The sequence below is a fragment of the Dendrobates tinctorius genome, unplaced genomic scaffold, assembly GCF_039654945.1.
Source record: "Dendrobates tinctorius isolate UK_male_01 unplaced genomic scaffold, ASM3965494v1 ptg000075l, whole genome shotgun sequence".
NCBI lineage: Eukaryota > Metazoa > Chordata > Amphibia > Anura > Dendrobatidae > Dendrobates > Dendrobates tinctorius.
The window spans coordinates 47,492,501-48,617,500 of record NW_027361743.1 but is presented as its reverse complement, the minus strand read 5'-3'; the positions used below and the strand labels follow the sequence as shown (position 1 = coordinate 48,617,500).

At 44.9% G+C, this 1,125,000-nt stretch overlaps 1 protein-coding gene and 1 long non-coding RNA gene across 2 annotated transcripts; one reads left to right on the top strand and one right to left on the bottom strand.

The window, feature by feature from the left end:
* Positions 1-90,461: 90,461 nt before the first annotated feature.
* Positions 90,462-94,657, bottom strand: LOC141096551 (uncharacterized). The gene is made up of 3 exons (XR_012233711.1): positions 94,492-94,657; positions 94,030-94,402; positions 90,462-93,735 (listed from the first exon to the last, which is right to left on the bottom strand). It is a non-coding gene; the product is annotated as an uncharacterized lncRNA (long non-coding RNA).
* Positions 94,658-520,052: 425,395 nt separating this feature from the next.
* Positions 520,053-1,040,222, top strand: TRPC4 (transient receptor potential cation channel subfamily C member 4). Its single transcript, XM_073583258.1, has 11 exons — positions 520,053-520,642; positions 721,904-722,308; positions 821,501-822,019; positions 865,478-865,808; positions 945,810-945,949; positions 953,870-954,192; positions 1,004,353-1,004,548; positions 1,006,403-1,006,597; positions 1,011,640-1,011,681; positions 1,028,408-1,028,497; positions 1,031,037-1,040,222. Exons 2-11 carry the CDS (start codon positions 721,928-721,930, stop codon positions 1,031,721-1,031,723), a joined length of 2,904 nt encoding a protein of 967 aa, XP_073439359.1. The 5' UTR covers positions 520,053-520,642; positions 721,904-721,927; the 3' UTR covers positions 1,031,724-1,040,222.
* The last annotated feature ends 84,778 nt before the right edge of the window (positions 1,040,223-1,125,000 follow it).

Here is a 1,125,000-nt window from a genome sequence, read left to right as displayed (position 1 = left end):
GCGCAGACCCCCGGCAGGCCCATACAGACCCCCAGCAGGCCCGTACAGACCCCCGACAGCCCGCACAGACCCCCGGCAGGCCCATACAGACCCCCGGCAGGCCCGCCAGACCACCGGCAGGCCCGCACAGACCCACAGCAGGCCCACACAGACCGCGCATCATGATGACATCATTTCAGCTGCCAATTACAGCCACGCCATTAGTTAACATGGCTAACACAACTGGCTCATTGCATTATGGGAACTTCTGATTCCGGTATTCGATATTGTAAAAATATTGGTACTCTGTATTGTAATTCCGATATAGCGAATATCGGCCGATACCTGATATTTGCAGTATCGGAATGCTCAACACTACCGGACACACAGCATGGGAGCAGCTGGCGTTACTGAACCCCACTAACACAGGAGCTAGTGTTTTTCTCTGTGCAGACAGCACTTCTGAGCAGCAACTGGCAGTGTTGAGCCCAGGGTCAATCAGGGTGAAGGCTGAGGCATAATTGGAGCAAGTTTAATATCTGATGTAGTGTGAATGTGGAGGGAGCAGAAGACATTGCCGGACACACAGCAGGGGAGCAGCTGGCATTACTGAACCCCAATAACACAGGAGCTAGTGTTTTTCTCTGTGTAGATGGCACTTCTGAGCAGCAACTGGCGGTGTTGGAGCCCAGGGTCAATCAGGGTGTAGGCTGAGGCCTAATTGGAGCAAGTTTAATATCTGATGTGGGGTGAATGTGGAAGGAGCAGGAGACATTGCCGGACACACAGCAGGGGAGCAGCTGGCGTTACTGAACCCCAATAACACAGGAGCTAGAGTTTTTCTCTGTGCAGACGGCACTTCTGAGCAGCAACTGGCAGTGTTGGAGCCCAGGGTCAATCAGGGTGTAGGCTGAGGCCTAATTGGAGCAAGTTTAATATCTGATGTAGTGTGAATGTGGAAGGAGCAGGAGACATTGCCGGACACACAGCAGGGGAGCAGCTGGCGTTACTGAACCCCACTAACACAGGAGCTAGAGTTTTTCTCTGTGCAGATGGCACTTCTGAGCAGCAACTGGCGGTGTTGGAGCCCAGGGTCAATCAGGGTGTAGGCTGAGGCCTAATTGGAGCAAGTTTAATATCTGATGTAGTGTGAATGTGGAGGGAGCAGAAGACATTGCCGGACACACAGCAGGGGAGCAGCTGGCGTTACTGAACCCCAATAACACAGGAGCTAGTGTTTTTCTCTGTGTAGATGGCACTTCTGAGCAGCAACTGGCGGTGTTGGAGCCCAGGGTCAATCAGGGTGTAGGCTGAGGCCTAATTGGAGCAAGTTTAATATCTGATGTAGTGTGAATGTGGAGGGAGCAGGAGACATTTCCGGACACACAGCAGGGGAGCAGCTGGCGTTACTGAGCCCCAATAACGCAGGAGCTAGTGTTTTTCTCTGTGCAGACAGCACTTCTGAGCAGCAACTGGCGGTGTTGGAGCCCAGGGTCAATCAGTTCAGGTGGTAGAAGCATAAACACAACAGGAGACCTGGATACTGTTGCCAACCAATTATTTAATCTGGAAGAGGACTGGCAAATTCCGGCGAGATCCAGGCCTTGTTCATTTTCAGAAAAGTAAGCCGGTCAACGTTATTGGAGGATAGTCGCAACGACGGTCTGTTAGTACACCACCTGCGGCACTAAAGACACGTTCCGATAATACACTAGCAGCAGGGCAAGCCAGCACCTCCAATGCATACTGGCTAAGCTCTGGCTATGTATCCAGCTTAGAGACCCAAAACTTGAAGGGGGAAGAGCCGTCTGGGAGTACACTGAGAGGGCAAGACATGTAGTCTGTCACCATCTGACGGAAACGTTGCCTCCTGCTGACTAGAGCCATCTGTGATGGTGTAGACATTTGTGGCGGGGACACAAAACTTTGCCACATTTGGGCCATACTGATCTTGCCTTGTCCTGAGGCGCTGCTTCTGCTCCCTCTTTGTGCAGAGCTTCCTCCACTGCCTCGATGCACAGAGCTGCTTTGTAAAGCACTAGCAGCACTGCTCTCGGGTGGAATGGAGAACATGATGGAATGCAGCAGTGTGTCTTGGTACTCCCGCATTTTACGCTCCTGGTTCAACGGTGTTATGAGGCATTGTAAGTTGTCCCGATAGCGAGGATCTAGGAGGGTGTACACCCAATAATCAGCCGTGTTGAGAATGAGGGTGATGCGGCGGTTGCTTCTCAGGCACTGCAGCATGAAATCAACCATGTGCTGCAGACTCCCAACTGGCCAAGAAACGCGGTCCCCTGCTTGAGGCGTCATCTCTGCCTGCTCTGCATCACCCCACCCTCGCTCTACCTACTGACTACTAGAGCATTGTGTACCTCCCTCCTCTGGAGAGATGTCTTCCTCCTCCATTGACTCCTCCTCATCCTACTCACAAAGTGTCCCCTGCCTAGGCCTTTGTGAGGAACCACGTTGTGCAGACTTTCCAGAAGCAGATGGCATTTGTGAATCCTCATCCTCCACCTCTTCCAAAACCTCCTCCCTTAGTGCTTGCAGTGTTTTTTGAAGCAGGCAGATAAGGGGGACAGTCATGCTGACTAGTGCATCATCTGCACTCGCCATCCACGTGGAATCATTGAAGGCACGCAAAACGTGGCAGATGTCCTTCATAGAGGCCCACTCAGTGGTGGTGAAGTGTGAACGGCGCACAGTGCGACTTGTTTGCACCTGATGCAGCTGGTACTCCATTACTGCTGCCTGCTGCTCACACAACCTCTTCAACATATGTAACGTTGAATTCCACCTGATGGGTAGGTCACATATGATGCGATGTTCCGGAAGGCGGAATCGGCGCTGCAGAGCTGCAATGCGCAATCTTGCCATGCTGGAATGCCGCAAGTGAGCGCACTCTATGCGGACCTTGTGCAGCAGTGCATCAAGATCCGGATAGTCCCTCAAAAAACTCTGCATGACCAAGTTCAGCACATGTGCCAGACATGGGATGTGAGTGAGGTTGCCTAGGCCCAGAGCTACCACCAGATTTCGGCCATTGTCACACTCTACCAAGCCTGGCTGGAGATTCACTAGCACAAACCACACGTTGCTCTCCTGCTTGATGGCATTCCAAAGCTCCTGCGCTGTGTGGCTTCGATTCCCCAAAGAAATTAATTTCAGTACGGCCTGTTGACGTTTGGCCACGGCTGTGCTCATTTCGGTCGTAACAGGTAAGCGTTCACGGGTCCATGTGGAGGTAGACCGTGACGGCTCCTGCAGCGCTAATTCAGAGGAACTGGGGTATGAGGAGGAGTCAATGTGTACAGACTGGATTACTGCAATCATTGGAGTTGGCAGAACACGTACAGCACCACTCTCAAGATCTGTTCCCGGCTCCACAACATTTACCCAATGGGTAGTGAGGGAAAGGTATCATCCCCGTCCATGGTTACTGGTCCACGCATCGGTGGTCAGGTGGTCCTTGCTACTGACAGCGTTTAGTAGCGCATGTTTAATTTATCCCTCCACATGCTTTTGCAGGGCAGGGGCGGCTTGCCTGCTGAAATAAAAGAGGCTGGGCACGTTGTATTGTGGGACTGCCAATGCCCTGAAGTTACGGAAGATGTAATTCTCCACCTGCCTGAATGACAGCATTTCAAGGGACAGTAGTTTTGCAATGCCAGCATTCAGAGCCTGTGCTCAGGGATGGTTTGCCAAGTATGGCCGCCTATTCTTCCATGCCTGTGCTACCGATGGCTGTAGAGTGGCCTGGGAGTGTGAAGATGACAGGGAACGTGGTGCTGTGGGTGAATTACACTGTTTCTCTGTACAACAGTGCCAGAGGTTCTTCCATGGCGATCCTGTGAGGAAGATGAACCAGCTGTGTGTGAGCTGGAGGAAGAGGCTACAACACGAGCTGAAGAGGTGGCAGGTGGTGCTGTAGGTTGGCCTACGTCTTCAATGTGTCTATGTAACTCCACCACGTGCTTGGTCCGCACATGTTTCCACTTATTTGTGGTATTGAGGTTGATGACACTTTTCCCTCTTTTGTCTTTCTGATTACACAGCTTGCATTTGACAAAGCAAATGTCATCTGCAACTGTGTCAAAAAAGGACCACGCACTGCAAGTCCTGGGAGCGCTCATTTTGCGTTTTGGAAGAGGAATGCTCCTAATGGGTGACGAAGTGGAGGCTACAGGCAACCAAGTCTGCCCCCTCCCTCTAACTCCTTGTTTGGCCGTTTGGGGAATCTCTTCCTCAGAGCTGCTCCCACCACCTTCCTGTTCCTCACGCCATGATGGGTCAAGGACCTCATCATCCACACTACCCTCTTCAAACACCTGCTTCTCCTGGGTAGTCTCGCCAGCACAGTACGCACCAGAAAATGGCACCTGAGTCTCATCATCAGTTGCATACTGAGGTGTGCTGACCATAGGCACTGGCCCACCCGCCTCTTCATATTCAGAGAGACAAAGCAGTTGCGCATCACTGCATACTCCCTCTTCCTCACATTCTAGAATGCTGCTTGGCTGGCCCCCTCTTTCCAAGCCAAGATATTCAGAGAACAGAAGTAGAGATGGCTCCTGTCCAGGGCTCTCTGACTGCCTGAGCAATTTGGCAGGTGGTGAAGAGACAGATGGTTGCTCTTCGGTGCTCTGGACCTGAGAGGATGTGGAAGTAATTGAAGTCAATGCATTAGCTGCCATCCTGTCAGAGACACCGCACTGAACTTGCTCACTGAGCCAGTGCGCGTGTCCTGAGTAAAGCGAACAGTGCTCAAAGCTACCTGTGGAGCGGGCAGCAACCGAATAGATGTGTACTTCAGACCCGCAAGACCTGAAGCACGTGACTGCTAGAGGCGTGGCTTAAACGCCACAGAGCTAGGAGCTGCAAGACAATTCCTAGCAGAGTAACTGCGAGACAAAGTTACCAAGGGGCATAGACAGTGAGAATAGTCAGGACATAGCCAGTGAGTCACACACAGAGATAGCTGCAAGCTTGCATTTGTGGCATGTAAAGTTTGGCTTTTCCACTGGTAAGTCTGTGAACATGTAGCAAGAAATGCAGCTCACCAAATGGCTCCTGGCCTCTTCCATCTTGAGATTTCCTAAAGACGATGAAAGATGAGCCAAAATTTTTTCCGATTTCCTCTTTTCAGCTGCAACAGCCAAAACCCAGTGATCGTTGAGCTCGCGGAGACTCTTCACTTATCCCAGAAGGCACTGGGAATATGCAAATGATCTCCTCAAGACTCTTCCCCTGGTTTTCCGATTTCCTCTTTTCAGCTGCAACGGCCAAAACCCAGTGATCGTTGAGCTCGCGGAGACTCTTCACTTATCCCAGAAGGCACTGGGAATATGCAAATGATCTCCTCAAGACTCTTCCCCTGGTTTTCCGATTTCCTCTTTTCAGCTGCAATGGCCAAAACCCAGTGATCGTTGAGCTCGCGGAGACTCTTCACTTATCCCAGAAGGCACTGGGAATATGCAAATGATCTCCTCAAGACTCTTCCCCTGGTTTTCCGATTTCCTCTTTTCAGCTGCAACGGCCAAAACCCAGTGATCGTTGAGCTCGCGGAGACTCTTCACTTATCCCAGAAGGCACTGGGAATATGCAAATGATCTCCTCAAGACTCTTCCCCTGGTTTTCCGATTTCCTCTTTTCAGCTGCAACGGCCAAAACCCAGTGATCGTTGAGCTCGCGGAGACTCTTCACTTATCCCAGAAGGCACTGGAAATATGAAAATGATCTCCTCAAGACTCTTCCCCTGGTTTTCCGATTTCCTCTTTTCAGCTGCAACGGCCAAAACCCAGTGATCGTTGAGCTCGCGGAGACTCTTCACTTATCCCAGAAGGCACTGGGAATATGCAAATGATCTCCTCAAGACTCTTCCCCTGGTTTTCCGATTTCCTCTTTTCAGCTGCAACGGCCAAAACCCAGTGATCGTTGAGCTCGCGGAGACTCTTCACTTATCCCAGAAGGCACTGGGAATATGCAAATGATCTCCTCAAGACTCTTCCCCTGGTTTTCCGATTACCTCTTTTCAGCTGCAACGGCCAAAACCCAGTGATCGTTGAGCTCGCGGAGACTCTTCACTTATCCCAGAAGGCACTGGGAATATGCAAATGATCTCCTCAAGACTCTTCCCCTGGTTTTCCGATTTCCTCTTTTCAGCTGCAATGGCCAAAACCCAGTGATCGTTGAGCTCGCGGAGACTCTTCACTTATCCCAGAAGGCACTGGGAATATGCAAATGATCTCCTCAAGACTCTTCCCCTGGTTTTCCGATTTCCTCTTTTCAGCTGCAACGGCCAAAACCCAGTGATCGTTGAGCTCGCGGAGACTCTTCACTTATCCCAGAAGGCACTGGGAATATGCAAATGATCTCCTCAAGACTCTTCCCCTGTCCCTAAAGTTCCTAGTCTCACTTTATGCCATTGCTGTGTGGGAAATTCCCATGCAGCAATGGCATAAAGTGAGACTAGGGACTTTTTTTTTTTTTAAGTGGCGGAGGAATACAGTGCGGAAGGATACCTACCTTCCGTCATTGGATTCCTGCAGCCCGTAGAGAACGGCAGCAACAGCTGATGCTGCAGTTCTCTACCCAAGATCGTCGTGGGACACACTCGTGGACTGCTTCGGATCGTGGGTGAGTATTTTTGTGGTTTGTTATGTTAATATTTATTCCGTAAAAGACAATGGCTTCGGGGAACAATGTGACAAGTATTGGTAAGTATGTTACTCTATGTTATATGTACTGTATGTCTATGTATGTATTGTATGAATGTATTGTATGTAGTATGTATGTAGTATATATGTGGTATGTATGTAGCATGTAGTATGTATGTAGTATGTATGTAGCATGCATGTAGCATGCAGTATGTATGTAGCATGCATGTAGTATATATGTAGTATGTATGTAGCATGTAGTATGTATGTAGCATGCATGTAGTATATATGTAGTATGTATGTAGCATGTAGTATGTATGTAGCATGCATGTAGTATGTATGTAGTATGTATGTAGTATATATGTAGTATGTATGTAGCATGTAGTATGTATGTAGCATGCATGTAGTATATATGTAGTATGTATGTAGCATGTAGTATGTATGTAGCATGCATGTAGTATATATGTAGTATGTATGTAGCATGTAGTATGTATGTAGCATGCATGTAGTATGTATGTAGTATGTATGTAGTATATATGTAGTATGTATGTAGCATGTAGTATGTATGTAGCATGCATGTAGTATATATGTAGTATGTATGTAGCATGTAGTATGTATGTAGCATGCATGTAGTATGTATGTAGTATGTATGTAGTATATATGTAGTATGTATGTAGCATGTAGTATGTATGTAGCATGCATGTAGTATATATGTAGTATGTATGTAGCATGTAGTATGTATGTAGTATGTATGTAGTATATATGTAGTATGTATGTAGCATGTAGTATGTATGTAGCATGCATGTAGTATATATGTAGTATGTATGTAGCATGTAGTATGTATGTAGCATGCATGTAGTATATATGTAGTATGTATGTAGCATGTAGTATGTATGTAGCATGCATGTAGTATGTATGTAGTATGTATGTAGTATATATGTAGTATGTATGTAGCATGTAGTATGTATGTAGCATGCATGTAGTATATATGTAGTATGTATGTAGTATGTATGTAGCATATATGTGTTATGTATGTAGTATGTATGCAGTATATATGTGGTATGTATGTAGTATGTATGTAGTATGTATGTAGTATGTAGCATGTAGTATGTATGTAGCATGCATGTAGTATGTATGTAGTATTTTTTTTTTTTTTTTTTTTAACATTTAACACATTAGCCGGATGATGGGACTGCTACTGTCCCATCATTGGCTAATGTGTCAATCACTGTCATGGTAGCAGGCATCGCCAGATGGGACTTGTAGTCCCATCGGACAATGCTTGCACAGACCCCCGGACATCAGCACAGCCCCCCGGCAGGCCGGCACAGCCCCCCAGCAGGCCGGTACAGACCCCCACAGGGTGCACAGACCACCGGCAGGCCGGCACAGCCCCCCGGCAGGCCGGTACAGACCCCCACAGGATGCACAGACCACCGGCAGGCCGGCACAGCCCCCCGGCAGGCCGGTACAGACCCCGGGCAGTCCACACATCCCCCCGGCAGGCCGGCACAGCCCCCCGGCAGGCCGGCAGAGACCCCCGGAAGGCCCGAAATGACAGCGCATCATGATGCGCACACACCGCGCATCATGATGACGTCAGGCTGTCAATCAACTTTGAACTTCCGATTCCGATGCCGACTTCCGATATTGAAAAAATATCGGAAGTCGGTATCGGAATTCCGATACAGCAAGTATCGGCCGATACCCGATACTTGCGGTATCGGAATGCTCAACACTACTGTTGACGTCATTCTCATTTACAGCCGGCACCTCACAGTTAGGCAAAGGAGAGCCGGCAGTCAATTTGCATGACGTCGACAGAGATGCCCCATTCCAGAGCAAAATGGAAGAGAATAAGCTGCTCAGTCAACGTGATGTCTGTTACGGATCTGCAACACAGGACTAGGGTAGAAGGGGGAAAACTGACCCTGTACTATGACTAGGCTGATACCCTATGTTGGAGTGGGCGACCCATTTCTTGCGAATAGACCCACCGACGATCCTAGGTTAATCTCAAGCAAAGACCTATAGATGGAGGAAGGGGGTCCCTGAAAGATCTAAGGACTGGGTACAAAAACGGGTCGCCTCCTAATAGATAGAACAGAGAAGACTGCAGAAACCAATGGAATAAAGAAACAAAGACTAGCAGAACCAGAGGTCCCAGCACTGCGCTAATTACACACACAGAAGGCAAAGCAAGGCTCCAAGCCAGAACTCAAGCGGATTAACACTGTTGTCCAGCAAGGACTGGGAGGCAGATGCTGGGTAATAAAGAGTGATACCATCACCTGACCCAAGACAAACCCAGCACTAGAGGAAAAAGACCAGCAGCCAGAGCACCACAATAATATGGCTGAAAGTTACAAACTAAACAGATTATAACAATGTCAGAGGAAGCAGGAGAATTGCCAGCAGGAGCCATCTTGGACTGCTCTGAGCCAGAAGAGATTGTTGCATGGCAGAACAGGCACGTAGTTAAAATCTAACAGTCGGTAAATTCTTCGCCACAGAGGGATGAAAAAAGTCCTGTATAACCCCTTTTATAAGTGATCCATATGGACATGATTGGTTCTTTGTGCTGCGCTGTCTGCTCACTGATACTGTGGTCTACATGGAAACTACCAATGTGCCCTAGGACATTTGCTAGACTCCATCATGAGCCTTCTGTGACAGGTCTGTCGCAGACACAAACAGCACACAATATGAAAACACAGCCATCTGCATGAGCACTTACACTTACATATTGATGAAGAAATTTTCAGGAATTATGCTCAGAAACTAGAAAAAGCTGAATCGCAGCTGATATGGGATCAGTTATTGGAAAATTTTCCTAAATATAAGATAGCTTCAGGTTTCCATTAAAGGGTATCTGCCAGCAGGTTTTTGCTATTTAATCTGAGAGCAGCATAATGCAGGAGCAGAGAGCCTGATTCCAGCAATGTGTCATTTATTAGGCTCTATGTTAACATTTCAATACAATCAGTGTTTTATTAGCAGGAGATTATCACTAGAGGACTAGGTCTCTTGTGCAGAACAGTCAGACTAATCTGTGTAACCCCGCCCCCACCATTGATTGGCAGATTGCTGTGTACAATGTATGCAGGAAGCTGCCAATCAGTGCTGTGGGTGGGGTTATACACAGCTCAGAATTCTGACCACTGCTACATGTTCAGCAAGGAAAACAGGGATCCTATCAAAACTGCAACAAGCAGTCTAGTAAGTGATAAATCAAAGGAATCAGGGTCTCTGCCTCTATATCATGTTGCTTTTAGATTACATAACAAAAACCTGATGATAGATTTCCTTTAAGAATGCTTGCTCAAAAATCTTCTCGAAAATCTTTTAGCCTTAGCTTACTTGAGAGAAATAATGAGTATGAAGAGCATAGAACGTCCAGAAGACTCTTCCATCTCTCCTGAAATAAAGCATTTCTTTAAAATTCCATAATAAGGTTTTTAAAGTAGGTTTAGCCTTTTCTTATCTCAAGACAAGATTAATGCAGTAGAAGTTTCCTTTCCTCTGTTTTCAATATCTTACTTTCTCTTACTTTTTTTGGCAGGATTAAAGAAACTAAATAAATTGCCTGCTGTCACTGGGCTCAGCTAACATTAAACACGCTGCTAAAGTTGTATTCTTCTGCCTAACCACTCTGCTCTGGAGGCTGTTTGTATATATAATACTTAGAGTTAGAGTTGAGCGAAACGGGTCGAAAAAATTCAAAAGTCGCCGACTTTTGGCAAAGTCGGGTTTCATGAAACGAAACCCGACCCTAGGATGAGTTCGGCCACGAGGTCGGCGACTTACGCGCCAAAGTCGCGTTTCAAAAGTTTGTTTTGTGCTCTTTTTCAGCCAATCAGGATCCACGAACACTGTGGGCAACGTGATGACATAGACACGGGTCACCACCATCTTTCAGAAGGGCATGCAAGTGATTGGCTTGTTTGGTGGGCGTCACAGGGGGTATAAAAGGGCGTGCACGCCGACCGCCATCTTACTTCTGCCGATCTTAGTATAGGGAGAGGTTGCTGCTGATTCTGTAGGGAGAGTATTAGGCAGGGAAGAAGACAAAAAAACTGCTTCTGCTGCTAGCGATTTGGCCTGCACAACACACAAGTCACTGTGTGTGCAGTGCAAGGGGAGGCTATATTGTGGTGTATCAGTGGTGTTGGTTGTTGGGCTGCCTTTTAAGGCTTCCTGACACGCTGGCATTGCTGTTTACCCACTGCTCCGCAAACTGCTTTTTTAAAAGCAATCCAATCTCCATTATCCTCTTGTCACTTTGGTCACAGGCAGCTGTGCCATCGAGCGTGTCACATGGCGCTCAGATATCAGTGGGCCTCACACCATCCACAAGTGTCCAGTGTCCAAAAGTGTACGCAGAGATTCAAAATCTCCATTATCCTCTCGTCACTTTGGTCACAGGCAGCTGTGCCATCGAGCGTGTCACATAGCGCTCAGATATCAGTGGGCCTCACACCATCTTCAAGTGTCCAGTGTCCAAAAGTGTACGCAGAGATTCAAAATCTCCATTATCCTCTCGTCACTTTGGTCACAGGCAGCTGTGCCATCGAGCGTGTCACATAGCGCTCAGATATCAGTGGGCCTCACACCATCCACAAGTGTCCAGTGTCCAAAAGTGTATGCAGAGATTCAAAATCTCCATTATCCTCTTGTTACTTTGGTCACAGGCAGCTGTGCCATCGAGCGTGTCACATAGCGCTCAGATATCAGTGGGCCTCACACCATCCACAAGTGTCCAGTGTCCAAAAGTGTACGCAGAGATTCAAAATCTCCATTATCCTCTCGTCACTTTGGTCACAGGCAGCTGTGCCATCGAGCGTGTCACATAGCGCTCAGATATCAGTGGGCCTCACACCATCCACAAGTGTCCAGTGTCCAAAAGTGTACGCAGAGATTCAAAATCTCCATTATCCTCTCGTCACTTTGGTCACAGGCAGCTGTGCCATCGAGCGTGTCACATAGCGCTCAGATATCAGTGGGCCTCACACCATCCACAAGTGTCCAGTGTCCAAAAGTGTACGCAGAGATTCAAAATCTCCATTATCCTCTCGTCACTTTGGTCACAGGCAGCTGTGCCATCGAGCGTGTCACATAGTGCTCAGATATCAGTGGGCCTCACACCATCCACAAGTGTCCAGTGTCCAAAAGTGTACGCAGAGATTCAAAATCTCCATTATCCTCTCGTCACTTTGGTCACAGGCAGCTGTGCCATCGAGCGTGTCACATAGCGCTCAGATATCAGTGGGCCTCACACAATCCACAAGTGTCCAGTGTCCAAAAGTGTACGCAGAGATTCAAAATCTCCATTATCCTCTCGTCACTTTGGTCACAGGCAGCTGTGCCATCGAGCGTGTCACATAGCGCTCAGATATCAGTGGGCCTCACACCATCCACAAGTGTCCAGTGTCCAAAAGTGTACGCAGAGATTCAAAATCTCCATTATCCTCTCGTCACTTTGGTCACAGGCAGCTGTGCCATCGAGCGTGTCACATAGCGCTCAGATATCAGTGGGCCTCACACCATCCACAAGTGTCCAGTGTCCACAAGTGTACGCAGAGATTCAAAATCTCCATTATCCTCTCGTCATTTTGGTCACAGGCAGCTGTGCCATCGAGCGTGTCACATAGCGCTCAGATATCAGTGGGCCTCACACAATCCACAAGTGTCCAGTGTCCAAAAGTGTACGCAGAGATTCAAAATCTCCATTATCCTCTCGTCACTTTGGTCACAGGCAGCTGTGCCATCGAGCGTGTCACATAGCGCTCAGATATCAGTGGGCCTCACACCATCCACAAGTGTCCAGTGTCCAAAAGTGTACGCAGAGATTCAAAATCTCCATTATCCTCTTGTCACTTTGGTCACAGGCAGCTGTGCCATCGAGCGTGTCACATGGCGCTCAGATATCAGTGGGCCTCACACCATCCACAAGTGTCCAGTGTCCAAAAGTGTACGCAGAGATTCAAAATCTCCATTATCCTCTCGTCACTTTGGTCACAGGCAGCTGTGCCATCGAGCGTGTCACATAGCGCTCAGATATCAGTGGGCCTCACACCATCCACAAGTGTCCAGTGTCCAAAAGTGTACGCAGAGATTCAAAATCTCCATTATCCTCTCGTCACTTTGGTCACAGGCAGCTGTGCCATCGAGCGTGTCACATAGCGCTCAGATATCAGTGGGCCTCACACCATCCACAAGTGTCCAGTGTCCAAAAGTGTACGCAGAGATTCAAAATCTCCATTATCCTCTCGTCACTTTGGTCACAGGCAGCTGTGCCATCGAGCGTGTCACATAGCGCTCAGATATCAGTGGGCCTCACACCATCCACAAGTGTCCAGTGTCCAAAAGTGTATGCAGAGATTCAAAATCTCCATTATCCTCTCGTCACTTTGGTCACAGGCAGCTGTGCCATCGAGCGTGTCACATAGCGCTCAGATATCAGTGGGCCTCACACCATCCACAAGTGTCCACTGTCCACAAGTGTACGCAGAGATTCAAAATCTCCATTATCCTCTCGTCACTTTGGTCACAGGCAGCTGTGCCATCGAGCGTGTCACATAGCGCTCAGATATCAGTGGGCCTCACACAATCCACAAGTGTCCAGTGTCCAAAAGTGTACGCAGAGATTCAAAATCTCCATTATCCTCTCGTCACTTTGGTCACAGGCAGCTGTGCCATCGAGCGTGTCACATAGCGCTCAGATATCAGTGGGCCTCACACCATCCACAAGTGTCCAGTGTCCAAAAGTGTACGCAGAGATTCAAAATCTCCATTATCCTCTCGTCACTTTGGTCACAGGCAGCTGTGCCATCGAGCGTGTCACATAGCGCTCAGATATCAGTGGGCCTCACACCATCCACAAGTGTCCAGTGTCCAAAAGTGTACGCAGAGATTCAAAATCTCCATTATCCTCTTGTCACTTTGGTCACAGGCAGCTGTGCCATCGAGCGTGTCACATAGCGCTCAGATATCAGTGGGCCTCACACCATCCACAAGTGTCCAGTGTCCAAAAGTGTACGCAGAGATTCAAAATCTCCATTATCCTCTCGTCACTTTGGTCACAGGCAGCTGTGCCATCGAGCGTGTCACATAGCGCTCAGATATCAGTGGGCCTCACACCATCCACAAGTGTCCAGTGTCCAAAAGTGTACGCAGAGATTCAATATCTCCATTATCCTCTCGTCACTTTGGTCACAGGCAGCTGTGCCATCGAGCGTGTCACATAGCGCTCAGATATCAGTGGGCCTCACACCATCCACAAGTGTCCAGTGTCCAAAAGTGTACGCAGAGATTCAAAATCTCCATTATCCTCTTGTCACTTTGGTCACAGGCAGCTGTGCCATCGAGCGTGTCACATGGCGCTCAGATATCAGTGGGCCTCACACCATCCACAAGTGTCCAGTGTCCAAAAGTGTACGCAGAGATTCAAAATCTCCATTATCCTCTCGTCACTTTGGTCACAGGCAGCTGTGCCATCGAGCGTGTCACATAGCGCTCAGATATCAGTGGGCCTCACACCATCCACAAGTGTCCAGTGTCCAAAAGTGTACGCAGAGATTCAAAATCTCCATTATCCTCTCGTCACTTTGGTCACAGGCAGCTGTGCCATCGAGCGTGTCACATAGCGCTCAGATATCAGTGGGCCTCACACCATCCACAAGTGTCCAGTGTCCAAAAGTGTACGCAGAGATTCAAAATCTCCATTATCCTCTCGTCACTTTGGTCACAGGCAGCTGTGCCATCGAGCGTGTCACATAGCGCTCAGATATCAGTGGGCCTCACACCATCCACAAGTGTCCAGTGTCCAAAAGTGTACGCAGAGATTCAAAATCTCCATTATCCTCTCGTCACTTTGGTCACAGGCAGCTGTGCCATCGAGCGTGTCACATAGCGCTCAGATATCAGTGGGCCTCACACCATCCACAAGTGTCCAGTGTCCAAAAGTGTATGCAGAGATTCAAAATCTCCATTATCCTCTCGTCACTTTGGTCACAGGCAGCTGTGCCATCGAGCGTGTCACATAGCGCTCAGATATCAGTGGGCCTCACACCATCCACAAGTGTCCAGTGTCCAAAAGTGTACGCAGAGATTCAAAATCTCCATTATCCTCTCGTCACTTTGGTCACAGGCAGCTGTGCCATCGAGCGTGTCACATAGCGCTCAGATATCAGTGGGCCTCACACCATCCACAAGTGTCCAGTGTCCAAAAGTGTATGCAGAGATTCAAAATCTCCATTATCCTCTCGTCACTTTGGTCACAGGCAGCTGTGCCATCGAGCGTGTCACATAGCGCTCAGATATCAGTGGGCCTCACACCATCCACAAGTGTCCACTGTCCACAAGTGTACGCAGAGATTCAAAATCTCCATTATCCTCTCGTCACTTTGGTCACAGGCAGCTGTGCCATCGAGCGTGTCACATAGCGCTCAGATATCAGTGGGCCTCACACAATCCACAAGTGTCCAGTGTCCAAAAGTGTACGCAGAGATTCAAAATCTCCATTATCCTCTCGTCACTTTGGTCACAGGCAGCTGTGCCATCGAGCGTGTCACATAGCGCTCAGATATCAGTGGGCCTCACACCATCCACAAGTGTCCAGTGTCCAAAAGTGTACGCAGAGATTCAAAATCTCCATTATCCTCTCGTCACTTTGGTCACAGGCAGCTGTGCCATCGAGCGTGTCACATAGCGCTCAGATATCAGTGGGCCTCACACCATCCACAAGTGTCCAGTGTCCAAAAGTGTACGCAGAGATTCAAAATCTCCATTATCCTCTTGTCACTTTGGTCACAGGCAGCTGTGCCATCGAGCGTGTCACATAGCGCTCAGATATCAGTGGGCCTCACACCATCCACAAGTGTCCAGTGTCCAAAAGTGTACGCAGAGATTCAAAATCTCCATTATCCTCTCGTCACTTTGGTCACAGGCAGCTGTGCCATCGAGCGTGTCACATAGCGCTCAGATATCAGTGGGCCTCACACCATCCACAAGTGTCCAGTGTCCAAAAGTGTACGCAGAGATTCAATATCTCCATTATTCTCTCGTCACTTTGGTCACAGGCAGCTGTGCCATCGAGCGTGTCACATAGCGCTCAGATATCAGTGGGCCTCACACCATCCACAAGTGTCCAGTGTCCAAAAGTGTACGCAGAGATTCAAAATCTCCATTATCCTCTTGTCACTTTGGTCACAGGCAGCTGTGCCATCGAGCGTGTCACATGGCGCTCAGATATCAGTGGGCCTCACACCATCCAAAAGTGTCCAGTGTCCAAAAGTGTACGCAGAGATTCAAAATCTCCATTATCCTCTCGTCACTTTGGTCACAGGCAGCTGTGCCATCGAGCGTGTCACATAGCGCTCAGATATCAGTGGGCCTCACACCATCCACAAGTGTCCAGTGTCCAAAAGTGTACGCAGAGATTCAAAATCTCCATTATCCTCTCGTCACTTTGGTCACAGGCAGCTGTGCCATCGAGCGTGTCACATAGCGCTCAGATATCAGTGGGCCTCACACCATCCACAAGTGTCCAGTGTCCAAAAGTGTACGCAGAGATTCAAAATCTCCATTATCCTCTCGTCACTTTGGTCACAGGCAGCTGTGCCATCGAGCGTGTCACATAGCGCTCAGATATCAGTGGGCCTCACACCATCCACAAGTGTCCAGTGTCCAAAAGTGTACGCAGAGATTCAAAATCTCCATTATCCTCTCGTCACTTTGGTCACAGGCAGCTGTGCCATCGAGCGTGTCACATAGCGCTCAGATATCAGTGGGCCTCACACCATCCACAAGTGTCCAGTGTCCAAAAGTGTATGCAGAGATTCAAAATCTCCATTATCCTCTCGTCACTTTGGTCACAGGCAGCTGTGCCATCGAGCGTGTCACATAGCGCTCAGATATCAGTGGGCCTCACACCATCCACAAGTGTCCACTGTCCACAAGTGTACGCAGAGATTCAAAATCTCCATTATCCTCTCGTCACTTTGGTCACAGGCAGCTGTGCCATCGAGCGTGTCACATAGCGCTCAGATATCAGTGGGCCTCACACAATCCACAAGTGTCCAGTGTCCATAAGTGTACGCAGAGATTCAAAATCTCCATTATCCTCTCGTCACTTTGGTCACAGGCAGCTGTGCCATCGAGCGTGTCACATAGCGCTCAGATATCAGTGGGCCTCACACCATCCACAAGTGTCCAGTGTCCAAAAGTGTACGCAGAGATTCAAAATCTCCATTATCCTCTCGTCACTTTGGTCACAGGCAGCTGTGCCATCGAGCGTGTCACATAGCGCTCAGATATCAGTGGGCCTCACACCATCCACAAGTGTCCAGTGTCCAAAAGTGTACGCAGAGATTCAAAATCTCCATTATCCTCTCGTCACTTTGGTCACAGGCAGCTGTGCCATCGAGCGTGTCACATAGCGCTCAGATATCAGTGGGCCTCACACCATCCACAAGTGTCCAGTGTCCAAAAGTGTACGCAGAGATTCAAAATCTCCATTATCCTCTCGTCACTTTGGTCACAGGCAGCTGTGCCATCGAGCGTGTCACATAGCGCTCAGATATCAGTGGGCCTCACACCATCCACAAGTGTCCAGTGTCCAAAAGTGTACGCAGAGATTCAAAATCTCCATTATCCTCTTGTCACTTTGGTCACAGGCAGCTGTGCCATCGAGCGTGTCACATAGCGCTCAGATATCAGTGGGCCTCACACCATCCACAAGTGTCCAGTGTCCAAAAGTGTACGCAGAGATTCAAAATCTCCATTATCCTCTCGTCACTTTGGTCACAGGCAGCTGTGCCATCGAGCGTGTCACATAGCGCTCAGATATCAGTGGGCCTCACACCATCCACAAGTGTCCAGTGTCCAAAAGTGTACGCAGAGATTCAAAATATCCATTATCCTCTCGTCACTTTGGTCACAGGCAGCTGTGCCATCGAGCGTGTCACATAGCGCTCAGATATCAGTGGGCCTCACACCATCCACAAGTGTCCAGTGTCCAAAAGTGTACGCAGAGATTCAAAATCTCCATTATCCTCTTGTCACTTTGGTCACAGGCAGCTGTGCCATCGAGCGTGTCACATAGCGCTCAGATATCAGTGGGCCTCACACCATCCACAAGTGTCCAGTGTCCAAAAGTGTACGCAGAGATTCAAAATCTCCATTATCCTCTCGTCACTTTGGTCACAGGCAGCTGTGCCATCGAGCGTGTCACATAGCGCTCAGATATCAGTGGGCCTCACACCATCCACAAGTGTCCAGTGTCCAAAAGTGTACGCAGAGATTCAAAATCTCCATTATCCTCTCGTCACTTTGGTCACAGGCAGCTGTGCCATCGAGCGTGTCACATAGCGCTCAGATATCAGTGGGCCTCACACCATCCACAAGTGTCCAGTGTCCAAAAGTGTACGCAGAGATTCAAAATCTCCATTATCCTCTCGTCACTTTGGTCACAGGCAGCTGTGCCATCGAGCGTGTCACATAGCGCTCAGATATCAGTGGGCCTCACACCATCCACAAGTGTCCAGTGTCCAAAAGTGTACGCAGAGATTCAAAATCTCCATTATCCTCTCGTCACTTTGGTCACAGGCAGCTGTGCCATCGAGCGTGTCACATAGCGCTCAGATATCAGTGGGCCTCACACCATCCACAAGTGTCCAGTGTCCAAAAGTGTACGCAGAGATTCAAAATCTCCATTATCCTCTCGTCACTTTGGTCACAGGCAGCTGTGCCATCGAGCGTGTCACATAGCGCTCAGATATCAGTGGGCCTCACACCATCCACAAGTGTCCAGTGTCCAAAAGTGTACGCAGAGATTCAAAATCTCCATTATCCTCTAGTCACTTTGGTCACAGGCAGCTGTGCCATCGAGCGTGACACATAGCGCTCAGATATCAGTGGGCCTCACACCATCCACAAGTGTCCAGTGTCCAAAAGTGTACGCAGAGATTCAAAATCTCCATTATCCTCTCGTCACTTTGGTCACAGGCAGCTGTGCCATCGAGCGTGTCACATAGCGCTCAGATATCAGTGGGCCTCACACTATCCACAAGTGTCCAGTGTCCAAAAGTGTACGCAGAGATTCAAAATCTCCATTATCCTCTCGTCACTTTGGTCACAGGCAGCTGTGCCATCGAGCGTGTCACATAGCGCTCAGATATCAGTGGGCCTCACACAATCCACAAGTGTCCAGTGTCCAAAAGTGTACGCAGAGATTCAAAATCTCCATTATCCTCTCGTCACTTTGGTCACAGGCAGCTGTGCCATCGAGCGTGTCACATAGCGCTCAGATATCAGTGGGCCTCACACAATCCACAAGTGTCCACTGTCCACAAGTGTGTGCAGAAATTCTAAAACTCCCCTGTCCTATAGACACCTTGTACCTTGTTTTACATTACTATATAGTTTGTTGGATTTTGTCTACATTTCTACCAAAAATGATTAAGGCTGGTGGAAGAGGCCGTGGAATTGGGCGGGGGTTGGCAGCTGGTAATGATGGTGTTGGTGGTGGATCTGATGGTAGTGGCAAGAGCAAAATAGGACCGAATGCAGGAGGTGCTGACCCTGCGTCATCGTCTGGCTACATAAGGCCTCGAACGCTTAGTTTTCTAGGAGTTGGCAAACCGCTTTTAAAGGCAGAGCATCAGGAAAAAGTTTTGTCTTACATTGCTGACTCAGCCTCCAGCTCTATCGCCTCCTCTTCTTCAGTTGTAAAAAGTAAAAGCACTGAGTCGTCATTGGAGGCTCATGTTCATGAACCACACCTTTTCTTGTGTCCTTCACCCCAACCAAGATTGAAGGATGACGCAGGCCATACTACTGATTACTCCATGGAGCTGTTTTCACATACCATGCCTGGATTATCAAGTGAAATGGTGAATTACCCAGGCCAAGATGAATCTGACATGGAGTGCACTGATGCACAGCCGCTGATGGATGATTCTGCTGGTACATTCACTCAGAGCACTACATTGTCCTCGCAGTGTACAGAGCCAGATTCTGACCCTGATGAGACTCAGGTTCCCCTTCCCGCACACTATACCACCATACACGGTGACACAGAGGAAGGTGCACATGACATAGAAGAGGAGGTGATGGATGACCCAGTTGTTGACCCAGATTGGCATCCATTGGGGGAAGAGGGTGCTGCTTCCAATAGCTCAGATGAGGAGCATCCACAGCAGACATCGACTTCGCAACAGCTGTTATCTGGCAGGCCCGGAGCACTCCAAAGACAGGTTCCAAACATCAAAAGAGTTGCTGGACAGCTTGTCCAGAGGGTCAAAAGATCACAGCGTGCTAGGCCGCAAAATGTCTGCCAAAGTAGGAAGAGTGCAGTGTGGCACTTTTTTGAACAAAATCCTCATGATCAGGCCAAGGTTATCTGTAAGAAGTGCGCAAAGACCTTTAGCCGAGGGAAAAATCTGAAAAATTTGAATACCAGTTGCATGCTTAGACATTTAACCAGCATGCACTTGCAAGCATGGACACAACACCAAACCTCAAGTGCCACATGTGCAACTGATCACAACGAAGGTAGTCAGCAACGCTACATTGTTTCCCCCACTGTAAGCCCACCGGTTAGCACAGCAGCAAATGTTGAGGTGTCGTTGCAAGGCCACAGCAGTCAGGGAATCCCACTGTTATATCAACGAAAGACTGATTCTAGGCCATCAGAAAGAACACCAACTCCATCACCATCATCAACCCTCTCTCAGTCCGCCCTGTCCACCGCTACTTCCACCATATGCAGCTCTCAAGTCCAGCTCACCCTCCCAGACACTATGAGTAGGTCAAGAAAGTACTCAGTCTCTCATCCGCGTACACTGGGTTTGAACGCCCACATTGCCAAACTAATCTCGTTTGAGATGATGCCCTTTCGGTTGGTGGAAAGCACAGCTTTCCGCGAACTCATGGCCTATGCAGTACCACGCTATGACCTACCCAGTCGCCACTTCTTCTCTCGCAAAGCCATCCCAGCCCTCCACCATCATGTGAAAGACCGCATTGTCCATGCACTCAAGCAGTCAGTGAGCGGAAAGGTGCACCTCACAACTGATGCATGGTCCAGTCGGCATGGCCAGGGCCGTTACGTGTCCATCACTGCGCACTGGGTTAATGTGGTGGATGCAGGGTCCACAGGGGACATCGGTGGTGTGACAGTGCTGCCTAGCCCACGGTATAGGAAACAGTTGGCTGTAGGCGTTCGACCCTCCTCCTCCTCCTCCTCCTCCAGAAGCGAAAGCTCGTCCACAGAGCGCAGTCGTACGAGCACTCCATCTGCAGCTGCCACTGTTGCACACGATGTGTCCCCCTATCGAGCAGCTAGTGGAAAGCGTCAGCAGGCTGTGTTGCAGATGATGTGTTTGGGCGACAGACACACCGCCGAGGTGCTGGCCGAGTACTTGAAGCGACAAACTGAGTCATGGCTGGGCAGTGTACATCTTGAGGCAGGCAAGGTAGTTAGTGATAACGGCCGTAATTTTGTGGCAGCCATAGCCCTTTCAAAACTCAGCCACATACCTTGCTTGGCTCACACCTTGAACCTGGTGGTGCAGTGCTTCCTCAAAAATTATCCGGAGTTAACAGCCCTGCTCCAGAAGGTGCGAAGACTGTGCGCGCGCATCCGTCGGTCGCCTGTACACTCCGTTCGTATGCAGAAGCTGCAGCGATTGCTCCACCTTCCCAACCACCGCCTCATTATCGACATTGCAACAAGGTGGAACTCCACCCTGCACATGGTGGAGCGGCTGTGCGAGCAGAGGCAGGCCATAATGCATTTGTGGGAGGATACACGGCCAGGCACTTTGAGAGCAGACATGGAGTTGACAGGCGTGCAGTGGTCGAAGCTGAAAGACCTTTGTAAAGTCCTTCAGTGTTTTGAGGAATGCACACGGCTGGTAAGCGCAGACGACGCCATCCTAAGCATGAGCATCCCACTTATGCGTCTGCTCATGCAAACTTTGACGCACCTTAAGGAGCAGGCGTCTGCAGCCAATGTTGATGAGGAGGAAGAGGAGGAGGGAATCCTTGATGACATTCAGCCATTGTCTGCTCAGGGACCTCTCCTGGACGAGGTGGAGGAAGAAGAGGAGGAGGAGGAGGAGGATGATGGGGATGATTACTTAGGGGAGGAGGATGCATCTCGTGGGGCAAGTGAAAATGTTGGCGTGGCAAGGTCTGGTACAGGGTTTGTGCGTGACTGGAGGGATGTGGATTTGCCAGAAAGTGCTCCTCCACCCAGCACTCACAGTGCATCATTGACACCGGGAACATTGGCCCACATGTCAGATTATGCCTTGCGGATCCTAAAAAGGGACCCCCGCATTGCCAAAATGATGAACGATGACGACTACTGGTTGGCCAGCATCCTGGATCCACGCTATAAAGGCAAATTACAAAACATCATGCCACAGGAGAACCTTGACCTAATATTGGCTAATAAACAAGCAACTCTGGTAAATCGGTTGCTTGAGGCATTCCCAGCACACAGCAGCGGTGATGGTTCTCACACGAGCCGTACGGGCCGGGGGCAGCTTGGCAGAGGTGTTCGTGGTGCACACAGCAGAAGTGGCATTGGAGACAGGGGTTTCATGACAATGTTGTGGACTGATTTTTCAAATACCGCTCACACAACTGGTAATACTGCATCGATGGAAAGTGACAGGAGACAGCAGTTGTCAACTATGGTTACAAACTACTTTTCCTCCCATATCGATGTTCTCCCACACAGGTCATTCCCCTTTGACTATTGGGCCACTAAACTGGACACCTGGCCTGAATTGGCCCAATATGCCTTACAGGAGCTCGCTTGCCCAACTGCAAGTGTGCTATCGGAAAGAGTCTTCAGTGCAGCTGGATCAATCCTGACAGAAAAAAGGACCCGTCTGTCAACCCAAAATGTGGATGATCTAACCTTCATTAAAATGAACCACGCATGGGTTTCCAAGGATTTTGTCCCACCTTCCCCTGATGACACATAGGGTGACAGAAAAATGGCTTGCTTTGGTCCACCTCTTCCTGGTACTTCACCTATTTCGCCTTTTGCATCAGCTGAATGTCCAACATCAACATATGCCACTTTCTAAAACTCCATAACTGTGCTGCCCCCCCCCCATGGCCGGGGTCACCACCTACCGCACGACACCGTGCGAGTGCCGTTGCCCTGGACAGGTGGGTAGGCCGACTCTTGGGCGCGGGCACTGGCACAGGGTCCCTCATAGTGCAATCAAGTGTCTCTGACGGTGGGGGTGCACACCCGCCATCAGACACACCGCTGTACTATGAGGGGCCCAGTGCCAGTACCGACGCCCACGAGTGGGCCCCCCTTGCTTGGCCAGGGCCCCAGCATTTGCAATCTTTACCTCTCCCTGCTCCTCCGCTGTGTAATCTGGGCCGTCAAATCCATACTGTGCCTGACACCGTCTGAGCCTGCCTCCTGAGACATAAATTTTGAATGTGTACGCTATCCATACATGTTATCCAGGGATACGGTACCCTTTCTAACCTTTGTGCAATGACGTGCAATCCATACTGGGCCTAACACCGTCTGAGCCTGCCTCATGCTGTATAGACATATATTTTGAATGTGTACGCTATCCAAACATGTTATCCGGGGATACGGTACCCCTTCTAACCTTTGTGCAATGACGTGCAATCCATACTGGGCCTAACACCGTCTGAGCCTGCCTCATGCTGTATAGACATATATTTTGAATGTGTACGCTATCCATACATGTTATCCGGGGATACGGTACCCTTTCTAACCTTTGTGCAATGACGTGCAATCCATACTGGGCCTAACACCATCTGAGCCTGCCTCATGCTGTATAGACATATATTTTGAATGTGTACGCTATCCATACATGTTATCCGGGGATACGGTACCCCTTCTAACCTTTGTGCAATGACGTGCAATCCATACTGGGCCTAACACCGTCTGAGCCTGCCTCATGCTGTATAGACATATATTTTGAATGTGTACGCTATCCATACATGTTATCCGGGGATACGGTACCCTTTCTAACCTTTGTGCAATGACGTGCAATCCATACTGGGCCTAACACCATCAGAGCCTGCCTCATGCTGTATAGACATATATTTTGAATGTGTACGCTATCCATACATGTTATCCGGGGATACGGTACCCTTTCTAACCTTTGTGCAATGACGTGCAATCCATACTGGGCCTAACACCGTCTGAGCCTGCCTCATGCTGTATAGACATATATTTTGAATGTGTACGCTATCCATACATGTTATCCGGGGATACGGTACCCTTTCTAACCTTTGTGCAATGACGTGCAATCCATACTGGGCCTAACACCATCTGAGCCTGCCTCATGCTGTATAGACATATATTTTGAATGTGTACGCTATCCATACATGTTATCCGGGGATACAGTACCCCTTCTAACCTTTGTGCAATGACGTGCAATCCATACTGGGCCTAACACCGTCTGAGCCTGCCTCATGCTGTATAGACATATATTTTGAATGTGTACGCTATCCATACATGTTATCCGGGGATACGGTACCCCTTCTAACCTTTGTGCAATGACGTGCAATCCATACTGGGCCTAACACCGTCTGAGCCTGCCTCATGCTGTATAGACATATATTTTGAATGTGTACGCTATCCATACATGTTATCCGGGGATACGGTACCCTTTCTAACCTTTGTGCAATGACGTGCAATCCATACTGGGCCTAACACCATCTGAGCCTGCCTCATGCTGTATAGACATATATTTTGAATGTGTACGCTATCCATACATGTTATCCGGGGATACGGTACCCTTTCTAACCTTTGTGCAATGACGTGCAATCCATACTGGGCCTAACACCGTCTGAGCCTGCCTCATGCTGTATAGACATATATTTTGAATGTGTACGCTATCCATACATGTTATCCGGGGATACGGTACCCTTTCTAACCTTTGTGCAATGACGTGCAATCCATACTGGGCCTAACACCATCTGAGCCTGCCTCATGCTGTATAGACATATATTTTGAATGTGTACGCTATCCATACATGTTATCCGGGGATACGGTACCCCTTCTAACCTTTGTGCAATGACGTGCAATCCATACTGGGCCTAACACCGTCTGAGCCTGCCTCATGCTGTATAGACATATATTTTGAATGTGTACGCTATCCATACATGTTATCCGGGGATACGGTACCCTTTCTAACCTTTGTGCAATGACGTGCAATCCATACTGGGCCTAACACCATCTGAGCCTGCCTCATGCTGTATAGACATATATTTTGAATGTGTATGCTATCCATACATGTTATCCGGGGATACGGTACCCCTTCTAACCTTTGTGCAATGACGTGCAATCCATACTGGGCCTAACACCGTCTGAGCCTGCCTCATGCTGTATAGACATATATTTTGAATGTGTACGCTATCCATACATGTTATCCGGGGATACGGTACCCTTTCTAACCTTTGTGCAATGACGTGCAATCCATACTGGGCCTAACACCGTCTGAGCCTGCCTCATGCTGTATAGACATATATGTTGAATGTGTACGCTATCCATACATGTTATCCGGGGATACGGTACCCCTTCTAACCTTTGTGCAATGACGTGCAATCCATACTGGGCCTAACACCGTCTGAGCCTGCCTCATGCTGTATAGACATATATTTTGAATGTGTACGCTATCCATACATGTTATCCGGGGATACGGTACCCTTTCTAACCTTTGTGCAATGACGTGCAATCCATACTGGGCCTAACACCGTCTGAGCCTGCCTCATGCTGTATAGACATATATTTTGAATGTGTACGCTATCCATACATGTTATCCGGGGATACGGTACCCTTTCTAACCTTTGTGCAATGACGTGCAATCCATACTGGGCCTAACACCGTCTGAGCCTGCCTCATGCTGTATAGACATATATTTTGAATGTGTACGCTATCCATACATGTTTTCCGGGGATACGGTACCCCTTCTAACCTTTGTGCAATGACGTGCAATCCATACTGGGCCTAACACCGTCTGAGCCTGCCTCATGCTGTATAGACATATATTTTGAATGTGTACGCTATCCATACATGTTATCCAGGGATACGGTACCCTTTCTAACCTTTGTGCAATGACGTGCAATCCATACTGAGCCTAACACCGTCTGAGCCTGCCTCATGCTGTATAGACATATATTTTGAATGTGTACGCTATCCATACATGTTATCCGGGGATACGGTACCCTTTCTAACCTTTGTGCAATGACGTGCAATCCATACTGGGCCTAACACCGTCTGAGCCTGCCTCATGCTGTATAGACATATATTTTGAATGTGTACGCTATCCATACATGTTATCCGGGGATACGGTACCCCTTCTAACCTTTGTGCAATGACGTGCAATCCATACTGGGCCTAACACCGTCTGAGCCTGCCTCATGCTGTATAGACATATATTTTGAATGTGTACGCTATCCATACATGTTATCCGGGGATATGGTACCCTTTCTAACCTTTGTGCAATGACGTGCAATCCATACTGGGCCTAACACCGTTTGAGCCTGCCTCATGCTGTATAGACATATATTTTGAATGTGTACGCTATCCATACATGTTATCCGGGGATACGGTACCCTTTCTAACCTTTGTGCAATGACGTGCAATCCATACTGGGCCTAACACCATCTGAGCCTGCCTCATGCTGTATAGACATATATTTTGAATGTGTACGCTATCCATACATGTTATCCGGGGATACGGTACCCTTTTTAACCTTTGTGCAATGACGTGCAATCCATACTGGGCCTAACACCGTCTGAGCCTGCCTCATGCTGTATAGACATATATTTTGAATGTGTACGCTATCCATACATGTTATCCAGGGATACAGTACCCTTTCTAACCTTTGTGCAATCACGTGCAATCCATACTGGACGTGAGAACGGCTGGCGAGCTGTTAAGCAAGCTACAGCACCTGTCCAGACAAGTACAGGGATTCCCTAGCGAGGAGACTTATTTGATTGTTTTCAATGTTGGGACAGCAATTTTTGGGGAGCACTATACTCTGGAGAATGATAGATGGGGCCCACCATACACTGGAACATTCCAAAGGTGGACATCAGACACTGGAGCAGCATTTACAGGGCCCATTATACACTAGAGCAGTAGAAATGGGGCCCATTATGTTTGGAGCATTATTTGGGCCCATAAGACAGTGGAGCTTCATCCATGGGGACCAACATATACTGTAGCATTATGTGGAGCTCATCATATACTGTTTCAAACATTATATGGGACCAATGATTTTGTATGGAGAAATAGATGGGCCTCGTCATGAGATGTAAAAAGTGAGGTATTTTTCATTGTACTATACCGCTATTTCTCTGCCGTATCGGAGCATGATGAGTTGTGGTATGTGTTAAAGGGGAGCTCTTTCGCCCAGGGCACATGAAAACCTGCAGCCAGCCCTCCCCCCCCACAAATTTAGCCAAATAACCCCCATTTTTCAGTGCGTAACTTGTATTATGAAGTTAATTAAGGTTGACAAGCTTAAGTAAGAAGAATTGATGCTTTTGGCATTCAAATGGGCACTGTAGGTGTGTTTCCTGTCCTCCTCTCACTGCCGACTTTTATTCCCCATTGACTTACATTGGGTTTCGTGTTTCGGGACGACCCCGACTTTTCCCTATAATCGGACGATCTTGCTCGACCCGACTTTTGGAAAAGTCGGGTTTCACGAAACGAAACGCGACCCTAAAAAACCTAAAGTCGCTCAACTCTACTTAGAGTTCTTTTTCTTGCTTTAGACGCTGTACAAATAAAACTGCGATAACGGGAGCCAAAAAAAAGGAAATGTCTTTGCATTTCGAAATGGAAAAGGGCTGAGGATTAAACCCAACTATTTCAGAATTATAATAGATAAAGCATATGATGACATTTACAAAGTAGAAATTATTATTTGCCACCTATATACTATATACAGTATTTATATATATATATATATACGCTTTATTTACTTCTATACTTCTATACATTTTACGTGATAAAATAACCATTAATGGCCAGAGCAAGTTGAGCAGTTTTTATTCCCCAAGTTTTTTGCTGTCAACGTAGGCTATGAAAATACATTAGGGTAAATCTGCCCTTCCCCCCACTGCTGTCCTCCTCCAATGGTTTTCGATGGATCAGAAGAGATGACATCACGATCATCAGCCACTTAAAGGGGTTTTCAGGAACTTGTTTTGAACTTACAGGCAGGTAGTTGCCATCTGCCTGCTTGTCTTGCCTGGTACCGATCTCCCCGGGCACAGATCAGTCACAGACCGCTCCTGCCAGCGATTCAGCAGCCTCTGTTGATGTTACATCGGCAGAGTAGCGGCTTCTCTTCTGGTCTGCTCCACTGACGGAGCATGACTGCGGTTGTCATTCTGATTGACAGCTGAATCCCCTCTGCCTAATTGCAGGTAGCTTGCTGGCAATCAGCCTGATGTTAGCAGTAACAACCAGGAAGAAGAAGAGCTGCTCTGTTGTCTGAGCAGTTGAATCGCCAGCAGGAGCGGTTGGTGACGGCTTTGATACAGCACTGGGTACAACAGGCAGGTAGTTTGTAGCTACAATACCTGCCTGTTACTTTATAGGCCCGCAGAAGAAAAAAGTCCTGGACAACTTCTTCAACCGTGAGACCAATTAGTAGTCTCAGCAGTCAGATAAATCAGTTAACAGTCTGGTAATGCTAATCATGTCACCATTGCGATCAGCGTGGCAGAGAGTTTAAAGCACCAGGAGCATCAGAATCCATGGGTAAGTATGGCTTTTTTTTTCTTTTACTAGCACAGATGGCTCAACAGAGAAAAACCCTTCATATTTAGATTATTCATTTTTTCTTTATTTCTTCCTTTTTTCACATTTTTTAATGTTTATGCTAATTGGCTCCCTAAGGTTATAAAATACCTTTAAGGCTGTGTTCACACACAGCGTTTTTTTTCGCGGATTTGCCAAAAAATCCGCTTTAAAAATGCTTAAAAGAAGCTTCCCATTCATTTTAATGCATTTTGCTCTTTTTGTGCATATTGCTGTGTTTTTTTACCGCGAAAAAAACGCTTTGCGGTAAAACACACAGCATGCTCATTAATTTCGTGGATTTTTGCGCATTTCTGGCTATTTCTATGTGGTGTCTGGGGCTGCGTGGAAAAAAAACGCATAAAAACCGGGCTTTTTTGCGCAAAAACTGCACAAAAAACTGCAGAAAACGTGCAGAAAAAAATGCGCGGTCTCTGGGAAGGAGTCCGGTTTTTATGCAGAAATTTTCTGCATACGTGTGCACATAGCCTAAAAGAGATTTCAATATTCCATTCATTTTTTCCCTTTACCATTGTTCTTGTCACTGGGGCTTCCATGTCAGTTGTTCAATTTATAGTACAGTACAGAAGGATGATGTTTTCAAAGAGTCATCAACACTTAGGCTATGTGCACACACGATTTTTGCGCGTTTTTCCGCAATTTTTTCCGCGCGTCCCCAGACACATAGAAAATAGCTAGAAATGAGGAATTTTCCGTGAAATTAATGAGCCTGCTGCGTTTTTTTTTACCGCAAAGCGTTTTTTTTGCGGAAAAAAACGCATCAATATGCACAAAAAGTGCAAAATGCATTAAAATGAACAGGAAGCTTCTTTTAAGTGTTTTTTAAGCGGATTTTTTGGTAAATCTGCGGGAAAACTGCGAAAAAAAAAACGCTGTGTGTGAACACAGCCTTACTGAAGAAAATATGTAGGAAAATATATACATGGTGCAAATGTTTGCAATTGCAGCATGCTTATTTTATTGCAGAGAAAAAGAGATTATACAGCAGATAACACAACACAATGCATGTGATGAAATCTGTGACATGTTAGAAAATCTATAGCAATAGCTACATGTAACAGTCCAATTTCCCTCTGAATTTATTGTTGATTTTCCATGGGTTTGAGTCAAAGTCTGCTATGTCTAGCCTAGTCTAATCCACTATCAGCATAGCCCAGCATTGCTGAAAGTGCATAAAACTGAGTCCCTCAAAATGCTATATTCCTTTCCTAACAGTGGTGAAAGAATTGCTTGTTCTTAGAAGTGTAGACAGAAACTAATCATTGAAAAAGTCAGAAAATGCTTAGTTGAGCAGGCAGCATTGAGAGCAGAGACTAGTAGTAACCAGCCCTGCCCCTGAAGGGACAAGGCCTGCTACCAAAGCAGACCATACTGGGCTGGTCTTTGCACTCTGTGCTAGCCACATTCTCACCTTTTCAATTTGCAGTGACAATGCACTTTCTTTTCGTTTCATTAATTCTCATTAGAGACGGTGAGAGAGCGCACTGTCACTGCGCATTGAAAAGGGATAGGTGTAGGTGACTCATACTGAGCATGCCATGGATCTGACAACCGACACGTGCTCAGTACAATAGAGACTTTTCCAGCCTCTGAAAAAGTAACCACAGCCCTTTACTCCTGATGACATCCTGTTGGAGAATCCCAGCATGCACTGGGTATTCTCAAATGAAATGTCATCAAAACTGAAATGTGAAAAAGAAATAAAGCCAATTATATACAGGAGAGAGGGAGTTTTTAATTAAAGTAAATTAGAAAAATGATTAGATTATCACATTAAATAGACATTTGAGATTAAAATCAACTTTAGTTTCAGATTAACCCTTTGACAGCTCATTCAATTTGAATGTGGTCTTGTAATAGGGTGTAACCATTGTAACAAGTTAGATAATGAAATGTCTACTGGGAATGGTATTATGGAAAAATGAAAGCCTGTAGGAACCACAGCAACTCCTCTACAAAGTGGAAACCACATAAAGTTACAGAGCACGGTCAACAAGTGCTGAGGCATATAGTGAGTAAAAATTGCCAATGCTCTACTGCCTCTATAACTACAAATCTCCTCTGGCATTAACATCAGCACGAAAAACTGTGTTGGGAACGTTATGGAATGAATTTCCATGACCGAGCAGATGCATGCAGGCCTTACATCACTAAGCACAATGCCCAGGATAAGGTAGAGTGGTGTAAAGCAGCCATCACTAGACGCTGAAACAACGGAAGGAAACGTGTCCTGTGGAGTGACAAATGACACTTCTCCATCTGGCAGTCTAATGGACGAGTCTGGATTTGGCAAATACCAGAAGAACCTGCCTGACCAAATTTACCGTAACTGTAAGGGATAATTCTATGAGGCCGTTTTTTTTAGCCCCCCAATTTTCAGTGAATAGAAATGTCAAAGGGAAAATGCTAGAATGATCCAGCTGTAAATTGTTTATATTCTAATATTGTCATGTTTGTCTCGCAATCTATTGCCCCCTGACTGAAATATTGCTGTTTTAATTCATAAGCAAATGCAGCTTATGTGCTCTGATTGTGATGTATCACTTCTCAGGCATCTGCCTACCTTGCTATTATCGCCTCTGAGCCCCACTCTCTACTGGCTAGTGAGCTATAAATCGAGAAGAAGATGGGACTGGGTGGGTAGTACAGTCAGGGAGGCAGAGGCTTGGGAATTTCTTTGACACGCCCAGAGCACTTAGGCCTCATTTTCATAGAATCCTAGAATGGTTGAGTTGGAAGGGACCTCCAACGTCATCGTGTCCAACCCACTGCTCAATTCAGGATTCACTAGACCATCTCAGACAGATATCTGTTCAACCTCTGAGGACTTCCATTGAAGGAGAACTCACCCCTCTCATGGCAGCCTGTTCCACTCATTGATCACCCATGTGCAAATGGGAATAATGATGATCCCTCTGCGCTGTGACAGCCCTTCAGATATTTGTAGACCACTATTAAGTCTCCTCTTAGCCTTCTTTTTTGTAAATTAAACATTCCCATATCCTTTAACGATTCCTCATGGGACATACTTTGCAGTCCGCTCACCATTTTCTTATTGATAATGCAACAATTTTTCAGTCAGGGAGCAATAGCTTACATAAATAATTCTGTGGGTGACATTATCTTTCATAGAGCCATATGACCATATCATCAGTTTGAGGTGTTGGACCGTTCAGACAGATTTACTATACTGCTTCATCATACATTCAGCAGACATTTTGGACATTTACAGTTTTCAGCCTACCAAGACATTTCGGACATTGCTCCCAAAACTTTGTGGGAACAGTTTTGAAGACTCTTTTCTTTTCCAGCATTAATGTGACTCAGTTCACAAAGAAAGGTCTATAAAGAAATGGTTGTGGGAGTTTGGCGTGGAAGAAATCGACTGGACAGCAGAGAGCAGAATGGGATGGTAGGAAAAAAAAGTTGTCGGATCACTCAGGCATTTCTGGCTATCAGCCCTTAGACATAGAATGTCATTCTATGACTAAGGACTGATAGCCAGAAACGCCTGTGTGATCCGTCAACTTTTTTTTCCTCTCATTGTGATCCAACGATCAGATGGAATTTTTTGGATCGCTGCTGGCAAATTCAAGGCTACCAAGCACATTGACCCGGTGAGGCATTCCGTTTTTCCCTCCATTTTTTCTGTTGTTCAGAATGGGATGGTATAACTGGTAGGTGTCCAAATACGTTTGTACATATAGTGTACTCTGATATTGACTTGGCTTGGTCGCCCAGTTATGTCTTGGATCCTCCAGGAGCTTCTGCAGGGTATGGACCGCCTTCCCGATATTAACTCTTTCCTATCTTCTATTCACCGTCCTCCATGTTATTTCCTTAGCAATGCATCTGCCATCAATTGGTCACTTCTGAAGCTTCCATCACTGAATGATCTGAACAGGAAAGTTGGACTCTCTGTGAAGAGGTTTAAGCATTAAATTCAGTAAAATCCTTAACGTTTTGTTCCCAGGTATTTAATACCATGTTGTTTCAGTATTATAATAAAATATCTTGGATACCACCGTACTGATCAAAGTGTTTTGCTCATCGGCAGTGAAAATACAATTAGAAACCATTTCTACCTTGTGCCGAATTCATACATGTTTCACGGTATTTAATTACTACTTTATAGCCTTATATGTCCACAATGCTGTAAATATGAAGGAATGGATTGTTTATACTCGCCACCACGCTGCATATGAATGAAATAATAATGAATTCACAGAATTCATAGTTTTGATCACTGAGCTATGCCTTGAGACATCATTTTCTTCATGGTTAATTAGAGAATGGCATATAACTCATGTTATGCCGCTGAAAGCGCCGATCTAGCCCACTTTATATGCAGCTGAATATTATAAAACATAATTGTACATAAAATGTTGCCCAGTTAAAAGTAAACAATCCACTGTCTAATGGGCAATAATGATAATGTGCTTCCATTCCGTGAACCTTTTGAGCCTTTTTCTGCGTGAATATATATGTGGAAGAGCTATTATGTCTTTCCGGTAGAATGTATAACTTGCTCAGACTTCATTTGTGTCACTTTAGTTAAGTTCTATTCGATTAGAGTGGAAGTAAATAAAAAAAAGGCTTGCTTGCTTTCTTGTCACATTTTATAATTAGTGGTTAATTAAAGCACACTGAAAATCAAAGCCTTACTGTATTAAAGGGAATCTGTCACCCCCGGGATATACTGTATATAACCTATTAATATGGGCATACAGGTGATAGAAATGGTCAACTAGTTCTGCCTGTATGCCTCATATTTGCATGGTGCCAGGAAGAAATCTCTGCCTCCTGTCTTCATTAACATACCACCTCCCTCCCCTGCACATCATACTGCCCTGTGATGTGCAGTTATGGTGCCAGAATCCAGCGCCTGCACCCTGCACTCCCTTCACAATCCATACCTTTTCCTCTCTTCTATGGGCAGTGTATTCAGGCTTCTTCTGCACAAGCGCCGGCGAGTCACTGCGACTTCTGCTTCAGTGACTTCCGGCATGCGCAACGAAAAGGTGCACTCCCCACTTCCTCCCTGCACAGTCGTTGCTAGGAATCATATACACATGATTATACATAGATTCAAAAGGTTCTTAGTGATGACTATGCAGTAAGGAAGTGGGGAGAGCACCTTATCGACGAACACGCTGAAGGTCACTGAAGTGGAAGAAGTCTGAATACAATGCCCATAGAAGGGAGGAAAAGGTATGGATTGTGGAGGGAGTACAGGGTGCAGGCATGGGATTCCGGAGCCACAACTGCATGTCACAGGTCAGTATGATGAGCAGGGGAGGGGGGTGGTATGTTAATGAAGACAGGAGGCAGAGATTTCTTCCAGGTGTAGAGTCGTGGGCCGGGCTGGGGGGTGGTCCCTCTGTATACCACACAGAGACAAACCAGAGACAAGATGGAGGCAGGTTCTGGGTGCAACAGATCCAAGTTTATTCGTGCTCTCGCCGTCCGACTGACGGTCCTCACAATGCGACACAGTACCTTCCTCACGGCCCTCCATGTTCAGGGCCGCTTCACACACCGTCCTTTTCACCTGAGACGTATATGTACGTCCTGTACCTTTTTCACTCTTTGACGCTCCTGTCAGCTCTGTCACTGTGGCTGCCGTAGGCCTGTACACCAACAGTAGTTTCACTGGTCAGACGTCGTGCTAAATGCGGTGTCCTACACCCGGTGTCTCGTCTATACTGCGGTTCTTCCTGTCAGGACCACCCCCCTGACTTTCTCTCTCCTCAGTCCCTTGGTACGGTTTTCCTCACAGTGCACAAACTGTCGTAGTCCTCCTGTCACTGGAGCTCCCCCTGGGGACTGGAACTTTCTGGAACCCTGCTGTCAAATTTATATCATTCCCGGTTCCCTGTATCTCCGCCCCCCATGACCAACGGTTTCCTAAGCCCTAAGCTGATGTCAAGTCCTTTGCTCACACTCCTCCCTGCCCTCTAATGGTCAACCCAAGGTACTACACGTCCACTACACTTTCTCAGCTGTTTCCCCACTGTAGTAACTGACACCTGTCTAAACGGTGCAAACCTTCCTTTCTCTATTCTTACAAGTCCGTCCGTCTGTCAGGTCACCTTCCCTACACAGGCACCATGCAAATATGAGGCATACAGGCAGAACTAGTTGAACATTTCACCTGTATGCCCATATTAATAGGTTATATACAGTACGTCCCGGGGGTGACAGATTCCCTTTAATACAGTAAGGCTTTGATTTGCAATGTGCTTTAATTAACCACTAATTACAAAAAAGGGACAAGAAAGCAAGCAAGCCTTTCTTTCTTTATTTCCACTCTAATCAAATAGAACTTAACTAAAGTGACACAAATGAAGTCTGATCAAGTTATACATTCTACCGGAAAGACATAATAGCTCTTCCACATATGGAATGTTAATGGAGACAGGAGGCTGAGATTTCTTCCAGGCACCGCACAAAATATGAAGCATAGAGGTAGGACTTTTTTTTAAAACATTCCTAACACCTGTATGCCCATATTAAAAGGTTTGATATGACCCAGGGGAAAGACAGATTCTCTTTAAGCAGTATAGATGACTCTTGTTCACACTGGGCGGTTTTTCTTGCTATACAGTTATGGCTAAAAGTGTTGGTATCCTTGAATTATCAAAAAAAATGAAGTATTTCTCCCAGAAAATTACTTAAATGACATATTTTGTTATATACATGTTTATCCTTATCCATGTTAATGCTTTTAAGGCTGCGGTTATCCTGGTTGCTTGTGCACCTTTTTCTACCACACTTTATCCTTCCACTCAACTTTCCATTAATGTGCTTGGATACAGCACTCTGTGAACAGCCAGCTTCTTTAGCAATGACCTTTTGTGGCTTACCCTCCTTGTGGAGTGTGTCAGTGACTGCCTTCTGGACATCAGTCAAGTCAGCAGTCTTCCCCATGATCGTGGAGCCTACTGAAACACACTAAGGGACCTTTTTAAATGCTTAGGAAGCCTCTGCAGGTGTTTTTGCGATTTTTTTCTAATTTACTGAGATAATGACTTTTGGGTTTTCATCGACTGTAAGCCATAGTCATCAACAGTAACAGAAATAAATACTTGAAATAGATCACTCTGTTTATAATGACTCTATATGAAATATGAGTTTCACATTTTGTATTGAAGAATTGAAATAAATTAACTTTTCGATGATAATTCTAGTTCTAGAGAAGCACCTGTATCTATCTATCTATCTATGAATAAATACATTATAATATACACACACAGTTGATAAATACACATACACATACATACATAGATACTCAGTGAAAACCATATATCCTTCCTTCGGGTCACATAAGTAGCAAAGAATGAACCCTTTATAGGCTCAATCTTTTTCTTTTTGAGACTGAAATAATAAATGTGTTTTGGATTACAATTTGCAGCACTTTTTCAATTATGAAGGCTAAATTCTCAGAGGCGACCATTTGATCGCTAGACTTCACATCAACTTAACAAAGGATTGCTTTTTTGACCCGACTAGCTGTCCTAAAGCTATTTATTGTGAAAGTGATTTGTTCTCTTTGTGTATTTTTTTTACTAATGCATCTTTACGTCAAATGTTTTTGTGTTCAGTATTAAATAAAAAAAATAAGAAAAAGCTTGATAAAGGTAGATCGTGATTCCCCCTAAGTCATTTTTAATTGCAGCAGGAACAAAAACAAATGTAAACTCAAAGACGGAAAATTTATTTTCTAATATCTTTGTTTTAAGTGCGTAGCTGCAGGGTAAATGACGCTTTCTCTGAACTTCAAAGTAATGTGTTGCAGGTGGGTAAAAATGGCGTCAGACCGCTTATCACAGCAATATAGAACAGTTTCAAAGCAAATGATTTTAAGAAAAATGACTTGAATATATACACTAGATGGATATAAGAATATGAGTTCAAAGATTTAGGATGGTTAATTGCTTAAAGAGGCATTTTACTGTCTGCTTACACTTGAGCACACAAATGTAAATGGTGATGTATAATGGCACCTGTAGGCACAGTAGGAGTGTACCTATAGGTGGACCTAGATACACAAGTGAATGCACATCTGAGCATTGTGTATTCACTTGTAAATTATATCAATTTGTATTTTAAGTAGGCACTTACATGACTAGTGAGAGAACGAGAGGACGCCTGCTGTGTTTACTAGCTGATACATCTCTAATGATGTTCTAAAAGTGCATCAAAATGTTCTGCTCATAGGCATCCTATTAAAAGGGAAAGCCTCAGACATCAGAAATGTAGTCCAATGGTCAAGATTAGGTATAGAAACTAGGACGGAAGCTACAGAAGTTTACATTTTAATTTGTGTCAAGGAAGGGGAAGACTTTCTAATCACACTGTACAGTACACAACTTATTTATAAAAATGTTCTTCCACTTTACTCTCCAGACTTTTTGTGGTGGACTACATTACATCAGAAGAAGTCCATGATTAGTCTTCAGGTGTATTTATTTTATTTTATGTTAAGTCGGTAGAAGTAGGAACAAAATTGTATGCTGGATAACGATGCAGCGCTCCTGAGTGTGGAAAAAGGGTGCTGTGCTCCTGAGTGTAGCAGGCAGTAACCTTTCTTCTGAAAATGAGATAATGAAAAACTAAAAATTATACACGGAATTTGCAAATGGGGAAACTTCTAAAAATACATGATGCAGATACAAGTAACTTGGGCACCAAACACTGTTTATCAAGTACCAAAGTCAGGGCTAGAGATGAGTGAACATGTTCAGAAAACGTTCCCCAATCTCAAATTCAGCACGAATGTAGCACATTTGGATTCGTGTTCGCTTTCAAAAGCATTTTCACTCAAAGTCGGAAAAAGTCGTTCAGAGTTCGGTAAATCATTGCGTTTCCACTAATGCTCTTGTACTACTTTGGCTATGATAGTGGTGCTGTATGATCAGCAGAGGGGTTGAGGGGATGTGTTTGATGAAGGGAGGGGGCGTGCGCATTTTTTCCCCCTTAACTTTGTGTGTTGATTACAGCAACTGATCAGGGCACAGAAACCATCCACAACATCGTGACACAAAGTCTTCTGTGATTGGTTGCCGAAGTCACATGTCCCTGGCCATACAAAAAGCGGACATCTTCTTTTGCTGGCACCATTTGCTCAGTGTCACAATGCAGAGAGGTCGCTCCTGCGCTAGAACTGCTGCTGAAAGTGAACTTGTCCTATGTGAAATCGATCTTCCAGAATCGAAGTTAGGCATAGCAGTGTTGTTCAGGCATACTATCTAAGAAAATAAATAGTGATTGTTCATTTAGTGACTGGTGACTGACAGCTGTGGGCCTAAGGTTGTGAAACAGCAGAGTAAAAGAGGGGAAGGCTATTTACGACATGAATGGGAAAAAGTGAGGTCATGGTGGAAGGGAACTTGGCTTTTTGTTCGATGTGTACATGGGTTAGGTGTTAATGTGAATGAAATCGCAACTGAACTAACACCATCTCGTCCTATGCAAAGACCACTGACAACATCTGTTACTGGCAGGCCTAATTGACTCCGTTTCTTTGGCAGCCGCACAGTGGTACGCCTTGTAGATGAGGCTCAGAAAGAGCATATACTCACCTGGATGGCAGTCACTACATCAAATGGCCTCTCCTTCTTCTTCCTCCACCTTAACATCACATACAGTACAATCCTTCGAGGTGGCACCCCAATGACCCTTGTTTCCCCCGCGTCAAAAATTTCCAAATGCCCAACTGACTTAGGGGAACCATAGATGGGCCATTCTTAAGAGCTGTTCACACATTCTATTCCATTGGCATCAGAGATCTGCTCCAAAGAATCACAGAATCCAGAGGAGGAAAGCCTCTGCACGGATTTCCCAAATTTTCTCATGCTTGGATGGATGAAGTAGGGTCTGAACTGAATCAATACCCTCTTTACCAGATGTTAACCACCAAGGGTGGAGGTGATCCTGATGAGACTCAGATACCAGTATAGTCGTGTTAGGGCAGGAAGAGGAGGAGTGTGACTCTAGGGGTGATGAGTGTGAGAACAGAGAGGATGACAATGAGGCTGTAGATCCCACTTGGTGTGAACACAGAGTAATGCATCTGAGTTGCTCAGCAGAGGAAGTGGTGGTGGAGGAGGAGGAGGAAGATGAAGAGGTTAAGTTGTGGCTTCCCAAACAAAAACTGATAGAACCATGAAAAACTCTGACTGTGACCAGCACCGGTCACGAGTGTACTGTTCGCAGGGGCAGCAAGGGTTGCCTAGCTTAGGCGTTTTTTGAGACAGCAAAGGAGGACCAACACGTTATCTGTCAAATTTGCAAAGAAAAAACGCAGTAGAGGCAAAAATTGCAATAATTTGACAATTACATGCATGAAGTGGCACATGTGCGATCAACATACCTTAGTGTGGGAATCTCACTGTGCTAAAATGCGGACTAGCGGGCCTCACCAACTACCGGCTGTCCTATCAGCCACAACTGCTGCTTCTTCCTGATCTGTCACCATTCCAAGTCTTCACATAAAGGTCTCTGGCCGCAGAAACTACAATTGTTTACCCAGTACAGTTGGGGTGATTCAGAGCCGGTCACCTGTTACAGAAGTTGACATGACTGCTGCTTTGTCACCTAGCACAACACAATTTTCTCAATCCACCATAACATCTCCACCTGCACCTCATTCACAATCCAGCAGATTGTCCTGTTCTCCATACTCCATCCTCTATCAGCACAGCAGCCAGCTCTCGGTCTTGCAGTTGTGGTCACGTAGAAAAAGGTTTCTGCCTAGTGGATACAGATGGTTTCTGAAAGTTGATGGCTAGGCAGTCCCCCAGAACTAGTTGCCCAGTCGTCATTACTTCTCAAAGTTAGCTGTGCCTGTCCTACACCAGCATGTCACTGATAATATCACCCATTCGCTGAAAAAATTTATGTCTGCCAGGTTGCATTTCACCACTCACGCCTGGACAAGCAAATATGGGCAGGGGTGTTACATCTGACTGACTGAGCACTGGGTGACTCTGATTGTTGTGGCTGCATGCAATCAAGGGGCTGCTCCACAAGTCTTTGAATAGCCAATGCTTGCGGGACAAGCCTCTATATTTAACAGATCCTCAAAAGCTTCTGCCTCCTCCATCTCCTCCAGAGCCTCCACCTGTGCTCTCAACCTCTCTCTTAATCAGAAATGCATTCCAACAGGGCAGATAGAATCTCCCCCACCTCCATACTATGCAGCCATGACTCACCACAATCAGGCAGTATTAAAATTAATATGCCTTGGAGATCACAGTCGCACAGCTCAAGAGTTGTGGACAGGTATCCAGGCCGTGTTAGAACAATGGCTGTCTCCACTAAACCTAGTGCCAGAGAAGGCCGTGAGCAATAATGGTGCAAACCAGGTGGTGGCCCTATACCGTGGCAACTTCACACATGTGACTTGCATGGCTCAAGTTCTCAAATTGGTGGTACAGCGATTTCTTCACCACTATCCCAGCCTGGATGCACTGCTGCAGAAACCATGATTGCTGTGTGCTCACTTTGGACGATCGCACCCAGCAAGTCATCGACTTGCATCACTACAGAGGTCTTTAGACCTAACAGTTAACTGTTTGATTAGCGATGTTCTGACACAGTGGAATTGCACTCTGTATATGTTGCAGGGTCTGTGGCAGCAGCAACGAGCCCTGGAGCAGTATATCCTTTTGCATAGCCTGGACCAACGCAGTCCAGATGTGCTGCAAATTACCTTTGCGAAGTGGGCACAGGTGAAGTACCTCTGCACTCTTATGCACAGTTTTGAAATGACTACTAAGATGGTTAGCTGTTGTGAACTCATTTTCTGCTCCACCAGTTGAGAGTTCTGCTTCCGTTCTCCCTCTGGTGGTGACAGGAGGTAGTGAGGTTGGTTTAATTGGTAGTGATCTGCCATCTGATGATGAGGATAACGATTGGATCTCTGGAGTATCAGACTGGATATAAGACAGCCGACGCCCTATCCTGGTGCTGGTGATTCAGTCTGCTTCTCAGGTCTTGGACTTCAGCTCTGTTCCAGTCTTCTCAAGCTAAGTTTTTTTGCTAATGTTCACACTTGCTTTTGTTGGTCTATTCAGTTTTTTGTGTGGTCAGCCAGCCCCGGTGGGGGCTGTGCTGAATTTCCACTCTTATTTATCTGTATTTGCCAATTTGCCTTTTTGTCCCTTATTAGATTGGCCTCTTTTTGCTCTGTCTCCGAATATTTCAGAGTGCTGATATAGAGGGAGAAGTCTAGTGACTTCAGGGTTAATTTTGCTATCAGAAGGGTTGGACATTATTTTTGTAGGGTCTTTGGCAGATTGCAGACAGTGTCTTTCCTTTCCTGTCCTTTCTAGTTAGTTTGGCCCCATCGTTTGCTCAGCCTATTTTCCTGCCTGTGTTTGTGTTTTCATCTTGTTTCACCGTCAATACATGTGTGGGGGCTATCTTTCCTTTGGGGTCTGCTCTGGGGCAGTTAGTTTTCCCCTTTTCTTGCTTTAGGCTTATGTAGTCCTCCGGTTGTGATGAGGCGTCTAGATTCATCGTAGGTACGCTCCACGACTGCTGCTAGTTGTGTGGTTAGGATCAGGGATCTGCAATCTGCATAGTTACCCACCTCTCTGGTTTTCTGAGACTTAGCTTGTGTTGTTTTTTCTCCTCGGTGACCCATTCATAACAGTTGGCACTGACAATGCCATCAGCATCACTATTCTGGTAATCTATATGCTGGAGCACACTTTGAATAGTCTGCGTGTGGAGGTGATGGTCCCAGAGGAAGAGTTTGAAACAGAGGAGGATGCAGAAGGGATAACAATATCTCAAATTTCTGGACTATTGTCGCACAGGTGGGTCTAATTGGAGGGTTGCTTACAGCCATCAAGTGGGGCTCATGGTACCAGTCAAACTGTTAGTGATGCAGGAGCTGAGGAACAAATTGAGGAGGGTGAGGTGATGGACGCACAACAGTCAGGAGATGGAGAGGATAATGATATGCTCTCTGTTGTCCATGTTTGGTGGGAGGGAATGGTGGAAGCAACCTTGAATGTTACCACACCATGAACACAGCATGGACTTGGACCTCATGGAAGTGCCTGACACATGAGTGCTGAGTGCCTTCTTGCTGCACTATCGTCAACATGATGCCTGCATTCTTAGGGTTAGAAATAGTGCTGATTACTGGGTTGCCACGGTACATGAGTAAACTTAGCCAGATGCTTTCCCCGTGGAAAGGGATGCACACATGATAGAGTATTTAAATACGCTTGTAGACAATCTTAAGAGTGATTTTCCCCAAAACAGCAGTGAGGCACACGGTGCGCATCCCAGCTGTAGATGTGCAACCCTGGGAACGTCAAGGTGCCATTGCCAAAACTTTAGCAGCAGCAGTGTAAGTGCATAAGCTATGCCTGTGAGTCATTTTAGCACACTTTTTAGACTACCCTGTGCACCAACAGAACAGAGTACAAGTATGACACATTATGAATGACTTGAGAGGATGGTACAGGAGTATCTGGAGTTCAATATCAATGCCATCAGGGAGGGTTTGGACCCTTTTACATTTTGGTCTTCAAAAATTGAAGCGTGGTCTGAGCTCGCCTGTCATGTCTTGAAGGTTGTTATGTCCGGCAGTCAGCATTCTCTCAGAACATGTCTTCAGTGCTGTTAGTGGTGTCCTGAAAGATACGCACATCCAGGTGCACCCTCAAAGTGTAGACCGCCTAAATTTCATTAAAATGAACAAGTCATGGATATCTGGTGACTTTTGCACCCCAGTCGCAGATTGTTCAGACTAGGCGATGGTATTGTTTTTAGTGTCATGTAATGATCTCGTGTTATTGCTGTCTGTGCCAACTTTATGGTGTGTTCTGTGCATGCTGTTGCTACAGCTGCTGATGTTACAAACATTTTTTTGACATATGAAGACTCCAATTTGGGTCTCCATCTGGTGGGGTAGCCTGTAGTAGAATGTGTGTCAGAGGTCTATTATACTGTTTCTACTCTGTGGAAATTGATGCCACTTTAGTGGTGTGGGGAAATTATTTTTTGAAATGTGGAGACTCCAAGTTGGGTCTCCATCTGGTAGGTTGCCCATGTAACTAGGGCCTCCAGACAGGCAGGCCTGCACTTACTTTCAGTCAACTACCTGTGTTACTTTCCTTACATTTTTCTACCAATATTACTGTGTGAAACTGATGTTTGTGCAATCTGAGCAGGGCTGGAATAAAAAAATAAAAAAATTGGATGTGTTGCATGAGGTGTGAGGTCTCCCAGCTTAGAATGCTTACACCGCTCCCTTAATCACCAGGTCCTCATTGAAACTTCAATTCCAAGTTGTAAATGCTGGGCCAGACCCTGTTACCTCATGCTGACTGCTTCTGTGCCATTATAACAAGTTCTACTTCTATACCAGGAAAGATCTTTGAACAAATTATTTAACAACATATATGTCAGTACCTGGATAAGAATGAAGTGATTAAACAGAGTTAGCATGGGTTTGTAACTAATAAGTCATGTGAGACTAACTTAATTTCCTTCTATGATGGAATCACTGATTGTGTGGATCAAGGAAATGCTGTAGATATAGTATATCTTGACTTCAGCAAAGCATTTGACAAAGTATCTCATACAATCCTTATTGAAAAAATGACTTAGTATGGAATGGACAAGGCAACTGTTAGGTGGATTCATAACTGGCTTAGTGATCGGACCCAAAGAGTGGTCGTAAATGGCTGCACATCCAGTTGGAAGAATGTCTCAAGTGGGGTACCACAGGGCTCTGTCCTGGGCCCTGTATTGTTCAACATCTTTATCAACGATTTAGATGAAGGAATTGAGGGTAAACTGATTAAATTTGCTGATGACACAAAGCTAGGAGGGATAGCTAATACTAGAGAAGAGAGAGAGAGGATTCAAAAAGATATAAATAAACTGGAGAAGTGGGCAGCAACTAACAGGATGGTTTTTAACAAGGAAAAATGCAAAGTACTACATCTGGGCAATAAAAATGAAAAGAGCATATACAGAATGGGAGGAATAGGCCTAAGCAACAGCACATGTGAAAAAGACTTGGGTATACTAATAGATCACAGACTGAATATGAGTCAACAGTGTGATACAGCAGCAAAAAAGGCAAATGCAATTCTAGGATGTATTAACAGAAGCATACAGTCGAGATCACGTGAAGTCATTATTTCCCTCTACTCCTCTTTGGTCAGACCTCATCTGGAATACTGTGTCCAGTTTTGGGCACCACATTTTAAAAAAGACATCAACAAACTGGAGCAAGTTCAGAAAAGGGCGACCAGAATGGTGACCGGTCTGCAAACCCTGTCTTATGAGGAAAGGTTGCAGGATTTGGGATTGTTTAGTTTGCAAAAGTGAAGACTGAGAGGAGACTTAATAGCTGTCTACAAATATCTAAAGGGCTGTCACATTGTAGAAGGATCAACTTTATTCTCATTTGCACAAGGAAAGACTAGAAGCAATGGGATGAAACTGAATGGGAGGAGACACAGATTAGATATTAGAAAAAACTTTTTGACAGTTAGAGTGATCAATGAGTGGAACAAGCTGCCACGAGAAGTGGTGAGTTCTCCTTCAATGGAAGTCTTCAAACAGAGGCTGGACAGACATCTGACTGGGATGATTTAGCGAATCCTGCTTTGAGCAGGGGGTTGGACCAGATGGCCAAGGAGGTCCCTTCCAACTCTACAATTCTATGATTCTATGAGTCATTTGATTTATTAACTACCTGTGTTACTAGTCTTACATTTTTCATATTTTTCATTAGTTGTCTATGAAACTGATGTTTGTGCCATCTGAGTTTGGTTGAAATAATAAAAAAAATTGAGGTGTTGCATGAAGCATGAGGTCTCCCAGCTAAGAAGGCTTACACCGCTCCCTTAACCAGCAGATGCTCATTGAAACTTCAATTCCAAGCTGTAAATGCTGGGCCAGGCTCTGATACCTCATGCAAGGCCCATGGCTGACTGCTGCTGTGCCATTTGCAAATTTTTTACTGTGGGTCAATTAATGCCACTTTTCAAGGTGTTTGCCCTTAATTATAGCTGTTTGGGAAGGTTTTTGTCACCCCTTAAGGTGTTGTCTATGCGTTTGGTTTTGCCTCCCATTGAATCTAATGGGGTTCGGGTACGTTCAGTGAAACCGAACCGAACCTTGAAAGGTTCGCTCACCTCTAGTCAGGGGGGCTACTCTGCAACTTTAGCGCAACAAAGGTCGCATGGCCAAATATTGCTCTATGCCAATGCTGCATTAAAACATAAAATTGACCATAGTGGCTCTTAGGGTAGCACCACTGCAAATAGCATACTGCCAAAAGTCAGATCCACTTGGATTTTTTGCGATTTTTTTTTGTGGTCCATTTTCTACTGTTATCCTTGTAAAATTAAAAAAATTAAAAATTTGGGGCTAAAAAAACATTTTTGTGGGAAAATTAGATTTTTTTTTATTTTCCCAGCACAACCGTTTAAGTTGCTGTAAAGCACCTGGAGATTCAAGGTGCACAACACTCATCTATAGATCTATAGAGATATACTGTATGCCAAAAGTGTTTATTGCGTGCACATTACATCTAGATACAGGTTTTTATGTCTTTATTACAGTATTGAAGAGCATAGATTACTTATCCAGTTGTATAGGCATACAGTTTCAGTCTTTAATCGGTTTACAACAAATACTAATACAAATGGGGCAAGGGTCCCCTGTCTCTCTTTCACTGAGTTATTCATTATTTATAATGCACATATAGAGGCATTTATAATTTAGGCATTGTAGTTTATCAAGGTAACATTCTCGCTTTGTTACTTCCATTCTCCTGCACTGTATCCACTGCTTGATAAAGGAGATCACTGCAACCAAGCATTGTCATTGAACTTGAACTTGGCCATGGCATTGTGACACTTCGCAGGATCAGCAAATGGGAAATTATTCTGCTTCAGTAGAGTCACAAATTCATTCCATACTTAGGAAAGATTTATAACTTGAGCAGATTCACAAGTTTGACATTTGTTAAAGTTAGCTGTGACTATGAAGGTCAAATGCAAAGAATCAAATATGCAGATAAATTCCTTGAAGTGGTTTAATGAAGTACTCCCATCAAAATGTGTATCCTCTTAATATATTGCAGTCATCATATTACATAGCACTGTCTACAGTCCTGCTCATCGTCATTGGCACCCATGAAGTTTAAGTACATAATGTGAAATATTTCTTGAACAAAAGTAAAAAATAGAAAACCCTATAGCTTGCTGTGACACTGGTATTGGCACGCTTTACATCAAGCTAGTATGTAAACACCTTTTGACTCATCTGTGGTAAATCGCAAGTGAGAATCACCGGCGATTAATTGTCGGTGCCCATGTGGCATGAATTAGCGAATGAATGATGACTTCAGTGTTTCAAAAAGCCGAATGGTAGGCCATGTTCCTTTGTCACAATTGTGAAGAGAAAGGAGCTGTCTGAGGACATCATAAATGCAATTATTCACAAACACAAGACTTCCAAAGGTTATAAGGCCATCTCCAAAAACCTTCGTATCCCAGTTTCAACAGTGCACAATGTTAAGAAGTTTGACAAGCATGGACTCGTCCAGAACCTCCCTGGACATGGGGGAAAGAGGAAAATTAACAAGAGATGTCTTCGAAGGTTAGTGCATGTCACGTACCCACTTCTCAGCAAGTGACCTGGGGTTGCGCCCGCAAGGGTAATCTATCTCCTCTCACTCAGTCAATCATTCAACATTTGTCCTATGCTGCACTGGGAGCCTAAATCACACCCCGACACAGACCACACCCCCTTCATACATGCTGCCACCACTCACCAGACACACAGGCGATGAGTCCCAGAAGTACCATTACTACTGTCTGCCAATCACCAGGATCATACAGTCTAAGGCTATGGATTCTTTTAGAGTATACAAGGTTCAAACTTATTAAAGTTTTAAGCTTTAATAGAAAAGGTACAGTGCTTTCAATGAAAGGATATACAAAATATGGAAATAAAAAGTGACATACAAATATGCAAAACAGTTATAAAAACAAAATGGAGAAACTTACAGAAATATCTTAACCTTGCAGTCTGGTATTCTGCTCCCTGAAGGGGGATGAATATGAAATCTATCACATCAGCTTGGCTGTCCCTCAGACTGTGAACAACTTTATTTGTGTATGTGCCTAATTTATAGGTTTAGTCTGCCTATCAGATTTCAGATTTCTAGAACAGACTCTCATGTTAATATTCTAATTCCTGGTTTGTGACTGGACCATGGCTACTTTACCAATGAATACATTATTTTTCTAAAGGTTCTTGTCTTAGCTTTTCTTTCCCATAGTAAATAGAAATTGTCAGGATGCAAATAGGTCCCATTTGGCATCTACCTTCAATGTATCGGAGGTGTGAAATTTCCCAATTCTGTGTGTTCACAGGAAAGCACCCTGGGGTCTGAGACAGGAAACTGCCTTTTCTCAGGGCAACATATGTTATCACGTTTGTGAGACCTGCAGTCTAAGGATAGATGCTAGTTAACTGCTGGCCATACATTGTCTACAAATACATATTTCCACTACAGTGTGAATGGTGGAAAAAACACGTCAAACATCCAAAGACTGAAGGTCAACCTGGAACAGTCTGGGGTCATGGTTTCAACAAGTACCATACATCACACACTAAACCAAGCAGAGCTTTATGGACGAAGGCCAAGAAAGAAACCATTGCTGACGAAAAGACATAAAAAGGAACAACTGATTTTTGCCAAAGAGTGCGTTGACAAACCACAATCCTTCTGGGAAAATGTTCTCTGGACAGATTTAATAAAGCATAGAGCTGTTAGGTAATGCAAAGAAACATCTTTTACACACGGCGCAATGAAGCTTATAAAGTAAAATAACACCATACCATCAGTTAAGCATTGTGGAGGATCCATAATGCTTGACTGTATCACCGGAATAATGAAATAGGAGAATTATCAAGAGATTTTAGATTGAAATGTCCTACCCAGTGTAAGAAAAGTTGGTTTGATTCAAAGATAATGGGTACTCCAGCAAGACAATGTCCCAAAGTACACATCCAAAAGTACATGGGAATCATTGAAAAGCAAAAAAATGAACTGTTTTAAAATGGCCAGTAGTGATGGGTGAGTAGCATTGTTGCTCGGGTCTCCCCGAGCATGCTCGGGTGTCCTCCGAGTATTTTGTAGTGCTCGGAGATCTAGTTTTTGTCATCTCAGCTGCATGATTTGCGGCTGCTAGACAAGCTGAATACATGTGGGAATTTCGTAACAAACAGGCATTCCTCACATGTATTCCGCCTGTCTCGCAGTTACAAATCCTACAGCTAAGATGATGAAAAATAAGTCTCCGAGCAGTACAAAATACTCAGAGGACACCCGAGCATGCTCGGGGAAATCCGAGCAATGAGTATACTCGCTCATCACTAATGGCCAGCAATGAGTCCTGACCTCAATCTCATTGAAAATCTTTGGGGTGAGATGAAATCTGCCATTGGAAAAAAGAACCCTGCAAATATTCAAGATCTTGAACAAACTGCAAAGGAAGAGTGGGAGAAAATACCAGCTGAGAAGTGCAGGAAGTTTATACATTGCTACAAGGAATGTTTGGAGGCTGTCATGAATGCTAAACAAAGTACTAATTAGGGGTGCCTATATTCCTGTACATGCTGTTTATTCTTCTTCTTTATTGAATATGTAAGTTGAAAATCAATGTTTTATTGTTATATTACTCTGGACCACTAACTAAAAAATCCTGAGGATATAACTATGGTACATTTCCAATTATTTCTGAAGATATTGCACAGTGTATGAAAAAATGAAGAAGTGCCAATAATGGTGAGCAGTACTATACTTACAATTGCTCATGTTGCCTTTCAACCAAGTTATTTCTTCTCTTTTCTATTAGGTTTATGACATCACATAATTAAAAACTGACAAGCCGAAACCTTCTAAGCTCTATGTAGAAGTACACAGTGCTATATAACTATATAATACGATGATTGATTATTTATTAACTAATTCCTCCCATCCATTTTTAAACCAAGACAAATCTGTCTCAAAAGAGGGAAACACCTGAACACATAAACCTTTTGGTGTAAGTCTCTTAGTAATATATTTTTCCAAAAAGCCCTTGCTCCACCATGTCCTTGTCCTCCTGTGCAACAACTGAATTTGTTCCTAATTCTCTCTATAGATACAATTGAAAACCAAACTAAGGTCAACCTTGAAGACTTAATTGATTAGCCTGAGCCATGATGAATCCCTGGCCCTAAAATCCATTTGTCTGGAGTCAACAGCCATGAAGTAGATCTAAATATGCCATGGAGCCAGCACGATTCCTGACGCATGTTTTGAGTTAGCTTTATCAAAGAGGTGGTGCCTATTAGTGCACATGCTGTTTATTCTGTTTTTTCATTGACATTTCAATATGCAAGTTGAAAAACAATGCTTTATTGTTATATTACTCTCAACCACTAATTAAAAATTTCTGAGGTTATAACAATAGTACATTTTCATTTATTTCTGAAGATATATCACAGTCTATGACAAAATGAAGGGGTGCCAATGATGGTGAGCACTACTATACTTACAATTGCTCATGGTGCCTTTCTACCCAGTTATTTCTTCTCTTTTCTATTAGATTTATGACATCACATAATTAAAAACTCACTAGTTGAAACCTTCTAAGCTCTTTGTAGAAGTACACAGTGCTATAATAATAATAATAATAATAATAATCTTTATTTATATAGCGCCAACATATCCCGCAGCGTTTTACAGTTTAACAGTTTCAAAACACAAGTCATAAGGAGCAACGTTAACAATACAATAATTAAAGCAAAATAAGACAAAATAAGACGACCCTGCTCATGAGAGCTTGCAATCTACAATGAGGTGAGGGAGAAAAAAAGTACATGTGTGCATTTACAATGAAGGTCCAGCCATCTTAAGGGAGTGAAGGATGGATGGAGATAGTGAATGGGCTACACACGCACACTTGCACATAGAATGACTTTGATTAGTGAGCGTGATAGGCCACTCTGAACAAATGTGTTTTGAGGGAGCGCCTAAAACTATGCAAATTGTGGTTAGTCCTAATTTCCTTTTGGTAGAGCATTCCAGAGGATAGGAGCAGCACGGGAGAAGTCTTGGAGTCGGGAGTGGGAGGTGCTATATATGATGATTGCAGCTGCCCTTCCAGAAAATCAGCCTAACATGACTTAAACACTTGTGGAAGGTCGGCTCACGTGTGGATAACCCCCTTCTGACCTTGAACGTAATAGTACATCAAAGGTCAGATCCCCCCGCTTTGATGAGGGCTCCTGCAGTGAGCCTGCATCAAAGCTGGGACATGTCAGCTGTTTTGAAAAAATATTCCCCAATAAATTCATTTTTTGAAAAAAAAAACAAAAAAACCAATAAAGGTACACATAATTTGGCATCGCCGCGTCCGCAACGACCCGCCCTATAAAACTGTCCCATTAGTTAACCCCTTTAACGAACCCCTCAAAAAATAAAAATAAAAAACGAAGCAAAAAATAATGATTTATTATCATACCACCAAACAAAAAGTGCAATAACGCGCGATCAAAAAGACACATATACATATACATGGTACAGCTGAAAACGTCAGCTTGTCCTGCAAAAAACGAGCCTCCATATAGCGTCATCTGCAAAAAAATAAAAAAGTTATAGCTCGCAGAATAAAGCAATGCAAAAATAATTATTTTTTATATAAAATAGTTTTCATTGCATAAAACCGACAAAACATAAAAAAACGACCTAAATGAGGTATCGCTGTAACCGAACTGACCCGAAGAATAAAACCGCTTTATCAATTTTACCGCACGCGGAACGGTGTAAACGCACCCCCCCCAAAAGAAATTCATGAAACGCTGGTTTTTGTTCATTCTGCGTCCCAAAAATCGGAATAAAAAGCGATCAAAAAATGTCACGTGCCCGAAAATGGTACCAATAAAAACGTCAACTCGTCCCGCAAAAAATAAGACCTCACTTGACTCGGTGGGTCAAAATACGGAAAAATTATAGCTCTCAGTATGTGGTGAAGCAAAAACTATTTTTACAATAAAAAGCGTCTTTTAGCGTGTGACAGCTGCCAAACATAAAAACCGCCATAAATAGTAAATCAAACCCCCCCCGTTATCACCCCCTTAGTTAGGGAAAAATAATAAAGTAAAAAATGTATTTATTTCCATTTTCCCATTAGGGCTAGGGTTAGGTTTAGGGTTAGGGCTAAGGTTAGGGCTAGGGTTAGGGTTAGGGCTAGGGTTAGGGCTAGAGTTAGGGCTGCGATTAGGGTTAGGGGTGTGTTGGGGTTAGGGTTGGAGTTAGAATTGGGGGTTTTCCACTGTTTGGGCACATCAGGTGCTCTCCAAATGCAGCATGGCGTCTGATCTCAATTCCAGCCAATTCTACGTTGAAAAAGTCAAATGGTGCACCTTCCCTTCCAAGCTCTGCCATGCGCCCAAACAGTGTTTGACCCCCACATATAGGGTATCAGCATACTCAGGACAAATTGCAAAACAACTTTTGGGGTCCAATTTCTCCTGTTACCCTTAGGAAAATAAAAAATTGGGGGCAAAAATATCATTTTTGTTGAAAAAAATGATTTTTTTATTTTCACACCCAGGCGTTATAAACTTCTGTGAAGCACTTGGGGGTTCAAAGTGCTCACCACACATCTAGATAAGTTCCGTGGGGGGTCTAGTTTCTAAAATGGGGTCACTTGTGGGGAGTTTCAATAGTTTAGGTACATCAGGGGCTCTCCAAACGCACATGACACCCGCAGACCAATCCATCAAAGTCTGCATTCCAAAACATCACTATTTCCCTTCCGAGCCCTGACGTGTGCCCATACAGTAGTTTTCTCCCACATATGAGGTATCAGCATACTCAGAACAAATTGGACAACAACTTTTGGGGTCCAATTTCTCCTGTTACCCTTGGGAAAATAAAAAAATTGGAGACTAATTGATCATGTTTGTGGAAAAAATACGATTTTTTTATTTTCATGCCAGGGCATTATAAACTTCTGTGAAGCCATTGGGGGTTCAAAGTGCTCACCACTCATCTAGATAAGTTCCTTAGGGGGTCTAGTTTCCAAAATGGGGTCATTTGTGGGGGGTTTCCACTGTTTAGGTACATTAGGGGCTCTCCAAAGGCAACATGACACCTGCAGACCATTCCATCAAAGTCTGCATTCCAAAACGTCACTACTTCCCTTCCGTGCCCCGACGTGTGCCCATACAGTAGTTTTCTCCCACATATTGGGTGTCAGCGTACTCAGGACGAATTGGATAACAACTTTTGTGGTCCAATTTCTCCTGTTACCCTTGGGAAAATAAAAAAAATGGGGACTAAAAGATGATGTTTGTTGAAAAAATACGATATTTTTATTTTCACGCCCGGGCATTATAAACTTCTGTGAAGCACTGAGGGGTTCAAAGTGCTCACCACACATCTAGATAAGTTCCTTAGGGGGTCTAGTTTCCAAAATGGGGTCACTTGTGGGGGGTTTCCACTGTTTAGGTACATCAGGGGCTCTCCAAAAGCAACATGACACCCGCAGACCATTCCATCAAAGTCTGTATTCCAAAACGTCACTACTTCCCTTCCGTGCCCCGACGTGTGCCCATACAGTAGTTTTCTCCCACATATGGGGTATCAGCGTACTCAGGACAAATTGTACAACAACTTTTGTGGTCCAATTTCTCCTTGTATCGTTGGGAAAATAAAAAAATTGGTGACTAAAAGATCATGTTTGTGGAAAAAATACGATTTTTTTATTTTCACGCCCGGGTGTTATAAACTTCTGCGAAGCACTGGGGGGTTCAAAGTGCTCACCACACATCTAGATAAGTTCCTTGGGGGTATAGTTTCCAAAATGGTGTCATTTGTGGGGGGTTTCTACTGTTTTGGTACATCAGGGGCTTTCCAAATGCGACATGGTGTCCGATCTCAATTCCAGCCAAAAACGTCAAATGGCGCTGCTTCCCTTCCGAGCTCTGCTATGCGCACAAATAGTGGTTTACCCCCACATGTGGGGTATCAGCGCACTCAGGACAAATTGAAAAATATCTTTTAGGGTCCTGTTACCCTTGGAAAAATAAGAATTGAGGGTGAAAAGATCTTTTTTTGGAAAAAATATGATTTTTTAATTGTACGGCTGTATGTTATAAACGTCTGTGAAGGTACATCAGGGGCTCTCCAAATGCGACATGGCGTCCGATCTGAATTCCAGCCAATTTTGCATTGAAAAAGTCAAACGGCGCTCCTTCCCTTCTGAGATCTGCAATGCGCTGAAACAGTGGTTCCCCCTCACATATCAGGTATCAGCTTACTCAGGACAAATTGCACAATAACTTTTGCAGTCCAATTTCTCCTGTTACCCTTGGTAAAATAAAAAAAATTGAACCTGAAGTATTTTTTTTGTGAAAAAAAGTTAAAGGTTTATTTTTTTTAAATATTCAAAAAATTCCTGTGACGCACCTAAAGGGTTAATAAACTTCTTGAATGTGGTTTTGAGCACCTTAAGGGGTGCAATTTTTAGAATGGTGTCACTTTTGGGTATTTTCTATCATATAGACCCCTCAAAGTGGCTTCAAATGTGATGTGGTCCGTAAATATAAAATGGCGTTGCAAAAATGAGAAATCGCTGGTCAATTTTTAACCCTTATAACTTCCTAACAAAAAAAAATTTGGGTTCCAAAATTGTGTTGATGTAAAGTAAACATGTGGGAAATGTTACTTATTAAGTTTTTTGTGTGCCGTATCTCTGTGATTTAAGGGCATAAAAATTCAAATTTAGAAAATTGCAAAATTTTCGCCAAATTTCCATTTTTTTCACAAATAAACGCAAGTTATATGATTGAAATTTTACCACTAACATGAAGTACAATATGTCACAAGAAAACATTGTCAGAATCACCGGGATCCATGGAAGCATTTCAGAGTTATAACCTCATAAAGGGACAGTGGTCAGAATTGTAAAAATTGGCCCGGTCATGAATGTGCAAGCCACCCTTGGGGCTTAAGGGGTTAAATCACACCCCTTTCGCCCCATACACATATTAGGTATCACCGCATTCAGAATCACCCGGTCTATCAATAAAAAAAAGAATTAACTCAATCGCTAAACAGCGTAGCGGGAAAAAAAATCAAAATGCCAGAATTACATTTTTTTGATCGCCGCGACATTACATTAAAATGCAATAACGGTCGATCAAAAGATCGTATCTGCACCTAAATGATATCCTTTAAAACTTTAGCTCGGCACGCAAAAAATAAGCCCTCACCCAACCCCAGATGATGGAAAAAAAATTTTCGTCACTTAGATAAAAAAGAACCTAGACATGTTTGGTGTCTATGAACTCATAATTACCTGGAGAATCATAATGGCTGTTCAGTTTTAGCATATAGGGAACCTAGCAAAAAAGCTAAACAAAAAACTTGTGTGAGATTGCCCTTTTTTTTGCAATTTCAACACACTTGGAATTTTTTTCATGTTTTTGAGTACAAGACATGATAAAACCAATGGTGTCTTTCAAAAGTACAACTCGTCTTGCAAAAAATGAGCCCTCACATGGCCATATTGACGGAAAAATATAAAAGTTATGGCTCTGGGAAGAAGGGGAGCGAAAAACGAAAACGCAAAACCGAAAAAAACTCTAGTCATTAAGGGGTAAAGTCTCTGGGTGGTTTATCACTTCATAAACCAAAGCCTCAAACTGGTAACAGAAAACAGCCTGTCCTGCTCAAATGAAAATAAAAAGTTCATATACAGTCCTGCCCAGTGCTTCTGGGACAACACGTATGGCAGCTCTCACAGGAGCTATCAGTGTGGGGACTTCCTTCCTCCACACAACACAGACAGACAAAAAAAACTAACTGGACATGTAACTCCCTCCAACCACACCCTGGAGGTGGCGATATGGTGGGTAGGTAACCCGTCCATCTCTGTCCTACCCCCCCGTAAAAGCCATGCCCATAGAGCGACTGGATTGCTCTCAGCACAAGCTTTCACATCACGCAGGAAGGTAACCTTTGTGACACATATCTCCCCTCATGTACGGCACCAGTGACCCTGTCTCCCACTTTTCACTTGCAGATTGCCACTATATCTGTAGATAAATATTGTTTTTTTTTCCCTCCAGACAGCTTATTTAAAAATCAGGGACATACAATATTTTTTTATATACACAATGCAAAATCATAATAAATCATTATGATTATAAGTGATACATGTCTACAACCCATAATTCTGTTATGAAGACATCAGCTGCAAAAACTGTAAAATGGTGACAATTACAGTCAAAATTATCTGTATAAGTGTCTTCTGCATAAAAAAAAATCACGGATAATTATTACGGACTGGGCAAAAAAGTGCCTTATTTTTATGGACTTTACAGAAATGTCTGAACAGACGGCAATTCCGGTGACAGGTTGCCTTTAAAGCAGACGTCTCACTTTAGATGATTGTGCAGAATAAGCTGTAATATGTGCGCACATGATGGATAATACTTGTTCTGGTCAATATGTGAATGGTATCTTGCAATTTTAACCAAATTTGTACCTCCTGAAGACTGTAGATGTAATTTGGATTTGTCGTTAAGTTGATGGGAGGAGACTAGTTATTATGATGTCTCCCATACACTGCATACACACATGAGGGATTACAGCTTTCCTGTGTCCATTCAGGACATGTCCAAATACAAACAACAGTAGCTCTGTCACAGGTTTACTGCAACAGAGGAGCCAAAAGACTGAAGCATCTGGTTTCTCCTACTCCTGCACTAATTAGAAGCACTTCACCTTCATATTAAATGGTGTAAGTTTCTTTTAGCAGTTCAGGGGTTATTCTGCTCAGTTTAGAGCTCTTGGAGGCTTTCCTGCTTTGATGCTCTCAGCTGTGCACTGTTTGCCACTCCCATCTCCTATATAATCAGGGCCATGGCTAGCAATCATTGTCAGAGTTAGCTTATGCTGCATGGCTGGAGGTTGTTGTTGGTTGTTATTGGAGAAGGCATTTGGTGGATTTATCTGTGACTGTTGATAGGTTTTAAGTGTATGATAAATCCCTTTCTTCTCCTACTTTGGTTTAACCCCATACTCCACTCCCCAGTGTTTACCTCTGTTTGTGTGTGGATTTTTGTATGATTGGTATATTCCTTTACCCCTGTTCATACTACTATTTTAGTCTGGTTGGTGTATTACGGTACACTACTACTCACCTCTTCCCAGGGTGGGGGAAGGGTACAGACTTAGGTTGGATTCAGCAGCTAAGGCAAGGTACGTAGCCACGGCATCCTCACCTTCGAAAACAATCAGGAGAACAGGGCGAGCTAGGCTGTCCCTAGCATTAAGGACAGGGAAGGAGTGCCTGGTTCTGGGACACCCAACAGAGTTGTGACAAGCTGTATGGATGACATTGCACGGCTTTACTGAGCAGTGTAACTGTGAGTCTAACTTTTGAATGAAGAAGCAACAGCTTGTCTGTGTTTCCCTCACTGATCCTTTTCCTAAACTTGTTTTTTTTTTCAATTGTACCAAACGGTATTATGTAAGCATGACACAACAGCTCTTCAACTAGATTGAGCTTCTGGCTTCCACAGCATTGTTTCTATATGCTGTTTCTAAAACCTACATTTTAATCTGTACGTAGCATCAGAAAGCAAAATCCGACTGAAGGAGAAACAGGTGGAAGCCATGCTTATCTTTATTACTTCTGACTGCCTGATTACTCTGCCAAGATAAGAGAAAAGACATGTGGAATTGATTGACTATGTGGGAAACCAAGTTTACCGCAATTGCTTTTCTTTACTTTAATGCAGGAAGCAGAGAACTGACCACTGCTCTTAGTGCTTAATAACTACCTCACACTCTTTTCTGTCAAAATAAGTGGTACCGGTAATTGAAATGGATCTTGTCAAGTGTTTTTATAAAATCCAAGCTTATTTTCTTAATGCTGAGGCCAATTACTTTCTTATCTGTAACTTACAGTAAAAAGATGTCTATGAGTGTTATTTGGTAATGTAGAAAAGGAACGGGTAATAGCTTTTAAAATTGGTGTGTGTGGGTGACTTCATCATTTTCATCACAAACACTTTTTAAGTTTACTTACGACCCAAGATTTTTCTTTAATTGCATCTTCATTATTGTATCGTACCAACAATAAAGAAAATGTGTTAATACTTGAAGGCTCCATGAAGGAGAGCAAAGAGGGTCTGAAACTGGCCTTAATGGACTAGTTTATGGCTGGAGAAGTCAATAAATGTGGCTGAGGTCAAGGAATAGGTATTGCATTAGGAAACAAGGTGCTAATTCAAGGGTGTGAACCAGGTGGTGTAGATGAGGTTATCACTACCAACTAGTGGTGGAGGGTGTGGAGATTAAATAGTGTGAGCCATGCCCAGGGCTCAGTGAAGGAAGCTAAGCAGACAAGTTAGGAGTTAAATATCAATCTCCCTGTTTGGACAGTATCACTAATCACAAAACACCAACCAAAACTGCTGCACTGTCACCAAAAAGCACCCGCAAGAAGCGGCACCATCCGGTGACAAAAGAAGAAGAAATGAATACAGTGTTAGTGATGGACCAGTATTTTTCCTTCATAATACTTGCATTATTTATATGTGGAACCAGGGGCAAATTAGAGGGTGCAGATGTAGTATTGAAACCAAGGTCTTGGTACTTGAGAGGTCCTCCTGCTAGATAAGAAGACCACTATTGTTAATACCAGTAATATAAATGGAACATGATGTTTAAGGAGTTGTTTTGGTCTTCAGGAACTTAAAATTACTCCTGCTCAGTGTAGCTTAAAAGTACAGTGGCAATGGGTTATCAACTTTCAAAACAACACCAAAAATTTTGAGTTTATTAAAACTTTATTGCAGGAATTTTCATGAATTTAAGAACACCAGATTAGGGACATTAGGAACAGATGTTAAAAAATAATTCTGTCAAATGTGGTGAAATCTGTGGATTTGGATGAAGCCTCAGACACAGATGTGAACAGAGCACTAATGTGAATTAGAAGATTATCCAGGAGAATTGATGGCTTCATTCCGGTAGATGAGGATGGCATTAGTAATTGATTTCTTAAAGAGTTGTCCACTATTATGATGTTGATGACCTATCCTTAAATGGGTGGTCTGAAGCTAAATTTTCTTATCATCTTAAATGCTGTCAATTTAATGTCATAATCTAATCTTTTTTTAATATTCTATTGACGCGCCCCGGGGGCCGTGGGGTACTCGGTACCGGGCCCGTCGACTTCAATGGGGGATGTCACAGTGGCTGCGACCCGGTCCGTGGCCCCAGGCGGTCAAATGGAAAATGTTGTTGTTTGGATGTAGTAAAATGGGGCTAAAGTCTATATATGAATACGTGACGCCACCTGTGGTATTCAGGTCAGAGGTGACAAGCGCTGCTGTGTTGTTCCCCTGAGACTGTTGGTGTGATGCAGCTGAGGTGGAAATCGCTCTCCACAGGTAGAGCAGTAGTCCCAGGGCCATTGAGATTAGATGACAGATGATAGGGTAGCGTGGAGGGGTGGATGTAGCAGAGTCGGGTTGATGACGCAGAAAGAATGGTAGAGGACACAATTGCATGCAGTTCAATCGGCTTTACTCACAGTTCTGTTCTGCAGTACAGATGCCCGCCTCAGTGCTGTGTCCTCCAGATCAGGGGTCCAGTAAACTCCAAGGTAGATGAGTACACCCCTCCAACACTCCCTGTCAGTATATACCTTACTAGGCCATCTCCTTAATGCTGCTTTAACTCAGCGTGGGACTCAAGAAATCTCACTCCTTCCTTCAGGGAGCTTCCCTTCAAAGCCAATCTATCTAGCAGCCCCTCCTGACAGGAGCTGCTCCAAGCGCATCCTTCCACCTGCTCTCCCGTGAGGGAACTCCTCACTTCACTTCAAATCTCCCACTCTCTCTAACCTCTGCCCACTCGCTATCACTCATTGGCTGCTCTAAATAACTCCACTTTCTAAGCTCCTCCCTTTCTACCTACCTTCCCCACTAACCCCCCAACACCCTTTCCTAGCAAGTCTGGGATGAGGCCATCCTCCTGAAAGGTACACTCAGATGCCCCGTCTAACTAGTGTGTGTTGGGTGCAGTGTTAGGAGTGTGGTAAAGTGCTCCCATCTTGCCTGGTCGTGAGATACCACAGCTCTGAATAAGGTGCAGTACCTCTATGGCTACTGGACTCACAAGGGCGCCACATTCCCCCGTTAAACCCAGCACATCTGCGGGCTGAAAATAAAGCACAAGATGTTACAAAAGAACATACAAAACATTTTTAAAACATTACTATCGGTAGATAACAATATAGACTAAAACTTCTTCTCCATGGAGAGGTACCTTTTCTTTTAACGTTACCTAGAATAACTTTTTATAACTTTATTTATGCTACCTATAACATAAAGTGCTAACTTGTGACAACTGCTAACTATGGTTCACCACCTTCTCTGGACATCCTATCTGCAAAACAAGACTTTTATTTATTAACCCCTTCACGACCTTTGACGCCACGTAGGCGTCATGAAAAGTCGTGCCAGAACGACCCATGACGCCTATGTGGCGTCATGACTTTAAAGCCCCCCTGCGGGTCGGGTGACCTAGGTCACTGAAAGGTCACCCGACCCGCAGATACAGGGGGCTTTGTTCTTCGCCACAGGGGGCGTGGCTTCGCCCCCACGTGGCTACGATCGCTCTGATTGGCTGTTAAAAGTGAAACAGCCAATCAGAGCGATAGTAATATTTCATCAATGAAAATTGATGAAATATTACAATCCAGCCATGGCCGATGCTGCTGTAGCATCGGACATGGCTGGAGACACCGATTCCACCCCCCCCACCGGCGATCGCCCCCTCCACAACTGAATGACAGCGGCGATCTGCCGCCGCTGTCATGATCTGCCCCCCTCCCATTCCCTCTGCTCCCCGCCAGCTTCCGATAACCCCCTCACCCCATCTCACCTCCCCCGGCACCTTCTAAGTCCCCCTGCCGCTCCCGGTGTCCGGCGGGTCCGGTTCATGGGCGCCACCATCTTAGAAAATGGCGGGCGCATGCGCAGTGCGCCCGCCCGAATCTGCCGGCTGCAGATTCCATTCTTTCATTTTGATCACTCTCACAGTGATCAAAATGAAAGAAAAAGTAAATAAACCCCCCGATTATCACCCCCATAGGTAGGCACAACTAATAAAATAAAGAAAATATTTTTATTTTTATTTTTCCATTAGGGTTAGGGTTGAAAAGAGGGTTAGGGTTAGGGTTGAAAAGAGGGTTAGGGTTAGGGTTGAAAAGAGGGTTAGGGTTAGGGTTGAAAAGAGGGTTAGGGTTAGGGTTGAAAAGAGGGTTAGGGTTAGGGTTGGAAAGGGTTAGGGTTGGAAAGAGGGTTAGGGTTATGGTTGGAAAGAGGGGGTTTAGGGTTAGGGTTGGAAAGAGGGTTAGGGTTGGAAAGAGGGTTAGGGTTGGAAAGAGGGTTAGGGTTGGAAAGAGGGTTAGGCTTAGGATTGGAAAGAGGGTTAGGGTTGGAAAGAGGGTTAGGGTTAGGGTTGGAATTAGGGTTAGCGTTGGAATTAGGGTTAGGCTTGTGGTTAGGGATGTGTTAGGGTTAGGGCTGTGGTTAGGGGTGTGTTGGGGTTAGGGTTGGAGTTAGAATTGAGGGGTTTCCACTGTTTAGGCACATCAGGGGGTCGCCAAACGCGACATGGTGCAACCATTGATTCCAGCCAATTTTGCGTTCAAAAAGTCAAACGGTGCTCCCTCCCTTCCAAGCCCTGACGTGTGCCCAAACAGTGGTTTACCCCAACATATGAGGTATCAGCGTACTCAGGAAAAATTGCACAACATCTTTTGGGGACTAATTTCTCGTGTTACCCTTGGGAAAATAAAAAATTGGGGGCTAAAAAATTATTTTTGTGGAAAAAAATGATTTTTTCATTTTCACGTCTCTGCATTATAAACTTCTGTGAAGCACTTGGGGGTTCAAAGTGCTCACAACACATCTTACATACGTTCCTTGGAAGGTCTAGTTTCCAAAATGGGGTCACTTGTGGGGGGTTTCCACTGTTTAGGCACATCAGGGGCTCTGCAAACATAATGACGACCGCAGACTATTCCATCAAAGTCTGCATTTCAAAACGTCACTACTTCCCTTCCGAGCCCCGACGTGTGCCCAAACAATGGTCCCTCCCCACATATGGGGTATCAGCATACTCAGGGCAAACTGGACAACAACTTTTGGGGTCCAATTTCTCCTGTTACCCTTGTGAAAATAAAAAATTGCGAGCTAAAAATTCATTTTTTGAGGAAAAAAATGATTTTTTATTTTCATGGCTCTGCGTTACAATCTTCTGTGAAGCTCTTCGGGGTTCAAGGTGCTCACCACACATCTAGATAAGTTCCTTGGGGGGTCTAGTTTCCAAAATGGGGTCACTTGTGGGGGGTTTCCACAGTTTAGGTACATCAAGGGCTCTGCAAATGTAACATGATGCCCGCAGACCATTCCATCAAAGTCTGCATACCAAAACGTCACTACTTCCCTTCCGAGCCCTGACGTGTGCCCATACAGTGGTCATCCCCCACATATGGGGTATCAGCGTACTCAGGACAAACTGGACAACAACTTTTGGGGTCCAATTTCTCCTGTTACCCTTGTGAAAAAAAAATTGCGTGCTAAAATTCATTTTTTTTGAGGGAAAAAAAATGATTTTTTATTTTCACGGCTCTGCATTATAAACTTCTGTGAAGCACTTGGGGGTTCAAGGTGCTCACCACACATCTAGATAAGTTCCTTGGGGGGTCTAGTTTCCAAAATGGGGTCACTTGTGCGGGGTTTCTACTGTTTAGGCACACAGGGGCTCAGCAAATGTAACATGACGCCCGCAGACCATTCCATCAAAGTCAGCATTTCAAAATGTCACTACTTCCCTGCTGAGCCCCAACGTGTGCCCAAACAGTGGTTCCCCCCCACATATGGGGTACCAGCGTACTCAGGACAAACTGGACAACAACTTTTGGGGTCCAATTTATCCTAGTACCCTTGTGAAAATAAAAAATTGCCAACTAAAAAAATTTTTTTTAGGAAAAAAAAAGATTTTTTATTTTCACTGCTCTGCATTATAAACTTCTGTGAATCACCTGGGGGTTCAAAGTGCTCACTATGCATCTAGATAAGTTCCTTAGGGGGTCTAGTTTCCAAAATGGGGTCATTTGTGGGGGAGCTCCAAAGTTTAGGCACACAGGGGCTCTCCAAACACGACATGGTGTTCGCTAACGATTGGAGCTAATTTTCATTTCAAAAAGTCAAATGGCGCTCATTCCCTTCTGCGCCCTGCCGTGCACCCAAACAGTGCCCCCCCCCACATATGGGGTACCAGCGTACTCAGGACAATCTGGACAACAACTTTTTTGGTTCAATTTCTCCTGTTACCCTTGTGAAAATAAAAAATAGCGTGCTAAAAAATCATTTTTGAGGAAAAAAAAGATTTTTTATTTTCACTGCTCTATGTTATAAACTTTTGTGAAGCACTTGGGGGTTCAAAGTGCTCACTACACATCTAGATAAGTTCCTTAAGGGGTCTAGGTTCCAAAATTGTTTCACTTGTGGGGGAGCTCCAATGTTTAGGTACACAGGGGCTCTCCAAACGCGACATGGTGTCCGATAACGATTGGAGCTAATTTTCCATACAAAAAGTCAAATGGCTCTCCTTCCCTTCCAAGCCCTGCCCTACACCCAAACAGTGGTTTATGACCACATATGAGGTATTGGTGTGCTCAGGAGAAATTGCCCAACAAATTTTAGGATCCATTTTATCCTGTTGCCCATGTGAAAATGAAAAAACTGAGGGTAAAAGATAATTTTTGTGGAAAAAAGTACTTTTTTTTTTTACGGATCAATTTGAGAAGTACCTGGGGGTTCAAAGTGATCACTATGCATCTAGATAAGTTCCTTGGGGGGTCTAGTTTCCAAAATGGGGTCACTTGTGGGGGAGCTCCAGTGTTTAGGCACACAGCGACTCTCCAAACGCGACATGGCAAGCGCTAAATATTCCAGCATATTTTCCATTCAAAAAGTCAAATGGTGCTCCTTCCCTTCTGAGCCCTGCCGTGCGCCCAAACAGTGGTTTTTGACCACATATGAGGTATCGGTGTACTCAGGGGAAATTGCCCAACAAATTTTAGGATCCATTTTATCCTGTTGCCCATGTGAAAAATGAAAAAATTGATGCTGAAAGAAAATTTTTGTTGGAAAAATTAAAATGTCCTTTTTTTCCTTCCATGTTGCTTTAGTTCCTGTGAAACACCTAAAGGGTTAATAATCTTCTTGAATGTAGTTTTGAGTAGCTTGAGGGGTGCAGTTTTTAGAATGGTGTCACTTTTGGGTATTTTCTACCATATAGACCCCTCAAAGTAACTTCAAATGTGAGGTGGTCCCTAAAAAAAATGGTTTTGTAAATTTTGTTGTAAAAATGAGAAATCGCTGGTCAACTTTTAACCCTTATAACTTCCTAACAAAAAATATTTTGCTTCCAAAATTGTGCTGATGTAAAGTAGACATGTGGGAAATGTTATTTAGTAACTATTTTGTGTCACATAACTCTCTAGTTTAACAGAATAAAAATTCAAAATTTGAAAATTGCGAAATTTTCACAATTTTCGCCAAATTTCTGATTTTTTCACAAATAAACGCAAAAATTATCGATCTAAATTTACCACTAACATGAAGCCCAATATGTCACGAAAAAACAATCTCAGAATCGCTAGGATGCGTTGAAGCGTTCCAGAGTTATTACCTCATAAAGGGACACTGGTCAGAATTGCAAAAAATGGCCAGGTCATTAAGATCAAAATAGGCTGGGTCATGAAGGGGTTAAACATCACTACTCTAGTAATATATTTTACGAAAAGTTCTTCCCATTCTATCAATATTAAGATGCTGTCAATGTTTCATTACTATCAATATTAACCCCTTCATGACCAAGCCTATTTTGACCTTAATGACCAGGCCATTTTTTGCAATTCTGACCACTGTCCATTTAAGAGGTAATAACTCTGGAAGGCTTCAACGCATCCTAGCAATTCCAAGATTGTTTTTTCGTGACATATTGGACTTCATGTTAGTGGTAAATTTAAGTCTATAATTTTTGCATTTATTTGTGAAAAAATCGTAAATTTGGCAAAAATTTTGAACATTTTGCAATTTTCAAATTTTGAATTTTTATTCTGTTAAGCCAGAGAGTTATATGACACAAAATAGATACTAAATAATATTTGCCACATGTCTACTTTATATCAGCACAATTTTGGAAACAAAATTTCTTTTTGTTAGGAAGTTATAAGGGTTAAAAGTTGACCAGCAATTTCTCATTTTTACAACAAAATTTATAAAACCATTTTTTAGGGACCACCTCACATTTGAAGTCACTTTGAGGGGTCTATATGGCAGAAAATACCCAAAAGTGACACCATTCTAAATACTGCACCCCTCAAGCTACTCAAAACTACATACAAGAAGATTATTAACCCTTCAGGTGCTTCACAGGAACTAAAGCAACGTGGAAAAAAAAATGTACATTTTAATTTTTTCAACAAAAATTTTCTTTTAGCATCAATTTTTTCATTTTCACATGGGCAACAGGATAAAATGGATCCTAAAATTTGTTGGGCAATTTATCCTGAGTACACCGATACCTCATATGTGGTCATAAACCACTGTTTGGGCGCACGGCAGGGCCCGGAAGGGTAGGAGCGCCATTTGATTCTTTGAATGGAAAATTAGCTCCAATTGTTAGTGGTTACCATGTCGCATTTGGAGAGCCCCTGTGTGCCTAAACATTGGAGCTCCCCCACAAGTGACCCCTTTTTGGTAACTAGACCCCCCAAGGAACTTATCTAGATGCATAGTGAGCACCTTAAACCCCCCAGGTGCTTCACAAATTGATCCGTAAAAAAGAAAACATACTTTTTTTTCACAAAAATGTTGTTTTAGCCTCAATTTTTTCATTTTTACATGGGCAACAGGATAAAATGGATCCTAAAATTTGTTGGGCAATTTATCCTGAGGACACCGATACCTCATATGTTGTCATAAACCACTGTTTGGGCGCACGGCAGGGCCCGGAAGGGTTGGAGCGCCATTTGACTTTTTGAATAGAAAATTAGCTCCAATTGTTAGCGGTTGCCATGTCACATTTGGAGAGCCCCTGTGTGCCTAAACATTGGAGCTCCCCCACAAATGACCCCATTTTGGAAACTAGACCCCCCCAAGGAACTTATCTAGATGCATAGTGAGCACCTTGAACCCCCAGGTGCTTCACAAATTGATCCGTAAAAAAGAAAAAGTACTTTTTTTACAAAAATTTTGTTTTAGCCTCAATTTTTTCATTATCACATGGGCAACAGGGTAAAATGGATCCAAAAATTTGTTGGGCAATTTATCCTGAGTACACTGATACCTTATATGTGGTCATAAACCACTGTTTGGGCACATGGCAGGGCTCGGAAGGGAAGGAGCACCATTTGACTTTTTGAATGGACAATATGCTGGAATATTTAGTGGTTGCCATGGCACATTTGGAAAGCCCCTGTGTGCCTAACCATTGGAGCTCCACCACAAGTGACCCCATTTTGGAAACTAGACCCCCCAAGGAGGTTATCTAGATACATAGTGAGCGCCTTGAACCCCCAGGTGCTTCACAAATTGATCCATAAAAAAGAAAAAAGTACTTTTTTTTCACAGAAATTTCGTTTTAGCCTCAATTTTTTCATTTTAACATGAGCAACAGGATAAATTGGATCCTAAAATTTGTTGGGCAATTTCTCCTGAGTACACTGATACCTCATATGTGGTCATAAACCACTGTTTGGGCACATGGCAGGGCTCGGAAGGGAAGGAGCACCATTTGACTTTTTGAATGGACAATATGCTGGAATATTTAGTGGTTGCCATGGCACATTTGGAAAGCCCCTGTGTGCCTAACCATTGGAGCTCCACCACAAGTGACCCCATTTTGGAAACTAGACCCCCCAAGGAGGTTATCTAGATACATAGTGAGCGCCTTGAACCCCCAGGTGCTTCACAAATTGATCCATAAAAAAGAAAAAAGTACTTTTTTTTCACAGAAATTTCGTTTTAGCCTCAATTTTTTCATTTTAACATGAGCAACAGGATAAATTGGATCCTAAAATTTGTTGGGCAATTTCTCCTGAGTACACTGATACCTCATATGTGGTCATAAACCACTGTTTGGGCGCACGACAGGGCTCAGAAAGGAAGGAGCACCGTTTGACTTTTTGAATAGAAAATTAGCTCCAGTCATTATCCAATCATTAGCGGACACCATATCGCTTATGGAAAGTATGTAGTGTACGTCAGGTTGGTGTGTGTGGTGTAGTATACACCACGCACACACCCCAAACTGACGTACTCTATGCCACACACACCAACCTGACACACTACGCCACACATACCAACTTGACACACTACATCAGGTTGATCTGCGTGTTGTAGTGTATGTCAGGTTGGTGTGAGTGATATAGTATACACCAAACACACACCAACCTGGCATACACTACGCCACACACACCAACCTGACGTACACTACACCACACACACCAACCTGACACACTACGTCATGTTGATGTGCGTGGTGTAGTGTATGTCAGGTTGGTGTGCATGGTGTGGTGTAATGTACATCAGGTTGGTGTGTGTGGTATAGTATACACCAAACACACACCAACCTGGTGTACACTACGCCACACACACCATCCTGACGTACACTACGCCACACACACCAACCTAACACACTACGTCAGGTTGATGTGTGTGGTGTAGTGTATGTCAGGTTGGTGTGCATGGTGTGGTGTACGTCAGGTTGGTGTGTGTGGTATAGTATACACCAAACACACACCAACCTGGCGTACACTATGCCACACACACCAACCTAACGTACACTACGTCAAACACACCAACCTGACACACTACATCAGGTTGAACGTCTCCCTCTTAGCGCCTTTGAGTGAAGTACTCACAGTACTGAGTTACACTGGAGTTCCTCCTGTCAGATGTTCCTTTGAACTCTACTTGTATGGCAGACAGTTGTAGCCTACTTCGGGGACTCCTTCTACCTAGTCCCGGCTCACTATCATTGCTGTTGTGCCCCCAAGTCTTGTGTGGGAATAAAGTGGTCACTACTTCTATTCCTCTGGTGTCTGCTGCAGGACCATTAGTATCCATACAACCTCGGGGACCGGGGACTGGGCCCCGGCCTTGCGCTTAGAACTTGGGAAAGGTTCTCCTCTAACCCTGGTCCTTATTATCTTATTCTCCTCACATTCCGTACTAATCCTTTCCTTCTTATGGAGAATCAGGCTTTCTAAAATGTCTCTTTCCTATGCCAGCAGACCCAGGTCACTGAGGTCTGCTGCAGCACTTCCATCAATCCATCCCTCTCCAGGGGATCTCTCAAACTCTCTTCCTCTGTCAGACTCACTGACTGACTCCTAACTCTTCCCGCTCTTTTAGTGCAAACTCCGCTCCACCCACTTCCCAGCACGTTTCGTGTTCCAAGCAGGAAGCCACCATGGGGTGCTATGCTACACTCCAAGCAGGGAGCCGCCGAAGGTGCTTTGCTACACTACTTTGTGGTGTGGGGTGCAGGTGTTGGAGTGTGGTCAGGTGTTTCCACCTTACCTGGATAGTGGGGTACCACACCTCAGGAGGAGGTGCAGTACCTCTGTGGCGACTGAACCCTCAGGGGCGCCACAGTCGTGTGATGAATTCTGAAACATTCATTCAAACACAGTTCAGGTTTGTCGGGACACGTTTCGCATTGGAAACGAGTTTCCCTTCTTGTCCCCCCTTTTATAGCACACACGGCACCTTTTTTTTCTCTCCTCACTGGGAAAATGTTGCCCTGGTACCATACGGGAAACTTGAGTTCCAGGGGTGCTGGGCCGCGCTCCATCCTCGTCTCCAAAAATCATGGCCTTTATCACCGCCTCCTGGAACTCAAGGAAGGAGTGGTTCTGGCCTGCACATAGTGATAGCACACATGCGTTAAATAGTGCCATTTGTACGATGTGCACAGCCAGTTTTTAGTACCACACTTTCGCCTTCTGCATGGCACAATAGGGCTGGAGGACTTGATCAGAAAGATCAACTCCCCCCACGTGATGGTTGTACGCCAGGACACAGTCCGGTTTGTGGACTGGTTGCCGTGGTGCCGGGACCATGGATTGTGGTCAAGATAAAGACTTCTCTTTTGTCTTTGAACTTGACCACAAGCATGTTGCCGCTACATTGGGCTCGGCTCTCACCCTTTGGGAGAACCTGCTCAATTAGCGACAAAGGGAGACCCCTGTGCATGGTACCGCAAGTGTGAAATAGTGTGATGCTTGCATAAAAGTTATCAACGTACAGATGGTAACCTTTATCAAGCATTGGGTGGACCAAATCCCACACTATTTTCCCACTCACCCCCAGAGCAGGTGGACATTCTGGGGACTGGATCTTGGTGTCCTTTTCCTGGTAAACGCTAAAGCTGTGAGTGTACCCTGAGGTACTCTCACACAGCTTGTAGAGTTTTATCCCATACCTCACCCTTTTGCTGGGCAGGTACTGACGGAACTGAAGCCTCCCTTTGAAGTGGGTGAGGGATTCATCAACACAAATTTCCCTTTCGGGAATGTACACTTCAGCAAACTTGTTGCTAAAGTGCTCGACGACTGGCCGAATTTTGAACAGTCTATAAAAATTCGAGTCATCACGGGGAAGGCTTTCAGTGTTCTCCCTGAAATGAAGAAATTTATGAATTGCCTCAAAACGTCTGCGACTCATAACCATGCCAAATACTGGAGTTTGATATAAAATATCAGTACTCCAGTATTGGCGAATTTCTGGTTTCTTCACAATCCCCATGTGAAGGACTAGTCCCCAATATTTAATCATTTCTACAGAGTCCACGGGACTCCAAGTAGAGAATGAAGAAATTGGGTGTTCAGCCAAAAATTGTTGGGTATCCAAGTTTGTTTGCTCCACCATGAGACCGATGATTGAAGTTGGCAGTCTCAAACTGGATTCCTGATTGGGGAACGAAATCAGGAATCCGTGGAGCAAAATTTTCAGGGACGGGGGTCCAGGAGGGAGAACTAGTGCTAGGTTGGGCGTGACTAGCACTAGGCTGGGGGAAACTCACATTTGGCTGTGGGACTTCCTCCAAGGTACCCGACTCTTCCTCCAAGGCCTCCCACTCTTCCTCCCTGGGCTCCGGACGATTTCTTGTCCTGCGACATCTCGGTGGTGGTGAGTCTGTGTTGCTGGAAGAGGAAGAGTGGGAGGAATAGAGAAAGGTGGGGTCCTCTCTCTCACTATCAGTTTCGGAGGCAATGATTTCATATGCCTCCTCAACTGAGTAGACCCTTTGGGACTGGGATGACTGGGATGAGTGGGACATTGTGCGGGTGGTGTTTTTACGTGTGTAGAAAAGCTTTATTATAGTGTGGGTGTGCATGTGTATGTGCGAGTGTTTGGTGAAACTTTACTTCAGGAGGGGGCTGTCAGGAGGGAGCTGTCAGGCGTGTGGGGGGCAGGAGGGAGCTGTCAGGCGCGAGGGGGCAGAATGGAGCTGAGGAGATGGAGGTGGATATGCAGCAGCAGGGGTTGATCAGGGGGTGATCACCAGGGGCAGGAAGGGCTGTCAGACACGAGGGGGCAGAAAGGGGCTGAAGAGATGGAGGTGGATATGTAGCAGCAGGGGTTGACCAGGGGGTGATCGAGGGGGGCAGGGGGTGATCAAGGGGGGGCAGAAAGGGCTGTCAGAAGTGAAGGGGCAGAAAGGGGCTGAAGAGATGGAGGTGGATATGCAGCAGCAGGGGTTGATCAGGGGGTGATCACCAGGGGCAGAAAGGGCTGTCAGATGTGAGGGGGCATAAAGGGGCTGAAGAGATGGCGGTGGATATGTAGCAGCAGGGGTTGATCATGGGGTGATCACGGGGGGCAGGGTGTGATCAGGGGGGCAGGGGGTGATCACAGGGGGCAGGGGGTGATCAGGAGGGGCAGAAAGGGCTGTCAGAAGCGAGGGGGCAGAAAGGGGCTGAGGAGATGGAGGTGGATATGAAGCAGCAGAGGTTGATCAGGGGGGCAGGGGTTGATCAGGGGGTGATCATGGGCAGCAGGGGGTGATCACAGGGGGCAGGAGGTGATCAGGGGCGGCAGGGGGTGATCAGGGGGGCAGAAGGAGGCTGTCAGGTGCAGGGGAGCAGGAGGGGACTGAGGAGATAGATCTGGATTTGCAGCAGTGGGGGGGTGACAGGAGGGCAGGGGGTGATCAAGGGTGATCACTGGGACTGAGGGATGATCACCGGGGCAGAAAGGGGCTGACAGGCGTGGGGGGGCAGAAGGGGGCTGAGGAGATGGAGGTTGATATGCAGCAGCAGCAGGGGTTGATCAGGGAGGCAGGAGTTAATCAAGGAGGCAGGGTTTAATCAGGGGGGCAGGGGTTAATCAGGGAGGCAGGGGTTAATCAGGGGGTGAGGGGTGATCACGGAGGGCAGGAGGGGGCAGTCAGGCAAAGGAGAAAGGGGCTGAGGAGCTGGCAGCAGCAGGTGAGATTATCAGGGGTGCAGGGGTTGATCAGGGGTGCAGGGGTTAATCAGGAGTGCAGGGGGTGGTGATCAGAGGTTGGGGGGATGGAAACAGGCAGTGGGGGAGAGCTGGTGTATACTTAGATAGGCGTCAGCGGCGGCGGCAGTCAGCGGCGGCGGTGATCACGGGGCAGAGCAGAGATCAGTCACCTCCTTCTTCAGCTTCCACAGACGGGATGAAGCTGAGGAAGGAGGCAGCCATCATTATACGCCGCCCCTCCAGATCTGATTGGAGGGCTAGCGTCCAATCAGATCTGAAGGGGGTGACTAAAAGGTCACCAGGAGTGATCGTATCCCCGGGGAGGGCGAAGCCACCCCCCCTGGTGTGAAGTCTAGGTCCCCCTGCAATGGCGGGTCAGGTGACCTTTGATTGAACCCGGTCACCCGACCTGCAGGAGCGCGATCTTCTCATGACGCCACATAGGCGTCACTGGTCGGATTGGCACCGACTTTCATGACGCCTATGTAGCATCATTGGTCGTGAAGGGGTTAAAATACTGTCAACATTTCATTAAACAGTCGACCATTCTTGGCAAACAGTGGACACTCTGTCCCAACCGGGGTATCTTAAAGTGTCTCTTTTGCTGGTGGAGGACCCACCCTAAACCTCCAACGGTGGTCTTGGGTGGGCTGCAGGATGTAATTGATGCTGTCCTTTCTTTTAGACCCAGTTTTCGGCCACACCCACAGGTTTTTGTTCAGGTCTGAGGTAGTCCTTTTATCTAAGGTTCTAGTAAGACCAAGAGAGAGTACCTGAAGAGGTGCAAACTATTTACAAAAAGTTTGAGACCACTTCCAGTTCGAGATCTCTCAGTTTCTGGTTTCAACTGAACTGATGCCCAACTGGGGCAGAACTGTAAACATGAAAAATCAACGTTCTTATACCCTCCTGGGTAACTGTTCAATACTTTAAGAGAACTTTTCAATTGTAATCACCCCCTTGGGTAATGGAAGCCTTATAACCATTCTGCTTCTAGGATAAGTTATCTGGATGGCCACTTATAGGCGGCCTGACAAGTTGAGCCCCTCCTGGTGGGGCTGGTTTGTTGCTTGCTGTGTTGGGAGCAATAGCAGCCTGGGGTGTAGCTGCTCCAGATGCAGGGGCTAGAGTTGTTATTTTCCCTCCAGGATAGATTGTTGTAACCGGCCTGGGGTTCTTTGCTGCCACTGCTGCCACCTTATTGGCTGCCTCCTGCTGTTTATATGCAGTGGCCAGTTCTGGTGGAATTCTCCTAACATTGAGGGCGTACCAGCCTCGTGGCCCCAGATGCCAGGGGAAGGAAACCAGGTCGCCTGGTGTCAGATTGCGGCCTGGATGTCCCTTTATTAGGTGGGCCTCCACATCATGGCGATTAACGAAGAGGTCTGGGGAGACCCTGGAATCGGAGACAAACCCATAGCCCTGGTTATTGTCAAACTCCAGGACCTTATCCCAGCCCACTCGTTCCGGGTCTTTGATAGTAACACCCCGGGTCCACCTCTTAATCTGGAGGTCTTATTCCTCCAGGGCCAGATGCAGTCTCCTCCTCTCTTCTCGCTCTTTATCATACTGGTGTAGCTGTTTGGTACAAAAATCAACTGCCTCCTGCACAGGCTCGTCACTGACTGCTGGTGGTATGGGGTCTGGTTTTGCTGTTTTCTCCCCTGGTGACACTTTCCGGTCCCAGGTCAGATCTAACACCACCTGGCCAGACTTCGGGGTGATGGGGACCTAACCGGGCCAAGTAGGGCCTCCCAGGACACAAGGGCACCAGCGATACCTGGTGTTGCTGCACCGCTGGTCTCCTCCTCAGGCTCCGGTGTCAGGGACGCTTAAGCGGCAGTCGGTTCCAAGATGGAGGGTGCAAGCAGGCCACTTCCTGGAACTGGCGCAGAGCCTTCCCGGGTGGCAGTGGTGACCTCCGGTGTCATTGCAGTCACTGGTTCCGGATCTGGTGGTGGCGGAGTGCTGTAATCGCTTACCGGTGTCGGTGGTATGCTGGGGCCAGACCCCTCCTGGGCTTGGCGTTTCATTAGCTCCAACTGAGCTTGGCGGTCCTGCAGATCTTGGTGTAGGCGGCTGATTTCCTGCTCCAGTTGGGCCACATTCAACTCCTCCTCTCGGCCGGAGCCGAGCACCGCAGGGCTGGGCGAAGGATGACATGCTTCCCCACGCTCCTCTGGTTGCTCTTTCTCCATCATGGCTGCCTGGTGTTCTGATTCTTCCTTCAAGGCTTTTCCCGCCGCTGAGCTTCTCTCCTCCCCTTGGGGGGTGGCATCGCTTCCCTTTTCCACCATACCAGGCTAGGGCCTGCACTCCTCTGGGTTTTGGCCATGACGCAGTCACATAATAATACAGGCAGGAGGACTTAACGGTGTTTCGTGCTCTTGCTTGAGTGTCACCTGTAATGACACGCCCCTCTTCACCGCTCTGGTGGCCATCTTTAGAGTCCAAATCACAGTTTAATAAATCCGTTCTTTTGCACATTTTAGGCATTTTTATTTCTCAAATCCATCAAAATCTTCGGCACACAGGACCCTGTTATGAATGAGTCACCGCAGGAGGAGAAAACAAAAATACAAGCTAAGTCCAGAAAACCAGAGAGGTTGGTAGCTATTGGATTGCAGACCCCTGATCCTATACACCACAACTAACAGTAGCCGTGGGGGGTTCCTACGGTGCCCTAGACCCCTCGTCACAGCCGGAGAACTACATAAGCCTAAAGAAGGAAAGGGGAAATCTAAACTGCCCCAGAGCAGACCCCAAAGCAATAGACAGCCCCCAACATGTATTGTCGGTGAAAAACAGATGAAAACACAAACACAGACAGAAAGACAGGCTGAGCTAACTAGATAAGACAGGACAGAAAAGATGCTGGCTGCAATCCGCAAAAAACCCTACCCAAAATGTCCCAACCATCTGATAGGGAAAAAGGCCCTGAAGTCGCTAGACTTCAAAATCACTATATCAGCACTCAGGTATATTCTGAAAACAGAGCAAAGAGATCAATTGATCAGAGACAAAAATGGAATTCAGCCAGTCCCAACCAGGACTGGCTGAACACAAACACTACGGAAACCAGACAAAATCTCATGGAACAATAGCAGGGAAAAAACTTAGCTTTTAGTAGACAGGAACCAAGCTGGATGCAAGAGCTCAGAGCAGAAAGGATCACCAGCAGCCCTGCAGGGCGTCGGCTGCCTTATATCCACTCAGAAATTCCAGATGTCCAATCACACTCCGCCTGTTCAGATGACAGGTTCTTCCCATCCCAATCAATTTCACTACCTCTCTTCACCAGCAGAGGTAGTTCATCAGACATGGTAGAGCAGTAGTCCCAGGGCCATTGACAGTTGACAGATGGTGGAGTAGCTTGGAGGGGTGGATGTAGCAGAGTCGGGTTGATGACGCAGAAAGAATGGTAGAGGACACAATTGCATGCAGTTCAATCGGCTTTACTCACAGTTCTGTTCTGCAGCACAGATGCCCGCCTCAGTGCTGTGTCCTCCAAGTCAGGGGTCCAGTAAACTCCCAGGTAGATGAGTACACCTCTCCAACACTCCCTGTCAGTATATACCTTACTAGGTCATCTCCTTAATGCTGCTTTAACTCCTTCCTACCTATCAGCATCTCACAGTCAGTGTCCCAGGCTAGCTGCCGCGGATCTTGTCAGAATTCGTAACTCAGGTGATTTCTTGATCCTTTGTGGCAGCCTTTCTGGAGACGGTAACTGTGGAAGTTCACTGTGGCCCATACAGTAACCACAGCTGTCAGCTTGCTAGTTAAATTCGATGTCCACTTCACTAGGCTAGGGTCTGAGACCCTTCTGCAACCTAATTTCTTCCCCCACCTGACAACTATTAGCGTGGGACTCTAGAAATCTCACTCCATCCTTCAGGGAGCTTCCCTTCAAAGCCAATCTATCTAGCAGCCCCTCCTGACAGGAGCTGCTCCAAGCGCATCCTTCCACCTGTAATCCCCTGAGGGAACTCCTCACTTTGTGAAGGGTTAAAACTAAACTCAAAGCTGAAGGTTTAATTTCTCCATTCTCTGAAGGTTTCGTTTCTCCATTTTTGTTGCTTTAAGATACATTTTTGTAATTGGGATAAAAGTTCAGCCTGTCATGAAACCAGACTGTTCCTCATCAGGTGCAAGATAAGGGACCCGGGGGTGTATTACTCTGAAGAATATGCCATTATACTACTTTCTATGGTATGTAAATATGGACATATATGCAGTTTCCGCTTTTCTTGCAATATTATTGGCTTATAAAGTGAAATGATGCTATTGGTAGTTGGGAACTTTGCATAATTAAGCAAAATATTATAAAAGACGTGACTAAAATAAAGGGGTTTAGCGATCTCCTTGGATCTTCCCATACAGAGACACGTCTTCGTTTGGTCATTTGAGTTGCTAGCAACACTCTGTGGAATAATTTGGAAATCACTGGATTAACCGTGAAGGGTTAATTTAATCCTCTCCCTATCAAATTCACTTCAAATCTCCCACTCTCTCTAAGCTTCGCCCACTCGCTATCACTCATTGGCTGCTCTAAATCACTCTACTTTCTAAGCTCCTCCCTTTCTACCTACCTTCCCACTAACCCCCCAACACCCTTTCCTAGCCAGTCTGAGATGAGGCCATCCCCCCAAAGGGTACACCCAGATGCCCCGTCTAACTAGTGTGTGTTGGGTGCAGTGTTAGGAGTGTGGTAAAGTGCTACCATCTTACCTGGTCGTGAGATACCACACCTCTGAATAAGGTGCAGTACCTCTGTGGCTACTGGACCCGCAGGGGCGCCACACTATCCCTCTCTAACTACAAGATCTAATTGCTTGATTTTTTTCTATTACTTTCTCTTTGATGACGCTTTATTTGAGAATCCCAATGCATCAATGAAGAGTCTAAAGGGGGCATTGGTAGTGGTCACTGCAGCAGCCAATGCCCTATCCTTGAAATGAAGCCTCAAGAGTGACCTCAGTTGCAAGTGCTAGTCCCTGCTCTTCTAAGCATGCGTCGGTTGTCAATTTTGACAGATGTTCAATAGATTCCTGCCATTGTGCACTATTCCTCTCAGTGCACAGTGGACAATGCGCTCTTGCCAGCTCTGATCAGAAATGTCATCAACTGTGGGGACGGTGCGGGTCTCTGCTCTCTCCTGCTATACTTACATTGTGTAATGACAGTGTTCTTCATTGCTGGTTCATTACTTCTGATCAGAGCCAGTGAAAGAGCGCATTGCCATTGTGCACTGAGAAGAACAGTGACCGGAATCTACTGAACATTGGTCAGAAATGACAACTGACACATGCTTAGTAGGTTAAAGGTCACTGATAATGCTTTGTTTGAGTATCCCAGTATGCACTGGAATGCTCAAGCAAAGCATCATAAAACAGGAAGTATTAGAAAAAAAATAAAACAATTAGAAAGTGTAGTTAGGGAAGGATATGGAATTTTAAATCAAAGTATATTATGAAAAAGATCAGATTATGACATTAAATAGAAAGATTTATAATTTGGGCAACCCTTTTAAAGGGAATCAGTCACCAGGTTTTTGCTGTCCCATCCGAGAGCAGCTTGATGTAGGAAAAAGAGACCCTGAATCCAGCAGTTCTGACATAATCAAAGTTCATAGATACAGTGTGAAGCAGAGCTGAGAAAGCTAACCCCTCCCACATCACAGCTCTCCATGTACATAGTCTATTCACAGTGATCTGCTTCTCACAGGAGGGGGCAGAGTCGGATGACTTTACATGCCTGTTATGAGCTCATTTTCTGCTCCACCAGCTGGGAGTTCTCCTTCCGTTCTCCCTCTGGTAGTGACAGGAGGTAGTGAGGTTAGTTTAATTGGTAATGGTCTGCCACCTGACGAGGAAGATAGTGATTGGATCTCCGGAGTATCAGACTGGATATAAGACAGCCAATGCCCTATCCTGTTGCTGGTGATTCAGTCTGTTTCTCAGGTCTTGGACTTCAGCTCTACTCCATTCATCTCAAGTTAAGTTTGTTTTTTGCTAATGTCCACACTTGCTCTTGTTGGTCAACTCACTTTTTGTGTGGTCAGCCAGCCCAGCTGGGCTGTGATGAATTCCCACTCTTATTTATCTGTATTTGCCAATTTGCCTTATTGTCCTTTATTAGATTAGCCTCTTTTTGCTCTGTCTCAGAATATTCCAGAGTGCTGATGTAGTGGGAGAAGTCTAGTGACTTCAGGGTTAATTTTGTTATCAGAAGCATTGTACATTATTTTTGGTAGGGTTTTTTGGCAGATTGCAGATAGTATCTTTCCTTTCCTGTCCTTTCAAGTTAGTTTGGCCCCATCGTTTGCTCAGCCTATTTTTCTGCCTTTGTTTGTGTTTTCATCTTGCTTCACCGTCAATACATGTGGGGGGCTGTCTTTCCTTTGGGGTCTGCTCTGGGGAGTTAGTTTTCCTCTTTTCTTACTTTATACTTATTTAGCTCTCCGGTTGTGACGAGTTGTCCAGGACCACCGTAGGCACGCTCCACGACTGCTTCTAGTTGTGTGTTAAGATCAGGGCTCTGCAGTCTGCATAGTTACCAACCTCTCTGGTTTTCTGAGACTTAGCGTGTTTTGCTTTTTTCCTCCTCGGTGACCCATTCATAACACATGCCCCAGCTTGTCACAGCAATGATAATGTCCTAATGATAAAACCTTAATTGTAAGTAAACAACAGCTCACAGCCTAGCAAAGGACACAGCATTGATTTCAGTGTTTTAACCCTTAACTCATGCTGTCCTCTCATTTACATAACAGAAACCTGCTGACAGATTCCTTTTAATGCCTCCATACACATTAGTCTAATGTTGGCCAAACACGCCTATATCAACAGGATCGGCCGAGAGGCTAATGTAATTGGGGGTAACAAACATTATTGTCAGGTGGAACTGTTAATCTGGTAAGGCCTCTGTCACACTTCAGTTTTTTGATGTCAGTCAAAATCCGCCACTTTTCGAAGAAAACGGATCCGCCCATTTTTGGGCGGATCCGTTTTTTCCCCCATTGATTTGCATTAGTGGCTGATTTTGACTGATGGTTGTCCTTTGGGTCCGTTTTTGACGGATCCGTGAGAATTTTAGCGGCTCCCGGGCAGACCAGACAGACACCGCAACGTTTTTTTTGTTTGACGGTCCGCTATTTTTAACTGCGCATGCCCGAAAGGTGAAAACCAGGAGCAGTTTTAACCATGTAATGCCATTCCGGGAGCCGCTAAAATGCTACCTCACGTCACCGGATCTCGCTCGCGATTATCGGCGACGACCTCGCGTGGAAGACCGCGAGATGTGACTGCGGTGTCGGGAAGGCAGCGAGATGAGATCGCGGTGACTGGATGGCCGCGAGATGAGATAGCGGCGACTGGATGGCCAAGAGATTAGATCACGGCGACTGGAAGGCCGCGGTCACTTTAAATCACGCCGCTTTCCATCTTCCATGGATCCATACTCCAACGTGGTCCGCTGCCATCCGTCTGTCACTTAACGGAGACAGATCAGTTACTGTTACCCTTTGACGGATTTCAGCTGACCACCGATGACGGAGGTATGAAACAGGCCTTATTCACCACTAGACTTTTCAGATGATGGCTTTCTCATACATAACATTGCGTGCTCCCATGTATAGAGAAGCATTGTTCTATTGACAGTAATCTTAACATGTATGGCCGACATTAGGATTGGTCATCAGTAGAGTTGAGCGAAACGGGTCGAAAAAATTCAAAAGTCGCCGACTTTTGGCAAAGTCGGGTTTCATGAAACGAAACCCGACCCTAGGATGAGGTCGGCCACGAGGTCGGCGACTTACGCGCCAAAGTCGCGTTTCAAAAGTTTGTTTTGCGCTCTTTTTCAGCCAATCAGGATCCACGGACACTGTGGGCAACGTGATGACATAGGCACGGGTCACCACCATCTTTCAGAAGGGCATGCAAGTGATTGGCTTGCTTTGGTGGGCGTCACAGGGGGTATAAAAGGGCGTGCACGCCGACCGCCATCTTACTTCTGCCAATCTTAGCATAGGGAGAGGTTGCTGCTGATTCTGTAGGGAGAGCGTTAGGCAGGGAAGAAGACAAAAAAACTGCTTCTGCTGCTAGCGATTTGGCCTGCACAACACACAAGTCACTGTGTGTGCAGTGCAAGGGGAGGCTATATTGTGGTGTATCAGTGGTGTTGGTTGTTGGGCTGCCTTTTAAGGCTTTCTGACACGCTGGCATTGCTGTTTACCCACTGCTCCGCAAACTGCTTTTTTAAAAGCAATCCAATCTCCCTTATCCTCTCGTCACTTTGGTCACAGGCAACTGTGCCATCGAGCGTGTCACATAGCGCTCAGATATCAGTGGGCCGCACACAATCCACAAGTGTCCAGTGTCCACAAGTGTACGCAGAGATTCAAAATCTCCATTATCCTCTCGTCACTTTGGTCACAGGCAGCTGTGCCATCGAGCGTGTCACATAGCGCTCAGATATCAGTGGGCCGCACACAATCCACAAGTGTCCAGTGTCCAAAAGTGTACGCAGAGATTCAAAATCTCCATTATCCTCTCGTCACTTTGGTCACAGGCAGCTGTGCCATCGAGCGTGTCACATAGCGCTCAGATATCAGTGGGTCGCACACAATCCACAAGTGTCCACTGTCCACAAGTGTACGCAGAGATTCAAAATCTCCATTATCCTCTCGTCACTTTGGTCACAGGCAGCTGTGCCATCGAGCGTGTCACATAGCGCTCAGATATCAGTGGGCCGCACACAATCCACAAGTGTCCAGTGTCCAAAAGTGCACGCAGAGATTCAAAATCTCCATTATCCTCTCGTCACTTTGGTCACAGGCAGCTGTGCCATCGAGCGTGTCACATAGCGCTCAGATATCAGTGGGCCGCACACAATCCACAAGTGTCCAGTGTCCACAAGTGTACACAGAGATTCAAAATCTCCATTATCCTCTCATCACTTTGGTCACAGGCAGCTGTGCCATCGAGCGTGTCACATAGCGCTCAGATATCAGTGGGCCGCACACAATCCACAAGTGTCCAGTGTCCAAAAGTGTACGCAGAGATTCAAAATCTCCATTATCCTCTCGACACTTTGGTCACAGGCAGCTGTGCCATCGAGCGTGTCACATAGCACTCAGATATCAGTGGGCCACACACAATCCACAAGTGTCCAGTGTCCAAAAGTGTACGCAGAGATTCAAAATCTCCATTATCCTCTCGTCACTTTGGTCACAAGCAGCTGTGCCATCGAGCGTGTCACATAGCGCTCAGATATCAGTGGGCCTCACACAATCCACAAGTGTCCAGTGTCCAAAAGTGTACGCAGAGATTCAAAATCTCCATTATCCTCTCGTCACTTTGGTCACAGGCAGCTGTGGCATCGAGCGTGTCACATAGCGCTCAGATATCAGTGGGCCGCACACAATCCACAAGTGTCCACTGTCCACAAGTGTACGCAGAGATTCAAAATCTCCATTATCCTCTCGTCACTTTGGTCACAGGCAGCTGTGGCATCGAGCGTGTCACATAGCGCTCAGATATCAGTGGGCCGCACACAATCCACAAGTGTCCAGTGTCCACAAGTGTACGCAGAGATTCAAAATCTCCATTATCCTCTCGTCACTTTGGTCACAGGCAGCTGTGCCATCGAGCGTGTCACATAGCGCTCAGATATCAGTGGGCCGCACACAATCCACAAGTGTCCAGTGTCCAGTGTCCAAAAGTGTACGCAGAGATTCAAAATCTCCATTATCCTCTCGTCACTTTGGTCACAGGAAGCTGTGCCATCGAGCGTGTCACATAGCGCTCAGATATCAGTGGGCCGCACCCAATCCACAAGTGTCCACTGTCCACAAGTGTACGCAGAGATTCAAAATCTCCATTATCCTCTCGTCACTTTGGTCACAGGCAGCTGTGCCATCGAGCGTGTCACATAGCGCTCAGATATCAGTGGGCCGCACACAATCCACAAGTGTCCACTGTCCACAAGTGTGTGCAGAAATTCTAAAACTCCCCTGTCCTATAGACACCTTGTACCTTGTTTTACATTACTATATAGTTTGTTGGATTTTGTCTACATTTCTACCAAAAATGAGGAAGGCTGGTGGAAGAGGCCGTGGAATTGGGCGGGGGTTGGCAGCTGGTAATGATGGTGTTGGTGGTGGATCTGATGGTAGTGGCAAGAGCAAAATAGGACCGAATGCAGGAGGTGCTGACCCTGCGTCATCGTCTGGCTACATAAGGACTCGAACGCTTAGTTTTCTAGGAGTTGGCAAACCGCTTTTAAAGGCAGAGCATCAGGAAAAAGTTTTGTCTTACATTGCTGACTCAGCCTCCAGCTCTATCGCCTCCTCTTCTTCAGTTGTAAAAAGTAAAAGCACTGAGTCGTCATTGGAGGCTCATGTTCATGAACCACACCTTTCCTTGTGTCCTTCACCCCAACCAAGATTGAAGGATGACGCAGGCCATCCTACTGATTACTCCATGGAGCTGTTTTCACATACCATGCCTGGATTATCAAGTCAAATGGTGAATTACCCAGGCCAAGATGAATCTGACATGGAGTGCACTGATGCACAGCCGCTGATGGATGATTCTGCTGGTACATTCACTCAGAGCACTACATTGTCCTCGCAGTGTACAGAGCCAGATTTTGACCCTGATGAGACTCAGGTGCCCCTTCCCGCACACTATACCACCATACACGGTGACACAGAGAAAGGTGCACATGACATAGAAGAGGAGGTGATGGATGACCCAGTTGTTGACCCAGATTGGCATCCATTGGGGGAAGAGGGTGCTGCTTCCAATAGCTCAGATGAGGAGCATCCACAGCAGACATCGACATCGCAACAGCTGTTATCTGGCAGGCCCGGAGCACTCCAAAGACAGGTTCCAAACATCAAAAGAGTTGCTGGACAGCTTGTCCAGAGGGTCAAAAGATCACAGCGTGCTAGGCCGCAAAATGTCTGCCAAAGTAGGAAGAGTGCAGTGTGGCACTTTTTTGAACAAAATCCTCATGATCAGGCCAAGGTTATCTGTAAGAAGTGCGCAAAGACCTTTAGCCGAGGGAAAAATCTGAAAAATTTGAATACCAGTTGCATGCTTAGACATTTAACCAGCATGCACTTGCAAGCGTGGACACAACACCAAACCTCAAGTGCCACATGTGCAACTGATCACAACGAAGGTAGTCAGCAACGCTACATTGTTTCCCCCACTGTAAGCCCACCGGTTAGCACAGCAGCAAATGTTGAGGTGTCGTTGCAAGGCCACAGCAGTCAGGGAATCCCACTGTTATATCAACGAAAGACTAATTCTAGGCCATCAGAAAGAACACCAACTCCATCACCATCATCAACCCTCTCTCAGTCCGCCCTGTCCACCGCTACTTCCACCATATGCAGCTCTCAAGTCCAGCTCACCCTCCCAGACACTATGAGTAGGTCAAGAAAGTACTCAGTCTCTCATCCGCGTACACTGGGTTTGAACGCCCACATTGCCAAACTAATCTCGTTTGAGATGATGCCCTTTCGGTTGGTGGAAAGCACAGCTTTCCGCGAACTCATGGCCTATGCAGTACCACGCTATGACCTACCCAGTCGCCACTTCTTCTCTCGCAAAGCCATCCCAGCCCTCCACCATCATGTGAAAGACCGCATTGTCCATGCACTCAAGCAGTCAGTGAGCGGAAAGGTGCACCTCACAACTGATGCATGGTCCAGTCGGCATGGCCAGGGCCGTTACGTGTCCATCACTGTGCACTGGGTTAATGTGGTGGATGCAGGGTCCACAGGGGACAGCGGTGGTGGGACAGTGCTGCCTAGCCCACGGTATAGGAAACAGTTGGCTGTAGGCGTTCGACCCTCCTCCTCCTCCTCCTCCTCCAGAAGCGACAGCTCGTCCACAGAGCGCAGTCGTACGAGCACTCCATCTGCAGCTGCTACTGTTGCACACGATGTGTCCCCCTATCGAGCAGCTAGTGGAAAGCGTCAGCAGGCTGTGTTGCAGATGATGTGTTTGGGCGACAGACACACCGCCGAGGTGCTGGCCGAGTACTTGAAGCGACAAACTGAGTCATGGCTGGGCAGTGTACATCTTGAGGCAGGCAAGGTAGTTAGTGATAACGGCCGTAATTTTGTGGCAGCCATAGCCCTTTCAAAACTCAGCCACATACCTTGCTTGGCTCACACCTTGAACCTGGTGGTGCAGTGCTTCCTCAAAAATTATCCGGAGTTAACAGCCCTGCTCCAGAAGGTGCGAAGACTGTGCGCGCACATCCGCCGGTCGCCTGTACACTCCGTTCGTATGCAGAAGCTGCAGCGATTGCTCCACCTTCCCAACCACCGCCTCATTATTGACATTGCAACAAGGTGGAACTCCACCCTGCACATGGTGGAGCGGCTGTGCGAGCAGAGGCAGGCCATAATGCATTTGTGGGAGGATACACGGCCAGGCACTTTGAGAGCAGACATGGAGTTGACAGGCGTGCAGTGGTCGAAGCTGAAAGACCTTTGTAAAGTCCTTCAGTGTTTTGAGGAATGCACACGGCTGGTAAGCGCAGACGACGCCATCCTAAGCATGAGCATCCCACTTATGCGTCTGCTCATGCAAACTTTGACGCACCTTAAGGAGCAGGCGTCTGCAGCCAATGTTGATGAGGAGGAAGAGGAGGAGGGAATCCTTGATGACATTCAGCCATTGTCTGCTCAGGAACCTCTCCTGGACGAGGTGGAGGAAGAAGAGGAGGAGGAGGAGGAGGATGATGGGGATGATTACTTAGGGGAGGAGGATGCATCTCATGGGGCAAGTGAAAATGTTGGCGTGGCAAGGTCTGGTACAGGGTTTGTGCGTGACTGGAGGGATGTGGATTTGCCAGAAAGTGCTCCTCCAACCAGCACTCGCAGTGCATCATTGACACCGGGAACATTGGCCCACATGTCAGATTATGCCTTGCGGATCCTAAAAAGGGACCCCCGCATTGCCAAAATGATGAACGATGACGACTACTGGTTGGCCAGCATCCTGGATCCACGCTATAAAGGCAAATTACAAAACATCATGCCACAGGAGAACCTTGACCTAATATTGGCTAATAAACAAGCAACTCTGGTAAATCGGTTGCTTGAGGCATTCCCAGCACACAGCAGCGGTGATGGTTCTCACACGAGCCGTACGGGCCGGGGGCAGCTTGGCAGAGGTGTTCGTGGTGCACACAGCAGAAGTGGCGTTGGAGACAGGGGTTTCATGACAATGTTGTGGACTGATTTTTCAAATACCGCTCACACAACTGGTAATACTGCATCGATGGAAAGTGACAGGAGACATCAGTTGTCAACTATGGTTACAAACTACTTTTCCTCCCATATCGATGTTCTCCCGCACAGGTCATTCCCCTTTGACTATTGGGCCGCTAAACTGGACACCTGGCCTGAATTGGCCCAATATGCCTTACAGGAGCTCGCTTACCCAGCTGCAAGTGTGCTATCGGAAAGAGTCTTCAGTGCAGCTGGATCAATCCTGACAGAAAAAAGGACCCGTCTGTCAACCCAAAATGTGGATGATCTAACCTTCATTAAAATGAACCACGCATGGGTTTCCAAGGATTTTGTCCCACCTTCCCCTGATGACACATAGGGTGACAGAAAAATGGCTTGCTTTGGTCCACCTCTTCCTGGTACTTCACCTATTTCGCCTTTTGCATCAGTTGAATGTCCAACATCAACATATGCCACTTTCTAAAACTCCCTAACTGTGCTGCCTCCCCCCCATGGCCGGGGTCACCACCTAGCGCACGACACCGTGCGAGTGCCGTTGCCCTGGACAGGTGGGTAGGCCGACTCTTGGGCGCGGGCACTGGCACAGGGTCCCTCATAGTGCAATCAAGTGTCTCTGACGGTGGTGGTGCACACCCGCCGTCAGACACACCGCTGTACTATGAGGGGCCCAGTGCCAGTACCGACGCCCACGAGTGGGCCCCCCTTGCTTGGCCAGGGCCCCAGCATTTGCAATCTTTACCTCTCCCTGCTCCTCCGCTGTGTAATCTGGGCCGTCAAATCCATACTGTGCCTGACACCGTCTGAGCCTGCCTCCTGAGACATATATTTTGAATGTGTACGCTATCCATACATGTTATCCGGGGATACGGTACCCTTTCTAACCTTTGTGCAATGACGTGCAATCCATACTGGGCCTAACACCGTCTGAGCCTGCCTCATGCTGTATAGACATATATTTTGAATGTGTACGCTATCCATACATGTTATCCGGGGATACGGTACCCCTTCTAACCTTTGTGCAATGACGTGCAATCCATACTGGGCCTAACACCGTCTGAGCCTGCCTCATGCTGTATAGACATATATTTTGAATGTGTACGCTATCCATACATGTTATCCGGGGATACGGTACCCCTTCTAACCTTTGTGCAATGACGTGCAATCCATACTGGGCCTAACACCGTCTGAGCCTGCCTCATGCTGTATAGACATATTTTGAATGTGTACGCTATCCATACATGTTATCCGGGGATACGGTACCCCTTCTAACCTTTGTGCAATGACGTGCAATCCATACTGGGCCTAACACCGTCTGAGCCTGCCTCATGCTGTATAGACATATATTTTGAATGTGTACGCTATCCATACATGTTATCCGGGGATACGGTACCCCTTCTAACCTTTGTGCAATGACGTGCAATCCATACTGGGCCTAACACCGACTGAGCCTGCCTCATGCTGTATAGACATATATTTTGAATGTGTACGCTATCCATACATGTTATCCGGGGATACGGTACCCCTTCTAACCTTTGTGCAATGATGTGCAATCCATACTGGGCCTAACACCGTCTGAGCCTGCCTCATGCTGTATAGACATATATTTTGAATGTGTACGCTATCCATACATGTTATCCAGGGATACGGTACCCTTTCTAACCTTTGTGCAATCACGTGCAATCCATACTGGGCGTGAGAACGGCTGGCGAGCTGTTAAGCAAGCTACAGCACCTGTCCAGACAAGTACAGGGATTCCCTAGTGAGGAGACTTATTTGATTGTTTTCTATGTTGGGACAGCAATTTTTGGGGAGCACTATACTCTGGAGAATGATAGATGGGGCCCACCATACACTGGAACATTCCAAAGGTGGACATCAGACACTGGAGCAGCATTTACAGGGCCCATTATACACTAGAGCAGTAGAAATGGGGCCCATTATGTTTGGAGCATTATTTGGGCCCATGAGACAGTGGAGCTTCATCCATGGGGACCAACATATACTGTAGCATTATGTGGAGCTCATCATATACTGTTTCAAACATTATATGGGACCAATGATTTTGTATGGAGAAATAGATGGGCCTCGTCATGAGATGTAAAAAGTGAGGTATTTTTCATTGTACTATACCGCTATTTCTCTGCCGTATCGGAGCATGATGAGTTGTGGTATGTGTTAAAGGGGCGCTCTTTCGCCCAGGGCACATGAAAACCTGCAGCCAGCCCCCCCCCCACAAATTTAGTCAAATAACCCCCATTTTTCAGTGCGTAACTTGTATTATGAAGTTAATTAAGGTTGACAAGCTTAAGTAAGAAGAATTGATGCTTTTGGCATTCAAATGGGCACTGTAGGTGTGTTTCCTGTCCTCCTCTCACTGCCGACTTTTATTCCCCATTGACTTACATTGGGTTTCGTGTTTCGGGACGACCCCGACTTTTCCCTATAATCGGACGATCTTGCTCGACCCGACTTTTGGAAAAGTCGGGTTTCACGAAACGAAACGCGACCCTAAAAAAGCAAAAGTCGCTCAACTCTAATCATCAGTATCTGATCACGGGGAGTTTGACAACCAGCACCCCCACCATTTAGCATAGCATAAATTGACTGAAAGAAGGACTAAAAATCAATTAATCCTCCCCAGCTATGTCCACCTTGGCAGAGCTGACCAAGAGTGTAATCAAGACCCCGAAAAATTTAATTTTTTTTTTTTATTTTATTGTTTGCAACTTCAGATTGCGGAAAAATGTTGTGACTTTTCAAAATATTTTATGCCAAAATTCTGTCTTAAAAACTATGATGAATTGAGGGCAGTAGTAAGGGGGCTGTATTACTCGTCAAAAAGAAATCTGACAGGTACCACGCCCCTATCAAAGTGTATCAAACACGCCCCTTTTATACAATTTGATATCAAATTGTTATAAAAGGGCTGTGTTTGATACACTTTTATACAATTTGATATCAAATTGTATATAAAAAGGTATTATAGGACAAAATATTTATATGTTGAATTATTTTCTCTTTTATTCTACTTTTAATAAAGTAGAATAAAAGTAGAATAAAAGGATCATGATTGAATCACTTTTATATCATTCGCTATTGTTTGATATAAAAGGATGTGTTTGATACGCTTTTATATGACCAATAAAGGACCCTTTTATATCCTTTTTAAACTTTAATTAGTATCGGTTCATTGGGCATATTATGTATATGGCCAATATTTTAATAAAGGAATCAAATGTTTGCCTTTTATAGACATTTTATACTTTAATTAGTATCGATTCAATGGGTGTATTATTTATATGGTGAATATTTTAATAAAGGAAACATTTTATTCGAATTGTAAATAAAAATGAGAGACGCCATTTTTATGAAAAATATAATAGTGTTTATTGAACAACAATCAAATACATTTTATAAAGCAATACATTTGACATTTACACTGTCATTTTAGAAGTACATTCAATTACATTTTATTTATCACACTGCACTGCAGTTAATCAAATCAAAATATATATAATACAGGACAGTATAAAGTGTTACAAAAAGCGTTACATTCGTATATAACAATTTGTATATTTAATATTATAAATATATACATCACATTTCTTATATAATAATTTAATGCATTACAATTGAACAGAACCAATGTTACATAGTGAGCCACATGGACTGTAGTAATGGAACAGTACTTTTTTTAGGCATCAGTGGCCCTTGTGTGATACCTAATGGTGAGAAGTGTAAAGGACGGATCGCCCGACTGGGGGTGGATAGGGCTCGAGGATTATACACGCCATCAGTTTCATTCATGGGCATTTTTAATTTATCTAAATGGACTCTAGTTGCGGAATTGCCCACAACTGTGGATGGCATATTTAACTCGGCCATAGCGTGCATAAATGTATTCCAGCCCCTTGGTAAATTCCTGCCAGTTAGGGCATGGCTCTGAGTTGTGTTACGCACCAAATCCAGCATATTAGAGCCGGGTATTACAGTTCCTTTGAAAATAAACTCACTTTTATCATTCCACGATGTAATATTTGTGTTTTGCAACATCTTGTTTAGTAGAAGTTCTGCATTCTTTTTATATCGTTGATTTACATGACTTACAATTTCATTGACAGCGGGGCTTTTATCAACGGGTGAATTTGACAATTGTTGGTGATCAGATTCTGGAGTGTTAATGATCTTTAAAGTTGATAGCTCCTTAGCATCTTGTTTAGCATGAACCAAGTATCTTTGCAGTACATCACTATATTTTTTAATTTTCACGTCATCCGGCATGTCACGACGCTGTAAAATCTCACTAATTTCACCATCAAGACGTTGGATAACGCTTTGGCGAATGTCTGTGATAGGGGGCCGAAGTTTGATTAGCTCCTGCTTGGGAACAAGATACATTTTCTCGGTATGTTCCATTATTTGCCGGCAAGCAGGCTTGTTATTATTGGGATTGCAAAGCCTAAAAGAGGACCTATAAAGCCACCAGTCTGCTTCAGTAGCTGCTTCTTTTTCTTTACGCTGTGAGATTTATTACTCATGGATTTTATAGCTTTTCGCCACTTTTTTAGTATATTTTTTTGTCGCTCTTTCAGAGGGATTCGACCTTTTAAGATGTTTAATGCAATCTCCCCTATAGCTGTAATTAAATCATGACTCGCATTGCACAAAATAGATTTTCTGATAGAAGGTGGGGCTTTCACCAGTGTTTTTAAGAGCTTCCAGTTACGCCGTATTCTCTCCGACATCTTTACAACACTATGGTCGCAGTGTAGAATGTCTGATTTTGTTTAAAATTCACTTTTTAGAAGTATTTTTCTTTTGAACATACACAGCTGGTAACGCTGGAGGAAACAGGCCCGTCCTCAAGCGAAGATCCTCAGGGGTATCCGCTCTTAAGTCTAGCAACAAATACCCATAAGGCACCCGCGTGGCATCCTCAAAAGCTTCTAAGAAATAGCGTGTTTTTCCTGGATACATTTGTCGCGCTAGTGTTACAATTTGCAATTTATCCCGAGGGTTATTAAAAAGGACCATGTACTTTGTGTTTAAATTTATCGTGCGGCTTTTCTTTCCTTGACAAAATATGTTTTGTACCAGGTAGAAAATGCTGAGATTTCTGTGGTGGACATACTTGGTAAATGCTTTTTCTATTTCGCAGTTATCACTAGCACTCTCCATGAGATCGTCAACAATAGTCAAATTTACCTTTTCAGGAGGGAATAATTCATCATCTACGAATGTATGCGGCAGACCCTCCACAAATCTGATGAAGGGAAAAGAAAGAGAGATTTCATCATATAGTTTCTGCCAGCAGGAATAAAACCAAACAATATTATCAGGCTTATGAGAAAAATGAGTGTCAATATTATGTAACAATTGTTTTACAAAGTAACTTTTTCCAGAATTAGACGGGCCTGCTAGAATACACGAGAATGGATGCTGCAAACGTGGGTCCATCATGAGTCACAATTAATATCCAAATGGCACGGTGGTAAAATCGTCTAATAGGCTGCGCTTTGTGTAAACACACTTTTGGGTTTTTCGAAGAAGTCTTGTTTCAACGGACCAGAACTTTTTATTTTTCACAATGCCGGGCTGCTCTACGACAATACGTTTTTGCGTTTCAGAATCAGAATTACGCGGGTAGTCCAGAACAAGATCTTTTAGACTGCTGAAATTAATAGATTGAGCATTACCAACATTTAATGTTATTCCCTTCACTTTTAAGACAGTTTTACCGGTGTTGAGTTTGTATCCGTAGGTCTTTGGGCCTGCAGATACAAACTCAGTGATGTAAGTGTCATTAGGTATCTCACTGGTCAATTCCCCCAGGTAATCACCTAAAGGAGGACTCCACTCACCTTCTCTCTGCACAAAGATAACAGAATCAGTATCGTGATAAAGGCACCTTTCCTGCAGCCTGTCCAGCAGAGAGTAAAGCTCTAGTCTAGCATACGCTGTTGTAAAACAGGCTATAAAAATGTTTGTGTTCTTGTTGATGGTGTGGTGCCCTTCTGTATATTTCCAATCTATTGTTGCGGTTTCATCATCAATAAAATGCAACATCGAAACATCGTAATACGGTAAAAAAACATGTTGAAACAGTTCATCAGGATCGCTAATAATGCTGGTGCATGGTAAATTAGATTTCTGGGCAAACTTTCCCCATAAAGAATTTAAGAAAAGTTTGGAGATCTGTCTCTTAGCAGGGTTCTCTCCTATATTTTCAGAGCGTAATTGAACCCCTTCTTTTTCAAGAAAGGAATCAATGTACTGTTGTTTCTTACTGTCATCAGTGCACCAGCTAGGATAGCCTGAGGCCTCCTGCTTATCCCTAAGATGTAATTTAATGTACCGAGAAAACAGGCGGTCACTGGTTTTAGGAAAATCCCAAATTTCATAGATGTGGGCTATCCTATAGCCTTTCTCTATGGCCATCTCAAGCTCTATAGTGCACCATGTACCTGTCAGAGCCCGCTCTTCATCACTATGTGTACATTCCTCTGTCTGCGAATTTACAGAGCATGTGTAGCATAGAGGAAACAATAATTTTTTGTTGAGTTTTACCGGTAGAACAGGAAAAAATAAATCCCTCGGAGGGTAGACCTTGACTTTGGCAATTCCAAAGTATTTTTTAATGAACCCAAAATCCTCATAGATAATGTGTGGATGACCAATGGGATATGTTTTAGTTTTGTTTACAAAAGGATACAGGCTGGTGAAATCATAGTAATGTAGCGTCTCCCCAGGCTTCAGTTGGTGATAAAGTTTAATGGCATTAGTACGCCCCCCATAAAGAGCATCGCGGGGGTCTAAAGGGACTGGGAATTCCATTTGGAGAAGAAATGATTGAAGATTAGAATCTTTTTGAATCATTTCATTCCATTCATGTTCCCACAGGACTCTCACTGTGTAGCCACACCACTGCAGAAAACGTTTTTTCGCTAAAAAGGCATAATATAATTGACCATAGGAGGTGTTTGTGACCTTATTTGAATCGTATTCATTATAGCAGATTGGACACCCATGATAAAAACACCCCTGAAATTCGAATGCGATATGTCTCTCATTAACATAGGCATAACCGTCTAAAAAATATTTCCCAACTCGTTTTTCACCACCTCTTAAAGCATGTTGGATTGCTATGTTCTCTGTGTGGGATACATACATGAGCCACTGTATAGCGGGTGATGAAAACCGTTTTTGTGTCTTGTGATAATTATCACCCGGTAAAATGGCAATGGTCTTTTTTGGAAGAAATTTAAACCTGTACATTGACATACATACAGATGCAAGGGTTACGAGTTGAAAAGGATCAACACATCTGGACACTTCAATTTTTTTCTTTTCTTGCTTACAGTATATTTTAACATTTTTCTGCGTCATTTCCATGACACGCTCCCTGTAAAGTTCACATGAGTGTCTCAGAATCTCAACATCTTGTTTACAGTAAGACTTTAGTTCAGAATTAAAGTCAAAAGTTGTATTTTCCTGCGTCTCATACCACTCCATGAATTCCCCTTTCTCACTAGGTGACATGTACTCTACCCCATAATATTTTACAGCTGGTAGGGGGCCCACATAGTTTTGATTTTCTTCGGTGTTAAAAAAGTGGGGGAAATGTCCTTTTGAGCCTGAGAACCCCATAGCCTGTGGCATCTTACTAAGTTTCATCGGTATGAAATTTAGGGAGTCAATAAACCTCAGTTCCAAATCAGGCAGTGTTACACACAAGAGACGGCCACCTCGGGATATTAATTTCACACAGAGTTTTTCAGAAATCAGTTCCTTAACAATAAAGTATGCATCGTATCTTCCAGCATTGTGGGCTATAAACGTATATCCAGAAAATTTACCGGATGTAAAGAATTGCACAAAATCATGAGTTGCTGATTTACCTTCAAACTCCCAGGAGGGGCTACCATACAGCGTCGTAGCATAAATATAATTTGGGATGTGAGTACCTGTCTCCTGCATACATTCAAAGTCATAAAATATATATTGATCTGTCGCCTCCTTTGGTACATACCGGCGCATGTAACAAAGGTGCTCATCAAATTTATTTAAACGTCTGTGACAGACAGGACAGCGCAACCCTTTACATTTATGTTCAGAATCACTTTCTCTGGGGACAAAATGATGACATTTATCACAAAATATTTTAAGTCTGCAGAATGTTGAATTATCTGCAGATAAATGAGTGTGGAGGTCTAAGCACTCACTGGACCGACAAAACACACGACAAATTGGACAGCGAGGTGGCTGATCCGTGTCGGTTCTCTCCACACAACTCTCTCTTTGACAAGCCTTGCAAAAATATTGACACGAATGATTAAATTTGTGATGAAACAACGAATTGCATCTTTCACAAAAGTAATCCGCGCCGATAAAACCCTTCATATTTTTGATACCGTAGTAGTGATTATCATGATGCAATATGAAAATAGTTCTAGCACTAGGGGTATTACCTGTTTGAAAATATCGCCAGTCGCCCTGACTGTAGTATAATACTTTAATGTTGACACCCAGATGTTTCTCAAAAGCTTCAATATCACTAAAACTTATAAGCTGGTCCTCAGGGATGGCCAGGGCCGCGTGTATGGATTTAGCACAATTCAGTAAAACTGTATCACCAACATCGGTGTTGGTGATCAGGGCGCACACGCTAGCGGCAAAGCACAAATTTGTGCTGTAATTATTATAGTCGTAAAGCCATCGTTTCTTTTGCTTAATGATTTGACTACTCGCTATAGATTTCAGACGTCTTTTTATGCCGCCGCGTCTGTTTTTAATAATTGTTATGACTAATTTCAGGGAGCTGTTTGCTAAGCATTCAGCATTGCTTTGCAATGTGCGAGCTACGGCATTTAAGAATGCTTCAGAACTAAAATCCTCCCTTGTCTGTTTTGTAGTGAAAATGGGATCTAACGTGTCACCGCCTTCAAGCCTTAACTGAACAAAGTCTCCAGGGTCAATGTCTCTGATAACTCTGTCCAGTAAAGACTGAATGGCTCCATGCACAATGTTTAGGGCCTCTACGAATGATTGAATGCGGTCTAAATTTACAAATCTGAAATGATCAATATACATGCGAGCATTGAAATTGCGGACATCTCTTTGATGGTGATAAAAATGTTGTAAAAATACTGAATGATCTACGTCCTGTACATTATCATCAACATAACCATCAGATGCATCATCATGTCCATTTTCATCTATGTCCCGTACATTTTCATCAACATGACCGTCAGCTGCAACATCATGTACATTTTCAGCCTGTGTTTCAAGAGGCTCAAAGCTTTGAGCGATTGGAGACACATCGGGGCTAACACCCCTAGGGGGATCATGGCTGTGAAACGAGGGACTCTGTGCATGTATCAACAGCTGAGGGTTTTGTGTAGTTATCGGTCTGTGAGTTGGCTCTCGCAGGCTTCTAGCTGCTAGTGATCGTCTTGCGCTAATCAACAACCTTTGAGCGCGTTTAATTGTTCTCGATCTATAACCCCTTTGTGGAGATATTTTAGACAGTTTCTGCAGACCATAACCAACCAAGCCTAGTCACATTGAATTATGTTTATTTGATTTCACAAAGACTGATGGACCATCTGCACAGTCTCTTTGGAATGCATATAGCTCATCAACAATGTCAGGTGTTGGGGCTGCAGTTTGTAACCTTTCATAAGTGTCACAGAAATATTTAAGATGAGTAATAACGTTTTTGTAATTTAGGTACTGAGGCGCCATATCATGAAACACCTTATACTGTTCTTCAGGCCACCCAGGGGTAATTGGGGTATTATGTACTTTTTGTTTTTTACTTGCCCCCTGGGTCTGGGTTGATACTGTTCGTCTCTTTAAAGGATGTACAATTGCAAATTCATTAGACGTTCCTGCAAAAGTAATATCTGCAGGGTGTATAGTATGACACACACGTATATTGTCCAGATTAGAGGTCTTCTTACCCTCAGCAAGCTGATCAATTTCTCTGTTGATGGCTTCACGTTCAGCTTGTGCCACACCGTCCACGGAAATGATTGAATGTGTATTATTGGGTGCAGCTGAGGCGGCGTTATATTTTCGGGTCGAAGACTTCGGTACCGCCTTCCTAGGTTGCTTGCGTTTCAGAGGAATTTCTTCATCCGACAGAACAATGATTGGTGAAAGCGGAGTTGATCTCACTGCCGGATTAACTCTTTGTGGGGGGATCTGCGTTGGCCCGTAAGTACGCTCCTGCAGTACTTGAGGCTGCAGCAACGGCTGTGCATCTTTTTTTAGCATATTCTTTGTATCTAAAAGAAAAAGTTACATGTGTCAGATGTCCATGAAGCTTGAGTAACAATGGAAATGTTACATGTACCAGATAGTGAAGAAACACATATAAGTGTTTGTATAAAGATAGTATTTTAGGTTGTACCCCTTATGAGCAGGGGCCTCACTAATTTTGCTTTAATTATTGTTTTGATAACTGTTACTTATGCCTGGATGTCTAGGAAAAGCTGAATTATAAATCTCTGCAGAATATGTAAGCTCTAAATAAATAAAGATTATTATCATTATTACAGAAAAACGAAATATATACTTACAAGATTGTTCTGGGTATTGGTCTTCTGCACGCTCTGGGTTAATAGTCGTCTCACTATTCACCGTCAGTGGGATGTATGTATTTTCATTTGAATATAGCCTTTTTCTTGCCGCTCGTTTATCTGCCGTAAATAAAATAAAACTATTAGACATGCCTGAAATGATTTTCTTCACGATACTGATTATCTATTGTTTTCAAGCTCACAGTACCTTTTCGAAACAGCAGCGCCATATTTTTTGGTTTCCCGCTAGGCCTGATAGAAACCCTGGGTGCCCTAATCTTGAGCGATGTGTTTCGTGGTTTCCGCGGCTTTTTAGGATTGTTAGAAACCATGGGCCCATCAACATTATAGCATTCTTTCAAGTGTTGGTCACCTGTATAAGAAATTAGGGGAAATTTCATCCCTACATACATACGGACTCTTTTTTTTCAAAGAGATGTTACTTTTTCCATATGTTCTTACCTTTTTGATATGTTTGTTGCCTCCGCAGCGGATTCACCAGATTTAAAGGCTCTTCAGTAACATGGACGTTTTCTTGCTTATCGTCCGCTTGCAGCATCTCAGCATCTGTATGAGAAATTGTATTTAGTTTCACGTCTACATATGATTAAAGCAGTTATTATACAAATATACAGCTTACCAGTGATAGCATAATGTGAAGTTGCAGTACTTGATTCTCCGCCAGCATTAAAAGGTGCTAAAGGGTATGCATCTATGGAATCCAAAGTCTGAAGTAACTGAGGAAAGGCGCTGTTTAGTGACTCTTCTGAAAAAGAGCAAAATATTATATAATTAATATACAAAACAAAACTTTAATCAGATTGTCTAACACTCCGTTCATTATATTCAATATAAGACCTACCTAGTTGGTCGCATTGTGTGCTCGTAAGAAAAGGCTCGGCTTGTTCAAAATCGTAGGCTTCCATCTTAACTAAAATGATTTAAATTGAGAATACTATTATACTTTTAAAATTATTAACTATAACTATGCGGTGGGAAGTACTATAAAATAAATTATAATCTAAGTCTATGCCGAAGAAATACATTTTATATACTATATGATAATTGATACAAAAGGCAAATAAAATTATAGGTGAACATCAATTAAATAATTATACATCAAATAAATATTGTATTAAATATCTAAATTTCTTCTAAATGAGTAAATCTATTCTAAGGAAAATACAATTATATCCTATATAATAAATATTACTATACAGCAATTGACCACAATATTAATTAAATAATGTGTTAATACTTACTATTTTAAAGAGTAGAAGTTGCTGTCCAGTATAACAGGAATGGTGTCTCAGCCGCTGAATGTGTGTAAGGGCACCACCTAATGGCCTGTTTTAAAGCCAGACAGCAGGATCGCTCCACCTAGATTCACAGCCCAGTTACGCCTCACCAAAAGGTCTCAAGCAATCAGCAGAAAGTCTACACCTCCAGTTAACACCCACAAGAGCCTCCCAGTTACAGCCCATCATGCTGGCCCAAACAATCATGGTATACTCATATTATAATGATATCAAGCATGATATATTTGTATTACATTCCACATTTAATTTCATTTTATACATTTTGATTTTCTGATAAAGACGGCATTGGTTCATGAGACGATGTCTTCTAGACACAATGAAAAAATATTAGAGAACCAGTATTTTACTCCTAATGCCTCCGGCTCCTATGGCGGAATTGATAAATTATATAGAGAAACTAGAGATTACGGAATTAAAAAATCAATTGTGCGTGATTGGTTAAATAACCAGGATAGCTATTTGTTGCACAAACCTGTGAGAAAAAGATTTCTGACAAATAAGATCATGGTCTCAAACATGGATGCATTGTGGCAAGGAGATTTAGTGAGTTTAATTGACTATTCGAAGGAAAATGATAATGTTAAATATATCCTTACCGTGATTGATTGCCTATCAAAATTTGCGTGGTGCGTAGCCTTATCAAACAAGACTGGGGCCGCTGTAGCCTGTTCATTCGAGCTGATATTTCAAAATGATAAGCGCATACCGAAGAAATTACAGACGGATCGGGGCAAAGAATTTATTAATTCGTCGATGAAGCGCCTTTGTAAAACGTATGATATTCTACATTATCTTACGAATAATGCAGTTAAGGCCTCTATTGTGGAGCGGTTTAATCGTACATTAAAAACTCGAATGTGGCGGTATTTTACAAAAAATAACACTAATAGGTATATTGATATTTTACCAGATTTGGTTGATAGCTACAATCGAACCTATCATTCTACCATTCGATGTAGACCAATTGATGTTACAAGCAAAAATTCACTACAAATATGGAAAAATATTTATGACTCGAGCATGAAAAATAAACGTATTAATCCTTCTTTTAAAATTGGCGACAATGTACGTTTGGTCCAATATAAACGTACATTTATGAAAGCATATGAACAATCATATACCGATGAAATATTTATCATAACCGAAATTAACACAAAATTCCAATTCCCCCTCTACAAAATCGTGGATTTGTACGGAGAACCTGTGATTGGGTCATTTTATAAGGAGGAACTACAAAAAGTCACATCGGATGAGAATCGCATCTACAAAATAGAAAAAGTGTTAAGAAAAAAGCGCGTCAGAGGGTCCACCCTGTATCTCGTTAAATGGAAGGGATATCCAGAAAAATTTAATACTTGGATTAAAGAAAACCAGCTGACGGACCTCTAATCATGGATTCTGGATCATTTTATATTACCCTAGCGTGTAATGCGTCAAGTAAGCTATTCCCAGACAACACGATTTCGAATTTTACCACTAAACTGGCAAAGCCTGTACATCTTGTAGGCCCGTATGAAGTAGCCCTCACAGAATTTCAGTATCCCCACACCTGGTTTACTTTCGAAAATAGCGAAGGCACATTTTTTCTTGGAAAACGAGGGGATGTTCTAAGAGAATATTTCGTAAAAGCAGGCTATTATTTAAATATTTCGGACCTTATAAGGGCTATTAATGAACGGATTGACAGCTTGAAAATGGAACCTTTTAAACTTCGCTATGACGAAGTGAAGAGAAGTGTTACTCTATCGGATTCCCCCACGATACATTTTGCTCCAGGCCCAAAATTGTCTCATATTTTAGGACTACCACCTTATATTGAGGCCTATGATAATAGTGTGATTAGCCCCAAGAAGAGCTACGCAGATATCATGAACGGATTTTATACCTTATTTGTTTACTCAGACATTATTAACCATCAACTAGTCGGAGATTCTTACGTCCAGCTTCTGAGAACTGCGCAGGTGACTGGTAAAAGTGGGGAGATCATCACACTTCAATACACAAGACCTGATTATGTACCTCTATGCAAACAGCACTTTGATTCTGTAAGCATCTCTATCTTGACTGATCAGGGTACGCCTGTTAAATTCAAGTACGGAAAAACTATTTTGCGATTACATTTCAGACCGCGTCGTGATTGACACGTCAAAATGGTGTCGCAACGTGTTTACGGAGATCCAGCCATTTATGCCCGCTACTATATTGCTCAGACAGGTCACGGATTAGAGGGATTTCGGGGTGATGAGTACATGTATGGGGCTGGACTTGCAGGAATATTTAGAGGCTTATTTAGAAAAGCGGTTCCTCTATTGAGAAAAGGACTCGAATTAGTAAAACCCCATGTAAAGACAGCTGTTTCAAATATTGCTAAGGACGCCATTGCCTCTTTCTCAGCAGCCGCTATGAATAGGCTAAACACACCTCCTCAGGAAGGCTCCGGTATTGTTTATGTTGCTAAAAAACAGAAAAAAAGAAAAAGGCGTGTTCGCTATTCGCCACCACCAATGCTCATGAATAAAATCACACCCGCAAGACGCAAACGCCAGAAAAGAGTAAGACGCAGTGTTGAAGACATCTTTTAGGAAAAATATATAAAATAAATATATTATATATAACATGGCCTTCATACATGATGCTTCGGTGGAGTGCATGAAATCAGAACTGGATATTTTTCAAATACCTCCTACGCAGGTTTCTGTCGAGAAATCGATATTCATTGAAGTTCAGCCTATTGCGGCTCTGGCGGACAATGCACCACTTGAATTTTTCATATCGGGAAGTGGTGAATATTATTATGATTTAAATAATACCCTACTTTACATAAGTTGCCGGGTCGTAAAACAAGATAATTCTGCCATCGCGGATGGAGCCCGTGTAGCTCTCATTAACTATCCATTAGCGACTCTTTTTAATCAAGTTGATGTCACCCTGGGTGATCGCCTCATCTCACAATCAGACAATCTATACAGCTATAGGGCCTACATTGAAACTCTGCTAAATTACAGCGCACAGACTTTAGCCTCGCAATTCACATCAGGATTATTCTATAAAGATACCGCTGGACATCATGATGTACGAATCCTGGATGGCGCCAATGTGGGCTTCAACAAGCGGGCTCATGCAGTAGCTCACTCCAAGCCCGTCGATTTGCTCGGTCCAATTTTTAGCGACATTTTTAATCAGCCGAAGCTTATATTGAATGGACTTGACCTTAAAATCAAGCTGACACGAAATAAAGATGCATTCTGTTTGGTTTCTGCTGACCCAGACCCGCTCAAAGTACAGATTCTGAACGCATGTCTCTATGTAAAAAGAGTCCAGGTGGCTCCCGCTGTGAGGATTGGTCACTCTCAGGCCTTACTATCTGCTACAGCAAAATATGCTATTGATAGGGCCTGTATGAAAGTGTACAGCATACCTGGGGGCACCCGAATTTCTAATATAGAAAATCTATTTTTAGGAGCTATTCCGCGAGTAATTATATTGGGCTTTGTAGATAATGAGGCCTTTAGCGGGACGTATAATAAAAATCCACTGTACTTTCATCATTATAATGTAAACCATGCGGCTTTATATTTGGATGGTCAGCAGATACCCTCCCAGCCATTCCAACCTAATTTCAATATTGAATTAGCTGTAAGAGAGTATATGGCTCTTGCCCATATTTCTGGAAAGCAGAAGGCCGATTGTGCACTGGCAATTGACCGAGAAGAATTTATGGACGGCTATACATTTTTTGCATTTGATTTATCAGCCGACCAAGAACCTGGAGGTCACTTCTCTCTCATAAAAACTGGGAACCTGCGTTCTGAAGTCCGATTTGCGCTAGCCACCCCTCATACGATAAATATGGTGGTATACGGTGTGAATTCATCTATTCTAGAAATTAATAACCGCCGTGAAGTATTGTATGATTTCTACTGATGATGGATTCCCTGCAGCTCGCTACGTTATTGAAAGCCGATCACTATACAGAGGCCATATTTCATGGGGTGTATCCGTGTGACTTGCTACCGTCAAATAGAGTAACTCAGAGGCCTGCGGCGTACATCGTAAATACAGACCGGTCCAATCAGAGCGGCAAACATTGGATATTAATTTTACTTTGCAATGAAAAGAATGCAATATTCTTTGACAGTTATGGCCTCTCACCAGACAGCATACTTTTTCCGGATGAATTTATAATCTTCCTAAAGAGAAATAGCGAATTATTCTGCTATCAAGACAGGCAAATTCAAAATAATTATAGCACGGTGTGCGGCCATTATTGCGTGTATATCCTAAAGAAACTTGCAAGGGGCCTTTCATTCCATGAGATTTTGCAACATTTTACTGATGACTTAAATCATAATGATAATTTAGTATATAAATCTGTAAAGCAAGATTTACTTGAATCAAACTATTCCCCCTGCAATCATTCTTTTATATTTAAGCAGCGTTGCTTATCACTGTGCAATATGTAGGATTCCTTTATTATTAAAATGAAGTTAACACGGGAAAGTGTCTAGGTTGCAGTGACATCTGTTTATCAGTTGCTTTTGTTGAGATAGTTGTGTAAATAGTGGCCTTTCTGGTCTGTTCAATTAAAATATCGTGACCCTATTGTAAGCCCACACCATAACAACTTATCATCTTGTCATGGTTACATCTGTATGTCATTTCAACTTTGACCTTTCTGGACTGTTCAGTTAAAATATCGTAACCCTATTATAAGTCCATACCTTAACAACTTATCATATTGTCATCTTTACATCTGTATCTCTTTTCATCTTTGACCTTTATGGTCTGTTCAATTAAAATACCTAGTCCCTATTGTATTGCAATGGTACGTCCTGTCTGTATTCGATTTTCTGCATTCCTTAAGTCCTATGGGAAAGATCCCAGGATGTTGTTACATCTGCCCTAGCTCCCCTTCTGCATCACTGAAATGCAAGCAGCACAGAAAATACACACAGCGCTTATATTGCCCTGTATTATATATTTATATATATATATATAAATATATATATGTATATATTGATTTGATTAAGTGCAGAGCTGTGTGATAAATAAAATATAATTGAATGTGCTTCTAAAATAACAGTATAAATGCCAAATGTAATGCTTTATAAAAATGTATTTGATTGTTGTTCAATAAACACTATTATCTTTTTTATAAAAATAGCATCTCTCATTTTTATTTACAATTCGAATCAAATGTTTCCTTTATTAAAATAATGGTCAAATAAATAAAATACCCAATGGCTGTAAAAGTTTCCTTTATTGGTCATATAAAAGCGTATCAAACACATCCTTTTATATCAAACAATAGCGAATGATATAAAAGTGATTCAATCATGATCCTTTTATTCTACTTTTATTCTACTTTATTAAAAGTAGAATAAAAGAGAAAATAATTCAACATATAAATATTTTGTCCTATAATACCTTTTTATATACAATTTGATATCAAATTGTATAAAAGTGTATCAAACACAGCCCTTTTATAACAATTTGATATCAAATTGTATAAAAGGGGCGTGTTTGATACACTTTGATAGGGGCGTGGTACCTGTCAGATTTCTTTTTGACGAGTAATACAGCCCCCTTACTACTGAGGGCTTTTAGTCTGAAACATATCTGTCTGGGTGGCACAGTCTGTTGCTTTGTTGCGCTGAGGTCCTCATTTCAAATCCCACCACTGAATGGTCTCCCTGTGTCTGCACGGTTTTTTACTCACACTACAAAGCCATGGTAATAAGAATACTAAGCCCAAATGGGTTCAGTGATGAAAAGGTCTGAAAGTGCTATGGAAATTAATAGTACTATATAAGTGAATAAAATAAATACAATTCAACATATCCCTTTAAATGTAGTAATATTACACCCAATCTAAGTTCTGAATTATAGAATTTTTATTTTATATTAATGTCCCAAAATAAAAGTTATTAACATTACTGTAATAAGCAGAAACTTTTCAGCTGTAAAAAGGATATAAAGTTTATTGAACTATACAACTTTTCTGCAACTTTGGCCAAGTTAATCTCTGTAAATCGGATTAGCAGTAAATTAGATCCACATGTAAGTTAGTAATATTACCTGGGGAGAGACATGTAAAAATTCTGGATGCTGTATTATAGATGTGAGCAGCTGCTTCTGCCTTTTTCTGAAACGTGTATAAAAATCATCAATAAAAAAATAGCTCATGAATATCCCTGAACCCAGACTTTATATAGCGAACGTTACTGCAATGCACAGATATTTTGTGAATTGGGCAGGATGTATCATTTCTCTAGGGCTGCCAATAAAACCACTTTTGCTCACTTCAGAATGTTTCTTCCATCTGTGCACTCTAATTTATAGCCATCCTCAAGGCGAATAAGCTGTCATACTCCATTACCTCTTCAAGTTTAGTATTGGGAACAGTTTCATAAAAAAAAATCTGACTAATTTTCCCCATTCAGAAAGCCATACTGGACTGGAAATCTCTAGTATAAATATATACAAAGGTAAAAAAAAAAGTGTTAATGACAAAAAAAAAGTTTCATACCAATAGAAAGGTTCTTTGGAGCAAAATTATAAGAAGAAACGCAAATGGATGTAGCAAGATGGCAAAGTAGCAAGATAAATATTTCACTAAGGTCAGTTTCACACCTCAGTGTCTCCGGTACGTGTAGTGACAGTTTTCTCACGTACCGGAGACACTGACACACGTAGACACATTCTTATGAATGTGTCTATGCAGATATCAGCGTGTTTTCACGGACCGTGTGTCCGTGTGCAAAACACGCTGACATATCCGTTTTTGTGCAACAGCACGGATCACACGGACCCATACAAGTCAATGGGTCCGTGTAAACACGTACCGCACACGGATGCTGTCCGTGTGCTGTCCGTGTGCGTTTTTAAAAGTCAAAGGGTTAACATTGAAACTAATTTTTCAAATACACGAACACACGGACAGCGCATGGATGGTACAAACGGACATATGGATAGCACCCGGATGTCACACGGATGGCCTCCGTATGCACACGGACACACGGACACGGATAGCTCCGGTACCAGTTTTTCCGGTACCGGAATTATCTGGACGTGTGAAACTGCCCTAATGTTGAGTGAGAAAAGTGCTCATTCATGCTAGCAACAAAGATTGCAATGAAAAAAAAGAATATTGCTTCATAGAATAAGTGGAAATAAAGAAACAACGAAGTTGACTTTGTAACCAACAAATATGTTAAAGGGAACCTATCAGCAAGATTGTGCACAGTAACCTACACACAGTGTCAGGTTGGCGCCGTTATACTGATTAGGGCAGAGTCACACTGGTGTATTTCTCCTGCGATAATCGCATCGCACTGAACGGACTGGCCAGCACCTCTCCTGACCTGAGCATGACAGCATGATGGATTACTATGCAGCTGTCAAGCTCAGGTCAGGAGAGCCGACAGCCAGTTCGAGTTTTACAATGCAATTCTCAGATGAAAAATACGGCAGTGTGACTCTGCCCTAACAATGATATCTGGGTTGATGAAATCCGTCTTGTGGTTGTTGATGAATCTTTATTTTCAGTTATTGAGATTCTCGTGCTCTGGGGGGGCCTGTGGGGGGTCTTTATGTGGTGCTCTGATTACATATACATCTGTATACTTCAATGACCTGCCCCCTATTTTACATACTGCATATACTATGGTGTGTTCAGAAAAATAAATTTGCATTGAGCAAAATGGTGCCAGAGGCGGTGCCTTAGCGGTAGCATGTGAAGTATTATGCTTATAATATTGCTGGGTAAAAAAAAAAAATTACCTTCATCAAAATGGCTCCGGTGGGGTCAGATTCTACAGTGACACCTATCACGTCATGATAGATGGAAACGTCTCCTCCGGCGCCGTTTTTCAGCGGTCACATTTTTTTTTCTCTCTAGGAAAATGACACCAATGGCGCTTGCACAATAGCATCTATTGAAACACGATAGATACTACTGCGCAGTCACAGCCGGAACCGTTACTGAGTGCTGATAAACTAGTATCAGAGTATGTAAGAACATCCCCTATTAAGGAATATGATAAAACAAGTTGTCATTTTTTCATACAGTACGTAGCATAGTTTGTGTCCATCAAGTTCAGCCAAGGGCTGGGAAAGGATATGAATGAAGGGAAGGAGTTGAACTGACTGTTCCTGCTGTAACCCATTTCCTGCCAGAGCATCATCGAGCAGGACATTGTACAGTTATAAGAAAAAATGCTGCAGAATAATTATCTTAAGGGGAATGCATATATTTACTGAATCAGATATCTCTGGAAACATTTTCAGCGAGCATGCAATAATGGTTTGCCCGAATGCAAAACAATCACAGTAAGGGCTCGTTCACACGAACATATAAAACAGCCAAGTGCTATCCGATCTTTTATCGAATAGCAATTGGAACAGTGTTATTCTATGGGGCAGCTGAGATCTGTGATTATTTTCTCATGACTATTTATCATGAAAAAAAAAATTCCAGCATGCCGCAAGTGCATGTGAGAATCGTATCACACCAACCAAATAAATCTAAAAAAATCCCAAACTTAGACCAAAATTACAAAGGACACACCTCAAGCTATAATACACACCCAAAGAAACGGAAGTGTGAAACCAAAATATAATTAAAATGAAATGTTTATTAAAAAAAAAAATAGAATGGATAAAATAACAATTGCATAAAGGGACTGAAACTGAACAGAATGAGCTCCAAGAGGTCTACATAAGAAAAATATGAAATCACATATAGTTAGGTAATAAATACAGGGCAAAGTAGCCACATTACATAGGGATTTCAAAAGAAGATAAAGTGCCAAAAATGAAATAAATAGGACCTAGTGGGTCATATAAAAATGTAGGATACTGCCAAATTACAGTAAAAATAGCAGTAAAACATCATAGGTGCATGGCAATAAACAGAATATAAAGTGCAATAGTGCAAGGGTTAATTACAATAACAATCAGCGGATTATAAGGTGCAAACATACAAAGATGGATTGGAAGTATAGGCTTTGTGATGCAAAGTGGGTGGTATGAACACTGTCCAACCGACCTGTTCACATATGTGCATGTCACATGTGTTTTTAATCCATTATTTCCTTGCTTATGCATGGTTTGGGAGATCCCCACCACTCTCTTGTGTGGCATGCACATAAAAAGCTATCTTACACCACGTTCCCACATCAGGAAGCGCCTGTCTGAATCCTGCTCATTTAGACATTGTTCACATGTTCAGGTTTTAAATACATCAGATATAGACTGCTCCGTTAAGGGTTACCGTGACGAGGTGGAGTGGCTTGGTATGCATTTTTTGCAAAAAACGTATCGACTAAATACCTTGTATTTGTTATCGTCTTTCCACTAGCACTAGCTGACTACTGTTATATTTTTTACTACAGAGTATTTTTGTCAGAGACACCACACTACACTCGCTCACAGAGCCAGTGCGCGTGTCCTGAGTACAGAAACAGTGCTAAAAGATACCTGTGGAGCAGGGCAGCAGAGGTGACAATGCGTGCTTCAAACTATTGGTGTCAGGGTCCAGTCAGCGCCGGAAAGTAAAGATGCACAGGACCTGCGGACACAGAAGTTAGCAAGCTGGCACAGGACCTATGGCCATGTGACTGCAAGGGGTGGGGCTTAGCGTCCTGCTTTCAGATATGACAGGACACCATACAACAACTCAGAGTCAGGCAAAACGGAGGTCACAACAGTACGGGCAAACGAGGCACAGGAGGGACAAACAGACGAGTGGTCAGACAAAGCCAAAGGTCATACACAAGAGGGTGACGTGGTACAAAGGTGACGAGCAGAGAGAAGTCGGGTCACAAACAGAGAGTCATACACGAGAGGTAGCGCAGTACAAGAGGGGCAGGCAGAACTCGTAACAGGGACAGAACCAGATCAAAACCAAACAAGCAAGCTAGATCTCAGGCACAAGGCACACGTACGCACAAGGTCAACTAACTCAGCCAAGGGCAGGAGTATAACTGACACCGGACCTAGGTCCATTGAGCATAATATAGCCGCCCTCTGCCAGAGAGAGGCGGAACAATTAACCCCCAGTCTGATCAGGACGGGCCACAGCGAAACCCCGTCCTGTTTCATGACAGTCCCGATATTCCCAATTAATTACAGGATTATGCAATTGTAAACAGGGGAACCCTAACACCAGTCCCGCAGGCAGGTTGTCCATCACAAAACATGAAATGTGTTCCTGGTGTAAGGAACTCACTTTAAGGAGAAACTCTTCAGTGCAAAACATAACATTATTCTTAACCAGTGGTGTTTTGTCAATGGCAACAATGTGAATAGGAGTCTCCAACCTAACTGTCCCTAACTTACACCTGGCCACTAAGTCTGAGTCAATAAAGTTCAATGATGAACCGCAATCCACGAAGGCAGAAGTGGATGTAGAGATACTCCCACAACAAAGTTCCACTTGCAACAACATTTTAGAGAAGGCAGAAAACGGTACCTGACAGCCTGGGTGACCTCCATGACAATCACCCGGGCTCAGTCGCTTGTTGGTCAGTGGACCGGAGGGGCAATCCTTTTTCCAACGTCCAGAATCGCTACAGTGAAAACAGCATTTTCCCATGCGCCGTTGTCTCCTTTCATTTTCTTTGAGGTCGATGGTTCCCATCTCCGTGACTTCCAATGTATGACTGGCTCCCCTTCCTTGGGAGAATAACGGTCTCTCAATTTGCATCACTCCCCTCGCCCGTAGCCTGCGATCCATTCGGACGGCCTGTGTCATAGCCTCCTCCAGGGAATCAGGCGGAGGGTGCAGAACCAAGGCATCTTTCAGATGTTCAGACAGGCCTCTACGGAACAAACCCCAGAGGGCGGCGTCATTCCAGCAGACCTCAGCAGCCCAGCGTCTGAACTCTGAGCAAAACCACTCGGCTGAGTGCTTCCCCTGGCACACACTCATCGCCATGTCCTCAGTCATGCACATTCGATCAGGCTCATCATAAATATGCCCCAGGGCTTCAAAAAATGCATCCACATTCATACGCTCAGGGGCTGTGGTCGAAAGGGAGAAAGCCCAAGCTTGGGGGTCTCCCCTTAACAGAGACATATTGACCCCCACTCTCTGACCTTCATCCCCCGAAGAGTGAGGTCTCAATGAAAAAAAAGCTTACAGCACTCCTTGAAAACTCTGAATTTCCTTTTATCTCCAGAAAAGGTATCTGGTAACTTAACCGGAGACTCAGGGGAAACTAATGTAACATCCTGAGCCCCCAATGAGAATACCCCCTGCACAGTGTCAGTGATCAGCTGCTGAGACTGAGCCAGGACTCGTTCTCCAAGGAGTTTCTGAGACAGCTGAGTCAGCTGCTTTACCTGCTCAGAAAGAGCGTGCATAGGATCCATCACACACACAGGAGAATGGGAGCAGAGAAAAAAAAATGATATGGGTCAGTTATAATGTCAGAAACACCGCACTACACTCGCTCACAGAGCCAGTGTGCATGTCCTGAGTACAGAAACAGTGCTAAAAGATACCTGTGGAGCAGGGCAGCAGAGGTGACAATGCGTGCTTCAAACTATTCGTGTCAGGGTCCGGTCAGCGCCGGAAAGTAAAGAGGCACAGGACCTGCGGACACAGAAGTTAGCAAGCTGGCACAGGACCTATGGTCATGTGCTGCAAGGGGGCGGGGCTTAGCGTCCTGCTTTCAGATATGACAGGACACAATACAACAACTCAGAGTCAGGCAAAACGGAGGTCACAACAGTACGGGCAAACGAGGCACAGGAGGGACAAACAGACGGGTGGTCAGACAAAGCCAAAGGTCATACACAAGAGGGTGACGTGGTACAAAGGTGACGAGCAGAGAGAAGTCAGGTCACAAGCAGAGAGTCATACATGAGAGGTAGCGCAGTACAAGAGGGGCAGGCAGAACTCGTAACAGGGACAGAACCGGATCAAAACCAAACAAGCAAGCTAGATCTCAGGCACAAGGCACACGTACGCACAAGGTCAACTAACTCAGCCGAGGGCAGGAGTATAACTGACACCGGACCTAGTTCCATTGAGCATAATATAGCCGCCCTCTGCCAGAGAGAGGCGGAACAATTAACCCCCAGTCTGATCAGGACGGGCCAAAGCGAAACCCCGTCCTGGATCATGACAATTTTTGCACGTTTGTCATTCTTGCTTTCTCTTTGTGTTTTGTGATGCAAATAGTAGTGCAAGTGCCCAGTGTGCTGTCAACTGACTATAAGACCATAAATTTAAGCATCCATCAAAGCTGACCGTCACTGAGAGACATAATTACCGTGTAGACCAGGCAAGGAGAGGGCCCCGACGTGTGTTTCTCTTGTCGCTTCTTTCAGGTGTGTGTGTGTGTGAAATATTGGACTGCACTCGGATGCCATCCAAGTGCAGTCTGATCACTGCAGACACTGCAATACAGAAAATGGAGAAATTACTTTCTCCGTTTCCTCAGCTTCTGTGCTGCAATTCTCTCATGCAAGAGAATCGGAGCACAGTGCACTGACACTTGGCTCAGTTTCTGACCCTCATTCTCTCACACAAGAGAACATACACTCGTGTGACCACAGCCTTAGGTCTGGGGTACAATAGAATTTTTTTACTGATTGATATTGACTATTTAGCTACAGCTGGAATTCAAAGCAATACATTGAGTTTTGTGCAATTTGGTGAACTGCATCTGCCACTTACTAGTTAAAATTAGTGATGAGCGAGAGTGCTCGCCACTAACTCAAGCATCAGTGTGCTCGAGATGCTCACTACTTGGTGAGTATTTTTGAATGCTCTAGTGTAAGCTCGACTCCCCACCCCGTAGACAGCCAATAAACATGCGGGATTGCCTGCCAGTGACTGCAATGCTGTAGCCATCTTGGTTGTAGCATTACTGTGATTGGCTGGCCGCATAACATCATTGGTTCTATACAGTTGTGCTCAAAAGTTTACATACCCAGGCAGAATTTTTGCTTTCTTGGCCTTTTTTCAGAGACTATGAATGATAACACCATAACTTTTCTCCACTCATGGTTAGTGGTTGGGTAAAGCCATTTATTGTCAAACTACTGTATTTTCTCTTTTTAAATCATAATCATAATATATATATTTAGCTCTGGTTGGGATAGCACGCGTGCGGGCTCACGCGTGCAACAGATATTAAGTGCAACGGGATCAAGTGTTTTGCAGTTAGACAATGCATTGAAGCTGATGTTCCTCTCTTCTCTTCTTCACACAGGTATTTCATTCCATCATCCATGTATGCTGTCTGACAAGTGTGAACTGCATCATATATTGCCAGATATTTTTATGGTATTTCATTCCATCACTCCTGTGGTGGGTCTTTATTTTTTTTTTTAACTATTTGGTTTCTGCTTTGAAGTGTAGAAAGGTTTTTTTTCCCTTTCTCTGCTTGATGGCCTTGTCCAGCGTTAGTTATTTACCCTGCATAGTAATGCCTGCTCTGGCCTTGTGCTAATTGGTTAATTACTGATTGTGGCCTTTTGGTGGCTGAAGCTAGCAGACATTTCATTTCATATACACTCACTGGCCACTTTATTAGGTACACCATGCTAGTAAGGGGTTGGACCCCCTTTTGCCTTCAGAACTGCCTCAATTCTTTGTGGCAGAGATTCAACAAGGTGCTGGAAGCATTCCTCAGAGATTTTGGACCATATTGACATGATGGCATCACACAGTTGGCGCAGATTTGTCGGCTGCACATCCCTGATGCGAATCTCCCGTTCCACCACATCCCAAAGATGCTCTATTGGATTGAGATCTGGTGACTGAGGGGGCCATTTGAGTACAGTGAACTCATTGTCATGTTCAAGAAACCAATCTGAGATGATTCGAGCTTTATGACATGGCGCATTATCCTGCTGAAAGTAGCCATCAGATGTTGGGTACATTGTGGTCATAAAGGGATGGACATGGTCAGCAACAATACTCAGGTAGGCTGTGGCGTTGCAACGATGCTCAATTGGTACCAAGGGGCCCAAAGAGTGCCAAGAAAAAATTCCCCACACCATGACACCACCACCACCAGCCTGAACCGTTGATACAAGGCAGGATGGATCCATGCTTTCATGTTGTTTACGCCAAATTCTGACCCTACCATCCGAATGTCGCAGCAGAAATCGAGACTCATCAGACCAGGCAACGTTTTTCCAATCTTCTACTGTCCAATTTCGATGAGCTTGTGCAAATTGTAGCCTCAGTTTCCTGTTCTTAGCTGAGAGGAGTGGTACCCAGTGTGGTCTTCTGCTGCTGTAGCCCATCTGCCTCAAAGTTCGACGCACTGTGCGTTCAGAGATGCTCTTCTGCCTACCTTGGTTGTAATGGGTGGCAATTTGAGTCACTGTTGCCTTTCTATCAGCTCGAACCAGTCTGCCCATTCTCCTCTGACCTCTGGCATCAACAAGGCATTTCCGGCCACAGAACTGCCGCTCACTGGATTTTTTTTCTTTTTCGGACCATTCTCTGTAAACCCTAGAGATGGTTGTGCGTGAAAATCCCAGTAGATCAGCAGTTTCTGAAATACTCAGACCAGCCCTTCTGGCACCAACAATCATGCCACGTTCAAAGGCACTCAAATCACCTTTCTTCCCCATACTGATGCTCGGTTTGAACTGCAGGAGATTGTCTTGACCATGTCTACATGCCTAAATGCACTGAGTTGCCGCCATGTGATTGGCTGATTAGAAATTAAGTCTTAACACACAGTTGGACAGGTGTACCTAATAAAGTGGCCAGTGAGTGTATATTTAGCTCTGGTTGGGATAGCACGCGTGCGGGCTCACGCGTGCAACAGATATTAAGTGCAACGGGATCAAGTGTTTTGCAGTTAGACAATGCATTGAACAGGGCAGGAGACAGGTAAGGTGCATAAGTTTTTCATGCACGCATGCTTCTTGGTCAGTCGTACTACATTTGCATTGATCATATCAACCTGCTGCTTTTTTGTCTTCACCTCTGCTTTCTAACAACTCGCCTGCCCTTTTACACATTCTGTGCACTCTCTGCATATCCACCCCTCCCTTTTCCCCTCTCCCATGTATAACTCTAAGGCTCTATTGACATTTCTTACCCACACCAAACCATCCAAAACCACCATGCAGCACTCAAAACGTTCATACAAATCATCCCACCACCTGCTTTTTCTGTTTTTTCTCCTTTTAATAGTTGCAGGTGACATCTCCCCCAACCCTGGGCCTCCCTCCACCAGCATACGTTACTCTCCTCCAGCTGCATATAGAAACCCTGCTAATCTTATTAACATTCAGTGCATGCCTTCTCCTCTCACTTTCCAATGTGCTCTCTGGAATGCACTGTCTGTTTGTAACAAACTGACTTACATTCACGATCTTTTTCTCTCTAATTCCCTTAACCTTCTGGCTATTACAGAAACCTGGATCCAGCATTCAGACACCACCGCTGCTGCCGCTCTCTCGTTTGGTGGGCTAAAATTTTCACATACCCCCAGACCTGAGAACAGACAGGGTGGAGGTGTTGGTTTGCTCCTTTCATCACAATGTGCTTTCCAGGTCATCCCCCCGGTTCCCTCACTTACATTTCCTTCCTTTGAAGTCCACGCCGTCAGACTCTTTAAGCCCTTCTCCTTACGAGTGGCGGTCGTTTATCGCCCTCCAGGCTCCTCCCGCCAGTTTTTAGACCACTTCACCACCTGGCTTACTCACTTTCTATCCTGTGACATCCCCACCCTCATCATGGGAGACTTTAACATCCCCATCAATGATCCGCTCTCCCAGTCTGCCTCTCATCTTCTTTCTCTAACTTCTTCATTCGGCCTCTCACAGTTTACTAATTCTCCTACACATGAGGACGGGAATACTCTGGACCTGGTTTTCTCCCGTCCCGGCTCGCTGCACGACTTTACTAATTCACCCCTCCCGCTCTCGGACCACAACCTTCTTTCCTTCTCTGTCAAGAATTGTCTCCTCACCCGGAACACCCCCACTTACCACACTTATCGGAATACACGTACCATTAATACCCAACAGCTTAGGGACAATCTCCACACATCTTTAGCCCCCATCTCCACCCTCTCCTGTCCAGACATAGCATTGTCACACTTCAATAATACACTGAAGAATGCCCTAGATGAAGCAGCACCTTCTATACGCAGAAAGACCCGACACAGACAACGGCAGCCCTGGCACACAACGCAAACACGCTTTCTTCAGCGCTGCTCGAGGTGTGCAGAGCGGCAGTGGAGAAAATCTCTCTTAGCAGAAGACTTCATCCACTATAAGTTCATGCTCAAAACCTATAACTCTGCCCTTCATCTGGCCAAACAATCCTACTTCACCACCCTCATCACCTCACTATCCAACAACCCAAGACGACTTTTTGAAACCTTAAACTCCCTCCTGAAACCTAAAGTACAGGCCCCCATCACCAACCTCAGCGGTGAGGATCTGGCCACTTATTTCCTAGAAAAAATCAACCACATCCATCAGGATATCTCAGCCCTATCTCCTCAGTGCCTGGATCCCCTTCCCTGCCGCACCTCAAGCTCACTAGACATCTTTGAGCCTGTTTCAGAAGAAGAAGTTTCCAAGCTCCTCGCTTCTGCTCGGCCTACAACCTGCAACAGTGACCCTATTCCTTCACAGCTCCTGCAGTCTCTCTCACCAGTGGTCACCACTCACCTGACTAAAATATTTAACCTCTCTCTTTCTTCAGGTATATTTCCCTCCTCATTTAAACATGCCATCATAACCCCTTTACTTAAAAAGCCATCCCTGGACCAGAACTGCACTGCTAACTACAGACCTGTCTCTAACCTTCCCTTCATCTCTAAACTCCTGGAACGCCTGGTCCACTCCCGTCTAATCCGCTATCTCTCGGATAACTCTCTTCTCGACCCCTTACAATCTGGTTTCCGCTCTTTACACTCTACTGAAACTGCCCTCACTAAAGTCTCTAATGATTTAATAACAGCTAAATCGAAAGGTCATTGCTCCCTGCTGATTCTCCTGGATCTCTCTGCCGCATTTGACACTGTGGATCACCAGCTCCTCCTCACTATGCTCCGCTCTATAGGCCTCAAGGACACAGCCCTCTCCTGGTTCTCCTCCTACCTCTCTGACCGCTCCTTCACTGTATCTTTTTCCGGCTCCTCTTCCTCTTCTCGTCCCCTTACTATCGGGGTCCCGCAGGGCTCAGTCCTAGGCCCCCTCCTCTTCTCTTTATACACTGCCCCTATTGGACAAACAATCAGCAGATTTGGGTTCCAGTATCATCTCTATGCTGATGACACCCAATTATACACTTCTTCCCCTGACATCACCCCTACCCTAATTCAAAATACCAAGGATTGTCTGTCTGCTGTCTCTAGCATCATGTCCTCCCTCTATCTGAAACTAAATCTCTCTAAAACTGAACTTCTTGTGTTTCTCCCCTCTACTAACCTCACTCTACCTAACATCGAAATAACCCTGGAGGGTTCAACCATAACTCCCAAGCAGCATGCCCGCTGTCTTGGGGTCATATTCGACACTGAACTTTCCTTTACTCCGTACATCCGATCACTCAGTCGCTCTTGTCACCTGCATCTTAAAAACATCTCCAGAATCCGACTTTTTCTCACCTTTGAAACTGCTAAGACTCTTACTGTCGCTCTTATTCATTCTCGCCTGGACTACTGCAACTCTCTTCTGATCAGTCTCCCTCTTACCAAACTTTCTCCTCTCCAATCCATCTTGAATGCGGCAGCCAGGGTCATATTTCTGTCCAGCCGCTTCACCGATGCCTCCATCTTGTGCCAGTCATTACACTGGCTACCTATTCGCTACAGGGTCCAGTATAAACTCATCTCTCTCACCCACAAAGCTCTCCACTGTTCTGCACCGCCTTATATCTCCTCTCTCATCTCTGTCTATCGCCCTACACGTGCCCTCCATTCTACAAATGACCTAAGACTAACATCCCCCGTAATCCGAACCTCGCACCTCCGCCTCCAAGACTTCTCTCGTGCTGCTCCAGCTCTCTGGAATGCACTTCCCCAGGCGATCAGACTGATACCTAGCCCTGACCTATTCATGCGCGCTTTGAAAACCCATCTCTTCAAACAAGCCTACCACATCAACTACCCAGCAAGCTAACTTTGCCCTGTTCCCTCCTTCCAAATATTATTCTGAATCTGCACCCTACTATTCATCTGTCTCCACACCCTTCATGCACATGATAACTGCACTTGATACTTGTCTATTGCACTTAAACACACGGGCTGATGACCGGATCATGCAGCTTTATATGAAAATCCCTATTATAATTGCCAGACCTGAATTAACAAGCATTTTTCACCTACTGTGTCCCCCCATTTCCTTGTAGATTGTAAGCTTGCGAGCAGGGACCTCACTCCTAATGTCACTGTTTGAATTGTCTTAACTTGTATTGAATTTATTGTCTGTACATGTCCCCGCTTAATTGTAAAGTGCTGCGGAATATGTTGGCGCTATATAAATAAAAATTATTATTATTATTATTATTATTATTATAATGACAACCCTAAACATCCAAATGACCCTGATCAAAAGTTTACATACCCCATTTCATAATACCATGTATTGCCCCCTCTAACATCAATGACAGCTTGAATTCTTTTGTAGTAGTTGTGGATGAGGTTCTTTATTTTCTCAGGTGGTAAAGCTGCCTACTCTTCTTTTCAAAAAGCCTCCAGTTCCAGTAAATTCTTGGGCTGTCTAGCATGAACTGCGTGTTTGAGATCTCTCCAGAGTGGCTCAATGATATTGAGGTCAGGAAACTGAAATGGCCACTCCAGAACCTTCACTTTGTTCTGCTGTAACCTATGACAGGTCGACTTGGCCTTGTGTTTTGGATCGTTGTCATGTTGGAACATTCTATTACATCCCATGTGCAAATTCCGGGCTGATGATTGCAAATTTGCCTCCAGTATTTGCTCATAACGTGCTGTATTCATCTTTCCTTCAACTTTGACCAAGTTCCCTGTGCCTTTGCAGCTCACAAATCCCCAAAACATCAGCGATCCACCTCCATACTTTACAGTAGGAATGGTGTTCCTTTCATCATAGACCTTGTTGACCTATCTCCAAATGTAACGTTTAAGGTTGTGGCAAAAAAGTTCAATTTTGGTCTCATCACTCCAAACTACCTTGTTACAGAAGTTTTGAGGCTTGTCTCTGTGCTGTTTTGTGTATTGTAGGCGAGATACTTTGTGGCATTTATGCAGTAATGGCATTCTTCTGGTGACTCGACCATGCATCTCATTATTCTTCAAGTGCCTCCTTATTGTGCATCTTGAAACAACCACACTGCTAGTTTTCAGAGTCCTGTATTTTATCTGATGTTGTTTGTGGGTTTTTCTTTGCATCCCTACCAAATTTCCTTGCAGTTGTGGACAAAATTTTTGTTGGTCTACTTTACCGTGGTTTTGTTTTTACAGAGCCCCTGATTTTCCATTTGTTAATCACAGTTTGAACGTGGCTGACTGGCATTATAAATTCCTTGGATATCTTTTTGTATCCCTTTCCTGTTTTATATACAGTTCAACAACCCCTCCTGGTATCCTCTGTACCCCATAGATCTTTCAGAAACCTAATTTATTTTTGCCATATAGCTTTATATGATGTAACCTGTTTATTACAACTCAAGATGTCTTATACTTAGAGCATTATTGATCTGTTTGTCCTTTTTATTTTTATTATTATTTCTTACCTATTGTTTCCTAATTGTATAATTTTTTTGTTAACTTTATACAGACATACCTTGAAAAAATCCCGTGTGTGGCCGCAACATTGGAAAAAATGTTTCTATTGTTTTCGTTTGTGACTTATTAATAAATTTACTGCATGACCCTCCAAGTTGGATGTCGTTTTTAGTGTCATGCATTGATCTTGCATTATTCCAGTCTGTAACATCTTTGTGGTGTCATATGTGCCTGCTGTGGCTACTGCTGCTGATGTTACAAACAATTTTTTGCAATGCAGAGACTCAAAGTTGGGTCTCCATCTGGTGGGTTGCCTGTGGTGGAAGGTGTGTCAGAGGCCTATTATACTGTTTCTACTCTGTGGAAATGGATGCCATTTTAGTGGTGTGTGACAATAATTTTTTGAAATTTGGAGAATCCAAGTTGGGTCTCCTTGTGTTTTGCCTGTAGAAGTAGGGCTCCCAGACAGGCAGGCCTGCACATACTTTCGCTCAACTACTTGTGTTACTATCCTTACATTTTTCTACCATTAGTACTCTATGAAACTTATGTTTGTGATATGTGAGTGTGGCTGGGAAAAAAATAAACTGTTGCATGTGGTATCAGGGCTATTATAGCAGGTTCTACTGTGGGTCAATTGATCAGTCACCTAACTGTGTTACTTTCTTTACATTTTTCTACCAAAATGACTGTATGAAACTGATGTTTGTGTCATCTGAGTGTAACTGGAAAAAAGAAAAACAAAATTGTAGGTGTTGCATGAGGTATCAGGGTTACCAGCTAAGAAGGCTTACACCACTCCATTAACCACCAGGTCCTCATTGAAACTTCAATTCAAAGCTGTAAATGCTAGGCCAGATCCTGAAACCACCTGAATGGCCCATGGCTGACTGCTGCTCTGCTATTTGCAAATTTCTACTGTGGGTCAATTGATGCCACTTTTCTTGGTGTCTGCCTTTATTTTTAGCTGTTTGGGAAGCTTGTTGTCACCCCTTAAGGTGTCATATATATGTTTGGGTTGGCCTCCCATTGAATCTAATGGGTTTTGGGTACAATCGACGAACATGTTCAGCAAATGTCTAAACATTTGGCAAATCGAACCAAACCGAACCTTGAAAAGTTCGCTCATCTCTATTACTAATCAGAATTCCACAATGTCTGTCCGCTATTTAATCTTTCTACTCTGCTAGATTTCTAAACCTTAACATGGATAAAACAAAATTCATCAACTTTCCACCATCTCACTCAATTCCGCTAACTTACTTATCAATCAAAGTCACTTTCTTTCCATTCCCACCAGACCCGCAAGCTTGATTCTGATCTCTTCTTCAAACCTGAGATCCAAGCACTTTTCACTTTCTACTGGCTCCAACTCCAAAATAACTCCTGAATCTGCACATACCTCAACCTTGAATTTGCAAATCGCTAGTGTGTAATGACTGGAGGTATGAATAAGATCCATTGGTCACAAACTGAGACTGAAGGAACTGTCACACTTAGCGATGCACCAGCGATCCCGACCAGCGATATGACGCAGTCTGGATCGCTGGAGGATCGCTATGTGGTCGCTAGTGAGCTGCCACACAGGCAGATCTCACCAGCAACATCGCTGGGGACGGGGATCGCTACTTACCTGTCACACTAGGCGATCCTGCGTCCTCCCGCCCACGTCCACGCGTCGCTCGTCTCCACAACAGGAAGCAGCAGGAAGCAGACGAGAAGCGGCCCAGGACATTCTCGCGCGATCAGCGTTAGCCAGCAGGGGAGCGGTCGGAGGTAAGTGTCAGACATAGCGATATCGCTAGCAATATCACTATAACGTCACAAAAACCAGTGACGTTATAGCGATATTGCTAGCGATATCGCTTAGTGTGACAGGCCCTTGAGGCAGAAATCCCAAAAGAGTATTTACTCAAACAGCAGATAAAGTAGAACTTAGTATATGGAAGAAACAAATTGAATACCCTTATCCAGTACACTCACTCAGCCGGATCTGAAATCACTATGCCAATCCAAGGTCCCCTGAAGACTGTGTTACACAGGGATTTGAAATAAATTCACCTATCAGAAAGGTAAATTCAGGTACTCAGAGGACAGGTGTAAATCGAATGTAGTAATATCAAGGGACCCGCTGGAATGGCACACTGAGTATAACCTATACAAATCTGCAATAACAATACATATAAATATAATACAAAGCTCCTTAAGCACTTCAACTAGGGATACCCGGGTATCTATGACTATGGTACCTTTAACCTGAGATGAGTCTCCTCTCAGGCATATAGATTGCATAGGTTGCAGCCAGTTCCAAATCTTTGGCGCCAATTAGTTGCAGCAACACAAGGTTCCTCGTCTTGTCGGCCGGTGCCGAGCCCAAATGCCGGGGACTTATAGTTCTGTACCCTCAAGATGCCGTCTCTCTTCCTGTAGCCCTCACAAATTCTCCTAGAAGCAATATGCCTGTTTCTGTATAAAATGTCTGTCCAATATTGCTTCTCAGCTCACCACAACAGGGACTCCACAGAGCTCCACAGTTACACAGCTCCCAGGAACACTCAGTCTTTGCTCCACAGCTAGGTCTCAGGCTCCCAAGATGAAGGTTTGCAGTACATAGTCTCTTACAGCATTCAGTCTCTTTGCCTCTCACCAGCTGCTCCACACACACAGTGTCTCTCAGGGCAGTCTTTCTTCTCTTCTGGAAGCTTCCTTTACAGCCCTAGACAGCCAACACTGGGCCTCACCCCCCAGCATACACAGACTTCTGGGCACTCGCAGCACCTGCTCTTAATTCCAGCAGGCAAACACCACAGGGTCCTAGTGCTCTCCTGGTGTAATCACAGTTCACCCTTTTACAAGTGCATGCCCTCATAATCTTCTGCCTTGACTACTGCACCGTCCTGTTCTTTGACCTCCCTTCTAACACTTTAGCACCCCTCCAATCTATCGTAAGCTCAGCTGGGCGACTAATCCACCTGTCTCCCCACTATTCCCCAGCTTCCCCCCTCTGTAAATCCCTGCATTTACTCCTCATTGACCAAAGATTCCAGTTCAAAACCCTAACTTTTGATGCAAAGTCATCCACAACCTGTCTCCTTCCAAAATCTGTGACCTAGTCTCCTGGCACTTACCTGCATGTAACCACCACCAATCCTCTCAAGATCCTCTCTACTCCCTTCTAATCTCCTCTCCCCACAATCACATACAAGATTTGTCCCATGCATCTCCTCTGGAGCTCTCTACCCAACACATCAGACTTTTGCCTACTGTAGAAACCTTCAAAAGGAACCTGAAGACCTACCTCTTCTGACAAACATACAAACTACAGTAACTCTAACTCCACCAAACCACTGCACAAACAGATCTACCCTCACCTACTGTATTCTCACCCATCCATTGTAGATTGTGAGCCCTTTCAGGCAGGTTCTTGTCTCCTCCTGTACCAGTAGGTGACTCATTTTTGTTCATGATTATTGTACTTATTGTTTGCTATGTATACTCCCTTTCAAATGTAAAGTGCCATGAAATAAATGGCGCTATATTAATTATAATTTTACGATTTGTAAAATGCCACTTTTCCTGTTGTCTGCCATAATTTTAGCTGTTTTGTTAGCTTTTGGGCCCCCCTGAAGTTGCTGTCAATGTGTTTGGTTTTACCTCCAATTGAAGTTAATGGGGTTCTGATACGTTCAGCGAACATTGGAATGTTCGCCGTGCCTAACCAAACATAACCTGGAAAGGTTCACTCATCTCTATTATTGGCACAATAGCTAAGGAAAAGAATGAAAGTTGAATCACTTGATCTTTATCATGAGGCCCCCTTCTATGTGTCACTACGACAAAAAATTAACATTGTTTTATTCATCCTTGTTGACCTTACACATGCCAGAATAGCAGGATATCAATTACTTTGTACAATTAATTCTCTGCTTTTAATTACAAAAATAAATCTAAAACCTCAATGTCAATGACTTTCTTTGGTGAAAAATCTCTTTGCCCTTTATTTCAGCTCTTCAATGGTCCTTTATATCTTTGGGCATTAAGCTTTATCGATATGCTAATCACATTCAAATCTATCTCTACTGGCCAACCTGACTCCTGACTTGACTTTTCATGAATAAAGACGTTACATACTCTGCTATTTTCTGTCTTATTTCAATGTGTATTGTTTCTTCTTCGTTCAATCTTTTCAGTAATTCTCAGAAAATGGCATCCCTTCTCATAAGGCTGTGAATATTTTAATTATTTCCCTAATTTCCTACCTAGATCTTTTCAGGCTACAGGCTATTGGCCATTTTCGTGGATGATTTTCTCATCTCCATTCATTGTAAAGTATTTTTGACAGAATCCTGAAGCTATTTGTCCACATTAGTAATCACATTATACTGTTGCATTGGGAAGTGTTAAAGTTCTCATATGAATGCTTTACTTAGTTAGACACAGTATTTTAGTTCTAAAAGAGATAGGTCCAAGTAGTGGGCTCAAATAAAATCTGATTGAATTGAATAGTTGTGATAATGCTAAATTACAACCAATATTATCACTATTACTGCTGTCAAAAATGTTAAGCCAATACACAGGGCTGATAATAGCATAGCTAGGAGTGTGGACATATACAGGAATAGTAGATGTACAGTATAGTAAGTCCAAGACTTGCAGCAATGAGTGGTTAATGGCAGAGTTATATGCTGCTGTATGCTATCAGCAGGCTATTAATCAATAGCAGAGATGTATGCAATCAGAAAACAAATGGTTAACGACAGGCAGTAGTGATGACCAAGCAAACTGGATATTAGCTTGCAGAAAATATTACACACTACTGCAGCAACATGATTATATGAACATCACCCGTATTAATAGAGAAGAGTTTTCTATGCTTACAGCATATGAATGGTTAACACAGACCTCAGCAAGGAGTTAAAGGAAATCTGTCATCCCTTTTTTGAAATATCATATATAGTGTTGAGCTTTCCGATTTCGCAAGTATCGGGTATCGGCCGATATTAGCTGTATCGGAATTCCGATACTGACTTCCGATACTTTTTTCATATCGGATACCGGAATCGGAAGTTCCCATAATGCTATCAGCCCGCTCGCTTTGATTCAGCCAATGGAATTCCTCAGAAGTGTGGGCACATCCTGTTAGGCATGTAGGCATGTTAACTATTGGCATGGCTGTGATTGGCTGCTGAAATGATGTCATGATGCACTATAAAAGCCACTGCCGCCGCCATTTCTGGTCACTCTGCTGTGAATTCAGTTAGGGACAGACTGCTGTTGAAGACTGTGAGGGACAGTTAGAAATAGCGATTCTCAAAACAATATTGTGCTTTACCCAGGCTACATAAACCAGCACTGTAGCTTGCTTTTCCCTAGCAGCAGTGCTCACAGCTGTCTGCAAGGGCTGTGTGAGTGCAGCTCACGCTGTGGAGTGGGTCCTGCAGCCACGTCTGGTTGTAGGCCGCCCAGCGTGCCTCACTGCTGCCTCATACATATTTTTCTTTTTGAGCTGTTTATTTTAAAAAAATTCTATCTAGTATGCTTCCATCCGTATCCATATACGTTGGTTGCAAACACTAGTAGTAGACAGCGGAGCCTTTCTGCAGCCTTTCAGTGCTAGTGCCCACTTAGCTGCACTGTTTACGGCTGTCTGAGAGGTCTCTGACTGTGTGTGAGTGCAGCTCACGCTGAGTAGTGTGTCCTGCAGCTACGTCTGGTTGTAGGCCGCTCAGCGTGTCACTGCCTCACACATTTTTCTTTTATTGCAGCTCATTTTTTCTCCTATTAGTGTGCATCCATCCGTATCCATATATGGTGGTTGCAAACACTCTAGGAGTACACAGCGGAGCCTTTCTGCAGCCTGTCAGTGCTAGTGCCCACTTAGCTGCACTGTTCACGGCTGTCTGAGAGGTCTCTGACTGTGTGTGAGTGCAGCTCACGCTGAGTAGTGTGTCCTGCAGCTACGTCTGGTTGTAGGCTGCTCAGCGTGCGTCACTGCCTCACACATATATTCTTTAATTGCAGCTCATTTTTTCTTCTCCTATTAGTGTGCATCCATCCATATCCATCTTCGTTGGTTGGTTGCAAACGCTATATACAAGTAGATAGAGGAGCCTTTTTTCTGGCTTGTGCCCTTCAGCTGCAGCCAGATTAGTATTAGCCAATTTTTTTGGAGCCTCATCTTTTGCATTGTAGGTTACCTGCCTGCATTGTAATAGCTCCAGAAAGTTGGTGATACTCTGACTTTCAAATCTTTGGTCACATCCTTTTAGTTTTTTTTTCCCAAAAAAAAAAACAAAGTTCACCAAACACTACATTTGAAAGTGGTGTAGACCACATTATCTCCTATTAAAGTGTAGTCGACACACACACTTCATAAAATTAGTGTTTCTTATACCTGTAACCAGCTGTTCAGGAATAAGCACACTAAGGCCCCCCTTTGTACTTTTCTGCCTATCTTTCTCAGTCTAGCAAGATGAAGAAGGCAGGGAGTAAGGCACGTGGCCATGGGCGTGGAGTTTCAGCAGGGAGAGGACATGGGGATTCTGCAGGGAGAGGACGTGGGGATTCTGCAGGGAGAGGACGTGGGGATCCTGTGCCTGCTGTTGGCACCAGTGAGTCAGCATCCCCCAGTTTTAGCAGGCAACAGTCCTTTATGCGCAGCTTTGTAGGACCTCACCGTAGCCCACTGCTGTGGGAGGAACAAATTGAACCCGTTGTCGGATGGATGGCAGCTAACGCATCGACTTCAATTGCTTCCACATCCTCTCAGGGCCAGAGCACCGAAGAGCAACCATCTGTCTCTTCACCACCTGCCAAAGTGCCCAGGCAGTCAGAAACCCCTGGACAGGAGCCATCACAGTCTCTACTTCTGTTCTCGGAATCTGTTGGTTTGGAAAGAGGGGGCCAGCCAAGCAGCCTTCCAGAATGTGAAGAAGAGGGAGTATGCAGTGATGCGCAACTTCTTTGTCCCTCTGAATCTGAAGAGGCGGGTGGGCCAGTGCCTATGGTCAGCACACCTCAGTACGCATCAGATGATGACGAGACTCAGTTACCACTTTCTGGTGCGTACGGTGCTGGCGAGACAACTCAGGAGAAGCAGGTGTTTGAAGAGGGGAGTGTAGATGATGAGGTCCTTGACCCATCATGGCGTTTGGAACAGGAAGGTGGTGGGAGCAGCTCTGAGGAAGAGATTACCCGAACGGCCAAAACCGGAGGGAGAGGGAGGGGGCAGACTTGGTTGCCTGTAGCCTCCACTTCGGCACCCGTTAGGAGCATTCCACTTTCAAAAGGCAAAAAGGGCGCTCCCAAGACTTGCAGTGCGTGGTCCTTTTTTGACACAGTTGCAGATGACATTTGCTTTGTCGAATGCAAGCTGTGTCATCAGAGAGTCAAATGAGGGAAAATGTCAGCAACCTCAATACCACTAATATGTGGAAACATGTGCAGACCAAGCACGAGCTGGAGTTACACAGACACACTGAAGACGTAGGCCAACGTATAGCACCACCTACCACCTCTTCAGCTCGTGTTGGGGCCTCTTCCACCAGCTCACACACAGCTGGTTCAGCTTCCTCACAGGATCGCCAAGGAAGAACCTCTGGCACTGTTGTCTGGAGACCCTGTGACATTCCACCCACAGCACCACGTTCCAAGTCATCCTCACACTCCCAGGCCACTCGGCAGCCATCGGTAGCACAGGCATGGGAGAAAAGGCGGCCATACTCGGCAAACCATCCCCGAGCACAGGCTCTGAATGCTGGCATTGCCAAACTACTGCCCCTTGAAATTCTGTCATTCAGGCTGGTGGAGACTGACACCTTCCGGGACTTCATGGCATTGGCAGTCCCACAATACACTGTGCCCAGCTGCTTTTATTTCAGCAGGTGAGCCGTCCCTGCCCTGCAGAAACATGTGGAGGCAAACATATAACATGCGCTACTAAACACCGTCAGTAGCAAGGTCCACCTGACCACCGATGCGTGGACCAGTAACCATGGACAGGGACGATACCTTTCCGTCACTGCACATTGGGTCAACGTTGTGGAGCCGGGTACAGATCTGGAGAGTGGCGCTCTACGTGTTCTGCCAACTCCACGGATTGCAGGAATCCAGTCTGTACACATTGACTCCTCCTCCTACTCCAGTTCCTCTGGAAAAGCGCAGCAGGAGCCTGTTACGACCAATATGAGCACAGCCGTGGCCAAACGTCAACAGGCCGTACTGAAATTAATTTCATTGGGGAATCAAAGCCACACAGCGCAGGAGCTCTGGAATGCCATCAAGCAGGAGAGTGACGTGTGGTTTCTGACAGCGAATCTCCAGCCGGGCTTGGTAGTGTGTGACAATGGCCGAAATCTGTTGGCAGCTCTTGGCCTTGGCAACCTCACTCACATCCCATGTCTGGCACATGTGCTCAACTTGGTTGTGCAGAGCTTTCTGAGGGACTATCCGGATCTTGATGCACTGCTGCACAAGGTCCGCATAGAGTGCGCTCACTTGCGGCGTTCCAGCACGGCAAGATAGCGCCTTGCTGCTCTGCAGCGCCAATTACGACTTCCGGAACATTGCATCATATGTGACCTACCCACCAGGTGGAATTCAACGTTACATATGTTGGAGTGGTTGTGTGAGCAGCAGGCAGCAGTCATGGAGTACCAGCTGCATCAGGTGCAAACAAGTCGCAATGTGCGCCGGTCACACTTCAGCACCACTGAGAGGGCCTCTATGAAGGACATCTGCTTCGTTTTGCGTGCCTTCGATGATTCCACGCGGATGGCGAGTGCAGATGATGCACTAGTCAGCATGACTGTCCCCCTTATCTGCATGCTTCAAAAAACACTGCAAGAACTAAGGCATGAGGTTTTGGAAGAGGTGGTGGATGAGGAGTCCCAAATGCCATCTGCTTCTGGACAGTCTGCGCTACGTGCTTCGTCACAAAGGCCTAGGCAGGGGACACTTTGTGAGGAGGATGAGGAGGAGTCGATGGAGGAGGAAGACATCTCTCCAAAGGAGGGAGGTACACAAAGCTCTAGTCAGTATGTACAGCGAGGGTGGGGTGATGCAGAGCAGGCAGAGATCACGCCTCAAGCAGGGGACAGCGGTTCTTTGGCAGTTGGGAGTCTGCAGCACATGGTTGACTTCATGCTGCAGTGCCTGAGAAACGACCGCCGCATCGCCCACATTCTCTACACGGCTGATTATTGGGTGTACACCCTCCTAGATCCTCACTACCGGGACAACTTGCAAACCCTCATACCAACGTTGAACCGTGAGCGTAAACTGCGGGAGTACCAAGACACACTGGTGCAGCCCATCATGTTTTCCATTCCACCCGACAGCAGTGGAGCTAGTGCTTTACATAGCACCTCTGTGAGTCGACCCAGTGGAGGAAACTCGGCACAAAGAGGGAGCAGAGGCAGTGCCTCAGCACAAGGCAAGACCACTATGGCCCAAATGTGGCAAAGTTTTGTGTGTCCGCCACAACTGTCTACACCATCACTGACGGCTCCAGTCAGCAGGAGGCAACGTTTCCGTCAGATGGTGATAGACTACATGTCTTGCCCTGTGAGTGTACTCCCAGATGGCTCTTCCCCCTTCAAGTTTTGGGTCTCTAAGCTGGATACATGGCCAGAGCTTAGCCAGTATGCATTGGAGGTGCTGGCTTGCCCTGCTGCCAGTGTATTATTGGAACGCGTCTTTAGTGCCGCAGGTGGTGTACTAACAGACCGTCGCACACGACTTTCTTCTGATAACATCGACCGTCTTACTTTTCTGAAAATGAACAAGGCCTGGATCTCTCCAGAATTTGCCAGTCCTCTTCCCGGCTAAATAATTGGTTGGCAACTGTATCTGGGTCTCCTGTTGTGTTCATGTTTCTACCACCTGAACTATAATCCCTGGGCTTCAACACAGCCAGTTGTTGCTCAGATGTGTCGTCTGCACAGAGAAAAAAACTAGCTCCTGTGTTAGTGGGGTTCAGTAATGCCAGCTGCTCCCCTGCTGTGTGGGCGGCAGTCTCCTGCTCCATCCACATTCAAACTACAACTGATTTTTAACCCTGCTCCACTGTCTGTAGTATTTCTCCTGGCCTCCAACCCCGCCAGTGACAGCTCTTAAGTGGCGTCTGCATAATCGACACTTGTTCCAGTGTTACTTGACCTCAGTCACGTCAGTTGATCCCCTGATGCATGTCCGGCAAGGTCTCCTTGTTAGGGTCGGCGGAACGCACCAGATATAAATAATAGGAGGTGCGTTCGCCGCCCGGGGGCCACCGTGCGGTAGGTGACAAGACCGCTGCTGAGTAATGGCGGATGCACCGAAAGGTGAGGTACTGCGCTCGGGTTAACGTCACCCGAACGCTAAGTACGGCTCTGTTCACACACAGAGTCGCTAAAACAACAGAGTTGTATGAGGACGCTGGCCCTGTTTACTTCACAGGATACCCAGTGAATGACGCTGCAACCGCAGACGCCAAGAACGCTGCAACCGCAGCGCGGCAATAACTATCGCTGCTGAGCGACGGCGCCGGAACGACCGAGCACCGTCGGACGCTAGTGTGTCGTGCAGGAGGCACAGTGGCGTGTAGCTGGCCACAACCTGGAGCTGACTACCCAACAATCTGTCACCATTCGTAATAACCGAGGGAAGGGGTTTCAAATGAGTCAGTCACCAGTCCATGCATCCATCACCATACACACACAGCATAATATGCTACACTAGCGCATGGCCAAGCCGCCATGCGGGCTTTTTATAGCCATGCGCTTCCGGGACCTTCCAGTACTATAGGAAGGACCAATCAGATCCGACATAGGACCTGCACATGTGACCCCTGCTCTCCACTGAGAGGACAAGTTGTGGGCATGCCTAGTAGCACGGCATGAGGACTTAGCCTCGGGAGCAGTTCCCTGCAAAGCAGGTTGCGTCACCATTGCTGCACCAGAGGTGGCAGCAACATCCAGGCTCACAGAACGAGTCAGAGGGAGATGCCTGGCCAGCCGAGATTGCTGAGCAGGAGTCCGAGCGGTCGGAGAGGAATGGGAGACCGCAGGATTTCTGCCTCTGGATTCCCGCTGTGCAGTGCCAGGAATCCGATGCCTAACATTACCCCCCCTCCTAGGGCCGCCTCACCGTGCTCAAATGCCGCAATCAGGAGCAGTGCGTGAATGTTTTCCACCGGCTCCCAGGTCCGAGCCTCGGGACCATGACCCTTCCAGTCCACCAAATAAAATTTTTTGCCACGGACAAACTTGCGCCCCACGATGGCATTAATCTCAAACTCGTCAGACGATAAGTCTGATGACCCGGCAGATGGCTCGGAAAACCGGGCCATGTGAACTGGTTTGAGGAGGGACACATGGAACACGTCCGAGATGGCCAAATGTGGGGGAAGAGCCAGACGGTAGACCACCGAGCTAAGTCGCTCAAGGACCTTGAATGGGCCAATGTATCGTGGCGCGAAATTGGGCGACTCAACCCGCAGTTTAATGTTTCGGGTAGAGAGCCATACCATGTCGCCAGGGTAGAAGCTTGGAGCAGGACGCCGGTGTGCGTCAGCGGAGATCCTCATTCTCTCCTTGGAAGCTCGGATAGCATCCTGGGTGCGATCCCAAATGTCACGTGCCTCCACCGCCCAGTCTGCCACCCTGGAGTCGGTGGAAGACACGGGCATGGGCACAGGAACGCGCGGATGCTGACCGTAATTTAGGAGGAATGGGGTTTGACCGGTAGAGTCGGCCACAGCATTGTTCAACGCAAACTCTGCCCACGGCAGCAAGGATGCCCAGTAGTCCTGCCTGGCTGAGACAAAATGTCGAAGATATGTTATCAAGGTCTGGTTGGCTCTCTCTACCAACCCATTCGTCTCGGGATGATAGGCCGAGGAGAGATTCAGCTCAATGCTGAGTAGAGAACAGAGCTCTCTCCAAAACCGGGACGCAAACTGAGGACCTCGGTCACTGACAATCTTGTCCGGCATGCCGTGCAGGCGGAAAACGTGCTTGATGAACAAGACTGCCAGGCCCCGCGCTGATGGTAACCGGGAGAGAGGTACCAGGTGCACCATCTTAGAGAAATGGTCGGTGACAACCCAAATGACCGTGCTGCCGCTGGACTTGGGTAGCCCCACCACAAAGTCCATACCGACCATCTCCCAGGGCCTGTCTGCTATCGGCAGAGGGAAAAGAAGCCCAGCGGGCCGCTGCCGAGAGGACCTATTCCGGGCGCAAGAGACGCATGCCTCAATATAGTCCTTGATGTCACGGGCCATATGTGGCCACCAGTACGTCCTCGCCAAAAGGTCGGAGGTCCGTTTTGTCCCAAAATGTCCACCCACTTTGGACGAGTGAGCCCAAGAGAGGACCTCCGGTCGCAAATGGGCAGGGACAAATTTCTTGCCCGGAGGCACAGACTCAAGGGCAACCGGAGCCACAGTCCTCAGGCTTTCGGATGGGACGATCAGCCGAGGCTCCTCCTCCTCTTCCTCCGATGACACCACGGAGCGGGAGAGAGCATCGGCCCGGACGTTCTTCTCCCCGGAGAGAAAGTGGAGGGTGAAATGGAACCGGGAAAAGAACAAGGACCATCTAGCCTGGCGAGAGTTTAGCCGCTGGGCTGTTTGTAAATACACCAAGTTTTTGTGGTCGGTGAACACCTGGAAAGGGTGACGAGCCCCCTCCAGGAGGTGTCTCCACTCCGAGAAGGCCAACTTCATCGCTAGCAACTCCCTGTCCCCGATGGCATAATTCCTCTCCGCCGGTGTGAAGGTCTTGGAGAAAAAGAAGCATGGATGCTTCCGACCTTGCGTGTCCTTCTGGAACAGGACTGCTCCAGCACCGACGGAAGAGGCATCCACTTCCAGAATGAAGGGCTTGTCTACATCGGGGCGATGTAGAATGGGAGCGCTAGCGAAATGGGACTTAATGGTGGAGAAGGCCTTGGAGACCGGTTCCGACCACAACTTGGGATTTGCACCCTTCTTGGTGAGGGCTACCAAGGGTGCTACCAAAGTCGAGAAGTGGGGGATGAATTGGCGATAATAATTTATGAACCCCATAAAGCGCTGCACCGCTTTGAGAGAATGAGGTTCCTGCCTATCCATCACTGCCTGTAGCTTGGCAGGATCCATGGCCAATCCCTGGGCCGAGATAATACAGCCCAGGAAAGGCAAGGACTCCTGCTCAAACACACACTTCTCCAACTTGGCATAGAGGGAGTTCGCCCGCAGGCGATCGAAAACTTTGCAAACTTCTCTCCGGTGGGAGTCAATATCTGGAGAGTAGATGAGGATATCATCCAGATAGACTACAACCGAGGTGGTAAGCATATCCCGGAAGATATCATTCACAAAGTCCTGGAAGACGGCCGTGGCATTACAGAGCCCGAAGGGCATCACCAGGTATTCATAGTGCCCGTCCCTGGTGTTAAATGCCATCTTCCATTCATCCCCATCACGGATGCGAATCAGGTTGTAAGCCCCCCGCAGATCAAGTTTGGAAAATACCCTCTCTCCTCCCACAGTTGGGCAAAGCATACTGCGCAAGCGCAAACGGTCTTTTCAATGCAAAGCCGCTGACATACTATGTACGTGAACGCAAGACTTACTATGACGAAACACACAGAGCAAGACAAGGGGGGGCGTAAGCCACGCCCATTGGACCGGACCATGGCAATTTCCATAAATCTGAAGAGTGATAACAAAGGTATTTATGCATCAAAGGTGCAGGGACAGGGGGAAAAATACGACTACAATACTTAGGTAACACACAATTGAATTATATCATTATATGATATCTCAAAAAAGGTGTGACAGATTCCCTTTAAATGCAGATAGATAATAAATTAGCAGGAGTTTACTGAAGACATGATTACCCAACAGAAAAATGAGTGATGAATCAAATCTTCAGAAGTACTGTACATGTGGTAACTGAATGCAAGGCTACAGACTACTCAGACATCGCATAGCTGTCTGAGTCAGCCTTAAGTGGCTTAGGTAATAATGTCAAAGGAGCTCACAAGGTTACTTGTAAAACCCAGTGTGAACTACAACAAGGAGAGGCAGCGATGGGAGATGGAAGCAGGGGCCAGGTGAGTGACGACTAGAGTTGAGCGATACCAGCCGATACTTGAAAATATCGGATCGGAATGGATCGGCCGATCTTTAAAAAAAGTATCGGTATCGCCGATTCCGATACCGGGAACCAATGCAAGTCAATGGGGCCAAAATATCGGAATTAAAAAAAACCCTTTCTTTCCTTGTAGGTTAATTCTACATGAAGAAAAACAACTAAGAATAATGTAGAATGTATTGTGGGAGGTGGAGGAGACATTAAAGCCATAGAGGTTTAGCCCAATCAAATGGAATAGCAGGAATTAAACTTTTTTTTTAAAGATGTTAGGAGTTACAAAGATATTGACTATGTTAGCCTCATTTATATTTTGCCAGACATGTATGTCTTCTTCTTCTACTTCCTTTTTTTACATTCTTCTTCTTCTTCTTCTACTTCCTTTTTTTACATTCTTCTTCTTCTTCTTCTACTTCCTTTTTTTACATTCTTCTTCTTCTTCTTCTACTTCCTTTTTTTACATTCTTCTTCTTATTCCTTTTTTTACATTCTTCTTCTTCTTCTTCTACTTCTTTTTTTACATTCTTCTTCTTCTTCTTCTTCCTTTTTTTACATTCTTCTTCTTCTTCTTCTTCTTCTTCTTCTTCTTCTTCTTCTTCCTTTTCTTACATTCTTCATATTCTTCTTATTCAACAATTATTATTCTACATATTCAGCTTCTTCATCTTCTTCCTATTCTTCTTCATCATATTCTTGTTTGTGTCAGGCATTCCTGTAGTTGTTATCTAGAAAAGTTAGAAGTTTACACCTTCCGTTCTGCCTGTCACAAAAGATTTACAACAGGATTTGTCCGCGTTCAGTTTGGCCTGCAGCAGCAGGCCTTTTCCAGGGGCACCACGAGGAGGAACGGACTCACCCCCATACACTGCTTAGTCTTCTTCTGCTTATAAATAAGATAATATCATTTGCTCAGAGTATTAGTCTTATGCTTAATGTTCTTCTGCTTTGTTTTTTTTATGCTTCTTTGTCTTCTCTCTCTTGTTGTTCTGCATCTTGGTGGTTGTCTTCCTGTTCTTTGTCCTCTTGAACCAGCTGACGGTACTGGCACCCGGAGGGGCAGCAGAAGGAACAAGAGCCAATGGCACTACCGAGGACCAGCTGACGGTGCTGGAACCCGGTTACTAAGCAGGAGGTACCTGTGCTACAAAGCACTACCAAGGACCAGCAGACGTTGCCGGAACTCGGATACCGAGATGGAGGCACCTAGGCCAAAGGCTCTGACGAGAACCAGCTGACGGTGCTGGAACCCGGAGGGGTAGCATAAGCTGCAAGAGCAAATGGAAATAGCGAGGACCAGCTGACAGTGCTGGCACCCGGAGGGGCAGCAGAAGGAATAAGAGCCAATGGCACAACCGAGGACCAGCTGACGGTGCTGGAACCCGGTTACTAAGCAGGAGGTACCTGTGCTACAAAGCACTACCAAGGACCAGCAGACGTTGCCGGAACTCGGATACCGAGATGAAGGCACCTAGGCCAAAGGCTCTGACGAGAACCAGCTGACGGTGCTGGAACCCGGAGGGGTAGCATAAGCTGCAAGAGCAAATGGAAATAGCGAGGACCAGCTGACAGTGCTGGCACCCGGAGGGGCAGCAGAAGGAATAAGAGCCAATGGCACAACCGAGGACCAGCTGACGGTGCTGGAACCCGGTTACTAAGCAGGAGGTACCTGTGCTACAAAGCACTACCAAGGACCAGCAGACGTTGCCGGAACTCGGATACCGAGATGGAGGCACCTAGGCCAAAGGCTCTGACGAGAACCAGCTGACGGTGCTGGAACCCGGAGGGGTAACATAAGCTGCAAGAGCAAATGGAAATAGCGAGGACCAGCTGACAGTGCTGGCACCCGGAGGGGCAGCAGAAGGAATAAGAGCCAATGGCACAACCGAGGACCAGCTGACGGTGCTGGAACCCGGTTACTAAGCAGGAGGTACCTGTGCTACAAAGCACTACCAAGGACCAGCAGACGTTGCCGGAACTCGGATACCGAGATGGAGGCACCTAGGCCAAAGGCTCTGATGAGAACCAGCTGACGGTGCTGGAACCCGGAGGGGTATCAGAAGTTACCCCTGAAAAGCAAAGTTGGCATGCCGCAAGCTGGCCGCAGTTACCGAATCACACAGTCCTACAGGGGGTGCTTGTCCTACTGGCACTATGGAACAAACCTTTCTTACCAGAACCCGCAGTCCACATAGGAAGCACCTAAACTGCTGGCACCCTAGCCTCGGCTAACCCAACCGCAACACGACATGGCAACTTGGGGTGGCAAACTGACATTGACACTTCCCGGAAACAGCAGGCAGGGCTGGAACCAAGCTGGGCAGGAGGGAGTACCCGTGCCAAAGTCAGTTATGAGCAGCAACTGGCGATGTTGGAGCCCAGGACAAGCACTTAGCAGGCTGAGGCCTGATGTGCTGTCAATTGGGAGGCAGCAGGACAGATTGCCATCAAAACAGCAGGGGAACAGCTGACGTTACTGAACCCCACAAACACAGGAGCTAGTGTTTTACTCTGTGAAGACGGCACTTCCGAGCAACAACTGGCTGTGTTGAAGCCCAGGGACAAGCACGGAGCAGGCTTAGGCTGCATTGAAGAAATTTTAAGATCGGTTGTAGACTACTAATTTGAACCAAGCTCCACTTAGGCCTGTGGCTTCACTGATTTTCGTATTTCCCCTGTCCTCCAACCCCGCCAGTTGCAGCTCCGAAGTGGCGTCTGCACAATCCACACTTGTTCCTGTGTTACAGGTGTTCAGTCCGGTCAGTTAATCCCCTGATGTGTGTCCGGCAATGTCGCCTGCTCTGTCCACATTCCCATAATGGGAATGTGGACAGAGCAGGCGACATTGCCGGACACACATCAGGGGATTAACTGACCGGACTGAACACCTGTAACACAGGAACAAGTGTGGATTGTGCAGACGCCACTTCGGAGCTGTAACTGGCAGGGTTGGAGGACAGGGGAAATACGAGAGACAGTGGAGCCACAGGCCTAATTGGAGCACGGTTAAAAATCAGTAGTGGTACGACTGTGTAGGCAGCAGGAGACTTTGCCATCCACACAGCAGGGGATCAGCTGACATTACTGAACCCCACTGAGACACGGGAGCAAGTATCTCTTTCCGTGTGGACGGCACTTCCGAACTACAACTGGCTGTGTTGAAGCCCAGGAAATAGGAGGGTGTAGGCAGAGGCCTACTGTATTTTGAATGAGGTGACAGCAGGAGAGACTGCCATCCACACAGCAGGGGATCAGCTGACGTTACTGAACCCCACTGAGACACGGGAGCAAGTATCTCTTTCCGTGTGGACGGCACTTCCGAACTACAACTGGCTGTGTTGAAGCCCAGGAAATAGGAGGGTGTAGGCAGAGGCCTACTGTATTTTGAATGAGGTGACAGCAGGAGAGACTGCCATCCACACAGCAGGGGATCAGCTGACATTACTGAACCCCACTGAGACACGGGAGCAAGTATCTCTTTCCGTGTGGACGGCACTTCCGAACTACAACTGGCTGTGTTGAAGCCCAGGAAATAGGAGGGTGTAGGCAGAGGCCTACTGTATTTTGAATGAGTTTACAGCAGGAGAGACTGCCATCCACACAGCAGGGGATCAGCTGACGTTACTGAACCCCACTGAGACACGGGAGCAAGTATCTCTTTCCGTGTGGACGGCACTTCCGAACTACAACTGGCTGTGTTGAAGCCCAGGAAATAGGAGGGTGTAGGCAGAGGCCTACTGTATTTTGAATGAGGTGACAGCAGGAGAGACTGCCATCCACACAGCAGGGGATCAGCTGACGTTACTGAACCCCACTGAGACACGGGAGCAAGTATCTCTTTCCGTGTGGACGGCACTTCCGAACTACAACTGGCTGTGTTGAAGCCCAGGAAATAGGAGGGTGTAGGCAGAGGCCTACTGTATTTTGAATGAGGTGACAGCAGGAGAGACTGCCATCCACACAGCAGGGGATCAGCTGACGTTACTGAACCCCACTGAGACACGGGAGCAAGTATCTCTTTCCGTGTGGACGGCACTTCCGAACTACAACTGGCTGTGTTGAAGCCCAGGAAATAGGAGGGTGTAGGCAGAGGCCTACTGTATTTTGAATGAGTTTACAGCAGGAGAGACTGCCATCCACACAGCAGGGGATCAGCTGACGTTACTGAACCACACTGAGACACGGGAGCAAGTATCTCTTTCCGTGTGGACGGCACTTCCGAACTACAACTGGCTGTGTTGAAGCCCAGGAAATAGGAGGGTGTAGGCAGAGGCCTACTGTATTTTGAATGAGTTTACAGCAGGAGAGACTGCCATCCACACAGCAGGGGATCAGCTGACGTTACTGAACCCCACTGAGACACGGGAGCAAGTATCTCTTTCCGTGTGGACGGCACTTCCGAACTACAACTGGCTGTGTTGAAGCCCAGGAAATAGGAGGGTGTAGGCAGAGGCCTACTGTATTTTGAATGAGTTTACAGCAGGAGAGACTGCCATCCACACAGCAGGGGATCAGCTGACGTTACTGAACCCCACTGAGACACGGGAGCAAGTATCTCTTTCCGTGTGGACGGCACTTCCGAACTACAACTGGCTGTGTTGAAGCCCAGGAAATAGGACGGTGTAGGCAGAGGCCTACTGTATTTTGAATGAGTTTACAGCAGGAGAGACTGCCATCCACACAGCAGGGGATCAGCTGACGTTACTGAACCCCACTGAGACACGGGAGCAAGTATCTCTTTCCGTGTGGACGGCACTTCCGAACTACAACTGGCTGTGTTGAAGCCCAGGAAATAGGAGGGTGTAGGCAGAGGCCTACTGTCTTTGTAATGCGGAGACAGCAGGAGAGACTGCCATCTCCACAGCAGGGGATCAGCTGGCAATGATGAACCCCACTAACACTTGAACGAATGTGTTTGGCTCTGTGGAGACGACACTTCTGAACACCAACTGACGCTGTTGGAGCCCAGGATTAGGCGAGGAGCAGGCTGTGGCCTACTGGATTTTGGCACGTGAAGGCAGCAGGAGACTTGCCATCTCCACAGCAGGGGAACAGCTGGCAGTGCTGAACCCCACTAACACTCTAACAAAGGTGTTTGGCTCTGTGGAGACGACACTTCTGAACACCAACTGACGCTGTTGGAGCCCAGGATTAGGCGAGGAGCAGGCTGGGGCCTACTGGATTTTGGCAGGTGAAGGCAGCAGGAGACTTGCCATCTCCACAGCAGGGGAACAGCTGGCAGTGCTGAACCCCACTAACACTCTAACGAAGGTGTTTGGCTCTGTGGAGACGACACTTCTGAACACCAACTGACGCTGTTGGAGCCCAGGATTAGGCGAGGAGCAGGCTGGGGCCTACTGGATTTTGGCAGGTGAAGGCAGCAGGAGACTTGCCATCTCCACAGCAGGGGAACAGCTGGCAGTGCTGAACCCCACTAACACTCTAACGAAGGTGTTTGGCTCTGTGGAGACGACACTTCTGAACACCAACTGACGCTGTTGGAGCCCAGGATTAGGCGAGGAGCAGGCTGGGGCCTACTGGATTTTGGCAGGTGAAGGCAGCAGGAGACTTGCCATCTCCACAGCAGGGGAACAGCTGGCAGTGCTGAACCCCACTAACACTCTAACGAAGGTGTTTGGCTCTGTGGAGACGACACTTCTGAACACCAACTGACGCTGTTGGAGCCCAGGATTAGGCGAGGAGCAGGCTGGGGCCTACTGGATTTTGGCAGGTGAAGGCAGCAGGAGACTTGCCATCTCCACAGCAGGGGAACAGCTGGCAGTGCTGAACCCCACTAACACTCTAACGAAGGTGTTTGGCTCTGTGGAGACGACACTTCTGAACACCAACTGACGCTGTTGGAGCCCAGGATTAGGCGAGGAGCAGGCTGGGGCCTACTGGATTTTGGCAGGTGAAGGCAGCAGGAGACTTGCCATCTCCACAGCAGGGGAACAGCTGGCAGTGCTGAACCCCACTAACACTCTAACGAAGGTGTTTGGCTCTGTGGAGACGACACTTCTGAACACCAACTGACGCTGTTGGAGCCCAGGATTAGGCGAGGAGCAGGCTGGGGCCTACTGGATTTTGGCAGGTGAAGGCAGCAGGAGACTTGCCATCTCCACAGCAGGGGAACAGCTGGCAGTGCTGAACCCCACTAACACTCTAACGAAGGTGTTTGGCTCTGTGGAGACGACACTTCTGAACACCAACTGACGCTGTTGGAGCCCAGGATTAGGCGAGGAGCAGGCTGGGGCCTACTGGATTTTGGCAGGTGAAGGCAGCAGGAGACTTGCCATCTCCACAGCAGGGGAACAGCTGGCAGTGCTGAACCCCACTAACACTCTAACGAAGGTGTTTGGCTCTGTGGAGACGACACTTCTGAACACCAACTGACGCTGTTGGAGCCCAGGATTAGGCGAGGAGCAGGCTGGGGCCTACTGGATTTTGGCAGGTGAAGGCAGCAGGAGACTTGCCATCTCCACAGCAGGGGAACAGCTGGCAGTGCTGAACCCCACTAACACTCTAACGAAGGTGTTTGGCTCTGTGGAGACGACACTTCTGAACACCAACTGACGCTGTTGGAGCCCAGGATTAGGCGAGGAGCAGGCTGGGGCCTACTGGATTTTGGCAGGTGAAGGCAGCAGGAGACTTGCCATCTCCACAGCAGGGGAACAGCTGGCAGTGCTGAACCCCACTAACACTTTAACGAAGGTGTTTGGCTCTGTGGAGATGACACTTCTGAACACCAACTGACGCTGTTGGAGCCCAGGATTAGGCGAGGAGCAGGCTGGGGCCTACTGGATTTTGGCAGGTGAAGGCAGCAGGAGACTTGCCATCTCCACAGCAGGGGAACAGCTGGCAGTGCTGAACCCCACTAACACTCTAACGAAGGTGTTTGGCTCTGTGGAGACGACACTTCTGAACACCAACTGAAGCTGTTGGAGCCCAGGATTACGCATGCCGCATGCAGAGGCCAATGGGCAGCGGTTTTTATGGAGGTTGTGGACTACTACTGATTCTAACCATGCTCTACTTAGGCCTCTGGCTCCACTGTCTCTACTATTTACCCTGGCCTCCAACCCCGCCAGCTACATCTCTGAAGTGGCGTCAGCACAATCTACACTTGTTCCTGTGTTACTGGTGCTCAGTCCCGTCAGTTGATCCCCTGATGTTTGTCCGGCAAGTTCGCCAGCTCTGTCCTCATTCCCACTACTGGTTATGGGAATGTGGACAGAGCAGGAGACCTTGCCGGACACACATCAGGGGATAAACTGATGGGACTGAGCCACAGGAACACAGGAACAAGTGTAGATTGTGCTGACGCCACTTCAGAGATGTAGATGGCGGGGTTGGAGGTCAGGGGAAATAGTAGAGACAGTGGAGCCAGAGACCTAAGTTGGGCACGGTTAAAAATCAGTAGTGGTTTGAATGTTGATGGAGCTGGTGACTTTGCCGTCCACACAGCAGGGGATCAGCTGGCATTACTGAACCCCACTAACACAGGAGCTAGTGTGTTTCTCTGTGCAGACGACACATCTGAGCGACAACTGGCTGTGTTGAAGCAAAGGGATTATAGTTCAGGTGGTAGAAAAATGAACACACCAGCAGACCTGGATACAGTTGCCAACCACTAATTTAGTCTGTAAGAGGAATGGCAAAGTCTTTGGAGATCCAGGCCTTGTTCATTTTCAGAAAAGTCAGCCGGTCAACATTATCGGAAGATAGTCGCGTGCGACGGTCTGTTAGTACACCACCTGCGGCACTAAAGACACGTTCCGATAATACACTGGCAGCAGGGCAAGCCAGCACCTCCAATGCATACTGGCTAAGCTCTGGCCATGTATCCAGCTTAGAGACCCAAAACTTGAAGGGGGAAGAGCCATCTGGGAGTACAGCGACAGGGCAAGACATGTAGTCTGACACCATCTGACGGAAGCGTTGCCTCCTGCTCACTCGAGGCGTCGCTGATGGTGTAGACAATTGTGGTGGACACACAAAACTTTGCCACATTTGGGCCATAGTGGTCTTGCCTTGTGCTGCGGCGCTGCCTCTGCTCCCTCTTTGTGCAGAGTTTCCTCCACTGCCTCGACGCACAGAGCTGCTTTGTAAAGCACTAGCAACAATGCTGTCGGGTGGAATGGAAAACATTATGGACTGCACCAGTGACTCTTCGTACTCCCGCATTTTACGCTCCCGGTTCAACGTTGGTATGAGCCTTTGTACGCTGTCCCGGTAGCGAGGATCTAGGAGGGTGTACACCCAATAATCAGCCGAGACGAGAATGTGGGCGATGCGGCGGTCGTTTCTCAGGCACTGCAGCATGAAATCAACCATGTGCTGCAGACTCCCAACTGCCAAAGAACCGCTGTCCCCTGTTTGAGGCGTGACCTCGGCCTGCTCTGCATCACCCCACCCTCGCTGTACATACTGAGTAGAGGTTTGTGTACCTCCCTCCTCTGGAGAGATGTCTTCCTCCTCCATCGACTCCTCCTCATCCTCCTCACAAAGTGTCCCCTGCCTAGGCCTTTGTGAGGAAACACGTAGCGCAGACTGTCCAGAAGCAGATGGCATTTGGGACTCCTCATCCTCCACCTCTTCTGAAACCTCATCCCTTAGTGCTTGCAGTGTTTGTTGAAGCAGGCAGATAAGGGGGACAGTCATGCTGACTAGTGCATCATCTGCACTCGCCATCCGCGTGGATTCATCGAAGGCACGCAAAACGAGGCAGATGTCCTTCATAGAGGCCCACTCAATGGTGCTGAAGTGTGAACGGCGCACAGTGCGACTTGTTTGCGCCTGATGCAGCTGGTACTCCATGACTGCTGCCTGCTGCTCACACAACCGCTCCAACATATGTAACGTTGAATTCCACCGGGTGGGTAGGTCACATATGATGCGATGTTCCGGAAGGCCAAATCGTCGCTGCAGAGCAGCGAGGCGCGATCTTGCCATGCTGGAACGTCGCAAGTGAGCGCACTCTATGCGGACCTTGTGCAACAGTGCAGCAAGATCCGGATAGTCCCTCAGAAAGCTCTGCACGACCAAGATAAGAACATGTGCCAGACATGGGATGTGTGTGAGGTTGCCTAGGCCAAGAGCTGCCACCAGATTTCGGCCATTGTCACACACTACCAAGCCCGGCTGGAGATTCGCTGGCCCAAACCACACATCGCTCTCCAGCTTGATAGCATTCCAGAGCTCCTGCGCTGTGTGGCTTCGATTCCCCAAAGAAATTAATTTGAGTACAGCCTGTTGACGTTTGGCCACGGCTGTGCTCATATCGGTCGTAACAGGCTCCTGCTCTGCTGTTTCTGAGGAACTTGAGTAGGAGGAGGAGTCTATGTGTACAGACTGGAGTCCTGCAATCCGTGGCGTTGGAAGAACACGTACAGCTCCACTCTCCAGATCCGTACCCGGCTCCACAACATTGACCCAGTGGGCAGTGAGGGAAAGGTATCGTCCCTGTCCATGGTTACTGGTCCACGCATCGGTGGTCAGGTGGACCTTGCTACTAACGGCGTTTAGTAGCGCATGTTTTATTTTGCCCTCAACATGTTTCTGCAGGGCAGGGACGGCTCGCCTGCTGAAATAAAAGCGGCTGGGCACGTTGTATTGGGGGACTGCCAATGCCATTAAGTCCCGGAAGGTGTCAGTGTCCACCAGTCTGAATGACAGCATTTCAACTGCCAGAAGTTTGGCAATGCCAGCATTCAGAGACTGTGCTCGGGGATGGTTTGCCGAGTAAGGGCGCCTTTCATCCCATGCCTGTGCTACCGATGGCTGTGATGGATGGGAACGTGCTGCTATGGGTGTAATCTGACAGGGTCTCCGGACAACAGTGGCAGAGGTTCTTCCTTGGCGATCCTGTGAGGAAGCCGAACCAGCAGTGTGTGAGCTGGAGGAAGAGGGCCCAACACGAACTGAAGAGGTGGTAGGTGGTGCTGTACGTTGGCCTACGTCTTCAGGGTGTCTCTGCAACTCCAACTCGTGCTTGGTGCGCACATGTTTCCACATATTTGTGGTATTGAGGTTGCTGACATTTCTCCCTCTTTTGACTCTCTGATGACACAGCTTGCATTTGACAAAGCAAATGTCATCTGCAACTGTGTCAAAAAAGGACCACGCACTGCAACTCTTGTGAGCGCCCGGTTTGCCTTTGGAAGGAGGAATGCTCCTAACGGGTGCCGAAGTGGAGGGTACAGGCAACCAAGTCTTCCCCCTCCCTCTGCCTCCTGTTTTGGCCGGTAGGGGAATCTCTTCCTCCGAGCTGCTCCCACCACCTTCCTGTTGCTCACGCCATGATGGGTCAAGGACCTCATCATCTTCCCTCCCCTCTTCAAACAGCTGCTTCTCCGGGGTTGTCTCGCCAGCACCGTATGCACCAGAAAGTGGCAACTGAGTCTCGTCATCATCTGATGCATACTGAGGTGTGCTGACCATAGGCACTGGCCCACTCGCCTCTTCAGATTCAGAGGGACAAAGAAGTTGCGCATCACTGCATACTCCCTCTTCTTCACATTCAGGAATGCTGCTTGGCTGGCCCCCTCTTTCCAAGCCAACAGATTCCGAGAACAGAAGTAGAGACTGTGATGGCTCCTGTCCATGTCTCTCTGACTGCCTGGGCACTTTGGCAGGTGGTGAAGAGACAGATGGTTGCTCTTCGGTGCTCTGACCCTGAGAGGATGCGGAAGTAATTGAAGTCGATGCGTTAGCTGCCATCCATCCGACAACGGCTTCAATTTGTTCCTCCCGCAGCAGTGGGGTACGTTGAGGTCCTACAAAGCTGCGCATAAAGGACTGTTGCCTGCTAAAACTGGGGGATGCTGATCCACTGGTGCCCGCAGCAGGCCCAGAATCCCCACGTCCTCTACCTGTAGAATCCCCACGTCCTCTCCCTGCAGAATCCCCACGTCCTCTCCCTGCTGAAACTCCACGCCCACGCCCACGCGCCTTACTCCCTGCCTTCTTCATCTTGCAAGACTGCTTAACATAGGCAAAAAAGTACAAAGGGGGGCCTTAGTGTGCTTATTCCTGAACAGCTGGTTACAGGTACAAGAAACACTAATTTTATGAAGTGTGTGTGTGTGTGTGGACTAGACTTTAATAGGAGCTGATGTGGCCTACACAAGTTCAAAATGTAGTGTTTGGTGAACTTTTTTTGTGGTTTCTTTGTTGGAAACAAACTCAAAGTATGTGAACAAAGAATTGAAACTGATAGTATCACCAACTTTTTGGAGCTATTACAATGCAGGCAGGTAACCTACAATGCAAAAGATGAGGCTCCAAAAAAATTGGGTAATACTAATCTGGCTGCGCCGGCAGGGCACAAGCCAGAAAAAAAGGCTCCTCTATCTACTCCTATATAGTGTTTGCAACCAACCAATGTTGATGGATACGGATGGATGCACACTAATAGGAGAAGAAAAAATGAGCTGCACTCAAAGACAAATATGTGTGAGGCAGTGACGCACGTTGAGCGTCCTACAACCAGACGTAGCTGCAGGACACTCTACTCAGCGTGAGCTGCACTCACACACAGTCAGAGGCCTCTCAGACAGCCGTCAACAGTGCAGCTAAGTGGGCACTGGCACTGACAGGCTGCAGAAAGGCTCCGCTGTGTACTCCTTTATAGTGTTTGCAACCACCGTAGATGGAGACGGATGGATGCACACTAATAGAAGAAAAAATGAGCTGCACTCAAATAAAAATATGTGTGAGGCACTGACGCACGCTGAGCGTCCTACAGCCAGACGTAGCTGCAGGACACACTACTCAGCGTGAGCTGCACTCACACACAGTCAGAGACCTCTCAGACAGCCGTGAACAGTGCAGCAAAGTGGACACTAGCACTGAAAGGCTGCAGAAAGGCTCCGCTGTCTACTACTAGTGTTTGCAACCAACGTATATGGATACGGATGGAAGCACACTAGATTGAAATTATGTAAAAAATGCAGCTCAAAAAATAAAAGATGTATGAGGCAGCAGTGATCACACTGGGTGGCCTACAGCCTGACGTGGCTGCAGGACCCACTCCACAGCGTGAGCTGCACTCACACAGCCCTTGCAGACAGCTGTGAACACTGCTGCTAGGGCAAAGAAGGCTACAGTGGTGGTTTATGTAGCCTGGGTAAAGCACTAGATGTTTGGTGGAATCGCTATTTCTAACTGTCCCTCACAGTCTTCTACAGCAGCCTGTCCCTAACTGAATTCACAGCAGAGTGACCAGAAATGGCGGCTGCGGTGGCTTTTATAGTGCATCATGACATCATTTCGGCAGCCAATCACAGCCATGCCAATAGTTAACATGCCTACATGCCTAACAGGATGTGCCCACACTTCGGAGGATTCCCATTGGCTTAATCAAAGCAAGCAGGCTCATAGCATGATGGGAACTTCCTATTCCGATTCCGATTCCGGAATCCGATATGACAAAAGTATCGGAATTAAGTATCGGAATTCCGATACCGCTAATATCGGCCGATACCCGATACTTGCGGTATCGGAATGCTCAACACTAGTGACGACTGAATTTACATGATCATGTGAAGAACTGAATCTGATGACATATACTATAAAAGTCCTATAGATGGGCTTCTACCACTGGCACCTGCATGTGTGTCCAGAATGAGGGCCGTGGAATGGCAAGGAATAAAGCAATGGTTGCACTGGCGTGATTTTGTCCATGTTATGGTTGCTCTAATATTTAATTAGCATGCTGAGACATCTATTTTTTTTATAGCATATCCTGTCAATATTTCATAAAAGTCCCAGGTGGTATAACCCAATTAACTCTGGAGAATTTTTGACTTTGACAAAAGAGGACAACATGAGATTTAGTTACTGATGATGTGTTAAAATAATGGGCTAATGAGTGATTATAATTGAGATTACAAACATTCTCCTCCTCCGAAAGACTATTTCTGTTTTGCTGATCATTTCATAAACTGTAACTGTCTGATAATTGTGAGCTTTGCAATAGATAAAACATTATCATTGCTTTCAAATTAACTTTTCATATGGCGCCTGAGTTTCAGTGTCTGCATTTGCTGAAAACAACTTTTTACTTGTATAATATTTCGAAAGGAAAATGAGAAAAGCACCAGACTGTCTGACTCGGTGTACAGCATGTAAAGGGCATGTATTATATCAGAGTTACCAGTAAGATGGGGAATAAGAGTAGACCCCAAAGACTAATATTATTTACCCTACAGAACTGTGGCAATAAGCAGAACAATCAAATACATTTTGCTGCAATGTACATAACAATTTGCTCTGTGTATTTCTGTTTTCACGTTGTGCGTCTATGCTCATTTGACTGCAGCTTCCGGCGAGACTGCTGTCACATTGGATTACGATGTTTTAAGCTTTAGCTATTCTAGCAGCGCCGTTGTCGGTGGCTGTCAGTCATTTGTCTTGGCTGATAAAAGAATTGTGGCCATTAGAAGTGATGAATTGTATTTTCCTCCATATTTTTCCCATGAAATACAGCAAACCTGTCATTCTGAAGTCGTATATATTTCCAAATAATAACCAACAAAAGTAAAGAGCAAGCACCCACTATGGTGTACTTATACCCTCAGGGAGGATTTGCTCTTTCATAGAATGTTAAATGTTTTTGACATTTTGCTGTAAAGTAAAAATAATGCAGGGGAAGGCTGCGCAAAATTGGTTTGTTTCATGTAATGGTCAACGTGTGACTGGACACAGCGCCTCCAGCAGGGCGAATTTATGATACACGTGACCTTGGATACAGCGCCTCCAGCGGGGCGAATTTAAATAATACCGGGACGTGCAGCCGGATACACCGCCTCCAGCTGGCGAATTTAAAAAGTACACGTAAAACTGGATACCCCGCCTCCAGCTGGCGAATTTAAATAATAAGGGGAAACACAGGAACAATTACAGTGGTGGGCCCTGTAATAGGAAATAGGGACGTGGAGACCTCCTAAGCTCCCCTGAGGAAGCGTCCCTGCACTCCTTACGTTCCCTATACAGGCTCCGCACCTGTCGCCGCACGCGAACCTTATGTCCTGACTCACCCTGAACCTAGTCCCTCGCTAGGGCATTGGCCGGTGCAGAAGCTAATCCCACCACTGCACTAGATCACACATAAGGAAAGTCACAAACAGGGGAAATAGAAAACTTAGCTCTCTCTGTGCAAATGCTCCAGCACAGAGTCCAGCAACCGACTGCAGCCTTCCTCCTTAATAGCTGCCACCAAGTTCAGTAAGCGCTGCAAAGAACTCCCTTCGGTGACTCCTTCCACATCAGGACTCAGATTGAGCTGAGCAATCTCTCCAGCTCCTTCAACCACCAAGGTTGGTTGCAAATGAACAACTATCACCAACCATGATTGAATACCCTGAGACTCATTTATAGAGCCTCACACCTGATTTATAATTACAAATTAAACCTACCACTAAGGTGCGATACCACTCCCCACCACCAGGCAACTTAGAATGAAAGACACCACGTGTGATAATTCCAATGGCCACCGGGGGCAATCACGTCACACATTGCACTTGACAAAGTAAAAAAAATTCACTTTGTCCAATTTAAAACTGTCAGATCATGACATTTCTGTTCACATCAGTTACATTTGGGTACCAGCGATGTAGCTTAGCCAGAACTCCATGCCCTATGGAGTGGGCATAGAGTGATAAAGCATGTCTGTTGTACATGTATAGTGGCCATTACTAAAGCCCCCTTCACACTGTATTCTTGCCCACATTCAGTGGTTTTATCAAGGCTTGCATCTGAAGCACCCGCAAAAGGGGATTCGGGCCTATATGCCAACGGGTCATTGACTATAATGGTGCAGATAGAGTCAATGCCTACTGGAGACATACACTCAAATGTAGTAGAGTGTCCACCTCTAGTAGGCATATAAGCCAGAAAACGATGCATGACAGAGCACACGTTGACTTTGTCTGCATCAATTATAGTCAATGGCCCGGTCAGCGCAAACGCCCGAATCTTATTTTGCAAGGGGTTCGGACGCAAGCCCAAAACGGAACCACTGAAAGGTGTTAATGTCAGTTTGCAATATGAAATCTGGTGACATATTGCATACATTTACAAACTCTCTGAAGAGGATATTTGCATATTTAAATTCCCAGAGGAGCATTGCATGGCCTATAAGTTTCCTTTCACTAACTTGGCACTCTACACAAGGAGAAACATTACCTCTTAACACTCTCTGTCAGAATCCTCTCACCCAGCCAAATCAGACCTCCTGCTTTACACTGATGAGTGGCAAACACCCCGAAACATGTGTCTGCAAATAGAGTGTCTGATTTGGCTATGTATACGAAGTCATGTGGCAGTGCTTGACAAAGCATTGATGTTGACTTTTAGGATTGCTGCATCTAATAGGTGGCGTTATAATTTAAATATGCAAATAGTCTCTTCAGAGAGATAGAGGAATTAAACTGTAAAAAGAGACTCAAAGGAAACATATATTAAAATACAACATATAAAATATCTTGTGGAGTGTGTGAGACTGAAAGTTCTACAATTCTTGCTCAAACTTTGTTACAATAGGCTGCTTGCCTAATACCAAGCATTTGCCAACATTTATTATCAAGATGCATCTTTGAGTAACTATAGGGGAAATGTGGATACAAAAATTGGCACTCATAAGATGCTTCAAGAAATGTATGATACATGAAAGATATATATCTTTGTACCGTGTTAGCCAGTAGATAGAAGAATATTTAGAACTAGTTGAAGAGCCCGGCGTTGCCTGGGCATAGTAATCAACTGTGGTTAGTTATAACAAATTATAATGATTATATTGCACATAAAAACCGTGCATCTAATCCTATCCTGTGTGATACTGTCTGCTGAGCCGTGTATCTAATCCCATTCTGTGTGATACTGACTGCTGAGCCGTGTATCTAATCCTATCCTGTGTGATACTGTGTGCTGAGCTGCCTATCTAATCCTATCTTGTGTGATACTGTCTGCTGAGCGTGTATCTAATCCTATCCTGTGTGATACTGTCTGCTGAGCCATGTATCTATTCCTAGCCTGTATGATACTGACTGCTGAGCTGTGTATCTAATCCTATCCTGTGTGATACTGTCTGCTGAGCCGTGTATCTAATACTATTCTGTGTGATATTGACTGCTGATCCGTGTATCTAATCCCATTCTGTGTGATACTGACTGCTGAGCCGTGTATCTAATCCTATTATGTGTGATACTGTCTGCTTAGCTGTGTATCTAATCCTATCCTGTGTGATACTGACTGCTGAGCCATGTATCTAATCCTATCCTGTGTGATACTGTGTGCTGAGCTGCGTATCTAATCCTATCTTGTGTGATACTGTCTGCTGAGCTGTGTATCTAATCCTATCCTGTGTGATACTGTCTGCTGAGCCATGTATCTATTCCTAGCCTGTGAGATACTGACTGCTGAGCTGTGTATCTAATCCTATTCTGTGTGATACTGTCTGCTGAGCCGTGCATCTAATACTATTCTGTGTGATACTGTGTGCTGAGCCATGTATCTAATCCTATCCTGTGTGATACTGTTTGCTGAGCCGTGTATCTATTCCTAACCTGTGTGATACTGATTGCTGAGCTGTGTATCTAATCCTATCCTGTGTGATACTGACTGCTGAGCTGTGTATCTAATCCTATTCTGTGTGATACTGTCTGCTGAGCCGTGCATCTAATACTATTCTGTGTGATACTGTGTGCTGAACCGTGTATCTAATCCTATCCTGTGTGATACTGTTTGCTGAGCCATGTATCTATTCCTAACCTGTGTGATACTGTCTGCTGAGCCGTGTATCTAATACTATTCTGTGTGATACTGTGTGCTGAGCTGCGTATCTAATCCTATTCTGTGTGATACTGACTGCTGAGCCATGTATCTAATCCTATCTTGTGTGATACTGTTTGCTGAGCCATGTATCTAATCCTATCCTGTGTGATACTGACTGCTGAACTGTGTATCTAATCTGATCCTGTGTGATACTGACTGTTGAGCTGTGTATCTAATCCTATCCTGTGTGATACTGCCTGCTGAGCCATGTGTCTAATCCTATCCTGTGTGATACTGACTGCTGAGCTGTGTATCTAATCCTATTCTGTGTGATACTGTCTGCTGAGCCGTGCATCTAATACTATTCTGTGTGATACTGTGTGCTGAGCCATGTATCTAATCCTATCCTGTGTGATACTGTTTGCTGAGCCATGTATCTATTCCTAACCTGTGTGATACTGACTGCTGAGCTGTGTATCTAATCCTATCCTGTGTGATACTGACTGCTGAGCTGTGTATCTAATCCTATTCTGTGTGATACTGTCTGCTGAGCCGTGCATCTAATACTATTCTGTGTGATACTGTGTGCTGAGCCGTGTATCTAATCCTATCCTGTGTGATACTGTTTGCTGAGCCGTGTATCTATTCCTAACCTGTGTGATACTGTCTGCTGAGCCGTGTATCTAATACTATTCTGTGTGATACTGTGTGCTGAGCTGCGTATCTAATCCTATTCTGTGTGATACTGACTGCTGAGACATGTATCTAATACTATCTTGTGTGATACTGTTTGCTGAACCATGTATCTAATCCTATCCTGTGTGATACTGACTGTTGATCTGTGTATCTAATCCTATCCTGTGTGATACTGCCTGCTGAGCCATGTGTCTAATCCTATCCTGTGTGATACTGTCTGCTGAGCTGTGTATCTAATCCTATCCTGTGTGATACTGGCTGCTGAGCCATGTATCTAATCCTATCCTGTGTGATACTGGGCTCCCCCTGCAGTCTGTGTCAGAGGGTGGTCTGTGTTGGCACGGTAATAAATTGTGTTATTTCCAGCTTTACAGAAGGACGATAACACCATAGAAATGATAAGAATAATAGGCCTCAGTTACCACATCTGTCTACAAAGAAAACTGTTGCTGATAGCAACCAATCACAGCTCATTTTTCATCTTTTAAACAGCTCTGGGACAGCGTGACGAGTTTTGAGTGGCGACTTTTGTGTTTCGACTTTTATGTGGCGAGGTTGGTGTATGTGTGGTGAAATGTGTGCTGAGGGCGGTATATGTGTTGAAGCACGTGGTAGTGTGTGGCGGATTTTGTGTGTGTGTTCATATCCCCGTGTTTGGTGAGTATCCCATGTCAGGGCCCCACCTTAGCAACTGTACGGTATATACTCTTTGGCGCCATTGCTCTCATTCTTTCAGTCCCCCTTGTTCACATCTGGCAGCTGTCAATTTGCCTCCAACACTATTCCTTTCACTTTTTCCCCATTATGTAGATAGGGGCAAAATTGTTTGGTGAATTGGAATGTGCGGGGTTAAAATTTCGCCTCATAACATAGCCTATGACGCTCTCGGGGTCCAGACGTGTGACTGTGCCAAATTTTGTGGCTGTAGCTGTGACGGTGCGGATGCCAATCCCGGTCACACACACACACCCACATTGAGCTTTATATATTAGATTGAGAGTCCTCAGTGGTTGATACCCTTTAATGGCTAACTGAAAAGATGGTAACACATTGCAAGCTTTCGAGACTACGCAGGTCTCTTCATCAGGCATTGACTAATACAAAATCTGAAGAATAACATATTTATACACAAGAATTATTAATGTGTCACATGGATTTATGTCTTTTTACATCAGTTAAGGAATTTGCCCCTTAGACCTTCTGGGGTCATCACACAACACAGAACCAGATGCAATCAGAGGGCAATAAAACCTTCACACTGCTTATCTATGAACTGCTCCAATATTTATGCTTTTCTCTCTCCCACAATGACTATTCCACTTCACATCACTTGTCTTAGCTATTGGGTTATTTCTGTGCTGTCTTGTGTATAAATATGTGACTCTTCAGATGTTGTATTAGTCAATGCCTGATGAAGAGACCTGAGTAGTCTTGAAAGTTTGCAATTTGTTACCATCTTTTCAGTTAGCCATTAAGGTATCAACCACTGAGGACTCTCAATTCTAAATATTCTTCAAGAAATGTAGATATTTTATGCACTGGCTATCCTATATTATTCTAATATTGTTGTAATGCTTCTGTCATACTGCTTCAGTGCCACCATTCATTTTACCTTATAATGTAATGATAAGTTTTTAGGGGTTAACAAAATTCACAAGAGTAAAAAAATTCTTTGTTTTTATTTTCAGATAACAATAATTTTTTTTTTTTGCCTTCCATGGAGCTGGGTGAAGGCTTGTTTTTTGTCTGCTGGGTTGTATTCTTAATTGATACCATTTTGTGGTACACACAACATTTTGATAGCTTTTTATTATTTTTTTTAGATTTCAATCATTTTATATTCTGATAGAACTTTTCTGGACACAAGGATACCACATTTTGTTTATTACTGAAGAGGGAAAAGAGGGAACTTAAACCTGCAATGGTTTAATCGCACTATATACTGCAGTTCTATAGCATTGCAGTATGTAATGTAATTGCAGTTCTGTTATGAAGGCTGAGCTTTGCTGCAGATCTCAGGGGACAGCTAAGAGAACTTTCAGCAGGTTTTCAGCTGCCATGGTGACCCATCAGTTGTCTGTGATTGCGCCATTTAAATACCGCTGTTAGTGATTGACAGCAGCATCTTAATAGTTAACAGCAGCTCACTCTGGCTGTTGCTGTTACAGGAAGATGCCAGCTATGTAACAGAACTGATATCAGCTGTGTATTAAGCATACCCAGCTCCTGAGCCCGCTCCATACTCCTCACTGTGATCTGTGATGAAAATGTACATCACAGGTCATTAAGGAGATAAAGGCAATGTGTTATCAGTAGAGTTGAGTGAAACGGGTCGGTCAAATTAAAAAATAGCCGACTTTAGCTAAAGTCGGGTTTTGCCGATCGAAACCCGACCATAGCGTGAGGTCAGCCATGAGGTCGCTGAGCAGAGCGCCAAAGTCGTGTTACAAATAATGCTTCCAGCGCCTTTTCTCAGCCAATGATGGAGAACGCACACTGTGGGCAATGCGATGACATGCGCAGCGGCCACCACCATCTTAGAGAAGGGCTTTGAAGTGATTGGCTGGCTTTGTGTGACGTCACAGTGGGTATAAAAGGCCATGACCGCCGACCGCCATCTTACTTCTGCCGATCTTAGAATAGGGAGAGGTGCTGCAGCTGCTGATTCTGAATAGGGAGAGCGTTAGGCAGGGAAGAAGAAAAAAAAATTGCTTCTGCAGATAGCGCTTTTCACTGTAAGGCTACCTGCTAGCTGCATTGCTGTGTGCACACTGCTGTTCAAACTGCTTTTTTCAAAGCACTCCAACTTTTATTATTTTGTTCTGGTGAGTTACTGAGCGTTCATTTTTTCACACACTGTATAGCGGTGTACGCTCCTTACACACTACCGTGTACCGACTGGTATCACGGACAAATAGAAGCTATCTGTGTGTTACTCTGGAAAAATAAACCGAGGAGATTTTCCATTTTTCCAGACCTACATCTTAGAGAGCTGTCCGCTTTTCAAACAGTTTCGTATATCTGCTGTTTGATAACGGTCAAAACTAGACAGAGACAGCGTGTGTCAGTCTGTATAAAAATAAACGGAGATTGACAATTTTCCATACACACCGTACAGCGATGTACGCTCCTCACACACTACTGTGTACCGGCTGATATCATGGACAAATAGAAGCTATCTATGTGTGACTCTGGAAAAACAAGCCGAGGAGATTTTCCATTTTTCCAGACCTACATCTTAGAGAGCTGTCCGCTTTTCAAACAGTTTCGTATATCTGCTGTTTGATAACGGTCAAAACTAGACAGAGACAGCGTGTGTCAGTCCGTATAAAAATAGACGGAGATTGACAATTTTCCATACACACAGTATAGCGGTGTATGCTCCTCACACACTACCGTGTACTGGCTGGTATCATGGACAAATAGAAGCTATCTGTGCGTGACTCTGGATAAACAAGCCAAGGAGATTTTCCATTTTTCCAGACCTACACCTTAGAGAGCTGTCCGCTTTTCAAACAGTTTCGTATATCTGCTGCTTGTTAACGGCCAAAACTAGACAGAGTGTGTCACTCCGTATAAAAATAGACAGAGATTGACAATTTTCCATACAGACACCGTATAGAGCTGTCCGATTCTCAAACAGTATTGTATATCTGCCGTTCGCCTTACAGTCACATCTATACAGAGTCAGCGTGTGTGTGTGACACTCCGTAAATACATAAACGGAGATTGTTAGTTACACAAAAAACGCATGTAGCTGTACACTTCTGATACAGTTCCGTATTATCTGCTTGTTGGATTACGGTCAAATACATACTGTGAGAGCGTCTGTGGCTAACAAAATATATACGTAGATTTAATTTTTTTAATACACCTTACACAGGTGGACGCTCCTCATACAGTACCATCTCTCTGCTGGTATTTTTCCCAAACATGAGGAAGTATGGTGGAAGAGGCCACGGACGTGGGCAGGGGGCGCAGCTGGTACTGATGGTGGTGGTGCATCGGCTGGTTCTGGCAAAAGCACAATAGCAGCTAAGGCAGGAGGTGTTGAACCTGCGTCATTGTCTGGCCCAAGAAGGCCTGTAAGGTTGCCTTTTCTTGGAAAAGGAAAAACGCTTTTAAAGCCGGAGCATCAGGAACAGGTTTTGGCATACATTGCCGAAACAGCCACCAGCTCTATTGCCTTCTCTTCTGAACGTTTAAAACTTGCAAGCACGGAGATGTCAGTGCAGGGTTCTAGTCAGGAAAAACACCTTTCCTTGTGTCCTTCACCCCCACCAAAATTTAAGGATGCGGCAGCCCACACTTCAGATTACTCTATGGAGCTGTTTTCACATACCATGCCTGGGTTATCCAGAAAAATCCTGAATTCCCCAGTCCAAGATGAATCTTACATGGACTGCACTGATGCACAGCCACTGCTAGATGATTCTGCTGGTACATTGACCCTGAGCACTACATTGCCCTCGCAGTCTATTGTGCCAGAATCTGACCCTGATGAAACTCAGGTGACCCTTCCCACATACTATACCACCTTACACGGTGACACAGAGGAAGGTAAAGAGGAAGGTGCAGATGACTTTGAAAAGGAGGTGATGGATGACCCAGGTCTTGACCCGGATTGGCATCCATTGGGGGAGGAGGGTGGCACTGACAATAGTTCAGATAATGAGAAGGATCCGCAGCAGGCATTGACATCACAGCAGCAGTTATCTGGCAGGCCCGTAACTGTCCAAAAATGTGGAACAAAATCTAAAAGAGTTGCAGGACAGCTTGGCCAGACGGACAACTTAACACAGCGTGCAAGGCCAGAAAATATATACCATAGTAGGAAGAGTGCAGTGTGGCACTTCTTTGTCCAAAATCCAACTGATGAGGCAAAGGTTACCTGTAAGAAGTGCGGAAGGACGTTTAGCCGAGGTAAACAACTCAGAAATTTGAATACCAGTTGCATGCTTAGACCTTTAATCAACATGCACTTGCAAGCGTGGACAGACTACAAAAGCTCAGGTAGCACATGTGCACCTGCTCCGACTGAAGTTAGCCAGCAACGCTCCATCGCTTCCCCCACTGTAAGACCACCGGCACCATTAAGCACACCACTAGCACTAAACGTGGAGGTGTCGTCGCAAGGCCAAAGCACTCAGGGACTCACAATGGTTTTGCAACACAACACTGAATCTAGGCCATCACCACCAATACCATCACCAACCCCCTCTCACTCCGTCCGGTCCACTGCTACTTCCCCCATATGCAGCTCTCCAGTCCAGCTCACTCTACCAGACACTCTGAGTAGGACAAGAAAGTACTCATCCTCTCATCCGCGTACACTGTGTTTGAACGCCTACATTGCCAAACTAATCTCATTAGAGATGATGCCCTACCATTTGGTTGAAAGCAAAGCTTTCCATGAGCTCATGGCCTACGCTGTCACATGCTATGACCTACCCAGTCAGCACTTATTTTCTTGAAAAGCCATCCCTGTCCTACACTGGCATGAGAAAGACCACATTGTCGATGCACTAAAACAGTCAGTGAGTGGAAAGGTGCACCTCACAACAGATGCATGGACCAGTAGGCATGGCCAGGGCTGTTACGTGTCCATCACTGCGCATTGGGTAATGTGGTGGATGCAGGCTCCACAGGGGACAGGGGTGGTGGAACAGTTCTGCCTAGCCCACGGTATAGGAAACAGTTGGCTGTAGGCATTCGATCCTCCTCCTCCTCAAGAAGAGAAAGCTCGTCGACAGAGTGCAGTCGCGTGAGCACTCCATCCACATCTGTCAGTGTTGCACACGAGGTGTCCCACCATCGAACAGCTAGTGGAAAGCGGCAGCAGGCTGTTTTAAAAATGATGTCTTTGGGCGACAGCAGACACACCATGGAGGTTCTGGCCGACTACTTGCAGCGACAAACTGAGTCATGGCTGGGCAGTCTACATCTTGAGGCAGGCAAGGTAGTCAGTGATAACGGCCGTAATTTTGTGGCAGCCATAGCCTGTGCAAAACTCAGAAACATACCTTGCCTGGCTCACACTTTGAACCTGGCGGTGCAGTGCTTCCTTAATAATTATCCGGAGTTAGCATACCTGCTACATAAGGTGCAAAGACTGTGCTCACACAGCCGTTGCTCAAGCGTCCACTCCACTCGTATGCAGAAGCTGCAGCAATTGCTCCACCTCCCCAAGCACCGACTAATCATAGATGTTGCAACAAGGTGGAACTCCACCCTGCACATGGTTGAGAGGCTGTGCGAACAGAGGCAGGCTTTAATGCATTTGTGGGATGAGACACGGGCATGTAGTTTGAGGGAAGACATGGAATTGTCGGGTGTGCAGTGGTCAAAGCTGAAAGACCTCCGTAAAGTCCTTCAGTGTTTTGAGGAATGCACATGGCTGGTAAGCGCAGACAATGCCATCATAAGCATGAGCATCCCACTTTTATGTCTGCTCATGCAAAGTTTGATGCACATTAAGGAGCAGGCATCTGCAGCGGAGAAGGAGGAGGGAAGCCTTTATGACAGTCAGCCATTGTCTGGTCAGGAAACTGTCCTGGATGAGGTGGAGGAAGAAGAGGAGGAGAAGGAGGATGAGGGGGATGATTATTTTGGGCAGGAGGATGCTTCTCAGGGGGCAAGAGAAAATGTTGGCGTTCCAAGGTCAAGTACAATGTTCGTGCGTGACGGTAGGGATGTGGATTTGCCAGAAAGTGCTCCTCCACCCAGCAGTGGCAGTGCAGCATTGACACCTGGCATCAAGCCACCGTTCTGCCACGCAATCCAGATGAAGCAGAGTTTGACTCTTCATGGGACAAATAGATTATTGACAGACAGATTAGGAGTATGTTGTTTTATTATTTTTTATTTCATAGCAATATAGTGAAGGAAATAATTATTTGATCCCTTGCTGATTTTGTAAGTTTGCCCACTGACAAAGACATGAACAGTCTATAATTTTAAGGGTAGTTTAAGTTTAACATTGAGATATAGAATATCAAAATAGAATCCAGAAAATCATATTTTATAAATTATATACATTTATTTGCATTTTGCAGTGAGAAATAATTATTTGATCCCCTACCAACCATTAAGAGTTCTGGCTCCTACAGAATGGTTAGATGCTCCCAATCAACTCGTTACCTGCATTAAAGACAGCTGTCTTTCATAGTCACTATTATAAAAGACTCCTGTCCACAGACTCAATCAATCAGTCAGACTCTAACCTCTACAACATGGACAAGGCCAAAGAGCTTTATCATAGACCTGCATTAAGCTGGAATGGGCTACAAAACCATAAGTAAGATACTGGGAGAGAAAGAGACAACTGTTGGTGCAATAGCAAGAAAATGGAAGAAATACAAAATGACTGTCAATCGACAATGATCTGGGGCACCATGCAAAATTTCACATTGTTGGGTGTCCTTGATCATGAGGAAGGTGAGAGATCAGCCTAAAACTACATGGGGGGAACTTGTTAATGATCTTAAGGCAGCTGAGACCACAGTCATCAAGAAAGCCATTGGTAACACATTAAGCCATAAAGGTTTAAAATCCTGCAGTGCCCGCAAGGTCCCACTGCTCAAGAAGTCACATGCACAGGCCGTCTGAAGTTTGGCAATAAACACCTGGATGATTCTGTTAGTGATTGGGAGAAGGTGCTGTGGTCAGATTAGACAAAAATTGAGCTCTTTAGCATTAACTCAACTCGCTGTGTTTGGAGAAAGAGAAATGCTGCCTATGACCCAAAGAACACCGTCCCCACAGTCAAGGATGTAGGTGGAAACATGTTTTTGGGGGTGTTTCTCTGCTAAGAGCACAGGACTGCTTAACTGCATAAATGGGGGAATGAACGGAGCCATGTAACGTAAATTTCTGAGAGACAACCTCCTTCCCTCCACCAGGACATTAAAAATGAGCTGTGGCTGGGTCTTCCAGCAAGACAATGACCTAAAACATACAGCAAAGGCAACAAAGGAGTGGCTCAAAAAGAAGCACATTAAAGCCATGGAGTGGCCTAGCTAATCTCCAGACCTTAATCCCATAGAAAACTTATGGAGGGAGTTGAAGCTCCGAGTTGCCAACCAACAGCCTCAAAATCTTAATGATGAGATGATCTGCAAAGAGGAGTGGACCAAAATTCCTCCTGACATGTGCGCAAAACTCATCATCAACTACAAAAAATGTCTGACTGCTGTGCTTGCCAATAAGGGTTTTTGCCACCAAGTACTAAGTCTTGTTTGCCTTATTTCTCACTGCAAAATGCAAATAAATTTATATAATTTATACAATGTTATTTTCTGGATTTTATTTTTGATATTCTATCTCTCAATGTTAAAATTGACGTACCTTTAAATTATAGACTGTTCAGGTCTTTGTCAGTGGGCAAAACTTACAAAATCAGCAAGGGATCAAATAATTATTTCCTTTATTGTAAATGGGTTAAAGAGGCCGGGAGTGTTTTTTTCAAATATAGGATTTTTTCTGTGTATTTATTTCAATTTAAGGATATTGGCCCCCTCCCAGAGTAAGAAAATCAGCACTCAGCTGCACCAGAAAGGGTGCATCCATGAAATGCACCAATTTTGCACTTAGCCTCTGCTCTTCCCACTTTCTATGGTGTGGTGGCAAGTGGGGTAATGGGTTTGGGGTTGATGGTAGCTGTTTTATAGCCGTTGACATCAAGCCCAGGGTTTAGTATTGAAGAGCTGCCTATAAGACGCCCCATTACTAACTACAGTCATATGTTAAAGTTTGGGCACCCCTATTAATGTTATACTTTTTTCTTTATAACAATTATGGTTTTTGCAACAGCTATTTCAGTTTCATATATCTAATAACTGATGGACCCAGTTATATTTCTGGATTCAAATGAGGTTTATTGTACTAACAGAAAATGTGCAATCTGCATTTAAACAAAATTTGACCTTTGAAGGTTAAGTAATATAAGGGGGACTCCATGTAATTTTTTGAGGGGGGATTCCCTGTAATAACCAGTAAAGGCTAACCAAACAGCTGTGAGCTGATATTAATAGCCTGGGAACCTTTATGTCGGTAAGGCTGTTATTATTATTATTATTATTATTAATAATTATTATAGCGCCATTTATTCCATGGTGCTTTACATGTGAGGAGGGGTATACATAATACATAATATATAGCAGGGGTGTATATACCAATATCAAGATGTATTCTTTGTAGCAAATTGGTACGGACTGGTTTGTTAAAACTTAACTTTTAATCATCCTTTAAAAAACATATAATGTCAAAAAAATGTGCCAAACAAAGTGCTCGTGCATAGGTGCATATAAAATGACAGACTGTTCAATGCCGCCTGAAAATAACCCATACAAGGACAATACAGCAGTTAATATATTATATTGTGCCTTATTTTCAGCACCCACACCTCAGATTTTCATATAACTTGCGTAGTAGGCTTAACGTCCCTGAACATAAATTCCAGAGAGACAGCCTATATCTCCACATATATTAACTGCTGTATTTTCCTTGTATGGGTTATTTTCAGGTGGCATTGAACAGTCTGTCATTTTATATGCACCTATGCTCGAGCACTTTGTTTTGCACATTTTTTGACATTATATGTTTTTTAAAGGATGATTAAAAGTTAAGTTTTAACAAAGCAGTCCGTACCAATTTGCTACAAAGTATACATAATACATACAACTACAGTAATCTTAAACAATACAAGTCACGACTGGTACATGACGAGAGAGGACCCTGCCCGCGAGGGCTCACAATCTACAAGGGATGGGTGAGGATACAGTAGGGGAAGGTAGAGCTGGTTGTGCAGCGGCTTGGTGGATCGGTGGTTACTGCAAGTTGTAGGCTTGTCGGAAGAGGAAGGTCTTCAAGTTCTTTTTGTAGGTTTCCATGGTAGGCGAGAGTCTGATTTGTTGTGGTAGAGAGTTACAGAGTAGAGGGGATGCGCGGGAGAAATCTTGTATGCGATTGTGGGAAGAGGAGATAAGAGGGGAGTACAGAAGGAGATCTTGTTTCCTTTTCTGTTTTCTGTTTATTTTTTGACTGATGTGCTTTACAAAAAGTTGCTGGCATATGTAACAGAAATGGACTTATTTCTTATGTAAAGGAGGACTTTACACTAGCCTGACAGCAGATGGCGATAGTGTGAAGTTAAATGTTTGCTGTATTGTGGAGAGGGAAGCTCTCTTGTTATTATTAGTTTTTACTTTCGCTTTTGACTGTGTTATACCAGCAGCAGCATGGCTGTGTGCTTCTGAATTCTTATCTCATGCTTACCCATAAGAAGTAAATGCTGTTTACTCAAGATAACTTGTTCAGTGAAGTTCTCTTGTGTACAGGTGAATTCTCAAAAGATACATTCTGCTACAGGTTATGGGCACAGACACCCAGGACACAGACACCCAGAAGATAACCTCAGACACGGAGAAGCAGATAAGCTCTGTTAACAAAAGGAGATAAAACCAAGTGAATGGAGACTGAAAAAAAAATTCCAGATACAGAGGGACAAAGGAATTTATGTTCCAGGAACTGGATGGCCGCACACTGGAGATAATTACAGAGAATCGCCACACACAGGATATACAGGAACTCTCTAAAGAAGAAAGAAGAATATCTTCATAAAACAAGTAAGATTATATAAAAATGATGTGCAGCACTGAGCTGAAACTCACAGTAGCTAAGCTGAACAGTGAAAATGATCAGTTATGGAAATTCAAAGTAGAGATGTTGTTATCTAAGGACGATTTATGGGAAGTGATCATTACAGATAGACCTGATGAAGATAATCAGACATGGGATAGAAAGAATAGAAAAGCTAGAGCCACCATTAGCTTATTAGTGGATAATGCTTAATTAATACACATAAGAAATGAAGAAACAGTGAAAGGAATGTGGGACGCCTTAATAAAATTACATGAAAGACCCAGTTTAAATCACAAGTTATTTCTATTAAGAAAGCTTTACAGTATGACATTGAGTGCAAATGACGACATGCAGAAGCACATATTCTCAATGATGGAAGTAATATTACAGCTAAAGTCTATTGGTAAAGACATTAAAGAAAGTCACGTAGCAGCAATATTATTGTGCAGTTTACCAGATGCATATACAGCCTGGATAAATGCCCTAGAGACAAGACCAGAAAAAGACATCACATTAGATTTTGTGAAAACCAGACTAATAGATGAATATCAGAGAAGAAAAGAACAGACACATGATTCTTCTACTGAAAAAGACAGTGGATACCCTCTTAAAGCTACAGAATTTAAAAAACCCTACAATAAAGAGACAAGAGAATGTTTCAGATGTAAGAAAAAAGAAAGACTGTACCATATGGAAAGCAAAACAACAAAAATTACAACATAAAGAGCATACACAGAAAGTGAAAAACACAATTTCCGATTCATGTGAGAATTATTGGAATGGCACATTTAAAGTAACAGACAAGAAATCACTTGGTTGGTTTATTGATTCAGGAGCAACGAGTCGTATGACAAGTGACAAGAATTTCATCACTGATCTTGATTTAGATAAGAAAGAAGCCATTTATCTTGCAGATGGAAGCAAAATAACCGCAGAAGGTATAGGACAAGGTATGCTAAACTATTCAAACAAGTTCAGACAAGATTCAAAGATACTTGTACAGAATGTGTTGTATGTTCCAAAATTGGAAGGCGGATTGTTATCTGTTATACCCATAATCCTAAATTATTACAGCAATGGTCACATGATACAGCGAATATATGTATTTTGCACCATATGGGGAATTTAAACATTTCCATTTTTGCTGGTCATTCTGATCCCCCTTTTGTTGGAGACCCCTTTTTATGTCTTCTTTATGTAATTCTTTATTATTTTAAAATTGTTTATCAATAAAATTTGAACTTTTTTATAACTTACCTCTGTTTTCACTTCTTCAATCTTCGTGATATATCTCATGATGATTTTTGTTTGGATTGTTATCTGTGAAGCTTTTAACAGCCAATGGACTCACTGTAAAATTCAAAGACAATGAGTGTGCAATTCTAGCAGGAAACAGCGTGATAACTAATGTCAAGGCAGATGAACAATTACATCATCTTGACACACCAAAGGAACAGATGAAAGTATGTACACATGATCACAAGAACTGTATTCTGTATTCACATGTGGCATAGACGTCTAAGACACAGACACCCTGACAGTATAAGCGAACTACAAAGAAATGAATTGACAAAAGATCTAAATATATCAGATTGCTCAATTACCATAAGATGTGAATGTTGTATAAAATCTATAGCCACAATAATATCTATTTCAAAAGAAAGTGAGATGAAAAACAAAAACCACTTGATTTGGTGCATACTGACGTATGTGGACCCATGCAAGTGACTACATCAGGAGGAAATAGATACATGGTGACTTTCATAGATGACTACTCAAGATACACGGTCACATACTTAATTAAGAACACAAGTGAAGTTTTGATAAACTTGTAGACTATGTAACAAGGTCGAGTAACACATTTCAAAGGAAGCCAATTGTCATCAGAAGTGATAATGGAGGTGAATTTACAGGTCACAAAATAGAAAACTACTTAAGACAAAATGGTATAGAACACCAAAAAACTGTTCCGTACACACCTGAACAAAATGGAGTAGCAGAAAGGAAAAACAGATCTCTGACAGAAATGATGAGATGTATGCTGACAGATTCCAAACTACCAGAGAAATATTGGGGTGAGGCAGCAATGACAGCTACATATCTACAGAACAGACTTTTTTCCAGAAAACTGAAGAAAACTCCATATGAACTGTGGCAAGGTATGAAACCAAGTGTCAATCATTTAAAAGTTTTTGGATGTAAAGTTCTTATATTCATTCCAACAGAAAAATGTTCCAAACTTCAAAACAGATGCATGGAGGAAATATTTACTGGATATAGTGAAAATTGCAAGGGATACAGAATCCTAGATACCAAAACAGTGTCACGGTGAGTAACAGTGTGACATTCATTGAGGAGCTAAATGAAGACACTATGATTTCACTTGACACAAAAAATGAGAAAAACAGCAGTGACATAACTGAAGAGGTATCTGCTGAGAAAGTAGTTGAAATTGATGAAGAACAGAATACTGAAAATGAAGAAATACAACTACAAACAGACACAGAACCAAGACGTTCAATGAGAGAGAACAAAGGTAAACCACCAAAACATCTCTCATACAAGACAAGCACAAGTAAAATTTATGAACCCACCTCTTGGGAAGACATATCTAAACTCCCTAAAGAAGAAGCTAATAAACGGATAGAAGCAACATAAACAGAAATGAAATCCATGCATGACTCAAATACATGGACACTGACAGATTTACCAAACGGAAGAAAAGCCATAGGATGTAAATGGATTTTTAAAGTAAAATACCAAACAGATGGCACACCTGAAAGATACCAAGCAAGACTCTTAGCAAGACTCTATGATGAGACATTTGCTCCAGTTGTCAAACATACTACAATAAGAACTTTACTTACAGTTGCAGCAATGAAACAGATGGAACTAATACATCTGGATGTAAAGACAGCATTTTTGAATGGAGATTTAACAGAAGATATTTACATGGAACAACCTCCAGGATTCAAAGATGAAAGAAACCCAAACCAAGTTTGCAAACTACAAAAAAGCATATATGGTTTAAAGCAAGCAGCTAAAGCGTGGAATGACAAAATCACAGGAGAGCTTACAAATGAAAATTTTCAAAGAAGCAAAGCTGATCCATGCTTGTACACAAAAAGGCTGATGAATAGATGGATTTATATACTCATATATGTAGACGACATTTTGATTTGCTCTGAACAAAAGGCATAAAGAAAACATTCTAAAAATCCTGAAGCAACATTTCGAAATCAAAGACTTGGGAAATGTGAAGTATAATTTCTTGAAGGATTATCCTACTGAAGAAATGACAGCAGACAACTTCACAAAGGCGTTGAATGCTGATAAACACCAGAATCTAATAAAAAAAGATGGGTTTGACTGAATAAGTCCTTACTGTTGAGAAAGGATGTTGGCATGTGCAACAGAAATGGACTTATTGTTTATGTAAAGGAGGACTTTACACTAGCCTGACAGCAGATGGCAATAGTGTGAAGTTAAATGTTTGCTGTATTGTGGGGAGGGAAGCTCTCTTGTTATTGTTAGTTTTTACTTTCGCTTTTGACTTATACCAGCAGCAGTGTGCTACTGAATTCTTATCTCATGTTTACCCATAAGAAGTAAATGCTGTTTACTCAAGATAACTTGCTCAGTGAAGTTCTCCTGTGTACCGGTGAATTCTCAAAAGATACACTCTGCTACAAAAGTTCTGTCTTGGTGTTCTCTGACCACAAGATGCTTTCCCAGAAGGATTTTGGCTTACTCACATTCATTTTGGCAAACTTCAATATAGCATTTTTATGTTTCTATGTCAGCAGTGGGGTCCTCCTTGGTCTCCTGCCATAGCATTTCATTTAATTCAAATGTTGACGGATAGCTCTCACTAATACTGATGCACCTTGAGACTGCATTACAGCTTGAATTTTTCTTGTCCTTGATTGGGGCTGCTTATTCACCATCCACACTTTCATATGTTGCAATCTTACATCAATTTTCCTTTGTCGTCCACATTCTGGGAGATTATCTACAGTGCCATGGGTTGTAAACTTAATTATGTTGCTCACCATGGACAATGGAACATCAAGATCTCTGGAGACAGACTTGTAACTTTGTGATTGTTAATAGTTTTCAACAATTCTGGTTCTCAAATCCTCAGACAGTTCTCTTCTATTCTTTTTATCTGATTTCAGGTGTGGTTTTCATATTTTCAACACCTGTTACTTGCAACAAGTGAGTTTGAACGAGCATCACATGCTTGAAAAAAAGTTGTTTTTTCTGGTCCATTTTTGGGGTTTGTTTGAAATTGTGTCCAATTTGCCTTGTATTCTCTGTTTTTTTGTGTAATTACAATACAAAGGAAATGTGTGTAATTGCAATAATTTTCTGGGAGAAATACTTCATTTTAATGGTGCCAACACTTTCAGCCATGACTGTATATGATACATTTAGCTTTCAAAGGGTTGTCTCTTCTTCGATTTTCAGGAGCACACCATTCCCCTGCCATCTAGCTTCCTGGTTCCTTGTAGTCTGGAAATGGAAGGAAGATGTATTCTTGCTTGATTTATAGTTTGTATGAATCAAATAGTGCTTTTTACAATGCTAAAATCAGAAGCAGCTTTATCTTAGCAGTATTTGGAGAATGCAGAGGCATTAAATCTGACTAGATCTACTAGCTTCAGATTACTACTTACAAGCTTTTTTTAAAAGAGCTTGAAAATGCTTCTCTTTTTGGCCAGGAGACCATTTACTGCTGTTAAACTGCTGATGTGGCTGGTAAAAGACTTAATGAACTGTTAACAAGAAAATTAAAAATTCCTCTGTTCTTGAGAATGGGGAATTTTTTAAAAACAAAAATATATATACTGTAAATATATTATATACTAGCTTGGCCCGTGCGAAATTTTCGCTCATTGGTCATCGGGGGCGCAGGCAACTTCAGAAAAAGCAAGCTGGTCAAATGTAAATGTATTTCATGAGATGATGAACACAGACAGGTATTTATATATGTAGATTGGTAGTACAATAAATTGGTTTGATAAGTAGAGGCCAAAAAATGTCTTCCGGTTGAGGTGCCACCTGCAGGTCATTGTGTCTTTCTGCAGTTTATGAAATTGAATATTTAAACTGTATTTAATGATAAAATCATGAATGTGTGGTTTGTTTGGCTCTTTTCTTGCTAAAAGGAGCAAACTTACCTTTCACCCTTTGTGTGTGTAGGGCGAAGAAATCACCGAAAAAGCAGTGCATGTATACAAATGTGTTTGCAGTGAAGTGTGCAATCCTCCAATGTGCCTGAAATAGGCTGGGCAAGCACTTGAGCAAGCTTTAAAGACCCCAAGGCAAATGTTTGGATTTTTTTGTGATGTCTGTAAGCAGCTTTGTGGTAGTGTGCTTTGGGGTACTGTGGTGCCACCTGCAGATCATTTTCCCTTAGGTTTATGAAAATTAATGTTTTAACTGTATTTGGTGATCAAATCATGGATGTGTGGTTTGTTTGGCTATTTTCTTGCTGAAGGAGGCAAGTTTACCTTTCAAATGGTGTATCATTTGTGTGTGTGTGTGCAGTATGAATAGAAATACAAAGTAATCACCGAAAAACAGTGTTTACAAATAATAGAATAGATAACTGTGCATCTTGGAGTTCTAAAAAAGACTAATTATTTACCAATCCTTGTCCCAAGGGGATAAGATATTGGGCACCTGTTTGGTGAAAAGATTCCTCATATTCATTGCCTCCACTAATGATCACTGTCAGATGTATAAATCAGAGAAGGTGCAGAGGTTACGCTCGCCCTCCCAGGACCTCACACTGGCGAATGCTTAAAAAACAAATTAGAATGACACAGAGCCATACATTACAATGCGTCTATATACCTCATGGACAAATGCTACTTTGAACTTCTGGAATATTGTTTTTTTGCCGGCCAATTAATGTACATTGTGCTGCAATTACATTATTTGCAGGCCAGTCGGGTTTCTGTTGCGCTTCAACCTTTTCACCTATGCTCTGCTCATTCATAGATTTTGCCTGCATACAGATGAGTACCTCATGGATTTAATTTTACTAGTTGTAATTACAATGGTGATAAGACCAATTTTTACTGTAATAGTCTGGTCCTAATTTTTCCTTCTTCTAGGAGAAAAACATGTTTTGTCTACATTATAATACTTAAGTATTAAAACAAAAACACTAAAACCCAAATGAGACCCGGTTCTATGACAGTGACACTTATTGAGAACCATTGATTACTTGTAATGATTTATTCATTCAGTTCCTTGCATTGGTGCTCACACTCTCAGTGATAAGCTACACGTTACCATGTAATTAATGGTATCTTCCGACTGATCGATAAAGTGTAGTTAGCGTTAGTCATAGAGCGGGATTATACACTGCACTACACAGAAATCTGTCAATCACATCCAATTTGTATAATAATGGAACAAACCTGTAAAAGGAAATAAATCAATTTTAATAAATCACTGAACCTTCCCTGTATGAAGTCCACAGTACAAGAAATTGTTCTATATGTTGCCTATGAGTAAGTATGCACTAAAGAGAATGTATTATATATCAGGAAAAATGTATTATTTAAATATTAAACTTTTTTTTAGTTTTGGCTGACACTTTTTTCCTCCTATGTAGAGATCACTTTTCTGTAGTTTTCGCATTATGACACAGCAGAATTACAGAAAGCTGAGAGCTGATAGCATAGAATCACATAATTCAGAATAAGGGCTTATGCAGATGACTGTTTTAATTGAACTAGGACTAGAGTTCTAGTCCTCTTCCTCTCTGAAGAGACAATTTGCATATTTCCCTGAGAAGCATTGCAGCTTTAAGTCTCCTCATATAGGCATGCTTAGCATGTCATTCTCCGCAAGGAGAAATGATACCTCTTGGATACCGATCAGACGCCTCTCACACAGCCAAACCAGATCTCACACTTTGCGCTGACGAGGGTCAGTATCCCCGAAACACAGTGTCTGCAAAACGAGATTCTGGTTTGGTTATTATCCTAAGTCATGTGGCAAGGGTCGTTAAAGGGTCGACATTGACTTTTAGGATTGCTACTACCAATAGGTGGCACTGGAGTTCTAGTCCTCTTCCTCTCTGAAGAGACAATTTGCAATTGAACTAGTGTGATCTGTGGTTTTGACAAATAGCGCTCGTACTCATGTTATTCTATGAAGCTGTTCCAAAGAAAAAATATCGCATGATGCACAATTTGTTCCCCGATAATCGAATCGCAGTCAACTATTCAAGCCTATGAGTCCATGAAAAATAAATCGGACCCTACTCGGATGACCTCAGAGTGCGGTCCAATTTTCATAGATTGACATAATGGAGAAGGTAGAGAAACATTTTTTTTTCTCCACCGAGAAAATCTTATCCCAATCTGATCACGCTCTAATCAAACTCTGATCAGACTCTAATTAGCATAATGGAACCAATTTTCTCCAAAGGAGAGAAAATGGTTTTTGTCACCATAGCTTAAATGACAGCTAAAGCTTATTGCCTCGCTGACCACTGACTTCTGCACATAGAAGTCATTTTCTGACCAAGGTTTCAAATGTCAAGGAGGCTACTGTAAAGTAAAGCTCTGTTCTGCAGAGAATCATATACAGAAAATAGAATGAAAACGATTACAATCAGAGAATCTAAATAGATGTTTCAGTGTATTGTTTCAATAAAAAAAAAATAATTAGCTGATAAGGGTCTTTTGGATCCCTGCTGATAAGTACGTAAAAATGTTCCAGTTAGTGTGACTCGGCAGGTATCGGCTGAACTGATTGAACTGAAAATAATCAATGTCAGCATCACAAGTTCTAGCTCTAGCAGCACAAGCTCAGACACTCATGGCTATTCCTTCCAACCTGGGCTAAAATCACACAACCTGGAATTGTACTCTGACCTTTATCAACTGAGTGACTCCCACTAATATTTCAAAACGGCAAAATTCATATTCCAACACCATTAGGGATGAACCACTTCCCATGAGGATTAGATTTGGTTTGGAACCTGGAGAGACCATCTCATTGTTACCAAAGCGTAAAGTAAAAGCAGAACATTACACCTCCTCTAAAACTCTTAAACATTTTTGGTGGCTTATGGAGACCACAATTGAAACTAGCTACAGTCTTTTCATATCTACCATACCCACAGAAGGCTGATCCTTGGTGATAACACGTAAAAAAACAGAGACTCATTCTCAACATCCCATCTTTTTGATGCAGCTGTGGTCAGTCTCGAGCTCCAGTGCCACTTCACATACAGGATATCTGGCAGTAGACTCTCTCCAGACCTGCTCACCATGATTTCAAGTGAGAACATGTATTCTCCTACCTGGACGTGGTGGCAAAATTTAAGCAGTGCCTTTGTACAAATGGGGCTCCCTTTTGTTTTTTAAATGCACACTTAGATAGTATTCGAGGAGACTACCTCTCCCTTCGGTAGAACCTCTATTCAGGGGCTCTGATATATTTCTAGGCATGTTTGCTGCCCTTGCACACCACAGCCAAAATGCATGGCAGAAGTAGCTTTATTGGGTACAGTCCATCCATATCGCCAGTCCAATGTGCCCTTGTAAACACCTTCATCATACTGATCAACATGAGCCCAAGAGTCGTATCCTAAGGAAAGGCCATTAATGATTAAACCACAAATTTCACAATATAAATTGAATACAATACAAAAAAACATGTATTTGAAATCATAAGGATCCTTTTTTTATTTTGAAAATTTATGCGAGAATGTCAGTATAATAGTTAATGAAAGTTTAACCCCTTCATGACCAAGCCTATTTTGACCTTAATGACCAGGCCATTTTTTGCAATTCTGACCATTGTCCCTTTATGAGGTAATAACTCAGGAACGCTTCAACGGATCCTAGCGATTCTGAGATTGTTTTTTCGTGACATATTTGGCTTCATGTTAGTGGTAAATTTAGGTTGATGATTTTTCCGTTTATTTGTCAAAAAATCAGAAATTTGGTGAAAATTTAGAAAATTTTGCAATTTTCAAATTTTGAATTTTTATTCTGTTAAACCAGAGAGTTATGTGACACAAAATAGTTAATAAATAACATTTCCCATATGTCTACTTTACATCAGCACAATTTTGGAAACAAAATATTTTTTTGTTAGGAAGTTATAAGGGTTAAAAGTTGACCAGCGATTTCTCATTTTTACAATAAAATTTACAAAACCATTTTTTTAGGGACCACCTCACATTTGAAGTCACTTTGAGGGGTCTATATGGCAGAAAATACCCAAAAGTTACACCATTCTAAAAACTGCACCCCTCAAGCTACTCAAAACTACATTCAAGAAGATTATTAACCCTTCAGGTGTTTCACAGGAACTAAAGCAATGTGGAAAGAAAAAATGGACATTTTAATTTTTCCAACAAAAATTTTCTTTTAGCATCAATTTTTTCATTTTCACATGGGAAACAGGATAAAATGGATGCTAAAATTTGTTGGGCAATTTCTCCGGAGTACAACGATACCTCATATGTGGTCATAAACCACTGTTTGGGCGCACGGCACGGCTCAGAAGGGAAGGAGCGCCATTTGACTTTTTGAATGGAAAATATGCTGGAATATTTAGCGGTTGCCATGTCGTGTTTGGAGAGCCCCTGTGTGCATAAACATTGGAGCTCCTCCACAAGTGACACCATTTTGGAAACTAGACCCCCCAAGGAACTTATCTAGATGCATAGTGATCACTTTGAACCCCCAGGTACTTCACAAATTGATCTGTAAAAAAAAAAAAAATACTTTTTTTTCACAAAAATTTTCTTTTAGCCTCAGTTTTTTCATTTTCACATGGGCAACAGGATAAAATGGATCCTAAAATTTGTTGAGCAATTTCTCCTGAGTACACCGATACCTCATATGTGGTCATAAACCACTGTTTGGGTGCACGGCATGGCCCGGAAGGCAAGGAGCACCATTTGACTTTTTGAATGGAAAATTAGCTCCAATCGTTATCGGACACCATGTCGCATTTGGAGAGCCCCTGTGCACCTAAACATTGGAGCTCCCCCACAAGTGACCCCATTTTGGAAACTAGACCCCCTAAGGAACTTATCTAGACGTGTAGGGAGCACTTTGAACCCCCAAGTGCTTCACAAAAGTTTATAACACAGAGCAGTGAAAATAAAAAATAATTTTTTTTCCTCAAAAATGATTTTTAGCACACTATTTTTAATTTTCACAAGGCTAACAGGAGAAATTGGACCACAAATCTTGTTGTCCAGTTTGTCCTGAGTACGCTGGTACCCCATATGTGGGGGGGAACCACTGTTTGGGCACACGGCAGGGCTCAGAAGGGAAGGAGCGCCATTTGACTTTTTGAAATGCAAATTACTTCCAATCGTTAGCGGACACCATGTTGTGTTTGGAGAGCCCCTGTGTGCCTAAACATTGGAGCTCCCCCACAAATGACCCCATTTTGGAAACTAGACCCCCTAAGGAACTTATCTAGATGTGTAGTGAGCACCTTGAACCCTCAAGTGCTTCACAAAAGTTTATGACGCAGAGCCGTGAAAATAAAAAAAAAATTTTTTCCCTCAAAAAATTATTTTTTAGTGCGCAATTTTTTATTTTCACAAGGGTACCAGGATAAATTAGACCCCAAAATTTGTTGTCCAGTTTGTCCTGAGTACGCTGGTACCCCACATGTGGGGGGGAACCACTGTTTGGGCACACGTCAGGGCGCGGAAGGGAAGTAGTGACATTTTGAAATGCTGACTTTGATGGAATGGTCTGCGGGTGTCATGTTACATTTGCAGAGCCCCTGATGTACCTAAACTGTGGAACCCCCCACAAGTGACCCCATTTTGGAGACTAGACCCCCCAAGGAACTTATCTAGATGTGTGGTGAGCACCTTGAACCCCCAAGCGCTTCACAGAAGTTTATAACGCAGAGCCGTGAAAATAAAAAATATTTTTTTACACAAAAAAAAATGATTTTTAGCCAGCAATTTTTTTTTCACAGGGGTAGCAGGATAAATTGGCCCCAAAAGTTGTTGTCCAGTTTGTCCTGAGTACGCTGATACCTCATATGTGGGTGGGGACCACTGTTTGGGTACACGTCGGGGCTCGGAAGGGAAGTAGTGACATTATGAAATGCTGACTTTGATGGAATGGTCTGCGGGCATCATGTTACATTTGCAGAACCCCTGATGTACCTAAACTGTGGAACCCCCCACAAGTGACCCCATTTTGGAAACTAGACACCCCAAGGAACTTATCTAGATGTGTGGTGAGCACCTTGAACCCCCAAGTGCTTCACAGAAATTTATAACGCAGAGCAGTGAAAATAAAAATATTTTTTTTCCTCAAAAAAATGATTTTTAGCTAGCAATTTTTTTTTTCACAAGGGTAGCAGGATAAATTGGACCCCAAAAGTTGTTGTCCAGTTTGTCCTGAGTACGCTGATACACCATATGTGGGGGATGACCACTGTTTGGGTACACGTGGGGGTTCGGAAGGGAAGTAGTGACATTATGAAATGCTGACTTTGATGGAATGGTCTGCGGGCATCATGTTACATTTGCAGAACCCCTGATGTACCTAAACTGTGGAACCCCCCACAAGTGACCCCATTTTGGAAACTAGACCCCCTAAGGAACTTATCTAGATGTGTGGTAAGCACCTTGAACGCCCAAGTGCTTCACAGAAGTTTATAACGCAGAGACGTGAAAATAAAAAGTATTTTTTTTTCCTCAAAAAAAATGATTTTTAGCCAGCAATTTTTTTTTCACAAGGGTAGCAGGATAAATTGGACCCCAAAAGTTGTTGTACAGTTTGTCCTGAGTACGCTGGTGCCCCATATATGGGGGGGAACTATTGTTTGGGCACACGTAAGGGCTCGGAATGGAAGTAGTGGCGTTTTGAAATGCAGACTTTGATGGAATGGTCTGCGGTCGTCATTACGTTTGCAGAGCCCCTGATGTGCCTAAACAATAGAAACCCCCCACAAGTGACCCCATTTTGGAAACTAGACCTCCCAAGTAACTTATCTAGATGCCTGGTGAGCACTTTGGACCCCCAAGTGCTTCACAGAAGTTTATAACGCAGAGACGTGAAAATTAAAAAAAAAATGTTTTCCACAAAAATATTTTTTTAGCCCCCAATTTTTTATTTTCCCAAGGGTACCAGGAGAAATTAGACCCCCAAAGTTGTTGTGCAATTTTTCCTGAGTACGCTGATACCCCATATGTTGGGGTAAACCACTGTTTGGGCACACGTCGGGGCTTGGAAGGGAGGAAGCACCGTTTAACTTTTTGAACGCAAAATTGGCTGGAATCAATGGTTGCACCATGTCGCATTTGGTGACCCCCCTGATGTGCCTAAACAGTGGAAACCCCTCAATTCTAACTCCAGCCCTAACCCCAACACACCCCTAACCACAGCCCTAACCCCAACACATCCCTAACCCTAATTCCAACCCTAACCATAACCCTAACCCCAACAGACCCCGAACCCTAATCCCAACCCTAACCATAACCCTAACCACAAGCCTAACCCTAATTCCAACCCTAACCCTAATTCCAACCCTAACCCTAATTCCAACCCTAACCCTCTTTCCAACCCTAACCCTTTCCAACCCTAACCCTCTTTCCAACCCTAACCCTCTTTCCAACCTTAACCCTCTTTCCAATCCTAACCCTAACCCTCTTTCCAACCCTAACCCTCTTTCCAACCCTAACCCTAACCCCCTTTTCAACCCTAACCCTCTTTTCAACCCTAACCCTAACCCTCTTTTTAACCCTAACCCTAACCCTCTTTTCAACCCTAACCCTAACCCTAACCCTCTTTTCAACCCTAACCCTAACCCTAATGGAAAAAAAAAATAAAAATATTATCTTTATTTTATTAGTTCTGCCTACCTATGGGGGTGATAATCGGGGGGTTTATTTACTTTTTCTTTCATTTTGATCACTGTGAGAGTGATCAAAATGAAAGAATGGAATCTGCAGCCGGCAGATTCGGGCGGGCGCACTGCGCATGCGCCCGCCATTTTCAAAGATGGCGGCGCCCATCATCCGGACCCGAGGGACACCGGGAGGGACGGGGGGACACCGGAGGTACCGGGGGGGGTGAGGGGGGGATCGGAGGCTGGCGGGGAGCAGAGGGAATGGGAGGGGGGCAGATGATGACAGCGGCGGCAGATCGCTGCTGTCATTCAGTTGCGGGGGGGCGATCGCCGGTGGGGGGGTGGAATCGGTGTCTCCAGCCATGTCCGATGCTACAGCAGCGTCGGACATGGCTGGATGGTAATATTTCATCAATTTTCATTGATGAAATATTACTATCGCTCTGATTGGCTGTTTCACTTTTAACAGCCAATCAGAGCGATCGTAGCCACGTGGGGGCGAAGCCACGCCCCCCTGTGGTGAATTACAAAGCCCCCTGTATCTGCGGGTCGGGTGACCTTTCAGTGACCCCGGTCACCCGACCCGCAGGGGGGCTTTGAAGTCATGACGCCACATAGGCGTCACTGGTCAGATTTGAACCAGGTTTCATGACGCCTATGTGGCGTCATTGGTCGTGAAGGGGTTAATTCAAGCGTAACTTGATTGACAGCTTTTCAATATCCCTCCTCCCTTCTGAGATCTAACTCTGCTCAGTACCAACTGCAGTTGTCAATCAGGCTAGATAAGTAGAGACTGAATACACTTGGTCTCATTAACTTTCTCTCATTCTATAGCTAAGCTAATCTTAATAATATTACCTACAATGCTCAACAATGAAATTGTTTGAAGCAAAATGTTTTATCAGACAATATTTTTATACACTGATTTCATACACTCACCATTGAAATTGCAAAATGAAGAAGGAAATATGGTGGAAATATGGAATTTACAGGCTCAATAAACAGGGTAATGATATGCATTTATTGACAAAAATGGAAACAACATTTTTAAAACATCTTACCGTATATACTCATGTATAAGCTGAGATTTTTAGCACATTTTTTGTGCTGAAAACGCCCCTTTTGGCTTATACATGAGTTATTGACGGCAGGGAGGGAGGGATGGGGGAGAAGAAGACATCATATTCACCCTCCTGGCGTCATCGCTGTATATCAGTCCCTCCCTGCATCTCACTCCGGGCGCCGGCATCTCTCTGCCTGTCTTCCTTCCAGTGCTAAGCGTTCACGTGATGCCGCTCATTAAAGTGATGAATATGCATGCGTCTCCACTTCCATAGGTGTGGAGCGCATATTCATTACTTTAATGAGCGGTACGATGTGACCGATCAGCACTGGAAGGAAGCCAGAAAGAGAGATGCCGGCGCCTGTCCCGGACTGAGATACAGCAGCACCAGGAGGATGCGTAGGACTGGGGGAGGGTAAGCCATGCAATATTCACCTGTCCCCATTTCACCAGCGGCCTGTGTCTTCCAGGTCCTCTGGCTGTGACGTTCAGGTCAGAGGGCGCAATGACGTATTTAGTGCGTGCTGTTATGAATGGGTCACCGAGGAGGATAGCAGGCCAGGCTAAGCCACAGAAAACCAGAGAGGTTGGTAACTAAACAGATGCAGACCCCTGATCCTGTCCACACAACTAGCAGTAGCCGTGGAGCGTACCTACGATAATCCTAGATGCCTTGGCACAGCCGAAGAGCTAGCTAAGCCTAAAACAAGAAAGGAGAAATCTAAACTGCCCCGGAGCAGACCCCAAAGGAATAGATAGCCCCCAAACATATATTGTCGGTGAGACAAGATGAAAACACAAACGCAGGCAGAAAAATAGACTGAGCAAACGATGGGGCCCACACTGACAAGAAAGGACAGGAAAGGAAAGACACTGTCTGCAATCACGCAAAAAACCCTGCAAAAAGTGCCCAACACGTCTGATAGAAAAAATACTGAAGTCACTAGACTTCGCCCACTATATCAGCACTCTGGTATATTCTGAAAACAGAGCAAAGAGTTGCCAACCTCTCTGATTTTCTGTGGCTTAGCTTGGTCTTGCTTTCCTCCTTGGTGACCCAATCATAACAGATAGGAGTCCGCAGGGGTATCATGGGAAAACCACAACATTTAGCAAAGTCCAAATCCATCAGATTCAAAGCTGCTCCTGAATCAACAAAAGCCTTAGTGGAAAATGTAGACAAGAAGCAGATCAGGGTAATCTCCAAATGGAACTTAGGCTGTACACTGCCCACCGCCAATGTGTGAGCAAAACACTTTTCTTGCAGACAGCAATAGTATGAGAGGCGTCCCCGCAGAAAAAACACAACTTATTATGCCTTCTAAACTCCTGACGTTGGGCCCTAGAGAAAACCCTATCACATTGAATGGGTTCAGAAGTTCAACGCCTCTCGTGTAGTTTTACGTTCACGTAAACGCAGATCAATTTGAATGGCCAATGACATAGAGTCGTCAAGACCAGAGGGAACAGGAAATCCCACCATAACATCTTTTACGGTTTCTGCCAAACCCTTCCAAAAGAGAGCTGCTAGGGCATCGTCATTCCATTTACTAAGGGCCGCCCACTTTTGGAATTTTTGACAACATAACTCTGCAGAATCCTGACCCTGGTTCAATGCCAATAAAGTTTTCTCAACTTGATCAATAGCATTAGGTTCATCATACAACAACCACAAGGCTTGAAACAATGCGTCAGCATTAGCCAGAATAGGATCTCCGGGTGTCAAAGAAAAGGCCCAATCATGGGGATCGCCGAGTAGCAGGGAGATGACAATTTTAACCTGCTGCACAGAGCTCCCCGATGAGTTAGGTTTCAAAGCAAAAAATAATTTACAATTATTCAAAAATTTAGACTGATCCCCAGAAAACGCATCAGGATTAGGGGTTTTTGGTTCAACAGCAGATGATTGAGCGAGATAGGCAGAAATTCCCTGCACTTCAGCAGCGAGCTGCTCAACACGATCAGACAATTTCTTAGTCTCCATTTAGACAAAAATATCCTCCTACAGCCTCAGAAAAAAAGAGGAAAAAATATATAAAAAAAAATTCTGACACTTTTTTTTTTAAATTCTTTCCTTCTTTAGAGTACCCTAGAGTCTACAGTTAGGCTGGTGATTCTGTTATGAATGGGTCACTGAGGAGGATAGCAGGCCAGGCTAAGCCACAGAAAACCAGAGAGGTTGGTAACTAAGTGGATGCAGACCCCTGATCCTGTCCACACAACTAGCAGTAGCCGTGGAGCGTACCTATGATGATCCTAGATGCCTCGGCACAGCCGGAGAGCTAACTAAGCATAAAGCAAGAAAGGGGAAATCTAAACTGTCCCGGAGCAGACCCCAAAGGAATAGATAGCCCCCAAACATATATTGTCAGTGAGACAAGATGAAAACACAAACGCAGGCAGAAAAATAGACTGAGAAAATGATGGGGCCCACACTGACTAGACAGGACAGGAAAGGAAAGACACTGTCTGCAATCACGCAAAAAACCCTGCAAAAAGTCCAACACGTCTGATGCACAAAAACACTGAAGTCGCATGACTTCATCCTCCACTATATCAGCACTCTGGTATATTCTGAAAGCAAAGCAAAAAGAGACCAATATAAAAGGGGACAAAACAAACTGGCACATGCAGTAACATATGGGTGGTGATTCAGCACAGCCCCAGCCGGAGCTAGCTGATCCACACAAAGTAGAGATAAACAAAACCAGATCAAATGCAAACAGAATAGCAAATGAACCACTTAGCTGAACATGCAGGGAAAGAGCAGGAGACATCAGACCTCAGGAGGCACAGGAAAAAAATCACCAGCAGGGAAAGAGGGAGTCAGCTGTCTTAAATCCCAATCAGAAATCCAATCGATTTCCTCATTATCAGGTGGCAAGCCTCTGTCAATCAGATCAGCTCCACTACCTCCAGTAACCACCAGAGGGAGCCCAGAAAGAGAACTCTCAATCTGACCAGCTCCACTATCTTCATTAATCACCAGAGGGAAGCCAGAGAAAGAATTCATAACAGTGTGCCCGAACAGTCACTGCAGAGACCCAGAAGACACAGTGGTGTGTGGTGGTGGAACGGGGACTGGTGAATATCCCAAGTGCCAGGGGATTGCCCCCAGCGGCAAGAGGTGAGTATATCATTAATTGCAGCAACAGCATATGGAGCATATTTTTCTATGGAGCATCTAATGGGGCCATCATTAACCTTTATGCAGCATTATATGGGGAATATTTTAATATGGAGCATCTTATGGGGGCCATCATTAACCTTTATGCAGCATTATAATGGGGCATATTTTAATATGGAGAATCTTATGGTGGTCATCATTAACTTTTGTGCTGCATTACATGGGACATATTTTAATATGGAGCATCTTATGGGGCCATCATCAACCTTTATGGAGCATTACATGGGGCATATTTTTCTATGGAACATCTTATGGGACCATTATTAACCTTTGTGCAGCATTATGTGGGGCATATTTTTGCATGGAGCATCTTATGGGGCCCATCATGAACTTTATGGAGCATTATATAGGGCATATTTTGTGCGGAGCATCTTATGGGGAAATCATGAACTGTATGGAGCATTATATGGGGCTCCTGATTCAATATGGATATTCAAAAACATTTAACCTACTGATGTCTCAACTAATTATTCTTCTATTGGTATCTATTTTTATTTTTGAAATTTACCAGTGGCTGCTGCATTTCCTACCCTAAGCTTATACTCAAGTCAATAAGTTTTCCCAGTTTTTTGTGGCAAAATTAGGGGCCTCGGCTTATACTTGGGCCGGCTTATACTCGAGTATATGCGGTAATTTATACAGAATTAGGTATTAGTGCAATGTGCAGAAATTCCCACACTTACATGCCTTGCATGCTACCAGTGACGTTATCAATGTTTGTCTGCGGAATGTACTGCCATGCTGAATGCACTTGGACACACAAATCATCAAGATCTGCTGGCAGCTCCCTTTTCAATTGTCAACCAATGATTTTCCAGATGTGGTAGATGTGAAGCACTTCAGGATGTGATAATGTGATTAGGCCTCGCTGGCTTCTCTCAATAGCACAAGCAACCTATTGCCTGATGTTGTCATGTTAAAGAATGGCTCCTGAGATACTTTGAAGAAATCGCCATACAACTGGCTCCACGACTGATCTATTTTGTATTGCAATTGAAATTGGACATCTCATACCAAGACTAAGATGACAAACAGTGTCTACGCAAACCATAAAAATGCATTTGCACAATATTAGAATAGGAGCCAGATGTACTGTACAGCTACAGGTGTTCCATTGACCTCATGGCACTGCTCTTAGAAACTATCATGGTGCAGAACAACACAGTAATGGGGGCTGGAATGGAGATTTGTCCATCTCAACAATGAGTCTCACTTTTGTCTAGGATGCAATGATAGCAATGATGGCCGTAGATTTGTCTTTAGACCATATGGAAATGCCATGATGTGACCTTCACTAGGGAATGCCCCACCAGTCGGTCCTAATCCCAGGATTATGGTGTAAGGTGATAATGTACAGTAGCAAGATCTCTCTAGTCTTTATTGCAGGTATACTAACAACTCATTGATTTGATGGCGGAGGTAAAACCATTTTGTGAAGTATCACTTGATTGATATTTCAACAGGACAAGACAATACCAAGCTCATGCTACTGAGAGGAGCCTGCTACTAAGTCATGCAGCTTCTCTATAATTTTCTCCCCTCGAGCACATCTGAGACGACATTGGTCGACAATTGGAAAGGGAGCTGCCAGCAGTGGATATTGATAATTTTCAGACCTCAGTGAATTCAGTGTGACATGAAATTCCTCAAACAACCATTAATAACCTCAATGATAGCCACCAATGTGTGTAAGTGCAGGGATTCCTGCTTACATTATTCATACTCGATACTGAATAAATCAAGATATTTTGAAATTTTTGTTTCCACTTTTATTAATTTGCATATAGTTAACATGTCTATATATCTTTTGATTTTCATATGTACCCACTACGGACCCACTGTGCCATGGGCTGGGCTTACCCTGCAGGCATGTAGCTAAGTGACTACCGCATATTCACTAGAGCCTCTGATGGTAATGATGAGCTGGGTTGCTGGTAGCCACCAGGTACAACTCCAGGGCAGTCCCCGTGTCTGCAATAGCTGATAGGAGTGTAAGAGGCACAGGTACGTGGTACAGGAGGGTGAGTCAGAGGCATACTCAGATGGTCCTAAGTCAGGGGAGCCTACACGAGATCACTAGTCAAAGACAGAATCAGGAATGGAGAGGTCAAACAGAGATGGTAAACCAGCAAGGTAGATGATTGGGAGACAAAATAGAGATAATCATAAATTGGGTACTATCAGTCTAATTGACTAGGAACAAACGTTCAGGCAAGGAATGGTGAGAGGAGCTGCTTAATATGTATCTTGCTAGCATCAGATAGGCCAGGGAACCTAATCTCTGCAGGACACAGAAGGGTTAAGTTACTGCAGAAAATTAATCGCCTCCCTAAAGCCAAATGGAAACAGCATACAGATCCAGCAGAGATGTGGAGTGCTTCAAGAAACAAATTCAGTGAGATGGTCTGACAGGAGGAGAAGCAGCGCAGGGACCACGGTGAGTAGGGTGGCGCTGAGGCATTACCGCCGTGACACCGTAATGTAATGTATATCTAGTTTCAAAGTAAACACACCAGTTCCATTAGTTCTGAGATATACTTTTAATGTAGTTTTTATTGTGAAATCTGATACAAGATGCTCTTTAAGACAGTGTGGCGACTGTAGATTGCTCTGTGCTTTATATTTCATTCCAATAGGGAACAAAAAACAGACAAGAGGAGCTTCAATTTCAGTATGCATAATTAATGCATAGATAACCTCAAAGTGTGATTAGAAAAAGCATCCTCTCCTCTACTAAACTAGTTTAGTGTTCATTTAGAATGATACATACCTTAAAGTGGAAATCATTTCTTGAATTTGCATTGCCTAATTCATATAATATTCAGGACCAGAAATCTATAATCTGGCAAATAAGAAGTCAGAAAAAAATAACTACAAGCAGCCTGGAATAGTCAACATCTAATAAAACTCCATGAAATGCTTCAGATTTGTCTGGTAAAGCTAAGAGAACAATCTGAAATGTAAGCAATTAGTTGTAATGGAAACTGCTGAATATATAGTTTTTGAACTGTGCAAACTTGCTGGAGATATTGAACAGCAATTATTCCCAGACATTAATTCACTGTGAGCCGCTACTGCCAATATATACCTATCAATTTCAGACTTGGCTTGTTCTATTTTACTGTTGTAAATTGTAGGCGCTTAATTTATGTTAATTTACATTTCTGAAGTGACTTAGTGCTTAGCATCAGTCACTTTATATTGCCAGACAGTAGTTTCTCTGCACTAGAGCTGCTAGGAATGAGAGTATCACTGTTATTATTGCTTATATATGTGCAAAAACACAGTTGCTTTGACCAAAAGTGTCCTATATTCACCCAAAGCTTAAGAATGTACCCATACAAAACTATGCAGGGCTGTTGGCAATGGATTATTCAGGATACTCTCCAAGCACGTGACAACTAGTGTTGAGCATTCCGATACCGCAAGTATCGGGTATCGGCCGATATTAGCGGTATCGGAATTCCGATACTGACTTCCGATACTTTCGTCATATCGGATACCGGAATCGGAAGTTCCCATCATGCTATGAGCCTGCTTGCTTTGATTAAGCCAATGGGAATCCTCCGAAGTGTGGGCACATCCTGTTAGGCATGTAGGCATGTTAACTATTGGCATGGCTGTGATTGGCTGCCGAAATGATGTCATGATGCACTATAAAAGCCACCGCAGCCGCCATTTCTGGTTCACTCTGCTGTGAATTCAGTTAGGGACAGGCTGCTGTAGAAGACTGTGAGGGACAGTTAGAAATAGCGATTCCACCAAACTTCTAGTGCTTTACCCAGGCTACATAAACCACCACTGTAGCCTTCTTTGCCCTAGCAGCAGTGTTCACAGCTGTCTGCAAGGGCTGTGTGAGTGCAGCTCACGCTGTGGAGTGGGTCCTGCAGCCACGTCAGGCTGTAGGCCACCCAGTGTGATCACTGCTGCCTCATACATCTTTTAATTTTTGAGCTGCATTTTTTACATAATTTCAATCTAGTGTGCTTCCATCCGTATCCATATACATTGGTTGCAAACACTAGTAGTAGACAGCGGAGCCTTTCTGCAGCCTTTCAGTGCTAGTGTCCACTTTGCTGCACTGTTCATGGCTGTCTGAGAGGTCTCTGACAGTGTGTGAGTGCAGCTCACGCTGAGTAGTGTGTCCTGCAGCTACGTCTGGTTGTAGGACGCTCAGCGTGCGTCAGTGCCTCACACATATTTGTATTTGAGTGCAGCTCATTTTTTCTTCTATTAGTGTGCATCCATCCGTCTCCATCTACGGTGGTTGCAAACACTATATAGGAGTACACAGCGGAGCCTTTCTGCAGCCTGTCAGTGCCAGTGCCCACTTAGCTGCACTGTTCACGGCTGTGTGAGAGGTCTCTGACTGTGTGTGAGTGCAGATCACGCTGAGTAGAGTGTCCTGCAGCTACGTCTGGTTGTAGGACGCTCAACGTGCGTCACTGCCTCACACATATTTGTCTTTGAGTGCTGCTCATTTTTTCTTCTCCTATTAGTGTGCATCCATCCGTATCCATCAACATTGGGTGGTTGCAAACACTATATAGGCGTAGATAGAGGAGCCTTTTTTTCTGGCTTGTGCCCTGCCGGCGCAGCCAGATTAGTATTACCCAATTTTTTTGGAGCCTCATCTTTTGCATTGTAGGTTACCTGCCTGCATTGTAATAGCTCCAAAAAGTTGGTGATACTATCGGTTTCAATTCTTTGTTCACATACTTTGAGTTTGTTTGCAACAAAGAAACCACAAAAAAAGTTCACCAAACACTACATTTGGAACTTGTGTAGGCCACATCAGCTCCTATTAAAGTGTAGTCCACACACACACACTTCATAAAATTAGTGTTTCTTGTACCTGTAACCAGCTGTTCAGGAATAAGCACACTAAGGCCCCCCCTTTGTACTTTTCTGCCTATCTTAAGCAGTCTGGCAAGATGAAGAAGGCAGGGAGTAAGGCGCGTGGGCGTGGGCGTGGAGTTTCAGCAGGGAGAGGACATGGGGATTCTGCAGGGAGAGGACGTGGGGATTCTGCAGGTAGAGGACGTGGGGATTCTGGGCCTGCTGCGGGCACCAGTGGATCAGCATCCCCCAGTTTTAGCAGGCAACAGTCCTTTATGCGCAGCTTTGTAGGACCTCAACGTACCCCACTGCTGCGGGAGGAACAAATTGAAGCCGTTGTCGGATGGATGGCAGCTAACGCATCGACTTCAATTACTTCCGCATCCTCTCAGGACCAGAGCACCGAAGAGCAACCATCTGTCTCCTCACCACCTGCCAAAGTGCCCAGGCAGTCAGAGAGACATGGACAGGAGCCATCACAGTCTCTACTTCTGTTCTCGGAATCTGTTGGCTTGGAAAGAGGGGGCCAGCCAAGCAGCATTCCTGAATGTGAAGAAGAGGGAGTATGCAGTGATGCGCAACTTCTTTGTCCCTCTGAATCTGAAGAGGCGAGTGGGCCAGTGCCTATGGTCAGCACACCTCAGTACGCATCAGATGATGACGAGACTCAGTTACCACTTTCTGTTGCGTACGGTGCTGGCGAGACAACCCCGGAGAAGCAGCTGTTTGAAGAGTGGAGGGAAGATGATGAGGTCCTTGACCCATCATGGCATGAGGAACAGGAAGGTGGTGGGAGCAGCTCGGAGGAAGAGATTCCCCTACCGGCCAAAACAGGAGGCAGAGGGAGGGGGAAGACTTGGTTGCCTGTACCCTCCACTTCGGCACCCGTTAGGAGCATTCCTCATTCCAAAGGCAAAACGGGCGCTCCCAAGACTTGCAGTGCGTGGTCCTTTTTTGACACAGTTGCAGATGACATTTGCTTTGTCAAATGCAAGCTGTGTCATCAGAAAGTCAAAAGAGGGAGAAATGTCAGCAAGCTCAATACCACAAATATGTGGAAACATGTGCGCACCAAGCACGAGATGGAGTTGCAGAGACACCCTGAAGACGTAGGCCAACGTACAGCACCACCTACCACCTCTTCAGTTCGTGTTGGGGCCTCTTCCTCCAGCTCAGACACTGCTGGTTCGGCTTCCTCACAGGATCGCCAAGGAAGAACCTCTGCCACTGTTGTCCGGAGACCCTGTCAGATTCCACCCATAGCAGCACGTTCCCATCCATCACAGCCATCGGTAGCACAGGCATGGGATAAAAGGCGCCCTTACTCGGCAAACCATCCCCGAGCACAGTCTCTGAATGCTGGCATTGCCAAACTTCTGGCAGTTGAAATGCTGTCATTCAGGCTGGTGGACACTGACACCTTCCGGGACTTAATGGCATTGGCAGTCCCCCAATACAACGTGCCCAGCCGCTTTTATTTCAGCAGGCGAGCCATCCCTGCCCTGCAGAAACATGTTGAGGGCAAAATAAAACATGCGCTACTAAACGCCGTTAGTAGCAAGGTCCACCTGACCACCGATGCGTGGACCAGTAACCATGGACAGGGACGAAACCTTTCCCTCACTGCCCACTGGGTCAATGTTGTGGAGCCGGGTACAGATCTGGAGAGTGGCGCTGTACGTGTTCTTCCAACGCCACGGATTGCAGGACTCCAGTCTGTACACATAGACTCCTCCTCCTACTCAAGTTCCTCATAAACAGCAGAGCAGGAGCCTGTTACGACCGATATGAGCACAGCCGTGGCCAAACGTCAACAGGCTGTACTCAAATTAATTTATTTGGGGAATCGAAGCCACACAGCGCAGGAGCTCTAGAATGCTATCAAGCAGGAGAGCGATGTGTGGTTTGGGCCAGCGAATCTCCAGCCGGGCTTGGTAGTGTGTGACAATGGCCGAAATCTGGTGGCAGCTCTTGGCCTAGGCAACCTCACACACATCCCATGTCTGGCACATGTGCTTAACTTGGTTGTGCAGAGCTTTCTAAGGGACTATCCGGATCTTGATGCACTGTTGCACAAGGTCCGCATAGAGTGCGCTCACTTGCGGCGTTCCAGCACGGCAAGATCGCGCCTCGCTGCTCTGCAGCGACGATTTGGCCTTCCGGAACATCGCATCTTATGTGACCTACCCACCCGGTGGAATTCAACGTTACATATGTTGGAGCGGTTGTGTGAGCAGCAGGCAGCAGTCATGGAGTACCAGCTGCATCAGGCGCAAACAAGTCGCACTGTGCGCCGTTCACACTTCAGCACCATTGAGTGGGCCTCTATGAAGGACATCTGCCTCGTTTTGCGTGCCTTCGATGAATCCACGCGGATGGCGAGTGCAGATGATGCACTAGTCAGCATGACTGTCCCCCTTATCTGCCTGCTTCAACAAACACTGCAAGCACTAAGGGATGAGGTTTCGGAAGAGGTGGAGGATGAGGAGTCCCAAATGCCATCTGCTTCTGGACAGTCTGCGCTACGTGTTTCCTCACAAAGGCCTAGGCAGGGGACACTTTGTGAGGAGGATGAGGAGGAGTCGATGGAGGAGGAAGACATCTCTCCAGAGGAGGGAGGTACACAAACCTCTACTCAGTATGTACAGCGAGGGTGGGGTGATGCAGAGCAGGCCGAGGTCACGCCTCAAACAGGGGACAGCGGTTCTTTGGCAGTTGGGAGTCTGCAGCACATGGTTGATTTCATGCTGCAGTGCCTGAGAAACGACCGCCGCATCGCCCACATTCTCGTCTCGGCTGATTATTGAGTGTACACCCTCCTAGATCCTCGCTACCGGGACAGCGTACAAAGGCTCATACCAACGTTGAACCGGGAGCGTAAACTGCGGGAGTACGAAGAGTCACTGGTGCAGTCCATAATGTTTTCCATTCCACCCGACAGCATTGTTGCTAGTTCTTTACAAAGCAGCTCTGTGCGTCGAGGCAGTGGAGGAAACTCTGCACAAAGAGGGAGCAGAGGCAGCGCCGCCGCACAAGGCAAGACCACTATGGCCCAAATGTGGCAAAGTTTTGTGTGTCCACCACAATTGTCTACACCATCAGCGACGCCTCGAGTCAGCAGGAGGCAACGCTTCCGTCAGATGGTGTCAGACTACATGTCTTGCCCTGTCGCTGTACTCCCAGATGGCTCTTCCCCCTTCAAGTTTTGGGTCTCTAAGCTGGATACATGGCCAGAGCTTAGCCAGTATGCATTGCAGGTGCTGGCTTGCCCTGCTGCCAGTGTATTATCGGAACGCGTCTTTAGTGCCGCAGGTGGTGTACTAACAGACCGTCGCACGCGACTATCTTCCGATAATGTTGACCGGCTGACTTTTCTGAAAATGAACAAGGCCTGGATCTCCAAAGACTTTGCCATTCCTCTTACTGCCATTCCTCTTACAGACTAAATTAGTGGTTGGCAACTGTATCCAGGTCTGCTGGTGTGTTCATTTTTCTACCACCTGAACTATAATCCCTGTGCTTCAACACAGCCAGTTGTCGCTCAGATGTGTCGTCTGCACAGAGAAACACACTAGCTCCTGTGTTAGTGGGGTTCAGTAACGCCAGCTGATCCCCTGCTGTGTGGACGGCAAAGTCACCAGCTCCATCAACATTCAAACCACTACTGATTTTTAACCGTGCCCAACTTAGGTCTCTGGCTCCACTGTCTCTACTATTTCCCCTGGCCTCCAACCCCACCATCTACATCTCTGAAATGGCGTCAGCACAATCTACACTTGCTCCTGTGTTCCTGTGGCTCAGTCCCATTTGTTTATCCCCTGATGTGTGTTCGGCAAGGTCTCCTGCTCTGTCCACATTCCCATAACCAGTAGTGGGAATGAGGACAGAGCTGGCGAACTTGCCGGACAAACATCAGGGGATCAACTGACGGGACTGAGCACCAGTAACACAGGAACAAGTGTAGATTGTGCTGACGCCACTTCAGAGATGTAGCTGGCGGGGTTGGAGGCCAGGGTAAATAGTAGAGACAGTGGAGCCAGAGGCCTAAGTGGAGCATGGTTAGAATCAGTAGTAGTCAACAACCTCCATAAAAACCGCTGCCCATTGGCCTCTGCATGCGGCATGCGTAATCCTGGGCTCCAACAGCGTCAGTTGGTGTTCAGAAGTGTCGTCTCCACAGAGCCAAACACATTCGTTCAAGTGTTAGTGGGTTTCAGCACTGCCAGCTGTTCCCCTGCTGTGGAGATGGCAAGTCTCCTGCTGCCTTCACCTGCCAAAAGCAACAGGCCCCAGCCTGCTCCTCGCCTAATCCTGGGCTCCAACAGCGTCAGTTGGTGTGCAGAAGTGTCGTCTCCACAGAGCCAAACACATTCGTTCAAGTGTTAGTGGGGTTCAGCACTGCCTGCTGTTCCCCTGCTGTGGAGATGGCAAGTCTCCTGCTGCCTACACCTGCCAAAATCCAGTAGGCCCCAGCCTGCTCCTCGCCTTATTCCTAATAACTAGTTATGGGAATGTGGACAGAGCAGGCGACATTGCCGGACACACATCAGGGGATTAACTGACCGGACTGAACACCTGGAACACAGGAACAAGTGTGGATTGTGCAGACGCCACTTCGGAGCTGTAACTGGCGGGGTTGGAGGACAGGGGAAATACGAAAATCAGTGAAGCCACAGGCCTAAGTGGAGCACGGTTAAAATTAGTAGAAGTCTACAACCGATCTTAAAATTTCTTCAATGCAGCCTCAGCCTGCTCCGTGCTTGTCCCTGGGCTTCAACACAGCCAGTTGTTGCTCGGAAGTGCCGTCTTCACAGAGGAAAACACTAGCTCCTGTGTTTGTGGGGTTCAGTAACGTCAGCTGTTCCCCTGCTGTTTTGATGGCAATCTGTCCTGCTGCCTCCCAATTGACAGCACATCAGGCCTCACCCTGCTAAGTGCTTGTCCCTGGGCTCCAACATCGTCAGTTGCTGCTCATAACTGACTTTGGCACGGGTACTCCCTCCTGCCCAGCTTGGTTCCAGCCCTGCCTGCTGTTTCCGGGAAGTGTCAATGTCAGTTTGCCACCCCAAGTTGCCATGTCGTGTTGCGGTTGGGTTAGCCGAGGCTAGGGTGCCAGCAGTTTAGGTGCTTCCTATGTGGACTGCGGGTTCTGGTAAGAAAGGCTTGTTCCGTAGTGCCAGTAGGACAAGCACCCCCTGTAGGACTGTGTGATTCGGTAACTGCGGCCAGCTTGCGGCATGCCAACTTTGCTTTTCAGGGGTAACTTCAGCTGCCCCTCCGGGTTCCAGCACCGTCAGCTGGTTCTCGGCAGAGCCTTTGGCCTAGGTGCCTCCATCTCGGTATCCGAGTTCCGGCAACGTCTGCTGGTCCTTGGTAGTGCTTTGTAGCACAGGTACCTCCTGCTTAGTAACCGGGTTCCAGCACCGTCAGCTGGTCCTCGGTAGTGCCATTGGCTCTTGTTCCTTCTGCTGCCCCTCCGGGTGCCAGTACCGTCAGCTGGTTCTAGAGGACAAAGAACAGGAAGACAACCACCAAGATGCAGAACAACAAGAGAGAGAAGACAAAGAAGCATAAAAAAACAAAGCAGAAGAACATTAAGCATAAGACTAATACTCTAAGCAAATGATATTATCTTATTTATAAGCAGAAGAAGACTAAGCAGTGTATGGGGTGAGTCCGTTCCTCCTCGTGGTGCCCCTGGAAAAGGCCTGCTGCTGCAGGCCAAACTGAACGCGGACAAATCCTGTTGTAAATCTTTTGTGACAGGCAGAACGGAAGGTGTAAACTTCTAACTTTTCAAGATAACAACTACAGGAATGCCTGACACAAATAAGAATATGATGAAGAAGAATAGGAAGAAGATGAAGAAGTTGAATATGTAGAATAATAATTGTTGAATAAGAAGAATATGCAGAATGTAAGAAAAGGAAGAAGAAGAAGAATGTAAAAAAAGGAAGTAGAAGAATTTAAAAAAAGGAAGAAGAAGAATGTAAAAAAAGGAATAAGAAGAAGAATGTAAAAAAAGGAAGTAGAAGAATGTAAAAAAAGGAAGAAGAAGAAGAAGAATGAAAAAAAGGAATAATAAGAAGAAGAAGGTAAAAAAGGAAGAAGAATAAGAAAGAAGAAGAAAGAAGAAAGAAGAAGAAGACATACATGTCTGGCAAAATATAAATGAGGCTAACATAGTCAATATCTTTTTAACTCCTAACGTCTTTAAAAAAAAAGTTTAATTCCTGCTATTCCATTTGATTGGGCTAAACCTCTATGGCTTTAATGTCTCCTCACCTCCCACAATACATTCTACATTATTCTTAGTTGTTTTTCTTCATGTAGAATTAACCTACAAGGAAAGAAAGGGTTTTTTTTAATTCCGATATTTTGGCCCCATTGACTTGCATTGGTTGCCGGTATCGGAATCGGCGATACCGATACTTATTTTTAAGATCGGCCGATCCATTCCGATCCGATATTTTCAAGTATCGGCTGGTATCGCTCAACTCTAGTGACAACAGAGCTTCATTATTCAGGAACAAACAGGAAAAATATATGACAAGCTTAATAGATCATAAATAAGTCATGTGTGTCTCTCTGTGCAGCATCTACAGCAGGCTGCTTCTCTCATACACAGACACAGGAAAAACAGGAAATACAGTCACATGCTCTCCCTGTGTGAGCCTCTAGGAGTTCTTTTTCATCTAACTTTATGAACAGCATACAAATCTAGCAACTGAACACTCATAGACAGGAATGGAGTTGTTGCACCAAACAAATTCCAACAAGGACACCATTGCTGTAATATTTTAACCCCTTCCAGACCATAGCTGCTCATTAGATTGTTTGAGAGACAAATTCAAACTCCCACTTGACTGTAAAAGACATTCAGAAAGATTTAGCAGACTCTGGATTTGTGGCACAATGTTCTACTGTTCACAGACACCTGCACAAATATTGCCTTCATGGAAAAGTCATAAGAAGAAAATCTCTCCTCTGTCCTCACCATAAAGCTAAGCATCAAAAGTATGCAAAAGAACATCTAAACAAGACTATTGCATTTAGAAAGCAAGTCCTGTGGACCAATGAAGTTAAAATAGAGCTATTTGACCAAAATGATCAAAGGTATTTGTGGAGAATAAAAAGCACGCAGAATTTCAGGGAAAGAAAATCATGCCAACCATTAAGCATGGGGGTGGATCAAACATGTTTTGGGGTTGTGTTGCAGCTAATGGCATGGTAGCTAGAAGGAATATAGAGCGCACAAAGGGTCTTATCTAAAATAAAAGGAATGTTAGATAATTCAAAGTCACTCACCTATTGTGGTTCTGTGAGACACAACCACTGTACTTAGCATTGGATTATCATCAGACAGGTGAGGAATATGGTGTTTTTCTATTTTTAATTTATACCGTAATAAATCGGAAGAAGAGGGTCGTGGAGTATTTATCTCAAACAAAGGATTTTTTTATTGCTGTGTATTTATTTCTAAACTTTCTATGGCGTTAGAAATGGGGGCATCTTATAGACACCTCTCCATTTCTAACCCCTAGGCTTGATGTCAGCTGACATTACAAAGCGGACATCAACCCTGACCCTATTACCCCACTTGCCATCGCCACAGTGCAAGTGGAAAGAGAGAGGCTAAGTACCAGAATTGGCGCATCTTATGGATATGCCATTTCTGGGGCGGCTGAGGGCTAATGTTTTTATTTTGGGAGGTGGCAATGTAAATGTCCCCTTTCCAGGCTATTAATATCAGCCTGCAGCTGTCTGTTTAGTCTTTGCTAGTTTTTGATTATAGGGGGACCCCACGTCAATTTTTTTGGAAGGTATCTCCTATAATAACCAGTAAAGGTAACAAACAGCTCTGAGCTTACATTAATAGCCTGGGAACACTTCCTAGAATATTAACATCAGCCCCCAGCAGTCGGCTTTCCTTCTGCTGGTTCAAAAAATTACACGGGAGCCCACGCCATTTTTAAAAAAACATATTTATTTTATACACGATTTACAAATTGGGGCTGAATACAACTCCCATCAGCGATGAGAGCTGCCTTTAGCACTCAGCACATGGGAATAACTAACTGTACTGCTTTTTCCAGGCATGGGGATGTGTCACAAGGATGCCACATGGATTGGACACAAGGACAGAAAACATTTACGTGGGTGTTATATTGATGTCACATACGTACATACTGATGGCACATGGTCAGGGACCACGGATCTAACCACAACTGTTATTTTATAGAAAAGGAATCATCAGGATGTACCACTGTATTGCAGTATATAGTAAAAATCACAATCTCCTATGAAGCCCTGCTACATTCTGGTCTTTGCAGAAGGGCTGTAATGGCAAGAACAGGCCTTCTGCAAACCCCAACTTACCATAGCAACCCATCAGTATATAAGTGGAGCGATGGACGGTTGGAACAATGCAGAAGTTAGCAGCAGCAATTAAGAGATTAACAGCAGCCAGTGGCGCCCAGCTCCAACTGCTGCTGCTAGGCCTCATTCACATGTCCAATTTTGGAGCACTAGTGCTATCCATGATTTTCACGGATAGCACTTATACCTATATTATTCTATTCAATTTTTTCCTAGGACTAAGTAGTCAACAGAAAATATTGGAGGCATATCTAATTTTGATCCTAGAATCGAATCAAAATCGGCAATGCAAGTCAATTGGTCCGTGGAAAAATCAAACCACATTTGGATGTCATCCATCTGCTGTCCAACTTTCCTGGATTCTCAGAATGAAGAAGGTGGAGAGGTTGTTTTTCTTAAGTTCTCCACGTATTAAAAAATTAGATGACAATTTCTGTTTCTGGACTTAAGTCAAAGAACAGGTCGCGACGAATGATGTAAATGTACATCATGTAGGGAAGGATTTAAGACCAATTTTAGGCAACTGGAACCATTGAACATAATAGAATATCATGTCCTGGTGTGACCTACAAAGTTAATATATCCACCCACCTTTCGTGTCTACCTCTTTCCTCATAGACTGTAAGCTTGTGAGCAGGGCCCTCATTCCTCTTGGTATCTGTTATAATCTATGTGATTATTGTTATGCTGTAATGTCTATTGTCTGCACAAATCCCCTCTGAAATGTAAAGTGCTGCGGAATATGTCGGCGCTATAGAAATAAAATTTATTATTATTGTATTATAATATGATCGACATTGCTAATGTATATTTTATTTGCTTTTTAAATTTAATTTTAACAAAAGAATAGTAGGAAGTACATCATAGAGAATGTTAGAAAGTATAATGAAAATATTGAATTATTCACAGATTACATTATGTGTATATTAGAATATTTTTGTTGTATTCAACTATAATATATTAAGTTATCTTCAAACATGAAACTTATTGAAGTTGCATAGATCAGCTTCTTTCATCTTTCCTTTCTAGCATTGTTATTTTCACACTGCAAGAGTGACATATATGTAAATGAAGAGATGACTAACGTGTCATATTCTGTCTTGAATGTATTGAGAATACCTGTGACGTGTTGCTATAATTAGAGTGTCACTATTCTGCTCCCATGCAGTGTGTGAAGTGCAGAACAATACAACGTTCTGGAATCTGGAACAGATCAAGGATAGAACAACGCAGAAACTTCCCAAACAAAACACAGCAGAATACTCACTACATTCACATTTTGCTTGGTTGACATAATTTATTGTATGCTATGCTAACTCATGAAACTATTTCTCCAATGCATCTGATCGTTTTAGATAAATGAGGCAGTAAAATGCATGCATAAAATGTATTAAGTATTGCTGTAATTATCACTATGGATGAGCAAACGTGCTCGGTGATAATGGCATATCACTCGAGTATCTGGGTGCTTGAATATGCTCAGTATTTGACGAGAATTGGCTGATGATCAGATTTGAAGCTCAAATTCCTGCCCAGCATGTTTGGTGCTTGGTACACAGCCAATAAACATGTGGCGATTGCCTGCCAGTCACTGTAATGCCATAGCCATCTTGGTAGTGGCATTACTGTGATTGGCTTGCCTCAGGGCTACTATTAGGGCATTACTGCCCCGACTGGCGTATGGGGCCCGATCAGCAGAGGGGGCCTGCATCGGGCCCTGTCACCTCTGCCCATCAGGCCCCATTGCCCCGTCCCCAGCGGCAGGATTCTGCCTATCAAGTAACTGAACTGTCTATTGCCGGCGAGTGCGCGCTTTCAGGTTGGGGTGAAGATCACTCACCATTGGAGAACGGCAAGGTAAGAGGAAAGGTTGCCCCTGCAGGATGTAGACGGTGCAGGATGGAGACGAGGCAGGATGCAGACAGGGCAGGATTGGGGGCAGGATGGAGATGAGGCAGGATTGGAGACACTGGGGGCAGAATGGAGACGAGGCATGATTGGAGAAACAGGGGCATGATTGGAGATACAGGGGGCATGATTGGAGACACGAGGGCAGGATGGAGACAGGGCAGGATTGGAGACACTGGGGTAGGATTGGAGACATAGGGGGCATGATTGGAGACACAGGGGGCAAGATGAAAGACACAGGTGGCAAGATGAAAGACACAGGGGGCAGGATTGCAGACACAGGGGGCAGAATTGGAGACACGGGCATGATTGGATACCCAGGGGGCAGGATTAGAGACATGGTGCGAGATGGAGACAGATGGGGCAGGATGGAGACAGATGGGGCAGGATCATGGGGCAGGATTGGAAACATGGGGGCAGGATTGGAAACACAGGGGGCAGGATGGAGACATGATGTGGGATGGAGACAGATGGGGCAGGATCATGCAGCAAGATGGAGACAGATGGTGCAGGATCATGAGGCAGGATTGGAGACATGGTGGCAGGATGAAAGACATGGGAGCCGGATTGGAGACACACGGGGCAGGGGTGGAGATAGAAGGGGCAGGATTGGAGACAGATGAGGCAGGATTGGAGACAGATGGGGCAGGGTTGGAGACAGATGGAGCAGAGTTGGAGACAGATGGGGCAGGGTTGGAGACAGATGAGGCAGGATCATGGGGCAGGATGGATACAATGGAGACAAATGGGGCAGGATGGGGAAATCATATGGGGCAGAATGGATACTCATGAGGGTGGGATGGGAGAACATATGGCTGAAGCCAGGAATGAGACACACAGGGGTCAGGATGGGGGATATTATTACCATAGGGGCTAATTAAGGGATATTATTACTGCAGTGATGTATTCATTTTGCTTTTTGAGTGTACTGTTTTAAATGGGAGGGCGGTCCTGTTACTGTGCACAGTGATACTATGTAGGCTTTTTTTCTTCATGTGGTGTAATGCAGAAGTTGGGAAAAAATAAACAAAGTGTTCTGCAAGCGGAGCTCTAGATAACTGTGTTATTTCCTGCAGAGATGAGCCCTGGCTGGAAGAAGTGATGGCGGTTTGTGCTGGATGAAAGATGTAAAGCGAAGATGAAGGACTTCACCTACAGATGTCACTGTTGAATCAATGTGTTTCCAATACACTGACACTATACACTGTATACTATATAGAAAGGTCATGTGTATAATGTCACCAGTGATCACTGTATTACCTATACATTATATATACAGAGCTCCTGTGTATAATGTCATTGATCACTGTATTACCTGTACACAGACACTGCATACTAAATACAGATCTCCTGTGTATAATAGCACTTATGGTGATAGTTAGTGTTGAGAATTCCGATACTGCAAATATCGGGTATCGGCCGATATTCGTGGTATCCGAGTTCCGATACTGAGTTCCGATATTTTTACAATATCGAATACCGAAATTGGAAGTTCCCATAATGCAATGAGCCTGTCAGGCATGCTGAAATGATGTCATCACGATGCGTTATAATGGAGTGTGGGCGGTGCGTGGGCGGAGACTGTGTGTGACAGTGGGGGGTCTGAGCGGGCCTGCTGGGGTCTGTGCGGGCCTGCCGGGGGTCTGTACGGGCCTGTCGGGGGTCTGTGCGGGCCTGCCGGGGGTCTGTGCGGGCCTGACGGGGGTCTGTGCGGGCTGCCGGGGTCTGTGTGGGCCTGCCGGGGGTCTGTGCGGGCCTGCCGGGGGTCTGTGCGGGCTTGCCGGGGGTCTGTGCGGGCTGCCAGGGGTCTGTGCGGGCTTGCCGGGGGTCTGTGCGGGCCTGCCGGGGGTCTGTGCGGGCTGCCAGGGGTCTGTGCTGGCCTGCCGGGGGTCTGTACGGGCCTGCCGGGGGTCTGTGCGGGCTGCTGGGGGTCTGTCGGGGGTTGTGTGTGTGTGCAGGCATCGGCCGATGTGTTTTTTTTTTTTACATTCAACACATTAGCTGGATGATGGGACTACTACTGTCCCATCATTGGCTAATGTGTCAATCACTGTCATTGTAGCAGGCATAGCCCGATGGGACTTGTAGTCCCATCGGAAGATGCCTGCACACAGACACAAAGACCCCCGAGAGGCCCACACAGACCCCCGACAGCCCGCACAAACCCCCGGCAGCCCGCACAGACCCCCGAGAGGCCTGTACAGACCCCGCCCGCACACACAGACACGCACTGCCCACACTCTGTGCCCCTCCCAAACTGGATGTGCAAGGAAAGAAAGGGTTTATTTTCATTCCGATATTTGTGTCCCATTGACTTGCATTGGTTTCCGATATCGGAATCGGCGATACCCGATATTTTTGGGGTATCGGTCCGATCCAATCCGATCCGATATTTCCTGATATCGGAAGGTGTCGCTCAACACTAGTGATAGCATTGTGTTTTTTTATTACTGATCAGTATTGTAGTAATCAGTCACTATGTGGTGGTAATATGTGGTCTGGACATGGTGTTGCGGTATTTGTCCCTTGCATGTGCTATTATTTGGTCACTTTGTGGTGGTCTGGTCATGGTGCGATGGTATTTGCTCCTTCTATGTGATATCATTCGGTCACTGTGGTGGTAATATGTGGTCTGGTCATTGTGTGGCAGTATTTGTTCCTTGTATGTGATATTATTCGGTCACTGTGGTGGTAATATGTGGTCTGAACATGGTGTGGCGCAGTGGCGATATTTGTTCCTTGTATGTGATATTATTGGTAATTTTAAAAATTTAAAATAAATAAAAATATACCTAAATTGTATTGCATATTTTAACAAATATTTAATAGGTTATAGTAGAGTAGAGCTCGGCCAAAAGTGTCTACCTTGTTGTGGTGGCGGCTTAAAAAATCTTTTGGCCAAAAGAAAAGCTGCTGGCTATATGTGTGCTCTGGTGATGGGAACTGTTAATGTGTGATTGGTGATAAGTGGAGATTTTCCAAGGGAGAGCGGTGGGACTGTGGACAGTTTGAGGGGTGGAGGCGGGGCTGGGGTGGAGCCTGGGCGGAGTCTCAAGGGGGCCCCGAAAATGTTGTCAGTATGGGGCCCCAAAATTCCTATTGGCAACCCTGGCTGACCTCATTACCTCATCAGAGGTTATAAAAGAACATGCATCACCATGTTAGGCTCACTGACGTTATTGCACAGCTCAGGGACAGACAGTTGTGATTGGAGGGACAGAGCAGTTATCCAGGCCTGTGTGAACACAGGTTAACCAATTAGAGTCCTCTAATGTTGATATTGTTGATTTTGCTGGACCATCATACTAACAGTCCTTCAAAGGGCTAATCTTATGCTTTGCTGTTTGTATCAGATTCTGTATTTTGCCTGGGCACATTTGCAGGAGCAGAGAGTGACAGAATATAGCCTATAGGCAGGATTTAGGGCTTTGCAGTCTGTTGTTAAATTTGCAGCTGTTGCATGTGACCATTTTTTTTTGGGGGGGGTTAAAAATTTACTATATTGTTACTCATACAGTGTAACATGTTTAGTATTACATTACGATGGCATTACTCTCCAAAAAAAAGTTAAAAAATATTTATCAATTGAATTAGTAATCCATACAATGTAAGCGCTTAGTTTTATATTATGGTGGTATTAACCTCCCAAAAAAACATTCAAAAATATCTTTCCGGGTTGAATTAGCCTTCCATAGAGTTTAACATGATCAGTGTTACTTAACAGTGGTATATAAAACTATAAAAAAGTTCATTTTTTTTTCTGGATTCAATTCGTCAGTTATACAGTGTAACATTGCTAGTGTTACATTATGATGTCATATAAAACTCAAAAAAGTTAACTTTTTTTTCTGTATTCAATAAGTTATCCATACAGTGTAATGTGGTTAGTAGAGATGAGCGACTTTGCCTTTTTTTGGGTCGAGCCGGGTTTCATGAAACACGACTTTCGCAAATGTCGGGTCGAACGAAATTGGCCGACTTTAGGGAAAAGTTGGAGGCCGACTGAAACATTAAACCCAATGCAAGTCAATGGGGAAGCAAAGTTGGCAGGGAGTTGAAGACAGTAAACGCACCTACAGTGCCCATTTCAATGCCAAAAACATCAATTCTTAAAACTGAAGCTTGTCAACCTTAATTTACTTCCTAATAATAGTTACGCATTGAAAACTGGGGGTTATATGGCTAAAGTTGTGGGGGGGGTTGGGCTGGCTCCAGGTTTTCATGTGCCCTGGGCCAAAGAGTGTCAGTGCACCCCTTTAACACATACCACAACTCATGATGCTCCGATACGCCACAGAATTATAGGTATAGTACAATGACACATACTTCACTGCTTACATGACATGACTGATCTATTTTAAATTGTACAATAGCTCAAAAGCAAGACAATATTTTACTCCACACAGTGTTATGGCCACCACATTGTGCGCCATACAGAATAATGAGCCCCATATATTTCTCCATACCAAATAATTAGTCACATATAATGTTCCATACAGTATCTGATGAGCTCCACATAATGCTCAATGTAAAATGGGCCCCATTTGTAATGCTCTAGTGTATAATGTGCCCCTTAGATGCTGCTCCAGTGTCTGATCTGCCCCATTTACATTGCTCCAGTACATGATGGGCCTCATGGATTTATGGATGATGCTCCAGTGTATGATGGAATCCAATAATGCTCCATATATAATGGGCCCTATTTATAATGCGCAGTGTATAATGTGCCCCTTAGATGCTGCTCCAGTGTCTGGTCTGCCCCATTTACAATGCTCCAGTACATGATGGGCCTCATGGATGATGCTCCAGTGTATCATGGGCCCTAATAATGCTCCATATATAATGGGCCCCATTTGTAATGCTCCAGTGTATAATGTGCCCCTTAGATGCTGCTCCAGTGTCTGATCTGCCCCATTTACATTGCTCCAGTATTTGATGGGCCCTATTTTTTAATTAACCCAGGCATGGTATGTGAAAAGAGCTCCATGGAGTAATCTGAGGTGTGTGCTTCCGCATCCTTCACTTTTGGTGTGGGTGAAGGACACAAGGAAAGGGGTCACTCCTCAACAGAAGCCTTCAGTTACGACTCAGTGCTTGCATTTTTTACAACTTCAGAAGAGGAGGCGATAGAGCTGGCGGCTGTTTCAGCAATGTAAGCCACAAACAGTTCCTGATACTACGACTTTAAAAGCAGTCTACCTACTCACAGAAAAGGGAGCCTTACAGGCTTTCCAGAGCTACACCATGACACTGGCTTAACACCTCCTGCCTTAGCTGCTATTGTGTTTTTGGCACTACCAGCAGATGCACCACCACCACCATCAGTACCAGGTGGCCCTCCACGCCCACATCCGTGTCCTCTTCCACAATACTTCCTCATGTTTTTGAAAATGAACCCAAAATACCAGCAGATATATGGTACTGTATCAGAAGCGTACAGCTCTATACAGTCTATGGATAACAGTAAATATCCATATATATCTCATGAGGCATACACAGACCCTCACAGGCTCAGTATGGATTACCCAATAAAATAACAAGTTGAAAAAGGGTACAGTATCAACAGATACAAGGTATATATAGTATAGTGTAAACATTCTGATTCTCCGTATACATTTCAGGAGGCAGACACAAATGCTCTCAGGCCCAGTATGGATTACACAAGAATATGAAAAGCTGTAAATGGGTTATGTAACACAAGCGTACAGCTGTATACAGTGTTGGGGTAATCTTAAAGTTCCAAATATATTACCGGAGTAACAGACAGATGTTTACAGGCTCATTATGGATTACACCAGAATCTAAATAGCTAAAAAGGTTACTGTATCAGAAGCGTTCTGCTGTATACAGTGTTGGCCAAATTGAAAATGTCGGTATATATTTCCGTAGTCACCCTCAGACGCTCACTCAGTTTGGTTTTGACCATAATAAAAAATGTTGCAAAAAAGGTCTTGGATAACAAGATAGCAAGTATATATTTTTTAGGGTGCAATTGAAATCTCCGTATAAATAGTCCCGTAGTCACTCTCAGACGCTTACACAGTATGGATTTGACCATAATGCTAAATGTCGAACAAAGGTACTGTATAGCAAGATACAAGCTGTATCGAGTATAGTGTAAAAATTTGTTTCTCCGTTTCACTGTATATATACACTCACTGGCCACTTTATTAGGTACACCTGTCCAACTGTGTGTTAAGACTTAATTTCTAATCAGCCAATCACATGGCGGCAACTCAGTGCATTTAGGCATGTAGACATGGTCAAGACAATCTCCTGCAGTTCAAACCGAGCATCAGTATGGGGAAGAAAGGTGATTTGAGTGCCTTTGAACGTGGCATGATTGTTGGTGCCAGAAGGGCTGGTCTGAGTATTTCAGAAACTGCTGATCTACTGGGATTTTCACGCACAACCATCTCTAGGGTTTACAGAGAATGGTCCGAAAAAGAAAAAAAATCCAGTGAGCGGCAGTTCTGTGGCCGGAAATGCCTTGTTGATGCCAGAGGTCAGAGGAGAATGGGCATACTGGTTCGAGCTGATAGAAAGGCAACAGTGACTCAAATTGCCACCCGTTACAACCAAGGTAGGCAGAAGAGCATCTCTGAACGCACAGTGCGTCGAACTTTGAGGCAGATGGGCTACAGCAGCAGAAGACCACACTGGGTACCACTCCTCTCAGCTAAGAACAGGAAACTGAGGCTACAATTTGCACAAGCTCATCGAAATTGGACAGTAGAAGATTGGAAAAACGTTGCCTGGTCTGATGAGTCTCGATTTCTGCTGCGACATTCGGATGGTAGGGTCAGAATTTGGCGTAAACAACATGAAAGCATGGATCCATCCAGCCTTGTATCAACGGTTCAGGCTGGTGGTGGTGGTGTCATGGTGTGGGGAATTTTTTCTTGGCACTCTTTGGGCCCCTTGGTACCAATTGAGCATCGTTGCAACGCCACAGCCTACCTGAGTATTGTTGCTGACCATGTCCATCCCTTTATGACCACAATGTACCCAACATCTGATGGCTACTTTCAGCAGGATAATGCGCCATGTCATAAAGCTCGAATCATCTCAGATTGGTTTCTTGAACATGACAATGAGTTCACTGTACTCAAATGGCCTCCTCAGTCACCAGATCTCAATCCAATAGAGCATCTTTGGGATGTGGTGGAACGGGAGATTCGCATCAGGGATGTGCAGCCGACAAATCTGCGCCAACTGTGTGATGCCATCATGTCAATATGGTCCAAAATCTCTGAGGAATGCTTCCAGCACCTTTTTGAATCTCTGCCACGAAGAATTGAGGCAGTTCTGAAGGCAAAAGGGGGTCCAACCCGTTACTAGCATGGTGTACCTAATAAAGTGGCCAGTGAGTGTATATAGAAGGCGTAACCCACACATGCTTACTCACTATGGATGATATAGGGAAGTTGGACTGACAGACAAACCAGCCTGTAGTGAGAAGCAGAGGTGTAGCGCAGTGTAGGTGTGAAACCACTAAGATAAAGAGAAAGGGTGCAGTGTTTTAGCTTGCCCATTGGAGGGCAGTGGAGAGTGTTGGAGTGGGACTGAATAACTGTCATTGGTCAGAGAAACTGTTAGGTGATGGTGGGCGGAGTTACCAAAACTGGAAGTATAAAAGGCTGAGGGAAGGTTCTGGAAGAGTCAGTCAGTGAAGGGAGCACAGTAAAGAGGAAGTTCTGCTGAGGAAATAGAGACAGTGGAAAGGCTCCAGAGAAGACTGACAATTGAGCTGGTCACGGGGGGTGGCCCAGAGGACGGTAGCCGCAGAAGAAGACGGCCTGGGGCTATCATACGGACGGTGTGCTCAGACTGGTGCAGCGCTGTGGTGGTTGGGCCTAGGCCAGCCACAGTGGAAGAGCCACAGAGGACGCCATGATTATAATTACAAAGGAAGTGAAGGTACCGGGGCCTGTGTACAGAGAAATGTGAAACAGCTGTGGTGAATTGCTGTTGTCGACGGAAGGATGGGCTCTAAAAACGGCCCTGTTAAATACAAACTCTGTCTCAGTCTCGTGTTTGTCTGCGGCAAGAAGAGGGTCCCCCCCCAGAGTTGGTTATCCTACAGATGATACCTTAATACAAATTTTTGAAACAAGGTACTGTATCAGCACATACCTGGTGTGTCCAGTCTAGGGTTAAATTTCCATCTATACTTCCGGAGTCAGACTCAGACATTCACAGGCTCACTATGTATTACACCAGAATTAAAAAAGTAGAAAAAAGGAAAGGTATTCATAGCGTACACCAGTATACAGTGTTGTGATACTTTTAAGTCTTCGTATATATTTCAATCTCAGTAAGCCAGTCAAGAATCTCTGCTACTGGAAACTACATGGATACAAGTATAGACGCAAAGTCGAGTGTTAGCAGAAATTTTGGAATTACTCATCGCTGGAAAACTTCCCGGTAGATGTTGCAGAGGAGATGCAGACCCTCAATTACTGTGTCTGTGGAGAAAGCGAAAAAGGTTCTTTGTGAAGAAAGGAGTGCTTTATCGCAGTAGGGTGGATCACATCACCGTTACTCATCTCCATCAAATTGTGATCACAGGGAGAGATGTACCCATGGTCCTCACTGCCTATCATGATGTGTCTGGTCATTTTGGAGTGCAAAAGACAGAAGCCACAGGCCGTAGGCATTAGAGGAGACATTGAAAAATGGTGGCAAGAATGTCACACGTCTGTGACTATCACAACTGTGAATGGTGATCATAAACCACCACTGCATCCGCTTGTAAGTTGACGCCCATTTCAATTGGTAGCCATTGATCATCTGAAGGTAGAGGCCAGCAGGACAGGCCATAGCTACATCTTAACCATCATTGATCAATACACCAAATATCTAGTGGCCGTCCCTGTGAAGGATTTAACCGCCCAGACTACACAGCGGTGGAGCAGGGAGAGATAAGTACTGCAACTTGCAAGTGCTGTGGCCATGACCAAGCAGGGGGGGCACAATCGTGGTCGACGGTACTGGCACAGAGCCCCTCATAGTACGCTGGTGTGTCTGATGGCGAGTGGGCCCTCCCACCGTCTGAGACACTGTATTGTACTATGAGGGGCCCTGTGCCATTGCTGTCAGCCATCAGTGGTCCGATCCACCTGTTCAGAGCAACGGCACTTGCCAGGGTGTGCCAGGTCTTGACCCCAGCTGTTGGGGGAGGGATGGGCAGCCCAGTTTGGGAGGTTTAAAAATGGGCATATGTAGATGTGTTGGCTGGACATTCAGCTGCTGCAAAGGGTGTAATTGGGCAAGTCCGAGGAAGAGGAGGAAAAAACCAAGGCACTTATCTGGTAACCTACAGTATGTGTCATCAGGGGAAGGTGGGACAAAATCCTTTGAAACCCATGCATGGTTCATTTTAATGAAGGTTAGATCATCAACATTTTGGGTCGACAGACGGGTCCTTTTTTCTGTCAGGATTGATCCAGCAGTAGAGTTGAGCGATACCGTCCGATACTTCAAAATATCGGATCGGAATGGATCGGCCGATCTTTAAAAAAAGTATCGTTATCGCCGATGCCGATACCGGAAGTCCCATTCAAGTCTATGAGACTTCTGGTATCGGAATTGGAAAAACCCTTTCCTGCCCTTGTACAGCCTCTCGGGGGTCTGTACGGGCCTTCCGGGGGTCTCTGCCGGCCTGCCGGGGGGCTGTGCTGGCCTGCCGGTGGGCTGTGCGGACTGCCCGGGGTCTGTACCGGCCTGCCGGGGGGCTGTGCCGGCCTGCCGGTGGTCTGTGCACCCTGTGGGGGTCTGTACCGGCCTGCCGGGGGGCTGTGCCGGCCTGCCGGGGGGCTGTGCACCCTGTGGGGGTCTGTACCGGCCTGCTGGAGGGCTGTGCCGGCCTGCCGGGGGGCTGTGCTGATGTCCGGGGGTCTGTGCAGGCATCGTCCGATGGGACTACAAGTCCCATCGGGCGATGCCTGCTACCATGACAGTGATTGACACATTAGCCAATGATGGGACAGTAGTAGTCCCATCATCCGGCTAATGTGTTAAATGTTAAAAAAAAAAAAAAATACTACATACATACTACATGCATGCTACATACATACTACATGCTACATACATACCACATATATACTACATGCATGCTACATGCTACATACATACTACATGCATGCTACATACATACTACATGCTACATGCATACTACATACATACTACGTGCATGCTACATACATACTACATGCTACATATATACTACATATATACTACATGCATGCTACATACTACATACATACTACATATATACTACATGCATGCTACATGCTACATACATGCTACATATATACTACATGCATGCTACATACATACTACATGCTACATACATACTACATACATATTACATGTATGCTACATACATACTACATGCTACATACATACTACATACATACTACATGCTACATACATACTACATGCATGCTACATACATACTACATATATACTACATGCATGCTACATACATACTACATGCTACATACATACCACATATATACTACATGCATGCTACATGCTACATACATACCACATATATACTACATGCATGCTACATGCTACATACATACTACATATATACAACATGCATGCTACATACATACTACATGCTACATACATACTACATACATACTACATGCATGCTACATACTACATACATACTACATATATACTACATGCATGCTACATACATACTACATGCTACATACATACTGCATACATACTGCATGCTACATACTACATACATACTACATATATACTACATGCATGCTACATACATACTACATGCTACATACATACTACATATATACTACATGCATGCTACATACATACTACATGCTACATACATACCACATATATACTACATACATACTACATGCATGCTACATACATACTACATGCTACATACATACCACATATATACTACATATATACTACATGCATGCTACATGCATACTACATACATACTACATGCATGCTACATACATACTACATGCTACATACATACTACATACATACTACATATATACTACATACATACTACATGCATGCTACATATATACTACATGCTACATACATACTACATACATGCTACATACATACTACATACATACTACATGCATGCTACATACAATACATTCATACAATACATACATAGACATACAGTACATATAACATAGAGTAACATACTTACCAATACTTGTCACATTGTTCCCCGAAGCCATTGTCTTTTACGGAATAAATATTAACATAACAAACCACAAAAATACTCACCCATGATCCGAAGCAGTCCACGAGTGTGTCCCACGACGATCTTGGGTAGAGAACTGCAGCATCAGCTGATGCTGCCGCTCTCTACGGGCTGCAGGAATCCAATGACGGAAGGTAGGTATCCTTCCGCACTGTATTCCTCCGCCACTTAAAAAAAAAAAAAATCCCTAGTCTCACTTTTGACATTGCTGTGTGAGAAAGTTCCCACACAGCTTTTGCCATAAAGTGAGACTAGGGACTTTTTTTTTTTAAGTGGCGGAGGAATACAGTGCGGAAGGATACCTACCTTCCGTCATTGGATTCCTGCAGCCCGTAGAGCGCGGCAGCATCAGCTGATGCTGCAGTTCTCTACCCAAGATCGTCGTGGGATACACTCGTGGACTGCTTCGGATCATGGGTGAGTATTTTTGTGGTTTGTTATGTTAATATTTATTCCGTAAAAGACAATGGCTTCGGGGAACAATGTGACAAGTATTGGTAAGTATGTTACTCTATGGTATATGTACTGTATGTCTATGTATGTATTGTATGAATGTATTGTATGTAGCATGCATGTAGTATGTATGTAGTATGTATGTAGCATGTAGTATATATGTAGCATGCATGTAGTATGTATGTAGTATATATGTAGTATGTATGTAGCATGTAGTATGTATGTAGCATGCATGTCGTATATATATGTATGTAGCATGTATGTAGTATATATGTGGTATGCATGTAGTATATATGTAGTATGTATGTATCATGTAGTATGTATGTAGCATGCATGTAGTATATATGTAGTATATATGTGGTATGTATGTAGCATGTAGTATGTATGTAGCATGCATGTAGTATATATGTAGTATGTATGTAGTATGTATGTAGTATATATGTGGTATGTAAGTAGCATGCATGTAGTATATATGTAGTATATATGTGGTATGTATGTAGCATGTAGTATGTATGTAGCATGCATGTAGTATATATGTAGTATGTATGTAGCATGTAGTATGTATGTAGCATGCATGTAGTATATATGTAGTATGTATGTAGTATATATGTGGTATGTATGTAGCATGTAGCATGCATGTAGTATATATGTAGTATGTATGTAGTATATATGTGGTATGTATGTAGCATGTAGTATGTATGTAGCATGCATGTAGTATATATGTAATATGTATGTAGCATGTAGTATGTATGTAGCATGCATGTAGTATATATGTAGTATGTATGTAGTATGTATGTAGCATGCATGTAGTATGTATGTAGCATGTATGTAGCATGTAGTATGTATGTAGCATGCATGTAGTATATATGTAGTATGTATGTAGCATGTAGCATGCATGTAGTATATATGTGGTATGTATGTAGCATGTAGCATGCATGTAGTATATATGTGGTATGTATGTAGCATGTAGTATATATGTAGCATGCGTGTAGTATATATGTAGTATGTATGTAGCATGTAGCATGCATGTAGTATATATGTGGTATGTATGCAGCATGTAGCATGCATTTAGTATATATGTGGTATGTATGTAGCATGTAGTATGTATGTAGCATGCATGTAGTATGTATGTAGTATTTTTTTTTTTTTAACATTTAACACATTAGCCGGATGATGGGACTACTACTGTCCCATCATTGGCTAATGTGTCAATCACTGTCATGGTAGCAGGCATCGCCAGATGGGACTTGTAGTCCCATCGGACGATGCCTGCACAGACCCCCGGACATCAGCACAGCCCCCCGGCAGGCCGGTACAGACCCCCACAGGGTGCACATACCACCGGCAGGCCGGCACAGCCCACCGGCAGGCCGGTACAGACCCCGGGCAGTCCACACAGCCCCCCGGCAGGCCGGCACAGTCCCCCAGCAGGCCGGCAGAGACCCCCGGAAGGCCCGAAATGACGGCGCATCATGATGCGCACACACCGCGCATCATGATGACGTCATTTCGGCTGTCAATCAACTTTGAACTTCCGATTCCGATGCCCGATATTGAAAAAATATCGGATGTCGGTATCGGAATTCCGATACAGCAAGTATCGGCCGATACCCGATACTTGCGGTATCGGAATGCTCAACACTATCCAGCAGCAATGAAGACTCTTTCAGATAACAAACTAGCAGCAGGGCAAGCGAGCTCCTGTAAGGCATATTGTGCCAATTCAGGCCAGGCATCCAGTTTAGAGGTACAATAGTCAAAGGGGAATGACCTGTGAGGGAGAACATCGACATGGGAGGAAAAGAAGTTTGTAACCATAGTTGACAACTGCTGCCTCCTGTCACTTTTAATCGATGCAGTATTAGCAGTCGTGTGAGCGGTACTTGAGTAATCATTCCACAACATGGTCATTAAACCCCTGTCTCCAACACCACTTCTGCTGTGTGCACCACGAACACCTCTTCCATTGTGCCCACTATGGCTCATGGGAGAACCAGCACCGCTGCTGTGTGCTGGGAAAGCCTCAAACAAACGGTTTACCAGAGTTGCTTGTTTGTTTGCCAATATTATCTCTAGGTTCTCCTGTGGCATGATGTGTAATTTGCCTTTGTAGCATGGATCGAGGATGCTGGCCAGCCAGTAGTCATTATCCCTCATCATTTTGGCAATGCGGGGGTCCCTTTTTAGGATCCGCAAAGCATAATTGCACATGTGGGCCAATGTTCCAGGTGTCAATGATGCACTGCCCGTGGTGGGTGGAAGAGCAGTTTCTGGCAAATCCACATCCCTACAGTCACGCACAAACACTGTCCCTGACCTTGGAACGCCAACATTTTCTCTTGCCCCCTGAGAAACATCCTCCTGCCAAAAATAATCATCCCCCTCATCCTCCTCCTATTCCTCTTCTTCCTCCACCTCGTGCAGGACAGTTCCCTGACCGGACAATGGCTGACTGTCATCAAGGCTTCCCTCCTCTGCTGCAGATGCCTGATCCTTAATGTGCATCATACTTTGCATGAGTAGACGCATAAGTGGAAAGCTCATGCTTATGATGGCGTCGTCTGCGCTTACCAGCCATGGGCATTCCTCAAAACACTGAAGGACTTTACAGAGGTCTTTCAGCTTTGACCACTGCACACCCAACAATTCCATGTCTTCCCTCAAACTGCCTGCACGTGTATCCTCCCACAAATGCATTACAGCCTGCCTCTGTTCGCACAGCCTCTCAGTCATGTGCAGGGTGGAGTTCCACCTTGTTGCAACGTCTATGATTAGGCGGTGCTTGGGGAGGTGGAGCAATCGCTGCAGCTTCTGCATACGACTAGAGTGTACAGCCGAGTGACGGATGTGCGAGCACAGTCTTCGCACCTTATGGAGCAGGGATGTTAATTCCGGATAATTATTAAGGAAGCACTGCACCACCAGGTTCAAAGTGTGAGCCAGGCAAGGTATGTGTGTGAGTTTTGCACGGGCTAAGGCTGCCACAAAATTACGGCCATTATCACTGACTACCTTGCCTGCCTCAAGATGTAGACAGCCCAGCCATGACTCTGTTTGTCGCTGCAAGTAGTCGGCCAGTACCTCCGCGGTGTGTCTGTTGTCGCCCAAAGACATCATCTTTAACACAGCCTGCTGACGCTTACCACTAGCTGTTCGATAGTGGGACACCTCGTGTGCAACACTGCCTGAGGTTTTGTAGTCCGTCCATGCTTGCAAGTGCATGTTGATTAAATGTCTAAGCATGCAACTGGTATTCAAATTTCTGAGTTGTTTACCTCGGCTAAGGGTCCTTCTGCACTTCTTATAGGTAACCTTTGCCTCATCAGTAGGATTTTGGACAAAGAAGTGCCACACTGCACTCTTCCTACTATGGTAAACATTTTCTGGCCTTGCACGCTGTGCTAAGTTGACCATCTGGTCAAGCTGTCCTGCAACTCTTTTAGATTTTGTTGCACCTTTAAGGACAGCTACAGGCTGGGAGCGCAGGTGGTCTTCTCTTCCATCCTACCAGTGGATGGCCATGGAACAAGGAGGTGGAATAAGATTCTGCAGGTGAACAACTGGCTACGTCGATGGTGCGTCAGCAACGATTTGGATTTCTGGATCAAGGAGTGAACTACTTATACGATGGACTACTTGCTAGAGATGGGGTGCACCTTACGAAGACTGGAAAGCATGTATTTGGAAGTCGCCTTGCTACACTTGTAAGGAGAGCTTTAAACTAGAACAACATGGGAAGGGAAGCAAAAGACCAGAAAAAGCCATACACCTGACAAATGCTATTGAGAACTCTGCTATTAGAAGTGGAAAGGAAGAACAAAGACGAAAGAATCTAATTAATAAAAATATTGGAGAAAGAGAAACCAATCACAAACTAAAATGTTTCTATACTAATGCACAAAGCATGGGCAACAAACAAGGAGAATTGGAACTACTAACACAGGAACAGAAATATGATGTAATTGGAATCACTGAAACTTGGTGGGACAATACACATGATTGGAATACAAGACTAGAAGGATACAACTTATTTGCAAGAAACAGACTTGATAAACGAGGAGGGGGTGTCGCATTGTATGTTAGAAACGCGTATATCTGCACAGAGATTGAAGCTTCAAAAACTGGGAGTTCTGTGGAAACTGTTTGGGTAAGAATACAAGGACAGAACAATGGAAAGGACACCATTGTAGGCATTTACTACAGGCCGCCTGTGCAAGCTGAAAATATAGATGAACTCTTTATGCATCAGATGGCCAAGTTCTCCAAAAAATATGACATAGTTGTCATGGGAGATTTCAACTATCCAGACATTTGTTGGGAATCTCTCTCAGGCAAAACTAACAGGTCAAGGAAATTCTTATCCTCTCTTGCTGACAACTTTATCTTCCAAAAGGTAAGGGAGAAAACAAGGGGAACTGCTACCTTGGATCTAATCCTTATAAACAGGGAGGAAATGGTTGAGGAGGTAAAAGTGGCTGGGACCCTAGGAGGTAGCGACCATGCTATTTTAGAATTTTGGATTACTAGAGGTGGAAGACCTGTGAAGACTCAGACGTCAAGGTTAGATTTCAGAAAGGCAGATTTTAAGGGATTCAGAAAGAGAATTGGAGGGATCCAATGGCTGGATATCCTTAAAGACAAAAATGTCCAGGAAGGATGGGAAATCTTGAAAAATGAAATTCTCAAAGCACAGTTGTTAACAATTCCGAAAAGAGGGAAGAATAGGAAGCATTTAAGGAAACCAGGATGGATGAACACAGAACTTAAGCACATGCTAAAAAGGAAGAAAAAAATGTTTATAAAATGGAAAGAGGGAGGCATATCTAAAGAAGAATATAATGCTGTCTGCAGAACCTGCAGGGCACAAATCAGATTATCTAAAGCTGAAAATGAACTGAGGCTTGCAAGAGATGTCAAAAGCAATAATAAAGGATTTTGGGGATATGTCAAAAGTAAAAGAAAAGTCAAAGATGCTATAGGATTTTTACAGGATGAAAATGATGAAATGGTAAGACAGGATGTTGAGAAGGCTGAACTTTTAAATTCCTATTTTGCATCTGTTTTCTCTCAGAAAGGAAATGCAACATCAACTGTTATTCACTGTCCTATTAAGGGAATAGAAGAATCCAGGATATCTATAAACAGAAAGATAGTGAGGAAACACTTAGCTAACCTAAATGAATTCAAGTCTCCAGGTCCAGATGAATTACACCCCAGAGTACTGAAGGAGATAGCAGAAGAAATTTTTGAACCCCTCTCCATAATCTTTGAAAATTCTTGGAGAACAGGAGAAGTGCCAGAAGACTGGAGAAGAGCAAATGTTGTTCCTATCTTCAAAAAGGGGAAGAAGGTGGACCCAGGCAACTATAGGCCGGTGAGTCTGACTTCTATACCAGGAAAGATCTTTGAACAAATTATTAAACAACATATATGTCAATACCTGGATAAGAATGAAGTGATTAAACAGAGTCAGCATGGGTTTCTAACTAATAAGTCATGTCAGACTAACTTAATTTCCTTCTATGACGGTATCACTGATTGGGTGGATCAAGGAAATGCTGTAGATATAGTATATCTTGACTTCAGCAAAGCATTTGACAAAGTCTCTCATACAATCCTTATTGAAAAAAATGACTAAGTATGGAATGGACAAGGCAACTGTTAGGTGGATTCATAACTGGCTTAGTGATCGGACCCAAAGAGTGGTCGTAAATGGCTGCACATCCAGTTGGAAGAATGTCTCAAGTGGGGTACCACAGGGCTCTGTCCTGGGCCCTGTATTGTTCAACATCTTTATCAACGATTTAGATGAAGGAATTGAGGGTAAACTGATTAAATTTGCTGATGACACAAAGCTAGGAGGGATAGCTAATACTAGAGAAGAGAGAGAGAGGATTCAAAAAGATTTAAATAAACTGGAGAAGTGGGCAGCAACTAACAGAATGGTTTTTAACAGGGAGAAATGCAAAGTACTACATCTGGGCAATAAAAATGAAAAAAGCATATATAGAATGGGAGGAATAGGGCTAAGTGACAGCACATGTGAAAAAGACTTGGGTATACTAATAGATCACAGACTGAATATGAGTCAACAGTGTGATGCAGCAGCAAAAAAGGCAAATGCAATTCTAGGATGTATTAACAGAAGCATACAGTCTAGATCACGTGAAGTCATTATTTCCCTCTACTCCTCTTTGGTCAGACCTCATCTGGAATATTGTGTCCAGTTTTGGGCACCACATTTTAAAAAAGACATCAACAAACTGGAGCAAGTTCAGAAAAGAGCGACCAGAATGGTGACCGGTCTGCAAACCCTGTCTTATGAGGAAAGGTTGCAGGATTTGGGAATGTTTAGTTTGCAAAAGAGAAGACTGAGAGGAGACTTAATAGCTGTCTACAAATATCTAAAGGGCTGTCACATTGTAGAAGGATCAACTTTATTCTCATTTGCACAAGGAAAGACTAGAAGCAATGGGATGAAACTGAATGGGAAGAGACACAGATTAGATATTAGAAAAAACTTTTTGACAGTTAGAGTGATCAATGAGTGGAACAGGCTGCCACGAGAAGTGGTGAGTTCTCCTTCAATGGAAGTCTTCAAACAGAGGCTGGACAGACATCTGACTGGGATGATTTAGCGAATCCTGCTTTGAGCAGGGGGTTGGACCAGATGGCCCAGGAGGTCCCTTCCAACTCTACGATTCTATGATTCTAGGCCTGCTAGATAACTGCTGCTGCGATGTCAATGCCTGCTGCGGATCCTTCTCCTTATCTGAACTACTGCCAGCGCCACCCTCCTCCCCCAATGGATGCCAATCCGGGTCCAGAACTGGGTCATCCATCACCTCCTCTTCAAAGTCATCTGCACCTTCCTCTTTACCTTCCTCTGTGTCACCGTGTAAGGTGGTATAGTATGCGGGAAGGGGCACCTGGGTTTCATCAGGGTCAGATTCTGGCTCAATAGACTGCGAGGGCAATGTAGTGCTGTGGGTCAATGTACCAGCAGAATCATCTAGCAGTGGCTGTGCATCAGTGCACTCCATGTAAGATTCATCTTGGACTGGGGAATTCAGGATTTGACTGGATAACCCAGGCATGGTATGTGAAAAGAGCTCCATAGAGTAATCTGAATTGTGGGCTGCGGCATCCTTAACTTTTGGTGGGGATAAAGGACACAAGGAAAGGGGTTTTTATTACCAGAACCCTGCACTGACGACTCCGTGCTTGCAGGTTTCGACTGTTCAGAAGAGGAGGCAATAGAGCTGGTGGCTGTTTCGGCAATGTACGCCAAAACCTGTTCCTGATGCTCCGGCTTTAAAAGCGGTTTTCCTACTCAAAGAAAATGCAACCTTACAAGCCTTCTTGGGCCAGAGGATGACGCAGGCTCAACACCTCCTGCCTTAGCTGCTATTGTGCTTTTGCCAGAACCAGCCGATGCACCACCACCATCAGTACCAGCTGCGCCCCCCTGCCCACGTCCGCGGCCTCTTCCACCATACTTCCTCATGTTTGGGAAAATGACCAAAAATACCAGCAGAGAGATGGTGCTGTATGAGGAGCGTCCAGCTGTGTAAGGTGTATTAAACAAATTAAATCAACGTATATATTATGTTAGTCACAGACGCTCTCACAGAATGTATTGGACCGTAATCCAACAAGCAGATATACGGTACTGTATCAGAAGTGTACAGCTGTATACAATTTTTGTGCAACTAACAATCTCCGTATATGTATTTATGGAGTGTCACACACACACGCTGACTAGGTATAAAAGTGACTGTAATGCGAACGGCAGATATACAATACTGTTGGAGAATCGGACAGCTCTATACAATGTGTGTAAGGAAATTTGTCAAGCCCCGTGTATTTGCATACGGACTGACACACGCTGTCTCTGTCTAGTTTTGACCATTTTCAAACAGCAGATATACGAAACTGTTTGAAAAACGGACACGACTCTAAGGATCTGGAAAAACGGAAAAACTCCTCGGCTTTTTTTTTTCCAGAGTCACACACAGGTAGCTTCTGTTTGTCCGTGCTAGAAGGCAGTACACGGTAGTGTGTGAGAAGCGTACACTGCCAGACGGTGTCTGTATGGAAAATTGTCAAGCTCCATGTATTTGTATACGGACTGACACACGCTGTCTCTGTCTAGTTTTGACTATAATCAAACAGCAGATATACGAAACTGTTTGAAAAACGGACACAACTCTAAGGTGTAGGTCTGGAAAAACAGACCAACTCCTCGGCTTTTTCTTCCAGAGTCACACCCAGATAGCTTCTATTTGTCCACGATACCAGCCGGTACACAGTAGTGTGGGAGGAGCATACACCACTAGACGGTGTCTGTATGGAAAATTGTCAAGCTCTGTGTATTTGTATACGGACTGACACACGCTGTCTCTGTCTAGTTTTGACTGTAATCAAACAGCAGATAATAATAATTTTTATATAGCGCTAACATATTCCGCAGCGCTTTACAGTTTGCACACATTTTCATCACTGTCCCCGATGGGGCTCACAATCTAAATTCCCTATCAGTATGTCTTTGGAGTGTGGGAGGAAACCAGAGTGCACGAAGGAAACCCACGCAAACACAGGGAGAACATACAAACTCCTTGCAGATGTTGTACTTAGTGGGATTCAAACCCAGGACTCCAGCACTGCAAGGCTGCAGCGCTAACCACTGAGCCAACGTGCAGATATACAAAACAGTTCGAAAAACGGACACAACTCTAAGGTGTAGGTTTGGAAATACGGACAAACTCCTCGGCTTTTTCTTCCAGAGTCACACCCAGATAGCTTCTATTTGTCCGTGATACCAGCCGGTACATGGTTGTGTGTGAGGAGTGTACACCGCTAGATGGTGTGTGAAAAAATGAACGCTCAGTAACTCACCAGGACAAAATAATAAAATTTGGAGTGCTTTGAAAAAAGCAGCTTGAACAGCAGTGTGCACAGAGCAATGCAGCTAGCAGGTAGCCTTAAAAGGCAGCCTAATGACCAGCAGTGCTGCTGCACACAACAAAAATCCTCCCCTTTCACTGCACACTAACTGTACAGTGAAAAGCGCTATCAGCAGAAGCAGTTTATTTTCTTCTTCCCTGCCTAACACTCTCCCTGTTCAGAATCAGCAGCAGCACCTCTCCCTATTTTAAGATCGGCAGAAGTAAGATGGCGGTCGGCGTTCACAGCCTTTTATACCCACTGTGACGCCACACAAAGCCAGCCAATCACTTCAATGCCCTTCTCTAAGATGGTGCTGGCCGCTGCGCATGTCATCGCGTTGCCCACAGTGTGCGTCCTCCATCATTGGGTGAGAAAAGGCTCTGAAAGCATCATTTGAAACGCGACTTTGGTGCGCTGATCGGCGACATCATGGCTGACCTCACACTAGGGTCGGGTTTAGATCGGCGAAACCCAACTTTGGCGAAAGTCGGCGATTTTTGAATCTGACCGACCTGTTTCGCTCAACTCTAGTCAGGACCACCATCAGGGCATTACTGCCCTTACTAACATATGGGGCGCGTGGGCAGAGGGGGCCCGCATCGGGCCCGGTCTCCTCTGCTCACCGGGCCCTACCGGCGCTAAACCAGGCCCTCGGCACTGCGGCAGTTGATCATTATTGACATGCGGGCCCGCGCCCGCATGTAAACAGTTAACAGCCTCCAGCCAATAGGAGGCTTGCGGCTGACGTCCGCCACAGCACGCACCTCGCCGGCGTTTGACGTCATTGTCAGTCCCCGACGAGTGCACGCTTCTGCATGGAGGGAGTCAGGGATGCCGCTGGACCGCGGCCAGGTAAGAAGAGCTTGTGGTATTTTTTTTCTTTTTATTTATTGAGAGCGGCAATCTGGGGGGCCCGGGGCAGATGGCAGAATGCTGGACATGATGGGGGCAGAATGCTGAACACTGTGGGGGCAGATTGCTGGACACTGTGGGGCAGAATGCTGGACATAGTGGGGCAGAATGCTGGACACTGTGGGGCAGAATGCTGGACATAGTGGGGCAGAATGCTGGACATAGTGGGGCAGAATGCTGGACAGTGTGGGGCAGATTGCTGGACACTGTGGGGCAGAATGCTGGACACTGTGGGGCAGATTGCTGGACACTGTGGGGCAGAATGCTGGACATAGTGGGGCAGAATGCTGGACACTGCGGGGCAGAATGCTGGACACAGTGGGGCAGAATGCTGGACATAGTGGGGCAGAAAGCTGGACATAGTGGGGGCAGAATGCTGGACACTGTGGGCAGATTGCTTGACATAGTGGGTCAGAATGCTGGACACTGAGGGGGCAGAATGCTGGACACTGTGGGGCAGATTGCTGGACACTGTGGGGCAGATTGCTGGACACTGTGGGGCAGATTGCTGGACATAGTGGGGCAGAATGCTGGACACTGTGGGGCAGATTGCTGGACATAGTGGGGCAGAATGCTGGACACAGTGGGGCAGAATGCTGGACACAGTGGGGCAGAATGCTGGACATAGTGGGGCAGAATGCTGGACACAGTGGGGCCAGAATGTGACAGTGATACAGGACTGGGCAGAATGGACATGGGGGCAGAATGTGACAGTGAGACACAGGAAGGGGCAGAATGAGATACGGGGCATGATTGGAGACACGGGGCAGAATGGAGATACAGGGCATGATTGGAGACACGGGGCAGGATCAAAGACATGGGGGCATGACTGGAGACACTGGGGGCATGACTGGAGACACTGGGGGCAGGATTGGAGACAGATGGGGCAGGGTTGGAGACAGATCAGGCAGGATGGACACGATGGAGACAGATGGGGCAGGATGGGGAGATCATATGGAGCAGAATGGATTCTCATGAGGGTGGGATGGGAGAACGTATGGCTGAAGCCAGGAATGAGACACACGGGGATCAGGATGGGGGATATTATTACCACAGGGTCTAATTAAGGGATATTATTACTGCAGTGATGTATTTATTTTATTTTTTGAGTATACTGTTTTAAATGGGGGGGCGATCCTGTGACTGTGTAGAGCGACACTATGTCGCCTTTTTTTCTTCATGTGATGTAATGAAGAAGTTGGCAAAAATAAGTAATATGTTCTTCAAGAGGAGCACTAGATAATAGTGTTATTTCCTGCAGAGATGAGCCCTGGCTGGAAGAAGTGATGGAGATCTGTGCTGGATGAAAGATGAAAAGCAAAGATGAAGGACTTCACCTAGAGACATCACTGGTGAGTTAGTGTGTTACCTATAAACTGACACTATACACTGTATAGAGGCCATGTGTATAATGTCTTTGATCGCTGTATTACCTGTACACAGACACTGCATACTAAGTACAGATCTCCTGTGTATAATGGCACTTATGGTGATAGTAATGTGTTTTTTTATTACTGATCAGTATTGTAGTACTCAGTCACTATGTGGTGGTAATATGTGGTCTGGACATGGTGTTGCGGTATTTGTTCCTTGTATATGATATTATTCGGTCACTATGGTAGTAATATGTGGTCTGGTCATGGTGTGGCAGTATTTGTTCCTTGTATGTGGTATTATAGGTCACTATGTGGCGGTAATATGTGGTCTGGACATGGTGTGGTGGTATTTGTTCCTTGTATGTGATATTTGGTCACTAACGTAGTAATATGTGGTCTGGTCATGGTGTGTCGGTATTTGTTCCTTTTATGTGGTATTATAGGTCACTATGTGGTGGTAATATGTGGTCTGGACATGGTGTGGTGGTATTTGTTCCTTGTATGTGGTATTATATGTCACTATGTGGTGGTAATATGTGGTCTGGACATGGTGTGGCGGTATTTGTTCCTTGTATGTGATATTCGGTCACTAACATAGTAATATATGGTCTGGCCATGGTGTGGCGGCATTTGTTCCTTGTATGTGGTATTATAGGTCACTATGTGGTGGTAATATGTGGTCTGGCCATGGTGTGGCGGTATTTGTTCCTTGTATGTGGTATTATAGGTCACTATGATTTAGCGAATCCTGCTTTGAGCAGGGGGTTGGACCAGATGGCCCAGGAGGTCCCTTCCAACTCTACGATTCTATGATTCTATGATTCTATGATTCTATGTGGTGGTAATATGTGGTCTGGACATGGTGTGGCAGTATTTGTTCCTTGTATGTGATATTATTGGTCATTTTAAAAATTGAAAAATAAAAATATACCTAAATTGTATCACATATTTTAACAAATATTTAATAGGTTACAGTAGATTAGAGCTCGGCCAAAAGAGTCTACCGTGTTATGATGGCGGCTTAAAAAATCCTTTGGCCAAAACAAAAGCTGCCGGCTATATGTGTGATCTGGAGATGGGAACTGTTAATGTGTGATTGGTGAGAAGTGGAGCTTTTCCAAGAGAGAGCGGTGGGACTGTGGACAGTTTAAGGGGTGTAGCCTGGGCGAAGTCTCAAGGGGGCCCCAAAAATTTTACCTGTATGGGGGCCCCGAAATTCCTAGTGGCAGCCCTGACTCTAGTGGTTAGTGTTACTTAACAGTGGTATATATGTTAGGCATCGAGTTTTCCCCACTGCACAGGGGGAATCTCAAGCCATGTCCTCTGCGGTCTCCCATTCTTCTGCGGGCGCAGAGATTCCTGATCAGCAGAGACGTCAGTCCCAGTGTCTTTCCCAGGCTAATGCTAGGCATCTGGTGGCTCCTCCAGGCTCAGCTACTGTACCATGCATGAGTTAGCGGCGAGCAGACACTCCTGGGACCAAGTCCTGCTTTTCTCCTACTGAGCATGCCCATGGGATGACCTCTCATTGGAGGTCAGAGGTCATGTGCTCAGGTCCTGTTGCTGCTCCGATTGGACCACCAGGAAGGTCCCGGAAGGCTGCAACTATAAAAGGTTTGCATGGCCGCCCGGCCATGCGCTAATGTAGAAAAAGATTATGGACCATGTGGAGTGAGTGTTGTAGGCATGCATGTATGAATGTCTCTGGTGAATGACTCATTATGAAACCCCTACCCTTGGTACACATGTGTTGTGTAGTATAGCCTGTTAAGTGCCCAGGCTGAGGTGCAGGTAGGAAGCAGAGTCAGAGACTGGCATCAGCGCCCAACGGTGGCTTTGTCTGTATGCCACGTTGCACGTGGTCGGAACTCCACGATAGCCAGCATCCATTACTGGCGTCAGCAGGTGCGATGCCACATGCTTAGTAGGTCTAGAGGGACTCCGACCCCGTATCCTTGGGGATGAGTTCTGTGACTGTTTACTGAGCACTCCCTTGCCGAGCTCTGTGACCTTAAACAGGCTCCGGCATTTAAGTTCCGTGGTAGTGCGGCTCTGTGAGGTAACAGAGTCCGCTCCTGTACACACCGGGTGACATTAACCCACGTGTAGTCTTCCTTTATACCGCCATATAGCATCTGCCATTACCGAGCAGCAGTTTGCCATCTCTGCACGGTTGACCCCGGGCTGCGAACGCACCTTATTATCATCTTTTACTATTTGGTGCGTTCCGCCAGCCCTAAAAATATAAAACTGACAAAAAATGTTCACATTTTTTTTTCTGGATTCAATTCATCATGTATAGAGTTTAATGTGGTTAGTGATACGCTACAATGGTATATTAAACTGCAGAAAAAAAGATTCAACATTTTTTTCTGAATTCAATTAGTCATCCTTACAGTGTAACATGGTTAGTGTTACATTACGTTGGTATTACGATATGAAAAAATGTTGAAAAATCTTTCTGGATTGAATTAGTAATTAGTAATCCATATAGTGTAACGTGCTTAGTGTTACATTATGGTGATATATAGACCTCCAAAAAAATTCAGTTTCTTTTTTTCTGGATTCAAATAGTCATCCATAGAATTTAATGTTGTTAGTGTTACATAACACTGGTATTAACCTCCAAATAAAGTTAAAAAAATTATTTCCGAATTGAATTAGTAATCCATACCATGCTTAGTGATATTAACCTCCAAAAAAAGTTCAAAAAATCTTTCTGGATTGAGTTAGTCTTCCATAGGGCTTATCATGGTTAGTGTTACATTGCGATGATATATTGTATAAAATTGCAATTTTACAGATGGTCAAGTAATACCTAGCAAAAAAATCCAGCATACTCCAAAATTCCTCTGCGATCTCTAACTATTGGGTTTCAAAACTGGATACCTGGCATAAGCTGTCCCTCTAAACCTTGGAGGTGTTGTGCTGCCTTGCCACTAGAGCCTTGTCTTAGTGGATTTTTCTTTCGACCGGGGGGGTCATAACGGACATGCACTTTCGGATGTAAACAGAAAATGCTGAGAGGTCGCTCTGATAAAAATGAACAAAGCCTGGATTAGCACTGACTTTTTCACACCACCAGATGACAGCAGCACATAAAGTGCTTTTAATCTTCAATATTTGAATGAGACCCGCAAGTTGTTGCTTTCAAGGGTGTATAGATTACTATATTACATTCCTTATAATTTTCTAATGGCTTTGCACTTTGTGCAAAACCTTTATGAGTGTAGGAGTACATGAGCTACACTTTCAAAATATTTTAATGAGGCCTGCAAGTTGCTGCCTTCAAGGGTCTATGGATAACTGGATAACAAAAACAAAAAGACACATCACTCCATAATAATAGTGTGGGGTGCACAGAAAAGGATATCAGTCCAGATCAAATGCAGAAAAAAAAAGTTTTCCACAGGTTCCTGAATTTCAGGTACCCTTCCTCCCATGTTTTAGGAGACTGAACAATCTAAGGGACAGAATTGTCTGAGCAGACATAGGTTCCACATTGAGGATTCCTAAACAGAGATTTCTTCAGACACAAAAGAGAGCCACTTTCCCTTGCCTACAATGTGCTCAGTGTGCCAATGTTCAGAAGGGGCACACCATCTCACATCCTCAAACAGGTGTAGATATCCATATTAAGTGGTTCTACACCTGTGATTCAAAATTTGTAGTCTATGCTATCAAATGCCCATGTGGTAAAATTTATGTAGGAGAAACAACCCAGAGTATTAAGGATAGGATTTCTCATCATAAATCAGACATACGGTGTGGACGTCACCATTTACCCATTCCATACCATTTTCATGCTGCGCGAACATACTATAGCTCAATTAAGGTTCCTGGTTCTCGAACAAGTCCATATGAGTAGGAGAGGAGGTAATCAGGTAAAATTTCTGAAACTCAGGGAGGCCTTTTGGATCCATTCACTACAAAGTATGGAACCCAAGGGGTTAAATAGAGAATATGACATTGCTAGCTTGTTTTAATTCTATGTACATGTATCTTCTTTTTACTAAGATATTTTTCTATTATCTTCTACAGCAACAACAATCGAGGTAGAGAATATTCTTGGAGGAGTATGGATATTTTTTTATTCTTTATTTTATTTTTTTATTTAATATTTTTATTTATTTTTTGTTTTTCTTATTTTTATTTTTACTAATTTTTATTTTTTATTTTTTAGATTTTCCCTATTTTTCCTGTTTCTATTTATTATTTTTTCTTACTTTTTCTTATTTTTCCTATTTTTCTTATTTTTCATACATTTTGTCGTTTCTTACAGTATAATTATTAGTGTTGAGCATTCCGATACCGCAAGTATCGGGTATCGGCCGATACTTGCTGTATCGGAATTCCGATACCGACTTCCGATATTTTTTCAATATCGGAATTCGGCATCGGAATCGGAAGTTCAGTTGATTGACGGCCTGACGTCATCATGATGCGCGGTGTGTGCGCATCATGATGCGCCGTCATTTCGGGCCTTCCGGGGGTCTCTGCCGGCCTGCCGGGGGGCTGTGCCGGCCTGCCGGGGGGCTGTGTGGACTGCCCGGGGTCTCTGCCGGCCTGCCGGGGGGCTGTGCCGGCCTGCCGGTGGTCTGTGCACCCTGTGGGGGTCTGTACCGGCCTGCCGGGGGGCTGTGCCGGCCTGCCGGGGGGCTGTGCTGATGTCCGGGGGTCTGTGCAAGCATCGTCCGATGGGACTACAAGTCCCATCGGGCGATGCCTGCTACCATGACAGTGATTGACACATTAGCCAATGATGGGACAGTAGTAGTCCCATCATCCGGCTAATGTGTTAAATGTTAAAAAAAAAAAAAAAAAAAAATACTACATACATACTACATGCATGCTACATACATATTACATGCTACATACATACTACATATATACTACATACATACTACATACATGCTACATACATACTACATGCATGCTACATACATACTACATGCTACATACATACTACATGCATGCTACATACATACTACATATATACTACATACATACTACATACATGCTACATACATACTGCATGCTACATACATACTACATACATACTACATACATACTACATGCATGCTACATACATACTACATATATACTACATGCATGCTACATACATACTACATGCTACATACATACTACATATATACTACATACATACTACATACATGCTACATACATACTACATATATACTACATACATACTACATACATGCTACATACATACTGCATGCTACATACATACTACATGCTACATACATACCACATATATACTACATACATACAATACATTCATACAATACATACATAGACATACAGTACATATAACATAGAGTAACATACTTACCAATACTTGTCACATTGTTCCCCGAAGCCATTGTCTTTCCGGAATAAATATTAACATAACAAACCACAAAAATACTCACCCACGATCCGAAGCAGTCCACGAGTGTGTCCCACGACGATCTTGGGTAGAGAACTGCAGCATCAGATGATGCTGCCGTTCTCTACGGGCTGCAGGAATCCAATGACGGAAGGTAGGTATCCTTCCGCACTGTATTCCTCCGCCACTTAAAAAAAAAAAAAAGTCCCTAGTCTCACTTTATGCCATTGCTGTGTGGGAAATTCCCACACAGCAATGGCATAAAGTGAGACTAGGGACTTTTTTTTTTTTAAGTGGCGGAGGAATACAGTGCGGAAGGATACCTACCTTCCGTCATTGGATTCCTGCAGCCCGTAGAGAACGGCAGCATCATCTGATGCTGCAGTTCTCTACCCAAGATCGTCGTGGGACACACTCGTGGACTGCTTCGGATCGTGGGTGAGTATTTTTGTGGTTTGTTATGTTAATATTTATTCCGGAAAGACAATGGCTTCGGGGAACAATGTGACAAGTATTGGTAAGTATGTTACTCTATGTTATATGTACTGTATGTCTATGTATGTATTGTATGAATGTATTGTATGTATGTAGTATATATGTAGTATGTATGTAGCATGTAGTATGTATGTAGCATGCATGTAGTATATATGTAGTATGTATGTAGCATGTAGTATGTATGTAGCATGCATGTAGTATGTATGTAGCATGCATGTAGTATGTATATGGTATGTATGTAGCATGTAGTATGTATGTAGCATGCATGTAGTATATATGTGTTATGTATGTGGTATGTATGTAGCATGCATGTAGTATGTATGTAGTATGTATGTAGTATATATGTAGTATGTATGTAGCATGTAGTATGTATGTAGCATGCATGTAGCATGCAGTATGTATGTAGCATGCATGTAGTATATATGTAGTATGTATGTAGCATGTAGTATGTAGCATGCATGTAGTATATATGTAGTATGTAGCATGTAGTATGTATGTAGCATGCATGTAGTATATATGTGTTATGTATGTAGCATGTAGCATGCATGTAGCATGCATGTAGTATGTATGTAGTATATATGTGGTATGTATGTAGCATGCAGTATGTATGTAGCATGCATGTAGTATATATGTAGTATGTATGTTGCATGTAGTATGAATGTAGCATGTATGTAGTATGAATGTAGCATGTATGTAGTATGCATGTTGTATGTATGTAGCATGTAATTTTTTTTTTTTTTTTTTTTTTTTTACATTTAACACATTAGCCGGATGATGGGACTACTACTGTCCCATCATTGGCTAATGTGTCAATCACTGTCATGGTAGCAGGCATCGCCCGATGGGACTTGTAGTCCCATCGGACGATGCCTGCACAGACCCCGGAGCCTGCACAGACCACCGGCAGGCCGGCACAGCCCCCCGGCAGGCCGGCACAGCCCCCCGGAGCCTGCACAGACCACCGGCAGGCCGGCACAGCCCCCCGGAGCCTGCACAGACCACCGGCAGGCCGGCACAGACCACCGGAGCCTGCACAGACCCCCTGGCAGGCCGGCACAGCCCCCCGAAAGGCCCGTACAGACCCCAGAGAGGCTGTACAAGGGCAGGAAAGGGTTTTTCTTATTCCGATACCGGAAGTCCCATAGACTTGAATGGGACTTCCGGTATCGGAATCGGCGATACCGATACTTTTTTTAAAGATCGGCCGATACCATCCGATACGATACTTTGAAGTATCGGACGGTATCGCTCAACTCTAATAATTATACGTTAATAATGTTTTATTATTCATTGCAGTGCATTGCCATTGAACTACGTGCCGCCAATGATTACATGCACAATATGGGTCCTCTCAACACCGCCGCTGTGCGTTCCACGTTGCGACTCACTGATCACTTCCGGTCGCGGCCATACTATATGACGTACTTCCGGTTGCGTTCCACCCTCTGTTTCTGGCGGGCGTCCATCTTGCCATTCGCCTTTCCTGCTTGTTCTGCATATGTGCGCTTTAGCGCGCACATCTATCGGGTATTTAAACCTGATCTGGCACACTTAAACTCAGCGCCTTTATCCACAGCTTACCTGCATATTTCTGTCAGCACATGATTTTCACCCAGCACGGGAACTATGGCTATTTATGGTAAGCCTGGTGTTTCTCCAGTCACTATGGGCTCCTATTACATTATACAGTTCTCACCGGCTCTATCTCTTGTCTTTTTAGCAGTGCTGCCTTATGATCATTCACTAGCCTACACATTTGAGAGATTCACAGGGTCTTTCCAAGTGTTTGCATTGGTAAGATTTATGCCATTTCATTTGCCATTTGGCGATATACTTTTCGGTTGTCAATTTTTATTTTCCTTTTTTATTTTTTATTTTTTGAGACAATATATTATCCATCTTTGGTATGGTACTAATAAATTATTCCTACAATAAGCCCTTTCCATACCCCTCCTACAACTTTCCATTAGAGATATCTCTGGCATTGTTTTTGAGAGGGATTCACTTTCAGTTCAAGCTATTACTATAGTATACATGCAATCCCTTATGGAATCCTCATACTGAGATAACCAATGTTGACTATTTATGTGATATATTTTCAATATTATTTGTGAAAGAAGTTTTTTTCTGGGATAATTCTGTATGTAAACATTTTTGGTACATTTATATTGGGATGTATATCCCTTAACTGTATACATGAATCGCTCTTGTGGTACTTGTCACTAGACTTAGACTCGCTTTATCTTTGCTTTATTTTGGCTATATTGTTTCAATTGATATGTGACTAGTAGTGTTGAGCATTCCGATACTGCAAATATTGGGTATCGGCCGATATTCGCGGTATCGGAATTCCAATACTGAGTTCCGATACTTTTAGCATATCGAATACCGGAATCGGAAGTTCCCATAATGCTATGAGCCAGTTTGATTTGATTCAGCCAATGAGGAATCCTAAGAAGTGTGGGCACATCCTGTTAGGCATGTAGGCATGTTAACTAATAGCATGGCTGTGAATAGCTGCTGAAATGATATCATGATGCACTATAAAAGCCACCGCCGCCATTTTGGGTTCACTCTGCTGTGAATTCAGTTAGGGACAGGACGCTGCTCTTCTGACTCTGAGGGACAGTTAGAGATAGCGATTTGCTATATTGTGCTTTACCCAGGCTACTTTAGCAACCCCTGTGTGAAGCTTTCTTTTGCCTTGCAGCGCTGTTCACAGCTGTCTGCAAGGTCTGTGTGTGTGAGTACAGCTCACGGTGTAGTGTGTTCTGCAGCCACCTCTGGTTGTAGGCCGCTCAGCGTGCGTCAGTCTCATACATATTTTTTTTTTTTATTGCTGCTCATTTTTACTGATTTCTCCTTTTAGTGTGCATCCATCCGTATCCATCTACATTGGTTGCAATCTCTATATAGGAGTAGATAGCGGAGCCTTTCTGCAGCCTTTCAGTGCTAGCGCACAGTTCTCTGCACTGTTCACAGCTGTCTGTGAGGTCTCTGTGTGTGAGTGCAGCTCACGCTGTAGTGTGTTCTGCAGCCACCTCTGGTTGTAGTCCGCTCAGCGTGCGTCACTGCCTCATACATTGTCCTTTTTTGCTGTAGTGCTGCTTATTTTTCCTGAATTTCTCCTATTAGTGTGCTTTCATCCGTATCCAGCTAGATTGGTTGCAAACACTATATAGGAGTAGATAGAGGAGCCTTTTTTCTGGCTTGTGCCCTGCAGCCCCAGCCAGATTAGTATTAGCCTATTTTTTGGAGCCTCATCTATTGCATTGTAGGTTACCTTCCTGCATTGTAATAGCTCCAAAAAGTTTGTGATACTATCGCTTTTACATCTTTGGTCACATACTTTTTGTTTTTTTTAAAAAAAACGTAAATAAAGTTCACCAAACACTCCACTTTACAGTTGTGTAGGCCACATTAGCTCATATTAAAGTGTGGTCCACACACTTTATAAAATTAGTGTTTCTTATAACTGTTAGCAGCTGTTCAGGAATAAGCACACTAAGCCCTCAGTACTTTTCTGCCTATCTTTATCAGTCTACCAAGATGAAGAAGGCAGGGAGTAAGGCACGTGGTCGATTCTGTGCCTGCTGCGGGCACCAGTGACTCAGCATCCCCCAGTTTTAACAGGGAACAGTCCTTTATGCGCAGCTTTGTAGGAGCTCGCCGTACCCCACTGCTGCTGGAGGAACAAATTGAAGCCGTTGTCGGATGGATGGCAGCTAACGCATCGTCTTCAATTACTTCCACATCCTCTCAGGTCCAGAGCACTGAAGAGCAACCATCTGTCTCTTCACCACCTGCCAAATTGCTCAGGCAGTCAGAGAGCCCTCTACTTTTGTTCTCTGAATCTCTTGGCTTGGAAAGAGGGGGCCAGCCAAGCAGCATTCTAGAATGTGAAGAAGAGGGAGTATGCAGTGATGTGCAACAGCTTTGTGTCTCTGAATCTGAAGAGGCGGGTGGGCCAGTGCCTATGGTCAGCACACCTCAGTATGCATCTGATGATGAGACTCAGGTGCCTCTTTCTGGTGCGTACTGTGCTGGCGAGACTACCCAGGAGAAGCAGGTGTTTGAAGAGGGTAGTGTAGATGATGAGGTCCTTGACCCATCATGGCGTGAGGAACAGGAAGGTGGAGGGAGCAGCTCTGAGAAAGAGATTCCCCGAACGGCCAAGACTGGAGGTAGAGGGAGGGGGCAGACTTGGTTGCCTGTAGCCTCCACTTCGGCACCCATTAGGAGCTTTCATCTTCCAAAACCCAAAATGGGCGCTCCCAGAACTTGCAGTGTGTGGTCCTTTTTTGACACAGTTGCAGATGACACTTGCTTTGTCAAATGCAAGCTGTGTAATCAGAAAGTCAAAAGAGGGAAAAGTGTCAGCAACCTCAATACCACAAATATGTGGAAACGTGTGGACCAAGCACGTGGTGGAGTTACAAAGACATACTGAAAACGTAGGCCAACCTAAAGCACTACCTACCACCTCTTCAGCTCGTGTTGTAGCCTCTTCCTCCAGCTTACACACAGCTGGTTCGGCTTCCTCACAGGATCGCCATGGAAGAACCTCTGGCACTGTTGTCCAGAGACCCAGTGTAATTCCACCCACAGCACCACGTTCCTTGTCATCCTCACACTCCCAGGCCACTCTACAGCCATCGGTAGCACAGGCATGGGAGAAAAGGCGGCCATACTCGGCAAACCATCCTCGAGCACAGGCTCTGAATTCTGGCATTGCAAAACTATTGGCCCTTGAAATGCTCTCATTCAGTCTGGTGGAGACTGACACCTTCCGTAACTTCATGGCATTGGCAGTCCCACAATACAATGTGCCCAGACACTTTTATTTCAGCAGGCAAGCCGTCCCTGCCCTGCAAAAGAATGTGGAGGGAAAAATTAATCATGCGCTACTAAACGCCGTCAGTAGCAAGGTCCACCTGACCATCGATGCGTGGACCAGTAACCATGGACAGGGACGATACCTTTCCCTCACTGCCCATTGAGTAAGTGTTGTGGAGCCGGGTACAGATCTTGAGAGTGGCGCTGTACGTGTTCTGCCAGCTCCAAGGATTGCAGGAATCCAGTCTGTACACATTGACTCCTCCTCATACTCCAGTTCCTCAGAATCAGCGCTGCAGGAGCTGTCACGGTTTACCTCCACATGGACCCATGAACGCTTACCTGTTACGACCGATATGAGCACAGCCATGGCCAAACGACAAGAGGCTGTACTGAAATAAATTTCTTTGAGCAATCAAAGCCACACAGCGCAGGAGCTCTGGAATGCCATCAAGCAGGAGAGCGACGAGTGGTTTGTGCCAGCGAATCTGCTCTGGGCCTAGGCAACCTCACTCACATCCCATGTCTGGAACATGTGCTCAACTTGGCCATGCAGAGTTTATTGAGGGACTATCCAGATCTTGATGCACTGCTGAACAAGGTCCGCACAGAGTGCGCTCACTTGCGGCGTTCCAGCTTGGCAAGATCGCGTATTGCAGCTCTGCAGTGCCGATGCCGCCTTCTGGAACATCGCATCATATGTGACCTACCCACCAGGTGGAATTCAACGTTACATATGTTGGAGCGGTTGTATGAGCAGCAGGCAGCAGTAATGGAGTACCAGCTGCATCAGGCGCAAACAAGTCGCACTGCGCGCTGTTCACACTTCACCACCACTGAGTGGGCCTCTATGAAGGACATCTGCCACGTTTTGCGTGCATTCGATGATTCCACACGGATGGTGAGTGCAGATGGTGCACTAGTCAGCATGACTGTCCCCCTTATCTGCCTGCTTCAAAAAACACTGCAAGCACTAAGAGAGGAGGTTTTGGAAGAGGTGGAGGATGAGGAGTCACAAATGCCATCTGCTTCTGGACAGTCTGCGCAACGTGGTTCCTCACAAAGGACTAGGCAGGGGACACTTTGTGAGGAGGATGAGGAGGAGTCAATGGAGGAGGAAGACATCTCTCCAGAGGAGGGAGGTACTCAATGCTCTAGTAGTCAGTATGTAGAGCGAGGGTGGGGTGATGCAGAGCAGGCAGAGATGATGCCTCAAGCAGGGGACAGCGTTTCTTGGCCAGTTGGGAGTCTGCAGCACATGGTTGATTTCATGCTGCAGTGCCTGAGAATGACCTCCGCATCGCCCACATTCTCCACACGGCTGATTATTGGGTGTACACCCTCCTAGATCCTTACCGGGACAACTTACAAAGCCTCATAACACCGTTGAAACGGGAGCGTAAAATGCGGGAGTACCAAGACACACTGGTGCATTCCATCATGTTCTCCATTCCACCCGAGAGCAGTGCTGCTAGTGCTTTACAAAGCAGCTCTGTGCGTCGAGGCAGTGGAGGAAGCTCTGCAAAAAGAGGGACCAGAGGCAGTCATCTCAAGTTAAGTTTGTTTTTTGCTAATATTCACACTTGCTCTTGTTGGTCAACTCAGTTTTTGTGTGGTCAGCCAGCCCGGCTGGGCTGTGCTGAATTTCCACTCTTATTTATCTGTATTTGCCAATTTGCCTTTTTGTCCTTTATTAGATTGGCCTCTTTTTGCTCTGTCTCAGAATATTCCAGAGTGCTGATATAGTGGGAGAAGTCTAGTGACTTCAGGGTTAATTTTGTTATCAGAAGCGTTGGACATTATTTTTGGTAGTGTTTTTTGGCAGATTGCAGACAGTATCTTTCCTTTCCTGTCCTTTCAAGTTAGTTTGGCCCCATCGTTTGCTCAGCCTATTTTTCTGCCTTTGTTTGTGTTTTCATCTTGCTTCACTGTCAATATATGTGGGGGGCTGTCTTTCCTTTGGGATCTGCTCTGGGGAGTTAGTTTTCCTCTTTTCTTACTTTAGGCTTATTTAGCTCTCCGGTTGTGACGAGGCGTCCAGGACCACCGTAGGCACGCTCCACGACTGCTTCTAGTTGTGTGTTAAGATCAGGGCTCTGCAGTCTGCATAGTTACCAACCTCTCTGGTTTTCTGAGACTTAGCGTGTTTTGCTTTTTTCCTCCTCGGTAACCCATCATAACAGAATCACCAGCCATGCCGCAGATTCTAGGGTACTCAAAAGCAGGAAGGAATTGTTTAAGAAAAAAAAAGAAAAAGAAAAGGGAAAGAAAAAAAGTGTCAGAATTTTTTTTTAATTTTTTTTTTTATATTTTTTCCTATTTTTCTCTGGGGCCGTAGGATTTTTTTTTCTCCTAATGGAGATTAAGCAATTGTCTGATCGTGTGGAGCAACTTGCTGCTGAAGTGCAGGGAATTTCTAACTACCTCATTCAGTCACATGTTGCTGAACCCAAGATCCCTAATCCTGATGTGTTTTCTGGGGATCGGTCTAAATTTCTGAATTTTAAGAATAACTAGCTGAAGAGCCTGGCGCTGCCCGTGCATAGTAACTAACTGTGGTTAGTTATAACAAATTATAATTATCCTCCATCCCATAGTCCCGTGCCCATATACCCATCATACATATCCATCATCCCATAGGCTCGTGCCCATATACCCATCATACATATCCTCCATCCCATAGTCCCATGCCCATTTACCCATCATACATATTCTCCATCCTATAGTCCCATGCCCATATACCCATCATACATATTCTCCATCCCATAGTCGAGTGCCCTTATACCCATCACACATCCTTCATCTCATAGTCCCATGCCCATATACCCATCATACATATTCGCCATCCCATAGTCGAGTGCCCATATACCCATCACACATCCTTCATCTCATAGTCCCATGCCCATATACCCATCATACATATCCTCCATCCCATAGTCCCGTGCCCATATACCCGTCATACATATCCTCAATCCCATAGTCCAATGCCCATATACCCATCACACATCCTCCATCCCATAGTCCCGTGCCCATATACATATCCGCCATCCAATAGTCCCGTGCCCATATACCCATCAACATATCCTCCATCCCATAGTCAAGTGCCCATATACCCATCATACATATCCTCCATCCCATAGTCGAGTGCCCATATACCCATCACACATCCTTCATCTCATAGTCCAATGCCCATATGCCCATCATACATATTCGCCATCCCATAGTCCAGTGCCCATATACCCATCATACATATCCTCCATCTCATAGTCCCGTGCCCATATACCCGTCATACATATCCTCCATCCCATAGTCCAGTGCCCATATACCCATCATACATATCCTCCATCCCATAGTCGAGTGCCCATATACCCATCACACATCCTTCATCTCATAGTCCAATGCCCATATACCCATCATACATATTCGCCATCCCATAGTCCAGTGCCCATATACCCATCATACATATCCTCCATCTCATAGTCCCGTGCCCATATACCCGTCATACATATCCTCCATCCCATAGTCCAGTGCCCATATACCCATCATACATATCCGCCATCTCATAGTCCCGTGCCCATATACCCGTCATACATATCCTCCATCCCATAGTCCAGTGCCCATATACCCATCACACATCCTCCATCCCATAGTCCCATGCCCATATACTCATCATACATATTCTCCATCCCATAGTCCCATGTCCATATACCCATCATACATATTCTCCATCCCATAGTCCCTGTTAGGGTCGGCGGAACGCACCAAATATAAATAATAGTAGGTGCGTTCGCCGCCCGGGGTCCACCGTGCGGTAGGTGACAAGACCGCTGCTGAACAATGGCAGATGCACCTAGTAGGTGCGGTACTGCGCTCGGGTTAACGTCACCCGAACGCTAAGGGCGGCTCCGTACAAGCACAGAGTCGCTTGGCGACAACTAAAGCAAAGGCGCGGGCCCTGTTAGCGTCACAGAGGCCTGCGTGTGGCGTCGCAGCCGCGAACACCAATAGCTGCTGTTACTACAGCGCAGCGGCAGAGAAAGCCGCAAGCGTCGGCGCCGAGGATCGGGTGCCGACGGACGCTAGTGTAGGCGTGGAGCAAGTGGCATGTAGCTTGCCACAACCCTGGAGCTGACTATAATACTCGGTCACCACTCGTAATATCAGAGGGTAGGGGTTTCATAATGAGTCAGACACCAGTCCATGTATCCATCACCATACACACAGAGAATAATATGCTACACTAGCGCATGGCCGAGCCGCCATGCGGGGCTTTTATAGCCATGCGCTTCCGGGACCTTCCAATACTTTGGGAAGGACCAATCAGATCCAACACAGGACCTGCACATGTGACCCCTGCTCCCCACTGAGAGGGCACGTTGCGGGCATGCCCAGTAGCACGGCACGAGGACTTAGCCTCTGGAGCTGTTCCCTGCAAAGCAGGTTGCACTACCATTGCTGCACCGGAGGTGGCAGCAACATCCAGGCTCACAGAACGAGTCTGAGGAGAATGCTTGGCTTGCTGTGATTGCTGAGCAGGAGTCCGAGCGGTCGGAGGAGAATGGGAGGCCGCAGGATGTCTGGCTCTGGATTCCTGCTGTGCAGTGCCAGGAATCCGACGCCTAACACTGCCCCCCCCCTCTGAGCCTCACTGCGCTCAAAGGCCGCGATCAGGAGCGGTGCATGAATGTTTTCCACCGGCTCCCAGGTCCGAGCCTCGGGACCATGACCCTTCCAGTCCACCAAATAAAATTTTTTGCCACTGACAAACCTGCGCCCCACAGTGGCGTTAACCTCAAACTCGTCAGATGATAAGTCTGATGACCCGGCAGATGACTGAGAAAACCGGATCATGTGAACTGGTTTGAGGAGGGACACATGGAACACGTCCGAAATGGCCAAATGTGGAGGAAGAGCCAGGCGGCAGACCACCGAGCTAAGTCGCTCGAGGACCTTGAATGGTCTAATGTATCGCGGTGCGAACTTGGGAGACTCGACCCGCAGTTTAATATTTCGAGTAGAGAGCCATACCATGTCGCCAGGGGAGAAGCTTGGCGCGGGCCGCCGATGCGTGTCGGCGGACGCCCTCATCCTTTCTTTAGATGCCCGGATAGCATCCTGAGTGCGATCCCAAATGTCCCGGGCCTCCACTGCCCAGTCTGCCACCCTGGAGTCAGTGGAGGACACTGGCATTGGGACAGGGACGCGTGGATGTTGACCATAGTTTAGGAGAAAGGGCGTCTGACCAGTGGAATCAGCCACCGCATTGTTTACGGCAAATTCAGCCCAAGGTAGCAAGGATGCCCAGTCATCCTGCCTGGCAGAGACAAAATGCCGTAAATAGGTGACAAAGGTCTGATTGGCTCTCTCGACCAAGCCATTCGTCTCGGGATGATAGGCGGAGGATAGATTTAGCTCGATGCTAAGTAAACTGCAGAGCTTCCTCCAAAACCGAGACGCAAACTGAGGACCTTGGTCACTCACAATTTTGTCTGGCATGCCATGTAAACGGAATACGTGCTTAATGAACAAGGTGGCCAGACCTCGAGCGGAAGGCAGGCGTGCGAGTGGCACCAGATGCACCATTTTGGAAAAATGGTCGGTGACCACCCAGATGACCGTACTGCCACCTGACTTGGGCAGGCCAACTATGAAATCCATGCCAACCATCTCCCATGGTCTATCCGCCACTGCCAGGGGAAACAACAACCCCACCGGCCTCTGTCTAGAGGGTCTGTTCCGAGCACACGAGACGCATGCTTGCACGTATTCCTTGACATCTCGAGCCATATGTGGCCACCAATATGACCTTGCCAGGAGTTCGGTGGTCCGTTTATTGCCAAAATGGCCACCCACCCTGGAGGCATGTGCCCAGGCGAGGACCTCCGGCCGTAGCTGAGGAGGCACCAAAGTCTTGCCCGGTGGTACTGACTCGAGAGCGACTGGAGGCACAGTCGTAAAACTCTCCGGCGGGAGAATTAACCGAGGCTCAGCTTCTCCTTCTTCCGCTGAGACCACCGAGCGTGAGAGAGCATCCGCACGGACGTTCTTCTCTCCAGAGAGGTAGTGCAGGGTGAAGCGGAATCGGGAAAAGAAGAGCGACCACCTGGCCTGACTTGAATTCAGGCGTTGGGCCGTCTGTAGGTAGACCAGGTTTTTATGGTCTGTATATACCTGAAAGGGGAACCGGGCTCCTTCCAGGAGATGTCTCCACTCGGAAAAAGCCAACTTCATGGCTAGCAGCTCCCTGTCGCCGATGGAGTAATTTTTCTCCGCTGGTGAGAAGGTCTTGGAATAGAAGAAGCAGGGATACTTTCGACCTTGAGCATCCTTTTGATAAAGGACTGCTCCTGCACCGATGGAAGAAGCGTCTACCTCAAGGATAAACGGCTTATCCACATCGGGACGATGTAATATGGGAGCGCCAGCAAAATGCGATTTTATAGCCGAGAAGGCTTTGGAGACGTGTTCCGACCAAGCATTGGGGTTAGCTCCTTTCTTGGTGAGAGCAACCAAAGGAGCCACCAGTGTGGAAAAGTGTGGTATGAACTGGCGGTAGTAATTCACGAACCCCAAAAAGCGCTGCACTGCTTTGAGGGAATGGGGTTCTTGCCAGTCCATTACCGCTTGTAGTTTGGCAAGATCCATGGCCAGCCCCTGGGCCGAGATGATATAGCCCAAGAACGGCAAGGACTCCTGCTCAAACTGGCACTTCTCCAGCTTGGCAAATAGCGAGTTCGCTCGCAGACGGTCGAAGACCCTGCAGACGTCTCTCTGGTGGGTGGTCAAATCTGGCGAAAAGATGAGTATGTCATCCAGATAGACCACCACCGAGGTAGAGAGCATGTCGCGGAAGACGTCGTTGACAAAATCTTGGAAGACAGCTGGCGCATTACAAAGGCCAAAGAGCATAACCAGGTATTCGTAATGGCCATCCCTGGTATTAAAAGCTGTCTTCCATTTGTCTCCTTCGCGAATGCGGATCAGGTTGTATGCCCCCCGCAGATCTAATTTAGTAAAGATCCGGGCCCCCCACAACCTGTCAAATAACTCCGCGATCAACGGTAGGGGGTATTTGTTTTTAACCGTGATAGCATTGAGACCTCTTTAGTCAATGCAGGGACGTAACTCTCCATTCTTCTTCTGTACGAAGAAGAACCCTGCACCAGCCGGTGACACAGATTTCCTGATAAAACCCCTAGCCAGGTTCTCCCGGATATATTGAGACATAGCCTCCGTCTCAGGGAGTGATAACGGATAAACACAGCCTCGGGGAGGCTCTGTACCTGGCAGGAGATCGATCGGGCAATCATAGGAACGGTGTGGCGGGAGCGTCTCTGCAGACTTCTTAGAGAAGACGTCTGCATACTGGTGGTAGGACCTGGGGAGCGCGGAGAGATCCGCAGGCACTTCAGTGGAAGCCACCTGAACACTGCCCCTTAGACACCTTCCCTCACAGTCCTTGCCCCAGCCCAGTATCCTCCCCGAAACCCAGTCAACGTGAGGGGAGTGACACCGAAGCCAGGGAACTCCGAGGAGCACTTGATCGATGCCATTGGGCATGATAAGCAGGGACAGAGTCTCCTGATGTGAGGGTGAAATAGAGAGTCCGAGTGGGACTGTCTGATGGGTCACCTGAGACGATAACGGTGCCCCATTTACCACCCTAATGGACAGAGGTTGCGAGAGTAACACCAGAGGGATAGCGTGACTATGGGCAAAAGTCGAGGACATAAAGTTCCCCTCGGCCCCGGAATCCAGGGTGACCTCTGCCTCCCAGGTGGAGGACCCACTATGTAAAGTACCCCGGAACACCGGTTTGGGTGAAAAGGGTCCCATTTTGGATTGACAACCACCTACGACCACTGGACGTGGTCGTCTTTTCGGTCGCTGAGGACATGTACCAGCCGAATGGCCAAACTGTCGGCACTGATAACAGCGCACAGAGCTTCGCATCGGACGCGGCTTAGTGCCGGTGCGAGACACCTCCATAGGCTCAGAGGAAGAGAGCTCTTGTGCGGGGTCCTCCAGCGGCCCGGTAAAGGTGGGGGCCAAATTAACCCTACGTCTGGATTGCGCTCGTTCCAACCCGCGCTCCGTGTAGGGGAGATCGATGCGGGTGGAAACGGCGATCAATTCCTCCAGACTTGTGGGAAACTCCCTAGTGGCTAGAGCATCCTTGACGTGCTCAGCCAGGCCTCTCCAAAACACCGGGACTAAGACTTTGTCCGGCCACTCTAATTCAGAAGCCAGTGTCCGATACCGGACAGCATAATGGCTAACCGAGAGTGAGCCTTGTGTTAGGGATAACAGTTGGAGAGCCGTATCGTGTGTGACCCGTGGTCCCAAGAAGACTTGCTTCAGAGCCGTGAGGAACTGAGCAGGTCCCTGAACCATGGGATCATCACGTTCCCACAATGGCGTGACCCACTGTAATGCCCGGCCAGACAACAAGGAGACAATAAACCCCACCTTAGCCCGCTCTGTAGGAAACCGTGCAGCCAGCAACTCCAGCTAAATGGAGCACTGGCTAACGAATCCCCTACAGGTGGCGCTGTCACCCGAAAACTTATCGGGGAGTGGGAGGCGAGAAATTGTCGGCGAGGGCAAAAGTGTGGGCGAACGTGAGACAGCCTCGGCGACTGTCTGAGCAGCAGCTAGCGCAGCATTCGCAGCTGAGTTGGTACTCTCAATAGCCGCCAACCTGCTCTCCAGCTGCTGAATGTAGCGCTGGAGCTGCTACACGTCTGCCATTGCCAGCCAGACCCTGGCGCTAGTGTAATGTTAGGGTCGGCGGAACGCACCAAACATAAATAATAGTAGGTGCGTTCGCCGCCCGGGGTCCACCATGCGGTAGGTGACAAGACCGCTGCTGAACAATGGCAGATGTACCTAGTAGGTGCGGTACTGCGCTCGGGTTAACATCACCCGAACGCTAAGGGCGGCTCCGTACAAACACAGAGTCGCTTGGCGAACACTAAAGCAAAGGTGCAGGCCCTGTTAGCGTCACAGAGGTCTGCGTGTGGTGTCGCAGCCGCGAACACCAATAGCTGCTGTTACTACAGCGCAGCGGCACAGAAAGCCGCAAGCGTCGGTGCCGAGGATCGGGCACCGACAGACGCTAGTGTAGGCGTGGAGCAAGTGGCGTGTAGCTTGCCACAACCCTGGAGCTGACTATACACACTCGGTCACCACTCGTAATATCAGAGGGTAGGGGTTTCATAATGAGTCAGACACCAGTCCATGCATCCATCACCATACACACACAGAATAATATGCTACACTAGCGCATGGCCGAGCCGCCATGCGGGGCTTTTATAGCCATGCGCTTCCAGGACCTTCCAATACTTTGGGAAGGACCAATCAGATCCAACACAGGACCTGCACATGTGACCCCTGCTCTCCACTGAGAGGGCACGTTGCGGGCATGCCCAGTAGCATGGCACGAGGACTTAGCCTCTGGAGCGGTTCCCTGCAAAGCAGGTTGCGCTACCATTGCTGCACCGGAGGTGGCAGCAACATTCAGGCTCACAGAACGAGTCTGAGGAGAATGCCTAGCTCGCCGTGATTGCTGAGCAGGAGTCCGAGCGGTCGGAGGAGAATGCGAGACCGCAGGATGTCAGGCTCTGGATTCCTGCTGTGCAGTGCCAGGAATCCGACGCCTAACAGTCCCATGCCCATATACCCATCATACATATTCTCCATCCCATAGTCCTGTGCCCATATACAGTACATATCCGCCATCCCATAGTCCCGTGCCCATATACCCGTCATACATATCCTCCATCCCATAGTCCCGTGCCCATATACATATCCTCCATCCCATAGTCCCGTGCCCATATACCCATCATACATATTCGCCATCCCATAGAGTGTCCATATATCCTTCATCTCATAGTCCCATGCCCATATACCCATCATACATATCCTCCATCCCATAGTCCCGTGCCCATATACCCGTCATACATATCCTCAATCCCATAGTCCAATGCCCATATACCCATCACACATCCTCCATCCCATTGTCCCGTGCCCATATACATATCCACCATCCCATAGTCCCGTGCCCATATACCCGTCAAACATATCCTCCATCCCATAGTCAAGTACCCATCATACATATCCCCCATCACACATCCTCCATCCCATAGTCCCATACCCATCATACATATTCTCCATCCCATAGTCCCATGCCCATATACACATCCTCCATCTCATAGTCCCATGCCCATATACATATCCGCCATCCCATAGTCCCGTGCCCATGTACCCGTCATACATATCCTCCATCCCATAGTCAAGTGCCCATATACCCATCACACATCCTCCATCCCATAGTCCTGTGCCCATATGCATATCCACTATCCCATAGTCCCGTGCCCATATACCCGTCATACATATCCTCCATCCCATAGTCCAGTACCCATATACCCATCACGCATCCTCCATCCCATAGTCAACCATTATGACATCATAATGAGCGGCGGCAGGGCTTGCAACCTATGATGACATCAGCGTCGCCATGGCAACCATTGTGACATCACAATGAGGGGCGGGGCTTGATGCGCACACACTTTTTCCCCCAGTATGTAGATAGGGGCAAAATTGTTTGGTGAATTGGAACGCGCGGGGTTAAAATTTCGCCTCACAACATAGCTTAGGACACTCTCGGGGTCCAGACGTGTGACTGTGCCAAATTTTGTGGCTGTAGCTGCGACGGTGCGGATGCCAATCCCAGACATACATACATACATACATACACACTTTGAGCTTTATATATTAGATTAACATTATGCATAGATACTTTGGTTGGAGAATATGGTAATTGTAGGGTGGACCTGTTGTTGCGAATAAGCATAGCTAACTTAGATTACTATCCATGGCGTCCATGAAATTTGGTTGCGTTCTGTGTGAATAGTAGACTAAGTTGGCAGAGCAGAAAGTGGATCTGCAGGGTTTTATGATAAAAATAACTGCAGTGCCTTCGATAGAGTATAGTAGTACAGTGATGCCACTTTCCCAAGGAACAAGAGATCACTATCGTCCGTATACGCTATAATTGGTTCGAGTGATTTCAATTGAGTTCATTTTAAAAAAATGTGGCCGTCACGATGACCCGAGGTGAAAAGGTTTTAGTCAATATTCTAATTCCGAGTAAAAAAAGACACACTGATAAAAATCAAAAGCTGGTTTCCAAGGCAACAGGAACCATGTGCGATTTCTTATAACACCGCCACCTACACTCAGGTTACCATAGTAACTGCTTGATTATGATTAGCTTCAAGCCCAGATTGAAATATTGTCCAGCAGAATAAACTACAGGAAATCTGGAACGTGTCCTGTAACAGTCGCTGATTATCTCAGCCTAGAAACGAGGCAAGATGTTTTGCCTTATGTAACATACTGAGCTGTGTAAAACAGTCTGCTCTACTGTTCCCTCCCGTCACTGCTCGCCACGTAATGCCGTCATGCATTTCGAGAAATGAGCCATAAGACAGCCGAGCAGTGACTGCTTTAGCATTGAGCAGTGATCATTATCATCAATGCGGTATAATTTCCTCTTCCAGTAAAGTCGATGTAATCTTCAGAAATCTCCTCAAATTACAGAAGGAAAAAAATGCAGATTTCAGTTTTCTCTTAAACGACAATATTTCTCATGCTATGTTGTTTTTAGTTGCCAAATTTACATCTTTCAATTTGCTTTAAAGGGGTAATGAAGAAAACTGCTGTAAAAACTTTAAAGGAGTTATCCAGGGTTCAAAATATATGTACGCATTCTTCACGTTACCCCTGTCTATAGCTTGTAGGTGGGACTGCAACTCATTTCTGGTATATTTTTGAGTACGTCAAATTTTTGGTGAAATCCTTGCAACTTTAGGTGCTATCTTCCGATTTTTGTCATCAAAAGTCATGAAGTGAACTTTTTGCCAAATTCATGAATCACATGTGCCATTTTGATGAATGTGGCAGCATAAACTAATGCCATGAGACAAAAAAAGGAAACTGATTTGAAAAATTGCAAATGATGAAACGGGCCTGTGACGTTGCAATGTTTCTCTGGTGTTACCAATTTTCTAAAAATTGGGTATAGGGGGAGGGGATATTCCAAATCGTGGCACTGCAAATTCATGATAACTATAACAAACACTATTAAATTAATATGCAATCATGCAAGTATTGTTCAAAGATTCAACAAATTTAATAATACTGTTTTGCTGTTTTAATGTATAAAGGTACAGTTATGCTAAAAAGTTTGCATATCTCAGCAGAATTTATGATTTCTTAGCCTTTTTCAGAGAATGATAACACCAAAACTTTTTCTCCACTCACTGTTAAGGGCCCGTTACACACAGCGATCTCGCTGGCGAGATCGCTGATTTTGTGACACATCAGCGATCTCTCCAGCGAGATCGCTGTGTGTGACATCCAGCAGCGATTGGCCCCCCCCGTGGGGTATCGCTGATCGTGCTGGATCGTCCTGGCCTGTTTTTTCATCGCTGGTCTCCCGCTGGCCAGCGCGCATCGCTGCGTGTGGCAGCGGGAGCCAGCGATGAGCGACGCTGCACCAACAGACTGGAGTAGCAGATAGCAGAGCTACGCCGGTCTGTGCGCCGCTCTGCCTCCACCTCTCACCCTGCCTGCAGTGCACGCTGGTATCTAAGGTAAACATCAGGTTTCTAAGGGCCCTGCGGCCCTTAGAAACCCGATGTTTATGTTGGTAACCAGCGTGCTCGCTGATCCTGATCGCTGGAGGGGCTGTCTATGTGACAGCTCACCAGCGATCAGCTAACAATGTCCCAGCGATCCCATCCACATCAGGTCGTTGGTGGGATCACTGGGACATTGTTATGTGTAACGGTACCCTTAGTGGTTGGGTGAAGCTATTTATTGTCAATCTACTGTGTTTTACCCAAAGCATCCAAATGACCCTGATCAAAAGTTTACATACCCTGGTGATTTTGGCCTGATAACATGCACAGAAGTTGAAACAGATGGGTGTGAATGGCTACTAAAGGTAAAATCCTCACCTGTGACCTGTTTGCTTGTAATCCGTGTGTGTGCATAAAAGCTGAGTGAGTTTCTGGGATCCCAGCAGACTCTTGCATCTTTCATCCAGCCACTGACATTTGTGGATTGTGAGTCATGGGGAAAGCAAAAGAATTGTCAATGGATCTACTTGAAAAGGTAGCTGAACTGTATAAAACAGGAAAGGGATACAAAAAGATATCCAAGGAATTGATATTGACAGTCAGCAGCGTTCAAAATGTGATTAACAAATGGAAAATCAGGGTCTCTGTAAAAGCAAAACCAGTCAGGTAGACCAACAAAAATATTGTCCACAACTGCCAGAAAAAAGTTGAAGGAAAGATAAATGCAGCACATTATCAGCAAATATTGGAGGCAAATTTGCACTCATCAGCTGCTCGGAAGCTGCGCATGGGGCATACTTGGATGTTCAAACATGACAACGATCCAAAACACAAGGCTAAGTCGAGCTGTCATTGACTACAGCAGAACAAAATGAAGGTTCTGGAGTGGCCATCTCAGTCTCTTGACCTCAATATCATTGAGCCACTCCACCACTGGAGGCTTTTTAACAAGAAGAGTGGGAAGTTTTACCATCTGAGAAAATAAAGAACCTCATTCACAAAAGAGTTCAAGCTGTAATTGATGTTAGAGGGGGCAGTATTTAGAAATGGGGTATGTAAACTTTTGATAAGGGTCATTTGGATGTTTTGGGTTGTCATTATGATTTAAAAAAGAGAAAACACAGTAGTTTGACAATAAATGCCTTCACCCAACCACTAACCATGAGTGGAGAAAAAGTTTTGGTGTTATCATTCATATTTTCTGAAAAAAGGCAAAAAAAGCAAAAATTCTGCTGGGTTATGTAAACTTTTGAGCACAACTGTATATTGTAGATTCTGACTATCTGTATTTTATGCTTTGTATTGAATTAGTTTGCTTTTACAGAGTTTTCCTTTTTTTTAAAGTCTTGCATGTACACAGTCACGCTACCTGCATAAACAGACATATACAGTATAAAGTATGCACATGCTAATACATTACACACACATTAACACATTATGCTCACATGTACAGTGGGGAAAATAAGCATTTGATACATTATAGATTTTGAAAATGTGCCCAGCTACAAAGAATGGAGAGGTCTGTAATTTTTATTGTAGCTACACTTCAACTGTGAGAGACAAAAAGTAAAAATAAAAAAACAGAAAATCACATTGTATGATTTTTACATAATTATCATTTTATTTCATGAATTGAGTATTTGATACAATACAAAAACAGAACTTAATATTTGGTACAGAAACCTTTTGTTTGCAATTACTGAGGACAAAGGTTTTCTGCAGTTCTTGACCATTTTTGCACACGTTGCAGCAGGGATTTTGGCCCACTCCTCCATACAGATCTTCTCCAGATCGTTCAGGTTTCAGGGCTATCACTGGTACTGGGCTTAGGTCTGGAGACTGGCTAGGACCTTCAAATGTTTATTATGGAGCCACTCCTTTGTTGCCCTGGCTGTGTGTTTAGGGTAATTGTCATGCTGGAAGACCCAGCCACTACCCATCTTCAATACTCTTACTGTGGGAAGGAGGTTGTTGGCCAAAATCGAGCGATATATGGCCCCATCTATCTTTCCTTATATATGGTCCAGTTGTCCTGTCCCCTTTGCAGAAAAGGATCTCCAAATTATGATGTTTCTCCTGCCATGCTTCATGGTTGGGACAATGTTCATGGGGTTGAACTAATCCTCCTTCTTCCTCCAAACATGTCGAGTGGAGTTGATACCAATAAGTTCTATTTTAGTCTCATCTGACCACATGATCTTCTCCGTACCTCCTTTGGACCATCCAGATGGTCTTGGCGAACTTCAAACGGGCCTGGGCATGTGCTGTCATGAGCAGGAGAACCTTGCATGCTCTGCAGGATTTTAATCCATGATGGTGTAGTGTCTTACTAACGATAATGTTTGAGATTTTAGTCCCAGCTCTCTTCAGGTTATTGACTAGGCCCTCCTGTGTAGTTCGGGGATGACTACTGACCTTTCTAAGAATCATCTTTACCCTACAAGGCAAGATCTTGCTCCTAACCAAGGAAGATTGACAGTGATCTTCTGTTTCTTACATTTTCTAATTGTGCCAACAGTTGCCTTCTCACCAAGTTTTTGCCTATTGTCCTGTAGCACATCCCAGCATTGTGCACAATGTCTCCCCTCTTCGCCAGGGATGTGCTGAGTGCTGTACACTCCGTATAGACCAGCTCGCTGGATAAGACCAGTGTCATTCATTATTGGTGATTGATTGAACCTGACGAAGAGGGGAGACACCCCTTGAAACGCATTGGATTTGTGCCCTATCGCGCACCCGTCCCCGCTTCCTTGTGATGTCACAGTAGCTCTGCCCCACGCCACAACCCTCAGTGCCGCTACCGGCCGAAGTGCGCAAGGTGTTGGCATCCTCCATGCGCTGACTGTTTGCCAGCGTCTCCACCGCTCACCAGCAGCACCCAGCTTGCTCATCCAAGCACCAGGATGCACAAGTAAGCGCACCACGAGCAGAGCATCCTGCCTCTGGAGAGATCTATTCTAAACACCATTATCATCTATCTAGTGCTTAATACCGTTGTCTCCACTAATTGGGCCATCATCACCCATCACCCAAAACCCACACATGCTGCCTCTGCTTATACCGCAGTAAGTGTATATTATTTGTGGTCCAGCATGTATACTACAATTCGCGTATTATACCCATTAATCATTGTGTCATCCCCAGTAGAATTTTGCAAGTTGCTTGATGCAGACACAGAACTCTCAGGGGATCACAATGTGAACCCTTTCACCTGTACTACACTGAGATGTAGCAGTGAAACATAGCGAGCTTTGCCCGTGCGACCTGTGTCATAGCCAAAATCGCCATGCAGTTCCAGCCTCAAAGTGACTCTTTGGGCCACGTTCACACAACGTAAGACAGTTTAATTTTTTTTATTTAGTTTTTTTTTTTCATTAGACCTGAGACAAGAGGGTTTCCCAAAGACAGTAAAAGTCCAATAGAAGGATGTCACTATCTCTATTTTATCTTAAAGGAGTTTTACTTTCTCTTTTCTGGGACCTGAATTAATCAAAGTTTTTTCAACTGGAATTTAAATACAGAAAGTAATAAGTTCAGATACATACTGGCGCTTGTCCACTTAAGATAGGAATATTGATGAATCTCAGATGCAGCTGGTGAAAACGACAGATACTGTGCCAACTCCTGTAAAAAATGCTAGGCTATAAGAATTTGTAATAACGAATCACTGCGCTATACTGAGAGAATAGGAAAAATAGTTGCTGAATACTTACTCAGTAATTGAGTTGGTGTAGAGCTTATTCAGGAAACAAATGTGGGTTTCTTCTGCTTGTAGATAATGCTGATGAAATAACAGTGATAAAAATCATATAAGAAAATAATGGTGAAGTATGGTTGTATGATAACGATGTGTTAGCTTGGAAATTGCAGTACTTACTCGCATTCAAATCAATTCTCACCTCTGCTAAACAGGCCTACTTTACATCCCTTGTATCTTCCTTATCCCACAACCCCAAACAGTTGTTCAATACTTTTAACTCCCTCCTCCGCCCACCACTGCCCCCTCCAACTTCCCTAATCACTGCTGAGGACTTCGCCATGCACTTCAAAAACAAGATAGACCAAACACGGCAAGTCTTTAATATTCAACCACCACAACCCCTTTGTATACCAGACCAATGCCCAAACCCTATATCCTCCTTATCCAACATCACTGAAGGGGAGCTTGTGTTAGAGCTGGCGGAATGCACCAAATTATAAAATAATAGTAGGTGCGTTCGCAGCCCGGGGTCCACCGTGCAGAGGTGGTAGACTGCTGCTAGGTAATGGCGGAAGTATAAAGCGGTGTGGAAAGGTCACACATGGGTTGCGTCACCCAGTGTGAACAGGAGCGAACTCTGTTAACTCACAGAGCCGCACTACCTCTGAACATAAATGCTGGGGCCTGATTAGCTCACAGAGCCCGGCCAATGAGCACACAGAAAGCAGCCACAGGACTCTACCCAAAAGGACACGGGGTTAGAGTCCCTCTAGGCCCACTGAGCGCACGGCGTCGCTGCCACGAATGCCGCTAAAGACGCTGGCTATGGAGTGTGGAGCACTTGCACTGAGACGTTCCGAGTCACTGATGATGCCTAATGCCTGACTCAGACTCTGACCTACCTACGCCTAAGCCTGGCCGCTAGCAGGCTAGGCTGCACAACACATGCGTACCAAGGGTAGGGGTTTCATAATGAGTCAGTCACCAGAGACATTCATACGTGCATTCATCACTCATTCCTTATAGTCTGCAAAGACAGTCTATCCTAGCGCATGGCCGCTCGGCCATGCGAACCTTTTATAGCCGCGAGCATCCAGGACCTTCCTGGCTTCTCGGATGGGCCAATCTGAACAGGAGCAGGACCTGAACACATGACGTTCGATCTCCAATGGGAGATCACTCCACGGGCATGCTCAGTGGACCGACAGGAGGACTTAGTCCCTGGAGAGACTCGCTGCTGACCAGCATGCGTTTCTATAGTTGGCCCAGAGATGGCAGCAGCAACCAATCCCACGGAGCTAGTCTGGGCAGAGCGCCAGGACTGAAGAGTCTGCTGAGCAACCTCCTCTGTGGCTGGAGAGGAATGGGAGACCGCCGAAGCAAGGCTCGGGATTCCCGCTGTGCAGCGACAAGAACCCGATGCCTAACAGCTTGCTCATCTTCTCTCCAAATCACACCTCACCACTTGTACAATTGACCCCATCCCATCCCACCTCCTCCCCAACCTCGCCACCACTCTTATCCCATCTCTAACCCACCTCTTCAACCTATCACTAACTTCCGGTACCTTCCCTTCTGCTTTCAAACATGCTACAATCAGACCTATCCTCAAAAAGCCAACCCTCAACCCAACCGCTATGTCCAGCTATCGCCCAATATCACTGCTCCCATTCGCTTCCAAAGTCCTGGAGCAGCACGTCCACGCTGAACTCTCCTCCCATCTCTCATCTAACCTGCTCTTTGACAATCTACAATCTGGTTTCCGCCCTCATCACTCCACTGAGACAGCCCTGACCAAAATTACTAACGACCTACTTACAGCCAATGCAAACGGACAATACTCTATACTCCTCCTTCTAGACCTGTCCTCTGCCTTCGACACAGTTGACCACTGCCTCCCACTACAGATCCTCTCTTCCTTTGGCATCAAAGACCTTGCCCTATCCTGGATCAACTCATACCTCTCCAACTGCACATTCAGCGATCTGAACTGATCATCGTTCCCCCATTTCACAGATCCTCCTTACCTGACCTATCTATAACAATTGATGACATCACGCTTTCCCCCGTACCGGAGGTCCGCTGCCTCGGAGTAACCCTTGACTCTGCCCTGTTCTTCAAACCACACATCCAAGCTCTGTCCACCTCAAGCTCAAAAATATTTCCAGAATCTGTCCCTTCCTCAACCCTCAATCTACTAAAATGTTTGTGCATGCCCTCATCATCTCCCGTCTTGACTATTGCAACGTCCTTTTCTGTGGCCTCCCTGCTAACACCCTCGCACCTCTCCAGTCCATCCTTAACTCTGCTGCCCGACTAATTCATCTCTCTCCTCGCTACTCCTCCGCTTTTCCCCTCTGCAAATCTCTTCACTGGCTTCCATTAACTCAGCGTATCCAATTCAAATTACTAATACTGACCTACAAGGCCATCTATAACCTGTCTCCTCCATATATCTCTGAATTAATCTCCCGATATCTTCCCTCACGTATTCTCCGATCCTCCCAAGACCTCCTTCTCTCCACACTTATTCGCTCCTCACCCAACCGCCTCCGAGACTTCTCCCGAATAGCCCCCATCCTCTGGAATTCTTTGCCCCAACACGTCCGGCTATCAACCACACTCGGGTCCTTCAGGTGGAACCTGAATACCCATCTCTTCAGGAAAGCCTACAGCCTGCAATGATCCCCGCTACCCCCTCACAACTACTGGAGCTACCACCTCACCATCACTGGACCTGCTGCAACCCCCCAACCTAATGTCTCCTTCCCCACCATCCTGTAGAATGTAAGCCCGAAAGAGCAGGGTCCTCTCTCCCCTCTATATCAGTCTGATTGTTAGTTTGTTTACTGTAAGTGATATCTGTAATTTGTATGTAACCCCTTCTCATGTACAGCACCATGGAATCAATGGCGCTATAAAAATAAATATTAATAATAATAATAATAATAATAGTTAATCTTAATATCTGGAAAAAAAAAACTGTGAAAAATGCAGGGTACAGGTGATACCAAAGGATCAGGAATCAGAGCGCTTATTGTCGGTGCGCTTTTTGTGGAGAAGTTATGCTTTAGGGTTTGACTTTTGTAACTTGCTTCTCACGGTATCACAGACTAATTCACTTGCACTCCGCTGCAATGCAGCAATCTACCTTTCTCATGGCCCAGGTCATCATATAGTCCCAGCCTAATGGGAAACTGCACTTATTTCGCATTAATTCCTCAATGGTTTCAAGGTCAGAAGGAAAAAAATTGCAACTCTGATGGTGAACGGAAAATCAAAGCTGCAAAGTATCTAGAAAGCTTTACAGCAGTAATGTATAAACTGTTCAGTGATTGCACCTGCTTATAACGATCACCTTTCTAGAACACTATGACTGAAGATAAGCTGATCTGTACGTGAAAAAACAAATGTAATATAGGTGTACAACTATTAAAGCTAAGTGTTGGCTTTCCCTCTGACTTTGTGACTTGAGCAGTGGGGAGGGAACACATCATGAAGAAGATTCACTCAACAGGAATCTACTTTTTGACCTGTGGCATCCATTCTCTACATCATCTACATATTGCTCATTCGCTGCTGGCAAATGTTCCACAGCAGGGTCACATTTTTATCTCCACATTGTCAACTCATTAATTCTGCCGTTTCCTCTGGTGAACACTGAACAGCAATCTTCAAGTCTGACCACAGATGCTCAATTCGATTAAGGTCTGGGCTTTGACTAAACCACTCCAAAACATTTACACGTTTCCCCTTAAGTCACTTGAGTGTTGCTTTAGCATTATGCTTTGGGTCATTGTCTTGTTGGAAGGTGAACCTCTGCCCCAGTCTTAAATCACAGACAGAGTTAAACACATTTTCCTCAAAAATGTCCCTGTATTTCGCACCATCCGTCTTCTCATTGACATTTTCCCTGTCCTTGCTGCCGAAAAACAATGGTGTTCTTGGGATGATAAGCTATGTTGGTTTTGTGTCAGAGATAGCATTTGCCTTGGTGGCCAAAAAGTTAAATTTTGATCTCATTTAACCACAGCACCTTCCTCCATTCATCTGTTTTGGCACATGGGAGAGCTCGGAAGGGAAGGAGCACCATTTTGGAATGCAGACTTTGATGGAATGTTCAGAGGGTGTCATGTTGCATTTGCAAAGCCCCTGATGTGCCTAAATAGTAGAAACCCCCCACAAGTGACCCCATTTTGGAAACTAGACCCCCCACGGAGATTATCTAGATGTGTGGTGAGCACTTTGAACCCCCAAGTGCTTCACAAAGGTTTATAAATGCAGAGTCGTGAAAATAAAAAATCGTTTTTTTTTTCCTCAAAAGTGATTTTTTTAGCCCGCTATTTTTTATTTTCCCAAGGGTAACAGGAGAAATTGGACCACAAAAGTAGTTGTGCAATTTGTCCTGAGTACGCCGATACCCCAAATGTGGGGGGAACCACTGTTTGGGCACATGGAAGAGCTTGAAAGGGAAGGAGCACCATTTTGGAATGCAGACTTTGATGGAATGTTCTGGGGGGCATCATGTTGTGTTTGCAGAGCCCCTGATGTGCCTAAACAGTAGAAACCCCCCACAAATGACCCCATTTTAGAAACTAGACCCCCCAAGGAGCTTATCTAGATGTGTGGTGAGCACTTTGAACCCCCAAGTGCTTCACAGAAGGTTATAACGCAGAGCCGTGAAAATAAAAAAAATAAAAAAATTTTTCCTCAAAAATGATTTTAGCCCACTATATTTTATTTTCACAAGGGTAACAGTAGAAATTTGACCGCAAAATTTGTTGTGCAATTTGTCCTGTGTGCGCTGATACCCTACATGTGGGGGGAGCCACTGCTGGGGCACATGTGAGAGCTAGGAAGGTAAGGAGAGCCGTTTTGGAATGCAGACTTTGATGGAATGTTCTGCGGGCGTCATGTTGCGTTTGCAGAGCCCCTGATGTGCCTAAACAGTAAAAATCCCCAACAAGTGACTCCATTTTGGAAACTAGACCCCCAAGGAGCTTATCTAGATGTATGGTGAGCACTTTGAACCCCCAAGTGCTTCACAGAAGTTTATAACACAGAGCCGTGAAAATAAAAAATCTTTATTTTTTTCCCACAAAAGTGATTTTTTAGCCCCAATTTTTTTTATTTTCCCAAGGGTAACAGGAGAAATTAGACCCCCAAAGTTGGTGTACAATTTGTCCTGAGTACACTGATGCCCCATATATTGGAGTAAACCACTGTTTGGGCACACATCTGCGCTTGGAAGGGAGGGAGCACCATTTGACTTTTTGAATGCAAATTTGGCTGCAATCAATGGTAGCGTCATGTCATATTTGGACATCCCCTGATGTGCCTAAATAGTGGAAACCCCTCAATTCTAGCTCCAAACCTAGTCCCAACACACCCCTAACCCTAATACCAACCCTAACCCTAATCCTAATCTCTAGTCCTAACCCTAATCCCAACCCTAACCCTAATCCTATCCCTAATTCCAACCCTCACCCTAATTCTAACCCTAACCCTAATTCTAACCCTAATGGAAAAATGATAATAAATATATTTTCTTTATTTTGTTTTATTTCCCTAACTAAGGGGATGATAAAGGGGTGGTGGTTATTTACTATTTTTTATTTTGATCACTGTGATAGGGTTTATCACAGTGATCAAAATGTACATTGAATTAATGAATGGAATCTGCCATGCCGGCGCATGCACCTGCCATTTTCGTCCTGGACCAAGATGGTGGCACCCACTGGAGGAGGCAGGAGGGCCCAAGGACCACCAGGAGGTACTGGGGGGGATCGGGGACCATATTTCTCTCTCCTCTGATGTGTGATCACATCAGAGGAGAGAGAAAGTGAAAGCAAAATCGCTTTTTTTTTGCGGTCACCGTTATACGGTTAATAACGGCGATCGCAAAAGCGGGGTCGGTAAAACTCACACGAATCATGTTCTCTCGGGTCTCGGCTACCTCCAGCAGCCGAGACCCTGGAGAAAACCTGACTTTGTTGGGCGTTATACACTTTTTCCACAGCGCCGTTAATTAGTGCTGTGGTTTAAGTACCCTTAACTACTGCCGTTAAAAGGCGTATCAGTGGTCATTAACCCCTTACCTACAATGGACGTAATATTCAGTCCATGTGACCCTGGACCTAATTACCATGGACGGAATATTACGTCCCAGCGATCAGCGGCGCCCATGTGGTGAGCGCCGCTGATCGCGGCCGGGTGTCAGCTAATTATCACAGCTGACACTCGGCACAATGTGACCGCCCCCGACACGTTAACCCCTTGTACACCGTGATCAAATGCGATCTCGGTGTACCGGGGGTTAAAGGGAAGCATCGGCAGGGAGGGGGCTCCCTCCGTGCTTCCCTGAGCCCCCCACGGCAGCGCAATGAGCAGCGCTGCTGCGGGGGGCTCCTTTCCTGCAGGCCCCCGAATCCAAGATGGCGACGGGGGCCTTCGGGGGCCTGTAGGGAGCTGACTTCCTCACTGCCTGCAAAGCGCAGGCATGAGGAAGTCTGCAGAACTGCCTGTGACAGATTGCTGATCTGTCACAGTGATCTGTGATGTGACAGATCAGCGATCTGTCACAGGACAGTGATGTCCCACCTGGGACAAGGTAATAAAGTAAAAAAAAAAAAAGTGTTAAAAATAAATTTAAAAAAATCGCTAAATAAATTAGTAAAAAAAAAAAAATATTCCCAAATAAATCCATTTTTTCAAAAAAAAAAAAAAAAAAAACAATAAAAGTACACATATTTGGTATCGCCGCGTCCATAGCAACCCGCCCTATAAAACTGTCCCATTAGTTAACCCCTTTAGCGAAACCCTTAAAAAATAAAATTAAAAAACGAAGCAAAAAATAATGATTTATTATCATACCACCAAAGAAAAAGTGCAATAACGCGCAATCAAAAAGACGCATATAAATATCCATGGTACCGCTGAAAACGTCATCTTGTCCCGCAAAAAACAAGCTGCCATACAGCATTATCCGCAAAAAAATAAAAAGTTATAGCTCACAGAATAAAGCGATACAAAAATAATTATTTTTTATATAAAATTGTTTTCATTGCAAAAAACCGACAAAACATAAAAAAACGACCTAAATGAGGTATCGCTGTAACCGTACTGACCCGAAGAATAAAACGCTTTATCAATTTTAACGCACGCGGAACGGTGTAAACGACCCCCCAAAAGAAATTCATGAAACGCTGGTTTTAGTTCATTCTGCATCCCAAAAATTGGAATAAAAAGTGATCAAAAAATGTCACGTGCCCGAAAATGGTACCAATAAAAACGTCAACTCGTCCCGCAAAAAATAAGACCTCACATGACTCGGTGGGACAAAATACGGAAAAATTATAGCTCTCAATATGTGGTGATGCAAAAACTATTTTTACAATAAAAAGCGTCTTTTAGCGTGTGACATCTGCCAGACATAAAAACCGCCATAAATAGTAAATCAAACCCCCTGTTATCACCCCCTTAGTTAGGGAAAAATAATAAAACTAAAAGAAAATGTATTTATTTCCATTTTCTCATTAGGGTTAGGGCTAGGGTTAGGGTTAGAGTTAGGGCTAGGGTTAGAGCTAGGGTTAGGGCTAGGGTTAGGGCTCAGATTAGGGTTAGGGGTGTGTTGGGGTTAGGGTTGGAGTTATAATTGTGGGGTTTCCACTGTTTGGGCACATCAGGTGCTCTCCAAATGCAACATGGCGTCTGATCTCAATTCCAGCCAATTCTGCGTTGAAAAAGTCAAATGGTGGTCCTTCCCTTCCAAGCTCTGCCATGCGCCCAAACAGTGTTTTACCCCCACATATGGGGTATCAGCCTACTCAGGACAAATTATGAAACAACTTTTGGGGTCGAATTTCTCCTGTTACCCTTAGGAAAATAAAAAATTGGGGGCAAAAATATCATTTTTGTGGAAAAAAATGATTTTTTTATTTTCACGCCCAGGCGTTATAAACTTCTGTGAAGCACTTGGGGGTTCAAAGTGCTCACCACACATCTAGATAAGTTCCGTGGGGGGTCTAGTTTCCAAATGGGGTCACTTGTGGGGAGTTTCAATAGTTTAGGTACATCAGGGGCTCTCCAAACGCACATGACACCCGCAGACCAATCCATCAAAGTCTGCATTCCAAAACGTCACTACTTCCCTTCCGAGCCCCGACGTGTGCCCATACAGTAGTTTTCTCCCACATATGAGGTATCAGCGTACTCAGGACAAATTGGACAACAACTTTTGGGGTCCAATTTCTCCTGTTACCCTTGGGAAAATAAAAAAATGGGGACTAAAAGATGATGTTTGTTGAAAAAATACGATATTTTTATTTTCACGCCCAGTCGTTATAAACTTCTGTGAAGCACTGGGGGGTTCAAAGTGCTCACCACACATCTAGATAAGTTCATTAGTGGGTCTAGTTTCCAAAATGGGGTCACTTGTGGGGGGTTTCCACTGTTTAGGTACATCAGGGGCTCTCCAAAAGCAACATGACACCCGCAGACCATGCCATCAAAGTCTGCATTCCAAAACGTCACTACTTCCCTTCCGAGCCCTGACGTGTGCCCATACAGTAGTTTTCTCCCACATTTGAGGTATCAGCGTACTCAGGACAAATTGGACAACAATTTTTGGGGTCCAATTTCTCCTGTTACCCTTGGGAAAATAAAAAAATTGGAGACTAATTGATCATGTTTGTGGAAAAAATACGATTTTTTTATTTTCATGCCTGGGCATTATAAACTTCTGTGAAGCCCTTGGGGGTTCAAAGTGCTCACCACACATCTAGATAAGTTCCTCAGGGGGTCTAGTTTCCAAAATGGGGTCATTTGTGGGAGGTTTCCACTGTTTAGGTACATTAGGGGCTCTCCAAAGGCAACATGACAGCCGCAGACCATTCCATCAAAGTCTGCATTCCAAAACGTCACTACTTCCCTTCCGAGCCCCAACGTGTCCCCATACAGTAGTTTTCTCCCACATATGGGGTGTCAGCGTACTCAGGACAAATTGGACAACAACTTTTGTGGTCCAATTTCTCCTGTTACCCTTGGGAAAATAAAAAAATGGGGACTAAAAGATGATGTTTGTGGAAAAAATACGATTTTTTTATTTTCACGCCCGGGCGTTATAAACTTCTGTGAAGCACTGGGAGGGTTCAAAATGCTCACCACACATCTAGATAAGTTCCTTGGGGGGTCTAGTTTCCAAAATGGTGTCATTTTTGGGGGGTTTCTACTGTTTTGGTACATCAGGGGCTTTCCAAACGCGACATGGTGTCCGATCTCAATTCCAGCCAAAAACGTCAAATGGTGCTGCTTCCCTTCCGAGCTCAGCCATGCGCCCAAATAGTGGTTTACCCCCACATGTGGGGTATCAGCGCACTCAGGATAAATTGCACAATATCTTTTAGGGTCCTGTTACTCTTGGAAAAATAAGAATTGAGGGTGAAAAGATCATTTTTGTGGAAAAAATATGATTTTTTAATTAAACGGCTGTATGTTATAAACTTCTGTGAAGCCCTTGGGGGTTCAAAGTGCTCACCACACATCTAGATAAGTTCCTTGGGGGGTCTAGATTCCAAAATGGTGTCATTTGTGGGGGGTTTCCACTGTTTTGGTACATCAGGGGTTTTCCAATCGCGACATGGTGTCCGATCTCAATTCTAGCCAAAAATGTCAAATGGCGCTGCTTCCCTTCCGAGCTCTGCTATGCGCCCAAATAGTCATTTACACCCACATATGGGGTATCAGCGTACTCAGGACAAATTGCACAATAACTTTTAGGGTCCTGTTACCCTTGGAAAAATAAATATTGGGGGTGAAAAGATCATTTTTGTGGAAAAAATATGATTTTTTAATTGTACTGCTGTACGTTATAAACTTCTGTGAAGCCCTTATGGGTTCAAAGTTCTCACCACATATCTAGATAAGTTCCTTGGGGGGTTTAGTTTCCAAAATGGGGTCACTTGGGGGGGTTTCCACTGTTTAGGCACATCGGGGCTCTCCAAACGTGACATGGCGTCCGATCTGATTTCCAGCCAATTTTGCATTGAAAAAGTCAAACGGCGCTCCTTCCCTACTGAGGTCTGCCATGCGCCGAAACAGTAGGTCCCCCCCACAAATCAGGTATCAGCGTACTCAGGACAAATTGCACATTAACTTTTGCAGTCCAACTTCTCCTGTTACCCTTGGTAAAATAAAAAAAATTGAACCTGAAGTATTTTTAGTGTGAAAAAAAGTTAAATGTTCATTTTTTTTTTAAATATTCAAAAAATTCCTGTGACGCACCTAAAGGGTTAATAAACTTCTTGAATGTGGTTTTAAGCACCATAAGGGGTGCAGTTTTTAGAATGGTGTCACTTTTGGGTATTTTCTATCATATAGACCCCTCAAAGTGGCTTCAAATGTGATGTGGTCCCTAAAAATAAAATGGTGTTGCAAAAATGAGAAATCGCTGGTCAATTTTTAACCCTTATAACTTCCTAACAAAAAAAAATTTTGGTTCCAAAATTGTGCTGATGTAAAGTAAACATGTGGGAAATGTTATTTATTACATTTTTTGTGTGCCGTATTGCTGTGATTTAAGGGCATAAAAATTCAAAGTTGGAAAATTGCGAAATTTTCAAAATTTTCGCCAAATTTCCATTTTTTTCACAAATAAACGCAAGTTATTTGAATGAAGTTTTACCACTAACATGAAGTACATTATGTCACGAGAAAACAATGTCAGAATCACCGGGATCCATGGAAGCGTTTCAGAGTTATGACCTCATAAAGGGACAGTGGTCAGAATTGTAAAAATTGGCCCGGGAGTTAACGTGCAAACCACCCTGGGTAGTGAAGGGGTTAAATGGTGAAAAAATTTTTTCAAAGTTTGTTAAAAAAAAACATTGCAACGTTTTCAGATACCCATAGTGATGTCAGGTTGGGTAATGCCTTATTTTTCACGTGCCGAGCTGATATTTTTAATGGTACCATTTTGGTGCAGATACGATTTTTTGATCGTTCGTTATTGCATTTTAATGCAATGTTGCAGCTACCATAAAAACATAATTCTGACATTTTTACTTTTTTCTCATTACGCTGTTTAGCAAACGGGTTAATTATTTTTTTAAATTGACAGATCGGGCGATTCTGGATGCGGTGATACCAAATCTGTGTATGTTTGATTTTTCTTTTTATTGTTTTATTTTGAAAAGGTGGGGTGATTGGAACTTTCATATTTTTTTTAATATTTTTAAAAACTTTTTTCTACTTTTGGCATGTCTCAATAGTCTCCATGAGAGACTAGAAGTTGCCATAATCCGATCGGCTCTGCTACATACAGGCAATGATCAGATCACCTGTATGTAGCAGAATTGCGCACTCGCTATGAGCGCCTACCACCGAGCGGCGCTCAAAGTAATCCAGCAGTGACAACATTAGAGATTTGCTGGAGACCTCTGGTTGTCATGCTAAGCCATCTGTGACCCGCGATCACATGACGGGGCCACCGATGGCCGGGTTTTCCATTGTGCTTACCGGAAGCGCGAGTTAAATGCCGCTGTCAGAGACGAGGCACAGAGGATTTAGTAAGTGAAATAATGATAGTATTAAATTTATTTAGTCTTGAGAAAAGTCAAATACGGGGTGATGTGATTAACCTGTAAAAGTACATAAATGACCCATACAAAAAATATGGTCAGAAGCTACTTCAAGTAATACTTCCTCAACAGACAAGAGGACTCTCTCTACAACTGGAGAAAAAAAGGTTTGCTTACCATGCCAAGTATTAATAAGTGGGACAGCCTACCCCAGGAATTGGTCTTAGTGGGAACCATCGGTGGTTTAAAAAAATGTTTAGATGCTTTTTTAGAAGAAACTAACATAAATACTTATGTGAATATATGAAATTTTTATTCAGTCAATCGACACTCTGGAGAGAAAAGCTTGTTCTTTGGGCAGACTAGGTCATGCATTATGGATATGTGTGTTTTTTTCAACCCTCCTCTGTATTTTAAGAAATCTCATCCATGAACTGCAGAGATATATTCAATGCGAAAAATGGCATAGGCCGGGGTCACACTGGCGAGGAATACGGCAGAGTGAGAGGCGCTAAAAGCACGCATTAGACACGGACCAATGATTCTCTATGGGGTCACTCACAATTTTAGGGTATGTGCACACGTTGCGGATTTGTGTGCGGATTTTTCCGCTCGGAATCTGCAGAATCCGCAGGTCAAAATACCTGCATTTGTACTGCGGATTTCCTGCGGATTTGCCCTGCGTTTTTACACCTGCGGATTCCTATAATGGAATGGGTGTAAAAACGCTATGGAATCCGCACAAAGGATTGACATGCTGCGGAAAATAAACCACTGCATGTGCACAGCGGTTTTTGTTTTCCATAGGATAACATGGTACTGTACATCCCTTGGAAAACTGCTGCGGATCCGCAGGGCCAAATCGGCTGCAGATCCGCAGAGGAATCCACAACGTGTGCACAGACCCTTACACTGCAATATTATCAGAAAATGAGCGTTCCTAGCAGCGCTCGTTACCTATAATCTTGCAGTATAAATGGACTCTAAACTGTAAAAGCAGCCTAAGTTCTTATTTCCTTTTATCAGTCATTTCTGGTTTTAGTGTCCTTAAAGAATTGTTTCCCATTACTGATAAGAAACTCTTGGTAAGAGATATAAAATGTCAAATTCACAGACAGACTTGTGCCCTCATTAATTTTCAGCAGATGCCTCTCCTGAATTTGCAAATGTTCATCGAAAACCAGTTTTCTGCCGCTCGCTTTGGATGTTCAAATTCAACAGAAAGTGAATAACTCCCACAACAGCAAAAAATATCAACTTTCTGTGGAAAAAAAAAATCAACCCTTAATGCTTGGTTCATTATTTTATTCTATCAAATGGAAAGATTGTGTGATTTCATTGTTCTGAAATGCAACAGATAATGAGTTTGTGTGAGGATAGCACACAGCCTTGAGTGTAATGAACAATACTCTACAGATGGAAGAACTGTACAGAGCTTTATTCCAAGATACTACAAGTTGCCATATTTTGCTTTTTTATTCTATAGCTAGATAAAGTAGATAAAGTATGTGAGGTCCTATAGCAAAACAAAAACAAAGAAAACAGTGCTGCTTTGAAGAAACGCTCCGCTCTCATTATATTTGAGCACTATGTTAGGGTTATTTGTTGGGAATTTTGCATGACAAACTGTATAAAGCACCTCACTGTACAGCTATTCAGTCAGGTGAATGGGGATTCATAGATACCTCGAGTGATCCATAGAACGGGCCTAGGAAACATGGAATCAGGGAATCTGCAGAGCCCCATCTTAGGGTATGTGCACATGCTGCGGATTCTTCCGCTCGGATTTGCTGCGGTTTCAAATCCGCAGCATGTCAATTCTTTGTGCGGAATCCGCAGTGGTTTCACACCTTCTCCATTGAAGAGGTGTGAAACCGCAGGCTAATCCACAGGTAAACCGCAGGTCTTTTGACCCACAGATTTACCTGCGGATTTTGCCAAATCCACGCGGAAAAATCTGCAGACCAATCCGCAGCTTGTGCACATACCCTTAGTATGTGCACACGTTGCAGATTTTGATGCGTTTCCGCTGTGTTTTTAGACGCGCAGAATTGCATCAAATCCGCAGTGCAGTGTGCACACAATGTTAATCAATGGGAAATCCAAAAACGCTGTGCACACGCTGCGGAAAAAAAAACGCGCGGATTTGCAGCGTTTTATTTTCCGCAGCATGTCAATTTTTTGTGCGATCTGCAGCATTTCTGCACCCATTGACTTGCATTGAGTCGGGCACTTCCGCAGCACAACCACAGGTCTAAAAAAGATCTGCGGTCTTGCTGCGGCTGAAGCGCTGCAGATTGGGAGGAGGGAAGTGTGTGGGCGGTGACTGTGTGCATGTATAGTGTGTGGGTGGTGACTGTGTGCGTGTATGGTGTGTGGGCGGTGACTGTGTGCGTGTATGGTGTGTGCGGGCAATGTGTGTGTGCGTGTATGGGGGGTCTGCTGGGGCTGTGTGGGGGTCTGCAGGGCTGTTGCAGGGTCTGCTTGAGCTGTGTGGGGGGTCTGCGTGGCTGTCTAGGGGTTTGTGGGGCTGTGCAGGGGTCTGCGAGCTGTCTGGAGTCTGTGGGGTTGTGCAGAGGTCTGCCGGGGCTGTGCGGGGGTCTGCAGGGCTGTGCAGGTGTCTGCTGGGGCTGTGCAGGGGTTCTGCGGGGCTGTCCAGTGGTCTGCGGACTGTCCAGAGGTCTGCGGGGCTGTGCAGGGGGTCTGTGGGGCTGTCCGGGGGTCTGTGGGGCTGTGTGGGGGGTCTGTAGGGCTGTTCGGGGGTCTGCAGGACTGTGCGGGAGACTGCCGGGGCTGTGCGGTGGTCTGCCGGGGCTGTGTGGGGGCATTCCGGGGCTGTGCGGGGGTCTGTGGGGCTGTGCTGGGGTCTGCCGGGGCTGGGCGGGGGGCTGTTCAGATGTCTTCCGGGGCTGATTGGGGGTCTGCCGGGGCTGTACGGGGGTATTTCGGGGCTGTGCAAGCAGTCTGCGGGGCTGTGCGGTGGTCTGCTGGGGCTGTGCGAGGGTCTGCGGGGCTGTGCAGGGGTCTGTCGGGGCTGTGCAGGGGTCTGCAGGACTGTGCAGGGGTCTTCTGGGGCTGTGTGTGGGTCTGCCGGGGCTGTGCGGAGGTCTGGGGGCTCTGCGGGGTCTTCCAGGGCTGTGCGAGGGTCTGCGGGGCTTGAGAAAGGTCCACATCTTGGACCGAAACGTCGCACATGAGCCAATAAATCACACTTATTTTTGCTATTGGAGTGCTGCCTTCATTTTTTGGACTATCTATCTATCTATCTGTGTGTGTAATGGAGTGTGGGTTGGACAAATGTAAAAGAGGAGGTTGGACCAGAAATGATATCACAATTCTTTCTTTTTTTTGTTAAATAACATATCTTTATTTAGCTTTCAAAAATGCATACAATACCGCATGAAAAAAACGCAAGAAAATCTGCATCAAAAACACACGGATTTTTACCTGCGTTTTCTGCCAAGAGGTGCAGATTCTGTGCAGAAAATTCTGCAGGCAAATCTGCAACGTGTGCACATACCTGTGACACTTCAGGGATTGACAGCATCCGAGAGTGGACCCTCTGGGTTGCGGAACTGAAGCCCCCGGGGCGAGCGTGCCAGGTGGAACCGACCCCTTTACAGGGACCATTATGGGCAGGCCCGCGGGGGTCAGATACTGCGACAGCTGGAAACAAGAGGGGTGGCTCAAAGGACCGGAGTGGCTACAGGCAGGACCGTGATACCAGACAGGACCCAAGGTACAGGAGCAAGGAGTACCGGACGGGGACTGGTGTAGAGGAACCAGACAGCAGGTACCAAAAGGTGGTGACAGGACTAGGGCACAGGACTCCGTGCACTAAGCGCGGAGGGAGGCACGGAGCGGTTAGCACCAGGATCAAATATAACGACAGACAGACTGGAGGGTGGAACCAAGACGGAGACCAGAGGAGACACATACTGGGAAAACAGAGGCAAGGCAGAATGGATGACGGGCAGGAAGGCAAGTAATAGAATACAGTGGCAGAGAAAACGAAAGCAGGGACAGGAGAATCACGAGACTGAGGAAAAGACTATAGACAAGCTATAGGCAGCCAGATTAGCACAGGGTATAGAACACGATAACAGGCATCCTCCCTTTATGGGAAACACCTGAAATCTCCCCTGCCAGCAGGTGATTGGATGGCCGTGATCCCAGATCCCGCCTACCGCAGAGTTAAGAAATCTGCAGGGTGCGCGCCCGCGGCCTAAGGTACATGCGCGGGACCGCAGCTGACCGGGAGGAAGGAGGAGGTGGGAGCGCGCGTGAGCACGGAACAGTGAGGTAGGATGCGGCCAGGTAAGGGGATGCAGCGGCGGGACCCGATGCTGGTGGGACGGCAGCGGGCACGGCCACCGACGTCACAGTACCCCCCTCCTTACATCTCTCCCTTCTGAGATTGACTAAAAACTTTTTCAGAATATAAGGGGAATTTACATTCTCCAGAGGCTCCCAGGACCTCTCCTCGGGACCAAATCCCTTTCAATCGATAAGGAAGAAGGTTGTTCCCCTGACTTTTTTCATGGCCAGAATATCTCTTACTTCAAAGACGTTATCAACCCCAATTGGCTGAGGGGAAGGAATGGGAGCAGGGCGAAATCGATTGAGGATAACAGGTTTAAGGAGCGAGAAATGGAAGGCGTTAGGGACCGGAAGTGAAGCCGGCAACCTCAATTTGTATGCAACATTGTTGATGCATCCAAGTGCTTCATAAGGCCCTATGTATCGGGGGCTCGACTTGTACGACTTTCAGGTGGATATGCTTGGTTGAAAGCCAGACTTTACCACCAGGATGGTATGGTGGAAGGTCCCTCCGTCTTTTGTCTGCATGTTTTTTTTTATCCAGGCACTGGAGTTCACGAGAGCCTCCCTGGTCTCCTTCCAGACCTGCAAAAGCTCCAAGGCAAGAGCATCTGCCGCAGGAGTCCCCGAAGACGTGGAAATGGGCAGCGGGACGCCAGGGTTCTGGCCTGAGACCACAAAAAACAGTGATTTGGAGGTGGACTCATTAGGATGATTATTATGGGCAAATTCTGCCAAAGGAAGAAGTGAGACCCAATTGTCTTGATGGGCGTTGGAAAAGTGATGTCACCGTGATGGGCTTGGTCACTGAGGAGAAGTGAGGAACAAATATTTTTTAGTTTGGGTTTGATAGGCCCTCTAGTTCCATCTAAAGGAAAATAGAAAAGAAAAAAATAAATAATTTTTCCCCATGATAGGATTTATTTATACCATCAATCACATTGGTTGCTGTGTTGAATATCCTGAGTTTTTTTGAATATACATTCTGATTAGAAAGATAGTTACTGTTACAGAACTGACCATTCAGTTTGGTACTATGAATTATGGCATCATCGATTTTTATGGAATATTTTTTCATCTTTGATATTTTCCCTACTGTTTATATTGGTTACCTGATTGTTGTAATCCATGAAATTGCATTACCCTTTTGATATATTTAAAGGTATATATATATCTTGCTAATTGTCTGCGTTTCCACCATTTTTAGGATACATTGTTCACATGCTGCAGTTTTTTAGGTGCAGTTTCCATGTAATTAGTGCATTTTTTATTTTTTTTTTATTTTTAGTATTTGTATTGATTTTTGTATTACATGTGATTCTGAGCATGTACACTGCTGCAAGGTACTGGCGCTCTATTATCATTTTATTTTTCCAGGTTGATAGCATAATTTTATGGAGCACTGATGTCATTATTGGGTGCTGGGCTATGTGAGGAGAAAGAGTTAATTACTACCCTCCCCCCCTCCTTGCCTGGCTTACAGAGCAGCAGCTTTGTTACATGTGGGGAACCTCCTGGTCTCTGGCTTTTGAACTGCTAGTGTCTTGTTCACAATCTCTCAGGAATACAATGCTATCTACTGCGCAGGCATCATGACTCATTCTGGACTCAGGTTATCTTCATCACACAGCTGACGCCGCACTCACGTGTCGGCATGCGCTGTAGTGATTACAATTGCAATTGTACTATAAAGGGGACTTGATATCATTCCTGGCTACTTCCCCTGACGAAGCTGCAGGCTAGAAGCGATACGTGTTGGGTTCTGTGGGCAGTGTGAGTATGCTTAGGTAATTTTCATGTGATCCAGCAATTGCCTTCCCTCATCTATGGACTTGCATGGTAATCATTTGGATTGTTTACATACAGTTGTGGCCAAAAGTATTGACACCCCTGCAATTTTGTCAGATAATACTCAGTTTTTCATGAATGTTATTGCAAACACAAATTCTTTGTTATTATTATTAAAAAAAACACAAAAAGAATTGTCTTAAAGTCAAAGTGGATAAAATTCCACACCAAACATAAAAAAGAGGGTGGACAAAAGTATGGCACTGTTCGAAAAATCATGTGATGCTTCTCTAATTTGTGCAATTAACATCACCTGTAACTTACCTGTGGCACCTAACAGGTGTTGGCAATAACTAAATCACACTTGCAGCCAGTTGACATGGATTAAAGTTGACTCAACCTCTGTCCTGTGTCCTTGTGTGTACCACATTGAGCATGGAAAAAAGAAAGAAGACCAAAGAACTGTCTGAGGACTTGAGAAACCAAATTGTGAGGAAACATGAGCAATCTCAAGGCTACAAGTCCATCTCCAAAGACCTGAATGTTCCTGTGTCTACCGTGCGCAGTGTCATCAAGAAGTTAACGCCCATGGCACTGTGGCTAACCTCCCTAGATGTGGACGGAAAAGAAAAATTGACAAGAGATTTCAACGCAAGATTGTGCGGATGTTGGATAAAGAACCTCGACTAACATCAAAACAAGTTCAAGCTGCCCTGCAGTCCGAGGGTACAACAGTGTCAACCCATACTATCCGTCGGCATCTGAATGAAAAGGGACTGTATGGTAGGAGACCCAGGAAGACCCCACTTCTTACCCTGAGACATAAAAAAGCCAGGCTGGAGTTTGCCAAAACTTACCTGAAAAAGCCTAAAATGTTTTGGAAGAATGTTCTCTGCTCAGATGAGACAATAGTAGAGCTTTTTGGGCAAAGGCATCAACATAGAGTTTACAGGAGAAAAAAAAGAGGCATTCAAAGAAAAAAACACAGTCCCTACAGTCAAACATGGCGGAGGTTCCCTCATGTTTTGGGGTTGCTTTGCTGCCTCTGGCATTGGACTGCTTGACCATGTGCATGGCATTATGAAGTCAGAAGACTACCAACAAATTTTGCAGCATAATGTAGGGCCCAGTGTGAGAAAGCTGGGTCTCCCTCAGAGGTCATGGGTCTTCCAGCAGGACAATGACCCAAAACACACTTCAAAAAGCACTAGAAAATGGTTTGAGAGAAAGCACTGGAGACTTCTAAGGTGGCCAGCAATGAGTCCAGACCTGAATCCCATAGAACACCTGTGGAGAGATCTAAAAATGGCAATTTGGAGAAGGCACCCTTCTAATATCAGGGACCTGGAGCAGTTTGCCAAAGAAGAATGGTCTAAAATTCCAGCAGAGCATTGTAAGAAACTCATTGATGGTTACCGGAAGCGGTTGGTCGCAGTTATTTTGGCTAAAGGTTGTGCAACCAAGTATTAGGCTGAGGGTGCCAATACTTTTGTCTGGCCCATTTTTGGAGTTTTGTGTGAAATGATCAATGTTTTGCTTCATTCTCTTTTGTGTTTTATCATTTAAGACAAATTAAATGAAGATAATAAAACCAAAGAATTTGTGATTGCAATCATTTTCAGGAAGAAACTGAGTATTATCTGACAAAATTGCAGGGGTGTCAATACTTTTGGCCACAACTGTACCTACAAGTGACTATTAGACTGATCGGACTTTACTGCTGCAAATTGTCCATATGTTTATACTAAACAATTTATGCATATTATATGGTGATAGAGGGCATTGTTGTGAATGCATTTTTTTGAAACACTTATTTATATAAACATTTCTTCCTTTGTATACTGCATGTGTTCTCCACCTGCCCACTTTTGTTTCATTTGTGGTTTTTAATTGTTTTTATTGTACACTTGGATCTCTCTGGCTATTGTATGTCAATAAAAGCCTTTTTTCACATGGACATTCTGCAGTTGCGTGCATGTTATCCTGTGTCTCTTTTCTCCCTTTTTATCATTTGATCTACTTGGCACAGTGTTGCACCCAGTTATCATATTCATGTCATATTTTCTGTGGTGCCCACCTATATACACATATATATTGAACAAACTGTCTGCAATAATTGGCAAATCCTAGAAAGCGCTGGATGGCTTTTACTCTTTTTACTCCGACTGGATGAGACCATTTGAGCACGGCAGAGAGCTTCTCGGGACCCATCTTCAGCCCGGAATCCGTGATTATGTATCCCAAGAAGGGCAACAAGGTTTGCTCAAACAGGCATTTCTCTAATTTAGCATAGAGATGATTGTCCTGAAGGCATTGCAGGACCAGGCGAACACTTCTCCGATGAGAGGATAGATTGGGTGAAAAGATGAGGATGTCATCTGAGTACAGCAAATCCCGAAAAACCTCATTAACGAATTCCTTGAACACTGCCGGGGCATAGCAGAGTCCAAACGGCATTACCAAATATTCATAGCCATCCCGAGTATTGAAAACAGTCTTCCACTTGTCCCCAGCGCGGATTCGGATTAAATTATAGGCTCCCTGTAGATCCAATTTGGTAAATACCCGGGCTCCCCTCAGCCGGTCAAAGAGTTCTGGGATTAGCAGAAGAGGATACCGATTTTTAACGGTGATATTGTTCAGACCTCGATAGTCAATACATGGCCGGAGGGATCCGTCTTTCTTCCGGACAAAGAAAAAACCTGCGCCTGCAGGGGAAGATGATTTCTGAATGAAACCCTTGGCCAAGTTCTCCCGAATGTACTCTGTCATAGCCCAGGTCTCTGCTGGAGACAGTGGATATGTTCTCCCCCTGGGAGGGGTGGCTCCCGGAATCAAATCGATTGGGCAGTCATAGAACCGATGCGGCCGCAGGGAATCTGCCTCCTTCTTACTGAAGACATCGGCGTACAAGTGATAAGATGCGGGAAGTCCCAGGAGGTCGGCTGGCCCCTGTAGCGGACGGGGACGGACAACCGACAGCAGACAGCGTTCATGGCAAGAATGGCCCCAGCGCAGAATCTCCCCTGAGCGCCAGTCAAGAACTGGCTCGTGCAACCTGAGCCAGGGTAATCCAAGGAGAACGGCATGGAACAAAGTAGGCAGAACATCAAAAGCTATTTTCTCCAAGTGAAAAGCTCCAACTTATAGCTCCACTTCAGCAGTAACCATGGTGATGAGCTCAGATAGCGGTCTGCCATCCACAAAAGTGATCACACGCGGGTTTTCCAGGGTAACCACCGGAACTTGTCAACTTCTTCTAGCCGAATGAAATTACCAGCCGCACCCGAGTCCACATATGCCTCCACAGATCTACGCTCCCAACCTAGAATAATTAAAGCCGAAATGGTAAGGGGCAAAGAGGAATTAAGGTCACCTAGGAAGGCCTCTCTTACCTGGCCTAGGTGGAGGCATCTCCCGGTCTCTCAGGACAGGTCCGCAGAAAATGTGTTAGCGTGGGTGGTCAGGAGCCGGAATCTCCAGGAGTGGACCCTCTGGACCGTGGCACCGAGGGGCTCCGGGCGAGCTGCCAGGTGTAGCCGACTCCTATACAGGAACCGTTAGGAGCAGGCCCAGGGGTTCGAGTACCATTGTAGCCGGTACCGATAGGGGCGGCTCAGGATGGACTGGAGTAGGACAGTGGGACTGAAGTGTAGATGACAGAACAGGGCTGGCACACAGGAGACAGGAATGGAGTAAGACTATAGACTGGAACGTGGTGGAACTGAAGTGTAGATGACAGGACAGAGTTGGAACACAGGAGACAGGAATAAAGGATGATGGAAGGACTGGAGCAGGATGGAACTGGAACACCGGAGGCAGGACCGGAGTAGGACAGCAGGACTGGAACAGGATGGAACAGGAACACCGGAGGCAGGACTGGAGTAGGATGGCAGGACTGGAACTGGATGGAACAGGAACACCGGAGGCAGGACAGGAGTAGGATGGCAGGACTGGAACAGGATGGAACAGGAACACCGGAGGCAGGACTGGAGTAGGACGGCAGGACTGGAACAGGATGGAACAGGAACACCGGAGGCAGGACTGGAGTAGGATGGCAGGACTGGAACAGGATGGAACAGGAACACCGGAGGCAGGACTGGAGTAGGACTACAGGACTGGAACAGGATGGAACAGGAGCACCGGAGGCAGGACTGGAGTAGGACGACAGGACTGGAACAAGATGGATCTGGAACACCGGAGGCAGGAGACGGAGGAAACAGGAACACTGGAGCAGGACTGAGAATAACTGTTAGGTAACACGGAAGACAGGCTGCGAAGCTGCTGTAGGAAACACTTAGGATGACACCGAGAGACTGTAGAGAGCACAGGAGGAAGCAGAGCCCAGTGTGCAAGGTAACACAATGATCAGGCGCCTCCCTCAGGGGGAAGCGGCCTGATTATAGGCCTGTTTGGTCTGCCATTGGTCCGAAGGTGCTTCCGAGTCAGGGTATAGCCGGAGCACAAGAAGCAGCAGGGAGGCGTGGCCACAGCCTATGGCGCATGCGCATTGCATGCAGGGATGGCGTCGGCCGCGAGCCCGTCAGAGGTGACCACCGTGGCCGTCAGGTGGAGAGAGGCTGCGGCGTGGGAGCGGAGGCCGGCTGCGGCGTGGGAGCGGAGGCCGGGTGAGTATGATGGAGTGGTGTAACAGTACCCCCTTCCCTAAGCCGCCCTCCCCGGAGATTAGCAAGAAATCTCTTGAGGATACGGGGAGCATTGATATTCTCCTGAGGCTCCCAGGATCTCTCCTCAGGACCAAAGCCCTTCCAATCAACAAGAAAGAATGTCCTACCTCTAACCCTCTTCATAGCAAGAATGTCCTGCACTTCAAAGACATCATCGGTACCCACCGGCTGAGGACCAGGATCAGGCAAGGAATGGAAGCTATTCAGCACCACAGGTTTCAGGAGGGAGACGTGGAAGGTGTTCAGGACCCGGAGCGAAGCCGGCAACCTCAATTTGTAGGCGACTTCGTTGATACGTCCAAGAATTTCAAACGTACCGATGTAGCGTGGCCCCAACTTGTAGGAGGGCAATTTCAACCGGATGAATTTGGAGGAGAGCCAGACTTTGTCCCCAACACGATACGGTGGAGGATCCAATGTCCTTTTGTCGGCATAATTTTTCATCTGATCAGCGGACCTCTTGAATGACGTATTGGTCTTGGCCCAAATCTTGGAGAATTCAGAGGACAAGGCGCTGGCCGCGGGTACCTCGGAGGCAGGGGTTATCGGGAGAGGAACACCAGGATGTCTGCCAAAAACAATGAAGAACAGACTTGGTCGAGGACTCGCCAGCATGGTTGTTATAAGCAAACTCTGCCCAGGGGAGTAAGTCCACCCAATCGTTCTGGTGGCATTGGAGAAATGACGTAGGTACCCCGTCATGTCTGGTTGGTACGCTCTACCTGTCCATTGGACTGTGGATGGTAGGCCGAGGAGAAGTCGAGGAAAACGTTCATGAGCTTGCAAAGTGAACGCCACAACTTGCAGGTAAACTGAATCCCTCGGTCAGACACGAATGCGCTGAGGTAGTCCATGGAGTCTGAAGATTTGGTGAAAGAAAACTTTGGCCAGCTCCGGCGCCGAGGGAAGGCTGGGCAGAGGGACGAAGTGGGCCCTTGGAAAAACAATCCACCACCACCACCAAAATGACTGTGCAGCCCGAAGAGCGGGGTAGGTCGGTGATGAAATGCATGGCGATGTTTTCCCAAGGAACCGTAGGAATGGGCAATGGAAGCAACAAGCCAGATGGAGGTCTTCGTAGCACTTTGTTTTTAGCACAGGATGGACAAGAAGCCACAAAGTCGAGTACATCTTGGCGAAGCGTGGGCCACCAGTAGTGACCCATGATAAGATCAAGAGTCTTCTTAGTTCCGGTATGGCCGGCCAGTTTGGAGGAGTGCCCCCATAGGAGGACATTTCGCTTGAGGTTCTCAGGCACAAGTGTCTTGCCTGGAGGAGGAGTAAGCCAGTTCACTGGAGCCACTGTGATGATCCTACTGGGATCAATGATATGCGAAGGTTCCTCTGTTGTTTCATATGGCTGGAAGACCCTGGACAGGGCGTCGGTTTTGGTATTCTTGTTGCCAGGATGGAAACGGAGCTCGAAGTCAAATCAGGCGAAAAATAAGGACCATCTGGCCTGACGAGGGTGGAGTCTCTGGGCAGACTGGAGATAGGCCAGATTCTTGTGGTCTGAGAAGATGACAAAGGGATGAACAGCTCCTTCCAGGAGGTGACGCCATTCCTCCAAGGCCAACTTGATGGCCAGGAGTTCCTGGTCGCCGATCGAGTAGTTACTCGGATGGAGAGAAGGCCTTTGAGAAGAAGCCACAAGGATGCAGGCGACCGGAGGCGGTTCTCTGAGACAATACTGCCCCGGCACCTGTCGAGGAAGCGTCCACCTCGAGTACAAAAGTTCGATTGCTCTCAGGGCGATGCAGGACCGGAGCCGTGGAGAAAGCCTGTTTTAGGGTCAGAAAGGCCTCTTCCGCCTCAGGAGTCCAATCTTTGGGGGTAGTCCCCTTACGGGTGAGAGCAGAAATAGGTCTTGCGATCGCGGAGAAGTGGGAGACAAATTGCCGGTAATAATTGGCGAATCCGAGAAATCGCTGTATCGCCTTTACTCCGACGGGGCGAGGCCATTTGAGAATGGCAGACAACTTCTCGGGGTCCATCCTTAGACCAGCATCGGAGATAATGTATCTCAGAAACGGCAGAGAGGTCTGTTTGAAGAGACATTTCTCGAACTTTGCATACAGGCAGTTCTCCCGAAGACGCTGTAGCACCAGGCGGACACTCTTTCTGTGGGACGAGAGGTCCGGCGAGAAGATGACGATGTCATCTAAGTACACGACCACACAGGAGTACAAGAGATCCTGGAAGATCTAATTGACGAACTCTTGAAACACTGCAGGAGCATTGCAAAGACCAAAGGGCATGACCAGGTACTCGTAATAGCCGTCTCAAGTGTTGAAAGCGGTCTTCCACTCGTCACCTGCATGGATACGGACCAGATTATAGGCTCCTCTGAGGTTCAGCTTGTAGAAGACCCGAGCCCCTCTGAGACGATCAAACAGCTCCGGAATGAGTGGAAGAGGGTACCTGTTCTTGATGGTAATTTCATTCAAGCCCCTATAGTCAATGCACGGCCGTAAAGTTCCATCCTTCTTTTTAACGAAGAAGAACACGACTCCCGCGGGCGAAGAGGATTTCCGTATAAAGCCTTTGGCGAGGTTCTCTCGGATGTACTCGGACATGGCGGTGGTCTCTGCGGGAGACAAGGGGTAGATTCTGCCCCTTGGAGGGGTTGAACCGGGATCAAGTTCAATTGGGCAGTCAAATGGCCGGTGTGGAGGAAGGACCTCCGCTTCCTTCTTATCAAAAACATCAGCGTAAGAGCTGTAGGCTGGAGGAAGACCCAGAAGGTCTGGAGGTGACCGAGGAGCGGCCGCCAGGCGGACAGGAGTCAGACAGCGAGCTTGGCATGAGTGCCCCCAGCAGAGTATCTCCCCCGAAGACCAGTCGAGAACAGGCTGATGGGTCCTTAACCATGGAAGACCGAGTAGAATGGCGTGAGAGAGCTTAGGCAAAACGTAGAAGGATATCTTCTCTCGGTGTAAGGCTCCGACTTGCAACTCCACTTCTTCAGTGACCAAGGTGACGGTCACCTGTAGCGGTTTGCCATCCTCTGCGGCAATCTGGATAGGGTTAGAGTAACCACGGGAATTTGGTATTTGTCCACCTCTTCAGGTCGAATGAAGTTACCTGCCGAGCCCGAATCCACGTAGGCCGCCTCGGAATCACGTCTCTCCCCTGAAACAAAAAGCACAGAAATCGTAAGAGGTTGAGAGGGAACATCATCACCTAGAGAGGCCTCTCTTACCTGACCTAGGTGGAGAAGTTTCCCTGTCTCTTAGGACAGGTGCGGACATAGTGTGACGAATCAGCGCAATAGAGGCGCAGACCTTGTGCCCGCCTCTCTCTATGACGCAACTCGGCCAACTTTATTGGTGATCTATCTGCATGGATTCGACCGAGGAGGGAGAAAAGGACCCGGCCGAACGGGGACTGGCAGAACGGGTGAAAAAGGGAACTGGCCTGGTGGACCTCCTGTCTCTCCCTGACTCGCGAGCGCGCTCCTGGAAGCATAGGTCAGTGCAGGTAGCCAGCAAGATAAGGTCCTCTAAGGTGAACGGGGTATCTCGACCTGCCAGTTCATCTTTTATTCTGCCTGAAAGACCGCGCCAGAATGCCCCTACCAAAGCCGAATTATTCCAGCTGAGCTCAGAGGAGACCGTGCAAAAGCGAATAGCCTACTGTCCGACTGTGAGAGAATACTGATGTAAGTTAAAGAGTGACTCAGTGAGAGAGGCAAACCGGCCCGGCTCATCGAAGACCCTGCGAAAAGTATCCAAGAAAACCGGGAGACTCAAGACTACAGGGCCGTCACGTTCCCAGAGGGGATTCAACCAACACAGGGCCTCCCCCTCCAGATAGGACATGATGAAGGCCACCTTGGCCCGATCAGAGGGATATTGCTGCGGCAACCATTCAAAGTGGAGGCTACACTGATTTAAGAACCCCCGACAGAGCTTGGGATCCCCGGTGAAGCGAGGCGGTTTGGCAAGCTGGGGCGTCGGGAGAGCTGTAGACGCGGAGGGAGTTGTCGGGGCAGCGGTAGCAGCCTGGAGGGCCGACAAGCGACTGTCAAAGGAGGCCATGTAAGACAAAATGTGGGCTTGAGTATCTTGTTGCTGACCCAGCTCCTGTTGGAGACTGGCCAGTTGAGTGGCATTTCCAGGATCGGCCACCTGCAGGGCCGACAAACGGGTGTCCATAGACTTCATGATCGACATAATGCGTCCCTGATTCTCCTGCAGGAAAAGCAACTCTTTCTGAGTAGCAGCAGTAGTACCGGCGGCATCCATGGCCTGATCGTACTGTTAGCGTGGGTGGTCAGGAGCCGGAATCTCCAGGAGTGGACCCTCTGGACCGTGGCACCGAGGGGCCCCGGGCGAGCTGCCAGGTGGAACCGACCCCTATACAGGGACGGTTAGGAGCAGGCCCAGGGGTTCGAGTACCACGGTAGCCGTGGTACCGAGAGGGGCGGCTCAGGGTGGACTGGAGTTGGACAGTGGGACTGAAGTGTAGATGACAGAACAGGGCTGGCACACAGGAGATAGGAATGGAGTAAGACTATAGACTGGAACGTGGAGGAACTGGTGTAGATGACAGGACAGAGCTGGAACACAGGAGACAGGAATAAAGGAGGATGGAAGGACTGGAGCAGGATGGAACTGGAACACTGGAGGCAGGACCAGAGTAGGACGGTAGGACTGGAACAGGATGGAACAGGAACACCGGAGGCAGGACTGGAGTAGGATGGCAGGACGGGAACAGGATGGAACAGGAACAACGGAGGCAGGACTGGAGTAGGACGATAGGACTGGAACAGGATGGAACAGGAGCACCGGAGGCAGGACTTGAGTAGGATGGCAGGACTGGAACAGGATGGAACAGCAACACCGGAGTCAGGACTGGAGTAGGACGGCAGGACTGGAGCAGGATGGATCAGGAACACCAGAGGCAGGAGACGGAGGAAACAGGAACACTGGAGCAGGACTGAGAATAACTGTTAGGGAACACTGTTGTGTTGAGGAGTGGAGACATTGGTTGGAGGGAGCTAGACATCAAGTTGTGGTCCTCACCGATCACAAGAATTTGATTTATCTGGAGTCGGCAAAACGCTTGAATCCTAGACAAGCTGGATGGGCTTTGTTTTTCACGCGTTTTAATTTTGTGGTCTCTTTTCTTCCGGGCACTAAGAATGTTAAGGCAGACGCCCTTTCTAGGAGTTTCTTTGCTGATTCTCTTAATGTGACCGAGCCTACTACCATCCTAGGTGAGGGGGTAGTTCTTTCTGCCATTTCGCCGGATTTGAGACGCGCCCTGGAGGAATTTCAGGAGGATAAACCTGAGCGTTGCCCTATGGGAAAATTGTATGTTCCTGACCAGTGGAGAAAGAGAGTGATGTCTGAAGTTCATTGCTCCACATTGGCTGGTCATCCAGGTATTTTTGGTACCAGAGATTTGGTGAGTCAGTCTTTTTGGTGGCCTGCCTTATCTCGTGATGTCAGGAATTTTGTACAGTCCTGTGGGACTTGTTCTCGGTCTAAACCCTGTTCTCGTTCTAGTGGGTTGCTGATGCCCCTGCCGGTGCCCAAGAGGCCATGGACCCATATCTCAATGGATTTTAATTCTGATCTTACTGTCTCTCAGAGAATGACTGTTATCTGGGTGATTTGTGATAGATTTTCAAAGATGGTGAGTTGGTGCCCTTGTTTTTACAACAGGTGGTTCGGTTACATGGGATTCCTGAGAACATTGTGTCGGACAGAGGAGTCCTGTTTGTTTCCAGATTCTGGAAAGCCTTTTGCTCCAATCTGGGAATTCAGTTATCCTTCTCCTCCGCGTTTCATCCCCAGACCAATGGACAGACTGAGAGAACAAACCAGACCTTGGAGTCTTATTTAAGATGTTTTATATCTGCTGATCAGGATGATTGGGTCTCATTTTTGCTCTTGGCCGAATTCGCGCTGAACAATAGAGCTAGTTCTGCCACTCTGATGTCACCCTTTATCTGTAATTTTGGGTTTCATCCTCGATTCTCTTCAGGGCAAGGGGAATCTTCGTCCTGCCCAGGTGTGGACACTGTGGTTGAGAGAATGCAGCAGATAAGGGACCAAGTGGTGGATAAGTTGTCACTCTCTCAGGAAAAGGCCCAGCGATTTTCCAACCGGCATAGGACCATTGTTCCCCGGTTTAAAGTGGGTGATATGATTTGGTTGTCGTCTAAGAATATTCCTATGAAGGTTGCATCTCCAAAATTTAAGCCAAGATTTATTGGACCTTATAAGATTTTGAAGATTCTTAATCCTGTTTCTTTTCGATAGGCTCTTCCAGGTACGTTCAAGATCCATAACGTATTTCACAAATCACTGTTGAAGAGGTTTGTTGAGCCAGTAGTTCCTATGGCAGCACCTCCTGACCCTGTATTGGTTAAAGGCAATGTGGAATATGAGGTAGAGAAAATATTGGATTCTCGTTTGGTTAGACGGAGACTCCAGTATTTGGTCAAATGGAAGGGTTATGGCCAGGAGGATAATTCTTGGGTCTCTGCCTCTGATATTCATGCCAATAGATTGGTTCATGCTTTTCACCGGGCCCATCCTGATCAGCCTGGTGGCGTGGATGAGGGTTCGGTGACCCCTCCTCAAGGGGAGGGTACTGTTGTGAACTCATTTTCTGGTCTACCAGTTGTGAGTTTTCCTTCTGGGCTCCCTCTGGTGGTGACAGGAGGTAGTGAGGTTGATTTAATTGGTGGAGATCTGCCACCTGATGATGAGGATAATGACTGGATCTCTGGAATCTCAGACTGGATTTAAGACAGCCGACGCCCTATTCTGGTGCTGGTGATTCCGTCTGGCTTTTCAGGTCTTGGTTTTCAGCTCTGTTCCTGTCATCTCATGCTAAGTTTTTCTGCTAATGTTCACACTTGATTTTGTTGGTCTTTTCAGTTTCTTGAGTGGTCAGCTAGCCCCGGCAGGGGCTGTGCTGAATTTCCACTCTTATTTATCTGTATTTGCCAATTTGCTTTTTGTCCCTTATCAGATTGGACTCTTTTTTGCTCTGTCTCAGAATATTTCAGAGTGCTGATATAGTGGGAGAAGTCTAGTGACTTCAGGGTTAATTTTGTTATCAGAAGTGTTGGACATTATTTTTGTAGGGTATTTTTGGGCAGATTGCAGATAGTGTCTTTCCTTTCCTGTCCTTTCTAGTTAGTTTGGGCCCCATTGTTTGCTCAGCCTATTTTCCTGGTTGTGCTTATGTTTTCATCTTATTTCACCATCAATACATGTGTGGGGGCTGTCTATTCCTTTGGGGTCTGCTCTGGGGCAGTTAGTTTTCCCCTTTTCTTGCTTTAGGCTTATTTAGTCCTCCGGCTGTGATGAGGCATCTAGATTCATCGTAGGAACGCTCCACGGCTGCTGCTAGTTGTGTGGTTAGGATCAGGGGTCTGCAATCTGCATAGTTACCAACCTCTCTGGTTTTCTGTGACTTAGCTTGTTTAGTTTTCCTCCTCGGCGACCCATTCATAACAGAACATGGAAGACAGACTGCGAAGCTGCTGCAGGAAACACTGGGGACAGCACTGAGAGACTGTAGAGAGCACAGGAGGAAGCAGAGCCCAGTGTGCAATGTAACACAACGATCAGGCGCCTCCCTCAGGGGGAAGCGGCCTGATATAGCCCCATCTGGTCTGCCATTGGTCCGAAGGTGCTTCCGAGTCAGGGTACAGCCGGAGCACAAGAAGCAGCAGGGAGGCGCGGCCGCAGCCTATGGCGCGCGCATTGCATGCAGGGATGGCGTCGGCCGCGAGCCCGTCAGAGGTGACCGCCGTGGCCATCGGGTGGAGAGAAGCTGCAGCATGGGAGCGGAGGCCGGCTGCGGCGTGGGAGCGGAGGCCGGGTGAGTATGACGGAGCGATGTAACAAAATGGTTGGCTCCGCCGCAATACAGTCAGAGGCCTTGCGTCATTCTCTCCCTGCGACGTTGCTCAGACAATCTTATTCGATCTATCTGCATGGGCTCGGGAGTGGTACTAGCAGAGGGAGCGGAGGAATGTGGGATGGGAGCTTGATACAGCCTAAAGGGTCTTTTTTCGCTACCTGATTTGCAACAACATTCCAGAAACCGGAGATCTATACGGGTGGCCAGGGATATGAGGTCCCCCAGGGTGGTGGGGGTGTCCCGACCGGCAAACTCGTCCTTAATTTTTCCTGAGAGACCTCTCCAGAAGGCTCCAACCAGGGCCTCATTATTCCACCCAAGCTCCGAAGACAGTGTCCGGAAGCAGATGGCGCACTGTCCTACGGTAAGGGAACCCTGACGGAGGTTTAAAAGAGCCTCAGTAGTGGAAGCAACCATCCGGGCACGTCAAATACCTTGCGGAACATATCCAGAAAATTCTGGATACTGGAAACCACAGGATCATCCCTCTCTCACAAAGGATTCACCAAGGCCAAAGCCACCCCCTCAAGGTGGGACACTATAAACACCACTTTTGCTCGATCTGAGGGGTATTGCTGGGGGAGAAGCTAAAAGTGCAGTCTGCACTGGTTCAAGAAACCCCGGCATAGCTTGGGATCCCCGCTATACCTGGGGGTTTCCCAGGCGAGGTGGCGGGTGAGATGCTGGGTCCCGGCATTGGATTGAGATGGCCGCAGAGGACTGCAGGGAAAGCAGTCAATCATTGACCGACGCCATGTAACTCAAGATGTGGGACTGGGCATCGCGCTGCTGCACGAGCTCCTGCTTGAGACCTGCTAACAGAGGAGCATTCCCTGGGTCGGTGGTTTGAAGGGCGGAAAGCCGGGTGTCCATGGACTTCATGAAGGACATTATCCGGGTCTGGTTTTCCCGTAAGAAAAGCAATTCCTTTTGCGTAGCGGCAGCGGCACCAGAGGTGTCCATGGCCTGGTTTTACTAATGACGCTTCAGGGATTGACAGAGTCCGAGAGTGGACCCCCTGGGTCACGGAACTGAAGCCCCCGGGGCGAGCACGCCAGGTGGAACCGACCCCTATACAGGGACCATTAGGGGCAGGCCCGCGGGGGTCAGACACCGCGACAGCTGGAACCAAGAGAGGCAGCTCAAAGGACCGGAGTGGCTACAGGCAGGACCGGGATACCAGACAGGACCCAAGGTACAGGAGCAAGGAGTACCAGACGGGGACTGGTGTAGATGAACCAGACAGCAGGTACCAAAAGGTGGTGACAGGACTAGGGCACAGGACTCGGTGCACTAAGCGTGGAGGGTGGCACGGAGCGGTTAGCACCAGGATCAAATATAACGACAGACAGCAGGCAGGAGAACAGGACAGGGAACGGGACAGGCATTGGAGGGTGGAACTGAGACGGAGACCAGAGGAGACACAGACAGGGAAAACAGAGGCAAGGCAGAATGGATGACAGGCAGGAAGGCAGGTAATAGAACACAGTGGCAGAAAAAACGAGGGCGGGGACAGGAGAATCACGAGACTGAGGAAAAGACTATAGACAAGCTATAGGCAGCCAGATTAGCGCAGGGTATAGCACACGATAACCAGGCATCATCCCTTTATGGGAGACGCCTGATATATCCCCTGCCAGCAGGTGATTGGCTGGCCGTGATCCCAGAAGCCACCCACCGCAGGGTTAAGAAATCTGCAGGGCACGCCCGCGGCCTAAGGTGCATGCGCGGGAATGCAGCTGACCGGGAGGAAGGAGGAGGTGGGAGCGCGCGTGAGCAGGGAACAGTGAGGCAGGATGCGGCCGGGTAAGAGGACGCAGAGGCGGGACCCGGTGCTGGTGGGACGGCGGCGGGCACGGCCGTCGACGTCACAATACCCTTACACTAAGTGGAGATGCACACGCTTATCCTCAACTGCATTTATTGTCTATAGGACTGCCAGAAAAAAGCTAAATACGGAACTCAATTTTCTCCAGCTGTACCACAGGGAAAGAATGGAGCAGAAGTTGAGCATGTGAACTTCCCTCGAAGATTGGGCTCGAAAGAGTCCTTCCTCTGGATCCCTGGGAATCTCAGCAGTTCGACCCCCAGTAGGATACAGACAGGACCCATGATAAAAGCTGGATGCAGCAGCATTACAAAATACTGATGAAGAACCACTCACATTCCTATCATACATGGGTGGGTAGTGGGAGGGCATAGGAAAAGGTATGTATAAAGTGAGAGTCACACTGATAAGTGTAGTACATCATGCCGACTTACATCCTATTGTTGAAGCACAAGTGTGCTTCTCTAACCATATGGAAAGACGCCTCCATTCCATCCACCAACACTGAGCCTGCCTGCAACCTGCAATGATGAAAAAATACTAGATGTTTTTAGTTTTCAAAAATATCCCTTTAAACTTATTACTATCCAAAACCACTTGAGATGCTTTCATGCTTCTGTAACAAGGTTGCACGGGATGGTAGTCACGGGCGATTCTACTTAAAGCAACAGTCCACAAGCACCCTGGCCCCTTGCACAGGAAGCAAGAACTAGCTAGATGCAACCTCAGGCGATTTACCTCTTCTCCACAGTCATCGCAGCAAGGGCAATCAGGATCCAGGACCACAGTTAAAATCCAACAAGAAAAACTATTTATTTTGGAATAAACGAGGTAGGAAAAAGGTAGAAAAAGAAGTTGCAGTACATCCAATAAAACTTCCTGCTCTTTCATATTACTCTTCACCACAATAACTACTGCAGCAATGGCGGGAACAACAGTGACAGTCCACAGTGACAATACCCAGTCCAATTTTTGGGCACTTGTGGTCCTCGGTGGGGCACCATGCAACCCTATGCCCACTTCACTGCTTGTGAGTCCTGGGACAGCAGTCTCTGTCTCCTACAGGGGTCCGATTAGCTCCCAGTCATTGCTGAATGACTTTCCCTGGGCAAGCATGCCCAGGCACTGACTGGAAGCCGGAACTTCCTGTTCCCTTTTTGCTGCTGATCCAGCCCACCAGCTTAACCCTTAACTAACCCTGCACTATAGTCATTACACAGTACAATGGCAGAACATATGAACAGAGCATACACAGCACATACTGTACATTACAATAATGCAGCATAATAAGCACAATACATGAACACAATAAGATACTAAGACATTAATAAACAGGTACACCATCCGGGTACTGCTTAAGGTGCACGGGATCAGCACCTAGGAGAGAGAGGAAGCAATGACGTTCTCCGCCACCTCCTTACACTCCTATAGACTAATACTAATTTTGGATAGCTGGGGAGCACATAAGGTTTATGAGTCCCCTTGATTTATTTGGATGCTATAAGAAATATTTATCTAGGTTTTTAGAACATCTAGGTTCAATTTGATACCTTAATGGCTAGTGCAGACAACCATAATAATTGGACGAATGTTTTTGACGGATAGCTCTTGTCCCCATGTTATTCTATCAAGCCGTGTACATGTCCGATTGTTTCCTCGGACAGAGTTTGATTTGATATTAAAATCATACTTGGTCATGCAAGTCAATGAAAACATCGGTCTATGCTCGGACTGACACAATGGATCACATTGTGATCATGCTCTGATCAAACTCTAATCAGAGTTTGATCAGAGTGTTATTTGCATAATCGGCCCAATTCTCTTCGATGAAAGAATTTGCACTCACGTGACCCCTAGAAAGATAAATCAATTATTTAATTGGCGGACACTGTCAGGAGAGGCCCCCTGTGCAAGAACAATGTATGGGCCCTTTGCAGTCCGTTAGCTCTTCATAATGCACACTTCCACCTGCTTTGGAGGTGATAGTGGCCCCTTACCTCTTGGTCCCCTGTGCACAGGTTGCACCAATGATGTGTCCGCCCCTGAATTAATTATCATGGAGGAGTGCTGCATCTAGATGTACATTAGTATTGTGACCAGATAATGATAAGTTGCTTTTTTCTGTGCTGTTTACTGGATTTTATGTATTTTTCAGTGAATTGTTTTTTTTTTACACACCCTGATACTGTAAACTTACATTTAACAATAGACCTGCTCTGCTGACAAGGGGAACGGTAGGAGCTAATTACCAATTTATTCTTACAAATCCCAGAGGAATAGCTGAAGAACAACTCAACACAGAATTTTAGGATAATTTGCTCCAGAATTGTTATTTTTTAAGAAAAAAAAGTCATGTCAGCTGATTCCGAAGGAAACTAATTTCATATTGTTTACTTGTGTTAGGAAATGAATGTATTATACCGCTTTGCGAGTTATCTTTTTTTATGCAATATACGGAATTCAAATTCTTTAGTAATATTTCCTTGCAGTAGGTTGAACATTCTTGACCTTATTTGCTCTCCTTTCTTACCTTATTAAACCTTAGATGCAAAACAAATAACAGCAGCCTTTTATTTTTATTTCATTGTGTTTTACACGATTCCAGTTAATGGGTCTCTGTGTGTGACATGGATAATGCATTAAAGAAAATAACTGTGTTAATCTTGTGATGTGACCCTGAAGTGACATTGCAAGCAAAAAAAATATCATTTTTCCTCAGTCCATACAAGAAAAATTACATTCCATTGTACGACATTTTGATATTTGACGCACCGGTTGGTTGAGGACTCAAATTGAAGTCTTCTAAGGAATCAATACTTTATCATGCATATTAGCAGCAAGAAGTCTTCAGAATTTGACTCTCTGTGAGAGGTTTATTTCACATGACATACAGTGAACTAAATTACTTGTGGGCATATTTGGCTTTTTTGTTTTTATCTCCCATTAAAAAGAAAACTGAGCCAACACTTGGCTGGCACTCCCTACCGCATGTAACGTCTAGTTCTCTAGTATACAGTTGTAATCCAAATTAGTCAACCCCCATAGCAAATGTAATACCTCCACAGTTTAAATATCTCTATACAAGTAAAATAGCCAGTGTTTATTCCAAATTCAGCACAAAATACCAGTTTAATGACTACTTAAGCCTCAAAATTATTCAGCCCCTTTTTGATAATTGTCTTTATTATATTGGAAAATAGATATTTGGATGTTATGACCTGCTGAAAACTCATGTATAGTTAAACACCAACCTCTGGCATTGTTTTTGAGAAATCTTTGGCCATTTTGCATAAGCAATAGCTTCCAGTTAACTTATATTGCTGGAAAGTGGTCCAAAAAGTAAAGAGAATAGATCAGTGTTTTGCACAAACAAGCAATAGAATACAAAAAGGTAGCAAAGGCCTTGGATGTTTCTTGACTCACAGTATAGTTTATGTTCAAAGATTAAGGAGCACACTAACTACACTACCTGAAAGTGACAGAAAGCAAAAGCTATGACCAGTTGCTACCAGATTCATGAGAAAATAGGAGGTAAAAAAAAAACCCTCTAGTGACTGGAAAAGACCTTCAGGAATATTTGGTGGCAATAGGCAATGAGGTTTCAGTTTGCACAGTAAGATGCATACTAAATACTGGATGTCTCTATGCAAGAACTGTAAGATATGCCTATAGTGTCCTGAAAGCAAAAGAAAAGTCAGCTAAAATATGCTTAAACCCATATAAATAAATTACACAAGTTTTGAGATTATGTTTTGTGAAGTGTTTAAGCAAAATTGGAGATTTTGTGGCCTATGGATCAGCACTACATCTGAAGAATGGAGTATGAAGAATAGGGAGAAAAGAACACCCTTCCTAAATTGAAGCATGGCAGTAGCTTAGTGATGACTACAGTGAAGCATGACAATAGCTTAATGATAATTACAGTGAAGTACGGCGCGGCTCAGTGATGTCTGCAGTGAGGTACAGCAATAACTTAGGGATGACAACAATGAAGCATGACGTGGCTTAGTGCCTACAGCGAAGTATGGAAGTGGCTCGATGATACTATGAGGCTGTTTTGCATTCCGTTTCACTGGAAATCTCCAGTATGCAGAGGGCAAAGTGGATTTAATCAAGTATCAGACAATCCTAAGAGTAAATGTCATGGATTCTGGGAGGAAGTTAAAGCTTGGGTGTCATTTGATCTTCCAACAGGACAATGATATCAATGTCCATGAAGTCTTGTTTTCAGAAGAAGTTTTCGAAGATTTTAGAGTGGTTGTCACAGCTGCCTGACTTGAACCCTATATAAAATATATTGGTGGAATTTAAAGAAGAGAGCAACAGCATGCAAAACTAATAATATTAGTGAATATGAGCCCATTGCCACTGAGGAAAAGGCTACGATTCCTTAGGAACGCTGCCGAAAGCTAGAGTCTGACAATGCATTATGCAGGTCATAACAGCCAATGGGTGCTCTACTAAGAACATGATGCAAAACAGAACAGAACAGGTATGCAGAATTGGGGTTTATGAAATAAAAAACACTTCTATTTTTAACCCTCACATATGGACTTTGCAGAAAACTCAAGTGAAATGAACAAGAAAAATCTTTATTGCAGCCAAAAATGTACACAATATTATATATAAAAAATTATTGAACATTCATTCTGCAACTTTATTGGAAATTAATTTTTCCACCTTTTCCTTTTCTCTTCAATCCTGCTATTGATACCTTTTCTCTGATAAAAAGCCTGCAGATCTTCTCTGTAAAGTATCCTGCAGTAGTCCTGCATTATGTTCTCATTCCTTCTGCATTGGTATTGTCGTTTCATCGCCTTCATATTTTTATGAAATCTTTCCCCTTGCTCTTCACTAACAGCATCAAGGTTTTCAGGAAAGTAGTCCAAATGGCCATGTAAAAAATGAGAGGGATCTAACATGAGCATAGCTATAGTAATGCAAAGCTATAGTCGCACCTGTGCAGTGACCCTTCACCTGACACTACCCTGTTTTATTATCCCTGTTTGCTGAGATAACTATGTTATTTTATCCTTATACAGTAATACTTGTGACTACCATTACTGTACTGTCACTGTCAGAACCAGCCTTCTTCCTCAAGACCATGGCACCATATTAGCGCAAATGTTCGTGGGAGTATGAAGTATACTGTGTATTCTATGTACATATAGATGCAGCAGCTGCCAACTTAAAGCCTACAGTGCAAAATGGCAATAGTGCATTTATACTATTTTAATAGGATGCCGACCATTAAAAATGGTACCAAATAATACAGAGGAATGCCACCCAAATAATACTGAGGAATGCCACCCAAATAATACAGAGGAATGCCACCCACATAATACCGAGAAATGCCACCCAAATAGGGCAGCGGAATGCCATCCAAACAATACCGAGGAATGCCACCTACAGTGGGGGAAATAAGTATTTGAGCCCCAGTTGATTTTGTAAGTTTGAACAGTCTATAGTTTTAAGGGTAGATTCATTTTAACATTGAGAGATAGAATATAAAAAATAAACTCCAGAAAATCACATTGTATAAATTATATAAATGTATTTGCATTTTGCAGTGAGAATTAAGTATTTGATCCCTCTGGCAAAAAAGACTTAATACTTGGTGGCAAAACCCTTGTTGGCAGGCACAGCAGTCAGATGGTTTTTGTAGTTGATGATGAGGTTTGTGCACATGTCAGGTGGAATTTTGGTCCACTCCTCTTTGCAGATCATCTCTAAATCATTAAGATTTTGTGGCTATCAGCTATCCCTTGTCAACTCGAAGCTTCAACTCCCTAGTCTGGAGACTGGCTAGGCCGCTCCATGACCTTAATGTGCTTCTTTTTGAGCCACTCCTTTGTTGCCCTGGCTGTATATTTTGGGTCATTGTCTTGCTGGAAGACCCAGCCACGATCCATTTTTAATGTCCTGGTGGAGGGAAGGAGGTTTTACACTGTTTGATAGTGGGGACAGTGTTTTTTTGGGTCATAGGCAGCATTTCTCTTCCTCCAAGCACAGCGAGTTGAGTTAATACCAAAGAGCTCAATTTTCTTCTCATCTGACCACAGCACCTTCTCCCAAACACTCACAGGATCATCCAGGTGTTCATTGGAAAACTTCAGACGGGCCTGCACATGTGCCTTCTTCAGCAGGAGGACCTTGCAGGCACTGCAGGATTTTAAAACTTTATGGCGTAATGTGATACCAATAGTTTTCTTGGTGACTGTGGTCCCAGCTGCCTTGAGATCATTAACAAGTTCCCCCTGTGTAGCTTTAGGCTCTCACCTTCCTCATGATCAAGGTTACCCCACGAGGTGAGATTTTGCATGGTGCCCCAGACTGATGTCGATTGACAGTCGTTTTGTATTTCTTCTGTAACAGGGTAAGATATGATGCCTCTCATGCCTCCCTTCCCTATGAGTGTCTTCCAGTACTTAATGTTTACAGATGCGTTTTATGATTATTGCTTGCGGTACTGCTACATGTATAATTATCTATTACCATTCATCCCTTATGGTATTGCCACTTGAATGTGTTACCATTGTATAGATAACTGTATATATATATTGCCTCATGTTCCTGTATGATAATACCACTTGTATATTATGTGTCATCTGTGTATGTACAGTCAGGGGAAGTTAGTGCATCCTTCTGGGGACATTAGAGGAGGGCACTTTTAGTATATAGTTCCCCCATAGACTGGGTAGTTGTAATAATGTCGAGGGCCACTAGCTGGGGCATTCTAGTGGGGCTTGATAGGAGGTTCACAGAGGGTTAATCATAGGAGGGGCTTCCGAGTAGTAAGAGGGAAGCTTGTAGAAAGTTAAGTCAGATGGGGTCAGGGCACTCAAGAGTCCACATGAGCTATAGGCCCAGACAGCTTGACAGTCATGCAACGTTACGTTGTTATTGCCCACATTACCCACGGCCACTGCAGATCTTAGCAGTGGGTCAGAACAGGAAAAGGAAGATGTGGCGTCTTACTGCCTGGGCCAATGCTTGTAGGGCAGAGGTCGGCTGTACTAAGGAGATAAAGGGAGTTGGAGCTTCAATGAGATCGATACAGACGGGCCGGATGCTTCACTGGGGGTCACTGAACGTAGTGATTGAAGAATTCATGTCTGGGGTGAAACAGGCTGAAGGAAATGTCATTATAGTGAGGTCAGACCTGGAAGGAACTGGGAAGCAATCTAGTATGGTCCGGTCCGGGTGTGTACTGCACAGAAGTGACAGCAAGCAAGGAAAAGATCAGGAAGCAAGCAAATGTTATGATGTACCAACTGTGGATATAATGTCTGAAGTAAAGCAAGTGTTAAAGTTGTCTCAGACTGTGTCTCTATCGATGGGGGTCACCTAGAAGAGGGACCATTATGGCCTGGGAAGTGCCCGGGTGAAGATGGATCTGGAGACGCAGGTATACCGAGAAGCATAGTATTATTTCATGTAGGGGAAGGGCTGGGCGCAGCTGCCACCAGAGTACAGGTCACAACTATGGTCCTTGCCCTCCCTTTCACTTCCATTTTCTTACTATTGCACCTACACTTGTCTCCTTCTCAATCAGCATCTTACTTATGGTTTTGTAGCCCATTCCAGCTTTATGCAGGTCTATGATCCTGTCCCTGACATCCTTATAAGGCTCTTTGGTCTTTCCCATGTTGTAGAGGATAGAGTATGACTGATTAATTGAGTCTGTTGTCAGGAGTCTTTTATAAACGTGACTATGTAAGACAGCTGTCTTTAATGCAGGTAACGAGTTGATTAGGAGCGTAAAACTAGTCGGTAGGAGCCAGAACTCTTAGGTTAGTTTCACACTAGCAAATGGCTGAGGTGCGGAGGGCTGCAGGCTTCCTCCGTGAAGCTCTACCCCGGCCGCTCCTCCTCCGGCTAGCTCCGCCTCTGTCGGCATGCGACCTGCGTACTGTATCTTTAGCATTAGGTGCGCAGGCCATGCCAATGAATGCAGATGCCTCTGCATGCGTCTTTTTCACGGTGCGGCGACCTGCACCAAATGCAGCATGTTGCATTTTGGTGCACTCGCCACACCATGAAAAAGACGCATGCGGAGGCATCTGCCTTCATTGGCACGACCTGCATACCTAATGCTAAAGATAGGGTACGCAGGCGGCATACCGACAGAGGCAGAGCTGACCGTAGGAGGTGCGGCCGAGGGTGGAGCTTCACGGAGGAAGCCCGCAGCCCTCTGCACCTCGGCCATACGCTAGTGGGAAACTAGCCTTAATGGTTGGTAAGAGGATTAAATTCTTATTTCCCACTGCAAAATGCAAATAAATTTCCATAATTTATACAATGTGATTTTCTGGATTTTATTTTTGATATTCTAGCTATCAAAGTTAAAATTAACCTACCCTTAAAATTATAGACTATTCATGTCTTTGTCAGTGAGCAAACTTATAAAATCAGCAGGGGATCAAATACTTATTTATCCCACTGTAAATAATAAATGCCACCCAAATTAAACAGAGTAATGGCACGCACATAATACCGAGGAATGCCACACAATAATACCAAGGAATGCCACCCAAATAATACAGAGGAATTCCACCCAAATAATACTGAGGAATGCCACTCAAATAATACAGAGGAATGTCACCCAAATAATACCAAGGAATGCCACCAAATAATACTGAGGAATTCCACCCAAATAATACCAAGGAATGCCACCAAATAATACTGAGGAATGCCACCCAAATAATACTGAGGAATGCCACTAAATAATACTGTGGAATGCCACTCATATAATACTGAGGAATGCCACCCAAATAATTCAGAGGAATGCCACCCAAATAATACAGAAGACTGCCACCAAATTATACTGAGGAATGCCACTCGTATAATACTGAGGAATGCCACCCAAATATTATTGAGGAATGTCACCCAAATAATACTGAGGAATGCCACCCAAATAATACCGAGGAATGCCACCAAATAATACCGAGGAATGACACCAAATAATACTGAGGAATGCCACCCAAATAATACTGAGGAATGCCACCCAAATAATACTGAGGAATGCCACCAAATAATACTGAGGAATGCCACCCAAATAATTCAGAGGAATGCCACCCAAATAATACAGAAGAATGCCACCAAATTATACTGAGGAATGCCACTCGTATAATACTGAGGAATGCCACCCAAATATTATTGAGGAATGTCACCCAAATAATACAGATGAATGCCACCAAATAATACTGAGGAATTCCACCCAAATAATACCGAGGAATGCCACCAAATAATACTGAGGAATGCCACCCAAATAATACTGAGGAATGCCACCAAATAATACTGAGGAATGCCACTCATATAATACTGAGGAATGCCACCAAATTATACTGATGAATGCCACTCGTATAATACTGAGGAATGCCACCCAAATATTATTGAGGAATGTCACCCAAATAATACTGAGGAATGCCACCCAAATAATACCAAGGAATGCCACCAAATAATACCAAGGAATGCCACCAAATAATACTGAGGAATTCCACCCAAATAATACAGAGGAATGCCACCAAATGATACTGAGGAATTCCACCCAAATAATACCGAGGAATGCCACCAAATAATACTGAGGAATGCCACCCAAATAATACTGAGGAATGCCACCCAAATAATACTGAGGAATGCCACTCATATAATACTGAGGAATGCCACCCAAATAATTCAGAGGAATGCCACCCAAATAATACCAAGGAATGCCACCAAATAATACTGAGGAATGCCACTCATATAATACTGAGGAATGCCACCCAAATAATTCAGAGGAATGCCACCCAAATAATACCCGAGGAATGCCACACAATAATACTGAGGAATGCCACCAAATAATACCAAGGAATGCCACTCTTATGATACCGAGGAATGCCACCAAATAATACTGAGGAATACCACTCATATAATATAGAGGAATGCCACCCAAATAATTCAGAGGAATGCCACCCAAATAACACCGAGGAATGCCACTGTCATGTGGACCCATTCTGTGTGACACGACCCGCAGGCCGGTAACTAAAACAACAAGACACGGCACATGTAACTGTCCTGTGTGACACGACCTGCAGGCCGGTAACTAAAACAACAAGACAAGGGGAAGGGAAACAGTTACAACAGTGGGCCCTGCGATAGGGAACTGGGAGGTGGAGACCTCCTGCACTCCCCTGAGTCAGTATCTCTCACAATCTTAACGTTCCCTAGGTCGGTTCCGCATCGGGCGCTGATCAGGATACCTGTCACCCTAGCACACCCTACACCTCTCCCTTGCTAGGGAGCTGGGTGGTGCAGGCACTGGCCCCACCGCTGTACTAATACACACCAGGGAAAAATACAAAACAGGGAAACACCACTTAGCTTTGCTCTGTTGCTATTGCTCCCAGCAACAGAGTCCACCACCAGAATGCAGCTTTCCCCTGAAGCTCGACACCTGAGTTCAGCTTCCACGAGAAGCTATACACCAGAGCTCCCCTGAGCTGCCAGGAACTCTTCTCTGTAGTTCCTTTCTCCACCAGACTTGGTTGGAATAGAGCAATATCACCAACACCTGCTCATAGACCATGTGACCCTATATAAGAAAAGGGAATGGTCAAATGATCAGGGGCTAAAAGCTGCTATAACCCCACTGACCACCGGGGGCAAAAAAGGCAAAGCAAAGAAAACATCAAGTGCAATGACCCTAACGGCCACAGGGGGCAAAACTAGAACTGAAACCACCACAGTGCAATGACCCTAATGGCCACCGGGGCGAAACTATCATTAAGCACACAGCTTAAGGAAAAAAAAAAGGATCACTAGTGCTGTTTATCTGTCATGGTCCAGCATGGATCATGACAGCCACAAAATAATACCAAGGAATGCCACTCATATAATGCCGAGGAATGTCACCCAAATAATACCGAGGAATGCCACACAATAATACCAAGGAATGCCACCCAAATAAAACAGAGGAATGCCACCCAAATAATACTGAGGAATGCCACTCAAATAATACAGAGGAATGTCACCCAAATAATACCAAGGAATGCCACCCAAATAATACTGAGGAATGCCACCCAAATAATACTGAGGAATGCCACCCAAATAATACCGAGGAATGCCACCAAATAATACTGAGGAATGCCACCCAAATAATACCGAGGAATGCCACCAAATAATACTGAGGAATGCCACTCATATAATACTGAGGAATGCCACCGAATAATACTGCGGAATGCCACCCAAATAATGCCCAGAAATGCCACCGAATAATACTGAGGAATGCCACCCAAATAATACTGAGGAATGCCACCCAAATAATACCGAGGAATGCCACCCAAATAATACAGAAGAATGCCACCAAATTATACTGAGGAATGCCACTCGTATAATACTCAGGAATGCCACCCATATAATACTGAGGAATGCCACCCAAATATTATTGAGGAATGTCACCCAAATAATACTGAGGAATGCCACCCAAATAATACCTAGGAATGCCACCAAATAATACTGAGGAATGACTCCCAAATAATACCGATGAATGCCACCAAACAATACTGAGGAATGCCACCCACATAATATTGAGGAATACCACTCAAAATAATACAGAGGCATGCCACCCAAAAGATACCTAGGAATGCCACCTAAATAATAACGAGGATTGGCACTCATATAATACAGAGGAATGCCATGTAATTAATGTAGCCTAGCAACAGTCAAATTGGCAACAGCATAGGAAATCCAGAATAACCGATATGGCCCCCTTGCTTCTATATATTCAGAAAGACATGATGGAAAATGTGTTTAAGGTAGTATGAGGATATAAGTTCCACCTCTTATTTGACATAATGGCTGAAAACACAAGATTATTACATTTCCTCGATTCTCATTCCAGTTATTAATAATAGAGGAAAACAAATGTAAGAGGCAGCTAATACAGAGGGGGCAGAAAAAAATGTTTAAAATGAGTTTCTTATCTTAATGGGTTTTGTGGTTGGTAATAACCATGTGGAGCAATGAAATGACTTAGCTGGGTATTTCTAAGTAACGAAGGCGCTAGTATAAACACAATGTATTTACTAATTAATGCTTCTCCATAAGACATATCCAGGGTCAGATGGAAATGATTTCCTCTTCATTTAAATGGGCAATCACAGTTGGTATCACCTAGTGAATGCGTGTAATAAAACTTCCCCACCTCCTCTTCTTCTTTTGCTGCTGTAGATGCAATAACAATATTGCTGGAATTAACTGATATAAAGTTAATTAATTTTATGAAATGTGGAGCTTGGAGTCATTGATAAGCAGGGTTTCTTCGCATGATCTGTCACTCGCAGGCTGGAAATGAGTGGTGGGGCTCGCAATAATAAGCATCAGTAGTTATTAAAGGGCTCTAATAGCATTAAATGGTATATCTCAGCTTGATCTCATGCACATATTAATGCCATGTGCTCCTATATTCCATGTGAGTATGGAGGATGACGAAAGTGAACACAGATGGCACTTCTGATCACTAGATGCACATGTGGGATCCTGTCCTGTAATATAGTGGATCTGAAACTTAAAACTCAGATATAATGAAGAAATAGAATTTTATTTGACAGCTGAAATCTTTATTCTCATTTGCACATTAAAACACGCAAAGCAATGGAATGAAACTGAAATTAACTTTTTGACAGTGAGGGTGATCAATGAGTGGAACAGGCTGCCAAGAGAGGTGGCGAGTTCCCCTTCAATGGAAGTCTTCAAACAGAGGCTGGACAGACATCTGTCTGGGATGATTTAATGAATCCTGCATTGAGCAGGGGGTTGAACACGATGACCCTGGAGGTCCCTTTCAACTCTAAATGCCCCGTTACACATAACGATGTCCCAGCGACCCCACCAACGATCTGACATGGATGGGATCGCTGGGACATGTTAGGGTGATCGCTGGTGAGCTGTCACATAGACAGCCCCTCCAGCGATCAGGGCCAGCGAACAAGCTGGTATCCAACATAAACATCGGGTTTCTAAGAGCTGCGGGGCTCTTAGAAGCGCTATGATTACCCTTGATACCAGCGTGCACTGCAGGGCGGGAGGTGGAGGCAGAGCGGCACACAGACAGACTGGAGTAGCAGATGTCTCTGCGCTGCTCTGCCTCCACCTCCCGCCCTGCAGTGCACAGTGGTATCTAGGGTAAACATCAGGTTTCTAAGAGCCCCGCAGCTCTTAGAAACCCGATGTTTACGTTGGATACCAGCGGGAGACCAGCGATGAAAAACGGCCCAGGACGATCCAGCACGATCAGCGATACCCGGCAGGGGGGCCGGTCGCTGCTGGATGTCACACACAGCGATCTCGCTGTGAGATCGCTGATGTGTCACAAAAACAGCGATCTCGCCAGCGAGATCGCTGTGTGTAACGGGGTCTTAACATTCAAGGATTCTATGATGTTTCGGTCTAAATAATAGACTCTCATAATTTCACGGATTGACCAGGATAAGTCCGTTTAACTTAATAGTAATAGCGTACACCGAAGTGTAGCGTCAAAAGGCGATGTACACTAAAATGTCTTCTCATTCTGGATTGCTGTTGTCCAATAAAATTCTATTTCTTCATCATATCTGAGTGTTGAGTTTCATATCCACTATATAGTATGGAGGTGCCTATGTAAAAGCTACATCATGTGCCATAAGTACAATGGTATTTTCTCCTAGAAGCAATGCCAACATGCAAGTCTGTGTATATATATTGTGACAATGTCATTGGCAATGCATGTGAGGAGAGCTATACATCACAAAGATTGCTGTCCTGATGTGAAAACCCAGGGGTTAATTGGCTGTGACAGGGTTGGACTTTTTATTAAGTAGCTTTTGTAAGAGAAGGGCGGGGCGGGATGGCTTCTCACAATATCTCCACCCAGGGGGGGGCATAATATGGCAAAAAAATGGAGATTAAGTGTCTCATTCAGTGTCTGTAACAGGAGCTGTAGCGACCTCCTGTGTGTTTGTTAACCCTTTCACCACTTTGGGTTTTTCCATTTTTGAGTTTCCGTTTTTTGCTCCCCTTCTTCCAGGGTCATAACGTTTTAATTTTTCTGTCAATATGGCCATGTGAGGGGTTAATTTTTTGTAAGACAAGTTGTCCCTTTGACCAACACCATTGGTTTTACTATATAGTGTACTAGAAAGTGGAAAAAAAAAATCAAAGTGTGGTAAAATTGCAAAGAAAGTGCAATTCCACTATTTCTTTATTATTTTTTCTTTACCATGTTTAGCGATCGGATTAATTATTTTGATATATTAATAGACTGGCCGATTATGAACTCAGTGATACCAAATATGAGTATTTTTTTTTATTCTTGATTTAATTTGAATGGTCCGAATGGGGGTGATTAAAATATTTATATTTTTTAAAACTTTTTTTTAATAAAGAAAACAAGAACCACCAACCTATATTTCTCTTTTCTTTTTCTTTTATTTTTATTGTTATTTTTAATATACGTTCATATATATATATATATATCAATTTCTTTATGTTTAAAATAAATTTAAATTGTATTTGTTAAAGAATGAGTTTTCTTTTCCATTTCTGCATCTTAACTCCATTCTTTTCTAATATAGTATTGTAGGATTTTGTTTTTTTGTTGCATAATTTATAGGCATCAATTTGTGGTATAAATCTGGAAATCGGTATATATAATTTTTTTATAATAACGAGATGCAGTTTAAAAAAACGGTTATAAGGATAAACAAATATCTTTTTTTATTTCTTGCAATTTCTGTTTAATAAAACAAGTGTCTTTGAATAGGAAAATAAGCTCACTAAACAGAAGAATAGCATTGCCAGCCATCAAGAAATTCTAGGTCGGTCCGTAAAAATGCAGCACTTATTTTGCCCTGTCTGTTAAAATTTTATTAAGGTGTTTGTGATTTTTTTGAAACTGAAGAAACTTATACAGATATAATTTTGTTGGGGTATGTTTGGTGCAACAACTCCATTCCTGTCTATGAGTGTAAGTTGCTAGATTTGTATGCTGTTCATAAAGTTAGAACAAAAAAAAACTCCCGGAGGCTCACACAGGGAGAGCATGTGACTGTATTTCCTGTTTTTCCTGTGTCTGTGTATGAGAGAAGCAGCCTGCTGTAGATGCTGCACAGATAAAGACACGCATGATTTATTCCTGATCTTTTAAGCTTATCATGTATTGTTCTTGTTTGTTCCTGAATAAAGAAGCTCTGTTGTCACATGTTCGGAGAATATCCTGAATAATCCGCTGCCAGCAAATTTACAGTTTACAGTGAATGCAACTGATGTCTTCCTATCAGGATTATAGACTGTAGAAATGTATCACTAATAATCATAATGATTTCATATAGTTTTCCAATGTGCCTGTAAAAAATATTCTTTCCATTGTTTTTTTGATAAGCTGTCTAGAAAAAATAAAAAATTCAAGTTGGTGACCCTGCAGGAGACCCAATGCATGGAAACTTGTAGGGGCATAAGTTGGAATACCATAGTAATGGAAAACTTCAGCACTGGGGACTTCATATTAAAACATGCCTTTATTACAATTAGTAAAAAAAAAAATCACAATTTCTACCACCAAAACTAAAAAATATAATGCTTTTTAGCTGTGCTGATGGAAGTTGTCATTTGTTTTACTATATCTAATAATGACATGTTTTTATAAACGTTGGCTCACACGTGTATACATCGGACGAGTGCAATATAAGAAATCATCACATTGCATTTTGACCAATGTTATTTAATAAGTCAGTGCTCATCTGCAAGCTTTTCCTGAGCTCTAATCCGACTGAGGAAAAAATCACAGCAAGCTGCGAGTGGATCACATTCACTAATACAAGTCAATGGATGCAAGAAAAAAAATCAGACAGCGGCGAGACCCGGCGGCTCTGAACAACGGTGATGTCAGTAAATATACCGCTCATCAGCGTCGCCTAGTAATGCTATCTATGAGAGTTAATAAGTGCATGTAGGGAGCGTAAGCAGATGCTACAAGGGTCCTGATTTGGAAGAATATTTTGGGTGGTTAAAATAGGGATAGTTAGATAAATGTGTTGAGCGATAGGCCAGTCTAAAGAAATGCATTTTTAGGGCACGCTTTAAACTGTGGATTTTTAGGATTGATTAATTTGTCCTGGGTAGTGCATTCCAAAGAATTGGCGCAGCATGCAAGAAGTTTTGGAGATGGGAGTGAGAGGTTTGGATTATTGACAGATGGGTAGGTCGACAGTCTAACGTGAATGGGGGCGCCGGATAGTGACAACTGATGTTTATTGTGCAGGTCTGATTTCATACTGCTAATCACATTGTTCTCCCTGAGATAAGCCTAAGTGTTAGCGTGCAGATTTCTCAGAGAACCCAGAGGCACTCAGCTGAGCTAGCGCTCCTGTGAATGTTAATGGTAGCCGAGGTAGCTGTCAGCTAAGGCCTCTTTCACACTTCAGTTTTTTACAATCAGTCACAATCCGCCAGGTTTTGAAAAAAAACGGATCCGCAATTTTCTTTTGAAGATCCGTTTTTTTCCCCATTGACTTACATCATAGACGGATTGTGACGGATTGTCGTCCGTTGCATCCGTTTTTTTTGCGGATGCACCAAAAGTTGCTGTCCGTCACCATCCTCAAAGATTTCAAAATGGAGCTTGCAACGTTTTTTCTGTGGCGGATCCTCCAGACACTGATTTAACCCGAAATTCTTTCTGGTTGCCGGACTGAAAAAAAAATTTTTTCTCTCTCTCTCTCTCTCTCTCTCTCTCCTGCGATTCCTTTAAAATTCTTCATTTGTCGGATCCGTCAAAAAAACCGACGGGTGGCATCCGTTGTCATTAGTACTAAAACGGATCCGCCATCCGTCCTTTTGGCGGATTTTGACTGATGCAAAAAACTGAAGTGTGAAAGAGGCCTTAAGCATCAGTAAAAAGTAAAAGAAGTAAACGTAAAAAAGTAAAAAAAATGTTTTTCAAAATATTTTAAAAAAATAAATAAAAGTTGAAATCACCGCCCTTTCATTCACCATATTCAAAATAAAACAAAAAAAACACAAGTATACACACTTTTGGTATCGTCGCGTTCAGAATCGCCTGATCTATCAATATAAAAAAGAATTAACCAGATCGCTAAACGGCGATCAAAAAAAGTCAAAACTCCAGAATTACGTTTTTTTGGTCGCCACAGCATTGCATTTAAATGCAATAACGGGCGATCAAAAGGTCGGATCTGCACCAAAATGACATCAATAAAAACATCAGCTCGGCATGCAAAAAATAAGCCCTCACCCAATCCCAGATCACGAAAAATGGAGACACTACATGCCTTGGAAAATGGTGCATTTTTTAACAAAATTTGAATTTTTTTTCACTATTTAAATAAAAAAGAACCTAGACATGTTTGGTGTTTATGAACTTGTTATGACATGGAGAATCATAATGGCTGCTCAGTTTTAGCATTTAGTGAACATGGTAAAAAAAAAATGTGGGATTGCACTTTTTTTTACAATTTCACAGTATTTGGATTTTTTTTCACATTTTAAAGTACATGATATGTTATAACCAATGGTATATTTCAAAAGTACAACTCATCCCGCAAAAAAACAAGCCCTCACATGACGATATTGACCAAAAAATAAAAAAGTTATTGCTCTGGGAAGAAGAAATGCAAAACCATAATTACCTCTGGTAAAAGGGTCTAAAGGGTTAAACTGCTTGAGTGTTTTGTGATCTTGGTATTTTCTGCAGGTGTACAACTGCCAATCTCAGCTCCCTTCCTGCTATAGTTATAGGTAAGGCAAACCAAAGCAAACCATGAAGCAAAAATATGCCAGAGGGCGCCAAGGGGTTATTGTAAGAATCAATTACCTGGTATGGTAATAAACCCTTTAAACCCTTCCAACATAGGATGTGCTGGTTAGGGATGAGCGAGTATACTCGTTAGGATTCGGTACTAGGCAAGTAATGCAGTACTCGCGGTACTCGAATTCTAGCGAGTAAATTTCACTACTCGCCGCTAGTGTTGAGCATTCCGATACCGCAAGTATCGGGTATCGGCCGATATTAGCGGTATCGAATTCCGATACTTAGTTCCGATACTTTTGTCATATCGGATTCCGGAATCGGAATCGGAATAGGAAGTTCCCATCATGCTATGAGCCTGCTTGCTTTGATTAAGCCAATGGGAATCCTCCGAAGTGTGGGCACATCCTGTTAGGCATGTAGGCATGTTAACTATTGGCATGGCTGTGATTGGCTGCCGAAATGATGTCATGATGCACTATAAAAGCCACCGCAGCCGCCATTTCTGGTCACTCTGCTGTGAATTCAGTTAGGGACAGGCTGCTGTAGAAGACTGTGAGGGACAGTTAGAAATAGCGATTCCACCAAACATCTAGTGCTTTACCCAGGCTACATAAACCACCACTGTAGCCTTCTTTGCCCTAGCAGCAGTGTTCACAGCTGTCTGCAAGGGCTGTGTGAGTGCAGCTCACGCTGTGGAGTGGGTCCTGCAGCCACGTCAGGCTGTAGGCCACCCAGTGTGATCACTGCTGCCTCATACATCTTTTATTTTTTGAGCTGCAGTTTTTACATAATTTCAATCTAGTGTGCTTCCATCCGTATCCATATACGTTGGTTGCAAACACTAGTAGTAGACAGCGGAGCCTTTCTGCAGCCTTTCAGTGCTAGTGTCCACTTTTCTGCACTGTTCACGGCTGTCTGAGAGGTCTCTGACTGTGTGTGAGTGCAGCTCACGCTGAGTAGTGTGTCCTGCAGCTACATCTGGCTGTAGGACGCTCAGCGTGCGTCAGTGCCTCACACATATTTTTATTTGAGTGCAGCTCATTTTTTCTTCTATTAGTGTGCATCCATCCGTCTCCATCTACGGTGGTTGCAAACACTATAAAGGAGTACACAGCGGAGCCTTTCTGCAGCCTGTCAGTGCCAGTGCCCACTTAGCTGCACTGTTGACGGCTGTCTGAGAGGCCTCTGACTGTGTGTGAGTGCAGCTCACGCTGAGTAGAGTGTCCTGCAGCTACGTCTGGTTGTAGGACGCTCAACGTGCGTCACTGCCTCACACATATTTGTCTTTGAGTGCAGATCATTTTTTCTTCTCCTATTAGTGTGCATCCATCCGTATCCATCAACATTGGTTGGTTGCAAACACTATATAGGAGTAGATAGAGGAGCCTTTTTTTCTGGCTTGTGCCCTGCCGGCGCAGCCAGATTAGTATTACCCAATTTTTTTGGAGCCTCATCTTTTGCATTGTAGGTTACCTGCCTGCATTGTAATAGCTCCAAAAAGTTGGTGATACTATCAGTTTCAATTCTTTGTTCACATACTTTGAGTTTGTTTCCAACAAAGAAACCACAAAAAAAGTTCACCAAACACTACATTTTGAACTTGTGTAGGCCACATCAGCTCCTATTAAAGTCTAGTCCACACACACACACACTTCATAAAATTAGTGTTTCTTGTACCTGTAACCAGCTGTTCAGGAATAAGCACACTAAGGCCCCCCTTTGTACTTTTTTGCCTATCTTAAGCAGTCTTGCAAGATGAAGAAGGCAGGGAGTAAGGCGCGTGGGCGTGGGCGTGGAGTTTCAGCAGGGAGAGGACGTGGGGATTCTGCAGGGAGAGGACGTGGGGATTCTACAGGTAGAGGACGTGGGGATTCTGGGCCTGCTGCGGGCACCAGTGGATCAGCATCCCCCAGTTTTAGCAGGCAACAGTCCTTTATGCGCAGCTTTGTAGGACCTCAACGTACCCCACTGCTGCGGGAGGAACAAATTGAAGCCGTTGTTGGATGGATGGCAGCTAACGCATCGACTTCAATTACTTCCGCATCCTCTCAGGGTCAGAGCACCGAAGAGCAACCATCTGTCTCTTCACCACCTGCCAAAGTGCCCAGGCAGTCAGAGAGACATGGACAGGAGCCATCACAGTCTCTACTTCTGTTCTCGGAATCTGTTGGCTTGGAAAGAGGGGGCCAGCCAAGCAGCATTCCTGAATGTGAAGAAGAGGGAGTATGCAGTGATGCGCAACTTCTTTGTCCCTCTGAATCTGAAGAGGCGAGTGGGCCAGTGCCTATGGTCAGCACACCTCAGTACGCATCAGATGATGACGAGACTCAGTTGCCACTTTCTGGTGCGTACGGTGCTGGCGAGACAACCCCGGAGAAGCAGCTGTTTGAAGAGGGGAGGGAAGATGATGAGGTCCTTGACCCATCATGGCGTAAGCAACAGTAAGGTGGTGGGAGCAGCTCGGAGGAAGAGATTCCCCTACCGGCCAAAACAGGAGGCAGAGGGAGGGGGAAGACTTGGTTGCCTGTACCCTCCACTTCGGCACCCGTTAGGAGCATTCCTCCTTCCAAAGGCAAACCGGGCGCTCACAAGAGTTGCAGTGCGTGGTCCTTTTTTGACACAGTTGCAGATGACATTTGCTTTGTCAAATGCAAGCTGTGTCATCAGAGAGTCAAAAGAGGGAGAAATGTCAGCAACCTCAATACCACAAATATGTGGAAACATGTGCGCACCAAGCACGAGTTGTAGTTGCAGAGACACCCTGAAGACGTAGGCCAACGTACAGCACCACCTACCACCTCTTCAGTTCGTGTTGGGCCCTCTTCCTCCAGCTCACACACTGCTGGTTCGGCTTCCTCACAGGATCGCCAAGGAAGAACCTCTGCCACTGTTGTCCGGAGACCCTGTCAGATTACACCCATAGCAGCACGTTCCCATCCATCACAGCCATCGGTAGCACAGGCATGGGATAAAAGGCGCCCTTACTCGGCAAACCATCTCCGAGCACAGTCTCTGAATGCTGGCATTGCCAAACTTCTGGCAGTTGAAATGCTGTCATTCAGGCTGGTGGACACTGACACCTTCCGGGACTTAATGGCATTGGCAGTCCCCCAATACAACGTGCCCAGCCGCTTTTATTTCAGCAGGCGAGCCGTCCCTGCCCTGCAGAAACATGTTGAGGGCAAAATAAAACATGCGCTACTAAACGCCGTTAGTAGCAAGGTCCACCTGACCACCGATGCGTGGACCAGTAACCATGGACAGGGACGATACCTTTCCCTCACTGCCCACTGGGTCAATGTTGTGGAGCCGGGTACGGATCTGGAGAGTGGCGCTGTACGTGTTCTTCCAACGCCACGGATTGCAGGACTCCAGTCTGTACACATAGACTCCTCCTCCTACTCAAGTTCCTCAGAAACAGCAGAGCAGGAGCCTGTTACGACCGATATGAGCACAGCCGTGGCCAAACGTCAACAGGCTGTACTCAAATTAATTTCTTTGGGGAATCGAAGCCACACAGCGCAGGAGCTCTGGAATGCTATCAAGCTGGAGAGCGATGTGTGGTTTGGGCCAGCGAATCTCCAGCCGGGCTTGGTAGTGTGTGACAATGGCCGAAATCTGGTGGCAGCTCTTGGCCTAGGCAACCTCACACACATCCCATGTCTGGCACATGTTCTTAACTTGGTCGTGCAGAGCTTTCTGAGGGACTATCCGGATCTTGCTGCACTGTTGCACAAGGTCCGCATAGAGTGCGCTCACTTGCGACGTTCCAGCACGGCAAGATCGCGCCTCGCTGCTCTGCAGCGACGATTTGGCCTTCCGGAACATCGCATCATATGTGACCTACCCACCCGGTGGAATTCAACGTTACATATGTTGGAGCGGTTGTGTGAGCAGCAGGCAGCAGTCATGGAGTACCAGCTGCATCAGGCGCAAACAAGTCGCACTGTGCGCCGTTCACACTTCAGCACCATTGAGTGGGCCTCTATGAAGGACATCTGCCTCGTTTTGCGTGCCTTCGATGAATCCACGCGGATGGCGAGTGCAGATGATGCACTAGTCAGCATGACTGTCCCCCTTATCTGCCTGCTTCAACAAACACTGCAAGCACTAAGGGATGAGGTTTCAGAAGAGGTGGAGGATGAGGAGTCCCAAATGCCATCTGCTTCTGGACAGTCTGCGCTACGTGTTTCCTCACAAAGGCCTAGGCAGGGGACACTTTGTGAGGAGGATGAGGAGGAGTCGATGGAGGAGGAAGACATCTCTCCAGAGGAGGGAGGTACACAAACCTCTACTCAGTATGTACAGCGAGGGTGGGGTGATGCAGAGCAGGCCGAGGTCACGCCTCAAACAGGGGACAGCGGTTCTTTGGCAGTTGGGAGTCTGCAGCACATGGTTGATTTCATGCTGCAGTGCCTGAGAAACGACCGCCGCATCGCCCACATTCTCGTCTCGGCTGATTATTGGGTGTACACCCTCCTAGATCCTCGCTACCGGGACAGCGTACAAAGGCTCATACCAACGTTGAACCGGGAGCGTAAAATGCGGGAGTACGAAGAGTCACTGGTGCAGTCCATAATGTTTTCCATTCCACCCGACAGCATTGTTGCTAGTGCTTTACAAAGCAGCTCTGTGCGTCGAGGCAGTGGAGGAAAGTCTGCACAAAGAGGGAGCAGAGGCAGCGCCGCAGCACAAGGCAAGACCACTATGGCCCAAATGTGGCAAAGTTTTGTGTGTCCACCACAATTGTCTACACCATCAGCAACGCCTCGAGTCAGCAGGAGGCAACGCTTCCGTCAGATGGTGTCAGACTACATGTCTTGCCCTGTCGCTGTACTCCCAGATGGCTCTTCCCCCTTCAAGTTTTGGGTCTCTAAGCTGGATACATGGCCAGAGCTTAGCCAGTATGCATTGGAGGTGCTGGCTTGCCCTGCTGCCAGTGTATTATCGGAACGTGTCTTTAGTGCCGCAGGTGGTGTACTAACAGACCGTCGCACGCGACTATCTTCCGATAATGTTGACCGGCTGACTTTTCTGAAAATGAACAAGGCCTGGATCTCCAAAGACTTTGACATTCCTCTTACAGACTAAATTAGTGGTTGGCAACTGTATCCAGGTCTGCTGGTGTGTTCATTTTTCTACCACCTGAACTATAATCCCTTTGCTTCAACACAGCCAGTTGTCGCTCAGATGTGTCGTCTGCACAGAGAAACACACTAGCTCCTGTGTTAGTGGGGTTCAGTAATGCCAGCTGATCCCCTGCTGTGTGGACGGCAAAGTCACCAGCTCCATCAACATTCAAACCACTACTGATTTTTAACCGTGCCCAACTTAGGTCTCTGGCTCCACTGTCTCTACTATTTCCCCTGACCTCCAACCCCGCCATCTACATCTCTGAAGTGGCGTCAGCACAATCTACACTTGTTCCTGTGTTCCTGTGGCTCAGTCCCATCAGTTTATCCCCTGATGTGTGTCCGGCAAGGTCTCCTGCTCTGTCCACATTCCCATAACCAGTAGTGGGAATGAGGACAGAGCTGGCGAACTTGCCGGACAAACATCAGGGGATCAACTGACGGGACTGAGCACCAGTAACACAGGAACAAGTGTAGATTGTGCTGACGCCACTTCAGAGATGTAGCTGGCGGGGTTGGAGGCCAGGGTAAATAGTAGAGACAGTGGAGCCAGAGGCCTAAGTGGAGCATGGTTAGAATCAGTAGTAGTCCACAACCTCCATAAAAACCGCTGCCCATTGGCCTCTGCATGCGGCATGCGTAATCCTGGGCTCCAACAGCTTCAGTTGGTGTTCAGAAGTGTCGTCTCCACAGAGCCAAACACATTCGTTAGAGTGTTAGTGGGGTTCAGCACTGCCAGCTGTTCCCCTGCTGTGGAGATGGCAAGTCTCCTGCTGCCTTCACCTGCCAAAATCCAGTAGGCCACAGCCTGCTCCTCGCCTAATCCTGGGCTCCAACAGCGTCAGTTGGTGTTCAGAAGTGTCGTCTCCACAGAGCCAAACACATTCGTTAGAGTGTTAGTGGGGTTCAGTACTGCCAGCTGTTCCCCTGCTGTGGAGATGGCAAGTCTCCTGCTGCCTTCACCTGCCAAAATCCAGTAGGCCCCAGCCTGCTCCTCGCCTAATCCTGGGCTCCAACAGCGTCAGTTGGTGTTCAGAAGTGTCGTCTCCACAGAGCCAAACACCTTCGTTAGAGTGTTAGTGGGGTTCAGCACTGCCAGCTGTTCCCCTGCTGTGGAGATGGCAAGTCTCCTGCTGCCTTCACCTGCCAAAATCCAGTAGGCCCCAGCCTGCTCCTCGCCTAATCCTGGGCTCCAACAGCATCAGTTGGTGTTCAGAAGTGTCGTCTCCACAGAGCCAAACACCTTCGTTAGAGTGTTAGTGGGGTTCAGCACTGCCAGCTGTTCCCCTGCTGTGGAGATGGCAAGTCTCCTGCTGCCTTCACCTGCCAAAATCCAGTAGGCCCCAGCCTGCTCCTCGCCTAATCCTGGGCTCCAACAGCGTCAGTTGGTGTTCAGAAGTGTCGTCTCCACAGAGCCAAACACCTTCGTTAGAGTGTTAGTGGGGTTCAGCACTGCCAGCTGTTCCCCTGCTGTGGAGATGGCAAGTCTCCTGCTGCCTTCACCTGCCAAAATCCAGTAGGCCCCAGCCTGCTCCTCGCCTAATCCTGGGCTCCAACAGCGTCAGTTGGTGTTCAGAAGTGTTGTCTCCACAGAGCCAAACACCTTCGTTAGAGTGTTAGTGGGGTTCAGCACTGCCAGCTGTTCCCCTGCTGTGGAGATGGCAAGTCTCCTGCTGCCTTCACCTGCCAAAATCCAGTAGGCCCCAGCCTGCTCCTCGCCTAATCCTGGGCTCCAACAGCGTCAGTTGGTGTTCAGAAGTGTCGTCTCCACAGAGCCAAACACCTTCGTTAGAGTGTTAGTGGGGTTCAGCACTGCCAGCTGTTCCCCTGCTGTGGAGATGGCAAGTCTCCTGCTGCCTTCACCTGCCAAAATCCAGTAGGCCCCAGCCTGCTCCTCGCCTAATCCTGGGCTCCAACAGCGTCAGTTGGTGTTCAGAAGTGTCATCTCCACAGAGCCAAACACCTTCGTTAGAGTGTTAGTGGGGTTCAGCACTGCCAGCTGTTCCCCTGCTGTGGAGATGGCAAGTCTCCTGCTGCCTTCATCTGCCAAAATCCAGTAGGCCCCAGCCTGCTCCTCGCCTAATCCTGGGCTCCAACAGCGTCAGTTGGTGTTCAGAAGTGTCGTCTCCACAGAGCCAAACACCTTCGTTAGAGTGTTAGTGGGGTTCAGCACTGCCAGCTGTTCCCCTGCTGTGGAGATGGCAAGTCTCCTGCTGCCTTCACCTGCCAAAATCCAGTAGGCCACAGCCTGCTCCTCGCCTAATCCTGGGCTCCAACAGCGTCAGTTGGTGTTCAGAAGTGTCGTCTCCACAGAGCCAAACACCTTCGTTAGAGTGTTAGTGGGGTTCAGCACTGCCAGCTGTTCCCCTGCTGTGGAGATGGCAAGTCTCCTGCTGCCTTCACCTGCCAAAATCCAGTAGGCCACAGCCTGCTCCTTGCCTAATCCTGGGCTCCAACAGCGTCAGTTGGTGTTCAGAAGTGTCGTCTCCACAGAGCCAAACACATTCATTCAAGTGTTAGTGGGGTTCATCATTGCCAGCTGATCCCCTGCTGTGGAGATGGCAGTCTCTCCTGCTGTCTCCGCATTACAAAGACAGTAGGCCTCTGCCTACACCCTCCTATTTCCTGGGCTTCAACACAGCCAGTTGTAGTTCGGAAGTGCCGTCCACACGGAAAGAGATACTTGCTCCCGTGTCTCAGTGGGGTTCAGTAATGTCAGCTGATCCCCTGCTGTGTGGATGGCAGTCTCTTCTGCTGTCACCTCATTCAAAATACAGTAGGCCTCTGCCTATACCCTCCTATTTCCTGGGCTTCAACACAGCCAGTTGTAGTTCGGAAGTGCCGTCCACACGGAAAGAGATACTTGCTCCCGTGTCTCAGTGGGGTTCAGTAACGTCAGCTGATCCCCTGCTGTGTGGATGGCAGTCTCTCCTGCTGTCACCTCATTCAAAATACAGTAGGCCTCTGCCTACACCCTCCTATTTCCTGGGCTTCAACACAGCCAGTTGTAGTTCGGAAGTGCCGTCCACACGGAAAGAGATACTTGCTCCCGTGTCTCAGTGGGGTTCAGTAACGTCAGCTGATCCCCTGCTGTGTGGATGGCAGTCTCTCCTGCTGTCACCTCATTCAAAATACAGTAGGCCTCTGCCTACACCCTCCTATTTCCTGGGCTTCAACACAGCCAGTTGTAGTTCGGAAGTGCCGTCCACACGGAAAGAGATACTTGCTCCCGTGTCTCAGTGGGGTTCAGTAACGTCAGCTGATCCCCTGCTGTGTGGATGGCAGTCTCTCCTGCTGTAAACTCATTCAAAATACAGTAGGCCTCTGCCTACACCCTCCTATTTCCTGGGCTTCAACACAGCCAGTTGTAGTTCGGAAGTGCCGTCCACACGGAAAGAGATACTTGCTCCCGTGTCTCAGTGGGGTTCAGTAATGTCAGCTGATCCCCTGCTGTGTGGATGGCAGTCTCTCCTGCTGTCACCTCATTCAAAATACAGTAGGCCTCTGCCTACACCCTCCTATTTCCTGGGCTTCAACACAGCCAGTTGTAGTTCGGAAGTGCCGTCCACACGGAAAGAGATACTTGCTCCCGTGTCTCAGTGGGGTTCAGTAATGTCAGCTGATCCCCTGCTGTGTGGATGGCAGTCTCTCCTGCTGTCACCTCATTCAAAATACAGTAGGCCTCTGCCTACACCCTCCTATTTCCTGGGCTTCAACACAGCCAGTTGTAGTTCGGAAGTGCCGTCCACACGGAAAGAGATACTTGCTCCCGTGTCTCAGTGGGGTTCAGTAATGTCAGCTGATCCCCTGCTGTGTGGATGGCAGTCTCTCCTGCTGTCACCTCATTCAAAATACAGTAGGCCTCTGCCTACACCCTCCTATTTCCTGGGCTTCAACACAGCCAGTTGTAGTTCGGAAGTGCCGTCCACACGGAAAGAGATACTTGCTCCCGTGTCTCAGTGGGGTTCAGTAATGTCAGCTGATCCCCTGCTGTGTGGATGGCAAAGTCTCCTGCTGCCTACACAGTCGTACCACTACTGATTTTTAACCGTGCTCCAATTAGGCCTGTGGCTCCACTGTCTCTCGTATTTCCCCTGTCCTCCAACCCTGCCAGTTACAGCTCCGAAGTGGCGTCTGCACAATCCACACTTGTTCCTGTGTTACAGGTGTTCAGTCCGGTCAGTTAATCCCCTGATGTGTGTCCGGCAATGTCGCCTGCTCTGTCCACATTCCCATTATGGGAATGTGGACAGAGCAGGCGACATTGCCGGACACACATCAGGGGATTAACTGACCGGACTGAACACCTGGAACACAGGAACAAGTGTGGATTGTGCAGACGCCACTTCGGAGCTGTAACTGGCGGGGTTGGAGGACAGGGGAAATATGAAAATCAGTGAAGCCACAGGCCTAAGTGGAGCTTGGTTCAAATTAGTAGTCTACAACCGATCTTAAAATTTCTTCAATGCAGCCTCAGCCTGCTCCGTGCTTGTCCCTGGGCTTCAACACAGCCAGTTGTTGCTCGGAAGTGCCGTCTTCACAGAGTAAAACACTAGCTCCTGTGTTTGTGGGGTTCAGTAACGTCAGCTGTTCCCCTGCTGTTTTGATGGCAATCTGTCCTGCTGCCTCCCAATTGACAGCACATCAGGCCTCAGCCTGCTAAGTGCTTGTCCTGGGCTCCAACATCGCCAGTTGCTGCTCATAACTGACTTTGGCACGGGTACTCCCTCCTGCCCAGCTTGGTTCCAGCCCTGCCTGCTGTTTCCGGGAAGTGTCAATGTCAGTTTGCCACCCCAAGTTGCCATGTCGTGTTGCGGTTGGGTTAGCCGAGGCTAGGGTGCCAGCAGTTTAGGTGCTTCCTATGTGGACTGCGGGTTCTGGTAAGAAAGGTTTGTTCCATAGTGCCAGTAGGACAAGCACCCCCTGTAGGACTGTGTGATTCGGTAACTGCGGCCAGCTTGCGGCATGCCAACTTTGCTTTTCAGGGGTAACTTCTGATACCCCTCCGGGTTCCAGCACCGTCAGCTGGTTCTCATCAGAGCCTTTGGCCTAGGTGCCTCCATCTCGGTATCCGAGTTCCGGCAACGTCTGCTGGTCCTTGGTAGTGCTTTGTAGCACAGGTACCTCCTGCTTAGTAACCGGGTTCCAGCACCGTCAGCTGGTCCTCGGTTGTGCCATTGGCTCTTATTCCTTCTGCTGCCCCTCCGGGTGCCAGCACTGTCAGCTGGTCCTCACTATTTCCATTTGCTCTTGCAGCTTATGCTACCCCTCCGGGTTCCAGCACCGTCAGCTGGTTCTCGTCAGAGCCTTTGGCCTAGGTGCCTCCATCTCGGTATCCGAGTTCCGGCAACGTCTGCTGGTCCTTGGTAGTGCTTTGTAGCACAGGTACCTCCTGCTTAGTAACCGGGTTCCAGCACCGTCAGCTGGTCCTCGGTAGTGCCATTGGCTCTTGTTCCTTCTGCTGCCCCTCCGGGTGCCAGTACCGTCAGCTGGTTCAAGAGGACAAAGAACAGGAAGACAACCACCAAGATGCAGAACAACAAGAGAGAGAAGACAAAGAAGCATAAAAAAAACAAAGCAGAAGAACATTAAGCATAAGACTAATACTCTGAGCAAATGATATTATCTTATTTATAAGCAGAAGAAGACTAAGCAGTGTATGGGGGTGAGTCCGTTCCTCCTCGTGGTGCCCCTGGAAAAGGCCTGCTGCTGCAGGCCAAACTGAACGCGGACAAATCCTGTTGTAAATCTTTTGTGACAGGCAGAACGGAAGGTGTAAACTTCTAACTTTTCTAGATAACAACTACAGGAATGCCTGACACAAACAAGAATATGATGAAGAAGAATAGGAAGAAGATGAAGAAGCTGAATATGTAGAATAATAATTGTTGAATAAGAAGAATATGAAGAATGTAAGAAAAGGAAGAAGAAGAAGAAGAAGAAGAAGAATGTAAAAAAAGGAAGTAGAAGAAGAAGAAGAATGTAAAAAAAGGAATAAGAAGAAGAATGTAAAAAAAGGAAGTAGAAGAAGAAGAAGAAGAATGTAAAAAAAGGAAGAAGAAGAAGAAGAAGAATGTAAAAAAAGGAAGCAGAAGAAGAAGAAGAAGAATGTAAAAAAAGGAAGTAGAAGAAGAAGAAGAAGAAGAATGTAAAAAAAGGAAGTAGAAGAAGAAGAAGAAGAATGTAAAAAAAGGAAGTAGAAGAAGAAGAAGAAGAAAGAAGAAAGAAGAAGAAGACATACATGTCTGGCAAAATATAAATGAGGCTAACATAGTCAATATCTTTGTAACTCCTAACATCTTTAAAAAAAAAGTTTAATTCCTGCTATTCCATTTGATTGGGCTAAACCTCTATGGCTTTAATGTCTCCTCCACCTCCCACAATACATTCTACATTATTCTTAGTTGTTTTTCTTCATGTAGAATTAACCTACAAGGAAAGAAAGGGTTTTTTTTAATTCCGATATTTTGGCCCCATTGACTTGCATTGGTTCCCGGTATCGGAATCGGCGATACCGATACTTTTTTTTAAGATCGGCCGATCCATTCCGATCCGATATTTTCAAGTATCGGCTGGTATCGCTCAACTCTACTCGCCGCGCAATATTCGGATCTCCCACCGGCATGTGTTAGCCAATCACAGTAAAGCCACAGCCTTCTTTGTTGTGGCATTACTGTGATTAGCTGGCCGCGCAGCGTCACTGTATCGCTGGAGCCACTGGAGGGCGGTCGCATCAGCTGATGTGGCCATTCTCCACGGGAGATCGACGTGGGACCCTCATTATTAATGGGATTATGGTGGAAAGGTGAATACAGATTGCTTTATTATTTTATGCTTATTACAGGTGATCGATAGCTTTGGGGAATTAGGTGTGTATGGTGAGTACCTACTCTATGTTATGTGTTGCATTTTGTGTTTGTACTGTATGTTGTATGCTCCGTATGTCTTTTTTTTTTACATTCATCACATTAGCCGGATGATGGGAATACTACTTTCCCCATCATCCGCTAATGCTGTCAGTATAGCAGGCATAGCCGGATGGGACAAGTAGTCCCATCGGATGATGCCCACACAGCCCACACAGGCCCTGCACAGCCCGCACACAGCCCCACAGACTCCCACACACATTCTTCACGCACACACAGTCTCCGCCCACACAAATTCTCTGCCCATTACTCGCATTTCCTATAGACCTACATTGGACTCGTTACGAGTACCCGAGTATTAGGAGCTACTCGTATCGAGTACAGCGAGTCCGAGTATTTCACCACTCGCTCATTCCTAGTGCTTTGGTCATTTGCTCATTCCTTTGTCACTTTAGTCGCCCATCGGCACACCCGTGACAAGATCTTAGGTCGAAGATGAGTAGCCATGACAGACAGGGGTCTGCTGAAGAACCCTGTACCTGTCATGACAGAACTACTGTGAAAACCAGCCCGTGGCTGGTTTTCTTAAAAGATAGTGATTTTTGCTATATACAGTAATGCTGTGGTATTGCTAAAATAGCACAAGCAATCAGATGATCATAGGTTCAAGTCCCAAAAGAGACTAACAAATACAGTGAAAAAATAGTTTTAAAAAGTATAAAAAAAAACTAAAAAAAAAAAAGTTCAAATCACCCTCGTTTAAAAACTGAGAAATAAATAAAAACTTATTTGGTACCATTGCGTTTGTAAAATTATTATCTATCAAAATGTAAAATAAATTAATTAGATTGGTTAAATAACCTAACAAGAAAAAAAATCAAAACACTCAAACAGCACAAACATTTTTAATAAGAGGTGATCAAAACATCTACCCTAAAGTGATATCAGTAAAAACATCCACTTGGGGTGTAAAAAACAAGCCCTCACCCAAGTGCATATTCCAAAAAATTTAAAACGTTATGCCTCTCGGAAAATGGCGACACAAGTGAATTTTTTTTTATTTATTTTTTTTTTTTTACACATTTCTGAAGTTTTTTTCACCACTTATTAAAATAAAACCAGAAGATTGGTTGGTGAGTAGGAAAAAATATCAAACATTAAAATTTGGGCAAAAGGTTTTCGCCAATTCTTACTCGTTTGCTAAGTGGTCCCAGAAAACACATAAAGACGCATAGAAAAGTTATGGCTTTTAGTATAAGGGAAGGAAAAGAAGAAAACACAAAAATAGAAAATCACCTGGTCAGGAAGGGGTTAATGGTGCATATTAATGTCTCTGAGATGCAGAGACCGGTACACTGTAATATCACCAATACAATGTTTAAAATAAGTTCTTAAACACAATGTAAGATAACAGACAGAGAAGATCAGTATACCTGAATTATTATTTCTAACTCGACATTTTTCATGACATCAATATTACTCATAAGAGATGGTAACTGCCACCATTCACCATCTTTACCAGAATTCATAAGTATATACTGTAGCTTCTTTATCATGCTGTAACTATTCTTGCATAGTTTTAATTTAGTTATGTAGATTTTTCAGAATAATGGGATTAGTAAGACTTAAGCCCCCGTTACACACTGCGATATCGCTAGCAATATCGCTGTAAAGTCACCGATTTTGTGACGTAGCAGCGATATTGCTAGCGATATCGCTGCATGTGATACTTACCTCCGACCGGCTCCCCCGCTGGTTATCGCTGATCGCGCGAGAAGCTGCTGGATCATTCCTTGTCGGTCACTTCCTGCGGCGCTTCCTGTGGTGCCGACGAGCGACGCGTGGAGCCGGGCGGGAGGACACAGGATCACCGCGTCTGACAGATAAGTAGCGATCCCCGTCCCCAGCGATGTCGCTGGTGAGATCTGCCTGAGTGGCAGCTCACTAGCGACCACCTAGCGATTCACCAGCGATCCTGACTGCGTCATATCGCTGGTCGGGATCGCTGGTGAGTCGCTAGGTGTAACGTTACCCTAAAACCTAGGACACAATGCTCTATGGGATACAACTGCTTACATGAATTTATATGCACAAATACTTTTACTTAGGCCGGTGTCACACTTGCGAGTGCAATGTGAGAAACTCGTGTCAGTCTCTCGCCTCAATACCCAACACTGCCGCCGGCACTCGGGACTGGAGTGTGCGGCTGGATATCTTTCTATGCAGCTGATCACTCCAGTCTGAACCGCCAGCGGCAGTGACGGGTATTGAGGCGAGAGACTCGCACAGGTTTCTCGCATTGCATTCGCAAGTGTGACCCCCGACCTTAGACAAACATTCTCTTAACTTCTACTTAGAAGAAATGGAATCAATAGATCATCAGTCTACATTTATTCCAGTCTTCTTACTTCCTCTGGGCAATTTTGCTCTCATATTGATAGATCCTTTTATCTACAAATGATCACAAATCATGTTTTTTTTAATACCAAACATTCAGCTTCAAATCGAATCTCCCACATCTTTTACCTGCCTTGTCCAAGAAAGTAATGTAATCACTCTTTTATGTTATTGTATCAATTCAAGGAGCAACTTGCAACTTGATGGTAGACATTATTGACGAGTGAATCTGACAAAACTCAAACACAGCGGTTTGATCAAATTTTCCCATAAAATGTATTGTTTTCATTAATGCTCCTTACCATGCTCTCGGGTCTGCTTGACCCCAGAGCATAATAAACTTAGATTAAATTAAAAAAAAAACCTTACTGCTCACTTGTCCCACTTTTGCAGCACCACGCTCGATATTCTGCACATCTCCCTCCAGCCTCTCTGTTACTCCCGCACCACAAGCGACAGACTTCTCACTTCACTCTGTGCCAAAACTTCTGACACCGAAGAGGCATCTGACATCATGATGCGAGTTGTGACGCCATGACATCACAATGAGCATCTCTCAAGGCCTAGACAGTGTCTAAGGTGACTTAAGTCATGATCATGACACCAAAGGTCTAAATGACACTAGAAGCCCGGAGCACAGAATGAAGGTAAAATAAGATGGTGTTGTGCATGGTGCAGTAGTGAAAAAGAAGTCCAGAATGAGCTGCAGAAAGAACCCGGATGTAGAGCTGTGAAGCCTGATGAAGTGAGCGGCAAGGTGAGCATTATGTTTTTTTCACTCGTTTCCAAGCCTTTTCCAGTCAGCAAAATGATGGCCGCCATTTTGCTGGGTTCACAGAAAGAGACTCAAAATAATCCTAATTTAATGTAATATTTGCTTTAAAAGTATCTGCTCATGCCTAGTAGCAATCTATTTGTTATCAGGGTAACAGCACTCTGTGCCCTAAGGGGATACCCACCACTGTGAGATTCCTTGGATATTTTCAAGCAAACAACTTCTGTGTCTTCATGCTGGTGCCTCCCAAATGCCCTGATGATTTCTCCTAATGGAGAAAGAAATGTATTGGGAGGGAACCTCTTAGGATAATAGCTCCAGTTGGGTACTGCTCTTGTTAGTGCATGAGCAACTGCAGAGGGAACAACAGAGTGAGTGATTCTTCTACCTGTAGTGAAACCTCCACCAGGGGGAGCTGGTGAGGGAAGAGAGGTTATACACTAAGAGCAGCAACCCTGAGCAACAGCACAGGTGCCACAGGTAACAAGAGAGAATAGTCAGACGAACCGAGTCAGAAACTAACAGGAGCAGACGTACCAGAAGGAGCAGCAATACACGTAGTCAAAATACCAAAGCCAAGAGTCAGAAAGCCAGAACATGAGCACAGGGTCCAAAACGTGAGACGAAATACGTGGTTTGGGTGTACAAGCCAGGGAGTCAGATGCCAGAGAGGGAACGTAACAGCAGAGACGAATACCAAGAGACAGGGTCAGAAATCAGTCCGGGTCATACACGTGAATATCAGTCAAAGGCAGGAGGATCACCAGGGTACAAGGGTCAGCGGCTCTAAACTGCAAGCTTGAGCTATCACTAACACTGGTAGCAGGCTGTGAGGGATTTAAATAGCCCAGCTAGCTCCAGAACGAGGCTGAGGAGATTAACCCCCGCATGACCAGTCCGGAGTGAAGACAGCAGAAGATAAACTCCGGACTGGACCATGACAGTACCCCCCTCTCAATGGGGGGCCCGGACCAACCGATCCGCATGGACCGAACGCGCCGGCACCCATGACCGATCCTCAGGACCGTATCCTTTCCAATGGACCAAGTACTGAAGTGAACGACGGAGCATACGAGAATCCACCACCTGTTCCACCTCGTACTCGGTCTGCCCATCTACCATAACAGGCGGCGGGTGTGAGGGAGACTCGTCGGAGGAAGGCACCGAGGGCTTCAGAAGCGCTTTGTGGAACACATTAGGAATCCGTAATGACGGAGGCAACCACAGGCGAAAGACCACAGGATTAATCACCTCTAAAATCTCATACGGACCAATAAACTTGGGACCCAACTTAGCAGAGGGAATTCTCAGCCTTATGTTTTTGGTGGATAACTATACCTTATCCCCCACCTGATAAGCCGGCCCCACCGAGCATCGTTTATCTGCAAAAAACTTATATTTGCCCTGAGCCTCCCCAATGTTTCTCTGAACTTCCCTCCAAACCTCCTCCAACCGCAAAAAGGCTGAATCAGCCCCTGGACACTCCGAATCTAGTCTGGAGAATTCACCAAAATGAGGGTGCAACCCGTAGTTGCAGAAGAAAGGAGAAGTACCAGTAGACTGATTGACACGATTATTGAAGGCGAATTCCGCCATAGATATCATAGAGCACCAATCATCCTGTCTGGATGTGACAAGACACCGCAGGATCTGCTCTAAAGACTGATTGGTCCTTTCAGTCTGACCATTGGTCTCAGGATGGTAGGCCGATGAAAAGGTCAGACTGATGCCCAGCCTATTACAAAAAGCTCTCCAGAATTTTGACACGAATTGCACCCCTCTATCAGACACCACACTGACAGGCACACCATGCAACCGAATCACATGCTCAATGAACAGCCCAGATAGAGTCTCAGCATTAGGAAGGCCCGTTAAGGGTACAAAATGTGCTTGTTTGCTGAACCTATCCACAACTACCCAGATCACGGTTTTGCCATTAGAGGGTGGGAGATCGGTGATAAAATCCATGGACAGGTGAGTCCACGGTCTATCCGGAATTGGCAGTGGCACCAATTCCCCGGCCGGCCGGTTATGGGAGGCTTTAGCACGGGCACAAGTTTCACAGGAGGACACAAAACCAGTGACGTCAGAAGTCAACGAGGGCCACCAGAACAGCCTAGTGATGGCTTTACGAGTGGCCAAGATTCCTGGATGCCCACTCAGAGCTGAGTCGTGGAACTCCCGAAGCACTCTTAACCGATACTGGACAGGCACAAAGAGCTTATTTTCAGGTATGGATGGGGGAGCAAGAGATTGGGCCTCACGAATCTCCTGCTCCAATCTCTGGGACACCACAGCCACCACCACCCCGCGCTGAAGAATGGAGGAAGGAGGCTCCGGAGGCGATACCGGATCTAGGCTGCGAGACAAGGCATCCGCCTTCACATTCTTGTAACCTGGTCTGAAAGTGATGGAAAACTGAAATCGGGAAAAAAAAAGTGACCACCTTGCCTGTCTCGGAGTCAGACACTTGGCGGATTCGATGTAAGACAGATTCTTGTGATCTGTAATGACAGTGATACGATGGACAGCCCCCTCCAAAAAATGCCTCCATTCTTCAAAAGCCAATTTAATGGCCAACAACTCTCGGTTACCCACATCATAATTCCTTTCAGCAGAGGAAAATTTTTTAGAAAAGAAGGCACAGGGTCTTAAGTTAGTTAATGTGGTGGGCCCCTGGGACAACACAGCCCCCACTCCTACCTCAGAGGCATCCACTTCTATGATGAATGGTTTAAACAAGTCAGGTTGCACCAGTACCGGAGCAGTCATGAAACGTTCTTTTAACAAAGAAAACGCCGCCACAGCTGGAGCTGACCAGTTTTTAAGATCCGCTCCCTTTTGGGTGAGATCAGTGAGGGGTTTGACCACTTGAGAGAACCCCTTGATGAATTTTCTATAATAATTGGCGAAACCCAGAAATCGCTGAAGACCCTTGAGATCTCTGGGTTGCACCCAATCCACAATGGCCTGTACCTTCCTAGGGTCCATACGAAACCCCTCAGCGGACAGGATGACCCCTAGAAAGGACACTTCTTGAGTAAAAAATGAACACTTCTCCAATTTGGCAGAGAGTGAGTTCACCCTGAGCCTCTGGAGAACCGCATGAAGATGACCCATATGACTTTGTCTATCAGAAGAATATATAAGTATATCGTCAAGATAAACAACTACAAAACGTCCAATAAAATCAGAAAAAACATGGTTAATGAAATTCTGGAATACCGCTGATGCGGTAGTCAAACCGAAGGGCATAACCAAATTTTCAAACAGACCCTCAGAGGTGAGAAACGCAGTTTTCCATTCATCCCCCTCCCGCATACGGATTAGATTGTATGCTCCCCTGAGGTCCAACTTAGAGAACCACCTGGCCCCCGACAATTGATTGTACAAATCAGGTATCAGTGGGAGAGGGTAGGCGTTTCTTATGGTTATTTTTTTCAGTTCTCGAAAATCGAGGCATGGGCGTAAACCACCATCCTTCTTTTTTATAAAAAAGAACCCCGCTGCCACGGGAGAGACAGATGGCCGTATATGCCCTTTACGGAGGCTTTCAGAGATATACTCCTTCATAGCAGCCCGCTCAAGGCCGGAGAGATTGTACAGCCGGGCTTTGGGCAATTAGCACCGGGAACAAGATCCACGGCACAATCGAATGGGCGGTGTGGTGGTAGAACCTCAGCCTCCTTTTTGGAGAACACATCCTTAAAACCCTTTAGGTACTCCGGAATACCCTCCAGGTTGACGGATGACATAGACACAGTAGCAAGACAATTTTCAGAACACCCAGGTCCCCATTTAACAATATCCCGGGACCCCCAGTCAATAACTGGGTTATGCCGTTGCAACCAGGGAAACCCTAACACCAGGCCAGCAGGGAGGTTATCCAAAACAAAGCATGACATGCACTCCTGGTGTAGGGCCCCCACCCTGAGGGTAAATTCTTTAGAACTGAAATGGAGACCATCCTTAGTGAGTGGTGTAGAATCAATAGCCACAATTTTTAAGGGAGTCCCCAACCTAACTGTCCCTAATCTACAGCGAGCCACCAGCTTAGAGTCAATCAGGTTCAGGGATGACCCACAGTCTACAAAAGCCGAAGTATGGAAAAAGCCGTTCTCAACACCAATTTCCACCTTTAGCAGTACTCTTGAAAAGGAAGAAAAAGGTACTAGAGAGTCTGGGTGACCTCCACGATTATCACCCAGACTCAGCCGCTTGTTAGTCGGAGGACAGGAGGGGCAGTCTTTTTTCCAATGTCCGGGATCTCCGCAGTAAAAACACAATTTTCCATCACGTCGCCGTCTCCTCTCTTTCTCCTGGGGGTTGGTGGCTCCCACCTCCATAGGTTCAGTTGGAAGCAAAACATCAGGGTTAGCAGGGAAAAACGGAACCCCTCGCTGAGTAACACCTCTCTCCCGCAGTCTCCGATCCATACGGATAGCCTGACTCATAGCCTCCTCCAATGAACTGGGAGGTGGATGGAGAGCCAGAGCGTCCTTCAAGCAATCCGACAGTCCCTTCCTGAACAGACATCTCAGTGCAGAGTCGTCCCAGGACACCTCAGTGGACCATCGACGGAATTCGGAGCTGTACCATTCGGCTGAGTGCTTCCCTTGCCCCAGACCCAAAATAGTGTCCTCTGCCACCCTAACACGGTCCAGTTCATCATAGATAAGTCCTAGGGCCTCAAAGAACCTATCTACCGACATCCGTTCAGGGGCAGTAGGGGGCAACGAAAAAGCCCAGGATTGGGGACCCTCCCTAAGTAAGGAGATAACAATCCCCACCCGCTGAGTCTCATCCCCAGACGATCGGGGTCAAAGAGAAAACCATAATTTACAACTCTCCTTGAATATATGAAATGTATCTTTTTCGCCAGAAAATGTGTCAGGAAGTTTAACTGAGGGTTCAGGAGAGTGCAAAATAACATCTACAGAGTCACCTGGTGGACAAACAATATGAGAGGTGTTTCCCTGCATGGTCTTAATAGTCTCAGTCAGTTCTTTCTGTAAGAGGGTCTGAGACATGACAAGGGACTGATGATTCACAGAAAAGTCCTGCGCCATCTGCGTCAAACTGGACACTTGATCTGCCAAGTTATGCAGCAGATCCATGGCCAAAGAGAAAAAAAAATGCAAAATCCCGTTTAAATGTGAGGTTAGTGATAATGTAGTGAAACCTCCACCAGGGGGAGCTGGTGAGGGAAGAGAGGTTATACACTAAGAGCAGCAACCCTGAGCAACAGCACAGGTGCCACAGGTAACAAGAGAGAATAGTCAGACGAACCGAGTCAGAAACTAACAGGAGCAGACGTACCAGAAGGAGCAGCAATACACGTAGTCAAAATACCAAAGCCGAGAGTCAGAAAGCCAGAACATGAGCACGGGGTCCAAAATGTGAGACGAAATACGTGGTCGGGGTACAAGCCAGGGAGTCAGATGCCAGAGAGGGAACGTAACAGCAGAGACGAATACCAAGAGACGGGGTCAGAAATCAGTCCTGGTCATACACGTGAATATCAGTCAAAGGCAGGAGGATCACCAGGGTACAAGGGTCAGCGGCTCTAAACTGCAAGCTTGAGCTATCACTAACACTGGTAGCAGGCTGTGAGGGATTTAAATAGCCCAGCTAGCTCCAGAACGAGGCTGAGGAGATTAACCCCCCGCATGACCAGTCCGGAGTGAAGACAGCAGAAGATAAACTCCGGACTGGACCATGACACTACCCTTATGTACATAACCCGGAGAACAGTCTGCACTTCAATTGCATAAGATCCACGATGTTTCTTCCATTTTCATTCACTTTATTGCACTGTGACACTTTACTAATTGTAAGACAGCGCTTACTGCATGTGTTGTGGGTCACTCGCTTGGCAAAGGGATTTAGTCACACAGGAATAATTTTCTCAATTAAGCATTCCATGCAGATTATTATTGACTCATAAACCACTGTTTATACAACACATACTTCACATATAGTTCATAGTACACCACTTCCTTCATTTGACAGACTCTACACCCTCCAGTCCTCCTCTGACTAGTTCCCGAGGTGTCCGTGCGCTGTATCAATGTCTCTACTCACATAGCATTCCCAACATAAAATCACATTCTCTAATCACGTTTTATCCTACTTTGTCCAGTTACCGTGGGTGACCGCACAATTCATAGAAACCCCTTTTCTCTGAAGTTACCTTACAGGAACTCCTGCTCCACACGCTGACTCCTCGCCAGTCCTGGTTCCCAATGAAGCTACCTAACTGCGATGACCGTCCCAAACAATGCCTTGCTCACCAGGCCACCCAACAGTTCCAGATCCTCAGAAGGACGGTAGCTTCCCAACACAGTAGCCATCACAGACTCTGCAGGTCCATGGCCTCACCCTGTGCTCTTCAGGAATTCGATCCTACTTCCAGGACCTTCCAACACAAAGGCCATTCAGGATCTTACACTCTCAGACCTTGTGACCTAACCATGGTCACATTATGTAGCTGTAACCACCCCAATAGGTGGGAGGTGTGTGTGGTTAGTCAGTCCCGCCCAGCTCTCCGACTGCTAGGCATCGGTTTTCTTCCTCTGCACAGGAGGAAACCCGAGCATTGCCTTCTGCGGTCTCCCATTCAGTCCCGACCACAGAGGAGGCTGCTTAGCAGAGATGTCGATCCTGGCGTCTTGCTCAGGCTAGTGCTGTCGGTTTGGTTACTTCTGCCACCCAAGGTTCTGATATAGTAACCTGCAGTAGCCAGTAGCTCTTGGGACTAAGTCCCTCTTTCGGCCTACTGAACATGCCCGTGAGACAACCTCTCATTGGAGTCCACATGCTCAGGTCCTGTTTCTGCTCCGATTGGACCACTGGAAAGGTCCCGGAAGTCTGCAGCTATAAAAGGTTTGCATGGCTGCCCAAACATGTGCTAGTATAAAATGAGATTTGTGTATGTGTGGATGAGTGTTTGAGACCTGGTGAATGACTCATTATGATTCCCTCCCTAGCATTGTTGTATGTGTAGGGTGATTAAGTTAGCTAGCGCCAGACTGTGCCATCCAGCACTAGGCATGATAGTACTGCGTCTACTGTAGCATCCGTCAGAGCGGCGCCGTGCGCAAACAGTTTGCTTTTCCTGGCCCATGCTTAGGGCGGTTAGTGGCGTCCACCTGAGCGGCACTGTACGCACATAGTGTGGTAATCCTTAGTTACTTTTTGTCTGACACCGCAGTTGCGGCGCCGACGCTAGTGGGTCTAGAGGGACTCTAACCTCTTGTCCTTGGGGCAGGGTCTTGTGACCAAAAACTCTAGCGTTTTCTCTGCGGTACGGTGGCCCTGTGACGTAACAGGGTTTGCCTCATACATACGGGGTGATGTTAATCCACATATCTGTCTGGGTCCTGACAGCGCCGGTGTACAGCCTCCGCTAAGCAGGGACTCACCCGCACCGTAGGGACCCCTGAGGACAAGAACAGGTGGAAAATAAAGATGCACAGGACCTGAATGTAGAAGTTTAGCAAGCCGGCACAGGACCTACGGTCATGTGAACGGTCATGTGACTGCAAGGGGGCGGGGCTTAGCGTCCTGCTTTCAAAGAAGGTAGAAAACTCAAAGTTGGGCAAAGCGGGGGTCATGCACAGTACAGGCAAGCGAGGTACAGGAGGGATAAACAGACGGGAGGTCAGACAAAGCCAAAGGTCATACACAAAATATCAGTAAGGTACCAGGGATGAGACAGAACGGATAGTCAGGGCCAAGCAGAGATCAAAACCAAACAGACATAGAGGTACCAAGCAGAATCCAAAGCAATATCCAGAGAACAGACCGAGTCATACACAGAGAATCATGCAACCAGAACACAGCACTAACACACTCAGGGGTCACCACACAATGCCAAGGGTGAAAGTATAACTGATGGGGGATGGGAGCTTCCTGAGGCTATAAGAAGCCTCCCCAGAACCAAGGAGAGGCCACCATAATAGGTCCCAGGTGTGCAGGTGTGAGTCTGCACTGAGGTCAGAACATTAACCCAAGCAGTGCCAGTCACCCAGCACTGGTATCATGACAGTACCCCCCTCTCAACGGGGGGCCTCTGGACCCCCAGGCTTGCCCAGGTATCTAGCATGGAAAGACCGAACCAGACAATCCGCATGCATCAACCGGGCCGGCAACCAGGACCTGTCCTCCGGCCCATACCCCTTCCAATGAACTAGGTACTGTACTGACCACCGTACCAACCTAGAATCTACGATGTGATCAATCTCATATTCCACATGTCCCTCAACCGAAACCAGAGGAGCAGCGGACTCGGATTCTCCCCGGACTGCTTCAAACGGTTTCAGTAGAGATCTATGGAAGACGTTAGGGATCTTGAAAGAGGCTGGAAGGCACAGCCTGTACGCTACTGGGTTGATTTTTTCCACAATCTTGTATGGGCCAATGAATTTGGGGCCCAACTTGGCTGACGGAATCTTTAACTTAATGTTTCGCGTGGAGAGCCAAACTTTCTCTCCAACCTGAAACATGGGACCAGGTGTTCGTTTCCTGTCCGCGAAAAACTTATACCTGCCTTGAGACCAAGATATACGCCGCTGGACTTCTGCCCATGTATCTTTTAACTGCTGCACAGAGTCCTCAGCTCCGGGGCACCCCATATCCAGACGAGAAAACTCCCCAAAATGAGGACTGAACCCATAGTTGATCAAGAAAGGGGACATACCAGTGGATTGACTCACCCGACTATTGAAGGCAAATTCAGCCAACGGCAGTATATCACACCAGTCATTCTGTCTAGCAGAAGTCAGACACCTGAGGATCTGTTCCAGAGACTGATTAGTGCGTTCCGTCTGACCATTACTCTCGGGATGGTATGCAGACGAAAAGGACAGAGATATCCCTAATTTTTTGCAGAAAGCACGCCAAAACTTAGCCACAAACTGCACACTGCGATCAGACACCACATTTAGGGGTACCCCATGCAAGCGGACCACATGCTGCACAAACAATCTGGAAAAGGTCTCAGCTGAAGGTAATGCGGACAGGGGTATAAAATGAGCCTGCTTTGAAAATCTGTCCACCACTACCCATACCACCATATTACCCCTGGAAGAGGGAAGATTGGTAATAAAATCCATGGACAGGTGGATCCATGGTCTTTTGGGAACTGCAAAGGGCATCAGCTCCCCCGACGGCCGGCTATGAGAGCTTTTAGAACGAGCGCAAACCCCACAACCAGAAATGAATTTCTTTATATCAGAACCAAGGGTAGGCCACCAGAAGATACTAGCCACCGCCAGTCGCGTGGCTGATATACCAGGGTGAGCACACAGCTTTGATTCGTGGAACTCTTGCAAGAGTTTAAGGTGAAGTAGCTTAGGGACAAACAACTTGCCCCCTGGCTTGGCCGCAGGAGCCAGCGACTGGGCCCCCTCAATTTCCCATTCCAATTCAGACGAGATCCCTGCTACCACCACCCCAGGGTGCAGAATGGAGGACGGTGGCTCAGGGGCAAACACAGGATGAAAACTACGAGATAAGGCGTCAGCCTTGACTTTCTTTGACCCTGGACGGAATGTAATAGTAAACTGGAAACGAGAAAAAAAGCGACCAACGGGCCTGTCTGGGCGTTAGTCTTTTAGCAGATTCAATGTATGACAAATTTTTGTGATCAGTGATCACAGTAACCGGGTGACTGGCCCCCTCCAAAAAGTGCCTCCACTCCTCAAACGCCAACTTGACCGCAAGAAGCTCTCTATTGCATACATCATAATTTATGCAGCAGAGAACTTCACAGAAAAGAAAGCACATGGCCTGAGGTTGGTAAGAGTGGCAGGCCCTTGGGACAACACTGCCCCCACTCCCACCTCGGAGGCATCCACCTCCACCACAAATGGTTTGGACGGGTCTGGCTTTACAAGTCGCAAAGGCCTCTTTTCTGAGCGAGGACCAATTTCTCACATCCGCACCTTTGCATGTTATATCCGTGAGAGGTTTGACTACCTGCAAACACCCCCAGATAAATTTGCGGTAATAAGAAGTGCTGAAGACCCTTAAGATCTTGGGGATGCACCCAATCCGCAATGGCCTGCACCTTCTTGGGGTTCATGCAAAAACCCTCACAGGATACAATTAATCCCAAAAGAGACAATTCTTGAACACAAAATTCACATTTCTCCAATTTGGCATACAGATGATTTTCTCTCAGTCTTTGGAGAACAGTTCGTACATGTACCAGATGAGAATGCCTGTCGGAGGAGTATATCAAAATATCATCTAAGTAAATAACGATAAAGCGACCAATGAGATCCGAGAATACCACGTTGATGAAATTCTGAAATATGGCGGGGGCATTGGTAAGACCAAACGGCATGACTAAATTTTCAAACAGTCCCTCGGATGTGAGGAACGCAGTTTTCCATTCATCCCCATCCCGGACCCTTATCAAATTATATGCCCCCCCAAAGACGCAGTTTAGAAAAACACTTTGCCCCTGATAGTTGGTTACACAAATCGGGAATCAATGGAAGTGGGTACGTATTCAGCACAGTAATCTGATTAAGCTCCCGAAAATCGAGACAGGGACGTAACCCGCCATCTTTTTTTTTTACAAAAAAGAAACCTGCCACCACAGGTGAGACTGAAGGACATATGTGTCCCTTGCGCAGACTTTCAGCAATGTACTCCTTCATAGCCAAGCGCTCAGGGCCGGATAAATTAAACAGACGGGCTTTAGGTAATTTAGCCCCCGGGACCAGCTCGATAGCGCAGTCAAAGGGTCTATGTGGCGGTAATGTCTCAGCCTCGCTTTCAGAGAATACATCTTTGAAGTCCTTCAGGCATTCCGGAATACATTCCAGCTTGACAGATGATACAGACACAGATTTAACAGGTTCAACCAGCAGTTCGGATTTATCACACAACTTAAAATCATTAAACCCCCATTGAACAATCTCCCCCGTTTTCCAGTTAATAACTGGGTTATGGCGTTGTAACCAGGGCACGCCCAACACCAACCCTGCAGGTAGATTGTCCAGAACAAAACAACTAAGGTTTTCCACATGAGTAGTGCCCACTCTGAGTGAAAACAAGTCAGACATAAAGAGAATTCCCTCCTTAGTGAGGGGAGAGGAGTCAATGGCCACCACCTTGATCGGAACCTTGAGCCTAACTGTCCCTATCTTGCAGCGTGTGACCAATTGAGAGTCAATTAGATCGATCGATGATCCGCAGTCTACAAAGGCTGTAGAGGGAAAAGAACTACCATCCACCAACAGTTCCACATGCAGTAACACTTTAGAAAACGAGGAAAAGGGTACCGGAGGGTCTGAGTAGTCTCCCCGCTGACTACCCAGACCTAGTCGTTTCCCACCGACCGGGTCGAAGACGGGCAATTAGGACACTCCATTTTCCAATGTCCCGTTTTACCGCAGTAAAAGCATAACTGCTTGTCCTTCCGGCGTTTCCTCTCCGTATCCTTCAGGGAGAGGGCGCCTACGTCCATGAGCTCAGGGGCAGTCTCTTTTCCACTGGGTAACAATGGAGTCTCCACCTGCATCACCCCTCTGGCCCGCAGCCAGCGGTCCTTCCGGACGGCCTGGGTCATGGCGTACTCGAGAGAGTTAGATGGGGGATGTAACGCCAAGGCATCCTGCAGCCGCTCGGACAAGCCTCTGCGAAAGAGTCCTCAGAGTGCGGCGTTGTCCCACGAAATCTCTGCGGCCCAGAGGCGGAATTCAGTACAAAACCACTCAGCTGAGTGTTTCCCCTGACAGACACTCATCACCATGTCCTCTGCCAATCGCACTCGGTCAGGCTCATCATAAATGTGCCTGAGGGCCTCAAAGAATGCATTCACAGACACTCTCTCAGGGGCAGTAGGAGGAAGGGAGAAAGCCCAAGCTTGTGGGGACCCTCTTAATAAAGACATAATGACCCCTGCCTTCTGGTTTTCATCCCCAGAGGAATGTGGTCTCAAACTAAAAAAAAGTTTGCACCCCTCCATGAAGACCCTGAACTCCTTTTGTTCCCAGAAAAAAAGTCAGGCAGTTTAACAGGTGGTTCCGGGGACACCAGAACAACATCCCTCGCCCCAGCCCCAAGAGACCCAGCAGATGAAGCCCCTCGCACTGTCTCAGAAATCTGCTGCTGAGAAGGAGCCAGAGCTTGCTGCTCCAGAGATAAACCCTGAATCATCTGACTCAGATTTTTTATCTGGTCAGCCAGAGACTGTATGGGATCCATAACTCTCTGCACAAAAAAACCCCAAAAGCTTAACGGTCAGTTATAATGTCAGGATCCTGCCAGCGCCGGCATGCAGCCTCCGCTGAGCAGGGACTCACCCGCACTGTAGGGGGGCCCAGGGTCAGGTACAGCCAGAAAGTACAGATACACAGGACCTGTGGACGCTGAAGTTTAGCAAGCAGTGAAGGACCTACGGTCATGTGACTGCAAGGGGGCGGGGCTTAGCATCCTGCTTTCAGAGATGGCAGAACACTATACAGAAATACTCAGAGTCAGGCAAAACGGAGGTCATACACAGAGATAGCAGTAAAGTACCAGGGATGAGACAGGACGGATAGTCGGGGCCAAGCAGGGGTCAAAACCAAATAGACATAGATGGTACCAAGCAGAATCCAACAAGCAATATCCAGAGAACTGACCGAGTCGTACACTGAGTATCAAGCAACCAGAACACAGCACAAACACACTCAGGGGTCACCACACAATGCCAAGGGTGAAAGTATAACTGACAGGGATGAGAGTTTCCTGGGGCAATAAGAAGCTTTCCCAGAACCAATGAGAGGCCACCATAATAAGTCCCAGGTGTGCAGGTAAGAGTCTGCACTGAGATCAATCTATTAACCCCAGAAGTGCCAGTCCACCAGCACTAGTATCATGACAGAATGAATCTGCAGCTGGCGGGCGCACTGCGCATGCGCCCGCCATTTTCCAAGATGGCGGCGCTCATGGTCCGGGACCGCATGACACCGGGAGCCACAGCGGCAGTCGGTAAGTACCGGGGGGTGGGAGGGGTGGTAATCAGAAGATGGGGGGAGCGGAGGGATGGCTGGGGGAGCAGATAATGACAGCGGCGGCACATTGCCGCTGTCATTCAGTGGCGGGGGGCAAATAGCCCCCGTTAACTGGTGGGGGGGTCGGATCATTGTCACCAGCCATGTCCGATGCTACTGCAGCATTAACCATGGCTGGATTGTAATATTTCATCAACTTTCATTGATGAAATATTACTATCGCTCTGATTGGCTGTTTCACTTTTAATAGCCAATCAGAGCGATTGTAGCCACGTGGGGATGAAGCCACGCCCCCTGTGGTGAAGAACAAAGCCCCCTGTATTTGCAGTTCAGGTGACCTTTTAGTGACCCCGGTCACCTGACCCGCAGGAGGGCTTTAAAGTCGTGACGCCACATAGGCGTCACTGGTCGGATTGGCACAGGTTTTCATGATGCCTATGTGGCGTCATTGGTCGCAAAGGGGTTAAGCCTCAGGTGGACATTGCAAAGTAACAAACTAATAAACAACTAAAACAAGAGGATTGATAGAAGAAATTGCAAGAATTTACAATATTTAAAGGGAACCTGTCTTGCGAAAAAGCTTTATTAACCCTTTTCAGATTAATCCCATATCTGCAGGATATAAGTGTTTTATTTTTCAACTGACAGGTTCCCTGCAAGCAAATAGGGAAGACAAAAAAACTAAAATTTGTTTGTTTTACCGTATATTATAGACATAGGGAAGTACTGTATATATAAACATGCGTTAGACAATCAAAAGGCAGTATTCCTGTATACTTGGGGTATAACGTGCATTAGTGTAAAAGGTGTAGATTTAATGTTGATCAGTCAGGTTCTGATTAATAATATAGAAGGGGGGTTACATAGAAGGAAAATCGATTAAAGAATGTGATATTACTGTCTAAAAAGATGTGTTTTAGGCATTGTGTATGTTGGGAATTAATCTGATTATCCAGGGAATTACATTTCCGGGAACTGGTGCACCACAAAAAAAGCCTGAGAGATTGATGATTTGGATTTTTGAGGTCTTAAGGCCCCGTCACACATAGCGACATACCAGCGATCCCGACAACGATATCAACGTGTCAGGATCGCTGGTGAATCGCTATGTGATCGCTGGTGAGCTGTCAAACAGACAGCTTCACCAGCGATCAGCACAGCGACGCCGCGCATGCGGCATCACTGTGTTCAGCGCTGATTCATGTCAAAAATAGAATTAAAATAAAAAATATTGTTATTCTCACCTTCCGACGTCCGGCTCAGCATTCCCGCCTCTCTCCACATTCCGGTCCCAGTAATCTTTTGCGAGAATTACCGCGATGACATCCGTTCTCGCAGGGTCGGGAAGTCTCGCGGTCATTCTTGCAAAGGATTACTGGGACCGAAGCGTGGAGAGAGGCGGGAATGCTGCGCGGGACGTCGGAAGGTGAGAATAGTAATATTTTTTATTTTTTTTTTAATTATTTTATCACTGATCACTGGTCTCCCGCCTGTCACACACAGCGATGCGTGCTGGCCAGCGGGAGATCAGCGACGAAAGAAATGTCCAGAGATTTCCCAGAGCGATCAGCGATACCGGCAGGGGGGCCGGTCGCTGATCGCTGTCACACACAGCGATCTCGCTGGTGAGATCACTGTTGTGTCACAAAACTTGTGACTCAGCAGTGATCTCGCTAGCGAGATCGCTATGTGTGACAGGGCCTTTAGATTGTTGGCATGCCACACTATTTTCTAGTAAAATTGAATAAGAGCTAAGCTGCAGTTCTCGTTAAAAAGTTTTAGGCCGCGTTTACACTACGTTCCTGCGGTGACTCTGTCACAGTCTATCACTCTTTTATGCCTGCCTAAACAATATAGATACTGCTGGAATGAAAATCAGGCAGGGTATAAAGGGACTTTGCCTGCCTCATTATAGTAAACTAGATTATGGCCCGATGCTATCACATCGGGAGGATGCGATAGCATCACACCTCTTGCCGTGTTAACCCTCAACACACACACTCCTCAACACACACTCCTCTCACCTTTCACCATCTCCACTCACTCTTTCACTCCACATACGACCCCTTCTCTCACTCCGTCTCTCATACTCACGCCGTCATCACCGCTGCTCCACGATCCCCGACATCTTCTTCCGCCGGCGCCATCCTGGATCCAGACGTTGTCCACGCCGGCGACATGTTCTTGCGGCGATGCCATCTTGAGTATCGTGAAATCCCGCGATAGTCAAGATGGCGTCGCCGGAAGAACATGTCGCCGGCGTGGACGACGTCGGGATCCAAAATGGCGTCGACGAAATCTCGCGAGTTTTCGCCGACGCCATTTTGGATCCCGACGTCGTCCTCGCCGGCGACATGTTCTTGCGGCGACGCCATCTTGACTATCGCGGGATTTCGCCGATCCAAAATGGCGTCACCGCAAGAACATGTCGCCGGTGTGGACGACGTTGGGATCCAAAATGGCGTCGACGAAATCTCGCGAGTTTTCGCCGACGCCATTTTGGATCCTGACGTCGTCCTCGCCGGCGACATGTTCTTGCGGCGACGCCATCTTTACTATCGCGGGATTTCGCCGATCCAAAATGGCGTCACCGCAAGAACATGTCGCCGGCGTGGAGGACGTCTGGATCCAGGATGGCGCCGGCGGAAGATGATGTCGGGGATCGTGGATCAGCGGCGATGACGGCGTGAGTATGAGAGACGGAGTGAGAGAAAGGGTCGTATGTGGAGTGAAAGAGTGAGTGGACGTGAGTGGAGATGGTGAAAGGTGAGTGGAGTGTGTGTGTTGAGGGTTAACATGGAAAGAGGTGTGCGGTGACGTCACCGGTTACAACTGGACGGAAGTTGTTACAACCGGAAGTTGCTTAGGGCATTTATTATTATAGATGCCCTTGATGGTGGGTTCCTGTCCGAGCACAGAGGAGCCACAACTGAGTGGCAGAAACATAGTGTGAACTTTGAGATAGACAAATTAAAAGGAAGATGAGCAGACTGGGTTGTCAGTTGGATGATGAGCGCAGGCATATTTTACAACACAGGAAATGAGGGTTCCAGTCAGTAATTAAGAAATTAGCTTGCTGAGTTAAGTAAGGGGGTGGACTTGACAACATCCACTCTAAGAGAGAAGAGGGTAAAAAGTTTTGGGTGAAAGTGAGATTGTAAAGGAGGAAAAAAAACTGGAAAATGCAATGTGGGAAATACTTTAATTATGCCTATACCTTTGTCTTAAATGATGCCCTTATGTTCATCAGAAACATTTTTCATGGCATACATACTTCTGACTCAAATGATTATTCAAAAGTTTTTTATTCATTTTTATTATTTATATCAATTATATATATATTTAAACAAATTTTAATACATTTTTTATCTATTTCTTTATAAAGAAGGTTTTTATTATAATTTGTTACATCAAATGCTATATAGTGGTTTAGTTCCTTTTTTCTTCAATGATATTCATCAGCTACTTTACTGTAGTTCAGGAGGAAGCTCATCAGAAGGGTAACGTGTCAGTCAATTTCTTTTTAGGAAGCAAGTTCTGTTCCCATCGCTTTCGGTATTTTTTCTCTTTTTTTTCATTTTTTCTTCTTCCATTTTTTATAGTACCTTAGTTATATAAGAAAATAAATATTATTGTCATGCAATATTACCTATTGTATAATTTGTGTCAAATACTTTGAGAATACTATATGAACTTTGACACTGTCTGTATGTCAGGTGATCACATTGGCGCCAAAATTTGAAATTCTCTGTTACTTAAAGCCTCAATGTACCCTGTAACCAGCATGTATGTGGCATTTCCTGATGAAGTCATTGTACTTCAAAACACGTTGAATAAACCACACTTTAGTAGGGGAATACTTCTGGATCTTCAGTTATTCGGCAGCACAGATCAAATCCACGCTTTCCCATTCATCTATATAGTTCTGTCACCCAGTGACTGGTGGATCTGCTGCAGCAGATAATCCCACATACTTTAATAACAGTTCTGTCTGGTGAGTACAATCTAATTGTATTAAACCCTGAAAATCTCGGATAAGAATTATCCCTGTGCCTTGTCTGTTCACAGGTGTATGGTTTTGAAAGAAGAGTAGATCACTGTGATATATGGGAAAATGGTATCATTTTTATTTCTGATGGAATTCCCCATCAAGATAAAGTTTGGCCAAAAAATACTTGCTTCATACTTGCTTCAAAAAATACTTGCTTCAAATACTTACTCAGCCCCCTCCCTTGGCATGCATTCCCCAAGGCTATAAAAAGCAATGCAAAGTTTTTCTTTCATTAAAACTCAAGGAACAAGCCCTTTGAAGCTTGGAGGACCACGAATTAGCACCAGTGTGTGAACTCGTGTGCAGCTGCAGCCAATCTGGATTCTTTTGTCTGACTTAAGCACATTGAAACATCATGGCACATGTCACAGCAAGGCTCTGAGGTATTTAATCTGTAAGATGACCTATATTAACATAATACAATATCTCTGAGCCTAGCTGAGCATATTATCGGAATCAAGATTCCTTCCCCCACACACCCGTGCCCAGCAGCCACCTGTATCACTCTGCGTTATTGCTTTACAAACCATAGCTACCAGGAATTACATACGGTAGGCATATTTATTCTCTATGCACAGATAAAATCCAGCCAAATCTATTGTCACCGCTGCCATTCCATTCAGAGCTTTGGGCGGAAAGTTATGAGCCTCCACGGTTCTGGACAGAAAATCATACACTCAGAGATGGAAGGAGAGAGGCTGCACAAGTCCAGGGGTGGGCACAAAGTGTGGGCGGGGACAGCCTAGGAGATAAGAGACAGCTTCTCATTTTGAGCTTAGTTTTGCTACTGGCAGGAGGATTCGTTACCAGACACAGCCAGGAAAACCACGTAACCAAGATTTGGACCTGTGATCCATCAGCACCTCCCTGGGGTCACATGCTACATATTATGGTAATTGCAACCTATCTATACCCTATCCTTGTGCCACACTCCTGACTGTATACCTGTATATTGTTCTTGTAAATATTTACCCTGTATATTTCTAGTGCACCTTTTCGGTGATTAAATAAAAAATTAATCTTGGCCTGCTCTTTTATCTTGATACATGAATCCCCATGTCCACATGCTCCATTGGTTATTATATGCTACCCGGGTTGGTTTCTGACCTGATATAAGCCTATTGTTGGACGGGGCTTATGTCAAATGAGGAACTGGTGGCAGCATACGGTACTGTGTTAGTGAAGAGCCCTGACAGTGATGGCTGGGAGGTTTATATATATACCCAGCCTGGACTGGTGATGTATATCCCCCCTCACTGGGAGCACCTCAATAACTCGTACTTTAAGGGAAGCCTTTCTGGTGACTATTTGCTCTCAGTGCAGTTCCCTGACTGACCTGGGGCAAGTGGTGGCTCCAGAGAGCTGATCCCTGTTGGGTCCTTCCCTCCCCTCCCCCGAGGTGAGCAAAGTCGACACCCCCTTCCTCTGTGTGATCCGTCACAATCACCATAAGTCAGAGCAGCAGTGGAAGTACTGTCACACAGCTCACAATAAATGCAGCAAATGTGTTCATATCAGTATCTGACCAAAAGACATGTTACTTAAATCTTTATAATTCTATTATTGTTTATTTGCTTTTTGCTAATTTTTTTTGCTTGTTGTTTGATGTCTTAGTCTAGAAAAAATGAAAAGCAAAAAACTAATATAAAAATATACAAATTAATACATTAGTCTTCAATTAATTCAGAATCTACACATCAGGCAAAGCCAGATTAAAACTTATGAACATAAAATAAATATAAAATGATACATTTTGATATAAATATAGCTTTCATATATTGTTATATTTTTAATTTGTTTCATTTCCATATAGTAAAAATATAAGGACTAGTGATGAGTGAATTATCTCATGTGATGCACTAATTCTGGGGTGGCTGCAAGATTGTATTTTTAGACTGAGACAGATCCACTATCCATAGAACTTCCCAGCCTGATAATATCTGCCCCAGCTGTCTGCTTTACTTTTGCTGGTTATCAAAAATGGGGGACCCTGCAACATCTTTGATGAGAACTCAGGAATGTGGTCTCACTGGTCGTCAGACATTCTGAGTCTCGCGCTGCCTTCTGTGTGACCAGGCGGGAGTGGTGATGTCAGTAATGGTGGACGTGGTGGTAACGCCTTGGGTCGCGGCTGGAGTCCTGGGTTCGAATTCCACCAAGGACAACATCTACAAGAAGTTTGTATGTTCTCCCCGTGTTTGCGTGGGTTTCCTCCGGGTACTCCGGTTTCCTCCCACATCCCAAAGACATAATGTTAGGGAATGTAGATTGTGGGACAGTGATGATAATGTGGGCAAACTGTAAAGCGCTGCGGAATATGTTAGCACTATATAAAAATAAAGATTATTATTATTAGCTGCTGATCTAATAAATTGGTGAATGAGGGACTGTCTCTTGTGTTTATTTATTTAATTCTCTGTTTTTATGTCTTTCGGCACACAAGCAGGTCACTGGCAGGTCAGCTCATCAGACACTGTGTGCTGAGGGAGGAGAAAGAAAGAGGAGGGGGATGGAGGAAGGCGCAGCTAGAGTTGTCACAGCACAGGCATACTACACAGGAGGAGGCGGCGCCCAGACACAGGACAGAGGCATGATGGACGGATGGCAGATGGCTGATACAGGGGGACACACCATACCTATGGAATGCATTGCAGGTATGAGGAGCTATTTATAAAAGTCGATATTTATGCGTTACTGGGGGTCAGAAACAGAAGAGCCACCTTCACAGAGTGCAGCCTTAGTGCTGCTGAAGGTGGCTCTTTTACTTAAAAACGCCCTGGGGAGGTTGACAGGTTCCCTTTAAGATAAAAACTTTGTTGTGAATGCTTCTTTAACATTAACAGAACTTTTGCTAAGTAAAGTAATAGTAAGTTGGATTTTGCACGTGATTGATTCTTTGTAGGAAGTTATTTTTAAGTCACTACAGTATATACTTCACCAATTAATTGCAGATTTACATTTAATATTTTTGATCTAAAGTTTTATTGGTAATTGGAAGCCTATTTTATATTCAGTCATTTTATGTTTTCGTTTGAACTAGTCAACAGTTTTGAAACTAATGATGTTTTCTGGAAAGGTGGAGTATTACTTTATGCACATAAACTGTGTCTGACATTTGCATTCCTAAAGGGATGCTCAATTTTTGGGTCTTAATTAAAAGACACAGCAAATTGCTTCTATGACCAATGTACAATATAATTGGCAAAGAAAAATTGGAAAGAAAAAAAACAAAACATTGAGCTCTGTCAATTCTGAATTTTTACATATCCGGTGATGTTCAGTCACATAATATCTGAATGCTTACACTGCTCGCCATTGCAACATAGACAGCACGGTCCTCGCTCCTCTTGGTTTCTGATCATTTATGTGTGACGCCGTAATGTCTGTATTGTCCCTCCGTACAAGTCCCTCTGAATTGTAAAGTGCTGCGGACACAGACTTGGGGGTGTGGTTAGGGACGTGGTCTAAAAACTTGCCGTGCCGCAAACTTTTTCTCTCTTTCCTTCACAGAAATGTTGGGAGTTATGTGTATGTACCATGTAAAGAGGATGCCCTGTTGAAGCCTTTTAGGATGCGTTCCTACGATGAGCTTTTGTTCAGTTTTTGACCCTGCAGAATTTTGGCACCATTTCTGTATCTTTTATTTAGATTACGCTGCTTGCATTTTTAAATTGTGTTTCGTGTGGAATTTTTTAACATGCGTTTTTAATCTTGTTTATAATGCTGCAATTTTTGTCTCTTGTTGGTGTGTCATGCTATTAATAAAGCTGCTTGTTTTTGATACTTCCTGGTATTTGGCTTTGACAAAACGTTATTGATATATTTAGGTGCAGATTGAGCTGTTTTCGCTGCTGAAACGTATTAAAAACACATGTGCTTTATCTTCCTGCAGAATTTCCACATCTAACACAAGTCTATGGGAAAAATCCACACAGAAGAATCAGTGTACCCACAGGAATAATTAACATGTTGAAGATTAGTAAAAAGCACCGCAGTCATTAATCATTTACTTTTCCATTGACATAGTTGTACAAGGTCTGTATTTTTGCAGAACATATTGTCATTTTGAATGACATGATTAGTTTTAATATTCAATATATAAAAAAAGTCCAAGTACCATGAATTAGTGAAAAAAGACAATTTCCTCCACGTTTTTTGAATTTTGCTTTTACAGCGTACATTTTGTGGTAAAAATTACTGTGAATGATTTTCCAGGTCAGTACGATTATAGTAAATTCAAAGATGTATAGATTTATTTTCATTTTTTATTTTCGAAGTAGTCTGTTATACTGGTTTTGGTAGCAGGTGTGGTGTGATGCTTAAAGGAGTTGTCCACTACTAGGACAACTCCTTGTCAATCCTTATGTTTTGCCTTTGTAAAAAAATAACAGCTATACTCGCCTCCAGAGTCGATGCTGGCTCTTTCCTGCGGCCAATCAGCACTTCAGTCTCTCCTCCTTAGGACAAATCACATACATCTGGAGGAAGTGACAGAGCAGCAGCTCTTGCATAGTCTGGATGTATGTGGATTTCTCTGTAGGTGGGAAGATTGAAGCCAGTGTCAATTGGCCGCAGGCATTGCTTGACATAACAATGTCACGCCATCCCCGAGAGAGCTAGTGCTGACACTGCTGGAATGGGGATTGAGAAGGGGTGATTCAAGTAGTGGACAACCACTTGAAGAAGTGAAAAAATACAACTGAATTAAAAGGGATAGCCACCATACAGTGCATGAAGCACTTCCAAATTGCTTTAATTCTTGTGAAGCACTTAAAGGGTTATTAATCTTTTTGAATGTGGTTTTGAACACCTTGAGGGGTGCAGTTTTTAGAATGGTGTCACTTTTGGGTATTTTCTGCCATATAGGCCCCCACAGTGACTTCAAATGTGAGGTGGTCCCTAAAAAAATGGTTTTGTAAATTTTGTTAGAAAAATGAGAAATCACTGCTCAAGTTTTAACCCTTATAACTTCTTAACAAAAAATTATCATAAATTACAATATGTCACAAAAAATGTTCTTAGTATCAGCAGGATCCGTTGAAGCGTTCCAGAGTTATAACCACATAAAGTGACAGTGGTAAGATTTCAAAATTAAGGCCTGGTCATTAAACTACAAAGTGGCTTGGTCCTTAAGGGGTTAATTATATTTGTTAATTTATTGTTGTTTCAATATAAGTGTGTTATTAGCAAGTCCTAGTCTAACCCCATCCCCAGCATTGATTAGCAGCTAACTGAAATTATACAGGGGTTGTAGCACCTGCAGCGTCCAGGGAGATGTCCTCAGATGGGGTCCTTTAAACGATAGTCCGTCTTCTGGTGGCAGCGGTTGGTCTCCGGTACCTTCCACTGAGCCCCTAGTTCATAAACACATGTGATCTGAGCAAACAAGGCCACGGAGCTCCCAGTGTCAAACGGAAACGGGAGCGAAGTCATTAGCAGGGAAGGCCGCAAGATTCTGTCTGGTACCCGGCCTTCTCTCCTCTGCTTGTGTGCGGTACTCTCAGTCACTTAGCGCACAATACCTCTCTCTTCAGTGGTCCCGCTAAAGACAGTGGGGACCAACCAGCACAGCCTGTCGCGGCACCGGTACCCAGGGAACGGAGCACGCTGCTCATGCGTTTGCGCGCTGCTGCTAATTCACGCCAAACTGCCAGCTGCTGCGCGCGCTTTTTCTTTTATCTTGCCCCCCTACACAGGTCATGATGTTGGCCGGCTCTTCATTCTTTCCCCCAGGCAACAAGGGACACAGCCTCAACAGTTCCGGACACGGCTTGGTACAGGTACCTGCAGCCCGGTCTTCCTCCATCACAACTACTGCACCCAGTAGACTAATTGATAAATCACTGGAATCAGGGTCTCTTTTCCTACATTATGCTGCTCTAAGATGAGGTAACAAAACCCTGGTGGCAGAATCCTTTAAGAAAGTAAATGTGAGGTCTTGTCTTTCTTATGAGGATATCTATGTGCAAGACTATTGGGCAACTATTAGTGTGCAGAATTAATATGCCACGATACCAAATTAAAAATGTAAATTTTCTCATTAGTCTACAGCCGCCCAGACACTGTTTAGAGAGGTGACTGTTATTTTCATGGTAAATCTCCCATTAAAGAAGGGTTCACAAGTTCTCAAGAAAGTTTAGGTCAGGTGAGGAAGGGTCAGGGTTAGTATTGTTTCTTCTACAGTATGAGGCATTTACTGACAGTCAAGTAGTGGAGACTTTGATGCTGTGATGGAACATTGTCCTGCATCAAAATCATAGATTTTTTGAAAGATGTAGACTTTTTCTTGTACCTCTGCTTGAAGAAAGTGTCTTCTAAAACTTTCAGTAGATTGGATATTGAATTTGAGTCCATTTTCCTTTTCCAAACATTTTATTGGGGTTTTAACAATATAAAGGAAGGGAAAGGAGAAAGGGGGGAGGGAGGAAACAGGGAAAAGGACCAGGTGGCCCCAAATGGCAAAATAGACAAAAGATATCAAGTCATATAAAACACTTGTAACTAGAGTTGAGCGAAACGGGTCGAAAAATTTCAAAAGTCGCTGACTTTTGGCAAAGTCGGGTTTCATGAAACGAAACCCGACCCTAGGATGAGGTCGGCCACGAGGTCGGCGACTTACGCGCCAAAGTCGCGTTTCAAAAGTTTGTTTTGCGCTCTTTTTCAGCCAATCAGGATCCACGGACACTGTGGGCATCGTGATGACATAGGCAGGGGTCACCACCATCTTTCAGAAGGGCATGCAAGTGATTGGCTTGCTTTGGTGGGCGTCACAGGGGTTATAAAAGGGCGTGCACGCCGACCGCCATCTTACTTCTGCCGATCTTAGCATAGGGAGAGGTTGCTGCTGCTGATTCTGTAGGGAGAGCGTTAGGCGGGGAAGAAGAAAAAAAAACTGCTTCTGCTGCTAGCGATTTTGCCTGTACAACACACCAGTCACTGTGTGTGCAGTGCAAGGGGAAGCTATATTGTGGTGGATCAGCGGTGTTGGTTGTTAGGCTGCCTTCTAAGGCTTCCTGACAGCTGCATTGCTGTTTACCCACTGCTCTGCAAACTGCTTTTTTAAAAGCAATCCCAATTTTTTTTTTTGTCCTGCTGAGGTACTGAGCGTGCATTTTTTCACACCATACAGCGGTGTACGCTCCTCACACAGTACCGTGTAACGGCTGTTATCACAGCCACAGTGAAGCTATCTGTGTGTCACTCTGTGAGAATAAGTCGAGGACATGTTCCGTTCTTACAGACCTGCACCTACTAGTTTTGTCTAGCTTTCAAACAGTTAAATATATTTGCTGTTTGATCACATTCAAAATTGTAGAGAGACAGCGTGTGTCAGTCCGTATACTTAAAAAACACGGAGCTTGACAATTTTACGTACACCGGACAACCGTGTACGTGCACGCTCCTCTCAGTACCGTGTAACGGCTGTTATCACGGCCACAGTGAAGCTATCTGTGTGTCACTCTGTGAGAATAAGTCGAGGACATGTTCCGTTCTTACAGACCTGCACCTACTAGTTTTGTCTAGCTTTCAAACAGTTAAATATATTTGCTGTTTGATCACATTCAAAACTATAGAGAGAGAGCGTGTGTCAGTCCGTATACTTAAAAAACACGGAGCTTGACAATTTTACGTACACCGGACAGCCGTGTACGTGCACGCTCCTCTCAGTACCGTGTAACGGCTGTTATCACGGCCACAGTGAAGCTATCTGTGTGTCACTGTCGAAGGATAAGTGGAGGACTTGTTCCGTTCTTACAGACCTACACTCTAGGGAGATTCCTATTCTGCCCAATTCTACATACACCTTGTAGTTTGTGATACACTAGCCAATTTCTGCCTGTGACATAGCGCTCTGATATTCAGTGGGCCTCACACAATCCAAAAGTGTCCAGTGTCCACTAGTGTGTGCAGAAATTCAAAATCTCCCTTATCCTCTAGTCACTTTTTTCACACCTGTGCCATCGAGCCTGTGACATAGCGCTGTGATATTCAGTGGGCCTCACACAATCCATAAGTGTCCAGTGTCCACAAGTGTGTGCAGAAATTCAAAATCTCTGTGATCCTGTAGTCACTTTTTTCACACCTGTGCCATCGAGCCTGTGACATAGCGCTCTGATATTCAGTGGGCCTCACACAATCCAAAAGTATCCAGTGTTCACAAGTGTGTGCAGAAATTCAAAATCTCTGTGATCCTGCAGTCACTTTTTTCACACCTGTGCCATCGAGCCTGTGACATAGCGCTGTGATATTCAGTGGGCCTCACACAATCCATAAGTGTCCAGTGTCCACAAGTGTGTGCAGAAATTCAAAATCTCTGTGATCCTGTAGTCACTTTTTTCACACCTGTGCCATCGAGCCTGTGACATAGCGCTGTGATATTCAGTGGACCTCACACAATCCAAAAGTGTCCAGTGTCCACTAGTGTGTGCAGAAATTCAAAATCTCCCTTATCCTGTAGTCACTTTTTTCACACCTGTGCCATCGAGCCTGTGACATAGCGCTCTGATATTCAGTGGGCCTCACACAATCCATAAGTGTCCAGTGTAGAGTTGAGCGAAACGGGTCGAAAAAATTCAAAAGGTTTTTTGAAAGATGTAGACTTTTTCTTGTACCTCTGCTTGAAGAAAGTGTCTTCTAAAACTTTCAGTAGATTGGATATTGAATTTGAGTCCATTTTCCTTTTCCAAACATTTTATTGGGGTTTTAACAATATAAAGGAAGGGAAAGGAGAAAGGGGGAGGGAGGAAACAGGGAAAAGGACCAGGTGGCCCCAAATGGCAAAATAGACAAAAGATATCAAGTCATATAAAACACTTGTAACTAGAGTTGAGCGAAACGGGTCGAAAAATTTCAAAAGTCGCTGACTTTTGGCAAAGTCAGGTTTCATGAAACGAAACCCGACCCTAGGATGAGGTCGGCCACGAGGTCGGCGGCTTACGCGCCAAAGTCGCGTTTCAAAAGTTTGTTTTGCGCTCTTTTTCAGCCAATCAGGATCCACGGACACTGTGGGCAACGTGATGACATAGGCATGGGTCACCACCATCTTTCAGAAGGGCATGCAAGTGATTGGCTTGCTTTGGGGGGCGTCACAGGGGGTATAAAAGGGCGTGCACGCCGACCTCCATGTTACTCATGCTGATCTCAGAATAGGGAGAGCTGCTGCTGATGATGATTTTGTAGGGAGAGCGTTAGGCAGGGAAGAAGACACCAAAAACTGCTTCTGCTGCTAGCGATTTTGCCTGTACAACACACCAGTCACTGTGCAGTGCAAGGGGAGGCTATATAGTGGTGTTGGTTGTTGGGCTGCCTTCTAAGGCTTCCTGACATTCCTGCATTGCTGTTTACCCACTGCTCCGCAAACTGCTTTTTTAAAAGCAATCAAAATTTTTCTTTTTGTCCTGCTGAGAAGAAAAAAAAACTGCTTCTGCTGCTAGCGATTTGGCCTGTACAACACACCAGTCACTGTGTGTGCACTGCAAGGGGAGGCTATATAGTGGTGTATCAGTGGTGCTGGTTGTTGGGCTGCCTTCTAAGGCTTCCTGACATTCCTGCATTGCTGTTTACCCACTGCTCCGCAAACTGCTTTTTTAAAAGCAATCCCAATTTTTTTTTTTTGTCCTGCTGAGAAGAAAAAAAAACTGCTTCTGCTGCTAGCGATTTGGCCTGCACAACACACCAGTCACTGTGCAGTGCAAGGGGAGGCTATATTGTGGTGTATCAGTGGTGTTGGTTGTAGGGCTGCCTTTTAAGGCTTCCTGACAGGCTGGCATTGCTGTTTACCCACTGCTCTGCAAACTGCTTTTTTAAAAGCAATCCAATGTCCCTTATCCTCTAGTCACTTTTGTCACAGATGTGCCATCGAGCCTGTGACATAGCGCTCAGATATCATTGGGCCTCACACAATCCAAAAGTGTCCAGTGTCCACAAGTGTCTGCAGAAATTCAAAATCTCCCTTATCCTCTAGTCACTTTGGTCACAGCTGTGCCATCGAGCCTGTCACATAGCGCTCAGATATCAGTGGGACTCACACAATCCAAAAGTGTCCAGTGTCCACAAGTGTCTGCAGAAATTCAAAATATCCCTTATACTCTAGTCACTTTGGTCACAGCTGTGCCATCGAGCCTGTCACATAGCGCTCAGATATTCATTGGGCCTCACACAATCCAAAAGTGTCCAGTGTCCACAAGTGTCTGCAGAAATTCAAAATCTCCCTTATCCTCTAGTCACTTTGGTCACAGCTGTGCCATCGAGCCTGTCACATAGCGCTCAGATATTCATTGGGCCTCACACAATCCAAAAGTGTCCAGTGTCCACAAGTGTCTGCAGAAATTCAAAATCTCCCTTATCCTCTCGTCACTTAGGTCACAGCTGTGCCATCGAGCCTGTCACATAGAGCTCAGATATTCATTGGGCCTCACACAATCCAAAAGTGTCCAGTTTCCACAAGTGTGTGCAGAAATTCAAAATCTCCTTTATCCTCTAGTCACTTTGGTCACAGCTGTGCCATCGAGCCTGTCACATAGCGCTCAGATATTCATTGGGCCTCACACAATCCAAAAGTGTCCAGTGTCCACAAGTGTCTGCAGAAATTCAAAATCTCCCTTATCCTCTAGTCACTTTGGCCACAGCTGTGCCATCGAGCCTGTCACATAGCGCTCAGATATCAGTGGGCCTCACACAATCCAAAAGTGTCCAGTGTCCACAAGTGTCTGCAGAAATTCAAAATCTCCCTTATCCTCTAGTCACTTTGGTCACAGCTGTGCCATCGAGCCTGTCACATAGAGCTCAGATATCAGTGGGACTCACACAATCCAAAAGTGTCCAGTGTTCACAAATGTCTGCAGAAATTCAAAATCTCCCTTATCCTCTCGTCACTTTGGTCACAGCTGTGCCATCGAGCCTGTCACATAGCGCTCAGATATTCATTGGGCCTCACACAATCCAAAAGTGTCCAGTGTCCACAAGTGTGTGCAGAAATTCAAAATCTCCTTTATCCTCTAGTCACTTTGGTCACAGCTGTGCCATCGAGCCTGTCACATAGCGCTCAGATATTCATTGGGCCTCACACAATCCAAAACTGTCCAGTGTCCACAAGTGTCTGCAGAAATTCAAAATCTCCCTTATCCTCTAGTCACTTTGGTCACAGCTGTGCCATCGAGCCTGTCACATAGCGCTCAGATATCAGTGGGCCTCACACAATCCAAAAGTGTCCAGTGTCCACAAGTGTCTGCAGAAATTCAAAATCTCCCTTATCCTCTAGTCACTTTGGTCACAGCTGTGCCATCGAGCCTGTCACATAGTGCTCAGATATTCATTGGGCCTCACACAATCCAAAAGTGTCCAGTGTCCACAAGTGTGTGCAGAAATTCAAAACCTCCTTTATCCTCTAGTCACTTTGGTCACAGCTGTGCCATCGAGCCTGTCACATAGCGCTCAGATATTCATTGGGCCTCACACAATCCAAAAGTGTCTAGTGTCCACAAGTGTCTGCAGAAATTCAAAATCTCCCTTATCCTCTAGTCACTTTGGTCACAGCTGTGCCATCGAGCCTGTCACATAGCGCTCAGATATCAGTGGGCCTCACACAATCCAAAAGTGTCCAGTGTCCACAAGTGTCTGCAGAAATTCAAAATCTCCCTTATCCTCTCGTCACTTTGGTCACAGCTGTGCCATCGAGCCTGTCACATAGCGTTCAGATATTCATTGGGCCTCACACAATCCAAAAGTGTCCAGTGTCCACAAGTGTCTGCAGAAATTCAAAATCTCCCTTATCCTCTAGTCACTTTGGTCACAGCTGTGCCATCGAGCCTGTCACATAGAGCTCAGATATCAGTGGGACTCACACAATCCAAAAGTGTCCAGTGTCCACAAGTGTCTGCAGAAATTCAAAATCTCCCTTATCCTCTCGTCACTTTGGTCACAGCTGTGCCATCGAGCCTGTCACATAGCGCTCAGATATTCATTGGGCCTCACACAATCCAAAAGTGTCCAGTGTCCACAAGTGTGTGCAGAAATTCAAAATCTCCTTTATCCTCTAGTCACTTTGGTCACAGCTGTGCCATCGAGCCTGTCACATAGCGCTCAGATATTCATTGGGCCTCACACAATCCAAAAGTGTCCAGTGTCCACAAGTGTCTGCAGAAATTCAAAATCTCCCTTATCCTCTCGTCACTTTGGTCACAGCTGTGCCATCGAGCCTGTCACATAGCGCTCAGATATTCATTGGGCTTCACACAATCCAAAAGTGTCCAGTTTCCACAAGTGTGTGCAGAAATTCAAAATCTCCTTCATCCTCTAGTCACTTTGGTCACAGCTGTGCCATCGAGCCTGTCACATAGCGCTCAAATATTCATTGGACCTCACACAATCCAAAAGTGTCCAGTGTCCACAAGTGTCTGCAGAAATTCAAAATCTCCTTTATCCTCTAGTCACTTTGGTCACAGCTGTGCCATCAAGCCTGTCACATAGCGCTCAGATATTCATTGGGCCTCACACAATCCAAAAGTGTCCAGTGTCCACAAGTGTCTGCAGAAATTCAAAATCTCCCTTATCCTCTAGTCACTTTGGTCACAGCTGTGCCATCGAGCCTGTCACATAGCGCTCAGATATCAGTGGTCCTCACACAATCCAAAAGTGTCCATTGTGTCCACAAGTGTCTGCAGAAATTCAAAATCTCCCTTATCCTCTCGACACTTTGGTCACATCTGTGCCATCGAGCCTGTCACATAGCACTCAGATATCAGTGGGCCTCACACAATCCAAAAGTGTCCAGTGTCCACAAGTGTCTGCAGAAATTCAAAATCTCCCTTATCCTCTAGTCACTTTGGTCACAGCTGTGCCATCGAGCCTGTCACATAGCGCTCAGATATTCATTGGGCCTCACACAATCCAAAAGTGTCCAGTGTCCACAAGTGTGTGCAGAAATTCAAAATCTCCTTTATCCTCTAGTCACTTTGGTCACAGCTGTGCCATCGAGCCTGTAACATAGCGCTCAGATATTCATTGGGCCTCACACAATCCAAAAGTGTCCAGTGTCCACAAGTGTCTGCAGAAATTCAAAATCTCCCTTATCCTCTAGTCACTTTGGTCACAGCTGTGCCATCGAGCCTGTCACATAGCGCTCAGATATCAGTGGGCCTCACACAATCCAAAAGTGTCCAGTGTCCACAAGTGTCTGCAGAAATTCAAAATCTCCCTTATCCTCTCGTCACTTTGGTCACATCTGTGCCATCGAGCCTGTCACATAGCGCTCAGATATCAGTGGGCCTCACACAATCCAAAAGTGTCCAGTGTCCACAAGTGTCTGCAGAAATTCAAAATCTCCCTTATCCTCTAGTCACTTTGGTCACAGCTGTGTCATCGAGCCAGTCACATAGCGCTCAGATATTCATTGGGCCTCACACAATCCAAAAGTGTCCAGTGTCCACAAGTGTGTGCAGAAATTCAAAATCTCCTTTATCCTCTAGTCACTTTGGTCACAGCTGTGCCATCGAGCCTGTCACATAGCGCTCAGATATTCATTAGGCCTCACACAATCCAAAAGTGTCCAGTGTCCACAAGTGTCTGCAGAAATTCAAAATCTCCCTTATCCTCTAGTCACTTTGGTCACAGCTGTGCCATCGAGCCTGTCACATAGAGCTCAGATATCAGTGGGACTCACACAATCCAAAAGTGTCCAGTTTCCACAAGTGTCTGCAGAAATTCAAAATCTCTCTTATCCTCTCGTCACTTTGGTCACAGCTGTGCCATCGAGCCTGTCACATAGCGCTCAGATATTCATTGGGCCTCACACAATCCAAAAGTGTCCAGTGTCCACAAGTGTGTGCAGAAATTCAAAATCTCCTTTATCCTCTAGTCACTTTGGTCACAGCTGTGCCATCGAGCCTGTCACATAGCGCTCAGATATTCATTGGGCCTCACACAATCCAAAAGTGTCCAGTGTCCACAGTGTCTGCAGAAATTCAAAATCTCCCTTATCCTCTAGTCACTTTGGTCACAGCTGTGCCATCGAGCCTGTCACATAGCGCTCAGATATCAGTGGGCCTCACACAATCCAAAAGTGTCCAGTGTCCACAAGTGAGTGCAGAAATTCAAAATCTCCCTTATCCTCTAGTCACTTTGGTCACAGCTGTGCCATCGAGCCTGTCACATAACGCTCAGATATCAGTGGGCCTCACACAATCCAAAAGTGTCCAGTGTCCACAAGTGTCTGCAGAAATTCAAAATCTCCCTTATCCTCTCGTCACTTTGGTCACATCTGTGCCATCGAGCCTGTCACATAGCGCTCAGATATCAGTGGGCCTCACACAATCCAAAAGTGTCCAGTGTCCACAAGTGTCTGCAGAAATTCAAAATCTCCCTTATCCTCTAGTCACTTTGGTCACAGCTGTGCCATCGAGCCTGTCACATAGCGCTCAGATATTCATTGGGCCTCACACAATCCAAAAGTGTCCAGTGTCCACAAGTGTGTGCAGAAATTCAAAATCTCCTTTATCCTCTAGTCACTTTGGTCACAGCTGTGCCATCGAGCCTGTCACATAGCGCTCAGATATTCATTGGGCCTCACACAATCCAAAAGTGTCCAGTGTCCACAAGTGTCTGCAGAAATTCAAAATCTCCCTTATCCTCTAGTCACTTTGGTCACAGCTGTGCCATCGAGCCTGTCACATAGAGCTCAGATATCAGTGGGACTCACACAATCCAAAAGTGTCCAGTGTCCACAAGTGTCTGCAGAAATTCAAAATCTCCCTTATCCTCTAGTCACTTTGGTCACAGCTGTGCCATCGAGCCTGTCACATAGCGCTCAGATATTCATTGGGCCTCACACAATCCAAAAGTGTCCAGTGTCCACAAGTGTGTGCAGAAATTCAAAATCTCCTTTATCCTCTAGTCACTTTGGTCACAGCTGTGCCATCGAGCCTGTCACATAGCGCTCAGATATTCATTGGGCCTCACACAATCCAAAAGTGTCCAGTGTCCACAAGTGTCTGCAGAAATTCAAAATCTCCCTTATCCTCTAGTCACTTTGGTCACAGCTGTGCCATCGAGCCTGTCACATAGCGCTCAGATATCAGTGGGCCTCACACAATCCAAAAGTGTCCAGTGTCCACAAGTGTCTGCAGAAATTCAAAATCTCCCTTATCCTCTAGTCACTTTGGTCACAGCTGTGCCATCGAGCCTGTCACATAGCGCTCAGATATCAGTGGGCCTCACACAATCCAAAAGTGTCCAGTGTCCACAAGTGTCTGCAGAAATTCAAAATCTCCCTTATCCTCTCGTCACTTTGGTCACGTCTGTGCCATCGAGCCTGTCACATAGCGCTCAGATATCAGTGGGCCTCACACAATCCAAAAGTGTCCAGTGTCCACAAGTGTCTGCAGAAATTCAAAATCTCCCTTATCCTCTAGTCACTTTGGTCACAGCTGTGTCATCGAGCCTGTCACATAGCGCTCAGATATTCATTGGGCCTCACACAATCCAAAAGTGTCCAGTGTCCACAAGTGTGTGCAGAAATTCAAAATCTCCTTTATCCTCTAGTCACTTTGGTCACAGCTGTGCCATCGAGCCTGTCACATAGCGCTCAGATATTCATTAGGCCTCACACAATCCAAAAGTGTCCAGTGTCCACAAGTGTCTGCAGAAATTCAAAATCTCCCTTATCCTCTAGTCACTTTGGTCACAGCTGTGCCATCGAGCCTGTCACATAGAGCTCAGATATCAGTGGGACTCACACAATCCAAAAGTGTCCAGTTTCCACAAGTGTCTGCAGAAATTCAAAATCTCTCTTATCCTCTCGTCACTTTGGTCACAGCTGTGCCATCGAGCCTGTCACATAGCGCTCAGATATTCATTGGGCCTCACACAATCCAAAAGTGTCCAGTGTCCACAAGTGTGTGCAGAAATTCAAAATCTCCTTTATCCTCTAGTCACTTTGGTCACAGCTGTGCCATCGAGCCTGTCACATAGCGCTCAGATATTCATTGGGCCTCACACAATCCAAAAGTGTCCAGTGTCCACAAGTGTCTGCAGAAATTCAAAATCTCCCTTATCCTCTAGTCACTTTGGTCACAGCTGTGCCATCGAGCCTGTCACATAGCGCTCAGATATCAGTGGGCCTCACACAATCCAAAAGTGTCCAGTGTCCACAAGTGAGTGCAGAAATTCAAAATCTCCCTTATCCTCTAGTCACTTTGGTCACAGCTGTGCCATCGAGCCTGTCACATAACGCTCAGATATCAGTGGGCCTCACACAATCCAAAAGTGTCCAGTGTCCACAAGTGTCTGCAGAAATTCAAAATCTCCCTTATCCTCTCGTCACTTTGGTCACATCTGTGCCATCGAGCCTGTCACATAGCGCTCAGATATCAGTGGGCCTCACACAATCCAAAAGTGTCCAGTGTCCACAAGTGTCTGCAGAAATTCAAAATCTCCCTTATCCTCTAGTCACTTTGGTCACAGCTGTGCCATCGAGCCTGTCACATAGCGCTCAGATATTCATTGGGCCTCACACAATCCAAAAGTGTCCAGTGTCCACAAGTGTGTGCAGAAATTCAAAATCTCCTTTATCCTCTAGTCACTTTGGTCACAGCTGTGCCATCGAGCCTGTGACATAGTGCTCAGATATTCATTGGGCCTCACACAATCCAGAAGTGTCCAGTGTCCACAAGTGTCTGCAGAAATTCAAAATCTCCCTTATACTCTAGTCACTTTGGTCACAGCTGTGCCATCGAGCCTGTCACATAGCGCTCAGATATCAGTGGGCCTCACACAATCCAAAAGTGTCCAGTGTCCACAAGTGCTTACAGAAATTCAAAATCTCCCTTATACTCTCGTCACTTTGGTCACAGCTGTGCCATCGAGCCTGTCACATAGCGCTCAGATATTCATTGGGCCTCACACAATCCAAAAGTGTCCAGTGTCCACAAGTGTGTGCAGAAATTCAAAATCTCCTTTATCCTCTAGTCACTTTGGTCACAGCTGTGCCATCGAGCCTGTCACATAGCGATCAGATATTCATTGGGCCTCACACAATCCAAAAGTGTCCAGTGTCCACAAGTGTCTGCAGAAATTCAAAATCTCCCTTATCCTCTCGTCTCTTTGGTCACAGCTGTGCCATCGAGCCTGTCACATAGCGCTCAGATATTCATTGGGCCTCACACAATCCAAAAGTGTCCAGTTTCCACAAGTGTGTGCAGAAATTCAAAATCTCCTTTATCCTCTAGTCACTTTGGTCACAGCTGTGCCATCGAGCCTGTCATATAGCGCTCAGATATTCATTGGACCTCACACAATCCAAAAGTGTCCAGTGTCCACAAGTGTGTGCAGAAATTCAAAATCTCCTTTATCCTCTAGTCACTTTGGTCACAGCTGTGCCATCGAGCCTGTCACATAGCGCTCAGATATTCATTGGGCCTCACACAATCCAAAAGTGTCCAGTGTCCACAAGTGTCTGCAGAAATTCAAAATCTCCCTTATCCTCTAGTCACTTTGGTCACAGCTGTGCCATCGAGCCTGTCACATAGCGCTCAGATATCAGTGGTCCTCACACAATCCAAAAGTGTCCAGTGTCCACAAGTGTCTGCAGAAATTCAAAATCTCCCTTATCCTCTCGTCACTTTGGTCACATCTGTGCCATCGAGCCTGTCACATAGCGCTCAGATATCAGTGGGCCTCACACAATCCAAAAGTGTCCAGTGTCCACAAGTGTCTGCAGAAATTCAAAATCTCCCTTATCCTCTAGTCACTTTGGTCACAGCTGTGCCATCGAGCCTGTCACATAGCGCTCAGATATTCATTGTGCCTCACACAATCCAAAAGTGTCCAGTGTCCACAAGTGTGTGCAGAAATTCAAAATCTCCTTTATCCTCTAGTCACTTTGGTCACAGCTGTGCCATCGAGCCTGTCACATAGCGCTCAGATATTCATTGGGCCTCACACAATCCAAAAGTGTCCAGTGTCCACAAGTGTGTGCAGAAATTCAAAATCTCCTTTATCCTCTAGTCACTTTGGTCACAGCTGTGCCATCGAGCCTGTCACATAGCGCTCAGATATTCATTGGGCCTCACACAATCCAAAAGTGTCCAGTGTCCACAGGTGTCTGCAGAAATTCAAAATCTCCCTTATCCTCTAGTCACTTTGGTCACAGCTGTGCCATCGAGCCTGTCACATATCGCTCAGATATCAGTGGGCCTCACACAATCCAAAAGTGTCCAGTGTCCACAAGTGTCTGCAGAAATTCAAAATCTCCCTTATCCTCTAGTCACTTTGGTCACAGCTGTGCCATCGAGCCTGTCACATAGCGCTCAGATATTCATTGGGCCTCACACAATCCAAAAGTGTCCAGTGTCCACAGGTGTCTGCAGAAATTCAAAATCTCCCTTATCCTCTAGTCACTTTGGTCACAGCTGTGCCATCGAGCCTGTCACATATCGCTCAGATATCAGTGGGCCTCACACAATCCAAAAGTGTCCAGTGTCCACAAGTGTCTGCAGAAATTCAAAATCTCCCTTATCCTCTAGTCACTTTGGTCACAGCTGTGCCATCGAGCCTGTCACATAGCGCTCAGATATCAGTGGTCCTCACACAATCCAAAAGTGTCCAGTGTCCACAAGTGTCTGCAGAAATTCAAAATCTCCCTTATCCTCTCGTCACTTTGGTCACATCTGTGCCATCGAGCCTGTCACATAGCGCTCAGATATCAGTGGGCCTCACACAATCCAAAAGTGTCCAGTGTCCACAAGTGTCTGCAGAAATTCAAAATCTCCCTTATCCTCTAGTCACTTTGGTCACAGCTGTGCCATCGAGCCTGTCACATAGCGCTCAGATATTCATTGTGCCTCACACAATCCAAAAGTGTCCAGTGTCCACAAGTGTGTGCAGAAATTCAAAATCTCCTTTATCCTCTAGTCACTTTGGTCACAGCTGTGCCATCGAGCCTGTCACATAGCGCTCAGATATTCATTGGGCCTCACACAATCCAAAAGTGTCCAGTGTCCACAAGTGTGTGCAGAAATTCAAAATCTCCTTTATCCTCTAGTCACTTTGGTCACAGCTGTGCCATCGAGCCTGTCACATAGCGCTCAGATATTCATTGGGCCTCACACAATCCAAAAGTGTCCAGTGTCCACAGGTGTCTGCAGAAATTCAAAATCTCCCTTATCCTCTAGTCACTTTGGTCACAGCTGTGCCATCGAGCCTGTCACATATCGCTCAGATATCAGTGGGCCTCACACAATCCAAAAGTGTCCAGTGTCCACAAGTGTCTGCAGAAATTCAATATCTCCCTTATCCTTTAGTCACTTTGGTCACAGCTGTGCCATCGAGCCTGTCACATAGCACTCAGATATCAGTGGGACTCACACAATCCAAAAGTGTCCAGTGTCCACAAGTGTCTGCAGAAATTCAAAATCTCCCTTATCCTCTAGTCACTTTGGTCACAGCTGTGCCATCGAGCCTGTCACATAGCGCTCAGATATTCATTGGGCCTCACACAATCCAAAAGTATCCAGTGTCCACAAGTGTGTGCAGAAATTCAAAATCTCCTTTATCCTCTAGTCACTTTGGTCACAGCTGTGCCATCGAGCCTGTCACATAGCGCTCAGATATTCATTGGGCCTCACACAATCCAGAAGTGTCCAGTGTCCACAAGTGTCTGCAGAAATTCAAAATCTCCCTTATCCTCTAGTCACTTTGGTCACAGCTGTGCCATCGAGCCTGTCACATAGCGCTCAGATATCAGTGGGCCTCACACAATCCAAAAGTGTCCAGTGTCCACATGTGCCTACAGAAATTCAAAATCTCCCTTATCCTCTCGTCACTTTGGTCACAGCTGTGCCATCGAGCCTGTCACATAGCGCTCAGATATTCATTGGGTCTCACACAATCCAAAAGTGTCCAGTGTCCACAAGTGTGTGCAGAAATTCAAAATCTCCTTTATCCTGTAGTCACTTTGGTCACAGCTGTGCCATCGAGCCTGTCACATAGCGCTCAGATATTCATTGGGCCTCACACAATCCAAAAGTGTCCAGTGTCCACAAGTGTCTGCAGAAATTCAAAATCTCCCTTATCCTCTCGTCTCTTTGGTCACAGCTGTGCCATCGAGCCTGTCACCTAGCGCTCAGATATTCATTGGGCCTCACACAATCCAAAAGTGTCCAGTTTCCACAAGTGTGTGCAGAAATTCAAAATCTCCTTTATCCTCTAGTCACTTTGGTCACAGCTGTGCCATCGAGCCTGTCACATAGCGCTCAGATATTCATTGGACCTCACACAATCCAAAAGTGTCGAGTGTCCACAAGTGTGTGCAGAAATTCAAAATCTCCTTTATCCTCTAGTCACTTTGGTCACAGCTGTGCCATCGAGCCTGTCACATAGCGCTCAGATATTCATTGGGCCTCACACAATCCAAAAGTGACCAGTGTCCACAAGTGTCTGCAGAAATTCAAAATCTCCCTTATCCTCTAGTCACTTTGGTCACAGCTGTGCCATCGAGCCTGTCACATAGCGCTCAGATATCAGTGGTCCTCACACAATCCAAAAGTGTCCAGTGTCCACAAGTGTCTGCAGAAATTTAACATCTCCCTTATCCTCTCGTCACTTTGGTCACATCTGTGCCATCGAGCCTGTCACATAGCGCTCAGATATCAGTGGGCATCACACAATCCAAAAGTGTCCAGTGTCCACAAGTGTCTGCAGAAATTCAAAATCTCCCTTATCCTCTAGTCACTTTGGTCACAGCTGTGCCATCGAGCCTGTCACATAGCGCTCAGATATTCATTGGGCCTCACACAATCCAAAAGTGTCCAGTGTCCACAAGTGTGTGCAGAAATTCAAAATCTCCTTTATCCTCTAGTCACTTTGGTCACAGCTGTGCCATCGAGCCTGTCACATAGCGCTCAGATATTCATTGGGCCTCACACAATCCAAAAGTGTCCAGTGTCCACAAGTGTCTGCAGAAATTCAAAATCTCCTTTATCCTCTAGTCACTTTGGTCACAGCTGTGCCATCGAGCCTGTCACATAGCGCTCAGATATTCATTGGGCCTCACACAATCCAAAAGTGTCCAGTGTCCACAGGTGTCTGCAGAAATTCAAAATCTCCCTTATCCTCTAGTCACTTTGGTCACAGCTGTGCCATCGAGCCTGTCACATAGCGCTCAGATATCAGTGGGCCTCACACAATCCAAAAGTGTCCAGTGTCCACAAGTGTATGCAGAAATTCAAAATCTCCCGTATCCTCTAGTCACTTTGGTCACAGCTGTGCCATCGAGCCTGTCACATAGCGCTCAGATATCAGTGGGACTCACACAATCCAAAAGTGTCCAGTGTCCACAAGTGTCTGCAGAAATTCAAAATCTCCCTTATCCTCTAGTCACTTTGGTCACAGCTGTGCCATCGAGCCTGTCACATAGCGCTCAGATATTCATTGGGCCTCACACAATCCAAAAGTGTCCAGTGTCCACAAGTGTGTGCAGAAATTCAAAATCTCCTTTATACTCTAGTCACTTTGGTCACAGCTGTGCCATCGAGCCTGTCACATAGCGCTCAGATATTCATTGGGCCTCACACAATCCAAAAGTGTCCAGTGTCCACAGGTGTCTGCAGAAATTCAAAATCTCCCTTATCCTCTAGTCACTTTGGTCACAGCTGTGCCATCGAGCCTGTCACATAGCGCTCAGATATCAGTGGGCCTCACACAATCCAAAAGTGTCCAGTGTCCACAAGTGTCTGCAGAAATTCAAAATCTCCCTTATCCTCTCGTCATTTTGGTCACAGCTGTGCCATCGAGCCTGTCACATAGCGCTCAGATATTCATTGGGCCTCACACAATCCAAAAGTGTCCAGTGTCCACAAGTGTGTGCAGAAATTCAAAATCTCCTTTATCCTCTAGTCACTTTGGTCACAGCTGTGCCATCGAGCCTGTCACATAGCGCTCAGATATTCATTGGGCCTCACACAATCCAAAAGTGTCCACTGTCCACAAGTGTCTGCAGAAATTCAAAATCTCCCTTATCCTCTGGTCACTTTGGTCACAGCTGTGCCATCGAGACTGTCACATAGCGCTCAGATATTCATTGGGCCTCACACAATCCAAAAGTGTCCAGTGTCCACAAGTGTGTGCAGAAATTCAAAATCTCCTTTATCCTCTAGTCACTTTGGTCACAGCTGTGCCATCGAGCCTGTCACATAGCGCTCAGATATTCATTGGGCCTCACACAATCCAAAAGTGTCCAGTGTCCACAAGTGTGTGCAGAAATTCAAAATCTCCTTTATCCTCTAGTCACTTTGGTCACAGCTGTGCCATCGAGCCTGTCACATAGCGCTCAGATATTCATTGGGCCTCACACAATCCAAAAGTGTCCAGTGTCCACAAGTGTCTGCAGAAATTCAAAATCTCCATTATCCTCTAGTCACTTTGGTCACAGCTGTGCCATCGAGCCTGTCGCATAGCGCTCAGATATCAGTGGGCCTCACACAATCCCAAAGTGTCCATTGTCCACAAGTGTCTGCAGAAATTCAAAATCTCCCTTATCCTCTCGTCACTTTGGTCACAGCTGGGCCATCGAGCCTGTCACATAGCGCTCAGATATTCATTGGGCCTCACACAATCCAAAAGTGTCCAGTGTCCACAAGTGTCTGCAGAAATTCAAAATCTCCTTTATCCTCTAGTCACTTTGGTCACAGCTGTGCCATCAAGCCTGTCTCATAGCGCTCAGATATTCATTTGGCCTCACACAATCCAAAAGTGTCCAGTGTCCACAAGTGTCTGCAGAAATTCAAAATCTCCCTTATCCTCTCGTTACTTTGGTCACAGCTGTGCCATCGAGCCTGTCACATAGCGCTCAGATATTCATTGGGCCTCACACAATCCAAAAGTGTCCAGTGTCCACAAGTGTGTGCAGAAATTCAAAATCTCCTTTATCCTCTAGTCACTTTGGTCACAGCTGTGCCATCGAGCCTGTCACATAGCGCTCAGATATTCATTGGGCCTCACACAATCCAGAAGTGTCCAGTGTCCACAAGTGTGTGCAGAAATTCAATATCTCCTTTATCCTCTCGTCACTTTGGTCACAGCTGTGCCATGGAGCCTGTCACATAGCACTCAGATATTCATTGGGCCTCACACAATCCAAAAGTGTCCACAAGTGTCTGCAGAAATTCAAAATCTCCCTTATCCTCTAGTCACTTTGGTCACAGCTGTGCCATCGAGCCTGTCACATAGCGCTCAGATATCAGTGGGCCTCACACAATCCAAAAGTGTCCAGTGTCCACAGGTGTCTGCAGAAATTCAAAATCTCCCTTATCCTCTAGTCACTTTGGTCACAGCTGTGCCATCGAGCCTGTCACATAGCGCTCAGATATCAGTGGGCCTCACACAATCCAAAAGTGTCCAGTGTCCACAAGTGTCTGCAGAAATTCAAAATCTCCCTTATCCTTTCGTCATTTTGGTCACAGCTGTGCCATCGAGCCTGTCACATAGCGCTCAGATATTCATTGGGCCTCACACAATCCAAAAGTGTCCAGTGTCCACAATTGTGTGCAGAAATTCAAAATCTCCTTTATCCTCTAGTCACTTTGGTCACAGCTGTGCCATCGAGCCTGTCACATAGCGCTCAGATATTCATTGGGCCTCACACAATCCAAAAGTGTCCAGTGTCCACAAGTGTCTGCAGAAATTCAAAATCTCCCTTATCCTCTCGACACTTTGGTCACAGCTGTGCCATCGAGACTGTCACATAGCGCTCAGATATTCATTGAGCCTCACACAATCCAAAAGTGTCCAGTGTCCACAAGTGTGTGCAGAAATTCAAAATCTCCTTTATCCTCTAGTCACTTTGGTCACAGCTGTGCCATCGAGCCTGTCACATAGCGCTCAGATATTCATTGGGCCTCACACAATCCAAAAGTGTCCAGTGTCCACAAGTGTCTGCAGAAATTCAAAATCTCCATTATCCTCTAGTCACTTTGGTCACAGCTGTGCCATCGAGCCTGTCGCATAGCGCTCAGATATCATTGGGCCTCACACAATCCCAAAGTGTCCATTGTCCACAAGTGTCTGCAGAAATTCAAAATCTCCCTTATCCTCTCGTCACTTTGGTCACAGCTGGGCCATCGAGTCTGTCACATAGCGCTCAGATATTCATTGGGCCTCACACAATCCAAAAGTGTCCAGTGTCCACAAGTGTCTGCAGAAATTCAAAATCTCCCTTATCCTCTAGTCACTTTGGTCACAGCTGTGCCATTGAGCCTGTCACATAGCGCTCAGATATTCATTGGGCCTCACACAATCCAAAAGTGTCCAGTGTCCACAAGTGTCTGCAGAAATTCAAAATCTCCCTTATCCTCTCGTCACTTTGGTCACAGCTGTGCCATCGAGCCTGTCACATAGCGCTCAGATATTCATTGGGCCTCACACAATCCAAAAGTGTCCAGTGTCCACAAGTGTGTGCAGAAATTCAAAATCTCCTTTATCCTCTAGTCACTTTGGTCACAGCTGTGCCATCGAGCCTGTCACATAGCGCTCAGATATTCATTGGGCCTCACACAATCCAGAAGTGTCCAGTGTCCACAAGTGTGTGCAGAAATTCAAAATCTCCTTTATCCTCTCGTCACTTTGGTCACAGCTGTGCCATGGAGCCTCTCACATAGCACTCAGATATTCATTGGGCCTCACACAATCCAAAAGTGTCCAGTGTCCACAAGTGTCTGCAGAAATTCAAAATCTCCCTTATCCTCTAGTCACTTCGGTCACAGCTGTGCCATCGAGCCTGTCACATAGCGCTCAGATATCAGTGGGCCTCACACAATCCAAAAGTGTCCAGTGTCCACAAGTGTCTGCAGAAATTCAAAATCTCCCTTATCCTCTAGTCACTTTGGTCACAGCTGTGCCATCGAGCCTGTCACATAGCACTCAGATATTCATTGGGCCTCACACAATCCAAAAGTGTCCAGTGTCCACAAGTGTGTGCAGAAATTCAAAATCTCCTTTATCCTCTAGTCACTTTGGTCACAGCTGTGCCATCGAGCCTGTCACATAGCGCTCAGATATTCATTGGGCCTCACACAATCCAAAAGTGTCCAGTGTCCACAAGTATCTGCAGAAATTTAAAATCTCCCTTATCCTCTAGTCACTTTGGTCACAGCTGTGCCATCGAGCCTGTCACATAGCGCTCAGATATCAGTGGGCCTCACACAATCCAAAAGTGTCCAGTGTCCACAAGTGTCTGCAGAAATTCAAAATCTCCCTTATCCTCTCGTCACTTTGGTCACAGTTGTGCCATCGAGCCTGTCACATAGCGCTCAGATATTCATTGGGCCTCACACAATCCAAAAGTGTCCAGTGTCCACAAGTGTGTGCAGAAATTCAATATCTCCTTTATCCTCTAGTCACTTTGGTCACAGCTGTGCCATCGAGCCTGTCACATAGCGCTCAGATATTCATTGGGCCTCACACAATCCAAAAGTGTCCAGTGTCCACAAGTGTGTGGAGAAATTAAAAATCTCCCCTGTCCTATAGACACCTTGTACCTTGTTTTACATTACTATATAGTTTGTTGGATTTTGTCTACATTTCTACCAAAAATGAGGAAGGCTGGTGGAAGAGGCCGTGGAATTGGGCGGGGGTTGGCAGCTGGTAATGATGGTGTTGGTGGTGGATCTGATGGTAGTGGCAAGAGCAAAATAGGACCAAATGCAGGAGGTGTTGAGCCTGCGTCATCGTCTGGCTACATAAGGCCTCGAACGCTTAGTTTTCTAGGAATTGGCAAACCGCTTTTAAAGCCAGAGCATCAGGAAAAAGTTTTGTCTTACATTGCTGACTCAGCCTCCAGCTCTATCGCCTCCTCTTCTTCAGTTGTAAAAAGTAAAAGCACTGAGTCATCATTGGAGGCTCATGTTCATGAACCACACCTTTCCTTGTGTCCTTCACCCCAACCAAGATTGAAGGATGACGCAGGCCATAGTACTGATTACTCCATGGAGCTGTTTTCACATACCATGCCTGGATTATCAAGTGAAATGGTGAATTACCTAGGCCAAGATGAATCTGACATGGAGTGCACTGATGCACAGCCGCTGATGGATGATTCTGCTGGTACATTCACTCAGAGCACTACATTGTCCTTGCAGTGTACAGAGCCAGATTCTGACCCTGATGAGACTCAGGTGCCCCTTCCCGCACACTATACCACCATACACGGTGACACAGAGGAAGGTGCACATGACATAGAAGAGGAGGTGATGGATGACCCAGTTGTTGACCCAGATTGGCATCCATTGGGGGAAGAGGGTGCTGCTTCCAATAGCTCAGATGAGGAGCATCCACAGCAGACATCGACATTGCAACAGCTGTTATCTGGCAGGCCTGGATCACTCCAAAGACAGGTTCCAAACATCAAAATAGTTGCTGGACAGCTTGTCCAGAGGGTCAAAAGATCACAGCGTGCTAGGCTGCAAAATGTCTGCCAAAGTAGGAAGAGTGCAGTGTGGCACTTTTTTGAACAAAATCCTCATGATCAGGCCAAGGTTATCTGTAAGAAGTGCGCAAAGACCTTTAGCCGAGGGAAAAATCTGAAAAATTTGAATACCAGTTGCATGCTTAGACATTTAACAAGCATGCACTTGCAAGCGTGGACACAACACCAAACCTCAGGTGCCACATGTGCAACTGATCACAACGAAAGTAGTCAGCAATGCTACATTGTTTCCCCCACTGTAAGCCCACCGGTTAGCACAGCAGCAAATGTTGAGGTGTCGTTGCAAGGCCACAGCAGTCAGGGAATCCCACTGTTATATCAACAAAAGACTGATTCTAGGCCATCAGAAAGAACAACAACTCCATCACCATCATCAACCCTCTCTCAGTCCACCCTGTCCACCGCTACTTCCACCATATGCAGCTCTCAAGTCCAGCTCACCCTCCCAGACACTATGAGTAGGTCAAGAAAGTACTCAGTCTCTCATCCGTGTACACTGGGTTTGAACGCCCACACTGCCAAACTAATCTCGTTTGAGATGATGCCCTTTCGGTTGGTGGAAAGCACAGCTTTCCGCAAACTCATGGCCTATGTAGTACCACGCTATGACCTACCCAGTCGCCACTTCTTCTCTCGCAAAGCCATCCCAGCCCTCCACCATCATGTGAAAGACCGCATTGTCCATGCACTCAAGCAGTCAGTGAGCGGAAAGGTGCACCTCACAACTGATGCATGGTCCAGTCGGCATGGCCAGGGCCGTTACGTGTCCATCACTGCGCACTGGGTTAATGTGGTGGATGCAGGGTCCACAGGGGACAGCGGTGGTGGGACAGTGCTGCCTAGCCCACGGTATAGGAAACAGTTGGCTGTAGGCGTTCGACCCTCCTCCTCCTCCTCCTCCTCCAGAAGCGAAAGCTCATCCACAGAGCGCAGTCGTACGAGCACTCCATCTGCAGCTGCCACTGTTGCACACGATGTGTCCCCCTATCGAGCAGCTAGTGGAAAGCGTCAGCAGGCTGTGTTGCAGATGATGTGTTTGGGTAACAGACACACCGCCGAGGTGCTGGCCGAGTACTTGAAGCGACAAACTGAGTCATGGCTGGTCAGTGTACATCTTGAGGCAGGCAAGGTAGTTAGTGATAACGGCCGTAATTTTGTGGCAGCCATAGCCCTTTCAAAACTCAGCCACATACCTTGCTTGGCTCACACCTTGAACCTGGTGGTGCAGTGCTTCTTCAAAAATTATCCGGAGTTAACAGCCCTGCTCCAGAAGGTGCGAAGACTGTGCGCGCACATCCGCCGGTTGCCTGTACACTCCGTTCGTATGCAGAAGCTGCAGCGATTGCTCCACATTCCCAACCACAGCCTCATTATCGACATTGCAACAAGGTGGAACTCCACCCTGCACATGGTGGAGCGGCTGTGCGAGCAGAGGCAGGCCATAATGCATTTGTGGGAGGATACACGGCCAGGCACTTTGAGAGCAGACATGGAGTTGACAGGTGTGCAGTGGTCGAAGCTGAAAGACCTCTGTAAAGTCCTTCAGTGTTTTGAGGAATGCACACGGCTGGTAAGCGCAGACGACGCCAACCTAAGCATGAGCATCCCACTTATATGTCTGCTCATGCAAACTTTGACGCACCTTAAGGAGCAGGCGTCTGCAGCCAATGTTGATGAGGAGGAAGAGGAGGAGGGAATCCTTGATGACATTCAGCCATTGTCTGCTCAGGGACCTCTCCTGGACGAGGTGGAGGAAGAAGAGGAGGAGGAGGATGATGATGGGGATGATTACTTAGGGGAGGAGGATGCATCTCGTGGGGCAAGTGAAAATGTTGGCGTGGCAAGGTCTGGTACAGGGTTTGTGCGTGACTGGAGGGATGTGGATTTGCCAGAAAGTGCTCCTCCAACCAGCACTCGCAGTGCATCATTGACACCGGGAACATTGGCCCACATGTCAGATTATGCCTTGCAGATCCTAAAAAGGGACCCCCGCATTGCCAAAATGATGAACGATGACGACTACTGGTTGGCCAGCATCCTGGATCCACGCTATAAAGGCAAATTACAAAACATCATGCCACAGGAGAACCTTGACCTAATATTGGCTAATAAACAAGCAACTCTGGTAAATCGGTTGCTTGAGGCATTCCCAGCACACAGCAGCGGTGATGGTTCTCACACGAGCCGTACGGGCCGGGGGCAGCTTGGCAGAGGTGTTCGTGGTGCACACAGCAGAAGTGGCGTTGGAGACAGGGGTTTCATGACAATGTTGTGGACTGATTTTTCAAATACCGCTCACACAACTGGTAATACTGCATCGATGGAAAGTGACAGGAGACAGCAGTTGTCAACTATGGTTACAAACTACTTTTCCTCCCATATCGATGTTCTCCCACACAGGTCATTCCCCTTTGACTATTGGGCCGCTAAACTGGACACCTGGCCTGAATTGGCCCAATATGCCTTACAGGAGCTCGCTTGCCCAGCTGCAAGTGTGCTATCGGAAAGAGTCTTCAGTGCAGCTGGATCAATCCTGACAGAAAAAAGGACCCGTCTGTCAACCCAAAATGTGGATGATCTAACCTTCATTAAAATGAACCATGCATGGGTTTCCAAGAATTTTGTCCCACCTTCCCCTGATGACACATAGGGTGACAGAAAAATGGCTTGCTTTGGTCCACCTCTTCCTGGGACTTGACCTATTTCGCCTTTTGCATCAGCTGAATGTCCAACATCAACATATGCCACTTTCTAAAACTCCCTAACTGTGCTGCCTCCCCCCCCATGGCCGGGGTCACCACCTAGCGCACGACACCGTGCGATTGCCGTTGCCCTGGACAGGTGGGTAGGCCGACTCTTGGGCGCGGGCACTGGCACAGGGTCCCTCATAGTGCAATCAAGTGTCTCTGACGGTGGTGGTGCACACCCGCCGTCAAACACACCGCTGTACTATGAGGGGCCCAGTGCCAGTACCGACGCCCACGAGAGGGCCCCCCTTGCTTGGGCAGGGCCCCAGCATTTGCAATCTTTACCTCTCCCTGCTCCTCCGCTGTGTAATCTGGGCCGTCAAATCCATACTGTGCCTGACACCGTCTGAGCTTGCCTCTTGATGTATAGACATATATTTTGAATGTGTACGCTATCCATACATGTTATCCGGGGATACGGTACCCTTTCTAACCTTTGTGCAATCACGTGCAATCCATACTGGGCCTAACACCGTCTGAGCCTGCCTCCTGCTGTATAGACATATATTTTGAATGTGTATGCTATCCATACATGTTATCCGGGGATACGGTACCCTTTCTAACCTTTGTGCAATCACGTGCAATCCATACTGGGCCTAACACCGTCTGAGCCTGCCTCCTGATGTATAGACATATATTTTGAATGTGTACGCTACCCATACATGTTATCTGGGGATACGGTACCCTTTCTAACCTTTGTGCAATCACGTGCAATCCATACTGGGCCTAACACCGTCTGAGCCTGCCTCCTGCTGTATAGACATATATTTTGAATGTGTACGCTATCCATACATGTTATCCAGGGATACGGTACCCTTTCTAACCTTTGTGCAATCACGTGCAATCCATACTGGGCCTAACACCGTCTGAGCCTGCCTCCTGATGTATAGACATATATTTTGAATGTGTACGCTATGCATACATGTTATCCGGGGATACGGTACCCTTTCTAACCTTTGTGCAATCACGTGCAATCCATACTGGGCCTAACACCGTCTGAGCCTGCCTCCTGCTGTTTAGACATATATTTTGAATGTGTACGCTATCCATACATGTTATCCGGGGAAACGGTACCCTTTCTAACCTTTGTGCAATCACGTGCAATCCATACTGGGCCTAACACCGTCTGAGCCTGCCTCCTGCTGTATAGACATATATTTTGAATGTGTACGCTATCCATACATGTTATCCGGGGATACGGTACCCTTTCTAACCTTTGTGCAATCACGTGCAATCCATACTGGGCCTAACACCGTCTGAGCCTGCCTCCTGCTGTATAGACATATATTTTGAATGTGTACGCTATCCATACATGTTATCCGGGGATACGGTACCCTTTCTAACCTTTGTGCAATCACGTGCAATCCATACTGGGCCTAACACCGTCTGAGCCTGCCTCCTGCTGTATAGACATATATTTTGAATGTGTACGCTATCCATTCATGTTATCCGGGGATACGGTACCCTTTCTAACCTTTGTGCAATCACGTGCAATGCATACTGGGCCTAACACCATCTGAGCCTGCCTCCTGCTGTTTAGACATATATTTTGAATGTGTACGCTATCCATACATGTTATCCGGGGATACGGTACCCTTTCTAACCTTTGTGCAATCACGTGCAATCCATACTGGGCCTAACACCGTCTGAGCCTGCCTCCTGATGTATAGACATATATTTTGAATGTGTACGCTATCCATACATGTTACCCGGGGATACGGTACCCTTTCTAACCTTTGTGCAATCACGTGCAATCCATACTGGGCCTAACACCGTCTGAGCCTGCCTCCTGCTGTATAGACATATATTTTGAATGTGTACACTATCCATACATGTTATCCGGGGATACGGTACCCTTTCTAACCTTTGTGCAATCACGTGCAATCCATACTGGGCCTAACACCGTCTGAGCCTGCCTCCTGATGTATAGACATATATTTTGAATGTGTACGCTATCCATACATGTTATCCGGGGATACGGTACCCTTTCTAACCTTTGTGCAATCACGTGCAATCCATACTGGGCCTAACACCGTCTGAGCCTGCCTCCTGCTGTATAGACATATATTTTGAATGTGTACGCTATCCATACATGTTATCCGGGGATACGGTACCCTTTCTAACCTTTGTGCAATCACGTGCAATCCATACTGGGCCTAACACCGTCTGAGCCTGCCTACTGATGTATAGACATATATTTTGAATGTGTACGCTATCCATACATGTTATCCGGGGATACGGTACCCTTTCTAACCTTTGTGCAATCACGTGCAATCCATACTGGGCCTAACACCGTCTGAGCCTGCCTCCTGATGTATAGACATATATTTTGAATGTGTACGCTATCCATACATGTTATCTGGGGATATGGTACCCTTTCTCACCTTTGTGCAATCACGTGTAATCCATACTGGGCGTAAGAACGGCTGGCGAGCTGTTAAGCAAGCTACAGCACCTGTGGTTTGCACACGTAAGTTTTTAATTTTTTCAGGAATGACGGTTAGGCCTAATTCCGGAACTGCGGTTGACCTGCACTTACTGGGAAATCATCGTTCGCGGGTAATAATTGTAATCACAGATCCCCATCACTAACGTTGTTCAGCGGGTTATCTGCACCTGTAAGCGACAAACGCTGGCCTTTTCAGTGTAGCGCACATGCAGCCACGGACATGTAAGGGCATGACACATCAGTTATTGGCCAATCTCATGTGCCAGAGATTCACGTGTCCCTCTAGTAAGCCGGACTCGGACCGCGGGGCATGACGGAGTCTCGTTCGTTAACGGAATTAAGCTTGCAATGTGTGCATCTGTTCTGTAGCTGGCATGGTTGAGGTTGCCCGTGTTGAGTCAAATTACGCAGTAGGCTCCACTCCTGGTGGTGCCCTTCTGGACATGCCTTTAAGGTTCAGCTTTGCAACCATACTGCCCACGTAAAACAAACACTTTGCCTTCATGAACGCTGTTTGGAGGGTCATGACTCGTGGGAATAACGCCGCCCAATCAGTTAACCTGCTAGAGAGATCCTTCGTTGCTCCCAAGCATGACATCACACTCCCTAGGAGGAAGGTAATGCCACTGTGGCGACCGTACTCCTGGGGGTGACACAAGTGCACTGATGCCCAGCCACTGCTCGATGAATCTGCTGGTACATTGACCCAGACCACTACATTCCCCTCGCACGCTACCCGGCCTGAATCTGACCCTGATGAAACTCAGGTTACCCTTCCCATATACAGTTCCATCTTACACGGTGACAAAGAGGAAGTTGCAGATGAAAGTGCAGGTTCGGCCCACCCGCGATCAGACACACCACCGTACTATCAGGGGCCCTGTGCCAGTGCCGTCGCCAACGAGTGGGCCCCCCCTGCTTGCTCAGGATCACAGCACTTGCAAGGTTGAAATACTGTGCAGTGAGATGGAAGATGGGGACGACGAGGAGTCCAGACTAGTACAGGGATTCCCTAGTGAGGAGACTTATTTGATTGTTTTCAATGTTGGGACAGCAATTTTTGGGGAGCACTATACTCTGGAGAATGATAGATGGGGCCCACCATACACTGGAACATTCCACAGGTGGACATCAGACACTGGAGCAGCATTTACAGGGCCCATTATACACTAGAGCATTAGAAATGGGGCCCATTATGTTTGGAGCATTATTTGGGCCCATAAGACAGTGGAGCTTCATCCATGGGGACCAACATATACTGTAGCATTATGTGGAGCTCATCATATACTGTTTCAAACATTATATGGGACCAATGATTCTGTATGGAGAAATAGATGGGCCTCGTCATGAGATGTAAAAAGTGAAGTATTTTTCATTGTACTATACCGCTATTTCTCTGCCGTATCGGAGCATGATGAGTTGTGGTATGTGTTAAAGGGGCGCTCTTTCGCCCAGGGCACATGAAAACCTGGAGCCAGCCCTACCCCCCCACAACTTTAGCCAAATAATCCCCATTTTTCAGTGCGTAACTTGTATTATGAAGTTAATTAAGGTTGACAAGCTTAAGTAAGAAGAATTGATGCTTTTGGCATTCAAATGGGCACTGTAGGTGTGTTTCCTGTCCTCCTCTCACTGCCGACTTTTATTCCCCATTGACGTACATTGGGTTTCGTGTTTCGGGACGACCCCGACTTTTCCCTATAATCGGCCGATCTTGCTCGACCCGACTTTGGGAAAAGTCGGGTTTCACGAAACGTAACTCGACCCTAAAAAAACAAAAGTCGCTCAACTCTACTTGTAACATATAACAATGTGAACAGTAACTACAATGAATACCCATTTCATCCGAATTACAATAAAAGGCAAAGTGAATGGAGTGCTCCCTAGGGAAACAACTCCGTCCATCGTGACCACTTTTTGGTGAATTTAGTGAGGTTGTTATTGATCGTAGCGATCTTATGTTCAAAGGATCTATGGAGGGTTAACATATCCTTGATATCCTGAAATTTGGGTGAATTGGGCCATTTCCAGTGAAAAGCAATTTAGTTTTTTGTAACTAGCAGTATGTGAATAATTAGGGGGATTGTTGGATGATCTATATTGTCTGAATTGAGAGAAAGGAGAGCTAGTTGGGGAGTGATGGAGATGGGTTTGATGAGCAACGAATTAATAAGGTTTGATATATCTTTCCATAGGGGCTTAAGAAGGGGGCAATACCAAAAGATATGAGATATGGTACCATAGTGACCACAACCCCTCCAGCAATCCGGGGAGAATTCGGGATTGGTCTTGGAAAGCCTAGCAGGAGTATAGTACCATCTCGACAAAATTTTGTGATGAGTCTCCTGCAAGGACATTGAGATGGAGGAGGCGTAAGAAATTTCACAGGCATGTTCCCACTCAGCAGGGTTTTGTTGTGCGTTTTTACAAATTCTAAACTTTTAATCAGCCAATTATAGAGATAATAAGAAGACCAAAATATACTATGATTAAGATTATTAAAAAGATTGGCCACCGGTTCAGAGATTCTGGGTTTTGCCTGTAAAAAGCAATCAATTAGGTCTTTTAAAATTATATAGTGAGAAAAGACACACGAACACTGGATATAGATGATATATCTACACAAATTATCTAAATAATAGTCATAAAAATAATTGTTATATTGTCTATATATACTACCACCAGTGTTCAATGGAAGTAAGTGGTGAACCCACTAGTTACAAAAACCAAACCCAAAAATAACGAAGAGGACCCGTGGACAAGAAAAGACCAAGCAAGATATAATCTTCAATAGATACCTTTATTAGTATTAAATCAGTGGTGGTATAAAATACCATAAAATTTATAAATAACACTAAGCACAAGTGGGACAACTTTACACAATAGTAAGGGATTATGTTACTTAGACCAATTATATGGTATTTGCATATGCATTCATACAAGAATATATATTTTAATATTCCTAAAAAAATAAAAAATAAAAAATAAATAAAGAATTCCTTTTTATAAAAATTATATAATACTGTGAAGGAATTTTTATATAAAAATTATAATAATACAGTGAAAATTTATAACAAATAATAGTCTCATGAACAGTGTAATTGTGCAACGTGAATCAGCTTCTAATTTATAAAACACTGCTTACTAAAGTGCAGTGTGCCTGTGCAAAAAAGTTGCAATACATTGCTTTGCAAAACTAAACCATGGCACTATATGTGAAGTGCCGTGCATCAATATAGAAATTAGATGAAACCACTGCTTATTAAAGTGCAGTGTGCAAAAAGGCTTCAATACATTACTGTGCAAACAAAACGCTAGGAATAAAATGAATGCTTAAATAAAGAATGCCAAAATTGAATAATATACCTTTAACCCCTTCCTGCCATCCGACGTACTATCCCGTCCATGGGACCTGGGCCCCTATGCCCATGGACGGGATAGTACGTCTCAGCGATCAGCGGCGCCCACGTGGTGAGCGCCGCTGATCGCGGCTGGGTGTCAGCTGATTATCACAGCTGACACCCGGCACAATGTGTCAGGGGCAGTCACGGACCGCCCCGGACATGTTAACCCCTTGCACACCGCGATCAAACACGATCGCGGTGTACCGGGAGTTAAAGGGAAGCATCGGCAGGGAGGGGGCTCCCTCCGTGCTTCACTGAGCCCCCCATGGCAGCGCAATGTGCAGCGCTGCTGCGGGGGGCTCCTTTCCTGCAGGCCCCCGAATCCAAGATGGTGACGGGGGCCTTCGGGGGCCTGCAGGAAGCTGGCTTCCTCAGTGCCTGCAAAGCGCAGGCATGAGGAAGTCTTCGGCACTGCCTGTGACAGATCGCTGATCTGTCACAGTGATCTGTGATGTGACAGATCAGCGATCTGTCACCGGACAGTGATGTCCCACCTGGGACTATGTAATAAAGTAAAAAAAAAATAAAAAAAATGTGTAAAAATAATTTTAAAAAAATCGCTAAATAAATTAGTAAAAAAAAAAAAAAAATATTCCCCAATAAATTCATTTTTTGAAAATAAAAAAAAAAAAACAATAAAAGTACACATATTGGGTATCGCCATGTCCATAACGACCCGCCCTATAAAACTGTCCCATTAGTTAACCCCTTTAGCGAACCCCTTAAAAAATAAAAATAAAAAACGAAGCAAAAAATAATGATTTATTATCATACCGCCAAACAAAAAGTGCAATAACGCGCGATCAAAAAGAAGTATATAAATATCCATGGTACCGCTGAAAACGTCATCTTGTCCTGCAAAAAACGAGCCGCCACACAGCATCATCAGTGAAGAAATAAAAAAGTTATAGCTCGCAGAATAAAGCGATGCAAAAATAATTATTTTTTATATAAAATAGTTTTCATTGCATAAAACCGACAAATCATAAAAAAAACGACCTAAATGAGGTATCGCTGTAACCGTACTGACCCGAAGAATAAAACAGATTTATCAATTTTACCGCACGCAGAACGGTGTAAACGCACTCCCCCAAAAGAAATTCATGGAACGCTGGTTTTTGTTCATTCTGCGTCCCAAAAATCGGAATAAAAAGCGATCAAAAAAGTCACGTGCCCGAAAATGGTACCGATAAAAACGTCAACTCGTCCCGCAAAAAATAAGACCTCACATGACTCGGTGGGTCAAAATACCTAAAAATTATATCTCTCAATATGTGGTGATGCAAAAACTATTTTTACAATAAAAAGCGTCTTTTAGCGTGCGACAGCTGCCAAACATAAAAACCGCCATAAATAGTAAATCAAACCCCCCCGTTATCACCCCCTTAGTTAGGGAAAAATAATAAAATAAAAAAAATGTATTTATTTCCATTTTTCCATTAGGGTTAGGGCTAGGGTTAGGGCTAGGGTTAGGGTTAGGGCTAGGGTGAGGGTTAGGGCTAGGGTTAGGGCTAGGGTTAGGACTAGGGTTAGGGCTTGGGTTTGGGTTAGGGCTGAGATTAGGGTTAGGGGTGTGTTGGGGTTCGGGTTGGAGTTAGAATTGGGGGTTTCCACTGTTTGGGCACATCAGGGGCTCTCCAAATGCAACATTGTGTCTGATCTCAATTCCAGCCAATTCTGAGTTGAAAAAGTCATATGGTGCTCCTTCCCTTCCAAGCTCTGCCATGCGCCCAAACAGTGTTTTACCCCCAACATGTACAGTATCAGCCTACTCAGGACAAATTGCAAAACAATTTTTGGGGTCCAATTTCTCCTATTACCCTTAGGAAAATAAAAAATTGGGGGCAAAAATATCATTTTTGTGGAAAAAAATGATTTTTTTATTTTTACGTCCGTGCGTTATAAACTTCTGTGAAGCACTTGGGGGTTCAAAGTGCTCACCACACATCTAGATAAGTTCCGTGGGGGGGTCTAGTGTCCAAAATGGGGTCACTTGTGGGGAGTTTCAATAGTTTAGGTACATCAGGGGCTCTCCAAACGCACATGACACCCGCAGACCATTCCATCAAAATCTGCATTCCAAAACGTCACTGCTTTCCTTCCGAGCCCCGACGTGTGTCCATACAGTAGTTTTCTCCCACATATGGGGTGTCAGCATACTCATGACAAATTGGACAACAACTTTTGGGGTTCAAATTCTCCTGTTACCCTTGGGAAAATAAAAAAATTGGGGACTAATTGATCATGTTTGTGGAAAAAATACGATTTTTTTTATTTTCATGCCCTGGCATTATAAACTTCTGTGAAGCCCTTGGGGGTTCAAAGTGCTCACCTCACATCTAGATAAGTTCCTTAGGGGGTCTAGTTTTCAAAATGGGGTCAATTGTGGGGGGTTTCCACTGTTTAGGTACATTAGGGGCTCTCCAAAGGCAACATGACACCCGCAGACCATTCCATCAATGTCTGCATTCCAAAACGTCACTACTTCCCTTCCGAGCCCCGACGTGTGCCCATACAGTAGTTTTCTCCCACATATGGGGTGTCAGCATACTCATGACAAATTGGACAACAACTTTTGGGGTCCAATTTCTCCTGTTACCCTTGGGAAAATAAAAAAAATGGTGACTAAAAGATCATGTTTGAGGAAAAAATACGAATTTTTTATTTTCACGCCCGGGCGTCATAAACTTCTGTGAAGCACTGGGGGGTTCAAAGTGCTCACCACACATCTAGGTAAGTTCCTTGGGGGGTCTAGTTTACAAAATGGTGTCATTTGTGGGGGGTTTCCACTCTTTAGGTACATCAGGGGTTTTCCAATCGCGACATGGTGTCCGATCTCAATTCCAGCCAAAAACGTCAAATGGCGCTGCTTCCCTTCCGAGCTCTGCCATGCGCCCAAATAGTGGTTTACCCCCACATGTGGGGTATCAGCGTACTCAGGACAAATTGCACAATAACTTTTAGGGTGCTGTTACCCTTGGAAAAATAAGAATTGAGGGTGAAAAGATCATTTTTGTGGAAAAAATATGATTTTTTAATTGTACGGCTTTATGTTATAAACTTCTGTGAAGCCCTTGGGGGTTCAAAGTTCTCACCACACATCTAGATAAGTTCCTTAGGGGGTCTAGTTTCCAAAATGGTGTCATTTGTGGGGGGTTTCCACTGTTTAGGTACATCAGGGGTTTTCCAATCGCGACATGGTGTCCGATCTCAATTCCAGCCAAAAACGTCAAATGGCGCTGCTTCCCTTCCGAGCTCTGCCATGCGCCCAAATAGTGGTTTACCCCCACATGTGGGGTATCAGCGTACTCAGGACAAATTGCACAATAACTTTTAGGGTGCTGTTACCCTTGGAAAAATAAGTATTGAGGGTGAAAAGATCATTTTTGTGGAAAAAATATGATTTTTTAATTGTATACCTTTATGTTATAAACATCTGTGAAGCCCATGGGGGTTCAAATTTCTCACCACACATCTAGATAAGTTCCTTAGGGGGTCTAGTTTACAAAATGGTGTCATTTGTGGGGGGTTTCCACTGTTTTGGTACATCAGGGGTTTTCCAATCGCGACATGGTGTCCGATCTCAATTCCAGCCAAAAACGTCAAATGGCGCTGCTTCCCTTCCGAGCTCTGCCATGCGCCCAAATAGTGGTTTACCCCCACATGTGGGGTATCAGCGTACTCAGGACAAATTGCACAATAACTTTTAGGGTCCTGTTACCCTTGGGAAAATAAAAATTGAGGGTGAAAAGATCATTTTTGTGGAAAAAATATGATTTTTTAATTGTACGGCTTTATGTTATAAACTTCTGTGAAGCCCTTGGGGGTTCAAAGTTCTCACCACACATCTAGATAAGTTCCTTAGGGGGTCTAGTTTCCAAAATGGTGTCATTTGTGGGGGGTTTCCACTGTTTAGGTACATCAGGGGTTTTCCAATCGCGACATGGTGTCCGATCTCAATTCCAGCCAAAAACGTCAAATGGCGCTGCTTCCCTTCCGAGCTCTGCCATGCGCCCAAATAGTGGTTTACCCCCACATGTGGGGTATCAGCGTACTCAGGACAAATTGCACAATAACTTTTAGGGTGCTGTTACCCTTGGAAAAATAAGTATTGAGGGTGAAAAGATCATTTTTGTGGAAAAAATATGATTTTTTAATTGTATGCCTTTATGTTATAAACATCTGTGAAGCCCATGGGGGTTCAAATTTCTCACCACACATCTAGATAAGTTCCTTAGGGGGTCTAGTTTACAAAATGGTGTCATTTGTGGGGGGTTTCGACTGTTTTGGTACATCAGGGGTTTTCCAATCGCGACATGGTGTCCGATCTCAATTCCAGCCAAAAACGTCAAATGGCGCTGCTTCCCTTCCGAGCTCTGCCATGTGCCCAAATAGTGGTTTACCCCCACATGTGGGGTATCAGCGTACTCAGGACAAATTGCACAATAACTTTTAGGGTCCTGTTACCCTTGGGAAAATAAAAATTGGGGTGAAAAGATCATTTTTGTGGAAAAAATATGATTTTTTAATTGTACTGCTGTACGTTATAAACTTCTGTAAAGCCCTTGTGGGTTCAAAGTTCTCACCACATATCTAGATAAGTTCCTTGGGGGGTATAGTTTCCAAAATGGGGTCACTTGTAGGGGGTTTCCACTGATTAGGTACATCAGGGACTCTCCAAACGTGACATGGCGTCCAATCTGAATTCCAGCCAATTGTGCATTGAAAAAGTCAAACGGCGCTCCTTCCATTCTGAGCTCTGCCATGCACCGAAACAGTCGTTCCCCCCCACATATCAGGTATCAGCGTACTCAGGACAAATTGCACAATAACTTTTGCAGTCCAATTTCTCCTGTTACCCTTGGTAAAATAAAAAAAATTGAACCTGAATTATTTTTTTTATGAAAAAAAGTTAGATGTTCATTTTTTTTAAATATTCAAAAAAATTCCTGTGACACACCTAAAGGGTTAATAAACTTCTTGAATGTGGTTTTGAGCACCTTAAGGGGTGCAGTTTTTAGAATGGTGTCACTTTTGGGTATTTTCTATCATATAGACCCCTCAAAGTGGCTTCAAATGTGATGTGGTCCTTGTTGTAAAAATGAGAAATCGCTGGTCAACTTTTAACCCTTATAACTTCCTAACAAAAAAAAATTTTGGTTCCAAAATTGTGCTGATGTAAAGTAGACATGTGGGAAATGTTAGTTATCAAGTTTTTTATGTGCCGTATCTCTGTGATTTAAGGGCATAAAAATTCAAATTTGGAAAATTGCGAAATTTTCAACATTTTCTCCAAATTTCCGTTTTTCTCACAAATAAACGCAAGTTATTTGAATGAAATTTTACCACTATCATGAAGTACAATATGTCACGAGAAAACAAAGTCAGAATCACCGGGATCCATGGAAGCGTTCCAGAGTTATGACCTCATAAAGGTACAGTGGTCAGAATTGTAAAAATTGGCCCGGTCATGAACGTGCAAACCACCCTTGGGGGTGAAGGGGTTAAGGTCCAGCACTTCCCACAAATATGCTCCCCGACGCACGTTTCGGAGTTAATCCTTCATCAGGGGGTGGCTACATTACAAGTACGGAGGTTTTTATTCAAAATAATGGCGCCGATATCAGCGATTCCGGTGTGGTTGCGGCGCATGCGCAGTCAGGAGGACCAGAAGCCCGAGCGCCGGACCACGTGACCAGAACGCACAGGCATACGGCCCGACGTAACCAAGGCCACGAGGACGCAGCAGCCCGGACCCCAGGACACAGAGTGCGCACGCGCACCACCAGAATCATGATATAACAGCAAAGCGGCATTAAATATACTAATATAAAGGCAGTATAATATGTACTTTTAAGAGGGCTAATAAAGACCATGTAATATTTACTCATTTGAACAGGGACAAAGGATTATAAATAAATAATTATAAAAATATTAAATTAAAACATAAAAATTAAATAATAAATAAATAATGAATAAAAAATAAAAAATAAAAATATGAAATATAAATAAATAATAATGAATAATAACTAAAGAATAATATAAATAAATAGTAATTAAATAATATAAGGAATAAATATAATAATAAAGTGTATATCAATACAAGATAATCATAAATGTATAATACAATATATCAATTGCTAAAATATCCAAAATTTCATAACAATATTAGATAATGATAATAATTCATTACATAGTAATAAATAAATAACATCATAATTCATAACCATCATAGCAATTAAAAATTATACAACATACATTAAATCACTCAGATACACACCCATTATATAATATTGATAATAAAAAATTCATATGTAGTAAACAATAAAATATCTAGATGTATATATTGAAAAAATCATCAATCTGTGATAATAATAATAAATTAGAAAAATAATAATGGCAAAAATTATATATATAAAATCAATTATAATATATATATATATATACAAATTATATAAATCAATATATATATATATATATAAATCATTATATCAATAACATATGCATATATGAAAATATATATACATAATAATAAGTAACAATAATAATACATAAATGTGATGAATAATAAATAATAAAGAAATAAAAAAATGTCTCAGTTCAGATTTGTTTTTTATTTATTTCATTGTGCATTCAGTGCATATATGGGTGTGACCGCCCTCTTTCTGAGCTGGGAAAGCCATCCAGTCTGGCCTACACTGTTACTAGTGGTTCAGCCGCTCGATCCTTGTTCACATTCACGCCACTTGGCAAGTGAAAAGGTTTTAAATACTAGAGTAGGGACTGTCCCACAAGGGTTGCCGTGACGTGGCGGGATGGCTTGTACATTATTTTGATCAAAATTATGTTTACTAAATACCCTTATTATTATTACCTTTATGCATTATTTGCAGTATACATTTTTTACTTTTTAGTTCAGGATATTTGTGTTTTTTGCTTTTTGTTTTCTCTGGTTAATGGTCATGTGTTGATATGCACTTACATTATGCATACACATTAACTTACTTTTCTCAGTTCAGATTTGTTTTTTATTTATTTCATTGTGCATTCAGTGCATATATGGGTGTGACCGCCCTCTTTCTGAGCTGGGAAAGCCATCCAGTCTGGCCTACACTGTTACTAGTGGTTCAGCCGCTCGATCCTTGTTCACATTCACGCCACTTGGCAAGTGAAAAGGTTTTAAATACTAGAGTAGGGACTGTCCCACAAGGGTTGCCGTGACGTGGCGGGATGGCTTGTACATTATTTTGATCAAAATTATGTTTACTAAATACCCTTATTATTATTACCTTTATGCATTATTTGCAGTATACATTTTTTACTTTTTAGTTCAGGATATTTGTGTTTTTTGCTTTTTGTTTTCTCTGGTTAATGGTCATGTGTTGATATGCACTTACATTTTGCATACACATTAACTTACTTTTCTCAGTTCAGATTTGTTTTTTATTTATTTCATTATGCATTCAGTGCATATATGGGTGTGACCGCCCTCTTTCTGAGCTGGGAAAGCCATCCAGTCTGGCCTACACTGTTACTAGTGGTTCAGCCGCTCGATCCTTGTTCACATTCACGCCACTTGGCAAGTGAAAAGGTTTTAAATACTAGAGTAGGGACTGTCCCACAAGGTTTGCCGTGACGTGGCGGGATGGCTTGTACATTATTTTGATCAAAATTATGTTTACTAAATACCCTTATTATTATTACCTTTATGCATTATTTGCAGTATACATTTTTTACTTTTTAGTTCAGGATATTTGTGTTTTTTGCTTTTTGTTTTCTCTGGTTAATGGTCATGTGTTGATATGCACTTACATTATGCATACACATTAACTTACTTTTCTCAGTTCAGATTTGTTTTTTATTTATTTCATTATGCATTCAGTGCATATATGGGTGTGACCGCCCTCTTTCTGAGCTGGGAAAGCCATCCAGTCTGGCCTACACTGTTACTAGTGGTTCAGCCGCTCGATCCTTGTTCACATTCACGCCACTTGGCAAGTGAAAAGGTTTTAAATACTAGAGTAGGGACTGTCCCACAAGGGTTGCCGTGACGTGGCGGGATGGCTTGTACATTATTTTGATCAAAATTATGTTTACTAAATACCCTTATTATTATTACCTTTATGCATTATTTGCAGTATACATTTTTTACTTTTTAGTTCAGGATATTTGTGTTTTTTGCTTTTTGTTTTCTCTGGTTAATGGTCATGTGTTGATATGCACTTACATTATGCATACACATTAACTTACTTTTCTCAGTTCAGATTTGTTTTTTATTTAAGATAATCATAAATGTATAATACAATATATCAATTGCTAAAATATCCAAAATTTCATAACAATATTAGATAATGATAATAATTCATTACATAGTAATAAATAAATAACATCATAATTCATAACCATCATAGCAATTAAAAATTATATAACATACATTAAATCACTCAGATACACACCCATTATATAATATTGATAATAAAAAATTCATATGTAGTAAACAATAAAATATCTAGATGTATATATTGAAAAAATCATCAATCTGTGATAATAATAATAAATTAGAAAAATAATAATGGCAAAAATTATATATATAAAATCAATTATAATATATATACACTCACTGGCCACTTTATTAGGTACACCATGCTAGTAAGGGGTTGGACCCCCTTTTGCCTTCAGAACTGCCTCAATTCTTCATGGCAGAGATTCAACAAGGTGCTGGAAGCATTCCTCAGAGATTTTGGACCATATTGACATGATGGCATCACACAGTTGGCGCAGATTTGTCGGCTGCACATCCCTGATGCGAATCTCCCGTTCCACCACATCCCAAAGATGCTCTATTGGATTGAGATCTGGTGACTGAGGAGGCCATTTGAGTACAGTAAACTCATTGTCATGTTCAAGAAACCAATCTGAGATGATTCGAGCTTTATGACATGGCGCATTATCCTGCTGAAAGTAGCCATCAGATGTTGGGTACATTGTGGTCATAAAGGGATGGACATGGTCAGCAACAATACTCAGGTAGGCTGTGGCGTTGCAACGATGCTCAATTGGTACCAAGGGGCCCAAAGAGTGCCAAGAAAAAATTCCCCACACCATGACACCACCACCACCAGCCTGAACCGTTGATACAAGGCAGGATGGATCCATGCTTTCATGTTGTTTACGCCAAATTCTGACCCTACCATCCGAATGTCGCAGCAGAAATCGAGACTCATCAGACCAGGCAACGTTTTTCCAATCTTCTACTGTCCAATTTCGATGAGCTTGTGCAAATTGTAGCCTCAGTTTCCTGTTCTTAGCTGAGAGGAGTGGTACCCAGTGTGGTCTTCTGCTGCTGTAGCCCATCTGCCTCAAAGTTCGACGCACTGTGCGTTCAGAGATGCTCTTCTGCCTACCTTGGTTGTAACGGGTGGCAATTTGAGTCACTGTTGCCTTTCTATCAGCTCGAACCAGTATGCCCATTCTCCTCTGACCTCTGGCATCAACAAGGCATTTCCGGCCACAGAACTGCCGCTCACTGGATTTTTTTTCTTTTTCGGACCATTCTCTGTAAACCCTAGAGATGGTTGTGCGTGAAAATCCCAGTAGATCAGCAGTTTCTGAAATACTCAGACCAGCCCTTCTGGCACCAACAATCATGCCACGTTCAAAGGCACTCAAATCACCTTTCTTCCCCATACTGATGCTCGGTTTGAACTGCAGGAGATTGTCTTGACCATGTCTACATGCCTAAATGCACTGAGTTGCCGCCATGTGATTGGCTGATTAGAAATTAAGTCTTAACACACAGTTGGACAGGTGTACCTAATAAAGTGGCCAGTGAGTGTATATATATATACAAATTATATAAATCAATATATATATATATATATATAAATCATTATATCAATAACATATGCATATATGAAAATATATATACATAATAATAAGTAACAATAATAATACATAAATGTGATGAATAATAAATAATAAAGAAATAAAAAAATGTCCAAAACTATATATAAATAACAAATAAGAAGAAAAAAAGAAAAAAGAAGAAAAAGAAGTCCCTTGTCATCCTCCATCTTCATGTGATTCCAAAATTATGTGAATACATATAGCCGCATGCCAATAAAATTCTAAAAATAATAAAAAATATATAATTAATAAAATAGCAGCAATAAAAATATAAAAATGGTTAAAAATAACTAATTGGTTTACAAAAAAGGAATAAAACTCAAATTTTCATTTAAACCTTTTGGGGATACTGTATCAAGAGTCCAGATCCATTTAGTCTCTTTCCTAGCCAGGAGATTATTTATTTTACCACCTCTCTCATTCTGTGGTACCATATCTATTCCCACTACCTTTAATAAAGAAGCATCACAATTGTGATGAATTTTAAAATGTTTTGGGATCATTTTTAATAGAGAGATATCATTTATTTCTTTTGCCAATTTTTAAGATTAAGGAGAATTTGTTCAGATGAGGAAAACTGTAGAAACAAACCAATTAGTCAGATATATTACTCAATATCACGGTCAAACTGAAATGATAAGAAAATGCCTGAATAAATCATGGGGAATTTTGAAAACTGATCCTATTTTGTCTAAATACATAGGAGATAAACCTAGTATAACATATAGAAGGTCAAGAAATTTGAGAGATTACCTTGTGAAAAGCCATTATGTCTCTAACCCATCTCCTATTACGTTTTTATCAAACGCAAAAATAGGTTTGGGTTCGAAACCATGTGGACAATGTGTGGCATGTCCAAACATCAACAGGGCATCAAATTTCTCAAATTCAAAAAATACAAAGAGCTATGATATTAAATACTCAATAACTTGCAAATCAAAAGCAGTAATCTATTATGCAATATGTCCTTGCTCTTTGATTTATGTCGGTATGACGATCCGACAATTAAAAGTTCGTGTTCGTGAACATGTACTAGGGATAATAGCTGCAAAAGAAATAAATGATATATCTCTATTAAAAACTATCCCAAAGCATTTTAAAATTCATCACAATTGTGATGCTTCTTTATTAAAGGTAGTGGGAATAGATATGGTACCACAGAATGAGAGAGGTGGTAAAATAAATAATCTCCTGGCTAGGAAAGAGACTAAATGGATCTGGACTCTTGATACAGTATCCCCAAAAGGTTTAAATGAAAATTTGAGTTTTATTCCTTTTTTGTAAACCAATTAGTTATTTTTAACCATTTTTACATTTTTATTGCTGCTATTTTATTAATTATATATTTTTTATTATTTTTAGAATTTTATTGGCATGCGGCTATATGTATTCACATAATTTTGGAATCACATGAAGATGGAAGATAACAAGGGACTTCTTTTTCTTCTTTTTTCTTTTTTTCTTCTTATTTGTTATTTATATATAGTTTTGGATATTTTTTTATTTATTTCTTTGTTTATTATTTATTATTCATCACATTTATGTATTATTATTGTTATTTATTATTATGTATATATATTGTTTCATATATGTATATGTTATTGATATAATGATTAATATATATATATATATCGATTTATATAATTTGTATATATATATATATTATAATTGATTTTATATATATAATTTTTGCCATTATTATTTTTCTAATTTATTATTATTATCACAGATTGATGATTTTTTCAATATATACATATATATATTTTATTGTTTACTACATATGAATTTTTTATTATTATCAATATTATATAATGGGTGTGTATCCGAGTGATTTAACGTATGTTATATAATTTTTAATTGCTATGATGGTTATGAATTATGATGTTATTTATTACTATGTAATGAATTATTATCATTATCTATTATTGTTATGAAATTTTGGATATTTTAGCAATTGATATATTGTATTATACATTTATGATTATCTTGTATTGATATACACTTTATTTATTATTATATTTATTCCTTATATTATTTAATTACTATTTATTTATATTATTCTTTAGTTATTATTCATTATTTATTTATATTTTTTATTTTTTATTTTTTATTCATTATTTATTATTTATATATTTATTATTTAATTGTTATTTTTTAATTTAATATTTTTATAATTATTTATTTATAATCCTTTGTCCCTGTTCAAATGAGTAAATATTACATGGTCTTTATTAGCCCTCTTAAAAGTACATATTATACTGCCTTTATATTAGTATATTTAATGCCGCTTTTCTGTTATATCATGATTCTGGTGGTGCGCGTGTGCACTCTGTGTCCTGGGGTCCGGGCTGCTGCGTCCTCGTGGCCTTGGTTACGTCGGGCTGTATGCCTGTGCGTTCCGGTCACGTGTTCCGGCGCTCGGGCTTCTGGTCCTCCTGACTGCGCATGCGCCGCAACCACACCGGAATCGCTGATATCGGCGCCATTATTTTGAATAAAAACCTCCGTACTTGTAATGTAGCCCCCCCTGATGAAGGATTAACTCCGAAACGTGCGTCGGGGAGCATATTTGTGGGACATGCTGGACCTTAAAGGTATATTATTCAATTTTGGCATTCTTTATTTAAGCATTCATTTTATTCCTAGCGGTTTGTTTGCACAGTAATGTATTGAAGCCTTTTTGCACACAGCACTTTAGTAAGCAGTGGTTTCATCTAATTTCTATATTGATGCACGGCACTTCACATATAGTGCCATGGTTTAGTTTTGCACAGCAATGTATTGCAACTCTTTTTTGCACAGGCACACTGCACTTTAGTAAGCAGTGTTTTATAAATTAGAAGCTGATTCACGTTGCACAATTACACTGTTCATGAGACTATTATTTGTTATAAATTTTCACTGTATTATTATAATTTTTATATAAAAATTCCTTCACAGTATTATATAATTTTTATAAAAAGGAATTCTTTATTTTTTATTTTTTTAGGAATATTAAAATATATATTCTTGTATGAATGCATATGCAAATACCATATAATTGGTCTAAGTAACATAATCCCTTACTATTGTGTAAAGTTGTCCCACTTGTGCTTAGTGTTTTTTATAAATTTTATGGTATTTTATACCACCACTGATTTAATACTATTAAAGGTATCTATTGAAGATTATATCTTGCTTGGTCTTTTCTTGTCCACGGGTCCTCTTCGGTATTTTTGGGTTTGGTTTTTAAAATTGTATAGTGGCAGAATGATGAAAATGGAATTTTGAACTTTTCTCTAATTTGTCTAAAGGGGATACGAGTTGAATCAGAATAAAGATCCTTGAGTTTGGTGATACCTAAATCTGCCCACAAAGGATTAATATACTGGTGAAAAAGTGAGCAGATAGTATGAAGAGACAAATTTTTAATAAAGTCAAATCCTTTCTATCCTCTTTTGGGTCTAGATAAAATCTTCCAGTGGCATGAAAAATGGGATGCGAGTGGGGGGATCTTTCTTGAGAAGATGACAGTTTAAGATTAAATGAAAGGGTGGGACGTTCTTATTAAAAAGTATTCCAGATCATACCAGGCTGGAGGATTGGATTGTGGCCACCAAGCAAGACTTTGATCAGAAAAGTGTAATAGTAAGCTGAAATGTTAGGTAGCCTGACTCCGCCAAAACGCTTAGGTTTGGATAAAATATTTGATGACGATGTCCTCGCTTTTTTATCTCCCCATATAAAGTTATGCGCTCTGGTTTGTAAGCTTGTCAGATATGGTGTGGATATTGGTAGGGGAAGGGAGCGAAAAACATATTGGATTTTGGGTAAAATGTATGATTTAAAGGTGGAGATCCTACCCCACCACGAGAGTTCCCTATCGCTGTATGATGCCATGTCTTTGGAAATGGATTGAATGAGAGAGGACATATTTAGGGGTATTATTGAGTTGACATTGTTAGAAAATGTTAAACCTAGGTAAGTAATATGATTATATGTCCAACTCCATGGGGAAATATGCTGGATTTCCTCTATTTGAGCATTAGTTAGGTTTAAAGGCAATATTTTAGATTTAGATTCGTTTACCTTGAAGTATTAGAGCTTTGAACATTCTAAGAGTAAAAGTTGAAGTTTAGTAATTGAAGTGAGTAGATTCGAGACTGTCATTACAATATCATCAGCAAATAGGCTGATTCAGAAGTCTCTAAGCCCGGCTTTAATACCTTGGATGTCCGGGTCTACTCTTATCATTTGGGCCAAAGGCTCCATTGCCAGAACAAAGAGGAGAGGCGAAAGGGGGCAACCCTGCCTCGTGCCATTGGTTATTTTGAAAGAAGAGCATAAATGATTATTAATGTAGACTTTTTCTGTAGGATTAGAGTATAGAGCCGAGATGCTTGAGAGAATTTTTGAAGTAAAACCGAATTTCTGTAGTGTAGCGATCAAGTAGTTCCAATTTAGGCGGTCAAAGGCCTTTTCAGCGTCGAGGGATATTATAGTGGCCCTAGTCCTGTTGGAATTTATTAATTTAATTAGATTTATTAATCTTCTCGTGCCGTCAACTGACTGCCTATTAAGAATAAAACCTATTTGATCGTTTGCTATATGCTTTGGAAGAAACTGACTTAATCTGTTTGCTAATATTTTAGAAAATATTTTAACATCAGTATTTATCAGGGAGATGGGACGGAAATTTTTCATTTGGGTATGGTCTGAGTTAGATTTGGGTATGAGAATTATTGTGGCTTCAAGCATTTCATTTGGGAAATTACCTGATTCAGAGGCAGAATTAAAGATTTTTGTGAGGTGGGGAGCTAAAAGTGGACCAAAAGTTTTATAGTAGTCATTGGTAAAGCCGTCTGGACCAGAGGCTTTGAAATTTTTTAACTGTTTTATGGTGTCTAAGATTTCTTTTTCAGAGAATGGTGAAGAAAGGAAGTCTATATATGTATCATCTAATTTGGGAAGGTTTACTGATGATAAAAAAGATTGGACATCCAATTGACTTGGCTGGAGCTGAGGGGAATTTTGATTAATACTATATAGATCATGGAAGAATTTGGCAAATGAATTAGCTATTTCTTGGGGATGAGATAAGAGTATTCCTTTGGGGGAAGAGATGGCATCGAATCTATTCCTACATCTGAGCTTTTTAAGCCTATTTGTCATATACCGGGAGGGATGATTAAGGATGGAAAATTGCTTGAATTTAGAAGTTTTAAGCACCGAATCATAAAATGAGAAGATCAGAGATCTGAGATGTTGTCTGAGTTTGGAGAGTTCCGCTTTTAGAATGGGGCAAGGAGAGGAATTGGCCGCAAAAGAAAACTCCTTGTCTTTAATGAGTGTTTGTAAATTCTTTTATTTCTGTTAGCTTTTTTTATTCTAGAGGAAATTTGTATAAGCAGTCCTCTCAGAACTGCCTTATGGGCATTCCAACAAGAATAGGGATTAGTGAGACCCGAGTCATTTTCTTTAAAATAATTAGATATGGCTGTGGATATTTCAGAATTTACATTTGGAACATGAAGAAGAGAGGAATTACACTTCCAGAGGAATTGTCTATTGGTGGCCGGTCCATCCAAGAACTCAGCAACGACAGGGGCATGATCTGAGATCGATTTAGGGAAAATATTAACTGACTGAAATTTGGGGAGTGAGAAGATATCAGTTACATTCAGATCTATCCTGGAAGCCGAATTATGGGAATCAGAGAAATGGCTAAACTCTATAGTAGTAGAGTTCAGGCATCGAAAGGTGTCAAAAAGTTTGTTCCCGTATAGCCAAGTATTGAGAGATTCCGTCTTATGCCTATTTGGGGTGGAGGAATCTAAAGAACCATTGGGAACCATGTTAAAATCCCCGGAAAATAACAATGAAAATTTCCTTACTGAGTTAATTTTTTTGACCAATTTGTTTAAAAATTTGATTTGCCCCTTTAGGGGAACATAAGTATTGACAATAGTATAATCAGAATTGTTTAACTTATAAATTAGAATATGGTAATGGCCTTTCTCATCTTTAACTTCTTCTAGGAACTCAAATGAAAGGGAATTTCTGATTAGAGTTAACACACCCGCCTTTTTCTTGGGGCCAGAGGATTCAAAAAAATGTGGATAATTTTTATCTATAAAGGTAGGGTGAGAACTGGATTTGAATTTTGTCTCTTGGAGACATACAATGTCAAGGTGGGCTCTATTGATTTCATGGTGAATGGAAAAACGTTTCCTAGGGCTATTAAGACCTCTGACATTATACGTGGCCAATTTGATTTTCATTGCGAGAGAAAGTGGTCCCGATGGGATATGACTAGAACAAAGCAGTTACTGATGAAAGTAGGAGTGTTAAACAAAAATAAAAGTGAACCAACACTTAAAGAACAATAAAATAAGCTAAAAAAAAGTGGTTCTCCTTCTTCTGCTGGGGGAAAAGTTTGTACAGCGCAAGGCTAAGGAAACCCTCATTAGTATCAATAACAAATATATAAAAGAAAACAAATGTACAAGAAAAGCACAATATCAATTACATAATATCAGACAATCCAAAGACACAAATTACAATAGGCTCAAGTGACATGTCCTGGACCTGCGGAAGAAACTTTAGGAACAGAGGAAATGACACCCTGAGATTTCAAAAAGAGGAGCCCTTCCTCAGGGGAATGGAAAATTGCATTTTTCCCCTTGAAATTAAAAATGAGGCATAGAGGAAAGCCCCATTTGTAAGGAAGGCCTCTCTCCCTCAAAACGGAGGTAAGTGAACGAAAGAGTTTCCGACCCTCAATAGTCGCTTTAGATAGAACGGAAAACAACTTTAAATGTTGATATGGATCCGGGAATCCTCCCTTAATTCTTACTAAATTCTGAATTTTGTCTTTAATGTGGTAGAAATGAATTTTCAGTATGACGTCTCTGGGTAGGTCCTTAGGGATGGAAGGAGGTTTGGGGAGGCGATGGATACCATCAATGATAAGATCCGTATCCGATAGATTTGGAATCATTCTCCTAAAAATCCCTTTAACATAGTCAGAGAACTTAATGGGCGATATATCCTCCAATATTCCCCTAATCTTGATATTATTACGACGGGAACGGTCCTCCAGATCGGCCAATTTAAGCTTTAACTGATGCACCTCAGATTTAGAATCAGACCGGTGTTTTAGAGATAGCTCATTCAATTTCTCTAATTCACCCAACCGAAGCTCATGGTTATCCAACCTTGAAGTAAAATGCTCCAGAGTCTCTTGGAAAATCTTTGCCTGGTTTTCCATGTCCAGACGCAACCTGGGGCTAAGTTTTTCAACTAGAGTATTCATACATGCCTCAAGGGAAGTTGCATCAGGAAAGGCTCCCAAAGACAAAGAAGGCATAGATATTTCCTTAGGCTTCGGCTTAGGCTTTTTTGGAGTAGGGCTGGGTGAAGAAGAACTAGAATCCTCCTCTGAGGAATTGGCAGCGGAGGACTGCGCACCCTTCCTCTTGCTGGAGGAGGAGAAATCCATGGTCTCAGAATGAACATTTGAAGAGAGATGTGCCACAACTGACTCTGCTGAGCAAGTCTTATATGTGGATGAGGAAGGAAGAGAGGGTCCTGAGAGAGAATGGCGAGGGCGTCCGCTCAATAGGAGAACGCGAATAAATCAATCGAGTCCCTAGAAGGAGCACGATTAGACTTGGTGTCTTTATTTTGCCTTTGAAATCTAGAAGCACCTGTAGATTTAGCCGTAGGCAATTTTGAATTAAATTGACTCATTTTGCCAAGCTATATTACTAAGATCTGAAGAAAGGTAAAATAGGAATTTGTGGGTATGTTAGACAAGGTTCCTCAAAGATGTGCCCAAATGATTACCTATTGGCTAGGCAATGGCAGCCCCACTCCCAAAAAGAGGGCCAAGGGAACAAGTATTAGCTAGAGCGGACCTTGGCAATGAAATGTCAACAGCTACATAAGTAAACTACATAGACTTGTTATATACTGTATATAATCCGTATTAATAATTTTGATTAATTTAGGTTATTTTTGTTATTTATTAAATAATGTTATTTATTTTATTATGTTTATATATGTTTCAGTTTTATTTTTTATTTTTAATCGTCTCAATTTAAAACTAAAGGCAGAACCTGTCCCCTCAAATTTGTAAATCTTAAAAAATTCCAACTGCCATTTAAAACAGTAAATAAGAGAAATAACTCTCTAGATGTAACCATCCAGAGCAATACACTCCCCCTTCCCTGCTCAATGACAAAATGTGTCAGAAAAATGATATTAAGCAGTAAATAGAGAAGCTGCATTTGCTAAACCAACCAACAAAATGGCCGCCCCCAGCGGCAGCGACACAAAACCCACCAACAAGATGGCCGCGACCATAAGTGGCGACACAAGCAGGGAAATCGAAAAATAAATTGCCGGAGAGATTGGGGGTCAGTGTAAGCAGCGTGCTATAACAGGGACCGTATCAATGGCGTGGCCGATAATGATGCAGTCATGCAAAGTCCAAAACACTCAGCTAGCAAGCAGCAGCAACCAGAATGAAGATGAGCGCTGAAGCCTGGTGAAAGTCAGTGGGAGGAGAGAAGATGGACGTGCCCGCAGCCGGATCCTTACCGCTTGTGTGCCTGATGAGGATACAGACAGAAGACAGAGGGGAGCAAAAACCACCCGGATGGGTAGGGGCCGCCTCAGAGAAGACTCACGATGAAGTCAAGCAGAATTCTTGTGTCTGATTCATTCAATGGCCGCGGTGACGTCATATGGAGGAGGAAGAAAGTCGGAGCGCTGCATGATCTTCTCAGCTGGTGTGCTCGGTGTAAACAAGGGCGAAAACTCCCAGTTAGGTAAGGGCACTCCAAAGGAAGGTCCGAAGATGAGTCTTGTATTAATTTAGTACACCGCCCGATTAACAGTGACGTCAGCAGGAGGGAGGGGGGAGAGCGCCGGGAGCAGAATCTTCACCCCCGGTGTGCCTGGGGTAAAAAAGGCCAAAAAGGGGCGAAATACTGCCAAATGGGAAGGGGGACAGATGAGGAAGGTCCAAAGAGGTGTTTCAGATTAATTTAGTACACCCTCTGATTTGCGATGACGTCATCCATAAAAAGAAAATGGCGCCCGCAGCTTTTCCTATCATAATCTTCACCCCCGGCGTGCCAAGGGTTAACACAGTCAAAAAGGGGCGAAAAATCCCCCGGTTGGGCAGGGGCACACCTAAGGAAGGTCCCAGGCGGTGTCTTATAACAAATTGACACCACACGAAATTAGTGGTGACGTCACTGAAAAAAATAAATGGCAGGGCCCCAGCGTTTGTAATGGTCCATGACAGGAGCAGCACAAAAAATATGTCAGGAGCAATCTTACTCAAAATTAGGAAAAAAAACCCCAAAAGGCCAGGGGCAGTCCCAAAAAATACCTCAGTAGGCAATATTTAATAAAAATTAAAGGAAATCCTATAACAGAGCAGTACAGCTCACAGGTGTAACCATAGCAACCCCTCAGGTGCCATAGGAAGCAGGCAAGCCAGAAAAAAGTCACTAAAAGCAAAAATTATATTAAAAATGTAAAAAATTCACCCAAATGTGTTCAATAAAAATAAACAAAGTGTTTAAAAAGAAAAAACAGTAGTCTTGGAGTCTTTATTACCTCAGATTAACAGTCTCTCATAGGGTCCAGCAGTTAACTGACGCCATTTTGACAGGCCGCAATCTTCAAACCAGGATAAAATATTGCAGGACTATCCGATTCAGTAGAGAAACGTCTCAAAACATGTAGAATGAATTTATGAACAAAAATAAAATTGAATGGAAGCAAAATTTTCATAAAAAAAGTTGCGTTGAATGTAGCATAAGAGGGTTACCTCAGGAACTCGCACAAAGTGTGACCTACATCGCCTGTGCCTAGGCCACGCCCCCCCAAATTTGAGTCCATTTTCAACCTGAAAATGTCCACCTAGTTCATCTTTAATAATACCAGCCAATAGCAGCACCCTACCTCAACTTCGCTGGCATCAGAGTGGAAGTGGAGGTTTGTGCCCAACATTGATCCAGCTACGAGTCTATCCATATGATCCGTCAAGAGTCACTCTCACCTCATCAGTCCATAATACCTTTGAAAAATCTGTCTTCAGATATTTCTTGGTCCAGTCTTGATTTTTTTGTGTCTTGCCCAGTGATGGTCGGGTTTCAGCCTTCCTTACGTCACCATATCTCTGAGCACTGAACACTTTGCACTTCTATGTCTTGCTCAGTGGTGGTCGGGTCTCAGTCTCCTTATGTCACCATGTCTCTGAGCACTGAACACCTTGTACTTCTGTGTCTTGCTCAGCGGTGGTCAGGTTTCAGCCTCCTTACCTCGGCCATGACTCTGAGCACTGAGAACCTTGTACTTCTGTGTCTTGCTCAGTGGTGGTTGGGGTTCAGTCTTCCTTATCCCAGCCATGTCTCTGAGCACTGAACACCTTATACTGTGTCTTGCTCAGTGGTGGTCAGTTTCAGGATTCCTTACCTCGGCCATGTCTCTGAGCACTGAATACCTTGTACTTCTGTGTCTTGCTCAGTGGTGGTCGGTTTCAACCTCCCTTACCACAGCCATCTCTCTGAGCACTGAACACCTTGTACTTCTGGGCCCTCCAGGGAGATTGCAGTTCTGAAATATGAAAGCTCTGGAGGATAATGGCTTCCTTGTTGCTTTACGTTTGATTCTCCTCAAATCTTTGGTAGTTAATGTGCATCTGTTTTTTCTCAACATGTTTTCTGGCAACACTGTTGACTACCTAAGCGTTTGATGGTTGTGTGATCACTCCCCGATATCTTAGAAGTTTCAAGAGTGCTGCCTCCCTCTGTAAGACTTGTACCAATTTTTGACTTTTAGGCCCATTTTGTCTTATAATAACAAGCTGCCTAATAATTCTGCACACCTTGATAAAGTGCATTTTATCCTTAAGCCTCACCCTCCTCATTACACAAATGCACATGACATGATCTGCTTCACCCAATAAGTAATCAAGGTTATACAGCTTGGAGTTAGAATCTCAGGCAGAAAAATGATGAGATGGTCAAAATGCTCACTTGACTAATAATTGCGCACACTGTGTAGAGTGTTTTCCCAGTGGCACGTAAAGGGCAAGTTTACTTTCTCAATTACATATGAAGAAAGCCCTTTTGCTTGCATTTTATTTATTGTAATTCATATCATTGACAGTTTCAGAGATTTAAAATGGAAATGTCACGTGCCATAATTATTTAATTGTTTTATGGTGTCTAAATGCTGCTATCCTAAATCTGGCTTTTATTTTCTTGTTCCTGCACCTGCGTTCCTGAGTTATGGCCCGCTTTCTTTCTATGTAAGTCTAGTCTTGTTAGCAAAGGGAGCATAATCTTCAACTGCTCTCTATGGGCATTGTGAGGTAGCGCTGTCATCTAAGTAGGGGATTCTTGCTAGGCAGTGAACAAAACCAGATCCGGCACGGATTTTCCAACAAACCATAACAGTCCTTGCGGCTTATTCACCATCATAAACCATAGAAGCAACATAACTTCATAACATCTGCATAGCGACCATTATAGTGCTTACTCTGGTTATCAGTGTCCAGTACGCAGGCTCTCTTAGCCTCACAATTATCTCGCCCACGTCAGGGCTCCTCATGCGGCTTCAGGATCCCGCACACGTTTATCCCCTCCAGGGAACTCTCAGGTACACATCGCCATTGCTCACAGCTTCCACACGGGCTGTCAGGCAGGAAGCTCCATCTCTGCAGGACCTTCCACACTTGACCAACCAGGTCCCAGCATTCAACACATGTGACCTACCCTGGCCACATTATATGGTCTATAGCCACGCCCACCGGGTCACGTGACTATGACCTCATCACAGGTCCTTCACACACTCACATAGCCTTTTAATACAGGCATTTTGAGACACACCCCTGGGTGGGTTTGTAGGTAACCAGAACTCGCCCATCTCTCTAGTTAACTGAAGACTTCTCCCTTACACTTTGAAACAACACCTCAGCATGATATTGCTGATCACACATACACAAGTCTCCATCTCAAAGTCACCCACTTTGAGATACATAACTATCCTTCAGGATTCTGCCACTCATCCGTTCTGTTGGGACATCCACACAGCGCCCCCTAGCGGACACAGTGGTTACTACACCACAGCATCTTCATGAGAATTAATATTAGGACCTTCTGCTAACAGGGTCAGATTTACATACAAGCAATACGGGGTCTTATCTCTCAAACAGAGATGCATAATAGCAAAAAAAAACAAGATTCAGCACATTTAGACCAGATTAAACAATTCCAATGAACAGAAAGTGAGACGTGACTGATAAGTCCTTTTTAACCACTTCACGACATCCACCGTACATGTACACGGCCGCGAGAGGAGCATTTCCACAAACTGGTATACATGTACAGTGCAATGCACTTGCAAAGCCATTAGTGGGTGTTACCCTGTAAAAGCACCCACAGTTATTGCTAGCACCAATTGTGGACATTTCACCCCCCGATGCCACTGTCAATAGTGACAGCAAAATTGAACAGCTTGCAGAGGGATTGGGATCACGTTGTGCCGATGGTCTCCATGATGACCTCAGGCTGAAAGATGGCTGTGGGGTCATCCAGGTACAGTGGCCTGTAAGGTCCTGCTGATTCCGCCTTACTCAGTGCGAATGACTGATCTTATATCCTGCAATCCTAAAGCAATACAGAGTATTAGATCAGCAATTAGGGCAGGGAAAGTTGATATCCCATCCTGAGACAATTAAAAAAAGCTAAAAAAATATATATATTTTTTTAACACAGTAGAAAAAAAATTACAAAATAAAGAAAAAAAAATATTGTACCAATAAATGTAAAAACAAAAATAAATATAAATAAATATAAATAAATAAATAAATATAAATAAATAAATATAAATATAAATAAATGTAAAAACAAAAATAAACAAATAAAATACACATATTTGGTATCATCGTGTCAAAAATGACCTCATGTTTAAAACTGTCACACTAAAAACTGTCACACCGGGGAACTAAAAGTGGAATAAAACGCAATAAAAAAATAAAATGTAAATAGGAATGGTATCACTGAAAACGTCATCTAATCCTTCAAAAAACAGGAAACCATAAAGCCAAGTGGAGAAATTAAAAAACTATTTGATTGATGAGCCTTTCCAACGAGTGGCTCTGGATATCATTGAGCTACCTGCAATACCTAGCAGTCCTAGTATATGCTCTATTATTCCAGTGGTTTACTATGCTATGCACTATGCAGAAGCAGTGGAGTTATCTTCCATGCGAGCCAATATAGTGGCCGCTGCGCTACAGACTGTATTTTCTCATGTTGGATTCCAAAGGAGGATGTTGACTGATCAGGGAATCCAATCCATGTCTAATTTGATGCAGCAAGTCCCTATTATCCTCAGACCAATGGGCTATGTGAACATTTTAATGCAGCTCTAAAACAAATGCTCAAGATGCTGGTAGAGACTGAAATGAAAGACTCTGAATGTTACCTACCTCTTCTCTTGTTTGCATACTGTGATGTTCCTCAGGGATCAACAGGATTCTTCCCCTGTTGAACTCATTTATGGGAGAAAAGTCAGGGGACCTCATGATTTATTTAAAGGCTATTGGGAGGGTGACCCTAAACTCCAGGAGTCTTCGTGGTTGAGTATGTACTGCGACTCTGGGATAGAATGCAGAAATGGAGCTACCTGGCTCATGAGAATGTGACCCAGGCCAACATGAACCAGAAGGTTTGGGTGCTGGTTCCTATGTTGCAGAACAAATTATAGGCTGCATAGGAGGAACCGTAGACTGAGTCTAATTGTTTTAATGATGGTAACTATGTTGTGACACTGGATGAACTTATAAAATGTCGAAAACTCTGGCATGTCAATATGTTTACACGTGGGAACCGCAGCACTTTGACCAATGGTAACTAGCTTATCAGAGCCGCCGGTGTCTCTCGCGCTAGGAAACATCCTGGAGAAGTCCATGTTCAGAGACTGTGCATGGACACAAGGTGTTTGGTACAGACCCCGAACTTTACTGTTAGGCCGGGGTCACACTAGAGAGGAATACGGACGAGTGAGAGGCGTTAAAAGCACGCATTAGACAAGGACAAATGATTCTCTATGGGGTACATCACACCAGCCGTATATTTCTCATCCGTATTTTATGGTCCGTGCCAATCGCAGCATGCTGCGATTGTCAGCGTACTATGGCCGTAGTACGCCAATGCAAGTCTATGGGTGCGCAAAAAATACGGGTTACACACGGACCACACATGTGACCTGCGAGGAATACGCTGGTCTTTTGGCTGCCAGGAAATGGCCCAATCCATCATCAGGAAGCTGATACATGCAAATCACCTCAAATAGCGCTCCAGACATCCAGGAAGTCAGCCTCCACGGAGTAGAGCATCGTCATGGCGACATTTTATCTGAATGTGGAAATGCTAATTGTCCTGGTGCAGGAGCCTCCCGAACTATGGGACCAACGTGATGCCCATTATGCCAACCGGGCAAGAAAGGAGGCATCATGGAGGCGCATATGTAGGCTTTGGTGATCGGCCACGTGATGAGCAGCAGAAACTGAGTAAGTACAAGCCAAAAAATTAGTAAAATTACCGCACAACAAAAATGAATATAGAATCAGCACCCCCCTTCCTGTGCTTGTACTTTTTTCCTCATGAGGCCGTTAGATTTTGATATGACACGTGGTTTGACACTGCCATCATTTGGGCCTGGCCACAAGCTCCTCATCCTCCTAGCCAAACAAGTTATTAAGTGTAGTTACTTGATACATCAACTAATGTGACCCTGTGTATCTGGCCTGTATGCCCCAATTAGATATGCCACCATGGGTAGAAAGCACACCCCAGAAGGCCCCATGCCTAGACTACTGGTAGCAAATGTGACCTATCAAATATGTGAATTTGACAATATTTCCTGTCACATTGCAGTGGAAGATGTGATGAGCCGCTGGCGAAGCATCCGGGACCAATACCGCCGGGAACGTCAGCAGCGGTCCAGGAGTGGGGATGCGGGCTACGTCAAGAGAAAGTACATATACTATGACCGCCTCTCCTTCCTCGCCCCAATTCTGGATCTCAGACCGTAAGTAGATACCTCACACCACATTACACAGATACTTTGCAGGGCCAAAAATATTTAGTTATTTTTGGCTCTGTTCTATTTCATAACAGAAATCAGTCCAACCTTACGGACAGAGGAACTGGCTCCGAAACCGACCCCATCATCGATCCTGTGTCTGCAGGGGAAGAGGTGGCTGGCCCATCTTCTCCACCTACTAGGAGCATGGCTGAAGATTCTAGTCAGGAAGTTCAATTGCCTGCGCCCCAAAGCCCACCACCAGGACCATCTGGTGCTGCTGCAGCATCAGCTAGAACAGAGGAGCAGGGCAACATCAGCAGCAGCCCAACTGGCCACATCCGGGGCTCCCCACAGCCTGCTGCCACATCCCGGCGAGCAGAGGCGTATCCGGGGGGGCAGCCGGGGCAGTTGCCCTGGGCGCAGGCAGCAGGGGGGGCGCAGTCGGGCCGCCCCGCCGCCTAATGCAGCGGTCCGCAATGTCTCCCCCTGGCGGCTGCGTTCTGCCTCCCCCCCGTCCGGTGTGTCCGCTGTTCTCTGTGACGGCTGCGCAGAGAAGGAGGCCGCGCCGGCTCCCAGGCAGCAATTGTACTGGCGTCTATACAGATGCCAGTACAATTGAAGCTCTGACCGCCGGGTCAGAGCGACGTCAGCAGCGTGGTCATGTCATGTGATCACGCTGCTGACGTCACTCCCCGGCGCCCAGAGCAAATGCTGGTGGTAAGTGTGCTCCTCTGTGGAGCTGAAGAACCACCGAAGATGGGAGATGGGGGGTGTTAATGAGTGGAGATGGGGGTTAATGTGTAGTGGGATTAATGAGTGGGGGGGTTAATGAGTGGAGATGGGGGTTAATGAGGGGATGGGGGTTAATGAGTGGGGGGTTAATGTGGGGGTCAATGAGTGGAGATGGGGTTAATGTGTGGGGATTAATGTGAGGATGGGGTTAATGAGTGGAGATGGGGGTTAATGTGTGGGGGTTAATGAGTGGAGATGGGGTTAATGTGGGGATGGGGGTTAATGAGTGGGGGGTTAATGAGTGGGGAAGGGGGTTAATGTGTGGGGGTTAATGAGTGGAGATGGGGGTTAATGTGTGGGGGTTAATGTGGGGATGGGGGTTAATGAGTGGAGATGGGGGTTAATGTGTGGGGGTTAATGAGTGGAGATGGGGTTAATGAGTGGAGATGGGGGTTAATGTGTGGGGGTTAATGAGTGGAGATGGGGTTAATGTGGGGATGGGGGTTAATGTGTGGGGATGCGTGTTAATGAGTGGGGGGTTAATGTGTGGGGGTTAATGAGTGGAGATGGGGGTTAATGTGGGGATGGGGGTTAATGAGTGGAGATGGGGTTAATGAGTGTGGAGGTTAATGAGTAGAGATGGGGGTTGTGTGGGGGTTAATGAGTGGAGATGGGGGTTAATGTGTGGGGCTTAATATGGGGATGGGGGTTAATGAGTGAAGATGTGGTTAATGAGTGGAGATGGGGGTTAATGTGTAGGGGTTAATGAGTGGAGATAGGGGTTAATGTGTGGGGGTTAATGAGTGGAGATGGGGTTAATGTGGGGATGGGGGTTAATGTGTGGGGATGGGTGTTAATGAGTGGGGGGTTAATGAGTGGGGATGAGAGTTAATGTGTGGGGGTTAATGAGTGGAGATGGGGGTTAATGTGGGGATGGGGTTAATGAGTGGAGATGGGGTTAATGAGTGTGGGGGTTAATGAGTGGAGATGGGGTTTGTGTGGGGGTTAATGAGTGTGGGGGGTTAATGAGTGGAGATGGGGGTTAATGAGTGGAGATGGGGGTTAATAAGTGGAGATGGGGGTTAATGAGTGTGGGGGGTTAATGAGTGGAAATGGGGTTAATGAGTGGGGATGGGGATTAATGTGTGGGGGGATTTGGAGTGTGGGTACATAATGTGTGGGGAGATTTGGAGTGGGGGTACATAATGTGTGGGGTGATTTGAGAGTAGGGACGAGGGGTTATTGAGTGGGCATGGGGGATACTTAATGTGTGTGGGGATTTGGAGTGGGGATGGGGGGTACTTAATGTGTGTGGGGGATTGGGGATGGGGGATTTGGAGTGGGGATGGTATTTAATGTGTGTGGGGTGATTTGAGGACACAAAATGAAGAGTATGTTTGAGGGCATGTCTGAGGAAACAATATGGGGGATGGGTGCAGACAGTAAGGGGTGCGAATGGGTGAATGTATGGGGAGTCAGGGGTATGTGTGAGCAGACAGTATAGAGAGTGAGGGGGTAAATATATGAGGAGACAGTATGGTGAACAGAGGGATGATAGAGGAGACAGTATGAGGAGGGAGGGGAATAGTGTGTGCGACAGTATATTGCAGATATTTTTATTAAGGAGCATTATAATGACACTTCTATCTTTAAGGGCGTCGTGTGGAGATTTGCTGCAGAAGACCGGAGAAGATGGAAGTCTGCAGAGACGAGATGTGGATGAGAAAACTCATCATGGGGTCAGGACAAGAAGAAGAAAAGGAGAACGACTTCAGAGATGACGTCATCTATAAGGTACCTGGATGTAAATATTATTTGTGATACTGACTAATTTTCATGTTTTTATTTGTTAGGAACATTAAAGGGGTTGTCCAGGTTTGCGCTGAGTCTGCAGTCATTCTATGTGACTGCAGACTTCTGAATTCTCACAGTGCTCACTGAACGCTGTTAGGATTCTCTCGTGCCGGTAATTTACATACATGCGGTCACATGCTGACTAGACATGTGTGGCCTCACTCAATGAAAATGAACAGAGCGAGGCCGGGCACATCTAGTCGGAATGTGGCCAGAAATATACAAATCACATACTTGTGCTGACATGACTGTACATCAGCAAGGGAGAATCCTAAAAGTGTGCAGAAGCATTCATTGTGAGAATTCAGAAGCTGCAATGTCAGGATTCAGCTCTGCAGGTTCCAGTAGTCATCACATGGACACTTCACTCATATGCGATTTTCATAGTTATGGTCTTGTGACAACGAGCTCCTCATCCTGCTTTCAGTTTTTTACTGAACATTGAGAGCATTAGGGAGAGCGGCTCGTGGGTACATGACTAAGTGTGCAAGTCGCATATGTACTTGGGGGGGCGCCGAACCAAATTCTTGCCCCGGGTGCCAGAAAGTCTAGATACGCCTTTGCCGGCGAGGAAGAAGCCGAAGGCGGCAAATACCTGCTACTGATACCCGCACTAATGTGGACACTGGGGTCCTAAATTATTTATCCAGAGTAAACAGTGATGATGGGGAGGAGGCATACTCACGCAGCCTGGCCCTTTATCTCTGTGCCCTTTCCCGTGAGGTCAGGCTCCGTATTCGAAGATGTTTTCAGATCCAGCTTGATGCGTGCACATACCCCAATACCCCCTACAAATTATTTGAGTATATTGAGAGGTGGCAGCTTTCCCCAAGAAATCTCATGCACCTTAGGCACTCCCCACAAATGCATGCTCAAGCAGGATCTGAGGATCCTTAAATACGTGGGCCTACACCTCACCCCCTTCCTCCCACTACCCAACCTTCATTACAGCAGCCACAAATGTCTGCCTCTAGCCAACCACACCAATATGGCCACTTGTTCCCACCCAGTGTTGGAGGCTGGTCCCAACCTGGTTGGGGACGATATGGCTATCTTGGTGGGTATGAGACACGTGCCTACCACAGCCAACAAGATGCCCCTCCTCATTATTACTCTGGCCAGCACCACCAAAAATCACAGGAGGCAGGACACTACCCACATCATGGGCAACAGTATGGCCCCACACAGGGCGATGTTGGGCAGAGTAGCCAGCAGCAACCATAGGCTGCTCTTCCGCCTTCTCCTTCCCCAACATATGAGAATTTATAATTCTGTGTCCACAATCAGTCTGATGCCAGGAGATGTCCAGTGCGGTTTCACTGGTGATACAAATACCAATCCACAGGATAAAACAGGTGGTCTCCATCACCAAAATTTGTGAAAAAAGTGAAAACTCTCATTTTTTCAGAATGTTTTCCAATCATATTAATAATCCACCATGACAGGCAAGGCTACCTTACACCTTTCAGACAGATATTACATGTCTGTACAAAAGAGAATATTTAACCATGCTATACTGGTCAAGTGAAAGGATGAAAATACACTACTCACTTGTTAAGACATAGAGAGAGCGTGATGTTCTTAAGGCTGGTTGCCTTGATTTGTGACTATAGATAGCTGGCCAAAAAGTGACTACTTCACTAAGGCCAGCACGCATTTCCTAGCCATTAGCAAGTGAGTAGCGTATTTTCATCCTTTGACTTTACAGTATAGCGCGGTGAAATATTCTCTTTTGTACAGACATGTAATATCTGTCTGAAAGGCGTAAGGTAGCCTTGCCTGTCATGGTGAATATTAATATGATTGGAAAAAATTCAGAAGAAATGTGAGTGTTATCTTTTATCAATAATTTTGGTGCTGGAGACCACCTCTTTTTTCCTTTTGATTGAAAATTTCTAATGTAGCAATGTTGTTATTGCATAATGTTATTCTGTGTTCTGTTTGAAAATGTTACTTTTCAAAAAAGTTTTCTTTTGCCAAAAGGCCAATTTGGCCCATTGCCACAGTTTTCATATGGCAATAATATGTTTGCCTTTAAAAAAACGAACAAAAAAAGGCAAAAGTAAAAATTTGTCTACTACAGTTTACGTATCTGTGTGATTTATCAAAAGCAGTGTCAGCATACTAACATACGCTTAGCAATGCAATGAAACAGTAATAGAATCAGAAGGGGTATAAATATATATATTTAGACACACAAAAATTATAACATAGACACAGCATGCTCTTGCCAAGAAGTTTCCCCCTCAGGTGAGATAAAGTAATTAGTGAAAATATCACGCACTTTGAGCCCAGAGAGCGGTCTACGTTGAGGGTTGATATGTGGTCTCACCTTACGCACATTGTCCGGCTTACGCACGACACCAGCCGAGGAGGAACAATCATGTATCCTGATGAAGTTATGAAGAACCACACAGGCTTTTACAACTTCATTAACATTTTTTTCACTCAGCTGAATGGCACACTGGAGTACCCACCATTTGGCACAAAGAATGCCAAAGGAACACTCCACCAGTCGCCTAGCACGTGATAGGCGCAAGTTAAAAATTCTGCGCCTGTGGTCAAGGTTGCTCCGGGGATATGGCCTCATGACATTGCGCGTTAACTGAAATGCCTCATCTGCCACAAGGACATAAGGGACTGATTCTTCAGTGGAGCCTGGTAGCTGGCGTGGTGGTGGTAGATCCAACTGGTTGGTGCATAGCCGCCGAGCCATTATGGAAGTATTGAAGACTCTAGAGTCTCCCGTCCTTCCATAGGCCCCAATGTCAACAATTATAAACTTGTATTGAGGGTCTGCCAGAGCCAACAATACAACAGAAAAGTTTTGTTTATAATTGAAGAATTGGGAGCCAGAGTTCGGCGGCTTACGCACCCGGATATGTTTGCCATCAAGGGCCCCAATACAATTAGGAAACTGGCATTCCTCCTCAAAGTCCCTTGATATCCTCAACCAGTCTTCCATCCTGGGCTCGGGCATGACGACTTGATGGAGTCTTGTCCAGATTTCTATACATGTTGACCTGACTATGCCAGAAATGGTCGATCTTCCAATGAGAAACTCATGGTGGAGGGCGGCATAAGACAGGCCAGTGGACAGGAAGCTGAAGAACAACAGAAATGGATAATTTTAGAATGCAGAAAGTCCAAAAAAATCAGTTACATGCCGACCAAACTTGGTAGGAATTGAGATAGACTAACACAAACATATTTGGTTGCACAATGACTAAGTGATATTCAGTACATATTAGACCTAACATTCTGGTCTGTAAGTTTAAACATATGAGGACTAAGATGAGGGCATTAAACTTAGTCCAATAAGCCAAAAATACATACTTTGGCCCACACATTATGAACATAGAGAATGTGGTTTTGTAGTACATACCGTATTGTGAGTAGAAGTCGCTCCTCTGCAGATATAGCTTTGCGCATCCTTGTGTCCTAAAAGGTTATCCCAGGGCGCACTGTCTCCAAGAGTCGATCAAATGTGGCAATGCTCATGCGACAGTATTGGAAAAATTTAACAGGATGCTCCCGCAGAGAAGAATAGAGGTGGTGGAAATGACCTCTTGTGAGTCGTTGCCTCAAAAGTGGATGAACCCACATGCGTCTCCTCCTCCGCGGATCCACTATCACTGGGTATGGGTGACCAAAGCGGCGTGACAAAAGCCAGTTGAAGAGAACCTGTTCAGTTGTGTTTAAAGTCAGACCCTCTGCCATGTTGCACATACAACACCAACACACCTAGTGAAGGCAAGGTCACAAATGGACAGAATGGAGGCAGCCACCTGTTCCTGAGGCAATAAATAGGGTGCAGGCTAATTATTTAAATAGTTAGCAGGCCTCAAAACCGTTAAATGTCCATTTTGCAAGGCTGCGAGAAAATCTCAGCATACGGATTGCATACGGATGCCATACGGATGCAGACATGCGCAAAATACGAAACCACACCTTGCTTACCGTTGACATACGGAGCACTATTTAGGGGTCATTCATCCGTATTACGCATGTAAACTACGGACCGTATTTTGCGTCGGTTAGTGTGACCCCGGCCTTAGGGTTCAACCATCACTAGTCCTATCTGACCATTATGGACTGAAGTATGGGACATTGGCAAATATCCATGGAAAATGAGGCACAAGAGAGGTCTGCCTTTATAACACCATTTGTTGTGTTTGAGTTTCTGGTGATGACCTTTGGTATGAAAAATGCACCTGTCACCTGCCAGCGGTTGGTTAATCAGCTACAGGAGGGATTTGAAGGTTTTTCAGTTGCTTATCTGGATGATATAGCCATTTTCAGTAATTACTGGGAGGAACACCTTGTGCATATGTCTCAGGTGATGCACAGACTTAACACAGCAGATCTGACTGTTAAGCTAGGGAAGTGTCAGATAGCCATGTTGGAAGTAAAGTACTTTAGATACCATGTGGGGGGAGGGGTGCTAAAGCCTGAACAAGGGAAGATAGAAGCCATCATAGCCTAGCCTACCCCACAAACCAAGAGGCAGGTAATGTCTTTCCTAGGTACACCCAGCTATTATAGGACATTGGTGCTAAACTACAGTGCTCTGGCTAAGCCATTAACTGATCTGGCAAAGAAGAAGCTTCCCCAAACTATTTACTGGACTTCTCAATTTGCTGATTCCTTTGGTGCCCTAAAATCAGCATTGGCTAGTTCACCCGTTCTTGAGGCTCCAGATTTCACTCACAAATTTGTGGTGCAGACTGATGCCAGTACTTATGGGCTAGGTGCGGTTCTCAACCAGGTGAACCAGCAAGGTGAAGAGCACCCAATTATCTACCTAAAAAGGAAACTCCTTCCCAGAGAGGTTACTTATGCCACAATTGAAAAGGAGTATTTAGCAATTGTGTGGGCTCTGCAGAAACTACAGCCATACCTCTATGTTTGCAACTTCACAGTAATCACAGATCATTCATAACCCACTAACTTGGCTGAACAAAGTAGTAGGGGATAATGGTAAATTGCTCAGATGGTGCCTGATTTTGCAGCAATATGATTTTACAATTCAAAATAAGAAAGTAATTGACCATGGCAAATGCCTATGATTTATCTCAACAAAGCTGGCCAGAACTGGAGATGTACTAAGGAGCTGACAAGTGAGTCAAACTCCCATGCACGTTCAAAAGGGGGAGGTGTGAAGGAAGTATATAATTGTAAGGTAGATTATAATGACTGAAGAATAACTGGTAAGACTGCTGTTACATATGATCTCTGCCCAAAGGAGATAACATCTGCCCATTCTTATTGCAAGAACTCAGCCACAGGAGTTTTCTGGGAGAATGATAGAAGTGTCAAGCATGACACCTTCAAATAGATAGCAGTTTGCTGTAACTAGGAAAGAATATTTCCTATTGTCTGTATGGAGAAAGGGAGGGAGACCCAGAATATTTGAAATGTCACTATTTAACACGCCGTCCACTCACAAACAGCATCTTTTAAAGAGTCCAATCCATGTCATCCTGAAAATAAAAGCCTAAGGTCAGGACTATAAAAAGCTTGGTGACTCAAAGAGAAGTTGAGGGCGGCCTGGAAGGCTGATGCGATCCATAATTCACTTCTCCTTCCTTCAAGGAAAACAGAAAATAATTGTAGATGGAAACGTTTAGGTATTTTGGTTATTTCTCCCTTTTTATTTTATAACTGTTTGTGTGTAGTTTTATTTTTACCTTTTATATATATTTATTGTAAGCACTGTCAATTTTTTATTCAAGCTCAAAATCTTTAATAAGTTTGACACCTTGCATGCTCTAGAAGAAACCATAGCCTTCCAGAGAGTGTGTGACCTTTTGATTGTCTGACAGTAACATACTTTGGGGACTTATCACCCCATGTGTTTGATGAGTGGTGGCAGCATGTTAAGAAATTGCTGTGTGCTGAATGTGTCAGGGTGAGATTTATGTTTCCTTTATAGCCTAAAACAGAGTCTGAGAGCTGGGATGAGTAAGAGGAGATAGAGTGGACCTGCCAGGGTTAACTTATGTCACGTGCTGGGAAATGTGTACTTGACAACGGGTACTTAGAAACTCTAGCTGTGTTGTCAAAGGATTTTTTGTGCATGATTCATGGATGCTTTATAATCTGATGGGGTAGCAGCATCCCACTGTACATTAATGGAGCATGGAAGAGGTGGTGTCTGAAAAAGGTGTGTGGGTACATGTGAAACATTTTTGGTGACATGTTCCACACACCACAGTCACTATTCTGTACGACATCTTCAGTAACCCTTAAATTTGACAAATATGGTATTGCCATGCGGCTCTGGCCCTTCTTTTTGCATGACTCCCTCCCTAAAGCAGCAAAACCTCTTACTTCAGGTTGCATATCCACACTGACAAGAGAGATGGTCAGAGACTTATTCTGGTGCCTGCTGTTGTGAGATTCTGATTTCCACTAACTTGAATATCCACAGCAAGTCTTCAGGGATTACATTTCAAAAGCATTCTACATTAACAAAAGTATCTACTGTCCAGATTATAACATTCTCTAATTTCATTATTTGCAAAAGTGATGTGCAATATCAAGAGAAATAATTCAGTGGGTATTAAACATTAATAGCTCCAAATGTGAACAAAGCTGTTTTGTCTGCATCCTAATAAAGATCAGTCTATGTGTTCATTTATAAAAACTTTCTGCTTTGTACTAAGGTGATTATAGAGCTGTTAACATCTATTAACAACTTTTTCTCCCTATAGACAAAAAGGATTATTTCATGTAATACTAGTTCAGAGGGCTGCAGAAGAAAAATAAAGTACTTGAAGTACCCAATTCTCATCATTCCTGGTCATCAAGATCAGAGCCTTAGTGACAGTGTGAGTGTATGTGCATTGCAATTAGAATGGTCATTAATTATGCCAAGATAGTTACACATCATTCCATACGCAACCTATTATTTACTAAATTTAATGTGACATGTATGTTAGTGCATCCTCAATTTTTCACGTGTCAATTCTCATCCTTATTTATGGCACAATATGGTAGATTTATCAAAAGTGGTGCAAATGAAAAGTAGAGCAGGTTCCGAAACAAATTTGAGACTAATTTTTCCAAGGTCCATTAGAAAATGTATGTGTTAAAGAGGCGGTACATACCATTAGCCATTAAAAGGTATCAACCACTGAGGACTCTCAATTCTAAATATTTTTGGGTTAAAGAGGCGTTCTCAAGTTTGAAAGTTATCTCCTATTCAAAGGATAGGGAATAACTTTTCCAATCATGAAGGTCTGACCATCATGGCCTCCCTAGATTGTAGGAAGCGGGATGCGTAGAGCAGGGACGGACACAGACTGTAGTGGGCCCCTGTGCAAGAAATTTTTTTGCCCCCCCACCCTTCATAGGGCAACAAAGTTATGTAAACATATAGAATGTAATATTTATTTAGAATGCAACTATCAAATCTAAATAGCCAAGTTGTTTAATTTTTTAATATGATCATAAAAACGGGCGACTTGTGGCACCGATCCGGCAAGCCCCATTCATTCTCTATCGGCCTTGCGGCTGGCCACGGCAAGTGCAGTTGTGCTAGATCCATGTTACATGGTGCCACGCTGCGTTTTTTAGAGCAGGAAAATCTACACCATGTCAATTTTTGCTGCGGATTTTCTCACCGTAAATGTACTGTATATCTAATATTGAGGCTATGCAGGGCTGGATATAATATATATATATATACAGTGCCCAGCACAGCCTTCAGGTAATATATACAGCCCACCACAGCCTCCAGGTGATATAAACAGCCCAGCACAGCCTCCAGTTAATATATACAGCCCAGCACAGACTCCAGTTAATATATACAGTACAGCAACAGCCCTCAGGTAATATATACAGCACCCAGCACAGACTCCAAGTAATATGTAATACAGCCCAGCACAGCCTCCAGTTAATATATACAGTTAAGCATAGCTTTAAGGTAATACAGTCCAGCATAGCCTTTAGGTAATATATACAGCCCACCACAGCCTCCAGGTGATATATACAGCCCAGCATAGCCTCCACTCCAGGTAATATATACATTTCAGCATAGCTTTAAGGTAATAGATACAGTCCAGCATAGCCTTCAGGTAATATATACAGCCCAAAACAGCCTCCAGGTAATATATACAGCCCAGCATAGCCTCTAAATAATATATATATATAGCCCAAGACAGCATCCAGGTAATATATATAGGCACCACCGTTTGCCTTTGTTTCATAATGCTCTCCACCAAATGCGGTCTACTTTTGGCATAGTGATTCTCACCCTATGTGGCCCTCCAGTTTATGCTGCTTCTCCCCCTATGTGGGCCGCCCGATTCATGTTTCTTCTCCCCCCATGAGCTGCCCCATTCATGAGCAGCCAAGCATCTCCCCCAGGGGCCCCCCATTTATGAGCAGCCATGCTTCTCCCCAGGGGCCCCCCATTCATGAGCAGCCAAGGCCATGCTTCTCTCTAGGCCAGGCCCCCCATTCATGAGCAGCCAAGCATCTCCCCCAGGGGCCCCCCCATTCATGAGCAGCCATGCTTCTCCCCAGGGGTCCCCCATTCATGAGCAGCAAAGGCCATGCTTCTCCCCAGGGGTCCCCCATTCATGAGCAGCCAGGCCATGCTTCTCCCCAGGCCAGGGGCCCCTACATTCATGAGCAGCCAAGCATCTCCCCCAGGGCCCCCCATTCATGAGCAGCCATGTTTCTCCCCAGGGGCCCCCCATTCATGAGCAGCCAAGGCCATGCTTCTCCCCAGGCCAGGGCCCCCCATTCATGAGCAGCTATGCCATGCTTCTCCCCAGGCCAGGGGCCCCCCCATTCAATAGCAGCCAGGCCATCATGTTTCAGTTCTCTCCCAGGACGGAGCCCCCCAAAATCATGCCTGCCATGCTTCAGTTCTCCCCCACCCCAAGAGCCCCCCAAAATCATGCCTGCCTCCTTGGTCCCAGTCCCTCAGTCCTGCTCAGATCTGGTACTCTTACCTGGAGCATGCAGGGCAGGGCAGAGTCCAGACCAAGAGGCTCCACACTGTCCACTCCACTCTCCAGTGTCCAGTCCAGTCACAGTGTCCACACATTCCTCCTGTGCTGCTGCTGCTATGGGCAGGGGAACACACAGTAGTGACTAATCTCACACAGACTCAGAGACAGACATGTGACGTCACACACTGACCTGCGGCTGAACTGCAGCCACCATCTGGCTGGCGCCACAGGGAAGGCAGTGTGAGTGACAGTCTGTCTCCTCCTCTCCTCCCCCACAGCGGCAGGGCAGCACTGACGCTGCTCAGATCATCTCACCTCAGCCCTCAGGGCTGGCTCCTCTGCACTTAGCCTCAGGAGAAGTCAGACCCCCTCCCCTCCTGCAGGGCTGCTCTCCTCTCCTCCTTGCTGGCTCTGCAGGGCTTGCACTCCACATGGCTAATTTGCATTGAATAATTAGCCATGTGGTGTGGAGAGGCAGGGGGCCCCCTCTCCCCCAGGGGCCTCAGTGCAATGAACGGGCTGCACGGGTGGTAGGTCCGCCCCTGGCGTGGAGGTCGGTCATGCCTCTCCATTCATTCTAATAGTAACGCCGAAGATCAGCTGGGCTGCTAGAGTTTGCTAGTGGCTCCTTAGTTTTACACATATGTCAATTCCAATCCTTATTTATGACACATTGGGGGAGATTTATCCCACTTGTGCAAAGGAAGTTTTAAGTTTTAAGAGGGTGTTCTCTGGTTCAAAAGTTATCTCTTATTCAAAGAGACTAACAGAGTAAATGAAAAACACCTGTTACCCAAAGCCGACAGATGCAAAGATAACAGAACTAAACCACCCAAAGAAAATATGTATCAATTGTGGCTCAGCAGAAAGAAACACCGACCTCAGAACACAGAATCAAGGCTTTGAATCCGAAAGCATGACAAATAAACTCCTCGTAGTTCTCCATACAGTATAATGTTCTCTCCATAGTTCTCCATATAGTATAATGAGCTCACAGTCCTCCATATAGTAAAATGCACTTCCCATAGTCTTCCATACAGTATAATGCACCTCATAGTCATCCATATAGTATAATGAACTCCCCAAAGTCCTCCATACAGTGTAATTCATTCCATAGTCCTCCAAATAGTATTATGCACCACACATTCCTATATAAATTGTAATGCACTCTCCAAATTCCTCCTTACAGTATTATGGCCACTACCATGTACTCACTGACTAAAAAAAATAACACACTACTCGCCTGTCCTCCTCGTTCCCCCCGATTCTCCAGTCACTGCATTGCAATCTAAGTGCCGATTATCGAATGGCAATGAGCATCGTGTAGTGACATCATCTTGCCCGATGTCAGATGCAGATGGAGAATGATGGTAGATGGAGCATTAGCTGATGGCCCCTCTGTCATCATTACTTTCAACTTATCGATACCCGAAACAGTTGTACTTGAGATGACAGGCAGGGGTGCCTCAAGCGCCAGCACCAGGCACCCTATCTCACAGGTCCCATAGTGGCTGCATTGCCTGCTGTGATTGGCAGTACACAACCGGGTCTGTACCCCTACTAATTCTGAAATTGGCTCCATGTGCAGGTCCTTGTTATTGTTTACATTGTGGGTGGGTGTAGGATCTGCGTTTTTATTGCATGTACAATTATGGTCTACTACTGTATATATACAATTATGGTCTGCAAAATGGATGAGAATTGTGCATGCTGTGATTTTTTCTCTATGCAGGTTTATGTAGAAAAATGTCCATATGCACTAACATATTGAACAAAGTTGGTCCATGTCCTGTCTGTATGTGGCACTCCGTACACATGAAGAGCATGTGGACCCAACACATGCTTGGCTGAACAAGCCCTAACTCCACAGTGATAGGTTAGGTGCACTCTCAAGGACTACTCCAGTGAAATCCAATAGTAATCAGATGTGTAAGTGTAATGAGTGCAAAGACACACTCACGGATCGCTGTCTTTTGCTGCTTTTTTTTGCGGTCCAGTGACCAGCATCCCATGACACCATTTATAAACTGCAAAATTGCACAGTGTCTTTTGAGCGGAGGTCTGTTTTTTACATTTTCTGAATGCAAGTCTATAACGCAGTATGAACCCGGCCTAAGGGGTTAAAATGAATTATTTTATGGTTAGTTTAATCTATTCTACTGTATGATTATATGTTTCATGGTTAATTTTTATTTGTGAACAATTATTTTTTTATTGAAATAAAGTGTTTCATAAATCATAAGTAATAGCAGGACATAAGCAAATTACAACCTAAAATCACCCTCCAATAGCAGCAGAATGTACAAAATACTTACACAAAAAAGGTAAGGCAGCAATATATATATACTGTAATAAGAAATATAAATCCTTGTCCATAAAATATATAACAGGAAAACAAATGATGTGCATAGTATATTGATAACAAGGTTAATCAGGAGAGCATAACTCAAAAGGCAGCGCTAAACAATCAAAATGACCGGGATCAGTTATAATTAGTGTTGAGCGATACCGTTCGATACCCAAAAATATCGTATCGGATGGTATCGCCCGATACGAAAAAAATATCAGGTATCGCCGATTCCGATACCGGAAGTCCCATTCAAGTCAATGGGACTTCCGGTATCGGAATTAAAAAAAGGGCCTTTATTTCCTTGTTGGCTAATTCTACATATTTGAAAACAAATAAGAATCATGTAGAATGTATTGTGGGAGGTGGAGGAGACATTAAAAGCATAGTGGTTTATTCAAATCACATGGCATAGCATTAATTCCAATTTTTTTTTTCAAGACGTTCGGAGTTAAAAAGATATTGACTATGTTAACCTTTTTTATATTTAGTCAGATATGTATGTTTCACAACTTCCATGCTCTTCACCTTCTTTTGTACTTCTCCCACACTTTCTCCTTCATGATCCACAGCAGTAGCATTTTTTTCATCAACTTTTTCTTCACCTTATTCATCTTCTTCTTCTTCATCTTCTTCCCATTAATTTTTTTTTTCCATTCTTCATATTCTTCTTATTCAGCTATTATTAATTTTCATATGCTATTTCTTCATCTTCTTCCTATTCTTCTTTTTCTTCATTTTCTTATGGTGACAGGCATTCCTGTAGTACTTATCTATAAAAGTTATAAGATTACACCTTACGTTCTGCCTGTCACAAAAGATTTACAACAGGATTTGTCCGCGTTCAGTTTGGCCTGCAGCAGCAGGCATTTTCCAGGGGCACCACGAGGAGGAACGGACTCACCCCCATTTACTGCTTAGTCTTCTTCTGCTTATAATTTTGATTTCTTCTATGCTGATTTTTTTGTCTTATGCTTAATGTTCTTCTGCTTTCTGTTCTTCTGCTTTTGCTTCTTCTGCTTCTTGTTCTTCTGTCTTTTGTTCTGTATCTTGGTGGTTGTCTTCATGTTCTTTGTCCTCTTGGTCTTATTATTTAGGGTCATATTTCTGGTCTTCTGTGGTGTTGTCTTAAGGGTCGTCATCATCAGGGTCATCGTCATGGAGATCAATAAGGATTACCAAAGACAATTTCAAAAAGCTTGATCTTGGAAATGTGGCAGAAGGTACAAGAAGGCTGAGAAACTGGCGAGAACCAGCAGACAGTGCTGGCACCCGGATGGGTAGCAGAAGGAACAAGAGCCAATGGCACTACCGAGGACCAACTGACGGTGCTGGACCACGGTTACTAAGCAGAAGGTACCTGTGCTAAAAAGCACTACCAAGGACCAGCTGACGGTGCTGGACCTCGGATACCGAGATGGAGGCACCTAGGCCAAAGGCTGTGGCGAGAACCAGCAGACAGTGCTGGCACCCGGATGGGTAGCAGAAGGAACAAGAGCCAATGGCACTACCGAGGACCAACTGACGGTGCTGGACCACGGTTACTAGGCAGGAGGTACCTGTGCTAGAAAGCACTACCAAGGACCAGCTGACGGTGCTGGACCTCGGATACCGAGATGGAGGCACCTAGGCCAAAGGCTCTGGCGAGAACCAGCAGACAGTGCTGGAACCCGGGTGGGTAGCAGAAGGTACCCATTGAAAGCAATGTAGCCAGGCCGCAAGCCGGCCGCAGTTACCGAAACCCACAGTCCTACAGGGGGTCCATGTCCCATTGGCACTACGGATCCAGCCTTCAGTGCCAGTTCCCGCAGCCCACATAGGAGTCACCTAAACTGCAGGCACCGTAGAGTCGGCTAACCCGGCCGCAAGACGACAGGACAACGGATTGGTGGCATAGTGACCTTGACACTACCCAGAAACAGCAGGCGTGCTGGAACCAGGCTGGGCAACAGGGAGTCCCCGTGCCAAAGACACTGCCGAGAACCAGCTGACGGTGCTGGAACCCAGATGGGTAGCAAAAGCTACAAGAGCCAATGGCACTACCGAGGAACAGCTGACGGTGCTGGACCACGGTTACTAGGCAGGAGGTACCTGTGCTAGAAAGCACTACCAAGGACCAGCTGACGGTGCTGGACCTTGGATACCGAGATGGAGGCACCTAGGCCAAAGGCTCTGGCGAGAACAAGCAGACAGTGCTAGAACCCGGGTGCGTAGCAGAAGGTACCCATTCAAAGCAAAGTAGCCAGGCCGCAAGCCGGCCGCAGTTACCGAAACCCACAGTCCTACAGGGGGTCCAAGTCCCATTGGCACTACGGATCCAGCCTTCAGTGCCAGTTCCCGCAGCCCACATAGGAGTCACCTAAACTGCAGGCACCGTAGAGTCGGCTAACCCGGCCGCAAGGCGACAGGACAACGGATTGGTGGCATAGTGACCTTGACACTACCCGGAAACAGCAGGCGTGCTGGAACCAGGCTGGGCAACAGGGAGTCCCCGTGCCAAAGACACTGCCGAGAACCAGCTGACGGTGCTGGAACTCGGGTGGGTAGCAGAAGGTACCCATTGAAAGCAAAGTAGCCAGGCCGCAAGCAGGCCGCAGTTACCGAAACCCACAGTCCTACAGGGGGTCCATGTCCCATTGGCACTACGGATCCAGCCTTCAGTGCCAGTTCCCGCAGCCCACATAGGAGTCACCTAAACTGCAGGCACCGTAGAGTCGGCTAACCCGGCCGCAAGACGACAGGACAACGGATTGGTGGCATAGTGACCTTGACACTACCCGGAAACAGCAGGCGTGCTGGAACCAGGCTGGGCAACAGGGAGTCCCCGTGCCAAAGACACTGAAGAGAACCAGCTGACGGTGCTGGAAACCAGATGGGTAGCAAAAGCTACAAGAGCCAATGGCACTACCGAGGAACAGCTGACGGTGCTGGACCACGGTTACTAGGCAGGAGGTACCTGTGCTAGAAAGCACTACCAAGGACCAGCTGACGGTGCTGGACCTCGGATACCGAGATGGAGGCACCTAGGCCAAAGGCTCTGGCGAGAACCAGCAGACAGTGCTGGAACCCGGGTGGGTAGCAGAAGGTACCCATTCAAAGCAAAGTAGCCAGGCCGCAAGCCGGCCGCAGTTACCGAAACCCACAGTCCTACAGGGGGTCCATGTCCCATTGGCACTACGGATCCAGCCTTCAGTGCCAGTTCCCGCAGCCCACATAGGAGTCACCTAAACTGCAGGCACCGTAGAGTCGGCTAACCCGGCCGCAAGACGACAGGACAACGGATTGGTGACATAGTGACCTTGACACTACCCGGAAACAGCAGGCGTGCTGGAACCAGGCTGGGTAACAGGGAGTCCCCGTGCCAAAGACACTGCCGAGCACCAACTGGCGTTGTTGGAGCCCAGGGACAATCATGGTGTAGGCCGAGGCCTACTTGGTGGTAGTTTTAGATTGTTTGTAGGCTACAACAGACTGTCAACGTGCTCCAATTAGGCATCTGTCTCCACTCTGTTTCCAGGATTTCACGTGACTTCCAACACCGCCAGTTTATGCGTACAGTAGCCGTCTGCCCAATCCACACATGTTCCTGTGTTACTGGTGTTCTGTAATGTCAGCAGATCCCCTGATGTTTGTCTGCCAATGTCTCCTGCTCTGTCCACATTCCCACCACTTGCAGTGGGAAGGTGGACAGCGCAGGAGACAGTGGCGGACACACATTGGGGGATCAGCTCACGTTACAGAACACCAGGAACACAGGAACAAGTGTGGAATGCGTGGACAGCAACTGTGAGCAGGAACTGGCGGTGTTGGAGGTCAGGGGAAATACTAGAGACAGAGTGGAGACAGAGGCCAAATCAGAGAATGTTTAAATCTGAAGTAGCTAAAATTTGGAGGCAGCAGCAGTTTGCCCGCCACACAGCAGGGGATCAGCTGACGTTACCGAACCCCACTTTAACATGAACGAGTGTGTTTTTCTGTGTGGACAGCACTTCCGAGCACCAACTGGCGGTGTCGGAGCCCAGGGAAAATCAGGTAGTAGGCCGAGGCCTACTTGGAGCCAGGTGTAAATCTGAGGTTGTTTGACTGTGGAGGGAGCAGAACACTTTGCCATACACACAGCAGGGGATCAGCTGACGTTACCGAACCCCACTTTCACATGAACGAGTGTGTTTTTCTGTGTGGACAGCACTTCTGAGCACCAACTGGCGGTGTCGGAGCCCAGGGAAAATCAGGTAGTAGGCCGAGGCCTACTTGGTGGCAGTTTGCGATTGTTTCTAGACTACTACTAACTGTCAACGTACTCCAATTAGGCCTCTGTCTTCACTCTGTTTCGAGTATTTCCTCTGGCTTCCAACCACGCCAGTTGCTGCTCTGAAATGCCGTCTGCACAACCCACACTTGTTCCTGTGTTACTGGGGTTCTGTAACAGCAGCTTCTCCCTAGAGGTGAGTCAGGCAATGTCTCCTGCTCTGTCCACATTTCCGCTACAAGTAGTGGGAATGTAGACAAAGCAGGAGACATTGCCGTGCTCAACTCTGGAGATGAGCAGATGTTACAGGACACAGGTACCACAGGAACAAGTGTGGATTGTGCAGACGGCACTTGAGAGCAGAAACAGGCGGTGTTGTAGGCCGGAGGAAATACTCAAAACAGAGTGGAGACAGAGGGCAAATCAGAGAACATATTAAATCAGAGGTAGTCAGAAGTTGTAGGCAGCAGGAGAGTTTGCCGTACACACAGCAGGGGATCAGCTGACGTTACCGAACCCCACTTACACATGAGCGAGTGTTTTGTCTGTGCGGACAGCACTTCTGAGCAACAACGGGCGTTGCTGTAGCCCAGGAAATAAAGTTCAGGTCATAGAAACATGAACACAACAGGAGACCTGGATCCTGTTGCCAGCCAATTATTTATTCTGGAAGAGGACTGGCAAATTCAGGTGAGATCCAGGCCTTGTTCATTTTCACAAAAGTAAGCCGGTCAACATTATCGGCGGATAGTCGCGTGCGACGGTCTGTTACCACACCACCTGCAGCACTAAAGACACGTTCCGATAATACACTGGCAGCAGGGCAAGCCAGCACCTCCAATGCATACTGGCTAAGCTCTGGCCATGTATCCAGCTTAGAGACCCAATACTTGTACGGGGAAGAGCCGTCTGGGAGAACACTAACAGGGCACGACAAGTAGTCTGTCTCCATCTGACGGAAACGTTGCCTCCTGCTGACTGGAGCCGTCTGTGATGGTGTAGCCGTTTGTGGCGGTCCCACAAAACTTTTCCACATTTGGGCCATACTGGCCTTGCCTTGTCCTGCGGCACTGCCTCTGCTACCTCTTTGTGCAGAGCTTCCTCCACTGCCTCTACCCACATGGCTGGTTTGAAAAGCACTACCAGCAACACTTGTGGGGGGAATGGAGAACATGATGGCCTGCACAAGTGTTTCTTGGTACTCCCGCATTTTTCGCTCCCGGTTCAACTGTGGTATGAGGCTTTGTAAGTTGTCCCGGTAGCGAGGATCTAGGAGGGTGTACACCCAATAATCAGCCGTGTGGAGAATGTTGGCGATGCGGCGGTCATTTAACAAGCACTGCAGCATGAAATCAACCATGTGCTGCAGACTGCCAACTGGACCGGAAACGCTGTCCCCAGCTTGAGGCAGCATCTCTGCCTGCTCAGCATCACCCCACCCTCGCTGTACACACTGACTACTAGAGCCTTGTGTACCTTCCTCCTCTGGAGAGATGTGTTCCTCCTCCTCCATTGACGCCTCGTCATCCTCCTCACTAAGTGTCCCCTGCCTGGGCCTTTGTGTGGAAGCACGTTGCGCAGACTTGCCAGAAGCAGATGGCATTTCTGACTGCTCATCCTCGACCTCTTCAAAAACCTCCTCACTTAGTGCTTGTAAGGTTTTTTGAAGCAGACAGATGAGGGGGACAGTCATGCTGATTAGTGCATCATCTGCACTGGCCATCCGCGTGGAGTCATCGAAGGCACGCAAAACTTGGCAGATGTCCCTCATTGTGGCCCACTCAGTGGTGGTGAAGTGTGTCCGGCACACAGTGCGACTTGTTTGCGCCTGATGCAGCTGGTACTCCATTACTGCTGCCTGCTGCTCACACAACCGCTCCAACATATGTAACGTTGAATTCCACCTGGTGGGGAGGTCACATATGATGCGATGTTCTGGCAGGCGGAATCGGCATTGCAGAGATGCAATGCGCGATCTTGCCATGCTGGAACGCCGCAAGTGAGCACACTCTAGGCAAACCTTGTGCAGCAGTGCATCAAGATCCGGAGAGTCCCTCAGAAAGCTCTGCACGACCAAATTGAGCACGTGTGCCAGACATGGTATGTGAGTGAGGTTGCCTAGGCCCAGAGCTGCCACTAGATTTCGGCCATTGTCACTCACTACCAAACCTGGCTGGAGATTCGCTGGCACAAACCACACATCACTCTCCTGCTTGATGGCATTCCAGAGCTCCTGTGCTGTGTGGCTCCGATTCCCCAAAGAAATTAATTTAAGGACGGCCTGTTGACGTTTGGCCACACCTGTGCTCATATCTGGCCTAACAGGCTCACGCAGTGCTGATTCCGAGGAACTAGAGTAGGAGGAGGACTCAATATGTACAGACTGCATTCCTGCAATCCTTGGAGTTGGCAGAATACGTACAGAGCCACTCTCCAGATCTGTACCCGGCTCCACAACATTGACCCAATGGGCAGTGAGGGAAAGGTATTGTCCCTGTCCATGGCTACTGGTCCACGCATCGGTGGTCAGGTGGACCTTGCTACTGACGGCATTTAGTAGCGCATTTTTAATTTTTCCCTCCACATGCTTTTGTAGGGCAGGGACAGCTTGCCTGCTGAAATAAAAGCGGCTGGGCACATTGTATTGTGGAACTGCCAATGACATAAAGTTCCGGAAGGTGTCAGTCTCCACCAGCCTGAATGACAGCATCTCAAGGGCCAGTAGTTTGGCAATGCCGGCATTCAGAGCCAGTGCTCGGGGATGGTTTGCTGAGTATGGCCACTTTTTCTCCCATGCCTGTGCTACCGATTGCTGGTGAGTGGCCTGGGAGTGTGCTGATGACTGCGAACGTGGTTCAGTGGGTGGAATTTCACTGGGTCTCTGGACAACAGTGGCAGTGGTTCTTCCATGGCGTTCCAGTGAGGAAGCCGAACCAGCTGTGTGTGAGCTGGAGGAAGAGGCCCCAACATGAGCTGAAGAGGTGGTAGGTGCTGCTGAAGGTTGGCCTACATCTTCAGTGTGTCTGTGTAACTCCACCTCGTGCTTGGTACGCACATGTTTCCACATATTTCTGGTATTGAGGTTGGTCACATTTTTCCCTCGTTTCACTTTCTGATGACACAGCTTGCATTTGACAAAGCAAATGTCATCTGCAACTGTGTCAAAAAAAGACCACGTACTGCAAGTCCTGGGAGCGCCCGTTTTGTGTTTTGGAAGAGGATTGCTCCTCACGGGTGCCAAAGTGGAGGCTACAGGCAACCAAGTCTGCCCCCGCCCTCTCCCTCCTCTTTTGGCCGTTCGGGGAATCTCTTCCTCAGAGCTGCTCCCACCACCTTCCTGTGGCTGACCCCATGATGGGTCAAGGACCTCATCATCTCCACTCCCCTCTTCAAGCACCGGCTGGTCCTGGGTTGTCTCGCCAGCACCGTACGCACCAGAAATTGGCAACTGAGTCTCATCATCATCTGATGCATACTGAGGTGTGCTGACCATAGGCACTGGCCCACCCGCCTCTTCAGATTCAGAGGGACAAAGCAGTTGCGCATCACTGCATACTCCCTCTTCTTCACGCTCTAGAATGCTGCTTGGCTGGCCACCTCTTTCCAAGCCAACAGATTCTGAGAACAGAAGTAAAGATTGAGATGGCTCCTGTCCAGGGCTCTCAGACTGCCTGGGCAATTTGGCAGGTGGTGAAGAGACAGATGGTTGCTCTTCAGTGCTCTGGCCTTGGGAGGATGCGGAAGTCATTGAAGTGGATGCGTTAGCTGCCATCCATCCGACAACGGCTTCAATTTGTTCGTCACGCAGCAGTGGGGTATGGCGAGGTCCTACAAAGCTGCGCATGAAGGACTGTTGCCTGGTAAAAGTGGGGGATGCCGGGTCACTGGTGGCCGCAGCAGATACCGAATCCCCACGTCCTCTCCCTGCTGAATCCCCCCGCCCTCTCCCTGCTGAAACTCCACGGCCACGACCACGTGCCTTACTCCCTGCCTTCTTCATCTTGGTAGACTGATAAAGATAGGCAGAAAAGTAAAAAATGGGTGGCTTAGTGTTCTTATTCCTGAACACCTGCTAACCAGTATAAGAAACACTAATTTGGCTAAGAGTGTGTGTACTACACTTTAATATGATCTAATGTGGCCTAGACAACTGTAAAGTGGAGTGTTTGGTGAACTTTATTTCCTTTTTTTTGGGTGGGGGGAAAGGAAAGGATGTGACCAAAGTTTGAAAGCTATAGTATCACAAACTTTTTGGAGCGATTACAATGCAGGAAGCTAACCTACAATGCAATTGATGAGGCTCCAAAAAATAGGGTGATACTAGCCTGGCTGGCCCTGAAGGGCACAAGCCAGCAAAAAGGCTCCTCTATCTAATCCTATATAGTGTTTGCAACCAACCAATGACAATGGATGCGGTTGGAAGCACACTAATATAGGAGCAAAAATCTGGCTAAATTAGCTGCAAAAAAAGGACTATGTATGAGGCAGTGACGCACGCTGAGCGGACTACAGCTAGCGGTGGCTGTAGAACACACTGCAATGTGAGCTGCACTCACACACAGAGAGACCTATCAGACAGCCAAAAACAGTGCAGAGAAATGGGCAATAGCACTGAAAGGCTGCTGAAAGGCTCCGCTGTCCACTCCTTTAGTGTTTGCAACCAACGTATATGGATACGTATGGAAGCACACTATACAGGAGAAAAAAAAAGCAGCAATAAAAGAAAAATGTGTATGAGGCAGAGACACACGCTGGCCGGCCTACAAGCAGACGTGCCTGCAGGACACACTACACAGCGTGGGTCTGCACTCACACAGCCCTTGCAGAGAGCTGTGAAAACAGCGCTGCTAGGGAAAAGCAAGCTACAGTGGTGGTTTATGTAGCCTGGGTTAAGCACTATATGTTTTGTGGAAACGCTATTTCTAACTGTCCCTCACAGTCTTCAACAGCAGCCTGTCCCTAACTGAATTCACAGCAGAGTGACCAGAAATGGCGGCTGCAGCGCTTTTTATAGTGCATCATGACATCATTTCAGCAGCCAATCACAGCCATGCCAGTAGTTAACATGCCTACATGCCTAACAGGATATGCCCACACTTCTGAGGATCCCCATTGGCTGAATCAAATCGAGCGGGCTCCTAGCATTATGGGAACTTCCGATTCCGGTATTCGATATGAAAAAAGTATCGGAACTAAGTATCGGAATTCCGATACAGCTAATATCGGCCGATACCCGATACTTGCGGTATCGGAATGCTCAACACTAGTTATAATGCGAATTATAGAATGCCATTGAAGACAATATCACATACAATGCACGACACACTCACCCTGCAACAATGATAATGTTATGGTTTTTTGCTATATTTTTCATATATAATAAATAAATATTTTTTATTCTATATACAGTATCGCTTCCTTATTTTTTTTGCAGGTATTATGTACCTAAGCAATTTGTTATACATACTCATTTGCTGCATGAAGCTAAAACATCTTGAATAACAGGATTAGCAGAACACTAGATAGTTTTTAATTGTTTTTTTTTTAAATTTTATTAATTTATTAAGATTTTTAACTGAAGTTTAAATGTGATGGCTGCGCATAGAATCATAGAATCATAGAATCGTAGAGTTGGAAGGGACCTCCTGGGCCATCTGGTCCAACCCCCTGCTCAAAGCAGGATTCGCTAAATCATCCAAGTTAGATGGCTGTCCAGCCTCTGTTTGAAGACTTCCATTGAAGGAGAACTCACCACTTCTCGTGGCAGCCTGTTCCACTCATTGATCACTCTAACTGTCAAAAAGTTTTTTCTAATATCTAATCTGTGTCTCCTCCCATTCAGCTTCATCCCATTGCTTCTAGTCTTTCCTTGTGCAAATGAGAATAAAGTTGATCCTTCTACAATGTGACAGCCCTTTAGATATTTGTAGACAGCTATTAAGTCTCCTCTCAGTCTTCTCTTTTGCAAACTAAACATTCCCAAATCCTGCAACCTTTCCTCATAAGACAGGGTTTGCAGACCGGTCACCATTCTGGTCGCTCTTTTCTGAACTTGCTCCAGTTTGTTGATGTCTTTTTTAAAATGTGGTGCCCAAAATTGGACACAATATTCCAGATGAGGCCTGACCAAAGAGGAGTAGAGGGAAATAATTACTTCACGTGATCTAGACTGTATGCTTCTGTTAATACATCCTAGAATTGCATTTGCCTTTTTTGCTGCTGCATCACACTGTTGACTCATATTCAGTCTGTGATCTATTAGTATACCCAAGTCTTTTTCACATGTGCTGTCACTTAGCCCTATTCCTCCCATTCTATATATTCTTTTTTCATTTTTATTGCCCAGATGTAGTACTTTGCATTTCTCCCTGTTAAAAACCATTCCGTTAGTTGCTGCCCACTTCTCTAGTTTATTTAAATCTTTTTGAATCCTCTCTCTCTCTTCTCTAGTATTAGCTATCCCTCCTAGCTTTGTGTCATCAGCAAATTTAATCAGTTTACCCTCAATTCCTTCATCTGAATCGTTGATAAAGATGTTGAACAATACAGGGCCCAGGACAGAGCCCTGTGGTACCCCACTTGAGACATTCTTCCAACTGGATGTGCAGCCATTTACGACCACTCTTTGGGTCCGATCACTAAGCCAGTTATGAATCCACCTAACAGTTGCCTTGTCCATTCCATACTTAGTCATTTTTTCAATAAGGATTGTATGAGAGACTTTGTCAAATGCTTTGCTGAAGTCAAGATATACTATATCTACAGCATTTCCTTGATCCACCCAATCAGTAATACCGTCATAGAAGGAAATTAAATTAGTCTGACATGACTTATTAGTTACAAACCCATGCTGACTCTGTTTAATCACTTCATTCTTATCCAGGTATTGACATACATGTTGTTTAATAATTTGTTCAAAGATCTTTCCTGGTATAGAAGTCAGACTCACCGGCCTATAGTTGCCTGGGTCCACCTTCTTCCCCTTTTTGAAGATAGGAACAACATTTGCTCTTCTCCAGTCTTCTGGCACTTCTCCTGTTCTCCAAGAATTTTCAAAGATTATGGAGAGGGGTTCAAAAATTTCTTCTGCTATCTCCTTCAGTACTCTGGGGTGTAATTCATCTGGACCTGGAGACTTGAATTCATTTAGGTTAGCTAAGTGTTTCCTCACTATCTTTCTGTTTATAGATATCCTGGATTCTTCTATTCCCTTAATAGGACAGTGAATAACAGTTGATGTTACATTTCCTTTCTGAGAGAAAACAGATGCAAAATAGGAATTTAAAAGTTCAGCCTTCTCAACATCCTGTCTTACCATTTCATCATTTCCATCCTGTAAAAATCCTATAGCATCTTTGACTTTTCTTTTACTTTTGACATATCCCCAAAATCCTTTATTATTGCTTTTGACATCTCTTTCAAGCCTCAATTCATTTTCAGCTTTAGGTAATCTGATTTGTGCCCTGCAGGTTCTGCAGACAGCATTATATTCTTCTTTAGATATGCCTCCCTCTTTCCATTTTATAAACATTTTTTTCTTCCTTTTTAGCATGTGCTTAAGTTCTGTGTTCATCCATCCTGGTTTCCTTAAATGCTTCCTATTCTTCCCTCTTTTCAGAATTGTTAACAACTGTGCTTTGAGAATTTCATTTTTCAAGATTTCCCATCCTTCCTGGACATTTTTGTCTATAAGGATATCCAGCCATTGGATCCCTCCAATTCTCTTTCTGAATCCCTTAAAATCTGCCTTTCTGAAATCTAACCTTGACGTCTGAGTCTTCACAGGTCTTCCGCCTCTAGTTATCCAAAATTCTAAAATAGCATGGTCGCTACCTCCTAGGGTCCCAGCCACTTTTACCTCCTCAACCATTTCCTCCCTGTTTATAAGGATTAGATCCAAGGTAGCAGTTCCCCTTGTTTTCTCCCCTACCTTTTGGAAGATAAAGTTGTCAGCAAGAGAGGATAAGAATTTCCTTGACCTGTTAGTTTTGCCTGAGAGAGATTCCCAACAAATGTCTGGATAGTTGAAATCTCCCATGACAACTATGTCATATTTTTTGGAGAACTTGGCCATTTGATGCATAAAGAGTTCATCCATATCTTCAGCTTGCACAGGCGGCCTGTAGTAAATGCCTACAATGGTGTCCTTTCCATTGTTCTGTCCTTGTATTCTTACCCAAACAGTTTCCACAGAACTCCCAGTCTCTAAAGCTTCAATCTCTGTGCAGATATACGCATTTCTAACATACAATGCGACACCTCCTCCTCGTTTATCAAGTCTGTTTCTTGCAAATAAGTTGTATCCTTCTAGTCTTGTATTCCAATCATGTGTATCGTCCCACCAAGTTTCAGTGATTCCAATGACATCATATTTCATTTCCTGTGTTAGTAGTTCCAATTCTCCTTGTTTGTTGCCCATGCTTTGTGCATTAGTATAGAAACATTTTAGTTTGTGATTGGTTTCTCTTTCTCCAATAATTGTATTAATTAGATTCTTTCGTCTTTGTTCTTCCTTTCCACTTCTAATAGCAGAGTTCTCAGTAGCATTTGTCAGGTGTATGGCTTTATCTGGTCTTTTGCTTCTTTTCCCATGTTCTAGTTTAAAGCTCTCCTTACAAGTGTAGCAAGGCGACTTCCAAATACATGCTTTCCAGTCTTCGTAAGGTGCACCCCATCTCTAGCAAGTAGTCCATCGTATAAGTAGTTCACTCCATGATCCAGAAATCCAAATCGTTGCTGACGGCACCATCGACGTAGCCAGTTGTTCACCTGCAGAATCTTATTCCACCTCCTTGTTCCATGGCCATCCACTGGGAGGATGGAAGAGAAGACCACCTGCGCTCCCAGTTCTTTCACTTTCTTGCCTAAGTCTTCAAAGTCTCTGCAGATGGTTTCCAGGTCGTTTCTTGCGGTGTCATTTGTCCCCACATGTAGTAGCAGGAATGGGTAGTCATCTGTAGGTCTGAAGAGTCCTGATATCCTGTCAGACACATCTTTAATTTTTGCACCTGGAAGACAGCACATTTCTCTTGAAGTTATATCCGGTCTGCAGATAGCGGCCTCTGTTCCTCTCAACAGGGAATCCCCCATGACCACCACTCTCCGTTTCTTCTTCACAACATTTTTCTTTCTCCATCCAGGAGGACTCTGAAGGCGTACAAGGTTGCTGTTTGTTGGCAAAGTCTTATCCTGATGTATTTCTTCATCGTTTTCCTGCGTGAGAGCCTGGTACTGGTTTCTGAGCAGTATGGGTGCTGACTGCCTCCCGATCCTCCTGCTTCTCTGGGTCACATGTCTCCATTCCTCTGTTTCTTCAGGTGCACTTCGAATTTCTTCTCTTTCTGTAACATGAAGAGATAATTCTGCTCTGTCCAAGAACTCTTCACCTTCCTTAATGATCTTCAATGTAGCTACCATGTACTGGAAATGTACACCATGGAAATGTATTGTAGAATTACACAGCGGCCATTCAACTGTATGGCCATCCATGTACTGTAGTTTAAGTATCAGCCAAGTTATCGTCTTTTTTTTTTTTACCCCTACTATGACAAATAGAGGAGCGTTTTACAAGCTGACGTTCCCCTTCTATAACAACCTCAGAGTCTCATACGATGAGAATCTCCTTAAATATGCCATATCTGCCGTTACGCTCGTCACATCAGGTAATTTGTCAACTGCACAATGATTCATTTGAGCACGGCTAATATAATTATAGCAACAAAATGAATATACTTTATGCATCTCTGAAGAGTTTATAATTGTGATATTATGCAGTTCTTGTTATCATCAATAATATGCCTAATAAACACGAAGATAAACATGAACCAGGCGCTGAGCATTCAGTAAATGAATATAAGAAGATACACAACCAGCTGGGGACCAGAAGATGGATGTCACATAGAGATTTATGATTTTTATGGAATTAATTGTAATAACAGAAGAGAGTAATTGAAAATTTCAGATGACAGAGATTTTGTTAGAATGAGCTTCTGATGCAGGAAGAGAAAAATGGTGGACCTTAAAGATAAGTTCTTTTGATCCATGAGGAGCAAGCATTTTATTTTTTTTTTTCGCTTTTTCATCAAAGCATTCTAAGAGCTTCATCCTATTGAATTTTCTGTTGCCAAACTATACTATGGCTTGCCTTTTGCAGAACAAAATATAAATATCAGCAATTTGGCTATTGTCTTTAGCTTATTTTTTATGCCTCTCACTGTGCAGCAGAAATATAATGTTACCCTTTATTCAATGAGTCGGGACAATTACAAAGATACCAAATTTATTTATTTTTTTGCTTTACCAGTCCTCATCTTTCCCTCAATTAATGAAGGTTTTTTTTTCAGGACAAATATTTACTTATTTTCATACCGTGCATATTTCGGTTTAAATAAGGACTCAAACTGCTACAAATCTGCTTTGGGTCAAATTTGCAGATTTGATTTGGAAGGTTTTTTTTTAAAAAAGGCCGCTACTATTTCACACCGCTAAAGACTGAATCAGCCAGAGACCAGATCACGACAGCAGGAGCGGCCATACGGGCTTCCCCATAATACATTGCAGCCATTACATTACTTTTAGAATATCGAATACCGGAATCGGAAGTTCCCATAACGCAATGAGCCAGTTTGATTTTATTCAGCCAATGAGGAATCCTAAGAAGTGTGGGCACATCCTGTTATGCATGTTAGGCATGTTAACTAATGGCATGGCTGTGATTGGCTGCTGAAATGATGTCATGATGCACTATAAAAGCCGCCGCCGCCATTTTGGGTTCACTCTGCTGTGAATTTACTTAGGGATAGGACGCTGCTGTTTTGAATCTGAAGGACAGTTTGAGCTAGCGATTTGCTTTATTGTGCTTTGCCCAGGCTACTTTAGCAACCGCTGTGTGAGAAGCTTTCTTTTGCCTTGCAGCGCTGTTCACGGCTATCTGTGAGGTCTCTGTGTGTGAGTGCAGCTCACGCTGTATTGTGTTCTGCAGCCACCTCCGGTTGTAGTCCGCTCAGCGTGCGTCACTGCCTCATACATTGTCCTTTTTTGCATTAGTGCTGCTCATTTTTCCAGATTTCTCCTATTAGTGTGGTTCCATCCGTATCCAGCTGGAATATTTGCAAACACTATATAGGAGTAGATAGAGGAGCCTTTCTGCTGGCTTGTGCCCTGCAGCCCCAGCCAGATTAGTATTAGCCTATTTTTTTGGAGCCTCATCTATTGCATTGTAGGTTACCTTCCTGCATTGTAATAGCTACAAAAAGTTTGTGATACTATCGGTTTTACATCTTTGGGCACATCCAGTGTCTTTTTGTGAGAAAAAATGTTAATAAAGTTCACCAAACACTCCACTTTACAGTTGTGTAGGCCACATTAGCTCATATTAAAGTCTTGTCCACACTTTATAAAATTAGTGTTTCTTATACCTGTTAGCAGCTGTTCAGTAATAAGCCCTTAGTACTTAGTACCCCCGAAGCATAATAAAGAATATTCAATTCTCAACTACTTAGGTGTCACAATACAATGCCTAGGCCTCACCTGATTACAAATACTACTGTACAAAACCCATATTATTTTAATCACAGTGCTAAAGAAAAATAATTAGGCCATGTTCACACGTTCAGTATTTGGTCAGTATTTTACATCAGTATTTCTAAGCCAAAACTGGTTGTGGGTGTAAAATGCAGAAGTGGTGATGTGTTTCTATTATACTTTCCTCTAATTGTTCCATTCCTGATTTTGGCTTACAGATACTGATGTAAAAAACTGACCAAATACTCAATGTGGGAGTGTGGCCTTATGTACCCAAATTACGTCCATCAGAAGAAATCAAATATCACAATGCAGTGCCACACAAACACAACAAAGCAGCAAAACATACATCCACAACAACGCCAAACCATACAACTACAACACAATATACCTTCTTAGGGCATGTGCACATGATCAGTGTTTGTTCAGGCTTTGATGCAGGTGAATTTACGCATGAATTCCGCACCTGCACTGACTTGCATTTTTTAATACATTTTTGAATGCGGCAAAAATGAATATGTTTTTGAAGCATGCAATTTTGTAAAATATAGATAAATATGAGATAGATAGATTTGGGTTAGATAGATGACATTGGCTCCCCCCCCTATTTTTGATAACCAGCCCAGGTAAAGCAGACAGCTGTGGGTTGTTATTTCCAGACTGGGAAGGTCCATGGATATTGGCCCCTTCCCAGCCTAAAAATACAAACTTGTAGCGGCACCAATTCAGGCACTTTGCCAGGCTCTTCCCGATTGCCCTGGTGTAGTGGCAATCGGGGTAATAGTTTATGAGGTTGATGTCAGCTTTGCAATGTCAGCTGGCATCAAGCCCAGGGGTTAGAACAGGTGAGGCATGTATCACCTACCCCCCCCCAATTACTAACCCAGTAATAAAAAAAACACAGGAAAAATAGTTTATGTAAAAGAAAACACTCTCTCACACCTCGTTCACCAATTTGTTATAAAGTAAAAAAATCATGAAGAACTATGTCCATGCTTTGCACTCATCAGTAAGTTAGAAAGAGAAATCTAAGCACTCTTTTGACAATAGGAATTGTCATGCTAAAAATTATTTATGTGTGATTAAAAATTTGGACATCGACTTGGAATATACGTGATACTGGACATTATATTTTTTACAGCATTGAAAAAGTTAACCAGTCAGAAAGTGACGTTAATACAAGAAGAATTCTTTTGGATTCTAACCTCAAATAATCCGCAACCTAATGGTCTTCACTTAAAAGTGTGACAGTGTGTATCATTATTGATTTATTTTTCCTACAATGCATTCCAGTTATGGAGGTTGTATCAATATGTAACTGTGAGGTGTCAGTGGAGATGAATCGTGTGTTGTGCAGTGAGAAGGTTATTCAAAGTCTCACAGCAAGAATATTTTTTATGCTTAACCACAACTCAAAAGTACAAACACATAAGAGAATCCTAGCTTTCATATCCCGGAAGTCCAATAAATAAATTATTTTCAAGGGATCAATAAAAGTTATATACAAGGGATGAGGGAGTGCTGGATATCTTGAAGCCCAAATATCAAAGTGAGACCATAAGTTTATATGTTTAACAGAACATAGTATATACTATACAGTAGGTTCACCCATTACTTCACCAATATGAGGGAGATTTCCAAATGCAATAGTGGTAACTTGTACACGGAAAACAGCATTCAGCTCTGAAAAAAAGAGATTTATGCATTTTTTAAAAAAAAAATAAGCTAAATGCATCAGAATTCTGGATCAATTTGCACTAAAAAACACAACATTTGTTATTATGTGTTTTATTCATTAAGATTGGTGTATTATGCAACCAGTCATAAGGAAGGGAGAACTACATTTAGAAGCCCCAAAAATCATGGGAGCCAATGAAAGCACAAAAATGGAAATTTGGTGTATATTTAAGGGGTTAAGAGACACACGCCTTTCTAAAAAATTTATAAACGGCTGAGGGTTTATAGGGTCGTATGCGATAGTAATTATTAAAATGCTATCAGTACATACTGACCTGATCCCAGGTTGTATGGCTGCTGCTGATCCACAGGTGATTTCATCAGAGAAGTAGGTAACAATTGGAAAGTTTGTGTACTGTATCCGCTTCCAGGTGATGAAGAAACATCAAATGCCGGAGATAATGTATAAAAAGTTTTTTTTTATTTTTCTACGCTTTTCGAAGTGTATCCCATTCCTTCTTCAGGAGACAAAAACCATATCTTTTTTTTGAGAAATGTTTTTTTGTTTCCTGAAGAAGTGTGATACACTTCGAAACGCATAGAAAAAATTTTAATTTTTTTTTTACATTTTATCTGGCATTTGATGTTTCTTCATCACTTGGCAACGCAAATAAAAACGTTCAATTTTTTACGTATTTCTAAAAAATTTGGTGCATCTTTCAAAAATAGTGCGTCACCTCCATAAATGTACCCCTGGCATGATAGGCATACATTTCTCTCTGTGGCAACACTTTTCAAAAAGCTGGAGAAGTTATCTAGACCAGTGTAAGACCACAAAAGACACAAAGTTATTGCACAATTTGCAAAAGTTTTGCAACATTGTAAACCCTCTGACCTTCTAAAGATCCACCAAAATTATCAAACAGCATGAGCCAGAGTTAGATAAATTTTATGCATTTTGTCTACTGTGAGCTTGCACTGCGTAAAAATGAAATGAAGAGTTAGGACAAATTCAGGGGATGATTGCATACGTAGTAACATAGTTATTAAGGCTGAAGGAAGACTTTAAGTCTATCTAGTTCAACCCGTATCCTATCCTAACTTGCCCTAACATGTCGATCCAGAGGAAGGCAAAAAAAACCCATGTGGCAAACAGTAAGCTTCACATTGGGGAAAAAAATTCCTTCCCGACTCCACATACGGCAATCAGACTAGCTCCCTGGATCAACGCAATACTAAGGAAACTAGTGTATATACCCTGGAATATTATACTAATAATGACAGAAATGAGTGAATTGAAATATTCAGAAAGTTTGTCAAACTTGGGTTAATTTATTTTATAAAAAAAGCTAACTTAGAGGCACAATGCCCTCGATTCATCAAGACTGAAGTTGTTCACGGAAGTCTTGATGAGGGTCCGTGGTGGAGTCAGCGGTAGAAGCATATTAATGAATTAGACATGACACTGTGCTCCTTGGCACAAATCTGGTTCGAGTTTCGAACTGAAGTAAGATTTGTGGCTTAAAGGGGTATTCCCATCCCCAAGATCATATTCCAATATGTAGTAGGTGTAATCATAATAATAAAACCTAAAATTAAAACAAAATGAGCAAATACAGGTTCAGGTTTTTGGTCCCCTGGTTTGTTCGGTACCCATGTCAATGTGCAGTCATAACAATTATTATTTCCCCACTACATATTGGGATTGGATCTTGGAGATGGGAATATCCTTCAAAGGTTAGACCACAGCTCATCATAAATTAGACGAGCGGCCTTCATTATGCCTCATCCTACCTCATCTCCACCCATATTTGTGGAGTTGACCAAAAATGCCATGAAAACGCTAAAAGTCACACATTTTTCATGGAGCAAAACTTTGATGAATTGGGACCAATGTGCTTACAATGTACAATAAATCTGGCACTGCAGCCTTGCAACGCTGGGGTCCTGGGTTCAAATCCCACCAAGGACAACATCTGCAAGGAGTTTGTATGTTCTCCCCATGTTTGCGTGGGTTTCTTCCAGGTTCTCCGGTTTCCACCCACATTCCAAAGACATACAGATAGGGAATCTAGATTTTGAGCCTCATTGGGGACAGCGATGATGATGATGATGTCTGTAAAGCGCTGTAGAGTTAATGGCGCTATATAAAGGAGTAAAATAAATAAATCTTAGTCAAGTCTACAATACCCAACAACTCCCTTTACGACTAAGTCTGCACTGCAGCTGGAGATGTGCAAGCCTGGCAATATAAGTTGCATTCAATTTTCACCCCATCAGTAGTGAGTAGAGAGATTCCTTATGGCACTCACAACATTGTCACCACATTTTCCTCTGATAATAAAAACTTTTGACCCCTTTCAGCCCATATATTGTTTTTTTAAGAAATGTAATAAAGTATATATAAATTGTACACACTTTATGGTAATGCATGGAGCATAGTTTTGTACCTGACACTTTGTGCCTACTGGCCTTATCTATGACCTTAATCTGTCATACTTCATGGTTGACAGATCTAGCAGTTTACTTAACATTTTTACTGTTTGCTACTATTCATGTTTGAAAATTGCTCATTGAGAATTGTTGTGTCATATCAGGCATGCCAATTGCCAATGCTAATTGATAGCAATACAGCACAAAGATTGAATATTTGGAAGAATATTGTTATATATAGCATATTCAATGAATAGTATAGAAAAAGCTGTTTATGCAGTTTTATGAGTAAATATCTTAGACCTGGTTCACACACCTGCATTATAACCACTTATTAGCGATTTTAAGTCATATGAAATTTTCCTAAATTGTCTTTCAGGTGACTGAAAAACTGGACTGTCTTCTCTCCAAACTGTCTGATCATTACTTTGAACAGAAGCGTTAAACCTATACCCTGTACAGTGTGTACAGAAAGAATTCAGACCTCTTTAAATTTTTCACTCTTTTTTCATTGCAGCCATTTTGTAAATTCAGAAAAGTTCATTTTTTCTAATTAATGTACACTCTGCACCCCATCTTGACAAAAAACAGAAATGTAGAAATATTTTGCAAATTTATTAAAAATGAAAAACTGAAATATCACATGGTCATAAGTATTCCGACTCTTTGCTCAAACACTCATATTTATGTCACATGCTGTCCAATTCCTTGTGATCCTCCGTGAGATGGTTCTACTCCTTCATTGGAGTCCAGCTGTGTTTAATTAAACTGTTAGGGCTTGATTTGTAAAGGCACACACCTGTCTATATAAGACCTCACAGCTCACAGTGCATGTCAGACCAAATGAGAATCATGACATCAAAAGAACTGGCTAAGGAACTCCGAGACAAAATTGCGGCAAGGCACACATCTGGTCAAGCTTAATAAAGAATTTCTGCAGTACTTAAGGTTCCTAAGAGCACAGTGGCCTTCATAGTCCTTACATGGAAGAAGTTTGGGACCACCAGAAGTCTTCCTAGACCTGGCTGTCCAGCTAAACTGAGCAATCGTTGGAGAAGAGCCTTGGTAAGAGAGGTAAAGAAGAACCCCAAAATCACTGTGGATGAGCTCCACAGATGCAGTAGGGAGATGGGAGAAAGTTCCACAAAGTCAACTATCACTGCAGCCGTCCACCAGTTGGGCCTTTATGGCAGAGTGGCATGACGGAAGCCTCCCCTTAGTGCAAGACATATGAAAGCCACTATATAGAAGTAGAAAAGCTACTGACCAAAAACAAGCAGGGATCACCAAAACAGTATAGTAAATTTTATTAGACAACCATAGATAACACCAACATAAAAACAATTAAAAGTCATAACACATGACAAATTGTACACTAGGCTCCTAATAATGCCAAAAAGACATCCCCATATACCTAATAAAATGGCTAGGCAGTTAAATGTAATATGAAAGTGGTACAAATAACCTAAAGAGAGCAGTGTGTAATTTGATGTAAAAATTGTAGTAATTGAGTCAAAAAAACAACAATGTCAACATCCCCTATCACTAACAATTATGACAGTAGTACAGAACAATCACAATTCAATGTAACATAAAAACCACTAATGAAGATAAGAGGACAAGCTGAAATAAAGCTAAGGTAAATAAGACCCATGTATTACATCATCTAACGATAGAAGCACAAAATGCTCTGCAAGAGATAAATAAAAAATACTGCTCGCAATGTCCTGATAACATTCTTACATATGGGGGAGCTTGTGGAGTGCCCTGCCCGACGCGTGTCGCCACCGCGAGGTGGCTTCGTCAGGGGCCCCTGACCCCTTCATCAGGACAAGGCGGGCAGTATTTTTTATTTATCTCTTGCAGAGCATTTTGTGCTTCTATCGTTACATGATGTAATACATGGGTCTTATTTACCTTGGCTTTATTTCAGCTTGTCCTCTTATCTTCATTAGTGGTTTTTATATTACATTGAATTGTGATTGTTCTGTACTACTGTAGGGTTGGTGGGGGGGGCCGAGCTGGGGGGTGGTCCCTCTTCTTACCGCGCAGATATAAACAGAGACACGATGAGGCAGATTCTGGGTGCAACAGGTCCAAGTTTATTGTTCACCGTCCGACTGACGGCCCTCGCAGCACACCGCGATATCTCTCTCTCTCCCACAGCCCTCCGTGTCCAGGGCCGCTTCAACACCGTACGTTACACTAGGGACGTATTTATACGTACCGTCCCTTCTCACACTGTGACAATCCTGACAGCTCAGTCACTGTGGCCGCCTTAGGCCCGTACACCATCAGCACTTTACTGGCCAGTTTCGTCGTTACACGTACGGTGTCCTTCACCCAGAGCCTCGTCCCTTCTGCGGTCCTTTCCTGTCAGGACCACCCCCCTGACGTTCTCTCTCCTCAGTCCCCCTGGTCTGGATTCACCTCACAGCGCACAGACCGTCGCAGTCCTCCTGTCACTGCGGCTCCCCCTGGGGACTGTAACTTTCTGGAACCCTCCCTCAGTATTTATAACTCCCCCGGTTCCTTGAAACTGTCACTCTAACTGTCACCACGCCCCCCATGACCAACGGTTTCTAAAGCCCTAAGCTGCTGTAAAGTCCTTTGCTCACACTCCACCCTGCCATCTAATGGTCATCCCAAGGTACTGCACGTCCACTACACTTTCCTAGTTGTTTCCCCACTGTAATCACTGACTCCTACCTACACTGTGCAAACCTATCTTTCTTCACTCTGACTAGTCCGTCCGTCCGTCAGGTCACCTTCCCTACACTCCTCCTTCCTTTGTCCATTGTCGTCCTCGACAATCGTCATCCCTGCCTTCGTCGTTCTGAATCTACACCTACATTCTGTTGTCGGACCAGAAGTTGAGCCAAACCCACTATCTGCGGGGGCCGAACCATACTGGGAGCACTATGCTCTGAGCAGCCTACTGCTACTCACCAGCGCGCACGCCACATGACAACGTCTTTAAAATTGGGCAAGGTACACCCGTATTCTCTCTACGGCGTGTATCTTTCCCCTACTCTCCCCTACTGTTACCTTTCACTATCCGGTACGCCATGATCGAGGCCACTCACCTACCAGATCATTGCCGGCGCCCGCCTTTCCTTCTTCAGGGGTGTCCGTGGTGTTGGGGACCTGACCTAGGACGGCTGTCTTTCTCACGTCTTCCAACTCATTTTCCTTCTTTCAATTACATGTCATGGTCGGCGTCCCGGTCTCCCAGACCTCCTCAACTCTTAGATCCCTACCGGATCTCACACTTTCCTTTGGTCCCGCAGACCTTCCCTTACCCGGACCTGTTGCATTTTACTTTGCATATTATACATCATACAACTTTATAATAGCACAAGTACCCCATTTTTTTATAATTTTTTTTTTTTCCGTTTTCTTTTGCTCATTTTAAAACCAACATATAACAACATAACATTGCATGTCTTTTTTCTCCCCCCTTCCTTGGACATGGACACTCCCTCTCTTCTAAGTATCCCCGCTCTGTCAGTCTAACAAGTAAACACAAACTATCCTGTAAGAGGAACATAGAAAAACAGACATAAAAATCACAGATAAACATTTCTTTTTTTTTTTTTTAAAAGCTGACCGCGAACTGTCCTTTTGACCTGCACAACGGTGCAACGAACTCCTGACAGTTCAATCCTCCTTTCGGTGGTCAGTAGTATGGGACCCCACAACCGTGGAGCTCCCAGGATGCAAGATTTTCCCTTTCTGCAAGATAGTATAAACGAGCCGTCCCGGGGGTCGTGCAGCCGCCATGCCAGCCTCTCCCCTCTCATGGAGCAGGTTCCAGACTTCCTGCCCCCTGGCCCTCTTCTTCTCTATAACTCCTGCGACCCAAACAGAGGGTCCGGCATGAGCCTTGGAGTCCGGTGGGCGGGACTTAACCAAGGAAGGACGTGGATCAGAGGCGGCCGATGATTTTTGCGGCTCAACAGCCGCTGGGGCCAGGTGGCAAATGGGGACAACCGGGTCCTTGGAGGCTGGAATCACAGGGCCCACTAAGTCGGCCGCAGTCGACTCCAGCAGCGGCATAACCGCGGCCTCAGGACAGGCCGCATCCACTACTTCCAATGGAGCCGGAGTAACGGCCGGTTCCAACGACGCAGCTGCTATCAGCAGGGGGAACGCAGCAGCGTCTTCTTTGGATGACTTCCGCACTGGCGGCTCCAGGCGGGGTACCTCAGGGACTTGAGCAGGGGCCTCGCACAACTCTGCATACACCACTGGACCCGATGTACCCAGGCCTTCCGGTGCGCAGGGGGCAGCGTGCTGCGGCGGAATGATGAGGGCCGCTGGCGGAGGCACTGGTGGTGCCGGGGGTACTCTCACCTTCCCCGGCGCTGCGGCCTCCATCACATCAATACGCGGCTTCACCCACAGCCTCCGTCCCTCGCTCCACTGTCCCGCGGGTCTTTCCCCCAAACTCGGGGGCTCCGCTGAGAAGTCCTCTGCTGGTATTGGTGGCGGCCGTTCTCGCTGACTCTGCTCAGGCTCCGCTCCCCAGCTCAGCATCCCGCTGCTCTCCTGCGGCTCTGAGGGCGACTTCTGGCACAGCTCCATCCCCTGCCGCCACTGCCACTCTAGGCGGCCGATGCCCCGACACCTGCAGAGTCTCATACCGTCCGTTGGGCAGCACTCGAATGGCATCAGACAGCCGCAGCCAAGTTTTTCTTCTGTGCCACTCCCTCTGTGAGGTGCGGTGTCGGCAGGCCTCTCCACCCTCCTCACAGGGTCCAATATATGGAAGCGTCGATCTCCAGGCACATACTGCTTCCTTTTGGGGTACGTTGGAGGGGGTCCCAGTCCATTCAACATGACTGCAAACACCCGGACCTCTCCTCTGCGCTGAAGCAACACCGCCATACTGCACAGTACCTTATACTGCCCCGGATCCTCTGCTGGCCACACAGATCCGCCACAGCGCTTCCCATTTGTATTCCACAGGTAGGTCATTTGTAATCCACAGGTAATTGTAATCCAAACAGAGTAGTCCAAGTCCTTTTCCAGTCTTTGAGGCAGGCCTGCCGCAGAAGATGATGTATTAGCGGCGGCGATCCTGCCGACTACGCCAAATGTAGGGTTGGTGGGGGGGGCCGAGCTGGGGGGTGGTCCCTCTTCTTACCGCGCAGATATAAACAGAGACACGATGAGGCAGATTCTGGGTGCAACAGGTCCAAGTTTATTGTTCACCGTCCGACTGACGGCCCTCGCAGCACACCGCGATATCTCTCTCTCTCCCACAGCCCTCCGTGTCCAGGGCCGCTTCAACACCGTACGTTACACTAGGGATGTATTTATACGTACCGTCCCTTCTCACACTGTGACAATCCTGACAGCTCAGTCACTGTGGCCGCCTTAGGCCCGTACACCATCAGCACTTTACTGGCCAGTTTCGTCGTTACACGTACGGTGTCCTTCACCCAGAGCCTCGTCCCTTCTGCGGTCCTTTCCTGTCAGGACCACCCCCCTGACGTTCTCTCTCCTCAGTCCCCCTGGTCTGGATTCACCTCACAGCGCACAGACCGTCGCAGTCCTCCTGTCACTGTGGCTCCCCCTGGGGACTGTAACTTTCTGGAACCCTCCCTCAGTATTTATAACTCCCCCGGTTCCTTGAAACTGTCACTCTAACTGTCACCACGCCCCCCATGACCAACGGTTTCTAAAGCCCTAAGCTGCTGTAAAGTCCTTTGCTCACACTCCACCCTGCCATCTAATGGTCATCCCAAGGTACTGCACGTCCACTACACTTTCCTAGTTGTTTCCCCACTGTAATCACTGACTCCTACCTACACTGTGCAAACCTATCTTTCTTCACTCTGACTAGTCCGTCCGTCCGTCAGGTCACCTTCCCTACACTACTGTCATAATTGTTAGTGATAGGGGATGTTGACATTGTTGTTTTTTTGACTCAATTACTACAATTTTTACATCAAATTACACACTGCTCTCTTTAGGTTATTTGTACCACTTTCATATTACATTTAACTGCCTAGCCATTTTCTTAGGTATATGGGGGATGTCTTTTTAGCTTTATTAGGAGCCTAGTGTACAATTTGTCATGTGTTATGACTTTTAATTGTTTTTATGTTGGTGTTATCTATGGTTGTCTAATAAAATTTACTATACTGTTTTGGTGATCCCTGCTTGTTTTTGGTCAGTAGCTTTTCTACTTCTATATAGTATCTGTCTTTTGCTGACTGCAGGAGGATGCCAACATTTCAATTGGTGGTGCCCTCCTTTGTTTCACTACTGTAGACATATGAAAGCCTGCATAGAGTTTGCTAAAAAAACACATGAAGGATTCCCAGACTAAGAGAAATAACATTCTCTGGTCTGATGAGACAAAGATAGAACTTTTTGGTGATAATTCTAAGCGGTATGTGTGGAAAAAAACAGGCACTGCTCATTACTTGCCCATTATAATCCCAACAGTGAAACATGGTGGTGGCAGCATCAAGCTATGGAGGTGTTTTTCAGCTGCAGGGACAGGACGACTGGTTGCAATTGAAGGAGACAAGAATGTGGCCAAGTACAGAGATATTGAGATATCCTGGATGAAAACCTCTTCCAGAGAGCTCTGGGCCTCATACTTGGCTGAAGGTTCACCTTCCAACAAGACAATGACACTAAGCACACAGCTAAAATAACAAAGTGTCAGGGTCCTGTCAGCGCTGGCGTGCAGCCTCCACTGAGCAGGGATTCACCTGCACTGTAGGGGGCCCGGGGTCAGGTACGGCTGGAAAGTACTGACAAACCGGACCTGGGGACGCTGAAGTTTAGCAAGCAGTGAAGGACCTACGGTCATGTGACTGCAAGGGGGCTGGGCTTAGCGTCCTGCTTCCAGAGAGTAGCAGGACACTATACAGAAATACTCAGAGTCAGGCAAAATGGAGGTCATACACAGAGATAGCAGTAAAGTACCAGGGATGAGACAGAACGGATAGTCGGGGCCAAGCAAGGGTCAAAACCAAACAGACATAGAAGTTACCAAGCAGAATACAACAAGCAATATCCAGAGAACAGACCGAGTCGTACACAAAGTATCAAGCAACCAGAACACAGCACAAACACACTTGGGGGGTCAAAACAACTCTGCCAAGGGCGAAAGTATAACTGACGGGGATGGGAGCTTCCTGAGGCTATAGGAAGCTTTCACAGAACCAATGAGAGGCCACCATAATAAGTCCCAGGTGTGCAGGTAAGAGTCTGCACTGAGATCAAAACATTAAGCCTAGAAGTGCAGGTCCACCAGCACTAGTATCATGACACAAAGAAGTGGCTTCAGAACAACTCTGTGACCATTCTTGACTGGCCCAGCTAGAGCCCTGACCTAACCCAATTGAGCATCTCTGGAGAGACCTAAAAATGGCTGTCCACCAACATTCACCATCGAGCCTGACGGAACTGGAGAGGATCTGCAAGGAAGGATGGCAGAGGATCCCCAAATACAGGTGTGACAAACTTGTTGCATCATTCCCAAGATGACTCATTGCTGTACTAACTCAAAAGGGTGCTTCTACTCAATACTGAACAAAGGGTCTGAATACTTATGACCATGTGATATTTCAGTTTTTCTTTTTTAATAAATTTGAAAACATTTTTACATTTCTGTTTTTTTTCAGTGAAGATGGGATGCAGAGTGTACATTAATGAGAAAAGATGAACTTTTTTGAATTTACGAAATGGCTGCAATGAAACAAAGAGTGAAAAATTTAAAGGGGTCTGAATACTTTCCGCACCTACTGTAGATGAGGTCCAGGCACTCTGGGATTTTTGTATTGCACCACGGCCCAGCATCTCCTCTATCTATCCCTGCATGTTTGCTTTCACCTCTGCTAATATCCAGCATGTAGATTGCCTCACAGGGGAATGAGTACCAGTGTCTACATCGTGACTTGTTAAATGAATCTTCCCAGTCTTCCCAGTGAAGACTTTTATAAATTTCCCCTTGGGACCACTCCAGGGACTTCATGCCATCAGTCCCAGCCATCAAATCTGGCAACAGGTAACCTTACACCTCCTCAGACATACTGCAGACAGGCAAGATACATGTCTTCCTGTTATGATGAGCTTTCAGCATAATGACATGACAAATTTTTGGCCGTTTTGTAAGTTCATTGAGAGTCACAACATAGTTAACGTAATTAAATACTTAGATACAGTGTATGGTCCCTCCCATGCATCCCGTGACTTGCCCTGCAACATAGGAACCAACACCCATACCTTCTGTCCCTCCTCAAAGGCCCTCAGTTTGGTATTACGGTCATACCAGATTTTCTGCTAGTTTTGAAAAACCTACTAGAAACAAAATACGCAAAAACCCTGCTAGAACTAAATAAGTGAAAAGCAAAATTGCATTTAAATAACAGGGTTCTTAGTATTACTTTTTTTGATCAAAAATCGCATGGAAGCCATCTCACCGTCGCCAAGGTGACCCTGATCGAGGTGGTCCTACACTGTCTAATATTAAAACCTTACTATGTGTCAAAGTCGACCTCAGCGTGTGAATTAGAGTAGACAAAAGGATCAGGTCCTGACATAAGGACACCAGCCCGGGGAGACTTTTAAATGTGATTTACAGCTCAAGAGGATGAGGCCACACCCCAACTTGCACAAAATGCAAAAATACAAGGAAAAAAACACACAAAAGTTGAGCTTAGTTAAAGTTGATATGCATGCAGCATATAAACGCATGTTCACTTTGGCCATAAAACATTGAAGAAACCTACAAGAAAGAAAATAAGCAAAAACCCTGCTATAACTAAATAAGTAAAAAGCAAAATTGCATTTAAATAACACAGGGTTCTTAGTAATATGTTTTTTTATCAAAAATCGTATGGAAGCCATCTCACCGTCGCCAAGGTGACCCTGATTGAGACGTTCCTACACTGTCTAATATTAAAACCTTACCATGTGTCAAAGTCGACCTCAGCATGTGAATAAGGGCAAACAAAAGGACTAGGTCCTGACCTAGGACCGTCTCGATCAGAGTCACCTTGGCGATGGTGAGATGGCTTTCATGCGATTTTTGATTAAAAAATGTATTAGTAAGAACCCTGTGTTATTGACTCTTTTTCTGATCTTTACCTTGTTCTAGGATTATTCCCTTGTCTCATTATTTGCATTTGCTTTTTTATTTCTTTTTTTTTTTTTGCAGGTATCAATCATTGGCCTGTCTTTTTACAACAGCTCCATCTCATCCTCCAGCTTGTCTCATCCTGCTCGCTACTCAACTGATGTGATGACCAACGATAATGTTCCTGCCTTCACTACAAGTACTTTACGGCTTCTTCAACCCACAAATAAAACATAAGCCAAATAGTGATATCAACCATTCATAATGGAAACATAATAATCAAGAGATCTATTCTCCAGGGATCTGGATAAAACGTAGTTACTTTTTTATCTGGAAAGACCCATTACCAGTAGAACTATTTGTCTTATTCTAGAAACTGTTTGAAGCTATTGTTGATTAATTTTGTTTAAGTCTAGTTTTATAGAATTGTCAGAAGTAATACTTCAAACTCCTGACAAGAGAATAGAACAAGCTTTTGATGTTGACAATTGGTTTCATCATCACTGGAATTAATCTTTAGGGAGGAATTTTTTTTTTAGCAGTGAAACATTTATCTTCTGGGAAAATCTTACTACAGTACAAATTACCTTTAATGGAACAGTTATACTAAAATACTGTCCGAGTCATAAATCAAACTGTTTATATTTTACTTATATCCCACTTGGCAGTCAATCTGACATCCGATTGGAAAATAATGCAGAGAAATGCAACAAAAGACCGACTGTTAAAAATCAATGTAGTCAGCTAGACTAAGAAAACCAGCCTCAGGAGAAAGAAGATGCTTAATAAAAGCAGGTTCTGCTGTGTATTTGCTGTGTTTTTTTATGCATTTTTGCAGATACATTTGTCTCTTGTGCATGCTGATAAAGTTTAGTGCTTAGAAAAAAAACAGTATACAACTTCCTGAGGTGTTTGCACAAAAAACGCAGAAAAACCTTGATACCAGCATTTTTTGCTGCATTTTTGCACATGCTCATTGCTTTATATGGGTGAAAAAACACTGCCAAAATATTGCAAATACGCTGAAAGAAGTGACATGTGGCAGTTTTCGAAAACGCAGCAAATTTCCAATTCAGTCAGGAAAAAAAACAATGTGTGTGCATGAGATTTCTGAAATCTTATAGCTTTTGCTGGTACTGTAAAACGTAGCTTAACATTTGCATAAAAAAGACAGCAAAGAAACAAAGCAAAAATTCAACATGTGAACATAACCGAAAGCCACCTTCACACGTCTGTGTTTCTGGTATGTGTGGCCTTTTTTACATGTATCGGAGACACGTACACACGCACACCTCTTTTAATCTTTGGGGTTGCACACTTGTCTGTGTTTTCACATGAACCGTGTGTACGTGTGACCCACATGTAGACATGTTAATTTATTTCCCGCAGCACAGATGACAATACGTACTGCACATGCATGACATTCGTGTGCCGTTCATGTGACACGTACTGGAATAGAATGCAGAATATAAATTACAGATTTTTATGAGTTAAAGATGTGCAAACATAGATAGATAGAAACATAGATAGAAACATAGATAGATAGATAGATAGATAGATAGATAGATAGAAACATAGATAGGTAGATAGATAGATAGATAGATAGATAGATACTGCATATATGTTCTCCATCCTGGCATATATGTCCCTCTTTCTTTATATGTATCCCATCCTGGCTGCATCCAGGTAGGTACATACCCCAGCATGGTATGTATGTCCTTTATCCTTGGCCCCATCCTGATATATTTCACCAATCCCGGTATATGTACCTTAGTCCTGGGCACCATCCGAGTATTTATAAACCCCATCCTGGTATATATGTGTCTTATTCTGGGCTTCATCCTGGTATTCGTCCATTATCCTGGACCGGATCCTGGTATATACAGCTCTGGAAAAAATTAAGAGACCACTGCACACTTTTATAAGAATTAGCTTCTCTACATGTCTGACAGCCATTCCATTCCAGTGTCAGTTGAATTCCAACCAGAGGACACCTCATTCTACTTAATGTGCTTCTGATTAGGTGATCACCTGAACCAAATCTTATTTAACAAAGGAAAGTATAAAAAACCCTGCTGTGGTGTTCACAATCCTCTTGCAATAGGACAAGCTGGATGGCAAAACAAGTGCTAGTAATATCCCAAAAGTAATAGGAATGAAAAAATAACTTTTAACCATGTCGAAGGAGTTGAAAAGAAATGTCTTGAGTGAGGAAAAGAAGGCTAAAATTCTGGCTTTGCTAGTAGAGGGATACAGTGAGGGTCATGTTGCCTCCATCCTTAAAATTTCTAAGACGGCACTCCATTACAACAAGATCAAGCAGCAGACATTGGGGACAAGAAGGCTACAGACAGGCAGAGGGCGAAAACGACTCTCCACTGACCGAGATGACCATCATCTTATTTGAATGTCACTCAGCAATCGCAGGATGACATCAAGTGACCTACAAAAGGAATGGCAAATGGCAGCTGGGGTGAAGTGCATGCAAGTGGATCACCCCCAGGGCTGTGGGTGAGTAGGTTGGCGCAGGAAGGAGGCAATGTCACAGCTGAGTGCAGTTCCAATTCTTTTACTCATGTTTCTGGCACAGACAGGTGCCCGCTTCAGTGCCGCAGCCTCCAGGTCAAGGACTCAGCCAACTCCCAGGCAAATGGAATACTCCCTTCCAGCACTCCCTTTCGTGTGCCTTTTCTGAACGTCTCCTTTCTAGCGCTAATCTGAAGTACTTGTAGTTCTGAATTAAACTCAAGTTCCTCCTTCTTGATGTTACTTATAACTCCACTCGAATGACAGGCAGCTGTAGCCTGTTTCGGGGACTCCATACAATCATGTCCCAGCTCACACATGTTGCTGCTGTGTCTTCAAGTCGTAGGTGGGAATAAAGTGGTCACAACTTCTATTCCTCCGGTTTCTGCTGCAGGATCATTAGTATCACACACAGCCTCGGATACCGGCACTCGGCTTTGGTGCATTAAACTTAAGAAAGGGCTCTGCACTAGCCCTAGTCCCCAGTCTCTGTCCTCCTCACATTCAATTCTCATCTATCTTCCTTCTTAACAACTGATCCTGCCTTCTTTCTCTTTCCTTGCCAGCAGCTCCAGCTCACAGGAGGCTGCTGCAACACGTCCTTTCCCTCCTTCCCCCAGAGGGGAATTGTCTTCCTCCCCCTCTATGGGGATTCTGACTGCAGAGAGCACCTCTCTCCACCTCCCTCTGTGGGGAACTGACCTAACTTCCTGTCAGTTTTTCCCTCTAGTGTAGTCTAAGCTCCACCCACCACCCAGCACCCTTCATGAACCAAAGCAGCTGTCATAAAGGGTGCTCTGCTGTTCTAAGGTGTCTGTGCAGGATGTAGGTGCATTAGTCTGGTCAGGTGTTACCATCTTACCTGGGGAGTGGGATACTACACCTCAGGAGGAGGTGCAGTACGTCTGTGGTGACTGAATCCTCAGGGTCGCCACAAGAACAGTTTGTAACAGGCTCCTAGAGGCAAGTCTCAAGTCATGTAAAGCAAGAAAAAAGCCTTTCATCAATGAGAAGCAAAGGAGAGCCAGGCTGAAGTTTGCCAAAGACCACATGGATTGGATCATAGAGGACTGGAGTAAGGTAATCTTCTCTAATGAGTCTAATTTTCTGCTTTGCCCAATACCTGGTTGTCTAATGGTTAGATGGAGACCTGGAGTGGCGTACAAGCCACAGTGTCTTGCACCCACTGTGAAATATGGTGGAGGATTGGTGATGATCTGGGGTTGCTTCAGCAAGGCTGGAATTGGGCAGGTTATTCTTTGCAAAGGACGTATGAATCAAGCCGCATACAAGGTTACCCTGGAGAAACAGTTGATTCCTTCTGCTCACACAATGTTCCCCAACTCTGAGGACTGTTTTTTCCAGCAGGACAATCAATGTGTGGATGAAGGACCACCACATCAAATCCCTGTCATGGCCAGCCCAATCTCCAGACCTAAATCCCATTGAAAACCCCTGGAATGTAATCAAGAGGAAGAAGGATAGTCACAAGCCATCAAGCAAAGTAAAACTGTTTAAATTTTTGTATCCAGGAGTGGCATAAGGTCGCCCAAAGCAGTGTGAAAGACTGGTGGAAAGCATGCCAAGATGCATGAAAGCTGTGATTAAAAATCATGGTTATTCCACAAAATATTGATTTCTGAACTCTTCCTGAGTTAAAACATTAATATTGTTGTTTCTAAATGATTCTGAACTTGTTTTCTTAGCATTATTTGAGGTCTGTAAGCACTTCATTTTTTTGTTATTCTGACCATTTCTCATTTTCTGAAAATAAATACAAAATTTAGTGCTTGGAAAATTGAAGACATGTTGTCAGTAGTTTATAGAATGGGAGAGACATTCCAAATCTTGCAGCATGGCCCATCAGACTCTAGTTACGCCACTGGTGATGTGCATTGACAAGTATGACACAGGATTGTAATGCCTTTAAATGTTCCTGTCTAAGGTTATCTCATACATGATTTCCTGTTAAATATTTAAAATGCTCCCAATTACATTAATATAAGGATCCACCATGAGGCTCATCACTGTAAATTCTTCTCAATAGCGTAATATTAATGGATTGTCTCTGATTAATGAGGTCACAATTTACTGCAATATAAATGGCAGACAGCTTTTATTCAGTGGCGGATTATAATGACGTCAATCTGGGTTGTAGCCCAGGGCCCAGTGGTGTGGGGGGGCCCACCAGCCCAAGGAAAATTACCCCATTTTAATCTGCCACCATAGCGCCACGGCCCCCCCATGTACCGACCCCTTCCTCCCCCTCCCAGACCCACCGGCCGCCGCAGCACCAGCCCCTCACTGATAAATCCCTTCTCTGTGCACACAGGATCTGTGATGAGGTCACAGGAGGGGAGGAGACAGGGGTTACATGATCAGGGGGCTTCAGTGGAGGCCCCTGATCATGTGACACCTGCCTCCTCCTCTCCTGTGACCTCATCACAGGTCCTATACACACAGCCCTCAATGTATTGTATGTGGGACTGCTGTGCTGGTTGTCATGGTGCTGGATGAGGGAATTATGTGTGGGGTCAGGAGGGGTTTACAGGGTGGATGTAGCTGCGTGTGTGTGCGAGGTGTACAGAGCAGAGCCGTGTGTCTGCGAGGTGTACGGAGCAGAGCCACGAATGTGCGAGGTGTACGGAGTGGAGCTGCACGTGTGTGAGGTGTACGGAGCAGAGCCACGAATGTGCAAGGTGTACGGAGCGGAGCTGCGCATGTGCGAGGTGTATGAAGCAGAGCCGCGAATGTGCGAAGTGTACGGAGCGGAGCTGCGCGCGTGCGAGGTGTACAGAGCAGAGCTGCGCACGTGCGAGGTGTACGGAGCAGAGCCACATGAGTGCGAGGTGTACAGAGCAGAGCCACGTGTGTATGGAGTGGAGCCACGTGTGTGTACCAGGTGTATGGAGCGAAGCTGCATGTGTGTTCGAGGTGTATGGAGTGAAGTCGCATGTGTGTACTGTTATGATTGAGTCACCGTAGGAGGCAAAAATAGAAATGCTAGCTAAGTCCAGAAAACCAGAGAAGTTGGCAGCTATCGGATTGCAGACCCCTGAACCTATCAACACAACTAGCAGTAGCCGTGGGGGGCTCCTACGATGCCCTAGGCCCCTCGATCACAGCCGGAGGACTACATAGCCTAAAGACAGAAAGGGAAATCTAAACTGCCCCAGAGCAGGCCCCAAAGCAAAAGGCAGCCCCCCACATATAATGACGGTGAAGCAAGAAGAAAGAACAAAACACAGACAGAAAGATAGACTGAGCAAAGATGGGGCCCAAGCTAGCTTAGATAGGAAAGGACAGGAAGGCTGCTGTCTGCAATCCGTAAAAAACCCTATGAAAATAAGAGCCAACAAACTGACAGTAAAAAAGGCCCTGAAGATGCTAGGCTTCAAAAAAGGCTATGTCAGTACTCAGGAATATTCTGAAGACAGAGCAACAGGCAAAAGGAGATTCAGCTCACCCCAGCAGGGAATGGCAGAATCCAGAAAAGCAAGGAAAACAAAACACTAATGCAAAAAGGCAAAGCAGAAGTCTTAGCTTTAGATGAGCAGGAATCAGACTGGTTTCCAAGAAGTCCACAGAGAAATCACCCGCAGGCCAGAAGGGCGTCGGCAGCCTTATATCCAGTCATTAACTCCACTCAGCCAGTCATCATCATCAGCCCCAGGTGTTTGACAATCAGGCTCACTACCTTTCTTCACCAGAAGAGGGAGTTCCCCGGGCCTCAGTAGTGAAGGGGAAAATGAACTCACAACAGTACCTCCCCCTTGAGGAGGGGTCACCGAACCCTCAACCACGCCACCAGGGCGATCAGGGTGAGCCCGATGAAAGGCACGCACCAATCTTTTGGCATGAATATCAGAGGCAGAGACCCAGGAATTATCCTCCTGACCATAACCCTTCCACTTAACCAAATACTGGAGTCTCCGTCTAGCCAGACGGGAATCCAGTACTTTCTCTACCTCATATTCCATGTTACCTTCAACCAATACAGGGTCTGGAGGTGCAACCCCCGGAACAACAGGTTCAACAAACCTCTTCAACAAAGATTTATGGAACACATTATGGATTTTAAATGTGACAGGAAGAGCCAAACGAAAAGAGACCGGATTAATAATCTCCAAAATCTTGTAAGGTCCAATAAATCTAGGCTTAAACTTAGGAGAAGCAACCTTCATAGCAATATTTTTTGATGATAACCACACCATATCACCAACCTTAAACTGGGGACCAATGGTCCTATGTCGGTTGGAAAACCGCTGGGCCTTTTCCTGGGAGAGAGATAACTTATCCACCACTTGGTCCCAGATCTGGTGCATTCTCTCCACCACAGTGTCAACACCTGGGCAGGCAGAGGACTCCACCTGCCCTGAAGAAAATCGAGGATGAAATCCAAAGTTGCAAAAAAAAGGTGACATCAAAGTGGCAGAACTAGCTCTATTATTTAAAGCAAATTCGGCCAAGGGCAAAAATGAAACCCAATCATCCCGATCAGCAGAAATAAAACATCTCAAATATGACTCCAAGGTCTGGTTTGTTCTCTCTGTCTGCCCATTCGTCTGAGGGTGAAAAGCAGAGGAGAAGGACAACTGAATTCCCAGCTTGGAACAGAAAGTTCTCCAAAATCTAGACACAAACTGGACTCCTCTGTCAGATACAATGTTCTCAGGAATCCCATGCAAGCGAACCACCTGTTGTAAAAACAGGGGCACCAATTCAGAGGAAGACGGCAACTTAGGGAGTGGTACAAGATGAACCATCTTAGAGAACCTATCACAAATCACCCAAATAACAGTCATCCTTTCAGAGACAGGCATATCAGAGATGAAATCCATTGAAATATGGGTCCATGGCCTCTTGGGGACAGGTAAAGGCATCAACAACCCACTAGAGTGAGAACACGATTTAGACCGGGAGCACGTCCCACAGGACTGCACAAAATTCCTGACATCACGAGACAAGGAGGGCCACCAAAAAGACCGACTCACCAGATCTCTAGTACCAAAAATACCTGGATGACCAGCCAAAGCAGAGCAATGAACTTCAGACATCACTCTCTTCTTCCACTGGTCAGGAACATACAACTTTCCACTGGGACAACGCTCAGGTTTGTCCTCCTGGAACTCTTCCAGAGCACGTCTCAAATCAGGCGAGATGGCAGAAAGAACTACCCCTTCGCCTAAGATGGTAGCAGGCTTGGTCACCACAGGAGAATCAGCAAAGAAGCTCCTAGAGAGGGCGTCAGCCTTGACATTCTTAGTTCCAGGAAGAAAAGAAACCACAAAATGAAAACGTGTAAAAAACAAGGCCCACCTAGCCTGTCTAGGGTTCAAGCGCTTAGCCGACTCTAGGTAAATCAAATTCTTGTGGTCAGTGAGGACCACGACTTGATGCTTAGCTCCCTCCAACCAATGTCTCCACTCCTCAAATGCCCATTTCATGGCTAACAGTTCCTGATTCCCCACATCATAGTTACGTTCAGATGGAGAGAACTTTCGGGAAAAGAAAGCACAGGGATTCATTTTAGATGTTACAGGATCCTTTTGGGACAAAACAGCTCCTGCACCAATCTCAGAAGCATCCACCTCTACCTGGATGGAAGTGAGACATCAAGTTGCCGCAAAACCGGGGCGGAGGTGAATCTTCGCTTCAGCTCCTGAAAGGAAGAAACAGCCTCCGGAGACCAATTTAACACATCAGCACCCTTCTTAGTCAAATCAGTCAATGGCTTGGCAATACTAGAAAATTTTGCTATAAATTTCCGATAAAAATTAGCAAAACCCAAAAACTTCTGGAGGGCCTTCAAAGAAGTGGGCTGAACCCAATCGTAAATGGCCTGTACCTTGGCCGGGTCCATTTCAATAGTTGACGGGGACAAAATAAATCCCAAAAAAGAAATCCTCTGTACTCCAAAAAGGCATTTAGATCCTTTGACATACAGGGAATTCTCCCTCAAGATCCGGAACACAGTCCGAATATGTTCCACATGAGAATCCCAATCCTTGGAGAAGATCAAAATATCATCCAGATAGATAATCAAAAATTTATCGACAAAATCTCGGAAAATATCGTTCATGAAGCACTGGAAGACAGAAGGGGCATTAGTGAGCCCAAAAGGCATCACCAGGTACTCAAAATGTCCCTCCGGAGTATTAAACGCCGTCTTCCATTCATCCCCATGCTTAATGCGAATAAGATTATACGCCCCCCTGAGGTCAAGCTTGGTAAACCAGCAAGCACCTTTAACTCTGGAGAATAGATCAGAAATCAGGGGTAACGGATACTGATATTTAACAGAAATTTTGTTGAGAGCACGATAATCAATACAAGGTCTTAATGATCCATCCTTTTTGGCTACAAAAAAAACCCCGCACCTAAGGGTGACGAGGATGGGCTAATATGACCCTTCTCCAACGCCTCCTTAATATAGGATCGCATAGCCTCATGCTCGGGTACAGATAAATTGAAGAGCCGACCCTTGGGAAATTTACACCCCGGGCTCAGTTCAATTGCACAGTCATAACTCCTATGAGGAGGCAGAGACGCAGACCCATTCTCACTAAATACATCATAAAAGTCCGCCAAATAATCAGGAACATCATGCGACTGAGGAGAGGTGGAAAACACCGGAGCCTCACTAAAGGCACACCGACAACCCCAACTCACCACAGACACAGATTTCCAATCCAAAACTGGATTATGAATTTGTAACCAGGGAAACCCCAGAACAATAGTATCATGCAGATTATGTAACACCAAAAACCTGCAATTTTCTTGATGGTCTGGGGCGACCCGCATTACCACCTGGGTCCAAAACTGAGGTTTATTTTTAGCCAAAGGAGTAGCATCAATCCCCCTCAAAGGGATAGGCGTCTGCAGAGGTGTCATCGTAAATCCACAACGTTTAGCAAAATCCAAGTCATTAGGTTTAGAGCTGCTCCCGAATCCACAAAAGCCTTGGCGGAAAATGTGGACAGGGAGCAGATCAGAGTAATAGCCAGAAGAAACTTAGGTTGAACACCACCAACAGAAAACGTGTGTGCAAGGCGTTTCTCGCGTCTAGGACAGACAGAAACAACATGCGAGGCATCTCCACAGAAAAAACACAACTTATTACGCCTTCTGAACTCCTGACGCTGCTCTCTGGAAAAAACTCTATCACATTGCATAGGTTCAGACATCTGTTCAACAGGTGGCAACACCTCTCGTGCAGCTCTGCATTCACGCAAACGCCGATCAACCTGAATGGCTAAAGACATAGAATCGTCAAGACCAGAGGGAACAGGAAATCCCACCATAGTATCTTTAACGGCTTCTGACAACCCCTTCCGAAAGAGAGCAGCCAAGGCATTATCATTCCAGGTAGTAAGGACCGCCCACTTTCGGAATTTTTGACAGTTCAATTCTGCAGACTCACGACCCTGGTTCAATGCCAGCAGGGTCTTTTCAGCCTGATCAATGGCATTAGGTTCGTCATACAACAACCCCAAGGCCTGAAAAAATGCGTTCACATTAGTCAGAATAGGATCATCTGGTTTCAAAGAAAACGCCCAATCCTGGGGATCGCCACGCAGCAAAGAGATGACAATTTTAACCTGCTGCGTGGAGCTCCCTGACGAGTTAGGCTTCAAGGCAAAAAATAATTTACAATTATTTTTGAAATTCAAAAATTTAGACCGATCCCCAAAAAATACATCAGGTGTAGGAATCTTTGGTTCAGCAGCATGTGAATGAGCAAGGTAGGCGGAAATTCCCCGCACTTCCGCAGCGAGCTGCTCCACACGATCAGACAATTGCTTTATCTCCATTGAGAGAAAAAAAATTCCCCCTACGGCCTCAGAGATATAGAGGAAAAAATATACACACTTTTTTTTTTTTTTTTATACAATTCTTTCCTGCAATTGAGTACCCTAGGATCTGCGGTATGGCGGGTGATTCTGTTATGATTGAGTCACCGTAGGAGGCAAAAATAGAAATGCTAGCTAAGTCCAGAAAACCAGAGAAGTTGGCAGCTATCGGATTGCAGACCCCTGAACCTATCAACACAACTAGCAGTAGCCGTGGGGGGCTCCTACGATGCCCTAGGCCCCTCGATCACAGCCGGAGGACTACATAGCCTAAAGACAGAAAGGGAAATCTAAACTGCCCCAGAGCAGACCCCAAAGCAAAAGGCAGCCCCCCACATATAATGACGGTGAAGCAAGAAGAAAGAACAAAACACAGACAGAAAGATAGACTGAGCAAAGATGGGGCCCAAGCTAGCTTAGATAGGAAAGGACAGGAAGGCTGCTGTCTGCAATCCGTAAAAAACCCTATGAAAATAAGAGCCAACAAACTGACAGTAAAAAAGGCCCTGAAGACGCTAGGCTATGTCAGTACTCTGGAATATTCTGAAGACAGAGCAACAGGCAAAAGGAGATTCAGCTCACCCCAGCAGGGAATGGCAGAATCCAGAAAAGCAAGGAAAACAAAACACTAATGCAAAAAGGCAAAGCAGAAATCTTAGCTTTAGATGAGCAGGAATCAGACTGGTTTCCAAGAAGTCCACAGAGAAATCACCCGCAGGCCAGAAGGGCGTCGGCAGCCTTATATCCAGTCATTAACTCCACTCAGCCAGTCATCATCATCAGCCCCAGGTGTTTGACAATCAGGCTCACTACCTTTCTTCACCAGAAGAGGGAGTTCCCCGGGCCTCAGTAGTGAAGGGGAAAATGAACTCACAACAGTGTACGGAGCTAAGCCGCATGTGTGCACGAGGTGTATGGAGCGAAGCTGCGTGTGTGTTCGAGGTGTATGGAGTGAAGCCGCATGTGTGTACGGAGCTAAGCCGTGTGTGTACGAGGTGTATGGTGTGAAGCCGCGTGTGTGTACGGAGAGAAGCCACGTGTGTGTACGAGGTGTATGGAGCAGAGCCGCATGTGTACGAGGTGTACGGAACGGAGCCCTGTGTGTACAGAGCTGAGCCGTCTGTTTACGGAGCGGAACCGCGTGTGTACGAGGTGTACGGAGCGGAGCTGCGCATGTGCGAGGTGTAGGGAGCGGAGTCCCATGCGTGCGAGGTGTACGGAGTGGAGCCATGCGTGTACGAAGCAAAGCTGCGTGTGTGTACGGAGTGAAGCTGCATGTGTGTACGAGGTGTATGGCACAAAGCTGCGTGTGTGTACAGAGCGGAGCCGCATGTGTACGAGATGTATGGAGCAAAGCCGCATGTGTAAAAGGTTTATGGAGCAGAGCCATGTGTGTTCAAAGTGTACAGAGCGTGGCCGCGTGTCTATAAGGTGTACGGAGCAGAGCCGCATGTATACGAGGCTTACGGAGTGGAGCCATGTGTGTACTGAGTGGAGCCATGTGTGTGAGGTGTACGGAGTGAAGTCATGTGTACGAGGCATACAAAGCGAAACCGTGTGTGTATGAGGTGTGCGGAGCCATGTGTGTACAAGGTGCATGATGGGGAGCATTCATACCTCCAAACCGTCCCAGATTTTGAGAGTCTGCCCCACTGCCTCGACCGGGAGCTTACTTTTCCCGCGGACACAGGAGTATACGGCGGAGTCCCGAGGAGCACTTGAAAACTCGCAAGTGACATTCCATCGGAAGTGACGTACTGGAAGCTGACCAGAGGTGATTGTGACAGAACCATGGAGGCACTTCAGGGAATGCTTCAGATCATCACCATGTCCTATGTCCTCCTCTGACAGCGCTGACAGCGGGATCGCCTTGGACTCGGGGATGTCGGCCATGTGAGTGGATCATGATATGTCCTGTACCAGGAGGCTCAGGTGGGCACTACAATGTGAGCCGGGCTGGAATAGTATCTTTACAGAATCTTTCTTTCCCCTCTTTCCTTGTCTTTCTTTCTTTCTTTCTCTCTCCCTCTCTGTTCTTTATTTCCCCTTTCTTTCTTTTTTTCTCTCTTTGTTCTTTCTTTCACCTCTTTCTTTATCTTTCTTCCTTTCTCTCTTTGTTCCTTCTTTCCCCTCTTTCTTTCTCTCTCCCTCTCTGTTCTTTCTTTCTTTCCCCTTTCTTTCTTTCTTTCTTTCTTTCTTTCCCCTTTCTTTCCTTCTTTCTTTCTTTCCCCTTTCTTTTTTTTTTCTCTCTCTGTTCTTTCTTTCCCCTCTTTCTTTCTTTCTCTCTGTTCTTTCTCTCCCTCTCTCTTTTCTTTTGTTTCTTTCCCCTCTTTCTTTTTTCTTTCTGTTCTTTTTTTCTGTCCCCTCTTTCTTTCTCTCTGTTCTTTCTTCCTTTCTCTCTGTTTATCTCTTTCTTTCTTCTTTCTTTCTTTCTTTCTTTCTTTCTCTCTTTTTTATTTTTTCTTTCTCTCTCTGTTTTTTCTTTGTTTTCCTCATTACCAGTCAGTGTGTCCACAGTACCAGCCACTATGACCTCAGTACCAGTCAGTGTGATCAGCAGTGCTAAATGGGTGTGGTTGGGGCATGGACATGGGTGTGACTAGTTGTGAAATGGGTGTGGTAACCAATCATCATAGTGGAAATCATTTGTTTCCATCAACTTTGTTATATGTGGGCAGTGGGCACCTCTAGTAAGGTGCCTCACACATAAGTTACTATGAGGTGTACTTTATTCCTGCCACATTTCTTTCTTGGCCTACTGAGAGAAATGTTTTGACCAGTTGAAAGTTACACAACCTGAGGATTGTGCATGTGTGCGCTGCCCGCATATATATATATATATATATATATATATATATATTTACTTACTCCAACCCCTATATAAACCCTGCCCCTCCGACCGCCATACACTTTCCCATGCTCCTGTTCCAATCCTGGGATCTTTTTTGGTCCCCCCTTGGTCCTCCACATGCTGAACATCTGGGACATGACTAACATTGCACAATGTGCACTTGTTCATCGCCAGATCATTGCCACACATGTCCAGTGTGTGAGGAGACGGCGACTTGTCTGTGGCGTTAACCCCTCTGCTGCCATGTTGGGCACAGCCTGTGACGAGGAGCATCTCTTCCTGTGTATCCGGCCACAGGCTGCACATCGGAGGCTGCTTTTTCTATCTGGGGAAGTTCATGAAGCAGAAGCCTCTATTTGACTCATGTGAAGTAACGTGTCTGACAGGTCATGGGTCCAGGTCAGCAGGTGATTGCAGACTATTAGCTGGTTTCGATGTTAGGTACAGGTGAGTCAGGACTAGATGCTAGGTGGAAGCCTTTCAGTATTTGTAAGGCCTCGTGCCCACGCTGAGTATTTGGTGAGTTTGTATCTCAGTATTTATAAGGCCTCGTGCACACGCTAAGTATTTGGTGAGTTTTTCACTCAGTATTTGTAAGGCCTCATGGACACGCTGAGCATTTGGTGTTTTTTACCTCAGTATTTGTGAGGCCTCGTGCACACGTTGCGTATTTGGAGAGTTTTTTTACCTCAGTATTTAACCCCTTCCCGCCCCTTGATGCACCGTATGCATTATAAAAACTAGTGACTACCCGACCCCGTCACATGACCGGGGGGCCCACAGAGTCTGAACAGCCCGGGGCCCTGGCTACCCTTAATACACCCCTGCTTTTATTAACCTGTTTTCATACAGAAGTGTAAAAATCCTCTTGCTTAGTTTTTACCAAATCACATGGCAAGATCTTTACCCGAGTTTGGTACATGCTACACATCTCATTCTGCAGCTTACTGTGGACCCCAGGGGTCATTATCTGGTTTTGACAATGCATTTTGACACCACAGATTTACACTGAGACACACAATGCAGACAGGCGTGAGATGTGTCATATTAATAATAGTCATCGGCCAATTGCCTGCCCATATTGTACAGTTTTCTGTTGTTTTCTATTTACCTAATATACATAATATCTTCTGCTCCTAGTCATTGGAAGCAGAAAAGGGCCTTCCCAAAACTGTTCACACAAAGCTGGAAGTTACAAAAGTCCAAACTGTCTTGTTTGCAAAGGTATTGACATTTCTCTTCACTGCAACTAAGAGGCAGAGGCTGATCACTCAAAAGCATCCCTATGTAATGTGCCTCCTCCACCAAACCCTAACAATTGTGGTCGCAGAGATCGTGACCTGGCCCATGTGGATGTGGGGCCAGTGTGGGTGATGGGCCCATGTGGATGAGAGGCCTGCCAACACCAGCACAAGCTTCAAATGGATGTGCATCATCAGATGCACATTCAGGTAAAATGGATTGTGGTGCAGAGACCTTCTGATCCATACTGATATGGAATCTAGATTGTGAGCCCCAATGGGGACAGTGCCAATAATGTCTGTAAAGCACTGTGGAATTAATGGCGCTATATAAATGAGTAAAATAAATAAATAAAATATATACCAGGATTGGGCCAGTGTTAGGGATATATAGACCAGGATGGGGGACATTTACACTACAATGTGCCCAGGATGGCGTACATATATACCGGGAAGGAGTCCAAGATGGAGGACATTACGACAATATGGGGGAGGGTGAGAAACTCGTATGTCCTTATAGGATTTATAATGCTGCCAGGGTCCATAGATCTGACCAACATGTGGGGGGTGGGACAGATCCAAATATTGCACTGGAGCCCAGAAGACTCCATTGACTCTAGTTACACCACTGGCCACCGATATCTATCATCTACTTACCCCATATCTATCTATCTATCGATCTATCTATCTATTATCTATCCAAATCTATCTATCTATCTATCTATCTATCTATCTATCTATCCATATCTATCTATCTATTATCTATCTATTAATCTTTGCAAATCTTTAACATATTCAAATCTGTAATTTGTATTCTGCATTCTATTCTGGTATGTGGCACACAGACGGCACATGGATGGCACTCACATACACACGGACATCCAACAGAAAACCACACAGTAAAAATGGACCATCTCACGAGTACAGTATTATAAGCGAATATGTGAAGAAGGCCTTAGGAAAATGTCTGTATGAGCAGAGTTATTATGCAACGAAATGAAAAACTATTTTTTTTATCTCAATTGTTTATTTTCATCTGCTGAAGTGAGAATAATAACCAAACAACTCAAAATGTACAAAAATTTATTTATGACATGTCAAAAAAAATATGAGTGAAAATACCATAAGCTCCATCCATGGAGTCTGTCAGTTTCTTAATCTGTTGATAAACTTTTTGGGCAGCACCAACCACAGCCTCCCAGATACTGATCAATGAGGTGACTGTAATGTAAATTCACTGTAAGTGCCCTCAAGTTCTCAATAGGGTTTATGTCAGGTGAGGAAGGGGCCGTGCCATTATTCTTTCATCTTTAAAACCCTCCGTCAGGCGCAATAGATCTGACAGGCACACAGTAATTAGTTTCACTTCTCTCTCCTTGCCCACTTATCAGAAAACCCCACCCCTCCTAGTTATCTCCTGACTCTACAGGCTCTGTGAAACCTGATATCACAGTGACTCAGCAGACCTTCTAGTGAGCAGATATCAACACTTTGGCTTCTCAGGCACATTGCGCCTGATTTCAACACAAATTGAAAGGTTAGTATTTTCTTTTTTTATTCATCACGATTGTGTATTTAGCTTGTTTTATGAAGGATTAATGCTAAGTTAGTGTACATAAGTACTGTTTTCTTAGACAAAAGGAGGGTGGCTTCTAAGGCACATTGCGCCCTAACACATACTCTTTCTCTCTTGCTTCAGATTTTCTGCTGCAATGGCCAGAAAACAGTATGATTCATCTAAACCCCTTCATTTAGAAGAAATGAAGATTTTTTTGTTAGAAGATGATGAGGAAGAACCAGCAGTAACTGAGGATTTAGAGGAATCTAGTGACATTTCATCTGAAGATGAGGTAGCAGAATGTAACACTGATTCTGGAACAGAGCAGGATGGTGATGACACTGATACAGAGGAAACAGACACAGATCTAGCTTATTATTTGGGCAAAGATAAAAATACAAAGGACGTCCCAAGGACGTTCCAGAACAAACACCGACTCTACCACCTTCTAAAAGACGCAGTTGTACTACCTGCTCATTTGTATCTGGTTTCAGAAGGCTTTCTAAATATGACTGCAAAATATGTAAAGAATCAATCTGCCTTTCCCATGCAACTTTCGTCTGCCAGCCTTGCTTTTCTAAGTGTACCTGTGCTGCTTCTGCTGCAATTGAAACCACTGAAGATGAGTAGAAAATAATTAAGTAACATCTAAGTGCAATATCCTTTAAGTTTTTTTCCATAATTTTATATTTAAGCAATAGTTAAGTAAAGATAACTGGAGCCTATTTGGCGGTACTACCGAAAAGTGGTACTTTTAGTTTTAATAAGTTTATGGTTAATAAATGTTTTTTTTTGCATCTGGTTTGGTGTAATCTCTTTTAATACATTCCTATGAAGGTCACTGACTACTTCTATAGTCCTGAAATTGAAATATGTAGCTACTATAGGTGGTTTTCTGACCTGTGCTTGTCAGGCACATTGCGCATGAACTGAGGAGAATCTATATTGCGCCTGACGGAGGGTTAAGGTCTTTACTGGCAGCCGAGCAGTGGAGACTTCCATGCTGCAATGAAGCAATGCTATGCATAAAAATCATGGTTTTCTTGAAAGATGCAGACTTTTTCCAGAGCCATTGATTAAAGGAAGTGTCTTCTAAAAACTGACAGCACGGCTGAGAGTGGATTTTGGGTACATCTCCTACCTGAAAATGTTTAAATAGCTCAAATTTAATAATGGCAGACAATTGCAGGACTTCTCCTCCACCTTAGTGGCAACTGAGTCAAAATGGAGGTCTGTGCCTCTTACTGATCCAGCCATGGGCCCATCCATCTGATCCCTTAAGAGTTGCTCTTATGTTATCTGTAAATAAAACCTTTCAAAAATGTGTCTTCAAACATTTCCTGGCCCAGTCTAGATGTTGCCACGTCTGTGTCTTATCAAAACCCATGGGGAATAAGTGCAAGGCACAAACATATCTAAAATAAAATAACTTTTATTTTAACGTACTTTAAAAGAGTATTAAAAACATATATGATACAAGGAACTCATAGCTGATGAGAGAATAATGGACAACAAAATACAGTTTTCCAAAATACATACACAACATGTAATAAAAAAAGGAAAAAGGTAAATAGTTATATAATATACTGTGTACAAACCAAGTATGACAGACAGAAACCAATGTGAAAAGGCATCACAAAAAACATGTTCATGCATAAAGATAATGATCCAAGTCAGATATCCTGAAGTACCTGAAAAAATGTAAACCCATAAGGTAGATAAGGCACAGTGGCAAAATAAAAAAATCTCACCAATCCATGAACACCACACCTGACGTGTGTTTCACACCAAGCATCGCCAAGGGGTGAGGTTTCACTGGATATCCAGATTATTTATAATTAGAGTCATCAGTGAAACATATTATTGCACATGTGTCAGAGAAAGTAGCCTCAATTAGGGAGTGGAAGTGATGTCAGACACATCTAAAAGTCGTACCACCCATCAACCAATAGAAACTACCAAAGGAGCAAAATTGCCGATAGAAAATACACCACAAGCACATCTGGTCAGGTCATATGAGGGAGACATGGCCAATGGTAACATAAGAGATGATGGTGTCTTGTTCAATGGTGGTCGGGTTTCAGTCTTCCTTACCTTGGCCATTTCTCTGAGATTTGAACACTTTGTACTTCTGTGTCTTGTTTAGGGCTGGTCAGTTTTCAGCCTTAAGGCCCCGTCTCACATAGTGAGATTGCTAGCGAGATCGCTCATGCGTCACCGATTTTGTGATGCAACAGCGATCTCGCCAGCGATCTTGCTACATGTCGCCATTCTTGTAACCATGGACGTCGAATCTCTATACACTTGTATTGGTCATATGGATGGAATTGAAGCAGTATCTTACTTCCTGAACCAACAGATAACAGGTGATCGGAGGCACCAGTCATTTTTGTTGGATTTACTGCATTTTGTTCATTCAAATAGTTATTTAGTCTTTGACCGTACATTTTACAAACAGGTGTCTGGTACTGCCATGGGGGCGTGCTGTGCGCCTTCTTACGCCATCCTCTTTTTGGGTTGGCGGGAGGAGACGCGGGTGCGCCCCATGGCTTCCTTTCATACCAACGTACTCATTTAGTTTCGATACATAGATGACGTCTTGGTGTTCTGGACCGGTACAATTGATGACTGTTGCTGCTTCGTAGATCAACTTAACAACAGTACGCTCAATATATCTTTAACAGCCTCCTTTTCAAAAGAAGTCATTGACTTTCTGGACTTAAAGATCATGAAGATTGGCACCACAATTCAAACCAAGTTATTTCGGAAAGCTACTGCAACAAACAGTCTACTTCACTTTTCCAGCTTCCACCCTCAACACCTGCGTAACAATATACCCAAGGGACAATTCTTGCGGGTAAGATGCAATTGTAGTACTGATGCGGACTTCCGTGAAGGGGCAAGGGAGCTAACCAGATGATTTGTGGAAAGAGGTTATCCACGCAAGGTTATCTCCAATGCTTATCAGAAATCATTGACCAATGACAGGTCTTTCATTGTTGCAGCCCAAAATTTGCAACACATCACGCAACATTAACTTGATTACACCTTACAATAATCAGTGGCGTGACATTTATAAGGTTCTGGATAAGCATTGGGGTATTCTTCTGAATGAACCAAAATTGAAACCTTTTCTTTCCGACAGACCTAAAATGATAGCCAAAAAAGCCAAGAATTTGAAGGACCATCTCAACACCAGTCATTTTAAAAGACCTGTGTCAAAGATTGGCACTGGTCATCGGTTGTCTGGTTCCTTCCCTTGCGGGGGATGTTCCATCTGTCCCTTCATGATCGCTTCTGACATCATCACCTTTTCGGTCTTTCCAGGTACGATCAAATTGAAACACTATTCCAACTGCAAATCGAGAAATGTGGTCTATATCAATAAGGATCAAACCGATCGGGAGAAGGGTAAGTCCATTACCTCTGTGCAAGCCATTTTTTAGACCAACATCGTGGTAAATACCAAGGTATACGGGTTTTGGTGGTCGACCAAGTACAGAGTAACATTCGTGGTGGCGACTCCACAAAGGAACTTCTCCGTAGAGAGTCACGTTGGATATACAATTTGAAGAGCATGGCTCCGCAGGGGTTGAATGAGGAACTCCTGTTTACAGGTTTCTATGGCTAATTCTGTACCTTTTTCTTTCCCTATTCTTAGGGGATCAATTGGATTTCGATCTATGCTCAGGATTTGCATCATAGACTCTACAACATGGATCATTCATCTCCTCTTGTGTGTTTACATGGATTTTGGGACTTGGGACTCTATTATTATTTTGATCGATTGGCCAGTCATCATTGTCTTTTTTGTCTGACTTTAATTTTTAAATGTGGATTGGGTTTTGGGCATTTGTAGCCTTGGGATATTGGTCCGGACTATTCAAAGCACCATGTTTTAGGGTTTATGAGAAGTAAAGATATGTCGTCATCATATTATATATCTCTGCTTTTCCTGTTCTAAAACAATACTTAAATTTTTGTCACTAAGTCAATCAATCATGAATAATCATCTTTGAGTTTTTAACCTCTACCCAGTTTCCATTTCCACTTTTATTGGCACTTTCAAGTCGCCACTTTGATTGATTGGCTAGCTATTACTGCTGTCTTGGTTTGACTACAATCTCTAATGTTGACCGAGTTTCGTGTATTTACAGCCTTAGGGCACAGTACCTGACTATTCATAGTACCATGCTTTTAGGGTCTCTGACAACCAAAGACAAGTTGCCATTGAATTACACCTCTGTTTGCTCTCTTTGTTTCAAAAAAACAACAATCACATTTTTTTTCAACAAGATAGGATTTTTTGCACAATTTTCTTGCATAAAAACTGTTCTACATTATTGCGTGCAAGTGACACATTCTTTTTGCTGACTATTCTGGCTGTTAATTCAGCTGTTGTATTTCTACTTAGACTCCATATTGGTTGAAGTACCCCTTGTTCGGCCCCCAAAAATACACGTTTTGCCTAGTCAGTGCTAATGCTCTATCTGGGGTTTTACTATGTGCTGTTTATATGCGCGTTTTGTTGACTTATCTTCATCTATTTCTGCATGTATTCATTGCACATCACTGTGTCTTTGAGCACATCCAATATTTATCGTATATACTCGAGTATAAGCCGACCCGAGTATAAGCCGACCCCCTTAATTTTGCCACAAAAAACTGGGAAAACTTATTGACTCACGTATAAGCCTAGGGTGGAAAATGCAGCATCTACTGGTAAATTTAAAAAATAAAAATACATACCAATAAAAGTAAAATTAATTGAGACATCAGTAGGCTAAATGTTTTTGAATACCCATATTGAATCAGGAGCCCCATATAATGCTCCATACAGTTCATGATGGGCCCCATAAGATGCTCCATACAAAATACACCCCATATAATGCTGCACAAAGGTTTATAATGGCCCCATAAGATGCTCCATAGAATAATATGCCCCATATGCTGCTCCATAAAGGTTATGGCCCCATAAGATGCTCCATAGATTATGCCCCCATATGCTGCCCCTATAAGATGCTCCATAGATTTTTCCCCCATATGCTGCCCCCATAAGATGCTCCATAGATTATGCCCCCATAAGATGCTCCATAGATTATGGCCCCATTTGCTGCCGCTGCTGCATTTAAAAATAAAAAAATGACATACTCACCTCTCCATCGCTGGGTGTCAGATGCCAGTGTCACTACTGGCACCTGAGATATTCACCTGTTCCCCGGTCCATCGCTGCTTGCTGCTGTCTGGCACGTCATGTGTCAGTGACATTCAGACTGCAGGGAGCACGGCGCACACTAACGACTTCACTGTGCCCTCTGCTGTCTGAACGTCACTGACAGATGACGTGCCAGACAGCAGTGAGCAGCGATGAACCGGGGGACAGGTGAATATCGCTATACTTACCCGTCCTGGCATGGTCTCTGCAGCCACCAGCTTCTCCATGATCTCCCTTCCTGCCTTAAGCGGTCACGTGATACCGCTCATTAAACTCATGAATATGCGCATATTCATGAGTTTAATGAGCGGTACCATGTGATCACTGAAGGAAGGAAGGGAGATCATGGAGAAGCTGGGGGCTGCAGAGACCGTGCCAGGATGGGTAAGTATGACCTGACACCCCCGCCCCCTCCTCCTCCTCCGACCCCCTGGTGTGTATGACTCGAATATAAGCAGAGAGGGGGACTTTCAGCCCATAAAAATGGGCTGAAAATCTCGGCTTATATTCGAGTATATACGGTAGCTCAGACGCCAGTGATTTCTGTGCGATGTGCTCTTTTTAACACATCATTGTGCTTTGAACATTTATGCTTAATGATAATTTTGGTCCCAAAATTATTTTGGAGGCCCTTTTTTCTTGATGTGTCAATATCATGTCAAGTATTTCTATGATATGGCAATCATTTTTTCACACTTGTGCTCATATTTCAGCATATACACTCACTGGCCACTTTATTAGGTACACCATGCTAGTAACGGGTTGGACCCCCTTTTGCCTTCAGAACTGCCTCAATTCTTCGTGGCAGAGATTCAACAAGGTGCTGGAAGCATTCCTCAGAGATTTTGGACCATATTGACATGATGGCATCACACAGTTGGCGCAGATTTGTCGGCTGCACATCCCTGATGCGAATCTCCCGTTCCACCACATCCCAAAGATGCTCTATTGGATTGAGATCTGGTGACTGAGGAGGCCATTTGAGTACAGTGAACTCATTGTCATGTTCAAGAAACCAATCTGAGATGATTCGAGCTTTATGACATGGCGCATTATCCTGCTGAAAGTAGCCATCAGATGTTGGGTACATTGTGGTCATAAAGGGATGGACATGGTCAGCAACAATACTCAGGTAGGCTGTGGCGTTGCAACGATGCTCAATTGGTACCAAGGGGCCCAAAGAGTGCCAAGAAAAAATTCCCCACACCATGACACCACCACCAACAGCCTGAACCGTTGTTACAAGGCAGGATGGATCCATGCTTTCATGTTGTTTATGCCAAATTCTGACCCTACCATCCGAATGTCGCAGCAGAAATCGAGACTCATCAGACCAGGCAACGTTTTTCCAATCTTCTACTGTCCAATTTCGATGAGCTTGTGCAAATTGTAGCCTCAGTTTCCTGTTCTTAGCTGAGAGGAGTGGTACCCGGTGTGGTCTTCTGCTGCTGTAGCCCATCTGCCTCAAAGTTCGACGCACTGTGCGTTCAGAGATGCTCTTCTGCCTACCTTGGTTGTAACGGGTGGCAATTTGAGTCACTGTTGCCTTTCTATCAGCTCGAACCAGTCTGCCCATTCTCCTCTGACCTCTGGCATCAACAAGGCATTTCCGGCCACAGAACTGCCGCTCACTGGATTTTTTTTCTTTTTCGGACCATTCTCTGTAAACCCTAGAGATGGTTGTGCGTGAAAATCCCAGTAGATCAGCAGTTTCTGAAATACTCAGACCAGCCCTTCTGGCACCAACAATCATGCCACGTTCAAAGGCACTCAAATCACCTTTCTTCCCCATACTGATGCTCGGTTTGAACTGCAGGAGATTGTCTTGACCATGTCTACATGCCTAAATGCACTGAGTTGCCGCCATGTGATTGGCAGATTAGAAATTAAGTCTTAACACACAGTTGGACAGGTGTACCTAATAAAGTGGCCAGTGAGTGTACATACATATTTAATGTCCATCTACTATTGCTGATCGAACCAGGGTTTTATGGTTTGCTTTTTGGCACATGCGCTGTCTGATTGCCTGAGTCCCCTCTTTTGTAATTAAGACCATGTCCACATTGTGACAGTATATGAAGTTGACGAATATGAATGCTTAGCTCAGACATGTGTGATGGTCCTGAGATGCATTCCTTTTCATTTATTATTCAATATTTATTTAAGCAACCTTACATTGGTTTCATAATTATGTTTAATATCATGCTTGGAAGCCTTGTCTCTATTATCTGTCTATTATTGGTTTAAAGCATGTTTAATATTTATTTGGCATCTTAAACATTCATTCTGTTTGATTAAATGGTGAAATCTAGCATTTATATATATATATATATATACATATACACTCAATGTCTAATTATCACCAGTGCATAGCACTCTTTATTTCACGTAGCGCATGCGTGGTTTGATCGTTCAGTATCTCCCTGTAATAGCGATAAAAACCCTCACTGTGGCAGGGCTGCAATATGCTGTCTGCGCACGCGCTTAATCATTGAACCGGCGCATGCGCTGTTTGATTGTCCTCTCTCTGCATTAGGGATTCAGTCTTTTCCTCGACAGGGTTTAAGTATGCCGTCTGCGCATGTAGCGCATGCGTGGCCTGACTGTCCAGCATCACCGTATAATGGGGACAAAATCTTTATTGTGACAGGGCTGGAATAAGCCGTCCTCACATGCGCCTTACTGTGGAGCCGGCGCATGCGCTGTCTAATTGTTCTCTCCCAGTAATGGGGATCCAGTCTTTATTGTGACAGGGCCTAGGCATGCCTTCTGCGCATGCGCCCAACTATGGATTCGGCACATGCGCTGTTTAACTGTTTTGCTTAACTTTATTCATACTCTTTCTGACGCCAACAAGATGGCTGCACAAAATCCCGGACACCTCATTTCAGTAAGGTTCTTTTTGATTATTCTGCACATCAGCTACCTATATAAATACATCTGGCACACCCAGGGGTTCAGCACTTTATTCTCCCTTGAGAAAGCCACTTGGGTAGTTGCGACACGCGTGGGGCTTTGCTCCCCCGACCAACTCATCCCACAGCTGCACCAGGCACTTTATTTTTTCATGCACTTTCATGCTCTGAGGAGTCTTTTGATCCACTTGGCTCTCAGGATTGCATTTGTCGGTAATATGCAGTGATTGCTGCATCCACTTTTTTACCTTAGTTATATGTAGACATTTGACTTGTCTTATCATATGGGCTTAAACATTTTATCTGCATGGTGCTATGAATAGCCTTAACTGTAGTGTGCTAGGTCTTTGATCTTGTATATGAAAATGTATTATAAACTTAGTACTCTCTAGGCCTCTCACAGCTTTCAACCTCTGAGACACATAAGGACGGTAACACCCTTGATCTGGTCTTCTGCCGGCTCTGTTCAATCTCCCACCTAAAACAACTCACCGCTTCCACTCTCTGACCACAACATTCTCTCCTTCATGCTCACAAATCCTCGCCCACCCCAGCTCATCCCTACCTACCATACAGTCAGAAATCTACAAGCTATTAACTCTCAGACACTTTCAGATTCCCTACACTCATCTCTGTCCCCAATCTCCTCTCTTTCCTGTCCTCATCTGGCTGTTCATCACTACAATGACACTCTTAGAAGCACCCTTGACCAAGTAGCTCCCCTCACCCTCAGAACCTCCAAACACAGAGTAAAACAGCCCTGGCTCACATCGCAAACTCAACTTCTCCAGCGATGCTCCAGGAGTGCTGAACGCCTATGGAGAAAAACCCACACACCAGAAGACTTCATACACTTCAAATTTATGTTAAGAACCTATAACGCTGCCCTTCACCTTGCCAAACAGACCTACTTCACCACCCTGATCTCCTCACTAGCCAACAACCCCAAGAAACTTTTTGACACTTTTCACTCCCTCCTCAGGCCAAAAGCACAAGCCCCTATCACAGACATTTGTGCTGATGACCTGGCCTCCCACTTTACAGAAAAAATAGATAATATCCGTCAAGAAATCTGCTCCCAACCACCAAGTGCTGTGACTCCCATCCCTTCCTGCATCTCCCCTGGCTCACTCTCCACATTTGATCCCATCACAGAAGAAGAAGTCTCCAGACTCCTCTCTTCTTCTCGTCCGACTACATGCACTACCGACCCCATTCCCTCACATCTCCTCCAGTCTCTCTCTCCAGTCGTCACAACCCACCTAACTACAATCTTTAATCTCTCCCTCTCCTCGGGCATTTTCCCATCCTCCTTCAAACACGCCATCGTTACTCCATTACTAAAGAAACCTGCTCTCGACCCATCCTGCACAAACAACTACAGACCAGTCTCCAATCTCCCCTTCATCTCTAAACTTTTGGAACGCCTAGTTTACTCCCGCCTTACCCGTTACCTCTCCATTCACTCCCTTCTAGACCCTTCACAGTCCGGCTTCCGCCCCCTACATTCGACTGAAACTGCACTCATCAAAGTGACCAATGACCTTCTGACAGCAAAATGTAACGGTGACCACTCTCTGCTCATTCTTCTTGACCTATCTGCAGCTTTCGATACTGTTGACCACCATCTCCTACTCTCTAGGCTCCAGTCACTTGGCATTAAGGACACTGCACTCTCCTGGTTCTCTTCCTATCTCTCTGACCGCTCCTTCAGTGTTTTGTTCTCTGGCTCCACGTCATCTCCTCTTCCTCTTGCTGTCAGGGTACCTCAGGGCCCAGTCCTTGGCCCCCTTCTTTTCTCTCTCTACACAGCCCCAATTGGACAGACCATCAGCAGATTTGGCTTTCAGTACCATCTTTATGCTGATGACACACAACTATACACGTCTTCCCCCGACCTTACCCCCGCTATACTACAGAACGCCAGTGACTGTCTGTCCGCAGTCTCCAATATCATGTCCGCGCTCTATCTGAAACTCAACCTCTCCAAAACTGAACTTCTTCTGCTCCCGCCGTCTACTAACCTCCCTAAATCTGACATTTCCCTCTCCGTGGGTGGTACCACAATAACACCCCGGCAGCAGGCGCGCTGTCTGGGTGTTATGTTTGACACCAATCTCTCCTTCACATCCCATATACAATCCCTTGCCCGCTCTTGCCGCTTACACCTAAAGAACATCTCTAGAATCCGCCCTTTTCTCACTATGGAAACAACAAAAACCCTCACTGTTGCATTGATCCACTCTCGCCTGGATTACTGCAATGCTCTATTAATTGGCCTCCCCGTCACTCGACTATCCCCTCTCCAGTCCATACTTAATGCAGCGGCCAGGATCGTCCATCTGGGTAATCGGTACTCGGACGCGTCCGCTCTTCGCCAGTCCTTACATTGGCTGCCCATTCATTATAGGATCCAATTCAAAGTACTTGTTCTCACCCACAAAGCTCTCCACAGTGCGGCACCCCCTTACATCTCTTCTCTCATTTCTGTCTATCGGGTTAGCCGATCGCTGCGCTCTGCAAACGACTTTCGACTAACCTCTGCACTAATCCGTACCTCCCACTCCCAACTCCAAGACTTCTCCCGTGCTGCTCCTATCCTCTGGAATGCTCTACCCCAAGAAATCAGGACTATCCACAATTTGCATAGTTTTAGGCGCTCCCTCAAAACACACCTGTTCAGAGCGGCCTATCACATTCACTAATCAAAGTCATTCTCTGTGTAAGTGTGCGTGTGTAGCCCATTCACTATCTCCATCCATCCTTCACTCCCGCAAGATGGCTGGACCTTCATTGTAAATACACCATTGTAAATACACACCTGTACTCTGTATCTCCCTCACCTCATTGTAGATTGTAAGCTCTCACGAGCAGGGTCGTCTTATTTCGTCTTATTTTGCTTTAATTATTGTATTGTTAGCGTTGTTACTTATGACTTGTGTTTTGAAACTGTTAAACTGTAAAGCGCTGCGGAATATGTTGGCGCTATATAAATAAAGATTATTATTATTATTATTAGTATTCTAACTGCATGTGCCATGATCAGCTATACCTTTAGTGTGCAGGGTCCTTCATTATTCATATAAAATTGCATTATAAAGTGTTTGCTTTTGCACATTGAATGTGTGGAGCACATTCTGCCCCAAAATAATTGTTTCCTCTGTGGGATTTTGGATGTGGGAGGGTCATTGAATCATTATTATATGACATGACCAGTTTTCTGCATTTGTTGCATGTTTTTAATTGTTTTTATGGGTGTAGTGTAGTTCCATGTCTGTGCCTTTTGTGTTAATAAAATATATTTTTGTTTATTACATAATCCATATTTGTGGTGTTCCCAGTTCATGGGCAAGTCGCTTTTTCCACTTCATACTATTGTTTGATTGACATGCCTTTGGACAACCCCCCTCTCTTCAATACAGCATAGTGGTGCCCTCCTTTCCATTATTTTGATCTCACTACATGTGACACATAGCGGCGATCGCCCCCCCGCTGGATATCGCTGATCTTGCTCGAATGTCCTGGGTCATTTTTTCACCATCGGTGTCCCGCTGGCCAGCATGCATCTCTGTGTTTGATGCCGACGAGCGACCTCATTGGTGAAGCAGAACTCAGGGACGCAGGCTGGAATCGTTCAGAATAGCAGCTGTGTGACAACGCACCAGCGATCCTTACCAGGTTGCATAGTTGTCGGGATCACTGGTGCATCGTTGAAGAGACCTGCCTGTTTGGCAGCTTACTAGCGACCATGTAGCGACGCACCAGCGATCCTTACCAGGTCGTATCGTTGTCGGGATCGCTGGTGCGTCGCTATGTGAAACGGGACCCTCTTACTTAGGCCATGTCTCTGAGCTCTGAACACCTTGTATGTACTTTTTGGCTCATTGCATTATGGGAACTTCCGATTCCGGTATTCGATATTGTAAAAGTATCGGTACTCGGTATCGGAATTCCGATACAGCGAATATAGGCCGATACCCGATATTTGCAGTATCGGAATGCTCAACACTACTGCTGAGTCATAAGTTTTGTGATGCAACAGCGATCTCACCAGCGAGATCGCTGTGTGTGACACTCACCAGCAACCGGACCCCCTGCCGTTTATCGCTGATCGTCCTGAAATGGCCAGGACATTTTTTTGATCGCTGGTCTCCCGCTGGCCAGCACGCATCGCTGCGTGTGACAGGCGGGAGACCAGCGATCAGCTGGTAACTAAGGTAAACGCAGGGTTTCTAAGCATGGCGCTGTGCTTAGAAACCCTCTGTGTACCTTAGTTACCAGCGCGCTGATGCAGGCAGCTGGTAACCAAGGTACACATCGGGTTTCTAAGTGACGCGCGCTGCTTAGAAACCCGATGTGTACCTTAGTTACCAGTTCCCTGCATCAGCGCGCTGGTAACTAATGTACACAGCGACATACCCGCTCGGCATCGCTGGTGCTTATCGCTGGTGAAGCTGTCTGTTTGACAGCTCACCAGCGATCATGTAGCGACACACCAGCGATCCTGTCAAGTTGATATCGTTGTCGGGATCGCTGGTGAGTCGCTATGTGTGACGGGGCCCTTAGACCTGACTGTCACACACAGCGATCTCGCTGGTGAGATCGCTGTTGCGTCACAAAACTTATAACTCAGCAGCGATCTCGCTAGCGAGATCGCTATATGTGACGGGGGCTTAATCCAGGATTTCTTGTTGTTATCAGAGTGAGCCTGTTAGCACTTTCTGTTGACAGGCAAAAGCACTTGTTTGTTATGATCCCCCGGTGGCACTTAAAACCCGCTTAGACAAGATGGTAGGAGCAGGGCATCACAACACCTCCAATGCATAGAGGGACAGCTCATGTCAAGTGTCCAGCTTTGAGACCCAATAGCTGAAGGTTGCAGAGGATTTACGGATAACACTGGCTTTATCAGCCAGGTATTACTTCTTTAAAAATGTTTCCCTCCTTGTCAAAAATACCCGGTCATTAGGGCATGGACGCTGGAAGAGTGTCATATAAATGGTCCAGGCCTTTGACAGTGTACCCCTGTCACTGCTGTACCTGTTGTGGGTCTACCTTGCCACTCTTCCTTGGTTGGGCAAGGAAGCTTGCCCCCTGCAGCTAGCGTTGTCTGATAGGAATTTATTCAACATATTTTCCTTCTGGCCTTCTGGTATAGCACCATTTGAGAAGATCTCTCCGCCTCAGGAAGAAGAAATGAAAAGTTCTACTTGTAGTGTAGATCTAGCAAGGTGAACAACCAGAACTTTTTTTGACTAAGATCAATGTAACATGAGGGTCACGGGAAAGGCAGCAGTACTTAAAGTCTGCCATATATGCCAAGCTCTCTACAGCCAACACTTCCCTGTCTCCACCACAATGACTACTCTCCATCTCCTCTAACTATTCCTCCTCATTCCCTTCCTCATCCCATTCACTTAGGAAAGGCAGGATGAAGCTTGTGTGGGTATTAGCCTCTTTTGCGTCAGCCAGCTCTTATTCCTCTTCCTCAGACTACACCTCCTCATTGTTACCCAATTTACAATGAGCAGATGAGATGAGGCTGGGCTGTGTAGTATCTCCCTGTCTTATGTGTTCCTCCATCTCCATCTTGTCCGCTTGCAAAAATAGCTTACCTAAGTGTTTTGGACAGTTAAATCAGAATGGTCATGACAATGAATAGTCGGAAAACTTGTATTTCAAAAAACCCTTTTCTGTAGCAAGTCATTCCCAAAAACAATTCCCCCATGGCAAGCCATACTCCAAAACACTATGTAAAACGTTTTGATGGTTATGCCTTGCCTTTGTTTGCAAATAATGTTTTCCTAAGAAATAGAAATTATTTTATAAGGTATAAGCAATCATGTACACTTTCCAACGTCCTCACACCAGCCACATTGGCAAGTTCTATAGTATACAGTCACAAGTCAATAGTTCTGCTGGAAAGCATTTTGCTTTCACAAAGTCAAAAATGTCATTCCACAGAGCTGCACAAGAAGGTCATAAATATGCAAATAGGCTCAAGATTAGAGCTTTTTACAAATAGGAAAATTTTATAAAATGTCAACAAAATGATGAATGGATGTATAATTTTGTTTGTAATTATGATCTACCATCCCTTTGACTGCTCTGATCAGCTTATCTACAAGTATGTGTACATTTTTTTAGAATATGTCAAAGTGTTCAGAATGAAAAATAGAAGCCTAGAAAATAATTTCCAAGCAAAATGTTATAACCTTCACCTTTAAAGGGTCTGCAATTTTATACATGATAGCCTTAGAACAAAATTGCCATTCATGCAAGCAATTGACTTTCCCCCCACTTCAGAGAATATGGTCTATAATATGTTATGTGATTTTCAGAATCTACTGGTAAAATAAATGGATTCTTTTCAGGCAATAAATAACAATTTAAGATATTTATATATCATGTTTTTTAGTTTTCTTTAGAACTTTAAAATGATGCTGTCATAAAAAATATGATTTGTCTATCAGTCTATCTAAAAAAGGAAAAAGCACACAGCACTTCAATATTTACCAAAAAAACTGTAGATTTTATTCTGCATGGCGATGTTTCGGTTCATCTGAACCTCTTTCAAGCAAGGAAGTGAATACATAAGGAGATATATATATACATGTCTTTAATCATAATTCAATTTACACACAATTTGATCAATATTGTCGAGCATATTATTAATATATTGGACTCCCACTGCTTGGTGCGGGCTCCGGGGTTGAGCCCGCTCCTTTCCAGCCACATGACATCTGATATATACAGCTGACATGTGCCCACAACAGCCACGGATGGAATCACGATCCAAGCGTGCCAGAAATCTCACCCATTGGTGATCCCGTTACGTGTTCGCGGGTCATCGGTGTGTTGGTGTAGTGTCGGTGGTGGGGTGCCGAGCTGGGGGGGTGGTCCTACTTTTATACCGCGCAGAGATGACAACAGAGACACGATGGAGGCAGATTCTGGGTGCAACAGGTCCAAGTTTATTTCTTCACTTGCCGTCCGACTGACGGCACACCTCGCGGCCCTCCGTTTCCAGAGCCGCTTCTCACACCGTACACTGGAGACGTGTCTGCACACACCGTCCCCTCCTTTACTGTCGACGCTCCTGACAGTTCCGTCACTGTGGCCGCCTTAGGCCCATTAACCAACAGCGCTTCTACTGCTCAGTCGTCGTGTCACATACGGTGTCTTACACCCAGTACCTCGTCTCAACTGCGGTCCTTTCCTGTCAGGACCACCCCCCTGACGTCCTCTCTCCTCAGTCCCCCTGGTCTGGATTCTCCTCAGAGTGCACAGACTGGCGTAGTCCTCCTGTCACCTGAGCTCCCCCTGGGGACTGGAACCTTCTGGAACCCTCCCTCAGTATTTATAACTCCCCCGGTTCCTTGAAACTGTCACTCTAACTGTCACCACGCCCCCCATGACCAACGGTTTCTAAAGCCCTAAGCTGCTGTAAAGTCCTTTGCTCACACTCCACCCTGCCATCTAATGGTCATCCCAAGGTACTGCACGTCCACTACACTTTCCTAGTTGTTTCCCCACTGTAATCACTGACTCCTACCTACACTGTGCAAACCTATCTTTCTTCACTCTGACTAGTCCGTCCGTCAGGTCACCTTCCCTACATTGGCATCACAACCAGAGGTCTCCAGTAGACCTCTATGGTTGCCATAGCCAGATTGCTATGAGTGCCACCCTGTGGTCGGCGCTCATAGCAAGTGAGCATTTCTGCTACATACAGATCTGATCATCACCGATCGGACAAGTGCAGCATCTAGTCTCCCATGGAGTCTATTGAAGCATGCAAAAAGTAAAAACAAATGTTTTTGCTGAATGGAAAGAGAACAGTATGGGGAACACCCCTGGAAGCATCTCTGACTCAGATAGCTGCTTTTACTCCACATTAAGGAGTGACAAAAAACATTCCAAACTGACGAGAAATTGCATTTTACAGGAAAAAATGTTAAGTCAGTTCACAATATAGCCTAATAGTATAGGAAGACTGGGTTGGTAGAGATGGCAGAGAATCACACTGGTTGTCCTAAAGTCTATACGATTCAGATCATTATTCCAGTATAGTGACTTGTCCATTAAAAATACTGGATCCCTCCCCCCTATGGTTTTTACTCTTGTCCTTCCTTTTTTCCTTGTTCCCCTCTCTGTAAATTGAACTATAACCCAAATATATTTTATTTTATACTGCTATTCTTTTTCGGCCACTGTGATTGTTGTCTTCTTTTGCAGCTAGTTCTACCTACGTAAATAAGCGCCACTATCTATGTTTGTTATGTACCAACAAAATGTACTCCAGACCACAGAATATTCTATGGGTGAGCGATATAATACCAATGAGGGTATCTGCACACATTGAGCAAAATTTCTGCACCATCTCTGCATGTCTCGGCAGGAAAAATGCAGCTCCAAAAATGAGGGCTTTGGTTGCATTTTTGCCGCATTTTTTAAAGCATTTTGAATGATGAAACACGTAGGGTATAAACGCACAGAGAACTGACATGCTGCAGATTATTTTCTGCCCCAAGCCTAAAATACTTAACGTGTGCATGACACTTTAGGTTTGTCATTCACTTTGCTGGCATCAGGTTTTGTTACAGATCCACTACAAAAAAAGTTGCAAAAACGCACCAGATCTGCAACATGTTCACACAGCTTTACATTTTGAATGTGTTTTTTGAGGCTTATATAGCAACAAATCTACCCAAGAATATTTAAAAGTCTATGGATGAGCAATATAATACCCATACATTTTTAAACAGGTGTTTAAGGATTATGTACAAACGAAATGTACTCCAGACCATGGAATAGTCTATAAGTGAGCAATATAATACCGTTAAATTTTTGAACAACTTTTTGAGACTTATATAGCAACAAAATCTACCCAAGAATATGGAAAACTCTATAAATCAGCAATATATTATGCTGATCAATTTTTAACAAGTTTTTTGAAGATTATAGGGCAACTAAATGTATTCAAGAAGATGTAATACCCTATGGATGAGCAATATAATAACGATAAATTTTGAACAAGCTTTTTTGAGGGTTATATACCAAGGAAATGTATCCCAAACCATGGAATAGTCTATGGGAGATCAATATAATATTGATAAAATGTTGAAATAGTTTTTGGAGGGTTATATACCAACAAAATGTCCCCAAGAAAATGTAATACTGTATGGCTGAGAAATGTAACTCTGCAAAATGTTGAAATGTGTTTTTTGAGTCTTTATTATCACAACCATGTACCCAAGAACACGGAATAATGTATGGGTAGAGTTGAGCGATACCGTCCGATACTTCAAAGTATCGGATCGGAATGGCTCGGCCGATCTTAAAAAAAAGTATCGGTATCGCCGATTCCGATACCGGAAGTCCCATTCAAGTCTATGGGACTTCCGGTATCGGAATAAGAAAAATCCTGTTTTTCCCTTGTACAGCCTCTCTGGGGTCTGTACGGGCCTTTCGGGGGGCTGTGCCGGCCTGCCAGGGGGTCTGTGCAGGCTCCGGTGGTCTGTGCCGGCCTGCCGGGGGGCTGTGCCGGCCTGCCAGGGGGGCTGTGCAGGCTCCGGTGGGCTGTGCCGGCCTGCCGGGGGGCTGTGCCGGCCTGCCGGGGGGCTGTGCACCCTGTGGGGGTCTGTACCGGCCTGCCGGGGGGCTGTGCCGGCCTGCCGGTGGTCTGTGCACCCTGTGGGGGTCTGTACCGGCCTGCCGGGGGGCTGTGCCGGCCTGCCGGGGGGCTGTGCTGATGTCCGGGGGTCTGTGCAAGCATCGTCCGATGGGACTACAAGTCCCATCTGGCGATGCCTGCTACCATGACAGTGATTGACACATTAGCCAATGATGGGACAGTAGTAGTCCCATCATCCGGCTAATGTGTTAAATGTTTAAAAAAAAAAAAAAAAAATACTACATACATACTACATGCATGCTACATACATACTACATGCTACATACATACTACATACATACTACATACATACTACATACATACCACATATATACTACATACATAACACATATATACTACATACATACTACATACATACTACATATATACTACATGCATGCTACATACATACTACATGCTACATACATACTACATACATACTACATGCTACATACCTACTACATATATACTACATGCATGCTACATGCTACATACATACTACATATATACTACATACATACTACATACATACTACATGCATGCTACATACATACTACATGCTACATACATACTACATATATACTACATGCATGCTACATACATACTACATGCTACATACATACTACATATATACTACATACATACTACATACATACTACATGCTACATACATACTACATATATACTACATGCATGCTACATACATACTACATGCTACATACATACTACATATATACTACATACATACTACATACATACTACATGCATGCTACATACATACTACATGCTACATACATACTACATATATACTACATGCATGCTACATACATACTACATGCTACATACATACTACATATACACTACATGCATGCTACATACATACTACATGCTACATACATACTACATATATACTACAAACATACTACATACATACTACATGCTACATACATACTACATATATACTACATGCATGCTACATACATACTACATCCTACATACATACTACATGCTACATACATACTACATATATACTACATGCATGCTACATACATACTGCATGCTACATGCATGCTGCATACATACTACATACATACTACATGCTACATACATACCACATATATACTACATACATACTACATACAATACATTCATACAATACATACATAGACATACAGTACATATAACATAGAGTAACATACTTACCAATACTTGTCACATTGTTCCCCGAAGCCATTGTCTTTTACGGAATAAATATTAACATAACAAACCACAAAAATACTCACCCACGATCCGAAGCAGTCCACGAGTGTGTCCCACGATGATCTTGGGTAGAGAACTGCAGCATCAGCTGTTGCTGCCGTTCTCTACGTGCTGCAGGAATCCAATGACGGAAGGTAGGTATCCTTCCGCACTGTATTCCTCCGCCACTTAAAAAAAAAAAGTCCCTAGTCTCACTTTATGCCATTGCTGCGTGGGAATTTTTGAAAAAAGGTCGCAATGTTACAACCGATAATTATTTTACTTCAGTAAAATTAGCTAAACAGCTAAAAAGCAAAGGAACAACCATCGTGGGAACACTGAACAAGATAAGGCGAGAAGTGCCTAAAGAAATTAAATCCATGAAAGAGGAATTGTACAACACTAAAGTGTTTAGAAATGAAGACAATTTTACACTTACAGTATATCAAGGAAAGCCCAACAAAAATGTTGTCATTTTGAGTTCCGTCCATCCAGATGTTGTTGTTGCGTCTGATTCCGCTAAAAAAACTCCAGAAACGGTAAAGTTTTACAATGAAACAAAATATGGAGTAGATGTAGTGGATCAGATGGCACGAAAATATACCACACGAACATGCACAAGGAGATGGCCTGTTCATGCATTTGAAAATGCCTTAGACTTTGCGGGTATAAATGCATGGATAATATTCAAGGAGATTACCCACCAAAAAATGTCACGCAAGGCATTTTTGCAAACGCTTGTGAGAGAGTTGAGTGGTCCTTATGTCACAGATAGGGAAAAGGGTTCCACGTCCCAAGTTTCTACATGCTCAGAAGTGATGGTTCAAACAAAATTTTGCCAGATCAAAGAAAAGTGCAAGAAAAATAGATCTGTCGGCAATTGTAAGACTTGTGGTAAGTCTTTGTGTGGGCAATGTACTGCCATAAATCAAAGGCAATGCCTAAAATGCGAAACACCAAATGTTTAGAAGGTGAATTCTGCGCCATATTTTCATTTTTATGCTCCTCCACCTACATTTTCTCTGCTTTTTGTTCTTCAGTTGTTGTTTATATGTGTGCACTTGAATAAAAAAAAATGTTTGAAAAACGTCTATTATAATTATTGTTATTTTCTGTAGAAAAATAAGAAAAGCAGAAAAAAAACAATCAAAAGCATTACTGTTGGATCTCACAATAATAATACATTACAAAAAATATAATTATTAATAAATAACCACAAATGAAACTCTAAAAATAAACGAAAACAAGCAAGGAGTCAAAATGACTCCTTTCAGTAGTTCTAGGCGGGGTCACGAGTCCAGTAGTCCTAGTGTTAACCCTAATCCCTACTCTAACCCTAATTCTAACCCTAACCCTAATTCTAACCCTAACCCTAATTCTAGCCCTAATTCTAACTCTAACCCTAATTCTAACCCTAACCCTAATGGAAAAACAAAAATAAATATATTTTATTTATTTTATTATTTGTGCCTACCTATGGTGGTGATAAAGCAGAGGGTTATTTACTTTTTTATTTTGATGACTGTGATAGGGTCTATCACAGTGATCAAAATGTACCTGCGATGAATGAATGAATCTACCGCATGCTGGCGGGCAGATTCGGCGGGCACACTGCGCATGCGCCCACCATTTTGGAAGATGGCGGCAATCATCACCGATGGTGGTGGGACACCGGGAGGGACAGCGGGCCTCGGAAGGTACTGGGGGGATCGGAAGGCGAGGGGAGCGGAGAGAAGGGGAAGTGGAGCAGATTCTGACAACGGCGGCAGATCACCGCCGTCAGTTGGTGGCGGGGCAGATCGCCCTCATCAGTTGGTGGGGAGGTCAGATTACTGTCTTCAGCCATGGCCGATGCTATTGCAGCATCGGCCATGGCTGGATTGTAATATTTCACCAAGTTTCATTGGTGAAATATTACTATCGCTCTGATCGGCTGTTTCACTTTCAACAGTCAATCAGAGCGATCGTAGCCACGGGGGGGCTTAGCCACCACCCCTGGGGTGAAGCACAAGTGTTCCGGTATCTGCGGGTTGGGTGACCTTTCAGTGACCCCGGTCACCCGACCCACAGGAAGGCGATTTATACCATGATGCCTATGTAGGCGTCATGGGTCGGAAAGGGGTTAAATATGCTTTTAGAATTTTTATCAGTCACAGTTTTTTACACTTTTTTTTTAAATTTTAGCAATTTTTATAGTTTACCATTGGATAATTTAATGAAATAATGTAATCAGTTCTAATCAGTATGTGATCAGATGAATGAGAACTTCTGATATCTTAAAAGACAAAATAATGAGATTATGTAGGTTCATTCATGATCAGACATGTTCAGGCATACTTAGATATTGCATCTTTTGTAAGTAGAGAGCCAGTAGTGAAATGGCAGTGAGTCTGATAGCACAAGTGTTTGTTCCTTTGTTGATCTAAAGTGTTTTGTTCGTGTCTCATATTTTACTAGTCCTATTAGTTGTTACAAATTTTTCAATAATGCCCAAAAAAATGTTTAAATCATCCAGACTATTTCTTTTATGTGTGTGGTGAACTGACAATCGAGAGTCAGAGATAAAATTGTATGCCACTTATAAAAAGAAATGTTATGTGTTTTACTTTGGGTGTAAACTAGGTGATCTCGAAAGGAACTTGGCGCCATAAATATCCTGTTTATCTTGTGTTAGGCTAATTACTGGTTGAAAAAAATGATTCACGTCATAACAGACTGCTATTTCTGCTTAATGAACAATGAAGGAATCACATCTAAAACAAAATATACAGTTAAATACCCCAAAGTCCTGTCCAGATTTTGTGACCGTAAGTGGCAGCTCTGACTGACCCCACTCACACCGAAGAAGAAATACACAGCAAAGTAAGACGTGATCCTACTTTTGAAGCAAGTCAATATGCTATCAGATTGTTTCCATTAGGCAGGGTTTTTCTGTGATATTTCAAGTTTTATGGAAATATTACAAAAATAACACTTATGTAGTCAACATTAAATGAAATACAGCTTACCTAGAATTTTTTTTGTTATGATTTACTTCCAGCAAGTCTTTCTTCATAGTGCAGCAATAGTCATCTGGCATACTTGGGATCCAACATTTTCTGGGAAGACCAAGTGGGAGTGCCAGAAATGAAGTTTTACAGGGAATCTGTCACCTATTTTTTCACATATAAGCTGCCGGCACCACCATCAGGGGCTTATCTACAGCATTCTGTAATGCTGTAGATAAGCCTCCGATGTAACCTGTAAAGATAAGAAAAACAAGTTAGATTATACTCACTGGGGGCCGGTCTGGTGCAATACGGGTCCGATGGGTGTCGTGGTCCGGGTCCGGCACCTCCAATCTTCTAGCTATGACGTCCTCTTCCTTGCTTGTGTCACGGCTTTTGCGCAGGCATAATTCTCTGCACTATTGAGGGCAGAGTAAAGTACTGCAGTGCGCAGGCGTCGAACCTCTCTGTCCTTTCCCGACACCTGCTCACTGTAGTACTCTGCTCTGCCCATAACAGGGCAGAGAGTTATGCCTGAGCAGGAGCCGTGACTGAAGCAAGTAAGAGGACGTCATCCTCACCGAAACGTCCAACATGTGTAGTGATTTTCTGTACTTTTTCCGTGGGTAAGCGAAAGACCATTCAATTGGTGTCTATTTCAATGCCAAGGAAAGGCAATACATTACATGGTCCAACTTGTTTTCCTGGTGATAGCGGTATGCCGAAATGCCGTGATATAAATTTAAATTTTTCGAGAAGGAAAAAGCAGAGTTTAGCGTTTTGGGGCCGATAGACAAAAAATCGATGAGGTAGTGAATCAGAGAATTGCTGCCTGTTTCATAACGGACTATTCAGTCCAGGAAAGTACTGAATAGCAAGGAAAAGTGACACGAAATGGAACATCCCATCGGCAAGCACATATCAAAATAATAGTGCTGGTCCACCTTGTAACCTAATAGGTGGAAGCATTTGAGGTGCATGGGTAATAGGCCCGGCTGTGCAAACTAATTCTACCGCCTTGTCAAAGGACATGTATGTCACGGAAGCTTCCTCTGTGGGGATAGCGTCATTAATCGATTCGCCTTTTGGGTGTGACAGATGATAGATCAGACGATATTTTCAGGTTTCCTTTTTAGGAATAATGCCTAATGGCGAGATTCTGATATTTTAAAAAGGCAACGATTTAAAGGGGCCCACCATTCTTCCTAGTTCAACATCCTTTTTGAGTTTTTGGTGCAAGATTTCTGGGAATTCATGGGTGGATTTTAGGTTATCAGCCAGTGTTGGTGTTCTACTGAACTTGAAAGGGATAACAAAGCCGTGTTTAAAACCGGAGTGTAATTGCCGTGCCGCTTCTCTATTAGGGTAAAGGTTTAGCCAGGGGCCCATCGCCGTTACGCTCACTGGGGTTATGCGCTGTAGGCACTTTCTTTACCTGATGAGTACACCTTGCTGCTGGGTATCTCCTCCCACACGGCAAGCAGTCGTGTCTATATGTGCATGACACGTGGAAACGGCAGTTTCCCTCGTACGACCACTGAGTTTTGATCTGCAGCTGCAGGTAATTAGTGGTCATAGATGAAAAAGGGGGGGGATTTGCTTCTGGGATATGGAATGATTCACAAATTTGCATGTCATCATTGCACAGATAGCATCAGTCGTAACCCCATACCTGTCGCTTTTACTCCTATAAGCTGGATAGAAATATATCAAGCACATTAATAATTTTCATATGCAGCACCATGGAATTAATGGTGCTATATAAAAAAATAATAATAATCTCATTTTCCTGTCCTCTGAGCTCTTCCCCAGGGACCCATATTCCACAGTCCGCTGAGTCCACTTCAGGGACTCATATTCCGACAGCTGACTAAACCTCAGAGACCCATATTCCACCATTCACTGAGTCCATATCGGTGACCCATATTCCATCATCCGCTGAGTCCACCTCAGGGACCCATATTCCACCATCCTCTGAGTCCACCTCAGAGAACTATATTCCACCATCACTGAGTCCTCCCCAGGGATCCAGGACCGATTTTACTACATTCCACATGCCACGTGCAGTGAACTCAAGGTTTTTGGAGGCCGCCGTTTGACGCTGGAGGGGGGACTCTGGGTGATAGAGGAACTCCGGCTTCCGCTTGGGGGATGGTCTGTTGGATGAATTAGCTGGAGGCCCTGGGAGATGGGGATGGGTTTCCCCGGCTGGCAGCCACAGATGGAGTACGTGACTGCTTTGTGCCTGTCATGTGCTCGAGCCTGCTTAACGGGACTCTGCGATGTGTCAGACCATTCTGATGTGGATGGGGAACGCCATCTAGAGGACCAAGATCTGTGGCAGCTGCAATGCAAGCTGTGTCTGTGGTGGTAACGGAAGGAATGTCTTTTAGAGGGACAGCGGGAATAATGGTGGGAAGCATCAGAGAAGGATGGGGAGGACCTGCGGCGTCTATGTCTGGATCCGTTGCAGCTATGGGGTGTGTTGGGAGCCTTTAAATCAGCAATAAGGAGTGGGTTACGGGCCATAACTGGTAACATTGTGGGTCCTAACTATTAACAGTGGGCTGTGCAACATGGTAGTTGGTATTACGTTACTATATTCAATAATATGGGTTGTGTATGAGACGGCGGGGGTTAATGTAAATCCTATATTAGATGCTGCTTAGGAAGTTATCGGGTGTGATGTGGGTGTATTGATGGAGTTTGGTGCACTTATATGTGCAATTACATGTTGTGAACTGATGTGGGTTTGCTGCAGCTGGGGGTGCACTCATCGGTCGGGTTTGACTGATCAGTGCTCTCCACAGCCTCATTGAGGGACTTATGCCCTGTATCACTGTCCCCCTGTGCAGACAGAGTGGCTGCGCCTGCAGGAAGGATGGTGTTAAACTGTTGAGAGCCGACCTGGAAGTGAACAGAAGGAGACCGGAAGTGATGCGAGGATGTGGACGGAACCTGGCTGTGAAGAGCCAGAAGATGGACAGTGAGAGCATGCACCTGGGCCTGCACGTGGGATTTGTGAGGGGGCGAAGCCACAAAAGTGTCGGTGGCACAGTTAGCATGGTCAACACTGACCCTGAGCTGCTCAGGCAAACGGGAGCACCGCGCTGACCGCCTGCCACCTGGGACCAAAGGATCAGCACCAGGCGAGCTGGCGGAGGACGGGGGATTGGTGGGCACTCCATTAGAAGAGCCCGTGTCTTCAAGGACGGAGACTGACAGAGGTGGGCTGGTAGCAGGGATCACCATTATGGGGGAGGTTGTGCTGGGGTGCTGGACAGCAGTTGACTCCATCTGGGGGGATACTAATGGGGACAAGGCCGCAAGGCAGTGGGAGAGGTCATGAGGGGCAGGATGATGCCACTGGTGCTGAAATCGACGTGTGAGGCACGAACAGGGGTCAGGAGAGGGCATAGGGAGATGAGCGATGAGGCCAGTAATAAGGGCTTGAAGCCAGTGCTCCCCTTCCTGTGCTGCTCTCTGCCACACGGCCTCAATCATAGCATCGGACATAACTGCCAGGGGTCAGCCGGGGGAAAGTGGAGGTTACTGTCCCCGGGCACCTAAATTTAACTCCTGTAGTTGTGGTTGGATGCCCCTTAACCTTTAATCCCATTGGTCAGTTGGGCATCTCAATTAGTGCTTCACCTGAGGAGTGGTAGAAAGGGGGAATTGGGCACTGACCACATTTAAGTCTATTTTAGCCATAGTGTGCTCCACAGTCAGAGACACATTCCTTATGCAGTACCGTGCCTGCCAAAATGGTGAAAACTGCAGAAGACGTTATTTCAATTGCTTATGTTCATGTACATTGGTGTGAATTATAATTACCAAATCTATTACTTATATATAGAGATCAGGGAATTCCGATCTATTTTTGTGTTTTATTCTTGACTTTTAGTATCACAAATTGCTGATATATACAATGTTTTACAATGAGGAAGTGACAAATTGTCACAATTGTGATTTATAGCTGTTAGTTTACTGCATTCAGCATTTTTGGTTATATTTGTGAGAGGAGCCTGCACTTTAGAATAATTGCTAGACAACAAATAGTTTTTCTCTTTCATTAAACTTCTGTCTTGACTCCACATTATTTTGTCTAATTGTTAAAAGAGCTAAAAAGCTGTCAGGTTAACTGCTCAGTTCTGAGGTGAACCTGGCATTGATGTTTGTTATAATGTTCAATGCAATTTCAAAGTTTTCTGAAATATATTTATTTATTAGGCTATGTGCACATTTCGTTTTTTTTGCTGTGTATGAGCCTGAAATGTCACTTAAAAAATGTATGAAAGGCTCTTCCTATTCATTTCTTTTGTAAAAAGAAATTTGCTGCTCATAGGTTCAGTGTTTTGAGTTTTTTCTGGTTCAGTTACTGAGAAAACACCAGTGCATGTCACTTCTTCAAAGCCATTATTCATGAAATCCTCTCCAAGATAAGCATTGACCAATTTAAAGGCTGAAATGAAATCTTCCAAAATGTTTCAAAGACTATTCAAAGATAACTTCAGAGCTAGAAAGATGCAAAATAGAATAAACATTTGCACTGCAACATCAGAACAACTTGCTGTGCACACTCAGACTTTTGTCACTTCTTTGCACCACTTAAGGCTTCAAAATCCTGGAAGCATCTAAAAAAAATAAGGCCTCCTTCAGATATCCATCCAGTGTTCTCGTACGAATGCTATTCATTGTTTTCACAGACTGCACTCTTACCTGCGATAGTGTGGTGCCCTAGGTAAGGAAGGGCCATCTCACAGGACTCTAACACCTGCACCCAAAACACACCCTATAGCAGCAGGGCACCCTGGATGTACCCTACGGGAGGAGGGTCTCAACCCTGCCTGGGTAGTAAAGGGTGTTGGGAGGTGGGTGGAACTAGTAGGATGAGAACAGGAGAGTAGGGCTTCTAGTTAGGACAGTCTTCCCGGAGGGGAGGAAGTGGAATTACGTGTGTGAAGCAGCTCCTGGTCAGAGGAGCTGCTGGGAAGGAAAAGTCTGAAGGAAGGCTCCCTGTAGAGGGAAGGGATCCTAGAGGCACGGCGCAGCGACCATACTGCCGGTGGTGTTTGGTCCACCCTGACTAATGTTGGGTGGAGGGATCAGGTCACAGTGGGGTACCTGCCCCTAGCCTAGTGGGGATATCATCAGACTCATTTAGCAAGCCGGAGGTAGAGGCACCTATAGGTACTTCAGCCATGAGCCACAGTTGTCGTCTCCAGAAAGGCAGCCATAAGGGATCAAGAGAACACAAAGAGGACATTACCTGACAAGGTCCGCGGCTGCTGGCCTGGGACGCTGACTGTAAGGTTTTGAGAAGGAAGAAGAGTAGAAAAGCCAGCACAATGAGATGGCCTGGAAAGGCACATACTGAAGGGAATCCTGGGAAGGTTTATTCTGATCTACCTGGTAGTTGACTGGACCCCTCACTTGGAGGATGCAGCACCAAGTTGGCATCTGTGTGAACCAGAATTGTGAGTAAATCTTTGGAACTGCACCCAGCTGTGTCCTCTGCATTCTTCCTGCGTCACCTACTCAGCACTGCTGCATCTCTTGCTATATACTACATCACCATCACCTTCTACATCTTACATCTGCCCTAGGACAAAGCTCTGCCTGTGGAGAGCTATTCCAACCTCTGATCAGAAACCACAGGTGGCGTCACGAACACTTTACAAACTATTTTTCCACTCTAAATATCCCCTTTTATTGGATGCCCAGTGTCATGGACAGGGTCACAGCTGCCTTGACACATCCTTTTCAAAAGTGGCCCGGTACCCGGTATCCCCACAGCCCTGAGGGGGTGCTCCAATAGTCTATGGGGACACTGACATGTCTGTGATTTTTTGTAGACAGAGTGTTCCTCGGAAAATCTCAGAGACATGTCCAATTTTGATCTGAGAGTCTGAACAAAACCGGCAATGCAAGTTTACAGGTCTGTGAAAATTTCAGATCGCACTCGGATTACTTTTTACTTCACATATGAGAAAAACTGATGACGCTTCGGCCACAATCTGATCAAACTCTGATCAAAGTCTGATCCAAATAATTGGTCTTTTTTTCTCATACGTGTGAAAACCAGGCATCTGAATGTTCATTATTTGGGTGACTTCCATTTATGCTCATTATTTAAAATGTAAATAAATAAAAAAAACACGCTGGTGGCAGAGCCACTGCTAAAATGTGCAAGATGACACCTAAGAAGACACTTTAGGAAAAACATTGCCAAAATTCACTGAAACATCTTCACCTTCGAAACTCAGTCTGTCAGCATCGTAAAGATGTTCGCCTCAATTCATTATTGCCATTGTGTCTGTTTTTTTGTCTAGTTTAGTATATTTTGATGCCTTGTTTGCTTCCACCCAATTCATTATTCTATTTGTATACTTTTTAACTTTTGAATGACACCATTGGTTTTAACATATTGTGTACTGGAAAACAAGTAAAAAAATCCAATTGCGGTGAAATTGTAAAAAAGTGCAATCCCACAGTTGTTTTTAGTTTTTTTTTTACCATGTTCACTAAATGCTAAAACTGACCTGCCATTATGATTCTCCAGGTCATTACGAGTTCATAGACACCAAACATGTCTAGGTTCTTTCTTTGTTTATATAAGCTGTGAAAAAAAATTCCAAAGTTTGTTCAAAAAACAAAATTGCGCCATTTTCTGATATCCATAGGGTCTTCATTTTTTGTGACCTCGGGTTGGGTGAGGGTTTATTTTTTGGGCACCAAGCTGACATTTTTAATTATACCATTTTGGTGCAAAAATATTTAGATAACTCAGTCACTCAAATTTAAAGTCTTTATTTGTGCAAAAAATGTTTTCAATTTTATTCCAGACAATAGACACGTGTCGATGCAAAAAGTCACAGTTTATCAGACCCAAGTGAGAACAGACATTTCGGCTTTACAAAAGCCTTCCTCAAGATATATCTGTGGAAAGTGAGGTCCTGGGTTTCCTGTGCTGGGATTACCATGTGTCCCATGGCCAAGAAGTGCGTTTTAACTCAGGAAGAGTTCAGAAATCAATATTTTGTGGAATAACCATGATTTTTAATCACAGCTTTCAAGTGACTTGGCATGCTTACCACCAATCTTTCACACTGCTTCTGGTGCAAAAATGTAAGCAGTTCTCTGTTTGATGGCTTGTGACTATCCATCATCCTCTTGATTACATTCCAGAGGTTTTCAATGAGGTTCAGGTCTGGAGAATGGGCTGCCATGACAGGGTTTTGATGTGGTGGTCTTAATTTTTGCCAGAGCTGTATATATTTAAATATGAACTAATATTTAAAAAAATAGGCATGACACATAACAGGACTGACATGATTCCATTAAACCACAGTAACCAATACAAGTGCGCTGATAATTGGACAAGACATCCATGTTTTGGAGCGCGGATGTGTCTAGATGGCTTGCGGACCTGTGTGCCACATCTGACGCCGGTGTAGATGGGAATGTAACGCGGACACACCAGGCACCCATGCATTGCTACATCACTTCCATTGGGGTTCAGGTCTGGAGAATGGGCTGCCCATGACAGGGTTTTGATGTGGTGGTCTCTTAATTTTTGCCAAAGCTGTATATTATATACAGCTCTGGCAAAAATTAAGAGACCACTGCAAAATTTTCAGTTTGTCTGATTTTTCTCTTTATAGGTATATTTTTGAGCAAAATGTAAATTGCTCTTTTATTCTATAAACTACTGACATGTCTTCGAATTTCCAAACACTAAATTTTGTATTTATTTTCAGAAAATGAGAAATGGTCAAAATAACAAAAAAAAGCAGTGCTTGCAGACCTGAAATAATTCTAAGAAAACAAGTTCATAGTCATTTAGAAACAACAATACTAATGTTTTAACTCAGGAAGAGTTCAGAAATTTGTGGAATAACCATGATTTTGGCATGCTTTCCACCAGTCTTTCACACTGCTTTTGGGTGACCTTATGCCACTCCTTGTACAACAATTTAAGCAGTTCTTCATTGTCTGATGGCTTGTGACTATCCATCTTCCTCTTGATTACATTCCAGAGGTTTTCAATGGGGTTCAGGTCTGGAGATTGGGCTGGCCATGACAGGGATTTGATGTGGTGGTCCTTCATCCACACATTGATTGACATAGCTGTGTGGAATGACGCATTGTCCTGCTTGAACACCCAGTCCTCAGAGTTGGGGAGCATTGCCTGAGCAGAAGGAATCAACTGTTTTTCCAGGATAGCCTTGTGTGTGGCTTGATTCATACATCCTTCACAAAGATCAACCTGCCGAATTCTAGCCTTGCTAAAGCATCCCCAGATCATCACAGATCCTCCACCAAATTTCACAGTGGGTGCAAGACACTGTGGCTTGTTCTCCTCTCCAGGTCTCCGACTAACCATTAGGCGACCAGATGTTGGGCAAAAGCTGAAAATTAGACTCCTCAGAGAAGATTACCTTACTCTAGTCCTCTATGGTCCAATCTGTCATGATCTCAGTGCGGGTTTGACTCACACATGTGGGGTTAATGTCTGGAACCAGTGCTGATGACTGGCATTTCTGGGGTTAAAGGTTGTGATCCCGGTGCAGGGTTACCTGCACACCTGGGGCTATGATTGTGGCCTCTCCCTGGTTCTGGGAGAGGCTTCTTATATCCTCAGGACGCTCCCATCCCTGTCAGTTATACTCTTGCCCTTGGCATAGTGTGGTGATCCCTGAGTGTGTTTTTGCTGTGTTCTGGTTGCTTGATAATCTGTGTATGACTCGGCCTGTTATCTGGATATTGCTTTGGATTCTGCTTGGTACCTTCTGTGTCTGTTTGGTTTTGACTGCTGCTTGGCCCTGACTATCCGCTCTGTCTCATCCTTGGTACATTACGGCTATCTCTGTGTATGAACCCCGTTTTGCCTGACTCTGAGTAATTCTGTATAGTGTCTTTCCATCTCACTAAGCAGGATGCTAAGCCCTGCCCCCTTGCAGTCACATGACCGTAGGTCCCGTGTCTGTTTGCTAAACTTCAGTATCCACAGGTCCTGTGCATCGGTACTTTCTGGCTGTACCTGACCCGGGTGAGTCATTGCTCAGCGGAGGCTGCACGCCAGCGCTGACAGGATCCTGACACTCAGGACACGCGCACTGGCTCAGTGAGCAAGTACTGTACAGTGCGGTGTTCCTGACATTATAACTGACCATTAAGTTTTTTTTTTTTTTTTTTTTTCTCTGCTGAGAAATATGGATCCCATACAATCTCTTGCTGAGCAAATGAAAAATCTGAGTCAGATGTTTCAGGGTTTATCTCTGGAGCAGCAAGCTCTGGCTCATTCTCAGCAGCAGGTTTCTGAGACAGTGCGGGGGGCTTTAGCTGTTGGGTCTCTGGGGGCTGGGGCGAGTGATGTTGCTTTGGTGTACCCAGAACCACCTGTTAAACTGCCTGATTTATTTTCTGGGAACAAAAAGGAGTTCAGGGTCTTCATGGAGGGGTGCAAACTCTTCTTTAGTTTGAGGCCACGTTCCTCTGGGGACGAAAGACAGAAGGTTGTCTCTGTTAAGAGGGTCCCCACAAGCTTGGGCTTTCTCCCTTCCTCCCACTGCCCCTGAGAGAGTGTCTGTGAATGCGTTTTTTGACGCCCTCGGGCACATATATGATGAGCTGGACCGAGTGCGATTGGCAGAGGACATGGTGATGAGTGTCTGTCAGGGGAAACACTCGGCTGAGTGGTTTTGCACAGAATTTCGCCGCTGGGCAAAAGAGGTCTCTTGGGACGGCGCCGCACTCCGAGGACTCTTTCGCAGAGGCTTGTCCGAGCGGTTACAGGATGCTTTGGCATTACATCCCCCACCTAACTCTCTCGAGGACGTCATGACCCAGGCCATCCGGATGGACCGTAGGCTGCGGGCCAGGGGGGTGATGCAGGCTGAGACTCCATTGTTCCCTAGTGGAAAAGAGACTGTTTCTGTACCCATGGACGTAGGGGCTCTCTCCCTGAAGGAAAAGGAGAGACAACGCCGGAGAGAAAAGCAGTTATGCTTCTACTGTGGTAAAACGGGACATTGGAAAAGGGAGTGTCCTGATTGTCCATCCTCAACCCGGTCGACGGGAAACGACTAGGTCTGGGTAGTCAGCGGGGAGACTACTCAGACCCTCAGGTACCCTTTTCCTTGTTTTCTAAGGTGTTCCTTCATGTGGAACTGTTAGTGGACGATTGTTGTTTTCCCTCTACAGCTTTCGTGGACTGCGGATCATCCATCAATCTCATTGACTCCCAATTGGTCACACGCTGTAAGATAGGGACAGTTAGACTTAAGGTTCCGACTCCTCCCCCCTCACTAAAGAGGGAATTCTCTTTATGTCTGACTTGTTTTCACTCAAAGTGGGCGTTACCCATGTGGAAAAATTAAGTTGTTTGGTTCTGGACAATCTACCAGCAGTATTGGTGTTGGGCATGCCCTGGTTACAACGCCATAACCCAGTCATTAACTGGAAAATGAGGGAGATTGTTCAGTGGGGGTTTAATGATTCGATGTTATGTGATAAGTCTGCACTATTGGTTGAACCTGTTAAATCTGTATCTGTGTCATCTGTCGAGCTGGAAGGTATTCCGGAGTACCTGAAAGAATTCGAAGATGTGTTCTCTGAAAGCGAGGCCGAGACGTTGCCGCCACATAGACCCTTTGACTGCGCTATCGAGTTAGTCCCTGGGGCTAAATTGCCTAAAGCCCGTCTGTTTAATTTATCTGGCCCTGAGCGCTTGGCCATGAAAAATTACATTGCTGAGAGTCTTTGCAAAGGACACATACGTCCCTCAGTCTCACCTGTGGCGGCAGGGTTTTTTTTTGTTAAGAAAAAAGATGGTGGTTTACGTCCCTGCCTCGATTTTCGTGAGCTGAACAAGATTACTGTACGAAATACGTACCCCCTTCCGTTGATCCCCGATTTGTGTAACCAACTTTCAGGGGCAAAATGGTTCTCCAAACTGGATCTTCGGGGGGCATATAATTTGATAAGGGTCCGGGAGGGGGATGAATGGAAAACCGCGTTCCTCACGACCGAGGGACTGTTTGAAAATTTAGTTATGCCGTTTGGTCTTACCAATGCCCCAGCCATATTTCAGAATTTCATCAAAGTGGTATTCTCGGATCTCATTGGTCGTTTTGTTGTCAGTTACTTAGACGATATTCTGATATACTCACACGACAGTCAATCTCATCTGAATCATGTACGAACAGTTCTCCAAAGACTGAGGGAAAATCATCTGTATGCCAAATTGGAGAAATGTGTTTTTTGTTCAAGAATTGTCTTTTTTGGGATTAATTGTGTCCTGTGAGTGTTTTCGCATGGACCCCAAGAAGGTGCAGGCCATTGCGGATTGGGTGCAACCCCGAGACCTTAAGGGTCTTCAGCGCTTCTTGGGGTTCACCAATTATTACAGCAAATTTATTCGGGGGTTTTCACAGGTGGTCAAACCACTCACAGATCTTGTAAAGGTGCGGATGTGAGAAACTGGTCCTCGCTCGCAAAAGAGGCCTTTGCGTCCCTGAAAAGAAGCTTTATGTCTGCTCCTATGTAAGTACAGCCAGATCCGTCCAAACCATTCGGCGTGGAAGTGGACGCCTCTGAGGTGGGGGTGGGGGCGGTGTTGTCCCAAGGTCCTGCCACTCTAACCAACCTCAGGCCATGTGCTTTCTTTTCCAGGAAGTTCTCTGCTGCGGAAAGAAATTACAACGTAGGCAATAGAGAGCTTCTTGCGGTCAAATTGGCGTTTGAAGAATGGAGGCACTTTTTGGAGGGGGCCAGTCACCCGGTTACGGTGATCACGGATCACAAAAATTTGTCATACATTGAGTCTGCTAAAAGACTAACGCCCAGACAGCCCTGTTGGTCACTTTTTTTTTTCCCATTTTCAGTTTACGATTACATTTCGTCCAGGGTCTAAGAATGTCAAGGCTGATGCCTTATCGCGCAGTTTTCAGCCGGTGTCGCCCCCTGAGCCACCGTCCTCCATTCTTCACCCTGGGGTTGTGATAGCAGAGGTCTCATCTGAATTGGAACGGGAGATTCAGGGGGCCCAGTCGCAGGCCCCGGCGGCCAAGCCGGAGGGGAAGTTGTTTGTCCCAGAGCAACTTCGCCTGAAACTCTTGCAGGAGTTCCATGAATCCAAGCTGAGTGCTCACCCTGGTATTTCAGCCACACGTCTGGCGGTGGCTAGAATCTTTTGGTGGCCTACCCTTGGTTCGGACATAAAAAAATTAATTGCTGGTTGTGGGGTCTGCGCTCATTCTAAAAGGTCTTATAGCCGGCCGGCAGGGAAGCTGATGCCCTTGGCAGTGCCCGAAAGACCATGGACTCACTTATCCATGGATTTTGTTACCAATCTCCCACCATCTAAGGGTAATACAGTGGTATGGGTAGTGGTGGACAGGTTTTCTAAGCAGGCTCATTTTGTACCCCTGTCCGCACTACCGTCAGCTGAGACGTTGTCTAGGTTGTTTGTGCAGCATGTGATCCGGTTGCATGGGGTACCCCTGAATGTGGTGTCTGATCGTGGTGTGCAGTTTGTGGCTAAGTTATGGCGTGCTTTCTGCAAAAAATTAGGGATGTCTCTGTCCTTTTCGTCTGCATACCATCCTGAGAGCAATGGTCAGATGGAGCTCACTAACCAGTCCCTGGAACAGATCCTCAGGTGTCTAACCTCTGCTAGACAGAATGACTGGTGCGATGCACTGCCGTTGGCTGAATTTGCCTTCAATAGTCGGGTGAGTCAATCCACTGGTATGACTCCTTTTTTGATCAATTATAGGTACAGTCCTCATTTTGGTGAGTTTTCTCGTCTGGACTCGGGGTGTCCCGGGGCTGAGGGCTCTGTTCAGAGATTACAGAATACGTGGGCAAAAGTTCAGAGGAGTATATATACGGTCTCAGGGCAGGTATAAGTTTTTCGCGGACAGGAAACGAACACCAGGGCCCACGTTTCAGGTTGGAGACAAGGTTTGGCTCTCCACTCGAAACATTAAGTTGAAGGTTCCTTCAGCCAAGTTGGGGCCCAAATTCATTGGCCCATACAAGATTGTGGAGAAAATCAATCCAGTGGCGTATAGGCCTAGCCTTCCACCCTCTTTCAAGATCCCTAACGTCTTCCACAAATCGCTACTGAAACCTTTTGAAGCAGTCCGGGGAGACTCCGAGTCTGCTGCTTCTCCTGTTTTGGTCGAGGGGCAGGTGGAGTACGAGGTTGGTCATATCGTAGATTCCAGGTTGGTACGGCGGTCGGTACAGCACCTGGTTCATTGGAAAGGGTATGGACCGGAAGACAGGTCCTGGGTACCGGCCCGGTTGATGCATGCTGATTGCCTGGTGCGGGCTTTCCATGCTAAGTACCCAGGCAATCCTGGGGGTCCAGAGGCCCCCCGTTGAGAGGGGGTACTGTCATGATCTCAGTGCGGGTTTGACTCGCACACGTGGGGTTAATGTCTGGAACCAGTGCTGAAGACTGGCATTTTTGTAGTTAAAGGTTGTGATCCCGGTGCAGGCTTACCTGCACACCTGGGGCTATGATTGTTGCCTCTCCCTGGTTCTGGGAGAGGCTTCTTATAGCCTCAGGATGCTCCCATCCCTGTCAGTTATACTCTTGCCCTTGGCATAGTGTGGTGACCCCTGAGTGTGTTTTTGCTGTGTTCTGGTTGCTTGATAATCTGTGTATGACTCGGTCTGTTCTCTGGATATTGCTTTGGATTCTGCTCGGTACCTTCTGTGTCTGTTTGGTTTTGACTGCTGCTTGGCCCTGACTATCCGCTCTGCCTCATCCTTGGTACGTTACGGCTATCTCTGTGTATGAACCCCGTTTTGCCTGACTCTGAGTAATTCTGTATAGTGTCTTTCCATCTCACTAAGCAGGATGCTAAGCCCCGCCCCCTTGCAGTCACATGACCGTAGGTCCCGTGTCTGTTTGCTAAACTTCAGTATCCATAGGTCCTGTGCATCGGTACTTTCTGGCTGTACCTGACCCGGTACCCCTACAGTGCGGGTGAGCCCCTGCTCAGCGGAGGCTGCACGCCGGCGCTGACAGGATCCTGACACTCAGGACACGTGCACTGGCTCAGTGAGCAAGTACAGTGCGGTGTTCCTGACACAATCCTTATGGTCTTTTGCAAACCTCAGCCTGGGTTTCCTTTGCTTCTCATTGATGAAAGGCTTTTTTCTACCTTTACATGACTTGAGCACTGCCTCTAGGAGCATGTTACAAACTGTTCTTGCTGTGCACTTAAACCCTAGCTGCCACTTGCCATTCCTTTTGTAGGTCACTTGATGTCATCCTGCGGTTGCTGAGTGACATTCGAATAAGATGACGGTCATCCCGGTCTGTGGAGAGTTGTTTTAGCCCTCTGTCAGTCTGTAGCTTTGTTGTCCTCAGTGTCTGCTGCTTGACCCTGTTGTAATGGACTGCCGTCTTAGAAATTTTAAGGATGGAGGCAACATGACGCTCACTGTATCCCTCTGCTAGTAAAGCCAAAATTGGCCCCTTCTTTTCCTCTCTCAAGACTTTTCTTTTCAACTACTTCTGCATGGTTAAAAGTTATTGTTTCATTCCTATTACTTTTGTGATATTACTAGCACTTATTTTCCCGTCCAACTTGAACTATTGCAAGAGGATTGTGAACACCACAGCAGGGTTTTTTTTTATACTTTCCTTTGTTAAATAAGATTTGATTCAGGTGATCACCTAATCAGAAGCACATTAAGTAGAATGAGGTGTGCTCTGGTTGGAATTCAACTGGCAATGGAATGGAATGGCTGTCAGACATGTAGAGAAGCTGATTTTTATAAAACTGTATAGTGGTCTCTTAATGTTTGCCAGAGCTTGTATATATACTTGAGATTTGTGTGCTTAGCTAACTTTGACCAAGATTTCAAACCTTAATTAACCTGTTAAGTTTATGGCTTGTTCACTATCATCATTAGGAGAGGCCAGGAGATGCAAATTTCCCAGCTTTGTAAAAACCCAACCTCCTCTAACCTTGTGCCAAAAACAGCAGCCATGGGTTCTTCTAATCAGGTGCCTAGCACTCTGAAAATAAACATGGTGGAGGTCCACAAAGCAGGAGAAGGCTATAAGAAGATAACAAAAGAGTTTTCAAGTTGTTCTTTCCTCAGTTCAAAATATAATTAAGAAATGACAGTTAAAAGGAACAGTGGAGGTCAAGATAAGGTCTGAATGTCCAAGCAAAATTTCAATGACAGTTGCTGGTAGGATTGCTAGAAAGGCAAATCAGAGCCCCCCTACTCTGTAGCTTGTAGAATTTATAGAATCGTAGAGTTGGAAGGGACCTCCTGGGCCATCTGGTCCAACCGCCTGCTCAAAGCAGGATTCGCTAAATCATCCCAGTCAGATGTCTGTCCAGCCTCTGTTTGAAGACTTCCATTGAAGGAGAACTCACCACTTCTCGTGGCAGCCTGTTCCACTCATTGATCACTCTGTCAAAAAGTTTTTTCTAATATCTAATCTGTGTCTCCTCCCATTCAGTTTCATCCCATTGCTTCTAGTCTTTCCTTGTGCAAATGAGAATAAAGTTGATCCTTCTACAATGTGACAGCCCTTTAGATATTTGTAGACAGCTATTAAGTCTCCTCTCAGTCTTCTCTTTTGCAAACTAAACATTCCCAAATCCTGCAACCTTTCCTCATAAGACAGGGTTTGCAGACCGGTCACCATTCTGGTCGCTCTTTTCTGAGCTTGCTCCAGTTTGTTGATGTCTTTTTTAAAATGTGGTGCCCAAAACTGGACACAATATTCCAGATGAGGTCTGACCAAAGAGGAGTAGAGGGAAATAATGACTTCACGTGATCTAGACTGTATGCTTCTGTTAATACATCCTAGAATTGCATTTGCCTTTTTTGCTGCTGCATCACACTGTTGACTCATATTCAGTCTATGATCTATTAGTATACCCAAGTCTTTTTCACATGTGCTGTCACTTAGCCCTATTCCTCCCATTCTGTATATGCTTTTTTCATTTTTATTGCCCAGATGTAGTACTTTGCATTTCTCCCTGTTAAAAACCATTCTGTTAGTTGCTGCCCACTTCTCCAGTTTATTTAAATCTTTTTGAATCCTCTCTCTCTCTTCTCTAGTATTAGCTATCCCTCCTAGCTTTGTGTCATCAGCAAATTTAATCAGTTTACCTTCAATTCCTTCATCTAAATCATTGATAAAGATGTTGAACAATACAGGGCCCAGGACAGAGCCCTGTGGTACCCCACTTGAGACATTCTTCCAACTGGATGTGCAGCCATTTACGACCACTCTTTGGGTCCGATCACTAAGCCAGTTATGAATCCACCTAACAGTTGCCTTGTCCATTCCATACTTAGTCATTTTTTCAATAAGGATTGTATGAGAGACTTTGTCAAATGCTTTGCTGAAGTCAAGATATACTATATCTACAGCATTTCCTTGATCCACCCAATCAGTGATACCGTCATAGAAGGAAATTAAGTTAGTCTGACATGACTTATTAGTTACAAACCCATGCTGACTCTGCTTAATCACTTCATTCTTATCCAGGTATTGACATACATGTTGTTTAATAATTTGTGTACATTTTACTACTGTTCAGAGATACAGTACCTGCACAAATATGACTTTCATGGTAGAGTCATCAGAGAAGAGCCTCTCCTTCATCCTCATCATAAAATTCAGAGTCAGAAGTATGCAAAAAACATCTAAACAAGTCTGATGCATTTTATAAACAAGTCCTATGAACCAATGAGGTTCAAATAGAACTCTATGGCCACAATAATAAAAGGTATGTGTGGAGAAAAAAGGTCACAGAATTTCAGAAAAAGAATATCTCTCCAACCATTAAACATGGGGTGGATCAATCATGCTTTGGCATTGTGTTTCAGCCAAGGGCACAGGGAACATTTCATAGGCAAAGGGAAGGAAGAATGGATTCAATTGGACACACCAGGCGCCCATGCATTGCTACATCACTTCCATTGGTGACGTTATGGTCACATGACCAGTTCTCCAGGTTACAAAAGGTCATGTTTGTTCTCAGGCAAACTATCCACTAGAGTTGAGCGACTTTTGGTTTTTTAGGGTCGCGTTTCGTTTCGTGAAACCCGACTTTTCCAAAAGTCGGGTCGAGCAAGATCGTCCGATTATAGGGAAAAGTCGGGGTCGTCACGAAACCCAATGTAAGTCAATGGGGAATAAAATTCGGCAGTGAGAGGAGGACAGGAAACACACCTACAGTGCCCATTTGAATGCCAAAAGCATCAATTCTTCTTACTTAAGCTTGTCAACCTTAATTAACTTCATAATACAAGTTACGCACTGAAAAAGGGGGTTATTTGGCTAAAGTTGTGGGGGGGGAGGGCTGGCTGCAGGTTTTCATGTGCCCTGGGCGAAAGAGCGCCCCTTTAACACATACCACAACTCATCATGCTCCGATATGGCAGAGAAATAGCGGTATAGTACAATGAAAAATACCTCACTTTTTACATCTCATGACGAGGCCCATCTATTTCTCCATACAGAATCATTGGTCCCATATAATGTTTGAAACAGTATATGATGAGCTCCACATAATGCTACAGTATATGTTGGTCCCCATGGATGAAGCTCCACTGTCTTATGGGCCCAAATAATGCTCCAAACATAATGGGCCCCATTTCTAATGCTCTAGTGTATAATGGGCCCTGTAAATGCTGCTCCAGTGTCTGATGTCCACCTTTGGAATGTTCCAGTGTATGGTGGGCCCCATCCATCATTCTCCAGAGTATAGTGCTCCCCAAAAATTGCTGTCCCAACATTGAAAACAATCAAATAAGTCTCCTCGCTAGGGAATCCCTGTACTAGTCTAGACTCCTCGTCGTCCCCATCTTCCATCTCACTGCACAGTATTTCAACTTTGCAAGTGCTGTGATCCTGGGCAAGCAGGGGGCGCCCACTCGTTGGCGACGGCACTGGCACAGGGCCCCTGATAGTACGGTGGTGTGTCTGATGGCGGGTGGGCAGAACCTGCACTTTCATCTGCAGCTTCCTCTTTGTCACCGTGTAAGATGGAACTGTATATGGGAAGGGTAACCTGAGTTTCATCAGGGTCAGATTCAGGCCGGGTAGCGTGCGAGGGGAATGTAGTGGTCTGGGTCAATGTACCAGCAGATTCATCGAGCAGTGGCTGGGCATCAGTGCACTTGTGTCGCCCCCAGGAGTACGGTCGCCACAGTGGCATTACCTTCTTCCTAGGGAGTGTGATGTCATGCTTGGGAGCAATGAAGGATCTCTCTAGCAGTTTAACTGATTGGGCGGCGTTATTCCCACGAGTCATGACCCTCCAAACAGCGTTCATGAAGGCAAAGTGTTTGTTTTACGTGGGCAGTATGGTTGCAAAGCTGAACCTTAAAGGAATGTCCAGAAGGGCACCACCAGGAGTGGAGCCTACGGTTAAATTCGACTCCACCTGGGAAACCTCAACCATGCCAGCTACAGAACAGATGCACACATTGCAAGCTTAATTCCGTTAACGAACGAGACTCCGTCATGCCCCGCGGTCCGAGTCCGGCTTACTAGAGGGACACGTGAGGCTCTGGCACATGAGATTGGCCAATAACTGGTGTGTCATGCCCTTACATGTCCGTGGCTGCATGTGCGCTACACTGAAAAGGCCAGCGTTTGTCGCTTACAGGTGCAGATAACCCGCTGAACAACGTTAGTGATGGGGATCACTGATTACAATTATTACCCGCGAACAATGATTTCCCAGTAAGTGCAGGTCAACCGCAGTTCCGGAATTAGGCCTAACCGTCATTCCTGAAAAAATGAAAAACTTACGTGTGCAAACCACAGGTGCTGTAGCTTGCTTAACAGCTCGCCAGCCGTTCTCACGCCCAGTATGGATTACATGTGATTGCACAAAGTTGAGAAAGGGTACCGTATCCCCGGATAGCATGTATGGATAGCGTACACATTCAAAATATATGTCTCAGGAGGCAGGCTCAGACGGTGTTAGGCCCAGTATGGATTGCACGTGATTGCACAAAGGTTAGAAAGGGTACCGTATCCCCGGATAACATGTATGGATAGCGTACACATTCAAAATATATGTCTATACATCAGGAGGCAGGCTCAGATGGTGTTAGGCCCAGTATGGATTGCACGTGATTGCACAAAGGTTAGAAAGGGTACCGTATCCCCGGATAACATGTATGGATAGCGTACACATTCAAAATATATGTCTCAGGAGGCAGGCTCAGACGGTGTTAGGCCCAGTATGGATTGCACGTGATTGCACAAAGGTTAGAAAGGGTACCGTATCCCCGGATAACATGTATGGATAGCGTACACATTCAAAATATATGTCTCAGGAGGCAGGCTCAGACGGTGTTAGGCCCAGTATGGATTGCACGTGATTGCACAAAGGTTAGAAAGGGTACCGTATCCCCAGATAACATGTATGGTTAGCGTACACATTCAAAATATATGTCTCAGGAGGCAGGCTCAGACGGTGTTAGGCCCAGTATGGATTGCACGTGATTGCACAAAGGTTAGAAAGGGTACCGTATCCCCGGATAACATGTATGGATAGCGTACACATTCAAAATATATGTCTCAGGAGGCAGGCTCAGACGGTGTTAGGCCCAGTATGGATTGCACGTGATTGCACAAAGGTTAGAAAGGGTACCGTATCCCCGGATAACATGTATGGATAGCGTACATATTGGAGAACATGTATGGATAGCGTACACATTCAAAATATATGTCTCAGGAGGCAGGCTCAGACGGTGTTAGGCCCAGTATGGATTGCATGTGATTGCACAAAGGTTAGAAAGGGTACCGTATCCCCGGATAACATGTATGGATAGCGTACACATTCAAAATATATGTCTCAGGAGGCAGGCTCAGACGGTGTTAGGCCCAGTATGGATTGCACGTGATTGCACAAAGGTTAGAAAGGGTACCGTATCCCCAGATAACATGTATGGATAGCGTACACATTCAAAATATATGTCTCAGGAGGCAGGCTCAGACGGTGTTAGGCCCAGTATGGATTGCACGTGATTGCACAAAGGTTAGAAAGGGTACCGTATCCACGGATAACATGTATGGATAGCGTACACATTCAAAATATATGTCTCAGGAGGCAGGCTCAGACGGTGTTAGGCCCAGTATGGATTGCACGTGATTGCACAAAGGTTAGAAAGGGTACCGTATCCCCAGATAACATGTATGGATAGCGTACACATTCAAAATATATGTCTATACATCAGGAGGCAGGCTCAGACGGTGTTAGGCCCAGTATGGATTGCACGTGATTGCACAAAGGTTAGAAAGGGTACCGTTTCCCCGGATAACATGTATGGATAGCGTACACATTCAAAATATATGTCTCAGGAGGCAGGCTCAGACGGTGTTAGGCCCAGTATGGATTGCACGTGATTGCACAAAGGTTAGAAAGGGTACCGTATCCCCGGATAACATGTATGGATAGCGTACACATTCAAAATATATGTCTCAGGAGGCAGGCTCAGACGGTGTTAGGCCCAGTATGGATTGCACGTGATTGCACAAAGGTTAGAAAGGGTACCGTATCCCCGGATAACATGTATGGATAGCGTACACATTCAAAATATATGTCTCAGGAGGCAGGCTCATACGGTGTTAGGCCCAGTATGGATTGCACGTGATTGCACAAAGGTTAGAAAGGGTACTGTATCCCCGGATAACATGTATGGATAGCGTACACATTCAAAATATATGTCTAAGGAGGCAGGCTCAGACGGTGTTAGGCCCAGTATGGATTGCACGTGATTGCACAAAGGTTAGAAAGGGTACCGTATCCCCAGATAACATGTATGGATAGCGTACACATTCAAAATATATGTCTATACATCAGGAGGCAGGCTCAGACGGTGTCAGGCACAGTATGGATTTGACGGCCCAGATTACACAGCGGAGGAGCAGGGAGAGATAAAGATTGCAAATGCTGGGGCCCTGCCCAAGCAAGGGGGGCCCACTCGTGGGCGTCGGTACTGGCACTGGGCCCCTCATAGTACAGCGGTGTGTCTGACGGCGGGTGTGCACCTCCACCGTCAGAGACACTTGATTGCACTATGAGGGACCCTGTGCCAGTGCCCGCACCCAAGAGTCGGCCTACCCACCTGTCCAGGGCAACAGCACTCGCACGGTGTCGTGCGCTAGGTGGTGACCCCGGCCATGGGGGGGGAGGCAGCACAGTTAGGGAGTTTAAGAAAGTGGCATATGTTGATGTTGGACATTCAGCTGATGCAAAAGGCGAAATAGGTGAAGTCCCAGGAAGAGGTGGACCAAAGCAAGCCATTTTTCTGTCACCCTATGTGTCATCAGGGGAAGGTGGGACAAAATCCTTGGAAACCCATGCATGGTTCATTTTAATGAAGGTTAGATCATCCACATTTTGGGTTGACAGACGGGTCCTTTTTTCTGTCAGGATTGATCCAGCTGCACTGAAGACTCTTTCCGATAGCACACTTGCAGCTGGGCAAGCGAGCTCCTGTAAGGCATATTGGGCCAATTCAGGCCAGGTGTCCAGTTTAGCGGCCCAATAGTCAAAGGGGAATGACCTGTGTGGGAGAACATCGATATGGGAGGAAAAGTAGTTTGTAACCATAGTTGACAACTGCTGTCTCCTGTCACTTTCCATCGATGCAGTATTACCAGTTGTGTGAGCGGTATTTGAAAAATCAGTCCACAACATTGTCATGAAACCCCTGTATCCAACGCCACTTCTGCTGTGTGCACCACGAACACCTCTGCCAAGCTGCCCCCGGCCCGTACGGCTCGTGTGAGAACCATCACCGCTGCTGTGTGCTGGGAATGCCTCAAGCAACCGATTTACCAGAGTTGCTTGTTTATTAGCCAATATTAGGTCAAGGTTCTCCTGTGGCATGATGTTTTGTAATTTGCCTTTATAGCGTGGATCCAGGATGCTGGCCAACCAGTAGTCATCATCGTTCATCATTTTGGCAATGCGGGGGTCCCTTTTTAGGATCTGCAAGGCATAATCTGACATGTGGGCCAATGTTCCCGGTGTCAATGATGCACTGCGAGTGCTGGGTGGAGGAGCACTTTCTAGCAAATCCACATCCCTCCAGTCACGCACAAACCCTGTACCAGACCTTGCCACGCCAACATTTTCACTTGCCCCACGAGATGCATCCTCCTCCCCTAAGTAATCATCCCCATGATCATCCTCCTCCTCCTCTTCTTCCTCCACCTCGTCCAGGAGAGGTCCCTGAGCAGACAATGGCTGAATGTCATCAAGGATTCCCTCCTCCTCTTCCTCCTCATCAACATTGGCTGCAGACGCCTGCTCCTTAAGGTGCGTCAAAGTTTGCATGAGCAGACGCATAAGTGGGATGCTCATGCTTAGGATGGCGTCGTCTGCGCTTACCAGCCGTGTGCATTCCTCAAAACACTGAAGGACTTTACAGAGGTCTTTCAGCTTCGACCACTGCACACCTGTCAACTCCATGTCTGCTCTCAAAGTGCCTGGCCGTGTATCCTCCCACAAATGCATTATGGCCTGCCTCTGCTCGCACAGCCACTCCACCATGTGCAGGGTGGAGTTCCACCTTGTTGCAATGTCAATAATGAGGCGCTGGTTGGGAAGGTGGAGCAATCGCTGCAGCTTCTGCATACGAACGGAGTGTACAGGCGACCGGCGGATGTGTGCGCACAGTCTTCGCACCTTCTGGAGCAGGGCTGTTAACTCCGGATAATTTTTGAGGAAGCACTGCACCACCAGGTTCAAGGTGTGAGCCAAGCAAGGTATGTGGCTGAGTTTTGAAAGGGCTATGGCTGCCACAAAATTACGGCCGTTATCACTAACTACCTTGCCTGCCTCAAGATGTACACTGCCCAGCCATGACTCAGTTTGTCGCTTCAAGTACTCGGCCAGCACCTCGGCGGTGTGTCTGTTGCCCAAACACATCATCTGCAACACAGCCTGCTGACGCTTTCCACTAGCTGCTCGATAGAGGGACACATCGTGTGCAACAGTGGCAGCTGCAGATGGAGTGCTCGTACGACTGCGCTCTGTGGACGAGCTTTCGCTTCTGGAGGAGGAGGAGGAGGAGGAGGGTCGAACGCCTACAGCCAACTGTTTCCTATACCGTGGGCTAGGCAGCACTGTCCCACCACCGCTGTCCCCTGTGGACCCTGCATCCACCACATTAACCCAGTGCGCAGTGATGGACACGTAACGGCCCTGGCCATGCCGACTGGACCATGCATCAGTTGTGTGGTGCACCTTTCCGCTCACTGACTGCTTGAGTGCATGGACAATGCGGTCTTTCACATGATGGTGGAGGGCTGGGATGGCTTTGCGAGAGAAGAAGTGGCGACTGGGTAGGTCATAGCGTGGTACTGCATAGGCCATGAGTTCGCGGAAAGCTGTGCTTTCCACCAACCGAAAGGGCATCATCTCAAACGAGATTAGTTTGGCAATGTGGGCGTTCAAACCCAGTGTACGCGGATGAGAGACTGAGTACTTTCTTGACCTACTCATAGTGTCTGGGAGGGTGAGCTGGACTTGAGAGCTGCATATGGTGGAAGTAGCGGTGGACAGGGCGGACTGAGAGAGGGTTGATGATGGTGATGGAGTTGGTGTTCTTTCTGATGGCCAGAATCAGTCTTTCGTTGATATAACAGTGGGATTCCCTGACTGCTGTGGCCTTGCAACGACACCTCAACATTTGCTGCTGTGCTAACCGGTGGGCTTACAGTGGGGGAAACAATGTAGCGTTGCTGACTACCTTCGTTGTGATCAGTTGCACATGTGGCACTTGAGGTTTGGTGTTGTGTCCACGCTTGCAAGTGCATGCTGGTTAAATGTCTAAGCATGCAACTGGTATTCAAATTTTTCAGATTTTTCACTCGGCTAAAGGTCTTTGCGCACTTCTTACAGATAACCTTGGCCTGATCATGAGGATTTTGTTCAAAAAAGTGCCACACTGCACTCTTCCTACTTTGGCAGACATTTTGCGGCCTAGCACGCTGTGATCTTTTGACCCTCTGGACAAGCTGTCCAGCAACTCTTTTGATGTTTGGAACCTGTCTTTGGAGTGCTACGGGCCTGCCAGATAACAGCTGTTGCAATGTCGATGTCTGCTGTGGATGCTCCTCATCTGAGCTATTGGAAGCAGCACCCTCTTCCCCCAATGGATGCCAATCTGGGTCAACAACTGGGTCATCCATCACCTCCTCTTCTATGTCATGTGCACCTTCCTCTGTGTCACCGTGTATGGTGGTATAGTGTGCGGGAAGGGGCACCTGAGTCTCATCAGGGTCAGAATCTGGCTCTGTACACTGCGAGGACAATGTAGTGCTCTGAGTGAATGTACCAGCAGAATCATCTATCAGCGGCTGTGCATCAGTGCACTCCATGTCAGATTCATCTTGGCCTGGGTAATTCACCATTTCACTTGATAATCCAGGCATGGTATGTGAAAACAGCTCCATGGAGTAATCAGTAGTATGGCCTGCGTCATCCTTCAATCTTGGTTGGGGTTAAGGACACAAGGAAAGGTGTGGTTCATGAACATGAGCCTCCAATGACGACTCAGTGCTTTTACTTTTTACAACTGAAGAAGAGGAGGCGATAGAGCTGGAGGCTGAGTCAGCAATGTAAGACAAAACTTTTTCCTGATGCTCTGGCTTTAAAAGCGGTTTGCCAACTCCTAGAAAACTAAGCGTTCGAGGCCTTATGTAGCCAGACGATGACGCAGGCTCAACACCTCCTGCATTCGGTCCTATTTTGCTCTTGCCACTACCATCAGATCCACCACCAACACCATCATTACCAGCTGCCAACCCCCGCCCAATTCCACGGCCTCTTCCACCAGCCTTCCTCATTTTTGGTAGAAATGTAGACAAAATCCAACAAACTATATAGTAATGTAAAACAAGGTACAAGGTGTCTATAGGACAGGGGAGATTTTGAATTTCTGCAGACACTTGTGGACACTGGACACTTTTGGATTGTGTGAGGCCCACTGATATCTGAGCGCTATGTGACAGGCTCGATGGCACAGCTGTGACAAAAGTGACTAGAGGATAAGGGAGATTTTGAATCTCTGCACACACTTTTGGACACTGGACACTTTTGGATTGTGTGAGGCCCACTGATATCTGAGCGCTATGTCACAGGCTCGATGGCACAGCTGTGACCAAAGTGACTAGAGGATAAGGGAGATTTTGAATCTCTGCACACACTTTTGGACACTGGACACTTTTGGATTGTGTGAGGCCCACTGATATCTGAGCGCTATGTCACAGGCTCGATGGCACAGCTGTGACCAAAGTGACTAGAGGATAAGGGAGATTTTGAATCTCTGCACACACTTTTGGACACTGGACACTTTTGGATTGTGTGAGGCCCAATGAATATCTGAGCGCTATGTGACAGGCTCGATGGCACAGCTGTGACCAAAGTGACTAGAGGATAAGGGAGATTTTGAATCTCTGCACACACTTTTGGACACTATACACTTTGGGATTGTGTGAGGCCCACTGATATCTGAGCGCTATGTCAGAGGCTCGATGGCACAGCTGTGACCAAAATGACTAGAGGATAAGGGAGATTTTGAATCTCTGCACACACTTTTAGACACTGGACACTTTTGGATTGTGTGAGGCCCAATGAATATCTGAGCGCTATGTGACAGGCTCGATGGCACAGCTGTGACCAAAGTGACTAGAGGATAAGGGAGATTTTGAATCTCTGCACACACTTTTGGACACTGGACACTTTTGGATTGTGTGAGGCCCAATGAATATCTGAGCGCTATGTGACAGGCTCGATGGCACAGCTGTGACCAAAGTGACTAGAGGATAAGGGAGATTTTGAATCTCTGCACACACTTTTGGACACTGGACACTTTGGGATTGTGTGAGGCCCACTGATATCTGAGCGCTATGTGACAGGCTCGATGGCACAGCTGTGACCAAAGTGACTAGAGGATAAGGGAGATTTTGAATCTCTGCACACACTTTTGGACACTGGACACTTTGGGATTGTGTGAGGCCCACTGATATCTGAGCGCTATGTGACAGGCTCGATGGCACAGCTGTGACCAAAGTGACTAGAGGATAAGGGAGATTTTGAATCTCTGCACACACTTTTGGACACTGGACACTTTTGGATTGTGTGAGGCCCACTGATATCTGAGCGCTATGTCACAGGCTCGATGGCACAGCTGTGACCAAAGTAACTAGAGGATAAGGGAGATTTTGAATCTCTGCACACACTTTTAGACACTGGACACTTTTGGATTGTGTGAGACCCAATGAATATCTGAGCGCTATGTGACAGGCTCGATGGCACAGCTGTGACCAAAGTGACTAGAGGATAAGGGAGATTTTGAATCTCTGCACACACTTTTGGACACTGGACACTTTTGGATTGTGTGAGGCCCAATGAATATCTGAGCGCTATGTGACAGGCTCGATGGCACAGCTGTGACCAAAGTGACTAGAGGATAAGGGAGATTTTGAATCTCTGCACACACTTTTGGACACTGGACACTTTGGGATTGTGTGAGGCCCACTGATATCTGAGCGCTATGTGACAGGCTCGATGGCACAGCTGTGACCAAAGTGACTAGAGGATAAGGGAGATTTTGAATCTCTGCACACACTTTTGGACACTGGACACTTTTGGATTGTGTGAGGCCCAATGAATATCTGAGTGCTATGTGACAGGCTCGATGGCACAGCTGTGACCAAAGTGACTAGAGGATAAGGGAGATTTTGAATCTCTGCACACACTTTTGGACACTGGACACTTTTGGATTGTGTGAGGCCCACTGATATCTGAGCGCTATGTCACAGGCTCGATGGCACAGCTGTGACCAAAGTGACTAGAGGATAAGGGAGATTTTGAATCTCTGCACACACTTTTGGACACTGGACACTTTTGGATTGTGTGAGGCCCAATGAATATCTGAGCGCTATGTGACAGGCTCGATGGCACAGCTGTGACCAAAGTGACTAGAGGATAAGGGAGATTTTGAATCTCTGCACACACTTTTGGACACTGGACACTTTTGGATTGTGTGAGGCCCAATGAATATCTGAGCGCTATGTGACAGGCTCGATGGCACAGCTGTGACCAAAGTGACTAGAGGATAAGGGAGATATTGAATCTCTGCACACACTTTTGGACACTGGACACTTTTGGATTGTGTGAGGCCCAATGAATATCTTGAGCGCTATGTGACAGGCTCGATGGCACAGCTGTGACCAAAGTGACTAGAGGATAAGGGAGATTTTGAATCTCTGCACACACTTTTGGACACTGGACACTTTTGGATTGTGTGAGGCCCACTGATATCTGAGCGCTATGTCACAGGCTCGATGGCACAGCTGTGACAAAAGTGACTAGAGGATAATGGAGATTGGATTGCTTTTAAAAAAGCAGTTTGCGGAGCAGTGGGTAAACAGCAATGCCAACCTGTCAGGAAGCCTTAAAAGGCAGCCCAACAACCAACACCACTGATACACCACAATATAGCCTCCCCTTGCACTGCACACACAGTGACTGGTGTGTTGTGCAGGCCAAATTGCTAGCAGCAGAAGCAGTTTTTTTTTCTTCTCAGCAGGACAAAAAAAAAAAATTGGGATTGCTTTTAAAAAAGCAGTTTGCGGAGCAGTGGGTAAACAGCAATGCAGGAATGTCAGGAAGCCTTAGAAGGCAGCCCAACAACCAGCACCACTGATACACCACTATATAGCCTCCCCTTGCACTGCACACACAGTGACTGGTGTGTTGTGCAGGCCAAATCGCTAGCAGCAGAAGCAGTTTTTTTGTCTTCTTCCCTGCCTAACGCTCTCCCTACAGGATCAGCAGCAACCTCTTCCTATACTGAGATCGGCAGAAGTAAGATGGCGGTCGGCGTGCACGCCCTTTTATACCCCCTGTGACGCCCACCAAAGCAAGCCAATCACTTGCATGCCCTTCTGAAAGATGGTGGTGACCCCTGCCTATGTCATCACGTTGCCCACAGTGTCCGTGGATCCTGATTGGCTGAAAAAGAGCGCAAAACAAACTTTTGAAACGCGACTTTGGCGCGTAAGTCGCCGACCTCGTGGCCGACCTCATCCTAGGGTCGGGTTTCGTTTCATGAAACCCGACTTTGCCAAAAGTCGGCGACTTTTGAAATTTTTCGACCCGTTTCGCTCAACTCTACTATCCACCATGATGTAGCAAGATCATTTATAAGAAGTGAAACACACGTAGGGGACTCAAGATGGCTTTTACTGGGCTGCTCACCTTCAGCATTAATTATTTTGTATGTTTCATTATGTTCCATCTACAGTGCTGTGCAAATTAATTGGGACAAAGCATTTTTTTAAGTAAAATCGTAAGTTGGTTACCAGTCAGTGATTCAAACCAGTTTTATCTGCTTTGAACATGTTTGAGTGCCTGTTCAAAGCAGTTAAAACTGGTTTGAATCATTGACTGGTAACCAACTTACAATTTTACTTAAAAAAATGCTTTGCCCCAATTAATTTGCACAGCACTGTATTTTGTGTAGCATTACCAAATGTGCGCTGGAATATGTGTCTTTGATACACCTGATGAGTTGAATATCAATATGTTCTCATCAGACTCTGTACTCTATGGGGCTGTATTGCCCCTCTTTCATTATATGTAACTACAATTGGTATTTTACAATTTACAGTGCATAGGGCACATGTGATTATCACCGCATTTCTATTGGTTACTGTGACTTAATGGAATCATGTTGTCTTATGTTTTGCCCTTTAGATGGATGTCAGCCCTTTTTTGTGTCATGCCTATCTTTTTAAATGTTTGTTCATATTTTAATAAACAGTGGGTACGGAAAGTACTCAGACCCCTTTAAATTTTTCGCTCTTTGTTTCACAGCAGCCATTTGGTAAATTCAAAAAAGTTCATATTTTTCTCATTAATGTACACTCTGCACCCCATCTTGACTGAAAAAAACAGAAATGTAGAAATTTTTGCAAACTTATTAAAAAAGAAAAACTGAAATATCACATGGTCATAAGTATTCTGACCCTTTGCTCAGACACTCATATTTAAGTCACATGCTGTCCATTTCCTTTGGATCCTCCATGAGATGGTTCTACTCCTTCATTGGAGTCCAGCTGTGTTTAATTAAACTGATAGGACTTGATTTGTAAAGGCGCACACCTGTCTATATAAGACCTCACAGCTCACAGTGCATGTCAGACCAAATGAGAATCATGTGGTCAAAGAAACTGGCCAAGATGCTCAGAGACAGAATTGTGGCCATGCACAGATCTGGCCAAGGTCACAAAAGAATTTCTGCTGTACTCAAGATTCCTAAGATCACAGTGGCCTCCATAATCTTTAAATGGAAGAAGTTTGGGACCACCAGAAGTCTTCCTAGACCTGTCCAGCCAAAGTGAGCAAACGTGGGAGAAGAACCTTGGTGAGAGAGGTAAAGAAGAACTCCAAGATCACTGTGGTTGAGCTCAAGATGTGCAGTAGGGGGATAGGAGAAAGTTCCACAAAGTCAACTATCACTGCAGCCTTCCTCCAGTCGGGCCTTTATGGCAGAGTGGCCAGACGGAAGCCTCTCCTCAGTGCAAGACATATGAATGCCTGCATAGAGTTTGCTAAAAAACACATGAAGGACTCCCAAATTATGAGAAATAAGATTCTCTGGTCTGATGAGACGAAGATAGACCTTTTTGGTCATAATTCTAAGCTGTATGTGTGGAGAAAACTAGTCACTGCTCATCACCTGCCTAATACAATCCCAACAGTGAAACATGCATCATTCTATGGGGGTGTTTTTCAGCTGCAGGGACAGGGTGGCTAGTTGCAATTGAAGGAAACATGAATGCAGCCAAGTACAGAGATATCCTAGATGAAAACCTCTTCCAGAGTGCTCTGGACCTCAGACTTGGCCGAAGGTTCACCTTCCAACAATACAATGAGCCTAAACACAGCTAAAATAACAAAATAACAAAGGAGTGGCTTCAGAACAGCTCTGTAACCACTTTTGTCTGGCCCAGCCAAAGCCCTGACATAAATCCAATTGAGCATCTCTGGAGAGACCTGAAAATGGCTGTCCACCAACTGGAGCGGATCTGCAAGGAAGATTGGCGAAGGTTCCCCAAATCAAGGTGCAAAAAAGTTGTTGCATCACTCCCAAGAAAACTAATGGCTGTACTAGCTTAAAAGGGTTCTTCTACTCAATACTTAGCAAATGGTCTGAATAATTAGGACCATGTGATATTTCAGTTTTTTTTAATAAATTTGCAAACATTTATACATTCCTGGTTTTATTCAGTTAAGATGGAGTGCAGAGTGCACAGTACATGAATGGGGAAAAAAATGAACTTTTTTGAATTTACCAAATGACTGCAATGAAGCAAAGAGTGAAAAATGTAAAGGCGTCTGAATACTTTCTGTACCCACTGTGTATATTTTTGAGTAAAATGTAAATTGTTCTTTTAGTCTATAAACTTTTGACAACATGTCTCTGAATTTCCAAGCAAAAAATTTTGTATTTTTTCTGACAAAGAAAAATGGTCAAAATAAAAAAAAAAACTAGTTCTTTCAGACCTCGAACAATGCAAAGAAAACAAGTTCATAATCATTTAGAAACAACAATACTAATGTTTTAACTCAGGAAGAGTTCTGAAATCAATATTTTGTGGAATAACCGTGATCTTTAAAAACAGCTTTCATGCATTTTGGTATGCTTGCCACCAGTCTTTCACACTGCTTCTGGAGCAAAAATTTAAGCAGTTCTTGTTTGATGGCTTGTGACTATCCATCTTCTTCTTGATAACATTTCAGAGGAGTTCAATGGGGTTCAGGTCTGGAGAATGGGCTGCCCATGACAGGGTTTTGATGTGGTGGTCTCTTAATTTTTGCCAGAGCTGTATACATATATGTGTTACTCGCAGGTACGCAGGATGCAGTGACGAGCCGGAGACGGAGCAAGCTTAAATTCAACTTTTATATATGGATTATATGGATAACGGGTAAGATGACATGGCTTTCCACGCAGAGAAGTTAGACAATAATACACAAATAACACAAATAACCCGGTATAAGACTATTCAGCAAGTGCCGGCAACTAGATGGCCACGATATGGCCAACTACGAGTCCTGGAACTATAATTAACAACCAATGGAGTGTCACTTATCCTTCTCTGATGCCCTGCAGAGTTGTTGTCCGGGAGGTGTCCGTTTGGCGTCTCAGCCGCTGGGCCCAGCCAATGAGGAGTTGTCGGAAACTTCGGGCGTTCATACGCCCAGGTGCAGAAGGGGCGCAACAGGCCCCAGGAGGGTTCCTCAGCGTCAGGAGCGCCCCTCTCGAAGGCGAGGTGGTGACAGCCGTGGACCCTGAGGTACATGCCGCAGCCGTGAGGTGGAGCGGAGAAGTGGCGGGCGCGGGTCTCAACATCTAGGCCACAGCCGCGGTGTGGAGCAGGGCGGTTGCGGCCGCAGGTGGCAGCATACTGGCCGCAGCCATGGTATGGAGCGGGGCAGGGTCGGCCACGGGTGGCAGCGTACAGGCCGCAGCCACGGGATGGAGCGGGACAGTGGCGGCAGCGGGTGGCAGCGTACAGGCCGCAGTTGTGAGATGGAGCAGGACAGTGGCAGCTGCAGGTGGCAGCGTACAGGCCGCAGCTGCGGGATGGAGCGGGGCAGTGGCGGCCAAGGGTGTCAGTGCTCTGTCTCTTCCTCGTGTCACTCGGTACCGTCCTCTCCTTGAGCCAGGTGAGCTCCCGTCCTGTCTCTCTGGTACGCGCTGGGTCCTTCCTGCTCTCCAGTGCCACACAGGCTCCTCCTTCCTGCCTCTTGTCTTGCTACTCGTCGAGTGCCCCCTGCTGGTCTCCTGTGCTCCTTTTATAGTCACCCCACCCCCGCAATTTCCCGAAGAGTCTCTGTCCCGGCCTGTAACTACTTCCCCCGGGAACATACCCCCTGGGAACCTAAGTGACAGTCCCCTTAGTTCCGGCCCAGTTACACAGCGGGGGCTCTCTCTCCTACACATATTCAAAATAACAGTAATTTTGACCAGGGGTGCCCGAATTTTTACAATTCATTCAGATGTCTCTTTCTTAGGATTGCTAGGGGGTTTTGGTGATCGTAAACTTAGTGATCAAGAAGTTATTTCCTAATCTATGGATGGGGAATAAACTTAAAATTTCTTTTAAAGAAACAGTATTAAATGTTCTTAGAACTTCTTTTAAGGATATTGGATTGTATTTGGAATATTCCATGCAATTATTTTTCTCATGCTATCTGAAGTATCCCACAAACTGAAACTTTTGACATAATGCAGCAAGGTTATGAGGAGTTATTAAAGAGGACCTGTTACCAGGTCAAAAGTTTTTCATTTATTTTAGTCCCATTGCTCCCCTGAATACTACAATTTTCTTTTTTTAAAATGCACTATATGGTTCTGGACATATGGGCCATTTTTATACGGTATTACTTTTTATGGACTTTTCCAATGAAATGGTGCTCAAAGGGTAAATTTGCAGAGCAGCCTAAAGACATATCCTCAGTGTATACTATAAACCGCACCACTAGATAGAAAACATACAAATTGGCACTAAATAAAGATGACAATATTTTTTGAACCGTTTGATGGATTTAAAATAAGTAAAAAATTACATAGGGAATCTTTTTATCCACTATGTTCAGCTGCAGATTTTGTATTTTTTGCTGCACTAGGAAAAGTTAAATAAATTTTACAAAATTAAATTACAAATTGATTAATCATATAAAACATGGCACAGCTCAAATTTAAATATGGATTAAGAAATTAATGTCCTTCTGCGATAAGATTCTGGACTTTGACCATTATTCAGTTAACTGTTATCCTTTGATGCACACTCTGATCTTTGAAATTGCAGATCTTAAAGAGAACCTGTCAGTAGGATTGTGCACAGTAGCCTACAGACATTGTCAGGTCAGCGCCGTTATACTGATTACAATGATACCTGGTGATGAAATACGTCTTGTGGTTGTTGTTTAATCTTTATTTTTAGCTTTGAGTTAATTATAAGCTTGTACTCTGGGGTGGCCTGGAGGCATCCTATATCCATTGCTGCATTGCGGTGGCCTCTGGGAAAATGGCCGCCAGGGGCAGCACATGCTCAGATTGAGATCTCGGCAACATTCTACAGAGCACCCTTGCCGAACCTGCTGCACCAGCCTGGGAAGTCTGGAAAGAGAGTGTGATCATCGCCCGGCAGCATCAGACCGGGATCACCGCAGAATCGCCCGACTCCTGCTGCCGCCACAGTATTGTAAGTATATTCTGACTATAAGATGCACCCCCATTTTACCCAAAAAAAAAATTTGGGAAAAAAGTGCGTCTTATAGTCCAAAAAATATGGTACATACAAATTATATATGAGATCATGCTGCACCTAAGTGCAGAAGAGGATTTTTTTTTCAAGATATATATAATATTCAGTATGTAAAATAGGGGGCAGGTCAGTGAGGGATCAGTAACCTATGAGAAGCCATACAGATGAATACCTAATCAGAACACCACATGAAGACCCCCACAGGCCACCCCGAAGTACGAGCATATCATTAACTCAAAACTGAAAATAAAGATTAAAGAACAAACACAAGACGGATTTCATCAACCCAGGTATCATTTTAATCAGTATAACGGTGCCAACCTGACACTGTGTGTAGGTTTCTGTGCACAATTCTGCTGACAGGTTCCCTTTAAAATAATTTGTGAACACCTGCGCAATGTAAGCATCCATTCACTGTCTTGGCCAATTGTCTTATCCACGTACAATTGGCGTCAACAAAACAAGTTTCCAAGCATGAGATTTTTTTGGGAGGACGGTAAATGATTTCTTTTTGCAGATGTTTACAGTTTATTGCAATAAAAGTTGCTTTTCTTAGTAACTACTGTAAGATAGTGCTTACCACTTGTGTTGGGGGACACTCGTTTGGCAACGGGATTCAGTCACACAAGAACGATTTTATCCATTAAACAGTCCATGCTGTTTATTATCCACTCATAAAACACTTTATACAACACATACCTCACATATAGTTCATAGTATCTGTCATACAAACCGCACATCCAAGCTCTTTCTACCTCCTGTCGCCTCCAGCTCAAAAATATTTCCAGAATCCATCCTTTCCTCAACCCTCATTCTACTAAAATGCTTGTGCATGCCCTCATTATCTCCTGTCTCGACTACTGCAACATCTTTTTCTGTGGCCTCCCTGCTAACACCCTTGCACCTCTCCAGTCCATTCTTAACTCTGCTGCCCAACTAATTCATCTCTCTCCTCGCTACTCCTCCACTTCTCACCTCTGCAAATCTCTTCACTGGCTCCCATTCCCTCAGCATATCCAGTTCAAATTACTAATACTGACCTACAAGGGCATCTATAACCTGTGTCCCCCATAAGTCCCTGAACTAATTTCCCGATACCTTCCCTCACGTAATCTGTGGTCCTCCCAAGACCTCCTTCTCTCCTCCACACTTATTTGCTCCTCACCCAACCGCCTCCAAGACTTCGCCCAATTATCCCCCATCCTCTGGAATTCTTTGCCCCAACATTTCCGTCTATCAACCACATGGAAATCCTTCAGACAGAACCTGAAAACCCACCTCTTCAAAAAAGCTTACTGCCTGCAATGACCCCGCTACCTCCTCACCACTACAGGATATATAGCCTCAACCAACACCGGAACTGCTGCAACCCACCAACCTACTGTCTCCTTCCCCACCATCCTGTAGAATGTAAGCCTGAAATGGCAGGGTCCTCTCCCCTCTGTATCAGTCTGTCATTATTAGTTTGTTTACTGTAAGTGATATCTGTAATTTGTATGTAAACCCTTCTCATGTACAGCACCATGGAATCAATGATGCTATATAAATAAATAATAATAATAAAAAATATTAATAATAATAGTACACAGCTTCCTTCATTTGACAGACACTACACCCTCTAGTCCTCCTCTGACTAGTTCCCAGGGATGTCCGTGCACCATATCAATGTCTCTATTCACATAACATTACCCGACATTAGATCACAGTCACTAATCACGCTTGACCTCACTTTGTCCAGTAACCGTGGGTGACTGCACAGTTCATAGTAACCCCTTTGTCAGGAGTTACTTTACAGGAGCTCCTACTCCACACGCTGACCTCCTGTCAGTCCTGGTTCCTAGGGAAGCTGCCTAACTGGGATCACCGTCCTGGACAATGCCTTGCTCACCAGGCCACCCAACAGTTCCAGACCCTCAGAAAGACGGTAGCTTCTCCAACACAGGCTCTGCAGGTCCATGGCCTCACCCCATGCTCTTCAGTAATCCGGTCCTACTCCCAGGATCTTCCAACACAGAGGCCATCCAGGACCTTACACTCTATGACCATGTGACCCAATCCATGGTCATAATATGTAGCTGTAACCACTCCCATAGGTGGGAGCTGTGTGTGGTTAGCCAGTCCTGTCCAGCTTTCCAGCTAACCCTGTAAGCCCCCTTTAGTATAAACAAAAGCAATAACTACAGTTGAACTACAAGTCCCAGAGCAACATTACTGGCTTATGGCGCAGAGGACCCCCTTCCTCTGCGACACATACCAGCCATTTACAACCCTGCTGGTCACTGTCTCACACTACATATAAGAGGTTATCTAATGAGAAACATAAAATGTGGCCTCACCTAGCACTGGCTGTGTCCTTAGGGTTGTCTCTCAACAGGACTAACAATGCTTCTATAGATGTTGTGTCTGTGTTATCACTACAGGTGACAGTTTCACCTATAGTGGTCAGGATAGGAGGTAACACTGACTTTGGTCTAAAGATGAACAAATCAATTCGCAACTGTTCAAATTTGTTACAAAATTCTAATTCCCAAATTTTTGGGGATTTGCATGAATCCAACAGAATGACCTCTATTTTCCTGGATTTTTTTATCACTGGGAAGGAATTAAAATATAAAATTATATTATACTCACCTGTATGGCCATAAAGCTGTCCAACCAGACCCTCACTGGGATTGTTCTTTGGATCATTTTTCTCTTCAGTCTGGGTCTTTCAGACTGCTGACTAAGCCATTGGTCACGTGAAGTCTAGTTAGCACTCAAAGATCCCAACCAAAGATCGAAGAATGGATTCATCTGTCCAGGGGTGGGATTCAGCTGGTTCTTATTATCAGTTCGGAGGAACCATTTGTTAAAATTAAAGCTGGTTGGCAGAACCAGCAAGAAGGAGTGCCCAAATCCAGTACTGGTGACCAGTCACCTGCCGGTTTCAACTGAATGTGCGCATTCTTTTGAAATGTATTACGGTGCACAATGCTTCTTGTACCACAGTAGTTAGAATGGCCGTCAGCCTATCGTTCAAATGGGTGTGGCTTTTAAATTGGCATTGTTTTCTAACACAAACAGTGAACTTGTTGTTAAAGGGGATATCTAGGACTTTACACAAAAACAAAAAATATATTCAAGCACTAACAGGTAGGTAATTGCAGCTTACCAGCCTATTGTGCATGGCATCATTCTTCCCCGAGACAAAGCGGTCACAAACTGCTTCTGCCGGAGATTCAGCTGCCTCTGCTGATGTCACATCTATAGAGCGGAGGCTTCTTTTCCGCTACGCTCTGCTGGCAGAGTGTGACTTCCGAGGTCATTCTGAGTGACCTCCAGATCCCCGCCGCCTAACTGGGGGTGTTGGCTATCAATCAGAATGACCTCTGAAGTCCCGCCTTGTCATGTCAGCAGAGGCAGCTGAATTCCCGGCAGGAGTGGTCTGTGACTGCTCTGTTCTGGGGAAGAATGGCGTCGGGCACAACAGACAGGTAAGTTGCAATTACATGCCTGTTAATGCTTAGGTACATTTTTTGTTTTTCTTGTAAAGTCCCAGACACCCTCTTCAAAAATTGAATTCCACCCTTGGATTCTTCCTCTATTATTGACCTATCTCCAGATAGGCTATCATTGTTTGTCCACTAGTTTACTAATGACAGATAATAATGCAATATTTATACAGATTTTATTGTGAAATCTCATGACAAATCTGATTTTTCTGGATTTAAAGCTTAATTCAAAATTAATAACTTGGGCATGGAACAATTATGGGCGCTAGGACATAAACATTATGCCAATTTGATATCAGGTGCAAGAAAGGCAAGTCATTAACATCTGCTTTATAAAGACAATTAATATATCAAAAGCTTCCCATCCCACAAAGAGTAAACTTTACTGAGAGAACCTATAATATCCATATAACAAGTATTCCTCATCACGGTTAACATTGTCCACATGAAAACAATCACAAAGACACTAATTCATTTGGATGTGTTTTCATAGAGGGGAATAGATTCATTGCTCAGCAATAATATGGGTAATATTACACAATATAAAAAACAACAAAAGGAATTACCAAAAATCATGTTAATAGGATGAGATTAAAGGTCAGATGAATGTATACCATAAAGACAGGCATTCAGCTCAAAGAATGGCCGTCTCCAGCTGTCAGTGTAATCAGTCTGTGCACCAATACAGCCGCTGGCTGAGAAATCCAGTCTATTTTCATCTATTCCACGGGAAACAGAATTGTTTTTGGCTCTAATATCTACATATTAGGAACATTTGCAATGCAGAGAGAGAGCCTAAGCCTGACATGGAACACAACAGAATACGGCCTCTAAAACATAGCACTGTTTTCATACATAACTTTGTAAGGGCACCTATAATGAAACAGTACATGTTTTGGACATAATACAGACATGTCCATAAGTCCTATAAATTAAAAATACAAATGTATTTCTGAATCAAAATATTTCTCTTTTTCCTTTCATTTTCTTTATTTTTTTGCAGATCTGGCTATTTGACACCAAATACAACTCCCCACTTCAAGATGATGCAGTGATGGACAGGGGAACCGCGAGGTTAACTTGGTTGATATTAATGCAAGCACAGTTAGGCTATGTTCACATGTTGTGTTTTTGCTGCGTTTTTTAATGCAATTTTAAGCTGCTCACAAAAAGCAGATTTTGCTTAGTTTTTGCTACATTTTTGTTCGGAGTTTTCGCTGGCTCTTTTGCATGTTAATAAAGTTTAGTGCCCCCCCAAAAAAAATCATGATGCAACTTTGTTAAGATTTTTGCACCAAAAAAGCAGCAAAACCTAATACCTGCGGTTTTGCTGCGTGTTTGACCTTACCCATAGTTTCCTACAAATGAAAATATGCTGAAAAATGCAGAAAGAGGGAACATGCTGCAGAACTAAAAAACACAGTCAGGAAAATAAAACTAATGTGTGTGCATGAGATTTCTGAAATCTCGTAGACTTTGCTGGGACTGTAAAATGCAGCTTAAAATTTGCATTAAAAAAATGCAGCAATAACGCAATGTCTGAACATAGCTTTACAATCTCGCAGTGAGGGTGCAAATTTAAAGGGGTTGGACCAAAATTGCTCACTGATTGTGAAAATGGAGCTCTGCAGAGCAATGTCTGAAAGAAGCAGAGGTAAAGCATACACATCTCATATTTTTATTTGTAGAACTTCTGTTTCCGGCAATTCCCTTGATAATGAATAAAGCAGACATGTACATGCTCAAGATTTGTGGGAATTCCAGCATTCTAACCCCCTAGTGACAAATAACTTATCCCCCATCCTATGCATAGTGAATAGCTTACAACATTGGAGCAACCCCTTTGATGGTTATATAAGGAGGTGGAAAGGAACCTCACGTGCCTTCCTGTATACCAGGCACATGTAGCCCATGCGGCACCTTAGTGGTTGCCTTATGTTTTACACTGTTCCGCCTTAATATGTAATGTACTGAAGACTTACCTTTTCCGACAAGCCTACAACCTGCAGTAACCACCGATCCACCAAACCGCTGCACAACCAGCTCCACCCTGCCCTACTGTATCCTCACCCATCCCGTTGCAGATTGTGAGCCCTCGCGGGCAGGGTCCCCTCTCATCCTGTACCAGTCGTGACATGTATTGTTTACGATTACTGTACTTGTATGTATTATGTATACCCCTCCTCACATGTAAAGCTCCATGGAGTAAATGGCGCTATAATAATAATAATAATAATAATAATAATAATAATACTGTGTCTATTGTCATGTGTAATGCTTTGTACCTCCCATATTAATGCTATGAACTTAGGTTAGGGATAGAAGAGATTAATTAAGGGAGCTGGGTTAGCAGCCTCAAAGAAGCAGGAAGGTCCTGCCTCAAGAGTAGGGCCCAGGCAGGACGACCTGAGGCAGGGTGTGTGTCCCCGACAGGGGCATATGTGTGCTTCTGTCTGGAACAGTGAGGACCCCCGTTTGGGGTGTATGTGGGTCCCCATCTGGGACAGAAGGGACCCCTGGCTGGGGACTTCAAGCTGCCAAGGACTGCCGGGCAGTGGAACAGGGCACGGGAACTGTGAAAGTGCCCTCCAAGTGACTGTGAGCTTCCAGGAGCCATTAGCAGCTGATGCTTTTTCTGCTGCTGCTGAAGGAGCAGCATCTTTGAATAGGGACAGTTCAGGAATTGTTACCTTCTTCTATTCTTTATCTTCATTAAGCAGGTTGCCACTGTTGGGCCCTAAAGAGTGTGACGTGTTGTGCATCCGGAGGACATCGTTCTAACATGGAAAGCAGCCATGATTCTGAGATAACCCACTGTGACCTGGGGCTGGGACTGGAACTATCTATTCATGTGCTCACTGACTGTGACCTAGTGGACTCGGCTATGACTACCACCCCGTACCACCTTGTTACAGTTACACAATAGAATTGTCACTGATCTTATTGGTTCCACAACAATATTGAAGCACTAAGCCCGGGGTCACACTTGCGAATGCAATGCGAGAAACTCACCTCAATACCCAGCACTGCTGCCGGCACTCGGGACCGGAGTGTGCGGCTGCATGTATTTCTATGCAGCTGAATGCTCCAGTCCAAACTGCAGGCGGCAGTGCTGGGTATTGAGGACAGAGATTCGCATGAGTTTCTCGCATTGGACTCGCAAGTGTGACCCCGGCCTAAGACTGACAGTTACACAATATCAGGAACAGTCTCTAAGAAGTATTGGGTCCCTAGTAGTATTATGGTACGTCATGCTTAATAACATACTCAGATCAGCCATAGCTCTTGCAGATACAGTCCACAATGCACATTGACAAATGCATAGCACTACAGGCACGATCTCTCTCCATAGGAGTCTCATTATTCAGGCCACAACCTACTGTCTTATCATCTCCCATCAGGGAAGAACTTGTCATCACAGGCTTAATCTTCACTGACTGTCTCAGGCTGCCAGACCACTCAGCGTTTCACACTCCAGCTCCTTTCTCTGCCTTTGGCATCATCTCAGTACAAGTCACAGTTTTTTTTCTCTTTCTGAGGCCACACTAAGTGGCTATAAGTCAGAATGCAGAAGTAGCCGCTCAGTACTAGACCACCAATCACTAGGGGCCTCATACTGAGGGGTCCTTCTATACCTTCTATAACTTGTCTGACAACTCAACAATATTCCCAGACGTACAGGACAATATGTTAAGTCATGGAAATAAGATTTGTCAGACAAATGCATGCAATGTCTGCTATCTATCACATATAGACTCTCATTTATTTAATAATAGCATAATTTATCATAAGTCACCATGAAATAAATTTAAATCAATTCTAGAAGCGATAAGGTGGGGATACATCTATATCAATCATAGTGTGTGGCTATATAATAGATCCGCCACCTCCAGCCTCTTCCAATCTAATGGGTCCATCTGCCGGTGATGTTTCTACAGGTGGAGGTAACGAGACAATGATTGCTGGAAATGTGGCTCCATCCAGTGAATATGAGAACGTTCTCTGGTTATAATCAGCAGCTGAGCGTTATCATAGACTATAATAACTGTAAAAAAAATCTCCGCCAAGGCCAACACTGATATTACGGCCATACGGTAGATACCGGTCCTGCAGAACATACAAGTGATTACAGTACATTTACAGGTGGTGACTTACAGCTGACATTCCTTCTTATGGGTTAGTTTACTTTTCCCGTATTTTTCATCTGGCACAGAATGACATGACAATTTCTTCCAGCCCGGACTCGACTGGAGAAATTACAACAAAGACACGTTTCACTTCTCACATTTTCAGCATCATCCCAATCTATTTCTAAACTGCACAAACTCTTCAACCTGCTGATAGCCCAACCCTGAGCCGCTGCTGCCATATGTGTCCCTATTACCACACCTGCTGTGTGGTACAAAAGCAGGGATATTCTTACTGCCTCACATAGTAATGCCACCACTGTGCCCCTTACATATTAATAATGCCTCCTTTGTGCCCTCAGAGTAGCCCCCCTCATCTGGAATATTGTGTGCAGTTTTGGGCACCACATTTTAAATAAGACATCAACAAACTGGAGCAAGTTCAGAAAAGAGCGACCAGAATGGTGACCGGTCTGCAAACCCTGTCTTATGAGGAAAGGTTGCAGGATTTGGGAATGTTTAGCTTGCAAAAGAGAAGACTGAGAGGAGACTTAATAGCTGTCTACAAATATCTAAAGGGCGGTCTCATTGTAGAAGGATCAACTTTATTCTCATTTGCACAAGGAAAGACTAGAAGCAATGGGATGAAGCTGAATGGGAGGAGACACAGATTAGATATTAGAAAAAACTTTTTGACAGTTAGAGTGATCAATGAGTGGAACAGGCTGCCACGAGAAGTGGTGAGTTCTCCTTCAATGGAAGTCTTCAAACAGAAGCTGGACAGCCATCTAACTTGGATGATTTAGCGAATCCTGCTTTGAGCAGGGGGTTGGACCAGATGGCCCAGGAGGTCCCTTCCAACTCTACGATTCTAGGATTCTATGATTCTTTGATTCTATGAACCACGTATTAGTTCCCACTCTGTATAATCGCCCCTGCATTACCTCCCATGCTAAGTAATGGCCCCTGCATTAGCTCCCACACTCTATAATGGTCCCCAAAATAATTCCCATAATGTCTAATGGCCCCCGCCTTAGCTACCTCGCTGTATAATGACCCCTGCATTAGATCCCATGCTGTATAATGGCACCTGCATTAACTCCCAAGCTGTCTTATGGCCCCCTGCATTAGTTCCCATGCCTTTGAGTCTGGTCTCTGTATGTCCATTTCTGTAGTCTTCAACTTGCACAGCCCTGATATATATGACACAGAGCTAAACAAAAGCAAATAGAAACAGCTAGTGGATGCGTATAGAGGCCATCATATGGGTATAGCTCCCTGAATGCAACCAGATAACCCTAAAAGGAATACTTTTGTCTGGAGAAGACCCCATAGAGGAAAATGGAAAAAGGAAGTTACCGCACTAACACTGCCGGAAAAAGACAAAGACTGACGGTGCAGTGAATACTGCCGGCAGTTAATGAGCGGCCCTGGAAGCAGATGTGGCTGGGAGACAGCGGGACGGGAGGACGCGTCGCTAGCCAGGTAAGTATAATTAGAATGGCCCTGGATCCGAACCCAAACTGGACTCGAACTGTAACACGGGTTTCCTATGTGTTCGGTACGGTCCCGAACTTTACAGTTCGGGTTCGCCCATCCCTAGTCCTGATGTCTCTTCAGCAGACACCACCATACAGCATGCAATGTGGGCATGTCTGCTGTATGCACCAGGCTGGAGGCAGCTGTGACACAGGTACAGTGTCGGCACCCAGAGTCCCAGGGGGCATATGCTCCTATGCCCTCCGGTCCAGCCCGCCCCTGGTAGTACCGCTGTCTTTTTGGTAGACCTGGGGCGAGCTGGGCGCGGGCAAAGAAGTGGATAATGCAGGGAGATTGTGTTTCCCTGCCCTACTGCAGAGATTATAGTGAAGGGTTGCATAGCTCAGGGTGGGGCCCTCTGAGCACAGAGCCTGGGCCGACGGCACCCTCTACACTACTACTGGGCATTGTAGTTGCACAAAACAGGTTAAAGGACAACAGCTTTATGAATGCAAAAAATATGGATATTTCACATAATGAAACCTGCACCCCCAGCATGCTGTGACTACGCTGCCCATCAGCCATCTTATAAATAACATTATGCAAGTGAGTGACTCATCAAGGGATTTGTTACACCATTTATTCAATAATAGTATAAATGAACGCTTTTTATATCATACAAGCAGAATTTTTTAGATGAAATTAGAAAGAAAAGAAATAAATCTAAACTGCATGGTAATTGGTTTGCACAGTTGACTGTGCTCTGTATCTCCTGATTCCTGTAGTACCGTCCATTCATCAGACATCATAAATTGTAAAATTCTTTCTCCGTAATAATAATTTGTCATCATTTTTACACTAAGGAATATGATCATGCTAGAAAAATAGAAATATGAAAAAATGAGGACAAGTCACAATCAATAGTTTCTTCTGGAGCAGCGAAAAGCCATCAATATTGTATGTTATGACATTAGAAGAATTACACCTTAACTCCTCACATATAAATTGCATTGCAATAAACAGCCTAGACAGATTAAAAATCATCCACATTTTTCAAACAGATTAGGACAATTCTTATCCATGTTGCACTGCCATCAGGGAGGTGTCTGATTGGCTCCAAATTTATCATGTAGCAGGAAAATGACCCCAAATATAAAATCAATGCCATTAACCCCTTCACTACCAAGGGTGGTTTGCACGTTAACTACCGGGCCAATTTTTACAATTCTGACCACTGTCCCTTTATGAGGTCATAACTCTGAAACGCTTCCGTGGATCCCAGTGATTCTGACATTGTTTTCTCATGACATATTGTACTTCATGGTAGTGGTAAAATTTCATTCATATAACTTGCGTTTATTTATGAGAAAAATGGAAATTTGGCGAAAATTTTGGAAATTCCGCAATTTTCCAACTTTGAATTTTTATGCCCTTAAATCACAGAGATATGGCACACAAAAATGTTAATAAGTAACATTTGCCACATGTTTACTTTACATCAGCACAATTTTGGAACCAAAATTTTTATTTGTTAGTAAGATATAAGGGTTAAAAGTTGACCAGCGATCTCTCATTTTTGCAACACCATTTTATTTTTACGGACCACATCACATTTGAAGCCACTTTGAGGGGTCTATATGATAGAAAATACCCAAAAGTGACACCATTCTAAAAACTGCACCCCTTGAGGTGCTTAAAACCACATTCAAGGAGTTTATTAACCCTTCAGGTGCGTCACAGGAATTTTTTGAATATTTAAAAAAAATTAACATTTAACTTTTTTTCACAAAAATAATTACTTCAGGTTCAATTTTTTTTATTTTACCAAGTGTAACAGGAGAAATTGGACTGCAAAAATTATTGTGCAATTTGTCCTGAGCACGCTGATACCTGATATGTGGGGGGGAACCACTGTTTCAGCGCATGGCAGAGCTCAGAAGGGAAGGAGCGCCGTTTGACTTTTTCAATGCAAAATTGGCTGGAATTCTGATCGGACGCCATGTCGCGTTTGGAGAGCCCCTGATGTACCTAAACAGTGGAAACCCCCCACAAGTGACCCCATTTTTGAAACTAGACCCCCTAAGGAACTTATCTAGATATGTGGTGAGAACTTTGAACCCACAAGGGCTTCACAGAAGTTTATAATGTACAGCGGTACAATTAAAAAATCATATTTTTTCCACAAAATGATCTTTTCACCCCCAATTTTTATTTTCCCAAGGGTAACAGGACCCGAAAAGTTATTGTGCAATTTGTCCTGAGTACGCTGATACCCCATATGTGGGTGTAAATGACTATTTGGGCACATGGCAGAGCTCGGAAGGCAAGCAGCGCCATTTGACTTTTTTGGCTGGAATTGAGATCAGACACCATGTCGGGTTTGGAAAACCCCTGATGTACCAAAACAGTGGAAACCCCCACAAATGACCCCATTTTGGAACCTAGACCCCCCAAGGAACTTATCTAGATGTGTGGTGAGAACTTTGAACCCCCAAGTGCTTCACAGAAGTTTATAACGCCCAGGCGTGAAAATAACAAACATTTTTTTTTCCACAAAAATGATATTTTTGCCCCAAAATTTTTATTTTCCTAAGGGCAACAGAAGAAATAGGACCCCAAAAGTTGTTTTGCAAATTGTCCTGAGTAGGCTGATACCCCATATGAGGGGGTAAAACACTGTTTGGGTGCATGGCAGAGCTTGGAAGGGAAGGAGCACCATTTGACTTTTTCAACGCAGAATTGGCTGGAATTGAGATCAGATGCCATGTTGCGTTTGGAGAGCACCTGATGTGCGCAAATAGTGGAAACCCCCAATTCTAACCCTAACCCTAGCCCTAACCCTAACCCTAGCCCTAACCCTAGCCCTAACCCTAACCCTAGCCCTAACCCTAACCCTAGCCCTAACCCTAGCCCTAACCCTAGCCCTAACCCTAATGGGAAAATGGAAATAAATACATTTTTTTAATTTTATTATTTTTCCCTAACTAAGGGGGTGATAACAGGGAGTTTGATTTACTATTTATGGCGGTTTTTATGTTTGACAGCTGTCGCACGCTAAAAGACGCTTTTTATTGTAAAAATAGTTTTTGCATCACCACATATTGAGAGCTATAATTTTTCCATATTTTGACCCACCGAGTCATGTGAGGTCTTATTTTTTGCGGGACGAGTTGACGCTTTTATTGGTATCATGTTCGGGCATGTGACATTTTTTGATCGCTTTTTATTTCGTTTTTTGGGACGCAGAATTTACAAAAACCAGCGTTTCATGAATTTCTTTTGGGTGGTGCGTTTACGCCGTTCCGGGTGCGGTAAAATTTATAAGGCGGTTTTATTCTTCGGGTCAGTACGGTTACAGAGATACCTCATTTAGGTCGTTTTTTTATGTTTTGGCGCTTTTATGCAATGAAAACAATTTTATATAAAAAATAATTATTTTTGCATCACTTTATTCTGCGAGCTATAACTTTTTTGTTTTTTCGCTGATGATGCTCTATGGTGGCTCGTTTTTTGCAGGACAAGATGTCGTTTTCAGCGGTACCATGGATATTTATATGCATCTTTTTGATTGCGCGTTATTGCACTTTTTGTTCGGCGGTATGATAATAAATCATTATTTTTTGCTTCGTTTTTTATTTTTATTTTTTAAGGGGTTCGCTTAAGGGGTTAATTATTGGGACAGTTTTATAGGGCGGGTTGTTACGGACGCGGCGATACCAAATATGTGTAATTTTATTGTTTTGTTTTTTTTTATTTCCAAAAAATGAATTTATTGGGGAATTTTTTTTTTTTTTTTTTTATTTATTTGGCGATTTTTTTTAAAATTATTTTTACTTTTTTTTTATTTTTTTTTTACTTTATTACAATGTCCCAGGGGGGACATCACTATCCTGTGACAGATCGCTGATCTGTCACATCACAGATCACTGTGACAGATCAGCGATCTGTCACAGGCACTGCACAGGCTTCCTCATGCCTGCGCTTTGCAGGCACTGAGGAAGCCAGCTTCCTGCAGGCCCCTGGAGGTCCCCGTCGCCATCTTGGATCCGGGGACCTGCAGGAAAGGAGCCCCCCGCAGCAGCGCTGCACATTGCGCTGCCGTGGGGGGCTCAGGGAAGCACGGAGGGAGCCCCCTCCCTGCCGATGCTTCCCTTTAACCCCCGGTACACCGCGATCGTGTTTGATCACGGTGTGCAAGGGGTTAACGTGTCGGGGGCGGTCCGTGACCGCCCCTGACACGTTGTGCCAGGTGTCAGCTATGATAATTAGCTGACACTCGGCCGCGATCAGCGGCGCTCACCACGTGGGCGCCGCTGATCGCGATGACGTAATATTCCGTCCATGGTAATTAGGTCCATGGTCACATGGACGGAATATTACGTCATTTGTAGGTAAGGGGTTAAGATCTATATTTTGCATAAATAAGACTAGTAAGTCCTGGAAGTGATGAGATGGCCCCACAGAGCACTCATCTCAACAACATGGAGTCTATCTGGGTATGAAGAGACAGAAGGATTTGCACAAGCCTACATCCACAGAAGATCAAGATCTGTGCTTAGTTCTCCAAGATGTTTGGAAGAACCTGTCTGCCGATATCCTCAAAAACTACATTCAAGTGTACTTACAAGGATTGATGCTTTTATGTTGATTGTTTTGAAGGCAAAGAGGTAGGCATAACCAATACTGATATAATTTAGATTTATCTTTTGTTCACTCACTTTGTATCTTGTGAGTTGATAAAAAGAAAAAAACTATTTACTCTTCTATTTTTCAAGACTTTCTTGCTTTGCATCATTTTTTCCAAATTGCCTAAAACTTTTGCACAGTACAATATTTACTGTATATAGATGTAATCAAAATTATTCAAAACCCCATTGAAATCAGGATTATTAGCAACATTTACAGTCTTTCTGCTGTTTGCGATAACTAACCAAGAAAAAATTTAATTGCTCAACACAACTAATATAACAAATGGTTTCTCCAAATTCATTAAAATGCCAATTTCAATGACTACTAGAGTCTCAGAATTATCCAATCCTGTCATAACTCAGATACAATGGTCTTCCTTATACTGAAATTCTTGAGTCTATGTGCTGCAGCTTCTTCATATCATGTCAAAGGTTTCTCTATGGAATTCAAGTCAGGCCACTGTGATGGCCACACAAACATCTTTCAGGACTTCTACTGAAACCAAGCATAGCTTGGGATCTTTGTCCTGTTGCAAGTTCCAATGATGCCCAAGCTTCTGCTTCTTTACAGAAGGCGTGATTTTTTTTCTTAAGGTTTCTTTAGACATGATTGAATCTATCTTGCACCTCACATGATGAAAGTTTCCAGGGCCAGAAGAAGCAAGCAGTGGTAGAGCTTTACAAAGACAAAGACAAAAGTCTCTCATACAATCCTTATTGAAAAAATGACTAAGTATGGAATGGACAAGGCAACTGTTAGGTGGATTCATAACTGGCTTAGTGATCGGACCCAAAGAGTGGTCGTAAATGGCTGCACATCCAGTTGGAAGAATGTCTCAAGTGGGGTACCACAGGGCTCTGTCCTGTGCCCTGTATTGTTCAACATCTTTATCAACGATTTAGATGAAGGAATTGAGGGTAAACTGATTAAATTTGCTGATGACACAAAGCTAGGAGGGATAGCTAATACTAGAGAAGAGAGAGAGAGGATTCAAAAAGATTTAAATAAGCTGGAGAAGTGGGCAGCAACTAACAGAATGGTTTTTAACAGGGAGAAATGCAAAGTGCTACATCTGGGCAATAAAAATGAAAAAAGCATATATAGAATGGGAGGAATAGGGCTAAGTGACAGCACATGTGAAAAAGACTTGGGTATACTAATAGATCACAGACTGAATATGAGTCAACAGTGTGATGCAGCAGCAAAAAAGGCAAATGCAATTCTAGGATGTATTAACAGAAGCATACAGTCTAGATCACGTGAAGTCATTATTTCCCTCTACTCCTCTTTGGTCAGACCTCATCTGGAATATTGTGTCCAGTTTTGGGCACCACATTTTAAAAAAGACATCAACAAACTGGAGCAAGTTCAGAAAAGAGCGACCAGAATGGTGACCGGTCTGCAAACCCTGTCTTATGAGGAAAGGTTGCAGGATTTGGGAATGTTTAGTTTGCAAAAGAGAAGACTGAGAGGAGACTTAATAGCTGTCTACAAATATCTAAAGGGCTGTCACATTGTAGAAGGATCAACTTTATTCTCATTTGCACAAGGAAAGACTAGAAGCAATGGGATGAAACTGAATGGGAGGAGACACAGATTAGATATTAGAAAAAACTTTTTGACAGTTAGAGTGATCAATGAGTGGAACAGGCTGCCACGAGAAGTGGTGAGTTCTCCTTCAATGGAAGTCTTCAAACAGAGGCTGGACAGACATCTGACTGGGATGATTTAGCGAATCCTGCTTTGAGCAGGGGGTTGGATCAGATGGCCCAGGAGGTCCCTTCCAACTCTACGATTCTATGATTCTATGATTCTACTCAGCCACCATTATGCTTGTAAGATTCCTAAAGCCTTATTCGACTCAGCATAACCGATGGACTGTGCTCCCCTCCATTCCCACAGTGAAATATATCTACAAATATTATGTTTCCCTCTTCTCACCTTCCCCAGTCCACAGTTTAGTATAAATATTGTCATGATGTGACGGTCTTCAGTAAGGAAGAGGGGCCTCAAACTGTCCCTAGATCTGAGACCCTTACTATCCTCTTAAAGATAGAGAGGCCCAAGTCTCGGACCTTATTATGCTCCAGTAAAAACCCTAATCTGTCCCCTCCCCACCCCATAAGGCTTGGGACAGAAATAAAAGATAAACCAGACACAAGACAAAACAGGAATAACAAAATTCCTCTATCATACAAAAACACTAACCAACAATAGAAAAGAGGATAGGGACAAGGGAGGAATAAACTATATGGGAAAGTTAGGCAAGGAGATAAATATACATGTACAACAGCAACCTACAGAACACCACAACTCCAACTCCAAACTTCAACTACTTAGCTTTAGCACACAGCACAGCATCTCCAAAGAACAAGGAAGCAGAGCTTTCACCTGCAGCACAGAGAGAGTCTGGGTAGGTTTTATAGGGAGCGTTAACAATCAGATTAGAAGCAGCTGAAATGGAGCTGAATAATTCAGACCAGGTTAGAAAGGGTCGTTAACCTCTTTGGCACCAAAGTAAACCAAATAAATTTAATATGGGATCCAAACACACAGGTTATATGGAAAATGTGTGATTCCCAATATGCAGTGATCTTATACCCCCGGATCTCCCAGCTTGGCGTGACACACTTGTGACATATTGTCAATAGTCTACTGTACAGTGAAAATGTTGCCTCTTGTCAGGACAACGTCTGTGAAGAGGTGGTCAACATGTATTGCACTGAATATTTGGCATACTTGAATATGAGCTATAAAGTTAACAATTTCACCCACAGAGCATGGGACAGGGTACCCCCACAGAAGCAGCTTACAATTTCACCCATAGACCATGACCCTGTTCTCAACCCTGCCCTCTATGTTGGTCTCATAGAATAATAGAATGTTAGAGTTGGAAGGGACCTCCAGGGTCATCATGCCCAACCCCCTGCTCAATGCAGGATTCACTAAACCATATCAGGCAGATGCCTGTCCAGCCTCTGCTACAATACCTCCATTGAAGGAGAACTCAGTCACCACCTCTTGTGGCAGCCTTTCCACCAGCTAATCATCCTCACTGTCAAAAAGTTTTTTCTAATAGTCTGTATCTTTGCCCTTTCAGTTTCATTCCATTGCTTCTTGTGTTTCCATGTGCAAATAAGAATAAGGATAACTGTTATGAATGGGTCACCGAGGAGGATGGCAGAAACAGGCTTAGCCACCAGAAAACCAGAGAGGTTGGTAACTAAGCAGATTGCAGACTCCTGATCCTATCCACATAACTAGCAGTAGTCGTGGAGCATACCTACGATGCCCTAGACGCCTCAGCACAGCCGGAGAGCTAACTAATCCTAAAGCAAGAAAGGTGAAATCTAAACTTCCCTGGAGCAGACCCCAAAAGGAATAGACAGCACCCAAACATATATTGTCGGTGAGACAAGATGAAACACAAACACAGGCAGAAAAATAGGCTGAGCAAATGATGGGGCCCACACTGACTAGATAGGATAGGAAAGGAAAGACACTGTCTGCAATCAAGCAAAAACCCAGAAAAATCCTGCCCTCTTTCTGAGGCCATTAACCCCTTCACCACCATTCCTTTTTTTTCTGTCAGTATGGCAATGTGAGGGCTTGTTTTTTGCTGGACGAGTTGTTACCATATAAAGTACTGGAAAGCAAGAAAAAAAATTCAAAATGCGGTGAAATTGCAAAAAAGTGCAATTCCACAATTTTTCTTTTCTATGTTCGCTAAATGCTAAAACTGACCTGCCAGTATGATTCCACTGGTCATTATGAGTTCATAGATATCATACATGTATAGGTTTATTTTTATTTAAGTGGTGAAAAAAAATCCAAAGTTTGTAAAAAAAAAAAAAAAATAAAGAAAAAAAAATATTGCTATTTTCCGAGATCTCTTCATGATCTGTAGCTGGATGAGAGCTTATTTTTTGTGTGCCGAGCTAAAATTTTTATTGATACAATTTTTGTGTAGATACAATCTTGTGATCACCTGTTATTGTATGCGGCAACCAGTAAAACTTAGGCAATTCTGAACTCAACGATACCAAATATGTGTATTTTTTAAAATTTATTTTAAATGGGGCGAATGGGGGATGATTTAAAATTTTATATTTTTTTATATTTTTAAAAACTTTTTTTTTACCTTTTACTGGCTTAGCCTCCATGGGAGACTAGAAGCTGCAATTTTTTGATCACTTGCGCTACACATAGCAGGGCTTCAGTCCTGCCATGTATAGCTAAAATGCTCATTTGCTTTGAGTGCCAGCCACTGTCGTTGCTTCTGCTTTGAAGATGGACTTGCTGTGATGTGGATCCTGTAAAAGGCTTACCCCTTGCAACAGAAATGCCGCTTTACTTAGTAATACAAGTGTCACCCTGGAGCTCAGAATTGTGTGTGCAAGCAAAGTGCAAATCCAATGCACAGTTCTGCATTTTCTGCACAATAATGCTGCAATACGGAGGAACCCCTTACTCTTCCTGGCCTGATCATGGGCGCTAAATAGGGTGTTCTTTTCAGCATATGGTTCACTCTTCCTCCTCCTGACATGCCGCTGATCCAAAGACCAGAAAAGTTCCAGTCTTGTTTTATAACTCCGAAGAACAGAATTCCCAAACTTCTTTGGCGTATCTAATGATATTGAGCATATTGGAGCCAACTTTTCTTGCACCTTTCGTTCAGATGATTTGATGTATTGGAACTTAGACATTGAGACCTTCAGTGTTTAGTATGTACTTTACTGAGCAAACTGAAATCTCAGTGACTGCTGCTATTAAGTCTAAGGCTGGAGTCACACACAACGTAGAGAAATACGGACCGTATTTTACGACCGTAATATGCATAAATGGTCCTTAAATAGTGCTCCGTATGTCATCCATTTTCAGGGTGTGGCCGCGTATTTTTCTCATGTAAACATCCGTATGTAATCCGTATGGCATCCGTATACCGTTTTTTTCTCGCAGACTTGCATAATGGACATATAATGGAGCCCAATGACAGGTTTTCAAATCCCTGCAGCCTCAGTGACGTCAGCAGGAGTCCCCGGCTGATCTGTGAATGAGCTAATGACCGTGGGAAAAAAGTCAGAAACTTTCCCACGGTAATTAGTTCATCTACAGGCAGCCATTGAGGCTGCGCAAAGCTGAATCAATTAATTTTGTAGTAGATTACAGTGAGGCTGGTCACATTAGCACCGGTCCTCATTGTAAACTATTTAACCCCTTCTGATAGATTGCAGCGTGGGACATGACTGAACGGCGGAGAGGTAAGGATATTGGTGATTTTTTTATGTTATTTTTGTTGCAGGTCATGGTTTTATTTTGGGATTACCAGACTAATAAAAATTTGTCAAAAACTTGGTGTATTTATTTCATTAAAAGACTTTTTAATTAATGTCTGTGTGTGGTTTTTAACCCTTTCTTAGTATAGGGTTAATAATGGATCGGTGTCTTATTGAAACCTATCCATTATTAATCGGCTTAATGTCACCTTAGGCCGGAGTCACACTAGCGATAAAATCGGACGAATGCAATGCGATAAAAAAATCGCATTGCATTCGTCCCAATGTTGTTCTATGTTGCTGCTCCCATCATGCGTTTTTTTATCGGATCTGTTCCTCGGACCGAGACAATCGCAGCATGCTGCGATTGTCACCGATTTTCAGATCGGATTTGACAATGCAAGTCTATGGATGCGATTAAAAATCGCATTGAAAATGCACCACACGTGTGACTTGCGATTAAATTGCAAGACTTCTCCAGGTCAACAGGAAAGAGCATCAGGCATTGGATGTCAATTTGATGCTTAGATGCGAATAAAATTGGTTCATCACCGGAAATTCGGATGACAGACGGATCCCTGGACAAGTAATCTTTGTGCGATTTCGTACTGTTAAAATCGGTCCGCATTTTTAATGGTTGTGTGTGACTCCAGCCTTACAATCGAATAGTGACATTAACCCTTTGTTATATTAACCCATTTGCCAACGCTACAGGGCAATGGGAATAGAGAGGATAAGTGCCAGAATTGGCACATCTTATAGATGCGCCATTTCTGGTGTGTCTGGGGGCAGATTTTTGTAGCCGGGGGGGCAAAAACAATGGTCCCTCCCATGGCTATTAAAATCTGCCCTCACTCACCTGCTTTACCTCCCTGGTTGACAAATTACAGCGGGAGCCCACAAATTTTTTTACAACGAATTAACCCCTTAAATTATTACCTACACCTCCCAAATTTTGCACACAAACCCTCATCTAATTATTAGTCAGGGACATATAAAAAAACATGAAATGAAATGGTTTACTGTATGTAAACCATGTGTCATTTCATGTAGGGTTGGGGAATGATTTAACAGATGCCGTCAATTGAATTAGCGGCTATTCTGCTATGAAGAAATATAAATATATAAATATATATGTGTCTCAATGACATGTATATATATATTTATATATATATATGTGTATTCTATGTGTCTAGATCTATTTTTTCGTTTCTTTATTAAACCTGTCAGTGTGATTTTACTGTATAGCGCACTGAATTGCCGGCTTTTCTAAGACACCGGGTGCGTATTTCTCGCAAGTCACACGTGTGGTCCATGTGAAATGCATATTTTTAGCGCACCCATAGACTTGCATTCGCGTACTACTGCACGGACCGTAAAATATACGCAAGAAAAATACGGCTGATGGGAGCTGCCCCATAGAGAATTATTGGTCCGTGTGCAATGCGTTTTTTTAACGCCTCTCACTCGTCCGTATTCCTCTCTAGTGTGACGCCGGCCTTATTGTAGGTCTTTTGCAGTTAATTAAGAGTTTTTGGTCACTTGCATCCTCACTGAGCATGCAAGTGTTCAAAAACTCTTCAGGATCTCAGGAGTCTAATTTCAACCAGTAATAGCTTCCTCTGTGTGTCACATGCAAGTAGTGTAGCCAGTGTTCATGTAACTTGCAAAATATGATTCCAACTGTATCTCTAGGAACATTCAATCCCTTTGTAACTTTGCCTGTTTACTCCACTTGATTATGAAAGGCAATGAACTCTTAACTTTTGTACCGCTCTTTTGACAACCCATTAATATTAGTGAACTGGAGGAAACACTTCTGTCAGAAGCTGGTGTCTGTTTTTACATCACATTAATAGTAGGTAAAAACAGTCAAAGTAGCCGTACAAAGTAATAAAGGTTCTTGTCATAAAAAGATTGAATATAGAGATGAGCAGATCTTTTGAAATTCAAAGTTGCTAGTTTCATAAAATTTTCCCCAATATTTCCAATCACGGTGAATGAATTTGTGCAAGTCTTAATACTGAAAAAATTGTAAATGCTTGGAAAATACAAGTGGGGGGCAAAGAGAGAGAACCCCACTGATTATAAGAGCGTACACTCTATAGAAGAGAGAAAGAAGACCCCGCTGACCATAAGAGGTCACACGCTATAGGAGAGAGAAATAGGAGCTCGCTGAACTTAAAGGCTTTCACTCTATAAGAAAGAGACAGCACCCTGCTGATCATAAGAGCTTATACCTTACAGAAGAGAAAGAAAGAGGACCCTGCTGACCATAAGAGCTTACACTGTACAAGAGAGAGAGGACCCGCTGACCATAAGACCTTACACTGTACAGGAGAGAGAGGAGCCGCTGACCATAAGACCTTACACTGTACAGGAGAGAGAGGAGCCGCTGACCATAAGACCTTACACTGTACAAGAGAGAGTGAGGACTCTGTTGATCTTAAGAGCTTACACTCTACTGCCAAAAAAGAGAGGATCCAGCTGACCATAAGAGCTTACGCTCTACAGTCGAGAGAGTGAGGACTCGACTGATCATAAGAGCTTACACTTTGCAGACTATATCGAGAGAGAGAGAGGCCCCTGCTGTCCATAAGATCTTACACACTACAAAAGACACAGACTTACCCAATAACTCTGGAGATGGAAAATTACTCTATCATACAAAATGTTCACTATTGAGAACCCCTGATCTGTGATGATGCAGGTGCTGACCACTATACAAGGTAGGATGTCCTAGCTGCAGGGAAAGTCCATAGGAAAGTCCATGTGGCTGAATAAAAAGACATTAGCCTGCTCTTTGATGCTTCAGCAGTGTGGAATATGGTGCTGTGCAAGAATTTTTTTCATGAACCGTTAATTGAATCTCAAAGTATAACCCAAAATTTCAATTTCAGGAAATTTGACTCGAACTTGATCTTCCGCGGATTGATCCGCTCTTCTCTAGTTACATAAATCTGAGACAGCAGTGATCAGTAAAAATGGCATTTTGTGCTAAATTTTAAGCATCTGTAACAAGGGTGGGAGCTCATGGATTGCATCCAGACCCTCAAGGGGTAAATGTGATTTATTTACTTGTACTGTATGTGGTACAGGTAGAATACCCCCTGGGGCTGCAATTAACTGGGACAGGGTTAACTGAAGTGTACAGCCCAGGTGGGAGGGGGGACTGAGTGTTAGAAACAGAGGCAGAAAGTGACAGTGAGTGTATGCGAGGGCAGGAGTGCACATGCAGCAGGAATAGTGGGCTGCTAGGGACTATGTGAAATCAATATTCTGGACAGCAGATTGCAAAAAATATCCTTTGGGTGATTCCATTTAATGACCAAGGGCAACCTCGAGATTAACGTCGGGGGCCAGGGGCACACTCAGCTTGCTAAGCTAGATGACAGGATGACTCAGACCAAAAGGGTGTAAGGTATTGCAATCCAGAAATGCTGCTAGAGGTGAGTAAGATTCCCAATGGCTAGGAATCAGAGAGGGCTGTGCCTCCTACCCCGAGAACCAGGGTTAAAGTTGTATCCGGTACCTGCGGGAAAGATTACAACCCGTTGGGCCTTATCTTTTAAACCTGCTTGTAAAAACTGTACAGACCACCATTCTCTAATTAAATTTTTTTTTTTTGTTAACCAAGTGTCTCCTGGATTGTTTGCTGCCCTGGTTCCAGAAGAGGGATTCTTGGACTCAGAAGAGGCCTGCCGGTCAGAAGTAAGTGGGAAGCACCACACACACAGCAGCACACCAGGACTGAGACACACCTTGACTGTAGGATGCCAGAGCGAGTGAGTACCAAAGTTCGTCCACGACTACTTCACTTGGACATCTTACACAACCTCTTGTTATTTTAGTTGAGCTGAACTATTTTAATTGTTTCATTGGTTTATTGCAAACAGCAGAAAAATTATTGCTAACAAATGTAATTTGCAATGAGGGGTGAATATTGATTGCATCTATGTGTATACACATTCACTTCGTATAGCTAGTTAAAAAAAATAAGTGAATGAATAAGTAATTTACTCTTTAACTGCTGCCTCCTAAATTCCATTGACGTACTATAATATACATATCATTTACATGTGAAATGGAGGAAACAGTCCGACCTTCCAGGCTGTATACGATTCCTGCTAAAACCTTCGGAGCTGTCCTGTAACGCGGAGCTGAATTCGGTGGAAAATGATTAGGATCGACATTAAATTTACAAACAGTGTACGGGAGAAGCCTTGAAAACATCCATCACCTATCGCAGACGGCATTAATCCTGGATGACTACTGGAAACACTCAATTTTCTCAAATTCGCACTGAAAATCTGAAAAAAAAAGGATTCTCAGGAAACTGTTTTCACCGTCATATTCCCTGGTTTTGTAACATTTCTCCGGGCAGATGTACACAGCGTTCCCCATAGGACTCTCAGCGCCGTTCAACATTGTCTACAGATACGTTGTGAGTTCCAAAATCCTGTAGGCAGAGAACAAGCAAAAAAAAAAAGAAACAAGCAAAATACCTCACTGCCATTGCATAAAAAGTTACTTTGCGGTATTTTTTATTTTTTTTGTAACATAGTAACATAGTTTTGAAGGCTGAAGGAAGACCTTATGTCCATCTAGTTCAGCCTATTTTTAGTGCAGCTGTTCTGCATTGTTGATCCTGGGGAAGGCAAAAAACCCACAGAGTAGAAGCCAATTTTCTCCATAGGGAAAAAAATTCCTTCCCCTAAGCTGGGTCAACCATCTACTTATAATATGCTGTTATTCGTAACCTTCTATACTGTGTTTTTATCTGTTTTTTTTGTTTGTTTTCTTTTTGTCTTAAATAAACAGATGCATTTTGTGATTGAAATTTTCCAGCTCTGTGTGTCTGCAAGGTGCTCAACAGATTTTGCTGTGAGTGACGGAAAGGGAAAACATACCAGGCAGGCAAATGGAGCCAGCAAATCAGTAGCAAGTGATCAGTGAGCAATAGGGGAGATGCAAAAGAAAGGAGCTTTAAGTCAGTGGGAGGAAGGAAAAACTACTCAGTGAGTGGGAGACAAGGATAATCGAATGGGAAAGCAGGGAGATCAAAACAGCCTGAAGGGATACCCTAAGGGATTTCACCAAAGAGAGGCGGATACTGTACAGCTGGAAAAGATGCAGCCTCCATATAAGTCAATGTAGACTAGCAGCAGCCCAGACAAGTGCAAGTGGTAATCTTCATTTCACGAGCACGCTTCTTAACTACAGCAAGGCACTGAGCGTGGAGATGACTTGATGGCTTTTTTTTTACAGTCAGCATGGGATATTCCTATTAACTTCTCTATTGATTTTATCTCGTCGCCTCCGTAAAGCTTCTAGACATTGAGAAAAAAAAGGAATAACGAGACCGTTCAGTCCTACGCCTGGAAGAACAGATCCCACTACAAATACTCGGTGCGTTACCTTTCCTTATAAATCTTCCTAATGAAGTTTCATTTGGAAAATCCCAATCTAAAGAATCTGTAAACTTCACTTGTGGATATCAGAAAATTGCAATTAAACCAAGTAAGTACTAAATAACTTCTTGTACATTATTCTGGAATTCGGAGATGTGTAGTCAATAAATGGGATATCTTGTATTATTATATTGCACATCCCTTTATTGTGTTGTTTACTATTGTATGTTTTGTTGTTTTTTTAACCTATTTTATATAGTAACTTGGATTGTAAATGTGCTATAAGGTATAATATCAGCAGACAGAACGGATGGCTTTAGTCTGTTATTCTGGAGTTTTAAGGCTGGGGAACGCTGACCCCTGCAGGAAGGCTGCAAAAATAAGGAAAAATTGTGATTTCGGATCATTTGTATTCTTATTTTAATCAATAAGTTATGCTAGTACATTGGTAGATCAGTTTCCTGCTGAACTGTTTTATGTCTGACGGTAAAGGTTTTTCTCCCATAGTCTCAGCGCTGTTTATTCTTCATCCCTATTAAACACTCAGGAAGCCACTTAACACTTGTCTTCCCATATTAACACAATATTAGCTATTCTGGGAATTAAGCACATAGTGGAGATAAGATTTTTTTTTTATCTCTGTTCAGGGAGTTATTGAAGGAAGGAGGATAACAGGTGATCTCTCCAAAATTGCAGCACGATTATTCTAAGGGTATGTCTACACGCTGCAGATTTTCTGCAAAATCTAAGACGAATATCCACGAGGAACACATGCTGATTTTGTTGCCAATTCATCATCGGATTTCTCCCTTCTCCATTTATTAAACATTTAGTAGGATGAAAACTGATACAAAAATCTACGTAATAACGAGCATGCCGCTGATGTGAAATCCGCACCATGCTTTCACATTACAAAAACCCATTTACTTGTATAGTACTGTAAAATGCTGCAGATTTGCAGTGTGAATTCCGCACCACAAATCCGCAACAGATATATGACGTGTGAACTTGGTCTAATGCTTTTTGAAGGAGTATTCCATTCTCCAAGATCCTATCTCAATATGTTGTAGGTGTAATAATAATAATAATATTAGCACATACTTCCAATTAGAAATGTAGTATAGTTCTTCTGATAACCAATGTCACTTACCCCATGTGCAGGGCATTACAGTATCTTAGGCATTCATGGTTATGATCACTAGCAACTAACTAACTGTCACTATGTGAGTGGTCATAATAGCCATGAACATCTAAGCTACTGCAATGCCCTGGACATGGGGTAAGTGACTTAGCTAATTAGAAGAACTGTATTACTTATTGGGAAAGGATCTTGGAGATGGGAAACCCCTTTAATTTGTGAGTTTCTTTGGCCCTGGATATGATGGGGAGGACATGTAACTTTGTTGATATTAATTGGAATAATATCTTAATTAGCAATTGTTTGAGATAAAAGGATTGTCTTAAGGCCCCGTCATACTAAGCGATATCATTAGCAATATCGCTGTAACGTCACTGGTTTTGTGACGTAGCAGCGATATTGCTAGCGATATCGCTATGTGTGATACTTACCTCCGACCGGCTCCCCCGCTGGTTATCGCTGATCGCGCGAGAACGTCCTGGACCGTTTCTCGTCGTCAACTTCCTGTAGCACCGACGAGTGACGCGTGGACCCGGGCGGGAGGACGTCAGGATCGCCTCGTCTGACAGGTAAGTAACGACCCCCGACCGCTGCTATGTTGCTGGTGAGATCTGCCTGTTTGGCAGCTCACTAGCGACCACTTAGCGATGCACCAGCGATCCTGACAGCGTCATATCGCTGGTCAGGATCGCTGGTGCATCGCTAAGTGTGACAGTACCTTTATAAACAACATTTTTAAGTCTCCACAGGATAAATGATAAATTTATAATCACTAGGGGTTTGTATGCTGAGACCTCCACTGACGCCGGGGTCACACTTGCGAGTGCAATGCGAAAAACTCGCGCATTAATACCCGGAACTCAGAACCGGAGTGTGCAGCTGCATGTATTTCTATGCAGCTGAACGTTCCGGTCCGAACCACCGGCGGCAGTGCCGGGTATTGATGCGTGAGTTTCTCGCATTGCACTCGCAAGTGTGACCCCGACCTGATCCAAAAAAGGGGCTGTAAAGTCTTCTGTGAGAATGAAGCGTTACTGAGCAAGAGCAACCACTGGTCCATACACTTTGGTTAACTACTATAGAAAGTCATTGGACAGTCAACCCCTTAATGACCAGAGGTATTTTTGTTTTTGCGTTTTCGTTTTTTGCTCCCCCTTCTTCCCAGAGCTATAACTTTTTATTTTTTGGTCAAAATGGCCATGTGAGGGCTTGTTTTTTGCGGGACGAGTTGTAGTCTTGAACAACACCATTGGTTTTATCATATCGGGTACTGGAAAATGGGAAAAAAATTCCAAGTGCGGTGAAATTGCAAAAAAAATTACAATTCCACAGTTTTTTTTTTTTTTTTTTACCATGTTCACTAAATTCTAAAACTGACCTGCCATTATAATTCTCCAGGTCATTGCAAGTTCACAAACACCCAACATGTCTAGGTCCTTTTTGATTTAAGTGGTGAAAAAAAATTCCAAAGTTTGTTAAAGAAAAAAAAATTGCGCCACTTTCTGATATCCACTGCGTCTCCATTTTTCATGATATCGGGTTGGGTGAGGGCTTATGTTTTGCGCGCCGAGCTGATATTTTTAATAATACCATTTTGGTGCAAATACGATCTTCTGATCGCCTGTTATTGCATTTTAATGCAATAATGCGGCGACCAAAAGAAACGTAACTGTGGCGTTTTGAGTTTTTTTTTCTCGTTACACCATTTAGCAATTGGGTTAATTCTCTTTTTATATTGATCGGGCAATTCTTAACACGGTGATACCAAATATGTGTATATTTTATTTTTTTATTGTTTTATTTTGAATGGGGCGAAGGGGGGTGATCAATTTGAACTTTTATATTTTTGTTATATTTTTAAAAACTTTTTTTTACTTTTTGCATGCTTCAATAGCCTCCATGGGAGACTAGAAGCTGCAGTACTTTGATCTGCTGTGCTACACACAAGAGATGATAACATCGCTTGTGTGTAGCAGAAATGCTGACTTGCTGGGAGCGCCGAACACCAGGTGGCGCTTATCGCAATCGGGCAATGACAACTATAGAGGTCTGCTGGAAACCTCTGGTTGTCCTGAAAACCTATTATTGATCCACGATCCCCAATGGGTGAGATTTCCAACGCGCTTCGGGTAAGCTCGAGTTGAATGCCGTTATCAGAAATTGACAGCGGCATTTATCTAGTTAATAGCCGTGGGTGGATTGCAATTCCACCCATGGCTGTTGCAGACACATGTCAGGCTGGTTTCACATTCGCGTTAAAACAACGCTGCGCCCTGCGTCGTTAAGCCCCGCATGTTGCATTTCGGCGCGCACGGCGCACCGTCAAAAGTGCGCAGCACGCTACTTTCACACTGGCAGCAGTGCATGATCTGTGCACCCTATGCTAAAGATAGGGTGCGCCGATCGCATGCGTGCAAATGCGAAAGTAGGCGGTGATCCCGGATGGGGCGGGCAGGGAGCCGGATCGGGGCGGGGCTTAATGACGCAGGGCACAGCGTTGTTTTAACGCGAATGTGAAACCAGCCTCAGCTGTATATATCATCTGAGATGTGCCCAGAAAGGTGCTGGCTCAGCGCCAGAGCCCGCTCCAAACAGGGCGAGTCTGATGTGGGCGTACTATTACGCCCAACATCAGAAAGGGGTTAATAGAGTAGTAATCAGGTATGTTTAAGCTAGATTCTTACTAATAAAGTGCTTTCCATTGAGCACAATGTCTGCAATTCTGTCAGGGTCCCCAAAAAACAAGATTTTGAAGTGAACCCTGACAGAGCCCTGATGAGGCCACTGACTTCAATAGAGCCACTGTGGACACTGTCTGGCCTCCACCCTGGCTGTATTCATCTTTTTCAGACATGCTTAAAAAGTGGTCTGGCAGAGATTCCTGTATTAGTATCAACCTATCCTAAGTAATATTTCATTCTTTGGGGGCCTCAGGTGCCCAGTTCTCGCATACAGTGGTTGTACTAATGGTCAAACATCCAGAATTCATACATTGATCACTAATCCTGAGGATAAGTGATATACTGTATGTTGCTTATGAGACAAGCTTTCTATTCTTAAAAACTGTATGGCATTTGCATTTCAACTTGTTTCCATATTTAATATAAATTCTATTGTAATATATATTGTCATGTAACAATAGCGTCTATTCAGTTCTACAAAACAGAAATAGATATTAATTCTTCTTAAATATTCTGCATTATGATCATGGTTAATAATATCAATGTAATATTGTACATTACATAATTGTTGTTTTGTTCTAATTAGAATAGATTAGAAATCAATCTTTAAAAGAGCAGTCCCACAAAATGTTTTATTCCCTAAACCTGTGTAAATGTGTATGTAATGTAATGTAAGTATTTTAAATGGGTTCTCCAAGAATGTAATAAAATGGCAAGCTTCACAAAATTCTAATGGCAGCCTGTCCTAGTCACATGTCATCATAACAGGCTTCAATATGAAGAAATATAGCTCCCAAGACCTGTGTCTCAACTAACAGAGTAGCTGTATCATGAGCTGCAGGAGAAGGGCTTTGACATCAAAAGAAATAAATCTTCGACTTGTCTAAAAAGAGAAAAATATTTATTTATTTAGATATCACACCTATTCTCCTCAGCTCAAGGAGGTATATGGGTTTCTGATACAGCTCCTCTGTCATTGAGACACAGGTCTTAGGAGCTGTGTGTCTTCAGATTGCAGCATGTCCTAACTCCTGATTAGCACTGATTGATGTTTGAATTACGTTTGGGGACTATTTTCTTACATTATTGGAGAACCCCTCAAATACACTCAACAATCGCCATCTTTCCTAGTTTTCAGTATTCCTCCAGTCCTCTTCACTAAAATTCTGATTTGCTGGATCACACTGGGATTTATGTGTGAGGACAATGTAAGTCAATAAAGCCTCATTTTGACATTACACAGACTTACATTGTAAGGCCGGGGTCACACTTGCGAGAAACTTGCACGAGTCTCGCGTCTCAATACCCGTCACTGCCACTGGCACTCAGGACCGGAGCGTGCGGCTGCATGTATTTCTATGCAGCTGAGCGCTCCGGTCTGAGTGAGTTTCTCGCAATTGTGACCCCGGCCTAAAAGCAATTTCCGTTACACACATAAACCTCAGTGTGATTCAGCAAGTCGGGTTTGCAGTCACGTGAGTGAGAAGAGGACCGGAGTAGTGCTGAAAACTACAAAAGACTGCGATCTTTGAGTATTTTTTTTTTACCTTAAACATCATTATATTTTTATTTCAACAGGTTTGGGGAAAACAAAAATTTAATTGGGGTGCTTCTTTAAATGTTCTCGTCTCCATTTATTCTCCACGAGAAAGTCAATGTCTTTCACAGCCAATTTTAAACCTGGTGGATCTATTCTTCTGAGCACCGATGTGCGTCTTGTGACTTCAGGAGATGTAGGTTTTTGCATTGTAGGTCTTGCCGGTGTCAATGTGGAATGATGTCTGTATACATTGTCTTTCTGCATTCTGGTGTGATGTGTTATTTCCACATTACATCATTAGTGTCTAATGCCGAATACTGAAGCATTTCTTAATTAAATTACAAACTGCGCCTTTCCTTGGATTATGCCTTTCACAGAAGAAAATGGTAGTTAGGTCTTGCCTCTCGCTCTACAATCTTGTTAAGCTGATGGGATCTCATAAGCATTTGTTTTACTCCACTGTGTTAAATATAGTTGCCATGATTAAGAAGAACTATAGAAGCTATTATTAGGGTAAGTTCACACTAGGTGTTTTTTAAGCTTTTTTAAATGCAAATTTTCAGCTGTGTTTTAGGGTATGTTTCCATGGTCCGGAAACATTCAGGAATAGCTGCAGATTGGAACGCTGCGTCCTGCCGCAGCGTTTAATCCGCAGTGGCCAGATGTTACTGCATAGTGGAGGGGATTTTATGAAATCCTGTCACCACTATGCATCCGATTACGTGGGTGACACACCCGCGTAATCGGACATGCGGCTTGTCTTTTTAGACCGCAGCATGTCGGTTTACCTTGCGGAGACACTCAGTCTCCACAAGGTAAACTGCCTACTCTATGGGTACCTTGCGGTGATTCATTGAACACATCCGGAATCACCGCGTGGACCGAAGGGGCGAAGCTTTGGGCGGAGCAGGGTTTCCACTCCGGCCAAAGCGCAAGTAATACGGTACGTGGAAACATACCCTTACAGTAACACCTATGTCTATGAGAGTTCAGGAATCTGATGCACACATTTTGCTTTTTTTGTCATCAATATTTTGTGCGTTGCATGGTTTTTGTTGAACAATAGAGCACATCACTTCTTGTTTTTTTCAGCGTTTTTCACCCATTGACATGATTGGGTGGTGATAAAACGCTGCATTTTTTAGTTTGTATCACTTAGAGCAAAGATCTAGACATATAACATGTGAAACTTTCCGGAGCCGATTCATTAACACAGGCATTTGAGCACACCAGTCTTAACGAAGGGCTCACTGGGGTACTAATCAATTAACAGCAGCATTCCGCTTAAAGGGAATATTTCACCAGGTTTATGCTACTCTCTCTGAGGGCAGCATAATGTACTGTAGAGAGAGAGAGACCCTGATTCCAGTGATGTGTCACTTACTGGGCTGCTTACTGTCATTTTCATAAAATCATTGTTCTATCTGCTACAGATCCAGCAGTTCTCTGATGCTGAGCTCTGTATAACCCCACCCACACCACTGATTGGAAGATTTTTCGGTACACTGTGCAAAGGCAGAAAGCTGCCAATCAGTTCTGGGGCCGGGGTTATAAAGAGTTCATGAATATGGAGGACTACCTGGAAGCAGGTTTCCTAGTCATCTAGTGATATTCTCTTACTGATCAATCAGTGATTTTATCAAAACTACAGTTAGCAGCATTTTAAGTGACACATCACTTAAATCAGGGTCTGCAAAACACATGCTGCTGTCAGATTTGGTGGCAAAAACCTAGTGACAGATCCCCTTTAATCAATGGCCAGAAATGTCCTCCCCCATTCACCGACTGGAGTAATTTTCTGAAGTACGCCATGCCACTAAGTAGTAATGGCGTAACTTTTTATGAATTTGATGAACATAGCAATGCCCTGTCCCACCCATAGAGCGCCCATATTGGCAAAGCAGGCCAAGACTAGCATATATCTCCAAATGTCTCAATGTTTTTGTGCCACACTGGAGTCGGGCAAAAATATTGCAACTTATTAAGGTGTTTTACATCAGACCTGAACCAGGTCTTCAGGTTTTTTTTTTCACTTTGTAGCAGACACATAAATTGAAGACAACCAATATGATATATGTCATTCAAGATCAAGAAGATGTAAACTTATGGAATCACTTTGCAATTTCCATTTCTAAAATAAATACTAACTCAAGTATAAAATTTCCAATTAGTCTGCAATGACAGAGGAGTGGTCACAGACCTTATCAAGCTGGTGGATTTTGCTAATTGATAGAAAACATGGCCCCAACACAACAGCTGTCAGCTGAAACCGCAAAAAAGGATTATAAATCAGCTTTAAAATAGAAAACCAATTTGGGCTGTGGCAATCATCTTGGTCAAATGCGCAAAATTTGGTACAAGGGTATGAAAAGGTTGTAGAAGGAAAGCATACAGGTAGACCAACAAAGACAGCAAAGAATCAGGATAGAAAACTGAAAACAAAAAGTCTTAAAATTGGAAAATGCAGAAAAAAAGGAAAGGAGATCAAACGGGAGGAAATAGCAGACGGTTATGGCGGAACTGTAAGAAATCATCTAAAAGAAAAAAAAAATAGCCAACAACAGCATCTAATCAGAAGGAAACGAGTGTGGGTGATTGGATGAAAGTGATATTCATTGGTTAATCACAAATCTGCAATGGCCCAAGGGAAGAAATATATAAGAAAGGTGATTGCTACATGAAGAAATAACATTACCCCACTTATCTATGATGGCGGTGTACGTCCAGAGCAGAGCAAGGGGTGATGGCAATCACTGCCTGCACTGTCATTGCACCAGCGTACATAGGAAAACTTCTCTTTTTGTATTAATAAGGAATAGGTTTAATTCTAAAGTCATTTAAAGCTTCTTTTTAAAGGGAGTCTGTCACTCTCAAAATGCCAAGTCAACAGCATAAACATTTGCATATAGGTCATACCCCTATAATTTCACGCCAAGCATATGAAAAATCGTATTTAATATGTAAATATGGGCGCTTCAGGGCACCCTTGGCGTGACCTGATGTACAAAGTTACGCTCTTCTATTTACCTACTAACCCCTTCACGCCGCAGCCCATTTTTGTTTTTGTGTTTCTGTTTTTTGCTCCCCTGCTTCTCAGAGTCATAATTTTTTTATTTTTACATAATATAGCCATGTGCTTTCTTGTTTTATGTGGAACGAGTTGTAATTTTGAACAGCACCATTGCTAAGACCAATTTCACAGTGTTTTTTTTTAAGGTTTCTTTTTACCATAATCAGCAAATGCTAAAACTGACCTGCCATTATGATTCTCCAGGTCATGACGAGTTCATAGACACCAAACATGTATAGGTTAGAATCAATGGTGGCACCATGTCGCGTGTGGAGACCCCCTGATGTACCTAAACAGTAGAAACCCCCCAAGTCTAACTCCAACCTTAACCCTAACATACCCCTAACCATAATCCCAACCATAACCACAACCCTAACTTTGGCCCAACCCTATCTTTACTTTAACCCTGACCCAAACATAACTTTAGCCCAACCCTAACCCTAACTTAAGCCCAACCCAAACTTTAGCCCAACCCTGACTTTAGCCGAGCCCTAACTTTAGCCCAACTCCCACTATAAACCCAACCATAACCCTAACCCTAATAGAAATATGGAATTAAATACATTTTTTTTAGTTTATTATTTTTACCTAAAGGGCGGTTTGATTTACTATTTTTTTCATTTTGATCACAGTGATAGACCCTCAGTGATCAAAATGAACCAATAGGAAAAATTTCCTATTGTTGCCGGGTGCCGGCTGGCAGATCTCGGTGAGCGCACATCAGAGGAGAGAGAAATTAAATGGGAAATTCAACTTTTTTTTTGAGGTCGCCATTATTCCATGAATAACGGGATTGCAGCACTGGGGTCGGTAAAAACTGACCCAAGTCATGTTCTCTGGGGTCTCAGCTACCCAAATAAAGGCGTATCGTCGGTCGATAAGGGGTTGAGTAGTGAAAATAAATCCAAAGTTTGTTAAAAAAAAATTGAGTTATTTTCCGAGACCTGTAGCATCTCCATTTTTCATGATCTTGGGCTTGGTGGGGCTTATTTTTGGCGTGCCATGCTGACATTTTTATTGATACCATTTTGGTGTAGATACGATCTTTTGATCGCCCGTAGTTGCATTTTAATGCAATGTTGCAGCACACAGCTATATTGGCTCTAGGTACAGTGGGGAAAAAAAGTATTTAGTCAGTCAGCAATAGTGCAAGTTCCACCACTTAAAAAGATGAGAGGCGTCTGTAATTTACATCATAGGTAGACCTCAACTATGGGAGACAAACTGAGAAAAAAAAATCCAGAAAATCACATTGTCTGTTTTTTTTTCATTTTATTTGCATATTATGGTGGAAAATAAGTATTTGGTCAGAAACAAAATTTCATCTCAATACTTTGTGATATATCCTTTGTTGGCAATGACAAACGTTTTCTGTACGTCTTCACAAGGTTGCCACACACTGTTGTTGGTATGTTGGCCCATTCCTCCATGCAGATCTCCTCTAGAGCAGTGATGTTTTTGGCTTTTCGCTTGGCAACACGGACTTTCAACTCCCTCCAAAGGTTTTCTATAGGGTTGAGATCTGGACACTGGCTAGGCCACTCCAGGACCTTGAAATGCTTCTTACGAAGCCACTCCTTCGTTGCCCTGGCGGTGTGCTTTGGATCATTGTCATGTTGAAAGACCCAGCCACGTTTCATCTTCAATGCCCTTGCTGATGGAAGGAGGTTTGCACTCAAAATCTCACGATACATGGCCCCATTCATTCTTTCATGTACCCGGATCAGTCGTCCTGGCCCCTTTGCAGAGAAACAGCCCCAAAGCATGATGTTTCCACCACCATGCTTTACAGTAGGTATGGTGTTTGATGGATGCAACTCAGTATTCTTTTTCCTCCAAACACGACAAGTTGTGTTTCTACCAAACAGTTCCAGTTTGGTTTCATCAGACCATAGGACATTCTCCCAAAACTCCTCTGGATCATCCAAATGCTCTCTAGCAAACTTCAGATGGGCCCGGACATGTACAGGCTTAAGCAGTGGGACACGTCTGGCACTGCAGGATCTGAGTCCATGGTGGCGTAGTGTGTTACTTATGGTAGGCCTTGTTACATTGGTCCCAGCTCTCTGCAGTTCATTCACTAGGTCCCCCCGCGTGGTTCTGGGATTTTTGCTCACCGTTCTTGTGATCATTCTGACCCCACGGGGTGGGATATTGCGTGGAGCACCAGATCGAGGGAGATTATCAGTGGTCTTGTATGTCTTCCATTTTCTAATTATTGCTCCCACAGTTGATTTCTTCACTCCAAGCTGGTTGGCTATTGCAGATTCAGTCTTCCCAGCCTGGTGCAGGGCTACAATTTTGTTTCTGGTGTCCTTTGACAGCTCTTTGGTCTTCACCATAGTGGAGTTTGGAGTCAGATTGTTTGAGGGTGTGCACTGGTGTCTTTTTATACTGATAACAAGTTTAAACAGGTGCCATTACTACAGGTAATGAGTGGAGGAAAGAGGAGACTCTTAAAGAAGAAGTTACAGGTCTGTGAGAGCCAGAAATCTTGATTGCTTGTTTCTGACCAAATACTTATTTTCCACCATAATATGCAAATAAAATGAAAAAAAAAAACAGACAATGTGATTTTCTGGATTTTTTTTTCTCAGTTTGTCTCCCATAGTTGAGGTCTACCTATGATGTAAATTACAGACGCCTCTCATCTTTTTAAGTGGTGGAACTTGCACTATTGCTGACTGACTAAATACTTTTTTTCCCCACTGTATGTGATTACACTTGGCTTCCTATCTATTACCGCTGGTCCATGCGCCAGTAAGTGCATGTGCTGTCTGCTGACTTCAGCGCCCTCTCCTCCTTACTGAAGACATACAGGTGCTTCTCACAAAATTAGAATATCATGAAAAAGTTAATATATTTCAGTTCTTCAATATAAAATGAAACTCATATATTATAGAATCATTACAAACAGAGTGATCTATTTCCAGTGAATATTTATGTTAATATTGATGATTATGGCTTACAGCCAATGAAAACCCAAAAGTCATTATCTCAGTAAATTAGAATAATTAACAAAAAACACCGGCAAAGGCTTCCTAAGTATTTCAAAAGGTCCCTTAGTCTGTTTCAGTAGGCTCCACAATCATGGGGAAGACTGCTGACTTGGCAGATGTCCAGAAGGCAGTCATTGACACACTCCACAAGGAGGGTAAGCCACAAATGGTCATTGCTAAAGAAGCCGGCTGTTCACAGAGTGCTGTATCCAACATATTAAAGAAGGACTGGCTTTAATATGCAAATAAACAATCATTGGTTTGTGCCTTTCTATTGTGATTTAAGTATTTGTTTGAAGTAAAAAATGTAGATGAACAACCTCAAAGTTTGGTGATCCCTAACCTGCTCCACAGCATGGGGGAATGGAGGGCAGAAAGGTAACATGATGGAAGCCCCTCCAGGCTATGACAACCCCTTTACATAAAAACTACAATAGTCTTTCCAGATTAACTGCTTTACCATGTGATGTGAGAGCTCTGTTATGATAGCCCTGCATGTGAGCCTTCTCTAGATGTTGTAATCTGCAAAGTGTAAAATACTTTTCCTTCTTGGTGTTGCAATCTCAATATTGTAAAAATACTTACAGAAATGTGGAAAATGTGGAGGTAATCTTTTCCTTTGTATACAAAGCTAAATAAATCCAATTATAATTTCATTGGATTCTGTAAACAATAGTATATATAGCAGTGTACAGAGACTATCCTTCTAATTCTGCTGCCCGACTAATCCACCTGTCCCCCCGCTATTCCCTAGCTTCTCCCCTCTGTCAATCCCTTCACTGGCTCCCCATTGCCCAGAGACTCCAGTAAAAAACCCTAACCATGACATACAAAGCCATCCACAACCTGTCTCCTCCATACATCTGTGACCTCGTCTCCCGGTACTTTCCTGCACGCAACCTCCGATCCTCACAAGATCTCCTCTCTACTCCCCTCTTATCTCCTCTTCCCACAATCGCATACAAGATTTCTCTCGCGCATCACCCCTACTCTGGAACTCTCTACCACAACATATCAGACTGTCACCTACCATCGAAACCTTCAAAAAGAGCCTGAAGACCCACCTTTTCCGACAAGCCTATAACCTGCAGTAACCACCGATCGACCAAACCGCTGCACGACCAGCTCTACCCTCGCCTACTGTATTCTCACCCATCCCTTGTAGATTGTGAGCCTTCGCGGGCAGGGTCCTCTCTCCTCCTGTACCAGTTATGGCTTTTATTGTTTAACATTATTGTACTTGTTTTTATTATGTATACCCCTCCTTACATGTAAAGCGCCATGGAATAAATGGCGCTATAACAATAAATAATAATAATAATAATTGTTGTTCAGTGATTAATAGTGAATTGAATCCCAACTCCTTTGTATTAATGACCAGTTATGTGATAGTTTTATTATTATGTCTCCATTATTTTTTCCTTAGGGTTTTCTATGTATAAATAGTCAATTTCTGTGCTACATAAGAACTGCAAAATGATGTGTGACAGTGTGATGTGTACAAAGGGTTTTCTCACTTCTTGTGTGTAGCTAAGAGCTAGTGTCAGTCAATCAGCTATTTATGGCCACTTGAGAAAGAACACTTAACAGAATACTCCTTCCTATAGATCTGCTGGTTGTATTTCTTTGAAAAACATCCTTATATATAGCTGTAGAAGAAATGGTTTAGGATTTAGATGATATCTATAGGGTTCAGGGGATTGGGTTATACTGTATATGTGTGTATGTGCATCGTGTAGGAAATAACATGAGATTATTCTTCTCGCAGGACCCCTACCCCTGACAGCTTCTCAGTGAAAGGGGTCCCAGCTGGTGATCACATCTGCTTTGATGACATAGACATCAGGCAGAAAGGATTTATTACTTTCAGTATTTTAGTAGCAGCATTTACTGTAAGAAATTGTAGTACTTATATTAATAAGACAGAAATCTTGCAAAACATAGGGGGATTGTCAGCTCATTTCATGTTTATGGAGCAGCAGATAATTGATAAAGTATTGAGACTGTATGAATATACAGTGGCTTGTGAAATTATTCAAACCCTTGGCATTTTTTGTGCTCTGTGATCTCAAAACCTTGACATTCACTGTTTTTTTGAGGATTTGCATCAGATCATTTAAATAACATGTCTACAACTGTGAACATTTGGTTTTCTTTTTATTGTGACGCAACCAACTAACAGGACAAAATCGCTAAAAACTTCATTGTGCATAAATATTCACCCACCCTAAAGTCAGTACATTGTAGAGCTTCTTTTTGCGACAATCAACAGCTACATGTCTCTATAAGCTTTCCACATTTTGCCGCTGGAATATTTGCCCATTCTTCAAAATAAAGTTGCTCCAGCTCCTTCAAGTTAGATGGTTACCGCTGGTATGCAGCAATCTTCAAGTTTGACCACAGATTCTCATTTGGATTAAGGCCTGGGCTTTCAATAGGCCACTTTAAAGCATTTACACGTTTCCCCTTGAACCACTCAAGTCTTGTTGGAAGGTGTATCTCCATCCCAGTCTCAAATCACTGACAGACTGAAAAAGGTTTTGCTAAAGAATATCCATGTGTTTCGCACCATCCCTTCTTACCCTCAACTCGGATCATTTTCCCTGCCCATGCTGCCAAAAAAACATCCCCACAGCATGATGCTTCCACCACCATGTTTCACTGGGGTGATGAGCTGTGTTGGTTTGGTGCCAGACATAGTGTTTACTTTGGTAGTCAAAAAGATACATTTTTGTCCCAACTGACCACAGCACCTTCCTGCATAAATCTGAGAAGTCTCCCATATGCCTTATGGTAATCTCAAAATGAGCCTTACAATTTTTATGTGAAAATAAAGGTCTTTTTCTGCCCAGTTCTATAAAGGCCATTCTATGAAGTGATGAAGTGTAGGGCTTATTGTGGTGGTATGGTCAGATGATCCTTTCTCTACTTGGGAACTCTGCAGCTAATTCAGGGTTACTTTTGGTCTCTGTGCTATCTCTCTAATTAATGCCATCCTTGATTGGGCTGAGAATTTTGGTGGGCGGCCCTTTCTTGGCAGGTTTGCTGTGGTACCATGTTCTTTCCATTTGATGTCATTAGATTAGAGAATCATCAGAGATTGGAATATTTTTTTATAACCCAACCCTGACTTATTCTTCTCATCAACTTTGTCCCTGACTTGTTTGGAGATCTCCTTTTGTCTCCATGGTGTTTTTTCATCAGTGATGCCTCTTGCATAATGGTGTTGCAATCTCTGTGGCCTTTCAGAAACGGTGTGTATATACTGACAGACCATGTGACACTTAGATTGCACACAGGTAGTGATGAGCGAGTTATACTCATTGCTCAGGTTTTCCCAAGCATGCTCGGGTGATCTCCGAGTATTTTGGCATGCTCGGAGATTTAGTGTTTGTCGACACAGCTGCATGATTTGCGTCTGCTAGACAGGCTGAGTACATGTTAACAGAGGTGTTGAAGCCAAAATCTGAGGCATTTCTAACACTTAATCAAGTGAAAGAATATAAATAAGCCCCTTACTACATACTAGACATACTATTGGGTTCAGATAAAGTTAGATAGATCCGAAAAGAGAGCACATATGAACCCATAAGAATACATAAAATTGAATCTTTATTGAGTAGCCAAAAAGACATACATAACATACAATATATTAAAAAGTGGGAAACCCAAGAATAAACACCATTACCCACATTTACAATAAGGAGAGGTTTGCACATATCTAAAATGACCCCAACAATCCCTCACAGAACCGCTGTACAGCTGTGAGAGAGTGCAACAAAGGCACAGTAATTACCATATTAATAGCCTCTAGTCCTATTCAAAAGATACAAATAGTGCAAAGATTGATTATTTACCTCCTGTGGGTGATGGTGTGAGCCCCAACGCACGTTTCGGCGTTCAGCCTTCTTCCGGGGGTTGGTATCACACCAGTAGGAGCTCATCTTTATATTTGGACCATTCCAATAAATAGTCACATACCAGTTTGCATGTTCTTACATAGATTCTAATTGGTCAAAAGACCTACTATGGCCAAATATGTCCCACCCCTCAATCCATGAAGAACCAATGGATAAACAAAGGGGGCGGTGCCGGTCCCTTATGTGGGAGGAATATACCATCCTTTCAACCTATCAAATCACTGCTAGATACACCCACTTTCCAGCAGTGAGTATATGTATTTATTATAAAATCCGGGTGTCCCAATGGCGCCCCGCTATAGCGGCACACACTGTCTCAGCAAGGCAGCTCCGGAGGATCACAAGACGCAGCAAAGCGCCGCGCTCCGTGCCGGGAGTCAAACTCCGCCCACTATGGACAGAGCTGAGACACGTGACCGGGACGTGGCACCGAGATCCACCTCCTGCAATATCCCAGATACCGTCCAGCGGGCGCGTGTGCACAGCGGTCACCCCGGGAAGCCGGATTGCAGTAGACAGCAAATATAGAGGGGGACAATAGCACAGAGGGAAACATACTACGGACTTACAATTAACCAAATCAGGCCATATATAAGCCTAAAATAAGGCACAAATTAACCCTATGTTTAGGCGCATTATTTCTATATACAAAAATAGAGAACACCGTAAAGATGAAAATATATTATGGACACGCAACAAAAACACGGACCATCATCAAGCTAAATCTAAAACACAGATTAACCCTATGTATGGGCACATTATTTCCATGTACAATAATGGGAGGCTATTCAAGTATTATTATACATTCCATTTAGCAATACAAAAAATCTATAAGAACCCAACTTAGCCTAACATATGGGTATATTCTTTGACTAAGAGATACAGCCTCTCACCATTGCACATACAACAAACATACCCAAAATGGGCAGATATATGTATCCATACAAAAGAGACCATAGGAATTAATGTGTATTGAACTCAACTATAATATCCAAAAAACAAATCCCCACAGAAACTCAATATTACACGAATTATAAACAATTTTTGCATGAAAGAAGTGGGGAAGCAGTCTTGCATATGTCCCCGTGTAAACTAGATAATGGTAATAAGTATTCACAATAATAACCACAACAAGAAGAAAATCTTGTACATTCGTCTTGAGGTATTTGACCCTTTTGTCCATTCCACAATTTCTATATTGTCGCGGTTCATGTTATGACTTGTAAGGAGTGGTCACATAAAAAATACAAAGATATGCTCTACAAAAGACAAAATAAAATTAGTCGGATAAAAACAAGGTGAGATAAAAATTGACCCAAACATATCAGAGAAATGGAACAAAAGTGCAGGTTTCATTTAGACCCTGTGGATACATGGTCTTCAGAGTTCAAATCCATTTGGTCTCTAAACGTGCTAGAGGCCGAATCACTTCCCCTCCCCTGATGTCAAGTAGAAGTCTATCAATGCCTCTAACTCTTAGCCCTTTGTGGTCACACTGATGATATAATTTGAAATGCCGTGGCAATGTGTGTAGGTGATCTATACATGTCTCCTCTTTGGCAGCAAGAATATCATGGACGTGTTCTCTAACCCGTGTTTTCAAGGCTCTAGTTGTAAGATCTACATAAATCTTCCCGCAGGGGAAGCGGGCATAGTAAATAACTGCCTTGGTTGAGCATGTGATGGATTGAGTAATCTTGTAATTCTTGCTGCCATCTGAGGAAGAAAAAGTAGTTGCACATTCAATGTTTGGCCACGCCACGCATTTTCCACACGGAGTGCCACCCCATTTCGCTTTTTTGGGTTGTGTAAATGAGAGGTGTTTCTGATCACTTTTTTCATGGTGACTATGAACTAGACTATCCGTCAAGTTTTTGCTACGTCGAGCAGTAACCGTTGGAGTTGGTGACAAATAGTTGCCAAGGGTACGGTCGGCAAGAAGTATAGACCAAAACTTGGCCATAGTCTTGCGCATTAAGTTCCAATGTGAAGGGTAGGTAGTAACCATTCTGACCTTATTCTTTTCGTTCTTCTTATCATGCGCAGCTTTGCTTGAGGAATATATCAGATCATGTCTTTTGCAACCATTGGCCCACTTATGCCAACTTAACTTGTCTCCCACTATAATCTCTAGTTAAAAATCTTTGTTTTAAATCGGTCGCTCTTTTCTGAAAGTTGGCATCAGATGAACAGATACGATGAACTCTCAGAAATTGTCCAGTCGGTATAGACCTGATGACCTGGGCTGGGTGGGCTGATTGCGCATACAGCAATGAATTTGTGGAGGTCTCTTTTCTGAATAAATCAGTTTGCAAAAAACCAATTTTGTCACGTTTCACCGTGACATCCAGAAAGTCAATGCATTCTGTATGGTACTTGTGTGTCAACCGTAGATTGACATTGTTGACATTTAATTCCTCAAAGAAGGAGGCTAGCTGTTCTAGAGTACCTTGCCAAATCATATAAACATCATCAATGTACCGCGCATAAAAGGAGGCACGGTCCATTGATGTGTATCGACCTGACAAGAAGAGGTCCCTCTCCCACAGCCCCAGGAACAGATGAATACAGGCTGAGTACATGTAAGGATTGCCTGTTTGTTAGGAATTCCACTCATGTACTTAGGCTGTCAAGCAGCCGCAAATCATGCAGCTGTGTCAACAAACACTAAATCTCTGAGCACGCCAAAATACTCGGAGATCACCCGAGCATGCTTGGGAAAACCCAAGCAACAAGTATTCTCGCTCATCACTACACACAGGTTGACTTCCTTTCAGTAAGCATGTGACTTATGAAGGTACTGAATTTTTTGGACTATAAGACGCACTGGACCATAAGACGCACCCCAAATTTTCTGAAGGAAAATAGGGAAAAAAATAATGTGTCAAATGGGGGTCCATCTTACAGTCCAAATTCAGCTTACCAGGGGGATCAGCTACGCTGTTGGAGTGGGGTCACAGGGGGAGTTCGGTGGTCCAGCGATATGACTCCCATCCCAGGCTGGTGCGACAGGTGCGGTGGCTTCTGGGGTTCCGCCGGCATCTTGTGAAAGCCTGGAGGCCCCACATATCCCTTGCTGCAATGCAGTGGCCTCTGGGAAATCCCATCCCAGGCTGGCAGGTTCACAAGTAGCCATTTTCCCGGAGGACACCACATCACAGGAACGGATGTGCGGGGCCTCCGGGCTTTCACAAAATGCTGGCGGAGCCTGCCGCAACACAGAGCACCACGGTCAAACTATCATCGCCCGGCAGCATCGGACCAGGACCGTAGCAGAATCGCCCGACTCCTGCTGCCACCACAGTATTTGTAAAGTATATTCCAACTATAAGACGCACCTGTTATGAATGGGTCACCGAGGAGGATAACAGGCCCAGGCTAAGCCACAGAAAACCAGAGAGGTTGGTAACTAAGTGGATGCAGACCCCTGATCCTGTCCACACAACTAGCATTAGCCGTGGAGTGTACCTACGATGATCCTAGACACCTCAGCACAGCCGGAGAGCTAATTAAGCCTAAAGCAAGAAAGGGGTAATCTAAACTGCCTCGAAGCAGACCCCAAAGGAATAGATAGCCCCCAAACATATATTGTCAGTGAGACAAGATGAAAACACAAACGCAGGCAGAAAAATAGACTGAGCAAACGATGGGGCCCACACTGATTAGACAGGACAGGAAAGGAAAGACACTGTCTGCAATCATGCAAAAAACCCTGCAAAAAATCCAACACATCTGATGCACAAAAACACTGAAGTCGCACGACTTCACCCCCACTTTATCAGCACTCTGGTATATTCTGAAAGCAAAGCAAAAAGAGACCAAAACAAACTGGCAAATGCAGTAACATATGGGCGGTGATTCAGCACAGCCCCAGCCGGAGCTAGCTGACCCGCACAAAACAGAGATAAACAAAACCAGATCAAATGCAAACAGAATAGCAAATGAACCACTTAGCTGAACATGCAGGTAAAGAGCAGGAGACATCAGACCTCAGGAGGCACAGGAAGAAAATCACCAGCAGGGATCAGCTGTCTAAAATCCCAATCAGAAACCCCAGATCTCCATTCATTTTCCTCATCATCAGGTGGCAAGCCTTTGTCAATCAGATCAGCTCCACTACCTCCAGTAACCACCAGAGGGAACCCAGAAAGAGAACTCTCAATCTGACCAGCTCCACTATCTTCAGAAATCACCAGAGGGAAGCCAGAGAGAGAATTCACAACAGTAACCCCCCTTGAGGAGGGGTCACCGAACCCTCATCCACGCCACAAGGCCGGTCAGGATGGGCCCGGTGAAAAGCACGAATCAAACTTTTGGCATGAATGTCAGAAGCAGAGACCCAAGGATTATCCTCCAGGCCATAACCCTTCCATTTGACCAGGTACTGGAGTCTCCATCTAGCCAAACGAGAATCCAATATTTTCTCTACCTCATACTCCAATTTACCTTTAACCAATACAGGGTCAGGAGGCACCGACATGGGAACTACTGGCTCTACAAACCTCTTCAACAAGGATTTATGGAACACGTTATGATTAATCTTAAACGTAACTGGAAGAGCCAAACGGAAAGAAACAGGATTAAGGATTTCCAAAATCTTATAAGGTCCAATGAATCTTGGCTTGAATTTTGGAGACGCAACCTTCATAGGAATATTCTTTGAAGACAACCAAACCATATCACCCACTTTAAACCGGGGACCAATGGTCCTATGCTGGTTGGAAAACCGTTGGGCTTTTTCCTGAGAGTGGGACAACTTATCCACCACTTGGTCCCAAATCTGCTGCATTCTCTCTACCACAGAATCCACACTTGGGCAGGCCGAAGATTCCACCTGCCCTGAAGAAAATCGAGGATGAAACCCAAAGTTACAGAAAAAGGGCGACATCAAAGTGGCAGAACTAGCCCTATTGTTTAGTGCAAATTCGGCTAAGTGCAAAAATGAGACCCAGTCATCCTGATCAGCAGATATGAAACATCTCAAACAGGATTCCAAAGTCTGGTTTGTTCTCTCAGTCTGCCAATTGGTCTGAGGATGAAATGCAGAGGTGAAAGATAACTGAATTCCCAGTTTGGAATGAAAAGCTCTCCAAAATCTGGAAACAAACTGGACTCCTCTGTCTGACACAATCTTCTCAGGAATCCCGTGCAACCGAACCACCTGTTGTAAAAACAAGAGCACCAACTCAGAAGAAGATGGCAACTTTGGGAGTGGTACAAGATGGACCATCTTAGAAAATCTATCACAGATCACCCAGATAACAGTCATTCTCTGAGAGACAGGAAGATCAGAAATAAAATCCATTGAGATATGTGTCCATGGCCTCCTGGGCACCGGCAGGGGCATCAACAACCCACTAGAATGAGAACAGGGCTTGAACCGAGAACAAGTCCCACAGGACTGCACAAAATTCCTGACATCACGAGATAAGGCAGGCCACCAAAAAGACCGACTCACCAAATCTCTGGTACCAAAAATACCTGGATGACCAGCCAACGCGGAGCAATGAATTTCAAACATTACTCTTTTCCTCCACTGGTTAGGGACATACAATTTTCCCATAGGGCAATGTTCAGGTTTGTCCTCCTGAAATTCCTCCAGGGCACATCTCAAATCGGGTGAGATGGCGGAAAGAACTACACCCTCATTTAGAATGGTAGTAGGCTCGGTCACATCAAGAGAATCTGCAAAGAAACTCCTAGAAAGGGCATCCGCCTTAACATTCTTAGTGCCCGGAAGAAAAGACACCACAAAATTAAAACGCATGAAAAACAAGGCCCACCTAGCCTGTCTAGGATTCAAGCATTTGGCTGATTCAAGATAAATCAAATTCTTGTGGTCGGTGAGGACCACAACTTGATGTCTAGCTCCGTCCAACCAATGTCTTCACTCTTCAAATGCCCATTTCATGGCCAACAATTCCCGATTCTCCACGTCATAGTTACGTTCAGATGGGGAGAATTTTCGAGAAAAGAAGGCACAGGGATTTATCTTAGAAGTCACCGGATCTCTTTGGGACAAAACGGCTCCTGTAACAATCTCAGAAGCATCTACCTCCACCTGAAATGGGAGTGAGGCATCAGGTTGCCGTAGAACCAGAGCAGAAGTGAATCTCCGCTTAAGCTCCTGAAATGCCGAAACTGCCTCTGGAGACCAATTCACCACATCAGCGCCCTTTTTGGTCAAATCAGTCAGTGGTTTAACAATACCAGAAAAATTACTTATAAATTTACGGTAGAAATTAGCAAAACCCAAAAACTTCTGGAGAGCCTTCAAAGAATTGGGCTGAACCCAATCATAAATGGCCTGTATCTTGGCCGGGTCCATTTCAATAGCCAACGGGGACAAAATGAATCCCAAAAATGAGATCCTCTGTACACCAAAGAGGCACTTCGATCCCTAAACATACAGAGAATTTTCCCTTAAAATTTGGAACACAGTCCGGACATGTTCCACATGAGAATCCCAATCACTGGAAAAGATCAAAATATCATCCAGATAAATGATCAAAAACTTATCCATAAGGTCCCTGAAAATATCGTTCATAAAAGACTAGAAGACAGAAGGGGCATTAGTGAGCCTAAAAGGCATCACCAGGTACTCAAAATGTCCCTCCGGAGTATTAAACACCGTCTTCCATTCATCCCCGTGCTTGATGCGAATAAGATTATACGCCCCCTGAGGTCAAGCTTGGTAAACCAACAGGCACTTTTAACTCTGGAAAATAAGTCAGAAATCATGGGTAATGGGTACTGATATTTAACAGTGATTTTGTTAAGGGAACGATAATCAATACATGGCCTTAATGAACCATCTTTCTTGGCCACAAAGAAAAAACCAGCACCTAAATGTGAAGATGATGGTTAGTCATAACTCCTATGAGAAGGCAAAGACGCAGACTTACTCTCACTGAATACATCAGAAAAATCAGCAAAATAGTCAGGAATATCATGAGACTGGGGGGAGGTGGAGAAAATAGAAGTGTCACTAAGAACACATTGACAACCCCAACTCACCACAGACACAGATTTCCAATCTAAAACAGGATTATGAGTTTGCAACCAAGGGAAACCCAGAACAATAGTATCATGCAAATTGTGCAACACCAAAAATTTACAATTTTCTTGGTGGTCCGGGGTGACCCGCATTATCACCTTGGTCCAAAACTGGGGTTTTTTCTCCACCAAGGGAGTAGCATCAATACCCCTCAAAGGGATAGGAGTCTGCAGGGGTATCATGGGAAAACCACAATGTTTAGCAAAGTCCAAATCCATCAGATTCAAAGCTGCTCCTGAATCAACAAAAGCCTTAGCGGAAAATGTAGACTAGGAGCAGATCAGGGTAATCACCAAAAGGAACTTAGGCTGTACACTGCCCACCGCAAATGTGTGAGCAAAATGCTTTTCTCATTTAGGGCAGACAGCAATAGCATGAAAGGCGTCCCCACAGAAAAAACACAACCTATTACGCCTTTTAAACTCCTGACGTTGCGCCCTAGACAAAACCCTATCACATTGCATGGGTTCAGAAGTTCGTTCGAAAGGCGGCAACGCCTCTCATGTAGTTTTACGTTCACGTAAACGCCGATCCACTTGAATGGCTAAAGACATAGAGTCGTCAAGACCAGAGGGAACAGGAAATCCCACCTTAACATTTTTTACGGTTTCTGCCAAACTCTTCCAAAAGATAGCTGCTAGGGCATCGTCATTCCATTTAGTAAGGACTGCCCACTTTCTGAATTTTTGACAATATAACTGCAGAATCCTGACTCTGGTTCAATGCCAATAAAGTTTTCTCTGCTTGATCAATAGCATTAGATTCATCATACAATAACCCCATGGCTTGAAAAAAACGCGTCCACATTAGCCAGAATAGGATCTCCGGGTGTCAAAGAAAATGCCCAATCCTGGGGATCGCCACATAGCAGAGAGATGACAATTTTAACCTGCTGCACAGAGCTCCCCGATAAGTTAGGTTTCAAAGCAAAAAATAATTTACAATTATTCTTAAAATTCAAAAATTTAGACCGATCCCCAGAAAACACATCAGGAGTAGGGATTTTTGGTTCAACAGCAGATGATTGAGTGAGACAGGCAGAAATTCCCGCACTTCAACAGTGAGCTGCTCAACATGATCAGACAATTGCTTAGTCTCCATTTAGACAAAAAATATCCTCCTACAGCCCCAGAAAAAAAGAGGAAAAAATATATACACTTTTTTTTTTTTATTCTTTCCTTCTTTAGAGTACCCTAGAATCTACAGTTAGGCTGGTGATTCTGTTATGAATGGGTCACCGAGGAGGATAGCAGGCCCAGGCTAAGCTACAGAAAACCAGAGAGGTTGGTAACTAAGCGGATGCAGACCCCTGATCTTGTCCACAAAACTAGCAGTAGCCATTGAGCATACCTATGATGATCCTAGATGCCTCAGCACAGCCGGAGAACTAACTAAGCCTAAAGCAAGAAAGGGGAAATCTAAACTGCCTCGGAGCAGACCCCAAAGGAATAGATAGCCCCCAAACATATGTTGTCGGTGAGACAAGATGAAAACACAAATGCAGGCAGAAAAATAGACTGAGCAAACGATGGGGCCCACACTGACTAGACAGGACAGCAAAGGAAAGACACTGTCTGCAATCATGCAAAAAAACCCTGCAAAAAGTCCAACACGTCTGATGCACAAAAACACTGAAGTCGCAAGACTTCGCCTCCACTTTATCAGCACTCTGGTATATTCTGAAAGCAAAGCAAAAAGAGACCAATATAAAAGGGGACAAAACTAACTGGCAAATGCAGTAACATATGGGCGGTGACTCAGCACAGCCCCAGCCGGAGCTAGCTGACTCGCACAAAGCAGAGATAAACAAAACCAGATCAAATGCAAACAAAATAGCAAATGAACCACTTAGCTGAACATGCAGGTAAAGAGCAGGAGACATCAGACCTCAGGAGGCACAGGAAGAAAATCACCAGTAGGGATAGAGGGAGTCAACTGTCTTAAATCCCAATCAGAAACCCCAGATCTCCATTCATTTTCCTCATCATCAGGTGGCAAGCCTTTGTCAATCAGATCATCCAGTAACCACCAGAGGGAGCTCAGAAAGAGAACTGTCAATCTGACCAGCGCCACTATCTTCAGTAATCACCAGAGGGAAGCCAGAGAGAGAATTCACAAAACGCACCACCATTTTCCCTCAAAATTTTGGATGAAAAAAGTGTCTTATAGTCTGAAAAATATGGTAATTGCTTGCACCAGAAATTTTTAGGAGCTTCATTGTAAAAGTGACAGTGTTCTTTTCTTGATATGCTTCATTTTTCTGTCTGTGAACATAGAGCTGATGTGTATTACCAAAAAGTTCCATTTGTGTCTCATCTGTCCTTAGGACATTCTCTCAGGAGCTTTGTGGCTTGTCATCATGTAGTTTGGCAAATTCTAGTCTGGCTTTTTTATGATTTTTTTTTTAACAATGGTGTCCTCCATGGTCATCTCCCATGAAGTACACTTTGGCTCATACAATGACGGATGGTGCGATCTGACACTGATGTTCCTTCAGCTTGAAGTTCACCTTTACTCTGTTTAGAAGTTTTTCTGGCCTCTTTTGTTGCCATTCATATTATCTGTCTCTTTGATTTGTCTTCAATTTTCCTCCTGCGGCCACGTCCAGGGAGGTTGGCTACAGTCCCATGGAGCTTAAATTTCTGAATAACATGGGCAACTTTAGTCACAGGATCATCAAGCTGCTTGGAGATGGTCTTATAGCTTTTACCTTTAACATGTTTTTCTATAATTTTCTTTCTAATCTCCTGAGACAACTCTTTCCTTCGCTTCCTCCTGTCCATGTTGAGTGTGATACACACTATGTCACCAAACAGCACAGTGAGTATCTGTAGCCCTCTACACAGGCCCACTCACTGATTCCAAGATTGTAGACACCTGTGATGCTAATTAGTGGACACACCATGATTTAACAAGTCCCTTTTGTCACATTATTTTCAGGGATACCATCATTTTTGTCCAGGTCTATTTCATGAGTTTTATTTTTTGAAAAATTCTGTGGAAGCATGGATGAAAAGCAATGTCTGACTTTCATTTGTTCGTTATCATAGATTTATTTAGTTATTATTACTTTTGTCAGAGTCAAGTTATTTCTGTGACCATTGTGGTTTTTTTGTCATTAAACGAGGGGTACCAACAATTTTGACCACGTGTGTGTTTGGTCCCCTTTCCCTATCAATAGCACACACATGCTTGACCTAATTAATCTATCACTACTTATTATGGAAATATCTCTTTAAGAATTTTTGTTTTTGTAGTTTACAGGGCTTCTATTAATTCTATGGTTTTTCTAAAAGTTGCTGTTGATCAGAATATTCTCATGGGATAACAAATAACCATTTTTCCTTTGTTCATAATTTTCTTATTTCTATGTACAATAATCCTAATTGTTTATCAGTGATTAGACTATTATAAACCTTTCCCTAATGTGCACTTGGCTAAATTTTGTTGAGTTCAATTATCATAAACTAGTCAAGAGAGGATAAGAGGATTTGTTATTGAGAGAACAGAAACGTAAGGCATTTATTATAAAAACCAAATAGACAGTAGATTGAGAACTCATTATTGTCTTACCTAGTAGGGCAAATAATTGTTAGAATGTAAAATTTACAAAATTGCTAAGCAAGAAGAAAAAAAAGGTTATTATAAAGAAAAGGGGGTCAAAGAAAAGTGGAGGAGTCCTTAGCAATTAGTTTGGTCCTTCTACTAAGTGGTAGGCAGATGGATTGCTTGCTTGCTCGCTCAGGGTTGTAACTTAAAACTTTTAGATCTCTTTGTAAACTACACTCACTGGCCACTTTATTAGGTACACCTGTCCAACTGTGTGTTAAGACTTAATTTCTAATCTGCCAATCACATGGCGGCAACTCAGTGCATTTAGGCATGTAGACATGGTCAAGACAATCTCCTGCAGTTCAAACCGAGCATCAGTATGGGGAAGAAAGGTGATTTGAGTGCCTTTGAACGTGGCATGATTGTTGGTGCCAGAAGGGCTGGTCTGAGTATTTCAGAAACTGCTGATCTACTGGGATTTTCACGCACAACCATCTCTAGGGTTTACAGAGAATGGTCCGAAAAAGAAAAAAAATCCAGTGAGCGGCAGTTCTGTGGCCGGAAATGCCTTGTTGATGCCAGAGGTCAGAGGAGAATGGGCAGACTGGTTCGAGCTGATAGAAAGGCAACAGTGACTCAAATTGCCACCCGTTACAACCAAGGTAGGCAGAAGAGCATCTCTGAACGCACAGTGCGTCGAACTTTGAGGCAGATGGGCTACAGCAGCAGAAGACCACACCGGGTACCACTCCTCTCAGCTAAGAACAGGAAACTGAGGCTACAATTTGCACAAGCTCATCGAAATTGGACAGTAGAAGATTGGAAAAACGTTGCCTGGTCTGATGAGTCTCGATTTCTGCTGCGACATTCGGATGGTAGGGTCAGAATTTGGCGTAAACAACATGAAAGCATGGATCCATCCTGCCTTGTATCAACGGTTCAGGCTGGTGGTGGTGGTGTCATGGTGTGGGGAATTTTTTCTTGGCACTCTTTGGGCCCCTTGGTACCAATTGAGCATCGTTGCAACGCCACAGCCTACCTGAGTATTGTTGCTGACCATGTCCATCCCTTTATGACCACAATGTACCCAACATCTGATGGCTACTTTCAGCAGGATAATGCGCCATGTCATAAAGCTCGAATCATCTCAGATTGGTTTCTTGAACATGACAATGAGTTCACTGTACTCAAATGGCCTCCTCAGTCACCAGATCTCAATCCAATATCCAATAGAGCATCTTTGGGATGTGGTGGAACGGGAGATTCGCATCAGGGATGTGCAGCCGACAAATCTGCGCCAACTGTGTGATGCCATCATGTCAATATGGTCCAAAATCTCTGAGGAATGCTTCCAGCACCTTGTTGAATCTCTGCCACGAAGAATTGAGGCAGTTCTGAAGGCAAAAGGGGGTCCAACCCGTTACTAGCATGGTGTACCTAATAAAGTGGCCAGTGAGTGTATATAATAATCCTCTTTCATATGCGATTTATAATCGCAGTTGGGCTTTAGCGGCCCTCAAGCAACAGGGCTTGAGTACAATTGTTATATCGGTAGTTTCATGCCCCTATTTCATCTGTAATGATTTTATATTTTCATCAGAGGAACTTTTACACATAGATTTAGAATAAGATGGCCATAAGCTTTACTTCACCAGGCATGATTGTCTTGAAATCCTACTTCAACTAATAAAATAGCCTTAAAACATTCCTTCAGAAGGCACTTATTAGTTAAAGAGAAGTGATAAGTAAAAAAATATAAACTAGGAGGTGTTACGGGCTTGCAGAACGCACCAAATAATTAATATGGAATAAGGTGCGTTCGCAACCCGGGGTCTGCCATGCAGAGATGTTAAACTGCTGCTTGGTAATGGTGGAGAACTAAGTGAACCGCTGACCTGATGTGCACTGGGGTGATCTCTGTTACCTCACAGAGCTGCTGAAACAAATGCCGGAGCCTGTTAATACTCACAGGACTCGGCTGGGTGAGCACTAGCTAACGGCCACAGAACTCCGCCTCAGATACTCGGGGCTAGAGTCACTCTAGACCACTAGCGCACGGCACCGCGGCTGCAGTGCTAGCAAGAGAACGGAAAATATAAATTACATACCATAGAAGAGAAAAAGCAGGACAAAGGCACAGCTGTATGACCTCGGGTTAAAGAAGCTGCTCACACATCAGGGAACACAGGTGCCACTTCCAAGGAAAATAGTCTGTATATCCAAAGAGAAGAAAGTGGATAGGCACATTCCATCCCGTGCAAAATAATCCTTTATTGTGGCATCAAGTTACCAACAGCAGGCAAATAAAACCATGGAGCAAGTACAGACGACGATCATTTCGCGCTTACATTGTGCTTCAACAGGTCATGAAATGAAACGATCATTGTCTGTACTTGCTCCATGGTTTTATCTGCCTGCTGTTGGTATCTTGATGCCACAATAAAGGATTATTTTGCACGGGACGGAATGTGCCTATCCACTTTCTTCTCTTTGGAAAATATAAATTGCACACTGCACCACTCCAGCGGACACCACTAACCACCCAGAGCAGGGAGGAAAGCTGCTTAACTAGTGCACGGCGCCGCTGTAAGAAACGTGACTGATCGTGCGGTGCAGAGGTGCCTTGTGCTGGATGGCACTGTATGGCGCTAACGCTCGTGTGGAGAGCGGGATGCTCTGTGGCACATAGACTATGCCACTACTGGCACAGACTCTGACTATGTAACCCCTATACCATACACAACCAAAGGGAGGGGATCTTAATGAGTCTGTCACCAGTCTCATGCATCCATCTCCACCCACACAACTACCCATAAGCGTCTATACTAGCGCATGGCCGAGTGGTCATGCGGCTCTTTTATAGTGGTGTCCTTCCGGGACCTTCCCAGTAGTGGACCAATCCGAGCAGGAATGGAACCTGCGCATGTGACCTCCGGCCTCCAATGAGAGGTCGTCCCATGGGCATGCTCAATACCCAAAAGACAGGACTTAGTCCCAGAAGCGTCTACTTGCTGCTGACTCAAGCATAGAGTTATAGCAGATCCAGAAGGAGCAAGCAGACGCCTAGCATCAGCCTGGGCAAGATGCCTGGACTGACGTCTCTGCTGAGCAGGAATCTCTGTGGCTGAAGAGGAATGGGAGACCACAGAGGACATGGCTTGAGATTCCCCCTGTGCAGAGGGGGAAACTTGACGCCTAACAGGAAGTTAGTAGAAACCAGGACTGTGACCGGGCTGCAGCTTTACTATGTCTGTGTTGCGACTGAGAATGGCAACAATTTTCTGTTAATGAATTTAAAAGGAAAGGTTTACAGTACAAGAACATTGAAGTTTTGATGAACATTATACTGTAGTTTAGACATTTTTTCTTTTTACTGGGATATTCTCTACTTCATTTTCGCTACTATTTTCTTCGTAGCCACCATGGTTTTCAATAAAGAAAGCAATCTTCTATTCTACTTGTTTCGGAAATGCTGGCAGAAACAAGCTAACCTGACCGAATTTAGATTTTATCTTCCCTTTTACTGCCCAATTTTATATAGAATGGATGAATGGATGGACTATTATTTAAAACACGGACTTATAACTTATTCTTTATCCTCACAGATTCTAAGCCCTTCCAAGCAAGACTTTCCCTCCTCTTTATTAAATTATTAGTTAACTAATCTGAAATGTTTGCGCTTGTCTACACTGTACAGTGTTATGAAATATTATGGCACTATTTAAATACAGATTATTATTATTGTTAGATAAATGGTACTTTTTCTGTATTTCTGTTTGCATAAGAACCCATCCACCTCGAGTCCTCTGAGCCCTTTGAAGAGCTACAAAACGTTCATTAAACACATTCTTTCTCATTGTAATTCACCAAATAGTTATGTCTTTTAATTTATATAACAACTAGTTACTATTAGCATGAAAGGTCAGTAAGTATCAATGATGTTACTACGGCAACCGGAATACTTACTCATTCAAACATCTGTTTCTTTATATAATTAACGGTTCCGCACCCTTTCCATACAGCAGACAGTTGTCTAATCTCCGGTAGAATTATTCCATAGATATACTGAACAATACTTATCAAGAAAACATTAGCTGTAAAGTACGTTATTGGTCGATATTCATTTGTAACACACATTGAAGACTAAGAATAAGAAAATATAAGAACTTTTTAAAATTTAACCATTTATGATAATGAGATTAACCCTTTAGCATTATGTTTAAAGAAGACCTGTCACTTTCTAAAAAAAAATTAGTTAAATACCTTGTAAAAAATCCCTGAGCTCTCCTGATTCTGGTGCTTTTTTTCCGTTTTGTGCTGCATGACATTATTGCCAGTTTATTTTCATTTGTTTCTTTGGGATTGCAATATGGGAAATCTCTCTTTGCAGTCCAACTGAACGCTTCTTTAGAATTCTCTTTGCGAGGGAAAAACCCTATCACAGAGATTGTTAATAAAATTTGACTTTTATTATATTTAATTAATACAGTATCTATAGACATCATTCTACTTTCTGTTTAACAGTGCAAATATGTTGATTTACTGTTAATTCAGTATCCTTAAGACAGGAGTCACCCCGGCGTATAGCGTCCGATGCGAGAGCATGTGATATGCTAATGACACTCGGCTCCAGCTCTGCTGCGAGCGGGAGCCGAGTGTCAGTGCTCTGTCCTCCAGTCCTCTCGCATGAGAGAATCAGAGCACAGGTGCAGAAGAGAAGGAGAAATTAACTTCTTCATCTCCTGAATTGCCGTTGTCAGAGGGAATTGCAGTGTATTCGGGTGACATCTGAGTGTAGTGTGATATTTTATACGCACCATAGTCTGGTATTGGTACGTTCGATCCGTTTCTCGCAGCCATTCGCCACATTCGACATGAGAAAATAATCGCAGATGTGCATGCCCCATAAAATAACACAGGGCCTAGTACTATCTGATTTTTTATCAGATTGCACTCGTCCGATTTATTCGCTTGTGTGAGCGAGGCCCTAACTCTGTTACTCTGACTGCAGACCATGATCTCATAAATGTATGTTAAGGTAAGTATATAGCCGAACTAGCAATTAAAATACAGTATAGAGGTCATAGCCTCCCTGTGGAGATACGGGGGTCAGTGGGTGTCTTTAGCAAGACTGCATGCACCAGGGCTCAAACCACTGAACGGCCGCTCTCACTCTATGTGGGGAGAACACAACTCAGACATCCCAGGGTGAGGGTAAAACAGTGTGGCAATACTTTATTGAACCACAACACACAACAGCAAACAGAACAGTCCCAGCAAATACCCAAAATGGTGCAAACTACAGAGTCTCACCCTTCCGCTGACTCGCAGGGATTAACACAGTGAGGCGGTAACAACAAGCTTAGGAAGCTAACCAAGAGCAGTGAGGTATGTGGACAGGTGACCTGATTGTCCCAAACTGGATTCATTAAGACACCTCTGGGGTTTCAGTGATGGTCAATGAAGCAGTCCTGTGTTCTTTCAGCTGGGTGCGCAGTACCCTAAGCTGAGATCCTGAAGACTCTGACCAGATGACAAAGTCTCTTTATATAGTGGCATGTAAACTATTTTTAGATCTAACAAGTGTCCTTCAGTCTGGCATCACAGATAAGGGGAGCAATGGTGATTAGATCAAGTAGCATTACTTGAATATTTAAACTATTTGCACAGTTTTTTTCCCACTCTGCTTTCGAAGTCAATGAACTGGCTTCCTAAATAGTTAGCATATCAGCATACATCATTGTTCAGTGGGCATGCCATACTGTTTTACAAAGATAACAGAAGACAAATTGTAAGGGACAACATTAGGGGCCAATATTCGTCCCACAAGAAGAGTCAACAGTTTATCATTCTGGGCCTGCACAATTTACGCTGGGATAATTAAGACTAAATGCGATGTCGCCACACTCCCCAACATGTTTCACCTAATCAGCAACATCAGAGGATAATAGGCTATAATACTCAGTCATTGATTGGCTGCAACGGTGATATGTGCTGTAGTTGTGACATCATGGCTGCAGCAAAACACAGAGAATAGAGCTGTGGTGGGGAGCTGAAGCTGCACTAGAGAAGGGATGCTTCCTTCTTACAGGTATAAAAGCTCTCTATTCAAGCTGTCAGACCTATGCCAAGGGATACCGTGGATAGGTGAGAACTTGTTTAACCGAACAAACCGTTTAAAGAAGACCTTATATTACCTATATCAGCTGCTGCAGAACTTCATAGTACACACCTCAACTGCTGCAGAACCTCCTAATACACAACTCAGCTGTGGCACAACCTCCTAATACACACCTCAGCTGTTACTGGTACTCATATTATCTATCTCAGTTGCTGAAGAACCTCATAATACACCTCAACTGCTGCAGAACCTCCTAATACACACATCAGTTGCTACAGAACCTCCTAATTCACACATCAGCTGCTGCAGAAGCTTATAATACAAACCTCAGTAGCTGCAGAACCTCATAAAACACACCTCAGCTGCTGCAAATCCTCATACTGCACACCTCAACTGCTGCAGAACCTCCTAATACAAAATTCAACTGTGGCACAAACTCCTAATACACACCTCAGCTGTTGCTGGATCTCATATTATCCATCTCAACTGCTGCAGAACCTCCTAATACACACCTCAGCTGCTGCAGAACCTCATAATACAAACCTCAGTAGCTGCAGAACCTCACAATACACACTTCAGCTGATGCAGAACATCATAATACACAGCTCAGCTGTTACAGGAAGTCATATTATCCATCTCAACTGCTGCAGAACCTCCTAAAACACACCTCAGCTAATGCAGACCCTCATAATACACACGTCAGCTGCTGCAGACCCTCATAATACACATATCAGATGCTTTAAAACCTCATAATACACACCTCAGCTACTGCAGAACATCAAAATTCACACTTAAACTGCTGCAGAACATCATAATACACACCTCAGCTGTTACAGGATCTCATATTATCTGTCTCAGCTGCTGCAGAACCTCCTAATACAAACTTCAGCTGCTGTAGAACATCATAATACACACTTCAGCTGCTGCAGATGTGGCGCCCCAGAGGGTTCAGTCGCCACAGAGGTACTGCACCTCCTCCACCACTCCTGACCACACTCCAACACCTGCATCCCACACAACATAGTAGTGTAGCAAAGCACCCTTTGGTGGCTCCCTGCTTGGATCACGAAGCGTGCTGGGAGGCGGGTGGAGTTAGTTGGCACCAAAAGAGCGGGAAGAGTTTAGGATTGGGTCAGTCTGACAGAGTCAGTGGAGGAGTGAAGATCCCCTGAGTGGGATGGATGAAGGAAGTGCTGCAGCCGACCTTAGTGACCTGGGTCCATTGGCACAGGAAAGAGACATTGATGGAAAGCCTGACTCCCTCCATAAGAAGGAAGGCTTAGTACGGAACGTGAGGAGAAGAGGACTAAGGATTAGGGTTAGAGCAGAACCCTTCCCTAGTTCACAGCGCAAGGCCGGGATCTGGTCCCCGAGGTTGTATGGATACTAATGGTCCTGCAGCAGACACCGGAGGAATAGAAGTTGTCACCACTTTATTCCCACACAAGACTTGGGGGCACAACAGCAACAAGAGTGAGCCGGGACTTGGTAGCAAAGAGTCCCGGAAGCAGGCTACTAGAGATGAGCGACTTTGCCTTTTTTCTGGTCGAGTCGGGTTTCATGAAACCCGACTTTCGCAAAAGTCGGGTCGAAAGAAATCGACCGATTATCGTGAAAAGTCGAAGGCTGACTGAAACACGAAACCCAATGCAAGTCAATGGGGAAGCAAAGTCGGCAGGGAGTGGAGGACAGGAAACACACCTACAGTGCCCTTTTGAATGCCAAAAACATCAATTCTGATTACTGTAGCTTTTCAACCTTAATTTACTTCATAATACTAGTTACGCACTGAAAAATGGGGGTTATTTGGCTAAATTTGTGGGGGGGTAGGGCTGGCTCCAGGTTTTCATGTGCCCTGGGCCAAAGAGCGCCCCTTTAACACATACCATAACTCATGATGCTCCGATCCCGCAGAGAAATAGCGGCATAGTACAATGAAAATACTTCACTTTTTACATCTCATGACTGATATCCATTTTAAATTCTCCAATAGCTCCAAAAACAGACAGTATCTTACTCCATACAGTATTATGGCCACCGCATAGTGCGCTATACAGAGTAATGAGGCCCATATATTTCACCATACAGAATCATTGATCCCATATAATGTTTGAAACAGTATATGATGAGCTCCACATAATGATACAGTATATGTTGGCCCCCATGGATGAAGCTGCACTGTCTTATGGGCCCAAATAATGCTCTATATATAATGGGCCCCATTTCTAATGCTCTAGTGTATAATGGGCCTCCCTTCTCCCCTCCCACTGGCAGAGACACTTTTGCGTACTATGGGGGCCCTGTGCCAGTGCAGTCGCCCATGAGTATGTCCCCCCACCAGCTCAAGGAACCTGCACTTTCATCTGCACCTTCCTCTTTGTCACGGTGTAAGGTGGTATAGTATGTGGAAAGGGAACCTGAGTTTCCTCTGGGTCAGATTCTGGCTGTGTAGAGTGTGAGGGGAATGTAGTGGTCTGGATCAATGTACCAGCAGAATCATCTAGCAGTGGCTGGGCATCAGTGCACTTGTGGCGTCCCCAGGAGTATGGTCGCCACAGTGGCATTACCTTCCTCCTAGGGAGTGTGATGTCATAATAATAAATAATAATAATAATAATCTTTATTTATATAGCGCCAACATATTCCGCAGCGCTTTACAGTTGAACAGTTTCAAACACAACAGTCATAAGTAACAACGTTAACAATACAATAATTAAAGCGAAATAAGACGACCCTGCTCGTGGAGCTTACAATCTACAATGAGGTGGGGGGGATACAAAGCACAGGTTTGTATTTACAATGATGTATTTACGATGACGGTCCAGCCATCTTCAGGGGGTGGGGGTTAGATGGAGATAGTGAATGGGCTACACACACACAAACATGACTTTGATTACTGAATGTGATAGGCCGCTCTGAACAAATGTGTTTTGAGCGAGCGCCTAAAACTATGCAAATTGTGGATGGTCCTAATATTTTGGGGTAGAGCATTCCAGAGGATTGGCGCAGCACGGGAGAAGTCTTGGAGTCGGGAGTGGGAGGTACGGATTAGGGCAGAGGTTAGTCGAAAGTCATTTGCAGAGCGCAGCGGTCGGTTAGGCCGATAGACAGAAATGAGGGAGGAGATGTAAGGGGGTGCCGCACTGTGGAGAGCTTTGTGGGTGAGAACAAGTACTTTGAATTGTACCCTGTAATGAATTGGCAGCCAGTGTAACGACTGGCGAAGAGCGGACACGTCTGAGAAACGATTAGCCAGATGGACAACCCTGGCTGCTGCATTAAGGATAGACTGGAGAGGGGAGAGTCGAGTGAGAGGGAGGCCAATTAATAGAGCATTACAGTAGTCTAGGCGGGAGTGGATCAGGGCGACAGTGAGAGTTTTTGTTGTTTCCATGGTGAGAAAAGGGCGGATTCTAGAGATGTTCTTTAGGTGTAAGCGGCATGAGCGGGCAAGAGATTGTATATGGGAGGTGAAGGAGAGATCGGAGTCGAACATAACACCCAGACAGCGCACCTGCTGTCGGGGTGTTATTATGGTGCCACCCACAGAGAGGGAAATGTCAGATTTAGGGAGGTTAGTAGATGGTGGGAGCAGAAGAAGTTCAGTTTTGGAGAGGTTGAGTTTCAGATAGAGAGCAGACATGATGTTGGAGACTGCAGACAGACATGTCATGCTTGGGAGCAACGAAGGATCTCTCTAGCAGTTAAACCAACACACAACACATTTCCCACTCCATGCCAACAGGGAGACCTCTGAACATGACTGCTGAGGAGTTGCTCTCTGTGGTCGGGAGGAGGTAAGTTAGGCCATTCTGTGCAGGGAAGGGGAAGTGTGTGGATGTGAGAAGGGGAGCTGGAGGATGAGCAGAGTTAAGGCTCACTCCTAGCTGGAGCGCATGGTCTGGATTCCGGTCTCCGAGTTTGTAGGGACACTGACGTTCCTGCAGCAGAATCCGGAGAAAGTAGCAGCTGTAAATGCTCTGTACCCAACTGAGGCTCGGCGGCCCCAGCATCAACATGTGTGAGCCAGAAGAAAAAGGCTACGGCTGCCAGCCATACGAGAAAGTTCCAAAAGAGAGTCAGCAGGGGAAACTTCATTGAACTCAGCACTGCGAGTACCTCAGATAAGCGCTAGACTGGAGGCCACACTACCTATCTGCAGAGAGAGAAATCCAAATTGGCTTCCAGGCTGACCAACTCCTCCATCTGTACTCTGGGTCCTCGACAGCACCTACCAAGTACAGGTAAAGGAACTGCACGACTGTGTCTGTCATCTTTCTCCTGCGCCTGGCGCATGGCTCAGCTACATCCTGCACTGCACACCATCTCCCAACTCTTTCATCTGCCCTGCGACTAAGGCCCTACCTGTGCAGGTCTTCTACATCTTAGCTGCACCACAACATCTGTCCCACAGAAGCGACACTGCAGCGCTGGTCAATCTCATCAGAAACCAGAGGTGGCGTCACGTATCATTCACCTATAAATGTAGTTCACCCCTTTGCTTGGACGCCCAGGGCAACGGAACGGGTCACCACCACCGTGACACATCTCAGTGAGACACCAGCCCGGTACCGATTAACCCCACTGCCCTGGCTGGCCACTCACACTCCATGTCAGATTCATCTTGGACTGGGGAATTCACGATTTAACTTAATAACCGAGGCATGGTATGATAGAAAGAGCTACATGGCCTAATGTGAAGTGTGGCCTGCTGCCTCATTCAGTTTGGGTGGGGGTGCAGGACACAAGGAAAGGGGTTCTTCCTGACCAGGAGCCAGCACTTGACCACTCAGTGCTTGCATTTTTTGAAACTTCAGAAGAGGCGGGCATATTTGATGGAGTCTGTTTCGGCAATGTAAGCCAAAACCAGTTCCTCATGCTCCGCCTTTAAAAGCGGTTAACCTACTCCCAGAAAAGGTATCATTCCAGACGTTCCGGAGCCAGACCATGACGCAGGCTCAACACCTCCTGCCTTAGCTGCTATTGTGCTTTTGCCACTACCAGCAGATACACCACCACCATCATCACCAGCTGGCCCCCCCGCGCCCACGTCCGCGGCCTCTTCCACCAAACTTCAAAATTTTGCACAAAATAGACACAAAATAACATCAGATATATGGCACTGTATCAGAAATGTACAACTCTATTCAGTCAAAGGATAATTGTCAATCTCCATATATATTCCATCAGTCACACAGAGACACTCACAGGCTCAGTATGGATTAGACAAGAATATAAAAAGTAGACAAAGTGTACAGTATCATCAGATAGCAGGTATATATAGCATAGTTTAAACATTATCAATGTACGTCTATATATCAGGAGTCGGCCCACCCACCTGTCCAGGGCAACGGCACTCGCACAGTTGCATGCGCTAGGTGGTGACCCCGGCCATGGGGGGGGGCAGCCCAGTTAGGGAGGTTTACAAAATGGCATATGTTGATGTGGGACATTCACCTGCTGCTAAAGGCAAAATTGGTCAAGTCCCAGGAAGAGGAGGACCAAAGAAAGGCATTTTTCTGTCAACCTATGTGTCATCAGGGTAAGGTGTGACAAAATCCTTGGAAACCCATGCATGGTTCATTTTAATGAAGGTTAGATCATCCACATTCTGGGTCGACAGACGGGTCCTTTTTTCTGTCAGGATTGATCCAGCAGCACTGAAGACTCTTTCTGATAGCACACTTGCAGCAAGGCAAGCGAGCTCCTATAAGGCATATTGTGCCAATTCAGGCCAGGTGTCCAGTTTAGCTGCCCAATAGTCAAATGGGAATGACCTGTGAGGGAGAATATCACAGGTGTCCGCAGTTTCAGGGAAGCTGTAGGATTTGTGTTGTGTTAATGTGAATGGTCTCTGTTTTCCAGGCCGCTCACAGACAACAGTGGTATCACAGTAGCTGCAGGGACTGTGTCACACAAGCAGGTGACCGCTATTTTCCTGTCAGCTCTCTGGTGTCAGTAGTTTCAGGGAAGCTGTAGGATTTGTGTTGCGTTATTGTAAATGGTCTCTGTTTTCCTGACCACTCACAAATGATAGTGATTTCAAAGCAGCTGCAGGGACTGTGTCGCACAAGCAGGTGACCGCTATTTTCCTGTCGGCTCTCTAGAGTCAGCAGTGGGTAACTTAGCGATTCTTATGTATTAGGCCTCTTTCACACATCAGGTTTTCGCCGTCAGGAGCGATCCGGCGCTTTTGACAGAAACCGGATCCGGCGAAATGCAATGCCGGATCCGGTTTCCCCCCCATTGACTTGCATTTGCGCCGGATGGCCATGCGTTTCATCCGGTTTTCGCCGGATCCGGCAATGTGTCGCGATCCGGCGTCTGGAAAAAACGGCTACTGCAACGTTTTTTGTCTCCGGCGTAAAAGCCGGACACGCCGGATCCGGCTTGTCCGGCTTTTTCACACAATGAAAGCCTATGAGCGCCGCAATGCGCCGGATCCGGCGAAAGCCGGATCCGGTGGCCGGATCCGTTTTTTTTGGTCTGAGCATGCTCAGTAGCTCTGCCCACAAGACATATATAAAAGCAAGACAGTGGGACCCACAGCCACACCCAACATGCCACACAAGAAAGCAACCAAGCGCAGCAGGAGAAGGCAGGAGACCACTGCAGCACCATCAGCACCACCACCACCCCAAATGGAGCAGCAAATGGAACATGCTGAGGAGGGGAGGCCAGCAGCAGATGAGAGACGGTAATTATCAAATCCCCCATTCCTCCAAACTAGGGCTATTGAATATCAAGATATTCATTGGCCCTTTGTTTCTCTTTATTCAACAGCCGCCCAATAGATGCAGCAGCAGCAGCAGCAATGGCAGCAGGTGGAACACCACCCACAGGCATGGAGTGTGGCCACCAGGAAGACAGCACATCATCTTCTGGGAGCCCTCCCTCGCATCGTCAGTGTTTGACGGTAAGTTTTCTCCTTCGTCTCATTGGGGGACACAGAGACTGTGGGTGTGTGCTTCTGCCGTCTGGAGGCTGACACTAAGTATACAAAAAAAGAGTTAGCTCCTCCTCCGCCGCATACACCCTCGCCCCCAGACCGGGCGTAACTCAGTTTTTGCTTAGTGTCTGATGGAGGCACACGCAGTCTGGAGCTCCAGACTAGATTTTTTTTTTTTTTTTCTTCTTCTCTATGAAGATAAGACAGGGGCGACGGATCCTATAGAGAGGGTCCGATCTCCCCAAATCATCAACGGGCGACCACATGTGAGTAACCCTCCACGTGTTTTCCTCTCCCGTACCGAGGGACACATCTGGGACTTTTCCCCAGACAACCATTTTTCTTTTTTATTTTGTAAAGAGGCGGCAACACATCCTGATAAGAGGATTCGGTTTCCCCATAACCTCAACGGGCGAGCACGTGTGAGCGACCCTCCACGTTGTTCCTCTCCTGCAACGCGATTCATTGAGGCCCCTTCCACCCCTAGGTAGTGAGACCAGGGGTTGAGTTGGAGGCGCAGGTGAGCCGAGGGATCGAAGATTCGCCGATACCAGAAGCCTCCCCCTCCCTGCCCGGGGATGGAGTTGAGAGCACCCCAAGAGAGCCCCCACGGCGGAACGCCCTGCTCACCTTTGATAATGGGGAGGTCCGCCTCTCTCCCGGAGCGCACCGCAAGTTTTCGGAACCCGGTGCTGCCCCGGCGAGTAACGCCGCACGCCCCGTGTACCGGAGTGCGGCCGGAAGCCCCGCCGGCGGCCGCGGCCCCCGCTGCATGAGGAAGTCCGTGGGTACCGCGCGAGGCCCCGCCCGCCGACTTCCGGTGGTAGCCGGAAGACCCGCCCACTGACTTCCGGTACGGCTCAGCCCAGGGGGTGGAGAGCGGCGGGCGCACACAGTACCGGAGCGGAAACTCCCGCCCCCCCTCGCATTTCCGCGGTCGTTCAACAGGAGTGGAACGTTACCTGTGGGTGAGTGCAACCCCGTTTCGAGAGCCGCACTGGTAGTCAAGGAAGGGGTTACCCTCCTCCTCCTTCTACCCTACCTTCAAGCTTGGGCAATATGTCTGGCAAAGGGAAAGCTCACTCTTTCCTATACGCTGTTTGCGTTTCCTGTGGGGTCAGGCTGCCAAAGGCGCAGGCGGGTAAATTTTGTGAAGCCTGCGAGTCGGAGCGCGCCCAGGAGCCCCCCACTGTTTCAGAGCCCAGGGGTCAGGACCCCCCGGAATGGGCAGTGTCTTTATCGCATTCTATGTTGTCCCTTACAAGGGCAATTGAATCCCTTCGAGGCCCGGGCAGGGACAAGGATGGTGGTCTGCCAGCTGAAGACAGCTCGTCCACGTCTCAGGACCCTCCGACCGTTAGAGGCCGCTCCAGTACCAGACAAGCTCATGGCAAAAGAGCTCGTTCCCCGTCGGCCGGGCCCTCCGGGGCTTCGGCGGCGGGTATTAGGGCATCTCGTTCCCCGTCGCTGAGCTCAGGGAGCGATCAGGATGAGGGCGAGGAGGAGGAGGCCTGGAATCTAGAAAGCCTGGGGTACCAAGACTCGGTGGACAGCCTCATTGAGGCAGTCAACCAGACATTAGAGATCGAGGACGATGTGTCCACGGCCTCAGGTCACAAGGTCTCCTTCAAGAAAACCAGGCGACCGCATAGAAGGTTTGCCACGCATCCGGAGTTCGAGGATCTAGTCCAGAAACATAGAGAACACCCGGATAAGCGTTTTGCAATGCAAAAAGCGCTGCAAGCAAAGTATCCGTTTCCTCCTGAGCTCCATAAAGGATGGGTGGAGTCGCCAGTAGTGGACCCACCGGTATCACGTTTAGCATCAAGATCGCTATTGTCGATACCCAGTGTTTCTTCCATCAAGGACCCAACTGATCGCCTCATAGAGGGGCTTGCCCGCTCGGTGTATGAGGCAGCAGGGTCGGCTCTGGCCCCCTCCTTTGCGGCAACTTGGGTGGCTAAGGCCATGGTTTCATGGGCGGACGCTCTGCATAAGGCCCTCCAAGACAGGGATCTGCCCGCGGAGGTCTTGGAGGTGGTAAATCAGATATCAGGAGCGAGTGATTATCTCATCAGCGCTTCACTGGACGCGGCCGAGTGTTCGGCTGTGGCAGCAGCAAATGCGATCGCCATTAGGTGAGCATTATGGCTGAGGTTGTGGAAAGCGGATTCTATCTCTAAAAAATCCTTAACCTCATTGCCTTTTCAGGGCAATCGGTTGTTCGGTGAGAAGCTTGATAAGCTTATCTCAGAAGCCACAGGGGGAGAAGTAGTTTCCTCCCGCAGCAGAGGAGTTGCCCGGCATTCAGGCAAACGCAGAGGCATTTTCGGCCCTTTCGTAGCCCCTGAGGGGGGACTTCGGCCAGGGCATCCTCCTCCGCAAACGATGGCCAGAGTAGGGAAAGGCAAACCTCTTACAGGGCCAATCCGCTGGGTAGAGGCCGAGGCCGTTTGCCCAGAGCGAGGGGGGCCAGATCCCAAAAGCCTCCAGCAAAATGACTCGAGGCTCTTCATACCTACGGACGACAGAGTGGGCGGACGCCTACTAGGGTTCAGCCACGTTTGGGTCGCAGTGGCACGCGACGCTTGGGTGGCGGAATTGATATCGTCCGGGTACAAGATAGAGTTTGTCGGACTCCCGCCACAGCGATTCTTCCGTTCCCGACTTTCCGGGACAGAATCACAGGCGGAAGATTTGTTACAGGCTATAATGACGCTACAGCGCAAAGGGGTCATTGTCCCAGTGCCGCAAGGCGAAGAGACGCAAGGTTTTTACTCCAACCTGTTTTCGGTCCCCAAAAAAGACGGGACTGTGAGGCCAGTACTGGATCTAAAGATCCTGAACAAATTCATCAGGGTCAGGCGGTTCCGGATGGAGTCCCTCCGCTCGGTCATTGCAGCCATGGATCCAGGGAAATTCCTGGCCTCGATCGATGTGCAGGATGCATATCTACACATTCCGATATTTCCTCCACACCAGAGGTTCCTGCGTTTTGCGATCGGAGGGCGACATTTCCAATTTGTGGCTCTGCCCTTCGGTTTGGCCACTGCCCCCAGAGTCTTTACAAAGATAATGGCGGTGGTTATGGCCATCCTGCATGCACGGGGCATAACGGTACTACCGTACCTGGACGACCTTTTGGTAAAGGGGCCGTCGTTTCAGGCGTGCCAGGGGAATGTCAGTATCACACTGGATACCCTGGCCCGTCTAGGCTGGTTGATCAATCGAAACAAGTAGTCCTTGGTTCCAGCCCAGAGAATCGTATTCCTAGGCATGGTTTTCGACACCTCCCGGGGGCTGGTGATCCTCCCTCAGGACAAGGCGCGAAGGATCAAGCAGGGGGTACGGAGCCTTCTACAGCCGGGCACCAGATCCATCCGGTACGGCATGAGTGTGTTGGGCAGAATGGTGGCGGCGATGGAGGCAATCCCGTTTGCCCAGTTCCATCTCCGTCCGCTTCAGCATGCGCTCTTGTCAGCATGGGACCGGAGGCTGCTGTCTCTCAGTCATCGGTGCAAGTTGTCTCCGCCGGTCCGGCAATCACTCCGATGGTGGACTCGCGACTCGTCTCTGGTCCAGGGGAAACCTTTTCCCCCGGAACAGTGGTTGGTGGTGACGACCGATGCAAGCCTGCATGGTTGGGGAGCAGTTTTCCAGAGTCACACAGCCCAGGGGCGGTAGTCCATTCGGGAGGTAATTCTCCCGATCAACATTCTGGAGATACGAGCAATACGATTGGCCCTGCAACATTTTCAGCGTTTGCTGAGACACCGGCCGGTGCGCATTCAGTCGGACAATGCTACAGCAGTAGCATATGTCAACCATCAAGGGGGCACGCGCAGCCAGGCAGCCATGTGCGAGGTTGGGCTGGTACTACGTTGGGCAGAGAAGAACCACGTGGTAATTTCAGCGGTGCACATTCCGGGAGTCGAAAACTGGGCGGCAGATTTTCTCAGCCGACAGGGGGTCGCGGCAGGGGAATGGTCCCTGCACCCCGAGGTCTTTCAACAGATCTGCCAACGGTGGGGGACACCAGACGTGGACCTTATGGCATCCAGAGAGAACGCCAAAGTACAAAGGTTTGTCGCTCGATCCCTCGACCCGCAGGCAATCGCAACAGACGCTCTGGTGCTTCCGTGGAGCCAGTTTTGTCTCCCGTACTTGTTTCCCCCGCTGCCTCTGCTTCCAAGAGTCATCAGAAAAATAAGGAGAGAGAAGGTTCCAGCAATTCTGCTGGCCCCAGACTGGCCCCGGCGGGCCTGGTATGCAGATCTGGTTCAACTAGTGGTGGACGTACCTTGGCGTCTCCCTGATCGACCGGACTTACTGTCCCAGGGGCCGATCTGCCATCCGAACTTAGGGGCCCTGTGTTTGACGGTGTGGCCATTGAATCTTGGCTGTTAACACAGGCAGGATTCAGGCGCAATGTGGCGGCCATGATGGCGAGTGCCCGAAAGCCTTCCTCGGCGAGAGTATATCACCGGACTTGGGAAGTTTTTTTCCGTTGGTGTAGGGATCGCGGAGTGGCTCCTCTGGTTTTTTCGATCCCCAACGTACTGGCTTTTCTGCAGGCAGGGCTGGACGCGGGATTGGCTCCGAGTTCGCTCAGAACGCAAATCTCGGCCCTGTCGGTGCTTTTCCAACGAAAAGTCGCTTCCGTCTGGCAGGTTAGGACGTTTATGCAGGGGGTCGCACATTTAGTACCCCCCTATAAGGCGCCGACGGAATCATGGGACCTGAACTTGGTGCTCAGGGCCCTTCAGGAGGCTCCTTTCGAACCATTGCAAGAAGTCTCCTTACCTTACCTGTCCAGAAAGGTCGTTTTTCTTGTAGCTATAACGTCTAGTAGGCGGGTTTCGGAATTGGCGGCCTTATCTTGTAAACCGCCGTTCCTGACCTTTTATAAAGATAAGGTAGTTTTAAGGCCAGCTCCTCCCTTCTTGCCGAAGGTTGTGTCTGCATTCCATATCAACGAAGACATTGTCTTACCCTCGTTTTGCCCGGCACCGGTGCACAGGGTAGAAAAGGCATTGCACACCCTGGATCTGGTAAGAGCCCTTAGGAGGTATGTGACAAGGACAGCGCCATTCCGCCAGACAGACTCTCTATTCGTGATTCCAGAAGGGCGGCGGAAGGTGCTCGCTGCGTCCAGAGCGACTTTGGCCAGATGGGTTCGCCTGACGGTCCAAGAATCGTGTCAAATCAGTGGCACGCCGGTTCCGGCAGGGATCAAGGCACACTCGGCTCGAGCAGTGGGTGCCTCATGGGCACTGCGACACCAGGCTTCAGCGGAGCAGGTGTGCAAAGCAGCTACCTGGTCCAGTTTGCATACGTTTGTCAAACATTATAACGTACATACCCAGGCATCCTCGGATGCAAGCCTGGGAAGAAAGATTCTCCAGGCAGCAGTTGCGCACCTCTAATCAGGGGCGCAAATTAGCATGGATTGGGTGAGCTAAGATCCCGCCCAGAGGACTGCTTTAGAACGTCCCACAGTCTCTGTGTCCCCCAATGAGACGAAGGAGAAACATGGATTTTTGTGAGTACTCACCGTAAAATCCTTTTCTCCGAGACGCTCATTGGGGGACACAGCACCCACCCTATTAGCCAGTTGGCATTTACTTATTTTGAGTTATACAAATCCTTGTGTAAGGATTAGGGTGGCCCCTTTTTCAGACGTATAATTTCTTGCCTGAGTTTAAGGCGCGTTCTCCTACTGCTTATGCACTAAACTGAGTTACGCCCGGTATGGGAGCGAGGGTGTATGCGGCGGAGGAGGAGCTAACTCTTTTTTTGTATACTTAGTGTCAGCCTCCAGACGGCAGAAGCACACACCCACAGTCTCTGTGTCCCCCAATGAGCGTCTCGGAGAAAAGGATTTTACGGTGAGTACTCACAAAAATCCATGTTTTATTTCCAAAATCCATCATCTCTGTAATATATGTCTATTCATTGCCTTTTATTTCAAAACAGGATTCACAAGATGAAGAGGAGCTCCCAGAAGAAGAAGGAAGGGGTGGACAGACACTTGGAGTGGGCTCACAATTGGTAAGTTTTTTGCATCAAACGCAGAAACACAACATCACACTACACACAACACATAGAAAACAATGTTCTGCAGACCACACACAGCAAACAAATGCCTACATCCAAAGACATAACATTTTTTGTTTTCTTCTCTAGTCTTCCCAATCTGGTGCTCGGCCAAGAGGTCCTCGCAGTGCCTCCCAGGGTCGTCGGCGACAGCAACGCGGCGGTCACCAGCGTGTAAGTATAAATATTTTTGCTTTGTTTTTTTGCACTTTTTAGGCCGGTTTCACATTAGCGCTTTTTAAGCGCACGCACGGCCGGGGGTAGCTCCGCCCCCGAGCCGGCTCTCTGCCCGGCGTGCCCGCCCCTTGCTTGTAGCGCCGCCTACTAGCGGACAGCGGCGCCTGCGATCGGCGCACCCTATCTTTAGCATAGGGTGCGCAGATCGTGCGCAGGCCGTGCGCTAGTTGCGCTTTGACCTGCACTGCGCACTTTTGACGGTGCGCCGTGCGCGCCAAAATCCGAAAAGTTTGATTTTGGCGCGCACGGCGCACCGTCAAAAGTGCGCAGCTCAGGTCAAAGCGCAACTAGCGCACGGCCTGCGCACGATCTGCGCACCCTATGCTAAAGATAGGGTGCGCCGATCGCAGGCGCCGCTGTCCGCTAGTAGGCGGCGCTACAAGCAAGGGGCGGGCACGCCGGGCAGAGAGCCGGCTCGGGGGCGGAGCTACCCCCGGCCGTGCGTGCGCTTAAAAAGCGCTAATGTGAAACCGGCCTTATTTCATTTCTTTTGTGGAGGCTAATTATGTTATTTTTGTCTTTTTCTTTAACAGCCTTCACAGCGTGCTCCCGACTCTGACGGTGAGGATGGAGGACTCGATGTGGACCACCTCATCGATCTCGTCAGAGAAAGGGAGCCGCTCTGGAATATGGCTGACCGCCGCCACGCTGACCTTATCGTTACCCGACGACTCTGGGAGGAAATCTGTTCGCTTCTTGTGGGCCGCTGGGAGGACCTCGATGTTCGGGCCCAGATTAAAGAGCGTAAGTATATACAGTACCGGTTGCTTGATGTAAACCAGTGTTTCCCGAACTCCAGTCCTCGTGGTCCCCACGGATCATGTGTTCAGGATTTCTATTTACTATGGAAATCCTGAAAACATGACCCCTGGGGACCATGAGGACTGGAGTTTGGGAAACACTGATGTTGTATACTAACCACTTTGTCCTTTCTCCTTTCAGGGAACAGAATTGTGAATCGGTGGCGGTCTGTGAGGGATCGTTTCAAGAAGGAGTTCAATAAAGAGATGCGGGCCCCGAGTGGATCTGGAGGACGCAGGAGCAAGTACAAGTACGCAGAAGCCCTGTCGTTCCTCCGGGAAACAATGGTCACTAGAAGGTAAATATTACACACCACATGTGAAAAAAAAGTTAGATGTAAATTTTTTTTTTCAGTCAGGGCCATACCATGTCAGTATTTTAATTGTTTTTTTTTCTCTTTATTCCACAGCACGGTGAGCAGCACTCGGGAGCCTGCACGATTGGACCCTTCTGAGGCGATCCCTGAGGAGACCGGCACCGAGGGACACTTCGACCGCCCCGGTACATCTGCACCTTCCCAGCCTTCCCACACATTCGACCCATCTGTCCCATCCACCAGCACAGGAGCATCGTGGCCGCCTACATTACATGAAGCTGCTGGTGAGGAGATCGCTTTCCCTTTACCCCACCCTTCTGCCCCTGCCACCTCTAGTACACCTGCAGTGGCAGAGGGGTCAGGAAAAGACTTATGCGCCAGAGTTCTTGCATCTGAATGCATCTTTCCAGAACTGTCTAAAAGTCTTGTCAGAGCAAATCTCCGCAGGCTATCAGCAGATCAACTCCAGCATTCTGGAGGTGAAGACACTTCTGCAAACCATGCATTCAGAAGCAAGATCTTCGCCAAACCACACCTTTTTCAGGTCTGTTGTGGAGCGCATGGAAACGCTCTCTCCTGCCCAGCAGATGCATGTAATGCATTCATGCCACGCTGCTCTCCAGCAAGTTACCTCCCAACCTCCTCCTCCCACCACAGTAGTTCCTCCACCTGCACCCCCTCCAGCCACTTTCCATCCTCCCCCTCCTATTACATCTACACCCCCTCCAGCCACTTTCCATCCTCCCCCTCCTATTACATCTACACCCCCTCCAGCCACTTTCCATCCTCCCCCTCCTATTACATACCATCCACCTCCCCAGCACCATCCACCTCCCCAGCACCAGCAACCTCCCCAGCACCAGCAACCTCCCCAGCACCAGCAACCTCCCCAGCACCAGCAACCTCCCCAGTACCAGCAACCTCTCCAGTACCAGCAACCTCCCCAGTACCAGCAACCTCCCTAGTACCAGCAACCTCCCCAGTACCTGCAAACTCCCCAGTACCAGCAACCTCCCCAGTACCAGACATCTCCCCACTTCCAGCAACCTGCCCCGTACCAGACATCTCCCCACTTCCAGCAACCTGCCCCGTACCAGACATCTCCCCACTTCCAGCAACCTGCCCCGTACCAAACTCCTTCCCCATACAACTTGCCATCAACATCATCTGCTCCTACAGTCCCTGCCCAACCCTCCACTCCACCACCCACCACCTCTTCTGCTTCCCACATGTCCACCCATTCTGTAGTTTTTTCCACACCTTCACCTCTAACTGTTCCTTCCCCACCACGATCCCAGTCCTCTCTCCACACTCCCAGTGTCGAAGTGTCCCGCAGCCCCTCCAGCAGTATTTCCACCACACACTACACAGATTTATAATGTGTGTATTTAAACAAAAATGACCAGTTTTATGGTTTCAAAGCTTTATTAAACAAGTTTATTAAAATTTTAAAAAAGTTTACTAAAAAAAACATTTTTCAATAAAAGTTAAATTATTTTACACTGGTTGTCTGTCATTTCTTTCTGCGGCGAAAAAGGTTAAATACAGGGTATTTAAAAGGTGAAATGGTATTCAAAACTAGGTATATAACTGTGGGTAAATTTTAGCTTTTTGCCACAGTTGTGTTCCTGGTTGTGTTTGAAGCAAAGTATTTCACCTAAAAAGTTGTGTTTATTGTTGGTGATTTCCTAACAATGTACACAACTTTTGTTAAAAGGTGAAATACTTTGCATAAAACACAACCAGGTACACACCTGTGGCCTAAAGCTAAAAATAGTAAGACCATGACAAGATAGCCAACTTTGGTTGGCAAAGGTATATACTGTTGGTCCAGAAGGTACACAAGTTTGGTTAGGGCACAAATCTTTCACACTCTGTCATCCTGCCAGTGTACTCTGCCTTGAGGTGACATAAAGTATATTGCAAAATTGTCCCTCATTACTGAAACCGTCACAGAACTTCTAGTGGTAATGTCATGGTAATCTTGCAAGGTGGTTTCTTCAGAGGTGTCCTCAATGGAAATGGGTTCCTTGCAGATAACAAAATTGTGGAGTACCACGCACGCTTTGATCACCTCGTCCACAGTTTCTGTCTTGAGGTTGATCGCAGTCAATAGGACCCGCCATTTGGCTGTCAGAATACCAAAGGTACATTCAACCATTCTTCTTGCTCTTGTGAGGCGGTAATTAAAAATGCGTTTTGGTCTTGTCAATCCTCTGCTAGAGTACGGTTTCAAAAGGTGTTCTGACAGCTGGAAGGCTTCATCCCCTACACAGACAAATGGCATAGGTGGACCAGATGTTTGCGGCAGCGGTCTAAGTGGTGGGAACTGGAAGGTGTTTCCATACAGTTTACGCCCCATGGCAGACAGTTTGAAAACTTGAGAGTCATTGGAGCGGCCATAGGCCCCAATATCAACCGCAATAAATTTGTATTCCGCGTCAGCGATGGCCATGAGGACAATTGAAAAATATTTCTTGTAATTGAAATATTCCGATCCCGATCCAGCTGGCTTTACAATGCGGATATGTTTCCCGTCCACAGTGCCCAAGCAGTTTGGAAACTGACATATCTGTTGAAACTTGTCAGCAATTTCAATCCACCTCTCTGTTGTGGGCTCTGGTAAAAACTCTTCAGCTAAGGAGTCCCACAGTGCACGGCATGTGTACTTCACAATTCCAGATATGGTGGAAATCCCGAGTCTGTACTGGAAATGCAGTGACGAAAGGGATTCTCCAGTTGCAAGAAATCTGTGGGGAATTAAAAAACAATAAATTAGTTTTAAATCACAGCATTACATACCAAAACTGACCTATAACACTTGGAGATACAAACTACCACCAACAAGATTGCAGTGAAAGTGTGCTCTGATGCGAGCATATCCAATAAATGTGGCTTACCTTAAAGTCACCATCAGACGCTCTGCGGGTGAAACAGAGAAGCGGCAATAGGTGTCCGCTTTTCTTATGAGGTGTGCAATGCGCTCCGCCAAGTAATCAAAATTCTCCATTTTCATCCTAACATATCCAAAAAATGTATCCGGGTTTCGTCGAAGGTCCATGCAGAGTGTAGAATAGACCCCACGCGTCATTCTCTTGGCTGTGATGGGGTGGATCCACAAACGTCGTCTACGATGCCTGATGCGCTGCTGTCTCGCTCTCTCCTTCTCCAGAACAATCACCCTCAAACGATTCGCCTCCGCTATAAAATCCGCCAAATTCTTCAAAATATTTCCAATGACAACATCCATCTTCGCCAGTAACTTGCTCTTCTCTCCAACCTGCACTTTCTCCTCTACAACCTGTCAAAGAAGGGCTGTAGGAACATGCTATATATAGTTTTACAGTAGCCAATCCCGTTCGGAAGGCCACAAGGGTCAATTTTAAAAACCGGATCCGGCGTAATCCGTCGAAAAACGGATAGAAAAACGGATGAACCGGATGAGACGGATCCGGTTTTGTCTGTCAAGAAAAAGATGGATCCGGCAGAAAACCGGATCCATCACATCCGGTTTTACGAAACATTTGCCGGATCCGGCGTTCCGGCACGACGCCGGATCGCGCCTGACGCCGAAAACCTGATGTGTGAAAGTAGCCTTAGGAAGCATTATTTGTCAAAGTATAGGGCTGGATGGCATACAGAAGTTGGGATGTTAGTCGATTTAGGAGGTTTCCCTCAGCAGCTCCCAATTCCTCAGTCTCACATGCTCTGAGACCTAGGCCATGCCCCCGACTCATTAACATTTTAAAAACATTCCAATATTTCTCAGATTTATTTTGGGATACAGTATACTTTATGTTAGTATTAAATTTAGGTTATGTTCTGTATTGATTTAATAAAACTGACCAAAAAATTAGGACATTTTCAAATATCAAATGTTTGTGCCTTTGAGCCACATAGTTATACTACACAAAAAGCTAATTAAATTACATTTCCCATATGTCTACTTTATGCCGTGATCCTTTTCTAAATGTCCTTTTATTTTGTTTGGATGTTAGAATATTTAAAAGTTTAGCAGTATTTTTTTTTTCATTTTGGCAAGGAAATTTACTAAAGGTATATTTTTTATTCAGTTTTGAAGTGATTTTGAGGGGCCTAAATATTGGAAACCTCCAAAATTGTTGCTATTATATAAACAAACTCTGTAAAACTGCTGCCAAGTACTTTGTTAACCATTCAGGTGCTTCACAGGAATTAGTACAAACTGTAATGAATGAAATGAAAAATTATATTTTTTCCACTAAAATGTTATCTCTTAACAGGCCGTCACAGCTGGAAAACCCTTTGGTAATCATCAGGACCACGCAATCGTAGTCTTAGGCTGCCATGGGGTTACAGAGGGAACCCTTGCAGTATTTTAACCATCTAGATCAGTGGTTCCCAAACTCCAGTCCTCATGGACTCCAACAGGTCATGTTTTCAGGATTTCGTTAGTATTTCACAGGTGATGGAAGTATCATCAAGGCATCAGGAATTCTCTCACATGTGTAACACTATGGAAATCCTGAAACATGACCTGTTGGGGTCCACGAGGATTGGAGTTTGGGAACCACTGATCTAGATGTTGCTGTGGCTATTGACAATAGCATGTAGCTACTTGAATGTATAGGATCGGTGCCAACACCAATCATGGCCAATGCAGAAGGGTGTCAGCTATGGTATAAAGCTGACACTTAGCATCTTTACTCATTGGGGATGCTATTCTCTTATTTCTCAGGTCAGTAAAAAGACATATTGCAGATGTCGGTTCCATAAATGCTATTTTACAATTCATCTTGGATGCACCCATATTAAACACAAATAGAACAGCTAAATTTTTCATATGATTCTTTAACACACTGCAATACAATGTGGCATGGAAGTAATGCTTCCACTATAATATCTTCTTCCTCTGTCTACACAATGGCAAAACATGTTCTCACCATGAAATCTATTCTGACTCCAGAACTGTACATGCCCTAGGCTATTAAAATGGAAATCTATGCCACTTACTGTCCAGTCTACCTCAGGTAAATGAGAGCTGATCAGAATTGTCTTGGGCCATCAGAGAACTTTCCAAACTTATACTTCCTCTATTGCAAAATTCTTGGGAAGGGGGATACATTTCAATTTAGATTCTTTGGGTGGCCCACTAACTTAGTGCTTAGACCTTCCTCCTTGCTGAGAAACCTTGTAGATCTTGAAAAGTATGGCCACAAGATATGTTTAGACTACGGGGAGTTGAATGTTATCTTACTTCTGATAATAGATGAATCTCCTATTTTTGTCTGAAGCTGTGCTTTGAAAATAAAACCTGCACCAAATTTGAAAGATGTATTTATAATAATAGAGTATTACACTGTTCAGTAGAGGGTGATGTCTACAATGACTTTTTACCAATTCTTTGACTTTTTTTGTGCCATGTTGGCTAGCAAACTGTTGGTCCTGTCTTCCCTTTGGGCAAAGACGAGTGAGCAGTCAAAGTTAGTACATTAAACTCACCATTATTGAAGGTCTTTATAGCAGTCTATTTCCACCTCCATGATTTGCTTTCTTCTAACCGTTCTCCTATAAGTACATGTCATATTAGTTTTTTACATTTTTTTCAAGTATTTTTTTTAAAGTACTTAATTTTTCATCCTTGATTATAGAGGACTATTTGTTTGATTAATGTCTTTATAAGTGTCTACTTTCCAGCTCATTGAACCAAATTTCATGACCATAAGGGTCCCATGACAAAATAACTCAAACATGTTTTGTTTTTCTCTTTACTAAAGAATACTTGAAAGCATTAATTTATTATTTTCAATCACCAAGTAGCAAAAAAAAAACACTCCATGGAACTGAACATATTTAGGATTTGCATAATTCATGCAAAATTTTAATATGCAGCTTTAAAGTACTTTTTTTGCTTAAAGGCATCATGGTTTATCATAGTCCAAATGTTTCTTCTTACAAGAAGCAATAGACTTAGCTCTCTGGTTTACAAGTAAGAAAAGACATATACAGGATTCTTAAAAGGCACATGAAAGTAACATTCTGGACTTTTTTTCTTTGGTGTTAAAAAAGTTAAATATCCTATTATAAACAGTGATGCAAAAAAAGATTATGGCCCATTCATTCATTTTTTATTTAGCTCTAATATAAAACACATTGATAAATCACAAAATGTTTGTGCAATTCGAGGTTCACCAAAATTTTGCCACTTTTGGCATTTTTATTCCAGTTTTGCCCAGCTGTCAAAATGGGTGGAGCTGGGGCAGGACAGGGCAGGATGAGCGAATGACTTCACAGTTGTGGCTTGCCTTTCTATGTTAATTAATGAAGTTAACAAATGTATTTGGCTCTCATGTTCCCTTAATACTTATAATTAGAATGCCTTGTCTGAAACATGTTAGGTAGATGTCTTCTAAAGCATTTTGAGACAATGAAGGATGAATTTTATAATTGACATTCAAAAGAAAGTGCTTGGTCCATTTTCCTCATTTTTGTGGAGAACTTTCTGGTTTACCAGAGGACTGGCACCCTGCAAAAATAGACTTTTATGGTTGGATATTACCTAGAGACGTGATAGCTAGCACTGGTTTGTTTGTATCCTTTGTGAAGAGTACCTGCAATAAATATCTCCCTTTACAATTACACACTTCAAAATTAAATAGCCTGTGTCATTTAATCAGACTTTTGCATAAATCAAAAGTGCAAAAAGTAAATATAAGAAACTTTGTAATATAGCTCAGCATATCTCTTCTTTCTACACTCTTTCCCTTGCCTTCTGAACTCACCATCTACTGCAAAAAACCAGCTCAAAGCAACATGCACCTGCTAGCAAACAAAATTATCTTTTTGCTGCTTTTAATAAGCTTTATGGAGAGGAGAGGAGGAAGAGAGAGCACTTAGTGAAAGACCGAACTCACATCATATTATGGTGCAGATTTTAGCAAACCTAATTCCTGTCAGTGCTGGATTCAAAGCCACTCTGTTAGGATTGGCGTAACGCACCAAATAAGAAATAATAATAGGGTTCGTTCGCAACCTGGGGTCCACCGTGCGGTGACGGAGAAACCGCAGCTAGCACAATGTCGGAGCAAGTCTGCGAGAAAACACTTAAAGCACACTGAGTTAAATGTAACAAGCTCTGTTACACCACAGAGTGGTACTATGAAGGAAAGCAAAAGGACTATACCCTGTTAGACTGCACAGGTGTATAGAACAATACTAATTGGGGTCCCTATAACTTAACCCCCCTGGGAAGACTAAGCTGGTGGTTGACACTGCACTGACACACGATGTGCTTTAGCATGCACACCTGAGGATGCCCAATGCAGATGCTAAGTTCAAGCGTGAGTTTCCACTCTGCACTGCCTGTCTAGAACAACCCTCACAGTGCTATTAGTGGCACATGTGCACACAGGGTGATAAGGTAGCCACCAACACACCACGCACACAAGATACTAGTGCACAGATTGAGGGCTTTTTATACCTTGCTCAAGTCCAGACTGCCTGTGGACCAATCTGAAGCTGCGACATCACCAGAGCACCTGACATCCGAGCACCAATGGGAAGGCACCATATCATGGACATGCTCAGTAGGATGAAATCTGGACTTAGGCTCCAGAGCACAGTGCTGCATATGTAAACTAGTAGTCACCATAGGCTTAGCTGGAGGGCCAGCAGTAGCAACACCTTCACCACAAACCTGGCAAGGTGCTGGGACCGAAGTCGGTGCTGAGCAGTCATCCCAGCGGCCCAGCCTGAATGGGAGACCACAGCACCAGACAAGGCTTGAAATCCATCCCGTGCATCGGGAGAATCCAGGCGCCTATCACACTCTTGTCAGTATTGCTGTTTAACATCTTGGAGACAGGTTAAATATGATGGACCTATGTTTTTTATTCAATTTATGTATAAACCCTATACTATGCAAATTGTGTTTAAGTGTCATAAAGATTTAATTTTTCATTTTCCAATTAATTTTATGGATGATATTGTGTCACAGGGTGCTTTAGATGACTGAAATCAATCTCAAACAACTGTGATAATTAGTTTGACAGTGGTTTGACAGTGAAGAGATTTAAGGCTGATACAGAGCACAGGTGGATTAATGCAGATAAAGGCATAAGGAGGAAGGTTTCTGACAGGCAAATTAATTGGATAAATAGAACAGCTGCTAAAACACCATTTCAAAGCAGCACAACAGGTATTTGATTCTGCTGGTATCTCTGCAGTTCCGTCAACCTTAGGTGTAGGATCTTCCAGAAGCTTACAGTTATACATAAGCCTACTAATTGCCACTCCTAAACAATACTCACAAGCAGAAACGGTTGCAGTGGGCCAAGACATATACGAACAACAATTTTAAAACAGTTTTATTTAATTATGAGTGCTGTGTAACCCTGGATGATCCTGATGGATGGAGTAGAGGATGCTTGGTAGATGTCCACCATATCCCAACAAGGCTGCGACATTAGCAAGGAGGTGGTGGAGTCATGTTTTGGGACATAATCATGGTTAGAGAACTGGTAGATCCCTTTAGCATTCCTGAAGGTGTGAAAATGACCTCGGCAAAGTATATGAAGTTTGTGATTGACCACTTTCTTCCATGGTACAAAAAGAAACACGTCATCCATGCAAAATCACCTTCATGCATGACAATGCACCATCTCATGCTGCAAAGAATACCTCTGAACCTCTGAGTCATTATCTGCTATGGGCATAAAAGGAGATAGACTCATGATAGACTCTATCCTCCACTGACCTCATCCCTATTGAGAACTTTTTGAGTATTGTTAAGCAAAAGATATATGAGGGTAGATGGCAGTGTACATAGAGAAAAGCAGCTCATGGAGGCTGTTCTGACATCCTGCTTATAAATTCAAGCAGAAACTATCCAGAAACTCACAAGTTGAATGAATTTCAAGCATTTTGAAGGTGATCTCACAGAAGGAGTCCTATGCTAACATGTATCTTGGCCTGTTAAGATGTTTTTGATTGAAAAAGCTTTTGATTTCAGAAAATGTGACCTCTTAAAGGGAATCTGTCACACCATTTTTGACCTATAAAATGCGGTCACCGCCATCAGGGGCTTATCTACAGCATTCCGTAATGTAACCTGAAAGAGAAGAGAAAAGAGTTAGATTATAATCACCCGGGGATCCGGTCCGGTCCGATGGGAGTCACGGTCCGGCGCCTCCCATCTTCTAGCGATGACATCCTCTTTCTTCTGCCACGGCTCCTGCTCAGGCCTACTGATCTGTCCTGTTGAGGGCAGAGTAAAATACTGCAGTGCACAGGCGCCGGATCTCTCTGACCATTCCTGGTGCCTGCGCGCTGAAGTACTTTACTCTGCCCTCAACAGGACAGATCAGTATGCCTGCTCAGGAGCCGTGACAGAATTAAGGAGGAGGACGTCATCTCTGGAGATGGGAGGCACCCGGACCGCGACACGCACCGCACCCGACCCTGCCCCCCGGTGAGTATAATCTAACTTGTTTTTCTCCTCTTTCAGGTTACGAGCGTAGTGTTACAGAATGCTGTAGATGAGCCCCTGATGGCGGTGGCCGCATCTTATAGGCTGAAAATGGGGTGGCAGATTCCCTTTAATGCTGCAAATTCAACAAATGACCATTTTCAGTTCTTTACAGCAACTATATGCTTGGAAACTTTGTTGTGCATAATAATTTGGAATCGTGCATTTTGAGTTTTTTTATATTTGAAAATAATACTGTTATCATTGGGAGGTTCGTCCAATAAAATGTGATTTGTACTCCAACGGAAGATAATATGAACATTATGCTGACTCATTTGCATCGACTGTTTAGGAAAATCAGGGAAAAGTAGCATTTGCATAATAATTTGGAACACAATGAATACAGTAACTATGTAATCTTCCATGCTGCTAATGCTTCTGTCTGTGTACTGAGGAAGACGAGTAGGAATCCCTAATTTTTATTTGTATTGTCTATGGAAGATGTATCAGTAACTTTTCATCTAATAGCTCAGAGACAAATAATAAAATAGAGAGGGGAAAACTGGACAAAAAAAAACATATGCTACAAGTCACATAATGGTCATAAATTGTGTTGTACTTCATGTACCCACAAATTTCAGCATATTTTGAAAACTACCTGAGATAAAATGACAGGAACACTTTGAATAATGAAAAAGTAAGTCTTCAGCTCAGGGCGAAATAGACACTGTTTTGAGGAAGCACAAATGATTATGCAAATTTTAGTGTACAATTAACTATAGCCTATACCTGGAGGACCATTCTGAAGCACAACCAGGCGAATTACCGTACTGTGTATTTACATTTGGTGTAGCAATTTTTGTTTTCTTTGCATGTACCCTCGGTGGTATATACAGTATCTGTCGTTAGGAGGTTCTCCCACAGTCCTAATGTTGTGCTTTTAATACTGTAGGTGCAGCATAGTCTAAATATATTGCCTTAAGGGTAGTTCTCATTACTTGAGTTTGCATAGGGTGCTTGGGTGACATGTTCGAATCCCCGCGCTCACGTTTCGACAGCCACTAAACATTCGGGGAGTGCTTGAGTTACAATGGAACAGAGAGTGCTTTGCAGCGCTATTCTTTTTTTCTTTAAGGAGTTCACTGAAGGGGTTAACTAGTGGGACAATTTTATAGGTCGGGTCGTTCTGGATGCAGCGATACCAAATATGTGTACTTTTTTTTTTTACATAAATAAATATATTTATTGGATTTAATAGTTTTTCTTTTTTTATTCTTTGAGGATTTTTTCAAAATATTTTTACACATCTGAGTAACTTTTTTTTTTTAACCTTTTTGCATTGTCCCTGGATGGGACATCACTGTGCAGTGACAGATCACTGATCTGATACTCTGTAATGCTTCGGCTGTCAGAGACACCGCACTACACTCGCTCACAGAGCCAGTGTGCGTGTCCTGAGTACAGAAACAGTGCTAAAAGATACCTGTGGAGCAGGACAGCAGAGGTGACAATGCGTGCTTCAAACTATTAGTGTCAGTGTCCTGTCAGCGCCGGAAAGTAAAGAGGCACAGGACCTGCGGACACTGAAATTAGCAAGCTGGCACAGGACCTATGGTCAGGTGACTGCAAGGGGGCCGGGCTTAGCGTCCTGCTTTCAGATATGACAGGACACCACACAACTCAGAGTCAGGCAAATCGGAGGTCACACACAGTACGGGCAAACAAGGCACAGGAGGGACAAACAGACGGGTAGTCAGACAAAGCCAAGGGTCATACAAAAGAGGTAGCGCAGTACAAGAGGGACAGGCAGAACTCGTAACAGGGACAGAACCGGATCAAAACCAAACAAGTAAGCAAGATATCAGACACAAGGCACACATACACACAAGGTCAGCTAACTCAGCTGAGGGCAGGAGTATAACTGACACCGGACCAAGGTCCAGTGAGCATTAAATAGCCACCCTCTGCCAGAGAGAGGCAGAACAATTAACCCCCAGTCTGATCAGGACGGGCCAAAGCGAAACCGCGTCCTGGATCATGACATCGGCAATGCAGAGCATCAATGCAGCATCTGACATGCAGGGACGGAGCCGTGTAAACTCCTGCTCTTAGCAGGCACTCACAAGCCACCTTCCCTGTATGACTCTGAAGGATCCCGTGGAGATCTTGCTGCCGGGGGTCACCATGGAGACCATCAGCACAACGCGATTACATTGCATTGTGCTGATGGAAGCACACAGGGAGCTCACTCCCTGTGCGATACTCCTCAGTGTTGACAGCAACATCAGAAGGGGTTAAACAGCCTCGATCAGAGCTAACCACTCTCACATAGAGCTGACACCAACACCCAATTGCGGCGGCACTCAGCGTGATCGCAACTCCAAACATGTACTGCGCCGTACATGTACTGTACATGTCGGGAAAGAGTTAAATATTTTCTGAAGAGATGAGCGTATCTGACAAAATTCAAATTCGACTGTTCATGAGATTTTACCAGGAAATTCTGTTTATATAGAAATTATTCTCCACTAATTTAATGTTCTTTATTAAGCTCTGGGGTTTATGAAGATCGGAAGCATAACAAGCGTAAGATGTAAAAACTAAATAAACCTTCTACTGACCATTCACCTTTCCAGTGGCTCCCACTGCTCCCTGACCACTGTCCAGTTTTCTGCACCTCTGTAGCATTGCAATTCCCTGGTCGAGAGTTCACTCTGGGCCGGGATTTCCGGATGTGAGTAGACTTTTGAGCATGCGCAGTGAACTTTAGAGCCTGCTTGCAGCCAGAAAGTCCCGGCTTAGAGTGAACAATAAGCCGGAGATGCGGTGCAATGGAAGAATGGGAATCGGACATTGGGCGGAGAGCAGCAGGGGCAGCAGAAAAGGAGAGCACCATACAAAAAATTCATATTCTCCAGAATACAGATGTTTGTAAAATTTGAGTAGAATTCAGTAAACTCATTAATTTCTAATTTTCAGACATGTTTCCATATAATGCTCCATTTGGGATAACATTATTTGTAGTTAGCGACCATAAAACTCTTCACATGGAGACAAAGACATAACGATAACAAAGAAACCCTGACTGCTGCAGTACAACAGATGGCCCAGCGTTCATGTTTAGTAAAACTGAGAATTGATACACTACGACAGCAATTTACTTCATGCCTCGCAGTTGTCCTCATTTATAAACATGATAAGTGTAGACTTTGCCAAGCAGCACATTGTATAGGCAATGATTGCAAGTAGTCAGTTTCTCTTGCAACCTAGGCTATTGAAAATAGTAGAAACAGAATATGTTACACTGTGATACAAATGTATTGATTTTGCATTGACTTTTCTAGGTACAGCAGTATGAATTATTTTACAGGTCACAGTGCAGCAAGATATGTTGTATTCAGTGGCATAACCGCAATTGCCCCAAGAGATTTCCTTGCACATCAGCCCTGGTGTCTCAGATGGTTTAATGACATCTCTGCCACATACAGCTGAAATCAGAAGTTTACATACACTATATAAAAAGACACATCTGCGTGTTTTTCTCAATATCTGGCATGAAATCAGAATAAACCTTTCCCACTTTAGGTCAATTAGGATTACCATAATTATTAATATTTGCCAAATGCCAGAATAATTAGAGAGAGAGAATGTTTTAAGGCATTTTTTTTTTATTATTTACTGCAAAGTAAAAAGTTTACATACATAAGATTACTATTACTATGCCTTTAAACAATTCTGGCTGCCCATATGATGATGTCATGTGTTTGGAAGCTTCTTTTTGGCAACATCGGCATGTAGCATCATGGAAAAGTCTCAAGATATCAGCCAAGATATCAGGAAGAGAATTGTGCAGTTTAACAAGTCTGGCTCGTCCTTGGGTAATTTGAAGATACCTGAAGGTGCCTCATTCATCTGTACAAAGAATTATATGCAAGTACAAACAAGATTCGAATGTCCAGCCATCATACCGCTCAGGAAGGAGACGGGTTCTGTGCCACATCACATGCTCCATGCTCAAAGACTACATAACTCTATGGCAAATGACCTTACAGTGTAGAGAAGGACCAACAGAAGGTTATGAAAGGTCATAAAAGGTACAGTATGGCAGAAGCAAGCAGCAATGTGGTAGTAACTGAATTTAGTGCCATATACAGTGGGTACAGGGAGTATTCAGATCCTTTTAAATTTTTCATTCTTTGTTTCATTGCAGCCATTTGGCAAATTCAAAAAAGTTAATTTTTCTGATTAATGTTCACTCTGCACCCCATCTTGACTGAAAAAAACAGAAATGTAGACATTTTTGCAAATTTATTTAAAAAGAAAAACTGAAATTTCACATAATAATAATAATAATTTTTATTTCTACAGCGCCAACATATTCCGCAGTACTTTACATTATAGAGCGGATTTCAACAGACAATAGACATTACAGCATAGCATAGCAATAAACACATAGATACCAAGAGGAGTGAGGGCCCTGCTCACAAGCTTACAATCTATAAGGAAAAAGGGGAGACACGAAAGGTTGATGGTAACAATTGCTTTTATTGTTTGGACCAGCCATAATGTAAGAATCAGGTGTTCCTGTTGCTGCATGAACCAGTTAACAGTCTACATATGCAACAGTACAGACACAGAGGGCTATTAAATGCATAAAGCATGTGAGAACATGATGTGAGGAACCTGGTTATGGTAAAAAATTTTGAATGAGCCACACAGGAATATTTAGGTTAATGCGTTAAGGCGGTAGGCCAGTAAGAATAAATGCATTTTTAAGGCATGCTTAAAACTATGGGGATTGGTGATTAATCGTATTAACCTGGGTAGTGCATTCCAAAGAAATGGCGCAGCACGTGAAAAGTCTTGGAGATGGGAATGGGAGGTTTTGATTAATGAGGATGTTAATCTCAGGTCATTAGCAGAACGGAGGGCACGGGTAGGGTGGTAGGCTGAGACGAGGGAGGAGATGTAGGGTGGTGCTGAGCCATGGAGTGCTTTGTGGGTGAGGGTAATAAGTTTATACTGAATTTTGGAGTGGATGGGTATCCAGTGTAAGGACTGGCACAAGGTAGAGGTATCGGTATAACAATTGGTGAGGAATATGATCCTAGCTGCAGCATTCTAAGAACAGATTGGAGAGGGGAGAGTTTGGTAAGAGGGAGACCGATCAGTAGAGAGTTACAATGGTCCAGAGGAGAATGAATAAGAGAAACAGTAAGAGTTTTTGCAGAGTCGAAAGTAAGAAAGGGTCGAATTCTAGAAATGTTTTTGAGGTGCAGATAACAAGAGCGAGCCAGTGATCGGATGTGGGGGGTAAATGAAAGCTCAGAATCAAGTATGACCCCAAGACAGCAGGCATGTTGCTGGGGAGTAATGGTGGAACCACACATGGAAATGGCAATGTCAGGCATAGGTAGGTTAGTAGAGGGAGGAAACATGAGGAGTTCAGTTTTTGAGAGGTTCAGTTTCAGATAGAGGGAGGACATGATGTTAGAGACAGCGGTAAGACAATCATTGGTGTTTTCCAAAAAGGCAGGCGTGATATCAGGAGAAGAAGTGTATAACTGGGTGTCATCAGCATAGAGATGGTACTGGAAACCAAATCTACTGATTGTTTGACCAATAGGGGCAGTATACAAAGAGAAGAGGAGGGGGCCTAGAACCGATCCTTGAGGAACCCCAACAGTAAGGAGAAGATGAGAGGAGGCGGATCCAGCAAAAGATACAGCAAAGGAGCAGTCAGAGAGATAGGAGGAAAACCAAGAGAGAATGGTGTCCTTGAGGCCAATGGAACAGAGCATAGTGAGGTGGAGCTGATCATCCACAGTGTTGAATGCTGCAGAGAGATCCAAGAAAATTAGCATGGAATAGTGACCATTAGAATTAGCTGTTAGAAGATTATTAGAGACTTTAGTTAGGGCAGTTACAGTAGAGTGTAGAGCGGAAACCGGATTGTAGAGGGTTGAGGAGAGAATTATCTGAGAGTTAGCGGATAAGTCGGGCGTGACCCAGGCGTTCCAAGAGTTTAGAGATGAAGGGAAGATTAGAGGCAGGTCTATAGTTAGCGGCACAGTTTTGGTCGAGGGATTTTTTTTTAAGTAATGGCATTGTCTTGTTGGAAGGTGAACTTTTGGCCGAGTCTGAGGTCCAGATCACTGTGGAAGAGATTTTCATCCAGGATATATATGCACTTGGTTGCATTCATGTTTCCTTCAATTGCAACCAGTTGTCCTGTCCCTGCAGCTGAAAAACACCCCCATAGCATGATGTTGCCACCACTATGTTTCACTGTTTGGATTGTATTGGGCATGTGATGAGCAGTGCCTGGCTTTCGCCACACATACCACTTAGAATTATCATCAAAAAGTTCTATCTTCATCTCATCAGACCAGAGAATTTTATTTCTCATAGTCTGGGAGTTCTTCATGTGCTTTTAGCAAATTCTATGCTGGTTTTCATATGTTTTACAATGAGGAGAGGCTTCCGTCGGGCCACTCTGCCATGGAGGCCTGACTGGTGGAGGGCTGCAGTGATAGTTGGCATCTGTGGTGCTTAGCCACAGTGATCTTGGGGTTCTTCTTTACCTCATCACCAAGGCTCTTCTCCCACGATTGTTGAATTTGGCTGGACGGCCAGGTCTTGGAAGACTTCTACTGGTCCCAAACTTTTTCTGTTTAATGATTAGGTCATTGTGCTCTCAGGAACCTTGAGTACTGCAGAAATTCTTTTGTAACCTTTGCCAGATCTGTGCCTTGCCACAATTCTGTCTCTGAGCTCCTTGGCTTGTTCCTTTGACCTCATGATTCTCATTTCGTCTGATATACACTGTGAGCTCTGTGGTCTTACATAGACAGGTGTTTGCCTTTACAAATCTGTGACGAGTGTCAGCTTACGCTGAGTCGTTTCTTCTTAGAAAGAGTGGACCCTCTGGGCCGTGGCACCCACCCACCTAGGGCGAGCTGACCTAGTGAGAACCACCCCCTATACAGGGAGTGTCAGGGGCAAGACCAAGGGGGTGAGCCACCACGGCAGATGGACCAGACGGCCGACTCAAGGAAACAAGACAAGGCAAGACGAGTCATTAATTCAAAGAAACTTCATTAAGGAAGACTTCAGGTACAACAGGTGCAAAACGTGAACACACAGAACATAAGACTAGGTGCATCCAAGGGCACGCCGAGGTCCAAGACTTGAGGAACTCTTCAGGGTGCAACAGGAGCAAACGTGAACACACAGAGTTCATGAAACCGGGTGCGTGCAATGGCACACCGAGGTCCAGGCATGGAACGTGCAGATGGTACACGGACATCGGACTCCGGACAACAGTTCACGATCAACCAGGGCATCAGGGTCTGTAGCTCAGAGGGTGGTCAGCAGGATCCGGACATCCAGAAGTTAGCCAGGGTTCCATGCAAGGAAACAAGAGAGTTAGTGACATGGTGCATGTCAACGGACACGCCAGGATCAAGTTCACAGGACAGAGACCTGCGCATGCCGAGGGGCATGCCAGGGACGGGTCAGGTTCACAGGACGGTGGCCTGCGCATGCCAGGGACGGGTCAGGTTCACAGGACGGTGGCCTGCGCACGCCAAGGGGCATGCCAGGGAGAGGCACAAGGTACGGTGGCATCGGAATCCAAATGCTGGCATCGACCGACAGGGTCCAGGTATCTGGCTACGGACATCAGGCCGCAGTCATCTAGGTCTGGACCTCTGGCAGCGGTCGGCAGGTTATGGAATTCAGCAGGCAAACTAGAGTACAGAAAGGAGCAAAAGAGACAAAGACTTTGTGCAAGAGTAGCACGAAAAGGCACAGTGCGAGAACCAGCGTGAGTGCAAGGGAGCACAGAGACAACGGCTGGGAGCACCGGCAGGTGGTACTGACGATGGCAGTTGCAAGCGGGCACGACTAGAGGCAGCACCACTGCGGGGCCACGCAGCCAGACCACTATAGCACTGGACGGGGCACGGCTGGGGCACACAGGCGAGCACGGCTAGAGGCGGCATGGCTGAGGCACACCAGGTAGGCACAGGCGACCAGGCACGTGCACAGAGGCACGGAGCCACAAGGCAGGGCTAGGCAAAGGGTACAGGACAGAGCCACATGCGAGACAGCATGGCAAAGCCTAGTACGAAATGTGCAAGGCGCACGAAACATCAGGGACAATACAAAGAACTAGGCAGAGACCTGCGCATGCAAAGAGCATGCCAGGGACAGGGACAGTATAGCAACGGAGCGTAGGCCGAAGCCCAGAGCCGGGCCAAGGAAGGACCTTGGGACTAGACAGGGCACAGAGCAAGGCCTGCACGTGTAGAGACACGCCAGGGAGAGGTTCAGAGCGAGGCCTGCACATGTAGAGACACGCCAGGGACAGGGACAGTCTAGCAGCGGAGCGTAGGCCGAAGCCCAGAGCCGGGCCAAGGAAGGACCTTGGGACTAGCCAGGGTACAGAGCGAGGCCTGCACGTGTAGAGACACGCCAGGGAGAGGTTCAGAGCGGAGGCCTGCACGTGTAGAGACACACCAGGGACAGGTTCAGAGCGGAGGCCTGCATGTGTAGAGACACGCCAGGGACAGGTTCAGAGCGGAGGCCTGCACGTGTAGAGACACACCAGGGACAGGTTCAGAGCGGAGGCCTGCATGTGTAGAGACACGCCAGGGACAGGTTCAGAGCGTAGGCCTGCACGTGTAGAGACACGCCAGGAACAGAGACAGGGTACCTGATGCCACAAAGCAGAGCGAGACATGATATGAGGACAGAAATATGGAACAGAATCAGAGCAAACAAGGACTACAAGGAAAAGCAAGGCAAAGCAGGGCAAAGACAAAACATGGCACGAAGGACAACACTAGACAAGGCACGAGACAAGAGACGGAATATGAGCACGGAGCATGTGCAGAGATGCACGACAGAGCAGAATGCAATGGCACAGAATAGAGGGAGCGCCCCACAGACCAAGCAGCCATGCAGGGACACCACACAATACTCAGACCCTGAGCATAGGAAGGGGCGGCCTGATATAGGGCATAGCACCTCCTCTTCCAGGTCAGGACCAGGGGAGCAATTCCGGGTTCAGATCCACAGGATAGCAGAGCATAGTCACATGATCAGAGTTCTAGACATGACGAGATGATTACTGAACCAGACAGTGCAGGATCCTAGGAAAGGTCACATGATCAGCATTTCAGACATGACGAGATGATTGCAGAACCAGACAGTGCAGGATCCAGACAGGGACACCTGATCAGAGATTCTAGACATGACGAGAAGATCACAGAAGACAGAGCAGAAATGCTGTCATCCTGCAGCTCAGACATGAGGTGAGTGTGCACACTGCTCTAGGGAACGAGCAGAATAGCAGACAAGATAAGCGCATGCACATCGCTCCAGGAGTTCTTGAGAGAAAACAGACAGGGCGGACATGGCGGACATGACAAAATCAAGTCCTATCAGTTTAATTAAACACAGCTGGACTCCAATGAAGGAGTAGAAACATCTCAAGGAGGAAATGGACAGGATGTGACTTAACATAGTAACATAGTTATTAAGGTTGAGGGAAGACTTTAAGTCCATCTAGTTCAACCCATATCCTATCCTAACTTGCCCTAACATGTTGATCCAGAGGAAGGCAAAAAAAACCCATGTGGCAAACAGTAAGCTTCACATTGGGGAAAAAAATTCCTTCCTGACTCCACATACTGCAATCAGTCTAGCTCCCTTGATCAAAGCAATATTAAGGAAACTAGTGTATATACCCTGCAATATTATACTTTTCAAGAAAGGCATCCAGTCCCTTTTTAAATTTTATTAGGGAATCACTCATTGCAACATCATATGGCAGAGAGTTCCATAGTCTCACTGCTCTTAGAGTAAAGAATCCGTGTCTGTGAGTATGCTTAAACCTTCTTTCCTCCAGACGTAGAGGATGCCCCTTTGTCCCCGTCATAGGTCTAAGAGTAAAAAGATCATTGGAAAGGTCTTTGTATTGTCCCCGCATATATTTATACATTGTAATAAGATCACCCCTAAGCCTTCGATTTTCCAAACTAAATAGCCCCAACTGTAATAACCTGACTTGGTATTGCAGACCCCCTAGTTCCCTAATAACCTTGGTCACTCTTCTCTGCACCCGCTCCAGTTCAGCTATATCTTTTTTATACACCGGAGACCAGAACTGTACACAGTATTCTAAGTGTGGTTGCACTAGTGACTTATATAGAGGTAAAATTATGTTCTCCTCATGAGCATCAATGCCTCTTTTAATGCATCCCATTATTTTATTTGCCTTTGCAGCAGCTGCCTGACACTGGCCACTAAATGTGAGTTTGTCGTCCACCCATAGACCAAGGTCTTTTTCAGTGACAGTTTTGCCCAGTGTTTTACAATTAAGCACATAATTATACATCTTGTTTGTTCTACCCAAGTGCATGACCTTACATTTATCCCCATTAAAGCTCATTTGCCAATTATCAGCCCAAGCTTCTAGTTTACATAAATCCTCCTGTAATATAAAATTGTCCTCTGTATTGATTACCCTGCAGAGTTTAGTGTCATCTGCAAATATTGAAATTCTACTCTCTATGACCCCTACAAGGTCATTAATAAATATGTTATAAAGAAGCGGGCCCAAAACTGACCCCTGTGGTACCCCACTGCTAACTGTGACCCAGTCCGAGTGTGCTCCATTAATAACCACCCTTTGTTTCCTATCCCTGAGCCAGCTCTTAACCCACCTACACATATTTTCCCCATCCCCATTGTTCTCATTTTATGTATCAACCTTTTGTGTGGCACCGTATCAAAAGCTTTTGAAAAGTCCATGTACACCACGTCCACTGCATTCCCTTAGCCCAGTCCTGAACTTTCCTATTCATAAAAGCTTATCAGATTAGTCTGACAGGAATGGTCCCTTGTAAACCCATGTTGATATTGGGTCATGAGGTTATTCTTCTCCAGATACTCCAGTATAGTATCTCTTAGAAAACCCTCTAGGATTTTACCCACAGTTGAGGTTAAACTTACTGGCCTATAATTTCCAAGTTCAGTTTTTGTCCCCTTTTTGAATATTGGCACAACATTTGCTATACGCCAGTCCTGTGGTACAGACCCGGTTATTATGGAATCTTTAAAGATTAAAAATAATGGTCTATCTATGACTGTGCTTAATTCCTGCAGTACTTGGGGGTGTATCCCATCCGGGCCCGGAGATATGTCAATTTTAGTGATTTTTAGATGCCGCTGTACTTCCTGCTGGGTTAAGCAGGTGACATTTAATGGAGAATTTTTATCCCTGATCATGTTATCCGTCATGGGATTTTCTTGTGTAAATACTGTTGAAAAAAGTCATTTAGCATATTGGCTTTTCCTCATCCTCATCCACCATTTCACCCAGACTATTTTTAAGGGGACCAACACTATCATTTTTAGCTTCTTATTATTTATGTAGTTAAAGAATATTTTGGGATTATTTTTACTTTCTCTGGCAATGAGTCTCTCTGTCTCAATCTTTGCTGTCTTGATTTGCTTTTTACAGAATTTATTTAATTTTCTGTATTTATTTAATGCCTCATCACTACCTACTTGCTTTAATTCTCTAAATGCTTTATTTTTATCTCTTATTGCACCCCTTACAGCTCTATTTAGCCATATTGGTTTCCTCCTATTTCTAGCATGTTTATTCCCATATGGTATATATTGTGCACAGGTCCTATTCAGGATGCTGTGGTGTAGTGACCACTATGTCCGCTGGGGGGCGCTGTGTGGGTGTCCCAGGACGGGTGTACAGGCACATTCAGTGTGGTAACAGGAGCAGGGTCCTAAATGACCATTATCGGTCTCAAGGTGGGTGTCCTTGGGATGCAGGCTCCAGGGTGTATTGATCAGCAGAGGTACTGCTGATATTTCTGTTACACTGTGTCAGGGAAGCCTGTGTGTGTCTATGTGCAATAGAACCTTTAGTGATGTCATAGCCATGTGATCACTTGTGGGTGTGGTTACAGGGCTATGTAATTGAGGTGTTTGGCACATGTGAGAGAGTGTGAGGGAGTCTGTCAGAGTGTGGACAGACTTCCCTGTGTCCAGGTGGGACACTACAGAGAGTGGCCTGTGTGCTAAGGAAGGAGAAGCCTTCCTGGGTCTGTGGCTGCAGATAGAGCGCTGCTCGGGACATTGCCCTGGCCTATGTATTAGTTGTATATGGGGAGGACTACACCTCTCAGCATGTGCTGAGGCTCTCGGTCCGAGTCTGAAGCCACGGACGTTTATGATCTTTATGCCTAAGCTAGAGGCTATGTTGGTGATATGCTGAGTTATGGTATATGAATCAAATAAACCTCATGAACTTTGGGAAGAACCTGCCTCATAATTTTCTCCCGCTGCACCTGAGCGAGTCGAAACCCCTACAATTGGTGGAGAATGCGGGCAGCAATTCCCAGAAGCACGTGTGGCAGTGCTGGCGATTCTGAGCCAGGAGAGCAGACGGTCTGACAACCATGAGTAATACTGACCGTGGTCAGAGAAAGTGACTGTATGAATATTGGTGGGATACCTCTGAGGAGAAGAGGCATCCGAGAACCTGTGTGGCTGACCCAGGCAATGGACTGGTGTTCGTGTGGAACTGACCTGGTTTAGTGAGCAAGGTCCTGGAGGGTCTGTGTTGGGGAGGTTCTGGGAGAGGAATCGGATCCCTGGAACACATGATATGACCTTGGACCTGGTGAGGTGTGTATTGGGCAGTCTCAGGCGGAGACGGTGCTTGCTGTGGCTCAGTGGGGTCACGAAGGTATCGCAGCACAGGGACCTGGTGTTTTCTTTTTGGGATCTGCCCTGGGAGCATTGGTAGCAGACGCTGTCTGTCTACACCATCCTGCTGCAGCTTTATTGCGTGTAGCTAAGCAGATACAGTAGTTGTGGCTTTACACAACTATTAAGGGTGAGTACCCTGTATTATTTGTTTGCACCCGTTATACCTGCACTGGTAAGGCCCTATGGGTGCGCTTTTGTAGGTTTTTTTATCTTTGAGGGTGACAAGCGGCTTCCGGTAACCCGGCGGGGTTACGAAGGGGACAAGCAGCTTCCGGTTGACCGGCAGGTCCACGAAGACGGCACAGCAGGAGCTGCAGTGACACCAGCCACTGTGTGTGTGTGAACAGCAGCCGGAGGTGCCGGTGGTTTGTGACAGCTGGAGCTGTGGCAGTGCCAGAAGGAACTGGTGTGGTGTTGTGCTTAAAGGGCCAGTACCAGCCTGAAGGAAAAAACTGTACTGTGTGAACTGTGGCATAAGAAGTTCTGCAGAACGCTCATAGGGAAATCCTGAAAGGGGGTGGAGTCCCAAAAGGGGGTGGTGACCCAAATCAGGGTGGTAGCCCAAAAAGGGGTGGAGTCCCAAATTGGGGTGGTAACCCAAAAAGGGGTGGAGACTCAGAAGGAGGAGGTGACCCAAATTGGGGTGGTGGTCCAGAAAGGGGCCAAGTGTGAAGAAATGGCAGCACTGGTTGGCTCAGTGGGTATGTCTGGGAAACTGCAGTGTTCATGTATGTCATTTCCAGAATGTGGGATATTCTTTCCGAGTGATGACTGGCCGCAAGTGTGTACCGTGATGCTATACCGGGAAGGGATATCGGGACGGTTAGACTCAAAGAGTCAGGTGACGCTGATAGGAACTCCTCTCACTTTCTGTCTGTCTGAGAAAATGGTCCAGGTTCGCTGTGCACATGGGGTCACAGTGAACTATGCAATAGACATAATAATGTTTGAGGGGCTTGGAGGCAGTGAGTGCCAAGGGGGTAGTATCCCATCAGACGTAGTGTATGCCTTGGAGTGGGGCCGGGACTTTGTCAGGTTTGATGATATATGCCACGAGGGTGGAGATATTCCTACTGTTGGACTAACCAGTACGAAGACGCTGACGCCTCCTAATGTGGACAGGCCAGACGTAGGGGCGACCGGAGAAAGAATTGCGTTAAATCAATTTACTGACCTGACGTCACCTGAAGGGTACCTCAGTGTGAATGAGAATGGTGTGGTAAACAAGAGCGGAGCTGGCACACAGAGTGTCTTGGGGGTTCACCGTAAGATGTGGGGTGACTGTGACGTGTTGTTGCCAGTAGCCACCACTGGGACAGAATCTAGTGCTGTGCTGACTGAATCTCATGTCAAAACTGACGCTGACCTGGTGGGTAAGACGGCTGAAATAGTCACACGGTTAGTGAGTAACTGGAGGGAGGACTCAATCTCGGGGGGTGACTGTGGCTCTGAGAAAGAAAGGGAGCACAGAATAGAAGGGCTAGAGAAAGACGTTTCTGAGCTCAAAGGCCACATGGTAACGTGGCAAGGACTGAATAAGGCCCTCAGAGAGGAGGTGGATGAGTGTGTCAAACGAAAAAGAGTCCTGAGACAAACGCCTGAGCACAGGGTCGAGGAGCTCAAGAAAGAGATCTTGGAGCTCAGAGGTCACCTGTCCACCTGGCAAAGTGTGAACAAGAACCTCAAGGAAGAGATGGAGGAACTCAGAGTAGTAAAAAGTCTTCTGCGAGAGAAGTTGGACGAAGACTTACCGCGGGTGAGCGCGAGTGATAGTAAGACAGAACTGCCAGTAGCCATCGTGGCAAAGGGTCATGAAGTGATACCATCGTGTGAAGTTGGTGAGTTAAGAACCAAAGAAGACAGTCACCCGATCGGGGCAACTGTAGTGAGGGAAGTGTCTGTGGTAAGGCCAGAGCCTCCTGGCCTGGAAGAGAGCAAGACCACATCCTTCAAGACTGTGATTGACACTCCAGAAGACATGCAAGACGCCTGTGCGGAGGAAGGTGTGCATGAGACCTTTAAAAAGGCAGTAAAGGCCTATAGTGTGAGCTGGGCACCAGAAACAAACCAGTTGGTGATACAGGCAGAAACGGAAGACACAGAGAGAAGGGTGGCTGGCCTGAAGGAGATGCACCTACAATGTCTCCGCACGAAACAGATGCTCGTGGAGCGTAATAGGAAAGCCGCTCGACGTCTGGAGCTTGCAAGGGAAGCTCAAAGTTGGCTGGGCTTGGTGGAAGACATAATTCCGGTACCCAGAAATCTGGTGGGGAAAGTCGTTGGCAGACTTGAAAAGGTGATGCAGGAGATGGTGAATCGATCCAGTGTGAAGAGAGTGAGGATCCCACCTGCTGGTGAAATCCAGGTCGCTGTTGAAGATGACATGGTTCCTGTCATTGTAGTTGGTTCGGTGGAAAGCATTGGGAAGCTTCGCATGCTCCTGGAATATCGGGTAGCGTACCTGAAGGAGATTGAGCAGCTAAGACAGGATCGACTGCAGGTGAATAAGCAGATACAGAACGTCAGGTGGCATCCACCTCCAACCCAAGGTGTAAGGACCCGAAGGGATTCTCCAAGGAATGAAAGGACAGGTAGTCGAAAGCAAGAACGTCGAAAGTCCGCAAGTGGCCATTCTAATCTTAGTAACATAGGCACGAGACCCGGTGGTGGACATAGCGACAGAGGGTCAGACTCAGACCAGCCAGTTAGCCCAACTGGACGTGGGACTCATGACCGTACGAGCTGTGAGAGCTGGCCAGTGAGAGAAAGATAGGGTGACAGAGGGCACGGCAGACAGGTGGACACTAAAGAGTGTCTGGTCACTCTGACGGACGTTGACGGGAAGGCCAAAGCCCAAGGCCGAGATACTGACCGCTGGGGGCGGGGGAGGCCTAGCGTAAATATAATGCAGTATGATTACTGAAACAGACAGAGATGGTCCTCTCGACTTGTAGGGCAAGGTGACATGGGTGCTCTGTCTTAAGATCCCTGGGTTATGTCATGTGTTCAACCCCACAAGTTTGAACAGAGGGGGGAGGTATGTGGTGTAGTGACCACTATGTCCGCTGGGGGGTGCTGTGTGGGTGTCCCAGGACGGGTGTACAGGCACACTCAGTGTGGTAACAGGAGCAGGGTCCTAAATGACCATTATGGGTCTCAAGGTGGATGGCCTTGGGATGCAGGCTCCAGGGTGTATTGATCAGCAGAGGTACTGCTGATATTTCTGCTACACTGTGTCAGGGAAGCCTGTGTGTGTCTATGTGCAATAGAACCTTTAGTGATGTCATAGCCATGTGATCACTTGTGGGTGTGGTTACAGGGCTATGTAATTGAGGTGTTTGGCACATGTGAGAGAGTGTGAGGGAGTCTGTCAGAGTGTGGACAGACTTCCCTGTGTCCAGGTGGGACACTACAGAGAGTGGCCTGTGTGCTAAGGAAGGAGAAGCCTTCCTGGGTCTGCGGCTGCAGATAGAGCGCTGCTCGGGACATTGCCCTGGCCTATGTATTAGTTGTATATGGGGAGGACTACACCTCCCAGCATGTGCTGAGGCTCTCGGTCCGAGTCTGAAGCCACGGACGTTTATGATCTTTATGCCTAAGCTAGAGGCTATGTTGGTGATATGCTGAGTTATGGTTTATGAATGAAATAAACCTCATGAACTTTGGGAAGAACCTGCCTCATAATTGTCTCCCGCTGCACCTGAGCGAGTCGAAACCCCTACAATGCTAATAAACGTCTCCCATTTTCTTTGTGTATTTTTATGTCTCAGGGTATCGTCCCAGTTAATTGCACCAAGATCATCTCTCATCCGTTGGAAATTTGCCTTCCTGAAGTTTAGTGTCCTTGTAACCCCTCTACTACACATCTTATTAAAGGATACATGAAAACTTATACATTTGTGATCACTATTACCCAAGTGACCCCCAACCCTTACATTTGATATGCCGTCTGGCCTGTTGGTTAATATTAGGTCTAGCAGTGCCCCCCCTCTTGTTGGGTCCTGAACCAGTTGTGAAAGGTAATTGTCACTCATAGTTGTCAAAAACCTATTACCTTTGCTGGAACTGCAGGTTTTGGTTCCCCAATGTATTTCAGGGTAGTTGAAGTCCCCCATAATAATGACTTCTCCTTGAGTCGCAGCTTCATCTGTTTGCTTTATGAGGATATTCTCTGCTGTTTCCATTATTTTTGGAGACTTATAACAAACCCCTATCAGTAATTTATTATTTTTTCCCCCTCCCCTTATCTCTACCCACAGGGAATCTACATTTTCATTAGAGTCATATATATTATCACGAACGATGGGTTTTAAGGTTGATTTTACATATTAACACACGCCTCACCCTCGCTTATTTGTTCGGTCATTTCTGAACGGACTATAGCCCTGTAAATTAACCGCCTAGTCATGGCTCTCGTCCAGCCATGTCTCAGATATCCCCACCATGTCATAATTATGTTTCAACAACATTAACTCCAATTCCTCCATCTTGTTGGCGAGGCTTCTGGCATTAGTATACATGCACTTTATGTATCTCTCTGTACCTCTATTCTTTGTTAAATTATTAACTGTTCTAACCCGACCCCCATGCCACCCCCAGCCCCAATTTCATTATTTGTGACCAGGTCTCTATCTGCACTGTCTTCCCCCTCCTATAAAAGGAATTCCCCTCCCCGTCCCTAGTTTAAACACTCCTCCAACCTTCTAGCCATTTTCTCCCCTAGCACAGCTGTACCCTCCCCATTGAGGTGCAGCCCGTCCCTAGCGTAGAACCTGTAGCCAACTAAGAAGTCGGCCCAGTTCTGCAGGAACCCAAACCCCTCTTTCCTACACCAATTCCTGAGCCACTTATTAACCTCCCTAATCTCCCGTTGCCTCTCTGGCGTGGTACAGGAAGTATTTCCGAAAATACCACCTTGGAGGTCCTTGCTTTAAGCTTACAGCCTAATTCCCTGAAATCATCTTTAAGGACCTTCCACCTACCTCTAACTTTGTCATTTGTGCCAATGTGCACCATGACCGCTGGATCCTCACCAGCCCCTCCCAGTAATCTGTCAACCCGATCAGGGATGTGTTGGACTCGAGCGTCAGGTAAGCAGCACACCGTTCGATGATCCCTGTCTTTGTGACAGATTGCCCTATCTGTTACCCTAATAATTGAGTCTCCCACTATCAGAACCTGTCTGGCCTGCCCTGCTCTCCTATTTCCCCCCTTACTGGAACATACACTCCTCTGGCTTTCAGAGGACATGCCTTGCTGCAGCAGTGCTACTCCTGCACTGACACTCCCCTCATCTGCCAACTTAGCAAACTTATTGGGGTGTGCCAGATCAGGACTAGCCTCCCTGGAGATCTTCCCTCTACCCCGCCTTCTGTCACTCAGCTAGCTGCTTCATTGTCCTGCAGCTCCAACCTAGCATCCCCCCCTCATATATCCCATTGAGCGTCTGCTCAGTGAGCAGAAGACTCCTTTCCATATTGTCTATGGATCTCAGTGTTGCCAGCTGCACATTTAGATCCAGTATCTGGGCTTCCAAATGCACAACGTGCTCACATCTCGCACAGCAGTATGCACCCTCGACCGGCTGTTCAAGGATTTCATACATGCGGCAAGACGTGCACTGGATGGCATTGGCAATAGTGGAGCACATCCTATTGGGGATTGCACCAGACTAAAAGATATGCAAAAATAAATAAAAAGTATTAATAAAATATAATAGCAATTTAGTAATACCTCCCTTGGAAACTCCCGGAATTCAAAGTCACTGAATCACAAGTCACACCCTTATCACAGTTCGCACTTGCGCTCAGGTCACACTCAGCTCGTTCACACTCGCTCAGGCAGAAGATTTAAAAGTTTTTTTTTTCCCATTTACCAGCACACCACCCTGCTGCTCAATGCACTTCCAAAAGGAATATCTGAGCAAAAGGTCTGAATTCTTATGACCATGTGATATTTCAGTTTTTCTTTTTTAAGAAATTTGCAAAAATTTCTACATTCAGGTTCTTTTTCAGTCAAGATGGGGTGCAGAGTGTACATTAATGAGAAAAAAATGAACTTTTTTTAACTTACCAAATGGCTGCAATGAAACAAAAAGTGAAAAATGTAAAGGGGTCTGAATACTTTCCATACCCACTGTAGACCTGGTATTACTGTATATTTCAGAGCAGCAGTCGTGTTTGCAACTGCAAGTTGGCTAATCCTGGAATCCAAGGGACACTAAGATACTTGACGATTCAATGTTGGTATAGAGTACACTTGCCCAGGGACAGACTGAGCAGTGGACAGAGTGGACTAACTGATCTAGAGCCAACTAAATTGCATACTTCTTTTCCCGAGTACTAAAGTGAAGCATGAAAAAGGTAAAAATATATTCTGCAAGTATTCACCAACAACTTTTTATTCAATATTACTGTTATATTATTTCTGGGTGGTCTCTTAAAAAAGAAGCTATCTCATTATAAATGATGTGTTTACAGCGACTAAAAAAAACATATATTGCCATAGTGCTAGCAACTCTCAGAATAAAATTAATATAGTGTTTAAATCATTTAATAAATGAAATAAAAAGTTCAAATAAAATTGAAAAGGTCAAAAAATGCAGCACTGAAAAAATTAGGAAAAAGTTGTATCCAAAAGACTGAAATAGACCAGCCCCAAATGCAAATGTTATGACTGGTCATATATTCAACATAAAATCAAGAGGAAAAATACAAAAAGTGGTCAGCAGAGCTTATCTGTATTTAACCACACAGCTACTTAGTCTCAGTGAAAAGGTCAAGACAGTAATTTCTTGTGTAGAGTGTCGATTAAAGGCCCTGTCACACACAGCGTGATCGCTGATTTTGTGACCCCACAGCGGTCTCACCAGTGATCTCACTGTGTGTGACACACATCAGCGACCGGGCCCCCTGCTGAGTATCGCTGATCGTGCAGGATCGTCTTGGGCCATTTTTTGATCATTGCTTTCCCGCTGGCCAGCGCGCATCGCTGCGTGTGGCAGCGGGATCCAACGATCAGCGACGCTCCAAGCGCTGTAAGCAGACGCTGGGAGCTGGTATTTAAAGTAAATATTGGGTTGCTAAGCGGCGCACGTCACTTAGTTACCCGATGTGCAGCTCCCAGCGCGAGCACGCAGGTTTCTAAGGTACACATCGGGTCACTAAGTGACACGCGTCGCTTAGTAACCCGATATTTACCTTAGATACCAGCGTTCTCGCTGGTGCTGATCGCTGGTGAAGCTGCCTGTTTGGCAGCTCATCAGCGATCATGTAGCGATGCACCAGCGATCCTGATAAGGTCGTATCTTTGTCGGGATCGCAGGTGCATCTTTAAGTGTAACGGTACCTTAAGAAACCATTGTCATAAGACACCTCACTATTTTTGTGTTCATCGGGCTAGGTTGTGATGGATAATTGTACTTTACATATTGATATGTCAATAAATAGCTAATGTTATTAGAACCAAAAATAGAACTCTTATAGTCAAACACAATGCAGAAAGAATTACCCACAAAATACTATTATTGAGGATTCAGAGGTGTAGACTGCCAGTACTTACAGGACTATATGATAATAATGCCACTTGTTAACTAGTATAAAGATTTGTGGTTCAAGTAATAAAGTTAGAGATCGACCTTTTTGAAATTCGAATTTGCTATTTTTGACAATTTATTTCCATTTTATTTGCTACAAATTGCTGGTAGTCCAATTGTCCTGAAGATATGTGAACATCCCGTGGGAGGAAGAAGAAGGAGGGGGGGTGAAGATGGAGAAGGGTTGTAAAAAGAGCAAGAGGGAGGAGGAAGGAAAGGGGCAAAAGGAAAAAAAAGGTGAGGGAAAGGGAGGAGAAGGGGAAGGAATGAGAGAGAGTGAAAAGCAGAAAGGTAGATAGTGAAGGGGAGGGAGAGGAGAGAGAGGGAGAGCCAGAAGGATTTCATATTGGGTTTTTTTTTCTCCATAATATATATTTTTATGAGCAGTGGGTAACCTCTACTGGTATATGCAAAAATTGCAGTATTCCTTTGTTTAATTTATGACTCAACACATCACATGACACTCTTTCTGAGCAGCACTGTATTATCCCGCACCCTTTCTTTTATAAGTATGAATTTTCAGCAGCGTGCTATACACATGACTGATCAGCTGATCAAACCACATGACTATTCAAAAATACACCCCATTGCGTCTGCACCATCTTTGATATGTATTTCCACAGGGAGGCTTTTTAGTAGTATAAGTTCTCTATTCTGATTGGTTTATCTGTATAAGGATGTGAACTCACTTCTGACACCTGTAATAAAGTACAGTATGTGAAACACCTGTCGGTTAGGCTGGGCATCTTGATTTCCCCCTAATTTGGTTGATATTATGTTATTGATAATGTATTATTTGTTACCATGCTGGTCAGGAGACAAATCTACAGGAGTGGACCCCTGGACCGTGGCACCGAGGGGCCCCGGGTGAGCTGCCAGGTGGAGCTGACCCCTATACAGGGATAGTTAGGAGCAGGCTCAGGGGTTCGGGTACCACGATAGCCGGTACCAAGAGGGGCGGCTCAGGACGGACTGGAGTAGGAGTGCGGGACTGAAGCATAGACAACAGACGGGATCACTGGAGACTGGACCGGAATAGAACTGCAGGACTGGGGCATAGACAACAGGATGGAGCAGAAACACGGGAGGCAGGACTGGAGTAGGACTGTAGGACAGGAGTGTGGATACCAGGATGGAGCAGGAACACCGGAGGTGGGACTGGAGTAGGACTGAAAGACTGGAGTGTGGATAGCAGGATGGAGCAGGAACACCGGAGGCAGGACTGGAGTAGGACTGAAGGACTAGAGTGTGGATAGCAGGATGGAGCAGGAATACCGGAGTCAGGACTGGAGTAGGACTGGAGTGTGGATAGCAGGATGGAGCAGGAACACCGGAGGTAGGACTGGAGTAGGACTGAAGGACTGGAGTGTGGATAGCAGGATGGAGCAGGAACACCGGAGACAGGACTGGAGTATAGATAGCTGGACCCACGGAGCACCGGACTGTGGGGCTACTGCAGGGACCACGGAAGGCAGGACTGCGAGGCTATTGCAGGAATCACTGAAGACAGGACTGCGAGACTGCAGAGAGCACACGAGGAAGCAGGGCCCAGTGTGCTAGCAAACACAATGATCAGGCTCCTCCCTCAGGGGGGAACGGACTGATATGGCCCTGTCAGGTCTGCCATTGGTCCGTAGGTGCTTCCGGGTCAAGGCATTGCTGGAGCACAAGTAACAGGAGGGAGGCGCGGCCGCGGCCTATAGCGCATGTGCATTGCGTGCAGAGACCCCGTCGGCCGCAAGCCTGTCAGAAGGGACCGCCGTGGCTGTCGGGCGGCGGGGGGTTGTGGCGTGGGAGCGGAGGCCGGGTGAGTATGCGGAGGTGGCGTGACATTATTTACACATGTGTTTTACTGTGTGATGTAATATTTTGCTCTTGTGACTGCCACCAGTGATAATAATTTCTATATGCTCTTGCAGTGTTGCTTTTGAATGTAAGCACATTGATTGTTGAGACCTATGAAAGGGGCCTTTTGGACTACATTGGTGCTACTATGTCTTAATTCTTATGCATCTTGAATAGTATAACTTCCCTTTTGCTTCTTGTATTGGGGGACCTGTTGTGCCATGTATTACACAGCCCAATTATTAATTTATGTAATTATTCTTCCCTAAGCTTGCATGGCTATGAATTTGATGAATTTGAACACTTGCAGTCAGATTTCTCACAATTAATATTAATTGGTGAGTTTGGTACCAAAAAAGATGCTTTGTGATTGGCGGAGCACAATGGCTCAGTGGTTAGCACTGCTGCTTTGCTAATCCCATCAAGGAAAACATCTGCAAGGAGTTTCTATGTTTATTCCTATCCCATTATGTAGTAGGTGTAATAATATTAGCAAATATATCCAATTAGAAATGTAGTATACATCTCTTTCCTCGTGTGCAGGCATTGCAGGATCTTAGGTATCCATGATTATGACCGATAAATATTTGCTAGTGGTCGTTATCATGGATACCTAGGGTCCTGAAAAGAACAGCCTTACCAACACCAGGTCAGATCACAAATGCACAAGCAGGATGCAGCAGACCCTAATTATAAAGGCAGGGGCAGCACAGGTGCAAAATACTGATGAGAGCAGCCACTCACAAACCTATGAATATTTGGAGGGGGTGGCTACCTAGTAAAAAATGTATTCAAATGAGGCTTGAATAGAACAACAGTCACACAGGTATGTGTGATGCACAGTGTCCATCGTCCAACCTATTAATGACTCCCATAATATTATATCAGGCGAGTTGTCCAGCAGAGACGTAGTGAATCAGAAAAAACATACTACATTTCTAATTGGAGCTATTTGCTTATGCTATTATTATTATTATTATTATTATCTTACTACATACTGGGAAAGGATCTTAAAGATGGGAAAACCCCTTTAAGCTTTCATTTTATCAAACTGAATAAACTGAATTGCCCAATAATGACCCCTGTGGTACCCCACTGTTAACTGTAACCCAATCTGTGTTTGTTCCATTAATAATCTACCTTTGTTTCCTATCGCTCAGCCAGTTGTTAGCCCAGAAACATATTGTCATGGTTAGGACATGGTTAATGTCCTGTTCTCACAGGGTTAACTTTTACCGGCCTCTCTTTGGATCTGGGAGGGGTATTTATACTCACTCCAGACTAGCATTCTCTGTCAGCTATACTGTTATTCTGGCTGTGTATCTGACCGACCCCCCTGGTGTGCGTGTATACTGCATTGCTTTTTTGATTCCCATGTATGACCCGGTCTGTTCCCTCACTCTGTACTCCGTCTCTCATTTTGGTACTATTGTCTTCTCCGGTTCTGACCTCCTGGCTTGGCTATTGTTACTCCATTGCAGTTTGTCCCTATTGTACTGTCCATTGCCCCTTCTGGTTTTCTGATTTATTGCTACGTCCTGACTATTCGCTCTGTCTAACCCTTTGGTACTGTCCTGCTATCTCGTGCTTTGACCCAGCTTGATCTGATTTACGTCCCTGTCTATGCCTCTTGGTAACATTGTCCTGTAGTTACCTTTCTAGGAGTTTCCCTGCAGCTGCTAGCTCTGTGGAGCTTAGGCCACGCCCCCAGCAGTCACATGCTTCAGGTCCTGGAGCATGCATCGTCACTGCTGCTGCCCGCTCCACAGGTATCTTTGAGCACTGTTTTTGTACTCAGGACACGCGCACAGGCTCAGTGAGCAAGTGCAGTGCGGTGTTCCTGACATTATATCTGACCATTTCAGTTTTTTTTTCTCTGAAGAAAAAAAAAAAGTGTGTTATCCTCATGGATCCCATACAAGCTTTGGCTGATCAGGTCAAGCACCTGACTCAAATCTCCCACAAACTTAATGTGGAACAGCGCACGATGGTTCATACCCAGCAGCAGTTGGTGGATACTGTGCAGGGGGCTTTCACTGCAGGGGCTTCTAGTGCTGGGGATAGAGATGTGTCATTGGCATCCCCCGAATCTCCAGTCAAATTGCCAGACCCTTTCTCAGGGGATAAAAGGGAGTTCAGGTCGTTCAGAGAAGGATGCAAGCTTTTTTTTTCTCTGAGGCCCCGCTCCTCCGGGGATGAATTCCAGAGGGTGGGGGTTGTCATTTCTCTACTTCAGGGGGCTCCACAGGCATGGCCTTTCTCTCTCTTCCTCTGCTCCTGAACGTTTGTCTGTGAATTTGTTCTTTGAGGCTCTGGGGCACATTTACGATGAGCCTGATAGAGTGCGTCTGGCAGAGGATATGGTGATGAGTGTGACACAGGGGAGGCACTCTGCTGAATGGTTCTGCTCAGATTTTAGACGATGGACCACCGAAGTATCCTGGAACACCGCCGCCCTGAGGGGGTTGTTCCGCAGGGGCCTGTCTGACTGTCTGCAGGACGCTCTGGCATTACATCCTCCCCCTGATACCCTGGAGGATGCCATGATGCAGGCAGTCCATATAGACCTGAGACTCCGTGCTAGAGGAATGATGCAACAAGAGTCTCCTTTGTACCACAAATTGTGTGACACTGCACTTGTATCTGAGCCCATGGAGGTTGGGTCAGTCTCGGTTAAGGAGAAAGAGAGAAGGCACCGTAGAGACAACCTACTATGCTTTTACTGTGGAGCCTCTGGACATTGGAAAAGGAATTGCCCCTCCTGCCCTTCTTCAGAGAAGCCATCAGAGAAACGACTGAGTCTGGGCAACAATCGAGGAGGTTGTCCAGACTCCCAGGTACATTTTTTCTCATGTACAAAGATGGTGCTCCAGGTTGAATTGGAACTTGCTGGCGGTCCTGTTATGACTACCGCCTTTGTTGACTGTGGTTCCTCCAATAATCTGATTGATGCCCAAGTTGTGACTCTTAATAAGATAGGGACAGTCAGGTTAAAAGACCCTGTTAAAATTGTGGCTGTTGATTCATCCCCTCTTACCCAGGATGGAATTTGCTTTATGTCTGAAGTTTTTTTCTATGAAAATGGGTTCCACTCATGTGGAGAAGTTAAGTTGTTTTATTATGAATAATCTGCCTGCAGGATTGGTATTGGGGATGCCATGGTTGCAACGCCACAATCCTCTCATTGATTGGGTAAAGGGGGAGATCATCCGATGGGGATGTAATGATAATGGTCTGTGTTGTAACCCGGTTCCTTTTGTCAATCCGATTAAGATCTGTATCTGTGTCTTCTGTCGGTCTGGAGGGTATTCCGGAGTACCTGAGAGACTTTGAAGACGTATTTTCTGAAAGCGAGGCTGAGGCGCTCCCACCACATAGACCATTTGATTGTGCTATCGATATAGTACCTGGAGCCAAATTACCCAAGGCTCGTTTGTTTAATTTGTCTGGGTCGGAGCACCAAGCTATGAAAGAGTACATTAAAGAGAGCCTTCGCAAGGGGCATATTCAGCCCTCGGTCTCACCCGTGGCAGCGGGGTTTTTCTTTGTAAAGAAAAAAGATGATGGGTTGCGACCGTGCCGTGACTTTCGGGAACTGAACAAAATTACTGTTAAGAACACGTACCCTCTCCCGTTGATTCCTGATCTATGCAAAAAAAACCTCCAAAAAATTTTTTGGGATCAAAAGAAAAAGCGGACACCAAGGTAGCAACAGAAAAAAAGATCCCTAAAACTTCACTTTTAATCAATATATAAAAACTAGACAATCCCAGTTCACATGGACTATTTAACCTGAAGTGCTGTGTGCATTATTGTGGGTGCACTTTTTACTGTATAAACGTTTTTCTTTTTTTTCCCCTTTTTTTGGGGGGTATATCTGGTCTATCCCTTTTTGCAGCATAAGTCTTTTTCATTACGAGATAAGTTAACAAAAGCTGCTATATATCAGTATTTTTTACTACGAGATTCTATCTAGGGTGGGTTTATTTGCCCATGATTCTAGTACGAGATAAGTTAATTATCTTAGAGACGTTATACAGTCTCTCCACCAGGGGTTTTTTCGGGTGTTTATTGTGTGGTTGTGTTTTTCTGTGTATCCTCGCGTGGACTAGGGTTTTTTTAGGGTGTATTAGGGTCACCGACGTTGAGCGGGGGCGCCACTGTCGTCTACAATTAGGGTGCCAACCTCCGCGGCCAGGCAGGGACTGCCAGGGCTTATTAGGGCGAGTTTAGTGGCCCGAAGTATTATTCTGTGTCTGGTGTTGTTTATTACCCTAGTCCATATGAACTGGGATTGTCTAGTTTTTATATATTGGTTTAAAGTGAAGTTTTAGGGATCTTTTTTTCTGTTGCTACCTTGGTGTCCGCTGATCTATGCAACCAACTCACGGGGGCCAAATGGTTTTCTAAGCTCAATCTACGAGGGGCTTATAACCTTATAAGGATCTGGGAGGAGGACGAATGGAAAACAGCGTTCCTGGCAACTGAGGGGCTGTTTGAAAACCTGGTTATGCCCCTCGGCCTCACTAACGCTCCTGCTGTTTTTCAGAACTTCATTAATGTTGTTTTTTCTGACTTGATTGGGCGTTATGTAGTCATCTACTTGGATGACATCTTGATATACTCTGAGGACAGTCAGTCACACTTACACCATTTACTTATGGTTCTTATGAGACTCCGGGAGAACCATTTGTATGCTAAGTTGGAGAAGTGCTCATTTTTTATGCAAGAACTGTCTTTTCTGGGTGTAATTGTATCCAGGGAGGGATTCCACATGGATCCAGGGAATGTTCAGGCCATTACCGATTGGGTGCAGACTCATGACCTGAAGGGGTTCCAGCGATTTCTGGGCTTCGCTAATTATTATAGGAAGTTCATTGAAGGGTTCTCGCAGGTGGTGAAACCCTTGACGGACCTCACTCTTAAACGGGCAGATGTAAAAATTTGGTCCGTGCCCGCAAAAAATTCCTTCCTAACACTAAAGAAGTGTTTTACCACAGCCCCTGTGTTGGTAGAACTCAATTCGTCAAGACCTTTTATCGTCGAGGTCGACGCTTCGGAGGTGGGGGCAGTATTGTCACAGGGCCCCTCTACCCTGACTAACCTCAAACCCTGTGCCTTTTTCTCTAAGAAGTTCTCTTTGGCCGAGAGAAACTATGATGTTGGTAACAGAGAATTGTTAGCGGTTAAATTGGCCTTCGAAGAATGGAGGCATTTTTTGGAGGGGGCCGCTCATCCGATTACGGTCATCACTGATCATAAAAACCTGGCCTATATCGAGTTTGCTAAGAGACTGACCCCCAGACAGGCTCGGTGGGCATTTTTTTTTTCTCGATTTCATTTTAACATCACGTTCTGACCAGGGTCTAAAAATGTAAAGGCAGATGCCTTATCCCAAAGTTTTGATTCTGTGTCCCCTCCAGAACCTCCTTCCTCCATTCTTCAACCGGGAGTGGTTGTAGCTGAAATCTCCTCAGAGTTACAGAGAGAGATTCTGGAAGCACAAGCACAAGCTCCCAGAAATAAACCCCCAGGTAAATTGTTTGTACCCGAACAATTCCATCACACTCCTTCAAGAATTTCATGATTCTGTGTTAAGTGCACACCGTGGTATTGCAGCTACCCGAGGGGCAGTAGCTAGGGGTTTTTGGTGGCCCTCTATGGGTACTGATATAAAAAGGTTTGTAAATTCTTGTGGGGTGTGCGCGCGCTCTAAAAGCTCTCAAGTCCGTCCGGCCGGGGAATTGGTGCCTTTGCCAATTCCGGATAAACCATGGACACACCTGTCCATGGACTTTATCACTAATCTTCCATCTTCCAAGGGCAACTCAGTGGTATGGGTAGTGGTTGATAGATTTTCTAAGCAAGCTCACTTTGTGCCATTACCTGCGTTACCATCTGCTGAAACCTTGGCCCGCTTGTTTATACAGCACATTGCTCGATTGCATGGAGTGCCCATGAACATGGTGTCGGACAGGGGTGTGCAATTTGTGGCCAGGTTTTGGAGAGCGTTTTGTATGAAGTTGGGGGTCACGTTGTCATTCTCCTCTGCCTATCACCCGGAATCCAATGGACAGACTGAACGCACCAACCAGTCGTTGGAGCAGATTCTGAGATGCCTGGCCTCCTCCAGACAGGAAGACTGGTGTGAGGTATTGCCCATGGCAGAATTTGCATTCAACTGTCGTATTAATCAGTCTACTGGAAAGTCTCCCTTTCAGGTCAATTATGGGTTCGTTCCGCAGTTTGGGGAATTTTCCCGTATGGATTCGGATTGCCCTGGTGCTGAGGGAATGGTACAACAGTTAAAAACCCTCTGGAGGGAGGTGCAGGGGAACATCTCCAAAGCCCAGAAGAAGTATAAACATCTTGCTGACAGGAGGAGGGGGTTGGGTCCTGCGTTAACAGTGGGGGAAAAAGTCTGGTTGTCCACCCGTAACATCAAACTTAAAGTACCCTCTACGAAGTTGGGCCCAAAATTTATTGGCCCATACAAAATTGTAGAGGTGATCAACCCGGTGGCATACAGATTACAGTTGCCCACCTCCTTCAAAATATCTAACGTCTTCCACAGGTCCCTATTAAAACCTGTGGGGACAGTTAGAGAAGATCCCTCATCTGTGGCTCCACCAGTGTTGGTAGAGGGTCAACTGGAGTACGAGGTAGGGCGCATCATTGATTCACGGTGGGTGAGCCGGAGACTTCAGTACCTTATTCATTGGAAGGGATATTCCGTGGAGGATCGGTCATGAGTTCCGGCCAATTCGATGCACGCTGATCGACTGGTGCGGGCTTTTCATGCCAGATACCCTGAGAAACCTGGGGGTCCAGTGGCCCCCCATTAAGAGGGGGGTACTCTCATGGTTAGGACATGGTTAATGTCCTGTTCTCACAGGGTTAACCTTTGCCGGCCTCTCTTTGGATCTGGGAGGGGTATTTATACTCACTCCAGTGTTATGATGAGTCACCGAAGGAGGAAAAAACAAAATACTAGCAAAGTCCAGAAAAACCAGAGAGGTTGGCAGCTATCGGATTGCAGACCCCTGAACCTATCCACAACAACTAGCAGTAGCCGTGGGGGGTTCCTACGGTGCCCTAGACCCCTCGATCACAGCCGGAGAACTACGTAGCCTAAAGACAGAAAGGGGAAAAACTAAACTGCCCCAGAGCAGACCCCAAAGCAATAGGCAGCCCCCAACATATAATGACGGTGAAGCAAGATGAAAACACTAACACAGATAGAACGATAGGTTGAGCAAATGATGGGGCCCAAGCTAACTAAAAAAGGACAGGATAGGAAAGCTGCTGTCTGCCATCTGCAAAAACCCTATCCAAAATGTGCCAACCGACTGATAGGAAAAACAGGCCCTGAAGTAGCTAGGCTTCAAAAGACTAAATCAGCACTCAGGTATATTCTGAAGACAGAGCAAAAGATCAGAGACAAAAATGGAATTCAGCTCACCCCCGGCCGGGAATGGCAGAACTCCCAAACAACAAGGCAAAACAGAAACAAAACTGAAGTGTACAAAGCAGAGCAGAAAAACTTAGCTTTGAGACGCAGGAATCAGACTGGTCTCCAAGAATCCAGCAGGATCACCAGCAAGGCAGAAGGGCGTTGGCTGCCTTATATCCAGTCCTCAATTCCAGCCACCCATCATCTAGCTGCCCAGGTGTTTGGTAATCAGCCTCACTACCTTCCTTCACCAGAGGAGGGAGTTCATCAGACCTCAACGGTGAAGGGAAAAATGAACTCACAACACTCCAGACTAGCATTGTCTGTCAGCTATACTGTTATTCTGGCTGTGTGTCTGACCAAACCCCCTGGTGTGCGTGTATTCTGCATTGCTTGTTTGATTCCCATGTATGACCCGTCCTGTGCCCTCCCTCTATACTCCGTCTCTCGTTTTGGTACTATTGTCTTCTCCGGTTCTGACCTCCTGGATTGGCTATTGTTACTCTGTTGCAGTTTGTCCCTATTGTACCGTCCATTGCCTGTTCTGGTTTTCTGATCTATTGCTACGTCCTGACTATTCGCTCTGTCTAACCCTTTGGTACTGTCCTGCTATCTCGTGCTTTGACCCAGCTTGATCTGATTTACGTCCCTGTCTATGCCCCTTGGTAACATTGTCCTGTAGTTACCTTTCTAGGAGTTTCCCTGCAGCTCCTAGCTCTGTGTAGCTTAGGCCACGTCCCCAGCAGTCACGTGCTTCAGGTCCTGGAGCATGCATCGTCACCGCTGCTGCCCGCTCCACAGGTATCTTTGAGCACTGTTTTTGTACTCAGGACACGCGCACTGGCTCAGTGAGCAAGTGCAGTGCGGTGTTCCTGACACATATACTTTTCCCTAGTCCTGTTTTTCTCATTTTGTATGCCAATCTTTTGTGTGGCACCATATCGAACGTCTTTGAAACTCCATATAGACAATATCCACTGCATTTCCCTAGTTTAGTTTGGCTCCTCATAGATGGTGATCAAATTAGTTTGACAAGTCCGACCCCTCATAAAACCATGTTGATACTGGATCATGAGATTATTTTTGAGATACTCCAGGATAGCCTCTCTTAGGAAACCCTCCAGGATTTTATCCATAGTAGAGGCTAAACTTAACTGCCTTTAATTTCTGGGCTCATATTTTGTCCCCTTTTGAATATTGGCACCACATTTGCTGTGTGCCAGTCCTGTGGTACAGACCCTGTTATTATGGAATCTGTGAATATTAAAAATAACAGTCTGTCTACTACTGTACTTAATTCCTGCAGTACTAAAGGGTGTATGCCATCTTGTCCCAGAGATTTATCTTCTTCAGTATTTCTGAGGTGGCGCCATACTTCCTGCTGATGTAAACAGGAGAATTTCTAGCACCTCTGATCATGTCATCGGTAATGAGATTTTTTTTTACAAATACTGAGAAGAAAAAGAAGTTTAGCAGACTTGACTTTCCCTCATCCTCTTCCACCATTCCACCCAGGCTATTTTTGAGGTGGGCAACACTATAATTTTTGCTCTTCTTACTTTTTATATAGTTGTAGAATATTTTTTACATTATTTTTACTTTTTTGACAATGAGTCTCTTTGTCTCAATCTTTACTGCCTTGATTTGATTTTTTACACATATTTTTCTATAATTATTTAATACCTCGTCACTGCCCTCTTTTTTTTATTCTTGAAACACTTTACTTTTGTAATTTATTTTGCCTCTTACAGCTCTATTTAGTTATAGTGGTTTCCTCCTAATTATAGCTTGTTTATTCCCATAAGTTATATGTTGTGCACAGGTCCTAAACAGGATGGTTATAAAAAAAAAGTTCCATTTTCTTTGTACTTTTATTTCTCAGGATATTTGCCCAGTTTATGGATGAAAGATCATCTTTCAGCTTTTGGAAATTCACCTTTCTGAAGTTTAGTGTCTTTGCAGCCCCTCTACTATACAGTTTTTTTTACGGCTTCATAAACACTTAATATTTTGTTATCACTGTTACTCAACTGACTCCTACCCCGTATAATCGACATGCGGTCTGACCTATTGGTCAATATTATGTCTAGAATTGCCTTCCTTCTTGTTGGGTCCTGAACCAGTTGTGAATGGTAATTGTCTTTCATTATTCTCAAAATCCAGCTTCCACTGCTGGACCGGCAGATTTCTGCTCCCTCCCAATTTATATTAGGGCAGTTGAAGTCCCCATTAATAATTACTTTTCACTGATTCGCCGCCTCATCTATTTGCTTTATGAGGATATTTTCTGCTTCTTCCATTATATTTGGAAACTTATAACAAACCCATTTTAGTGTTTTATAATGTTTTTATCCCTCCCTTTATCTCCACCCACAGGGACTCGACATTTTCATTAATTCATTTTCAAATCTATACATTTTTTAAAAACATTTATTCATATTTTTTCCACAAAAATTCTACTCCTTTTTGAAAAAATATCAAAAAAGTAAATTCTACATTTGCGCATGACCAAAAAGTCAGCAACTGCAACGGCGTACTGTATTGGTGTAGCCTTTAAATATATAAAATTTGATTAATAAATGTGCAAATAATTTTTTTGTAACATATACACTTTCTTTGGTAAACATTATTTGCATCTTCAGTGCTGTAGCTATACAACATATTACTTTCTAAAGTAGCTATCCTGTGAGCTCTGACATTCTCTAACTATAATAAATTGATCAAAAATTGCTGCGGCATTCTCTGCACAGACATTTATACTGGCTAGGATAGTCCCTCATGTTTGGATGTGCTATATCATGTGATCATGTGATTTGATTATGGTAAAGTCGCAAAGTTGTGCCTGAAGTCATTGTGCAACTTTTGTATCTGATGCAATGTGTCATGATCCCAGTGCAGGTTTTGACCTGCACGTCAGGGGTTAATGTCTTGAGCTCAGTGCAGGCTTTGACCTGCATGCCTGGGGTTAAACATTGTGGCCTCTCTTTGATTCAGGGAGAGCTTCTTATAGCCCTGGGAAACTCCAATCCCTGTCAGTTATACTCTTGCCTTTGGCCGAGTGTGGTGACCCCTGTGTGCCTGTGCTTGTTCGTTGTTTTCAAGCTTGCTTTTATGGTTCTGACCCGGTTCTGTCCCCCATTGTGAGTTTGCCTGTTGATTCTGCAGTGTATATATGTTTCTCTGGTTTCTGACTTCTTGGCTACGTCCTGACTATCAGTTCTGTCTTAATCCTTTGGTACTGTCGTGCTATCTCGTACTTTGAACCCGGCCTGATCTGGTTTACATCCCTGCCTATGCCCCTTGGTATCTTTGTCCCGTAGCTACCTTTCTTGGAGTTTTCCTGCCGCTCCTAGCTCTCTGGAGTTTAGGCCATGCCCATAGCAGTCACGTGCTTCAGGTCCTGTGGGTCTGAAGCACACATCTTCACTGTTGCTGCCTGCTCCACAGGTATCTTAGAGCACTGTTTGTCTTACTCAGGACACGCGCACTGGCTCAGTGAGCAAGTGCAGTGCGGTGTTTCTGACATTATAACTGACCGTGAGGTTTTTTTTTCCTTTCACTTCTGCAGCATGGACCCAATGCATGCTTTATCTGAGCAGGTGAAATGCTTGACTCAGTCGCTGCAGAAGCTAAGTTTGGAGCACCAAACTCTGGCCCAGTCCCAACGGCAGGTTGCAGACTCGTTTCAGGGTGCGCTTTCCGCAGGCTTTCAGCAGGCGGGGAATAGAGATGTCATTTTAGTCCCACCTGAATCCCCGGTTAAGTCACCAGATACGTTTGCTGGTAGCAAAAATTAATTTAAAGCGTTTGAGGGCTGTAAGCTCTTTTTCTCCTTGAGACCCCGATCCACTGGGGATGAGAAACAGAGGGTGGGGGTGGTTATGTCCCTGCTTAGGGGTCCCCACAAGCCTGAGCATTTTCACTTTCTTCTTCTGCCCCGGAGAGAATGACTGTGGATGCGTTTTTTGAGGCCTTAGGGCTTATTTACGATGAGCCAGATGAGTGTCTGTCAGGAGAAGCACCGGGCCGAGTGGTTCTATTCTGAATTTAGACATTGGGCAGCCGAGATTTCTTGGAGTGATGCCGCCCTTTGGGGGCTGTTCCGTAGAGGCCTGTGTGAACGTCTGAAGGATGCCCTGGCACTCCATCCTCCACCTGACTCCCTGGAGGAGGCCATGACCCAAGCGGTTTGCATAGATCGCAAACTGTAGGCAAGAGGTGCTATGCAAATTGAAACATCATTATTCTCCAGTGGAGTTGAGACCCGGACTCCTCCTGTGGCTATGGAGGTGAGCGCTGTCACCTGTGATGAGAAGGAAAGAAGACACCACTGGGAGAAGCAGCTGTGCTTCTATTGTGGGGAATCTGGACATTGGAAGAAGGACTGCCCCTCCTGTCCGTCATCCTCCAAGATGGCGGAAACGACTAGGTCTGGGTAGTAATAGAGGAGGCTACCCAGACTTTCAGGTACAATTTTCCTCACTTGCAAAAATTGTGCTTCAGGTGGAACTGGAACTTGGTTATGGTCCTGTTCAGACTACTACTTTTGTTGACTGTGGCTCTGCTGTGAACCTGATTGATACCCGATTTATGACTTTTAATAAGATAGGGACAGTTAGGCTTCAGGATCCTGTTAAACTTGAGGCAATTGACTCGTCCCCTCTTACCCAGGATGGTATCTGTTTCAGGTCTGAACCTTTTTCTCTAAAGGTGGGTCCCACTCATGTGGAAAAACTAAGCTGTCTTGTGTTAGATGTGCTAGATAACTTGCCTGCAGGACTAGTACTGGGGATGCCTTGGCTTCAACGCCATAATCCTACCATTGATTGGGTAACAGGGGAGATCACTCAATGGGGATGCAAAGATAAATGTTGTAACCTGGGACCTCTTGTTAACTCTGTTAAATCCGTATCTGTGTCGTCTGTCGGTCTGGAAGATATTCTGCAGTACCTGAAGGATTTCAAAGACATTTTTTCCGAAAGTGAGGCTGAGGCGCTGCCACCACATACAGTCATATGTTAAAGTTTGGGCACCCCTATTAATGTGAACCTTTTTTCTTTATAACAATTTTGTTTTTTGCAACAGCTATTTCAGTTTCATATATCTAATAACTGATGGACTCAGTTATATTTCTGGATTCAAATGAGGTTTATTGTACTAACAGAAAATGTGCAATCTGCATTTAAACAAAATTTGACCTGTGCAAAAGTATGGGCACCTCAACATAAAAGTGACATTAATATTTCGTAGATCCTCCTTTTGCAAAAATAACAGCCTCTAGTCGCTTCCTGTAGCTATTAATGAGTTCCTGGATGAAGGTATTTGTGACCATTCCTATTTACAAAACAATTCCAGTTCAGTTAAGTTTGATGGTCGCTGAGCATGGACAGCCCGCTTCAAATCATCCCACAGATGTTCAATGATATTCAGGTCTGGGGACTGGGATGGCCATTCCAGAACATTGTAATTGTTCCTCTGCATGAATGCCTGAGTAGATTTGGAGCGGTGTTTTGGATCATTGTCTTGCTGAAATATCCATCCCCTGCGTAACTTCAACTTCGTCACTGATTCTTGCACATTATTGTCAAGAATCTGCTGATACTGAGTTGAATCCATGCGACCCTCAACTTTAACAAGATTCCTGGTGCCGGCATTGGCCATACAGCCCCAAAGCATGATGGAACCTCCACCAAATTTTACTGTGGGTAGCAAGTGTTTTTCTTGGAATGCTGTGTTTTTTTAGCCTCCATGCATAACGCCTTTTTGTATGACCAAACAACTCAATCTTTGTTTCATCAGTCCACAGGACCTTCTTCCAAAATGTAACTGGCTTGTCCAAATGTGCTTTTGCTTACCTCAGGCGACTCTGTTTGTGACGTGCTTGCAGAAACGGCTTCTTTCGCATCACTCTCCCATACAGCTTCTCCTTGTGCAAAGTGCGCTGTATTGTTGACCGATGCACAGTGACACCATCTGCAGCAAGATGATGCTGCAGGTCTTTGGAGGTGGTCTGTGGATTGTCCTTGACTGTTCTCTTCTTCTCTGCCTTTCTGATATTTTTCTTGGCCTGCCACTTCTGGGCTTAACAAGAACTGTACCTGTGTTCTTCCATTTCCTTACTATGTTCCTCACAGTGGAAACTGACAGGTTAAATCTCTGAGACAACTTTTTCTATCCTTCCCCTGAAAAGCTGTGTTGAATAATCTTTGTTTTCAGATCATTTGAGAGTTGTTTTGAGGAGCCCATGATGCCACTCTTCATAGGAGAATCAAATAGGAGAACTACTTGCAAGTGGCCACCTTAAATACCTTTTCTCATGATTTGATACACCTGGCTATGAAATTCAAAGCTCAATGAGGTTACAAAACCAATTTAGTGCTTCAGGAAGTCAGTAAAAAGTAGTTAGGAGTGTTCAAATCAAGAAAATGATAAGGGTGCCCATACTTTTCCACAGGTCAAATTTTGTTAAAATGCAGATTACACATTTTCTGTTAGTACAATAAACCTCATTTGAATCCAGAAATATAACTGAGTCCATCAGTTATTAGATATATGAAACTGAAATAGCTGTTGCAAAAAACAAAATTGTTATAAAGAAAAAAGGTTAACATTAGTAGGGGTGCCCAAACTTTAACATATGACTGTAGACCCTACGATTGTGCCATTGAGTTAGTACCCGGGGCCAAGTTACCTAAGGCTCGATTGTTCAATTTGTCCAGGCCTGAGTGCCAAGCCATGAAGGAGTACATAGCTGAGAGTCTCCGCAAAGGGCATATCAGGCCTTCTGTGTCACCCGTGGCAGCAGGATTCTTCTTTGTGAAGAAGAAAGATGGTGGCTTGCGGCCGTGCCTCGACTTTCAGGAACTCATCAAGATAACGGTTAGGAACACTTACCCGCTTCCCTTCATCCCAGACTTATGCAACCAGTTATCTGGGGCCCAATGGTTTTCCAAGTTAGATCTCCGGGGGACCTACAACCTGAGAAAGGTTCGGGAAGGGGACGAGTGGAAAACTGCATTCCTCACATCAGAGGGACTCTGTTGTGAGTTCATTTTCCCCTTCACCATTGAGGTCTGATGAACTCCCTCTTCTGGTGAAGGAAGGTAGTGAGGCTGATTACGAAGCACCTGAGCAGGATGATGATGACTGGGTGACTGGAATTGCTGACTGGATATAAGGCAGCCGACGCCCTTCTGCCTTGCTGGTGATTTCTCAGAGGGATTCTAGGAGACCAGTCTGATTCCTGCTCCTCAAAAGCTAAGTTTTCTGCTCTGCTTTTTGCATTTGTGTTTTGGTTTTGCTTTGCCTTGTTTTTCTGGATTTCTGCCATCCCCTGCTGGGGTGAGCTGAATTCCTTTTTGCTCTGTCTTCAGAAAATACCTGATTACTGATATAGTCTTTTTGAAGACTAGCATCTTCAGGGCTTTTTTCCCTATCAGTCTGTTGGCTCTTGTTTTGATAGGGTTTTGGCGGATTGCAGACAGCAGCTTTTCTATCCTGTCCTATTTTAGTTAGCTTGGGCCCCATCATTTGCTCAGCCTATCTTTTTATCTGTGTGAGTGTTTTTTCATCTTGCTTCACCGTCATTATATGTTGGGGGCTGCCTATTGCTTTGGGGTCTGCTCTGGGGCAGTTTAGATTTCCCTTTCTGTCTTTAGGCTATTTAGTTCTCCGGCTGTGATTGAGGGGTCTAGGGCACCGTAGGAAACCCCCACGGCTACTGCTAGTTGTTGTTGATAGGTTCAGGGGTCTGCAATCCGATAGCTGCCAACTTCTCTGGTTTTCTGGACTTAGCTAGTATTTCTGTTTTTGCCTCCTACGGTGACTCATTCATAACAGGACTCTTTGAAAACCTGGTCATGCCGTTTGGGTTAACTAATGCCCCCGCTTTTTTCCAGAACTTTATCAATGTTGTGTTTTCTGACCTGATAGGCCATTTTGTTATTATTTATTTGGATAACATTTTGGTTTATTCCCCGGACAGTCAGTCTCACTTGCAACACCTATGGACAGTTCTCCAGAGACTCAGAGAGAACCAATTGTTTGTTAAATTGGAAAAGTGTTCATTTTTCATACAAGAACTGTCTTTTTTGGGGCTGATTGTGTCCTGTGAGGGGTTTTGTATGGATCCTAAGAAGGTGCTGGCGATCACTGACTGGGTTCAGCCTCGAGATCTCAAGGGGCTCCAGCTCTTCTTAGGGTTTGCGAACTATTACCGGAGATTCATTAAAGGTTTCTCACAAGTGGTTAAACCACCCACAGATCTTACCTGGAAGGGGGCTGATGTAAAAAAATTGGTCTGTACCCGCTAAGGAGTCCTTCACAGCTCTTAAGAAATGTTTCATGTCTGCCCCGGCGTTGGTCCAACCAGACCCGTCCAAACCATTCATTGTGGAGGTGGAGGCTTCTGAGGTGGGGGTGGGGGCTGTGCTGTCCCAGGGTCCGGCCACCCTTACTAATCCCAAACCCTGTGCCTTCTTCTCCAAGAAGTTCTCTTCCGCCGAGAGAAACTATGATGCAGGCAATAGAGAACTTCTTGCGGTCAAGCTGGCATTCGAAGAATGGAGGCACTTGTTGGAAGGGGCGGCTCACCCTATCACTGTTATCACAGATCACAAAAATTTGGCATACCTTGAATCTGCTAAGAGTCTTACTCCTAGACAAGCCCGTTGGTCACTTTTTTTTTTCACGACTTCAATTCTCCATTACTTTTCGACCGGGGTCCAAAAATGTTAAAGCGGATGCGCTGTCCAGAAGTTTTGACCCAGTGTCTCCCCCCGAGCCGCTGTCCTCCATTCTTTCCCCAGGGGTGGTAGTGGTGGGGGTCTCATCAGAGTTTGAACAAGAAATTTTGAGGGCTCAGCTCCTAGCTCCGGTGAGCAGGCCAGGGGATAAATTGTTTGTTCCAGATTTATTGCGGCCTAGACTTCTGCAGGAGTTTCATGAGTCTAGGCTGAGTGCTCATCCCAGTATCACGGCCACTAGAGAGGCAGTAGCCAGGGTTTTTTGGTGGCCTTCACTGGGGTCCGATGTCGAGAAATTCAGGGGCAATACCGTGATCTGGGTGGTGGTGGATAGGTTTTCAAAATAGGATAATTTCATTCCCTTGGCAGCATTACCCTCAGCAGAAACATTGTCAAGGTTGTTTGTGCAGCATGTGGTCTGATTGCATGGTGTGCCCCTGAATGTGGTGTCTGACAGAGGTGTGCAGTTTGTGGCCAAATTTTGGAGAGCATTCTGTATGAAATTGGGCATCTCACTCTCCTTCTCGTCGGCATATCACCCAGAGAGTAATGGTCAGATGGAACGCGCCAATCAATCCCTGGATCAAATTCTCAGGTGTCTGACCTCCACCAGACAGGAGGATTGGTGTGATGTGTTACCGTTGGTGGAATTCGCTTTTAACAACCGAATGAGTCAGTCCACCAACATGTCCCCATTCCTGATCAATTATGGGTTTAATCCTCATTTTGGGAGTTTTCACGGGTGGATTCCGGTTGTCCAGGGGCAGAGGGTTCCGTTCAATGATTAAAAAAATCTCTGGGCTGAAGTCCAGCATAATATCTCTCGGGCCCAGGGGAGGTAGAAATATTTTGCTGACAAAAAGAGAGCCCCGGGACACATGTTTCAGGTGGGGGAGAAGGTTTGGCTTTCCACACGTAACATCAACTTGAAGGTTCCGTCAGCTAAGTTGGGACCAAAGTTCATTGGTCCGTACGAGATTGTGGAGATAGTGAACCCGGTGGCATATAGGTTGCGTCTCCCGCCTCCTTAAAAATGTCCAATGTGTTCCATAAATCTCTGTTGAAACCTGTGGGGTCTGTCAAGGAGGACTCTGAGCCTGTTGTTCCTCCAGTGTTGGTGGAGGGTCACTTGGAGTATGAGGTCGGACATATTGTGGACTCTCGGCGGGTGCGCCGCTCTTTGCAGTACCTGGTCCACTGGAAGGGATATGGACCGGATGGTTGCTCATGGGTCCCTGCTCACTCTGTACATGCAGATCGCCTGGTTCGGGCTTTCTATGCCAAATACCCGGGTAAGCCTGGGGGTCCAGAGGCCCCCGTTGAGAGGGGGGTACTGTCATGATCCCAGTGCAGGTTTTGACATGCACGTCAGGGGTTAATGTCTTGAGCTCAGTGCAGGCTTTGACCTGCACACCTAAGGTTAATCATTGTGGCCTCTCTTTGATTCAGGGAGAGCTTCTTATAGCCCTGGGAAACTCCAATCCCTGTCAGTTATACTCTTGCCTTTGGCCGAGTGTGGTGACCCCTGTGTGCCTGTGCTTGTTCGTTGTCTTCAAGCTTGCTTTTATGGTTCTGACCCGGTTCTGTCCCCCGTTGTGAGTTTGCCTGTTGATTCTGTACTGTATATCTGTTTCTCTGGTTTCTGACTTCTTGGCTACGTCCTATCAGTTCTGTCTAAATCCTTTGGTATTGTCATGCTATCTCGTACTTTAACCCAGGCCTGATCTGGTTTACGTCCCTGTCTATGCCCCTTGGTAACTTTGTCCCGTAGCTACCTTTCTAGGAGTTTTCCTGCAGCTCCTAGCTCTCTGGAATTTAGGCCATGACCATAGCTGTCACATGCTTCAGGTCCTGTGGGTCTGAAGCACGCATCTTCACTGTTGCTGCCCGCTCCACAGGTATCTTCGAGCACAGTTTGTCTTACTCAGTACACACACACTGGCTCAGTGAGTAAGTGCAGTGCGGTGTTCCTGACACAATGTCCTTCAATTTGTAAAATGATAGAGGATATTCTTTTGGTCATACACGCAAATCAAATTGCAAATTGTTCAAATTAGCCGAAACCTGTAAATTTAAATGAGTTTTAAATGAATTTGCATGTAATCAATAGTCATCTCTTCTAGTGAATGTTTTGTTTATGGTGTCTTAGTCAATGTTTCCTGTTTTTCAGTTCAGTTCAGTTTCAAGATTATTCATGACTTCTACGGCACAATTCTTAAGGAAATGCTATTCATTTTGTAATTTATGGAATAAAGCAACATAACAAGATCTATGAAACCACGTATAACAGCTTATTTAAATTTAGCCAATATTTTCAACTTTTTATGTCATCTTGTTTAACTTTAGTGAGTTAAGTAGATTGTTGTCCAAACTGGATTTGACGCCATGCACTTCTCAGATAGGAGCAAGACTAGTTCTGCATGAGATCAAGGAGGGCCAGATTCATCAACTGGCAATTCTGTCAAATTCTAGATTAACTGGTCCATCTATGGGCCGCGATCGCTCTCAACACTTCCAACAGAATCAGTGTTCTGAAGATGCCAATACTGCTAACCACTATGGCGGAGTAGAAAGCTAGTGAGTTCATACTCCGCTACTTCCACATGTTTTCAAATGCCAGGGATGAATTTAGGTCCCAATCTGGCTCTGGATTAAAATCTATACTTTTTGAGAACCATGAAAGGATTAATTAAGCAATCAGATCAGTTCAGGTCTTAAATAAGCCAACAATGCGTATTCAATTTTCAATTGGATCCCAAGGCATCCTGAATGAATCCATTGACAAATACCTTGGTTTAAATAGTTTCCATTGGGGTAGTAATAGAGATGTGCAAATAACTTTGAGGAGAATTCCCTTAAAATTTCCCAAAAATGTCAAACTTTTCAGAATCAATTTTTCTTCTAGCCAGCCAAAATTTTGCTGTATTATAAATAATAATAATAATCTTTATATAGCGCCAACATATTCCGCAGCGCTTTACAGTTTAACAGTTTCAAAACAGAAGTCATAAGTAACAATGGTAACAATACAATAATTAAAGCAAAATAAGGCGACCCTGCTCGTGAGAGTTTACAATCTACAATGAGGTGGGGGAGATACAAAGCACAAGTGTGTATTTACAACTAGCTGCTGGCCCGATTCTAAAGCATAGGGTACTCTAGAATATGGCCAGCAGGAGATTAAAATAAAAAAGTGATATGTTCACCATCCGACGGCCCCCGGACTGTGTCCCTCCTCTCCACGCTCCCGGCATCTTCCGTTCCCAGTAATGCTTTGCGCCAAAGACCACTGCTGACGTCACTCTCGCGAGAGCGCGATGTCATCAGCGGTCTTTGGCGCAAAGCTTTACTGGGAACGGAAGATGCCGGGAGCGTGGAGAGGAGAGAAAAAGTCTAGAGGCCGTCGGAAGGTGAGTATATCACTCTTTTTTACTTTAATTCTATTTTTTACATGTTTATGGTACACAGGGTCCAGAGGAGTCTCCTCTCCTCTGGACCCTGGGTACCGCTAGCCAGTCATCTCCTGGCTGCGTCGCCGCTGACACTTGTGCGCCCGGAGATGACCCGCAGTGGCGTGCGTCCTTCTAGTTGAGGACTGCGCCTGCACACTGCGCCTGTCGCTGATTAGTCGAGGCCTGGCGGCCGTGACCAATCAGCAACGTGGGATTTCGGTTACAGACAGACACCATAAGACGATTATATATATATAGATGGTGCATTTTCAATGATGGTCCAGCCATCTTGAGGGAGTGAGATGGATGGAGATAGCCCATTCACTACACATGCACACTTACACATAGAATGACTTTGATTAGTGAACATGATAGGCCACTCTGAACAAATGTGTTTTGAGGGAGCGCCTGAAGCTATGCAAATTGTGGATAGTACTAATTTCTTGGGGTAGAGCATTCCAGAGGGTTGGCGCAGCGCAGGAGAAGTCTTGGAGTTTGGAGTGGGAGGTACAGATTAGTGCAGAGGTTAGTCAAAAGTCATTTGCAGAGCGCAGCGGTCGGTTAGGCTGATGGACAGAAATGAGGGAGGAGATGTAGAGGGGTGCTGCACTGTGGAGAGCTTTGTGGGTGAGAACAAGTACTTTGAATTGGATCCTATAATGAATGGGAAGCCAATGTAAGGACTGGCGAAGAGCGGACGCGCCCGAGTACTGATTAGCCAGATGGATGACCCTGGCTGCTGCATTAAGGATGGACTGGAGAGGGGAATAAGGTGCTGAGGCAGGTTATAAAATAAATATACCCACAATAATAACCTGTGAATGCACTGAAAAATATTACCAGAGCACGGCTGCTCAGCAGGACAGGTGAGACCCAGGTGAGAGAGACCTCAGAGCACAATAATAATGTACATTCCATTATCATGTGTAGTGCAGTTGGTGCAGTATAACAAACAGGTAGTGACCACAGGAAAGTTCAAAACAAATGTCTTTTAATGTCCAAAGAAACTTATAACTGGAACACAAATAGTATCTTCTGGATCACAGCTGCGAATCAAGACAGTCTGTATCCAAGACCAGTTGCCATGGGCGACTGCACCTCCATGCTATGCTGAGGGGTGCCAGGCCTTTTGGCTTTGCTTGGCTCCGTGTTACCTCACACAGGCTGAGCTCTGCAGAGCCACCTATCATAGAATCATAGAATCATAGAATCATAGAATCGTAGAGTTGGAAGGGACCTCCTGGGCCATCTGGTCCAACCCCCTGCTCAAAGCAGGATTCGCTAAATCATCCCAGTTAGATGTCTGTCCAGCCTCTATTTGAAGACTTCCATTGAAGGAGAACTCACCACTTCTCGTGGCAGCCTGTTCCACTCATTGATCACTCTAACTGTCAAAAAGTTTTTTCTAATATCTAATCTGTGTCTCCTCCCATTCAGCTTCATCCCATTGCTTCTAGTCTTTCCTTTTGCAAATGAGAATAAAGTTGATCCTTCTACAATGTGACAGCCCTTTAGATATTTGTAGACAGCTATTAAGTCTCCTCTCAGTCTTCTCTTTTGCAAACTAAACATTCCCAAATCCTGCAACCTTTCCTCATAAGACAGGGTTTGCAGACCGGTCACCATTCTGGTCGCTCTTTTCTGAACTTGCTCCAGTTTGTTGATGTCTTTTTTAAAATGTGGTGCCCAAAATTGGACACAATATTCCAGATGAGGTCTGACCAAAGAGGAGTAGAGGGAAATAATTACTTCACGTGATCTAGACTGTATGCTTCTGTTAATACATCCTAGAATTGCATTTGCCTTTTTTGCTGCTGCATCACACTGTTGACTCATATTCAGTCTGCGATCTATTAGTATACCCAAGTCTTTTTCACATGTGCTGTCACTTAGCCCTATTCCTCCCATTCTATATATGCTTTTTTCATTTTTATTGCCCAGATGTAGTACTTTGCATTTCTCCCTGTTAAAAACCATTCTGTTAGTTGCTGCCCACTTCTCCAGTTTATTTAAATCTTTTTGAATCCTCTCTCTCTCTTCTCTAGTATTAGCTATCCCTCCTAGCTTTGTGTCATCAGCAAATTTAATCAGTTTACCCTCAATTCCTTCATCTAAATCGTTGATAAAGATGTTGAACAATACAGGGCCCAGGACAGAGCCCTGTGGTACCCCACTTGAGACATTCTTCCAACTGGATGTGCAGCCATTTACGACCACTCTTTGGGTCCGATCACTAAGCCAGTTATGAATCCACATAACAGTTGCCTTGTCCATTCCATACTTAGTCATTTTTTCAATAAGGATTGTATGAGAGACTTTGTCAAATGCTTTGCTGAAGTCAAGATATACTATATCTACAGCATTTCCTTGATCCACCCAATCAGTAATACCATCATAGAAGGAAATTAAATTAGTCTGACATGACTTATTAGTTACAAACCCATGCTGACTCTGTTTAATCACTTCATTCTTATCCAGGTATTGACATACATGTTGTTTAATAATTTGTTCAAAGATCTTTCCTGGTATAGAAGTCAGACTCACCGGCCTATAGTTGCCTGGGTCCACCTTCTTCCCCTTTTTGAAGATAGGAACAACATTTGCTCTTCTCCAGTCTTCTGGCACTTCTCCTGTTCTCCAAGAATTTTCAAAGATTATGGAGAGGGGTTCAAAAATATCTTCTGCTATCTCCTTCAGTACTCTGGGGTGTAATTCATCTGGACCTGGAGACTTGAATACATTTAGGTTAGCTAAGTGTTTCCTCACTATCTTTCTGTTTATAGATATCCTGAATTCTTCTATTCCCTTAATAGGACAGTGAATAGCAGTTGATGTTACATTTCCTTTCTGAGAGAAAACAGATGCAAAATAGGAATTTAAAAGTTCAGCCTTCTCAACATCCTGTCTTACCATTTCATCATTTTCATCCTGTAAAAATCCTATAGCATCTTTGACTTTTCTTTTACTTTTGACATATCCCCAAAATCCTTTATTATTGCTTTTGACATCTCTTGCAAGCCTCAATTCATTTTCAGCTTTAGCTAATCTGATTTGTGCCTTGCAGGTTCTGCAGACAGCATTATATTCTTCTTTAGATATGCCTCCTTCTTTCCATTTTATAAACATTTTTTGCTTCCTTTTTAGCATGTGCTTAAGTTCTGTGTTCATCCATCCTGGTTTCCTTAAATGCTTCCTATTCTTCCCTCTTTTCGGAATTGTTAACAACTGTGCTTTGAGAATTTCATTTTTCAAGATTTCCCATCCTTCCTGGACATTTTTGTCTTTAAGGATATCCAGCCATTGGATCCCTCCAATTCTCTTTCTGAATCCCTTAAAATCTGCCTTTCTGAAATCTAACCTTGATGTCTGAGTCTTCACAGGTCTTCCGCCTCTAGTTATCCAAAATTCTAAAATAGCATGGTCTGGTCTGCTCTGCAACTTGCAAACCAAGAATGACACACCCAAGCCTTTGCTGCAGGGTATTTTTTAAATGAAATCTGTGGCCGTGTGCCATTTGTAAGACCCGGCTTGGAGGGAGTGGACCGCCCCACTACCAATCTGTAGTCCGTTCCAAAAATAAAAGCCCATTCCAGGTTTTCTTAAATCTGCCTTGGACAAACAGCTTGCCCAAGACCAAACTCACTTTTATTTTGCATTGCAATCACAGCTATAACTGTGACTGCAATGCACCCCTGCTGCCTCTGTACGCTTCTGTGCGCCTCCTGGGGGACACATAGCGACCCTCGCATATAACGCCTGTTACTGCCTCCCACATGGAATAAAGTAGATTCAATGTGAATTAAATTTCCTGGAAAAATTTGATTTTTGTCAGGTTTTATCACTGGTCATTAGTATATTTAACAGCAAAAAAGAATGTAGTCATTTCTTCTTGACAAATATTGGAATCTCTAACATAAACAATAAAACCTTTATCATCAGAGATTTTTTCATGTGTAAATGCATAAAGATGACTTGTAGAAAATGTATGCATTATTGTGATCAGAAAGACAAAAGATTCAGATAAACAGATGCTGCAGGTAGCAAGATGCCCAAAATAAAATTAGAAGAGATGGATTTTGGAGCAACAATCTAGATGCTGCTTGGAGTGCTGGTCTTGAAAGTTGTATTGATAATGCCGTGTTATGGACCACTGCAAAAAGTTGAGCATATGATAATGTACATACTGTCATAATTGTCATTGTCCAAGAGCTGTGGAATGCAACCTAGAGGGTAGAGGAGAAATTATAGGTGACGGATGGAGAAGACCATGGAAAACCATGTGATAACCCATGATGACACATCATAACTGTATATAGTACACCAAGTCATTCATAAACTATCCAATTTGGCAATTCTGGATATTGCAAAGGCAGTATCTGAGAAACCTTTATATGCACAGTGGGGAAAATAAGCATTTGATACACTGCCGATTTAGTAAGTTTTCCCACCTACAAAGAATTGAGAGGTCTGTAATTTTTATCGTAAGTACAATTCAACTGTGAGAGACAGAATCTTGAAAAAAATCCAGAAAATCACATTGTATGATTTTTACATAATTAATTAGCAATTTTTTGCATGAAATAAGAATTTCATAAGTACCTACGATAAAAATTACAGATCTCTGCAATCTTTGTAGGTGGGAAAACTTGCAAAATTGGCAGTGTATCAAATACTTATTTTCCCCACTGTATATAGACAGTATACCTCTGCCTTTCTTGTGTATGCACTCTGGAGTATGCCATTCCTATTTCTTCTAATGTAACATAAGAACCAGCATGGCGTGAACAGTGGGGTGAAGTGACAACTAGATGGTCAGTGGGCAGCGGGGGTGGCCGCACAGGTGAACAATGAAGCAAATGATTTTCTTTTCTTTTTAATCTTTTGCTAGCTCACCACTGTTCATCATGATGGCAGCTGCAGTTGACTGCTATTTTTTTTAAATTCGCACAGAGCAAATTATAAAAAAATCCTTATTTGCCAGAGTGTGGATTTTTGTAAATTAGAGTAGAAATTAATACCATATCAGGGTCCTGACAGCGCCGGCATACAGCCTTCGCTAAGCAGGGACTCACCAGTACTGTAGAGACCCCTGGGGACAAGTACAGCCGGAAAATGCAGATGCACAGGACCTGAACGCTGAAGTTCAGCAAGCCAGCACGGGACCTACGGTCATGTGACTGCAAAGGGGTGGGGCTTAGCGTCCTGCTTTCAGAGAAGGTAGAAAAATCAGAGTCGGGCAAAACAGAGGTCATACACAGTACAGGCAACAAGGTACAGGAGGGATAAACAGACGGGAGGTCAGACAAAGCCAAAGGTCATACACAAGAGGGCGGTGCGGTACCAAAGGGACGGGCAGAGAGCAGTCGAGTCACAAGCAGAGAGTCATACACGAGAGAGCGGTGCGGTACAAGAGGGGCAGGCAGAACTCGTAACAGGGACAGAACCGGATCACAACCATACAAGCAACAAGTAATCAGGCACGAGGCACACGTATACAAGAGGTCAACTAACTAAGCCGAGGGCAGGAGTATAACTGACACTGGACCTAGCTCCAGTGAGCATTAAATAGCCGCCCTCTGCCAGGGAGAGGCAGAACAATTAACCTCCAGTCTGACCAGGATGGGCAAAAGTGAAACCCTGTCCTGGATCATGACATACCACTTGAATAAATTTGCTCATCTCAAGTTCTAACTGCTTGATATACTGTAGAATACTGAGACAAACTTCTTTCAAGAAGTCCACAAGTAACTCTGATGAAGAATGAGTCGTTTGGGGATCATTTTTCAGGTTATATAGTTTTGAGATGAAGGCATTGAAACTATCTGAAACATGATGTGGTGTTACGATTTTAGAGCTATTATCATGGTTTAAAATAACAGAGATTCTTGGTGTTTCTGTTGAATTTCATAGATCATAAATTAGTCTTTTTTTACTTCATGTGGTATAAAAACATATGTTTGGGGAATTAAGCTGCGTATCATAATCTGCCATTAAGATGCTTCTAAGATCTTGTCTGAGCTTCACTATTGCATCCTGGAATCTGGCATCAGTATTGTTTAGTTGGAGGTTAGGCTCTAAGGTCTTAATCTGGTCTAAAAAGCTATTTGTCTTTTCTATATTTAGGTGTGTTTTTTCCAAGTAAGAACACTGTTGTATCACTTACCCTTCGGCTTGTCTGGTTTTCCAAAGAAGTCTAATTTTGGAATTTCATTGAGAAGTTTTCTTCTATGGACAAGAAAGGCTACCTCTATATGTTTTGAGCTTAATTATAAAAACATTGTTATGCGAAGATGAACAGTTAAACATTGGAGAGTATATAAGATACTTAAGTGGATTGGGGAATATTCTGACTAATCATTCAAGTTGCTCGGTAGGGAAGAGTTACTGCTGGCCAAACATATAGTTGGAAGGAATTTAGAGAGCAAAAAGGGGGATGCGTCTTGGTCAGTGAGTTACTGCAGTGTGAATTTTACTGTATATGTAGAAGACTGTAAGTGTAGTACAGCTTTCCTATACTGAGCAATGTAGAGTTAAGTTTGGCCCCATTTACTGCCCATTTTTGTTTCATGAGATATGACTAAGTAGTAATTAAGTATGGAGAAAAATCTGGAAGAATGGGATGGGTTTAGTCTGGAGATAGACACCTTGATGTTATTAGAGTTTAGTTGAGACTTAAGATTTATCGTGGTGGGAGACTTAAGGCCCTGTCTCACATAGCGAGATCACTAGCGAGATCGCTAATGCGTCACCGATTTTTGTGAAGCAACGGCAATCTCGCCAACGATCTCACTACGTATGACACATAGCGGCAACCACCCCCCCGCTGATCATGCTTGAGTGTCCTGGGCCATTTTTTCATCGACCTTGTTGGCGACGCCGAACTCAGGGATGCAGGCTGGAATCATTCAGAATAGCTGCTGTGTGACAACGCACCAGCGATCCTTACCAGGTCGTATCGTTGTCGGGATCGCTGGTGCGTCGCTATGTGAAATGGGACCCTAAGGTGCAAGAACAAGGCTACACAAAGGGTGGGGGGGTGTTAGAATGTCAGAGAATATCATTATTTTAACCAATTCTGACATGAATGCAGGGCTGAACATTTGGAGAACATCAGGCATAACTGAGATTAGGATAGAGGTTTGAGAATGGAGCGACTTCAATGTTACTGAGCCAGATATGCAGAAAATTAGCCATGGGTTTGTGGGGACCCTGAGACAGCTAACCAGACAGGGATGGAAGCTACGTGTCAGCTAGATTTGGGTCAACACATGTAAATACTAAATATACGCCACATGTAAACACTATACAGTTGTGGCCAAAAGTATTGATACCCCTGCAATTCTGTCAGATAATACTCAGTTTCTTCCTGAAAATGATTGCAAACACAAATTCTTTGGTATTATTATCTTCATTTAATTTGTCTTTAAAGAAAAAACACAAAAGAGAATGAAGCAAAAAGCAAAACATTGATCATTTCACACAAAACTCCAAAAATGGGCCAGACAAAAGTAAAGTATTGGCACCCTCAGCCTAATACTTGGTTGCACAACCTTTAGCCAAAATAACTGCGACCAACCGCTTCCGGTAACCATCAATGAGTTTCTTACAATGCTCTGCTGGAATTTTAGACCATTCTTCTTTGGAAAACTGCTCCAGGTCCCTGATTTTTGAAGGGTGCTGTCTCCAAACTGCCATTTTTAGATCTCTCCACAGGTGTTCTATGGGATTCAGGTCTGGACTCATTGCTGGCCACCTTAGAAGTCTCCAGTGCTTTCTCTCAAACCATTTTCGAGTTTTTTTTGTAGTGTGTTTTGGGTCATTGTCCTGCTGGAAGACCCATGACCTCTGAGGGAGACCCAACTTTCTCACACTGGGCCCTGCATTATGCTGCAAATATCCACAATTCGGGCCTGAAAATACATGGCACTCCCCAACTACTGTATATACCAAAAAGATCAAGGAAGCATAATGCCATAAAATGTAATTTACTTTATTGAATGACGTATAACAAAGATAGACATAAAAAATAGACATAAAAAGAGATGGATATATCGGTGGATATCACTGGTACAAATGTGCTAAATGTGTACAGATACACAAAAAATGATATACCTAATAATCCGATGTCGAAGATATCATAACCAAGTGTATCAATAAGAGGTATAAGAAGTATATAACGTATGTGCGTTCTTAGGCGACTGGATTGTAAAATGCTATAGTAATATTACTATCAAGAAAGAGAGCTATAGGCATCCATGGCAGTGATATGGCCACCACCCAATATATATGACCCAAATGGCCAAAAAGAGCTCTTAGCAGCTAATACATTAATATGGCCAAGTCAAGTGCACGACATTACTATAATACTTTGGACAAAAATTCATGTCCTAACAGAGAGGTAATGATATATGTATTCACCCCCTGTCACCGCTATGACACTGCATAGACACATATACTATTATAATATAACACTGCTATAATTTGGACAACCCAGTCCTAAAAAAGTGCTAATAGTGCAAAATGTAAGTCTGCTGTCACAGCTGTAACATTAAGTAAACGTGCAAAAAGAATAGGCCAGAATGTTCAATGATTGTAAATGCGCTGTTTTAGGCAATTAGAATGCCAGGTAGCATAAAGTAGTATATACCCACATAGTCATATCACAGACATGGGTACAAGGAATGACACAGAGTGTGCATAGCATATAAGTCCCCATAGAAATGCTGATAAGCCCCCTTAATTAAGAGCACATATGACCTGAGATACCGCGGTTCCCGACGCAAATTTGTTGGTAGTCTTCAGACTTCATAATGCCATGCACACTGTCAAGCAGTCCAGTGCCAGAGGCAGCAAAGCAACCCCAAAACATCAGGGAACCTCCGCCATGTTTGACTGTAGGGACCGTGTTCATTTTCTTGAATGCCTCTTTTTTTCTCCTGTAAACTCTATGTTGATGCTTTGTCCAAAAAGCTCTACTTTTGTCTCATCTGACCAGAGAACATTCTTCCAAAACATTTTAGGCTTTTACAGGTAAGTTTTGGCAATCTCCAGCCTGGCTTTTTTATGTCTCGGGGTAAGAAGTGGGGTCTTCCTGGGTCTCCTACCATACAGTCCCTTTTCATTCAGACACCGACGGATAGTACAGGTTGACACTGTTGTACCCTCGGACTGCAGGGCAGCTTGAACTTGTTTGGATGTTAGTCGAAGTTTTTTATCCAACATCCGCACAATCTTGCGTTGAAATCTCTTGTCAATTTTTCTTTTCCGTCCACATCTAGGGAGGTTAGCCACAGTGCCATGGGCTTTAAACTTCTTGATGACACTACGCACGGTAGACACAAGAACATTCAGGTCTTTGGAGATGGACTTGTAGTCTTGAGATTGCTCATGCTTCCTCAGAATTTGGTTTCTCAAGTCCTCAGACAGTTCTTTGGTCTTCTTTCTTTTCTCCATGCTCAATGTGGTACACACAAGGACACAGGACAGAGATTGAGTCAACTTTAATCCATGTCAACTGGCTGCAAGTGTGATTTAGTTATTGCCAACATCTGTTAGGTGCCACAGGTAAGTTACAGGTGCTCTTAATTACACAAATTAGAGAAGCATCACATGATTTTTCGATCAGTGCCAATACTTTTGTCCACCCTCTTTTTTATGTTTGGTGTGGAATTATATCCAATTTGGCTTTAGGACAATTCTTTTTGTGTTTTTTCATTTAAGACAAATTCAATGAAGATAATAATACCAAATAATTTGTGTTTGCAATCATTTTCAGGAAGAAACTGAGTATTATCTGACAGAATTGCAGGGGTGTCAATACTTTTGGCCACAACTGTATGTGCCTATTCCCTATTATTACTATTTTCATGCAATTTATTTTTAACTTTTTTGTTTCAGGATATTTGTTTTTTGTTTTTGGTTTTACTATATGTGCCTCGGTTGGGAACATAAGATGTAAAGAATGAGTCATGTACCTGCCATTCTCTGAATAATAGTTCCATCAAGCTCATCAGTAAAACCAAGATTATTTTTAGAACATGGACTGAATCTTTGTCTACACGGTAAGTCTGTTGTTCCTTGGTTATTAAGTAATGTTCAATCTGTGAAAGAAACATATGTTAAGTTTAACATCACACTACCCTGAGGAACCCTTTTCACAAACTTTTGGGGTCACTCAAGTATTCTCACCTGAGTTATCCTAATACCTGTAGAAAATGTATAGCCATGAAGCTAAAGTGGTTCCCCCTGATCTGCTCTAGAATGTTAAATCCAGCATCCCACGTTGACAAATAATAAAATTGACACAGAGACTAACACTTTCTGGCTCAATTGTATGAATTTTCTTCTTTAGTTTATTGTCAGACTTTTAACAATGGTAAAGAGTGAATTTCCAATTTAGCAACTTAAATTCGACATCTGCCCTAAAACCCAATCTGACGGAAGTCTATTGTAGAAATAGATATACCAAAGTAATTTTTTGAAAAGTGTGTGCTTTTGGATCCAAAGCTGTTTGTTATAGACTGCAAAAAAAAAATGCGGAAGGCACTTTTGTCTAGTCTGTGAATATCTGTTGCTGGTGATCATTGTATTTTGCTGGTGCAGCTTTCATATTTTGGGGTAGAGGTCGCTAATAGGAGCTGATCTCTGTGCACTCATCTTGGCCCTCCATCAGAACAAGCTCAGTGAATGTGTCCTTTGTCCTTGCCACCTTATGAAGACGGAGGCTATCTGTTGAAACGCGCAGTGGAACTTAATAAAGAAGAAAACTTTCAAGCTTCTCCCTTTCCTTTGCGCTCCCCTGTGATCGGTTACCCTGCTTTCCCATGTTTATATCCTCTCTAGAGGCACCCGACAGGAGCAGCATCGGATTACTATTACCAGCGCCCAGAGACCGGTCAGCCTGGCGCTCCATATATCTGTCTCACTCTGACTATTTCATGTTCTTTGGTACACAGTATCTCGGATTGACACTTGATTGTAATAATGAAATCTTATTACTACCCTGTAGCTAACTAACATTGACCTAGATTTTTGTCTTTGTCTATTATTATGTGATTTTTATTTTATTATTCATATGATGACAAGAACAACAACAACAACAACACACTATGCAATCATAGCTGCCCTGGGCATGCTTTATGGTATATTTTTATGTATTGCATTCATTACTCCTGAAATAATCAATATCTATTTGATTCAAGGCTGCATACTTAATGCTTGATTATCATTCCCATCTCAGACCAAAACATCTTCAGTAATCAATCATGCTTTTTTCAAAATCTAATATGATTGGAGTGATGATTAGCATGAAGTTTTCTTTTCAGCTCCAGCCTAGAAATTTTGGCTTTCTGCAAGTATTACTAGGCAGACAAGAAGGGATTGGGTATGAAAATGAAAAGGAAATGAATTGCCACTGAACGCAAGGTTTAAGCAAAAAATGGTGGATCCTCAGGGTGCATTTCAGTGTTATCTTTATAATAATAATAATAATAATAAATTTTATTTTTATAGCGCCGACATATTCCGCAGCACTTTACATTTCGGAGGGGATTTGTACAGACAATAGACATTACAGCATAACAATAATCACATACAGTAGATTATAACAAATGCCAAGAGGAATGAGGGCCCTGCTCGCAAGCTTACAGTCTATGAGGAAAGAGGTAGACACGAAAGGTGGGTGGTAACAGTTGCCCTGATTGTATGGACCAGCCATAATGTTAAGTGTGTAACAGTACAGACACAGAGGGCTAATGGATGCATAAAGCATGTGGGAACATGATGCTGGGAACCTGGTTATGGTAAAATTCTTGGCTCTGCCACACAGGGATAGGTTAGGTTAATGTGTTGAGGCGATAGGCCAGTCTGAATAAATGCGTTTTCAGGACACGCTTAAAATTGTGGGGATTGGGGACTAATCGTATTGACCTGGGAAGTGCATTCCAAAGAATTGGCGCGGCACATGAATTATGTTCTAAAGCAACATTATATCAATTATACTGCAGAAATGCCATCCTTGTTATTCTATAGATAAGAAACAGTTTGCCTGGAACCATGCAGCGACTATTTAGGACGCTCCAGTAATTAGATTGCTATTTAAGGGCCTTTTACATATAGTGATGCTCTGGCAAAAGCGTCGCCGATTCTATGATGCAGCAGCGATATTGCTAGCGATATCGCTACATGTGACACTTACCTCCGACCGCCCCCCCCCGCTGGTTATCGCTGATCGCGCGAGAACGTCCTGGGCCGCTTCTCATCGTCGGCTTCCTGCTGGCGTCGACGAGTGACTCATGGACGCGGGAGGAAGTCGTCATCAGAGCTGCCGTTTGACAGGTAAGTAACGACTGCCGACCGCTGCTACGTCGCTGGTGAGATCTGTCTGTTTGGTAGCTCACTAGCGACCATTTAGCGATGCACCAGGGATCCTGACCGGGTCGTATCTTTGTCGGGATCGCTGGTGCATTGCTAAATGTAACGGGACCTTTAGAATGTCACATACTATGCCAGTGGCCTGGGGAGGGGTGAAGATAAATTGCTCTGGCTTGGCTAAGATATTATATTTTGGTGGATCTTGCTAGAAGTTAAAAACTTTCTCTGACTTTGTGTGGCTAAAACTGCATGTCAATAATAATTCTGCAAATTGTCTCTTCAGAGAGGAAGAGGACTAGAGCTCTAGAGCCATCTATTGGAAGTAACAATCCTAAAAGTCAATATCGACCCTATAATGAGCCTTGTCACATGAATCAGGAGAAAAGGCAAACCAGAATCTCAGGTTACAGACACAGTATTTCAGGGTGTTGCCCCTAAGCATGAGATCTGATTTGGCTGTAGAAGAGGCTTCTCACTGGGATCTAAATGATAATGTTTCTCCTTTTGAAAAATGGCATGTATGGCATGCTGATGTAAGGAGGCATACAAGCCATGCAATGCTCCTCTGGTAAATTAAATTTGCAAATACAACCAAATTAGATCTCATTCTTTGCACTGATGATGGACAATTCCCCAAAATACAGTGTCTGCAAATTAAGATTCTGGCTTGCCTTTTATCCTAATTCATGTCGCAAGGCTCATTAAAGAGTCAATATTGACTTTTAAGATTGGTACTTCCAACAAGTGGCACTAGAGTTCCTGTTCTCTTCCTCTCTGAAGAGGTAATTTGCATATTTAATTTCCCAGAGGAGCACTGCATGGCTTAAAAGCCTCGTTCTGCTGGCATTCCAGGCCTGTCACTCTCCACAAGGAGAAATGTTACCCCTTAGATCCAAGTTTTAAGGCTAGCACATTTTGTTACACAACAAATCCACACCCACTCTTCTAGACACCTTTGAATGGAGCCAGTAACGCAAACCCAAACTTTTACATGATACTGTGGCTCTTTCAAAGGCATTTCAAGCAATACCTTTACATGGCCAGGCTGTTTTAATTGATATGCAAATGAAGCTGAAAGACCATGGTAGATCAGAAGCCTCTGTCACTCAAGATCTATTCCCTGTCCTGTGCTGCCTCCTCCTGCTTGACTGACCGCCTATACGCTGTATGACTGCAGGCAAGCAGGAGTAGGTCATGCTGGTTGAGTAGTAGAGCTGGAGTGACAGAGAATTCAGATCTACTATAACTACTCAGCCACATTTGCATATAAATTCAAGCACTGATTTCTCAATAATGGAGGAACAAACTGACCATGTAAAGATATTGCTAGATTTGTGTACGAAAGAGCTACATCCACATATCAATAATTTGGGGTGTGAAATCATGCTGAGAGATACATTTTATAGTGTAGCTATCACCAGTGACTGGCAATCTTTATAAATATGTTATTGTTAAAAATGTGCAGAAGAGTCCCTAACACCATCGTAAAGAGTGTGACATTCTAGCAAAAGTCGGGCATGATCTTCTGTGTTGTGGGATCTCGGCATACAGGGCAGGATCCCGCTATGGTCAAAGACACTTTTTAGGCTGTGTGCCCACGTTGTGTTTTTTAAGCGTTTCCGCAGCACTTTTAGATGCGCGTTTCTGCTGCGGAAAAGCTAAGCAGAAAAAAACGCAGCATGTTCATTAATTTTGCGGAAAGGCACGCGTTTCCGCATAAATTCAATTATATTGCAAAAACGCTTAGGAAAATGCATTCTAAAATGCTTAACAAAAGCGTCAAAAACGCATACAAAAGCGCTTCATAAAACGCATGCGTTTTCCTGGGAAGAGGGTGTGCGTTTCCGCTCAGGAATATTCTGCATGAAAAACGCTACGTGGGCACATAGCCTCACTGTGAAAATACAAGATCTCATATATTATTACAAGATCTCACTCTTGCACCTAATTCTGCTACTTCCTTTACTAAGCAGATACTGAACATAAACCGCTCTAAGGACATTACCTGTCATTGGTAAACAGTCTGGCAGGGCAAAAATCAAGAGATCTTGATAACAAGATGACACTCAAGATCTCATGCTTTCACTGTGAGACAAGCCGTGTAGAATTGTGGAATCCAATTTGGCCAGGCCTTGTTTTCAGTAGACCTCACAATGTCTTGTGGGGAGTAATACCCTAAACTGACAGGCACATCACCACATGCAGTCACGGGGAGAGTGTTCTACGTCATTGATGTGTGATAGCAAGGGCCTTGTGAATGGAAGACCTGGCCAGAAGTGTTCAGAGGTCCAGAATGAAGACAGAGTATAGAAGATAGAAAATTCAGTTGGGGAATCAGTGGTGGCAGGGGACACAAGCATGAGAGACGATAAGAAGGGATGAGTATAAGATTTTTTTGTAACCCCTTCCCAGGCCTATATAATCCAGTAAAATGGCAGCTGCCCATTGCCTGATGCAAATGATAAAAAATTGAATTTGGGCAAATCTGAATTTGATACAAGACCAATTTCATATCTATAATAATAAATGCCCTAAGCAGCTTCCGGTTGTAACAACTTCCGTCCAGTTGTAACCGGTGACGTCACCACACACACACGCACATGTTAACCCTCAACACACCACACCGCCTCAACACACACTCCTCTCACCTTTCACCTCCACTCATGTCCACTCACTCTTTCACTCCACATATGTTCCTTTCTCTCACTCCGTTTCTCATACTCACACCGTCATCGTCGCTGCCCCGACATCTTCCTCCGCCGCCGCGATCCAGGATCCAGACGTTCTCCAGGCCGCCGACATGTTCTTGCGGGACGCCATCTTGGATTTCGTGAAATCCCGCGATATTCAAGAAGGCGTCTCCGCAACAACATGTCGCTGGCGTGGACGACATCGGGATCCAAAAAGATGGCGTCGGCGAAATCTCGCGAGATTACGCCGACGCCATTTTGGATCCCGATGTCACCCGTGCCAGCGACATGTTGTTGCGGCGACGCCTTCTTGAATATCGCGGGATTTCACGAAATCCAAGATGGCGTCCCGCAAGAACATGTCGGCGGCCTGGAGAACGTCTGGATCCTGGATCGCGGCGGCGGAGGAAGATGTCGGGGCAGCGACGATGACGGTGTGAGTATGAGAAACAGAGTGAGAGAAAGGAACGTATGTGGAGTGAAAGAGTGAGTGGACATGAGTGGAGGTGAAAGGTGAGAGGAGTGTGTGTTGAGGCATTGTGGTGTGTTGAGGGTTAACATGGCAAGAGGTGTTAACGACGTCGGCGAATCGCCATCTTGCATTCGTGAAATTGCGTCATTTACCTCACGCCGACTTGCTGTGCGGACGCTTGGCATTGCCTGTACCACCATAACTACTGCTGCCTTGGTCCTATGCCTGTTTACTGCCGGTGTCTAATTACAGAGCCAATTTGCCTCTACCGCCATAAATACTGCTGCCTTGCTCCTCTGCCGGTGTCTAATTACAGGGCTAATTTGCCTCTACCGCCATAACTACTGCTGCCTTGCTCCTCTGCCGGTGTCTAATTACAGGGCTAATTTGCCTCTACCGCCATAACTACTGCTGCATTGCTCCTCTGCCGGTGTCTAATTACAGGGCCAATTTGCCTCTACCGCCATAACTACTGCTGCCTTGCTCCTCTGCCGGTGTCTAATTACAGGGCTAATTTGCCTCTACCGCCATAACTACTGCTGCCTTGCTCCTCTGCCGGTGTCTAATTACAGGATCAATTTGCCTCTACCGCCATAACTACTGCTGCATTGCTCCTCTGCCGGTGTCTAATTACAGGGCTAATTTGCCTCTACCGCCATAACTACTGCTGCCTTTGTCCTCTGCCAGTGTCTAATTACAGGGCCAATTTGCCTCTACCGCCATAACTACTGCTGCCTTGCTCCTCTGCCGGTGTCTAATTACAGGGCTAATTTGCCTCTACAGCCATAACTACTGCATTGCTCCTCTGCCGGTGTCTAATTACAGGGCCAATTTGCCTATACCGCCATAACTACTGCTGCCTTGCTCCTCTGCCGGTGTCTAATTACAAGGCCAATTTGCCTCTACCGCCATAACTACTGCTGCCTTGCTCCTCTGCCGGTGTCTAATTACAGGGCTAATTTGCCTCTACCGCCATAACTACTGCATTGCTCCTCTGCCGGTGTCTAATTACAGGGCCAATTTGCCTATACCGCCATAACTACTGCTGCCTTGCTCCTCTGCCGGTGTCTAATTCCAGGGCTAATTTGCCTCTACCGCCATAACTACTGCTGCCTTGCTCCTCTGCCGGTGTCTAATTACAGGGCTAATTTGCCTCTACCGCCATAACTACTGCATTGCTCCTCTGCCGGTGTCTAATTACAGGGCCAATTTGCCTATACCGCCATAACTACTACTGCCTTGCTCCTCTGCCGGTGTCTAATTACAGGGCTAATTTGCCTTTACCACCATAACTACTGCTGCCTTGCTCCTCTGCCGGTGTCTAATTACAGGGCCAATTTGCCTATACCGCCATAACTACTGCTGCCTTGCTCCTCTGCCGGTGTCTAATTACAGGGCCAATTTGCCTCTACCGCCATAACTACTGCTGCCTTGCTCCTCTGCCGGTGTCTAATTACAGGGCTAATTTGCCTCTACCGCCATAACTACTGCTGCCTTGCTCCTCTGCCGGTGTCTAATTACAGTGCCAATTTGCCTATACCGCCATAACTACTGCTGCCTTGCTCCTCTGCCGGTGTCTAATTACAGGGCTAATTTGCCTCTACCGCCATACCTACTGCTGCCTCGCTCCTCTGCCGGTGTCTAATTACAGGGCCAATTTGCCTCTACCGCCATAACTACTGCTGCCTTGCTCCTCTGTCGGTGTCTAATTACAGGATCAATTTGCCTCTACCGCCATAACTACTGCTGCATTGCTCCTCTGCTGGTGTCTAATTACAGGGCCAATTTGCCAATACTGCCATAACTACTGCTGCCTTGCTCCTCTGCCGGTGTCTAATTACAGGGCCAATTTGCCTCTACCGCCATAAGTAATGCTGCCTTGCTCCTCTGACTGTTCACTGCCTGTGTCTAATTACAGGGCCAATTTGCCTCTACCGCCATAACTACTGCTGCATTGCTCCTCTGCCGGTGTCTAATTACAGGGCCAATTTGCCTCTACCGCAATAACTACTGCTGCCTTGCTCCTCTGCCGGTGTCTAATTACAGGGCCAATTTGCTTCTACCGCCATAACTACTGCTGCCTTGCTCCTCTGCCGGTCTCTAACTACAGGGCCAATTTGCCACTACCACTTCAAAACTACTGCTGGGCAATTACAGGGTCAATTAGTATCTGTTTACTCTACAATACTCCAGGACGCCTTCTTCACTGCCAGATAACTGCCAAATAGACTCCTTTACCTTTGCCAACATGAGTCATAACAAAAAGTATGCCAATGCCAGTGAAAGGAAAGCAGCTTTAGCACTACGACAAAAACAACGCCGTGCTAATGAGACTCCTGAGGAAAAACACCATCACCTTGAGAAGATTAAGGCTTATAAACGCTGTCGCCTCACACACGAATCCCCTAACTCTAAATCCATAAGATTGGCTGAAGAAGCCTCTGCACGCCGTCACCGCCGACAACAGACGGCCTCTTCCTCATCATTATTATTAGGCTCACAACAGGATGCTTCCACATCAGCATGTGGAACAATTTACTGCTACACTTCATCCCATATGCCGTTCACTGACATAACTAATCAGCAATCTGTTTCTGCCCTATCAATACCACCATTCAATACCGATGCACAGTATGCCAATGCCAGTGAAAGGAAAGCAGCTTTAGCACTACGACAAAAACAACGCCGTGCTAATGAGACTCCTGAGGAAAAACAGCATCGACTTGACAAGATTAAGGCTTATAAACGCCGTCGTCTCACACACGAATCCCCTAACTCTAAATCTATTATATTGGCTGAAGAAGCCTCTACACGCCATCACTGCCAACAACAGACGGCTTCTTCCTCATCATTATTAGTAGACTCACAACAGGATGCTTCCACATCAGCATGTGGAACAAGTTACTACCACACTTCATCCTATATGCCGTTCACTGACATAACTAATCAGCAATCTGTTTCTGCCCTATCAATACCACCATTAGTCAATACCAACGCACAGTTTCTTCACATACAAGCTGCAGTTAGCCCGCAGAAAGTGCAACCAAGACAAATATACGTTGGTCTCAAAACTAGGCGCACCCCATCGGTTGGACATGCACTTCTACTACAACCTCACATTTTCACTAATGATGAAAATAGTATTACCGAACACAGCTGTGGTGACATGACCCATGTATGTGAGCATTGCGAAGCTTTGCATTTTGTAGCAGAGATACCTTCTGATAACAACTTTACGCTCTGCTGTCAGAAGGGTAAAGTCCATGTACCCATACTACAATATCCTGATGTCTTTACACGTTTGCTGAAAGGGCAAAGTGAATTTAGCAAAAATTTCATGGATAATATTCTAAGTATTAACAGTTCCTTTGCTTTTGCCTCCATGGGTACAAATATTTCACCACCTCCTGGATATGGCCCATACTGTTTCCGCATACATGGCCAGATCTATCATAGAACTGGAACACTACATCCCTCAGATGACCAGCAACGCGCATTTGCCCAACTTTACATTCTCGATACCACTACCGCAAACGAACAACGCTTACGATGTAAAGAAAATCAAAAATGTACAAAACGGAACTGTCATGCCAAACATCACTATGGCTATTAAACAAGATCGTACTCAAGACCCTCGACGCTACAATAATCCCACTGTCAGTGAAGTAGCAGTCGTGTTTCAAAATGACAATGGTGAGCCACTAAATGTCCACTCGCAGGATTTCAGAATACTCAAGATGGCATGGCCGCAAGAACATGTCGCCGGCGTGGACAATGTCGGGATCCAGGATGGCGCCGGCGGAAGAAGATGTCGGGGATCGTGGAGCAGCGACGATGACGGTGTGAGTATGAGAGACGGAGTGAGAGAAAGGGTCATATGTGGAGTGAAAGAGTGAATGGACGTGAGTGGAGATGGTGAAAGGTGAGAGGAGTGTGTGTTGAGGCGGTGTGGTGTGTTGAGGAGGTGTGTGTGTATTGAGGGTTAACATGGCAAGAGGTGTGTCACTATACTCTCGATGCGATAGCATCGGGCCTTAATCTACTATAATAAATGCGCTAAGCAGCTTCCGGGTTGTAACAACTTCCGTCCAGTTGTAACTGGTGACGTCACAGCACACCTCTTGCCATGTTAACCCTCAACACACCACTCCTCAACACACACTCCTCTCACCTTTCACTATCTCCACTAATGTCCACTCGCAGGATTTCAGAATACTCAAGATGGCATGGCCGCCAGAACATGTCGCCGGCGTGGACAACGTCGGGATCCAGGATGGCGCCGGCGGAAGAAGATGTCGGGGATCATGGAGCAGCGACAATGACAGTGTGAGTATGAGAGACGGAGTGAGAGAAAGGGTCGTATGTGGAGTGAAAGAGTGAGTGGATGTGAGTGGAGATGGTGAAAGGTGAGAGGAGTGTGTGTTGAGGAGGTGTGTGTGTATTGAGGGTTAACATGGCAAGAGGTGTGTCACTATCCTCTCGATGCGATAGCATCAGGCCTTAATCTAGTATATCTATAAGGTTTTAAATGAGAAAAGAATTGGATGAGCTGAGGAAGGATTAATATAACATTTTTGTACCCCTTCCTGGCCCTCTATAATCCAGCAAAATGGCGGCGGTCCATGAGATTCGCAGGCTTCCCATCATAGCAGTCACAGATTATTTACCTAGCTGATGGTCCGGAGTCCAGCAATTTGATTCTCCCATCTCTTCTTTAGAAAGCAGATTGGTTACTTTATTTTACATTATCAACAGCATGTATTATAATAGATATCTTTCACCTGATGATGCTTGTATACTTACTTTGTAAATTTAAGTAAGAAGGGCTGTACAATCCTGATATTAAAGTAAGCATTTATGAGTCCACCTAGCTCGTGAGAGAACTCATGAGCCGGTGTATTCAGTCTCTGCCCGCCCAGCCTGACTGACAGCTGCAGCTTGTACTGAGCAGTAGGAGATCTCAGCAGCAGGAAGTAGGAGGGACACTGAGGAGCTGTCAGGTGACCTACATAGGCGGAGATTAAGTGTAAGCTTTCAAAAAGGATTATACAGCTTTTTTTTACATGGATTTACAAAATAAATAAACCAGACTTATCTGGTCTGCAATATCTTTTCAATAAAGTATGCAGTTTATATTGTCAAATCTGATGACAGATCTGCTTCAAAAATCTCCCAAATTCTCTTTTGATGTATAATATATAAGCATGCAGTGCCATGCCATGTGAATCCTATTTAGATCAGACCCCTTGATGCATTATTTTTCCCACCTTGGACAGATATTTTAAAGGTGTTCAATGTTCTCTACTTTGGAACTAAACGTTACATTAAAAAATTTTAAGCTTGTAAACAACTTTGTTTTCACATTGCAATGCTTTTTCTGCCAAGAAGCTTGACCCAAGAGGCTAAGGGAATGCCGCCATCGTAAATAATTGATATTTCATCTGTTCCTACCTTATCTTCTAGGCCAGTCAACAGATGAAACAATTTAGAAATCTGACAAAAGCAAGAATTGTCTTGTTCACATCATTGGGCTCATTTGAAGACAAGAGTAAAATTATATACTGTATAAGTAAGGCTGTGTGCCCACGTAGCGATTTTTAAGCGTTTTTGCCGCGATTTTCGCCACGAAAACGCTTAAAAATCGTGCACAGAACGCCCCCCATGCATTCCTGTGGCATTCCGCACATGCTGTGCTTTATTCCGCGGCGGAACCACATCGCGGAAAAAATCGCAGCATGCTCATTCTTTTGTGTGGAATCGCAAAGAATTGCCGCGATTCCGCACCCATAGGAATGCATGAGAATCGCTAACTTCCCGCATGTGGCCTTGCCCACCATGCGGGAAGTTAAGCGTCTCATGTGCGGTTGGTACCCACGGTGTGGAGGAGAGGAGACTGTCCTCCAGGCCCTGGGTACCTTACCCCTGTAAAAAAAAGAATAAAAAATAAAAAATCGGTGTATATTTACCTTCCGGTGTCCCGCGCTGCATTCCCGGCCTAAGCGTTCCCAGTAATGCCTTGCGACAAGGCCCTGAAATGACGTGGTCTCGCGAGATCGCTATAGCAACGCGAGACCAACGTCATCACAGGTCTCCCAAGGCATTACTGGGAACGCTGTGGCCCGGGATGGCAGTGCGGGACGCCGGAAGGTAAATATACCCCGATTTTTAATTTTTTTTTAGCATTTTAACATCCTATCTTTTACTATTGATGCCGCATAGGCGGCCTCAATAGTAAAAACCTGGTCACACTTGTCAAACACTATGTTTGACGACTGTGACCAACCTGTCAATCACTTTCCAAGCGATGCTTCAAATCGCTTGGAAAGTGCTTGAATATCGCACGCGAAAATCGCGGCAAAATCGCGATCATAATCGCGGTAGAATCGCGGTGAAATTGCGCGGAAAAAAACGCGCGATTTATGGGAAGGAGTCCAGTTTTTAGTGAGCGTTTTAAAACGCTACGTGGGCACGTAGCCTAAGACAAAACAAGTGGAAGCAACAAATATGAACCTAGCACTCAACTTAAAGGCATTTGTAAGGCGGTTTATTGTAGTACACGAAAAAAGACGTTTCGGTCAATGTGACCTTCTTCAGTTACGTGTGGTATATAGATTGTGTAGAGCTTATAGGCATCTATCAGAAAGGACGATGGTGCTTTAGGCATTGAGGAGAATGATCTCTCTAAGGTAATGAGCTTGTCAGTATATAGGAGAGGGGCAAACGTGCCTCAAGATGCGGTGTGCACCAGCCATCTCATCTGGAGGCACGTTTGCCCCTCTCCTATATAGTGACAAGCTCATTACCTTAGAGAGATCATTCTCCTCAATGCCTAAAGCACCATCATCCTTTCTGATAGATGCCTATAAGCTCTACACAATCTATATACCACACGTAACTGAAGAAGGTCACATTGACCGAAACGTCTTTTTTCGTGTACTGCAATAAACCGCCTTACAAATACCTTTAAGTTGAGTGCTAGGTTCATATTTGTTGCTTTAACGGTTTGGGAACCTAACCTTAGCACCATCTTGAGTTGTGCTCACGGTGTTCTTTCAAAACAAGTGGAAGGTCACAATAACAAGGGATACGACAATGAAATGTAGGGCGGACCCACGAAGATGCCATTTTAGGACTCCACGGGATTTTGACGCAGCAAGCATTTCTAATGAAAGTGGATGTTTAGCTTCTCTGGAGAATATTTGGCACCATCATAGTTTTTTAGCTGTTTAGTATTTATGAAGGCCCGGTGCCCCACTCAGGTAGTTGTATAATGCCAGCATCATACAAATGAAATTATAAATCATTTTGGTTTACCTAATAAAGCACAGGCACCATCTGAAATCTAAATATTTATAAATAAGCTGTTCACCACGGGAAAGGAATGTTCCTGTTTGCAGAAGAAACATACCTTTAGTTAGATGATGCATTTGCTGTTATCGTACCAATTTCAGAATGGATCGTAAAACCTAAACAGAGTTTCTTAAATTCTATTGGTGCAGTTTCTTTTATTCTTCTGTAGTTTTACTTATCTTACTCCAGTGGAACAGATGTTTGGTTTTGGAAAACATTTAGTAGAAACAGTAGAAGGTATCACATGATTGCACCATAGTGGTTCGGTGCATGTTGTGCTTTTTGTGTTCATGGATCTATTTCTAGATATACCTGCCAAAGAATACAGCAACAATCTTTTTACCCTAAGAAGTATGCAAAAATTGAAGATAGGAAACTTAAACTGCATAACATCTGTATAGAATACTCATAAAATGGATGTACATAGCACACAAATTGGACAATTGATTGTGCCCATCAACCACGACATTGCAACGTTTCAAAGAGAGAACTTTAAACCTAATATTTATCAAATATGTCTCTCCTGGGCTAAATGCATACAAACTTAAAGGAAATTTGTCAGTAGGATGAACTCTTCTAAGCTGTCTATATGATCATGCAGGTTATAAAAAGTTTAATATCATGTAAATATAAGTCCAGAAGCTAATATAATAAACCTATGCCAGCCTTTCTCAAAAAACAGCTGAAATGCGTAGGTGTATCATAGGAGCTGGATTTTTTCCTTCCTCTCACTGTCTCGCTGGAATCCTCTCTTTCCTCATTATACTGCATGGAGCAATATATGGGGCTCATTATACTGTATGGAGAAATATATTTGGGGCTCATTATTATGTATGGAGCAATATTTGGGGTCTATTATACTATATGGAACAATGTATGGGGCTCATTATACTGTATGGAGCAATATATGAGGCTTATTATACTGTATGGAGCGTTATATGGGGTCCATTATTCTGTATGAAGCAATATATGGAGCTCTTTATTCTGTATGAAGCACTATGTGGTGCCAATAATATTGTATGAAGCAATATATGGGGCTCATTATTCTGTGTGGAGCAATATTTGGGGCTCATTATTCTGTATGGAGCAAAATATGGGGCCCATTAATCTGTATGGTGCAATATACTGCACTCATTATTGTGTAGGAAGCAATATATGGGGCTCACCATTCTGTATGGAGCACTATGTGGTGCCCATAATACTATATAGAGGACTATACTGTCTGGTTTCTTTGGCACTGTACTATACCTAAATTTCTCTGCAGTATCTGTGCATTATGAATTGTGGTATGTATTAAAGGGGCCCACTGAGACTCTTTTTCCAGGGGCCCATGAAAACTTGGAGCTTGCCATGGACACATGGATGTCACATACATACACAGAGACTCGGACCATGAAACTCACCAGTACTGTTTTTACCATTACCAAAATCACCAGTTACTCTGTCAAATATGAAGGTACCCAACACTTCCAATAGTATATTGCAAAAAAACAAATTTGCCATCACCTCCTAACAGAATAGGAAAGTATGAACATGTACAAGCTGTACCATTTGTGCCCCCAGCACATTTATTCCATTAGTAATGCAGTGTATAATTCATACATTTAGTGTTTGCATACATCATGGCGTATACAGAGGCTGCTGTATTCTTTGGATTTTATATTGTTAATATTGAAAAGGATGTTGGAAATGTTATCTGTGGGATGTGCCATTGTTGGCTCTGTCAGATCCGTTTTGTCTTACCTTGATCACCTCAAGAGCAAGAGCCAAAAAAAATTAGCTTTTTTAATTAAAAATGTCTCAGCTTGTTTTCTAAATTTCTTGAAGAAGTCATTATGTTTAATTAAAAAAAAACATTCTATTACACCGGTTTGCGGAAGTCATTACTTCAGTGTTGAATCTAAAAGGTTTGTTTACATAAGAATAACTTAGTTTCAAGATCTGACCTTTGATTTGAGGGGAACTCAGACCCCCCAGTGATCCTCACAGCGTTTAGGGATCTATAAAGGGGGTTTTACACTAAGCAATATCGCTAGCAATATCGCTAAAACGTCACTGGTTTTGTGACGTTATAGCGATATTGCTAGCGATATCGCTATGTGTGATACTTACCAGCGACCGGCTCCCCCGCTGCTCATCGCTGATCGCGCGAGAATGTCCGGCTCCATTTCTCGTCGTCTGCTTCCTGCTGAGGCTTCCTGCTGTGACGTCCAGCGACGCGTGGCGGCGGGCGGGAGGACGCAGGATCGCTGTGTGTGAATGGTAAGTATCGTGCGCTGCGTCGCTGCTGCATCGCTGTGAGATCTTTCTCTGTGAAAGCTCACTAGCGATCATTTAGCGATGCACCAGCGATCCTGACCTGGTCAGATCGCTGGTTGGATCGCTGGTGCATCGCTAAATGTAAAAGGGCCTTAACAGATCAATAGTTTTTTAAAAGTTTAATTGAATGTTAGAGCCTGATGAGACATATGTATTTACTTTAAAATCATTTCAGGATGGCAGTATAATCTTAACCCCTTCCAGACATAGAACTTACATATGTCAGTTTCTCTTTTTCAATTAAAACGAAGAACCTGGCTGTGTTATTCAGCCCCATTCAATGCATTTTTTTATGAATTTCCCAAAAAATGTATCATCAAATAAATAAAAAAATACATATTTTATATTTTCAAACATATTGTATATATAAAAAATCCCCACTATGACATATGTTCATGTCTCATGTTTTGTAATTTTCAGTAAATTATAACTGGACTTTTTGGAGAGATAATTGGGTGACAATCATCTCGCAAAGCTCGGACTCCTGTCCCAAGCTGGACAGCTGCATAGAAATACATGAAGCTATCCCATTCGGGTCAGGAGAACCACCGGCCAGTCCGAGCATTGCGATGTGATCGCCGTCCAAGTTATATGATTGTCCGACTGCACCCTAAAGGTAATAAATTAGTAAAATACAAAATGACAGAGTGAATTCAGACATTTTACCAAAAAGATGGTTTAGGGCATTTTCTCAAAAAAATGCTCCAGTCTCCAGCTCTTCTCCACATGTCCTTTCACTTCCCTGTTCACACTCTAACTCCCTAACTTCTCCCTCCTGACCAAAGAGCAGCTCCTTTGCAGTTGGGTTTAGAGCTCCCTCTGCTGGGCTGGAGTAGGAACGGTGTTATGTGCTGGAACTGCCTGATAGAGAGATCCTTTCACTGCTTCCAGACATGACATCACTCCCCCCTGGAGGGAAGCAAGGCCACTGTGGCAACCATACTCCTGGGGGCGCCACATTCCCCCTAGTGCAATTCAGTACCCCTGGACTGAGGAAACATAAACAAATATATTGACACATGAACACTAATACTTATTACAAGATTTCAAAAATGAAAAAATACAAAAACCATAGCTCAAAAATATGCCAAGTGATGATTAGTCCATGCGTCATTGTCCATAGTCCACTCCTGAGCAAGTTGGTAACTATATAAAAGGAAAGTCCTGGCTACACATAGTCCTGTGGCCCAATTGTCCATTAAAAACAAACTGAGATTGCTCAAAAGTTCTTACAGAGTCTCTGTAGGCACATAAGTGTCAAAGTTACGTATTTACATTTCATATTTACATACACTGTTTGCTTTTTAGTCTCTATACCTAGTAGGGATCTCACCTTTTGCACTACGAGTAGATCTACGTAGCATAGGTACCTCTATTGGCCTAATTAGGTTTAGTGGGCCAGTTACTGCTGTTGGTAAACTGGGCAACTGTCTGCAAACTCTTAGACTCACTGTGGGCACGACAGATTCACCACTGGCAGGGCGAGGATTCTCTTGGTCCACTGCTGTTGTGGCATTCGCTGCCTGAACTTGCTGATTTTCAGGGTGGTCTTGAGTCTCTGCTACTTCAGGTGCTGACCTTTTCTTCTTCTTCTTCTTCTTCTATGGGCTGAAGGGTGTTTTGCTCTCCCATCCTTTCCCTTAGTTGATCAGGGCACAGCTTCAGATGATCCCTCGACACTGCTGATGAGGTTTCTCCTCCATCCTTACTTATGAAGCATACCTTGGTTTTATCAAAACTTGAATGTAGGACGGTGTAGGGTTCAGCCTCCCATTGTTCATCTAATTTGTGCATCCTTCTTTTTCTCTTTAGGACCTGTTCTCCTGGCGACAAGAGAACTGCAGCTGCGAGCTGATTGTAGTTCTTTTCCTGCTTCTGTCTTGCCTGAGCTAGACTCTTCTCTACGCACTCTTGCACTTTATGGTTCTGTTGCTGCCACTCTGTATCCCAGTCAGCATCTGGTAATGTCACCTCAGGTGTCAGGACTCCCAAATCCAAATCAATGGGTAGCTTGCCAGGCCTTGCTCTCATTAAGTAGGCTGGAGTACAATTAGTGGAGTTTACAGAAATGTGATTGTAGAGATCTACGAGATCTGGCAACTTCTCTGGCTACAGATTCCTCTCTTCCAAGGGCAAGATCTTCAATAGGTCGATTGCCACTTGGTTCATTTTCTCACACATGCCATTGGTCTGTGGATGATACGGTGTTGTCCTGATTTTCTTGCAGCCATACAAGTTACAGAACTCCTGGAACACTTCTGCTTCAAAGGCTGGGCCTTGGTCTGTAAGCACTCACTCAAGGTAACCGTGTGGTCGACAAAAGTGTTGTTGAAATGCTCTGGCTGTTGTCTTTGCTGTTTGGTCCTTGACAGGCACGACTACCAGGAACCTGGAGAAGTGGTCAACGATGGTGAGAGCATAAACATAGCCAGAGCGGCTTGGGACCAACTTCACATGCTCTAGGACTACCAACTCAAGTGGATGTTTGGTGATTATTGGTCTTAATGGGGATCGCTTGCTCTTACGGTCCTTCCTGCGCAGGTTGCATGGTCCACACTCTCGGCACCAATTTTCGATGGCCTTCCTCATGCCAGCCCGGTAAAATCTCTCTCTGAGTAGGGTCTCCAACTTCTTCCATCCGAAGTGTCCTGCTCCATCTTGGTACGCTTCCAAGACCATTGACACATGCCGTTTGGGACCACCAACTGCCAGACCAGCTCGTGAGTGCGGGCGTTGACACTCCTCTGACACAGCTTTCCCTCATAGATGAACAGCCTGCCCCTTTCCTTCCACAACTGCTGGGTTTCTTCAGGAGCATCTGGACCAGGGAACAAGTCAGCTTGTGTCAGTAGCTCCTGTCATGATCCTGGCAGAGAGCGGCTATTTAATGCTCACTGGACCTAGAGTGCAATGACCCTAACGGCCACCGAGGGCAAAACTAGAACTGAAACCACCACAGTGCAATGACCCTAATGACCACCGGGGGCAAAACTAACTTTAAGCACACAGCTTAAGGAAAAAAAAAAGGTTACTAGTGCTTTTAGCTGTCATAATCCAGCATGGATCATGACAACTACATGGCCCAGGTACTGCACCTTGGGCTTCAGGAGATGGCATTTGGACGGTTTCACTCTCAGGCCAAAGTTGGACAGGGCTTCGAACACCTCAGCTAGGTGCTCCAAATGGTCTTCATAAGTCTTGGAGAAGATAATGACAACCTCAAGGTACAACAGAACTGTTTCGAAGTTCTTGTGTTCAAGACAGCACTCCATCACTCCCCCTTGGAGGAAAGCAAGGCCACTGTGGCAACTATACTCCACATAAACACGTTTTTTAATCCACATAGTTACAAAAATCAATACAATATTGCTTTTATCCTATTTGAGTCATGCACACTTTTGTATTGGCTTTTGTGCTTTGCTGATTTAAGGCTTGTAAGCTGCTAAGTGCTAAGCCATTGATTCTGATGTCAAAAGTTCCCAGTGGACAGTTTTTGTACTTATGTTAATGCAAGTGGACTTTGCAGTTATGGAGTCAGTAAAGAATTAATGACTGTGGTTCCTAAATGCTTTGATTTTTCAATAATACCACTCACAGTTGATTGTGGAATATTTAGAAGGGAAGAAATTTCATGAATTAACTTGTTGCAATGGTGGCTCCTGTAACTAGATGATGCTCAAATTCAGTGATCTCTAAATGGTTGAGAATCAGACTGTTAATCACCAGTCCCAGCACAAGAGCCAGGCCTGGCTCCCTTTACTGTATTCCACTCTGGGTTTCTCAGGTAACTTGGCAAACTCCTCTTACATTATGACCCCAGATGTTTCTAGGCTAGCTATGTAAGATGTCTGAGATTTAGTGAATAGCAGCATTGTCTACAGTTGCTTCAAGTTGGTCAGGAAATATTTCCTACTTCACTGGACAGAGCTCCAGCCAAGTGTCTCCTCTGCTACTCCTAACTTTCATGCTTCCACCAGCATTTTTCCCAAGATCTTTTAAAGTTATTTTGTTGTTCACGTTCACCTCTCAGGATGCAAGTTACCAACTCCTCGCAACAGTTTTCAGTCCTGTTCACACGTGGTCTCTGCAATCAAGGTAATGCATTTCTTCAAGTATGTCTCTAGTTTGCATTTACCTTTTACATCATTGCTATTAACCATTGCCCTGCTTGTAGATACTAAACTGCATTTACTGCATTGTTACATCGCTGATATTACCAAATGTTCTGCCGCAACATACCAGACTGCATTTCCTTCTTGCTTACTCCAAATTTTTCAACTTTGATCTGCCAGAAGATACTAGATTGTTATCCTGTGATTAACTGTTTTCCTGCTGGAAGATACCAGTTTCACATACAGTTACTGTTCATGTGTGTATCCACACACGGTTCTGCTAAATCTGTGCTACCTGCTCTACTTGTTTGTCTGGCATCTGGCATGCCTTGCTAAATTATAAACTTGAAGTTAATGATTTAGAAGTGCATCCCAAAACCTTTTTTTTCCCAAATAGTGTTTATGAACCTATCCTTATTTGTTTATTGAAGCCATGCTGAAAAATAATGCTAAGTCACTTTGCCTACAGTGGGGATTAAAAATGCATTGGTTTCCAGCAGCTTTAAAAAGAACAATGATCATGCTTTTATCACTTTTATGTAGAGATGAGCAGATTAGGCAAAATTTGTATATTTTTTAACCTTTAGATTGGTCGTTATGGTTCAGAAAAATGGTAATCTAATCACTCTTATTTTGATGAATTTGCACGGAAGCGAATTGCATTTCTTAACTACCTTCTAATTGTTTTGCTTATCTCTACGTTCATTTACTGGTTAACAAGGTACAAATTTTTTTTCCTTTAATGTATAGATTTAGACTTTTAAAAATAGCAATATACACAGTATACACAACATGATAGAGCGCACACGCAAAACAGAAGAAAATCCAGAGAGAAGATAAAACGCTTTATAAGTTTCTCATTTATACAACGCTGTTCTTGCGAATGCGATCAAAGTTACTCTACTGAAGTTTGATTAAATGTTTCTGGATTCAGTTAAACGTTCTCTGCAGACACCATCTGCTTGATTAAAACGAGCCACTTTCTAATTTATTAAAAGGAGATTAAGAAAAGGCATTTACATGGGTTCACTTCGAAATCTTATCACTTTGCTTCTTAACACATTACAACGCTTCATGGTACCATCCTCCGAAATATGTTTTTACTAGAGTTGAGCGACTTTTGGTTTTTTAGGGTCGCGTTTCGTTTCGTGAAACCCGACTTTTCTAAAAGTCGGGTCGAGCAAGATCGTCCGATTATAGGGAAAAGTCGGGGTCGTCCCGAAACACGAAACCCAATGTAAGTCAATGGGGAATAAAAGTCGGCAGTGAGAGGAGGACAGGAAACACACGTACAGTGCCCATTTGAATGCCAAAAGCATCAATTCTTCTTACTTAAGCTTGTCAATCTTAATTAACTTCATAATACAAGTTACGCACTGAAAAATGGGGGTTATTTGGCTAAAGTTGTGGGGGGGAGGGCTGGCTGCAGGTTTTCATGTGCCCTGGGCGAAAGAGCGCCCCTTTAACACATACCACAACTCATCATGCTCCGATACGGCAGAGAAATAGCGGTATAGTACAATGAAAAATACCTCACTTTTTACATCTCATGACGAGGCCCATCTATTTCTCCATACAGAATCATTGGTCCCATATAATGTTTGAAACAGTATATGATGAGCTCCACATAATGCTACAGTATATGTTGGTCCCCATGGATGAAGCTCCACTGTCTTATGGGCCCAAATAATGCTCCAAACATAATGGGCCCCATTTCTACTGCTCTAGTGTATAATGGGCCCTGTAAATGCTGCTCCAGTGTCTGATGTCCACCTTTGGAATGTTCCAGTGTATGGTGGGCCCCATCTATCATTCTCCAGAGTATAGTGCTCCCCAAAAATTGCTGTCCCAACAGTGAAAACAATCAAATAAGTCTCCTCTCTAGGGAATCCCTGTACTTCTCTGGATTCCTCGTCGTCCCCATCTTCCATCTCACTGCACAGTATTTCAACTTTGCAAGTGCTGTGATCCTGGGCAAGCAGGGGGGGCCCAATCGTTGGCAACGGCACTGGCACAGGGCCCATGATAGTACGGTGGTGTGTCTGATGGCGGGTGGGCCGAACCTGAACTTTCATCTGCAGCTTCCTCTTTGTCACCGTGTAAGATGGAACTGTATATGGGAAGGGTAACCTGAGTTTCATCAGGGTCAGATTCAGGTCGTGTAGCGTGCGAGGGGAATGTAGTGGTCTGGGTCAATGTACCAGCAGATTCATCGAGCAGTGGCTGGGCATCAGTGCACTTGTGTCGCCCCCAGGAGTACGGTTGCCACAGTGGCATTACCTTCTTCCTATGGAGTGTGATGTCATGCTTGGGAGCAACGAAGGATCTCTCTAGCAGGTTAACTGATTGGGCGGCGTTATTCCCACGAGTCATGACCCTCCAAACAGCGTTCATGAAGGCAAAGTGTTTGTTTTACGTGGGCAGTATGGTTGCAAAGCTGAACCTTAAAGGAATGTCCAGAAGGGCACCACCAGGAGTGGAGCCTACGGTTAAATTCGACTCCACCTGGGAAACCTCAACCATGCCAGCTACAGAACAGATGCACACATTGCAAGCTTAATTCCGTTAACGAACGAGACTCCGTCATGCCCCACGGTCCGAGTCCGGCTTACTAGAGGGACACGTGAGGCTCTGGCACATGAGATTGGCCAATAACTGGTGTGTCATGCCCTTACATGTCGGTGGCTGCATGTGCGCTACACTGAAAAGGCCAGCGTTTGTCGCTTACGGGTGTAGATAACCCGCTGAACAACGTTAGTGATGGGGATCACTGATTACAATTATTACCCGCGAACGATGATTTCCCAGTAAGTGCAGGTCAACCGCAGTTCCGGAATTAGGCCTAACCGTCATTCCTGAAAAAATTAAAAACTTACGTGTGCAAACCACAGGTGCTGTAGCTTGCTTAACAGCTCGCCAGCCGTTCTCACGCCCAGTATGGATTACACGTGATTGCACAAAGGTGAGAAAGGGTACCGTATCCCCAGATAACATGTATGGATAGCGTACACATTCAAAATATATGTCTATACATCAGGAGGCAGGCTCAGACGGTGTTAGGCCCAGTATGGATTGCACGTGATTGCACAAAGGTTAGAAAGGGTTCCGTATCCCCAGATAACATGTATGGATAGCGTACACATTCAAAATATATGTCTCAGGAAGCAGGCTCAGACGGTGTTAGGCCCAGTATGGATTGCACGTGATTGCACAAAGGTTAGAAAGGGTACCGTATCCCCAGATAACATGTATGGATAGCGTACACATTCAAAATATATGTCTATACATCAGGAGGCAGGCTCAGACGGTGTCAGGCCCAGTATGGATTGCACGTGATTGCACAAAGGTTAGAAAGGGTACCGTATCCCCGGATAACATGTATGGATAGTGTACACATTCAAAATATATGTCTCAGGAGGCAGGCTCAGACGGTGTTAGGCCCAGTATGGATTGCACGTGATTGCACAAAGGTTCGAAAGGGTACCGTTTCCCCGGATAACATGTATGGATAGCGTACACATTCAAAATATATGTCTATACAGCAGGAGGCAGGCTCAGACGGTGTTAGGCCCAGTATGGATTGCACGTGATTGCACAAAGGTTAGAAAGGGTACCGTATCCCCAGATAACATGTATGGATAGCTTACACATTCAAAATATATGTCTCTGGAGGCAGGCTCAGACGGTGTTAGGCCCAGTATGGATTGCACGTGATTGCACAAAGGTTAGAAAGGGTACCGTATCCCCAGATAACATGTATGGATAGCGTACACATTCAAAATATATGTCTCAGGAGGCAGGCTCAGACGGTGTTAGGCCCAGTATGGATTGCACGTGATTGCACAAAGGTTAGAAAGGGTACCGTATCCCCAGATAACATGTATGGATAGCGTACACATTCAAAATATATGTCTCAGGAGGCAGGCTCAGACGGTGTTAGGCCCAGTATGGATTTCACGTGATTGCACAAAGGTTAGAAAGGGTACCGTATCCCCAGATAACATGTATGGATAGCGTACACATTCAAAATATATGTCTATACAGCAGGAGGCAGGCTCAGACGGTGTTAGGCCCAGTATGGATTGCACAAAGGTTAGAAAGGGTACCGTATCCCCAGATAACATGTATGGATAGCGTACACATTCAAAATATATGTCTCAGGAGGCAGGCTCAGACGGTGTCAGGCACAGTATGGATTTGATGGCCCAGATTAAACAGCGGAGGAGCAGGGAGAGGTAAAGATTGCAAATGCTGGGGCCCTGCCCAAGCAAGGGGGGCTCACTCGTGGGCATCGGTACTGGCACTGGGCCCCTCATAGTACAGCGGTGTGTCTGACGGCGGGTGTGCACCACCACCGTCAGAGACACTTGATTGCACTATGAGGGACCCTGTGCCAGTGGCCGCGCCCAAGAGTCGGCCTACCCACCTGTCCAGGGCAACGGCACTCGGTGTCGTGCGCTAGGTGGTGACCCCGGCCATGGGGGGGGAGGCAGCACAGTTAGGGAGTTTTAGAAAGTTGCATATGTTGATGTTGGACATTCAGCTGATGCAAAAGGCGAAATAGGTGAAGTCCCAGGAAGAGGTGGACCAAAGCAAGCCATTTTTCTGTCACCCTATGTGTCATCAGGGGAAGGTGGGACAAAATCCTTGGAAACCCATGCATGGTTCATTTTAATGAAGGTTAGATCATCCACATTTTGGGTTGACAGACGGGTCCTTTTTTCTGTCAGGATTGATCCAGCTGCACTGAAGACTCTTTCCGATAGCACACTTGCAGCTGGGCAAGCGAGCTCCTGTAAGGCATATTGGGCCAATTCAGGCCAGGTGTCCAGTTTAGCGGCCCAATAGTCAAAGGGGAATGACCTGTGTGGGAGAACATCGATATGGGAGGAAAAGTATTTTGTAACCATAGTTGACAACTGCTGTCTCCTGTCACTTTCCATCGATGCAGTATTACCAGTTGTGTGAGCGGTATTTTGAAAAATCAGTCCACAACATTGTCATGAAACCCCTGTCTCCAACGCCACTTCTGCTGTGTGCACCACGAACACCTCTGCCAAGCTGCCCCCGGCCCGTACGGCTCGTGTGAGAACCATCACCGCTGCTGTGTGCTGGGAATGCCTCAAGCAACCGATTTACCAAAGTTGCTTGTTTATTAGCCAATATTAGGTCAAGGTTCTCCTGTGGCATGATGTTTTGTAATTTGCCTTTATAGCGTGGATCCAGGATGCTGGCCAACCAGTAGTCGTCATCGTTCATCATTTTGGCAATGCGGGGGTCCCTTTTTAGGATCTGCAAGGCATAATCTGACATGTGGGCCAATGTTCCCGGTGTCAATGATGCACTGCGAGTGCTGGGTGGAGGAGCACTTTCTGGCAAATCCACATCCCTCCAGTCACGCACAAACCCTGTACCAGACCTTGCCACGCCAACATTTTCACTTGCCCCACGAGATACATCCTCCTCCCCTAAGTAATCATCCCCATCATCATCCTCCTCCTCCTCTTCTTCCTCCACCTCGTCCAGGAGAGGTCCCTGAGCAGACAATGGCTGAATGTCATCAAGGATTCCCTCCTCCTCTTCCTCCTCATCAACATTGGCTGCAGACGCCTGCTCCTTAAGGTGCGTCAAAGTTTGCATGAGCAGACGCATAAGTGGGATGCTCATGCTTAGGATGGCGTCGTCTGCGCTTACCAGCCGTGTGCATTCCTCAAAACACTGAAGGACTTTACAGAGGTCTTTCAGCTTCGACCACTGCACACCTGTCAACTCCATGTCTGCTCTCAAAGTGCCTGGCCGTGTATCCTCCCACAAATGCATTATGGCCTGCCTCTGCTCGCACAGCCGCTCCACCATGTGCAGGGTGGAGTTCTGCCTTGTTGCAATGTCGATAATGAGGCGGTGGTTGGGAAGGTGGAGCAATCGCTACAGCTTCAGCATACGAATGGAGTGTACAGGCGACCGGCGGATGTGCGCGCACAGTCTTCGCACCTTCTGGAGCAGGGCTGTTAACTCCGGATAATTTTTGAGGAAGCACTGCACCACCAGGTTCAAGGTGTGAGCCAAGCAAGGTATGTGGCTGAGTTTTGAAAGGGCTATGGCTGCCACAAAATTACGGCCGTTATCACTAACTACCTTGCCTGCCTCAAGATGTACACTGCCCAGCCGTGACTCAGTTTGTCGCTTCAAGTACTCGGCCAGCACCTCGGCGGTGTGTCTGTCGCCCAAACACATCATCTGCAACACAGCCTGCTGACGCTTTCCACTAGCTGCTCGATAGGGGGACACATCGTGTGCAACAGTGGCAGCTGCAGATGGAGTGCTCGTACGACTGCGCTCTGTGGACGAGCTTTCGCTTCTGGAGGAGGAGGAGGAGGAGGATGGTGGAACGCCTACAGCCAACTGTTTCCTATACCGTGGGCTAGGCAGCACTGTCCCACCACCGCTGTCCCCTGTGGACCCTGCATCCACCACATTAACCCAGTGCGCAGTGATGGACACGTAACGGCCCTGGCCATGCCGACTGGACCATGCATCAGTTGTGAGGTGCACCTTTCCGCTCACTGACTGCTTGAGTGCATGGACAATGCGGTCTTTCACATGATGGTGGAGGGCTGGGATGGCTTTGCGAGAGAAGAAGTGGCGACTGGGTAGGTCATAGCGTGGTACTGCATAGGCCATGAGTTCGCGGAAAGCTGTGCTTTCCACCAACTGAAAGGGCATCATCTCAAACAAGATTAGTTTGGCAATGTGGGCGTTCAAACCCAGTGTACGCGGATGAGAGACTGAGTACTTTCTTGACCTACTCATATTGTCTGGGAGGGTGAGCTGGACTTGAGAGCTACATATGGTGGAAGTAGCGGTGGACAGGGTGGACTGAGAGAGGGTTGATGATGGTGATGGAGTTGGTGTTCTTTCTGATGGCCTAGAATCAGTCTTTCGTTGATATAACAGTGGGATTCCCTGACTGCTGTTGCCTTGCAACGACACCTCAACATTTGCTGCTGTGCTAACCGGTGGGCTTACAGTGGGGGAAACAATGTAGCGTTGCTGACTACTTTCGTTGTGATCAGTTGCACATGTGGCACTTGAGGTTTGGTGTTGTGTCCACGCTTGCAAGTGCATGCTGGTTAAATGTCTAAGCATGCAACTGGTATTCAAATTTTTCAGATTTTTCCCTCGGCTAAAGGTCTTTGCGCACTTCTTACAGATAACCTTGGCCTGATCATGAGGATTTTGTTCAAAAAAGTGCCACACTGCACTCTTCCTACTTTGGCAGACATTTTGCGGCCTAGCACGCTGTGATCTTTTGACCCTCTGGACAAGCTGTCCAGCAACTCTTTTGATGTTTGGAACCTGTCTTTGGAGTGCTACGGGCCTGCCAGATAACAGCTGTTGCGATGTCGATGTCTGCTGTGGATGCTCCTCATCTGAGCTATTGGAAGCAGCACCCTCTTCCCCCAATGGATGCCAATCTGGGTCAACAACTGGGTCATCCATCACCTCCTCTTCTATGTCATGTGCACCTTCCTCTGTGTCACCGTGTATGGTGGTATAGTGTGCGGGAAGGGACACCTGAGTCTCATCAGGGTCAGAATCTGGCTCTGTACACTGCGAGGACAATGTAGTGCTCTGAGTGAATGTACCAGCAGAATCATCTATCAGCGGCTGTGCATCAGTGCACTCTATGTCAGATTCATCTTGGCCTGGGTAATTCACCATTTGACTTGATAATCCAGGCATGGTATGTGAAAACAGCTCCATGGAGTAATCAGTAGTATGGCCTGCGTCATCCTTCAATCTTGGTTGGGGTGAAGGACACAAGGAAAGGTGTGGTTCATGAACATGAGCCTCCAATGACGACTCAGTGCTTTTACTTTTTACAACTGAAGAAGAGGAGGCGATAGAGCTGGAGGCTGAGTCAGCAATGTAAGACAAAACTTTTTCCTGATGCTCTGGCTTTAAAAGCGGTTTGCCAACTCCTAGAAAACTAAGCGTTCGAGGCCTTATGTAGCCAGACGATGACGCAGGCTCAACACCTCCTGCATTCGGTCCTATTTTGCTCTTGCCACTACCATCAGATCCACCACCAACACCATCATTACCAGCTGCCAACCCCCGCCCAATTCCACGGCCTCTTCCACCAGCCTTCCTCATTTTTGGTAGAAATGTAGACAAAATCCAACAAACTATATAGTAATTTAAAACCAGGTACAAGGTGTCTATAGGACAGGGGAGATTTTGAACTTCTGCAGACACTTGTGGACACTGGACACTTTTGCATTGTGTGAGGCCCAATGAATATCTGAGCGCTATGTGACAGGCTCGATGGCACAGCTGTGACCAAAGTGACGAGAGGATAAGGGAGATTTTGAATCTTTGCACACACTTTTGGACACTGGACACTTGTGGATTGTGTGAGGCCCAATGAATATCTGAGCGCTATGTGACAGGCTCGATGGCACAGCTGTGACCAAAGTGACGAGAGGATAACGGAGATTTTGAATCTCTGCGCACACTTTTGGACACTGGACACTTGTGGATTGTGTGAGGCCCAATGAATATCTGAGCGCTATGTGACAGGCTCGATGGCACAGCTGTGACCAAAGTGATGAGAGGATAAGGGAGATTTTTAATCTCTGCGCACACTTTTGGACACTGGACACTTGTGGATTGTGTGAGGCCCAATGAATATCTGAGCGCTATGTGACAGGCTCGATGGCACAGATGTGACCAAAGTGACGAGAGGATAAGGGAGATTTTGAATCTCTGCGCACACTTTTGGACACTGGACACTTGTGGATTGTGTGAGGCCCAATGAATATCTGAGCGCTATGTGACAGGCTCGATGGCACAGCTGTGACCAAAGTGACTACAGGATAAGGGAGATTGGATTGCTTTTAAAAAAGCAGTTTGCGGAGCAGTGGGTAAACAGCAATGCCAGCCTGTCAGGAAGCCTTAAAAGGCAGCCCAACAACCAACACCACTGATACACCACAATATAGCCTCCCCTTGCACTGCACACACAGTGACTTGTGTGTTGTGCAGGCCAAATTGCTAGCAGCAGAAGCAGTTTTTTTTTCTTCTCAGCAGGACAAAAAAAAAAAATTGGGATTGCTTTTAAAAAAGCAGTTTGCGGAGCAGTGGGTAAACAGCAATGCCAGCCTGTCAGGAAGCCTTAAAAGGCAGCCCAACAACCAACACCACTGATACACCACAATATAGCATCCCCTTGCACTGCACACACAGTGACTTGTGTGTTGTGCAGGCCAAATCGCTAGCAGCAGAAGCAGTTTTTTTGTCTTCTTCCCTGCCTAACGCTCTCCCTACAGAATCAGCAGCAACCTCTCCCTATACTGAGATCGGCAGAAGTAAGATGGCGGTCGGCGTGCACGCCCTTTTATACCCCCTGTGACGCCCACCAAAGCAAGCCAATCACTTGCATGCCCTTCTGAAAGATGGTGGTGACCCCTGCCTATGTCATCACGTTGCCCACAGTGTCCGTGGATCCTGATTGGCTGAAAAAGAGCGCAAAACAAACTTTTGAAACGCGACTTTGGCGCGTAAGTCGCCGACCTCGTGGCCGACCTCATCCTAGGGTCGGGTTTCGTTTCATGAAACCCGACTTTGACAAAAGTCGGCGACTTTTGAAATTTTTCGACCCGTTTCGCTCAACTCTAGTTTTTACAATGTGGGCAGTTATATCTTTTTACAAATCTGACGATCTGATCGTCGCCTGTGTGTAGCAGAGCCGATCGAGTTATGGCAGCTTCTACTCTCCCATGGAGACTATTGAAGCATGCCAAAAGTAAAAAATGTTTTCAAAAATATAAAAAAATCTAAAATTTCAACCCATCCCCCATTTGCCCCATTCAAAATAAAAGAATAAAAAAAAATCAAACATACACATATTTGGTATCACCGCGTTCAGAATCACCTAATCTATCAATAGAAAAAAGAATTACTAGATAGCTAAACGGTGTAGTGAGAAAAAAAGTCAAAATGCCAGAATTAGGTTTTTTTGGTCGCCACGACATTTCATTAAAATTTTAATACTCAAGAAGAAAGAAGTGTGCACTAAGAGAACCCCCTGACTCTCTCCCCTGAGGAAGCCACGCTTAGTGGCGATACGCATGGGGTTCCACACACCATGCTGTGACTGAGTATTTGTATCTCCGCATCCACCTACAGGCTTTTCTGCTGCCTTCTTCTTTTACCCCTAAATGGCTTTTACCATATGCTATAGTCCTTATATATAAACCTATAGCTTAACTGACCCCATTTTTTAGGGACTTTTTAATTTGCTCTATTGGGGTTCTCTCAGTGCACTGGACTTGAATATTTTGTCTGTTTTTGGGGTAATTTACTTCATTTAGACTATTGGCTGATTGTCATTTGTTCAATATCGCATTATTTCTGATACGGCTTGTGCACACAGTGAAGATAACTGCAAGGTACCTACCTGGTCCTTCAGGTGTTATGGTTTATACCTTCAATGTTTTTTTTAATTGTTTTTAACATGTGGTCTCTACCTTGTTTATGTGATCCTGTGTAATCATGCTTTAATAAAATGGATTGTTTCTAATATTTGAAATGTATTCATGGTGATCCTGGCCATTTTTTGTACACACTTCTTTTTTCTTGAGTATGAACATAGTCATGTTTTAAGTGTGGGGATAGTGATCCCTAGTATTATTTTGTGGTGCCATCAGACTTCTTTTACATTAAAATGCAATAATGAGCGATCAAAAAATCGCATCTACACCAAAATTGTATCATTAAAAACGTCAGCTCGGTGTGTAAAAAAATAGCCCTCACCTAACATGAGATCACAAAAAATGGAGATGCTATGGGTATTGGAAAATGGCTCAATTTTTTTTTTTTTTTAACAAACTTTGGAATTTTTTTTTGCCACTTAGATAAAAAAGAACCTAGACATGTTTGGTGTTGATGAACTCGTATTGACCTGGAGAATTATAGTGGCAGGTTAGTTTTAGCATGTAGTGAACATAGTAAAAAAGCAAAACAAAAAACTACTGTGGGATTGCACTTTTTTGCAATTTCACCGCACTTGGAATTTTTTCCCGTTTTCCAGTACATGATATGTTAAAACCAATGGTGATGTTCAAAAGTACAACTCGTCCCGCAAAAAAACAAGCCCTCACATGGCCATATTGACCTAAAAATAAAAAGTTATAGCTTTGGGAATAAGAGGAGCAAAAAATTAAAATTCAAAAGCGAAAATACCTCCGGTCAAGAAGTGGCTAAACAGAATCTGTCAGCAAAACTTTGCATTTTAAAGTAAAGGCATGGCTGTAATGGGGCTGTTATACAGATTCAATAGATACCTTTAGTGAAGAAATCCTCTTTGTGATTGTTCTTTAATCTGCATTTGAAGTTTTCATGCAATTTGCTTTAGGTGCACAGAGGCAGAACTGTGTGCAGGGTATTCGGCTTCTGCCTTAGCTCCTCCACCTGCCTCTGGTGTCTGTGAGACAGGTCACTGCTTTCTCAGTGGCCTGCCTCCTGTTTTAAAGTTCGTGCTGGCGGATCTCCCAGAAGCCTTCAGCAAAATGTCGCCGGGGGTGGCGCATGTGCAGATTGAGATCTTGGCTCAATTAAATCTCTAAAGGACGTCATTGAGCCTTCTCAAATTTTCAAACAGGAAGCAGATCACTCACAAAAGAGTGACCCGTCATACATTCACCAGAAGCAGGCGGAGGGGCCAGGGCAGGAGTCGAAGACTCTACCCACAGTCCAAACCCTACGCACTTAAATCTAATTGCACAAAAACTTCAAGTGCTGACAAAAGAACAACCACCATGCAGATTTCTTCACTAAAGTTATCAATATAATCTGTATGAGAGCAAAATTTTGGCCATGCCTTTCTTTTAACATGTAAAATCATGCTGACAGGTCCTCTTTAAATGATCTCAAGAATGATGCTCTCCCGTCTTCTTTCTGAATGTAGCCAAAGTGTGCACACTCGACCGTCATTCTGTTTATTGTCTATGGGTTTGCTGGAAATAGACAACTGTTTTACTATTCTTCTTCTGGCAGTCCCATAAACAAAGAATGGAGCAGAGGTGCAGTGCAGTTTTGGGAATACAGAGCCCAGTTCTCGGGATTGCTGCTGGTCCTCGTGGTAGAACATATCCATAAGTAAGGTGCCTTCTTTCATATGGACAGTGAATACTTTTTAGTTATGGAATTACCCCTTTAAAAATAGACTGTACATGGGAGTCATTAACATGACATCTGTTTTTATCAGCTATATGTATTTTTAGAAAAATTCTTAAGTAGAGATCAACAAATGAATTCTAAATGTATCAAATTATCTATGAATGTCCTCAAAATTTGGGATTTGGATGGATCCAAGCATTTGGAGATGCAATTTATATAAATCCTTCATTTTCCTAAAAGACAACTCTTTTACTTATCTTTTCTTGACTCTCCTCAGACTTGTACCACTGAGGGCTTTTTTCTTCCTTCTTCTTCAACAAGTCTTCTGGCTTACAATTTTGCCAACTGGGCTCCATATGGTCTCAAAGACTTTGATGTAGACCCTTGAGTATGAAAGTTTATTATATTTTAATTCTATTCTTAGACAATTTGATTTTCTTCAGACCTCCCCCCCAAAAAAATGGGAACATGACTCCCAACTTTTAAATACAGGTAAAAGGACAGGTTTTGACACATGTACACAGAAAGAGTCACTTGTTGAAGCCTCTTAGTATCTTAACCCACTATGATACCTCTCTCATATCTCCCATAGATTATGTGGGTCGCCCCCAGTCCCAGGGCAGCGGGGTACTCGGTAGCGGGGTACTCGGTACCGGGCCGGTGTCAGTTGGATGCGTGTCACAGCAGCGGTGACCTCGACCATGGCCCTGGGCGCCCAATATCAATGGCGGTGTATGTAGTTAATGGTGAATAGTTTGTGAAGCCACCTGTGGTGTTCGGAAAGGGAGATGTTAAGCCGACTTTGCAGACAGATCCGCTGGGACAGATGGTGTGATGCAGCAGTGGTGGTATAGCCCTCCACAGGCAGGGCTGTTGTCCCAGGGCAGTGTAGATGTGGGGACACTTTGATGGTGTAGTGTCCGGCACAGGGGATGTAGCAGTGCTGGCGGACACAAGAAGGAATGGAGGACACCAGGGCTTGCAGTTTCAACGCTTTACTCACAGTCCTTGGTAACCACTGGTGCCCGCTTCCATGCCGTGTCCTCCGGAGCAGAGACTCAATCAACCTCCCGGGCAAGTCGGGCTTCTCCTCTCCAACTCTCTGTCAAAATGTACATTTCTGAACGACTCCTCCAATGCGCCTTTTAGGGCGAAGCACTCCAGTACTTAGTTACCCTGGAATGCCTCTCTCTAGGTGTTCCTAGTCTCTACTTATATGACAGACAGCTGTAGCCTCTATTGGGGACTCCCTTCTCAGAAGTCCTAGCTCTCTATCCAGTTGCTGTTGTGTCCCAAGTCTTTGATGGGAGTAGTGCATTTACAGCCAACTACTCCACCGGTGTCTGCTGCAGAACCATAAGTGTCCATACAACCTTGGGGACCGGGCCCTGGCCTTGCGCTGAGAACCTATAGGCAGGGTTCCTCTTCCAACCCACAACTCCTCTCTGTTCTCCTACTCCTTCATTCCGCACTGTTCCTTCTCTCTCTTATGGAAGCTTAGGTTGCAGTTCTGCGTCATTCTCCTTCTGTTCCCTTCCCAGGGAGCTCATTCCACTAAGACCAGTCCTAGAATCATAGAATCATAGAATGGTAGAGTTGGAAGGGACCTCCTGGGCCATCTGGTCCAACCCCCTGCTCAAAGCAGGATTCGCTAAATCATCCCAGTTAGATGTCTGTCCAGCCTCTGTTTGAAGACTTCCATTGAAGGAGAACTCACCACTTCTCGTGGCAGCCTGTTCCACTCATTGATCACTCTAACTGTCAAAAAGTTTTTTCTAATATCTAATCTGTGTCTCCTCCCATTCAGCTTCATCCCATTGCTTCTAGTCTTTCCTTGTGCAAATGAGAATAAAGTTGATCCTTCTACAATGTGACAGCCCTTTAGATATTTGTAGACAGCTATTAAGTCTCCTCTCAGTCTTCTCTTTTGCAAACTAAACATTCCCAAATCCTGCAACCTTTCCTCATAAGACAGGGTTTGCAGACCGGTCACCATTCTGGTCGCTCTTTTCTGAACTTGCTCCAGTTTGTTGATGTCTTTTTTAAAATGTGGTGCCCAAAATTGGACACAATATTCCAGATGAGGTCTGACCAAAGAGGAGTAGAGGGAAATAATTACTTCACGTGATCTAGACTGTATGCTTCTGTTAATACATCCTAGAATTGCATTTGCCTTTTTTGCTGCTGCATCACACTGTTGACTCATATTCAGTCTGTGATCTATTAGTATACCCAAGTCTTTTTCACATGTGCTGTCACTTAGCCCTATTCCTCCCATTCTATATATGCTTTTTTCATTTTTATTGCCCAGATGTAGTACCTTGCATTTCTCCCTGTTAAAAACCATTCTGTTAGTTGCTGCCCACTTCTCCAGTTTATTTAAATCTTTATGAATCCTCTCTCTCTCTTCTCTAGTATTAGCTATCCCTCCTAGCTTTGTGTCATCAGCAAATTTAATCAGTTTACCCTCAATTCCTTCATCTAAATCGTTGATAAAGATGTTGAACAATACAGGGCCCAGGACAGAGCCCTGTGGTACCCCACTTGAGACATTCTTCCAACTGGATGTGCAGCCATTTACGACCACTCTTTGGGTCCGATCACTAAGCCAGTTATGAATCCACCTAACAGTTGCCTTGTCCATTCCATACTTAGTCATTTTTTCAATAAGGATTGTATGAGAGACTTTGTCAAATGCTTTGCTGAAGTCAAGATATACTATATCTACAGCATTTCCTTGATCCACCCAATCAGTAATACCGTCATAGAAGGAAATTAAATTAGTCTGACATGACTTATTAGTTACAAACCCATGCTGACTCTGTTTAATCACTTCATTCTTATCCAGGTATTGACATACATGTTGTTTAATAATTTGTTCAAAGATCTTTCCTGGTATAGAAGTCAGACTCACCGGCCTATAGTTGCCTGGGTCCACCTTCTTCCCCTTTTTGAAGATAGGAACAACATTTGCTCTTCTCCAGTCTTCTGGCACTTCTCCTGTTCTCCAAGAATTTTCAAAGATTATGGAGAGGGGTTCAAAAATTTATTCTGCTATCTCCTTCAGTACTCTGGGGTGTAATTCATCTGGACCTGGAGACTTGAATTCATTTAGGTTAGCTAAGTGTTTCCTCACTATCTTTCTGTTTATAGATATCCTGGATTCTTCTATTCCCTTAATAGGACAGTGAATAACAGTTGATGTTACATTTCCTTTCTGAGAGAAAACAGATGCAAAATAGGAATTTAAAAGTTCAGCCTTCTCAACATCCTGTCTTACCATTTCATCATTTTCATCCTGTAAAAATCCTATAGCATCTTTGACTTTTCTTTTACTTTTGACATATCCCCAAAATCCTTTATTATTGCTTTTGACATCTCTTGCAAGCCTCAATTCATTTTCAGCTTTAGCTAATCTGATTTGTGCCCTGCAGGTTCTGCAGACAGCATTATATTCTTCTTTAGATATGCCTCCCTCTTTCCATTTTATAAACATTTTTTTCTTCCTTTTTAGCATGTGCTTAAGTTCTGTGTTCATCCATCCTGGTTTCCTTAAATGCTTCCTATTCTTCCCTCTTTTCGGAATTGTTAACAACTGTGCTTTGAGAATTTCATTTTTCAAGATTTCCCATCCTTCCTGGACATTTTTGTCTTTAAGGATATCCAGCCATTGGATCCCTCCAATTCTCTTTCTGAATCCCTTAAAATCTGCCTTTCTGAAATCTAACCTTGACGTCTGAGTCTTCACAGGTCTTCCGCCTCTAGTTATCCAAAATTCTAAAATAGCATGGTCGCTACCTCCTAGGGTCCCAGCCACTTTTACCTCCTCAACCATTTCCTCCCTGTTTATAAGGATTAGATCCAAGGTAGCAGTTCCCCTTGTTTTCTCCTTTACCTTTTGGAAGATAAAGTTGTCAGCAAGAGAGGATAAGAATTTCCTTGACCTGTTAGTTTTGCCTGAGAGAGATTCCCAACAAATGTCTGGATAGTTGAAATCTCCCATGACAACTATGTCATATTTTTTGGAGAACTTGGCCATTTGATGCATAAAGAGTTCATCCATATCTTCAGCTTGCACAGGCGGCCTGTAGTAAATGCCTACAATGGTGTCCTTTCCATTGTTCTGTCCTTGTATTCTTACCCAAACAGTTTCCACAGAACTCCCATTCTCTGAAGCTTCAATCTCTGTGCAGATATACGCATTTCTAACATACAATGCGACACCCCCTCCTCGTTTATCAAGTCTGTTTCTTGCAAATAAGTTGTATCCTTCTAGTCTTGTATTCCAGTCATGTGTATTGTCCCACCAAGTTTCAGTGATTCCAATGACATCATATTTCTTTTCCTGTGTTAGTAGTTCCAATTCTCCTTGTTTGTTGCCCATGCTTTGTGCATTAGTATAGAAACATTTTAGTTTGTGATTGGTTTCTCTTTCTCCAATATTTTTATTAATTAGATTCTTTCGTCTTTGTTCTTCCTTTCCACTTCTAATAGCAGAGTTCTCAATAGCATTTGTCAGGTGTATGGCTTTTTCTGGTCTTTTGCTTCCCTTCCCATGTTGTTCTAGTTTAAAGCTCTCCTTACAAGTGTAGCAAGGCGACTTCCAAATACCTGCTTTCCAGTCTTCGTAAGGTGCACCCCATCTCTAGCAAGTAGTCCATCGTATAAGTAGTTCACTCCGTGATCCAGAAATCCAAATCGTTGCTGACGGCACCATCGACGTAGCCAGTTGTTCACCTGCAGAATCTTATTCCACCTCCTTGTTCCATGGCCATCCACTGGGAGGATGGAAGAGAAGACCACCTGCGCTCCCAGTTCTTTCACTTTCTTGCCTAAGTCTTCAAAGTCTCTGCAGATGGTTTCCAGGTCGTTTCTTGCGGTGTCATTTGTCCCCACATGTAGTAGCAGGAATGGGTAGTCATCTGTAGGTCTGAAGAGTCCTGATATCCTGTCAGACACATCTTTAATTTTTGCACCTGGAAGACAGCACATTTCTCTTGAAGTTATATCCGGTCTGCAGATAGCGGCCTCTGTTCCTCTCAACAGGGAATCCCCCATGACCACCACTCTCCGTTTCTTCTTCACAACATTTTTCTTTCTCCATCCAGGAGGACTCTGAAGGCGTCCTCAGCCTCGCCTGACTGACTGTCTTCCTCCGCCTTGAGCTACCCTCAGGCTGACCTGCTGTCAGCCTGCTCTCCCTCTCAGACCCTCGTCTGACTGTCCTCCAGACTGACCTGTAATTCTAAACTTTCCCTCTCTTTTATACTAACTCTACCCAACTCCCAGCACATCTCGTGTTATGAAGCAGGGTTCCACGAAGGGTGCTCTGCTACCCCCAGCCTGAAGCTGCTATGTGGACCTACTAAACTATCCTGTGTGTGGGATGCAGGTTTTAGAGCATGGAAAGGAGTTCCCTACTTACCTAGGTGGTGGGGCACTACACCTTAGGAGAAGGTGCAGTACCTCTGTGGCGACTGAGCCTCAGGGGCGCCACATATGATGCCCCCAAAAATGCACCCACACCCAGTATTACACCTCGCAGTGAATCCTCCCAAATAATTTGATACCACACTACCCCAGAGCACAGTATGATGACCTTACAGCAAACCCTATCAGTATGATGCCCCAGAGTATAATGACCCCACAGCCACCTCCACATACAGAATGATAGTCCCACAGGCCTAATACAGTGATGATGGTCTCCATTTACCTCACACATCATGATGGACTCCCTCAGTTCTGCCACACTATGTATAATGGCCCATACTACCTCTCACACCATGTATGATGGACCCCACAGCTCCCCACAGAGTATTATGTCTTCACAGCACCACAACCAATATAGGATAGACCCCATAGCCTCCCAAATAGTCTGATCGATCCCACAGCCACCCACAACATTTAGGAGACCCCAATAGGCCACCACACAGTCTGACAGACCATCCCAACTCAAAGGCCATATAGCAGCCACATGTACCTCCCATTATGCATCTGGTGCATTTTCATTTTTACATTGCTTTGTAATACTTACAGGAATTTGCTATAATATATACATTTCTAATAATATTACTTAACAAAAATATTTCAAAATATTTGCTGCATTTTAAGTAAATTTTCTATTTTTACTACAGTCTTCTTATTACGGACATGTTCTGAGGACAGTTAAGGCTTCGGGCCGTCAGTCAATCCAATGATGAGATTAATGACCAGTGAAGTATTGGATACAGTCATATACTGTGAATTGATTCTTGATGTTTTGTCTCTTTATGGAGCTCAGATTTATCATTTTCTATACTTGAGCTTCCTGTTATTCAGTTTGCAAAGTATCTGTCAAGGTTCAAAAGGATTTATGTTTCCCAAATACAAACTCAACAAATCTCCTTACTCGGAACAGACACAAACCAATTTACTGTGAGCCTTAATTCTGGTAAAGTTGACGCTTTAAATCAAGAGAATTGAACAAAGTTGTAACTGATACAGATACCCTTTTATATCAACATTTGATGTAAATGTCAGCTTAATTGATTCGAATTTGAAATGAAAAGATTTTATTATACATAAATGGACTGGATTATCGCACTCTCTGATGATGAAATCTAAAAGTATTTCCAATAGCAATTTCTCATTTCAAATTCACAAGATAAAACATGAAGTCACAAGAACAATCTGACAGTGTTAATCGATGTTCACATGTGCGTTGGAGGCCAGGTTGGGTGCCAATGGGATCTTCCATGTCAATTATGAGCAAAAGTTACAATACACATGTAGTAATAATAATAATAATAAATAATATTTTTATACAGTGCCAACATATTCTGCAGCACTTTACAATTAAACGGAGACATGAACCAAAAATAAAGACATCACAAAGTAACACATATTTAAACACTTACAGGAAAAGTGAGGATCCTGCTTCAAAATTTACAACCTATAAGGAAATAGAGGGGACGCATTAGGGAGATAGTGCTTGTCATGTATGATCCAGCCATAATTATAATACATTGGGTATTTCAAATAACCTGCATGATCCGGTCACCAGCCAGTATCTGTCTGAGTATAAAATATCTCCAACAAGGAATTAATCCGCACAGCAAGAAAATGCATTCATTGTGCACATGCCTGTGTGAACTGCCGCCTAAGAGTGCGTGCAGTGTGAGACGTTCTCCATAGACCGGGGTGCCACTCCAAAGCAATAGACACAGCAGCTTCACCAAAAAAGAAATACAGATGGCACTCACCGGTTAAAATCTTCTTTATTCTATTTCTTTAAAACATCGGCATAGGGAGGATGGGAGCAGGAGTGGCGATAACGACAGCAGTTTTGCGCTGCAGTGGCGCGTCTACTGGTCTCAGGAGTAGAGACCAGTAGAAGCGCCACTGCAGCACAAAACAGCTGTCGTCATCTCCATTCCTGCTCCCATCCTCCCTATGCCGATGTTTTAAAGAAATAGAATAAAGAAGATTTTAACCGGTGAGTGCCATCTGTATTTCTTTTTTGGTGAAGTTGTTTTGTCTGAGTATAGTTACCAGGTGCTATAGGATGCATGGAGGATGTGGAGACAGATAAATAGGAGGGACCAGATTCTGAGGAAAATATAAAAAGACAGAACAAGGGAGCTTTAGATTAGTGAATTGAATATCTAAAGAGATGTGTTTTCAAAGCAAGGCACCCTTAAAACTTAGGCACATGGTATTAGTTAGATTGTCCCAGGTAGTGCATTCCAGAAAACTGGCGCAGCACTAGAGAAGTCTTGGAAACAGAATTGTGAGGTTCGGATTATGGATTATGTTAGTCTTAGATCAGATGCAGAGTGGAGAGCATGAGTAGGGTTTTAGACAGACATAAGGGAGGAGAAATAGGGTAGGGGAAAAGCTGTGATGAGCTTTGTAGGTGAGAGAGATAAATTAGTATCGTACTCTGTAGTGAATGGGCAACCAGTGCAATGACTGCCACAAGGCGGAGGCATCAGTGAAGCAGCTGGAAAGATATACGACCCTGGCTGCTTCATTCAGGACAGACTGGAGAGGAGAAAGTTTGATTAGAGAGAGGCCGATCAGTAAACAGTTGCAGTAGTCCAGACGAGAATCAGTAAGAGTTTTTGCAGTTTCAAAAGGTCGGATCCTGGAGATGTTTTTAACATGCATTTAACATAAGTCAATGAGTGATTGGATTTAGGGAATTAAGGAATATTTAACTGTATTTTCAGTCTGACTGTTATCCATGAAAAAAACTGATCTCATTCGAACCAAAGTTATTCAATGGGGTAGTGCAGATGAACAATTTTTTTCACTGACTGAATAGGCATGTGATAAAACCATAGCACAAAAATCAGATGAGACTCGCCCATTCAAAAATATGTATATCATCTGATTTTTAAAGATACATTGCAATTCTGTAGCAGAAAACTATAAATGAAAATTAAAACAGATTGCACACGAAATGCATGTGAATGACACGTGGGAAAAAAATTTGTCTAGCTTTTGTGGATGCAACTGAATGATTTTTTATACTGTCGCGTGACCCTATGATACATCTCTAACTACAGATCCAAATCAAACTGGGATTCTGTCCTATACGATTATCAGCTCACATGGTTCCATTCTGAGAATTATATTACTCCATTTTACATAGTAAATACATGTTTAAGGTTATATAAATATCTAGGATCTGAACTTACCCTGAAGAAAAATAGTTATCCATAATAACATGATATCCAGAATATCGTCCAGAATCGACTTCAACTTCTCTTGCACTAAACTAGAGTTTTGCAAGATACTGTAATGTATAAGCAGTCTGACCAAGCTTAGACCTAAGGTGATATTCATGAGTTCTATGGGTAATAAATGATTCATTATTCACAGAAAGGCATATATAGCCGGAATCCAACTTCTTCCCCCTTGAATGACAAGGTTATGAAGTTGCATATTACCAATTATCATATATTACTTCTGCTATTCCCACCCAAAATAGTTGATAGTATACATATCTCCTCTGATCTGTGTCAAGTAACAATGAATATGACTGAGTGTCAAGGTCAGAGTGAGGGAATTCTATGTAGAACACATCATCATCAATCAGTGAATTGCTATAAGGCAGAGCATGTGTCCTCTCCACCACACGCTTGGAAAGCTGATCAGTTGAGATGAGCGAATTAATGCAAATCAAATTGTCTTGTATTGAAATATTCTTTTCCCAGTCAACAATATGCAAATCAATTTGTGTGAATCACCAAAAAAATGCCCAACTCCATTTTACCCGTTTGAAGACGACTGTGTCGGCCAGAGAATCATCATAATGTTTTGCAATTATCATATCACATTGTATTGTGCAGTCAATCAGGAGTGAGTATTATGACCTGTATAAAAGGTGGGGCAGGGAATGCAGCAGTCAGTTTAGGGGGATTTAGGTTCGAGTGAGGATGTCAGAGCTCACAGTTCAGCAATGAAGATAGTGACAGAAAGCATTAAAATATTGAATAAAATTCTACACTGATAAAACTGGAGGAAAACTGGAGTTTAAAGGTATAAAGGTGTATTTATTTATGCAAAATAGGCAAACGTTAGAAAAATTACGTAAAAAAGAAGACGAACAGACATGTAACACAAGTGACTTATATACACGTATTATTATTATTTATTTATATAGTGCCATTAATTCCATGGTGCTGTACATGAGAAGGGGAGTTACATACAAAGTTATAGATTAACAGTAAACAAATTTACAATGACAGACTGGTACAGAGGGGAGAGGACCCTGTCCTTGCGGACTTACATTCTACGGGATAGTGGGGAAGAGACAGAAGGTCGGGGGTGCAGCAGCTCTGGTGGTGATGAGGCGGCAGCTCAGGCGGTGGTGAGGCGGCAGAATGGTAATTGCAGGCTGTAAGCTTTCCTGAAAAGATGGGTTTTCAGGTTCCGTTTAAAGGATCCGAGGCTGGTGGATAATCGGATGTGTTGAGGCATGGCATTCCAGAGAATAGGGGATATTCGGGAGAAATCTTGGAGGAGGTTGTGTGAGGAACGAATAAGTGTGGAGGAGAGTAGGAGGTCTTGGGAGGATCGAAGATTACGTGAGGGAAGATATTGGGAGATTAGTTCAGAGATATAGGGAGGGGAAAGGTTGTGGATGGCTTTGTAGGTCAGTGTTAATAGTTTGAACTGGATTCGTTGGGGAATTGGGTGCCAATGGACGGATTTGCAGAGGGGGGAGACAGGGGAGTAGCGAGGAGAGAGGTGGATTAGTCGGGCAGCAGAATTGAAGACAGACTGGAGTGGTGCAAGAGAGTTAGCAGGGAGGCCACAGAGGAGAATGTTGCAGTTGTCATGGCGGGAGATGATGAGGGCATGTACAAGAGTTTTAGTAGATTGAGGACTGAGGAAGAGATGGATTCTGGAAATATTTTTGAGTTTGAGGCGACAGGAGGTGGCAAGAGATTGGACGTGTGGTTTGAAGGACAGGGCAGAGTCGAGAGTTACTCTGAGGCAGTGAATTTCAGGTGCGGGAGAAAGCGTGATGCCGCTTAACATAATAGATAGATCGAGTAGGGAAGATATGTGAGATGGAGGAAAGATAATGAGTTCAGTTTTGTTTACGTTGAGTTTTAGGATGCAAGAGGTGAAAAAGGAGGATAGGGCTGATAGATACTCCGGGATTCTGGACAGCAGAGAGGTGACATCTGGGCCAGAGAGGTAGTGTCATCTGCATACAGGTGGTACTGGGAGCCATGAGACTTTATGAGTTGTCCTAGGCCAAGAGTATAGATGGAATAAAGTAGGGGCCCTAGGACAGAGTCTTAGGGGACTCCAACAGATAAGGGATAAGGAGGTAGTGTGGCAGTGGGAAACGCTGATTGTGCTGTCAGAAAGGTATGAGTAAATCCAGGACAGGGCAAGGTCTTTGATGCCAAGGGAAGAAAGACTCTGTAGCAGTAGGCGGTGGTCAACTGTGTCAAAGGCAGAGGACAGGTCAAGAAGGAGGATGGAGAACTGTCTGTTAGCTTTGGCAGTGAGTCATTAGTAATTTTGGTCAGGGCAGTTTCAGTGAGTGGTGGGGGCAGAAGCCAGATTGCAGGATGTCAAGGAGGGAGTTAGATGAGAGGTGGGAGGAAAGTTGAGCATGGACATGCTGTTCAAGGAGTTTGGAAGCAAACGGGAGCAGTGATATGGGGCGATAGCTGGGCATAGCAGTTGGGTCAAGGTTTGATTTTTTGAGGATGGGTGTTATGGTGGCATGATTGAAGGCAGAGGGGAAGGTGCCAGAATTTAGGGATAGGTTGAAGAGATGGGTTAGGGCTGGAATGATCATGTTAGTGAGGTTGGGGAGCAGGTGGGAAGGGATGGGGTCAAGTGCACAGGTGGTGAGGCGTGATTTGGAAAGGAGATGAGTAAGCTCTCCTTCAGTGATGTTGGAGAGGGAGGTTATTAGGGAAGGGCAGTGGTATGGTATGTGGAATGGTTAGGGTGGTGGAACTGTAAAGGTTTGCCTTGTTTGCTCGATCTTGTTTTTGAAGTAGGTGGCAAAGTCCTCAGCAGAGATGAGGGGAGTTGGAGGTGGCAGAGGTGGGCAGAGGAGAGAGTTGAATGTGCTGAACAGTTGTTTTGGGTTGTGGGATAATGAAGAGACAAGGTTTGTGAAATAGGTCTGTTAGCAGAGGTTAGGGCTGATTTAAAGGCAAGTGTAGCTTGTTTGAAAGCAGTGAAGTCGTCTGGCAGGCGTGTTTTCTTCCAACGCCGCTCCGCGACCTTGGATGCTTGTCGAAGTTTTTTGGTGAGGTTATTGTGCCAGGGTTGCCTATTGGTTTGTCGCACTTTGCCATGCATGAGAGGAGCAACTGAGTCTATGGCTAATGTGAGGGTGGCGTTGTAGAAAGCGGTGGCACTGTCCATGTTGTGGAGTGAAGATATGGAGGACAGAGGTAGAAGAGAGTCTGAGAGTCTGTGGATGTCTAGGTGTGTGATGTTTCTGCGAGGATGTGCTAGTGGCTGGACATGGGGGGCAGGTGAGAAGGACAAGGATGAGAAGGTGAGTAGATGGTGGTCAGATAGGGGGAAGGGAGAGGTTGTGAGATTAGATAGGGAACAGAGGCGGGTGAAGATGAGGTCTAATGTATGTCCATCTGTGTGGGTGGCTGTGAAGGACCACTGAGTAAGTCCAAAGGATGAGGTAAATGACAGGAGTTTGGAGGCTGGTGGCTGGGGGGTGTCAATGGGGATGTTGAAGTCCCCCATGATGATGGTGGGGATGTCAGCAGAGAGAAAGTGGAGGAGACAGGTGGAGAATTGGTCGATGAAAGCAGTGGCTGAGCCCGGTGGTTGGTATATGACAGCCATTTGAAGATTAGAGGGAGAGTAAATACGGACAGAGTGAACCTCGAAAGAAGGGTGGGGGTTGGATAGGGTTGAAGGAGCAGTTTTTAGAAAGGAGGAAGCCCACTCCTCCACCTTGACTGTTGCCAGGGCGAGGAGTGTGGATAAAGTGGAGGCCGGCATAACTCAGTGCGGCCGGGGAGGTCGTGTCAGAGGGTGTCAGCCAGGTCTCAGTGAGGGCCAGGAAAGAAAGGTTGCGGGAGGTGAAGAGGTCATGGATCACGTGGAGCTTGTTGCAGATGGAGCGAGCATTCCAAAGTGCTCCAGAAAGAGGGTGCGGGAGGGAGGGGGGTCAGTGGCACAGGTTTTAAGTGTGAGGGATTGCTGTAGTTTGTCTTAGTGTGAGAAAGATAGGGGTGAGGATTAGTGGGATGTATGAGGCAGAGGGGGCCAGGATTGGGGGATATGTCACCAGCAGTGAGAAGAAGCAGAGAAAGGGAAAGCAGGTTGGTGAAGGAGAGTGATCGTCTTGTATTGTATTTTAGTAGAAGTCTGAGGTTAAGGAGTATGTCTGCAGATAAAGCGAGGTTGGGGTGTAAGAGAGAGGGGGAGATAGTTATTTGGTTTGATGGTGCAGGGGTTTGGGGAAAGCGAAGGAGAGTGAAGATTAGTAGAGCAAAAACGGTGAGCATGGTTAACCCCTTAACCCCCAAGGGTGGTTTGCACGTTCATGACTGGGCCAATTTTTACAATTCCGACCACTGTCCCTTTATGAGGTAATAACTCTGAAACGCTTCCATGGATCCCGGTGATTCTGACATTGTTTTCTCGTGACATATTGTACTTCATGATAGTGGTAAAATTTCATTCAAATAACTTGTGTTTATTTGAGAAAAAAAAGGAAATTTGGCAAAAATTTGAATTTTTATTTCCTTAAATCACAGAGATAAGGCACACAAAAAACTTAATAAGTAACATTTCCCACATGTTTACTTTATATCAGCACAATTTTGGAACCAAAATTTTTTTTTGTTAGGAAGTTATAATTGATAATAGTAGTGTTGAGCGATACCATCTGATACCCTAAAATATCGGATCGGATGGTATCGGCCCGATACGAAAAAAGTATCGGGTATCGCTGATTCCGTTACCGGAAGTCCCATTCAAGTCTATGGGACTTCCGGTATCAGAATAAGAAAAACCCTTTTCTGTCCTTGTACAGCCTCTCGGGGGTGTGTACGGACCTTCCGGGGGTCTGTGCCGGCCTGCCGGGTGTCTGTGCCGACTGCCCGGGGGTCTGTGCGGACTGCCAGGGGTCTGTACCGGCCTGCCGGGGGGCTGTGCCGGCCTGCCGGTGGTCTGTACCGACTGTCCGGGGGTCAGTGCAGGCTGCGGAGGTCTGTGCAGGCATCGTCCGATGGGACTAATGTGTGATTGACACATTAGCCAATGATGGGACAGTAGTAGTCCCATCATCCGGCTAATGTGTAGAATGAAAAAAAAAAAATACATACTACATACATACTACATGCTACATACATACTACATACATGCAACATGCATACTACATACATGCTACATACATACTACATATATACTACATGCATGCAACATGCATACATACAACATATATACTACATGCATGCAACATGCATACTACATATATACCACATATATACTACATGCATGCAACATACATACTACATATATACCACATGCATGCAACATGCATACTACATATATACCACATATATACTACATGCATACTACATATATACCACATGCATGCAACATACATATATACAACATATATACTACATGCAACATACATACTACATATATACTACATGCATGCAACATACATATATACTACATATATACTACATGCAACATACATACTACATATATACTACATGCATGCAACATACATACATACATACTACATACATACTACATATATACTACATGCATACTACATATATACCACATGCATGCAACATACATATATACAACATATATGCTACATGCATGCAACATGCATACTACATATATACCACATATATATTACATGCATGCAACATACATATATACTACATATATACTACATGAACATACATACTACATATATACTATATATACTACATGCATGCAACATGCATACTACATATATACTACATGCATGCAACATACATACTACATATATACTACATGCATGCAACATACATACTACATATATACCACATATATACTACATGCATACTACATATATACCACATGCATGCAACATACATATTTACAACATATATACTACATGCATGCAACATACATATATACAACATATATACTACATGCATGCAACATGCATACTACATATATACCACATATATACTACATGCATGCAACATACATATATACTACAGATATACTACATGCAACATACATACTGCATACATACTACATATATACCACATGCATGCAACATGCATACTACATATATACTACATATATACTACATGCATGCAACATACATACATACTACATATATACCACATGCATGCAACATGCATGCTACATATATACTACATGTATACATGCATGCAACATACATATATACTAAATACAATACATTCATACAATACATACATAGACATACAGTACATATAACATAGAGTACATGCTCACCATCACTTGTCACTTTGTTCCCCGAAGCCATTGTCATCTGTGGAATAAATATTAAAATAACAAACCATCAATATACTTACCCCTGATCTGCAGAAGTCCACGAGTGTCCCACGACGATCTTGCTTGGAGGAGATCTCCCGAGAGGCCCGTACAGACCACCGGCAGCCGGCACAGGCCCCCGACAGTCGGCACAGACCCCCGAGAGGCCCGTACAGACCACCGGCAGCCGGCACAGGCCCCCGACAGTCGGCACAGACCCTCGAGAGGCCCATACAGACCACCGGCAGCCGGCACAGACCCCCGACAGTCGGCACAGACCCCCGAGATGCCCGCACAGAGCCCGCCCGCACACACAGACACTCACAGTGTCCGCCCACGCACCACCCACACTCTTCCCCCCTCCCGAGCAGGATGTACAAGGCAAGAAAGGGGTTTTTTTAATTCCGATATTTCTGTCCCATTGACTTGAATGGGACTTCCGGGATCGGAATCAGTGATACCCGATACTTTTTGTGTATCGGGCCGATCCAATCCGATCCGATATTTCTGAATATCAGATGGTATCGCTCAACACTCGTCACATCTGACCAAGGTCATATCTGACCTGCTCTGTTCAAACTTATACCATTCAAATGTCCATGAAATGAAGCCAGGTGAGTGAGGGATGGAGGAGGAGAAGGGGCTGGAGGACGGTTCACAGCAGGGGGCAATTAGCAGATTGCAGTTAATGGGACATTTGACTAGCATCAAAGTTGAATAAAGAGGTTGGATAAGATGGAAGGATAGAAGGTGTGAGGAACATGGGTATATCAATATGCATACAGTCAATTTGAAGTATGATACATGGAGTTAAAGTCAGAGGACAAAACAGAGTACAGACATACCAATTAAAAACAGAGGGTGAACAATGCATGACGGTTCAGGGGTTCAGTGAGTATTCAGCAGACATACCTGCTCGGTTCAAACTTATACCATTCAAAATGTACATATGTATCCACAAATATAGCATGTTAACATGCACTCATGGGTGTATATGGAGTCTCTCAGGGAAGACACGGTAATTATTCCCAATAACATCCATTATCAGCTGTCAGTACCTAAAAAATACAGAAAAGCATCCTTACCCGTACAATAGATGAGCCTATGTTCTTACCACATGAACATAGATGGATCTCCATTGAGTGTTTCATGTTAAATAACGTGCTTTCTCAAGGGTAGCCATTGAAATCTGTGTTTTAACCCCTACAGTAGGCTCTCTTCAGATAACATAGCACAAGTTTGCTGAAAGAACACCTTTAGTATACTCACTGATCACCATCTTTTTTCAGTAACCAGCACTGTTCTGTTCCTCTTCTGAGTCATGTGTCTGAGATTCAGACTCTCCGGAAAACACTGCGCTCTATGTGTGACCCAGGAGTGGTTTTTCCAATGGAAGCATATGGCGCATCAGAACCAGGCTACATAGAGTTACATTGTGGCTACATTCACACATTCAGCATTTGGTCAGCATTTTATATCTGTATTTGTAAGCCAACGTCAGGAATGGAACAACCAGAGGAAAAGTAATAGAAATACGTCACCATTTCTGTACTTTTCACCTGCTCCTGGATTTGGCTTCCAAATACTGATGAAAATACTGACCAAATACTGAAAGTGTGACAGTGGTCTGTGAAGGAGATTTCCAACTCACTCATAGAATGCAGTGTAATCTTGAGAGTCTGAATTGCCATCACCTAATGCAGAAGTGGAGCAGAATAATGCTGGATACTGGAGAAGATGGCGATTGGCGACTATATTAACACACTGACACTACACTACACTAACCTTTAGAAAAACTTATGGGGAAACAAATTAATGGAAGTGATTCTTTAAACAAGATCAAAACACAATCCATTCCAATACATATTCAGGTGCTGAGGTTTGATGCATGTCTGTCCTCTATGGATCCAGTAAAACTTAATAAACTCAAATATTAAAATCATAAATCTTAAATCTGAAAAATCACTGTATGATGCCTGACAGTGTATAGCACAATGGTACAGTGGGTATGGAAAGTATTCAGACCCCTTTTCATTTTTAACTCTTTGTTTCATTGCAGCCATTTGGCAAATTCATAAAAGTTAATTTTTTTTCTCATTAATGTACACTCTGCACCCCATCTTGACTGAAAAGAAACAGAAATGTAGAAATTTTTGCAAATTTATTAAAAAGGAAAAACCGAGATGTCACATGGTCATAAGTATTCAGACCCTTTGCTCAGACACTCATATTTAAGTCACATGCTGTCCATTTCCTTATGATCCTCCTTGAGGTGGTTCTACTCCTTCATTGGAGTCCAGCTGTGTTTAATTAAACTGATATGACTTGATTGTAAAGGCACACACCTGTTTATGTAAGACCTCACAGCTCACAGTGCATGTCAGACCAAATGAGAATCATGAGGTCAAAGGAGCTGGCCAAGGAGCTCAAAGACAGAATTGTGGCAAGGCACACATCTGACCAAGGTTGCTAAAGAATTTCTGCAGTACTCAAGGTTCCTAAGAGCACAGTGGCCTCCATAATCCATAAATGGAAGAAGTTTGGGACCACCAGAAGTCTTCCTATACCTGGCCATCCAGCCAAACTGAGCAATCGTGGGAAAAGAGCTTTGGTGAGAGAGGTAAAGAAGAACCCCAAGATCACTGTGGCTGAGCTCCACAGATGCAGTAGGGAGATGGGAGAAAGTTCCACAAAGTCAACTATCACTGCAGCCCTCCACTAGACCGGCCTTTATGGCAGAGTGGCCCGACTTAAGCCCCTCCTCCTTGCAAGACATATGAAAGCCCACATAGAGTTTGCTAAAAAACAAATGAAGGAAACCCAGACTATGAGAAATAAGATTCTCTGGTCTGATGAGACAAAGATAGAACTTTTTGGTGATAATTCTAAGCAGTATATGTGGAGAAAACCAGGCACTGCTTATCACCTGCCGAATACAATCCCAACAGTGAAACATAGTGGTAGCAGCAACATACTATGGGGGTGTTTTTCAGCTGCAAGGTCAGGACGACTGGTTGAAGGAAACATGAATGCGGCCAAGTACAGAGATATCCTGGATGAAAACATCTTCCAGAGTGCTCTGGACCTCAGACTTGGCCGAAGGTTCACCTTCCAACAAGACAATGACTAAGCACACAACTAAAATAACAAAGGACTGGCTTCAGAACAACTCTGTGACCATTCTTGAATGGCCCTGCCAGAGCCCTGACCTAAAGCCAATTGAACATCTCTGGAGAGACCTAAAAATGGCTGTCCACCAATGTTCACCATCCAACCTGATAGAACTGGAGAGGATCTGCAAGGAAGAATGGCAGAGGATCCCCAAATCCAGGTGTGAAAAACTTGTTCCATCATTCCCAAGAAGACTCATGGCTGTACTAGCTCAAAAGGTGCTTCTACTCAATACTAAGCAAAGGGTTCTGAATATTTATGACCATGTGATATATCAGTTTTTGTTAAATAAATTTGTAAAAATTTCTACCCTTCTGGTTTTTTTTTTTCAGAATTTAAAGGGGTCTGAATACTTCCCATACCCACTGTAAACCCCCTTCCCAAAATCTGATATAATGTGTATGTACATCATTAAAAAGTTCTAAATCTTGCTTTATAACCTACATGTATGTTGTACGTCAGGGTGATTCATCAGACATATTAGTATTACCTGTGCAATCACCAGCAGAATCCGAGCACTGACTGACGCCGGGATCACATATGCGAGAGACACGACAGAGTCTTGCATGTTAATACCCGGCACTAGTGTTGAGCGACTTTTGTTTTTTTAGGGTCGAGTTTCGTTTCATGAAACCCGACTTTTCCAAAAGTCGGGTCGAGCAAAATCGGCTGACTATAGGGAAAAGTCGGGGTCGTCCCGAAACACGAAACCCAATGTAAGTCAATGGAGAATTAAAGTCGGCAGTGAGAGGAGGACAGGAAACACACCAACAGTGCCCATTTGAATGCCAAAAGCATAAATTCTTGTTACTGAAGCTTGTCAACCTTAATTAACTTCATAATACTAGTTACGCACTGAAAAATGGGGGTTATTTGGCTACAGTTGTGGGGGGGAGGGCTGGCTCCAGGTTTTCGTGGGCCCAGGGCCAAAGAGCGCCCCTTTAACACATACCACAACTCATGATGCTCCGATACGGCAGAGAAATAGCAGTATAGTACAATGAAAAATATTTCACTTCTTACATCTCATGACTGATATCCATTTTAAATTCTCCAATACCTCCAAAAACGGACAGTATATAACTCCATACAGTATTATGGCCAGCGCTTAGTGCGCTATACAGAGTAATGAGGCCCATATATTTCTCCATACGGAATCATTATTCCCATATAATGTTTCAAACCGTATGTGATGAGCTCCACATAATGCTACAGTATATGTTGGTCCCAATGGATGAAGCTCCACTGTCTTATAGGCCCAAATAATGCTCCATATATAATGGGCCCCATTTCTAATGCTCTAGTGTATAATGGGCCCTGTAAATGCTGCTCCAGTGTCTGATGTCCACCTTTGGAATGCGCCAGTGTATGGTGGGCCCCATATATCATTCACCAGAGTATAGTGCTCCCCAAAAATTGCTGTCCCAACATTGAAAACAATTACATAAGTCTCCTTGCTAGGGAATCCCTGCACTACTCTGAACTCCTTCTCGTCCCCATCTTCCATCTCACTGCACTTGGCTGTTTAGGCCCTCCCACCGGCAGAGACACTTTTGCGTACTATGCGGTGCCCTGTGCCAGTGCCATCGCCCATGAGTATGCCCCCCCACCTGCTCAAGGAACCTGCACTTTCATCAGCACCTTCCTCTTTGTCACCGTGTAAGGTGGTATAGTATGCGGGAAGGGGAACCTGAGTTTCCTCTGGGTCAGATTCTGGCTGTGTAGAGTGCGAGGGGAATGTAGTGGTCTGGGTCGATGTACCAGCAGCATCATCCAGCAGTGGCTGGGCTTCAGTGCACTTGTGGCGTCCCCAAGAGTACGGTCGCCACTGTGGCATTGCCTTCCTCCTAGGGAGTGTGTTGTCAAGCTTGGGAGCAACGAAGGATCTCTCTAGCAGTGAAACCAACACACAACACATTTCCCACTCCAGGCCAGCAGGGAGACCTCTGAACCTGACTGCTGAGGAGCTGCTCTCTGTGGTCAGGAGGAGGTAAGTTAGGGCACTCTGTGCAGAGAAGGGGAAGTGTGTGGACGTGAGAAGGGGAGCTGGAGGATGAGCAGAGTTAAGGCTCACTCCTAGCTGGAGCGCATGGTCCGGATTCCGGTCTCCGAGTTTGTAGGGACACTGACGTTCCTGCAGCAGAAACCGGGGGAAGTAGCAGCTATAAATGCTCTGTACCCAACTAAGACTCGGAGGCCCCAGCATCGACGTGTGCGAGGCAGAAGGAAAAGGCTACAGCTGTCTGCCATACAAGTAAAGTCTGAAGAACATCTGTTAGACAGGAGGCGTTTCAGTGAACCATGGTCCTGTGAGTGCTTCCCCCACAAGCGCTTGAAAGGAGTCGTTCAGGAAGGTACATGTTGGCGGAGTGTTGGAAGGGAGATTTCCATTCTGGTCCCGGAGGTTGGCAGAGGTCTCCTGTGGGGAGCTTCACCATCTTTGCTGCACAACACCATCAGTCCCAGAGGATCTGCATGCAGCGTCGGCCTAACATCTATGTTGCCGAACACCACAGGTGGCGTCAAACTATCTATATAAACTCTTTACCACTCCATTTACATGGGCGCCCAGGGCCACCGTCCGGGTCACCGCTGCTGTGACACATCCCACTGACACTGGCCCGGTACCGATTACCCCACAGCCCTGGGAGGGCGACCCATATGCCGACTGCTGATCGGGCGGCGTTATTCCCACGAACCTCCAAACAGCGTCCCTGAAGGCAAAGTTTTTGGTTTCCGGGGGCAGTATGATTGCAAAGCTGAACCTTAAAGGAATGTCCAAAAGGGCACCACCAGGAGTGGAGCCTGTGGCTTAATTGGACTGCACCCGGGAAACCACTACCATACAAGCTACAGAAAAGATGGACAGATTGCAAGCTTTGTCGATTCTGTGTGTGGTGTGGTATGTCCGTTTGTAGTTGTGCTAGCGATTTCTCAGCTATATTCCGTTAACGACCGAGACTCCGGCATGGCCCCGCGGTACGCGTCAAGCTTACTAGAGGGATACACGAGGCTGTGGCACGTGAGAACGAGCAATAACAGGTCTAGCATTCCAGTACATGTCCGGGGCTGCATGCACGCTACACTGAAAGGACCAGCTTTTGTCGCTTACAGGTGCAGATTATTCCCCGCAAACGATGATTTCCCAGTAAGTTCAGGTCAACCGCAATTCCGGAGTTAGGCCTAACCGTCATTCCTGAAAAAATTACGTGTCCAAACCACAGGTGCTGTAGCTTGCTTAACAGCTCGGCAGCCGTTCTCAGGCCCAGTATGGATTCAACAACATTGTAGAAAGTTGGTAAAGGGTACAGTTTCACCGGATAACACGTATATATGTAGCCTAGTTTACACATTAAAAATATATGTCTATAGATCAGGAGGTAGACTCAGATGTTCTCAGGCCCAGTATGGATTTGACCAGATTGTACAAAGTTGAGAAAGGGTACTTTATCACTGGATAGCAGGTATATATAGCATAGTTTAAACATGTAAAATCTCCGGGTTCTCAGTATGGATTACACAGCAATCTAAAAAGTGGAAAAAAGGAAATGCATTTGAGGCGTACACAGCTATATACTTTTGGTGTTATTTTTAAATCTTCATATATATTTCTGTCTCAGTAATACAGTCCAGCCTCTCCGCAATAGGAAATGAGATGCATACAATTAGTGACATAAAGGCTATTGATTGCAGAAATCTAGGAATTATTATTCACGGGAAAAACTTCCGTCACAATTCTCATAGGCGATGCTGACCCTCAATTAATTTGTGTGTTGAGACAGTGAAAACATTTTTTTGTGAATAAAGTCTTGCTGTATCGCACTTCCGTTGATTCCATCACTGTTACTCATCTCAATCCAATTTTTATCACAGGGAGCGATGTAAACATGGTGCTCACTGGCTATCATGATCTGTCACATAACTTTGGAGTGCAAAAGACAGATGCCACAGGCCGTAGGCGATTCTATTTGATTGGCATGAGAGGGCACATTTTGAAATGTGCGCCGGAATGTCACACGTTTGTGAGTAGGAAAACTGTGAAAGCTGATGATAAACCACCACTGCATGTAATTGTGAGTCGACGTCCATAAGAAATGGATGCCACTGATCATCTGGAGCTAGAGCCCGGCCAGCAGGACAGGGCATAGCTACATCTTAACCATCATCTTTCAGTTCAATCAATTTGTAGTGGCAGTACCAGTGAAGGATTTGACAGCCCAAACTACACAGCGGAGGAGCAGGGAGAGGTAAACATTGCAAATGCTGGGGCCCTGCCCAAGCAAAGGGGGAACACTTATGGGCATCGGTATTGGCACTGGGCCCCTCATAGTACGGCGGTGTGTCTGACGGCGGGTGTGCACCACCACTGTCAGACACTTGATTGCACTATGAGGGACCCTATGCCAGTGCCCGCGCCCAAGAGTCGGCCTACCCACCTGTCAAGGGCAACTGCACTCGCATGGTTTTGTGCGCTAGGTGGTGACCCCGGCCAATGGGGGGCCGCCCACTTAGGGAGGTTTACAAAGTGGCATATGTAGATGTGGGTCAGTCAGCTGCTGCAAAAGGCGAAATAGGTCAAGTTCGCGGAATAGGAGGAGGACCAAAGCAAGCCATTTTTCTGGCAACCTATGTGTCATCAAGGGAAGGTGGGACAAAATCCTTGGAAACCCATGTATGGTTCATTGTAATGAAGGTTAGATCATTCCCTTTTTGGGTTGACAGACGGGTCCTTTTTTCTGTCAGGATTGATCCAGCTGCACTGAAGACTCTTTCCGAAAGCACACTTGCAGCTGGGCAAGGGAGCTCCTGTAAGGCATATTGTGCCAATTCAGGCCAGGTGTCCAGTTTAGCGGCCCAATAGTCAAAGGGGAATGACCTGTGCGGGAGAACATCGATATGGGAGGAAAAGTAGTTGTTAACCATAGTTGACAACTGCTGTCTCCTGTCACTTTCCATCGATGCAGTATTACCAGTTGTGTGAGCGGTCCGTGAAAAATCAGTCCACAACATTGTCATGAAATCCCTGTCTCCAACGCCACTTCTGCTGTGTGCACCACGAACACCTCTGTTGCTGCCCCCGGCCCGTACGGCTCGTGTGAGAACCATCACCGCTGCTGTGTGCTGCGAATGCCTCAACCAACCGGTTAACCAGAGTTGCTTGTTTAGTAGCCAATATTAGGTCAAGGTTCTGTGGCATGATGTTTTGTAATTTGCCTTTATAGCGTGGATCCAGGATGCTGGCCAACCAGTAGTCGTCATCGTTCATCATTTTGGCAATGCGTGGGTCCCTTTTTAGGATCTGCAAGGTATAATCTGACATGTGAGCCAATGTTCCCGGTGTCAATGATGCACTGCGAGTGCTGGGTGGAGGAGCACTTTCTGGCAAATCCACATCCCTCCAGTCAAGCACAAACCCTGTACAAGACCTTGCCTCTCCAACATTTTCACTTGCCCCACGAGATGCATCCTCCTCCCTTAAGTAATCATCCCCATCATCATCCTCCTCCTCCTCTTCTTCCTCCACCTCGTCCAGGAGAGGTCCCTGAGCAGACAATGGCTGAATGTCATTAAGGATTCCCTCCACCTCTTCCTCCTCGTCAACATTGGCTGCAGATGCCTGCTCCTTAAGGTGCGTCAAAGTTTGCATGAGCAGACGCATAAGTGGGATGCTCATGCTTAGGATGGCGTCGTCTGCGCTTACCAGCCGTGTGCATTCCTCAAAACACTGAAGGACTTTACAGAGGTCTTTCAGCTTCGACCACTGCACACCTGTCAACTCCATGTCTGCTCTCAAAGTGCCTGGCCGTGTAGCCTCCCACAAATGCATTATGGCCTGCCTCTGCTCGCACAGCCGCTCAACCATGTGCAGGGTGGAGTTCCACCTTGTTGCAATGTCGATAATGAGGCGGTGGTTGGGAAGGTGGAGCAATCGCTGCAGCTTCTGCATACGAATGGAGTGTACAGGCGACCGGCGGATGTGCGCGCACAGTCTTCGCACCTTCTGGAGCAGGGCTGTTAGCTCCGGATAATTATTGAGGAAGCACTGCACCACCCGGTTCAAGGTGTGAGCCAAGCAAGGTATGTGGCTGAGTTTTGAAAGGGCTATGGCTGCCACAAAATTACGGCCGTTATCACTAACTACCTTGCCTGCCTCAAGATGTACACTGCCCAGCCATGACTCAGTTTGTCGCTGAAAGTACTCGGCCAGCACCTTCGCGGTGTGTCTGTCGCCCAAACACATCATCTGCAACACAGCCTGCTGATGCTTTCCACTAGCTGCTTGATAGGGGGACACCTCGTGTGCAACAGTGGCAGCTGCAGATGGAGTGCTCGTACGACTGCGCTCTGTGGATGAGCTTTCGCTTCTGGAGGAGGAGGAGGAGGAGAAGGATGGTCGAACGCCTACAGCTAACTGTTTCCTATACCGTGAGCTAGGCAGCACTGTCCCACCACCGCTGTCCCCTGTGGACCCTGCATCCACCACATTAACCCAGTGCGCAGTGATGGACACGTAACGGCCCTGGCCATGCCGACTGGACCATGCATCAGTTGTGAGGTGCACCTTTCCACTCACTGACTGCTTGAGTGCATGGACAATGCGGTCTTTCACATGATGGTGGAGGGTTGGGATGGCTTTGCAAGAGAAGAAGTGGTTACTGGGTAGGTCATAGCGTGGTACTGCATAGGCCATGAGTTCGCGGAAAGCTGCGCTTTCCACCAACCGATAGGGCATCATCTCTAACGAGATTAGTTTGGCAATGTGGGCGTTCAAACCCAGTGTACGCGGATGAGAGACTGAGTACTTTCTTGACCTACTCATAGTGTCTGGGAGGGTGAGCTGTACTTGAGAGCTGCATATGGTGGAAGTAGCGGTGGACAGGGCAGACTGAGAGAGGGTTGATGATGGTGATGGAGCTGGTGTTCTTTCTGATGGCCTAGAATCAGTCTTTCGTTGATATAACAGTGGGATTCCCTGACTGCTGTGGCCTTGCAACGACACCTCAACATTTGCTGCTGTGCTAACCGGTGGGCTTATAGTGGGGGAAACAATGTAGCGTTGCTGACTACCTTGTTTGTGATCAGTTGCACATGTGGTACTTGAGGTTTGGTGTTGTGTCCACGCTTGCAAGTGCATGCTGGTTAAATGTCTAAGCATGCAACTGGTATTCAAATTTTTCAGATTTTTCCCTCGGCTAAAGGTCTTTGCACACTTCTTACAGATAACCTTGGCCTGATCATGAGGATTTTGTTCAAAAAAGTGCCACACTGCACTCTTCCTACTTTGGCAGACATTTTGCGGCCTAGCACGCTGTGATATTTTGACCCTCTGGACAAGCTGTCCAGCAACTCTTTTGATTTTTGGAACCTGTCTTTGGAGTGCTCCGGGCCTGCCAGATAACAGCTGTTGCGATGTCGATGTCTGCTGTGGATGCTCCTCCTCCTCATATGAGCTATTGGAAGCAGCACCCTCTTCCCCCAATGGATGCCAATCTTGGTCAACAACTGGGTCATCCATCACCTCCTCTTCAATGTCATGTGCACCTTCCTCTGTGTCACCGTGTATGGTGGTATAGTGTGCGGGAAGGGGCACCTGAGTCTCATCAGGGTCAGAATCTGGCTCTGTACACTGCAAGGACAATGTAGTGCTCTGAGTGAATGTACCAGCAGAATCATCTATCAGTGGCTGTGCATCAGTGCACTCCATGTCAGATTCATCTTGGCCTGGGTAATTCACCATTTCACTTGATAATCCAGGCATGGTATGTGAAAACAGCTCCATGGAGTAATCAGTAGTATGGCCTGCGTCATCCTTCAATCTTGGTTGGGGTGAAGGACACAAGGAAAGGTGTGGTTCATGAACATGAGCCTCCAATGACGACTCAGTGCTTTTATTTTTTACAACTTCAGAAGAGGAGGCGATAGAGCTGGAGGCTGAGTCAGCAATGTAAGACAAAACTTTTTCCTGAAGCTCTGGCTTTAAAAGCGGTTTGCCAACTCCTAGAAAACTAAGCCTTCGAGGCCTTGTGGAGCCAGACGATGACGCAGGCTCAACACCTCCTGCATTCGGTCCTATTTTACTTTTGCCACTACCATCAGATCCACCACCAACATCATCATTACCAGCTGCCAACCCCCGCCCAATTCCACGGCCTCTTCCACCAGCCTTCCTCATTTTTGGTAGAAATGTAGACAAAATCCAACAAACTATATAGTAATGTAAAACAAGGTACAAGGTGTCTATAGGACAGGGGAGATTTTGAATTTCTGCACACACTTGTGGACACTGGACACTTTTGGATTGTGTGAGGCCCAGTGAATATCACAGCGCTATGTCACAGGCAGAAATTGGCTAGTGTATGACAAACTACAAGGTGTATATAGAATTGGGCAGAATAGGAATCTCCCTAGAGTGTAGGTCTGTAAGAACGGAACAAGTCCTTGACTTATCCTTACAGAGCAACACACAGATAGCTTCACTGTGGCCGTGATAACAGCCGTTACACGGTACTGAGAGAGAAGCGTGCACGTACACAGCTGTCCGGTGTACGTAAAATTGTCAAGCTCCGTGTTTTTTAAGTATACGGACTGACACATGCTGTCTCTCTATAGTTTTGAATGTGATCAAACAGCAAATATATTTAACTGTTTGAAAACTAGACAAAACTAGAAGGTGCAGGTCTGTAAGAACAGAACATGTCCTCGACTTATCCTTACAGAGCGACACACAGATAGCTTCACTGTGGACGTGATAACAGCCGTTACACGGTACTGAGAGAGGAGCGTGCACGTACACTGCTGTGCGGTGTACGTAAAATTGTCAAGCTCCGTGTTTTTTAAGTATACGGACTGACACACGCTGTCTCTCTATAGTTTTGAATGTGATCAAACAGCAAATATATTTAACTGTTTGAAAGCTAGACAAAACTAGTAGGTGCAGGTCTGTAAGAACGGAACATGTCCTCGACTTATTCTCACAGAGTGACACACAGATAGCTTCACTGTGGCTGTGATAACAGCCGTTATACGGTACTGTGTGAGGAGTGTGCACCGCTGTATGGTGTGAAAAAATGCATGCTCAGTACCTCACCAGGACAAAAAAAAATTGGGATTTCTTTCAAAAAAGCAGTTTGCAGAGCAGTGGGTAAACAGCAATGCAGCCGACAGGAAGCCTTAGAAGGCAGCCTAACAACCAACACCGCTGATCCAGCAAAATATAGCCTCCACTTGCACTGCACACACAGTGACTGGTGTGTTGTACAGGCAAAATCGCTAGCAGCAGAAGCAGTTTTTGGTGTCTTCTTCCCTGCCTAACGCTCTCCCTACAAAATCATCATCAGCAGCAGCTCTCCCTATTCTGAGATCAGCATGAGTAACATGGCGGTCGGCGTGCACGCCCTTTTATACCCCCTGTGACGCCCACCAAAGCAAGCCAATCACTTGCATGCCCTTCTGAAAGATGGTGGTGACCCCTGCCTATGTCATCACGTTGCCCACAGTGTCCGTGGATCCTGATTGGCTGAAAAAGAGCGCAAAACAAACTTTTGAAACACGACTTTGGCGCTTAAGTCGCCGACCTCGTGGCCGACCTCATCCTAGGGTCGGGTTTCGTTTCATGAAACCCGACTTTGCCAAAAGTCGGCGACTTTTGAAATTTTTCAACCCATTTCGCTCAACTCTACCCGGCACTGCCGCTGGCACTTGGACTGGAGCATGCAGCAACATGCAGCCGCATGCTTCGCTCCTTAGTGGTGGCGGCAATGCTGGGTATTAACATGTGAGACTGGGCTGTGTTTCTTGCATGTGTGATCCCGGCCTGACTGCTACTCCTGCACTAATGGCAGGGATAAGAGAAAACTATGATCCCTGTAGTTTCACACCTAAAATTACATTGGAAATAATCACATCCATCCATGGATAACAATGCTGGTGGTTTAATACTGACTGCATTGAGACTGCTGTAGTAATGGCTCCCGGGGCTGTCTAGTATTTTTATACCTTAAGCTATGTTCAGTATTTGTGCATGAATTTTGAAGAGGATCCACTTCAAAATCCACATCAACTGTATTCAAAGAGCACTTCAATAAATTTTTCATGTGGATTTTGGAACTAATATGCTTCAAAATCCTCATCAAAAACCTCTGTGTGACCTGGCCTTCAGTATGTCCTGACTGTACATTTTAAAGGGAACCTGTCACCATGAAAATGCCATCCAATCTGCGGGTACCATGTGATAGCACAAGGGGAGCTGAACAGATTGATATATAGTATTGCAAGCAGGGCTGCCACTAGGAATTTCGGGGCCCCATACTGACAAAATTTTTGGGGCCCCCTTGAGACTCCACCCAGGCTCCACCCAACCCCACCTCCACCCCTCCAACTGTCCACAGTCCCACCACTCTCTCTTGGAGAAACTCCACTTCTCACCTATCACACATTAACAGTTCCCATCACCAGATCACACATATAGCTGGCAGCTTTTGCTTTGGACAAAAGATTTTTTTAAGCCGCCACCATAACAGGGTAGACACTTTTGCCCGGGCTCCACTCTACTGTAACCTATTAAATATTTGTTAAAATATGCAATACACTTTAGGTATATTTTTATTTAGTTTTTCAATTTTTAAAATGACCAATAATATCACATACAAGGAACAAATACCGCTACACCATGTACATACCACATATTACCACCACATAGTGACATATAATACCACATACAAGGAAAAAATACCACCGCACCATGACCAGACCACATATTACCACCACAAAGTGACCAAATAATAGCACACACGGGACAAATACCAAAGCACCATGTCCAGACCACATAGTACCACCACATGGTGACTGAATACTACAATATCACCATAAGTGACATTATACACAGGAGATCTGTATTTAGTATGCAGTGACTGTGTACAGGTAATATATTGATCAATGACATTATACACAGGAGCTTTGTATATAATGTACAGGTAACACAGTGATCACTGGTGACATTATACACAGAACCTCTGTATATAGTATACAATGTATAGTGTCAGTGTACCGGTAACACACTAAGTCACCAGCAATGTCTCTAGGTGAAGTCCTTCATCCTTACTTTTCATTCATCCAGCACAGACCACCATCACGTCTTCCAGCCAGGGCTCGTCTCTGCAGGAAATAACACAGTTATCTAGAGCTCCACTTGCAGAACACATTACTTATTTTTTCCCAACTTCTACATTACACCACATGAAGAAAAAAGGCGACATAGTGTCGCTCTGCACAGTAACAGGACTGCCCCCCCATTTAAAACAGTATCCTCAAAAAATCAATTAGCCCCTATGATAATAATATCCTTCATCCTGACCCCCAGGTGTCTCATTCCTGGCATTAGCCATATGTTCTCCCTTCCCTCATGTGTATCCATTCTTCCCCATATGATCTCCATCGTATCCATCCTGCCCCATGATCCTGTGCGATCTGTCTCCAACCCTGCCCCATCTGTCTCCAATCATGCCCTGTATCTCCATTCTGCCCAGTGTCTCACATTCTGCCCCAATGTCCAGCATTCTGCCCCATGTCCAGCATTCTGCCCCATGTCCAGCATTCTGCCCCCATGTCCAGCATTCTGCCCGAAGTTCAGCATTCTGCCCCAAGTTCAGCATTCTGCCCCAAGTTCAGCATTCTGCCCCAAGTTCAGCATTCTGCCCCAAGTTCAGCATTCTGCCCCAGTCCCAGTCCAACATTTTGTCCCATGTTCAGCATTCTGCCCCAATCCAGCATTCTGCCCCATGTTCAGCATTCTGCCCCAATCCAGCATTCTGCCCCATGTTCAGCATTCTGCCCCATGTTCAGCATTCTGCCCCATGTTCAGCATTCTGCCCCATGTCCAGTATTCTGCCCTATGTTCAGCATTCTGCCCCAATCCAGCATTCTGCCCCATGTTCAGCATCCTGCCCCAGTCCAGCATTTTGCCCCATGTTCAGCATTCTGCCCCAGTCCAGCATTCTGCCCCATGTTCAGCATTCTGCCCCTGTCTACAGCATTCTGCCCCATGTCCAGCATTCTGCCCCAGTCCAGCATTCTGCCCCAGGTTCAGCATTCTGCCCCAGTCTACAGCATTCTGCCCCAGTCTACAGCATTCTGCCCCCATGTCCAGCATTCTGCCCCCATGTCCAGCATTCTGCCCCAGGTTCAGCATTCTGCCCCAGGTTCAGCATTCTGCCCCATGTTCAGCATTCTGCCCCAGTCCAGAATTCTGCCCCATGTTCAGCATTCTGCCCCATGTTCAGCATTCTGCCCCATGTTCAGTATTCTGCCCCATGTTCAGTATTCTGCCCCATGTTCAGCATTCTGCCAGAGTCCAGCATTTTGCCCCATGTTCATCATTCTGCCCCAGTTCAGCATTCTGCCCCTTGGCCCCCCGGATCGCCACTGTAAAAAAAAAAAAAACAAGTTCTCCTTACCTGGCCACGCTCCAGCGGCGGGCAAAGCTCTGTCCCACCATGCTGCAGCGCGCTCTAGCCGTCAACTGACACTGACATCAGACGCCGGCCAGGTGCGCGCTGCGGCTGACGTCAGCTGCCAGCCTCTGATTGGCTGGCAGCTGTTAACTATTGACGTGCGGGCTGCCGGTCCCGCATGTCAATAGCGTTTAGCTGCCGCCCGCAGCGCCGCGCTAAGGGCCCGGTTTACTTGCCGGTAGGGGCCCGGTGAGCAGAGGAGACCGGGCCCGATGCGGGCCCCCTCTGCCCACCGAGCCCCTTACACCAGTCAAGGCAGTAATGTCCTGATGGCGGCCCTGATTGCAAGAAATCACTGATAGGATCGCCCACTGGACCGAAAACCCCAGAAAGAGCAGAAGATCAAATGATTAAAACACCGGATTATATTGAACCTTGTTTTCAGAAAACTATATATCAATTTGCTCGTGTTCTCCTGCTCTATAACATGGCGCCTGCAGATTGGTCTGCATTTTGATGGTGACAGGTCCCTTTAAAAGGAAAAATGTACTATCATGTATTTAATGAAATGATTCCAATAGGAGACCCTTTAGATTTGATGGAATCGTGTGATGAAGTGCAACATAAAGGCGTGTTTTTTTCTTTATACAAATCCAGACAAGTATGTTAGCATTTGTTTTTTGCCGATACATAATATGCAAGAGAGTGAGAATAGTCATAAGCCTGTGCCTGCAGGCAGAACACGGCGGACATTGCTGTCTTCACTGTCTTGCTGAGTCTGAGCGTTTTGTAGCTGGAAGGAGCTGTCTGTGTCTTGTCCTGATCACTAATGATATAAAACACAGAATAACTTAATGTTGCATTTCCATTTCTTAGAGGGTTCTTTGGCATGTTTTTGTTGTTTAGCTCTTCTCCGTATTCATAAGACATTCCCTGGGGACTTTCTGTAATGACATTACACAGGGGCAATGGGAAGAAACTGAAATAGAAATTCTATGAGAAACATTTATTGGGAATTTATTAAGAAAATCTCTGAAAATCTAAATAGATTATGACAGAGCTAAGAATTATGTAAATGATGAAGCTGGAGCTGCAGCAGTTGGAATGCTCAGTGATGTATTACCGTATTGATATATCTGCAATTTGATACAAGTACTTTTTATTAACCCCTTTCTGCCATGTGACGTACTATCCCGTCCATGTGCCCTTGGACTTAATTCCCAGGGACGGGATAGTACGTCACAGCGATCAGCAGCGCCCACCCAGCACAATGTGTCAGGGGTGGTCACGGACCGCCCCGACACGTTAACCCCTTGCACACCACGATCAAACATGATCGCGGTGTACCAGGGGTTAATGGGTAGCATCGGCAGGGAGGGGGCTCCCTCCGTGCTCCCTGAGCCCCCCACAGCAGCGCAATGTGCAGCACTGCTGCGGGGGGCTCCTTCCCTGCAGGTCCCCGGATCCAAGATGGCGACGGGGACCTTCGGGGGCCTGCAGGGAGCCGGCTTCCTCAGTGCCTGCAAAGCGCAGGCAAGAGGAAGTCTGCTCAATGCCTGTGACAGATCGCTGATCTGTCACAATGATCTGTGATGTGACAGATCAGCAATCTGTCACAGGACAGTGATGTCCCCCCTGGGACAACCTAATAAAGTTGAAAAAAAAAGTGTAAAAATAATTTTTAAAAAATCGCTAAATAAATTTAAAAAAAAAAATGTTCCCTAATAAATTCATTTTTTGGAAATAAAAAAAAACAAAACAATAAAAGTACACATATTTGGTATCACTGCATCCATAACGACCTGCCCTACAAAACTATTTTTTATATAAAATTGTTTTTATTGTATAAAAGCGCCAAAACATAAAAAAATGACATAAATGAGGTATCGCTGTAACCGTACTGACCCGAAGAATGAAACCGCTTTATGAATTTTACCGCATGCGGAACGGTGAAAACGCACCCCCCCAAAAAGACATTCATGAAACACTGGTTTTTGTTCATTCTGCATCCCAAAAATCGGAATAAAAAGCGATCAAAAAATGTCACATGCCCGAACATGATACCAATATAAGCGTCAACTCGTCCCTCAAAAAATAAGACCTCACATGACTCGGTGGGTCAAAATATGGAAAAATTATAGCTCTCAATATGTGGTGATGCAAAAACTATTTTTGCAATAAAAAGCGTCTTTTAGCTGCGACAGCCGCCAAACATAAAAACCCGCCATAAATAGTAAATCAAACCCCCCTTTATCACCCCCTTAGTTAGGGAAAAATAATAAATGTTTAACTCCATATCAACATGGATTTATGAAGGATCGCTCCTGTGAAACTAACCTGATCAGCTTCTATGAGGATTGTGAGAATCATGTGGGAATAGTGGATGAGGGCAGGTATATCTCGCCCAGATACCTTTCCTATGTGGCCTAGTCTGGTCAGTATCTCACCTGCTTACTAATGAATAATGGGAGGCAGATATAAAAGGATGCCAGGTGGTTGTGTGAGTGTCTCAGCCTGAGGACACAGAGAGCCTGTCTGTGTTGGGCCGGAGTCACACTAGCGATTAAATAAGAGGAATGCAATGCGATAAAAAAAAACGCATTGCAGTCGTCCCTATGTTATTCTATGGTGCTGCTCCCATCATCCGTTTTTTTATCGGATCCGTTCCTCGGACCGAGACAATCGCAGCATGCTGTGATTGTCACCGATTTTCAGATCGGATTCGCCAATGCAAGTCTATGGATGCGGTTAAAAATCGCATTGAAAAGGCACCACACGTGTGACTTGCGATTAAATCACAAGACTTCTCCAGGTCAACAGGAAAGAGCATCAGGCATTGGCATTGGATGTCAATTTGATGCTTAGATGCGAATAAAATCAGTTCATTGCTGGAAATTCGGATGACAGACGGATCCCTGGACAAGAAATCTTTTTGCGATTTCGTACCGTAAAAATTGGACCGATTTTTTAATGGTTGTGTGTGACTCCAGCCTTAGAGACACACGTGAATGAAAGCAGTGCCCACGGTAACTGTGGTTTGGCTGGACGGGAGAAGCCCGCCAGTTGGCAGTTAGGTTGTACCTTGTTTAGTTAGTGCCGGACAGGCAAGGATTTGTTTTATGTTTTTTTTTCTTTATGCATTGCTTTCACCTTTAATAAACCTGACCCAGTGTCAGTTATACCCGGACTCCGGCTGTGCGCCTGAGTTTCATGCTGAACGCACGTGACCTTTGACCCCAGCAAAGGCGATCTCGGAGTGTTTTATCACATTGTGGTGGAGAACGCGGGTATCACGTTAGAAGCATGAGCATGGAGGACGTGCTGAAAGCGCTGGTACAGTCCACCACCGTCCAGCAAGAAGGTAATCGGGTGATGATGGCCCAGCTGAAGGAGTTGGTGGACATGACCCCTACCAATCATTCGCTTCTCCAGCAGGTGGCGCAGCGCCTGGCAAGCTTACCTGATGTTAACCTGGAAGCCGAGTCAAGAGTGATTCACGTGAGTCAGTACTGGCAGAAGATGATGACCGAAGATGACGTCGAGGCATACCTGACCACGTTTGAACGGACGGCGATGCGAGAGAAATGGCCGAAGGCATGATGGGCCTGCCTGATTGCCCTGTTTCTTTCCGGTGACGCCCAAAAGGCTTATTATGACTTAGAACCTGAAGCCGCGCAGGACTTTGACAAACTGAAAGCCGAGATCTTCGCCCGGCTGGGAGTGACGACTGCTGTCCGTGTACAGAGAGTGCATCAATGGACTTATCAGCTGGATAAACCACCGTGGTCACAGATGTTCGACCTGATCCACGTGACGAAGAAGTGGCTACAACCTGAGGTGCTGACAGTGCCAGAGATAATCCAGAGAGTCGTCATGGACAAGTACCTGAGGGCTCTGCCGCCAGCCCTGAGGAAGTGGGTAAGCCATGGAAATCCTACAACGGCAGATCAACTGGTGGATCTGGTTGAACGTTACTCTGTGGCGGAAGGACTCCGAGAGACTCTACCCCACCTCGCTCTTTATCATCTCCACGTGGAACCGGTAAGACTGTTCCAGGGAGTAGGGGAGAAGGAAAAATCTCTAAGACAGTGGGGGAGGAAAACGGGACTGCCCGCACTGCGAGGCCGAGAGTAACGCACTATGGTCTAAGCAAGGGGCCCGTTAGGTGTTTCCGCTGCCAAAAGATGGGCCACATTGCTGCGAACTGTCCGGTCACTGCTGAACCCATGCAGTGCGACGTCACAGACTCTAAAAACCGCATGTCTATGGTTGCACGGGTAGTGAGTGTGAATGCCAGTCAAAAGGATGTGGAAAGACACTTGTGTGATTTAACTGTTGATGGCAAAAATGTGGTGGCACTGTTAGACTCAGGAAGTGTGGTGACTCTGGTGAAGGCCAGTCTGGTGTCAGCCCCGACTGGACCATCAGACAAATTTTCTGTAACGTGTGTGCATGGAGAAACCTGTTCGTACCACACCACGGTCATATGCATTACTACTTCCTATGGGTCTGTGCAACATAAAGTGGGACTCATCCCTGCATTATTGCATAATGTTATCTTGGGCCGGGACTTTCCCCACTTCAGGCAATTGTGGGAGAATCAGTTGATGCCCCAGGGTAATAGTGTACATGGTTCTTCTCCCAGGGCGCGTGTGGGTCCCAAACCCCTGGATGAGGTCCCCCCGGAAGATTCGGGGGAAGAGTCTGCTGGAAATGACCTGCAGTTCCCGTTTTCAGTCATGGCGGGTGATACGGAGGAGACCAGGGGAGAGGAGGAGGCCGACAGCCGTCCGCCTCCCCGTTTGCCGGATTTGGAAGTTCAGAATGATGACTTCCAAAGCGAGCAAATAAAGGATCCTACACTTTCTCAGGCTAGGACAAATGTAAAAGTGATAAATGGGGTACCCGTAGAACCTGGCATATCCTTACATGGTCCTGGAGAATGATTTACTATATCAGATAGAGAAAAAGGGGGAAGACACGGTGCAACTATTAGTCGTGCCAAAACCCTACCGGCGGCAGGTGCTGGACCTGGCCCATGGACATGTGATGGGAGGTCACCTGGGAGTCCAGAAAACCACCGAAAGGATAATACACCGTTTTGTTTGGCCAGGCATGCATCACGATATTCATGTATATTGTGAGTCTTGTCCTGTCTGCCAAGCCTCTGCACCTAAGCCCCGGTTCTGTAGCCCTTTGGTACCCCTACCTATTATTGAGGTCCCGTTTGAGAGGATGGGGATGGCCCCTTCCACGGTCTGCACGTGGACACCAACAAATCCTGGTCCTCTTGGATTATGCCACTCGTTACCCGGAGGCCATCCCTTTGCGTAACATGGCCACCAAGACGATTGCCAAGGAACTAGTGCATGTGTTTAGTCGGGTCGGTATACCAAAACAGATACTCACCGAACAGGGGACTCCCTTTATGTCCAGGGTAATGAAGGACCTCTGCCGGTTGTTACAAATCGAACCGTTACGCACATCCGTGTATCACCCTCAAACAGACGGGTTGGTCGAACGGTTCACTAAAACTCTGAAGCAGATGCTGAGAAAGGCGATAGACAAGGATGGGAAGAACTGGAACTATTTACTTCCGTATTTGCTTTTTGCCATCAGGGAAGTGCCCCAGTCTTCCACGGGATTCTTGCCTTTCGAGTTAATGTACGCCCGATGTCCTCGCGGACTGTTAGACGTCGCCAAAGAAACCTGGGAGGGTTAGGTCACTCTGTTTAAAACGGTGATAGATCACGTATTCCAAATGCAGGACCGTATTGCGGCTGTTATGCCTATCATCAAAGAACACATGATGCAGGCTCAAGGAGCCTAAAAAAGAATCTATGATAGGGGCGCCAAGATCCGTACACTTGCACCCGGAGATAGGGTGTTGATCCTGGTCCCCACGGTAGACAGTAAGTTCCAAGCAAAGTGGCAGGGCCCCTTTGAGATTAAGAAAAGAGTTGGTGAAGTAAACTACAAAGTATACCAGGCAGGTAAACGGAAACCTGAACAGGTTTATCATGTAAATCTAGATAAGTTCCTTTGGGGGGTCTAGTTTCCAAAATGGTGTCATTTGTGGGGGTTTCCACTGTTTTGGTACTTCAGGGGCTTTCCAAACGCGACATGGTGTCCGATCTCAATTCCAGCCAAAAACGTCAAATGGCGCTGCTTCCCTTCCGAGCTCTGCCATGCGCCCAAATAGTTGTTTACACCCACATATGGGGTATCAGCGTACTCAAGACAAATTGCACAATAACTTTTAGGGTCCTGTTGCCCTTGGGAAGATAAAAAGTGGGGGTGAAAAGATCATTTTTGTGGAAAAAATATGATTTTTTAATTGTACCGCTGTACGTTATAAACTTCTGTGAAGCCCTTGTGGGTTCAAAGTTCTCACCACATATCTAGATAAGTTCCTTGGGGGGTCTAGTTTCCAAAATGGTGTCACTTGTGGGGGTTTCCACAGTTTAGGTACATCAGGGGCTCTCCAAACGTGACATGGCGTCCGATCAGAATTCCAGCCAATTTTGCATTGAAAAAGTCAAACGGCGCTCCTTCCCTTCTGAGCTCTGCCATGCGCCGAAACAGTGGTTTCCCCCACATATCAGGTATCAGCGTACTCAGGACAAATTGCACAATAACTTTTCCAGTCCAATTTCTCCTTTTACCCTTGGTAAAATAAAAAAAATTGAACCTGAATTTTTTTTTTGTGAAAAAAGTTAAATGTTCATTTTTTTTTAAATATTCAAAAAATTCCTGTGAAGCACCTGAAGGGTTAATAAACTTCTTGAATGCGGTTTTGAGCACCTTGAGGGGTGCAGTTTTTAGAATGGTGTCACTTTTGGGTATTTTCTATCATATAGATGCCTCAAAGTGGCTTCCAATGTGATGTGGTCCGTAAAAATAAAATGGTGTTGTAAAAATGAGAAATCGCTGGTCAATTTTTAACCCTTATAACTTCCTAACAAAAAAAAATTTTGGTTCCAAAATTGTGCTGATGTAAAGTAAACATGTGGGAAATGTTACTTATTAAGTAACTGAACCCCACTAACACTGGAGCATGTGTTTTTCTCTGTGCAGGCGGCACTTCCGAGCAACAACTGGCGATGTTGGAGCCCAGGGTCAATCAAGGAGCAGGCTGAGGCCTAATTGCAGCAAGTTTTAAATGTGATGTAGTTTGAATGTGGAGGCAGCAGGAGACATTGCCGAACACACAGCAGGGGAGCAGCTGACATTACTGAACCCCACTAACACTGGAGCATGTGCTTTTCTCTATGCAGATGGCACTTCCGAGCAACAACTGGCGATGTTGCAGCCCAGGGTCAATCATGGAGCAGGCTGAGGCCTAATTGCAGCAAGTTTTATATGTGATGTAGTTTGAATATGGAGGCAGCAGGAGACATTGCCGGACACACAGCAGGGGAGCAGCTGGCATTACTGAACCCCACTAACACTGGAGCATGTGTTTTTCTCTGTGCAGACGGCACTTCCGAGCATCAACTGGCGATGTTGGAGCCCAGGGTCAATCATGGAGCAGGCTGAGGCCTACTTGGAGCAAGTTTAAAATCTGATGTAGTGTGATTTTGAAGGCAGCAGGAGATATTGCCGGACACACAGCAGGGGAGAAGCTGGCATTACTGATCCCCACTGACACAGGAGCTAGAGTTTTTTCTGTGCAGACGGCACTTCTGAGCAACAGCTGGCAGTGTTGGAGCCCAGGATCAATCATGGTGTAGGCTGAGGCCTACTTGGAGCAAGTTTAATATCTGATGTGGGGTGAATGTGGAGGGAGCAGGAGATATTGCCGTACACACAGCAGGGGAGCAGCTGGCGTTACTGAACCCCACTAACACAGGAGCTAGTGTTTTTTTCTGTGCAGACGGCACTTCTGAGCAACAACTGGCATTGTTGGAGCCCAGGATCAATCATGGCATAGGCTGAGGCCTACTTGGAGCAAGTTTAATATCTGATGCGGGGTGAAAGTGGAGGGAGCAGGAGATATTGCTGTACACACAGCAGTGGAGCAACAGGCATAAGTGAACTCCACTAACACAGGAGCTAGTGTTTTTTTCTGTGCAGACGGCACTTCTGAGCAACAACTGGCAGTGTTGGACCCAGGATCAATCATGGTGTAGGCTGAGGCCTACTTGGAGCAAGTTTAATATCTGATGCGGGGTGAATGTGGAGGGAGCAGGAGATATTGCCGTACACACAGCAGGGGAGCAGCTGGCGTTACTGAACCCCACTAACACAGGAGCTAGTGTTTTTTTTTGTGCAGACGGCACTTCTGAGCAACAACAGGCAGTGTTGGAGCCCAGGATCAATCATGGTGTAGGCTGAGGCCTACTTGGAGCAAGTTTAAAATCTGATGTAGTGTGATTTTGAAGGGAGCAGGAGATATTGCCGGAAACACAGCAGGGGAGCAGCTGACGTTACTGAACCCCACTGACACAGGAGCTAGTGTTTTTTTCTGTGCAGATGGCACTTCTGAGCAACAACTGGCAGTGTTGGAGCCCAGGATCAATCATGGTGTAGGCTGAGGCCTACTTGGAGCAAGTTTAAAATCTGATGTAGTGTGATTTTGGAGGGAGCATGAGATATTGCTGGACACACAGCAGGGGAGCAGCTGATGTTACTGAACCCCACTGACACAAGAGCTAGTGTTTTTTCTGTGCAGACGGCACTTCTGAGCAACAACTGGCGGAGTTGGAGCCCAGAGATTACAGTTCAGGTGGTAGAATCATGAACACAACAGGAGACCTGGATACTGTTGCCAACTAATTAATTATTCTGGAAGAGGACTGGCAAATTCCGGCGAGATCCAGGCCTTGTTCATTTTCAGAAAAGTAAGCCGGTCAACGTTATCGGAGGATAGTCGCGTGCGACGGTCTGTTAGTACACCACCTGCGGCACTAAAGATGCGCTCCGATAATACACTGGCAGCAGGGCAAGCCAGCACCTCCAATGCATACTGGCTGAGCTCTGGCCATGTATCCAGCTTAGAGACCCAAACTTGAAGGGGGAAGAGCCGTCTGGGAGTACACTGACAGGGCAAGACATGTAGTCTGTCACCATCTGATGGAAACGTTGCCTCCTGATGACTGGAGCCGTCTGTGATGGTGTAGACATTTGTGGCGGGCACACAAAACTTTGCCACATTTGGGCCATATGGTCTTTCCTTGTGCTGAGGCGCTGCCTCTGCTCCCTCTTTGTGCAGACCTTCCTCCACTGCCTCGATGCACAGAGCTGTTATGATTGAGTCACCGAGGAGGAAAAAACAAAACACAAGCTCAGCCCAGAAAATCAGAGAGGTTGGAAACTAGCGGATTGCAGACCCCTAATCCTATCACACAACTAGCAGTAGCCGTGGAGTGTTCCTACGGTGATCCTAGACACCTCGCCACAGCCGGAGATCTAAATAAGCCTAAAGAGAGAAAAGGGAAAAACTGACTGCCCCAGAGCAGACCCCAAAGCAATAGGCAGCCCCCAACATATAATGACGGTGAAACGAGATGAAAACACTAACACAGATAGAAAGATAGGTTGAGCAAACGATGGGGCCCAAGCTAACTAAAAGGACAGGACAGAAAAACTGCTGTCTGCAATCCGAGAAAACCCTACTAAAAATATTACCAACACAACTGATAAGCAAAAAGGACCCTGAAGTCACTAGACTTCAAACCCTATATCAGCACTCATAATATTCTGTAAGCAGAGCAAAAGAGAACACTGATCAAGGAATAAGAATCCAGCACACCCGCGGGCGTGGATGGCTGAACTCAAAAACAAGGTGAACAAAACCAAAACTAATAAGTTCAATAGCAGAGCAAAAACTTATCTTTGGTAAGCAGGAATCAGACTGGTCTCCAAGAATCCAGCAGAGAAATCACCAGCCACTCAGAAGGGCGTCGGCTGCCTTATATCCAGTCTGAAGTTCCTGTTACCCAGTCACAATCCACCTGATCAGGTGTTTGGTTTCTTTCATCCAAATCAGCCTCACTACTTTCCTTCACCAGAAGATGGAGATCCTCGGACACAAAAGGTGAATGAACAGATGAGCTCACAACAGAGCTGCTTTGTAAAGCACTAGCAGCACTGCTCTCAGGTGGAATGGAGAACATGATGGAATGCACCAGTTTGTCTTGGTACTCCCGCATTTTACGCTCCAGGTTCAGCGGTGTTATGAGGCTTTGCAAGTTGTCCTGGTAGCGAGGATCTAGGAGGGTGTACACCCAATAATCAGCTGTGTTGAGAATGTGGGCGATGCGGCGGTCGTTTCTCAGGCACTGCAGCTTGAAATCAACCATGTGCTGCAGACTCCCAACTGGCCAAGAAACGCTGTCCCCTGCTTGAGGCGTCATCTCTGCCTGCTCTGCATCACCCCACCCTCGCTGTACATACTGACTACTAGAGCATTGTGTACCTCCCTCCTCTGGAAAGATGTCTTCCTCCTCCATTGACTCCTCCTCATCCTCCTCACAAAGTGTCCCCTGCCTAGGCCTTTGTGAGGAACCACGTTGCGCAGACTGTCCAGAAGCAGATGGCATTTGGGACTCCTCATCCTCCACCTCTTCCAAAACCTCCTCCCTTAGTGCTTGCAGTGTTTTTTGAAGCAGGCAGATAAGGGGGACAGTCATGCTGACTAGTGCATCATCTGCACTCGCCATCCACGTGGAATCATCGAAGGCACGCAAAACAAGGCAAATGTCCTTCATAGAGGCCCACTCAGTGGTGCTGAAGTGTGATCGGCGCACAGTGTGATTTGTTTGCGCCTGATGCAGCTGGTACTCCATTACTGCTGCCTGCTGCTCACACAACCGCTCCAACATATGTAACGTTGAATTCCACCTGGTGGGTAGGTCACATATGATGGGATGTTCCGGAAGGCGGAATCGGCGCTGCAGAGCTGCAATGCGTGATTTTGCCATGCTGGAACGCTGCAAGTGAGCGCACTCTATGCGGACCTTGTGCAGCAGTGCATCAAGATCCTGATAGTCCCTCAGAAAGCTCTGCACAACCAAGTTGAGCACATGTACCAGACATGGGATGTGTGTGAGGTTGACTAGGCCCAGAGCTGCCACCAGATTTCGGCCATTGTCACACACTACCAAGCCTGGCTGGAGATTCGCTGGCACAAACCACACGTCGCTCTCCTGCTTGATGGCATTCCAGAGCTCCTGCGCTGTGTGGCTTCGATTCCCCAAAGAAATTATTTTCAGTACGGCCTGTTCACGTTTGGCCATGGCTGTGCTCATATCGGTTGTAACAGGCTCCTGCAGCGCTGATTCTGAGGAACTGGAGTATGAGGAGGAGTCAATGTGTACAGACTGGATTCCAGCAATCCTTGGAGTTGGCAGAACACGTACAGCGCCACTCTCCAGATCTTTACCCAGCTCCACAGCATTGACCCAATGGGCAGTGAGGGAAAGGTATCGTCCCTGTCCATGGTTAATGGTCCACGCATCGGTGGTCAGGTGGACCTTGCTACTGACGGCGTTTAGTAGCGCATGTTTAATTTTTCCCTCCACATGCTTTTGCAGGGCAGGGATGACTTGCCTGCTGAAATAAAAGCGGCTGGGTATGGTGTATTGAGGGACTGCCAATGCCATGAAGTTACGGAAGGTGTCAGTCTCCACCAGCCTGAATGAGAGCATTTCAAGGGCCAGTAGCTTAGCAATGCCAGCATTCAGAGACTGTGGTCGGGGATGGTTTGCTGAGTATGCTCACCTTTTCTCCCTTGCCTGTGCTACTGATGGCTGTAGAGTGGCCTGAGAGTGTGAGGATGACAGGGAACGTGGTGCTGTGGGTGGAATGTCATTGGGTCTCTGGACAACAGTGCCAGAGGTTCTTCCATGGCGATCCTGTGAGGAAGCCGAACCAGCTGTGTGTGAGCTGTAGGAGGAGGCTACAACACGAGGTGGTAGGTGGTGCTGTAGGTTGGCCTACGTCTTCAGTGTGTCTTTGTAACTCCACCACGTGCTTGAGCCGCACATGTTTCCACATATTTGCGGTATTGAGGTTGCTGGCACTTTTACCTCTTTTGACTTTCTGATGGCATAGCTTGCATTTGACAAAGCAAATGTCATCTGCAACTGTGTCAAAAAAGGACCACGCACTGCTAGTCTTGGGAGCGCCCGTTTTGGCTTTTGGAAGAGGAATGCTCCTAACGGGTGCCAAAGTGGAGGCTACAGGCAACCAAGTCTGCCCCCTCCCTCTCCCTCCTGTTTTGGCCGTTCAGGGAATCTCTACCTCAGAGCTGCTCCCACCACCTTTCTGTTCCTCACGCCATGATGGGTCAAGGACCTCATCATCTACACTCCCCTCTTCAAACACCTGCTTCTCCTGGGTGGGTAGTCTTGGCAGCACCGTACGTACCAGAAAGTGGCACCTGAGTCTCATCATCTGATGCGCACTGAGGTGTGCTGACCATAGGCACTGGCCCACCCGCCTCTTCAGATTCAGATGGACAAAGCAGTTGTGCATCACTGCATACTCCCTCTTCTTCACATTCTAGAATGCTGCTTGGCTGGCCCCCTCTTCCAAGCCAACAGATTCAGAGAACAGAAGTAGAGAATGAGATGTCTCCTGTACAGGGCTGTCCAGGGCTCTCTGACTGCCTGGGCAATTTGGCAGGTGGTGAAGAGACAGATGGTTGCTCTTCAGTGCTCTGGCCCTGAGAGGATGTAGAAGTCATTGAAGACGATGCGTTAGCTGCCATCCATCCGACAACAGCTTCAATTTGTTCGTCCTGCAGCAGTGGGGTACGGCGAGGTCCTACAAAGCTGCGCATAAAGGACTGTTGCCTGTTAAAACTGGGGGATGCTAAGTCACTGGTGCCCGCAGCAGACACAGAATCCCCACGTCCTCTCCCTGCTGAATCCACACGTCCTCTCCCTGCTGGAACTCCACGACCACGTGCCTTACTCCCTGCCTTCTTCATCTTGGTAGACTGATAAAGATAGGCAGAAAAGTACAAAGGGGGGGCTTAGTGTGCTTATTCCTTAAGAGCTGCTAACAGGTATAAGAAACACTAATTTTATGAAGTGTGTGTGTGGACTACACTTTAATATGAGCTTATGTGGCCTACACAACTGTCAAGTGGAGTGTTTGGTGAACTTTATTTACGTGTTTTTTTTTCAAAAAAGCAAAAAGGATGTGACCAAAGATGTGAAAGCGATAGTATCCCAAACTTTTTGGAGCTATTACAATGCAGGAAGGTAACCTACAATGCAATAGATGAGGCTCCAAAAAATAGGCTAATACTAATCTGGCTGCAGCTGCATGCCACAAGCCAGAAAAAAGGCTCCTCTATCTACTCCTATATAGCGTTTGCAACCAACCAATGTAGATGGATACGGATGGAAGCACACTAATAGGAGCAAAAAATCAGGAAAAATGAGCTGCAATAAAACAACAAAAAGGACTATGTATGAGGCAGTGACGCATGTTGAGCGGCCTACAACCAGAGGTGTCTGCAGGACACACAACAGCGTGAGCTGCACTCACACACAGAGACCTCTCAGACAGCCGTGAACAGTGCAGATAACTGGGCACTAGCACTGAAAGGCTGCAGAAAGGCTCCGCTGTCTACTCCTATAGTGTTTGCAACCAATTTATATGGATACGGATGGATGCACACTAATAGGAGAATTAATGAAAAATGAGCAGCAATAAAAGAAAAATATGTATGAGGCAGTGACGCACACTGAGCGGCCTACAACCAGAGGTGGCTGCTGGACACACTACAGCATGAGCTCCACTCATACAGACCTTGCAGACAGCTGTGAACAGCGCTGCAAGGCAAAAGAAAGCTACACTGATTGATAATGTAGCCTGGGTAAAGCACAATATTATTTTGAAAATCGCTATCTCTAACTGTCCCTCAGAGTCTTGAACAGCAGCCTGTCCCTAACTGAATTCACAGCAGAGTGAACCCTAAATGGCGGCGGCGGCGGCTTTTATAGTGCATCATGACATAATTTCAGCAGCCAATCACAGCCATGCCATTAGTTAACATGCCTACATGCCTAACAGGATGTGCCCACACTTCTGAGGATTCCTCATTGGCTGAACCAAATCAAACTGGCTGATAGCATTATGGGAACTTCCGATTCCGGTATTCGATATGCTAAAAGTATCGGAACTCAGTATCAGAATTCCGATACCGCAAATATCGGCCGATACCCGATATTTGCGGTATCGGAATGCTCAACACTAGTTATAAGGTGAGGTTCAGTTGAGGTTGCTGAGAGAAAGTGAGTTGTGAGAGTGAGAGGAAAATTATTCATGAATCAAGGTAAAAAAAGAAACAAGCAATATACGCGGGGATCACATAAAAAAAACAAAATTAGTGTATTTTAGGTGATCCTTGTGTATATGGCTTTTTTTTTTCCTTGATTTACGGTCTTCTTTGTGACCTGACTCAGATGTATCCTTTCTATTTGGTGGTGCCCTCCATTTTTCCTATGTTTCAGGAAGTGATTCATGACATTCATGACACCAAGCACCCTCTTCTTTATTTGACTTGACTAAAAATGTTTCTGGTTCTTTTAGAACTGGCAGCTCTTCTGTATGTGGTACTGGGCATATTGCAGATGGAATGTTTGGACTCTGTAAAGGCCAATTCTTCTTCCTTGAAGGTCCTTTTGTAATAAAGGCACCATGCAGAAATAGCATTTGGTAGTGTGATCGGTTGGCTTTCTCCAGATCATTGGGACTGCAAAAGGCATAGATTGCCTCTTCCCATGAAACCACTGGGTAAGATGAGATGCGCATGTATTGCACATCTGTGTGGAGTCCAAGCTTGTCTTGATCTCCTATTCTGCAGCCAAAATGCAGGTTATAGGCTTTCCTTATCGTGGTAGTAAAGTTTTTCTTTTGTGACGCAAAAGTGACTTTTCCACATTTGTAGCAAAAACTGTCCACTTTGTTAATGCAAGAACAAGGCATATCTAGAAATACGTCACTATGCTAAGCAGCTAAGCTAAGAAATTCCAAACCTTTATACCTTACACAGAGAGCATTTGTAAAAGTAGGTGATGATACTCTAATTATGATTACCGTATTTTTCGGATTATAAGATACTCCGGATTATAAGACGCACCCCAAATTTTGAGGAGAAAAATAGGAAAATTTGTTTTTTAACAAAATGGTCGTGCTATTTATAATCCATGTGTTTCATTGCTTACTGGAGTGGTGGTTGCGGTGAAGTGGGGTCCCAGGGTCGCTGCTGGAGGAGGCAGAAATGGGGTGATGCTGCAGGCTGCATGCTGGGATGAGGGGGAGTCCGATGTGCGGTGTGCCACTGCAGGTGTCTGGTGCTGCGGGTCTCTGGTGCTGCGGGTGTCTGATGCTGCTGCGGTGTCCGGGGGCGCTGCCAGAGTGTCTGGCGCTGCTGCCTGGGTCTCTGGTGCTGCTGCGGGGGTCTTCGGTGCTGCGGGGGCTCTGCCAGCATTTCAGGAAAGGCCAGAGCTCACCGCAGTTCCGTAGTTTACTGTGCGATGGACTTTGGGAAAATTGCCACCGGGGGGGCGGCGCATGCGCAGATGGAGATCTCGGCATCAAGATATTGGGAGATGAGATTTCAGTGTTCAAATATCAGCGATCACGTGACTGGGGACAGTAAAAACAGGGCCTAATTCTCTGGGGTTTCAGCTACCCCTGGTAGCTGAGACCACGGAGATTTTCCCATTCTGGGGGGCACTATACCTTTATTTCTCAGAGCCGTTAAAAAGCGGTACAGAAGAATAAGTACCCTTAATTGCTGCCGATAAAAGGCATATCGGCGTTCATTAAGAGGTTAATGCTACTTACCAAATATCACAGTGAAGCACAATCAAATTCTGTGGTCGTCTACACATACACTTATATTATATCTCAATTTCTGCCACAAATTTGTGCAGACATAACAAAGGGGTAACCAGACACGTGTATGATAGAGCCGCAAAAGTATTATACATGTAAGTTGTTGTAAATTGCAAACAGGATTGCATTGTTACATCATGCAGGAATAGCTTATTTCAAATTGAATCAGTATAGCTGGCATATTAAGCAGGACACATGATTAACCTGTAGTTCTCTGCACTAGGCATTGGATATATTCACATTAAGGAGAAATTTTCTTTGCCGCACACACAGTTAGGTTGTTCCTTTGTTATAACAATTAGATACATATTTACACAATCAAGTAAGCTTATGCATTTTTGTTTATAAGTATTTGTAATTAATCATAGAAACATTGAGAACAAAAGTCGCTACTATCTGAGCATTTATGCATTGTGATTACTCCATTAAGGATTAGTTAGCCTTGCCTTTGATTATCATGGTATACACATAGTATAGGGAGTTAATCCCAATTGTTATTTACCTTCAGCAGTGTGTATTTCACACTATTTAATCAAAGATGTGTTTCTTCTGCTTTTAGAACTATTGGGCCTTTTTCTAAAAATATTTAGACAGAAGTTTATATAAATATAGCTTATGAATTGATGCTTAAGAAATAAACACTATTTGGAGATAATTTGTATGTAAAAAAATTAAAAAAGAAAAGAAAAAAACATTCTGTGATTATGTTGCATAAAGCTTAATTCTGTGAGCGGCTATCATTACATTTGTACTCCCTTTTTTTAGAAATTTCCTTGTAAAAAAGAATTTTATGAAATTTATTAATAAATGATTGGTTTTATTGATTCATCTATTTTTTGCCTATTTGCCTTTGTTATGTCTGCACAAATTTGTGGCAGAAATTGAGATATAATATGCTGAATTGAGGTGGCTATTAGTTTTGGACTATTTTGTTATGTACATACACTTATATTGTAAATACACACACGACACACATACACATTCATATACATACATATGCAAATTGCCTCTTCAGAGAGGAAAAGGACTATAACTCTAGTGCCACATTTTGGAAGTAGCAATCCTAAAAGTCACTATCAACCTTTTAATGAGTCTTGTCACGTAATTTAGGATAAAAGCTAAACCAGAATCTCAATTTGCAGACACTTTGTTTCAGGGTAGGGGTACTGCCCCTTGTCAGTGCAAAGTATAAGTTCTGATTTGTCTTTATTAAATACTTTTTAGTGGGATCCAAGGGATAATATTTCTCCTCGTGGAGAGTGACATGCATTGCATGCCAATGTGAGGAGGCTTTTAAGGACTTATATCAGGTCAGGAGTTCAGCGGTCTGTCTGAAAATCATGTTCCATGCTGGGACCATAACATATGGATGTCGTAATTTAGCTTTAATCCCTTGACAACTTAAGAAGAACTATGTCGATCATAAATTGTCTCCATACCTTTGATACAAGCTACCCTTCTGAGCCTGTGTCTTTCCTAGCTCCACCAACCGCTGTTAACCTGTTATATGCTGCAGACAATCTACGACAGATGTATGTTATGAACTCATTTTCTCCTTCACCTTTGATGTCCGATGAACTCCCTCTGCTGGTGAAAGGAGGTAGTGAAATTGATTTGGATGGGAAAAACCTGTCATCTGAACAGGTGGAATGTGATTGGACATCCGGAATCTCTGAGTGGATATAAGGCCGCCGACGCCCTGCTGGGTTGCTGGTGATCCCCTCTCTGCTCTGAGCTCTAGCCTCCAGTTTAGTCCTGTCTACTAAAGCTAAGTTTTTGCTCTGCTATTGTTCCATGAGATTTTGTCCTCCGGTGACTCATTCATAACAGATGTATTTATGTGAGCTGCAGAGGACGCACTGTTCTAACCCCTCATTGGCACACCCACAACGCAATAGCAGGACGTCGATGGGTTGTCATGACAGCTAGGTGCCTGACAAAAGCCATTGTGTTTGTCCTCATGGTAAGGATACCGTAAATTCTGCTAAAAACAGCAATGCAGGTCCTGCACCTCTCCACTATGTGAACAAGCACAGGGAGCTGCACACAGAACCAGTCATGCCCTCAATTTAAGGATGTAACTGGTTTTACTATGGCAATCTGAATGTCGCATAACAAAGAGTAATAGATACACTCGTCCTTTGACCATAATTAACCTGAAATAACCAGAATAACCTTTTAACAACTGGTGGTGATGATAACTCTTTAGTGACTAGTTAGCCGACACTGGTTGCAATTTGGCTTCCAAGATTTCATTACACAGATTTTGGCTCCAGACCATATCTCAGAGCAAAAAGAATCTCTCAAAGTGAAAAAGTTTAGAACCTCTGCTATAGGAATTGACAGAAATCATAGACGGGGAATTTATAATCAAGGGATTGTGAGGTTTGAGATTCTGTGGGTTGATATTTTATTTTAGTCCTCAGCGTATGAGTCATCGATGTGCTGTTCTAGTCACGATCTGTTTATAAATGCTATGTTAAATCTTGTCTGGAATTTAGGGGTTTGTTTTTCGACAGTTTACCCTTTAGTTAGTAAGATATTACTGGGAAAGTAATCACACGATGTACTAAACTTAGGAGTACAAAAAATCCTCATTAAATGATAAGAAGTTGATAAAACATAAAGCATGTAACAGTATACATTTTAAAAGCTAAACAAAGCATCATTAGAGATGATGCCCTTCCATTTGGTTGAAAGCAAAGCTTTCCGAGAGCTCATGGCCTACGCTGTCCCACGCTATGACCTACCCAGTCGGCACTTCTTTTCTCGAAAAGCCATCCCTGCCCTCCACCTGCATGTGGAAGACCGCATTGTCCATGCACTCAAACAATCAGTGAGTGGAAAGGTGCACCTCACAACAGATGCATGGTCCAGTAGGCATGGCCAGGGCCGTTATGTGTCCATCACTGCGCACTGGGTTAATGTGGTGGATGCAGGCTCCACAGGGGACAGCGGCGGTGGAACAGCGCTGCTTAGCCCATGGTATAGGAAACAGTTGGCTGTAGGCGTTCACGAGCACTCCATCCACAGCTGCCAGTGTTGCACACGAGGTGTCCCACTATCGAACAGCTAGTGGTAAGCGGCAGCAGGCTGTTTTTAAGATGATGTCTTTTGGCGACAACAGACATACCGCGGAGGTACTGGATGGCTACTTGCAGCAACAAACTGTGTCATGGCTGGGCAGTCTACATCTTGAGCCAGGCAAGGTAGTCAGTGATAACGGCCGGAATTTTGTGGCAACCATAGCCCTTGCAAAACATACACATACCTTACCTGGCTCACACTTTGAACCTGGCTGTGCAGTACTTCCTAAATAATTATCCGGAGTTAACAGCCCTGCTTCATAAGGTGCGAAGACTGTGCTTGCACATCCATCGCTCGCCTGTACACTCCAGTCATATGCAGAAGCTGCAGCGATTGCTCCACCTCCCCAAGCACCGCCTAATCATAGACGTTGCAACAAGGTGGAACTCCACCCTGCACATGGTTGAGAGGCTGTGCGAACAGACACAGGCTGTAATGCATTTGTGCGAGGATACACGGGCAGGCAGTTTGAGGGCAGACTTGGAGTTTTTGGGTGTGCAGTGGTCAAAGCTGAAAGACCTCTGTAAAGTCCTTCAGTATTTTGAGGAATGCACACGGCTGGTAAGCGCAGACGACGCCATCATAAGCATGAGCATCCCACTTATGCGTCTGCTCTTGCAAAGTTTGACGCACATTAAGGATCAGGCGTCTGCAGCGGAGGAGGAACAGGAGGAGGAGGGAAGCCTTGATGATAGTCAGCCATTGTCTGGTCAGGGAACTGTCCTGGACAAGGTGGAGGAAGAAGAGGAAGAGGAGGAGGAGGATGAGGGGGATAATTATTTTGGGGAGGAGGATGCTTCTCAGGGGGCAAGAGAAAATGTTGGCATGGCAAGGTCAGGTACAGGGTTTGTAAATGACAAGAGGGATGTGGATTTGCCAGAAAGTGCTCCTCCACCCACCATTGCCAGGGCATCATTGACACCTGGAACATTGGCCCACATGTGTGATTATGCCTTGTGGATCCAAAAAAAGGACCCCCGCATTGCCAAAATGATGAAGGTCAACTCTATGGAAATGAGATGTACACTATTTAAAAAAAAAAAAAAGCTCTCACCAGGAGAATGACAGAGAGAAAAAGCAATTGCAAACTTGCTTATTTTTTTGCTCTTTAACTAATTAAACCAGTTTAATAACATGAGACTATGGTCAACAAAGTAATTACCTATTGAGAAAAAGTAACTATGATATGTTTTATATCCTTTTAACTGTAATGTACCATAACATGATATTGTTACATTTGTGGACACCAAGCTTGACTCACACATATGGTTGTCAGCTTTAGAGTGATGCATCATCAAGATGGATTTGCAACAGTAAACTCTTCTCTCTGCCTTTTTAAGCATGAAGATTTACAGAAGCCTAGAGATTGTTGTGAACCCTACAGTCATATTCTACAAAGCAGGATGGCTAGAGTTACACATGAACTCTGCGTAGTGGAAAGAAAGCAGCAGCAAATGTTATAAGACAGCCATGTGATTTAATAGAATCATTTCCACAAAACTCTTTTTCTATTCCATTACATGATGCATTTAACCCCATAGGAGTCTAGCCATTTTTGGCCTTAAAAATTAACTGTTATTTTTTTTTTATTTTATTTTCATAAATCAATATTACAGATGAACATTTCCAACTTTTGAATATATCTTATCAGAGAAATCTGCTTCTTTTTACTTATAGACTGATCTTTCATTCTCAATAGTCTCATTTCACAGGTAAAATCTTTCATTAGTGAATACAAAGTTTCCCATTATTGAGATGAGAGATGTCATCTGGTGCACAAAAAAGTTTCATGGAGAAGGGAGGAGTTAGAGGCAGATAAATACATTCTCCTGAAATAACAGTTACACTTCAGTTTTTCTCCTTGGCTTATATCCAAAATATCCAACTTACTAATACATTTGTGTGATCAAGTGTTTGCCCCCTTCCTGATTTCAGATTATTTTTCATGTTTGTTACATGTAAAAGTTTCAGATCTCTAAACGAGTTTAAATATTCCACAAAGATAACACAACTAAACAAAATATGCAGTTTTTAAATGAAGGTATTTATTATTAAGGGAAAAAAAATCCAAACCTACCGGGACCTGTGTGAAAAAAGCAATTGCCCCCCAACCTTAACCCCTTTCTGACATCAGACGTACTCTCCCGTCCATGGGACCAGGGCCCCTATGCCCACGTGGTGAGCGCTGCTGATCACGGCCGGTTGTCAGCTGATTATCACAGCTGACACGCGGAACTATATGTCAGGGGCGGTCACGGACCACCCCCGACACGTTAACCCCTTGCACACCGCGATCAAACACGATCGCGGTGTACCGAGGGTTAAAGGGAAGCATCAGCAGGGAGGAGGCACCCTCCATGCTTCCCTGAGCCCCCCACAGCAGCGCAATGTGCAGCACTGCTGTGGGGGTCTCTTTCCCTACAGGTCCCCGGATCCAAGATAGCAACGGGGACCTTCGGGGGCCTGTAGGGAGCTGGATTCGCAGGCATAAGGAATAAGGAAGCCTTCTGCACTGCCTGTGACAGATTGCTGATCTGTCACAGTGATCTGTGATGTGACAGATCAGTGATCTGTGATGTGACAGATCAGCGATCTGTCACAGGACAGTGATGTCCCCCCTGGGACAACCTAATAAAGTTAAAAAAAAGGTGTAAAAATAATTTAAAAAAAAATTGCTAAATAAATTAAAAAAAAAAAATATTCCCTAATAAATTCATTTTTGGAAATAAAAAAAAACAATAAAAGTACACATATTTGGTATCACCGCGTCCGTAACGACCTGCTCTATAAAACTGTCCCATTAGTTAACTCCTTTAGCGAACCCCTTAAAAAATAAAAATAAAAAACGAAGCAAAAAATGATTTATTATCATACCGCCGAACAAAAAGTGCAATAACGCGCGATGAAACAGATGCATATAAATATACATGGTACCACTGAGCTCTGCCATGCGCCCAAATAGTCATTTACACCCACATATGGGGTATCAGCGTACTCAAGACAAATTGCACAATAACTTTTAGGGTCCTGTTGCCCTTGGGAAAATAAAAAGTGGGGGTGAAAAGATGATTTTTGTGGAAAAAATATGAGTTTTTAATTGTACCGCTGTATGTTATAAACTTCTGTGAAGCCCTTGTGGGTTCAAAGTTCTCACAACATATCTAGATAAGTTCCTTGGGGGGTCTAGTTTCCAAAATGGTGTCACTTGTGGGGGTTTCCACTGTTTAGGTACATCAGGGGCTCTCCAAATGTGACATGGCTTCCGATCAGAATTCCAGCCAATTTTGCATTGAAAAAGTCAAACGGCGCTCCTTCCCTTCTGAGATCTGCCATGCGCCGAAACAGTGGTTTCCCCCACATATCATGTATCAGCGTACTCAGGAAAAATTGCACAATAACTTTTCCAGTCCAATTTCTCCTTTTACCCTTGATAAAATAAAAAAAATTGAACCTGAATTATTTTTTTTGTGAAAAAAAGTTAAATGTTCATTTTTTTTAAAATATTCAAAAAATTCCTGTGAAGCACCTGAAGGGTTAATAAACTTCTTGAATGTGATTTTGAGCACCTTGAGGGGTGCAGTTTTTAGAATGGTGTCACCTTTGGGTATTTTCTATCATATAGACCCCTCAAAGTGGCTTCTAATGTGATGTGGTCCGTAAAAATAAAATGGTGCTGTAAAAATGAGAAATCGCTGGTCAACTTTTAACCCTTATAACTTCCTAATAAAAAAAATTTTGGTTCCAAAATTGTGCTGATGTAAAGTAAACATGTGGGAAATGTTACTTATTAAGTTTATTGTGTGCTGTATCTCTGTGATTTAAGGGCATAAAAATTCAAATTTGGAAAATTGCGAAATTTTCAAAATTTTTGCCAAATTTCCGCTTTTTTCTCATATAAACGTAAGTTATATGAATGAAATTTTACCACTAACATGAAGTACAATATGTCATGAGAAAACAGTGTCAGAATCACCAGGATCCATGGAAGCGTTTCAGAGTTATTACCTCATAAAGGGACAGTGGTCAGAATTGTAAACATTGGCCAGGTCATGAACGTGCAAACCACCCTTGGGGGTGAAGGGGTTAAAGTATAAATTAATTGTGGTTTGTCACATCTTTGTGAAGGTGCATTGAAATTCCCTATACACACGCATGCCTGATACTGCCATACCTGTTCTCAATCAAGAAATCACTTAAATAGGACCTACCTGACAAAGTGAAGTAAATCAAAAGATCCTCAAAAGCTAGACATCATCATGACGCGATCCAAAGAAATTCTGGATCAAATGAGAAATAAAGTAATTGAGATATTTTAGTCTATAAGAGGTTATGAATAGAGTTGAGCGAATTTTTCTTAATTTGGTTTTGATTATGATCGGCGGCGAATATTGTTTTTGCAATATTCGCCTAACACAGCCGAACGTCAATGGAGTCAATGGGAGCAGAAATGAACAAATATGTTCGGAACTGATCATCAAATATAAATTTGGCACAGATAAGGTAACAATATGGCATGAATATAGAAAATTCAGATTTGGCGAACAATTCTGAACATATTTCTTCAACTCTAGTTATAATGCCATTTCTCAAGCTTTGGGACTCCAGCAAATCACAGTGAGAGCCATTGTCATCAATTGGTGAAAACATGGAACAGAGGAGAACCTTTCCAGGAGTGGCCAGCCTATCAAAATTACCTGAAGAGCGCTGCAACGACTCATAGAAGAGTTCACAAAAGACCGCACAACAGCTTGCAAGAACTGCATGCATCACATTCCTACGTTAAGGTCAGTGTCCATGACTATACCATAAGAAAGAGATGTAGCAAATATGGCCTGCATGACAGAGTTCCAAGATGAAAACCACTGCTGTACAATTTCCAAGAAAACATCTTGATGATCCCCAAGACTTTTGGGAGAATACTCCGTGGACTGATGATAAAAAAAAAATTTACTTTTTGTAAGTTGTATGTCCCATTACATCTGGAGTAGTAGTAACACAGAATTTCAGAAAAGGAACTTCATACAAACAGGGTAAATATGGCAGTGTGATGGTCTGGGGCTGTTTTGCTGCTTCATGACCTGGAAAATTTGCTGTGGTAAATGGAACTATGAATTCTGCTGTCTAACAAAAAATCCTGAAGAAGAATGTCTGGTCATCTGTTTGTGACCTCAAGCTGAAGCGCACTTGGGTTATGCAGCAGGACAATGATCCAAAACACACCAGCAACTCCACCTCTGAATGGCTTAAAAACAAGAAAATTAAGACTTTGGAGTTGCTTAGTCAAAGTCCTGACCTTAATCCAACTGAGATGCTGTGGCATGACCTTGAAAAGGTGATTCATGCTCAGAAACCCTCCAAAGTGACTGAATTACAACAATTCTGCAAAGACTAGTGGCCAAAATTCCTCTAGGGCATTGTAAAAGACCCATTGCCAGGTATCACAAACGCTTGAATGCTGTTGTTGCTGCTTAGGGTGGCCAAACCAGTTATTAGGTTTAGGGAGAAATTACTTTCTCACACAGGGCCCTGATGGTTTGGATTTCTTTTTCCCCTAAAAATATAGACCTTCATTTGAAAACTGCATTTTGTGTTTACTTGTGTTATATTTGTTTAATATTTTACGCACTGTAAAATTTGGTGGCAGATTCGTGATGATATGAGGATGCTTCACCAAGGATGGAATTGGGCAGGTTAATCTTTGCAAAGGACATATGAATCAAGCTGCATGCAAGGTTATCCTGCAAAAACAGTTTATTCCTTCTGCCCAGGCAATGTCCCCCAACTCTGAGGACTGTTTTATTCAGCATGACAATGCACCATGCCACAGAGCTAGGTCAAGCAGTGTGTGGATGAATGACCAAATCCCTGTCATGGCCAGCCCAATCTTTAGACCTGAACCCCATTGAAAACCTCTGGTATGTAATCAAGAGGAAGATGGATAGTCACAAGCCATTAAACAAAGAAGAACTGCTTACATTTTTGTACCAGGAGTGGCATAAGGTCACCCAAAAGCAGTGTGAAAGACTGGTGGAAAGCATGCAAAGACGCATGAAAGCTGTGATTAAAAATCGTGGTTATTCCACAAATTATTGATTTCTAAACTTTTCCTGAGTTAAAACATTAGTATTGTTGTTTCTAAATAATTATAAACTTATTTTCTTGCTATTATTTGAGGTCTGCAAGCACTGCATTTTTTTGTTATTTTGACCATTTCTCATTTTCTGAAAATAAACGCAAAATTTAGGAAACCCGAACACATGTTGTCAGTAGTTTATAGAATAAAAGAGCAGTTTACAGTTTACTCAAAAATATACCTATAAAGAGAAAAATCAGACAATTTTGCAGTGGTCTCTTTTTTTTGCTGTATATTTATCGTATGCTTTTAAATTTTAAGCACATCTGAAGAAACTTTTTCAAATGGACAGCCTCTTTAACCCCTCTGTGCCATCAGATGTACTATTCTGTTCATGTGACCAGGGCCTGTCTGACCATGGATGGGATAGTATGTCATGTCCTTTAATGTGACACTGCAACTGAAGTCACGGTGATCGCATTAAAATTCTGGTGCCATCTTTCCTCAGGAAAGATGGTGTCGGCATATAGGGGGGTGTCCCCGACCATCATCGATCCCACCAATGACAGGTCACAACAGCGGTATTACCTCCCTGTGACCAGTCTGTGACCGCACTGCAGGTCCTCACACTAGGTGAGGATTCCTGCAGAGCGGTCACACAGCTAGATCTCCTGCTGTGCTGGAACTTGTGTTGCCACAGAAGCCTGTGACACCACAATCCCTGCTGAAGACAGAAGAAAGAAGACAGAAGAAAGAAGAGAGACTACAACCGCAAGTGTTCTGATAACAGATCCCTGCCCCATCTTTCTTCATCCACTCCAATCCCTCTTCCCTTTCCCACCTTTTTTTACCCCCCTCCACCCCCCTTTGCACCGCCTCCATGTGCACATTTAGCAGCCGCCGAACGTTGATTGGTGATGCAGTTCATCACACATCTAGATAAGTTACTTGGGGGTCTAGTTTCCAAAATGGGGTCACTTGTGGGGGTTTACACTGTTTAGGCACATCAGGGGCTCTCCAAATGCGACATGGCGTCCAATCTCAATTCCAGCCAATTTTGGTTTGCAAAATTCAAATGGCGCTCCTTCCCATCCAAGCTCTGCCATGCGTCCAAACAGTGGTTTTACCCCACATATGGGGTATCCGCGTACTGAGGACAAATTGGACAACAACTTTTGGGGTCCAATTTCTCCCGTTAACCTTGGAAAAATAAAAAATTGGGGACTAAAATATCATGTTTGTGGAAAAAATATGATTTTTTATTTTCACACTCGGGCGTTATAAACTTTAGTGAAACACTTGGGGAGTCAAAGTGTTCACCAAACATCTAAATAAGTTCCTTTGAGGGTCTAGTTTCCAAAATGTGGGGGGGTTTCCACTGTTTAGGCACATCAGGGGCTTTCCAAACGCAACATGGCTTTTGATCTCAATTCTAGCCAATTTTGGTTTGAAAAAGTCAAACGCTCCTTTCCTTCCGAGCCCTGCCGTGCACCCAAACAGTGGTTTTCCCCCACATATGGGGTATCAGTGTACTCAGGAGAAATTGCGCAACTTTATCAATTTTCTCCTTTACCCTTGTGAAAATAAAAAAAATGTTGCTAAAAGATCATTTTTGTGACTAAAATGTTAAATGTTCATTTTTTCTGTCCACATTCCTTCTGCTCCTGTGAACACCTGAAGGGTTAATAAACTTCTTGAATGTGGTTTTAATCAGCTTGAGAGGTGCAGTTTTTAGAATGGTGTCACTTTTGGGTATTTTCTGCCATATAGACCCCTCAAAGTGACTTCAAATGTGAGGTGGTCCTTAAAAAAATGGTTCTGTTAGTTTTTTTGTAAAAATGAGAAATCGCTGGTCAACTTTTAACTTTCTAACAAAAAAAAAATTGTTTCCAAAATTGTGCTGATGTAAAGTAGACATGTGGGAAATGTTATTTATTTACTATTTTGTGTGACATATTTCTCTGTTTTAAGGGTACAGAAATTCAAAGTTTGAAAATTTTCAAAATTTTTGCCATATTTCCATTTTTTTCATAATTAAACAGAAGTCATATCAAAGAAATTTGACCACTAATGTGAAGTACAATATGTCACGAAAAAACATTCTCAAAATCGCCAAGATCCGTTGAAGCGTTCCAGATTTATTACCTCATAAAGAACAGTGGTCAAAATTGTAAAAATTGTCGTGGTCTTTAACATGCAAAACCAACCTCGGGGGTAAAGGGGTTAAGCTGTCATTATAAACCTATTGTATGTGTGTAATTAAGTATGTTGTTTGGACTGACTAGAAAACAAATTAAGTCCTTCCTGATTGCTTAAACCCATAGGACCCAAATCTATAATTATATTATAAGAGTTCAACAAAATATATAAAGTGCTCTCAGTGAGAGAAACAAAATAGGAATCTTGTGGGTATGATACCTTTTAATGGCTAACAAATAATAGTGAATGATGTTACAAAGCAAGCTTTCGAGACAACTTACGTCTCTTCATCAGGCTGATATAACAAAATATTTGAAGAAACCAGAGCACATGCATGGTGTGATACATGGACATTTCAATAAACAAACACTGAGCTTGAAGAGAGAATCCTTAATTAGGTAAGATTAGATAAGTGGTGTGAAAGTTCTGTATTTCAAGTTGTGGGTTGTAGGTCACTACCTGAGGTACACAATGATTTTCCTCCTTTTTGTCCTGTGGGTGGCCTCTATGTCGGAGAAACAGGAAGAGACTGAGAGCAAGGATGAGGTCTCATCATCATCATACAATTACAGATAAAGAAAACCCATTTTCCTGTGGCCAAACATTTCTTTTTGCCAGGACAGAACATAGACAATATGAAAGTTGTCAATTTTAAAGGCAATTTTAAATCACAGAAACATCGCAGGGTGTGGGAACACATTCATTACAATCTTTGATTCTATTCACACAAGACTCAATTTGTCAGGACTTTTTATGGCCCATTACCATATCTGAGCTATTTCCTCCAAATAGCCCTTTGATCTCACAGAACTTTCACACCACTTATCTAATCTTACCTAATTAAGGATTCTCTCTTCAAGCTCAGTGTTTGTTTATTGAAATGTCCATGTATCACACCATGCATGTGCTCTCCACTGTATATAAATGAGGTTTCTTCAAATATTTTGTTATATTACCCTGATGAAGAGATGTAAGTTGTCTCGAAAGCTTGCTTTGTAACATCATTTACTATTTTTTTGTTAGCCATTAAAAGGTATTATACCCACAATATTCCTATTTTGTTTCTCTCACTGAGAGCACTTTATATATTTTTTTCTACTGGCTAACACGGTACCAAACCACTTTTTAAGAGTTCAACAAACAATATTCTCTAATCTGATAGTCTTCTGCAGTGTTGTTTTCAGTCTCAATGACATTGCTGGTAACTCTATTGATATAGCAACATTTCCCACAGCTTTGTCCTAGATAACTTTCTCTTTGATGGGGGTCCGCCTGCTGGGATCCTCAACAATCCCCAAAAAGCCTTCTTGTGAGCCTTGCCTGAATAAATAGAAGATTGGTCATGTGCACCTCTGCTCATTTCATTCTCTATGGAACTGTAGGAGATAGCTCTCTGGGAGTTCTCCGGATCATTGGGCTTCACAGTGGTAAAACCCATTTTATCACTTTTTACATTTTGAAGAATATATAAATCAGTACCATGACACAGATAATAATCAATTTAGCATGTGACTTTCAAACAGGTATGAACTTCAGTGTTGCTATTCTATTTGAATATATGTTAAATACTTAACAGGTTTTTAGAATTTCCAGTTGATGATTTACCTTTATATGAACAGTGGGAGTGTCATGATCCAGGTTGGATTATGACAGATTTTGCACAAGTAACCTTTTTTTTTCCTTTAAGCTGTTTGCTTAAAGTTAGTTTTGCCCCGGTGGCCATTAGGGTCATTACACTGTGGTTGTTTTAGTTCTAGTTTTGCCCCCCGGTGGCCGTTAGGATCATTACACTCTGGTTTCTTTAGTTTAGTTGCCCCCGGTGGCCGCTAGTGTTATTGCACGTGATTATGAAACAGGTGTGATTCCCTGGCTCCTACCTTTAAAGGAGTAGCAGGTGGTCTCACTCACTGTTGTGATATTGCTCATTTCCAACTAAGTCTGGTGAAGGAAGGAATGACAGAGAGGAGTTCCTTGCAGCTCAGGGGAGCTCTGGTGTAATTGCTTCAGGTGGAAGCAGAATTCAGGTGTCGAGCTTCAGGGGTGAAGCTGAACTTTGGTGTCGCACTCTGTTGCTGGGAGCAATAGTAACAGAGCTAAGCTAAGTGGTGTTTTTCCCTGTTTGTTACTTTCCTTGTGTGTGTATTAGTGCAGTGGTGGAATTAGTTTCTGCACCATCCAATTCACTAGAAAGGGATAGGTGCACGGCGAGCTAGGGATTTGAGGTATCCAGCTCGTCGCCCGGTGCGGAACCTGCCTAGGGATCATCATGAGTGTAGGGACACTGACTCAGGGGAGTGCAGGAGGTCTCCACGTCCCCGTTCCCTATTGCAGGGCCCTCCATTGTAACGGTTTCCCCGGTGTTTCCCTTAATTCTGTTTAATTTCGCCCTGCTGGAGGCGGTGTATCCAGGTTCACAGGTGTTATAGAAATTCGCCCTGCTAGAGGCGGTGTATCCAGTCACATGTGACATTACAGGGAGTTTAACTTTAGAAGCCACCATTGACTAACATATTGAAGAAACAGAACAGCTATGAATGTGAACAATGCTATGAATGTGCCTGGAATAGCAGCTTAGGTCACTCATGTGAACATTGTTCTGTAGAGTTGAGCTACCATCCCAGAGTGTGGCGTACTGCCACTCCAGAGTGTGCCATGCTACCACCCCAGAGTGTGTTGTACTGCCATCCCAGAATATGCCCCGTGCTACCACAACAGAGTGTCCCACGCTGCCACTCCAGAGTGTGCCATGCTGCCACCCCAGAGTGTGTTGTACTGCCATCCCAGAATGTGCTGTACTGCCATGCTAAAGTGTGCTGTGCTACCACAGCAGAGTGTGCCGTACTGCCACATCAGAGTGTGCTATACTGCTACACTAAAGTGTGCTGTGCTACCACACCACAGTGTGCTATGCTACCATACCAGAGTGTGCTATACTGCCACACCAGAGTGTGCTGTACTGCCATGCTAAAGTGTGCTGTGCTACCACACCAGTTGCCGTACTGCCACACCAGAGTGTGCTATACTGCCATGCTAAAGTGCCCTGTGCTACCAAACCACAGTGTGCTATGCTACAATAATAGAGTGTGCTGTACTGCCACACCATAGTGTGCTGTACTGCCATGCTAGAGTGTGCTGTGCTACCACACCAGAGTGTGCTGTGCTACCACACCAGGTTATGGTGTGCTACCATATCAGAGTATGCCGTACTGCCACACCAGAGTGTGCTGTACTGCCACGCTAAAGTGTGTTGTGCTACCACACCAGAGTGTGCCATACTGCCACACCAGAGTGCGCTGTAATGCCACACAAAAGTGTGCTGTGCTAAAATACCATAGTGTGTCGTACTGCCACACCAGAGTGTGCTGTACTGCCATGCTAAAGTGTGCTGTGCTACCACACCACAGTGTGCTGTGCTGCCATATCAGTGTGCCGTACTGCCACACCAGAATGTGCCATGCTACCACCCCAGAGTGTGTTGTACTGCCATCCCAGAATGTGCACTGTGCTACCACGACAGAGTGTCCCGCGCTGCAACTCCAAAGTGTGACATGCTGCCACGCTAGAGTGTGCTGTGCTCCCACACCAGAGTGTGCTGTGCTACCACACCAGATTATGCTGTACTTACATATCAGAGTGTGCTGTACTGCCACACCAGAGTGTGCTGTACTTCCATGCTAAAGTGTGCTGTGCTACCGCACCAGAGTGTGCTATGCTACCATACCAGAGTATGCCATACTGCCACACCAGAGTGTGCTGCGCTGCCACACTAGAGTGTGCTGTACTGCCACGTTAAAGTGTGCTGTGCTACCAAACCAGTGTTTGCTGTGCTACCACACCAGAGTGTGTCGTACTGCCAAACCAGAGTGTGCTGTACTGCCATGGTAAATTGTGCTGTGCTACCACACCAGAGTGTGCGGTGCTACCATACTAGAGTGTGCCATGCTGTCATGCCATGTGAATATTACTTTGTAGTATTCATTGAGCACTTCAGTACCTTTGCTCTGCTGATTAATGGGGTCACCAAGCTTAGATCTTTACCAAAAATAAATTCATAGTCTATCCTAAGCATAGTCCATCTGTTAGAAATTGTGGAAAACCCCTTTAAATCACAATATTATATTACACCACAAGTGCATCACAATAAAAATCCTATTATGATGCTAACTGATATTTTTCTCTATTTTTCAGAGACAGTATATGATGGCATAAAATATGGCTCTGTTTTACTACAAAAGTAAAGGCAACAATTCTCATTTCCAAGATCGGATCCCCCTCCGAATTGTACGCTCAGAATCTGAACTCTCCCCATATGAGAAAGCCTACCTAAGTTCGGTGGAGAAAGGTGATTTCGCCAGCGTGAAGCAATCACTTGAAGAAGCTGAAATCTATTTCAGAATCAATATTAATTGCATTGACCCCTTGGGAAGAACAGCGCTATTAATTGCCATTGAAAATGAAAACCTTGAACTGATTGAGCTATTGCTAAGTTATAATATCTATGTTGGAGATGCTTTACTACATGCCATAAGGAAAGAAGTGGTTGGAGCAGTTGAGCTGTTATTAAATCACAAGAAGCCAAGAGGAGAAAAGCAGGTAGGATATTATTGATCAGTATTACAAAATTATATCAGCTTAATTTAATTTTCTTTCTGAGTTTTTAGGAAAAATGGACTTATGTAGTGCTGTAAAATGTCATTACTAATTTGTGCAAAGTATCTGCCTAGTACCGCTGAGGAATGTAAAACCTAAAAAAGAAAAATTAATCTTTTGTATGGCTGGGTTCAAATCATGTTTTTGCCACATGTTAGTGGCTTGGTCGGGGTTTCCAACTGAACCCCTGAAAAACGTGATTTAGGCAAATCCGCTGATAATGCCATTGACTTTGATGCATTACATGGAGTAACTTTGTGCTCTGTCTGACCTCCTCTTCAAGGTGGGCACAAAAATGAAGTCAGACACCCTTTTTTGAACTCCTCAATAGCAGGCACTGTCATTTTTTAAGACTTTGTATGGAAGCCCCAATGTAGCCACAGATGTGTGGAAAAAACCTGATATGAGCATATCCTTACATGTACGCTATTAAACTACCACTTGGTAAGCTTGTATGAACAATCAAAAACGTGAGTGCTTCATGAAATTATTATTATTATTATTATTTATTTATAAAGCATGTTCCATGGTGCTGTACATAAGAAGGGGTTACATACAAATTACAGCTATCACTTACAGTAAACAAACTTACAATCACAGACTGATACAGAGGGGAGAGGACCCTGCCCTTTCAGACGTACATGCTACAGTATGGTGGGGAAGGAGACAGTAGGTTGGTGGGTTGCAGCAGAAATGAAACCATACTTCCCCCTTGTCAGGACAATGGAAGTTTACATTTATCCATTTTATTGTCCCAACGTTACTCTAAACAAGTGCTTGGATCAGGCAATTAAAATTCCTGGTTAATAAAAGCCTTTTCCCATCAGAAGACCTAACGCTTCCAACAAGCCTACAACCTGCAGTAACCCTCGTTCACGATACTGCTGCATGAACAACTCTGCCCTCACCTACTGTATCTTCACCCATCCCTTGTATTGTCCATGATTTCTGTACTTGTTTTTTATTATGTGTATCCTTTTTTATATGTAATACGCCATGGCACAAATGGCACTATAATAATAAATGTAATAATCATACCAGGTTATCATCGGTCCCTCAGGATAGGTAAAAACTCTCTAATTACTGTAGCATCACTCTATTCATTGTCAACAAGACTGTCAGAGATAGCCATATACGGGATTTTGCGATCTCCAGCAGAAACTTAAACAATGGAAGGGTGGTGCATATTCCATCATACTATCCCAGTAGGGCATTTTATAGATCTACTTTGACATTTTCTAGTATTATTGCTGGGGATATGTACATGCAAATTGAGTCCTCAAGAACAGAACCTTCTCTTTACCATGACCCTTAGCTCTGGCTTATAGAAGAGGAATTAGGTAATTAATATTGAATATCCCAAATCTTCAAATAACTTCACTTTGTTAACCTTCATTAATAGAGATGAGATGAGCGAGCACTAAAATGCTCAAGTTGCTCGTTACTCGAACTGAGCAATTCCTAATGCTTGGATGGGAGTTAATGTGAAATCACAAAGAGGTCTGGGGGGCAGTGAAAATGTTGATATGGAGGGAAAAAGTGCTGAACGGAAGAACAGCATGGGGAAGACCCCTGGAAGCATCTCTGACATCCAGATAGCTGCTGAGAACAATGGTTTAACACTTTTACTCCACTTTAAAAGCTGACAACAAAACATTCAAAATCAAACTTGGAGTTTATAGGAAAAAAGCATGATAAGAAACATTCTTTCCTGTATAATGACTTGTATATACCGCAATATTTAAAAATAATTAAAAAAATAATAATATAAGTAAACCACAATCAAAATTTGTATTAAAAAACTGGAAATTTCAGTGTTATTTATGAAGGAATCAAGAACTGCCAAAAATTATGGACTCAGTGGGACTCTGTTACACCCGGTATTAGACTTAAAGGAGGGCATCATACACATTCTATTCCAATTGTAAAAGTGTGAAAGAGAAGTTGCGGTGCTTCTACACTCATAAAAGCTTTGCACAATGTGCAAAGCCCAGAAAAAATTATAAGTAAAGTCATTCAGTTATCGCTAGACTCTAAAAGGCAACAACACAGTCAAATATTGAACATTAAAAGCACTTTATGTGCTGCTGACATCTAGTGGTGTGGAAAAGTTGGGTCTGATACAGGCTTTGCTCATTGTTATCAGAGTGAGCCTGTCAGCACTTTCTGTTGACAGTCGAAAGCGTCTGTCTCTTATGACCCCATGTGCCACTAAAAACCGACTCAAAAAAGACGCTAGTGGTGTAACGCCTCCAAGGGATAGATAGACAGCTCAAACAAGGTGGCCAGCTTTTTGACCAAATAGCTGAAGGGGGCAAAGGAATTAGGAAGTATGCTGGATTTGTCAGAGAGGTATTGCTTGACCATCTGTGAAAACTTTTCTCTCCTTGTCAAAAGTACCTGGTCATCAGGTCCTCAGCCCATTCACGTAGAAGAGACGGGGCAAAGCTTGTTTGGGTACTAGAGTTGAGCGACTTTTGGTTTTTTATGGTCGAGTTTCATTTCGTGAAACCCGACTTTTCCAAAAGTCGGGTCGAGCAAGATCGGCCGATTATAGGGAAAAGTCGGGGTCGTCCCGAAACACGAAACCCAATGTAAGTCAATGGGGAATAAAAGTCGGCAGTGAGAGGAGGACAGGAAACACACCTACAGTGCTCATTTGAATGCCAAAAGCATCAATTCTTCTTACTTAAGCTGGTCAACCTTAATTAACTTCATAATACAAGTTACGCACTGAAAAATGGGGGTTATTTGGCTAAAGTTGTGGGGGGGTAGGGCTGGCTCCAGGTTTTCATGTGCCCTGGGCGAAAGAGCGCCCCTTTAACACATAATACCACAACTCATCATGCTCCGATACGGCAGAGAAATAGCGGTATAGTACCATGAAAAATACTTCACTTTTTACATCTCATGACGAGGCCCATCTATTTCTCCATACAGAATCATTGGTCCCATATAATGTTTGAAACAGTATATGATGAGCTCCACATAATGCTACAGTATATGTTGGTCCCCATGGATGAAGCTCCACTGTCTTATGGGCCCAAATAATGCTCCAAACATAATGGGCCCCATTTCTAATGCTCTAGTGTATAATGGGCCCTGTAAATGCTGCTCCAGTGTCTGATGTCCACCTTTGGAATGTTCCAGTGTATGGTGGGCCCCATCTATCATTCTCCAGAGTATAGTGCTCCCCAAAAATTGCTGTCCCAACATTGAAAACAATCAAATAAGTCTCCTCGCTAGGGAATCCCTGTACTAGTCTGGACTCCTCGTCGTCCCCATCTTCCATCTCACTGCACAGTATTTCAACCTTGCAAGTGCTGTGATCCTGAGCAAGCAGGGGGGGCCCACTCGTTGGCGACAGCACTGGCACAGGGCCCCTGATAGTACGGTGGTGTGTCTGATGGCGGGTGGGCCGAACCTGCACTTTCATCTGCAGCTTCCTCTTTGTCACCGTGTAAGATGGAACTGTATATGGGAAGGGTAACCTGAGTTTCATCAGGGTCAGATTCAGGCCGGGTAGCGTGCGAGGGGAATGTAGTGGTCTGGGTCAATGTACCAGCAGATTCATCGAGCAGTGGCTGGGCATCAGTGCACTTGTGTCGCCCCCAGGAGTACGGTCGCCACAGTGGCATTACCTTCCTCCTAGGGAGTGTGATGTCATGCTTGGGAGCAACGAAGGATCTCTCTAGCAGGTTAACTGATTGGGCGGCGTTATTCCCACGAGTCATGACCCTCCAAACAGCGTTCATGAAGGCAAAGTGTTTGTTTTACGTGGGCAGTATGGTTGCAAAGCTGAACCTTAAAGGAATGTCCAGAAGGGCACCACCAGGAGTGGAGCCTACGGCGTAATTTGACTCAACACGGGCAACCTCAACCATGCCAGCTACAGAACAGATGCACACATTGCAAGCTTAATTCCGTTAACGAACGAGACTCCGTCATGCCCCGCGGTCCGAGTCTGGCTTACTAGAGGGACACGTGAGGCTCTGGCACATGAGATTGGCCAATAACTGGTGTGTCATGCCCTTACATGTCCGTGGCTGCATGTGCGCTACACTGAAAAGGCCAGCGTTTGTCGCTTACAGGTGCAGATAACCTGCTGAACAACGTTAGTGATGGGGATCATTGATTACAATTATTACTCGCGAACGATGATTTCCCAGTAAGTGCAGGTCAACCGCAGTTCCGGAATTAGGCCTAACCGTCATTCCTGAAAAAAATGAAAAACTTACGTGTGCAAACCACAGGTGCTGTAGCTTGCTTAACAGCTCGCCAGCCGTTCTCACGCCCAGTATGGGTTACACGTGATTGCACAAAGGTGAGAAAGGGTACCGTATCCCCGGATAACATGTATGGATAGCGTACACATTCAAAATATATGTCTATACATCAGGAGGCAGGCTCAGACGGTGTTAGGCCCAGTATGGCTTGCAAGTGATTGCACAAAGGTGAGAAAGGGTACCGTATCCCCAGATAACATGTATGGATAGCGTACACATTCAAAAGATATGTCTATACATCAGGAGGCAGGCTCAGACGGTGTCAGGCCCAGTATGGCTTGCAAGTGATTGCACAAAGGTGAGAAAGGGTACCGTATCCCCGGATAACATGTATGGATAGCGTACACATTCAAAATATATGTCTATACATCAGGAGGCAGGCTCAGATGGTGTAAGGCCCAGTATGGCTTGCAAGTGATTGCACAAAGGTGAGAAAGGGTACCGTATCCCCGGATAACATGTATGGATAGCGTACACATTCAAAATATATGTCTATACATCAGGAGGCAAGCTCAGACGGTGTAAGGCCCAGTATAACTTGCAAGTGATTGCACAAAGGTGAGAAAGGGTACCGTATCCCCGGATAACATGTATGGATAGCGTACACATTCAAAATATATGTCAATACACCAGGAGGCAGGCTCAGACGGTGTCAGGCACAGTATGGATTTGACGGCCCAGACTACACAGCGGAGGAGTAGGGAGAGGTAAAGATTGCAAATGCTGGGGCCCTGCCCAAGCAAGGGGGGCCCACTCGTGGGCGTCGGTACTGGCACTGGGCCCCTCATAGTACGGCGGTGTATCTGACGGCGGGTGTGCACCACCACCGTGAGAGACACTTGATTGCACTATGAGGGACCCTGTGCCAGTGCCGCGCCCAAGAGTTGGCCTACCCACCTGTCCAGGGCAACGGCACTCGCACGGTGTCGTGCGCTAGGTGGTGACCCCGGCCATGGGGGGGGGAGGCAGCACAGTTAGGGAGTTTTAGAAAGTGGCATATGCTGATGTTGGACATTCAGCTGATGCAAAAGGCGAAATAGGTCAAGTCCCAGGAAGAGGTGGACCAAAGCAAGCCATTTTTCTGTCACCCTATGTGTCATCAGGGGAAGGTGGGACAAAATCCTTGGAAACCCATGCATGGTTCATTTTAATGAAGGTTAGATCATCCACATTTTGGGTTGACAGACGGGTCCTTTTTTCTGTCAGGATTGATCCAGCTGCACTGAAGACTCTTTACGATAGCACACTTGCAGCTGGGCAAGCGAGCTCCTGTAAGGCATATTGTGCCAATTCAGGCCAGGTGTCCAGTTTAGCAGCCCAATAGTTAAAGGGGAATGACCTGTGTGGGAGAACATCGATATGGGAGGAAAAGTAGTTTGTAACCATAGTTGACAACTGCTGTCTCCTGTCACTTTCCATCGATGCTGTATTACCAGTTGTGTGAGCGGTACTTGAAAAATCAGTCCACAACATTGTCATGAAACCCCTGTCTCCAACGCCACTTCTGCTGTGTGCACCATGAACACCTCTGCCAAGCTGCCCCCGGCCCGTACGGCTCGTGTGAGAACCATCACCGCTGCTGTGTGCTGGGAATGCCTCAAGCAACCGATTTACCAGAGTTGCTTGTTTATTAGCCAATATTAGGTCAAGGTTCTCCTGTGGCATGATGTTTTGTAATTTGCCTTTATAGCATGGATCCAGGATGCTGGCCAACCAGTAGTCGTCATCGTTCATCATTTTGGCAATGCGGGGGTCCCTTTTTAGGATCCGCAAGGCATAATCTGACATGTGGGCCAATGTTCCCGGTGTCAATGATGCACTGCGAGTGCAGGTTGGAGGAGCACTTTCTGGCAAATCCACATCCCTCCAGTCACTCCCAAACCCTGTACCAGACCTTGCCACGCCAACATTTTCACTTGCCCCACGAGATGCATCATCCTCCCCTAAGTAATCATCCCCATCATCATCCTCCTCCTCCTCTTCTTCCTCCAACTTGTCCAGGAGAGGTCCCTGAGCAGACAATGGCTGAATGTCATCAAGGATTCCCTCCACCTCTTCCTCCTCGTCAACATTGGCTGCAGACGCCTGCTCCTTAAGGTGCGTCAAAGTTTGCATGAGCAGACGCATAAGTGGGATGCTCATGCTTAGGATGGCGTCGTCTGCGCTTACCAGCCGTGTGCATTCCTCAAAACACTGAAGGACTTTACAGAGGTCTTTCAGCTTCGACCACTGCACACCTGTCAACTCCATGTCTGCTCTCAAAGTGCCTGGCCGTGTATCCTCCCACAAATGCATTATGGCCTGCCTCTGCTCGCACAGCCGCTCCACCATGTGCAGGGTGGAGTTCCACCTTGTTGCAATGTCGATAATGAGGCGGTGGTTGGGAAGGTGGAGCAATCGCTGCAGCTTCTGCATACGAACGGAGTGTACAGGCGACCGGCGGATGTGCGCGCACAGTCTTCGCACCTTCTGGAGCAGGGCTGTTAACTCCGGATAATTTTTGAGGAAGCACTGCACCACCAGGTTCAAGGTGTGAGCCAAGCAAGGTATGTGGCTGAGTTTTGAAAGAGCTATGGCTGCCACAAAATTACGGCCGTTATCACTAACTACCTTGCCTGCCTCAAGATGTACACTGCCCAGCCAAGTTTGTCGCTTCAAGTACTCGGCCAGCACCTCGGCGGTGTGTCTGTCGCCCAAACACATCATCTGCAACACAGCCTGCTGACGCTTTCCACTAGCTGATCGATAGGGGGACACCTCGTGTGCAACAGTGGCAGCTGCAGATGGAGTGCTCGTACGACTGCGCTCTGTGGACGAGCTTTCGCTACTGGAGGAGGAGGAGGAGGGTGGAACGCCTACAGCCAACTGTTTCCTATACCGTGGGCTAGGCAGCACTGTCCCACCACCACTGTCCCCTGTGAACCCTGCATCCACCACATTAACCCAGTGCGCAGTGATGGACATGTAACGGCCCTGGCCATGCCGACTGGACCATGCATCAGTTGTGAGGTGCACCTTTCCACTCACTGACTGCTTGAGTGCATGGACAATGCAGTCTTTCACATGATGGTGGAGGGCTGGGATGGCTTTGCGAGAGAAGAAGTGGCGACTGGGTAGGTCATAGCGTGGTACTGCATAGGCCATGAGTTCGCGGAAAGCTGCGCTTTCCACCAACCGATAGGGCATCATCTCAAACGAGATTAGTTTGGCAATGTGGGCGTTCAAACCCAGTGTACGCGGATGAGAGTCTGAGTACTTTCTTGACCTAATCATAGTGTCTGGGAGGGTGAGCTGGACTTGAGAACTGCATATGGTAGAAGTAGCGGTGGACAGGGCGGACTGAGAGAGGGTTGATGATGGTGATGGAGTTGGTGTTCTTTCTGATGGCCTAGATTCAGTATTTCGTTGATATAACAGTGGGATTCCCTGACTGCTGTGGCCTTGCAACGACACCTCAACATTTGTTGCTGTGCTAACCGGTGGGCTTACAGTGGGGGAAACAATGTAGCGTTGCTGACTACCTTCTTTGTGATCAGTTGCACATGTGGTACTTGAGGTTTGGTGTTGTGTCCACGCTTGCAAGTGCATGCTGGTTAAATGTCTAAGCATGCAACTGGTATTCAAATTTTTCAGATTTTTCCCTCAGCTAAAGGTCTTTGCGCACTTCTTACAGATAACCTTGGCCTGATCATGAGGATTTTGTTCAAAAAAGTGCCACACTGCACTCTTCCTACTTTGGCAGACATTTTGTGGCCTATCACGCTGTGATGTTTTGACCCTCTGGACAAGCTGTCCAGCAACTCTTTTGATTTTTGGAACCTGTCTTTGGAGTGCTCCGGGCCTGCCAGATAACAGCTGTTGCGATGTTGATGTCTGCTGTGGATGCTCCTCATCTGAGTTATTGGAAGCAGCACCATCTTCCCCCAATGGATGCCAATCTGGGTCAACAACTGGGTCATCCATCACCTCCTCTTCAATGTCATGTGCACCTTCCTCTGTGTCACCGTGTATGGTGGTATAGTGTGCGGGAAGGGGCACCTGAGTCTCATCAGGGTCAGAATCAGGCTCTGTACACTGCGAGGACAATGTAGTGCTCTGAGTGAATGTACCAGCAGAATCATCTATCAGCGGCTGTGCATCAGTGCACTCCATGTCAGATTCATCTTGGCCTGGGTAATTCACCATTTCACTTGATAATCCAGGCATGGTATGTGAAAACAGCTCCATGGAGTAATCAGTAGTATGGCCTGCGTCATCCTTCAATCTTGGTTGTGGTGAAGGACACAAGGAAAGGTGTGGTTCATGAACATGAGCCTCCAATGACGACTCAGTGCTTTTACTTTTTACAACTTCAGAAGAGGAGGCGATAGAGCTGGAGGCTGAGTCAGCAATGTAAGACAAAACTTTTTCCTGATGCTCTGGCGTTAAAAGCGGTTTGCCAACTCCTAGAAAACTAAGCCTTCGAAGCCTTATGGAGCCAGACGATGACGCAGGCTCAACACCTCCTGCATTCGGTCCTATTTTGCTTTTGCCACTACCATCAGATCCACCACCAACACCATCATTACCAGCTGCCAACCCCCGCCCAATTCCATGGCCTCTTCCACCAGCATTCCTCATTTTTGGTAGAAATGTAGACAAAATCCAACAAACTATATAGTAATGTAAAACAAGGTACAAGGTGTCTATAGGACAGGGGAGATTTAGATTTTCTGCACACACTAGTGGACACTGGACACTTTTGGATTGTGTGAGGCCCACTGAATATCAGAGCGCTATGTCACAGGCTCGATGGCACAGGTGTGAAAAAAGTGACTACAGGATAAGGGAGATTTTGAATTTCTGGGAGATTTTGAATTTCTGCAGACACTTGTGGACACTGGACACTTGGATTGTGTGAGGCCCACTGAATATCACAGCGCTATGTCACAGGCTCGATGGCACAGGTGTGAAAAAAGTGACTACAGGATAAGGGAGATTTTGAATTTCTGCAGACACTTGTGGACACTGGACACTTGGATTGTGTGAAGCCCACTGAATATCACAGCGCTATGTCACAGGCTCGATGGCACAGGTGTGAAAAAAGTGACTACAGGATAAGGGAGATTTATATTTTCTGCAGACACTTGTGGACACTGGACACTTGGATTGTGTGAGGCCCACTGAATATCACAGCACTATGTCACAGGCTCGATGGCACAGGTGTGAAAAAAGTGACTACAGGATGAGGGAGATTTTGAATTTCTGGGAGATTTTGAATTTCTGCAGACACTTGTGGACACTGGACACTAGGATTGTGTGAGGCCCACTGAATATCACAGCGCTATGTCACAGGCTCGATGCAGCATGTGTGAAAAAAGTGACTACAGGATAAGGGAGATTTTGAATTTCTGCAGACACTTGTGGACACTGGACACTTTTGGATTGTGTGAGGCCCAATGAAAATCAGAGCGCTATGTCACAGACTCGATGCAGCAGGTGTGAAAAAAGTGACTACAGGATAAGGGAGATTTTGAATTTCTGCAGACACTGGACACTTTTGGATTGTGTGAGGCCCAATGAATATCAGAGCGCTATGTCACAGGCTCGATGCAGCGGGTGTGAAAAAAGTGACTACAGGATAAGGGAGATTTTGAATTTCTGCAGACACTGGACATTTGGATTGTGTGAGGCCCAATGAATATCACAGCGCTATGTCACAGGCTCGATGCAGCAGGTGTGAAAAAAATGACTACAGGATAAGGGAGATTTTGAATTTCTGCAGACACTTGTGGACACTGGACACTTTTTTATTGTGTGAGGCCCACTGAATATCAGAGCACTATGTCACAGGCTCGATGGCACAGGTGTGAAAAAAGTGAATTGTAGAATTGGGCAGAATAGGAATCTCCCTAGAGTGTAGGTCTGTAAGAACGGAACAAGTCCTCCACAGTGACACACAGATAGCTTCACTGTGGCTGTGATAACAGCCGTTACACGGTACTGTGTGAGGAGCGTACACCGCTGTATGGTGTGAATAAATGCACGCTCAGTACCTTAGCAGGACAAAAAAAAATTGGGATTGCTTTTAAAAAAGCAGTTTGCAGAGCAGTGGGGAAACAGCAATGCAGCTGTCAGGAAGCCTTAGAAGGCAGCCTAACAACCAACACCGCTGATCCACCACAATATAGCCTCCCCTTGCACTGCGCACACACAGTGACTGGTGTGTTGCACAGGCAAAATTGCTAGCAGCAGAAGCAGTTTTTTTGTCTTCTTCCCTGCCTAATGCTCTCCCTACAGACTCAGCAACCTCTCCCCATGCTAAGATCGGCAGAAGTAAGATGGCGGTCGGCGTGCACGCCCTTTTATAACCCCTGTGACGCCCACCAAAGCAAGCCAATCACTTGCATGCCCTTCTGAAAGATGGTGGCGACCCCTGCCTATGTCATCACGTTGCCCACAGTGTCCGTGGATCCTGATTGGCTGAAAAAGAGCGCTAAACAAACTTTTGAAACGCGACTTTGGCGCGTAAGTCGCCGACCTCGTGGCCGACCTCATCCTAGCGACTTTTGAAATTGTTCGACCCGTTTCGCTCAACTCTATTGGTTACTAGTCTCTTTTGCACTAGCCCCTGACCTCCTCCTCTTCCTCCTCCTCATTGTCATCAAATCTGCACTGAGCAGATGAGGTGAGGCTGGACTGGGTAGCATCTTCCTGTTTCATGTCTTTCTCCATCTCCTTTTGATGCATATACAAAGCTTTATGTTTAATTGCTAGCAGCGACTGTTTAAAGGGAATCTGTCACCTATTTTTTTCGTATATAAGCTGTCAGCACCGCCATCAGGGGCTTATCTACAGCATTCTGTAATGCCCCCAATGTAACCTGAAAGATAAGAAAAACTAGTTATATTATGCTCCCCCTTGGGGGTCCTGTCCGGTCCGATGGGTGACGCGGTCCAGGTCCGGTGCCTCCCATCTTGTAGCGATTATGTCCTCCTCCTTGCTTCTGTAGCGCTCCTGCACAGGTGTACTTTATCTGCCCTGTTATTTCCCAGCACCTGCACACTGCAGTACTTTACTTTGCCCTCAACAGGGCAGATAAAGTAGGCCTGCGCAGGAGCACGACAGAAGCAAGAAGGAGGACGTCATCGCTAGAAGATTTGAGGCGCTGGCCCCGACCGTGACACCCATCGGCCCGGACCAGACCCCCGGGTGAGTATAATAAAACTTGTTTTTCTCTTTCAGGTTACATCGGGGGCTTATCTACAGCATTACAGAATGCTGTAGATAAGCCCCTGATGGCGGTGCTGGCAGCTTATATATGAAAAAATAGGTGACAGATTCCCTTTAAGTAGGCAAACAAACGGGATTATTGCACTAATGGTGGCATCATCGCTGCTCATTATCTTTGTGGAGTCCTCAAAGTCTTGGAGAACCGCACAAATGGCTGAGATTCATGCCCAATCTTCATATCAGTGCAGGCTGACCAGAATACCAATGGATGTGTTGGTCCTGATATTCCACAACTAGCCTCTGTTGCTCACAAACCCTTTACAACACGTGCAGAGTGAAATTCTAGTGCATGGCCACATCGCACACCTGTCGATGCCGTCAGTGAGCTGGCACTTGCATGCGCTGCTGCAGCACTTCCAGAGTGGCAGGTTTTCAGAAACTACTGAACTACCAAGTTGAGCACGTGGGCCAAGCCTGGCATGCGTGTGAGATTGCCAAACTTTACAGACACCACCAGGTTACACCCATTATCACACATGCCTGGTTGTAGGTTTAGCGGCAAGAGCCACAGATTTGTCTGGTCTGTTTTTCTTTTCAATATCTCTGCCCTGGTGTGCTTTTTGTCTCCTAGGCAAATGAGCTTCAGCAGAGCGTGTTGACACTTCACTGAGGCAGTGCTGCAGAGCTTCCAGCTTCTGGCTGATGTGAATGATGTGTTCTGAGAGAGCACATTGAATGTGGAGGATGAGTAGGAGCAGGAGGGGGTGCAGGAATTGGTGTAGGAGGTGGAGAAAACCCTGATAGAAGTAGGGCCAGCAATCCTTGGCGTCAATAAGTCATGTGCTGTGCCATGGTGGGATTCAGCCCTGGCATCCACAATGTTCACCCAGTATGCCATCAGGGAAATGTAGGATCTCTGGTTATTAGTGCTTGTCCACGTGTTGGTCGTTATGTGTACAATCTCAGTAACCACATAAGGGTTCGGGGGCTGTTTCTGGACACATGCTGGTACAAAGTGGGGATGCCATAACCAGAGAAATAGTGCGGCCTGGGACTGAGTACCGAGGGACTAAATTTGTAGACCTGTAGCTGGACAATTTTTGTTTTTATTTCAGACCAACATAATGTAATTCAAACCATATTCTATAGTGTATATGACAATAATCAATTATTCAAGCAACCAAATTTCTACACCTGTAGCAGGTCAGTTTTTGTGTTTATTTCAAGTAAACAAAATTTCACACAAAGGAGGTTTTACGTTATGTGTGACAATAGTCAATTTCTGGAACAAAAATATTTTGTGAATTGTACCAGATCAAGCGATTTTTAAGATAATTTTACACAAAGCATATTAAACTGTATAGATGAATAATTGAATCCAAAAAAAATGTGAATTTTTTTAGGGAATTTTTTTTTATATCACTGTAATGTAATGATAACTGCATTAACCTGTATGGATAAATAATTGATTCCTGAAAAAACTTTGAATGCTAAGTTTTTGAAAGTATAGTTGATGTACTCCTACACTTATAAATAGAGTTGAGCAAAACGGGTCAAACAATTTCAAAAATCGCCGACTTTTGGCAAAGTCGGGTTTCATGAAACGAAACCCGACCCTAGGATGAGGTCGGCCACAAGGTCGGCGACTTACGCGCCAAAGTCGCGTTTCAAAAGTTTGTTTAGCGCTCTTTTTCAGCCAATCAGGATCCACAGACACTGTGGGCAACGTGATGACATAGGCAGGGGTCGCCACCATCTTTCAGAAGGGCATGCAAGTGATTGGCTTGCTTTGGTGGGCGTCACAGGGGTTATAAATGGGCGTGCATGCCGACCGCCATCTTACTTCTGCCGATCTTAGCATAGGGAGAGGTTGCTGATTCTGTAGGGAGAGCGTTAGGCAGGGAAGAAGACAAAAAAACTGCTTCTGCTGCTAGCGATTTTGCCTGTGCAACACACCAGTCACTGTGTGTGCAGTGCAAGGGGAGGCTATATTGTGGTGGATCAGCGGTGTTGGTTGTTAGGCTGCCTTCTAAGGCTTCCTGACAGCTGCATTGCTGTTTCCCCACTGCTCTGCAAACTGCTTTTTTAAAAGCAATCCCAATTTTTTTTTGTCCTGCTAAGGTACTGAGCGTGCATTTATTCACACCATACAGCGGTGTACGCTCCTCACACAGTACCGTGTAACGGCTGTTATCACAGCCACAGTGAAGCTATCTGTGTGTCACTGTGGAGGACTTGTTCCGTTCTTACAGACCTACACTCTAGGGAGATTCCTATTCTGCCCAATTCTACAATTCACTTTTTTCACACCTGTGCCATCGAGCCTGTGACATAGCGCTCTGATATTCATTGGGCCTCACACAATCCAAAAGTGTCCAGTGTCCACAAGTGTCTGCAGAAATTCAAAATCTCCCTTATCCTGTAGTCACTTTTTTCACACCTGCTGCATCGAGCCTCTGACATAGCGCTGTGATATTCAGTGGGCCTCACACAATCCAAAAGTGTCCAGTGTTCACAAGTGTCTGCAGAAATTCAAAATCTCCCTTATCCTGTAGTCACTTTTTTCACACCTGTGCCATCGAGCCTGTGACATAGCAATGTGATATTCAGTGGGCCTCACACAATGCAAGTGTCCAGTTTCCACAAGTGTCTGCAGAAATTCAAAATCTCCCTTATCCTGTAGTCACTTTTTTCACACCTGCTACATCGAGCCTGTGACATAGCGCTGTGATATTCAGTGGGCCTCACACAATCCAAGTGTCCAGTGTCCACAAGTGTCTGCAGAAATTCAAAATCTCCCTTATCCTGTAGTCACTTTTTTCACACCTGCTGCATCGAGCCTGTGACATAGCGCTGTGATATTCAGTGGGCCTCACACAATCCAAGTGTCCAGTGTCCACAAGTGTCTGCAGAAATTCAAAATCTCCCAGAAATTCAAAATCTCCCTTATCCTGTAGTCACTTTTTTCACACCTGTGCCATCGAGCCTGTGACATAGCACTGTGATATTCAGTGGGCCTCACACAATCCTAGTGTCCAGTGTCCACAAGTGTCTGCAGAAATTCAAAATCTCCCTTATCCTGTAGTCACTTTTTTCACACCTGCTGCATCAAGCCTGTGACATAGCGCTGTGATATTCAGTGGGCCTCACACAATCCAAGTGTCCAGTGTCCACAAGTGTCTGCAGAAATTCAAAATCTCCCTTATCCTGTAGTCACTTTTTTCACACCTGCTGCATCGAGCCTGTGACATAGCGCTGTGATATTCAGTGGGCCTCACACAATCCAAGTGTCCAGTGTCCACAAGTGTCTGCAGAAATTCAAAATCTCCCAGAAATTCAAAATCTCCCTTATCCTGTAGTCACTTTTTTCACACCTGTGGCATTGAGCCTGTGACATAGCACTGTGATATTCAGTGGGCCTCACACAATCCAAGTGTCCAGTGTCCACAAGTGTCTGCAGAAATTCAAAATCTCCCTTATCCTGTAGTCACTTTTTTCACACCTGCTGCATCGAGCCTGTGACATAGCATTGTGATATTCAGTGGGCCTCACACAATCCAAGTGTCCAGTGTCCACAAGTGTCTGCAGAAATTCAAAATCTCCCAGAAATTCAAAATCTCCCTTATCCTGTAGTCACTTTTTTCACACCTGTGCCATCGAGCCTGTGACATAGCGCTGTGATATTCAGTGGGCCTCACACAATCCAAAAGTGTCCAGTGTCCACAAGTGTCTGCAGAAAATCTAAATCTCCCTTATCCTGTAGTCACTTTTTTCACACCTGCTGTATCGAGCCTGTGACATAGCGCTGTGATATTCAGTGGGCCTCAGACAATCCAAGTGTCCAGTGTCCACAAGTTTCTGCAGAAATTCAAAATCTCCCTTATCATGTAGTCACTTTTTTCACACCTGTGCCATCGAGCCTGTGACGTAGCACTGTGATATTCAGTGGGCCTCACACAATCCAAGTGTCCAGTGTCCACAAGTGTCTGCAGAAATTCAAAATCTCACGGAAATTCAAAATCTCCCTTATCCTGTAGTCACTTTTTTCACACCTGTGCCATGGAGCCTGTGACATAGCACTGTGATATTCAGTGGGCATCACACAATCCAAGTGTCCAGTGTCCACAAGTGTCTGCAGAAATTCAAAATCTCCCTTATCCTGTAGTCACTTTTTTCACACCTGCTGCATCGAGCCTGTGACATAGCGCTGTGATATTCAGTGGGCCTCACACAATCCAAGTGTCCAGTGTACACAAGTGTCTGCAGAAATTCAAAATTTCCCTTATCCTGTAGTCACTTTTTTCACACCTGCTGCATCGAGCCTGTGACATAGCGCTGTGATATTCAGTGGGCCTCACACAATCCAAGTGTCCAGTGTCCACAAGTGTCTGCAGAAATTCAAAATCTCCCAGAAATTCAAAATCTCCCTTATCCTGTAGTCACTTTTTTCACACCTGTGCCATCGAGCCTGTGACATAGCGCTGTGATATTCAGTGGGCCTCACGCAATCCAAGTGTCCAGTGTCCACAAGTGTCTGCAGAAATTCAAAATCTCACAGAAATTCAAAATCTCCCTTATCCTGTAGTCACTTTTTTCACACCTGTGCCATCGAGCCTGTGAAATAGCGCTGTGATATTCAGTGGGCCTCACACAATCCAAGTGTCCAGTGTCCACAAGTGTCTGCAGAAATTCAAAATCTCCCTTATCCTGTAGTCACTTTTTTCACACCTGCTGCATCGAGCCTGTGACATAGCGCTGTGATATTCAGTGGGCCTCACACAATCCAAGTGTCCAGTGTCCACAAGTGTCTGCAGAAATTCAAAATCTCCCAGAAATTCAAAATCTCCCTTATCCTGTAGTCACTTTTTTCACACCTGTGCCATCGAGCCTGTGACATAGCGCTGTGATATTCAGTGGGCCTCACACAATCCAAAAGTGTCCAGTGTCCACTAGTGTGTGCAGAAAATCTAAATCTCCCCTGTCCTATAGACACCTTGTACCTTGTTTTACATTACTATATAGTTTGTTGGATTTTGTCTACATTTCTACCAAAAATGAGGAAGGCTGGTGGAAGAGGCCGTGGAATTGGGCGGGGGTTGGCAGCTGGTAATGATGGTGTTGGTGGTGGATCTGATGGTAGTGGCAAAAGCAAAATAGGACCGAATGCAGGAGGTGTTGAGCCTGCGTCATCGTCTGGCTCCATAAGGCTTCGAAGGCTTAGTTTTCTAGGAGTTGGCAAACCGCTTTTAACGCCAGAGCATCAGGAAAAAGTTTTGTCTTACATTGCTGACTCAGCCTCCAGCTCTATCGCCTCCTCTTCTTTGTAAAAAGTAAAAGCACTGAGTCGTCATTGGAGGCTCATGTTCATGAACCAAACCTTTCCTTGTGTCCTTCACCACAACCAAGATTGAAGGATGACGCAGGCCATACTACTGATTACTCCATGGAGTTGTTTTCACATACCATGCCTGGATTATCAAGTGAAATGGTGAATTACCCAGGCCAAGATGAATCTGACATGGAGTGCACTGATGCACAGCCGCTGATAGATGATTCTGCTGGTACATTCACTCAGAGCACTACATTGTCCTCGCAGTGTACAGAGCCTGATTCTGACCCTGATGAGACTCAGGTGCCCCTTCCCGCACACTATACCACCATACACGGTGACACAGAGGAAGGTGCACATGACATTGAAGAGGAGGTGATGGATGACCCAGTTGTTGACCCAGATTGGCATCCATTGGGGAAGAGGGTGCTGCTTCCAATAGCTCAGATGAGGAGCATCCACAGCAGACATCAACATCGCAACAGCTGTTATCTGGCAGGCCCGGAGCACTCCAAAGACAGGTTCCAAAAATCAAAAGAGTTGCTGGACAGCTTGTCCAGAGGGTCAAAACATCACAGCGTGCTAGGCCGCAAAATGTCTGCCAAAGTAGGAAGAGTGCAGTGTGGCATTTTTTTGAACAAAATCCTCATGATCAGGCCAAGGTTAACTGTAAGAAGTGCGCAAAGACCTTTAGCCGAGGGAAAAATCTGAAAAATTTGAATACCAGTTGCATGCTTAGACATTTAACCAGCATGCACTTGCAAGCGTGGACACAACACCAAACCTCAAGTACCACATGTGCAACTGATCACAAAGAAGGTAGTCAGCAACGCTACATTGTTTCCCCCACTGTAAGCCCACCGGTTAGCACAGCAGCAAATGTTGAGGTGTCGTTGCAAGGCCACAGCAGTCAGGGAATCCCACTGTTATATCAACGAAATACTGAATATAGGCTATCAGAAAGAACACCAACTCCATCACCATCATCAACCCTCTCTCAGTCCACCCTGTCCACCGCTACTTCTACCATATGCAGCTCTCAAGTCCAGCTCACCCTCCCAGACACTATGAGTAGGTCAAGAAAGTACTCAGTCTCTCATCCGCGTACACTGGGTTTGAACGCCCACATTGCCAAACTAATCTCGTTTGAGATGATGCCCTATCGGTTGGTGGAAAGCGCAGCTTTCCGCGAACTCATGGCCTATGCAGTACCACGCTATGACCTATCCAGTCGCCACTTCTTCTCTCGCAAAGCCATCCCAGCCCTCCACCATCATGTGAAAGACCGCATTGTCCATGCACTCAAGCAGTCAGTGAGTGGAAAGGTGCACCTCACAACTGATGCATGGTCCAGTCGGCATGGCCAGGGCCGTTACGTGTCCATCACTGCGCACTGGGTTAATGTGGTGGATGCAGGGTCCACAGGGGACAGCGGTGGTGGGACAGTGCTGCCTAGCCCACGGTATAGGAAACAGTTGGCTGTAGGCGTTCCACCCTCCTCCTCCTCGTCCTCCAGAAGCGAAAGCTCGTCCACAGAGCGCAGTCGTACGAGCACTCCATCTGCAGCTGCCACTGTTGCACACGAGGTGTCCCCCTATCGAGCAGCTAGTGGAAAGTGTCAGCAGGCTGTGTTGCAGATGATGTGTTTGGGCGACATACACACCGCCGAGGTGCTGGCCGAGTACTTGAAGCGACAAACTGAGTCATGGCTGGGCAGTGAACATCTTGAGGCAGGCAAGGTAGTTAGTGATAACGGCCGTAATTTTGTGACAGCCATAGCCCTTTCAAAACTCAGCCACATACCTTGCTTGGCTCACACCTTGAACCTGGTGGTGCAGTGCTTCCTCCAAAATTATCCAGAGTTAACAGCCCTGCTCCATAAGGTGCGAAGACTGTGCGCGCACATCCGCCGGTCGCCTGTACACTCCGTTCGTATGCAGAAGCTGCAGCGATTGCTCCACCTTCCCAACCACCGCCTCATTATCGACATTGCAACAAGGTGGAACTCCACCCTGCACATGGTGGAGCGGCTGTGCGAGCAGAGGCAGGCCATAATGCATTTGTGGGAGGATACACGGCCAGGCACTTTGAGAGCAGACATGGAGTTCACAGGTGTGCAGTGGTCGAAGCTGAAAGACCTCTGTAAAGTCCTCCAGTGTTTTGAGGAATGCACACGGCTGGTAAGCGCAGACGACGCCATCCTAAGCATGAGCATCCCACTTATGCGTCTGCTCATGCAAACTTTGACGCACCTTAAGGAGCAGGCGTCTGCAGCCAATGTTGACGAGGAGGAAGAGGTGGAGGGAATCCTTGATGACATTCAGCCATTGTCTGCTCAGGGACCTCTCCTGGACGAGTTGGAGGAAGAAGAGGAGGAGGAGGATGATGATGGGGATGATTACTTAGGGGAGGAGGATGCATCTCGTGGGGCAAGTGAAAATGTTGGCGTGGCAAGGTCTGGTACAGGGTTTGGGCGTGACTGGAGGGATGTGGATTTGCCAGAAAGTGCTCCTCCAACCAGCACTCGCAGTGCATCATTGACAACGGGAACATTGGCCCACATGTCAGATTATGCCTTGCGGATCCTAAAAATGGAACCCCGCATTGCCAAAATGATGAACGATGACGAGTCCGACTACTGGTTGGCCAGCATCCTGGATCCACGCTATAAAGGCAAATTACAAAACATCATGCCACAGGAGAACCTTGACCTAATATTGGCTAATAAACAAGCAACTCTGGTAAATCGGTTGCTTGAGGCATTCCCAGCACACAGCAGCGGTGATGGTTCTCACACGAGCCGTACGGGCCGGGGGCAGCTTGGCAGAGGTGTTCATGGTGCACACAGCAGAAGTGGCGTTGGAGACAGGGGTTTCATGACAATGTTGTGGACTGATTTTTCAAGTACCGCTCACACAACTGGTAATACAGCATCGATGGAAAGTGACAGGAGACAGCAGTTGTCAACTATGGTTACAAACTACTTTTCCTCCCATATCGATGTTCTCCCACACAGGTCATTCCCCTTTGACTATTGGGCTGCTAAACTGGACACCTGGCCTGAATTGGCACAATATGCCTTACAGGAGCTCGCTTGCCCAGCTGCAAGTGTGCTATCGGAAAGAGTCTTCAGTGCAGCTGGATCAATCCTGACAGAAAAAAGGACCCGTCTGTCAACCCAAAATGTGGATGATCTAACCTTCATTAAAATGAACCATGCATGGGTTTCCAAAGATTTTGTCCCACCTTCCCCTGATGACACATAGGGTGACAGAAAAATGGCTTGCTTTGGTCCACCTCTTCCTGGGACTTGACCTATTTCGCCTTTTGCATCAGCTGAATGTCCAACATCAGCATATGCCACTTTCTAAAACTCCCTAACTGTGCTGCCTCCCCCCCCATGGGCGGGGTCACCACCTAGCGCACGACACCGTGCGAGTGCTGTTGCCCTGGACAGGTGGGTAGGCCAACTCTTCGGCGTGGGCACTGGCACAGGGTCCCTCATAGTGTAATCAAGTGTCTCTGACGGTGGTGGTGCACACCCGCCGTCAGACACACCGCCGTACTATGAGGGGCCCAGTGCCAGTACCGACGCCCACGAGTGGGCCCCCCTTGCTTGGGCAGGGCCCCAGCATTTGCAATCTTTACCTCTCCCTGCTCCTCCGCTGTGTAGTCTGGGCCGTCAAATCCATACTGTGCCTGACACCGTCTGAGCCTGCCTACTGGTGTATTGACATATATTTTGAATGTGTACGCTATCCATACATGTTATCCGGGGATACGGTACCCTTTCTCACCTTTGTGCAATCACGTGCAAGCCATACTGGGCCTAATACCGTCTGAGCCTGCCTCCTGATGTATAGACATATCTTTTGAATGTGTACGCTATCCATACATGTTATCCGTGGATAGGGTACCCTTTCTCACCTTTGTGCAATCACTTGCAAGCCATACTGGGCCTTACACCGTCTGAGCCTGCCTCCTGATGTATAGACATATATTTTGAATGTGTACGCTATCCATACATGTTATCCGGGGATACGGTACCCTTTCTCACCTTTGTGCAATCACGTGCAAGCCATACTGGGCCTAACACCGTCTGAGCCTGCCTCCTGATGTATAGACATATCTTTTGAATGTGTACGCTATCCATACATGTTATCCGGGGATACGGTACCCTTTCTCACCTTTGTGCAATCACTTGCAAGCCATACTGGGCCTTACACCGTCTGAGCCTGCCTCCTGATGTATAGACATATATTTTGAATGTGTACGCTATCCATACATGTTATCCGGGGATACGGTACCCTTTCTCACCTTTGTGCAATCACTTGCAAGCCATACTGGGCCTTACACCGTCTGAGCCTGCCTCCTGATGTATAGACATATCTTTTGAATGTGTACGCTATCCATACATGTTATCCGGGGATACGGTACCCTTTCTCACCTTTGTGCAATCACTTGCAAGCCATACTGGGTCTTACACCGTCTGAGCCTGCCTCCTGATGTATAGACATATATTTTGAATGTGTACGCTATCCATACATGTTATCCGGGGATACGGTACCCTTTCTCACCTTTGTGCAATCACTTGCAAGCCATACTGGGCCTGACACCGTCTGAGCCTGCCTCCTGATGTATAGACATATCTTTTGAATGTGTACGCTATCCATACATGTTATCCGGGGATACGGTACCCTTTCTCACCTTTGTGCAATCACGTGTAACCCATACTGGGCGTGAGAACGGCTGGCGAGCTGTTAAGCAAGCTACAGCACCTGTGGTTTGCACACGTAAGTTTTTCATTTTTTTCAGGAATGATGGTTAGGCCTAATTCCGGAACTGAGGTTGACCTGCACTTACTGGGAAATCATCGTTCGCGAGTAATAATTGTAATCAATGATCCCCATCACTAACGTTGTTCAGCGGGTTGTCTGCACCTGCAAGCGACAAACGCTGGCCTTTTCAGTGTAGCGCACATGCAGCCACAGACATGTAAGGGCATGACACACCAGTTATTGGCCAATCTCATGTGCCAGAGCCTCACGTTTCCCTCTAGTAAGCCAGACTCGGACCGCGGGGCATGACGGTGTCTCGTTCGCCCACGTAAAACAAACACTTTGCCTTCATGAACGCTGTTTGGAGGGTCATGACTCGTGGGAATAACGCTGCCCAATCAGTTAACCTGCTAGAGAGATCCTTCGTTGCTCCCAAGCATGACATCACACTCCCTAGGAGGAAGGTAATGCCACTGTGGAGACCGTACTCCTGGGGGCCACACAAGTGCACTGATGCCCAGCCACTGCTCGATGAATCTGCTGGTACATTGACCCAGACCACTACATTCCCCTCGCACGCTACCCGGCCTGAATCTGACCCTGATGAAACTCAGGTTACCCTTCCCATATACAGTTCCATCTTACACGGTGACAAAGAGGAAGCTGCAGATGAAAGTGCAGGTTCGGCCCACCCGCCATCAGACACACCACCGTACTATCAGGGGCCCTGTGCCAGTGCCGTCGCCAATGAGTGGGCCCCCCCTGCTTGCTCAGGATCACAGCACTTGCAAGGTTGAAATACTGTGCAGTGAGATGGAAGATGGGGACGACGAGGAGTCCAGACTAGTACAGGGATTCCCTAGCGAGGAGACTTATTTGATTGTTTTCAATGTTGGGACAGCAATTTTTGGGGAGCACTATACTCTGGAGAATGATAGATGGGGCCCACCATACACTGGAACATTCCAAAGGTGGACATCAGACACTGGAGCAGCATTTACAGGGCCCATTATACACTAGAGCATTAGAAATGGGGCCCATTATGTTTGGAGCATTATTTGGGCCCAGAAGACAGTGGAGCTTCATCCATGGGGACCAACATATACTGTAGCATTATGTGGAGCTCATCATATACTGTTTCAAACATTATATGGGACCAATGATTCTGTATGGAGAAATAGATGGGCCTCATCATGAGATGCAAAAAGTGAAGTATTTTTCATTGTACTGTACCGCTATTTCTCTACCGTATCGGAGCATGATGAGTTGTGGTATTATGTGTTAAAGGGGCGCTCTTTCGCCCAGGGCACATGAAAACCTGGAGCCAGCCCTACCCCCCCACAACTTTAGCCAAATAACCCCCATTTTTCAGTGCGTAACTTGTATTATGAAGTTAATTAAGGTTGACAAGCTTAAGTAAGAAGAATTTATGCTTTTGGCATTCAAATGAGCACTGTAGGTGTGTTTCCTGTCCTCCTCTCACTGCCGACTTTTATTCCCCATTGACTTACATTGGGTTTTGTGTTTCGGGACGACCCCGACTTTTCCCTATAATCGGCCGATCTTGCTCGACCCGACTTTTGGAAAAGTCGGGTTGCACGAAACGAAACTCGACCATAAAAAACCAAAAGTCGCTCAACTCTACTTATAAACACTTTGCAGAAAGTCGAATGTCAGGAAAAAATTATAAAGAGGGTAATAGAGTAATCCTCTTCAGCTGTCTGCCTCTTCTTCTCATTCCTCTGGAGAGTGAGTGGACTGCCTGCACCAGATTCCTGGAGCCATGCATACAAGGATAGGGGGTAAGGAACCATGCATACAGGGACGGGGAGCCATGCATACCAGGATAGGGATGAGGGGACAATGCATACCTGGCTTATACTCGAGTCAATAAGTTTTCCCAGTTTTTTGTGGCAAATTTAGGTGCCTTGGCTTATACCAAGGTTGGCTTACACTTGAGTATATAAAAGTACATTAAATGCTCTAAGAAAATCACTGGGGGCATTGGTATTTTCTGTAGTTTCTTCAATTTGTGCTTCACTTCTCTTTGAAACGTTTCCCTCAATCTAGCATGAAATTTTGGCAGTATGCTGATCTATTTAAACATTTAGGATACCCTTTTATGATGAACCTCCTAGACAAAATGGTCAATTGTTGCCTATAATTTGTGCAATTCTGTCTAATATGACAAAAAAGGGGACAGTATGCATTTTTTTTGTATACGATGTTTTAATCAACCTCTGAGAAATGTGTCTTTGTGGTAATTTTTCCTCACTGTTTATGTCCAAGTGTAAAAGAAAATGTTGTCGGGGCTCATGTGTGAAGTGAATGTTAAAACCTAATAAACTCTAAATGATGAAAAAGTCATCAATTTATTTGTAATAAACTATATGAAGAAAAATGTAATGATGTAATGGGACTCAATTCCATTCATATACAAATTTATACAACTGGGCACTATTTGAGCCCCCATCACAGTCCTCTCCTCTGATAGTAAATTGTATCCTCATACACAAAGGTGATATGTGTGAGAATAAATTCTATCCCCTCTAGAAGAAGCTCGATCTGCAACTGGGGCAGCATACTTTTGTGTTCAAGATCTCAAAATATATAACCCTAAATTAAGCTCTTGCAGCAGAGAAAAGACCAACCAAGCGTGAGAAAAATAAAGCATTTTTCCCACCTTATGCAAATCTTTGATGAGAGCAGTGGAATCCCTAAGGTATGAAGGTAATTATAATACCAACAGTTCTAAATGTAATTCAATAAAATGGGACAATTGACTGATTAATGAGTTTATTTCAGATATTATTGGTCTTTTACAATTCCCTTCTCCATCTTGATGAGCAATCTTGATCTGATAGATCTCTCATTTTCTTATAATTTTTCAATTATTTTCTTACGGGAGTATAATCTAAATCATAAAAATTCTCATCTCCAAAGATCCTAAATGCTTACTTCTTATAGGTGTCACTAGCCTTGATAACAATTGCTCCACCTTCATCTGCTGCTCAAATAATTATAGCTTTATCTGATTTGAGGTTGGTTAGAGCTCAAAATTAATTTTAGGGGAAATTTCTCTTAACTTTATTATTATTATTACATTTTTTAATGGACTGAAAATCTTTTAGGATGAGATGATAAAATGTCTGCAAATAATGCCCCTTATGAAGGTGTAGTTCTGTAGCCCCACGATCATGTATAGTTGATCCTTTTGACCTTTTATTATTTTATGAGATCCCAAAATGCCTTATCAGGGTAAGTTTAATTTCAAAAGCATTGACATTCACAAAGAGAATTAAATCTTTGGACCTTTGAGAAGCACAAAATGCTAACCATGGAATAGACATGATATCTTGACATCCAATATGCCAGTTATGACAATCTAGCTAGAAGCCATATGTATATTAGAGGGCAATGATTTTTTTCCCCATTTACTACTATTACCATATGTAAAAACATGCTGTTAGGTTCCCTTTAAGGTTGCAGTGCCCCCCTTCCCAACTTGCTGACAGGGCTTCTCTGCCGCAGCACAAGTAACCATTTTTGCACTCTTAATTTTTTAAAGAATATTTATTAGTTATAGGCTCCGAAGCATTGATACTGTTATTTTGCATGCCAAGTTCACGTTGCGCAAAAATTCTGCAGTATTTGAAGATCCAGGTTTACTCCAGAATTCTGTAAAAAACACCCTAAATAATTAGGACAATAGTATATTTCATAGAAAAGTGGAATCAAACTATTAAAACAATAACTTCTAAACCAAATGTACCAATAAGCATTTCTTGTACAATAGCATAATGTGTTTATATAGGGTTACCTACTCTGTAAAATCCTCCATTTTAGTGATATCCCTGACTCCCCCTCATTTCTCTCATCAAATAGAAAATGAAGCATTATCTACAGTCGATTAAAATCAAGCTCCTTTCTGCTCCGACTAATTATATTTTGTTTTAGTAAAATAGACAAATGCTTGATTTTCGGATACCGCATATTCTAATTAACTATCAGTAAAAATCTAATATTCTTTGACTAAGTGACCATGGTATCCAATGCAGCAAACATTAATAACTTAAAGCATTTTGCGATACTTAACATTATTTGATCATTTTAATGCCTACACATATTTATGCAGTAATATATAGTTATGACCGAAAGTGTTTGCTCCCTTAAAATAGTTCCAGAAAATGAAGAACCATATATACTCAAATATAAGTCAACCTGAGTATAAGCCGAGGCACCATTGTCCCCTCATCCCTGTCCTGGTGTGCATGGCTCCCCCATCCCTGTCCTTGTATGCATGGCTCCCCTGTTCTGTCCTGGTATACGTTGCTCTCCTGTCCTGTCCTGGTATGCGTAGCTACCCCCGTAGATGTCCTGGTATGTGTGGCTCCCCCCGTAGATGTCCTGGTATGCGTGGATCCCCCCGTAGATGTCCTGGTATGCGTAGCTTCCCTGTAGCTGTCCTGGTATGTGTGGCTCCTCTGTCCTGTTCTGGTATGCGTGGCTCCCCCAGTCGCTTTCCTGGTATGTATAGCTTCCCCCCTGCCATCCTGATATGCATGCTTCATATTACAAAAAAAGCCAAACATCCTACTCACCCTCCTCCAGTGTGCACTCTTCCTGTGCTGAGTGATCATGTGGCACCTCTCATTAAGGTACTGAATATTCCCTCCTCCTATGGGAGTGGAGATGCATGCATATTTATTACCTTAATAAGCGGTGCCACGTTATCGCTCTGCACAGGAAGAGTTGCTGGAAGCCAGCACCAACGAGATGCTGCGAGGGCACGATAGAGGAGGGCAAGTAGGACGTCTTCTGGAAGTCGGTGGCTGCAGCTGCAGCTGTCACTGTGTGCGCTATAAGAGAAATGAATATTCTTTTCTCTTTAGCAGCGGCACAGGCTTTAACTGCAGCCACCGGCTTTTGCCTCTGTGACCAGCTGCTCTGCCGCTCCCCCTCCCCTGCTGGCTTTCTGGGACAATGACTCGTGTATAAGCTGAGCGGGGCATCTTCAGCAAAAAAAAATGTGCTGAAAAACTCAGCTTATACATGAGTATATACGATATTTCTCCTGTAAAATGATTGAGATTACACATGTTTTGTTATACACATGTTTATTTTCTTTGTGTGTATTGGAACAACACAAAAAAAACTGAAAAAAAGGCAAACTGAACAGAATTTCTGACAAGACCCCAAAAATGGCCTGGGCAAAATTGTTGGCACCCTCAACTTAATATTTGGTTGCACACCCTTTGGAATAAATAACTACAATCAATAATTTCCTATAACCATCAACAAGCTTCTTACACTTCTCAATTGGAATTTTGGACCACTCTTTTTTTGCTCCAGGTCTCTCATATGTGAAGGGTGCCGTCTGTCAACAGAAATTTTTAGATCTCTCCATAGGTATTTAATGGATTTAGATCAAGACTAATTTCTGGCCACTTAAGAACTCTCTGGTGCTTTGCTTTTATCCCTTTTTGGGTGCTTCTTGAAGTATGCTTGGGGATATTGTTCTGCTGGAAGAGCTATGACCTAAGACACAAACCAGCTTTTTGACGATGGGCACTACATTGCTACCAAAAATCCTTTGGTAATCTTTAAATTTCTTTATGTCTTGCATACAGTCAATGCATCAGTGCTATAAGCAAAAAAAACAGCCCCAAATCATCTTTGAACCTCCACCATATTTAACTGTAGGTATAGTGTTCTTTTCTTTGTAGGCCTCGTTCCATTTTCGGTAAATAGTAGAATGATACGCTTTATCAAACAACTCAGAAGGATTTTGGCTCACTCACATATGTTTTCGCAAACGGCAGTATAGCTTTTGTATGTCTGTTACAAAAGTGGGATCCTCCTGGGTCTTGTGATCCAAAAATTTTAAAAATGGATCCTTTCCAAATTCAAGGAATATAGATGGCTATTCAAATTATCCTTTTTACACAGACCACAATGTTGAAAAAATAGATCCAGTTGAAATCAGTTTATTTTTAGCCCGACCAGAAAACTTTTTTGTCAACAGACTGCTGCTTGATTCATCTCAATGGATGATTACTGGACATGTGAATGTAGCCTATGCAAAGGGGCTTGCACCACTTTTTATCAAGAACAGACTTTTGAGCTTACTGATTTAGACAATACTTCCAAATATTCATGCCTAGGTCCACTGATTTGTCACAATGCTTGACAACATTGGCTGGTTAAAAGAGCTTGTTAAATGATATCATGGGATAGTGGGTTGATTTAGTGTTTTTATTTTGCTTCATTTTACAGGTCTAAAGTTGGGACCTAATTTTTCTTAGGCCTGTCTTGTACAAAAAATTTGATTTTGTTTTTTGAAGGGTAATATAATTTATAAAAGTTATTTTGCAATCAAATTATCTTATCGTTTTGTGTATACAGTCCATATGCAGACCTATGTATCTCTCTGGTTACAAACCATACACTAATTCTTTGTGTAATCAGATCCCATGGAATGAAAACATTTTATGCCGAATGTGTCAATATTGTACAGGATTAATATTAATTTTTTATTTTTCTTTAAGTACCGTAGTTAATTTCCCTGGCCACCTTACACCTCTGCTTAGCATATCCCACTTTCTTCATTTACAACTCTGATTGCAAACACTGTATTTTTAGCAGTAAGCCAAGAAGGCGAAACGCAGCAAGCAGATAATTGTAAACATAACCTGCCTACCCTTTTTAAAGCACGCATCACTTGCTGGGGGCTTTCTATGAATTAATTACAATTTTAAAATTCCATTCCCTCCTTCCCAGAAAAATATTCGTAGAAAGATAAGTAGCAAGACGGCTGGCGGTATTTATTCACATAAGTATACGGAACATATTTCACATGACTACTCTAGAATATAGGCCTTGAGGACATGAAGCTAAAGCCTACCAAGAGAAATATCTTTTTCCAGGGATATGCAAAACCTCTATAGCATATTATTTGCCAATACTATTTACTCATACTCATTCTACTGGGACTTAAATATATATATTTAATTGCATGGAATTGCTAGTATCAAATTGAATGAATTAGCAGGGTTTTCACCCATATATATATAGGCTACATTCCTGGTTACATGTGAAATATTGTGTAACGTGTCTTGTCTTGTCTTAAAAATTACAAAGGGCTTGTAGAAACAAGCAACATAGAAATTTACCTCTTATTAAAATGTTCTCTATTCTAAAGAATGGAGATTTTTAATTGTATAGTTTATTGTTAATTGCCCAGGTTAGCCTCCAACACTCCAGCCTATCACAGTTGGATGGTTTCCTAAGTAAAAGGTGTGAATTTGCAGGAATGCAGCAATAGAGAACTGACATGATAAAACCATAGGCAATTCTGAATTCTTTGATTTTTTTATGTAGTCATTCAATAACAAATATCATAGCAGGTAACACACCTTTATAAGCATTATAAAAATAAATGCATAGTAGCCAAGAACAGTTTTTTAGACAAGATAAAGAGCGTGAAAAATGTTTGCATTTTATTTTATTGTATTTTTTGTTATTCTGTTAGCTATGTATTTAGAAAAAACACACAAAAATTGAGCTTAGTTGAAGTTGGTATACATGCAGCATCTAAACGCATGTTCACTTTGGCCATAAAACATTGAAAAAACCTACAAGAAGCAAAATAAACAAAAACCCTGGTATAACTAAATAAGTAAAAAGCAAAAGGGCGTTTAAATAACACAGGGTTCTTAGTAATACGATTTTTGATCAAAAAAAGCATGATAACCATCTCTACCATCGCCAAGGTGACCCTGATCGAGACGGTCCTACACTGTCTAATATTACAACCTTATCATGTGTCGAAGTCGACCTCAGTGTGTGAATAAGGGCAGACAAAAGGACCAGGTCCCGACCTAAGAACACCAGCCAGGGGAAGCTTTTAAATGTGATTTACAGATCAAGAGGGGAGGCCACAACCCGACTTGCACAGAATGCAAAAATACAAAGAAAAAACACACAAAAATTGAGCTTAGTTGAAGTTGGTATACATGCAACATATGTTCACTTTGGTCATAAAACATTGAAAAAACCTACAAAAAGCAATATAAACAAAAACCCTGCTATAACTAAATAAGTAAAAAGCAAGTGCATTTAAATAACACAGGGTTCTTAGTAATAAGATTTTTGATCAAAAACAGCATGAAAGCCATCTCACCATCGCCAGGGTTTCTGCGGTCGACTTTGACACATGGTAAGTCTTTAATACTAGACAGTGTAGGACCGTCTCGATCAGGGTCACCTTGGCGATTGGTGTGTTTTTTTTCTGTGAAAAACACTGACAAAAATGTATGTGAAGATCAGACATCTGAATGAGGCTTAAGATGAAGAGGCAACTGCATATTATCTGGATTGAATTATTTGGGAAGAACTACCACTAAAAATATAAATCCCTATTTTTTTAACAGGACTAAGTCTCAGAGGTTTCAAACATATCAGGCATCTATTCTGGCCAATTTGTCATAAACGCATAAGATGGGAATAGCCCTTCAATTAACTTGTGTAATAATATCTCTGATCTCCAATGCCAGAGGCGTATCTAGGCTTTCTGGCACCCGGGGCAAGAATTTGGTTCGGCGCCCCCCCCCCCCCAAGTACATATGCGACTTGCACACTTAGCCATGTACCCACGAGCTGCTCTCCCTAATGCTCTAAATGTTCAGTAAAAAACTGAAAGCAGGAAGAGAAGCTCGTTGTCACAGGACCATAAGTATGAAAATCGCATATGAGTGAAGTGTCTATGTGATGGCTACTGCAACCTGCAGAGCTGAATCCTGACATTGCAGCTTCTGAATTCTCACAACGAATGCACTGCACACTTTTAGGATTCTCCCTTGTCGATGTACAGTCATGTCAGCACAAGTATGTGATTTATATACTTCTGGCCACATTCCGACTAGACGTGTCCGGCCTCGCTCCGTTCATTTTCATGGAGTGAGGCCACACATGTCTAGTCAGCATGTGACCGCATGTATGTAAATTACCGGCACGAGAGAATCCTGACAGCGTTCAGTGAGCACTGTGAGAATTCAGAAGTCTGCCGTCACATACAATGTCTGCAGACTCAGCGCAAACCTGGACAATCCCTTTAATGCTCCTAACAAATAAAAACATGAGACTTAGTGTCACAAATAACATTTACATCCAGGTACCTTATAGATGTCGTCGTCTCTGCAGTCGTTCTCCTTTTCTTCTTCTTGTCCAGAACCCATGATGAGTTTTCTCATCCACAGCCATCTCTATAGACTTCCAACTTCTCCGGTCTTCTGCAGCAAATCCCCACACGATGCCCTTAAAGATAGAAGTGTCATTATAATGCTCCTGAATAAAAATATCTGCAATATACTGTCACCTCACACTATTCCCCTCCCTCCTCATATATTTACCCCCTCACTCTCTATACTGTCTGCTCACACATATCCCCGACTCCCCATACTGTGTCCACATACATTCACCCGTTCGCACCCCTTACTGTCTGCACCCATACCCCATACTGTTTCCTCATACTCTTCATTTTGTGTCCTCAAATCTCCCCACACACATTAAATACCATCCCCACTCCAAATCCCCCATCACTAATCCCCCACACACATTAAGTACCCCCCATCCCCACTCAATAACCCCTCATCCCTACTCCCAAATCCCCCCACACATTATGTACCCCCACTCCAAATCTCCCCACACATTATGTACCCCCATTCCAAATCCCCCCACACATTAACCCCCATCCCCACTCATTAACTCCCATCCCCACTCATTAATCCCCCCACTCATTAACCCCCATCCAACCCCCATCTCCACTCATTAACCCCATCTCCACTCATTAACCCCCATCCCCACATTAACCCCCATCTCCACTCATTAACCCCCCACATTAACCCCCATCACCACATTAATCCCATCTCCACTCATTAACACCCATCCCCACATTAATCCCATCTCCACACATTAACCCCCATCCCCACATTAATCCCATCTCCACTCATTAACCCCCCACTCATTAACCCCCATCCCCACATTAACCTCCATCTCCACTCATTAACCCCCACACATTAACCCCCATCTCCACTCATTAACCCCCCACTTATTAACCCCCATCCCCACATTAACCCCCATCTCCACCCATTAACCCCCATCTCCACTCATTAACCCCCATCTCCACTCATTAACCCCCTTCCCCACATTAAGCCCCATATCCACTCATTAACCCCCATCCCCACTCATTAACCCCATCTCCACTCATGAACACCCCCATCTCCACTCATTAACCCCCATCCCCACATTAACCCCCTTCCTCACATTAAGCCCCATATCCACCCATTAACCCCCATCCCCACATTAAGCCCCATCTACACTCATGAACACCCCCATCTCCACCCATTAACCCCCCACTCATTAACCCCCATCTCCACTCATTAACCCCGATCCCCACATTAACCCCCATCCCCACATTAACCCCCATCCCCACATTAAGCCCCATATCCACTCATTAACCCCCATCTCCCATCTTCGGTGGTTCTTCAGCTCCACAGTGGAGCACACTTACCACCAGGGTTCTCTCTGGGCGCCGGGGAGTGACGTCAGCAGCGTGATCACATGACCTGATCACTCTGCTGACGTCGCTCTGGCCCGGCGGTCAGAGCTTCAATTGTACTGGCGTCTGTATAGACGCCAGTACAATTGCTGCCTGGGAGTCGGCGCGGCCTCCTTCTCTGCGTCGGCTGTCAGCTTGACAGCCGACATAGAGAACCGCCAACACACAGGACAGGGGGTGGCAGAATGCAGCCGCAGGGGGAGAGACACTGCCGACCGCTGCATTAGGCGGCCGGGCGGCCCGACTGCGCCCCCCTGCTGCCTGCGCCCGGGGCAACTGCCCCGGCTGCCCCCCCTGGATACGCCACTGTCCAATGCCTACTACTTTAGTAAACCATTCCTTGCTAACTACCATCCCCTGTCCCCCAAAAAGAAATCCACAATATCTTTTTAATTGTTTTGAAGTATGACTACGTTCAAGTACGGGTTTCCATTTCTTAATATATCTGCTAATAATTATCCCATCCATCTTTGGGATAATTTTTTGGTTCTCCTGTATTGTCTGTTTATGACAAAGAAATAGTAAATGTAAACAGTCATTTGATTCATACAATTCCTAGAGGAATAACGCAGCCATGAGACAACCCAAACTTCCAAGTGAGGATGCTCTAGTTTTGTTCTTTAACCTCTTAGTGATAGAGCTAATTTTGACCTTAATGACCAGGCCAATTTTTTTTAAATCTGACCAGTGTCACTTTATGCCTCAACGGATCCCACAGACTCCGAGACTGTTTTTTGAGAAATATTGCACTTCATTTAAGTGATACATTTTGGTCAATATGATTTGTGGATATTTATGAAAATATCAAAAATTTGACAAATAATTGACAAAAAAATGGAAAATGTTGCAATTTTCAAATTTTATATTTTTATGCCCTTAAATCTTATTCCAGACAAAATAATTAATAAATAACATTTCCCACATGTCGATTTTACATCAGGCCAATTTTTAAACATATTTTGTTTTGTTAGGAAGTTTGAAGGGTTAAAATTAACCAGCAATTTCTCATTTTTCCAACAAAATTTACAAAACCCATTATTTTTAGGGACCACATCACATTTGAAGTGACTTTGAGTGGTCTATATAACAGAAAATTCCCTAAAGTGACACTATTCTAAAAACTTCACCCCTCAAAGTCATCAAAACCACAATCAAGAAGTTTATTAACCCTTCTGGTTCTTCACAGGAATTAATGGAATGTGGGAGGAAAAAAATGAACATACCCATTTTTCACAAAAATTTTGCTTTAGCCCCCAAATTTTTACTTTCACAAGGGTAACAGGAGAAAATACAGTAGAGCAAAAATGCATTTGTTGTATAACTTCTGCTGAGAACACCGATAGTCCATATGTGGGGGAAAACTACTATTTGGACATACCGCTGGCCTCGGAAGGGTAGGGATGTTTTGAACGCAAAAATGGCTGGAATGGAGAGCCCCTGATGTGCCTAAACAGTGGAAACCACCCACAAGTTATTCCATTTTGTAAACTACACCCCTCAAGGATTTTATCCAGGGGTATAGTGAGGATTTTTAATCCAAGATACTACACAGAATTTGATATCATTAACCTCTTTCCAAAATTGGGCGTAATAGTACACCAAAGTCCGACACCTTCCCTTTAATGTAGGCTCCGGCAGTGAGGCCACATCTTTCCTGGCACATGGCAGCTGTTCTGAACAGCTGACATATGCCCGAAACAGCCACAGGTGGAATCATGATCCACACGTGGCTATTAACCCATTAAATGCCGCTGTCAAACTGACAGCAGCACTTAACATGTGCTTCAGGCAATCGCGCCCGAAATCCGCCCATCGGTGATCCCAATCACGTGTTTGCGGGTCACCGATGAGTTGGCATGACAACCAGAGGTCTATTGTAGACCTCTGTGGTTAGTTAACAAAATCTGACATTGCGGATACACAAAACCACCAAAAACAAAAGTCTGCATCTAGCAGGAAGAGTAGCTCCCAGGCATCATATTAATCCTATAGAAAAGAATGGAGCACATTACTCAATAAATAAGTATAGTGAGACAGACTGTTATAATTAATCAATTAGAAATTTTATTATCTCACAAATATATAAAACTGGGTAACAATTGCCCTAATACAATGTACAGAACAAGTACAGAAAAGGAGGGGACGGGGAGGGAACAAAATTCAGATGCGCTGAAAAGCTCACATCACTCAAAAAACACCAATAAAGGCACCAATTGGAAAAATCATTACTATGGCAAAATTACCACTAACAATAATAGACTTTAGCAATGGTTGCACCCTATAAGATCAAGTGTCAGCACCACCCATTGGACAGGTTTTAAAGTGCCAGTAACAGTGCAGAGAAGGAAAAAGTACTTTGCTTACCCATGTGGGAGAGAGTGACCTGTGCAGCTTGGTGCATCGGATGCCCCAAACCTCTATGGTTGTCACTGCCGGCTTGCCATGAGCGCCTCCAAGTGGTCGGCTCTCATAGCAAGTGAGTAATTCTGCTACATACAGCCGATCTGATTGTCACCTCTATGTAGCAGAGCCAATTGGGTTATGGCAGCTTCTAGTCTCCCATGGAGACTATTGAAGCATACCAAAAGTAAAAAAAAGTTTTTAAAAATATAAAAAAAATCAAAAAGTTCAAATCACCCCCCTTTTTCCCCATTAAATGCAAAGCAATAAAAAATCAAACATACACATATTTGGTATTGCCGCATTCAGAACAATAAAAAAAGGATTAACCTGATTGCTAAACGACGTAGCGAGAAAAAAAGTAAAAACGCCAGAATTACTTTAAAATGCAATAAGAGGCAATCAAAAGTTTGTACACGATATGTTATAACCAATGGTGTCGTTCAAAAGTACAACTCGTCCTGCAAAAAACAAACCCTGAAATGGCCATATTGACTGAAAAATAAAAATGTTATGGCTCCTGGAAGAAGGCGAGCAAAAATCGAAAACGCAAAAACGAAAATACTTTCGGTCATGAAGGGGTTAAGTCATCATACGGAATATGTTGTCATTAGTGTTGAGCAAAAGTGCCCTTTAGTCGAGTTTGCATCAAGTATGCTCCAAGTATCGTGAGTGCTTGAGCGACTCCGATGCACACTCAAGTAATGAGCACTTGCGCTCAACATTGGTCATCATATTGTCATTTTTTTTTTTAACTTTTGAAAAAACCTTAACCCCAATGCTAACCCTAATCCTAGGCCAACCCTCACCTTAGCCTAACCCCAGACTAACCCCAACCCTAACCTAACCCCAACTCTAACCCTAACCCTAATACTAACCCTAATGGCAAAGAATAAAATAAATAAAAATTATGAAATTAAAAATAATTAGTCTGCTTAAGGGGTTGACATAGGGGAGATGACATACTAATTATTGGCTTTTGATCACTGTGATGGGGTCTATCATAGTGATTAAAATGAACGAATAATAAAAATCCCTGCTGTTGCGGAGTGCCGGCTGGCAGATCTTGGTGGGTGCACTCTGCATGCACCTGCCACTTTTTTTCCAGGAAGTGTTGGTGGAGGGCCTGGGACAGAGCTGGAGGGAAGAGTGATGGTGGAGATCCCGGGGGGGGGGCTTGGGGACCTAATTTCTTTCTCCTCTGACAAGTATATCATATCAGAAGAGAGAGAAATGTTTTTAATAGTTGGCACACTTTTTTTCAACTGACTGCCATTATTCATTGAATAACAGCAATCAAGTGATCTGGACAAGAAAACAATGGCCCTGATCATGTTGTCTAGGGTCTCAGCTAGGGTCTTCGGTAGCTGAAACCCCAGAGAATTTCTAAGAATGGGGGTTTCTACAGACTTATTCCAGATTACCGTTTTAAAACGGCAATGAGGGAATAAGGTCCCTTAACGGCCGCTGTAAGAGGTTAATAGCAAACTCAGTTCTTTACTAAAGCTGACATTTGACTTTCAGAGAAGAGCAATAGCCAGATGTACTGTACTTCACTTATGATATTTTTTAGAACTTATAAAGAACCTGTCTAATAAAATGTCAAATATCTCCAGCCACAGTGCTGATCTTATAATAATAATGTTTTAAATAAATGTGTCTGTCTAACTGGAAGTTCGGCAGCAGGGAGAATATGAACTTAGATTCTTCCTGTCTTCAAGGCTGTGCCAGGAGCTGTGAACAATCAACACTCACTACACAGTCAATGAGCTGTGAAGCTAAATGTTACACATAGCGATATCGCTAGCAATATCGCTGTAAAGTCACAGATTTTGTGACGTAGCAGCGATATTGCTAGCGATATCGCTACATGTGATAGTTACCTCCGACCGGCTCCCCCGCTGATTATCACTGATCGCGCGAGAAGGTCCTGGATCATTTCTCGTCGTCAGCTTCCTGTGGTGCCGACGAGCGACGCGTGGACGCGGGCGGGAGGACGTCAGGATTGCCCGCGTCTGACAGGTAAGTAGCGACCCCCGACCCCAGCAATGTCGCTGGTGAGATCTGCCTGTGTGGCAGCTCACTAGCGACCACCTAGCGATGCACCAGCGATCCATATCGTTGTCGGGATCGCTGGTGCATCGCTTAGTGTAACAGTACCCTAAGTCAAGGGGAAAATGGACCGATTACAACTTACTCAGTTTGTACTGAGCCTTAGAAATGATCAAAATCTTAAATTAGAAATAGCCATGTTTAACCAAAGTTTCACAAAAGTTAGATTTGAAGCAAATTAATTATCAAAAAGTCACAATATTGCAAGCTAAGATACTGTATCTTCTAGCACTGTATCCAACTCCTTTCAAGCTTTGTATCACCAAAAAAAAGACTTTAACATAAAAACGGCTGGTAACCTGGTAGTACTATAAAATGCTGCAAAATATGTTGGTGGTGTAGAAATAAAGTTATTATTTTTTTTTTTAAACCAACATCACATTTGACAAAACTGCCGCCTGACAGGCTTTTCATGTTTCATGTGGAAAATAGTCCAAAAATTATCCCTTTAATTCTGTTCCACCCCAATTATTCTAACCTTGCCAAAAAGGATGTTATAAGAAATGCTAGGTAGGTAGGAACACATACAGAAAGCAAAATGTGGTGACATGCCTCATTATAGGTGTGATGTGTACACTTTTCAAACTGAACTAGCAATACAAAACAGGTGCGCAAAAACAAACATGTAAAGTTCATTGTCTATATTTTTAAACCTTTTTTTTTAGTTTTTTTTCAAAATTCAAGCCCCTTTCCCAAAAATAGAGAGAAAAGAGGCAAATGCCCATAGGCTGACACTGTGTGGTACAATATGGGTTGCTCAGCTGATTGAGTTTTGAATGTTACAACTCCAATAGAAACAAGTGATAAAATCATCATTGCAGTCAGCCAACAGATCGAAGGATCACTTCTTTTCCAAACTTGTCGATACAGATGAGCAGATAGGCATTTAAAAATGACCACACTGCTGTAATAGAGGAAAGGTTGCATACTCCAGGTAGATTCAAGTAGTTTTATTACACGTTTCTGGCTCCACTGAGCCTTTTTTCAAATCAAACTGCTGATAAGGTAGTTTGATTTGAAAAAGGGATTGTTAATAGTACTGAGAGGTGAATGTTACGGCCTGAACAGGCAGGTAACTGCTAACTACCTGCCTGTTCAGCCCAATACCTGCTCAGAGCTGTGATGGACTGCTACTGCTGGGGATTCTGCTGCTTCATTTGACTTCATGTCAACAGAGCAGTTCTACCTCTTATAAGCTGCTCTGTCACAAGGCATGACTGCCAACATCCTGCTGATTCACAGCCAGCTCCCCGTAGTTAGGTAGCAGGGAGTTGGCTCTCAATGAACATGATATAGATCCTGTCCCCTTCTCTGCAAAGCTTTCATCAGTTGACTGCCTTCCTCAAAACTGACCAACAGACCCCTCTGCAGTTGCTGTTGATATCCTTACCGCAAATCCTTGACTTGTGGCTCAATAGATTAGACCAATGACAAGATATGGCCTAATTTGCTATGGTTGTACTGTCATGTGCAGCTTCCAGTGTAATGTTGGAGAGGCTATTCAATGAAAGCTTGGAAAACCATGCATTTGTAAAAATTAATAGGGTCTGGAGCATTGTTTATTTTCAGTTACACATCCCTATGCCTGCTGTGAGGGAGGAGGGAGACTCCATTTTGGATTTATTAATTCAGGCCTAATATGTTGCCTGAGATCTTCCTCCACACCTGAAGTGACACCCACTCTTGGGAGTACAGAAATCCCCAAAAGAACTTTTGCCAAATGGCCAGAGAATTAGAGGCCACGTGTTAATGAAGGCGAGGAGGGGCAGAGCTAGGACCCCCTGTTGTCTTTTGTGCAATGCAGACAACATCAAAGGAAGCTCCAGACACTTGTGCACCGACACCCAGAGATGAATTAAATTATGAGAGTTCCGTGATTCTCAGGGTCAAGTACAATATACCATCAGAATCCTGGGAGCCCTGTGCACGCAACCCTGCATCCCATATTTCTCTGGCTGTCCCAGATACTAAGTTATCAAGACTGACTCTCCAGAAACACTTAGCCGACCCAAGTTTGGACTCTCCGTATCGGTCCAGCCCCAACGATCTCATTGAGACATAAGTCATCCCGTTTGGACCTCCCGCTAGGAAGTTATGACCCATCCTAGATATTGGGAATTATTTCAGCTAGGAAATCAAGGGAGGAGAATTCGGTCCAACCCAGAGAGGCGGTGACAAATATGGGAGGGGGTGAGCTAGGGGTTTAAAGCTAGCTACACTGCTTTATCCTTTGTCTTTGTCCTGCCATGAAAGCCACCTCACGTCACATGTGGAGACAGACCAGAAACTAAGAAGGTGTCTGTTGATACGAGAGCTTCCACATCCACAAAGGATAAAAAAACGGTAACGTGACACATCCAGCTGACTACAATGCCAACCTGTACCCTGATTTTAGCTATACTTCTAGCTGTAACCTATGTATATTACTCTGTATATATTTGTAACATCTAGCGCGCCTTTCAGCAATTAAAATTCATTTTGGGCTGCTCTTTTATTTTGAAACCCGATTTCCCACGTCAGTAAATTTGGTTAGTAATTATAGCTACCTGGGGTTGGTTTCTGACCCAATAAAACTTGATAAAGGACCGGGCTTATATCTAACGAGGAAGTGGTGGCAGCATACCGTCCTGGTGTTATTGGGGGAACCTCGCAGTGATGGACCGGAGATTTATATTTATTCCCGGCCTGGGACTTGTGATATATATACCGCCCTCACAGCAGAATTCCCAGATAACCGGTAGGTGACAGGGCAGCCTCTTCTTATCCTAGGTGCAGTTCCCTGACTGATCTGAGGGTAAGGAGGGTGCCAGAGAGTTGCGACTGTGTAAGCTCTATCACAGATTGGAAATGGCCGCAGGATATCCGTATCACCCCCGGCTCCTTCTCGTGTGTGGTTTCCTTGCACCTGCCCTGTCCTAATTCTGTACTGTGTGTCTTTTTCCACTGCCACACATGTCTTGGCTGTCCACATTGTCCTATGGTGCTAGACTGTACTGCTGATGCCAGTGCTGCCATTGCTAATTCTACAGACACCTCCTTGCCTGCTATAATTCCAATTTTCTTCTGTGCACTGCCATAGCATGACCATGCCAGCTACAAATCTCCTAGCTGTCCACTGTGTTTCATCGTGCTAGATAGTACTGATTATGGGAAACAAACTCTGTTAAGGGTTACCAAACAAGAAACAAAAGGCTAAAAAGGCTTTGTAATTGCTGTATCATTTTAAAAATGCCAAACTTATTGCAGATACCAGAAAAGGCATTTTTTTTTTATTTCTTGCTGAAAAGGCATTACTATTTCTTCACTTTCAAAACAGCACACGTGATCCCTAAATACACGATAATTTTGTGAGGGCTAATGAAAAATCTATTGCTTCTACCTTTAGCAAAGAAAAAATTTCTTGATACTCCCCAAACATTAGACTACCCTCAGGTGAAAAAGCCATGGATTTATAAGGTTTCCAGATGTTCCATGGAGCCTGTTTTGCCCTTGTCCAAAATGGAGTCTGGTACGTCGCCCTGTCCTTGAACTTCCTGTCTGTCCTGCTATTTAAGTCAGGTCAGGAGATCCTTCTTGCCTGAGTATTTTGTTGCTGTTGGCTTCTGAGCTTCCTGCTGGCTTGCCACTGGAGTTCCTGCTGCTGCTCGTTCCTGGTGCTCTGCCTCATCACTTCCAGCTGCCTTCAGTCCTCTGTGCTGCTTCCTTATCCTGGCTGGGCTTACCAATTGTCCAGACTTCTAAGTGAGAAGCTATACTTTTCTGGAACTGTTGTGGTCTGTAAGAATTTCTGACATTATTATTACTTCTTGGACTGAGACTGTGTGGGCTGCGGTGCTGGACTTGAGCAGGACTTTTCAGCCCAAAAGGTACACTTGGAGACCTCCTTGTTATGCTCCAACTGTGTATTTCTGGACTTCCATGAAAGGTGTCGGCTCCTCTGTCTGCATATTTTTGGACTTCCACGTAAAAGTGACGGTTGCACTCTTGCTTCTTATTACTGCTGGACTTCCATGTATAAGTGTCGTTCACACTCTTGTTTCATGTTACTGCTGGACTTGTTTGTATTTGCGGTCGCACACCGCTATTACGTTTGCTGGACATTTCCATTTCGTGCTGTGCATTTTGCTGTAATTGCAGGAAAGTCTCTGTTAGTTTATGTTGTACTTCTTGCTTTGCTTAAATACAGATTGTCTTAACTTTGGTCTCAGATTCATTTTATCCCACACAATCAGATTCCATAGTACCGACATAATTTTTACAGGATTCTTCCATTTGCACCACCTGTGTATAAACACCAGCCAGGCAAGCAACTTGAAGAACCTCAGTGAATTCATTTACTGTGAACAGAATTTGGGGGGAAAATTCAGTGAAGTTGGCAAATTCAAATTTCAAACAATCAGTGCCTTGTTCTGTCTCTTATAGAGTTGCATTGAACGCTTATGATCCTTACTTCTGACTTCCGTCCAGTCAGAAATTGAGGTCACAAGATGGGGATCAGGGCGGCATAGATAAAGACACCAGAGAGCAAGTATAAGACTACGGTAAAGGACCTTACATTGGAAGCACGACTCCATTGCAGGAAAAAACGTAGCTGGAACGGTGCTTTAACATGTGCAATGAACAATTAATTACTACCTTAAGACTGCCTGTCATGGCACAGCTGCACGATATCCCAGGACTATGGGCTCCTTCCCTATCCCTTAAGTTAGGGGAGCCCTATCTATCCCTGCTCACCAGATTATTTCTGATCATGAAGACGCCTTGGCCACGTGCCTTACTGAGCTTCAGAATTAGTCATAATCTGTCATCTCCCCACCCAGAAAAGTGGGGAGTTGTTGTATATGTGAATACACAAATGAGACTAACAAGGGAAGACATACAGTGATAAATTAAAATACCAATCACACAAATATGCACTCACAAACAGAGTGGAACACCAGGAAGTAGAGGAAGGGAGAACTAAGTAGGGGAGGATGATGGTATGAACACAGACAAATCACCAAGCAACAGTTTCCTTAATAACACTCTAAAATGCCTCCTCAATCAACCAACACTTTCAGCTCCAGAACCAGGCAGTATCAAACTATATGTGGCAATGCCTGCTGTTACGAATGGGTCACAGAGGAGAAAAAAAGCAACACCCGCTAAGTCTCAGAAAACCAGAGAGGATGGTAACTATGCAGATTGCAGATCCCTGATCTTAACACACAACTAGCAGCAGTCGTGGAGCGTGCCTACGATGGTCCTGGACACCTCGTCACAACCGGAGAGCTAAATAAGCCTAAAGTAAGAAAAGAGGAAAACTAACTCCCCAGAGCAGACCCCAAAGGAAAGACAGCCCCCCACATGTATTGACGGTGAAGCAAGATGAAAACACAAACAAAGGCAGAAAAATAGGCTGAGCAAACGATGGGGCCAAACTAACTTGAAAGGACAGAAAAGGAAAGATACTGTCTGCAATCTGCCAAAAAACCCTGCCCAAAATAATGTCCAACACTTCTGATAACAAAATTAACCCTGAAGTCACTAGACTTCTCCCACTATATCAGCACTCAGGAATATTCTGAGACAGAGCAAAAAGAGGGCAATCTAATAAAGGACAAAAAGGCAAATTGGCAAATACAGATAAATAAGAGTGGAAGTTCAGCACTGCCCAGCCGGGCTGGCTGACCACAAAAAAACTGAGTTTACCAACAAGAGCAAGTGTGAACATTAGCAAAAACAAACTTAACTTGAGAAGACTGGAGCAGAGCTGAAGTCCAAGACCTGAGAAGCAGACTGAATCACCAGCAACTGGATAGGGCGTCGGCTGTCTTATATCCAGTCTGATACTCCAGAGATCCAATCATTATCCTCCTCGTCATGTGGCAGACCATTACCAATTAAACCAACCTCACTACCTCCTGTCAACAGCAGAGGGAGAACGGAAGGAGAACTCCCAGCTGGTGGAGCAGAAAATGAGATCATAACAGCCTGCTTGCCAGAAGTGAGTATACATAGCAGGGGGAGTGGCCAACACTGAACAGCTAAGAGCATCAAAGCAGGAAAGCTTACAGGAGCTCTCAAATGAACATATTAACCCCTGCACTGCTAGCAGAAAACTGGACAGATTAGTATTTAATATGAAGGTGAAGTGCTTCTAATCAGTGCAGGAGTATGAGAAATCAGGCAGCGCGGTCTTCTGGCTCCTCTCTGTTGCTTTAAACCCATTACACTGCCTATAGTTTTCATTTAGTTGTCCATCAATTTAGTTCTGGAGATTTCTTCTTGGCTAAGCCTCAAGACAATTAGCTATTCTAAATATGGCTTTCACGCTGTGCAAAACAGATTCCCACACACTCTCCCGGACTCCTTATCTGAGTGCATTTCATTTTAAAGAAATTCTTCAATAACTGGGCTGTAGATTGTGTAAAGACAGAAAGTGACATTATATTTAACTCCCTTCTCTCTGTCTCCAAGAACATCATACCCTTAGCTAGAGCATTTGACAAACATAAAATAGTAAGCATCCCTTACTTGCTTTATCATATCCAAGATAGATTAAAACAGAAAAAAGTGGCAGACAAAATTATTGGACATTTGCTACACTCGTAATTTTTGCTTTCTTTTACCCTAAAGTCTTATTTTGTCTCCGCAGTTATGCAGTTATAGATATTTGCATTCATGCATGAAAATGTACATAGTGCAGAGTGTACTCTTTGCAGCTAGAATGCCAGTCGGTGGCAAATAATGCTCCACATCCAATACTAAAACTATTAATAAACTGCAACCATATCAGCATTTTATCTTATCTAGCCTCGTGTTTTTATAGTCGCATTTACTGAATGTTTGCTCCTTACTGGAAAAGTTGGTTTTATATCTACTGGAAACAGTATACTGATTGGCTTTCCTATCAGTCTACTGAAAGAAATGCTCATTATAATGAATGTATTCTTTTTTTTTTTCAAAGATGATACAATGTATCACAGCTGTGCTGTAAATCATAGCTCAGTGGGTTTAATGGTTTCCAGCAGCACTGAAGCTTTTGACTCTAAATGGACCAAGAGCGACATTTGTGAAGTGTTTCTATCATGTCTCATTAGTTTCCTTTGAAACTAATGTATATATATGTGAATCAGGGAAATTATATTGTGAGGCCTATTGGAAACAAGGACTGAAGTGAATCATTATAATTTGGTTAAAGTGTAGTGAAATGTGTTGGAAATATAAAAATGGAACAAAAATTACATTTTTTATGAGTAAAGGGATAGTCCAAATGAGTAAAAATTACACATAAAATGGATCACCTAAGCTAAGATCAGCTAAGAGATTTTGCTCTTATTTTATTCCTGCTGCTACCATGAAATGGGCATTTTTATTAAGTTCGCACAATATACAAATGTTTATGGTCTTTACCAAAAGGGCATGATTCAGTGGGAAGTTACGCAGAATAACCTAAATATAAGGCTATGTGCACACAGTGCGGATCCTCCCGCGCTGATTTTACTAAATCAGCAGGTCAAATGACCTGCATTTTTCCTGCGGATTTCTTCCTGTTTTTTCACGGTTTTACTGCGGTTTTTGTGCGGTTTTCCACTGCAGCAAAACCTCACAAAAAAAAGTCACATACTGCTTTTTTTTTTCCGCACAAAAACCGCACGGAAAAAACCGCAGCATGTGCACAGCGTTTTTTTTTTTTTTTTTTACATAGGCTTTAATGGTACTGTACATCACCTGCAGTTCTGCTGCAGATCCGCAGCGGCAAATCCACTGCGGATCCGCAGCAGAATCCGCACCGTGTGCACAGGGCCTAAGGGTGTGTGCACACGCTGCAGTTTCTGCTGCGGTGTACAGTACCATGATTCCCTATGGGAATCAAAAACCGCAGTGCAGATGGTGCGGATTTTTCGGTGCGGATTATCTGCAGTTTTCAATCCGCAGAAAGAAGTGACATGTCAATTCTTTCTGCGGATTCCGCTGCGGTTTGCCATCTCCTCCATTGAGGAGATGAAAAACCGCAGGGCAAAACCGCAGAGCAATCCACAGGTAAAGCCGCAGGTATTTTGACCTGCGGTTTCACCTGCGGATTTTACAAAATCCGCGCAGATGAATCCGCACCTAAATCCGCAGCGTGTGCACAGGGCCTAAGACATCACACATTAAGTAAAAAAATAAATAGGTAGTGACCCTTCTATATGCAACAAGAACTAGCCGCAAATAAGACAATAACCATAGTGTTCTGAAGTGAAATCCTCAATGAAATATATTTGCGCTATTGTTCAAATTATAATTAAAGGGAATCTGTCACCCTTTTTTGAGATATCATATAATGATATCATTCAATTGTGTGTCACATAAGGATTCTCTTAGTACTTTTGCTTCCCCCTGACCCCGCACCTTTCATGCATAAATACCTTTTTTATATCGGTTCAGATGTATGTAAACTGCCGCTGTCCGGTCCGCTGGGCGGGGCTTATTCATCTACTCCCCCCCCTGTCTTGCTCTATGCATTTCTTCTTGTGTAGAGCAAGACAGGGAGTGGGGGAGCAGGGGAATAAGCCCCGCCCAGCGGACCGGACCGCGGCAGTTTACATACATCTGAACTGATATAAAAAAGGTATTTATGCATGAAAGGTGCGGGGTCAGGGGGAAGCAAAAGTTACTGTGCCAATGCTGCAGTTTTTCCTTTCAACTCTAACATTCTATGATTCTATGAAAATGTCTTGGTATGCTAATTCATTAAGATTTTATTGACAAGAACTAAGGTCCATGGCCAACCATTGAAGATAATTGCATAGCACTATACATCCTTCGACAAACAGAACAGTTGGAACAATGTAGTCATTCAGGTAACATTCTCCACAAATTTGTTAGATTTGTCCACCAGTCTTCTAGAGAGAAACGTGATTTGTCAATTGCCAGAACCCGTTTCCATTGCTCGAGAGTCCAGCACTGGGATACATTACATTACTCCATCCAAAACCTGACATTGTGCTTAGTGATGTAAAGCTCGCTTGTAACCACTCAGCCATGGACACCCGTGCCATGAAGCGCCTCTCGCACAGTTGTTGTACATATGTTAATGCCAGAGTGCAGAACTGTATATTGAGTCATTGAGATGGTACAGCGATGGTGGTCATCTTTATAACTGAGTTGATCTTATTCCTAAATGCCTTCACTTTTCAATAGTAACACTCACTGTTTATTGTGGAATATTTAGGAGGGAAGAAATTTTACAAACTGACTTTTAACTGCAATGATATCCTATTATAGCAACGGACTCAAGCTCTCACACTCAGTGAGCTTTTGACAAAAGATCCATTCGCTCATAAAACTTTTTTGGGTCTGTGCACACGTTGCGGTTTCTGCTGCGGATCCGCAGCGGACTTGGCCCTGCAGATCCACAGCAGATTCTCCTGTGTTGTACAGTACCATTCTACCCTACGTAAATTGAAAAACGCTGTGCACATGCTGCGCAAAAATCCGCAGCAGATACGCTGCGGGTTCATTTCCGCAGCATGTCAATTCTTTGTGCAGATTCCACAGTGTTTTACACCTGCTCCATTATAGGAATTCGCAGGTGTAAAAAATCTGCAGAAAAACCGCAGTAAATCTGCACTAAATGCACAGGTAAAATGCAGGTCATTTCACCAGCAGATGTAGCAAAATCCGCACTGGAATCCGCAACATGTGCATGTACCCTTAAGGACAGACTGCATAGATAAGGGGTGTTCCAATTCCTTTACCAAATAGTTTATATTATATATTTAATCTGTGCAGAATTATGTACCTATAATAATGGAAAAAGTAGTAGGTAATGGATAGGTAAAGGTTCACAGCATGTAATAATTACAGGTACAATATATCCACCATCTTACCGTGATAAAGCTTTGTGCATAGCTGCTCTATTCTACACTTTTGCCTGGCAGCAGGTTCACTTTCATTGAAAACAGAAGACTTTTTTTATATGCTATTTCTTTCAATAAAGCCGTTACTCAAGACTCTCCACATGGCTTCCTCGCTTTTCCATTTGTGCTTAGTTTTGTGGGCAACAGTTATATTGCTACTGTATATCCATAATAATATATTTCCTTCAAGTGATTTTAATTATAGGTTAATAATGCTTAACCACTGTATAAATGAAAATTCTATATCTTTCTATATTCCATAGTCCACCTTGGCACAGACACTGAGTGCATTGATTGGCTACAGTGGTGATGTAGGCCGTCAATGATTTCTCAGCTGTAGCCAAAACATCGAGACCTGATTAGGAACTGGCACTGAATCCGAGGAGGGTGAGTATCTGCTCTGCAATTTTAGATATTTTTTAGAGCATTTGAAGACAACTTTCCTGAAAATGGAGAATTCTTTCAACCCCTTTCTGCCAGATGACGTACTATCCAGTCCGTGTGCCCTGGTTCTTAATCCCCATGGGCGGGATAATATGTCATAGGCAATCAGTCGCGCTCACAGGGGGAGCGTGGCTGATTGCGGCCGGGTGTCAGCTGATTCTCACAGCTGACACCCAGCACTAAGCGCCAGGAGCGATCACGGACCACTCACGGCACTTTAACCCCCAGAACACTGCAATCAAACATGATCGCAGCATTCCGGGAGCAGGCAGAGGGGCTGTCACCTCTGATAGCCCCTCTGCCTTTGGATCGGAGACCCGGCAGCATGTCACGGGGTTCCGATCGCTGCCTTGGAGACCCAGGCCTGAGTGATTTCCTGTCATGCGCAGTGCATGTCAGGAAATTTCACTGGTCAGTGTAAAATGCATGCAGCGCTGACAGGTTCTATAGCATGCACATCTACATGATATAGAAGCGATCAGCCTGAACAAAATGAGTGTCCCATAGTGGGACAAAGTGTAAAAATAAGAATTTTTTTTTTTTAAATAATTGTAAAAATAATTAAAAAATAATAAATATTAATAAAAAAATCTATATTTATTCCAGCAATAAATAAATTTTTGAATTAAAAAAATCTAAACAATATTAGTACACATATTTGGTATCCCTGCATCCGTAATGACCCGACCTATAAAACTGTTCCACTAGTTAACCCCTTTAGTGAAAACCATTAAAAAAACAAACCCAAAAACAATGCTTTATCATCATACCACCGAGCAAAAAGTGGAATAACACGCAATAAAAGCGACGGATATAAATAAACGTAGTACAGCTGAAAATGTCATTTTGTCACACAAAAAACAAGCCCCTATTCAGCCTCATCAGGAAAAAAAACAAAAAAAATTATAGCTTTCAGAATAAAGTTATGCAAAAATAATTATTTTTTATATTAGATTGTTTTTATTGTATAAAAGCGCCAAAACATAAAAAAATGATATAAATGAGGTATCACTGTAATCGTACTGACCCGAAGAATAAAACTGCTTTATCAATTTTTCCACACGCGGAACGTTGTAAACGCCCCCCCCAAAGAAATTCATGACTTGCTGGTTTTTATTCATTCTGCCCCCCAAAAATCGGAATTAAAAGAGATCAAAAAATGTAACATGCCTGAAATTGGCACCAATAAAAACGTCAACTCATCCTGCAAAAAATAAGACCTCACATGACTCTGTGTGCAAAAATAGGGAATAATTATAGCTCTCAAATTGTGGTGATGCGAAAACTATTTTTTGCAATAAAAAGCGTTTTTCAGTGTGTGCCAAATATAAAAACCCACTATAAATAGTAAATCAAACCCCCCTTTATCACCCCCTTTGTTGGGGAAAAATAATAAAATAAAAAATGTATTTATTTCCATTTTCACATTAGGGTTAGGGTTGGGGCTAAAGTTAGGGTTAGGGCTAAAGTAGGGTTAGGGTTGGGATTAGGGTTAGGTTTGGGATTAGGGTTAGGTTTGAGGTTAGGGTTTTGGTGTTACGGGCTGGCGGAATGCACCAAATAATGAAGAAGGGGTTTAGGTGCATTCGCAGCCCGGGGTCCACCGTGCAGAGATGGTAACTGCTGCTCGGTAATGGCGGACAATATATGGCGGTACAATAGAGGAACACACGGGGTTAACTCCATCCTGTGTGTACCGAGGCGGACTCTGTTACCTCACACAGCCGCAGGGCCGCCAAATATCAATGTTGTGGCCTGTATATGCTATCAGAGCACGGCAGTGTGAACACTAGTTTATAGTCACAGGACTCTACCCCTGAGACATTGGGTCAGAGTCCCTTTAAACACACTAGTGCTCGGCACCGGAGCTATGGTGCCAGGAGAAAGAAAATAAATAGATAAAGCACCGCTCTGGCGAATGCCACTAACCACCCGGACTAGGAAGGAAAGCGCTAGCCTTGCGCACGGTGCCGCACAGGCGGTGGCTATAACTGGACGTGGTGCGATAGTGCCCTGCAGTGGGCGACACCATCAGACGCTAGTGTGTACAGCATAGCTGGAGCACAGTGGCGTGAGGACAGCCACCAAGTGGCGCTGACTCAAACTCTGAATCCCTATAACGACAAGCACAACCAAGGGTAGGGGTTTCCATTGAGTCAGTCACCAGATACATGCATCCATCATCATACACACCATGAGTATTAGAGTCTATACTAGCGCATGGCCATGCTGCCATGCAACTCTTTTATAGCAGCGTCCTTCTGGGACCTTCCTGACCTTCCTGATGGTCCAATCCGAGGTGGAGAAGGACCTGAGCATGTGATCTCCAATGAGAGATCGTCCCACTGGCATGCTCAGTGGACCGAAAGGAGGACTTAGTCCCTGGAGTAGCTCGCTACTGACCAGCATGCGTTGCTATTGCTGGACCAGAGGTGGCAGCAGCAACCAAACCTACAGAGCTGGTCTGAGCAGAGCGTCTGGATCGTCGAGTCTGCTGAGCAGCCTCCTCTGCAGCCAGAGAGGAATGGAAGACTGCCAAATGCAAGGCTCGGGATTCCTGCTGTGCAGTGACAGGAACCCGACGCCTAACATATGGTTAGCGTTGGGATTAGGGTTAGGGGTGTATTGGGGTTAGGGCTGGAGTTAGAATTGGGGGGTTTCTACTGTTTAGGCACATCATGGTGTCTGAACTCAATTCCAGCCAATTCTGAGCTGAAAAAGTCAAACGGTGCTCCTTCCCTTCCCAGTTCTGCCATGTGCCAAAACAGTGGTTTACCCCCACATATGGGGTAGCAGCATACTCGGGACAAATTGCACAACTTTCGGAGTCCAATTTCTCCTGATACCCTTGGAAAAATAAAAAAATTGGGGGCAAAAATATCATTTTATAAACTTCTGTGAAGCACTTGGTGGTTTAAAGTGTTCACCACACATCTAGATACATTCCTCAGACGGTCTACTTTCCAAGATGATGTCACTTGTGGAGGGTTTCCACTGTTTAGGCACATCAGGGGCTCTACAAATGTGACAATTTTGCATTGAAAAGTCAAACCATGCTCCTTCCTTTCCGAGCTCTGCCATGCGCCCTAACAGTGGTTTACCTGTGTGACAAGCGTCAGCTTACGCTGAATTGTTTTCCTTTTTAGAGTGGACCCTCTGGGCCGTGGCACCCACCCACCTTGGGCGAGCTGACCTAGTGAGAATCCACCCCCTATACCGGGAGTGTCAGGGGCAAGACCAAGGGGGTGAGCCACCACAGCAGCTGGACCAGACGGCCGGCTCAGGGAGACACTATTGAGTGTCTAGCAACAGGACGGACAGGATACGAAACATAAAGCGAAGTCCCAGGGTTCTTCAGCAAACATGGTTACACACTTTATTCAGGTGCAAGGCATGAACAGGGAATCAGGTGCAGGGCACAAACGGTGAGACACGGCAAGGTGCGTGCAAGGGCACGCCGAAGGTTCCAGACATAACACGTGCAGAAAACATACCAGGGTCCAGGGCAGGGTACGTGTTAGGGTTCATACCAGGGTTCCTAGGAGGGATGCGTGCTAGAACACGCTAGAGTCCAAGACAAGGTGCATGCTAGGAAACACACCAGAGTCCAAGGCAGAGTGCGTGCAAGGAGACACGCCAAGGTCCAAGACATGGTACGTGCAAGATGGTAGGCAAAGGCACGCTGGCATCGGACTCCGGACATCTGGCAACTATCGACATAATCAGAGCATCAGGCTGTGGATGTCAGCTCCGGACATCAGGCCGCAGTCATCAGGCTTTCGACCTCTGGCAGCGATCGGCAGGTTCCGGGCATCCGGCAGGCAAACCAGGGTACCATGCAAGGAGACAAGACAGGTTAGCAACACGATGCGTGTTAAGGAATACGCCAGGGTCAAGCAAGACAGAGCCCTGCGCATGCAGAGAGGCATGCCAGGGTCAGGCGAGGCAGAGTCCTGCGCGTGCAGAGAGGCATGCCAGAGTCAGGCGAGGCAGAGTCCTGCGCGTGCAGAGAGGCACGCCAGGGTCAGGCGAGGCAGAGTCCTGCGCATGCAGAGAGGCACGCCAGGGTTAGGCGAGGCAGAGTCCTGCGCATGCAGAGAGGCATGCCAGGGTCAGGCGAGGCAGAGTCCTGCGCTTGCAGAGAGGCACGCCAGGGTCAGGGTTCAAGGACAGGGTTAGGGCCTGTGCGTGCAAGAGGGCACAACAGGGGACATGGCAAAGCCTGCGCGTACTTTTACAGAAGCACGGGGAGGTATGCCATGGGCAGGCGAGGGCCTGCGCATGCTTTAGAGAGCAAGGAGAGCACAGTGCGCAAACAGCGTGAAGTGCAAGGGAGCACAGAGAGCACGGCTGGGGAACTGGCTAGCTGATCGGACTGCGGCACTGACAGATGGCAAGACTCCAGCGAACCCGGCTGAGGCATGGCAGGTGACACAGCTGTCACTGACCGACGAGCACAGCTGAGGTACAAGCAGGCGGGCACGGCTAGGGCAGGCACAGCTGAGGCACAAACAGGAGTCTAGGAAGGCCAGGTGCATCCAAAGGGCACACGAAGCAACAGAGCAAGGCAAGACGAGAAACAGGGCAGAGCAAGACCAGAGTACGGAACACGGAACGGAAACATAGCCAGAAACACGGAATCAGGTCAGAGCAGGAACAGAGCTAGCAGCAAAGCGTAGGCCGAAGCCCAGAGCCGGGCCAAGGTAAAGCCTTGGGACTAGCCAGGGAACGTGCTAGAGAGCACCATAGAACAGAGAGCAGGAATAACAGGCAGAGACAGAGAACAGAGAGGAAACACAAGGCAGGACATGGCAGGAACAGGCAAGGCAGAGAATAACAGAAGGACTACAAGTCCAAGCAGGACAAGGAGGAACATGGCACAACGGACAAACATAAGACAAGGCACGGGACAAGAGACGGAGTACGAGCACGGAGCGTGTGCAGAGACGCACCACAGAGCAAAGTGCAAGGGCACAGAATAGAGGGAGCGACCAAGCAGCCATGCAGGGAAGCAACACAATACTCAGGCCCTGAGCATAGGGAGGGGCAGTCTGAAATAGGACATTAGCACCTCCACTTTGGGTCAGGACCAGGGGAGACCTTCCAGTTCAGATCCTCCAGGATCACAGAGAGCGGTCACATGATCAGGGGTCCAGACATGCAGGAATCATAGAATCATAGAATCATAGAATGATTCTGAATGATTGCAGAACCAGTGCTGAAACCTAGGCAGGTCACATGATCAGAATTCCAGACATGCAGAGATGAATGCAGAACCAGCCTCTGCTGGAACATAGGAAGGCACATGATCAGGGGTTCTAGACATGATGAGACGAACACAGAAGGCAGAGCAGAAATGCAGGCATCCTGCAACTCAACAGTCATGAGGTGAGTGTGCACACTGCTCTAGGGAACATGCAGGATAGCAGACATGAGATGCGCGTGCACACCGCTCCAGGGGTCATGAGGCAAAACAGACATGGCGGACATGACAGACATGGTGAGCATGACAACCTGCATATATGGGGTATCAGCATACTCAGGACAAATTGTACAACAACTTCTGGGGCACAATTTTCCTTTGTTACCCTTGGTAAAGTAAAACAAATTGGATCTGAAGTACATTTTTTGTGAAAAAATTAAATGTTCATTTTTTTAAACATTCCAAAATTCCTGTGAAGCACCTGAAGGATTAATAAACTTCTTGAATGTGGTTTTGAGCGCCTTCAGGGGCGCAGTTTTAAGAATGGTGTCACTTTTGGGTATTTTCTATCATATAGACCGCTCAAAGTGACTTTAAATGTGATGTGGTCCCTAAAAAAGATGGTGTTGTAAAAATGAGAAATCACTGGTCAGCTCTTAACTAGAGTTGAGCGACTTTTGTTTTTTTAAGGTCGAGTTTCGTTTCGTGAAACCCGACTTTTCCAAAAGTCGGGTCGAGCAAGATCGGCCGATTATAGGGAAAAGTCGGGGTCGTCCCGAAACACGAAACCCAATGTAAATCAATGGGGAATAAAAGTCGGCAGTGAGAGGAGGACAGGAAACACACCTACAGTGCTCATTTGAATGCCAAAAGCATCAATTCTTCTTACTTAAGCTGGTCAACCTTAATTTTTTTCATAATACAAGTTACGCACTGAAAAATGGGGGTTATTTGGCTAAAGTTGTGGGGGGGTAGGGCTGGCTCCAGGTTTTCATGTGCCCTGGGCGAAAGAGCGCCCCTTTAACACATAATACCACAACTCATCATGCTCCGATATGGCAGAGAAATAGCGGTATAGTACAATGAAAAATACTTCACTTTTTACATCTCATGACGAGGCCCATCTATTTCTCCATACAGAATCATTGGTCCCATGTAATGTTTGAAACAGTATATGATGAGCTCCACATAATGCTACAGTATATGTTGGTCCCCATGGATGAAGCTCCACTGTCTTATGGGCCCAAATAATGCTCCAAACATAATGGGCCCCATTTCTAATGCTCCAGTGTATAATGGGCCCTGTAAATGCTGGTCCAGTGTCTGATGTCCACCTTTGGAATGTTCCAGTGTATGGTGGGCCCCATCTATCATTCTCCAGAGTATAGTGCTCCCCAAAAATTGCTGTCCAAACATTGAAAACAATGAAATAAGTCTCCTCGCTAGGGAATCCCTGTACTAGTCTGGACTCCTCGTCGTCCCCATCTTCCAGCTCACTGCACAGTATTTCAACCTTGCAAGTGCTGTGATCCTGAGCAAGCAGGGGGGCCCACTCGTTGGCGACGGCACAGGCACAGGGCCCCTGATAGTATGGTGGTGTGTCTGATGGCGGGTGGGCCGAACCTGCACTTTCATCTGCAGCTTCCTCTTTGTCACCGTGTAAGATGGAACTGTATATGGGAAGGGTAACCTGAGTTTCATCAGGGTCAGATTCAGGCCGGGTAGCGTGCGAGGGGAATGTAGTGGTCTGGGTCAATGTACCAGCAGATTCATCGAGCAGTGGCTGGGCATCAGTGATGTATCATAGAATCATAGAATCGTAGAGTTGGAAGGGACCTCCTGGGCCATCTGGTCCAACCCCCTGCTCAAAGCAGGATTCGCTAAATCATCCCAGTCAGATGTCTGTCCAGCCTCTGTTTGAAGACTTCCATTGAAGGAGAACTCACCACTTCTCGTGGCAGCCTGTTCCACTCATTGATCACTCTAACTGTCAAAAAGTTTTTTCTAATATCTAATCTGTGTCTCCTCCCATTCAGTTTCATCCCATTGCTTCTAGTCTTTCCTTGTGCAAATGAGAATAAAGTTGATCCTTCTACAATGTGACAGCCCTTTAGATATTTGTAGACAGCTATTAAGTCTCCTCTCAGTCTTCTCTTTTGCAAACTAAACATTCCCAAATCCTGCAACCTTTCCTCATAAGACAGGGTTTGCAGACCGGTCACCATTCTGGTCGCTCTTTTCTGAACTTGCTCCAGTTTGTTGATGTCTTTTTTAAAATGTGGTGCCCAAAACTGGACACAATATTCCAGATGAGGTCTGACCAAAGAGGAGTAGAGGGAAATAATGACTTCACGTGATCTAGACTGTATGCTTCTGTTAATACATCCTAGAATTGCATTTGCCTTTTTTGCTGCTGCATCACACTGTTGACTCATATTCAGTCTGTGATCTATTAGTATACCCAAGTCTTTTTCACATGTGCTGTCACTTAGCCCTATTCCTCCCATTCTATATATGCTTTTTTCATTTTTATTGCCCAGATGTAGTACTTTGCATTTCTCCCTGTTAAAAACCATTCTGTTAGTTGCTGCCCACTTCTCCAGTTTATTTAAATCTTTTTGAATCCTCTCTCTCTCTTCTCTAGTATTAGCTATCCCTCCTAGCTTTGTGTCATCAGCAAATTTAATCAGTTTACCCTCAATTCCTTCATCTAAATCATTGATAAAGATGTTGAACAATACAGGGCCCAGGACAGAGCCCTGTGGTACCCCACTTGAGACATTCTTCCAACTGGATGTGCAGCCATTTACGACCACTCTTTGGGTCCGATCACTAAGCCAGTTATGAATCCACCTAACAGTTGCCTTGTCCATTCCATACTTAGTCATTTTTTCAATAAGAATTGTATGAGAGACTTTGTCAAATGCTTTGCTGAAGTCAAGATATACTATATCTACAGCATTTCCTTGATCCACCCAATCAGTGATACCGTCATAGAAGGAAATTAAGTTAGTCTGACATGACTTATTAGTTACAAACCCATGCTGACTCTGTTTAATCACTTCATTCTTATCCAGGTATTGACATACATGTTGTTTAATAATTTGTTCAAAGATCTTTCCTGGTATAGAAGTCAGACTCACCGGCCTATAGTTGCCTGGGTCCACCTTCTTCCCCTTTTTGAAGATAGGAACAACATTTGCTCTTCTCCAGTCTTCTGGCACTTCTCCTGTTCTCCAAGAATTTTCAAAGATTATGGAGAGGGGTTCAAAAATTTCTTCTGCTATCTCCTTCAGTACTCTGGGGTGTAATTCATCTGGACCTGGAGACTTGAATTCATTTAGGTTAGCTAAGTGTTTCCTCACTATCTTTCTGTTTATAGATATCCTGGATTCTTCTATTCCCTTAATAGGACAGTGAATAACAGTTGATGTTACATTTCCTTTCTGAGAGAAAACAGATGCAAAATAGGAATTTAAAAGTTCAGCCTTCTCAACATCCTGTCTTACCATTTCATCATTTTCATCCTGTAAAAATCCTATAGCATCTTTTACTTTTCTTTTACTTTTGACATATCCCCAAAATCCTTTATTATTGCTTTTGACATCTCTTGCAAGCCTCAATTCATTTTCAGCTTTAGATAATCTGATTTGTGCCCTGCAGGTTCTGCAGACAGCATTATATTCTTCTTTAGATATGCCTCCCTCTTTCCATTTTATAAACATTTTTTTCTTCCTTTTTAGCATGTGCTTAAGTTCTGTGTTCATCCATCCTGGTTTCCTTAAATGCTTCCTATTCTTCCCTCTTTTCGGAATTGTTAACAACTGTGCTTTGAGAATTTCATTTTTCAAGATTTCCCATCCCTCCTGGACATTTTTGTCTTTTAGGATATCCAGCCATTGGATCCCTCCAATTCTCTTTCTGAATCCCTTAAAATCTGCCTTTCTGAAATCTAACCTTGACGTCTGAGTCTTCACAGGTCTTCCGCCTCTAGTTATCCAAAATTCTAAAATAGCATGGTCGCTACCTCCTAGGGTCCCAGCCACTTTTACCTCCTCAACCATTTCCTCCCTGTTTATAAGGATTAGATCCAAGGTAGCAGTTCCCCTTGTTTTCTCCCTTACCTTTTGGAAGATAAAGTTGTCAGCAAGAGAGGATAAGAATTTCCTTGACCTGTTAGTTTTGCCTGAGAGAGATTCCCAACAAATGTCTGGATAGTTGAAATCTCCCATGATAACTATGTCATATTTTTTGGAGAACTTGGCCATTTGATGCATAAAGAGTTCATCCATATCTTCAGCTTGCACAGGCGGCCTGTAGTAAATGCCTGCAATGGTGTCCTTTCCATTGTTATGTCCTTGTATTCTTACCCAAACAGTTTCCACAGAACTCCCAGTCTCTGAAGCTTCAATCTCTGTGCAGATATACTTGTTTCTAACATACAATGCGACACCCCCTCCTCGTTTATCAAGTCTGTTTCTTGCAAATAAGTTGTATCCTTCTAGTCTTGTATTCCAATCATGTGTATTGTCCCACCAAGTTTCAGTGATTCCAATGACATCATATTTCTTTTCCTGTGTTAGTAGTTCCAATTCTCCTTGTTTGTTGCCCATGCTTTGTGCATTAGTATAGAAACATTTTAGTTTGTGATTGGTTTCTCTTTCTCCAATATTTTTATTAATTAGATTCTTTCGTCTTTTTTCTTCCTTTCCACTTCTAATAGCAGAGTTCTCAATACCATTTGTCAGGTGTATGGCTTTTTCTGGTCTTTTGCTTCCCTTCCCATGTTGTTCTAGTTTAAAGCTCTCCTTACAAGTGTAGCAAGGCGACTTCCAAATACATGTTTTCCAGTCTTCGTAAGGTGCACCCCATCTCTAGCAAGTAGTCCATCGTATAAGTAGTTCACTCCGTGATCCAGAAATCCAAATCGTTGCTGACGGCACCATCGACGTAGCCAGTTGTTCACCTGCAGAATCTTATTCCACCTCCTTGTTCCATGGCCATCCACTGGGAGGATGGAGGAGAAGACCACCTGCGCTCCCAGTTCTTTCACTTTCTTGCCTAAGTCTTCAAAGTCTCTGCAGATGGTTTCCAGGTCGTTTCTTGCGGTGTCATTTGTCCCCACATGTAGTAGCAGGAATGGGTAGTCATCTGTAGGTCTGAAGAGTCCTGATATCCTGTCAGACACATCTTTAATTTTTGCACCTGGAAGACAGCACATTTCTCTTGAAGTTATATCCGGCCTGCAGATAGCGGCCTCTGTTCCTCTCAACAGGGAATCCCCCATGACCACCACTCTCCGTTTCTTTTTCACAACATTTTTCTTTCTCCATCCGGGAGGACTCTGAAGGTGTACAAGGTTGTTGTTTGTTGGCAAAGTCTTATCCTGATGTATTTCTTCATCGTTTTCCTGCGTGAGAGCCTGGTACTGGTTCCTGAGCAGTATGGGTGATGACTGCCTCCTGATCCTCCTGCTTCTCTGGGTCACATGTCTCCATTCCTCTGTTTCTTCAGGTGCACTTCGAATTTCTTCTCTTTCTGTAACATGAAGAGATAATTCTGCTCTGTCTAAGAACTCTTCACCTTCCTTAATGATCTTCAACGTAGCTAACCTCTCTTCGAGATTTTGCAACTTTTCCTCCAACAGGGACACAAGCTTGCATTTGTGGCATGTAAAGTTTGGCTTTTCCACTGGTAAGTCTGTGAACATGTAGCAAGAAATGCAGCTCACCAAATGGCTCCTGGCCTCTTCCATCTTGAGATTTCTTAAAGACGATGAAAGATGAGCCAAAATTCGCGCGCCGATAGGAGCGCGGTTTTTCCGATTTCCTCTTTTCAGCTGCAACGGCCAAAACCCAGTGATCGTTGAGCTCGCGGAGACTCTTCACTTATCCCAGAAGGCACTGGGAATATGCAAATTATCTCCTCAAGACTCTTCCCCTGGTTTTCCGATTTCCTCTTTTCAGCTGCAACGGCCAAAACCCAGTGATCGTTGAGCTCGCGGAGACTCTTCACTTATCCCAGAAGGCACTGGGAATATGCAAATGATCTCCTCAAGACTCTTCCCCTGGTTTTCCGATTTCCTCTTTTCAGCAGCAACGGCCAAAACCCAGTGATCGTTGAGCTCGCGGAGACTCTTCACTTATCCCAGAAGGCACTGGGAATATGCAAATGATCTCCTCAAGACTCTTCCCCTGGTTTTCCGATTTCCTCTTTTCAGCTGCAACGGCCAAAACCCAGTGATCGTTGAGCTCGCGGGGACTCTTCACTTATCCCAGAAGGCACTGGGAATATGCAAATGATCTCCCCAAGACTCTTCCCCTGGTTGTACCAGCAGATTCATCGAGCAGTGGCTGGGCATCAGTGCACTTGTGTCGCCCCCAGGAGTACGGTCGCCACAGTGGCATTACCTTCCTCCTAGGGAGTGTGATGTCATGCTTGGGAGCAATGAAAGATCTCTCTAGCAGGTTAACTGATTGGGCGGCGTTATTCCCACGAGTCATGACCCTCCAAACAGCGTTCATGAAGGCAAAGTGTTTGTTTTACGTGGGAAGTATGGTTGCAAAGCTGAACCTTAAAGGAATGTCCAGAAGGGCACCACCAGGAGTGGAGCCTACGGCGTAATTTGACTCAACACGGGCAACCTCAACCATGCCAGCTACAGAACAGATGCACACATTGCAAGCTTAATTCCGTTAACGAACGAGACTCCGTCATGCCCCGCGGTCCGAGTCCGGCTTACTAGAGGGACACGTGAGGCTCTGGCACATGAGATTGGCCAATAACTGGTGTGTCATGCCCTTACATGTCCGTGGCTGCATGTGCGCTACACTGAAAAGGCCAGCGTTTGTCGCTTACAGGTGCAGATAACCCGCTGAACAACGTTAGTGATGGGGATCACTGATTACAATTATTACTCGCGAACGATGATTTCCCAGTAAGTGCAGGTCAACCGCAGTTCCGGAATTAGGCCTAACCGTCATTCCTGAAAAAAATGAAAAACTTACGTGTGCAAACCACAGGTGCTGTAGCTTGCTTAACAGCTCGCCAGCCATTCTCACGCCCAGTATGGGTTACACGTGATTGCACAAAGGTGAGAAAGGGTACCGTATCCCCGGATAACATGTATGGATAGCGTACACATTCAAAAGATATGTCTATACATCAGGAGGCAGGCTCAGACGGTGTAAGGCCCAGTATGGCTTGCAAGTGATTGCACAAAGGTGAGAAAGGGTACCGTGTCCCCGGATAACATGTATGGATAGCGTACACATTCAAAAGATATGTCTATACATCAGGAGGCAGGCTCAGACGGTGTAAGGCCCAGTATGGCTTGCAAGTGATTGCACAAAGGTGAGAAAGGGTACCGTATCCCCGGATAACATGTATGGATAGCGTACACATTCAAAAGATATGTCTATACATCAGGAGGCAGGCTCAGACGGTGTTAGGCCCAGTATGGCTTGCAAGTGATTGCACAAAGGTGAGAAAGGGTACCGTATCCCTGGATAACATGTATGGATAGCGTACACATTCAAAAGATATGTCTATACATCAGGAGGCAGGCTCAGACGGTGTTAGGGCCAGTATGGCTTGCAAGTGATTGCACAAAGGTGAGAAAGGGCACCGTATCCCTGGATAACATGTATGGATAGCGTACACATTCAAAAGATATGTCTATACATCAGGAGGCAGGCTCAGACGGTGTAAGGCCCAGTATGGCTTGCAAGTGATTGCACAAAGGTGAGAAAGGGTACCGTATCCCCGGATAACATGTATGGATAGCGTACACATTCAAAAGATATGTCTATACATCAGGAGGCAGGCTCAGACGGTGTCAGGCACAGTATGGCTTGCAAGTGATTGCACAAAGGTGAGAAAGGGTACCGTATCCCCGGATAACATGTATGAATAGCGTACACATTCAAAAGATATGTCTATACATCAGGAGGCAGGCTCAGACGGTGTAAGGCCCAGTATGGCTTGCAAGTGATTGCACAAAGGTGAGAAAGGGTACCGTATCCCCGGATAACATGTATGGATAGCGTACACATTCAAAAGATATGTCTATACATCAGGAGGCAGGCTCAGACGGTGTAAGGCCCAGTATGGCTTGCAAGTGATTGCACAAAGGTGAGAAAGGGTACCGTATCCCCGGATAGCATGTATGGATAGCATACACATTCAAAAGATATGTCTATACATCAGGAGGCAGGCTCAGACGGTGTCAGGCACAGTATGGATTTGACGGCCCAGACTACACAGCGGAGGAGCAGGGAGAGGTAAAGATTGCAAATGCTGGGGCCCTGCCCAAGCAAGGGGGGCCCACTCGTGGGCATCGGTACTGGCACTGGGCCCCTCATAGTACGGCGGTGTGTCTGACGGCGGGTGTGCTCCACCACCGTCAGAGACACTTGATTGCACTATGAGGGACCCTGTGCCAGTGCCCGCGCCCAAGAGTCGGCCTACCCACCTGTCCAGGGCAACGGCACTCGCACGGTGTCGTGCGCTAGGTGGTGACCCCGGCCATGGGGGGGGAGGCAGCACAGTTAGGGAGTTTTAGAAAGTGGCATATGTTGATGTTGGACATTCAGCTGATGCAAAAGGCGAAATAGGTCAAGTCCCAGGAAGAGGTGGACCAAAGCAAGCCATTTTTCTGTCACCCTATGTGTCATCAGGGGAAGGTGGGACAAAATCCTTGGAAACCCATGCATGGTTCATTTTAATGAAGGTTAGATCATCCACATTTTGGGTTGACAGACGGGTCCTTTTTTCTGTCAGGATTGATCCAGCTGCACTGAAGACTCTTTCCGATAGCACACTTGCAGCTGGGCAAGCGAGCTCCTGTAAGGCATATTGGGCCAATTCAGGCCAGGTGTCCAGTTTAGCAGCCCAATAGTCAAAGGGGAATGACCTGTGTGGGAGAACATCGATATGGGAGGAAAAGTAGTTTGTAACCATAGTTGACAACTGCTGTCTCCTGTCACTTTCCATCGATGCTGTATTACCAGTTGTGTGAGCGGTACTTGAAAAATCAGTCCACAACATTGTCATGAAACCCCTGTCTCCAACGCCACTTCTGCTGTGTGCACCATGAACACCTCTGCCAAGCTGCCCCCGGTCCGTACGGCTCGTGTGAGAACCATCACCGCTGCTGTGTGCTGGGAATGCCTCAAGCAACCGATTTACCAGAGTTGCTTGTTTATTAGCCAATATTAGGTCAAGGTTCTCCTGTAGCATGATGTTTTGTAATTTGCCTTTATAGCATGGATCCAGGATGCTGGCCAACCAGTAGTCGCCATCGTTCATCATTTTGGCAATGCGGGGGTCCCTTTTTAGGATCCGCAAGGCATATTCTGACATGTGGGCCAATGTTCCAGGTGTCAATGATGCACTGCGAGTGCTGGTTGGAGGAGCACTTTCTGGCAAATCCACATCCCTCCAGTCACGCACAAACCCTGTACCAGACCTTGCCACGCCAACATTTTCACTTGCCCCACGAGATGCATCCTCCTCCCCTAAGTAATCATCCCCATCATCATCCTCCTCCTCCTCTTCTTCCTCCAACTCGACCAGGAGAGGTCCCTGAGCAGACAATGGCTGAATGTCATCAAGGATTCCCTCCACCTCTTCCTCCTTGTCAACATTGGCTGCAGACGCCTGCTCCTTAAGGTGCATCAAAGTTTTCATGAGCAGATGCATAAGTGGGATGCTCATGCTTAGGATGGCGTCGTCTGCGCTTACCAGCCGTGTGCATTCCTCAAAACACTGAAGGACTTTACAGAGGTCTTTCAGCTTCGACCACTGCACACCTGTCAACTCCATGTCTGCTCTCAAAGTGCCTGGCCGTGTATCCTCCCACAAATGCATTATGGCCTGCCTCTGCTCGCACAGCCGCTCCACCATGTGCAGGGTGGAGTTCCACCTTGTTGCAATGTCGATAATGAGGCGGTGGTTGGGAAGGTGGAGCAATCGCTGCAGCTTCTGCATACGAACGGAGTGTACAGGCAACCGGCGGATGTGCGTGCACAGTCTTCGCACCTTATGGAGCAGGGCTGTTAACTCCGGATAATTTTTGAGGAAGCACTGCACCACCAGGTTCAAGGTGTGAGCCAAGCAAGGTATGTGGCTGAGTTTTGAAAGGGCCATGGCTTCCACAAAATTACGGCCGTTATCACTAACTACCTTGCCTGCCTCAAGATGTACACTGCCTAGCCATGACTCAGTTTGTCGCTTCAAGTACTCGGCCAGCACCTCGGCGGTGTGTCTGTCGCCCAAACATCTGCAACACAGCCTGCTGACGCTTTCCACTAGCTGCTCGATAGGGGGACACCTCGTGTGCAACAGTGGCAGCTGCAGATGGAGTGCTCGTACGACTGCGCTCTGTGGACGATCTTTTGCTTCTGGAGGAGGAGGAGGAGGGTCAAACGCCTACAGCCAACTGTTTCCTATACCATGGGCTAGGCAGCACTGTCCCACCACCGCTGTCCCCTGTGGACCCTGCATCCACCACATTAACCCAGTGCGCAGTGATGGACACGTAACGGCCCTGGCCATGCCGACTGGACCATGCATCAGTTGTGAGGTGCACCTTTCCACTCACTGACTGCTTGAGTGCATGGACTATGCGGTCTTTCACATGATGGTGGAGGGCTGGGATGGCTTTGCGAGAGAAGAAGTGGCAACTGGGTAGGTCATAGCGTGGTACTGCATAGGCCATGAGTTCGCGGAAAGCAGCGCTTTCCACCAACCGATAGGGCATCATCTCAAACGAGATTAGTTTGGCAATGTGGGCGTTCAAACCCAGTGTACGCGGATGAGAGACTGAGTACTTTCTTGACCTACTCATAGTTTCTGGGAGGGTGAGCTGGACTTGAGAGCTGCATATGGTGGAAGTAGCGGTGGACAGGGCGGACTGAGAGAGGGTTGATGATGGTGATGGAGTTGGTGTTCTTTCTGATGGCCTAGATTCAGTATTTTGTTGATATAACAGTGGGATTCCCTGACTGCTGTGGCCTTGCAACGACACCTCAACATTTGCTGCTGTGCTAACCGGTGGGCTTACAGTGGGGGAAACAATGTAGCGTTGCTGACTACCTTCTTTGTGATCAGTTGCACATGTGTCACTTGAGGTTTGGTGTTCTGTCCACGCTTGCAAGTGCATGCTGGTTAAATGTCTAAGCATGCAACTGGTATTCAAATTTTTCAGATTTTTCCCTCGGCTAAAGGTCTTTGTTCACTTCTTACAGATAACCTTGGCCTGATCATGAGGATTTTGTTCAAAAAAGTGCCACACTGCACTCTTCCTACTTTGGCAGACATTTTGCGGCCTAGCACGCTGTGATGTTTTGACCCTCTGGACAAGCTGTCCAGCAACTCTTTTGATTTTTGGAACCTGTCTTTGGAGTGCTCCGGGCCTGCCAGATAACAGCTGTTGCGATGTTGATGTCTGCTGTGGATGCTCCTCATCTGAGCTATTGGAAGCAGCATCCTCTTCCCCCAATGGATGCCAATCTGGGTCAACAACTGGGTCATCCATCACCTCCTCTTCAATGTCATGTGCACCTTCCTCTGTGTCACCGTGTATGGTGGTATAGTGTGCGGGAAGGGGCACCTGAGTCTCATCAGGGTCAGAATCTGGCTCTGTACACTGCGAGGACAATGTAGTGCTCTGAGTGAATGTACCAGCAGAATCATCTATCAGCGGCTGTGCATCAGTGCACTCCATGTCAGATTCATCTTTGCCTGGGTAATTCACCATTTCACTTGATAATCCAGGCATGGTATGTGAAAACAGCTCCATGGAGTAATCAGTAGTATGGCCTGCGTCATCCTTCAATCTTGGTTGTGGTGAAGGACACAAGGAAAGGTGTGGTTCATGAACATGAGCCTCCAATGACGACTCAGTGCTTTTACTTTTTACAACTTCAGAAGAGGAGGCGATAGAGCTGGAGGCTGAGTCAGCAATGTAAGACAAAACTTTTTCCTGATGCTCTGGCGTTAAAAGCGGTTTGCCAACTCCTAGAAAACTAAGCCTTCGAAGCCTTATGGAGCCAGACGATGACGCAGGCTCAACACCTCCTGCATTCGGTCCTATTTTGCTTTTGCCACTACCATCAGATCCACCACCAACACCATCATTACCAGCTGCCAACCCCCGCCCAATTCCACAGCCTCTTCCACCAGCCTTCCTCATTTTTGTAGAAATGTAGAGAAAATCCTACAAACTATATAGTAATGTAAAACAAGGTACAAGGTGTCTATAGGACAGGGGAGATTTAGATTTTCTGCAGACACTTGTGGACACTGGACACTTTGGTTGTGTGAGGCCCACTTAATATCACAGCGCTATGTCACAGGCTCGATGGCACAGGTGTGAAAAAAGTGACTACAGGATAAGGGAGATTTTGAATTTCTGGGAGATTTTGAATTTCTGCAGACACTTGTGGACACTGGACACTTGGATTGTGTGAGGCCCACTGAATATCACAGCGCTATGTCACAGGCTCGATGGCACAGGTGTGAAAAAAGTGACTACAGGATAAGGGAGATTTTAAATTTCTGCAGACACTTGTGGACACTGGACACTTGGATTGTGTGAGGCCCACTGAATATCACAGTGCTATGTCACAGGCTCGATGGCACAGGTGTGAAAAAAGTGACTACAGGATAAGGGAGATTTTGAATTTCTGCAGACACTTGTGGACACTGGACACTTGGATTGTGTGAGGCCCACTGAATATCACAGCGCTATGTCACAGGCTCGATGGCACAGGTGTGAAAAAAGTGACTACAGGATAAGGGAGATTTTGAATTTCTGGGAGATTTTGAATTTCTGCAGACACTTGTGGACACTGGACACTTGGATTGTGTGAGGCCCACTGAATATCACAGTGCTATGTCACTGGCTCGATGGCACAGGTGTGAAAAAAGTGACTACAGGATAAGGGAGATTTTAAATTTCTGCAGACACTTGTGGACACTGGACACTTGGATTGTGTGAGGCCCACTGAATATCATAGCGCTATGTCACAGGCTCAATGGCACAGGTGTGAAAAAAGTGACTACAGGATAAGGGAGATTTTGAATTTCTGGGAGATTTTGAATTTCTGCAGACACTTGTGGACACTGGACACTTGGATTGTGTGAGGCCCACTGAATATCACAGTGCTATGTCACAGGCTCGATGGCACAGGTGTGAAAAAAGTGACTACAGGATAAGGGAGATTTTGAATTTCTGGGAGATTTTGAATTTCTGTAGACACTTGTGGACACTGGACACTTGGATTGTGTGAGGCCCACTGAATATCACAGCGCTATGTCACAGGCTCGATTGCATAGGTGTGAAAAAAGTGACTACAGGATAAGGGAGATTTTGTATTTCTGCAGACACTTGTGGACACTGGACACTTTTGGATTGTGTGAGGCCCAATGAATATCAGAGCGCTATGTCACAGGCTCGATGAAGCAGGTGTGAAAAAAGTGACTACAGGATAAGGGAGATTTTGAATTTCTGCAGACACTTGTGGACACTGGACACTTTTGGATTGTGTGAGGCCCAATGAATATCAGAGCGCTATGTCACAGGCTCGATGCAGCAGGTGTGAAAAAAGTGACTACAGGATAAGGGAGATTTTGAATTTCTGCAGACACTTGTGGACACTGGACACTTTTGGATTGTGTGAGGCCCAATGAATATCAGAGCACTATGTCACAGGCTCGATGCAGCAGGTGTGAAAAAAGTGACTACAGGATAAGGGAGATTTTGAATTTCTGCAGACACTTGTGGACACTGGACACTTTTGGATTGTGTGAGACCCACTGAATATCAGAGCGCTATGTCACAGGCTCGATGGCACAGGTGTGAAAAAAGTGAATTGTAGAATTGGGCAGAATAGGAATCTTCCTAGAGTGTAGGTCTGTAAGAACGGAACAAGTCCTCCACTTATCCTTCCACAGTGACACACAGATAGCTTCACTGTGGCTGTGATAACAGCCGTTACATGTACTGTGTGAGGAGCGTACACCGCTGTATGGTGTGAATAATTGCACGCTCAGTACCTTAGCAGGACAAAAAAAAAATTGGGATTGCTTTTAAAAAAGCAGTTTGCAAAGCAGTGGGGAAACAGCAATGCAGCTGTCAGGCTGCCTTCTAAGGCTTCCTAACAACCAACACCGCTGATCCACCACAATATAGCCTCCCCTTGCACTGCACACACAGTGACTGGTGTGTTGCACAGGCAAAATCGCTAGCAGCAGAATCAGTTTTTTTGTCTTCTTCCCTGCCTAACGCTCTCCCTACAGAATCAGCAACCTCTCCCTATGCTAAGATCGGCAGAAGTAAGATGGCGGTCGGCATGCACGCCCTTTTATAACCCCTGTGACGCCCACCAAAGCAAGCCAATCACTTGCATGCCCTTCTGAAAGATGGTGGCGACCCCTGCCTATGTCATCACGTTGCCCACAGTGTCCGTGGATCCTGATTGGCTGAAAAAGAGCGCTAAACAAACTTTTGAAACGCGATTTTAGCGCATAAGTCGCCGACCTCGTGGCCGACCTCATCCTAGGGTCGGGTTTCGTTTCATGAAACCCGACTTTGCTAAAAGTCGGCGACTTTTGAAATTGTTCGACCCGTTTCGCTCAACTCTACTCTTAACCCTTCTAACTTCCTAACAAAAAAAATTTTTGGTTCCAAAATTGTGCTGATGGAAACTAAACATGGGGGAAATGTTATTTGTTAACTATTTTGTGTGACATATTTCTCTGTTTTAAGGGCATGAAAATTCAAATTTGGAAAATTGCTAAATGTTCAAACTGTTCACCAAATTTCCGTTTTTTTCACAAAAGCAAGTCATATCAAAGAGTACAAGGTATTGGTCAATATGTTAATATACTCATCTACAGCCGTCTTGTCCGTTATCCAGCGCCTTAACAGTTATCTTCTCAGTGCAATCAAAGGAAACTCCGAATCAATGGTGTTGGTGGGGTTATACAGAGTCTAGTACTCAGAAAACTAGTAGATCTGCAGCAGATAAACAGTTGAGTACACGTGTGGTCAAAATTGTTGGTACCCGTCATTTAATGATGAAAAAAACCACAATGGTGGCAGAAATAACTTGAATCTGACAAAAGCAATAATAAATAAAAAATCTATGAAAATGAACAAATGAAAGTCAGACATTGCTTTTCAACCATGTTTCCACAGAATTAAAAAAAAAACACTCAGGAAATAGGCCTTGACAGAAATGATGGTACCCTTAACTTAATATTTTGTTGCACAACTTCTTGAGGCAATCACTGCAATCAAACGATTCCTCTAACTGTCAATGAGACTTCTGTACCACTCAACTCATATTTTGGCCCACTCCTCAAGAGAAAACTGCTCCAGTTGTCTCGTGTTTTAAGGTTGCCTTTCCCAGATAGCATGTTTCAGCTCTTTCCAAGGTTGCTCAATAGGATTTAGGTCAGGGCTCATAGAAGGCCACTTCAGAATAGTCCAGTGTTTTCCTCTTAGCCATTCTTGGGTGTTTTTAGCTATGCTTTTTGTGTCATTATCCTGTTGCCAGACCAATGACCTGCTACTGAGATCAAGCTTTCTGAAACTGGGCAGCACATTTCTCTCTAGACTCCCATTGATAGTCTTGAGATTTCATTGTACCCTGCGCAGATTTTAGACACGCTATGGCAGATGCAGCAAAGCAACCCCAGAACATAACAGAGCCTCCTCTATTTTTCACAGTAGGGACCAGTTTCTTTTCTTGATATGCGTCATTTTTCCATCTGTGAACATAGAGCTGATGTGCCTTGCCAAAAAGTTCCATTTTTGTCTTATCTGTCCACAGGACATTCTCCCAGAAGCTTTGTTGCTTCTCAGCATGTGGTTTGGCAAATTCCAGTCTAGCATTTTTATGATTTTTCTTCAACAATGGTGTCTTCCTTAGTCATCTCCCATGAAGTCCCCTTTGGCTCATACAACGACGGATGGTGCAATCTGACACTGATTTTCCTTGAGCTTGAAGTTCACCTTTAATCTGCTTAGAAGGTTTTCTGGGCTCTTTTGTTACCATTCACATTATCAGTCTCTTTGATTTGTCATCAATTTTCCTCCTGCGGCCATGTCCAGGAAGGTTGGCTACAGTCACATGGAGCTTCAAATTCTGAACAATAAGTGCAACTGTAATCACAGCAACATCAAGCAGCTTGGAGATGGTCTTTTAACTTTTACCTTTAACATGTTTGTCTATAATTTTCTTTCTAATCTCCTGAGACAACTCTTTCCTTCGCTTCCTCTGGTCCATGTTTAGTGTGATACACACCATGTCACCAAACAGCACAACGAGTATCTGTAGCCCTCTATACAGGCCCACTCACTGATTCCAAGATTGTAGACATCTGTGAAGCTAATTAGCAGACACGCCACGATTTAAAATGTCCTTTTTGTCACATTATTTTCAGGGGTCCCATCATTTCTGGCCAGGTCTACTTAATGAGTTGTTTTTTTTTAAATTCTGTGGAAGCATGGTTGAAAAACAATGTCTGACTTTCATTTGTTCATTTTCATAGATTTTTTATTCATTATTACTTTTGTCAGATTCAAGATATTTCTGTCACCATTGTGGGATTTTCTGTATTAAGCGAGGAGCACCAACAATTTTGACCACTTGCGTAGAAATAACAGTAACTATTTTCGCATATGAGAAAATTGTAGTTGATAATTCATCATTTTATGACAAGTGGAACATGTCCACAGCATTTTAAAACAATTTTTCTCCCATGGTGCTATTTCATCTACCATGATTGACACAATAATTGGGAGCTTTTGGTGATTATTGTATTTAAAGATAGTCAGCTATTGCTGGAAAAGATTGCAATCTATAGCTGACATACATAGGGTATCAGAAGCAACCTCAAAAGAGAAAATATAAAACTGTGCTCCAGCCTGCAACAGTCTTGCATTTATTTAATTCTATATCTCCTTTCCCATACAAAATCTTTGTTGTCAATATTGGGCTACTTTTCCACTGGGCAAATGATATGAAAGGAGTAGAGATCGGCAAACCCGAACAGTAAAGTTCAGGGTCTGTATCGAACACCTACTGTTCGGACATGGGCCCCCAAACATGGACTTCACCAGGAAGTCCGTGTTACTGTTTGGGTTCAGCACCCCAAACATTGGGTGTTTCTCGCTCTGTCATGATAGTGCAAGAAACACCGGCGGCTCTAATCGGCGGTAAGATCATTACCACCAGTCAGAGCACTGTGGTTCCCTCGCTGTCAGATGATAGAGTGAGCCCACAGCTGCAACTGCAGGTAAAAACTTTACTTCCTGTCACAGGCATCAGCTGATTGAATTACTACTCCCATAAGTCTACGACTGCTGTCGCTGATGGGGGTATTCCTCAACCAGTGCCTGCACTATAAATAAATAAAACATTTAAAAATGGCATGGGTTCCCCTGTATGTTTAATAACCAGAAACACAGTAAAACAAATGTATAAAAATACTCTGATGTAAAAATGTAACAGTAAACAGCAAGTGCTAGTAAAATGATAACAAAACAGGGTATTTGGTTGATATGTTGTTTGCAAAAAATATATACTAAGCCGCTCTACCAAACATCAAGGTAACCCCATCAGAGCAGTCCCTAACTGATGCATTTAAAAATCTGAACATGTGTATAGTACCTATATGAGCTGGATTCAGACAGGTAATGTCTGACGTGGACATGCTGTAGAAGATGGCTTTTATGTGCATGGCCCACAAGGGAGGGGTGGAAACCTCCCTAATCTTGCAAAGACAAGAAACCAATTGAATACAAACACATGAGCCATGCACACAGTGAACAAGTCTGTAGGACAGTGTTCACACCACCAGATATCTGAAACACAGAAAGACACAGTAAAACAAACGTATAAAAATACTCTGCTGTAAAAAAGTAACAGTAAACAGCAAGTGCTAGTAAAAAGATGACAAATCAGGGAATTTGAAATAAAAAACCTTCTACATTTTTATTAAAGAATAAAAAACACAGTTATACTCACCTAGTGCCCATTCCATTGAAGTCATAGTCTGCTGTATAAAAAAAAACAAAAAAAAAAAACAAACAACCATATACCTCACCTTTCCTACGTTGTAATCCATGTCTGTGATAGTTTTCAACCTGGATGGTGCTAAGATGTGACCGTCCAGGCAGAAAACCATTGGAGAATGAGCTCGCAGCCTCAGTGACTAGCGATGACATCATTAAAGTTACCGCAGGACACTGAGGCTGCATTCCCAGCCGGACCACTGAATTGACCTCAGTGAGATCACTGCTAGCACAGTGAGAAAAAGTCTCATGGTGCAGCACTGAGCCCTGTGAGTTCACTAAAGTTCACCATGAGAATTAAAAAAGAACAGCTCGGGGACCTCTCTATTCTTGATAACCAGCCTTCCTAAAGCTGACAGCTGAAGATTGCAGTCTGCAATTTTGCCTCATTGGAAACCCATGTTATTTAAAAAAAGTATTTATGTATTTGTAGTGCAGGATCTGGCTGATGAATACACCCATCAGCGACATCTGCTCTCACTGTTATCAGCGACAGCAGGCGTAAACTGATGGGAGTAGCAGTTCCATCAGCCGACGCTTGTGACCAGAGGTAAACTTTTTCATCTGACAGCGTGGAAACCGCAGCTTCCTGAATGACAGTAATAATCTTACCGCTGATCAGAGGCAGGGTTTGCCGCTCTGTCATGCTCATGACAGCAAAGCAAACACTGAATGTTCGGGCCCCATTTTTATGTTTGGGTTCACTTGCTGCTCTGTTACCTGAACAGAACTTTTTTAACTGTTCGGCGGAACCTGACAAACCCATCACTAGAAAGGAGTTATCCAAAGTCTTAAAAAAAATTATATTAACCCATTTCCGACATCGGGCGTAATAGTACACCAATATCGGCCTCCCTCCATTTATGTGGGCTCTGGCACTGAGACAACATCTTTCCAGCACATGTCAGTTGTTTAGAAGAGCTGACAAGTGCCTCTAACAGCCGTGGGTGGAATCGCAATCCTCCCACGGCTGTATGCCACTGTCAAACTCTGACAGCAGCATTTAACATGTGCTTCCGGCAAGCGCGCCGGAAAGCCCGCCCTTCGGTGCCTGTGTCACATGACCATGGGTCGCCTATGGGATGGCATGACAACCAGAGGTCTCCAGCAGACCTCTATGTTTGTTGTCACTGCCGGATTGCTATGGGTTCCGTCCAGCGGTCGGCACTCATAGCAAGTGAGCAATTCTGCTACATGCAGGCAATCTGATCATCACCTGTTTGTAGCATAGCCGATCGGGTGATGGCAGCTATTGAAGCATGCAGTAAAAAAAAAGTTTTTAAAATATTTAAAAAAGTAAAAAAAAAATAAATTTCAAATCAACCCACTTTTGCCCCATTCAAGATAAAACATTAAAAAATTCAAACATACACATATTTGCTATCACTGCATTCAGAAAAAAAAAGAATTAACCTTATCGCTAAATGGCGTAATGAGAAAAAATGTAAAAACGCCAGAATTATGTTTTTTTGTCGCCGCAACATTGGATTAAAATGTAATAACGGGCGATCTGAATATTGTATCTGCACCAAAATGGTATAATTAAAAACGTCAGCTCGGCAAGCAAAAAATAAGCCCTCACCCAACCTGAGATCACGAAAAATGAAAGCACTATGGGTATCAGGAAATGGCACTTGTTTTTCAACAAACTTTGGAATTTTTTTGCACCACTTATATAATAAAAGAACCTAGACAGGTTTGGTGTCTATGAACGCGTAATGACCTGGAGAATCATAACGGCAGGTAAGCTTTAGCATTTATCGTAGTGAACATGGAAAAAAAAAAAAAAAACACCTGTGGAATTGCAGTTCGTTTGCAATTTCACCTCACTTGGAATTTTTTCCCGTTTTCCAGTACACAATATGCTAAAAAACAATGATGTCATTCAAAAGTACAACTCATCCCGCAAAAAAACAAACTCTCACATGGTGATATTGACCAAAAAATAAAAAAGTTATGGCTCTGGGAAGAAGAGGAGCAAAAGCAAAAATGCAAAAACAAAAAAACCTCTGGGGTTAAAGGGTTAAAAGAGTTGTCCACTACTCAGGCAACCCTTCCGAATCCCTACTTTTCTCCCCAGTAAATTAATAACACCAATTCTCACCTCCAGTGTTGGCGCCATTACAGTGCTGTTGTCATTTCCTCTCCCGGCGATCACGGGACATTGTTATGCTGTTGATTTGTAGCAGAGAAAACAGGGAATATATCAAAATGACAACCTGTAGACTAGCAAGTGACACATTGCTGAAATCTAAGACAGTGTTCTTAAATTGTGCTACTCTCAGATTACACAGCAAAAAACTGGTGACCAATTCCCTTTAAGTATCCGGGTGCTCGATCTTCCTTGCACTATTGGTCCCGACCATTCCTGCAGTGATGACATCACACACATAATTCATGTGAATGCTGCTCACAATAACTGGCCTCAACAGTGATGTGATGCCTCAGTGATCAGATATTATATTTTTATGCAAGAGCTTTCTCTAATGCAGTGATCACACATGCGAGAAACTCGGACGAGTCTCGCATCTTAATACCCGGCACTGCGGCCATCATAGAAAGACATGCAGCCGCACGCTCCGCTCCCGAGTGTTGGCGGCAGTGCCGGGTATTAAGATGTGAGACTGATCCAAGTTTCTCGTTTGTGTGATCCTGGCCTAAGGCTGAATTCAGACGTCCAAACGTCATGGCTAAGTACATATTGCGACTTCATGACTGACTGCGGTTCTTGGAACAAGAGACCTGTGATCAATCCAGAAATAACAATTAGTACTCAAATGATGATATGAAAATCTAAACTCAACCTAAGGCAAATCTTGGAAAATTCTTTACATTTACTGCAGTCCACATTACTGAGGTGGAAATAGACAGAACATGGACCCAGTGCAAAAATGGTATATAGGCCATTTGAAGTCTCCTAACTCATCATAATGTACAATTTCTCCTACTTTGGAGTGGGTAGTGGCTCCTCTTACCTTTTGGACATAGGTTGCATCAAAAGTGTCTGCCCCTGCCACATTCAGCCATAACCAAGTCACATGTTACGTGACAGGCGAGGACCACAAGTAAAGTATAGCATATAGAATTTTTCTTTTATACTTCCCAGTATTCTCTCAACTAATATGGGATTTTTCAGAGGGCAATACTATTATGTGTATATCACATTTGTAGTGCCAGAGGATAGCTTGTTATACATGTGAGTCACCTACATAATGTTTGTCATAGAGTCCCATAAAAATGGATGTATATTACTTTCTCCACAGATGCATCATATCATTACATGCACTACAGATGTTATGGGCTTTTAACTCTTCTGTCCTTCAGCATGAGGCAATGAAGAAATCTTCACATTTGTAGTTTCGTTGTTGCTCCGTTTGGTTGTCATTGTTAAGTTCAGTATCCTCCTCCTACAGATTCTTATTTTATTGCCTTGAGCTATACCCCATAGCTGTACCAATTGCTGTCATTTCAAATTACACTGGCTTTTCTTCTTGCTCATCTATGTCTTACCTTTTCAGGGCTTGGCGCGGCTTCAAATAACTACAAATTATTTGATGCTAGTTCTAGCAGCTGAAATGATTATATGTGCTCTTCACTGCAAGAGCCAAGTAAAATGTTAAGTTCTTGATCTTGGATCTTTTGCTCTATCAACATCATATAATAACAGGAGTGAGTGCTGAATGGATATATCATTAATTAGAAGAGAAGCACATTTCTGCCAACAGACTAAAGCCATTCAACTTTAAATAACTTGAATATGGAGATAAGGAAGCACTAAATTAGAAGTGTTACATTTGTGTTCTAGATCTGTAAATACCTCTCTCTACAGATCAATAATTTGTTCCCTGTCTGTACAGAAATGGCAGGAAAGTATAAATCCAATTGTTATCCTAATTTCATAATCTGCTTATTTCTGCAAGAAGTAAATCAAGTTATAGGGAGATGAATGCTTATGCTCTTTTATATACTAATGTTCCAATGTCAAAGTTTTTATCCTGCATGAATCATTCCCGTCTTCAATTCATGACCCATCTGCTCGGCTCCTCTTCCCTGCCAGGGACTTTTCGAGGCGTAGGATCATAGTTCTAATCTTGACACATGCATCCTTTTTCAATATAAAGCTAATAAGGATTCAGCTAATCTGCTTTTAATTATGTGATGTCATAGACCTAATGGAAAAGAGAAGAATTATCTGGGTAGAAAGGCAAAATGAGCAATTGTAAGTAAATAGTGCTATATAATATGACGGATTGCAATATAATAAAACGAAAAAAAAACTTTTGAGACTGCTTCTTTAAATAGGGTTGGGAGTCACATCAGATCACAGAATGAATTACAGCTAGCTACGGTTCGACTCCTGACCTGGCCCGTGTACTCCCGGATGATTGCCACCTTAAGTTGTCACTAAGTGTCACGGGGCAGTAGAGGGAAAACAGGAGACGTGGAACCTGAGCCCCTGAACTGCCCCTCAGGCTAAGGGGGTGCCCTGACTCTCCTTAACTTGGGGGGTACACTTGATGGTAGTGAGGTCCAAGTCCCCGACCTGTCCCTATCTCCTGTTTAGCCCTAAGCTAAACCACCAACCCCCTCCCCAGGAGGTGAGACAGGGAAAACATGTACTGCACCAAATAACAAACAAGGAAAGATACGACAGACACCTAAGGGTAAAATAAACTAAAAAACAAGACTTAGCTTCTCTCTGCTGCTAATGCTCCGAGCAGCAGAGTAAGGCACCAGAACAAGGGGATAGCTGGAGCTCCACTGCAACACAGCCTGCTCCTCAGTCCAGCTTGGTTGGTCTCCAAATGAATATCACCAACAGTGAGTTGCAGTACCTAATGACCCTTTATAGGAAGAAGGGAGTGGTCACACCTGCTGACTTACTAAACATATAGTAACACCAGTGGCCACCGGGGGGGAAACCCAGCAGCAGACTCACTAAACTTGTAGTAACACCAGCGGCCACCGGGGGCAAAAACCCATATTAACCCCTGAGGGCCAGAAAGGAAAAAGGTTTATATAAGAGAGTCCAGACTCTGACACACATACAAAAATGGATCGTGACAGTACCCCTCCTTCAATGAGGGGCCACTGGACCCTCAACACTGCACCTCACCAGAAAAACACCTACGGTGAGGATGCCTAGATCCACCAGAGTTCACCTCAGTGACCACCTGACTCTCAGGTTCATGGCAAACGTGGGCTGATGGAGGTGGCAACGTATGTTCTGGAGGTGCCACAAATCTCCAGAGTGCTGACCTGGGGAATGAGTTGTGTATGGGCATTACTGGGGGCAAATCCAACTGGTAAGTCCCCGGGAATGGCGAACACCCGATACAGCCCGATCACCCGAGAACTCCAGACCCCTGCAGCACACTTCCCCCGAATATTTTTGGTGGACACGCATACGTACTCATTCACACACAGGTCTGGACCTGAATGTTTATTGCCACACACACATTTGCCACAAGATGGTGAACTCTTCACAGAACCAACAACAGAGGCATCCCCCTGTGTCATCACACTCACACCCCCACAATGTTCAGAAGGAGTCACCACCCTCCTCTTACCCCTCCTCACAAGAGGACTAAGACACCAAGGGTTAGCATGTGGTGAGGGTAGAGACTTGCCCCTACTCCCTGGCAGCACCTCTGCTGCCCTCACTGGAGTAGAAGGGGATGGTTTAGAATGATGGCAGGGACAGTAGCCCCCAGGCAGCAGCCCTCACACGACTGACCACAGCCGACTACTTCCCTAGACCACCAATCTATTACCGGGTTGTGTTTTTCCAACTATGGGAGGCCTAAAACAATAGGTACTGGCATTCCCTCCAAGACGTAGCATGACAGGGACTCCTCATGATGAGTCCCTATACGCAGATATATGTTGTCCACGACTTGGGTCAACCTCCCCTGGCTAAGTAGGACAGAGTCAATGGCCTGGATGCTTAGGGGTTTGGCTAACGTCCTACACCTTAAACCATGGGTCTGGAAAAAGTGCGCATTGACAAGATTGACTCCTGCTCCATTGTCCACAAGCACCAGTAGACCCTCAGTCTCCCTGCCAAGCACCACCTCCGCAGGCAGGTTACACTGAGGGGAAGAAATGGAGGAAATATACACTCCCTGGTCACCTCTCTCCACATGACCAAGGGAACGCGGCTACTTAGCTCGTACAGAAGATTTGGCACGCATTGGGCAGACTCCGATGAAATGACCAGTCTGCCCACAGTAAAAACATGCCCCCCCACGATGACATCAGAGTGTGGTCCAATTTTCATGGACTGACGAAATGGAGAAATTTTTTTTCCATGTTCCCCTCATCCAACAAAATTGGATCACGCTATGATCACCCTTTGATTCAAGTCTGATCAGAGTGTGATTAGTAGAGCTGAGCGAAACGGGTCGAAAAATTTCAAAAGTCGCCGACTTTTGGCAAAGTCGGGTTTCATGAAACGAAACCCGACCCTAGGATGAGGTCGGCCACGAGGTCGGCGACTTACGTGCCAAAGTCGCGTTTCAAAAGTTTGTTTTGCGCTCTTTTTCAGCCAATCAGGATCCACGGACACTGTGGGCAACGTGATGACATAGGCAGGGGTCACCACCATCTTTCAGAAGGGCATGCAAGTGATTGGCTTGCTTTGGTGGGCGTCACAGGGGGTATAAAAGGGCGTGCACGCCGACCGCCATCTTACTTCTGCCGATCTCATTATAGGGAGAGGTTGCTGCTGATTCTGCAGGGAGAGCGTTAGGCAGGGAAGAAGACAAAAAAACTGCTTCTGCATTGCTGTTTACCCACTGCTCCGCAAACTGCTTTTTTAAAAGCAATCCCAATTTTTTTTTTTTGTCCTGAGAAGAAAAAAAAACTGCTTCTGCTGCTAGCAATTTGGCCTGCACAACACACCAGTCACTGTGTGTGCAGTGCAAGGGGAGGCTATATTGTGGTGTATCAGTGGTGTTGGTTGTTGGGCTGCCTTTTAAGGCTTCCTGACAGGCTGGCATTGCTGTTTACCCACTGCTCTGCAAACTGCTTTTTTAAAAGCAATCCAATCTCCCTTATCCTCTAGTCCCTTTTGTCACAGCTGTGCCATCGAGCCTGTGACATAGCGCTCAGATATCAGTGGGCCTCACACAATCCAAAAGTGTCCAGTGTCCAAAAGTGTGTGCAGAGATTCAAAATCTCCCTTATCCTCTAGTCACTTTGGTCACAGCTGTGCCATCGAGCCTGTCACATAGCGCTCAGATATCAGAGGGCCTCACACAATCCAAAAGTGTCCAGTGTCCAAAAGTGTGTGCAGAGATTCAAAATCTCCCTTATCCTCTAGTCACAGCTGTGCCATCAAGCCTGTCACATAGCGCTCAGATATTCATTGGGCCTCACACAATCCAAAAGTGTCCAGTGTCCAAAAGTGTGTGCAGAGATTCAAAATCTCCCTTATCCTCTAGTCACTTTGGTCACAGCTTTGCCATCGAGTCTGTCACATAGCGCTCAGATATCAGTGGGCCTCACACAATCCAAAAGTGTCCAGTGTCCAAAAGTGTGTGCAGAGATTCAAAATCTCCCTTATCCTCTAGTCACTTTGGTCACAGCTGTGCCATCAAGCCTGTCACATAGCGCTCAGATATCAGTGGGCCTCACACAATCCAAAAGTGTCCAGTGTCCAAAAGTGTGTGCAGAGATTCAAAATCTCCCTTATCCTCTAGTGACTTTGGTCACAGCTGTGCCATCGAGCCTGTCACATAGCGCTCAGATATCAGTGGGCCTCACACAATCCAAAAGTGTCCAGTGTCCAAAAGTGTGTGCAGAGATTCAAAATCTCCCTTATCCTCTAGTCACTTTGGTCACAGCTGTGCCATCGAGCCTGTCACATAGCGCTCAGATATCAGAGGGCCTCACACAATCCAAAAGTGTCCAGTGTCCAAAAGTGTGTGCAGAGATTCAAAATCTCCCTTATCCTCTAGTCACAGCTGTGCCATCAAGCCTGTCACATAGCGCTCAGATATTCATTGGGCCTCACACAATCCAAAAGTGTCCAGTGTCCAAAAGTGTGTGCAGAGATTCAAAATCTCCCTTATCCTCTAGTCACTTTGGTCACAGCTTTGCCATCGAGTCTGTCACATAGCGCTCAGATATCAGTGGGCCTCACACAATCCAAAAGTGTCCAGTGTCCAAAAGTGTGTGCAGAGATTCAAAATCTCCCTTATCCTCTAGTCACTTTGGTCACAGCTGTGCCATCAAGCCTGTCACATAGCGCTCAGATATCAGTGGGCCTCACACAATCCAAAAGTGTCCAGTGTCCAAAAGTGTGTGCAGAGATTCAAAATCTCCCTTATCCTCTAGTGACTTTGGTCACAGCTGTGCCATCGAGCCTGTCACATAGCGCTCAGATATCAGTGGGCCTCACACAATCCAAAAGTGTCCAGTGTCCAAAAGTGTGTGCAGAGATTCAAAATCTCCCTTATCCTCTAGTCACTTTGGTCACAGCTGTGCCATCGAGCCTGTCACATAGCGCTCAGATATCAGTGGGCCTCACACAATCCAAAAGTGTCCAGTGTCCAAAAGTGTGTGCAGAGATTCAAAATCTCCCTTATCCTCTAGTCACTTTGGTCACAGCTGTGCCATCGAGCCTGTCACATAGCGCACAGATATTCATTGGGCCTCACACAATCCAAAAGTTTCCAGTGTCCACAAGTGTCTGCAGAAATTCAAAATCTCCCCTGTCCTATAGACACCTTGTACCTTGTTTTACATTACTATGTAGTTTGTTGGATTTTGTCTACATTTCTACCAAAAATGAGGAAGGTTGGTGGAAGAGGCCGTGGAATTGGGCGGGGGTTGGCAGCTGGTAATGATGGTGTTGGTGGTGGATCTGATGGTAGTGGCAAGAGCAAAATAGGACCGAATGCAGGAGGTGCTGACCCTGCGTCATCGTCTGGCTACATAAGGCCTCGAACGCTTAGTTTTCTAGGAGTTGGCAAACCGCTTTTAAAGCCAGAGCATCAGGAAAAAGTTTTGTCTTATATTGCTGACTCAGCCTCCAGCTCTATCGCCTCCTCTTCTTCAGTTGTAAAAAGTAAAAGCACTGAGTCGTCATTGGAGGCTCATGTACCACACCTTTCCTTGTGTCCTTCACCCCAACCAAGATCGAAGGATGACGCAGGCCATACTACTGATTACTCCATGGAGCTGTTTTCACATACCATGCCTGCATTATCAAGTGAAATGGTGAATTACCCAGGCCAAGATGAATCTGACATGGAGTGCACTGATGCACAGCCGCTGATGGATGATTCTGCTGGTACATTCACTCAGAGCACTACATTGTCCTCGCAGTGTACAGAGCCAGATTCTGACCCTGATGAGACTCAGGTGCCCCTTCCCGCACACTATACCACCATACACGGTGACACAGAGGAAGGTGCACATGACATAGAAGAGGAGGTGATGGATGACCCAGTTGTTGACCCAGATTGGCATCCATTGGGGGAAGAGGGTGCTGCTTCCAATAGCTCAGATGAGGAGCATCCACAGCAGACATCGACATCGCAACAGCTGTTATCTGGCAGGCCCGGAGCACTCCAAAGACAGGTTCCAAACATCAAAAGAGTTGCTGGACAGCTTGTCCAGAGGGTCAAAAGATCACAGCGTGCTAGGCCGCAAAATGTCTGCCAAAGTAGGAAGAGTGCAGTGTGGCACTTTTTTGACCAAAATCCTCATGATCAGGCCAAGGTTATCTGTAAGAAGTGCGCAAAGACCTTTAGCCGAGGGAAAAATCTGAAAAATTTGAATACCAGTTGCATGCTTAGACATTTAACCAGCATGCACTTGCAAGCGTGGACACAACACTAAACCTCAAGTGCCACATGTGCAACTGATCACAACGAAGGTAGTCAGCAATGCTACATTGTTTCCCCCACTGTAAGCCCACCGGTTAGCACAGCAGCAAATGTTGAGGTATCGTTGCAAGGCCACAGCAGTCAGGGAATCCCACTGTTATATCAACGAAAGACTGATTCTAGGCCATCATAAAGAACACCAACTCCATCACCATCATCAACCCTCTCTCAGTCCGCCCTGTCCACCGCTACTTCCACCATATGCAGCTCTCAAGTCCAGCTCACCCTCCCAGACACTATGAGTAGGTCAAGAAAGTACTCAGTCTCTCATCCGCGTACACTGGGTTTGAACGCCCACATTGCCAAACTAATCTCGTTTGAGATGATGCCTTTTCGGTTGGTGGAAAGCACAGCTTTCCGCGAACTCATAGCCTATGCAGTACCACGCTATGACCTACCCAGTCGCCACTTCTTCACTCGCAAAGCCATCCCAGCCCTCCACCATCATGTGAAAGACCGCATTGTCCATGCACTCAAGCAGTCAGTGAGCGGAAAGGTGCACCTCACAACTGATGCATGGTCCAGTCGGCATGGCCAGGGCCGTTACGTGTCCATCACTGCGCACTGGGTTAATGTGGTGGATGCAGGGTCCACAGGGGACAGCGGTGGTGGGACAGTGCTGCCTAGCCCACGGTATAGGAAACAGTTGGCTGTAGGCGTTCGACCCTCCTCCTCCTCCTCCTCCTCCTCCTCCAGAAGCGAAAGCTCGTCCACAGAGCGCAGTCGTACGAGCACTCCATCTGCAGCTGCCACTGTTGCACACGATGTGTCCCCCTATCGAGCAGCTAGTGGAAAGCGTCAGCAGGCTGTGTTGCAGATGATGTGTTTGGGCAACAGACACACCGCCGAGGTGCTGGCCGAGTACTTGAAGCGACAAACTGAGTCATGGCTGGGCAGTGTACATCTTGAGGCAGGCAAGGTAGTTAGTGATAACGGCCGTAATTTTGTGGCAGCCATAGCCCTTTCAAAACTCAGCCACATACCTTGCTTGGCTCACACCTTGAACCTGGTGGTGCAGTGCTTCCTCAAAAATTATCCGGAGTTAACAGCCCTGCTCCAGAAGGTGCGAAGACTGTGCGCGCACATCCGCCGGTCGCCTGTACACTCCGTTCGTATGCAGAAGCTGCAGCGATTGCTCCACCTTCCCAACCACCGCCTCATTATCGACATTGCAACAATCTGGAACTCCACCCTGCACATGGTGGATCGGCTGTGCGAGCAGAGGCAGGCCATAATGCATTTGTGGGAGGATACACGGCCAGGCACTTTGAGAGCAGACATGGAGTTGACAGGTGTGCAGTGGTCGAAGCTGAAAGACCTCTGTAAAGTCCTTCAGTGTTTTGAGGAATGCACACGGCTGGTAAGCGCAGACGACGCCATCCTAAGCATGAGCATCCCACTTATGCGTCTGCTCATGCAAACTTTGACGCACCTTAAGGAGCAGGCGTCTGCAGCCAATGTTGATGAGGAGGAAGAGGTGGAGGGAATCCTTGATGACATTCAGCCATTGTCTGCTCAGGGACCTCTCCTGGACGAGGTGGAGGAAGTAGAGGAGGAGGAGGATGATGATGGGGATGATTACTTAGGGGAGGAGGATGCATCTCGTGGGGCAAGTGAAAATGTTGGCGTGGCAAGGTCTGGTACAGGGTTTGTGCGTGACTGGAGGGATGTGGATTTGCCAGAAAGTGCTCCTCCACCCAGCACTCGCAGTGCATCATTGACACCGGGAACATTGGCCCACATGTCAGATTATGCCTTGCGGATCCTAAAAAGGTACCCCCGCATTGCCAAAATGATGAACGATGACGACTACTGGTTGGCCAGCATCCTGGATCCACGCTATAAAGGCAAATTACAAAACATCATACCACAGGAGAACCTTGACCTAATATTGGCTAATAAACAAGCAACTCTGGTAAATCGGTTGCTTGAGGCATTCCCAGCACACAGCAGCGGTGATGGTTCTCACATGAGCCGTACGGGCCGGGGGCAGCTTGGCAGAGGTGTTCGTGGTGCACACAGCAGAAGTGGCGTTGGAGACAAGGGTTTCATGACAATGTTGTGGACTGATTTTTCAAATACCGCTCACACAACTGGTAATACTGCATCGATGGAAAGTGACAGGAGACAGCAGTTGTCAACTATTGTTACAAACTACTTTTCCTCCCATATCGATGTTCTCCCACACAGGTCATTCCCCTTTGACTATTGGGCCGCTAAACTGGACACCTGGCCTGAATTGGCCAATATGCCTTACAGGAGCTCGCTTGCCCAGCTGCAAGTGTGCTATCGGAAAGAGTCTTCAGTGCAGCTGGATCAATCCTGACAGAAAAAAGGACCCGTCTGTCAACCCAAAATGTGGATGATCTAACCTTCATTAAAATGAACCAAGCATGGGTTTCCAAGGATTTTGTCCCACCTTCCCCTGATGACACATAGGGTGACAGAAAAATGGCTTGCTTTGGTCCACCTCTTCCTGGGACTTCACCTATTTCACCTTTTGCATCAGCTGATTGTCCAACATCAACATATGCCACTTTCTAAAACTCCCTAACTGTGCTGCCTCCCCCCCCATGGCCGGGGTCACCACCTAGCGCACGACACCGTGCGAGTGCCGTTTCCCTGGACAGGTGGGTAGGCCGACTCTTGGACGCGGGCACTGGCACAGGGTCCCTCATAGTGCAATAAAGTGTCTCTGACGGTGGTGGTGCACACCCGCCGTCAGACACACCGCTGTACTATGAGGGGCCCAGTGCCAGTACCGACGCCCACGAGTGGGCCCCCCTTGCTTGGGCAGGGCCCCAGCATTTGCAATCTTTACCTCTCCCTTCTCCTTCGCTGTGTAATCTGGGCCGTCAAATCCATACTGTGCCTGACACCGTCTGAGCCTGCCTCCTGATGTATAGACATATATTTTGAATGTGTACGCTATCCATACATGTTATCTGGGGAAACGGTACCCTTTCTAACTTTTGTGCAATCACGTGCAATCCATACTGGGCCTGACACCGTCTGAGCCTGCCTCCTGAGACATATATTTTGAATGTGTACGCTATCCATACATGTTATCTGGAGAAACGGTACCCTTTCTAACCTTTGTGCAATCACGTGCAATCCATACTGGGCCTGACACCGTCTGAGCCTGCCTCCTGAGACATATATTTTGAATGTGTACGCTATCCATACATGTTATCTGGGGATACGGTACCCTTTCTAACCTTTGTGCAATCACGTGCAATCCATACTGGGCCTGACACCGTCTGAGCTTGCCTCCTGAGACATATATTTTGAATGTGTATGCTATCCATACATGTTATCTGGGGATACGGTACCCTTTCTAACCTTTGTGCAATCACGTGCAATCCATACTGGGCCTAACACCGTCTGAGCCTGCCTCCTGAGACATATATTTTGAATGTGTACGCTATCCATACATGTTATCTGGGGAAACGGTACCCTTTCTAACCTTTGTGCAATCACGTGCAATCCATACTGGGCCTGACACCGTCTGAGCCTGCCTCCTGAGACATATATTTTGAATGTGTACGCTATCCATACATGTTATCTGGGGATACGGTACCCTTTCTAACCTTTGTGCAATCACGTGCAATCCATACTGGGCCTAACACTGTCTGAGCCTGCCTCCTGAGACATATATTTTGAATGTGTACGCTATCCATACATGTTATCTGGGGAAACGGTACCCTTTCTAACCTTTGTGTAATCACGTGCAATCCATACTGGGCCTGACACCGTCTGAGCCTGCCTCCTGAGACATATATTTTGAATGTGTACGCTATCCATACATGTTATCTGGGGAAACGGTACCCTTTCTAACCTTTGTGCAATCACGTGCAATCCATACTGGGCCTGACACCGTCTGAGCCTGCCTCCTGAGACATATATTTTGAATGTGTATGCTATCCATACATGTTATCTGGGGAAACGGTACCCTTTCTAACCTTTGTGCAATCACGTGCAATCCATACTGGGCCTGACACCGTCTGAGCCTGCCTCCTGAGACATATATTTTGAATGTGTACGCTATCCATACATGTTATCTGGGGATACGGTACCCTTTCTCACCTTTGTGCAATCACGTGTAATCCATACTGGGCGTGAGAACGGCTGGCGAGCTGTTAAGCAAGCTACAGCACCTGTGGTTTGCATACGTAAGTTTTTCATTTTTTCAGGAATGACGGTTAGGCCTAATTCCGGAACTGCGGTTGACCTGCACTTATTGGGAAATCATTGTTCGCGGGTAATAATTGTAATCAGTGATCCCCATCACTAACGTTGTTCAGCGGGTTATCTGCACCTGTAAGCGACAAACGCTGGCCTTTTCAGTGTAGCGCACATGCAGCCACGGACATGTAAGGGCATGACACACCAGTTATTGGCCAATCTCATGTGCCAGAGCCTCACGTGTCCCTCTAGTAAGCCGGACTCGGACCGCGGGGCATGACGGAGTCTCGTTCGTTAACGGAATTAAGCTTGCAATGTGTGCATCTGTTCTGTAGCTGGCATGGTTGAGGTTTCCCAGGTGGAGTCGAATTTAACCGTAGGCTCCACTCCTGGTGGTGCCCTTCTGGACATTCCTTTAAGGTTCAGCTTTGCAACCATACTGCCCACGTAAAACAAACACTTTGCCTTCATGAACGCTGTTTGGAGGGTCGTGACTCGTGGGAATAACGCCGCCCAATCAGTTAACCTGCTAGAGAGATCCTTCGTTGCTCCCAAGCATGACATCACACTCCCTAGGAAGAAGGTAATGCCACTGTGGCGACCGTACTCCTGGGGGCGACACAAGTGCACGGATGCCCAGCCACTGCTCGATGAATCTGCTGGTACATTGACCCAGACCACTACATTCCCCTCGCACGCTATACGACCTGAATCTGACCCTGATGAAACTCAGGTTACTCTTCCCATATACAGTTCCATCTTACACGGTGACAAAGAGGAAGCTGCAGATGAAAGTGCAGGTTCGGCCCACCCGCCATCAGACACACCACCGTACTATCAGGGGCCCTGTGCCAGTGCCGTCACCAACGAGTGGGCCCCCCCTGCTTGCTCAGGATCACAGCACTTGCAAAGTTGAAATACTGTGCAGTGAGATGGAAGATGGGGACGACGAGGAGTCCAGACAAGTACAGGGATTCCCTAGCGAGGAGACTTATTTGATTGTTTTCAATGTTGGGACAGCAATTTTTGGGGAGCACTATACTCTGGAGAATGATAGATGGGGCCCACCATACACTGGAACATTCCAAAGGTGGACATCAGACACTGGAGCAGCATTTACAGGGCCCATTATACACTAGAGCATTAGAAATGGGGCCCATTATGTTTGGAGCATTATTTGGGCCCATAAGACAGTGGAGCTTCATCCATGGGGACCAACATATACTGTAGCATTATGTGGAGCTCATCATATACTGTTTCAAACATTATATGGGACCAATGATTTTGTATGGAGAAATAGATGGGCCTCGTCATGAGATGTAAAAAGTGAGGTATTTTTCATTGTACTATACCGCTATTTCTCTGCCGTATCGGAGCATGATGAGTTGTGGTATGTGTTAAAGGGGCGCTCTTTCGCCCAGGGCACATGAAAACCTGCAGCCAGCCCCCCCCCCCCACAACTTTAGCCAAATAACCCCCATTTTTCAGTGCGTAACTTGCATTATGAAGTTAATTAAGGTTGACAAGCTTAAGTAAGAAGAATTGATGCTTTTGGCATTCAAATGGGCACTGTAGGTGTGTTTCCTGTCCTCCTCTCACTGCCGACTTTTATTCCCCATTGACTTACATTGGGTTTCGTGTTTCGGGACGACCCCGACTTTTCCCTATAATCGGACGATCTTGCTCGACCCGACTTTTGGAAAAGTCGGGTTTCACGAAACGAAACGCGACCCTAAAAAACCAAAAGTCGCTCAACTCTAGTGATTAGCATAATCCGCCCAATATTCTCGGATGAGAGATAATACGGTGGTGTAACCCTAGCCTTAACTAAAGCAAGGGGAAAATCAATCCTTTTAAAATATGCTAAATTTTTTTATCCACTCTGCCAAGTTTTTAAAGGGTTTTCAATACCACAGATTGTACTACAATACAGCATTCTACAGTGTATTAAATGGTGCTATTAAAAGTTGCAACTTCTGCAAAAAAGTCACTACAAAGCTATGCAGAAAAAAAATTATAAAAACAATTTAGGAGTGAAAAGGAAAGACTTTGGTGTATTTTGATGTTGCATAATTTTGCTGCATCAAAAACACCTTGCCTTAGAATTCCAAAAAGTGGATCGGATTTATAGAACTCTCCTGCCCAGTGTGTGTGTTTTCAGCACAGCATAAACTGATCTGCGGTTCATCTTTCAAATCTGAGCGTGTCAATTGCTCTTGTGGGTACACAAAGTTTTCCGTACGGAATTTCCCCATAGACTTACATTTGGTCCCAAAATTCCACCAGTAAAAAATGTACATAAGTTTTCAAGTTTTCAGTGTGTTTCCATTGTGGGAACGCATTAAAAACACATGTAACCCGCTCCAAAGTATGTCAATAAAGTTTTGTCAAAGCCAAATACCAGGAAGTATCAAAAACAAAGCAGCTTTATTTAAAAGATGACATACCAACAAGAGACAAAAAAACACAGAATCAAAAACACAATAAAAATGCATGATAAATAATGCAAGTAAACTGATTTAAATAATAGACACAGAAATGGTGCAGAAACTCTGCAACACCAAAGACTGAAGAAAAGCTCATCATGGGAACGTAGCCTAATCATTTCTGCCTCCAAAGACACCAAAATGACTTTTCTGGCCATATCTGTGGAAAGTCAGCAGTAAAATAAGCCAAGCTTTTGGTTACTGGAATCCATGGACTATCACTGTCATACAAGAATATTAGTAATGAGCGAGTATACTTGTTGCTCGGGTGTCCTCCAAGAATTTTGGCATGCTCGGAGATTTAGCTTTTGTAGAAGTAGCTGCATGATTTGTGGCTAAAACACAACAAGAAAGCACAAAGTGACAAATTTGCAAAAATACTCTGCAGTAAAAAATATGACAGTAATCATCAAGTGCTGTATAACAAATACAGGGTATTTAGTCTCAGCATGGTTTGGGAGACCCCACCCCTCTCCTGTGTGACATGCACATAAATGAGCTGTCTTACACCACAAGCCCATATACTAGGAGGCGCCTGTCTGTGTCCTGTTCATTTAGACACTGTTCACATGTTCAGGTTTTAAATACATTAGATAGGGACTGCTTCGCGAAGGGTTACCGTGACGTGGTGAAGCGGCTTGATATGCATTTTTTGCAAAAAACGTTTCAACTAAATACCCTGTATTTGTTATACAGCACTTGCTGATTACTGTCATGTTTTTTACTGCAGAGTATTTTTGCAAATTTGTCACTTTGTGCTTTCTTGTTGTGTTTCAGCCATTGGGTGGTGTGAGCATTGTCTGACCGACTTGTTCACACTTGTACATGTCACATATGTTTTTAAATGGTTTGTGGCTATTTGACAGCCTGAATACATGTGGGAATTCCCTAACAAACAGGTATTCCTCACATGTATTCAGCCTGTCTGCAAGTCGCAAATCATGCATTTGCGCCGACACAAACTATGTCTCCGAGCATGCCAAAATACTCGGAGGACACCCGAGCATGCTCAGGAAAACCCGAGCATGCTCAGGAAAACCCGAGCAAAGAGTATACTCGCTCATTACTAGAGTTGAGCGACTTTTGGTTTTTAAGGGTCGAGTTTCGTTTCGTGAAACCCGACTTTTCCAAAAGTCGGGTCGAGCAAGATCGTCCGATTATAGGGAAAAGTCGGGGTCGTCCCGAAACACGAAACCCAATGTAAGTCAATGGGGAATAAAAGTCGGCAGTGAGAGAAGGACAGAAAACACACCTACAGTGCCCATTTGAATGCCAAAAGCATCAATTCTTCTTACTTAAGCTTGTCAACCTTAATTAACTTCATAATACAAGTTACGCACTGAAAAATGGGGGTTATTTGGCTAAAGTTGTGGGGGGGGAGGGCTGGCTGCAGGTTTTCATGTGCCCTGGGCGAAAGAGCGCCCCTTTAACACATACCACAACTCATCATGCTCCGATAATGTAAAATACTTCACTTTTTACATCTCATGACGAGGCCCATCTATTTCTCCATACAGAATCATTGGTCCCATATAATGTTTGAAACAGTATATGATGAGCTCCACATAATGCTACAGTATATGTTGGTCCCCATGGATGAAGCTCCACTGTCTTATGGGCCCAAATAATGCTCCAAAAATAATGGGCCCCATTTCTAATGCTCTAGTGTATAATGGGCCCTGTAAATGCTGCTCCAGTGTCTGATGTCCACCTTTGGAATGTTCCAGTGTATGGTGGGCCCCATCTATCATTCTCCAGAGTATAGTGCTCCCCAAAAATTGCTGTCCCAACATTGAAAACAATCAAATAAGTCTCCTCGCAAGGGAATCCCTGTACTTGTCTGGACTCCTCGTCGTCCCCATCTTCCATCTCACTGCACAGTATTTCAACTTTGCAAGTGCTGTGATCCTGAGCAAGCAGGGGGGGCCCACTTGTTGGCGACGGCACTGGCACAGGGCCCCTGATAGTACGGTGGTGTGTCTGATGGCGGGTGGGCCGAACCTGCACTTTCATCTGCAGCTTCCTCTTTGTCACCGTGTAAGATGGAACTGTATATGGGAAGGGTAACCTAAGTTTCATCAGGGTCAGATTCAGGCCGGGTAGCGTGCGAGGGGAATGTAGTGGTCTGGGTCAATGTACCAGCAGATTCATCGAGCAGTGGCTGGGCATCAGTGATGTACCAGCAGATTCATCGAGCAGTGGCTGGGCATCAGTGCACTTGTGTCGCCCCCAGGAGTACGGTCGCCACAGTGGCATTACCTTCTTCCTAGGGAGTGTGATGTCATGCTTGGGAGCAACGAACGATCTTTCTAGCAGGTTAACTGATTGGGCGGCGTTATTCCCACGAGTCATGACCCTCCAAACTGCGTTCATGAAGGCAAAGTGTTTGTTTTACGTGGGCAGTATGGTTGCAAAGCTGAACCTTAAAGGAATGTCCAGAAGGGCACCACCAGGAGTGGAGCCTACGGTTAAATTCGACTCCACCTGGGAAACCTCAACCATGCCAGCTACAGAACAGATGCACACATTGCAAGCTTAATTCCGTTAACGAACGAGACTCCGTCATGCCCCGCGGTCCGAGTCCGGCTTACTAGAGGGACACGTGAGGCTCTGGCACATGAGATTGGCCAATAACTGGTGTGTCATGCCCTTACATGTCCATGGCTGCATGTGAGCTACACTGAAAAGGCCAGCGTTTGTCGCTTACAGGTGCAGATAACCCGCTGAACAACGTTAGTGATGGGGATCACTGATTACAATTATTACCCGCAAAAAATGATTTCATAGTAAGTGCAGGTCAACCGCAGTTCCGGAATTAGGCCTAACCGTCATTCCTGAAAAAATGAAAAACTTACGTGTGCAAACCACAGGTGCTGTAGCTTGCTTAACAGCTCGCCAGCCGTTCTCACGCCCAGTATGGATTACACGAGATTGCACAAAGGTGAGAAAGGGTACCGTATCCCCAGATAACATGTATGGATAGCGTACACATTCAAAATATATGTCTATACATCAGGAGGCAGGCTCAGACGGTGTTAGGCCCAGTATGGCTTGCACGTGATTGCACAAAGGTTAGAAAGGGTACCTTATCCCCGGATAACATGTATGGATAGCGTACACATTCAAAATATATGTCTATACATCAGGAGGCAGGCTCAGACGGTGTTAGGCCCAGTATGAATTGCACGTGATTGCACAAAGGTTAGAAAGGGTACCGTATCCCCAGATAACATGTATGGATAGCGTACACATTCAAAATATATGTCTATACATCAGGAGGCAGGCTCAGACGGTGTTAGGCCCAGTATGGATTGCACGTGATTGCACAAAGGTTAGAAAGGGTACCGTATCCCCAGATAACATGTATGGATAGCGTACACATTCAAAATATATGTCTATACATCAGGAGGCAGGCTCAGACGGTGTTAGGCCCAGTATGGCTTGCACGTGATTGCACAAAGGTTAGAAAGGGTACCGTATCCCCGGGTAACATGTATGGATAGCATACACATTCAAAATATATGTCTATACATCAGGAGGCAGGCTCAGACGGTGTTAGGCCCAGTATGGATTGCACGTGATTGCACAAAGGTTAGAAAGGGTACCGTATCCCCAGATAACATGTATGGATAGCGTACACATTCAAAATATATGTCTATACATCAGGAGGCAGGCTCAGACGGTGTTAGGCCCAGTATGGATTGCACGTGATTGCACAAAGGTTAGAATGGCTACCGTATCCCCAGATAACATGTATGGATAGCGTACACATTCAAAATATATGTCTATACATCAGGAGGCAGGCTCAGACGGTGTTAGGCCCAGTATGGATTGCACGTGATTGCACAAAGGTTAGAAAGGGTACCGTATCCCCGGATAACATGTATGGATAGCGTACACATTCAAAATATATGTCTATACATCAGGAGGCAGGCTCAGACGGTGTTAGGCCCAGTATGGATTGCACGTGATTGCGCAAAGGTTAGAAAGGGTACCGTATCCCCGGATAACATGTATGGATAGCGTACACATTCAAAATATATGTCTATACATCAGGAGGCAGGCTCAGACGGTGTCAGGCACAGTATGGATTTGACGGCCCAGACTACACAGCGGAGGAGCAGGGAGAGGTAAAGATGGCAAATGCTGGGGCCCTGCCCAAGCAAGGGGGGCCCACTCATGGGCGTCGGTACTGGCACTGGGCCCCTCATAGTACGGCGGTGTGTCTGACGGCAGGTGTGCACCACCACCGTCAGAGACACTTGATTGCACTATGAAGGACCCTGTGCCAGTGCCCGCGCCCAAAAGTCGGCCTACCCACCTGTCCAGGGCAACGGCACTCGCATGGTGTCGTGCGCTAGGTGGTGACTTCGGCCATGGGGGGGAGAGGCAGCACAGTTACGGAGTTTTAGAAAGTGGCATATGTTGATGTTGGACATTCAGCTGATGCAAAAGGTGAAATAGGTCAAGTCCCAGGAAGAGGTGGACCAAAGCAAGCCATTTTTCTGTCACCCTATGTGTCATCAGGGGAAGGTGGGACAAAATCCTTGGAAACCCATGCGTGGTTCATTTTAATGAAGGTTAGATCATCCACATTTTGGGTTGACAGACGGGTCCTTTTTTCTGTCAGGATTGATCCAGCTGCACTGAAGACTCTTTCCGATAGCACACTTGCAGCTGGGCAAGCGAGCTCCTGTAAGGCATATTGTGCCAATTCAGGCCAGGTGTCCAGTTTAGCGGCCCAATAGTCAAAGGGGAATGACCTGTGTGGGAGAACATCGATATGGGAGGAAAAGTAGTTTGTAACCATAGTTGACAACTGCTGTCTCCTGTCACTTTCCATCGATGCAGTATTACCAGTTGTGTGAGCGGTACTTGAAAAATCAGTCCACAACATTGTCATGAAACCCCTGTCTCCAACGCCACTTCTGCTGTGTGCAACACGAACACCTCTGCCAAGCTGCCTCCGGCCCGTACGGCTCGTGTGAGAACCATCACCGCTGCTGTGTGCTGGGAATGCCTCAAGCAACCGATTTATCAGAGTTGCTTGTTTATTAGCCAATATTAGGTCAAGGTTCTCCTGTGGCATGATGTTTTGTAATTTGCATTTATAGCGTGGATCCAGGATGCTGGCCAACCAGTAGTCGTCATCGTTCATCATTTTGGCAATGCGGGGGTCCCTTTTTAGGATCTTCAAGGCATAATCTGACATGTGGGCCAATGTTCCCGGTGTCAATGATGCACTGCGCGTGCTGGTTGGAGGAGCACTTTCTGGCAAATCCACATCCCTCCAGTCACGCACAAACCCTGTACCAGACCTTGCCACGCCAACATTTTCACTTGCCCCATGAGATGCATCCTCCTCCCCTAAGTAATCATCCCCATCATCCTCCTCCTCTTCTTCCTCCACCTCGTCCAGGAGAGGTCCCTGAGCAGACAATGGCTGAATGTCATCAAGGTTTCCCTCCTCCTCTTCCTCCTCATCAACATTGGCTGCAGAAGCCTGCTCCTTAAGGTGCGTCAAAGTTTGCATGAGCAGACGCATAAGTGGGATGCTCATGCTCAGGATGGCGTCGTCTGCACTTACCAGCCGTGTGCATTCCTCAAAACACTGAAGGACTTTACAGAGGTCTTTCAGCTTCGACCACTGCACACCGGTCAACTCCATGTCTGCTCTCAAAGTGCCTGGCCGTGAATCCTCCCACAAATGCATTATGGCCTGCCTCTGCTCGCACAGCCGCTCCACCATGTGCAGGGTGGAGTTCCACCTTGTTGCAATGTCGATAATGAGGTGGTGGTGGGGAAGGTGGAGCAATCGCTGCAGCTTCTGCATACGAACGGAGTGTACAGGCGACCGGCGGATGTGCGCGCACAGTCTTCGCACCTTCTGGAGCAGGGCTGTTAACTCCGGATAATTTTTGAGGAAGCACTGCACCACCAGGTTCAAGGTGTGAGCCAAGCAATGTATGTGGCTGAGTTTTGAAAGGGCTATGGCTGCCACAAAATTACGCCCGTTATCACTAACTACCTTGCCTGCCTCAAGATGTACACTGCCCAGCCATGACTCAGTTTGTCGCTGAAAGTACTCGGCCAGCACCTCGGCGGTGTGTCTGTCGCCCAAACACATCATCTGCAACACTGCCTGCTGACGCTTTCAACTAGCTGCTTGATAGGGGGACACCTCGTGTGCAACAGTGGCAGCTGCAGATGGAGTGCTCGTACGACTGCGCTCTGTGGACGAGCTTTCGCTTCTGGAGGAGGAGGAGGAGGAGGAGGGTCGAACGCCTACAGCCAACTGTTTCCTATACCGTGGGCTAGGCAGCACTGTCCCACCACCGCTGTCCCCTGTGGACCCTGCATCCACCACATTAACCCAGTGCGCAGTGATGGACATGTAACGGCCCTGGCCATGCCGACTGGACCATGCATCAGTTGTGAGGTGCACCTTTCCGCTCACTGACTGCTTGAGTGCATGGACAATGCGGTCTTTCACATGATGGTGGAGGGCTGGGATGGCTTTGCGAGAGAAGAAGTGGCGACTGGGTAGGTCATAGCGTGGTACTGCATAGGCCATGAGTTCGAGGAAAGCTGCGCTTTCCACCAACCGAAAGGGCATCATCTCAAACGAGATTAGTTTGGCAATGTGGGCGTTCAAACCCAGTGTACGTGGATGAGAGACTGAGTGCTTTCTTGACCTACTCATAGTGTCTGGGAGGGTGAGCTGGACTTGAGAGCTGCATATGGTGGAAGTAGCGGTGGACAGGGCGGACTGAGAGAGGGCTGATGATGGTGATGGAGTTGGTGTTCTTTCTGATGGCCTAGAATCAGTCTTTCGTTGATATAACAGTGGGATTCCCTGACTGCTGTGGCCTTGCAACGACACCTCAACATTTGCTGCTGTGCTAACTGGTGGGCTTACAGTGGGGGAAACAATGTAGCGTTGCTGACTACCTTCGTTGTGATCAGTTGCACATGTGGCACTTGAGGTTTGGTGTTGTGTCCACGCTTGCAAGTGCATGCTGGTTAAATGTCTAAGCATGCAACTGGTATTCAAATTTTTCAGATTTTTCCCTTGGCTAAAGGTCTTTGCGCACTTCTTACAGATAACCTTGGCCTGATCATGAGGATTTTGTTCAAAAAAGTGCCACACTGCACTCTTCCTACTTTGGCAGACATTTTGCGGCCTAGCACACTGTGATCTTTTGACCCTCTGGACAAGCTGTCCAGCAACTCTTTTGATGTTTGGAACCTGTCTTTGGAGTGCTCCGGGCCTGCCAGATAACAGCTGTTGCGATGTCGATGTCTGCTGTGGATGCTCCTCATCTGAGCTTTTAGAAGCAGCACCCTATTCCCCCAATGGATGCCAATCTGGGTCAACAACTGGGTCATCCATCACCTCCTCTTCTATGTCATGTGCACCTTCCTCTGTGTCACCGTGTATGGTGGTATAGTGTGCGGGAAGGGGCACCTGAGTCTCATCAGGGTCAGAATCTGGCTCTGTACACTGCGAGGACAATGTAGTGCTCTGAGTGAATGTACCAGCAGAATCATCCATCAGCGGCTGTGCATCAGTGCACTCCATGTCAGATTCATCTTGGCCTGGGTAATTCACCATTTCACTTGATAATCCAGGCATGGTATGTGAAAACAGCTCCATGGAGTAATCAGTAGTATGGCCTGCGTCATCCTTCAATCTTGGATATGGTGAAGGACACAAGGAAAGGTGTGGTTCATGAACTGTGAGCCTCCAACAGCCTCCAATGACGACTCAGTGCTTTTACTTTTTACAACTTCAGAAGAGGAGGCGATAGAGCTGGAGGCTGAGTCAGCAATGTAAGACAAAACTTTTTCCTGATGCTCTGGCTTTAAAAGCGGTTTGCCAACTCCTAGAAAACTAAGCGTTTGAGGCCTTATGTAGCCAGACGATGAAGCAGGCTCAACACCTCCTGCATTCGGTCCTATTTTGCTCTTGCCACTACCATCAGATCCACCACCAAAACCATCATTACCAGCTGCCAACCCCCGCCCAATTCCACGGCCTCTTCCACCAGCCTTCCTCATTTTTGGTAGAAATGTAGACAAAATCCAACAAACTATATAGTAATGTAAAACAAGGTACAAGGTGTCTATAGGACAGTGGAGATTTTGAATTTCTGCACACACTTGTGGACACTGGACACTTTTGGATTGTGTGAGGCCCACTGAATATCTGAGCGCTCTGTCACAGGCTCGATGGCACAGCTGTGACCAAAGTGACTAGAGGATAAGGGAGATTTTGAATTTCTGCACACACTTGTGGACACTGGACACTTTTGGATTGTGTGAGGCCCACTGATATGTGAGCGCTATGTGACATGCTCGATGGCACAGCTGTGACAAAAGTGACTAGAGGATAAGGGAGATTTTGAATTTCTGCAGACACTTGTGGACACTGGACACTTTTGGATTGTGTAAGATCCACTGATATCTGAGCGCTATGTGACAGGCTCGATGGCACAGCTGTGACAAAAGTGACTAGAGGATAAGGGAGATTTTGAATTTCAGCAGACACTTGTGGACACTGGACACTTTTGGATTGTGTGAGGCCCAATGAATATCTGAGCGCTATGTGACAGGCTCGATGGCACAGCTGTGACAAAAGTGACGAGAGGATAAGGGAGATTTTGAATTTCAGGAGACACTTGTGGACACTGGACACTTTTGGATTGTGTGAGGCCCAATGAATATCTGAGCGCTATGTGACAGGCTCGATGGCACAGCTGTGACAAAAGTGACGAGAGTATAAGGGAGATTTTGAATTTCTGCAGACACTTGTGGACACTGGACACTTATGGATTGTGTGAGGCCCACTGAATATCACAGCGCTATGTAACAGGCAGAAATTGGCTAGTGTACCACAAACTACAAGGTGTATGTAGAATTGGGCAGAATAGGAATCTCCCTAGAGTGCAGGTCTGTAAGAACGGAACATGTCCTCGTTTTATTCTCACAGAGTGACACACTGATAGCTTCACTGTGGCTGTGATAACAGCCGTTACACGGTACTGTGTGAGGAGCGTACACCGCTGTATGGTGTGAAAAAATGCACGCTCAGTACCTCAGCAGGACAAAAAAAAAAATTGGGATTGCTTTTAAAAAAGCAGTTTGTGGAGCAGTGGGTAAACAGCAATGCAGGAATGTCAGGAAGCCTTAGAAGGCAGCCCAAAAACCAACACCACTGATACACCACAATATAGCCTCCCCTTGCACTGCACACACAGTGACTGATGTGTTGTACAGGCAAAATCGCTAGCAGCAGAAGCAGTTTTTTTTTCTTCTCAGCAGGACAAAAAAAAAATTGGGATTGCTTTTAAAAAAGCAGTTTGCGGAGCAGTGGGTAAACAGCAATGCAGGAATGTCAGGAAGCCTTAGAAGGCAGCCCAACAACCAACACCACTGATACACCAATATATAGCCTCCCCTTGCACTGCACACACAGTGACTGGTGTGTTGTACAGGCATAATCGCTAGCAGCAGAAGCAGTTTTTGGTGTCTTCTTCCCTGCCTAACGCTCTCCCTACAAAATCAGCAGCAGCTCTCCCTATTCTGAGATCAGCATGAGTAACATGGCGGTCGGCGTGCACGCCCTTTTATACCCCCTGTGACGCCCCCAAAGCAAGCCAATCACTTGCATGCCCTTCTGAAAGATGGTGGTGACCCGTGCCTATGTCATCACGTTGCCCACAGTGTCCGTGGATCCTGATTGGCTGAAAAAGAGCGCAAAACAAACTTTTGAAACGCGACTTTGGCGCGTAAGTCGCCGATCTCGTGGCCGACCTCATCCTAGGGTCGGGTTTCGTTTCATGAAACCCGACTTTGCTAAAAGTCGGCGACTTTTGAAATTTTTCGACCCGTTTCGCTCAACTCTACTCATTACTAATGAACATATATACGGTCCACATTGGCATCATGATAAAGGTTCCCATATGCAAATATGAAGAAACTAGATTATGAATTTCACTGAGGATCAAGACAAATGGATTTATTCCATGTACACCATTGCATTCTATGTTGGTGCTATATAAATTCTGATAATGAAATAAACACATTTCTGGAATTATTGCTTTCTAAATCAATGGTGAAAGCTACAAAAGCATATCATGAATTTTCACATTGGGCAAATTCTGCATCAGGGACATTGTTTCATGGGTCTGTGAGTTATTAGGCTGTGTTGTCCTATTCCATTAGGTTGCTCTGTAAAATGATAAATGTTATATAGTTGGCATTTCATATTTTGCACAAGGGTCAGTGAAATCTGGTAATTATGCCGCTGATAACAGCTCAGCTCCTATTTATATTTCTGTCTGGAAAGCTGGCATTTGCTTTTCAAGGCTGTCAAAGTCCTGATAAAAATAGCAGATAAACGGCTTCTGCTCCAGTCGTATCTGTTGTTACTGACCATGTAATTGTATATTGTCTGCATTTTCAATTCTCTGTTGACTTATTTTCCGCTTTTTGCTCAATTTATTGAACAAAATTGCTCGAGCAGCATAAAAAAAAAATCAGTAGTACAATTTCATCTAGTACACTTATTCAGATTAAGACCGGGTTCAAACGGCCATAATAAAACTAGGAATAAAAGTCAGTGATAAGCGGTCATAGAGGAGCGCTTAGGAAGCAACCCAGGGGCAGACAAAAATGTCAGGTCTCCACCGCAGCTCCAGCCGAAAACCTCCAATGGAGGATAGGAGCAATGAGAAAATGGAAACGGTCTTAGGAGCGCAGGAAAGAGACTCAGACAAGAGATGGGGTTAAACCACAACGCGTTTCGACGGAGGATCCGTCTTCATCAGGTACTTCCACCTGGATGGAAGACCTGGCTCCTAAGACCGTTTCCATTTTCTCATAATAAAACTAGGGACAGTCATCTTTGCAAGTTGTGGCTAGGTTTGGCTCTGAGTGCACAAGCTGCCTGCTGTTAATGTACACTAGTCTGGTCCACATACAGTGGGTACGGAAAGTATTCAGACCCCTTTAAATTTTTCACTCTTTGTTTCATTGCAGCCATTTGGTAATATCAAAAAAGTTCATTTTTTTCTCATTAATGTACACTCTGCACCCCGTCTTGACTGAAAAAAAAAGCAGATGTAGAAATTTTTGCAAATTTATTAAAAAAGAAAAACATGAAATATCACATGGTCATAAAGCAAAGTAAAATGGAAAACAAATGAATAATACTTGGTGCGCCCATAAACCTATGTTGGGACTTTAGCTCCATCCAAATGGTAGGCCAAGATATGATATGGTAGGATACGATATGAGATAAGAAATATAAAATCCTTGAATCGGAGACTATAAGGCTACAACATTATAGGAACAAATTCTAGCAATAAAAGGAAAAACATTAACCCTTCTATATCAAGATCAACCGGCTGCATACCAAAAAAAATGCAACAAATACAAAGATAAAGAATTATATCAATGGGGTGTTACAGCTGACATCGTGCTGATTAATGGCAGACTCCTCTCAGTTAGGCCGGAGTCACACTACAGCGAGATACGGCCGAGTCTCGCAGGTTAAAACCAAGCTCTGGCACCGGCACTCCGGAGCGGAGCGTGCAGCTCCATGTATTGCTGTGCGGCTGCACGCTCCACTCCGGAGTGCCAGAGCCTGGTTTTAACCTGCGAGACTCGGCCATATCTCGCTGTAGTGTGACTCCGGCCTTAGGCAGTGGGGAGTTGGCTATCAAACTGAGGAGAGCCGGCTGTCAATAGGCATGATGTGAGCAGTTCTTAAACCCATACACATAAAGACACAAAACGTTTTTCTTAAAATCACTGTAAGCCCAAATGAGTTACTTCCCTAACCCACAAAAAACTAACAGCATTTTCCAATCTTTAAATATTGATGCCCTATCTATAGGACATGAATATAATATCAGAAACCCACAATGATGAGCTGTTTTAAGCTCCATCAACGTCCAGATGTGAAGCAGAGCTCTGTGCACTGTGTAGATTTTCTTGAGTACTCCAGTATTCAGTACGTTCAGTCTAGAGCTTAAAGCAGCTTACGTTAATGACCAATCCTAAGGAAAGCTCTTAAACATAGTACGCTTGGAAAAATCACATTAAATTTGTCATTTAAAAAAAAAATTGTACATTTTGGAAAATACTGTAAAATTGAATATGTAATATAATAGTGTAATATATTTTGGATTTTCTTTGCATACAGGTTCCTCCACTCCTTTTGGATAAACAGTTTTCTGAATTTACTCCAGACATCACCCCAATTATTTTGGCAGCTCATACAAACAATTATGAAATAATAAAGCATCTTGTTCAAAAAGGAGTCTCAATCCCCAGACCACATGAAGTGCGCTGTAACTGCGTGGAATGTGTTTCTGGATCTGATGTGGACAGTTTACGGCACTCTCGATCAAGACTTAACATCTACAGGGCATTGGCGAGTCCATCTTTAATAGCACTTTCAAGTGAAGATCCTTTTCTCACAGCTTTCCAGCTGAGCTGGGAGCTACAGGAATTAAGCAAAGTAGAAAATGAATTTAAATCTGAGTATGAGGAGCTATCAAAGCAATGTAAGCAATTTGCTAAAGATCTGCTGGATCAGACAAGGAGCTCAAGAGAACTGGAAATTATCCTCAATTACAAGGACGATGGTAGCATTTTGGAAGAGCAGAGTGGTAATGACCTTGCCCGATTAAAATTGGCAATTAAGTACCATCAAAAAGAGGTAAGCACTGATTAGTAACATAATGCAATGCTAATATGTACATATAAGGAGTTTGTTTGCAAATTGAAAAGAAGCGTACTATGCTTTTTGCCTCTTAAAAATCTAGAGCACATTGGGCTTTCTTATAGAAAGAAAATAAAAATTGTGACATTCTTTGTCTGTAAATCAACTGAATTTGTTAGAGGCAAAATTTTAATATGATTAAAGGGTTTGCTTAGATAGAAAGCATTCATACTTTCTTTCAAAACATGGGTAGTATTGTTTGTAATACCCTATCCAACAAAGTGCGACCTAAGAAAGGTAGATACAGTGTAAGTCAATGTCTGACCCCTTAATGAGTCTTGTAACACAAGGGATCCAGGGATAAAGGCTAAGCCAGAAATTTGTTGGACATTGACTTTTGGGGTAGCCCTATTTCCTAGGTGGTACTTTGCTTGTCTTTTTCCTCCTGCAAATTAGGTAATTTGACATGCTTTATCTCATGGAGCATTGCTTCAAGTCTCCTTACTAAGGAGGTCTCTTAAAGGAAAACCAGAACTTCCCCCATGTTTACTCAATAGGGTTGTTCAAGTTTGGGATGAAAGTTTGTAGTCACTTTAAGGACTGCATCCTTCTGAATTATGACAGTGTGAGGTGTGCATGCTGTCAGGATTCTCCATTACTACCGGTGAGAGCAGGTGGTCATGTGAACGCAGGCATACGATTTGCTTACTTCCACTCACAATCTGATTAGTCATGCTCGTCCTACCTCATAGCAATTTTTTTGAGAGAGGACGAGCATGTCTAGTTGGCATGTGACCGCAATTATTCAAATTGCATAGTTGCGATCATATAACCACCCGCTCTCACTGGTGATGTAAGGGGGTGGCGGAGAACCTCATTGCTTCCCCTCTTCCCTATGTGCTGGTCCCATGCACTTTATGTTTTACCCGAATGGTGTATCTGTGTGTTAACCTAGTAATGTTTTGCTGTTGTTCAGTAATGTGTAATGCTATGTACCACTTATGCCTTAATGTTATCCCCTTGTGTTTTACACTGTTAAATGCACTGTGTCTGCCATGTATAACTGTTGTGCTGTGCTTGTTATGCACATGCTAGAGGCAGGGACATTTAGGGGGCTGAGCTAACTGACTCTAGTGAAGAGGAAGCTGAAACTTCCTGGAGAGAGCCCAGGCAGGACTGCCTGAGGCAGGACTTGCATCCCCTCTGGGACAAAAGGGACCCCCGTCTGGGGAATGCATGTATCCCTGTCAGGGACGGAACCTATCCCTGGCTGGGGAGAATATTGGCTGCCAGGACTGTCAGGAACTGGGACTGAATGTGTGCCTCACCAGAGTCATTTAGCTCCGAAGAGCTTACTAGGAGTTTTGCTGTGACTAGTGACAGAGCAGGAATTAAATGTCTCTTGTTTATTTCTACATCTTCAATATTAAAATACAAGTTGACACTGTTGGGCCCTATACAGTGCGAAGTGTGGTTCATCCGGAGAACACTGTCATGTCATGGAAAACAGCGGCAGAATTGAGGTAACCCACTCTGACCTGGGGCTGGGACCAGAACTTTCATTTTTTGTGCAAGGGGACGGGATGTGGACTGCCTGCTGCAGTAAGCTCGCCCGCGACTACCAACCCATACCACCTTATTACAGCGACACCATAAAATACTGCCAGCATGCACACTATATGCTGGCAGGTTTCAGAAGTCTGCAGTCACATAGAGTGACATTTGGTCAATGTGTCATTTCTTAGCATATATTACGCTAATTATTTTCTCAAATGCAGAAAAAAACATGGCAAATCTACTTCTACTGATTGTAATGCTATAAATGGACAGTACACAGATTTTACAAATGGGATCTGTATATTGTCTAATTTTCCCAGGTCCATACACTTTTAGGGGTGATTTTAACCCATGACTTGGATCAAAATCAGACAAGTTTCTGATTTTTTTGTGTATTCTTGGTACGCAAAAATCATAGAATCATAGAATCATAGAATCATAGAATCGTAGAGTTGGAAGGGACCTCCTGGGCCATCTGGTCCAACCCCCTGCTCAAAGCAGGATTCGCTAAATCATCCCAGTCAGATGTCTGTCCAGCCTCTGTTTGAAGACTTCCATTGAAGGAGAACTCACCACTTCTCGTGGCAGCCTGTTCCACTCATTGATCACTCTAACTGTCAAAAAGTTTTTTCTAATATCTAATCTGTGTCTCCTCCCATTCAGTTTCATCTCATTGCTTCTAGTCTTTCCTTGTGCAAATGAGAATAAAGTTGATCCTTCTACAATGTGACAGCCCTTTAGATATTTGTAGACAGCTATTAAGTCTCCTCTCAGTCTTCTCTTTTGCAAACTAAACATTCCCAAATCCTGCAACCTTTCCTCATAAGACAGGGTTTGCAGACCGGTCACCATTCTGGTCGCTCTTTTCTGAACTTGCTCCAGTTTGTTGATGTCTTTTTTAAAATGTGGTGCCCAAAACTGGACACAATATTCCAGATGAGGTCTGACCAAAGAGGAGTAGAGGGAAATAATGACTTAACGTGATCTAGACTGTATGCTTCTGTTAATACATCCTAGAATTGCATTTGCCTTTTTTGCTGCTGCATCACACTGTTGACTCATATTCAGTCTGTGATCTATTAGTATACCCAAGTCTTTTTCACATGTGCTGTCACTTAGCCCTATTCCTCCCATTTTATATATGCTTTTTCCATTTTTATTGCCCAGATGTAGTACTTTGCATTTCTCCCTGTTAAAAACCATTCTGTTAGTTGCTGCCCACTTCTCCAGTTTATTTAAATCTTTTTGAATCCTCTCTCTCTCTTCTCTAGTATTAGCTATCCCTCCTAGCTTTGTGTCATCAGCAAATTTAATCAGTTTACCCTCAATTCCTTCATCTAAATCGTTGATAAAGATGTTGAACAATACAGGGCCCAGGACAGAGCCCTGTGGTACCCCACTTGAGACATTCTTCCAACTGGATGTGCAGCCATTTACGACCACTCTTTGGGTCCGATCACTAAGCCAGTTATGAATCCACCTAACAGTTGCCTTGTCCATTCCATACTTAATCATTTTTTCAATAAGGATTGTATGAGAGACTTTGTCAAATGCTTTGCTGAAGTCAAGATATACTATATCTACAGCATTTCCTTGATCCACCCAATCAGTGATACCGTCATAGAAGGAAATTAAGTTAGTCTGACATGACTTATTAGTTACAAACCCATGCTGACTCTGTTTAATCACTTCATTCTTATCCAGGTATTGACATACATGTTGTTTAATAATTTGTTCAAAGATCTTTCCTGGTATAGAAGTCAGACTCACCGGCCTATAGTTGCCTGGGTCCACCTTCTTCCCCTTTTTGAAGATAGGAACAACATTTGCTCTTCTCCAGTCTTCTGGCACTTCTCCTGTTCTCCAAGAATTTTCAAAGATTATAGAGAGGGGTTCAAAAATTTCTTCTGCTATCTCCTTCAGTACTCTGGGGTGTAATTCATCTGGACCTGGAGACTTGAATTCATTTAGGCTAGCTAAGTGTTTCCTCACTATCTTTCTGCTTATAGATATCCTGGATTCTTCTATTCCCTTAATAGGACAGTGAATAACAGTTGATGTTACATTTCGTTTCTGAGAGAAAACAGATGCAAAATAGGAATTTAAAAGTTCAGCCTTCTCAACATCCTGTCTTACCATTTCATCATTTTCATCCAGTAAAAATCCTATAGCATCTTTGACTTTTCTTTTACTTTTGACATATCCCCAAAATCCTTTATTATTGCTTTTGACATCTCTTGCAAGCCTCAATTCATTTTCAGCTTTAGTAATCTGATTTGTGCCCTGCAGGTTCTGCAGACAGCATTATATTCTTCTTTAGATATGCCTCCCTCTTTCCATTTTATAAACATTTTTTTCTTCCTTTTTAGCATGTGCTTAAGTTCTGTGTTCATCCATCCTGGTTTCCTTAACTGCTTCCTATTCTTCCCTCTTTTCGGAATTGTTAACAACTGTGCTTTGAGAATTTCATTTTTCAAGATTTCCCATCCTTCCTGGACATTTTTGTCTTTAAGGATATCCAGCCATTGGATCCCTCCAATTCTCTTTCTGAATCCCTTAAAATCTGCCTTTCTGAAATCTAACCTTGACGTCTGAGTCTTCACAGGTCTTCCACCTCTAGTTATCCAGAATTCTAAAATAGCATGGTCGCTACCTCCTAGGGTCCCAGCCACTTTTACCTCCTCAACCATTTCCTCCCTGTTTCCTCAGAGTGGGTCATTCCCTGGAGGAAGATCTGGCTAGTCCCGTGTTTGAGACTCTTAAATGAGGCTCCATGGACTTTATTTCCTAGGGCGCATTGCACCTAGGATTTCACTGATTGAGCGCCTTTGCCGCAGTGTCTTCTTTGACTGGTCTCCCTGAGGTTAGTGATTGTTTCGTGATGTTGATCTACTGGGCATTGCTCCCACCTAGCCAGAATCCTACTCCACACTGATGAGGGGTAACACCCCGAAACAGCTGTCTGTGGATGGATATTTCCCTTGTCATATCTGTAAACTCGTAAAGAGCTAGATATTGACTTAAAGGGCCACTTAATATGGTGGTAATGGTGGTTTCTGAAAGGAGCCACCCCTTGGCTGGATCCTTCCCTGGAGGAAGATCTGGCTAGTCCCATGTTTGAGACTCTTAAATGAGGCTCCACAGACTATTTGCATATTCATTGTGGAGTGTGACATACCGGCTCTGGCATGCCAAAGTAAGGAGGCTTATTCATCGTGCAATTCTTCTCCACTGTGCAAGCCTTCTCTGGGAAATTTATCCCCTTTATGATGTTGGGCGTAAATTTACGCCGACATCGGACTCCCTCCCTTTGATGTAGGCTCCAGCGCTGAGCAAACATCTTTCTCTATTTTGAACAGCTGACATGTGCCCGGAATAGCTGCTGGTGGAATCGCGATCCTCCCACGGCTATTAACCCATTAAATGCTGCTGTCAAATGCTGGGGCATTTAACTTGTGTTTCCGGCCATCAGGCCAGAAATCCGCCCACCAGTGACCCCATCACGTGATCGCGGGTCACTAGTTCATAGGCATGACAGCCAAATGTCACCTGGAGATGTCTATGGTTGTCTGTGCCGACTTACTGTGAGCGCCACCCGGCGATCTGATCATTGCGTCTATGTAGCAGGACAGATCAGGTTGTGGCAGTTTCTAGTCTCCCATGGAGACTATTGAAGCATGCCAAAAGTAAAAAAAAAGTTTTTAAAAAAATAAAATATAAAAGTTCAAATCACCCCCCCTTCGCCCCATTCAATATTAAACAATAAAAAAAAATTAAACATACACATATTTGGTATCGCCGCATTCAAAATCGCCCGATCTATCAAGAAAAAAGGATTAACCTGATCACTAAATGGCGTAACGAGAAAAAAAGTCAAAACGCCAGAATTACTTTTTTTGGTCACCACAACATTGCATTAAAATGCAATAACGGGCAACCAAAAGATCATATCTACACTAAAATGGAATCAATTAAAACGTCAGCTCAGCACACAAAAAATAAGCCCTTACTCAACCTGAGATCATGAAAAGTGGAGATGTTATGGGCACAATTTTTTTTTTTTAAACAAAGTTTGGTGTCTATTAGAGTTGAGCGAAACGGGTCGAAAAAATTCAAAAGTCGCCGACTTTTGGCAAAGTCGGGTTTCATGAAACAAAACCCGACCCTAGGATGAGGTCGGCCACGAGGTCGGCGACTTACGCGCCAAAGTCGCGTTTCAAAAGTTTGTTTTGCGCTCTTTTTCAGCCAATCAGGATCCACGGACACTGTGGGCAACGTGATGACATAGGCACGGGTCACCACCATCTTTCAGAAGGGCATGCAAGTGATTGGCTTGCTTTGGTGGGTGTCACAGGGGGTATAAAAGGGCGTGCACACCGACCGCCATCTTACTTCTGCCGATCTTAGTATAGGGAGAGGTTGCTGCTGATTCTGTAGGGAGAGCGTTAGGCAGGGAAGAAGACAAAAAAACTGCTTCTGCTGCTAGCGATTTGGCCTGCACAACACACAAGTCACTGTGTGTGCAGTGCAAGGGGAGGCTATATTGTGGTGTATCAGTGGTGTTGGTTGTTGGGCTGCCTTTTAAGGCTTCCTGACACGCTGGCATTGCTGTTTACCCACTGCTCCGCAAACTGCTTTTTTAAAAGCAATCCAATCTCCCTTATCCTCTCGTCACTTTGGTCACAGGCAGCTGTGCCATCGAGCGTGTCACATAGCCCTCAGATATCAGTGGGCCTCACACCATCCACAAGTGTCCAGTGTCCAAAAGTGTACGCAGAGATTCAAAATCTCCATTATCCTCTCGTCACTTTGGTCACAGGCAGCTGTGCCATCGAGCGTGTCACATAGCGCTCAGATATCAGTGGGCCTCACACCATCCACAAGTGTCCAGTGTCCAAAAGTGTACGCAGAGATTCAAAATCTCCATTATCCTCTTGTCACTTTGGTCACAGGCAGCTGTGCCATCGAGCGTGTCACATAGCGCTCAGATATCAGTGGGCCTCACACAATCCACAAGTGTCCACTGTCCACAAGTGTGTGCAGAAATTCTAAAACTCCCCTGTCCTATAGACACCTTGTACCTTGTTTTACATTACTATATAGTTTGTTGGATTTTGTCTACATTTCTACCAAAAATGAGGAAGGCTGGTGGAAGAGGCCGTGGAATTGGGCGGGGGTTGGCAGCTGGTAATGATGGTGTTGGTGGTGGTTCTGATGGTAGTGGCAAGAGCAAAATAGGACCGAATGCAGGAGGTGCTGACCCTGCGTCATCGTCTGGCTACATAAGGCCTCGAACGCTTAGTTTTCTAGGAGTTGGCAAACCGCTTTTAAAGGCAGAGCATCAGGAAAAAGTTTTGTCTTACATTGCTGACTCAGCCTCCAGCTCTATCGCCTCCTCTTCTTCAGTTGTAAAAAGTAAAAGCACTGAGTCGTCATTGGAGGCTCATGTTCATGAACCACACCTTTCCTTGTGTCCTTCACCCCAACCAAGATTGAAGGATGACGCAGGCCATACTACTGATTACTCCATGGAGCTGTTTTCACATACCATGCCTGGATTATCAAGTGAAATCGTGAATTACCCAGGCCAAGATGAATCTGACATGGAGTGCACTGATGCACAGCCGCTGATGGATGATTCTGCTGGTACATTCACTCAGAGCACTACATTGTCCTCGCAGTGTACAGAGCCAGATTCTGACCCTGATGAGACTCAGGTGCCCCTTCCCGCACACTACACAACCATACACGGTGACACAGAGGAAGGTGCACATGACATTGAAGAGGAGGTGATGGATGACCCAGTTGTTGACCCAGATTGGCATCCATTGGGGGAAGAGGGTGCTGCTTCCAATAGCTCAGATGAGGAGCATCCACAGCAGACATCAACATCGCAACAGCTGTTATCTGGCAGGCCCGGAGCACTCCAAAGACAGGTTCCAAACATCAAAAGAGTTGCTGGACAGCTTGTCCAGAGGGTCAAAAGATCACAGCGTGCTAGGCCGCAAAATGTCTGCCAAAGTAGGAAGAGTGCAGTGTGGCACTTTTTTGAACAAAATCCTCATGATCAGGCCAAGGTTATCTGTAAGAAGTGCGCAAAGACCTTTAGCCGAGGGAAAAATCTGAAAAATTTGAATACCAGTTGCATGCTTAGACATTTAACCAGCATGCACTTGCAAGCGTGGACACAACACCAAACCTCAAGTGCCACATGTGCAACTGATCACAACGAAGGTAGTCAGCAACGCTACATTGTTTCCCCCACTGTAAGCCCACCGGTTAGCACAGCAGCAAATGTTGAGGTGTCGTTGCAAGGCCACAGCAGTCAGGGAATCCCACTGTTATATCAACGAAAGACTGATTCTAGGCCATCAGAAAGAACACCAACTCCATCACCATCATCAACCCTCTCTCAGTCCACCCTGTCCACCGCTACTTCCACCATATGCAGCTCTCAAGTCCAGCTCACCCTCCCAGACACTATGAGTAGGTCAAGAAAGTACTCAGTCTCTCATCCGCATACACTGGGTTTGAACGCCCACATTGCCAAACTAATCTCGTTTGAGATGATGCCCTTTTGGTTGGTGGAAAGCACAGCTTTCCGCGAACTCATGGCCTATGCAGTACCACGCTATGACCTACCCAGTCGCCACTTCTTCTCTCGCAAAGCCATCCCAGCCCTCCACCATCATGTGAAAGACCGCATTGTCCATGCACTCAAGCAGTCAGTGAGCGGAAAGGTGCACCTCACAACTGATGCATGGTCCAGTCGGCATGGCCAGGGCCGTTACGTGTCCATCACTGCGCACTGGGTTAATGTGGTGGATGCAGGGTCCACAGGGGACATCGGTGGTGGGACAGTGCTGCCTAGCCCACGGTATAGGAAACAGTTGGCTGTAGGCGTTTGACCCTCCTCCTCCTCCTCCTCCAGAAGCGAAAGCTCGTCCACAGAGCGCAGTCGTACAAGCACTCCATCTGCAGCTGCCACTGTTGCACACGATGTGTCCCCCTATCGAGCAGCTAGTGGAAAGCGTCAGCAGGCTGTGTTGCAGATGATGTGTTTGGGCGACAGACACACCGCCGAGGTGCTGGCCGAGTACTTGAAGCGACAAACTGAGTCATGGCTGGGCAGTGTACATCTTGAGGCAGGCAAGGTAGTTAGTGATAACGGCCGTAATTTTATGGCAGCCATAGCCCTTTCAAAACTCAGCCACATACCATGCTTGGCTCACACCTTGAACCTGGTGGTGCAGTGCTTCCTCAAAAATTATCCGGAGTTAACAGCCCTGCTCCAGAAGGTGCGAAGACTGTGCGCGCACATCCGCCGGTCGCCTGTACACTCCGTTCGTATGCAGAAGCTGCAGCGATTGCTCCACCTTCCCAACCACCGCCTCATTATCGACATTGCAACAAGGTGGAACTCCACCCTGCACATGGTGGAGTGGCTGTGCGAGCAGAGGCAGGCCATAATGCATTTGTGGGAGGATACACGGCCAGGCACTTTGAGAGCAGACATGGAGTTGACAGGCGTGCAGTGGTCGAAGCTGAAAGACCTTTGTAAAGTCCTTCAGTGTTTTGAGGAATGCACACGGCTGGTAAGCGCAGATGACGCCATCCTAAGCATGAGCATCCCACTTATGCATCTGCTCATGCAAACTTTGACGCACCTTAAGGAGCAGGCGTCTGCAGCCAATGTTGATGAGGAGGAAGAGGAGGAGGGAATCCTTGATGACATTCAGCCATTGTCTGCTCAGGGACCTCTCCTGGACGAGGTGGAGGAAGAAGAGGAGGAGGAGGAGGAGGATGATGGGGATGATTACTTAGGGGAGGAGGATGCATCTCGTGGGGCAAGTGAAAATGTTGGCGTGGCAAGGTCTGGTACAGGGTTTGTGCGTGACTGGAGGGATGTGGATTTGCCAGAAAGTGCTCCTCCACCCAGCACTCGCAGTGCATCATTGACACCGGGAACATTGGCCCACATGTCAGATTATGCCTTGCGGATCCTAAAAAGGGACCCCCGCATTGCCAAAATGATGAACGATGGCGACTACTGGTTGGCCAGCATCCTGGATCCACGCTATAAAGGCAAATTACAAAACATCATGCCACAGGAGAACCTTGACCTAATATTGGCTAATAAACAAGCAACTCTGGTAAATCGGTTGCTTAAGGCATTCCCAGCACACAGCAGCGGTGATGGTTCTCACAAGAGCCGTACGGGCCGGGGGCAGCTTGGCAGAGGTGTTCGTGGTGCACACAGCAGAAGTGGCGTTGGAGACAGGGGTTTCATGACAATGTTGTGGACTGATTTTTCAAATACCGCTCACACAACTGGTAATACTGCATCGATGGAAAGTGACAGGAGACAGCAGTTGTCAACTATGGTTACAAACTACTTTTCCTCCCATATCGATGTTCTCCCACACAGGTCATTCCCCTTTGACTATTGGGCCACTAAACTGGACACCTGGCCTGAATTGGCCCAATATGCCTTACAGGAGCTCGCTTGCCCAGCTGCAAGTGTGCTATCGGAAAGAGTCTTCAGTGCAGCTGGATCAATCCTGACAGAAAAAAGGACCCGTCTGTCAACCAAAAATGTGGATGATCTAACCTTCATTAAAATGAACCACGCATGGGTTTCCAAGGATTTTGTCCCACCTTCCCCTGATGACACATAGGGTGACAGAAAAATGGCTTGCTTTGGTCCACCTCTTCCTGGTACTTCACCTATTTCGCCTTTTGCATCAGCTGAATGTCCAACATCAACATATGCCACTTTCTAAAACTCCATAACTGTGCTGCCTCCCCCCCCCATGGCCGGGGTCACCACCTACCGCACGACACCGTGCGAGTGCCGTTGCCCTGGACAGGTGGGTAGGCCGACTCTTGGGCGCGGGCACTGGCACAGGGTCCCTCATAGTGCAGTCAAGTGTCTCTGACGGTGGTGGAGCACACCCGCCGTCAGACACACCGCTGTACTATGAGGGGCCCAGTGCCAGTACCGACGCCCACGAGTGGGCCCCCCTTGCTTGGCCAGGGCCCCAGCATTTGCAATCTTTACCTCTCCCTGCTCCTCCGCTGTGTAATCTGGGCCGTCAAATCCATACTGTGCCTGACACCGTCTGAGCCTGCCTCCTGAGACATATATTTTGAATGTGTACGCTATCCATACATGTTATCCAGGGATACGGTACCCCTTCTAACCTTTGTGCAATGACGTGCAATCCATACTGGGCCTAACACCGTCTGAGCCTGCCTCATGGTGTATAGACATATATTTTGAATGTGTACGCTATCCATACATGTTATCCGGGGATACGTTACCCTTTCTAACCTTTGTGCAATGACGTGCAATCCATACTGGGCCTAACACCGTCTGAGCCTGCCTCATGCTGTATAGACATATTTTGAATGTGTACGCTATCCATACATGTTATCCAGGGATACGGTACCCTTTCTAACCTTTGTGCAATCACGTGCAATCCATACTGGGCGTGAGAACGGCTGGCGAGCTGTTAAGCAAGCTACAGCACCTGTCCAGACAAGTACAGGGATTCCCTAGCGAGGAGACTTATTTGATTGTTTTCAATGTTGGGACAGCAATTTTTGGGGAGCACTATACTCTGGAGAATGATAGATGGGGCCCACCATACACTGGAACATTCCAAAGGTGGACATCAGACACTGGAGCAGCATTTACAGGGCCCATTATACACTAGAGCATTAGAAATGGGGCCCATTATGTTTGGAGCATTATTTGGGCCCATAAGACAGTGGAGCTTCATCCATGGGGACCAACATATACTGTAGCATTATGTGGAGCTCATCATATACTGTTTCAAACATTATATGGGACCAATGATTTTGTATGGAGAAATAGATGGGCCTCGTCATGAGATGTAAAAAGTGAGGTATTTTTCATTGTACTTTACCGCTATTTCTCTGCCGTATCGGAGCATGATGAGTTGTGGCATGTGTTAAAGGGGCGCTCTTTCGCCCAGGGCACATGAAAACCTGCAGCCAGCCCTCCCCCCCCACAAATTTAGCCAAATAACCCCCATTTTTCAGTGCGTAACTTGTATTATGAAGTTAATTAAGGTTGACAAGCTTAAGTAAGAAGAATTGATGCTTTTGGCATTCAAATGGGCACTGTAGGTGTGTTTCCTGTCCTCCTCTCACTGCTGACTTTTATTCCCCATTGACTTACATTGGGTTTCGTGTTTCGGGACGACCCCGACTTTTCCCTATAATCGGACGATCTTGCTCGACCCGACTTTTGGAAAAGTCGGGTTTCACGAAACGAAACGCGACCCTAAAAAACCAAAAGTCGCTCAACTCTAGTGTCTATGAAGTCGTAATGACCTGGAGAATCATAATGGAGGGTAAGTTTTAGCATTTAGTGAACATAGTAAAAAAGCCAAACAAAAAACAAGTGTGGGATTGCACTTTTTTTTGCAATTCACCGCACTTGGAATTTTTTCCTGTTTTCTAGTACACGACATGGTAAAACCAATTATGTCGTTCAAAATTACAACTTGTCCCACAAAAACAAGCCCACACATGGTAATTTTGACCAAAAAGTAAAAAAGTTATGGCTTTGCGAAGGAGGGGAGCAAAAGATGAAAATTAAAAACCAAAGATAGCTCTGGTAATTAAGGGGTTAATATGCAAATTACCTCTTCTGAGAGGAAGAGGACTTGAACTCTATAGTGCCACCTGTTTGTTTTCCAATAATTTTTATTAAGGTATTTCAAATTTAACAAACATAGGAAAAAAGGGTATGGGAAATGGGATACAGAAGGAAAGGGAAGGGAAAAGAAAGATAGTGCCACCTGTTTGAAGCGGCAATCCTGCAAGTCACAATTGACCCTTTAATTAGCCTTGAATTAAGACTTAGGACAAAAGCCAAATCAGAATCTCAATTTGCAGACATAGTGCTTTGGATTATTGCCCCATCGTCCATGCAAAGTATGAGAACTAAATTTGCTAGGTGAGAGGCCCTGAACTGAGGTCTAAAGGTACCGTTACATTTAGCGATGCACCAGCGATCCCGACAACGATACGACCCGGTCAGGATTGCTGGTGCATCACTAAATGGTCGCTAGTGAGCTGCCAAATAGGCAGATCTCATCAGCGACGAAGCAGTGGTCGGCGGTCGTTACTTACCTGTCAGATGGCAGCTCTGGTGACGACTTCCTCCGGCATCCATGGAGTCACTCGTTGGCACCAGCAGACAGCGGATGACGAGAAATGGACCAGGACGATCTCACACGATCAGCGATATCCAGTGGGGAGCCGGGTCAGAGGTAAGTGTCACATGTAGCGAGATCGCTACCGATATCGCTGTTGCGTCACAAAATCAGTGACGCTTTTGCGATATCGCTAGCGATCTCGCTATGTGTGAAGGGACCTTAAGGCTGGGGTCACACTTGCAACTGCAATGCGAGAAACTCGCGCATCAATACCTGGCACTGCCACCGGCACTCGAGACCGGAGTTTGCGGCTGCATGCATTTATATGCAGCTGAACGCTCTAGTCCTGAGTGCTGGCGGCAGTGCCGGGTATTGATGTGAGAATCTCACCCAAGTTTCTCGCATTGCACTTGCAAGTGTGACCCCGGCCTAAGGTGCAACCCTGTGAAAAGTGACATATCAGCTTTGGCATGCAAAGGTATTAATATGCAAATTGCCTCTTCAGTGACACACAAGCTTGAATTCCTAACTTTGTTTTAGTTGTACTATTAGCAATAAGGGGTTTAAAGGGAATCTGTCACCCCTTTTTTCGAATATGAGCTGCCACCGCCATCAGGGGCTTATCTACAGCATTATGTAATGCTGTAGCTAAGCCCCTGGTGTAACCTGAAAGGTAAGAAAAAAGATTTAGATTATACTCACCGGGGGGGGTCCGTTCTGATGGGTGTCGCGGTCCGGTCCGGCGCCTCCCATCTTCATATGATGACGTCCTCTTCTTTCCTTCCTGTCGTGGCTCCGGCACAGGCGCACTGCTCTGCCCTGTTGAGGGTAGAGCAGAATACTGCAGTGCGCAGGCGCCAGACTGCAACGTCATCAAAGGTCATTGTCTCAAGGCATCGCTGGGAACGGGACTTGGCTGGAGCATCGCTGAGGCCTGGGGGTCGCCGGAAGGTGAGAATATCATGATTTTTTTATTTTAATTCTATTTCTTACAGGGATATGGTACCCAGAGCCTGGAGGAGAATCGCCTTTCCTCCAGACACTGGGTACCATCTGCAAATTTTCCGCTTACTTTGCACATGGTGGGCATAGCCACATGCGGAAAGTAAGCGGAACAATGGATTCCTATGTGTGCGGAATTCCTGTGATTCCGCACAAAGAATGAACATGCTGCGTATTTTTCCGTGACAGGATTCTGCCATGGAAAAATATGCAGCATTAGCACAGCATGTGCGGAATGCTATAGGATTGCATGGGATGTTTTTTTTTTTTGCGTTTTAGCGGCAAAATCGTGCATTTAAAAACTCTGCGAAAACGTAAAAGAAAAAAAACGCTACGTGTGCACACAGCCTAAGGGTAGCTTCACATGACTGATTTCCCCACATATGAGAAAATTGGTTTGATTATTCTGATCAAAGTTTGATCCAAGTGGTATCAGTTTTTCTTGGAGATGGAGAGGAAAAAAAAAATTTTCTCTATTCTGTCAGTCCATGAAAATTGGACATCTCTCCAATGTCATCTGAGGGCAGTCCAATTTTATTTTTACAGACCCATAGAATTTAATTGCTGATTTTGATCAAACACTTGGATCAAAATCGGACATGTCTCCAATCTTTTCTGCAGATCACTCAGTCAGAGAAAAAAAATCAGACATGTGCACAGCCCCATAGAATGACATAGTTATGAGCACTATCTGTGAAAACCAAATGGTGGCATTTGTACATGAAAATCAGTCATGTGCACAAGCCCTACCACATACTCAGAAGACTGAACATATGCACAGCAAGTCATTTTCACATAGAAATACATGTTCATTCTTTTGAGCATTTTCTGGGCAATTTTTCATGTTGTCTTCGGAGCAAACCCATTTGAAAAAGACATAATGTGCACATACTACTAAGAGAAAATTACTATATTTTTCAGACTATAAGACACCTCTTTAGCAGCAGAGCAGCGGGTCCCAAGAGGCAGGTGCCTGTTGCTCTGGCTAACCTCTGTGCCCGCTGCTAAAGAGAAATGAATATTCACTGCTCCCGTGCCCATAGTCCCTACTACCTCTATGAACTAAAGCCAGCACCGAGAGGTGGAAGGGACTATGAGTGTGGGGAGCAGTGAGTATTCATTTCTCTTTAACAGGGGGCACAATAGCTGCAGCTGCCAGCTTCCTGCAGTGGCTGGGCAATCACATGTGCCCGCTATTAAAGAGAAATGAATATTCACAGCTCCCCATGCCCATGAGAGTGGAGTGCAGTGAATATTCATTCTCTTTAGTAGTGGGAACATGTGATCGCCCAGCCACTGCAGAAAGCCAGTGGCTGTGGCTAGCAGTGTGCCTGCTATTAAAGAAGATGAATATTTACTGCTCTACACTCCCAAGCATGGGGAGCAGTGAATATTCCAGCAACTGATGTCACTGCCATTTGCTGCTTACAAGCTGAAATCAGCTGCTGGCATCAGAACAGGAGGCTGTGAGGGACGGTAGGAAAGATGAGTAAAATAGTTTACGGTTTTAGTTATTTTTTTATTTTTTTCTCATGTGGGTCATGCATACCAATATGAGTATGAGGGGGGCCATGCATACCAGGATGGGGATGAGGGGGCCATGCATACCAGGATGTGGCCATGCATACCAGGAAAGGGATGGGGGTCATGCATACTAGGATGGGGGCCATGCATGCCATGATAGGGATGAGGGGGCCATGTATACCAGGATGGGGATGGGGGCCATGCATACCAGAGTAGGGATGAGGGAGTATGCATACCAGGATAGGGATGATAGGGCCATGCATACCAAGATATAGGTATGGAGAGGTATTGCATACCCGGATGAGGAGACCACCTATATCAGAATGGGGATGAGAGGACGATGTATACCAGGATGGTGATAGGTGGCCATGTATACCTGGATTAGGAATAATATATAATTAAATAAATAATAATAATATAATAAATACATATATATATATATATTTATATATTACACACCAGGATGTGGGCTATTACAGAACTGACCACATTTTTTGCTTCAAATTTTTTTTACTTTTCCTTCTCTAAAACTTAGGCGCGTCTTATGGTCCAGTGCGTCTTATAGTCTGAAAAATACGGTACATAAGGATAATGAATTCATGTAATTCCCTCCTCTCTTCAAAGCTCCAACATCAGATAATTTTTTTTTTGCAGCAGCAAATACTGACATAGAGAAATATGCAGGTGGTTAGAAGTTAGAACCTGTCAGAAAAGACAGATGAAAAAGTATTCTCATTTAGCTAATTATGAGGACATTAATTGGAAAAGACAGCTCTTCAGAGCAGAAAGTTAATCTGTGAGCTTCATATGTAATTTGAGAACAATAGCGCTGTATACGGAGACTTTTAATAGAACTATAAATGATGAAGGCTTCAAATTAAAATTGACATTGTCATATAAAATTGCTGTTATCGTGTGTCTGTGACTCAATTTATGTGAACAATTACTGAGCTGCATAATGTATTTATAATAAGGGAACACATGATTAAGTGAAATGATGGAACTCTTATGAGCCACTGTTCTTCCATACATTAACTGACAGATAGCACTTTACAATATTATGGGAGGAAGAAAATTCTGTCTAATGAGAACTAACTGGAACATTTTAAAAAGTTGTAATAATTGTGTCTAGCTTTTCATGCCCAAATCTCTTTGGTGTTTTGCTAGTGTATCCATTCGGGAATACAGGCTGCTGAAAAAATATTGCATAGATTGGGCACAATGGTATCAACTTCCAAACTGAGAGCAGGAGAACAAAAAGGGGAGTAATTCATCAATTAGTTAGGCTATGTTCACACATAGCATTTTTCTTCAGCATTTTTCTTCAGCATTTCTCTTCTGACAAAAAACCCCCCCTATGTTTTAAAATACCAGCACAAGTTATGACATTTCAGAAATCGCATGCTCACATTTGTTTTTTGCTCATGAGTTTGAGCACTGTGGATTTTTTTGAATCTTCATAATATCAAATCTTTCAGCAATTTTGCAGTTTTTGCAGCGTTTATTCATCCAGAGAAAGTGCAAAAACGCAGCATATAGATTTTTACTACATTTTTGCAGCTTTTTTGTTGCATTTTTGAGGAATATACTTTAACTGTTTATTAAACATTTAGACAAATGTAATCTACAACAAAAATGCAGAAAAAACAGCTAAACCTGTTTTTTACTGGCAAGAGAGTAGGTTTTGGCTGCAGAAAAAATGCTGCATATGAAAATAACCTTATGCTATAAAACTGTGATTAAGTTGTACATTTTTATGAAATGCTTAACTGTGGAAAAGTTTAGCAAAGTCCAAAAAAAGTGTGGTGTATAGTGTTATTTTGTGACTGATAACAGCTCTGTTAATTTGATATAAAAAATTTTATTAATTACATTAGAAATTGACTCCAGCACATGATAATTTATTATAATATATATATATATATATATATATATATATATATATATATATATATATATATATATATATATATATATATATATATATATATATATATATATACACACACGTGGTCAAAATTGTTGGTACCCCTCGTTTAATGATAGAAAAACCCACAATAGTCAGAGAAATAACTTGAATCTGAGAAAAACAATAATAAATCAAAAATCTATGAAAATGGACAAATTAAATTCAGATATTGCTTTTCAACCATGCTTCCACAAAATTTAAAAAATAAAACTCATGAAATAGGCCTGGACAGAATTGATGGTACCTCTTAAAATAATGTGACAAAAGGGACTTGTTAAAATCACAGTGTATCCACTAGATATGAGCGAATTTGCCTTTTTTAGGGTCAAGTCGGGTTTTATGAAACACGACTTTTGCAAAAGTCAGGTCGAACGAAATCGGCCGACAATAGCGAAAAGTCGGAGGCGACAGAATTACGAAGCCCAATGCAAGTCAATGGGGAAGCAAAGTCGGCAGGGAGTGGAGGACAGTAAGCACACCTACAGTGCCCATTTCAATGCCAAAAACATCAATTCTTATTACTGCAGCTTGTCAACCTTAATTAACTTCATAATAATAGTTATGCATTGAAAACTGGGGGTTATTTGGCTAAAGTTGTGGGGGGGGTAGGGCTGGCTCCAGGTTTTCGTGTGCCCCGGGCCAAAGAGTGTCAGTGCGCCCCTTTAACACATACCACAACTCATGATGCTCCAATACGCCACAGAAATATAGGTATAGTACAATGACAAATACTTCACTGCTTACATGACATGACTGATCTAATTTAAATTGTACAATAGCTCAAAAACAGGACAGTATATTACTCCATACAGTGTCATGGCCACCACATTGTGCACCATACAGAATAATGAGCCCCATATATTTCTCCATACAGAATAATTGGTCACATATAATGTTCCATACAGTATATGATAAGCTCCACATAATGCTACAGTTTATGATGGTCCCTATGGACGATGCTCCAGTGTGTTATGGGCCCAAATAATGCTCCATATATAATGGGCCCCATTTCTAATGCTCCAGTGTATAATGTGCCCCATAGTTGCTGCTCCAGTGTCTGATCTGCCACATTTACAATGCTCCAGTATATGATGGGCCTCATGGATGATGCTCCAGTGTATGATGGGCCCTAATAATGCTCCATATATAATGAGCCCCATTTCTAATGTTCCAGTGTATAATGGGCCCCGTAAATGCTGCTCCAGTGACTGATGTCCCCAATCTGGAATGCTCCAGTGTATGATGGGCCTCATGGATGATGCTCCAGTGTATAATGGGCCCCGTAAATGCTGCTCCAGTGTCTGATGTCTCCCATTTGGAATGCTCCAGTATATGCTCGGCCCCATTTTTAATTAACCCAGGCATGGTATGTGAAAAGATCTCCATGGAGTAATCTGAAGTGTATGCTGCCACATCCTTCACTCTTGGTGTGGGTGAAGGACACAAGGAAAGGGGTTGCTCCTGACCAGAAGCCTGCACTTACGACTCAGTGCTTGCATTTTTTTAAACTTCAGAAGAGGAGGCTATAGAGCTGGAGGCTGTTTCAGCAATGTAAGCCAAAAACAGTTCCTGATGCTCCGGCTTTAAAAGCAGCATACCTACTCCCAGAAAGCGGAGCCTTACAGGCCTTCCAGAGCTACACCATGATGCAGACTCAACACCTCCTGACATAGCTGCTACTGTGTTTTTGGCACTACCAGCAGATGCACCACCACCACCATCAGTACCAGGTGGCCCCCCCACGCCCATGTTCGCGTCCTCTTCCACCATACTTCCTCATGTTTTGGAAAATGGACCCAAAATACCAGCAGATATTGTTAGGAGTCCGGTTTCTGCAATCGCTATGCAGGAATCCAGACCCTCACATTCTGCAGTCTCCTGCTCTTTATCCACTGCAGAAGAGATTGCAGGGGAGATTGCCTTGCAGCAAATCTCTACTGAGGCTAAGTCCTTCTGTCCTCTTACAGAGCATGCTCATGGGACGATCTCCCATTGGAGATTGGGAGTCATGTGCTCAGGTCCTGCTCCAAATCTCATTGGTCCATCTTAGAGATCTGGAGGCGTGCGGAAGGTCCCGGCTGCTATAAAAGGCGCATAGACCATACTTGCTGCTGTGTGAATGACGATGAATGCATGATTCTGGTGAATGACTCATTTGAAACCCCTACCCTTTGATATTACGCTTGTGTGAGGGATTGAGTTCAGTACCAGCGCCAGCGCGCCTCTGCTTCTTTGTCTACAGCTGCTAGCGTCCGACATTGCGCTTGCATCTAGCATTGTCGTTTAGCGGCAGTGTCCTACGCTGCGCTGCAGTAGCAGCCCACTTAAGCGTTCGCGGCTGCGACGTTACACACACGGTAGGTCTGGAAGGACTTAGTACCGCCATCTTAGGCTATTCCTGTGACCTTACACCGTGTGTGTAACTACTCTGAGTACTTGTGACCTTAACAGGCTCAGCTCTTTTGTTTATGTTCATAGGCATCTCTGTGATTTAACAGAGATTGCTTTGTGCACTTGGGTGACGGTTAACCCTGTGCACAATACCGCCATATTGCTTCTGCCACCACTTAGCAGCGGTTATATCACCTACTGCACTGTGGACCCCGAGCGGCGAGCGCACTTTATTAGTTTTTTATTTTAATGCGTTCCGCCGTTCCTAACAGATATATGGTACTGTATCAGAAGCGTACAGCTCTATACAGTCTAGGGATAACAGTAAATCTCCGTATGTATTTCATGAGTCATACACAGACGCTCACAGGCTAAGTATGGATTACCTAATAAAATAAAAAGTTGAAAAAGGATACAGTATCACCAGATACAAGGTATATATAGTATAGTGTAAACATTCTGAATCTCCGTATACATATCAGGAGGCAGACACAAACGCTCTCAAGAATATGAAAAGCTGTAAATGGGTAATGTAACACAAGCGTACAGCTGTATACAGTGTTGGGGTAATCTTAAAGCTTCAAATATATTGCCGGAGTAGCAGACAGACGTTCACAGGCTCATTATGGATTACACCAGAATTTAAAAAGAAGAAAAAGGGAAAGGTAGTCGAAGCGTACAACAGTATACAGTGTTGTGGTACTTTTAAATCTTCATATATTTCAATCTCAATAAGCCAGTCCAGACTCTCCGCTACTGGAAATTACATGGATACAAGTACAAATGGAAAGTCGAGTGTTTGCAGAAATTTGGGAATTACTCATCGCGGGAAAACCTCCCGGTAGATGTTGCAGAGGCGATGCAGACCCTCAATTACTGTGTCTGTGGAGACAGGGAAAACGGTTCTTTGTGAAGAAAGGATTGCTTTATTGCAGTAGCGTGGATCACATCACCGTTACTCGTCTCCATCAAATTGTGATCATAGGGAGAGATGTAGACATGGTCCTCTCTGCCTATCATGATGTGTCTGGTCATTTTGGAGTGCAAAAGACAGAAGCCACAGGCCGTAGGTGATTCTATTGGATTGGCATGAGAGGAGACATTGAAAAATGGTGGCAGGAATGTCACACGTCTGTGACTATCACAACTGTGAAAGGTGATCATAAAGCACCACTGCATTCGCTTGTAAGTAGTGTTGAGCGATACCGTCCAATACTTAAAAGTATCGGATCGGATGGTATCGGCCGTTCTAAAAAAAATATCGGGTATCGCCGATTCCGATACGGGAAGTCCCATTCAAGTCTATGGGACTTCCGGTATCGGAATAAGAAAAACCCTATTTTTGCCTTGTACAGCCTCTCTGGGGTCTGTACGGGCCTTTCGGGGGGCTGTGCCGGCCTGCCGGGGGGTCTGTGCAGGCTCCGGTGGTCTGTGCCGGCTGCCGGGGGGCTGTGCCGGCCTGCCGGTGGTCTGTGCAGGCTCCGGTGGTCTGTGCCGGCCTGCCGGGGGGCTGTGCCGGCCTGCCGGTGGTCTGTGCAGGCTCCGGGGGGCTGTGCCGGCCTGCCGGGGGGCTGTGCCGGCCTGCCGGTGGTCTGTGCAGGCTCCGGTAGTCTGTGCAGGCATCGTCCGATGGGACTACAAGTCCCATCGGGCGATGCCTGCTGCCATGACAGTGATTGACACATTAGCCAATGATGGGACAGTAGTAGTCCCATCATCCGGCTAATGTGTTGAATGTAAAAAAAAAAAAAAATTACATGCTACATACATGCTACATACATGCTACATACATACAACATGCATACTACTTATATACTACATGTAACATACATACTACATACATGCTACATACTACATACATGCTACATACATACTACATATATACTACATGCATGCAACATACATACTACATATATACTACATGCATGCAACATACATACTACATATATACTACATGTGACATACATACTACATATATACTTTATGTAACATACATACTACATACATGCTACATACTACATGCATGCTACATACTACATATATGCTACATACATACTACATATATACTACATGCATGCAACATACATACAACATATATACTACATGCATGCAACATGCATACTACATATATACTATATACAGTGGGGCAAAAAAGTATTTAGTCAGTCAGCAATAGTGCAAGTTCCACCACTTAAAAAGATGAGAGGCGTCTGTAATTTACATCATAGGTAGACCTCAACTATGGGAGACAAACTGAGAAAAAAAATCCAGAAAATCACATTGTCTGTTTTTTTTTTCATTTTATTTGCATATTATGGTGGAAAATAAGTATTTGGTCAGAAACAAGCAATCAAGATTTCTGGCTCTCACAGACCTGTAACTTCTTCTTTAAGAGTCTCCTCTTTCCTCCACTCATTACCTGTAGTAATGGCACCTGTTTAAACTTGTTATCAGTATAAAAAGACACCTGTGCACACCCTCAAACAGTCTGACTCCAAACTCCACTATGGTGAAGACCAATGAGCTGTCAAAGGACACCAGAAACAAAATTGTAGCCCTGCACCAGGCTGGGAAGACTGAATCTGCAATAGCCAACCAGCTTGGAGTGAAGAAATCAACTGTGGGAGCAATAATTAGAAAATGGAAGACATACAAGACCACTGATAATCTCCCTCGATCTGGTGCTCCACGCAAAATCCCACCCTGTGGGGTCAGAATGATCACAAGAACGGTGAGCAAAAATCCCAGAACCACGCGGGGGGACCTAGTGAATGAACTGCAGAGAGCTGGGACCAATGTAACAAGGCCTACCATAAGTAACACACTACGCCACCATGGACTCAGATCCTGCAGTGCCAGACGTGTCCCACTGCTTAAGCCTGTACATGTCCGGGCCCGTCTGAAGTTTGCTAGAGAGCATTTGGATGATCCAGAGGAGTTTTGGGAGAATGTCCTATGGTCTGATGAAACCAAACTGGAACTGTTTGGTAGAAACACAACTTGTCGTGTTTGGAGGAAAAAGAATACTGAGTTGCATCCATCAAACACCATACCTACTGTAAAGCATGGTGGTGGAAACATCATGCTTTGGGGCTGTTTCTCTGCAAAGGGGCCAGGACGACTGATCCGGGTACATGAAAGAATGAATGGGGCCATGTATCGTGAGATTTTGAGTGCAAACCTCCTTCCATCAGCAAGGGCATTGATGATGAAACGTGGCTGGGTCTTTCAACATGACAATGATCCAAAGCACACCGCCAGGGCAACGAAGGAGTGGCTTCGTAAGAAGCATTTCAAGGTCCTGGAGTGGCCTAGCCAGTCTCCAGATCTCAACCCAATAGAAAACCTTTGGAGGGAGTTGAAAGTCCGTGTTGCCAAGCGAAAAGCCAAAAACATCACTGCTCTAGAGGAGATCTGCATGGAGGAATGGGCCAACATACCAACAACAGTGTGTGGCAACCTTGTGAAGACTTACAGAAAACGTTTGACCTCTGTCATTGCCAACAAAGGATATATCACAAAGTATTGAGATGAAATTTTGTTTCTGACCAAATACTTATTTTCCACCATAATATGCAAATAAAATGAAAAAAAAACAGACAAGATGATTTTCTGGATTTTTTTTCTCAGTTTGTCTCCCATAGTTGAGGTCTACCTATGATGTAAATTACAGACGCCTCTCATCTTTTTAAGTGGTGGAACTTGCACTATTGCTGACTGACTAAATACTTTTTTGCCCCACTGTATACTACATGTAACATACATACTACATATATACTACATGCAACATGCATACTACATACATGCTACATACATACTACATACATAATACATGCATGCAACATACATACAACATATATATTACATGCATGCAACATGCATACTACATATATACTACATGTAACATACATACTACATATATACTACACGCAACATGCATATTACATACATGCTACATACATACTACATACATAATACATATATACTACATGCATGCAACATACATACAACATATATACTACATGCATGCAACATGCATACTACATATATACTATATATACTACATGTAACATACATACTACATATATACTACATGCTACATACAACATACACACTACATGCTACATACATGCAACATACATACTACATACATGCTACATACATACACACTACATGCTACATACATACATGCTACATACATGCAACATACATACTACATACTACATACATGCTACATACATACCACATGCATGCTACATGCATACTACATATACACTCACTGGCCACTTTATTAGGTACACCTGTCCAACTGTGTGTTAAGACTTAATTTCTAATCAGCCAATCACATGGCGGCAACTCAGTGCATTTAGGCATGTAGACATGGTCAAGACAATCTCCTGCAGTTCAAACCGAGCATCAGTGTGGGGAAGAAAGGTGATTTGAGTGCCTTTGAACGTGGCATGATTGTTGGTGCCAGAAGGGCTGGTCTGAGAATTTCAGAAACTGCTGATCTACTGGGATTTTCACGCACAACCATCTCTAGGGTTTACAGAGAATGGTCCGAAAAAGAAAAAAAATCCAGTGAGCGGCAGTTCTGTGGCCGGAAATGCCATGTTGATGCCAGAGGTCAGAGGAGAATGGGCAGACTGGTTCGAGCTGATAGAAAGGCAACAGTGACTCAAATTGCCACCCGTTACAACCAAGGTAGGCAGAAGAGCATCTCTGAACGCACAGTGCGTCGAACTTTGAGGCAGATGGGCTACAGCAGCAGAAGACCACACTGGGTACCACTCCTCTCAGCTAAGAACAGGAAACTGAGGCTACAATTTGCACAAGCTCATCGAAATTGGACAGTAGAAGATTGGAAAAACGTTGCCTGGTCTGATGAGTCTCGATTTCTGCTGCGACATTCGGATGGTAGGGTCAGAATTTGGCATAAACAACATGAAAGCATGGATCCATCCTGCCTTGTATCAACGGTTCAGGCTGGTGGTGGTGGTGTCATGGTGTGGGGAATTTTTTTCTGGGCACTCTTTGGGCCCCTTGGTACCAATTGAGCATCGTTGCAACGCCACAGCCTACCTGAGTATTGTTGCTGACCATGTCCATCCCTTTATGACCACAATGTACCCAACATCTGATGGCTACTTTCAGCAGGATAATGCGCCATGTCATAAAGCTCGAATCATCTCAGATTGGTTTCTTGAACATGACAATGAGTTTACTGTACTCAAATGGCCTCCTCAGTCACCAAATCTCAATCCAATAGAGCATCTTTGGGATGTGGTGGAACGGGAGATTCGCATCAGGGATGTGCAGCCGACAAATCTGCGCCAACTGTGTGATGCCATCATGTCAATATGGTCCAAAATCTCTGAGGAATGCTTCCAGCACCTTGTTGAATCTCTGCCACGAAGAATTGAGGCAGTTCTGAAGGCAAAAGGGGGTCCAACCCCTTACTAGCATGGTGTACCTAATAAAGTGGCCAGTGAGTGTATACTGCATATATACTACATGCATGCAACATACATATATACTACATACAATACATACATATAGACATACAGTACATATAACATAGAGTACATACTCACCATCACTTGTCACTTTGTTCCCCAAGCCATTGTCACCTGAGGGATAAATATCAAAATAAAAAAACACCAATATACTTACCCCGATCCGCAGAAGTCCACGAGGGTCCCACGTCCATCTTGCGTGGAGAACAGCAGCATCAGCTGATGCTACCGTTCTCTACCAGCTCCAGGAATACAATGACGGAAGGTAGGTATCCTTCCGCACTGTATTCCTCCACCACTTTAAAAAAAAAAAGTCCCTAGTCTCACTTTATGCCATTGCTGCGTTGGAAATTCCCCATATGTACTCTATGTTATATGTACTGTATGTCTATATGTATGTATTGTATGTAGTATATATGTATGTTGCATGCATGTAGTATATATGCAGTATATATGTAGTATGCATGTTGCATGCATGTGGTATATATATGTAGTATGTATGTTGCATGCATGTAGTGTATGTATGTAGTATGTATGTTACATGTAGTATACAGTCATATGTTAAAGTTTGGGCACCCCTATTAATGTTAACCTTTTTTCTTTATAACAATTTTGGTTTTTGCAACAGCTATTTCAGTTTCATATATCTAATAACTGATGGACTCAGTTATATTTCTGGATTCAAATGAGGTTCATTGTACTAACAGAAAATGTGCAGTCTTCATTTTAACAAAATTCGACCGATGCAAAAGTATGGGCACCTCAACATAAAAGTGACATTAATATTTCATAGATCCTCCTTTTGTAAAAATAACAGCCTCTAGTTGCTTCCTGTAGCTATTAATGAGTTCCTGGATCCTGGATGAAGGTATTTGTGACCATTCCTGTTTACAAAACAATTCCAGTTCAGTTAAGTTTGATGGTCGCCGAGCATGGACAGCCCGCTTCAAATCATCCCACAGATGTTCAATGATATTCAGGTCTGGGGACTGGGATGGCCATTCCAGAACATTGTAATTGTTCCTCTGCATGAATGCCTGAGTAGATTTGGAGCGGTGTTTTGGATCATTGTCTTGCTGAAATATCCATCCCCTGTGTAACTTCAACTTCGTCACTGATTCTTGCACATTATTGTCAAGAATCTGCTGATACTGAGTTGAATCCATGCGACCCTCAACTTTAACAAGATTGCCGGTGCCGGCATTGGCCACACAGCCCCAAAGCATGATGGAACCTCCACCAAATTTTACTGTGGGTAGCAAGTGTTTTTCTTGGAATGCTGTGTTTTTTAGCCTCCATGCATAACGCCTTTTGTATGACTAAACAACTCAATCTTTGTTTCATCAGTCCACAGGACCTTCTTCCAGAATGTAACTGGCTTGTCCAAATGTGCTTTTGCATACCTCAGACGACTCTGTTTGTGGCGTGCTTGCAGAAACGGCTTCTTTCGCATCACTCTCCCATACAGCTTCTCCTTGTGCAAAGTGCGCTGTATTGTTGACCGATGCACAGTGACACCATCTGCAGCAAGATGATGCTGCAGGTCTTTGGAGGTGGTCTGTGGATTGTCCTTGACTGTTCTCACCATTCTTCTTCTCTGCCTTTCTGATATTTTTCTTGGCCTGCCACTTCTGGGCTTAACAAGAACTGTACCTGTGTTCTTCCATTTCCTTACTATGTTCCTCACAGTGGAAACTGACAGGTTAAATCTCTGAGGCAACTTTTTGTATCCTTCCCCTGAAAAGCTATGTTGAATAATCTTTGTTTTCAGATCATTTGAGAGTTGTTTTGAGGAGCCCATGATGCCACTCTTCATAGGAGAATCAAATAGGAGAACTACTTGCAAGTGGCCACCTTCAATACCTTTTCTCATGATTTGATACACCTGGCTATGAAGTCCAAAGCTCAATGAGGTTACAAAACCAATTTAGTGCTTCAGGAAATCAGTAAAAAGTAGTGAGGAGTGTTCAAATCAAGAAAATGATAAGGGTGCCCATACTTTTGCACCGGTCAAATTTTGTTTAAATGCAGATTGCACATTTTCTGTTAGTACAATAAACCTCATTTGAATCCAGAAATATAACTAAGTCCATCAGTTATTAGATATATGAAACTGAAATAGCTGTTGAAAAACCCAAAATTGTTATAAAGAAAAAAGGTTAACATTAATAGGGGTGCCCAAACTTTAACATATGACTGTATATAGTATATATGTAGTATGCATGTTGCATGCATGTATTATATATGTTGTATGTATGTAGTATGCATGTAGTATATATGTAGTATGTATGTTACATGTAGTATATATGTAGTATGTATGTTACATGTAGTATATATGTAGTATGTATGTTACATGTAGTATATATGTAGTATGTATGTTACATGTAGTATATATGTAGTATGTATGTTGCATGCATGTAGTATATATGTAGTATGTATGTAGCATGTATGTAGTATGTAGCATGTATGTAGCATGCATGTAGTATGTAGCATGTATGTAGTATGTATGTTACATGTAGTATATATAGTATGCATGTTGTATGTATGTAGCATGTATGTAGCATGTACAGTGGGGCAAAAAAGTATTTAGTCAGTCAGCAATAGTGCAAGTTCCACCACTTAAAAAGATGAGAGGCGTCTGTAATTTACATCATAGGTAGACCTCAACTATGGGAGACAAACTGAGAAAAAAAAATCCAGAAAATCACATTGTCTGTTTTTTTTTTCATTTTATTTGCATATTATGGTGGAAAATAAGTATTTGGTCAGAAACAAGCAATCAAGATTTCTGGCTCTCACAGACCTGTAACTTCTTCTTTAAAAGTCTCCTCTTTCCTCCACTCATTACCTGTAGTAATGGCACCTGTTTAAACTTGTTATCAGTATAAAAAGACACCTGTGCACACCCTCAAACAGTCTGACTCCAAACTCCACTATGGTGAAGACCAAAGAGCTGTCAAAGGACACCAGAAACAAAACTGTAGCCCTGCACCAGGCTGGGAAGACTGAATCTGCAATAGCCAACCAGCTTGGAGTAAAGAAATCAACTGTGGGAGCAATAATTAGAAAATGGAAGACATACAAGACCACTGATAATCTCCCTCGATCTGGTGCTCCACGCAAAATCCCACCCCGTGGGGTCAGAATGATCACAAGAACGGTGAGCAAAAATCCCAGAACCACGCGGGGGGACCTAGTGAATGAACTGCAGAGAGCTGGGACCAATGTAACAAGGCCTACCATAAGTAACACACTACGCCACCATGGACTCAGATCCTGCAGTGCCAGACGTGTCCCACTGCTTAAGCCTGTACATGTCCGGGCCCGTCTGAAGTTTGCTAGAGAGCATTTGGATGATCCAGAGGAGTTTTGGGAGAATGTCCTATGGTCTGATGAAACCAAACTGGAACTGTTTGGTAGAAACACAACTTGTCGTGTTTGGAGGAAAAAGAATTCTGAGTTGCATCCATCAAACACCATACCTACTGTAAAGCATGGTGGTGGAAACATCATGCTTTGGGGCTGTTTCTCTGCAAAGGGGCCAGGACGACTGATCCGGGTACATGAAAGAATGAATGGGGCCATGTATCGTGAGATTTTGAGGGCAAACCTCCTTCCATCAGCAAGGGCATTGAAGATGAAACGTGGCTGGGTCTTTCAACATGACAATTATCCAAAGCACACAACCAGGGCAACGAAGGAGTGGCTTCGTAAGAAGCATTTCAAGGTCCTGGAGTGGCCTAGCCAGTCTCCAGATCTCAACCCTATAGAAAACCTTTGGAGGGAGTTGAAAGTCCGTGTTGCCAAGCGAAAAGCCAAAAACATCACTGCTCTAGAGGAGATCTGCATGGAGGAATGGACCAACATACCAACAACAGTGTGTGGCAACCTTGTGAAGACTTACAGAAAACGTTTGACCTCTGTCATTGCCAACAAAGGATATATCACAAGTATTGAGATGAAATTTTGTTTCTGACCAAATACTTATTTTCCACCATAATATGCAAATAAAATGAAAAAAAAACAGACAATGTGATTTTCTGGATTTTTTTTTCTCAGTTTGTCTCCCATAGTTGAGGTCTACCTATGATGTAAATTACAGACGCCTCTCATCTTTTTAAGTGGTGGAACTTGCACTATTGCTGACTGACTAAATACTTTTTTGCCCCACTGTATGTAGCATGTAATTTTTTTTTTTTTTTACATTCAACACATTAGCCGGATGATGGGACTACTACTGTCCCATCATTGGCTAATGTGTCAATCACTGTCATGGTAGCAGGCATCGCCCGATGGGACTTGTAGTCCCATCGGACGATGCCTGCACAGACCCCCGGAGCCTGCACAGACCACCGGCATGCCGGCACAGCCCCCCGGCAGGCCGGCACAGACCACCGGAGCCTGCACAGACCACCGGCAGGCCGGCACAGCCCCCCGGCAGGCCGGCACAGCCCCCCGGAGCCTGCACAGACCACCGGCAGGCCGGCACAGCCCCCCGGCAGGCCGGCACAGACCACCGGAGCCTGCACAGACCACCGGCAGGCCGGCACAGCCCCCCGGCAGGCCGGCACAGACCCCCGGAGCCTGCACAGACCACTGGCAGGCCGGTACAGACCCCCCGGACAGTCGGCACAGCCCCCCCCCGAAGGCCCGAACTGACGGCGCATCATGATGCGCACAGACAGCGCATCATGATGACGTCATTTCGGCAGCCAATCAGAGCCACAAAAGTGGCTCATTGCATTTTGGACTTCCGATTCCGGTATCCGATACGAAAAAAGTATCGGTACTCGGTATCGGAATTCCGATACAGCAAATATCGGCTGATACCCGATACTTGCGGTATCGGAAAGCTCAACACTACTTGTAAGTTGATGTCCATTACAAATGGTAGCCATTGATCATCTGAAGGTAGAGGCCAGCAGGACAGGCCATAGCTACATCTTAACCATCATCGATCAATACACCAAATTTCTAGTGGCCGTCCCTGTGAAGGATTTAACTGCCCAGACTACACAGCAGTGGAGCAGGGAGAGGTAAGTATTGCAACTTGCAAGTGCTGTGGCCATGACCAAGCGGGGGGGCACACTTGTGATCGACGGTACTGGCACAGGGCCCCTCATAGTATGCTGGTGTGTCTGATGGCAAGTGGGCCCCCCAATGTCAGAGACACTGTATTGTACTATGAGGGGCCCTGTGCCAGTGCCATCGGCCATCAGTGGGCCCATCCACCTGTTCAGAGCAGCGGCACTTGCCCGGTTGTGCCAGGTGTTGACCCCAGCCATTGGGGGGTGGGTGGGCAGCCCAGTTAGGGAGGTTTAAAAAATGGCAAATGTTGATGTGTTGGCTGGACATTCAGCTGCTGCAAATGGCGGAATTGGGCAAGTCTGAGGAAGAGGAGGACAAAAGCCAGGCAGTTTTCCAGCAACCTACGTGTCATCAGGGGAAGGTGGAACAAAATCCTTTGAAACCCATGCATGGTTCATTTTAATGAAGGTTAGATCATCAACATTTTGGGTTGACAGACGGGTCCTTTTTTCTGTCAGGATTGATCCAGCAGCACTGAAGACTCTTTCAGATAACACACTAGCAGCAGGGCAAGCAAGCTCCTGTAAGGCATATTGTGCCAATTCAGGCCTGGTGTCCAGTTTAGAGGCCCAATAGTCAAAGGGGAATGACCTGTGAGGGAGAACATAGATATGGGAGGAGAAGTAGTTTGTAACCATAGTTGACAACTGCTGTCTCCTGTCACTTTTAATCGATGCAGTATTAGCAGTCATGTGAACGGTACTTGAGAAATCATTCCACAACATGGTCATTAAACCCCTGTCTCCAACGCCACTTCGGTTGTGTGCACCACGAACACCTCTTCCATTGTGCCCACTACGGCTCGTGGGAGAACCAGCACCGCTGCTGTGTGCTGGGAAAGCCTCAAACGGTTTACCAGAGTTGCTTGTTTGTTAGCCCATATTATCTCTAGGTTCTCCTGTGGCATGATGTTGTGTAATTTGCCTTTGTAGCATGGATCGAGGATGCTGGTCAGACAGTAGTCGTCATCCCTCATCATTTTGGCAATGCGGGGGTTCCTTTTTAGGATCCGCAAGGCATAATCGCACATGTGGGCCAATGTTCCAGGTGTCAATGATGCACTGCCACTGCTGGGTGGAGGAGCACTTTCTGGCAAATCCACATCCCTACAGTCATGCACAAACACTGTACCTGACCTTGAAACGCCAACATTTTCTCTTGCCCCCTGAGAAGCATCCTCCTCCCCAAAATAATCATCCCCCTCATCCTCCTCTTCCTCCTCTTCATCTTCTTCCTCCACCTCGTCCAGGACAGCTCCCTGATCAGACAATGGCTGACTGTCATCAAGGTTTCCCTCCTCCTCCTCCACTGCAGACGCCTGATCCTTAATGTGCGTCATACTTTGCATGAGCAGACGCATAAGTGGGATGCTCATGCTTATGATGGCGTCGTCTGCGCTTACCAGCCGTGTGCATTCCTCAAAACACTGAAGGACTGTTAGGAGTCAGATTTCTGCCCTGACTATGCAGGAATCTAGACCCTTACATTCTGCAGTCTCCTGCTCTGTATCCACTGCAGAGGAGATTGCAGAGGAGATTGCTTTGCAGCAACTCTCTCTGGAGGCTAAGTCCTTCATCCTATCCTCTGAGCATGCTCGTGGGACGATCTCCCATTGGAGTTAAGGAGTCAGGTGCTCAGGTCCTGCTCCTGATTCCATTGGTCCAGCTCAGGGTTCTGGAGACTTCCGGAAGGTCCCATTCGTTATAAAAAGTGCGCATGGCTGTTGCTGCTGTGTGTTTGTTGATGGATGCATGATCTGGTGAATGACTCATTTGAAACCCCCATTCCTATGATATTACAAATGTGTGGGGGAATGAGATAGAGCCAGTATTTGCGCCAGTGCCAGCGCGCCATAGCTCCACAGCAACACCTGCTAGCCCCTGACATCGCGCCTGCATTTTTAGCGGTGTCTCTCTGCGGCACTTTCCTCGCCATGCTGCAGTTGCAGCCTATTTGTGCGTCCGTGGTTGCGACGCTCTGCACACTAGTAAAAACGGTAGGTCTTTTCGGATGTAGTGCCGTTATATATAACTACTCCGGTGACCATCTACTGCGTGTGTGCCGCTGAATCCCTGTGCTGCTAACAGGCTTGGCGTCACTATATTTATTATTTGCTATAGCAGCTCTTGGTCTTTAACAGAGTTGGCTTGTTGCACCTGGGTGATATCAAACCTTGTGCACATTACCGCCAAAGTGCTCTGCTACCTTCTAGCAGCGGTTGCTACGTCTACCGCACGGTGGACCCCGAGCGGCAAACACGCTTTATTTATATTTTTATTTAGCATGTTCCGCCGTTCATAACAAGGACTTTACAGAGGTCTTTCAGCTTTGACCACTGCACACCAGACAATTCCATGTCTTCCCTCAAACTGCCCGCCTGTGTATCCTCCCACAAATGCATTACAGCCTGCCTCTGTTCGCACAGCCTCTCAACCATGTTCAGGGTGGAGTTCCACCTTGTTGCACCGTCTATGATTATGCGGTGCTTGGGGAGGTGGAGAAATCGCTGCAGCTTTTTCAAACGAGTGGAGTGGATGTTTTAGCGACCGATGTGTGAGCACAGTCTTCGCACCTTATGTAGCAGGGATGTTAACTAATTATTAAGGAAGCACTGCACCACCAGGTTCAAAGTGTGAGCCAGGCAAGGTATGTGTGTGAGTTTTGCATGGGCTATGGCTGCCACAAAATTACGGCCGTTATCACTGACTACCTTGCCTTGCTCAAGATGTAGACTGCCCAGCCATGACTCAGTTTGTCACTGCAAGTAGCAGGCCAGTACTTCCGCAGTGTGTCTGTTGTCACCCAAAGACGTCATCTTTAATACAGCCTGCTGACGCTTACCAATAGCTGTTCGATAACGCGACACCTCGTTTGCAACACTGCCAGCTGCGGATGGAGTGCTCGTGCGACTGCACTCTGTGGACCAGCTTTTGCTGATGGAGGAGGAGGAGGGTCGAAAGCCTACAGCCAACTGTTTCCTATACCATGGGCTAGGCAGCACTGTTCCACCGCCGCTGTCCCCTGTGGAGCCTGCATCCACCATATTAACTCAGTGTGCAGTGATGGACATGTAATGGCCCTGGCCATGCCTACTAGTCCATGGTTCTGTTGTGAGGTGCACCTTTCCACTCACTGACTGTTTTAGTGCATGGACAATGCGGTCTTTCACATGCAGGTGTAGGGCAGGGATGGCTTTTCAAGAAAAGAAGTGCCGACTGGGTAGGTCATAGTGTGGGACAGCGTAGGCCATGAGCTCGCGGAAAGCTTCGCTTTCAACCAAACGGTATGGCATCATCTCTAATGAGACTAGTTTGGCAATGTAGGCATTCAAACACAGTGTACACGGATGAGAGTAAGAGTACTTTCTTGTCCTACCCAGAGTGTCTGGTAGGGTGAGCTGGACTGGAGAGCTGCATATGGGGGAAGTAGCGGTGGACCATACTGAGTGAGAGGGGGTTGGTGATGGTATTGGTGGTGATGGCCTAGATTTAGTGTTGTGTTGCAAAACCATTGTGATTCCCTGAGTGCTTTGGCCTTGCAACGACATCTCCACATTTAGTGTTGGTGGTGTTCTTAACGGTGGCGGTGGTCTTACAGTGGGGAAAGTGATGGAGCATTGCTAGCTACCTTCAGTCGCAGCAGGTGCACATGTGCTACCTGAGGTTTTGTAGTCTGTCCACGCTTGCAAGTGCATGTTGATTAAATGTCTAAGCATGCAACTGGTATTCAAATTTCTGAGTTGTTTACCTCGGCTAAAGGTCCTTCCGCTCTTCTTACAGGTAACCTTTGCCTCATCAGTAGGATTTTGGACAAAGAAGTGCCACACTGCACTCTTCCTACTATGGTATATATTTTATGGCCTTGCACGCTGTGCTAAGTTGACGTCTGGCCAAGCTGTCCTGCAACTTTTTTAGTTTTTGTTCCACGTTTTTGGACAGCTACAGGCCTGCCAGATATCCACTGCTGCGATGTCAATGCCTGCTGCGGATCCTTCTCCTTATCTGAACTATTGCCAGCGCCACCCTCCTCCCCCAATGGATGCCAATCCGGGTCAAGAACTGGGTCATCCTTGACCTCCTCTTCAAAGTCCTCTGCACCTTCCTCTTTACCTTCCTCTGTGTCACCGTGTAAGGTGGTATAGTATGCGGGATTCTGGCTCAGTAGACTGCGAGGGCAATGTAGTGCTGTGGGTGAATGTACCAGCAGAATCATCTAGCAGTGGCTGTGCATCAGTGTACTCCATGTCAGATTCATCTTGGACTGGGGAATTCAGGATTTGACTGGATAACCCAGGCATGGTATGTGAAAAGAGCTCCATAGAGTAATCTGAAGTGTGGGCTGCCGCATCCTTAACTTTTGGTGGGGGTGAAGGACACAAGGAAAGGTGTTATTCCTGACCAGAACCCTGCACTGACGACTCCGTGCTTGCAGGTTGGTTGTTGGTGCTTGCAGCTGGTGGCTGTTTCGGCAATGTACGCCAAAACCTGTTCCTGATGCTCCGGCTTTAAAAGCGGTTTTCCTACTCCAAGAAACGGAACCTTACAGGCCTTCTTGGGCCAGACGATGACGCAGGCTCAACACCTCCTGCCTTAGCTGCTATTGTGCTTTTGCCAGAACCAGCCGATGCACCACCACCATCAGTACCAGCTGCGCCCCCCCTGCCCACGTCCGCGGCCTCTTCTACCATACTTCCTCATGTTTGGGAAAATGTACCAAAAAAAACACCAGAGAGATGATACTGTATGAGGAGCGTTCAGCTGTGTAAGGTGTATTAAAAAAATTAAATCTACGTATATAATTGGTTAGTCACAGATGCTCTCACAGTATGCATTTGACCATAATCCAACAAGCAGATATACGGAACTGAATCAGAAGTGTACAGCTGTATTCGTTTTTTGTGTAACTAACAATATCCATATATGTATTTACGGACTGTCACACACATGCTGACTCTATATATATGTGACTGTAATGTGAACGGCAGATATACAATACTGTTTGAGAATTGGACAGCTCTACAGTATATGGTGTCTGTATGGAAAATTGTCAATCTCCTTCTATTTTTATACAGACTGACGCACGCTGTCTCTGTCTAGTTTTGACCATAACCAAACAGCAGATATACGAAACTGAAAAGCAGACAGCTCTCTAAGGTGTAGGTCTGGAAAAATGGAAAATCTCCTCGGCTTGTTTTTCCAGAGTCACACACAGATAGCTTCTATTTGTCCATGATACAAGGCGGTACACGGTAGTGTGTGAGGAGCGTACACCGCTATACGGTGTCTGTATGGAAAATTGTCAATCTCCGTCTATTTGTATACGGACTGACACACGCTATCTCTGTCTAGTTTTGACCGTCATCAAACAGCAGGTATATGAAACCGTTTGAAAAGCGGACAGCTCTCTAAGGTGTAGGTCTGGAAAAATGGAAAATCTTCTCGGCTTGTTTTTCCAGAGTCACACCCATATAGCTTCTATTTGTCCGTGATACCAGCCGGTACACGGTAGTGTGTGAGGAGCGTACACCGCTATACGGTGTGTGAAAAAATGAACGATCTGTAACTCACCAGAACAAAATAATAAAAGTTGGAGTGCTTTGAAAAAAGCAGTTTGAACAGCAGTGTGCACACACCAATGCAGCTAGCAGGAAGCCTTAAAAGGCAGCCTAATCACTACCAGCGCTGCTGCACACAACAAAAATCCTCCCCTTCACTGCACACTAACTGTACAGTGAAAAGCGCTATCAGCAGAAGTTATTTTTTTTTCTTCTTCCCTGCCTAACGCTCTCCCTCTTCAGAATCAGCAGCAGCAGCACCTCTCCTTATTGTAAGATGGGCAGAAGTAAGATGGTGGTCGGCGGTCATGGCCTTTTATACCCACTGTGATGCCACACAAAGCCAGCCAATCACTTCAATGCCCTTCTCTAAGATGGTGGTGGCCGCTGCCCATGTAATCACGTTGCCCACAGTGTGCATCCTCCATCATTGGCTGAGAAAAGGTGCTGGATGCATTATTTGAAACGCGACTTTGGCGCTCGGCAACCTCATGGCTGGCCTTACGCTATGGTCCGGTTTCGATCGGCGAAACCCGACTTCAGCTAAAGTCGGCTCTTTTTGAATTTGACCGACCCGTTTCGCTCAACTCTAGTGTCCACTAATTAGCATCTACAATCTTGGAATCAGTGAGTGGGTCTGTATAGAGGCTACAGACATTCACTGTGCTGTTTGGTGACATGGTGTGTATCACACTCAACATGGACCAGAGGAAGCAAAGGAAAGAGTTGTCTGAGGAGATTAGAAAGAAAATTGTAGACAAACATTTTAAAGGTAGAAGTTAGAAGACCATCTGTAAGCTGTGTCACGCTCGCGCCTTGGCTGAATGGCGCGAGCCGGGGGGTTGTGGCCCCACTGTGCCACAAACCAGACTACCCTGGAAGGGGTGTAACTACGGCAGCTTCCTTGGCCTTCACTGGAGCCTCTGATGGTGAGGTCAGGCTTGTGCGGCAGGTAGCTGCCGGGTGCCACTCCAGGGTGGTGTCTGGCTGTGGCTGCTGATCCCACTCGGGAACAGGACACCTTGACAGAGGCTATAGGCAGGCAGGCAGGTGGACACGACAGGCACGGCTGAGACACAGGGCAGGCGGGCACGGCTTGGAGACACAGGACAGGCGGGCACGGCTTGGAGACACAGGACAGGCGGGCACGGCTTGGAGACACAGGACAGGCGGGCACGGCTTGGAGACACCGGACAGCGGGCACGGCTTGGAGACACCGGACAGATTGGCGTGGTATGAGAAGGATCAGGTAGGGACCTGTTCACACAGCAGGTGTAGGCAGGAGGGAGTGGTGTATGCTGGAACAGGATCTGGACCTGTTCACACAGGAGGTACAGGCATGGATCTAGGCAGGAAGGAATGGAATATGAAGGAACAGGTTTGGGCCTGTTCACACAGGAGGTGTAGGCAGGAGGGAGTGGTGTATGCTGGAACAGGATCTGGACCTATTCACACAGGAGGTACAGGTATGGATATAGGCAGGAAGGAATGGAGTATGAAGGAACCAGTTTGGGCCTGTTCACACAGGAGGTGCAGGTAGACAGAGCCGCAGGAGCGCGGAGCAGGCGGAGCCGCAGGAGCGCAGAGCAGGCGGAGCCGCAGGAGCGCGGAGCAGGCAGAGCCGCAGGAGAGCGGAGCAGGCAGAGCCGCAGGAGAGCGGAGCAGGCAGAGCCGCAGGAGAGCGGAGCAGGCAGAGCCGCAGGAGTGCGGAGCAGGCAGAGCCGCAGGAGTGCGGAGCAGGCAGAGCCGCAGGAGTGCGGAGCAGGCAGAGCCGCAGGAGTGCGGAGCAGGCAGAGCGGCTAGGGAGCCGTGCAGACAGAGCGGCTAGAGTGCAGATGCACAGATAAAGAGGACACAAGGAAAGACACGGCAGGGAAGGAACCACAAACAAGGAGACTGACAGACAGAGGTAAGACTGAGTTCAGACAGAGGCACAGGGACAAAGACACTAGGACCAGGATATTCTGCCTCCTGGCAGGCAGACAGAGTATGGACAAGGTACAGGGAACAAGACTCAAGGGCCAGGATATTCAGCCTCCTGGCAGGCAGACAGGGTACAAAGCAAGACTAGAGTAATCCTCCAGAGAAGGAGACACACAGAACAGGGCCTGGCTTCCTCTGCAGCGAGATACTAACTGAGTATAGACATTGCTCAGGCAATGTTTCAGTGGGAGTGGCGAAACTAAATAGTCAAGGGCTCCAGGTGGTTGGTCAGGGACAGATTACCCAGGTGCACCAAGACTGCATAAGAACCAGAGAGTTCAGGCGCTGCCCCCCTATACACACAGTCAGGAAACATGGAGAGCAAGCAGGAAAACAAGAGGCATAGCACATGGAGCTCAGGGCTGGCAACAGACAGATTTCACAGCATGGATGAAAGGAGAAAGTAAGTTGGTGCGCGGGGGATGGGAGGCCATGCAGTGATGCCAGCAGGGTTGTTACAGTACCCCCCCTTTACGACCCCTCTTCCTCAAGCCTGCCAGAATGACCTGAAGAAGGAGTAAGGGACCACACACAGTCCAGGTTGACACGACATCCTTCACGTAGGGTGCAATATGTGTGCCATCAGGAATCCCAGAGTACCAAGCTTCTTGGTGCCCGATGGAGTCAGCTTCCAACACCGAGGGTATAAGGACTTGGATCTCTTCCTCCTGAGTGGAAGAAAGCAGGGACCTGGAAGCCTCAGACTTGACCCCTACATCAGCCGGCCAGCTGGAAACCGAAGAGACCTTTACTGAGTCCAACTTCAGCCCGATATCCCAAGAAAATTCGACCTCCTCCAGACGGGTAAAAAACAGAGATGCATAGGCCACTGTTCTCACCTCTTCATCCACCTGCCACATGGAAGTTGGAGGCATACATACGGGGAGCCACCTCCGCCTGTTACCCGGAACAGACTGGGCCACTTCTTTCAAGTTGGCGAACGAGTACTGCTTAGTCCTGGGACCTTCACCCACTGGCCATAGAGGAGCCGAGGGCATCCACTCAGGATCAATCTTCAGCCCATTATCCTGGGGAAGACTATCAAGTGTCAGGGATGTTCTTGAGGACTGGTCACTGGTATGGTCACCGGAGGTGTACGGAGAGGGCGCCACTGTTTTCTTTTCTCCAGTGACGTCAGTACACCATGGCTTGATAGCCGGCAGATCAGGTGGAGAAGGAGACGATACAGAAGACTGACCTTGCAGTAATGGAACTAGACACCTCTGTTGGCTAGGCAGATCCAAATATAGCACCATGCTGGGTCTTTGGACCGGAAGGGGCAATAGAGTGCCCGGCTCAAAACGACCGGAGGGCAAGTTGGTCAGCAGGTGGAAGACACATGTCTCTGTGTATAATGCTCCGATTAGGAGCTGTAGTTGACCCCTCAATGCTGGACTGTTCACAAGTAGGGCTCGGCCATCACCAAACCCCCTGCATGGATTCTGATTCTGCAGCGGTGGAGCAGGAACCATGCACAGACTTCGTCTGGCTTGTAGCTTGCATACATCTGCACAGTCGAAACTCCCACAAGGCACCGAAACAGTCACAGACTTTAGTAGTGAGAAGGTACTCTAACCAAGGGCAGTCTCTCCTACTGGCCCAAGGTTCTGGAGCTTTGGCTTCACAGGGCTGAGACCATCAGGATGTTCCTCCTCAGGACTGGCCTCTGGCGACAACCTAGCTAGCCCCTTTTTCTTAGACCTCTTGGATCTTGCATGGGGGGCTGCTTTGGCAGGCTGAGGAACAGATGGGTCATGGACGGTCACAGACGGAGAAGATGAATTGGCCACAGGTCTCTTTCGTCCGATCCGTTCCTGGAAGCTAGGAGGGGAAGACTTTTCAGGAGACACTGTACTAGGCTTGTCAAAGGCTTTGCAGAAGGCCACCAGGAAGGCCGGTAAGCTCGAGGTGATGGGATCCCCTGCTTCCCAAAGGGGGTTGAGCCACTGCAACGCATCTCCTGTTAGGTAGGACATTAGTAATCCTACCTTTACCCGATCGCTGGCGAAGTAGGGAGCATGCCATTGAAAATAGCGTAGGCACTGCTCCATATAGGCACGACACTGCTTGGGGTCCCCATCATATCTTGGCGGGTCCGAGGGAGGTTCAACTTTAGGTATGCCAGCCTCTAGTTGAGCAAACAGTCTATTGGAGACCACAATGGTGGGTGGAGCAGTGAAGGATTGGGCTTCAGACCGGGTAAATTTATTTGGTTGCCCATACTGGCAAAAAAGTTCATCTTGCTCCGAGGGCGAAAGGACATGGGACTCAGCGGGGACCAAGGCCTGAACAAACTGTCACGCTCGCGCCTTGGCTGAATGGCGCGAGCCGGGGGGTTGTGGCCCCACTGTGCCACAAACCAGACTACCCTGGAAGGGGCGTAACTACGGCAGCTTCCTTGGTTTTCACTGGAGCCTCTGATGGTGAGGTCAGGCTTGTGCGGCAGGTAGCTGCCGGGTGCCACTCCAGGGTGGTGTCTGGCTGTGGCTGCTGATCCCACTCGGGAACAGGACACCTTGACAGAGGCTATAGCCAGGCAGGCAGGTGGACACGACAGGCACGGCTGAGACACAGGGCAGGTGGGCACGGCTTGGAGACACCAGACAGGCGGGCACGGCTTGGAGACACCGGACAGATTGGCGTGGTATAAGAAGGAGCAGGTAGGGACCTGTTCACACAGCAGGTGTAGGCAGGTGGGAGTGGTGTATGCTGGAACAGGATCTGGACCTGTTCACACAGGAGGTACAGGTATGGATCTAGGCAGGAAGGAATGGAATATGAAGGAACAGGTTTGGGCCTGTTCACACAGGAGGTGTAGGCAGGAGGGAGTGGTGTATGCTGGAACAGGAACTGGACCTGTTCACACAGGAGGTACAGGTATGGATATAGGCAGGAAGGAATGGAGTATGAAGGAACAGGTTTGGGCCTGTTCACACAGGTAGACAGAGCCGCAGGAGTGCGGAGCAGGCGGAGCCGCAGGAGGTGCAGGCAGACAGAGCCGCAGGAGTGCGGAGCAGGCGGAGCCGCAGGAGTGCGGAGCAGGCGGAGCCGCAGGAGTGCGGAGCAGGCAGAGCCGCAGGAGTGCGGAGCAGGCAGAGCCGCAGGAGTGCGGAGCAGGCAGAGCCGCAGGAGTGCGGAGCAGGCAGAGCCGCAGGAGTGCGGAGCAGGCAGAGCCGCAGGAGTGCGGAGCAGGCAGAGCCGCAGGAGTGCGGAGCAGGCAGAGCCGCAGGAGTGCGGAGCAGGCAGAGCCGCAGGAGAGCGGAGCAGGCAGAGCCGCAGGAGAGCGGAGCAGGCAGAGCCGCAGGAGAGCGGAGCAGGCAGAGCCGCAGGAGTGCGGAGCAGGCAGAGCGGCTAGGGAGCCGTGCAGACAGAGCGGCTAGAGTGCAGATGCACAGATAAAGAGGACACAAGGAAAGACATGGCAGGGAAGGAACCACAAACAAGGAGACTGACAGACAGAGGTAAGACTGAGTTCAGACAGAGGCACAGGGACAAAGACAATAGGACCAGGATATTCTGCCTCCTGGCAGGCAGACAGAGTACGGACAAGGTACAGGGAACAAGACTCAAGGGCCAGGATATTCAGCCTCCTGGCAGGCAGACAGGGTACAAAGCAAGACTAGAGTAATCCTCCAGAGAAGGAGACACACAGAACAGGGCCTGGCTTCCTCTGCAGTGAGATACTAACTGAGTATAGACATTGCTCAGGCAATGTTTCAGTGGGAGTGGCGAAACTAAATAGTCAAGGGCTCCAGGTGGTTGTTCAGGGACAGATTACCCAGGTGCACCCAGACTGCATAAGAACCAGAGAGTTCAGGCGCCGCCCCCCTATACACACAGTCAGGAAACATGGAGAGCAAGCAGGAAAACAAGAGGCATAGCACATGGAGCTCAGGGCTGGCAACAGACAGATTTCACAGCATGGTTTGAAGGAGAAAGTAAGTTGGTGCGCGGGGGATGGGAGGCCATGCAGTGATGCCAGCAGGGTTGTTACAAGCTGCTTGATGTTCCTGTGACTACAGTTACATATCATTCAGAAATGTAAGCTCCATGGGACTGTAGCCAACCTCCCTGAACGTGGCTGCAGGAGGAAAATTGATGACAAATCAAAGAGACGGATAATACGAATGGTAACAAAAAAGCCTAGAAAAACTTCTAAACAGATTAAAGGTGAACTTCAAGATCAAGGAACATCGGTGTCAGATCGCACCATCAGTCATTGTGTGAGCCAAAGTGGACTTCATGGGAGACGACCAAGGAGGATGCCATTGTTGAAAAAAAAATCATAAAAAAGCCAGACTGGATTTTGCCAAACTAAATTTTGACAAGCCACAAAGCTTTTGGGAGAATGTCCTATGGACAGATGAGGCAAAAATGGAACTTTTTGGCAAGGCGCATCAGCTCTATGTTCACAGAAGGAAAAATGAAGCATATCAAGAAAAGAACACTGTCCCTATCGTGAAACATGGAGGAGTCTCTGTTACAGTATGCTCTGGGGCTTCTTTGCTACATCTGGCACAGGGTGTCTAGAATCTGTGCAATGAAATCTCAAGACTATCAAGGGATTCTAGAGAGAAATGTGCTGCCCAGTGTCATAAAACTTGGTCTCAGTCGCAGGTCATGGGTCTTGCAACAGGTTAATGACCTAAAACACAGCTAAAAACACCCAAGAATGGCTGAGGAAAACATTCGACTATTTTGAAGTGGCCTTCTATAAGCCATGACCTAAATCCTATTGAGCATCTTTGGAAAGAGCTGAAACATGCCGTCTGGAAAAGGAAACCTTCAAACACGAGACAACTGGAGCAGTTTGCTCTTGAGGAGTGGGCCAAAATACCTGTCGAGAGGTGGAGAAGTCTCATTGACTGTTACAGGAATCATTTGATTGCAGTGATTGTCTCAAAAGGCTGTGCAACAAAATATTAAGTTAAGGCTACCATCATTCCTGTCCAGGCCTTTTTCATGAGTTTTATTATTTTTTTTTAATTGTGTGGAAGCATGGTTGAAAAGCAATGTTTGACTTTCATTTGTTCATTTTCACAGCTTTATGATTTATTATTACTTTTGTTAGATTCAAGTTATTTCTGTGACCATTTTGGGTTTTTCTGTCATTAAATGAGGGGTGCCAACAATTTTGACCTCGTGTGTGTATATATATATATATATATATATATATATATATATATATATATATATATATATATATTACATTAGATACATCATACTCTAGGAAATGCAAATCTTGAGGAATCGGCCCCTTGTATGATAAAAGTCCAACATCACTGCGTTAGTGGTCTCCGCTAGTCCTGCTTCAGTGATGTCATATCCACCTTTCATATGACCACTGTAGACAATCATTGGCCCCAGCATTGACATTTGCATGTGACTTCTAACACCAGTGATTAGCTGTAGCAGCCACCTGAATGCAAGATATAACATCTTAGACTATGGAACAGGTAAAGACCACTGGAGCAATGGCAGTGGAGCTGCAGGAGATTCAATTTGGTAAGTAATGGTTATTATGCTATTTTATTCATTTACAGATTTGTGTGAACATTTTACAATCACAAACAACCCATGTAAATCATTCAGATTAATGTAGTGATATGTTAACTAAAGGTATACCAGTGGCCTCCTGATATTCATGTAAATTGTTTTATTTCTCTTTGTGTTTTTCAGTTTGTCGCTCAACCTAACTGTCAGCAGCTGCTTGCTTCCCGCTGGTATGATGAATTTCCAGGCTGGAGGAGACGACATTGGGCAGTGAAGATGGTGACATGTGTAATAATAGGACTACTTTTCCCTGTCTTCTCTGTGTGTTACTTGATAGCCCCAAAAAGCAACCTTGGACATTTTATTAGGAAACCATTCATCAAATTCATCTGCCACACCGCATCACATTTGACTTTCCTGTTCTGTCTACTACAAGCTTCTCAAAGTGGATACAACATTAACAAACCAGGCCCTGCACCAGTGCCCATTGAATGGGTGATATTACCGTGGGTTTTGGGTAAATGAATTACTAAATGCAATACATGATGCCTACATGAATTTTAGTAGCATGTCAAATATTTTTATTGTCTAAGAGTAGTTTAAAAAAGTTAAATACTTTATGTTGATCTGGAAATTTGTCATGCACAGAAATAATTAGATGTGGTATTGTGTTTATCATCCTGGTGCCTAGACGTGAGAAACGTAAGGGCTTATTCACACGCTCAGTATTTTGCTGAATTTTTATATGTATTTGCATGTTTTTTAATGTTTTTTTTAAGGCCAAAATATGCCCTACTTTAGGGTATGTTCACATGTGGCATTTTTACTGCATCTCTCACACAACATAATTGTAGAAATACATAAAATATGCTGTGTTTTACATCACCAGCATAATCAATGAATATTCAGAATTGGGAGTCCTCAGTGGTTGATACCATATTTTCAGTTAGCCATTAAAAGGTAACACATTGCAAGCTTTCGAGACTACTCAGGTCTCTTCATCAGGCATAGACTAATACAAAATCTGAAGAATCACATATTTATACACAAGACAGCACAGAAAAAATGCAATAGATGAGACAAGTGACGTGAAGCAGAATTATGATTATGGGAGAGGGAGAAGACCACGGACAAGATAAAGATCCCCAATTCACATCAGGACTACAAGATCCCAGGTACTTTCAGCTGCATTACATCTAATGTGGTGTACTTAATTATTTGTACTAAATGTCCAACTTGCGGTCTGTATGTGGGGGAGACAGGGCAAAAGCTTAGAACAAGGATGAGGGATATGAAATTACTGGTATTGAAAGGTAACTTCACATCTCAGAGAGAAAGAAGAGTCTGTGAGTATAAATTTATGACGACCTTTGACACTCTCAATGCTGGAATCAATTAAGGAATTTGCTCCTAGCACCTTGTGGGGGCAGCACAACACATTAGGAGACCCCAATCAGAGGACAATAAAACATCCGGACTCCTTATCTATGAACTGGTCCAATATTTATGTTTCTCCCTCTCCCAAAATCATAATTCTGCTTCACGTCACTTGTCTCATCTATTGCATTTTTTTCTGTGCTGTATTCTGCGTAAATATGTGACTTCAGATTTTATATTAGTCTATGCCTGTTGAAGAGACCTGAGTAGTCTCGAAAGCTTGCAATGTGTTACCATCTTTTCAGTTAGCCATTAAAAGGTATCAACCACTGAGGACTCTCAATTCTGAATATTTTTCTATCTACTGGCTAACACGGTACAAAGATATACATCTTTCCTGCAGCATAATCAATGAGATTTATGAAATCTCATGCACACATTTTTTTGTGCAAAATTTGGTGCCCTGCTGCATTTTGACAGGAAGCAGCTTTGTCAATTCTTTCTGCATTTTTTTCAGCACTTCAATGTTCACATGAGTGAGTGAAAAATACTGCAAAAAATGCACCTAAAAACAAAACAAAAATGTGCATATTGTACTCTCATGTCACCACTCTGTTCTTTGGTGCACCATTCATTTCTTCGGGAACTCTGAATATTGCAGAGTTGACATTTTTGGAATATACAATTGATATGTCAAAATATCCCAGAAAGGACAGTAGTTTAATGCACCAAAAACTGAAGAACACCTTGACTAGTTGCTATTTAGCAAGCTACAAACGATGGCAGGAGCACAGTATTCCAATAAGAAGCATTAGCAGTCACTTTGGTGCTACAAGCATAAGACTTCTATCTCTGTTATGGAACATCAAGGTGCTATGGAGTGGTCTATGATGTATATAATATATATAAGTGTAAAAGCTAACATACAAACGTAGCTGACTCATATATAATCCTCCACCTCTCTAGCAGTGATGAGCGAATATTTCTATGTTCGGTTCGCTCACGATCGCCAAATCTACAATAATCGCCAATTCAATCGTCGATTAAAATGCCAAATATAGCCGAACATACACAGCACAAATGCCGGTGTTTCCTACGCTGTGTGACAGCGTGGGAAACATTGGCTTAGCGCTTCTGATCGGCGGTGAAATCATCCCCACTGGTCAGAGAGCTGCGGTTCCCATGCTGTCAGAAGACAGCGTGAGCACTCAGCTGTGATCGGAGGTGTAAAGTTTACCTCCGGTCACTGGTGTCAGCTGATGGAACTACAGCTCCCATTATCTGATACCTGCTGCCGCTAATAACAGTGAGAGCAGGAGCTGCAGACGGGAGTATTCATCAGCCGCTCCTGAGCTGTAAATAAATAATTTTTTTTAAAAACCTGCGTAGATTAACCAGCCAGGCAAAACTCACAGCTGGGGGCTGCAACCCTCAGCTGTCAGCTTCAGCCCATTTTTGACGACCAGACAGCTGGGGGCTGGTATTCTCAGGTTGGTAAGGGGCCATGGATATTGCCCCACAGCCTAAAAATAGCAGCCCGCAGCTGCCCAGAAAAGGCACATTTATTACTTGCACCAATTTTGGCGATTTGCCAGCCTCTTCCTACTTGCCCTGTAGCGGTGGCAAGTGGGGTTCATATTTGTAGGGTTGATGTCACCTTTGCATTGTGAGGTGACATCAAACCCACGGATTACTAATAGAGAGGCGTCTGTAACACACCTATCCATTACTAATCCTATAGTTACATGGTAAATAAAGACACAGCCAGAATAAAGTCTTTTATTGGAAATAAAACGAGACACAACAAACATAGTTGTACTCACTTAATGCCTATTCCACCAAAGCCCTCGTTCTCCTGTAATAAAACTAAAGTAAAAAAACAACAATATACCATACCTGTTTGTCGTTCTGTACAACGCCGTAATCCATGTCTGGGGGATTAATAATTTTCATCCTGGACGGTGCAAAGATGCAACCATACAGGCTGAGAACCATTGGTGAATGAGCTGCTGTGAGTGCTGTCTCAGTGACCAGCGGTGACGTCATCAAGGTTACGTCTGGTCACTGAGACCGCTTTCCAGCTGGGCTGAATCTATATATGTGTATATATCTATTCTATCTATTCTAACCTGTCAGTGTGATTTTACTGAACGCGGCACATGAATTGCCAGCTCATATTATATCTTTTACTGAATGCTATCAACTTTTTCCGAATTTAAGAAAAATGCTCTTGTTACCAGTCACGAATCTGAATGTACCAGATTCGTGCCGAATTTATGGTTGGCGACCATTTTCTGAACATATTCGCTCACCTCTACTCTCTAGCACTAACGCTCCAGATGTCCCCGCCTTTGTTTACTGGCTGCAGCAGACACATGGATAGATAGCACAAGGGTGCCAGTGGGGACTAATAGAGCAGTAGGGAATTTAACAGATTAGTTATGATTAGTGATGAGTGGGTATTCTCGTTGCGCCGAGTATTTTGACGTGCTCAGAGATTTAGTTTTTGTTGAAGTAGCTGCATGATTTTCGGCTAATAGACAGCCTAAATACATGTGGGGATTCCCTAACAAACAGGTAATCCTCACATGTATTCAGGCTGTCTATTAGCCACAAATCATGCAGCTGCATCAACACAAACTAAATCTCCCAGCACACCAAAATACTCAGAGACCACCCGAGCATGCTCGGGAAAACCCGAGCAACGAGTATACTTGCTCATCACTAGTTATGATTACTTGTTTTTTTGCTTTTATGCTTTTGCGACTATTAGACTAATTAATTTAATTTGAGGGCAACCCCTTTAAAGCTCTTAATATTTGTTTTGTTATTGCCAATGATATTTCAACAGCTGATATGTATGCATACATTTCTCTCCTGAATTGAATAGCATTACATGTTTCCACTGCCATGTGGCATCATTAATGTAGCACACCATCTGTTGGCATTGAAACAACATGTTCTAGCCAAAATTTTAAGACATACGCAAAATAGACTTACCAGAATTGTTACATAAAAGGCTCATTTGCACATTGGAACTATGGGAATAAGGGTATTAATGATTGATTTCTTTAGCAAGTTACTAGTGCCAAGTAATAGACGCATTGACTTTCCCTGCAACACAGTGCACATAAAACCCCTGCATTTCCCTAAGTATATTTTCCTGCCTTCAGCTGTATTGAAACCAAAATTGTGCTCTATGTCCTTGGAATACAATTTCTGTCATTGAAGGGTTCACTGTCTTAGTAGTGCGCTGGCTCTTTAGCAGAGTAGCGAGTTCAGGTGTCTTCCTCCTGAGTAGAGGATTTTTTTCAATTTGAATTTGACGGCTTCACCAAATTTAGGCCTCTTTCACACATCAGTTTTTTGCCTTCAGGCGCGATCCGGCTTTTTTTTTTTTTTTTTTTTTAAACCGGATCCGGCAAAATGCAATGCCGGATCCGGTTTTTCCCCATTGACTTGCATTAGCGCCGGATCGTGCCGGATGGCATTGCGTTTCATCCGGTTTTTGCCGGATCCGGCAACATGTCTCATTCTGGCATCTGGAAAAAACGTCTACTGTAACGTTTTTTGTCTCCGGCGAAAAAGCCGGAAGCGCCGGATCCGGCGCTTCCAGCTTTTTGCTACAATGAAAGTCTATGGGCGCCGGAATGCGCCGGATCCAGAAAAAGACGGATCCAGCCACCGGATCCGGTTTTTTTAAGTCTGCGCATGCTCAGATCCAATTGGCCAGCCTCCAGGAACAGAGACGGATCCAGCAAAAAAACGGATCCGTTTCTACAGTTCTCCAAAATTTATGCCGGATCCGTTTTTTCTAAAAAAAAGCCGGATCCTGCCTGACGGCAAAAATCTGATGTGTGAAAGTAGCCTTATGCAAACATTTTGATTTGCGACAAATAAATTTCCATGAATCTCTGTACTGAAAAGCTTGTCATTGCTTGAAAATACACATGGAAGAGAAAGCAAGGACCCTGCTAACCATAAAAGTTTACACACTCTGTAGGAGAGAAAAACTTACCAAGTGACTCTGGAGATAGAACGAACAGTGCTCCTCTGGGAACCAAGCCGGACAAGTTTTCTTGTTTTTGCAAACAGAGAATGGAATCTCAATAGCTTCCAAACCTGGAATTTCAGGAAATTAGACACAAACTCGATCCTCCACATATCGATTTGCTCATGTCTACCTCAGAGCTCTCAGCTAGCACACACTCTCCCTTCTGCATAGTGTTGTCAGAAAAATCTCCTGAAGTATGCTTGTCCACAGAGCTACTGAGCTCAGCCAGTGTGTTACACTGTGATGGTAGGAGAGTCGGAGAGGAGGCGTCCTATACTTTCTCTTAATCTATATTTTCCCTAATCTATCTCAAACCTCAAGGTTACCCCTGAAGGTGGAGATGCCGGTGTCTCGAACTTCCCTGTGCTCAGACGAAATCCTACACAGCTCCCACACGTCCCCAGGCAGGAAAGTGGCAGGAGTAAAAAGGTAACAGCGGCTGGACAGACAAGGGAAAACCAAGGAGCAATCAAGCAACAGACATACAAGATAAAATACAAAGGGAAAATGGGTACACATTAAAGAGGAAGAAACGCAACACGAACGAATACAAGAAAGAGAAGGTAGAGGTAATCACAACAAACCCCATGAAAATTCTCAAGACTATTAGAGCGACTGTCCAGAACACATTCATCAATGAAGCCAGAAACAAAATGAAGATTCTATTGCTCACATGAAGGGAAGCCAGACACAGGTTTATATAATGGAAAGGTGCGGTTCCAATAAACATCACAACCAATAGACTATAAGGAACTCTAAACCTGTTAAAAAATAAAAGTTTTGGTACTTTTTAATAAAACAAAAAAAATAACACTCACCTGTCCTTTATCTTCACATGCCTTTATCACTGCTGCAGCTCCTCCTTCCTCTGCTCTGCCAGTTCTATGGCCAGTGGTTGATCTCATGAAATCAAGCAGAAGGCATTACAAGTCCTTGGCGCAATAAGTTGCAACTCACATGACCACAGGAGGCCAATCACTGGGCTCAGCGCTGGAAGAACAGAATACCTGTGCAGCTGTCCATGGATCTGAGGCATTGTAGGTAGAGTTGAGCGAAACCGGTCGGTCAAATTCAAAAGTTGCCGACTTTATCTAAAGTCGGGTTTCGCCGATCGAAACCCGACCATAGCGTGACCCGAGCGCCAAAGTCACATTTCAAATAATGCTTCTAGTGCTTTTTCTCAGCCAATGATGGAGGATGCACATTGTGGGCAACACGATGACATGGGCAGTGGCCACCACCATCTTAGAGAAGGGCATTGAAGTGATTGGCTGGCTTTGTGTGGCATTACAGTGGCTATAAAAGGCCATGACTGCCGACCGCCATCTTGTTTCTGCCGATCTTAGAATAGGGAGAGGTGCTGCTGCTGCTGATTCTGAAGAGGGAGAGCGTTAGGCAGGGAAGGAAAAAAAAAAACTTTTGCTGATAGCGCTTTTCACTGTACAGTTAGTGTGCAGTGAAAGGGGAGGATTTTTGTTGTGTGCAGCAGCGCTGGTGGTGATTAGGCTGTTTTTCAGGCTACCTGCTACTTGCATTTGTGTGCACACTGCTGTTCAAACTGCTTTTTTCAAAGCACTCCAGCTTTTATTATTTTGTTCTGGTCAGTTACCGAGCGTTCATTTTTTCACACACCGTATAGCGGTGTACGCTCCTCACACACTACTGTGTACCGGCTGGTATCACAGACAAATACAAGCTGTGTGTGACTCTGGAAAAACCAAAAAAAAGAGGAAATCTTCCATTTTTCCAGACCTACACCGTATAGAGCTGTCCGCTTTTCAAACAGTTTCATATATCTGCTGTTTAATGACGGTCAAAACTATACAGAGACATCGTGTGTCACTCCGTATAAAAATAGACGGAGATTTAATATTTTCCATGCATACACCGTATAGCGGTGTACGCTCCTCACACACTACCGTGTACCAGCTGGTATCACGGACAAATGCAAGCTGTGTGTGATTCTGGAAAAAAAAGAAGAGATTTTCCATTTTTCCAGCCCTACACCGTATAGAGCTGTCCGCTTTTCAAACAGTTTTGTATATCTGCTGTTTAATGACGGTCAAAACTATAAAGAGACAACGTATGTCACTCCATATAAAAATAGACAGAGATTTACAATTTTCTATACAGACACAGTATAGAGCTGTCCGATTCTCAAACAGTATTGTATATCTGCCGTTGGCATTACGCTCACATCTATACAGAGTCAGCGTGCGTGTGTGACACTCCGTAAATGCATATATGGACATTTCCATTTCTCCATACACCATATTGAGCTGTCCGATTCTCAAACAGTGTTGTATATCTGCTGTTCGCATTACAGTCACATCTATACAGAGTCAGCGTGTGTGTGACACTCCATAAATACATATACGGACAATAGAATTAGACTTACTGGTAATTTGGTTTCTAGGAACCTTCCACGACAGCCACCTTGGAGGTTGTCTCCCCGCCCTAATAGGGGACAGGAACACAAAGAGGTTAAATAACCCTCCCCTTCCTGCTACCTCAGTGTTTTTTCTGACATACTAGCATGAATAGTTACCGCCAGTAGAGCAGGGATCATCAGTCAAACATATCATATAGGGAGGGAAATTAGTGCTGTCGTGGAAGGTTCCTAGAAACCGAATTACCGGTAAGTCTAATTCTATTTTCTCTAGTCACCTTCCATGACAGCCACCTTGGAGTTATGCCAACGTTAATTTTTCTAGGGAGGGACTACGGCTTGCAAGACGTGTCTGCCGAACGTCAGATCCCTATCGAAATCCAGTCTATAGTGTCTGGTAAAGGTGTGCACAGAGGACCAGGTGGCCGCTCTGCATATCTGCTCTGACGACGTATTTCCTCTTGCTGCCCAGGGCGTAGCGACTGATGGAGTGGAGTGGGCTTTTAATGACTCAGGAGGACAGAGATGTCTTGAAGAATATGCCAGGGAGATGGACAGCTTGATCCAACCCGCTATCATGTTCTTTGCCTCTTTCTTCCCTTTGTTTCTTCCCGAATACTGAAGGAACAGGTTCTGATCGATTCTCCAATCCTTGGTTGCTTCGAGGTAGCGGAGAACCACCCTGCGAACGTCCAGGGTATGAAACCTTCCCTCTTTCGGATTAGAAGGATTTGGGCAAAATGAGGGCAACACGATATCCTGGCTTCTATGAAAATCTGACACCACCTTGGGCAAAAAGGAGGGGTCTAGATGCAGTACTATACTGTCTGAATTGAGTAGGAGGTAAGGTTCCTGTACTGAAAGGGCCTGTAACGCCCCCACCCGTCTGGCCGATGTGATTGCCACCAGAAACACCGTTTTGAGCGTAAGAATTTTCAATGAGATTTCTGACAGGGGCTCAAACGGGGCCTGTATTAGGCTATTGAGTACTAAATTAAGATCCCAGGGGGGGACCCGATCAGGGATTGAAGGACTAATCCTGCCTGTCGCTACCATGAACCGCTTGATCCAGCGGTGTCTGGCTAGGTCTTGGTCAAAGACAGAACTAAGGGCAGATACCTGTACTTTTAATGTACTTGGAGTAAGCCCTAACTCTAAGCCCTTCTGCAGGAAGTCTAGTATTTGGGCAATATTTGGATGGAAGGGGTCAGGGGCCCCCGGGAGGCACCAGGAGCAAAATCTCTTCCATATCTTGCCGTAAATTGCATTTGTCACCGGCTTTCTACTTTTTTGAAGGGTCCGAATCACCTTGTCTGATAACCCTTTAGCCTTCAGAATATTGGCCTCAATAACCAAGCTGCAAGACGCAGCTTAGTCGGGTTCGGGTGTAATAAGGGACCCTGAAACAGGAGGTCGGTGTTTTGGGGTAGGAGCAAGGGACCCTCTTGGGCCATGTCCCACAGAGCGCTGTACCAGCTTCGTCCTGGCCACATGGGAGCCATCAGGATCATTGTGACTCCGTCTGCTCTGATCTTTTGTAATGTCCTTGCCAGCATTGGGATTGGGGGAAAGGCATAGGCCAGTCTGAAGACCCATGGATGGGCAAACGCATCCATCCCCCTGGCTCCATACGTGGGACTGAGGGAAAAGAAGGTCGCCGCCTTTGCATTCTGCGCATTCGCGAACAGGTCGACTTCTGGGTCTCCCCATCTTGAGGCTAGGGTTTGGAAGACCTCCTGGTTCAGACACCATTCTCCTGGATGGACGTCTTCCCTGCTCAGGAAGTCTGCTTGGATGTTTTCTGACCCCTTCAGATGCACTGTGGAAATGGATAATAGGTTCTTCTCTGCCCAGAGGAAGATCCTTGTTGCTATATTCTTTAGACTGGCGTATCTTGTGCCCCCCTGGTGTTTGAGATATGCCACCGTGGTCACGTTGTCGGAGTATATCCGAACATGATGGTTTTTGACCAGGGCTGATGCGGCTTTCAGTGACTCTTCCACCGCTGTCAATTCCCTTAGGTTTGACGATCCGGATCTTATGTTCTGGAACCACTGCCCCTGAAAGTATGAGTCTTCGACCACAGCCCCCCAGCCCCTCAGGCCGGCATCGGTACATAGTACCTTTAGAGGAAGTTGATCCCAACTTATTCCTCATCTCAGGTTCCGGTAATTCAGCCACCACCAATGGCTCGTTTTTACATGTCATGGAAGCGGAATCCTCTTTGATAGGTTGTTTGGATACTTCTTCGCGTTCATCAGGACATATGATTGGAGGACTCGCGTATGAGCTTGTGCCCAAGATACTGCCTGAATACACGCCGTCAGGGAGCCCAAGATGGACATGGCGTCCCACAGTGTTGGCGCCCTCTGGTCTCTGAACCGGATTATCTCTTTGCCGATCTTCGGGGAGAAAGGAGATTCTTTCTGCTGAATTCAAGAGGATCCCCAAGAATTTTCTACTCGGGGAAGGATAGAGGGCCGACTTTTGGAGATTCGGTATCCACCCCAGGCCTTCTAGTATTAGTAGGGTCCTTGATACGTCCTGGTTCAGCCGGATTACTGATGGTGCGACGATCAGCAGATCGTCTAGATACGGCACAATGCATATCCCTTGAAGCCGGATAGAGATGACTGCTTCCCTCATTATCTTCGTGAATACCCTTGGTCCTGGGGATACCCCAAACGGCAGGGTGTTGAACTGGAGGTGGTGGATTCCTTGGTCGTGGGAGATCGCGAACCTCAGGAACTTTCGGTGGTCTGGGTGAATGGGGACGTAATAATACGCATCCCTCAGATCTATCGTGGCCATTTGCCGGTTTTGTCCAATCAGCGGAATCGCTGAGCTCACCGATTCCATCTTGAACCTTCGGTACTTGATGAAGTGGTTCAGGGGCTTTAGATTTATTATGAGCCTGTTTTTTCCTGAAGGTTTTTTTTATCAGGAACAGGTGAGAATAATGCCCCCTGCCCTCCTCTTGCGGAGGTACATATGAGACCACTTTTTCCCGTAGGAGTTCTTCTATCTGACGTATCAATATTCCCTGCAGACCTGAGGACTGTGTCGGAGTAATTCTTAGGGCGTGTGGGGGGGGTGCTCGAACTCCAGCTTCAGCCCAAACTGTATAGTGTGCAGGACCCACTGGTTTGAAGTCGTGGCCTGCCATTGGGTGAGAAACTGTGTGAGTCGACCCCCTACCCGGGAGTCACTGCTTCCCCGGGGGCTGCTGCTGTTGGGGCACAAGGATGTTTCTTCTCCCTTTACCCCCTTTTGGGTAGCTCCATTGACCCATCTTGCCCTTTCCCCTAAATTGCTTCTGGGAGGTCTGCTCTCTTGAGGGACGAAAAAACACCTCTTGGTGGATTTCAGTTCCGGCAGTGCTTTATTCTTGTCCGAGGCCTTCTCTAGAATGTCATCTAGGACTGGCCCAAACACATGGTGTCCTTGGAAGGGATATAGAACACAGTTTTGTCTTGGAGGGGATATCACCCCCCCATTACTTCAGCCACAAGGCTCTCCTGGCCGAGTTTGAAAGGACAAGGGACCTTGCTGCCACCCGTATCGTTTCTCCTGAGGCATCCGCTAAATATCCTGTTGCCTTCTGGAGGATTGATGGGGAGTCTAGGATTTCCTCTCTTGGGGTACCCCCCGATAGGTGGTCTTCCAACGTGCGTAGCCTGAAAAACAAAGATCTGGCTACACAGGTGGATGCAATATTTGCCTTGAGCAGGTTCGTGGAGGCCTCCCAGGACTTTTTAAGATGGCTCTCTATTTTCCGATCCATCGGATCTTTTAATTGGGAGGCATCCTCAAAGGGTAAGGACGTTTTCTTAGTGACCCTAGACACCTGGACGTCTATTTTAGGGATCTCCCAAATAGAGCTATCACTCTCTCGGGGAAACCGTTTTTTTTAGCTCAGAGGGCAGCGTAAGTGCCTTCTCTGGGGAGGACCACTCCTGAGCTATCAAATCCTGTATGACCTCATGAATCGGGAAACCCCTTCCACCTCTGGGTTTCAACCCTCCAAACATCTCATCCTGGACTGAGAGTTTGACCTCCTCCTCCTCTAATCCCATGGTATTTCTCACCATGGATACTAACTCCTCCATATCCTCCGAGGAGAAATAATATTTTTTCGCATCATGACTGGAGGTGGACGTGGAGCCCTCATTTTCCCAGATATCCTCCGATCCAGAAGAACGGATCTCTCCCGAGTCCGCTTCCACAGGTGCTCTCTTCCTCTTTTTTGGGGCCGGGCCTGGGCCGCGGGGGTCTGGGCTGCTTTGGAGGTCTGCACCTCCTGTCTGATGAGAGTCTTTATGCTGTCAAACAGGGAGGGTTGCTCAGTACGCAGGATATTTTGCGTACAGGGTTGGCATAACTTCTTCCTGTAGTCAGAAGGAAACCTGGCACCACAAATACCACACTTGCGGGGATTTTTAGGGACCGAGGCCTTGTCTTCCTGCAAGAAGAAGGGAGGCTCGCTCAGACCTGTGCCACCATAGTTTGACAGAGAAGGGACCAGTCCTGCTACTCACTGTAGGAGGGGGAACGCTGGGCTCTGCAGATGCTGCAGCTGAGGGTTTGTCACCATCCATGCTGTACACACCACAGACACACTGCGCTTACCTGGAGCTGCTGCACCCTTTTGAGGGTGTTGCTGGCGTTTCATTCTGTGGTGCTCCTCCCTCGTCCCTGGGGAGGACGCTGGTCGAACCCCGCCGCCATTGGAGGCTTTTCCCGGGTCCCCCGGGTGCCGGCGCGCGTTTCCCCCTTGCAGGACGCCGGAGGTTGCAAACCGGAAGTGCGCGTCACCGCAAATTCCGGTTCAGTGCCCGCCCCCTCTGGCGCGTGTGCCGGCTTCCTCATGCAGCACTGGAAGGAGGGAGGACGCCGGGGAGCTGTGCAGGACCCCGCAGGCACCATACCGCCCCGCTTTACCCCGGAGGGCGCGGGAGGGGCGGCAACGTCCCGAGTCACACCGCGGTGGAGACGGGAGCAGCATATGGAGGAGGAGAGGCGAACCCCCCGACCTCGGCTGCCCAGCTTCAGTGAGTATCTAGGGCTCCGCTCGCTGGCCACGGCAGCCCCTTGTGACCTCTTCATGCCCCAATAGGGAACAGGAAAAACACTGAGGTAGCAGGAAGGGGAGGGTTATTTAACCTCTTTGTGTTCCTCTCCCCTATTAGGGCGGGGAGACAACCTCCAAGGTGGCTGTCATGGAAGGTGACTAGAGAAATTTCCATTTCTCCATACACCGTATTGAGCTGTCCGATTCTCAAACAGTATTGTATATCTGCCGTTCGCATTACAGTCACATCTATACAGAGTCAGCGTGTGTGTGTGACACTCCGTAAATAAATATACAGAAATTGCTAGTCACACAAGAAACGTATACAGCTGTACACTTCTGATACAGTACAGTATATCTCCTTGTAGGATTACGGTCAAATACATACTGGGAGAGCGTCTGTGACTAACAAAATATATACGTAAATTTAATTTTTTTTAATACACCTTACAAAGCTGGAAGCTCCTTATACAGTACCATCTCTCTGCTGGTATTTTTGGTACATTTTCCCAAACATGAGGAAGTATGGTGGAAGAGGTCGCGGACGTGGGCAAGGGGGCACGGCTGGTACTGATGGTGCATCAGCTGGTTCTGGCAAAAGCACAATAGCAGCTAAGGCAGGAGGTGTTGAGCCTGCGTCATCGTCTGGCCCAAAAAGGCCTGTAAGGTTCCTTTTTTTTGGAGTAGGAAAACCGCTTTTAAAGCCGGAGCATCAGGAACAGGTTTTGGTGTACATTGCCGAAACAGCCACTAGCTCTATTGCCTCCTCTTCTGAACGTTCGAAACCTGCAAGCAAGGAGTCGTCAGTGTAGGGTTCTGGTCAGGAAAAACACCTTTTCGTGTCCTTCATCCCCACCAAAAGTTAAGGATGCGGCAGCCCACACTTCAGATTACTCTATGGAGCTCTTTTCACATACCATGCCTGGGTTTATCCAGTCAAATCCTGAATTCCCCAGTCCAACAGTCCAAGATGAATCTGACATGGAGTGCACTAATGCACAGCCACTGCTAGATGATTCTGCTGGTACATTGACCCAGAGCACAACATTGCCCTTGCAGTCTACTGAGCCAGAATCTGACCCTGATGAAACTTAGGTGCCCCTTCCCGCATACTATACCACCTTACACGGTGACACAGAGGAAGGTAAAGAGGAAGGTGCAGATGACTTTGAAGAGGAGGTGATGGATGACCCAGTTCTTGACCTGGATTGGCATCCATTGGGGGAGGAGGGTGGCGCTGGCAATAGTTCAGATAAGGCCTCTTTCACACATCAGGTTTTCGCCGTCAGGCGTGATCCGGCGCTTTTGACAGAAACCGGTTCCGGCAAAATGCAATGCCGGATCCGATTTCCCCCCCATTGACTTGCATTTGCGCCGGATCGCGCCGGATGGCCATGCGTTTCATCCGGTTTTCGCCGGATCCGGCAATGTGTCGCGATCCGGCGTCTGGAAAAAACGGCTACTGTAACGTTTTTTGTCTCCGGCGAAAAAGCCGGACCCGCCAGATCCGGCGCGTCCGGCTTTTTCACACAATGAAAGCCTATGAGCGCCGCAATGCGCCTGATCCGGCGAAAGCCGGATCCGGTGGCCGGATCCGGTTTTTTTGGTCTGAGCATGCTCAGTAGCTCTGCCCACAAGACATATATAAAAGCAAGACAGTGGGACCCACAGCCACACCCAACATGCCACCCAAGAAAGCAACCAAGCGCAGCAGGAGAAGGCAGGAGACCACTGCAGCACCATCAGCACCACCACCACCCCAAATGGAGCAGCAAATGGAACATGCTGAGGAGGGGAGTCCAGCAGCAGATGAGAGACGGTAATTATCAAATCCCCCATTCCTCCAAACTAGGGCCATGGAATATCAAGATATTCATTGGCCCTTTGTTTCTCTTTATTCAACAGCCGCCAAAGAGATGCAGCAGCAGCAGCAGCAGAAATGGCATCACTGGCAGCAGCAACAGCAGCAGCAATACCCACAGCCATGGAGTCTGGCCATCAACAGGACAGCACATCTTCTTCTGGGAGCCCTCCCTCGCATCGTCAGCGTTTGACGGTAAGTTTTTATTTCCAAAATCCATCATCTCTGTAATATATGTCTATTCATTGCCTTTTATTTCAAAACAGGAATCACAAGATGAAGAGGAGCTCCCAGAAGAAGAAGGAAGGGGTGGACAGACACCTGGAGTGGGCTCACAATTGGTAAGTTTTTTGCATCAAACGCAGAAACACAACATCACACTACACACAACACATAGAAAACAATGTTCTGCAGACCACACACAGCAAACAAATGCCTACATCCAAAGACATAACATTTTTTGTTTTCTTCTCTAGTCTTCCCAATCTGGTGCTCGGCCAAGAGGTCCTCGCAGTGCCTCCCAGGGTCGTCGGCGACAGCAATGCGGCGGTCACCAGCGTGTAAGTATAAATATTTTTGCTTTGTTTTTTTGCACTTTTTATTTCATTTCTTTTATGGAGGCTAATTATGTTATTTTTGTCTTTTTCTTTAACAGCCTTCACAGCGTGCTCCCGACTCTGATGGTGAGGATGGAGGACTCGATGTGGACCACCTCATCGATCTCGTCAGAGAAAGGGAGCCGCTCTGGAATATGGCTGACCACCGCCACGCTGACCTTATCGTTACCCGACGACTCTGGGAGGAAATCTGTTCGCTACTTGTGGGCCGCTGGGAGGACCTCGATGTTCGGGCCCAGATTAAAGAGCGTAAGTATATACAGTACCGGTTGCTTGATGTAAACCAGTGTTTCCCGAACTCCAGTCCTCGTGGTCCCCACGGATCATGTGTTCAGGATTTCTATTTACTATGGAAATCCTGAAAACATGACCCCTGGGGACCATGAGGACTGGAGTTTGTGAAACACTGATGTTGTATACTAACCACTCCTTTCTCGTTTCAGGGAACAGAATTGTGAATCGGTGGCGGTCTGTGAGGGATCGTTTCAAGAAGGAGTTCAATAAAGAGATGCGGGCCCCGAGTGGATCTGGAGGACGCAGGAGCAAGTACAAGTACGCACAAGCCCTGTCGTTCCTCCGGGAAACAATGGTCACTAGAAGGTAAATATTACACACCGCATGTGAAAAAAAATGTTAGATGTAACTTTTTTTTTTCAGCCAGGGCCATACCATGTCAGTATTTTAATTGTTTTTTTTTCTCTTTATTCCACAGCACGGTGAGCAGCACTCGGGAGCCTGCACGATTGGACCCTTCTGAGGCGATCCCTGAGGAGACCGGCACCGAGGGACACTTCGACCGCCCCGGTACATCAGCACCTTCCCAGCCTTCCCACACATTCGACCCATCTGTCCCATCCACCAGCACAGGAGCATCGTGGCCGCCTACATTACATGAAGCTGCTGGTGAGGAGATCGCTTTCCCTTTACCCCACCCTTCTGCCCCTGCCACCTCTAGTACACCTGCGGGTACTGGGTGACAGCGGCAGAGGGGTCAGGAAAAGAGTTATGCGCAAGAGTTCTTGAATCTGAATGCATCTTTCCAGAACTGTCTAAAAGTCTTGTCAGAGCAAATCTCCGCAGGCTTTCAGCAGATCAACTCCAGCATTCTGGAGGTGAAGACACTTCTGCAAACCATGCATTCAGAAGCAAGATCTTCGCCAAACCACACCTTTTTCAGGTCTGTTGTGGAGCGCATGGCAACACTATCTCCTACCCAGCAGATGCATGTAATGCATTCGTGCCACGGTGCTCTACAGCAGGTTACCTCCCAACCTCCACCTCCCACCACTGTAGTTCCTCCACCTGCACCCCCTCCAGCCACTTTCCATCCTCCCCCTCCTATTACATCTGCACCCCCTCCAGCCACTTTCCATCCTCCCCCTCCTATTACATACCAGCAACCTCAGCAGTACCAGCAACCTCCCCAGTACCAGACATCTCCCCACTTCCAGCAACCTTCCCCGTACCAAACTCCTTCCCCGTACCAAACTCCTTCCCCGTACCAAACTCCTTCCCCGTACAACTTTCCATCAACATCATCTGCTCCTACAGTCCCTGCCCAACCCTCCACTCCACCGCCCACCACCTCTTCTGCCTCCCACATGTCCACCCATTCTGTAGCTTTTTCCACACCTTCACCTCTAACTGTTCCTTCCCCACCACGATCCCAGTCCTCTCTCCACACACCCAGTGTCGAAGTGTCCCGCAGCCCCTCCAGCAGTATTTCCACCCCACACTACACAGATTTGTAATGTGTGTTTTTTAATAAAAAATGCCCATTGGGTTTAAAACCTTTATTAAAAAAGTTTTTTGCACTTTAAAAACATTTTACAAAAAAAAAAAAAAAATTTTAAATAAAAGTTAAGTTATCGTTTCACAATGGTTGTCTGTCATTTCTTTCTGCGGCGAACTATGTTTAAAAAAAAAGGTTAAATACAGGGTATTTCAAAGGTAAAAAGGTATTCAAAACCAGGTATATAACTGTGGGTAAATTTTAGCTTTTTGCCACAGTTGTGTTCCTGGTTGTGTTTGAAGCAAAGTATTTCACCTAAAAAGTTGTGTTTATTGTTGGTGATTTCCTAACAATGTACACAACTTTTGTTAAAAGGTGAAATACTTTGCATAAAACACAACCAGGTACACACCTGTGGCCTAAAGCTAAAAATAGTAAGACCATGACAAGATAGCCAACTTTGGTTGGCAAAGGTATATACTGTTGGTCCAGAAGGTACACAAGTTTGGTTCGGGCACAAATCTTTCACACTCTGTCATCCTGCCAGTGTACTCTGCCTTGAGGTGACAAAGTATAGTGCAAAATTGTCCCTCATTACTGAAACCGTCACAGAACTTCTAGTGGTAATATTTCCAATGACAACATCCATCTTCGCCAGTAACTTGCTCTTCTCTCCAACCTGCACTTTCTTCTCTACAACCTGTCAAAGAAGGGCTGTAGGAACATGCTATATATAGTTTTCCAGTAGCCAATCCCGTTTGGAAGGCCACAAGGGTCAATTTTAAAAACCGGATCCGGCGTAATCCGTCGAAAAACGGATAGAAAAATGGATGAACCGGATGAGACGGATCCGGTTTTGTCTGTCAAGAACAAGACGGATCCGGCAGAAAACCGGATCCGGCACATCAGGTTTTACTAAACATTTGCCGGATCCGGCATTCCGGCACGACGCCGGATCGCGCCTGACGCCGAAAACCTGATGTGTGAAAGTAGCCTAAGGAGAAGGATCCGCAGCAGGCATTGACATCGCAGCAGCGGTTATCTTACAGGCCCGTGGCTGTCCAAAAACGTGGAACAAAAACTAAAAGAGTTGCAGGACAGCTTGGCCAAACGGTCAACTTAGCACAGCGTGCAAGGCCAGAAAATATATACCATAGTAGGAAGAGTGCAGTGTGGCACTTCTTTGTCGAAAATCCTACTGATGAGGCAAAGGTTACCTGTATGAAGTGCGGAAGGACCTTTAGCCGAGGTAAACAACTCAGAAATTTGAATACCAGCTGCATGCTTAGACATTTAACCAACATGCACTTGCAAGCGTGGACGGACTACACAACCTCAGGTAGCACATGTGCACCTGCTCCGACTGAAGGTGGCCAGCAACGCTCCTGCGCTTCTCCCACTGTAAGACCACCACCACCGTTAAGCACACCACCAGCAATAAATGTTGAGGTGTCGTCGCAAGGCCAAAGCAGTCAGGGAATCACAATGGTTTTGCAACACAACACTGAATCTAGGCCATCACCACCAATACCATCACCAACCCCCTCTCACTCCATCCGGTCCACCATTACTTTCCCCATATGCAGCTCTCCAGTCCAGCTCACCCTACCAGACACTCTGAGTAGGACAAGAAAGTACTCATCCTCTCATCCCCGTACACTGTTTGAATGCCTATATTGCCAAACTAATCTCATTAGAGATGATGCACTACCGCTTGGTTGAAAGCGAAGATTTCCGTGCCCTCATGGCCTATGCAGTCCCACGCTATGACCTACCCAGTCGGCACTTCTATTCTCGAAAAGCTATCCCAGCCCTCCTGCGTGTGAAAGACCGCATTGTCCATGCACTCAAGCAATCAGTGAGTGGAAAGGTGCACCTCACAACAGATGCATGGTCCAGTAGGCATGGCCAGGGCTGTTATGTGTCCATCACTGCCCACTGGGTTAACGTGGTGGATGCAGGCTCCACAGGGGACAGCAGCGGTGGAACAGTGCTGCCTAGCCCACGGTATAGGAACGAGTTGGCTGTAGGATTTCGACCCTCCTCCTCCATACGCGAAAGCTTGTCTACAGAGAGCAGTTGCATGAGCACTCCATCCGCAGCTGGCAGTGTTGCACACGAGGTGTCCCACTATCAAACAGCTAGTGGTAAGCATCAGCAGGCTGTGTTAAAGATGATGTCTTTGGGCGACAACAGACACACTGCGGAGGAACTGGCCGACTTCTTCCAGTGACAAACTGAGTCATGGCTGGGCAGTCTAGATCTTGAGCCAGGCAAGGTAGTCAGTGATAACGGCCGTAATTTTGTGGCAACCATAGCCCTTGCAAAACTCACACACATACCTTGCCTGGCTCACACTTTGAACCTGGTGGTGCAATGCTTCCTTAATAATTATCCAGAGTTAACATCCATGCTCCATAAGGTGCGAAGACTGTGCTCGCACATCCGTCGCTCGGCCATACACTCCAGTCGTATGCAGAAGCTGCAGCGATTGCTCCACCTCCCCAAGCACCGCCTAATCATAGACGTTGCAACAAGGTGGAACACTACCCTGCACATGGTTGAGAGGCTGTGCGAATAGAGGCAGGCTGTAATGCATTTGTGGGAGGATACACGGGCAGGCAGTTTGAGGGAAGGCACTGTATTGTCAAGTGTGCAGTGGTCAAAGCTGAAAGACCTCTGTAAAGTCCTTCAGTGTTTTGAGGAATGCACACGGCTGGTAAGCACAGATGACGCCATCATAAGCATGAGCATCCCACTTATGCGTCTGCTCATGCAAAGTTTGTCACACATTAAGGATCTGGCATCTGCAGCAGAGGAGGAGGAACAGGAGGAGGAGGAGGGAAGCCTTGCTGACAGTCAGCCATTGTCTGGTCAGGGAACTGTCCTGGACGAGGTGGAGGAAGAAGAAGAGGAGGAGGAGAAGGATGAGGGGGATGATTATTTTGGGCAGGAGGATGTTTCTCAGGGGGCAAGAGAAAATGTTGGCGTTCCAAGGTCAGGTAAAGGGTTTGTGCGTGACTGTAGGGATGTGGATTTGCCAGAAAGTGCTCCTCCACCTAGCAGTGGCAGTGCATTATTGACACCTGGAACATTGTCCCACATGTGCGATTATGCCTTGCGGATCCTAAAAGGGACCCCTGTTATGAATGGGTCGTCGAGGAGGAAACCAAGACCAGCTAAGCCACAGAAAACCAGAGACATTGGTAACTAAGCGGATTGCAGACCCCTGATCCTATCCACACAACTAGCAGTAGCCGTGGGGCGTGCCTATCATGATTCTAGATGCCTCGACACAGCCGGAGTACTAAATAAGACTAAAGCAAGAAAAGGGGAAATCTAAACTGCCCCAGAGCAGACCCCAAAGGAATAGATAGCCCCCAAAGATATGTTGTCGGTGAGACAAGATGAAAACACAAACACAGGTAGGAAAATAGGCTGATAGATAGAAAGGACAGGAAAGAAAAGACACTGTCTGCAATCACACAAAAAGCCCTGCAAATGTCCAACACTTCTGATAGAAAAAAAATCTGAAGTCACTAGACTTCACCCACTATATCAGCACTCTGGCATATTCTTTGAAGCAGAGCGAAAAGAGGCCAATCTAATAAGGGACAAAAAAACAAACTGGCACAAACATTAACATAAGGATGGAAATTCAGCACAGCCCCAGCCGGGGCTGGCTGACCACACAAAACTGAATAGACAAAACCAAATCAAATGTGAACAATAGCAAAGAACACTTAGCTTGAGTATGCAGGGACTGAACTGGAAACTAAGACCTCAGGAGGCAGGAAAAATCACCAGCAGGGATAGAGGGAGTCGGCTGTCTTAAATCCAGTCTGAGACTCCAGATGTCCAATCGTCGTCCTCATTATCAGGTGGCAGGCCTCTGTCAATTAGATCAGCTCCATTACCTCCTGTAACCACCAGAAGGAGCCCGGAAAGAGAACTCGTGACTCCTCTGTCAATACAACCAGCTCCACTACCTTCACTAGCAACCAGAGGTAGGCCAGAAAGTAAATTCACAACAGTACCTCCCCCTTGAGGAGGGGTAACCGAACCCTCATCCACACCACCAGGCCGATCACGATGGGCCCCGTGAAAAGCATGAACCAATCTATCAGCATGAATGTCAGAAGCAGAGACCCAAGAATTATCCTCCTGGCCATAACCCTTCCATTTGACCAAGTACTGGAGTTTCTGTCTAGCTAAACGAGAATCCAATATTTTTTCTACCTCATATTCCACATTGCCTTTAACCAATACTGGGTCAAGAGGTGCCGCCATAGGAACTACTGGCTCAACAAACCTCTTCAACAGAGATTTATGAAACACGTTATGGATCTTAAACATAACTGGAAGAGCCAATCGAAAAGAAACAGGATTAAGAATCTCCGAAATCTTATAAGGTCCAATAAATCTTGGCTTGAACTTTGGAGACGCAACCTTCATAGGAATATTCTTTGATGACAACCAAACCATATCACCCACTTTAAACCATGGACCAATGGTCCTATGCCGGTTGGAAAACCGCTGGGCTTTTTCCTGAGAGAGGGACAACTTATCCACCACTTGGTCCCAAATCTGATACATTCTCTCTACCACTGTGTCCACACTTGGACAGGTCGAAGATTTCACTTGCCCTGAAGAAAATCGAGGATGAAACCGAAAGTAACAGAAAAAGGGTGACATCAAAATGGCAGAACTAGCTCTATTGTTTAGCGTGAATTCGGCCAAGTGCAAAAATGAGAACCAGTCATCCTGATCAGCAGATATAAAACATCTCAAATAGGACTCCAAAGTCTGGTTTGTTCTCTCAGTCTGCCCATTGGTCTGAGGATGAAACGCAGAGGAGAAAGATAACTGAATTCCCAGATTGGAACAAAAAGTTTTCCAAAATCTGGAAACAAACTGGACTCCTCTGTCCTACACAATGTTCTCAGGAATCCCATGCAACCAATCCACCTGTTGTAAAAACAAGGGCACCAACTCTGAAGGAGACGGCAACTTTGGGAGTGGTACAAGATGGACCATCTTAGAAAATCTATCACAAATCACCCAGATAACAGTCATTCTCTGAGAGACAGGTAGATCAGAAATAAAATCCATTGAGATATGGGTCCATGGCCTCTTGGGCACCAGCAGGGGCATAAACAACCCATTAGAACGAGAACAGGGTTTAGACCGAGAACAAATCCCACAGGACTGCACAAAATTTCTGACATCACGAGATAAGGCAGGCCATCAAAAAGACCGACTCACCAAATCTCTGGTACCAAAAATACCTGGATGACCAGCCAACGCAGAGCAATGAATTTCAGACATTACTCTCTTCCTCCACTGGTCAGGAACATACAATTTTCCCATAGGACAACGCTCAGGCTTGTCCTCCTGAAATTCCTCCAGGGCACGTCTCAAATCGGGCGAGATGGCGGAAAGAACTACCCCCTCACCTAGGATGGCAGTAGGCTCGGTCACAACAAGAGAATCAGCAAAGAAACTCCTAGAAATGGCATCCGCCTTAACATTCTTAGTGCCCGGAAGAAAAGGGACCACAAAATCAAAACACGTGAAAAACTAGGCCCACCTAGCCTGTCTAGGATTCAAGCGTTTGGCTGATTCAAGATAAATCAAATTCTTGTGGTCGGTGAGGACCACAACTTGATGTCTAGCTCCCTCAAACCAATGTCTCCACTCTTCAAATGCCCACTTCATGTCCAACAATTCCCGATTCCCAACGTCATACTTATGTTCAGATGAGGAGAATTTTAGAGAAAAGAAGGCACAGGGATTCATTTTAGAAGTCACCGGATCTTTTTGGGACAAAATAGCTCCTTCACCAATCTCACAAGCATCTACCTCCACCTGAAATGGAAGTGAGACATCAGGTTGCCGTAGAACTGTAGCAGAAGTGAATCTCTGTTTAAGCTCCTAAAATGCTGAGACTGCCTCTGGAGACCAATTCAGCACATCAGCGCCCTTCTTGGTCAGGTCAGTAGTTTGACAATACCAGAAAAATTACCTATAAATTTACAATAGAAATTAGCAAAACCCAAAAACTTCTGGAGAGCCTTCAAAGAAGTGGGCTGAACCCAATCATAAATGGCCTGTACCTTGGCCGGGTCCATTTCAATAGCCGACGGAGACAAAATAAATCCCAAAAATGAAATCCTCTGTACACCAGAGGCATTTTGGTCCCTTAGCATACAGGGAATTTTCCCTCAAAATCCCGAACACAGTCAGGACATGTTCCACATGAGAATCCCAATCACTAGAAAAGATCAAAATATCATCCAGATAGATGATCAAAAACTTATCCACAAAGTCCCGGAAAATATAATTCATAAAGGATTGGAAGACAGAAGGGGCATTAATGAGCCCAAAAGGCATCACCAGGTACTCAAAATGTCATCCGGAGTATTAAACACCGTCTTCCATTCATCCCCGTGCCTGATGCAAATAAGATTATATGCCCCCCTGAGGTCAAGCTTAGTAAACCAACAGGCTCTTTTAACTCTGGAAAATAAATCAGAAATCAGGGGTAACGGGTACTGATATTTAAGCGTGATTTTGTTATGGGAACGATAGTCAATACAAGGCCTTAATGAACCATCTTTCTTGGTCACAAAAAAATACCCAGCACCTAAGTGTGAAGAGGATGGTCTAATATGACCCTTCTCCCACGACTCCTTGATATAAGATCGCATAGCATCATGTTCGGGTACCGATAAGTTGAAAAGCCGACCCTTGGGAAATTTACACCCGGGCATCAACTCAATTGCACAGTCATAACTCCTATGAGGAGGCAAAGACACAGACCTACTCTCACTAAATACATCAGAAAAATCAGCCAAATAATCAGGGTTATCATGAGACTGGGGAGAGGTGGAGAAAACAGGAGTGTCACTAAGAACACACTGACAACCCCAACTCACCACAGACACAGATTTCCAATCAAAAACAGGATTATAAGTTTGCAACCAGGGAAAATCCAGAACAATAGTATCTTGCAAATTGTGCAGCACCAAAAATTTACAATTTTCTTGGTAGTCTGGGGCGACCCACGTTTTCACCTGGGTCCAAAACTGGGGTTTATTCTCCGCCAAAGAAGTAGCATCAATACCCCTCAAAGGAATAGGCGTCCGCAGGCGTATCATGGGAAAACCACAACGTTTAGCAAAGTCCAAATCCATCAGATTCAAAGCTGCTCCTGAATCCACAAAAGCCTTAGCGGAAATTGTGAATATGGAGCAGATCAGAGTAACTGCCAAAAGGAACTTAGGTTGTACACTGGCCATAGCAAATGTGTGTGCAAAACGTTTCTCTCGTTTAGGGCAGACAGAAATAGTATGAGAGGAGTCTCCACAGAAAAAACACAGCTTATTACGCCTTCTAAACTCCTGACGTTGCGCCCTAGACAAAACCCTATCACATGGCATGGGTTCAGATGTTTGTTCAAAAGGCGGCAACGCCTCTCGTGTAGTTTTACGTTCACGTAAACGCCGATCAACTTGAATGGCTAATGACATAGAATCATCAAGACCAGAGGGAGCAGGAAATCCCACCATAACATCTTTTACAGTCTCTGATAAACCCTTCTGAAAGAGAGCTGCTAAGGCACCGTCATTCCATGTAGTAAGAACCACCCACTTTCAGAATTTTTGACAGTATAACTGCAGAATCCTGACCCTGGTTCAATGCCAATAGGGTTTTCTCAGCTTGATCAATAGCATTAATAGCATTAGGTTCATCATACAACAACCCCAGGCTTGAAAAAACGCGTCCACATTAGTCAAAATAGGATTTTCAGGTGTCAGAGAAAAAGCCCAATCCTGGGGATCGCCATGCAGCAAGGAGATGACAATTTTAACTTGCTGCACAGAGTTCCCCGATGAGTTTGGCTTCAAGGCAAGAAATAATTTACAATTATTCTTAAAATTCAAAAATTTAGACCGATCCTCAGAAAACACATCAGGAGTAGGGATTTTTGGTTGAACAGCAGGTGATTGTGCGAGATAGGCGGAAATTCCCTGCACTTCAGCAGCGAGCTGCTCAACACGATCAGACAATTGCTTAATCTCCATCAAAGAAAAAATCCTCCTATGGCCCCAGAGAAAAAGAGGAAAAAATAAATAAAAAAAAAAAAATTCTGACACTTTTTTGCAATTTTCTCCTGCCTTTGAGTACCTTAGAATCTGCAGTTTAGGCTGGTGATTCTGTTATGATTGCGTCACTGAGGAGGAAAACAAGACCAAGCTAAGCCACAGAAAACAGGGAGGTTGGTAACTAAGCGGATTGCAGACCCCTGATCCTATCTACACAACTAGCAGTAGCCGTGGATCGTACCTACGATGATTCTAGATGCCTCGACACAGCCGGAGAACTAAATCAGTTCCTTACACTAAGCAAGCCTAAAGCAAGAAAAGGGGAAATCTAATCTGCCCCAGAGCAGACCCCAAAGGAATATAGAGCCCCCAAAAATATATCGTTGGTGAGACAAGATGAAAACACAAACACAGGTTGGAAAATAGGCTGAGCAAACGATGGAGCCCACACTAACTAGAAAGGACAGGAAAGGAAAGACACTGTCTGAAATCACACAAAAAACCTTGCAAAAATGTCCAACACTTCTGATAGTAAAAAACTCTTAAGTCACTAGACTTCACCCACTATATCAGCACTCTGGCATATTCTGAAAGCAGAGCAAAAAGAGGCCAATCTAATAAGGGACAAAAAAAAAAAAAAAAAAACACACACAATCTGGTGCGAACAGTAACATAAGGATGGAAATTCAGCACAGCCCCATCCGGGGCTGGCTGACCACACAAAGCTGAATAGACAAAACCAAATCAAATGTGAACAATAGCAAAGAACACTTAGCTTGAGCATGCAGGGACTGAACTGGAAACTAAGACCTCAGGATAGAGGGAGTCGGCTGTCTTAAATCCAGTCTGAGACTCCAGATGTCCAGTCGTAGTCCTCATTCTCAAGTGGCAGGCCTCTGTCAATTAGATCAGCTCCATTACCTCCTGTAACCACCAGAGGGAGCCCAGAAAGAGAACTCGCGACTCCTCTGTCAATACAACCAGCTCCACTACCTTCACTAGCAACCAGAGGTAGGCCGGAAAGTGAATTCACAACAGACCCCCGCATTGCCAAAATGATGAAGGATGATGACTACTGGCTGGCCAGCATCCTCGATCCACGCTACAAAGGCAAATTACACAACATAATGCCACAAGAGAACCTACAGATAATATTGGCTAACAAACAAGCAACTCTGGTAAACCATTTGTTTGAGGCTTTCTCTGCACACAACAGCGGTGCTGGTTCTCCCACGAGCCGTAGTGGGCACAATGGAAGAGGTGTTCGTGGTGCACACAGCTGAAGTGGCGTTGGAGACAGGGGTTTCATTAACATGTTGTGGACTGATTTCTCAAATACCACTCACACGACTGCTAATACTGCATCGATTAAAAGTGACAGGAGACAGACAGCAGTTGTCAACTATGGTTACAAGCTACTTCTGCTCCCATATCGATGTTCTCCCTCACAGGTCATTCCCCTTTGACTATTGGGCCTCTAAACTGGACACCTGGCCTGAATTGGCACAATATGCCTTACAGGAGCTCGCTTGCCCTGCTACTAGTGTGTTATCTGAAAGAGTCTTCAGTGCTGCTGGATCAATCCTGACAGAAAAAAGGACCCGTCTGTTGACCCAAAATGTTGATGATCTAACCTTCATTAAAATGAACCATGCATGGGTTTCAAAGGATTTTGTCCCACCTTCCCCTGATGACACATAGGGTGACAGAAAACTGACTCGCTTTTGTCCTCCTCTTTCTCGGACTTGCCCAATTCCGCCATTTGCAGCTGCTGAATGTCCAGCCTACACATCAACATATGCCATTTTTTAAACCTCCCTAACTGGGCTGCCCATCCCCCCCCAAGGGTTGGGGTCAACACCTTGCACACCCGGGCAAGTGCCGTTGCTCTGAACAGGTGGATGGGCCTACTGATGGCTGACGGTACAGGCACAGGGCCCCTCATAGTACAATACAGTGTCTCTGACATTGGGGGGGCCCACTCGCCATCAGACACACCAGCGTACTATGAGGGGCCCTGTGCCAGTACCGTCGATCACGAGTGTGCCCCCCCTGCTTGGTCATGGCCACAGCATTGAAGTTGCAATACTTACCTCTTTGTGCTCCACCACTGTGTAGTCTGGGCAGTTAAATCCTTCACAGGGACGGCCACTAGAAATTTGGTGTATTGATCGATGATGGTTAAGGCCTCTTTCACACTTCCGTTTTTTACAATCAGTCACAATCCGCCAGGTTTTGAAAAAAAACGGATCCTCAAATTTTTTTTGAGGATCCGTTTTTTTCCCATTGACTTGCATTAATGGCGGATTGCTGTCCGTTGCATCCGTTTTTTTTGAGGATCCGCCAAAAGTTGCTGTCCGTCACCATCCTCAAAAATTTCAAAACGGAGCTTGTAACGTTTTTTCTCTGGCGGATCCTGCAAACACTGATTTAACCCGATTTCTTTCTGGGTGCCGGACAAAAAAAAAAAAAAAAAAAAAAAATCTCTCTCTCTCTCTCTCTCTCTCTCTCTCTCTCTCTCTCTCTCAGCGATTCCTTTAAATTTCTTCATTTTCAGGATCCGTCTGAAAACGGATCCTGTGCCATCCGTTCACATCAGTTGAGAACGGATCCGCTTGTCCGCCTTTTTGGCGGATTATAACTGATGCAAAAAAACTGAAGTGTGAAAGAGGCCTAAGATGTAGCTATGGCCTGTCCTGCTAGCCTGTACCTTCAGATGATCAATGGCTACCGTTTGTAATGGACATCAACTTACAAGCGGATGCAGTGGTGCTTTATGATCACCTTTCACAGTTGTGATAGTCACAGACGTGTGACATTCCTGCCACCATTTTTCAATGTCTCCTCTCATGCCAATCCAATAGAATCACCTACGGCCTGTGGCTTCTGTCTTTTGCACTCCAAAATGACCAGACACATAATGATAGGCAGTGAGGACAATGTCTACATCTCTCCCTGTGATCACAATTTGATGGAGACGAGTAACGGTGATGTGATACACGCTATTGCGATAAAGCAATCCTTTCTTCACAAAGAACCGTTTTCCCTGTCTCCACAGACAGAGTAACTGAGGGTCTGCATCTCCTCTGCAACATCTACCGGGAGGTTTTCCCGAGAATGAGTAATTCCCAAATTTCTGCAAACACTCGACTTTCCGTCTGTACTTGTATCCATGTAGTTTCCAGCAGCAGAGAGTCTGGACTGGCTTAGGCTACTTTCACACATCAGGTTTTCGGCGTCAGGCGCGATCCGGCGTCGTGCCGGAATGCCGGATCCGGCAAATGTTTTGTAAAACCTGATGTGCCGGATCCGGTTTTCTGCCGGATCCGTCTTGTTCTTGACAGACAAAACCGGATCCGTCTCATCCGGTTCATCCGTTTTTCGACGGATTACGCCGGATCCGGTTTTTAAAATTGACCCTCAAGGCAGAGTACACTGGCAGGATGACAGAGTGTGAAAGATTTGTGCCCTACCAAACTTGTGTACCTTCTGGACCAACAGTATATACCTTTGCCAACCAAAGTTGGCTATCTTGTCATGGTCTTACTATTTTTAGCTTTAGGCCACAGGTGTGTACCTGGTTGTGTTTTATGCAAAGTATTTCACCTTTTAACAAAAGTTGTGTACATTGTTAGGAAATCACCAACAATAAACACAACTTTTTAGGTGAAATACTTTGCTTCAAACACAACCAGGAACACAACTGTGGCAAAAAGCTAAAATTTACCCACAGTTATATACCTGGTTTTGAATACCTTTTTACCTTTGAAATACCCTGTATTTAACCTTTTTTTTAAACATAGTTCGCCGCAGAAAGAAAAGACAGACAACCATTGTGAAACGATAATTTAACTTTTATTTAAAATTTTTTTTTTTTTGTAAAATGTTTTTAAAGTGCAAAAAACTTTTTTAATAAAGGTTTTAAACCCAATGGGCATTTTTATTAAAAAAAAAAAAAAATTACAAATCTGTGTAGTGTGGGGTGGAAATACTGCTGGAGGGGCTGCGGGACACTTCGACACTGGGTGTGTGGAGAGAGGACTGGGATCGTGGTGGGGAAGGAACAGTTAGAGGTGAAGGTGTGGAAAAAGCTACAGAATGGGTGGACATGTTGGAGGCAGAAGAGGTGGTGGGCGGTGGAGTGGAGGGTTGGGCAGGGACTGTAGGAGCAGATGATGTTGATGGAAAGTTGTATGGGGAAGGAGTTTGGTACGGGGAAGGAGTTTGGTACGGGGAAGGAGTTTGGTACGGGGAAGGAGTTTGGTACGGGGAAGGAGTTTGGTACGGGGAAGGAGTTTGGTACGGGGAAGGAGTTTGGTACGGGGAAGGAGTTTGGTACGGGGAAGGAGTTTGGTACGGGGAAGGAGTTTGGTACGGGGAAGGAGTTTGGTACGGGGAAGGAGTTTGGTACGGGGAAGGTTGCTGGAAGTGGGGAGATGTCTGGTACTGGGGAGGTTGCTGGTACTGGGGAGGTTGCTGGTATGTAATAGGAGGGGGAGGATGGAAAGTGGCTGGAGGGGGTGCAGATGTAATAGGAGGGGGAGGATGGAAAGTGACTGGAGGGGGTGCAGGTGGAGGAACTACAGTGGTGGGAGGTAACCTGCTGTAGAGCACCGTGGCACGAATGCATTACATGCATCTGCTGGGTAGGAGATAGTGTTGCCATGCGCTCCACAACAGACCTGAAAAAGGTGTGGTTTGGCGAAGATCTTGCTTCTGAATGCATGGTTTGCAGAAGTGTCTTCACCTCCAGAATGCTGGAGTTGATCTGCTGAAAGCCTGCGGAGATTTGCTCTGACAAGACTTTTAGACAGTTCTGGAAAGATGCATTCAGATGCAAGAACTCTTGCGCATAACTCTTTTCCTGACCCCTCTGCCGCTGCCGCCCAGTACCCGCAGGTGTACTAGAGGTGGCAGGGGCAGAAGGGTGGGGTAAAGGGAAAGCGATCTCCTCACCAGCAGCTTCATGTAATGTAGGCGGCCACGATGCTCCTGTGCTGGTGGATCGGACAGATGGGTCGAATGTGTGGGAAGGCTGGGAAGGTGCAGATGTACCGGGGCGGTCGAAGTGTCCCTCGGTGCCGGTCTCCTCAGGGATCGCCTCAGAAGGGTCCAATCATGCAGGCTCCCGAGTGCTGCTCACCGTGCTGTGGAATAAAGAGAAAAAAAAACAATTAAAATACTGACATGGTATGGCCCTGGCTGAAAAAAAAAAGTTACATCTAACATTTTTTTTCACATGTGGTGTGTAATATTTACCTTCTGGTGAGCATTGTTTCCCGGAGGAACGACAGGGCTTGTGCGTACTTGTACTTGCTCCTGCGTCCTCCAGATCCACTCGGGGCCCGCATCTCTTTATTGAACTCCTTCTTGAAACGATCCCTCACAGACCGCCACCGATTCACAATTCTGTTCCCTGAAACGAGAAAGGAGTGGTTAGTATACAACATCAGTGTTTCACAAACTCCCGTTCTCATGGTCCCCAGGGGTCATGTTTTCAGGATTTCCATAGTAAATAGAAATCCTGAACACATGATCCGTGGGGACCACGAGGACTGGAGTTCGGGAAACACTGGTTTACATCAAGCAACCGGTACTGTATATACTTACGCTCTTTAATCTGGGCCCGAACATCGAGGTCCTCCCAGCGGCCCACAAGGAGCGAACAGATTTCCTCCCAGAGTCATCGGGTAACGATAAGGTCAGCGTGGCGGCGGTCAGCCATATTCCAGAGCGGCTCCCTTTGTCTGACGAGATCGATGAGGTGGTCCACATCGAGTCCTCCATCCTCACCGTCAGAGTCGGGAGCACGCTGTGAAGGCTGTTAAAGAAAAAGACAAAAATAACATTAGCCTCCACAAAAGAAATGAAATAAAAAGTGCAAAAAAACAAAGCAAAAATATTTATACTTACACGCTGGTGACCGCCGCGTTGCTGTCACCGACGACCCTGGGAGGCACTGCGAGGACCTCTTGGCCGAGCACCAGATTGGGAAGACTAGAGAAGAAAACAAAAAATGTTATGTCTTTGGATGTAGGCATTTGTTTGCTGTGTGTGGTCTGCAGAACATTGTTTTCTATGTGTTGTGTGTAGTGTGATGTTGTGTTTCTGCGTTTGATGCAAAAAACTTACCAATTGTGAGTCCACTACAGGTGTCTGTCCACCCCTTCCTTCTTCTTCTGGGAGCTCCTCTTCATCTTGTGATTCCTGTTTTGAAATAAAAGGCAATGAATAGACATATATTACAGAGATGATGGATTTTGGAAATAAAAACTTACCGTCAAACGCTGACGATGCGAGGGAGGGCTCCCAGAAGAAGATGTGCTGTCCTGTTGATGGCCAGACTCCATGGCTGTGGGTATTGCTGCTGCTGCCAGTGATGCCATTTCTGCTGCTGCATCTCTTTGGCGGCTGTTGAATAAAGAGAAACAAAGGGCCAATGAATATCTTGATATTCCATGGCCCTAGTTTGGAGGAATGGGGGATTTGATAATTACCGTCTCTCATCTGCTGCTGGACTCCCCTCCTCAGCATGTTCCATTTGCTGCTCCATTTGGGGTGGTGCTGATGGTGCTGCTGCTGTCTGCTGCCTTCTCCTGCTCCTGGTTCTTGGCTTGGGTGGCATGTTGGGTGTGGCTGAGGGTCCCATTGTCTTGCTTTTATATATCTCCTGTGGGCAGAGCTACTGAGCATGCTCAGACCAAAAAACCAGATCCGGCGCATTGCGGCGCTCATAGGCTTTCATTGTGTGAAAAAGCCGGATGCGCCGGATCCGGCGTGTCCGGCTTTTTCGCCGGAGACAAAAAACGTTACAGTAGCAGTTTTTTCCAGACGCCGGATCGCGACACATTGCCGGATCCGGCGAAAACCGGATGAAACGCATGGCCATCCGGCGCAAATGCTAGTCAATGGGGGGGAAACCGGATCCGGCATTGCATTTCGCTGGATCCGGTTTCTGTCAAAAGCGCCGGATCGCGCCTGACGGCGAAAACCTGATGTGTGAAAGAGGCCTAACTGAGATTGAAATATACACGAAGATTTAAATGTACCACAACACTGTATACTGATGTACGCTTCGAACACCTTACTCTTTTTCTACTTTTTAAATTCTACTGTAATACATACTGGGCCTGTGAGTGTCTGTGTCTGACTCCGGAAGTATAGATGGAAATTTACATTTACCCCTAGACTGGATACACCTGGTATGTGCTGATACAGTACCTTTGTTAAAAAAATTATTACGGCATCATCCATAGTGAGTGAGCGTGTGTGGTTTACGCCTTCTATATATACGGTGAATCGGAGATACCAATTTTTACCCTATACAGCTTGTATATTGTTATACAGTACCTTTGTTCGACATTTAGTATTACGGTCAAATCCATACTAGTAAGCATCTGAGAGTGACTATGGGACTATCTATATGGAGATTTCAATAGTACCCTATAATATATATACTTGCTATCTTGTTATCCAGTACCTTTTTTACAAAATTTTTTATTATGGTCAAACCCAGACTGAGTGAGCGTCTGAGGGTGACTCCAGAAATATATACTGAGATTTCAAATTTGGCCAACACTGTATACAGGTGTATGCTTTTGATACAGTAACCTTTTTTGCTATTTAGATTCTGGTGTAATCCATAATGAGCCTGTGAACGTCTGTCTGTTACTCCGGAAATATATTTGGTGATATAAGATTACCCTAACACTGTATACAGCTGTACGCTTGTGTTACATTACCCATTTACAGCTTTTCATATTCTTGTGTAATCCATACTGGGCCCGAGAGCGCTTGTGTCTGCCTCCTGAAATGTATACGGAGATTCAGAATGTTTACACTATACTATATATATCTTGTATCTGGTGATACTGTACCCTTTTTCAACTTTTTATTTTATTGTGTAATCCATAGTGAGCGTCTGTGTATGACTCATGAAATATATACAGAGATTTACTGTTATCCCTAGACTGTATAGAGCTGTACGCTTCTGATACAGTACCATATATCTGCTAGTATTTTGGGTCCATTTTCCAAAACATGAGGAAGTATGGTGGAAGAGGATGCGGATGCGGGTGTGGGGGGCTACCTGGTACTGATGGTGGTGCATCTGCTGGTAGTGCCAAAAACACAATAGCAGCTAAGGCAGGAGGTATTGAGCCTGAGTCATGGTGTAGCTCTGGAAGGCCTGTAAGGCTCCCTTTTCTGGGAGTAGGTAGACTGCTTTTAAAGCCGGAGCATCAGGAACTGTTTTTGGCTTACTTTGCTGAAACTGCCTCCAGCTCTATAGCCTCCTCTTCTGAAGTTTCAAAAAATGCAAGCACTGAGTCGTAACTGCAGGCTTCTGGTCAGGAGCAACCCCTTGTGTCCTTTACCCACACCAAAAGTGAAGGATGCAGCAGCACACACTTCAGATTACTCTATGGAGCTCTTTTCACATACCATGCCTGGGTTCATTAAAAATGGGGTCCATCATATACTGGAGCATTCCAAATGGGGGACATCAGACACTGGAGCAGCATTTACGGGGCCCATTATACAGTGGAGCATTAGAAATGGAGCCCATTATATATGGAGCATTATTAGGGCCCATCATACACTGGAGCATCATCCATGAGGCCCATCATATACTGGAGCATTCCAAATGGGGACATCAGACACAGGAGAAGCATTTACGGGGCCCATTATACAGTGGAGCATTATAAGGGCCCATCATACACTGGAGCTTCATCCATGGGGCCATCATATACTGGAGCATTCTAAATGGGGGACATCAGACACTGGAGCAGCACTTACGGGGCCCATTATACAGTGGAGCATTAGAAATGGAGCCCATTATATATGGAGCATTATTAGGGCCCATCATACACTGGAGCTTCATCCATGTGGCCATCATATACTGGAGCATTCTAAATGGGGGACATCAGACACTGGAGCAGCACTTACGGGGCCCATTATACACTGGAGCATTAGAAATGGAGCCCATTATATATGGAGCATTATTTGGACCCATAACACACTAGAGCATTGTCCATGGGGACCATCATATACTGTAGCATTATCTAGAGCTCATCATATACTGTATGGAACATTATATGTGACCAATTATTCTGTATGGAGAAATATATGGGGCTCATTATTCTGTATGGAGCAATATATGGTGGCCATAATAGTGTATGGAGAAATATACTGTCCTTTTTTTGAGCTATTGTACAATTTAAAATAGATCAGTCATGTCATGTAAGCAGTGAAGTATTTGTCATTGTACTATACCTATATTTCTGTCCCGTATCGGAGCATCATGAGTTGTGGTATGTGTTAAAGGGGAGCACTGACACTCTTTGGCCCAGGGCACACGAAAACCGGGAGCCAGCCCTACCCCCCCACAACTTTAGCCAATAACCCCTAGTTTTCAATGCGTAACTATTCTTAGGAAGTAAATTAAGGATGACAAGCTTCAGCTATAAGAATTGATGTTTTTGGCATTGAAATGGGCACTGTAGGTGTGTTTACTGTCCTCCACTCCCTGACGACTTTGCTTCCCCATTGACTTGCATTGGGTTTCGTGTTTCAGTCGGCCTCCGACTTTTCCCTACAGTCGGCCGATTTCGTTCGACCCGACTTTTGCAAAAGTCGGATTTCATGAAACCCGACTCGACCCTAAAAAAGCAAAGTCGCTCATCTCTAATTGTAGGTAATTGGGTTAAGACCTAGGATAGATTTATTTTCTAATTTTTAACCTCTTTTCTTTAAACTGCATTAGAAATGTTTTTTCACTGTAATCAGAGCATTTTTGATTCAGACTGTTTTTGCTTAAATCAATATCGGGAAAAACACTCATTCCTAAATTGCACATTTTCTCTCTGTCTAGTTAGGGGGAAGGGATATTTTTGTGGAAAGGAAGAACTTTGCTAACTTTTCTTCTTCAGTTAGATCTCCTTCCTCTGATGTCCCCTTCTCTTTTCACGGTATTAGAGCTCATTCACCTATTTTGTAATAATGAATGAGGCTGTTCACATGTTTATGATTTTCCACAGACCAAGGAATCTGCAGAGACATGCCGATATTGATCTGAGTGTCCAATCAAAATCAGTAATGCAAGTCTACGGTCTGAAAAAATTGAACATCACTCAGAGGCCATCTGAGTGCCGTCCGATTTTCATGGATTGTTGGACAGGAGAAGGTGGAGAAACTTTTTTTTTCTACAAACTAGAAAATCTTATGAAACTCGCACCAAACTTGGAACAAACTCTGGTAAAACTTTGATGAAATTCTGACCGAAATCATTAATGAAACTTGGTCGATTTTTCTTGTACATGAAAAAACTGTCATGTGAATGTGCCACTTAGGCTATGTGCACATGTGCGGCATTTCCGCAGAAATTTCCATGGGAATTCCGCAACTCCCTGCGGCAGGAAACTCGTGGGAAATCCACATGCGGAATTCCCTCGAAAAACTAGCGTTTTGCAAGAGTAATTAGCTTGCAGAAGGCGGAATTCTGTAGCATCGCTTGGAAAACTGATAGACAGGTTGGTCACACTCGTCAAACATAGTGTTTGATGAGTGTGACCAACTTTTAACTATGCGGCTGCCTATGCAGCATCAGTAGTAAAAAGATATAATGTTAAAAATAATTTAAAAAAATAAAAAATCGTGATATTCTCACCTTCCGGCGGCCACCGCAGCGTTTCCAGGCCTCAACGATGCTCCCGGCAAGTCCCGTTCCCAGCGATGCCTTGCGACAATGAACCCAGATGACGCAGCATCTTGCGAGATTGCTACGTCATCACAGGTCACTGTCGCAAGGCATCACTGGGAACGGGACTTGCCGGGAGCATCGTTGAGGCCTGGGAACGCTGCGGGGGACGCCGGAAGGTGAGAATATCACAATTTATGTTAATTCTTTTTTGAATTCTTCACAAAGAATGGCCATGCTGCATATTTTTCCGAAATGCGATTCCGCCACGGAAAGATACGCAGCATTAGCACAGCATGTGCGGAATGCCATAGTATTCAATGTGTTGTTTTTTGTATGCATTTTTGCAGCATTTTCACGGCGAAAAAAATGGGGCAAAAACGCATAAAATCCGCAACATGTGCACATAGCCTTAGGCAGACACAAAGGAAAAGAGACATTTCTGTAGCTTCCTTTCATCACAGTTTTTTTAGTTTACTATTTTAGGCTTCGCTCACATTATCATACGACAGCGTTCACAACCTTTCAGATTTCCCGGACTTTTTTTTTTTAGTTCTGAATTTGATCATTATTTACCTATAGTTTGGTGTTTGACTCATGCTGCATCATATTTACTTCACTTTCTTTTCCAAGAGCTGACTTTTTTTAAATACAGTTCTGTGGCCAAACCATGTGAACCATTAACAAAGTCTTTTGGTGATTTCAGTGCATCGCAGATTTTACCATAGATTGTAGCTACTTTAACAAACACTGTTCCATGCTGGCCAAAGGAAAGAGGGATTCAGCAGAAAAGCATTGTTGGCTTTTACAAAGCCTAAGGAGAAAGCTTCTCAAAGTAAGAAGTGATAAGCAAAAACGCTTCTATATTTAGTTGTAGAGGTGCACGTTAGTCTTAATTACTGCTTATAATTCTATATAACACTTAATGTCTTCACTTAAAAACTGGTTAAATAGAAGAACAGTTATTCATTAAAAGAGCACCTAGTAGGAGGTAAGGACGAAGCAAGGTTAGGGCTCATACTCACCTGCATATAACTCAGACCAGTGCAGTCAGATAAAAAAAAAAAAAAAAAAATCGGATTGCACTCTGTATTCAATGATTATGTTTTCAGCTGTGATTTTTTTTCTCAGCGAGGATCAGACTGAGAAATGGCGCTGCTGCACTGTGGTGTTTCGTTCGTAGGATAACCTTTTTCCTCCACCAGCACCACCTTGTGGAGGCTGGGCATTACTGCGCTGCAGCAGTACATTTTATTCACGCAGATGAGTGCGAGCCCTATCTCTGAATACATCACTTAGTTTTCTCCTGCAGCCCTAAAGTCAATGAATAAACCAGAGGTGCGCATGTACGGCTACTGCTCCATTCCAAATGGAGATTTCAGAGTCCTTGGTTCAGGATCAGTGATCAGATCCCTATTGATCAGCAAATTATCACCTATCTTATGTATAGGTGATAACTTACAATATTAGAAATAACTACTCAAAAAATAATACTGGTGCCTCCCCAATGCACAAATTCAAATACAGATTAATGCTGGCCTTCCACCTTGTCCCCCATACACAAAATAAGGAGCACATTCATGCCCCCATGCCCCACCCACCCCTGTTGTACAAAGTCAAAAGTGCATTAAGGGGGTCTTCTAGTCTAGCCACCAGATTATTATGCTATTTTGGGATTTTTTTGTGGAAAAAAGAATTTGGGAAAGGGTTTATTGCAATATACTTACACAAGTTTGAAGTATGCACTAACACATTTTTATATAATGAAAGGAGTATGAATAAGTACGGTAAAAATGCAGTGAAGTAGGCCAGATTCTTAATTACTATAAATGTTGCTATCTCCAATAGCAGAATTTAAAAAAGCATGAAAATAAAAAAAAAAGGCATAATGCTGAAAATTTTGTATAGCGCATTTGCTGCCTAAGGGCAGTTTCACACGTCCAGATAATTCCGGTACCGGAAAAACCGGTACCAGAGCTATGCGTGTCCGTGTGCATACGGAGGCCATCCGTGTGACATCTGTGTGCTATCCGTATGTCCGTGTGTACCATCCGTGTGCTGTCCGTGTCTGTGTATTTGAAAAATTAGTTTCAATGCTATTCCTTTGACTTTTAAAAACGCACACGGATTGCACACGGACAGCACACAGACAGCATCCGTGTGTGGTACGTGTTTACACGGACCCATTGACTTGTATGGGTCCGTGTGATCCGTGCTGTTGCACAAAAACCGACATGTCAGCGTGTTTTGCACACGGACACACGGTCCATGAAAACACGCTGACATCTGCATAGACACATTCATTAGAATGTGTCTACGTGGGTCAGTGTCTCCGGTACGTGAGAAAACTGTCACTATACGTACCGGAGACACTGACGTGTGAAACTGACCTAACACAGTCACTCACTGCTAGACACTCACTCAGCCAAACTCTTTCAAGTGAGAAAAGAGTCCAACCACCGCCTGACCTGGTTTTCCAGCAGGTAGCACAACCTCTTGTGGTATCTGTCTGGTACCTGCCCTGTCCACAGAAGTTTAGCTTCTCTCTCTTGAGAAGCATCAACAAGAGAGGCTTAGGCAGAAGCATTCAGAGTTATAAGTGGGGGTATATCTGCTAAACTAATTTGGATGCAGAGAGACTTTAGCAGGACAGAATATGTTTTCTACTAAAAATTTAAAGATACCATGATACTAGCAACGGCCCCCCCACATGCCAGATCACATGGCAGTTACATACAACACTGCAAGTCATAATCGATACAATACTGCAAGTCATATAAGAGCAAGATACAGTATTGTTTTTCATGTGACCAGCCACATGGCTGCTTATTTTGAACAGACACTTGATATGACCAACTGACCAATACACTTTAAGACTTAGGGTCCCGTTACATTTAACGATGCACCAGCGGTCCCGACAACGATACGACCCGGTCAGGATCGCTGGTGCATCACTAAATGATCGCTAGTGAGCTGCCAAACAGGCAGATCTCACCAGCGATGCAGCGGCGCAGCAGCGATCATTACTTACCTGTCACACGCAGCGATGATGAAGTCCTCCGCCCGCGTCCATGCATCGCTCGTCAGTGCCAGCAGGAAGCCCAGCAGGAAGTCGCTGATGAGAAACGGCCCAGGACGTTCTCGCGCGATCAGCGATAGCCAGCGGGGGAGCAGGTCGGCGGTAAGTATCACACATAGCGATATCGCTAGCAATATCGCTGCTGCGTCACAAAATCGGTGACGCTTTAGCGATATTGCTAGCGATATCGCTATGTGTGAAGCCCCCTTTATCCCAGTCATGCAATTTAAAAGCAATCTGAATGTGGCCATTTTAAAGGAAAAAAAATGTAAGAAAGGAGAAAAAAAATTCAGTTACTTAGCCCATCAATCCAGCAGTTTTTTTTTCCTTTTACCGCTGGAGTGGTGTTTCTATATTCACCTGCGCTATCTTCACCTTTGAACACTGCTGCTCCCGTCAGTCTCCAATAGTTTGTGCTCTGCCATATCAGTCCCATGTAATCTCCTTCTGGCTCTCATTCACTTTGATTGAGAGCTTATGACCTAACTTCTAAATTTTCGGCCAGTTAGAAGTTGCGGTCACAAGATGGTGCTGCGGGACTGGAGTGGTGCTGAAAAAAGGTGAAGGTGCCAGAGGGTGTATGTAAGACCAGAGGCAGGGATCTTACATTAGAAGCACAACTCCAGTGCAGAAAAAAATAAAAAAGCAAATAAACAAGCAAATGCTGGAGTGGTGCTTTAAAGGAATGGAAAAATTACATCTATATGTGTTAAATCATAGACTGATAGAGTTGGAAGGGCCCTCAAGGGTCATCGTGTCCAACCCCCTGCTCAATGCAGGATTCTCTAAATCATCCCTGACAGATGTCTGTCCAGCTTCTGTCTGAAGACTTCAATTGAAGGAGAACTCACCACCTCTTGTGGCAGCCTGTTCCACTCATTGATCACCCTCACTGTCAAAAAGTTTTTTCTATTATCTAATCTGTATCTTCTCCCTTTCAGTTTCATTCCATTGCTTCTTGTGTTTCCATCTGCAAATGAGAATAAGGATGATCCCTCTACATTGTGATAGCCTTTCAGATATTTATAGACAGATATTAAGTCTCATCTTATCCTTCTATTTTTGCAATCTAAACATTCCCAGATCCTTTAACCGTTCCTCGTAGGACATACTTTGCAGTCCGCTCACCATCCTGGTAGTTCTTCTCTGAACTTGCTCCAGTTTTTCAATGTCTTTTAAAATGTGGTGTCCAGAACTGGACACAGTATTCCAGATGAGGCCCGACCAAGGAGGAGTAGAGGGGGATAATTACTTTAAGTGATCCAGACTCTATGCTTCTCATGCATCCTTGAACTGTATTTGACTTTGTTGCTGCTGTGTCACACTGTTGACTCATGTGCAGTCTGTGATCTATTAATATACCCAAGTCTTTTTCACACATGCTTTTGCTTAGTTCTATTTCTCCCATTGTATAGATGTAATTTTTTGTTTTTTTTGCCCAGATGTAGAATCTTGCATTTCTCCCTGTTAAATATCATTCTATTAGTTGCTACTCATTGTTCAAACTTATCTAGATCCTTCTGAATCCTGTCTTTTCTAGTGTCAGCTATCCCTTCTAGCTTTGCATCGTCTGCAAATTTGATTAGTTTACCTTCAGTTCCCTTATCTAGATCATTTGTAAAAATGTTGAACAAAACTGGGGCCAGGACAGAACCTTGTGTTACCCCACTTGAAACACTATTTCAATGGGATGTGCAGCAATTTATTACTACTCTTTGAGTACAATCACTGAGCCAGTTATGAATTCACTTAAGCCTTGTGAATCCTATTCTTGGTCATTTTTTTCAATAAGAAAAATGTGAGATAACTTCAGCAAAGCACTTGATAAAGTAAGATATATTATATCTACTGCATTTCCCTGATCCACTCAGTCAGTGATTGCTTCATGGAAGGAAATTAGATTAGTCTGGCATGTCTTGTTTGCTACAAACCCATGCTGGCTCTGGTTATTTGCTGTATTCTTATCCAAGTACTTACATATAAGTGTTTCTCTCTAAATTAGAATATCATCAAAAAGTTAATTTATTTCAGTTCTTCAATACAAAAAGTGAAATTCATACATATTATATATAGAGATGAGCGAATTTATTCAGATTCGGTTCTGAATACGATCGGACTTGAATATTGTTTTTTCAATACTCGAACACAGCCAAACGTCATTAGAATCAATGGGAGTAAAACTTACCGAATATGTTCAGAACCAATCATAAGACATACATTCGGCACGAATAGTGTTCGAATATGACCCGAGTATGCCAAAATCAGATTCTGGGCCAAAAGCAGAACAAATTTGCTCCTCTCTATTTATATAGAGTCATTACAAACAGAATGATCTATTTCAATTGTTTACTCCTGCTTATGTTGATGATTATGGCTTACAGCCAATGAAAATCCAAAAGTCATTATCTCAGTGAATTAGAATACTTTATATCACCAGCTTGAAAAATGATTTTAAAATTCAAAATGTTGGCCTACTGAAATGTATGTTCAGTAAATGCACTCAATACTTGGTCGGGGCTCCTTTTACATCAATTACTGCATAAATGCGGAGTGGCATGGAGGCGATCAGCCTGTGGCACTGCTGAGGTGTTACAGAAGCCTAAGTTGCTTTGATAGCAGCCTACAAGTCATCTGCTTTGTTGGGTCAGGTGTCTTTTATCTTCCTCTTGACAATATCCCATAGATTCTCTATGGAATTAAGGTCAGACGAGTTTGCTGGCAAATCAAGCACAGTGATACTGCTGTTTTTAAACCAGGTGTTGGTACTTTTGGCAGTGTGGACAGATGCCAAGTCCTGTTGGAGAATGACATTTCCATCTCCAAAAGGCTTGTTGGCAGAGGGAAGCATGAAGTACTCTAAAATTTCCTGGCAGACGGCTGTGCTGACTTTGGTCTTGATAAAACACAGTGGACTTGCACCAGAAGATCACATGGCTCCCCAAATCATCAATGAATGTGGATACTTCACAAAAAACTTCAAGCAACTTGGATTCTGTACCTCTCCATGCTTCCTCCAAACTCTGAGACCTTAATTTCCAATGAAATGCAAAATTTACTTTCTTCTGAAAATAACACCTTGGACCACTGAGCAGCAGTCCATTTCTTTTTCTCCTTGGCCCAGGTAAGACACTTCTGCCATTGTCTATTGGTCAATAGTGGCTTGATACAAGAAATGTGACACATGTAGCCCATGTCCTGGATATGTCTGTGTGTGGTGGCTCTTGAAGCAATGACTCCAGCAGCAGTCCACTCCTTGTGAATCTCCCCCAAATTAACAATCCTTTCAAGGCTGCGGTTATCCAGGTTGCTTGTGCACCTTTTTCTACCACACTTTTTCCTTCCACTCAACTTTCCATTAATATTCTTGGATACAGCACTCCGAACAGCCAGCTTCTTTAGCAATGACCTTTTGTAGCTTACCCTCTTGTGGAGTGTGTCAATGACTGCCTTCTGGACATCTGTCAAGTCCACGGTCTTCTCCATGATTGTGGAGCCTACTGAAACAGACTAAGGCTCCTTTTTAAAATCCTTCGCAGGTGTTTTTTATTTATTCTAATTTACTGAGATAATGACTTTTGGGTTTTCATTGTCTGTAATCCATAATCATCAACATTAACAGAAATAAACACTTGAAATAAATCACTCTGTTTGTAATGACTCTATATAATATATGAAATAAATTAACTTTTTGATGATATTCTAATTTAGTGAGAAGTAATTGTACATGCTGTTTAATAATTTGCTCAAAGATCTTTCTTGAAATAATCAATGCATCAAATATGAGGAAATATTTTAATAGACACTTCAAAAGTTTGCTTTCCCCTCTTTAGATGAAAGTCTCCACAGTTGTTTTTTGGTGTTGAATGCTGGGCTTTGTATCAGCATTGCAAAGTCCTTAACTCAATTTATCTCTGACAATTTAAAGATTTGGATTACAGCACCACAAAAATAATGCTTACTTCAGCAGTGTCACATTTAACCTTCACACTTTACATGCTGCAAGTATTTTTAGCTAAATGTGTCACAAAAATGAAGCAATGAAAAGCAAACGTTATTTTTGATAAAGAATAGCTAAGGACTTTTTTTTTATTGACAAACTATTTTACGGGTGCAAGCCAGTACCCCAAGGAAAAAGCTAGAACCATACAGTCTCATCAGCAAATTTATACACGGAAATGCCTCCCTTTGTGCCCCCCCAGTATAATGATGTCCCAATTTTTGCCTCTACTCAGCAGTAAAGCCATGTTGTGTACTGTTATGAATGAGTCACCGTAGGAGGCAAAAGCACTTATGCAAGCCAAGTCCAGAAAACCAGAGAAGTTGGCAACTATCAGATTGCAGACCCCTCAACCTATCAACACAACTAGCAGTAGCCGTGGGGGGTTCCTACGATGCCCTAGACCCCTCGATCACAGCCGGAGAAATACATAGGCCTAAAGAAAGAAAGGGGAAATCTAAACTGCCCCAGAGCAGACCCCAAAGCAATAGGCAGCCCCCAACATATAATGACGGTGAAGCAAGAAGAAAATACTAACACAGACAGAAAGATAGACTGAGCAAAGACAGGGCCCCAAAACTACCTAGATAGGAACGGACAGGAAGGCTGCTGTCTGCAATCTGCAAAAACCCTATCAAAGACATAAGCCAACCAGCTGATATGAAAAAGGCCCTGAAGCAGCTAGGCTTCAAAAACTGAATCAGCACTCAGGTATTTTCAGAAGACAGAGCTAAATGACTTCAGCACACCCCAGCAGGGAATGGCAGAAATCCAGAAAAACAAAGCAAAAACAAAGTCAAAGCACAAAAGCAAAAGGCCAAGCAGCAAACTTAGCTTTGGAGGAGCAGGAATTCAGACTGGTCTCCAAGGATCCCACAGAGAAATCACCCGCAGGGCAGAAGGGCGCCGGCAGCATTATATCCAGTCCGTAACTCCACTCAGCCAGTCACAATCATCAGCCTCAGGTGTTTGACAATCAGGCTCACTACCTTTCTTTACCAGAAGAGGGAGTTCCTCGGGCCTCAGTAATGAAGGGGAAAATGAACTCACAACAGTACCTCCCCCTTGAGGAGGGGTCACCGAACCCTCAACTATGCCACCAGGGAGATCAGGGTGAGCCCGATGGAAGGCACGTACCAATCTCTTGGCATGAATATCAGAGGCGGAGACCCAGGAATTATCCTCCTGACCATAACCCTTCCACTTAACCAAATACTGGAGTCTCCGTCTAGCCAGACGGGAATCCAGTACTTTCTCTACCTCATACTCCATGTTACCTTCAACCAATACAGGGTCTGGAGGTGCCACCCCCGGAACAACAGGTTCAACAAACCTCTTCAACAAAGATTTATGGAACACATTATGGATTTTAAATGTGACAGGAAGAGCCAAACGAAAAGAGACCGGATTAATAATCTCCACAATCTTGTAAGGTCCAATAAATCTAGGCTTAAACTTAGGAGAAGCCACCTTCATAGCAATATTTTTTGATGATAACCACACCATATCACCAACCTTAAACTGGGGACCAATGGTCCTATGTCGGTTGGAAAACCGCTGGGCCTTCTCCTGGGAGAGAGATAACTTATCCACCACTTGGTCCCAGATCTGGTGCATTCTCTCCACCACAGTGTCAACACCTGGGCAGGCAGAGGGCTCCACCTGCCCTGAAGAAAATCGAGGAAGAAACCCAAAGTTACAAAAAAAAGGTGACATCAAAGTGGCAGAACTAGCTCTATTATTCAAAGCAAATTCGGCCAAGGGCAAAAATGAAACCCAATCATCCTGATCAGCAGAAATAAAACATCTCAAATATGACTCCAAGGTCTGGTTTGTTCTCTCTGTCTGCCCATTGGTCTGAGGGTGAAAAGCAGAGGAGAAGGACAACTGAATTCCCAGCCTGGAACAGAGAGTTCTCCAAAATCTAGACACAAACTGCACTCCTCTGTCAGATACAATGTTCTCAGGAATCCCGTGCAAACGAACCACCTGTTGCAAAAACAGGGGCACCAACTCAGAGGAAGACGGCAACTTAGGGAGTGGTACAAGATGAACCATCTTAGAGAACCTATCACAAATCACCCAAATAACAGTCATCCTCTGAGAGACAGGCATATCAGAGATGAAATCCATTGAAATATGTGTCCATGGCCTCTTGGGGACAGGCAAAGGCATCAACAACCCACTAGAGCGAGAACACGATTTAGACCGGGAGCACGTCCCACAGGACTGCACAAAATTCCTGACATCACGAGCCAAGGAGGGCCACCAAAAAAACCGACTCACCAGATCTCTAGTACCAAAAATACCTGGATGACCAGCCAAAGCAGAGCAATGAACTTCAGACATCACTCTCTTCTTCCACTGGTCAGGAACATACAACTTTCCACTGGGACAATGCTCAGGTTTGTCCTCCTGGAACTCTTCCAGAGCAAGTCTCAAATCGGGCGAGATGGCAGAAAGAACTACCCCTTCGCCTAAGATGGTAGCAGGCTTGGTCACCACAGGAGAATCAGCAAGGAAGCTCCTATTGAGGGCATCTGCCTTGACATTCTTTGTTCCAGGAAGAAAAGAAACCACAAAATGAAAACGTGTAAAAAACAAGGCCCACCTAGCCTGTCTAGGGTTCAAGCGCTTAGCCGACTCTAGGTAAATCAAATTCTTGTGGTCAGTGAGGACCACGACTTGATGCTTAGCTCCCTCCAACCAATGTCTCCACTCCTCAAATGCCCATTTCATGGCCAACAGTTCCCTATTCCCCACATCATAGTTACGTTCAGATGGAGAGAACTTTCGGGAAAAGAAAGCACAGGGATTCATTTTAGATGTTACAAGATCCTTTTGGGACAAAACAGCTCCTGCACCAATCTCAGAAGCATCCACCTCTACCTGGAATGGAAGTGAGACATCAGGTTGCCGCAAAACCGGGGCGGAGGTGAATCTTCGCTTCAACTCCTGAAAGGAAGAAACAGCCTCCGGAGACCAATTTAACACGTCAGCACCCTTTTTAGTCAAATCAGTCAATGGCTTGGCAATACTAGAAAATTTTGCTATAAATTTCCGATAAAAATTAGCAAAACCCAAAAACTTCTGGAGGGCCTTCAAAGAAGTGGGCTGAATCCAATTGTGAATGGCCTGTACCTTGGCCGGGTCCATTTCAATAGTTGACGGGGACAAAATAAATCCCAAAAAAGAAATCCTCTGTACTCCAAAAAGGCATTTAGATCCTTTGACATACAGGGAATTCTCCCTCAAGATCTGGAACACAGTCCGAATATGTTCCACATGAGAATCCCAATCCTTGGAGAAGATCAAAATATCATCCAGATAGATAATCAAAAATTTATCGACAAAATCTCGGAAAATATCGTTCATGAAGCCCTGGAAGACAGAAGGGGCATTAGTGAGCCCAAAAGGCATCACCAGGTACTCAAAATGTCCCTCCGGAGTATTAAACGCCGTCTTCCATTCATCCCCATGCTTAATGCGAATAAGATTATACACCCCCCTGAGGTCAAGCTTGGTAAACCAGCAAGCACCTTTAACTCTGGAGAATAGATCAGAAATCAGGGGTAACGGATACTGATATTTAACAGAAATTTTGTTGAGGGAACGATAATCAATACAAGGTCTTAATGATCCATCCTTTTTGGCTACAAAAAAAAAAACCGGCACCCAAGGGTGACGAGGATGGTCTAATATGACCCTTCTCCAATGCCTCCTTAATATAGGATCGCATAGCCTCGTGCTCGGGTACAGATAAATTGAAGAGCCGACCCTTGGGAAATTTACACGCCGGGCTCAGTTCAATTGCACAGTCATAACTCCTATGAGGAGGCAGAGACGCAGACTCATTCTCACTAAATACATCATAAAAGTCCGCCAAATAATCAGGAACATCATGCGACTGAGGAGAGGTGGAAAACACCGGAGCCTCACTAAAGGCACACCGACAACCCCAACTCACCACAGACACAGATTTCCAATCTAAAACTGGATTATGAATCTGTAACCAGCGAAACCCCAGAACAACAGTATCATGCAGATTATGCAACACCAGAAATCTGCAATTTTCTTGATGGTCTGGGGCGACCCGCATTACCACCTGGGTCCAAAACTGGGGTTTATTTTTAGCCAAAAGAGTAGCATCAATTCCCCTCAAAGGGATAGGCGTCTACAGAGGTGTCATCGGAAATCCACAACGTTTAGCAAAATCCAAGTCCATTAGGTTTAGGGCTGCTCCCGAATCCACAAACGCCTTGGTGGAAAATGTGGACAGGGAGCAGATCAGAGTAATAGCCAGAAGAAACAGGTTGAACACCCCCAACAGAAAACGTGTGTGCAAAGCGTTTCTCTCGCTTGGACAGACAGAAATAATATGCGAGGCATCTCCACAGAAAAAACACAACTTATTACGCCTTCTGAACTCTTGACGCTGCTCTCTGGAAAAAACTCTATCACATTGCATAGGTTCAGACATTTGTTCAACAGGTGGCAACACCTCTCGTGCAGCTTTGCGTTCGTGCAAACGCCGATCAACCTGAATGGCTAATGACATAGAATCGTCAAGACCAGAGGGAACAGGAAATCCCACCATAGTATCTTTTACGGCTTCTGACAAACCCTTCCGAAAGAGAGCAGCCAAGGCATTATCATTCCAGGTAGTAAGTACTGCCCACTTTCGGAATTTTTGACAGTACAATTCTGCAGAATCACGACCCTGGCTCAATGCCAGCAGGGTCTTTTCAGCCTGATCAATGGCATTAGGTTCGTCATACAACAACCCCAAAGCTTGAAAGAATGCGTTCACATTAGTCAGAATAGGATCATCTGGTTTCAAAGAAAACGCCCAATCCTGGGGATCGCCACGCAGCAAAGAGATGACAATTTTATCCTGCTGCGCGGAGCTCCCTGACGAGTTAGGCTTCAAAGCAAAAAATAATTTACAATTATTTTTGAAATTCAAAAATTTAGACCGATCCCCAAAAAATACATCAGGTGTAGGAATCTTTGGTTCAGCAGCGTGTGAATGAGCAAGGTAGGCGGAAATTCCCTGCTCTTCCGCAGCGAGCTGCTCCACACGATCAGACAATTGCTTTATCTCCATTGAGAGAAAAAAAAAAATTCCCCCTACGGCCTCAGAGATATAGAGGAAAAAATATACACACTTTTTTTTTTTTTTTTTTTTTACAATTCTTTCCTGCTATTGAGTACCCTAGAATCTTCGGTAGGGCGGGTGATTCTGTTATGAATGAGTCACCGTAGGAGGCAAAAGCACTTATGCAAGCCAAGTCCAGAAAACCAGAGAAGTTGGCAACTATCAGATTGCAGACCCCTCAACCTATCAACACAACTAGCAGTAGCCGTGGGGGGTTCCTACGATGCCCTAGACCCCTCGATCACAGCCGGAGAAATACATAGGCCTAAAGAAAGAAAGGGGAAATCTAAACTGCCCCAGAGCAGACCCCAAAGCAATAGGCAGCCCCCAACATATAATGACGGTGACGCAAGAAGAAAATACTAACACAGACAGAAAGATAGACTGAGCAAAGACGGGGCCCCAAAACTACCTAGATAGGAACGGACAGGAAGGCTGCTGTCTGCAATCTGCAAAAAGCCTATCAAAGACATAAGCCAACCAGCTGATATGAAAAAGGCCCTGAAGCAGCTAGGCTTCAAAAACTGAATCAGCACTCAGGTATTTTCAGAAGACAGAGCTAAATGACTTCAGCACACCCCAGCACAGAATGGCAGAAATCCAGAAAAACAAAGCAAAAACAAAGTCAAAGCACAAAAGCAAAAGGCCGAGCAGCAAACTTAGCTTTGGAGGAGCAGGAATTCAGACTGGTCTCCAAGGATCCCACAGAGAAATCACCCGCAGGGCAGAAGGGCATCGGCAGCATTATATCCAGTCAGTAACTCCACTCAGCCAGTCACAATCATCAGCCTCAGGTGTTTGACAATCAGGCTCACTACCTTTCTTTACCAGAAGAGGGAGTTCCTCGGGCCTCAGTAATGAAGGGGAAAATGAACTCACAACAGTGTACCCACACAAATGAGACAGTTTCTCTTTCTACCTCCACATGATAGGGGATAGCAGCAAGGATATATAATATGAATAAAACATAACTTTTATTCTATATGCTGATAAAAATGGTATTACACTCAATACTTAAAATGCACAAATTTGGGAACATTATATGAAGATCTCCATATAGATTATAGGAAAAAAAAGAGATGAAATGTATATTATTCCTCAATGTGAAGTCAGTGACTGGCTAAACAAGATCACACTGGATTTGTGGTCAACCGGTCACTTGTCTCACTGTCCAATGGGTCAGACATGAAAAATGGACAAGGTAGGATACACAATGTTTACCCCTAGATAAATTGCAGTATGTAAAAACAGTCTGTATAGTAATTGCAGGGTTGAGACCCAAAAGAAATAGTCATTACAATATAAGCACATGGTTGACAACTTTCCTACAGTGTTTTATTGACGCACATGGACATACTTATAATGACCACAATAATTTAATGTAATATAAATAAAATGGAACTTCCTCAACAATTCATGGTAAATTGCTGATGATCTGCTATCAAGGGGAATCTCAAGTGATACTGTACAGACGTCCAAGGGAAGGCATCTGATTCTGCCCCCATAATTCCCTATGTTGTCAGCACTAGTCTAGTGCCCCTTTTGCAGTTGGCCCTGCATTCTCCCTTTGTGCCTCCAGTGTGTCCCCATGCATTTTTCCCAGAGGAATCAACAGGGGACATGTACTCATGGTGCAGTAGGAGTCTATCCTAAAGTGCAAATCATAAGAGCCTCTCCTGTCTCCGCTACCTCTGAGAAAACAATCTCTTTACTGTATACATGAGTGCTGCTGCCCTTCTGCTCTGACTAGTGTAGGGAAAGGATGCAGCTGGAGTGAAGGACAGTATTAGGCTTTGTGTGCACATTCTGCAAAAAATCCTCTGTGTGTACTTTGCATGCGTCTCAGTGGGAGTACTATGCCTTTAAGCCGCTGTGTGTACTCTGCACCCCTACATGTGGGAAAACAGTGCCTTTAAGCTTCTTTGTTTACTCTACATCCCTTTTGTGGGAGTACTGTGCCTTTAGCCCTCTGTGTGTACTCTGCACTGCCTGTGGGAGTACTGTCAAAGAGCCTCTGTGTAATCTGCACCCCTGCTGCTAGTAGTGGTGGTGGTGGACCTGCTGCAAGGAGAGGACTTAATTGTTCTGTTCCTACTAAGTATCCAATTACAACCTCTTCTTCTGTGGCACACAGGCATCAGGTAGTTATGCGTCATTTTAAAGGCAGAATACTGCTGCAGGAATGGTAAGACCAGAACACACTGAGGTGGTGTTAGATTAGAAGGCTGATCATGCTTCCAGTTCCTTAGCATTATCTTCCACTTAGTCCACTGCAGAAAATGGATACTTGACACCTGCGGACCACCTCACCCACTTGCAAATCAGCCAAGCAGTCTGAGCCTCAAGTCATGCAGTAGTCACTTCTGCTTTTTGATGACTCAGATGGCTGTGGTTCTGTGGCCCATCCACCTGACCCTGTCTCATAATTAGAAGATATTGAGTTCAATGATGCCCAACCACTTTTTCAGATGGAGGATGAGTATGTGGGAGGGTTAGTGCACATGGTCAGCAGAACACCACAGCATGTCTCTGATGATGACGAAACACAGGTGGAGAGAACATGCGAGCAGCAGGAGGCAATAGTGGAGTTTTAGCTGCACACACGCACAGTTGAGTCGCTCTGCAGATCAAAACCACTTCACCACTGAGTGGGCCTCCATGCAAGACGTGTGTGCCGTGTTGCTCTGATTCAAATACTCCACTAACATGGCCAGTGCTGATGACGCCATCAGCCTTACTATACCACTTCTATGCCTGCTAGAAAAAACAATTCAGGTAATGATGGCAAAATGTATGAATACAGAGGCAGAGTTAGCATGGCCGAAATGTGGCAAAACTTTCTCAGCATGCCACAACATTCGGCCCATGGCCTGAGCTTGCCCTTTATACTTTAGAGGTGCTGGCCTGCCCTGTGGCAAGTGTACTGTCAGAAAGTGTGCTTAGCATGGCAGTGGATGGGATCACAGACAGGCGCATCTGCCTGTTCAACGTGGAAAAGGTAACATTTATTAAAATGGGCCATGCGTGGATCCCATAGGACTTGTCTGTGTCTTTGGATTGTTAGACAACTAAACCAGCTGCACCCAGCCAGTATTCAACTCTATTTTCCATTCAATTTATTTTGAGGCATCCCCAAATAAAAAAAACAAAATAACATTTGTTCATGTGAAAATCCCTTTAAAGCAGATACATGAAAAAAAAACATGAAAGAAACAAATTAATAAAACCAGTGATGGGTTAGTACACCCTTGCCTGTTCCACCTTCTCCTACACTAGGACCTCCACCTCCTGTGTCTACATTTTTATTGTTTGTTAATTCTATGTTTTTTAAGTCAGGTTCATAAAAAACAAACAAAAAATTTGATAAATACAAAAAAAGCTCAAACCAGTCTTGGATTACTCCTCTCTTGCCTCTTCCACCTACATTGCCATGTTCACCTACTCCTCCACTTGGACCTCCTCGTCTTGGATCTTCATTCTTTTTTTTGTTTTATTAATTTTATGTTCTTTTAAGTCGGTTCCATAAAAAAAAAAATCAAAAAACTTGAAAGAAACAAAAAAACCCACAAAAACAGTGTTGGACTGCTCCTCCCTTGCCTTCTATGCCTACATCGCCACATCCACCTCCACCTTCATTTTGGGTCAAGTTTATTACTTTTTTTATCCTGTCATTTTAAGTAATTTCCCTATTCACATTTGATTGCAGGTCAATTGTCCTGCTCTTACTGTCATTTAATTTCCTTTTGCAGCCCCCTAGCACTCACCATGACCATTTTGTAGCCATTTTAAAGCATCAAACTTCAGGTGCCCATTGACCTCTATTTGGTCCGTGGTCACATTCGGTTACCGAACCGAACTTTGAACTAACCAGACGAACCAAAACATCCACGTGTCCACTCATCTAATATATAAAACTCAAGTGTATGTATGTATGTATGTATGTCTGGGATTGGCATCTGCACCGTCACAGCTACAGCCACAAAATTTGGCACAGTCACACGTCTGGACCCCGAGAGTGTCCTAAGCTATGTTGTGAGGCGAAATTTTAACCCCACGCATTCCAATTCACCAAACAATTTTGCCCCTATCTACATAATGGGGAAAAAGTGTGTGTGTGTATCAAGCCTCACCCCTCATTATGATGTCATAATGGTTGCCATGGCGACGCTAATGTCATCATAGGTTGCAAGCCCCACCGCTCATTATGATGTCATAATGGTTGACTATGGGATTGAGGATGTGTGAAGGGTATATGGGCACTGGACTATGGGATGGAGGATATGTATGACGGGTATATGGGCACGGGACTATGGGATGGAGGATGTGTGATGGGTATATGGGCACTGGACTATGGGATGGAGGATATTTATGACGGGTATATGGGCACGGGACTATGAGATAGCGGATATGTATGAGGGGTATATGGGCATGGAACTATGGGATGAAGGATGTGTGATGGGTATATGGGCACTCGACTATGGGATGGCGAATATGTATGATGGGTATATGGGCATGGGACGGAGGATATGTATGACCGGTATATGGGCACGGCACTATGGGATGGAGGATATGTATGATGAGTATATGGGCACGGGACTATGGGATGGAGGATATGTATGATGGGTATATGGGCACGGGCCTATGGGATGGTGGATATGTATGATGGGTATATGGGCACGGGACTATGGGATGGAGGATTATTATAATTTGCTATAACTAACCACAGTTAGTTACTATGCCCGGGCAGCATCGGGCTCTTCAGCTAGTACCTAATAAAAATACTTAATCTCAATAAAATATTTTACTGCTATGAATTCCCAGTAAAGCTGCATGTCCAATATGAGATTCACAAAGTAAAAATATTGTAAAAAAGCTAGAGAATGTTTAAAGGTCTGAAACTAGATCTGGAAATGGGATTGTAGATCTTTCTTAGGCCGACGTCACACTACCGTAGAATATGGCAGAGTGCTATGTGAGAAAACATTGCATATCACTCGGCCCAGTTTTAATCTACGGGGTAGCTAACATCACCTTTTATTTTCTCGGGCGTATTCAGCGTACGTGTAAAATCGCAGCGTGTAAAAATCGCTGTGATTGTCACGGAGACTCGATCGAGACTTGCCAATGCAAGCCTATGAGTTCGAGAAAAAAAAAAAAAAAAAAAAAAAAAAAACACAGCACTTGGACCATACGAGTGCTGTCTGATTTTTACGCATCGGTGTCCTTTGAAAAATTGGCAATTCATGTGCTGCATACAGTAAAATCACACTGACAGGTTAGATTAGATAAAATAGATACATACACATGGAATACATAGATATATAGATGACAGTGACACATATATATATATATATATATATATACACACACATTGTGAGGTAGCGCTGACATGTAAGTAAGGGGTTCTCGCTTGCAGCGATCGAAAAACACATCCGGCACAGGATTTTCCAACAAATCATAGTCTATGAGGTTTATTCATCCTTCGTAAACCTCCAACAGCAATATACACAGCATTACAGGAGAGCGTCCATTATACAGGCTATTTAGCCCCAGGGTTATCTCACCCACGTCAGGGTTCCCATATGGCTGTTTCTCCAGGCCGCAGAAGTCCACTCACTCCTCAGGGACTCTCAGATACTGGCCGCCATTACACACACAGCCGCTCCACAGGCTGCTGTTAGTGAGGAGATCCTTCTCCTCACGGGACCTTCCAAACTGGACCAATCAGGTCCCAGCATTCACTCCATGTGACCTAACCTGGCCACATTATATGGTCCATAGCCACGCCCACCGGGTCACATGACTATGACCTCACCACAGGTCCTTCACACAGACATATATTCTTTACAATAGCATTCATAAACATACATATGTCTCTATCTCAAGGTCACCCACCTTGACATACATAATGGCTCTTCAACCACTCACACTCTTGGGACATCCACACAGCGCCCCCTCGTGGACACAGTGGTCATTACACCACAACATGTATTTAGATTACATAGATACATACTTCCAAAAGTATTCGGCCCCCTAGAACTTTTCAACCTTTTTGGTGAAGAATCAACAAGTGGGATATAATTGTGAAGTTGAACAAAATTTATTGCTTATTTTAAATTTTGGTGGAAATACAAAAACTGAAAAGTGGGGCGTGCAACATTATTCGGCCCCTTTAACTTGATACTTTGCTGCAATTACAGCTGCAAGTCGCTTGGGGTATGTCTCTATCAGTTTTGTACATTGAGAGACTGAAATTCTTGCCCATTCTTCCTTGGCAAACAGCTCAAGCTCAGTGAGGTTTGATGGAGATTGTTTGTGAACAGCAGTTTTCAGCTCTTTCCACAGATTCTCGATTGGATTCAGGTCTGGACTTTGACTTGGCCATTCTAACACCTGGATATGTTTATTTGTGAACCATTCAATTGTATATTTTGCTTTATGTTTGGGATCATTGTATTGTTGGAAGACAAATCTCCATCCCAGTCTCAGGTCTTTTGCAGACTCCAACAGGTTTTCTTCAAGAACGGTCCTGCATTTGGCTCCATCTGTTAGGCGTTGGGTTCCTGCAGCTGCACAGCAGGAATCCAGAGCCTTGCATCCTGCGGTCTCCCATTCTTCTCCAACCACTCAAGAGCCTGCACAGCAATCTCGGCGTCGCAGGCACTCTGCTCAGACCAGCTCTGTAGGACTGGTTGTTGCTGCCACCTCTGGGTCAGCAATAGCAGCACAGGCTGCCCTGCAGCAAGCCACTCCAGTGGCTAAGTCCTCTCCTCACGCTACTGGGCATGCTCACAATTACGATCTCCCATTGGAAATCGGGAGTCACGTGCTCAGGTGCTTCTCCTGATCTGATTGGTCCATCCCAGAGATCTGGAAGGTCTTGCACGGCTATAAAAGGTCCGCATGGCCACTTGGCCATGCTTTAGTGTAGTCTCTAATTGCTACTGTGTGAATGATGATGGATGCATGAACCTGCGAATGACTCATTAAGATCCCCTCCCTCTGATATTATGTGTGTGGATAGGGACTTAGCCTTAGAGTCAGCGCCATTCAGTGGCATGCTACAAGCCACAGTGCTCATCTCCACAGAGCTAGCATCCGACAGTGCACCCTCCTGGGCATTGTCGTATAGCGGCTGAGTCAGTTGCGGCACTGCGGTCAGCAGCACTTGTGGGCGTCCCCGGTCGCGACGCCGCTCGCACGGTAGGTCTAGACGGACACCGACCCTGTGTCTTGGGCCCGAGTCCTGTGACCATATACCGGGCATGCACACTGCTGAGACCTGTGAGGTCAACAGGCTCGGCATTTATGTTTATGCCTTAAGGCGACTCTGTGAATATAACAGAGTACGCCCAGTGCACACCGGGTGACGTTCAACCCGTGTGTGATATACCGCCATATTTTGCGTCTGCCATTATATAGCAGCAGTTTAACACCTCTGCACGGTGGACTCCGGGCGGTGAACGCACTATCTATTATTTTATATTTAGTGCTCTCCGCCGTCCCTAACATTACACTAGCGCCAGGGTCTGGCTAGTAATGGCGGACCTGCAGCAGCTACAGCGGTACATTCAGCAGCTGGAGAGCAGGTTGGCGGCTATTGAGAGCTCCACCTCAGCTGCCAATGCTACAGTGGCCACTGCTCAGGCAGTCGCACAGGCTGTCTCACGCGTGTCCACACCCACGCCTATGCCGACAATAACCCGCCTCCCGTTGCCCGATAAGTTTTCCGGTGACAGCACCGCCTGCAAGGGCTTCGTGAGCCAGTGCTCTATCCAGCTGGAGTTACTGGCCTCGAGATTTCCAACAGAGCGGGCAAAGGTGGGGTTTATTGTCTCTCTCCTATCAGGCAGGGTGTTAGAGTGGGCTACGCCATTGTAGGAGCGTGATGACCCCGTGGTTCAGGGCGCTGCTCAGTTCCTCTCGGCTCTGAAGCAGGTCTTTTTTGGACCACGGATCACACACGACACCTCTCTCGAATTATTGGCCCTAACACTGGGGTCTCTCTCGGTCAGCCATTATGCCGTCTGATTCCGGACCCTGGCTTCGGAGCTGGAGTGGCCTGAAAAAGCACTCATCCCTGTGTTTTGGAGAGGGTTAGCGGAGCATGTCAAAGATGCCCTAGCAACCAGAGAGGTCCCCACAAGTTTGGAGGAGTTGATTGCCATCTCCACCCACATTGATCTCCGGTTTACGGAGTGTGGGCTGGAATGTGCGCAATCCAGACGAAGAGTTAATTAGGCTCCCACCTTCTCCGAGCCACTAAGATTTCCCGCTCAGGAGCTTACACCTTCTGAACCTATGGAGGTGCCTCGCGCCGGCCCCAAGCCACGTCCGGTGCGAGGCTTTGCACGATGTTACCAGTGCCGGCAGTTTGGTCACTCGGCTAGCTCGTGTCCTCTGCGGTCAAAAAAATGATCACGTCCAGTGGTCGTAGGTGGTGGTCTAACTAATATGAAAACCTTTTCCCCCAAACCAGTATTCTGAGGGACATTAGATAGCGGTGCTTCCATGTGGGAGGTAGAGGTCACGTTGGACTCCGGGGCAGAAGGAAACTTCATGTCCTCATCCTTTGCCCAAAAGCACGCTATTCCGCTGGTACTACTGCCTCGTCACTTGACCATTAGGGTGATTAACGGTGCGCCTTTACCATCCCAAGTTACACACCAGACAGCACCTCTTGGTTTCTCAATCTCACCCTCTCACCATGAGACGTTGTCCCTGTTCATTTTGCCAGATGGCATCGACCAGGTGCTTCTCGGACTTCCATAGCTCCATTACCATTCCCCTCATATAGATTGGTCTTCGGGGAGTATACTGGGTTGGAGCAAGGACTGTGTTAGGAGTGGCGGAAGACACTAAATAAAAATAAAGTGCATTCGCCACCCGGGGTCCACCATGCGGTGGATGGAAAAACCGCTGCTAGAGAGGCAGAGCACAAGGCGATAATGTGCACAAGGGTTAGACGGCACCCAGTGCACAAAAGCAAGCTCTGTTATACTCACAGAGCTGCAGGCAAATAAGCTCAAATTAAACGCTGAGTCTGTTCAGAGTCACAGACACACAGCGATGTAGTCGCGGTATTCGCGGTCACAGGAGTAGCCTTAAACAGCAGGACTACTCCGTCTAGACCTACCGTCAAATTAGGTGCGAAGCGTCGCAACCGCAGACACAGTGAAAGCTGCAACTGCAGTGTGGCAAGAACTGAGCCGCTGGCAAGGCGCTGCAATAACGCTGGCGCAATGCAGACGCTAAGCTGCTGAGCAAGATGGAGCATATGCGCGCTGGCGCTAGCGCTGCTACTGGCTGAACCCAAACACACAATTGTATTATCAGAGGAAAGGGGTTTCTTAAGAAGTCAGTCACCAGTCCAAGCATGCATCACCATACATACAGCAGCAAGTATGAAATACTAGCGCATGGCGGAACAGCCATGCGCGCTTTTTATACCAAACGGGACCTTCCGGAAGTCTCCAAGGCTCCAAGAGGAGCCAATAGGATTAGATACAGGACCTGAGCATGTGACTCCCGAACTCCAATGGGAGCTCGTCCCATGAGCATGCTCAGTGGATGGAACAGAGGACTTTGCCTCTGGAGAGAGTTACCGCAAGGCAATCTCCTCTGCAATCTCCTCTACCGCAGATAAAACGCAGGAGACTGAAGCATGTAAGGGTCTAGATTTCATCATAGGGAAGGAAGAAATCAGACTCCTAACAGACTGTGAGGGAAGGTGCGTGAGGGGCAGTGTTCACGTAGCATCCACGGAGGTGCCCGTGGATCTTTCCGCGCTCCCTGGACACTACTGGCAGTACGCGGACGTCTTCTCCAAAAAAATCAGCGGAGATATTTCCGCCGCACCGTCCTTACGATTGCCCGATAGACCTATTGCCAGGCGCGGAGCCTCCTAGAGGTCGTGTGTACCCTCTATCTCTCCCGGAGACAGAGGCCATGTCACAATATATCCGGGAGAACCTGGCAAGAGGGTTTATCAGAAAATCGGTGTTGCCGGCTGCTGCAGGGTTCTTCTTCTTGCAGAAGAAGAGTGGGGAGTTGCGCCCCTGCATTGACTACAGAGGTCTCAACGCCATTATCGTAAAAAGCAAATATCCTCTTCCTTTGATCTCTGAGTTGTTTGACAGGTTGCGAGGGGCCCGGATCTTTACGAAATTAGATCTACGGGGGGCGTACAACCTGATCCGCATACGCGAAGGAGACAAGTGGAAGACAGCCTTTAATACCAGGGATGGCCACTATGAGTATCTGGTCATGCCCTTCGGCCTCTGTAATGTGCCTGCTGTCTTCCAGGACTTCGTAAATGACGTATTTCGCGATATTCTCTCTACCTCGGTGGTGGTCTATCTGGATGACATCCTCATCTTTTCTCCAGATGTGGCCTCTCACTGGAGAGACATCTGCAAGTTCTTCGACCGTTTGCGGGCAAATTCTCTCTTCGCCAAGCTGGAGAAGTGCCAGTTTGAGCAGGAGTCCTTGCCGTTCCTGGGCTATATCATCTCGGCCCAGGGGTTGGCTATGGATCCTGCCAAATTGCAAGCGGTAATGGACTGGCAGGAGCCCCATTCTCTAAAAGCGGTGCAGCGCTTTTTGGGGTTCATTAACTATTACCGCCAGTTCATTCCCCACTTCTCCACACTGGTAGCTCCTTTGGTCGCGCTCACCTAGAAAGGAGCCAATCCAAAGGTTTGGTCAGAGCAGGTCTCCACGGCTTTTTCGTCCCTGAAAACCCATTTTGCTGGTGCTCCCATCCTCCACCATCCCGATGTGGATAAATCCTTTATGCTAGAGGTAGATGACTCATCCGTTGGTGCAGGAGCAGTCCTTTTCCAGAAGGATGCTCGAGGTCGGAAGCATCCCTGCTTCTTCTTCTCAAAGACCTTCTCACCGGCGGAGAGAAACTACTCCATCGGGGACAGGGAGTTGCTGGCCATGAAATTGGCCTTTTCTGAGTGGAGACATCTCCTGGAGGGAGCCCGGTTTCCCTTCCAGGTGTACACTGACCATAAAAACCTGGTCTATTTGCAAATGGCCCAGCGCTTGAACTCTCGTCAAGCTAGGTGGTCGCTCTTCTTCTCCCGCTTCTGCTTCACCTTGCATTACCTGTCTGGAGAGAAGAATGTCCATGCGGATGCTCTTTCTCGCTTGGTGGTCTCAGTGGAGGAAGAGGAGGCTGAACCTCAGCTAATTGTCCCCACGGAGAGCCTGAGGACCGTGGCTCCAGTTGCTCTTGAGGCAGTTCCGCCGGGCAAGACCTTTGTCCCTCCACGCCTGCGGCCGGAGGTCCTCGTGTGGGTACACGCGTCCAGGGTGGGTGGTCACCTTGGCATTAAGTGGACCACAGAACTCCTGACAAGGTCTTATTGGTGGCCGCACATGGCTTGGGACACTAAAGAGTAGATTCAAGCATGCATCTCTTGTGCTCGGAACAGGTCCTCTAGGCAGAGGCCGGCTGGGTTACTGTATCCCTTGCCAGTGGTAGACAGACCCTAGGAGATGGTCGGCATGGACTTTGTGGTCGGCCTGCCCAAATCTGGCGGCAGCACGGTCATCTGGGTGGTCACCGATCATTTCTCTAAAATGGTGCATCTGGTGCGACTCGCGCGGCTGCCTTCCGCTCGTGGTCTCGCCGCACTGTTCATAAAGCACGTATTTCGTTTGCACGGTATGCCAGACAAAATAGTCAGTGACCGAGGTCCCCAGTTTGCGTCTCGATTTTGGAGGGAGCTCTGCAGTCTACTCAGTATCGAGCTCAATTTGTCCTCCACATATCATCCCTAGATGAACAGGTTGGTTGAGAGAGCCAATCAAACTCTGTTCACATACCTGCGACATTTTCTTCCACGTGTCCCTTCTCAAGCCTGTTCACATGGCTCGGTTTTCCAAGTCATCTGCCGGGACATCAGACCTCTCCTCAGATGAGTTTGCGGTCAACGCCATTGTGGGACGCAGGATTGTGCGTGGCAAAAAATTTTATTTGGTGGACTGGAAGGGTCATGGTCCTGAGTCCTGGACCTGGGAGCCAGTGGAGAACATCAACGCTCCGCATCGCGGCATTTGAGCGTACCAAGGCTCAGAAGAGAGGGGGCCCTAGGAGGCGGGAATCCAGAGCCTTGCATCCTGCGGTCTCCCATTCTTCTCCGACTGCTCAGGAGCCTGCACAGCAATCTCGGCATCTCAGGTGCTCTGCTCAGACCAGCTCCGTAGGACTGGTTGTTGCTGCCACCTCTGGGTCAGCAATAGCAGCACAGGCTGCCCTGCAGCAAGCCACTCCAGTGGCTAAGTCCTCTCGTCACGCTACTGGGCATGCTCACAAGACGATCTCCCATTGGAGATCGGGAGTCACGTGCTCCGGTCCTTCTCCTGATCTGATTGGTCCATCCCAGAGATCTGGAAGGTCCCGCATGGCTATAAAAGGTTCGCATGGCCTCTTGGCCATGCGCTAGTGTAGTCTCTAATTGCTATTGTGTGAATGATGATGGATGCATGAACCTGCGAATGACTCATTAAGATCCCCTCCCTCTGATATTACGTGTGTGGATAGGGACATAGCCTTAGGCTACTTTCACACATCAGGTTTTCGGCGTCAGGCGCGATCCGGCGTCGTGCCGGAACGCCGGATCCGGCAAATGTTTCGTAAAACCGGATGTGACGGATCCGGTTTTCTGCCGGATCCGTCTTTTTCTTGACAGACAAAACCGGATCCGTCTCATCCGGTTCATCCGTTTTTCTATCCATTTTTCGACGGATTACGCCGGATCCGGTTTTTAAAATTGACCCTTGTGGCCTTCCGAACGGGATTGGCTACTGGAAAACTATATATAGCATGTTCCTACAGCCCTTCTTTGACAGGTTGTAGAGGAGAAAGTGCAGGTTGGAGAGAAGAGCAAGTTACTGGCGAAGATGGATGTTGTCATTGGAAATATTTTGAAGAATTTGGCGGATTTTACAGCGGAGGCAAATAGTTTGAGGGTGATTGTTCTGGAGAAGGAGAGAGCGAGACAGCAGCGCATCAGGCATCGTAGATGACGTTTGTGGATCCACCCCATCACAGCCAAGAGAATGACGCGTGGGGTCTATTCTACACTATGCATGGACCTTCGACGAAACCCGGATACATTTTTTGGATATGTTAGGATGAAAATGGAGAATTTTGATTACTTGGTGGAGCGCATTGCACACCTCATAAGAAAAGCGGACACCTATTGCCGCTTCTCTGTTTCACCCGCAGAGCGTCTGATGGTGACTTTAAGGTAAGCCACATTTATTGGATATGCTCGCATCAGAGCACACTTTCACTGCAATCTTGTTGGTGGTAGTTTGTATCTCCAAGTGTTATAGGTCAGTTTTGGTATGTAATGCTGTGATTTAAAACTAATTTATTGTTTTTTAATTCCCCACAGATTTCTTGCAACTGGAGAATCCCTTTCGTCACTGCATTTCCAGTACAGACTCGGGATTTCCACCATATCTGGAATTGTGAAGTACACATGCCGTGCACTGTGGGACTCCTTAGCTGAAGAGTTTTTACCAGAGCCCACAACAGAGAGGTGGATTGAAATTGCTGACAAGTTTCAACAGATATGTCAGTTTCCAAACTGCTTGGGCGCTGTGGACGGGAAACATATCCGCATTGTAAAGCCAGCTGGATCGGGATCGGAATATTTCAATTACAAGAAATATTTTTCAATTGTCCTCATGGCCATCGCTGACGCGGAATACAAATTTATTGCGGTTGATATTGGGGCCTATGGCCGCTCCAATGACTCTCAAGTTTTCAAACTGTCTGCCATGGGGCGTAAACTGTATGGAAACACCTTCCAGTTCCCACCACCTAGACCGCTGCCGCAAACATCTGGTCCACCTATGCCATTTGTCTGTGTAGGGGATGAAGCCTTCCAGCTGTCAGAACACCTTTTGAAACCGTACTCTAGCAGAGGATTGACAAGACCAAAACCACATTTTTAATTACCGCCTCACAAGAGCAAGAAGAATGGTTGAATGTACCTTTGGTATTCTGACAGCCAAATGGCGGGTCCTATTGACTGCGATCAACCTCAAGACAGAAACTGTGGACGAGGTGATCAAAGCGTGCGTGGTACTCCACAATTTTGTTATCTGCAAGGAACCCATTTCCATTGAGGACACCTCTGAAGAAACCACCTTGCAAGATTACCATGACATTACCACTAGAAGTTCTGTGACGGTTTCAGTAATGAGGGACAATTTTGCACTATACTTTATGTCACCTCAAGGCAGAGTACACTGGCAGGATGACAGAGTGTGAAAGATTTGTGCCCAACCAAACTTGTGTACCTTCTGTACCAACAGTATATACCTTTGCCAACCAAAGTTGGCTATCTTGTCATGGTCTCTATTTTTAGCTTTAGGCCACAGGTGTGTACCTGGTTGTGTTTTATGCAAAGTATTTCACCTTTTAACAAAAGTTGTGTACATTGTTAGGAAATCACCAACAATAAACACAACTTTTTATTTGAAATACTTTGCTTCAAACACAACCAGGAACACAACTGTGGCAAAAAGCTAAAATTTACCCACAGTTATATACCTAGTTTTGAATACCATTTCACCTTTTAAATACCCTGTATTTAACCTTTTTCGCCGCAGAAAGAAATGACAGACAACCAGTGTAAAATAATTTAACTTTTATTGAAAAATGTTTTTTTTAGTAAACTTTTTTAAAATTTTAATAAACTTGTTTAATAAAACTTTGAAACTATAAAACTGAAACCATAAAACTGGTCATTTTTATTTAAATACACACATTATAAATCTGTGTAGTGTGTGGTGGAAATACTGCTGTAGGGGCTGCGGGACACTTCGACACTGGGAGTGTGGAGAGAGGACTGGGATCGTGGTGGGGAAGGAACAGTTAGAGGTGAAGGTGTGGAAAAAACTACAGAATGGGTGGACATGTGGGAAGCAGAAGAGGTGGTGGGTGGTGGAGTGGAGGGTTGGGCAGGGACTGTAGGAGCAGATGATGTTGATGGCAAGTTGTATGGGGAAGGAGTTTGGTACGGGGCAGGTTGCTGGAAGTGGGGAGATGTCTGGTACGGGGCAGGTTGCTGGAAGTGGGGAGATGTCTGGTACGGGGCAGGTTGATGGTACTGGGGAGTTTGCAGGTACTGTGGAGGTTGCTGGTACTGGGGAGGTTGCTGGTGCTGGGGAGGTTGCTGGTGCTGGGGAGGTGGATGGTGCTGGGGAGGTGGATGGTGCTGGGGAGGTGGATGGTGCTGGGGAGGTGGATGGTGCTGGGGAGGTGGATGGTATGTAATAGGAGGGGGAGGATGGAAAGTGGCTGGAGGTGGATGGTATGTAATAGGAGGGGGAGGATGGAAAGTGGCTGGAGGGGGTGTAGATGTAATAGGAGGGGGAGGATGGAAAGTGGCTGGAGGGGGTGTAGATGTAATAGGAGGGGGAGGATGGAAAGTGGCTGGAGGGGGTGCAGGTGGAGGAACTACTGTGGTGGGAGGAGGAGGTTGGGAGGTAACTTGCTGGAGAGCAGCGTGGCATGAATGCATTACATGCATCTGCTGGGCAGGAGAGAGCGTTTCCATGCGCTCCACAACAGACCTGAAAAAGGTGTGGTTTGGCGAAGATCTTGCTTCTGAATGCATGGTTTGCAGAAGTGTCTTCACCTCCAGAATGCTGGAGTTGATCTGCTGATAGCCTGCGGAGATTTGCTCTGACAAGACTTTTAGACAGTTCTGGAAAGATGCATTCAGATGCAAGAACTCTGGCGCATAAGTCTTTTCCTGACCCCTCTGCCGCTGCCGCCCAGTACCCGCAGGTGTACTAGAGGTGGCAGGGACAGAAGGGTGGGGTAAAGGGAAAGCGATCTCCTCACCAGCAGCTTCATGTAATGTAGGCGGCCACGATGCTCCTGTGCTGGTGGATGGGACAGATGGGTCGAATGTGTGGGAAGGCTGGGAAGGTGCAGATGTACCGGGGCGGTCGAAGTGTCCCTCGGTGCCGGTCTCCTCAGGGATCGCCTCAGAAGGGTCTAATCGTGCAGGCTCCCGAGTGCTGCTCACCGTGCTGTGGAATAAAGAGAAAAAAAAACAATTAAAATACTGACATGGTATGGCCCTGGCTGAAAAAAAAATTTACATCTAACATTTTTTTTCACATGTGGTGTGTAATATTTACCTTCTGGTGACCATTGTTTCCCGGAGGAACGACAGAGCTTCTGCGTACTTGTACTTGCTCCTGCATCCTCCAGATCCACTCGGGGCCCGCATCTCTTTATTGAACTCCTTCTTGAAACGATCCCTCACAGACCGCCACCGATTCACAATTCTGTTCCCTGAAACGAGAAAGGAGTGGTTAGTATACAACATCAGTGTTTCCCAAACTCCAGTCCTCATGGTCCCCAGGGGTCATGTTTTCAGGATTTCCATAGTAAATAGAAATCCTGAACACATGATCCGTGGGGACCATGAGGACTGGAGTTCGGGAAACACTGGTTTACATCAAGCAACCGGTACTGTATATACTTACGCTCTGTAATCTGGGCCCGAACATCGAGGTCCTCCCAGCGGCCCACAAGGAGAGAACAGATTTCCTCCCAGAGTCGTCGGGTAACGATAAGGTCAGCGTGGCGGCGGTCAGCCATATTCCAGAGCGGCTCCCTTTCTCTGACGAGATCGATGAGGTGGTCCACATCGAGTCCTCCATCCTCACCGTCAGAGTCGGGAGCACGCTGTGAAGGCTGTTAAAGAAAAAGACAAAAATAACATAATTAGCCTCCACATAAGAAATGAAATAAAAAGTGCAAAAAAACAAAGCAAAAATATTTATACTTACACGCTGGTGACCGCCGCGTTGCTGTCGCCGACGACCCTGGGAGGCACTGCGATGACCTCTTGGCCGAGCACCAGATTGGGAAGACTAGAGAAGAAAACAAAAAATGTTATGTCTTTGGATGTAGGCATTTGTTTGCTGTGTGTGGTCTGCAGAACATTGTTTTCTATGTGTTGTGTGTAGTGTGATGTTGTGTTTCTGCGTTTGATGCAAAAAACTTACCAATTGTGAGCCCACTCCAGGTGTCTGTCCACCCCTTCCTTCTTCTTCTGGGAGCTCCTCTTCATCTTGTGATTCCTGTTTTGAAATAAAAGGCAATGAATAGACATATATTACAGAGAAGATGGATTTTGGAAATAAAAACTTACCGTCAAACGCTGTCGATGCGAGGGAGGGCTCCCAGAAGATGATGTGCTGTCTTCCTGGTGGCCACACTCCATGCCTGTGGGTGGTGTTCCAGCTGCTGCCATTGCTGCTGCTGCTGCTGCTGCATCTATTGGGCGGCTGTTGAATAAAGAGAAACAAAGGGCCAATGAATATCTTGATATTCAATAGCCCTAGTTTGGAGGAATGGGTGATTTGATAATTACCGTCTCTCATCTGCTGCTGGCCTCCCCTCCTCAGCATGTTCTATTTGCTGCTCCATTTGGGGTGGTGGTGGTGCTGATGGTGCTGCAGTGGTCTCCTGCCTTCTCCTGCTTCGCTTGGTTGCTTTCTTGGGTGGCATGTTGGGTGTGGCTGTGAGTCCCACTGTCTTGCTTTTATATATGTCTTGTGGGCAGAGCTACTGAGCATGCTCAGACCAAAAAACCGGATCCGGCGCATTGCGGCGCTCATAGGCTTTCATTGTGTGAAAAAGCCGGACGCGCCGGATCCGGCGTGTCCGGCTTTTTCGCCGGAGACAAAAAACGTTACAGTAGCCGTTTTTTCCAGACGCCGGATCGCGACACATTGCCGGATCTGGCGAAAACCGGATGAAATGCATGGCCATCCGGCGCGATCCGGCGCAAATGCAAGTCAATGGGGGGGAACCGGATCCGGCATTGCATTTCGCCGGATCCGGTTTCTGTCAAAAGCGCCGGATCGCGCCTGACGCCGAAAACCTGATGTGTGAAAGAGGCCTTAGAGTCAGCGCCAGTCAGTGGCATGCTACAAGCCACAGTGCTCATCTCCACAGAGCTAGCATCCGACAGGGCGCCCTCCCGGGCATTGTTGTATAGCGGCTGAGTCAGTTGCCGCACTGCGGTCAGCAGCACTTGTGGGCGTCCACAGTCACGACGCCGCTCGCACGGTAGGTCTAGACGGACACCTACCCTGTGTCTTGGGCCCGAGTCCTGTGACCATATACCGTGCGTGCACATTGCTGAGACCTGTGAGGTCAACAGGCTCGGCATTTATATTTGTGAATATAACAGAGTACGCCCAGTGCACACCGGGTGACGTTCAACCCGTGTGCGATATACCGCCATATTGTGCGTCTGCCATTATATAGCAGCAGTTTAACACCTCTGCACGCTGGACCCCGGGCGGCGAACGCACTATCTATTATTTTATATTTAGTGCTCTCCGCCGTCCCTAACATTACACTAGCGCCAGGGTCTGGCTAGTAATGGCAGACTTGCAGCAGCTACAGCGGTACATTCGGCAGCTGGACAGCAGGTTGGCGGCTATTGAGAGCTCCACCTAAGCTGCCAATGCTACAGGGGCCGCTGCTCAGGCAGTCGCACAGGCTGTCTCACGCCTGTCCACACCCACGCCTATTCTGACAATTACCCGCCTCCCGTTGCCCGATAAGTTTTCCGGTGACAGCACCGCCTGCAGGGGTTTCGTGAGCCAGTGCTCTATCCAGCTGGAGTTACTGGCCTCACGATTTCCCACAGAGCAGGCAAAGGTGGGGTTTATTGTCTCTCTCCTATCAGGCAGGGCGCTGGAGTGGGCTACGCTATTGTGGGAGCGTGATGACCCCGTGGTTCAGGGCGCTGCTCAGTTCCTCTCAGCACTGAAGCAGGTCTTTTTAGGACCACGGATCACGCACGACACCTCTCTCCAATTATTTATTATTTTATATTTAGTGCGTTCCGCCGTCCCTAACACCTTCCATCTTCCCATCTATTTTAACCATCTTCCGTGTCCCTGGTGAATAAAAGCAGCCCCAAACCATGATGCTGCCACCACCATGTTTGACAGTGGGGAATGTGTGTTCAGGGTGATGAGCTGTGTTACCTTTACGCCAAACATATCGTTTGGCATTATTGCCAAAAAGTTCGATTTTGGTTTCATCTGACCAGAGCACCTTCTTCCACATGTTTGGTGTGTCTCCCAGGTGGCTTGTTGCAAACTTTTGGCACTTTTTATAGATATTTTTGAGAAAAGGCTTTTTTCTTGCCACGCTTCCATAAAGGCCAGATTTGTGCAGTGTACGACTGATTGTTGTCCTATGGACAGGCTGTCCCACCTCAGCTGTAAATCTCTGCAGTTCATCCAGAGTGATCATGGGCCTCTTGGCTGCATCTTTGATCAGTCTTCTTGTTTGAGATTAAAATTTAGAGGGACAGCCGGGTCTTGGTAGATTTGCAGTGGTACGATACTCCTTCCATTTCAATATGATCGCTTGCACAGTGCTCCTTGGGATGTTTATTGCTTTGGAAATCATTTTGTATCCAAATCCAGCTTTAAACTACTCCACAACAGTATCAAGGACCTGCCTATTGAATTCCTTGGTCTTCATGATGCTCTCTGTTCTTCAAACAGAACCCTGAGACTATCACAGAGCAGGTGCATTTATACGGAGACTTGATTACACATAAGTGGATTATATTTATCATCAAATTTCGTTCAACTTCACAATTGTGTCCCACTTGTTGTTAATTCTTCACCAAAAATTTACATTTGGTGTCTTTATGTTTGAAGCATGATATGTGGGAAAAGGCTGAAAAGTTCCAGGGGGCTGAATACTTTCGCAAGGCACTGTAGATAGAAGAAAAGGCAGCAATTCATCTGCCGTGTTCTGTAAAATCACTTCAGGAGCTGACAGGATAGAAGAGATGGATTACATACAGTAAATACAAATAGAATAGGTAGATACAGTGGGGAAAAAAAGTATTTAGTCAGTCAGCAATAGTGCAAGTTCCACCACTTAAAAAGATGAGAGGCGTCTGTAATTTACATCATAGGTAGACCTCAACTACGGGAGACAAAATGAGAAAAAAAAATCCAGAAAATCACATTGTCTGTTTTTTTTTCATTTTATTTGCATATTATGGTGGAAAATAAGTATTTGGTCAGAAATAAGCAATCAAGATTTCTGGCTCTCACAGACCTGTAACTTCTTCTTTAAGAGTCTCCTCTTTCCTCCACTCATTACCTGTAGTAATGGCACCTGTTTAAACTTGTTATCAGTATAAAAAGACACCTGTGCACACCCTCAAACAGTCTGACTCCAAACTCCACTATGGTGAAGACCAAAGAGCTGTCAAAGGACACCAGAAACAAAATTGTAGCCCTGCACCAGGCTGGGAAGACTGAATCTGCAATAGCCAACCAGCTTGGAGTGAAGAAATCAACTGTGGGAGCAATAATTAGAAAATGGAAGACATACAAGACCACTGATAATCTCCCTCGATCTGGTGCTCCACGCAAAATCCCACCCCGTGGGGTCAGAATGATCACAAGAACGGTGAGCAAAAATCCCAGAACCACGCAGGGGGACCTAGTGAATGAACTGCAGAGAGCTGGGACCAATGTAACAAGGCCTACCATAAGTAACACACTACGCCACCATGGACTCAGATCCTGCAGTGCCAGACGTGTCCCACTGCTTAAGCCTGTACATGTCCGGGCCCATCTGAAGTTTGCTAGAGAGCATTTGGATGATCCAGAGGAGTTTTGGGAGAATGTCCTATGGTCTGATGAAACCAAACTGGAACTGTTGGGTAGAAACACAATTGTCGTGTTTGGAGGAAAAAGAATACTGAGTTGCATCCATCAAACACCATACCTACTGTAAAGCATGGTGGTGGAAACATCATGCTTTGGGGCTGTTTCTCTGCAAAGGGGCCAGGACGACTGATCCGGGTACATGAAAGAATGAATGGGGCCATGTATCGTGAGATTTTGAGTGCAAACCTCCTTCCATCAGCAAGGGCATTGAAGATGAAACGTGGCTGGGTCTTTTAACATGACAATGATCCAAAGCACACCGCCAGGGCAATGAAGGAGTGGCTTCGTAAGAAGCATTTCAAGGTCCTGGAGTGGCCTAGCCAGTCTCCAGATCTCAACCCTATAGAAAACCTTTGGAGGGAGTTGAAAGTCCGTGTTGCCAAGCGAAAAGCCAAAAACATCACTGCTCTAGAGGAGATCTGCATGGAGGAATGGGCCAACATACCAACAACAGTGTGTGGCAACCTTGTGAAGACTTACAGAAAACGTTTGACATCTGTCATTGCCAACAAAGGATATATCACAAAGTATTGAGATGAAATTTTGTTTCTGACCAAATACTTATTTTCCACCATAATATGCAAATAAAATGAAAAAAAACAGACAATGTGATTTTCTGGATTTTTTTTTCTCAGTTTGTCTCCCATAGTTGAGGTCTACCTATGATGTAAATTACAGACGCCTCTCATCTTTTTAAGTGGTGGAACTTGCACTATTGCTGACTGACTAAATACTTTTTTTCCCCACTGTATATAGATGTCAGTGACAAATACAATTAGTACAATGTGTGTGAAAATTACTGGACATGTATTTATTTAATAAAAGATTATTTTTCAGAACAAAATATCATGGGATCCTGCGCAATTTTTGTAAGGGAAAGCCGTTGGCTGGGGGCCAATGTTTATACCCTGTGAAGGGGGTAATACCCATGGAGCTTCCCATGCTATTAATATCTGCTCACAGCTGTATAATTAGCCTTTACAGGCTATTAAAATGAGGGACCCTAAAAAAGTGATCTTGGGTCCCTCTATAATTACTAACCAGCAAAGGTTATGGAGACAGCTGTGGGCTGATATTAATAGCTTAGGAAGGGGCCATGGATACTGGCTTCCCCAGGCTAAAACCATCAGCTCTCAGCCACCCCAGAAAATGTGCATCTCTAAGATGTGCCAATTCTGGCACTTAGCCTTGCTCTTCCCACTTGCCCTCTAGCGGTAGCAAGTGGGGTGATAGTTGGGGGGTTGATGTCACCTTTGTGTTGTCAGGTGACATCAAGCCCCGAGGTTAGTAATGGAGAGGCATCAATAAGACACCCCCATCACTAACCCCATAGTCACATTGTAAGAAAACACAGATGCCAAGAAAAAAGTCCTTTAATTGAAATAAAGACACAGACTCTAATATTCTTAATTAAACCATACTTACGACCTTGCCAATTCCCCCAATGCCCTCATCATGTGCAAAAGAGGTAAAATAAACAAACAACAAAATTCCTCACCTTTCCGCAGAGATGCTTATAATCCATTTGTCCCACAGCAGATCTAGCTCTGCTACATCTAGATGGCAGGCTGCATGGTTGCGTGATGCATCCATACAGTCTGTCATCTAGCAGAGACACTGAGCACCATGTGAATTGCTATTCCATATCTGAGGGCACTGTAAGAGTGAGAACGTTCTCCTGCCTACGGTGCCATCAGACAGGTCCTGCGAGTTCACAGCCAGTGAACTCACTTCACCTATATGACGTCAGCGCGAGCACCGTGGGAAATTTTCCCACGTCGCTTGCACCGATGTCACATAGGTGAAGTGAGTTCATTGGCCGTGAACTCGCAGGACCTGTCAGACGGCACCACGGTGAAATCTGGTTGAGAAAAAAAATTGTTCCACGCTGCGAGTGGCCGCGTATAATGCAAGTCAATGGGTGTGAGAAAATGAAATATAATCAGTGCTTTGCATTCAAAGTTATCTGTATTTGTTTTTAACTAGCAAATAAAAGTAAAAAATGGTATAGGGTGCCCCTTATTTTTAATAACCAGCTAAGGGAAAGCAGCTGTGAGCTTGTCTTATTAGTCTGGGAAGGTGCAATAAACATGGAGCTTCCCAAACTACGAATATCAGCTCACAGCTGTCTGCTTAGCCATTACTGGTTATTAAAAATGGGGAACCTCGACCAAAATTGATATGGTGTCCCCCCTATATTTAGTAACTAGCAAAGGTTACTCAGACATCTATTGGCTGATATTAATAAGCTGGGAATGTCCATGGATATTGGCCCTTTCCCAACCTAATAAGACCAGTCCTCAGCTGCCCCAGAAATGGTGCATCCATTAGATGTGCCAATTGCGGCGCTTGTCCTCAGCTCTTCCTACTTGCCCTGTTGTGGTGTTAATCGACATAATGGTTTTGGGGTTGATTTCAGCTGTGTAATGTCCGCTGATATGAAGCCCATGCGTTGGCAATGGAGAGGCGTCTAACAGACACCCCCATTACTTACCTCATAATCAAAAGTAATATAGACACTCACAGAAAAAAGTCCTATAATTGTAAAAAGCATTCTCTGACAATTACCCCCTTTTACCCATTTATTACCAGAAATAAAATAATCCCCAAGGGGCCTGCCGTAAATCCATAATATGGATGACGCTACTACACACGAAGCCTGTGATGAGCGATGACATCAATAATGTGAACGCTCACCTTGGCCGCCGTAACACACTGAGAGTAGCGTGCTAACCTGGCTGCTGTGACGAGCGGTGATATCAGTTAGGTTAACCCACTTCTCAGTTGATGTGCATGAGATTTCAGAATTTCCACTCACTAATCTTGTACTGTAAACTGCTACGTTTTATGCTCTCAAAATTTGAGTGGAAAAAAAAGGCAAAAAAGCATATTGTGAAGAAATCAGACGCCTCCAAGAAGGTATTTCATGATTGATAATATTCTCCTGTTTGATGTAGAATATTGGTGAAATGATTAGACTAAAAATGTTACTACGTATGTGTCAGACACACTGAAAATAATCAGATAAAAAACTCAATTATTTATTAATATGATTTTTAACACTGAAATTTAAAGCTCAAGTGATGCCAAGAAGAAAATATAGAGAGTATGAATATTTAATGCCAGCTAAATTTGTATCCCCCTTATAAAATGTTTAATAGTTCATTCACTTCCCTAGCAACACAGATGGGATTTTGGAAGAGGCTTTTTTATTACACAGAAATCCTTCTACAATAACATGTGCACAAATACAGACATATATTTATAGCAACATGTGAATATAAGATCAGAGCTTCAGATACTAAATCTATAAGAAGCTGTCGCGGGGTACAGTAGTAACAAAACATTAGCTTCTTATGTTCTTACATAAGCAAAATGGTACATAGCTAGTCAGGCCTGAACTGGCCCACGGGAAAACAGGAGGAATCCTTCCTGGTGGCGACCTCCCTGTTACATGAGCAGTACTTGGCACAATGCACTTGACTCCCCATACATAGAACAACCCAGGGGCGTAACTATCATGGTCGCAGCAGTCACGACTGCGACCGGGCCTGGGGGGAGTCAGGGGCCCGGCAGGTCAGACCACGATAACTCCCAACCGTCCCGATTCTCGCGGGACAGTCCCGTTTTTGACCCCCCCGCCTCCTGCCCAGGAGTCTATTCTTCTTGCACTGCACTGAGTTGCCATGCACCCCCATGCACCCCATCCTCGCCCTCCCAGATAGACCCACCGCAGCCCCCCACAGCCTGCAATCACCGCTAGGCTGTGTTCTTTTCTGTGCACACAGGACCTGTGATGAGGTAACAGGAGGGGAGGAGTCAGGGGTCACATGATCAGGGGCCTCATGCAATCATACAGGACTCTGCTTTGCTGGTTGCCATGGTGCTGGATGAGGTAATTTTTATGTGTGGGGTCAGGAGCGGTTTACAGGGTCGATGTAGCAGAGCTGTGTGTGTAGCAGAGATGTGTGTGCATGAGGTGTACGGAGCGGAGCCATGTGTGTACGAGGTATATGGAGTGCAGCCGTGTGTGTGTACAAGGTGTATGGAGTGGAGCCGCGCGTGTTCAAGGTGTATGGAGCGGAGCCGTGTGTTTATGAGGTGTACAGAGCGGAGCTGTGCATGTACGAGGTGTATGGAGCGCAGTCGTGTGTGCGAGGTGTAGGGAGCAGAACTATGTGTGTACAATTTTGGACGGAGCAGAGCTGTGTGTGTACGAGGAGTACAGAGCAGAGCCGTGTGTGTACGAGATGTACAGAGCAGAGCCGTGTGTGTACGAGGTGTACAGAGAGGAGCCGCGTGTGTACGAGGTGTACGGAGCGGAGCCGCGTGTGTACGAGGTGTACAGAGCAGAGCCGTATGTGTACGAGGTGTACAGAGCAGAGCCGTGTGTGTACGAGGTGTATGGAGAGGAGCCGCGTGTGTATGGAGCGAAGCCACGTGTGGACGAGGTGTACAGAGTGGAGCAGCGTGTGTACGAAGTTGACAGAGCGGAGATCTGCATGTATTTTGGCATGGGGCGCCCCATTTGAAATTTCGCACCGGGGCCCATAACTTTGTAGTTACGCCACTGGATCAACCCATTTCATTGTTATACACATTTTTTATTAGTTAGCATAAAGTCACATTTGCATGTAGCTGAAAAGTGGGGCCCTGCAGTGGATGTTACTAGTGGGCCCTTGGCAGCCTCAGTCCAACACTGGAGCTAGTAAAGACAATCAGCTTTGAAATCTACTTGTTATTTAAAATTCTCTTGTTTTTCAAGAAAAAAAACACATAATTATATTATTGTTTATGGCTAGTTGCCTTGGTAACCGTCCACCGATGCAGCCCAGCAGCGGTGGCTGAACATGCACAGTGCTTACAAGCTCCTTTCAAGAGGGTTTGTACACACTGCTCTGAAGCTGATCAGAATCGCTGGAGCACAATCTTGGCATTCAATCCTGGACAGCTTAATTGCCACTTGTATGCAACGATGCTGCAAAGACAAACTGCAAAATATAGCGGCACCAAAGAGCACATATTCTGGGCCAGTGGTGCAATAATGCTGCTGTTGTAGTCTGTCCTTTAAGAAGGAGCGCACCTCCTACCAGCAAGCAGGAAGCCCAGTCGTTCCTATTCAAGAACATGAGACAAACCTTTTAAATCTGATTCATTGTTCTGGGCGTTACTGACACTTGTTGTAAAAATTAATTTATATTAGTGTGCATTTATCAATTTAACTCTCCGGTATGAACCCCGAACTTTTAAGTTCTGGTACCCTCATCTCTAATTGAGAGTTCTGAGTCCAGGAAAGAAAAAAGTGGATTTCTCTGATAAGATATATTGCAAAGTTTCTTATTTCCACATGTGCTATTGATTTATTAAATAAAAATTAAAACAACATTTACTTTTTAAGTTTTTCAAGGGAATCTGTGACCAAGTCTTTAGCTACGCTATACGACGCAGTATGAAAATACAATCTATTTTCCTTATAGATTGAAAGCTTGTGAGCAGGGCCCTCACGGCTCTTTTTTAAATGTGTTACATTATATTGTTTTTATTGTCTGTAAATGTCCCCACTTAATTGTAAAATGCTGCAGAATATGTTAGCGCTATATATATATAGAAATGATTATTATTATTATAAATACCCTTATTCCAGAAATGTACCACTTATTAGGTTGCTTGCTGCAGTTTTCATAAAATTACTGTTTTATCTGCTGCAGATCTTCCAGATTTCTGAATGCTGCACACACTACAGATTAGCAGCTTCATGCATACGCTGTGCATAGGCAGAAAGTTGACAATCAGTGGTGGGGGCGTGGATGAACTACCTGGCAACAGGTTTACTATTCCTCTAGTGATGATCACCTGATGATAGAACAGTAATTTTATCAAAATAATAAGGAGACCAGTAAGTGACACATCACCGGAATCAGGGTCTTTGCCTCTACATTGTGCCGCTTTCAAACTAGCTGGCAAAAACCCTTTAACAATACAAACATGTCAGGAGTGCTGAAAATTCCTCTTTAAAGGGAAAAAATTTGTCCCCTGCTTTATTTTATTAGTATAAAAACAAGTTATTGATCCTGTTAGTAGGTGAACCAGCAGCCAAACTCCCATAGATCCCAATGAATATACACTCACTGGCCACTTTATTAGGTACACCATGCTAGTAAGGGGTTGGACCCCCTTTTGCCTTCAGAACTGCCTCAATTCTTCGTGGCAGAGATTCAACAAGGTGCTGGAAGCATTCCTCAGAGATTTTGGACCATATTGACATGATGGCATCACACAGTTGGCGCAGATTTGTCGGCTGCACATCCCTGATGCGAATCTCCCGTTCCACCACATCCCAAAGATGCTCTATTGGATTGAGATCTGGTGACTGAGGAGGCCATTTGAGTACAGTGAACTCATTGTCATGTTCAAGAAACCAATCTGAGATGATTTGAGCTTTATGACATGGTGCATTATCCTGCTGAAAGTAGCCATCAGATGTTGGGTACATTGTGGTCATAAAGGGATGGACATGGTCAGCAACAATACTCAACAAGGCTGTGGCGTTGCAACGATGCTCAATTGGTACCAAGGGGCCCAAAGAGTGCCCAGAAAAAATTCCCCACACCATGACACCACCACCACCAGCCTGAACCGTTGATACAAGGCAGGATGGATCCATGCTTTCATGTTGTTTACGCCAAATTCTGACCCTACCATCCGAATGTCGCAGCAGAAATCGAGACTCGTCAGACCAGGCAACGTTTTTCCAATCTTCTACTGTCCAATTTCGATGAGCTTGTGCAAATTGTAGCCTCAGTTTCCTGTTCTTAGCTGAGAGGAGTGGTACCCAGTGTGGTCTTCTGCTGCTGTAGCCCATCTGCCTCAAAGTTCGACGCACTGTGCGTTCAGAGATGCTCTTCTGCCTACCTTGGTTGTAACGGGTGGCAATTTGAGTCACTGTTGCCTTTCTATCAGCTCGAACCAGTCTGCCCATTCTCCTCTGACCTCTGGCATCAACATGGCATTTCCGGCCACAGAACTGCCGCTCACTGGATTTTTTTTCTTTTTCGGACCATTCTCTGTAAACCCTAGAGATGGTTGTGCGTGAAAATCCCAGTAGATCAGCAGTTTCTGAAATTCTCAGACCAGCCCTTCTGGCACCAACAATCATGCCACGTTCAAAGGCACTCAAATCACCTTTCTTCCCCATACTGATGCTCGGTTTGAACTGCAGGAGATTGTCTTGACCATGTCTACATGCCTAAATGCACTGAGTTGCCGCCATGTGATTGGCTGATTAGAAATTAAGTCTTAACACACAGTTGGACAGGTGTACCTAATAAAGTGGCCAGTGAGTGTATATGAAAACTGTGATATTGCACTAGGCATTCACAAAGAAATAACACTAAGGTTATAAATAATGCTCGGCTTTCGTCTTTTATCGGCTAATTTTGTAGCCGTTCTTTATCTGGTCTTTAAAAATAGATGAAGTAATATACTGTGAGACACTTGTAGGAAGAATTGGAATAACATTTCCTTGTGATGTCGTTCAGCTCATTTTTTTTTCCCTTTCCCACAATTCTAAAAATACATTAAGCTAAAGCAGAGGTAATCTGCTCTGAGCATCACTTTGCAATAATCCAAAATAAAGGATTTTTCTGATGTTTTTGAATTAAAACATGCATCTCAAGACTACAGGGTGGGCCATGTATATGGATACACCTAAATAAAATGGGAATGGTTGGTGATATCAACTTACTGTTTGTGGCACATTAGTATATGGGAGGGGGAAACTTTTCAAGATGGGTGGTGACCATGGCGGCCATTTTGAAGTCGGCCATTTTGAATCCAACTTTGTAAACGGCCCACCCAGGTATATCCATATAAATGGCCCACTCTGTACTTAGATATTACTACAAGCAAAATTACTGAATTCAAAAGACAGTCAAAAGACAAGACATAAGCACAATGGTGTTTGATAGAGAAGGAAAGAAGTGGTCACATTTTGTTTTGTACAGTAGGCCACTGATCCAATTCTTGACTACACCGATTTTTATTTTTGTATCATAAACTATATTTTTATATGTAGACTGTTAATTATGCTGAAAAAGATCAGAATAGCAAATTTACTCTTATCTGAAATGGGTCGTGTTGAATGTTTTAAATTACAAATTCTCACCAAGAAGTTCTTGACGATAAGAACATAGTCCCTTTGTAATGATTATGACTCACAGCGTAAAATAGTTTTTTGACCGATCCTGCTTCAATGTCAACAGAGCACCTCTTCCTTTTCCGGGATGCTCTTTCCACAGGGCACGCCTGCCAACGTCATGCTGATTGACAGCCGGCTTCCAGCAGTTAGGCAGTCCATCAGCCTGATGTCAGCCACTACGCTCCATCTACAGAGCAACATGGGATAGAAGTAGCTGCTCTTTTGACATGATATTAGCAGAAGCCACTGAATTACCTGCTGGAGTAGCCTGTAACCTCTCTGTGCCCACAGAGTTGGGTGCTGGGCTAACAGGCTGGGAGGTTGCAACTACCTGCCTATAAGTTTTTTAGGCCCATAGTAAAAAAAAAAAATATTGTACTAGATAAACCCTTTAATTGTATGTTACTGTAGTCGGATTCCCTCTTTGTGGCCAGCGCTCTGTTTTAAAACATATAAGGCACCTCTACCTAACTGCATCATTTTGGAAAAGACCAGTAGATATAGTGAAGGCAGTAACTTTCTGTTCTTTCTGTTGTTTTTGATAGTTTTTGTTCTTCTTTTTGCTATAAAGTATGAAGAAACGTAATGTGAACTTTTCTAGACTACACTTTTAGGGAACCTGTCACCATAAAAATGCAGCTGACTCTTTAGGAACTATGTTATAGAGCAGGGGAAGTGAAGTAGATTGATCCACACATGGACAACATTGTTAGTACCTTCTGGTATAGTAAGAAAAGCCCATGATGGTCTCTGAAATAATTTAAAACTGACTAAATTAAGGTTCAATTTAAAGCTACTCAATATCAACTAATGAAAATCAGACATTGCTTTTGAATTGTGGTTCAACGGAAAAATTAAAAAACATAATTAGACTGACCTGGAGAAAATGATGGTACCTTTAATTTAGTATTTTGTTACACAACCTTTTGAGGAAATCACTGTAACTAAATGATTATTGTAACTCTACTTGACAGTTCTCCACCTGTCAACAGGTATTTTTGCCAAGGTGGACAGATGCCTTCTCCAGACTGCAAGTTTCCACAGATGTTCAATAAGACATATGGAAGCCACTTCAAAATAGTCTTAGTAATTTTTGTATTTGACATGACCTGAAAATTGTGTCAAGCTTTCTGACACTGGGCAGCACATTTGGCATCGGAATACCTTCATAGTCTTAAGATTTCATTGTACCCTGCACAGATTCAAGACACTCTGTGCCAGATGCAGCAAAACAGCACCAGAACAGAACAGAGCCCCCTCCATGTTTTACAGTAGGTACAATGTTCCTTTCTTTGTATGCTTCATTTTTGGATCTGTGAACACAGAGCTGATGTGATTTGAAAAAAAAAAGCTCCAGTTTTGTTTCATCTGTCCAAAGAACATTCCCCCAGAAGCTTTGTGGCTTGTCAATATGAATTTTGTCACATTCCAGTGTTTTGTATAATTTGTTTTCAACAATGGTTTCTTACTTGGTTGTCTTTCATGAAGTCCACTTAGGCCAAAACAGGGACGGATGGTATAATTTGACATTGATGTACCTTGACCCTGGAGGTCACCTCTAATCTCTTTGGAAGTTGTTCTGGTCTCTTTGGTTACCATTTGTATTATCCCTCTCTTTGCTTAGTCAACTATTTTCCTCTTCATGTCCAGGGAAGTTGGCTACAGTCCCATAGACCATAAACTTTTGAAAAATATGTGCAACTCTAGTTACAGGAATAGCAAGCTGTTTATAAATGGACTTATATCATTTATCTTTAAATTGTTTGTCTATAATCATTTTCTTTCCAATGTCCTGAGAAAACTCTCTCTTTAGCGTTCTTTGCTTCATGTTCAGTGTTGTACACACCATGATGCCAAACAGCACAATGACTACTTTTCACCATATAAATAGGCAGGCTGACTGATTACAAGTTTGTAGACACCTGTGATGCTAATTATTAAAGGACACACTTTAGCTTCACATTTTCCTAGGGTCAAATTATTTTCAATTTTTTTCTAAGGATACCATCATTTTTGTCCATGCCATTTTCATTAGTAGTTTTTTTTTATTTTCTGCTGAACCACAATTATAAAGCAGTGTCTGATTTTCATTAGTTGATATTCAATAAATTTAAATTTGAAAATTACTTTTGTTATTTTAGTGACTATTGTCGGTTTTCCTTACCTTAGCAGAAGGGTACTGTGACGTCGAATCACTTATCACTGACAAGTCATGAGTCAGGATAGTCGAGGAGTCCGAGGTCAACAGGAGGGTATGTCGTAAACAGATTGAAGAGACAAAGTCATAGTAAGTTAACGGTCCGAGATCAAAATACCAGGAGGATAGCGGATCAGAGCAAAGGGTTTCAACTGAAGGATGATCAGAATGAGGTTCAAGGTCATTCAGTGACAGATTAATGAGCAAAATATAAGGCACAGAGTAAACCAACCACACTTAGTTGAAGCTCTCTGGGACTGAGAGAACCTGAAGAGAGCTCAGCATCTCCAGGTCTCAGATTGGAAAACCAACAGCTCAGTTCACTCCTGCACTAGACTGGACAACTGAGCTGTTAATCACTGCACAGACAGCTCCGCACTGAGGGATGGAATCATTACAGGTACCAACAATTTTGTCCATATGTATATAAAGTTATATGAGAAAAAATTCAGTGTAACCTGTGTTTAATCATTTTAACCTCTCCTCTTTCTAGGATTAGTGGTCCAGTGGGCTGTTCTATCTGTGATTAGCAGCTGTCTTTATAAAAGTGTGTATGAAGAGAAAGCTGTCAGTCACCGATAGGAAAGGAAGTGACTCTGCATTCAGCTTTTTCCATTGTAGCTTATGTGAGATGCTGAAACTGTCCAGTGTTTCCCTTCTTCCATAACCCACAATGAATCAAGAAGCACTAATGTATGGCCACTTCTTTACTCCATTAATTACTTTCTGTGTTACAGAACTCCCTTTTCCTGCAAAATTGAGGATCCTAGAGAAGGGCATGCATTATGTCATTAGTATCTGTCCCTATGATGATACCCACCACTCCTTTTCTCCCTGATATGGAAAATACATGTGAGCAGCTACCAGACGCTATCAAGCAAGTCTTTGACCAGATGGTTGAGGGCTTCACAAAAGGGTATTGCATGTGCATTTGGCCACTGGGACACAGGTTTTGCACCCCGATTCTATACCATGTTCTCACAAGCTATTTATTTTTTTTATTTTTGGGTAATCCCTTTAAAGACAAGCAATGATCCCATACAGGTTGTTATGGCACTTTATTAGCTCTGTGTATAACTGACATTGTATATATCAAAGCGTTAATTTTTAGAGAATAATGTTTTGCTTTATTAAACTGCATTTGTGCCCTATTACAATTGATAACATAAATGTTTGTAATTTCTTGTTTTTTTTGTTTTGCAATGAATAGGTATCATATGGGCTGAAATTAAACAGATGTGGGATGGAGGACTTCAGGATTACATCCATGACTGGTGGAACTTAATGGATTTTGTAATGAATTCATTATATTTAGCAACTATTTCATTAAAAATTGTTGCTTATTCTAAGGTACAGTGGCGATATAATATGAACACATTGTATGCAATATATGGGGTTAACAAGGCTTGTTAATATTGATATTTTAAATGTTATTATAAGAATAATAGATGTCATTAATATTTTTTTTTTCATTTTACACCACACTTACTCCTTGTGATATTGTAGCACATGTATTCAGCACCAGATGACACTATAAGGGATTGTAATTCAATGCCTCAAGGAGGGCCTTTACCTCAAGTATATTAATTATGGTATTGCATGTATTAAAGGGAACCTGTCACCTGTTTTGGCCACTCTAAGATGCGGCCACTGCCTTTCAGGGCTTATCTACAGCATTCTATAATTTTCGGTGTGGGACCGAAACCTCTCTGTCATATCGATTGGACTACATTAAAACTTCTTCTGGATCTTGTAAACAACTTGAGCGCCAAGTTTATTTTTTTGCTATATACTGGCCTGAGAACCTACTTGTGCACCACTACACAGTTGTGCTACGCTTTCTATTGTATTACCTTGTTAGTCTGCTTGGTGTATTGCAGTACACTACTACTCCCCTCTTCTCTGGGTGGGGGTAGGGGACAGACTAAGCGTGGATTCAGAGCTATGGCAAGGTATGAGGCCCCGGTGTCTTCACCATCAGAAGTAATCCGGGGAGCAGGGTGAGCTAGGGCATCCCTATCGCTAGGTCAGGGAAGGAGACCCTGGTCCTGGGACATCCAACAACAGAGTCGTGACAAAATATATATTTTTTCCCTAATCTAGAAAGGAAATGTGTCATCTTTACCTTTAGACCATTTAGAGATTATTTAGGCTGTGTTCACACGTAGCATTTTTTTTGCGTTTTCACGTCATTTTTAAATGTGTGATTTTGCCGCGAAAACGCAAAAAAAAGCATCCCATGCAATCTTATGGCATTCTGCAAATGCTGTGCTAATGCTGCATAATATTTTTCCACGGCGGAATTGCATCGTGGAAAGATACGCAGCATGTTCATTCTTTGTGCGAAATTGCGGGAAAATCCGCACACATAGGATTGCATTGTTCTGCTTACTTTCCGCATGTGGCTGTGCCCATCATGCGAAAAGTAAGCAGAACATTTGCGGATGGTACCCACGGTCTGGAGGAGAGGAGACTGTCCTCCAGGCTCTGGGTACAATATCCCTGTAAAAAATAGAATTAAAATAAAAAAATTGTGTTCTTCTCACTATCCGACGTCCCTCGCAGCGTCACCAGTAGAGTTGAGCGATACCGTCCGATACTTCAAAGTATCGTATCGGATGGTATCGGCCGATCTTTAAAAAAAGTATCGGTATCGCCGATTCCGATACCGGAAGTCCCATTCAAGTCTATGGGACTTCCGGTATCGGAATAAGAAAAACCCTTTCCTGCCCTTGTACAGCCTCTCTGGGGTCTGTACGGGCCTTTCGGGGGGCTGTGCCGGCCTGCCAGGGGGTCTGTGCAGGCTCCGGTGGTCTGTGCCGGCCTGCCGGTGGTCTGTGCAGGCTCCGGGGGGCTGTGCCGGCCTGCCGGGGGGCTGTGCCGGCCTGCCGGGGGGCTGTGCAGGCTCCGGGGGGCTGTGCCGGCCTGCCGGGGGGCTGTGCCGGCCTGCCGGGGGGCTGTGCAGGCTCCGGGGGTCTGTGCAGGCATCGTCCGATGGGACTACAAGTCCCATCGGGCGATGCCTGCTACCATGACAGTGATTGACACATTAGCCAATGATGGGACAGTAGTAGTCCCATCATCCGGCTAATGTGTTAAATGTAAAAAAAAAAAAAAAAAAAAAAAAATTACATGCTACATACATACAACATGCATACTACATACATGCTACATTCATACTACATACTACATACATGCTACATTCATACTACATAAATACTACATGCAACATACATACTACATATATACTACATGCATGCTACATACATACTGCATGCTACATACATACCACATATATACTACATACATACTACATGCATGCTACATGCATGCTACATACATAACACATATATACTACATGCATGCTACATACATACTACATGCTACATACTACATATATACTACATGCATGCTACATACTACATGCTACATACATACTACATATATACTACATGCATGCTACATACATACTGCATGCTACATGCATGCTACATACATACTACATACATGCTACATACATACTACATACATACTACATACATGCTACATGCATGCTACATACATACCACATATATACTACATGCATGCTACATACATACTACATGCATGCTACATACATACTACATGCTACATACATACTACATATATACTACATGCATGCTACATACATACTACATGCTACATACATACTACATATATACTACATGCATGCTACATACATACTACATGCTACATACATACTACATATATACTACATGCATGCTACATACTACATGCTACATACATACTACATATATACTACATGCATGCTACATACATACTACATGCATGCTACATACATACTACATGCTACATACATACCACATATATACTACATACATACTACATGCATGCTACATGCTACATACATAACACATATATACTACATGCATGCTACATACTACATGCTACATACATACTACATATATACTACATGCATGCTACATACATACTACATGCATGCTACATACATACTACATGCTACATACATACCACATATATACTACATACATACAATACATTCATACAATACATACATAGACATACAGTACATATAACATAGAGTAACATACTTACCAATACTTGTCACATTGTTCCCCGAAGCCATTGTCTTTTCCGGGATAAATATTAACATAACAAACCACAAAAATACTCACCCACGATCCGAAGCAGTCCACGAGTGTGTCCCACGATGATCTTGGGTAGAGAACTGCAGCATCAGATGATGCTGCCGTTCTCTACGGGCTGCAGGAATCCAATGACGGAAGGTAGGTATCCTTCCGCACTGTATTCCTCCGCCACTTAAAAAAAAAAAAGTCCCTAGTCTCACTTTATGCCATTGCTGTGTGGCCACAGCAATGGCATAAAGTGAGACTAGGGACTTTTTTTTTTTTAAGTGGCGGAGGAATACAGTGCGGAAGGATACCTACCTTCCGTCATTGGATTCCTGCAGCCCGTAGAGAACGGCAGCATCATCTGATGCTGCAGTTCTCTACCCAAGATCGTCGTGGGACACACTCGTGGACTGCTTCGGATCGTGGGTGAGTATTTTTGTGGTTTGTTATGTTAATATTTATCCCGGAAAAGACAATGGCTTCGGGGAACAATGTGACAAGTATTGGTAAGTATGTTACTCTATGTTATATGTACTGTATGTCTATGTATGTATTGTATGAATGTATTGTATGTATGTAGTATATATGTGGTATGTATGTAGCATGTAGTATGTATGTAGCATGCATGTAGCATGCATGTAGTATGTATGTAGCATGCATGTAGTATGTATGTAGCATGCATGTAGTATGTATGTAGTATGTATGTAGTATGTATGTAGCATGCAGTATGTATGTAGCATGTATGTAGTATGTATGTAGTATATATGTAGTATGTATGTAGCATGTAGTATGTATGTAGCATGCATGTAGTATATATGTAGTATGTATGTAGCATGCATGTAGTATGTATGTAGTATGTATGTAGTATGTATGTAGCATGCAGTATGTATGTAGTATGTATGTAGTATGTATGTAGCATGCATGTAGTATGTATGTAGCATGTAGTATGTATGTAGCATGCATGTAGTATATATGTAGTATGTATGTAGCATGCATGTAGTATGTATGTAGTATGTATGTAGCATGTAGTATGTATGTAGTATGTATGTAGCATGCATGTAGTATGTATGTAGCATGCATGTAGTATGTATGTAGTATGTATGTAGCATGCAGTATGTATGTAGCATGTATGTAGTATGTATGTAGTATATATGTAGTATGTATGTAGCATGCATGTAGTATGTATGTAGTATGTATGTAGCATGCAGTATGTATGTAGCTTGTATGTAGTATGTATGTAGTATATATGTAGTATGTATGTAGCATGCATGTAGTATGTATGTAGTATGTATGTAGCATGCAGTATGTATGTAGCATGTATGTAGTATGTATGTAGTATGTATGTAGCATGCATGTAGCATGTATGTAGCATGCATGTAGTATGTATGTAGTTTTTTTTTTTTTTTAACATTTAACACATTAGCCGGATGATGGGACTACTACTGTCCCATCATTGGCTAATGTGTCAATCACTGTCATGGTAGCAGGCATCGCCCGATGGGACTTGTAGTCCCATCGGATGATGCTTGCACAGACCCCCGGACATCAGCACAGCCCCCCGGCAGGCCGGCACAGCCCCCCGGCAGGCCGGTACAGACCCCCACAGGGTGCACAGCCCCCCGGCAGGCCGGTACAGACCCCGGGCAGTCCACACAGCCCCCCGGCAGGCCGGCAGAGACCCCCGGAAGGCCCGAAATGACGGCGCATCATGATGCGCACACACCGCGCATCATGATGACGTCAGGCCGTCAATCAACTGAACTTCCGATTCCGATGCCGAATTCCGATATTGAAAAAATATCGGAAGTCGGTATCGGAATTCCGATACAGCAAGTATCGGCCGATACCCGATACTTGCGGTATCGGAATGCTCAACACTAGTCACCAGGCCTCAGCGATGCTCCCGCCAACTCCCGTTCCCAGGGATGCCTTGTGATAACGACCTTTGTTGACATCGCGGTCTCGTGAGACCGCAACGTCATCAAAGGTCATTGTCACAAGGCGCAGCTGGGAACGGGACTTGCCGGGAGCATCACGATGATCGGGAATGCTGCGGGGGACATCGGAAGGTGAGAAAAACACGATTTTTTATTTTTTTTTATTATTTTAAACTTTATATCTTTTTACTACTGTTGCCGCATAGGCACCCTCAAGAATAAAAAGTTGGTCACACTTGTCAAACACTATGTTTGATGAGTGTGACCAACCTGTCAATCAGTTTTCCAAACGATGCTACAGATCGCTTGGAAAACGCTAGCATTTTGAAAGCTAATTATGCTTGCAAATCACTAGTTTTTCCGCGGGAATTTAAAATGCAGTTTTCTTGCATATTTCCCGCGGAATGGAATACCACACCTGTGCACATAGCCTTAATCTTTGGCTTGCTTAAATGTTCACAATAGCAGTAATTTTGACCCGGGGTGCCTGAACTTTTGCATGCCACTGTAAGTGATACACCTCTGAAATCAGGCTCTTTTCCACTACATCATGGTGCTTTTAGAATACATACAAAAGTCTGGTCACAGATTCCCTATAAGGTGTGGTTCAGACTTATCTCTGCTCCCTATTCCACTGAACATAAGGATGAGTGACCTCATGGAGATCAACATCCAACACTGCGGAGACACCATCACATGTTTCTCAACGCAGTGTTCTAGAGCAATGCCCCCATCCCTTATGGGAAATATGCAAAAGCATGTAAATCAACAGCCGCGGAGACACCATCACATGTTTCTCAACGCAAGCAATGACTAGCCAGGTCTTTCCCCAGGAAGGAACAACCACGGGAAGGGCAGTCTCCAATGAAGGAAACCACCTATGCCAAAACATGGTATCCATCCACAGACAGCTGTTTCGGGGTATTGCCCCTCATCAGTGTGGAGTAGGAAACTGGCTAGTAGGAGCAATGCCTAGTGAAAGGCTATGAACATAAGGATGAGTGACCTCATGGAGATCAACATCCAACACTGCGGAGACACCATCACATGTTTCTCAACGCAGTGATCTAGAGCAATGCCCCCATCCCTTATGGGAAATATGCAAAAGCATGTAAATCAACAGCCGCGGAGACACCATCACATGTTTCTCAACGCAAGCAATGACTAGCCAGGTCTTTCCCCAGGAAGGAACAACCACGGGAAGGGCAGTCTCCAATGAAGGAAACCACCTATGCCAAAACATGGTATCCATCCACAGACAGCTGTTTCGGGGTATTGCCCCTCATCAGTGTGGAGTAGGAAACTGGCTAGTAGGAGCAATGCCTAGTGAAAGGCTATGAACATAAGGATGAGTGACCTCATGGAGATCAACATCCAACACTGCGGAGACACCATCACATGTTTCTCAACGCAGTGATCTAGAGCAATGCCCCCATCCCTTATGGGAAATATGCAAAAGCATGTAAATCAACAGCCGCGGAGACACCATCACATGTTTCTCAACGCAAGCAATGACTATTGGCATAGGTGGTTTCCTTCATTGGAGACTGCCCTTCCCGTGGTTGTTCCTTCCCGGGGAAAGACCTGGCTAGTCATTGCATAGCTTTCTGAAATTTTGGGTAAGCATTTTAATTTCCCATATAACAAATCTAGAGCAATATTGCAACATGCTAGCAAGATCTTTCATCGGCTGCAGCACACTTCACAACCCCTGGGTGGTTATACGGACACCTATAGAATAATGGTCTCCCAAAAGATTACTGTAAGATCATGTTTTTTTCAAAGCTAGTCACTTTTGGAATACTGACGTTGTAAATATTTGACAGTGATCGCGTCCCAGAATAAGCACAGTCTGAATGCTGCCAGCATATGTGCGGATGTGTACGTTCTAATCCCTGTCTCCTTTTTTCTGACATTGCTCACTATGCTTCAGAAGTGGAGGAAGGGCCCATTGTGCAAATGAGGTGGTATAATGGTACGCCAAACTCTTGGCCACGTCAAGGCACAAAGCCTCCTCTTTTGCATATAAATTAAAGAGAATCTGTCACCTATTTTTTCTACTATAAACTGCGGCCACTGCCTTCAGGGGCTTATCTACAGCATTCTGTAATGCTGTAGATAAGCCCCCAATGTAACCTGAAAGAGAAGAAAAACGAGTTATATTATACTCACCCAGGGGCGGTCCGGGTTCGGTCTGGGTCCGATGGGTGTCGCGGTCCAATCCGGCGCCTCTCATCTTCTAGCGATGACATCCTCTTCTTTGCTTCCCGGCGTGGCTTCAGCGCAGGCGCACTGCTCTGCAAGCGCCGGGAAAGGTCGGGGAGGTCCAGCACCTGGGCACTACAGTACTCTGCTCTCCATAGGGCAGAGCAGTGCACCTGCCCCGAAGCCACGTCGGGAAGCAAAGAAGAGGATGTCATCGCTAGAAGATGGGAGGCGCCGGACCGCGACATCCATCGGACCCGGACCGGACCTGGACCGCCCCTGGGTGAGTATAATATAAGTCGTTTTTCTTATCTTTCAGGTTACATCGGGGGCTTATCTACAGCATTACAGAATGCTGTAGATAAGCCTCTGATGGCGGTGGCCGCATCTTATAGTCAAAAAAATAGGTGACAGATTCCTTTTAAATGTTTCTTCCTCCGCCACTGTACCAATAACAGGCACAGTGCTAGCATAGTCGTTATAGGGGCTAAGTCCCCTTGATGGATAACGGGCCTCTTTGAATTAGTATCAGGGCTCACGCACGAATGCTATCCATAGTTGTGACCAATAGTCCTCATACCCATTTTATTTCATAGGAGCATGCACATGTCAGATTTTTTCCTCGGACTGAGTAGTCCGAGGAAAAATATAAAAAACAGAATGCCCGCTCTGCCTCTGAAAATCGGATGGCACTCGCCCATTCATGTCTATAGGTCCATGAAAAAAAAACAATTGTCATGAACTGACATAATGGACAAGGTGGAGAAACCTTTGTTTTTCTCTCCACCTCTGAGAAAATTTGATCAGAGCGTAATTTGCATTATTCAACCGATTTTCTCAGATGCAGAAAAAATAGTCATCTGCATTGGCCCTAACTAGAAGTTATAGTAAAAGCTTGTTTTCTATGCATGAATGTAATATGAATGAGTGGAGTGGTGTGAAAATAATATTCTTTCTATTTTCTGTTGCTTTAGTACAGTGAAGAATATTGTGAACGTAGCCACTGGGACATGTGGCATCCAACTTTAGTCGCAGAAGCATTATTTGCCATTGCAAATATTTTTAGCTCGTTGAGATTGATCTCATTGTTCACAGCCAATTCTCACCTGGGTCCGCTGCAGATCTCTTTAGGAAGAATGCTTCTGGACATTTTAAAGTTTCTTTTCATTTACTGTCTCGTATTACTGGCCTTTGCAAATGGATTAAATCAACTATACTTCAATTACGATACCACTGTGAATATTACCGGGAACTGTACTGGCATTCGGTGCGAAAAGCAAAATAATGCCTTCTCCACGTAAGTTGAACATCCAATGTTATTTTTCTATTTTAATGCTATTATGGTTTTATATGTAATGTTATTATGTACAGATGTAACCTTTCTTACACTAAGGCCTGGGTCACACTTGCGGGAAACTCGCAGGAGTCTTGCATCTCAATACCCGGCACTGCCGCCGGCACTCGGGACCGGAGTGTGTGGCTGCATGTATTTCTGGGTAGCTAAGCGCACCGGTCCTGAGTGCCGGCGACAGTGCCGGGTATTGAGATGCAAGACTCGTGCGAGTTTCTCGCAAGTGTGACCCCGGCCTAACACAAGATATTGCAATGCAGAAAGGTACAGGGAACCTGTCATGTCCTCAAATGTTATTAACATGCAGTTTTTGGGTATGTTCACATGTTTCGTTATTGCTGCGTTTTTTCATATGTTTCACAGTACCAGCAAAGTCTATGAGATTTCAGAAATCTCATGCACACACAGTTTTTTTTTTGACTGATTCACTTCTTTCAGCGTCTTTTCAGCGTATTTGCAGTGTGTTTTTCACCCATAGGAAAGAATAGGTAAGTTCAAAAAAGCATCCAAAACTAAGCAAAAAATGCACGTATCAGTTTTTGCACCATTTTTGCTGCAAAGACCTAAGGAAGTTAATTCATGCTTTTTTTTTTTTGGGGGGGGGGGGGCACTAAACTTTATCAACTTGCATACTTGAACAAGATACCACAAGAACACAGCAATAAAAATGCATTAACAACTCAGCGAAACCTGCTTTTTGTAAGAGGTTTATTTACTGCCAAGAGAGCAGATTTTGTGTGCTGGAAAAAAAAAACTCATCAAAAACGCAACGTGTGAACAAAACCATATAGTTAATCTGCAGGTTAAATGGTTATCTAAGGATTTTATCATTTTTGTGTATGGTTGTTAGAACTAACAGGCAGATAGTTTCTAATTGTCAAATCTTCTATTTTATGTCACTTCTTCAACAGAGCATCTCTTCCTCTTCCACTTCCACTCTGCTCTGTTGACAGGGCAGCACTGCAGATGTTAAGATGATTGACAACTGGCTCCCCGCAGGGAGTCGGCAGGGAGCTGGTTGTCAATCAGCATGACATCAGCAGTTGTGACCTGTCAACAGAGCAGATGCTGCTTTGTTGATGTGACATCAGAGAAAGCTGGGGAATCACTGACAGGAGTGTTCCGTGACCCCTCTATGTGAGCAGCAATCGAAACCTGGCAGAACAGGCAAGGAGTTAGCAACTAACTGCTTGTTAGTTCTTAGCTCTTGTAGGAAAGCAGGTGGTAAAATCTTATGTGGAAGAAATGTGTTACCGAGGTGGCTGACTGGCCTCAGTGATGTAGATCTTGGAATGAAGGCTCCAATAACTGCAAGTTCCTGAGAGTTTTTTTAGTTTGACTGGATTTTGGGTCCAGTATATAGGAGCCGCCAAATAGCCAGGATGGGAATGGTCACTCCCATACCTCCATTCTGGCTTTTGCAGCTCCTATAAAAGACTGTTCAATTGGCTCTGTGTGGTGTTGGAGAGGCAGTCAGTCTCAATGCTGATCCAACAGAGAGGAGCAGGGCCTGTATCGCTGCAAGGGTGAGAGGCCACGTGCTTAGTTTACCTATCCAGAGAAGGGTCTGTGTTTGTATTCCTTTGTTGCTTTTGTTTAAATATTGTGAAGGTTTATGACTTTTAATAAACCACTTTTTGTTTAACAAGAACTTGGTGCCTGCTTATCCTTGCAACACTTCCAGAACGTGAGTGATCCTCCTTACATCCAGGTGTAGATATGTTCTTTACCTGAACTGTTGCAAACCCTCAAAAAACAGTGTAATTCCAGATTATGAGGTAGCAAAACAAGAAAATGCCGAGGGAGGGGTGAATACGTTCACAAGCCAGTGTGGTGTGAATTTGCTTTCTGGCCCACCTCTGGTTACTAGTGAAGGTAGTGGAGTTGGTCATATTGACAGAGGGGTTGCAAATTCTCTTTCTGGGCTCCCTCTGGTGGTTATTGGAGGTAATGGAGCTGATCTGGGGTTGCAGACTGGATTTAAGACAGCCGACTCCCTCTATCCCTGCTGGTGATTTTTTCCTTCCTCCTGAGGTCTTAGTTTCCAGCTCAGTCCCTGCATGCTCAGCTATTTGTTCTTTTGCTATTGTTCACATTTGATCTGGTTTTATCTATTTCAGTTTTCGTGGTCAGCCAGCTCCGGCTGGGGCAGTGCTGAATCTCCATCCATATGTTACTGCTTGTGCCAGTTTGTTTTTGTCCCTTATTAGATTGGCCTCTTTTTGCTCTGCTTTGAGAATATACCAGAGTGCTGATATAGTGGGTGAAGTCGTGCGACTTCAGTATTTTTCTATCAGACGTGATCAACATTTTTTGGAGGATTTTTTGCGTGATTGCTGACAGTGTCTTTCCTTTGGGGTCTGCTCTGGGGCAGTTTAGATTTCCCCTTTCTTGCTTTAGGCTTATTTAGCGCTCCGGTTGTGCCGAGGCATCTAGGATTATCGTAGGTACGCTCCACGGCTACTGCTAGTTGTGTGGATAGGTTCAGGGGTCTGCAATCTGCTTAGTTACCAACCTCTCTGGTTTTCTGTGGCTTAGCTTGGTCTTGCTCTCCTCCTTGGTGACCCAATCATAACAGAATCACCAGCCTAAACCGCAGACTATAGGGTACTCAAAAGAAGGAAAGACTTGTAAAAAAAAAAAAAGGGTCAGAATTTTTTTTATATATTTTTTTATTTTTTCCTCTTTTTCTCTGGGGCCGTAGGAGGATTTTTTCTTTAATGGAGATTAAGTAATTGTCTGATCGTGTTGAGCAGCTCGCTGCTGAAGTGTGGGGAATTTCCGCCTAGCTCGCTCAGTCACATGCTGTTCAACCAAAGATCCATACTCCTGATATGTTTTCTGGGGATTGATCTAAATTTTTGAATTTTAAGAATAATTGTAAATTATTTCTTGCCTTGAAGCCTAACTCATCGGGGAGCTCTGTGCAGCAGGTTAAAATTGTCATCTCCTTGCTGCGCAGCGATCCCCAGGATTTGGCTTTTTCTCTGACACCTGGAGATCCTATTCTGACTAATGTGGATGCATTTTTTCAAGCCTTGGGGTTGTTGTATGATGAACCTAATGCTATTGATCAAGCTGAGAAAACCTTATTGGCATTGAACCAGGGTCAGGATTCTGCAGGGTTATACTGTCAAAAATTCCGAAAGTGGGTGGTCCTTACTAAATGGAATGACGATGCCTTAGCAGCTCTCTTTCGGAAGGGTTTGGCAGAAACCGTAAAAGATGTTATGGTGGGATTTCCTGTTCCCTCTGGTCTTGACGATTCTATGTCATTAGCCATTCAAGTGGATCGGCATTTACGTGAACGTAAAACTACACGAGAGGCGTTGCCGCCTTTTGAACGAAAGTCTGAACCCATGCAATGTGATAGGGTTTTGCCTAGGGCGCAACGTCAGGAGTTTAGAAGGTGTGTTTTTTCTGTGGAGATGCCTTTCATACTATTTCTGTCTGCCCTAAACGAGAAAAACGTTTTGCGCACACATTTGCCGTGGGCAGTGTACAGCCTAAGTTCCTTTTGACAATTACTCTGATCTGCTCCTTGTCTACATTTTTCGCTAAGGCTTTTGTAGATTCAGGAGCAGCTTTGAATCTGATGGATTTAGACTTTGCTAAGCGTTGTGGTTTTCCCATGATACCCCTGCGGACTCCTATCCCTTTGAGGGGTATTGATGCTACTCCTTTGGTGGAGAATAAACCCCAGTTTTGGTCCCAGGTGATAATGCGGGTCGCCCCGGACCACCAAGAAGATTGTACATTTTTTTTGTTGCACAATTTGCATGATACTATTGTTCTGGGTTTTCCCTGGTTGCAAACTCATAATCCTGTTTTGGATTGGAAATTTGTGTGTGTGGTGAGTTGGGGTTGTCAGTGTGTTCTTAGTGACACTCCTGTTTTCTCCACCTCTCCCCAGTCTCATGATATTCCTGATTATTTGGCTGATTTTTCTGATGTATTTAGTCAGAGTATGTCTGCGTCTTTGCCTCCTCATAGGAGTTTTGACTGTACAATTGAGTTAATGCCCAGGTGTAAATTTCCCAAGGGTCGGCTTTTCAACTTATCGGTACCCGAACATGATGCTATGCGATCTTATATAAAGGAGTTGTTGGAGAAGGGTCATATTAGACCATCCTCTTCACCTTTAGGTGCTGGGTTTTTTTTTGTTTTTTTGTGGCCAAGAAAGATGGTTCATTAAGGCCTTGCATTGACTATCATTCCCTTAACAAAATCACTGTTAAATATCAGTACCCGTTACCCCTGATTTCTGATTTACTTTCCAGAGTTAATTGCCTGCTGGTTTACCAAGCTTGACCTCAGGGGGGCGTATAATCTTATTCGCATCAAGCACGGGGATGAATGGAAGACGGCGTTTAATACTCCGGAGGGACATTTTGAGTACCTGGTGATGCCTTTTGGGCTCACTAATGCCCCTTCTGTCTTCCAATCTTTTATGAACGAAATTTTCCGGGACTTTGTGGATACGTTTTTGATCGTTTATCTGGATGATGTTTTGATCTTTTCCAGTGATTGGGATTCTCATATGGACTGTGTTCCGGATTTTGAGGGAAAATTCCCGGTATGTTAAGGGATCAAAGTGCCTCTTTGATGCACAGAGGATTTCATTTTTGAGATTTATTTTGTCGCCGTCGACTATTGAAATGGACCCGGCCAAGGTACAGGCCATTTATGATCGGGTTCAGCCCACTTCTTTGAAGGCCATCCAGAAGTTTTTGGGTTTTGCTAATTTCTATTGTAAATTTATAGGTAATTTTTATGGTATTGTCAAACCACTGACTGATCTGACCAAAAAGGGCGCTGATGTGGTGAATTGGTCTCCAGAGGCAGTCTCGGCATTTGAGGAGCTTAAGCAGAGATTCACTTCTGCTCTGGTTCTACAGCAACCTGATGTCTCACTCCCATTTCAGGTGGATGTAGATGCTTCTGAGATTGGTGCAGGAGCTGTTTTGTCCCAAAAAGATATGGTGACTTCTAAAATGAATCCCTGTGCCTTCTTTTCTTGAAAATTCTCCCCATCTGAGCTTAACTATGACATGTGGAATCGGGAATTGTTGGCCATGAAATGGGCATTGAAGAGTGGAGACAATGGTTGGAGGGAGCTAGACATCAAGTTGTCGTCCTCACCAACCACAAGAATTTGATTTATTTTGAATCAGCCAAACGCTTGAATCCTAGACAGGCTTGGTGGGCCTTGTTTTTCACGCGTTTTAATTTTGTGGTTTCTTTTTCACTAAGAATGTTAAGGCGGACGCCCTTTCTAGGAGTTTCTTTGCGGATTCTCTTATTGTGACCGAGCCTAATACCATTCTAAATGAGGGGGTAGTTCTTTCCGCCATCTCACCCGATTTGAGACGTGCCCTGGAGGAATTTCAGGAGGACAAACCTGAACGTTGCCCTATGGGAAAATTGTATGTCCCTGACCAGTGGAGGAAGAGAGTAATGTCTGAAATTCATTGCGCCGCGTTGGCTGGTCATCCATGTATTTTTGGTACCATAGATTTGGTGAGTCGGTCTTTGTGGTGGCCTGCCTTATCTCGTGATGTCAGGAATTTTGTGCAGTCCTGTGGGACTTGTTCTCGGTCCAAACCCTGTTCTCGTTCTAGTGGGTTGTTGATGCCCCTGCTGGTGCCCAAGAGGCCATGGACCCATATCTCAATGGATTTTATTCCCGATCTTCCTGTCTCTCAGAGAATGACTGTTATCTGGGTGATTTGTGATAGATTTTCAAAGATGATCCATCTTGTACCACTCCCAAAGTTGCCATCTTCTTCAGAGTTGGTGCCCTTGTTTTTACAACAGGTGGTTCGGTTGCACGGGATTCCTGAGAACATTGTGTCGGATAGAGGAGTCCAGTTTGTTTCCAGATTTTGGAGAGCTTTTTGTTCCAAACTCGGAATTCAGTTATCTTTCTCCTCTGCATTTCATCCTCAGACCAATGGGCAGACTGAGAGAACAAACCAGACTTTGGAGTCCTGTTTGAGATGTTTTATATCTGCAGATCAGGATGACTGGGTCTCATTTTTGCCCTTGGCCAAATTCGCGCTAAGCAATAGAGCTAGTTCTGCCACTTTGATGTCGCCCTTTTTCTTTAACTTTGGGTTTCATCCTCGATTTTCTTCAGGGCAAGTGGAATCTTTGACCTGCCCAAGTGTGGACACTGTGGTAGAGAGAATGCAGCAGATTTGGGACCAAGTGATGGATAAGTTGTCCCTCTCTCAGGAAAAAACCCAAAGGTTTTCCAACCAGCATAGGACCATTGGTCCCCAGTTTAAAGTGGGTGATATGGTTTGGTTGTCATCAAAGATTATTCTTATGAAGGTTGCATCTCTTAAGTTCAAGCCAAGATTCATTGGACCTTATAAGATTTTGGAGATTCTTAATCCTGTTTCTTTTCGATTGGATTTAAGACAGCCAACTCCCTCTATCCATGCTGGTGATTTTTTCCTGCCTCCTGAAGTCTTAGTTTCCAGCTCAGTCCCTGCATGCTCAGCTAAGTGTTCTTTTGCTATTGTTCACATTTGATCTGGTTTTGTCTATTTCAGTTTTGTGGTCAGCCAACTCCGGCTGGGGCTATGCTGAATCTCCATCCATTTGTTACTGCTTGTTCCAGTTTGTTTTTGTCCCTTATTAGATTGGCCTCTTTTTGCTCTGCTTTCAGAGTATATCAGAGTGCTGATATAGTGGGCGAAGACGTGCAACTTCAGTATTTTTCTATCAGACGTGTTGGACATTTTTTGCAGGGTTTTTTGCGTGATTGCAGACAGTGTCTTTCCTTTCCTGTCCTGTCTAGTTAGTGTGAGCCCCATCATTTGCTCAGTCTATTTTCCTACCTGCGTTTGTGTTTTCATCTTGTCTCACCGACAATATATTTTTGGGGGCTATCTATTCCTTTTGGGTCTGCTCTGGGGCAGTTTAGATTTCCCCTTTCTTGCTTTAGGCTTAGTTAGCTCCCTGGCTGTGCCGAGGTGTCTAGGATCATTGTAGGTACGCTCCACGGCTACTGCTAGTTGTGTGGATAGGATCAGGGGTCTGCAATCTGCTTAGTTACCAACCTCTCTGGTTTTCTGTGGCTTAGCTTGGTCTTCCTCTCCTCCTCGGTGACCCAATCATAACACCAGTGTACATTGTATTTACATAGGACATATGCACATGACAAAGCCACATATATGGACCCTGCATAATGCTGAAGAATCTGAATTATACACCTATAGGCATTCTGTGTGCTGCCATTTGTCATACCCATGAGGCACTATATAATGGAATTTTGTTGAAAGTTCCCTGCAATGCAAAATGTGATTTAACAGGACAACATTATTTTCTCTTATGGGTTCATACATAGTCATGCACACAAAGGTATGATATGGGCCCACAGCATGAGATGGGAATTTTATCGGTGGTCTGTAGAAAATATTTATGACAGAAGGCTCCAACATATGCCGCTGTATGGGTATGAAGCCAAATGTAGCATTCATTAAGGTCCAAAAACGTACTTTGTATGACATACGTTTTGCAGAGATTCTCCATATAGAAAAACAGAGCTGAATAAATAGTGTTTACTTGACATCATATCTATCAGTATGACCCTGAATCAGCCAGACTAGTGTTGATAAGGCCACTTTCACACTTCCGTTTTTGACCATCAGTCAAAATCCGCCAGTTTTTGAAAAAAACGGATCCACCATTTTTTTTGGCAGATCAGTTTTTTCCCCATTAAGTTGCATTACCGGCGGATCTTGACGGATGGCCATCCGTTGGATCCGTTTTTTTGCGGATCCGCCAAAATGTTTGCGTCCGCCGGCATGCGTGGACGGACCCTGCAATGTTTTTTTTGCTGTAGGATCCGCATTTTACAGTGCGCATGCGCGGAGAAAGGAAGTCTGCCGGGGATTTAACCCTGAAATCCTTTCTGGCGGTGGAAAAAAAAATTCTCTCTCTCTCTCGATTTTAACTGATGACAAAAAAACTGAAGTGTGAAACAGGCCTAAGGATGCTGAAGTCAGACTCTAAAGGCCCCATCACACACAGTGATATCACCAGTGAGATCGCTGATTTTGTGACGCCACAGTGATCTTGCCAGCGAGATCGCTGTGTGTGACTGGGATCAGCGACCGGCCCCCTGCCGGGTATCGCTGATCACACGCCATCATTCTGGGCCGTTTTTTGATTGTTGGTCTCCCGCTGGCCAGCACGCATAGCTGCGTGTGGCAGCGAGAGACCAGTGATCAGTGACGCTGGACGCTGGTTTCCAATGTAAACATCGGGTATCCAGGAGCCGCGCGACTCTTAGATACCTGATGTTTACATTGGAAACCAGCTTGCTCGCTGGTCCTGATCGCTGGAAGGGCTGTCTATGTGACAGCTCACCAGCGATCAGCCAAACGATGTCCCAGCGATCCCATCCATGTCGGATCATTGGTGGGATCGCTGGGACATCGTTATGTGTTACGGGGCCTTTAATGATTCAGGACCATTGAACAATCGGCGTGCACTTCTGTATGCCCCTCATCACAAATCCTACTCCAGTGCCTCCTGGAGTAAGATTTGTGGCGAAGCATGCGCCGCTGCTTGTCATGAATTTTGCAGTCACCATGCCCACATCATGCCCCAGCTTTGCCCACATTGTTGGAGATGAGTAATAATGGCATCATAACTACAAGATGTAAGCACAGCCGCAAGTTGCAGTATTCTGGCGTAAAAGATTTGATGAATTGGGCTCTATGTTTTTGCAGTGTGGGAGGAAATCTGAGTACCTGAAGGAACATGATGCCCTTGATTGGATTTGAACCCAGGACCTTAGTACAACAAAAGTATTGTGTTAATTACTGAACCACCATACTGCTTAGTATATTATCTATCTATCTATCTATCTATCATTTGAGCCGAAATGTTGCCTGGTTATGTGGGTCCAATAAACTCACTACCATTTGAAAGACTAACTATGGAGTGCTGCCATTCTTTGGAATTAATATCTATCTATCTTTCTATCTATCTATCTATCTATCTATCTATCTATCTATCTATTATCTATCATCTATGTATTATCTATCTATTATCTATTTTTATCTATCATCTATCTATTATCTATCTATCTATCTATCTATCTATTATCTATCATCTATCTATCTATTTATTATCTCTATATCTATCTGACTAATCTATCTATTATCTATCATCTATCTATCTATCTATCTATCTATCTATCTATCTATCTATCCTGAGAATCTGTTTTTCTCAAAGTTAGACTGAGTATAGAATATTTCTATAACGGCACACAATGGACAGATGTCAGCCGACAGCCGTCATTTAAAAAAAGAAAACTGAGTCAGAAGCTCTCATATAATTAACAGCCAGGATAAATGATATAGTTATATAATAGCACACTATTAATTTAGAAGAAGATAAAGGACCCCCGCAGCTACAATTACAAGCTGGACGATGATTAACATTTCTCCGTCCAGCCCTAAGCGTTTCTTCTGAACTCTAGTGAAAATAAATAGTCGGGATCTGAAATAAGAGTGGATTTCTCTTTATCATTCTGCAATTGAGAAGGCGATACTTTTAATATAAACCTATCAAGGATACATAGATTTTCTACATTTTATATAAAAACTAATAATACAATTTAGGTCATGCAGGGATAATAATTTCAGACACTTGGCTATATTTAACCCCTTTCTGACAGCTGATGCACTATACCGTCCATGTGACCTGGGCCTATCTGACCATGGACGGTATAGTACGTCTTCGCGGCCGGGTGTCAGCTGATTCTCCCAGCTGACATGGACCGCTCCCAGCACTTTAACCCCCCGAAATGCTGCGATTGAACACGCTTGCTGCATTCCGGGAGCAGGCAGTGGGCTGACAGACCCTCTGCCTTTGGATCGGAGAGCCCGCGGCGTAACAAAGTGTAAAAATTACAATGAAGTAAAAAAAAAAGGTTTTAAATAATTGTAAAAATATTTTTTAAAAAATAATAATAAAAAAATCAATATTTATTCTATCACCAAATAAATATTTGAATGAAAAGAAAAAATTCTAAACAATAAAAATACACATATTTGGTATCGCCGCGTCCGTAATGACCCGACCTATAAAACTAGTTAACCCCTTTAGTGAACACCATAAAAAAGGCAAAAAACAATGCTTTATCACTATACCGCCGAACAAAAAGTAGAATAACACGCAATCAAAAAGACGGATATAAATAAACATGGTACCGCTGAAAATGTCATCTTGTGCCGCAAAAAACGAGCCTCCATACAGCGTCATCAGCGAAAAAATAAAAAAGTTATAGCTCACAGAATAAAGTGATGCAAAAACAATTACTTTTTCCATAAAATAGTTTTTATTATGTAAAAGCGCCAAAACAAAAAAATGATATAAATGAGGTATCGCTGTCATCGTACTGATCTGAAGAATAAAACCGCTTTATCAATTTTACCACACGTGGAACGGTGTAAACCCCCCTTCCACATCCAAAAGAAATTCATGAATTGCTGGTTTATGCTCATTCTGTTTCCCAAAAATCGGAATAGAAAGTGATCAAAAGATGTCATGTGTCGGAAAATTATACGAATGAAAACATCAACTTGTCCCTCAAAAAACAAGACCTCACATGACTCTGTGGGTCAAAATATGGAAAAAATTATAGCTCTTAAAATGTGGTGAAGCAAAAATTTTTTTTTGCAATAAAAATCGTCTTTTAGCGTGTGACAGCTGCCAAACATAAAAACCCACTATAAGGCCTCTTTCACATGTCCTGATATTTCCGGTACCAGAGTTGTCAGTGTCCATGTGTATAATACTGTATAATACGTGCGGCACACGTGTGGCATGTGTGTGCCGCATCAGTACCACATGAACGGGCGCCAGGGAAGAAGCGTTGCAGTAAGCGCTGTTCCCCGGCGCCGGTGCTGAACAAGGCTCTCATCATTCTCCCCTGCTCTGCCGGCGATCGACGTGAGCAGGGGAGAATGATGAGAGTTACATTTAACCCCTTAACGACCACCGATACGCATTTTAACGGTGGCAGTTAAGGGTACTTAAAAAGCCGTGCTGAGGTTTAAGGTTATAGCGCCCCCCAGTGTCAGAATTTCTCCAGGGTCTCGGCTGCCAGGGGTAGTCGAGACCCCAGAGAGCATAATTTGGGTCGGTTTTTACCGACCTCGGTTTTGAAATCGCCATTATTAGCGGTATTATGGCGACCACAAAAAAGGTCTGATTTTCCATTTAATTTCTCTCTCCTCTGATGTGATTGCACATCAGAGGAGAGAGAAATAGGGTCCCCGTTCCCCTGATCACCCCCCCCAGTACCTCCATTGTCCCTGCATTGCATTGTCCCTCTGAAGTCTCCCGGGCCACGGGCTTCATCCCTTCCGAGTTCTGCAGTGCGCCCAAACAGTGATTTCCCCCCATATATGGGGTATCAGCGTATTCGGGACAAATTGGACAATTTTTGGGGTCCAATTTCTCCTGTTACCCTTGTGAAAATAAAAAATTGGGGCAAAAAGATCATTTTTGTGAAAAAAATATTTTTTATTTTTACCGCTCTACGTTATAAACTTCTGTGAAGCACTTGGGGGGTTCAAAGTGCTCAACACACATCTATATAAGTTCCTTAGGGGGGTGTACTTTCCAAAATGGTGTCACTTGTCGGGGGGTTTCCACTGTTTAGACACATCAGAGGCTCTCCAAATGCAATATGGCGTCCGATCTTAATTCTAGCCAATTTTGCGTTGACAAAGTAAAACGGCGCTACTTCCCTTCCAAGCTCTGCCATGCTCCCAAACAGTGGTTTAACCCCACATATGGGGTATCAGCGTACTCAGGACAAATTGAACAACAACTGTAGCCGTCCAATTTCTACTGTTGCCCTTGGGAAAAAAAACATAGGGGGCAAAAAGATCATTTTCGTGAAAAAAATATGATTTTTTATGGTTCTAGGTTATAAACTTCTGTGAAGCACTTTGGGGTTCAAAGTTCTCACCACACATCTAAATAAGTTCTTTAGGGGGTCTAGTTTCCAAAATTGTGTTACTTGTGGGGGGTTTCCACTGTTTAGGCACATCAGGGGCTCTCCAAGTGCAAAATGGTGTCTGATCTCAATTCCAGCCAAATTTGCATTGAAAAGTCAAATGGCGCTCCTTCCCTTCTGAGCTCTGCCATGCGCCCAAACAGTGGTTTATCTGAATATATGGGGTATCAGCGTACTCAGGGCAAATTGTACAACAACTTTTGGGGTCCAATTTCTCTGTTACCCTTGGTAAATCAAAAAAATTTGGATCTGAAGTAAATATTTTGTGAAAAAAAGTTAAATGTTCATTTTTTTAACATTCCAAAAACTCCTGTGAAGCACCTGAAGGGCTAATAAACTTCTTGAATGTGGTTTTGAGCACTTTCAGGGGTGCAGTTTTTAGAATGGTGTCACTTTTGGGTATGTTCTATCATATAGACCAATTTTTTATGTGACATAGCTCTGTGATTTAGGGGCATGTAAATTCAAAGTAGGAAATTTGCGAAAATTTTCCACATTTTTGTCAAATTTCCGCTTTTTTCACAAATAAATGCAAGTCATATAAAATAAATATTACCTATATCATGAAGTACAATATGTCACGAGAAAATATTGTCAGAATCACGGGGATCCATGGAAGCATTCCAGAGTTACCTCATAAAGGGACAGTGGTCAGAATTGTAAAAATTTGCCTGGTCATTATCATGCAAACCACCCTTGGGGGTAAAGAGGTTAATAGTCTCACCGAACCAGCATTAAAAATTGTTAGGGCAACTCTGAAGCAGGACTATACTCCAACATCTGTAGCTGGAGGATGGCCCACTCTTACGTATGCTAAAATCCCAATCTCCTCACCACGCTCCAGTATTTTTCTACTATTAAACTATTGCATGAAATATGGTTAGTGATATTAAGATTCTTATTTTACATTCCTATCTGATAAAACTATAAACTCTACAGTATAATTTTTACTAAGTAGCAAGGTTCAAGAATTAGCAAGTGGCTGGTATCATTAGACTTTGCTGATATGAACCAATATTGCAATATATTTTTAAACATACTTGTGGATATGGTCTAAATTCCACTGGCTTGTTGTGCTCTCATGCCCAACCAGTTCATCCTTGACTATAAGGTTAACTGGCCGCGTTACTATTTCCTCTTACAATCACTCAACATTACTGAGAGAATTCAGCTCAAAATACTAATAATGACTTACAAGACCATCCATAACCTGTCACCTTCAAATCTCTAGTCCTCACAAGAACTCCTTCTTTAAGGCCCCGTTACACATAACGATGTCCCAGCGAATCCCACCAAGGATGCGATATGGATGGGATCGCTGGGACATCGTTAGACAGCGCCTCCAGCGATCAGGACCAGCGAGCAAGCTGGTTTCCAATGTAAACAGCGGGTATCTAAGAGCCGTGTGGCTCTTGGATACCCGCTGTTTAGCCTAGATACCAGCGTGCACGCTAGTTTCCAACGTAAACATCGAGTAACGGAGAGCCACACGGCTTTTGGATACCTGCTGTTTACCCTAGATACCAGCGTGCACGGGTATCTAGGATAAACAGCGGGTATCTAAGAGCCGCGCAGCTCTTAGTTACCAGATGTTTACGTTGGAAACCAGCGTCGCTGATCGCTGGTTTCTCGCTGCCACATGCAGCGATGCGTGCTGGCCAGTGGGAGACCAACGATCAAAAATGTCCCAGGGCGATCGTGCACGATCAGCAATACCCGGCAGGGGGGCCGGTCGCTGATCCCCATCACACACAGCGATATCGCTGGCGAGATCGATGATGTGTCAAAAAATCAGCGATCTCGCTGTGTGTGATGGGGCCCTTACACTCCTCTTGTCTGCTCCTCACATGATTATCTCCAAGATTTCTCACATGATTTCCTTGGACCCTTCCCAACCTTTAAATGTGTCAAATGCAACCTAAAACGCCGCTTCTTCAAAAAATGCCTACAACCAGCAAAATAACCCTGCTGCTACTACATTGCCATATTACCAACTTTTACTCTCTCCTTCTTGGCTAAACTCGTAATAGAACTGTTGGTGAGGTTCCAACTGCCGTGGTTGTTCTATGGAACAGGTTTATTACCTTCACATTTCTGTAAATCAAAGCAAATTAAACTCAATCAAATTATTATTTAAATGGAATTGAATCTCATCCATTTTATATTTATTTGGCTCATTAAAAAGTACAACTCGTCATGCAAAAAGCAAGCCCTCACACTGTCATATTGATGGAAAAACAAAATAGTTATGGTTCTGGGAATAAGGGGAGCAAAAAATGAAACCCCGAAAAATGGAAAATTGCAAAGTCGTGAAGGAGTTAAAGCATCAAAAACAAGAACAAATTTAATGTTGTTTTAATTTTGCCTCTGTAAAAGTGTATACAAATTACATAGGTTACATGTAACCCAAAATGCTGTCATCGATAAATAGAACTCATCTTGAAAAAAAGAAAAAAACCCTCATTCAACTACTTTAAGAAAAAAAATAAACATTATGGCTACTGAAAATTGACAATGAAAAAAGAAAAATCAAAGGAAAAAAAGTAAAAATCCCTTGTCTTTAATACCCAAAATGGGCAAGCCCTTAAGCAGTGGTTAAAAGGAATTTTCCACAATTGACATATCATACCTGTCCATAATATAGGTCATAATTATCTGATCACTGAAAGAGGATATTGAATTAATTAGGAGAGGAGCATTGGCCTTGCTGTTTTATTCATTGAGATGACACAAGATATATGGCTGCCTCCATCAGTCTCATACAATTTGAATAGAATTACATTGCTGATGTTTGACTACCACCTCATTTATCCCCTTCGGCCCCCCAGCCTGTTTTTACCTTACTTTATGTCGTAATACCTCTGGAACACTTCAACGGATCCAACTGATTCTGAGAATGTTTTTTTACTGACATATTGTACTTTATGACCGTGATAAAATTTCTTCGAAATGACATGCGCATGTGAATTAAATGTAAATTTGACAAAGATTTTGCAATTTTTAAACTTTCAATTTTTATGCCCTTAAATCAGAGAGTTATATCACATAAAATAGTTAGGAAATAATATTTCCCACATGTCGACTTTACATCAGCACAATTTTTTAAATAATTTTTTGGGGTAGGAAGTTATAAGGGTTAAAAGGTTAAAAGTTGGCCAACAATTTTTCATTTTTCCAACAAAATTTACAAAACCATTTTTTAGGGACTACATCACATTTGAAGTCACTTTGAGGGGTCTATATGACAGAAAATACCCAAAAGTGACACCATTCTAAAAACTGCACCCCTCAAGGGGCTCAATGCCATATTTAAGAAGTTTATTAACCCTTTGATGGAATGGTCTGCCGGTGTCATGTTTTGTTTCAAGAGCCACTGATGTGCCTTAACAGTGGAAAACCCTCTCAAGTGACACCATTGTGGAAGCTTGACCAGTCAAGAAATGTATCAACATGTGTGGTGAGCACCTTGAACCCCTAGTTGCTTCACAGAAGTTTATAACATTGAGCCGTGAAAATAAACAAATAACATTTTTACCACAAAAAAGTTATTTTGTCCCTTTTTTATAACTGTAAATTTTTATTGAAATGTTGTTAGTTAACAGTTGGACACAAATCCAAACAAAAAATTACCGTATAAACTCATATATAAGCCGAGTTTTTCAGCATATTGTCTTGTGCTGAAAATGCCATCCTTGACTTATACACGAGTCATTGTCCCAGAAGAAGGCAGGAGAGGGGGAGCAGCGGGTCACAGGAGGCAGGAGCCGGCGGCTGTGACTAAAACCTGTGCCCGCTGCTAAAGAGAAATGAATATTCATTTCTCTTACAGCATTCACAGTTACAGCAGCAGCCGCCGGCTTCCAGCAGCTGCCGGGTTATCATGGGTGCCCGCTCATTAAGGTAATGAATAGAGTTGAGCGATACCGTCCGATACTTCAAAGTATCGGATCGGAATGGATCGGCCGATCTTAAAAAAAAGTATCGGTATCGCCGATTCCGATACCGGAAGTCCCATTCAAGTCTATGGGACTTCCGGTATCGGAATAAGAAAAACCCTGTTTTTGCCTTGTACAGCCTCTCTGGGGTCTGTACGGGCCTTTCGGGGGGCTGTGCCGGCCTGCCAGGGGGTCTGTGCAGGCTCCGGTGGTGTGTGCCGGCCTGCCGGTGGTCTGTACAGGCTCCGGTGGGCTGTGCCGGCCTGCCGGGGGGCTGTGCCGACCTGCCGGGGGGCTGTGCAGGCTCCGGGGGGCTGTGCCGGCCTGCCGGGGGGCTGTGCCGGCCTGCCGGTGGTCTGTGCAGGCTCCGGGGGGCTGTGCCGGCCTGCCGGTGGTCTGTGCAGGCTTCGGGGGTCTGTGCAGGCATCGTCCGATGGGACTACAAGTCCCATCGGGCGATGCCTGCTACCATGACAGTGATTGACACATTAGCCAATGATTGGACAGTAGTAGTCCCATCATCCGGCTAATGTGTTGAATGTAAAAAAAAAAAAATTACATGCTACATACATGCTACATACATACAACATGCATACTACATGTAACATACATACTACATATATACTACATGCAACATGCATACTACATATATACTACATGCATGCAACATGCATACTACATATATACTACATGCTACATACATACTACATATATACTACATGCATGCTACATACATACTACATACATGCTACATTCATACTACATACTACATACATGCTACATTCATACTACATATATACTACATGCAACATACATACTACATATATACTACATGCATGCAACATGCATACTACATATATACTACATGCTACATATATACTACATACATACTACATACATACTACATGCTACATACATACTACATGCTACATACATACCACATACATACTACATACATACTACATACTACATGCTACATACATACTACATATATACTACATACATGCTACATACATACTGCATGCTACATGCATGCTACATACATACCACATATATACTACATACATACTACATGCTACATACATACCACATATATACTACATACATACTACATACAATACATTCATACAATACATACATAGACATACAGTACATATAACATAGAGTAACATACTTACCAATACTTGTCACATTGTTCCCCGAAGCCATTGTCTTTTACGGAATAAATATTAACATAACAAACCACAAAAATACTCACCCACGATCCGAAGCAGTCCACGAGTGTGTCCCACGACGATCTTGGGTAGAGAACTGCAGCATCAGCTGATGCTGCCGTTCTCTACGGGCTGCAGGAATCCAATGACGGAAGGTAGGTATCCTTCCGCACTGTATTCCTCCGCCACTTAAAAAAAAAAGAAGTCCCTAGTCTCACTTTATGCCATTGCTGTGTGGGAATTTCCCATGCAGCAATGGCATAAAGTGAGACTAGGGACTTCTTTTTTTTTTAAGTGGCGGAGGAATACAGTGCGGAAGGATACCTACCTTCCGTCATTGGATTCCTGCAGCCCGTAGAGAACGGCAGCATCAGCTGATGCTGCAGTTCTCTACCCAAGATCGTCGTGGGACACACTCGTGGACTGCTTCGGATCGTGGGTGAGTATTTTTGTGGTTTGTTATGTTAATATTTATTCCGTAAAAGACAATGGCTTCGGGGAACAATGTGACAAGTATTGGTAAGTATGTTACTCTATGTTATATGTACTGTATGTCTATGTATGTATTGTATGTAGCATGCATGTAGTATGTATGTAGTATATATGTGGTATGTATGTAGCATGTAGTATGTATGTAGCATGCATGTAGTATGTATGTAGCATGTAGTATGTATGTAGCATGCATGTAGTATATATGTGGTATGTATGTAGCATGTAGTATGTATGTAGCATGCATGTAGTATGTATGTAGTATGTAGTATGTATGTAGCATGCAGTATGTATGTAGCATGCATGTAGTATATATGTAGTATGTATGTAGCATGTATGTAGCATGCATGTAGTATGTATGTAGTATGTATGTAGTATGTAGTATGTATGTGGTATGTGTGTAGCATGTAGTATGTATGTAGCATTCATGTAGTATATATGTGTTATGTATGTAGCATGCATGTAGCATGCATGTAGTATGTATGTAGTATGTATGTAGTATGTATGTGGTATGTATGTAGCATGTAGCATGCATGTAGTATGTATGTAGCATGTAGTATGTATGTAGCATGCAGTATGTATGTAGCATGCAGTATGTATGTAGCATGCAGTATGTATGTAGCATGCATGTAGTATATATGTAGTATGTATGTAGCATGTAGTATGTATGTAGCATGCATGTAGTATATATGTAGTATGTATGTAGCATGTAGTATGTATGTAGCATGCATGTAGTATATATGTGGTATGTATGTAGCATGTAGTATGTATGTAGCATGCATGTAGTATGTATGTAGTATGTATGTAGTATTTTTATTTTTTTTTTAACATTTAACACATTAGCCGGATGATGGGACTACTACTGTCCCATCATTGGCTAATGTGTCAATCACTGTCATGGTAGCAGGCATCGCCAGATGGGACTTGTAGTCCCACCGGACGATGCTTGCACAGACCCCCGGACATCAGCACAGCCCCCCGGCAGGCCGGCACAGCCCCCTGGCAGGCCGGTACAGACCCCCACAGGGTGCACAGACCACCGGCAGGCCGGCACAGCCCCCCCGGCAGGCCGGTACAGACCCCGGGCAGTCCACACAGCCCCCCGGCAGGCCGGCACAGCCCCCCGGCAGGCCGGCAGAGACCCCCGGAAGGCCCGAAATGACGGCGCATCATGATGCGCACACACCGCGCATCATGATGACGTCATTTCGACTGTCAATCAACTTTGAACTTCCGATTCCGATGCCGACTTCCGATATTGAAAAAATATCGGAAGTCGGTATCGGAATTCCGATACAGCAAGTATCGGCCGATACCCGATACTTGCGGTATCGGAATGCTCAACACTAGTAATGAATATTCACCTCTCTCCACTCCCATAGGTGTGGTTAGAGGTGAATATTCATTCCATTAATGAGCGGGGACACTTGATTGCCCGCCCGCAGGAATTGCTGGCACTGGAACAAGATGCTGCGAGGGCACGCAGGGAAGGTATGTAGGATAGGTTTTTTTTTATGCTTTTATCAAGGATCCCACGCATACAAGGATAGGGATGAGGAACTATGCTTACAAGGATAGGGATGAGGAGCCATGCATGCATGGATGGGAATAAGGAGCCATGCAGAAAAGGATAGGAATAAGGAGCCATTCAGACAAGGATGGGAATAAGGAGCCATGCAGATAAGGATGGGGATGAGGAACCATGCATACCAGGATAGGGATGAAGGGACAATGCATACCCAACTCATACTCGAGTCAATAAGTTTTCCCATTTTTTCGTGGCAAAATTAGGTGCCTCAGCTTATACTCGGGTCGGCTTATACACGAGTATATACGGTACATTTAAAAACATCAAAGAAGCTACAAGATCAAAATAACAAAATAATGTGAGGTGAAGTATTGGGAATCGCTCCCTCTAGTGGTGAAAAATAGTCGAATGAAACATTAAATACTAGGATTCAAGTATGCAAATGGAACAGTTATTTATGGCACCACTGTTAACCAGCTGCATCACTCAGTATATTTAACAAAAGAAAATTATATTTGAAATTATGTAAATTAACCTCACATATAAAGACAGAAAGACAAGACACACACATAAAGGGTTGGGGAAGGGAAGATACAGATTCCTAAAATGCAAGAGGAGGTACAAAAACCTAGCCATTTCTTTGAGCCCAATAATAATTCCAAGGGGGCCAAACAGAGTCAAACCCATCCACTCTCACTCCCAACAAAGCCGTCATATAATCCATCCTATGAATGTCAGCTATTCTATTTAGTAAGTGCTGATGAGAAGGAGGAGAGGCCTGCTTCCCGTGAAGAGCTATCAAGCACCTTGCCACAGCAAGGATTTGTATCATCAGTCTGGCTGAATTTTTGCCATCCCTTTAGGGTTAGGGGAGACATTTAGCAGATATGTAACTGAATCAAGACCGACCTCTACATAGAGAACCCTGCTAATTAAGACTCTCACTTTATCTCAAAATCCCATGATCCCATAACAAGACCATAAGATATGGTACTGAGTGCCCACCTCAGAGCCACAAGTTTGAAATTGAGGATTCAGTCTGTGGAGGAGATTAGGGGTGTGATACCAGAAAATTAATATTTTGTAATGATTTTCTTCATAAAGAGTCCAAATTGAGGATTTTTAGCCCAATTTTTTTAGTTTCACAAGGATTACAGGAAAAATGGACTACAAAATTTGTTGTTCAATTTCTCCTGAGTGCACAAATATCCCATATGTGGTTGAAAACTACTTTTGAGGCACAGTGCAAAGATCAGAAGGAAAGAAGCGCCATATTGGAGTTTGCATTTTGCTGGACTGTTTTGAGGGTGCCATGTCACATTTGCAAAGCCCCTGAGCTGCAAGAACAGCAGAACCCCCCATAATAGACCTAATTTTACAAACTACACCTCTCAATAAATTCATCTAGTGGTGCAGTGATAACAGTGACACCACAGGTGGGTCACAGAATTTTTTACTATTGGGCACTGAAGGAAAAAATAATTACATTTTTACTATCAAAATTTTGTATTAGCCCCAGATTTTACATTTCCACACTAAGAAATGGGTAAAAATGGCAATAAAATTTGTCTCACAATTTCTTCTGAATGTAGAAATACCGCATATGTGACTGTACAGTACTGCTTAGCCATACGGCAAGACTTGGGAGAGGTGGAACGCTATTGGCAAATAGTGCTGCGCCCCTCCTGAGTCTTGCCGTATGGCTAAACAGTAATGTTGTACAGGAGGCATCATGAAGCGTAGAAGTTTCTATATTAGATTGCGGACTCCATATATAGACCCCCTAAATACTAGAAGAGCAGATTTCACCCTCAAATGACTTCATTTTGGGAATTTATCTACAGGTGTCGTGACGATTTTGACTCCATGGGTGTTTTTCAGAATCAAGCAGCAGTGGATGTTGCCGACTGAAAATTGCAAACTGCCGTGGTAGTAACCAGTATGTTGTAGTTACCAGTGCACTGTAGTGCCCGTACATTGTGCCCAGCTCATGCACAAGTAAATTAGGCGGGCTATCATCGCAACAGATGTGCCAAAGATGTGGACACTAACTGTGGTTTAGGCACACTGGGACCCAGACAGGAGGAGGACATTTGGATTTGGGAGTACAGAATTTGTTGAATTTCTTTTGGGGGAGAGGGCCATTTCACTTTTACAGAGTTTTGTACTACCAGTAACATGGAAGGCCACTATATTTCTGTTACCAGATCATGGTTCTGAGTGGGAACTTGCTTTTTTACCTCTGTGCATGCCTGGCTGTGTGAGATTAAACACAGACCAGAGCCAGAGACTTGGGTAAAGCCGCTACTGCACCTTAGATTCATACGGTGGTGCAGGTGACCACGGCAATGAACTATATATGAATGTTCGTGTCATATGTATGTCATAAGTCGCCTCCCCTCTTTCGTGCTTTCTCTGGTGTTGAGCCCGCACCTTTCCGGACACATGACTGCTGATCTAATCAGCTTTCATGTACCTCTAACAGTCACAGGTGAAATCGTGATCCACCCACAGCTATTAACATGATAAATGCTGCTGTCAATCTCTAACAGCGGCATTTAACTTGCACAAACTGGATGCGCGTCACTAGTTCCTCCCATCGGCACCCCTGTCACATGATCGTGGGGTGCCTTTGGGTTGACATGAAAACCCAGGGTCTTGAAGAGACCCCTGTCATTGTCATTGCCGTCACTGTTACAGCAGATGAGCATTTTTGCTACACATAGCAGGACTGAAAGTGATCATCTGATCACAGCTTCAAGTCTCCTAAGGAGATTATTGAGGTAAGTAAACCCCCTTTTTGCCCCATTCCATTTAAAGCTATTAAAAAAAATCCAAAATACACATAATTTGAAACCAAGAAGAAGTCCCACACCGAAACATATGTCAGAGTTTTTCCTGGTTTTGGCACCACAGTCCTACACAGGTATTTTTTCTTATCCTGTTCTTACCCTGCTTTGACATGTTCATGCATTCTAGTGTGATAAAACTAAGAATAACCACATATAATGAATGTTTTTGGAGGTATTGACTCATACAATTGGGTAATTCAGATGATAGTACGGGTGCTTCTCACAAAATTAGAATATCACCAAAAAGGTAATTTATTACAGTTCTTTTTTTTGAACCAAAGATTTTTTATTATATTCAAATGCCGTTTACACTACATGCAGGCAAAAGCCTATGCAAAATCCAGAACATATACAAAAAAAAATATACGACATTCGAGTTACCCCCCTCATAAGAAAGCCCCCCCTCCTCCCTCCTCCCTCGCCCCCCCAGCCTAATTGCCATAAGACATTCTCAATAAGGTTGACTCTACTGCAACCACTTAGACCAAAGTTTATCAAAATGCACCTCTTTGTGTCGTCGTCTATAAACTCCTTCTTCTAACCGAACTACATTGTTCACTCATACAATAAATTCCCCAACCGTCGGGGGCTCGGCATCGATCCATTTTTGTGCGATCAGTTTATGGGCAACATATAAAAGTTTTGCTATAATTGGCTTATATGCATTTCCCACAGACACTTCCTCCACATACCCCAACACACACGTTATGGGGTCCCTTCCCACTCCACATTGGTATATCTTCTCAATTTGTTCAATAACCTCCCCCCAATATGAGGAGAGTCTTGGGCAGGACCAGAGCATGTGTAACATTCCCGCGGGCTCAACTCTACATCTTGGACATTCCGCATTGTCCCTCAGGCCCATTGTTTCCATAAGTTCCGGGGTTTTATACGTTCTATGTATGATGTACAGCTGCGATATCCTACCCGGTTCACTCAATGAAAGTTTGGGTATATATTCTAATATAGTGTCCCATATTTCATCTTCTATCTGTCCCACTTCCCTCTCCCATTTAGCTTTTGCCTTTAGGGGAAACCTAATCATGTGGGAGTACAATAGGTCCCGGTAAATGGTGGAAATAACTCCCCTCGTACCCCCAGACGCGCACACATAATCCAACACAACATCTTTTTGTACCGTTATATGTGTCATATGTTTCTGTGCCTGGAATGCATGCCTGAGACCGAGGTATCGAAACTCCCCGCTGCTCGAGAGCCCAAACTCCTCTTTTAATACAGAAAATGGCTTGATTTCCGTCCCCTCCAGTAACTGCCACATATATTGCAATCCTTTCCTCTCCCAATCACCAAAATCCTTCAATTTACACAGTTCTGATAGGCTTGCATTATCCCAAATAGGCGTGTATGTCGTCAATTCCCCAATTCCTCTGAGACTCTTAATATTTTGCCATATTTTATGCATTAACCTAAAAGTAGGTAGTCCTTTTCCATGACTCACAAAGCATCCCGCCTCCAGACTCTGTATTAATATTTTTTTATTGGTCAGTTGGGCCAAAATTTTTCCCATAACATTTAAATTTCCCTCCTCTTGCCAACCTCTGAAGTGCTGCCCTTGCGTTGCTATAAAGTATATCCATGGGTTTGGTGCCGCCAGCCCTCCTTCCTCCTTCCCCCTTTGGAGCACTTCCAGTTTAAGTTTTGCTTGTTTTTTCCCCCAAATTAGTTCCCTAAAAATAGTATTAATTTTATAAAATCTTCTCTTTGGGATCCACACCGGGGTATTATGGAGAATATACACCAACTGAGGCATCATTATCATTTTAAGTAGGTTCGTCCTCCCTACTATTGACAATACTAGTTTACACCATGCTGTCATCTTGGCTTTAAGTTTAACTAATAAAGGATCCAGGTTTAATTCGAGAAATCTAGATATAGGCATTGATACCCATATTCCGAGGTATTTAAATTCATTAACTACTTTCAGCTGTCCATCCACCCCACCTATATGTGGACATCCCAATTCCCGGTCAATCCCCATGATACATGATTTGTCCCAATTAATTCTCAATCCGGAAAAGGATCCAAATCTTTCTATAAGGGCCATAACCTTAGTCAACGAATCTCCCCCATCTTGCAGAAAAAGGAGTATGTCATCTGCATATAGGGCAATCTTTTCCCATATCTGAAGCCCTGTATTTCTGTGGAGTTACGAATTTTAATCGCTAATGGCTCCATCGCCACCGCAAATAGCAACGGCGATAAGGGGCATCCCTGACGAGTTCCTCTGAACAACCCAAACGACTCCGAGGTCTCCCCGTTAATCCTAATGTACCCCTTTGGATCCGCGTATAATAATTTAATCCAGGAAATAAATCTATGTCCGAATCCCATTAACTTCAATACTGCCCATAGATAATTCCACTCTACCCTATCAAATGCCTTTCGTGCATCCAGCGAGGCCACCACCCTTTCCCCTACATTATCTGCCAGGAGTTGTATATTAAGAAAGAGTCTACGTAGGTTAATGGCGGTAGATCTCTTTTGTAAAAAACCCGATTGGTCTGGATGTATCAATTTTTGAACAACCCCAGACATTCTTATCGCCAACATTTTAGCTAATATTTTAACGTCTGACGTCAATAACGAGATGGGTCTATAGGATTCAACGGATGAGGCATCTTTCCCCTCCTTAGGAATAACCACAATTACGGCCTCCCTCATAGACCTCGGCAAAGCCCCTCTCTCCGCTGCATCTTCAAATACCTCCTTAAGTTTAGGTGCTACGACCTCTATTAGTTCCTTATATGCTTCTCCCGGGATACCGTCAGAGCCAGGTGACCTATTATTTGCCAATGACAGAATAGCCTTCTCCACTTCCTCTACAGTAAATAATTCTTCCAGATTCTGTTTATCAGTATCATCTAACTTAGGTATCTCTATCTCTTGTAAATATCTATCCATTTCTTGTCCTCTAACCCCCAATTCTGAGGTATATAATTTTACATAGTATTCCCGGAAACATTCCAATATCCCAGAGGTGGCTTTATGAGTTACCCCATCCTCCTTGACAATTTTATATATCTGTGTGGACCCTTTCTGCGCCGCAGATATCACTGACAGTAAGTGTCCCACCTTTTCCCCTTTGTCATAGAACAGTGCTCTCTGGAATGCCCTTTTCTTGTCTATCCCTTGTAAATATAACTTATTTACTTCTTCTTGTGCTTCTTTTAATGCCTTTTTAGTGGCGATACTGGGCCTACGTATCATTTCCTCCTCTGCCCTGCTCAATCTGTCTGTAGTCTCTTGGTTTACCTGTCTCGTTTGTGTCTTACGTCTCGAAATATCTCGTATGAATAGTCCCCTTAAATATGCTTTCATGGTATCCCACACTATAAGTGAGTCAGCAGAACCTTCATTTAATTGGAAGAATTCAATAAGATCTTTTTTAATAATTTCCATATTAAGACATTTGAGCCATTCCGGATGTATTGTCCCCCCTACTCTCCTCCTTTTTCCCACTCCCAGTTTCAAACTAACTTCAATTGCCTTATGGTCGGAGATAATTCTCTGTAAATATTCCACCGTCCCAACTATTCCGTCCATGCCCCTGTTACCTAATGCTAAGTCTATGCGCGATAAGGCATGATACGAGGACGAATAACACGAAAAGCATTTGTTCCCCTCATTCCGCACTCTCCATAAGTCTATCATACCCATCTCACTAACATATGTCCCGAATGGAGTCATCCTATCCTTCCTGGGGTTAATTCCCCCGATTCCCACACGATCCCAATACTCGTTCATGACATTGTTAACATCCCCTAATATTAACACCGGACATTCCCCTCCCCGTCCACTCAAAAATCTCTTGTAGTTTCTTTTTCGAATATGGGGGTGGAATATAAAGTGCCACTATAATCACACATACACCAGAAATTCGGCATCTCAGGGAAATAAACTGCCCATCCCTATCTACGTAAGATTCAATTTCCTCGTAGTGAGCATGAGAATGTATCAGTACAGAGACTCCCCTCGCGTAGGCCGAATACATAGAGTGATAGGCCCGGGTAATCCATTTTTTCTCCAGCCATTTTTCTTTTCCTTTAATCAAGTGAGTTTCTAGTAAACACGTAATAGCTGGATTGTACTTTCTAATTTCTGCCATGACTGCCGCTCTTTTACTTGGATCTGAAACCCCCCTCACATTCCAACTTAGAATTCTTGTATCACCACTCATTATGTCCTATGAACATCAGTTGTAGTCGGTCTCTTGTAGTCCCTTTATCACATTGCAGTATGAAAACTCTCCCACAACATATCCCCCCCTGATCCCCCCCGCCCCCCCCCTCTCCCCTCCTTCCCCGTATAACAGATTCTCTCTCTCCAACGAGAGAGGGTGCAACTGGCACCTAGCTACTGTGAGCCCTCGAATAGCCACTGAACCTCCTTCACTTGGGCGTACATCGCTCCCACCGTCACATACACACATGCCCAATAGGCCACATAACTTTTTCTAACATGGATAATTCAATAAACATAAAAGAAAAAAAAAAAAAAAACCAGGATCTACGACCCAAAAATAGATCTGAATACCCAGGCGTCGCGGGGCACAGATTCAAAAATAGAGAAAAAATGTCCGAAAAATTCTTCTTCTTCAGCCTTTTCCTTCTTTCTCAGCCCTTAGTTTGGAGTGGTTGATTTCCATCCACTTGACGGCCTCCTCTGGGGTTGGAAAAAACTGAACAGACCCCAAAGCTGCTACTCTCAGTTTGGCGGGATATAACATAGAGTACTTCACTCCCAGCACTCTCAGTCCTTTCTTGACCTCGCCAAATTTCATCCGCATTTTCTGAACCTCTGCTGAATAGTCCGGATATATTTCAATACGGCGTCCATTAAATATGAGGTCCTCCTTCTTCCTAGCCTCCCGGAGGATAGTCTCTCTATCTCTGCAGTTAAGTATCCTGGCCAACATTGTACAGGGGGCACTACCCGGAGGGAGGGGTCGCAGGGGAACGCGGTGTGCTCTCTCTACCGCAAACACCCTGGAGAGTGTGTCTCTGCCAATTTTAGATAGGATCCATTGCTCAGTAAAGTCAGTGGGGTCGTTACCCTCTACTTTTTCCGGGAATCCCACAAATCTAAGATTGTTTCTCCTAGATCTATTTTCTAGATCATCTTGTTTTAAGTGCACTTCTGAAATCTTTTGCGTGTGCTGGTTCTGAGTTTTCTGCATTTTATTTACAGTGTCCTCAGTGGTGCTCACTTTCTCTTCCACAGCACCCATCCTAGCATCCGCCTTGTTTAGTGCCTCTTTAATTCCAATAATTTCTTCCTTAATATTATCAACCCGGCTGCTCAACTTAGTCAGTGTTTTTTTACAGAACAATACCACCAGAAAGACATCTTTTAAAGTTGGTTCCCCTTCAGGGCCCTCCTGGTCAGCTTCACTATCCTCCTCTTCAGATGCACACTCAGAGACAGTGACTCCCCCTCCCCCCTCCTCCCTGCTTTCAGCCTCTCCTGCAGCTTCGTTGCTCATTCTCTCTCCCTCCAGCACAGTACCTTCTCCGGTGCCCCCCTCATCTTCCCTTGCAAAGCGCTGCAGCTTCTGGATAATTTGTGACCTTCTGCCATAGTTCTCAGTCAGTCTCTGTGCCTCCTCCACTCTCCCGGTGCCATCTTGTGCAGCCACACTGCCGTGCTCCCCGACGTCTTTCTGCCTCCTCCTCCCCATCTCCGCACTCTTCTTCACTCCCGGTGTCTCCACTCGGCCCTCGGGCACCCACCACAGCAGTAAGTGTGCACGGGTCTCTGTTATGTCAGCCTATTAAGGAATATTCTTCAGAATGACAGTGGAGCTCCTCAGCCTCACGTCCTCTCACATCCGCGCCAGGCCACGCCCCCTATTACAGTTCTTTAACGCAAAAAGTGAAACTCATATATTATATAGAGTCATTACAAACAGAGTGATCTATTTCGAGTGTTTATTTCTGTTAATGTTGATGAGTATGGCTTGCAGTCAATGAAAATGCAAAAGGCTGGTTTCACATTAGCTTTTTTTGTGCAGTGCATCCATGTTCGCCTAGGCGCGCTGTAGTGAGTTCATTTTTCCCTTCACCATTGAGGTCTGATGAACTCCCTCCTCTAGTGAAGGAAGGTAGTGAGACTGATTACCAAACACCTGGGCAGCTAGATGATGACTGAGTGGCTGAAATTGAGGACTGGATATAAGGCTGCCGACGCCCTTCTTCCTGGCTGGTGATTTTCCTGCTGGATTCTTGGAGACCAGTCTGATTCCTGCATCTCAAAGCTAAGTTTTTTTGCTCTGCTTTGTACTCTTCAGTTTTGTTTTTTGTTTTGCCTTGTTTTTCGGGAGTTCTGCCATCCCCGGCCGGGGGTGAGCTGAATTCCTTTTTTGTCTCTGATCTGTTGATATTTTGCTCTGTCTTCAGAATATACCTGAGTGCTGATATAGTCTTTTGAAGCCTAGCGACTTCAGGGCCTGTTTTTCCTATCAGTCGGTTGGCTCATTTTGATAGGGTTTTTGCGGATGGCAGACAGCAGCTTTCCTATCCTGTCCTATGTAGTTAGCTTGGGCCCCATCATTTGCTCAACCTATCTTTCTATCTGTGTTAGTGTTTTCATCTTGCTTCACAGTCATTATATGTTGGGGGCTGCCTATTGCTTTGGGGTCTGCTCTGGGGCAGTTTAGTTTTTCCCCCTTCTGTCTTTAGGCTATATAGTTCTCCGGCTGTGATCGAGGGGTCTAGGGCACCGTAGGAACCCCCCACGGCTACTGCTAGTTGTTGTGGATAGGTTCAGGGGTCTGCAATCCGATAGCTGCCAACCTCTCTGGTTTTTCTGGACTTAGCTGTATTTTGTTTTTTCCTCCTTCGGTGACTCATCATAACAGCGCGCCCGACGCAACATCTTGCATTTTTGGGTCCATCCAACGGCGTAAAAAAAACCGCATGCGCACACTTGCGCACGGAATGCAACAAAATGATGCATTACAGTCTATGGGAACGCAGGCGTGCGCATGGATATGCGCACGCCTGCGTTTAAAATTGCATGCGTTTTAAGAGTTAACATGGCTAGAAACTGGTTAAAACACATGCGCTTAAAAAACGCAAATGCTTGCAATACGCATGATGCGTTTTTTGCTTGCATTTCTATTGCGCACAAAGCACAGCGCTAAAAAAGGCTGTGAAAGTAGCCTAAATTAGAATTTTCTATAACACCAGCTTGAAATTGATTTTAAAATCTGAAATGTTGGCCTACTGAAATGAATGTTCAGTAATTGCACTCAATACTTGGTCAGGGCTCCTTTTGCATCAATTACTGCATCAATGCAACATTGCACAGAGACAATCAGCTTGTGGCACTGCTGAGGTTTTATGGAAGCCCAGGTTGCTTTGATAGCAGCCTTCAGCTCGTCTGCATTGTTGGGTCTGGTTTCTCTCATCTTCCTCTTGAATAGAGATGAGTGAACATCTTCGGCTCCCTCCTCATTGGGCAAGCTATAGCGCTTACCGAAGAAGCTGAATAGGGAACCAGAATACCCATGCTGCTGCGTTGCTGAACAGCTGATTATCGTGAGCACTCCATTTATCCGGGTTCCCTATGCAGCTTCTTTGGTAAGCGCTATAGCATGCCGAATAAGGAGGGAGCCGACGATGTTCACTCATCTCTACTCTTGACAATACCCCATAGATTCTGTATGGAGTTAAGGTCAGGCGAGTTTGCTGGCCAATCAAGCACAGTGATACTGTTGGTTTTAAACCAGGTATTGGTACTTTTGGCAGTGTGGACAGGTGCCAAGTCCCACTCGAGAATTAAATTTTCCACCTTCAAAAAGCTTGTCGGCAGAGGGAAGCATGAAGTGCTCTAAAATGTCATGGTAGACGGCTGCACTGACTTTGATCTTAATAAAAAACAGTGGAGCTACACCAGCAGATAACATGGCTCCCCTAACCACCACTGTGGAAATGTAACACTAGACCTCAAGCAGCTTGGATTGTGGCCTCTCCACTCTTCCTCCAGACTCTGGAACCTTGATTTCCAAATGAAATGCAAAATTTACTTTAATCTGAAAACAGCATCTTGGACCACTGAGCAACAGTCCAGTTCTTTTTCTCCTTGGCCCAGGTGAGACGCTTCTGGTGTTGTCTATTGGTCATGAATGACTTGACACAAGGAATGCGACACTTGTAGCTCATATCCTGGATACGTCTGTGTGTGGTGGCTCTTGAAGCAATGACTCCAGCAGCAGTCCACTCCTAGCGAATCTCCCCCAAATTTTTGAATGGCCTTTTCTTAACAATACTTTCAAGGCTGCTGTTATCCCGGTTGCTTGTGCACCTTTGTCTACCACACTTTTTCCTTCCACTCAACTTTCCATTGTTATGCTTGGACACAGCACCCTGATCAGTCAGCTTCTTTAGCAATGACCTTTTGTGGCTTACCCTCCTTGTTGAGTGTGTCAATGACTGACTTCTGGACATCTGTCAAAGTCAACAGTCTTACCCATGATTGTGGAGCCTACTGAAACAGACTAGGGACCCTTTTAAAGCTTTGCACATGTTTTTGTTAATTATTCTTATTTACTGAGATAATGACTTTGGGGTATTCATTGGCTGTAAATCATAATCATCAACATTAACAAAAATAAACACATGAAATAGATCACTCTGTTTGTAGTGACTCTATATAATATATATATTTTTGCATTGAAGAACTGAAATAAATTAACTTTTTGATGATATTCTAATTTTGTGAGAAGCAGCTGTATGTTTGTATCCATCTGGTAGTGACTTTTGTATGTAGAGATGTGGTGCCACCTTGTGGTTTCCCACTTCTTTTACATATTTTTGATCAATGTTTTGACTTTTCTGTTTACAATAAAATTTTGGTATCATTGTTTTCAAATGTGAATCTCTAGTACATTCTATTCTTGTATGATTTGTATATTTGGTATTGCCCTGTTCAGAAATGCCCGATCTATCAAAATATAAAAAGAATTAATCAGATCGGAAAAACAGTATAATGATAAAGTAAGATAAAATGACAGAATTACAGTTTTTGGTCACCACAACATTGCAATAAAATGTAATAATGAGCGATCAAAACATTGTATCTATCTCAAAATGGTATCTCAAAAATATCAGCTTAGTGCACAAAAAATAAACCCTCACCCGGCTCCATATCCCAAAAAATGGAGACGCTACGAGTGTCGGAAAATCGTGCAATTTTTTTTTCCCAAATTTTGAAATTTATCTTTATCACTTAAAAAAAAATCTATACATGTTTGGGTTTGGTATCTACAAACTCGTAATGACCTGGAAAATCATAATGTGAGTTCTGTTTTAAGAATAATAATAATAATAATAATAATAATAATAATAATCTTTATTTATATAGCGCCAACATATTCCGCAGCGCTTTACAGTTTAACAGTTTCAAACACAACAGTCATAAGTAACAACGTTAACAATACAATAATTAAAGCGAAATAAGACGACCCTGCTCGTGGGAGCTTACAATCTACAATGAGGTGGGGGAGATACAAAGCACAGGTTTGTATTTACAATGATGTATTTACAATGATGGTCCAGTCATCTTCAGGGGGTGGGGGTTAGATGGAGATAGTGAATGGGCTACACACACACAAACATAACATGACTTTGATTACTGAATGTGATAGGCTGCTCTGAACAAATGTGTTTTGATTGAGCGCCTAAAACTATGCAAATTGCGGATGGTCCTAATATCTTGGAGTAGAGCATTCCAGAGAATTGGCGCAGCACGGGAGAAGTCTTGGAGTCGGGAGTGGGAGGTACAGATTAGGGCAGAGGTTAGTCGAAAGTCATTTGCAGAGCGCAGCGGTCGGTTAGGCCGATAGACAGAAATGAGGGAGGAGATGTAAAGGGGTGGCGCACTGTGGAGAGCTTTGTGGGTGAGAACAAGTACTTTGAATTGTACCCTGTAATGAATTGGCAGCCAGTGTAACGACTGGCAAAGAGCGGACGCGTCTGAGTAACGATTAGCCAGATGGACAACCCTGGCTGCTGCATTAAGGATAGACTGGAGAGGGGAGAGTCGAGTGAGAGGGAGGCCAATTAATAGAGCATTACAGTAGTCCAGGCGGGAATGGATCAGGGCAAATGTTTTAGCATTTTCTGAACATAGTAAGAAAACAAAAATTGCGGAATTGCACTTTTTTTGCAATTTCACCGCACTTGGAATTTATTTCCTGTTTTCCAGTACACTATATGGTCAAATCAATGGTGTAGTGCAAAAGTGCAACTTGTCCCACTAAAAACAAGTCCTAACATGGTCATATTAACAGAAAAATATAAATGTTATGGCTCTGAAAAGAAGGGGAGCAAAAAACGAAAAACGGAAAAACAGAAAAACCCAAGGTGGTAAAGCGGTTAGTTTTGGAAAATAGTGACTTTGTTTTGAATTTAATAAAATCAATATAAACCCAACGGCGCTAAGCGTGATACATATATAACAAAAGCTGCAAGTTCTGAGGACAAAAACCACTTAATTTGTCCAGTAAAAAAAGGCAATAACAACAATGCTGTGGAGACTCGCACTAAAGTATGTACCTAACGGGTGGAAGTTTACAAACCAAATCACATGGAGCAAGGTTAATGAAAATGTGTCCCAATTAGAGTTGAGCGATACCGTCCGATACTTCAAAGTATCGTATCGGATGGTATCGGCCGATCTTTAAAAAAAGTATCGGTATCGCCGATTCCGATACCGGAAGTCCCATTCAAGTCTATGGGACTTCCGGTATCGGAATAAGAAAAACCCTTTCCTGCCCTTGTACAGCCTCTCTGGGGTCTGTACGGGCCTTTCGGGGGGCTGTGCCGGCCTGCCAGGGGGTCTGTGCAGGCTCCGGTGGTCTGTGCCGGCCTGCCGGGGGGCTGTGCAGGCTCCGGTGGTCTGTGTCGGCCTGCCGGGGGGGCTGTGCCGGCCTGCCGGGGGGCTGTGCAGGCTCCGGGGGGCTGTGCCGGCCTGCCGGGGGGCTGTGCCGGCCTGCCGGGGGGCTGTGCAGGCTTCGGGGGTCTGTGCAGGCATCGTCCGATGGGACTACAAGTCCCATCGGGCGATGCCTGCTACCATGACAGTGATTGACACATTAGCCAATGATGGGACAGTAGTAGTCCCATCATCCGGCTAATGTGTTGAATGTAAAAAAAAAAAAAAAAAAAATTACATGCTACATACATACAACATGCATACTACATACATGCTACATTCATACTACATACATGCTACATTCATACTACATAAATACTACATGCAACATACATACTACATATATACTACATACATACTACATGCATGCTACATACATACTACATATATACTACATGCATGCTACATACATACTGCATGCTACATACATACTACATGCTACATACATACCACATATATACTACATACATACTACATGCATGCTACATGCTACATACATAACACATATATACTACATGCATGCTACATACATAGTACATGCTACATACATACCACATACATACTACATGCATGCTACATACATAGTACATGCTACATACATACCACATACATACTACATGCATGCTACATACATAGTACATGCTACATACATACCACATACATGCTACATACATACTACATGCTACATACTACATATATACTACATGCATGCTACATACATACTGTCACGGGGGCTTAGTTCAACTAAGGCTGAAATACCCGGGGCCCCTGTGGTGTCCCTTTACTAGGGGAAACCCTGTCTGACCCTCAACCCAGGGTTTTTGCTGAAGGTGCAAATGCCTGAGCCTCCGACCTTTCCTTATCTCCTGCTCAGCCCTGCACTTAACCCTCCACCCTCCACCCAGTGAGAAGTCACCACCAAAGCTCCCACACAAATAATGACAGACAGGGAGAACTTAAACTGCACTGCGCCGCACACACACAGGAATAAACAGTAATGTGAACAGGGCACAACTAAACACAAATATGGGAAGGAGAAAGGATAACGACGGATCATACGACACCAGATATGAATCTCTCTCTCTTGAACACCTCCACTCCAGACCGGAACCACTTGGTATGAAACACAAGCTATAATCGGCGACGCCCATAGGCCAGCATGACTATTTAAAGACCGTGGGCGTGACTAACCATCCAACCTGGTCTCCAGCAGGATTAACCCCCGAGAGCCTGAAGATCAGGCCGGCGCCACTGAGGCTATAGTGGCTGGAGGTGGAACTACCTCTGCCTGCCGGATGCTGTGGTGTGAACAGCGTCCGACATGACAGTACCCCGTCTTCTACGAGGGACCCCAGGGCCCTCAAGACTCATAGGACCCGGCTTGTCCGGATGACGACGGTGAAAAGAACTGACCAGCCGATCCGCATGTATGTCTGAGGCTGGAACCCAAGACCTCTCCTCTGGACCATACCCCCGCCAGTGCACCAAATACTGAAGAGTGCGGCGTACTACTCGAGAGTCCACTACCTTGGCGACCTCGAACTCTAACTCGCCATCCACCATGACTGGAGGTGGCATCGGCGTTGTGTCCACAGAGCCTACCACCTTTTTCAATAAAGCCCTGTGAAACACGTTGTGTATCTTGTACACTGCGGGAAGTTCCAACCGATAAGCCACTGGGTTAATGATGGCAGAAATCCTAAAAGGCCCAATAAACCTTGGACCCAGTTTTAAAGAAGGGATTTTGAGTTTTATGTTCTTCGTAGCTAACCACACCCATTCACCCACACACAGGTCCGGACCTGGCACGCGTCTACTGTCAGCCACCCGTTTGTACCTGGCACTCATGCTCAACAAACGCTGTTTCACCCGCCTCCAGACTGATGACAATTGGGCTCCTAGCTGATCCTCCTCCGGGACACCCCCGGAGTCACCCTGACGTAAGGTACAAAACTGAGGATGTTGACCGTACACACAAAAGAATGGAGACTCTCCTGATGACTCTTGGCGGTGATTATTTAATGCGAATTCGGCCAGAGGAAGGAAAGTAGACCACTCCTCCTGGTTGTCGGACACAAAGCATCGTAAATACTGTTCAAGATTTTGGTTCATGCGCTCAGTTTGTCCATTAGACTGTGGATGAAACGCCGATGAATGTGACAACTTGATCCCCAACCTTGAGCAAAAAGCTTTCCAAAACCTCGCCACAAATTGCGTACCCCTATCAGATACTATGTCAGACGGTACTCCGTGGAGTCTGACCACCTCCTTCACAAATACCTGAGCCAACGTCTTAGCATTGGGCAAAGAAGACAACGCCACAAAATGCGCCATCTTTGAAAAACGGTCAACCACCACCAGGATGACCGTGTTCCCTGCCGAGGCTGGCAAGTCAGTGATAAAATCCATGGAGATTTCTGTCCATGGCCTATTGGGTACCCCCAGAGGCTGTAGCGTGCCAGCAGGACGGGTTCGGGGTGACTTAGCCCTAGCGCACGTGATGCAAGCTGCCACGTACGAGACCACGTCCTGCCGGATTTTGGGCTACCAGAAACGACGCGATACCAGCTCTAAGGTGCCCTTCACCCCTGGGTGACCAGCCAGTACCGAATCGTGGTGTTCCTTCAACACCTTAGGCCGAAGATGCAGGGGTACAAATGATTTGTTGGCGGGAAGTCCTGGTGGTACCTCCTCTTGGGCCTCGGCAATCTCCGCCTCTACCTCAGTCGTGAGAGCCGAGACCACTACCCCTTTCTGGAGGATGGGTACCGGCTCTTCCCGAGGTTCTCCCCCCGGAAAACACCTAGACAAAGCATCCGCCTTGGTGTTTTTAGCCCCGGGACGGTACGTCACAAGAAAATTGAAACGAGTAAAAAACAATGCCCAGCGAGCCTGCCTAGGAGACAGACGCTTGGCCGACTCCAGGTAGAGCAGATTCTTATGGTCGGTGATAACTGTGACCTGGTGAGCCGCCCCCTCCAAGAAGTGTCGCCATTCCTCAAAAGCCAGCTTGATGGCCAACAACTCCCTGTTGCCGATATCATAATTCCGTTCGGCCGGCGACAACTTCTTGGAGAAGTAGGCGCATGGATGCATCTCGCTCAAGGACGAGCCTTGAGACAGTACTGCCCCCACTCCCACCTCCGACGCATCAACCTCTACCACAAAAGGTTTAGACACGTCTGGTTGCACCAGAATGGGGGCTGAAGCAAAACTATTCTTCAGACGCTCAAATGCACGTATAGCCACCTCAGGCCAGTTCGCCAGATCGGCACCCTTTTTTGTCATGTCCGTGAGCGGTTTGGCGACAGTCGAAAAGTGTTTTATAAATTTCCTATAATAATTCGCAAACCCCAGGAACCGCTGGAGTGCTTTCAGACTCTCCGGCCTCTCCCATTGCAACACCGCTTGCACCTTAGCGGTGTCCATTTTAAAACCAGCTGCGGACACAATATATCCCAAAAAGGGCAACTCCTGGACAAAAAATAAACATTTTTCCAGCTTAGCATAGAGCTGGTTCTCCCGGAGCAACTGTAACACCTGCCTAACATGCTGCAAATGAGTGTCCCAATCGCTAGAATAAATGAGGATATCATCCAGGTATACAATCACAAATCTCCCCAGGACATGAGCAAAGACATCATTAATAAAATGTTGGAAAACGGCAGGCGCGGTGGTCAACCCAAACGGCATAACCAGACTCTCAAAATGACCCTCAGGAGTGTTAAACGCCGTCTTCCACTCATCCCCCTGACGGACCCTTATGAGGTTATATGCCCCCCTGAGGTCCAGCTTGGAAAACCATTTTGCCCCCGCTACCTGGTTGAACAAATCCGGGATCAACGGCATTGGGTAGGGATCACGGATAGTAATCTGGTTTAACTCTCGGAAATCCAGACACGGGCGTAACCCCCCATCTTTCTTCTTAATGAAGAAAAACCCCGCGGCTACAGGCGAGGACGAAGGCCGGATGTGACCTTTGCTCAGACTCTCCGCGATGTAGTCTTTCAGAGCTTGTCTCTCAGGGCCAGAAATATTAAACATCCTGGCCTTAGGTAATTTGGCCCCGGGTTTTAGCCTAATAGCACAGTCATAGGCTCTATGTGGAGGCAGTTCTGAGCAACCCTTCTCAGAGAAAACATCCGCGAAATCCTGCAAAGCCTCCGGCAGGCTGGGCGTCACGGCGGACACACATGTGGCCAAGCAATTGTCTTGGCAGAAACCACTCCATTGTACTATGTCCTGAGTTTTCCAATCAATTACCGGGTTGTGCCTGGACAGCCATGGAAAACCCAGGACCATTTGAGCTGGGAGATTACGGAGGACCCTACATGTAACCGACTCAGAATGTAGGACCCCAATGTGGAGTTTCACCTCTGCCACAAACTCAGTAATCTCCCCTTGAGGGAGGGGAACAGCATTAATGGTCACCACCTGTATGGGGTGAGGAAGTTTTTCAATCTTAAACCCGGCGGTGTGTGCAAACTCCTCATCTATGAGATTGGTGGCGGAACCGCTATCCACAAACACTGATATAGGTAGCTCTCTGCCGGCGACAATAACCTTGGCAGGGAGCATACATTGAGATACCATCATGGAGGATATGCATACGCTCAGTTGGGTCTCCTCCATACCCTCTGAGCTTAACAGTTTTCCGCCGGTGTGACCCTCTTAGGTAGTACCGGGCAAACGTTAACATAATGACCACCTTTACCACAGTAGAAACATGCTCCGGACTTCCGGACTCCCGGAGCGCGAGGCTGAACCTGTGCCACGCCAGCAATCTGCATAGGTTCAGGGGACTCATCTACTTCAACCACACCTGCACCTCTGTTTTCCCCCAGAGGTAGCGTCTCCTGTGCCCCCTGACGAAAACGGCGATCAATACGTATCACCAAACTCATGGCAGACTCCAATGATGCCGGAGTCTCATACATCAGGAGGGCTTGTTTCACCCTCCCTGATACCCCATGAATAAACTGGCTCCGCAGTGCTGGGTCATTCCACTGTGTGTCTACAGCCCAGCGGCGAAATTCCGAACAATAGTCTTCTGCCAAGCGCTCCCCCTGGCGGAGGGCGCGGATTTTAGATTCCGCTAGAGCCAGTCGGTCAGGGTCATCGTAAATGAGCCCGAGGGCAGAAAAAACATTATCGACCGAATGAAATGTAGCAGAGTCAGGTGGTAAGGAAAATGCCCATGCTTGGGGGTCACCACTCAGTAATGACAACACCAGCCCTACTCGCTGGGCCTCATTACCTGAGGATATTGGCCGCATGCGGAAGTATAATTTGCAGGCCTCCCGAAATACGACAAATTTGCTGCGATCGCCTGAAAATCGTTCTGGCAGCGGAAACTTCGGCTCTGCACCGATACCTGCAGATGCCGTTTGCACCTTTGCTACTACCAGGCCCTGCTGCTGAACTGCCCCATTCAACTCGGAGACCTGTATGGACAGCGCCGCCAACTGGCGGGTTATGGAATCCATGGGATCCATGGACTCCTGAAAAAATGTTGGCCGATTATAATGTCACGGGGGCTTAGTTCAACTAAGGCTGAAATACCCGGGGCCCCTGTGGTGTCCCTTTACTAGGGGAAACCCTGTCTGACCCTCAACCCAGGGTTTTTGCTGAAGGTGCAAATGCCTGAGCCTCCGACCTTTCCTTATCTCCTGCTCAGCCCTGCACTTAACCCTCCACCCTCCACCCAGTGAGAAGTCACCACCAAAGCTCCCACACAAATAATGACAGACAGGGAGAACTTAAACTGCACTGCGCCGCACACACACAGGAATAAACAGTAATGTGAACAGGGCACAACTAAACACAAATATGGGAAGGAGAAAGGATAACGACGGATCATACGACACCAGATATGAATCTCTCTCTCTTGAACACCTCCACTCCAGACCGGAACCACTTGGTATGAAACACAAGCTATAATCGGCGACGCCCATAGGCCAGCATGACTATTTAAAGACCGTGGGCGTGACTAACCATCCAACCTGGTCTCCAGCAGGATTAACCCCCGAGAGCCTGAAGATCAGGCCGGCGCCACTGAGGCTATAGTGGCTGGAGGTGGAACTACCTCTGCCTGCCGGATGCTGTGGTGTGAACAGCGTCCGACATGACACATACTACATGCTACATACATACTACATATATACTACATGCATGCTACATACATACTACATGCTACATTCCCACACAGCAATGGCATAAAGTGAGACTAGGGACTTTTTTTTTTTAAGTGGCGGAGGAATACAGTGCGGAAGGATACCTACCTTCCGTCATTGGATTCCTGCAGCCCGTAGAGAACGGCAGCATCATCTGATGCTGCAGTTCTCTACCCAAGATTGTCGTGGGACACACTCGTGGACTGCTTCGGATCGTGGGTGAGTATTTTTGTGGTTTGTTATGTTAATATTTATTCCGGAAAAGACAATGGCTTCGGGGAACAATGTGACAAGTATTGGTAAGTATGTTACTCTATGTTATATGTACTGTATGTCTATGTATGTATTGTATGAATGTATTGTATGTATGTAGTATATATGTGGTATGTATGTAGCATGTAGTATGTATGTAGTATGTATGTAGCATGCATGTAGCATGCAGTATGTATGTAGCATGCATGTAGTATATATGTAGTATGTATGTAGCATGTATGTAGTATGTATGTAGCATGCATGTAGTATATATGTAGTATGTATGTAGCATGTAGTATGTATGTATGTAGTATGTATGTGGTATGTATGTAGCATGTAGTATGTATGTAGCATGCATGTAGTATGTATGTAGCATGCATGTAGTATGTATGTAGCATGCATGTAGTATGTAGTATGTAGTATATATGTAGTATGTATGTAGCATGTAGCATGTATGTAGTATGTATGTGGTATGTATGTAGCATGTAGTATGTATGTAGCATGCATGTAGTATATATGTAGTATGTAGTATGTATGTAGCATGCATGTAGCATGCATGTAGCATGCATGTAGTATGTATGTAGCATGCATGTAGTATGTATGTAGTATTTTTTTTTTTTTTTTTTTTTTTTAACATTTAACACATTAGCCGGATGATGGGACTACTACTGTCCCATCATTGGCTAATGTGTCAATCACTGTCATGGTAGCAGGCATCGCCAGATGGGACTTGTAGTCCCATCGGACGATGCTTGCACAGACCCCCGGACATCAGCACAGCCCCCCGGCAGGCCGGCACAGCCCCCCGGCAGGCCGGTACAGACCTCCACAGGGTGCACAGACCACCGGCAGGCCGGCACAGCCCCCCGGCAGGCCGGTACAGACCCCCACAGGGTGCACAGACCACCGGCAGGCCGGCACAGCCCCCCGGCAGGCCGGTACAGACCCCCACAGGGTGCACAGACCACCGGCAGGCCGGCACAGCCCCCCGGCAGGCCGGTACAGACCCCGGGCAGTCCACACAGCCCCCCGGCAGGCCGGCACAGCCCCCCGGCAGGCCGGCAGAGACCCCCGGCAGGCCGGCAGAGACCCCCGGAAGGCCCGAAATGACGGCGCATCATGATGCGCACACACCGCGCATCGTGATGACGTCAGGCTGTCAATCAACTGAACTTCCGATTCCGATGCCGAATTCCGATATTGAAAAAATATCGGAAGTCGGTATCGGAATTCCGATACAGCAAGTATCGGCCGATACCCGATACTTGCGGTATCGGAATGCTCAACACTAGTCCCAATACAGGACTAAGCAAAAGATGAATTACCTTTCTGTAGTGAGCAGTGACATAAAAAAGCTGAAATCCCGGGGGTAGTGCTTTGTAGGCAAATACTCTGAAGGTCCTTCTCATAAGTAAGTTCTCCCTAGCGCAGCGCCTGCACTACACACAGGCGGCCGCTGCAGAGCTACAGATAGGCGTTGGTCACCGGCAGGGACAACGTCTCCTATTAGAATCCTGTTCACTTTGATCTATGGTATCAGGGACCTTTCTGCTATGGACTACTTATGAGAAGGACCTTCAGAGTATTTGCCTACAAAGCACTACCCCCGGGATTTCAGCTTTTTTATGTCACTGCTCACTACAGAAAGGTAATTCATCTTTTGCTTAGTCCTGTATTGGGACACATTTTCATTAACCCTGCTCCATATGATTTGGTTTGCAAACTTCCACCCTTTAGGTACATACTTTAGCGCGAGTCTCCACAGCTTTGTTGTTTTGAATTTACCTGGTCACTGCCAGGGGTGGGCTGGGTCGCTCCCCTCAAGCTGTACAGGGCAAACTGTGCCTTGTCTGCTGTACTGTGATGTGGTCGGCAGCACACACGGCCGCAAGCATCAGTCTGTCTCAAAAGCTGCAGACCGCAGCTTCTAAGGGTATGTGCACACGTTGTGGATTCTGCTGCGGATCCACAGCGGATTTGGCCCTGCGGATCTGCAGCAGAATCTGCTGCATTGTACAGTACCATTATAACCTATGGAAAATGGAAACCGCAGTGCAGACAGTGCGGAATTTTCCACGCGGTTTTTGCTGCGGTTTACAATCCGCAGAAAGAATTGACATGTCATTCTTTTCTACGGATTCCACTGCGGTTTGCCATCTCCTCCATTGTAGAGGTGATAAACCGCAGAGCAAAACCGCAGACTAATCCGCAGATAAACCGCAGGTCTTCTGACCTGCGGATTTACCTACGGATTTTGCAAAATCCGCACGGAAAAATCTGCTGACCAATCCGCAGCGTGTGCACATAGCCTCAGACATCAGATTGCTCACTCAGGTGGCGCGATGATGCCATTGTCTTGTGCCACGCTGCAGTCCACAAAAGAAGACGGAGGCTGCAGTGCCGGGAATCAGGATGAAGGTGAGTATAAACTTCATTATTTTTATATGAGCGATTTGTGGGGCCATCTTACTATATATATAGGGGACCTGGGGCCATACTACTATATATATGGGGGAACTGGGGCCATACTACTATATATTATTATTATTATTATTATTTATTGTTATAGCGCCATTTATTCCATGGCGCTTTACATGTGAGGGGGGTATACATAAAAACAAGTACAATAATCTTAAACAATACAAGTCATAACTGGTACAGGAGGAGAGAGGACCCTGCCCGCGAGGGCTCACAATCTTCAAGGGATGGGTGATAATACAGTAGGCGAGGGTAGAGCTGGTCGTGCAGCGGTTTGGTCGATCGGTGGTTACTGCAGGTTATAGGCTTGTCGGAAGAGGTGGGTCTTCAGGCTCTTTTTGAAGGTTTCGATGGTAGGTGAGAGTCTGATATGTTGTGGTAGAGAGTTCCAGAGTAGGGGTGATGCGCGAGAGAAATCTTGTATGCGATTGTGGGAAGAGGAGATAAGAGGGGAGTAGAGAAGGAGATCTTGTGAGGATCGGAGGTTGCGTGCAGGAAAGTACCGGGAGACGAGGTCACAGATGTATGGAGGAGACAAGTTGTGGATGGCTTTGTATGTCATGGTTAGGGTTTTGTAATGGAGTCTCTGGGCAATTGGGAGCCAGTGAAGGGATTGACAGAGGGGAGAAGCTGGGGAATAGCGGGGGGACAGGTGGATTAGTCGGGCAGCAGAGTTTAGAATAGATTGGAGGGGTGCGAGAGTGTTTGAGGGGAGGCCGCAGAGCATGAGGTTGCAGTAGTCAAGGCGAGAGATGATGAGGGCATGGACTAGGGTTTTTGCAGATTCTTGGGTGAGGAATGAACGGATGCGTGAAATATTTTTGAGTTGAAGTCGGCAGGAAGTGGAAAGGGTTTGGATATGTGGTTTGAAGGAGAGATCAGCATCAAGGATTACTCCGAGGCAGCGAGCTTGTGGGACTGGGGAGAGTGGGCAGTCATATATATGGGGGAACTGGGGTCATGCTATTATATATATATATATATATATATATATATATATATATATATACTAGCTGAAGAGCCCGGCGTTGCCCGGGCATAGTAACTAACTGTGGTTAGTTATAGCAAATTATAATTATCCTCCATCCCATAGTCCCATGCCCATATACCCATCATACATATCCACGATCCCATAGGCCTATGCCCATATACCCATCATACATATCCTCCATCCCATAGTCGAGTGCCCATATACCCATCATACATCCTTCATCTCATAGTCCCACGCCCATATACCCATCATACATATCCTCCATCCCATAGTCCCGTGCCTATATACCCATCATACATATCCTCCATCCCATAGTCCCGTGCCCATATACCCATCATACATATCTGCCATCCCATAGTCCCGTGCCCATATACCCGTCATGCATATCCTCCATCCCATAGTTGAGTGTCCATATACCCATCATACATCCTTCATCTCATAGTCCCATGCCCATATACCATCATACATATCCTCCATCCCATAGTCCCGTGCCTATATACCCATCATACATATCCACCATCCCATAGTCCCGTGCCCATATACCCATCATACATATCCACCATCCCATAGTCCTGTGCCCATATACCCATCATACATATCCTCCATCCCATAGTCCTGTGCCCATATACCCATCATACATATCCACCATCCCATAGTCCCGTGCCCATATACCCATCATACATATCCTCCATCCCATAGTCCCGTGCCCATATACCCGTCATACATATCCTCCATCCCATAGTCCCATGCCCATATACCCATCATACATATCCTCCATCCCATAGGCCCGTGCCATATACCCATCATACATATCCTCCATCCCATAGTCGAGTGCCCATATACCCGTCACACATCCTCCATCCCATAGTCCCGTGCCCATATAGTGGTCATACATATCGTCCATCCCATAGTCCCGTGCCCATATACCCGTCATAAATATCCTCCATCCCATAGTCCAGTGCCCATATACCCATCACACATCCTCCATCCCATAGTCCAGTGCCCATATACCCATCACACATCCTCCATCCCATAGTCAACCATTATGACATCATAATGAGCGGCGGCAGGGCTTGCAACCTATTATGACATCAGCGTTGCCATGGCAACCATTGTGACATCATATTGAGGGGCGGGGCTTAATACACACACACTGTTTCCCCAGTATGCAAATAGGGGCATTGTGACATCATAATGAGGGGCGGGGCTTGACGCGCACACAGCCACAAAATTTTGCACAGTCACACGTCTGGACCCCGAGAGCATCATAGGCTATGTTGTGAGGTGAAATTTTAACCCTGCGCATTCCAATTCACCAAACAATTTGGCCTATTATTCTTATTATTTCTATGGTGTTATTGTCCTTCTGTAAAGCTGGAAATAGCACAATTTATTACTGTGCCAACACAGACCACCGTCTGACACAGACTGCAGGGGGAGCCAAGAAAAAAGAGGGGGAGAAGCCAGCGCTGCTTGTGGTCAGAACGTAATACAAGAAGTGTGAAAACACACATAGGTTTCAATCTGTATTCAAAAATGAGACATTTAGCAAAAAATTGATCAATTATTTGAGCTACCCCGCCACGTCAAGGCAGTCTCGTATGGGGAGTCCTACTCTACGTTTTTTATATTCGCTGTGCCATTACGGCCTCCTAAATGTATAAAAGCAAGACCTCATTACATGCACACTGTACCTCAAGCATTTCAGAATCGCTCCTATGGCACCAGAGAGGACAAGCGCAGATAAAGATTAGCCAGGTCCATGCAGACATTTCAGGTCCAACCTCCACACTGCCTGTCCAGCACCACATGATAAAGGACGATCCAGGCCCAGATACAGGTGCGTAATCAAATAAAGCCTAGGGCAGGGCAGGGCTGCCGTTTAATGTGAACAGCAGCCTAGATCAATCACTGAGAAAACAGAAAGAATGGCGTACATGACCCAGCGCGCACGGCTACAGTGGTGGTCAGCCACAAAACCAATATCAAGAAAAAAGAGGGGGAGAAGCCAGCGCTGCTTGTGGTCAGAACGTAATACAAGAAGTGTGAAAACACACATAGGTTTCAATCTGTATTCAAAAATGAGACATTTAGCAAAAAATTGATCAATTATTTGAGCTACCCCGCCACGTCAAGGCAGTCTCGTATGGGGAGTCCTACTCTACGTTTTTTATATTCGCTGTGCCATTACGGCCTCCTAAATGTATAAAAGCAAGACCTCATTACATGCACACTGTACCTCAAGCATTTCAGAATCGCTCCTATGGCACCAGAGAGGACAAGCGCAGATAAAGATTAGCCAGGTCCATGCAGACATTTCAGGTCCAACCTCCACACTGCCTGTCCAGCACCACATGATAAAGGACGATCCAGGCCCAGATACAGGTGCGTAATCAAATAAAGCCTAGGGCAGGGCAGGGCTGCCGTTTAATGTGAACAGCAGCCTAGATCAATCACTGAGAAAACAGAAAGAATGGCGTACATGACCCAGCGCGCACGGCTACAGTGGTGGTCAGCCACAAAACCAATATCAAGAAAAAAGAGGGGGAGAAGCCAGCGCTGCTTGTGGTCAGAACGTAATACAAGAAGTGTGAAAACACACATAGGTTTCAATCTGTATTCAAAAATGAGACATTTAGCAAAAAATTGATCAATTATTTGAGCTACCCCGCCACGTCAAGGCAGTCTCGTATGGGGAGTCCTACTCTACGTTTTTTATATTCGCTGTGCCATTACGGCCTCCTAAATGTATAAAAGCAAGACCTCATTACATGCACACTGTACCTCAAGCATTTCAGAATCGCTCCTATGGCACCAGAGAGGACAAGCGCAGATAAAGATTAGCCAGGTCCATGCAGACATTTCAGGTCCAACCTCCACACTGCCTGTCCAGCACCACATGATAAAGGACGATCCAGGCCCAGATACAGGTGCGTAATCAAATAAAGCCTAGGGCAGGGCAGGGCTGCCGTTTAATGTGAACAGCAGCCTAGATCAATCACTGAGAAAACAGAAAGAATGGCGTACATGACCCAGCGCGCACGGCTACAGTGGTGGTCAGCCACAAAACCAATATCAAGAAAAAAGAGGGGGAGAAGCCAGCGCTGCTTGTGGTCAGAACGTAATACAAGAGGACATTTTCATTCCAAGAATTGCACTCATTCTATCTGATTTGGTTTTTGATTTTAAACGCCTCCAGTTTCCAGTTCAACTGCTATTTGCAATGTCCATTAATAATGCTCAGGGACAGTCCTTGAAAGTAGTAGGGATCGATTTGCAATCTCCATGCTTTTCTCATGGTCAGCTTTACGTGGTCTGTTCAAGAGTTGGAACTGCCAAAAATCTGTTCATGTTTGCACCGAAAGGAAAAAACAAAAATTTTGAATGAGTTGAAAATAAAATACTATCAATACTTGGGTAATCGTTTAGTTAATTTGTATTGCAAATCTGTAGTGTTGAATATATGATGTGAAATGTTTTTATATGCAATATAATCACTATAATTTGTAATAACGTGGGCACAGTTGGTTACTATGCCCAGGCAACGCCGGGCTCTTCAGCTAGTATATAATAAAGGGCTTTGGCGACCATCATATTACGTATATGGAGCTGTAGGACCATCGTTCTGTATATACCAAGCTGTGTGGGCACTCAGAGGACATTATTTGTTATAAATGGGGATATTATTAGTTTTGATAGGAGCACTCAGGTTCCATTATTTAGTTTTTTTTTGGGGGGATGGGATAATGTTAACTTTAAGTGGATGCTCAAGGGTATTTGTTGCTGGAAGAGGGCACTTGGGATATTATATCCTTCAAAGGAACATACAGGCCTTTGCACATTATGGGCATTAATACTTTCTATGAGACACTTTAATTTTTGGGGGGAGGGAGAAATCCTAGTAAAGACACAATTTTTTAAATATTGGGATCGGTGTTCCATGCCACAGATGCACGCAGAGTGGAGAGTTTTTGTTGGTTGGGAATAAATGGAGACGTCGCTAGAAATTTGAGAAGTCAAATGTGTTTTTGTTGTAATCTGTGCAGACGATTACTGGCTGCAGAAGTCGTCATGTCGGTCTGGGCCAGTTGGAAAAGATGGGAAAAGTGATCGACCCGAAACAAAAAGAAAGTCTGCTGTAAGTTACTATATGTAACTGTACAGTAATCACATGTATGATCTGTGGGACTGGTATATACCAATATATGGTTGCGGTAAGGTGGTAATATTGCTCTTTAGTAGCGTTTTTTTTTCTTTTTTTATTGAGTAACAACTTAATGTGTTTTCAGTCATTATGTAATAGGAGATATATGGTGGTGTCATTGGTCTTTGTACAGTGTGTGTTATGTAGAGGTAATGGTCATATTATATATATTTGCTGTGTAGTGGTGATGGTAGAGAACATTATTTAGCTGTTTTGTTTTGGGCTTTTATAGTAGTAATTTTGATAATATTGGTCTTTTCATACTGTAATTATATATGTATAGATGATATTTTAAATGGCTATAGGGAGTTATATGGGGAGACATGCACTTTGGGGCTTGGGCCCCTGATCTTTTAGGACCCTAGCAACACCTTTTCTCTGTAGTAAGCTTGGTTCTGCTCCCACATTTCTGTAGTAAGCTCTGTTCTGCTTCCTTATCTCTGTAGTAAGCTCGGTTCTGCTCCCATATCTCTGTAGTAAGATCGGTTCTGCTCCCATAACTCTCTACTAAGCTCGGTTCTGCTTCCTTGTCTCTGTGGTAAGCTCTGTTCTGCTCCATAAGCTTGGTTCTGCTTAAGCTCGGATCTGCTCCCTTATCCCTGTAGTAAGCTCTGTTCTGCTCTCTTATCTCTATAGTAAGCTTTGTTCTACTTCCGTATCACTGTAGTTAGCTTGATTCTGCTTTGTTATTTTTGTAGTAAGCTCAGTTTTGCTTCCTTATCTCTGTAGTAAGCTCGGTTCTGCTTTCTTGCCTTTGTAGTAAGCTTTGCTCTGCTCTGTAAGCTCGGTTCTGCTCCATCAGCTCATTAGTAAGCTCAGTTCTGCTCCCATATCTCTGTAATAAGCTTGGTTCTGCTCCCATATCTCTGTAGTGATCTTCTTTCAGTTCTTATAACTTTGTAGTAAGCTCGATTCATCTATCATAGCTGTGTAGTAAGCTCGGCTTATTTAAGCTCGATTCTGCTCCCATATCTCTCTATTCAGCTCAGTTGTGCTACCATATCTCTGAAGTAACCTTTGTTTTGCTCCCATATCTCTGTAGTAAGCTCAGTTCTGCTCCCATATCTCTGTAGTAAGCTCAATTCTGCTCTCATATCTGTGTAGCAAGCTCGGTTTAGTTAAGCTCGATTCTGCTCCCATATCTCTATTCATCTCAGTTCTGCTCCCATATCTCTGAAGTAACCTTGGTTCTGCTCCCTTATCTTTGTAGTAAGCTTGATTCTGCTCCCGTATCTCTATTCAGCTCAGTTCTGCTCCCATTTCTCTGAAGTAACCTTGGTTCTGCTCTCTTATCTTTGTAGTAAGCTCAGTTCTGCTCCCATATCTCTATAGTAAACTTAGTTCTGCTCCCATATCTCTGTATTAAGCTCGGTTCTGCTCCCTTATCATTGTAGTAAGCTCCTTTCAGTTCCCTTATCTATGTAGAAGAATATTTAGAATTGAGAGTCCTCAGTGGTTGATACCTTTTAATGGCTAACTGAAAAGATGGTAACACATTGCAAGGTTTTGAGACTACTCAGGTCTCTTCATCAGGCATAGACTAATACAAAATCTGATGAATCACATATTTATACACAAGACAGCACATAAATAACTCAATAGATAAGACAAGTGATGTGAAGCGGAATAGTCATTATGGGAGAGAGATAAGCATAAATATTGGAGCAGTCCATTAAAAGGTATCAACCACTGAGGACTCTCAATTCTAAATATTCTTCTATCTACTGGCTAACACAGTACAAAGATATATATATTTCCCTTATCTATGTAGTAATCTTGGTTCCGTTCTCATGTCTATGTAGTCAGCTTGCTTCTGTTACAGTATCTATGTAGGCAGTAAGCTTGGTTCTGCTCCCATATCTATGCTGCAAGCTCCATTCTGTTCCCATATCTATGTATCAGCCTGTTTTCAAAGCCTGTTATCTCTGCTGCTTTAATGCAGTGGCCAGAGATAAGCAGGGCAGAGGTTGGCCACCTCAACTTAAGGGCAACTGCCTTGTGATTGCCCCCAGGCTGAAAAGTGCCAGCCAGCCCTTTGTCACTGTCTCTATACTGTACTGGCATTTAAGCCGCTGCCTTACAACATATGCACAGATTTAATGAAAAAAAATATATTAATATGAATGCTTTGTTAGTAGTAATTTCACAGCTGATTCATTCTACCCTAAAACACTGGCAGCATGAATCAGAAGTCAAATTTGTTGTTGCTGCCTATTTGTATTCCTAAATTTTTGTTTTAAAAGCAGGACAGGAATTATGTGACTACGATGACTAGTCTAAGAAGTCAGTCCCCGGCTGCTTTTATCTGCCTTACTCCACTATACTGCCAGGTCACTCCATACAGGTGTGTATAATGTATAAGACCTGGCAGTCTACAGGAACAGGTGGAGAAAAGTTTGGCTTTTAAAAGTATGTTTTCACTAAAATCCTGCAGCGGTTCAGAGTAAATCATATACGGCTGCAATAACAGAGCCAGTCTCTGAGTCATCCTGCCTGTGGGTAGGGCAGCATGAACTAGCTGCCATGTTCCCTTTAAACTACGCAGTAATGCAGATATGCAGTAACGAAAAACAGGTGTGTCCTGTTCTTATGTTCGGCAGTAGAGTTGAGCGACTTTGGTCGGATTGAGTTCATCCACTCAATGTCGACTTTTATTCCCCACTGACTTGCATTGGGGTCGGGTTTCGGACGAAACTCCGACTTTTTTTGCCCTAGTCGGACCAGTTTCATCTGAAGCAAATTTTGTTTCATGAAACCCGATCCGACCAAAGTCGCTCAACTCTATTCGGCAGGGCTTCCCCAATAGGCCAGTTGCCCATGGTTGGAGTACTCCATTGATTACATTGATTATTGCTTGTTTCCTTTGTAGAATATAAATAATAAATATATTTTTCCTTGAAAATGCCCTTTACTTTTTGACTTGCATTGTTAAAATATGCTTGATTGTGATTTCCTTTCTCCTGTCACTCTTCATTATTCTAGGCTATTTGAAACATTGCAATCACTATTTTGGTCAATTTTTGGACTCATCAATCTCTATGTCACAAACGTACAACCTGATCACAAATTCACAGAATTTGTTGGTGCGACCATGTTTGGAACCTACAATGTAATCTCCCTGGTTGTTCTTCTTAACATGCTGATTGCCATGATGAACAACTCCTACCAGCTCATCGCTGTAAGATATGCTTTGTAATATTTGTCTAATTTTATTAAGTGTTATTAAAGTTTGTTTAAGTTGTCAAAGTAATAAACTGTAAAAGCTAGCATGGCTATCCGATATTATGCATATATCAACTGAATGTGATAGATGTGAAAAGTTTATATAGATCCAGGCAGTTTAAAGGGAACCTGTCATGTCCCCGGTGACCTCCAACCTAGCAGCATTCACCTATGTAGGACTAAATTCCCTGCCTAAAATGAGGTATAAAAAAAAAGCATTTATAAGGTCTCCATTTCTTAAGCTAATTAGCACTTTGACTAGTCGATGGAGTATTAGTTTCCTCAGACTGGTCAGCCCACTTTCGATGTTATCACGCTCCATATTTTGCAGGAGCCAACTTCACCACCAGCTCCTGCAAATCTCACGCATGCACTCAGCTATTTTCCCTCACGTCATTGTGCCTGATGTTGCTCTTGTTACTACTGAGTTTGGCTGTTCTTCAGCTCCTCCATGGACATAAGCCATCTTCTGCACTGCCAGTCATTTCCTTTGAAGCCGGGAAGCATACACCCGGCCAGGTATGGACTGGGGTTGAAATTCGGCCCTGGCATTTGAAATCACACAGTCCCATGCTGTCCTTGTCCCCAAGCATCTGATGGGGATATATTACTAATATTACCCTGGATGGAGGAGAACAAGATTTACTACAAGACCAATATTTCTAATGATACCCGTGGCTGCAGGGGTAAGTAATGGAGTCAGCGACTTTGTGCTCTGTCACAACTCTTAACAGTTTGAGTGTCTTGAGAACACCGATTATGTTAGCAACATAGCAGACAAAGCAGCCCATGACCAGACAGGCCCTTCTGGCATTTGCCAGAATTGCCAATTGGCCAGTCCGGCCCTGCACCCAGCTACGGAGGCGTAGTGACACTGTCAAAATGTTCATTTTCAGTCACATGGATCCTAACGTGGTGGAGTAGGCTGTGGTCACTTTTAGATTCTTCCTCTGCTAAATCTGATAGGGATTTGCATTATACGACCTCATCTCATACTGTACAAGGACTTAAGGTATAGTCGGGCACAACTGTATAAAATCATTAAGAATTTTGGACATATAAACCAGTTCATATAAATGTCAAAAAGGAGGGGTTCTTGCTCAGAATACGTCTATATTATTTGCTCTCTTTGGAGGACACAGCTCATCTGTGGATTACTTGGATAACCCATTAATTTTATATAATGCTGTTACAGTAAGGGATGCTATGGATAACAGCAGAAAATAAACGTTAACCACAAACAGACTCTTTTATATAAGAACTAAAGCGCTTGCTGCAGGTGATATTGAGCATTGCAATGCAGCCATTTAGTTGCAGGACGGACAAATCATTGGTGCAACCAGTTCAGCCGCTTAGAGCCCAAGAGATAAGGGGACTATTTCCACCCTTTCTATTTCCACCTCCAAATCTGGAATTTTGCATTATGATAAAATTATGATAAGGCTTATGTACTGTTCTTGCACAGGAGTCCATTTCTGTCTATGTCCGCCAGTGTTTAGATGAATGGTAATTCATGTTTCATGGGTGTCTCAAGACCACCAGAACTGGAACTGCCTTAGAAAGTGACTCCGGAAGGTCTATGAGGACACATGGGCAATGATTGTTTTCATAAAACAACATTTTAATACTGTGCCTACTGCTTAGCAAAAAGAACAGAGCATTATTGTCTGATGGTGTGGCCAGATATTAGGGCATTTTAAATGTGGAGCAGTCAACCTCTTGGAAGCTAAATTGGAGCATACAATGAAACATACATTTGTTTTTAGCATTTTGCATTTCCTATTAATCTCCTTTTAATTCACCTCCATAGGATCATGCAGATATTGAATGGAAGTTTGCAAGAACAAAGTTATGGATGAGCTACTTTGAGGAAGGAGAGACACTTCCTACTCCTTTCAACATTGTTCCAAGTCCTAAATCATTGTGGTACTTTTGCAAATGGGTTCAGAAACAGATATGCAAGAAGAACACAAAAAAAAAACCTGAAAGTTTTGGAGCAATAGGGGTAAGAACATAAAAAATGAGATCCTGCCAGATACAGTCATATTCATGTTGATAGCTCTAAAATAATGTTTTTTTGTTTTTTTTTACAAGGATATAATCCCAATTCATTATCCCAGTCCCTAAAAAGTTACTTCCCACAAGTCATGTAATACCGTACCGAGATTGCAGAGACACTTCTTGTCTTCTTCCACATCTGCAATGAATGGATTCATGAATTGGCCAGTTATAGATGAAAACTACCTCTGCTAAAATTGTTTATAGAAACATTATATATTAGGGCTCGCTCACACCAACACATTTATCGGACTAGTGCTACCCGGTGTTTTACAGGACTGCATTTGAACCAATGTTATTTAATGGGGCAGTGCTGATTAACAATTTTTTTTCACTGACTGAATGTTCTGATTTCACTCCGAAATCAGTAATCACTCACCCATTCATGTCTATAACATCCAAGTGCAGTCTGATTATCACAGACTCACAAAATGGAGAACACGGAGAAACTTTGTTCCCTTTCTTCGCCTCACATGTGCTACGGTTTTCTCATCTGAGAGAATCAGATCACATTAAGCTGACACTCAGATCAAACTCTGATCAGAGTTTGATAGGAGTGTCATTAGCATAATTGATTCGAAAGATTGCATGCTCATATGACTCCGGCCTTATGCTAACATTAGGTGAGTAAAGGTAAAGCAAGATTAGCCTACAGTGATACATAGAGCTTGATAATCTCATAGTAACATATTAACATAGTTAGCAAGGCCGAAAAAAGACATTTGTCCATTCAGTTTAGCCTATATTCCGTTAGAATAAATCCCCCGATCTACATCCTTCTAAAGAACCTAATAACTGTAAGGGTCCCGTTACACTAAACGATGCACCGGCGATCCCGACAACGATACGACCTGGTCAGGATCGCTAGTGCGTCGCTACATGATCGCTGGTGAGCTCTCAAACAGGCAGAGCTCACCAGCAATCAGGACAAGCGAGGACGCTGGTATCCAAGGTAAACAGCGGGTAACTAAGCGTGCGCGGCACTTAGTTACCCACTGTTTACCTTGGATACCAGCTCGCAGCGTCTGCTTACAGCGCTGGGAGCTCGCTGATCGTTGGTCTCCTGCTGCCACACGCGATGCGTGCTGGCCAGTGGGAGACCAACGATCAAACAATGGCCCAGGACATTCCTGCACGATCAGCGATACCCGACGGGGGGGGCTGGTCGATGATGCGTGCCACACACAGCGAGATCGCTGGTGCGTCACAAAATCGGTGACTCATCAGCGATCTCGCTAGCGATCTCGCTTAGTGTGAAGTACCCCTAAGATACAATATTGTTACACTCCCTGAAGACATCCAGGCCTCTCTTGAACAACCCCAACTGAGGCAAGGAATTCCAGATTCTCACTGCCCTAACAGTAAAGACTCTTCTTCTATGTTGGTGGAAAAACCTTCTCTCCTCCAGACGCATAGAATGCCCCCTTGTGACCGTCACCTTCTTTGGTATAAACAGATCCTCGGAGAGATATTTGTATTGTCCCCTTATATACTTATACATGGTTATTGCATCGCCTCTCAGTCGTCTTTTTTCTAGACTAAATAATCCTAGTTTTGCTAATCTCTCTGGGTATTGTAGTTCCCCCATTCCCTTTATTAATTTTGTTGCCCTCCTTTGTACTCGCTCTAGTTCCATTATATTCTTCCTGAGCACCGGTGCCCAAAACTGTACACTAGGGTGACCGGATCTCATATGGGGGGGGAAAAAATGTCAGAATCTTGTTCGTCTGGACCCCACAAAACGATTCCCCTTTCCAGATATTGAGAGAGCCAAAATTTGAGCTCGATCAAACGACGTTAACCCGTGCCGCTCGTCGCTTAAAGTTTGAAAAAATCCAAATTGAGGTATTTTAAGATTTAGGTATTTTGCATAGTCTGTTAGACTATAAAGAATGTGACAACAACATTGCAGAAATAGCCCTGACCAAATTTTCGAACCATTTGTGGTATTTGAGTGCAGAGTTGGTGGGATTATTGTTTTTTGATCCCACCATTACAGACAATGAAAAGTTGTTAATGGCTAATAAATTGCTCAGTAGCACAGATGAACCATCAGAGCACGCTAACCTACATGAGTTGATAATTTTACGTAGTTATCTAATCTATTCTAGAGCTTTTGTTAAAGTAGTTTTTGAAACGTCAGAATATAATGCTCGGCATTTGCTTACAACTTGCAGGACATATTGCTTTTGTTCTTCATCTTTTGTCAGAAGGTCGTTAAAGTCGGTTACTTCCTACCTCTTTTAATTTTTCTTTCCTAACTTTTGGATTTACAACCCTAGCGTGCTCTGATGGTTCATCTGTGCTACTGAGCAATTTATTAGCCATTAACAACTTTTCATTGTCTGTAATGGTGGGATCAAAAAACGATAATCCCACCAACTCTGCATTCAAGTACCACAAATGGTTCGAAAATTTGGTCAGGGCTATTTCTGCAATGTTGTTGTCACATTCTTTATAGTCTAACAGACTATGCAAAATACCTAAATCTTAAAATACCTCAATTTGGATTTTTTCAAACTTTGAGCGACGAGCGGCATGGGTTAACGTCATTTGATCGAGCTCAAATTTTGGCTATCTCAATATCTGGAAAGGGGAATCGTTTTGGGGGGTTCAGATGGACAAAATTCCGACATCGATTTTTTGCGGTCACCCTACTGTACACAGTACTCCATGTGCATTCTAACCAGGGATTTGTAAAGAGGCAGTATAATGCTCTCATCATGTGTATCCAGACCTCTTTTAATGCACCCCATGATCCTGTTTGCCTTGGTAGTCGCTGCCTGGCACTGGCTGCTCCAAGTAAGTGTATCATTAACTAGGATCCCCAAGTCCTTCTCCATGTCAGATTTACCCAGTGGTTTCACGTTCAGTGTATTATGGTGATATTGATTCCTTCTTCCCATGTGTATAACCTTACATTTATCATTGTTATACCGCATCTGCCACCTTTCGGCCCAAGTTTCCAACTTATCCAGATCCATCTATAGCAGAATACTATCTTCTCTTGTATTGACTGCTTTACATAGTTTTGTATCATCTGCAAATATCAATATTTTACTGTGCAAACCTTCTACCAGATCGTTAATAAATATGTTGAAGAGAATAGGTCCCAACACCGACCCCTGCGGTACCCCACTGGTCACAGCGGTGCAGTTATAGAATATACCATTTATAACCACCCTCTGCTTTCTATCACTAAGCCTGTTACTTACCCATTAACACATATTTTCCCCCAGACCCAGCATTCTCATTTTGTGTACCAACCTCTTGTGTGGCACGGTATCAAACGCTTTGGAAAAATCAAGATATACCACATCCAATGACTCACCATGGTCCAGTCTATAGCTTACCTCTTCATAAAAACTGATTAGATTGCTTTGACAGGAGCGATTCCGCATAAACCCATGCTGATATGGCGTTAAGCAGTTATTCTCATTGAGATAATCCAGAATAACATCCCTCAGTAACCCTTCAAATATTTTACCAACAACAGATGTTATACTTACTGGCCTATAATTTTCAGGTTCACTTTTACAGCCCTTTTTGAATATTGGTACCACATTTGCTATGCGCCAGTCCTGTGGAACAGACCCCATCGCTATAGAGTCCCTAAATATAAGAAATATTGGCTTGTCTATTACATTACTCAGTTCTCTTAGTACTCGTGGGTGTGTGCCATCCGAACCCGGAGATTTAGCTATTTTAATCTTATTTAGCTGGTTTCGCACTGTCACGCCATCTCTGCATACTCACCCGGCCATCGCTCCCACGCCGCAGCCCCTCGCCGCCCGACAGCCATGGCGGTCACCTCTGACAGGTGCACGGCCGACGGCGTCTTTGCATGCAATACGCATGCGCCATAGGCCGCGGCCGCGCCTCCCTTCTGCTTTTTGTGCTCCGGCTATGCCCTGACCCGGAATCACCCCCTTACCAATGGCAGACCAGACAGGGGCATATCAGGCCGCTTCCCCCTGAGGGAGGCACCTGATCGTTGTGTTACCTAGCACACTGGGCATCGCTTCTTCGTGTGCTCTCTGCAGTCTCACAGTCCCGTTCTCGTGTGCTCCCTGCAGCAGCCTCGCAGTCCGGCTATCCGTGTCCCCTGCTGTGCTCCAGTCCTGCTGTCCTACTCCAGTCCTGCCTACGGTGTTCCTGTTCCATCCTGCTCGGGTCCTGCTGTCCTACTCCCGTCCTGCCTCCGGTGTTCCTGTTCCATCCTGCTCCAGTCCTTCCGTCCTACTCCAGTCCTGCCTCCAGTGTTCCTGTTCCATCCTGCTCCAGTCCTTCTGTCCTACTCCAGTCCTGCCTCCGGTGTTCCTGCTCCATCCTGCTCCAGTCCTTCCATCCTACTCCAGTCCTGCCTCCGGTGTTCCAGTTCCATCCTGCTCCAGTCCTTCCGTCCTCCTCTAATCCTGTCTCCTGTGTTCCTGCTCCAGCCATCCCTCCACGTTCTAGTCTACAGGCTTACTCCACTCCTGTCTCCTGTGTTCCAGCTCTGTTCTGTCATCTACACTTCAGTCCCACACTCCTACTCCAGTCCATCCTGAGCTGCCCCTCTCGGTACCGGCTACCGTGGTACTCGAACCCCTGGGCCTGTTCCTAACGGTCCCTGTATAGGGGTCGATTCCACCTGGCAGCTCGCCCGGGGCCCCTCGGTGCCACAGCCCAGAGGGTCCACTCCTGGAGATTCAGGCTCCAGACCAGCCACACTAACACGCACCTCTTCTTGGGTTAGAATGGTGACTCTTAATGTAGGGTTTTCTTTGTCTCTCGGCATTTCACCTAGCATTTTATTTTGATTCTTTTACTATTGACATAGTTGAAAAACAGTTTGGGATTATTTTTACTCTCCTTCATAAAAAGAAGCGAAAAATCACACTGGCCAGTTTAATACAAGGGGGTTAAAGAAAATATAGGGCCAGGTTCAAAGTGGTTAGCTTGTTTAAATTTCTGTATTTAAATAATTGTTTTTTCTTTTCTTTACAGAGAAGAGCAGCTGACAATCTTCGAAGACACAATCAATATCAGGTTATCTAGCTTTTGTCATAACCAGTTACTAGTTAAACTGATGACTAGAGTTGAGCGATACCGTCCGATACTTCAAAGTATCGGATCGGAATGGATCGGCCGATCTTTAAAAAAAGTATCGGTATCGCCGATTCCGATACCGGAAGTCCCATTCAAGTCTATGGGACTTCCGGTATCGGAATAAGAAAAACCCTGTTTTTGCCTTGTACAGCCTCTCTGGGGTCTGTACGGGCCTTTCGGGGGGCTGTGCCGGCCTGCCAGGGGGTCTGTGCAGGCTCCGGTGGTCTGTGCCGGCCTGCCGGGGGGCTGTGCCGGCCTGCCGGTGGTCTGTGCAGGCTCCGGTGGGCTGTGCCGGCCTGCCGGGGGGCTGTGCCGGCCTGCCGGTGGTCTGTGCAGGCTCCGGGGGGCTGTGCCGGCCTGCCGGGGGGCTGTGCCGGCCTGCCGGTGGTCTGTGCAGGCTTCGGGGGTCTGTGCAGGCATCGTCCGATGGGACTACAAATCCCATCGGGCGATGCCTGCTACCATGACAGTGATTGACACATTAGCCAATGATGGGACAGTAGTAGTCCCATCATCCGGCTAATGTGTTAAATGTTAAAAAAAAAAAAAAAAAATACTACATACATACTACATGCATGCTACATACATACTACATGCTACATACATACTACATGCTACATACATACTACATGCTACATACATACTACATACATACTACATACATGCTACATACATACTACATACATGCTACATACATACTACATACATACTGCATGCTACATACATACTACATACATACTACATACATACTACATGCATGCTACATGCATGCTACATACATACTGCATGCTACATACTACATACATACTACATACATACTACATGCATGCTACATGCATGCTACATACATGCTACATGCATGCTACATACATACTACATGCTACATACATACCACATACATACTACATACATACTACATACATACTACATGCATGCTACATACATACTACATACATACTACATACATACTACATACATACTACATGCATGCTACATGCATACTACATGCATGCTACATGCATGCTACATACATACTACATGCTACATACATACCACATACATACTACATACATACTACATGCTACATACATACTACATATATACTACATGCATGCTACATACATACTACATGCTACATACATACCACATACATACTACATACATGCTACATGCTACACACATACTACATATATACTACATGCATGCTACATACATACTGCATGCTACATGCATGCTACATACATACTACATACATACTACATGCTACATACATACCACATATATACTACATACATACAATACATTCATACAATACATACATAGACATACAGTACATATAACATAGAGTAACATACTTACCAATACTTGTCACATTGTTCCCCGAAGCCATTGTCTTTTCCGGAATAAATATTAACATAACAAACCACAAAAATACTCACCCACGATCCGAAGCAGTCCACGAGTGTGTCCCACGACGATCTTGGGTAGAGAACTGCAGCATCAGATGATGCTGCCGTTCTCTACGGGCTGCAGGAATCCAATGACGGAAGGTAGGTATCCTTCCGCACTGTATTCCTCCGCCACTTAAAAAAAAAAAAGTCCCTAGTCTCACTTTATGCCATTGCTGCGTGGGAAATTCCCACACAGCAATGGCATAAAGTGAGACTAGGGACTTTTTTTTTTTTAAGTGGCGGAGGAATACAGTGCGGAAGGATACCTACCTTCAGTCATTGGATTCCTGCAGCCCGTAGAGAACGGCAGCATCATCTGATGCTGCCGTTCTCTACCCAAGATCGTCGTGGGACACACTCGTGGACTGCTTCGGATCGTGGGTGAGTATTTTTGTGGTTTGTTATGTTAATATTTATTCCGGAAAAGACAATGGCTTCGGGGAACAATGTGACAAGTATTGGTAAGTATGTTACTCTATGTTATATGTACTGTATGTCTATGTATGTATTGTATGAATGTATTGTATGTATGTAGTATATATGTGGTATGTATGTAGCATGTAGTATGTATGTAGTATGTATGTAGCATGCATGTAGCATGCAGTATGTATGTAGCATGCATGTAGTATATATGTAGTATGTATGTAGCATGCATGTAGTATATATGTAGTATGTATGTAGCATGTAGCATGTATGTAGTATGTATGTAGTATGTATGTGGTATGTATGTAGCATGTAGTATGTATGTAGCATGCATGTAGCATGCATGTAGTATGTATGTAGCATGCATGTAGTATGTATGTAGCATGCATGTAGTATGTATGTAGTATGTATGTAGCATGCATGTAGTATGTATGTAGTATGTATGTAGTATGTATGTAGCATGTATGTAGTATGTATGTGGTATGTATGTAGCATGTAGTATGTATGTAGCATGCATGTAGTATATATGTAGTATGTATGTAGCATGTAGTATGTATGTAGTATGTATGTAGTATGTATGTGGTATGTATGTAGCATGTAGTATGTATGTAGCATGCATGTAGCATGCATGTAGTATGTATGTAGCATGCATGTAGTATATATGTAGTATGTATGTAGCATGTAGTATGTATGTAGTATGTATGTAGTATGTATGTGGTATGTATGTAGCATGTAGTATGTATGTAGCATGCATGTAGCATGCATGTAGTATGTGTGTAGCATGCATGTAGTATGTATGTATGTAGTATGTATGTAGCATGCATGTAGTATGTATGTAGTATGTATGTAGCATGCAGTATGTATGTAGCATGTATGTAGCATGTATGTAGTATGTATGTAGTATATATGTAGTATGTATGTAGCATGTAGTATGTATGTAGCATGCATGTAGTATATATGTAGTATGTATGTAGCATGTAGTATGTATGTAGCATGCATGTAGTATATATGTAGTATGTATGTAGCATGTAGTATGTATGTAGCATGCATGTAGTATATATGTAGTATGTATGTAGCATGTAGTATGTATGTAGCATGCATGTAGTATATATGTAGTATGTATGTAGCATGTAGTATGTATGTAGTATGTATGTAGTATTTTTTTTTTTTTTTAACATTTAACACATTAGCCGGATGATGGGACTACTACTGTCCCATCATTGGCTAATGTGTCAATCACTGTCATGGTAGCAGGCATCGCCAGATGGGACTTGTAGTCCCATCGGACGATGCTTGCACAGACCCCCGGACATCAGCACAGCCCCCCGGCAGGCCGGTACCGACCCCGGGCAGTCCACACAGCCCCCCGGCAGGCCGGCAGAGACCCCCGGAAGGCCCGAAATGACGGCGCATCATGATGCGCACACACCGCGCATCATGATGACGTCAGGCCGTCAATCAACTTTGAACTTCCGATTCCGATGCCGAATTCTGATATTGAAAAAATATCGGAAGTCGGTATCGGAATTCCGATACAGCAAGTATCGGCCGATACCCGATACTTGCGGGATCGGAATGCTCAACACTACTGATGACAATAAATTTACCACTGTATAGCATTAACTTATATTGTCACCAAGCAGTTTGCATGTGTGTGCTTGGATTTATATATATATATCATTTATACATATATATATATATATATATATATATATATATATATACTGTGTATGTATATATATACAGTGGGGCAAAAAAGTATTTAGTCAGTCAGCAATAGTGCAAGTTCCACCACTTAAAAAGATGAGAGGCGTCTGTAATTTACATCATAGGTAGACCTCAACTATGGGAGACAAACTGAGAAAAAAAAATCCAGAAAATCACATTGTCTGTTTTTTTTTCATTTTATTTGCATATTATGGTGGAAAATAAGTATTTGGTCAGAAACAAAATTTCATTTCAATACTTTGTGATATATCCTTTGTTGGCAATGACAGAGGTCAAACGTTTTCTGTAAGTCTTCACAAGGTTGCCACACACTGTTGTTGGTATGTTGGCCCATTCCTCCATGCAGATCTCCTCTAGAGCAGTGATGTTTTTGGCTTTTCGCTTGGCAACACGGACTTTCAACTCCCTCCAAAGGTTTTCTATAGGGTTGAGATCTGGAGACTGGCTAGGCCACTCCAGGACCTTGAAATGCTTCTTACGAAGCCACTCCTTTGTTGCCCTGGCGGTGTGCTTTGGATCATTGTCATGTTGAAAGACCCAGCCACGTTTCATCTTCAATGCCCTTGCTGATGGAAGGAGGTTTGCACTCAAAATCTCACGATACATGGCCCCATTCATTCTTTCATGTACCCGGATCAGTCGTCCTGGCCCCTTTGCAGAGAAACAGCCCCAAAGCATGATGTTTCCACCACCATGCTTTACAGTAGGTATGGTGTTTGATGGATGCAACTCAGTATTCTTTTTCCTCCAAACACGACAAGTTGTGTTTCTACCAAACAGTTCCAGTTTGGTTTCATCAGACCATAGGACATTCTCCCAAAACTCCTCTGGATCATCCAAATGCTCTCTAGCAAACTTCAGACGGGCCCGGACATGTACAGGCTTAAGCAGTGGGACACGTCTGGCACTGCAGGATCTGAGTCCATGGTGGCGTAGTGTGTTACTTATGGTAGGCCTTGTTACATTGGTCCCAGCTCTCTGCAGTTCATTCACTAGGTCCCCCCGCGTGGTTCTGGGATTTTTGCTCACCGTTCTTGTGATCATTCTGACCCCACGGGGGGGGATTTTGCGTGGAGCACCAGATCGAGGGAGATTATCAGTGGTCTTGTATGTCTTCCATTTTCTAATTATTGCTCCCACAGTTGATTTCTTCACTCCAAGCTGGTTGGCTATTGCAGATTCAGTCTTCCCAGCCTGGTGCAGGGCTACAATTTTGTTTCTGGTGTCCTTTGACAGCTCTTTGGTCTTCACCATAGTGGAGTTTGGAGTCAGACTGTTTGAGGGTGTGCACAGGTGTCTTTTTATACTGATAACAAGTTTAAACAGGTGCCATTACTACAGGTAATGAGTGGAGGAAAGAGGAGACTCTTAAAGAAGAAGTTACAGGTCTGTGAGAGCCAGAAATCCTGATTGCTTGTTTCTGACCAAATACTTATTTTCCACCATAATATGCAAATAAAATGAAAAAAAAACAGACAATGTGATTTTCTGGATTTTTTTTTCTCAGTTTGTCTCCCATAGTTGAGGTCTACCTATGATTAGAGTTGAGCGATACCGTCCGATACTTCAAAGTATCGTATCGGATGGTATCGGCCGATCTTTAAAAAAAGTATCGGTATCGCCGATTCCGATACCGGAAGTCCCATTCAAGTCTATGGGACTTCCGGTATCGGAATAAGAAAAACCCTTTCCTGCCCTTGTACAGCCTCTCTGGGGTCTGTACGGGCCTTTCGGGGGGCTGTGCCGGCCTGCCAGGGGGTCTGTGCAGGCTCCGGTGGTCTGTGCCGGCCTGCCGGGGGGCTGTGCCGGCCTGCCGGGGGGCTGTGCAGGCTCCGGGGGGCTGTGCCGGCCTGCCGGTGGTCTGTGCAGGCTCCGGGGGGCTGTGCCGGCCTGCCGGGGGGCTGTGCCGGCCTGCCGGTGGTCTGTGCAGGCTTCGGGGGTCTGTGCAGGCATCGTCCGATGGGACTACAAGTCCCATCGGGCGATGCCTGCTACCATGACAGTGATTGACACATTAGCCAATGATGGGACAGTAATAGTCCTATCATCCGGCTAATGTGTTGAATGTAAAAAAAAAAAAAAAAAAATTACATGCTACATACATACAACATGCATACTACATACATGCTACATTCATACTACATAAATACTACATGCAACATACATACTACATATATACTACATACATACTACATATATACTACATGCATGCTACATACATACTGCATGCTACATACATACTACATGCTACATACATACTACATGCTACATACATACCACATATATACTACATACATACTACATACATACTACATGCATGCTACATGCATGCTACATGCTACATACATAACACATATATACTACATGCATGCTACATACATAGTACATGCTACATGCATGCTACATACATACTACATGCTACATATATACTACATGCATGCTACATACATACTACATGCTACATACTACATATATACTACATGCATGCTACATGCATACTACATGCTACATACATACTACATATATACTACATGCATGCTACATACATACTACATGCTACATACATACTACATGCATGCTACATACATACTACATGCTACATACATACTACGTATATACTACATGCATGCTACATACATACTACATGCTACATACATACCACATACATACTACATACATGCTACATATATACTACATATATACTACATGCATGCTACATACATACTACATGCTACATACATACTACATATATACTACATACATACTACATACATACTACATGCATGCTACATACATACTACATACATACTACATGCTACATACATACCACATACATACTACATACATACTACATGCTACATACATTCATACATATATACTACATGCATGCTACATACATACTACATATATACTACATGCATGCTACATACATACTGCATGCTACATGCATGCTACATACATACTACATACATACTACATGCTACATACATACTACATATATACTACATACATACAATACATTCATACAATACATACATAGACATACAGTACATATAACATAGAGTAACATACTTACCAATACTTGTCACATTGTTCCCCGAAGCCATTGTCTTTTCCGGAATAAATATTAACATAACAAACAAATCAGATGATGCTGCCGTTCTCTACGGGCTGCAGGAATCCAATGACGGAAGGTAGGTATCCTTCCGCACTGTATTCCTCCGCCACTTTCCCACACAGCAATGGCATAAAGTGAGACTAGGGACTTTTTTTTTTTAAGTGGCGGAGGAATACAGTGCGGAAGGATACCTACCTTCCGTCATTGGATTCCTGCAGCCCGTAGAGAACGGCAGCATCATCTGATGCTGCAGTTCTCTACCCAAGATCGTCGTGGGACACACTCGTGGACTGCTTCGGATCGTGGGTGAGTATTTTTGTGGTTTGTTATGTTAATATTTATTCCGGAAAAGACAATGGCTTCGGGGAACAATGTGACAAGTATTGGTAAGTATGTTACTCTATGTTATATGTACTGTATGTCTATGTATGTATTGTATGAATGTATTGTATGTATGTAGTATATATGTAGTATGTATGTAGTATGTATGTAGCATGCATGTAGCATGCAGTATGTATGTAGCATGCATGTAGTATATATGTAGTATGTATGTAGCATGCATGTAGTATATATGTAGTATGTATGTAGCATGCATGTAGTATATATGTAGTATGTATGTAGTATGTATGTGGTATGTATGTAGCATGTAGTATGTATGTAGCATGCATGTAGTATATATGTAGTATGTATGTAGCATGTAGTATGTATGTAGTATGTATGTAGTATGTATGTGGTATGTATGTAGCATGTAGTATGTATGTAGCATGCATGTAGTATGTATGTAGTATGTATGTAGTATGCATGTAGTATGCATGTAGTATGTATGTAGCATGTATGTGGTATGTATGTGGTATGTATGTAGCATGTAGTATGTATGTAGCATGCATGTAGTATATATGTAGTATGTATGTAGCATGTAGTATGTATGTAGTATGTATGTGGTATGTATGTAGCATGTAGTATGTATGTAGTATGCATGTAGTATGTATGTAGTATGCATGTAGTATGCATGTAGTATGTATGTAGCATGTATGTGGTATGTATGTGGTATGTATGTAGCATGTAGTATGTATGTAGCATGCATGTAGTATATATGTAGTATGTATGTAGCATGTAGTATGTATGTAGTATGTATGTAGTATGTATGTGGTATGTATGTAGCATGTAGTATGTATGTAGCATGCATGTAGTATATATGTAGTATGTAGTATGTATGTAGTATGTATGTGGTATGTATGTAGCATGTAGTATGTATGTAGCATGCATGTAGTATGTATGTAGCATGCATGTAGTATGTATGTAGTATGCATGTAGTATGCATGTAGTATGTATGTAGTATATATGTAGTATGTATGTAGCATGTATGTGGTATGTATGTAGCATGTAGTATGTATGTAGCATGCATGTAGTATATATGTAGTATGTAGTATGTATGTAGTATGTATGTGGTATGTATGTAGCATGTAGTATGTATGTAGCATGTAGTATGTATGTAGCATGCATGTAGTATGTATGTAGCATGCATGTATGTATGTAGCATGCATGTAGCATGCATGTAGTATGTATGTAGTATGTATGTAGCATGCAGCATGTATGTAGTATGTATGTAGTATATATGTAGTATGTATGTAGCATGTAGTATGTATGTAGCATGTAGTATGTATGTAGCATGCATGTAGTATGTATGTAGCATGTAGTATGTATGTAGCATGCATGTAGTATGTATGTAGTATGTATGTAGTATATATGTAGTATGTATGTAGCATGTAGTATGTATGTAGCATGTAGTATGTATGTAGTATTTTTTTTTTTTAACATTTAACACATTAGCCGGATGATGGGACTACTACTGTCCCATCATTGGCTAATGTGTCAATCACTGTCATGGTAGCAGGCATCGCCCGATGGGACTTGTAGTCCCATCGGACGATGCTTGCACAGACCCCCGGACATCAGCACAGCCCCCCGGCAGGCCGGCACAGCCCCCCGGCAGGCCGGTACAGACCCCCACAGGGTGCACAGACCACCGGCAGGCCGGCACAGCCCCCCGGCAGGCCGGTACAGACCCCCACAGGGTGCACAGCCCCCCGGCAGGCCGGCACAGCCCCCCGGCAGGCCGGTACAGACCCCGGGCAGTCCACACAGCCCCCCGGCAGGCCGGCACAGCCCCCCGGCAGGCCGGCAGAGACCCCCGGAAGGCCCGAAATGACGGCGCATCATGATGCGCACACACCGCGCATCATGATGACGTCAGGCCGTCAATCAACTGAACTTCCGATTCCGATGCCGAATTCCGATATTGAAAAAATATCGGAAGTCGGTATCGGAATTCCGATACAGCAAGTATCGGCCGATACCCGATACTTGCGGTATCGGAATGCTCAACACTACCTATGATGTAAATTACAGACGCCTCTCATCTTTTTAAGTTGTGGAACTTGCACTATTGCTGACTGACTAAATACTTTTTTGCCCCACTGTATATATATATACTAGCTATTGAACCCTTTCTACACCCGGGTGGAGAGCATTTTTATTGGTATATGGTTTCCCATCCTAGTATGTGCTGCCCCCTCCTATCCTGGTATGCATAGCACCCTTCATCCTTATCCTGGTATGCATGGTACCCCTCATCCCTATCCTGCTATGCATGGCACCCCTCATCCCTATAATGGTATGCATGGCCCCCTCATCCTTATTCTGGTATTTATGGTCCCCTCACCCCTCCAATCCTGCTATGCATGGCACCCAATTCGTCATCCTGGTATGCATGGTCCTCTCACCCCCCAAGCCTGGTATGCATGGTACCCTCTCATCCCTATCCTGTTTTGCATGGTACCCCTTCATCCCTATCCTGGTATGTATGGTCCCCTCACCCCCAAATTCTGGTAGGCATGGTCCCCTCACCCCCAAGTCCTGGAATGCATGATCCCCTCACCCCACAATCCTGGTATGCATGGTCCCCTTACCCCCAATCCTGGTATGCATGGTCCCCTTACCCCCAATCCTGGTGTGCATGGTCCCCTCACCCCCCCAATCCTGGTATGCATGGCCCCCTCACCCCCCAATCCTGGTATACATAGTCCCCTCACCCCCCAATCCTAGTATGCATGGTCCCCCCTCATCCCTATCTTAGGATGTATGGTGCCTCCTCACCCCCCCCAATCCTGGTTTGCATGGTCCCCTCATCCCCAATCCTGCTATACATAGCACCCCTTACCTCCCAACTCTGGTATGCATGGTCCCCTCATCCACAATCCTGTTATGCATGGTACCCCTCACCCCCTATCCTGGTATGCATAGTCCCCTCACCCCCCAATCCTGGTATGCATGGTCCCCCCTCATCCCTATCGTAGGATGTATGGTACCTCCTCACCCCCCAATCCTGGTATACATGGTCCCCTCATTCCCAATCATGCTATACATGGCACCCCTCACCTCCCAATCCTGGTATGCATGGACCCCTCATCCCCTATCCTGGTATGCATGGTACCCCTCACCCCCCTATCCTGGTATGCATGGAATCCCTCCCCCCCTATCCTGGTATGCATGGTCCCCTCCCCCCCCCATCCTGGAATGCATGGTCCTCTCACCTCCCTATCCTGGTATGCATGGTCCCCGCACCCCCCTATCCTTTTATGCATAGTCCCCTTACCCCCAGTCCTAATATGCATGGTCCCCTCACCCCCCAATCCTGGTATGCATGCTACCCCTCACTCCCCTATCCTGATATGCATGGTCCCCTCACCCCCCAATCCTGATATGCATAGTCCCCTTACCCACTATCCTGGTATGCATGCTACCTCTCACCCCCCTATCCTGATATGTATGGTCCCCCTCACCCCTATTATACTGCACACATACAAAAAAAACATTTATACTCAACTTTCTTTCCTGTGCTCCAGCACTGTCCCGTTCTGCCGGAGGAGTGTGGGGGAGGAGTGTGGCGTCGGAGTATGCTCATGCCCATACCGCGCTGTCCAACGCCTTATTGCTGAAGACACACAGCAATTGTGTCTTCAGTAAAATGGTGCTTGATAGCGCTATGCGCATGTGCGATTCTGATGCAAACTCCTGCCCCGGTCTCCGGTGAGAAGAGCCGCTACAACGCTCCTCTCTGTCAGGTAAGTACGTAAGTATGGCGCCGGAGATCGCAGTATGCATTCAGTGTCTACCGTTATCTCCGGCACCATACACACTCCCTGTACCGCTGGATGCCTTCTTCTGTCTTGAGCCAGACTGCGCAGGCACATCACGCTTGCACAGTCTATAAAGGCTTCGGACAGAGTGACACTTCCAGCGTTATATTATAGATATATACACACACACACACAGGTGCTCCTCACAAAATTAGAATATCATCAAAAAGTTAATTTATTTCAGTTCTTCAGTACAAAAAGTAAAACATATATTATATATATATATATATATATATATATATATATATAGTCATTACAAACAGAGTGATCTATTTCAAGTGCTTATTTCTGTTAATGTTGATGATTATGGCTTACAGCCAATGAAAACCCAAAAGTCATTATCCCAGTAAATTAGAATACTTTTTAACATCAGCTTGAAAAATTATTTTAAATTTCGAAATTTTGGCCTCCTGAAACACATGTTCAGTAAATGGACTCAATTCTTGGTCGGGGCTCCTTTTGCATCAATTACTCCATCAATGTGGCGTGGCATGGAGGCGATCAGCCTGCGGCACTGCTGAGGTGTTATGGAAGCCCAGATTGCTTTGATAGCAGCCTTCAGCTCATCTGCATTGTTGGGTCTGGTGTCTCTCATCTTCCTCTTGACAATATCCCATAGAGTCTCTATGGGGTTAAGGTCAGACAAGTTGCTGGCTAATCAAGTACAGTGACATTGTTGTTTTTAAACCAGGTATTGGTATTTTGGCAGTGTGGACATAGTTGTCATGGGAGATTTCAACTATCCAGACATTTGTTGGGAATCTCTCTCAGGCAACACTAACAGGTCAAGGAAATTCTTATCCTCTCTTGCTGACAACTTTATCTTCCAAAAGGTAGGGGAGAAAACAAGGGGAACTGCTACCTTGGATCTAATCCTTATAAACAGGGAGGAAATGGTTGAGGAGGTAAAAGTGGCTGGGACCCTAGGAGGTAGCGACCATGCTATTTTAGAATTTTGGATAACTAGAGGAGGAAGACCTGTGAAGACTCAGACGTCAAGGTTAGATTTCAGAAAGGCAGATTTTAAGGGATTCAGAAAGAGAATTGGAGGGATCCAATGGCTGGATATCCTTAAAGACAAAAATGTCCAGGAAGGATGGGAAATCTTGAAAAGTGAAATTCTCAAAGCACAATTGTTAACAATTCCGAAAAGAGGGAAGAATAGCAAGCATTTAAGGAAACCAGGATGGATGAACACAGAACTTAAGCACATGCTAAAAAGGAAGAAAAAAATATGTTTATAAATGGAAAGAGGGAGGCATATCTAAAGAAGAATATAATGCTGTCTGCAGAACCTGCAGGGCACAAATCAGATTATCTAAAGCTGAAAATGAATTGAGGCTTGCAAGAGATGTCAAAAGCAATAATAAAGGATTTTGGGGATATGTCAAAAGTAAAAGAAAAGTCAAAGATGCTATAGGATTTTTACAGGATGAAAATGATGAAATGGTAAGACAGGATGTTGAGAAGGCCGAACTTTTAAATTCCTATTTTGCATCTGTTTTCTCTCAGAAAGGAAATGTAACATCAACTGTTCTTCACTGTCCTATTAAGGGAATAGAAGAATACAGGATATCTATAAACAGAAAGATAGTGAGGAAACACTTAGCTAACCTAAATGAATTCAAGTCTCCAGGTCCAGATGAATTACACCCCAGAGTACTGAAGGAGATAGCAGAAGAAATTTTTGAACCCCTCTCCATAATCTTTGAAAATTCTTGGAGAACAGGAGAAGTCCCAGAAGACTGGAGAAGAGCAAATGTTGTTCCTATCTTCAAAAAGGGGAAGAAGGTGGACCCAGGCAACTATAGGCCGGTGAGACTGACTTCTATACCAGGAAAGATCTTTGAACAGATTATTAAACAACATGTATGTCAGTACCTGGATAAGAATGAAATGATTAAACAGAGTCAGCATGGGTTTGTAACTAATAAGTCATGTCAAACTAACTTAATTTCCTTCTATGACGGAATCACTGATTGGGTGGATCAAGGAAATGCTGTAGATATAGTATATCTTGACTTCAGCAAAGCATTTGACAAAGTATCTCATACAATCCTTATTGAAAAAATGACTAAGTATGGAATGGACAAGGCAACTGTTAGGTGGTTTCATAACTGGCTAAGGCTAGTTTCACACTTGCTTTTTTTTGCAGCGCGTTTTTCCCGCAAAAAAACGCATTGAAAAAACGCATACAAAAGCATACAACTGCTGCGTTTTTTTCAAGCATTTTTATGAGCATGCATGAAAAAAACGCAGCGTTTTTATGCGTTTGTATGCGTTTTTAGTGCGTTTTTACCGCGTTTGCGTTTTTTTCCAACATTTTTAGGTGGCCCCTCACACCACCCAAACCATGACTTTACTAACCCTAACCCTGACCCTAACCCTAACCCTAACCCTGACCCTAACCCTTAACCAAATCATACTTAACCCTAATCCTGACCCTAACCCTGACCCTAACCCTAACCCTAACCCTAACCCTGACCCTAACCCTTAACAAAACCATAATTAACCCTAATCCTGACCCTAACCCTGACCCTAATCCTTAACAAAACCATACTTAACCCTAACCCTGACCCTAACCCTAACCCTGACCCTAACCCTAACCCTAACCCTAACCCTTAACCAAACCATACTTAACCCTAATCCTGACCCTAACCCTGACCCTAATCCTTAACAAAACCATACTTAACCCTAACCCTGACCCTAACCCTAACCCTGACCCTAACCCTAACCCTAACCCTGACCCTAACCCTAACCCTAACCCTAACCCTGACCCTAACCCTTAACAAAACCATACTTAACCCTAATCCTGACCCTAACCCTGACCCTAACCCTTAACCAAACCATACTTAACCCTAACCCTGACCCAAACCCCAACCCTAACCCTGACCCTGACCCTAACCCTAACCCTAAACCCCCTTAACTAACCCTAACTCTAACCCAAACCCCTAAATTCCATGGTTAAAAAAAAAAACGCATATGCAAAAAAACGCATACATGAGCATGCCAGTGCGCACATATGCGCATCCATAGGCTATAATGGCCTTTTTTAGCACAAAACGTGCGCATATGTGCGCATGCGCTTTTTTGCAGGGCCAAAAAATGCAACATGCTGCGTCTGGAAAATACAAACGCACACCCCAAAAAAACGCAGCGCATGAAAATCGCATACATGCGCTTACAAGCGCGCAGGTATGCACACCCATGTTAAATATAGGGGAAAAAACGCATGCGCACATATGCGTTTTTTTCCAGCGCTAAAAAACGCAAATGTGAAACCAGCCTTAGTGATCGGACCCAAAGAGTGGTCGTAAATGGCTGCACATCCAGTTGGAAGAATGTGTCAAGTGGGGTGCCACAGGGCTCTGTCCTGGGCCCTGTATTGTTCAACATCTTTATCAATGATTTAGATGAAGGAATTGAGGGTAAACTGATTAAATTTGCTGATGACACAAAGCTAGGAGGGATAGCTAATACTAGAGAAGAGAGAGAGAGGATTCAAAAAGATATAAATAAACTGGAGAAGTGGGCAGCAACTAACAGAATGGTTTTTAACAGGGAAAAATGCAAAGTACTACATCTGGGCAATAAAAATGAAAAAAGCATATACAGAATGGGAGGAATAGGGCTAAGCAACAGCACATGTGAAAAAGACTTGGGTATACTAATAGATCACAGACTGAATATGAGTCAACAGTGTGATGCAGCAGCAAAAAAGGCAAATGCAATTCTAGGATGTATTAACAGAAGCATACAGTCTAGATCACGTGAAGTCATTATTTCCCTCTACTCCTCTTTGGTCAGACCTCATCTGGAGTATTGTGTCCAGTTTTGGGCACCACATTTTAAAAAAGACATCAACAAACTGGAGCAAGTTCAGAAAAGAGCGACCAGAATGGTGACCGGTCTGCAAACCCTGTCTTATGAGGAAAGGTTGCAGGATTTGGGAATGTTTAGTTTGAAAAAGAGAAGACTGAGAGGAGACTTAATAGCTGTCTACAAATATCTAAAGGGCTGTCACATTGTAGAAGGATCAACTTTATTCTCATTTGCACAAGGAAAGACTAGAAGCAATGGGATGAAACTGAATGGGAGGAGACACAGATTAGATATTAGAAAAAACTTTTTGACAGTTAGAGTGATCAATGAGTGGAACAAGCTGCCACGAGAAGTGGTGAGTTATCCTTCAATGGAAGTCTTCAAACAGAGGCTGGACAGACATCTGACTGGGATGATTTAGCGAATCCTGCTTTGAGCAGGGGGTTGGACCAGATGGCCCAGGAGGTCCTTTCCAACTCTACGATTCTATGATTCTATGATTCTAAGTACTGAAGGAGAATGACATTTCCATCTCCAAAAAGCTTGTTGGCGCAGGGAAGCATGAAGTTCTCTAAAATTTCCTCGTAGACAACTGTACTGACTTTGGTCTTGATAAAACACAGTGGACCTACACCAGCAGATGACATGGCTCCCCAAACCATCACTGATTGTGGAAACTTCACACTAGACCTCAAGCAGCTTGGATTGTGGCCTCTCCACTCTTCCTCCATCGTCTGTGACCTTGATTTCCAAATGAAATGCAAAATGTACTTTCATCTGAAAACAAGACCTTGGACCACTGAACAACAGTCCAGTTCTTTTTTTCCTTGGCCCAAGTAAGATGCTTCTGGAGTTGTCTAATGGTCATGAGTGGCTTGATACAAGGATTGCGACACTTGCAGCCCGTATCCTGGATACGTCTGTGTGTGGTGACTCTTGAAGCAATGACTCCAGCAACAGTCCACTCCTGGTGAATCTCCCCCAAATTTTTAAATGGCCTTTTCTTAATCCTTTCAAGGCTGTGGTTATCCCAGTTGCTTGTGCACCTTTTTCTACCACACTTTTTCCTTTCACTCAACTTTCCATTAATATGCTTGGATTCAGCACTCTGTGAACAGCCAGCTTCTTTAACAATGACGTTTTGTGGCTTACCCTCCTTGTGGAGTGTGTGAATTTCTGGATTCTGGACATTTGTCAAGTGAGCAGTCTTCCTCATGATTGTTGAGCCTACTGAAACAGGCTAAGGGACCTTTTTAAATCCTTATGAAGCATTTGCAGATGTTTTTTGTTAATTATTCTAATTTACTGAGATAATGACATTTGGGTTTTCATTGGCTGTAAGCCATAATCATCAACATTAACAGAAATAAACTCATGCAATAGATCACTCTGTAATGATTCTATATTCTATATGAGTTTCACTTTTTGTATTGAAGAACTGATGATATTCTAATTTTGTGATAAGCACATATATATATATTTAGCTGCCAAGTGAGGTTTAGGCATTTAAACAACTGCCAATCAGAGAAGGAGAGTTTCATGTAAAAAAACATGAGAGGGGCAAAGCGTCTGCATAAACTTCTTGCGAGTCATCAGTTGTGCAATTTGAAACTTCCAACAGATTGTAAGGTCTGAAGGTAATGGTTAAAAAAATCTTATTATTAAAAATATTTTAGGTCTACATCTGCCTTAAAGGAGCTTTCCTCCCCTTTTTTATTTACTCGTATTCTACTACTATACTCTCTTGCCGACAGTACCCAGATGCACACAGGCTGTATATGTGGTATCACCACTGCAGCCTATCGCTCTTCATATACAAAACTCGTTTTCCTTTTACACTAGTTTTATGGCATTAGTATCTTTAACTTAATGATTAATCATGCTGGAAAATGAAACATTTCAAGTATCTTATTATCTTGTCTCAGGAGGTTATGAAAAATCTTGTTAAGAGATATGTTGCTGCAATGATCAGGGACGCTAAGACTGAAGAAGGGTTAACAGAAGAAAACTTTAAGGTATCTTGTCTGCGATTTCATCATTTGTTTATTGTATTAAGGTTGTTTTATTCTTTAGATTAGCTAATTTAACCTTACCATTATTCAGTGTGAATAATAGACTGATCAATCACATCTACATATTGTACACTAATCATGTGAGTGAGGAGGGAGGTAACTTGTATTTATCCAGTATTTTCTCCAATATAATTTACATAATTTTCCTCTGACTTTATTACATGTATATGCTAATGACAGATCATTCATTTTGTCATTTACAGATTTAAAGAGGGTTTTTCTTAGGTGGCGGATCAGAACAGTAGCCATAGTAGGTGTAACGTATGTTACAAGGCCTATAGAGTGGCCTGTGATGCAGGTCACGCAAGAAGAACAAAATGCAAACGTGTCAGGCCCTCCTGCATTACCACTTGTTCTGAATCGATTCCTGCCCCTCTTATCACAGCCAGGCCTTATTGCAGTGCCTCCTCATCTCAGCATGTCAGAGCAGGCAGCACTGCCGGAGCGCCTTGACATGATGCATGGTGGGGGGAGTGTTAAGGTGCAAGATAGGGTAGGAGTTCCTGGCTGTGATGCACGGTCGGGGGAGTGTTAAGGTGCAAGATAGGGCAAAACAGTAGGAGTTCCTGGCTGTGATGCACGGTGGGGGGAGTGTTAAGGTGCAAGATAGGGCAGAACAGTAGGAGTTCCTGGCTGTGATGCACGGTGGGGGGAGTGTTAAGGTGCAAGATAGGGCAAAACAGTAGGAGTTCCTGGCTGTGATGCACGGTGGGGGGAGTATTAAGGTGCAAGATAGGGCAGAACAGTAGGAGTTCCTGGCTGTGATGCACGGTGGGGGGAGTGATAAGGTGCAAGATAGGGCAGAACAATAGGATTGCCCTGGCTATGAGGCACGGTAAGGGGAGTGGTAAGATGCAAGATAGGGAACAGTAGGAGTGCTTAGCTGTGATGCACGGTGGGGGAGAGGTAAAGTGCAAGATACGGCAGAACAATAGGAGTGCCTGGCTGTGATGCGCAGTGAGGGGGGAGTAGCAGAGTGCAAAATGAGGCAGCACAGTAATAGTGCCTGGCTGGGATGCACAGTGGTGAGGAGTAGAGGGGTGCAAGAGAAGGCAGCACAGTAGCAGTGCCTGGCTGGGATGTGCGATGGAGAGAAATGGAGGGGTGCAAAAAAGAGAAGTGCAATAGGAGTGCCTGGCTGTGATGTCTAGTGGGGGGAGTTGAGCAGTGCAAGAGATGGAAGCACAGTAGGAGTATCTGGCTGTGATGCGCGATCGATTCGGACGCTGACAGCGTGCAAGAGAGGGAAGCACACTAGGAGTGCCTGGCAGTGATAGGAAGGAATGGCCCATCTAGTAACTCAACTGGTTGCACACTATGTGTATTTAGCATATATATATATATATATGACTTAAATAGGCTACTTTCACATTAGCGTTTTTTAGCGCAGCACTTCATGCGTAATAGAAACACATGCAAAAAAGCATCATGCGTTTTGCATGCATTTGTGTTTTTTAGGCGCATGCATTTTAACCAGTTTCTAGCCATGTTAACTCTTAAAACGCATGCGTTTTTTAATGCAGGCGTGTGCAAGTCCATGCACATGTCTGCGTTCCCATAGATTGTAATGCACTATTTTGTCGCATTCCGGCGCAAGTATGCACATGCGTTTTTTTTACGCCGTTGGACGGACCCAAAAATGTAACAGGTTGCTTATCGCGCGCCTAGGTGCACACCTTAAAAAACACATGCGCACGAAAACGCATACAAACACTTGCAAACGCAAGACCATGCGCTCCCATGTTAAGCATAGGTGCGCATGACGCATGCGCATGGACGCGCACGATGCGCTGCGCAAAAAAATGCTAATGTGAAACCAGCCTTGCTCTGTTTTACTGTTTTATGGATATATTAAACCCTAGAAATACATTTTTTCTAGTTCTAGCTCCTCTGAAAGATAGCAATCTCTGCAAGAAAGAGGAAATATTAGAAACATGTACAGATTATACTGCAGTGCAGTGTCGGACTGGGGTGCTAAGGGCCCACCAGTAACATTGATTGTGGGGGCCCACTTTTCACCTGCATACAAGTATTACACTACCCTCATTCACAAATGTATCTATATCTCTATATAATAATAAACTGGGTAGTTTGGTTAATGAATGATGAGATGCTGCTTTATGTACAGAGTGATCAAGTGAATTATGCCAAGTACTGCCCATAGAGTGGGGTTGGAGGCTCATATCTGCACAGTGGCCCACCAGGAGATTCCCCTGTTACCCTGTGGGCCAGTCCGAGCCTGCTGCAGTGCCTTGATTGGCAACAATGTCTTGTTTTATAGTTTGTACTTGGGTTGATTGATAGTAAATGTGAGTTCATAAATTCATGCTGGGGAAAGAAATAATGATTAGATTTTTAATCCTTTTATGACATGACTATCTCTATAGAAAGCATAGAAGACTAGAGGCAGTATTATAGAGAGATACAAAATTCCTATATTGTTACCCTGGTGATGACGTTGATTTTTTGAAATTTTTCACAGGAATTAAAGCAAGATATTTCCAGCTTCCGTTTTGAAGTCTTGGGATTGTTAAAAGGAAATAAGCTAAATTTTCACAACACTAAAATGAACAATGTATCAGAGGAAGCAGAAGAGAAAAGTATACCCAAAGAAAATAAAAGTAGAACGCAGAAGAAAAACTTCAGCTTCTTTGACATAACCACGATGATTCATCCCAGAACGGGAGAGATAAGCGCCGATAAGCATAACAATGTGAGCAATGGCACAGCTCTGCTAGCTTCACAGCCTGCGAAGGAAAAGCCGAAGAAAATTCAATTTGCCAAAGACATAAAAAGCTTTGGGCTTTTTCACAGACATGTAAAAACTACTACCACTGAACCGAGCTCTGCTAAAATCTACTCGGTTTCCGAGGAAATTCTGGAGAAAGAAATATCTAGCCCAACAGAAAAAACTTTTAACTCCGCAAAGAGCCAAGAACATAGCAAGGAATTAAATGTTAACACACTGGATGAACAATGTGCAGTAACTCCAGGTCGTATGGATTCCTTGGAATGTCTACCATCAGAGCCTTCTGCCAGTGGCTACAGTTTAACAGAGGAAAGTCGATTCCATGATGTCGAATACACATCGAGCAAAGAACTACCGTCAGATTCAAAAAGCACAAAAGAAGAGCCCTCCACAGAAGGAGATACTATTACTAAACTGTGACCATCATCTGTACATATGACATATGATATTTTAAGTGCATTTGGAATGTTTAATAATTCCTTACATGACTGATTAAAGCATTGTCACTTTGGGGCATGACGACTATTTATAAAGAAATGACCAACTATTGGGTTTCGAAAGCAGAGTAGGAATTATGTAGGGTTGGCAAAAGGAATTAGCATTTAGATTTTTTTTTTTTGCAGAAACTGTAGTTACTATCAATATATAAGTAAATCCATATAAGTACCTTCATATATTAGACTATGCAAAATAATCTTATTGAACGCATTGAAGAAAACTGTTACTGTTAACACTATTGTACATTATTTCTTGATAGGATGTAAGTGAAGACATCTATTGTAATGTATTAATGGTGAGATGGTTCTACAGAGGGAATTAGACATGAAGCTCAGGGAATATTAGTAAATATGTTCTTCTATGTACAGGGTGTTTCATTGTGTATTGCACAAAACCACATGGGAGCAAAGGGTACGGATCGTAAAGGTGGAGCCTCACTTTTTTTTTTTCATAGTTTTCACTGTACTTCTCGGGGAAGAGAAAACATTGTGGTGGTAAAAAAAAGACCTCATAGACCATTCTTGTTATTGAATAGTTTGTATCTTTGGAATTGTGTGATTGTGTTGGCTTTGGGCTCTACCACAGATTAGGATGGAAACTGTAGAAATGTTATCTTAGAAGTAGTAGGCGACGGAAGACGGAAACCCTGTAAATGACAACTATCAGAGGTACAAGAGAGTGTTTCCTCCTCTTTTCTTTGTACTAATTTTAAGAATTTCCAATAAAATGTTTTCTGTTAATCATCACTTTATCAAAATTAATTTATACACATGGCATAGAGTAACTTTCAAATACACTGCATTACATATTGTATACATATTATGAATGTCAGCTAGAATTATACGTCAAAGCTGCACCCACAATTTTTCGGCTTATTATTCAAACAGGTCAAGAAGCTTGAGGCCAGGCACACTCCCAACAGTTTATTTGATCCCATTAAGACAGTGGGACAATTTATTGTCATCCATCAGATTACTGGTACTATTGAGCGCTTGGTATACAGATGATTCTGCTGTGAAAAAATTAAGCCAGCTCAGGCTGTGGTGAAAATTCAACTAGGAAGCCTCTAGAATAGTGAATGCAGCAGCTTTGTGTATCATTACAGGATTTAACATAGAGGGAATCTGTCCATTCGGTCATGCCTCCTAAGTCGTCTACATGGATATGCAGGTCATAAAGAGTTGAATAAAATGTTACCTTGATATCTGCTATACAGTTTCTTATTCCAGAAAAATCTGTGTTTTCCTTAATATGTAAATTTGCTGTTAAGATCTCTAGGCCGGACACAGATCTCCCTGAAAAATTACCTCCAGAGTTTATTTTAAATGAAAGGGAGTGTTAGAAGTGTCAGTAATGTAATGACCAACAGTCTGTTGTCCTGATCTCACTGCAGAGCTGTGTGTGATTATAACTACTTAGTGCAGCAGAGCTGAGCTTTTTCTCACTACAAACACATCTGCAACTGCAGCTCTCTACTCAAAGTGTTGTCACCTCTGCTGTACTGCCCTTTCCCCAAAAATAGCTACCTGTGTGATAGATGCTGAAGCCCTCTGAAAGGACAACTGCAGCTGCACATGTGTTTGTAGTGAAACAATGCTCAGCTTTGTGGTACTGTGCTAGTTATAATCAAACACCACTCTCCAGTGAGATCAGGAGAGCAGACTGCCAATCTGCAGATATCGCATATATCAAAGAATCATTTCATTCTACTCACTATGGCTTGCATGCTCATATAGATGTCTTAGGGGGGGTTGATACTACTAATCGATTCCCTTTATGAATACAAGGTAACCAATGAATTGACAAATTTACTAAAAATTTCTGTTAATAAATGCTATACACTCAATGCTTCCTACTTAAATATAAATGTTAGCTATCAAACCATAGAACAGAATACTGTGGCCACTCTTAGATGGAAATTATTTGTCCATATTTTAGCACCAACATTAAAGTGGATTTGTTATAAAAATACATTTATCACATACAGTATCTCAGGATTGGCCGTCAATGTCTTTTCTCTGCTATCCTCCACTGGTTCTCCCACCACTCATGAGAATGTGTGTCTCAATCCTCTATTCTATCTCACTGCTGTTGGAGGTGTCTGGTCAAACATAACCTCTGCCACTCCATTTAGTGCCTATGAGACTGATAGAGGTAGCTTAGTACAGCATTCGGCTGTCTCCATCAGTTACATAGACATCAATAGAGCAGTAGATGTTCTCCATAAATCCTGGCAGTAGTAAAGCTAATATGCGGGATCAGGACGCACATTTTGCGAACAAGAGGTAGGCCCTCCACCATTAAGAAATGTATAGTCTATTATTGAAATTGGTGATGATAAAATTTCTTTTGTGGAAAACTCATTTGAAAGCTGCAATACCAAGACCGCCTGAATTTCAACTGAATTTAAAGTGGATACCTGTAATGTTGAAAATGATATCTGAACTGCAGGAAGGATGTGATAGAGCAGGAAGAAATGATCAGATTGATTTACAGTTTTGCAGGAAATGCTTCAGAAAATTTCACATTTTATTCATTGAAATCTCTGACGCTTGTATGCATATGAGACCAGTGGGTGGTCCTACTCAGTGATTGACAGTATTCCCTGTGTTACTGTCCAAGCAAAGATAGCTGTCAGTCACTAGTAGAGTAGAACCTCCAACTGGACTCATATACATACAAGTTACACTGGATCTTTACCAACAAACCAATATGTCATGAAGTTTTGCTTCTCGTTCTCTATCCCATGCCACCCACAAATTGAACTTCATATACAATGTTACAGGTTCCCTTTAAATCACCATTCAATGCAACAGTGAATTAAGCTTAGTTCAATAGAAACTCGGAAGTTGCAGTCATTGTGGCCTTAATACAGATTCTAAAATTGGGCTGTGTATGTGAAAGTTGTCAAAACGAAAAGCAATTAAATTTACCTTCTTCAATTTGAGAAGCAATCAACATGGCCCTAAACTTCCCACAGATCTAGACTTTACTGGGAAACAAAGTTAGACGGCCAACATTGCCTTTATGAATGAACAGAATGACAGCTGGCTAATTGTCTTTCTTGGATGTAGCAGAGCAGTTTTATGTGTAGCTATGATTTTCAACAGTGTTTTCAGTGAAGGTCTAGTGGTAATCTGGGATTCTTGAGATCCTGTAAGGGGCTCCCCAGGAAACAATAAGGATATGTGTGCTTGATGTCTTTTAAACGCCGGTGTCCTTCTTGAGTTTTTCAAACAGAAGACACTTCAGGAAAATGCCGGTTGTGTTTTTCCAGAAGCATTTTTGTTGTAGCTTATTCTGTCATTTTTGGGGACAGATTTGTCGCTGGTGTTATAAGACAGTGACTGGTGTTTTCATGCAGGAAAACATCTGAAGTATGGTCAGGTCACTTCTTTCAGCTTTGCAGCATTCAAAGCCTGAATTGGTTAAAAGAAGCTCAAAAACACATACACACACTGTATACACAGCCAGTCTTTTTGACATTGCAATGCATAAGTTTCCTTTTTGTATTTTGAAAGAACTTTTTCAGGCCTCGCAGCCGACCTGCCTAAAAAAAGACCTTGTGTGCACAAGTTCCCATGATGAGTATTTGGAACGTTTGTGACGCTGACTATTTACGCTGCTCAAAAAAATATGAGGTTGCTTACAGTTTTAGCAAAGTGGATGGAGCGTATATCAAAACCATTAAGAAAACTTAAAAATTATCATTTTTCTTGGATATGCTTAAAATTGAAATAATCCAAGTCAAACACACAAATACACGAAAATATATAGTCCATGATTATCCACCAAAAAATGCCCTAAGCAGCCCTATCGTGTGGGTCTACATTACTGCGGAGGTTGGCACCCTAACTGATACAACACACACAGCACACAGAACAGCATCTTGTATCCTCTATCTAGCTTCATATCTAGTTATCCTGATTATCTGGGCCTCCTGATGAACCACCTATGGGGAAACAAATTGGGGCAAAACATATTGGATAAGTAATCCCTATTTTTAACTTTATCATATAGTGTATTTGCAAAGCACAGACACTTTATTCATCTATAACTACTTGTGATAGAATGGTTAGTTAAGCTGCCCACTTTTCCAGTTGGGATAGCCAATGTATGGTATGAATCTATTTATTTTTTTAAAACCATTTCGTACAATCACACAGGTCATAAATATTTTGACGCTTTATCACTTAATCATGTCTAGACAACCAATGGCAGGTGAACATTTTGCTGCTTTGCTTTTTGGTTAAACCAGCTATAAAAGCACTGGCACTTTATCAAGCCACTGGCACTTTATCATTCCTCCTCTGCAGACTGCATAGATTGCTGTTTGTGGCTATAATGAGATGTACTGATAAATCTCTCGGTTATCCCTATATACAGTATATACTGTACACAAAGAATGATATGGGGTATCCTGTCTTATTAGATTTTTTTGCTTGGATTTATATATTTATCTATATTTGATGTTTTGTATACTTGTATAGTGCTTATGATATACCTTCCCTTCAAGATATGTCCAGTTTTGGTGTCCTGTACATATAATGCTTGCATTTTATGCTGTTCATATCAGGAATTAAAGGAATTCCCTGTTTATCTACCCCCCTCTTTTTTCATGTAGTGATCTTGATGTATTGTTTTTTCCAGTTATCCCTGGACACAGATACTTTATAGGATAGGAAAAATGTGGTCAGACAATCCGCGCTGCAAATCACTAAAAACTCAGATTATTAATACAGTGGTCTTTATTCTATGCATTTCAGCGTCTCACAGAACTCCTTCCTCAGGAAAAAATTACCAGATATAGGGATATGCAGGCATAGCCGTCAAGGAGCGGGGGTGCCATTTGTTGTATCATTTAGGGTGCCAACCTCCACAGCACAGTAGACCCAGACAATAGTGCTACCTAGTCGATTTTTAGGGTAGATAATCATCGACTATGTATTTTTGTTTATTTGTGTGTTCGTCTTGGATTATTTCCATTTTTAAGTATATCCAATAAAAATTGAGAATTTTTACGTTTATTTGATGGTTTTGATATTTGACGATCTTAAATTACATACACTCTTTTCTTACATAGAACTTAAAGTATGCTTTTTTTTTACGCAGCGTAAACTGACCTGCTCTGCATTTATGAAATCTGAAACATTTCAATTTTTCTTGCATTTTATTGGTGGATTTTCCACATAGGCTTGAATGAAATAAGGAGAATCTGTAGGTAAATAACACATCTGCTCACGACTAATTCGACTTTATCAAGTTTTATTAACATATTGTTAAAGTATTATAGTATATCATATATAATATAATATTAAAGTAACAGGAAGTTTCCAATACAAAACAGATTTTTTAAAAACATGACGAACCAAAAGGTAGATAAGCTTAAAAAATACAATAAAAATGCATGTAAAAAAACACTAAAAAACACAATGAAAAAAAACACAAGTAACCTAATTTACCTAATGAGTTGAGAAATGCTGCAGAAAATCTGCAACATCAAAAACTCACTGAAAACTCATCGTGGGTACGTTAACTAACAGAGAACAATTCCTTCATAGTAAAAAGAATAGAAATGACAGACCTAGAAGAGACCATTGGAAAAGGAAATATATTTAAAAAATCAAATAAGAAAAACTATAAATAAAATTATTATAAAAATATAATGTTATACTGTAGATGAAACAAGTATAGTAATTATAATAATAGGAACAGTATTAATTATTAACATTTATTAATTTTCTTCTAATTTTCACTATGAAATTATAGTTAAAACATTTATACTTTGTTTTTTAAATATAGTTCTAAACATTTCAGCTAAATCTCTACTATGATGCACAGTCACCCACAGTAAACACTGCCTTGTTAGGGCTCAAGCACTCAACCGTAAGAAATGGATGGGTGCTATCCATCATTTTATGGATAGCACTCATCCCCATGTTATTCAATGAGGATAAGGCTGGATTCACATTGCGTTGTGGGCAATGCGCTGACGGCATCCGTTACATAGCGGCACTAATGCTATGTAACGGATACGTTACCGCACCCATTGCCAGCAATAATAGTAATGCATCCTAAGGCATGCCAAAATCGGCATGCATTAGCGATGATGCGTTACTTCATGATGCACCCTCGAACGCGGTCTACAGCGTCCAAGGGTGCGTCTGGTCTAGCGCACATTGAACATACGCGTTCGCTGTGCATAGACCTGTATGGCTAACGCATGGTAGCGCATGGTAACGAAATGCTACCATGTGTTAGAGCATATGTTAGCGCTAGGTCGCAAAATGTCACGTCGGCGGTGGTAGCCGCCGCCGTCCCAGCAGCGGCTGGGCCCGCGGCCACCTATACTCACCGGCGCTCGCCACGCCGCACTGTGCCCACCCCCTCCTCGTTCCCCTCTGTCCGGCGCGTGCCTGCTTCGTGCGGGCACCTTTGGCCACAGGTGCGCGCTCTGCAGGTCTCTTAACCCTGCAGCGCCCACCCAGAAGCCTGAGCGCCCAATCAGCCAGCAGCATGGGGTATATCAGGCGTCTCCAACATGGTGGAGACGCCTGATTATTGTGTGCCTTTCCTTATGGTATCCTGGCCAAGTGTTTAGGGGTTTCCCCTTCTCACTCTCTCTCCTCAGTCCTGTACTCCAGTCCCCAGTCCTGTACTCCGTGTCTCCATCCTGCACCCCAGTGCCCAGTCCTGTACTCCATGTCTCCATCCTGTACTCCAGTGCCCAGTCCTGTACTCCGTGTCTCCATCCTGCACCCCAGTGCCCAGTCCTGTACTCCGTGTCTCCGTCCTGTACCCCAGTGCCAAGTCCGGTACTTCGTGTCTCCGTCCCGTACTCCCCTCTCTGTGCCTGGTCCTATACTCCATGTTTCCATCCTGCTCTCCACTCTGTACTTCCTACTCCCTTCTGCATTCTGTTCTCAGTCCTGCACCCCTCACTCAGTCCTTTGAGCCACCCCTCTTGGTTCTAGCAGTCGCGGCATCTGTCTTCCGAGGGCCTGCCCCTAACGGCCCCTGTATAGGGGTCGGCACCACCTGGCGCACTCAGCCCCGGGAGCTCCAGTGCTGCGATCCAGAGGGTCCACTCTCAGACGTAACCTACCTGTCATCACAGTATACGTCACATAAAATATGTAAAAAATTACATCCGCATTAGCGCGTCCGTTTAACGGATCCGTTAAACGGATGCCCCTAACGCAATGTGAACCTAGCCTAATCGGAGCACACTCAGTCATTCACGTCTATGGAGCCGTTGAGTGCAATGTGATTTTCACGGACAGACTGAATGGAGAATATGAAGAAACTTTTTTATTTTTACTTTATTTTTTTTCATCCGAGAAACTTGGATCACACTTTGATCAAACTCTGATCAGAGTGTGATTAGCATGATCGGATATTCTCGGATGAGAGAAAAATGGTCATGTGACCCAGGCATAACTCTTGCCACTCAGTGTTTATTTGTAGGATATAAATTTCCAAGCAAACTAGACTATAGTTCATAGACCTTTTGCAAAAGTTGCAGGGCTGAATTCACATCTTGTTAAATGGGGCAAAGAGTTTGATGAATACCTAAATTTAGCCCACTGTCCCCACTTTAAGCCTGACCGGGTACTTCTCTTACAAGGTGATCACCATACAAAATGACTCTACTGCCATACAGAATAAATATATGATGTGGCTTTTCCTGTGGATTTCACCCACATCACATTGGGAACGCTGTCGATTATTTACTGCTACATAATATTGTGTTAATGTAATTTTTAAAAAATGATTCGTTATTTTTTCTGGTTCATTCAGTATCTTGCTTAACTTAAATCCCATTTCGGCCCATTAACGAGAACCAATGTATAAGCCAATAGACACTGGTCAATATGAATAAGCCGGAGCGCTTTTCTAAGGGCTGGGAATCCTTTGTTACTTTGGTTTCTACATTTGAATAACTTCTTAAGTAGTCAACAAATATTGAATGATGGAAACTTATACCATTTTGTAATTTTCCCTACATCTCAATTTTCAATAAAATGTTAAAACAACGCAGGTTCCAATTTTAATCACTGCAGGCAAAAATCTTAAAGACAATGAGAAGTGTTTGCAACCATTTTCTTTCTACTGTACATAAACGTTATTTGCTTAGGGCAGCACGGTGGCTCAGTGGTTAGCACTGTTACTTTACAGCACTGGGGCCCTGGGCTCTAATCCCACCAGGGACAACATCTGTAAGGAGATTGTATGGTGTTTCCGTCAGTTCCTTTGTGTTCTCCGGTTTCCTCCCATACACGAAAATCATACTGATAGGGAATGTAGGTTGTGAGCCCCAATGGGGACAGCAGTGATGATGTCTGTAAAGTGCTGCAAAATATGATGGTGTTATAAACAAAGCATAATAAATGACAAATAAATACATTTTCTAAAATTAAATTACCCCTTTATGTTGTTGCTACTTTTCCTTAAAATGCATCACTTTCAAGGCGAGTGTCAAATCTTATGACAATTAGGCCGAGGCTGTAACACGACTTTGGCTGTGACGCTAATTTTTCAAACAGGTCTGATTTATTTATACTATTTAAGCATGGAAAGCATATTCATAAGCATGTAAATGAAGTTCCTGCAACCCCATTAAACAATCATAAGTGCCCCAACATGCCTTCAAAAAATTGTTTTATTCATGTCCCATGTTGCATGTAAATTGCACGATCGAATGGGTGAATCCAGGTCTCACTCAGCGCTGCCCCAGTCCCTTCAGAAGCCACCTCTTCTATCCTGCATCATTCACACAATGCTTGAAGTCTCACATCCGTGCAGTGGAGTATTGTAAAAAAAAAATTGTGCAGCCTTTTTAGAGAACCATAACATTTTTATTTTTCTGTTGAGTAGACTTGTTGAGCTGGCGTTTTTACTGATGCCATTTCATATACATTTCTATAAATAAATTCACATACTTTGATTGCTTAGTATTATATTTTTTAAAGAGGTGAGGTGACAAAAGAAAAAGCTATTTTGGAGTCTTGATTTTTAAAAAAAAAATCTTTAGAGCATTTAGCGACTGGGTTAATCAATTCTATATTTTAATATATCAGACTTTTAGAAAAGGGGTAGGATACCAAATTTGTTTTTTCTTATTCTTTATTTTAACCAAAGAAAATAGAGTTACAGAACATTTTTATGTTTTTAAAGGGAACGTGTCAGGTCCGCCATGCCCTCCAACCCAGCTGCATTCACTTATTTATGAGTACATTTCCTGCCTAACCATCCCTGTATAACATTTTTCTGTAAAAATGAGGTTTAAATAAAGCATTTATATTTCCCCTGTTTGTTATGCTAATGAGGGCTTTGACTAGTTGATGGTGGCGTTAATTGCCTCACACTAGCCGGCCCTCTTTCCATGTTGTCACGTCCCTATGGATGTGATAACATAATTTGCACGCATATCGTCATCGCCACTCATCGTCACTGCATCTCTGAAGTCGGGTGTACGCTTCCCAGTTTCAGAGGCACGCACTCCGCATGACCGGAAGCCATCTTCTAAACTTCTGGTCATGCGCAGTGCACCTCTGAATCCAGATGTATGCATCCTGCTTCAGAGGCGGGCACTACACCTGGCTTCAGAAACGCAGTGACGCTGCTGGACAAGATGACTGGTTCCAATTGAAGGAAACAGGAATGTGGACAAGTACAGAGATATCCTGGATGAAAACCTCTTCCAGAGTGCTCTGGACCTCAGACTTGTCCAAAGGTTCACCTTCCAACAAGACAATGACCCTAAGCACACAGCTAAAATAACAAAGGAGTGGCTTCAGAACAACTCTGTGACCATTCTTGACTGGCCCAGCCAGAGCCCTGATCTAACCCCAATTGAGCATCTCTGGAGAGACCTGAGAATGGCTGTCCACCAACGTTCACCATCCAACCTGACGGAACTGGAGAGGATCTTCAAGGAAGAATGGCAAAGGATCCCCAAATCCAGGTGTGAAAAACTTGTTACATCATTCCCAAGAATACTCATGGCTGTACTAGCTCAAAAGGGTGCCTCTACTCAATACTGAGCAAAGGGTCTAAACACTTATGACCATATGATATTTCAGTTTTTCTTTTTTAATAAATTTGCAAAAATTTCTACATTCTTGTATTTTTCAGTCAAGATGGGGTGCAGAGTGTACATTAATAAGAAAAAAAACAAACTTTTTTGAATTTACCAAATTGCTGCAATGAAACAAAGAGTAAAAAATTTAAAGGGGTCTGAATACTTTCCGTGCCCACTGTAAATGCTTTTTAAAACTCCTTTCTGACATTGGGCATAATAATACACTCACATCCGAATCCCTACTTTGATGTGGGCTCCGGCGCTGAGACCACATCTTCCCTGGCACATGTCAGCTGTTGTAATCAGTTGCTAAAGATGACCTAACCCCATGAAGCCAGAGCATTGTCTTGTGACATTTGTCCCAGACAATACAGAAGAGGAAGTTAGGCCAGATGGTCCAAGCCGATATTGGAGTCTTGCTGACATTGTAAGACAAGGGGCAGTATATCATCTGATACTTAAGTCACCTTAGGTCGGACACCCATATATGTTCATGTATTTAAACTGACCAATTAGATAAGAAGTTCAGCCTTTATGTTAATGAGTAACCACTCCTTTGTACGAACTGATAAAAAACCATGAATGTGAATAAACTGGCAGAGTTCTGCTGGAATGAGTTGTTGCTAACCAAGTGTAGCTTCCTTTTTCTTTTGAGCGCTCAATAAGACTGTCTAATTTGGGCAGGACACAGCATGCACAACGGTATATCTACCCATATAAATTTTCTACATCAAGTGACGCCCAACTTGAGGCTCTGGACGAAAACGCACGGGGATCCTGCTGACCGGAGAGGACAGAGGTGCCGGCCAAGGCCTTGGCTCATGGGAATGGAGATTTGCACAACTCCATAAGTAAGGTAAGAAAATCTAGTTATCTTACCTGAATGTTCCCTGTGCCCAGTCCGGGTCAGCAACTCTAGCCGGTCAGTGTGGTCACCAAACCCAGGTAGTGTAAAAAAGTCCACGCTCTTATCCAAACCCTGGAATAAGCAAAGTGTCTGCTGTGGTCCTGTGTGTCTAAGATCTGGGTGAGAGAGCTGGTGGAAACACGGTGACTGATTGTGCTTGTGGTTGCTGGGAAACCGATAACAGGGGAGTTTGACCCGCTCAGATAGGTCCTCACAAATACACCTGGACACAGGGGGAGGAAAGGAGAAGCCTTGCCCAGGGACAGGTGGTGGGGCCTTACGGAGCTATTACAAGGCGAATCTCACATCAAGCTATCACAACAAACACCCGTGCACAGGAAGGGACAACAGCGCCCATGCCAGGCCACGCGGTGGTGTTATCTTAGGGGAGATATTGCAAGCCAAACCACTTGACAAATTGCCAACACACCTGGTCACAGGGAAGGACAGGAGAAGCCGGCCAAGGCATCAGGTGGTGGCAATTTCGTGGGATTTATCACATTCCTGTTACGGACAAGCCAGCCAGGACATCCGAGACAGCGTGGTAAACATTCCCGGGACTCCAGCGCAGTGCACCCAATGTGGTTGGCAGTTATCGGTTACCAGCGCTGTTTGACATACGAGTCACAAAACAAGGGCTTTGATCTCTTCCCGGACGTCTATATGTGAATTCATTGCAGGTTTCCACAAAGATCTGAAGCAGAAAAAGTTTTTCCTTTTTTTTAATTGTACACTTCCTCTTTTGCCTGTAGGGTGTGCCCCTGATATATGTTTTTCATATTGTCATATTTGTACTCTGCTTTTCCCTATTTTATGTTTTATCTTGCATTTTTGGTGGAGATTTTTATTCTTGTTACTGTAGTGTGAGAATTTTTGGGAAAGCTGGGTCTTTTTGAGCATATCAATGTTTGTTTTTTTTTCCTCTTCATGTCACTGAAAGACACAGGCAGAAAAAAGGGAAGTGTGTGTATCCTGCATCATTTCTGTATTAACCCTTTTTTTTTTGGAAGTTGTACTGATTTTTTAGATTCTTATAAATATTTTGGAGTGTTTTTGCAAGGTCTACCAACTTCATGAGTATTCTTTTTGTTTTCTTTCCTTTTTTCCTCCATTTTGTTTCCTGAAACTACTGATTTTTTTTTATTTCTCTGAGTGGTGCTTTTGTAAGTATATTAACTTTTTGATTTGTTTTCCTTTTGGGAAAAAAAATCTTTTACTCCCTGATCATTTTTCTTTTTTTTTCTTTTGGGTATTTTCCATTTTTAAGATTTGTTATCAGTCTTTTTGGTTTTCACTACTCATAGAGATTTTTTCCTTTTCTTTTATTTTGTTAGAAAGAGAAAGAAAATCATTTTTCCCTTTTTATCTCTTTTTAGTTTTCTTCCACTTTTTGTGACATTTTATCAGTTTTTTTAGGTTTTAGCTTTCACTTCTTTCTTTCAGTTTTTGTTAAAAAGAGAATTTTTACCTGCTTTGGGTTATTCCTGTGTTCTCTTGTCAATTTTGATTTTCCTTCTTTGTTTCCACTACTTTTGGGGTTTTTTCACTAAATATTCTTGTTTTGTTTTTCCTTCCCTTTTAAGCAGGTTAAAAGGGGTTGCAAAGTTTTTAAAGTTTTAAACAGACATAGTATGTGGTTTTGCAAGAACAGATTTTTTCTTTAAGCTGTAGCATGACATGATGTATTGAAAAGAAAAGGGAAGTAGCTAGTAATTGCCATCTGCATTTCTTAAAGTGACAGAGGATTTTACAGCGTAGAAGTGCTAACAGATAAAGTGAACAGGAAAGGATTGTTTTTTTACGGGTAAAAAGTGTTTTCAGCGGCATTCTAATTTGTGCCGTCTGAGAAGGACCACAGGTCTAAGAATGCCTTCTGTGACGACAGAAAAGGGGAAGCAGTCCGCTCCCCCCACCATTTTCTCTCTCCCCACTCTTCCCTCCTCCCATCCCTCTCACCTCTCTCCTCCCTCTATCTCCGCAATTCTCATCCTTCCTCACCATCTCTCCCTCTCCCTCCTCTAACTTCTTCACCTCCGCCTATCTCTCCCCCTTCTCTCTCTCTCATCTCTCCTCCCTCTCCAACACCCATCTCTCCCCCTTCTCTCTCTCTCTCATCTCTCCTCCCTCTCCAACACCTATCTCTCCACCTTCACTCTCTCACATTTCTCCTCCCTTGTCATTGCCCTCATCTTCACTCTCTCCCCCTCTTCTGTCTCCTTCCCACTCTCCTCCACTATCTCTCACTTCTTCTCCTATTCCAAATCTTTCCTCCACCCTTCCCTCTCTCTCTCTTCCTCACCCACCTCTCAGTTCATCATCACCCGCTGGCCCAGTGCCATTCCAGACAGCGAGGTGTCCCTATTTCCACAGGGCACCCTCTCTAAAGAGACAGCTATGACACCGGGAGAAGAAAGTGAATCACTCCCCACACATAACACAGGTGCCCTCCCGATACAACAGCTAGCAGAAGGGAGGTGGGTGCCATCAGACAGAGACAGAGTCTGTAGTCGAGTTTCATGGCAGAGTGAGGCAAGTATTCCAAGTTTTAAGCTTCTCTTGTGAGCTCATCTGTTCATTCACCTTTTGTGTCCGAGGATCTCCCTCTTCTGGTGAAGGAAGGTAGTGAGGCTGATTTGGATGAAAGAAACCAAACACCTGTTCAGGTGGATTGTGACTGGGTAACAGGAACTTCAGACTGGATATAAGGCAGCCGACGCCCTTCTGAGTGGCTGGTGATTTCTCTGCTGGATTCTTGGAGACCAATCTGATTCCTGCTTCCCAAAGATAAGTTTTTGCTCTGCTATTGATCTTATTAGTTTTGGTTTTGTTTACCTTGTTTTGGAGTTCAGCCATCCCCGGCTGGGGGTGTGCTGGATTCTTATTCCTTGATCAGTGTTCTCTTTTGATCTGCTTTCAGAATATTCTGAGTGCTGATATAGGGTTTGAAGTCTAGTGACTTCAGGGTCCTTTTTGCTTATCAGTTGTGTTGGTAATATTTTTAGCAGGGTTTTCTCGGAATGCAGACAGCAGCTTTTCTGTCCTGTCCTTTTTAGTTAGCTTGGGCCCCATCGTTTGCTCATCCTATCTTTCTATCTGTGTTAGTGTTTTCATCTTGCATCACCGTCATTATATGTTGGGGGCTGCCTATTGTTTTGGGGTCTGCTCTGGGGCAGTCAGTTTTTCTCTTTTCTCTCTTTAGGCTTATTTAGATCTCCGGCTGTGACGAGGTGTCTAGGATCACCATAGGAACACTCCACGGCTACTGCTAGTTGTGGGATAGGATTAGGGGTCTGCAATCGGCTAGTTTCCAACCTCTCTGATTTTTTGGGCTGAGCTTGCATTTTTGTTTTTTCTTCCTCGGTGACTCAATCATAACAGAATCACCAGCCATGCCGCAGATTCTAGGGTACTCAACAGCAGGAAAGAATTGTAAAAAAAAAAAAAAAAAAAAAAAAGAAAAAAGTGTGGGAATTTTTTTTTTGAGTGTATATTTTTTCCTCTTTTTCTCTGAGGCCGTAGGAGGAATATTTTTTTTTCTGATGGAGTTTAAGCAATTATCTGATCGTGTGGAGCAGCTTGCTGCTGAAGTGCGAGGAATTTCCGCCTATCTTGCTCATTCACACACTGCTGAACCAAAAATCCCCACTCCTGACGTGTTTTTTGGGGATCGGTCTAAATTTTTGAATTTTAAGAATAATTGTAAATTATTTATTGCCTTGAAGCCTAACTCATCGGGGAACTCTGCGCAGTAGGTTAAAATTGTCATCTTCTTGCTGCGCGGCGATCCCGAGGATTGGGCGTTTTCTTTAGTACCAGATGATCCTATTCTAACAAATGTGGACGCATTTTTTCAGGCCTTGGGGTTGTTGTATGATGAACCTAATGCAATTGATCAAGCTGAAAAGACCCTGTTGGCATTGAGCCAGGGTGAAGATTCTGCAGAACTGTACTGTCAAAAATTCCGAGAGTGGGCAGTCCTCACCACTTGGAATGATGGTGCCTTGGCAGCTCTCTTTCGGAAGGGTTTGTCAGAAACTGTAAAAGATACTATGGTGGGATTTCCTGTTCCCTCTGGTCTTGACGATTCTATGTCATTAGCTATTCAGGTTGATCGGCGTTTACGTGAACGTAAAATTACACGGGAAATGCTGCCACCTGTTGAACAAATGTCTGAACCTACGCAATGTGATAGAGTTTTGTCTAGGGCGCAACGTCAGGAGTTTAGAAGACGTAATAAGCTGTGTTTTTTCTGTGGAGATGCCTCTCATGTTATTTTTGTCTGCCCTAAATGAGAGAAACGTTTTGCACACACATTTGCTGTAGGTGGTGTACAACCTAAGTTTCTTCTGGCAATTACTCTGATCTGCTCCCTGTCCACATTTTCCGCTAAAGCCTTTGTGGATTCAGGAGCGGCCTTGAACCTAATGGATTTGGATTTTGCTAAACGTTGTGGTTTCCCTATGACACCCCTGCGGACGCCTATTCCTTTGAGGGGTATTGATGCTACTCCGTTGGCGAAGAATAAACCTCAGTTTTGGACCCAGGTGGTAATGCGGGTTGCCCCAGACCATCAAGAAAATTGCAGATTTTTGGTGTTGCATAATTTGCATGATACCGTCGTTCTGGGGTTCCCCTGGTTGCAAATCCATAATCCAGTTTTGGATTGGAAATCTGTGTCTGTGGTGATTTGGGGTTGTCGGTGTGCTCTTAGTGACACTCCTGTTTTCTCCACCTCTCCCCAGTCGCATGAGGTTCCTGACTATTTGGCTGATTTTTATGATGTGTTTAGTGAGAGTAAGTCTGCGTCTTTGTCTCCTCATAGGAGTTATGACTGTGCAATTGAGCTGAGTCCGGGTTGTAAATTTCCCAAGGGTCGACTTTTTAATTTATCTGTACCCGAACATGAGGCTATGCGTTCTTATATTAAGGAGTCGTTGGAGAAGGGGCATATTAGACCATCCACTTCACCCTTGGGTGCTGGGGTTTTTTTTGTGGCCACGAAGGATGGTTCATTAAGGCCCTGTATTGACTATCGCTCCCTTAACAAAATTACTGTTAAATATCAGTATCCGTTACCCCTGATTTCTGACCTATTTTCTAGAGTTGAAGGTGCTTGCTGGTTTACCAAGCTTGACCTCAGGGGGGCGTATAATCTTATTCACATTAAGCATGGGGATGAATGGAAGACAGCGTTTAATACTCCGGAGGGACATTTTGAGTACCTGGTGATGCCTTTTGGGCTCACTAACGCCCCTTCTGTCTTCCAGTGCTTCATGAACGATATTTTCCGGGACTTTGTGGATAAGTTTCTGATCATCTATTTGGATGATATTTTGATCTTTTCCAGGGATTGGGACTCTCATGTGGAACATGTTCGGACTGTGTTCTGGATTTTGAGGGAAAACTTCCTGTATGTTAAGGGATCGAAATGTCTTTTTGGTGTACAGAGGATTTAATTTTTGGGATTTATTTCGTCTCTGTCATCTATTGTAATGGACCCGGCCAAGGTACAGGCAATTTATGATTCGGTTCAGCCCACTTCTTTGAAGGCTCTCCAGAAGTTTTTGGGGTTTGCTAATTTTTATCGTAAGTTTATAGCCAATTTTTCTGTTATCGCCAAACCATTGACTGATTTGACTAAGAAGGGTGCTGAATTGGTCTCCAGAGGCTGTTTCTTCTTTTCAGGAGCTGAAGCGGAGGTTCACTTCTTCTCCGGTTTTGCGACAACCAGATGTCTCACTTCCATTTCAGGTATAGGTGGATGCTTCAGAGACTGGTGCAGGAGCTGTTTTGTCCCAAAAGGATCCTGGAACATCTAAAATGAACCCCTGTGCCTTCTTTTCCTGAAAGTTCTCTCCTTCTGAATGCAACTATGATGAGGGGAATCGAGAACTGTTGGCCATGAAGTGGGCATTTGAGGAGAGGAGACATTGGTTGGAGGGAGCTAGATATCAAGTTGTGGTCCTCACTGACCACAAGAATTTGATCTACCTTGAGTCGGCTAAAAGCTTGAATCCGAGACAGGCCAGGTGGGCCTTGATTTTCACGCGTTTTGATTTTGTGGTCTCCTTTCTTCCGGGCACTAAGAACGTTAAGGCTGATGCCCTCTCTAGGAGTTTTTTGGCTGATTCTCCTATTGTGACCAAGCCTGCTACCATCTTAGGTGAGGGGGTGGTTCTTTCTGCCATCTTGCCCGATTTGAGACGTGCTCTGGAGAAGTTTCAGGAGGATAAGCCTGAGCGTTGTCCCAGTGGTAGGTTGTATGTTCCTGACCAGTGGAGGAGGAAAGTGATGTCTGAGGTTCATTGCTCCGCGTTGGCTGGTCATCCAGGTATTTTTGGTAGTAGAGATTTGGTGAGTCGGTCTTTTTGGTGGCCTGCCTTGTCTCGTGATGTCAGAAATTTTGTGCAGTCCTGTGGGACTTGCTCCCGATCTAAGCCTTGTTCTCATTCTAGTGGGTTGTTGATGCCCTTGCCGGTGCCAAGGAGGCCATGGACCCATATTTCAATGGATTTTATTTCTGATCTGCCTGTCTCTCAGAGGATGACTGTTATCTGGGTGATTTGTGATAGATTCTCTAAGATGGTCCATCTTGTACCACTCCCAAAGTTGCCATCTTCCTCAGAGTTGGTGCCCTTGTTTTTGCAACAGGTGGTTTGCTTGCACGGGATTCCTGAGAACATTGTATCGGACAGAGGAGTTCAGTTTGTCTCTAGATTCTGGAGGACCTTTTGTTCCAAGTTCGGAATTCAGTTGTCCTTCTCCTCTGCATTTCACCCTCAGACCAATGGGCAGACGGAGAGAACAAACCAGACTTTGGAGGCTTATTTGAGATGTTTTATATCTGCTGATCAGGATGATTGGGTCTCATTTTTACCCTTGGCCGAATTTGCTTTAAATAATAGAGCTAGTTCTGCCACTTTAATGTCACCCTTTTTCTGTAACTTTGGGCTTCATCCTCGTTTTTCTTCAGGGCATGTGGAGTCTTCTGCCTGTCCAGGGGTTGATACTGTGGTGGAAAGAATGCAGCAGATTTGTGACCAAGTGGTGGATAAGTTGTCTCTTTCCCAGGAAAAGGCCCAGCGGTTTTCTAACCGGCATAGGACCATTGATCCCGGTTTAAGGTGGGTGATATGGTCTGGTTGTCATCAAAGAATATTTCTATGAAGGTGGCTTCTCCAAAGTTTAAACCTAGATTTATTGGACCTTACAAGATTTTGGAGATTATTAATCCGGTCTCTTTTCGGTTTGCTCTTCCTGTCACATTTAAGATTCATAATGTGTTTCATAAGTCCTTGTTGAAGAGGTTTGTTGAACCAGTGGTTCCTATGGCGGCACCTCCTGATCCTGTGTTGGTTGAAGGTAACATGGATTATGAGGTAGAGAAGATACTGGATTCCCGTCTGGCTAGACGGAGACTCCAGTATTTGGTTAAGTGGAGGGGTTGTGGTCAGGAGGATAATTCCTGGGTCTCTGCCTCTGATATTCATGCCGAAAGATTGGTGCATGCTTTTCATCGGGCTCATCCTGATCGGCTTGGTGACTTGGATGAGGGTTCGGTGACCCCTCCTCAAGGGGGAGGTACTGTTGTGAGCTCATCTGTTCATTCACCTTTTGTGTCCGAGGATCTCCCTCTTCTGGTGAAGGAAGGTAGTGAGGCTGATTTGGATGAAAGAAACCAAACACCTGATCAGGTGGATTGTGACTGTGTAACAGGAACTTCAGACTGGATAAAAGGCAGCCAACGCCCTTCTGAGTGGCTTGTGATTTCTCTGCTGGATTCTTGGAGACCAATCTGATTCCTGCTTCCCAAAGATAAGTTTTTGCTCTGCTATTGAGCTTATTAGTTTTGGTTTTGTTTACCTTGTTTTGGAGTTCAGCCATCCCCGGCTGGGGGTGTGCTGGATTCTTATTCCTTGATCAGTGTTCTCTTTTGCTCTGCCTTCAGAATATTCTGAATGCTGATATAGGGTTTGAAGTCTAGTGACTTCAGGGTCCTTTTTGCTTATCAGTTGTGTTGGTAATATTTTTAGCAGGGTTTTCTCGGAATGCAGACAGCAGCTTTTCTGTCCTGTCCTTTTTAGTTAGCTTGTGCCCCATCATTTGCTCATCCTATCTTTCTATCTGTGTTAGTGTTTTCATCTTGCTTCATCGTCATTATATGTTGGGGGCTGCCTATTGCTTTGGGGTCTGCTCTGGGGCAGTCAGTTTTTCTCTTTTCTCTCTTTAGGCTTATTTAGATCTCCAGCTGTGACGAGGTGTCTAGGATCACCGTAGGAACACTCCACGGCTACTGCTAGTTGTGTGATAGGATTAGGGGTCTGCAATCCGCTAGTTTCCAACCTCTCTGATTTTCTGGGCTGAGCTTGCATTTTTGTTTTTTCCTCCTCGGTGACTCAATCATAACACTTCACCATTCATGATCAATACATGGACAAAAGTTGGCAAAGGCCTTTGTGCATGGACTAAGACAACCAATCAAGAAACTGCTGATAGTGGCCAGGCCTGAGTACAGGACAATAGCAGTAGATGTCCTGCTCGCAGTAGCCAGAAGAATTGAGTCCCTCCCAGGGGTGCGGAGGACAGGCCCTCCTGTGGTGGCCACTGACATGGAGGAGCAACTATCACACAGAGTTAGGAGAGCTGGCAGGTGTTTCAACTGTGGCAACTTTGGCCATTTCCGGAACCAGTGCACAGCACCCCGGCAACCCAGGTCATCCTGCAGAGGAATAGGCCAAGAAAGAAACACAGAAGACAATGAAGAACCCTGTCCATAAGACAGAGGCAAGCCAGGTCCGCCAGACGTCACGCCCCTGACATGTGAACCCCATCAGCGGACCCAATACCTCAAATCACTGGGGGCTGTCATATCTTTCCTGGTGGACACTGGTGCAGTCAGAAGTGAAAATCCCCGACCCAACCAGTCTATCAGAGCACTCTGTGTCTTGTGTGGGGATTAAAGGTCAAGACAGATGTTCCCCAGCTCGCAAGCCCCTGAGAATGTGGACACAGCCAGGACACTCCATCCTGTTCCAGTTTATGGAGGCCACCTGCCCACCACACCTGATGAGAGCAGACCTACTGCAGAAACTGAAGGTGACCAAAGTGTCACATGAAGATGTGACCTTGACCTCTTCTCCACCCCAGACCCAAGAAGACTCAATCATGCCCATGCTGGTGGCCCTACAAGAGCCTCACTCGAACAACCGATGCAAGCCTACCCAAGGAGGTGCTGGACATAGCACCCGGAAGCCTATGGCCCAAGAGAGACTTCAAGTTGCACCAATGCAGGTGTCACCCAAGTCTGGAACCCCGGGTGCTCAGAAGGCCCAGCATCTGCTGCTCATCACCCAGAGCCGAACTGCCTCTGACCAACTGGAGGTCTAAGTGGAACTGCTGTTCAAGAAACGGCCAAGAACTTTGGCATGGGCCAGGAAACCTCCCAACCCAGAGAGACCATACCCGCTTCGTGAAATGGCTGCACTGCTTCCTGCTCCAGCGCCAGAGGATCATCTTGGACAAGATTCTGAAGGTGCTCCCTGAAGTTCATCCAGGCCCTGTACCAGAAGACAGCCACTCAGCCCCTCAAGCTGGTTAACAAATGTAGACCTGAGATCAAGTTGGGTGAAAGGAACGGCTGCTGGCTGGTAAAGAAGATGCCCCAGCAAAAAGACCCCCTGCGAGAGCAAGAAAGCTCAGCTGGACGTCATCTCCGATGAAAAGGACCCCAGCAAACGGCTGGTTTTCCTGCCGGTGCTGTGCCAGAAGATGGGAGTCACTCACGGCACTGTGAAGAGCAAGGCCAGATTGCGCCGCCTCACCCACGGGAATCATCATGCAGTCCAAGCTTCTCTCGATCAAGAGGAAGACTGTGAAAGGAGAACCAGACCAGATTGAATGGTGCATAACCTGAGGGCTGTGAGCGAAGCAACCGTGTTTGAAACACCAGTTGTGCCAGATCTGCACACTCTGCTGACAAACGTGCCAGCCACAGCAATGGTGCTCACGGCAATGGATCTGCCCGAAGCTCCCCTCAATGTTCCCCCTCACCTGGATGACCAGTTCCTGAAAATGCACAAGGGGGTGAGGAACAAACGGACAGTGATGCCCAAGAGGGCCGGAACAGCCTTTCACAGCTCGCCAGAACATTGTCCTCCATCCCCGTCAACTGGATTGCGGAGCATGCAGAAGTCATCGACATCGCTACCTGCGCAGCGCTTTCTATGTTTCCTCTACTCTGCCCGGCAGAGCAGCAATGTAAGTTCTGAAAAAACAGAGTCCAGTGGTGTCAAAAGCATGTTCCTGAAGACACCGTATCACTCACCAGACGAAACACTTGACAGATGACCAGAGGACCGCAGAGGAGAAGATGGCTCCCTCAACACCTCCGAAGATGCAGACCTCCCTGGTGGTCTAGTCTCGTACTGCAGAACTTGGATCCCTGGTGCTCCAGGCTTAATAAAGCCTTCGTCTCGTGCAGGAAACTGAAAGACTTCATGGTCTCTGCGCCAGCTCTAGACCTCACTGACTACGAGAAGCCATCCCGTCTTGGCCGAATGGAAAAGGAAGGGCAAAGATGGAGAAGGTCATGCTACCGGCCAGTCCTAAAACAGACCCCGCCGAGGAAAACCAGAGGCCTCTAGACTACCTCTCAGCCGGCCTGGATCCAGTTGCAAGGGGGGCCCTCCTGCATGAAAACAATATCTGCAGCACACGCCCTCCTGACAAGGCTGCTCTCCACCACTCTTCAGTGCTCCCAGCCGTTACCTGTCTCTACTCCCACTCCCAAGGGGGGATGCGGATACCGACCCTCAGATGAAAAATCTGCAAGATACCGTAGATGGCTACAGTTTTGCAAATGATGAAGGAAGGTTCCACACAGGCTGTGCAGTGACCAGCAAGCAAGACATCCAATGGTCCAGAAGTTTGTCAGCCAAGAGCCCAAGAAGCGGAACTGATAGAGCTGACGAAAGGCCTGCCAGATGGCAAAGAACGAAACTTCCAGGTACTCGCATGGCATAGCACATGACTTCAGACCCATCTGGGCTGCAAAAGACTTCATCACAGCAAGCGGGTCAACCATGAAGCACCATGGAGCCATCAGAGACCTGCTGGACACTATCCAACTACTAAAAGTGGTGGCAGTGTTGAAGGTTAAGGCACACGGAAAATTGAGCACAGTAGAGACACGGGGCATCAAGATGGCAGACGTGGCAGCCAAAGAAGCAGCCAGAGGAAGACAATATGGAAAATGGGAGAGGTCGTAGAGCTGGACGGCTACTACATGACGACTGAAGACAAGAAAACCTGACAAAAATGACTTCCCGAAACCTGTACAAGAAGTAGCAGGATCAGATTCGGAAGGAGGAGAAGGAAAGCTGGATGCTGTAGGGCAAAACCCTGGGCTCCAAGAAACCCGTCTACCTCAAACCGTCTACCTCAAACCGTCTACCTCAAAACATACCCAGTCTACCTCAAAGTGTGTACCTTACTTGGGTTCAATGAGCACATGGCCCCGCACAGAATTGAAGACACAGATGAATGACCTGATTAGACTGGACTCTCGCCTTAACAGCCAAAATTCCCAGCAGCTGCCTGGCCACCGACAAATCCAACATCGGACAAGCAGGAAAAGCTCACCCACGCCATCTGGCCTGAAGACTTCCCAGTAAGGAACTGGTTGGAAAAGACTACTGCAAAGAAGCTACTCTCAAAAAAATAGTGAGCAGATATGGGGGTTCCAGAAGCAATAGCAAGTGATCAGGGACCCACATGAACAGCAAACCTTACACAAGAGATCTGATCAGCAGTAGGGTCAGACTTAGGCCTACACACACTACCCACTATCCCGCATCATAGACTAGGTGGGACACTTAAGAGCAGCATGCTAAAAAATTCTGCCAAAAAACAGACAAACCCTGGCATTAGACGCTCCCATAGGCTCAGAAAAAGCTGTCACCAATATGAAACTTTATTTAGGTCAAAAACCCAGTTTAGGGGTATTCGTTACTTAACAGTTGACTATGCAAAATGATACTTTGTCTGCATGTGTAATTGAATTTATCAAGAATCTTGCTAATGTCTATTCTCGAGTTTTTCTCCTTCAATGCCAGGTCCAGATTCGGTGCCTGGTATGCACGCCCTGAAGTCAGGAGACTTCTGAGTGTTGGTGAGGAGAAGCACTCAATCCCAGATCCAATGGCCCTTCTCCAAGTGCTGACGCCACCAACCTGGAGGGAAAACCCCCACCGGGATCCACGCATCGCATTGCAGGAAAAGGCCTTCATACCAGAAGATACACCTGAGCTGAAATGATGCTGTGGATGACCTACCTGACTGAATAAATTACCTACCTGATAAAGAATACACCTGCACTGACTGCATAGACTGCTAACTAAGAAACTTTGATTACATTGCACCAATCCCCCTTTAGGGACAGATCTCCTGACCGCCCATTTGCGAAAGTCTGTACAGAGGAGGATGTATGCACTAGGCATATGTCAGTCCACTGGCAGCGTAAAAGAGTTGCAGCGCTTTGGGCCAGGAGCAGGATTTTAGGGCAAGTGATATCTAAGGGGGGATTGTTATGGAAATAAATAAGTATATGTATTTCATCTAGATCTCACTTGCCTGCTATAGGCTATATGCTATATACTTATGTACCCATATACACTCTAAAGTATATATTTCTATATGCGCACTTAGAGATATATTCACAGCTGTTCTGAACTTTGTAATCAGTTGCTAAAGATGACCTAACCCCATGAAGCCAGAGCATTGTCTTGTGACATTTGTCCCAGACAATACAGAAGAGGAAGTTTGGCCAGATGGTCCAAGCCGATATTGGAGTCTTGCTGACATTGTAAGACAAGGGGCAGTATATCATCTGATGCTTAAGTCACCTTAGGTCGGACACCCATATATGTTCATGTATTTAAACTGACCAATTAGATAAGAAGTTCAGCCTTTATGTTAATGAGTAACCACTCCTTTGTACGAACTGATAAAAAACCATGAATGTGAATAAACTGGCAGAGTTCTGCTGGAATGAGTTGTTGCTAACCAAGTGTAGCTTCCTCTTTTCAACATCACAGGCAAGCTGGGGGGCCTACAGAAAGAGGTGTGTAAGAACATCTCTAAGAAACTCTAGGGAACAGCCTTAGTGCTGCATAGACTTGGAAGCTGTCCTTCATTGAGACAGTGTCACTGAGGTTGGGTACGTATAGGAAGAAAACAGCAGGAAAATTTCCCTCACGTCTGTTCCAAGAACGCAGGATTAACAAGGAAACACATTGACCCGGGTGGCACTACCTTAGTATTATGCAGGTCCTCAACAGGTAAATTTACGGTAACATCCATCACAAGTACTGTGTTGCCATCCATAACACCGTCTGTGTGCCTCTGTCTTGTGTAGAAAAAAACACCAAGTTTATTTCCTGATATCCTTTGTTGGTTTTTCAGTAAAAAGGATTTTGTTTTTAACAACTTTTCTTGATCATGGAGTTAATGGTGTCTGGCATCATTCAGATCTTGTCAGAGCTGAACCTTCAGGTGTCCTCAGCAACATCATCACATAAGGGGTAAATAAGTGGAGGTTCTGTGGCCGGAGACTTACTGTATATGAGAACACTTGCCACGGTGACAGAAGAGGAAGAAGCTTCAGATGCAGGTTGATGGGATGGCCAATGGGTTGCGAGGCCCGCTAGTCCACATTTTAGAGCAGTGTGATTCCCTGACTAATTCATGTTGATCTCGCATGTGCAAGTTCATGCATTTATTAGTCAAATAATTGCAATTTTTGCCTTTACTGAGTCACTTATTTGCAAAGTTGCAGATAAAGTGAGATGGGTCATCCTTTGCGGTCTCCAAAAAGCCCCAGACAAGGCAACTCCTGCCACCCCTTCAAACTGCAGACTCGCGACTGATGCTGCCCACACCCATAGTTGTGGATGAGTTGTTCATTTTTTCCTTCCACATTGCTTTAGTGCTCGTGAAGCACCTGAGGGGTTAATAAGCGTCTTGAATGTGGATTTGTGCACCTTGAGGGGTGCAGTTTTTAGAATGGTGTCACTTTTGGGTATTTTCTGTTATATTGACCCCCTAAAGTCACTTCAAATGTGAGGTGGTCACTAAAAAAATGGTTTTGTAAATTTTGTTGGAAAAATGAGAAATCGCTGGTGAACTTTTAACCCTTATAACATCCTGACAAAAAAATTATGCTTCCAAAATTGTGCTGATGTAAAGTTAAAATGTGGAAAATGATATTTATTAACTATTTTGTATGACATGACTCTCATTTAAGGGTACAAAAATTAAAAATTTTAAAGTTGGAAAATTTTCAAAATTTTTGCCAAATTTTCGTTTTTTTCATAAATAAACGCAAGTTACATCGAAGAAATTTTACCACTAACATGAAAAACAATATGTCATGAAAAAACATTCTCAGAATCAGTGGGATACATTGAAGCATTTCAGAGCTGTAACCTCATAAAGTGACAGTGGTCAGAATTGTAAAAATTGGCCTGGTCATTAAGTACCAAATTGGCTCTGTCACTAAGGGGTTAATAAAAAGCTATTGACAAATGTTAACATTTTCTTTCTAGTCTCTCTGCTTTCCATTTTTTTCTATACTTGTTTTAAATAATTAGTTTTTAAAAAAAGTAATATTTACAAAATAAAAAACACAAATTATTAAAAGATCATTCAATAACACAAAAATACCAAAGAAGGGAGGGTTTAGTCAGCAATTATGGCATTTTATCAAAACAAACCAAGTTTCAATTGTACAAAAATGTAAAATACCAAAACAAAAATGAACATGTACAAGGTTCAGTACAGTAACATAATATCCAAAATAAGAAAAATATACATAGGAACCAATATTAGTAAAAAAGTACAAATTTTATTAGCAAGAAAAACAAAATGACAGACAAGGTTATTAAAAAGTAGGAAACACAGAGTGACACCAAAAACAGCCACCATATATCAAATAGAGACTGTACACAATAGATTATGTAATAGAAAAAACATCCCAACATAGTATATACAAGAAAACATCATGATATTCACAATGGAATGCACAAGACGTCCAGAGAACAGGCATTCAATGTGACGCAAACATTACCTCTTGTGGGTGATGGTGCCGGCCCCAACGCATGTTTCAGCTACTGCCTTCTTCTGGGGTGGCATCACACCAACAAGAGCAAAGTTATATAGTTTATAGCAGACTTATCAATGACTGGGTTACAAGGGAAGTTTATTAACAACACTTCTGTATAGCCAAGGATATTCAGATAGATCCGGAACTTGATATTTAAATCAATAGGGTGGATTATTTGAGTGTATGGGGAGATATATATGTCTATCTATCTATCTATCTATCTATCTAATTACCTTGTAATGTGGTACGGCACCACCAGCGGAACAGCATCGCACCACACACACGCACACACACACACACGCTGTATACGCCGTTTGCACCACACACACATACAAACACACACTGTATATGCTGTATGCACCACACACACACTACACATACACACACTGTATACACCGTACGCACCACACACACACACACAAACACACTGTATACACCATACACACACTGTATACACCATACGCACCACACACTCTGTATACACTGTATGCACCACATACACACTGTATACGCCATATGTAACACACACACACCCTGCATATGCCGTATGCACCACATACACACACTGTATACGCTGTACGCAGCCTCTTGCGTGGTACCACTAGCGGAACACCGTCGCAAACACACCGCCGCCGGGATCAGCCAAATGATTCATTGACTGCTGCCATCGTTGTGCAGGAGGAGCGCATGCGCAGTTTTAATGTGACCACCGTGATCTGTCTGAACAAAGATGGCGGCAGTCAGATTTACTGTGACTGTGCGAATTCCACGCAGGCGCAGTGAATAATTCGGCTGATCCCGGCAGCAGATGCGCGACATGTCTACAGGCAGAGGAAGCCGATCACATTAAAGAGGTTTTCCCACAAACGAAAGTTCATTTTAAAAATTGTCTGTGTCTGACCGTGTATGGAGCATACCACATCTCCTGGCAGGGGAGGAAGCAAAAGACAATACTGACATTACAGCAGGGGATTACAAAGGATTCATTTTGTGAGATAAAATATTTCACTGACTATTTTTCAATGATATTTTACCTCACAAAATGAATCCTCGGTGATCTCCTGCTGTAATGTCAGTAATGTCTTTTCCTTCCTCCCCTGCCCAGGAGCTGTGGTATGTTCTGTACATGGTCAGACACAGACAATTTGAGTGCACATAGGAAAGAGGACACACAGGGGGGAGACAGCTCAAATGAGAGAACACATGAGGGAAGAAGACAGCACAGTGGTGGAGAGAGAGAGCAGACAAGGGGGAGAGCACATGGGATACACAGGTCAAAGAAGAGATGACATGAGAGAAGACGGCAGATGGGGAGAGAGAAAGCGCACAGGGGTGAGAGAGACAAAGCACAGGGGGACAGCTCAAACGGGACAGCACATGAGGGGAGAACACAGCACAGGAAGGAGAGAGACAGCAGACAAGGGGGATAGCAAGTGGGGTAGACAGGTCAAAGCAGAGAGAACAGATGGGAGAAGTCAGCACAAGGGGAAAGAGAGAGTGGATAGGTGGGTGAGCACATGGGGGGAGAGATTCTCAACGCTGCAAAGCCTGCCCCCATTGTGAAATTACTGCCCTCCCGATGCAATAGCATCGGGCCCCCATCTAGTATATTGTGGCATGGCTAAGGGTCGTATAGTCGATGGGAGGTATGTGTCACAGACATGGCTTGTCTCTGTGATGTAGCCCGGAGTGTTTTCTTTAGTGCACGTAAGCACTAAGGGACATCACCATACCTCTATATGTGTTTATGGACCTGTGGTGATGTCACAGTCACGTGACTAGTCAGGTGGTACGTTCATGCGTGTGGCTATACCTATATAATGTAGACTACTAGTTAACACAGGGCTGTATGTGGGGAGGGGGAAGCCTCCTGTGTGTGTTGAGGCTCCAGGACTGAGCCTGAAGTACTGGACATTTGTACTTTTTTTTGCCTGAGCTAAAGGCTATTTCTTTTGTTCCCTTTTGTTTTGTGGGTTTGCGAAGCAAAAAACCCCATGAACTTTAAAAGGAACGTGCACCCGTTGCACCTGAGCGAGTACAATCCCTACAATATATACACCCGATTGCATATTCTAGCGGCATTGCCACAGCTTACCATACATCCCTATAACCCATGTATGAGGGAACCTCCCCTTAATTAGAGCAAATAAGTCCTCTATTCACAGCATCCCTGTATTATATAATAAATCCATAGTGCATTCTGGTGCGCCTCACTTATGTCACACGTCGCTCTGGCGAGTGAGGAAGGGGGCATCCCAGATCATGTCAGGACCTTTGGTCCAGCCTCAAGTCAGACCACACCCACATGATCACGTGGGTGCGGACTGAGTCACATGACTGGAGCGCCGGGCCGAAAGACACGCCCCAGGATTCTCCCAGAACCACACCAATGAGCCCGTGCACACAGAGGCACTCCAGAATGCAGAGAGAAGAACTTTTCCTACATCTCCCATCTCCTTCAGGAAACAACCAGCGATATCACCAATAAAACAAATCATATCATCCTAAAGGGGAGGGGCAGGAAAATGGCAAGAATAGTGCTTGAAATATTAGTGTATAAAAAGTACCAAATAAACAAAGTTCATCAGTATATATCACATAAAAACATATGTAACATACACAAGTGTGAACAAGTCAGTAACACAATGCTCAAACCTCCCAATGGCTGAGACACAACAAGAAAACACAAAATAACAAATTTGAAAAAATACTCTGCAGTAAAAACATGACAGTAATCAGCAAGTGCTGTATAACAAATACAGGGTATTTAGTCGATATGTTTTTTGCAAAAAATATATGCCAAGCTGCTCCACCACGTCACGGTAACCCTTCACGAAGCAGTCCCTATCTAATGTATTTAAAACCTGAACTTCTGAACAGTGTCTAAAATGAACAGGATTCGGACAGGCACATAAGCCTACTATAAAGTAGATAAAAATAAACACATACATAAATAGTGTATAATAATGTGTAAATAAGTACTGTAAGTGAAATATATTGAAGTTAATCACAGTTAATTTGCAAACTGCAAAATTGATGTTAAGTGCCTCAATGGCAGAATAAAGTGGCAACAGGAAAATAAAGTGTTTATATACATAAAAAAGTGATATGATGAATGTGAAGTGTACAATAATAAAATGATGAATTATTTAAATGTATAAGGAAAGAATAAGGGAACATAAAACACAAACTACATGGACCAAACATGAGGACAAAGGGAATGTATAACACAGGAGACTTAAACAGGAGATAGAAAGATGATAAAGTTAGCCTGGATTACAAACAAAATCTAAAAAACTCCAAACTTATTCACAAAAGGATAATTACTTGATGAAGAGACATAATACAAATGTGAATTGTTCCAGAGGGACATTCTTCGAATAATATCTGCCAGATAGAAGGATTAAAGGATTCTGCACATATTTCTTATCCAACCTATGGATATTTCTTATTCAATGAAGTTAAACACCGGAGCAAAAAACAGATCCCAATTATCTTCCCATAGGTAATGGGCACTTAAATATATTGTCATTGTGAGACTCGATTGGATCAATACAGTCCGCACAAAATTCAATACCACTTTGCTGTAGGACAAAAACAACACATTAACCCCTTAACGACCAGGGGTATTTTTGGTTTTGCATTTTCATTTTTCCCTCCCCTTCTTTCCAGAGCCATAACTTTTTTATTTTTCTGTCTATATGGCCATGTGAGGGCTTATTTTTTGCGGGACGAGTTGTACTTTTAAATGACACCATTGGTTTTACCATGTCATGTACTCGAAAACGGGAAAAAAATTCCAAGTGCGGTGAAATTGCAAAAAAAGTGCAATCCCACACTTGTTTTTTGGTTGGCTTTTTTACTAGGTTCACTAGATGCTAAATCTGACCTGCCATTATGATTCTCCAGGTCATTACGAGTTCATAGACACCAAACATGTCTATGTCCTCTTTTATCTAAGTGGTGAAAAAAAATTCCAAAATTTGCTAAAAAAAAAAAATTGTGCAATTTTCCGAGACCCGTAGCGTCTCCATTTTTCATGATCTGGGGTCGGATGAGGACTTATTTTTTCCGTGTCGGACTGACGTTTTTAACGATACCACTTTTGTGCAGATATGTTCTTTTGATCGCCCGTTATTGCATTTTAATGCAATGTCTTGGTGACCAAAAAAACATAATTCTGGCGCTTTGAATTTTTTTCTCGCTACGCCGTTTAGCGATTGAGTTAATGCTTTTTTTTATTGATAGATCGGGTGATTCTGGACGCGGCGATACCTAATATGTGTATGTGGGTTTTTTTTTACTGTTTTATTTTGATTGGGGCGAAAGGGGGGTGATTTGAACTTTTAGGTTTTTTTTAATTTTTTTTTTATTTTTAAACATTTTTTTTAACTTTTGGCATGCTTCAATAGCCTTCATAGGAGGCTAGAAGCATGCGCAACCCGATCGGCTCTGCTACATATGGGCGATGAGCAGATCGCCCATATGTAGCAGATTTACTGCTGTGCTTTCAGCACCGACCACTGGGTGGCGCTGAAAGACATATGCCTGGAACAACCATAGAGGTCTCATAGAGACCTCTGGTTGTACAGGCAACATGACGCCGACCACCGATCATGTGACGGGGGTCGGCGATGACGTCATTTCCGGCCCGGCGGCCGGAAATGCTATTTAAATGCCCGCTGTCAGCTTTGACAGCGGCATTTAACTAGTTAATAGGCACGGGCGGACGGCGATTCCGCTCGCGCCTATTGCGGGCACATGTCAGCTGTTCATAACAGCTGACATGTCCCTGCTTTGATGCGGGCTCAGCGCCGGAGCCCTCATCAAAGCAGGGGAGATGTCCAATGACGGACTGTGTCCGTCGTTGGACATTAAGGGGTTAAAATCAAATAAACACCAAAAAATGGTGTGATAAAAATTGAAACCGACGACTCATAAGAACGGAGCAAATTAAGGGTCTCATCTCATTTAGCACATGTGAGAGCATTTATCTCAGGGTCCAGATCCACCTTGTCTCCAACCGGACTAATTTCCCCATCCCTAACCCCCAGGACTCTACTGTCTTTTCTCCTAATTTTAAGGCCACTGGGATCACATTGATGGCGTAGCTTAAAATGTTTTGGTAATGTACATAGATGGTCTGTCTCGTTCTCTTCCTTGGCGGCAGCAATATCACAAACATGTTCCCTTAATCTAATTTTCAGGACCCTGGTTGTTAACCCTATATGGATCTTATTGCAGGGACGGTGGGCAGCTATAATATAACACTGTAAGCGTCACTCTGTCCGAAGCCTTTATGGACTGCGCAAGCGCGACATGACTGCGCAGTCTGGCTCCAGACAGAATGAGGCATCCAGCGGTGAGGAGTGTGTATGGTGCCGGAGATGGTAGTACCGTACACACTGCATACCGCCATCTCCGGCGCCATACTTATATACTTACCTGACCTGGAGGAGCATTGCTGCTGCGCTTATCTTCAGCTGGAGACCGGGGCAGGAGTGCGGCTGGAATCGCACATGTGCATAGCATGATCCGGCGCCATTTTACTGAAGACACATGTGCAGTGTGCCTTCAGCAATATGGCGCCGGACAGCGCTATGGGCATGCATGTACTCCGGCGCCACACTCCTCCCTTGGCCTCCAGCAGAACGTGACAGCGCTGGAGCACAGGAAAGAAGGGTGAGTATAAATGTTTTGCTTTTTTTTGTATGTGTGTAGTTTAATAGGGGTGAGGGGACCAAGTGTACCAGGATAGGTGGGTGAGGGGACCATGCATACCAGGATAGGGGGGTGAAGGGACCATGCATATCATGAAAGGGGGGTGAGGGGACCATGCTTCTCGGGATAGGGGTAAGGGAACCATGCATAACAGGAAAAGGGGGTGAGGACCTTGCTTACCACAAAAGGGGGGTAAAGGGACCATATACATATCATACATATCAGGATTGGGGGGTGAGGGGACCATGCATACCACGAAAGGGAAGTGAGGGGACTATGCATACTACAAAAGGGGGTTAAGGGGACCATGCATACCAGGATTGGGGGGTGAGGGGACCGTACATACCACAAAAGGGGGGTGAAGGGACTATGTATACCACGAAAGGGGGGTGAGATGACCATGCATACCAGGATAGAGGGGTGAGGGGACCATGCATACAAGGATAGGGGGGTGAGAGTACCATGCATACCACAAAAAGGGGGTGAGGGGACCATGCATATTACGAAAGAGGAGTGAGGGGACCATGCATACCAGGAAAGGGGGGTGAGGGGACCATGCATACCACGAAAGAGGGGTTAGGGGACCATGCATTCCACAAAAAGGGGGTGAGGGGATCATGCATACTATGAAAGGGGAGTGAGGGGACCATGCATACCATGAAAGGGGGGTGAGGGGACCATGCATACCACGAAAGGAGGGTGATGAGACCATGCATACCATGAAAGGAGGGTGAGGGGACCATGTATACCATGAAAAGGGGGTGAGGGGGCCATGCATACCAGGATTGAGGGGTGAGGGGACCATGCAAACCAGGATTGGGGGGTGAGGGGACCATGCATGCCAGGATAGGGGGGTGAGAGGACCATGCATACCAGGATGGGGGGGTGAGAGGACCATGCATACCAGGATGGAGTGGTGAGAGGACCATGCATAGCAGGATTGGGGGATGAGAGGACCATGCATACCAAGAAAAGGGGGGTGAGAAGACCATGCATATTAGGAATGGGGGTGAGGGGACCATGCATATCAGGATATGGGGGTGAGGGGTAGCATGCATACCAGGATAGGGGGGTGAGAGGACCATGCATACCAGGATGGGGGGGTGAGGGGACCATGCATACCACGAAAGAGGGGTTAGGGGACCATGCATTCCACAAAAAGGGGGTGAGGGGATCATGCATACTATGAAAGGGGAGTGAGGGGACCATGCATACCACGAAAGGGGGGTGAGGGGACCATGCATACCACGAAAGGAGGGTGATGAGACCATGCATAACATGAAAGGAGGGTGAGGGGACCATGCATACCATGAAAAGGGGGTGAGGGGGCCATGCATACCAGGATTGAGGGGTGAGGGGACCATGCATACCAGGATTGGGGGGTGAGGGGACCATGCATGCCAGGATAGGGGGGTGAGAGGACCATGCTTACCAGGATGGAGTGGTGAGAGGACCATGCATAGCAGGATTGGGGGATGAGAGGACCATGCATACCAAGAAAAGGGGGGTGAGAGGACCATGCATATTAGGAATGGGGGTGAGGGGACCATGCATATCAGGATAGGGGGGTGAGGGGTAGCATGCATACCAGGATAGTGGGGTGAGAGGACCATGCATACCAGGATAGGGGGGGTGAGGGGACCATGTATATCAGGATACGGGAGTGAGAGGACCATGTTTACCAGGATAGGGGGGTGAGAGGACCATGCATACCAGGATTGGGGGGTGAGGGGACCATGCATACCAGGATGAAGAATGGGGTGCCATGCATACCAGGATTGGGGGGGTGAGGGTACCATGCATACCATGATAGGATTGAAGGGTGCCATGCATACCAGGATAGGAGGGTGGCAGCACATACCAGGATGGGAGACCATATACAGTGGGGCAAAAAAGTATTTAGTCAGTCAGCAATAGTGCATGTTCCACCACTTAAAAAGATGAGAGGCGTCTGTAATTTACATCATAGGTAGACCTCAACTATGGGAGACAAACTGAGAAAAAAAAATCCAGAAAATCACATTGTCTGTTTTTTTTTCATTTTATTTGCATATTATGGTGGAAAATAAGTATTTGGTCAGAAACAAGCAATCAAGATTTCTGGCTCTCACAGACCTGTAACTTCTTCTTTAAGAGTCTCCTCTTTCCTCCACTCATTACCTGTAGTAATGGCACCTGTTTAAACTTGTTATCAGTATAAAAAGACACCTGTGCACACCCTCAAACAGTCTGACTCCAAACTCCACTATGGTGAAGACCAAAGAGCTGTCAAAGGACACCAGAAACAACATTGTAACCCTGCACCAGGCTGGGAAGACTGAATCTGCAATAGCCAACCAGCTTGGAGTGAAGAAATCAACTGTGGGAGCAATAATTAGAAAATGGAAGACATACAAGACCACTGATAATCTCCCTCGATCTGGTGCTCCACGCAAAATCCCACCCCGTGGGGTCAGAATGATCACAAGAACGGTGAGCAAAAATCCCAGAACCACGCGGGGGGACCTAGTGAATGAACTGCAGAGAGCTGGGACCAATGTAACAAGGCCTACCATAAGTAACACACTACGCCACCATGGACTCAGATCCTGCAGTGCCAGACGTGTCCCACTGCTTAAGCCTGTACATGTCCGGGCCCGTCTGAAGTTTGCTAGAGAGCATTTGGATGATCCAGAGGAGTTTTGGGAGAATGTCCTATGGTCTGATGAAACCAAACTGGAACTGTTTGGTAGAAACACAACTTGTTGTGTTTGTAGGAAAAAGAATACTGAGTTGCATCCATCAAACACCATACCTACTGTAAAGCATGGTGGTGGAAACATCATGCTTTGGGGCTGTTTCTCTGCAAAGGGGCCAGGACGACTGATCCGGGTACATGAAAGAATGAATGGGGCCATGTATCGTGAGATTTTGAGTGCAAACCTCCTTCCATCAGCAAGGGCATTGAAGATGAAACGTGGCTGGGTCTTTCAACATGACAATGATCCAAAGCACACCGCCAGGGCAACGAAGGAGTGGCTTCGTAAGAAGCATTTCAAGGTCCTGGAGTGGCCTAGCCAGTCTCCAGATCTCAACCCTATAGAAAACCTTTGGAGGGAGTTGAAAGTCCGTGTTGCCAAGCGAAAAGCCAAAAACATCACTGCTCTAGAGGAGATCTGCATGGAGGAATGGGCCAACATACCAACAACAGTGTGTGGCAACCTTGTGAAGACTTACAGAAAACGTTTGACCTCTGTCATTGCCAACAAAGGATATATCACAAAGTATTGAGATGAAATTTTGTTTCTGACCAAATACTTATTTTCCACCATAATATGCAAATAAAATGAAATAAAAACAGACAATGTGATTTTCTGGATTTTTTTTTCTCAGTTTGTCTCCCATAGTTGAGGTCTACCTATTATGTAAATTACAGACGCCTCTCATCTTTTTAAGTGGTGGAACTTGCACTATTGCTGACTGACTAAATACTTTTTTGCCCCACTGTACCAATAAAAATGCTCGCCACCCGGGCGTAGAATGGGTTCATAGCTAGTAATGTATAACTGCCTTTGCTGAACATGTGATTGTTTGTGGGATTTTGAACTTCTTACTGCCGTCTGCGGAGAACACAGTTGCCCTCTCAATATTGGGGCATACCACACATTTCCCACATGAGGAACAACCTCTTCTAGCTCCATGAGACTGAGAGAAAGGGAGTAACTTTTCCTCACTTTTAGGGTCACTTTTAAGGATTATTGTACTGCATCCTGGCCCTCGGGTTTCTATGACAACTATTAATGTCCGTCCCCCATTATGGATTAATAGTGTCCTCCAGTCAATAATTTTGTCCTCCAATTGACTCAGGTGATATTGTCCTCCATCATATCCACTAACTTTTAATATTGTCCCATTTTCACACAATCCTGTAAAATTGTCCACCATCCTGTAGCATGTAAGCCCGAAAGGGCAGGGTCCTCTCCCCTCTGTATCAGTCTGTCATTGTTAGTTTGTTTACTGTAAGTGATATCTATAATTTGTATGTAACCCCTTCTCATGTGCAGCACCATGGAACCAATGGTGCTATATAAATAATAATAATAATAATAATAATAATAATAATAATAATAATCTTGTAATACTATCCCCATCTTATCATAATGTTTCACTTCCTTTCCCCTATCTTGTAATAATAGCCCCCATTCTGTAATAAAATGCCCTCATGGCATCTAACCTGTAATATTGTACCAAATACTGTAATAATATCTCCCATTATGACCCCTATCCTGTAATAGCATCCTCTGTCCTGTACTTTATCCTGTAATAGTGTCCTCTTTCCAGGCCTAATCCTATAATAACGTCCTCACCTCCATCCTATAACACTGTCCTTATCCTAGATCTCATGCTGTAATAATGTCCTGTGTCCTCACCCCCATGCTATAATAAGGCCCCATCCTGGACCTCATCCTGTAATAACATCCTTTGTCCTCACCCCCATCCTGTAATAATGTCCCCATCCTGGACCTCATCCTGTAATAACATCCTTTGTCCTCACCCCCATCCTGTAATAATGTCCCTCATCCTGGAATTCATCTCTTAATAATGTCCTCTGTCCTGGCCACATCCTGTAATGATGTCCTCTGTCCTCATCCTCATCCTACAATATATTAACATCCCCCATCTTGGACTTGATCCAGAATTAATGTCCTCTGTTTTGTCCCTGATCCTAAGGTGTATTCATGTCCCCCATCAGTGATGTCACACACCGCCAGTGATGGGCATGCTTATATCAGTCGACAGCCTCTGATTGGCCGGTGATGTGTATAGTGTTTGTGCTGCGGAGAGCCAGTGGCTGACTTGATTGGAATATACTTTAGCTAAACGTGTGTCCAAGCACATGCCTTCAGCTAAAACAACGCTAGTGTCAGCTCTTACTCTGCTGGCTTGGTTATATTAGTCTGGCCTCTGCTGCCATGCTGGTCAGGGGCCGCATGTTTGAGACCTCTGCCCTTGAAGGAATCTAACATGGGTTTATCTGGATCAAATAACCTCCTATAATATATAGGCCGTTAATATACCTTAATTAAGAGGGAATTATCAACAAAATGTGAATACTGTATATTGATATCATCATCGCAAATCCTATATTTTTAATGTAACTATGACACTAATTTTTTAGAAAGCTTCACACCAAAGTCTGATCTTGGCTTCTACACAAGAGAATAGAGAGCATCAAGGTTTTACCTGTTATGCCACAGTGCCCTCTAGTGTTAAGTTCAGATAATTTCATAACATTCATTATTTTCCTTTTGAGCATTCATTTGGCTGCATTTACAAAAATTGAAAAATTTAAAAAAAAATTCATCACTTCCGGTTTATAAACAAACATTCTGTAAAATCTATAGAGCATAAACATGGTATGAAAAATATGTGAACCACACAAGACATACAATTAAGCAATGTTATCCTGTTTCCTAAAGAAACATGGTCATTACCTTAACCAATTCCGGAGCATTGAGGACGTGAGAGGTACCCTTTCAGTGAATTCTCCAAGTGTTGGAGCTGTAATTACCAGCTGCACTCTGGAAAAGATTGCGGGGAACAACTGCATGTTTTTCTAATCTCCTACAATCCCTTTATTAGTTTGGGTTATAAAGTCAATGGACCCGGTTCAGCAAGACTGGCATTTTTGACGGGGGCCTCGATGGGAAGGTATTCTGGAGTCAGGCGCTCCTGCTTCATTGAGAGATTTACAGCTATTAAAGGGAATCTGTCACCTATTTTTTCACATATGAGCTGCCAGCACCACCATCAGGGGCTTATCTACAGCATTCTGCAATGCTGTAGATAAGCCCCCGATGTAACCTGAAAGACAAGAAAAATGAGTTAGATTATACTCACCCCAGGGCGGTCCACTCTGATGGGTGTCGCGGTCAGGCTCTGGTGCCTCCCTAATCCCTAGCGATGAAGTCCTCTTCCTTGCTTCCCGTCGCGGCTCTGACCTTTCCCGGCGCCTGCGCACTGCTCTGCCCTCAATAGGGCAGATATAGTACGCCTGCGCCAGAGCCGCGATGGGAAGCAAGGAAGAGGATGTCATTGCTAGAAGATGGGAGGCGCCGGACCCAGACCGCGACACCCATCGGACCGGACCAGACCCCCTGGTGAGTATAATATAACTCGTTTTTCTTATCTTTCAGGTTACATCTGGGGCAGGAGCGCCTGATTCCAGAATGCCTTCCCATCGAGGCACCCGTCAAAATTGCCAGACTTGCTGAACCGGGTCCATTGACTTTATAACCCAAACTAATAAAGGGATTGTAGGAGATTAGAAAAACATGCAGTTGTTCCCCGCAATCTTTTCCAGAGTGCAGCCGGTAATTACAGAATGCTGTAGACAAGCCCCTGATGGCGGTGGCCGCATATTATATGCGAAGAAATAGGTGACAGGTTCCCTTTAAAAGGAATCTGTCAGCATGTTTTTGACATGTATCCGAAGACCGCATGAGGTAAGGGTTAAAACACTGAATTCAAAGATACGTCACTTATCAAGCTGTGTATTTGCTTACTTACAATGAAAGTTTTATTACTAGGACATAATTGCTGCTGTGACTAAAAGTCAGACTCTGCCCCCTCCAGTGATAAGCAGCTCACTGTCTATAGACAATGTACATTCAGAGCCTAGTGTGGATGGTTAGCTTCCTCAGCTTTGCTACATGCTAAATCTAAGAACTATGTGTCAGTGAGACATTGCTGGAATCAGGGTCTCTATCTCTACATTCTGCTGCTCTCAGATGAGGCAGTAAAAATGTGGACACAGATTCCCTTTATATTAATCTGACGAGTCTGAAAAGTTTCATGCAACTCTGTGTGCGCTTCTTCATAATTCTTAGGAACTAGACTCAGATTTGTGGCAGAAGGAATGCCGCCGCTCATCATGAATTTGACTAGTGGGTGTCCATACCCCCTTACCACAGCTAAATCCACTTTGTCACAGCTTGGCAAAAATGGAGTGAGAACACCAAAACCTTGGCGAAAATTTAGCGACTTTTCACATTTTTTGTGCACTTGAATTCTAGCGTAAAAGTTTTAATGAATCAGGATCAAAGTCTACATAACGGAACTGAACTTTGTCTTCCAGCCTAAAAAGAACCCAACAAGATTAAAGAGAATCAGTATCTGCTCATTGGCGTATAATTATCAGTTTATCAAGTAAAAATGTTCTTTTATAGCACAAGTGAACCCTGGGGGCTCTTCCTGCGGTCTCCCGTTACACTTTTGGTACGATACAGTATAATCGGGGTCCCTATGTTTTCTGTTTATAAATGATCAAAGAAGAGAGATGCAAGATTTTTTATACAACCTGCAAATAATAATATTTATTTAATTGAATTAATGACAACGCGAGATATTTCTCGAGTCAGTTGCAGACAGACTTTTTTATTAATGGCGTTATATTTTGTCAATGTTTCTTATTAGTTGTACTTTGTTAAATGAAAACTATAAAACTTTTAGGCAGAAACAATATCCAACTTTTCCACTAGAGGTCCCTAGAGAATTACGATTCACGGGTTATTTACCGTAAAACCTTCCATTTCTCGGCAATCTAGTAGAAGAAACAAATATAGTAAAAGCGATTATATCATGTCCAGAAACGTTATTTCCCTGCAGATATAGGGGCAATATGCAGGTTAATAGCATTTAAATCCTATATAACTGATTTACTTAGTGGAGCAATGGCTACATGGAGAGAATTAAGGTTTATTTTCCATGTTGCCGCTGGCTTCTAGTCATGGGTGCAGGGCAGTGCGCCGTTACCGACACCACTCAAGAAAAAAGAACATTTTCTATTGACCCATTGCCACAGGATAGGGGATAACTCGTCGGTGTGGGTCCATTTACTGGCACCACCAAATAGCAGAATGGGGGAACCTCTATCTCTGTGACAATGGATTGGCAGTGCACATTCTCAACCATCGCCACCTTTCAGTCCTTATGGGGTTGCGCTCGGCTGCCATAGAGAATGAATGGAGCGGCCGTCAGGCAACTAAACTGTGGCTCCATTTTGGAATAGGGATAAAAACCACTCATAAAAATTTCCCATTCTGCCAAGGTCCCTTCTCACCCATTCCTGATTTTGGCTTACAAATATAAAAACACTGATGTGAAAAGCTGACCAAATACTGAACGTGAGAACATGGCCTTAAATAAAGGATCAACAAGTGCGTAGAGCAGGGGTTGGGCAAGCTAAAATTGGTTTTCTAGCGGAGATGATTTCATATCTGGATATGGAGATATGATTCTCTTCTGAGGGTGGGGTCTTTATTACATTTTTTCCCTTATTAGACTCTGTTCACATGTCCTTATATATTTTCCATTACTCTGTTCCATTTAGAACAAACAAATGGATCCAGTGCTGTCCTGTGTCATACAGAAGTAGAGGGGACCCTTTCATTTATAAGGGGTCCATCTGGTTTCTGTTTGTTGATCATTTGTAGAGCAGGAAAATAAGCCCTTTTCTCATTTGTCTTACATTTTTTCCTTTACTATGTGAGCATAGGTCGGCACGAATCATTATTTTTGTTCTCCCTGCTGTTTCCATATAAAATCATCAATAAGTGATCTAATAGTAACCATTAGTGATGAGCGAGTATACTCGTTACTCGAGATTTCCGAGCATGCTTGGGTGTCCTCTGAGTATTTTGGATGTGCTCGGAGATTTAGTTTGTGTCGCCGCGGCTGCTAGACAGCCTGAATACATGTGAGGGTTGCCCGTTTGTTAGGAATTCCCCACATGTATTCAGGCTGTCTAGCAGTCGCAAATCATGCAGCTGCGGCGACACAAACTAAATCTCTGAGCACATCCATATATGCTTGGAGAACACCCGAGCATGCTCGGAAATCTCGAGTAACGAGCACACTCGCTCATCACTAGTAACCATATGTTGTCACACAGCAGCGATCTGTATTCAGACACTTACACAATTAACAACTCCGTTTGCCTCCATCCTTTTTCCACAGTAAACCATTGGAATGTTCAGGGATTTTAGTGACATGAAGCTAAAATCTTGAAATCAGTGTGTCAGCCGAGGCTTGCTGTTGGCACCGCGTCCAGAAGGGAAGTGCTATTGAACTATTGAACTAATGGCCATAGATTTAAATCCTCTCTAATATCCCTGAGCGGACTTGGAAACTATCAAATTTCTTTTTTATTTTAGTTTTTTTATAATGAGACCAATTTTATTGTATACAGTATAACCATATTTAGCAAGCTCGCCCTACTGATGGCTGCCAGTAAACAGAATTTAATTGTGTACATGAGCTGACATGAATTTCCACTATAACTTACCGTACATAATTTTGTGGTGAAAATTAGCGTAAGTCAATCAGTATGTGGGTGCCCCCTTAAGAAAAGCCATTTTTATTTTTTTTAAAAAATGGGAAGAATCGCAAGAAAATTAAAAAAAGGTCCGTTTTGTGCAAATGGATTGATATAATTCCCCTGTATGGATCTCAGAGGTACAGCATTTGGACATAAAAAATGTCTATTCAGAAGTGGAATTTTGACAAAAAAAATAGGGTTCATTGATATATTTAGCCTCCAACAGCTTCAATTATCCACATTTAGGGCATAAGTCTGCATCATATGCGCATAACCTTCCTAAGAAAATCCATGTGTAGACATTGATTTCATTTTAGTCATTGGTGGTTCCTTAGACTTGACCTCTTTGATGAGTTGGTTCCACACTTCTGGTATAAGCTGGGACTGTACACTGGAACGTGCTCTGGCTCCGGGCTCCACATTCCATAGTGATTCCGTATTGCACCTTACTACTTGCAGACAGTACATTACCCCACCTGGTCCTGGAGCAACCGTGTCTGGTGTAAGAGAACGTCTGAGATGTATCACCCAGATTTATAGATATAATTATGCAAATTCCACACGAATTGGGACATAGCTTTCCCTGTAGCTATTCGCGTTTAGGTCAGGCACTGGACCTATTGATATTAATTTTACAGACTTGTGACTTGTATTTATATATTGGTTACATTTATCAGAAACACAGCTACGTAAATCAGTTTATGGCTCTTGGTGGGTGGCTAGGAATTGTTATTTATCCCTTTTTTTGGTTGTCTGTTATTCTTCTCGACCCGATCATACACTTTTGTTGTCAATATGGAAATTAAAATAAGCTAGTTCCAGATGTATCTGGTAGCACTTATCTCCCAAAAGGGGAAACTGCCAACTACAGAAACTCTATCTACTTGTAGATATACAGGGAAATAATATTTAAAGAAGACCTTTCACCAAATTTTTCTTGTTGAACTGGACACACAAGTGGATGCAGAGTGAAAAAACTTTTATTATTGTGACTATTATTATTATTATACCTCTTTGTCACAGATATATTAGCAATCAAAGTGTCACTTGCTAAGATAACTTTAGTTAATGGGGTTGTCTGGCCTTAGGGTACAAGTCTGCAGTTACTCTATGTGACTGCGGACTTTTGAATCCTCACAGCTTGCAAACTGTGCACTGTGCTGGTGCCTGGAGCAGATGGTCATGTGACTGCAAGTATGTGATTTGCATACTTTCAGCCACATTCCGACTAGATGTGTCTTGCCTCGCCCAATACATATATATGCAATTTAAATACTTGGTCACGTGCCTGCAGTGCTCCCGTCATGAGGATTCATAAGTCTGACTGCAGTCACAAGCCCAAGTGGGTGTTTTCATAGGGGCATGCCCATCTTTTCCATGTATGGGTTGTTGTCTGATAACACCCACTTGGATTTAGCAAAAGTTAACTCATTTTGTGCCAAATTCTTTAATTGCTAATATCTCAAAAATGAAGAATTGAAGTTAAAAAAATAATTATTTTTTCTCTGAAGCTATTATTATATCAAGTGTCCAATTAAACATTAAAAATTTGGTGAAAGGTCTTGTCTAGCAGGGTTACTGGACCAGAGGAGAGGAGAAATGAAGTTAAATCCTCCCTGAAGCTGCTCCCTCCAAGACATTGAGGCGGCGCAGGCAGCAGGTACAGTCACCAGGCTGTGAATCAATGTGCTGGGGAGTGATTGCAGCAACCGATTTATGGGGCCCCCGTCTCACCTGCAAAAGATTATCTTGGAAGAGATATGGATGAGACATGTCTGATTTTGGGCTGAAGATCTTTTTTTCTCTAAGAGATAATCCACTGCAGAAGATGGCTGACAGTGGCTGTCTCGGAGAAATGAGGAATGCTCGGTTGAAAGAGCATTTCTGTTTACGGGAGAATAAGGCAAGATAGCTGCTTGTGGAACAATTGGCCAAACCATTCTCTGCAATAGTTTATGTGGATTTTACCCATGTAAAAAATGATGAGAAGCATGTTATGTTTGTGTAGCAGCTGACTCGGGAAATTAGGTAACAAATTAAGAAACTGCAACTGACCCTGCTGGTTCCTGTACAGACTAGAGATCCTGATCCGCAGTTCCTAATGGTTCCTGCGTGAACATAGATATCCCTTACCACAGGCTAGAAGATGGAGACTCTGACCTAAACTACCTAAAAGGCCATTCAGCGCTTTACACTCCTCTTAAGGAACCAGTGGGCAGTGCAGAGTATAGATTACCTGCAAAAATGAAAGTGTGCTGAGAAAGGAAAGATCCCAGAGTGATTTAAGTAAGAGTTAGATTATATGCCACCTACTTCCTAACAACAAACAGAACGTAGGTGCAAAGTATAGAAACAACAAAAGGATATACTTTAGATGGGATTTCTCTTACTGATTCTAACTTGCAGCAAAATGACTGAACATCCAAATGAAAACTATCACCAGCAGGAAATGCCAACAAGGGGAAAAGAATATAAAGCCGCACCTGAAAGGTGATAGTCGAGACTAATGAAAACACCACTGTCATGCTAAACCACTGTGATGCTAAACAGCCCGCAGCCAGAATAGCAGAACCAAAATACCTGGAGAAAAGGTGTGACCATTGTGGCTCAGCAGAAAGAGAAGCTGACCACAAAATACAACCTCAAGGGATAGAACTCACAAGCATGACAGTTTCTATATGATCCACAGACTCTAATGGAAAGGAGGGGTATATGTGGTAGAATATTTGCATATATTTCTATTATATTGAGGTTTGTAGAAATATTTCTTCTATATTCCAATGTTTAGATTCAAAAACTTGAAGTTAGACACATACAGAATGGAATATACAGACATTATACCATAGATGACTTTGCTGGAAAAATATATAGTATATTAATAAGTATTACAATTCATAGTATACCATAAATACTGACAAAATATTCCATGCATACAACGTACTTGCCTATATTGAGGAAAATCCTATGCAATTTTGAATGAGGTTTGTGTATGACCCATTGTTGTAGGAGTCAATCACTTACAGGTCCATACTTGCCAGACTGCAAACCATATTCCATCACAATTCATTCAGAGTGACTGGCTTTATTTACTGCCAGAGTTCAAAGTCTAAACCACATCATCTATAGAAGTGCTTGGGTGTAGGAAATGGTATTTTATTTAATTCCCATTAAAACTGGAGCATCACAAGCTGTAAATCACTAGTCGATAGTTTGCTAGATTTACAAAGAGTGATACATTTTAGCTGCTCTGATTTAAACTGGACGCTCCAAATTTATTCCGCTGGTTTATCAATGATAAACTTGGCTCATCTTTAGGAAATTTTTTCTAACTAATTTTATTTTAACATTTTTTTCCACATCTTTAACCATGGCCCTTTTTTGATATTTCATGCCCCCAATTGTATGAAGCACAACAAGCTTTGAAAATACATATATTGAATAGCAAACCCTTAAAGATAACTACATATTCTGATATCTGTTAGCTTTGGAGGTAGGGCACCCTAGGGTCACCTAAGGTGCCATCAATGGAGAGGTTCAATTAGTGGCTTTAAAAACAGTTACCAATCACTGTCTGTCTATTTTTAGTTGTCTTAGGATTGGGGGTGACAGTGTGATGGGACAATTACATGGTTGCCAGCACATAAAACAGAAAAATTACATTTAATCACCTCCCAAATAGCCATGAGTACCAATACCAATTCTAGTGGGGTGTTTTTGCTAAGCTTAATTATTTTGTCACCTGGTCCTTAGGACTGTTGTGGCAAAATCTGAACAAGAATGCATTGTATTAATAATTGTGCATCCAATAACTATCATGCTTAAATTCAGAAACCAGGGAACTTACCCAGAACTTGTCCAACTCCTGAGTTTCATATCAATGTGGGAACTACATTATAATATCTACTGAAAAGAAGCTACAGGGAAATTGATTTTCCAGACCTCTCTGGTTAAGTTTTAGATGGCTCTGAGTTTGCTAATAAAGGTATCATTAGAGTTTCTGAAACTGAATGATTAGTCACTTATTACAGCTTTAGGAGGAAATATGGCCAGGACACCCACTAAGGAGGTGCTCATTGGTACGAAGACTTCACAATATTATAGAATACCACAGTGCTTAAACAGCCCAATTGATGTAGTTTTATTTGAAGAAAAATGCAGCAGTACATCTGTAAAACAGAAAAAAGGGCCAATGTTTCCTTCCACAGACCTTAGTCACATTGTGACTTCATAGCAGCGCACACCTGACTGTACCTCCTGTCTGGCCATGACCAAGGTCTCTGGACCAAAACGTTGGCTCTGGTATCCTATTATTACCGCTTCAGTGATATAATCTTTTTTGCAAATGGGAGGATAGGGTGAAATGTGGATATCAGATACCAGATCAGGTTTGACAAGACACAGAACTGCCCTCTATACCTACAGTATGTCTTTACTTGGCTGTGACATTTAGCTTCAGCAGACAGATGTGAGTGTAAGTTAAATGTCCTATGATTTATTTCAATTCATTTTGTGAAAGTACATTAAAAGACATCTCACCATCACCTAAAAATCCCTCCACTTTCTTCCACTTTAAGATTTGCAGTAAAAATTAGCTTGTAGATATACTTGCACATCTAGACAATCACACACGTACACATTGTCTGACTTTACCGCTGTCCTACATATCTTCACTCCACTGTTTTATAAAACGTCTCATTCGCATCAGATATTGACTCGGATGCTCCTCTCATGTATGGCAGAGTGTGACGAATCAATAGGCAACCCTGGAACAATAACTTCACTAAAAAGCTTTGCTAAGAGAGAAGACTTTACCGCATTCAAAAAATCAACTTTCACATTTAAGTCATCCCTCACCTCTGCCAAAAAAGACTACTTAACACCTTTAACTCCCTCATCCATCCACAAACGTCCCTCCAACCTACTTCATCTCTGCAGAAGACTGTTATAAAAATAATAATGACCAAACAACAAGTTTTTAAGGCAAAACCACCACAATCCTTATGTGAAACAGACCACTGACCATCCTCCGTAACTTTCTTCCCCATCATCATTGACAGAGAACTTTTTGATCTCTTCTACAAATTCCACTTCACCACTTGTGTAGTTAACCCCATGCTATCCCACCTCCTCTCCAACCACTTCACCATGTTTGTCCTATCCTTAACCCATCTCTTCAACCTATAATTATCTTCTGTTACCTTCTCTTCTGCTTTCAAATTATTATTATTATTATTAGTGTTGAGCATTCCGATACCGCAAGTATCGGGTATCGGCCGATATTAGCGGTATCGGAATTCCGATACTGACTTCCGATACTTTTGTCATATCGGATTCCGGGATCGGAATCGGAAGTTCCCATCATGCTATGAGCCTGCTTGCTTTGATTAAGCCAATGGGAATCCTCCGAAGTGTGGGCACATCCTGTTAGGCATGTAGGCATGTTAACTATTGGCATGGCTGTGATTGGCTGCCGAAATGATGTCATGATGCACTATAAAAGCCACCGCAGCCGCCATTTCTGGTCACTCTGCTGTGAATTCAGTTAGGGACAGGCTGCTGTAGAAGACTGTGAGGGACAGTTAGAAATAGCGATTCCACCAAACATCTAGTGCTTTACCCAGGCTACATAAACCACCACTGTAGCCTTCTTTGCCCTAGCAGCAGTGTTCACAGCTGTCTGCAAGGGCTGTGTGAGTGCAGCTCACGCTGTGGAGTGGGTCCTGCAGCCACGTCAGGCTGTAGGCCACCCAGTGTGATCACTGCTGCCTCATACATCTTTTATTTTTTGAGCTGCATTTTTTACATAATTTCAATCTAGTGTGCTTCCATCCGTATCCATATACGTTGGTTGCAAACACTAGTAGACAGCGGAGCCTTTCTGCAGCCTTTCAGTGCTAGTGTCCACTTTGCTGCACTGTTCACGGCTGTCAGAGAGGTCTCTGACTGTGTGTGAGTGCAGCTCACGCTGAGTAGTGTGTCCTGCAGCTACGTCTGGCTGTAGGACGCTCAGCGTGCGTCAGTGCCTCACACATATTTTTATTTGAGTGCAGCTCATTTTTTCTTCTATTAGTGTGCATCCATCCGTCTCCATCTACGGTGGTTGCAAACACTATATAGGAGTACACAGCGGAGCCTTTCTGCAGCCTGTCAGTGCCAGTGCCCACTTAGCTGCACTGTTGACTGCTGTCTGAGAGGTCTCTGACTGTGTGTGAGTGCAGCTCACGCTGAGTAGAGTGTCCTGCAGCTACGTCTGGTTGTAGGACGCTCAACGTGCGTCACTGCCTCACACATATTTGTCTTTGAGTGCAGCTCATTTTTTCTTCTCCTATTAGTGTGCATCCATCCGTATCCATCAACATTGGTTGGTTGCAAACACTATATAGGAGTAGATAGAGGAGCCTTTTTTTCTGGCTTGTGCCCTGCCGGCGCAGCCAGATTAGTATTACCCAATTTTTTTGGAGCCTCATCTTTTGCATTGTAGGTTACCTGCCTGCATTGTAATAGCTCCAAAAAGTTGGTGATACTATCAGTTTCAATTCTTTGTTCACATACTTTGAGTTTGTTTCCAACAAAGAAACCACAAAAAAAGTTCACCAAACACTACATTTGGAACTTGTGTAGGCCACATCAGCTCCTATTAAAGTGTAGTCCACACACACACACTTCATAAAATTAGTGTTTCTTGTACCTGTAACCAGCTGTTCAGGAATAAGCACACTAAGGCCCCCCTTTGTACTTTTCTGCCTATCTTAAGCAGTCTTGCAAGATGAAGAAGGCAGGGAGTAAGGCGCGTGGGCGTGGGCGTGGGCGTGGAGTTTCAGCAGGGAGAGGACGTGGGGATTCTGCAGGGAGAGGACGTGGGGATTCTACAGGTAGAGGACGTGGGGATTCTGGGCCTGCTGCGGGCACCAGTGGATCAGCATCCCCCAGTTTTAGCAGGCAACAGTCCTTTATGCGCAGCTTTGTAGGACCTCAACGTACCCCACTGCTGCGGGAGGAACAAATTGAAGCCGTTGTCGGATGGATGGCAGCTAACGCATCGACTTCAATTACTTCCGCATCCTCTCAGGGTCAGAGCACCGAAGAGCAACCATCTGTCTCTTCACCACCTGCCAAAGTGCCCAGGCAGTCAGAGAGACATGGACAGGAGCCATCACAGTCTCTACTTCTGTTCTCGGAATCTGTTGGCTTGGAAAGAGGGGGCCAGCCAAGCAGCATTCCTGAATGTGAAGAAGAGGGAGTATGCAGTGATGCGCAACTTCTTTGTCCCTCTGAATCTGAAGAGGCGAGTGGGCCAGTGCCTATGGTCAGCACACCTCAGTACGCATCAGATGATGACGAGACTCAGTTGCCACTTTCTGGTGCGTACGGTGCTGGCGAGACAACCCCGGAGAAGCAGCTGTTTGAAGAGGGGAGGGAAGATGATGAGGTCCTTGACCCATCATGGCGTGAGGAACAGGAAGGTGGTGGGAGCAGCTCAGAGGAAGAGATTCCCCTACCGGCCAAAACAGGAGGCAGAGGGAGGGGGAAGACTTGGTTGCCTGTACCCTCCACTTCGGCACCCGTTAGGAGCATTCCTCATTCCAAAGGCAAACCGGGCGCTCCCAAGAGTTGCAGTGCGTGGTCCTTTTTTGACACAGTTGCAGATGACATTTGCTTTGTCAAATGCAAGCTGTGTCATCAGAGAGTCAAAAGAGGGAGAAATGTCAGCAACCTCAATACCACAAATATGTGGAAACATGTGCGCACCAAGCACGAGTTGGAGTTGCAGAGACACCCTGAAGACGTAGGCCAACGTACAGCACCACCTACCACCTCTTCAGTTCGTGTTGGGGCCTCTTCCTCCAGCTCACACACTGCTGGTTCGGCTTCCTCACAGGATCGCCAAGGAAGAACCTCTGCCACTGTTGTCCGGAGACCCTGTCAGATTACACCCATAGCAGCACGTTCCCATCCATCACAGCCATCGGTAGCACAGGCATGGGATAAAAGGCGCCCTTACTCGGCAAACCATCCCCGAGCACAGTCTCTGAATGCTGGCATTGCCAAACTTCTGGCAGTTGAAATGCTGTCATTCAGGCTGGTGGACACTGACACCTTCCGGGACTTAATGGCATTGGCAGTCCCCCAATACAACGTGCCCAGCCGCTTTTATTTCAGCAGGCGAGCCATCCCTGCCCTGCAGAAACATGTTGAGGGCAAAATAAAACATGCGCTACTAAACGCCGTTAGTAGCAAGGTCCACCTGACCACCGATGCGTGGACCAGTAACCATGGACAGGGACGATACCTTTCCCTCACTGCCCACTGGGTCAATGTTGTGGAGCCGGGTACGGATCTGGAGAGTGGCGCTGTACGTGTTCTTCCAACGCCACGGATTGCAGGACTCCAGTCTGTACACATAGACTCCTCCTCCTACTCAAGTTCCTCAGAAACAGCAGAGCAGGAGCCTGTTACGACCGATATGAGCCCAGCCGTGGCCAAACGTCAACAGGCTGTACTCAAATTAATTTCTTTGGGGAATCGAAGCCACACAGCGCAGGAGCTCTGGAATGCTATCAAGCTGGAGAGCGATGTGTGGTTTGGGCCAGCGAATCTCCAGCCGGGCTTGGTAGTGTGTGACAATGGCCGAAATCTGGTGGCAGCTCTTGGCCTAGGCAACCTCACACACATCCCATGTCTGGCACATGTTCTTAACTTGGTCGTGCAGAGCTTTCTGAGGGACTATCCGGATCTTGATGCACCGTTGCACAAGGTCCGCATAGAGTGTGCTCACTTGCGACGTTCCAGCACGGCAAGATCGCGCCTCGCTGCTCTGCAGCGACGATTTGGCCTTCCGGAACATCGCATCATATGTGACCTACCCACCCGGTGGAATTCAACGTTACATATGTTGGAGCGGTTGTGTGAGCAGCAGGCAGCAGTCATGGAGTACCAGTTGCATCAGGCGCAAACAAGTCGCACTGTGCGCCGTTCACACTTCAGCACCATTGAGTGGGCCTCTATGAAGGACATCTGCCTCGTTTTGCGTGCCTTCGATGGATCCACGCGGATGGCGAGTGCAGATGATGCACTAGTCAGCATGACTGTCCCCCTTATCTGCCTGCTTCAACAAACACTGCAAGCACTAAGGGATGAGGTTTCGGAAGAGGTGGAGGATGAGGAGTCCCAAATGCCATCTGCTTCTGGACAGTCTGCGCTACGTGTTTCCTCAAAAAGGCCTAGGCAGGGGACACTTTGTGAGGAGGATGAGGAGGAGTCGATGGAGGAGGAAGACATCTCTCCAGAGGAGGGAGGTACACAAACCTCTACTCAGTATGTACAGCGAGGGTGGGGTGATGCAGAGCAGGCCGAGGTCACGCCTCAAACAGGGGACAGCGGTTCTTTGGCAGTTGGGAGTCTGCAGCACATGGTTGATTTCATGCTGCAGTGCCTGAGAAACGACCGCCGCATCGCCCACATTCTCGTCTCGGCTGATTATTGGGTGTACACCCTCCTAGATCCTCGCTACCGGGACAGCGTACAAAGGCTCATACCAACGTTGAACCGGGAGCGTAAAATGCGGGAGTACGAAGAGTCACTGGTGCAGTCCATAATGTTTTCCATTCCACCCGACAGCATTGTTGCTAGTGCTTTAAAAAGCAGCTCTGTGCGTCGAGGCAGTGGAGGAAACTCTGCACAAAGAGGGAGCAGAGGCAGCGCCGCAGCACAAGGCAAGGCCACTATGGCCCAAATGTGGCAAAGTTTTGTGTGTCCACCACAATTGTCTACACCATCAGCGACGCCTCGAGTCAGCAGGAGGCAACGCTTCCGTCAGATGGTGTCAGACTACATGTCTTGCCCTGTCGCTGTACTCCCAGATGGCTCTTCCCCCTTCAAGTTTTGGGTCTCTAAGCTGGATACATGGCCAGAGCTTAGCCAGTATGCATTGGAGGTGCTGGCTTGCCCTGCTGCCAGTGTATTATCGGAACGTGTCTTTAGTGCCGCAGGTGGTGTACTAACAGACCGTCGCACGCGACTATATTCCGATAATGTTGACCGGCTGACTTTTCTGAAAATGAACAAGGCCTGGATCTCCAAAGACTTTGCCATTCCTCTTACAGACTAAATTAGTGGTTGGCAACTGTATCCAGGTCTGCTGGTGTGTTCATTTTTCTACCACCTGAACTATAATCCCTGTGCTTCAACACAGCCAGTTGTCGCTCAGATGTGTCGTCTGCACAGAGAAACACACTAGCTCCTGTGTTAGTGGGGTTCAGTAATGCCAGCTGATCCCCTGCTGTGTGGACGGCAAAGTCACCAGCTCCATCAACATTCTAACCACTACTGATTTTTAACCGTGCCCAACTTAGGTCTCTGGCTCCACTGTCTCTACTATTTCCCCTGACCTCCAACCCCGCCATCTACATCTCTGAAGTGGCGTCAGCACAATCTACACTTGTTCCTGTGTTCCTGTGGCTCAGTCCCATCAGTTTATCCCCTGATGTGTGTTCGGCAAGGTCTCCTGCTCTGTCCACATTCCCATAACCAGTAGTGGGAATGAGGACAGAGCTGGCGAACTTGCCGGACAAACATCAGGGGATCAACTGACGGGACTGAGCACCAGTAACACAGGAACAAGTGTAGATTGTGCTGACGCCACTTCAGAGATGTAGCTGGCGGGGTTGGAGGCCAGGGTAAATAGTAGAGACAGTGGAGCCAGAGGCCTAAGTGGAGCATGGTTAGAATCAGTAGTAGTCCACAACCTCCATAAAAACCGCTGCCCATTGGCCTCTGCATGCGGCATGCGTAATCCTGGGCTCCAACAGTGTCAGTTGGTGTTCAGAAGTGTCGTCTCCACAGAGCCAAACACATTCGCTCGAGTGTTAGTGGGTTTCAGCACTGCCAGCTGTTCCCCTGCTGTGGAGATGGCAAGTCTCCTGCTGCCTTCACCTGCCAAAAACAACAGGCCCCAGCCTGCTCCTCGCCTAATCCTGGGCTCCAACAGCGTCAGTTGGTGTTCAGAAGTGTCGTCTCCACAGAGCCAAACACATTCGTTCAAGTGTTAGTGGGGTTCAGCACTGCCAGCTGTTCCCCTGCTGTGGAGATGGCAAGTCTCCTGCTGCCTTCACCTGCCAAAATCCAGTAGGCCCCAGCCTGCTCCACGCCTAATCCTGGGCTCCAACAGCGTCAGTTGGTGTTCAGAAGTGTCATCTCCACAGAGCCAAACACATTCGTTCGAGTGTTAGTGGGTTTCAGCACTGCCAGCTGTTCCCCTGCTGTGGAGATGGCATGTCTCCTGCTGCCTTCACCTGCCAAAAACAACAGGCCCCAGCCTGCTCCTCGCCTAATCCTGGGCTCCAACAGCGTCAGTTGGTGTTCAGAAGTGTCGTCTCCACAGAGCCAAACACATTCGTTCAAGTGTTAGTGGGGTTCAGCACTGCCAGCTGTTCCCCTGCTGTGGAGATGGCAAGTCTCCTGCTGCCTTCACCTGCCAAAATCCAGTAGGCCCCAGCCTGCTCCTCGCCTAATCCTGGGCTCCAACAGCGTCAGTTGGTGTTCAGAAGTGTCGTCTCCACAGAGCCAAACACATTCGTTCAAGTGTTAGTGGGGTTCAGCACTGCCAGCTGTTCCCCTACTGTGGAGATGGCAAGTCTCCTGCTGCCTTCACCTGCCAAAATCCTGTAGGCCCCAGCCTGCTCCTCGCCTAATCCTGGGCTCCAACAGCGTCAGTTGGTGTTCAGAAGTGTCGTCTCCACAGAGCCAAACACATTCGTTCAAGTGTTAGTGGGGTTCAGCAATGCCAGCTGTTCCCCTGCTGTAGAGATGGCAAGTCTCCTGCTGCCTTCACCTGCCAAAATCCAGTAGGCCCCAGCCTGCTCCTCGCCTAATCCTGGGCTCCAACAGCGTCAGTTGGTGTTCAGAAGTGTCGTCTCCACAGAGCCAAACACATTCGTTCAAGTGTTAGTGGGGTTCAGCAATGCCAGCTGTTCCCCTGCTGTGGAGATGGCAAGTCTCCTGCTGCCTTCACCTGCCAAAAACAACAGGCCCCAGCCTGCTCCTCGCCTAATCCTGGGCTCCAACAGCGTCAGTTGGTGTTCAGAAGTGTCGTCTCCACAGAGCCAAACACATTCGTTCAAGTGTTAGTGGGGTTCAGCAATGCCAGCTGTTCCCCTGCTGTGGAGATGGCAAGTCTCCTGCTGCCTTCACCTGCCAAAATCCAGTAGGCCCCAGCCTGCTCCTCGCCTAATCCTGGGCTCCAACAGCGTCAGTTGGTGTTCAGAAGTGTCGTCTCCACAGAGCCAAACACATTCGTTCAAGTGTTAGTGGGGTTCAGCAATGCCAGCTGTTCCCCTGCTGTGGAGATGGCAAGTCTCCTGCTGCCTTCACCTGCCAAAAACAGGCCCCAGCCTGCTCCTCGCCTAATCCTGGGCTCCAACAGCGTCAGTTGGTGTTCAGAAGTGTCGTCTCCACAGAGCCAAACACATTCGTTCAAGTGTTAGTGGGGTTCAGCAATGCCAGCTGTTCCCCTGCTGTGGAGATGGCAAGTCTCCTGCTGCCTTCACCTGCCAAAATCCAGTAGGCCTCAGCCTGCTCCTCGCCTAATCCTGGGCTCCAACAGCGTCAGTTGGTGTTCAGAAGTGTCGTCTCCACAGAGCCAAACACATTCGTTCAAGTGTTAGTGGGGTTCAGCAATGCCAGCTGTTCCCCTGCTGTGTGGATGGCAGTCTCTCCTGCTGTCACCTCATTCAAAATACAGTAGGCCTCTGCCTACACCCTCCTATTTCCTGGGCTTCAACACAGCCAGTTGTAGTTCGGAAGTGCCGTCCACACGGAAAGAGATACTTGCTCCCGTGTCTCAGTGGGGTTCAGTAACGTCAGCTGATCCCCTGCTGTGTGGATGGCAGTCTCTCCTGCTGTCACCTCATTCAAAATACAGTAGGCCTCTGCCTACACCCTCCTATTTCCTGGGCTTCAACACAGCCAGTTGTAGTTCGGAAGTGCCGTCCACACGGAAAGAGATACTTGCTCCCATGTCTCAGTGGGGTTCAGTAACGTCAGCTGATCCCCTGCTGTGTGGATGGCAGTCTCTCCTGCTGTCACCTCATTCAAAATACAGTAGGCCTCTGCCTACACCCTCCTATTTCCTGGGCTTCAACACAGCCAGTTGTAGTTCGGAAGTGCCGTCCACACGGAAAGAGATACTTGCTCCCGTGTCTCAGTGGGGTTCAGTAACGTCAGGTGATCCCCTGCTGTGTAGATGGCAAAGTCTCCTGCTGCCTACACAGTCGTACCACTACTGATTTTTAACCGTGCTCCATTTAGGCCTGTGGCTCCACTGTCTCTCGTATTTCCCCTGTCCTCCAACCCTGCCAGTTACAGCTCCGAAGTGGCGTCTGCACAATCCACACTTGTTCCTGTGTTACAGGTGTTCAGTCCGGTCAGTTAATCCCCTGATGTGTGTCCGGCAATGTCGCCTGCTCTGTCCACATTCCCATGGAATGTGGACAGAGCAGGCGACATTGCCGGACACACATCAGGGGATTAACTGACCGGACTGAACACCTGTAACACAGGAACAAGTGTGGATTGTGCAGACGCCACTTCGGAGCTGTAACTGGCGGGGTTGGAGGACAGGGGAAATACGAAAATCAGTGAAGCCACAGGCCTAAGTGGAGCTTGGTTAAAATTAGTAGTCTACAACCGATCTTAAAATTTCTTCAATGCAGCCTCAGCCTGCTCCGTGCTTGTCCCTGGGCTTCAACACAGCCAGTTGTTGCTCGGAAGTGCCGTCTTCACAGAGGAAAACACTAGCTCCTGTGTTTGTGGGGTTCAGTAACGTCAGCTGTTCCCCTGCTGTTTTGATGGCAATCTGTCCTGCTGCCTCCCAATTGACAGCACATCAGGCCTCAGCCTGCTAAGTGCTTGTCCTGGGCTCCAACATCGCCAGTTGCTGCTCATAACTGACTTTGGCACGGGTACTCCCTCCTGCCCAGCTTGGTTCCAGCCCTGCCTGCTGTTTCCGGGAAGTGTCAATGTCAGTTTGCCACCCCAAGTTGCCATGTCGTGTTGCGGTTGGGTTAGCCGAGGCTAGGGTGCCAGCAGTTTAGGTGCTTCCTATGTGGACTGCGGGTTCTGGTAAGAAAGGCTTGTTCCATAGTGCCAGTAGGACAAGCACCCCCTGTAGGACTGTGTGATTCGGTAACTGCGGCCAGCTTGCGGCATGCCAACTTTGCTTTTCAGGGGTAACTTCTGATACCCCTCCGGGTTCCAGCACCGTCAGCTGGTTCTCGTCAGAGCCTTTGGCCTAGGTGCCTCCATCTCGGTATCCGAGTTCCGGCAACGTCTGCTGGTCCTTGGTAGTGCTTTGTAGCACAGGTACCTCCTGCTTAGTAACCAGGTTCCAGCACCGTCAGCTGGTCCTCGGTTGTGCCATTGGCTCTTATTCCTTCTGCTGCCCCTCCGGGTGCCAGCACTGTCAGCTGGTCCTCGCTATTTCCATTTGCTCTTGCAGCTTATGCTACCCCTCCGGGTTCCAGCACCGTCAGCTGGTTCTCGTCAGAGCCTTTGGCCTAGGTGCCTCCATCTCGGTATCCGAGTTCCGGCAACGTCTGCTGGTCCTTGGTAGTGCTTTGTAGCACAGGTACCTCCTGCTTAGTAACCGGGTTCCAGCACCGTCAGCTGGTCCTCGGTTGTGCCATTGGCTCTTATTCCTTCTGCTGCCCCTCCGGGTGCCAGCACTGTCAGCTGGTCCTCGCTATTTCCATTTGCTCTTGCAGCTTATGCTACCCCTCCGGGTTCCAGCACCGTCAGCTGGTTCTCGTCAGAGCCTTTGGCCTAGGTGCCTCCATCTCGGTATCCGAGTTCCGGCAACGTCTGCTGGTCCTTGGTAGTGCTTTGTAGCACAGGTACCTCCTGCTTAGTAACCGGGTTCCAGCACCATCAGCTGGTCCTCGGTAGTGCCATTGGCTCTTGTTCCTTCTGCTGCCCCTCCGGGTGCCAGTACCGTCAGCTGGTTCAAGAGGACAAAGAACAGGAAGACAACCACCAAGATGCAGAACAACAAGAGAGAGAAGACAAAGAAGCATAAAAAAAACAAAGCAGAAGAACATTAAGCATAAGACTAATACTCTGAGCAAATGATATTATCTTATTTATAAGCAGAAGAAGACTAAGCAGTGTATGGGGGTGAGTCCGTTCCTCCTCGTGGTGCCCCTGGAAAAGGCCTGCTGCTGCAGGCCAAACTGAACGTGGACAAATCCTGTTGTAAATCTTTTGTGACAGGCAGAACGGAAGGTGTAAACTTCTAACTTTTCTAGATAACAACTACAGGAATGCCTGACACAAACAAGAATATGATGAAGAAGAATAGGAAGAAGATGAAGAAGTTGAATATGTAGAATAATAATTGTTGAATAAGAAGAATATGAAGAATGTAAGAAAAGGAAGAAGAAGAAGAAGAATGTAAAAAAAGGAAGTAGAAGAATTTAAAAAAGGAAGAAGAAGAATGTAAAAAAAGGAATAAGAAGAAGAATGTAAAAAAAGGAAGAAGAAGAAGAATGTAAAAAAAGGAAGTAGAAGAATGTAAAAAAAGGAAGAAGAAGAAGAAGAATGTAAAAAAAGGAATAAGAAGAAGAAGAAGAAGAAGAAGAAGAAGGTAAAAAAGGGAAGAAGAATAAGAAAGAAGAAGAAAGAAGAAGAAGACATACATGTCTGGCAAAATATAAATGAGGCTAACATAGTCAATATCTTTGTAACTCCTAACGTCTTTAAAAAAAAAGTTTAATTCCTGCTATTCCTTTTGATTGGGCTAAAACTCTATGGCTTTAATGTCTCCTCCACCTCCCACAATACATTCTACATTATTCTTAGTTGTTTTTCTTCATGTAGAATTAACCTACAAGGAAAGAAAGGGTTTTTTTTAATTCCGATATTTTGGCCCCATTGACTTGCATTGGTTCCCGGTATCGGAATCGGCGATACCGATACTTTTTTTTTTAAGATCGGCCGATCCATTCCGATCCGATATTTTCAAGTATCGGCTGGTATCGCTCAACTCTAATTATTATTATACATTTTTATAGCTCCATTTATTCCATGACGCTTTACATTTCAATGGGGTAAATATAGACAAGTACAATAAACATGAGCAAAACAAGGCACAAACAAGTACAGAAGGAGAGAGGATCCTGTCTGCGAGGGCTAACAGTCTACTATGCCTTCATTACAACTTTTCTGAAGAAATCATCCATCCACCCAAATTCTACGTTCAGTTATCATCCGCTATTGCTCCTCCTGTTCTCCTCCAAACTCCTTTAACAGCATGTCCATGTTGAATTTTCCTCCCACCTCATATCTAACTCACTTTTTAACAATCTACAGTTCCATTCCCGTCCCCACCACTCCACTGAAACTGCCCTGAGCAAAATTACTAATAACTTACTTGCCACCAAAGCTAACAGAAAATTCTCCATATTCTTTCTAGATCTGTCCTCTGCCTTCAGCACAGTTTACCACTCCCTCCTAAAGCCTGTTTCACATTTCCGTCTTTGACGGTCAGTCAAAATCCACCAGGTGGTTAAAAAACGGATCCATCTCCATCATGGGCCAAACTGATGCCACTGGATCTGTTATGTATACGGATCCGCTGCAGCCAGGAAGTGGGTGAAATTTAAAGCAACCGCAGGCCGGAAAAACGAGACAGAGAATTGTTTTTTTTCCACGGCCTTTCCGGAACACTATTCAGGGTTAAAATCCCTGCCAGAGCAAGTCTGCCGGGCATGCGCAATACAAAATAGAGGACCGTCGCTCAGAAAAAACGTTTCAGAGTCCGTCTCCTCCGCCCGGGAGCAGCTAAAATTCTGACGGATCCGTCAAAAAACGGGTGAGATGGACGACCGTCAGTCAAAATCTGCCACTAAAGTAACTCTATGGGGGAAAAAACGGATCCGCCAAAAAAGGGGCGGATCTATTTTTTTCTAAAAGTGGCGGATTTTGACTGACGTCAAAAAACGGAAATGTGAAACAGGCCTAATACAGTTTCTCTCTTCTCTTGTCATCAAGGACCTTGCCGTCTTCTGGATCTTCTCAGGTGTTTATAACTGCACACTTGGTGTATCCTATTCCAATACTATCTCCTCACCCCGCTCTCTCTGTTGGTGCCCTTCAAGGCTCCGTTCTAAACCTCTCATATACACATCTCGAGGCCCTCTGTAAATGAATATCACTGTGATCTTTTTAATTATGTATAGTCTAAATAGATGTCGTGGATATAATTATCTCTCCGACATGTGTGTTTGCTCCTTGAGGGTTCATATTTATGTCGCTGTTCTCCCTGTCGCAATACACGTCTAATAAAAAAAATATATTGTTTTTTTACATTTTTTTAAATTATTATGTTTTTTATATTTTTTTTTAATTTTTTTTTGCGTTCTGAAATTGGGCATGCGCTACTTCACCTTATCTATTACGTTTAATTACACATACATGGATACATATGCTCATTGATTTTGCCAGACACTAGATCTGGTTAAGTACTATCGCTATTTCTTTCCCTTGGTATTTTCAATGCTCAGCGGGTATTGCTTTTATGTATTACTAGCTGAAGAGCCCGGTGTTGCCTGGGCATAGTAACCAACTGTGGTTAGTTATAACAAATTATAATGATTATATTGCACATAAAAACCGTGCATCTAATCCTATTCTGTGTGATACTGACTGCTGAGCCGTGTATCTAATCCTATTCTGTGTGATACTGTCTGCTGAGCTGTGTATCTAATACTATTCTGTGTGATACTGTGTGCTGAGCTGCGTATCTAATCCTATCCTGTGTGATACTGTGTGCTGAGCCGTGTATCTATTCCCATCCTGTGTGATACTGACTGCTGAGCTGTGTATCTAATCCTATCCTGTGTGATACTGACTGCTGAGCTGTGTATCTAATCCTGTCCTGTGTGATACTGGGCTCCCCCTGCAGTCTGTGTCAGAGGGTGGTCTGTGTTGGCACGGTAATAAATTGTGTTATTTCCAGCTTTACAGAAGGACGATAACACCATAGAAATGATAAGAATAATAGGCCTCAGTTACCACAGCTGTCTACAAAGAAAACTGTTGCTGATAGCAACCAATCACAGCTCAGCTTTCATCTTTTAAACAGCTCTGGGAGAGCGTGGCGAGTTTTGAGTGGAGACTTTTGTGTTTCGACTTTTATGTGGTGAGGTTGGTGTATGTGTGGTGAAATGTGTGCTGAGGGTGGTATATGTGTTGAAGCACGTGGTAGTGTGTGGCGCATTTTGTGTGTGTGTTCATATCCCTGTGTGTGGTGAGTATCCCATGTCAGGGCCCCACCTTAGCAACTGTACGGTATATACTCTTTGGTGCCATCGCTCTCAATCTTTAACCCCTTTCTGACATCCGACGTACTATCCCGTCCATGGGACCCGGGCCCCTATGCCCATGGACGGGATAGTACGTCTACCGCGATCAGCGGCGCCCACGTGGTGAGCGCCGCTGATTGCGGCCGGGTGTCAGCTGATTATCACAGCTGACACCCGGCACAATGTGTCAGGGGCAGTCACGGACCGCCCCCGACACGTTAACCCCCTGCACACCGCGATCAAACACGATCGCGGTGTACCGGGGGTTAAAGGGAAGCATCGGCAGGGAGGGGGCTCCCTCCGTCCTTCCCTGAGCCCCCCACGGCAGCGCAGTGTGCAGCGCTGCTGCGGGGGGCTCCTTTCCTGCAGGCCCCTGAATCCAAGATGGCGACGGGGGCCTTCGGGGGCCTGCAGGAAGCTGGCTTCCTCAGTGCCTGCAAAGCGCAGGCATGAGGAAGCCTTCGGCACTGCCTGTGACAGATCGCTGATCTGTCACAGGACAGTGATGTCCCACCTGGGACCATTTAATAAAGTAAAAAAAAAAATAAAAAAAAGTGTTAAAATAATTTAAAAAAAAAATCGCCAATAAATTAGAAAAAAAAAAATATTCCCCCAAATAAATCCATTTTTTGGAAATAAAAAAAACCAAAACAATAAAAATACACATATTAGGTATCGCCGCGTCCATAACGACCTGCCCTATAAAACTGTCCCATTAGTTAACCCCTTTAGCGAACCCCAAAATACGGAAAAATTATAGCTCTCAATATGTGGTGATGCAAAAACTATTTTTACAATAAAAAGCGTCTTTTAGCGTGCGACAGCTGCCAAACATAAAAACCGCCATAAATAGTATATCAAACCCCCCGTTATCACCCCATTAGTTAGGGAAAAATAATAAAATAAAAAAAATGTATTTATTTCCATTTTTCCATTAGGGTTAGGGTTAGGGCTAGAGTTAGGGTTAGGGCTGAGATTAGGGTTAGGGGTGTGTTGGGGTTCGGGTTGGAGTTAGAATTGGGGGTTTCCACTGTTTGGGCACATCAGGAGCTCTCCAAATGCAACATTGCGTCTGATCTCAATTCCAGCCAATTCTGAGTTGAAAAAGTCAAATGGTGCTCCTTCCCTTCCAAGCTTTGCCATGCGCCCAAACAGTGTTTTACCCCCACATGTAGGGTATCAGCCTACTCAGGACAAATTGCAAAACAATTTTTGGGGTCCAATTTCTCCTGTTACCCTTAGGAAAATAAAAAATTGGGGGCAAAAATATCATTTTTGTGGAAAAAAAATGATTTTTTTATTTTCACGTCCGAGCGTTATAAACTTCTGTGAAGCACTTGGGGGTTCAAAGTGCTCACCACACATCTAGATAAGTTCTGTGGGGGGTCTAGTGTCCAAAATGGGGTCACTTGTGGGGAGTTTCAATAGTTTAGGTACATCAGGGGCTCTCCAAACGCACATGACACCCGCAGACCATTCCATCAAAGTCTGCATTCCAAAACGTCACTGCTTCCCTTCCGAGCCCCGACGTGTGCCCATACAGTAGTTTTCTCCCACATATGGGGTGTCAGCGTACTCATGACAAATTGGACAACAACTTTTGGGGTCCAATTTCTCCTGTTACCCTTGGGAAAATGAAAAAATTGGGGACTAATTGATCATGTTTGTGGAAAAAATACGATTTTTTTATTTTCATGCCCAGGCATTATAAACTTCTGTGAAGCCCTTGGGGGTTCAAAGTGCTCACCACACATCTAGATAAGTTCCTTTGGGGGTCTCGTTTCCAAAATGGGGTCATTTGTGGGGGTTTCCACTGTTTAGGTACTTTAGGGGCTCTCCAAAGGCAACATGACACCCGCAGAACATTCCCTCAAAGTCTGCATTCCAAAACGTCACTGCTTCCCTTCCGAGCCCCGACGTGTGTCCATACAGTAGTTTTCTCCCACATATGGGGTGTCAGCGTACTCAGGACAAATTGGACAACAACTTTTGGGGTCCAATTTCTCCTGTTACCCTTGGGAAAATAAAAAAATTGGGGACTAATTGATCATGTTTGTGGAAAAAATACGATTTTTTTATTTTCATGCCAGGGCATTATAAACTTCTGTGAAGCCCTTGGGGGTTCAAAGTGCTCACCACACATCTAGATAAGCTCCTTAGGGGTTCTCGTTTCCAAAATGGGGTCATTTGTGGGTGTTTCCACTGTTTAGGTACATTAGGGGCTCTCCAAAGGCAACATGACACCCACAGACCATTCCATCAATGTCTGCATTCCAAAATGTCACTACTTCCCTTCCGAGCCCCGACGTGTGCCCATACAGTAGTTTTCTCCCACATATGGGGTATCAGCATACTCAGGACAAATTGGACAACAACTTTTGGGGTCCAATTTCTCCTGTTACCCTTGGGAAAATAAAAAAATGGTGACTAAAAGATCATTTTTGTGGCAAAAATACGAATTTTTTATTTTCACGCCCGGGCGTTATAAACTTCTGTGAAGCACTGGGGGGTTCAAAGTGCTCACCACACATCTAGATAAGTTCCTTAGGGGGTCTAGTTTCCAAAATGGTGTCATTTGTGGGGGGTTTCCACTGTTTTGGTACATCAGGGGTTTTCCAATCGCGACATGGTGTCTGATCTCAATTCCAGCCAAAAACGTCAAATGGCGCTGCTTCCCTTCCGAGCTCTGCCATGCGCCCAAATAGTGGTTTACCCCCACATGTGGGGTATCAGCGTACTCAAGACAAATTGCACAATAACTTTCAGGGTCCTGTTACCCTTGGGAAAATAAAAATTGGGGTGAAAAGATCATTTTTGTGGAAAAAATATGATTTTTTAATTGTACCGCTGTACGTTATAAACTTCTGTAAAGCCCTTGTGGGTTCAAAGTTCTCACCCCATATCTAGATAAGTTCCTTGGGGGGGTCTAGTTTCCAAAATGGGGTCACTTGTAGGGGGTTTCCACTGTTTAGGTACATCAGGGACTCTCCAAATGTGACATGGCGTCCGATCTGAATTCCAGCCAATTTTGCATTGAAAAAGTCAAACGGCGCTCCTTCCATTCTGAGCTCTGCCATGCGCCAAAACAGTCGTTCCCCCCCACAAATCAGGTATCAGCGTACTCAGGACAAATTGCACAATAACTTTTGCAGTCCAATTTCTCCTGTTACCCTTGGTAAAATAAAAAAAAATTGAACCTGAAGTATTTTTTTTGTGAAAAAAAGTTAGATATTCATTTTTTTTTTTTAAATATTCAATAAAATTCCTGTGACGCACCTAAAGGGTTAATAAACTTCTTGAATGTGGTTTTGAGCACCTTAAAGGGTGCAGTTTTTAGAATGGTGTCACTTGTGTATTTTCTATCATATAGACCCCTCAAAGTGGCTTCAAATGTGATGTGGTCCTAAAAATAAAATGGTGTTGTAAAAATGAGAAATCGCTGGTCAACTTTTAACCCTTATAACTTCCTAACAAAAAAAAATTTTGATTCCAAAATTGTGCTGATGTAAAGTAAACATGTGGGAAATGTTAGTTATCAAGTTTTTTGTGTGCCGTATCTCTGTGATTTAAGGGCATAAAAATTCAAATTTGGAAAATTGCGAAATTTTCTAAATTTTTGCCAAATTTCCATTTTTTTCACAAATAAACGCAAGTTATTTGAATGAAATTTTACCACTAACATGAATTACAATATGTCACGAGAAAACAATGTCAGAATCACCGGGATCCATGGAAGCGTTCCAGAGTTATGACCTCATAAAGGTACAGTGGTCAGAATTGTAAAAATTGGCCCGGTCATGAACGTGCAAACCACCCTTGGAGGTGAAGGGGTTAAAGGGGGTTTTACATATATCGATATCGCTAGTGATATTGCTAAAGCATCATGGATTTTGTGGTGCAGCAGCGATATCGCTAGCTATATCGCTATGTGTGATACTTACCTCCGACCGGCTCCCCACTGGCTATCGCTGATCGTGCGAGATCGTCCACGTCCATTTCTCATCGGGCGCTTCCTGTTGGCGCTGACGAGCGACGAGTGGATGCGGGCGGGAGGACGTCAGGATCGCCGCGTCTGAAAGGTAAGTAACGACCGCTGCTGCGTCGCTACATCGCTGTGAGATCTGCCTGTGTGGAAGCTCACTAGCGACCATTTAGCAATGCACCAGCGATCCTGACCGGGTCGTATCATTGTCGGGATCGCTGGTGCATTGCTAAATGTAAAGGGGCCTTAAGTCTCCCTTGTTCACATCTGGCAGCTGTCAATTTTCCTCCAACACTTTTCCTTTCACTTTTTCCCAATTATGTAGATAGGAGCAAAATTGTTTGGTGAATTGGAACGCGCGGGGTTAATATTTCGCCTCACAACATAGCCTATTACGCTCTCGGGGTCCAGACGTGTGACTGTGCAAAATTTTGTGGCTGTAGCTGTGACGGTGCGGATGCCAATTCCAGACATACACACACACATCCACATTGAGCTTTATATATTAGATATATTGTATGTTTAACATTTTTTTCTGGCCCATGCATTCCTTGCAGGGAAGCCCATAATAATGTCGCTGGATCCTCTTTGTTATGTATATCTACCAGATTCTTCTCCCCAACATTGAATATACTATATAAGTATAGGCACATATGGTTGCCATTTTCTTACCATTTTGAGCAGTAGTGCTCGCGCGGGCATGTTTACCCTAGCAGCTGATTGAGTGACAGGCACACCTACTTCCGGGATGGCGGTTTTGTTGTCACCGGTTACCAGGCACGCTTCTTGATTTATACACCTCCCTGGGCTTCTTTGGTTGTGTGGACTCTGCACATCGGTAAGCACTTCTCTCTTATTAGGTGCGCTTTGTATCTTTCTACTCCTGATGAAACTGTTTTAGGACAGCGATACCTGGGGGGGTTCTACCCACACCCCTGATCTTTGAGCTCCTTTTGCTCACTATGGTATTTTCCTGTGGTCTAGAGCACTTATGGAGCATATGAGGTAGTATTGGCTACAAGGCTCTTTCTGTCTATGGTTATGCATGCATGTGCACCACTATTTGATATGCTTCTATTATTCAGCCTTCTTTGGTGATTTTCCTTCCATTCCTTGCATTCATATATATACAGCACATGTCTATATGTGACCGCTATACCATGCATGACTATTACTAAGAAAGACAAATTCAAGCTCACCCGTCAATGCATCCTGATCTTGGGAGCTCGGACCCGCTGTGTCTAGGCGTGAAACATCCAAAGAAAAAAAGCATCCAGCTCGACCAACTTAATGAAATGGCAAGTTTATTCACTAAACTTCATACATGGAGGATAAAAATCTTTGGTACAGTGGCAGACAAGTGACAGTATCGACGTGTTTCTGGAGACTAAGCTCCCTTAATCATGATACCAGAAAACATACAAGTGCCTTGCTTTTATTATTATTATTACTATTATTATTATTATTTATTTATATAGCACCATTGATTCCATGCTGCTGTACATGAGAAGGGGTTACATACACAATACAGATATCACTTACAGTAAACATGCTATAATCCTGTAATTAAAAAAAGGGAAAAAAACATCATACAAGAAAAATAGGGAAATGAGAGCCCAGCTGAAATATGTTACGGCAGAAAAGGATTTTTTATTTATTTTTTTTTCCTTTAAAAGACAAAAAAAATATGCATACATGTAACTATTCCTTTAAATACCCCAGTATTCAACAGCAGATTTAATACAAATATTTTATTAACATATATAGGTAAAGAAAAAAAAAATGCTAGGAAAATAACCAATAAATGGTTACATTTTCATAGGCAAAAAAATTACTTGGGGCGTAATATCTGTTTTGTCAAAAAAAAATGAACACTACAAATATGGGCTGAAGCCATGTTATTAGCAAAAAGAAATTTGTTTCTTTTTCTGTATGTAAAGAAAGTCGCAAGCTGTATTCATCCCATGATATGGAGGACAAAGTTGTTTCTAGCACAAAAATATATTTCAATTGAATGATATTATTTATAAGAGCATTAAATTGCTCCTCTTACCATATGTAAATAAATGCGCTAAGAACGCATATAAAAAACACATAGATACTAGAGTTGAGCGAAACGGGTTGAAAAATTTCAAAAGTCGCCAACTTTTGGCAAAGTCGGGTTTCATGAAACGAAACCCGACCCTAGGATGAGGTCGGCTACGAGGTCGGCGACTTACGCGCCAAAGTCGCGTTTCAAAAGTTTGTTTTGCGCTCTTTTTCAGCCAATCAGGATCCACGGACACTGTGGGCAACGTGATGACATAGGCAGGGGGTCACCACCATCTTTCAGAAGGGCATGCAAGTGATTGGCTCGCTTTGGTGGGCGTCACACGGGGTTTAAAAGGGCGTGCACGCCGACCGCCATCTTACTTCTGCCGATCTCAGTATAGGGAGAGGTTGCTGCTGATTCTGTAGGGAGAGCGTTAGGCAGGGAAGAAGACAAAAAAACTGCTTCTGCTGCTAGCGATTTGGCCTGCACAACACACCAGTCACTGTGTGTGCAGTGCAAGGGGAGGCTATATAGTGGTGTATCAGTGGTGTTGGTTGTTGGGCTGCCTTCTAAGGCTTCCTGACATTCCTGCATTGCTGTTTACCCACTGCTCCGCAAACTGCTTTTTTAAAAGCAATCCTAATTTTTTTTTTGTCCTGCTGAGAAGAAAAAAAAACTGCTTCTGCTGCTAGCAATTTGGCCTGCACAACACACCAGTCACTGTGTGTGCAGTGCAAGGGGAGGCTATATTGTGGTGTATCAGTGGTGTTGGTTGTTGGGCTGCCTTTTAAGGCTTCCTGACAGGCTGGCATTGCTGTTTACCCACTGCTCTGCAAACTGCTTTTTTAAAAGCAATCCAATCTCCCTTATCCTCTAGTCACTTTTGTCACAGCTGTGCCATCGAGCCTGTGACATAGCACTCAGATATCAGTGGGCCTCACACAATCCAAAAGTGTCCAGTGTCCAAAAGTGTGTGCAGAGATTCAAAATCTCCCTTATCCTCTAGTCACTTTGGTCACAGCTGTGCCATCGAGCCTGTCACATAGCGCTCAGATATTCATTGGGCCTCACACAATCCAAAAGTGTCCAGTGTCCAAAAGTGTGTGCAGAGATTCAAAATCTCCCTTATCCTCTAGTCACTTTGGTCACAGCTGTGCCATCGAGCCTGTCACATAGCGCTCAGATATTCATTGGGCCTCACACAATCCAAAAGTGTCCAGTGTCCAAAAGTGTGTGCAGAGATTCAAAATCTCCCTTATCCTCTAGTCACTTTGGTCACAGCTGTGCCATCGAGCCTGTCACATAGCGCTCAGATATTCATTGGGCCTCACACAATCCAAAAGTGTCCAGTGTCCAAAAGTGTGTGCAGAGATTCAAAATCTCCCTTATCCTCTAGTCACTTTGGTCACAGCTGTGCCATCGAGCCTGTCACATAGCGCTCAGATATTCATTGGGCCTCACACAATCCAAAAGTGTCCAGTGTCCAAAAGTGTGTGCAGAGATTCAAAATCTCCCTTATCCTCTAGTCACTTTGGTCACAGCTGTGCCATCGAGCCTGTCACATAGCGCTCAGATATTCATTGGGCCTCACACAATCCAAAAGTGTCCAGTGTCCAAAAGTGTGTGCAGAGATTCAAAATCTCCCTTATCCTCTAGTCACTTTGGTCACAGCTGTGCCATCGAGCCTGTCACATAGCGCTCAGATATTCATTGGGCCTCACACAATCCAAAAGTGTCCAGTGTCCAAAAGTGTGTGCAGAGATTCAAAATCTCCCTTATCCTCTAGTCACTTTGGTCACAGCTGTGCCATCGAGCCTGTCACATAGCGCTCAGATATTCATTGGGCCTCACACAATCCAAAAGTGTCCAGTGTCCAAAAGTGTGTGCAGAGATTCAAAATCTCCCTTATCCTCTAGTCACTTTGGTCACAGCTGTGCCATCGAGCCTGTCACATAGCGCTCAGATATTCATTGGGCCTCACACAATCCAAAAGTGTCCAGTGTGCAAAAGTGTGTGCAGAAATTCAAAATCTCCTCTGTCCTATAGACAACTTGTACCTTGTTTTACATTACTATATAGTTTGTTGGATTTTGTCTACATTTCTACCAAAAATGAGGAAGGCTGGTGGAAGAGGCCGTGGAATTGGGCGGGGGTTGGCAGCTGGTAATGATGGTGTTGGTGGTGGATCTGATGGTAGTGGCAAGAGCAAAATAGGACCGAATGCAGGAGGTGTTGAGCCTGCGTCATCGTCTGGCTACATAAGGCCTCGAACGCTTAGTTTTCTAGGAGTTGGCAAACCGCTTTTAAAGCCAGAGCATCAGGAAAAAGTTTTGTCTTACATTGCTGACTCAGCCTCCAGCTCTATCGCCTCCTCTTCTTCAGTTGTAAAAAGTAAAAGCACTGAGTCGTCATTGGAGGCTCATGTTCATGAACCACACCTTTCCTTGTGTCCTTCACCCCAACCAAGATTGAAGGATGACGCAGGCCATACTACTGATTACTCCATGGAGCTGTTTTCACATACCATGCCTGGATTATCAAGTGAAATGGTGAATTACCCAGGCCAAGATGAATCTGACATGGAGTGCACTGATGCACAGCCGCTGATGGATGATTCTGCTGGTACATTCACTCAGAGCACTACATTGTCCTCACAGTGTACAGAGCCAGATTCTGACCCTGATGAGATTCAGGTGCCCCTTCCCGCACACTATACCACCATACATGGTGACACAGAGGAAGGTGCACATGACATAGAAGAGGAGGTGATGGATGACCCAGTTGTTGACCCAGATTGGCATCCATTGGGGGAAGAGGGTGCTGCTTCCAATAGCTCAGATGAGGAGCATCCACAGCAGACATCGACATCGCAACAGCTGTTATCTGGCAGGCCCGGAGCACTCCAAAGACAGGTTCCAAACATCAAAAGAGTTGCTGGACAGCTTGTCCAGAGGGTCAAAACATCACAGCGTGCTAGGCCGCAAAATGTCTGCCAAAGTAGGAAGAGTGCAGTGTGGCACTTTTTTGAACAAAATCCTCATGATCAGGCCAAGATTATCTGTAAGAAGTGCGCAAAGACCTTTAGCCGAGGGAAAAATCTGAAAAATTTGAATACCAGTTGCATGCTTAGATATTTAACCAGCATGCACTTGCAAGTGTGGACACAACACCAAACCTCAAGTGCCACATGTGCAACTGATCACAACGAAGGTAGTCAGCAACGCTACATTGTTTCCCCCACTGTAAGCCCACCGGTTAGCACAGCAGCAAATGTTGAGGTGTCGTTGCAAGACCACAGCAGTCAGGGAATCCCACTGTTATATCAACGAAAGACTGATTCTAGGCCATCAGAAAGAACACCAACTCCATCACCATCATCAACCCTCTCTCAGTCCGCCCTGTCCACCGCTACTTCCACCATATGCAGCTCTCAAGTCCAGCTCACCCTCCCAGACACTATGAGTAGGTCAAGAAAGTACTCAGTCTCTCATCCGCGTACACTGGGTGTGAACGCCCACATTGCCAAACTAATCTCGTTTGAGATGATGCCCTTTCGGTTGGTGGAAAGCACAGCTTTCCGCGAACTCATGGCCTATGCAGTACCACGCTATGACCTACCCAGTCGCCACTTCTCTCGCAAAGCCATCCCAGCCCTCCACCATCATGTGAAAGACCGCAATGTCCATGCACTCAAGCAGTCAGTGAGCGGAAAGGTGCACCTCACAACTGATGCATGGTCCAGTTGGCATGGCCAGGGCCGTTACGTGTCCATCACTGCGCACTGGGTTAATGTGGTGGATGCAGGGTCCACAGGGGACAGCGGTGGTGGGACAGTGCTGCCTAGCCCACGGTATAGGAAACAGTTGGCTGTAGGCGTTCGACCCTCCTCCTCCTCCTCCAGAAGCGAAAGCTCGTCCACAGAGCGCAGTCGTACGAGCACTCCATCTGCAGCTGCCACTGTTGCACACGATGTGTCCCCCTATCGAGCAGCTAGTGGAAAGCGTCAGCAGGCTGTGTTGCAGATGATGTGTTTGGGCAACAGACACACCGCCGAGGTGCTGGCCGAGTACTTGAAGCGACAAACTGAGTCATGGCTGGGCAGTGTACATCTTGAGGCAGGCAAGGTAGTTAGTGATAACGGCCGTAATTTTGTGGCAGCCATAGCCCTTTCAAAACTCAGCCATATACCTTGCTTGGCTCACACCTTGAACCTGGTGGTGCAGTGCTTCCTCAAAAATTATCCGGAGTTAACAGCCCTGCTCCAGAAGGTGCGAAGACTGTGCGCGCACATCCGCCGGTCGCCTGTACACTCCGTTCGTATGCAGAAGCTGCAGCGATTGCTCCACCTTCCCAACCACGGCCTCATTATCGACATTGCAACAAGGTGGAACTCCACCCTGCACATGGTGGAGCGGCTGTGCGAGCAGAGGCAGGCAATAATGCATTTTTGGGAGGATACACGGCCAGGCACTTTGAGAGCAGACATGGAGTTGACAGGTGTGCAGTGGTCGAAGCTGAAAGACCTCTGTAAAGTCCTTCAGTGTTTTGAGGAATGCACACGGCTGGTAAGCGCAGATGACGCCATCCTAAGCATGAGCATCCCACTTATGCGTCTGCTCATGCAAACTTTGACGCACCTTAAGGAGCAGGCGTCTGCAGCCAATGTTGTTGAGGAGGAAGAGGAGGAGGGAATCCTTGATGACATTCAGCCATTGTCTGCTCAGGGACCTCTCCTGGACGAGGTGGAGGAAGAAGAGGAGGAGGAGGAGGATGATGGGGATGATTACTTAGGGGAGGAGGATGCATCTCATGGGGCAAGTGAAAATGTTGGCGTGGCAAGGTCTGGTACAGGGTTTGTGCGTGACTGGAGGGATGTGGATTTGCCAGAAAGTGCTCCTCCACCCAGCACTCGCAGTGCATCATTGACACCGGGAACATTGGCCCACATGTCAGATTATGCCTTGCAGATCCTAAAAAGGGACCCACGCATTGCCAAAATGATGAACGATGACGACTACTGGTTGGCCAGCATCCTGGATCCACGCTATAAAGGCAAATTACAAAACATCATGCCACAGGAGAACCTTGACCTAATATTGGCTAATAAACAAGCAACTCTGGTAAGTCGGTTGCTTGAGGCATTCCCAGAACACAGCAGCGGTGATGGTTCTCACACGAGCCGTACGGGCCGGGGGCAGCTTGGCAGAGGTGTTCATGGTGCACACAGCAGAAGTGGCGTTGGAGACAGGGGTTTCATGACAATGTTGTGGACTGATTTTTCAAGTACCGCTCACACAACTGGTATTACTGCATCGATGGAAAGTGACAGGAGACAGCAGTTGTCAACTATGGTTACAAACTACTTTTCCTCCCATATTGATGTTCTCCCACACAGGTCATTCCCCTTTGACTATTGCGCCGCTAAACTGGACACCTGGCCTGAATTGGCACAATATGCCTTACAGGAGCTCGCTTGCCCAGCTGCAAGTGTGCTATAGGAAAGAGTCTTCAGTGCAGCTGGATCAATCCTGACAGAAAAAAGGACCCGTCTGTCAACCCAAAATGTGGATGATCTAACCTTCATTAAAATGAACCACGCATGGGTTTCCAAGGATTTTGTCACACCTTCCTCTGATGACACAAAGGGTGACAGAAAAATGGCTTGCTTTGGTCCACCTCTTCCTGGGACTTGACCTATTTCACCTTTTGCATCAGCTGAATGTCCAACATCAACATATGCCACTTTCTAAAACTCCCTAACTGTGCTGCCCCCCCCCATGGCCGGGGTCACCACCTAGCGCACAATACCGTGCGAGTGCCGTTGCCCTGGACAGGTGGGTAGGCCGACTCTTGGGCGCGGGCACTGGTACAGGGTCCTTCATAGTGCAATCAAGTGTCTCTGACGGTGGTGGTGCACACCCGCCGTCAGACACACCGCCGTACTATGAGGGGCCCAGTGCCAGTACCGACGCCCACGAGTGGGCCCCCCTTGCTTGGGCAGGGCCCCAGCATTTGCAATCTTTACCTCTCCCTGCTCCTCCGCTGTGTAGTCTGGGCCGTCAAATCCATACTGTGCCTGACACCGTCTGAGCCTGCCTCCTGATGTATAGACATATATTTTGAATGTGTACGCTACCCATACATGTTATCTGGGGAAACGGTACCCTTTCTAACCTTTGTGCAATCACGTGCAATCCATACTGGGCCTAACACCGTCTGAGCCTGCCTCCTGAGACATATATTTTGAATGTGTACGCTATCCATACATGTTATCCGGGGATACGGTACCCTTTCTAACCTTTGTGCAATCACGTGCAATCCATACTGGGCCTAACACCGTCTGAGCCTGCCTCCTGAGACATATATTTTGAATGCGTACGCTATCCATACATGTTATCCGGGGATACGGTACCCATTCTAACCTTTGTGCAATCACGTGCAATCCATACTGGGCCTAACACCGTCTGAGCCTGCCTCCTGAGACATATATTTTGAATGTGTACGCTATCCATACATGTTATCCAGGGAAACGGTACCCTTTCTAACCTTTGTGCAATCACGTGCAATCCATACTGGGCCTAACACCGTCTGAGCCTGAATCCTGAGACATATATTTTGAATGTGTACGCTATCCATACATGTTATCCGGGGATACGGTACCCTTTCTAACCTTTGTGCAATCACGTGCAATCCATACTGGGCCTAACACCGTCTGAGCCTGCCTCCTGAGACATATATTTTGAATGTGTACGCTATCCATACATGTTATCCGGGGAAACGGTACCCTTTCTAACCTTTGTGCAATCACGTGTAATCCATACTGGGCGTGAGAACGGCTGGCGAGCTGTTAAGCAAGCTACAGCACCTGTGGTTTGCACACGTAAGTTTTTCATTTTTTCAGGAATGACGGTTAGGCCTAATTCCGGAACTGCGGTTGACCTGCACTTACTGGGAAATCATTGTTCGCGGGTAATAATTGTAATCAGTGATCCCCATCACTAACGTTGTTCAGCGGGTTATCTGCACCTGTAAGCGACAAACGCTGGCCTTTTCAGTGTAGCGCACATGCAGCCACGGACATGTAAGGGCATGACACACCAGTTATTGGCCAATCTCATGTGCCAGAGCCTCACGTGTCCCTCTAGTAAGCCGGACTCGGACCGCGGGGCATGACGGAGTCTCGTTCGTTAACGGAATTAAGCTTGCAATGTGTGCATCTGTTCTGTAGCTGGCATGGTTGAGGTTTCCCAGGTGGAGTCGAATTTAACCGTAGGCTCCACTCCTGGTGGTGCCCTTCTGGACATTCCTTTAAGGTTCAGCTTTGCAACCATACTGCCCACGTAAAACAAACACTTTGCCTTCATGAACGCTGTTTGGAGGGTCATGACTCGTGGGAATAACGCCGCCCAATCAGTTAACCTGCTAGAGAGATCCTTCGTTGCTCCCAAGCATGACATCACACTCCCTAGGAAGAAGGTAATGCCACTGTGGCGACCGTACTCCTGGGGGCGACACAAGTGCACTGATGCCCAGCCACTGCTCGATGAATCTGCTGGTACATTGACCCAGACCACTACATTCCCCTCGCACGCTACACGACCTGAATCTGACCCTGATGAAACTCAGGTTACCCTTCCCATATACAGTTCCATCTTACACGGTGACAAAGAGGAAGCTGCAGATGAAAGTGCAGGTTCGGCCCACCCGCCATCAGACACACCACCGTACTATCAGGGGCCCTGTGCCAGTGCCGTCGCCAACGAGTGGGCCCCCCCTGCTTGCCCAGGATCACAGCACTTGCAAAGTTGAAATACTGTGCAGTGAGATGGAAGATGGGGACGACGAGGAATCCAGACAAGTACAGGGATTCCCTAGCGAGGAGACTTATTTGATTGTTTTCAATGTTGGGACAGCAATTTTTGGGGAGCACTATACTCTGGAGAATGATAGATGGGGCCCACCATACACTGGAACATTCCAAAGGTGGACATCAGACACTGGAGCAGCATTTACAGGGCCCATTATACACTAGAGCATTAGAAATGGGGCCCATTATGTTTGGAGCATTATTTGGGCCCATAAGACAGTGGAGCTTCATCCATGGGGACCAACATATACTGTAGCATTATGTGGAGCTCATCATATACTGTTTCAAACATTATATGGGACCAATGATTCTGTATGGAGAAATAGATGGGCCTCGTCATGAGATGTAAAAAGTGAGGTATTTTTCATTGTACTATACCGCTATTTCTCTGCCGTATCGGAGCATGATGAGTTGTGGTATGTGTTAAAGGGGCGCTCTTTCGCCCAGGGCACATGAAAACCTGCAGCCAGCCCTCCCCCCCCACAACTTTAGCCAAATAACCCCCATTTTTCAGTGCGTAACTTGTATTATGAAGTTAATTAAGGTTGACAAGCTTAAGTAAGAAGAATTGATGCTTTTGGCATTCAAATGGGCACTGTAGGTGTGTTTCCTGTCCTCCTCTCACTGCCGACTTTTATTCCCCATTGACTTACATTGGGTTTCGTGTTTCGGGACGACCCCGACTTTTCCCTATAATCGGACGATCTTGCTCGACCCGACTTTTGGAAAAGTTGGGTTTCACGAAACGAAACGCGACCCTAAAAAACCAAAAGTCGCTCAACTCTAATAGATACTGTTGAAAACCCGTTTAAAAACCACATTATGTGGTACGGCAGATATATTGATGACATGATCATAGAGTGGGGTTCTGATGTTTCGGACATGCATAATTTGATGTCCTATTTAAATTATAATCCATTTAATCTGAGATTCACTGGATGTCATCATGCCACAAACATAGAGTTTCTTGATTTAACCCTGAGAGGAATACCAGGTCAATCTGTTATTACCTCCACATACAGAAAAAATACTGCGGGTAACACTATTTTACATGCCGGCAGCCATCATCCAAAGCACACCATCAGGAGTATTCCTGTAGGTGAGATGATTAAGGCCAAGCGCAATTGCAGCACGGCAACAGACTACAAAGTGGAGGTCACTTAAATTAGGGAAAGATTAAGTAAGAGGCGGTATACCAAATGGAGTTTGGATCGAGCGGAGAAAATAGTGGAGAATAGACCACATTTTACTGTAATTCAAAACAACAAAAAACAATTGAAAAAACCGTTAATCCTGTAACCTTGGTTTTACAATATAGTAATCAATTACCCCTTATTAGAAAAATCATCCTTGATAACTTGTCTATTCCTAATGAAGATCCCGATATGGCTAAAATTATAAAAACTGGTTGTAGGACTGTATCAAGAAGAGCGCCCTCATTAGGACAAACTCTTTCACCAAGTTGTTTAAAGGGAATCTGTCACCCCTTTATGAGATATCATATAATGATTTCATTCAATTGTGTGTTACCTAAGTATTGAAGTATTGTAGTCTTACTTTTTTCCCCCCTGTCCCTGCTCCTTTGATGCATAAATACTTTTGTTATCACTCTTCAGATTTATGGAAATCGCCGCAGTCCGATCCGATGGACGTGGCTTATTCTTCTCCCCCCCCTTGTCTCGCCCTGCGTATTTCGTTATAGTAAGTCTTGCGTTCACGTATGTAGTATGTCAGCGGCTGCGCATTGAAAAGACCATTCCCGCTTGCGTAGTATGCTTTGCCCAGCTATGGGCAAAGCATATAATCGCTACTGCGCATGCACCGGTATTTTTCCCGGCGTCTATGACCCAGAGGTCTTCGTATGCATATGAAGACTTCCGGGTCATAGACGCAGTGAACAATATCGGCGCATGCGCAATAGCAATTATATGCTTTGCCCAGCATACTGCGCAAGCGCGAGCGGCCTTATGAATGCGCAGGCGTGAATAAACAACGCCATCTGTTAGATTCACAGAAGAAATTACGTCAAGCAAGCCAAGGTGGGGGGAGAATAAGCCACGCCCATCGGACCGGATCGCGGCGATTTCCATAAATTTGAAGAGTGATAGCAAAGGTATTTATGCGGAGACAGGGGGGAAAAATATGACTACAATACTTAGGTAACACATAATTGAATGATATCTGTTGTGAGTTCATTTTTCCCTTCACCAGTGAGGTTTGATGAACTCCCTCTTCTGGCGAAGGAAGGTAGTGAGGCTGATTACCAAACAGCTGAGCAGGTAGATGATGACTGGGTCACAGGAACTGATGACTGGATATAAGGCAGCCGACGCCCTGCTGCCTTGCTGGTGATCTTCCTGCTGGATTCTTGGAGACCAGTCTAATTTCTGCTTTTCAAAGCTGTTTTGCTCTGCCTTTTGTACACTTTAGTTCTGGTTTTGTTTGCCTTGTTTTTTGGAGTTCAGTCATCCCCGGCCGGGGGTGAGCCAAATTCCATTTTTGTCTCTGATCTGTTGATCTCTGGCAAAATCCGCAAAAACCCTATCCAAAAATGAACCAACAGACTGATAGGAAAAACAGGCCCTGAAGTCGCTAGGCTTCAAAAAGACTATATCAGCACTCAGGTATATTCTGAAGACAGAGCCAGAGATCAACAGATCAGAGACAAAAATGGAATTCAGCTCACCCCCGGCCGGGGATGGCTGAACTCCAAAAAACAAGGCAAACAAAACCAGAACTAAAGTGTACAAAAGGCAGAGCAAAACAGCTTTGAAAAGCAGAAATCAGACTGGTCTCCAAGAATCCAGCAGGAAGATCACCAGCAAGGCAGCAGGGCGTCGGCTGCCTTATATCCAGTCATCAGTTCCTGTGACCCAGTCATCATCTTCCTGCTCAGCTGTTTGGTAATCAGCCTCACTACCTTCCTTCGCCAGAAGAGGGAGTTCATCAGACCTCACTGGTTTAGGGAAAAATGAACTCTCAACAGATATCATTATATGATATCTCAAAAAAGGGATGACAGATTCCCTTTAAAATCCTCTCAAATCAATTCCACAAAATGGTTAAATACGACAGGTTTTTATATATGTGGATGTACGGCCTGTAAAGATTTTCCCTGAAATGCCACAATTTCACTGATTCCAGGGACTTAACGTGTTTCCAATAAAAACCTTTTTGAACTGCAATACGTTCAACGTAGTATATATCATGGAACGTAGCTCCTGTCATCTAAAATATGTGGGTAGTACAAAACGCCAACCAAAAACTAGAATTAGAGAGCACATATATGACGTGGAAAATGTTAATTTAAATAGAAACACATCAAAGGCTTCCAAACATTTTATAGAATACCATCAGGGCAATCTGGAATCAATGAGAATATATGGGATAGAAAAAAATATCTAAACCCATTCGAAGAGGGAACACTGAAACAACCCTAAGAAATAGGGAGGCATGGTGGATTTTCAACTTGAACACCAGAGTACCATCAGGATTAAATAAGAGAAAGGATGTAATGCAATTCTATTAAAAAATTCTATTCAATTTATATTCTCTCTGCCTTCCTAATGGATAATTGATCCTGTATTTATTACAGAGTTTAAACAAATTAATTTTCCCCATGGAATCAGCTCACTGAGAATAGGGTCTTCATATTTATCACGGGTTAATTTGCACTTAACCATAATGTCACCTGTTCGTTAGAAAGAAAAAAAAAAAAAACTATCTTTTTCTTATGTGTTTTTTATATGCGTTCTTAGCGCATTTATTTATATATGGGAAGAGGAGCAATTGAATGCTCTTATAAATAATATCATTCAATTGAAATATATTTTTGTGCTAGAAACAACTTTGTCCTCCATATCATGGGATGAATACCGCTGGCAACTTTCTTTGCATACAGAAAAAGAAACAAATTTCTTTTTGCCAATAACATGGCATCAGCCCATATTTGAAGTGTTTAAATTTTTTTGACTAAACAAATATTACGCCCCCGAGTAATTTATTTGCCTATGAAAATTTGGCCATTTATTGGTTATTTTCCTAGCATTTTTTTTTCTTTATCTATATATATTAATCAAATGTTTGTATCAAATGTGTTGTTGAATACTGGGGTATTTAAAGATATAATTACATGTATGCATACTTTTTTTGTCTTTTAAAAGAAAAAAAGAGAAAAAAATCCTTTTCTGCAGTAACAGATTTCATCTGGGCTCTCATTTCCCTATTTTTCTTGTATGACATTTTTTCTCAGGCTTTTTATTGTAATTATGCTGCTTCTTTTCATGTGTTTTCAATGTTTTTTCATATCATGAAGAAAAACTTTCCCCCTTTTTTTAATTAACGTATATGCTCGAGTATAAGCCGACCCCCCTAATTTTACCACAAAAAAACTGGGAAAACTTATTGACTCGCGTATAAGCCTAGGGTGGAAAATGCAGCAGCTACTGGTGAAATTAAAAAATAAAAATAGATACCAATAAAAGTAAAATTAATTGAGACATCAGTAGGTTAAATGTTTTTGAATATCCATATTGAATCAGGAGTCCCACATAATGTTCCATACAGTTCAAGATAGCCCCATAAGATGCTCCATACAAAATACACCCCATATAATGCTGCACAAAGGTTAATAATGGCCCCATAAGATGCTCCATAGAATAATATGCCCCATATGCTGCTCCATAAAAGTTATGGCCTCATAAGATGTTCCATAGATTATGCCCCCATAAGATGCTCCATAGATTATGCCCCCATATGCTGCCCCCATAAGATGCTCCATAGATTATGCCCCTATATGCTGCCCCCATAAGATGCTCCATAGTTTATGCCCCTATATGCTGCCCCCATAAGATGCTCCATAGATTATTCCCCCATATGCTGCCCCCATAAGATGCTCCATAGATTATGCCCCTATATGCTGCCCCCATAAGATGCTCCATAGATTATGCCCCCATATGCTACCTCCATAAAATGCTCCATAGATTATTCCCCCATAAGATGCTCCATAGATTATTCCCCCATATGCTGCCCCCATAAGATGCTCCATAGATTATTCCCCCATATGCTGCCCCCATAAGATGCTCCATAGATTAAGCCCCTATATGCTGCCCCCATAAGATGCTCCATAGATTATGCCCCCCATATGCTGCCCCATAAGATGCTCCATAGATAATGCCCCCGTATGCTGCCCCCATAAGATGCTCCATAGATTATGCCCCTATATGCTGCCCCCATAAGATGCTCTATAAATTATGCCCCTATATGCTGCCCCCATAAGATGCTCTATAGATTATGCCCCTATATGCTGCCCCCATAAGATGCTCCATAGATTATTCCCCCATATGCTGCCCCCATAAGATGCTCCATAGATTATTCCCCATATTCTGCCCCCATAAGATGCTCCATAGATTATGCCCCTATATGCTGCCCCCATAAGATGCTCCATAGATTATTCCCCCATATGCTGCCCCCATAAGATGCTCCATAGATTATTCCCCCATATGCTGCCCCCATAAGATGCTCCATAGATTATTCCCCATATTCTGCCCCCATAAGATGCTCCATAGATTATGCCCCTATATGCTGCCCCCATAAGATGCTCCATAGATTATGCCCCTATATGCTGCCCCCATAAGATGCTCCATAGATTATGGCCCCATATGCAGCCGCTGCTGCTGCATTTAAAAATAAAAAAATGACATACTCACCTCTCCGTTGCTGGGTGTCAGGTGCCAATGTCACTGCTGGCACCTGAGATATTCACCTGTCCTGCATCCATGGCTGCTTGCTGCTGTCTGGCAGGTCATCTGTCAGTGACGTTCAGACTGTAGGGGGCACGGCACGCACTAACCACATCACCGTGCCCTCTGTTGTCTGAACGTCACTGACAGATGATGTGCCAGACAGCAGCAAGCAGCGATGGACCCCGGACAGGTGAGTATCGTTATACTTACCCATCCTGGCGCTGTCTCTTCAGCCCCCCAGATTCTCTGCGATCTCCCTTCCTGCCTTCAGCGGTCATGTGGTACCGCTCATTAAGACTCATGAATATGTGCATTTCATGAGTTTAATGAGCGGTACCATGTGACCACTGAAGGAAGGAAGGGAGATTGCGGAGAAGCTGGGGGCTGCAGAGACAGTGCCAGGATGGGTAAGTATGGCCTGACACCCCCGCCCTCCATCGCACTCCGACCCCCTGGTGTATATGACTCGAATATAAGCTGAGAGGGGGACTTTCAGCCGAAAAAAATGGTTTGAAAATCTCAGCTTATATTCGAGTATATACGGTATGTTAAACATCTGTTCACTTGTTTCTATCTTGCGCCTACTTTTCAAGATAATTTTGTTAATTGATTATTCTACAGGTGTGCTCACCGGATTATAGCATGAAAGCAAGGCACTTGTATGTTTTCTGGTATCATGATTAAGGGAGCTTAGTCTCCGGAAACGCGTCGATACTGTCACTTGTCTGCCACTGTACCGAAGATTTTTATCCTCCATGTATGAAGTTTGGTGAATAAACTTGCCATTTCACCAAGTTGGTCGAGCTGGATGCTTTTTTTTGTTGGATGATTATTACTTCCATTCTACATAAGGTTGAATATATGAACTGTATATGTAGCAAGGTAGCACGGGGTGATAGTTATGGCCGAGTCACTTAAAGCTACAGTCCACGAACAGAGTCCACCAAGCAAACAGTCAGCAAGCAACTCGGCCCCTTGCGCATAAAATATACAGGACAGATGAACCCCAGGCAATTTACCTCTTCTCCACAGTCACTGCAGCATGGGCAATCATTATCCAGGAACACCTTTAAAATCCAACAGGGATAACAGTTTATTGTAGAGTAGAGAAAAGGCTTTAAAAGTAGAAAAATATGGAAAAAGGTAGTTACAATAATTCAGGTAAACTTCCTGCTCTTTCCATAGTTCCTTCACTGCCGTATTAGCGGCAGCAGCAATGGCGGCAGGAATGGCGGCCGCAGCACAGTCACAGTCCTCAAGACGATTCCTGGACCCTTATAGTCCTCGGCGGGGCACTACTCAGTCACTGTGCCTGACAGTCCTGGCAACCAATATTCTCCCCAGCCGGGGGGTATCTTCTGTCCCAGATGGGATGCACTTATACCCCAAACGAGGATCCTGACTGTTCCAGACAGGACCACACTTATACCCCAGATGGGGGTTCCTTCTGTCCCAAGCAGGGACACACCTGTGCCCCAGATGGGGACACACACCCTGACTCAGGCCATCCTGCCTGGGCTCTGACCAGAAAGCAGGAGCTTCCCTAGAGGCTGCTGGCTCAGCCCACTAAATTAACTCCTTCTGTCCCTGCCTCTAGCATGTGCATACAAATATGGCAAAAAAATGGGGCATCACACATTGCATTAACACCAGCAAAACATTAATGTACTGTATATAAATACACTATTTGGGTGCCACATAAAGTGCACAGGCCCAGCAAACAGGAAAGAGGGGACAGATGAGGGTTCCCACCACCTCCTTACATATATACAAATCAGGAGTCTAACAAATATTGTTTATTGCTCCTTACTACATTTGTGGCCATTTAGGTATTGGATATAGTACCAGGGATGTTGGATAATGATTGTGTTGTATTTACATGTTTTGATGAAACTGGACAGTGCTGTGTCCAAAACTGCGTGTTAACTACTGATGTATCTGAACTCTCCAGTAAAGTTGAATTTGCTATAATGAGCCAGGTGTCCCCTGATGTGTGTACGGCTGATCCTGGACCAAAGGACGTGGATGCAGCGGAAGCCTCCGGCCTGAAAGTGAGTACACTGCATTGAACCCAGTACAACATTGATGGACTGGGCAAAGTTTATTTGTTGTCGGCCAGAGGGTGGAGAAGCAGCAGCTCGCCGAGGACGGTAGCAGTAATGGAGCAATAGCGTTAAACTGGTGCCATGTGACACAGACTTGTTCAATGTAACCCATAAAGAACTTCCATGTTAGTGTGTGGTTTGTGAATCTTTGGTGTTAATGTATCCGATCTTTGAACTGTTTCACATTTTTACATTGATCTTCAAAGGCAAAACATCTGATAAAGAGAGAATATTTGGCTTGTATGAATGGATCTATGTGTCTAGAGTTACCTTAAAACCTTTGTATCAAAGAAAGTGCTTTCAACTGTGGCGTCACGGAGATTGATATTGGATCACTGGATGGATGGCAGAAATGTATTAATACTAAGACCTTGTGTTGCTGATGTTCATTCAGTCAGTAATGCATGAAATGATCATATTGAATTGAAAATTATTGTGAGCTTCTAAAAATACAGTATTTACAGTATTTGGAACTGAATAGATGTGTGGAATAATTTAGTGAAATTTGATTTATGGTTTGTAAAAATAAAATATCTTGCCTGACACTATTTCCCACACTGCTGAAGCATTAGCAAGAAGGCTAATTTAATTCCGTGTGGCTGCCTGGGCTTCCCCATAACTTCCTGCAGCTATGACATCTAGCAGATTATCATACCTTGTACAGTGGTTGTTATGGACTGACCAGAGTTGGAGTATTGATATTGCAACCAATAGGGGCAGCACCGACAGGTTGCATCATCAAGATATAGCCAGAGGTCGGTACATGGAGCAGCATGGTAGTTGGGAGGGTAAGCAGGAATAGTTGTGAGGATATAGCCAGAGGTCGGTACACGGAGCAGCATGGTAGTTGGGAGGATAAGTAGGAATAGTAATCAGGATATAGCCAAAGGTCGGTACATGAAGCAGCATGGTAGTTGGGAGGGTAAGCAGGAATAGTAGTGAGGATATAGCCAGGGGTCAGTACACGGAGCAGCATGGTAGTTGGGATGATAAGGAGTAGTAGTCAGGATATAGCCAGAGGTCAGTCCATGGAGCAGCATGGTAGTTGGGAGGATAACCAGGAATAGTAGTCAGGATATAGCCAGAGGTCAGTCCATGGAGCAGCATGGTAGTTGGGAAGATAAGCAGAAATAGTAGTGAGGATATAGCCAGAGGTCGGTACATGGAGCAGCATGGTAGTTGGAAAGATAATCCTCCCACTGCCACCTCCAATTCCCCTCATCTCTGCTGAGGACTTTGCCACCTACTTCAAAAACAAGATCGACCAAACAATGCAAACATTTACTGTTCCACCACCCCACCACTCTACATACCAGACCTCTGCCCTTCCCTAATAACCTCCCTCTCCAACATCACTGAAGGAGAGCTTACTCATTTCCTTTCCAAATCACACCTCACCACCTGTGCATTTGATCCCATCCCTTCCCACCTGCTCCCCAACCTCACTAACATGATCATTCAAGCCCTAACCCATCTCTTCAACGTATCCCTATCTTCTGGTACCTTCCCCTCTGCCTTCAAACATGCCACCATCACACCAATCCTCAAAAAATCAAACCTTGACCCAACTGCTATGCCCAGCTATCACCCCATATCACTGCTCCCTTTTGCTTCCAAACTCCTTGAACAGCATGTCCATGCTCAACTTTCCTCCCACCTCTCATCTAACTCCGTCCTTGACATCCTCCAATCTGGCTTCCGTCCCTACCACCTCCACTGAAACTGCCCTGACCAAAATTACTAATGACTTACTCACAGCCAAAGGTAACAGACAGTTCTCCATCCTCCTCCTTCTCGACCTGTCCTCTGCCTTCGACACAGTCAACCACTGCCTTCTGCTACAGATTCTTTCTTCCCTTGGCATCAAAGACCTTGCCCTGTCCTGGATTGCTTCATACCTTTCTGACAGCACATTCAGCGTTTCCCACTCCCACACTACCTCCTCTGTCCTGGGGCCCCTACTTTTTTTCCATCTATACTCTTGGCCTAGGACAACTCATAAAGTCCCATGGCTTCCAGTACCACCTGTATGCGGACGAAACTCAGATCTACCTCTCTGACCCAGATGTCACCTCTCTGCTGTCCAGAATCCTGGAGTGTCTATCAGCCATATCATCCTTTTTCACCTCTTGCTTCCTAAAACTCAATGTAGACAAAACTGAACTCATTATCTTTCCTCCATCTCACATATCTTCCCTACCCGATCTATCTATTATGGCAAACGGCATAACGCTCTCTTCCGCACCTGAAATCCGTTGCCTCGGAGAAACTCTTCACTCTGCCCTGTCCTTCAAACCACACGTCCAAACTCTTGCCACCTCCTGTCACCTCCAACTCAAAAATATTTCCAGAACCTGTCCCTTCCTCAGCCCTCAATCTACTAAAACTCTTGTACATGCCCTCATCATCTCCCACCTTGACTACTGCAACACTCTCCTCTGTGGCCTCCCTACTCTCTTGCACCACTCCAGTTTGTCCAGTCTGCCCGACTAATCCACCTCTCTCCTATTTAGTCCCCTGTCTCTCCCCTCTGCAAATCCCTCCACTGGCTCCCAATTCACCAACGAATCCAGTTCAAACTACTAACACTGACCTACAAAGCCATCCACAACTTATCCCCTCCCTATATCTCTGAACTAATCTCCCAATATCTTCCCTCAAATAATCTTCGATCCTCACAAGACCTCCTACTCTCCTCCACACTTATTTGTTCCTCACACAACCGCCTCCAAGATTTCTCCCGAATATCCCCTATCCTTTGGAATTCCATGCCTCAACACGTCCAATTATCCACCACCCTCGGATCCTTCAAACGGAACCTGAAAACCCATCTTTTCACGAAAGCTTAAAGCCTGCAATAACCATTCTGCTGCCTCACCACCGCCCGAGCTGCCGCCTCAAAGCCACCAGAGCTGCTGCACCCCCGACCTTCTGTCTCTTCCCCACTATCCCATAGAATGTAAGTCCACAAGGACACGGTCCACTCCCCTCTGTACCAGTCTGTCATTGTAAATTTGTTTACTGTTAATGATATCTATAACTTTGTATGTAACCCCTTCTCATGTACAGCACCATGGAATTAATGGCACTATATAAATAAATAATAATAATAATCAGGAGTTGTAGTCAGGATATAGCCAGAGGTCGGTACATAGAGCAGCTGTAGGATCTTGAGGGCAAGTAGGAATTGATTGAAGGCTGGAAGCTCAATAATCTTGCAAGGAAGAGCATTGCCAGGTTTAATTCGGGTGTTCAATCAGAAGATCACAGGGTTGAGCTAATCAGGCACTCGAGGTGGAGATAAACAAAAACTCAGGATGGTGTCAATCAGGAACCATACAGGAACTGTCCAGCTAGCTGAATACCTGCCGCCTGGTGCACAAGAACTGCTGGGATTAAATCCTGACAGTGGTGGTCAGAACCTGGGCCATCTCACATCAGTACTTCCCAATGGAGCTGTCAGAGACACCGCACTACACTTGCTCATAGAGCCAGTGCGCGTGTCCTGAGTACAGAAGCAGTGCTAAGAGTTACCTGGGGAGCAGGGCAGCAGAGGTGACAAAGCGTGCTTCAACTAATAGTGTCAGAGAAGCCAGAGAACTCAGATTATGGCAAAGCAGAAGTCATGCACGGTACAGACCAGCGAGGTACAGGAGGGATAAACAGATGGGAGGTCAGACAAAGCAAAAGGTCATACACAAGATATCAGTACAGTACCAGGGAGGAGACAGAGCGGATAATCAGGGCCAAGCAGAGATCAAAACCAAACAGACATAGGAGGTACCAGGCAGAATCCAAAGCGATATCCAGGGAACAGACCGAGTCATACACAGAGAATCAAGCAACCAGAACACAGCACTAACACACTCAGGGGTCACCACACAATGCCAAGGGCAAGAGTATAACTGACAGGGATGGGAGCGTCCTGAGGCTATAAGAAGCCTCCCCCAGAACCAGGGAGAGGCCACAATCATAGCCCCAGGTGTGCAGGTAAGCCTGCATTGGGATCACAACCTTTAACCCCAGAAATGCCAGTCATCAGCACTGGTTCCAAGCATTAACCCCACGTGTGCGAGTCAAACCCGCACTGAGATCATGACAGTACCCCCCTCTCAACGGGGGGCCTCTGGACCCCCAGGCTTGCCCGGGTACTTAGCATGGAAAGCCCGTACCAGGCGATCAGCATGCATCAACCGGGCCGGTACCCAGGACCTGTCCTCCGGTCCATACCCCTTCCAATGAACCAGGTACTGTACCGACCGCCTTACCAACTTGGAATCTACGATATGACCAACCTCGTACTCCACCTGCCCCTCGACCAAAACAGGAGAAGCAGCAGACTCGGAGTCTCCCCGGACTGCTTCAAAAGGTTTCAGTAGAGATTTGTGGAAGACGTTAGGGATCTTGAAAGAGGGTGGAAGGCACAGCCTATACGCCACTGGATTGATTTTTTCCACAATCTTGTATGGGCCAATGAATTTGGGTCCTAACTTGGCTGACGGAATCTTTAACTTAATATTTCTCGTGGAGAGCCAAACTTTCTCTCCCACCCGAAACATGGGACCAGGTGTTCGTTTCCTGTCCGCGAAAAACTTATACCTGCCTTGAGACCTGGATATACGCCGCTGGACTTCTGCCCATGTATCTTTTAACCGCTGAACAGAGTCCTCAGCCCCGGGGCACCCCGAATCCAGACGAGAAAACTCACCAAAATGAGGACTGAACCCATAGTTAATCAAGAAAGGGGACCTACCAGTGGATTGACTCACCCGACTATTGAATGCAAATTCAGCCAACGGCAGTGCATCGCACCAGTCACTCTGTCTAGCAGAGGTTAGACACCTGAGGATCTGTTCCAGGGACTGGTTAGTGCGCTCCGTCTGCCCATTGCTCTCAGGATGGTATGCAGATGAAAAGGACAGAGACATACCTAATTTTTTGCAGAAAGCACGCCAAAACTTAGCCACAAACTGCACACCACGATCAGACACCACATTCAGGGGTACCCCATGCAACCGGATCACATGCTGCGCAAACAACCTGGACAACGTCTCAGCTGACGGTAGTGCGGACAGGGGTACGAAATGAGCCTGCTTAGAAAACCTGTCCACCACTACCCATACCACTGTATTACCCTTAGATGGAGGGAGATTGGTAACAAAATCCATGGATAAGTGAGTCCATGGCCTTTCGGGCACTGCCAAGGGTATCAACTCCCCTGCCGGCCGACTATGAGAGCTTTTAGAACGAGCGCAGACCCCACAACCAGCAATGAATTTTTTTATGTCCGAACCAAGGGTAGGCCACCAAAAGATCCTAGCCACCGCCAGACGTGTGGCTGAAATACCAGGGTGAGCACTCAGCTTGGATTCATGGAACTCCTGCAAGAGTTTCAGGCGAAGTTGCTCTGGGACAAACAACTTCCCCTCCGGCTTGGCCGCCGAGGCCTGCGACTGGGCCCCCTGAATCTCCCGTTCCAATTCAGATAAGACCTCTGCTATCACAACCCCAGGGTGAAGAATGGAGGACGGTGGCTCAGGGGGCGACACCGGCTGAAAACTGCGTGATAAGGCGTCAGCCTTGACATTCTTAGACCCTGGACGAAATGTAATGGTAAACTGAAAACGGGAAAAAAAAAAGTGACCAACGGGCTTGTCTGGGCATTAGTCTTTTAGCAGACTCAATGTACGACAAATTTTTGTGATCCGTGATCACCGTAACCGGGTGACTGGCCCCCTCCAAAAAGTGCCTCCATTCTTCAAACGCCAATTTGACCGCAAGAAGCTCTCTATTGCCTACGTCGTAATTTCTTTCCGCAGCAGAGAACTTCTTGGAAAAGAAAGCACATGGCCTGAGGTTGGTTAGAGTGGTAGGCCCTTGGGACAACACCGCCCCCACCCCCACCTCAGAGGCATCCACTTCCACGACGAATGGTTTGGACGGATCTGGCTGCACTAACACAGGAGCAGACATAAAACATTTTTTCAGCGTCGCAAAGGCCTCTTTTGCGAGCGAGGACCAATTTCTCACATCCGCACCTTTGCATGTTAGATCCGTGAGAGGTTTGACCACTTGCGAAAACCCCCGGATAAATTTGCGGTAATAATTGGCGAACCCCAAGAAGCGCTGAAGACCCTTAAGATCTCGGGGTTGCACCCAATCCGCAATGGCCTGCACCTTCTTGGGGTCCATGCGAAAACCCTCACCGGATACAATTAACCCCAAAAAGGACAACTCTTGTACACAGAATACACATTTTTCCAATTTAGCATACAAATGATTTTCTCTCAGCCTTTGGAGCACAGTTCGTACATATTCCAAATGAGAATACTTGTCGGGGGAATATATCAAAATATCATCTAAGTAGATAACGACAAAACGACCAATGAGATCCGAGAATACCACGTTGATGAAATTCTGAAATATGGCAGGGGCGTTGGTAAGACCAAACGGCATGACTAAATTTTCAAATAGTCCCTCGGTCGTGAGGAACGTGGTTTTCCATTCATCCCCCTCTCGGACCCTTATCAAATTATATGCCCCCCGAAGGTCCAGTTTAGAAAACCACTTTGCCCCTGATAGTTGGTTACATAAATCGGGAATCAACGGAAGGGGGTACGTATTCCGTACAGTAATTTGATTAAGCTCCCGGAAGTCGAGACAGGGACGTAACCCGCCATCTTTTTTCTTTACAAAAAAGAAACCTGCCACCACAGGTGAGACTGAATTACGTATGTGTCCTTTGCGCAGACTTTCAGTAATGTACTCCTTCATAGCCAAGCGCTCAGGACTGAACAAATTAAACAGACGGGCTTTGGGTAATTTAGCCCCCGGGACCAGCTCAATAGCACAGTCAAAGGGTCTATGTGGCGGTAATGTCTCAGCCTCGCTTTCGGAGAATACATCTTCGAAGTCCTTCAGGCATTCCGGAATACCTTCCAGCTCGACAGATGATACAGACACAGATTTAACAGGTTTAACCAGCAGTGCGGATTTATCATATAACTCAAAATCATTAAACCCCCATTGTACAATCTCCCCCATTTTCCAGTTAATAACTGGGTTATGGTGTTGTAACCAGGGCATGCCCAACACCAACCCTGCAGGTAGATTGTCCAGCACAAAACAACTTATGTTTTCCACATGAGTAGCGCCCACTCTGAGCGAAAACACATCAGACATAAAGCGAATTCCCTCCTTAGTGAGGGGAGATGAGTCAATGGCCATCACCTTGATCGGAACCTTGAGCCTAACTGTCCCTATCTTGCAGTGTGTGACCAATTGGGAGTCAATAAGATTAATAGATGATCCGCAGTCCACGAAGGCTGTAGAGGAAAAAGAACTACCATTCACAAACAATTCCACAGGCAGTACTACTTTAGAAAACGAGGAAAATGGTACCTGAGGGTCTGAGCAGCCTCCCCGTTGACTACCCAGACCTAGTCGTTTCCCGCCGACCGGGTTTGAAGATGGGCAATTCGGGCACTCCCTTTTCCAATGTCCCGTTTTACCGCAGTAAAAGCATAACTGCTTGTCCTTCCGGCGTTTCCTCTCCGTATCCTTCAGGGAGAGGGCGCCTACATCCATGGGCTCAGGGGCAGTCTCTTTTCCACTGGGGAATAATGGAGTATCCACCTGCATCACCCCTCTGGCCCGCAGCCTGCGGTCCATCCAGACGGCCTGGGTCATGGCGTCCTCGAGAGAGTTAGGTGGGGGATGTAATGCCAAGGCATCCTGCAGCCGCTCGGACAAGCCTCTGCGAAAGAGTCCTCGGAGTGCGGCGTCGCTCCAAGAGACCTCTGCCGCCCAGCGGCGGAACTCAGAACAAAACCACTCAGCTGAGTGTTTCCCCTGACAGACACTCATCACCATGTCCTCTGCCAATCGCACTCGGTCAGGTTCATCATAAATGTGCCCGAGGGCCTCAAAGAATGCGTTCACTGACATACGTTCAGGAGCAGAGGAAGACAGTGAGAAAGCCCATGCTTGCGGAGCCCCCCGAAGTAGGGAAATAATGACCCCCACCCTCTGGAACTCATCCCCGGAGGAGCGGGGCCTTAGAGAAAAAAAAAGCTTGCATCCTTCTCTGAAAGACCTGAACTCCTTTTTATCCCCTGAGAAAAGGTCTGGTAATTTGACCGGAGATTCGGGGGACGCTAATGACACATCCCTACCCCCAAAACTAGAAGCCCCTGCATCGACAGCCCCCTGCACAGTAACCACCAACTGTTGCTGGGTCTGGGCCATCGTGCGTTGTTCCACATTGAGCTTATGAAATATTTGGGTCAGGTGCTTGACCTGATCAGCCAAGGCTTGTATGGGATCCATGAGGATAACACACACTTTTTTTTTTTTTTCTTCAGAAAAAAAAAAACAACTGAATTGGTCAGTTATAATGTCAGAGACACCGCACTACACTTGCTCATAGAGCCTGTGCGCATGTCCTGAGTACAGAAGCAGTGCTAAGAGTTACCTGGGGAGCAGGGCAGCAGAGGTGACAAAGCGTGCTTCAACTAATAGTGTCAGAGAAGCCAGAGAACTCAGATTATGGCAAAGCAGAAGACATGCACGGTACAGACCAGCGAGGTACAGGAGGGATAAACAGATGGGAGGTCAGACAAAGCAAAAGGTCATACACAAGATATCAGTACAGTACCAGGGAGGAGACAGAGCGGATAATCAGGGCCAAGCAGAGATCAAAACCAAATAGACATAGGAGGTACCAGGCAGAATCCAAAGCGATATCCAGGGAACAGACCGAGTCATACACAGAGAATCAAGCAACCAGAACACAGCACTAACACACTCAGGGGTCACCACACAATGCCAAGGGCAAGAGTATAACTGACAGGGATGGGAGCGTCCTGAGGCTATAAGAAGCCTCCCCCAGAACCAGGGAGAGGCCACAATCATAGCCCCAGGTGTGCAGGTAAGCCTGCATTGGGATTACAACCTTTAACCCCAGAAATGCCAGTCATCAGCACTGGTTCCAAGCATTAACCCCACGTGTGTCAAACCCGCACTGAGATCATGACAGGAGCACAGTTTGTATGAGTCGTTTTCCATCTCCAGAGTCACTGGGCATGTCTTTGTCTTCTCTTTTGTAGTGTGTAAGCTCTTATGGTCAGCAGGGTCGTCTTTCTCTAAAGGAGTGTGTGAGCTCCTATTGTCAGCACAGTTATCTCTTGCTTTCTCTCCCAGTTGTATTTTCTGATCAATTACAAGATTTCCAGTATTAAGATTCAAGCAATGTTGCCACAAATCAAATTTTGGGGAAAATTTGGCAAAGCCAGCGAATTTGAATTGCAAATGATTCTCTCATCTCTACTCCTGATCTAGTCCTGATCATGTGATGTTCTTAAGTGATGCAGTGAATTTATTGACAACCAGTTAAGTAGAAGGCTGTGCTCACATATAGCCATAATATGCCATGCACCACCCCTTGTTCCTACATCTATTATAAAACCCCCTTCCTCCCATCCCCATCCCCCACACCCCTCATTGTCCTCCTCCCCCCACATCTCATTATTGTCCTCTCCCCATCTCATTCATTTCCCTCTTCATCAACTCTATCATTGCTTTCTCCTCCACCACCCCATCATTGCCCTTTCCACCACCTCCATCATTGCTTTCTCCCCCGCCACTCTCATCATTGCCCTCTTTATCACCCCCATCATTCCCTTCTCACCCACCCTCCCATCATTGCCCTTTCCACCACCTCCATCATTGTTTTCCTCTCCACCACCTCCATCATTGCCTCCTTCCCCACCATCCTATCATTTTCCCTTCCAATGCCACCATCATTGCCTTCTCCCCCACCACCCCATCATTGTCGTTTCAACTTCCATCATCATTGCTTTCTCCTCCACCACCCCCATCACTGCCCTCTCCTCCACCTACACACAGTTCCATGAAGTGGTTGGTTGCAGAGGTGACACCTCCTGGGTTCTACCCCTGGCCTGAAGAGAGAAACAGAGGGGGGTGCCCCTTGTAATCTAGGAGCTGGGGAAATAGGGGCAGGATGAGTCTTACCCACTCTCCAGGTGCTGTGAGTGGCCCGCTTGGCTTCAGGGTCCCAGTTATTGGCATTGACATCTGCCAGGGTGGCTGTAGCAGCTGCTCCTTTTGGTTTCCGGTCATGGAGGTGCTGTTGGAGGTCCTCTGGGCAGTTCCACAAGAATTGCTCCGTTACAAATGCCTCCTGCATCTCCTGGCCGGTTGTGTGCTCCAGACCCTTGGTCTAGTGCTCTGCTGCTCTCATAAGGGCCTACATGTGGTTGGCCCACATGTCCTTGGAGCCTTTTTGCAGGTTCCAGAACTTCCTGTGGTAAGACTCTGGAGTGAGGTTGAACTGTTGGATCAGGGACTGTTTGATGCTCTCATAGTCCTGTTCCGCCCCAGCATGTAAGTCCCCTAAATCTTCCAGAAACTTACCCCTCAAACGGGGGGTCAGGTACTTGGCCCACTGATCCGAGGCCAGATGGTGCTTTCACAGGTCCACTCAAAGGCTCGCTGAAAGGAATCCAGGTCTCCATCCTTCTCCAGCAAGGGGCAGTCCTCGGTTCGGTCCTCTCTGCACGTTCCCCCACAGCAACACATACACAGCACCTCTCACCTCTCCGCACGCTCTCCTGCAGCATAACCGTCGCTGGCAGCTTCCTTTCTCTGGCACAGCGACGGCGCTGAATGATGATGTCATCCAGCCGTGCTGCTGACTGTGTGAGAGACAGGAAGTGCGAGCTGGAAGCAGGACGAATCACTGCAGCTCCGCTTCCTTGCCATTTTCTCTTGCATGCAGCGGAGCTGCAGAGATCTCTCCCTGCCCATCGCACATGAGGGCAATATGGCCAGGCCCCCCCGAGCCTCTGGGCCAGATAAACAGGCCAGATTGCCCCCATTATAAGCCATCCTGCAGGGGCCCCTCTCCACCTCCAGGCCTCAGTGCAGCAGCACCGGCTGTGCATGCCATATGTCCGCCCCTGCACAGAAGCACTTGGCTAAAAGTTGATGTGTGTTTAATAGGGAGAGAGGAGAAATCCACTGTCTGACACAACTGATCGCTACATAAGTAACCGATGCTCAAGTTCCAACTGCTCGATCCTTCTATCCTTGGACACCATGGAGAGAGAGATGGTTGGCTGGAAAATGTCAAGGTCAGATCACTTTTTATCTTATGAGTATGTAGGAGGGTGACTAAAGAGGTCGTGACAACAGAGGGTTAACGTGAAGTGTGATCTGTTAATATGCTATATGTTTGATTAAGAAATGTTGTATTTTATCGTTATGGTTGGTTTGTGTTCTCCTGGAGGCCATCCCTGGGAATGAAGGAGGCCTGTCCTTTAGGAGAACCATTACCAGCTTGGGGATATAATTTATACCACACAGGGAAACATACAGTTAATACAAGGGATTAGCCCACTAGTAGGTTGGAAGGGGTTAGATCAGCTAACATGGGAAGCATTTCCTGCTTCTAGTGAGACTTAAGTGTGTGAGGTAGTTCTGAGGAAGTGCTAGAAAATGACTTTGTCAATGGGTTCTAAGAAAGCAAATACAGTAGAGGCAAGATGATTCAGTACATGTCTGCTAGCAGTATGAAGACACATCCAAAGCTTCGTGAGGATGCTAGGACAGTCTTGGGCCTAGGGCCCGGAAGAGGTATAGAGTGCCATATCTCTGTCTCCCCTGTGAGGAAGGTGTCAGCTGGGTTACAGCAAAAGGCAAAGACGGTGGGCTTCAGAAAATTTTTTATGCCAGATAGGAAGCTCCTGGGAGCAACCTAAGGTTTTGAGGGAGGGCAGATTGAGCAGAACAGAGTCAAGGACTAATGGTACACAGAACAATGGGAACATCACCAAAAAAGGACTCTGTTTCAATATGTATGTC

Coding starts and splice junctions, on each gene's coding strand:
- TRPC4 (XM_073583258.1), top strand. CDS start 721,928: ATGGCTCTGTTTTACTACAAAAGTAAAGGCAACAATTCTCATTTCCAA. Junction 822,020..865,477: donor TTAAGTACCATCAAAAAGAG/GTAAGCACTGAT, acceptor TGTGTTTTTCAG/TTTGTCGCTCAACCTAACTG. Junction 954,193..1,004,352: donor CAAAATAATGCCTTCTCCAC/GTAAGTTGAACA, acceptor TCATTATTCTAG/GCTATTTGAAACATTGCAAT.